The sequence below is a fragment of the Polypterus senegalus genome, chromosome 6, assembly GCF_016835505.1.
Source record: "Polypterus senegalus isolate Bchr_013 chromosome 6, ASM1683550v1, whole genome shotgun sequence".
Lineage (NCBI taxonomy): Eukaryota > Metazoa > Chordata > Cladistia > Polypteriformes > Polypteridae > Polypterus > Polypterus senegalus.
The window spans coordinates 15,129,867-16,232,500 of record NC_053159.1 but is presented as its reverse complement, the minus strand read 5'-3'; the positions used below and the strand labels follow the sequence as shown (position 1 = coordinate 16,232,500).

Genomic DNA, 1,102,634 nt, shown 5'->3' with positions numbered 1-1,102,634 from the left:
TATATAGTGCCTTTCATATCTATCTATCTATCTATCTATCTATCTATCTATCTATCTATTATATAGTGCCTTTCATATCTATCTATCTATCTATCTATCTATCTATCTATCTATCTATCTATCTATCTATCTATCTATTATATAGTGCCTTTCATATCTATCTATCTATCTATCTATCTATCTATCTATCTATCTATCTATCTATCTATCTATTATATAGTGCCTTTCTATCTATCTATCTATCTATCTATCTATCTATCTATCTTGTCTTGCTGTTTCTCTGTGTGTCGATTGCTTTGGTCTGGAGTGGAAGTGGCCTTTGTGCTAGCAGGAGAGTGAGTTGAGTTTAGCTTTTTCTTTTTTCCATTTTTTCTTTTATTTCTTTTTTCTAGTCATTTCTCTTAATTCTTAGCTGTGTTATTTATATATAGTCATTATTTCAAGTTTATTTAGTGTTTTTTTTAAAAGAAGTGGCTAGGATGGCTGTGTCCCGAGGGATACAGCCAGGCCTTTTGCCACATGGCTTTGAAAAACTTAGCAGAAGAAATGGCATCAAATTGATTGTTGATCCAGTAGTTTCAGTAGAGAAGTGTGTTACTGAAATTGGAAAAATAATTGGATGTAAAAACATTATCTCTGCTTCAAGAATGAATAAGGCTGTCGTGATATTTCTAAATGAAGAGGCCTTAGTTCACCAACTGGTTCAGGAAGGCCTAGTCATTAATGGAACCCTCATTTCTGTTTTGCCGCTTTCAACTCCTGCAAAGAGGATTATAATCTCTAATATTCCTCCTTTCTTGAAGAATGAACTGCTACGTAATGAATTGCGCAGGTATGGCGAGATTATTTCTGACATTACTATGATTCCTTTGGGGTGTAAACAGCCAGAATTAAAACATGTGGTCTCATTTAGGAGACAGGTTTTTATGCTCCTCAACAGAGGTTACAATGAGTTGGATGTTGCTCTGAAGTTCAAAGTAGATGGATGTGACTATATTGTGTTTATATCTTCTGATTCAATGAAATGTTTTAAATGTGGCCGTGCAGGGCACAAAGCAGTTGACTGTAAAAGAGCTGATGGTAGTCATGCTATGGGAGGAAACATAAATGCAGTGAGCGAGTCAGATTTAGAGGATGAGTCTGAGGACTCCGACTCCGATGCTGAAGATCAGCAGATTGTTGTCTGTGAGGTATCCACAGGTACTCTTAGCTCAACTGTAGGAAGTTCTGATAATCAGATACCCAGTTGTAGCTCCACAGTTGAAAGGAGTGAAATAAAGAAAGCTGAGATAAAAATGCCTGAAGTGGATGGATCGGCCGAGGCCGAGTTGAAGTCCTCTACTGTGAATATAAATCAGGATGAAGAAAAGGGCCAAGCTAAGACCGAGGTTATGCAGCCTGTCATTGAAACGACACCAACTGAGGTGGATGACATTGAAAGTCTGAATGCTGACGCTGCTACCTGTGAGCCATCTAAGGTGGATGAGCAGGCCGAGGCCAGTCCTGAGTCCACAGTCCACAGTGAAACTGCTTGCCCTCTCTTAAATGTCAAAGCTGTGGCAGAAACTGAACCAGGCACTAATTCAGGCAGTGCAGTTAGGGAAGAAAAAGCTGGAATTGTTGAGGAAATGAATGTTGAAGAAGAATGGACGACACTCCCCAGAAAGAGGAAAGAAACCTCAGATGGTGGAGTAGGAGCCAAGAGAAGTAACAAAATGAACCTGACAGAGGGGGCTGACGTGTCTTTAAAGAATCGTCTTCTAAGTACCAGAGAGGTGACAATTAGCCCAGAGTGTGAGGGGAGTCAGCAGGGTGGTGAGGACAGTGACTCTTGTATGTCAAGTGACAATTTAACTGGCACTCTTGGAAAACCGAATACAGCACTGAAAGCATTCTGAGCTTTCTGGATTTTCTTGAAGGCAAAAGGAAGGTGAATGTGTAGAACATTTTCCTGACCTGGAACTTTTTTTGGTTTCAGCCAAGCGAGTTATGCGCAATGCTGTTCCTTTGGGAATGGAAAGAAAAGAATTTAATCGGTTAAAGAATGTTATCAGCAAAGTTAGAAAGTCTCTCACCTCCAGCACATAATGGCTCCACACCAGCTCCTCTCTTTTCATTAGTTAAAGTTCTTCTTGTCATTGCTGCTCCGTTTCTTTTCTTTCTAATGCCTGTTTTCTCTTTGGGCTCTTTGAACGTTAACGGCTGCAGAGACTCCTTAAAGAGAGCCGTACTTTTCAATATTTGGAACAGAAAAAACTAGATGTTACTTTTCTTCAAGAAACTCATACTGACCCAATGAATGAGTCGGAGTGGCAGAGGGACTGGAGTGGGACATCGATTCTGAGCCACGGCTCCAGTGCCAGCGCAGGGGTGGCAGTGCTCTTCAGTAAGGCGTTTCTCCCGGAGTCCATTGACTGTTTTGAGCAAATTAAAGGTCGTCTCATGAAGGTCGTTATGCGTATTCAGGGAAAACATTATTTTCTTAAATGTCTACGCTCCAAATGAAGGCAAAGAGAGTTTCTTTTTTTCTTTTGTTAAAAGACGTGCTAGCTGAGTGCAGTTCAGAGGACGTTGTGTTCTTAGCTGGCGATTTTAATTGCACTGAAAATGCAGAGATGGACAGGAATGGCGCTGAGCCTCACCCAGGGTCAGTCAAGGTGTTGCAGTCGGTCCTTCATCAGCAAGAACTTGTGGATGTGTGGAGAGAGTCGAACCCGACAGCAAGACAGTACACATGGCTCAAGGCCTCCAGTGGCATGTTATCCATGGCAAGGCTGGACAGGATTTATACCTTACGGCACAATCTGAACCTCATTTTGGGCTCTTGTCTTCTGCCCACAGGGTTTTCAGACCATAGTTTAGCTCTCACTCGTTTCTCTTTGGGGTCTGAGCGTAATTTTAAATCTTTCTGGCACTTTAATACTAAACTTCTTAAAGACTCTCTATTTCTTCAACACTTTCGTCTCTTTTGGGACAAATGGAGACTCAGCAAATTATGAATTCTCATCTCTGAAGCAATGGTGGGACGTCTCCAAAGTCCAAATTAAACTCTTTTGCCAGTTTTATTCTGAACATTCTTCTAGAAAGGTCACCATGGCCATTAAAGAACTGGAAGAGGACATTGGGATAATTCAAACCAAACTGGAAACCGGTTTTAATGCCAATTTGCTTGAGTCTCTAAAAGACAAAAAAGATTCTCTGAGGTCCCTGCTGGATGAACAGGTGAAGGGCGCCATTGTCAGGGGGAGATTCCAGAATATTTCCCAAATAGACGCCCCTACGCAGTTTTTCTTTTCATTGGAGAAGAAGGTTGCTCAGGCAAAAATCATTCACTGTCTGAAAACTGCAGATGGGACTGAAATGACGGAGACCGAGGAGATCCGGAATTTGCCTTCAAATTTTATAAAGACTTATTCTCTGCAGAAACAGTGGACTTGTCTTCAAACACAGAAATTTTCTTTAATGACCTACCACAGCTGACTCCATCCACCAAGGAAGAACTCGACCTGCCACTATCGCTGGAGGAGCTCACTAGAGCTCTTGGGAGTTTAAATCAGAACAAAGCCCCTGGGATCGATGGACTTCCCGTCGAATTCTACAAGTCCTTTTGGGATATCATGGGTAAGGACTTCCTGACTGTGTTTGTGGAGAGCATCAGGGATAAAGAACTTCCGGTGAGTTGTCGGAGAGCAGTTTTGACTCTTTTACCAAAAAGGGGATCTCTGCAACATTAAAACTGGCGACCGGTCAGCCTGCTTGCTCAGACTATAAAATCTTTTCTAAAGCGCTGGCTCTTCGTCTGAGGACTGTCATGAACTGCTTGGTGGCCTTCGATCAGTCATACTGTGTCCCTGAACGATGCATTTTTGATAACATTTTCTTTGTGCGGGATTTGGTATCTGCTTCTGACATTTTTGGGTTTAAGGCGGGTCTCATCTCACTGGATCAAGAGAAGGCCTTTGACGGGTAGACCACCAGTATTTATTTAAAGTTCTAGAAAGGTTTGGTTTTGGTGAGACCTTTCTAGGATATATTAAATTAATGTACACAAATGTGTTTAGTGTTTTAAAAATTAATGGAGGGTTGGGAGCCCCATTTTCTGTTACAAGGGCATTCGTCAGGGGTGTGCACTCTCCGGTATGCTATACTCGCTGTCCATAGAGCCCCTGCTCCACAGACTTCGCCAATTACTTCACGGCCTGTCATTGCCTGTGTGTCCCACTGCATCTTTTAAGGTGGTGGCATATGCTGACGATGTCACAGTTGTCATCACTGAACCTGATGATGTTGTCCTGCTGCAGGACTGTTTACAGGTGTTTCAAACGGTGTCATCTGCCAGGGTCAACTGGTCCAAATGTAATGCCTTTCTGATGGGCAACTGGGACTGTCCTCCCCCAAACCTCCCAAGTGGTTTAACATGGAACTCTAAGGTATTTAAACATCTGGGAATTTACATTGGGAAGTCTGGAGCCACAGCTGATAACTGGGAAGGTTTAATTGACCAAATTCAGGGGAGACTGAACAAATGGAAATGGGTGGTCGCCAAGCTCTCTTTTCGGGGTAGGGTGCTTATTATTAATAATTTAATTGCTTCAATGCTTTGGCATAAATTTAGGTGTGCAGATCCTCCAGTTTGGCTGTTAAAAGAAATTCAGGGGATATTACTGGATTTTTTTTGGGACAAACTTCATTGGGTGAAACGCAGTGTGATACATCTGCCTGTGGATGAAGGTGGTCAGGGCTTGGTGGACATTCTGAGTAGAATTGAAGCTTTTAGGCTGACAGATTTACAGCGTCTCTTGTATGCCCCTCAGCCTTTACTGTGGAGGAGTTTAGCATTCGCTTTTTTTCACAGGGTCGGAAATCTTAATTTTGATTGGCAACTCTTTTTAATTGATGTCAAGCGATTGGCGCTATCTGTGCTGCCCACCTTTTACCGCAACATGTTATTGATTTGGCACACCAAAACGAACAGAGTGGGAATTAATGTGGAGTCAGTCTTCTGGTTACTTGAAGAACCGGTAATATGGAATCCAGTCTTGGAGTTTGACTCGGTCAGTTTAAACTCACTGCTAATGAACAAAGGCTTTACCAAAGTAGCCAACTTTATTGATCCAGTCAGCAACCAGTGGAAGTCTGGGGAAGCTGTGGCACGTGAGCTCGGGATTAGGTCTGTCCGTCTTGGGGGGTCGATAATCAACAAACTTAAAGTCTCTTTAGTGCAATTGGGTGCAGGTCCTCTGTGTGAGGATTATATCTCAGGAGATCTCATAAAGAGGCAGAACCTCCTGAATGTGAAATTACAATTAAACCAAATGTAAAAGATTTTATCAGTTCTAATAACTCATTTTAACAATTAATCACATAAATGGAATTTCTTTCCAAAATTTGTCAAAAAAAGAATTGTATGACTGGTGTCTTAAAGTGTCCCATTTTATTCATTTGAAAGACATGACTGATACCCTGTGGAGGAACACTCTGTGTCTGCATGACACGACATCTCCAGCATGGAGGACTTTATATAAACCGCCAATTGAGAAAAGAGTTGGTGACCTGCAGTGGAGGATTCTACATGTGGCAGTAGCCACCAATTCATTTTTAAAAACCATTGGTGCCAGCACAACAGATCAGTGTCCATTCTGCCTTCAAAAAGAAACAGTTTATCATTTATTTCTGTATTGTACCAGATTACAACCACTGCTGCATTTTCTTGATTTATTGTTGATGGATTTGGGAATTATATTTAATAACCTCATTTATATTTTTGGAATGCCGTGTCAAGAGTTTGTAAAAGACAATGTTTACTTGGCAATTTTTTGTTAGGCCAGGCCAAGATGGCAACGTTAAAAACGAGAAGAAACCGAGATAAAGATTTGAAAACCACTGATGCTCTATTAATGTTTAAGGTCTTCCTTCAAAGGAGATTGAGAATTGAATTTGAATATTTTAAATTAATTAATCAATTAGATGTATTTAGAGAGATCTGGGCTGTAAATGATGTTTTATGCTCCTTGGAAGATGAATGTCTAGTCTTAAAGTATGAGTAGGAAAACTGTGTTATTAAATGTTGATTAATTTTGACTGTTAATTTGACTGCAATTATGTTATAATTGTTAATAAAGGTCTGTTTAAAATTAAAATTATCTATCTATCTATCTATCTATCTATCTATCTATCTATCTATCTATCTATCTATCTATCTATCTATCTATCTATCTATCTATCTAATAGAGTGATACATCATTTGACAAATCCTCTAAGGGCAATGCTCCTTAATAACAAAGTTGGCATGAAACACAACTTTATTAATCCCAAGGAGATATGGAGATGCAGACGGAAACAAACGCATTCAAAACAAGGATATAGACCCGCATATTGCAATATATTTCATTTTTATAAAGGTTAAGATAGGACGCCGTGTCTTAAATGGTTGATAGTCTACTGGGAGTTGTTGGCCATTTGAAAACTTTCTTGTGAACACCACCACCATAAATGCCTCAGCAAGTGTGGATGTTCAAGATGACCGCAGCATAATCAAAATTGCACACTTAAAGTCAGCATGTAAAATATTAATGTCCGATGCGTGTATTTTTAAAACTATAAGTCAAGTAAACTATTCAGTATCTTATAAAAAATTCATCTGTGGGTCTCAGTGGCTTAGCACCTCATTATTATTATGCAGTGAGAGCCGAGTGTCAAAGAAGTGTGAGGTACTGGGCACTGACTGGCACTGGCAGTTTAATTTGCACCCGGATTTACAAATCCTCCTAATTGCTCATCTTCTGCTTCACTTCCTGGCTGCTTTTGTGAATGGAAAGCCTTTCTTTTGCCCCCATTTTTAACTTTTGGAACTGGTGGTCACCACAGCTATGGGAAAAGCATATTGAGCAGTGAAGGAAAAGGCTCTGTATTTCTAGGAAAAATCTTATTACGAACCAAAACAAAAAGATCAGGGCTGAGGCATCCCATGTGCTCATTTTCTTTATTTCTCAGTTTCAAATATTTCCTCAATTTTTCCATTAACTCCTTTTTTTATAATCATCCTGTTCTCCTTGTATTTTTTTCCATCACTAGGCAGCAGTGGGCCGTAAAAAGACTTAAAAAGAAGCTTGGCACACAGGTTAAGGCTGCTGCATTACGGCTCCAGAATCTCAGGTTCAAATGCCCGCCTGCGTGGATTTTGCATGTTCTCCCCATTTCAATGTGTGTCTCCTTCCAGGTACTCACTTCTCTCTTCCTGACATGCTTATTAAGATAATTTGTTATACCAAATGGGTGTTTTTTGGGTGGTTGTCCTGTGCAAGGTACCCGCCTGACTTACACTTGATGTTGATGACAATAATCAGGATCATCATCCAAGCCTTTCCCAGGAATTTATCACCATCCCGGGCAGAGAGGGGTTGCTGTTGCTTACTGTCTCTTTCATTTTCCTCCTCCACAGTTCAGAGAATCCACCCAGTGAGATCAACTGTTTTGTAGCGCTGGGCTACAAAAGGGCGACAGCTAGGAAGGAAGCATCACTTACCATATATACTTGTGTTTAAGTTAAGTCGGGGCTTGATTTTACCGTATAATTTCGGGTGGAATAAGTCAAATGTGAAAAACTCGCGCTATTGGTCCAAGCGAGTACGATACGCTAATGCCCACCTGAGAGAGTAACCACGGAGCACACAGCCTTTGTCTTCTATGTATTGTGCCTACGTGACCACACAGTAATATCCGAAATATTCCGAAGCCACGTTTGCACTGATTTGTGTTCTTTGTATCTCACACCCTCATACACCTATATCATAAGAGCATCCCTTATCTACGATGGAGCATTCAATCAGAAGAAAATATGAAGCTGCTTTTAAATTGTAAGTCGCTGACGTGGTAAAATAAATTGATAACTACGCTGTTACAACAGAATTCGATGTTTCTGAGAAACTGGTGAGAGATTAGAGGAGGCAAGAAGATGAAGGGTAACATTTTTGAATGGGCATATAAGTCAGGGTCTGATTTTATAATCGATTTTTATATCCTTATACGCGAGTATATACGGTAATAGGGAGACGACCTAAGCAAAGGTGCTCCGTATTGAAGTGTTTAAAATTATGAAGGGAATTAGTCCAGTGGATCGAGACGGTGACTTTAAAATGAAGAAGAACACGGGGACACAGTTGGAAACTTGTTAAGGGAAAATTTCGCACAAACATTAGGAAGTTTTTCTTTACACAAAGAACGATAGACACTTGGAATAAGCTGCCAAGCAGTGTGGTAGACAGTAAGACGTTAGGGACTTTCAAAACTAGACTTGATGTTTTCTTGGAGGAAGCAAGTGGATAGGCCTGGCGAGCTTTGTTGGGCTGAATGGCCTGTTCTCGTCTAGATTGTTCTAATGTATTAATTGACCCCATTCCCAAGATAATGGTAGCCACTCTCCTGAGGTGGCAACTGCTTTTGTGTTGATTATTTATGCCATCGAGTGTTGTTTTTGTCAAGGACTGCAAATAAACGGGGAGAGCAACCCCAAAAATTCTTCAGTTGCCAAGACCCTTCAATTACCTGGGCGACGGAAACTGAAAGCAACGGGTTTCAAAATTGGTTTATGGATGTACGCTCACTGTAACTGCTGGTAGGTAAGGCAGGATCAAGTCCAGGTCAAACGTGTTGCTGAAAGAAATCTCTCAGTCCAAAAGTTTGTTTTAAAGGATTTAGTGAAAATTCAAAGCAAACAGTCCACACAAGAATAAAGAAAAAAGGTTGTTACACATTGAATACAAGGCAAAAAATACACGCTTAGAATACAAGGCAAAAAAAAATTGTCCCTTCTCTAAACTTAGCTTTTCTTATCAAACTTTAGTTGTTTGTATAGGCAAAGATGTTTTACTTCGCATCCACTACGCTCAATAGAGCACGTTGCATTTCATACTATTGGGCATGCAAGGCCCGCTTTAAAACCGCGTGCCCTCCATGCGTTACGCACGACAAGGCAGCTCACTTACTGAGGTTAATCTTTGAGATTGTTAAATGTAAAGCGCGATATAAATAAAATGTATTATTATTATTATTATTAATCTATGATCAGAGAGACATGAAATAGTTAGAATATACCAATTGTGGACGCTAGGTGGCACTGTTGTCCCTTTAAACCCAACAGACAGACACACACACAGGGCACACGTTAAAAGCACCACAAAGTTGTTTTAAATTCTTTCCTTCTTGCACAGTGCGCCCTAAGAACCACAGCCACATTAACACAATCAAGTAAACACAAAAATCACAATTCTCTTTCTCTTTTCCGCACCTCCCAGCAAGCTTCGTCCACCAACCACCTGACTCTGGCTCTCTTGTTGGGTCTTCAGCATTCCTTTTTATGGTCCTCGACCAAGAAGTGCTTCTGTCCTTCCGGTCACATGACTTGCTAGCACTTCCGAGTCAGAAGGAGAACTCAAGTTTTCTTCAGCCCGGACTTGTCCCCATGACTTGGTAGTACTATGATTGAGACGTGACTCCACAGGTTCTTTTGCAGCATCCCCCTGTCGGCATACACAGTACCCAGCAGGGCTGTGGTATTAAACTACATGCCCCATAGTGCCCTGCTGCAGTCCAAGGAAGCTGCCATCTAGTGTCTTGGGGGAGGCAGTGTCCTAAAAAAGCTGCCTTAACCCATCCTTCCATCTCAGGGGCATCCTGGCCGGGTTGAGCTGCCAGCCGTCTGTTACACAATTCAATTCAGCTTGTGGGGGGTTATTAGAACTTCCCATAAACTTGCATCAATATTTAAGCAAACACTTAATTCAACTTAAATAACTAGCCCACGGCTCTTACTCTCACTGATCATGTTCTTAGGACCGCTCTACTAACATTGGACAGGACCTCCACTGGTTCTCCTTCCTTCGTGGATGTTTGAAACATTCCTTTGAGATTCTGGTCCATGTTGACATGATTTCATCCCACAGTTTCTGCGGATTTGTCACATTCATGCTGCAAATCTGCCGTTCTACCACATCCCAAAGGTGCTCTGTTGGATTCAGATCCGGTGACTGGGAAGGCCCCTGATAGACAGTGTCATGGTCATGAAATCAGACTGAGAGGACTGTTGTGGCTGTCTGTTCTGTCCCAGCTCACCCCTCTTTTCAGCAAGTTCATCAACACTAACCTCGCTATGTGACCTTGGGGTGGTGATTTTTGACCAGCTGTCCAACAAGGTCTTCACTCTGCACAATATCCACAAGATCAGACCACATCTGACAGAATATGCAGTGCAATTCGTGGTCCAGGCTCTGGCTGGACTACTGCGACTCTCCGCTGGCAGGAACATGGGACACCAAGCGGCTGCAGATGATTCATCCATCTGGTGTTCAATCAGCCGAGGTGGGCACATGTCACTCCTCTCTTTAGATAATTAACCTGGCTTCCTGTAGTGTCGTGTGTTAAGTTCACATCCCTTATGCTTATCTACCGAGTGATCGGTGAGTCTTCATCTATAAATATGAAGTGTCACATACGTGAGCTTGGGAGACAACTCCATGGCTCATATAAATGTAAGTACAGTGGAACCTTGGGTCACGAACTTCTCGGAACACGTACAGCTCCGTTCCTCTACCACCCAACTCGGCTCCTTCTCCGGGTCAAACACCTTCTTTAAGTATCCCAGAAGTACTACGGGTTTCCGTCCTCGTGACTTCTGGGTTAGCGTCACGGTAATAGTCCCCTGGTTCTTGGTGAGCTCCCCCTGGCGGCACCCACAGCACCCAACAGGACGACCAAAACGTTCGCCAAACTTTTGCATCTGTTCACGACCACACACTCGGGTGACGAACATGCCAGTTTCCCTTCTGGTTCGTAGCGCCGATGATTTCCGCACGTGTTCAGTCTCTCCCTGTGCATTGTTCTCGGTCAGATGTGCGTGCATTCGCTGTGAACTCTATTTCGTGTGCTTTTGCATCCATTTTGCAATTAACCAACAACATTTTATTTTATTTATATAGCACATTTTCATACAAACAGTAGCTCAAAGTGCTTTACATATTAAAGAATAGAAAAATGAAAGACACAATTATAAAACAAAATAAGTCAACATTAATTAACATCGAATAAGAGTAAGGTTCAATGGCCAGGGGGGACAGAAAAAACAAAAAAACTCCAGACGGCTGGAGAAAAATAAAATCTGTAGTGATTCCAGACCATGAGACCGCCCAGTCCCCTCTGGGCATTCTACCTAACATAAATGAAACAGTCCTCTTTGGATTTAGGGCTTGACGATGATGATGGTCACGTAGACTTCTGCCTTTTAATCATGGCCTCTAAGCAAGTGAAGAGTGGTAGTGTTGGTGAGAAGAAAGGTTTAAAGAAAACTGAAATCGAATTAAAGAAAGAAATTATTGAAAGGTATGAGCGCGGCATTCGTGTTACTGATCTTGCCGCCGAGTACAAGAAGTCAAAATCTACGATTTCGACTAAGCACAGGGATCTAAAATCTGCGATTTCGACTATTCTAAAGCAGAAAGAGGCCATTAAAGCAGCTGCTGTTGCAAAAGGAGTTACCGTGTTAACCAAGCAGAGGCCTCAAGTGCTGGAAGAGGTGGAAAAACTGTTGCTAGTGCGGTTGAAGAAGAAGCAACTTGCAGGGGATAGCGTAAGCGAGGCAATTTTATGTGAGAAAGCCAGGAAGATTTATGGCGATTTGCTGCAAGGTTAGTTTTCTTGGTTGTTTATGGTTAGTTTTTGTATAAATTAAGGATTTTTCAAATTTTCATTTTTTTCCCTGTGCTTAAAACTCATTAAAAAAAGTGTTTACAGCGAGCGGTTCGTAAGGCTGTAGCGTGAACTCTTGCAATGTTAGTTTTCACTCTTCCAGATTTTCTCAGTGTTATTCAATGTTTTTACATTTAGTTTACTATTACACTGTGCATTCTATGGTATAATTGACTGTTTTTGTGCTTAAAAATCTTTAAAAAAATATATATTTACATACAGTTTGTACGATCTGGAATGGATTAATTGTATTTACACACAATCCTATGGGGAAAATTAGTTCGGGACGCGACCAAATTGGGTTACGACCAGAGTTTTGGAACGAATTACAGTCGTGACCAGAGGTTCCACTGCAACATGACTGTAAGTTTTATGTCACTGGTCTGTGCAAGAAATTGTTTTATTGATTCATTCACATGAGGAGGCCAAGTTTGGCACACAGGGGCTAGTCTGCCTGCATTTAGAAACCACTAGTTTAGCAGTTTTGAAGGGGACAACTGCAGTGCAGGCATTGTGCTATTCTTGTATTTTTGGAGGTGGGGTTGAGTCTTTTCTTTCCTTGTTTGGAGACAAGAGAGGACCTGCACGTGGAAGAACCAGTATAAAAAGGCTTGGACTACAGCCAAACCCTTTGAAGCCTATGGATGGATGATGTCATTTGTCCGGAAAATCCTTTCAGCGCAATGACGAAAATTGGCAGACTCTACAGATCAAGATCCTACCTTGATATTGTCTTGCTATGGCTTACTTACGAAGTTAATTTCTCTGATGTGATTTGTACCGCCGTTATCACCATGGGAGGGATATCGCCTTTTAATCAATCAATCAATCAATCAATCAATCAACATTTATTTATATAGAACATATTCATACAAAAAAATGAAGCTCAAAGTGCTTTACAAAATGAATAGAAAAATAGAAGACACAATAAAAAATAAACATAAATCAACATTAATTAACATAGAATAAGAGTAAGGTCCGATGGCCAGGGTGGACAGAAAAAACAAAAAAAAAACCTCCAAAGGCTGGAGAAAAAAATAAAATCTGTAGGGGTTCCAGACCACGAGACCACCCAGTCCCCTCTGGGCAATCTACCTAACATAAGTCAAACAGTCCTCTTTGTATTTAGGGTTTTCATGGAAGGACCTGATGATGATGGTCACGTAGACTTCTGCCTTTCAGTCCATCAATGTTGGAGCATCATGATGCTTTGAGTAGGTGGTGGTGGCGCAGGCCGCCACCACAAAGAAACCAGAAAAAGAAACAGAAGAGAGAGTTGGGGTCAGTACGGATTTTGGAGCCACCATGAATAGTTATTATGAAGAATTGAACATACAGAGTATCAGGATTAAGTTAAAGTGAAGTTATAAAAAGGCCATGTTAAAGTAATGTGTTTTCAGCAGTGTTTTAAAGTGCTCTACTGTATTGGCCTGGCGACTTCCTATTGGCAGGCTATTCCAGATTTTAGGTGCATAACAGCAGAAGGCCGCCTCACCACTTCTTTTAATATCATATCTCTCTATGTATTTTTCGGTTACTTAAAATGCAGCAATTTAAAAGAACGTATTCCAATTAGGGAGCTTTTGCTCCTAAAGGAAACATCCACTATACTCTCCTAACCAAGGGTTGGCGCCATTACCTTTTCTTTTCCTCCCTCTGCAGAAGCAGTGATTGACAGCTGCAGCACCAATGATGTCACTTCTGGTTCCTGATCACCTGGACCCGCCTCTTCCTGTCCTCCAAAATGAAAACTGGCTCCAGTGCCATCTTGGAAGCCAGTTGGTAGAAGACTGGTGTTTGAAAAGACAGTTTATTCTTTTCTTTTGTGCATTTCTAATCTGACAGTTCACTACGGTGCCCCCAACTCTTTATCTGTTTGTGTGGTTCGTTCTTACAGGTGACACTTGTGAGGAGCTCTGCTCCAACTTGACCACTCAGATCTGTTGATAATCGGCCTATGGTGATGCCACCTCTGCGTGTTATCAAATTCTCAGTCCAGACTCTTTTCATATGTAGCTCCTGGCTGGTGGAATGAGCTGCCCACCTTCATTCAAAACTCTCATTTTCTCAATGTGTTCAAGAAGCTTGTTTGGTGAGTTTCTGTATAACTGATATTAGGTGTTAAGTTTTGTAAATCTGGGACTTGTAACTCGTAACTGTTTTGTTCTGAGCTCTCCGACTGGGATGATCAATATTGTGCCTGTGGCAGGAGAATGGGCATCCCATCCACACTGGAGAGTAACTGGACAGAAAGCCAGGACAATGACATAAGCAAACTGGCCTGCAGGATGAAGGAATAACTCCATGCCCAGCCAGAATCTTGTAATAGATGACCCAGTGGCAGTCTAGAGTCAGGAGTTGTTCCATTCCACCATACACCAGGTGGCAGTGGTCCTCAGGTGGTAACCCAGTTGGGACACCCGCAAGGATGCTTGGGAGTTGGAGTCTGGAAGTGCATCCTAGTTAGAGTCCCTGGGTATCCTTAAAGGGAGCTGTCGGGGAAGGATCTCCCTACTTTTTCTATGGTCCAGAAGTGCTTCCTAGAAGACATGGCGTGACATAAATGAAATCCACTGGTCTACTATATCATTCCAGCTGGGCACAAAGTTACTTCTCCATCTCGCCAGCCAATTTGCTTGTGTCATCGTTCTGGCCAACCACCCAGGTAATGAATTATCCTTCGTTCCCGTCTGGATGTCAGTTCTCCTCTTACACACCCTTGTCCTATCACATTTCCCAGACTGACATTACTCGATTATGTCAGCCTCTGTTGTAAGTCACTTTGGATAAAAACGTCTGCTAAGCCAGTAAATGTAAATGTAATGCCTCAGGCGAGAGTATTTTAATTAAAGTAACAGAATATATAACATGATCAAAAAGAAGAGCGAGCAGAGGGGTCAAAAATAAAAATAAAAAATCAATGTGATCTTTAGTTAAGCCAGAAACGTGGACAAGAATCCGAATCATAGGACGCAAAGAAAGTTTGTAAACTGAGATCAAATAGCGCAGAGAAACCACATAAAATATTTTCTTTATCCCAACATGGATGCCTTAAAGGTGCAGAATATGACCATTTAGAGCAGAGGTTTCCAACTCTGGTCCTGGAGTGAGTGCTACTGTGGCTGCAGGTAGTCATTCTACATAAGGAACAGAAGGAAAGGAGAGGAGACCACTCAGTCCATTTGCCGCTAGTTTGTTTAACTAATAGCTAAGCTGTCCCAATATCTCATCCTGATTCTTCTTGAAGGTTGTAAAGGTTTCTGCTTCAACTCCATGTCTTGGTAGTTTGTTCCCGTTGTCCCACAACAAGGGCTTCCTGGCTTCCATTTTAACTGCACTTCTTTTTCATTTCCACGGACGTCCTCAAGTATGTGATTCACCATTAAGCTGAGAGAATTCTGCTGGACCTCCAATGCCTCTGAGGAAGCCCCACAGAGTCTCCTCTGCTCGAGACTAAACAGATTTAATTCTCCAAGTCTGTCAGAATAGGACATGTCCTTAAGTTCCATCATGCACTTGGTTGTTCTCCTCTGTACAGCTTCATAAGCTGCTATGTCTTTATTGTGCTGTGATGACCAGAACACACAACTCCCCAGAGGCGGCCTTTCTTAATTCTTAATTAGTGATCAGTTTCCACTCTTAATTCATTTCTTTTCTCTTCATTTAAATGAAGTCACTTTGTGAGACTCTTAAGATGGTGGTGGCCTACGTGTGACCCTCTGCTCCTGCTTCAGTAGAAGTTTGTATGATGTGAGGGTTTCTCTGAAGGCCACTCACTTTGTCAGATACCGTAATCCATCCTAGGTACCAATTTCAGGCTTTTCAGCTGCCACAACTACAACTCACACGATGTTGTCCTTTAATCCCCTCAAACCCCAGAGAGGAGATTCGACAAAGGAAATGATTTTCCAGAGTAGCTGTTGTAAATGCTCTCCCTCTGATAGCGTTTTGTGCTTTGCCCAGCACTCAGAAAGTCACATCCTCAAAAAATAAACCCACTGAATCGATGCCTGTTCCTTTTTGTAAGGAATCAGAAATTCATGGAGGGAGTGAGAATGAAAGCGCTGCACCCTCAGTTTACCTGCCAGAGACGCCATCGGCGTGGTGTTCAACAATACGACTGATTCTTGGCATCTAAGCGAATCTGCCATGCTCAATTATTCCCTCACCATGTATGACCAAATCCTCCACCCGACGACAGTGATGATGTGGCTCAGATCAAAGATTGCTTTGTAGATGAATAGTTGGGCATTGAAGGGCAGCCAAAATGGTGTCAAACTGAAAGAAAAAGCAATCTCAACAGCAGAATGAAAAGAATTAAAAAGAGAACAAAATCAGGCATGGTGGCACAGTGGTAGCGCTGCTGCCTTGCAGTAAGGAGACCTGGGTTTGCCTCCCGGGTCCTCCCTGTGTGGGTTTCCTCCCACAGTCCAAAGACATGCAGGTGAGGTGCGTTGGCGATCCTAACTTTTTCCTACTGTGGGTGTGTGTCCTGTGGTGGGCTGGTGCCAAGCCCGGGATTTGTTTCTGCCTTGCGCCCTGTGCTGGCTGGGAATGGCTCCAGCAGACCCCCATGACCCTGTGTAAGGTTATATAGCGGGTTGGGAAATGACTGACTGATTGACTAAATCAGGCATGAATAGTGTGGACAATAGGAGGTGCTCTTGAGCCATCCCGGCACAGAACAAATGCAAAGGTGGCCGGATTGATACACAAGTTAGAAAATGTACGCTTGGCATAGCAGTCAACTGGGGACTTAGAGAAGCTATTTTGACAGGCAGAACATTTTTATTACCTTATGATATTCACAGATCAAAAACAGAAATTGTACTTTTTTTATTTTTTTTTTATTTATTTTGGAAAAATCCAACAGCCTTACGAGTCTCAAGTGCCATGATTAGTCCTGCTAGCTTGCTTCAAAACTTTGCTCTTCTTACTTAAAAAATCATGGAATGTGTCATTAACAGACATACAGAACACGGAAATGTATACAGTATATTACACAAATTAGGCAAGGGGGCTTTAAATATGAACGCCGGAGGCTACTGCAGCGAGCTCATTGTATATGAAGGAGAACAGCTGCTTTAGCAGACAGCAGGTAAGAATTTTACTGGGACAGTCACTCTATAAAACTAAAAACTGCGAGTCGTTTTCAGATATGACAGCAACAACAGAATGGAATGACAAGTGTTTGTCGACTGCATCCAAAGTCCACCATTTATCTATTCATCTCTGTGTCTAAGATGTAGCATTTTACTTATAACATCCATCCATCCATCCTTCTTCTGTCTACTCCTTTATATGAGGGACATTCAGCATTTCTGCACTTATTTTTAACTCTATTTATTAAGAATTTCAAAAACACATGACATCGACATAGCTACCTTCCTTTGCGATGCAATTTTCCCAGCGTCGTACCAACTTTTTATCATATCAGCAAAAAATGTTTTTGGTTGACAACTGTCACACACATGTGCATTGGTGGCAGTTAAAGGGCCTGAATAAGGGTAATTCCATGCCAGACCAGGGGGTGGCAGAGTGTACTGACCCTTTCTCTCTTTCCACTGCAGAACGATTACGGGATATTCCGCCTGGTTATGAGGACACCACTTTCTGGCCCTGATGACGCCACTTCCAGTTCCAGCCCTGGTGACGCCACTTCCATTTAAGGACCTGATGACACTACTTCCATTTAAGGCCCTGATGATGTCACTTTCATTTTCATGCCCTGATGAAGTCACTTCCAGTTCCAGCCCTGATGACGTCACTTTCATTTCTGGCCCTGATGACGTCACTTCCATTTTCAGGTCCTGATGACGTCACTTCCATTTAAGGCGCTGATGAAGTCACTTCCAGTTCCAGGTCCTGATGACTCCACTTCCATTTCTGGCCCTGATGACGTCACTTTCATTTTCAGGCCCTGACGATGTCACCTCCATTTAAGGCCCTGATGACGTCACTTCCAGCTCCAGCCCTGACGACGCCACTTCCATTTAAGGCCCTGATGACGTCACTTCCAGTTCCAGCCCTGATGACGCCACTTCCATTTCTGGCCCTGATGACGTCACTTCCATTTCTGGCCCTGATGACGTCACTTTCATTTCAGGCCCTGATGACGCCACTTTCAGTTCCAACCCTGATGATGCTTTTTGTGGGCAGAAGGTGTGCCAGGAGCAAAAAGTCATCTTTGCATGTTTGCTCAATATGGGGATAAAGTTCTGTCTCGTAGAGTCGTCTATGAATGGAGTGAAATGTTTGAAAATGGCCGTACTACAGTGTGACAGATGCAGAGCGTTCCGAACATCCAGCTAGAGCCACGACCAGATTTTCATGTGATGATGAAGCGACAGCATCAGTGCATCAGTGGCTACGTGCCATCAAAGAAGAGACAACTGAGTCACAACCTGCTTTCACTTTTTCCAACAAAAATGTAAAAGTGCGGAAACTTTTTGAAGTCCCTCGTATTACACATAGCATTTCACTCACTTGAGCTAAAATCCTTCCGCTCATCTGCTTATTTATACCAATCAGCCCCAACGTTAAAGCCACCTGCCCCTTTGATTCATAGCAGATTGAGCTTCACGTACACAGTATATTGTCTTTTCACGAATCAAACACCTGCCATTTAAATCACACAGTCACAGCAATTAAATCACATGATCATAATCCGATGTTTTCATTGGTAGGTGGTTTTTTTCTTATTGGTCAGTGGAGCTGCTAGGTTTTTGTCTTGCAATATGTAAAATACTGTGGAAATATTAGCTTCTTCCATCGTGCTATGACTGGAATGAAGAGATATTTGGCCATCACCACTACCTTATAACATCAGGAAAGACTCCATAAACTAAAAAAAAATCAATTTTGAAAAAAAAATGACACTAACTAGGTTTGTCCATTGCATGTGAGTGACACTCCGACGTTCACTGGCATTCATCTGTCCAACTCATCCACCTGTTTATCTGCTAATTTATATTTCATACGCCATTTCACTTACACAAGGCAGCTAGAAAAATTCGAACATGAGCATCAGGAGGCTTTGCACCCTGGGGAACCAAGTTACCCGAACTATTCTCTAACATTTCAGTAATTATTTACTGATCTTGTAGCAGTGTTAGTGGAGATTGAAACGTCAACTCCCAGAAGTCCCTGCAGTGGCTCTGATTGGTCATCTACTGAGGGTTCTGGGGCTGTTGGGTACAAGGAGGTTGGCGCAACATTTAAAAGTGGGCCAGTGATACCAAAAGAAAAACAAGTTTCCTGTCTGTCTGTCTTCTGTTCGGATACCTGTGGACTTTTGTTTTGTCCTGGATCGTCTCTTGTTTTGGGCTATGGTCTGTCTAGTGTCTTCCTGCACACGAGGACTGTCCAAAGATTTGTTGTCATCCTGTGAAGAAAGGAGCGTTCCTGATCCCATTCACCCGTCTTCATCTCATTAGTCTCTGGACTATCTACCTCCATCATTGCATTTCATCAGTTGCCATTCTCCATGGACTTTATAGTGAGTGTTTCTTGTTTGTGATTTGTTTTTTTGTGTATTGTACGTCACCGTAAGGCTAACTGAGGTGGAATTGTTTAGTGTGTAGTTACATTACGTTAATTAGTTTTTAATGCATTCTTTAATTAGTGTTTAATTACTGGTTGCTTTATTTGTCTCTGCTTCTGAGTGTGTGCGGGTCAGTTCAAGGATAGGTGTGTCCCTTGAATCTCCACCAAAAAAAAAAAAACATCAGTCTTATCGTGTGAATCTTAGCAGCATCGGACGGCTACACTCTGACGCTGACCTGTCAGTTCATAAAATCGGTCATTGATGAGAAGAATTCCTCATTAATTGCAGAATAACGGTATTTGAGGGTTTCTCTCGAGTGCCTCTTTCTCTTGCACGATTTGGCTCAAAAATGAATCAGCACGTCGTCATCTCATAACAGGCTTAAGTTTCGAGTTTGGTGTTTCTCCGGCGGGCCGTTTTAGCTCAATCATCACATCATCGAGATATCAGGCCCTAAGGCCAGGTTTATACTTGACACGACGTATGCTCCAGCGGGCACTCCTGCTATGCAAGCATTTTACTGTTTATACTTGCACACGTACTTTACGTAAATCTGGAAGACTCCACCAGGTGGCAGTGCGAGATATTATCATGGTGAGAACAGGTTCGGCTTCACTGTGTTGTGAATTGCCTGAAACATCCATTAAATTTCCAAGGACGCCTTGCCACAATATCTCTGAAAAGGATGTTTAATAATTAAATCCGTCAATCCAGGGATGTGTCCATTCCAGCAAGCATTGGGCACGAGACAGAAACAATCCCTAGACGGGGCATCAGCTCATTGCAAAGTGAATACAAGCACACTCACATACACTGGCGTCATTTTAGTGTCACCAAATCTGCGTATCTTTGGAAGGAAACCGGAGCACATTGTGGAAACCCTGCAGGAAAACATGAGAACTCCAGGCAGGGAACACCAGCGACGTGACTCCCTGCAAGACAGCAGTGCTAACGCTCCGTCACCGTGTCACCCCCATGTGTGCAATTATTAACAGAATTCATTACTTAAACAAAACTAGCGATTTATCTGTAAAATGCAACATACATACTTTAATGCATTTCATCATGAAAGTGATACCAAGTAGAAATCTAAGGAGAGAGTTAGAATGTCATACATTTAATGCGCTCAGTGTGGTGATCTATTGCTGTTTGCCGCTACTGTCAGGTCAGGAGGAAGCCCTAGAAAAAAAGACAGTACAAAAGACGGTATGTGAGGCTTTTAAAATGTATCGTGTCATTACGATCGGGAATATAAAAGCACTATGAATGCATTTGTATGTCGCCATTTTGCTTCACCACATCGAACCATTCATCAAACATCGAAGTGCACACACCGATCTCGTAAGATCCGCAGAGAGGCTTTCTGTCACATGTAGATAGTAAACAGAGACTCTGACGTTTTATCACACTGCGCCCCCCGACTTTTTGCTGGTACTGCAACTCGCGCATGCTTTCGCATTCATTTCTGAGGCGGTGCTCAGGGGACATGTTCAAATGAATGCTGGGAACGCGTGGCAGCCATGATGAGGGTGTGTATGCATTCTGAGTGCGAAGTATAAACGAGCCCTTAAACGTTGAGATCTGTCGGAAACCAGAGATCAAAATGTTTTTCGAATCTAAAGCTTTCTCTCCTCTCCCATAGATGATAGGTTTGGGGGCAAAGCAAAAAAGTCACATCTATCTAAGTACCCAACGTCTGACTGTCCCTTGGTCTGTTCATTAATCCGCTCATCTATCTGTGCCTCTGTCCTGCCCCTCTGTTGATCTCTCTATGATTTCATTGCTTCATGGTGGCTCTGCTTTCCATCCAAAGACATGCGGGTCAATAGGCTGTGTTGGCCCTGTGATGGACTGGCGGCTTGTCCAGGGATCCTTTCTGCCTTGTGCCTGATGACTGCTGGCATTCGCTCCTGCGAATCTGGTTTTGGAAAAATGAGTCAAGTCAAGTTGGAGAGCATGCACTGGTACAGTGCATTGCCGTACCCACTACACGGCGAAACGACTCCGGATCCCGGTTGGCAATCCCCCAGGCAGACATGCTGTCCAGTCCTACCCTCCGGAAATGACCTCCATTTAGGTGTTACGTGGGCGACCCCTTGGCCTGGTCCAGCCACTTGGGTCCCCAACAATGAGGATCTCATGAGCCGGATCACCCTCGGGGAAACGCGCCACATGGCCGTAGTGCCGTAACTGACGCTTCCTCACCATGCAGGTAATGTGCCTCATTCGGCACTCGGTGGATTATTATTTTATTAGGTTTCTACAGCACCTTAGGATGGTGCATATTGTGAATGATGTTATATTATATAAAATCACCGCGTGATTGATTAGCCGACAAAAGGTAAAAATGGCAACAATGAAACCACAGCGAAAAAATTGACAGACCCCCCTCCACCCGACTCATTAAAATAGGAATGATTTTTTGAGTGATCACCTGCCTCCACACCTTCAGCGCTACAGGGGACACCGGACCCCCTCGACACTTCACAATGCACAGGACAGGCATCAGCTGACACCCGGAACGTCTAGGGCATTTATTAAAATAGGCTTTCATTTTAGAGAAAATCCTGCTGAACTCAGAGTCTTGTTAAAAAGTGAGATGAACTTACGACAAACCGGCAAAGGGGGCCGGAAAGGGGGTTGGCGGCTTCTCACATAAAAGCAGATTTTTTTTTTTCTGCAATGTCAACAAATGCTGAACTCCACAATGGTTTCCCTAAGCTTAAAATAAAAGACTCATCAATTACCTGCAATGAATCTGACTGTGGCGTTCACACTGACAGTGATGGAAGCCTTGACTGACAAACTGAGGAAGCAATTCTGCTTCAGACATCATCATAATTATTAATAGAATCATGCGTATGTATAACAATGAATTTTTAAAAATGCTTCCCATGAATAAAATATCATTTCTATCCACTCTGTGCTAAGTGTATTACAGTTTAGCCGATATTTCAAATCAAAGCAAGTTACTTTGGCCATCATGTAATTATACCCATAATGACAGCAACTGCTGCTCTATTCCACATATTGGTTATTCTTAATCTTATTATTCTTAATATTCTTCATCTTATTATTATTATTATTATTATTATTATTATTATTATTATTATTATTATTATTATTTGTCTTTATTCAAGTTGACTTACATTTGAGGTACAATTGGTTACATTTCTCTTGTTTTTCCAACGGAGGTGAAGTGAACACACAGTGGTGTCAGCAGTGGGATTTGAACCCACAGCCTCAGGGTTTGAAATCCAAAGCCTTTAAAGGTCTTTCACAGTAAAGGATGCCAATCCTGTATTTAATCTGCTAAGTCTGCTTGTTATGCCTGTCTGTGTTTCACATGAGGACACGGACATTACATGGACCATCAAAGAAGTGAAGCTGTTTGGAAGAACTAATAGTGAGGAAGATGGCTGGGGTTTCAAAACGTGACGCCTCTTCACAAACACAACTGGTGTGCAGCTCAAATGGCATTGTGTTAAAGTGAAACGAATTAGAGAATCAATGATAAAGACAGCTGGGATTTTAAAATGTAACACTACTTTAAATATGGGGGGAAATGGGGTAGGTCATGAATGAATTAAACCATTCCCATTTGGGGATATTGGCATTAAAGTCAATTATTGCATGAGGACCACTTTTTGAAGTGAGGCAGTTTAGAGAGACTAATAGAGAATTATTGATACAGATGGCCAAGGGTTTTAAAATGTAATATATCTTTAGATAGAGATTACCCCTTGTGCATATGTAGCTCATTCGTTCATTTATTCATTCGTTGATGTATTCCCATTTTGAAACATGGACATTAAAGTCAGAACCATTTTAGATGTGAGGTTGTTTAGAAATTAATTACCAAAGAGGAGAGGACTGAAAAAATATCTCATTATCTATACCAAAACTGAGGCGATTGATTGATTGATTGATTGGTTCATTCATTCATTCACTTCCTTTGGGAATATGGATATTAAAGTCCATCCTTTCATGGGATATCATTTTAGAAGTGAGACAGTTTAGAAAGACTAATGGAGAATTATTGATAAAGATGGCCAAAGGTTTTAAAATGTAATATATCTTTATATAGAGATCACCCCTTGTATATATGTATCTCATTCATTCATTTATTCATTCGTTGATGTATTCCCGTTTTGAAATATTGGTATTAAAGTCAGTCTTTTCATGAAGCACATTTTAGATGTGAGGTTGTTTAGAAATGAATCACCAAAGAGGAGAGGACTGAAAAAATATCTCATTAACTTTGCAAAAACTGAGGTGATTGATTTATTGATTGATTCATTCATTCATCTACTCTCTTTGGGAATATGGATATTAAAGTCCATCCTTTCATGGGATATCATTTAAGAAGTGAGGCTGTTTGGAAAGACTAATGGAGAATTATTGATACAGATGGCCAAGGGTTTTAAAATGTAATATATCTTTAGATAGAGATTACCCCTTGTGCATATGTAGCTCATTCGTTCATTTATTCATTCGTTGATGAATTCCCATTTTGAAACATGGACATTAAAGTCAGAACCATTTTAGATGTGAGGTTGTTTAGAAATTAATTACCAAAGAGGAGAGGACTGAAAAAATATCTCATTATCTATACCAAAACTGAGGCGATTGATTGATTGATTGATTGATTGATTGATTGATTGGTTCATTCATTCATTCACTTCCTTTGGGAATATGGATATTAAAGTCCATCCTTTCATGGGATATCATTTTAGAAGTGAGACAGTTTAGAAAGACTAATGGAGAATTATTGATAAAGATGGCCAAAGGTTTTAGAATATAATATATCTTTATATAGAGATCACCCCTTGTATATATGTATCTCATTCATTCATTTATTCATTCGTTGATGTATTCCCGTTTTGAAATATTGGTATTAAAGTCTTTTCATGAAGCACATTTTAGATGTGAGGTTGTTTAGAAATGAATCACCAAAGAGGAGAGGACTGAAAAAATATCTCATTAACTTTGCAAAAACTGAGATGATTGATTGATTGATTGATCAATTGGTTGATTGATTGATTCATTCATTCATTCATCTACTCCCTTTGGGAATATAGATATTAAAGTCCATCCTTTCATGGGATATCATTTTAAAAGTGAGGCTGTTTAGAGAGACTAATGGAGAATTATTGACGAGGATGGTTGAGATTTTAAAATGTAACACCTCTTTAAATATTAAAACAATGGAGGTAATTCATTCATTTATTCATTCATGCACTCCCATGTGGGATTATGGACATTAAAGTCCAACCTTTCATGGGATATCATTTTAGAAGTGAGGCTGTTTAGGCTGACTAGTGGAAAATTATTGATAAAACTGGCCATGGTTTTAAAATGTAATATATCTGTAAATATGCATTGCTACTTGTATATACTCCTTCATCCATTTATTTATTCTCATTTTGAAATATTGGCATTAAAGCCAATCCTGTCATGAACCATCAGTGTAGATGTGCAGCTGTTTAATAAAGGAATTGTCAATGAACATGAGATTTAAAAATATATCTCTTTATCCTTGCAAAAAAATGGATTGATGTGATTCATTGACTCATTGATTGTTTGATTAATTCATTCATTTATTCCCATTTTGAAAATAAGAATATTAAAGTCAATCCTTTTGCAGGATATCTATCTATCAGAGGTGAGAATGATGGAGAATTATTGATGAAGATGTCTGGGGCTTCAAACTGTAATGTCACTTTAAATATGTACAAATTGAGGTCATTCATCCATTATCCAACCTGCTATATCCTAACTACAGGGTCACAGAGGTTTGCTGGAGCCAATCCCAGCCAGCACAGGGAGCAAGGCAGGAAACAAACCCCGGGCAGGATGCCAGCCCACCGCAGGGCACACACACAAACAATTTAGGATCGCCAGTCCACCTAACCTGCATGTCTTTGGACTGTGGGAGGAAACTCACACAGACACGGGGAGAACATGCAAACTCCACACCCGGGAAGAAAACCCAGGACTCCTACCTGCGCTACCCACTGCACCACTTTCATTCATTCATTTATTTTTTCATTCACTTCAGTTTGTGACAATAAAAGTCCAGCCTTTCACAGGATAACATTTTAGACGTGAGGCTGTTTGGAGAGACTACTGGAGAATTATTAACGAGGATGGTTAAGATATTAAAATGTAACACCTCTTTAAATATTAAAACAATGGAAGCAATTCATTCATTTATTCATGCTTTCATCCACTGCCATTTAGGAATATGTGCATCCTTTCATAGGATATTATTTAAGAAGTGAGGCTGTTTTAGAGACTAATGGAGAATTATTAATAAAGATGACCAGGATTTTAAAATGTAATATATCTTTAAATATACATTACCACTTGTAAACAATTCATTCATGCATTTATTTATTCTCATTTTGAAATATTGGCATTAAAATCAATCCTGTCATGAAGCATCGGTGTAGATGTGAAGCTGTTTTTAAAGAAATTATCAATGATTGTGGGATTTAAAAATATATATTTTTTAACTATGCAAAGAAAATTGATGTGATTGATGCATTCATTCATTCATTCATTCATTCATTTACTCCCTTTGGGAATATAGATATTAAAGTCCATCCTTTCATGGGATATCATTTTAGAAGTGAGGCTGTTTAGAGAGACTAATGAAGAATTATTGATGAGGATGGTTGAGATATTAAAATGTAACACCTCTTTAAATATTCCAAACAATGGAGGTGATTCATTCATTTATTTATTCTTTCATCCACTGCTGTTTAGGAATATGGCCATTATTGTGCATCCTTTCATAGGATATTATTTTACAAGTGAGGCTGTTTAAGAAAGACTAATGGAGAATTATTAATAAAGTTGACCAGGATTTTAAAATGTAATATATCTTTAAATATACATTACCACTTGTATACCATTCATTCATTTATTTATTCTCATTTTGAAATATTGGCATTAAAATTAATCCTGTCATGAAGCATCAGTGTAGATGTGAAGTTGTTTTAAAAGAAATGCTCAATGATCGTGGGATTTAAAAATATGTCTCTTTAACTATGCAATTGATTGACTGATCTGATTGATTGATTCATTTACTCTCATTTATTAATACGAATATTAAAGTCCATCCATTCATGGGATATTTTATGAAGTTGAGGCTGTTTAAGGAGACTAATGAAGAATTACTGGTGAAGATGGTTGAGATTTTAAAATGTAAGACATCTTTAAATAGGAAAAAATGGGAGTCACCCATTCATTTATTTGGAGATGTTGACATTAGAGTCAATTATTGCATGAGGAGCCATTCTGGAAGTGAGACTGTTTCGAGAGCCTAGTAGAGAATTATCAGAAAAAGATGACTGAGGTTTCAGAATGTAATTAATCTCTAAACAGAGATATGAAGTTCACTCATTCACATATTCATTCATTTGCCCCCGTTTGTTAATATCGGCATTAAAGTCAATCCTCTCATGAAGCATCATTTTAGATGTAAGGCTGTTTAAAAAGGAATTATCAATAAACAGGTTTTCATTAAGGACATCTCTGTGCTTTGCTCTGCTCAGTCTCCCCTCATCTCCATCTAGACTACCAGCCCCACGGCCTGATGCCCCCACCACCATGTTTCACCAGACATGACACTCAGAGTTGAGTCCAGATGATGCAATGATGTATTCATCAGACCAGAGTGTCTGCTTTCTCACAGGTGGAGTGTCCTTTAGGTGACTCTTTGCAAACACAAAGTGGGCTTCCATGTGTCCTCTGACAGCTCTGCCATAACACCTGGATTAGTGGAGTGTTGCAGTGATGGTTGTCCTCCCATCACCACACAAACTTTGCAGAGCTCAGCCTGGTTAACTATTAGATTCTTGGTCACCTCTGTTGCCATGGTACTTCACCCATGATTGCTCAGGTTGGTGGAATCGTGGTTGCTCCAAAGTTCTTCCATTTAACAATACTGGAAACCACTGTGCTCTCGGAGGCCTTCAATACTGCAGGATTTTTCTGAAGCTCTCCCCAAATTTGCTCCTCCAGACAATCCTATCTCTAAGCTGTGTGGATAATTTCTTTGACCTCATGGTTTGGTTTTTGCTCCACTGTGGGACCTTCTATAGACAGCTTTGTGCCTTTCCTAATCATGTCGAGTCAAATGAAATGACCACAGGTGGACACCAAGCAAGGTAGAGAAATCAAACAGAATGTCTGTCTGTCTGCCTGCCTGCCTTTCTATCTGTCTGTCAAGGCCTTTCTCCAAAGATTTCTCACTTTGGTTAGGCTTGGTTGTTCCAAACCTCCATTTTACAATTTTGGAGACCACTGTGGCTCTTGGAGACCTTCAGTACTCCAGGACTTTTCTGAGGCTCTCCCTATGTTTGTTGCTCCACACAATCCTGTCTCTAAGCTCTTCGGAGAATACCTTCAACCTCATGGCTTGGTTTCTGTTCAACTTTAGGACCTTCTATAGACAGCTCTGTGCCTCTCCTAATCATGTCAACTCAATTGAATTGACCACAGGTGGACTCCGAGCAAGGTGGAGAAATAAAACAGAATGTCTTTCTTTATATCTGTCTGTCTGTTCCCTATACTTCTCTTACCAAGGCCTTTTTATAAAGATTGCTCAGTTTGGTCAGGCTTGGTTGTTCCAAACTTCTTCCATTTAACAATAATGGAGAGTTCCCCAGGATTTTTCTGAAACTGTACCCAGATCTTCTCCTCGACACAATCCTTTCTTTTTGCTGTGTGGACAATTCCTTCGACATCATAGTATGGTTTTTGCTCAACTTTAGGACCTTCAATAGACAGATGTGTTTTCTTCCTAATCAGGTCCAGTCAACTGAATTGACCACAGGTGGATACCAAGCAAGGTGGAGAAATCAAACAGAATGTCTGTCTGTCTGTTCCCTATGCCTCTTTTACCAAGGCCTTTCTCCAAAGATTGCTCAGTTTGGTCAGGCTTGGTTGTTCCAAACTTCTTCCATTTAACAATTTAGGAGACCACTGTGGCTCTTGGAGACCTTCAGTGCTGCAGGACTTTTCTGAAGCTGTTTGCTCCTCTACACAATCCTGTCTCAAAGCTCTACAGGCAATTCCTTCGACCGACCTTATGGCTTGGTTTTTACTCCACTGTGGGACCATCTATAGACAACTGTGTGCTTTTCCTAATCATGTCCAGTCAACTGAATTGACAACAGGTGGACACAAAACAAGGTGGAGAAATTAAACAAAATGTATGTCCATCTGTCTGTCTGTTCCCTATACCTCTCTTATCGAGGCCTTTCTCAGAAGATTGATCAGTTTGGACAGGCTTGGTTGTCCCAAAGTTCTTCCGTTTAACACTGTGGCTCTTGGATACCTTCATTGCTTCAGGATGTTTCTGAAACCCTCCCCAGATCTTTTCCTTGACACAATTCTGTCTCTAAGCTCTGTGGACAATTCCTTTGACTCCATCGCTTGGTTTTTGTTCCACTGTGGGACCTTCTAAGGACAGGTGTGTGTCTTTCCTAATCATGTCCAGTCATTTGAATTGGCCACAGGTGGACACCAAGCAAAGTGGAAAAATAAAATAGAATGTCTGTCTGTCTGACTGATTGTCTGTTTCCTATGCCTCTCTTACCAAGGCCTTCAAAGATTGCTTAGTTTGGACAAGCTTGGTTGTCCCAAAGTTCTTCCATTTAACAAAAATGGAGACCACTGTGGCTTTTGGAGACCTTAAATGTTTCAGGGCATTTCTGAAACTCTCTTCAGATCTTCTTCTCCACACAATCCTGTCTCTAAGCTCTGCACCCAATTCTTCAATCTCATGGCTTGGATTTTGCTCAGCTTTAGGACCTAATATGGACAGATGTGTGTCTTTCCTAATCATGTCCAGTCAATTGAATTGACCACAGGTGGACACCAGGCTAGGTGGAGAAATAAAACAGAATGTCTGTCTGCCTGTTCCCTATACATCTCTTTCCAAGGCCTTTCTCCAAAGATTGCTCAGTTTGGTCAGTCTTGATTGTCCTAAACTTGATGTATTTAACACTGTGGCTCTTGGAGACCTTCAGTGATGCAGGACATTTCTCAAACCCTCTCCAGATCTTCTCCTCCACACAATCCTATTCCTAAAGCTCTACAGGCAATTCCTTCGACCCCATGGCTTGGTTTTTGCTCCTCTGTGGGACCTTCCATGGACAGACATGTGTGAAATCCACTGAATCGACTGCAGGTGGTCTCAGACATGGTGTAGAAACATCTCAATGATGATCAAAAAGAAGAAATGCACCTTAGTCAAATGTCATATTTCAGTTTTTTTCATCTCTAATACATTTACAAAATTTTCAAAAACGTTTTCGCTTGGTCATTCTTGGGTATTGAGTACTGCTTGATGACTAAAGAAAAACAAATCAAAATGATTTTAGCACAAGGCTGGTACTTAACGAAACGTGAAAAAAAAAGTGAAGAAGGCTCTGCATATATCAGAAATCCAAAGGTACATTAAATGAAAATGACAAATAACAAGAATAAACAAAAATATTAACAATAAACAAAAAAGTCAACCCAAAATAAACACATTTAAGGAAAGAAAACAGAGACCTGGGAACAGAGCCCTGGTTAAGACATCTTAATTAACATCACATGTTATTTGTTTTACATTTTCTATAATTCAACTCAAGCACAGTTTTTCATATTTGTCACCGGCTCCTCTTATTATCCTTTTTTTTTTTTTTTTCCTTTAACACCTTTAAATTCCCATTCTCTGAACTAATTACATCAATTTACTTGTCAATATTCAAATGGCAGGCACTAACCATTCAAGAGGAGGCTGCAGGACTGATTCACAGTGTCGCTAATTTCCTTAACGTGTTTTCCCACACAAAGGATGCAGTAAAACTTTAGAAGCGTCTTTGGCAGACAATGAACATTCACGAAAAAACACTCTGTTACTAATTCACCGATTCACTCCACATATATATATTTTTTCTCTGACTGTCCTTCTTATCATAACCAACCAAATTTGAAATTTCTAAGATTTTAAGTTAATTATCTGCATTGATGCTAATTCATACCAATACCTGCTATTATCTAAATTCCACCCCCCAAACCCCTATCACAATCATTACATTCCGCACTTCACTGACTTAAATTTGATCGACTCTCACTGGCTGATAAACCCGTCCGCTAAAGAATATTGTATTTTTTATCTTTTCGCCATCACTCTCAGTCTAGGCTTGAGTACATTTTTATCTCCCAATTGCTTGCTTCCGATATTACAAACGCTTCTATTGCATCTGCCTCTCTCTTGGATGCCAGATTAGTCCTTAGGTAGCTGTACACCTCAAATAGGAAGTTCAACACTTCTGTGTTACAAAATGACAAGTTCTGCACAAAGCGTTCCTCCAAATTTAATGAATGTATTAACACAGACTCCGCTTTCTTATGGATGGCTGTTAAATGAGGAATGTTTGACCCCATGATGCAGTTCATCGGCAGTCTAGAGACCAGGAGATCTCCAAACTTGAATCATCACTCTCACCTTTAGATAGCGTATGCCCTCATGTGACAGACTCCAGACATTAGTTATTAATTACTCAAAAGGAATGAAACGCTGTTATTTCAAAGAGCAGAGCTGCACATGGGATAGAAATTGATGTGTCCTGTGTTAAGCTCAGGAAATTACTGGCCCTGAGCTATTATGCTTTGGCCTCTATTTGTGGTTATTTAAACCAAATGGCAATAAACCCAATGAAAGTAGAACTTTTTTTTAATTCTCCAATGTTATTTGTAGTAAATTACAGGCCTTCTCCCTGTAAAATTATTTAATTTTTGTATATGAAATGGCCCTCTCCAAGCACTATGTAAATGAAAACTTCTTTGATAGATTCCTCACTCACAATAACCAAAGATAAGGAGGATTTGAACCCTCTGGGTAAAGGGAAATCTCCAGGGTCAGATGGACAACCAACAGAATTCTGACCTGCTTTCTGAGTTAAATTAGAAATACCACTCTTTTAAGTGTTAAATTCAGGAATGTCCTCTACTAAAACAAACTCCTTGATCATATCAGCTATGCTCTCACTAAATTTTAAAATAGAACAAGGAGTTCTTACTACGTTCAAGTTACACCAAACTGCTGACAAAGCTACTTCCTTTGCACTTTGAATAAGTCATCCACACTTATTCCAGACTCAATTTATCAGTTATGTCATGCTGTGGATAACATCCATTCATCCATTCTCTGTTCAGCTCAAACTGTATCCCTTTTAGCTGCTCCTTTTATCACACACACACACACACACATATATATATATATATATATATATATATATATATATATATATATATATATATATATTATACATATATAAACATACACATACACACACACGTATATAAATACAGGGTGAGTCAAAATGATGTTAACACTAATGGTGCTGCTATGTATATACTTATATACAATTTCTGTAGACAGTTTATGTGCCACATATGGTCCATGTGTTGAACATGATGGCAAACAGGTTGAGACAGTCCTGTAAATCATCTTGCACGTATGAAGTATGATTTGTGAATGAATTGTTTCCACCATTCAAATTTTAACATCATTTTGACTCACCCTGTATATACAGTGCATAGAGTCAGTAGAGGATTAGACCGTAGTGAAGATGAAATGTTAGTGCACTAAGTTGGCCATCCCCATTTACTCGAAAGTAGACTCAAACAAATAATTGAACAAAAGCAAAATTTAGATGTAGATTTTAGCAGGCTAATGACAGCTCCATAGTGCCTCCTTCCAGGAATGCCTTGCTTTTATAGCTTGTGGACCAGAAGGGGTGGGGTCAGTTACCTTTAGTGGGCATCTTTTCAGAGCTGTGGGTGACTAAACAGACAAAAGAGTCAGCAATTATGCCCCCTGGTGTCACAGGGTGTTAGTGCTTACCTCTCACAAGCCCAGAAAGTTACCCTCTGATGTACATGTGTGACTATATACATTCATATATATGTATGTGTCTGTGTGTTTATATAAATATCTATATATATAATTCACTAAGGCAAGACAACCATGAAAAGCACTCCGGAAGGGGATTGGATTCACTAAGCCGCCGACTAGTAAGACACCGTTGGCGCACGCAGGAAGGAGCCACGCCCACCAACTCCAAGACCATTGGATACGACGACAACTCGCAGGGCCACGCCCACCAACTCGGACACGACGACACAGAAAAAATGCCGTCATTTATGTTTGTCTGTCGTAGAGGCCACATGCAGAGCAGGTCAGGTTAATGTCATGTACCTCTGAGGTACATTGACTGTTCATAGAGGCATGTTTCTCGCGGAGGTGAATCGCCATATGCAGCGTGTGAAACTGTTTGCGAGGGGTATCCCATGGGATCCTTAAACAATCCTTTAAAACTGAGGTTAAAGCACAATGAAGGAATCATTCTTAAAAAACCAATAAGCCCTGTGCCTCTGTTTCATTACCGTCTCACCTGCTTCACCAATGTAGGCCCTGCAACAGTCGAGACGCTCTGTCAGCAGCTGACCTTCTCTGTGCCTGACCGGTTCACACAGAGGCAGCGCAAGAGAAAACAGCGCAAGAGACAGACAGAGGCACACACACAGGCAGCTGGTGGGCGGCTCTCTGTGAGTTTCTCTGTGAGCATTCTCGGTGTGTATGCTTCGAGAACGAGGCTGGACGCGGCTTGCGACCGGGCACATGAGCAGGCAGTGTGTATGCTTCGAGTGCGAGGGTGGACGCGACAGGACCATCTAGGAAAAATCATGTCGCGGATGTGATTCGCTGTATGCAGTGTGTAAAACAGTTTGTTTGTCGCAGATGTGAATCGCTGTATGCGGCGTGTAGAACAGTTTGTGAGGGGTGTCCCTGTGTCTTTCCAGAAGTGTTTACCATTCAATAAATAATTATGCATGAGATTGAGCGTGTGTCTAGGCGTGGGTAAGCCGTTGAACCCCATTCAGGCTGCAAACCATGGAATTGCCACTAAGTGCGACTCATACGCTCCCACTGTTTTCGTCCCTACCCTTTGTACACACCCCCCTCCCACACGTTGACTGTTAATAGAGGCATGTTTCTCACGGAGGTGAATCACCATATGCAGCATGTAAAACTGTTTGCGAGGGGTATCCCATGGGATCATTAAAACATTCCTTTACAACTGAGGTTAAAACACAATGAAGTAAGCAGTCTTTAAAAAACTAGTTTTCGGTTACGACGCACGACCGCGTGCAGCTTAGCAAACTGTTTTACATGCTACATACATGGCGACAAACATGCGTCTTCTTAGATGCTCCTGCACTTTGTACCTCGCTACTACCGTGGTCGGTGTCTTGGTGGATTATATATACAAAGGCAGCCAAAGAGGATTAACAGATTGATAGCTCTTTCTCGATTCTGTGGGTGGTGGTGCATGGCAGTTCTTAGTTGGTGGAGCGATTTGGCTGGTTATTTCCGAAAACGAACGAGACTCCCGCCTGCCTAATAGTTACACGACCCAACAGCGGTCGGCATCCAAATTCTTAGAGGGACATGTGAGATTGAGCATTATCAGGTCTGTGATGCACTTGTATGTCAGGTACTGCACGCGCGATACACTGAATGGATCAACGTGTGTCTACCCGGCGTGGGTAAGCCGTTGAACCCTATTCGTGATGGAGACTGTGGCTTCCAATTGTTCCCCATGAACGAGAAATTCCCAGTACGTACGGGCGATACGCTCGCACTGATTACGTCCCTGCCCTTTGTAACTCCCCCCCCAAGGTCGGGTGACTTGGTGGATTATATATAAAAAAGCAGCCGGAACCGCAAAGAACAATGAAAAATCAACGTGGAAACCAACTGAGGCGGTGTTTGGAAAATTAACAGTCAGCATGACTCACAGGTGCGTGTGGACTGTACACAGACGAAAGCGACTCAGGTAGGGAGTTGGGGCCGGGCAAATAAGTGGGCAGTGCGTACTGAACGAGCGCCGTTCAACCCCGTCCTTCGCTTTGGAAGGAGAAAGCGCGATGGCGCTCCTCCGGTTTTCAGTCACGGCCAATTGTATGTTGGTTCGTAGCGTGCATTGTTGCAATGTTACTTTTCTTGGTGGTTTATTAAATTACAGACTTTTCAAATGTTTATTTTTTCCTCTGTGCTTAAAAATCATTTAAAAAGCGGCCTGATTATGCGGCCTATGCTACGCCGCGGGTTGGCTAGTATATATATTGTCACAAGAACGAGCCAAAGACATCAAGAAAGATTTGGAGCAGCCACCCGTATAATATTCCCTGGCGGCAAATGGGTAATTCTTAGGAGTTGTTTACAGGTCTGAGTCCAAAACTGAACTGAGGCAGGTTGTCCAAGACGGTGGCTTTATTTGCCAAGACAGGAAGTGACGTCATCAAGGGCACCGGAAACCGTGCTGAATTTCCCGTTGATGGTCTGCAAGGGATTGAGAAAGAAAGCCAGTGCACCTCACCGCCCCCTGGTCTGCCGCGGAATTACTATTATTCAGGCCCTTTAGCTGCCTCCCAATCGCATGTATGTGACAATATATATAAAATGTAACCAGAAGAGGGCACCATCAAGCCCCAAACCTCAAAAACAATAATGCCCAGACACACTTCTGTTCAAATAAAAGGTTTTATTGAGCTCCAACACCTTCTTCAGAGGAATACTAGCAAAGACTCCAACAAGGTTATGTTTCTGGACTCCATTTCCAATGCAACCCTACAGGTTTCCTTATTGGTTTTAGTTCCAGGGAACACTGCCACCTGCTCCTGGAGAGTCCGTTCTCCCACTCCTTTCATTATGGCCTCCTTCCTCCTGGGCACCCAAAATATATGTATATAGACGTGATTTTCTCAGAGACACTTTAACGTCCCATGAGACAAGGCAGTGAGACAAAAGGACAGCTGCTGTACAGGCTTTTAAATGTGCTGCGCGATATGCAGATCATGCCGCACGGCAGCAACAGCAAGCCAACAGCTGATCAAGCAAAGAGGAGGAAAAAAAACCTGTATTTGTTTCCCATTGTATCACCTTTTAATAAGGGGTTTCAGAGGAATGACCGCATCTCCTTAGCTTGCGTTCAGCCCCCCTCTTCACAACACGAGTGGCACACTTCCCGTCTTCCTTCGTCCTCACACAGTCACCCCTCGGATCCATTGGGAGGTCTTCCGTCCTGCTTGCCCCACTTTACATGATTTTTCAGTGGGGCGAATCAGCCACTAGAGCGCTTCAGCCTGCACTCCCTCAAAGAGCCATAGCTTGTGCTGCCTTCTCCTTGCAGGTGTCCGGATCGTCTGCCCTTGACGTCTTTTAACCTCTATCTTCTCTTCAATTCTTTCATATCTTTCTTCCTCCATTCCCCTTGTGCCGGCCCATACATATTCTTCTCCATGGGCGCAGCACCTTAATCACAGATCACAGGAAGCCAATGGAAGCAATTGAGAACAATTGAACCCTCACTTGCCCCAGCTAACTCATTAACTCCCCGTCGTCATGCAGGCATGCCCACGGAGACTGACATGGCTATTTGGTTTTAAAATCTGGCCAAAATTTTATTTGGAGCCATGGACCTGCTATACCACAAGCACTAATGCCATCATAATCAGTTTTCTGAGCATTTTGAGTTCTAGTACTTTCATAATCTCTAACCTGCTCTGCATGTGTGTCGCACCAACGTTTTTGAACCTCTTTACGACGTTCTACTTTGTCTTCTACCCTTTGTCCTTTTCGTCTTCTGCTGTTTGTCTTTTATTTCTGCCCCTGCTTGGACCGGTCAGGTTTTCAATTCATCTCTTGGCACAAAGTATCGTCTCGCGGGACTTGAAATTAGTCAGTCAGTCATTGTCCAACCCGCTATATCCTAACACAGGGTCACGGGAGCCAATCCCAGCCAACACAGGGTGCAAGGCAGGAATAAATCCCCGGGCAGGGTGCCAGCCCACCGCAGTGTACAAACAAACACACCCCCACACACTAAGCACAGACTAGGGACAATTTAGGATTGCCAATTCACCTAACCTGCATGTCTTTGGACCGTGGGAGGAAACCCATGGAGAACATGCAGACTCCACAAAGGGAAGACCCGGGAAGCAAACCCAAGTCTCCTTACTGTGAGGTAAGCAGCGCTACCACTGCGCCACCGTGCCACCCGACTTGAAATTATCTCTCTGAAAATGCCTCGTCATGTCTCTCTTAAAAAGTCTTGTCTCGTCCCAAGATTTTTATATATAATAGAGAGATAAGACTAGGCCGTGAAGCTAGAGTCTAGTAAATCGAGTGCATGAATTGCACACTTTAGCCATGAAGGGCTGAGAAAATGGTAGCCCACAGTAAGGACTTTTAATTTCATGGCCTACATGATAGATTTAACAGTTGACACTTTCAACATCTTGCCAAACAGTCCTGACAGGCAGAATTCAAATATAAGGAGCCATGGCCATCCCTCCATGTTGAAGATCTAGAAATGTTTCTGGCTGGGCGTGCGTGCCATTCAGCTCTCTTGTCCTGTCTGACTCATTCAATGAGGATTTTGGGCATTTTTTTTTTTTCATTTGCTTTGGACAGTCTTTTTAGAGAGAGGCTTTTATCGGTTCATGTGGCTCCTTGCTGGCTGTCCTTTGCCGAAGCAATTCAGAACTGTTTTATTGTCTTCTTGACAACCTAGCATTTTATCTAAAACCCTTTCAGACTAATTGATGCACTTTGAGATACAGACTTGTTGCCTTACCTGAACAAAAGCCACCGTTGCCCTGGAACTTGTCGTAATGAAGGCCCGGTGTCTTATAGGGCAGCATTTAAATAAGTCACAAAATAAAAATCAAGAAAACAATGGCAACAACCGTCATGTACAGTGAGAAATTGATGCAAATTACAGAGCATTTACTGACAGCTGGCATGAACCACTTGCCCTGTGGGTGCAAAATAATTATATTGCAAGTGTAATTATGTAGAATTGTGTTGAATGTGTCCTAAATATAGAGAAGCCATGTGTACAGGTTAACTTTTATTTATTTTGAAGAAAACAATTTCAAGTGAGGCTGGGCACCTACCTTGCAGAAAGCACATATTTGAATCCCAGCTTGCCCATTTAAAGTAAGCCCACTCATAGCTACGAATGTGGATGGGGAGATGGCGGAGTAGATGGAGCACCGAATGTCAGCGAGGGTCTCTTCTTCTTACAAGAACATCCAACTTGTGATTCCAGAATAGTCGTAGCTCTTTGAACCAATCTGCTTTAGACTGCACAAAAAACACACAAAATCCCCTTTACAAATGAGAAAGAAGCCCCCTACTTGGCCAATGAGGATAATGAATTGAAAAACTAATAAATGGAGGAGTAGTGGGGTCTCAGTGGGGTGATTGCAGGTAGGTAGGCATGGAGTGCTGCATTGGTCCGGTGCCGCTCAGACACACCGTCGATAGGACGGTGATTTATTTATTTGACAGAGTCACAAAACAAACAAATGAAAAAATTGTTTATTAAATGGAAAATCAAGTACAAACAACAAAAATCTGACAACCCTCCCCTTCCCCTTTGGCGATACTATCAACCACGACAATAAGCACTCACGACAACGTCCTCATCACAGTGCCAATGCTTATGAAATGATATGGTGTAAAGATAACGATGACGAGCTCGCACACACCTCCCGTAATGAGTGACTTGGTAGTCCTGAGTGGTGAGGAGTGAGATTTGAGGGAGCGCTCCCTCACCACGACTAATCCACCACTATTGACACGACAGGCAGGCAGTCAGGCACCAGACAGTCCATCCATCTTTACGAGAAACGATCCAGGTAATAAATGATGTCACAGGGGTACACAGAAACACCGATCTCCCTCTTGCTGCTTCTCCGGCCCCCTATTCAAGTTTCCCTCTGGCCCTTCCAATCCCCAGCAGCCCCTGCGCCCATTTCAGACATCCAATGAGGGCAATGCCCTTTGGGACTGCTGGGAAATGGTGTCCTTCTAGTGGTAGCAGGGCTACACCCCAGACACAACTTCACAGATGGCAGCTCAGATAAAGACAAAAGGTTAATTTATATCAAATACCTACAACAATGATATAAATCAACACAATTCCTTTCCTTCTTTTGCTCTTTCTCCTTCCACTCCACCATGTGAACTTTGTCTACTTCCACCCGACTCCAACTCGCCCAAATGTGGCAGGACGGCTCCTTTTATCTTGGACCATGGCGTACTTCCGGTGCAAGGGCATAACCTGATGGAAGTATTTCCGGGTCATGCAGAAGTCCCACAAATTAAGGAATTGTTAACCCCCTCAGCTCCCCCTAGTGGCCCACATGGAACCTGACGGGGACTACCAATTCCAGCATACCCTGCAGGCATCTACATAGGGATTCTAATTCTAATACAAGGGGGCTACTAATTAGCGTGTTTGGTATTTAATAGGATATTTAATAGTGTTCATCTCCACCAGTCTTTCCATTATACTGGCCACCCATGTACAATTTTTGCCAGGATTCCAGTCCATGTGTGCCATCCATTACACCAGGTTGTGGTTGTAGTATGGCTTCACACATTCTTAGATAGCCTGCACCCTCTGCTGGACACAGGACAGAACACAAAGTTCACTAGAGTTACATGGGCAAACCAGAAGTCAAAATGAAACCACAGCCACAGGCGGAATTTTAACTGGGATTGTTTCTTATTTTGCTTGAGCGCTAGCTATGTTCACATTAGATCTTCCCTTCAATTGCTTTAATATTTGGATGGCAAACTGGCAGTGTGAAGGTGTCTGTGTGGCACTGCCCTGTTTTATATTCAGTGCTGCCAGGGCAGACTCAGTCCCAATGCCACTCAAGAGGATTATGTGGATTTGACGACGACGGCCCTCGTTGAGCTGGAGAGTGCGAGCCCTGGCACGGAAAGCCAGGCTCAGGGAATAAAATATAGGTAAGTAGCAATGGGAATAATCCCCTGCTAGCTCTGGCTAAAATAAATAAATAAATAAAATGTATAAAGAAAAGTTGAAGGGATGGAAAGCAAAATCTGAAATCTACGGCATGCAGTCACTTCCCTAGTGCTTTCCAGCAGCGCTCTGCTATCATCTGTTTTAGATTCTCTGAGTCATCATCATAATCATTCCTGATGCAAAAAATGTCTTTTTTCTGTCAGCAGAAAATTGCTACAGACAAGATTGAATCCAGACATCGAGTAGCTCCAAGTTCACCGTGATTTATGTAAATTCGTGGATAAATAAAACAGTCGCTAACTTGGGGCCAGTCTATCAATTCCTGCCTGCTCAGCCAGCTAGCAGGGGACTTAATTTCATTGTTATGACAGCCGTGAGCCACTGTTCTCTTCACAGAGATCAATAATATTCAAATCAACGTGGGAAGACTGGTAGGCACGTAATTTGAATGCCAGGGTGCCACGTCAACTGTAGAAAACAAAAATTCGCATAAAGATTGTTTAAAATAATGCAAAAAAAAGAGAGAGAGAGTCTTTACTATTGCACTGACTGTGTGAAATCTCCGGTGTCTCACGATGGCTGCCAAGCTCTGCAGCTTACGGTGGGCTGCTGTGATGCACTGTTGGCCAAGTCGATCTTTAGTTTTGAATCTCACGCACGCTTAAATGTGGGAGGTGCTGTGTGGACCAGCATGGGCACTTCAGAGTTTGTGCTTCTGCATGATGTGCATTGGTGTGGACACTGAGTTGGAAATCAAGCGGAGTGACAATGCAGACCCGTCTGGAAGGAGGGCACCACACTCAAAATGACAGCACCAGTGGGCAACGGAATGAAACCCCAGAGGAAATCTCTACTGCTTTAAGGTTGATCTTTGATGACTTCAAAGAGAATCAACTTTGATCTGAGAATCAACTTTGACACTGATGTCTCTTCAAAAGTTCCTTAGGAGAAACAGCTTCAGATAAAGAGGAGACATGAGACACAATTGAGATAAATGGGGTCAAAATTGAGAATTTATTACAAAAAGCTTGGTGTGGTTTGTGAGGTCTCTTTCTAGTCTTGTTTTCAACTTTTTCAAGACTTCATATTTTTTACTTATTCTTTATCCAACGTGACATACAACATTTGGGATATGATTGTTATATTTCTTTTCTTTTTCCAATTGGAACATTAAGGCAGGTGAAGTGACTTGCTTGTGGTCACACAGTGGTGTCAGTAGTGGGATTTGAACCCACAACTTCTAGGTTGGAAATCCAAAACCTGAAGCTGCTGTGCCACACTACCCGTCTTTCCTTCTACACTGAGCACAATCTGATATAAATCACAGCAATTCATTGTGCTATTCAGAAGCAAGGACTACAGTTTTGCAATCATATTAAAGTATTTTATTACCACAAACAAATGTCCATACATTTCACCACACTGTATGTTACTGAGCACACAATGAAAAAATGTCAAGACACCACCTGGAAGATCTGAAGCCACTGTATGAGTTTCCTGAGACCTCCACTGAGACTCAAGGGGAGACATTTGTGAGAATACTGGAGGACATCCGGAAAAGCAGGAGACACAAGAATAAGATGCCATTTCAGTTCTTTCTGGTCTCATTGTTCTCCAAGAGAAACCAAAAAGATATTATGGAGACCACATTTTTTGATTTTTTATGTTTATGTGACTAAATTATAAGACAGTGTCTTATCATCCATGTGATTAACCTTCCTCTCCATCTTAGTCTTCTTCCTATCATTATTATTATTATTATTTTTATTATTATTATTATTATTATTATTATTATTATTATTAATAATAATAATAATAATAATAATAATAATAATAATATGGCATCTTCCTGGTCTTCTTCCTACTATTATCATTATTATTATTATTATTATTGCAGTGTCTTCCTCTTCTTCTTCTTCATTGCTAGAATCACAATCAGAATCCAAATTCATTTTACTTCTTCCTATAATTATTATTCCTATTCTTTTTCCTATTATTATTAGTATTACAGTGTCTTCTTCTTCTTGCTATTATTATTATATTGACAGTATCTTCTTCTTCTGGTCTTCTTCCTATTATTATTATTATTACAGTCTATCTATCTATCTATCTATCTATCTATCTATCTATCTATCTATCATATAGTGCCTTTCATATCTATCTATCTATCTATCTATCTATCTATCTATCTATCTATTATATAGTGCCTTTCATATCTATCTATCTATCTATTATATAGTGCCTTTCATACTATCTATCTTTTGATTGATTGATTAGCCAATTAGTGTTTCTTCATTACTGTACAAGTGACCTCCATTTTAAAGCACCTACTGAGCGCTATATAGAAGTCACATCTCCATCCTGTTCATTTCTGTGGCTCTGTCTGTGCTGTAGTAGATGTCACAAATCCTTGTCGGACATTTAAAGGCCACGTCACATTACATGACACATCGTAGCCCCTGACATACCCAAGGAGTTCGTGACTTGCCCTGCTATGGCTAACACTACCCCTAACCACAGTGCCACCCTACTGCATGGCAAACCCACACTCACACTGGACTGATTTTGCACCAGTCACATGAAAAAGTAAGATGCCACATGAAATGTTTTTTCATTTGTATAAAATATGTGGGCAAGTCAAGATTGATGTCCATTTTACCCCTCAGACGTCACACGGCTGAAAGAATTCTGCATGGAGAAGAACTTTCTCCCAGTCAGTAACGGGTAGGCAGTTAGAGGATGCCAACTAATAGTGCCAATGGTGGCATTACTTTGTCAACAGACAGAAATAACATATCTGTTTGTTTTTCAATTTTGAATAAATGATTGCAAAATCAATTTTTCATTTTATTTTTTCCAGTGACATCTCCTTCAACTAAAGCTAATTAAGATCAAATCTTGATATGTCCTCATATTTTAAAAAAGAAAGAAACTTTACACGGGGTGCACTTACTTTTTCACATAAGTGTACTGTAACCTGCACTTATTGGGACTGTAGGAAGAAAATGAAAGTAACCTGGAAAAAGAGCCACAAGGAGAATGTGAGACCACCACATGGGCAGTGATTTGAAACCAATTGAAATTCCGAGCTGATTGTCCCATTTTGACGGATCTTTCGAAGCTGTCCTCGTAATTATATTGCCTCGTGGTCACAGTCTTTTCAGTTTCTACTGTCTCCAGACAGAATAACGTTTCCGTTTCACGGCTCCATCGGCCGGGGTCTCAGACTCATTTCCTGGAGGGCTGTACATTTGTATTGAAACCATTTTCCTAATTAGAAGCCAATTCTGACTGCTTAATGGAACATGTCAATTAATTATGTGGCATCTCCTGCTCTCATCCAAAAATGCCTTGTTGTTATGGGTGGCACGGCGAGCCCGGGGTGAGCAGCCAGGAGACCGTGACATCGGACGTGAGTCGAGCCAAATGAGGCTATGACAATTATAGGAAACATCGCATCAGTGTTGTTGTTTACTTCATCATGTCAGGGCAAGCAAACGGGCACTGCCAGGCAGAGGATTTCGTATGAGCCAGGTTCCCTGAACGTGATCACTCCATGGGCACTGATGTAAACCATTTACAGTTTCCATTGATTTACCAAACAGATGTTTTTTATCCAAATCAACTTACAAAAAAGGTCAACATAATTGAGTGAACATCAGTCTGGGGGTCTGTTTGGGAACAAGTGTGACATGGCAAGGGTACAAAACTGATCACCGCAAGTGAAGAATTCAGAACAAGACGCCAGTGATTCACACTTCCTAGATTACAATAACCTAACGGCTAATACAATTTAGGCAGAAATTCACCAAACAAGAGGGTCTTCAAACATTCCTTAAACACAATCAAGCAGTCCGAACTTTGAATGGAGGTGGGCACCTCGTTCCACCAGCCAAGAGCTACACATGAAAAGAGTCCGGATTGAGATTTGATACCACACTGAAGTGGCATCACCAGAGGCAGACCTGAGTGGTTGAAACAAAGCATAAGACCTCACAAGTGTCTCCATATACGACGGGGTGCCCAAAAATAACCGAAATTAATTAATAATTTTGACTTACTGAAACTTTAGTCTCCTCCAAAGTACTCTCCATGTGAATGAATGAACTCGTCCCAATGGTCTTCTCACCGGTGGAAACATTTTTTGGAATCGCTGAAAAGGCAGGTCGTCCAAGGCCTGCAGTGATTTTTCTTTGACTTCTTCCACGGTACAAAAATGCTTTCCTTTGAGTTCTTTTTTTCATTTTTGGAAACAAGAAAAACGGAGCAAAGATCAGGTGAGTAAGGAAGGTGGCAAGAACTCCAAGACACACACGTCAATTCAGAAATCTCTTCAATAGTCCGACGACGTTCTGCGTAAATTGCACTGCAAACTTTTTCAAGGGTTTCATAATTCCCAATTGTGGAAGGTCGGCTAGATTTTGGTTGGTCTTCAAGTGACATTTCCCCTCGTTTGAAACACGAAAAGCACTCGTAGACCCGAGTTTTACTTAAACCTTCCTCTTTAATTGCAGTTCCGAGCACCACTATAGTCTCAGTCCCTAAGAGAAAACAAAATTTAACGCAGACTCCCTGTACTTTATGATCGGCCATCACAAAAATCTCAGAACACGTTTAATAAGCACCAAGAAAAACCGACACGGAATGGAGTACGAACAATACAGAGCAACGCCACTTGGCGGACTGCCACAGAATACTGTAAGTATGCGACACTGTTTTATCTTGGTAGAGTAATATATATATTGCTCTACTGTCCCCTATTGTATTATTAATATGTAGCCTTAGAATACCTAATCTCACAGATTTACCACTGTATATAACTAATCCCCACCTTCCCTTCAATATCTATAACCTCAGGCAAATAGATGTAGTAAAAAGACAAGCAGGAGTTAAGTTACACATAAAATAATGTATTACTGATAATATTCATAAATAATAACAAAATGCAAAGTACATTTGAATATTGGCAACCATACAACCTGATAAAATGGTGATGTGTAATTCAGGTGGCACACAGACTTGCAGTTACTTAAAATGTCTCTCGTTAAGGCATCGTTGGTGCTCAGCTTTCAGCCACATGCCTGTTCAATATGGCTGCTGAGCTGTGCTCTTCAATGTGTTGTCTTCATCATCACAGGTTAGCAAGAGAGATGCTTCTTCCATCATATGTTGGTTAGAGAGAGAGATGCTTCTTCATATGTGGGTCAGAGAAAGAGAATGTGGTTGAGCAAGCAAATTTATAGGCATTCTGTCCAACTCCCTGCAGCGAATAGGATATCATGGTACTTGAAGGCCTTTGAGACAAGCCAATTCCAAACAGCCATACCTCAGACCAATGGGTGAAATAGAACATCTTATCTCCTGCCCCCCCATCCCCAAAGACCATCTATTACACTAACCTGGCTTTGTGTGGGGGATGGGGGAAAAGAATTTAGCAAAGCAATGCTCATCAAACTGGTTTAAGACACATCCCCCAAATCCTGTCATAAAATTACAAAGAGACAGTCGTAAGCATGGGGGGGATAAACAAGAATGCCTCGCACCAAGGTACCACTAAATTACATTGGTTTGCCTAAATTATAAATAAAGACATACAAAACATTTATCAAGTTATATGTAAAATCTCACATCACAACAGACACCTAGCGGCAAAATTCATAACTAAGTCGAGATTATGTGCCAGGTACAGATTCCAGTTATTTTTGGGTATCCCCTCGTATATAGGGGCTGACCACTCTGTAAGTAAGCATCAATGATTTGAACTTAATACATGCCGCTACAGAGAGCCAATGAAGTCATCTAAAGAGAGGAGCGACATGTTGAACACCAGACATGCCACTGCATTATGAATCATCCTCCGCGAATTGGCGACATGTGCCGGTGTTTCCGCCAGCAGAGAGTTGCTGCCGTCCAGACATGATAGGACCCAAATCTGGACCTCTTGGCCTGCAGATATGGTCAGATCTTGTGAATACCATATAGACCAAGAGACCACAGACCATAGAAAGAGGGTCCCTGAAGGACAGCTGATCATTAATCATCACCCCAAAGTGATAGTGAGCCAAGCTAAACAGAGGTGTGGAGCTGAAAAGACGGACAAACGTGGATGATAAGAAGGTCTGGTTGACCTGAAGATGCTGTTTCTTCATCTAGGTTGCAATATCAGCGACACATACAGACATTACGTCATCTGGAGAGAATGACAGGTAGAGAGAGTGTTATGCATCACCAGCCCAGCGCTAATATGAGAAACCGTGGAATTGGTATAGAAGACTGGGCCCAAATTTCTTCAAAATGATGCAAGTCTGACAAACTCTGACAGAATTTTTTTTTTACTTCAAGTCATTGCTGCTCACTGTGGTCCTATGTGTCACTAAAATGTAGGGTATACTTTTTTCTCCACGTGATTTCTGTATATTTTTGTACTTTCTAGAAAAAAAAAAAAACAACATATTGAAATCGGTCATATTTTGTATGTCCACCTGAGGTTCGAGTTCTCTGTTTCTAGAAGTTAGTGATGACAAAAATAAAAATATCATAAAATCACAGAATCAAAGGGGGGTGGACTTTCACTTTCCCATATAACCACCAGCCTTCCCAAAAGATGTCATGATTCATTTTGGGACCAGCTTAGGAGAAGAATGGAGTTCCCCCATCCTGAAGTCTTTAATAACTTAACAGAGAGCTGTGCAGGCTGGTGATGAACACCAGAACCATTTACTTCAACTAACTTTTTTCATTTTCCTATCTGTCCTCATGTTTGTGTTGTCTTTTTGTGTACATCTTCTGTTTTCAAGGCTGTTGAAGGCTCTGAGGTTATGAATCTGCCCGAGTATCCGGAAGTAATCCCCATTACTGTTAAAAGAGATGCTACTCTGTTGGGCCCTTGAGAAAAGCCCCAGGGGCTCCGTAAAATAAGTGACCATTTCTTTATCAAAAAAATGTATCATTCTGTTTAAAGCAAGAGAGCTTCAATCAACTTCTTATAAGTGGGAGAGTTGGAAATACCACGTACACAGGAAAAAGGGAAAAAAATAAAGTGTTTGCCTTTGAGAATTATTGAATTAATTACTGACATTGTCAAAGGAGAAACCAATAATTAATTAATTGATTGTTTACACTGTGAACAGACTTGTTATTTAAAATTCATTGTTCTTTTGTTAAGTTATACAGTGAAATCGAGTGCTACACATCAGAACCAAGTGAACTAAAATTGTATTAATGAAAATTAAATAAATGTCTCAGTCCGGTTTTTCCAGCATGGAGAGGAGGAGGTCAGCCTTAAGCTGGAGACTTCAGCATTTCCAGCCAGCTCTGAGTGTTTAGGACCTCGGACTAAATGGAGAAAAACTCACACAGGTAGAAAGAGAATGTCCAGACTCCAGACATACACCGAATGAGTCCAGTTTACTGTCGCAAGTGGGCAGTGCCAACGTATATAAAACCCTCATTAAGTTCCATGTTTAATTGTTACACGTTTATTGAATGACAGTGGATTTGATTGGGCTTGTTTAACATTGACCAACAGAACAAAGACTTTTTAATGTCAAAGAGAAATCGGATCTCTGCAAAGAGAATTGCATTAATGGCAAATATAAAACACTAAAATAATTAATAGCATAAGCATAAGTAAAGTACAAGGGTGCATTTACTAAATACTGACTTGAACAGATGACCACCATCAAGTGACCACATCAGACACACCAGTCTAGTCCAGTTCTGTTGAAACTGCTTGCAGGCACGATAGATAGATAGATAGATAGATAGATAGATAGATAGATAGATAGATAGATAGATAGATAGATAGATAGATAGATAGTGTGACGGACAGCCGGGTCCCATGCCCGGCCGGGACGCCTCTGCTTCATACAGTGGTGTGAAAAACTATTTGCCCCCTTCCTGATTTCTTATTCTTTTGCATGTTTGTCACACAAAATGTTTCTGATCATCAAACACATTTAACCATTAGTCAAATATAACACAAGTAAACACAAAATGCAGTTTTTAAATGATGGTTTTATTATTTAGGGAGAAAAAATCCAAACCTACATGGCCCTGTGTGAAAAGTAATTGCCCCTTGTTAAAAATAACCTAACTGTGGTGTATCACACCTGAGTTCAATTTCCGTAGCCACCCCAGGCCTGATTACTGCCACACCTGTTTCAATCAAGAAATCACTTAAATAGGAGCTGCCTGACACAGAGAAGTAGACCAAAAGCACCTCAAAAGCTAGACATCATGCCAAGATCCAAAGAAATTCAGGAACAAATGAGAACAGAAGTAATTGAGATCTATCAGTCTGGTAAAGGTTATAAAGCCATTTCTAAAGCTTTGGGACTCCAGTGAACCACAGTGAGAGCCATTATCCACAAATGGCAAAAACATGGAACAGTGGTGAACCTTCCCAGGAGTGGCCAGCCGACCAAAATTACCCCAAGAGCGCAGAGACGACTCATCCGAGAGGTCACAAAGACCCCAGGACAACGTCTAAAGAACTGCAGGCCTCACTTGCCTCAATTAAGGTCAGTGTTCACGACTCCACCATAAGAAAGAGACTGGGCAAAACGGCCTGCATGGCAGATTTCCAAGACGCAAACCACTGTTAAGCAAAAAGAACATTAGGGCTCGTCTCAATTTTGCTAAGAAACATCTCAATGATTGCCAAGACTTTTGGGAAAATACCTTGTGGACTGATGAGACAAAAGTTGAACTTTTGGAAGGCAAATGTCCCGTTACATCTGGCGTAAAAGGAACACAGCATTTCAGAAAAGAACATCATACCAACAGTAAAATATGGTGGTGGTAGTGTGATGGTCTGGGGTTGTTTTGCTGCTTCAGGACCTGGAAGGCTTGCTGTGATAGATGGAACCATGAATTCTACTGTCTACCAAAAATCCTGAAGGAGAATGTCCAGCCATCTGTTCGTCAACTCAAGCTGAAGCGATCTTGGGTGCTGCAACAGGACAATGACCCAAAACACACCAGCAAATCCACCTCTGAATGGCTGAAGAAAACAAAATGAACACTTTGGAGTGGCCTAGTCAAAGTCCTGACCTGAATCCAATTGAGATGCTATGGCATGACCTTAAAAAGGCGGTTCATGCTAGAAAACCCTCAAATAAAGCTGAATTACAACAATTCTGCAAAGATGAGTGGGCCAAAATTCCTCCAGAGCGCTGTAAAAGACTCATTGCAAGTTATCGCAAACGCTTGATTGCAGTTATTGCTGCTAAGGGTGGGCCAACCAGTTATTAGGTTCAGGGGGCAATTACTTTTTCACACAGGGCCATGTAGGTTTGGATTTTTTTTTCTCCCTAAATAATAAAAACCATCATTTAAAAACTGCATTTTGTGTTTACTTGTGTTATATTTGACTAATGGTTAAATGTGTTTGATGATCAGAAACATTTTGTGTGACAAACATGCAAAAGAATAAGAAATCAGGAAGGGGGCAAATAGTTTTTCACACCACTGTATGTCCCGGGGGAGCCACCATGGACAGTGCAATTCCTTCCCCGGGGCGCCTGGGGGCAGTCCCCCTGGCCGTGGGTCCTTCCTCAGTCTCCCCCGTGGCTTCATGGGACATGGAGTCCACCACAGCCGGTTGGGAGATGGGGTGGCCGCTAGGGGATGCTGCGGAGAGCCAGCCGCCACAAGGGACGACTTACCAGCCCCACCCGGAGGTGCAATTAAGACCAGCTGGTCAGACACCTGGAGCACTTCCGGGTGGGCTATAAAACGGGCTAACCTCCCTTCATTCAGGGCCAGAATCGGGAGAAAGTGGATGAGGTTGCTTGGGAGGAGTGGTGGTGCCAGGAAGGTATTGCACTGTCCATGGTGGCTCCCCCGGGACGTATGCAGCAGAGGTGTCTCGGCCGGGCATGGGACCTGGCTGTCCGTCACAATAGATAGATAGATAGATAGATAGATAGATAGATAGATAGATAGATAGATAGATAGATAGATAGATAGATAGATAGATAGATAGATATTAGCCCCCAGGGGGAAATTAACCTTTTCACAGATCAATACATAAAGACAGCTTCTAACGTGGTAATCACATTCCCAGTGAGGCATTATGAAAGTGTCTTCTTGTTGGAATAAAGGAGCTTCTGTTGCATTTCTTGACAAGTCTTCTGCTAAATGATGCTCTGGTTGAATGTCCTCAATGCTCCCGTGTCACAGAGAGAATTTGCAGCACTGTTTATAATGGCCATCAGTTTGGTCCTCATCCTTTTACTAACTACATCAAGTCAAGAGTTTGTCACATAACTGAGCCTGGAGGAGATGCCTTGGCCATAAAGTGCCATTGAGGTGCTCAAGATTGCAGCATCTGGAGATGTGATCTTCCACCGGAGGCCAGCAGCTTCCTCAGGCCCAATTTAAGGTTCATGCCAGGTTGGAAGTGAAGTAGCAGCCATATGTTCTATAGTCCGACTAGGCCACATTGGGAGTAGTAAAAGGTCGAGTATCTATGAGTGAGTTATTCCAACCACAGTTTTTGAACCTCCACACTTCTAACCTTTCAGTGTAACACTTTCCAGTTAGGTATATTTGTTGCTGGCAGTGTCTCGAGTGTGACCATTCCACTGTCTTTATTTGGAGAAAAATAAAGGAAAGGTGTCTCTGACCTGAGGAGGAATGTTTCTGTCATCTACTTCCATACCCCTGACATTGATGACCTGGAGTGGAGACCAGACTACACCCAAAAAAGTCCAGGTAATCTCCAAAAGCCTGATGACCTGGGAGTGATAGAGCCAGCAGCAGCCAACAGGGTGATGTTTTCTGATGTAATCCCTGGTGGTTACCTGTTTCTGTTCCAGACCAGGTGATACAACAAGAAGCAAGAAAAAAAGCCCTAAACTAGAAAGTCTAATTTACACTTTCCAAAGCTGAAACACCAACCAGAAACCAGGAGAAGAAAAGGACGGCAAAACAAAGAGCTGCAAAAAATCACACAAAAGGTTTTTAGGTGATCCACAATCTTGGATGAAGAAGGTCCCACTGCAGTCTTTATCTGTTCATCAGTCCTCTGTGTTGTATAATAAAAAAGTGAGGACTTCCAAAGGGGATGGGGGGACGAACACTTTTCATTGCATGGTGGTTTTCTTACATGGTGGGAACAGCTTGCAACACTAACCAATGACTGTAGTGCCATGAAGCAGTAGTGGTAACCATCACACAACAATGCCATTTGTCGACATGCTTTGTCTTATGTGAAACCCCAAGGGCACGACTTTACAACACAAGCCTGTTTTGTAGTTTTCTAAAGCTGAATTGTTTGTGCTTCTTGTTCCTACTATCAACATGGCAGATTTTCATTTTGATGACTGAAGCACTACTTCTGTTTTCGCACAGTACATGAACGTCTAAGGTGGGGTGACCTTCCTAAAGTGCTTCTTGAGCTCACTTCTGAAAGTTTCCTCCTACGAAAAACACAATAAGCAAAGGAACCCTCGATCTCATGCTATTGACTTTGTCTCTCCTATAAAATCGGTCATCCCTCGTTATCTATTTTTACACGTAGATTTGGAGGCCATTTACTTGGCTCTGACATTTCAAACAATGACCCTGGTGGTACAGCAGCTAATTAGCCACAAGGAAGAGTGCAATCTGTCTTCCATTTAGCTGGCAGGTTAGTTGATCATCCTGATCCATATTGAAGTCCGATTATCCTCAACATCATGGTGTTGGATGGAGAGGCTCACGGTGAAGAGTGCAACTTGCAAGTATTGATTAATAACTTAAAGTTCCCCAAACTAGTTAATCCAATTCTGGTTCCTAGGAGGCCGGAGCCTATCTGAGTAAAACTGGGCACAACACAAGAACCAGTCCTGCAGGGGGTGCCAGTCCATCAGAGGGTCCACTCAGGACCAGTTTAGATTCACCTGCTAATTTAACCTGCGCATCCTCAGGGATGTGAGAGGACAAATGGACGTGGATGTGATGACCAGGCATGGGGGCTCAAACCCAGAAAATGGATCTACATAGCGACATCACTACACACTGTGCCACACAAGCTGATTAATAAAATTAGGAAAATTCTTCTTCTTCTTTTAGCTGCTCCCGTTAGGGGTCACTACAGCAGATCATCTTTTTCCTTCTCTTCCTGTCCTTGTCATCTTGCTATGTCACACCCATCATCTTCATAATATCCATAAACCTTCTCTTAGGCCATCTCCTTTTCCTCTTGCCTGGCAGCTCTATCCTTAGCATCCTTTTTCCAATATAATATATAATTAAATTAGGAAAATACGCTTTGGAAATGTAGGAATAGAGACTTGCCGGCCATTAACTGAATGTCAGATAAATTTATAAATTTAATTAAGGAATTAATATTTTCTTCTGGGAAATCCATGGATGGATTTAGTGGTTTTGAATGTCAAAGAACATGTCTTAATCATTTATTGTCCATGAACTAAAGCATATTTTATTATTTAATGTGACCGCAGTGTCGTTTTGTTTTGTATAAGCACTTCACCTTTTACTGAGTCCCATCATAAAGACACCACCATGAGTTGTTAGCTGGCACTGTTTTGCTGTGACGTCAATGATTTTCTTTAAATACAAATGCAATGGATCTCTCTTCATCCGAGATTGTGGATAATCTTAAAACCTTTCATGCGATTCTCTATATTTGTTTCTGGAATTCAATATTTTGCATTTCCTGTTTTTTGTAGTTCACTTCTGACCAGCAGTGTTTCAGCTTTAGTGACAGTAAATTAGATTTTTGGATTAGGACTTTATCTCCTGGTTCATTTCCAAACTTTCATTACACCTCTCCTCGCAGGAAGTACAAAAATGGAATAGGCAACCAACTGGGATACCCTTAGGAGAAGTCACACGGCTCTTCACAATCTGCCTCCTAAATGTCTCATCCTTCCAAGTGTCACACACGTGGCACTGAGAGACAGTTTACGGGCTCAAAAAAAATGCATGTTCCAGCTGGACCAGGTGGTTGGCACTGCCTTCTAACTCTTTCTCCTCTCTTCTTGCAGAACAACCAACAACCCTTCAAATTAACAATCACTTGCGGTCCTCAGAAGACACCCACAACATCACGTCTGGTTCCGGATCTCAAGATCCCACCTCCTGCTGATGTCACTTTCTGTTCCAGAATGCTACTTGCCATGACGTCAATTCCTTTCTGCCGACTATATATATTTCAGTTCCATAGGGACTCGAGTCTGCAAAAACCTCTGTTATGTCTTGGTGGAGTTCTCTATTACTCTGCTTTCCCCTTTTGTATTATTTCCCCCTTTGTCAGAACATCTCAGATCTCACAGACTTACCACTGTTTATAAGGTATTGTACCATATAACTTCTCCTCACCTTCCCTTCTACTGTACATTATGGGATGGTAGTCATTGAGGATCACGACAGTTGACTTCTTTAGCACTGGTATAATAAAGATGACTTTGAAACATGATGGAACGACAGCCTGGTTTAGAGATGCGTTAAAGGTGTTGTCGACCACATGTGCTAGTTGGTCAGCACATTCCCAGAGGATACGGTCAGATATGTTATCTGGTCCTGCAGACTGTCATGAGTTGACTCTGAACATCAGCTGGATTGAGATGTAGTGGCTGGTCATCATGAAGAGGGGTGAATTACCTTATGGGGTGTTAGTGACTGCATCAGACCTATCAAAATGGCTGTTAAGTTTGTCAATGGGGCTTTTCCAGTTATCCTCCTGTAATAAGTGCATAAGTTTAATATGTCACTATGCTCTGTACAAAAAATATTTTATAAATCCACTCACGTGTACAGCTAACACAAGGCCAGATTCAGCACAGAGTCGCTCATCATTTTGAACTGCTAGGCAAGCATTAGAAGACAAGAAAGGGACAACTACAAAAATGGGCATTGTACTGTTTCTGTGTGTCAGAGTCAGTATGACATTGGATCTTCTTTTCCTTGTTTGAAATGGCATGATTTACCTAAGTGGGGACCTGCACATGAGGAAAGAGTATAAAGCCTTGGAACATTGCCTGGCACACCTTTGAAGCCGACGGACGGATGGGAAATATTGTCATCCAATCCGGAAAATCCTTCCAACGCAGTGACGAAAATGGCAGACTCTACACAAGGTGTTGTCATGGCTTCCTCGTCTGCTATGCCGCGTAAATCGTCATTAAAGAAATCTATTTCTTCAGTTTGGAAATGTAGGAATAAAGGAGTTGTTTCTCCTATGTGATTTCTTAACCACCGTATCACTAAGGGAGGGGTATCGACTTTTAATATCATATCTATATAGTTTCAGGTTACGTAACATGCCACAATTACAAAAGAACATATTCCAACCTTGGAGCTAGTGCCCCCTGCTGGATAGACCTCCTCCCATCATGAGAGACTTGCATTTTATGAGGGAATGTGTGTGCGTATGAGAGGGATAGAGCACCCTGCAATGGACGGCTCTTCTACCCATGGTTGGTTCCTGCCTTGTGTCCAATACTCCAGAATAGGCATCTGCTACCTTTGACCCCAAACTGGATGAGCAGGTGTGATGAATGGACGAACGTTGTTTTCCTTAATAGCACCCCACGAACCACATCTGATATAGCATAAATGAAATATGAAATGAATGTCTGCCTTCATACAAACTATTAATGTGAGGTACCAAAAGCTTTCTGCTCGACTTGACTACCTAAATGTTCTAATGTTATTCAGCTGACTGAGCTTCAGGAACTCCTTAAAGGTTTCTCAATTTGCACCACTAACTGGCCTTTTATAAAAGTCCAATATTCATTATTAAGAACCAAATAAGGATTTTTGCATTATTAATGGGTCTTCAGATTTAATATTTATAATTTGAAGATTTCGTGTGTTCAGAAAATATTCTCATCCTCCACAGCCACAAAAAGACCCCCACCTCCCCCAATAGAAACAGCAGATGAGTGCTTCATGAAGAAAAATAGAACAAAAAAGAAATATTGAAGGCAAGCCTAACGTAGAAGTGCACATTCTGAGATTAATGAAATGTGAAATAAAATTATTTTCCAATAGTGCATTATAATTCTGAGTATAAAATAACTGAACTTTGAAAACCGCTGCATGTTTTCAAAAGTGGTTTGCAGTGGAGCCAAGCACTAACTAGAACGACTAGAAGGTCACCAAAGACACACAAATACGTGCAAAAAAAGGGGAACGGAAAACAACGCCATCCCCTGCAATTTAACTCCTAGGAAGCGCATTTAACCAATCAAAAAGCAGGAAGAAGAACCAATCAGGAAAACAATGGTGACTGAACTAACACAAGAAGTGGGAATAGTGGGAGAGCATGAAGTCGCTATGGTGAAAAAAATGAAAATGGTGGGAGCGATACAAACCAATGAAGTTGTGTTATTGTAGCCAAGGTGGAAGTCTGGCATTGCCAAAGGGATCATAAATAAATTAAGTAAAAGTTTAGGAGACAACCAAAGTGCTCTCCCCAGTGGCTCTGGTGGTCATATAGTGGGTCCATAAAGAATTCAGATCCCGTCACCTTTTTCATATTCTGGTTTTTCTCAACCTTGTTCTAAAACCATTTATCATGCACCACTCAATACCCGAGAATAACAAAGCAAAAGAAGGATTTTAGAAATATGAACTGTAATAAAGCACAAGACAAGTCAAAAAGAGTTGGGGAACCACCCCGTATATTAAGCAAATGATGAGTAACCTATTGAGACTGATACTGCATTGCAAAAGCTGGGACAGGCTGAACAGGAAAACAGCTGGCATTTAAACTGGAAAAACTGGAAGGAAGTGATGTGAGGTCATCAATGGGCTGGAAGTGAGGTCAGCATCAGGTGGAAGTGACCGATTTAGGTGGTCTTTTCCTCTGAAGTCCTTGTGGTGTTATGGGTCCACAGCTCGCTCAGCAAAGGCCAGCAGTTTTATTTAAATAAATAATCACTGCACTCGCAGCTCAGTGAGGGGGTGTGGTGGCTGTAGCATGACCTCAGGGCGCTCTGCGGTGTGGGCGTTTTGTCACCTAGTGCACAGGTGAGGGACTGCCCACATCCGTGATTGTTCCTGAGATTGCTAATGTGCTAGAGCTGCTATGGCCACCCTTCAATATATAGAAGCATGAGTCGGTTAAGGGGGAGAACAAAACGGAAAGAGAAAAAGAAAAAGAGAACAAACAAGGAAGAGAGAGAAAGACGGAGGTAGCTGGAGAAAGCAGGATGCGAGAGAGAGATAGCCGGTGTGTGGATGGAGCTGAACCCGCATCGTCACATTTGGTGGCAGCGGTGGGATGAGCTAGCAGTGAGGACAGAAGAGGAGACAGAGCAGCAAGTGGGATTGATGACAGACTTGAAAAGAACCCATGTACCCAAGCCAGAGGAGGACATTTTATGGACAGAGCTTTTTAAATGACATTTATTTATTGTTGGTTTTATTTGTCTTTTAGAAAGTTCTTATTCTTTTAATGTCCAGTTTTTATGACGAGGGCTTGGGTTGATTTTATTGTGGGTTTTTTTTTTTAGGTGCTTTTATTGTTTTAGTGCAGTGTAGAGTGGCCGAGCTGTGGACCTGAGCTCCAGTTGCACTGGGTTGGCAGTGGTGTGGAGCCTTTCCGTGCACCTGGTGTCTTATGGGGGGTGGAATGTGGTGTTATGGGTCCACAGCTCGCTCAGCAAAGGCCAGCAATTTTATTTAAATAAATAATCACCGCGTTTGTGGCTTAATGAGGGGGCATGGTGGCTGTAGCATGATCTCAGGGCGATCTACGGTGTGGGCGTTTCTCACCTAGTGCACAGGTGAGGGACTGCCCACATCCGTGATTGTTCCTGAGATTGCTAATGTGCTGGAGCTGCTATGGCCACCCCTCAATATATAGAAGCGCGAGTCGGTTAAGTGGGAGAACAAAACGGAAAGAGAAAAAGAAAAAGAGAACAAACAAGGAAGAGAGAGAAAGACGGAGGTAGCTGGAGAAAGCAGGACGTGAGAGAGAGAGAGAGATAGCCGGTGTGTGGATGGAGCTGAACCCGCATCATCACAGTCCTATAGAAAGAGGAGAATTAGCATTAATACTCAGTGCCAACCCCTGGTCTTGTGTGTCAATGCCCAGATTTGAAACCTTTGACTGCCTCCCAAGCTCACATGTGTGATACAAATTAATAAAACTAAAAAAAAATGAAATATCATATTGACAGATATTCTAGCTCTTTATTCAGTACTTAGTTGAAGCCATTTTCAGAGCGATTTTAGCCTGGAGTCCACTTGGGTTTGACGTGAGAAGCTCCACACACCTGGATTTGGGTATTTTTCTGCTATTCTTCCCTGCAGAATCTCTAACACTCTTTCAGGATGGATGGAGATCGTTAATAAACAGTGATTGTCACTTCTGTCTAGTGACATTCAGTTGGGTTCAAGTTTGGGACATTCAAGGACAATGACGGTGTTGTCTCTAAGCCACTCCTGCATTTTTCTTGCTTTGTGCTTAAGGTCATTGTCCTGTTGGAAGGTAAACCTTCTGTACTTTGCTCCGCTCAGCTTTCCCCCAACCCTATCTATTCTCCGAGTCCCCAACTGCACAGCATGAAGATACCACCACCATGCTTCACTTCTTTAATGGTATTGTATAGGTGATGAATGGTACCTGGTTTCCTCCGGACACATCATGGTTTCACCAGAATAGAGAATCCTGTTTCTCACATTCTGAGAGTAATTTAGGGGACTTCTTGAAGACTTCAAGAAGGTGTCCATGTATGTTTCACTGAGGAGAGACTTCGGTTTGGCCGCTCTGCCTTAAAGCCCGGATCGGTGGAGTGTTGCAGTGATGGCTGTCTGACTGGAGTTTCTCCAGCTGTATTTCCACACAGGTTCTCCGCAGCTCATCCGGAGTGAGCAGCAGGTTTTTCGTCACCTCTTTTACCATGTCACTAATTCCAAGATTGTTCGGTTTGGCTGGGTAGCCAGCTCTCGGAAGAGTAATTGTTGTTCAAAATGTAAGAATTCTGGAGACCTCTGTGCTCATGAGAACCTTCAAAGCTGCAGAATTTTTTGTAGCCTTCCACAGATCTGTGTCTCGACACAATCCTACCTGTATGGTCTGCAGGCAATTCCTTCCATCTCATGGTTTGGTTTTACCTCTGACAGACATTGTCAACTGTGGGACCTTCTATAGGTGGGTGTGTGTCTTTCCTAATCACGTATAATCGATTGAATTGATCACAGGTAGAAACAGCTCCATGATGGCCAACAGAATGGGAGGCACCCGAGGCTGAATACTTGTGTCAATGTGATATTTCGTTGTTTGTATTTCTATTATAAAGAGATAAGACAAGACTATTGCCAAGAGATTTTTTCAAGTCCCGCCCTACTCTCAACCATTTCCGGTTAACGGCCCACGCCCGCGGTCCTCTCACCTCTCATTCGTGTAAATGCTTTTGTCAGACACAGTTCCTGCGCTCTCAGCTCTTATAAATTTTTACGTTCACTTTCACTTTAAGTTCCCAATAAAAGAAGAGTTATTGTGTCCAAATCTTACTGAAGAATTTCATCCTGAAGGGTTATCAACAGAAGAAATAAGTACACGTAGTAGCACCGGAAAACGATGAAGTCAAACGAATTAACACAAAAATTGTCGATCAGTTACATGGCAAATTGGTTAAATACGTATCAATAGCCTATGCTGAAACAGTTGGTGATGATGTTGTGGAAGATGAAAACATCAACTTACAATATCCAGTAGAATATCGACAACCGTTAACACCGTCCAGTCTTCCACCAGCCGAATTACTGTTGAAAGAAGGACGTATCGTAATGTTATTGCGTAATTTATGACTGATGGGCTATGCAAATGGACAAGATCAGTTGTATTCAAAATTGGTCGAACAATTCTGACATGTAAAATTTTAACAGGCGACAAGAAAGGTAATGTAGTACATCTTCCGCGGATAACAAAGGAAATCTTGATATGCCATTCATATTAAAATATTTACAGCTTCCCGTTAAAATAGCTTTTGCTATGACAATTAACAAATCACAGGGACAAACATTCCAAAAAGTCGGTTTATTTATTAAAGAGAAAGAAACGATATTCACTCATGGGCAGTTATACGATGCGTATAATCAAAATTCAAAGCAATATTGACGAAAAGTTAATTCCAAATATTGTTTTAACTGAAGTTTTACAGTAAAAGTGTAAGTTTAAAAAGTATTTGCGTGTTAATTTCAAAGCCAAACAGAACGAAAACGTATAACGCAATGAATACCTCCAACGCAACATGAAACATAATTTTCTTTCAATTTATGTTTTACTATTTTTTACTATGGTTAATTACTCGCTGTAATGTAAAATAGTCAGTTCTATTATGCATATGTAACAATTCCTATGAAAATAACAATCTGTTTAAATTGTATATCCGCATCTCCATACGAGAGCGGCAGAGTTGTGAAGTGGCTAGCACGTAGTGCCCATCCAGGGGTTGGCAAGCGAAGTGAGCAGGGGGGCTGAGCCCCCTAGTTTATTACATTTTTAAAATTCCTAAAATTCTGTGTTTTGCTTTGTCATTCTGGGGCATTGAGTGTTGCATGATGAGAGAAAAAGTGAATTAAAAAGAGTTTAGCACAAGAAAGAAAGAACAAAATGTGAAAAAGTGAACCGGTCTGATTGTTTTCCGAATCCCTGATCTCGTGCATCACTGTGGGAGTCCGAACGGGCGGTACGCTGCCACCTAGGAACTTGGAGGAGCATGTTGCTCTGAGATTCCATTACTAACTGTGTCTCCATTGCTCTGTCCTCCCAGCTGGAGAAGATGCTTCCACCAATCCTAGGCAGAATAGAAATCCATCCACAATGTCCTTTACAAATTGCAGATGATGAAATTTCTTCTAATTGAAGCATCTTTCTTAAGTAAACATGTATTGAGGCCCAGTCCATGACATGGCACAGGTAGACACACAAATATTTTCACTCACTCATTTAGGGTGCCTTGCCTTCAGGATGTGGCAAATAAAGAGAATATCCAGAGAGAACCTGCTGGGGTACTGTGACAACGTATTGACGTCACACACGCCTTGAAATCAAAGTTTGCCCTGAACGCTTGTTTGGACCTCCCTCAGAACACACAGGCATTCCATAAAACAATACAAGAATTAGAAGCCATCATGTCCCACTTGCCCTCAGGTCACACACTTCCTAAAATCTTTTCCCAAAAAGCTGTTAACATCTTTGTCCACATCATATCAAAAAGACATTTTTCTTATGGATGTCTCAGCAGCAGAGGTTTGTGAACATGTGAAGGTGCCGCTCCTTCCAGGCTTGTTAACTCGCCTCTGTCATGTTGCACTGAGATACTCAGCAGAAGCACACAGCCTTGTCTTCTGTGATTGTTTTATTATTTGAGGGCTTTTCCCTCTTTGTTTTCAGTTGTTGTGTTGAAGGTATTGGTGGCCCACATCCACCTTCTTTAACTTACACAACCATATTATTGGTAAGAGCGTGCCTGTTCAGCATGAAGGGAGACTAATCATGACAATGTGGATGATCCAGGATTACATGTGGTGCTAGAGAGCATCTGCTCTGCTGTTTTCATCTTGTGCTAAGGCAAGGAAGAGGGAAGTGTAGTGACATTTAAAATATAAATTCAGCAGTCAGAGAGGCTGACACTGTGAGAAATAAAAATTAAATAGCTCATGCATCTTGAAAATAGCAATGAGGTGCTAGATAGATAGATAGATAGATAGATAGATAGATAGATAGATAGATAGATAGATAGATAGATAGATAGATAGATAGATAGATAGATAGTGTGGTCCCCGGCCGGGAACACCCAGGAGGACCAGAGGAGGGCTTGTGCCTCCTCCAGACCGTGGGGGGGAGTCCGTCCTGGTTATGTTGGGGGCCTCGGGTACAGGCGGGGCCCCGGTGCCTGAGGAACCCTGGAGCCCAGCACTTCCGCCACACCAGGAAGTGCTGGGGGGAAGACGACAGGGGACACCAGGACGGCTTCCGGGTGCGCAGCTGGCACTTCCGCCACACTGGGGTGTGGCCAGGACTGATTGCCGGGAAGCAGCTGGAGCCCATCCGGGTTCCCATTTAAGTGGTCGTCTCCCTCCAGTCAGCAGTGGATGTCAGGTGGAAGTGGACAGAGCTGGAGAGAGTGCAAGAGGCACTGGGGTTTGTGCACGTGACTTTTTTGTAAATAATTATTGTAAATAAACAGTGTGTGGTGGAGCCAACGATGTCTGTCTGTCTGTGTCCGGGTCCAAGTTCACAATAGATAGATAGATAGATAGATAGATAGATAGATAGATAGATAGATAGATAGATAGATAGATAGATAGATAGATAGATAGATAGATAGATAGAGTGAAAGACACTATATAACACATAGATAGATAGATAAAGTGAATGACACTATATGATAGATAGATAGATAGATAGATAGATAGATAGATAGATAGATAGATAGATAGATAGATAGATAGATAGATAGATAGATAGATAGATAGATAGATAGATAGATAGATAGATAGATAGATAGATAGATAAGCGTGGCCGGAGTGTTACCTCCCCCAGGACACTAGATGGCAGCCCCTCTGGGTTGCAGTGGATCTTCGGACCCCTTCAGGGCTCCATGGTAGTTGGAGTTTGGTACAACCCTATCTGGGTCTGCCAGGGGGTGCTGCAGCAGGATCTGCTGAGCCCTTTTGGGCAGTTCTTCTGCCACACTCAGAAGTGCTGCCGAAAACTAGGTCATCAAGCACCTGGAGCACTTCTGGGTGCAGTATAAAAGGGGCCAGCAGCCACTACTCAAGGAGCCAGAGTCCGGAGGAGGAAGATGAAGCTTAACCGGAGGAGTGGAGGAGAAGAGAAAGAGAGGAAGAGAACTGTTTGTACTTGTGCTGTAAGACTGTGCTGGGACTTGTGGGAAACGGGGAAGGCATTTTCCATGAGTAAAAATAAATAATATATTGTGTGTACCTTGAACTTGTGTCCTAGATAGATAGATAGATAGATAGATAGATAGATAGATAGATAGATAGATAGATAGATAGATAGATAGATAGATAGATAGATAGATAGATAATTTGGTGCCATGGAAGAAGGACAGGCATCCTGCCCAGGATAAAAGATGGATTCTTTCTATAGAGAGAAGGCTTGGAGAATATGATAGAAGAAGATAGAAAATTGAAGACAAATAGAAAGAAAAACAGAATACATGAGGTTTAAGGGTGATCAGAATTCAGAAATTAGGCTATTGAAAAGTGTGAATATGTTTAAATATCTTGGGTGAGTGGTAGCTAAAGATGAAACATTAGATGCAGAGATACCCCCAGAATGCAGTGTGAATGGGACAATTGGAAGAAGATATCTGGAATGTTATGTGCTTGAAGAATTAAGGTGAAGGTTAAAGGAAAGGCTTTTAAGACATTGGTAAGACCAGCTGAGACCTGGGCAGTAAAAGGAGTGCAGGAGAAGAACTTGGATGTGTCAAAAATGAGAATATTGAGATGGATGCGTGGAGTATAAGAATAAGAAATGAGACAAACAGAATAACAACAAAAGTAGGAGAGACGTCTAAGGAAGTACCGTGGAGTAGGTTAAACATGTGATGAGGACAGAAAATGAATATTTGAGCGAAAGAATGATGGGAATGGACATCCAGGAGAAGAAGAAGTGAGGGAGCCCAAAGATGAGGTGGATGAATAAAGTAAAAGAAGATCTAAAGGAAAAGGACTGAGCTGTACGGAGCACATTGACCTAACATAGAAGTGGAAGATGAAGAAGAGGAAGAAGAAGAAGAAGTTTTAAACTGCTTGGATTCCTTATCTGCTTAGAGAACTGTGTTTCTTTATGTGTATGCACTATTTAGTTAGTAATTTGTGAAGTTTGTATTTCTATTTACCTGTAACTCTCTGAGCCTGCACTCATTAGAAGAGCGCTATACAAAAGTGATCAGAATTGAATTGATCTTCACTAACCTTTAAAACTCGACTCGACATCATTATGAAGAAATTAGGTGAATACGATCGCTGGGCAGAATTGCTTGTTTTTATCAAAATCATTTTACTGTTCTGCACCTACCATCCTTCAGTTTCTGCCATCCTTTCTAATATGCTGGAAGAGGGCGCCATGGGAAGACTTTGATAAATTTGATTTCTAAGAAATTTGCCTACCAAAAGCTTTTAATTAGCCATGTGATACGTGTGAAATTAAATTCTGTAATTCCTTATTAGTCCAATAACGCTCCTGTGGAAATGTTGTATGTATTACAGCTAATATCTGTCTTATGCAAAACAGGTGGAAAAAAAAAGGAAAGAAAATCGCGTCTCTGTGTTTGTCTCCTGAGGGGCTTCACCTTTTATTAAAGCAGCTAGTTTGTAAGTGCTGCTGATTTACGATTACGGTGTCAGGGCTCGCCTCGTGGTTACGAATGAAATTCTATTCAAGAGCATAATGCTTAGCATGGCTATTAAAATTAGAGATTATTAATTTTTTGCTTATATGCATTGTAGTCAGAAAGTAATTCAGTTCTGAGTGCTCTCCACCAACGTAACAATAGGCAGGGTGTTTATGGTTGCATTGCTTTTGGTCAGTCGCTCCATTCTCGAGATAAGCCTCTTTGTTCTAAGGGAAGGGGAGCGTGGGTACGCATACTGAGGCTTGTGAGCAGCAATAATGGGGAAATATGAACTGATGTACGGATTATAATAGCATGAAAATAAATGCAGAAAAGTCTACTTAGTAATACCAATTGGGTCCATTAAGAAGCATTTAAAAGAAGCTAATGCAGTTTTCCTCTTCCTCATATCTGCTAAGTTTAGTACATAAAAGCGGTTCACACACACAAACAGCTGTTGTGAGGCATTTGTCCATTCGTTCATTTGTTCATTTTTGGAACCTGCTTATTAGGATTAGCAATTCTCATTCATTCATTGCAGGTTTCCCTGTGCATCAGGAAGGCCCATCCTGCCCACACTCCACTTTACATCAAGAATTCTACTGAAGAGTGAGTGGAAAGTATGAAATCCCTTGGTGTGCATCTGGTACAGGGGGTCTGATGTGGTCTATCAATACCTCCTGCTTGACGAAGGAAGCACAACAGGGGCACCACGTTCTGTGCCAGCTGAAGAAGACAAGCCTTCCATGCCATATCCTCACCACACCACACACACGGGGCACCCCGTTGATAGCATGATACAAACCGGGGTGTCAGCAAGACCCCAAAGGGGGCCGAGAAAGAAAATAGACGGATGAATTTTTGATAGAAAACCTTTTTTATTAATTTGCTTTGTGATAGCTAAGTCTAAATTTTCACACCAGTGCCAAGTGTTTGGCAGACTGGAACGGAACGTCATCCAAGTTTTGTCTCTGCTGTGGCTAAGGATACAAAAAAGAGAGCCTGCGTCAAACTGTCTAACACTTACAACTTCCAGAATTCCAGGGAGGCAGCAAACAGCCCAGCCAGTTATAACAAGAGCCTCGAATGACTGCAATGAGTTCATTATGAGGACCGTAAAAACAGCAAGGGGCAAAATTAAATTTGTTGATGCAGTCACTAGATGATTACATCTAATGATAGTTGTACTGTGCTCCTTCTCACACTTTTGCTCTTTAGTCATGTTTAATTAAGCGCCGTGACTCAATGCAGAACACATTATCATATATGCATGCAAGCAAATAATCCTTGGCAATGCCCAATGTGGAGCTGCTCCTCTCATTACTACTAGAGCAGCACTCTCTACCGGCTCAGGCCAAGAGCACAAAACACGGGCAGGTTATCTCGAGAACACATTAACACACTGTTTATAGCATTTGCTTGCATTGCATGCCGTTATTCATTTTCATATTTCATTACTTATTTTGTTTCATTTTACTACCTGTCTGATCTGGGGTTAGAATAAGACCAGTGTTCCTCTAGCAATAATTAAAGAGAATGGTGGCAGGAAGGGGATACAGCCATAAAAATTCCTCTTCCGATGCCCTCTTTGAGGGGGGATGACGGGCTAATCTGGAACATGACTGGCAACCCAGCATAGATAGGAGAGAAGAAGATTTGCACATTTTAAAATGGTTATGCCAATGACATGTTGTGTGTGTCTGCTTAGATAGATAGATAGATAGATAGATAGATAGATAGATAGATAGATAGATAGATAGATAGATAGATAGATAGATAGATAGATAGATAGATAGATAGATATGAAAGGCACTATATGATAGATACAATATATTAAAATTCCCAATGTGATAGATAGATAGGTAGGTTTCCTACTGTACACCGAACTCCAGGGCTGCTGCCATCTAGCGTGTTGGGGGAATAAGAAACCTCCATCCACATATTCTCTTTTTAATGGGCTGTCCGTCCACCCTTTCTGGTCCTTTCTTCCAGGTCTGCTCCATTTCCTGGCCAGGATGCCCATCCAGCCTGTGTGGCATATACAATAGATAGATAGATAGATAGATAGATAAGATAGATAGATAGATAGATAGATAGATAGATAGATAGATAGATAGATAGATAGATAGATATGAGGTGTTACTTTGACCTGCTAACAGACAGCATGGCCAGCATCAGGCCTGATGTCCTCTAATTCTGTCACCACTCTCTATTTTAACACCCTCTCATGTGAGTTCAGAGATATTTTTGTAATCCAGCTGACCTTCCTAGTCAGTTTTCTTTGCCTTGCCAGGACACAATGTGACTCACGATCGTATTTCAAAAAAGTGTAGGGATCAGTTTTCTTATCTCTTTTTCTGCTTCTTCCGGAGAAGTAAAACCATAGAACTTGCCTTGGATGTCCACTTTCAGTTTGGCAGGATACAAGAGGCTGTTTCTGATCTCGGCTTTCCATAAAGCTGTAAAATGCAGCATGTTTGGCAGCTGTTGAATGCGATTATTTTCAAATATAATCTCTTGTTTCTATCTGAGGAATAGCATTATATTTAATTTAGACTGCAATTTGTCAAAACGCACAGTGAGGCTCCTGGGTTTTGAGGCATTTCTTCCCCATATGCGGTAATCTGCTGCTATCTCGGTGTCCTCTCCAAATATTTTAGAGAATAGTTCAGTTATGAACTTCACTGGGTTTTTGGACTTTCACGGTTTTCAGGGAGACCTTCGATTCTGAAATCATTCCTTCTGTATCCATCTTGCAGTGCAGTTCATCTGGCTTTGAGCACTTAGAAATCGGAATTTGCAGCCATTGCTTTTCCATCAGCAGTAGATGCCAGTTGTTTAACTATTTCAATGTGAGTCGTGAATGTTTACTTAGCGTCTTCAAACTGAGCACCAAGTACTCTAAATTCATTGTACTGTATTTGTTTGTCAATGTTTTCTAGCATAGCTTTAAAGGTTGTCTCAAAGCAATTACTTAAACGTTCCTCCTGGTCCTTAATATCCTGAAGCGGCTTCTCGTTTGTCTTGTGTATGTCCTTTATATCTTTCCTTATATTATTTATGTCCTTCTTTACATTATTCTTGTTCTCCTTTAGAGTGGTGGCCATTGCAGCAATCGTTACCTTCAGCTCGGACTTAAATTATAATTTTACCATTTTGTTGTTTGTCCTCATTAGCTATGCCGTTTTCTCTTTTCCTGACACGAACAGTGCCTTGTTGTTGTTGGTAATGGCATCTGCTGCCAGGCACACGAGCTTCCAAAGTCACAGCATGTAACTTCTTTGTTCTGTCATTTGTAAACGTTTCTTTTTACTGATAAATACTGCTTGATTATTTATTGATTATATTGAATGACGTCTGTCCTTGTCAACTGTTAGCTTTTGCCTTCAGCATTCGTAGAAAGCATTTAAATTAAAGTTGCTTGATCGGTGACCAAGTCCTGCTGCTACTTTAGCACAAGGTTAAGTATGGATAAGAGAACCAGTATAATCAAGTGCAGCAGAAACCTGACTCCAAAAGGTCCTGTTTGTCAGTAACTTGCCAGCGCACGAGAAATGAAACTAATCACATAATTCTGTAGTTGACAAAGTGTATTTAAGAATGATTAGCATCATCTGCAAGCCAGTCAAGTACTGAGTGGCTCCCGTTACGTGTCAGTAAAGCCGTTCTTCTCATCCTGAAGTGGCTTTGTGATTTCACTTTGACAGCTGGCACAGCAGGCACATCCCGCCTCTCCCACTCACCCACGGTGCCAGATAAGATAAGGCAGTATTTTCTGTTAGTTTTATATGGTAAACATAAGATATTCATGAAAAATGCGGCTACCTTTGGACCCTCCATATTTCAAAACCAGAATAAAAATGAGAACAGAATAATGAAAGAAATGACTGATACCAAATTAAACACTACACTAACAGCTAGGCTCAAGACTTTGTGTTTTGCTGTTGATTTTATTCATTTTAGGATTTGAATTTGTGTTTCCTCTGGGCTGTTTTGATATTCCAGTTCTGGCAACAATTCCAGTTTGCCCTTTTAACCCTTGTGACCAGTAGATGGTGCCACCAAGCCCCAAAACCCAGATTCAATAATGCTCAACAGAGTCACAGGATTATTTCATTCAACAAACAATGGAAATCAAACAAACAAAGAAATTCTTATCTCTCCTTCTACCTCCAGTTTAGTGTTGCCCGCTGCCTCCCGACTCTGATTCTTCTTGGTAAGGCAGTGGGTTCCTTTCTTTACTGCACCTGGAACAGCTTCTTGTGACCTGGCATGATGTGTGGAGAGTACTTCCAGGTTGTTTGGAAACCAGGATCGTCCTCCCCCTTTGCAGCACCTACGGACCCTAACATGTCTGCATTTCTAGGCTTCAGTTCCCATGAACCCTTGTAGTTGTGTATGGGGGATGGAATTGCTCTTAGCCTTCGGCTTCTGCCGATCTTCTGGCACCTTCAATTTTGTCCCGAGGTCATACCGTTGTTCCAGCCTGGAAGCCTGTCGGTCCTAAGTGATACTCACACCCTTCACTTCCTGATTCTCTACTTGGCTGATTTTTTCAACTGGCATAACACATTGAAGGTGTAAGGGGAGGCTGTATCTGCTTGTGACAAACTGTTAAACGAAGAGCAAACTACCACAATAAAAACTGGTGTCCTTGAGGATGAAACAACATAAATCAAATCTAATGTTTGGACTGAAACTGAAAATGAAAGAGTAGAAAAGAAATGAAAAATGTCTAGACAGAAACATCAAGAGAAAATCTAATGTTGAGAGAGGAGGTTAAAGCAAAAGTACAAGAAAGAAAAGCATTGGCTTTAGTTTGATATTTCATATTTGACCAGGATGTACCTAAAATTTCGACATCATTGTTTAAAGGGGCGTTATATATATATATATATATATATATATATATATATATATATATATATATATATATATATATATACTCTCTATATATAAAATCCTAAGCCTAAAAGTGTAACGGTGACGTTTTTATGTCACATTTTTTCTCTCACGCTTTAAATCTGGCTTATTTTAAAACCTACATATATATGTTTGGTATCATTCTTTTCAGAATTTATCAAACTTTAATTGTGAAGTTGTTAGATTTTCATATTCTGTTTTTAAATTATAAACTAAAAAATATCAAGAACTCATGTCCCATGAGACGAGACTTTGTGCCAAAAGATTTAACCACATCCGGGGTCAGAAATAAAAGACAAAGAGTAGGACAGCTGCTGGACAGGCTTTTAAAAGTTTGAAGTGCCGCTCGAGATGCAGATCACGCGGCCCGGCAGCAGCAGCAACAACAAGTCAGCAGCTGATTGAGCAAAGAGGAGGTAAAAATAACAAACTGTATTTGTTTCCCATTGTATCACCATTTAAGAGGGGGTTTTGGAGGAGGGACCACGTCTCCTTGGGATGCGTTCAGCCCCCCTCTTCACAACGCGAGCGGCAGAGACACAAAGTGGCTGGTAACAGAAAGAGAGGACAATGATAAAGAGTTGGGGTGCCAAGATAGCCTCCCCATATATATGGAGATTTAAAAAGCATGCAAAATATTGTGGAGTCGTCTCTACAGACATTAGTTCAAGACAGAATTGTCCCAAGATGGCGGAGCATCCAGGTTTGGGCTCCTCTGACAAAGGGTCCAGGTGGACAGACACTGGAAGTTATGTCAGAGGTGTCCTAGCCATCAATTATCTTGTCTGCAGAGGGAGAAAGAAAGAGAGGTATTAGGATACAGCGCCAACCCCTGGAGTGGCAGTAGAATTGCATGTCCCCCTATGTGAACACGCATAACAATATATTTATTTACCGTGCAGGCTCAGCTGAGCTATGTGATGAAAAGGTGTGCCACTGCCAACATTGTCATCATCTTTCCTTTCTCCACCATGCATTGAAGGCAACTGACTCTGCCACTTCTGGTCCAGCTGCCAGAGCTCTGCTACTAAATGCAATCTGGCTATTCAGCCTGCTTTTTTCTCACATAAAGGGACATACACCAGAGAGTATTTTCTTTTGTTTAGTTTTTTTTTTTGTCACCAAAAAATAAATGGGAAGCCTCAACCTTTCTAGAAGCATCAAAGCTGTCATTCCTGCACTCAGCCACTATATAAATGTATATATATATCTATGATCAGCTTCTTGCAATTGAGGGAACGTAACGGATTATTGCTGACTGGCTGACTAACCACAAGTTTTGCCACCTAATAATCACATTGAGATTCAGACTTAATAAAGAATATATATATATATATATATATATATATATATATATATATATAGTGAACTTGAACCCGGACACAGGCAGATGGACATCGTAAGTTCACCACACACTGTTTATTTACAAATATTATTTACAAATAACGTGCACCACAAACCCCAGTGCCTCCAGCACCGATCCCCCAATGTCCAGGCCTCACAGTCTCAATGCCTCTCTCCTGGCCGCCTCCAATCCTTTCTCCAGCTCCGTCTCTCTTCCACCCGACTTCCGCCAATGACTGGAGGGAGGCGGACCCTTAAATAGGAACCCGGAGGGGCTCCAGCTGCCTCCCGGCACTCCTCAGAAGACACGCCCCAGTGTGGCAGAAATGGTGGCTGCGCACCCGGAAGCCCTCCGGGTGTCCCCTGTCATCTTCCCCCAAGCACTTCCTGATGTGGCGGAAGTGCTGGGCTCCAGACTTCTACGGGCACCGGCCGTGGCCGGGTCCCTACAGGGCTGGGCTTCCAAGCCCTTTACCCGAGGCCCCCAACATAACCAGGGCGGACGCCCCCTCGCGGTCTGGAAGAGGCACAAGCCCTCCTCCGGTCCTCCTGGGCGATGCCACTATATATATATATATATATATATATATATATATATATATATATATATATATATATATATATATATATAATGACAGATTGGGGGCGCTATCGGTCCCTTGAACCCTCTGATCTGACACCAGACACCAGTTAAAAGTCCAAAAGTTAAATTTATTATAATAATAAAGTGCACAAATCACCCTCCTCTCCACAATACTCATATAAATAACCAATAATATTAACAATACAATAACCTTCACTCTCTCAGACGCGTTGCCACCCTGCCACCCAGCTCAGCTCGTCTGTCTGGGATTTCCCACAATTCTTTATAGTCCTTGACCCGGAAGTGCTTCTGAACCCTCAGTCCATGTGATTTCCTAGCACTTTCTGGTCAGATCAAAACTCTTCTTTTTCATCCCGGAAGCACGTTATTTCCTCTGTCCATGTGACTAGGGCGTACTTCCGGGTTATAGGGCAAATACAAGTCTCAGAGCCTCCCTGCAGCTTCCCCTTGCGGCCCCCATGGCATTCAGCAGGTCTGTGAAGGAAAACTCCAATATCCATGATGCCCTGCTGGAATTTGGGGCACCTGCATGCTGCTGGAAGGGCTCCATCTAGCGGCGTGGGGGCATTGGTCGGGATGAATGGTCGGTCATAGTCCACAATATATATATATATATATATATATTATAAAAGAAAGACACACAAAGCAGCAAGGTTTGGGGTTTTCTGGCCCCGTATACTGTAAGGAAATGAGTACAAGTAGATATTCAAAGTAGCACTTTTCATCTATCAGAGACCGTCAAAATGGCGGAGTAGGATTGCATTTATGGAGATGGACCGGAAGTAGACCAAGAGGAATGCTGGGAAGGAACCGAGATGGATGCTGGGAGTGATGATGTTATCAGAAGTCGACAGAGGGAAGGCAGAAGTGGTAATGCGTGATCAGGTAGTTGTGGCAGATTCATGGCGGCGGTGCGTCTTTCTTTCTGCAGGAATAAAGAGAGAGAGGTTAGTACCCCGCCATTCCCTTCTGGCATGCGACTTCATGCTACAGTTTGGGTCCTTACGTGGCTCCCAATCACATCACATATATACACTAATGGGCTTTGCCCCCTGCTCGCTTTTCTCGACCAGGGCATGCTACACTCCAGCCACTTTGTGTCTCTGCCGCTCATGTTGTGAATTTGAACACACGCTAAAGAGATGAGGATGGATTAGCTGCTGGCTTGCAGCTGCTGCTACTGAGCTGCATGTTCTGCATGTTTTGCGCTGTGCGTTGATCATTTAAAAGCCTGTACAGCAGCTGTCCTATTGTCTCACTTCCTTGTCTTGTGGGACGTTAAAGTGTCTCTGAGAAATTGTTTGTAAGTAGGGCGCGACATGCAATAAGTCTCGCGGGATTTCAAAGTGTCTCCCAAGATGATCACATATATGCAGTATATATGAAGGAGCCCCAAATAGGGCGAAACATGTGTCGTGTCCTCATTGTTTTATTTGGTAGCTACTATATAACTTGTAACCTGTCTATGAACTTCTCACAACTAAAATGATGTGGAGGATGTCTGTCGGCTGGCCGACCAACCACAGCTGTTACCTGCTAGGTAACCACCCAAATATCAGATTTTGATCAGAGCTTTACAAAGAAAACACATTGAATGAGGAGGTGTTTCCAAACTTTTGGCCTGTACTGTGTATATATATACTGTATATATATTGTGCATAACCAGGAGCCCACCGCTGCCCTAACCCTACACAGACAGGCGTGGGACACAAGTTCAAGGCACCCATTTTTTATTTTTTTTCTTTACCTGCAGGAAGTCCCTTCCGCCATTTCCCACAAGCCCAACAGAGTCCCCAAGCACAGCACAAATTTCTCTTCTTCTTTCTTTTTCTCTTTCTCCTCCTGACAATCTTTGTCTACTCCCACCCGACTCCGACTCCCAGAATAGTATCTGCTGACTTATTTTATAAGAAAGTGCTCCACATTCGGGTATGGAGGAAGAGCTGCACTCAAGGGCTCAGCAGCAGTGCCAACAAATCCCAACAGGGCTGCACAAAACTCCAGCTCCCATGGAGCCCTGCAGGAGTCCAAAGAACTGCTGCAACCCAGGGGGGATGCCATCTAGCGCTCTGGGGGAGGTACTGCTCTGGATATGCTCCCTCCCTCGGTCCTTCCAGCGTGGAGGAGTCCTAGCCAGGCAAGGGCTCGACCGTTCATCACTATATATATTGTGGCAGTAGGGGGCGCTAGTGCTCCCTTGAACCCTCAGGTACAACTGCAGACACCAGGTAAAAGTCCAAGACTCTTTATTATTTTTTACAGTGCACCAAGCACCTTCCACACTACTCCTATAATAAACTCTTTTAAACAAACTCTCCTCCTCGCCCAGACACTTGCTCCTCTACTTCCCAGCTCAGCTCAGTGTCTGGACTGAGCCACAGTCCTTTTATAGCCCCTGACCCGGAGGTATTTCTGTCCCATCAGTCCATAGTTCGTAATTTCTTCCGGGTCAGGGCAATCAGACCTTTACTTTAACCCGGGAGCACGACATTTCTTCCCGTCACATGACCGTGACGTACTCCCGGGTCATATGGCATCACAGTGCCCATGAGCCCCCCCACAGTGACTCCTGGTGGTCCCCAAGGTATTCAGCAGGGCTGTGTATAAATACTACAAAGTCCATAAGGCCCTGCTGGACCTCGGGGCACGATCCTGCTGTCGGGAGAGCTCCTCCTGGCGGCCTGGGGGTGAGGACCGGCCTGGGAAGCCGGCAGTCCTCCACAATATGTATATTTGACTTCACATACATCAGAACATGTTTTTTCTTTTTCCTTTTGCCAGACCTAACAAGAAAGCTCACCAGAACTCCAGTGTCCAAGATCTGCCCAGGAAGGTCCCTGGAAGGAAAGACCAAACCTTCCTCATCTGGACAAAGGACTCACAGTTTCAGTATAAAGAACTGGTGGTAAGAGTACTAAATCGATGTGTTACTAGGTGCTAGTGTTACGTTTACTCAGACGTAATAATGGCTCTTTTGTGGTATCTTTTACCATTTCTGTACCTGGGTGTTTGAGTGCCACTGTTAGGAGACAAAGGGTTTGCATCTCCACTCCTCGCTGTATGAAGTGTGCAAGTTCTCCCCTTGTCTGCTTGGGTTTCCACCGGGTGCTCCAGTTTCCTAAAACAGTTCAAAGACCAAATGGTAAAGCAAAACAGGAGTTTTTCAAAGCTAAAAAAATGGAAAATTCTTGAATGGCCACGCCAGTCCTCTGATTTAAATCCATTTGAGCAGGACTTCAAAATGCTGAAGAGAAAACTTAAGGGGATAAGCCCCAGAAACAAGATGGCGGCTTTAGAGGCTTGACAGAGCATCACCAGAGCAGACCCTCAGCACCTGGTGATGTGTGTGAATCGCAGACTTCAAGCAGTCGTTGCATGCTGGGATATGTGACAAAGTCTTAAATATGACGGCTTTAATAGACTTGCCATTGCTGTGTCACAAACTTTACGGAGCCCTGAAATGGGGGGACCGTGTAGAAAAAGTGTCATGTGACCAAAATGTCTGCAAATCCCCTTAACTGAAAGTCTGCAATGTGCACTTTAATCACAAAGCCTGAATTGTAAATTTAATCTGTGGAGCAGTGGGTACATCAAGGAAGTGGGTGGGCACTGTAGCTGGCTGCCAACCCCAATGATTCTACTACATGGTGTTTCTTTACTTCAGCTTCTTACCCTCTTTATAGTCTGAATTTTAGATATTGATTTTTGTCTTTGTGGTATACTGGGCAGAATGTACTCATCACTACGTCATCAGTACATGCAGAATGCCCACGCCCTCACTTATAATAACTCCTCATTCTACAGCAAACACAATATCAGCAATAAGCGGCGTCTTCTTCCACTAGTAACCCTAACCCTAACCCTAATTTGTGAATTTCCCCTTGGGATTAATAAAGTATCTATCTATCTATCTATCTATCTATCTATCTATCTATCTATCTATCTATCTATCTATCTATCATATAGTACCTTTAATATATCTATCTATCTATCTGTCTAGTCTGTCTAGGGAGCTTGCAGATGACTTTCACGGTGCTTTAGTAGACAGACAGTCGAACTTACGCATGTGCCACATTTTATGCCAACGTTGTTATAAAGGACCTTCATCTCTCAGTGGATTTATTAGCTGACATTACTGTATTAGGAGAAGTGACTTGGCATGACAGGAACTTGAGTTGTACTGCATTACTCGTACATCAATGACTTTATAAAAAAACACTGCCTGTTTCCTTTTGAATTGCTCTCAACAATTACAATATAGAAACCTTACGTAGGATTTGCTTATTATATTGAATTGAATCCCCACACAGAGTCAGCTTTCTCATTTCTCAACTAACTTTCCTTGCCTTTCTTAGCTGACGTGGAGTTGATAAGCTGCCCCTCCTGTCACTCTGATAAGTCCTTTCAGGCTTCATTATGATGAATTGTGTTCCTTATTAATCTCAATTACAGAACTGTAATGAAAGTGGTAATCTGCTCACAGATAGATATCAATCACCGCCTCGAGATCCTCTCCGACTCTAACAAGGGACTATATATCTTAGCTGCTCCAATGCTCACCTAATTAGAATTGGTACCCCTTTGCTAGCAATAAATGGTACTTTTTAGTTGTGAAACCTCTGGATTGCCTTAAAAGCACCGAAAATTAATGGACAGATCGTTCCCCCACTCCCACTTGCCCGCACTAGTAGGCAGCGCAGTGTACTTTCCCCTCATTGTTTTTTCAGGCATTAAGGCTGGCAGATGGTTGGATGAAAAGCTCGATTTGACACACCACCCTCATGAGCCTCCTGTACCCTTCACCCTTAGATCTTGATAGGGAAAATGGTGTGGATGGCCGGAAAGAACGCAGGATGATTGTATGAAATGTTGGGGTGCCATGGCAAACGGCTAACAAAATAACATAACATAGCATAAATAGTCCTTTTGGTTCTATCTAGAGTGGCTCTTACGTTTGGGTCACAGCGTTGGAGCTTCGTCATCACTGTAGTCCGGGTCCAAATCAGACACCCACATTTGGGGTGTAGGGTTCTTACAGCTCTCAGGCCACAAGGTGCTGGGTTAGTTGTCGTCAAGGGGCATTTCCCTGCTATTGTAGAGGAGAAAATAAAAAGACAACACCGTTAGCGGCAGCGCCCCCACTCGCATTGGCAGGGTACTGCATACCTTGGATGAGCCCTCAATGTGCCCCTCTGTGGATTATTATCATTCTTTTATTTTGGTTGCTTAAGTAAAGTGGTCAAGAAAAAAAAACAGCCACCTTCTCAACACGATCAACAGAATTTGTGAAATGTGATAAAATGTCACTTCTGTTTGTTTAGTGTTTAAAAGTGTTGTGTTTGTCTAACTTTTTTCTCATATACATTTGAAAACTCTCTCTCTATATCGTCACATGCGAGCGCTTGGGAGGCAGTTTGAGGGCACATCTAGTTGTAATTCCACCCCAAACCAAGGGCTGGCACTGTCGACTAGGTCTTGTCCTCCTTTTCTTCTGAAAGATCAGAGGACCGCCAGTCTGCAGGGTCTGCCAGTCTACCAGCCCCACCTCTTCCAACCTGGCCCATCTCTTAAGGAGCAACATAGACACCTTTGGATTAGTCAAGCTCTGGCTACCATCTGGAAAATCACTCTTCTGTTGTTGCTTTTTGGCCATCAAATATATGGGGTGTGCCTCTGAGCTGATCAAACACTCTTTAACTGTCTTTTTGATTTTGTTAGAATATTTCTCTATTATAAAAGAAAATCTTGAGACGAGACTGTTGCCAAAAGATTTTTTCAAGTCATGCCCTCCTCTCAACCATTTACGATTAACGGCCCAGAGTCCTCTCACCTCTCATTTGTGTGAATGCTTTTGTCAGACACAGCTCCTGCGCTCTCAGCTCTTATAACTTTTTACGTTTTCCTCACTTTTTATATTTTACGTTATAAAAGAAGACTTATTATGTCTAAATCTTATTGAAGAATTTAATCCTGACGGGTTATCAATAGGGGCAGCACGGTGGCACAGTGGTAGCGCTGCTGCCTTGCAGTTAGGAGACCCAGGTTTGCTTCCCGTGGAGTTTGCATGTTCTCCCCGTGTCTGCGTGGGTTTCCTCCCACAGTCCAAAGACATGCAGGTTAGGTGGACTGGGGATTCTAAATTGGCCCTGGTGTGTGCTTGGCGTGTGTTTTGGGTTGGCAATCTGCCCGGGATTGGTTCCTGCCTTGTGCCCTGTGTTGGCTGGGATTGGCTCCAGCAGATGGATGGATGGATGGATGGATGGATGGATGGATGGGTTATCAACAGGGCGGCTCGTAGTAAAGAGACCCGGGTTTGCTTCCCGGGTCCTCCCTGCATGGAGTTTGCATGTTCTCCCCGTGTCTGCGTGGGTTTTCTCCCAGAGTCCAAAGACGTGCAGGTTAGGTGCATTGTTGATTCTAAATTGTCGTGGGTGTGTGTTTGTGTGCCTTGTGGTGGGCTGGTGCCCTGCCTGGGGTTTGTTTCCTGCCTTGCACCCTGTGTTGGCTGGGATTGGCTCCAGCAGACCCCCATGACCCTGTAGTTAGGATATAGCGGGTTGGATAATGGATGGATGGATTGGTTATCAACTGAAAAAATGAGTACACAGGGAATCCTAGCACAGAGAAACAATGAAGTCAAACGAATTAATGTGAAAACTGTGGATTGGTTAAACAGCAAATTGATTAAATGCATATCAATAAACTACGCTGAAACAGTTCGTGGTGATGTTGTGGAAGATGAAAACAACAACTTATAATACCCAGTAGAATATCGACAACTGTTAACACAGTCTGGTCTTCCACTGGCCAAATTACTGTTGAAAGAAGGACGTATTGTAATGTTATTGTGTAATTTATGTCTGAGTGATGGGCTGTGCAATAGGACAAGATTAGTTGTATTCAAAATTGGTCGAACAATTCTGACATGTAAAATTTTAACAGGCGACAAGAAAGGTAAAGTAGTACATCTTCCGTGGAAAACACTAGACACAAAAGGAGATCTTCATATGCCATTCATATTAAAACGTTTACAGTTTCCCATTAGAGTAACTATTGTCTATGACAATTAACAAATCACAGGGACAAACATTTGAAAACGTCAGTTTATTTACTAGAGAGAAAGAAACGATATTCACTCAGTTATACCTTGCGTTGTCATGATGGAAATCCAAACATGGAATCAAAATTCAATGCGATAGACAAAAAGTTAATTCAAAACATTTTTTTAACTGAAGCTTTACAGTGAATGTGTAAGTTTAAAAAGTATTTGCGTGTTAATTTCAAAGCCAAACAGAACGAAAACATATAAAGCAACAGATACCTCTAACGTAACATGAAACATAATTTTCTTTCAATTTATTACGTTTTACTATTTTTTACTATGCCTAATTACTCACTGTAATGTAAAACTTCTTTAATTGAAGTTTTATAGCAAAAGCATAAAAGTTTAAAAAGTATTTGCGTGTTAATTTCAAAGCCAAACAGAACAAAAACATATAATGCAACGAATACTTCAAATGCCACATGAAACATAATTTTCTTTCAATTTATTACGTTTTACTATTTTTTACTGTGTTTAATTACTTGCTGTAATATAAAATAGTTAGTTCTATTATGCATATGTAACAATTCCCATGAAAATAACAATCTTCTTAAATTGTACATCTGCATCCCTATATATATATATATATATATATATATATATAGGGATGCAGTTGTATAAATATATATACAGTGGAACCTCGAGATACGAGTTTAATTTGTTCCAGCACTGAGCTTGTATAGCAAATTTCTTGTATTTAGAAGAAACTTCCCCATTGAAAATAATAGAAATCCATTTAATCCGTTCTGCACCCCCAAAAATATCAACATAAAAATAAATTTTTTAGCTGATGGTTCTTCTCTCTCGTGCATCTCTCTCTCTCCTTATCTCTCTCGCTCGCGCACGCGTCTCTCTCTCTCTCTCTCTCTCCTTATCTCTCAGACGCTCTCTCTCTCTCTCTCCTTATCTCTCTCGCTCGCGCACTCTCTCTCTCTCTCTCTCTCTCTCCTTATCTCTCTCGCTCGCACACGCGTCTCTCTCTCTCTCTCTCCTTATCTCTCTCTTGCTCGCTCACCTCTCTCTCTCTCCTCTTGAGGGCAATCGTTTCCTATTCTCCATCTGCATGTCCGCGATATTTTTGAATACGCTTATACGGCGAACTGCTACAGCTAAACAATGAAATGACAAGCGCACAAACGTCAGCTTGGGTGAATCCTGAGTGAGCTGACGGGCTGGCGGATCGGGAAACACGTCACGCATAACCACAGCCTGGCTCGTTACACGAGCCAATGCTCGTATTTAGATCTGAATTTTTCGCTCATACTTTCCTCGTATCTTTAAATTTATATATATATATATATAGTTTCCATACCTGAATTGATGGCTGTCTGACTGTTAGGAGGTCTAATATTCAATTGTGGTTGGGGGTTTCCAGGCTCAGTAGGTGCTGAGGAATAATTGCATTGAATGTGGAGCTGAACTCTCAGAATAACATCTGCATGTACCAGATATCTATACCTTCCAGGGGTGCCAGGTTTGTGAGGGGTCCCGTGGCTATGGTTTCCTTGATGGAGAAAATAAGATGGCAAGAAAACTGGAGAGGATCCATTATGGGGTTAGAATCTGAATATTATGTGGGCCTTGACCAGCCTCTCAAAGCACTTCATCATGATGGGAGTAAGTGCTATGGGGTGGTATTGTTAAGCGATATAAAAGTTGACTTCTTGGATACTGGTACGATAGAGCTGATGGTTTAGAGAGATGTCTGTGATTATATGTGCTAGCTGGATATAGGAATTTTATACTTCTCAAAGGTTGATCTTTTATTGCTCGTCTGACTTAATAGAGATTCTCATTTACGTTTCATTTAAGAATCAACGTTGTCACAGATATTCCTCCTAAAATTCCTTAGAAGAAGTAGCTTTAGGCAGAAAGGAGACATGAGATACAAGTGAGGGAAAAGGAGTCAAACTTGAGTCTTTGGTTTGAAAAGCGTGCTATTCTTGTTTTAACCTCTTTCAAGACTTCATAGTGTTTATTTTACCTTATCCAATGTGTCTTACAACATTTCAGATTTGATTGTTAACATTTCTTTTGTTTTTCCAATCAGAGCACTGCCAGGTGAGGTAAACTTGCTTAATGTCACAGGTGTCAGAAGTGGGATTTGAACCAACGATGTCATGGTTTGAAGTCCAATACCTTAATCACCACACCACACTGCCTACCTTTTTGAGTTTGATCTAATTGGAGAATAACAATATAAATTAGACCAACTAATAGTATTATTCAGAAGCAAGGACTACGGTTTTGTAATCAGAGTATTTTATTACCACAAGCAACAGTCCATACATTTCAAGATGTATTACTGTGCACACAATGCAAATACTTTCAAATTGCAAAAAACAAAACAAAACACTACTTGGAAGATCTGAGCCCTTTGTATGACTTTCCTGAGACCTCTGCTGAAACTCAAAGAGTAGACCCCTGTGAGACTACCGGGGGTATTTTGTCTCAGGAGAAAGCAGGATGTCTCCAATTTATTTCTTTCTGATCAGATTGTTGTCTCGGAGAAACCAAAAAGATGTTACGGAGATCTCTTTTTTGATTGTTCATTCCTCTGGCTGGTCAGCACATTCTCTGTGCACGTGATCTGGTAGGTTATGCGGCCCTACAGTGGCCTCTAATCACGCTGTTTCATAAATTCTCCTGCCGTATGCCAGTCTGTGCATCTCCTACAGCCATACTGCAGCCTCGCACAGAAGACTCCTGCAATGCCCTGTATGCTCGAGTCATGTCTGTATTCAATTTTTCGAAAGGTTTTTGGCTGAATACGTTCCGACATCCATTGTGAGCTTTCATGGAATACCAGACCTTGCATGCAGCCCCAGACAATGAATTACGGCTTCAGCTGGCATTCACTTATAAATAAAACTCTAACCCCTGAGTTGCATATCCTACTGGGGTTTCATTTCTTAAACAGAGGGCAAATGGAACTTAACTTCAATTAATAATTACACAACTGAATGACAGCTACTCTGCATCTTAATGAAGCAACGCACTGATCATTATCATATTAATGAGACTACTGCCGTTCATTACCATTTTCAAAGAGTACCTCGTAAAGTTTCTCAAATAAAGCGGGCCGAACCACTGGTGCCCACCTCATTTTGATTTAACTGTCACTTCTGTACTGACACAGCATTTGAATTCCTCTTCATATTTCTGAAGAACTAGGAGCTAGGCTACACAAAACCAAGGGAAAAAAGAGTCTTTGCCTTACAGTGAAATGGCAAGTCAGCTGCAGAATGACCACTGGGGTCTGTGTGACCAAACTCAGGCAGGCCCACAGGCCAGTCAAACGAAAGAAGCGGTGGAGTTACATCAGAGCACAATATGCCAGTATTAATTCGAAAATGGTGGCATAAGATTTCCAGATGGAAAGGGCAGGTTCTGCATTTGAAACAGAATGATGGCCCTGATTTGTGTCCTGACGGAGAAACTGATAGATAAACTTTTTTGAGTGGCACCAGGAAAAGGGCAATTAGAAGGTGAAGGCAAGCCATGAAACAAAATGGTAGTCGAAAGAACAAGCAAGAGGTCAAAACCTGAACTGCACACGCAAGAAGATTCAGAGCAATGCTTTTTGATAGAGTTTTGGTATCCACAGATGGGATACAGAAATGAACCCCGACCTCTTCTTTTATCTCATTGTATCGATTACGAGCTGGTCAGGACCCCACACCTTTAGAAATGGAAGGGGGCGTAATCACAGAAACTCAACATGGTGGCAATAAGGACCTAAAATGGCATCCCAGAGGATACAGAAAACAAAATACCACAAGGAATTCTGAATCAAAATTGTCAGAAATTGTCACGAATTTAAAAACCCTCCATTCAAGTGCTAGCTAATACTATGTAATTCCAAATATTGACAATCCAGATGGAGGAATGGGCAATTCAACACCATCAATTTGTGCTGGAAGCATAGCAAGGTAACATCGTGATCTGGCATTTCTTTTTTAATTTTTGACTTTCTACTTGACTTCAGACCATAAATTTTGGAGTATCGGAGGTCAAAGACTCTGGTCTCCACCTTGGTGTTTGGATTAGATGCATGGGGTGGAGTGGTGGCTCTGAGGCTAAGAATCTGTGCTGGTATCCCAAAGGTTGCTGGGCCAAATGAGATCTTAGTCTGCTGGGCCCTTGAGCAAGGCCCTTAACCTGTAATTGCTCCAGGGGCGCTGTACAATGGCTGACCGTGCACTCTGACCCCAAGGGGTATGTGAAAACTAACAAATTCCTAATAGGAGAAGTTGTATAAGGTGAAATAAAGAACAAAAAAAAATCTTTAATGGTGATAAAAATTAATCACTTTTTCCCATTGTATGATTTGTATGGTTTTTGTTGTGGGCACTGGAATTTTATGCCCTTGGTTGCCAGGAAGTTGGCAGGTAGGATGACTGAGAAATAAGTGACCTCATTGCCATGGCAATGTAAAGGTCAGTGTCATATAGTTTGTGGATACTACTTAAATACTTAGCTGTTATTATGGTTTGAACATTTAAAACAACGATCTCTGGTTTTGAACTCTTTTCTGTCCTCGGTTTAAGAGTAATGTGTAATCATTTGACTTTGAAATTATTCAATGTTAGTGCTGATCATCAAAATTTTCCAAAACACAAATTTTCACAGCAAATATGTTTTATCTGCCAGTGACCTTGTTTCACGAATAATTTCCTGAATATTTGCCATGCATTTTTTTTCCCAGCGCCCCATGATGTTTTGGAAAATCCAGTGTGGCCTCACAGTGCTTTAGTTGCAATGTGCAGGACTTTAATTCATACGTACTGTTAAGTGTATTCCAACTCAAATTTTATTGTGCATGCATGTGTTACGACTTGATCAGTCCTCCAGATGGATTTCTACCCTGTGTGTATTAACCTTTAAAACTGTCACATACTTGGAGGGGTTAATGCAAAACCGGACGCCAAATATTTCTTTGCTGTACTTTTTAAGGAAATGTCACAATACACCAAGAAAAAGTGAAATTTTAATGGAACACATATTTTTATCATTCAAAGAGCATCACAATTACTGCAACACTGATCATTTTACACACTGCCAATGAACTGTAAAAACTATAAAAAACTACTGTAACAATTTCTTGTTATATGTCCAAGGTGCAACTGACGCCATTTATGAAATTCAGTAAATCCCCGAGCCAACTGCGCTTGAACTGGCTGCACACAGAGGCCAACGCTGATGCTGGCAGGCTAGTCTAGTGCAGCGGCTGAATCCCAGGGACAGTGATGCTGATTCACTTAGGGGGCGGCATCGGTCATGAGCTGACTGCTCAACAAATGTACGGCAGGGACTAATCAGCTCCGGCAAGCTGGCAAATTGCACTGGGAAACAACTATAGCGGTTGCTGCGTTCAACAAATGTATGTTGACGAAGATACTCTGGTCCAGCGTGCTAGCAATTTCACCTGGAACCAAATACAGCCAATTGAGGCGTTCAACGAATGTACATCACTGAAGATACTCAGCTCCAGTGTGCTGGCAAATTGCATTGGGAACTGACTATAGTCGGTTGTGGCGGTTTAAGGGTTAAAACAATAACAATACTCTTGCACTATTTTAATTTGAAGGATACATTAGCTGACCATAAAGAAAATATTGGGAGTACTGTCACCGGTTTTGCAACACTGATCCCTGTGCATTGGCAGCGCAGCGCCACGTGGCTAATTATGCAATCACTGCATGGGTTGACATCACATGTTATGTGACCAGCAGTGGTCCTCGTCTTTTATATCCCAGCCCTTGTTCCTCCCCTGGATGGCGCTTAAATTCATGTTTTACAGTATTTCACTCGTTTATTCCTGATCCTTTGCCTTGATCATGTGCGTCATTCTTCATTTTTGATTTTGTCTATGTATGCAAGCCGCCTCTATTATGTCCCATGTGTTTTGTGGATGGTTCCACAAGTAGCGGGGGCCACCTGCCAGTCATCCCTCCACTCTATAAACAAATCCAGATGGTCTTTCACAGTTGCCGGCTGTCAATTTGAGCGAGTTTCAGACTGTTCTTGTGCTTTTTGTGAATTTAATGTGCTTAATGATTTACTGGAATTTTGACACTTCACTGCATATTTTGACTGTTGATGGGATTTTGTTTTGGAACTTTAGGTTGTATTGGATTGCTTCATGTCTTTGGGCAATTTCTATTGCCTTTGTACTCCATGAAGCTTCACTGGTTATTCATAAACTTGATCTTATAAAAATTCAACAAGGCCCTTTTTATGTCTAGCTGGAGTTTTCCATGGGATTTCCCCCTCTAGTAGGCAGCTTTTGTGACTTATGTGCTTTGGGACTCCTAGTTCATGACATCGTCAGCATAAACAACATGACTGTGGCCAGGAAAATGAAACCACGGAATGGTGACAAACATTGGAAAAAAAAAACTATTCAAAATGGTGGCAAAGCAAAATAAATAAATACATAAAAAGAAAATAAAAAATGCAAGCGCCCATGAAAACAATCAGATAAAATGAGAACACAAAACAGTCATGAGTTAAATGACGATAATAAGTAAACAAGTCATTGATAAAAATAATTCATCATAATCATCAACAGAAATAGACTAATAACACATTCTGGAGAGAGTAAGTGGCATGTTTATGATTTGACTTGGCATTATTTGGCACGTGTAGACATGCCAGGGAGGGGTGTCCTTTTTGTTACAGTGTCCATAAATAAAGCCGAGTTTGATTGTTGGTAATTACGGTTTTGTTTAAAGATGCTCACATGATTCTGAAATGTGTAATAATAGAGAAAGTGGACCCAAAGCTGTATTTATAAATGTAGTCACGCCACACCGGCAAGCTTCTCAACTCATTTTTATGTATTATTGAAAAATGCGTATTATTGCAATGTGTGCAAAAGCAGCTAGCGTGCCTTTTAATAATCACAATAATAAAACCAGATGAATCACAACAGTTTAACATGAGAGGATAACACACTTGGTGAATAATTATGAAGGTGGCTGCCTTCAGCTGTGTAAATTTAGGACGGCTATTACATAGAGATGGCCATATTTCTAAATAAGCCCTATTAGCCGAACAATCCAAGGATATTTTTACAATTGGAAGTCTTAGGGTAAGATCTGCAGTTTAGCAACCCATAGTGTTTGAAACTTCTGCCATATAAATGCAGGCTCAGTCACTGTCATGGAGTTTGCAAGTTCTCTCTGTGTCTACTTACTCTGCTGTCCTCCTGTAGATTGAGTTGAATGGTGACTCTGAACTGAATCAGGGTGCACAGAGATGGACTGGTGCTCAGACTGCTCTTGGCCTCACTGCTGCCAGGATAACTTTTTGAACTCTGAGGTGTTGAAAAGGAATGAGCAGATGTAGACACTCAATAAAGAAATGGCCACCATACTGAAATGGCTAGGTGTAAGGAAATTTGAAGGGATGCACAGCACTGGCATAGGGCGGAGTGGGCATTGTCATATCTAGTCCAGGCTCTCCTGGGGTAGCGTGAAAATGCACTGAAGATGAGGAAGGACCCTCTGACACTCTCTCACCAACTGAAATGCTTAGCTTTGCAACCTACAAAAGAAGGACCACTGGAAGCCACCAACCTCACATGAACTTTATGCAAAATTAGGAAGCAGAACCTCAGGGGACCTTGCAGACCATTACGACTCCTCACCTACAGTGGATGCATAAAGTATTCAGGCCCCTTCACTTCTATGCACTTTGTTATGGCTTATGATTAAATCACTTCAATTAATTTGTTCCTCCTTCAAGCACCACTCAATACCCCAGAACGACAAAAAGAAAACAGGATTTTAGGCATTTTTTCAAGTTTAATAAAAATTTTAAATACCGAAATCTCAGATTGACACAAGTACTTAGTTGAAGCTCCTCTGGCAGCAGTTCCAGCCTGGAGTCTTCTTGGGCCTAACATAAGAAGCTTTGCACACCTGGATTTGTGGATCTTTTACCATTAATTAGAGATATGGTAGACATGAATTTACAGTAGATATAGATAGAGATTTGGTGTACACGTTCATACACTGATACAATAGGTATGTATAACTGCCATCAATATAATATCAAAAAAAAAAATATATATATATATATGGAGAGAGAGAGAGAGAGAGAGAGTCACACACATGTAAATGGAAGGCAGCTTACAGGTTGAATAATTGGAATTATCTGCCAGACCACAGGTTGGCGCTTTCAGCTAACACTTCCTCTCTTTCTTCCCCTGCAAAGCAACTGAAGGAAATCTCACCTGATGTCCTCCCTTCCCATTTCAACTCCCCTGGACACATCTGTTCCTGTGTCACCTCTATATAACTTCCATTTTCTAAGCAAAATTCTGCTGACTACGTCAAACCCTGGTCTGGCAGATATATATATATATATATTGTCACACACGAGAGATTAGGGAGCAGCTAAAGGACCCGACGAGCAGTGCGAAACCGCAAGACAGTGGACGACGGTAGTGTACTAACCATCTCTCTTTATTTCAACGGGAAAACACTGCTGTGAATTCGGCCTGAAATCTCTAGCCTGCAGTCTGAGCTGCTTCCGGGTTCCTTCCTCTCCTCCAGTCCCACAATGATGACGTCACTCCATCCCAAAAACCCCAGCGCCTCCTTTTCCAGCATTCCATTCCATTTCCGTTCCCATTCCATAAAATGTCCGTGCTTCACTGTATTTTTTGTCTGTGCTTGAAACTTCATGACTGATCATTTGTTTTGGAAATCCAGTGCTTACAGTATATGAGGACGGAATCCCAACCCTTGAACATTTGTTCTGTGTTTTCTTCACTGTATATATATATATATATATATATATATATATATATATATATATACTCAGCAAAAAGAAACGTCCTCTGACTTTCAACTGTTTTACTTTCAGTAAACTTAATGTGTAAATATTTGTATGAACACTAAAAGAGTCAACACCATAAGACATAAACTAAAAATGTTTCACAATGTGTCCCTGAATGAAGGGAGGCTCAAAATCAAAAGTACCAGTCAGTATGTGGTGTGGCCACCAGCTGCTTGAAGTACTGCAGTGCATCTCCTCCTCATGGACTGGACCAGATTTGTCAGTTCTTGCTGTGAGATGTTACCCCACTCTTCCACCAAGGCACCTGCAAGTTCCTGGACATTTCTGGGGGGAATGGCCCAGCCATCGATCCAAATCGATCCCGCTCCAGGGTACAGGCCTCGGTGTAACGCTCATTCCTTCAACGATAAACACGAATCCGTCCATCACCCCTGGGGAGACAAAACCGTGACTCGTCAGTGAAGAGCACTTTTTGCCACTCCTGGTTGGTCCAGCGAAGGTGGGTTCGTGCCCATAGGCGGCGTTGTTACTGGTGATGTCTGGTAATGTACAACAGGCCTACAAGCCCTCTCAGCCTAGACTTGCGGACAGTCTGAGCACTGATGGAGGGATTGTGTGTTCCTGGTGTGACTCGGGCAGTTGTTGTGGCCATCCTGTACCTGTCACGCAGGTGTGATATTCGGATGTACCGATCCTGTGCAGGTGTTGTTACACGTGGTCTTCCACTGCGAGGATGATCAGCTGTCCTTCCTGTCTCCCTGTAGCGCTGTCTTAGGCGTCTCACAGTGTGGACATGGCAATTTATTGCCCTAGCCACATCAGCAGTCCTCATGCCTCCCTGCAGCATGCCTAATGCACGTTCACGCAGATGAGCAGGGACCCTGGGCATCTTTCACAGTCGGTAGACAAGTCTCTTTAGTGTCCTGCGTTTTTAGAACTGTGACCTTAAATGCCTACTTTCTGTAAGCTGTTAAGGTCTTAACGACCATTCCACAGGTGCATGTTAATTAATTGATTATGGTTAATTGAACATGCATGGAAAACATTGTTTAAACCCTTTACAATGAAGATCTGTTAAGTTATTTGGATTTTTAAAACATTATTGTTGAAATACACAGTCCTTTTTTGCTGAGTATATATATATATATCCATCCATTATCCAACCTACTATATCCTAACTACAGGGTCACGGGGGTCTGTTGGAGTCAATCCCAGTCAACACAGGGTGCAAGACAGGAAACAAACCCCGGGCAGGAGGGCAACCCACCACAGGGCACACACACACCCACACACCAAGCACACACAATAGGGACAATTTAGAATCACCAATGCACCTAACCTGCATGTCTTTGGACTGTGGGAGGAAACTGGAGTAACTGGAGGAAACCCACACAGACACGGGGAGAACATGCAAATTCCACACAGGGACGACCCAGAAAGTGAACCCAGGTCTCCTAACTACGAGCAGCTGCGCTACTCACTGCGCCACCGCTTTGCCTCCTGCTCATTTTGCTCGCCAACCTCCCTGCCTGTGCTGCCCGCAAACAACAAAACTTTTATTTCTCACAGATACGCCTCTTCATTGGTAAGAAACACTACTTTTCCCTGATGGCAACATGAATTAGATGATCAACAAGTCTCCGATTTAAAGTCTAAAGCCAAACAATATCTAAATACTTCTGTCATATCACAGTCTGTATGTCCGTATATTCAAGCTCTTTTTGCTTTTATCCTTTCATTAATATCGCATTGAATTTTGACTCCGTTTTTTGGAATTACAACGCAACATATAACTGAGCGTGAGTGAATATCATTTCTTTCTCTCTACACAAACTGTGTCTGACAATAGCATTGACACAAATGAGTAATGATTGAACCGTGTGTGTGTTCGTGGTAGTAAATGTTTTAAATGTGGGCAGGACTTTTCCAAATCTCTTTGCATAAAGTCTTGTCTCGCGGAGCTTGAAATTTTTTCTTGCGGGATTTCACTTTCACCAAACAACAATACTTTTAATTCTCGCGGATAGGCCTCTTCATTGGGAATAAACACTACTTTTCCCTGATGGCAACTTGAATTAGATGATCTACAATTCTCCGGCTTGAACTTTAAATCCGAACAATATATTTAATCCCTTTTCGCTGTTCATTTATTTCATAGAGTAATAATTTCCGTCTGTTTGCACTAATGCGATATTTACTATACATTTTTTAAGACTTTCGAATTTTAATTCTTTCATAATCTCTAACCTGCTCTGCATGTGTATCGCACTAACATTTTTGAATTCTTTACGATGTTCTACTTTGTCATCTACTCTTTGTCTTTTATTTCCAGCCCCGGGCGGGGTTAAATCTCTTGCCACAAAATCTCGTCTTGCAGGACGTGAAAGTATCTCTCTTCAAAAGATCACATCTCGTTGCAGGATAAAGAGTCTCGTCTCCCAAGATTTTTGTATTATAATAGAGAGATATATACTCACTAACAAAAGAAACGTCCCTTTATCAAGACTGTGTATTTCAACAATAATGTTTTAAAAATCCAAATAACTTTACAGATCTTCATTGTAAAGGGTTTAAACAATGTTTTCCATGCATGTTCAATTAACCCTAATCAATTAATTAACATGCACCTGTGGAATGGTTTAACAGCTTACAGAAAGTAGGCATTTAAGGTCACAGTTCTAAAAATTGCAGGACACTAAAGAGACTTGTCTACCAACTGTGAAAGATGCCCAGGGTCCCTGCTCATCTGCGTGAACGTGCATTAGGCATGCTGCAGGGAGGCATGAGGACTGCTGATGTGGCTAGCTAGGGCAATAAATTGCCATGTCCGCACTGTGAGACGCCTAAGACAGCGCTACAGGGAGACAGGAAGGACAGCTGATCATCCTCGCAGTGGAAGACCACGTGTAACAACACCTGCACAGGATCGGTACATCCGAATATCACACCTGCGTGACAGGTACAGGATGGCCACAACAACTGCCCGAGTCACACCAGGAACACACAATCCCTCCATCAGTGCTCAGACTGTCCGCAATAGGCTGAGAGAGGCTGGACTGAGGGCTTGTAGGCCTGTTGTAAGGCAGGTCCTTACCAGACATCACCAGCAACAACGCCGCCTATGGGCACAAACCCACCTTCGCTGGACCAGACAGGAGTGGCAAAAAGTGCTCTTCACTGATAAGTCACGGTTTTGTCTCACCAGGGGTGATGGACGGATTCGTGTTTATCGTCGAAGGAATTGAGCACGTCTGGGAACTGTTGGATCGCAGGGTGAGGGCTAGGGCCATTCCCCTCAGAAATGTCAAAAAACTTGCAGGTGCCTTGGTGGAAGAGTGGGGTAACATCTCACAGCAAGAACTGACAAATCTGGTCCAGTCCATGAGGAGGAGATGCACTGCAGTACTTCAAGCAGCTGGTGGCCACACCAGATACTGACTGGTACTTTTGATTTTGAGCCTCCCTTCATTCAGGGACACATTGTGAAACATTTTTAGTTTATGTCTTATGGTGTTGACTCTTTTAGTGTTCATACAAATATTTACACATTAAGTTTACTGAAAGTAAAAACAGTTGAAAGTCAGAGGACGTTTCTTTTTTTGCTGAGTATATATAGTCAGGCACATGTGCATGGGAGACATGTAGATGGCGTAAAGGCTTAGACGATTTCAATTCTCCACCAAGACAGGAGATGATGTGGGGTAATAAAGATCTCTCTTTTCCTCCCTCTGCAGAAAGGAAGATTGATGGATTTTTTACCATTGACGTCACGTTCAGGGTCTGTCCACCTGAACCCACCTCTTCTCACCAGAATGCCTCATAAGGGGAGGAGCCACCATCTTGGGCTGCTGACCTGAACAACAAGACTCGTGTTGCGTTTTACACGTATTTTCTTTAAAATAATTTTTTCAGTTACTGTATACAGGGTTGGATGCAAGGTGCCCCAAAACACTTCCGTTTGCCTGGCTAAGTCTTTACAATATAGAGTCAATCCATATGGGCATACAGTAGATACACAATGGCCAAATGTTTGTGGACACCACACCATCACACCTATATGAGCTCGTGAGACATCCCATTAGCTATACAGTAGGTATACCATACTAACAGATGTAGATATAAATATTGAAAGGTGGATACACAGTAGGTGCAAATATAGATATAAGCGGGTATTATTATAATTATATAGGTATACTATAAACATAGTGTGACACTAGAGGGCACTGTTGCTCCTCGAACCCTGCAGACAAACGTTCAAGACACCAAGTAAATGCACCAATAATCTTTTTAATTTATTTGAAATTGTGCCACAGTAGACACCACAATCACCCCAATAAACAACAAATCAGTCCTCCTCTCCCAGCAGCTCCATCACTCTACCTCCCAACTCCGGCTCTTCTGCTGGGTCTGCACCAGTCCTTTAAATAGTCCTTGCCCCAGAAGTGCTCCTGTCCTTCTGTCCATGTCATTCCATACCACTTCCGAGTCAGATGAAGACTTGTATTTTTCTTCAGCCCGGAAGTACTTCTGTTTTTCTGTCCCCGTGACTTGAGAGTACTTCCGGGCTATATGGAAAATAACAATTCTTGCATTTCCCTGCAGCATCACACGATGGCACCCACAGCACCCAGCAGGACTGTGAAGCCAAACTCCATCTCCCATGGTGCCCTGCAGGAATTCGGGGCAACGCCATTCTGCAGGTAAGACGCTATCTAGCGTCTTGGATGTGTCGGCCGTCCTTCACAATAGATATAGAGTTACTTTAGATACATATAAAGTAGATATAGATAAAGCATTTCATGGTTCAGGCATTTTGTTATTTGCTCAATTTGTGTTAATTAGGCATCTAATAATCAGTCATGGATAGGGGCGAAGAAGCCTGTTTTTGAACACATTATCTATCACAGAAACCACAAATAAACCATTTAAAAAGACAAATGGTACACACCTCACATTGTCAATATATTGGCAGTGTATGGAGAACTGAATTTTCGCTCTGGGAATAGCTTTCTCTCCGTCATGGCTGCTTTAACATTTTCATTAAGAATAAATACATTACAAAATATTGTTTCCTAAGGCCTAATGATTTTTTTTTTTGTTTTTCATCATGTGAACATTCAGACATATAATATATATACACAGTATGTGTGTGGCAGGAGCTCCACCAGCCATCCTAGGGGTAAGCTTTACATTTTTTTACTCCACCAAGAGTTGATTTCTGACATGTGCCCAGTGCTGCTCGATGAGGTTTGTCCCCTGAAACCCAGGAATGAATTTTGTGGGGTTAATTATGGATAGATGGATTTTTATGAGAATTTATTATAAATTAGTGAACACTGGAATTAAAGGTCACAAACTCCTTCAATAGGTAAGTGCCTTTAATTAATTGTTCAATAATGATTTTCTTTTTCTAGCAGCCCAATGACTGTTTGCTGTATTTTTTTTTACTAGATACTGTTTAGGGTGGCACGGTGGCGCAGTGGATAGCGCTGCTGCCTCGCAGTTAGAGACCCGAGTTCGCTTCCCGGGTCCTCCCTGCGTAGAGTTTGCATGTTCTCCCCATGTCTGCGTGGGTTTCCTCCGGGTGCTATACAGTACATATACAGTGTATGTGGATATATATATATATGTATATATACTGTCACACACGTGCGTGCGAGTTGGAAGCAGTCAAAGAGCCCAAAAGTGAGTGAAACATTGCGAGACAAAGGGTTATCACGTGATGCTTACCTTAACCTCTCTTCACCTCCGGGTTCAAAATGGCCGCCACGACATCACTTCCGCTTCATTATGATAACTTCACTTCCGGCTCCATCAATCCATTGCTCCTGTCCAATCCTGATGATGTTGGTTCTGTTTTCCCGCCTCCAATCGTCACTTCCTGCCAACCATTTCCTGTCCCATAATCCATCCTGCTATATAAACGCCATCTTGTCTGCAGTTGATTATTCATTTTGTACTGAAAAGTCTTATGAATCGACCTTTTCTATCATTTGTCTGGACGACAATATACGGGGACAAACCCCAAACCTTAATTTTGCGTGGAAAATATTTTCTTGTGGAAGTATCTTATCACAATACATGCAGGGGGTCCTTGGGTTACGACACAGTTCCGTTCCTACAACAGTGATGTAAACCGAATTTTGGAGTATGTCAAAACACACCCTAGCCTAAGTTACTTAGCTATCCTAACACATTTGCAAAATCATAATCTAGAACATAAAAACACAACTAAGCCACAGAAAAAGGAAAAGGACATAAATATAGTGTACTGTACACTGTACTGTAGTAACAGAAAAAATGACAAAATATGAGTGTAAAATAAAATTCCTTACCTTTATTCCTTCTGATCTCTATACAATGTCTAATTTCACTTCCATCATCATGGCTTTCCTCTTCGTCAAAGCACTACGGTCTGAAGACTCTGACCTTCATTTAGGAGCCATGACAAGGCCACAAAGTCACCAAAGAAAGCCACACAACGCAACGAAACTAGTTTGCCAACTCCCTCACTCATATGCTGTGTTATTGCGTATTTTTCCGCTGCGCACAACCAAACTAGTTCGCCCACATAGTCTGTAAGTGCACCGCTAATGGCGTAAGCCAACACTCATGTCTCAATTTTTTTGGTAGTTTTTATGGTAGTGAGCATTGTTACCTCAAAACGTTGTATGTCGAAACGTTGAAACCCAAGGACTCCCTGTATATATATATATATATTGTCAGGGATGCCAGGGGCTATGACCCAGCCGGGATGCCATGAGGGACTGGAAGTGGGTCTGAGCCCACCCTGGATCATGTGGGAGCTGCCTTCTGGGTTTTTCTGGGGGCCACGGGTCGAGGGCATGGAAGCCCTACCCTGTAGGGGCCCGTGGTCACCACCAGGAGGTGCCCCAATGCCTTGGGGACATGTTGCCCCAGCACTTCCGCCACACCAGGAAGTGCTGGGGGGAAGAATTTGGATGATACCCGGAGAGCTGCCGGGAGGACAGCTGGCACTTCCGCCACGCTGGGGCGTGGCTAGAGGAGGAATGCCGGGAACACCTGGGACTCATCCGGGTCCTGTATAAAAGGGGCTGTCTCCCTTCATTCGAGGATGGAGTCGGGAGGCGGAAGGACAAAGCTCAGGAGAGCTGTGGAGGCGGCCCGAAGAAAAGGCATTGAGTGGCCAGGACTGTGTTTGGGGGTTTGTTTGTGCACTGAACTGGGTCTGTGTGACCAATTTCATAATTGTAAATATTGTAAATAAGCGTGTGGTGGTTGAGAAACAACATGTCCGCCTGTCTGTGTCCGGGCCGGGGTTTACAATAATGTGAAAAGGAGGATGTTGTGTGGTGGTGAGGTGCATTAAACCTTCTCCTGTTATCTCTGCAGACCTACCGCAGGAAAAACCTGTCTGACTCAACGTTGATGACATCACTTCCGTTCCTGATGCCCTGAAGTTCCAGTTCCCGCGGCCAGAGGACGTCACTTTTGGTTCTGAGCACAAACCGACATCAAAAAAATGCCACTTCCGGTTCCTATACATCACTTCCGGTTTGATCCCTTAAAGCCACCATCTTTGCAAACCTTCAGCAGTTAATTTCTGGACTCCAACAGAGAATCATCTCTTCTAAACAATTAACCAATTGAAGCCAGGGATAATATACGTGTGGATGCCCCAAAACTTTTTAAGTGTGTAGAGTGTGATCATTTTACTATCTATCTATCTATCTATCTATCTATCTATCTATCTATCTATCTATCTATCTATCTATCTATCTATCTATACTGTATATATATGTTTATATATATTGTGATGTTTGAGTCCCTGTCTTGCATCCCAAAACACGAAGCTGAGTCTGAGTACTTCAGCAAAACCAGCTTTATTCAGCTTCAAAACAGGAATGGCACAGTTACTTATTGTAGGGGGATCTACCACTGTCCTATACACAGACACAACAATCAGGCAGAGTACGGGCCAAGTAATACTGTGCTCTCCATTTATAATGTTCCTTGCATCGCCCATCGACGACAGGAATTTATAGCATGAATGCGATTGGTTCAGATTTGCACTTGGCATGAGCCGCCGCAGCTCTGGGAGCCTGCGGTTGCCTCAGCAACTGATAGGCTGTCTTCCACAGATGCGGCGATCGTGCTTGTAACTTTGTAAATATATGTGATTGAAAGAATCTGTAAAACAGATTAAAAAGAAGAAACACGTTTTTTTATTGTTCTTGTTAATTTTCAACATGTCCGCCATCATTTCTAATACAAAAGTTAAAATACAAAAGTTCAGAAAACATTTTCAAGCTGATTTTCGGTAATACTAGCAGTGTTCATAGCTTGCAAGTCTTCTAAAGATGGAGGTTTGGTTGAATGAACATTCATTTTCACAGGTCACCATAAAAAGAAATCCAATGGAGTGAAATCAGGCGAACGTGGAGGACCACCTCTTCCAAACCATCTGTTAGGAAAATTCTCATGTAGAAACTGTTTAACATGCAAAGCAAAGTGGCAAGGAGCGCACCTTCTTGTTGAAACACTGTATTCTCTATCAGTCCAAATTGTTCAAGTTGAGGAATAAAGTAATTGTGCAGCATTTCTAAATAGCTATCACCATTAACAACATGCCCTTCAAAATGGAATGACCCTATGACTCGATTTTTTCCCAAAGCACACCACACATTAACTTTGGGAGAATCTCTTTCATGTTCAACAGACTCGTGTGGATTTTCAGTTCCCCAAAAATAAAACTTCTAAAGACAAAAAAACTAGAAACATCAAGCTTTCTAATCCTTTTTACGAATTCTTTCTATCACATATACTTACAAAGTTACAACTATTTTAAATTGCACACGGACTTTATGGACACCCTGGGTGCCCCAATCAGTGAAAACCTTAAACCTACCTACCTAATATTTTGTAAAGGTCTCCCTTGTGCAGTGAAAACAGCTCTGCCCTGTCAAGGCATGGACTCCACACATCCTCTGAAGATGCCCTGTGGTATCTGGCAACAAGATATTAGCAGCAGATCTTGTAACTCTCCATGAATCGGATTTGTTTTTCCAGTACACCCCAGAGATGCTCAGCTGCATTGAGATCTGAGGAATCTGGAGGCCATGTTTACGCCTTGAACTCTTTGTCATGTTCATCAAACCATTCCTGAATAATTTTTGCTGGGTGGCAGGGTGCATTATCCTGTTGAAGAGGCCATGGCCATACTGTTGCCATGAAGAGATGTACATGGTCTACAACAACCTTCAGGTAGGTGGTATGTGTCAAAGTAGCATCCATGTGAAAGCCAGAGCCCAAGAGTTACCAGCACAAAATTTCCCAGCTTGCCTTCTTCCCACACCGCATCCTTCTGCCATCTCTACCCCAGGTAAACGACGCACACGCACATGAAAGAGTGATTCATCAGACCAGGCCTTGTTGCTCCATTGCTCCATGGTCCAGCACTGATGCTCATGTGACCATTGTAGGTGCATTAGGCGGTGGAAAGGGGTCAACAGGGACCCTTAGACCAATCTGCTGCTACCCATCCCCATACACAGCACGCTGTGATGCACTTTGTGTTCTGACCCCTATTTCTCTCATAGCTAGCATTAGATTTTTCAGCAGTTTGTGGTACAGACAGGTTAGCCTATGCTCCCCACATGCATAAATGAGCCTTAGGTGCCCATGACTTTGTTTCCGGTTCACCGGTTGTCCTTACTTGGGCCACTTATAGTAGGCACTAACCACTTCATACTGGGGACACCCCACAAGACCTGCAATTTTGGAGATGTTCTGAGCCGGTCGTCAAGTCATCACAGTATGGCCCTTGTCAGAGTTGTTCTGATCCTTACGCTTGCCCATTTTTCCTACTTTCAACATGTCACCTTCACTTGCTTACTTGCATGTTCACTTGCTGCCTAATATATTCTGATCCCTGACGGGTGCCATTGTAATGAGATAATCGATGATATTCACTTCGCCTGCCAGTGGTGTATACATAAAGACATGTATATAGTGGATTTCAGAAAGTTCATATTTCTCACAGCTTATTGTGTTTCAGATTTAATTTTAAATGGATACATTTGTCATTTTTGCCCATCAGTCTACACCCAATAATAATCTACACTCAGACCATGACAAACTGAAAACATGTTTTTAGAAAGTTCAGCAAGTTTATAAGAAATAAAAAGCTATAATCTCTAATTCAGTATGTTGCTGAAGCCCCCTTGGAAGCAATTACAGCTTCAGCTCTTTTTATTTACGTCTCTTCCAGCTTTGTACACCCGGATTTGGACAGTTGATCCCATTTCTTAAATAACCCTTACAGTAAATGGTGTACATTTGAAACAAGTGCACAGATGAATAACTAATGCTGGGGGTGGGGCTTGGGGTGTGGCCAGCCACTGGTGCCCGATTTAAAAGGGGCAAGAGGCGGAGCCAAAGCCAACCGTGCCTGTGTCTGTGTGTCTGCACTTTAAGGGAATCAATCAAAATGTGTGTGTGTGTCTATGAATGTGTGTGAATGGACTTGCATGTGCGCGTGTGTGTGTGTGACTATGAATGTGCTTGCGTGGGCTTGCATGTGTTTGTGTGTGTGTATGAATTTGCACATTTAAAAAATCGCCTCCCTCAACTAAACTGATCCTCTAGGGTTCAAAACTTATGAAATAACAATTTTAATTTTTAAACTGCAGACCAATAAGGCCTTTATTAAAACAAAAGCCTGTATGTGTAATAGCATCAACAGGCAGGCAGCACATATAAAGAAATTGAATTTGCAAATGCAAATGTTTGTACATTTCCTTTGCTTGGGCTTCTGCACTTGATATTTACACGGAGCACATTCAGCATTTTACTCCAGTTTTCATGTCTCTAAATATTAGGACCATCTCTTCCCACACCATTTAATTTAGATGTTTTAACAGAGAGAGATTCAGCTGACCTCTGAGTCCGTGGAATACTAATCACTGGTGAAGTGTAACCTCCAGATCGCTCAGCAATTGTTTAGCTCTGATGTGAATAGTTAATGCCTGTTATAGAGGAGTGTAATATTTTTACTGAGTTTTGGCTTTTACTTAATTTCATCAACATTTTAGTACTCAAAGGTTTAGGGTCACCTTTGACAATTTACTCCATGGTTCAAGGCTTGTCTCAGTTTGTTAATTTACATTGGACTCAACTTGGTAGGATGACTTTAGATCCATAGATAGATAGAATAGATAGATAGATAGATAGATAGATAGATAGATAGATAGATAGATAGATAGATAGATATGTGAAAGGCACTATATAATAGATAGATAGATAGATAGATAGATATGAAAGGCACTATATAATAGATAGATAGATAGATAGATAGATAGATAGATATGTGAAAGGCACTATATAATAGATAGATAGATATGAAAGGCACTATATAATAGATAGATAGATAGATAGATAGATATGGATAGATAGATAGATAGATAGATAGATAGATATGAAATGTGCTATATAATAGATAGATAGATAGATAGATAGATAGATAGATAGATAGATAGATAGATAGATAGATAGATAGATAGATAGATAGATTATGTGCTGTGCTAGATAGACTGCTGGTTTCCCCACACAGTCCAAAGACATGCAGGCCATGTGGACTTGTGCTGCTAGGTTGGCCACTGAGTGTGTGTGTGTGTGTGTGTGTGTGTGTGTGTGTGTGTGTGTGTGTGTATTCACCGTGTGTTGACTTGATGTTCTAAACAGGGTTTGTTCCTCCCTTGTGCCCAATGCTTGCTGAGCTCTGCTCCATCTTCCCTGTGACCTTGCGCTGGATCAGCAGCTTTAAAAAATGGATGAATGGATAGAAAGACAGAATGGAGACAGATGGGCAAGGAGGGTCTTTGCTCTGCAACTTCAGGAATATTAAAGTATCAGGGTTGGACACAATTAGGTAAGAAACAGGTCTGAGCCACTGGATCTGATTTTTTTTGTTGCAACTTTCACTATAAATAGCACACTGTACACATAAAACTTTTTAATCAAGAAAAACAAGTCAAATGGCAGTGAAAGCAAAGGCAATCAGTCTCATCAATCGTAACATGTTGTACGTCTCCTTTATTTTCTGATCTCTCTAAAATGGTTTACAAGATTATATTAATGTCATGAAAATGTGACACCAAAAATATTACAGTTCAATGATTTCACAGCATTCATAGCATTCTGGCTGGATGCCTTCTTCACATTCACAAGAAATTATTAAGAACTGTTCCACATAATATGGAGTAGGCAGAAAGCACAACATTTCATTAATATTCCATCTGTTTCCTAAACTGCCTGTTAAAGACATTATTTTTAAAAGAATGTGTTTACTTTGTATGAGGATTCATTATTTTGCACAGCTTTAAGGCATTCTGAACAAACATAGGTGATGAGTAAATTAATGAATTCTTCTGCTTATTGTAACAGAGCACGACGCTCTGCTACCTGCTTAATCCAATTCGGAGGTGAGGGGGCTGGAGACTGTCCCAGTGGCACTGGGGGCAAGGCAGAAACCAGCTTTGGATGAGCATTGAGAATTGCACTTGGCCACATTCACACAGTTCAGAAAACGACTTGTCACATTAGTTGACTTTTCCAGCAATTCTAGTCATAGCCTTCACTTACGTAGTCTTAGCGAGTCAGAGGCAGTCGGTGTTGTGTCCCAATGAAGGGCAGTCATGTAATTTGATATACCCCATAACCTACTCCATCTAGTCCATGACTCGCCCCTCAGACAGGTTTGATTTTGTCTTTAGTCGTAGAGGTGGGCTTGAGTGCATGAGAGTTGATAACCAATGAATGCTCATCTGGAATTGTAATTCATATAATGCAGCAGTGAGGAATGAGGAGCCTCATTTTGGACCTCACAAACAGAAGAGACGTTCGACTGACAGATTGGCAAAAGGAACAAAGGTTAGAGATTATGGCTAACCATTGAACCTGTCAACCTTTCATACAGTGGTATCTCCATCCTGTAGAATGTTATTGGCTATCACAAAAATGGGCAATGAATGTCAGCATGTGATTGTTAACCATAAATGGTTGATTTTTAGTCATTTAACCTTTGTATACATGGGAAATTTCCAGAAACACTATTACATACCTTGGGCCTTTTGTGACCCTGCATCTATGCATCCATCCATTATCCAACCTGCTATATCCTAACTACAGGGTTATGGGGTCTGCTGGAGTCAATCCCAGCCAACACAGGGTGCAAGGCAGGAAACAAACCCCGGGCAGGGCGCCAGCCCACCGCAGGGCACACACCCACACAAACACACACACATGAAGCACAATTTAGAATCGCCAATCCACCAAACCTGCATGTCTTTGGACTGTGGGAGGAAACCCACGCAGACACGGGGAGAACATACAAACTCCACGCAGGGAGGACCTGGGAAGTGAACCCGGATCTCCTAACTGCGAGGCAGCAGCGCTGGCCCGGCATCTACGGTATGTATAAATGACAACAACAGCAACATTTATTTTATGACACATTTTATACACAGAGCGTGACTCAAAGTGCTTTACAAGATGACAAACAAATAATTACAAGAAAAGAAAAAAAATTGTGTACAAGTTTACATAATATAGATATACAGTATATTTATAAGACTAGGGGGCTCTGCCCCGGCTCACTTCTCTAGCCAACCCCGCGTGGGCACTATGCGCCAGCCACTTCGCGTCTCTGCCGCTCGCATATATGGATTTCACGTTCACCAAACAACAAATCTTTTAATTCTCACATATAGGCCTCTTCATTGGGAAGAAATACAGTACAGTCAAACTTGGTTATAGTGAGCTTGACGGGACTGACACTATTTACTCGTTATAAGTGGAATTCGCCTTAACCGGGATATGCGGATATGACAAAAACTAACTCAGTCTATTAAAGTAATAGTGAATATACATTTAGCCCATAATGAAAACACATATTAAGTACAATATACCATTTTCTAAGGAAGTCCAAAATACTTTTTTGTTTTAAACTTTGTAATCTACAGTCACGCAGTTTGCCTCTTAATGCATCCAACGCTTGTTTTTCCGCGTCAGTCCCTTGTTAAAATGCCATCAATCTATTGCAGGCATCAAACAATGTTAGTAAACTGCGTTCTGGTAAATCCAATATGCAAGTGGCATGTTCTTCCTCGTCATCTTCATCGTCATCTTCTTTTTGAAGCAACGCATTTATGATTTCGTTTCCAGTAGGAATTCCGCTAGTAAACAATTTGTCATCCATGTGTTGATAGTCATAATAATTTACATTATTAATTTCAATATTGTTTTAGCGAACCCATGTAGATAACGGCAATCCGTCCTCTTCTTCAAAAATATCAGATGTTGATTTCTTGAAGCGATTCTGTATGGTAACAGTCGACACATTGTTACAGGTAATAGGTAAGAAATTTATTGCATATTGAAATTTATTCCGCTAAGTGGCTCGCAAAAGTCCAAGATGTGGTCAAGTTTTGTTCGTAATAAAGATTTTGCTCGTTATAACAGGGCAAATTTACATGTGAATAGCTAGTATAACTTTCAAAAATATTTTTTTTTCATTATAACCGAGCTCGTTAAAACTCGAGTTTCACAGTACTACTTTTCCCTGATGGCAACACGAATTAGATGATCTACAAATCTCCGACTTAAACTTTAAAGCCGAACAATATCTACATACTTCTGCAATATCATCTATGTCCATATATTCGATCTCTATTCACTGTTCCATTATTTCACCGAGTAATAATTTCCATTTGTTAGCGCTAATGCGATCTTTACTACCAGTTTTTTGAAACTTTCAAATTTAAGACTTTCAGAATCTGTAACCTGCTCTGCATGTGCATCACACTGACATTTTTGAACCTCTTTACGACGTTCTACTTTGTCTTCTACTCTTTGTCTTTTATTTCTGACTCCGCATGGAGCTGAGAGCGCGGGAACTGTGTCTGACAATAGCATTCACACGAATGAGAAGTGATTGGACCGTGGGCGTGGTTGTAAATATTTGAGAGGAAGGCGGGACTTGTGAAAATCTCGTGGCAAAAAAGTCTCGTCTCGCGGGATCTGAAATTATCTCCGAGAAAGTCTCATCCCAAGATTTCCTTTTATAATAGAGAGAAAAGTCTAATATATAATGTCGTAGTCTAAGTCTCTAAAGATTAATACAACATTAAGGCCAGATGGCAGTTAAAAAATAAATGAATCAATTAATTAAAATTAAATATGAGTTTACATAACATAGTTATAAATTAAGTAGAAACGTATAGTCTTATACACAGTATAATATTATATTCTATGTCTCTAAAGATGAATACAACAATAAGCTGCGTGGGTTCTAAGATCAAAAGACCACTCAGACCCCCCCTGGGCATTCTACCTAACACAGCTATCCTTAAGTTAGTCCTCATTATTTCCAGGCTTCATCCCAGAGGGTTCAATGCAGTTGGTCTTACAGATCACTGGGGGTACCCACCTTCATCTGAGCATCACAGGCGGCTGCACGGGACTTTGATCAGGTGGTGGTGGTGGTGCACAAAACGCACTTTACTTCGCATCTTCTTCCAGTGTAAGGTTGTGGCACAGTTGTTGGCTCCACCCTTTGCATCATCAAATCAGAAGAAAGACCCCTGGGATGAAGGCTGAGTTCTCACTCAGAAGCTCCATCCTTTCTGCCCCATCGACTCTTCAAAGATTAGCTAGACTGAACGCCGGAGTTGATTATACATTTGCAAAAGATGGGACCTGCCTTCAGAAGCTCCTCCCAAAGAGAGAGATAGTAAACCTGACTATCAGATATCCAAATGTTTGCTTAATTTTTGAAAGTTTCTTTTTTTTTGTTATCAAACAGGGTGGCCTGTCCCCAACACACCACCTCGTCCTGTTTTAATTCTTACAATATAATTTGGGAAACGTTTAAAGTTGAATTAGACTACCATAAGATGAGAGAATGGTCACGGGAAGGCATACAGTCAATCAAAGCTAATAAATAAAGGGAAATGTCAGGTTGAATATAAGAGTTGTGACCAGGGACTGGCTAAGGGTGGTGTCTACTTAACCAAAGTCTTCGTCTTCCTTCTCTATGTGGCCTCATGTTCCTCAGCTACCTCTCTTCCAACAATGGCTCCCCTCCATGGCATATCACAACTTACCCTTGACGCTCTGGAGTATCAGACTATGCAATCAGAGCACTCTGAATATCCATCCATCCTCTAAGCCATCCATTTGTCTACTTTATAAACTCAGTTTGTCCTCGGCAGCCTGCCTAACTGCAATACCTCACTAGAGGATCCGAGGCTGGATATCTGTAACTACATTAGTATCAACTTAAAATAAAACTCACTTTCCAATTGCCTAGAAGATCAAATTATGTCTGCTCTGAACAGACGGAGAACCTCAGCTCTGAAACTGCCCACGATGATCAGACTCCACAATTACCAGTAACAGTTCACATATGTAAAAAATAAGGAGCTCCTTCAAAGTGAGGGTCAGGAAAACACAATCTGCTTAATTAAAGGTAACAAACAGGCACTCGTTTAACTAACTGCTCTTTAGATCAGTGACTCAGTTGAAGAAGAAAACTAAATGAAAATATGCTGCACTTGAGCCCCTCCCACGGTCACATGACCTGTGCCACTCAAATGGATTGGTTGGAGGCCCAGCTAATAAGGGCTTTGATAAGACAGAATGAGCCACTATAAAAAAAAAAAATAAGAATACAAAGCATTCATATTTAGCAACTCTCCTCAATTGTTCACTTTGAATACTGGGCTAAAAAAAATCAATTAATCAAATTAATAAAAATCAGAACTATGCCCATTAACTCAACTTGGTGTATTTTTTTTTTCATGAAGATAACATGATGGAACAATTTGGCTCTTAATTCAAATGTTTTTCTCATCTGAGTGTAGTGCTTTCCCCCAACTAAACATCTTTAAGTTTCACATGCACATAAAATTAAGAAAAATGTGGCGGTAATGGCAGGCACCGGCCAAAGAGCATAAAGCCATTGGAGTGAATTCTGAGCTGCAGTCATCATGGACACAAAGTGCAAAAAAAAAAAGCCACACAGCTACAATTATGAGATGTCTGCAAAAACTACAAAAAATGGGCACAGCGGGCACCCTCAGTCAGATCTGACAAGGGCATCAGACGGCTGGTTTCTGTGACAGCCTAAAAAAAAAAAAAAAAGGAAAAAAGGTTGTAAATGCTGCCCTCTAGGGCTCTGCCAATGCATTACACTGAAAAGTACCTTGAGGCCTGTAGTGGCAGTCTGATGTCTGCACTGATAACGCAAGAAAGGATTTGTAATTTAGCTGGGATTCCTAAGGTCACTACCTGGCGTTGTCATGCTGTATGCTCGAGCGCCTGCTTAGTACTCCTGCTTTGTCACTTAACAATAAGTGTCTTAACAGGCTGTCCAGCTCCTCTCAGCAGTAGATAAAGAGATCTGCTGATTGAACGAGAGGAATGTCTATTTTCTGTCTTAGAGCAGCGAGTCCTGCCTACACCGCTTGACCTTTCTCAAAGGCAATTGATGTGCGTTGTGAACATGGAGAGTTGCATCCCCAGCAATTCATCTTGGCTTACAGTCTGCCTTTCCTGTTTGTAAGAAAGTAGCAGCAGGCAGTGAGGTCATTCAATTAAAAAATCAATAATTTAACAACAAAATGAGAGACATCTCTCTATGAAATGTAGCTTTAATAAATCTATCTATCTATCTATCTATCTATCTATCTATCTATCTATCTATCTATCTATCTATCTATCTATCTATCTTAGTAGGCAATATGGCACCACGCTGTCCACGCGTCTCCTTCTTCTTCTTTCTCTTTATTTAGAAATCATACAAAATTAATTTAAGCTCAGACCACTAATATTGGGAGTTGACATGTTTTTCCTGTGTTTGTGATGCTTTATTCTTCATTTTTCTGTATTCATCTGTCCATTTTATGTACCATCTTTCCTGTCTATCTTTCTTTCTTTTTAGTATGACACCAGCAGTAAGCCACACTGGTAATGCAGCACAGTCTTCTGAGTATGTGTAGACCATGCCATGGAAACAGTGAAGCATTCTCTCCTAAAAGATAAAGAAAATGGGACATTCACTTATCTGAGCAAAAACACGTGAACACTTTTTTTTGTTTTTTTTGTCCAGTGTGCTTAGTAATTGCTTATGCACACCGACATTTAAAATGCCAGAGGCAAATAAACACTGAAAAGACTCAGCCCAAGTAAAATCACAAAGCATCCTTTATTGCAGCATGAGATGCACAGCTCTCTGCAAAGCTTGAAACTTTTGGGTGTGAACATTTGTGCGTATACAATAGCGCATCCCAAAAATCATCACCTTCAACACTATCTGTCTGTCTCTCACCGTATGGCTGGTAGTACCTCAGAGTAACTCAAGGAGTGAATTTCTTTGTTGATTATTTTCTGTCTCTTTCATTAGTTTACAACTGACAATAAAAGAGGATTCCCCTGACACCGGCATTCATTTCACCTGCTTTAGCGACAGACGGAGTTTCCACATAAAGTAAAATCCTTTTGTTATACCCCTGGGTTTGCCTGCGTCACCTTCTGCTAATCAATACAAGAATCCTTTTCTTTTATCTATATATTCATCAGGACATTATAAAAGGCATTTTACCTGAGCCCCAGTGTGTTTTATCTAATTTTTAGTGCCTTTCATATCTATCTATCTGTCTATCTATCTATCTATCTATTATATAGTGCCTTTCATATCTATCTATCTATCTATCTATCTATCTATCTATCTATCTATCTATCTATCTATCTATCTATCTATCTATCTATCTATCTATCTATCTATCATATAGTGCCTTTCATATCTATCTATTGTGATGGCTATTCTTCTTCAAAAGAATCTTACTCAACACAAAACAAAGTTTTGGGGACCGTCCCCATATATTGTCGTCCAGACAATTAAAGAAAAGAACGATTCAAAGTCTCAGAACAAAACAATGAACAGATTTCTTGAGTCAAAATGGAGACTTTATACAGGGAAGGATTATGGGATAGGAAATGGTTGGCAAGAAGTGACGTTGAAAACAGGAACCGGAAACAACGTCATCATGAAGGGACGGAAGTGAGGTGGATTGACCCACCACAGGACACACACAAACACACCCACACACACAGCACACACTAGGGCCAATTTAGAATCACCAATCCACCTAACCTGCATGTCCTTGGATTGTGGGAGGAAACCGGAGCGCCCGGAGGAAACCCACGCAGATATGGGGAGAACATGCAACCTACACGCAGGGAGAACCCGGGAAGCGAACCCAGGTCTAACTGCGAGGCAGCAGCGCTACCCACTGTGCCACTGTGCCGCCCTCTATCTATCTATCTATCTATCTATCTATCTATCTATCTATCTATCTATCTATCTATCTATCTATTATATAGTGCCTTTCCTAATATTATATTTTGCCTTTCATATCTATCTATCTATCTATCTATCTATCTATCTATCTATCTATCTATTATATAGTGCCTTTCATATCTATCTATCTATCTATCTATCTATCTATCTATCTATCTATCTATCTATCTATTGTAATTCATAACAAGAAAGTACAATGTAAAGTGTTAGGGTCTCTCCAAGAATCCCTTTAAATAACAGCAAGGCTACAGTAAATTAATGATAAGCAAAATGACTTCGAATAACTTTGTTTGGGATTGGCCTCCAACTTAATGGTCCTGCTGGCTAATTTGGCTCTGGCAGTTACACATCTCAAAAAGAACTCTGACTTCCAGTTGGCTCTCTTCTTTATTATGATTGGAAACTGGAATAGGCAAGACTTCAGGGACAATCTGGAAGTGAGGTCAGTGGTCCTGTACACGGTAAATGAAGAGAGGTCAGTGACTGCGTCTTGCCAACCTTGTTTCCAGGTTTATGTCTTACGCAGAGCCTTGAGATGCATATTGAATCTCATTGTATAATGACAGGGGGCACGGTCGCGCAGTGGTAGTGCTGCTGCCTCACAGTTAGGAGACCCAGGTTCACTTTTCGGGTCCTCCCTGCGTGGAGTTTGCATGTTCTCCCCGTGTCTGCGTGGGTTTCCTCCGGGCACTCTGGTTTCTTCCCACAATCCAAAGACATGCAGGTTAGGTGGATTGACGATTCTAAATTGGCCCTAGTGTGTGCTTGGTGTGTTGGTGTGTGTCCTGTGGTGGGTTGGCACCCTGCCCAGGATTTGTTCCTGCCTTGTGCCCTGTGTTGGCTGGGATTGGCTCCAGCAGACCCCCATGACCCTGTATTTGGATTCAGCGGGTTAGAAAATGGATGGATGGATGTATAATGACAATGACAGTAAAAATGATAATCAGATGGAATTCAATTCAATTCAAAACCTGTAGAAACCTCTAAGATAAAAAGTGAATCAAGTACTGGGGGACACCTAGTGGAGTCTGAGGAAAATGCATATAGGATAGAGAGAGAGAAGTTGGGAGTGAGCATGTGCTGATACAGTGCATTGCCACACCCACCACATAATGAATCAGGGACCCCCAAGTAGAGCCATGCAACAGGCGACACCTCAACACCACACAGTAACAGTGTGAGATTTTTTACGATAGTGGCTGGAGTGCCAATCCTGCCATAAACCCAAAAGTTTTCCCTGCCAGTTGGAGGCTCTGCCCACAAGGTTGGATTAATGTCATACCCAAGACGAAGCAATTGAGTCACTTCTGAAGTTTATGGGATTTGAACTGGCAACCTTCTGATTGCTGGTGCAGATCCCTAGACTTCAGATCCACCACTTCACCATATTGGATAGAAATCAGGAAACACTTCTTTACACAAAGGCTACATCCACACTTCTTCTTCTTCTTTCGGCTGCTCCCGTTAAGGGTCGCCACAGAGGATCATCTTGTTCCATATCATCCTCTCTCACCACATCAGTAAATCTCCTCTTAGGCCTTCCTCTTCTCCTCTGACTTGGCAGCTCTATCCTTAGCACCCTTCTCCCAATATACCCAGCATCTCTCCTCTGCACATGTCCAAACCAACGCAATCTCGCCTCTCTGACTTTGTCTCCCAACCGTACAACCTGAGCTGACCCTCTAATGTCCTCATTCCTAATCCTGTCCATCTTCGTCACAGCCTATGCAAAGCTTAGCATCTTTAACTCTGCCACCTCCAGCTCTGAATTAAAACACAAACATTAGCATTTTGCCTTTAATCCACATTACCTTTTCATCTGCTGAATTTGGAGATTTTCGTAAGCTCTCCCAGAGTCTTATACTTGTATAAATGCCGACTCAGTGGCGTAATATGGACAGGAGAAAACAGAGAGCCTTGAACAACGCAGACTGTAATCGCACTCTGATTTGCTTGTGCTTTGTGTGTGGCTCTTCCCTGATTGGATGTCGATCATTACAACATCTCATTCCCTGATTGGCCACATTTCACAGAAGAAAGCCACATTCCAACACAGCGGACATAGAAGAGTTGCTTTCTATGGCACTTGTTGTGTTGTTTACCAATATGCACCTAAATAGCATTTTGTACAATTTGAACACTGCATACATTTATCAAGTGTTATGATTTTGTGATAAATCCCATGACCAGAGACGTTAACACTGATGTGCATACGCACAGCATAGGCAAACTGCTATGTCAGGTGTTCTTGGTTATTTTAGGTGGAAGTGGAGATAATTTCATGAATGATGTGAAAATGCCAGTGTAGACAATGAGAGCTAGAGAAGCCACTGCACTACTGTGTGCCGCCATCTTGAAAAAAATAAATAAATAATTCGGACATGAGAGTCAGTTGGCTTTGTGCCCAAGGAACCAAGTTACTCATACTATTCTCTAACATGGCGGTTCTCAACCTGTGGGGCGTGAAATAACAAAAAAGGTGGTGCAAAGGTGTGATGAAAAGAAAACAAGAAGTGAAAATATGAAAAATACATCTATTGAAACCAAAATAAATTAACTTAAACTACATTCTGATACTAGAAAAATAAATATGGAGTTAGATAAATGTCGATTAAAGTTAAGTAGGTATAATAAAACTTGTAGTGGTGTATCGGCAGCAAAAAATATAGGAATAAATAAATTTTAAATAAATTTTATGAGGGTTTCAAAAAAATATTAGGGGGGCTCGATTGAAACTGGTATGAAAACTCGGGCTGCAAATACTTATAGGTTGAGAAACGCTGCTCTAACATTTCAGTGATTATTTACCACTCTGATGCTGATCTTTCAGATCATAAAATAGATAGATAGATAGATAGATAGATAGATAGATAGATAGATAGATAGATAGATATGAAAGGCACTATATAATAGATAGATAGATAGATATGAAAGGCACTATATAACACATAGATAGATAGATAGATAGATAGATAGATAGATAGATAGATAGATAGATAGATAGATATGAAAGGCACTATATAATAGATAGATAGATAGATAGATAGATAGATAGATAGATAGATAGATACTTTATTAATCCCAAGGGGAAATTCACATAATCCAGCAGCAGTATACTGATACAAAGAAACAATATTAAATTAAATAGTAATAAAAATGAAAAAATAAAAATAAAAAAAGCAGACAATAACTTTGAGTAATGTTAGCATTTACTCTATCAAGTGGAATTGAAGAGTCGCATAGTGTGGGGTCTCCTCAGTCTGTCAGTGGATCAGGACGGTGACAGCAGTCTGTCGCTGAAGCTGCTCCTCTGCCTGGAGATGATCCTGTTCAGTGGATGCAGTGGATTCTTCATGATTGACAGGAGTTTGCTTAGTGCCCGTCGCTCTGCCACAGATGTTAAACTGTTCAACTTTTCTCCTACAATAGAGCCTGCCTTCTTAACAAGTTTGTCCAGGCGTGAGGCGTCTTTCATCTTTATGCTGCCACCCCAGCACACCACCGCGTAGAAGAGGGCACTCGCCACAACCGTCTGGTAGAACATCTGCAGCATCTTACTGCAGATGTTGAAGGATTCCAACCTTCTCAGAAAGTATAGTCTGCTCTGACCTTTCTTACATAGAGCATCAGTATTGGCAGTCCAGTCCAATTTATCATCCAGCTGCACTCCCAGGTATTTATAGGTCTGCACAGTCACCTCTGATGATCGTAGGGTCCATGAGGGGCTTGGGCCTCCTAAAATCCACCACCAGCTCCTTGGTTTTGCTGGTGTTAAGATGTAAGTGGTTTGAGTCGCACCATTTAACAAAGTCTTTGATTAGCTTTCTGTACTCCTCCTCCTGCCCACTCCTGATGCAGGCCATTACAATAACAATTGACAAGAAGAATTCATCATTAACTGCAGAATTCTGGTATTTGAGGAATCCTCTATAGCAGGGATGAGGAACTCCAGTCCTGGTGGGCCGCAGTGTCTGCAGGTTTTCATTCTAACCCATTTCCTAATCAGCGACCAGATTTACTGCTAATTAACATATTTTCCCTTCATTTTAATAGTCCTATTTTTAAGGATTCAGTCCTCTAAATTGATTTTTCTCCATTAAATGGCTGACAAGCAGAAATGAGACATGAACTGAGCCTACTAATGACCAGTTATTTGAGGTGTCAAACTCCAACCAATTTCATTCCAACCAGTTTCTTAATGAGGAGCCAATTCTTGCTGGTAATAAAACCCGTTATTTAATTCCATGGCCTGTTGTTGCTCTCATTCTGCTACAGCAGACATTTTCAAAACTGTGGATGGTCTGTTTTTCTAAGAACACAGTCAAAATGTTCTGGTGACCTTAGCAGATTAACCTTACTGAGACCTCCACCTTTCTTTATTTTCAGATACTGTGGGTAAGCTGGTCACACAGTGGCTTGTTTTGCGTCTCATTATCATTATGTTGCTAATTAAGGGAAAAGAATCAAGTAAGAGGTCCAAGTCAATTTAATTAAAATGAAGGCAAAATAAGTTAATTAGCAGCAAAAACTGGTCACTAATTAAGAAGATGGTTAGAATGAAAACCTGCAGCCACTGCGGCCCTCCAGGACCGGAGTTCGACACCCATGCTCCAGAGGGTCTTTTTGTCTTCCACGATTTGGCTCAAAGACTAATCAGCACAATTTTCATCTCATAACAGGCTTTGGTTTCAAGTTTGGTGTTTTTCCATCCAGCTGATTTAGCTCTAGACTTTCCTCAAGAAACGGTGACACACAGGCAGACAAACACACACCCTTCATCAAAATGTCGGTATCAGAGGACCCTAAAATGTTGAGATCCGCCAAAAACCGGAGAGCGAAATTTTTGATGAATCTAAAGCTTTGGCTCCTCCCCCTACAGAAGATAGGTTATTGGTCAAAACTTTTGTTGCTGCACATGGATGTTGGAATGACAATTAAAGATCCTTGATCCTTCATTTCAGTTACATTTTAAATGGAAAAAGTGATACAATGAATATAGCCAAAAGTTGTGGAAAACGGGGGCAAACTGCTCTCACCTGGAGCTGAAATGAAGACCATGATGGTTTTACAAAGTATCTGGATGGTGTGAAGAAATTAAACACAAGAGAGTCAAGAGGGTTGGGGGTTCGTCCCCATATACTGTCTGTGGTCCGGGTATTCAGTTGGCGCTGATACAGACGGTCAATTTTGTATAAAACAGATGACAACCAAGAAAAGGTAGATGGAGCAATTCATGTGTTCTGGATAGGAAGTAGACGGAGGGAATGAGGTGACATGAAAAGATGGTGACGGAGGAGACCATGTCATTTCATGCCATTTAAAGTGCATATTACAAAGTTGTCCAAATCAGGTTTCTTCCATCTTAAAAATGTTAGGAAATTAAGGCGCTTTCTAAATAAACAGGATTGTGAGAAATTAATTCATGCATTTATCTCTAGTAGGATTGACTACTGCAATGCGGTGTTCACTGGATGTTCAAACTGTTCTTTATACAGCCTCCAGTTAATCCAAAATGCTGCTGCAAGAATTATTACAAGAACAAGAAAATCCAAACACATCACTCCAGTTCTTAAATCTTTACACTGGCTCCCAGTTAAGTTTAGGGCAGATTTTAAAATCTTCCTTTTAACATTTAAAGCATTTAATGGTGAAGGTCCGACTTACTTGTCTGAACTTATCATGACTTACAAACCTGAGCGCACATTAAGATCTCAAGATGGCGGTCTGCTTATGATTCCAAGGATTAATAAAATAACAGTGGGAGGTCGAGCTTTTAGTTACAGGGCCCCTAAACTGTGGAGTGGTCTGCCTGTTACAATAAGAGATGCCTCTTTGGTCTCAGGTTTCAAATCCTGGCTGAAGACTCACTACTTCAGTTTAGCACACCCTGACTAGAGCTGCTGATTAACTGTACAGACTGCATTTCTGTTGTTAGTCATTAGCACTAAAATATAAGTAACATGAGAGTTAGAATTTGTTACTGACCCTCACCTATTCTGTTTCTCTTCTCGGTACTCAAATGTGCCACTTGGTGCCACGGCCCACCTGCCAAGTTGTTCTGCCTGCCTAAGGTAAAGTCATCCCTGATGGAGGATCGCAGGAATCGTGGGAAAGAGGGGTCCTTTCATCGGATTGCCTGGTCCAGCACTGTTCCAGTTGTTGAATGGACAAATGGAGGCAGCTTGATGGCTGAGGTCTCCAGGACTCTAAACAAATCCAAATCATATTATCTGATATCATCTACTGTTGAATTCTGCTCCGTACTTCTACATTTTTTATTTTTATATTGTATTGAGGATTTGTTCTGTTCAGTGTATTGTATTCTATTGTATTGTCCCCCTTCTTTTTGACACCCACTGCACGCCCAACCTACATGGAAAGGGGTCTCTCTTTGAACTGCCTTTCCCGAGGTTTCTTCCATTTTTTCCCAACAAGGTTTTTTTTGGGAGTTTTTCCTCGTCTTCTTAGAGAGTCAAGGCTGGGGGGCTGTCAAGAGGCAGGGCCTGTTAAAGCCCATTGCGGCACTTCTTTTGTGATTTTGGGCTATACAAAAATAAATTGTATTGTATTGTATTGTGACATCATCAACATGGACCAGAGACGAGCACATTGGAGGAAGACTGAAAGCGAAGTCATCCGGGAAGGATGGATGGAATGCGAAAGTTCTTCAGGTGTCGGGACGGCGTCTTTTCATGTAGAATTCAAGACGTAGAATGCTTTTGTTCTTTGTGTTGTCACACACGTGCGAGTTGGGGGACGTTGTATGGACCATGCAAAGGTAATTCCACGCTAGGCCAGGGGGTGGCATGGTGCACTGAACCTTCTCCTGTCATCTCTCTACAGACCAGCCACGGGAAAACCTATCTGATTCAGTGCTGACGATGCTGGTTCTGGCACCCACATGAAGGTCACTTCCAATTCCGGCGCCCAGAAGAACGTCACTTCTGGTGCACAGGCTGACATCAGAAGGACATCACTTCCAGTTCCCCTACATCACTTCCAGTCTGATCCCATAAAGCCGCCGTCTTTTCCAACCTTAGTCAGTTCTGTTTTGGACTCAGTATTGTCAACAGCTCTGTGCTATTTCAAAAACCAGTTTCCGGCAGGAATATTATTTACGAATGGCTGCCCCAAACCTTTTTACGTGTGTCGAGTCTCTTCCTTCTTACAGTGTTTTCTGGTGAGGTAAAGAGAAAAGCATTAATACGCTGTCGCGCTTTGGCTGCCCCCTAATCGTGCGCGTGTGACAATGGATATTGGAACAAGTTAGCTATTTGCCCAAGGGAGCCTGATAGGCTGATTGTGTTCCTTCTCTTTATAAAATGTATGTTCATGAAGAGAAAGGAGCCTCATTAGAAGATAATCTACAACTAAAAGTTAACTTTCAATTCTTTACAATTTGGCACAATCCACAGACACTTAGATAAGGGCAGACGTCAGAAGGCCTCGACTAAAGCTGCCAGACTACTCCTTCGATATTAACCAGAAACCGTTTTTACTGTAGCCATATTTTAGGATTGTCCGGAACTTCGGACCAAACACTTGATGAGAGATGAACTAAAGCACACCACGCCAGCTCCAAATAAAAGACCTGAATCTCCTCAAGAAAACCTTTGAACCCCTACCTCGTTTTAAACTAATTGTTGTCCCCAACTTGTCCCTTATCATTTATGGATTGGTTTTGAGAAGGCTCCCTGCTGCTTGTGTTTTCAAGAAATGGATCCTTTATTGATTCACTTGTCAATTGCAGTACAAATCCTTGAAAAATGTGTGCACATCATTGATGCGTTCTGTTCTTACTACAATGAGCACTTGTGCATAATCAGCGGGCACATCCGTTTGTCAATTGAAGCCTTCATGTACCCTTCATGCTCTTACCTCACAGCTGTTTGTGATTTCTGTCATTTACACATTTATTTACATAATTATTCATTACTACAGTGTGCAATCATACATAATCAGTGGGGACATCCGGGTGTCATTTTTTACTTTCTCAGCCTTCTTTCCTATCTTAAGATGCTGTAATACTTGTTTGAGAAGGATAGGGTGGCACAGTGGTTAGCCTCACAGATACAGCATCCTGGCTTCAAATCCCTGGCTTTGGTCTTGTCTGTGTGGAGTTTGTGTGTTCTCCCCATGTCTTTGTGGTTATTCTTCTACATCCATTATCCATTATCCATCCATCCATCCATCCATTATCCAACCTGCTATATCCTAAAAAGGGTCATGGGGGGTCTGCTGGAGCCAGTCCCAGTCAGCACAGGGCGCAAGGCAGGAACAAATCCCGGGCAGGGTGCCAGCCCACCGCATAGCACACCCACCCACACAAACACACCAAACACAATTTAGGATGGTCAATGCACCTGACCTGCATGTCACGGAGCACCTGGAGGAAACCCACGCAGACACAGGGAGAACATGCAAGCTCCACGCAGGGAGGATCTGGGAATGCGAACCCAGGTCTCCTTACCACGAGGCAGCAGCGCTACCCACTGCACCACCATCTTCGCACATCACCATATACAAAATTATTATTGTAGCTAGTGACACCAAATTAGCTCTATGTGTATATCTGTGGGTCCTGCAATGGGCCAGTGGGTGCCCTGACCTGATGCTGCCAGTTTGGGCTCCCGCACCTTGTGACTCTTATTCGGATGAAGTGGGCTGGAGCTTGTTGTGTTATTATAGAAGGTGCTTAGCACTGCTGCCTGGTGATCCAACAAGTCCAGACTCAATGTCTGTAGTGTCGGTGTGAAGTTTAAAGGATCTCCACATGGTCAAGGAGAATTTCCTCAGAGCTCAAGTTCAATTTCAAGTTTTCCATTGTTCTTCTACATTTCAAATATGTGAAGATTCAGCTTGATACCGACTCTTCATTGAGCTAAGAATTAATTCAGTTCAGTTTAATTTTATTTCACATAGTGTTTTTTGTAGATAACACACACAGAGCTAAATTTTTAGTTTATTACAGAAAATGCAATATCTTATGAGAGGCATAAGTATATATACTGTGTATACTAGCTGTACTACCCATCTAAGACAGGTTCAAATCTAAATAATCAATGAAGACCAATGTATAAACATTTTAAGGGCACCATCTATTGGAATACAGTATATTATGTAATGCATGTAGTAAAAAATGCATTGCATGTGTCATTCCAACAGATGGTGCATCACAAACATTTGTAGTCATAAAATAGATTACATGCCCATGCTATGCTGGGCAACGGTATTCAAAAAAGCAGAGCTGATGTTTGTGATGTGGCATCTGTTGAAATGTCACATTTAATGCCTATGTGTTTGTTATGTCCCATCTGGTGTGGAGTTAATGTTTGTGATGCACCATCTGTTGGAATGACAAATGCAATGCATATATGTTTGTTATATGCCATTTGGTAGGGGATTCGTAAAAGCAGATTTGATGTGTGCGATGCGGCATCTGTTGAAAGGACAAATTTAATGCATATGTGTTTGTTATGTCCCATCTGGTGTGGGGGAGTTAATGTTTGTGATGATTCTGTTGTAATGACAAATGCAATGCATATATGTTTGTTATATGCCATTTGATAGGAGATTCATAAAAGCAGATTTGATGTGTGCGATGCGCCATCTGTTGAAAGGGCAAATTTAATGCATATGTGTTTTTGTGCCGTCTGGTATAGTATTTGTAGAATCAGAGTTAATGTTTGTGATGTGCCATCTGTTGGAATGACAAATGCAATGCATATGTGTTTGTTATATGCCATCTGGTATGGGATTGGAAAAAGCAAATTTGATGTGTATGATGCACCATCTGTTGGAATGAAAAATGCAATGCATATGTGTTTGCTATGTACCATTTGGTACGGAATTTGAAAAAAACAGAATTAATGTTTATGATGTGCCATCTGTTGGAATGTCAGTTGTAATGCATGTTTGTTATTTGCCATTGGGCATGGGATTTGTAAAAGCAGTGCTAATGTGTGTGATGTGCCAACTGTTGGAATGACAAATGCAATGTATTGTATTACTACAAATGTTTGTGATGCACCATCTTTCACTGTAGAGGTGCATAATGATGAACTATGTACATAACAGAGGAGAGAGGTTGGGAGCATGTGCTGATTATAGCGTATTGCCGCACCCACCACACGACAAACCACCTGGATTAAGATTCGAGTACAGTCGTGCAATTGGTGACGCCTCAGCACCACACTTGTGAGGCTTTTTTTACAGTGGCTGTAGTATAACAGAACTGGTAGTAACAAATATTTATTTATAAATAATATTATATAATATTATTTTATATTGTTATATTTATATTAATAAATGCCTGACCTGTCCTGAAGTAAAAGTACTGTGATATGTGACAATAAATAAATATATTAGATATGAGCATAAATAATAATATGTGTCATGGGGAACACTTTAGTTTAGGTAATGGGAAATATGCATCTATTACTCATTGACCCTTACACAACAAGACCTTAACAAAGGCTTCTTTTGATCTTCAGACCGCTTGTAAAACATCAGCATATTTGGTTATTCAACTCTGGGCAGTGTAACTTATAAAAATAACTTCACTTTGGAATGGTCAGAGGTAGTGTTAAGTCTTACATATTGTATGTCTCCTGATTTTGCATGCTGAAGTATAAGATCTGTGAATCCTTCATACTCACTAGCAATGTTTCCAGAATATCAAACGCCTTTGGTAAGGTCTAGTTACTACTAGTGGTAGTAAATGAGTAATAGATGCATTTTTGTATAACCGAAACTAAGGTGTTACCGTGTTATAAAATATATATATTTGTATTACTTATTTTCTTATACATTTAGTTGATTACTTCTTCATTTAATTAATTCAGTGACATCCCCGCGCAGCATAAATAAGCATAGAAATGCAAACTGACACTGGCACTCGTCAAAGTTGAGAGGGGCGGGCTCTAGCGAGTATTGTTTTGTGATTGGTGAACCATCCACAGCGCGGACGAGTGTGCTTTGCTTGACTTGGGAATCCTGTAGCTAATTGGTGTTCCGCCTTGCACTACTGCTACATAATTGGCCTATTGGGTAATTATGCGGCTGAGCGGGTGCACCGGTGGTCCTAATAAGTTGTCGAGCTCCCAGCTAAACAAACCTGCGTGTCTCGGGGAAGTGTACACGGCATGGACGTACAAACTCTACAAAGACAAGGATCTGAAGCCTGGCTCCAGGAGATGTAAGAGAAAAGTGACATTCACCTGATATGGGGCTTCTTCCACTAACTTTTTTTTTTCTTTTTTAATTCAGTCATAAATGTTACACAAATAGTTATGCGCAAATCGTTTAGAATTTTGTAAAAAAAAAAAAAGTGTCTATTTCTGGAGGCTCCCTTATTCGTGACAGCTTCCCTCAGATCTCGGAGGAGCGCAGCTGCGGATGGCGTTGATATCTTTTGATGCACCCGGCAGTGACAGCGCCGCCATACTTCTTCTCCCGAATAGGCGCTATAAGTGATTAAGATTAGAGACTGCAGACTGAGGACTGCGGCTTCACACGCCGCTTGTATCTCCTGGTTCGTGGCAAGTCTGTTCAGATGATAAGAAGTCTGTCGCAAAAAAAACTTCTTATTTACCTTGACATTGTCATGAAAGAAGTCTTGTAGGCTGACTATACTTTTATTTGGTACTTTTTATTTATTGCCTCACATCGTGTTGTGTGCATTTTCAATTCTCAATGTTGTACAAGTAAATGTCTCCTGATGACTCGAAGGCTGCGTTCCGTTTTCATTGAAGGCCCCCAGACTCCGCCCCTCCCGCCCACTCCAGCTACAGTGTATCTCAGATTTACCCTTGACAAGGTAACAATCATTATGCCATCATGAAGTCGATCAAGGCTCCACTAAGCAAGCCCCATTTCCAGTCCCGCTTTTAATAAGGCCGTATCTCTATGATTTATCGGTGTGCGACTGACTTCTAAATCCCTCTTCAGTTACCGGCCCGTTTAGACAGACTCGTCCCTCGGCGGCTGAGGGAGTGGAGGAAGAGGCAGGGCTGGATTCATTTGTATTCTTCGATATCTTTACAGTTGTAATAGAATTCCGAAGTTACTTTAGTTTGCATTCACCCCTGTCTCGTCGCAGGTGAAAGCTGTTTTCCAATTCATAAGATACCACCCCATGCCCAGGAAAAAAAAGAAAGAAAGAAAGGAAAAGCTTGCCGGCAGGCATTGCGTATAGTTTGGTACGCAGCGCTACTTACGGGTGGATTTTAATGACGATGTCTAGAGGTTACTGCTAGGGATCTCTTACAGCAAGCAGTAAGAGTGAATGAACGAGATTAAGATGGAGAGAAAATTAAGGAAAGGAAACCGGGGGACGACGAAACAGAGTAAAAGAAGTCAAGGATGAAGAAAGGAGAAGGAGGAGACTGAGAATGAAAGAAGAGAAAGAGGCAAACAGAGAAAAATGAGACGGATAGAAGGAAGAGGCAGAAGGAAGACAGGGCGTGATAGCAGCGAGGAGAAAGTGGCGAGACATTGGCATTCACTTCGAGCAGGCAGGCTAATGGCTCCTTTGAAGGAGACTTCTGGTAAAGAGGGTCATTAAAGTGTGCAGAATTGAGAAAGTGTCAAAATGCCTCACGGGGTCCGTCACAGCAGGACAGTGGTCCTGAGTGAGAGAGAATATATTAAATGCTGAATTTGTCTTCAGACCATTTTGCATTAATGATTTGAAAATCAGCAGATAATGGTACAGAAAATGGTGACACACTTGTGCAGCTGATCAAGCTTTCTCAGAAGTGAATAATATTTCACGTGATATTATTCCATACCATACTATTATCTAACCAGCTTAATCCTAAACACGGTTATGGGAAGCTGGAGCCTCACCCAGCAATCCCTTTATAGGGCACAAGTCAATCGCAGGGTGACACATACACACACACACACATACATGAGGGCAAATTTAGCAATGCCAGTCTATGTCTTTGGAAACCTGAGCACATAGGGAAAACCCAGGACACGATCCCAGATCTCCTTACTGCGACCTGGGCCACCCAAGTTAAGTTAATAGGAAATTCTAATTTGACCCTCTGTGAGTGTGCCCTGTAGTCAAACTGGGCACACTCACTTGAGTGGTTCGTGCTTTGTGCCCAGTGCTGCCAATGTGGGCTCTCGCTCCCCAGTAGTCTGCCTGCTCTGTATTAAGCAAGTTTGTCAGTTTTATTTTATTACTAGTGGGCTCTGCCCCCTGCTCACTTCACTCCGCAACCCCCGTGCGTGCAGTACACGCTCGTCATTTCCGGATCTGCAGCTTGCGATGAATCGTGCTGTGCTTTTGAATAAACAAGAATATTAACCCTGCCTTTGATATCTCCGTCTTTCGAAACTATTATCGCTGAAAATTCGTCACATGTTAGTTTATTATATATGCGAGAGTGATCTTTCGGATTCATATAGAAATCCAAGTAAACTTCTTTGTCCGTGTTTTTCAGATAAAGTCTGTGTAAAGTGCGATACTTTTGGACGTATGGATTTGTATCGATTATTTGCTGTATAATTTCTAATACGTCCGATCGTTTAACTCTTTCGATTCTATGTTGTATCGCTTCTCCGTGATCATAAATTTAAACCTGCCCGAATTGTGGTTTCTTTGAAATTAAACTTGTAGTGGTTTTAATTGTTGCGGGACCACAGATTCTCATAGCGTATGGTCCTGAATTGTGTAAATCTGCGTATTGAGCATTGAATGATACGAACACGAACAGATTATTGTAGATGCCTGTAATGTTTGTGGATTTCACTTTCACCAAATAAGTTTGTTAATTCTCGTGGATACCCCTCTTCATTGGGAAGAAACACTTCTTTTCCCTTATGACAGCACAAATTAGACGATCTACAAGTCTCCGACTTAACGTTTAAAGCCTTACAATCTACATTCTTCTGTCAAATCACCTATGTCCATATATTTGATCTCTTTTCGCTGTTCCGTTATTTCACCTAGTAATAATTTCTGTAATGCGATCTTTACAGAGGTGGCGCAGTGGTAGCGCTGCTGCCTCGCAGTTAGGAGACCCGGGTTCGCTTCCCGGGTCCTCCCTGCGTGGAGTTTGCATGTTCTCCCCGTGTCTGCGTGGGTTTCCTCCCACAATCCAAAGTCATGCAGGTTAGGTGGATTGGCGATTCTAAATTGGCCCTAGTGTGTGCTGGGTGTGTTTGTGTGTGTCCTGTGGTGGGTTGGCACCCTGCCTAGGATTGGTTCCTGCCTTGTGCCCTGTGTTGGCTGGGATTGGCTCCAGCAGACCCCCGTGACCCTATTCGGATTCAGCAGGTTAGAAAATGGATGGATGGATCTTTACAGAATTTCAAATTTTCGTTCTTTCATTACCTCAAACCTGCTCTGAACGAGTATGGCGCCATCGCTTTTGAACCTCTTTAGGATGTTCGACTTTGTCTTCTTCTTCTTTGTCTTTTATTTCTGACCCCGCTTTTGGAGCTGAGAGCACAGGAACTGTGTCTGACACTATAGCATTCACATGAATGAGAGGTGAGTGGACCGTAGACCTGGTTAAATCTCCTGGCACAAAGTTTCGTCTCGCGGGACTTAAAAGTATCTCTCTGAAAAAGTTTTGTCTCGTCCCAGGATTTTTTTACATACTGTAATAGAGAGATATTTAAAGGCTTTTCTCGGCCCAGACCTCTCCACCCATCTGCTGTCCCCATTTGACGCTCCACCAGATTATAAAAGTCATCTCATTTTATGACCACAAATGACAACCTACAACCCCAGCGGTGTCTTAGTGCATATCCATCCCCTTAACCCCTTACCACCGCAAACCATGTGTGATTCCACCCATTCATTTTCAAGCCTGCTCAAATCAGTTATTGGTTGATGGGATCCCAGAGCCTATTCTGTCAGCACTGAGCACTAGGCAGGAGTCAATTCTAGAGCAGGAGTGAAGACAGCCTCTCATGAAGATAAACATATCGATTTCATTTTCTTGCCATTGACTCAAATGCACAAGCGGCCCTCTTTGATGAATTCTGCCATGCTCTGTGGGTCCTCCAGTCTACCATCTCACTGGTATTTGCTCTGTACAGATTTGGTACCTCAGGGCATTGTGCAACGGACAGTCTCGCAGCAGACATACTGCTGTCTGTCTGACATGGGTGCTGGTCTGACTGACCAATCCAAAACTTGGTGTGCAAATGCTGATTCAGCCGGTTGTGGTCTGTCCTCAGCCTGAAGATAACCCCCACTCCACCCTTGTCAGCACGGTGAAGTTGGTGGTTTCTGTAGTAATGTGGGTGCTGGTGTAACTGCTTACTGCATCCTTTCGCCTTGATGATAATCTGGGCTTCTTTGAAGGTGGTAGATTGGTCTTCTACTCTTTTGCGGACCCTTCATTTACTACAGTGTAAGTGGCTTTATTTTCTTGTACATTGCAGTGGGAAGAAATCGACTGCCAGGTGACTGGGTGAACTCGGGTGGGGAGAGTGGTGGACAGGATGTTCAGTTCTTTATCTCTGGCATAATTCAGGGCCTTCAAGACAGTCAGGGTGTCTATAAAGAAGACAGCATAGCTGGAGGTGTCATGGCTGTTCTTGATATTGGCAGTGCCAGTCTGGATGGACATTACTTCAGCCTTGAAGTAGAGGCTCATAGTGAGGGAAGGCCTTTCTTTTCTGTCTCCCGGGTTCCTGATGAATATTCATTGCTTGCCATGAATGTATACAAGTGTCCGGTTGTCTTGACACTAGCTGGTCCTGATGTATTCCATGGTGTAGGACTTCTCAGTGTTGCCATTGGAGTCCTTCAGTGTATTAGGAGTACCCTCACTTCACTTCGTACAGGGTCTTCAAGGTTCTGAAGGATCTGTCTGGGCTCACAGCTTATCAAAGTTGGACTTGGCAGCTGTGGCCCATGTCACAATTCCATATTTCATAACTGGCCCTTCTTTGCTTGTGCACAGCTTCTTGAGTATTCCAGCACCTGCATCCTGTTCCTGTTGGCCATGATCTTTATACTAAATAACTCTGGTTTTGGTTTCAAACTCTCTAATATGTGGCTTCAGTGTTAGTCACATGTCAAAGATAAACCCAAGAGGTTAATCTCCACTGGTATTGGGTCAACCTCTTGATCTTCAGAACGACCTTTTGTTCTTTGATGGACAAGCTGAAGAAAGTGTAAGCAGTCTTTCTGGGATTGATTGTGATAAGCCTCTTCTTTGTCTACTACTTTGTACACTTTTTGAAGCCTATAATTAGATGGATAGATGTCTGTCATTAAGATAGTTCACGATCCATGCTACCAAGTATGAATCTACTCCCATCTCTGTCAGCTTGTCCCTAAGGAGCAGAGGTTGGATGGTGTTGAAGGTGCTAGAGAAGTCCAGAAACATAATTCTTACAGCACCACTGCTTCTGTCCAAGTGGGAGAGGGATCGGTGTAGCATATAGATGATGGCATCCTCCGCTCCCACCTTCTCCTGGTATGCGAACTGCAGAGGGTCGAGGGTGTGGTGGACCTGTGGCCTCAGGTGGTGAAGCAGCAGCCGCTCCGTGGCCTTCATCACATATGACATCAGAGCGACGGGCCGGAAGTCATTCAGCTCACTAGGATGTGATACCTTTGGGACTGGGTGATGCAAGATGTTTTTCAAAGCCTCGGGACTCTCCCCTGTTCCAGGCTCAGGTTGAAGATGCAGCATTGGTCAGTGAGCCTCTTCCCAGTGGATATATAGACAGACAGATAGATAGATGTGAAAGAAAGATAGGAAGGGCACTATATGATGGATAGATAGATGGGAAAGGCACTATAAGATAGATAGATAGAAAGGGCACTATATGATAGCTAGATAGATAGGAAAGGCACTATAAGATAGATAGATAGATAGGAAAGGCACTATATAACAGATAGATAATTTGTGTTATATCCTATGATAAATGCACAAATACCAGACCGAAAGCCGTAGATGTCATGTCGCGATAAATGACTGAAATGACTTTATTCAATGTGCCTTTGCCTCTAATAATTTTTGAGAAATTACAAAGCAACTACTATATGTATGTATGTATGTATGTATGTATGTATGTGTGTGTGTGTGTGTGTGTGTGTGTGCGTGCGCGTGTGTGTATATAAGAGTTTCGTAAGATAACAAAAAGTCCCGTTTCCTCTACGATTTCGCGCTGATGGCCTCTCTGTTTCCAAGGACTACACGCACTCTGCCGCCTGCGCTGCGTCTCGGTGTGGCTTACTGCTGACGTCACGGTAACGGCGGGATTCGTCCTTTATTCTCCGCCAAGCTCTCTCGCCTAGGAAAGGAGTCAAGAACAAGCCGTGTTAACAGTTTTCAGTCTTTTGAATTTTATTAACGATACTAATAACATAACATGCTACTTCACACTACAGCTCGCATAATCCAGTTCAGTGCTTCCGATTGTTGTTTTATTCTTATTATTTCTGTTGCTGATGTTGTTCTTGTTCTCATTGTTCAAACTCTTACAAATACATTCATTTAACTTTGATTGATGCATTCAGCAGCAACGCTTCGCCGCTTTCTACGGACCAATTGGTGTTTATCTGCAAGAATACACGTCCTTCTGCCGAGTGCTTTTAATACAGAGACGTGGTGCTTTGATTAAGATGCCGCACGCTAGGTGATGTCTTCACTCTGCTTCTTTGACTTGCACATAATGGCTTAGTTGAACTGTGCGTCGCTCCACGCCCTTCGACTCTGCATTGTTATATTTGGTTCCGTGGGAGTTCGACCTGGTTTGCTTGCATTTTTTTCTGGTAGTGTCACTTACCAGACGAAGACGCAAATCTTCAATGGGGTTCGTGTAAAACAGCGAAGAACAGAATGGATTGTGGCCGTGCAGGACCAGGGACAGCGACAGAAACGTTCGCGTGCAACCAGGGGACTGGGAAAGGATGTCATCATATTTTGTTTATCGGCTCAGATTTCTTCGGGTTTCTTTTATTCGATTCAGAATTTCTACGAAAAGAAAGAAAGTGAATTTCTGTCTATACTGTATATAAAATTATATACAAGGAATGGCAAAAGAATGTGAGTGAATACCCGGATGCCCAAAAGACACCAACACATTTAGCACGAGAACACGTGAACAGGACATAGAAGTCACCTCAGCCTCAGCCCAACAGTTGGAAAATATGTCACCCCATTCAAGAAGACGACAGCAGCAACAGTCCCTCATATTACAGATCTCTGCTCATGTATGCGTGTTAAAATTTATAATGAAATATCAACATCTCATTAAATAGAATTAAATGGCGCGTATAAACCCCTAAACACCGTTAAAGATTATTTTTGTAGATTTTAACTGTTTTAATGATCTGTTGTAGATGACATAATATCATATGCCTAAAAGTGCAACGATTTTTATGTCACTTTATTTGTCACGCTTTAAATCGGGCTTATTTTAAAACCTACATATATATGTTTGGTATCATTCTTTTCAGAATTTGTCGAACTTTAATGTGATGTTGTTAGATTTTCAGATTCTTATTCTGTTTTTAAATTACAAACTAAAAAATATCAAGAACTCACATCCCGCCTGACAAGACTTGGTACCAAGAGATTTAACCACGCCGGGACCAGAAATAAAACACAAAGAGTAGGACAGCTGCTGTACGGGCCTTAAATGTTCAAAGCTTTGTGCGAAATGCAGATCACACCGCACGGTAGCAGTAGCAGCAGCAAATCGGGCAAAGCGGAGGTAAAAAAATGTTTTGGTTTCCAATTGTATCACTGTTTAAGAGGGGGTTTCGGAGGAGTGGCCGTGTCTCCTTAGGGTGCATTCAGCCCCCCTCTTCACAACGCGAGCAGCAGAGACTTGAAGTGGCTAGCGCATAGTGCAAGCACTGGGGGGTTGTCGAGCAAAGCGAGCAGGGGGTAAACTCCCTAGTATAATATAATATAATAATATATAAAGTTACTTTTCTATTATCGTGACACAAGACGGAAAACTCAAGATTAGGCACCCAAAGGGGGCATTAACATTAGGGACCTATAGGTAACTATGCTCAACCCCCACTAAATTTAAGGTTAGTATTTGTGGTTGAGGTAGACCAGTCTTTGCATCACGATAATAGAAAAGCATCAAGATCAAGTATCATAACATAATATAATATCAATCATTGAGTGAATTAGCAACATAAAATGCTAAGACCTGTCTGTCTGTCACACGATTACTCCTGGACTACTCAGCCCTGACCTTGGCCTTGCTCAGGTGTCAAGTGCAGAACACAGAATGCAAGAATGACAAAGACAGAGAAATGCACACAACTGGGGGTCCATGTGCAACTACGGGGGCTAGACTGATGAGCGTGAAGTGTGGGATACCAAATGCACAACCCAAGCTATGTTAGTAAGTATCTGCATGGAAGTGAATCAGTAACTACACTCTTTAAAAATAAAGTGTTTTTTTTTTTTGTTTTTTTTTTGATGGCATAGGGGAACAAAGGAACCATCCACAAGAAGGTTCTAGAAATAACCTTTGTTTATTTAGATCTGTAACGGGCTCCATAAAGAGTACATCCTTAAAAACAATGATTCTTTACTGGCATTTTAAGATTCTTTTACTGGGTGGTGTTGTTTCATGTGTTTATTCTGGGTTGGGTTCTTTGCATATGAAGTTGGTTCGTTCTGCTTTGAAAAACTTCCTAATATCTAGAAAAAAACTGAAATCTTTGATGTATGGCAGTAGCTAGCAGGACACTCACAGATTAATAAAACCTGCACTTATACCCGAGTTATTGAGTCCCCTAAACATTAGGAACCTGTTGATATTTCACAAATCTGTCCCCACCTATTCATGGCTATTTACTGTATAGAGCCTGTTACTGATCTAAATAAATAAGATTCTTTCTGGAACCTTCATGGGCTTTTTTAGAAACCAAAAAATGGTTCCCCTAAGGCATTGAGCTGAAGAAACACTCTGCACCTTGATTTTTAAGAGTGTAGATGATGACAAATTTGTAAAATGCCTGTGGATTCCTGATTTAAGAAGGACTCTCACTGAACTCAGTAACTCAGGCTAAACTCAGGGTTTTTTTGTTGTTAGTATTGCCTATACATTAAATATTTTGGTTTTGTCCATATGAATCCTTACAAGGCCAAAAGAACCAATTTCATAAGCCAAGAAGTCTTTCCAGAATTAAATTACTGTATCTTGTGTCAAGCAATGCCTCCACCAGGAACCACACAACTGAGTCAAGTGTCATTAAAGAATCGTTATCACGAAAAAGTAGCTGCGAATAAGAAGCGAACTTCGGCCCTGTGTTTCATCCGTGAAAGTATCCCTTTTGGTCATTCGAGCGTGCCCAGCGTGCCACTGTTTTATGATATTCCAGTCCAATTGCGCGTGAACACGTACGGGGAGCAGCCGATTCAAAAAATGGATTGACAGGACATATCTTAACCATTCATTTTAAATATAAACCTGTTATCGTCGTTGGCATAAACGAGATCTAATGGCAGATACAGTGCTGGGATCTACTTGGGTGTCGAACACGGCCTAGCGAAGAGCGCACTGTTTTGCGCAGGCGCAGTGACGCCGTCTCAGCAGGTCTATTAGTTTTGCAGTTCCGACCGCTCGCAGAATCACCATAATCCAACTCCGTATTTTGATACTTCCAATTTAAAGCTTTCATTTCAGCGAATTATTTTCTTGCACTGGTTGTCTAGGCTGCAGACGTAATCGTGAGGCGAATCTTTATAAATAAGCTGCTCGTGAAACAGGTAGAAGTAGTACTTTGGGGACCCTTAAATTTCAGCTTGACAGTTTTCATGAAAAAGATAGGAGAATAAAGATTGACGGGCGGTGCTGAGCTGAACGATCTCATATTATCAAAATGTGTCCTCTGTTCTTATATTTTAAGGACCATTGGTTCATTCAGCAAATGATATAAGACAGAGCAGAAGCGATGGATTAACGTGTAAAGCTGAAAGGTCAAACGGGCCGTAAATAAAACGATTTTTACAATGCCGGTTTCCATTATTTTTAACCGTGTTGGTCAAAGCGTATTTGCCACAAGTTTGAATAAGCGCAGGTTGGGCTGGGAAGAAAGAAACACGCGTGGCGAGAAGTGCGCGAGTCACGTGTGTCGGTGGAGTTCTGACCACGTGCAGGAGGACCGTCCGAAGTCAGTTCCTGGACGGGAGCGCTACAGGAAGGACACAGCTTCGCTTGTCCTGCAATAATAGTGGTCTGTGTATGGTGTACTTTGCTTTTATAGGTATACAGTCTTCTGCTTCGTGAGTATAACACTGGTTTGTACATAAATTACATTTGGACCGCGTATAAAATATATGATTTTGCACCTAAAAAATAGGGCATTGTGTATGCACTTTATTGTTTTGTGTGGTGTTATGTTCGCACAGCGTGCGTTTATCTTGTATTAGCTTATGTGATTATAATATCGGTGAACGTGTTGGTTTACGTTTAAATGCGTATAAAGTACATGACAAAGTGTCCGTTGCAGACGTTTACCGACGTTTTAGGTTTAAAATAAAACACCACGTGCGGTATTTGGCCACCGTCCTAAACACAAATATGGCTTGATAGACCGAAGTTTCATATTAGATTTGATTAAGTACACTTTATTAATCCCAAAGGGACATTTAGATGTATATAGTATATCATATATTCTGTCATTCTTTTACCTAATTGTGAAATTTGCATAACCCACTTTCAGAATTATGGTGGACTCATCCTGGCAACCATAGGCTGAAAGCAGGAAACGGACCTGGAGAGGGCGCCAGCTACCGCTGTGTATTTACACATCTGGATAGGGTACCAACAACTGCTGGACACTTACTCACCTGGAGATGGCACCAGTTGCCACCCGGCATTTACACACCTGGGCACCAACTACTGTTGGGCACTTACCCACCTGGGGAGGGCACCAGAGACCACTGGGCATTTACGCACCTGGATGCCAGCTACTGCTGGGCACTTTCTCACCTGGAGAAGGTGCCAGTTACCACTGGGCATTTATGCACCTGGGTACCAGCTACTGCTGCCAACTTACTCACCTGGTGAGGGTGCCAGCTACTGCTGCCTACTTACTTGCCTGGAGAGCGCGCACCTGACACTCTTAAAAACAATGGTTCCTTAATGGCACATTACTTGGTTGTGTATTTCCATCCGTTGACAAAGAGCCATGTCATTTCGGCAAGGTGTCCTGGCATGTTAAACTGGTTCTTTGGGCTTTAAAAGGGGTCCTACTGTGATGTGGACAAAACAGAAATCTTTAACGTATGGTAGGCTACCTAACAGTATGTGAAAAGATCAAGAGAACTTGAGCTAAGCCTGTTTTATTGTATGCAGCAAGCATTCTTTTCAAATCTGGATCCCATTAGGATTTCACAGATCTGTTATCATCTCTTCGTAGCTATTTATAATAAATAAAGGCACTTTCTAGAAACTTCATGTGAATGGTTCTTTTGGGAAGAAAAATGGTTCCCTACTGGCATCGCTCTGAAGAAACAGATTGCATCTTTATTTTTAAGAGTGTAGGGTGCCAGCTACTGCTGAGCCCTCCTGCACCTGGAAATGGAACCAACTACCACTGGGCACATCTGCTCCTTGCCACCAGCTACCAGTGGGCACTTCCACATCTGGAAAGAATGCCAGCTACCACTTGGAATTTAGGCATCTGGAAAGGATGCCAGCTACTTCTGGGCATCTACACACCTGGAGAAGGGTGCCAGTTACTGCTGGGCATTTATACACCTGAAGAATGCCAGCCACTGCTGGGCTTTTCTATACCTGGACAGAGTAGCAGCTACCACTGGGCACTTCTGCATCTGATAGACTGCCAGATACAGCTGGGCACTATTTCACTTGGATAGGGTGCCCACTCCCACACTCGCATTGGACCAAATCTGGAATATCAAACTGCCACGAAGTGCAGTCTTTCAGGATGTGGGAGGAAAGCCCCAGGAACTCGAGGAGAACATCAGGAGAAAGTTTAGTCACCAAACTGTGAGACAGGGAGATTTGAATTCAGCCACAGCTGGACTTCCATAATGCAATAATCTTCAGGAGAATACAGCACAGGACTCATCTGTTAGCTCACTGAGCCACCCTGTTTGCATTGGGATCATCTTCTTGAACACAAAATGACCCGCGGCTGCTTGAGAAGACACGCTGCTGGAACGCCACCAGAGAAACGGGCAGCTTCATTGGAAAAATCATAATAATTATATGGGTTTTGCCAGCTTTTGGTAATAAATGATGCTTTAGAGTGAGCATTAATTTGAACAACAATGAAGTAGTAGGTCTGCCATTGTAGGCCCATTTCATAAGAGGCAGGGCGACTGAAACATCAATGAGATGCTGTGCATGTGGTACGTTCATCCTTCCATCAATAATTACATTCATAAATATGTACAAATGGTACACTGTACATCATATATAAATTCATCCATCCATATTTATTCATTCCTCCATCTATGATTACATGCATACTGTAAATATGTACATGCAGTACCTACTGTGCATGCATACATACAGTACATTGATACATGTATACCTATACATACTGTATATTGATCATTACACTTTCATGTGTACATGCACACACGCATAAATACATACATGCAGCCTGTAGAAGATCACACACAGAGACAGAGTTTTCAAAAATTCACATGCAAATGTAACTCCGATCCCCCTTTTTATCTCGCAGAAAACACACTCCTGTGCGGCTCAGCGATGCAATTACGTTCACAGAATGATAAATGGTTTTGATTGAAATGTCCTCAGCTGAACGATGAAGAGCCCCTGTTTCTCCAGTTCACCACTGCGTTTATCCCACCGCTTGCATGCCATGCCCCCCAGGCAGCCGGCGCTTTTGTTGGCACACGGGGTCACATTCACTTCCAGTGACATGCATTATCATCCCGCTCCAATGGCACGCTCTCATTCGAGTAGACACTTGCTCATTCATAAGACGTTATTCGGGGAGCGCGGCCGCTCACGTGGGTTTTCAACAGTCGCTCCAAGTCACCCGCACGTACACGCGTGTCGCGAGCTTTTAACGCAACGCCGTCTCTCGCCCACATTCGTTTATCCTCCCGAGAAGTGACGCGCACGGGTCCTTTAACACAGCCAGGGCTCACTATTCGAAATAATCACGTAGCAATGTCTTTTTTTTTCTTTGAATATCATGTATTTTATCCACCTATCCATTCATCTATTGTCCTTTCCTGCTTATCCAGGGCAGGGTCGAAGGGCAGCGGGAGCCAACACCAGCAACCTTAGGGTGGAGGCAGGAACAAGACCTGAACAGGGCATGTGAAATAAAATAAAGCGTACATATAATACATATTCGGAGGGATAGATAGATGCGAAAGACGCTTTTTTATTAGATAGATGAATAAACATATATATACACACACACAAAATGCACAATGTTTGACAGAAAGACACTGCAGATCCTTAAAGACAGCATTTAATAGATAGACGTGAAAGTCACAATATTATTAGATAGATGAATGAACGAATGGGTGTGAAAAACGCAATAATAGATATATTGATAAAAGGCGCAATGTTTGACAGCCACTGCAATTCTGAAAGACAGCATTTAACAGATAGATTGTTAAAGGCACAATATAAGAGATCAATAGATATAATACTTTAGGATAAATGGATGAGTGGATGTGAAATTAGACGGACTGATGCAATACACAATGTTCAACAGATAGATATTCTAGATCTGAAAGACAGCACTTAATAGACGTGAAAGGCACTATGCTATTAGATAAATGGATGAATGGATGTGAAAGATGCTGTATTTGACATATTGATGGAAGGCACAATGTTTGACAGATGGACACGCTGCAGATCTGAAAAACAACATTTAATAGATAGATGTAAAAGGCACTATATAATAAATAGATATTAAACTAATAAAAAAATAAATAGATTAATGAATGTAAAAGACTTTATATTTGATGTATCAACTGAACACACAATTTTGACAAATAACCATTGTAAATTTGAAAAGCAGTTGTTAATAGATGTAAAAGGCACTATACAATAAATAGACACGTGAAAGTCGCTATAGATAGGTGGATGAGTGGATATAAAAGACACAATATTATATTGATGGAATGTACAATGTTTGACAGATAGCCACTGTAGATATGAAAGGCAGCATTTAATGAATGTGAAAGACACTATATAATATACAGATAGACACAATACTATTAGAGAAATGGATGAATGAATGTGAAATGCACTATATTATTAGAGGGATGAATGGATGTGAATGACATTATATTAGATGTACTGACTGAAAGCACATTGTTTGACAAATAACTACTGTAAATCTGAAAGGCAGTATTAAATAGGTGTGAAAGGCACTATACAATAATAGATAAATATAGTTAGGTAGGTGGATGAATGGATCTAAAAGACACAACATTAGATATATTGATGGAATGCACAATGTTTGACAGATAGCTACTGTAGATATGAAAGGCAGCATGTAATGGATGTGAAAGGCACTATTTAATACATATATAGACGATACTTTTAGATAAATGAATATGAATTGCACTATACTATGAGATAGATATATTGATACATGGATGTGAAGCACAACATTTAATAGATAGGTAAAAGGCACTATATAATATACAGACAGAGACAATCCTATTAGAGAAATGGACGAATGAATGTGAAATGCACTATATTATTAGAGGGATGAATGGATATAAATGACATTATATTAGATGTACTGACTGACTACTGTAAATTTGAAAGACATTTTATAATAGATGTGAAAGGCACTACACTGTTAGAAAAATGGAAGAATGGATGTGAAAGAAACAATATACTGATGAAATGCACAATGTTTGACAGATAGCTATTGTAAATATGAAAGGCAGCATGTAATGGTTCTGAAAGACACTATATAATGGATATATAAGCAATACTTCTAGATAAATAAATGAATGGATGTGGTAGATCGGTGAATGGATGTGAAAGACGCTATATTAGATACACTGATGAAATGTTCAGTGTTTGACAGACACTGTAGACAGGAAGGGCAGCGTTTAATAGATATTTGTGAAAAGCACTATATAATAGACGAGCATAATGCTGTCGGATATATGGGTGGATGAATGGATGTTAACGACATTAAGTATTGATTGAATGCGCACGATATTTGGCAAATAACTACTGTAAATATGAAAGGCAGTATTAATAGATGTGAAAGGCACTATATAAGAGATAGATATAGCTCCCGATGGCAACGCCTCTGGTGTGAACGTGGAGATCCACCTATTCTAGTGAGCGCTTCTTCGGCAGGCGTATCGTGCGAACTCCTACGGCCCTGAAAACACCGCACATTCCCAGTGCCGTGCAAGCTGAGAATACAGACAAACGTAAAGCGCCGCAGTGGCCATCTCAGCTGCTTTCTCACAATTCTGGGAGCCTACACCGGCAGTATTAGGCGCGTGACCTCCGTTCATAAACCGTAACAGGTGTTCACGACTCTAAACTGGCCGAGTGAGAGTGAACGTCGGTTGTGCACTGGATGTGTCCCACGATCGACTGGCACACTATTCTGGGCTCGGTGATTGGCCTCCGCCTGGATAAGCGCCAGCTCCTAGCTCCCCGGAATTTGAATTAAGCAATGGGGTAAAGCTGATAGAAACTGTGAGCTGTCGCTTTAGAAAATGTGTGAATGCATAGCGTTGATAGGCTGCATTACACTGGATTGATGTCAGCTATTGTTAGGATGTGTGCCCCAGGGTGAAGTGGGGATGGCATTAGAGAGTGTAGTAGATGGGGAGCAGACGTGCTTATTAATAACTATTCGGAAGAAAAAGTATTGTATAACGGAATAAAGTAGCATTTATGTAACAGTCGAAAGAAACTCAGTACAAGGGTGAGAGCGATAGCAGCGAAAAGGTTAATGATCTAAACCCCCGTTTTCTACAAAAATCCAACAGAAATAAATCGGCTTAGAGGACAGAAATAGAGAGGAAGGGTTTGGAAGCCAGGATAGGATTAAGGCAAATTCTGCAAGATACAGAGAGAGAGCGAGAGTGGCAGAGAGTGAAAGCGAGCGAGCGCGCGCGTGCATGAGAGCGAGAGAGAGAGCGCGCGCGCGCGGTGTAGGAGGGGGAGCGGAGCAGAGCGGAGAGTGAAGCGCCTGGATTTTTCATCCAAATCTGTGTGTCTGGTTTGCTATCCTGCAGCAATGCGAGATGGAAGCGGACTAACGGAAGAAACCTGAATCTGAGCGATAGCTTCGTTGCTTTTGATTCATCTTTACAAAAGAATTTGCTGCCGTTTTTTCTTCTTTTTTTCCTTCAATCCGAGCGACTTTCAGCCGTTAACCTTACTGCATCTGCTCTCGTCTGCGCTGCCTTGGCTCTTTTACTGAATGACTGTTTCTCTTATTTTTAAATCTTACCATGCGCTGCCAGTGTGGTCCAGCTGATCGGCTCTGTTTGGAATGGCCGGGGACACGCAAACAGGCTTTGGGGAACCTTTAAAGACCGATGGAATTTGGGAATATTGACCAAATATTAGGAAGATGAGCACCTTATCTCTGTGTTTCCTTCTGTGCGCCGATCTCTTGGACTTCGCGCTGGGTGAGTAGATGGTCTGTTTTATTCACTTTTTTCCGCCTTTTTGGCTAATGTGTTCGAGGTTTTTTTTCTCATCCTAAATATCGGATTGGTAAAAAAAATTAAAACCAGACAAGGCGCCCAGTAGATTTGTGCAATAAACCTCACCGGAGTTTTCTATTGCAGTCTTTATAATTGTTTTCTTTCTTTTATTAAGCGGTTTTCCTCTGCGACTGTCCAGCCTTGTTCTTGTTTGAATTCGCTCACTGAAGGGCAGGTGGGAGTGCGATGCTTTGGCAAGAACCTATCTGCAACTTTCCCCCCTCTAGCTCAGGTGTCATCGCATGTAAGACTAGATAACTGTTAGCGCAAGGAAATGAAATAAAGAAAGAAAGAGAGAACTGGACCGAACGACCAGTGTCCGATGATATCCGCCAGTCCTTTAGGAATCTCGACGCGAGCGCATCCTCGCTTGGAGACATTTCTTTAGTGCAACATGACTTGTGCAAAGGGAAGCCGTCGGTCAGTACGCTGCACTTCAGGGGGACAGAGGCGCATTGTTATTTTAGACGAAGTGCGAGGCTATCCGTGCTGCTGGGGGCGTTTGGCTGAGCCACGTGGTCATGAAAGTGTGTAAAATGGGGTCTATGAGGTCGAATGGTTGTGTCTGTTCGGACTTGTTAATGTCAAGGTATGGGGTTCAGGTGTTTGTCTGATCGAAGTAATATCCATGATTCTAAATGCATGCGCATTTTATTTATGTAACGTTTTATTTATTTCCAAGAATCCTGCTTTTTAACCTGTTACCAGTCAGCTTGAAGCCCCGAGCAGAATTTGTGTGCAAATGTGTGCTCCCGCACGGGTGTGTGTGTGTGTGTGCGTGTGAACCCCGGCGAGCGAACTGTCGGGCTGTGCTACCTCTGTTGCTGCATCGGCTTCGCCTTACGTGCAATAGAAAGAACAAAACAAAAAAAAAAAAAAGGAAAGAAAAGCGGCGAAGTCAACAGGTAAAACGAGAGCCGTTTCCTTTATGCAGTTTAGCCCCCTGCGTTTAAGATTATGTAAATAAATACCGAGTAGTTTGTGAACTGCCCACGCACATTAATGGTTTCACGCTACTGCCAAAGCGACAGCTGACAGGGACACAAAAAGCCCACTGTCCGCACTGCGCGACTCCGCAAGTCAGCACGGTTAGTCATTCCGCTCTGTCTTTTGAACCGGTGCCATCTGTCCCCGATCTACCAATACTGTTTATTTTAAATAATTTGTAAGTATAATTTTAACTGGTTAGTTTTCGAAGGGAAAAAAAGTCCCAGTGTTTAGTGGCAATAAATCAATTTTTTTTTTTTATTTCCAGAGAAGCGCAGCTTGACTTTAAACTGTTAGCGCTTTGCTTGTTAACGCATCGGTTCTCCCTAGCGCAGTATTTAAAAAGTGACACCAGCATCTACGGTGTCTCTCGATTTGCTTACAAGTTCTATATTTTCGCGTTAAAGAAAAAAAAATGCTTTGAAAGATGCAGCTTGTAAGTCAGTTAAAGCTTTCTGCAGAATTTCTACACCACCGCTCGGAGGTTGCCGGCTGCTGGTTACTTTGATATTTCATTGCAAGCAGCCACGCTGCTTCTACATGTTAATGGAGGCAGGCTGTTTATCGTTAGTGTAACGGGGTGGAGAACAAAGTGGTCCTTGGAATCTGTTCATTGGGAAATGTCATAGAATAATGGCATATGTGAATGGATTTTATTTCATTTGTATATGCAGAAGTGTGTACAGGAGTGGGTCTGTGGTGGACTGATGCCTGCAGAGCTGTGGTCGTCCGTTCACCCAGTGCTCTTTGGCTGTGCTCTTGTCCCATATGGTCCTAAAATGAACTGAGTTTGAGAATAGTATGATAAAATAGAATATGAGTGTGTGAGTAGAATCCATGATGGACTGGTGTCTGGATCAGGGCGGTTGTTTTTCTTGCACCCATCACTCTTAGGATAAGTTTTTGTTCTATATGGTCATAAATTTAATGGCATTTTAGAATAATATGACATGATATTGTATAATATGATAGCGTGTTAATGGTCTTCATGATGGACTAGTGTCCAGATTCAGGGCTGTTTTCTTTCTTGCACCCTGTGCTCTTGTCGCATATGGCCCTAAATTTAACTGAGTTTGAGAATGATATGATATGGTGTGGCAGGATATGATATCTGATATGAATTTGTGAGTGGACTCCATGATGGACTGGTGCCCGGATTTAGGGCTGGTTTCTTCCTCACAAGCCTGTGCTCTTAGAGTAAGCTATTGTCCCATACGGCCCTAAATTTATCTGAGAATGATATGATATGGTATGGTATATGATATACGATTTGAATGTGTGCACGAGTGGATCCCAGAATGACGGGTGACAAAGTGGTCTTTGGAATTTGTTCATTTCTGAAATGTCATAGGAAATAGCAATGGAATATGGGAATCAGTTTTATTTAATTTATACACACAAAAGTGTGCTTGAGTGGGGCCTGTGGTGGACTGGTGCCTGGATCAAGGCTGTGGTCTTCTTGGTACTCTGTCCTCTTAGGATAAGCTCTTGTCGACTATGGCCCTAAATTTAACTGAGTTTGAGAATGATATGATATGGTTTGTTATGATATGATATATGATATGAATTTGTGCATGTGTGGACCCCATGATGGACTGGGGCCAAAGTGGTCTTTGGAATTTGTTCATTTCTGAAATGTCATAGGAAATAGTAATTGCATATGGGAATCGGGGCCATCTAAACACATGGGCATGCTGGGCAGATGGCAGGGGGGTCCATAGGGTCCCCATGCTGATCTATGTATGTTGTGACTTGCTAAGTGGTTGTGTAGGTTGGGGGCGCCAGTGCACTGCTTTACCTGGGGGCTTATAATGCTGTTAAGATGGCCCTGATGGAAATTGGTGTTATTTCATTTGTACTCATAAGTGTGTGCTTGAGTGGACCCCATGATGGACTGGTACCTGGAATCATGGCTGTTTTCTTTCTTGTGCCCTGAGCTCTTAGGATAAGTTGTTCAGCATGGTCCTAAAATGAAGTGAGTTTGAGAACCGTATGATTTGATGAGAGGGTGTGATTAGGCTCCATGGTGGACTGGTGCCTGGATCAGGGCTGTTTTCTTCCTTGCACCCTGTGCTCTTAGGTTAAAAATTCTTGTCCCATATGGCCCTAAATTTATTGGAGAGTGATATACTATAATATATGATTTATGATGTGAATGTGTGCTTGAGTGGACCCCATGATGACTGGTGAGAAAGCAGTTATTAGAATCTGTTCATTCTGAAATGTCTTAAAAAAGAGTAATGGCTGATGTGAATTGGTTTTATTTCATTTTGTCTTTGAGAATGACATGAAATCACACAAGATCATATCATTTCATATCATTTCCTCATATTGTATGATATGATACGTGAGTCTGCATGAGTGGACCCCATGATGGACTGGTGCCTGAATCAGGGCTGTTTTCTTCTTTGCTCCCTGTGCTCTTAGAATAAGCTGTTGTCCTATATGGCCCTAAACTAAACTGAGTTTTAGAATAATATGATATCGTATGAGGACGAGTATGGCAGAGTATGTTAGATGGCCCAATGATGGACTTGTACAATTTAGCCATTAGCCCAGTGCTGCAGGGATAGACTCAACTCCCTCATTGGATTTAGCATGATTAACAATGATGAGGTGTTTGAAGGTGCAATACAATCTGAGTGTGGGTGTGTGCGAGAGTGAGCTACAGAGAAAGTCCATTGCCCCCTCTTCTCTTTTCATGGGATAGGAGATTTGGAGAATGATATGCTGTGAGTTTGTGTGGGGGGGAGTGCATGAGTGGGCCCAGAGATAGACCAATGCCCTGAAAATGGCTGCTTCCTGCCATTGTGCCCTCTGACAGGCTCCACCACTTAATTAGACAGAGCAGGTTTAAGAATGATGTGATGTTTTATGGAGCAACATGATCTGAGTATGAGTGCGATCAAATATGGTGTCCTGTTCATGGCTGCCAGTGCTGCAGGACTTTGCTCTACAGTCTCAATAAAGTAAGCGGGTTTAAGAACGATGTGGATTTTTATAATAGAATATGATCTGAGTGTGAATGTGTGGAAGAATGGTCAATGTGGGGGAGTGCATGAGTGGGCCCAGAGATAGACCAATGCCCTGAAAATGGCTGCTTCCTGCCATTGTGCCCTCTGACAGGCTCCACCACTTATTTGGACAGAGCAGGTTTAAGAATGATGTGATGTTTTATGGAACAACATGATCTGAGTATGAGTGCGATCAAATATGGTGTCCTGTTTATGGCCGCCAGTGCTGCAGGGCTTTGCTCTACAGCTTCAATAAACTAAGCGGGTTTAAGAACGATGTGGATTTTTATAATACAGTGTGACCCGAGCGTGAATGTGTGCAAGAGTGGTCAACGTGATGGCCTGAAAACTTTTCCAGGCACGTCTCTGTCTTATGCCAAGTGCTGCAGGGAAAGCCTCCAATCCCCCTATGAAAATAATGAGATCGGAAAATGACACGTGATGCGATATGAGTGGGCCCAGTGACGGACTGGTGTCCTGTCCATTGCTGTTTCCTGCCTCTGCACCCAGTGCTGTGAGGACAGGCTCCATGACTTCAGTGGGCTACATTTCAGAATGATGCGATGTTTCAGCATACAGTATGATCAGAGTGGGAGTGTGTGTGCCAAGAAGGCGCCATGCGATAGAACTGGTTGTGTTTCAGCCCTGGATCAAGTGCTGCAGGGAGAGGCTCCAGTCCCCTTCTGCCTTTAATGGGATCGGAGGTTTTGTATGTGCGACTGTGAGTGTCGTTGTGCGCATGAGTGGGCCGTGCCGCCCTGTACAGGATTAGATAGCAACCCCCAGCCCCCCAAATCCTTGAAATGGATGAGGTAGACTCTTAATGTTATGTTAGTGTAACCATTCCCTTTTTTATTTCTTGTTCTTTGACAGTCAGTATGAAGGCACTGGACGGGAATCTGTGTGTTGGTGGGTAAAAGTCTTCACTGCTGATTCACTGGGTGGTCTTGCCTGGGTTCAGATTGTTAAAAACGTATGTACAAGGAACTGGGCTCTAGTTTGGTAGTGTAAACTAACAAATTAGTGTATATACTAGAATACTATTTTATTATATACCATATATGACACTATTATATGCCATACTGATGTTGCTCAGTATAGAAAGGCAATATAAAATATTTAATAACCAGCCATGGAATGATGTGCCCACTAACCTCCAGAAACCCAATTTCAATGATATGAGGTTTTAAGTTGTGCTTAACGTGTTGGGCGTCATGTCATTGATAGCAATGACAAGTCAGGAAGTTTCACATAGTGCCGGGTGCAGCTGGAAAACACTAAACGTGTAAATAGTGGTGGGAAATAAATGACAACATGAAGCGAGACACGAGAGAAATCCATCATGCAAGCGTTTTTTTTTAATTCTTGAGCACAATAACGGATTACTTCTTAAAGAGGTGTTTGAAGTTGACTTCAAAAATCGCTGAAGCATGTCTTGATCCGGTATGATGAATTTTATGTTGCTTTACTTAGAAGTATTATGCTGATGAGGGAACTGCAGCTTAAAAATATTCATAAGAAGCTGAAAAAAAACATACTTGTATAGCAGTTAGGAAAAATGAAATATTCAAAAGATGAACCTTAAATATTGTAATATAGTTATGTTTAACATATATATTGTGTGACGGGCGGCCACGGCCAATACCTGGCTGGGACGCCAACAGAATGGAAGGACCAGGGGAGAGAGAATCAGATGAGGCCATGCCTCCCCTGGGACGCTAGAGGGCAGCCTTCCTGGGTGGCTGTGGCATCACGGATTCCTGCAGGGCATGCTGGGAGCTGGAGTTTGGTACAGCCCTGTTGGGTTCCATGGGGGCCGCCAGGAGGAGCTGCAGAGCCCTTTAACGGACTTCCAGGTAATCTTGATGAGCCACCTGGAGCACTCCCAGGACCTGTAAAAGGAGCCAGTCACCCCCACTTAATGGCCTGAGTCGGGAGGAAGTGGACAAAGCTTGTGAGGAGGAGGAAGGACTGGCAAAGAGAAGGGACTGTGGTGCAGTATGGACTCTGCTGTGCTTTGGGGGAGTGAAGAAGAAACGCTTCCCCGACTGTAAAGAAATCGTGTGCTGTGTGCTGAAACTTGTGTCCTGCCTGTCTGTGTCGGGTTGGGACTTCTGTATGCACAATTGCTTAACTAGGGGCTTTCACACGTGTAGATTCTAAATTGGATATTACTTTAACGATTAGTTTTGAAAACTGTCTTATATTTTTATTTATTGTGACGCCTTACTGAATTTGGTAGCATGCCTGCTATTGTTCTGTCGATGACCTCACAGGATGTGATGTGTAAATGGGATGACATGACCACTTCTCTGTATCCCTTAGTAAATACTGCAAACTTTGTAATCATATTAGTGATCATTAGTTTTGTTTTCCAAGTTGGATCAACGGTAGGATTTTTTGTTAAATATTGTTAGGGCTTCCTTTTTGACTTTGAATCATGATTTCATCTTGTCCCTTCAGTTCACCTGTCTAAATTTCTCTTTTTGGTTTTTGCCCCTTTTGACTTTGTTTCTGGGGCGACACGGTAGCGCAGTGGTAGCGCTGCTGCCTCGCAGTAAGGAGACCTGGGTTGCATGTTCTCCCCGTGTCTGTGTGGGTTTCCTCCCACAGTCCAAAGACATGCAGGTTAGGTGCATTGGCGATCCTAAATTGTGCTTGGTGTGTGTGTGTGTGCCCCCTGTGGTGGGCTGGCACCCTGCCCTGGGTTTGTCTCCTGCCTTGCGCCCTGTGCTGGCTGGGATTGGTTCCAGCAGACCCCCGTGACCCTGTGTTAGGATATAGCGGGTTGGATAACGACTGACTGATTGACTTTGTTTCTTGTCTAAGAAAAGCCGTCTCCGAGCTCTGTTGCTTCTCACAAGAATTGTTGGACAACCTGCGTGTCTATAACAAACATAATATAACATTCTCAATCCCACATACTCCAATTTAGAATCATGTTGGCCTTTGCACCAGAGCAGGCTATTTATTTTAGTTTAGGAATATTCTGGTATTTCTGCAGTTCAGGGACTGCACATCTTCCAATCTTGTTCAATTTCGAAGGACTCTGTCCTGCCGACTACACTACAATGAAAGAATGGCAATCTGTTTATGTAATTTATAACATTTTACTGATGTTTGTGGTAAATTACGGTGCAGTGCTAGCATATCTTCTCATCTTGCTCAATTGCTGTCCTGCCGACTACACCACAATGGAAGAATTACATTCTGTTTATGTAATTTATAACATTTTACTGATGTTTGTGGTAACTTTCGGTGCAGTGCTAGCATATCTTCTCATCTTGCTCAATTGTTGTCCTGCCGACTACACCACAATGGAAAAATAAACTTCTCTGTTTGTTTAAGTCAGAAACAAGTCAGTTCACGTTAAATGGTAGGAACTCAAAAACGTCTTTGGATCTGGCAGAATTCTATTTCGTTAGGCCTTTGGCTGTGTCAGGACCTTTTGAGTGATTGTCCCCCCTTAACTCAGTCTTGGTGGATTAGGGGGAAATGGCCTTTGCATATACTGTAGCTGCTAGCCAGAGTCTCATAATTGTAAAAACATTGGGTTTTACTGGCTTAACAAAGAGCTGTTTGCTAGAGGAAGATCAGTCATTGTCCAACCCGCTATATCCTAACACAGGGTCACGGGGGTCTGCTGGAGTCAATCCCAGCCAGTACGGGGTGCAAGGTAGGAACAAACTCTGGGCAGTGCGCCAGCCCACCACTGGGCACCCACACACACACATACCAAGCACACACTAGGGACAATTTAGGATCGCCAATGCACCTAACCTACATGTTTTTGGATTGTGGGAGGAAACCCACGCAGACACGGGGAGAACATGCAAACTCCACACAGGGAGGACCCAGGAAGTAAACCCAGGTCTCTTAACTGCGAGGCAGCAGCGCTACCACTGTGCCGCCCTAGAGAAAGATCAGTTGCTAGCAATTTTAGAAGGAGTTGGGTCAGAAGTAGAGATGCTATTAAGAAAGTTGGATCAAAAATATTTTCATCTTAGCCAAAACATGAGGCATGACTCAAGGTCAGATTATTGTTATTATCGTTGTAAGCTGTCCACTTTAAAAGTGTATTCGTATTAAAGTACATTTTTCTAAGCAAAATTGTTCTTGGGAATATAGGCTTCTCTTACCATCAACCACTATGTTTATGATTCCTATCACCAAGAAACTGTTCCTGGTTCCCATGGAATGTGATCCAACCTTCCCACATCTTATAACATCAGCAAAATGCTTTGAATAATTTGTCGACCAGTATTTATTATCCATCTTTTGATTAGAAACGATCACATGTGTGAGTTCTTCTCTTGAATTTCTAGTTTTCAACCATACTGTTATCCCCCCATCTTGGATCATTGGTTATAAATTTAATCTTTTAGGCTTCGACTTATTTCTGGTTTCGTCTTCCATTCATCTGCATGGCCCTCTTCTAGCCTTCAGGTAGAATAATTGAATTTGTTAGAAAAAGGTTGTGAAATCCACAATCTCGGATGATGAAAGGTCATCACAAGTAACTTTTTAATCCTCCCTCCAACCTCTGAGGCTCAATGGGACTAAGAAAATGGCCACATCCTATTTTAAGACAAAACCGCCTCAGAAATGATGGAAATAATTTTCCACACTGACATTATACTGTATTCCTTATACTCAAAATCCACGTATGGGAACAAAGTATCCTTGAAAACCATAATCTTACCAAAAAAAAAAAAATGAATAACTATTTAGTAACAAGAGCATTGTAATGAAAATGTGTAGATCATAAATAAAATTACTGAAGTGCATCGTGGTACATTATTAGAAGTTTAATTTGAGCTTTGAGTGGAGTCTTGGTTTATGTATTACAGTGAGTGAACGTGCATTTGGTGTCGTATTGAAGCCGTGTACAGTGCAGCGCACAAAATGGGACAGACACACAGAGTAAGCCCGGTGGGCCTGCTGATTTCTGAGCTGAATCATACTTTTTTTTTTAATTATACAGCACAATAAAAGACTATTTATTAGAATGTCTATTGAAGGTTAATTTCAGAATTTACCCAAGCATACCATATTGCAAAATGATCTGCTTATACGAGTGTTAGAGTCCATTTTTGCAATTAATGGTTTAAGAGAAAAAGGCATATGCCTAAACTCCTAAAGCCCAGGTTAAATTCAGATTATTGCAGCTTGTCACACTCCTTGCAAATGCACACACACTCTCTGTAGAGAATGAGAGTTCCTATCCAAAAGACAATGCTTCAAATCGGTACGACCAGGGTGGTCTGATGGCTAAGGAATTAAACTTCCCACCCCAGTACCTCAGGTTTATAAACTTCATTTCCTCACTTTACACTAAAGGTAATGGAAATGGCGGAATAAGCTCAGCAGTCACGTAGCTGGACGGGTTTTAGAGCCGACTGGATGACCCTGTGTTAGGATATAGCGTGTTGGACAATGACTGACTGGTGTAGCGGGTCCACAGCTCACGTAAAGAGCCGCTTTTTAAATAAATAATCACCGTGCTCGCGGCTTAGCGAGGGGGCGTGGTAGTGTGGTTGAAGCGGTTCTCGGGGGCGATTTGCGGTGTGGGCGTTTCTCATCTAAGTGCACAGGTGAGGGACTGTCCATATCGTAGTTGTTCCCGGGAACCTTTGATTGCCACAGCTGCCACGTCCATTATAAAGAGAAGCCTGAGACGGTTAAGGGAAAAGAAAGAAGGGAACGGAGGTTGTAGAGGAAAGCAGGAAGGAGAGAGGGAGAGAGAAAGTCAGTGAGGGAGAACAAGCGAGCGAGAGCAGGAACGCTGCAGCTGAGCAGGCAGCCTGGGTGTTTGGCCGACACCCGGGTGAGTAGTAGTTGTGGTCGCTCCCGGAGAGTTTACTTTGGAGGGCGGGAGTGACCGGAAGGCGGAGGACTTTTTCCGCGTAAGGCCGTGGAAGGCAGCTGGAGTCGGGACTTGGAACGTGGTGTCCCCAACGTGAGAGCCTTGGTCGTTGGGGGAATCCCAAGTCGCTGTTCGGTGGTGCCTACCGGAGCCAAGGATCGGAATGGCGACCGACCAGTCAGTAGCAGAGAAGGTCAGCTGAGAGTAGGATGACTCCCCTATTGAGAAGTCCAGATGGGGGGTAGTAGGGGAGTCGCAGGTATTAAGGCACCGGGCTTCTTGTTGTTGGTTTAAGAATAAAAGAATGCATCATGTTATATTTTAACCTCGACTTTTTTCTATTGTTTTTAACCTCCACGTTTTCACTTGATTTTACTGGATTATTTATTTATTGAACTTTTGAAGCACTGCACTTATTTTGAACACTTTGTTTTTTTTATTGTTGTTTTAAATAAAAGCACTTGGCACCTTTGTACACCATCCCCTTGCTTTGTTGTGGCCTCACTGCTGAGCTCATCGGCGACATTACTGACGGTGTTGGGTTAAAAGGGCTCCCAGAAGATGAAAGGGAGCATGGAGCAGAACCCACATCGTCACACTGGCTGACTGGATGAGATCTTGAGATCCTGTGACTGCTAGTGAATCAGATGGGTTGGGTGGAATCCTCATTGCTTTTTCATGGATTCAGCCTGGCATTGAATTCTCCTCCTCCTTCTCACTACATGCAGGGAGTTGGAATGCTCTTCCCATGCCGTGCATGAGCTTACCCCCACATTTCCAAGATAAACTGTTAAGTATTGTTTCATTCAGTATGTGTTCCCTGGTTTATGTTTATTATCCTTTTTTTGTTTATTCTTAAGTAGCATTGTGTTCATGCAGTGATTACAGTGGTACCTCTGGTCACAACCGTAATTCATTCCAAAACTCTGGATGCGACCCAATTTGGTCATAATTTCCCCATAAGATTGTATGTAAATACAATGAATCCGCTCCAGACCGTATGAACTGTATGTAAATATATATATTTTTTTAAGCACAAAAATAGTTAATTATACCATAGAATGCACAGTGGAAAAGTAAATTAAATGTAAAAACATTGAATAGCACTGAGAAAACCTTGAACAACAGAGAAAACTAACATTGTAAGAGTCTGCAGTAGACCCTCACGAACCGCTCGCTGTAAACACTTTTTTTATGAGTTTTAAGCACAGGGAAAAAATTAAATGCCACTTCTCTTCACTTTTCAAACCATCCTCTACTGGCTTTAAATTCCTCACCTTCGCCGCTCGAAGAAGGATTTTTTATTCAGTAAATCGGCATGCATCTTCCTGGTTTTCTCGCATATGATCGGCTCACTTACGCTATCCCCTGCCAGGTGCTTCTCGTTCAACCACACTAGCAGCAGTTTTTCCACCTCTTCCAGCACTGGAGACCTCTGCTCTGTTAACATTGTAACTCCTTCTGTAACATCAGCTGCTGTGTTAGGCCCTGTATACGCAAACAAAAGAAAATGGAAAACGGAGAATGGGAGATCATTGGCACTTAGGAACGTGCGTAGGGAAACTGGCTGCCAGTGTGTTTGTTCGCCACCAGAACGTGTGGTCGTGAACACATGCAAAATTTTGGCAAACTTTTCGGTCGTAAACTGATTTGTATGCGTTCGTAAATGTTCGTGAACAGAGGTTCTACTGTATTTAACTTTGGTTAGCATTTTTCTATTTATTTATTACTAGATGTCCCCTGCGGCTCTGCCCACTTAGTAGTGAAACAGGACAAACTTTAAAAATTAATAAAAAAAAAATGTAATTCTGGCCAAGCAGAAGGTAGGTACACTCCAACGTCAAATGCTGGCACTGTATCTGAACGTGTTCAGCTCTGATGGGAGAGCGTCACACGTGTGGGGAGAAAAAAACTTGGCCGTAATATCTCTGGAAATCAGTAGCTACCCTCCAAAACACACGTAGCTCTGATCTCTCTCTCAAAAACGTTAAACGTTACTCCGTAACAATCTCTAGATGATGATGTCTGTTGAACAAACAGGTATCGCTAGCAAAGCGGAGGCAAGGTGCTCTTCAACACGTGGCGAGAGGTCGAGAGACTCGAAAGGAGCCTGGCGCGTGAATGGGGAGGCCACCGGCCCCTCCCCTCAACCCTCAGTGTCACCGTTGGATTTGTGCAAATAAATTGGTACCACAAGCAAACTGTGATACTTGGCAGGATGAGAGAAGTTGCAAAATCACTGGAATGTTCAAGCAAATTCTAGAAAAAAAAACAGATCTAAATCCATTAAGTAGTTCTCTCATGAAAAGCAGACAGACAATACAGACAGACAGAAGTAAAATTTTATATATATATAATATAATAGAGAGAGAGAGAGCTTGCTAGATATTTTATTTATATACTGTATGTTCTTTTATATTATTTGTTTTCTGTGGGTGGAACCCCAAGAGACTGGGCTACCATCCTGTCACTGAAGGGACTGTCCTCACTCAATGTATTCCAGGTTGAGATTAGATCCCTTTTGGGGGTTCAGACACTACTCACATGGGGTCGGTGGCAACTCAATGTGCCACACTGTTCCACAACACCATTTTCTTAAAGCTCGGCAGGCAGCAGCCCATCAGGGCCAATGGACCTTGGAAGATGTGAAAGCAGTAATGGAGCCGCAGAGGTAGCCGTCTCTCAGGCTACATCCACATTATTATGTTTTCACTTAAGAACACAGACATTGGTCCCTGTTTTCTCCTTTCATACACAATACCCCCAACATTTTTAACCTCCAGAAATTAAGACTTTTTATACGAGGAACGTTCAAAACGTTTCCACACTTTTATATTTTCGTTGGAAACGGTGAAGGTGGGAGGAGTAGTAATTGGTCGTGTCATATGACTGGGAACATTGCATCGCAAAGGAAGGTGACTATGTAGAAAAGTGATGTCATTTGTTTTTGAAATTCTTAATAAATAGAGATAACAAAAAGTGCGGAAACTTTTTGAGCGACACTCGTATTTTCGAAATTGCGGTGCAATGTTGCAGTGTGTATAGGTGAAATTGGAGAGATTTGGAAATGCAGACTCCTAATCGTGATCTGATTGGTTTGTGCTTATTGTGTGACATTTTCCCTGATTGGATCCAGCTCATTATAATGTGTCATCTCTGATTGGTCACCCTTCAACATAGCAGACATAAAGGATTTGCTTTCCGTGATGCTTGCTGTGTTGCTTATCTGTCCATATCTAAATTGCATTGTGTACAGCTTGTACCCTGCATCCAGTTTTGCAATAAATCCCGTGGCCGCATGTATAACCATCCCTTCATGGAGGACACTTCCTCTTCCTAATTCCACCGATGTGTGTATGCTCAGTGTCTGCTACTTCATATGCGTTTTTAGTCATTTTAGTGTGGGTGGAGATATGTTCATAAATAATTTGAAAACATTAGCATGGATGGAAATTTATTTTTGCTTAAAAGTGCATTTTTAAACAAAGTCGTAATTTTGTGGAAATAGCCTTAGATAACTTCCTTCCTGTATTGAGAGTACAAACAGCATTCCACATGCCAGATCTCAGCCTTGAGATTTTCCAGCAACTCTTCAGAATCGTTTATCAAATTAAATTTTGGTCTCTATGGTACTCAGAGCTTTGCTAAACTGGACTGTAGGTCTTCTCATCCCACTGCTATCACCAATGTAACACTGGTGTCAAATGCCAGGGTTCTCTTTGTCTTTGATTTGACTTGATTTGATATCTTTTGTTAGTCTTTTTGCATGACCTTTGGGGATCAGACCACTGGGTCTGCCATTGTACAGCATCCATCTATCCAACCATCCATTATCCAACCTGCTATGTCCTAACTACAGGGTCAGTGGGGTCTGCCAGAGCCAATCCCAGCCAACACAGGGCGCAAGGCAGGAAACAAACCCTGGGCAGGGTGCCAGCCCACCGCAGGGCGCACACACTTAGGGACAATTTAGAATCGCCAATGCTCCTAACCTGCATGTCTTTGAACTGTGGGAGGAAACCCACACAGACGTGGGGAGAACATGCAAACTCCATGCGTGGAGGACCCAGGAAGCATAACCAGGCTCATTGTACAACATCCCCGGAGCAATTTTTCCGCTCAAGGGCCCAGCGGAGTAGGATTCCTTCTGGCAGTAATGGAATTTGAACCAGCAACCTTCCAGATACCCATGCCTTTACAGCACTCTTTTAGGTAGCTTGCTATCCTTAGAAAGACATCTGTTGTTGTTGCATTAGTTAGAATTGGTTGGCAACTTTGGATGGCCTGACATTTTTACATCGAATCTGCTTATTTGCTTGATGGAATGCCAGCTCAGTCTGGTGGTAGCTCATTACCCAGGCTGATTCAGCTTGTCAGCCTCATTACAATACTAAAATATTGTGCCCCATCACAGGTCCCTTTATACAAAAAAATGAATAATTATAATATCAATGCTATTATAATGCACCAAAGATGAGCCTGCTAGGTTAACGCATCACTCCAAACCAACCTTCCATGAGAAAGGGAGTGTGAATGAGTAGGAGACGGCATCCCGTCTAGGGCCAGTCCCTGTCTGGTGCCAGAAGCTGGGATAGGCTTGGATAGAATGAATGGATGAATGGACAGATGGTCATTCTGCAAATCGGTAGCCATTGCCATCCAGCTACTTCACACGGCTTGTAGAAGCAACAGTTAAAATCATGTAAGTAGGAGACTGCTTTTTGTGACTGCGGTGGGGGATTAGAGGTTAATTACAATAGCTTCGGGCTGCCATTAATGTGCTTAGATCAATTTAAACCGAGTTTTAAATCTGACCACTAACGAATTCTTTGCATTTTAATAGCTACAGGAAAGGGAGGAAATTCAGCAGTGAGAAGTGGGCCACGTCCCTATGCAGAACAAGTGCTGCCTGCAGTTGGAGGGGCTTAATGTGAGGCTGCCTGTAAGAACATCAAGCGTTACGGCTCAGGTGCTCAAAGTCCTGTGGTCTGCATATAACACACATATATATATATATAGTGGTAATCCGCCTCCTTTTAGCACACACAGTGCACAAATCACCAGCATTAATACTCAATCCCTTCTTCCTTCTCTCTTTTCTTTCTCTTCCACTCCTCTCCTTGAAAGCTCTGTCCTCCACGTCCCGACTCCAGCTCCTCAAATGGAGTGAGGTGGCTTCTTTTATACTGCACTCCAGGTGCTCCCCAATCACCTTGCGGCAGCACTTCCGGGAGTGCTGGAAGTGCTGGAAGTGCTGCATGGGAACCCAGATCCTCTTCTGGCAGCACTTCCGGGAGTGGCAGAAGTTCTGCAGTTCAAGGCTACGGAGCTGCCCAGGCATCCCCTGTTGGTGGCCATGGGCCCCAGCAGGGTTGAGCTTCCAAACTTCAAGTCCGTGGCCCCAATGCCATCCAGGGGAGCTGCCCTCTCGTGTTCCAGGGGAGGTACTGCTGTTGTCATGTCCTCTCCCCTGATCCTCTCACCTGAAGGCCTCCGGCCATCTGCCACAATATATATATAAAAATACTGTAAAGAGAGACAAACGCAGAAAAAAAAAAGGTTTGGAGTTCCACCCCATATGTTGTAGGGTTTCTCAGAAGGCTATGTGATACTAAAAAGAGTAATCTGTTGAGACTGAGTCACCTACAAGGACTGCAGAGTAAAGGTGATGGATTTTTATAGTGGAGGGACAGGAAGAGGCGGGTCATCTGGAGGAAAGGGCGGATGTGAGGTTGTCAGAAGACGGAGGAAATTAGTTCTTACTGCTTCTGTAAGAATGGGAGGAAAAGCATTAGCACACTTGATCACGTCTCATGCCTGCATTTCATAGTTAGTCAGACCTCCGTGCTGCCTCCCAAGTGCACGTGTGTGACATGATATATATAATATAATATAATATAATTTTGTGTGTGTGTATTGTGGTGGACGATCCGAGCCCTTACCCAGCCGTAACACCCTGAGTATAGAAGGCCCAGGGGAGACATTGTTTCTCCCCCGGACCATCAGAAGGCAGCCCCCTTTGCTTAAAGTGTGGCCATGAGTTATGAACATGGAAGTTCAACCCTGCTGGGGCCTGTGTGCCAGGGGGCACATGGACATTTGTTGGCTCGGAGCTGCCAGGTCATAGTCGGGAGGAAGAGGTCAAAGCCTGTGTGGAGGACTAAAGGGGTAGCAAAGAGACCGTTTATGCCTTGTGACCTGTGGAATGCAACTGTATATAAATTGTGTGTTGTGTGCTGACCCTGTGTCCTGCCTGTCGGGGTTAGGGCGGCTGTACGCACCCTTAGGCATCACAGTATAGGGTGGTCCAGATCTAATTATGCAATTTTCATTACGCTATAACGTATTAAGTTTATTGCATAGAAAATCACCCGAAAAATCACCTGGACCATCGAGATGTGTGCGAACTGACGACATGAAGAATCGTCTTTGCACCGAACTGGAATCGTCCCCGCATAAATCAGTGTTCCAGACGATCTGGACCTGCATCATTAGATCTGGACCACCCTGTATATACACACATTTTATACATATATATATATATATATATATATATATATATATATATATATACCTTGTAATAAGACGCTGTATAGAGCCCAACCCAGCACAGACTGACGCACAGGCATGTACAAAATAAACAGAGGCTTAATTATATTCTTCAGCCGTGGGACACGTCTTCCCCGTGTCACACAGCCCAACTCAGTCCCAAAGGAAAACGCCAAAACGCTCTTCTTCTTTACCACCACTCCTCCTCAAGCTTAGTCCTCCTCCTCCCAACTCTGGCTCCTGAGTGGTGGTGGCTGGCCAATTTTATAGCCCAAGCTAAAGATCCGTCCAGCCGGGTTGTTGACTCCATGCAGCACCCCCTAGCGGTCATCCCAACTCCCAACTTGGCTGTGGAGGACTCCATCTTCCATAGAGCCAGGCGGGAGGCTAGGGAATCATCGTCGGCCCGGGAGGCTTCCACCAAGCGTCCCGGGGGAGATATTGAGCTGTCCATGGTTGCTCCCTCAGAATATATGCAGCAGGTGTGTCCCGGCCGGGCATGGGACCCAACCGTCCATCACAACCTATATACCTTTTATACTTATTGGACATTCTGTCCCTTGAGTGGATGGATCTTGTTCCTTGGCTCTTAGGGCATGTGGCTACCATTTTTTAAAAAATTGAATTCTATGTCAAGCCTTTTGTTTGTAACTCTAAATTAAACTAACCATATTCAATATAGTTACTTTAATATAGTTCAGTATATAAAAGCCATAATAGTTTCAGTTTCCATCACATTTATCCTGAAACAAAAAAAAAAGTGTAAAAATCTCAGAGCGTCTAAAATAAAGCACAGACTTAGAGGTGAGAATTCCATTATCATTCTTTTCACAAACACCTCAGTCTCCATTGTGTGAATGAATAGTAAATATTATCTCCAGACATAACAATATACATGTTACATCTCTAGAGTCTGATGATGGTCCCCTCAGGATCAGCTCTACTGGCTCTTGCATTCCCAACATGTAATCACCCTCAATACCATGCGACTGTGAACTTTTTCACATTATTTGCAGTCTCTGTTTCAAAATTTGCTTTGTTTGTGTTCTGAAAGCAGCAGAAGGAAATTCAAATTGTGAGTCGTACGTACAGCTGAGTGCAAGTATTTCCATCCACCTCAGCTAAAGACTTTCAAACTCCATGTTTCACAGCTGCACACTTGCCATGTTACCATACATTCCCCGTGTTAAGGCCGTAGGTGTATATCTCCTATATTTCCATAAGTGGTGACGTCAGGATGATAACTAAGAGGCAAGACTGATATGAGCCTTTATTTACCATGTCAGATTTTCAGTGGGTTAAAAGTGTCCATACGCTTTGTTAGTATGTGCTGGCTTTGCCTTTTAATGCTTGTAACTTCAATCAAATGCTGAGGTTCACCTTCCACAAGCGTCTCACAGTACGTGGCAGGAATTGGTGTCCATTCATCCTGACGGAAGCCGTTTTACGTCAGTTAGATTTATGTACATTCCTGCTAGGTCACGCGTTTTCAGTTTTCTTTGGGATTTGGTTCAGGGCTCTGTGATGGCCTCTCCAATACGTTCACCTCTTGGTCTTTAAGCCATTTTATTACAACTTTAGAGGTAAGCTTAACATCACTGTCCTCCTGGAAGGCCAATTTGTGACCAAGTTTATTCTTTCTGGCTGATGTCTTGAGGTGTTGCTTCTGAATTTCTTGATAATGCTTCTCCCTTGTGATGCCATTTTATTTTCTGAAGTCCCCCAGCCAATTTAACAGCAAAACGCTCCCAATGATATGATGGCACCCCTCCCTGACCCCAACATGTTGTGCTCTTTGGCTTAACAGCCTCACCCTTCTACCTCCATACAGAGCGGTGATCATTATAGTATGATATGATATAAACGTGTGAGTGGACTCCATGACAGACTGGTGCCCAGATTCAGGGCTGTTTTCTTCCTGACAACTCTGTGCTCTTAAGGTAAGCTGTTGTCCCATACAGCCCTAAATTTTATTTGAGAATGATATGGTATGTTATATGATATACGATTTGAATGTGTGCATGAGTGGACCCCAAAATAACGGGTGCCAAAGTGGTCTTTGGAATTTAATTTCTGAAATGTCATAGGAAATAGTAATAGAATATGGGAATCGGGCCACCTTAACACATGGGCATGCTGGGCAGATGCCAGGGGTCCCCACAAGCATAAGGTCCCCACAAGCATACAGTCCCCATAATCCTTATAATAATAATTCTTTGCATTTATACAGTGCTTTTCTCACTACTCAAAGTGCTCAGCAATTGCAGGTTAAGGCAAGGGCCCAACAGAGCAAAGTCCCTTTTGGCATTTACGGGATTCGAACCGGCAACCTTCCGATTGCCAGTGCAGATCCCTAGCCTCAGAGCCACCACTCTGCCTATGTTAATCAATGAATGTTGTGACTTGCTGAGTGGTTGTCTAGGTAGGGGTCCCAGTGCACTGCTTTGTCTGGGGGGCCTATAATGCTGTTAAGACGGAAACAATAATGAGACAGCAAATGAGCTGTGTAAGAGATGGCTGGTAGCTCATCCTGGCCGGGATGCCCCTGAGATGGAAGAATGGGGGAAGGCAGCTCTTCAAGGACACACTCTCTCCCAAAACGCTAGATGGCAGCTTCCCTGGACTGCAGCAGTGTCCCGGATTCCTCAGGGCACTATTGCACATATAGTGTAATACCACAGCCCTGCTGGGTACTGCCAGGGGACGGTGCAAGAAGAGCCAGAGTCGGGAGGAGCTGGAGAACGCTTGCTGGGAGGTGTGGAGGAAGAGAAAAAGAGAAGAATTGTTTTTTTTTTTTTCATTGTGCTTGTGATTTACTTGCCTGTGTTATTGTGGCTGTGGTGCTTGAGTGGCACTGTTTAAATAAGAAAATAATTCAAATGGATCTTCTTGGTGATTTTACCCTGTGTCCTGCGTGTCTGTCTGTTGGGTTTAACGGGAAACAGTGCCACCTACTGTCCACAGCTCACCTGTGCCCAAGACACAATATTTCAAATAAAGAAGGGTGGAGGTCTCGGTAAAGTTGATCTCCGAGGTCACCAAAACATTTTTCTTAGAACAAAACAGAAAATCAACCATTTTGGAAATGTCTGCTGTGGCAGAATGAGAGCTGCAACAGGCCACGGAATTAAATAACGGCTTTAATTAACAGCAAGAATCAGCTTCTCATTATGAAACCGGTTGGAATGAAACTTGTTGGAGTTTGAAGCCCCAGTTTAGCTGGTCATCTGTCAGCTCATTTCATGTCTCATTTCTGTTTGGCTGCCATTTAATGATGAAACGAATCAATTGAATCCTTAAAAGCAGGTCTATGAAAATGAAGGGAAAAGGAGTTAATTAGCAGTGAAAACTGGTCACTGATTAGGAAAAAGGTTAGAATGAAAACCTGCAGCCACTGCGGCCTACCAGGACCCGGAGTTTGACATCTGTGATATAGGAAGGAAGCACTGCTGGGTCAATCGGAAGTCCCGCAAAGTAGGGATGGTGAATCCTGGCAGCACTCCTGGAACCCGACAAGGTGATCCTGCAGGACTACAATTCCCAGTGTGCCTTACGGGTGTCCGTACAGGTGGCATCACCCAAGGAGACTGCCATCTAGTGTATCGGAGGAACAAGTTATCCTGAGAGGATGTCTCCCCCTAACCTTCTACTACTCTGGCTTTCCTGTGCCTGGTATTGTTCCTTGGTCCATCTCTGCCGGGATGCCAGTGTACCCACTGCCACCTTGGCCTTTTCTGCCTGTTTTCTGGCTTAGGCAGGATGATCTTTGCTCTGTTTCTTGTGCCATTGTAGGGCTGACCTCCCATGCAGCTAGAGATGCGCTGGCCATTACGGGATGGACGTGTCGGTGTGAATGTGAGCTGTGATGGACTTCCCTCATGTCAAGGGGCACGGATAGGATGTGTCCTCTGGTAACCCTGCAGGATTCAGGAGATGATGAAGAACTGAGATGAGGCCTCTGTGCTTTATTCTTGCCTTTCACTTTAAATTTTAAATCTTTGTGTTTTTTTTTTTTTGTATATTGAATCCAAGCTGCCAAGTGGCTGTCAATCTGATGTGTTCAATAAAAAAAGTATGTCCAGCGGTTCTCCATAATTTCAAAATCATTAAAATCCTTCCTACCAAACTTTGTTATTGCCTCCTGGTTTTTATTTTTTATGAAGAGTCTCATATAAAGTCACCTTTAAGGACTTTTGTGAAATACAAATTTAGATGTAATATACCAGGAGCTGGAAAGTGAGTGCTGAATGGAGGGAACAGCAGGCTGATGGGGTCACAACCCTTTTTCATGGCAGCCAGTTGGCTGTGGTGGATAGTCGGCTGTACAGATATGAGGGGCAGAGAGCCTTCCAGTGGCTCATTTACAGAGATGATGAGCACCACAAGTCATTTCTGGGACGAGGAAAACAACCATAAAATATAAATGGGGAACAAAACATCACCAGTGGTCTTATCCTGTACAAATGGGGAACCTGTGCAAAATGTGGAGGAGGTCCAACAGTGTGGATGAACGTCACAAACACACAATTAGCTTTATAATATTGCAGAACCTCTGGAAACAGAGCCCCTAAGGCACGGGTGTCAAACTCTGGTCCTGGAGGGTCGCAGTGGCTGCAGGTTTTTATTCTAACCGTCTTCTTCATTAGTGACCAGTTTCGACTGCTAATTAACTTTTTTTTGCCTTTGTTTTAATGAACTTGACTCAGGCCCCTTTATTGTCTCTTTTTCTTTAATTAGCAGCCAAACAATAATGAGACACAAAATGAACCACCACATGACCAGCTCATCTGTGCCCATCTCACAATATCTGGAAATAAAGAAAGGTGAAGGTCTCTGTAAGGTTGATCTCTCAGGTCACCAAAACATTTTGATGATGTTCTTAGAAAAAAAAACAGAAAAATCAACAGTGGCAGAATGAGAGCAGCAACAAGCCGTGGAATTAAATAACGGCTTTAATTAGCAGCAAGAATCATTAAGAGATTGGTTGGAGTTTGAAATCCAAGTTTAGCTGGTCATCTGTTGGCTCGTTTCACATTTCATTTCTGTTTTGCTGCCATTTAATGAAGAAACGAATCAACTCAGAGGATTGAATTCTTAAAAACAGAGCTAAGAAAATGAATGTAAAAGGAGTTAATTAGCAACGAAAACTGGTCACTGATTAGGAAAAGGGTTAGAATGAAAACCTGCAGCCACTGCGGCCCTCCAGGCACGGAGTTCAACACCCCTGACCTAGAGAGAAGGGTAGGGGGCAGGAAGTTGGCTACAATAGTAGCCCCCTGAGATTGCATTGATGTGGGGGGGAAATGGGAGTGGTGCAGAGACATAGAGCCTAGAGGGCACTTTTATTACGTACTGTAAGTGAGTATATTTTTGAACTTCAATTTAGGAGCATTATTTTGGCCCAGTGTGTACAATACAGTTTATGTTTGTATAGCCCAAAATCACACAGGAAGTGCCACAATGAGCTTTAACAGGCCCTGCCTCTTGACAGCTCCCCAGCCTTGACTCTCTAAGAAGACGAGGAAAAACTCCCACAAAAACCTTGTAGGGAAAAATGGAAGAAACCTCAGGAAAGGCAGTTCAAAGAGAGACCCCTTTCCACGTAGGTTGGGCGTGCAGTGGGTGTCAAAAAGAAGGGGGACAATACAATAGAATACAATACAATACACAGAACAGAACAAATCCTCAATACAACATAAAAATAAAAATTTTAGAAGTACGGAGCAGAATTTAACAGTAGATGATATCACATAATAACATTTGGATATTTTTTAGAGTCCTGGAGACCTCATCCATCAAGCCGCCTCCCCCATTTGGCCATTCCATGGCTGAAACAGTGCTGGGCCAGCCAATCCGATGAAAGGACCCCTCTTTCCCACGATTCCTGCGATCCTCCATCAGGGATGACTTTACCATAGGCAGGCAAACAATTTGGCAGGTGGACCGTGGCACCAAGTGCCACATTTGAGTACCGAGAAGAGAAACAGAATAGACGAGGATTAGTAACAAATTCTAACTATCATGTTACTTATGTTTTAGTGCTAATGACTAACAACAGAGATGCAGTCTGTACAGTTAATCAGCAGCTCTAGTCAGGGTGTGCTAAACTGAAGTTGTGAGTCTTTAAAAGCTGAGACTGAAGGGGCATCTCTTATAGTAGCAGGCAGACCACTCCACAGTTTAGGGGCCCTGTAACTAAAAGCTCGACCTCCCACTGTTATTTTATTAATCCTTGGAATCATAAGAAGACCGCCATCTTGAGATCTTAATGTGCGCTTTGCTTTGTAAGTCATGATAAGTTCAGACATATAAGCCAGACCTTGGCTATTTAATGTTTTATATGTTAAAAGGAGGATTTTGAAATCTGTCCTAAACTTAACCGGGAGCCAGTGTAATGATATTAGAACTGGAGTTATGTGTTCGTATTTTCTTGTTCTTGTAATAATTCTTGCAGCCGCATTTTGGATTAACTGGAGGCTGAATAGAGAACAGTTTGAACAGCCAGTGAACACCGCATTGCAGTAGTCAATCCTACTAGAGATAAACGCATGAATTCATTTCTCAGAATCCTGTTTATTTAGAAAGCGCCTTAATTTCCTAACATTGTGTAGGCCCAAGCCACCCAGTCCCATTGGATCTTAAGCTGCCTTTGTTTGCATCTCCTCTGGGCAGACAGGTGGAGGTTCTGGCCTGCTTTGTAGGCCTTACACCTCTTTTGCAATTTTGAACAAGTGAAGCATTGCACAACCTGTTTACATGTTAAGATATTTAAAATACGAGGTTCAAATTACCTCCAAAAAATTCTTTTTACGGTGTTTCACAACTACCAATGCAAATTGAAACTTATTTTCAATCTGTGAGAATAAAGAAAGGAACAATGAAAAGGATGTTGTCTTGAGGTGACGCCCCGTTTAATGTCCGGGTTGTAGAAATAGTTGGTGGACTGGGATGAGGGTTTGTATGTAGATCACAGCACCCTAAGATCTCAGAGTGTTTAGCGTTTTCTTGGGAATCAACAGGAACTTCCTGTCTGGAGAGAGGCTTTATACAGTAAAGGGAGAGACTAGTGACATTGGGAATGGAAATGATGACATTATTGGTGGTGTCACACCCAAAATCTACCCCATATTTGTATGCAAAGCAACACCGCTCAGGCACTCTTGGTCATCTTATCCATGACAATATCCATTTTGCAAATCCTGGGCATTCAGCGAATACTCATTCAAACATGGGTCAGACCTGGTATTAGGAAACAAGATGCCCCAAAAATGTAAGAAAGCCACCATGCCATGCTTATTCATTTCTACTGTCTCTCATGTTCTAAATGTCTCTTCAGCATCAGGTGACTTCCCTTAGTGATGGCAGCTTCCTTCCGAAGGCTGAAGTCAAATCCATTTAATACGATGTAAAGCAAATTATTAAAATACAGAACGTCCTGTTATTCATTTTGCATAGCTAAAAGGTAAGACATGGAAGAAGTGGACGATGAGGATGACTGGTTGGGATCGCTGTGGGGCTTTGGCAAATTTTAGATACCCATTCACTTTCCATAGCTCAGAACTAAACATGGCAAGTGGCAAACACATCATTTGTAATTTGGCAAAATTAGCCCTGTAAAGTGAAACGAGCCAAGAGCCATTGAGATAACAGGAGAAGCGCAAATGAGGGCTACTGGAGTGCCATCTAATGACCAATGGTGCCAATGCGGCCCAGTTCTAGAGATAAGGAGGCGCCAACTTGCCCCAAAAGTGCTCGAATGGCATAGGCCCTGTTTTTCTGCACTTCATTTTTTTTTTGTGTTTAATTTCTGAACTCGAGCGTATTTTTTTTTTTCTTCCTTTTTTTACCCTATTAGCATCTCTTCTAATAATAACACAGCTCCAGGAAAACTCACTCCATGTTATTTGCTTGTTTAAAGCTCCAGATGGAGAGCGCAGTGAAATGGAGACACAGACAGCTGTGTTTATATGTTCTGACTTCCCCTCCTTGCAAACAATTAAACCAAACAAGAACCCCCATTGAAACGGCATCAGCGCACAGCTGCCGATCTGAATAAATCCCGGAGCTCGCAGTGGGGAGTGGAGGCCAGGTGACTTGGTGGTCCGCAGATTCCCCCCAACTCTGAGCGTGCCACCCGGGGAGGCCACAAAATGTCAAGAAGCTACCATCCTGGGACCTTAAAGCCTGGTGTCAGGGCACATTCTGAAACTTTAATTCACATGGTCTTTGGAAGTCACTTGACACATGATGCATGTGACAGCCACAATGAGCAAACAACATTACCAAGATGGATGAGACGGAGTGAAGGGGTATGAAGTGTCAAAGGTGGGGGAGGCTTAAATTCAGACAGACATGTCAACTGGTCTGGAAATCGCAAAGCTAAAGGAAATTCTGGATCATCACGTGCAAGTGACGGCCTTGGATTCCGGGGCGATGAAAGGGTCTTTGTGAAAACGAAATCAAAGTCATTGTGTAGATCGCTTCATAAAGGAGTTCACCTGAAAAGGCACAAAATAAAGCAAAGTCTGGGGCTGCGACCTTATTAGAGAAGAAGCAGACGTTGGCTGCCGTACACGATTAACACTTTACGTAAAGTCTGTTACTGCGGTGGGCTGGCGCCTTGCCCAGGGTTTGTTTCCTGCCTTGCGCCCTGTGTTGGCTGGGATTGGCTCCAGCAAACCCCCGTGACCCTGTAGTTAGGATATAGCGGGTTGGATAATGGATGGATGGATAAAGTCTGTTACATTCTGAAGGCTACAGTAACACATGGGTGGGCACATCAGATAATTCAGACATCGTGATTAGAGAGCACATCGCAGACTTTCATTTAAGGGGTTTTGCACTTACCTTTTCTCTACATGGTCCCCCCATTTCAGGGCACCTTTAATGTTTGGGACACAGCAATGGCAGGTCTATTAAAGCCATTGTCAAATTGGGGACTTTGTCACATATCCCAGCATGCAATGAGTGCTTCAAGTATGTGATTCACAGACATCACCAGGTTCATTGAGAGACTTCTCCGGTGATGCTCTGCCAAGCCTCTAATATAGCCATCGTCAGCACCTGCTTGTTTCGGGGGGCTTGTCCCTTTACCTTTTCTCTTTAGCATATGGAAGGCCTGCTCAGTTGAATTGTAATCCGGTGACTGGCTCAACCATTCAAGAATTTTTGATTCTATAACTTTAATAAACTCCTGTGATGTCTCAGCAGTGCGTTTGGCTCATTATCTCGTGGTAGGATGACGTGCCATCCAGTGAGTTTGGAGACATTGACTGAATTTGAGCAGATCAGATGTTTCTACACACTTCAGAATTCATTGTGCATCTGCCATCAGCAGTTCCATCATCGATGAAGAGGTGTGCCAGCCAAGCCATAACACCCCCAGCACCACCATGTTGAAAAGATGAGGTGGTCTGCTTTGAATCTTGGGCAGTTACTTCTCATCTCCACACTCTGCTCTCGCCATCGCTCTCATGCAGGTTCATCTTTGCCTCATTTTCCCAGAATTCTGCAGGTTGTTTGAAGTCCTTCGTCACAAACTGTAATCTGGCCTTTCTGTTTTTGTGGTCTGCATCTTGCAGTGTGGCCTCTGTGTTTCAGTTCACAAAGTCTTCTGCTGATAGTCGTTTCTGACACATCCATATCAGCCCCTAACATCTGTTTCTGATCTGTCGCATAGGTGTTGGGGGCTTTTTCTTGACCATAGTAAGGATTCTTCTGATATCATCAATGGAGGTCTTACTTGGCCAACCAGTCCCTTTGTGATTACTGAGCCCACCAGTGTGTTCTTACTTCTTCATGATAGTCCAAACAGTTGATTTCAGTCATCCTCTGGTTTTAATGATATCTCCCAAGGTTTTATTCTTGCTTTTCAGTCTCATGATGGTTTCTTTGTCTTTCATTGGCGCAGCTCTTGTCCTCATGTTGATCAATGGCAACTACAGACTCCAAAGGGTAGAAGCAAACCGGGGCATCTTTTGAAGCCCACCTGAGTGATCACAAACACCTGGGAAGGCAATTGTCCCAAACATTATGTTGCCGTGAAATGGGTGGACATGTAGAGAACGTGTTGTGTGACTGGAATGTCTGCAAATCACCTTAAATGAAAGTCTGCAATGTGCACTTTAATCACAATGTCTCAATTGTTGGATGAGTAATTTTAAACTGTACAGCAGTGAGCTAATGTCATTATAAAAGATGGAGAGAGTTGATGCTAGTGCAACTGCAAAGGTTCCTCTAATAACCCATTCGTATTTTAAATGATTAATTAATGATAAGCTAATGAAGTTGGAAGTTAAGACACTGAAGGAATGGCAGTTCAAATTGTATTAATTATAAATAGATAGATAGATAGATAAAGCTGAAATCGAGAAGAATGTCAGGCCTTTGTTCACCTTTAGTAAGATCCTGCAATCAATAATGTTTAAAGTTGAAATACATAATAGAGTTTTTAGGAAAGATAAATAAAAGTAAACCAGTTGAAATGCCAAGATAATCTGAGGAAACTTGGCTCGATGGGAGAACTCAGTTTTAGCTGGCACGGCTGGACGCCTTGTAAAGTGGGCTGTGAATGTAATGATGTGCTGAATGCTAGAACAATGTGAGCTCTGCCACCTTCAATTCCTGCCTGATATCGGCTTTAGAATCAACAGGAGCTGCAAGGTGGTGACAAGCACATTAATTTGATTCCATACATATTCAGTCCATTAGAAAGGCTAAAACAGGCACAAAGGCCGGCTGAATCTGGAGGAGGTCCGGCTCTGAATTAAGTAAAGTCAAGTAGTCCGTCAAGGACAAGAAGTGAGAGGAACGGAGTAGAGCAGAACTGGGTGGGCTCCACTAGGGGGTCTTCATGTCAGACCCGTACAGTAAGACCCATCACCTTCAACACGTAGGGTCTTCCTGTCTGCTCTTTAGTTATTTTTTTTCCTCTGTTCCCATCCCCTGTGCTCCGTCTGTGTATTTCTTATCTGTAATTTCTGAAATATGTAATTATAACAGCCTGGCTATTACACGTAATGCCCACTATAATACAGGTGTACAATATATTCTGCATATGCTGTGTGTGTGGGCATATAGTGTACCAATAAATTAGTCTTTCCTATAATTTACACAAAACGGAATTTCAAGTGGGTGGCTGCCAAGCTGCTTCTGTTTCACTGCTTCCATTTACTAGCCAGAAAGTGGCTATAAAGTGGGAAGGTAAACACCGATGTCTAGACAGACCTGGGCATTAAACAATTCCTCGTCAGTTCACATGAAGGGTAGTGCCCGTCACGATCCAATTTGTCAAACTCATTTAGTAAAAGAGAGTGAGAGCCCACTAAAACGTTCCTCACAAAGGCCGGGACCTTCACCAGTTTCACCTCATAAGGCTCACCACAAGACAGCCATCTGCCATTTGCTACCTGCAGGCTCCAACATACACAGGCTTGAAAAGAGGGAGTTGGCTTTAAAAGTTCAAAATGTTTATAAATGCCCTTCAAGAGAGAGGAACCATCAAACCTCTGGCTTGGATAGACACGTATCTTTATAAAGAAAAAAAAACTACAAAATGTAATTAAACAAGCATAAAATAAAAAAAGATGCCGGAAAAGACAAGCAGGTCCAAATTCTCAAGGCAGAATCAGAATCCAAGGAACAGCAAAATCAACCAAATCTAAGAATTGAAAGGAAACAATACTTAAGGGACTGACCGCAAACAACACTCAGTGACAACCTGAGGGAGGCAGTCTCATCTACCCGAATATAAAAGTGGGGAGGTGGTCCTTCATCTGTGATGTCATGATGGCCCCACCTCTTGGGAGGTGTTTCACCTACAGAACACACAGAATGGTGGAATATTTAAAGATATATCAAAATACCAGACAATAAACCTACCAGAAATTGCAGACATGAAAATAATCATTTGAAAATAACAATAAGACAGAAAAAATATGTAAGTGTAGGCTGTAATATATATATATATATATATATATATATATATATATATATATATATATATATATATATATATATATATATATATATATATATATATATATATATATATATATATATGTATATATATATATATATATATATATATATATATATATATATATATATATATATATATATATATATATATATATATATATATATATATATATATGTAGCGGAGGGGAATATGCCACCGCCTTGTGGGGGAATATTAAACTCTTAACTAAGGAAGACTGAGTGAGAAACAGGATCTTAGTCCTCTCACCCAATACTTTGAGTCTCAGTATAGCAGGTAGCTGTATATTATTATTACCTATAATGTTGCTTTATATTGCTACAGGTAAAGTGAGGTGGGCTCCAGGATTTTTATTTGTACACGGTGCCACCTGGAGTGTATGTGTGTGTGGACAAACAACTTGAATGATTAAGTTTTTAACTATTCTACCCACACTCCCCTTTAACCTAACAGAATAGGTGAGACGCCCCCACTCCTTAGTATAAGATACATAATTCAAACTACACCATTTCCATTAAACTAAACAAAAGAATAGAGATAAATTAAATGAATTATAACTCCTTTCTCTTCTTTTTGTCTCTTTACTAAAAAATGAAATTATTTCTAACAGAATCAAATTGAAATTGCAATTGAATCACAGATTGACAATAATAATAATAGTAATAAAAACAAAATTATATATCTTCCTACTTTGTACCTTGAACAACAATTAGTACTTCTCCATTACAGCGTTGATTAAATAAACATTTACAATACAGATTCAATTAGTCCAGTTTAAAAGTTAATCAACTCAAATTCACCAGTCCCGTGCAAGGATGTCACGTTCATAAAAGAAACATTCCAAAATGTTTATATTCTTGTAAACAAAAAGTTCGTGAATAACTCTGTAGATGAATTCACCATTCACTAGTCCACTTCTGAGAGATTTCCTTTACAGTATATTTCAGTCTTTACAATTACTGAAAGAAAGGATTGTTTGCTTACCAGCATTCAGTATAAAAGAAAGAAATCGGATTACATCACCATTCTGTGGTCCTGGACGGAGCGCTGAAAGGAATCCGTATAGGCAGTGAAATGTTCTTCTCACTCTTTTATCTCCCACAGTTGTCCTCTTGATCCCGAGAAGCCACTGTTCAACTCGACAAGATCACCTCTGGATACACAGACAATCGATACGAGAACACAAACAAACGAAATCCCATCCTACGATTCAGCTTGTTCTTCCTCCAAACACAAATGTGCAACGACTTCGACTATACTTAGGATTCATCCGAATTGGCAAAACACATAGGAAATCGCGTGCAAAAATCAACAAAAATAATATGGAGTATTTCACTTTTTCTCCGTAATCTTCTAAAACTTCGAAGGCCCTGTCCTCCGCTCCACACGTGCACACCGAAGTTAAGTTTGTCGCTTCGTTACTATAGACAAACTCATTGAAACAAACAAAAGTTCATAAACATCGTCTTACTGTTCTAACTCTTGTCGCTAGTTAAAATTTCAATCTTTGCTTAACACAAGTTTCAACGAACGGCACCTTCTCTTTCAGCGTGCTTTCATTCACTCCTCTCTTGTCTAACTCTCTTCCTTGAACACTTTTTCTACTTAAAATGGCGGCGTCCTCATCTAAATGTCAAAATAAAAGTCCTTACTAACGTCTAAATGTCAAAATAAAAGCTCATTCCAAATCCAACTTGTAGGTACCCTACATATACTATATATATATATATATATATATATATATATATATATATATATATATATAGTAAGAGTAAGAGTATATATATATATATAGTAAGAGAAGAACAAGACATCAGCAAAGAGTTGGGGTACCAGCACCATATAACTGAAGGTTTTTCCAAAACCAAAAACATGTAATTAGTAGCGGAATCGTCTTTTCAGACACAATTTCAAACTGAACCAACAATGATGGTGCAGCTTCTGATTTTCAGTTCATTTGGCAGAAAGATGCAGGTGGCAACAGGAAGTGACATCAGATGTGTTATAGCTGTCAATCACCTGGTCTGCACAGAGAGAAAGAGAAAAGGCATTGGGACGCAGCGTAGAATTGCAGTGAACAGAGCCCTTTAGCTGTCCCCTATGTGCACATGCGTGACTCTCTCTCTCTATATATAATATACAAAGCAGAGTTGATGTATGCATGTGTGTATGTGTATATGTATGCAGATTTGTTTGTCCGCCAAACAAATCTGCACCGGGCATCCGATCTCCACCAAACTGGGGAAGAGGCTTCTTTGTGACCAGGAGAAGGTCATGGGGCATGTTTGGTTGGGAAAAATGTTCATGGTGAACCACAGGGCACCTTTTCACTGACACAACATTCAGCACACGTCCCCGTACTTATCATCAACAAGATGGCCGCACATTGCAACAGACGTTCACCACAGCCCATCTAGCGGCAGCTTTGTTCTATGTGCGTCGCTCTTTACCCATGTTCCTTTAAATTGCCAGGAGATGGCGGAAATGTTCAAGTATGAGAAGACTGCTTTGATCGGGTGAAGGGGAACTGCTGTATGGATGTAAAACGTGAATGACTCAGTACGCGTGACCGGCTGACACACCCACGTTTCCTCACGTCACACTCCCACATGCACTGATAGTGCTGTATTTCTTTTGCCAATGTCCGTTATATGCAAGCACATTTTAGCAGGGACTCGTCTTAAAAAGACAGCATCCTTCCCCCACCATTTTTCCCACACGCAGCACCGGTTGTATGCCGCTTCTCTCTGTAGTTACCATCACCAACGTCCGTTAGATGGCATCACGGTTCAACACAGACAATCCTTAGAAACAGAGCACCCCTCCCCGCAATTTTTCCCAGTATGGTTTCAGTGCTACTCTTTCTCACTGGCTTTCCATATTTGTGGTGCTATTTGCTCGCATTTCCGACTGACAGTACGATTTCAGTGTTCCTCTTTCTGACTGGCTGGTGTTATTTGTTCGCTTTCCGACGTATTGTAAATAATGTAAATTCATCTCACTGTGGTGCTTATTTCGTACGTAATACCGTTTAACACATTATAATTGTCCTGCTTTTCGCTAAAATACCCATGCCACCGAAAAAAAGACGTAGAATTGGAAGGTCCACTTCAAATGCCACAAGAAAGTCTATTTCAAGGGCGTCTGAAACGCCATAACAGACACAATCCACAGTGGAGTGACTTGCAATAAAATGTGAATCAGAAAACTGTTTGTTCTATTTCTTTGTTCTATTTCTATGTTCTGTTTCTTTCATTTAGGAAATTCACCGATTGTAGATTCCTGGGCAATGCCGGGTACTCCTGCTAGTATATACACTGCTCACAAAAATTAAAGGAACACTTTTTTTATTGGGCCTGGCATGAAATCAATTAAACCTGTCTGATAATTTTCTGGTTGGTTAAGCAGCGGAGGTCATTGTTAATCACTTTCAGCTGTATTGGTGTTCATGGACTTAACGACAGGTGCACTAAAGTGGCAACAATTAGAAAACCCTCAAAACAGGACTGGTTTTACATGTGGAGGTCATTTCAAGTTTCTCCCTCTTGATCTTTTTTGGCTGGTTTTCCACTCGTGCTAGTTTTGGCTTGAGTAATCATCTCTACTGGCAGTATGAGGCGATTCCTTAACCCTACAGAAGTTGCACAGGTTGTCCAACTTCTCCAGGATGGCACATCCACACGTGCTGCAGCAAGAAGGTTTAATGTGTCTCCCAGCACAATCTCAGAACATGGAGGAGATTTCAGGAGACTGGCTGTTATTCTCGGAGAGCTGGACAGGGCCGTAGAAGGTCCTCAACCCATCAGCAGGACCGATACCTGCTCCTTTGTGCAAGGCGGAACAGGCTGAGCACTGCTCATGCCCTACAGAATGACCTCCAGAGGGCCACTGGTGTGAATGTCTCTACCCAAACAATCAGGAACAGACTTCATGAAGATGGCCTGAGGGCCCGACGTCCTGTAGTGGGCCCTGTGCTCACTGCCCAGCACCGTGGAGCTCGACTGGCATTTGCTCAAGAACACCAGAATTGGCAAGTCCGCCACTGGCCCTGTACTTTTACAGACGAGAGCAGGTTCACCCTGAGCAGCTGTGATAGGCGTGAAAGAGTCTGGAGAAGACAAGGAGAACGATATGCTGCCTGCAACGTCGTTCAACATGACAGGTTTGGTGGTGGGTCAGTGATGGTCTGGGGAGGCATATCCATGGAGGGACGCACAGACATCTACTGTGTAGGAAATGGTGCTCTGACTGCCATAAGGTATCGAGATGAAATCCTTGAACCCATTGTCAGACCCTACGCTGGTGCAGTAGGTCCTGGTTTCCTCCTAATGCACGACAATGCCCGGCCTCATGTGGCAAGAGTATGCAGGCAGTACCTGGAGGATGAAGGATTGAAACAATTGAATGGCCTTCACGATCCCCTGACTTAAACCCAATAGAACATCTGTGGGACATTATGTTTCGGTCCATTAGTCGCGCCAGGTTGCTCCTCAGACTGTACAACAGCTCAGGGATGCCCTCATACAGATCTGGGAGGAAATGCCACAAGACACCATCCGTCGTCTCATTAGGAGCATGCCCGATGTTGTCAAGCATGCATACAAGCTCGTGGGGGCCACACAAGATACTGAAAAGCATTTTGAGTAGCAGAAATTAAGTTTTTGAAAAAATGGACTAGCCTGCCACATCTTCATTTCACTCTGATTTTAGGGTGTCTACACAATTGAGCCCTCTGTAGGCAGAAAACTTTTATTTCCATTAAAAGACTTGGCATCCTTTTGTTCCTAAGACATTGCCCTGTCGTTATTTGTATAGATATCCAACTTCATATTGAGATCTGATGTATCTAATGTGTTTCTTTAAAGTGTTCCTTTAATTTTTGTGAGCAGTGTATATATATACATATACATACATATATACATATACACGTACAAATATAGACATATATATACACAGTTATATATATACATATATATATATATATATATATATATATATATATATATATATATATATATATATATATATATATATATATATATATATATATATATATATATATATATATATATATATATATATATATATATATATATACACACATACATAATCCTTCTGCATTAAGTCGAAGGTAATTAAAGTAACGAGGAAAGGACATGGAGGTGCTCAGCTAGAGGGGTGGGAATGAACAGAGCCGAGCGTCTTCCCAGGCCCACCCCAGAATTGTCATAGTGTTGTTCTAAAGAATGACTGCAATCTTCAGCTGATCTGTGGTGTCTCAGCTCTGGGCCCTTGGCCTCCCTAAATGCACCATGGGTAGCAAGCGTGTGCACATGTGTATGTACGTGCCATTTTTGCTATTATGCTCTTCCAGTGCTGAAAGCTCTTGGTAATTGGGGCTACTCTAAACATTTGGACCCCTGGAATACAGTAATCTGCTATCTATTTTGCTACCTTTGCAGCTTGGATTCCCTGCTGTTTAATGAACTCTGCCGGGCCTTTTGCTTCAGAGAATCTTTTTTTTTTTTCGTTGTTTAGCCTGACTATTTGAAGTCCTGCTGTTTTTAACAGACCTCTCCAGTCCAGCTGCTATTTTATTTTATTTTTTTCTAAAAAAAAAAAATGAGTTGCCACTTTTTTTCATTTTCTACTTATCTCATCTGTAAAAGTTAGCTTGTCTGTAGACGGACGTTAAAAATGTAACATTAAATGAATACAGTGCTCCATTTTGTGTCAGTTGATTGTACACTCTTCGTGAGTTCATGGTGTGCTTTCCCAGGATGTTTGCACTTCCTCCCACATCCCAGATATGTTCACGCTGGCTTAACTGGTGAAGAATGGCAATTTCTACTGGAAATTTCAACTGCTCCAATGCTGATCTTTGATGTCTCATGAGACTCTTATTTATGTTTCATTTAAGAATCAACTTTGTCACTGATGTTTCCCCAAAAACGGCTTTAGACAGAAAGGAAACGTGAGATACAACGGACCTCAAAGGAGTCAAACTGGAGTGTTTGCTTTGAAAAGGTCTCTTTTTAGTCTTGTTTTGACCTCCTTGAAGACTTTATATCGTTTATTTTACTTTATCCAAGGTGTCATAACATCTGAGATACGATTGGTTACTTTTGGTTTTTTTTCCCAATGGAAGCGCAGGCAGGTGAGGTGACTTGCTAAAAGTTACTTGGTGTTGTCATCCAGAGATGGCCTTAGGGGTGTGCGGGGCCTCGGGCTGACCAACCCCACTCAGAGCCGGTTACGTCTAACGCTGTTACCGTTATGTGTGGACTGCGTGTGAATTTAATAAAAATAATGTTAATATACACTGGATTTTTTCATTACAGTATTCAGCTAAATTTTTGCAAGATAACACGTGGACTTTATCAAAATATAACGATATACTCTATTTAAAACGTGCAATTCATAATTCATAACAATGCCACCACATTGAGAAATGCGATGAGGTATCATGCAGAAATTAGCAGGGCCTCTTCTAGAAAACGTACCCAAATTCTCGATATATAGGATGTCATAGTCAAAACTCACGTTGATGTCATGTCAGCCGCTTATCATGTTTTTGTGCATTATCCATCCATCCATCCATTTTCTAACCCGCTGAATCCGAATAGGGTCACGGGGGTCTACTGGAGCCAATCCCAGCCAACACAGGGCACAAGGCAGGAACCAATCCTGGGCAGGGTGCCAACCCACCGCAGTTTTTGTGCATTAATATTCTGAAATGTTTATGGCCTACAAATAAAATGTGAGGTATAGTGTTTCGACAGGAAGTGTGAGATTAACGTAGAGGTATCATCATGAAATCTCTTACCGGTTTCCAGGTTCAGAGATAAAAATCCACTTTTCTTGCTTTCCAATTGGAAAAGTCGTTGATGACATCTTCATAGTGTAATCTGGATCTGCAATGTATTTTTCCTATAGATAGGAAAATCCAACCCAGCGACTAATGGGCTATACCTGTTTTAGGAAGGGATGATAATTGGCGACCCTTTTCGGGTGATGAAGGAGAACTACAGTATGGAATGTTTTCAAAGACGTACATGTACAGAATTTGACCTTGAAGAGGGATTTTAAAAGGGTTCCTCTTAGAAGCATCTCAAATATATATATGTTACAGCCAAAACCCGAAATCGGCCAAAGCGAGAGGTGTCTAGACAAATCGAGAAATGGCCAATTTTGCTATAAATTGACCAGCCAATGTCCAATCTTTTCCTTGATGTTGGGATGTGGCCAGCCAGTTTGCAAAACAGCTTGGGGCAATCGGCCAAAGTCAGAAGAAAAAAGGCATGAGCAGCGATTTTTTACACACTCAGTAGTGCAGTGGCATTGAGTGTAGCCTTGGCTGGTCTTGTTCAGAAAGCAGATGCCACTTGGTTGTTTCACAATAATTAAGATTAGGTATATAAGTAGGTTTCACATTTCTGTTTTCATTTTAGCCCTAAAATAGTGACCTAACGTCAGGCACCTATTTTATTGACCTTAAGGTTAGTGTTTGGGCGAGGGGAATGCCGTCTCAAGTGGCGCCTGCTTTCTGAACAAGACCCACGGGGTGTCTTACATCAGCACATTGCATTTTGGCCAAGGAGTTTTCGCCACTTCGCAAAATGGCTGGCCAAAGTAGCATATATACTGGTCATTTCTAGTAATTCGGACTTTGGCCACACCTCTCGACTAAAATGCAAAATGGCAGGCGAATTCAGGAATTGGCCGAACTTAAGGTTTTGGCTGTAACATATATATACTGGAGAATATAACTTGACAAATCCACTCGAATGGGACGGTCACCCCACTTCCCACTCCCCAAAAGTCCCTCCTGGTGTCAGCAGTGGGATTTCAACCCACAACTTCAGGTTTTAAAGTCCAAAGTCTTGACTGCTAGGCCTCACTGCCTGCCTGTTCTACCAGGATGAGTTTCATCTAATTGGAGCACAGCGATATAAATTAGCACAACTAATACAGGGAGATTCACTCAAAAGAGGCCCAGAATATTCTGTAATAACTCTCGCTAGGACAAAGCAATCTGAACGAAACAAGATGCAATGCGCTCCTCAGGATATGGAGCTTCGAACAAGCCGGGATGCCCCTGCTTTGAAGCAATGAGGTAGGTGCCAGACAGCCGTCATGACCTTTAACCTCCATTTGCAACTTCTGGGTGCCTACCGCCCGTACCCCTTCACTCAGTTACTCAACTTCTGATCAGGATGGTGGTGTTCTGTATTGAGCAATACATCTTCATGGTGGAAACCTATTGGGTCATCAATTTGTTTAACAGATGTCAGAATCAACTGGATGATCGTGAATTAATGGAAGGTTACTTCCAGCAAGATGGAGCAACAATGTGTCACACATCGGCAAGGAGCATGGCAGAAATTGAGTCCTTCTCCGGCAACAGATTCATTTCAAAGGGGCTTTGGCCACCGCGGTCGCTGGATCTGACACCACCAGGCTTCTTCCTTTGAGGTCTGCTCAGCCTTGCGCTGTAGAAGATTTGAAGGAAAACATCCAACGTGAAATTGCCAGTATCATCCACTTGCAGAGCCACAGCACCATACGTCACCGCAGTTCTAGACCCGCAGTTGCAGACCCAGAAGTGACGTCTCCGTCGTTTCAGGACTGACTTCGTAAAGTTACTTTTGGAAGGTTTCGCCAGGTCTCGGCAAAGCCCGGAAAGTAACGTCGGGTCAAGGACCCGTTCAGAAATTATGCGATAAAAATGAGAAGGGATAAACAGTACATCAAACCAAATAATACGCATCATAGTGAAGTTCAGAAGGTTTCTGCCATCATGTCGTGTCATACATCAAACTAAACAATACGGATCATTTCTGTGAAATATTAATATTAACAAAAAATTTACGTTGTGTTCGGGTCTGTGGGAACCATTTAACAAGTCGACAAAATTAAAATCATCGAGATGTGTTAATTGAAAATAGTTTTTTAGTTTACATTCATGAAATGAAGTATACAATATAATTATAATGTTTACACCACGTTAGAGTTTAGTAAAACGTTAATAATAAAAGTGATTATGTTTTTTAAAATGTACTATGCATGTGTGCAATATTGTTCTAAACCAATTTAGAATTAACATTTAAGCCAATCTAACATTTTTAAATATGCATGTGAAGAAACTTCCGGGTCTGTAACTGCGGGTCTACAACTGCGGTGACGTATGGTGCTGTGGCTCTGCAAGTGGATGCTTCTCGAAATTGCTGCCATTCCCCCCAAGATGCTTGCTGATACGTTCACGAACATGCAGTGCTGTGTTGAAATGTGTCTTCCAGAAAAGAGAAACCACTTCCATCATAGCATGTAATGCAATCGATTACACATACGTCAAGATATAGAGCGGATGTTTTTTGGTTCAGATTGCTTCATCCTAATGGGAGTTACAACAGAATATTTGGGGTCTCTTTCGAGTGAATCTCCCTGTAGTATTAATCAGAAGCAAGGACTACAGATTGGTAATCGGCGTATTTTAGTAGCACAAATAGCTGTCCATAAATTTCACCATATTTAACTGTGCACACAATGCACATACTTTCAAAGTGCAAAAAAACAAAAAAGTCTAAGCGGTGGGTCTCAAGAGTAACTAACTCAAGATGGTGGAACTTCCAGTGATAAGGACTTCCAGCAGGAAGAGGCAGATCTAGGTGGACGGACAATGGAACTGAAGTCAAAGGTGGTAAAGCCATCAATCTTCAGGTCTGTAATTCAGGCAGGAAATTACCATCACCAATGTGCACGAGTGCCATAGTGCCATGTAGCCACCAGGGTTACTCTTCTGGCTGGGGTTGAGATCTTTATTTTATGTAATTTTTGGTTCATTTTTGATTTTTTTTGGTTAACATGAATAATTCCTTGTGTTTATTATTTGTATTCTTTGTGGTTCATTTTGTCCCATTTATGTCCCATGTGTTTACCAAGAGCCTGATCACTGCCAGGACCTCCCCTCCACCATATAAATCCGGAAGTGTTAGATCTCCCACAATTCCTGGCGGTTCATTTTGAATTTGCTCGGGAGTTTGGTGAGCGTATCTTTGTAGTGTTTGGTGATTCTTTGGCCTTTTGACCGTATTGCTCCGTTTCTGACCATTGTTCAGATTTCTTTATTGGGACTTTGTTTGCTTTTGGAATTAATTTTGCAGGCACTGTATGCCTTTTGTGTTCTTCGGAGCTTCACAGTATTACGACAAAGCATATTTGTTATAAAGAAACCTTTTATTTTTGTATTCTTATAAAGCTTCTGTGTTTGCCTGTTTATCTAGGCAGGGTTTGGCAGTATATTCCTCTCTAAGGGACATTTGTTTCTCGGGACTCCCAGTCATTACACATTTTTTGAATTTGATGGGCCCTAGTGCCAAAAAAATAGAAGAGCCCCACCTATATGAGATGAAATTCATGACCAACATCAATGATATACAACAAGCATATAAGCAAACAAAAGGTCAGTAGTCATAATTAGGCTTTATGGATCTATGAGAATAATAACACTGTTAAACTTTTCATCCAAATGTCATGTAGGCAAGCATGTTATTAATAAAGCCTTGAGACATGACAACTATGCGGTTATTGTGGGCCCCGTAGACCCCAGTACTGAATATATATTTATACATACATACATACATACAGTGCCTTCAGAAAGTTTTCACAATCCTTTACTTTTTATCACACTGCAGCCTTACACAAAAATTATTTTTCCTGTCATCAAGCAACACTCAATACCCCAAAATGACAAAGTGAAAACAGGTATTAAAAATAAATTACTGAAATCTCACATTGACAAATAGTACGTTAATCTATACATAGGTAGGTAAATCGATAAATAAATAATTATATACCGTGCAGAAATTGCAGAATGAATTTAAAGAGTATCAGCTTTAGGTCTTCAATGTCAGAAGGAAGCTCTGAATTACCCGAAGAAGCAGGCATATGAGATCCCCAGGGGCACCTTCTCCATTGAAGAAATGAGCCATTGGCAAGGAGTGCCTCCTGGATAGGATTTTACATAATGGCTTGCGATTTTCAGAGAGAGAAACAATAGATGTATAGGTACGCGTATTCTGGTCAACAACAACACTTATTTATATTGCACATTTTCATACAAAAAGTAGCTCAAAGTGCTTTACATAATGAAGAAAAGAAAAAGAAAAGACACAATAAGAAAATAAAATAAGACAACATTAGTTAACATAGAAAAGGAGTAAGGTCCGATGGCCAAGGTGGACAGAAAAAACAAAAAAAAAAACTCCAGACAGTTGGAGAAAAAAAAAAAAAATCTGCAGGGGTTCCAGGCCACGGGACCACCCAGTCCCCTCTGGGTATTCTACCTAACATAAATGAAACAGTCCTCTTTGTAGTTAGGGTTCTCACGGAGTCACTTGATGTTGATGGTCAAACAGACTTCTGGCTCGCCGGCCACCACCAAAACGATACCGGAAAAGGAAACAGAAAAGAGAGTAGGGGTTAGTACAGATTTTAGAGCCACCATGAATAGTTATTATGATGAGTTGGATATACAGAGTATCAGGATTTTAATTACAGTGAAGTTATGAGAAAGCCATGTTACAGTAATGTGTTTTCAGCAGTGTTTTAAAGTGCTCTACTGTATCAGCCTGATGAATTCCTATTGGCAGGCTATTCCAGATTTTAGGTGCATAGCAGCAGAAGGCCGCCCGCCTCACCACTTCTTTTAAGTTTAGCTTTTGGAATTCTAAGCAGACACTCATTTGAGGATCTGAGGTTACGATTTGGAATATAAGGTGTCAGACATTCCGATATATAAGATGGGGCGAGATTATTTAAGGCTTTATAAACCATAAGCAGTATTTTAAAGTCAATTCTGAAAGACACAGGTAACCAGTGTAGTGACATCAAAATTGGAGAAATGTGCTTTGATTTCCTTTTCCTGGTTTCCTGGTCTTTTTTGGGTAGTCCTGAGAGGAGTGCGTTACAGTAATCTAGTCGACTGAAAACAAGCGCGTGAACTAAGTTCTCAGCATCTTTCAATGATATAAGATGTCTGGTTGGTGGAAGGAACTGCAGGTCCACAAGGTGAAATGTTGGGGTGCCAACCCGGTCATATCCATTTATTTGAAACAAAGGATCAAACAAAACATGCACTCGATGGTGTCAAATAAATGATAAATCAGGGTCCTTACTTCTGGAACCTTTCTTGGATGATAAAGCTTCCCTATGTCATGTCGGGAAAGACCCCCATCCTGCATTGTGTTCTCTTAATGAGTGGCCGTGTGATATGCAAGTGGTGGGAGTGGAAGAGATGGAGTCAGTTACCCTCACTGGTCACCTTCTCAGCTCTGTGGAGGGAGCAAAAGAGGATTAGGTTATCGCCAGAGCCATCTCTCAACCCAGGGTGGAAGTACATACCTCAAATAGAGGACATACCTCAGATACTATATATATATATATATATATAAATATCCATCCTTCCATTATCCAGACGGGGGTCTGCTGGAGCCAATCCCAGCCAACACAGGGCACAAGGCAGGAACCAATCCTGTGCAGGGTGCCAACCCACTGCAGGACACACCCACACACCAAGCACACACTAGGGCCAAGTTAGAATCGCCAATCCACCTAACCTGCATGTCTTTGGACTGTGGGAGGAAACCGGAGCGCCCGGTGGAAACCCACGCAGACACGGGGAGAACATGAAAACTCCACGCAGGGAGGACCCGGGAAGCGAACCCAGGTCTCCTAACTGCGAGGCAGCAACACTACCACTGCGCCACCGTGCCGCCTAATGTATGTATGTATGTATGTATGTATGTATGTATGTATGTATGTATGTATGTATGTATGTATGTATGTATGTATGTATGTATGTATGTATGTATGTATGTATGTATGTATGTATGTATGTATGTATGTATGTATGTATGTATGTATGTATGTATGTATGTATGTATGTATGTATGTATGTATGTATGTATGTATGTAACTGAAAAAAAAAATTTGTAAAATAAAAATGTGTTAAGGAAGGGAAAAAAGGTCTTCACAGATGCAAGTCTCAGAAGTTACTGGTCCAAGATGGTGACACTTCCGGTTCAGTACAGGGCAGGCAGGAAGATGTGGGTCCAAATGGATGGGCACGAAAAGTGACATCAGAGGTGGTAGGGCTGTCAATCATCCAGTCTACAGTTTGAGGATGAGAAGAAGAATTACTCAACTATCTATCTTTTATATAGTGCCTTTTCTTTCTATCTATCTATCTATCTATCTATCTATCTATCTATCTATCTATCTATCTATCTATCTATCTATCTATCTATTATATAGTGCCTTTATATCCTTCTATCTATCTATCTATCTATCTATCTATCTATCTATCTATCTATCTATCTATCTATCTATCTATCTATCTATCTATCTATTATATAGTGCCTTTCTATCTATCTATCTATCTATCTATCTATCTATCTATCTATCTATCTATCTATCTATCTATCTATCTATCTATCTATCTATCTATCTATCTATCTATCTATCTAGACAGAGAAGCCAGCATGTAGCTAACAGAGTGTCAGAGTGCATCTGCCGGCATTATGCAGTAGGAATACCCAGCAGGCTGTCTTTGAGTGACTGCTGCTGCCGTGACTAAATCGGTGGTGACACCAGTCAATATATATATATTGTGAACACTGGCCCGGACACAGACAGACGGACATCGTTGGCTCCACCTCACACTGTTTATTTACACTAATATTTACAATTTACGTGCACAACAAACCCCAGTGCCTCCAGCACCGATCCCCCTCAATCCAGGCCACACAGTCCTTCGTGCCTCTCTCTCTTGGCCGCCTCCAGTCCTCTCTCCAGCTCCGTCTCTCTTCCACCCAACTTCCGCATCCGACTGAAGGGAGGCGGCCCCTTAAATAGGAACCCAGATGGGCTCCAGCTGCTCCCCGGCACTCCTCTGCAGACACGCCCCAGTGTGGCGGAAGTGCCGGCTGCGCACCCGGAAGACATCCCGGTGTCCCCTGTTGTCTTCCCCCCAGCACTTACTGGTGTGGCAGAAGTGCTGGGCTCCAGGGTTGTTCAGGCACCGGGGTGCCGCCTGGCGGTGGCCACGGGTCCCTACAGGGCTGGGCTTCCAAGCCCTTTACCCATGGCCCCCAGCATAACCAGGGTGGACGCCCCCTCGCGGTCTGGAGGAGGTATAATATATATAAATATATAGATAGATAGAAAGAGATAGAGAGCAAGAGAAATTGAGTGGGTAAAACAGAGACAGAGGGAGAAAATGAAAGGCGGTGAGATAAAGTGAGCATGTGAGAGAGACAGAGGGGGAGAACACAACGTTTAATGCAGGTAGTGATTTGGGTTACCAGACACCTGGGTAATCAAAGGAGGATTCAGAAAACAGGAACAGAGGACATAGGAGGACTCATTGAAAAGTGGGTGTCCTATGCAGTAGCATTGGAACCAAATAAGTGCCAGTACTGTTCATTTGTGTTGGCTTCTACATCCTCTTTTTGATGTGAGAGTTTTCAGCTCTTTGAAATATTGGATGTAAAGTACTCAAGCCCCTTAAACAGAATAGTGCCGTTATGCCTTACCCATGCATGGCTACCCATTTCTGGTCCTGACCCGTACTATAAACTTGCACAAAACAGACATTTGCCATTTTTTAAACTTTGTCAGCTGGACGTTTGCCAGCCCCTGCACTAGATCCCACTCTCTTTGTGGAGTTTGTACATTCTCTCTGTGCATATGTGGGTTTTCATTTGGTAGAAAGGTTTCCTTTAAAATGCGTATGTATATTTTTTATAACATTATCCTGTTCAATTTTTCAATTTCATGTCATATTCAAATCTTTTCAACTCTGTTAATGTGCCTCATCATGCTGCATGCTCTTAAAGATCGATTGATTGGTTGATTGCCCAAAACTGACTGCGTGTAGCTGAATGTGACTTTCAGTTTGCTGGCCACACACCATGCTTGGTTCCAGCCTGTTGCTTTACACCACCACAGTAGATTTTCAAAATGCCGGTTTATCAAATCCCAAGCTTATAGCAAAGGCAATGCCTCAATTACACATGGAGATGATGGGCTTATAAAGGTTTTCTTGCTCTTCTGCTTAGGATTTCTATCCTATTTAAAGAAATGAGAGAGTGAGATTCAGAGGACTGAATGAGAATAGTGTTCTTGACACCCCCTATGGAGATAAATGGAAAACGCTCCGTGCATTTATTTCCCTTAAATCGTATTCAGTCGGAAGCTATAAAAGTAAAAGCCAAACAAATAAATAAAGCCATGCGCAGTTAATACGAATAGGCTGCTTCAATTGGCAATCTGTTTTCATATAAAAGATGGCAACAATGAACGTGGATGAATTACCGCATGATAAAGACACAAGGTTAATTTAGCAAAACTAATTGAACATTTGAATCGTAAATTCAACCTTCACACCAGCCGGGACCCCCCGAAACACTCGGCGTGTCTCACTGATTTAGCCAACATCAAAATAAATTAAAAAAAAAAACTCAGATCCAAAAAAAAAAAAAAAAACAAAACAAAACAGAGCTTGTTTTATGTGCTCCTTTTATTTTTACACCACAAAGAAAAAGATCTTTTAAAATAAAATTTCTGTAGTTTCCAGATGTGCGGCCGAGTTAATTCCGCTTTGTGCATAATCACTCAGTGAAGCGGTAATGCTGGGAAAAAGCCTGAAAAAATGTATTTTTTTTTTCTTTTTTGAATGTTTAAGTTATGATCCAATTTCACTGAACTGGAAAAACAGGCTTCATGAAGCAGATTTCCGAGTGCAGACCATCACATTCAGAGAAATTAGCGGGCCTGCATCCAGAGAGTTCAGCGTGGTCCGTTTTAATAGAGAAATCATTTCATAGATTCATGTGTTCTTTAATTTTGTGCTCTGTTTTACATTGTATGAGGCCCCTGTGTATAATTTTGTGTACAAATTTTATTCGTATAATCTGGTTTAGAGGGCGGCACAGTGGGTAGCGCTGCTGCCGCGCAGTTAGGAGGCCTGGGGTCACTTCTCGGGTCCTCCCTGTGTGGAGTTTACATGTTCTTCCCTTGTCTGCATGGGTTTCCTCCGGGTACTCCAGTTTCTTCCCACAGTCCAAAGATGTGCCGGTTAGGTGCATTGGCAATTCTAAATTGTCCCTATTGTGTGTGTGTGTGTGTGTGCCCTGCAGTGGGATGGCGCCCTGCCCAGGGTTTGTTTCCTGCCTTGCACCCTGTGTTGGCTGAGATTGGCTTCAGAAGACCCCCGTGACCCTGTAGTTAGTATATAGCAGGTTGGATAATGGATGGATGGATCTGGTTAGACATAAAACTATATATCATATCTTTAATTTAATTATGCTGATGTGGAATTCATTTTATATTTGCTATGAAGTGATGACTGGCAGGTGGCACGCAGTGGTAGCGCTGCTGCCTCGCAGTTAGGAGACCCGAGTTCGCTTCCCGGGTCCTCCCTGCATGACGTTTGCATGTTGTCCCCATGTCTGCCTAAATTTCCTCCCACAGTCCAAAGACATGCAGGTTAGGTGCATTGGCGATTCTAAATTGACCCTAGTGTGTGCTTGGCGCGTGGGTGTGTGTGTGCCCTGTGGTGGGCTGACTCCCTGCCCAGGGATTTGTTCCTGCCTTGCGCCCTGTGCTGGCTGGGATTGACTTCAGCAGACCCCCATGACCCTGTGTTAGGATATAGCTGGTTGGAAGATGACTGACTGACTGATGATTGGCAGATCTGATTTTCTTGCTGCAAGATTCTTTTGTCATTATTTCTTGAATAAAAAGGTGAAACGTACCAGGGCATGGCTGCCTCAACTTCATACCTCTAGTTTAGTTATGAAAGGACAGAAATCTTAAAGCTTAAGAAGATTATTTATACCAAAATTAAATACAGTCACTACCTGATCTGTGCTACCTGCCCTCTACCACAGACTTTCAATGCAATAAAAAGCACATGCAAGTGGAGCATTTAATTTTAGCACGGTTTTATCATGTCATAATTCAAAACATATTAGCCAAACGAGTGATTGCTTTTGCCCAGTGGGGGCTGGGTGGTCTCGTGGCCTCGGGACCCCTGCAGATTTTTTCTGTTTTTATTCCCCTCCCGTCCATTGGACCTTACTTTATTCTTTGTTACTTTGCATTGCCTAATCTTATTTTTATATTTTTTCTTTCTTCATCTTGTAAAGTACTTTGAGCTCCATCATTTGTATGAAAATGTGCTCTAGAAAGAAATATTGTTGTTTTGTTGTTTTCTCTACAGCATGCAATTTTCATGTCAGTTTAAAATGCAATGCAAGAGCATAGTGCATTTTAATTCATGTCCATAGATCACGTGTCAAAATTTAAAAGCTAAACCAACGTACTGCATTTCACTTAGTGGCTGCTCCAAGTGTGTTACATTTTAATTCAAAGACTCATCAATCATAGCAAAAACTGAAAGTAATGAAATGAGCAATCAGTGTCAACAGGTGGGGTATGAGGTGTTCAACTTCTAAACATTTCTGTGCTTTGACAGCAAAAGATTAAGTGTCACGCATGTGGAGGGATTCACCCAAACAGTGACAAGTATGTTTTAGGCCTTTTTTAGAACATTAGGAAAATCTGGATGAGAAGAGGCCATTCAGCTCAATGAAGGAAGCAAGTCCTATCCACTTAATTCTAAAATAACATCAAGCTGAGTTTTGAAGGTTCCTAAAGTCCTACATGTCTATCACACTACTTGGTCACTTATTCCATGTGTCTGTGGTTCTCTGTGTGAAGACAAACTTCTAAATATTTATGTGAAGTTTAACCTTAACAAGTTTCCAACTGTGTCCCCGTGTTCTTGATGAACTCCTTTTAATGTCTCAGTGTTGATCTACTGGACTAATTCCCTTCAAAGTTTTCAGTCATGTCAAATCTTAACCTCTTTCTGTTTAATTTGAAGAAGCTCAGCTCTTTTAATCTTTCCTCCTAACTCATCCCCTCATCGCTGGACTTTATAGATTGCTGTTATGTCCTTTTTGTAGCCTGGAGACCAAAACTACTCTAGATGAGGCCTCACCAGTGTGTTTTTAAACTTGGGCAGAACCTCCGTGGACTTGTGCTCCACACATCATGGTTATGACCCGTGATCTATGGACATAAATTCAAATTTCAAACTGACAAGCAAAGTGTGTGTTGTAAAAGTAATCAATCAATTTGTTGATGTACAATGCAGTTAACATGTTGGAGTACATTTAATTTTGTTACAAATAATCTTCCATAGCATATGACTCTTGTCTGTCAAATGCAGAACTTCAAATCTATTAAAAAATCAGCTCATGTAGGGGGTCCAAAGTATTGGAGAATCTGCCATCCTCAGGCTGAGATGTTTAACAAAGGTCTCTGTCACTTGTGGGCATTCGTCAAATGGGGGAGTTTGTTCTGACCAACAGTGACAGTGAACCAGATTAGACAGGTTCAAAAATGACATTAGCCCTCAGGTGCAGCCTGTTTTTGTTGCTTAGTAATAAGACTCCATATAAGCTCTTCAGCTGTAATTCACCAATAATTAACTAATAATTTAAGGAACTTTTGTGCTGAATATTGTGGAAAAAACAGAGCAAACATAGGTTGGGGGGGGGGGTCCACCCCAAATACACCCCAAATATTTTTGACAACACAAATGAACCAAACCGAGTAATTATCAGAGACTGAGTCACAAATTAGTGACTGATCAAGAGGTTGGAGTGCTTGGGGTTTGTAGGTGCAGAAAAGGAAAAGGTGGGATGTCAGACGGAAATGAGGTCTGCAGGAGGGCATGTTGGGGCACCAGAAGTGGGCGGGGTCTTACCTGGGCTTTCCTTCTGGTGGTCTGTGGAAGAGGAAGACAAGGCATTAGTACCATTCGTCAACCCTCGACTCTGCATCTGGTCCACAGTTAAGCCCTTAGACTGCCTCCCAGGAGCGTGTGTGTGACAATGTTTATTTGAAAGCACAGGATACAATTAAAGGTAAAAAATAAAAATGAAAGAAAAACACGCAGATAGGGCATTTTGTCACGTATGCCTTCATTGAATGGCTGTTTAAACTCCTCTGTCGTGCTGTCCAGGCTTATATAACTGCATGAAGACAACATCTCACAGTCAGAGGCTTGGGACCACCAGCTCACCCAAGCTTGTCATGTCTGAGAGGAAGGTACAGATGGGTTTTTGTTAATGAATTCCCGATCTTTAAAGATGGAAACACGTCATTGCTGGAATTACTATAAATTTATACAACAGCAAAAAGAACACCAAATGTGACCCTGAACTACAGGAGTACTCCAGTATCTTGCGTGACCTCCCCTTCTTGACCCCTCTGCGGCATTGAGCATAATGATCCTCTGAATTGGCACTTGTCAGATGCCCTCTCATTACTGAACAAGCACTGATGAAGTTCCTGGGAACTGGCAGATAGAAGGTCACATCTGTGGGTGATGAACATCCATCCGTAAGCTGCTCTGGAGTTTCAGTCAGTACAGCACAACACCTGCATGCCAGCATTCATTCCACAGGATAGTTGTAATCCCAGTTTTCTGTGGCATTGCCCTGCTGCTGGGTCAGGTGAGAGCTGTAAAGCCTGGTTTATGGTTGAAACATCCATGCTGGTTGCGAGGGCCGCATGGCAAAAGTGATGTCAGATGTGAGGATATGCGCCCGGATTTTGCTGCACGCTGCGAGCGGAATTTTTCTTACTACTGTGTATAGAAAATGGCAAATCTGAGGAGAGGCTGGTGGCAGATGTGATCCTATTAGGCATAGCTGGTTCCAGAATGATGAACAGGTGGCTAAATATAATGTGACAAGTCATGAAAGCACAAGGAACACAAATTATTTGAAGTGCATCTCTTCTTCATGTACATGTACGCCACCCACTCACAAGAAAGTCATACACATCTTCTCTTTGCTGATTTTGGTTGATGGGTCTCACACTTCATACTCTTGATTTTGTTTTGTTTTTTTCATCAAGTCAGTAATAACTGGCACTACCCAATCTGTGCTACCTGCCTTCTACCGTCAACATCTTTTGCAGAACGATTATGTAAACAATTTAGTTTCTCTGCTAGAGAATTGTTAGATATGCCACACTGACTAAACACTGTCATACTGACATGCCAATTGTACGTGTCACCACCAGTATAAATGCATTTTGGTTGCTGTCAGCATGTGTTTTGCGTTGCAGTCTGGGCACAACATAAAAGGATAAGTAAGGCTTTAGGTCACTGATGTGGGTATTGTGTCTGTAAGCAGTTTTAGCAGCAGTACAGGTGAAATATATGGGGGTTCTGATGTGCTGGTCCTGCTCTAGAGTGTTCAACCTAAGGTGCAACCAAGTCATAGACAGTCATCTGTTCCTCTAGACTGATGAATGTTTGACTGCACTCAATACAAAGTGAAACAGCATTTGTTGCTGGCAATGGTGGCACATGGCATTCCTGTCTTCAGCTCTCTTCTTTGCCTCTGGTGATATTCAATTTGCTCAGGTGTGGTCTCCTCAGACCTAAGTACCTTTTTAAAGATGGACAGACATTGTTCCACCTGCACCTAATTACATTAAAGTGCACTGGACAAACTGTTGTGTGTTTGGCAATGTTCAGTGCGCAAGCTGGTCTGCTGGTCAGATGGTTCAAGTGAAAGCATGGGGGTCTTCTTATGCTAGGAAATACCCTTTTTTCCCATCAGAAACAGTAAATATAAAAAGTATTCAATTCCTTTGGAAGTTTTCACGTTTTATTATAATACAAATTGAATAATTGTAATGTAGAAGATCAGCCCGGCTACAGACAGTCTCTGAGACACACAATGTCCAAAATCACACACGTTTATTTTGTTGTTTTCTGCAAGCTCCGAGTCCATGGCCCTGATGCAATCCAGAGGGGCTTTCCTCTTGTGTGCTGGGGAAGATATTGCCCCTCTCCCGGCCCTTCCCTTCTCCAGGAGTCCCGGTGGGGCAAGATGCCACAACTAATAATAATAATAAAAATAATTCTTTACATTTATAGTGCTTTTCATAGTGAATGGGAAGCCACTTCAATCACCACTAATGTGCAGCATCCACCTGGATGATGCAATGACAGCCATTTTTGTTCCAGTACTCTCACCACACATTAGCTGTGCAGCACCCCCTGGCGGCACCCACAGAACTCAACAGGAATGCACCAAACTCCAGCTCCCATGGAGCCCTGTGGGAGTCCGAGGCACCGCTGCAATCCAGGGGGGCTGCCATCTAGTGATCCAGATGAGGTAATGCTCTGGATACGCTCCCTCCTCTGATCCTTCCAGTGTGGAGGCATCCTGGTCAGACCACCTGTTCCAGCTGTTAGGTGGTGAAATAGTGAGAGAGAGAGCCAATTAGAGACTGGGGATGATTAGGGGGCCAGGATGACCAGGACATGGTGGGCAGTTTAGCCTGGTCATCAGGATACACCCTGCTTTTTACAAAGGGTGCCCAGGGATGTCTAATGACCACAGAGAGTCAGGACTCGGTTTTACGCCTCATCCAAAGGATGGTGCCATTTTTACAGTGTCTCCCATCACAGCACTGGGGCATTGGGATCCACATTCAGACCATAGGGTAAGCGCCCCCTGCTGGCCTCACCACTCCTCATCCAGCAGCAACCCAATTTGAGTTGGAATTTGAATGTGACTTTTCAGTGTCAAAGTCAAAAAAGAACTCTGCAAATGAATTACTAATATAAAACACGGAAAAACTGATGGCGTTGGTCTGCACAGGTCTCTCTTTCTCCATCAGCTTTGCATATCTGCACCACACTGCCATTTATTCCCCCGTTCTCCTTCGCCAAGCCATCAGCTTGTATGGACATTGTAAGTGAGCAGCCTTTTTCAAGTACCGCCACAAAATCATGTGGATTGACATCTTCTGGACTCTGATTTAGCCACTCCATTAATATGAACATTAACATTGTTGCTTTGAAGCCATTCCTGTGTAGCTTTGGCTTTATGCTTGGGCTCGTCGTCTTCCTAGTAAACAAAAAAAGTTCTCCCAAGGCGCAGGTTTCTTGCATACTGCATCAGGTTATACTGATGATGTTTAATTATGCTGATGCAGAATTCATTGTTCATGTGCTATGAAGTGATGAATGTCAGATCTGATTTAATAAAACATGCAGAACAAACGCATCTTGATAGGTTCTCATTTTTTTAATTCTGGTTTGGCTAACATTATTGCTTGATTAACAAAGTGTAGCTGACTAGGGTATGGCTGCTTGAACCTAACACATCTATTATAGGCTTAATCTCCTGAAAGGGAAAATATTGAGTAAATAAAGAAAAGTTGTGAGTCACTGTTACAGATAAATCCAAAGATGGAAATCCTTTATTACACATTGCTGGTGGGGTCACGCCAAATGAGCAGCTCAGCTCTCTATGGGAAGATGAATTTACCCTTAAGAGAACTGTTCCTTTTTTCAGTTAGATTCATTTACATATCATATCCATCCATCCATTATCCAACTCGCTATATCCTAACTACAGGGTCACAGGGGTCTGCTGGAGGCAATCCCAGCCAACACAGGGCGGGCGCAAGGCAGGAAACAAACCCTGGGCAGGGCACCAACCCACCACAGTACATATCATATTTAAATATTTTTTAATTTACACCAATCATCACACATAAATGGTATATTCTGTAAACATCTATTAAGTATTAACTAGAGGTCTCAAAATAGTTAAGCGTTTAAAAGTCTTGGGTAATTATTTGGTTCATAGAGTAAGACGTCTTATATGTAAATTATCAGAGAATTTCATTCTTCCATATAATAAAAAGTCTGTGTGTCCCGTCCCTCTGAGCAATCTGATTGGTCAGTTTCACTTTGGTGTGATTGGTCAGTTTGGCGATAGGATGAGACAGGAGGTGCAAGTGTGAGACACATGAGGAGGAGAGGCATGCAGAGAGTCCCCTTCAAAGGTGACAAGTACGACAGCAGACAGGATGCAAGAATGTCACCTCAAAAGTGATGGCCGAGTCTGAGAAGCTGGCTTTACGGGAAAATGAACATGTGAATACCTAGAAAAGTGCACCTAAGTTGTTCTTGTCACAAAATAACGGAAGCTGAGACTCGAAAAAGAGTTGGGGATTGGTCCCCTTATAACGTCCGGTGGAGTGATACAAAGATCTATACAAAAATTGGTCCAAAAACATTCAAAAGAGTCGACAAGTTGCAGAGAACATAACTGGCAGATGGAAGTGACATCGTCAGAAACGGACCGGAAGTGACTTCTTTCATCTTTGGGAGTCGGAAGTGATGTCTTCAAGGCTGTGCCTGTAATAATGTCATCATGAGGAGCTGGAAATGATGGAGGTAAATGGGAGAAAAACGGGATCGTTATTCTTCCGCGGGTCTGTTGAAAGAAGAAGAGAGACGTTAGACGTTATCTCGCAATATTTCACTCAACTTCGTACCTTTTGGCTGCCTCCTAATCATGCGATTGTGTGACATTCTGTCTTCAACGTGTAGCATGGCTAGCACATATATAAAGGCGAGAAGACGTTCGTCCATCTGGCATTCGTGCCCCTGCTCGGGAGTAATGTCATCCGGCATACACAAGAGAGCGGGAATACAGTCATGTGAAAACATTAGGACACCCTTTGAAAGCATGTGGTTTTTTGTAACATTTTTAATAAATGGTTATTTCATCTCCGTTTCAACAATACAGAGAGATTAAAGTAATCCAACTAAACAAAGAAAACTGAAGAAAAGTCTTTTCAAGATCTTCTGTAAATGTCATTCTACAAAAATGCCTATTCTAACTGAGGAAAAAGATAGGACACCCTCACATGTATTCCCTCTTAAATTGGCTCAGATCTCACACAGGTATATCACACCAGGTGCACATAATTAGTAGATCGTTACTCTGCATGTTGAATGAGGCTTGCCCTATTTAAACCTCAGACATTTAGTTTGGTGTGCTCCTGACTGTTGAAGTGAGAGTGAGCACCATGGTGAGAACAAAAGAGCTGTCAGAGGACTTCAGAAAAGATTGTAGCAGCCTATGAGTCTGGGAAGGGATTTAAAAAGATCTCAAAGATTTTGAAATCAGCCATTCCACTGTCCGGAAGATAGTCTACAAGTGGAGGGCTTTCAAAACAACTGCCAACATGCCCAGGACTGGTCGCCCCAGCAAGTTCACCCCAAGAGCAGACCGCAAGATGCTAAAAGAGGTCTCCAAAACCCTAAAGTGTCATCTCGAGAACTACAGCAGGCTCTGGCTACTGTTGATGTAGAAGTACATGCCTCTACAATCAGAAAGAGACTGTACAAGTTTAACTTGCATGGGAGGTGTGCAAGGAGGAAACCTTTGCTTTCCAAGAGAAACATCGAGGCCAGACTGACATTTGCCAGAGATAAAGTTGACAAAGACCAGGACTTCTGGAATAATGTTCTTTGGACAGATGAGTCCAAAATTGAATTATTTGGACACAACAGCAGAGGACATGTTTGGCGTAAACCAAACACAGCATTCCAAGAAAAGAACCTCATACCAACTGTGAAGCATGGAGGTGGAAGTGTCATGGTTTGGGGCTGCTTTGCTGCAGCAGGACCTGGTCAACTCACCATCATAGAATCCACGATGAATTCTACTGTGTATCAGAAGGTGCTTGAAGAACATGTGAGACCATCAGTTAGAAAATTAAAGCTGAAGCGGAACTGGACCATGCAACATGACAATGACCCAAAACATACTAGTAAATCAACCAAAGATTGGCTGAAAAAGAAGAAATGGAGAGTCCTGGAATGGCCAAGTCAAAGTCCAGATTTGAATCCCATTGAGATGCTGTGGGGTGACTTGAAAAGGGCTGTACGTGCAAGAAACCCCTCAAACATCTCACAGCTGAAAAAGTTCTGCATTGAGGAGTGGGGTAAAATTTCCTCAGACCGATGTCGAAGACTGGTAGATGGCTACAAGAACCGTCTCACTGCAGTTATTTCAGCCAAAGGAGGTAACACTCGCTATTAGGGGCAAGGGTGTCCTATCTTTTCCTCAGTTAGAATAGGCATTTTTGTAGAATGACATTTACAGAAGATCTTGAAAAGACTTTTCCTCAGTTTTCTTTGTTTAGTTGGATTACTTTAATCTCTCTGTATTGTTGAAACGGAGATGAAATAACCATTTATTAAAAATGTTACAAAAAACCACATGCTTTCAAAGGGTGTCCTAATGTTTTCACATGACTGTATCCTACGAACAAAAATAAGAGCCCAGCATAAGATAGAAAAATATATGTCTATGCGTCACATTTTCCAAAACCATGCTGGAATATCGGAAAAAGAAAGGCAACGAGAAGCACAAAGACAGAGGACTGTAAGGGGTAGAATGTCCAATGAAAAAGAAAAAGGCACAGAGGGGAACAGAGGTTCAAAAACGCGTGACGTGATCGAAACAGGCGGATTTACCCTTCAGCCCATTTTAATAACCGGTCATTTTGCTGTGCTAATTAAAAATATAAAGTTAAAATGTCATAGGGTCTCATCTATAACTTTATGTACTAGTAAAAATCAGGGTAGGATATCTGAGTTAGGCAAACACTTTACAAATGCATACAGTAAATGTTTTCCTTACATGTCCTCAGTTAGATGAGGCTGCATCTGGTGTGTCTAAATCTACTTGATGTGATGTTGGTGAGCCAATAGAAGTTTAGCACAGCTTTTGATGATGCGATCTTCACCTCAGTCCTATTGGGTGCATAAAGGAGTTGCCATCTTCAAGATGAGATGTTTAATGCTGCATCAGATTCTCCACTAGGACCTCTCTGTGTCTTGCGACATTCATTTTACCCTCACAAACCTTCCCAGTGCCTCCACATCCACACAGCATGACGTCTCCACCACCACGCTTCATGCCAGGGATGGTGTGTTTCTGATAATGCGCAGCGTTTGGCTTACACCAAACATGGCGATTAGTCCAACGGCCAAAAAGCTCAATTTTGGTGTCATCAAACCATACAACCTTCTTCCCATGTTCCGTCTGAGAAACTCTCTGTGAGGTTTATTGTTTTTCTAACAGTGGATTTCTAATTGCCACCCTCCCATAAAGCTGTGACGGGTGAAGCACCCACTCAACAGTTGTTGCCTGCACATTCTCTCCATTCTCAGGTGCTGTAGCTTATAACTCCCTCACTTGTTGATTCCTCCATTTTGTTGCTGGTCTGCCCTATGCCTCACTCTTTCCATTTCTTTGTGACTGAGTTCAGGGTACTTCAAGGGATATTCAGTGACTTCTTGCCTCCATTCCCTGGCTTATGCTTTTCAATTCCTATTTCACAGAATGTTCTTTGGTCTTCATTGTGTCGGTTACGGCACCAGACTGACTCGGCGCTACACACTATGTGCGTTTTTAATGTAATCGATCAAAACCCCTAGCAGGTGATCTCCATTGAACTAATGGTTTTGAAAATCAATGCAAATCACTTCTGATGATTTAGGGACATCATATTAAGGGGGTTGGCTACTTATGAGTCAATTATCATTTATTTTACATTCATAATTAATCTGGAACACTTTGCAGAGGTCACTTGGACATACATCTGGTGAGTAGAACCCCAGCATGTTCAATTAGAACAATCTGGATGAGAAGAGGACATTCAGCCCAACAAAGCTCGCCAGTCCTGTCCACTTAATTCTTCTAAAAAACATCAAGTCGAGTTTTGAAGGTCCCTAAAGTCCTACTGTCTACCACACTACTTGGTCACTTATTCCAAGTGTCTGTCATTCTCTGTGTAAAGAAAAACATCCTAATGTTTGTGTGAAATTTACCCTTAACAAGTTCCCAACTGTGTCCCCGTATTCTCGATGAACTCATTTTAAAGTCACAGCTTCGATCCACTGGACTAATTCCCTTCATGATTTGAAACACTTCAGTCAGGTCTCCTCTTAATCTCCCTTTACTTAAACTGTAAAGGCTCAGCTCTGTTAATCTTTCCTCATAAATCATCCCCTGTAGCCCTGGAATCAGCCTTGTTGCTCTTCTCTGGACCTTTTCTAGTGCTGCAATGTCATTTCGGTAGCTTGAAGCCCAAAACTGCACCCAGTATTCCAGATGAGGCCTCATAAAGCTTATAAAGCTTGAGCAGAACCTCCTGTGACTTGTACTCCACACATCAAGGCGCTATATAACCTGACATTCTGTTAGCCTTCTTAATGGCTTCTGAAGACTGTCTTCAAGTTGATATATTTGAGTTCACTAAGACTCCTAAGTCCTTCTCACAAAGTGAACTTGCAATTGTCAGACCTCTCGTTGTGTATTCAAACCTCACATTTTTACTTCTTACATGTAACTCTTTACATTTACTGTCATTAAATATCATCTGCCACTAATCTTCCCAAGCCTGTCTGTTGTCCAAGTCCCTCTGTGATGATTGATGTCTGCCACACTAACTGGTCACTTATTCCAAGTGTCTGTGGTTTTCTATGTAAAGAAAAACTTCCTAATGGTTGTGTGAAATTTATCCCCCGTGTTCTTGACAAACTCATTTTAAAGTCACTGTCTCAATCCACAGGACTAATTCTCTTCATAATTTTAAACACTTCACTCGGGTCTTCTCTTCATCTCCTTTTGCTTAAACTCTAAAGGCTCAGCTCTTTTAATCTTTCCTCATAACTCATCCCCTGTAGCTCTGTAATCTGCCTCATCGCTCTTCTTGTGAACTTTCTCTTGTTATGTCCTTTTTGTAGCCTGGAGACTAAAACTTCACCCAGTACTCCAGATGAGGCCTCACCAGTTTGTTATAAAGCTTCAGTATAACCTCCTATGACTTGTACTCCACACATCAAGGCGCTATATATCCCAGCATTCAATTAGCCTTCTTAATGGCTTCTGAACACTGTTTAGCAGTTGATAGTGTCAAGTTCACTATGACTCCTATATTCTTCTCATAAGATGTACTTTCAATTTTCAGACCTCCCGTTGTGTATTCAGACCTCACATTTTTACTTCCTACGTGTAATTCTTTACATTTACTACCATTAAATGTCATCTGTCACCAATCTGCCCAAGCCAGTCTGCTGTCCAAGTCCCTCTGTGATGATTGATGTCTATCACACGACTTGGTAGCTTTTCCCACGTGTCTGTGGTTCTTTGTGTAAAGAAAAACTTCCTAATGTTTGTGCGAAATTTCCCCTTAACAAGTTTCCAGCTGTGTCCCTGTGTTCTTGATGAACTCATTTTAATGTCACCGTCTCAATCCTCTTCATAATTTTAAACACTTCAGTCATGTCTCCTCATAATCTTCTTTTGCTTAAACTGAAAAGGCTCAGCTCGTTTAATCTTTCTTCATAATTCATCCCCGTTAGCTCTGTAATTAGCCTAGTCGCTCTTCTCTTCTAGCACTGTAAAGTCCTTTTTGTACCTTAACTTCCTAATCCAAGCTGTACAGAACATCTTAACTATCGCTGCAAGGCTGATGCGCCTTCCTGCCCACTCTGCTCTGAGAGAGGGACACTCTGACACATCCTGAGCGGCTGTCCAAAGGCCCTAGTGGAGGGGTCGCCACCGGTGATGCCATGACCAGGTGCTGAAGACAGTTGCTGAGAGTGTCACCTCGGCCATAACAATAGGTAGGCTCCACTGTCCCCCCAGGAAGAAGATAACATTCGTCAAGGCAGCTGTGACCACAGCCTAGAGCTAGTGCAGGCCTACTTTCCACCACATAGGTACAGGCAGGTGATAGTAGATCTGGGCAAGTGACTTTTCCAGGCACATATCTTAGTAACATCATAGCGACTAGACATTGTAATTCTGTCAGAGGCCTCAAAACATCTCGCCATGATAGAATTGACTGTGATCTGGGAAGATTGTATAGAGGAAGCTGGCCAAGTAGTTAGGAGCTTCTGCAGGATTGCTGGAGACAGGGGTGGTGAGTACACTGCCATCCAGTAGAAGTAGGCTGCATAGGCTTTACTGGCCACTCTCTCTACACAGAGCTGGGCATGAGTGGGCCGCTCAGAAGGACAGCCATTAGGGCTGCAATGGAGGCAGCAGAAAGACCTTCCAGGTATCTGTTGGATTAAGAGGGGTGAGCCATGGCTTATTGCTGCCGGGCCAGACGTCAAGGCTTAATAAACCCCCAGTTGGGTCACCTGGGTGAAGGGTGTGTGATGTTGTGAGACTCGAAACACAACCATGAACCCAACAAAACATCACTGATGATGCATCCCCATGCAGGTATCTTTCACCCATTTTCCCTTTGACATTAGAGAGACTTTTTCTTTTGACCAAACCAGGCCAAACTAAATCTACTGTTATTCAGTACTACAGAAGAATAAAACGTGAAATCTTCCAAGGGAGCAAATGCTTTTTTATAATCAAAATACATAGATGGAAAAAGTAATGAGTAAGTGCAAACAATCCTTATTATTAGCCATCAACATGTCCTCATCTTTTCTGAAGCTCCTTTGGCACAGGGAGAGAAAGCTTGTCTTCTTATTACTGAGGTCGTGCCGGAGGGCACTCCCATATGATAGTTGATATGTTATAATTTTCCATGCTTGCATATGCAATTATTTATTTATGACAGTTGTTTACTCTTTTATTGCGAGTCGTGCAATTATTTACAAAGGTCACGTAAGCCCAGCGAGCACTTCAGTTTATTATTTATAACGGTCAGAGGAGCTCGTGGCGTGTCACGTTATTATTTATGATAGTCGCACAGGCACTTACAGCAAGTCATGTTAAAATTTACGACAGTCCGAAAAGGCTCATAACAACAGTCTAACACTTGCACTTCTAGCATGATGATTTATAATTAGTAGGAATCCTAAATTAGAGGCCGAGAAGGTGTTTGGCTACCCTAAGTGGTCAGAAACGTTTTGGGAGTTCCTGTACAATTAATGTTACACCACACAGCATGTCACCTGCTTCTTTGTGACTATCAGCCACGCACTTTATTCTTTACAGCAAATATTCGGACCCCTTCATTTTCTGCACACTTTATTGTGTTGTAGATTTTTTTTGTTATTGATTTAAATTAAAAACAGATAACATTCCATGTAGTCAAGTCAAATTTAACAAATCAAAATTTGTTGTGAAGAAATCTTCAGAGAAAACGAGCAGAGTCTTCAGAAAGGTGTTCAGAATTTAGACTTTATTACACAACATAAGAAACAATTGCAGAGCACATTAAAGCTGTCTCAGTTCACGGAGTGAGCCCAGTAGTTTGGACGCGGTACGTTTTTATTTCAGTTCTGATCACAAAACATCCCCATTTTGTACATAATTCTTGTCTTCCATTTAACAGGTTTCCTACGTAATAATGACATCGTGCCGTACCGGTCTTCATAACAATTACCTCACCCTGAAAAACTCCTTTCCCCTAATAATAGGGTTGCCAGATGTCCCTTATATACGGAACATGTCCCATATTTGAACATTTTGTCCCCGTCCCGTACTGACCTTTCAGGGACAACCAAATGTCCCGTATTTAGTTCATTTTCAAATTTTACAATAATATATTTTTACTACCTTCTTACGGTGCTTAGTTGTAACTTTAGAAGTAATTATACTTTCTTTTCTCAAATTCTCTTGAAGAAAATAACCCAAATGTAACGAGGAAACTCGTGTTTGCTGCCTGCATGCAGCTTGTTCAGTTGCGACGGCTGGCTGAGATCAGCGACACTCTTACCGTTTCCCTCTCCAGCCGCGCTGCTGTGCAGTTCTGGATCAGCATTGCAACTTACAGTGACTGTCAACAAAGTGTAGTGTTACTTGATACGGCCCACTTTTTTTCTAACTGCCTGTATTAAATAATAACATTTCTCTGTTGTGTGTATTAAATAAATATTTTCAAATGATTTCACTTTTACAGATTTTTTTTAGCTTGTATTAAATAATTTTCAAACGATTTTACTTATGTTTTCCTCATAACCCATTAAAATCCTTGCTTTATGTTGTTAACTTATGCCTCTACCTTCATATAGCTAGGGGGCTCCGCCCCCTGATCACTTCTCTCGCCCACCCCGTGTTTGGTTTTATTGGATATACAATTTAAAGAGATTGTTATTTTTATGTGAATTGTTACATATGCATTATTTTCACTTTTACTTTAAAACTTTTGTAAAAACAATACTTGTACGGCCCCAGGCGTGGTTAAATCTCGTTCTCGCAGGACATATATATCGCTGCTCGCATTGTGATGTGGGGTGTGGCTGAACGCACGCTAAAGAGATGTCTTTCTACTGCTGCTGCTGGCGAGCTGCGTGTTGTGTTTGTCGCCCTGCGTGTCGATTATTTAAAGGTCTGTCCAACAGCTGTACTTTTGCCACTCATGTTGTGAAATGGGGTTGGGCTGAAAGCACACTAAGGAGAAGCGGTTGGATCATCTGCTGGCTTGTTTCTGCTGGTGAGCTACGTGTTTCGTTTTTTCGTGCTGCGTCGATTATTTAAAAACCTGTAGAGCAGCTGTTCTTTTGCCACTTTTCGTATCTGCCACTCGTGTTGTGGGGGGGGAGGGGTTGTGGATATGGCACACACTAAGGAGAAGCGGTTGGATCATCTGCTGGCTTGTTTCTGCTGGCGAGCTATGTATTTCGTTTTTTCGTGCTGCACGTCGATTATTTAAAAACCTGTATAGCAGCTGTTCTTTTGCCACTTCTCGTCTCTGTCACTCGCGTTGTTGCACACTAAGGAGAAGCAGTCGGATCATCTGCTTGCTTGTTGCCGCTGGTGAACTGCGTGTTCTGCTTGCTGCTTGTCATTGTTTTAAGAGCTGGGAGCACATGAAGCGTATCTGCCAAAAGCAATCCAACATGGTGAGATCTCCATGAACTTGTTTTAAATGTTGTCTCACAGCCTTGTCTCACATGACGTTAAAGTGTCTCTCGCGGGACGTAAAATTGTCTTCCGAGAAGATCACGTCTCGTCTCCCTAGTCCCCCTCCTATGATTTTTTTTAATAACAGAGAGATATATTGGTCTGGGTGTGTAGGGGGCATGTATACATTTATATATACTGTATAAAGTAATATAGAGAGAGATTTTAAGAGTGTCCCGTATTTCTGATTTTCTAATCTGGCAACCCTACCTAATAATCGTCAGTCTTCTAATAGCAATCATTAGGACTCAAAGCCCATACTTGCCACCTGGCCCAGAGATCACCATCATCTGTTCATGTTTTACATTCCTCCCATTCCCAGTCTTGAGCTAATAAAATCTGGGGGCCTTTTAATTGATCAGCCCTCATCATTAAGTTGGAATGAGGATGACCCACATATGAAAAACTGAAGTGTTCAATTAATAATGGCTTGTTGCACCAGCATCCAGTAAGACTAAACTCCTAGGCAGCTGTGCTGGTAAGTGTAGCACACAGCTTTACTGATAAGAGCTAAGCTGCTGGAGCTGGAAGCAGACAGCTGTTTTGATAGTCAGCTCTTAAACTCCTCTATAGCTCAATCTTAGCTAATACAATGCAGCTAGCTTTCATCTTGATCATCTAGAATATCCTTAAGCCTTACTATACAAAATTAAATGCAATTTAAAATGTTTATATGTTAAAAGTGTTTATGCACTGGACTGTAAGTTTACTTCATTTTCTTTAAGTTTAAGGGCCTTGAAGGTTTTTTCAAAAACTTGTTTAGACTTTGATGAGTCCAAAGGCCCAGCCCAGCCACCATTTCCAAAAAAACAAAGGCTTGTTTGCTCAGTTCCCTCAAAACCACAACATCCTTGTTCCTTTAAAGACAAGGCAAGTGAAAAACAAGCAGGCCATACTAAGAAATAAAAGCAGCGGCCTGTAAAACAATAGTGCCTGTTCAAGCCAATTAAAAAAGATGTCAAGCAACTCCTTTTAATAGTCAGTAGTTCTAAAACCAATAACAAGGCATATATTGATCCATCTATCCATCCATCCTCTTCCGCTTATCCGAGATCGGGTTGCGGGGGCAGCAGCTTGAGCAGAGATGCCCAGACTTCCCTCTCCCCAGCCACTTCTTCTAGCTCTTCCGAGAGAATCCCAAGGCGTTCCCAGGCCAGCCAAGAGACATAGTCCCTCCAGCGTGCCCTGGGTCTTCCCCGAGGCCTCCTCCCGGTTACATGTGCTCGGAACACCTCACCAGGGAGACATCCCGGAGGCATCCTGATCAGATGCCCGAGCCACCTCATTTGACTCCTCTTGATGTGGAGGAGCAGTGGCTCTACTCTGAGCCTCATCTGGATGACTGAGCTTCTCACCTGATCTTTAAGGGAAAGCCCAGACGCCCTGCGGAGGAAACTCATTTCAGCCGCTTGTATTCGCGATCTTGCTCTTTCGGTCATTACCCATAGCTCATGAACATAGGTGAGGGTAGGAACGTAGATCGACTGGTAAATTGAGAGCTTTGCCTTTGGGCAGGTTCAGTTTGGCAGAGTTTCTAGCTTGAAAGTAGTGGATGAGTTGTGTTGATGAGCAGTTGAATCTGAAGCGTAATTGTTCGTAGGATTGCAAAGATAATATCTGTTTTCAGGAAAGAAGCAGATGAAATAAGCATAAAGAGTTGTGGAAGCCTCCCTGTATAGTGCCTGGAGCACGGAGTAGTCAAAAATGTCTGATATCAGTCTCCTTGTAATGAATACAGTCTGGGTGGAATTTTCATCTTGAAATGGCAGGAAGGAAGTTGAGAAAATAGAGGAATGGAAATGATATTATGGGAGAAAACAGAAGTCATCTGAAGGTGGGGGAATGTGATGTCATCTATTGGGAATCGTAAAAGCAGTGTTAATGTTTGTGATTTGCCACCTGCTGGAATCACAACTACAATGCATATGTCTCTGATATATGTCATTTGGTATGAGATTCGTTAAAGCACTGCTAATATTTGTGATGTGCCATCTGTTAGAAAGACAAATGCAACACATAAGTCTCTGATATATGCCATTTGGTATGGGATTCGTAAAAGAAGTGTTAATGTTGTGATGTGCCACCTGTTGGAATGACAAATGCATTGCATATGTTCCTGTTGTATGCCATTTGGTGTGGAAATCTTAAAAGCAGTGTTAATGTGTGTGATGTGCCACGTGTTGGAATGACAAATGCAATGCATTATATTTCTACAAATGTTTTAATGTGCCACCTTTAGGAATAACAAAGACATTGCAACTGGACAGACAATACAATACAATACAGTTTATGTTTGTATAGCCCAAAATCACACAAGAAGTGCCGCAATGGGCTTTAACAGGCCCTGCCTCTTGACAGCCCCCCAGCCTTGACTCTCTGAGAAGACAAGGAAAAACTCCCAAAAAAACCCTTGTAGGGAAAAGTGGAAGAACCCTCGGGAAAGGCAGTTCAAAGAGAGACCCCTTTCCAGGTAGGTTGGGCGTGCAGTGGGTGCCAAAAGAAGGGGGACAATACAATAGAATACAATACACAGATCAGAAGAAATCCTTAATACAGCATAAAAATTAAAATTTTAGAAGTACGGAGCAGAATTTAACAGTAGATGATATCACATAATAGGATTTGGATTTGTTTAGAGTCCTGGAGACCTCATCCATCAAGCTGCCTCCCCCATTTGGCCATTCCACGGCTGAAACAGTGCTGGACCAGCTAATCCGATGAAAGGACCCTCATTCCCATGATTCCTGCGATCCTCCATCAGGAATGACTTTACCATAGGCAGGCAAACAACTTGGCAGGTGGGCCGTGGCACCAATTGCCACATTTGAGTACCGAGAACAGAAACAGAATAGGTGAGGGTTAGTAACAAATGTTAACTATCATGTTACTTATGTTTTAGTGCTAATGACTAACAACAGAGATGCAGTCTGTACAGTTAATCAGCAGCTCTAGTCAGGATATGCTAAACTGAAGTAGTGAGTCTTTAAAGGCTGAGACCGAGGGGGCATCTCTTATGGAAGCAGGAAGACCATTCCACAGTTTAGGGGCCCTGTAACTAAAAGCTCGACCTCCCACTGTTATTTTATTAATCCTTGGAATCTTAAGCAGACCGGCATCTTGAGATCTTAATGTGCTCAGGTTTGTAAGTCATGATAAGTTCAGACAAGTAAGTCGGACCTTGGCCATTTAATGCTTTATATGTTAAAAGGAGGATTTTGAAATCTGCCCTAAACTTAACTGGGAGCCAGTGTAAAGATTTAAGAACTGGAGTTATGTGTTCATATTTTCTTGTTCTTGTAATAATTCTTGCAGCGGCATTTTGGATTAACTGGAGGCTGTATAGAGAACAGTTTGAACAGCCAGTCAACACCGCATTGCAGTAGTCAATCCTACTAGAGATAAATGCATGAATTAATTTCTCAGAATCCTGTTTATTTAGAAAGCGCCTTAATTTCCTAACATTTTTAAGATGGAAGAAACATGTTTTGGACAACTTTGTAATATGCTTTAAATGACATGCTAGAGTCAAAGATAACTCCTAGATTGCGGGCTGATTCAGTAAAATTAATTGGGATTCCAACTGAGTTAAATGATGACAAAATATTGCTGTGATCAGTCATTCCCTCCAACAATTAACATCTCTGTTTTATCTGTATTTAAAGACAAGTAGTTCTCATTCATCCATTCCTTTAATTCACTAACACAACTAATTAAAGACAACATCGGAGAAACTTCATTTGATTTAAATGAAAGGTATAACTGGGTGTCATCTGCATATGAGTGAAAATTAACATTATGTTTCCTAATGAGAGATCCCAGTGGAAGCATGTAAAGTGAAAACAGTAAAGGTCCCAGTACTGAGCCCTGCAGGACACCATATTGAACTTCTGTGTATAATGATGGAGTACTGTCAGCACATTTCTGTACATATTGGAATCGATTTGATAAATAAGAACTAAACCAAGCGAGCACGGGCCTGTAAGCCCAACATCGCTTTCTAGCCTGTGCAGTAAAATAGAATGGTCAATGGTGTCAAATGCTGCACTTAAGTCCAACAACATAATTACAGTGGAGTTTCCTTCATCAGAGGATATCAGAATGTCATTTACAACCCCGTTAGTGCGTTTCTGTACTATGACCAGTGCGAAACCAGACTGGAATTTCTCAAATAAATTGTAATGCGTAAGGTGTGACTGAAGCTGACTGGCGACTACTTTTCTAGTATTTTAGAGAGAAATGGTAAATTTGAAATAGGCCTATAATTATTTAGTATGTGTGGGTCTAGGTCTGACTTTTTAAGTAAAGGTTTAATGACTGACACTTTTAGTGCATCAGGTACGTGCCATGCAGTAATGAACTATTGATAATGTTAGAATAGGCGCTGCAAGAACATCCATTGCACTTTTTACTAGTTTTGTTGGCACTGGATCTAGGGAACAAGTAGTGGGCTTCATTTTAGTAATTAAAGTTAAGACTTCCTGCTCAGTTACAGGATTAAAATTATTAAAGTGCTGAATGCAATGTGAGACAGGGTCTGCTAAGCTAGTATTTGGTTTGTACTGTGATGCAGAGATCTGGGATCTTATATTTTTAATTTTCTCATTGAAGAAGTTCATAAAGTCTGTACTGCTAATATCTGTTGGTATTTTGCACTGTTGATCTGAATTCCCATTTGTTAATTTAGCCACTGTTCTAAACAGTACCCGAGGATTTTTATTATTGCTATCTATTAATGTAGAATAGTATTCTGAGCGAGCTTTAAAGAGGGCTTTTTTATATTTATTAATAGACACACATAGACACATCCTTTTATTAAGGTGGACACACTCTATCACTTAAATCTAACACAATAACTTTAGATCTTTCACAGTTGATGTTTTACAGAACTTAAGGACAGTTTTACAGGGACACTTGTTTGTTGCGGGTGACTCTGCTTATTGTAAAATTGCATCTGAAATGACATAAATGACAATACTCTAAGATCCACTTAAGCAGATGCCTCGATTACTTTTTTATTAGAATATTAGTGACCCCAGTCACTGACAGCAGCCATTAAATGATCAGGGCGATAGATGCAATCCAACCCTGAGGCATATTACCTGTTGACTTAATACGGCCATGGAGGCATCCTTAGGTTTTAGGATGAATTAGTTAATTATTATGACATTGTAGTCACTTTAAGCTGAATGCGCGACTTTGTCCTTAAAACCTTTCTGGCCACAACAGCACTTGGTGATGTCCATGACGACTATAAAGCGCTGTTATGTATTCGAAGAAATGAATGTACAGGTAACTAAGTACAGACAGGTAGTTAACAGCCCGCCGGCAGACTTTGCACATCCATTATCTAGCGCAGCAAGCTTATTTGTCTTGTATTTGTGCTAATAGTGACAGCGTCGTTGTGACACTGTGGCAATTAAACAAACCCAATGTAATCGGTGACAAGATGCACGTACCTCCGTATCCAGTTCGCCTCTCCTCTTCCTCCTTTTGAGTTACCTGATGGCGTTTTGCCTTTTCACTTTGAAAGAACCCTCGGTGAGTCCTTGTGCTCTTGTCGCCACTTCACGTACAAATGTATTTTTTGGTGGGATGGGTGGGTCACACCAGACTAACCCTAGCAGCACCCCTAGCTGACGCCTTTTCCCAACGCTCACATTGCGTGGCTTCATGCCCAGTGCCAGGGCTGCAGACGGTGCGCGTTCTTGACGGCGCGGCACGCAACGTCCGTCCGAGACAAAAAAGGAGATCGGCGCGCACCCGCGGAAGATGACTATCTCGGGGGCCCAGTGTCACCTTATGTATTCACCGGCACTGCCGGGTTCCGCTGTTGCGATGTATTTTTCTGCTGCTTTAAACATTTAGCAAAACTGTTCCCATATTTCAGTAAAAGAAAGGCACTCATCCCGTACAGGCTTTAAAATACAACTAAGGAAATACATTCAGCACTCAGGTATGTTTAGTATAGCAGTTTATATAGTAACATTCCCAGATTTGTTTTTTTATCAAATCAACGTACATACTTTCAAATGACGGACGCACTTTTGAGGCAAGCAGGTAGCAGCTTCTTGTACGTTAGACATGGCACTTTTGTACCAACCAAGCCGTGTTTTTCCACTTTTTCAAGAAGCCTGACACATGTCTGTGGTACAATCTATAAACATGCACTCGTTCCATTTCGTGTGCTTGTCACAGGATGAAACACACATGTAGCACTCGGTGTAAATATTTCATATTGACAGAAAGACGCTTGCGGCAGTTTGCGCTATTAAGTAGTCACTGGACGCACTCCAGCAGCGAACCGTGTAATTATCTCTAATGGTCAGTGATGCTCGTCCGAAAACTCATTTGTTATTCATGACTCTTAAATGGTCACTGATGGCAAGTCATTTTTTACATGGACGTACCACCAGCGTTAAATCTGAAAACAAGACAATGTATGTATGTCGGTCATCTGTCGTTTGAATTTCCATTGATTGTAGCGCACTGTCTTTTTCTTCTGAATTTATCATTTTACTTTTACAGCAATATCAAGCACATTATATATTGTAATCTCTAAAAGGTTTAACAATAAAGAAACCGTCCATCCGTCCCTCCATCCCTCAGACCTGACTAATGGACCTTAAGATTACAGGACTGAAGCCAACGTCTGCTATATCAGACACACCGAGCCTGCAATCGCCGGGGCGTCGGTCTAGCACTCGCACACACACACACACACACACACACACACACGCACACACACACACGCACACACCTGTACTGACACTCACTTGACTTGGTCAGTTAGGAACATCTAATCAAATGTTGGTCTTTGAGATATGAGAGGCAAACAAAAACACCTGGAAAAAGCACCTGGGTGGGCTTCAAACCGTTACAGCAGGGGAACGCGGGTGCTTTGGATTTCACAAACAGAGGAGAAATTCATCTGTATGATATCTCGTGCTTTACGTCCTGCAACAGGCTGAAAAAAAAAAAAACAACAACAACAGTAACAGTTATTTATTTGTTTTGATTGGTTGCTATGATGCTGTGGTTGCTAGGCATACGATGGAACTCGTGCCAGCCATGTTACAGTTTAAAAGATAACTGTGAAGGTAGTGTCTGTACTTAGTCACATCACAAGGGACTGCCTCGAGGGTCATGGTAGATCAGATTAAATAAACTTTATTAATCCAGTGGGGAAATTCAAATGCATACAACAGCAGAAACATTAAAAAAAAGAATACAGACTCACTGAACAGATAATACGGCCAATCAGTTAGTCAACCAACCAATCAATCAATCAAAATAAGCTTAACACATACATCAGGAGGAAGCATTGAATTGCCTGATAATGGTGGGCAGAAAAGACCCCCAGAGGTGATTCTTTATATGGCACACTTTTCATACAAAGAATGTAACTCAAAGTGCTTTACACGATGTCAAAAAGAAAGATACAAGAAAAGAAAAAAACAAATAAGATTACGTAAGAATATAAAAAAAGGTGTGAGACTGAAGCTGAACTCTCTGTACCTGAACACATTCATACAGCACTGACTGGTATGATCAGGCGGCATGTCACTGGCAAGGTTAGATCCAAAGGTACTATATAATTAATAGAGAGAGATTAAATGCACTATATAATAAATAGACAGAAAAGGTACTATATATATATATATATATATATATATATATATATATATATATGAAAGGCGCTGTAAAACTAGATAGATTGATTAATAAATAAGTAATAGGCATAAATGAAAAGCACTACATAATACTGTATATAAATAGATGGATAGAAAAAGGTTCTATATAAGAGATAAATAGATATGAAAGGCACTATATGATAGATAGATAGATAGAAAATGCACTAAATAATTAATAAGTAGTAATGAAAGATCCTAAAGAATGAAATGATAGATAGATAGATAGATATGAAACACACTATATAATTAATAAGTAGAACTGAAAGACAATAAAGAACAGAATGATAGATGAGTAGATTTGGAAATGTGTTATATACTGTAAATAAAATATATTATTTTTATTATTATTAGATATTAAATGCACTCTATAATAAGTAGGAAGAAATGAAAGTCACTTGATAGTAGATTGAGTAGATAGAAAATGAACTATATAGTATATATATTAATAGGTAAAATTGAAAGGCACTATATAATAGATAAATAGAGAAACACATAGAAAATGCATTATATTATTAACAGGTAGACATGACATGTCCTACATGATAGACAGATAGGTAGGCAGTAAAGGTGCTGTGTAATAGGTAGATTAATATACATGAAAGGCACTATATAGCAGATAGCTAGATAGACGATAAAATAAGTAATAGTAAAAATGAAAGACACAACATAATTGATAATAAGATAGAAAAGGTGCTATAAAATAGATAGGTACATAGGTATAAAATGAACTATGTAGCAGATAGATAGATAGATATGTAAGGCACTATATAATAAATAGATAGATAGGAAAGGCACTATAAAACACATAGAAATATAAGAAAGGCACTATCAGATAGATAGATAGATGGATAGAAAATATACTATATCATTAACAGGTATGGATGAAAGGCACTATATAATAGAATAGATGGATAAATAGAAAAGGCATTATATAATTAATACAAATAAATGAAAGACAGTAAATAATTGCATCATAGGTGGTAGATAATAAAGGCACCATATAATTAATAGATAGACATGAAAGGCACTTGATAATTAATTGAGTAGATAGAAGAGGCCCCATATCATTAATAAATATAAATAAATATAATCAGCAGGTTGATATTACTGGCACTATTTAATAGATAGCTAGATAGAAAAGGCGCTATAGTATTAATAGGTAGACATGAAAGGAGTTATATAATAGATTGATAGGCCGAGTAAGCAGATTGAAAAGACACCATATCAATAATAAATACAAATGAAAGGTACTGTATAACAGATAGTAGCAGGAGAAATTTAGCTTCTTTAGAAGTTCCAGAAATATAGGAATACTATAACAAACATCGACAGCAGCAACCTCATCAAATACAAACAAGAATTACAAAGAAGAAAATTTGTGACTTGGTTACAGATAAGGCAGCAGTCCCAGTGAGGCGTTTATTAAGGCGCGTTGCCCCCTGTGGTGTTTCTTGACCCCCTTCTGCTGAATAGTTTGTGGGGTGCAAGTCCTCATTGCCGGTGTGTCAGAGAGATGACGTATTTATTGTTCATAATGGCACTCGTTTTTTTTTTTTTTTCCATTCTTTCCTCCACTACGACCTCCTGGGGATCCAAAGTGCATCTCGTAACTGAGCTTGTTGGTTTGGTGGGAGTCTCTTAAATGTGACGTTCTCAGCCCAGCACACCACCGCTTATAAAATACATGAGGGAAGTCACTACTCACATTAGAGGAGCACAATCTCCTCAGATAAAGGAGTCTGCTGTACCCTTTCTTATATACCTTTACTGTTACTAGTCCAGTCCAGCTTGTCATTGACGTGGACCCCCAAGTACTGGTAGCGGTGCACCGCCTCCACATCTGCCCCTGAATGGTGACCAGGTGTAAACGCTCTTTAATACGCTGAAAGTCAATCAGCAGTTTGGTTTTGATAAGTTGTCCACAATTCTCACTGCACCAACAAACAGCTGTCTCCACCTAACTGCTGTGCCACCCTGCTGCCCAGCGGAAGAACCTCTTCTTTCCTTACCTTTGTGTTGGCCGTGGTCTGCTGAGGTCACCTCCATAGCCTAAAGGGAAGGTGCCCGTGATAAAACAATGTGTGGTAAAGCACCAGTTGCCAGTCCCTGTCACAACAAACCGGTGATTTTCCACATCACAAAGGGGCCTTGGAGTCCGTGATCTCCATTTTCTGATTGCACAGAGTCCCCCCTGCCAATTCGAATTCTGTGTCTTGTAGCTGGAAACAGCAGATGATGGCAGAACATGTCTCTCAGAGTAGTCATTTATGATGTGACACAGGAGCCAGATGGTACGCACACTGCGGAAAAGAAAATGTAGTCATTTGCTGTTCATAGCGTTTTATTTGACGGAAGTCGCAATGTCAATTTCATGTCAAGCTGAGGCGCCTCTTATTTATTTTTGTGCGAGGAAATTCTCCCTGCTGTGAATTGTAGATCATGGAGCGACAAAAAAAGAAAAAGAAAAAAACTGCCTGTGATTGATGCCCTGCATGTAAACGCAATCGTATATCAAAGTAGGCATCAAGCCCAACAAGGTGAAATAAATTCACAACTTGGGAATATCCTGACTTGGGCATTTTGAAAAATTATTTTTAATTAATAAAATTGTAATAAATCAGATCCCATTCTGTCATACCTGTTGTGGGTGGAAGTGATTAACAGGATCTGAAGAGGGTTCGTAGATGGAGGATTTATCAATAGATTTGCAGAAGAATGGTAGACATTGGACTTTTGGGACTCTTTTACATCCAACCCAATGCCAACCAGAGTTACAGTTAAAGGAATATCCCACCCAGAAATGATACTTTTTACATGATGCTTACCTCATGAAGTTTGAATGACGGCCAAAATTCCATGCTGGAATGGAAAGAACAGAAGTCTATGGGGATCGACCTTGGACAACATCAGACAATACAGAAAGGTCCATGAAAAGATCGCACTTGTGTCACCCAATCCATGTGTCCAGTCGTTTGCTCACAATGTCCCAATTACATGGATAGTTACTAAAGTACCAGTGAAAATCATGGACACCCAATCCTAAAATAAATTGCAAATATAACCCTCAGTAAAGATAAGGTGATGTTAATGCTTCTTATGTTCTCTGAATAGTTGCCTCTTTTAGTTCCTCTAGAACAGGGGTGTCCAACTCTGGTCCTGGTGGGCCGCAGTGGCTGCAGGATTTCATTCCAACCCTTCTCCTAATCAGAGATCAGTTTTCACTGCCAATGAACTCCTTTTCCCTTCATTTTCATAGCCCTGTTTTTAAGGATTCAGTCCTCTGAATTGATTCCTTTCTTCATTAAATGGCAGCCAAACAGAAATAAGACGTGAGACGAGCCAACAGATGACCAGCTAAACTGGAACGTCAAACTCCAGCCAGTTTCACTCCAACCAGTTTCGTAATGAGAAGCCAATTCTTGCTGTAAATTAAAGCTGTTAGTGAATATCAGGACTTGTCGCTGCTCTCATTCTGCCACAGCAGATTGCTGATTGTCTGTTTTTTCTAAGACCACCATTAAGATGTTTTGGTGACCTGAGCAGACCAACATGACCGAGACCTTCACCTTTCTTTATTTTTCTGGTGAGCTGGTCATGTGGTGGCTTGTTTCATGTCTCATTATTGTTTGGCAGCTCATTAAGGATAAAGAAACAACTAAGGGGGTCCGAGTCATGTCAATAAGACAAAACAAGTGAATCAGCAGCAAAAACGGCTCACTAATTAAGGAGTTGATTAGAATGAAAACCTGCAGCCACTGCGGCCCACCAGGACTGGAGTTGAACATCCCTGCTCTAGAAGTTCAACTGTATTATATTACTATGTAGCACCTTTGCACAAACAGATTCAAACCATCCGCAACATGTCGCCGACGGTGAAGGGGAGGACAATAGCAGCTCAGTCCAGTCGAGTCCAGTCAATCTGAGACCTGGTTGTCCAACTGTGGCGGTCTGCGTTGACTGGCCTGGTGGCTTCCTATAGCCTTTCCAACCCAAAAACGTTGATAACTGTAGGCAGAGATGAGCCAGGCAAATGAGGACACACGCCTAGCAGCAAGGGGTAGGTGCACAAGTGTTCAGTGTTTTCATTAAAAACAATCAAAAATCAGCAGTGCTCAGCAGTGCAACATCCATTAAAGAAATAGTCCGTAAATAAATAATACATACGTGGAGCTTAAAATATCCAATAAAGAAATATACTCCATAAAAACAAGGTTAAAAACCACAGGCAGGAAACGGTGGTTTATAAACTCATGAGTCTCAGTTCATTCTTCTAAAATCGATGTCTCTTCTGCTTACCCCACATAGGATCCTGCAGCAGCAGCAGGCACAGCCAGCCAACCTTAGTCACAAGCTCGGGTCTCTGCTGTCCCACAAGCCTCCAGTAGGGTGCAGCACTGAGCCTTGCTTCTGTGTCTCCTGCTGCCACTCCTTGGCCTTATGTGGGAACCCCCTACGAGCACTGGGGTCACTTTAGCTACTCCATAAAAATGTTCAGTGGGAGCAGGAATGGCCTACTTCAGCCCCTGAGCATCATCCCTATGCTACACCCACCAAGGGTTCCCCTCCTGGCTGGCTGCCTTCTCTTCCTCGCACTGACACGTTCCTTCTCTCTCTCTCTCCCCTTTCACCACTGTCTTTTTCTTTCTTTCTTTCTTTCTTAACATTTCTAAGCTGGTCTTTAATGGAAAATATGCACAACTAAATATTCTCTTTTTCTTCTCCTTCCGCTCCTCCCGTTGAGTGTTGGAAGCCGTGCCCCAACAGCACTCTTTAGTGGCACCCAGGGACCCTGACAGGGCTGCAGTTCTGGACTCCAACTCCCATGTACAACTGCAGGTGTCCAAATTGGGACACCCTGGAAGGACCACTGCCACCTGTCATATGAGGGATGGAGCTGCTCCTGGTCTCCAGCTTCTGCTGGTCCTTCCTTTACATACCCTAAAGCCAGGCAAGAAGTCATTTTTTTGTCAAGCTGGCATACCCGTCTGTCTTTCATGGCACTTACAATAGATACATAAGGAAGGCACTATATGATAGATAGATATGAAAGGCACTATATATTGTAAGGATATGTAAGGCACTGTATGATGGATACGTAAGGCTTTAGTTTACAGACAGACAGATAGATAGATAGATAGATAGATAGGGTAGACACTATATAATAGATTGATTGATTGATTGATAGAAAATGCACTAAATAATTAATAAATAGTAATGAAAGACTCTAAAGAATGAAATGATAGAAGGATAGATATAAAACACACTGTATAATTAATAGGTAGAACTGAAAGACAATAAAGAATAGAATGATAGATAAGTAGCATGGGAAATGTGCTATATAAATAAAATATATTATTATTATTATTATTAGATATTAAATGCACTATATAATAAGTAGGAAGAAATGAAAGGCACTTGATAGTTGATTGAGTAGATAGAAAATGAACTATATAGTTAATAGGTAAAATTGAAAGGCACTATATAATAGATACTAGATAAACAGAGATAGAAAGGTAAGGCACTATATAATAGATAGATAAATAGAGATAGAAAGGTAAGGCACTATATAATAGATAGATAGATAGATAGATAGATAGATAGATAGATAGATAGTGCCTTTCCTTTCTATCTATCTATCTATCTATTTCAAAAACAGGTCAGGATCCAGGTTGGCAACCCCTCAGGCAGACACCCGGTCCAATCCCACCCTCCAGAAACAACACTCTATCTGCCGCAGCCAGGTGTTACGTGGGCAGTCCCTTGGCCTGGTCCAGCTACTTGAGTCCTCAATAATGAGGATCCTGTGAGCCAGATCACCACTGGGGAATCGCGCCCCATAGCCGTAGTTGCTGTAACTGTTGCTCCCTCACAATGTAGGTAATGTTGACTTTTTCATTTAAAAACACAATATAATAAATAGATAGATGTCAAATATATTATATTAAATACAGTGTATAATAGATGGACAGATGCTAAAGGCACCATATGACTTAGAGGTGCTCACTATAAAAAAAATGGAATCCCACCCTAAAAAAGAAAACCCTTGGGTGACAGTCTTACCCAGCAGGCCAGTCCCTTTCCATATTTTATTCCTTGCACTTGTTGTCAGACTCCACGGTCTTGTGATGTGGTGTAATACTAATCGTCTTTGTGCACTTTAATAAGCAGAGGTCAACAGAAGAGTTGGGATCACACAGCTTCACCCCGAGTGAAACAACTTCATTAAGATGACATCCATATGTTCAGCTACTGGAAGCTTCCCAGAGACTCCTTATATTAAGGATTTGCAGCACTGAGGCAAATATGTGAGGCACAGTTTTGCGTCACTTTCCCTGCCAGAGAAATCTCAGATGATCCGCATGTCAGAATGCCAGTCCTCCGAGGTTGTGATGTCTTCTGTCTTTTATTGGTTTTTGTTTATTTTGCTGGTCAGATTGGTTATTAACTGGACATTTCAAAATCAACAGAACAGCAGGATTAGCTCCCCAAAGCATCCCTCTGATTACTTGCTTTTATTCAAACCAGTTACTTAATCAGGGGGGCGATACCTGCCCTTCACTGAAATACTTTTTTGAACAGAGAGGGGTTCAGCTTTCTTTATGCCAACCAGTGTGTGCCAATAGTTCTGATGTGAGGGTCTTACTGCTAAGAAAATAATAAAAAGGGTAGTGTTGTTCTAATTCATTTAAAGTTTGTGATCATGTATAAAGTAGCATACTGTTATATAAGAAAGGCCAGAGCAGGTTATGTTAAATTAGGAAACTGCAGCCCTTGAATGTGAGGAGTGACATCCTTCACATCTTCTGGAACTCTGTGATGGACACACTAGTGGCTAAAAGTTTTAGAACGTCTCAGTTTTCCTTCAAATGTAATCAGTTGAAATGCAATGAATGACCTAAAATGGTGAAAAGGTAAGCAGTAAACTGCCAGAGGTTCAAATTTAAAGTTTAGGCTAGCAAAAACTGAATAAAAAGGAAATATGTGAATATTATAAATGGACCTTCATCAGAGAACAACTAATCAGTTTAATGTGATGCAGTGACATCCTTTACACGTTGTATAACTGTGATGGCCAGTGTGATCTGTTGAGCTGTAGTGTGCTGAGCTGATAACATCACATCATTAAACATTTATAAATGAAAGACCCCTGTGTGTGTGTGTGTGTGTGTGTGTATGGAGCAGTATGCACTGCTCATGCTCAACCACAACCACTAGGTGGCGCATGCATGCACTTTTACATTTTTTTATTGTGTACCTCAGTTTCTTACTATGAAAGATGTGTGTGCATATGGGTGTGTGTGTGTGGAACAGTCTGCCCTATTCACGCTCAACCACAACCACTAGGTGGCGTATGCATGCACTTTAAAATTTTTTCAGCATTTGCATGCACCTCAGTTCTGACTACTACAGATATGTATGTGTGTGTGTGTGTGTGTGTGTGTGTGTGGAGCTGCCACTAGATGGCACATGCATGCACATTTAAATTTTTTTGCCATTTGCGTGTAGTTCAGTTCTCACTATGAAGGACGTGTGTGTTTGTGTGTGTGTGTGTGTGGAGCAGTCTGCTCAGCTCACACTCAACCACAGCCAGTAGATGGCACATTCAAGCACTTTGAATTTTTTTCAGCACCTGCATGCACCTCAGTTCTCACTACTACAGATATATGTGAGTGTATGGCGCTGCCACTATATGGCACATGCATGCCCGTTTAAATTTAATTGGCCCTTGCATTTTTCCATCAGTTCTCACTATGAAAGGCATGTGTGTGTGTGTGTGTGTGGAGCAGTCTGCTCAGCTCACACTCAACCACAGCCAGTAGATGGCACATTCAAGCACTTTGAATTTTTTTCAGCACCTCAGTTCTCACTACTACAGATATATGTGAGTGTATGGCGCTGCCACTAGATGGCGCATGCATGCCCGTTTAAATTTAATTGGCTCTTGCATTTTTCCATCAGTTCTCACTATAAAAAGGCGTGTGTGTGTATGTGAGTGGAGCAGTCTGCTCTGCTCATGCTCAACCACAGCCATGGGAGTTGTTGTGAATTCTACAGAAGACGTAGAAGCTTATACAAGCGTGACTTGCACTTGGTGAGATGCCGCATGTATGCACTTTTACATTTTTTTAGTGCTTGCATCCTGGGTTTGCTTCCCGGATCCTCCCTGCGTGGAGTTTGAATGTTCTCCCCGTGTCTGCGTGGGTTTCCTCCCACACTCCAAATACATGCAGGTTAGGTGCATTGGTGATCCTAAATTGTCCCTGGTGTGTGGGTGTGTGTCCTGGCACCCTGCCCAGGATTTGTTCCTGCCTTGCACCCTGTGTTGGCTGGGATTGACTCCAGCAGACCCCCCGTGACCCTGTGTTAGGATATAGCGGGTTGGAAGATGACTGACAGACTGACTGACTAGTGCTCGCATGAACCTCATTCAACCCAAGCAGACGCACTCAGCTGTGCGGTACGTACGTGTTATACATTCACACAACAAGCTGCCATACATTTGCCTGAGGCAGCTTCCAGCCAGTCCCATTCAATTTTTGCCACAGCTGCACTCGACTACACGTCCATCTCGGACAAGATACCACCCGTCCCGGCCCACTTAGCCAAGGCCTCTGCAAAGTTCACCCATTGAGTAAAACTGCTAGGGAGCCTTTGAGTTGTTTTTTGTCCTGAAGACCACACACAGCTAGCATCACTATATTTATGCGATTGTGTGTGTGTATTTTTATGAATAATTTTTTTATATAAATAAATGGACCACATGCCAATTAATGGTGACAATATAAGCACACATTTGGAGTCAAGTCCTTGGGGACACACAATGAGTAAAATGTAAGGCCTGAACTGACAGTCAAGTGTTTAAAGTTTAGCATCATAACCATCAGGCCTCACTGCATATACATAAAACTGGCAGAACTGTATATTTACATGTGCATTTATTCACTCAAGAAAGGTTCACGAATCAGCAAGCTGATGAAGAAGACAGACTGCATTATGGGATGTGCTCTACATACACAACACACATTAGCACACACATTGTAATACTTTAAATGTATTAACATTAAATTTTATCCGACTCAAATCTGACCAAGCTGGTCTACTGTCCATGTCCCTCTGTGATGATTCAGTGGATCTGAGATGATCTGCCAGTCCGCCTCACTTGGTATCATCTGCAAAATTAACCAGCTTGTTCCTTATATTCCTATTAAAATTATTTATATATATTAAAGATAGCAACACTGACCCCTGCTGGACGCCACCCTTAACGTCTGCCAATTCTGATGAGGTTGCTCACACCATCACCAATGAAAAGTTTTCACCCCACTGAATTGAATTTGATCAGCAGAAAAAGACTTTTTAACGTCAAAGTGAAAGCAGATCTCTGCAAAGTGCTTTAAATTAATGGCAGACAATAAACACAAAATATCTTAAGTGTTGACCACCCTGTAAACTCCTTATTTTGTAAATGCACGTTTGTGGCTGTAAATGCCATGGAAGACAAACGGGCACCCCGACTGGGATGGAGAGGCTGTTCTTGCCTGGTATGTGGAGAAGACACGTTGTCACAGCCTTCCTAATATCCTTCTTAACTGTTGCTCTCATGTACCCTACTAGCCCGCGTAGTAGTGAGACAGGACAAACTTTTAAAATCAATCAACTAACAGGGATCACTACCTAAGTGGAGGCAAGGTAAACTCCAACGCGTGACGACAGGTAGACCGACTCAAACGGAGGCTGGCGCGTGAGTACAAAATCAACTGGAATGCTCAAGCAAATTATAGATAAAAAACCCGATCTTAATCCGTTAAGCAGTTCTCCTGTTTGCTAGCTAAGTGGAGGCAAGGTCCGCTCCAAAACATGGTCAGAGGTAGAGCGATTTGGATTTAGGCTGGCGCGTGAGTGAGGAGGGCCCTGCCAGGCTCCCCACTTCTGATGTCACGCTTCCTCCTCCCCTCGACCGCAGCCTCTCTCTTGGATTAGTGCAAATATATCGATCCTGCAACCGAACCATAATACTTAGTGCGATGAGAGAAGTCGCAAAATCAACCAAAATGTTCAAGCAAATTATAGATAAAAAACCTGATCTTAATCCGTTAAGTAGTTCTCCTGTTTGCTAGCTAAGTGGAGGCAAGGTCCGCTCCAAAACATGGCCAGAGGTGGAGCGATTTGGATTTAGGCTGGCGCGTGAGTGAGGAGGGCCCTGCCCGGCTCCCCACTCCTGAGTCACGCTTCCTCCTCCCCTCGACCGCAGCCTCTCTCTCGGATTAGCGTGAATATATCGATCCTGCAAGCTATCTATGATACGTCGTTCAATGAGACAAGTCACAAAATCAACCAGAGTGTTCTAGCAAATTCTAGATAAAAAACCCAGTCTAAATTCATTAAGTAGTTCTCTTGTTCGCTAGCTAAGTGAAGGTAAGGTCCGCTGCAAAACGTGGCACTAGGCAGAGCGATTTGGACTTAGGCTGGCGCGTGAGTGAGGAGGGCCCTGCCCGGCTCCCCACTTCTGATGTCACGCTTCCTCCTCCCCTTGACCGCAGCCTCTTTCTTGGATTAGTGCAAATATATCAATCCTGCAACCGAACCATGATACTTAGTGCGATGAGAGAAGTTGCCAAATCAACCAGAATGTTCTAGTATAATATATAATAAAACCCAAGCTAAAACCGTTAAGTAGTTCTGCCGTGAAAAGCAGACGGACATGCAGACAGACAGACAGACGTTAGATTTTAAATATATAGAGATTATCTGCTGCCTTAATGGATCAATAACTCTGCTAATATTTTTGAAACTTAATGTTCACAGACAGAAGCATAGCTAAGGTTTTCAGCGCCCGGGGACAACTGAAGATTTCACGCCCCCTCCTGTTTTCCGAAATGCAATGGGGAAGTGAAAGAAAATTTTAAAAAATGTATTTAAAATAATAGTATTTTAAGAAAAAAATTTCATATAAGTCTCCGAAAATGATAACGCCACCTCGTGTTCTTTAAAATCTAAATCCTTCATTAGTTTTTGTAAGAAAACATTTGTTTTCTGCATTTAAAAATGATTTTATAGAAAGTATATAGCAAATTATAAAGCAAAATAATTATATCATTATAAAAACTGCATTACTTACAATGTATTTGTATAAAAATATGACAGGGAAACGTCTAGACTTTTGAAGCCATCTACTTGAATACTTCACCACAGCCCAATCAATTTTCTATCAAACACTTAAACACAAATCACTTGGCACACAGAAATGGCGTTTGCAACAACTTAGACAATGATACACTAATGCCTCACGTCAGTCGCGCGACCTGTTTAATAACGTCAAAAATGTTTCTGGGTGGGAGTCACACATGTTAGAGTAGTGGAGGGGATACATTATTGTCTGTTGGGTTTATAGAACTAATACGTGCTTTGAAATCAGAAAGAGACAAAAAACACAGGAAAAAGATATCCTCATACCGATGGAGTGATGGACTGAGTATGCAAATGTTTTTTTTATTTACTTTTTAGTGTATTTAAGAATGGAAGACATTTCATTCTAAAATTTCGTAACATCAATTTGGAGCCCCTGGATGCTGCGCCCGGGGACAGATGTCCCCCCTTGCCCCCCCAGCTATGCCACTGTTCACAGAGTCAGAATCATGCTGATAATGGTCCACATTTTTTTCTGTTATTTTCCCATAGAAAATAAATAACAAATAGCACCATTATGATGGTGACATCTTTATTAGTGCCATTTTGTAAGAGAACATTTTCCATGGATGCTTTCAATTTCTTTGAATTGTCACCATTTTCTGTTTCTGCTTTTCAAAGCTCCTGCCATTTTATTTGCACTTATTTATTATTTAGTTGACACCCGTATCTAAGGCGACTTACTACGTCTGAAATACAAAGTCTTTTAATTTTTTTCCAATTTGAACACAAGCATGTGAGGTGATCTGTTCATGGTCATATGGTGTCAGTAGTGGGATTTGAACCCAAAACCTCACAGTCTGATGTTCAAAGCCTTAACTGCGATGCCCCACTGCCATTTTGTGTGTTTGATTGCTATGATACTAGTTGAACCTGTGCAGCCACATTATATAAGACACCAGCGAACTTCCCGTCTGACTTCATTGAATGTTATTTTTGCACTAATTTGGTTAGAACATCCTGGTTATAAATCTATGTTTTTAATAACTTCAGATTTTGCTGTTTCACCAAAACATTCACAATCTCTTGACCTCTAATGTTACCTCTGATTTCCATTCTGTAACATCTCTTCATCATTAAGTGTCGTCTACTCCACTAGTCATTAATTGTCATTATTAGGCTACAATTAAGGGAGCAGACTCCATGGAAAAAGGTGAATTAATAGGACAATGACAAAGGAATGTTAACAGCTTAAAAGTATGGCAAAAAAATGAAGATTTCTTTTGAGCCTAATCTCACATAACTGCTGTTTTCTAACAAATACCAGCTAATTCAATGAGCTCAATTAGAGGGAAAAATGAGTGACTGATAGGAGCAAAAAAAACTGCAGTTACCAGGATCCCCGTGACATATACACATATCTAGAGATCCATATACAGTATGTCTGTGTGCATTTATAGGCAGAGGAGAAATATCTTTTAATAACACAATTGGAGCCTGGGCCAATGAACCGTGACAATCCAAAAACACAATTGGAGCCGAGGCAGGTGACACAGCGTACTCAGTGACACACAGAGAGTGAACTGACAGTCACCTGCATTAAACTCCAGTCTCTTAACCTACAGGTCTCACCGTATATAAATAGAAATGGCGGAAAATTTACATTTCTATTTGTATGTACCCAGTTAGTAGACACTTCTATCCACAACAACTTACAAAAGAGGTCAACAGAGTTAAGTCCACATCACATCAGTCTGTGCACCGTTTAGGAACAAAGTGTTACAGGATAGATAGATAGATAGATAGATAGGAAAGGCACTATATAATAGATAGATAGATAGATGTGAAAGGCACTATATAATAGATAGATAGATGTGAAAGGCACTATATAATAGATAGATAGATAGATAGATAGGAAAGGCACTATATAATAGATAGATAGATGTGAAAGGCACTATATAATAGATAGATGTGAAAGGCACTATATAATAGATAGATAGATAGATGTGAAAGGCACTATATAATAGATAGATGTGAAAGGCACTATATAATAGATAGATAGATAGGAAAGGCACTATATAATAGATAGATAGATATACAGGAAAGACACTATATGATAGATAGATAGATAGATAGATAGATGTGAAAGGCACTATATAATAGATAGATAGATATACAGGAAAGACACTATATGATAGATAGATATGAAAGGCACTATATGATAGATAGATAGTTAGGAAAGGCACTGTATAATAGATTGATAGATAATTATATAAATAGATAGGAAAGGCACTATATAATAGATAGATAGACATGAAAGACACTATATGATAGATAGGCAGAAAGATAGATAGATAGATAGACAGTGTGAAGGATACTGGGCCCCAAACACGAACACACAAAGAGTCCCGGGTTCAAATAAAGGTTGGTTTATTACACCACACTCCTTTATAAGTTACAAAAACCACAACGCACAGGTTTTTCTCTCCTTACTATAATTTTCTCTCACCGCCGCACTACCCTCCTCCAGTCAAGTGTTGCCTCTCTACCTCTCAGCTCTCACTCGCCTGGATAAGGGAGTGCAGTCCCTTTTATTACACACCCAGGAGTACTTCCGGTACCAGGGCAATTGCCCAATGGAAGCACTTTTTGGGTGATACAAAAGTCCATTGTAACAGGGAGCTTGTCTCTCTGAAGCACCCTCTGGCGGCACCCAGTGACCCAGCAGGGTTGCTGTGCCGTACTACATTTTCCGGCATGCCCTGCTTGCTTCCCACTGGGCATGATTATCCATGGCAGCTGCCATCTAGTGTGCTGGGGGAGAAAAAAAAGCCTCCAGCGACATCTTTCCTTTTCAGTGGGCTGTACATCCATCTCTCCCGGTCCTTCCTTCTGGGTCTGATCTCTTTCTCCTACCTGGCTGGGATGCCCATCTGCCTGTTAGGAGCCTCCTGTCCAGGAAAGGAACCATCCCCTCTTCTGGCTGGGATGCCTGTCCAGCCCCTGTGGCATCTACAATAGATAGATACGATACGATACGAGCAGTTGAAACTGAGTCGATATAAACAGGCACGCCAACACCAAACATAAAATCCTATTATGCTAAAGTTCTTATACCAGAAAATGCTGACTAAAAATAATCACAAAAAAGTTTTGAAGGAGTTTATCCGTAATCTTGGATACCCAAATGTAACTAATAGTAACTAACTAACTAGTAATACCGACCTTTAAACTGTTACACCAGGAAGTCACAGGTCGTGACCTCTGAAACCACTCTCCCCCAGCAACTGGTCATCGCATCATCATAACGAATCAACTCAAAGGCAGAGTCCTTGAAAAAAGCTTTGTCTGTCTATTATAAGCATACCAGTTGAATTTTGTATTGTGGTGACACAACAAGGGGTAACCGGTATGTCCTGTGGGGTGAAGAACTTAACACTAGTAGCTTATTTCTCTGTACATAGATTTGGCCATTGTAAAATGTCGAATGCTCTAGCTTAATAAATTCCTGTCTATATTGCTGGTATCCATTTAGACACATCAGAGTTTCACAGAATCAATTTGAAGCGAGAGGCAGTTATACCAGCATCCATTCTGTCAGAGTGTTTTCAGTTTTTCTTCCCCTAAATGAGGTCTGAGAGTGGCATGACACAAGCTGCAAAATTAGGAAGAAAATGCCTGTAATGCCTAGCTGCCTCAAAGAGAGCCTGCCATCTGCCTCTGCAATGTGAGGCTGGGCAAAGCAAGTACCTCTTCAATTTTACGCAGCTATAGCTTTATCAATACCCTTGGTAATGCGATTCAGACGTCACCAGATTGCATTTCTTTGGATTACTGGGAATTCTGCTTCTCACAGGCTAAGGTTACTTAGGAATTATGTGAGGTGTGAGTCTGAGCTGTTACTGAAAAGTACAACCCATCATCGAGAATATTTGGATCAGAGTCTCAAGCTGGTCTCGCCCCACCGCCCCCCATGTTGAAATTGTTTGAGGTGCCAAGCGTAGTCCCTGGGGACTCTCTTCTGTTCCAACACATTCTTTTATTGAGACTTATAAAGCTAAAGAACATTTTGTCCCGATAGATAGATAGATAGATAGATAGATAGATAGATAGATAGATAGATAGATAGATAGATAGATAGATAATGTGAAAGGTACTATATGATAGATAGATAGATAGAGTGAACCAACCCATTTGTTATTGTCAACCTCATTCTTCATTGGGATTTTTGCCTGCAATTCTGTCACAGACAGACAGAGGTCTCTCTAAAAAGAGCACAAAAAGCTCACCGACACACAGATTTGAAAAAAAAAAGTAATAACTATAGCAACACTAATAAACATAATAACAATAATAATAACACCATTTAGACCGGTGTCTCCAGTTAAGTTGCACAATTCTATAGAAAGCTGCCATTGTTGTTGCAGCTACTAAGAGGTGACCCAGCCTCCCACTTGAAAGGATGTGAGTGAGGAAACAGTGAGTGTGACTGGTTTATTTATGATGTGTTTGAATTGATATTAAAGCTACAAACAGCCCCTTTAATGCTAATATGCTAATTTATACTCTACATTATTACTTTATATATATATATATATATATATATATATACTAGTAAAATACCAAGGCCGAAAGGAGAAGTAGTGTGTTAAAGAAGTAATGAAAAGAAAAGGAAATATTTTGAAAATAACGTAACATGATTGTCAATGTAATTGTTTTGTCACTGTTATGAGTGTTGCTGTCATATATATATATACACATACATACATACACACACATTACATATACAGTATATACACTGTATATCTATATCTCTATATATATACACATACATACTGTACCTACACACACACACTATACAGTATATATATATATATATATATATATATCTATCTATCTGTATATCTATATATCTATATATATACAGTATATATATATATATATACATACATACACACACATTATATCTATATCTATATATATATATCTATCTATATATATATATATATATATAGCAAAATACCCGCGCTTTGCAGCGGCAAAGTACTGCCTTAAAAGTTTTATTAAGAAGAAAATTAAACCTTTTTAAAGTGAGGGAGAATATACCAATAATTATTTAAGGATCTCTTTGTATACCACATTGTGAGTTCGGCCCTCCGTTGTAATATGACCAAGCTGTGCACTGAGCTTACTCTTGAGCATGTAACGTACAGTCGGCCATGTGAACAGTAATCTTGTCTCAAATCTCACAGCTTCGATTGCTGCTGTCATAATCGGTTTGAGTTTCATGGTTTGTTTCAATTATGTTAGTATTTGTAGGACTTGTTGTGTTGAAGAGACATTCGGCATCTGTCAAGCGTTGTAAGCACACAACCGGTTTCATCGATAACTTCACATCCAACTTTTAAGAGTTTAAACATTCATAAACATCAAAGTGTCCACTACTGAAGTCGTCACCTGTGAATCTAAGATGTTTAAGAGGCATTGGCGGTTGTTAAAAGGTGTAAAATATTTGGCCATTTCGGTACACTTGAAAGCGACAACTGAACAATTCAGCGGCAGCCATCAACTCACATGCAGATGCATAGGTGAAGGGCTTAAGCATTTCACTCTTCTAGTGCTCCTGTGTAGTATAATTATCTACTGTACCGTCATCAGTCCACACCTTGAACCTGTCCCAGTCATTCAATACATAAGACACTATGTTCCTCCGGATATCAAGAGTGAGCCTGATATGGCCGTGCAATATGTAACAAAGAGAATGGAAAAGATAGGTGCCATCTCCGGGCATGGAAACCACTCGTGACAGTTCTTTGATCGATGGTGATCACCTCGATAGACATGTTAATGGGGGTACGGTTGGAATGATAAAGGAAATGGGTACCTGAACAATGTAAAGTAAGTCTAAAATACCTACACAATAACTATAATCGTAATAAATGAACAATAAAACAGCAGGGAGAAGCCGTGGATTAAATAAAAAGGCTGTAGTTATCAGCAGGGAGACGCGAATCCCGTGGCGAAGCAAGGAAGGGAATGAAGAGACTGAAGCGACGGACGGCCTTATATAGGCAGGCAGCCAACAACGTGAGAGGCGTTGGGATGGGGAACACAACGCCACCTCACACGGTGACTGAGCTGCAGGCTATGGACATATATTTGTACTGTAAAAGAATAGAAGCAAACAGCGTAAAAGGTTTGGGGTTTTCCGGCCCCGCATATTGCAGACAATCCACAATATTTTCAAAAGAAAGCAGGTCAAAATATAAATAAAACAGTTCATATGCGCGACGCCTTTCAGAGGCGTCGGCGGCCATTTTATAGGGGAGGAGCCGGAAGTGGAGGAATGCTGGGAAGGAACCGTGAGGGAGGATGGGACTGCTGACGTCAGGAAAGATGGCAGGGCAGAAGTGGACATACTGCGGGAAGGCTATGATGGCGGAGCGTCTCTTTTCCTGGAAGACAAAGGAGAAAGGTTAGTACCCCACCACTCCCTGCCGGCGAACGTCTTTCGAAGCGGTTCAAAGTCCGTCCGCGGCCTCCTACTCGCACATGCGTGACAGTACGTAAATAGGATTCAGTTAGCGTTGGGAACCCGCGTACCAAATTTCGAGAAGATGGGCCCATAAGTAACAAAGACTGTTGAAAAGTTCAATATGGCGACCGACAGTGGCATCATACCACCAAAATAAGTACCAAATTTCAGCCATCTACCTACACGGGAATTTGGAGAATTAGTGATGTTGGGAAGTTCAATATGGCGGCTGACAGTGGCGTCATACCACCGAAATAAGTATGTACATTGGTTTCGGTTAGCGCAGGGAAGCCGCCTACCAAATTTCGTGAAGATGGGGCCATAAATAAGAAAGTTCAACATGGCGGACGTTGTTGACCGTTATGACCGTTACCTGTAGAATTTCGAAATGAAACCTGCTTAACCTTTGTAAGTAAGCTGTAAGGAATGAGCCTGCGAAATTTCAGCCTTCTACCTACACGGGAAGTTGGAAAATTAGTGACATTGGAAAGTTCAATATGGCGGCTGACAGTGGCGTCATACCAACGAAATAAGTATGTACATCGGTTTCGGTTAGCACAGGGAAGTTGCCTACCAAATTTCATGAAGATGGGGCCATAAATAAGAAAGTTCAACTGTAACTGTAAGAAATAAGCCTGCCAAATTTCAGCCTTCTACCTACACGGGAAGTTGGAGAATTAGTGATGAGTCAGTGAGTCAGTGAATGAGTCAGTAAGGACTTTGCCTTTTATTAGTATATATATATATATATATATATATATATATATATATATATATATATATATATATATATATATATATATATATATTGCACCATTGACCTCATCATTATTATTATTATTATTATTATTATTATTAGTATTATTATTATACGACTCCCAAGAGGTCTAGTTGCCTTGGCAGTGAAATGGTGACTCTTCCTATTAAATCAGTAGACCGATTGGGAGAGTATAGGGGGAGTGGTGGTCATGAGGTCACTGCAAAGGGGTGTGTAGTGCTTCTGATATCTCTGCAAAAGGGTGAAGGTCCAAGTCCTTAGAGTCCTGGTGCTTCCTGTCTTCCCTATATGGTTGTGAGACATGGATGCTATTCAGTGACCTGAGATGAAGACTGGACTCATTCGGTGCTGTGTCTAATTGGAGAATCCTTGGGTACTGCTGGTTTGATTTTGTGTCGAGTGACCAGTTGGTCATGGAGTCCCAAATGAGGCACATTACGTGCATTTTGACGGAGTGTCAATTATAACACTACGGCCATGTGACGCAATTCCCTGAGGGTAATCCAGCTTGTAAGATCCTCATTGCTGAGGACCTGAGCAGTTGGACCAGACCAAGGGGATGTCCATGTAACACCTGACTGTGGCAGATAGATGGTCATTTTAGAAAGGGGTAGGATTGGACAGCTTGTCTGCCTGCATGGATCCTGAGCTGTTTCGTCGTGTGGTGGCATGCCAGTTCTGTTGGTCCCTCCATTAACTTACACCAGCCAGTTACAAAGTTATTTATTTGTTCCGCCAGCTAATCCATCTGCATCGTCGCATGGATCTTGCCTTCTGGGTAATGTACATCTCCCCATCTTATCTGCGACACCCGTTCTCCTCCTACAACAGGTTAAATTAATCTGGTTTTCATTTTGTATTTTCATTCATTTTTTTTACACTTGTACTTATCTGGTGTGACAATATTTAACAAGTGAAATATCGAGTCTGTGCTTTGTTGATGTGGACATTGAGGAGGAGCCATCAAAGACGTTCTTTCAGCTCATTCGTTAAATGTTGGATATCGAAGTGCTCCATGAAACACTCATGAAACTCGTTCATTTTTTACCCGCTATCTTTTTCATTATTCACAAAGATTGATCGTTTTTCACAAACGTGCCCCAGTATATTGGGAGCTTTGGCTGTGTGAATCTATTCTGAGAAGGTAGGTGGAGATTCCTTCCTGCTTGCTAGCTTCTTTTTGAAGGCCTCACACCACTTTGGCCATTTCGTGGGAGTAATTACGAAAACGTTCTGCTGGACATTCTTACCGTCAGTTCTAACGCACCTGGGGTTGGAGTAGGAATGTCATATCCACACATTTCTTTCACTACCGCCAAATTGGAAACTTTGTTAAACAAAACCTGCCCAATTTCTTCCCACCTACCTCTATTCTGGAAAAAATATTGATAAGTTTTGAGGACTCAGACAGTATCTCTGTAATATATAAAAACATTTTAAAGTCCCCCAGATTACGGTGGGGAAAAGGATCTCTCAGTCAACGTCTCAGTTAAGGCAGCAATGCACAGAATTCACTCGAGCTCCATATGCGCAAAGCATACAATTACTCAATTTAAAATTATCTATCGAGTGCGTCTGTCTCGTTTAAAATTGTGCAGATGTGTTTACAGGGTAGGATCCAACCTGCAAACGTTGCAATCGAGCTCCAGCCTCACAGGGTCACATGTTTTGGGCCTGCACCAAATTAACATCATTCTGGACCAAAACCAAAATTAAATGCCTTTCAGAGAGCCTTGGGGTCACAATCACCCCTAATCCATTAACAGCTGTGTTTGGTGGACTTAAAGTGGAGAAGGACAAACAAACTGTGATTGCATTTATTTCACTATTGGCACGTAAACTTGTCTGACTCTTATGGAAGAATCCTAACCCTCCTCTGTTAAGTCAGTGGATAACTGATGTCATATATTATCTAAAATTGGAAAAAATCAAATTCTCACTTAGAGGATCTGTACAAAACTTTTTTAAAACCTGGCAGGATCTAATCTTTATATATAATACGCTACCATGGCTGTTCGTTTGTCGGTCCACGATTTAAATCCCCTGTAGCTCACAAACCGTGTGACCAATTGACCTGAAATTTGGTACACATATACTACGTGACGTTTGCTATCCGCTTGGTGGTGATGATCGACCTCCAAGGTTATTACCCTTTTTATTTTACTTGATTGTACAATCAACTCTCGGCAGCGGCCGTGCGGCGCATGCTTACGGGCACCGTTCTCAACCCCTACCTCTTCATATCTTAAATCATACTTGGGGCAGATTGAAGACTTAAGTGAAAAATGAAAGAAAACGTACTAAATAATCGCAACACAAACACTGACTTCATCAGTTTTAACGTGAAAAGATACAGACGAAAGAAGAGAAGAAGCGGGTTGCTAGGGTGGAGAAAAGAAGAGCTGCTCAGGAAGCGGCAAGCGCATCAACCTCAGAGCAAACAAATGGTAAACGTACAGAGAAAGCGGATGGAAACTAGGAACACTTAAGTCAAAGTGTATTCACGGCACGTTATCGTGCAGTGCACATCGTTTGTCTGCCCAGGATTTTAAATGACCCGTAGCTTGTAAACTGTTTGACCGATTGACCTGAAATTTGGTACACTTATACTACGTGACGTCTACTATCCGCTTTTGGGGTGATGATTGACCTCCAAGGTTATTCCTCTTTTTATTTTTATTTTATTGTCGAATCAGCTCTCGGCAGCGGGCAACAGGGCAACTGTGTGGCACATGTGTACGGGCGCCGTTTTCATTTCCTACCACCTCCGCTGTCACTTCCTCTTCCTTTTCATATCTTAAATCATTCTTGAAGCAGATTGAAGACTTAAGTGAAAAATGAAAGAAAACGTACTAAGTAATCGCAACACAAACACTGACTTCATCAGTTTTAATGTGAAAAGATGCAGACGAAAGAAGAGAAGAAGCAGGCTGCTAGGGTGGAGAAAAGAAGAGCTGCTCAGGAAGCGGCAAGCGCATCAACCTCTGAGCAAATGAATGCTAAACGTACATAGAAAGAGTCTGAGAACTAGGAATACTTAAGTCAAAGTGTATTCAGGGCACGTTATCGTGCAGTGCACATCGTTTGTCTGCCCAGGATTTTAAATGACCCGTAGCTTGAAAACCGTTTGACCTATGGACCTGAAATTTGGTACACTTATACTACGTGACGTCTACTATCCGCTTTTGGGGTGATGATTGACCTCCAAGGTTATTCCTCTTTTTATTTTTATTTTATTGTAGAATCAACTCTCGGCAGCAACAGGGCGACTGTGTGGCACATGTGTACGGACGCCGTTTTAATTTCCTACCACCTCCGCTGTCACTTCCTCTTCCTTTTCATATCTTAAATCATTCTTGAAGCAGATTGAAGACTTAAGTGAAAAATGAAAGAAAACGTACTAAGTAATCGCAACACAAACACTGACTTCATCAGTTTTAATGTGAAAAGATGCAGACGAAAGAAGAGAAGAAGCAGGCCTCTAGGGTGGAGAAAAGAAGAGCTGCTCAGGAAGTGGCAAGCATATCAAACTCTGAGCAAACGAATGCTAAACGTACAGAGAAAGCGGATGGAATCTAGGAATGCTCAAGTCAAGTGTATTCACGGCAATTTATCGCGCAGTGCACCTCGTTTGTCTGCCCAGGATTTTAAATGACCCGTAACTTGAAAACCGTTTGACCTATGGACCTGAAATTTGGTACACTTATACTACGTGACGTCTACTGTCCGCTTTTGGGGGTGATGATTGACCTCCAAGGTTATTCCTCTTTTTATTTTTATTTTATTTTATTGTAGAATCAACTCTCGGCAGCGGGCAACAGGGCAACCGTGTGGCACATGTGTACGGGCGCCGTTCTCATTTCCTACCACCTCCGCTGTCACTTCCTCTTCCTTTTCATATCTTAAATCATTCTTGAAGCAGATTGAAGACTTAAGTGAAAAATTAAAGAAAACGTACTAAGTAATTGCAACACAAACACTAATTTAATCAGTTTTAACGTGAAAAGATGCCAATGATAGAAGAGAAGAAGTGGGCCGCTAGGGTGGAGAGAAGAAGAGCTGCTCAGGAAGTGGCAAGCGCATCAACCTTTGAGCAAACAAATGATAACATACAGAGAAAGAGGATGAAAACTATAGGAATGCTCGTGTCAAAGTGTATGTTACTGGTCAATAATATTTTAGAATAAGTACTTAAATCGAGTTAGCGGATTCTCTTCCCTTTTTTAATTCTATTTATTTATTTACTTATTTTTCTGACTATTAACGTTTTACTCTGTTGGCCTAGCTCTCTTTCTCATGGCTGGGAGCTGATTTGATTCAAACCTAGTTTTGTAAAATTCGACTGGCTTGTATGGAATGTTATTTGATTTTAATAATTTAAATAAATGCTAAAAAAAAAAAGAAAGGGAATGTCATCTCTACTGCCCAAAGTTGTAAAACCGCCTGCTACAATATACTGTATATCTCTCTCAATGCCTGATCTCGAAGTCCCAGCTCAGAAGCCCATCCTGGGTGACATATGTCTCTTCGGTCTCAGCTGTATTAGTCCCTGGGGTCACATTTCAGGTTATGAATCAAGATCCCATTTCTTGCTTAGCTTTCCTTTTAAATGTCTAAGGTCTCATATGAACTGCACTTTCTATATGCACACGCCAGCACACACACTCGTGGTTTAATGTATGACAGGCAGAAGAGGGATTAAAAGTTAAGATGAAATCTCTTTGCGACCCACTTCTAGCATGGATTTATTTATGTCCTCTCAATCTGGAAATGTTGTCGTTGCCACAACTGCCCACACATAAGTACACAAATACTCAGCCCCACATTAAGGCACACACACACACACACACATCCTACAAATAAGCAGCTGATGCCTCGCCATAGCTTCATGTGAGTTTTTATATCTTCAAACAGCAGAGGCTGACATTTCCTCTTTTTTCCCCACATTCTCTGTTTCTTCATATTTTCAGCTTCATTCTTCACTGTAGCCTCGTTTGTCTAGATGTCCCTATTCTGTACAAATGGACGACCCCTAGTGGTCCCTGCTAAGAAGTGCAGTAATAATGCACAGGTTGTATTTCCAGTCACTCCATGTAGGTGGCACAATGCCTCACAGCTCTGAAAGACTTCCTAGTCGTGTGATTGTCTCCCTTATTTCTTTTGGACCGAGTCGCTGGGAATGTCACGTTGGCCTTCGTGGGAGCCTCTGACTCACTAAGATTATGTAAATGAAGGCTACGACTGAAAATCATCAGAAAAGTTATTTAACACGACATGACCCAAATCCTGGTCAAATTCACAGGCATTACGAGGTGCAAGGCGTGAGCCAATCCTAGATGGAGTGCCAGTCCTTCACAGGGTACTTCTCATTCACGGCACACCACTGATTACCGTATGAACTTGCGTATAAGTCGGGTAAAAGTCCCTGAGGTTTGTTGGTCCCGCCCAACGGACATTTTAAGGTATTTCTGGGACTCTGTTTTGCTGCGGTTCTCTCCGAGTTCACATGCTTTGACCATCATTATTTTTTTCGACCTGTCCCCTGACTTCTTCTTATTAATCCTTGACAACGTGTTTTGATTTCGGGATAAAGACAGAGTGGACTTTTGGCTGCAAACTTTACTCGATTGCTGACTTACGTATTATCTACTAAACTCTAACTTCAACAATCTCTGCCTTTTTTCACTGAAGACATACCACCCGCATAGCAAAGACTATTATATACTCGCGTTTAAGTTCTCCCACAGATAAGTCGGGGTTGACTTTATCGTATAATTTCCGGTATTTTATACTGTCGATCGTCAAAGTCAAATGCAGAAAACTCACAATATTGGCCCAAGAGACTATGATATGCTAACACCCACCTACGTATTGTGCCTACGTGGCCACACGGTAATATCTGAACTATTCCGAAGCGACGTTTGCACTGTTTTGTGTTTTTTGTATCTCACACCCTCATACACCTTCATCGTAAGAGCATCCCTTATCTACGATGGAGCATTCGATCAGAAGAAAATATGAAGCTGGTTTAAAATTAAAAGTCGTTGAAGTGGCAAAAGAAATTGGTAACTGTGCTGCTGTGACAAAATTCAATGTGTCTGAGAAACTGATGCGTGATAGGAGGAAGCAAGAAGATATAAAAAAAAAAAAATTAAAGTGTCGTATTTTTGAACGGGCGTATAAGTCGGGGTTTGATTTTATGATCGATTTTTCAGGTTTCAAGACCTGACTTATACGCAAGTATATATTCACCTAAAGGATTATTAGGAACACCTGTTCAATTTCTCATTAATGCAATTATCTAATCAACCAATCACATGGCAGTTGCTTCACTGCATTTAGGGGTGTGGTCCTGGTCAAGACAATCTTCTGAACTCCAAACTGAATGTCAGAATGGGAAAGAAAGGTGATTTAAGCAATTTTGAGCGTGGCATGGTTGTTGGTGCCAGACGGGCCGGTCTGAGTATTTCACAATCTGCTCAGTTACTGGGATTTTCACGCACAACCATTTCTAGGGTTTACAAAGAATGGTGTGAAAAGGGAAAAACATCCAGTATGCGGCAGTCCTGTGGGTGAAAATGCCTTGTTGATGTTAGCGGTCAGAGGAGAATGGGCCGACTGATTCAAGCTGATAGAAGAGCAACTTTGACTGAAATAACCACTCGTTACAACCGAGGTATGCAGCAAAGCATTTGTGAAGCCACAACACGCACAACCTTGAGGCAGATGGGCTACAACAGCAGAAGACCCCACCGGGTACCACTCATCTCCACTACAAATAGGAAAAAGAGGCTACAATTTGCACAAGCTCACCAAAATTGGACAGTTGAAGACTGGAGAAATATTGCCTGGTCTGATGAGTCTCGATTTCTGTTGAGACATTCAAATGGTAGAGTCAGAATTTAGCATAAACAGAATGAGAACATGGATCCATCATGCCTTGTTACCACTGTGCAGGCTGGTGGTGGTGTAATGGTGTGGGGGATGTTTTCTTGGCACACTTTAGGCCCCTTCGTGCCAATTGGGCATCGTTTAAATGCCACGGGCTACCTGAGCATTGTTTCTGACCATGTCCATCCCTTCATGACCACCATGTACCCATCCTCTGATGGCTACTTCCAGCAGGATAATGCACCACGTCACAAAGCTCGAATCATTTCAAATTGGTTTCTTGAACATGACAATGAGTTCACTGTACTAAAATGGCCCCCACAGTCACCAGATCTCAACCTAATAGAGCATCTTTGGGATGTGGTGGAACGGGAGCTTCGTGCCCTGGATGTGCATCCCACAAATCTCCATCAACTGCAAGATGCTATCCTATCAATATGGGCCAACATTTCTAAAGAATGCTTTCAGCACCTTGTTGAATCAATGCCACGTAGAATTAAGGCAGTTCTGAAGGCGAAAGGGGGTCAAACACCGTATTAGTATGGTGGTCCTAATAATCCTTTAGGTGAGTGTATACGGTATTTACAACAGTAGTTATTAAACATTAGCTGAAATACCCGGCGTTGCCCGGAAGGAAAATAAAGTGTTTTATTTTTTTTAATTGTTTGAGAAAAATATAATAAAAAAAAAATTAACAAACAATGAAGACTCACTAATGTTCTTGTTTTGTGGTCTTGTATGAATGTTATCATCCAGTTGACGCTCGGAACCGGCCAACTCTGTTTAATTATCAAACAGTGATGACTCGCTACCCTGCGGTAGACTGGCACCCTGCCCAGGGTTTGAGTCCTGCCTTGCGCCCTGTGTTGGCTGGGATTGGCTCCAGCAGACCCCTGTGACCCTGTAGTTTGGATATAGCAGGTTGGATAATGGATGGATGGAAGACTCACTAATTTGCTTGTCTGGCGGTCTTGTATGTATGTTACCATCCAGTTGACGCTCGGAACTGGCCAACTCTATTTAATTTGAAAAGCAACAGTGGCGCTTTGGTGCTCAATCATAAAGAATGCTGGCAGCCACCTCCGATTCGCCCTCTGGTGGTTGTTACGAGTGTCAACTAGATGATAACATGCATACAAGGCCGTAAGATCACCCCCACCCTACCCAGATAGGGGTGGGTTAGGGTTGATTTCACCCTACAGTATTTTTAGTCGACCAATGAGAAACGTGTACCAAGTTTGATGAAAATCGCTCCAGCCATTTGGAAGTGATGCTGGAACATACATACATACATACAGACAGACACAGATACATTAACTTTTATATATATATATATATATATATATATAGATTTTTTCTCAAGACCCATTTTTGCCTTTTGCTTGTGTTCATAATCCGCAATCGCCATGGAGTGTCATCCCCTTGTGAATGATCGTCCAGGCGGTAGGGACCCCTTGGAGATTCACCACCGATCGACATCCATTGGTTCCACCTTGAACAATCACTCACCGTGGTGGGATTGTTTTCCCATTGCAAGCGTCGACTTATCACAAGGCTTTCTCAATCAGTACTATTGTAATTCAGGACTCGGTGTGACCCAAGTTTACACCACATGGGTCGCGAGCCATAATTTGAGAAACACTGGTTTGGATCATCACTTATTAGTAATAAGCACGCAAGTGGGTGACAGTTAAGTCGTTGCTCCTTTCAGAGTCATTTGAGCTTCTGTCTACTCTGTTCAACATTAATCATCTGTATTCAGTTACAATTAAGAAAGCAAACTCCACAGAAAATATGAATTTTGAAAAAAAAAAGTAAGCTTTTAAGGACAGGGAAAAATACAAATGTAAATGTAAAAATGTAAATCTGGCACTAATGCACCTTTCAAAACTAAAAATAAAAGGAAAAAAAATTGAATGTGCATTACTGATGGAGAAACTGGTTGGAACAAAAATATGCAGCCACGGGGGGCGGTCCCCCAGGACTGAACTTGAGAACTGCATACTGGTAGGTTGTGATGATTTGGGTTGTTATTATGATTCACAAAGACACTGGGAGATGATCAGACTGCAATGGGTGCCCAGGTCACCATGACTGGTTTAGCTCTCATCACATTGCCAGTATGTAAATGATGCCACTTAGACAGTCGCATCTGTGCAGCTGGCATCCCCTTGTGGATTGCGCCATACTTCTGCTTACTGAAACTATTTGTTTGAAAGCTCAGCAGGGAATTTGTTTTCTGTTTCATACGTTTCTTTTTTTTATGGTGTTTACTTAAACCTGAAGCCTTAGTTATAAAGAATATAGATTTGCATCTCACGGGACCCTTTGCGTGGGAGTAGATGACAATGGAGTGTAATTTGGCTCATTCATTTTGTAAAACTTGCAAGCCGCAAGACTCCTGGTGCTGCTCTACCTCAATCCTATGGTATGTTGGGTATGGCTCTTCATGGCACTTAACAAAAATCTTTCAAGTCCAGCAGCCTGTGTTGAGAAAATGCACACATTTAGCATTCTCAGACCTCTGCTTAAATTAATTCTTGTAATGTCTGCTAGAAGACTTGGTTTGAGAGTGAGCCAGGAGAAAAGACGAAAGCCAAAAAAGGGTCAATACCGGGAGATCAAAAAGCATGAGTGTCGAAGCCAACACGAGAATGAAAAATCATTTGCAAAAAACAAAAGTACAGTAAATAAGTCTTTGTTATGGACTAGGAGTCTCGAGCACGCAAGTCCCAAAAGAGCCCACTAGAGGTGAATACCATCAAAATAAAAAACACAGCTAGTAACAGAGGGCCATGTAAAATCTTTACAAAAGAAAATAATTATTTGACAAAAAAAAAAGCTTTTTAATAAAAGAACAATATGTAGAGCGCAAATGGAAAAAGGGATTACCTGAAACAATAAGGCAATCTAATATCAATAGGCTACAATATCAAAGGAGAGTGCTCGAGAAGGTCATAATCCAGAAAATTGCAAAAAATACAGCAGAAATACAAGAAATACTCACTGACTCCCTAGAGCATTCAATGAACCACCAGCAACTGTGGGAACACTCACTTTAATTGGGCTAGAGGCCATTTGGAGCTCTAGGCGGGGTGAACAGACATCGTCCCTAGGTTTCCATAGCGGATAGTTGGTATTATTAGACTTTGACGACCTTTTTCGGTGTCAGGAGTGTGTGCCCCTTCTGTAGCACAAACGACGCCTCTTTACGTATGAACCAGGGACTTTAAGGAGCATGCGCCCCTTGGTGTACAACACGTGCACACCTTTACTTTCAAAAATGGCATCCCAGTGGGAAGGAGCATCTACTCAAGATCATCAGATTTTGACGACTGGGTTGGGGTTGCCCTCTGTGTCTGGAGCGAACGCCCCTTCATTTTAATAAACGGGGCCCCTCAGATTTTCACCCAAATTGATTGACGGGCTCTGGTGGTGATGGGCAGGTGGTCCCCCAAGAGGAGGGTTCCTCCTCTGGCTGGGATTCAAGTTAATGTTTAATATCACTTGTGTTCATTTTGCTTTCTTTAATTTATGTACGTAATGTTCTTTCTTTATTTTTGGATTTGTATATATATATATATTCATGGCATTTGTAGTCTGAATCACAGTCTGATTGTATGGGTGGTTACCTACCAGGTAACGCTTGTGGTTGGTCTGCAAGTCGGCAAACATGCGCCACGGTGCCCCCTTACGTTGCGAGAAGCAGATCATAGAATGTTGCATAGTTTACTGTCAAATAATGCAAAGAGTACGCAACACGTGTTTCTCCCTTATTTGGGCTCATCAGGCGTGCACATTTACTGCTGCACCCCCTCTCGGGGATCGAACCTCAGACGTCAGCATCAGAAGCAAAGCCTCTTTAAATTGTGCCATGGTGTGTGGTTCGTTTATTTGACAGCCTGGCGATCGGGGTAATTACATTCATGGCATTCATAGTCTGAATCACAATCTGATTGTAAGGATGGTTAGCTACCAGGTAATGTTTGTGGTTGTATATATATGTAGCCTGTGTTATGAATCATGTGTTTTATGGATGGTTCCCCAAGAGGCGGGGCCACCTGCCACTCACCACCAGGAACCGCCCTCCATCCTATAAATCAGAGGGCCTCCCAGTGTTTTTGATGGTTTATTTTAAATGTGCTAGGGAGTGCTGTGTTTACCTGGGTTGTGTTACACTAATTTGAACCCCCCACATGAGAAATTTTGGGAAGTATTATGGCACTTGTGTGCTTTTTGGAACTCTTAGTTCTTGACAGCAAATAATCAAGGCTTTAATCAAAAATAAGGAATAGAATTAAAATAATTAACAAAAGTAACATTAACACGAAGAAATAAATCGAAGACAGGACATGAAACAAGGTCTTGAACCCCAGCCAAGGGAGGAATCCTGGCTGAAATATAACAGTCATTAACCAAAAAGAATTTAGCAAGAAGAATGAATTGCAATTGTTGTTTTTTTTTATTTTGATATACTTTATTAATCTTTTCATATGACCTTTGGGGGTCAGAGTGCAGGGTCAGCCATTGTTCAGCACCCCTGGAGTAATTTTCAAGTTAAAGAGCTTGCTGCAGGGCTCAACAGAGTAAGATTCCTTCTGGTAGTTTGAACTACCTTCTTGCGACACAATAGGATGATTTCAAGTGACGTTCATGACAAAAGCCCCTAACAATGATCTATTCACTACGTGTTTATGGTGGCAGTGAGGTGTACATGATGCCCAAGTAAATGGATTCATTTAAAACAACCAGCAATTTTTGGTTAGTGAGTTTTTAGGGAAAGGATATTCAGATACACAGGACTTCTTGACAGCATTCTTTGCTTTATTTTCTACTCCCAGTTTTCGACAATTTCCCCATTTTCTAACTTATCTCTTGGTATTCCTTTGCTAATCAGTTTCATTTCCCGGTCCATTTCTTTTTCCTTTTGGGATACCCAGCTCATTACATCTTTATTTGGAAAAAAATGACTGCCATAACACAGCCCTTGAGCCACGGCATGCGTGAGGGCAGCAATCCCTGCACTGACAACACGGCAGCATGACCATCCTGCAAAAAGGGAAGATGGCATCGGATGATACCAGTCAGCAAAAGTGAATAATCCAAAAAATAAATAAAGTGAAAGGACATGAAAATGGCTGTGAATGCCTACATGTTATTGTTATGATTATATACTCTTTGCCCAAGGTGACTTACAACATTTGAGATATAACTGTGCAGGCAGATGAAGTGATTTACGCATGCCAGGATCCCCAAGTCTTAAACCATATTTCCTGATTAATGTGTATTTTCTGATTTATATATTGATTTTTTTAATTTATTATTTTTCAGGATTTTTATGTGATTTCTCTTATTTGTTTATTGTTTATTATCAATGAAGTGAGTGTTTAAATGTTCAAACACTCCTTGTGTTTTGAGGGTGGAGCCCACAGGAGGCGGGGCTACCCTGACATCATTGCTGCTAGCTCCTCCTTCTGCCTTTATATTAAAGTCAGTGGGAAGATCCTGGCAGTTGATCACTGAGTCTTGCTGGAGTTTAGAATTCTTTTGACCTTCTGGTTTTGTGGACTTTTTTGCTTTTGCTCTGTAATTTCAGTTCTAGTATTTCATATTGGTTTGCTCTGTGTTGCCTTTTTAAGCAAACTTTTTGCTCCTTTTTATAATTTTTGTTCATTTTGTGCTTTTCATATTAATAAATAGATAGATGGACAAATTGAACTTTATTTCTCCCCAGGGAGAAATTTGGCTTTTTACAGAAGGACTTTAAATAAAAAACACATTAATAGGTAGATAAGTAAGTAAATAAATAAATACAGGGATGGCTAGGGATCTGCACTGACAACTGGAAGGTTCGAATCCCGTAAATGCCAAAAGGGACTCTGCTCTGTTGGGCCCTTGACCTTTAATTGCTGAGTGCTTGAGTAGTGAGAAAAGTGCTATACAGTAATCCCTCTTCGATCGCAGGGGGTTGCGTTCCAGACCCCCCCACGATAGGTGAAAATCCACAAAGTAGAAACCATATGTTTGTATGGTTATTTTTATATATTTTAAGCCCTTATAAACTCTCCCGCACTGTTTATAAATATTCCTCGCACAGTTATACAGCATAAACCCTTTGTATTCTCTTAGATATTAGGTAAGATTCATTGAAATTATGTATGTAAACACATTGTTTATATACAGTAAAACCTAAATATTATTTTAAAGATATAGAGTATCTCCGATATCACATATGTTACAGCCATTACGATAGACAGGCTATCAGCAATAAATACGTACAACACAAGACAAATTGTATACAGCAAATGTGTGTACAGTGACACTAAACGTACGTACATGTACTAAGTACTGTAAGTAGAAAATTAATTATGGTTACTCATCAACAATGACACGAAGACTTGTCCAATAACGATGAGTTTAGTTTTACTGCACAACAAAGGAGAGCATTACAGCTCTTCTAAAGGAGCCTCTTCTGTTCTTCGGGCAGTCTTCAATCCAAATCCCTAAAGCAGATTCCATCCAGACTACTGCCTTATTACATCCACTTACAACTCGTTTTGCACCCTGGTTAAAAGGACACTGCGGGCGTAGATCTTATATTCCTTTCCTACTTTTTAAATAAAAAGAATCGTAGCCTCATCGATGCCGTAATGGCGTCCTACAGCGGTGTAGCTTTTCCCTTCCTTCAAAATATCCAAAACATTTACCTTTCTTAGTAATCGTTAACATCTTCCGTTGGCGCTTGGGCACGGCCCCCGAAGCAGTAGCAGGAGCAGATCGTTTAGGAGCCGTAACAAAGGGCTTGACTACGCACAAAGATAAACACAAAAGTTAACTTTACACAGCGAAACACGTCGATGCTGAATGAGCGAGAGGAGACTTCCTGGTAAATGCAGTGGAATCGAATTCAGCGCTGAGCCATTCAGCACACAGGAACTTAACTGCGTGCTCTGATTGGTTAGCTTCTCAGCCATCCGCCAATAGTGTCCCTTGTAAGAAATCAACTGGGCAAACCAACTGATGAAGCATGTACCATAAATTAAAAGACCCATTGTCTGCAGAACCCGCAAAGCAGCGAAAAATCCGTGATATATATTTAGATATGCTTACATATAAAATCTGCGATAGAGTGAGGCAGCGAAAGTCGAAGTGCGATATAGTGAGGGATTACTGTACAAATGCAAAGAATTATTATTATTATTATTATTATTAAAAGCAGGCTTACAGTTCTTTGTATGAAGAAAAAAGACATGCATGTTATGAATATTACAATAGCTTTATCAACTCAAAAGCTTTAAGAAGAGAAATAAGAAGTCAAATCTTTCTATTATAATAAACAAATCTTGGGTCGATACGTGATCTTCTTGGAAGACAATTTGACGACCCGCGAGACAAGGCAGTAAGACAAAAGGACAGTTGTACAGGGTTATTAATGATTGACATGCAGCGCGACATGCAGAACACGCAGCTCGGCAGCAGCTGATCCTTAGTGTGCTTTCTGACCCCCAACCACCCTTCACAACGCGAGTGGCAGAGACGCAAAGTGGCTGGAGTATAGTGTGCCCCAGGGAGGGGGTGGGCAAGTGAAGCGAGCAGGGGGCAAAGTAACACAAAAATTAATAAATCAATACTTATACAATAATAAACTGTGTGTTTTGCATACTCATAACTATAAACCTACTTTTGCCCACACACTGTGCTCTGAACACATGGCAGAATGACTATAAAGCAAGTCAGTTACACCAGTGGAAAATAAGAGGACTGAAACCAGAAGGCACCTCTTTACATCTGTAGTGTGAATCAGAAGCAAATTCCTGAAGCATGAAGTTGAAGCAGAAACCCCAACCACCTTTATGAAGTGCCTGGATGAGAGACTGGGACAGGTTAGGTATTAGCTGAACAAACTAGTGACAAATGGACTGCCTGGCATACTCTTGTCTGTCATATTTTTAATGGTCTTACAGTGGTGTGAAAAACTATTTGCCCCCTTCCTGATTGCTTATTCTTTTGCATGTTTGTCACACAAAATGTTTCTGATCATCAAACACATTTAACCATTAGTCAAATATAACACAAGTAAACACAAAAGGCAGTTTTAAATGACGGTTTTATTATTTAGGAGAAAAAATCCAAACCTACATGGCCCTGTGTGAAAAGTAATTGCCCCTGAACCTAATAACTGGTTGGGCCACCCTTAGCAGCAATAACTGCAATCAAGCGCCATGATAACTTGCAATGAGTCTTTTACAGCACTCTGGAGGAATTTTGACCCACTCATCTTTGCAGAATTGTTGTAATTCAGCTTTATTTGAAGGTTTTCTAGCATGAACCACCTTTTTAAGGTCATGCCATAGCATCTCAATTGGATTCAGGTCAGGACTTTGACTAGGCCACTCCAAAGTCTTCATTTTGTTTTTCTTCAGCCATTCAGAGATGGATTTGCTGGTGTGTTTTGGGCCATTGTCCTGTTGCAGCACCCAAGATCGCTTCAGCTTGAGTTGACGAACAGATGGCCGGACATTCTCCTTCAGGATTTTTTGGTAGACAGTAGAATTCATGGTTCCATCTATCACAGCAAGCCTTCCAGGTCCTGAAGCAGCAAAACAACCCCAGACCATCACACTACCACCACCATATTTTACTGTTGGTATGATGTTCTTTTTCTGAAATGCTGTGTTCCTTTTACGCCAGATGTAACAGGACATTTGCCTTCCAAAAAGTTCAACTTTTGTCTCATCAGTCCACAAGGTATTTTCCCAAAAGTCTTGGCAATCATTGAGATGTTTCTTAGCAAAATTGAGACGAGCCCTAATGTTCTTTTTGCTTAACAGTGGTTTGCGTCTTGGAAATCTGCCATGCAGGCCGTTTTTGTCCAGTCTCTTTCTTATGGTGGAGTCGTGAACACTGACCTTAATTGAGGCAAGTGAGGCCTGCAGTTTTTTAGACGTTGTCCTGGGGTCTTTGTGACCTCTCGGATGAGTCGCCTCTGCGCCTTGGGGTAATTTTGGTCAGCCGCCACTCCTGGGAAGGTTCACTACTGTTCCATGTTTTTTCCATTTGTGGATAATGGCTCTCACTGTGGTTCGCTGGAGTCCCAAAGCTTTACAAATGGCTTTATAACCTTTACCAGACTGATAGATCTCAATTACTTCTGTTCTCATTTGTTCCTGAATTTCTTTGGATCTTGGCATGATGTCTAGCTTTTGAGGTGCTTTTGGTCTACTTCTCTGTGTCAGGCAGCTCCTATTGAAGTGATTTCTTGATTGAAACAGGTGTGGCAGTAATCAGGCCTGGGGGTGGCTACGGAAATTGAACTCAGGTGTGATAATGCCACAGTTACGTTATTTTTTAACAAGGGGCAATTACTTTTTCACACAGGGCATGAAGGTTTGGATTTTTTTTCTCCCTAAATAATAAAACCATCATTTAAAAACTGCATTTTGTGTTTACTTGTGTTATATTTGACTAATGGTTAAATGTGTTTGATGATCAGAAACATTTTGTGTGACAAACATGCAAAAGAATAAGAAATCAGGAAGGGGGCAAATAGTTTTTCACACCACTGTAGATATGTGTGTATATTATTATCTATTTCTAACAATCGCAGATTAAATTGATATATTTTAGATAAGTATATATAGGCCTTCTATTGCTTTGTGCTCACTCAACGCTACACAATCTTGTACGTCGGCGGTTCTCAAACTTTCGTATTTCGCGCATACCCCCTTTCTACCTGGAATAACTCTGCGCCCCCTGCATAATATAAGATAGATGAGAATAACCCCTGATACAACTAACAAAGGTATGATACTCGTGCGGCGTCGCGGTATCATGTCATTTTTAATTCCATAAGATTTGCATGGGTTCGGCTAACTTCAATGAAATATTTTCAATTTATATTTTTTAAAGTGCTTTAATAACTGTTAAAATGCCTCGTGTGTTTTTTGTTAGTAATTCTAATCCCAAAAACAATGAATAAATTATTTATTCTTATTTATTTATTTATTTATTTATTTTATTTAAAGAGACGATTAAATATGTTTTAATTTTTAAAGATCTCGTAAACGAGGTCGCCGATGAAGTCAATCTGCACGAGATGAACGTATTTTCGTCCGACAAATATTATACCGCTGTTAGTTGTATCATGAAAATAACCCAATACGCAGTAAATTAATTAACTCAACTTGCCAATACTGGCTACCCTGCCAATGTAGTGCAGTCGTGCCGGATTATCACCTGATCAACTGTTACCCGAATGTTTGCGACAAATACCGATACGTCTCGAACTTTCTGGATTGAAAATACGCGACTATAAAAGCAGCAGCTGCAGCAGCGCCACTCATTATAGAAACAAACTTCAAATAGAAAAGGAGCTCAGAGTGTCGTATCTCGAATATCAAACCAAACCTGGACAGGCTGTGTACTTTAAAGCAGGCACATATTGGTCATTAGATCTAGAAATGTTTTATTTTAATTCTAGTTATAATGCATTCGTTGTGATTATATGCTTGCAAATTTAAATTTGAAATAAATATGTAAAAAATTAATTTTGATGTCTTGTTCATTTATTCGACGCCCTCCTTGTACAGCTTCAGCGCGGTGCTCCCCACAGTTTGAGAACTGCTGTTGTACGCGAAAGTTCTCGCGCCGTTCTTTCTCTTAGTTTGTAAGGACGTCTCCTTCTCGAGATAACAACATGTTTCGTGATGTTTCTTTGTATTATGCTCCTTCTGCACTTGTTTAGTTTCTCGACTGTTAACAACGTGACATACTTGTTTGCCGGCTGATGACTTTTTTTCTCACAGCGCCCGGAACCCCCTCCTCCTTGTCACTTCCCGCCAAGCGGGGAATACCGCTCTCCCAGGGCGGCCTTCATGAATGTCTCTTACGTCATAAACAGCTGCTAAATACCATGTGACCCCCGTGCCTTTTAAATTTTGAAACTAAACAGACTTGCAAAATTTTAAAAAATACAATAAAAATTAAATGAATTAAATAAATAAATGTTCAAATTATAATAAAAATTATGGGACACGTTGGGTTTTATGGGCCCCCTTGAGCTTCATAGGCCCCGGAGTGATGTACCGGCTGCACCCCCCCTCTCCTCGGGGCTGGTCGGGACCCCTAAAGCCGTTCCCTAAAGCACTCATGTATAACAGTAAACAAGGTGAAGAATCCCAAACCTGTGAATTTAAAGTACAAGAAATAAACACACATGCATGTAAGATTACTTTTTGGAGGAAATCCACAAATTCGGCTGATAATGTCTTTTTATATTGTTGCATCAGTTACTTTAATGATGGTATTTCTGGACACACCATAATGGCGGCAACTCAACATGGCACACATAAAAATAAAATACACTGTGACAGAAAGAGCAGCAATTGTTTTTTATTAATTATTATTACTGAAGCTGAAATAGATGCTGAGGAAGTATTAAAAGGTACACAGAATCTTAGCAATATCAGAATTGAGTTCTGTTATCCAGTAAAACCCCAGTGGGAGCTGGCAAAGCAAAAAGAATGCAAATAGCATGAGGAAAAATTAGTAAACAAATGCTAATCACAACAATGACTTACAACACTTTCTTGTCTGAAATTTGCATCAGCTAAGGGAAGGTCAAATGAAGCGAAAGAAAAGGGTCTGATGTTTTAGAACATCAACAAAAAAAGAGTCTTCTGCTTTTAACTTTGCATCCTACTGACTTGTAAGCTCGTCTCTTCCTTTTGCTCTCACATCTCATTATTTTAGCCCTCTGTAAGACTGGCGTTTGAGAGTTTTATGACTGTATTTCATTATTTCTTGCAGTCCTTTCATTGTTTCGTAATACAATTGTGTAAAAGACATGGATAGACTGGCATCTTGTCTAGGTTAGGTAGTGTTTCCTTGCCCAGATGGGTGGCTATTATAGCGGAGGAACAGATGGAGACTATGCCTATCGGGGACATATGTTCCCCCAGTACATTGGGTGAGAGTATCCCCCCCTCACGGTGCTCTAATTTGGACACTCATTGGACTGCATGGGAACTGGAGCTCCTGGCCCCGCCTCTTCTTCTCATTCATTGGTCGAGTCCTGTCTTCAATTCAAATGCTCACATTTCCTCTCTGTGTTTTCTTCTAATTTACCAGAAGTATTCCATTAACAATACTTTAGCAAATAATGTATGTGTGCTGCCTGTTATGAGCATACGACTAGAGCACTTGACGCAAAGATTATGTGACACGAGTAATATGACATTTTTTTTCTTGGACATTTTTTTATTGTTTGCTAATGTCCAGCATTCATCTTCATAAGGCAGCCATTCTATCATAAACTTTATTATTTCCATTTTATGTGAAATGTGAGAATACAATTTTTTTGACCATTACTACTACATCATGGGGTAAACGTAAAGCTCAAAAACTAATCAGCGCATCGTCATCTCATAACAGGTTTAACTTTCGAGTTTGGTATTTTTCCGTCCAGCCATTTTAGCTCTAGACTGTTCTCAAGAAACTGTTACACACGCACACAAACACACACATCATCAAGATATCAATGTTTTCAGTATCAAATGTCGAGATTCGTTGAAAACCGGAGATCAAAATTTTTGAGAAATCTAAAGCCTTCTCTCCTCCCCCATAGACAATAGGTCATGGTGGGGGAGGGTGCAAAATCAACAAGGAACAAATTACAAAAATTTAGAAAGAACACATACAGAATAAATGACAAAAACTGAGAAAAAAAGGTTCCATTTCTGGTTTGTTACAATCTTAGCTTTCTATACTTAAAAGTTGTTACTTTTCTATGGCAAACTTAGATTGGCTTCCTTTAATACCTCAATATATTCAATTCATTAACTGCATTCAAATCATTCACTCCGGTTAGAAACTGTTTGCCCAAAATGCCTTACCAGCTGCAAGGCAGATACCAAAACTGATCTCGTCTGTAGTCAGAATGACAAGAAATAATTAGAATATTCTGTTTACAACATAGCTGTTAACCCTACCCCTAACCCTAAGCCTAACCTTATAGGCAACTAAAGAAATACTTCTATTAAATTAACATAACCTAACTAAATAACTAACAAATGGCTCTAACAACAACAACAATAATAATAATAATAATAATAATAATAATAATATCCCCGTGTCTGTGTGGGTTTCCTCCGGGTGGCTCCAGTTTCCTCCCACTGTCCAAAGATATGCAGGTTAGGTGCATTGGCGATCCTAAATTGTCCCTGTTGTGTGTGTGCCCTGCGGTGGGCTGGTGCCCTGCTCGAAGTTTGTTTCCTGCCTTGCGCCCTGTGTTGGTTGGGATGGGCTCCAGCAGCTCCCCATGACCCTGTAGTTAGGATATAGTGGGTTGGATAATGGATGGATGGATATATAATAATAATAATAATAATAATAATAATAATGAGTGATAACATCAGGGTGGCCCCGCCTCCTTAGGCTCCAATTACAAAACACAAGAAATGGAAGCACATTTTAAAAGGACAAAAGATAGTTACAAACATTACAGATAATACATGAAAATATAAAAAGTGATCATTCAAAAGCAGTAAATATTATAATGAAACAATAAATTAATACAAGCCCAGGAGAAAACCCTGGCTGCAACATAGCATAAAAGAGAGGAGATAAAAACATGAATAAGGTCTTCTTGTGACATAATAATTCCTAATACACAATACATAATAGACATAACAGAAAATACATTAAAATATGACACATAATAGCTCTAAGAAAAATATCCACAAAATACATACATTAAGATTGATACATAACCCGCTGACACTAGATTTGGCTACTGATTTGTACCCACCTCTGCCAGGATGAGCTCCCACCAACATGACCCTGACTTCCATCCATCCATTTTCTAACCCGCTGAATCCGAATACAGGGTCACGGGGGTCTGCTGGAGCCAATCCCAGCCAACACAGGGCACAAGGCAGGAACCAATCCTGGGCAGGGTGCCAACCCACCACAGTGACCCTGACTTGAGACTTGAAAATGTTCTGCTCTGTTATGTTATCAATCTGATCACAGTAGAGCTTATCCTGACCAAACAGGAGCCATCCCTGGGCATGATGGCAATCCATCACCGCACCCACTCACGCATGTCCTCATTATTAGGGCAGTCTGTTTAAATTACACGCACAGATTAACCAGCTGCACAATACAAAGGAATATCCTGGAGCAAGTTGGAGGAACGCTGATTAACAAGCGTCTTAACACGGTAATAAAAGAGCTGACACCGTAGCAGCTCATTTGTAGTCAGTGGTGAGTTTTACCTTATGGTCATTCAGACAGCTACATGTTCCAGATGTGGATTTACACTCTGGGCTCTTGTTGATGAATTAAATGAAGTGTTAAAGTAACATCGCAGTGAACATGTATGAAAGGAAGGTGTGTTAGCATATTCAGGGCCACTGTGGCACAAACTTGTTCTGATGAAGTGACAACGTAATTCAAGTTCAGTTTAGTGTGCGTCTTCCTTGAGCTCCCCATTTGGGAATGCACTCTTGCTGCCTCTTGAATTCTATTGAGCTGCTGCCGATGACAATATTATTCCAGTTCTTGACACTAATGACCATAGAGGAGGCCACTGTGTGACAGGTCACTTGATTTAGGAATCATTTGAGTGTTGGTGTTCCTTCCTTTGAAAAATTTTGGCTTTATTTTACATCAATCTCTTGACTTTTAGAGTCCATATACTACTATGCAGGTTAACTGAACAGGGCTAACTCGGGGGCAAAAGGAGCAGGTCAGGACAACACAGTCATCCTCAAGTTGTAGTTTGTGGCCAGTTATTTTATTTTGTTTGTGGTTATCATTTCATCTGCATCTGTTTTTGTTTGAGACTGTCACACATGTGCGCATGGGAGGCAGCTAAAGGGCTCAATAAAAGGATAAATCCACACCGGACCAGGGGATGGCAGAGTTGCACCGATCCTTTCTCTTTTTCCTCTCCAGACCAAACACAAGAAATTCTGCCTGATCTCGATGACGTCACTTCCAGTTCCAGGCCTGGACGACATCACTTCCAGTTCTGGCCCGGATGACGTCATTTCCCCTGCCCGGCTTTAAAACTGCCATGTTTTTGTCTACCTGTCAGTGTCAATGTAGGCTGGTACAGGAACCCTCAGCCCCAAAGAAGGCACTCGGAGTCTCAGGACAGGCAGCAGAATCATGCTTTAAACAGACTCACTTCCGATGGAATGAGCGCCCAGCCATGGGCAACTCTTACATTTATTACAATTCTTATTATACAAGCCATTATTCATCCTCATCTGACTCCTAGCATTCCACTGCTCTAATTCATTCCACCAATGTTTCTGAACTGACGGGGTGTCAGACCCCTCTCTGCCCATCATTTCTGTCTGATCAGGCTTATCTCTACTCCCTACCAGCTCAGCACTTGCCACCAATATTTATAGTTGAAAAGTTCTAAAAGAGGGGGGCCATCCTTTCCAGCTCTCTTGCATATCTGACCTTTGGCTTATGAAATATTGGTGGTTTCTAGCTTATACAGAACAATAAGAAATATGCAGGCATAAGCCTCTTTAATCCTAACTCCTACATCTTAATACTTAGTGAAATATAGTGTTTACTTTCTTATGTGTTTATAATATTGGGTGGTCCAGATCTAATTATTTTCATTACGCTATAACTTATTAAGTTTATTACATAGAAAATCACCCAAAAAATCCCGGACCATCGAAAAGAGTGCGAACTGACGACATGAAGAATCGTCTTCGCGCAGAACTGGAATCGTCCCCGCATAAATCATAGTCATCCAGGCGGTCTGGATCTGCATAATTAGCTCTGGACCACCCTATACTTTTCTAGTACGTGGAGATTACCAATTTTAAGAATACATTTTTCTAAACCAGTTCTTTTTTATACTGATGTCTGTAAAGATCTGTGAAACCAACTCTTATTTTCTTGATAGCCAATTTCAAGTATGAGGTTGAGACACAAAAATAACCAGACTGGGCTTGTGGCTTTCCTGGAAAACCGTCTGGAGGTTGGCCGGATGTGAATCATAGAACGTCCTACACATCCTTTCAAACTGCCAACCAGCTAGGTATATCCTGTGAATCGCCCAGTCAGTATCTGCACAACAATCGCTACACGAGTTGTTGTGATAATGCCGGGTGAAAAAAACGAAACAGCAAATCGACATCAAATTTCTCGCGAGATTGAACAAAACGGCTACAGAAAGGCATGAGATGATAAAAGCAATGGCACAAACGTTTCAAGGAAAGACAAGAAAATGTGGAAGACGTTAAATGCCCAGGTCACCCACGCTAGTCTCGTATGGATGAAAACATCAAAACGGTGAATCAGATTGTTCGAAATGATCGTCGCCTAGGTGTTCAAGCTATCTCAAAGTTGGCTGGTATTGACAGGGAATCAGTAAGATGCATTTTGAGTGAAGAACTTCACATGACAACAGTTTTGTATAGAAGGTGACAGTGTTTAGAATGCTATAATTCATTAATCCATCCATTATCCATCCTGCTATATCCTAACTACAGGGTCGGGGTTGGTCTGCTGGAGCCAATCCCAGCCTAAACAGTGCGCAAGATAGTAAACAAACCCCGGGCAGGGTGCCAGCCCATCGCAGGGCACTGTAATTCATCAATAGATATCTTTTTCTTACCAATCCGGTTATTTTTGTGTCTCACCTCGTATACGGGTGGCTGCCCCCATTTTTGCTGTGTGGTCTGGGTCCTTTCACTAGACACAGTAATGCAGTGGTTAGCACTACTGCTTCACAGCTCAAATTACATTTTTGGCCACAAGGACTAGTCCAGCATAGTTGCCAGATGCTTCCATAGCCATCAGGAACAATTAAACCAGCATCACAACATTATAAGACACTGAAAGCACTAGCAGTTCAGTTCCTCCCTCCCCATGGACCTCAATGCACTTCACAGAGTTGGGCGAACTTCCCGGATATTTCTGTAATTTCACCGAACTCACGACATCTGCAAGGTTCACTCATCACTAGCCAAGTGTTAATATACTTCAACATTAAACAATAATTAATAAACACAGTATTAAATAAATAAAACATGGAAAGAACAAAACCAAAAGCAATATTAATAAAACAATATGGAAATGTATCTTTCTATTACATAAAAAAAAATCTGAGACGAGAAGAGACTTTTTGAAGAGATTTTTTGAAGTCCCGCGTGACTTTGGCCATGAGATTTTTCAAGACACGCCCTCCTCTCAACCATATTCGACCACGCCCACGGTCCTCTTACCTCTCATTCATGTGAATACTTTTGTCAGACACAGTTCCAGCTCTCTCAGCTCTTATACATTTTGACGTTTTCTTCACTTTAAGTTCCCAATTAAATAAGAAGTATTATGTCCAAATCTTATTGAAGAATTTTATCAAGAAGGGTTATCAACAGAAAAAGTTAGTACACAGGCAATCCTAGAACCGAAAAATGATGATGTCAAACGAATCAATGCCAAGAAAGTTGATTGGTTACATGGCAAATTGTTTAAATGCAAATCAATAGACTATGTTGAAACAGTTGGTGGTGATGGTGTGGAAGATGAAAACATCAACTTACAATATCCCGTAGAATATTTACAACCGTTAACACCTTCTGCACGAATTGCTGTAGAAAGAAGGATGTATCCAAGAAAGGTAATGTAGTACATCTTCAGGGGATAGTATTAGACAACAAAGGAGATCTTGTATGCCATTTCTATTAAAACATTAACAGTTTCCAGTTAGAATAGCTTTTGCAAAGACAATTAACAAATCACAGAGACAAACATTCGAAAAAGTCGATTTAATAGAGAGAAAGAAACGAAATTCAATCATGGGCAGTTATACGTTGCGTTGTCACGATGAAAGTCCAAACACAGAATCAAAATTCAATGCAATATTGACGAAAATTTCATTGAAAAAATTATTTTTTACTGAAGTTTTACAGTAGAAGTGTAAGTTTAAAAAGTATTTGCGTGTTAATTTCAAAACCAAACAGAACAAAATTGTATTACGCAACGAATACCACTAACGCAACATCAAACATAATTTACTTTCAAATTATTACATTGTACTATTTTTTAATATGGTTAATTACTTGCTGTAATGTAAAATAGTTAGTTCTATTATGTATATGTAACAATTCCCATGAAAATAAAAAACTGTTTAAATTGTAAATCCGCATCCCAATACGCAAGCGGCAGAACCACAAAGAGGCTAGCGAGTAGCGCCCACACGGTGGTTGGTGAGCGAAGCGAGCAGAGGGCAAAGACTAGTATGTAAATAACAAAAAGACTAAATAAACGAGAAATAACATGGCTGTTACATAACACGTGGGATAGAAACCCGAGTATAACGTGAGGACGGCCTTCACAGATACAGGCAGAGCATCATCACCATACAGACAACGATTAACCCTCAGACACGGTAAGACGTCTACCCACCACAACGCCATGCTGTCTGCACTTTAGTCCTCATTCTTGCATGCTTTTCAGAACACTTTTTGATGCTGTCATAAATGGCACTATGAAAAATAAAGACTGACTTATTGATTGGCTTGCTTTAATGACATGATAAGGTGCTGGTTCAGAATCGGGGCAAAGGGCTAATTACTCAGCCCCCTCATTTGTATTTGAATGTGCCAAGCTCTGAAGTTCACTTGAGACGTGACCCACTCTAAGACCTGTCAAATTTCATTAGGCTTCTAAGAAATGACATTATTAGTGACTGCATCGAACTACACATGGAACACCTTCAGGGCCCAATTTGGCATCTTCTCTCTCCCTTTCTTTTTTTACTCCACAAATCATTCCATAAAAAATATTGAATTATGAATAAGTCTTTTACACGTTAATTTAATATTTTCTTTTTTTTTTTCCTTATTTGCTATGGGGCAAATCGCTGCATCCCTCTCAGTGGCAAAGCCTGGCTTGAAAGATATATGGGGGTCGCATATTTTGACACTTTTATCTCTTCACAAATTCTTGAATTATATGGTGTGTAGGGGGTAAGGATGAGGTCATGCATCCGTGCATAGGGACAGTCCATAACAGTTCATAATAGACATTCATCGAGGGCACTTTCCACCAAAAGCTGTTACCAGTTAACGGAGATGACCTTCAAGCTCCAATGTAGTCCCTTTTTTAACAATATGGGAGTATTCATTCCTCATTTTACTAAAAGATGTAGTGGTTTCCCCACTAGCATCCAGGGTATGAACACTCTCGTGCCATATCATATTCAAATCCTGTGGCAGTGTCCATACTCTAGAGCCATATAAATGTGACATGCTGATCTCTGGTCGTGTCACTTTGTGAGTGGAAGAGGCAGCTCTCCAGTTTCTCACCTTACTGGGTGTATCAGACTCCCTTCTGATGACTTCCTAAGATGTTGCCTTCTCTTAAGACTTTCTTCTTTTCTATTCTGTTATTCCACACAGGAAGTAGAAATGCTAGATCTGAATGCCCAATTAGATGTCGGGAATTTGACAGTACGTCTTATGAGAAGAACTTGGGAGTCATGGTCGACTTATCACTGTCTACATCAATATTTGGACACGCATAACAAGATGTGCATTATAAGTTAAGGGAGGTGATGCTTAAGTTACATAGTGCACTAGTGAGAACTCATCTGGAGTACTGCGTACACTTCTGATCTCCATATTACAAAAAGACATAACAGCAATGGAGAAAGTCCAGTGGAAAGTGGCTGGGTTAATTCTTGGACAGATAGATAGAGACATATGAAAGGCACTATATAAAAGATGAATAGCTGGGTTAATAGACAGGACAGATGCAATATAAAGGATAGATGTGACATAAACTATATGATAGATAGATAGACATGAAAGGCACTATATGATAGATAGCTAAATAGATACTGTCAGAGATGGCTGGGGTGGCGACCCAGCCGGGACACCCAGGAGGACCAGAAGAGGGCTTGCGCCTTCCCCAGACCATGTGGGGGGACCACCCTGGTACCTTTGAGGGCCACGGGTACAGAGCTTTGAAGCTCCACCCTGTAGGGGCCCATGGTCACCGCCAGGGGGCGTCCCTGTGCCTTTGGAGCCCTGGACCTCATCACTTCCACCACACCCGGAAGTGCTGGGGGGAAGAAGACTGGGGACACCCGGAGTGCTTCTGGGTACACAGCCAGCACTTCTGCCACACTGGGGCGTATCGGTGGGAGATTGCTGGGAAGCACCTGGAGCACATCCAGGTGGCTATAAAAGGGGCCGTCTCCCTTCAGACAATGGCTGGAGTTGGGAGGAGTACAGACAAGGTCTAGAAGGAGAGGGAAAGAGGCAGCCTGAAGAAGGAAGGCACTGTTGTGGCCAGGACTTTGTGGGGACTTTGGGTTTGTGTGGCACTTAAGGATTGTACATAATGGATGTAAATAAACGTGTTGTGGGTGACATTGATGTGTCCGCCTGTCTGTGTCCGAGCCAGTCTCCACAACAGATAGATAGATAGACCTTTATTAGTCTCATTTCTAGAGAAAGTCATTTAAACAATATATATATATATATATATATATATATATATATATATATATATATATATATATAATATGCTACCGTGACAGTCTGTTTGTCTGTACAGGATTTTAAATCACCTGCATCTCGCAAACCGCTTGAGCTATTGACTTGAAATTTGGTACACATATACTACATGAGGCGGCACGGTGGCACAATGGTAGCGCTGCTGCCTCGCAGTTAGGAGACCCGGGTTCACTTCCCGGGTCCTCCCCGTGGAGTTTGCATGTTCTCCTGTGTCTGCGTGGGTTTCCTCCGGGCACTCCGGTTTCCTCCCACAATCCAAAGACATGCAGGTTAGGTGGATTGGCGATTCTAAATTGGCCCTAGTGTGTGCTTGGTGTGTGGGTGTGTTTGTGTGTGTCCTGCGGTGGGTTGGCACCCTGCCCAGGATTGGTTCCTGCCTTGTGCCCTGTGTTGGCTGGGATTGGCTCCAGCAGACCCCCGTGACCCTGTTTGGATTCAGCGGGTTAGAAAATGGATGGATGGATATACTACATGACCTTTACTGCCCACTTTCAGGGTAATGATTGACCTCCAAGATTATTCCTTTTTTTATTTTTATTTTATTTTATTGTACAATCAGGCCCGGTTCTAGAGGCAAAGCCTCCATCATGCCATTTAATTTCAGCCGCCCCCTCTCCCTATAATAACTTCACTCGTTTTCTAAACCAGTGTATTTAAAATTAAAAATTTTCGCAATTTCCTTAATGCCAAAAAAAAATTAAAGAAAATTTCTTCATAGGTAGAAGAAGACTTGACTTACGCATTTAACAAATCGGCGACAAGTTTAATTAACTCATTAGTAAAGTTCCGATTAACACTACAAAAACTGATTAATGTGCTGCGTACTTGAACTGCCACAATTCACATGGTTGTAACTTGCCCGTTTATTTTTGAAGCAAGTTAACGACATTCGACGTGAAGAGATGAGCCCCACGATGAGCGTTTTGTTGTATGTTCGGCCTCCTTCGACCGGCAGAACTGGGCCTGTGTAGAATCAACTCTCGGCAGCGTGCGGCGCATGCGTACAGGCTCCGCTCTCATCCCTACCACCTTCGCTGTCACTTCTCCTACCTCTTCATATCTTAAATCATTCTTGAGGCAGATTGAAGACTTAAGTGCCAGCTTAAGTGAAAAATTAAAGGAAAACTTACTAAGTAATTGCAACACAAACACTGACGTCATCAGTTTTAATGTGAAAAGATGCTAACGAAAGAAGAGAAGAAGCAGGCTGCTAGGGTGGAGAAAAGAAGAGCTGCTCAGGAAGCAGCGAGCGCATCAACCTCTGAGCAAACAAATGCTAAACATACAGAAAAACAGAATAAAAACTAGGAATGCTCAAGTCAAGTGTATTCATGACACGTTATTGTGCAGTGCGCCATTACTGGTATATATATTGTCAAAGAAGAGACATGAGAGCCACAAAAAGAGTTGGGGCAGCCACCTGTATATTGTTTCCTGGCTGTTAAAGAGTTATGTGTTTTATACTATGGAGTACAGATCTGAGTCCAGAACAGAAGTCTCTTGATGAAGCAAAGATGGCAGTTTTAAAGTGCAGGACAGGGCCAGAACCGGAAGTGCCGTCCTCAGAACTAGGTGAAATTTCCTGTAATTGTTCTGCAGTGGAAAGAGTGAATGGGTCATTACACTCTGCCACCCCTGGTCAGGAATGGATTTACCCTCATTCAGGCCCTTTAACTGCCTTCCATGCGCAAAGGTGTGACAAAATATATATACTAAGGGGCTTACCCCCTGCTCGCTTCACTTGCCATTACCCCGTGGCCTGCGCTAGGCGCTAGCCATTTCGCATCTCTGCCACTTGTGTTGTGAAGAGAGGGGCTCATCGCACCTCAAGGAGACGTGGTCGCTCCTCCGAAACCCCCTCTTAAACGGTGATACAATGGGAAACAAATAGTTTTTTTTTTTTTACCTCCTTTCTGCTCGATCAGCTGCTGCTGTGCTGCATGATCTGCATCTCACATGACACTTTGAACATTTAAAAGCCTGTACAGTAGCTGTCTTTATCATTTACTCTTTGTCTTTTATTTCCGGCACCGGGTGTGGTTAAATCTCTTGGCACAAAGTCTAGTCTCACGGAACGTGAGTTCTTGATATTTTTTAGATTATAATTTAAAAACAGAATAAGAATCTGGAAATCTAACAACATCACATTAAAGTTCGATAAATTCTGAAAAGAATGATACCAAACATATACAGTATATGTAAGTTTTAAAATAAGCCCGATTTAAAGAGTGACAAAAAAGTCACATAAAATCATCGCACAAAATCGTTTCACTTTTAGGCTTAACATTTTATATATAGAGAGTTTATATATATATATATATATATATATATATATATATATATATATATATATATATATATATATATATATATATATATATATATATATATATATATCCATCCATCCATCCATTATCCAACCCGCTATATCCTAACTACAGGGTCATGGGGGGATCTGCTGGAGCCAATCCCAGCCAACATAGGGCGCAAGGCAGGAAACAATCCCCGGGCAGGGCGCCAGCCCACCACAGTATACAGTATATATATATACACCATATATATGTGTGTATGTATGTATGTGTGTGTGTGTGTGTGTGTGTATGTATGTGTGTGTGTGTGTGTGTGTGTGTGTGTATGTATGGATATATATGTATATGTGTGTGTGTGTGTATATATATATATATATATTGTCACAAGAACGAGACATGGACAGATAAAGAGTTGGGGCAGCCACCCGTATATTGTGGTATCCTGGCTGCAAAGTCGTTTTCTTGTAGAAATACAGAGCACTGAAGTGCATACAACCGAGTCCAAAACAAGACTGAGGAAACAAAGGAAAGGGGGCAGGTTTTAAAGGGGGAGACAGGAAGTGAGGTCGTATGGATCTGGCACGTGGTCTTCCACCATTGGCTCAGTAGCCGGAGGTGACATCAGAGGGACTGGAGCTGGTGTGGCCGAGTTCCATTGGCTCAGTCCCGGAAGTGATGTCAGGAGATCCAGGTGAAATCCCCCGGGGATGGTCTACAGGCAAGGAGAAAAGAGTCAGTGCACTCTGCCACACCCGGCATGCCTCGAACTGCCTTCACTCAAGCCCTTTAGCTGCCTCCCATGCGCGTGTGTGACAAGGCCCCCTTAGCCCAGACCCGGCGGGTCGGGCGACCTAACCGAGAGGTCGTGAACCCGAGAAAGGCATCAGCGTTGGCGTGGAGAGCGCCCGGCGATGAACGAGCGAAAACTTATGCGGCTGCAGGTCAAGAAACCACCGGGTGACCCGCGGATTCGACTCCTTGTGGAGGGCCATCCACTGTAGGGGTGCATGGTCCGTGACAAGGGTGAATTCCCGGCCCAACAGGTAGTACCTCAGCTGAGTAATCGCCCATTTAATCGCCAGAGCCTCCCTCTCCACCGCAGCATACCTGGTCTCCCGGTCCAACAGTTTCCGGCTCAGGAACATGATGGGGTGCTCCACACCATCGACGCTTTGGCTCAGCACGGCGCCCAGGCCTGTGTCCGAAGCGTCCGTCTGGAGGATGAAAGGCAAAGAAAAGTTAGGTGCCATCAAAACAGGTGTGGACGTAAGGGCCTGCTTTAAGTCACCAAATGCAGCGCTGTTTTTCAGTCCATGCCACAATGTTCGGGCCCTCTTCTTTGTTAAATCAGTCAAGGGCGCGCTCTCTCCAAAACCGAGGTACAAACCGGCGGTAGTACCCGCTAACCGAAAGGCTTGGACCTGCCGCTTGGTTCATGGACGGGCCATTTCAGAATGGCATCAATTTTGGAGCACTGTGGCCTTACGGTACCCGACCCACCAGGTAGCCTAAATATTTGGCCTCGCTTAATCCAAGAAGCATTTCTGGGATTAATCCGAGCCCGCCTCACCAAGTGTCCGTAATACCGCTTGGACATGCTGTAGGTGTTCCTTCCATGTGCTGGAATAGATGACCACGTCATCCAGGTAGGCAGCACTGTATGAGTTATGAGGCCGAAGCACTTTGTCCACCAGACGCTGAAAGGTTGCTGGAGCCCGTGTAACCCAAATGGAAGGACACGATACTGCCAGTGTCCGCTAGGGGTACTAAACGCGTTTTACCTTCGGAGTCCGTTAAAGGAACCTGCCAGTACCCTTTCGTCATGTCAAGTGTGGTCAGGTATTGAGCCTGTCCAAGCCTCTCGAGGAGGTCGCCCGCGTGGCATTGGATAAGCATCAAATTGGGAGACTTGATTAAGCCGACGGAAGTCATTGCAGAACCTCCAACTTCCGTCAGGCTTACCGACGAGCACAATGGGGCTGGACCAGGGACTATAACTTTCCTCAATCACACCTAGCTCCAGCATGCGCTTGATCTCAAGCTCCACTTCAGCCTTTTTTGCCTCGGGAAGACGATACGGGCGTTCTCGGACAACAACCCCGGGCTCTGTCACGATGTTGTGCTCAATCAGAGAGGTCCTTCCAAGGTTCTCACTGACAACCTCCCGAACGGTCCGGATAACTGTTTCCAGCTCCTGCCGCTGTCTGGGACTTAAGTCCGTGCGGTTAAGGTCGTGTGTGTGAGCGAAGAGTGAGCGGGCTGGCGGAGGAGGGATCGGGGTCCCTGTCCTTCCACGGTTTCAGCAGGTTCACATGATAAACCCGCTCCTTTGGCCGACGATTGGGTTGACTCACCAAATAGTCGACCAGTCCCTTCCTCTCCTTAACTTCATAGGGGCCCTGCCAGTGGGCAAGCAATTTAGAGTGGGAGGTAGGCACTAGGACCATGACCCGATCTCCCGGGCGGAACTCCCGAAGAGACGTGCGCGTTGTAGTACCGGCCTGTGCTGCTTGAGCCTCCTCCATGTGACTTTTAAGGACAGGCCGAATCTTTCCAAATCTATCGCGTAACTGCGCGATATACTCCAGTATGTTTGTGGAGGGAAGAGCCTCTTCTTCCCAGCCTTCTTTCAAAATATCTAATATGCCCGAGGTTGTCGCCCCATACAGTAGTTCAAAGGGGAGAACCCGTGGAGGCTTGTGGGACTTCCGATAGGCAAAAAGGACGAGGGGGAGGAGCTGATCCCAGTTCCTTCCATCCTCGCTGACCACCTTACGCAGCATTTGCTTGAGAGTTTGATTAAACCTCTCTACTAATCCGTCGGTTTGAGGATGATACACAAGGTCTTTAAATGCTTTATTTTCAGTAATCTGGCAGTCTCCTTGAACGTTTCCGAGGTGAAGGGGGTCCCCTGGTCTGTCAAGACTTCTTTGGGGATCCCCACGCGCGCGAATACCCCTAGTAATTCCCGTGCGATGGCTTTAGAGGTAGCTGAGCGCAACGGAACAGCTTCGGGGTATCGTGTAGCGTAATCCACGAGGACTAAAATGTACTTGTGTCCTCGGGCTGAGGGCTCCAGGGTCCCACCAGGTCGACCCCGATTCTGTGGAAGGGAACGTCAATCAGTGGAATAGGAACGAGAGGAGCACGGTCCCTCCTAGGAATTTGTCGCAGTTGACACTCCGGGCAGGAAGCGCAAAAGCGACTAACCTCCTCATTAATTCCTGGCCAGTAGAAACGGAGCTTGATCCGCTCCAGAGTTTTTTCGGTGCCCAGGTGGCCACCTAGGAGGTGGGCGTGTGCTAGCTCGCAGACCTGCCGCCGGAAGGTACGCGGCACCAGCAGCAGCCTCGTCTCCTGCCCGTCATGCATTGCTACACGGTAAAGGAGGTCATTATCTAGCACAAAGTAGGGGCCCTGTGGCATCGACTGATTAGTGCGCTGGCCATTGACAAGGACCACTGCATTTTTTACAAACTTCAGGGAGTCATCATTCCATTGCTCCCTTCTAAAAGAAGCCGGCGTTTCTTTAAATTGGAACCGCAACACGGAGAGAGGGTCAGCGCCGACCTCAATGGGCGTGGTTTCTCCCGCTCCGCCGCGCGTTGGTGGATGACGTGTTAGCCCGCGACGGCCCGGAGTTGCCACGCCAGTCAGGGCGACGCGTCTCTCTCTGCCGGCTGATTACACGGCGTGGAGGCAGCTTGAGACGGGTTATCTCCGTCCATAACGAGGCCCAAATTAACCCCGGGAGTGGTATGTGTCTCACCGCTTTTGATTTTAGACCAGTCCGCCCTAGTATCACCGGGTGTGGAGGATCAGGTAGGACGCTACGGTGAGTTTACTGAACTGACCCTCCGTAACTGATGACACAGCGGCGGACCTGTACCAGCGGATGTCTCCGTGGACACAGGTTATACCGGTCTTAAATTTTAGCCACTGTTGCGGTTGCACAAAGCGGCGGGCAACAATGGAAATGTTGCTGCGGAGTCGAACAAACCTGTGGTCTTGTGTCCGCTGGACGATCACCACGCCAGTATGTGGGACCGCCAACGGATTAGCAGAGCACACCAACCCTCCTCGCCCTCCACCTGCATTCCTCCTTGCCCCAAGCGGTTTGCGCGCCGCGCACCGCGGACGCCAATACGAGCTCCGGATTGTACAGGGAGGGACTAGGTCTTGGAACATACCCGGCTGGGTTTGACATGAGGACGGTTCTGCTCCCCCAGAGTGTGAGGCCGCCCTCTGCGTCTCCATAAGCTCTATGAGCTCAGACATGTTCTTAAACCGCCCCAAACCGGCTGGGTGAAGCCACGGGAAGCGCTTCCAGGAGCAGATAGCAAGCTACCTGCTCTATTATTTGGTAGGGCGTGTTTTCAAATGGCCGTAGCCAATGCCCTACCATTGCCCATAAGGACCAGGCTTGTCTGTTGGTGGCCGCTCAGGGTCCAACCTCCATTTTTATTTTATTCACCTGCCAGTCTGGGGCACCCCTAGGTGGTAAATGGGGCTTTGGTTTTGCAGGGAGGCAGGCACTCTCCCCCAGGAGAGCATCACTGAGTCCCTTTGCCTCCCCTCCAGGGCAGCCCAATTCTGTGAGCCCCACCCGCACACTCCCTGGCCTCTCCAGATGGCCTAGTTATGAGTGCTGGGAGCGGAGCCCGCACCGGGTCACGCCGGACCACGGGGCACCCTCCCGCCTGAAGACTCGGCCCCGGTACGCTCCCACCTGGGTATATTGCAGGTCCTGTCCCCTTCTCTTCTGGGACTTCTCCATCCTGCCGACTACGCCACTGTCACAAGAACGAGACATGGACAGATAAAGAGTTGGGGCAGCCACCCGTATATTGTGGTATCCTGGCTGCAAAGTCGTTTTTCTTGTAGAAATACAGAGCACTGAAGTGCATACAACCGAGTCCAAAACAAGACTGAGGAAACAAAGGAAAGGGGGCAGGTTTTAAAGGGGGAGACAGGAAGTGAGGTCGTATGGATCTGGCACGTGGTCTTCCACCATTGGCTCAGTAGCGGAGGTGACATCAGAGGGACTGGAGCTGGTGTGGCCGAGTTCCATTGGCTCAGTCCCGGAAGTGATGTCAGGAGATCCAGGTGAAATCCCCCGGGGATGGTCTACAGGCAAAGGAAAAAAGAGTCAGTGCACTCTGCCACACCCGGCATGCCTCCGAACTGCCTTCACTCAAGCCCTTTAGCTGCCTCCCATGCGCGCGTGTGTGACAATATATATATATATATACCAGAGTGAGGATGTGCAGCATTGTTCATAATGGTACTCAGTTTTGTTTTATTGCTCTCCTCCTCTGGGGGTCCAGAATGTGTCCCATAACTGAGTCTGTCATTTTAATCAGCTTGTTGATTCGGTGGGCATCTGTTGATGAGATGTTTCCAGCCCAGTACACCACACTGGCCATCACAGAGTTGTAGAAGATGTGAAGGATGTCACTTCGCACATTAAAGCAAATTAGACTCCTAAAGAAGAAGAGCCTGCTCTGCACTTTCTTCTATAGTTCTTCTGTGTTTCAAGACCAGTTCAACCTGCCATTGATGTGGACTCTCAAATACATAAGACATAAAGTTTCTTTGATGCATCAAAAGTCTATAAAATGCTTTTTAATTTTGTTAATGTTAAGGTGGATAATAAGAGAGTTGCTGCCATCTGACAACAGACCTGTAGGTGGAAGTGAGATGTAGTCAGCTCTGCCACTCTCTGCCACAAGTTTACATTTAAAGTAATCGACACAGTGATAGAGCAGTTCCTGCTTCTTATGTCCGAAAGTATAAGATGCTGATAGATGTTTGTTCCTTAAAATGTTTCCGTTGTTGAAATCACCAGCATTCTAGGGTCAAGGATGTATGATTTATTAGAAAAGACTGAAGTTTAAGCAAATGGAGATTAAAAGGTGACACGATTGAAGGATTAACCTTATAGAAGGGATTAATTCAGTAGATCCCAGGAACATGGAGACATGGTTAGAAACCTTTTCAGGGCACATTTTCCATAATTGTGAAAAGGATTTTCTTCACAGAAAGAACCACAGGCTCGCGGAATAAATGGCTGTGGTGTAGAGTATGAACCTAAGGGCCTTCAAATCTCAACTTGATATTTATTTTGGTGGCTGTAGGACGAGGTGAATAGGATAGACTAGCTTGTTGGTTTGAATGGCCTGCACTAATGAAAAGAGAGAACAACATGCTTTCAGGCATCCCAAGTTGCTCATCTTTTTCCCTCCAGGGCTTTCACTGTGGTCCTTGTGAGAAGGCAGAGTGAGCTGCGACAGTTGCAAGATGACATTTCTATACGTCATCTACTAAATTAAGAAATTAAAAATAGATTCACTTGCTATTGACGTGGAGTTGGCAAGCTGGCAGTCAACATTAAGTCTTGGCAAATACTGAAATGTAGTACATTCATGTTTATGCAAGTGCATGAAAGTTTGTGTGTGTGTGTCAGTGTTTAAGAGCATTATGTACGTATGCAACTTTCACCTTCCATGAAACATGCAGGGAATAAAACCAAAAAAGTCTAAATATCCCTACAAATGAATGAAAAAATGTTTGTAACTTGTTCACAAAATTATTTACATATTATATTTACTTCAACTGGCAAAGCTGCTTTCTTGTGATCTTTTGGCTGTTGCGAGCTTACGTCAAGAGTTAAAGAAAAGTGAGCATCATTGCCAGGTTGCAACAAACACCCCAGCATGTGTGTGGGATGGCATTCATTATTATAAATGCAGGCACACATTTTATGATAAATGGATGCAGTGCAGGTGTCACCTTTTACTATTAAATGCTGTTTATAAAATCTTCATCTGCTCTCACTTAAGAACTAGCCAGGACTCTAACTGTTTGTTGCATGGTTTACAAGTTTTGTTGTGCTTCATTTTTTTCTTTCAATTCAATTCAACAACAACAACAACAACAAAATGTATTTCTATAGCACATTTTCATACAGGCAATGTAGCTCAAAGTGCTTTACCAGACGACCAAATTAAAGTTATCTGAAATGAAAAACAAATAAGTTCAGGCAATAATATTAAAGAAAAAGTAATGAGGGCAAAAAAGTGAGCTCAGATAGCCAGGAGGACAGAAAAAAAAAAAAAAACTTCAGTTAGGCTGGAGAAAAAAATAAAATCTGCAGGGGTCCCAAGGCCAGAAAGACAGCCCAGCCCCCACTGGGCATTGTTCCTAACGTGAGTCATCTTTGTTTTCAGGCGTGGCATGACATCAATCGATGATGCTGGTCTTTTGGTCATCTGAGACACCCACCTTCATTCCATCCACCCAGGATGCTGATTTTTTTCCTTGATCAGGTGGTGGTGGTGCAGATGGCCACCATAGATGAACCAGCAAAATCTAATGAGAATAGTAGAGATTAGTATAGATTGCAGATTGTATTGAGGATTTGTTCTGTTCTGTGTATTGTATTGTATTGTATTAACCCCCTTCTTTTGACACCCACTGCACACCCAACCTACCTGGAAAGGGGTCTCTCTTTGAACTGCCTTTCCCAAGGTTTCTTCCATTTTCCCCTACGAGTTTTTATTAGGAGTTTTTCCTTGTCTTCTCAGAGAGTCAAGGCTGAGGGGGCTATCGAGAGGCAGGGCCTGTTAAAGCCCATTGCAGCACTTCCTGTGTGATTTTGGGCTATACAAAAATAAACTGTATTGTAAAAAAATAAACTGTATCCCTCAAGAATATAATTCTATGCCCATATAGTCTATGGAATAGCCAAATTAAAGTAATTAGTTTTTAGCAATTTTTTTTTAAAAGGACCCACAGTACCAGCCTGGTAAATTTCTATCGGTAAAGTATTCCAGATTTTGGATGCATAACAGCAAAAGGCCTGCTTCACCACTTCTTTTAAGGATGTCTCTTGGAATTGTAAGCAGACTTCCTTTCAAAGAGCTAAGGTTACGACTTACGAGTGTAGAGGGCAAGCATTCCACAATATAACACGGAGCGAGATTATTTAAGGCTTTATAAGCCATTAACATTAGCAACCATTTTAAAGTCAGTTCTGAATGACACGGGTGACCAGTGTAATGACGCTAAGACTTGTGTGATGTTCTTTTTCTAGTTAAGATTCTGGCTGCTGCATTCTGCACTCGTTGCAGCCGATTGATGTCTTTCTTGGGTAGTCCTGTTAGGAGTGCATTACAGTAATCTAGTCGACTAAAACCAAATGTGTGAACTCATTTTTCAGCGACTTGTAAGTTTATAAGCTGTCTTCCTTTTGCTATGATCCTTAAGTGAAAAAATGAAGGCCTAGTGCACTGTGCTCCTGTTCACCCAGTAAGGTCCTCTGATTCTGGCCACCTTGTTGTGCTCCAAACTAACCTGCACTCTGTGGGTGACAGGACCTTCAGCCTTAGGAATGACTTCCCGAAATGAATGAGATCAGCTGACTCCAGTCATTCATTTTAAAAACAACTGAAAACTCATCTGTTCAGGAAGGCATTTAGCTTAACCTGACACTCTGAGCCTTCTGTCGGTTTACCTCTCTGTCCAGATGCTCAGGATAAATTGTGTGTGTTATATCACAAATTATGGGATTTGCTAGGCTCTTCTTTTAGCATTAAATTTAGTATTTTACTCTATTTTATTGTCTTTTATTCCATCTTGTATTTATCTGTCTTAGTGTTCTATACAGGAAACATTTGTATTCCAATGTTACATATAACATTACATCCATTATGGCACTTTATGATTTTGGGCTATACAAAAATAAATTGTATTGTATTGTATTGCATTGTATATACGTGCCATTTCTTTCTGAGACTCTGTGAAGTGCATTGAGCATGAGAAAGGCGCTATATAAATAAAATATATTATTATTATTGTTATTTGTGATCTTTTTAATATGTGATTTAAAGTTCAAGTCAGAGTCAACAATTACCCCTAAATTCTTTACTTCTATCTTGACTTTTAAGCCTAAGAGATCGAGTTTATTTGTAATACCCACGCTATACCCACGTTTGCCAATTACTTTAATTTCTGTTTTCACCTTATTTAGTTTGAGAAAGATCCTAGTTGTTCACTTGGAAATACTACTAAGACATTGGATCAGAGAGCCAAGAGCATCAGGGTCATCAGGCACTATTGATAAATACAGTCCAGTTCAGTTTTATTGATCCATGAGAGAAATTTGGTTTATTCGCAGCTTTAACAGGAAGACCACAACCTAATATTAGAAAATTTCCCCTTGGGATTAATAAAGTATCTATCTATCTATCTATCTATCTATCTATCTATCTATCTATCTATCTATCTATCTATCTATCTATCTATCTATCTATCTATCTATCTATCAAAGGATGCAGCCATCAGACTTAAACTTATTACAAATAAGTAACATATCGCAGTAAACATAATCCTTATGGTATGACATGAGAGTCAACAGCGACATTTCTATTTCTATCGCACACTTTCATAGATGGAATGACTCGTATCTCAAAGTGCTTTAAACAATATAAAAGGAGAAGGACAGGAGCAAAACAAAGCAGCAGGTTAGAAATGGACAGTAATTTGTTGTTTTGAACCTCGTTTTGTTAAATTTGACTTGCTTGTATGGAATGTTATTTGATTTTAATAAACTCAATAAAATGTTAAAAAAAGAAATAATATATAAAAATAATTTTTAATATGCACTTACATAACACAAATATACAAGTAGTAGATTTTTTTTTAATATGTTATTGATTTTCTTAAAAGCATTTAACATTCCATACAATCAAATCAAGCTTAACAAAACTAAATTTAATCCCCGCCCGAGAGAAAGACAGGCAGGCCAACAACCCGAGTAAAACTTTAAGTGCTTGTTCATACTTCACGCTCAGAACGTGTACACACACTCATCATGGCTGCCACGCGTTCCCATCGTTCATTTGACGCGTCCTTTGAGCAGGTCTTCAGAAATTAACGTGACGCGTGCAAAAAGTCGGGGGGCGCAATGTGATAAAAGTCGGAATGTGACGTCAGAGTCTCTGTTTATTATCTACATGTGAGAGAAAGCCGCTTTGCGGATCCTACGAGATCGATGTGCCGGCTTCGATGTTCGATGAACGGTTCGATGTGGTGAAGCAAAATTCCGACATACAGATGCATTAGTGGTGCTTTTATATTCAAGCGTTACATATTCTCCATCGTGATGACACGATACATTTTAAAAGTCTCACATACCACCTTCTGCGCCGTCTTTTTTTTCTGTGGCTTCCTCCTGCACTGACAGCAGTGGCAGACAGTGATTGCCACACAGAACACATTAAATGTACGACATTCCAGCTCTCTGCACATTTAGAATCCTAAGATTTATACTTGAGATGACTTTCATGATGCAATGCATTAAAGTATGTATATTACATTTTACAGATAAATCGTTAATTTTATTTAAGTAATGAATACTGTTAATAATTACACACATGGGGGTGACACGGTGGCGGAGCGTTAGCACTGCTGTCTTGCAGGGAGTCACGTCGCTGGTGTTCCCTGCCTGGAGTTCTCATGTTTTCCTGCAGGGTTTCCACAATGAGCTCCGGTTTCCTTCCAAAGATGTGCAGATTTGATGACACTAAAATGACGCCAGTAAATGTGAGTGTGCTTGTATTCACCTTGAGATGTGGCAATTGGTGCCACGGCCCACCTGCCAAGTTGTTTTGCCTGCCTATGGTAAAGTCATCCCTGATGGAGGATCACAGGAATCATGGGAAAGAGGGGTCCTTTCATCGGATTGGCCAGCCCAGCACTGTTTCAGCCATGGAATGGCCAAGTGGGGGAGGCAGCTTGATGGCTGAGGTCTCCAGGACTCTAAAAATATCCAAATCTTATTATGTGATATCATCTACTGTTAAATTCTGCTCCGTACTTCTAAAATTTTTTTTTTTATGCTGTATTGAGGATTTGTTCTGTTCGGTGTATTGTATTGTATTGACCCCCTTCTTTTTGACACCCACTGCACGCCCAACCTACATGGAAAGGGGGTCTCTCTTTAAACTGCCTTTCCTGAGGTTTCTTCCATTTTTCCCAACAAGGTTTTTCTTAGGAGTTTTTCCTCGTCTTCTTAGAGAGTCAAGGCTGGAGGGCTGTCAATCGACAGGGCCCGTTAAAGCCCATTGCGGCACTTCTTGTGTGATTTTTGGGCTATACAAAAATAAACTGTATTGTATTGTATTGTATTGTAGATGAGCTGATGCCCCGACTAGGGATTGTTTCTCACTTGTGCCCAATGCTAGCTGGAATGGACATATCCCTGGATTGATGGATTAATCATTAAACATCCTATTCAGAGATATTGCAGTAAGGTGTCCTTGGAATTTAATGGCTGTTCTAGGCAATTCGCAACACAGCGAAGCCAAACCTGTTCTCACTGTGATAAAATCTCGCACTGCCACCTGGTGGATTCTTCCATATTTACGTAAAGTACGCGCACAAGTATAAAGAGTAAAACACTTGCGTAGCAAGAGCGTCCGCTGCAGCATGCATCACGTCGCGTGAAGTATAAACCTGGCTTAAGAGTAGAAAAGAGAGAAGAGAGTCCTTTTCCCCAATATAAATACTTTTATAAAATATTATTGATTAGATCTTGCAAGGTTTCAAAAAAGTTTTGAACAAGTAGTAGAATCCTAATTTGAAGATAAGTTTGTTGAGTCCAATCCAATGGTCAGATGGACAGGAAAGTAAACCATACCGAGATACCACGGGTTGTTTCAGACATTACTGAACAATTCCCTGCTTGAACGAGCAATTAGACGGTTTGTTTGGTTGTGCCACGGGGCACCTTTTGTGGCATATATGAGTGCCTTAGAGTACAACCGCTTACATACAAAGCATGGAGCGTTTTACATGATACCTACGGCCGCCACACCTTTCAGAACTACTAATTAATTTCAATTAAAATTAATTCAAAAGAAGTGAATTAGCAGTAAAAACAGGTCACTAATTAAGAAAAGGGTTAGAATGAAAACCTGCAGCCACTGCGGCCCTCCAGTACCGGACTTTGAGACCACTGCACTACGCCATGGGGGTCCATGTATGGAAAAAGTGTCGTGTGACAGAAATATTCGCAAATCCCCTAAAATGAAAGTCTCCAATGTGCCCTTTAATCACATCCGGAGTGTCTGATTTGTAATTTTAAACCATGGAGTAGGAGGATAAATCAAGGAAAAAATGGGTCTTTGTCCCAAACGTTGCGGAGGGGCATTGTATTTACTCGCTCGTGTGCACTATCCACAGAGAGGCGAGATTCGGTCCTTTTGTAGGAGATTTGGCTTGCACTTATGTTCCAGCATAAAATGAAGTAAGTCAGCGGGACAATGAAAATAAGAGCTGAAGAGGATGGCTTAGTGTTCACTTAAAGTGTGTGTCGCATTGCTGGAGAGAAATTTTGGACTGAAGGAATTTCATGGACAGATATGATTAATATGGACACGGATCCCAGCAGCCTCCACTTGTCGGCGTTTGGCAGAGCGAATTGCTGGCAGCAAGGCGAGTGCTTACGGCATCATTCATTTGCGGGTTTGTGTAATTGTTTATCCTAGTTTGGGGAATTTGTCATAATAAAAAGTAATATTCAAAATACCGGAACGTGTTTTAAATGAAGCAGTATTTCCTCACTTCATTTGTCAGTATTAGCATAATAACTATCCTCTGTAATCCGTGAAAGCAATTTCTAATGCCGATTTAAAGATGATGGCTTTGAATTATTAATGGTGCTGGAGAGTTTTCTTCTGCTGTTATAAACTGATGGGTTTTTTTTCCCCCCATTGGGGTAGAGTGTCTCACATAAATAAAATTAATCAAACAATAATAAAGTGGGCAGGGTGGTAGCATAGTGCCTAGTGCAGCTGTTTTCATGAATATGGCACTCCTGCACCTGATAAATATTCAAGTGGAATTGGCATGGATTTTCCTACAAGTACTCCATTTTTTTTTCGTCCACATCTCCAAAGATGTGCAAGTTAGCTTAAGCTGAAGTCCCATTACAAGACTTCTAGTCATAGGGTATGTCCGATTTGCCAGCTGCTGTTGATGATCACGTCGGTGGTCGATGACTGAAAATCGCTGGGCATGTCACCTTTAGTGACTGCGTGCCAACCATTCCTGCTCACTTTTTATTGTAACAGTCAATAACGTGCTGCCTAATGGAGTTGGCGCTGTATGAAGGGTTGACACCCGTAGGAAGATGCGATCCCTGATGACTCACGAGACTTTAAAGTGATTCTCGTTTATAGTACGTCTCATTTAAGAGTCAACTTTGTCACAGACGTTCCTCCTAGAATTCCTTAGACTGAAAGGAGACGTGAAATACAACATTGAGAATTTGGTATGCTTTATGAGAGCTGTTTCTAATGTTGTTGTAATCTCTTTCAAGACTTCCTATTGTCCACGTATTATTGAACTGATGCCTTCATTCAAGGTGATTTACAGCATCTGAGATCTGATTGGTTACATCTCTTTTGTGTTTCCAGTTGAAGCACAGGCGGGCAAAGTGACTTGCTCATAGTCACTCTTGGTGTCAGAAGTGGGACCTCAGGGCTTGAAGTCCAAAGTCTTAACCACGAGGCCACACTGCCTGCCTTCTCTTCCAGAATGAGTTCAATCTAACTGGAGCACAGCAATGTAAATTGGAGCAACTAATCGTGTCATTCAGCAGCAAGGACTGCAATTTTGTAATCGTAGTAAAATGTTTTATTACCACACCAGTAACGACACACTGCTATAACGGTAATGTGCAGTGAATACATTTGACTTGAGCACTCATAGTTTTCATCCTCTTTCTCGTTTGCTCCGAGGTGGATGTGCTTGCTGCTTCCTGAGCAGCTCTTCTTTTCTCCATTTTAGTGGCCTGCTTCTTCTCTTCTTTCGTCGGCATCTTTTCGTGTTAAAACTGATGGAAGTTAGTGTTTGTGTTGCAATTACTTAGTATGTTTTCCTTAATTTATCACTTAAGCCGGCACTTAAGTCTCCAATCTGCTTTAAGAATAATTTAAGATATGAAGAGGAAGAGGAAGTGACGGTGAAGGTGGTAGCGATGAGAATGGCGTCCGTACGCATGTGCCACACGGTCGCCCTGCTGGCTGATCGCTGCCGAGAGTTGATATAACAATATAATAAAATAAAAATATAAAAGAGGACTAATCTTGGAGGTCAATCATCACCCCAAAAGCGGACAGTAGACATGATGTAGTATAAGTGTACCAAATTTCAGGTCAATAGCTCAAGCGGTTTGCGAGCTATAGGTGATTTAAAATCCTGAACAGACAAACAGACTGTCACAGTATCGTTTTATATATAAAGATATATATATATATATATATATATATATATATATATATATATTTATTGAAACAGCTTCTCTATAAATGAGACTAATAAAGATCTATCTATCTATCTATCTATCTATCTATCTATCTATCTATCTATCTATCTATCTATCTATCTATCTATCTATTATATAGTGCCTTTCGTATCTATCTATCTATCTATCTATCTATCTATCTATCTATCTATCTATCTATCTATCTATCTATCTATTATGACAGATTAGGCTTTCCTCGCACCCTTGTACCCTCAGACCACACGTCAGACACCAGATAAAAGTCCAAATAATTGATTTATTATTATTAATAAGTGCACAAAGCACACACCTCTCCACAATTCTCAATAAACAATACTCCAAAATCACAATCCTCCTCTCCCAGACACTTAGCCACCCTGCCTCCCAACTCAGCTCGTCTGTCTGGGATCTCCCACAGTCCTTTATACTCCTCGACCCGGAAGTGTTTCTGAGCCCTCAGTCCATGTGATTAGCCAACACTTCCGGGTCGGGTAATCTTCTCTTTTCTTCAGCCCGGAAGTATATCATTCCTTCCGTTTCCGCGATTGTGAAATACTTCCGGGCTATAAGGAAAGTATAAGTCCGTGGGACTCCCTGCAGCGTCCTCCGGTGGCCCCCATGGTATCCAGCAAGGCTGTGGTGAAAAACTCCAAGTTCCATGATGCCTTGCTGCAATTCGGGGCCATTCCATGTTGCAGGGATGGCTCCATCTGGTGGTTTGGGGTTGTTGGCTGGGATACATGGCCAGCAATCCCTCACACTATCTATCTATCATATAGTTCATTTCACATCTATCCTTTGCATATCTTGTCTATTAACCCAGCTATTTATCTTTTATATAGTGCCTTTCATATCTCTATGGGTGATTTTAAAATACTGAACAGACAATTGAGGTGCACTACACGGTAACGTGTGGTTACTGCACTTGACTCATAGTTTCCATTCTCTTTCTCTGTACATTAGTATTCATTTGCTCAGAGGTTGATGTGCTTGGTGTTTCCTGAGCAGCTCTTCTTTTCTCCACCCTAGCAGCCTGCTTCTTCTCTTCCTTCATTGGCATTTTTTCACATTAAAACTGATCAAGTCAGTGTTCATGTTTCAATTACTTAGTATGTTTTCTTTAATTTTTCACTGAAGCTGGCACTTAAGTCTTCAATCTGCCTCAAGAATGACTTAAGATATGAAGAGGTAGGGGAAGTGACAGCGAAGGTGGTAGCGATGAGAACGGCGCCCATATGCATGCGCCACACTGCCGTCCTGCTGCCCACTGCAGAGAGTTGATTCTACAATAAAATAAAAATATAAAGAGGAATAACCTTGGATGTCAATCTTCACCCCTAAAGCGGACAGCAGACGTCATGTAGTATAAGTGTACCAAATTTCAGGTCAATTGATCCAACAGGTTGTGAGCTACAGGTGATTAAAAATTCTGGACAGACAAACGGACTGTCACAGTAGTGTATTATATATGAAGATACAGCTGTCAGTGCATTTCACCATATATTTGATTTGTGCTTCATCTATTATTTGTTTGTCATCCTTTGTTGTACTTGCACCGTTTACAGGGTAGCTTTTCAAATTTCATTCTACTGGTACAATAACAATGCAGGCTTTCTATTCTATTCTATTACTGAGCACAAAATGCAAAAACTTGCAAATTGCAAATAAAACGTCAACACACTACTTGGAAAATCGGAGCCCCTTGTGTGACTTTGCTGAGATCTCTATTGAAACCTCCACAGGGGGCATTTTACTTTCTCTAAGGAGATCCATGAGACAAAAATAACACGTCTCCACTTTATTCCTTTCTGACCTCATTGCTCTCTAGGAGAAACCCCAAAGATATTAAGGAGATTTCTTTTTTTTTTTTTTTTTGATTTTTAATTCCTATTGCCATGTACGACAAGCTCTGCCTCAATCTTGGCCCTTTAGTTCTTTTTTACATTCTCTCGTGAAACATAAAACAGAAGATATCAGACAGACGAGCCACTCAGAGATACCCGTGTTGCGTATTCCTCATCGCTGTATTACATGCACTAAACATCTGGATGAACATCTATTTGTTGTCAGCTCTCATGCGCATAGAGCCCACCCTACTAAATAAAGGCAAAACTGAACCTGTGTGAATGTGTGGAAGCGTGTCATAGACTAGTTGGAATGAATCACTGGGTATGTCACATTACACGATTAGCTTCACAGGAGTGCACCGTGACTGCCTCCATCTTGCTAAACTAGAAAACACTCGGACTCCTGGTCCTCAAAGAAAGTTGGTTAATGTGCTTCTTGTGAAACACGGCACCCCAGGTCACTCTGACGAGGGTGCCGCCACCTGTTACCTGCCCTAATGCTGTGCAGGGGGCATTTCAGATAAAATCGATCAGTCAGCCTGTGCCATGTGCTTCACTGTCAGCAGATGTCACCACAGTTCTTTTCCTATCAGTCGTGCCATGTGGTCAGGACCGTTTTCTCTTCCTGTCAACCAAGTCACATGGTTGCAACACCACGTGCTGTGAGAAGGACATAAACCTTGAAAACCTTTAAGAAGAATTTGGATGAGATATTGGGACAGCTTAGCTATAAGCTAAACAAATGGATGAATTGAAGGGTCTCCTTCTGTTTGTCAAATTTCTTAGGTTCTTAAGGATCTGAAACCCAATTACGTGGTGGACGTAGCCAGTTCTTTGGATGTGTACAACTTTCTTTCCTGTTTGGGGAGTGTGACCTGCTTTTGCAATGAAAACAATCAGTCAGCCTGTGCAATGTGATTCACTGTCAGCAGATGTTGCTACAGTTGTTTTTCTGTCCACCAGGAGCCGCACTTTAAGAAAGTTCGGATTACATGGCTTAGGTAGCCTGCACCTTCAATTCATGGGTTGTGTTTTGTGTATCATAAGTGCTTGGTTAAAACCAAAAACAAAGGTTCAATGCCCAGTAATTCTTCAGTTTTTGTGTGAAAGATGGACAACTCTTAGCATTTCACATTTACAGATGAAGGCTATGGCTGAAAATCATTGGAAAGGCCGTTTAGTTTGACATGCCCTTCAGACTCTAAGCTGGTCTCACTCACGTGTAGCTGAATGGATCTCACAATGGCTCCCTCTCCACAGTTGTTTCCTGCTTTGCACCTCCCAATACTGCAAGAACAGGCTCTGCCCAATATATGAGTGAAACAAGTTTGAGTATGTAATGTTATATGGTTAAAGGTGCAGGAAAGACAGGTCTGCAGGCGCCAAAGAAATTTTAGGGTGACAATCCCTTTAACTGTCCATGGACATCCAAAAATCAAACAAAAGAAATGACGTTCTTTAGAATATGTCCCTGCTATTGTGGGCTGCATCAGGAGTGGGCAGGAGGAGGAGTACAGAAAGTTAGTCAAAGACTTTGTTAAATGGTGCGACTCAAACCACTTACACCTTAACACCAACAAGACCAAGGAGCTGGTGGTGGATTTTAGGAGACCCCTCATGGACCCTGTGATCATCAGAGGTGACTGTGCAGAGGGTGCAGACCTTTAAATACCTGGGAGTGCAGCTGGATGACAAATTGGACTGGACTGCCAATACTGATGCTCTATGTAAGAAAGGTCAAAGCAGACTATACTTTCTGAGAAGGTTGGCATCCTTCAACATCTGCAGTAAGATGCTGCAGATGTTCTCCCAGACGGTTGTGGCGAGTGCCCTCTTCTACACGGTGGTGTGCTGGGGAGGCAACATAAAGATGAAAGACGCCTCACGCCTGGACAAACTTGTTAAGAAGGCAGGCTCCATTGTAGGATTAAAGTTGGACAGTTTAACATCTGTGGCAGAGCGACGGGCACTAAGCAAACTCCTGTCAATCATGAAGAATCCACTGCATCCACTTAACAGTGTCATCTCCAGACAGAGGAGTAGCTTCAGTGACAGACTTTTGTCACCGTCCTGCTCCACTGACAGACTGAGGAGATCGTTCCTCCCCCACACTATGCGACTCTTCAATTCCACCCGGGGGAGTAAATGTGGACATTAATTTTATTTTAATTTTTTTTTTCATTTTTATTACTATTTAATTTAATATTGTTTCTTTGTATCAGTATACTGCTGCTGGATTATGTGAATTTCCCCTTGGGATTAATAAAGTATCTATCTATCTATCTATCTATCTATCTATCTATCTATCTATCTATCTATCTATCTATCTATCTGTCTATCTATCTATCTATTATATAGTGCCTTACATATCTATCTATCTATCTATCTATCTATCTATCTATCTATCTATCTATCTATCTATCTATCTATCTATCTATGTGGGAATTTCAACAAATGAAAAGTTGCTGCTAGCGGAGCTTCATCTGTCAGGTGGCTCTAGCCAGTAAATGACGCCTCCTTCCAGGATGCCCAGGGTTTTAGGGTGGCTGGACTGGAAGGGGTGGGGTTGAATGCCCTCACAGGGTAGCTTCTCTGCACTGTGGGGAAAGGATGAGATGGCAACGTTAGCAACAGCACCCCCTCTTGGCTTGGAGGGTTACTACATACCTCGACTGAGCCTGTGAGGAGGTCCTCCGACACACATGCGTGACAATCTGTAATGATATTCAATATTATATACTGTATAATATAAATGTAAATGCCCACCCCCTTGCAATGCTGCAGCTACAGAGCTAATCAAATGGAATAATCCCTTGGCTTCTCACGCTGGCCTCCAAGGTTTCAATTAAAATTTAGTACTGGACAGATCATTTGGCAATTAACACTAACAATTACTTCACTGATAGGCTTTAATAATATCAGCTTGGCAGGCTGCATCACTTGCACTTTGCCAGTGTTGACTTAAACCCATCCACCGGAAGATCCTAAATGATTTGCTCTGTTGATAAATCTGATAGATATAATGTGTGTCTAAAATACAAATTAATATTAAGCTGCATTTAAAACTGGCATCAAGAAAAAAAAATAAAAATCCCCGGTACTGTAAGTTGTCAGACAACATTTTCTTTGCACAGCAACCAAGTCGGTGGGAGCCAGACAAGAGCCCATTGCCTTTGATTTCCCTGTAGGAATGTATCTTGGTAACTTTGTTAGCGCTGGCACTCTCTGTGTTTCTGGATGCCCAAATCTACACTGAGAATGCCAGCACTTTACTGTTTGCCTGGCATGGGAGTGTGAAAGGATATCTGGTGGTCCTGGCCTGTGAAAGCTGTTAGCATTTGTTTCTTCCGGAGACAGGGATTTTTCCGAGTCTAGGCTCTGCCCAACTTCTTAGAATATCTCAGTCAAAATGGCCATAGCTTTCTTTTCTGTTTGTGTTTTCTTAAATCGTTTCTGTATCGGTTTTTAGTAATCCCTGTCCCTCTTCCTTAAATTGTAATTGTTAAAGGAAGAGGAAGTCAGCTGGGGTCCAGTTTTGGAAAAATTCCATTTAATGAATCACAGTTCACTTCATGATAAACACATCTATGAGAGCCATCTCTTAGGACTGAGACCGCAAGCCGATAAAGAGCTATTGAAGGCTTCAGGAGGTTTCTTTCTACAGGAGAAGCCCATCCTTGTCTTGTCCACAGATGGTTTCAAAGTGAACATGACCTCATGTCAGTCTTTATTATGCAATGAAAGGACTGGAAAAGATAGAACTTCCGGGAATGGAGCGGAAGTGTTGTTAGTGGTCCACAAGAGCATCATCTGCTCTAGAGGTGAAGATGGAAAAGTAGTTAGGAAGTGTGTTGGACCCTCACCCTACCCCTTGTCTGTTTATAACCCTGGGCTCGTGTGGGTGACGCCCTCTAATACAAAACAAGCTTATCGGACTGGGTGGTCTCCTCTCGTTTGTCAAAGTTCTTACGTTCTAGTAAGTTAGTCCAATGTACTTTGGTGGTTTTCATTCATCAAACAACATTTCAAAAGTGCAAGTTGGGACATCATAAACAATACAAGTGAGCTTTTTGGACTGGGTGGTCTCCTCTCGTTTGTCAAAATTCTTATCTTCTATTCGGTTAGTCCTACATCCGTTTGTGGTTTAAAGACATTAAATATCTTTTCAAGAGTACAGGCTGGGGCATCACAGATTACACAAGTGTGCTTGATGGACTGGGTGGTCTCCTCTCTTTCGACACTGTTCTTGTGTTCTAGTAGGTCAGTTCTGCATCCTTTTGTGGTTTAAAGACATTAAAGAACATTTGCAAGTGCAAGTTGGGGCATCACAGGCAGTACAATTGAGCTTATTGGACTGGGTGGTCTCCTCTCGTTTGTCAAAATTATTATGTTCAGGTAGGTTAGTCCTACAACCTGTTGTGGTTTAAAGACACTAAAAAAACTTTAGAAAAGTGCAAGTTGGGACATCATAAACAATATAAGTGGACTGGGGGGTCTCCTCTCATTTATCAGTATTCTTATATTCTACTAGATTAGTCCAACATCCTTTCATGGTTTAAAGACATTAAATAACATTTCAAAAGTATTGCCTGGGGCATCTCAAATAATAAAATTGAACGTGGTGGCCTAGGTGGTCTCTTTTCATTTGTCAATATTTTTATATTCTGGTATATTAGTCCAACATCCTTTTGTGGTTTAAAGACATTAAATAATTTTTCAAAAGTACAAGTTGGGGCATCTCAGATAATACAAGTGAGCTTGGTGGACTGGGTGGTCTCCTCTCTTTAGACAATGTTCTTGTGTTCTGGTAGGTTAGTCCAACACCCCTTTGTTGTTTAAAGACATTAAATGACATTTCAAAAGTGCAAGTTGGTGTATCACAGACAATATAATTGAGCTTTTTTGGCCTAGGTGGTCTCCTGTCATTTTTCAAAATTCTTAGATTCTATTGGTTTAGAACTGCATCCTTGTGTGGTTTAAAGACAGTAAAGAAAACCTTTTAAAAGTACAAGTTGGGACATCATAAACAATACAAATGAGCTTGGTGGACCGGGTGGTCTCCTCTCATTTGTCAATATTTTTGCGTTCTAGTAGGTTAGTTCTGCATCCTTTTGTGCTTTAAAGACATTAAACAACATTTCAAAAGTACAAGTTGGGGCATCTCAGACAATACAAGAGAGCTTGACGGACTGGGTGGTCTCCTATCAGTTGTCAAAATTCTTATGTTCTGGTAGGTTAGTCCAACATTCTTTTGTAGTTTAAAGACATTAAACAACACTTCAAAAGTACAAGTTGGGGCATCACAGACAATCACAATTGAGCTTGATGGACTGGGTGGTCTCCTGTCTTTGGACAACGATGTACACAGATAAGCAAAAAAGGAACATTTAGAAAAAGAAATCCATACCATTGTGTAGGGTACGCCATACAATTGGCAATCCAAAGCAGGAAAAGAAGTTGGAGTCAGAATTGAAAAATCTAACAATGCCATCTAAATAAGGTGCTGAAAAGGTAACTGCTTGGCTCAGTGGGTAAAGGTTTTAGGTTGTACCCTTAATAGCATTTTTGGGCATCTCCATATGGGGGACTTCCCTTACTCACAACAGCTTTCTTTTGGCTTCACTTTCTGCCATTGACTTGCTGTATGATTATCTGCCTATGCTACATCTGATAAATATACACTTAATGGCCAACAAGTTTGTGGAGACCTGACCATCACACCTATATGAGCTCTGTTCGGCATCTTATTTCTAAATAATTGGCAGTGATGAAGAGTTTCTCCACCTCCCATAACAACAACAACATTTATTTATATTGCACATTTTCATGCAAATAATGTAGCTCAAAGTGCTTGACATGATAAAGTAAAAGAGAAAAAAAGACAAAGTAAGAATTAAAATAAGACAAAACTCATTAACATAGAATAAAAGTAAGGTCCGATGGCCAGGGAGGACAGAAAAAACAAAACAAAACTCCAGACAGCTGGAGAAAAAATAAAATCTGCAGGGGTTCCAGACCATGAGACCACCCAGCCCCGTCTAGGCATTCTACCTAACATAAATGATCAGCCCTCATTGTATTCAGGGTTCTCATGGAAGGACTTGATGATGACGGTTATGTGGACCTCTGGCCTTTAATCTATCAAAGTAGGAACATCACGGTGCTTTGATCAGGTGGTGGTGGTGCAGGTCGCCACCACAGAAAACCGTGAAAAGAACAGAAGAGAGAGTAGGGTGTTAGTACGGATATGTATGGTAGAAAACGGAAACCACTTCCAGCATCGCATGTAATGCAATCGAATATACATACTTCAAGGTATAGAGCAGATATTTTTGGTTCAGATTGCTCCATCCTGACGGGAGTTACAACAGAATATTCAGGGCCTCTTTTGAGTGAATCTCCCTGTATTTTCTATCAGGTGAAGACCTTTACAAAGTAACTGTTGATGACACGAGATTGTGTGATGAAGCAAGAGCCCCCCATGAAGGACTGGAGAAATTAACTTACCGCCTCAGACATATACAGTATATTGATATAGAATTTTTATATTTTTAATCAATCCATGATATCATTTTACAATTTAATACAAGTGTATACTTATATGAAGTTACTAGCCATCCCCTGTGGCTTCTACTGCATATTAATGAAACAGGACAGTGCGGAGGGCCCTGTCCACCTCTCTACTCCTGACGTCACTCTTTACCCTCCCCTCAGCCGGCAGCCTCTGTCTTGGATTAGCGCGACTATATCGTTCCTGCAAGCAAACTATGATTCTTAGCACAATGAAAGAAGTCGCAAGATCAACCAGAATGTTCATGCAAATTATAGAAATAAAAAGATTTAAATCCGTTATGTAGTTCTCTCATTCGCTAACTAAGTGGAGTTAAGGTAGGCTACGAGGCAGATCCGTGTGTGAGAAGGGCCCCGCAGCCAAATGAGTCTCTCTCGGATTTGCGCTAATAAATCAGTACCACAAGCAAACTATGATACATAGCACAATGAAAATGTCTGTTCAAGCAAATGATAGGAAAAAACCCGATCTAAATCCGTTAAGTAGTTCTCTCGTGAAAATCGAACAGACATACAAACAGGTCTAAAAAACTATAAGAAGTTTCGCACTTTTTAACCGTTTCTTAGCGAGCACCTGTGAGGCAAGGGTAACCAAATTCCAAATTCAAGTCCCAAGTCCTCATGGTTCGGGAGATTTTGTGATGAGCGAGTGTTGTGATGTAAGATTTTGCATATAACTTGATAAATGTTTTGTACGTCTTTATTTATAATTTAGGCAAAGCAATGTAATTTAGTGGTACTTTGGTGAGAGGCATTCGTGTACCTCCGTTTACAACTGAGTCTCTTTGTAAATTTACAAGAAGATTTTTGGGGATGTGTCTTAAACCAGTTTGGCGAGTCTTTCCCTCATCCCCCACACAAAGCCAGGTTAATTTAACATATGGTCTTGGGGGGCGGTTGCAGGTGTTAAGATGTACTATTTCCCTCCATTGGTCTGAGGTATGGCTGTTTGGAATTGGCTTGTCTCAGAGACCTTTAAGTACCATGATGTCCTATTGGCTGTAGGTGTTGGACAGCAAACCCATAAATTTGCTTGCTCATCCACATTCTCTCTCTTACTAACATCTGAAAGAAGCATCTCTTGATGAAGACAACACAATGAAGAGCACAGCTCAGCAGCCATTTTGAATAGACATGTGGCTGAAAGCTGAGCACCAATGATGCCTTAACGAGAGACATTTTAAGTAACTACAAGTCTGTGTGCCACCTGAAACTACACATCACCATTTATCAGGTTGTATGGTTGCCAATATTCAAATGTTCTTTGCATATTGTTATTATTTATGAATATTATCAGTAATACATTATTATATGTGTAACTTAACTCCTGCTTGTCTTTTTACTACATCTAATTGCCTGAGGTTATAGATGTAAAAGGGAAGGTGGGGATAAGTTATATACAATAATACCTTATAAACAGTGGCAAGTCTGTGAGATTAGGCATTCTAAGGCTACATCTTAATAATACAATAGGGGAAAGTAGAGCAATATATATATTACTTTACCAAGATAAAACAGTGAGTCAGTGGTATTTGTCTTTCATATATATAGATATAGTGAATTATTAAATGTAAGGATAAGAGTTGAATGTAACTAAATGTTGTTTAAAGCCTAGGCACGTGAGGTTTTTGCCTCATCTTACAGGAGCCACGAAGATAGTTGCTAAGGTTAAAATCAATCAATCAACATTTATTTATATAGCACATGTTCATACAAAAAATGTAGCTCAAAGTGCTTTACAAAATGAATAGAAAAATAGAAGACACAATAAAAAGTAAACATAAGTCAGCATTAATTAACATAGAATAAGTAGAATCCGATGGCCAGGGTGGACAGAAAAAACAAAAAAAAACTCCAAAAGCTGGAGAAAAAAAATAAAATCTGTAGGGGTTCCAGACCACGAGACCACCCAGTCCCCTCTGGGCAATCTACCTAACATAAGTCAAACAGTCCTCTTTGTATTTAGGGTTCTCATTGAAGGACCTGATGATGATGGCCACGTAGACTTCTGGCTTTCAGTCCATCACTGTTGGTGCATCATGATGCTTTGAGTAGGTGGTGGTGGCGCAGGCCGTCACCACAAAGAAACCAGAAAAAGAAACAGAAGAGAGAGTTGGGGTCAGTACGGATTTTAGAGCCACTATGAATAGTTATTGTGATGAATTGAACATACAGAGCATCTGATCAGGATTAAGTTAAAGTGAGGTTATAAAAAGGCCATGTTAAAGTCATGTGTTTTCAGCAGTGTTTTAAAGTGCTCTACTGTATCAGCCTGGCGAATTCCTATTGGCAGGCTATTCCAGATTTCAGGTGCATAACAGCAGAAGGCCGCCCGCCTCACCACTTCTTTTAAATTTTCTTTTAAAATGAGGTAGATGAGTAACAAACACCCCTCTAAAAAGTGGGAATCAACTAATGGGAAGGCCCAAACGCCCTTCCTATAAAGCGGTGCTAAAACTTAATGGAAGAGACCGCAGATCACCCCTATTTATGAGGCAACATTCAGTCAAAAGGAAAATGCTGGTGGCACTCATTGATTGGATGAAGCTCTGCATATTATGCATATTAGGAGTCGGATGACATAATATATTTGATGAGGTGATGTAACAGAAAAGCATAAAAGCAGCTGAATTGTGCATACCTGCGTACAAATAAAGAATTGTTCTTCATTTTCCTCTGGTCTCTGAGAAGGGCTTCTTTGATAATAGAGGAAAGGTTTTTTTTTTTTCCACAACAATGACAGAGGGATTAACGTATGAATTATGAAGTACTTCTTCTCAGGCCTTTACTATGTAGCCATGCTTGTCATCAAAGCCAAATGCTGGCTGATAATGAAAGGAGAGACCCTTAAAATTGAAAGCAAACAGAAACTCCATTCCAAATTGGTGACTGCCAGGATTTTCTAAGTTGTTTGCAGCAACTGCTTTGTACAAAATGAATGTTCAAAGGTAATGACCTTCCAGTTTCATTAAGCGCCTTCACTGTCTTAGAGAAGACCCTCTTAAATGAGGGGGTGACCATTATGCTCCATAAATGACTGCAATCTTCAATGATTTTTCCAGTGCAACTAAAGGAGTGCTGGGCTTCAGGACTGCCACATTGACCCCCTAGTTGTCTGGTACTTTACAAATGATGCTTGGCTAATGTAACCACGTTTTGCAACTTAATAAAACATATAAAATATAAAACAACTTGTCAGGAGTAGTCAGAAAAAGTGTCCAATTATTGTTTTTAAACTTGCAAGCAATTATGGGTCTGTAATTAATTCTGCTGTGTCATTATCTTATACAGTAACATTACATGTCTGTGAGCATCTGAGCACTCAGTACTTGGGGTACTTTGTGAAGAAGACCCCCATCTGATTATATGAAAAAGTAAAATAAAATAAAAATGAACCTGTTAAGATAAACTAGCCAAACAAACATTAATGATGAAAGACACAATAGATACAGCCTAGAGTGACTTTTCTTGATTAATGGCCGTTCTGTGAAAGAAAAAAGGAGCTGCGGCACATTTCATTTTAAACCTCTAACTTTGATGAAAACATTAACTGGTAGTATTCAGTAGAATTACATAAACATCTCATGACTGCCACCACACAAGAAAATAATGACAGTTAGGACAACACAAAGCCAAGTAATTTAAATAACACACAAACTGCACATTTATAGGCTGACATTATTAGCTAAGATGCAATGTATAAAATAGATCTGTTTATCTATGAAATACTGCCTTTCAGTTCCTAACTATTTGTCAAATACCAGGCCATCACTTCAATATGTCTATCACAGAGCCTTTTGCATCCTGTAAGAGAAGGACAGGACAACGAGAAAGAGTTGGGGTACCAGCCTGGTGAACCCGTATGATTGAAGGTTTGTTCACAAGTTGCGGAAGCGTCTTTTCAGATGAAAGTTCAAACCAGAACTGACAAAGATGGAGAGGCGGGTCCAGAAGGAACATCAGAGGAGTTATAGCTGTCAATCATCTGATCTTTAGAAGGAGGAAAAGAAAAAGCCATTAGGACACAGCGCCAACTCCTGGTGTGACAGTAGAATTACCGAACACTAGAGCCTTTAAGCTTCCCCCTATGTGCATGTGTGTGACATTGCAATTATTCATCCATTTAACAGTGTAGTTATCTATCTATCTATCTATCTATCTATTATATAGTGCCTTTCATATCTATCTATCTATCTATCTATCTATCTATCTATCTATCTATCTATCTATCTATCTATCTATCTATCTATCTATTGTAACGGGGCGCAGTAAGAACAGCTTTACAAGAAGGAACATTTGGAGCTCCAGCCATTTCTTCACACTTAATGATGCAAGTCCAACAAAAATAAACATTCTTATGCATTCAATCCATCCACATCTACATCAGCAAAAGTAAACTTAATTATACTGGCTGCTTAGCCTCTTGATGCTGGGTCAGTGGTTAGCTCTTGTTAAAAATGACACCTAGGTTGGGTTGATTTGTTTTCAATCCTATTTTTTATAAAAATTGATCTATCTTTATGGAATGATTACAATAAAAGCAATAAAATTTGAAAAAAAAAATTCCAGGAAGCCCAAGCTCTTACGGAGAATGAACCAAAAGTGGTGGGGTTGGTTGCCCTCGCTGGATGGATTCTTGGTATTGTGTAGAGAGAAGGAGATGACGATTTTAGCAATAGCACCCCCTCTCATCCTCGAGTGTAATTGCATACTGTAACTGGGCAGAGTCTATCTATCTATCTATCTATCTATCTATTTATCTATCTATCTATCTATCTATCTATTTATCTATTATATAGTGCCTTGCATCTATCTATCTATCTATCTATCTATCTATCTATCTATCTATCTATCTATCTATTATATAGTGCCTTGCATCTATCTATCTATCTATCTATCTATCTATCTATCTATCTATCTATCTATCTATTATATAGTGCCTTACATCTATCTATCTATCTATCTATCTATCTATCTATCTATCTATCTATCTATCTATCATATAGTGCCTTACATCTATCTATCTCTCTATCTATCTATCTATCTATCTATCTATCTATTATATAGTGCCTTACATCTATCTATCTATCTATCTATCTATCTATCTATCTATCTATCTATCTATCTATCTATCTATCTATCTATTATATAGTGCCTTGCATCTATCTATCTATCTATCTATCTATCTATCTATCTATCTATCTATCTATCTATCTATCTTTTATAATGAGACAAGAACAAAGGTAAGAGAAATTTTTGGAGAGCCACCCTGTGGTTAGCAAACAACACAAAGCCAGAGTAGAATTTCAAGACAGAGTCCAGACTAGGACTGAAAGGAACACAGAGGATATGACGGCTTTATAGTGGACAGGCAGGAAGAGGCATGTCATTTGGGCTGCACCCAGAAGTGACATCAGGCGTGGAATTGGATTGGGTGGCCTGCGCGTGAACCAGATGTGGGATTCGCTTGGTTTTCATTCTGAGGATCTGTAGAGGAAGGTGTTAGTGTGCACTGCCAATCCTTGATCCAGCGTAGCAGCACATTTTGTCAAGCCCATCGACTGCCTCCCATACGCATGTATGTGACATTATCTGTCACAAAGGGCCATGCACACAGTCAATAAGCTGAACCTGTGGCAGTCTACAACTTACAAGTACATTTAAGATTGGGATGTCATCAGTCTCAGATGAACAGTTCTCCCCTCCAGCTACTTTTAAAGCTACATGAACAGCATTTCTACACCAGTATCCATACTAACTGCAGTTGTGGTTTCACATCACTTTGGCTCAGGTCTCGCTAATTCTGTTGAAGGGCTAGGCATGGCATCCACTGCCTCGAATCACATTTCTAGCATCTTGGCACAAGGTTTTCTAGTCAGCAGTGCAGATTAATGGATGGAGTTCCTTTCCTCAGCATTTGCTCAGCTGGGCTACTCAGATGAATTACCTGTCATTAATTTTGGAGCCCAGTTCAAATGTTTAATTAGCAATTTTGATAAAACCACTTACTACTGTTTGACTTTCTGTGCTGTTAATTTTTAATTATTAATCTGACTACCATTTTTTATGGGGCTGTTTCATAATATTTTTCTTTCTTTTTCCTATTGATATGATACATTAGCCATTTAGCGATAACATGAGTTATTGAACCCATCTGAAGAGGCGGCCATTACATTATGTGTGAAGCGTGTCATTGACTCACCATAGTCCTTGCCACCTTTGACACCCTGGTTGCACTCACTTGTTATACTCTGCTTGTTCATGGATCAGTACACTGAGCTCTACAGCCCTGCTATCAGCCATTTACCCTTTACAGACTTCTGTATCACACATGTATGATCCCCAAAGCCACCTCACAGACAGCTTTCTACCTGGGGGGCTATTTTTAGGTCAGCATTAGGGCTGAGTCATGGCAATCTGAAGGCGCACTGCTGTCTGAATCACTGTTTGTCACTGGTTCCTGCTTCTTTTAGTAATGATACGTTTTATGTCTCTGATCTCTGGATGGGAGCCCTGAACTGGAAAACATCATTCTTGACAAGAAAAGTGAAGTCTGCCATCTGAAACCCAAGGAAGAAGCAGCCGTGTGTGTGTGTGTGTGGGGGGCTGTTAAAAATGAAATGATCATATTTGCTTTGACTCTTCTTTTCAATTCATCTCTAAGGGCACTGCAATCATTAAACCCCTTAGCCAGGCTGACAAGCTGCCTGAAGCAGTTCACTGTTACAGTCTTTCCTAACCTTACTATCTATTGAAATATTATCCTACAGCGACAGTCTGTTTGTATAAGTGTGGTTAGGGAATCTATCTATCTATCTATCTATCTATCTATCTATCTATCTATCTATCTATCTATCTATCTATCTATCTATCTATCTATCTATCTATCTATCTATCTATCTATAGAAGAAACAAAAATGCCTTTACTTCAGAGTGGGTGGGGCAAGAGAAGTGCTTGGGAACAGGCTGGGCGGAGCTAGAGATTTGAGTGACAGCACCTGACATCCATTAAATTAAAATGGTGAGAGAAAGAGGGTGGAGACATTTTTAGAAAGTGATTAAAACTTAACTTGCTATAGACTTTGCAATGTTGCAGCATTTTGTTGTTCAATAAAGGATGTAGCAGGTTGGAAAATGACTGACTGACAAATAAGCCCAGTCTTACTCACAATTGAAATATTATCCAACAGCAAATCTCTGTCTGTATAAATGTGGTTCAAAAATATGTCAGTCTGTCTATCTATCTATGTATCGAAGAAACAAAAACAAATTTCTATTGCTTAACTGTCATTGCTTCAAAGTGGGTGGGGCGACAGGAGTGTCTGGGAGCAGGATGGGTGGGACTAGATATTTGAGTGGTAGCTTCTGACAATCTTTAAATTAAGACGGTGAGAGAAAGAGGGTGGAGACTTTTTTGAAAGTAACTAAAACTTAACTTCATATAGATTTTCCAATGTTGTAGCATTTAGTTGCTCAATAAAGGATATAGCGGGTTGGAAAATGACTGACTGACATGAATAAAGAAGTCCAGTCTTACTCACAGTTGAAATATTATCCAACAGCAAAGATCTGTCTGTATAAATGTGGTTCAAGAACATATCTATCTATCTATCTATCTATCTATCTATCTATCTATCTATCTATCTATCTATCTATCTATCTATCTATCTATCTATCGAAGAAACAAAAAAGAAATTTCTGTTGCCTAAATGCCTTTGCTTCAGAGTGGGTGGGGCAAGAGAAGTGCTTGGGAACAGGCTGGGCGGAGCTAGAGATTTGAGTGACAGCATCTGACATCCATTAAATTAAAAAGGTGAGAGAAAGAGAGTAGAGACATTTTTAGAAAGTGTGTAAAATGGAGCTCCATACAGGCATTGCAATGTTGCAGCATTTAGTTGTTCTACAAAGGATGTAGCAGGTTGGAAAATGACTGACTGAAATGAAGTCCAGTCTTACTCACAGTTGAAATATTATCCTACAGCAAAGCTCTGTCTGTATAGATGTGGTTCAAGAATCTGTCTGTCTGTATGTCTGTTTATCTATAGAAGAAACAAGAATGAAATTTCTATCGCTTAACTGCCATTGCCTGTGGTGGGCTGGCCCCCTGCCTGGGATTTGTTCCTGCCTTGTGCCCTGTGTTGGCTGGGATTGGCTCCAGCAGACCCCCATGACCCTGTGTTAGGATATAGTGGGTTGGATAATGACTGACTGACTAATGACTGACTAACTGTCATTGCTTCAGAGTGGGTGGGGCAAGAGAAGTGCTTGAGAACAGGCTGGGCGGAGCTAGAGATTTGAGTGGCAGCATCTGACATCCATTAAATTAAAAAGGTGAGAGAAAGAGGGTGGAGACATTTTTAGAAAGTGATTAACATGGAGCTCCATACAGGCATTGCAATGTTGTAGCATTTAGCTGTTTAAAAAACAGGTCCATTATTGGGCAAATCCTGTTGCAGAGAGGACATCAGCAGGAATGCGTAGGGGCTTATGGGAAGAGTTGCACTCTTTAACAGAAGTTGCCGTTCATTTTCAGTGGGAAAGAAAAGAGTCCAGGTGAAGGTGCTGCAGTTTTTGACAGATTGTGTTTCCGGTGTATATTTCTTGTAAAGTGGGGTTTCCATGCAATTCTGAGATGCACTTTGTTTGCCAACTGCATATCCATGTATAATAAAATTCATATGCCTAAATTATGCATATCCTAACTAACGCCATTTTACCTTTCTAAAGTATTTTTTTTTTCCATTGTACGAGGGTTGGAATTCAGTGCTCATCCCACAGCACTCCCCTGATTACCATGGAAAATTTCACATACTGACGATTAGCCTAGTAATAAAGATGTACAAAATCACCAAACTGCCCAGACCTAAGCAGAAATAATGATTCACAGTATTTGAACATAAATAAGTAAACACAAACATTGAAGTCTCAATAGTGTAAAGTAAACTTTCTAATGCTTGTGTGTAATGTACACTTCACAAGTTTCCAACTGTGTCCCCGTGTTCTTGATGAACTCATTTTAAAGTCACCGTCTCGATCCACTGGACTAATTCCCTTTATAATTTTAAACACTTCAGTCAGGTCTCCTCTTAATCTTTTAAGGCTCAGCTCTTTTAATCTTTCTTCATAACTCATCTCCTGTAGCTCTCTAATCAGCCTCATTGCTCTTCTTGTGAACTTTCTCTAGTGCTGTTATGTCCTTTTTGTAGCCTGGAGACCCAAACTGAACCCAGGACTCCAGATGAGGCCTCACCAGTGAGTTATGAAGCTTGAGCAGAACCTCCTGTGACTTGTGCTCCACACATCAAGGCGCTATATAACCTGACATTCTGTTAGCCTTCTTAATGGCTTCTGAACACTGTCCACTATAACTCCTAAATATTTCTCATAAAAATATCATAAGGTCTTTATTCAGGTCTTGGTTTTAAAGGCTGGCCATTTCAAAGACACTCGAGTCAAGCAGCGTAATTCATCTCTTGGAAGAGAAACCCAAAATTGTGCAGCATTTGAATACAAAATAAAAACGGCCACTTTTTTCTGGTTTTAACATTTTTGACCTAAGAATGAACAACACAGTCAAAGGCAAAGCTGAAGATTTTCTGAAAAAACATGATGTGATAACAGCTCAGTGTTATATGGGAGCACAATTCTGAACAGCTTTCAACTGTACAGCTGCAATTTTTAAATCAGCGTGAGTGTTCTCTGCATGGAGCTTGCTTTTCATTGGAACTCACCTGGCAGTCCAGGCAGATGTACAGTATGTTGTAGGATTTGAAATTCACAATGTTGTGGACTCCAGAAGGATCTCTTTATTCCTATATGGGGTCATCCTCCCTGAGGTCAGTGTTACCCCTGGCCTTCTATCTATCCATCTATTATATAGTACTTTTCATATCTATCTATCTATCTATCTATCTATCTATCTATCTATCTATCTATCTATTATATTGTGCCCTTCATATCTATCTATCTATCTATCTATCTATCTATCTATCTATCTATCTATCTATCTATCTATCTATTATATAGTGCCTTTCCTATCTATCTATCTATCTATCTATCTATCTATCTATCTATCTATCTATCTATCTATCTATCTATCTATCATATAGTGCCTTTCACATATATCTATCTATTTATTATATATTGCCTTTTCTATCTATCTATCTATCTATCTATCTATCTATCTATCTATCTATCTATCTATCTATTATATAGTGCCTTATCTATCTATCTATCTATCTATCTATTATATAGTGCCTTTCATATCTATCTATCTATCTATCTATCTATTGATTAATTATGGCTGGGGGTTTCAAGAGGAGTGTCTTGGAGCAGGCTGGGTGGAGCTGGATGTTTGAGTAGCAGCATCCCACATCCTTTAAATTAAGAGAGTGTGAGAAAGGGGACGGAGGGGACAGACTTTCTTATGAAGTGAACACATTGGAAGTCCATATCGGCATTGTGGTGTTGCAGTATTTAGTTTAATAAACAAGCCCATTGCAGAGATAATCCTGTAGCAGAGAGGACTTCAGTTCCCAGCAGTCAGCAGGAATGCATAGTGGCTTATTGGAGGAGGCGCACACTTTAACAGAAGTTGGCGTTGATCTTCAGAGAGAATAAAAAACAGTCCAGGTGAATTTGCAGTATACTTTGGTAGATTGTGTTTCAGGTATACAGTATACAGTATGTCATGGAAAGTGGATTTTGACATATAGTTCTGACAACGATTTTGTTTGCGAACTGCATATCCATATGTAATGTAATTCGGATGCTTAAATTGTGCATACCTTAACTAATGCCATTTTCCATATCTAATTTGTTGTTTTTCACCAGTGTAACATTTCATTCAATGGAACTCCCCTGATTACCATAGAAACTTTCACATACTGACAAAAAGCCTATTAATAAAGAAGCTGGGGTTATCAGTGTTTCTCCTGGCCTTCACCTCCATTTTACCAGCATGCCCACTACAGTACATCGTCATCAAGGCCTGCTTACTCAGAGAAGACCCGGTGACCCCCACAGATGGTGGCTTCTTCTGAGTAGGCCTCGATGTCTCACATCCCACACTAAATACGTTCAGGCAAACAGAAAATTGAGGCTGCATTTAGTGGAGCTTCTGGGTTTATTTCAGAAATGTTTTCACAGGGACAGATGACTCAGTGAGACGGGTTTTATTTAGAACTTCATCTTTTTTTTTTTTTATTTCATGAAACATTTCAAAAAGACTGGCACGGGCTCTGCACAATACTTTAAGATTCTTCAAGCACACAAAACATCTAATAGGGTCAGGTGCCATGGTGCAGAAAGAACCCAAACTGTGCAAACTACATTTTTTCTAAGCAGTGTTTTTTAAAATTGCAATGATGCTTCCCACTTGTGTCTCAGAGAGTTTCAGACATATGGCACACGCGGTTTGAATGTATGCAGTGTGAAAACTCCAGCAATTCTCCAAGGCTTTAGGTGTGTTAGCCCACTCTAGGCTATCTAGACCTGAGACAGCAATGGAGAAAATAAGTGTGTTGTGTTTAATAAATAATGAGAAATAAATTGGCATTAAATGGATGGATGCATGGGCGGGTGGGAGTTTACTTCATCTAGAAGAGGAAGTTCTACAAAGTCCATGTCTCTGTTTTTAACTGTTGCTGAGAGCAGCGTTAGTGCATTAGACAAAGGATCAGCCTGCATGTGAATGTCATTTAGTGAGAAATACGCTTGGGTTTGAAGCAAACGCTCACAGCCACCCCCTCAAACAGGCCAGCAGATCAGAAAGGCTCTTACAAGTAAAATGAAGACGCCACAACTATCTCTGAAGTAACTGGAAACTGACAAAGGTCATTGGGCACCCCTCATTGTTCATTGTGTATTTAACAAAAATCAGACTTGGCTGTAGAGCAGAAGTCCGCAACTCGGGTCCTGGAGGGCCACAGTGGCTGCAGGTTTTCATTCTAACCCTTTTCTTAATTAGTGACCTGTTTGTGCTGCTGACTAACATCTTTTGAATCAGGCAGAGAGGGATGAACAAGAAAGAAAGAAAGAAAGAAAGAAAGAAAGAGAAAGAAAGAAAGAAAGAAAGAAAGAAAGAAAGAAAGAAAGAAATGTTCCATTAAAGATCAGCTTAGAAATGTTAAGAAAGAAAGATTGGGACAGAAACAGGAAAAGGAAAAAGACAGTGGTGAAAGAGGAGAGAGAGAAGGAACATGTCAGTGCAGGTAACAGGAGGCAGCCAGCTTGGAGGAGAGCCCTTGGGGGGAGCATAGGGTTGAAACTCGGGGGCTGAAGAAGGCCACTCCTGCTCCCGCTGAACATTTTTATGGAGTAGCTGGAGTGACCCCAGTGCTCGTAGGAGGTTCCGACTTAAGGCCGAGGAGTGGCAGTGGGAGAGGTAGAAGCGAGGCTCGGTGCTGCACCCTACTGGAGGCCTGTGGGACAGCAGGGACCCGAGCCTGTGACTAAGGTTGGCTGGCTGTACCTGCTGCTGCTGCTGCAGGATCCTATGTGGGGTAAGCAGAGGAGACATTGATTTTAAAAGAATGAACTGAGACTTGTGAGTTTATAGACTGTGATTTTTAACCTTGTTTTTATGGAGTATATTTCTCTATTGGATATTTTAAGCTCCACATATGGATTATTTATTTCCGGACTATTTCTTTAACGGATGTTGCACTGCACTTCTGAGCACTGTTGATTTTTGATTGTTTTTAATGAAAGCACTGAACACTTGTGCACCTAACCCTTGCTGCTAAGCGTGTGTCCTCCTTTACCTGACTCATCTCGGTCTACGACTATTGATGGTTTTGGGTTTGAAAGGCTCCAGGAAGCCACCAGGCCAGTCAATGCAGACCAACATCAGTTGGACAACCGGGCCTCAGATTGACTGGACTGGACTGAGCTGCCTTTGTCCTCCCCTTCATAAGTCGGCGAGATGTTGTGGATGATCTGAAACTGTTTGTGGCAATGGTGCTACAAAGTAATACAATACAGTTGAACTTCTAGAGCAGGAGTCCCCAACTCTGATCCTGGTGGGCCACAGTGGCTGCAGGTTTTCATTCTAACCATCTTCTTAATTAGTGAGTTGTTTTTGCTGCTGATTCACTTGTTCTGCCTTCATTTTAATTGACGTGACTCAGACCCCTTAGTTGTTAATGACCAGCAAAAGAATAATGAGACACAAAATACGCCACCACATGACCAGCTAACCTGAAAATAAATAAAGGTGAAGGTGTCGGTCATGTCGGTCTGCTTAGGTCACTAAAACATCTTGACGGTGCTCTTAGAAAAAACAGAAAATCAACAGTCTGCTGTGGCAGGAACAGAGCAGCGACAAGTCTTGATATTCAATAACGGCTTTCATTAACAGTAAGAACTGGCTTCTCATTAAGAAACTGGTTGGAATGAAACTGACTGGAGTTTGACGTTCCAGTTTAGCTCGTCTCACATATCATTTCTGTTTGGCTGCCATTTAATGAAGAAACTAATCAATTCAGAGGCTATGAAAATGAAAGGAAAAGGAGTTAATTAGCAGTGAATACTGCTCACCAATTAGGAAAGGGGTTAGAATGAAAACCTGCAGCCATTTTATAAATATATAAAAGATCTGCTTATTAATTTAATAGAATAAAATATGAAATTTTTATTAAAAGTCAGATCTTAATTAAAACATTTTTTAAAGTTATTAGACAGAGAGACCGAGCTGGGAAAGATGTGCAGCAGGTTAGAGTGGTAAAGGATAAAGATGGAAACGTACTCACAAGCGAGAAGAGTGTGTTGAGCAGATGGAAAGAATACTTTGAGAAGCTGATGAATGAAGAGAACGAGAGAGAGAGGAGATAGTGAATCAGGAAGTGCAACAGATTAGCAAGGAGGATGTAAGGACAGCTATGAAGAGGATGAAAAATGGAAAGGCCGTTGGTCCAGATGACATACCTATGGAAGCATAGAGGTGTTTAGGAGAGATGGCAGTGGAGTTTTTAACCAGATTGTTTAATTGAATTTTGGAAAGTGAGAGGATGCTTGAGGAGTGGAGAAGAAGTGTAGTGGTGCTGATATTCAGGAATAAGGGTGATGTGCAGGACTGCATAACTACAGGGGGTTAAAATTGATGAGCCACAGCATGAAGTTATATGAAAGAGTAGTGGAAGCTCAGTTAAGAAGGGAGGTGATGATTAGTGAGAAGCAGTGTGGTTTCATGCCAAGAAGGAGCACCACAGATGCGATGGTTGCTCTGAGGATGTTGTTGGAGAAGATTAGAGAAGGCCAGAAGGAGTTGCATTGTGTCTTTGTGGACCTGGAGAAAGCATATGACAGGGTGCCTCGAGAGGAGCTGTGGTATTGTATGAGGAAGTCGGGAGTGGCAGAGAAGTACGTAAGAGTGGCACAGGATATGTATGAGGGAAGTGTGACCGTGGTGAGGTCTGCAGTAGGAGCGACAGATTCTTTCATCGTGGGGGTGGGATTACATCAGGGATCAGCTCTGAGCCCTTTCTTATTTGTAATGGTGATGGACAAGTTGACAGACGACATTAGACAGGAGTCCCCATGGACTATGATGTTTGCTGATGACATTGTGATCTGTAGCGATAGTAGGGAGCATGTTGAGGAGACCCTGGAGAGGTGGAGATCTGCTCTAGAGAGGAGAGGAATGAAGGTCAGTAGGACCACCAAGACAGAATATATGTGTGTAAATGAGGGGGAGGTCAGAGGAGTGGTGAGGATACGCGGAGTAGAGTTGGCGAAGGTGGAGGAGTTTAAATACTTGAGACCAACAGTACAGAGTAATGGGGATTGTGGAAGAGAAGTGAAGAAGAGGGTGCAGACAGGGTGGAGAAGAGTGTCAGGAGTGATTTGTGACAGACGGATATCAGCAAGAGTGAAAGGGAAGGTCTACAGGACGGTAGTGAGACCAGCTATGTTATATGGGCTGGAGATGGTGGCACAGGAGACAGAGCTGGAGGTAGCAGAGTTAAGATTTGCATTGGGTGTGATGAGGATGGACATTAGAAATGAGGACATTAGAGGGTCAGCTCAAGTTGGATGGTTGTGAGACAAAGTCAGAGAGGCGAGATTGCATTGGTTTGGATATGTGCAGAGGAGAGATGCTGGGTATCTTGGGAGAAGGATGTTAAGGGTAGAGCTGCCAGGGAAGAGGAACTGAGAAAGGCATAAGAGAAGGTTTATGGATGTGGTGAGAGAGGTCATGCAGGTGATGGGTGTGACATATCAAGATGACAAGGACAGAAAGAGACGGAAGAAGATGATCCATCTTCAGTGCATATGGACCATTTTTAGTAAGAACAAAAATAGGGGATTATAATGTGTCCTCAAGGAATCAACTTAACCTGTGAACACTATAAATATTATAAAATAAGAGCTATTGTTTAAAATTAGGACAAATAATAAAAGGGGTGAACTTGTAACATAAGGGCAAGGGAAGGGGAAATGTTAAGAATAGGGATCAGGTAGGGAAAGGCACTTTAAAAGTCAATTTTTAACATTAGGGGTGGAAGAACTGGGGTAAAGATTAGGCTGAGAAAGGTAAGCCCTATAAACAAAATTTAAGATTAGGGCTGGGGAAAGGGATAAGTTAAGATAAGGATAAGTTAGTATGGATCAGTCTAGAACAACAACATTTATTGATATAGCACATTTTTATACAAACAATGTAGCTCAAAGTGCTTTACATGATGAAGAATAAAAAAAGACAGTAAGAATTATAATCAGAGAACACTAATTAACATAGAATAAAAGTAAGGTCTGATGGCCAGGGAGGACAGAAAAAACAAAAAAAATTCCAGATGGCCGGAGAAAAAAATAAAATCTGCAGGGGTTCAGAGGCCACGAGACCACCCAGCCCCCTCTAGGCATTCTACCTAACATCAATGACCTCAATCAGTCCTCATTGTATTCAGGGTTCTCATGGAAGGACTTGATGATGACGGCCATGTGGACTTCTGGCCTTTAATCCATCAGTGCAGGGACATCACGGTGCTTTGAATAGGTAGTGATGGCGCAGATCGCCACCAAAGAAAACCGGAAAAAGAACAGAAGAGAGAGTAGGGGTCTGTACAGATTATGGAGCCACCATGAATAGTAATGATAATTAATTGAATATACAGAGCACTAGGATTAAACTAAAATGAAGTTATGAGAAGGCCATGTTAAAGTAATGTGTTTTCAGCAGTGTTTTAAAGTGCTCTACTGTATCAGCCTGGCGAATTCCTATTGGCAGGCTATTCCAGATTTTAGGTGCCTAACAGCAGAAGGCCCGCCTCACCACTTCTTTTAAGTTTTGTTCTTGGAATTCTAAGGAGACACTCATTTGAGGATTTAAGGTTACGATTTGGAATATAAGATGTCAGACATTCTGATATATAAGATGGAGCGAGATTATTTAAGGCTTTATAAACCATAAACAGAATTTTAAAGTCAATACTGAATGACACAGGTAACCAGTGTAGTGACATCAAAACTGGAGAAATGTGTTCGGATTTTCTTTTCCCAGTTAGGATTCTAGCAGCTCCATTCTGCACTCGTTGCAAGTGATTTATGTCTTTCTTGGGTAGTCCTGAGAGGAGTGCGTTACAGTAATCTAGTCGACTGAAAACAAAAATGTGAACTAATTTCTCAGCATCTTTCAATGATATAAGAGGTCTAACTTTTGCAATATTTCTTAAGTGAAAAAATGCTGTCCTAGTGGTCCGATTAATTTGATTTTAATTTAATTTAATTTAAAATTCAGGTCACAGTCAACAGTTACCCCTAAATTCTTTACTTTTAATTCTAATGCATCAAGTTTATTTCTAATAACCTCATTTTAATAACTTTATTATATCCATTATTGCCAATCACTAAAATTTCAGTTTTCTCCTTATTTAGTTTGTGAAAATTACTACTCCTTTTAAAAACACAAGTGAGACATTGTGTCAGTGAATCAACAGAGTCGGGGTCATCAGGTGCTATTGATATATACAGTTGTGTGTCATCAGCATAGCTGTGGTAGCTCACGTTATGCCCTGAGATAATCTGACCAAACGGAAGCATGTAAATCGAAAAGAGCAGCGGACCCAGGATAGAGCCTTATGACACACCATATAGAATATCAGGTGTCTTTAAAGTATAATTACCACAACTAACAAAGAATTTTCTCCCTGCCAGGTAGGATTCAAACCAATTTAAGACACTGCCAGAGAGGCCCACCCACTGACTAAGGCGATTTCTAAGAATGTTGTGATCAATGGTATCAAATGCGGCACTCAGATCTAAGAGGATGAGAACAGATAAATGGCCTCTGTCTGCATTTACCTGCAAGTCATTTACTACTTTAACGAGAACAAAAGTGGCAGTCCCCATTTTTGACACATATTCCACATTTGCAGGAGTGAGACTTGAGAAAGCAAGGTGCAGTGAATGGTCGCCATCTCTATTAGGGATATCCCAATGTGTGGTTGGGGTGGCAGGTGGTTTGGATCTCCCCGTACTGCTCAATGCCCAGTGCATCCATGGACTCACATGCAGCTGCACCCCTTGTCACTTTCTACTTTTGTGTTAATTATGGCCATTCTTTTTCCTTTATTATTCATAATAGTACTAAAACCAAGCATTGCCTGGGCAACTGAAAGGTACCATTTTATTCCTCTCCTCCGATTTGACATTTTTTTTTTTGCTGTGCCAGGAAATATTCAGGTTACCACTTGCATAGCAGAAGCCTATTAACAGCAGGAAAGGTGTCATGGAGAGGAAGCTTGAAAATGCGGGTGACTCAATGAATTACAGCTCACATATTTTTGCATGGATGACTGAGTGAATGGGACTGGGCTGAATGCAAATGGGGCTTTTTCGGAATCTTCTCAGAATATCTTTCCTCCATCTAACGTGTGTTTTCTGAAGCTTGTTTAACTGAGGCAAGTTGTACATACCCAGAGAGACTCCATCTGACTGCTTGACAATTCCCCCACGTCGGCCTGTTAATGGCTGGCCCCTTCCCTGACATCTGCCTATTTATTTGCAGTAAACCCAAAATAAATGAGCTACAAAGGAATACAGATCATGTCACAACCGCTATGACATACTAATGACAGGAGTGCTGGGGGTGATGGGAGCAAAAGGGGGTGCCTCAGGCTGAAAGAGCTGGCTTGGATTCGTGAAGGTGCCAGTGGTTCGGGGCTCAGGTGAAAAAGTCAGCACATCTCAAGAATTGTTTTTTCTATTCTAACATATGTGGACAATACAAGATTTGATTTTCATTTAAACAGTATCTGTACCGAAGGTGTAATGTAACAAATGCTGGAATCTAAGTAATCGATGAAGACCTCGGCCATGCAGTGTGTCCATCCTGTTGAGTGTCTCCATGTCACATTTGGTATTAAAACCAGTACTAAGATTTGTGAGGCGCCATCTGTTGGATAGCAGACATACAGACAGACACTTGTCCTTTTATTATGGTGGATGATGCCACATTTAATCTCATTAGCATTACATTTTTTTCCTGAAAAAAATGTTATATTATATTACAGTTATATAAATATAATTTTATTATATTATTTTGCTTGTGTCTGTCCATGCTCAGTATAAACAACGGTTGCCACAACTGCTACATCCCTCTACAACAGGGGTGTCAATCTCCAGTCCTGGAGGGCCACAGTGGCTGCAGGTTTTCATTCTAACCATCTTCTTAATTAGTGACCAGTTTTGGATGCTAATTAACTTCTTTAGCCTTAGCTTTAATTAGCTTGACTCAGGCTACTTAGTTCACAGGTGTCGAACTCCAGGCCTGGAAGGCCGCAGTGGCTGCAGGTTTTCATTCTAACCGTCTTTTTAATTAGTGACCAGTTTTTGATGCTTCTTTAGCCTAAGCTTTAATTAGCTTGACGCAGGCCCCTTAGTTGTTTTTTCCTTAATTATCAGCCGGACAGTAATGAGACATTAAACAAGCAGGACATGACCAGCTCACCTGTACCCAGCAAATAACATCTGAAAATTAAGATGAAGATCCCTCAGGTTACCAAAACATTTTAGGAGTTCTTAGAAAAAAACAGGATATCAACAGTTTTGGAAATGTCTGCTGTGGCAGAAAGAGAGCAGCAACAAGCCATGGGATTAAATAACGGATTGAATTAACAGCAAGAATCAGCTTCTCATTAAGGAACTGGTTGGAGTTTGAAGCCCCAATTTAGCTGGCCATCTGTTGGCTCGTTCCAGGTCTCATTTCTGTTTGGCTGCCATTTAATGAAGAAAAGAATCAATTCAGAGGACTTAATCCTTAAAAACAGAGCCATTAAAACAGAGGGAAAAGAAGTTAATTAGCATTGAAAACTGGACACTTATTAGGAAAAGGGGTAGAAAGAAAACCTGCACCCACTGCGGCCCTCCAGGCCTGGAGTTTAACACCCGTGCCCTACAACAACAGTGAGGAATCTGTGCTCCTGGAAGAGTTTTGGTCTTAAGGCTTATCTTCAAGTGTTCAATTCTTCAATGTGACCAGTTATCGACTCTGCTATTTGACTTTTTATTCAGTGCATATTTTTTAACTGACCAAAACTGCATGATTAGCCTCCTGATAAAATGAAAAGGCACATACAGCCTAGCAGCGACCAACAGAAACGGTCCCACTGGCCTACACACTCAGACCAATGCACAGAAGCAGAAACATCATCATCTCGCCCGACCAACCAGCATACGCAAGATGCCTTAGAACAACAAAGAGAACGTATGACAAACCACAGAGCGACATTATCTGAAGATCAGTGGCAGTAAGTTTTGCACCTAGACAGTGAACGAAAAACGAGTTACTCGCCCAACAACGAGAAACATTACGACGGAAAAACTACAGGGATTCCATCACGCCAACAATTCAAAACAAGATATTCCCATTATATTACGGAGTAGGCAATTCCCCGTTTGTTTAGCATATTGTATGACTATCCAAACGTTTAATAAGGTCAGAGTTTTTTTGGCCAGGCTTTGTTTCTACCCATGATCAGTTGTACACTACATTTTCCAGAGTTACATCGGAAGCCGGGTTAAACATACAGGTTCTTGCGGGTTACACACAGGGGAATATTTTCGCTGACAATAACGTTTATGCAACAAATTGCGTTTTCCGACAATTATTCTAGACGTCAGTATACTAAATTACCTGACGGGCACACTTCACACATACTGACTTACATGTGCCCTGCATTTCCCTTCTTATCCAGTATGTTGTGAACGCTGGCCCCGGCACAGACAGACGGACAACATTTTTGCACCCACACACTGTTTATTTACACTATGTACACAATATGCAAAGTACGTGCACTCACACCCCAATGCCCCTGGCACTGAATCCCCCAAAAGTCCAGGGCCCACAGTCTCTGTGCCTTCGCTCTGGCCGCCTCCTGTCCTCTCTCCAGCTCCGTCTTACTGCCTCCCGACTTCCACCGCTGACTGGAGGGAGGCGGCCCCTTTTATGGGGAGCCGGATGGGCTCCAGCTGCTCCCCGGCACTTAACGGTGACCACACCCCTGTGTGGCGGAAGTGCCGGCTGCGCACCCGGAAGCCGTCCGTGTCTCCCCGGTCGTCTTCCCCCCGGCACTGCCTGGTGTGGCGGAAGTGCCAGGCTCCCGGAATAAACAGGCACTGGGGCGCCGCCTGGCGGTGGCCACGGGTCCCTACAGGGCTGGGCTTCCAAGCCCTGTACCCGAGGCCCCCTGTCTAACCAGGACGGATGCCCCCACTCGGTCTGGAGGAGGCACACGCCCTCCTCTGGTCCTCTAAGGCGTCCCGGCCGGGCTCCATCCCCGGCCGAGGACCGTACGGGGTAAACCGGCATCGGGGCGCTACCTGGCGGCGACCACAGGCCCCTACAGGGTAGGGCTTCCATGCCCTCGACCCGTGGCTCCCCACAGAACCAGGACGGATGCCCCCTCGCGGTCTGGAGGAGGCACAAGCCCTCCTCGCGTCCTCCACAATGTCCTGTTGACCTGTTCATGTTACACTTTGTGTTATAAATATTCATGATGTTGTAAGTGACTGTAATAACAGTCAGTCAGTCAGTCATTGTCCAACCAGATATATCAAACACAGGGTCACAGGGGTCTGCTGGAGCCAACCCCAGCCAGCACAGGACGCAAGACAGTAACATACCTTGGGCGGGGCACACACATTAGGGACAATTTAGGATCACCAATGCACCTGACCTGCATGTCTTTGGACTGTGGGAGGAAACTCACACGGACAAGGGGAGAACATGCAAACTCCACTCAGGGAGGACCCGGGAAGCGAACTCAGGTCTCCTTACTGCGAGGCAGCAGCACTACCACTGCACCACTGTAATAACATCCCATACTAATCATGTGACTATTCTAATATTGAGTCCTCTCACAAGTCACTACTTATTATAATAATCTCCTTTCTTACTGTAACGTGTGGTGTTCTTCTCTCCCTCATCATCATTTCATTGATGCTTTTGTGCTTGCGAAATTTTCACAAGCACGATTTGCTAGTATTTATTAAATCTCATCATCTAAAACGTGCTAAACGTACAGCGGCAGAAGTGTAGAAAGTATAATAATGATACAACTAATAATAATAATGCTAATACCATATATACTGTCAAAATGTGTCGTTTGCGTGGCGTATCTTGAAGCACAAATGAAATACATGATCCAGCGTCACACTCGGGACAATAGTAGCATGATTCCCTGAAGATTTTCTTTCCAGGCTGATCAGCTTTTGAACATCACACTGCCCAAGTGCTATTAACAAGAACATTACTTTTAGATTCTTCAGAATCTCTTTCGATTTCTCTGTCCATTTCAGTTTCACTTCATTATGGTTGCTCATATCACTGTCAAGAGCATCCAGCACATAGGCTGTTGAAAAACGTTTCTTACGAGGCGCCCATTATGAGGCTTAGACAAGACGTGTCTGCACCGCAGTCCGGGTAACACTCCAGCCTGATGCTAACACAAGACACGCGTCTTATCGTATTACCCAAGTAATTCTCGGGTCCAACGCTAATGCGAAATGCGTCTATTTAGTTAACCGAGTGACACTCAGTGCAAACGCTTTTAGCACTAGCCTTACAACGGTATTGGGCGTCTGTTTGTTGCTGGATTGTCCATTTTTAGACAACTATTTTTATGCCTTTCTGGTCTTTGAGCTTTCTTTTATTAAACGGAGCAAGTCTGAAATAAAGCTTTTATTTTTTAAAGATTCCTCACATTCCCTTTTCACCTCCTAGCCAAAGGTTTACGGTCATCCCTTCTCTTGTTGGGCATTTTTAATAAAATTTGGACATTTGAAGAGTATATTTTTGAACTTCAGTTTAGAAGCGTATTTTGGCCCAGTGTGTATGTCCTATTGGATCTCAGGCTGCCTTTGTTTGCATCTCCTCCGGGTAGACAAGTGGAAATTCTGGCCCATTTTGCAGGCCTTACACCTCTTTTGCTATTTCGAACAAGTGAAGCATTACACAACCTTACAAAATGCTGCCTTTACGTGTTAAGAAACATATTTAAAATACGAGGTTTAAATGAACTCCAAAAAACTTTTTACAGAGTTGCACGTTTCACATCTACAAAATGAATTTTACTGTCCGTTTCGTGAAACCGTGTGCAAATTGAAACTTATTTTGCCTGTCGCCAGATACCAATCAATCTATGAGAATAACGAAAGGAACAATGAAAAAAGTCTATGCTACGCCTTTTTAGTTTGCTTGAACATTACACAATCGAACTAAGTAGAAATTAAAACAGAACAATAAATCATCCTCAGATTCGGAACAAAACAATCAGACTACAAACCTTCATGAATCAAAACTCGTGTCTCACTGATAACCTATCCTAGCTGCTTCAGTGAACTGAAGGAACAACTCAGCAGTTTGTCTAAGGGCACACTCACGTGGTCACTGTTGACAAGATGGCAACACACAGACTCCACACAATGACAACACCCTGATCCTGAGCACTCGAGGCAGCCATTTTGAATTTTGATGTTGTTTGCTTAGTAAAGCGCCACACAATGATGGGCTCTGTAAAGGGTGCTAATACAGAATCAATCCCCATTTCCCAACTAGAATTCAATGCCCATTATTCTACAGCGTATGCTTGACTGCAGGCTTCATTTACTAGCTGAATGTATTCCGTTGATTTAGCTTGAAAAGCTCCCCACAAATTCTCCTGTTTTAAAGAAATGAATAGGCTGTGCTAATTTTAATTCCTCAGAGCCGGAAATTCCATTAAGGCCAGGGACACACTAGGTATTTGATTGCTTTGGTTTGAATCTCAGGTTTTCTAAATATTATGCGTATCATTTTGTATTGTAATTTAAACGACGTACGTGTTGGCAGCATGGAGTAGTGGCTAAGTCCCTGTCCCTTCAACCACAAGGTTGCCAGTTCATTTCTTACTTGATCCTGAGCAAGTCACCGTACCCGCCTGTGCTTTTACTCTAATTAACGTTGTGACAGATAGAGGGCGCTGTCATCCCCTTGAATCCTCGGATCAGACGCCAGACACCAGATAAAAGTCCAAATATTGAATTTATTGTAATAATAATGTGCACAAAGCACCCTACACTCCACAATACTTATACAATAACCAATCAATACACTAACAATAAATCCTCCGCTCTCCCAGACGCGTTGCCACCCTTCCTCCCGACTAAGCTCACTCGTTTGGGATTTCCCATAGTCCTTTATAGTCCATAACCCGGAAGTGCTTCTGAACCCTCAGTCCATGTGACTTCCTAGCACTTCTGGGCCAGATCAAAACTCTTCTTTTTCATCCCGGAAGTACGTCATTTCCCCTGTTCCTGTGACCAGAACGTACTTCCGGGTTATAGGGAACATAAAAGTCTCTGAGCCTCCCTGCAGCGTCCCCTTGTGGCTCCCATGGTATACAGCAGGGCCGTGAAGGAAAACTCCAATGGCCATGATGCCCAGCTGGAATTCAGGGCACCTCTATGCTGCCGGAAGGGCTCCATCTAGTGGCTTGGTGGTGCGGCCGGCCATATCTCACAACGTAAAGTCACCGAATGTAAAGACGTCAGGAATACTTACAAAAAATGGCTTTTTTTTTTTGTTTAATTCAATGTCAGATCCTCTCAGAATCAGTCATGTAGTATTAGGCACATCGTCAAGACCGAGTGATTAAACGAGTACCCATCGTGGCTAAGAGTAAACTGCAAACTTCCAAACACTCCAAGCTGATTAATAAAGCATTCAATGAAAATCAGCTCTCGGTTAACAGCAGGAAAAGCGACAAAATGTTCCTTTGATTGTTTTTTTGCCATTTTTCAGAAATGTGAAAGTGAAATTATATAACAGATGAAAAACATTTTCTCAGGTGTTATGCCGAAAATTATCAATACAGCGTGCGGAATAACTTCAACACTAGTGGTTTGAGCATTGACGACAGAGTAACGATAATGATCATTTTTGTTCTCGACAGCGGTCCTTTACACTTGATTACTCATGAGAGCTTCCCCAAAGCACTTCTCTGCTTTTTCATGAGTAAGTTATCATGATCTGTGCGCTCTCTCCACTTTGTTTTTCTTTGTTTTTTTTTTTCTTTTTTTTAAGCCTGCTCACTCAGGATGAGTCATTTAATTTGCCGACAGAAGCTCGGGTCTCAGTTTTTTGTTGTTGATATCAAAGTCTAGATGTTGATCACTGCCGCCTTCGTTTTAGCTATGGATGAGCTCATGTTCTGCCTTATTCATGTTAATGTTTGGCTATCATTTTATTTTTTGATTAAACTGGGGTTCCCTGAAAACATGAATCCTGCCGACTATACTATTCCTCATATGCAACAGCCCGGACTTTAGTAAGAAATACTGTATCTTAGTGGTGGGCAAAAGTAGTTTGTATGGAAAAATACATTTTTATTAAAATAGCTTTATGAACTCAATAGCTTCATGAACTTTATTAACTTAAAAGAATGTCACAATGGCACCGTACACTTAGGTACAAGGGCTCAAATTGTCGGCCTTGCATGCTCACAATACTGCTCACAAAATATTAAAACTCCTTCAGTGTTTTCTGACTTTGTGTTTGCTTTTGTTGCATCACTATGTAAAAAAAAAAAATTATTAATTTTTTCCCTCTTCCAGCAAAAACAGAATTTTTGGGAATTTTTGCAAATTTATTAAAAATGAAAATGATTGGAAAATTAAATCGACACAAATATGCAGATCATTTACTCAGCAAAACTGAGGCCCTCACTTTCTGTGGTTATAACAGACCCCTGGGCATCTTTCAAAGAGTGTAAGGTGTTTGGCAATGTCCTGGCTAATATTCCCACCACAGCCTGGTCCTGCTGGTCCTTTAACCACCCCCTGCCCCTTATTGTCTACCTATATCCTCCACCCCTTTATCACCTAATGTCTGTTGAGTGTACTGGTGCAGAAATGGCTGCCGGTGTATCATCCAGGTGAATGCTGTTCATTAGTAGCGGATGTAGTGGTTCCCCAATGTCTGTGATAAGCCATTTGAGTAAAAGCTATACACATGGGATTGTTATAATTATTGTTTTAATTACTTAGTTCAGTGGTTCTCAAACTGTGGGGCAGGTTGGGGGGCGCAAAGATGTAAAAAAAAGAAAACAAGACTCGAAAATATGAAAAATACATCTATTGAAACCAAAACAAATTAACTTAAACTACATTCTGATACTAGAAAAATAAACACAGAGTTAGATAAATGTCGATAAAAGTTAAGTAGGTATAATAAAATATGCAACTATGATATATCATTAATTAAAAAAGAACAAATTGGTATTAGTGGGCTCCTTTCAAAAAAACGTTATTGGGGCACGATTAAAACTGTTATGAAGACTTGGGTCGCAAAAACTTAAAGTTTGAGAAATGCTGGCTTGGTTGTAGCGCCTTTGGCAGTGATTACAGCCTGAAGTCTTCAGGGGTCTGATGAGACAAGCTTGGCACATCTGGATTTAGGGATTTTCCTTCCATTCTTCTCTGCAGATCCTCTCAAGCTTTGTCAGGTTGGATGGAGGCCCATGGTGGCAGCTCTTTTCATGTTTCTCTAGAGATGTTCAGTTGGGTTCAAGTTCCTCGCTATTTTCTGATATTGTTCTCCATGACAATCCTCTGAAGCTCTGTCAGTTTGGATGGACCCTGTCAAATATACAGTTATCATCAGGTTGTCAGGTCTCTCTAGATTTACAGTATATATATATATATATATATATATATATATATATATATATATATATATATATATATATATATATATATATATATATATATATATATATATATATATAGTGGCGGATACCCCTTTATCACTTGATCTTGGGGAGCAGCCATGGGAGCCACGCTATGTCCCTTGGAACCTTTGTTGGCAGCCACCCGGATTGTGTTGGGGCCACTTTCATGGAACACTGGACCTCATCTTGGTTGGGCTCCATGGCCTCCGCCAGGGGGAGCAGCATAGAGCTGCATGGCTTAACGAGGCCATCTGGGTGGGAGCCCAGCCACACCCGGAAGTGCAGCCAGAAGTAGGTCAATGAGCACCTGCAGCACTTCTGGGTGGGTTATAAAAGGAGCCTGCAGCCACTACTCAGGGCGCCAGAATTGGGAGAAGGAGGAGGAGAATGAAGCTGCCCTAAGAGGAGTGGAGGAAAGAAGATGTGCCTGCTAGGGATCATGGGGAAGAAGTGCCCCCCAGAGGTGAAGAAATTAAAAGTCTTTTTGTTTATTTTACACGTGCCTCCATTGTCAGTCTCTGTCAGATCAGCGGCAACCAAGCGCCAATATCACTATATATGTATATTTACATATATATATATATATATATATATGTATATATTGTGACCACCACGGGGTACTCCAGCTACCCCAACCCGACACAGACAGGCAGAGTCATAAATTCTAGACACAGTACACATTTATTAAGAGTGGGAAATGTTTTGCTAACTCCCCACGACACAGCACAGGACAGCACTAAGCACAATACAGGTAGTCCCCGAGTTATGGACATCCGACCTACGACTCACGAACGGGGCTGCAGCTGCTACTTCATCTGTCTGGGGGACGCAACGCAGGTTCCTCAGCAACTGCCGCTCTTTCATCTCCAGCCTGATGGTGCTGGTGGTGTCTGGATAGAGGCTGGAGGGGCACTGTTTCGCTGCTCGCACGGTGTAGTGTCCCTCAAACGGTTCCAGCTGATTCATTCTCAGTGGGCGGCTGGGTGCGCGGGAAGCGCTCGTGTGCAGGATGGAGGCTTGATGGGACAGAGGGGGGCATTTCACTGCCCGCCCACCACACAGCCTTGCAGTGTCCCTTGAACGGCTGCTACCATTCGTTTTTTGTGGGCGGCTGGTGACGTTGTATGCGGTGACCAGGTTGTGGCTGTACAGAGGCCATTGAGGGTGAATGGGGAGGCGGGGGGCAGCATTGTAGTGTGCCTCGGATGGCTGTCTGTTGAATGGGGGTGGGGGTGGGCGATTCACTACCTGCCTTTGGCCGCACCCTGTTCACCCTCATTGGGCTGAGGCTGCAGACAGCATACTGTATGCAAGTGGAGGTGGCGGGTGGTGAACTGACCCTCTCTGCCCCCATTCATTCTCAATAGCAAGCCTGCTTGTAATGTTATGTACAAACAAGAACAACATTTATTTCTATAGCACATTTTCATACAAATAATGTAGCTCAAAGTGCTTTACATGATGAAGAAAGAGAAAAAAACACTAATTAACAGAATAAAAGTAAGGTCCGATAGCAAGGGAGGACAGAAAAAAAAAAAAAAAACTCCAGATGGCTGGAGAGAAAAAATAAAATCTGCAGGAGGTCTGAGGCCACAAGACCACCCAACACCCTCTAGGCATTCTGCCTAACATAAATGATCAGGATACATAGCAGGAAGGTGTCTCTTGTTCAGTACACCAGACAGATGTTGGATTTGATAGATAGATAGATAGATAGATAGATAGAAAAGGCACTATATAATAGATAGATAGATAGATAGATAGATAGGGAATGCACTATATAACTGATAGATAGATAGATAGAAAGAAAAGGCACTATATAATAGATAGATAGATAGATAGATTGTTTAAAAGGCATAGAAACAGATGACAAATAAGATTAGTTAAGTGTTAGTTAGGAAACATCCAGGGTGTGTGATCTTGGGGTCTGGGGGTTGATGGTGCGGCCCCCTACCAAACAGAATAAGTGTCAAGATTATTCTTTAAGGCTGAAGTGCACACATTCCAGTTCTTTGGAATTCTCATCTAGTGTCTGTCAATGAAACTCATTTGGTGTAAAAATTTAAGGCTGCTCTGATGTCATGTGTCTCTCCTTTATGTATCCTGTGACTTAATTCTCCCCATTTGTCTTATCCTTTACTCTAAAATAGTGTCACCATGACCTCAATGTGTCTGTCAGCTCATGTGCACACGCAGTACCCTGTGTCATCCTGTACTCTAATCTGAAATTGCTTTGCGAAGCACATTTTGTAATTGTGCTCTCCTGAGACTTGCTGTAAGATAAAGGCAATTTGATTAAAGAAGCGTGTGTAGCGTCTGATTAGTCACACCCAGATTTTAATCTCGCTTTGCCCCGTGTGCCAATCCTTCACTCTCACAATTAAGCTTGCCGATCAGTTACTCTCTTTTTTCACTGCCATGGAAAGCTGTGTTAAAAGTGTGCCAACAGTATGGCTTGGATCAGCTGCCCAGCTCTTGTGGTCAGCCTGCTTGTACGCTTACTAAGATTTATGAGGTGATGCCATGTGACCTCAATGACGGAGGTGTTTCTTTTAGGAGCTTCCACAGGATACAAAGGAAGCTGTAACTTTGCATTTTAATGATTGGTTGCTTTTGAAAGTTATTATTTTGATGTTTTTTTTGCTTATCTATTTTGGTTTTGGGTGCATCACGCTACAAAGAAGACATAGCAGCACTTGAAGCTGTCCAGAGGAGATGCTTAATTTCTTGGATGCATCAGGTTGCTCTCCTCTGGACAGCTTCAAGAAGAGAGCATCCAAAGAATAGCAACCAAGTGCAATCTGGGACTGCTAGTTTACGTCTCCGAATCTGTCATAGTAGGACATGTTCTTAAGTTCTGGGATGCACCTGGTTGTTCTCTCCTTGGGGGTGTCCAGAGGTGCATCCCAGCGAACTAGAACCTATTTAGTCTCAAGCAGAGGAGACTGTGTGGAGTCCTAACTCAGGACTTCAAAATCTTCAAAGGCATCGATAAAGATGATCCAGCAGGATTCATTCAGCTGAAGGGTGGATCACATACTCAAGAACACCACAGCTCTACTGGAGTGGCATCGGTGTCATTGGGCACATTTACTAATGGGTATGTTTTGAGTTCGTAAATCGGCTTCTTCTATGGCTGTATCTCCTAATGGAAGTCAATTTTACCTCCTTTTGATGGGGTGTGACGCATTGTTCACATTAAATGCATATCTTTCTATTTCATAATTTCACAAATGTAGTTGTTAATACTTTCAACCATAAATCTGGTACTATTGTCACCATGAACAACAGCAACCACATATTGTTCACTGTTACCACTAGTCCACTGATGTCTTAAAATGCAAATGTATAATCAGATTTTACATAAAGGATTTTCCTATGAAATTTGAATCTTGCCGACTATACTATTTCTTATATTCAATAGCTTGGACTTTGACTGAGACTTTGGCGAGACATACTAATGTAGTGTATGTAAGAATGAATTGTGGCTGGGTGCAGGAATAACAGCTCGGGTAACAAAGAAAATTTGGGGCACCGACCAGGTTATCAAGTCCAAAGCAAAATTACACCTTGGGGCTATAAAGAAAAGACAACATGGGCTCAGGAGCAAACAAAAGAATAAGCTCTTTGGCTTTCTAAACCAAGGGTCTTACCTTGGAGTTCTGCCCAGTAGGTCACTCTAAGTGGAAAGTGATGCCTACATCTGTACAACTTGGCTTCTAATGATATGCAAACCAGAAGGGGCGGGGCTAAGTGCCCTCATTGGGTGGTTTCTCAGTGCTGTGAGTGGAGAAGAAGAAGAGAACGTTAGCAACAGCGCCCTCTCTTTCCCCGGTGCATTATCACATGCGCATGTGTAACCGCATTTTTATGTATATATTGTGGAAACCAGGGGCGCTCCAGCCACCCCATCCCCAACACAGACAGACAGAGACACGAGTTTGCCACACAACACACATTTATTCATGTGGGATTCACTTTTCCCTCACCTCACTCTCCATACCAGCACAGTACAAGCACCAAAATAGCACAGTCCCTTCTTCTCTCCTTGTCATCCGCCTCCACTCCTCCTCATGGCTAGCTTTGTCCCTCTTCTTCCTGACTCTGGCTCTCCAAATGGATTCAGGTGGCTCTTTTTAAACAGTCGCTGGGAGTGTTCCAACTGGCACATTAATCAGACCTGGAATCTCTCCCAGGTGTGGTGAAAGCCCCATATACTGTACAGTAGGGCTTTGCAGCTCTAGCTGGCGGCCCCCACGGAACCCAACAGGGTTGTGCCAAACTTCGACTCTTAGCATGCCCTGAGGGAATCAATGGTGCCACAACAACCTATATATATGAAATCCAATGTCTGTATGTCTGTCTACTTTTCATAAGGGAACTGTGTGAATTTCCCCTTGGGATTAATAATCTATCTATCTATCTATCTATCTATCTATCTATCTATCTATCTATCTATCTATCTATCTATCTGTCTTATATAGTGCCTTTCATATCTATCTATCTATCTATCTATCTATCTATCTATCTATCTATCTATCTATCTATCTATCTATCTATCTGTCTTATATAGTGCCTTTCATATCTATCTATCTATCTATCTATCTATCTATCTATCTATCTATCTATCTATCTATCTATCTATCTATCTATCTATCTATCTATCTATCTATTTAACAGATTAAAATTGGGTTTTATTATATAATTTACTTGAACATTCTGGTTGATTTTTCTACTTCACTTATCCTGCTAAGTATCATAGTTCACTTGTTGGAGGGATATATTTGCGTTAATCCGAGACAGAGCCTGTGGGCCGATTGGAGGAGGAAGCGTGACGTCAGGAGTGTGGAGCCAGACAGGACCCTCCTCACTGTCTTGTTTTACTACTAAGCGGGTGGAGCCGCGGTGGCCGGCTAGTGTATATATATATATATATATATATATATATATATATATATATATATGTGTTGTGTTGGTTAGCTGGGGGCTGTGCCCAGTCTCGACACCTGGATGGACCAGTAGAGGGACTTTGCATCCACAGGACCATGAGAGGGCAGCCGTCCTGCCTGGTTTGGAGGCCACAGGGTCTGAGCATGGAAGCTCTACCCTGTAAGGGCACGTGGCCACCGCCAGGGGGTGCCCATACAATTGTGGAGCCTCGGATGGTAGCGCTTCTGCCACACCTGGATGTGCTGGCAGAAGTCCATTGGAAAGCACCTGGAGCACATCTCTGGGTGGATATAAAAGGCACTGCCTCCCTCCAGTTGGCAGCTGCAGTCGGGAGGAAGAGGGCAGAACTCGAAAGAGAGGAGTGGAGGCGGTGAAGGACTTAAGAAAAGGGTGATTAGTGCAGGGGCACTGTGTGCTGTAAATATTTTTGTAAATAAATGTGTGCTTGGTGGAACTATCGGTGTGTGCCTGTGTGTGTCCAGGGCTGGACTTCCACAATGTATGTATACCAGCGTTTCTCAACCTTTATGTATTTGCGACCTGAGTTTTCATAACAGTTTTAATCGTGCCCCCCCTAACATTTTTTTGAACTGCACATGCATATTTTATTATACCTATTTAACTTTTATCGACATTTATCTAACTCAATATTTATTGTTCTAGTATCAGAATGTAGTTTAAGTGAATTTGTTTTGTTTTCAACAGATTTTTTTTTCATATTTTTGATTCTTGTTTTCTTTTCTTCACATCTTCGCGCCCCCCTTTTTGTTACTTCGCGCCCCCCTTGGGGGTCCACCACACAGGTTGAGAACCACTGGTGTATACTGTATATTGTGATATAAACACAGACCAGACATCATAAAAAGGTTTTAGGCAGCCGTCCGTATAATATCCCTGGCTGCAAAAGGTTTTCGAAATTGAATAGAGATGTTCACAACACTGAGTCCAAAACTGAACTGTTTCCGTGGTGGTAAAATGGCGGCTTTAAAGGCCGATACAGGAAGTGATGTCATCGAAGGGGTGGGACCCGGAAGTGACGCATCTGGACCGGAAATGGCACCATCGAAGGGGCAGGGCCGGAAGTGACATCATCAGGACTGGTAGCAACATCATTGGAGGGGAGGGGCTAGGAAGTTATGTCTTCTGAGGTACTGGAACCTGGTAGGATGTCTAGGGAAAGGTCTGCAGGGAACTGAGAAAAACAGTTAGTGCACCCCGCCCTCTCCTGGTGGGATGTGGTATTATCATTACTTAAACCCTTCAGCTGCCTCCTACTCGCACGTGTGTGACAATATATACTGTATATGTATATGTGTGGCAGAAAAGTAATGAGACTGATTTTTTATTTACCAAAGTTTTTATTTTTTTCAAACATCAATGTTATCCCCTTCAAAGTGGTTCCCTTGGGCAGCTACACACCGATGGAGACGTTGTTCCCACTGTTGGTAGCAGCGCTGGAAGTCTTCAACCGGTATGGTCTTCAGCATGTCCGTTACACTCTTTTGGATGTTTTCTAAAGTCCCGAAATGACGCCCTTTGAGGACATTTTCAGTTTAGAAAAAGGAAAAAGTCACACGGACTGAGGTCAGGTGAATAAGGGGGCTGGGGAACCACAGCAATGCCTTTTGAGGTCAAAAATTCTGTAATGGAGAGGGCAGTTTTTCGGCACCATTTTGGCACAGACCTTTCACATGTGCAAATGTTCAGTCAAAATTTGATGAACGGTAAATCTGTTCAAATTTAATTGTTCACTCAACATTCTTAATGTTAAACGACGGTCTGATCTCACAAGAGTGTTCACACGTTCGATGTTTTCATTGGTTTTCGAAGTTGAAGGCCTCCCTGAAAAACTTGAGCTCGTGATAACGAATGTTCCCCATAGGCCTGTTTTAACTTTTCAAATGTCACACTTGCCGATTCTCCAAGCTTAACACAAAATTTAATGGCACAACGTTGCTCCAAATTCGCTGTTCCATTTTGCGTGACGCACAACCAAAAACACAACTTCGCTAATAGCAGTCACAAAAATCACGTAGTTAACGGAAGGAGTTGAAACTCGCACTGAGCTATGGGAGGGTACTGATACACGGGCTCTATCAAGGACAACAGCGCAGCATTGCCAGATCGCTTGCAGTGTTGCCAGTCTCATTACTTTTCTGCCACACCTCGGTATATATATATATATATATATATATAGTAGGGGGTGACCAGTGAGAAGGCAGAGTGAATCCCAAAATAGTTGGGGTGTCAGCAGGATCGACCCAGTTTTGTTTTGTTTTTCCTCTTCAACAGGTTATGTTTGTTTTTAACACAAGCAGTGGGCTCTGCGCACACACAAACTCATTTATATGTAGAATAAGGGGTCTTTTTAGGAGAGTTTCTAGCTGTAGACAGTTTATAGTAATCAGAAGCTTGTTCTTTGTCAGAGTAGGTTAACGAGAGCCCCTCTGATCTTTCCAGCTAAAAAAATCCCCGCCCCTTCTTTGAGTTCCGCCTCCATGAGCCGTTGGATTGGCTTAGAAATGTGACTTAGTGAGTCATCTAAATCTTCCCACCCACTTTTAAGCAAAATTCTCTCCTGGTGGTCTCCAGACATCTGTATTGTATGCCTGGCTCTGTGAGACTAGACATTGGCTGATTCCAGATCATGGCACACACAGTAATAGTTCTGGTGGCACAGGATGACCCAATGTCACTTTAAGTGACACTGATTTTGATCGTTGACACTTTAGTATTTAACTAATGGGGATGTTTGTGTGGAAACGGAGAAGAAGAATTATTTTCTAGAGCCTGTTGTTTTGTTCAACCCCTGCTCGTGACCCTCAGCAAGTCCTCATGCATAACACTGCTTTATCATAGCTGATGATGGCATTTACTCTGGAAAGACACTATATGATTTTAGGACCATTTAATAATAACTGTGCATTCAGCTCCACACATTCAGAACACTAACTGCAGAACGTTGATGTAAACACGGTGTGACGAGGGCCACTTAATGTGGAGCAGAGCATTCAAGCCTGCTGACCTTCCCTGCCAGCATCTCGCCGATATCGGGGCGGCCAGCTCTCAAATCAAGGATGACAACTGTTTGTAGGCCGACCCGCCTGGGGGCCACACGCCACTCGTGCAGCAGGCCATGCGACACCAAGGAGAGATGTAGCCGTGTAAACAGATGAAAGGATTAAGGCCGAAATTAATCAAGTTCCCCAATGGCACGAAGCCAGATTGGCCGATTTGCAGCAGATTGACTGTTAGATGGCTTACGAGAGAGAGAGAGAGAAAGGGGGAGAGACTGGCGGATTTTCTTGACAAATGAAATAAAATAAATGTCCTTGTACAACCTGATACGAAAATAACAAATTTTCCAAAATTCTTTTAGTTGTGCTAATTGCGTTTTTTTTTTTTTTTCTTGGTTGCTTTAAGCCGCCTTGAGAGTAAATTAAATGGCTGTTGGGAGTGAAGAAGAATCAGGGTGGTGGGGCGGAAAGGCTTAAGGACAACAGGCCCCCCCCCCACCACCACCCACCCCGCTGTCAAATGAATGATAGCATTAATAATAATGAATGGAACGTTCTGTAAAATCAAGTGAGTCATTAAAGATCATCAGTAAAATTAATCTGGAGTATTTTAGTAATCCATAAAATTACTCTGACAAACTCACATAATGGACTCCATTAATGTTTGATTAAAAGGCTGTCTCTTCTAATATACAGTCGAAATAAAAATAATATAAAGAGTGACGTAAAGGCTGCCAAGTAAGCCACATCCTGCGGGCCTTTACATCGCGCCGTGAAATTAACAAAAATAAAAAAAAACAAAAACACACGATAATGAGCTGCCGCCGCCGAGGAGCCTTTTATTTTTTCACACAATTCCTGCAGTTCGCTCTCATTCTGAGATCACGTTTTTAGTTCAGGGAGCTCATGCTTTCCCCATGAGGCAGATTTGACGAAATTCAGCTTTTTAGTCTCATGGAGGGCCGGGGGGCTGGAGGGGAATCACCGTGTCGCAATGAATCAAACATCCTTACAGTAGTGGCCAAAAGTTTTAGCAGCGGCACAAATGTTGTGTTTTGCAGAATTTGAGGCTTCAGTTCTTGTGGTGGTAATTCACACATTGCTTGTATATTATTGTGCAGAGTGACCAGGTGCATATTCATTCATTGAAAAGAACTTTACTTAACTTTATCACAAAAACCCCATTTTCCACTTATTTTAAGCCCTGGCACAAAATGATCATCTCAAAGTCTCCTCCTGAGGAGTCCGCTCCAGAATTGTTGCCACCCATGCAGAGCTCGCTCAGTATTGGCAGTGGGTGGCTATGGGTGAGGCAAAGACATTATGGACAACAGCCTCGTGTCAAGGAGGGCAGCAATGAAGCCACTTCTTTCCAAGAGAAAACATCGAGGACAGACTGAAATTCTGCTGGAAGTACAAGGATCAGAAGACTGGAGCAAAGATTTTTTTTTCAGATGAATTCCTCCTTTCAACTGCTTGGGACCGGAGAAGGAGAAGGTGAATGCTACCATGAGTCCTGTGTCACTGTGCCAACAGAGAAGCATCCTGAGACAATCCATGTGTGGGGTTGCTTCTCATCTAAAGGAGTGGAGCCCACTCACAATTCTGCTTGAGAACACAGCCATAAATGAAGAATGGCATCTAGACGTCCTCCAAGAGCAACTTCTCCCAACAATCCAGGAGCAATTTATTGATGATCTTTGTATTTTCCAGCATGTGTGATAAAGGAGCTATATAGAGCCCGACCTGGCACAGACTGACGCAGAGGCACGTGTAAAAATCATTTTCTCTTCAGCCGTGAGGCACGTCTTCCCCATGTCCCACAGGCCCAACACAGTCCCAAAAGCACTTTAACACAAACAACAACAACAACTCTCCACCTTGCACCACCACTCCTCCCAGGCAACCTCGTCCTCTTCCTCCCGATTCTGGCCCTTTAGTGGTGGAGGCTGGCCCGTTTTATAGCCCACCCGGAAGTCTTCCAGGTGCTTGACCACCTGGTCCCAATTGCACCTCCAGGTAGGTCTGATGACTCGTCCAGCCGAGTTCTTGAGTCTCGGCAGCACCCCCTAGCGGCCACCTCATCTCCCAATCAGGCTGTGGAGGACTCCATGTCCCATGGTAATCTGTGGTTAAGTATGTTTCATTTTGCACCATGATCTGTAACGAATTTTGAAAATAACGTCTTCTTTTTGGCGGTTCTCACCTTTATGCTGTAAGGAACTCTCCTTTTGGCAGTTTCATTCCTTATTTCCGTTAACAGAGGATTTCTTTCACGGCAGAGACGCACAAGGGCCGCCCCCGGTCCCCTTTCCACTTTTCCGCACGGCCGCGGTCCACGCACCTACCATGTGGTCGGCTCCTTGCCTACATACATTAACGACATCCCGCGCTCATGTGCCTCCTCACTCACGTCCTTACTTTCCTCAGCTGTTCGTCGTGCTCACTGCTCTCTTCTTCTTTACTCCACCGCTTCAAGCCTGTTATTGTTTGCCTTGCTTCACATCTTCCTGCTGGTGACTACTGCCTTTTCATTTAGTTTCTTCACACTCTTAATCATCCGGCCATGCCTTCGCATACTCTACTTTTGAATGTTGCCGCACCAATTATGTTACTATGAAAATTACAACCACCAAAACTTTGCAACGGCACCAGGCTTCAGATCAAGAACCTCATTGAGGTGACTGTCTTCACTGAAATTGGCTCAGGGAAGACTGGATTTATTCCTCGTATCCAATGTTTACTTTTCTTTTTCATAACTTCTTTAACACACTACTTCGTATTTTGCTAGTATTTTTATATTATGTACATTAAAGAACAATCAACAACAAATCAGCAACCCCAACTCTTCCTGGTTGATCTCCCATCCAAGTACCGGCCAGGCCTGAATGTGTTTAGCTTCAGGTGACCTCTTCTGAAGTGTAGGTGGAATGGCTGCTGTGCTTCCTCAACACTAATTGACTTCTTATTAAGCAATTGGGTTGGAACAAAAACCTGCAGATTCAAGCGGCTCTTCAGGACCACCAACATTGCTCACCACTGTTCAGCATGAAAACTTGAGATTCATTTTTTTTTCTTGGCCATCACTACAACCTATATAGGGTAAGTAACATATATAAAAAAAAATTTTGGATGGGGTGTTCATGTAAAAATACTAACACAAGGGTTCTCATCTTCTTAGTTTTGATTTATCCACTAAACTTGGGCAGTTGGGAAGTGTATGACGTTAGCCTTTCTGTCGTCACAACAAAGGCGTCACATGCCATGTAGTCCCAAGAACCCTTCCTAGCAATAGCCTGACAATGTTACATTACAAAGAGCAGGCAAAGGTGGCACCCATAACAAAACAAAATGTGGACTCACTTCAAAAACAACCTCTTCACAAACGTCCTAAATCAAAAAAAGTTACAATATGATAATTTAATTCCTGGACTTATAAAACCCTGAGACCGCTATCTCCATTGCTGTTGGACGCCAAAAAAATATAAGCCAAAGTCCAGATCATGACCTTCTCCTTGCCATGCTACCCAGCAACATACCACAAAATGGAAGATTCCTTTGAAAAACATGAAAAAAATTGCAAAACATTGACATCAGCCCTGACTAGAAATAATTCCAAGTAATCTACACAGTTGTCTTCTCTGTTGTCTCGACTTCCCACGCCAAAGTCATTTCTCGTTCTGTAACTAAAAGCGACTGTTCCTCTGTTCAGGGAGCAGGCTGTCTTTGGATTCGGCTTTCTGAGACACATTTGTGTGTTGGCAGATCCTTTCATAAAGCGTTCAGCAGCAGAAGTGAGATCAGGAAGTGGGGGGGGAGATGATGTACTCGGCGTTCCACTACACAAAAATCTGTCAGCGTTGCCCTAAATTCACATATTTCCTTACCTTTAGTCAAATTTTCTGCTGCTTTTTGCTCAGCCCTGTCATCACTCATGGCTCCTCGCCAGCATTTGGAGAATCGCCTAATCCTCCTCCTCTTCCTCCTCCTCCTTTTGCTTTTCAGGAGAACGTGGGGCTCGTGTGTGTAGGTCAGGGCCAAGCGATTTCACTTCCCAAGCCTTCAGTTAACTTAATTGCCCTTGTTATTGGATTAATTGGGCCAAAATCAATACCTTCTGCCCACTTCTCCATATTTTAGTGCCGCTTTGAGAACAAGTGTCATTTTTACATTATTATCTGGAAAAGTAAGAAAAAGAAACATAATCTGTCTTAACTGACTAAATCCTTCTATATAAAAGCGGTCGGGATTGTCCTTCCATCCCATGAATGCTACGCAGGCGCGGAGTTTCACACACGTCCCGTCCATGTTGCAATGCACGATGGGATTTGTAGTTTCATTTTTCCAGGTAAAAGATAAAATCATCCTTCTACTCCAGACTGTGCGATATCTTTTTCTTCTTTCTTACTATATAAAAGCGGTCAGGATTGTCCTTCAGTCAGGCTGTGGAGGACTCCATGTTCCATGGAGCCACGCAGGAGACTGGGAAATGAAAATCGACCAGGGAGGCTTGACACCAAGCGTCCCAGGGGAGGTATTGAGCTGTCCATGGTGACTCCCCCGGAACATATGCAGCAGGGCCGTCCCGGCCGGGCATGGGACCTGGCTGTCCATCACACATGATGGAGTACCATGTCACAAGGCCTGGAGATCGTAACATTGAAGGTTTGGTTCCCATGGCCAGGAGACTCCTCAGATTTTAATCCCATTGAGAATCTGTGGTCAATTCTCAAAAAGTGGGCGGACAAGCAGAAGTCCACAAGTTGTGACCATCTCCAAGCACTAAAAAGGCAAGAATGGGTCAGCATCACTCAGGATTTGGCCCAGAAGCTGATATCCAGCATGCCAGAAGCAGATTGCAGAAGGTATGAAGAAGAAGGGTCAACATTCTAAATATTGACTCTTTACATAAATTTGATGTTTTACCAATTAAAGCCTTTGAATCTTACAAAATGTTTATAATTGTTCTTCAGTATACCTCAGAAATGTCCATCCATCCACCCATCCATCCATTATCCAACCCTCTATATCCTAACTACAGGGTCACAGGGGTCTGCTGGAGCCAATCCCAGGCACTTCTACAGGCACCAGGGCGCCGCCTGGCGGTGGCCACGGGTCCCTACAGGGCTGGGCTTCCAAGCCCTTTACCCGAGGCCCCCAACACAACCAGGGCGGACGCCCCCTCGCGGTCTGGAGGGTACCACAACACACACACCAAGCACACAGCAGGGACAATTTAGGATCGCCAATGCACTGACTGTGCAAAATCTTCTTCTTCTTTCTTACTATATAAAAGCAGTCGGGATTGTCCTTCTGTCCCGTGAGTGGAAAGCGTAGCGGTATTTCGCTTATCACAGACTTACTACTTGCAGCTTGGGGTACGAAGCGACATGATGTGAGCAGAGTTCTGGTGCTCCCATCGTTCCCTTGCTTTTGTGCGCGATGCGCTGGAAAAATAGACAAAATTATGTCTCTGGAAATAATTAATGTTGATGGAGTACAAATGCCTCACCGCGTAGTAAATATCAGGGGGGTTCAAAAGGGCAACCTCAATATAGAAAAAAAGTTTAAATTTCATCACAAAAATAACAGAAACTACGAGTATTAAAGTAATATAACCAAATTAATGAGTTTGTATAAAATATCAAATTGATCTACATATTGAATTGCCTTAAGAAGTGGTCAACTTAAAAGTCAGTCGCATTAAAAGGCGGGTCAGCCTAGTAATTTAATAACTGCTGTAAATTATACTGCCGACGAAAACCGAAAGGGGTTGGAAGAGGGGAAAACCAAAGTCTGAAAGGCTGGTGTGCATAGACTGTGGTGGAGTGTCTTAGCGTTCCGTGGTGGTGCGGAGATTTTAGTATGAAAACATTGCGCTAAAGCTTGGTGGGTGGTTATTAATGTGGACATTTGGACGATTGCATAGACACATGCAAACGCGATCACTTCAGTCGGTTTCCTCATTGGCACTCTGCACCCACGAGAATTGAATAGAAACGAGAGCGAGGGAGTGGGAGTGGGAGAGGTCAAGAAAAAGATGGAGATGGCATCCATGGAGAGAGGTAAAGAGGGAATGTTAGAGAGGATGCATTACGGTCGGGGAAGAAGCCTTGTGTGTGTCGTTGGTAGTGTCACCTCTGCTAAACATCACATAGGAGCAGAAGCAAATGATCACTCTGGATGCCAAGGGATGGTGGTGGGACTGTGGAGCAGGTCTCACAGGGTCCCCAACAGGTACCAAGGGATGGCGGTGGGGACACCCACCAACCATTGAAGGTTGACACAGCTTATTGATGGGCATTTCCTTCTGCTGAGCAGATTCTAGGGGTGAGAAGATGCAGTAGAGCCAGAGAATACAGTGTTCTGGTTTTAGTTGCTCAATAAACAAGCCTGATATTGGGATGATTCTGTGGCCAAAGGACTTCAACTCCCAGCATTCAGTAGGAGTGCAGAGGGGTCTATGAGAGATCAACTTCAAACTTCAGCAGGAATTGAAATGGTCCAAGTGAAGCTGCAGCTGCCTCTCACAAATAACATTTCTGCTATAGACGTTGGTAAAAGTGGCTCTTCCGCATAATGCAGGCATGTTTTTTGTTTACTGACTGCGTAACCATGTATAATGCAACTCATTTGCCTGAAATTTGCATATTCTAGCTGATAACATTCTCTGGATCAAATTTATTGTGCATTCCGTCGTACCAGAGCAAGATTTCAGTGTTCAATCAACACGACTCCCCTGATGGGATATGGGATATTTCACACACTGACTACGAGGCTATTATTAAACATGTGCCAAGGCAGAAATAACAATTTGCAGTAAATTAAAACAGTGGAGTCACAAAGCAATCCGTTATTATTATGTTAGCACCACACCAATTGCAACAAATTGGTCAAGCTGCAAAAAAAAGTTTATATGAATCGTTTCTGATTTTAGAGGAGAGACGGATGGGTTTTTTTTTTGGGGGTCCAACATTTGCTGTTGTGGGGAGGGAGAAGGTCCTACAATTTTGACGATATGCCAGTATGTACAGTGTGAACACACAAAACACAATAGACTCTCGTAAAAGTTTGGGAACCCATCCCATATACTGTAGGTCTTTGAGCAATCGTATAGCACTGATACCATAACAGACTTTCATGAGACAATAATGAGTGAAACAGGGGGAATTTTATAGCAGACGGACAGGAAATGTAATGGAAATGAGGAACCGACGATGATGACAGAAGGGGAAGGTAGAAGTGAGATCATCTGGGGCCTCATGTATAAACGGTGTGTACACACTAAAATGTTGCGTACAAATGTTTCCACGCTAAAATCTTGATGTATAAAACCTAAACTTGACGTAAAGCCACGTACATTTTCATGGTAGCTCCAACCCTGGCGTACGCAAGTTCTCCGCTTGGTTTTGCAAACTGGCAGTACTCAGCATCAAAGCAGTGCTACTGTTCCAGTTTGGTTACCCTTTTTTTTTATAGATCCACATCCCTGACGCAGCTTTATCATATACACTGAAACTAATTGCATATTGTTTATTAGTTCATGGCATCTGATTGTAATTAACCTTTAACAATATAATGGTCCACAAAATGGTCAAACTATTCTAAATACCACAGCTGATTTAGCGTTGTCACTCTGTTAGGGGTTGCCACAGTGGATCTTTTTCCATATTAGATAGATAGATAGATAGATATGAAAGGCACTATATAACAGATAGATAGATAGATAGATACTTTATTAATCCCAAGGGGAAATTCACCTACTCCAGCAGCAGCATACTGATAAAAAAAATATTAAATGAAAGAGTGATGAAAATGCAGGTAAAACAGACAATAACTTTGAATAATGTTAACGTTTACCCCCCGGGTGGAATTGAAGAGTCACATAGTGTGAGGTCTCCTCAGTCTGTCAGTGGAGCAGGACGGTGACAGCAGTCTGTCGCTGAAGCTGCTCCTCTGTCTGGAGATGATCCTGTTCAGTGGATGCAGTGGATTCTCCATGATTGACAGGAGTCTGCTCAGCGCCCGTCACTCTGCCATGGATGTCAAACTGTCCAGCTCCGTGCCTACATAGAGCCTGCCTTCCTCACCAGTTTGTTCAGGTGTGAGGCGTCCCTCTTCTTTTTGCTGCCTCCCAGCACACCACAGCGTAGAAGAGGGTGCTCGGCTCAACCGTCTGATAGAACATCTGCAGCATCTTATTGCAGATGTCAAAGGACGCCAGCCTTCTAAGGAAGTATAGTCGGCTCTGTCCTCTCTTGCACAGAGCATCAGTATTGGCAGTCCAGTCCAGTTTGTCATCCAGCTGCACTCCCAGGTATTTATAGGTCTGCACCCTCTGCACACAGTCACCTCTGATGATCATGGGGTCCATGAGGGGCCTGGTCCTCCTAAAATCCACCACAAGCTCCTTGGTTTTGCTGGTGTTCAGGTGTAGGTGGTTTGAGTCACACCATTTAATAAAGTCCTTGATTAGGTTCCTATACTCCTCCTCCTGCCCACTCCTGATGCAGTCCACGATAGCAGTGTCGTCAGTGAACTTTTGCACGTGGCAGGACTCCGCGTTGTATTGGAAGTCTGATGTATGTTGGCTGAACAGGACCAGAGAAAGTACAGTCCCCTGCGGCACTCCTGTGTTGCTGAACTACAATGTCAGACCTGCAGTTCCCGAGACGCACATACTGAGGTCTGTCTGTAAGATAGTTCACAATCCATGCCACCAGGTGTGAGTCTACTCCCATCTCTGTCAGCTTGTCCCTAAGGAGCAGAGGTTGGATGGTGTAGAAGGCGCTAGAGAAGTCCAGAAACATAATTCTTACTGCACCACTGCCTCTGTCCAAGTGGGAGAGGGATCGGTGTAGCATATAGATGATGGCATCCTCTGCTCCCACCTTCTCCTGGTATGCGAACTGCAGAGGGTCGAGGGCATTACTCTCACTGCACCACTCTGAGTATTTATCTCACTGTATCTGAGTGGGGAATCAGAGCTATACAGCGGCCGATCAGAAAGAGAATTATTGGTATACAGCATCAAGCACACGCTGCCTCAGCCATGCACACTGTCTATTTGAACTGCTCTCATATGACAAACGCTTCAGAGCCTTTCCTGTACGGACCTCGCGGTTCACAAACAGTTTCATCCTAAGAGCTTTAAATGCACTCAATCAGTCCATCAAGTGCTCCTTGTAGAACTGTTTGTACTTATAAGTACAGTCACCTCACTGTAAACTTGTGATACAGTTATAATATTGCACAACCTGAGCCACTTTCTAAAGCTCATATGATGACAATATTTTTAAGATGAAATGCAGCAATATGTGTTTATTATACAGATAAAACTTTAACTTCATTTAAATAATCTCTATTGTTAATAATTAAACATGTGAGGACACGGTGTCACTGCGCTATCAAGGAGCTGGCGCTCCGTTCACGGATTGTTCCTGCCTCGCACTGTATTCTTGCTGGTGCTGGCACAACACTGGAAGGATAGATGGATAAAATGATTAAACATGTTCTGTGAAGATATTTCAATGTTCCTTAAATGTTTTGAAGAATCGCCGTTCTAAGCTTACAGATGGCTTAACATCTATTACAGAGCTGATCATCTATGGGGGTTGAGGGAAAGCTTAAGATTCGGCCAAAATTCTCATCTCTGGTGTTCAACGGATCTCGACATTTTAGGCTCCCCAGATACTGAAAACATCGATATCTCGATCACGGGTGTGGGTTCGTGTCTGTCTGTCACAGTTTCTTGAGTGACAGTCTAGAGGTAAAACAGCCTGACAGAAAAATACCAAAACTCGAAAGTGAAGCCTGTTATGAGATGACGATGCGCTGATTCATTTTTGAGCCAAATCGTGCAAGAGAAAGAGGCTTTCCAGAGCAGGGGTGGGCAATTTCAGTCCTAGAGGGTCTCAGTGGCTGCTGGTTTTTGTTCCAACCCAGTTTCTTAATGAGATGTCAATTATTGCTGATGAAGCCCATATTGCTCAAGTGACGTTTTGATGTTTCATTTTAGTGGTCTCGCTTGTTAAGCTTCCTCACCCTTAATTGCTTATTCCAGTCTTAATCAGCTGCATTCAGTGTTTTTAATGGCTCCTTATTAACAACAAGATGTACATGACAGAGCAGCCAGCAGTTCTCCATCTAACGTGTTTCCATTTACATCTGTGTGTGTTCATCATGCACTGTTTGATTTAATAAAAAACTTAATAGGACAATGTGACAGGCTTCAAATCATTTGGGTGTCATCCTTGGAAAAGAAAAGAATCTGCAATATAAGAATCTAACATTGCAGACTAACAAGCCATAAAGTTAGATAAGATCTGAGGATGTCGAGGATTGGTTTCTAATTAAGCAACTGGTAAGGAATCACTTTTTGGGTCTTCCATGTGGTCACTTGCCATCTGGGTTGAGTCGAAGGGTGATCTTGGTTATTGTCTCTCCTTTGCTATGCAGGGCATGACCATACCACCTGAATCGAGCCTCTCACAGCTTCTTGGTGACTGACACCACTCCCATTCTTCTCCTAATGTCTACATTCATGGCATGATCCCACCTCATGAGTCCAAGAGACTATCAGAGCATCTTCATCTCCATCTTATGGAGTGCCTGTTCTTGTTGTTGCCACAATTCAATGCCGTAGAGAGCCTCTGGTCAAAGGACGATATTGTACACTTTTGCCTTGAAGTAATTTGGAATCTGTCAATCGCATAAGATGCCCGTGACTTGTCACCACTTGAGCCATGCCGTGGCCTCGTGTGCATGGGCGTTGGGGCGGGTCAGCCCACCCCTGCTCTAGAGGAACCCTCAAATACCATAATTCTGCAATTAATGATGAATTCTTCTTGTCAATTCCTATCATAATTACCAATTTTATGATCAGAAAGATCAGCATCAGAGCGATAAATAATTCCTGAAATGTTCCTGGGGTGCAAAGACTACTGATGCTCACATCCACATTTTTTTTTTCCTACAAACATTTAGGCATCTTTCAACTATTGGTGCTGTCATTTGGATACACAGTATCACGTCTTTTCCAACTGTGTATTCTGAGTCAGGTCTGCCCTTCAGAATGATACACAGGCCTATGGTCTTCAATAATTAATATGTACAATGGCGTGAGTGAGGACACAAAGAACAAGTCTGGTGCACAAGTGCTCAGTGCGTCTATTCATATCAAAGCCAAAAGTAGAGTGCGTAACCCTTCAATAAATTATCCATAAAGCAGTATGTTATATGGAAGTTAAAAATGATTCAAATAAATGTGATGCAACCAAGAATAAAAGCAGAGTCAGAACTAGCTTCATTTTCTCTCTTCCTGTGCCCCAGTGCACATAGATAGATATATATTTCTGTATAGTCTGCAGGATGATTGATAGATAGATAGATAGATAGATAGATAGATAGATAGATAGATAGATAGAAATGAAAGGCACTATATGATAGATAGATAGATAGGAAAGGCACTATGTAATAAAAAGATAGATAGATAGATAGGTAGAAATGAAAGGCACTGTATAATAAATAGATAGATGGATAGATAGGTAGATAGATAGATAGACAGATATGAAAGGCACTATATGATAGATGGATAGATAGATAGATAGAAATGAAAGGCACTATATGATAGATGGATAGATAGATAGATAGATAGAAATGAAAGGCACTATATGATAGATAGATAGATAGATCGATAGAAATGAAAGACACTATATGATAGATAGATAGATAGATAGATATGAAAGGCACTGTATAATAAATAGATAGATAGATGGATATGAAAGGCACTGTATAATAAATAAATAGATAGATAGGAAAAGCACTGTATAATAAATAGACAGATAGATAGATAGGAAAGGCACTATATAATAAATAGATAGATAGATAGATATGAAAGGCACTGTATAATAAATAGATAGATAGATGGATAGATAGATAGATAGAAAAGGCACTATATAATAAATAGATAGATAGATAGATAGATAGAAATGAAAGGCACTATATGATAGATAGATTGATAGATATGAAAGGCACTGTATAATAAATAGATAGATAGATGGATAGATAGATAGATAGAAAAGGCACTATATGATAGATGGATAGATAGATAGATCGATAGAAATGAAAGACACTATATGATAGATAGATAGATAGATAGGAAAGGCACTATCAAAAACATAAATCCTGTGAAATGTACAGCCTCTACACCCACAAAAAGGTTTGGGACAGCCACCCATTATATTGTCCCTGGGTGCAAAAGGATTTAGAATGAGCACTCCTGTGCACTGAATCGAGTCCTGAACTAAACCGAATTATTCTTCATGGCTTTAAAGGCCATGACTGGAAGTGCCATTGCAGAACCAGAGGTGACATTCTTCTGGGCACCAGAACTGGAAATTATGTCATTACAGGTGATTCTGGCAGGTTTTCCTGTTTTTGGTCTGTAGGGACAACAAAAGAGGTTTTAGTGAACCACGCCACCCCCTGGCCTGGCATGGAATTACCTGAACCCGGTCCCTACAGCTCCCTCCTATTTGCACATGTGTGACAATAGATAGATAGAAAGAAGGACATGAAAGGCACTATATAATGCATAGATAGATAGATAGATAGATAGACATGAGAGGTGCTGTGTCAGTGCTGTCATTTGGATACACAGTATCACGTCTTTTCCAACTGTGTATTCTGAGTCAGGTCTGCCCTTCAGAATGATACACAGGCCTATGGTCTTCAATAATTAACATGTGCAATGGCGTCAATAAGGACACAAAGAACAAGTCTGGTGCAAAAGTGCTCAGTGCGTCTATTCATAGCAAAGCCAACAGTAGAGTGCGTAACCCTTCAATAAATTATCCATAAAGCAGTATGTTATATGGAAGTTAAAAATGATTCAAATAAATGTGTTGGAACCAAGAATAAAAGCAGAGTTAGAACTGGCTTCATTTTCTGTCTTCTTGAGCCCCAGTGTATCCTTTTCTCTCTCCTTCTGGTCTGACATCAGGGCTGAGGTGCCAGCTAACGTCGTCCGCCCTCTTCGCCTCTCATCCCAGCCACCTGTGTTAACATCCAGTGGGTTGCTTGGAGCCCCGCCACCCACCAACACTTCAGTATCTGCAGAACAACCCAGGGAGCGCTCAGCTGCTCCTTCTCCTTATGCTCAACAGAAGGCACTTGCCCCTGGGGGGCCATTTCTCTCACTCCCGACAGGGCATCCCACCCGATTACCAGCTCAATTACCTGATTCTGATACTCTTTTTTTCCCCTATCACTCTTGCTCTCATACTCACTTTATATTTGTGAGTGTAGGTGCTTTCCAGAACGCCACCATGGAGCATCAAAGAGAGATGGCTGGACTGATCACACTCCCACTTGAATGAACAATCCGCCAGCTCCCCCCATTCAACACTTCAGGGCCACACAAGTTTCCGCCAGCATGCAAAGCCTGAGCCACATTGCTTTCACAAAAAAATCCTTGCACCGCCACGGACCCCAGACCCGCAGCACCACACACTGATTAAATAGAAGTGACTATATAAAACTTTACATTGCCAGTTTAGTCACCAGCCCACCTTGGCACTCGATAACTGGCTATAGAGGGCACACTGCTGAGGTAAAGCCAGAGTTCAATAAGCTGAACAGTACTGGGACAATGGCACGGCTTGTATGTGGAATACAAAGCTGTTAAGAATAAAGCGGACCAAAAACAGACTCCAGTAGTCATAAATACAAGGGTATGGGGGTCTTAAGGCTTTATTGAGATCATTATTGCTCTGGAGTATCAGGAGATGTGCAAGACACAGGAAGGACTGGTGCTCAGATCTCAATGCTGGCTCAATATGCCACGCTGTAATAAAACAAAACAATCACATCAATTGGCAGTTCTCCAGAAATAAGAATAACGTTTTCTTTTGGGTTGCAATAAATGGTGAGTGGTGCTCCATCATACACGGAAAGAGGGAGATTTTCTAAGCTATTTGAAAAAGGAACAGAGTCAATCCCATTAGTGGGAAAACAAACCCACCACTGCCAAGTAGCAGCATTCAAGCTTCTTCTTAGAGCCTTAAACGACAGGACTGGGTTCAGAGAGGCGCACTCCATTAAGAGCGGCTTTAGTGTCATACAGTAGATTACCTGCCTTCTAAGTAGCTTTTCCTGTCTAAGAACTACAGTTTTCCACTCACTGTTTTAAATCAAACAATTAGCATTGTGATCAACTTTATTTCAAACCATTGAGAAGAGGAAACTCATCTCTTTTAAAGAGTATACAAAAGTCTGCTTTAAGGACCCCCGCCCCACCCACGTCCCCCATTGGGCTCATTACCAATGCATTCTTTGCAAATGAAATGAAATCCTTCTTGAAGTTCCACGAAAATATGTTAAAACCTTTCATTACCGGGCTGCAATTGCACAATGCGAAACAATTCAGAGACGGGCGCTCGCAGCGCAGCTCAAATTTAAGTCATATTTAAAGAGTTCTGGATGATTGACTAAAGTGAATTGCTCCATTTACAGCTGCAGGGTTTCGTGTTGTACGACCGCGAGGTGATTTTGTCTCCCCCGGCATGATAAAAATAGCAGAGCTAATATTACCGTGCTGTTTATGTGATAACAATATATAATTACCATATCATTATTTGAGAGTCACACAACAATAACCGGCTAATGCTGGCCGCATAATGGGACAATTTAAGTAAAGTGAAATAAACAAATAAAAGGTGCAAAATCCCTCTGCGACAATGGGCTTCTTACAGCTGTGCACTCACATTCTTTACAGACAGCACCGGAATCTATGCTGGAAATCAGCCTGGTCCCTGATATGTATTTGGAATTTAGATAGATACATAGATAGATATGAAAGGCACTATATAATAGATAGATAGATATGAAAGGCACCATATGATTGATAGATAGATTGATTGATAGATAGATAGATAGATATGAAAGGCAACATATAATATTAGGAAAGGCCTATATAATAGATAGATAGATAAATATGAAAGGCACTATATGATATTAGGAAAGGCACTATATAATAGATAGATAGATAGATAGGAAAGGCACTATATAATAGATAGATAGATAGATAGATAGATAGACTGTGTGAAAAGGGAAAGTAAGCCTTATACAGAAGAACCAAAAACAACAACAGGCCCCATTAAATACCCATCAGAATTACTTCTGACTTGGCCAAAGATAACAGCAGTGGTCCCAGTTCTAGTGACGTGTTATAAACTCATATTGATGTTGGTATAAATGAGGCCCCCATAGCATTTCTTGACACACGTTTGCTTAATAATTTCCTTAGTGCTGGTGTGTCAGGTAGAGGATGTCCACCATTGTTTAAAACAGCACTCAGTTTTGTCTTCATTCTCTTCTCTTCTGCTTCCTCCGTTATGTCCATTTTGAGTGTCCTATAACTAGGTCTGCCTTCTTAATCCGCTTGTTGATTCGGTGGGCTTCTGTTGAAGTAATGTTACCAGCCTAGTACACCATGGCATAGAAAATCACAACAGCCATCACAGAATGAATTTGAAGTATGCCACTACCCATAGTAAAGGGGCACACTCTCCTTCTGTAAGTACTGCTCTGTCCTTTCATTTATAGATCCATGAGATCCACGCTGCCGTGTCACCCCTTAAATGCTAACTTAAAGTTTGGGTGCTAGAACAGAGGAGAAATTATTCCACCTAATACTATGAGATTCAATCGCCATTTTGGCGGGCTCAGAGAGGCTGTATCTGCTTGTTTTACTCCTTTTTAAATGCATTGTGTGTTCTTCTTGTGTTCATTGTTCCCTGGAGTTGTTTTGTAATAATAGTTTGCTTCATTATTTTCTTCTTTGGTGATATTTCATGGTGCAGAGAGCTGCCAAGAGGGCTCCTCATTATATATACCGTATACACACAGCACATGCACACAGAGGAGGCATGGTGGGTCAGAAGTTATTATTACTGCATCACTGCACCAGATCCTGGGTTTAAATCCCTGTTGTTCTCTGCGTGGATTTTCACCAGGTGGTGTTTTTTTATTTTCAAAATTTAAATATCTGGATAGTTTGGTTTGACTGGAGATTCTAAATTGGCTCTGATTTTGCAGGTGTGACAGTACACCCCAGTATATCCTTTAGTAGACGGCTTTCATAATCCAGAAATGGTTCCTGCTTTGCACCCAGTGCTGCTAGGAGTGGCTATGATAGGATTAGCATGTGTAACAAAGGAGTGGATGGCTGGATGGATGGATGAATGGACAGATGGAAAGATGGGTGGATTTTTGGATGGATGGATAAATGGATGAATGGGTGGATAAATGTAGAGATGGATAAATAGATGGATTATGGATGGACAAAGATTGGTGGATGAGTGGAGGGATGGATAAATGGATGAAAAGGTTGAAAGATGGATAGATAAATGGATAAATGGATGAAGAGGTAGAAAAATGGTTGGATGTATAAATTAACAGATGGATAAACAGATGGATGGATGGACATGAGGAAAGATGTATGGATGGATATACTGTATATATATATAGATGGATGGACAGGTGGAAAGATGGGTGGATAAGTGGGTAGATGGATAAACTGATGGATGGAGGTAGAGATGGACAAATGGATGGAAGGATGGACAGGTGGAAAGAAGGGTGGATGAGTGGATGGATGGATGAATAGAAATGTGGAAGGATGGATAGATAAATGGATGGATGGATGAACAGGTGGACAAATGGATGGATGTATCAATGAACAGATGGACAAACAGATAAATGGATGGATGGATGGATGAGTTGATGGATGGATGGATGGATGGGCAGGTGAAAAGATGGGTGGATGAGTGGATGGATGGATAAATGAACAGATGGACAGATGGATAAATGAATGGATAGATGGACTGACAGGAGGAAAGTTGGATGGATGGATGAGTAGATGGATGGATACATGAACAGATAGACAGATGGATAAATGAATGGATAGATGGACTGACAGGAGGAAAGTTGGATGGATGGGCTGGTAGGTGTATGGATGGATGGGTAGATGGATGAAAAGATGGATGTATGGATGTATGGATGAAAGGATGGACAGATGGATGGATAGATGGAAGGATGGATAGATGGGTAGGTGGAAAGATGGGTGGATGAGTGAATTGATGGATAAATGAACTGATGGACAGACGGATAAATGAATGGATAGATGGATTGACAGGAGGAAAGATGGGTGGATAGGTGGGTAGATGGATAAAAAGATGAATGGATCAATGTATGGATGAATGGATGGACAGGTGGATGGATGCTGTACAGATAAGTGAGTGTTCCCATCAGGGTGCTCACCCAAACCCTAGAGCTGATACTAAACATGGATTCCCACAATCCTGTACTGTAATAAGCAAATGAAAAACCACAATTAATGAATACACATGCATAACTTAACAATTAAGTAGGTAAGTGATCCAAAATGAGAACAATGAATGAATTAGTAGTTCTGAAAGGTGTGACGGATGTTAGTATCACGTAAAATACTCCATGCTTTGTATATAAGTGGTTGTGCTCTATGGCACTAAATCATATATGCCACAAAAGGTGCCCCGTGGCACAGCCAAACAGTCTAATTGATTGTTTAAGCAGGGAATCGTTCAGTAATGTCTGAAACAGCCTGTGGTATCTCGGTGTGTTCCTCTCGTGCTCCTGGAGAGACAATTCGAAGAGACACGTAGCATTCTGCAGACAGCATTGTCCTGTTAGAAAATGTCAAGCCTAACAGGAAAGTGACGTGATGAATGACAGGGTCCCCTTGATGTGTCATTGAGCACTCACTGCCCCTAAAAAGCAGTAGTTGCAATCGTAAGTGACTATTATACCGCCATTGATGGAGATGGCAGGTTTTGAAATGGAAAGGGACCAGAAGATGAGCCGTAGTGAAAATGAAACAAGAAAGGACTGAAACTTGAAAGTCAAAAGACAAAGATACAGTCCTGATACCAGGAAACTCTAACCAATAACAAGTTTGGAGGGCGTTTATCTGTAATATGAGATTGCAGGAAGAGAACTGCTTCCCCCTTTAAACTGTCACACTAGAGTGAGTGACAGGTTACGACATCCTCAAACCACGCTCCCTAACAACGGGTCACCACATCACGGCACAAAATGATAGCATCCACGAAAAAGAAAACGTTAAAGATATATAACTACTGTCAATGCAATTTTAAACAGAAAACAAACCTCACTATTAGGTTTCAAAACCCAGAATAATAAAGAAATTGAAAACAAAGTAAAGATAAAAAAAAAAAACATAGCAGAGAAGTCTGGGAAAATGAAAACAAATCCACATTACAAGAAATGACTGTAGATGGCACCACTGAGCCACTCAATAGTCTCACGGAAGAGCAGGGGTCCCAAATTTCGGTCCTGGTGGGCCGCAGTGGCAGAAGGTTATCATTTTAACCCTTTTCTTAATTAGTGCTCCTAATTTACTTCTTTTAAATTAATTTTATTTGACTTGCTCTTGAAGACTCAGACCCCGTAATTGTTTCTTTTTCCTTAATTAGCAGTCAAACAATGATGAGAAACAAAATGAACCAAAACATGAGCAGCAAAATATGACCACCATTGTCCAAAAAATCAGTTTTGAGATTTTGATGAATCTCGACGTTTTAGAATTCCCTGAGTCTGATTTACTTTATCGTAGGAAAAGTATTAGAATCGTCCAAAAATCTGATTCCTAGATTTTGATGAATCTCAATGTTTTAGACGTCCCTGAGTCCGAAAATACTATTTTTGGAATGATGTGTGTGTCTGTGTGTGTGTGTGTGCGTGTGTGTGTGTGTATAAACACAATAACTTGAGTACACTTTCACTTAGGTCCACCAAATTTTGCATATAAGTATTAGGTACAAAATGTAGATTTCTATCAACTTTTGAGCTATTTACTCTAAACGGAAGTGGTACTTTACCTTTTATTCATGCAGCTGCAGAGTCCTATTTGTTCAACTTTACTTTTTTAATAATTGTTCACTATTTTATTAATTTAATTTGATTTCTTGTCAATGGTTCTTTAATGTACATAATATAAAAATGTAATCATTGTCTTTACTCCTCAGATATCCATCCCCATATCTGAGTATACAAGAAAGTCGAGGGGAGACAACTCCCGATTTTTTTTTTTGGTTTGTTTGTCGCACCATTCTAACTAAACTCTAGAAACGGTTGTGCATGAAAATCCCCGGAGATCAGCAGTTACAGAACCAGCCCATCTGGTACCAACATGGCTGAAATCACTTATGTGCACCTTTTTTCCCCTTCTGGTGTTTGACGTGACTCTTTAACTGAACCTCCAGACCTGCCTCTGCAAGAATACAGTATATGCATTGCACTGCTGCCACGTGATTGGCTGATTGCGTAATTGCATGGATAAGCCACCCCTGCGGTGGGCTGGCGCCCTGCCCGGGATTTATTCCTGCCTTGCACCCTGTGTTGGCTGGGATTGGCTCCAGCAGACCCCTGTGACCCTGTAGTTAGGATATAGCGGGTTGGATAATGGATGGATGGATAAGCAGGTGTACAGATGTTTCTCATAATTTCTCAGTGAGTGTATAGGCGGTGCTAAAGTGGTGAGATCAGAGTGGCTCTGCCCCTGGTGGGGTTCCACCTCAAAAACACATGGAACACAGCAGAACACATGATGCATAGGGAGTCATGGCTGTCCATCCATTTGTCCATCTCTGTCACTCCCTCTCTTGTCTGTACGCCGGTGGGAGAACAGCCCATTTCGCGAAACACAGACCTGGGGGACTGATAAGCAGAGGAACTAAAAAGGAAGGAAGAAGCCTGTGCAGAGAAGTTGTTGGTATCGGTGGTAGTGAGGGTGTATCCACTTAGCAATCGGTGTGTGGGACGATGAGGGATGGCAGGATTTTGCACAGCTTTGGATGTTCCCTGAATGACTGAGTCAGCCTTAGTCAGGAGCTCACGTCTGACCTTGTTTTGTTATGCCGCTTTTCCATTGCATAGTACGGCACGACACGGTTCAGTTCAGCTCACTTTTGGGGGGTTTTCCACTGGGAACAGTACCTGGTACCTGGTCCTTTTTTTAGTACCACCTCAGCTGAGGTTCCAAGCGCGCCGAACCGTTACCAAAACGTGACGTGTAAACTCTGCTGGTCACTGATTGGCTGGAGAAAATCGGCATTACTGCGTCACTGAACTTGCGACACGAGACACAACAGACCCGCCAGATTTCTAGCACAGCCAGCGAAGGTTCGGACGCACCATTTTGTTTTAACCAAAAATGGCTGTTTCGTGGTCTATTGAGGAAGTACAGACGTTCCTCTCGTTGGTAGCCGAGGAGCGGATCCAGTGAGAGCTGGATGGGCGACGGAATGAAAAAGTTTTTCAGGAGGTCGCTTGTGGCGCGTTTACGATGATGTCACGGCAGTAGAGGCGGCGCAACTATAACGACACGTGAATAATCCCGCCCACTCTAAAGCGGTACTAAACTGCAGTCGAAACACAAACCGAGCCGAACTGAGCCAAACCAAGGTGAGCTGTACTGAACCGTGCTGTGCCGTACTATGCAGTGGAAAAGCGCCAATAGGTGGCCCTACCAAGAATATGCGACTCCCGACAGCATCACTCAGGGGATCATTAATCATGCAAACATTTCCACCATGTTAAGGTGCTGACTCGGTTTAGGGACATGGAGAGTAAGCAATAAAGAAACAGAAGAATAGTAACAAAAAATATGTAGACACCTGACCCTGGGACGCGATGAGGGCAACCCAGCCCTTAGAGTCAATCCTTACCCCTGAAGTTACGCATTTGGCTTGCTGACTTCCCTAACCTACATTGTTCTCCCATGCCAGAGGCTGCTCACCTTGGAGACCTGCTGTGGACATGGGTACGGCCCGGCGCGAGACTTACACCCTCTTTCACGGGCCGGCGAGAGCTCTCCAGTCGCTGCCAGAAGCGTGACGTGGCCCCTCTTTTGGGAAAAACTCATTCCGGGGCAGCCCTGTCCTTTAATGAGTAAAGAGAAGTCTCCCCAGGACTCCCACCGGCTTCTTCAGGATCGCTTTCATCACCGCACTGGATGCCGCCAGGGAGGGGGCTTCCTTCTCTGCCGTTCCAGATTTGGGAATCTGAACACAACTTTTGACACATTGCACCCTTCCTGCCTCCCTGCAGCCCTGATTTAGGTAAATGGACGACTTATTAATTGAGCACCAATAGCAGAGCTTTGGCCTTAATATTCCTCTTTGTGCTAAGTTATGGAGACCTCCGAAGTGAAGCCCTGTCCATTAGCGGTTGGTGTCATGAAGCTGCCGCTTTCATTCATTCATTTTGAAGCTCACGTTTCTGCCTCGGTGTGGCTCTAATATGCAGACGTTAACCCTCATCCTTTTTGCTCGTAATGAATCTAAAGCCTGCTACAAAGCTAATTGACTTTTATGTCTTTTAATGAATGTGCAAACATAAGCGTAACACCTCTCGGTGCCTTTTATGTGTTACGGCGAGCTCTGACAGCTTGTGAATCCCCACTCTTTCCACCTCTCATGGGTACACAGTCCTTGCGTAACACGTTGATAAGGGCTGTCAAGAGTGATGTCCTTCGCCGACCCACCTGCCGTATACGAAGGTTATATAATCAGCTTCTGTACTTCTCGGAGAGTTCAGTCAATAATTCATGAGGTGGCTGTTTATTAACATGAAATTTCTCCACACTTTGCCTTCGTCTTTTGCTGCTCGGGCTATTTATATCCTGTACCTGAGATTTAGTCACCCAATTCTGCCGACAGATGCACAAATCGGCAGCGGAACAAGCTCTTATAGCGTAGGCTGTCACGGCTTTTTAAACTTATTGAGAAAATAAGGTGGGAATTGAGGGGTGAACGCACACATAAAAACAACTGGCGCATGCTGACTTATTAAGCTCCCTTTATCTGTCTCTTTTTTTTCTCTTGTCTGTTGTTGTTTTCAGTCATGGTGGCAAATTGCTCAGCCCTGCTGCCTCACAGTTCTGGAGCTCTGGGTTCAAAATTAGATCAGTTAGATATACTTTATTCAATATAAGGGGGCATTGAGATACCTACAGGACCAGACGTGTACAGTCGTGGCCAAAAGTTTGGAGACTGACCCACGTATTGTTTTTTTTTTTATTCAAAAAGTTTGCTGCTTCAGTGCTTTTAGATCTTTTTGTCAGATGTTTCTATGGTGTACTGAAGTAGAATTACAAGCGTTTCAGAAGTTTCAAAGGCTTTTATTGATAATTCCATAAAGTTTATGCAAAGAGTCCATACTTGCAGTGTTGGCCCTTCTTTCTTTTTCAAGACCTCTGCAATTTACCCTGGCATGCTGGCAATCAACTTCTGAGTCCAATCCTGACTGATGGCAGCCCATTCTTGCATCATCAGTGCTTGGATTTTGTCAGAAGTGGTGGGTTTTTGTTTGTCCACCCGCCTCTTGAGGATTGACCACAAGTCTGGGGACCCAAAATTTCAAAATCTTGTTCCCCGAGCCACTTAGTTCTCACTTTTTTCTTCTGGCCCGTTGCTCCATCATGCTGGATGGTTCATTGTTGGTCACCGAACTGTTCTTGGATGGTTGGGAGAAGTTGCTCTCGGAGGATGTTTTGGTCCCATACTTTATTCATGGCTGTGTTCTTAGGCACAATTGTGAGTGAGCCCACTGCCTTGGGTGAGAAGAAACCCCACGTGACATGAATGGTCTCGGGTTGCTTTACTGTTGGCGTGATACAGGACTGATGGTTGCGCCGTTCACCTTTTCTTCTCAAACAATCGGAAAGGGGATTCATCAGAGACAATGACTTGACCCCAGCAGTCCTCAGCAGTCCATTCCCTGTACCTTTTGTAGAATATCAGTCTGTCCCTGATGTATTTCTTGGTTTCTTTGCTGCCCTTCTTGACACCCACCTGTCCATCCTCCAAAAGTCTTCACCTCACTTGCCTGCTGCCATTCCTGAGCAAACCCTGCCCTGGTGTCGCCCGCAAGCTGAATCAACTTTAGGAGACGCTCCTGGTGCTTGCTGGACTCTCCTGGGTGCCCTGCAGCCTTCTTCACAACAATTGACCCTCTCTATTCTAACTCAATCAGCCTGACAGAGTGATCACCAGCATTGTCCTCGTCGACACTCTCACTCTCACTGAAATGACATCAGCAGGTCCTTTTGTGGCAGGGCTGACATGCAGTGCAAAATGGGGTTTTTGAGATTATGTTCATTTTTTATGGCAAAAAGGGACTTTGCAATTCATTGCAATTCACCTGCTCACTCTTCAGAACATTCTGGAGTCGATGCAGAATGCCATCATAACAAATGAGGCAGCAAACTTTGTGAAAATTAACATTTGCGTCATTCTCAAAACTTTTAGCCATGACTGTATATTAGTAATATAAAGATATAGACTCACAGGACAAATGATACAATCAGTTCCTAGATAATAATAATACAAATCATTTGTTTTCACACTATTCAAAGTGCTTCAGTGAGTGGGGAGCCACTTCAACCACCTCTGATGTATGGCATCCACCTGGATGTTGCGACCGCAGCCATTTTTGCACCAAGCCGTTCACCACACATTAGCTGTTGAAGTGAGGAGAGAGAGAGAGAGAAAATTAGAAATAAGGGATGATTAGGGGGCCAGAATGACTAGGCTGAGGTGGACAGTTTAGCCTGCACATCGGGATACACCCAGGAATCATTTATGGCCAATGAGAGTCTGGACCTCAGTTTGATGTCTTATCTGAAGGACCATTTTTACAACATGGTGTCTCCGTCACTGTACTGGGAGCATTCAGACCAGCCACATCAATACCTCTTCTAGCAGCAATCCAAGCTTTTCCTAGATCAGGTTGGGCCAAGTCAGTCCTGGAGGGCCGCAGTGGCTGCAGGTTTTTGTTCCAACCCAACTGCTTAATAAGAAGAACTTATTGCTCAAGCGACAATTTTCTGCTTCGTTTTCGTTGTCTCGCTTGTTAAGATTTTAAATTGTTATTGCTTACAAGAAACAAAACCCGCCCCAGAGTGGCAGACGCCGTGGTAGGAAAGATCGGCTAGATGAAAATGGCCAGCGACTAAACCTCAAGAAGACCGAATGCCTCGAAATCGGCATGCAGACAAAGGGAGAAATACTAGTGGACGGCCTTGACGTGAACAAGATCCCTGAGTTCAAATACCTGGGCTCCTGTGTAAGCAACAAAGGTAGCACCCTCCCTGATGCCCGCACACACATTGCCACAGCATGGCTCAATTGGTGAGAAGTCACAGGCATCCTGTGCGATTGACAGATTCTGAATTACATCAAGGCAAGAGTGTACAAAACCATCGTTCGACCAGTGGCCCTCTACAGCATTGAATGTTGGCAACAAGAACAGGCGCTCCATACGATAGAGATGGTCTCTTAGACTCACAAGGTGGGATCATGTCATGACCGTGGACATTAGGAGAAGAGTTGGTATGGACATGCCCTGCGTAGCAAAGGAGAGACAGTGCCCATGATCGCCCTTCAACTCAACCCAGATAATAGGCGACCACATGGAAGACCCAAAAAGTGATGGCTTGACAGAATCAAGGAGGACATGTGACAGATTGATGTCAACCCAGAAGACACCCCAGACTGGAAGAAGTGGAGGAAGGCATCGAAAGCAGCAGACCCGGCGTTAGCGAGGGTCAAATGTTAGGAAAGATATTACTTATTTACACTTAAACTGCTGTATTCTCTAATATAACCTAATCTAATCTGAGATAATCTAATCTAAGGTAAAGTAAGATAAAATAATCTAAAATAAGATAAAATAACATTTTATTGGCCTAGATGTCCACTGTCAAATTGTCCATAATGAAAAGTCCACTACAACTCCTAGATCCATCTCTCTTCAAGTTTGAGACCCCCAATTTTGTAGTCAAATCTAATACCACAGGCAAGTTAAAATGTCTGCTCAGGGCTTCACAGAGCATGAAAGGCTAGGATTGAACAAGAGGCTCTGTCTTCAGTCAAGGGGCTTGGAGTTGCAATAAAGGGACTCTCTCTATTGTCACCCAAGTCAACCATCTCAGCGAGTTCCTAGATGTGTTTAGCACTTCTTTGGTTGACCCGATCTACTATGTGTTTTTTACGACCGTCGTTCTGACAATCTTGGTAATTCTCCTTAAAGAGTGGAACGCAATGTCTTCAGTCAACATCGTGGGAACTATATGTGAATTTTTCCCGATTATCTTGGAGGTGTTCATGCTCCACTCTGTCAAGAATTTTCAATTCTCTTTCGATCACCTGCCGGCAACCATTCAGAAAAGAGGGGAGGAAGATCGAGTGGCCGAGTTTATTAAAATGGACGATAAACATTCTCATCAACTGTATGGAGAACTCGTGTTTTGGGATGTATCACCTTGATATCTGATGATGGATCTTTGCTTTAAACTGTAAATTGTTTTAATATAGCAGCATATTTATATAATGTGCCATATATGGAAGCTCAAATGATATGGCACAGGTGAGGTATTTATTTCAGTTAAGAGATTAATGTTCTTATGAACACATTGTACATTTTAAATATGTAATTTACTGGAAGATTTTAAAATGTTCATGGAAAATTTAGATTTGTTGTTTTTTTTTTTTTAAATACCACTCTAAAATCTGTAAATAAAAAGTCAACATGTTCACTAAAAAAAAAGAAGCAGAAGAAGCCACAAGGTAGTCTTACCTTAGCTATGAACTGGATGCATCTGATAATAATAGATGGTTGAATGAATGAATGAGTGGATGGCATTTTCTGGGTACAGATGATAATGAGTAGGACCATCATTGTAAAAGTCCTGTCTTAAAGTCACCTCATGGCAGACACTTCTTCCATTCATGCACCTTCTTCTTCTTCTTCTTCTTCGGCTGCTCACATTAGGGGTTGTCACAGCAGATCATCTTTTTCCATATTTATCCATTCATACACTAAAACCTACTTAATACATTTTAGGATTGTGCGGTGCCAGAGTCTGTCTCTGGAAACCTAAACCTGGATGGGGCACCACCAGTTCAACACAGTGAACACTCATCACTGTCTGCATCAAGGCAGTGTACAGAAGTGATCAAGAAAGCCAATAGGATGTTAGATTATATAGCGCCCTGACATGTGGAGTACAAGTCTGAGGAGGTTATACTCCTGTTACGTATATAGCACACCGGTGAGGCCTCAGGTGGAGTGATGCGTGCAGTTCTGGTCTCCATATTATAAAAAAGACATAGCAGCACTAGAGAAAGTCCAGAGAGAAGATCAACTATTCTGATTCTAGGACTGAGACGTGTGAGCTATGAGGAGACATTGAAGGAGCTGGACTTTTTAAATTTAAGTAAACAGCTATTAAATTATAAAAAGTATAAAAGGAATTGACGTAGTCGATCCAAACTGTTACTTTGGCTTGCACAAACTTTGGATTCTATGTCCCAAAGAATCCTAGATGCACATAATGAATTGCCAAGTATTGAGGTGGAAAGCAGGACTTTAGTGACCGTCATAACTTGATATGACATCAGGGTGCCTAGGTTGGGTGATCTTATTTAGCCGAGTGCCCAGTTCTCATCACAGTTTTTCTAATGTTCTAACACCGATGTTCATAATTCATGATTACGGTGTCTGCACTCAGGAATTTGATCAGTGTGACATTCCCCCATTTCCTGCTCTTCCTCTCTGAGACTGGAGCTACACGTGAACGTGGGGTGTTTCAATTACAGGGCAACAGGTTGGGGCCAGTGAAGCTTAAGGAGAAAGGTCTTTTGGCCAAGTGGACACTATGGGGAGGCTCATTCTATGAGCCCATCCAGTTACAGGGAGCAAGGAGCTGAAGATGGCAGAGTGTATTTCCAGTCCTCTGTCCCCCTTTACAGACTGACCAGCTCATTTTTGGAACCGAAATAGTGTTATAATGCATTTTTCTTTAATATTTCTGTCACTGTCTCTGGGCAACACTGTTAAAGGATCCATTCACATGTGCATGCTAAGTTTGGCACACAGGGGCTCAGCATTTAAAATTGCCAACCAAGCATTGGATCAGATAGCCAAAGACAACTGGAGGATTGTATAGTCAGCCTAAACACAGAATAGCATTTCTGTCCTCTGTTAGTACAAAATCTTCTTTCCTTGTTGGGAGAATGAGAACCGGCATGTAGGCATTATGCTATTTCTGTATTTTGTGGTGGAGGAGTTCAGTCCCTACCTGCCCTTGTTTGGAGACAGAGAAGACCAGCAAGTGAAGCAGACAATATAAAAGGCTTGGACAACAGCCAGACCCTTTGTAGCTGCTCGGACCACCGTCCGAAAACCCTCTCAGCGTAGTGATGAAAAAATGGCAGACTGCGTAGATCCAGACCCATACCTGGATAAAAGTCTGTCATAGGCTTCCCGTCTGTAACCGCGTCAACCGTCAGTAAATGTAAGCTAAAGTATATTTTTCTCATGTGATTCTTAAACCGCCGTAATCACGATGGGAGGGATATCACTTTTTATGTCATATTACTATATTGTTTAGTTACTTAATGTGCCACAATTTCAAAAGAACACATTTCCGGAGAGCTAATGCCTTAAAAGGAAACAAAATTGGCGTAGTCAGCAGGATTGTGGCTACATTAATAACTATATATTATTACAATTATGCAATAATACTAGTTAAGAACAATTAATAATCATAGCAATAGATCTAGAGTAGTATCTGAGTTATGTTACAACTATTGTAACTCATAAAGGGATCAGACACCAAAGGGTGGGGCACATATAGAAACATACTGAAGCTAGAAATGATAGGAGTGCCAAAGAATAATGTAATACATCAAGATACTATATAGGATTGTAATATAATCTGATGCTATGACACCCACTGCATGAATGCAGTAATATGTAGATACAACATTGACTATGTAAGAAATAACAGGGCAAAATCTCCACTAACACCACTGATGTGATACAATGATCACTACTTGGCAACACCATGTTAAATGTAACTATTGGTCCATGTTTACGCTGGTGTTAGATGACTGGTACAGAAGCTATAGTGGTTCTACATCTCACATTTCCACAAATGATCTTGAAATGTCTACACTGTGACGGGGGATCAAGTACCTTTTGCTTTGTGGATAGAACGTTCAAGTATTGTTTATTTCACAGATCCAGTGACAAAGGGTGGTTTGTTATAATACATTTTTCTTTAATATTTCTGTCACTGTCTCTGGGCAACACTGTTAAAGGATCCATTCACATGTGCATGCTAAGTTTGGCACACAGGGCTCAGCATTTAGAATTGCCAACCAAGCATTGGATCAGATAGCCAAAGACAACTGGAGGATTGTATAGTCAGCCTAAACACAGAATAGTATTTCTGTCCTCTGTTAGTACAAAATCTTCTTTCCTTGTTGGGAGAATGAGAACCGGCATGTAGGCATTATGCTATTTCTGTATTTTGTGGTGGAGGAGTTCAGTCCCTACCTGCCCTTGTTTGGAGACAGAGAAGACCAGCAAGTGAAGCAGACAATATAAAAGGCTTGGACAACAGCCAAACCCTTTGAAGCTGCTCGGACCTCCATCCGAAAACACTCTCAACGTAGTGATGAAAAAATGGCAGACTGCGTAGATCCAGACTCCCACACCTGGATAAAAGTCTGTCATAGGCTTCCCGTCTGTAACCACGTCAACCGTCAGTAAATGTAAGCTAAAGTATATTTTTCTCATGTGATTCTTATACCGCCGTAATCACGATGGGAGGGATATCACCTTTTCTGTCATATTACTATATTGTTTAGTTACTTAATGTGCCACAATTTGAAACGAACACATTTCCGGAGAGCTAATGCCTTAAACGGAAACAAATAGTTAGCCACAAACCTCCTGAGGAATTTGTGGAGCCCTGGACAGAAAACAGCTGATCCTCTGTGGACAGACTCCTCCTGGACTTCAGCACAGCGAGGGCCATTCCGAGCGAAGCACGGGCTGGATGTGAGAGACCCTCTGTGGTGAGGCAATTAATCATTTGTCCATGCATCTTTTCATTTATTTATTTCCTAGACCGCTTTACCTGGTCAGGGTCGTGAGGTGGAATTAATCGATCCATCTTTATTTAATTTAGCCGCTTTCGTAGCACACACTCACACAAAGTGCTTTACAATGCAATCAACATCGCAGCCCCACTGCCATGGCAAAGAAGCTCGACTTTGTTTGAAAAACACTAGTGCCATGCAGGGTGCAATTTAAATAAAATCGTTAGCTTTTTCCTTTTCTTATCACTGGAGAAAACATTGTTTATTTATTGTGAAATGATAGAATTGTTGGTATTGTGAGTGACACCAGGGCTGCACAACTTCCAGCTACAGCACTCCATGCCAGCTGGCAACTGCTTGTTAATGTGCATGTGTGCCACTCCTGCTGCTGGATTGGTGCACCCGGGTCCTGCCTGTGGTTTAAAATAAAAGAAGCTATTCCAATTCTCAGCGCATGGTGTGCGTCGGAATGGACCCCCATACCCACCGTACTGTGGTCTTTATTTTTTTTCTCGGATTCTACCAAAGTATAAAATATATGGTGTTTGGGAAGCCTTAGACTGTAAAAAATGTTGGTAAATGTCAATATATTTAATGGTGAAAGTAAAATACATTTTCTATTGAAAATTACCTGTCTATCTTAAACAAAACATTTAATTATTTTTTAAAACCAAATTCTGTAAAATCAATATTGTTCTGCCTTCAAAATATGATACATACTGTTTACTGATACATAACAGTTACACTGAAAAGAAATCTCTGTTAATTTTACAATGTAAAACTGTTAATTAGCGAAGGTAAACAACAGGAAAATGTAAAACGGTAAAGCTCTGTTTCAGTGACGCCGAAGTGACGGCATTTGCATAAGGACACGCCCCCTTTTACCAGACTGTTCCTGGAGAACTGCATACCTTTGGATAGTGGGGAACAAAACAAAAAACTTAGCAGACTTATTTTTCCCTGCGTGCTGAGGGTTTTTTCAGGTTACGGAAGCCGATTTATGGTGAATTGTATTTGATAAGCTGGCTCTCCTGTAGGACACCAAACACCACAAAAGCAAACATCACGTCTCCACCAGACAATGTGCCCTAACTTCTTTAATCATTCCATTCTTTTCAATGTATATAGTTAAATGCTGCTACACTTTTGCTCTTGGATGTTGTTACTTTACTGATACAGATTGTGCACTAGGATTTGACAACATTTTTTAATGGTTTAATGATTGCCATGTTTATTACACTGCATGGATTTCAGTTTATGGTTAAACGTTCACATCTATTGTAATGTGCTGTAAAGAAAAAAAACAGTTATTTACTGTAAAGTTATTCCATAGACCTAAAATTGTTGTCACCTTATTTTTTACTGTCAAATTCTGGCAGCCACAGCTCTTCAACATTTTTTTTTTTTTACAGTGCAGACTTTATCGAGGCTGACATTTGTTGCAGTACAGTCTTTCGGCTGCCACATTTTACACTTATAACAAAATGCCTCTTCATCAAATTCAGGGTGGTAGGACACCAGAGCCTGTCCCAGCAACACTGGGCAAAAGGCAGGAAAACACCCTGGGGAGATAGCCAGTTCAATAGAGGCTTTAAGCCAAGCTGATTATTAAGACCTGCCAATCGACCCAACGTGTGCGTCCTTGCAATATGGCTGTAAAACTGAGCCCACTTAAACCTGGGGGGAACATGCAAACTCTACATAGCAGTGACCAGGCACTGGACGATACAGAATCAGTGAGGGGTAACCATATGCAAACAATTCTCATGCCTAATAATTGCAATTTAGGTCATCAGGAGATAGATAGATAGATAGATAGATAGATATGAAAGGCACTATAACAGATAGTGTGGCAGATTGATGGGGTTCTTACCTGGCCAGGATGCCTGGAAGGACCAGAAAGGGACATAAATAGCTTCTGGGTCACAAGGGGGCAACCACCCTATACTAGGAGAGGACCACGGGAGAGGAGCAAAGAGGTTCTGGTCTGTTTGGTCCCATGGCCACCACCAGGGAGTGCCTCAAGCCTCAGGCAAGATGGCGGATGAACCTGACAGGGACACCCGGAGTGCTTCGAGTGCAAAGGGCAGCACTTCCGCCACAGCAGGAAGTGCTGCCGGAAGATCTTCATCAGCCACCTGAAGCACATCCGGGCGGGAATAAAAGGCGCCGCCTTCTTACAGTCATAGAGCTTGAGTTGGGAGTGGGAGCAGGACGATGCTCCAAGGAGGAGATAGGTGGCCAAGGACTGTGTTAGAGAAGAGATTTATTGTGGTGATTAATTGCTGTGTGCATTGTGTGGTGTTCAGGACTTAAATCCTGTGTTTATTTGGGAGAAATAAACGTTTCTGGCAAGTCTCACAATAGATAGATAAATATGAATGGCACTATATGAAAGATAGATAGATAGATAGATAGATATGAAGGGCACTATATGACAGATAGATAGATAGATAGATATGTGAAAGGCACTATATAATAGATAGATAGATAGATAGATAGATAACATGTACTGCTGTTGGTATAAAGGAGTTCCCATGGTTTATTTATTATTTCTATCTATCTATCTATCTATCTATCTATCTATCTATCTATCTATCTATCTATCTATCTATCTATCTATCTATCTATCTATCTATCTATCTATCTAATAATCCCCTGATGCCCTAAATTGCAATTATCAGGCATGAGAATGTTTGCATATATGCACTAATAATAATAATAATAATAATAATAATAATATACTGCGACTCTGAACTGCCTTCGGCAGGTCTGCGTTTACTGATACTGCACAGCTCGGTGGCACAGTCTATAGCTCGGCTCTGCCACACTTTGGCTCCCCCTGAGTGGAGTCTCCATGTCTTCTCCAGGTGTTTTACAATTCCATAGTGACTCTGATGGCCCAGTGAGTGATTGTAGGGACTTGCTGTGTGTCTGTAGACTTGTCTTTGATGATTTTGTGTCCATTCCTGGGTGGGTTTTCAGTTTGCCTGCAGTGCGGATATGTGGACTAGAAAATTAATAAAAAGAACAATTTTTTGTTGTTAAAAATATTGAATTGGTATTTCTAGATCTGGCTAGAATTCAGCTTTCTGTTCACGGTGACTTTGACTCCTCCATACTTCCTAGAACACTGCGAGCCTTTCATAATGAGATACATTGTGCTGTAAACTATTTCTGTAAAAACTTCATCCCGTTATGTTCCATCCGTGTCATTATTTATTAAAACAGCTTTATCCAATTTTAGGATCTCGGGAGACACATCCTGTTCTGCCAGCAATGGGTGGAAGAGAGAACTTAACTCTGCAGGGGGAGCCAGTGTCTTTACATATCCTGACATAATAAAAAAAATACGTTTTTGTTAGCAAGCCTATAACTCATCATCCCATTAACATGGTGGCACTGCAGCCAGTGCCACCTGGGTACAATTCCTAGCTAGTGACGGCACATAGTGCTTGGTGACTTGAAACTGTAATTTGACCCGCCATGAGTAAGTGACAGTGTGCATTAGTGTGCCCTTTTGTTGGACCAGAGGGTCTACCAGGGTTGGAATACAAAGGTGTTGAGGCCGTGTAACGAAAAAAAGTGGGCATAGCAAATGGCTGGCTAAATGTTGGGATCATTTGATAAGGTAAATGACCATCATGTTTTAGAGACTGGGGCTGGGACACATTAAAAAGAACATTCCAGAAGTTCCGGGCCACCTCCAGCTTGCACAATGTCCTGATTTGCCCACAGAGGAAGCTGTATTGCTTATACTTCCCAACAGTAAACTTGAGTTTAAAATGTCTTCATAGCAAACCCTTCCATGCCACCTTCCTGTTTACTAACTAAAGCTCGGCACTTAACACTGCTGTGTCATCATTGGGGTCCTAGATTTAGGATTCAGAGCAGCAACTGGCAGCCCCCGGCTTATGCAGATTTGCAGCATCTCGCCCTCCACACTGATCCTCAGCAAAAGCAAAACATTTTGTATTTCATCTCTGTTGTTTTCTTTGTCTGTGGGAGACATGCCAGATAGAATAGCATTGTATGGGGTATGCATGACAATAAACCTAATAAAGTTAAACTTAAAGAATATAATAAATAAAATACAAATCATTTTATAATATCCCTTTACAGTAATTTATCCTACTTTAATATTATATTTATTATATATATATATATATTTTGGGGTTGTAAATATGTATTCTTGTTGGTGTCAAAAATAAAGAATAATTGTCGCTAAAGTCTTCATCACACATTCAGGTTTACCTGTTACTTTCTATGTAGCAGCATAATGCATTGCTACGGTCAGGAAGACTCGAGGAGCTCACAGTAAATGCCAACCCGGCAACTCCATTTAATAAAAAAAACATACAAGTATTGTGGCTTGTGATCAGAAGAAAAGCTGGCCAAATTTAAGAGAACCAAAAAAAAAAGAAAACATCCATGACGGCTTTAAATCAAACAGAAAATGAGACCTGAGTCTGGTTTCAAACAGCTTGGTAGCTCCACCCACCTCAGAGTCCAGAGTTGATATGGGGTGTGGCACTCTGGGAACACCCCCTTTTGTTAGGTTCCAATTGGAAGGGGCGGGGCCTTCTCCTGGCTCTGAGGGCGCTGTCAGTTTCCAAGCTTCTTTCCAGAACAGCGAATGGAAGAGAGTGAACATTCAGCAACAGCGCTTCCTCTCGCTCTGAGATGGAATCTCTGAAGATAATCCCAAGGCACACACTTGTGACAGCATGTAACAGCAGCAACAACAATTTATTTCTCGTATAGCCCAAAATCACACAAGGAATGCCTCATTGGGCTTTAACAGCCCCTGTTTTTTGACAGCCCCTCTGCCTTGACTCCCCTAAGATGACAAAAAAAAAAACCTGATGCACACCAGGAAAATAATTCTCATTCACATCACCAAGGGTATTTTTAAAAATAGGACACGCTGAATGTTTTCCATGCACAAGACACACCAAAACACACCATCATCATTTCCACACAGGAAAATCTCACTACGTGGAACACCACCTCTTACAAGCCCACCACTGCTGTTACCTAACAGCCACCTCATCCTAGTTGAGGATATACACATTTCAGGTAAGTTTTTGTTTTCACTAGAGATATTTATATAACTGCTTAATGACTGGGCTACAATTAAACTCAATAGAACACATTAATTGCATTGTAATATAATGCATATATACATAGGGCAGTAAATTTTGGCACAGTTTTATTGTGTTGCAATTAAAACTCATACCAACCAATAGCTTTTCACTATGACACACGATTTTTATGTCAGTTTAAAATGCAGTACAAAAGCCTATTGAATGTTAATTCATGTCCATCGATCGTGTGTCATAACTTAAGGCAAAACAAAAGCATCGCATTTCGCTTAGCGGCTCTTTGGAGTATATTGGATTTCAATTTAAGACCACGCATTTATCAGGGCAAAATGGAATGAAATCAAATGACCAATCAGCATCAAAAGGTGGGAAAAGGGGGCGTCAACAGCTGTATGGGAAATTAGATCAGGAATCGTCCTGCCTTTGACTCCTACCCCGCTGGAGCCTTGAAGGCATCCAATTAGCATACACACATATATATATATATATATATATATATATATATATATATATATATATATATATATATATATATCATTATGTTATTTAGTGCCTTTCTATCTATCTGTCTTCTTGAAGTATTTAGTCCAATACATGTTAGTTTACTGTTGTTTCCACCTATCTGTCTAGTGCATTTCTTACATATCTGTTAAATAGTGTCTTGCATATCTATTCATCAGTCTACTTATTGTAAAGTGTCTTTTGTATCTATTTATGTTTCTAAATCTTATATATTTTATAATATATCATGTTTAATAATCTATCTATCTATCTATCTATCTATCTATCTATCTATCTATCTATCTATCTATCTATCTATCTATCTATCTATCTATCTATCTATCTATCTATCTATTATATAGCACATTTCATATCTATCTATCTATCTATCTATCTATCTATCTATCTATCTATCTATCTATCTATCTATCTATCTATCTATCTATCTATCTATCTATGGGACTGGACTACCAGCACCAATGAACCTTGGGTATTCATGACTCAGTTGCTGGTTCAGCAGTCATCCTTTCTTGGACCATTTTTGGTCGATACTAAGCATGTCATACGAGGTACAAACCAGCAGTCAGAAGACCTGTGATGGAGATGTTCTGACCTTGTCATCTATACATAACAATTTGGGCCATGTTAAAGTCTCTCAGATCTTTACATTTGGCCCATTTTTCCTCCTTCCAACACATCACCTTTAAGAGCCTAATATAATACACACCTTGAAAGGTGCCATTATAACAAGATAATCGATGTTATTTATGTCATCTGTCTGTGGTTTTAACGTTGTGGCTGATTACTATATATACATGGGAAAGACGCTATATAAATAAAATGTATTATATATATATATATATATATATATATATATACACACACACACACACACACACACGCACGCACACACACACCCCTATATATATATATAAACTCACACACCAGCCTCAGGGCATACATTACCTCAGCTTAGCTAGCAAACGAGAGAACTACTTGATGGATTTAGATCGTGTTTTTTTTCTAGAATTTGCTTGAACATTCCAGTTGATTTTGAGACTTCTCTCATCGTGCTGAGAATCACAGTTTGCTTGCAGGAGTGAAATATTTGTGGTAATCCGAGACAGCTTAGATAGCGATACCTGTTTTGTCCTGTTTCACTATAATGCAGGTGAAGCCTCTTGGGACAGTTCTCTCTCTCTTTCTATATACTATATATATATATATATATATATATATATATATATATATATATATATATATATATATATATATATATATATATATATAATACAGTGAGCTGGCCAAGCACAGGTCAAAAAAGAACTAGGGCCAACAAAGAATGTTTGGGACATTCTATCTATCTATCTATCTATCTATCTATCTATCTATCTATCTATCTATCTATCTATCTATCTATCTATCTATCTATCTATCTATCTATCTACCTACTATTGAATCACTACATTCAATGATCTAGGATTTAATTTTTGGAAGTAACATCACCTGCTATTGAGCTCACCCTCGACCTTGACTAAATGAAAGCATCAATGACTGAATGAAACACCAGCTCATAGAGTGGCAGGGTTTGGATCCATTCAGGGTGGTCTGTGCGGAGGGTGCATGTTTTCCCCATGTTTAACCCTTGGCATGTGCGCCTTGTTGTGGGCTGCTGTCCTGTCCAGTGTGGGTTCCCTCCTTGTAGGTCAGCTGAAGATCATATCAGGTTCAGAGAGTGGAGAGAGGCATGACTAGCCAGAAGTGCTAGTTTGGCGCCTGTGTTCTTCTCTGCAGCTATCTGGTGAACCCCTCAAAACTGCAGCAGCTCCTCATTTGTGTTAAATGATGTGCAGGCATGAAACTGCAACTGACAGGGTGAGAAACATGTTTTTTTTATTTTTTTATTTCCTTAAACAACAGAAATACAATGTGAAGCGCACCCAAATTATTTGGAAGGTGAGAGGGAGTGAGAGAGAGAAAGACAATCTATCTAATCTCACCGCAATGACTTTACAACGTCCCCTTGAAATTGATGTGGCCAGTTAGGCATCAAATCAGTGAAGAAGATGAGCTGCACGGCCTTCTTGTCTCACAGCCCCCGCCCACGGCTGACAGACATTAAGCTGAACACTCAATTTGCTGTGGTAGCCCACAGGACCCTACAGAAAAAAAAAATTGCAAGATGAGAAGCATTCAGCGGGATGATGCCATTCTGATAACAGGTCTGAATTTGGAAGGACGGGGGGGAGTGGGGGCCTCTTTGGATATTTGGAAACTATTGACACCTGGCACTTGCCTGAAGTCCTCTGTCCCCAGCGTTGTGCAAGTTCACACCTCCGAAGAAGTCACTCAAAGTTCGGTTCACACAGATTAAAATGAATAAATTCATGCTCATAGTTCACCATTTTAATTTTGAACTAATTCATGTTCAGTTCATTTTGTATTTCTTAAGGAGTGAGAATAAATGACCTATGAGTTTACTTTTGTCAATTGTACACGTCTTATATTAGACTATTACAGTGTTCTTGATTAAAATACAATAATTATAAAGACTTTTTTATTTATCCATCCATCCATCCATCCATCATCCAACCCTCTATATCCTAACTGCAGGGTCACGGGGGTCTGCTGGAGCCAATCCCAGCCAACGCAGGGCACAAGGCAGGAACAAACCCCGGGCAGGGCGCCAGCCCACCTCATGGCGCGCACACACACACACACACACCAAGCACACACTAGGAACAATTTAGGATCGACAGTCCACTCTTTGGACTGTGGAAGGATACTGGAGTAAGCGGAGGAAACCCACACAGACACGGGCAGACACGCAGGGAGGACCTGGGAAGTGAACCCAGGTCTCCTTACTACGAGGCAGCAGTGCTACCACTGTGCCGCCCATGCTAATATCTTCCTGGTCAAAAAAAAAATGAATAGATGAAAGTATACTTATAAATTACACAAATGGTGACTGATAACTAAACTGATTATACTGCCGGACAAAATTCACGTCACATATTGCATGTCCAACGGGGGAAAATATAAAATGGCCTCATGAAGTTCAACGTTTTCCAAAAAGCGAAAGTGGAGCTTCACCGTATGCTCGTGTCAGCAGGTTATACTGTAAGCACAAGCTGGCAGTGCCACAATGGGCTTTAACAGGCCCTGCCTTTTGACAAAGCCTTGACTCTCAAAGAAGACCAGGAAAAACTCCCCAAAAAAAACTTTTTAGGGAAAAAATGGAAGAAACCTTGGGAAAGGTAGTTCAAAGAGAGACCCCTTACTGGGTAAGTTGGGTGTGCAGTGGATGTCAAGAAAAAGGGGTAAATACAATACAATACACAGAGCAGAACAGAAAGTAATTCTCAATACAATAGAAATATTACAAGTACAGAGCAGAATTCAACAGTAGATGATGTCACATAATACAGAGAATCCAAAGGGGGGAAAATATTCATGAGTTCATGAGCCCCACCACCTTTGGCAGGCTGTCAGAATGTTGGACTGCACATCATTCACCAAAAATTCAGTCCTGCCCCAAACATGAAGCCCCTCTCCATTAGTCAGACTGACATGACAAAGACTTGTGATTGCATGTCACCAATGGCCAGACCTGCCCTCAAACTTCCAGTTAGTCAGACGCTTCTGCCATCTATGACACTGTGTCCCGGCCTGTTATTAAGCTTCCCTCACTTCTCTCTGTGCTTCTCTGTCTGTTCCTTCTTCCATCTCCAGATCATTCCCCCTCATTCTTAACCTTCCTGCTCTTCTCCTCTCTACTGGAAGGAAGCCATCTTTCCACTCTTCTTGCTGTCCTGACGTCCCATCCATCTGATCATTCACGATACTCCTATTTGACCAGTCAAATCCTCAGTACTCATTAGTCCATCTCAAGCATCTTTGGTTAAACACGTCCATTCTTCTTTTAATTGCTTGGCTAAATGTCCAGCTTTCAGCTCCATACAAGGCTACTGGCACTACTAGTGTAGTTGTAGAGTCCATGGATGTCTAACTTCAGTCCTGGTGGACCGCAGTGGCTGCAGGTTTTCATTCTAACCCTTTTCCTAATCAGTGACCAGTTTTCATTGCTAATGAACTCCTTTTCCGTTCATTTCAATAGCCCTGTTTTTAAGGATTCAGTCCTCTGAATAAATGGCAGCCAAACAGAAATGAAACGTGAAACGAGCCAACAGATGACCAGCTACATTGGAATGTCCAACTCCAGCCAGTTTCACTCCAACCGGTTTCTTAATTGGAAGCCCACTCTTGTTATTAATTCAACCCGTTATTTAATTCCATGGCCTGTTGCTGCTCTCATTCTGCCATACCTGACACTTCCAAAGCTGTTGATTTTCTGTTTTTTTTCTAAAGAACATCCTCACAATGTTCTGGTGACCTGAGCAGATCAACCTTACCGAGACCTTCACCTTTCTTTATTTTCATGTGAGCTGGTAACGATTTGCCTCGTTTTGTGTCTCATTATTGTTTAGCTGCTAATTAAGGAAAAAGAAAGAACTATAGGGGCCTGAGTCAAGTTAATTTTACCTAAGGCAAAAAAAAAAGTTAATTAGCAGCAAAAACAGCTCACTAATTAAGAGGATGGTTAGAATGAAAACCTGCAGCCACTCCAGGACAGGATTTTGACACAATTGTTGTAGACTCTTAACTTTGTCCACAGTTTGATGTCTCTGCACCTCCAAAGTCCTCTTTCTAACATAACACATACAGGTAAAATTCTGTTTACAACGAATATCTTTATAACGAAATTTTCATTCCAACAAATATCTTTACAACAAAATTTTCATTACAACAAAGTATTTCACAGTCCCGACAGTTTATCCATATGACACGAGTCTACAGAAATCTCGTGACTAGGAAGTCCATTCAGCAGACACTTTCATTACCACAAAGTGACCTTGAAATGCTTTAATGAATCATCCACAGAGAAGTTAGTTCTGTGGTCGCAGCTCAGTTGTGCACAACAACCCCCAAAATAAAAACACTGTCATTATTTTTCTTCAGATTTTCCTCATACTGTTTTTGTTTGCTTTTTTTGTTTTCTTGGGGTGCGGCATGGTGGCGCAGTGGTAGCGCTGCTGCCTCGCAGTTAAGAGACCCGGGTTCGCTTCCCGGGTCCTCCCTGCGTGGAGTTTGCATGTTCTCCCCGTGTCTGCGTGGGTTTCCTCCAGGTACTCCGATTTCCTCTCACAGTCCAAAGACATGCAGGTTAGGTGGATTGGCGATCCAGAATTGTCCCTAGTGTGCGCGTGCCCTGTGGTGGGCTGGCGCCCTGCCCGGGGTTTGTTTCTTGCCTTGCGCCATGTGTTGGCTGAGATTGGCTCCAGCAGATCCCCGTTACCCTGTAGTTAAGATATAGGATGGATGTTTTCAGTAATACCTTTTACTTGTTGCTCGTCAACATTTGAAAAATATCCATTGGAATTTAATTCATTGTCACCCACCTATAGAAACGGCAGACACGAAAAAACAATAACAGTCACATTAGAAAAAAAAATAAACTTTCAATTTTTGCGGCTCTCGATTCTGGCAAAAAAGAAAAAAGATGTTGCCAGTGAATTCGAAATTTCACCATCGACACTGTCAACTTTCTTGAGAGACCAAGCAAAAAAAAAAGAAGAAAAATCTCAGGTTGCAAACGTATGCCAACTGCTGCATTTGAAGACGAGGAAAAAGCCATTTTTATGGGGTTTTAGTGATGCTCGTTCAAGAAACATTCCTATTAATGCGCCGCTCATTCAAGAAAATGTGAAGTTTCTAAACTCTCTTGGGACCTCCGCCGACTGGACGGCATGCCAAAGAGCGTCCCGAAGTGCGATCACCACGTCTGTGGAAGACTGTTTATCAGTTGCTGGGGCAAACAGTAGGCTCACAGCTCTGGGGCGGCTCTTCACCGAAACAAACAGAAAAGATCTTGATGGGTGATGCAAGGAAGAATTGTAAATGCAGGGAACAGGATTACTTGGCCACTAACCTGGCCACAACCCTGTCTGACTGCTGTGTCTGAGTATAGGAGAGCCGCAGATCACACGCTACAATAAATAACCGTGCTGTTCCTGTTCCAAGCTGGATAAAGCTGGTTTTGCTAAAGTACTGAGACTCAGCCTCATGTTTTGGGGTGTAAGACAGGGACTTATAGCACGAACCCGATCTTTTAGGATTCGGTTCTATGGCGCCTCACTGCACTGCTGTGATCCTACTTTTACCCTGCCCTACCCTGCCCTGCCCTGGCAATGGACAAACAATCTTCCACAGACGCGGCAATCACGCTTCGGGACGCACTTCGGCATGTCACCCCTTTGGGTGGGATCCCAAAAAAGTTCAGAAACCTCACAATATGAAGAAGAAGAAAATGAAAAAGGACGATTCGGCTTCTGTTTGATAACTGTGCTGCTCACAGCATGCTTCCACATGTAGATAATGCTTTCGTTGAATTCCTCCCACCCAATTGTACAGCAGTGCTACAGCCATTGGATTTGGGCATCATTCGCACCTTGAAAGTGTATTATTGCAAGGAAATGCTGAGAAAAATCCTCGTCAGCATAACTTGTAGACAGGAGGAGATTAAAATTAACATGAAAGAAGTTATTGAAATGATTGCAAACGCCTGGACGCAAGTTAAAGAAAGCACTACAGTGACAAATACAGAATCTCATTACTACGAAATTTTCATTACAACAAAATATTTTTTAGGCAGTTCGTTGTAACAGAATTTTACCTGTACTTAACAAATGTCCAGGACGGTGAGACTCTTCCACAGTCCAGCCCTGTAGTGTCCTACATGCTGAAGTGAAGTGTCCTGGGAACCACCATGTTGATGATGGGGTGTTAACACCAGTGGCGTTCATTTGCAAATCAGCCCAGATTGTTCAAGTATGCAAATTTCCCTAAAGCAGGGTAAGCTCATATCTTAGATCACTGGCTGAGTAAAAACATTGCGTGTATTTGTGAAGCCTTTTTGTTTAATATTGCAGTAATGAATGAGTCGAGCAAAATATATCCGAGTAAAAGTAGGGATTTGTGTTTGAAGTAAAGCTGAAAGTGGGCAGAAAATGTTATATTCCATTAAAGTACAAGTATTCTACACACACATACTCTGCTTTATTAATATGCGCCCCTGACTGTAAGCTGAGGAAAATCTCATCCTCCATCACTCTGGAATACACCAGCTGGCATCTGAGAATCCTCACCTGTGAGAAATGAGCCTTGCAAACCTGCACTTTTCTGAGTACTGAAAGCATCCTTATGCTAAGAGTAAAGGTGAAGGCACACTAAAGCTAGACGGCAGCCTAATATATTAAACCTGACAACTATTCCCTTTTGCCCTGTCACATATTTTGTGCTCAGCAGGTTCTAAAATCTGGGGTCTGGTAACTTTCATCTTCTGTCTGGAATCAAGGGATAGGCTTATCGGCTGTAGATCAGGACTGATAGACGGCACTCTTCTTGTGACAGCTGTCACATTCGTCTAAAATGACACCCAATTCTACATCCTGACTTCACCCACACTTTAAAATCCTCAATGAGAAAAGATGTCTTCACTGTTCGGAGTCCTGATATATGTACAGAAGCTCTCTATATATGTAGTCACTATATCAATATATTGTCACAAGAATTAGACCAAGAAGTCATAAAAAGGTTTGGAGCAGCTACCCCTATATTATCCCTGGCTCCAAATGGGTTAGGAAATTTACCGCACTGATGTGCACAAGTCAGAGTCCAACACAGAACTGACTAACTGGTTGCAAGATGGTGGCTTTAAAGGCCAATACAGGATATGATGTTATCAAAGGGGCCGGAACTGGAAGGATCTCCCTCCATAGATAATGACCTGAACATGATGTCATCAAAAGGGCCAGAACTGGAAGGGTCCTCCTCCATGGGTTCGGGACCAGAAGTGACGTTATCAAAGGGACTGGACATGGAAGTGATGTCATCAAACAGCCCAGAAATGGAAGTGACGTCATCAAAGGGACCGGAAATGGAAGTGACATCATCAAACAGCCAGCCATCAAAGGGACCAGACATTATAGCAACATCCTCATACAGCCTGGGAATGGAAGTGATGTCATCAAACGGTCCGGAAATGGAAATGACATCATCAAACAGCCCGAAAATGGAAGTGATGTCATCAAAGGGACCAGAAATGGAAGTGACGTCATCAAAGGGACCAGACATTATAGCGACATCCTCATACAGCCCGGAAATGGAAGTAATGTCATCAAACGGTCCGGAAATGGAAGTGATGTCATCAAAGGGACCGGAAATGGAAGTGACTTCATCAAAGGGACCAGAAATGGAAGTGACATCATCAAACGGACCGGAAATGGAAGTGTCATCATCAATGGAACCGGAAATCCAGGGTTCCTTATTTCCTAATATAATCTTAAACTTGAAAGTTTAAACTTGTATAGTTTAAGATTACTTTAGGAAATAAGGAAATTGGTTGGAACGAAAACCTTTTGCTACTGCAGACATCCAGGACCGTCAGTGAAGATCCCTGGGTTATTGGCTTTAATGAAAGATCTGTTTGAGTCACAGGTTGGACTTTGGTCCTTTCCTCGAGTGTACATCTCCCGGTCATTCCTCATTTTTTGTATTTTTGTCTATAGTGAGTCAGTATAGGAAAGGAATGCCTGCACTTTAAAATCCTCAAACAGAAGGGTCAAATTAAATAAATTCAAGAAAATAAATGTGTATAAAAATTAAGTTGCAGATGCTGCCTTACCAAGAGTGTGTTTATGAAAAGTCTAGTGCAGAGAGGATTTAAATGATCGCAATGTGACTATCTATTTAGACAATGGGCGTCCTTATCATTATGTGACAGGAAGAATCCAGAGGTTTCAAGATAAGGTACTTGTTTAACTAGCGATATTTGTGATCATGGCACTGGAACGGGGCAACTGCCACATTAAGATAGCTCAGCCACTCATCTAATAGAAGCCATCAGCTATAATCAGATTTTAATAAGCAACACATTAATTAGAGGAATGTTAATTCAGAAAGCATTAAATACACTTCATGGAAAAACATGTAATAAAATTACCAATTGGGAAAATAAGGGCAGTGCATGAGTAAGCCTTTATCTTGAGATAAAGAAAGAAGCCCTTGCCATTTCAATCTGGGTCACCTCTCGACCCACCTCATAAATCTACGCGTTTATTTTTTGATATTTATAAAATGACATCTTCCTGAGGCCTTTTAGTAAGAAAGAAAAAAAAAGGTGAGAAATGAGCAGACCGACCGCCAAGGAAGGCTCTCATTGCGGTCCTGCCACAGGGCCTCAAGGCATGCTTTTGAAGCGCTGGCACAGTCACAAGTTGGTGAGGAGATGACATCAGCCGCTGGCAGGTACGCGGCGCTGCTGCAAATGTGAACAATGTCGGTGTGAGGGTGCAGTGGTCCAGGAGAGCAGCAACTTGTCTTTATTTATTTATTTATTTATTTCCTCCACTAATACTGAACTTGTTGTGACAGCGTGATCCCGACCTTGATGACACTGGACAGTGTTCAGTTTGCTTATGTAGCTTGTAAAGCTCTCACCTTCACACGCAGCACGCTTGCCGGAAATCATCAGCAGGCCTCTGGGTTGCTAGGAGACACAGTCATGAAGAGGTGGGGAAGAAGAAGAAGAAGAAGAAGAAGAAGAAAAGTGATAGAAGGCAACCCTTCCCCTTATGATCCTTTTATCTTTTTTTCATGCGGACAGGATACTGATACCACGCATTCACCCTGTTTGCCCTATTTGTCTACTTCGATTGAATAATTTTTTTTTAAGGTGTGTAGATTTGGGGTCTTCTGGATATGCTTGTCGGCAGTTATTTATGATTTAAGGTTCAAGGTTGGTTTATTTAGTCGTGTATACACAAGAAAATGTGAACTTTGCCTACTCAGTTGCATCTAATAACAAGACAGAAAGAAATGAAACAAAACAATTAGAGATGAGACAGGTTAAGGTAAGGCAGTTTGATAGTGTGGATGTAACAAAACTTGTTACAGGTGTGGCAGATGACTGGCGACCCGGCCCCAGAGAAGGAACGGACCGGGAGAGGTGCAATATCTTTCCTGATGAGCAATTGGGCAGTCCCCCTGGATTACACTGGGGCCATGGGTTTGGAGCTTGGAAGCTCAACCTGGTTGGGGTCCATGGCCAACGCCAGGGGTGCGCCTGGATGATCTCGGAGTCCTGGATGGCAGCACTTCTACCACACCAGGAAGTGCAGCTGGAAGACGAACCAAATGCACCTGCGATTTACATCCCCCTGCAGAAAGTATCTACCAACACATTGAAAGGCCTCAGTAGTGCTGCCTCTCATTTGAATTTTATATAAGAGTTGCCCAGAAATGTTAACCCATCTCATCTCATTTTGCTTTTCCTGGTGAGGATGGCAGTGGTGGCAGCAGGTCAGCCCAGACTTCCCATTCCCCGTCTACAGATTCCAGCATTCCCCATTATCTAATACAGTGTGTCTGTCTGCGGAGAGAGTGTCGACCTCATTGAGAGGTTTACTTACCGACATTAATGTCTCTGGTGACTCCTCCTATGAAGTCAGTAGACGGACTGGAATAGCATAGCGGGGTTCATGAGCCCTACTTACAACTATTTTCAAACAAGACCACGGTCATCAGGCGCATTCCGGAACTTAACCTGGACAGACAACAATCCATTAAAAGGCTTACTTATTAACGCACACACGCACATTCTTACGAAGAACCAGTTTAGAATCACCCATTCATCTAAATATGGCAGCGAGAAACAAAGTCAAACAAATTAATGTGAAAATTGTCGATCGGTTACACGGCAAATTGATTAAATGCATATCAATAGAATAGGCTGAAACAGTTGGTGGTGATGGCACGGAAGATGAAAACATCAACTTACAATATCCCGTAGAATATCGACAACTGCCCCTTAGTCTTCCAAGAAACAAAATCAAGTTGAGTTTTGAAGTCCCTAAAGTCTTACTGCCTACCACACTGCTTGGCCGCTTATTCCAAGTGTCTATCGTTCTTTGTGTAAAGAAAAACTTTCAAATGTTTGTGAAAAATTTACCCTTAACAAGTTTCCAACTGTGTCCCCGTGTTCTTGATGAACTCATTTTACATTCTCTGTCTCGATCCACTGGACTAATTCCCTTCATAATTTTAAACACTTCTGTCAGGTCTTCTCTTCATCTCCCTTTTCTTAAACTGTAAAGGCTCAGCTCTTCTAATCTTTCCGCATAACTCATCCCCTGTAGCCCCAGAATAAGCCCAGTTGCTCTTCTCTGGACTTTTTCTAGTGCTGTTATGTCCATTTTGTAGCCTGGAGACCCAGTACTCCAGATGAGGCCTCACCAGTGTGTTACAAAGCTTGAGCAGAACCTCCTGTGACTTGTACTCCACACATCAAGGCGCTATATAACCTGACAATCTGTTTGATGCATTTAGGAATGAAGCCAAAAAACTCTTCTTTACATAAAGAGTTGGGAGAACCTGGAACAAACTACTGAAACATGGAGTCAAAGCAGAACCCTTTACAACCTTTAAGAAGAATCTGGAAAACATATTGAGATAGCTTAGCTACACACGAGCTTAATGGACTGAATGATTTTCTCTCATTTGTCAAATTTCTTATGGCCCCTGTCGGAGGTGACTGGGGTGGCGACCTGGCCGGGATGCCCAGGAGGACCGGAAGAGGGCTTATGTCCACCTCAAACCATGTGGGGGTGGGTGACCACCTGTAGGGGCCCGTGGTCACCTCCAGGGGGGCGCCCCTGTGCCTAGAGAGCCCTGGACCTCAGCACTTCCGCCACACCTGGAAGTGCTGGGAGGAAGAGGATCAGGGTCACCCGGAGTGCTTCCGGGTACACAGCCGGTGCTTCCGCCACACAGGGGCGTGTTGGCGGTAGGTCACTGGAGGACACCTGGAGCACGTATAAAAGGGGCTGCCTCCCTCCATACGATGGTTGGAGTCGGGAGGAGAAGACAAGGTCTTGGAGGAGAGGCACTGTATTGTTGGCCAGGACTTTGGGGACTTTTGGGGTTCGAGCACTTGAACTGTAAATATGCACATTGTGCGGGGTGATTTAAATGTGTCTTCCTATCTGTGTCCGGATCATACTCCACACCCCGTTCCATCGTACTGCACTGTAGCACTAACGGTACCCCCCGATTACAGTAGGTATATTGCCCACTGGTGCCAACTACGCACAGCTATGAACACACAGTGGAAGGAAGTAAGGCTAAATATGAAGTTCAGTCCCATTCCTGATGTAATGGAGGAAGAAGTGTGGACTGACTGCTTCCTACTCCAGATGTGCTGAAGAGGGAGTCCCAACCCGTTTGTGATGATTATCAATATGCATTATCTCCCATCTCTATGTTTACTGTATATGTACATTTTGACAGGACAGCACATTAACACTAGAATCCCTGAAGCCTACGAAAAAACTTGTATTCCCAGCCCACCTTAAATTCCTTCGCACCTTTCCATCAGCGTCTTTTGTTTTGTAAATGTGTTGACGGCAGCCTGCTATCCTATTCCCCCCCTTCACGATGCAGCTCAAGTTGCAGAGCCACCCGTATACTTTCCCTGGCTGCCAAAGGGCTTAAGTTTAAGTAAAATGTGTACAGATAGAAAGTAGAACTGTCTCAGTATGGATGATGGAGAGTTTTTACGGTGTCTCAAGAGAAGTGATGTCATCGGGCGGGGACAAGAAGTGACGCTGTCGGACCGTACTCGGATACATGCAGAATTTCCTGTGTCTGGTCTGCCGAGAGAAAAGAAAGAGAGATTTAGTGCAGCCTGCCGCCCCCTGGTTTGGTGTGGAATTGGCATTTTCTGGTTCCTTTGGTTGACTCCCAAACGTGCGTGTGTGAAGCCTGCTTGTGATTGTTTTCTGATGGTCTTTATATGAAAAACATGTATACAGTATGTTACTTATATAAACGCCAAATCGGATGTTATTTACCTATTTATCTTGATTTGTTTGCTTAAGTTTTTACAGCGTAAAGTCACAAGCAGACTGCAGAGCTTCCTGTGTTTGATCGACACGGGCATGCGGTGTTAAGTATGAAGGGAGACCTACAACCAATTCTAAACATAAGGTTGGGGACAAATTCTGGCTGTAATATGACACAAGGTCAATGATCCCTTAGAAACCCTTGTGCCCTGACTGGCATAAATAGGAGTCAATTTGGAGCAAAGGCTGACTGGCGAAAAGTGGAGAGGCCATGGCGATGAGAAAGAGGGTAAAAAAAACCCAAAAATGAGTAATACAGTGAAGGTGGTCTCCACCTAGCAGGTATTTTGGACAAGCTTTCCGACAAAGAAAAACACCTTCTCCAATTTTCCTTTCCCTGATTGATGACTTTAATACAATTCAAGGTTTTTTTTGAGTTTCGGTAAGTAAGCTGTGTGGAAATACCAGCTTTCAACAGCCTGAAATTGTTTGGCTTAGCTGGATGGGAGTGTTTCATTTTCTCATCTCTCTCTTTCAAAACACTTTAGGCTTTGTGTCTCGCTGCCACTCTTCCTTTCAAGGAGCAGGTCCACACTATTTCAAGGGTCAGCAGACAAGACCAAGAGCCCCACACTTTGTTTCAGACGCATTTCGCCTCGTCACAGGAAAATCCGGCCCTCATTGGTGGGAAACCGACAGCCTGTGCTGTTCATTCCAGAGAATGTTTTCCCAACTTTCAGATCAATTTCCATCATCAAAACAAATTGATTTTATGTTATAAGTGTCATCTCTACTGGGATGAGGGCTCTATTACAGTCCTCTTCTCTGTCATTGCAGTGAAGGGCCAGTGAAAAGAGTGCAGATTGAAAGCGACCATATCCAGTGCTACAGAAAGCACAGATTCTTTATTTCTAGACATATCACCAGCAGACTTGGCAGAGGAATTAGAAACACTTCATCGCCTTCCCGAAAAAAATGAATAAATAAAAACAGAGTGCACAGGCTACGCAAATGCCACAAAAGCAACAGATGTCTTGCCGAGATTAAGGCATTACAAAAATTAAGCAAATGTGATCCACGCAATCAAGAAAATCATGTTTTCTGATTATGTGCAGGGTGGCAGTATTCACTTATACATTCCCTTTGTGTTTGCCTACCATTTTTGGCCTCCATTTTTCTCCTCCTGACTGAAAACAATCTTTAAACTTAATTGAAGACTATAAACTTCCAAACTATGGGAGAGAGAAAGAGAGAGAGAGAGAGAGAGAGCGTGTGTGTTTGCTTATTTGTCGAAAGGGCTTTGAGATAAGAATCTTTAATTAACAAAATAACTTCAAGGAGACATCAGCAGGAATGTGTAAGTAGAAGGAGGGCACAAGCGCCTTCTGTGCAACTGCCAGGTAAACAGGCAATAAATATAATATAATATAATATAATATAATATAATATATCTTGTGCTGGACTTACACTCTATGTGTTGCACCTGATGATGGCTGTGATGGACTCCAGCATCCCCACGACCCTGTCCTGGATAAGAAGGTTTAGGAAATGGATGGATGGATAGATGTACAGTATGGATGGAGTAACATGGATTTTGAGATAACGTCCAACCTGAGCTGACCCCCAAATATCCTCATTTCTAATCCTGTCCATCCTCGTCACCCCCAATGCAAATCTTAGCATCTTTAACTCTGCCACCTCCAGCTCTGTCTCCTGCTTTCTGGTCAGTGCCACCGTCTCCAACCCATATAACATAGCTGGTCTCACTACCATCCTGTAGGAATTCCCTTTCACTCTTGCTGATATCCATCTGTCACAAATCACTCCTGACACTCTTCTTCACCTTCTCCACCCTGCCTGCACTCTAATATTCCCCGTGATATGTTCGCTGCTTCTCTTGGGCTTCTTCCTGCCTTGTGCCCAATGACCACCTACATTAGATAAGAAGACTGACAAAAGAATAGAATGGACTGATGGTTAATATAATATAATATAATATAATATAATATAATATAATATAATATAATAAACCCTGTACTGAACTTGTCTAGTTATTGTTCTTGCCTTGCACGTAACGATTGCTGCGATGGGCTCCAGCAGCCCTACCTCACTACCCTAGATAAGAAGGTTTAGGAAATGGATGCATGGAAGAATGATTGGATTAATATAAGGAGTATGAGGTTCATTCAGCCTATTATTGTATATTGAACTTTGAGATAACTATACGGAAACTGCAATCAGTTGTTTCTATATCCAGCATGAACATTGCTCAATCATAATGATAATGCAATATTGGATAGGCAGGTTTAGTTAGATAATATAATATAATATAATATAATATAATATAATATAATATAATATAATATGCTCTGTGGTAGGTTGGCTCCTATTCATGGACTTGTTCCTGCCTTTTGCCCAATGACTACCCGTAATGGATACATAATAACAAAAGGATGGAATGATGGATAATATAATATAATATAATATAATATAATATAATATAATATAATATAATATAATATAATATAATATCTCATCCTAAGTGCTACATAATCCAATTCCAGGTTTCAGGGGCTGGAGTCTACCCAAGAGCAATGTAGAAAAGGCAGGCAGTAGCCCTAAATGATTTCAGGACCATAATATAATCTACTGTATAATAAAATACTAAGGTCTGTGTCCAGTTCCTCTGAGCAGTTTGATTGGTCAGTTTGGATTTGGGGACTCGAAGGAAGAAGAAATGCAAGTGTGAGATGCACAAGGAGGAGTAAAGGCGTATGAGGCACACCATGATGGCAAATATAAAAGTGGACAGGAGGTGAGAAAGGTCCCTCAAAAATAAAGAGTCTAAGAGGCACCAATAAAGAGTCATTCACACATGCAAATACTGTAATGCTGAAGGAATGTGTAGGGCAAGAGATAGCAAACATTTTTTTAATTATCCTATTACCTTCGACAGGTACTATGGCTAATATAATATAATATTCCCTGTAGTGGATTGGCGCCCTGTCCAAGTACTGTTCCTGCTTTGTGGCTGATGATTGCTGCAATGGGCTTCAGCTACCCCACAACTCTTTTATTTAAATGAAGGTTTAGAAAATGATGGATGGATGGAATGAAATAAGATATAGGAAGCTCTTTCAGCACCTAACTTTGAAATTTGGGATAAGTCCAGGGAAACTGTACATTTGTTGCTTCTGTATTCACTATCAACATAGCTTAATCATAATAATAGTAGAATATTGAATAGGCAGGTTTAGTTAATATAATATAATATAATATAATATAATATAATATAATATAATATAATATAATATAATATAATATAACTATCCTGTTGCTTTTCCTTCCTTTGTTTCACCTCTTGACGGTTTTTGTCTCCTGTTTGTTTCCGTTTTCCTGGGTGCTGTGATGTAACACTCGCCATCTTTCAAAGGTTAAAGCCGCACACTGTCTTTACTATCCTGGCTCAGGTTTGAACTGATCCTTCACTTTTTTAAGGCTAATTGAAGGGGGCCGAAATACCATTCACCATATCTGCACTGGAATGTTTGGGGCAACTTCATTGTCTTTGGGGGTTTATAAACAAAGCAGGGGACAGAAGCTGATGTAATAGTCAAAGTGCCAAATATGGAAATTGTTATGAATCTGTCTTTTCTTTATTATTTTGGCATTCATTTCATGTGTTTTTAGGGGTTATATTGTATAGTACATAATAATTAAACAATATCCATCCATCCATCCATTGTCTAACCCGCTGAATCCGAATACAGGGTCACGGGGGTCTGCTGGAGCCAATCCCAGCCAACACCGGGCACAAGGCAGGAACCAATCCTGGGCAGGGTGCTAACCCACCGCAGGACTAATTAAACAATATTTAATTTAAATTTTAATAAAGTAGTATTAATAAAAGGTACACAAAAACAAACCAAAAATGAAAAACAATTCAAGAATAACAGAAATAACCATAAAAAAGATAACTATAAGTCAAAGAACAAACATAATATGTGGTGCTCATGAAACACAAAGTCATAAGATGGTGTGAAAATGACATTATCAGCATAATACTAAAATTTATGAACAATAACAAGACAGGCGTGATGCTGTGCTCTGACCCCCAAAACGTCACGCAAAAAGTCAATTTCACCTCGGAAATAACAAAGTATATAAAACAAAAAGCAAACAAACAAACAAACACCAACAGGGCTGAATGACAGGGGGCTCGAAGCTCCGAATCAGCAGGCCGAGGTTCAAGCAGTGTGCTTTGTGAGGCGTTGCTGTCCCATACAGGTTTGGATTCTGCTTTGCGTCTTGCAGTGTCGGTGGCGTCGTCTCCAGCCACGCTGTGGCCCTAACCTTGGGTAAGCAGAGTTAGAAAATGAATGGTTGGATGAATGAATGGATAAAGAGGTGTGATTATTTGGCGTGGCCTTCAGTAAGAAGCAAAGCATTTGTTACATGTAAATGAGAGGCATTAAAATTCTAAGGCAGTTGTAAATTGCTGTTGATCGCCAGTGGTCTTGACTGCACACTGCTGTTTTTATAACTTCATTGGCGTTTGTGTCTCCTTGAGTGGCAACTAGCAACAAGTTATGTGCTGGCACAGCAGTTCAGAGGCAATTGGTGGAATTAACTACACCTACTACTATTCCACAAAAGCAATACGACAGATTAGTGCATTAAGCCGCAATTTAGAAAGTGAAAAAACCTTAAGGACTGCATTGCTACAGCAATTTAAATGAAAAGTGTGTTCATCCATTTTCATTATCAGGCTGTGTGTCTTAGTCAGGTTTACAGCGCCCGTATACCAAGTGAGGCTCGGTAGAAACGTATTTCTCCTGCTCAGTCTGAGAGGTTTTAGCAGAAAGCCCCTTAACTGGAGTGGCTAAAAGAATTTTAAAAACAACATGTGCGCACAAAAACTGAAAGAATTAGGGACTGACTGGTGTGCAGGCCCGTCAGCTGAGCTTCATGGTTTATGAGTCCGGGCTCCATTGATTACCTGCAGTAGGATTTTTATCACTTTATGTATTTTAGTGGGCGGCACAGTGGTGCGGCGGGTAGCGGTGCTGCCTGCAGTTAGGAGACCCGGGTTCGCTTCCAGGGTCCTCCATGTGTGGAGTTCTCCCCGTGTCTGCATGGGTTTCATGGGGCTCCGGTTTCCTCCCACTGTCCAAAGACATGCAGGTTAGGTGCGTTGGTGATCCTAAATTGTGCTTGGTGTGTGTGTGTGTGTGTGTGTGTGCCCTGCGGTAGGCTGGCGTCCTGCCCAGGGTTTGTTTCCTGCCTTGCGCCCTGTGTTGGCTGGGATTAGCTCTAGCAGACCCTCGTGACCCTGTGGGTAGGATATAAGGGGTTGGATAATGGATGGATGGATGTGTTCTAGTTTTGCATCTTGTGTCACACACGTGTGCATTAAAGGGCCTGATTGAGGGTAATTCCATGCCAGTCCAGAAGGTGGCAGAGTGTACCGATCCTTTCTCTCATCTCCAGTGCAGACCGATTATGGGAAATTACACCTGGTTCCGATGATGCCACTTCCAGTTCTTGGGCCCCAGTGATGTCACTTCTGGTCCCCAGGGGCCCAATGATGTCACTTCTGGTTCCAGGCACAATTACATCACTTCCAGTTTCCCATGGGGTTTAAAGGGGGATTTGGCTAGGGGTTTTGGGCCCAATGATGTCACTTCTGGTTCTGGGGCCAATTACATCACTTCTGGTTTCTGGACCCCAGTGACTCCACTTCCAGTTCCCTGGCCCCCAATAACGTTACTTCTGGTTCTGGGCCCAATGATGTCACTTCCGGTTCCAGGTTTAATGACTTTGCCTCATCGGGACAGTTCTGTTTTGGACTCGACAGTACTGTTCAGAAATGTACTCTCATATTTATCTCTTTTGCAGCCAGGAATAATTATACGGGTGGCTGCACCAAATCATTTTGTGACAATTTTGTCTCATCATTGACACTTGTTAGTTGACACATTCTTCTGTAGAAATATTTTTTTAAAAAGTATACACTGCTCACATCTGCAACCACAAAATGCATTCTGGTACCTCAAGTTAGGAGGAGATGAAGAAGCAGTGCAAAAAAAATCAAGTAGGAAATGAGATGTTGGAAGAGACAATGTAAGAGATTAGACAGACCATGGTACAGAGTTGGGGCACCACCCGGTGACCCGAATAACTGAAAAGCAGTTTTTCAGACGGACTGATCGCAAAATGGCTGAACTTCTGGTCATATGTCCTTCCAGGCGGACGGACACCGGAAATGACATCAAAGATGTTACAGCTGTCAGTCATCCAATCTGCAGAGGAAGGAAGAGAACAGGCTTTAGATCACAGCGCCAACCCTTGGAACAGCTGGGAATTACAATCACCAGAGCCCTTAAGGTGTCCTTTATGTGCACACGTGTGACTACAGATAAGCTGATCTATCAAAAAATAAAAGAGATGAAGGAGAAGTGGCTGGTAGGAGCTTTCCTAATTCTGGCAGCGAATATCTACAGGAGCCAAAATGAAAGATTTGAGAGACGCCAACATAGGAGGTTTACACCCGGAGGCTAATTTGAGTGTGGCTTCCATAAAATCCAAAATAAAGATACCATTTGTGAAGTAATTTAAAAAAAAAATCGAAGAGATGTTAGATAACAGAAGGAGAAAATGAATGCTGAGATTGGGCAGAGTAGGGAGATACTTGATAAAGTACAAGCCAAAAAAGAAGATGGATTAGGGCAATCACATAACATAAGCATGAACGGAATACCGAGGGAGTAGAAAAGACAATACGGATCAGGGACATGGAGCTCCCAAGGGAGGAAGTGCGATATGATCTGTGCAGGAGCCGGAATTGAGGAACGGTAGTTTTGGTGTTTCAAGATTCAGTATAAGAGGTTAAAAATAAATAAAAAAACTGATAGCACCTCTCATGGCAAACACCCCTAGAAAGTCAACAAGATGACAGTGCAATATGAGACCATTCAGCAAATCAACAGGGTCTTGTTCTGGTAGTCCAGAGTGACCCTGAAGTCATGTCAGGTAGATGTTCACCTACAAGATGCATGCTGGGCACTTATCTTCTTTCTTTGGAAAGGGAACGTCCAATTAAATTGATCTAAAGGGGCATCAGTGACATAGCCTTAATACCTCCAGGTTGATACCTCACAAGTAAACCTCTGAGACCAAAAGGATGTGAGAATCTGGACCAAACTAACATTAACAATGCAACGTCTTGTTTATACATCAATTAAAATTCAAATCAGAGAAATGTAATAATGTAATATTAAAATTGAGATGTGATCAGTGCTGCTAGACCAGGGCCCATTGGGAGTTTTGGGTCATTCAACATCATACATTGTCACCCATGTGACCCCAACCTGCATCGCAGTAGCAACACCCCACGGATCTGTCCTCTGGATCCAAAGCCACTTAGTGGATGTCTATGTGGTTTCCATCTTGGATTTTATTGCTGTCCTCTTTTCACATCCCAGCTGGTTGGACGTTCCTCAGGGTCAGAGTCCTGCAAAGCCCAGACCAGCCCACCCGTATTAGTTTACAATGAGTCCACCAACCTTGAGTCCGACACTGCTCTACCAATTCCTGGTCCTTAGCCTTTTTGTCATTTGCTTCCTCAACACACTCTTCTCATAGTACTTGGAGCTCCAGGGTGATCAGTTGTTTGGTAGCTTTTGAAAAGATAGTTACGTCTGAAGATAAATAACTTGGAATTATGTGCTTTGGAAATCTCAGCCTTTTACCCGGGTTCATTTTGAGCTGTTGATAGTAGACCAGTGCGTATAACTGACTGTGAGTGTGACTTTTCTCCAGGCTTGACAAAAGGAATGGTCTCGTTTGGAGTATGATGATGGTTGGTGGTGTTCATGGCTGGGGCCACACTGTCAGCAGCTTCCTTGAGTACCTGGGGTCATGGCGCCAGCAATACTGGCTTATCCCAATGGCGTTCAGGCAGCTGCTTAGAAGGTGCTCCAGAGATCCTCTTCCAGTGCTCAGAGTACAGAAAGATTTCTCCTGCTTTCCCCAGTTGCAAAGGGCTTGGTAGGGTGTCATAAACAGCTTAGACAAGGAACTGGAAACAGTGGAAGTGTGCCTGTAAAGATGCTAGACCAGATTATTTTGCACAATATTGCCATCTCCTTCATAGTCAATGCTCCCTGTTGCCTAAGCTGCATCATCCTGTTTGTTTTTTCTTTCTTCCTTCTCACTTGCTTGCTCTTCTTCATGGATCAGCTGCTGTCACGTTTTTCCACTAAACCTTATTAGTAGCAGGTAGCAAGGCCCACTCAAGCTGTTGCCACAGTTCCCACCAGAGCCTTTTCCTTTAGCTGTGACTTTGCCTCCTTCAATGCTTTGTCAGCCCCCTCCATTTAGTGCCCGTTTGCTCCTCAATACCAGCCGATTCTACTCTTGGGTCCTTTGAGTTTCTGTATTTTAGAGCTGCTCTCTTTGCAGGATTGAAAAAAATGTATCCAACCCATTTGATCAAGTGCAGGCTGGTATCTCAGTCGGTATCTGCTGGGAATCTTATCTTTTTTAGGAAAATGTTGGTTCAGTAAACCAATAAGGTATTGGGGGTACCATGCAAGAAAAATCAAAACTCCATGGGCCTCGTATATAAATGGTGCATATGCACAAAAATGTTGCATACGTCTGTTTCCATGCACACTTCGAGATGCATAGAAACTAAACTAGGCGTAAGGACACGGACATTTTCAAGGCAGCCTCACACCATGCATGCGCACTTTTGTGCTTGGTTTTACAATCAATCAATCAATCAACATTTATTTATATAGCACATTTTCATACAAAAAAATGTAGCTCAAAGTGCTTTACAAAATGAATAGAAAAATAGAAGACACAATAAAAAATAAACATAAGTCAACATTAATTAACATAGAATAAGTAAGGTCCAATGGCCAGGGTGGACAGAAAAAACAAAAAAACTCCAAAAGCTGGAGAAAAAAAAAAAAAATCTGTAGGGGTTCCAGACCACGAGACCACCCAGTCCCCTCTGGGCAATCTACCTAACATAAGTCAAACAGTCCTCTTTGTATTTAGGGTTCTCATTGAAGGACTCGATGATGATGATGGTCACGTCTGGCTTTCAGTCCATCAATGTTGGAGCATCATGATGCTTTGAGTAGGTGGAGGTGGCGCAGGCCGCCACCACAAAGAAACCGGAAAAAGAAACAGAAGAGAGAGTTGGGGTCAGTACGGATTTTAGAGCCACTATGAATAGTTATTATGATGAATTGAACATACAGAGTATCAGGATTAAGATAAAGTGAAGTTATAGAAAGGCCATGTTAAAGTCATGTGTTTTCAGCAGTGTTTTAAAGTGCTCTACTGTATTTGCCTGGCGAATTCCTATTGGCAGGCTATTCCAGATTTTAGGTGCATAACAGCAGAAGGCCACCCGCCTCACCACTTCTTTTAAGTTTAGCTTTTGGAATTCTAAGGAGACACTCATTTGAAAATCTAAGGTTACGATTTGGAATATAACGTGTCAGGCATTCCGATATATAAGATGGGGCGAGATTATTTAAGGCTTTATAAACCATAAGCAGTATTTTAAAGTCAATCCTGAATGACACAGGCAACTAGTGTAGTGACATCAAAACAGGAGAAATGTGTTCGGATTTTCTTTTCCCAGTTAGGATTCTAGCAGCTGCATTCTGCACTCGTTGCAAATGATTTATGTCTTTTTTTGGGTAGTCCTGAGAGGAGTGCATTACAGTAATCTAGTCGACTGAAAACAAAAGCGTGAATTAATTTCTCAGCATCTTTCAATGATATAACAGGTCTAACTTTTGCTATGTTTCTTAAGTGAAAAAATGCTGTCTTAGTGATCTGATTAATATGCGATTTAAAATTCAAAAAATTTGTAAATGTTTTACAAACGGGTGGCACCCGAAATCAGAGCAGTGCTACTGTTTCTGTGTCGCTTCCCTTTTTCTAGATTTGTATCCATGACAGGGAATTTATCAAATACACCGAAATGAATTGCATATCATTTACAAAAGTAATTCACTTGATTATAACCATTTGGTAACAGTATAATGGTGCATTGAATGGCCAAACTATTCCAACTAACATGACTGCTTATAGCGTTTTTTGAAGATGTTGCAAATGGAAGAGCTAGAAGTGCATATTTATAGATAATGATGACTAGCTACTAATTTGATTTTGATTTCCAAGAGTTCTCCTCTTGGCGCTATGTGCTTAACTGGTGTTAGCGTTACAAGGCCAGACTTTGAAGAATTGTGCTCTACCTGCTCCTTTGCAAGTTCTGTCCACTCTCGGGTTTTTCAACATGAACTTGCTGACCAATCTCATTTTTCACAAACGTCACCGAGTCCCACCATGCCAGCTGTATTGGATGGTATTATCTGCTGGTCATCCAGATATATAAGATTGCCTTACACTGTGGTTGAACTGAAAAATTTCAAAGTGCAATTCGCAGCAACATCCGTTTTTCCAAAGGTGATCAGAGCCGTCAGCTGCACGCAGAACAGCAATGGACAATTTACATCAGCCAGGGATGAATCATCAACAGACTGAGCTGGCATTACATCATATAGCTGGAGAACCTTTAGTTTTTTCCAACTAGAGTGGCAAAAGGCAAGTAATCCTTTTAAAGATAACGAGTCACCTCAAAGAGCCATGTGAATTGATCAGTTGTGGCGCCAGACGCTGATGCTGCACTATAAAGACGCCTGAAGAGAATGAATCTGGTTATGTAAATAGAAAGCATTTCCACTCCAGTTCCATTCATGTGCTGCTCTGTAGTTCAAAGAAAGTGTATTGCATTGTGCAAGCGTGTAACGTGGTGCATAATGTGGCACACAATCGTGGCTTGCCCGTACCTGCAGAGATGCGGCATGATGATCCTGACTCACCAAATGATCAGCTAAATAAGACGGCATTACAACTTTTTTGAATGCAGTTATCAGAATGTAAAAACAGATAATCAGATGAAGCAATTATTTTTTAACCAATTCATTTGAATTGAGGTCAGTGTCACAGAGTACAGTCCTTATTTTCCTTGGTTCGTTGGCCACACATCTTTTACAGCATCCACTATTGCATTTTGTGACTCCAGAACAGTGTTCATCAGCATGCAACCAGATAGCCACCTAGCCGTTTCTGAGGCAGAGGAAGATGTGCTAGGCACAGCAGCACCCTCACCGCACGGATTCACGTCCTCGGCATGAGGGTCCGCTTTTGTAATATTGCCTGAAACAGAATAAACAGACTCAGCTTTTCACATCGACTTTGACATCTGATCACTTATTTTTTATTTTGGACACTGTGTGGCTTTCTGTACTTGAACGTTGAAGTGTCTCCGCCACCCTGTATCACTCCATCAACTTCCGTTTGTTGCTTATACCACTGCTTAAGCCAACAAATAGTATGTTTTTCCTTGCCTCAAGTTGACATTTGCTGAAATTCTTCTTTATTCCATATGCTTTTGCCATTGCCTTTTAACAAAACACTGAAAGGATGGGGTTATTTATATTGATCTGAATATTTAAATATGCAACATTCTGGGAGGAACCGGGGTGGGGCTGTAGGTGTGTCACGTGTGTTAAATTTCATGTTCAACGGGTTTTGTAAAAGGAAAGTGTGTGGAACTTGGTGTACGCACAGTTTTATTCATCTGGGGCCTCAAGTATAACGCCGTGCGTAGAACTCGCACTGTAACATGGCGTAAGCACAAAAGCCGAAATGTGCTTACGCACAGAAAAATCCAGATGCAGGGATCTGTGCGTACTCCAACTTCCACGTTTTTCCGCTACATAAATCCCGATCAGTGTGAAAACTAGCATCGTGCCGCGCTTTATGTAACGCCCAACTCCTCCCGAATTACGCCTCTTTGAATATGCAAATCAATATAAATCGCCCTTAAGCTCAGCATTCTGTGAAAAGACAATGGGAAAAGCACGGGGGAAATATAAGAATTTCAGCGAATACCAAGTGGAGGCAAAGGAAGAAACATACTATTTGTTCAAATAGACCGTAGTATAATCAACAAAAGGAAGTTGATCGAGTGACATAGCGTGTTGGAAAAACTTGAAAGCTCAGATATCAGTCGCCGTGAAAAGGCGAGTTGTAGCCTACCGTCTGAGTGTCATATGAAAGCTTTTTAGGGTACAGAGAACAAAAAGGCACACAGTGGGGGAAAAAAAGCACGAAATGTCAACTTCAATCTCGAAATTTCAACTTTAATCATGTAGTTTATTTTGTCATTAAAGTAGAACATCATAAACGTCATCTTAAAATCGTTTAATTAACCAGTTTCTCAAATCATATCGTAATTAAAGTAGCACGTTAAATGCTTTGTTTTGTATTTGATCTTCTATGTGCTCTATGTGTGTGGATCACTACTTGCTTCTTAAACCGGCTCTCTTCCTCTGACTGTACACAGAATCCATTACATTCGTGATATTACAGCTCTCCGAATAACTAAAATACTGAGATGTATACGTGATATCATTTTCATGATGATAACAGTTAAAGCACGTTATTAAACATGGCTTTTACGGCGCAGCGATTGTGCACGACCATCGATGAAATTATTTATTGCAGCAGTACTCATGGGCAGCTCTAGGCTTGTGGTGGCCCTGGGCAGAAAAAGAATCGGTGGCTCCTTCTCCCGCCAATGTCAGCTTATGCACGGCGGATGGCCACGTCCGTTGCGGACACTGCATAGCCGCCTCGTGCTCATGACACAAGCAGTTAACTTTTGTCGAAATTTGTTGCTGCGTTTTTAGCTGTGTTGTTAGTTTCTCTTTCTGTTTTATATTCAGTATACAGTATATTGGCATGGCCGCCCATGCAGTTTTTGCTTTTCTTTCTCCAAGTAACCGATTGCCATCTGTAATAGATGTTAAAAGCCATCTGTAAACTTAGAGCGCTGATTGGAACACTGAACTATCTTCGTATTACATGTTTAATTATTCTATCCTTCACGCCAGTCCCAGTGAAGAATATAGATTATTTAAATGAAGTTAAAGTTTTACCTGTATAATATAATAAACATATTTTGCCGCATTTCATCTTAAAAATGATATTGTCATCATATGTAAATACGCGCTTTATAAAGTGGCTCAGGTTGTGCAATATTATAACTGTAATGCAAGTTTACAGTGAGGTAATTGTACTTATAAGTACTAACAGTTCTACAAGGAGCAATGATTGAGTGTGTTTATAGGTCTTTCATAGGATGAAGTTGTTTCTGAACCGCGAGGTCCGTACAGGAAAGTCTCTGAAGCGTTTTGCCGTGGCTGAGACAGCGTGTCCATGAAACTGTATACTGATAATTCTCTTTCCGATCAGCTGCTACTGTGATTCACACTCAGATACAGTGATATAAATACTCAGAGTGGTGCAGTGAGAGGAATATGGACAAAGATGATCCGCTGTGGCAACTCCTAACGGGAGCAGCTGAAAGAAGAAGAAGGTGCAGTGAGAGTAACAATGCTAAAGCAGTTATGGTATTTGGAATACTATGGCTATTCCCTGGACCATTATATTGTTACAAGTTAATTACAATCAGATGCATTACACTAATAAACGATATGCGGTTAGTTTCAGTGTACTGTATTTATAAAGCCACGTCAGAAAAATAAGGAGTAACCACACAGGTGCCGCCAGTCTGCAAAACCGAGTGGAGAACTTGCGTACGACAAGGTATGAGGTACCGTGGAAAAGTGCGTGGCTTTACGCCAAGTGTAGGTTTTATACATCGCGATTTGAACGTGGAAAAGTTCTTACGCAACATTTCTGTGCATACGCACCGTTTATACATGAGGCCCCTGGACTTTTTTGTGGATACGCACATTTCCAGTTTTAGTGTGAATTCTATGCGCAGCGTTATACATAAACCCTCATGATAATTTAAGACAAACGAGAGGAGATCATTCAGTTCATTTGTCACTCATTTGTTAAGCTTACAGCTATGCTGCCCCAATATGTCATCCAGATGCTTCTCAAAGCATGTCAGGTTTTCTTCTTCAACTGCACGGTTCAGTACTTTGCTGAGGGTTCCCACAACTCTTTTCCTGACGAAGTGCTTCCTGATGTCATTCCTAAATGTTCTTCCCTTTAATTTCCACTGAAATTATCTTTGAGTATGCGATTCATCTTTAAGCTGAAGGAATTCTGCTGGATGTACTTTATCAATGTCTTTAAGGATTTTGAAGATCTGGATGAGGTCCTCACACAGTCTCCTCTGCTTCAGACTAAACAGGTTAATTCTCTGATTCAGTCACAGTAGGACATGTCCTTAAGTCCCATGATGCTCTTGGTTACTCTCTTCTGCACATCTTCAAGTGTTGTTATGTCTTTCTTGTGGTGTGATGACCAGACCTGCATACAATACTCCAGATGTGGTCTCACGAGTGCATTATATAGTCTGAGCATAACGTTCCTTGATTTGTATTCAGCAGTTTTTATGATATAGCCTAACATTTTATTTGCCTTTATTAATCGCTTCTGCACACTGCTTAGTCAATGAAAATGTTGCATCAACATATAGTCCTTTTCAGAGGTTACTTCCTTTAGGACAGCATCTCTCATCTTGTATTTATAATTGATGTTCCTTTTGAGAACACTTTTGTGAACCAACTCATAGTGATACACTGCTATCCATGGCTGCCCCAGAGACCTGAGTTCAGTTTTCACTACTGCTTTGAGCTTTATATATTCTCCCTTCTAGTACTTACATCCACACAACTTACAGCTTTGTTAATTGGCCTGGTGTCTGCATGAATGGGTCCTGCAATGCATTAACATCTCATCCTAGGCAGGTTCACACTTCGCTCTTGTAGGCTGCAGGTCCCTGTGGTCCTGTAATGGAAAACTTGGCCCAGAAATGAAATGGATGGACACTTAAAGGAGATTCAGGCTCAAAAAATGAAACACACAATTAGCAGTTGCAATTGGAGATCATTACAAACAGACGTTGTATCAGGAGACAGGATGTGTTTTCAGATTGTCCTGAAAGTGATAGATGATTGAAATCCGATGGATTCTTCATCCATTAGTCTGGATGGAATTTTGAAAAGTACACAATTCTGATTTCCACTTCAGTGTAAATGTCCAAAGGGTTGGAAAGCCAGCTTTGTAACTGAAATAAGTCCTGGCAGGATTAGTTTTTCTTTACTGTTGTTCAGTATACAATACAATACAATTTATTTTTATATAGCCCAAAATCACACAAGAAGTGCCGCAATGGGCTTTAACAGGAACTGCCTTTTGACAGCCCCCCTGCCTTGATTCTCTAAGAAGACAAGGAAAACTCCCAAAAAACACCTTTTAGGGAAAAAATGGAAGAAACCTTGGGAAAAGCAGTTCAAAGAGAGATCCCCTTTCCTGGTAGGTTGGGCGTGCAGTGGGTGTCAAAAAGAAGGGGGTCAATACAACACAATATATGGAACAGAACACAAGTAATAAAGTACCTATCTATCTATGTATCTATCTATGTATCTATGTATCTATCTATCTATCTATCTATCTATCTATCTATCTATCTATCTATCTATCTATCTATCTATCTATAATATAGTGCCTTTCATATCTATCTATCTATCTATCTATCTATCTATCTATCTATCTATCTATCTATCTATCTATCTATCTATCTTTGTATTATATAGTGCCTTTCATATCTATCTATCTATCTATCTATCTATCTATCTATCTATCTAATCCTCAATACAATACAATTCTGCAATAGAAATATTACTAGTACAGAGCAGAATTCAACTGTAGATGATGTCACATAATATGATTTGGATTTGTCCTGGAGACCTCGGCCATCAAGCTGCCTCGCCCCATTGGCCGTTTCACAGCTGAGTCAGCGCTGGGCCAGCCAATCCGATGAAAGTATAATAATAAAGCACTGTGAAGAAGTTGCATGAGCACATCCACTAATGAATGACTGTTTCCCCCAGTGGTGGACAGTTATGGATTGAGTGTCTTGTGTCCATGGCAGTTCAGCAAGGTAAAGGTTTTCATGAGTGTAGTTGTATATAGTAAAGATTGGCCGCCACTGAGCACCTAAGGAGAGAATGGGATGATTAATCATTCATGTGCAGGTCAGAGATCAGCACAGCCATCTCTTATTTGCAGTTCCGAGTTTCATTTAAGGCAGCACCTACACTCGTGGGTATAATGGTCTCAGTGCAGGTAGAAAGAGGAGGAAAAAAATTGAAGAACCAAATAGGTCAAAACCAAGATGAGACTCTGGAATGGAAACCAGTGTGTGAGTGAGAGAAGGAGCTGGTCGGAATAAGTCTGTAGAGCTTGTGAGGAGTACCATTCTGGGTAAAATCAGATCATACCTAGCAAGCAAGAGGGAGCAGGGGCTCTAGGAAGCTCTCTACAGTTACTGACAAAGATTACAGGGAGAAAGAGAGAGTAAGGCCCTAGGAGACCCCATGGGTACCCATCAAGGTGGTTGGAAGAGAGCTGGGCTCTAGAAAATCTAGTTGGTAGTAGAGGTGGCTAGAAGGAACCAGGCTGTAGTATATCAAGTGAGTACTGGTGGAGGTGGATGGAAGAGAGGCAAGCTTTAGAAAACCTAGCAGGTGATAGCAAAGGTAGCTAGAAGAAATCTGGGCTCTAGGAGATGCAGCAGGTACTACCAGAGGCACTTGGAAGAGAGCTGGCTCTAGGAGATCAAGTGAGTTCTGGCAGAGGTGGCTGGAAGGAAGCTCTAGGGAACTCAACCTGTAAGGGTTGAGGTGGAGGAAGAGAACCGAGCTCTAGGAGACCAAGTGAGTGCCCGTGGAGGTGGTTGGAAGAGTGCTCTAGAAAACCCAGTGGGTACTAGAAGAGGTGGTTAGAAGAGTGTCGAGCTCTAGCAGATTCAGCAGGTACCAGTTTAGGTTGTTAGAATAGTCCTGAGCTCTTGAAAACCCAGCAGGTACTAGTGAAAGTGGATGCCTGGAAGAAAATTGAGTTCTAGGGAATGCAACGGGTACCAGCAGAGGTGGTTGGAAGAGAGCCGGCTCTGGAGATCAAGTGAGAAATCGTGGAGGCGCCTGGAACAGAGTCTAGCTCTTGAAACAACAGGTAAAGCAGAGGTGGCTGTAAGAGATCTGGGCAATAGAAATCCCAGCGGGTGCCCGTGGAGGTGGCTGAAAAAGAACCAGGCTCTAGGAGATCCAGTGGTTACTGACAAAGAAGAAACAAACTGACTAGAAGAGTGTTTAGCTTTTGTAGACTCAGTAGGTACCAGCAGAGGTTGTTAGAAGAGAGCTGGGCTCTTGAAAACACAGTGGGTACTAGCAGAGGTGATTGCAAGAGATCTGGGCTGTAGAAAATCCAGCAGGCACTAGAAGAGGTGGCTGGAAGAAATCCAGGCTCTAGGAGATGCAGTGAGAACCAGCAGAGGTGGTTGGAAGAGAGCTGGCTCTAGGAGACTCAGCAGGTACCACTGGAGGTTGTTAGAAGAGAGCTGGGTTCTTGAAAACACTGAGGGTATTAGCAGAGGTGGCTGGAGAAGATCTGGGCTGTAAAAAACCCAGCAGCTACTGGAAGAGGTGGCTGGAAGAGATCTGAACTCTTGGAGACCAGGCAGGTATCTGTGGAGGTGGTTGGAAGAAAGTCAGTCTCTAGAAATTCCAGCGAGTACTAGATGAGGTGGCAGGAATAGGGAAGAGAGTCAGGCTTTATGAGACTCTAGAAGTACCAGTGGCAGTTGTTAAGAAGAGATCTGAGCTACTAGCAGAGGTGGTTGGAAGAAATCTGGGCTGTAGAAAACCCAGCAGGTACTATCAGAGGTGTCTGCAAGTGACCCGGGCTCGAGAGGATCCAGCGGGTACTATCAGAGGTGCCTGGAAAAGACAGTCCATGGGACCATGTTCATTGGTGCCACTGCTGATTAGACCCAAAGAAAGTGCCGTAGTAAGAGAATGGAAGAGAATGGGACACTGGTATAAGAAAATGGGAAAAGACCAATCCTACTTTTACTCCTGGTATAATTTATTTGTTAGATTTAATTTATTTATTGGTTTTGATGATTTTTAAACCTCTGCACTATGTTATAAGTTATTGTTTTGCACACTGCATCACACATTTGACACCATTGTCGTTGCTTTTAATAAATATACAGACTGTGCTTTTGCACCTATAACTTGTCGTTGTGTCCTCACTTGCCCTAGTCCATCCGCAGTTACAAACTACAAGATACTCCCAAAGCACGGAGCATCACAGTGGCTATAATTAGGACACTAAAGTCAACACAAGATCCGCATACTTCTAGGATAGTCTACAGCCCCCTGTGACGGGTCACGCGGAAGGAGCAGGTTGAGAAGTATGCAAAACTCATTAAGCGGAGAGGTTTGCCCCTTTTGAGGGTATGGGTCACACCAAGGGAATTTCAAAAGTAACCTCATCCTACTCTTCTTTTCTTTTTTTTTTTTTTGTTTCCCGTCACTATCTTCTTCCACTTTTCACCCCAGAGAGTCACAATAAAAGATAACAAAATGACGTGTGCCAGAAGTCAAAGCCGCAAAGCCTAACCTGCAGTGCGAGAGGCTGTGCCGTTCCAGGAAAAGCCATCAAAGCGTATTTACACAAGAATTTTCAATTTTTATCTCATGCCGGCAGTTGTAAAATTAGCCTCTGACAGCACTCAGACACCCAAGTAATTTACTGTACATTTTAAAACCCACGTATCATAAAGGAACAACAGCTATTTGATTACTTGGAAATCTCGTCCAATCTATTTTTTATTTGAACAGAAAATAGTCTGGAGCCCAAAAGCTTATTATTTCCCATGTCACGGAGCTTACGGATCAGAGGATCATTGTCAATAATGACTTTTTTAAATCTATTTCTCGTCTGACGTTCCATCAGTTCCCTTTTGTGTTTTGCTGGGGTAATTCGATTATTACAGATCCTGAGTCATGTCAATTATCCCCGATATTCAAGAGCAGGGACGGTGTGCTGATTATCGCTTTTTGAGCAGTTAATCTGCAAACTTGGAACACTCAGCAAAATTGAATTTGGAACAGTAGACAAATGGGCAAATGTAGCATCTACCAGACGGAGCCCTGCTTGCTGATACGGCCTTCATCCGGACGTCAACTAAAAACTAGAGTTAGATGAGTTGTATCCATCTGAAGCAGCTTTTGCTTTGAAATGGTGCTATTTGTGCCATCTTCTTCTGCCCGTTTACAGCACAGAGTCATGGATTTCTGAAGCAATTCCCACCATCAATGGGTGTAAATAGGGTAGGCCTGAGCACTTTTGCTGCCTTAGGTGAAGCTGTTAATGGCACTCAAAAGGCTAATCCGTGCGACCTTTTCTGTGACATTAAGCGTTCTGGATTATTGCTATTGTGCCCTTTGATGTACAGTAGTTTTAACTTGTTTATAATCTGTTTATAATTGATTTATATATTCACCTTCTTGCATACTGTACTTTTTATGTGAATTATTCGTGTATATTTGTTTTAATGAAATTCACAATTGTTTGTAAATGATTGCAAAGAAACTTGGTGTTTACTACAGATATGATGTAAAGGAATGTAAATTTGGTTTAGGATTTTAGAACTAAGCATGTTTTATTTACAAAATGACTTAACAAAAATAAAATATATACATAGGGTGGAAGATTGGGGGTCAAACAGCCCCCTATGCCGGAAACAGACAGGCTCAGCGACACACAATTCCCAAAAGCACACTTTTATTTTCTTTAGCACACAGTGCACCAATCACCAATTTCTCAGTCCCTTTCCTTTCTCTCTTTTCCTTCTCCTCTTTTTCCCTTCTGCCTCCACTCCTCCTAGCAGCTTTGTCCTCCGACCCCCCGACTCTTGCGCCCCAATTGGTGGTGAGGCAGCTCCTTTTATAGCTCCTCTATAGAAGTGCTCCAGGTGTTTCTTGACCTTCTTCTGGTTGCACTTCCCGGTGGGGCGGAAAAAGTTCCTCCAAGGATCCAAATGCACCTACAGCACCCCCGGCGGCACCCATGGAACCCAACAGGGCTGCTCCAAACTACAAGTCCCGGCAGAACCTGCGCGAATCTGTGGTGTTGTAGCAACCCAGGGAGACTGCCCGCTAGCATCCCAGGGGAGATGACATCCCAAATATGGTCTATCCCTCGGTGCTTCAACCCAGCTGGTGTCCTGGCCGGGTGATAGTCACACATCCACAGTCTTACTGTATGGTAAAGCCTTCCCAGAAGAGCGCAGGCTGTTATAGCCTCAAAGTTGATGGGTTGGGGTGCAATTGTTTTGGAATGGGATTCATATATACACTCACCTAAAGGATTATTAGGAACACCATACTAATACGGTGTTTGATCCCCTTTCGCCTTCAGAACTGCCTTAATTCTACGTGGCATTGATTCAACAAGGTGCTTGAAAGCATTCTTTAGAAATGTTGGCCCATATTGATAGGATAGCATCTTGCAGTTGATGGAGATTTGTGGGATGCACATCCAGGGCATGAAGCTCCCGTTCCACCACATCCCAAAGATGCTCTATTGGGTTGAGATCTGGTGACTGTGGGGGGAAATTTTGGTACAGTGAACTCATTGTCCTGTTCAAGAAACCAATTTGAAATGATTCGAGCTTTGTGACATGGTGCATTATCCTGCTGGAAGTAGCCATCAGAGGATGGGTACATGGTGGTCATGAAGGGATGGACATGGTCAGAAACAATGCTCAGGTAGCCCGTGGCATTTAAACAATGCCCAATTGGCACCATTCTCCTCTGACCTCTAGCATCAACAAGGCATTTTCGCCCACAGGACTGCCGCATACTGGATGTTTTTCCCTTTTCACACCATTCTTTGTAAACCCTAGAAATGGATGCGCGTGAAAATCCCAGTAACTGAGCAGATTGTGAAATACTCAGAACGGCCCGTCTGGCACCAACAACCATGCCACGCTCAAAATTGCTTAAATCACCTTTCTTTCCCATTCTGACATTCAGTTTGGAGTTCAGGAGATTGTCTTGACCAGGACCACACCCCTAAATGCATTGAAGCAACTGCCATGTGATTGGCTGATTAGATAATTGCATTAATGATAAATTGAACAGGTGTTCCTAATAATCCTTTAGGTGAGTGTATACACAAACTGGCCACTTTATTGGGTAACACATATAAATTTAATCAGCCAATCATATGGCAGCAACTCGGTGCATTTTGGCCTGTAGACCTGCTGAAGTTAAAATCGAGCATCACAATGGGGAAGAAAGGGGACTGAAGTGACTTTGAGTGTGGCCTGATTGTTGGTTCCAGACGGGCTGGTCTGAGTACTTCAGAAACTGATGATCTGCTGGGATTTTCATTCACAACCATTTCAGAGAATGGTCTGACAAAGGGAAAACATCCAGTGAGTGGCAGGTCTCTGGGCGAAAATGCCTTGTTATTGTCAGAGGTCAGAGGAGAATGGCCAGACTGGCTCAAGCTGCTAGAAAGGCAACAGTAACTCAAATAAGCACTCGTTACAACCGAGGTGTGCAGAAGAGCATCTCTGAATGCATAACATGTCGAACCTTGAAGGAGATGGGCTACAGCAGCAGGAGACCATAATTGGTGCCACTCCTGTCAGCTAAGAACAGGCAGCTGAGACTACAATTCACACAGACTTGCCAAGATTGGAAAAACGTCACCTGGTCTGACGAGTCTCAGTTTCTGCTGCAACATTTGGATGGTAGGGTCAACAACATGACATCCTGCTTTGTATCGATAGTTCAAGCTGGTGATGGTGTTGTAATGGTGTGGGGCAGGGGTCCTCAATCCCAGTCCTGGAGAGCCGCAGTGGCTGCAGGTTTTTGTTCTGACCTGGTTGCTTAATTAGAAAGCAATTCTTGCCAATAAAGCACTAACAAGCTATGAAATTAAATTAACTCTGCTATGTCAGGTCATTCTCATATCCTAGATTTTCTTTCCCTTTCTATCATGCAAATGATTTGAAGGCTAAAATGGACGAGTAATTCTCAGTCCTTCACTTTTTTCTCTTCATTTTTCTTCCAAGTATTTAATTAAACCCAATAGTGCAGATAAATACACACAGGTGTAAATGTAAATAAGCTAAATGGAGAAATGCTGCTCTCTCTTGTCATTTGCATGTTATTGATAATAAGGAGCAATTAAAATAGCTGTTTAAGACAAAATTAAGCAATAAGGGCTCAAAATCACTAAAGTGAAGCAGAAGTGTTACTTTAGCAATAAGTGCTTTTTATTAAGCAACTGGGTTGGAGTAAAAACCTGCAGCCACTGCGGCTCTCCAGGACCGTGATTGAGGACCCCTGGTGTGGGGGGATATTTTCATGGCACACTTTGGGCCCCTTAGTACCAACTGAGCATCGTTTAAATGCCACAACCTACATGAGTTTTGTTGCTGACCATGTCCATTCCTTTATGATTGCAGTGTGCCCATCTTCTGATGGCTACTTCCAGCAGGAAGCTCAAATCCATCTCAAACTGGTTTCTTGAACATGACAATGGGCTCACTGGACTCAAATGGCCTCCACAGTCACCAGAACTCAATCCAACAGAGCACCTTTAGGATGTAGTGGAATGAGAGATTGGCATCATGGTTGTGCAGCCGACACATCTGCAGCGACTCTGTGATGCTATCATGTCAATATGGACCAAAATCCTTGAGGAGTGTTTCCAGCACCCTGTTGAATCTACACCACCTGGAGAATTACGGCAGATCTGAAGGCAAAAGGGGGGTCCAACTGGATACTACCAAGGTGTACCTAATAAAGTGGCCAGTTAGTGTATATTGTTAAGTCAATTCAAGCGTTAAGTCAAGTGGCTTTAATTGTCGCATCATATTGCAACATACAGCGTGACAAATGAATGTTCCCCAGGCCAACAATGCAATGTATACATAAACAAAGGACAAATGCAAGACAGGTGACGAACCATACTATACTATATATCAGAAAATACATACCTTATCTTAAATTCTTAAATTTAACTACACGTGGGAATATGATAACACAGTCTATGTGAGTTTTCTAGATTTGGATAACACACATGAACGTGTCTGCAGTGGACTGTCCATGGTTTGTTCCTGCCTTATGCTAGATGGGATGGGCTCCAGCACATCAAACCCTGGTCCAGATTGGCCGGGTTAGAAAATGACATATGACATGACATAGGACCGTGTCCCTTTGTGTGTGTTGTGGCATAGTGTGTATCGCCAAAGTGAATGCTGATGCTTTATTCTTGTGGTTTCTTGTGCTTTTGTGTATCTCCATTTTTTTTTTCGAACAGTCTTTGGATTTGCAGTTGGGTCTTGTATGCCTTGGATTGTCTTTGGATTCCCTGCTGTGCCTTTTGTGCTCGTCAGAGCTTCACTGTTGAACAGAGCCTTTATTGAAAACAATTTTTAATTTTTTTATAATGATTCTATATTGCCTTCTATCCTACTAGCCAGGGTTTTTGGTGGTATTTCCCCCTCTAGTGGGCATTTTTGGGATTTTTCAGGACTTGTGTGCTTGAGAACTCTTCATGCCCAAATCAGGGTGGCCCTGCCTCTCGTGGCTCTATCCCAGAATTACAAGAAACACAAGTCACAAAAGCTCATATGAAATGAGCAGAAATAGTATAAAGACACAAGAAATACTCATTTAAAATTTAAAAAAAGCAATAATTAATCAGTTTTCTTCTTCTTCTTTCCGCTGTTCCCATTAGGGGTTGTCACAGTGGATCATCTTCTTCCATATCTTTCTGTCCTCGTCATCTTGTTCTGCATGTCCTCTTCTCCTCTTGCCTGGCAACTCCATCCTTAGTACCCTTCTTCCAATATACCCAGCATCTCTCCTCTGCACATGTCCAGACCAGCACAATCTCACCTCTCTGACTTTGTCTCCCAACTGTCCCCCTGAGCTGACCCTCTAATGTCCTCATTTCTAATCCTGTCCATCCTCGTCACACCCAATGCAAATCTTTGCATCTTTAACTCTGCCACCTCCAGCTCTGTCTCCTTATTTCTGGTCAGTGCCACCGTCTCCAGTCCATATAACATAGCTGGTCTCACCACCGTCCTGCAGACCTTCCCTGCAGCTCAGTACATGATAATATTTGCCAGAACAAAACAGAAACAGCATAAATGAATGTTACAGCCATAACTGTAGCCCTCCATGCCAGCCTGTCCTGGCCCTGGGGTGAATGCTGAATCTTCTGGTATTTAGTCTTTTGCTTGTCATGGGAACACTGGGGGGCTTCCTGTCCAGGAGTGCTTTGTCTTGTTAGTTAGACATCTTGATCAGTGTGTTACTCATCTTGAAAGGTCAATAGCTGACGTAGGCAGTTTGGTATTAAATTGCAGTGACTGCCCAAATCTCATACTGGCATACAATTCAGCCAAGACACCATTTGACCAGTAGTCCATTTTTTTTTTTTCTGAGTGTTGACGGCACCATTTATCGGACAGCTAAAGACCCCCTCTGTCTTCCCTATCAATTTTTATGCAGTCACCAAAGGCCGAAGCAATTTATTCTATTGTTGGTTTGTATCAGGTTGTTACACAGAATCAACATAATCACAGGCCAGACGAAAGTGCCACATGCCAAGCCGGGTTTAATTAAAACTGTTGTTGGAAAAGTTAATGATTTTTGAGACTGAAATTACGAGGGGCGATATTTTGTTTTCACCTCTTTCAGCATCTAATGAAATTGCTTTGGCTACGGGCAGGCGAGAGCTTTAATATTTCACTGGCTGGAAACAAATAAATTAGAGTGGCTGGAATCTGGAAAAGTTTTGTTATCGAAAAATCTGCTTTTATGCTTCTACTTCTGTATGAATTGGACTCTCTGTGTGTCCCCCATGAAGACGTGGATGAGTGAGCACCCCAAGACTTGATGACGGCCCTGGTTAGGATGGTTACTCCCTTGTGTTTGAGGATGCTGGGATAGATTTAGAAGATTAGGCTGAGTAAGCTAGTCTACTATATAATAAAATGCTATTGTCTGTGGGTGTGTCCGGCCCCTTGAAGTATTCTGATTGGCCAGTTTGGTTTTGGTGCCATTGGCCACTTTGACTTTGAGGATGCAATCAAAAGAGGAAGTACAAGAGTGAGACACAAGACGAGGAATGAAGACGTAGGAAGAACGCTGAGAGTCACCTTCAAAGATGGAAGGTATGAAAGCGGAAAGGAGACGAGCAAGGCAACTCGAAAATGACAGAGTCTGAGAAGCTGGCTGCTGGACAGAGGGAGCACCGGTCAAGGGAGGTTCAGACATACGAGGATGACGAGGAAACGTGCTGAGGGTACATGTAGGGCGAGAGATATAAAATATTTTAAAGCTTGTTTTGTTACCTGTCTTCAGTAATGTGGTTAGTAACTTAACTCTTTCAGGGCTGATGTCGACTTTTGTCAAAATTCAGGAGTAGAGGATGGTAATCAGCTGTAAACTGCAACAAAACTCACCGTCACATTTTAGTTTGACTCTCTTTGCTAGAAATAGAGTTACATAGCTGTGTTGATTCGACCTTGATTCCTTACTCGTGCTTGAGTTGAGAAGAGCAAACAACCTCGAAAATGGCACCATCATCTGCTGAGAGACCAAAGCGAATGTGCAAAGCAAAATACTCTGTGGACGTTTTACGTAATTTGGTTGAATAGGACACAGAGTTTGATGCAGATGATCTGGAGATGGATGTCAAAAACGAAAGTGAGGTACCAGCATCATCTTATCGGTTGCCAGCTGATCGTGGTGCTGAACACTTTTGTGTGGCTGATGCGCCTAAAGCAGCGTTTGCCTGGGAGGACCACCACTTACGATGACAAGAGGTACAAACCAGATTGTGTCAAACTGCAACCGCCACCGCCACCTACATGCTGTGCGAAGACAGCCAGGCAGCTGGCCCACCGAGTATTCCTGCTGACCATCGAGGTGCCCTCATACAGCCACTGCCATCAGAGATGCCGAACATGTGCCAACAGCGGCCACAGCACATAGCAACAGGTGTTTTATGTTGACTCGTGTGAAACCATCGCTTTGTGTGCTTTTCAGAGTTTTTAGGAAAAAATATTCAGCCCTCAAAGAGTTAATAACAGAAATTGTGAAATGAGCTGACATTTAGAAACCTGAGGAGAACATCGTGATTGAATTTGATCGATTTTAAGACCACCTGTAATGGGATGTCCTCCGAATGTGTAAGTTGATTAGTCAGTTCTGAAATGGAGGAATGACGATATGTTCACTGAGTCTGACAGCAAAATATATTACATGGCCAGATGTTTGTAGACACTTGACCATCACATACACTCACCGGCTACTTTTTAAGCATAAGGCTGGACTTCCTTTTACCTTCAGAACTGCCGTAATTCTTCATGGCACAGATTCAACAAGGTGTTGGAAACACTCCTCAGGGATACTGGTCCATATTGACATGATAGCATCTTATTTGTTGCAGATTTGACAGCTGCACATCCACGATGCAAATCTGCCATTCCACCACATCCCAAAGGTGGTCTATTGGATTGAGATCTGCTGACTGTGGAGGCCATTTTAGTCTACTGAACTCATCGTCATGGTCCAGAAACCAGTTTGAGATAATTTGAACTTTATGAAATGGCACGTTATCCTGTTGGAAGTATCCATCAGAAGATGTCCACACTGTGGTCATAAAGGGACGGATATGGTAAACAACAATACTCAGGTAGACTGTGGCATTTCAATGATGCTCAGTTGGTACTAAGGGGCTCAAAGGGTGCCAAGAAAATAACCCCCACACCATTATAACACCACCACCAGCCTGAACTCTTGATACAAGGCAGGGTGGATCAATACTTTCATGTTGTTGACACCAAACTCTGACCCTGCCATCCGAATGTCGCAGCAGAAATCGAGACTCATCAGACCAGAAAACGTTTTTCCAGTCTTCTATTGTCCAATTTTAGTGAGCCCGTGTGAATTGTAGTCTCAGTTGCCTGTTCTTAGCTGACAGGAGTGGCATCAGTTGTGGTCTCCTGCTGCTGTAGTCCATCTCCTTCAAGGTTCAACGTGCTGTGTGGTCAGAGATGCTCTTTTGCACACCTTGGTTGTAACGACTGCTTATTTGAGTTACTGTTGCCTTTCTATCAGCTAAAACCAGTCTGGCCATTCCCCTCTGACCTCTGACATCAACAAAGCATTTTCGCCCAGAGAAGTGCCCCTCGCTGGATGTTTTCCCTTTTTCAGACCACTCTCTGTAAACTCTAGAGATGGCTGTATGTGAAAATCCTAGTAGATCAGCAGTTTCTGAAATACTCAGACCAGCCTGTCTACCACATTCAAAGTCACTTCAGTCCCCTTTCTTCCTCATTGTGATGCTCGGTTTGAACTTCAGCAGGTGGTGTTGACAAGGTCTACAGGCCAAAATGCATTGAGTTGCTGCCATGTGATTGGCTGATTAGATATCTGTGTTAACAGCAGTTGAGCAGGTGTACCTAATAAAATGGGCAATGAGTGTAGATTCCAGAACAGTTGCCCTCCCACCTCTCCCACCACCCCATCACCTATGAGGCTATAACAGCCTGCACTCTTGTCGGAAAGGCTTTACCAGAAGACTTTGGAGTGTCTTTGGAAATGTGTGACTATTTGGCCAAAGGAGCATTTGTGAGCTCAGGTACTGATGCTGGACTAGAAGACCTGGCACACAGTTGGCATTCCAGTTCATCCAAAATGATGTAAGAGAACTGGTGGCACTGTGCAGGCCACTCGACTTCCTCCATGTCATTATGGACCTGGCTTTCTACATACTGTAGGGGCACAGTCATGCTGGTACATAAAAGGGCCTTCCCCAAATATTTACCACCATGGTCTAAAATGTCTTTGTGTGCCGTAGCATTAACAGGACCCTTTATTAGAAGTAAGGGGTCTAGTGCAGACTCCTGACCATCATCTCTCATCCACCAAACCTCACGGTAAGGACTATGCAGTTCAAAGACTATCTTATATAAACCGAAGAACTGCAACAACGGTAAGGAACGGGAAACGAGAGCAAAAAAGATGACAACATGTGTGTGTGTGTGTTTGGGGGGTGTGTGTAGGGGTGTGGGGTCCTAAAAAGGCAAACCAAAGCTAACACATCCAGTCCATAATCCACAAACAAATCATAAATGACCATAAAAAAAGGAAAATCCAAACCATTCTTTTGTTATGATTGTTTTTCTTTAACCCTTTGAAGCCTGCCTTTCTGCACAATATCCCTAGACCCCCCTCCCAATGCCCCACGGTAATTTTCAACAATTTTGAAAAACAAAACGTTTGCTTTATAGCAATAAAAAGTAATTATATGATGATTTGCCCCAACGTTATAACAACAGATTGATACTAAAGCACAAGCTGCGCCTCTTATAGCCTCACAGTTTTCATCATTTCTGTATCGTTCAATGTATAGACCTAATGCCAGGACTGCGTCTTTTGAGTGATGTGCTTCAAAACAGTTTTCAGTGCCAGAAGTAATGCACAAGAACACTCCACATGATTTACACCATTACACCGTTTCAGAGCGCTTTGGCGCGTCCTTGTCTCCTGGATTCGCTCTCTTTGCCTGCTTGCACTTCTCTGCTCTCACTATATGTTGAATCGCAGAACCCTCTCCACTGCTGCCAGGAACGGGAAGGGCTTCACTTCTCAAATCAACATTTTATTATTTTTTTTATTATTGATTCATCACCTCCCACTGCTCTTTTGGCCTCACTTGACTTACCCTTATGTTTTGGCATGATGAGATAATCAGAACTGCATTAAAGTACAAGTGAAATACTTTCTGTTTCCTTCTGAAAACCGAGGAGAAAAAACAAAATTGAACTGCGGAAAAATAAATAAAGTCAAAACAGCAGCACTACTAATGCATATAACGTAACTAGACGATGGTCAGGGCTGTCTTAACGTATGGGCACACTGGGCAGTTGCCCAGGGGCCTTCACAGGCATAGGGGCCCCATGCTAATCTATGTATGTTGTGACTTACTGAGTGGTTGTGTAGGTAGGGGCGCCAGTGCACTGCTTTGCCCAGGGGTCTATGATGCTGGTGGGGTCTAAGATGGTCCTGACAGTGGTATGTTATTTGTGCAGTCTAGCAATATAGCAAAGGCCAGCATGCCAGCCATCTGAGTTATGATGGCAAATCGGTCTGCAAAAAAGAACAGCAGCGTAACTAACGACGTATAGATAAGTGGTAGATAGTCTATCAACAGAGTGAAGGCCAGTATATCAGCCATCTTGATTATGATGGCAGATTGGCGTAGCAGTTAATTAGGGCCAGCAAGGTTACGAGGGTAGATAAGTTGGCCATTATACCACACTTCTGGGTATGTACCACTATGTGGTTGGCCCAAAAACTGGCCTGAAGGAAAAAGCAAATATAAAAAAACAGCAGCATAACTAATGCAAATAGCATAATGGAGTAACTAGATAATGGTATGTTATTTGTGCAGTCTAGCAATAATAATAATAATTCATCACATTTATATAGCGCTTTTCTCATTACTCAAAGCGCTCAGCAATTACAGTTCAATGGCCTTTATCAAGGGCCCAACAGAGCAGAGTTCCTTTTGGCATTTACGGGATTTGAAACGACAACCTTCCGATTGCCAGTGCAGATACCTAGCCTCAGAGCCACCACTCCGCCACCACAGCAAAGGCCAGCATGCCAGCCATCTGAGTTATGGTGGCAGATCAGTGTAGCGGTCACTTAGGCCAGCACGGTCACGCTGGTAGATAAGCAGGGCGTTATACTGCAATTTTGGGTATACACCACTATGTGGTTGGCCAGAAAACTGGTCTGCAAAAAAGAAGAGCAGCACAACTAATGCAATTAGCATAATGGGGTAACTAGATAGTGATATATAGTCTATCAATAGAGTAAAGGCCAATATGCCAGCCATCTTGGCTATGATGGCAGATTAATGTAGCGGTTAATTAGGCCAGCAAGGTTACGAGGGTAGATAAGTGGGCCGTTATACCACACTTTTGGGTATATACCACTATGTGGTTGGCCCGGAAAACTAGTCTGCATAAAAGAACAGCAGTACAACTAATGCAAATGGCGTAACGGCATAACTAGATAACTAGATACATAGTCTATCAATAGAGTGAAGGCCATGTGGAACTTGACTTGGACACAGACAGGCGGACACGTTAAAATCACCCCACACACTTTTATTATACAAAGTCATATTTACAAAAGTGCTCCACAGTCCCCAAAAGTCCCCAAAGTCCTGGCCACAAACACAATGCCTTACTTCTTCAGGCCACCTCCTTGGCTCCTCCAGAGACCTCGTCCTGCTTCTACCCGACTCAAGTCCTGAATGAAGGGAGGCGGCCCCTTTTATAGTCACCTCCGATGTGCTCCAGGTGCTTCCAGGCAATCTTCCTCCGGCACTCCCCAGTGTGGCGGAAGTGCTGGCTGCGTGCCTGGAAGCACTCCGGGTGTCCCCGATCCTCTTCCCCCAAGCACTTCCGGATGTGGTGGAAGTGCTGAGGTCCAGGGTCCCCAAGGCATTGGGGCGCCCCCTGGTGGTGAGCACGGGCCCCTACAGGGTTGAGCTTCAAAGTCCTGTACCTGTGGCCACCAAATGCACCAGGGTGGTCGCCCCCACAAGGTCTGAGGGAGGCGTAAGCCCTCCTCTGGTCCCAAAGAGCCATCTGCGACAGCCAGTATGCCAGCCATCGTAGTTATGATGGCAGATCGGTGTGGCAGTTAATTAGGCCAGCAGGGTTATGATGGTAGATAAGCAGGCCATTAAGCAGGCCATTATATCGGCCTTTCAGCCTGCTAAGTTCAAAGGGTTAATTTTTTGTGGCTTTTTAAAATTTTATTTAGAAAAGATAAGCATCTACTCACCAAACTCAATGACCCACTGCTGGGGTCCTCCCTCTGATTCAGTGAATGGCCAAAGGGAAGTTTAAACAGCAGTGACATCAGTGTGGCCCCTACTTCCTGGTACTCCACCGACAAAGTATAAGTAATTCATAAACATTTAAGTAGACAGTAATTAAATATCTTATATTCGAGGTGAGACACAAAAATAACCGAATTGGTAAAAAAAAAATACTTATTGTTGAATTACAGCATTCTAAACCTTCTATATACTCCCCATCACGATCTCTACACCGCTCCATACGTATCTTCCATTGATTGAAACAGCGCTGGAAGTCTTCTTGCTTGAGGCTCTTCAACAGGCTTGCAGTTTCTGTCCTCACGTCATCCATTGAAGAAAATTGTGTTCCCTTCAGGTCACTTTTGATTTTCGGGAACAAGTAAAAATCACAGGGAGCTAAATCGGGCAAATGGGGAGGATATACCTAGCTGGTCGGCGGTTTGAAAAGGGCGTGTACAAGAGGATATAGTTCTATGATTCACGTTTGGCCGACCTCCATATGGTTTTCCAGGAAAGCCCATGGCCCAGTCCGGTTATTTTTCTGTCTCACCTCGTATAAACGTCTACATGTGGAAGTGTGTGTGTCTGTCTGTCTGGCCCGGAAGTGAGAAGTGGAATCGGGGTAAGGGCTCCACCTCCGAGGATACACAAGCGAGGCGAGCACATCGGCAAAACAAAACCTCCTAGGAGAGAGAAGGCTAGAGTAGATGATTTCAATCACCTGACATCTCTACATTTCAGGTTTTTTTCCTGACGGTTTCAGTAGTTTCTAGGATCCTGGGCATTTTACAGCACGGGCTTACACAGCTAGTTAAGTAATAAATATAACAGAAATTACATAAACGTTTTTTTTTTTTTTAATAATCATTTAAAAAAGGACAGAAACGACAATTAAAGAGCAAATACATCCTGGCTGTAAGGTCACACATCATTTTGCATCTTCGTAGCTGTGATCTGATGCCACACTGTCAAGGGGAGCAGATTTCGGGATTATAACTGGTGACTCACCCAGGGGGTCATTTTTTATAGTCTGGCACAACACAACAATGGAGTGTTGGCTCCATGGCTAAGGATCTGGAAGGTTGCCAGAAGGGATCCTACTCTGTTGAACCTTTAACCTGAAAAAATTGCTCCAAGGTTGCTGTACATTTCTGGTGGGTGGGATTGGACCGCGTGTCTGCCTGGTGGCGTTGCTGACCGGTATGCCAAGTTGTTTCGTCACATGGTGGTTGTGGAAATGCGCTGACCTGAGCTGACCCTTTTGTCATTGCTGGCTGGCCCATCCGTCATCTCCACCACCTTGTGAATTTGTTCTTTTTGTGTGTGTGAGTGGGTTCCTTTACACTTATTACCAGGATGATGTGTACATGATAAATAATGAACTGGCTGATATTGTACCATGACCCCCAAAGGTTATGCAAAAAGACAGTTACCCCTTGGGGATTAATACAAAGTATATCAAGTCAAAAAGAATTAATTAAATCAGGCCACATTTTAGTACCCGGGTTTTCCAGTGTGGAAAAATAATAAAAAGTTGATCAGTATTGATCAATCTGGTGTACGTAACAGAAGCCACACAGGCCTGTCTTAAGTGCATATGACAAGTGCAACTTCCTGTTTTCCTAACAGACAAAAAACCACAAGTGACCAACTGATGAACTTTAAAAATGTTGATCCAAGCAAATTGTTGAAAGATGTAATGTCTTGAAATTCTTGTGCAACCAAAGTCATAAGACAAAGCTTTGCCCTATAAAAGATTTGGGACACCGACCCCTCAGGGCAGACGAAGGGCAGGTGTCCTAGGACTGTGCTTCTCTGTCATCTTACCCTTGCCTGGTGTGTATTAATAAAAGATTTTTTACTAACTTTAATTATATCTCTCTGTCTTCAGTCACAAGAAACGACACTAGAGAAAAAGTGTCCACACCAGTTAAACCAAACTTTGTGAGTTTTGATCAGCATTAATGGTTTCTTTCTTCTGTATTTAGACTTTAGGTTTCTGACTTTTTTGGAACTATTTTAGGTTTGGTGAAAGACTGGACAGGCGCTTTGCTTTGTAATTTTCTACCTAGTTTCTAAGCGTTTCTTCTCCTGGTCACCTCCCGTTATTTAGACTTCCCTTTCCCCATCCGCCCATCCATTATCCAACCCGCTATATCCTAACTACAGGGTCACGGGGGTCTGCTGGAGCCAATCCCAGCCAACAAAGGGTGCAAGGCAGGAAACAAACCCCGGGCAGGGCGCCAGCCCACCGCAGTTCCCTTTCCCCATGTTTGGCATAACATTTCAAAGTACTTTGACCATTCTGGTGGAGCGTCTGCTTTGACAGTGTCCATAATTTAAACAAATTTAATGAAATAGACACCAAAGGGCTGGCACTGCGAAGGGCATTCAAGCTCTCTCCTTTGTGATAAAATGAAATGGTAAAACGTTGAAGGTGATTTTAAATTGATCTAGCAAATCCACAAGTAGACAAATATGTCTAAATGCTGATGGGTCGTCAAAGGTGCTGCAGCCAATCCTAGCTAGCATAGACCACAAGGCAGGAACAAACTCTGAACAGGGTGCCAGTCCATCGCAGGGCAAGCAAATCAATAAAAAAGCAAAGTTAAAAAAATAATTGAAACAAAACTTTCCCTGCTGTAGCCACCATTCATCCATTATGAAAAGCTGCTTAATCAAGTTTAGGGTCACAGCTGTTCAGACACTAGTGGGCACAGCCCAAGAGTGGGCACCAGCACATCACCATGACAAACTGGCGCTTTTTTACAGTTCAGTCAGGACCTCTTAAATAAATTGTTGACATGCTCCTGAACACAGAGGCTGGAAATTAAAGAGCATCACGTTAGAAAATATAAAAGTGGGAGAAGTAAATGCGGCCCAGCGAAGCTCGCCCAGATTTATCTTGCCCAATTAGTTCTGATTTATTAATTACTGTGGAGATGCGGCAGGAACCGAGGAACCTCATTAACCAGCAACTAATCCAACGAGGCCTTTCCCTTAAATTAGTTTATTGGAATCCAAACAAGCTTGATGGACCAAATGGCTGCACTTTTTGACTCCCCTAATATATGATGAATGGCAGTCTCGTATTAAATCCATCCATCTATCCATTATCCAACTCTCTATATCCTAACTACAAGGGTCACAGGGGTCTGCTGGAGCCAATCTCGGCCAACACAAGGCAGGAACAAACCGCAGTCTCGTATTAAATGGAAAAAAGTCATTTCAGAGCTCACAGCTCTGAGGGAAACTGGATCCAGTTTTTGGACGGTCGAACAAGGTTCTTACACACAAGGCCGAAATGGACACAAATCAACCAGCCCACGTTGTTGTTGTATACTGTATTAGCCGAAGTACCTGCCGTTGGACGGATATATTTGTGTAGTGGGATAAGGCGACCATTTGATCATTGACCATTTTGGTGGACCTTTAATGACCGTTTGGGTACAGCGGTCAGCAGAGTGGTTTACTTACCTTAGCAGCGACATTCATGTCTCTGGTGACTCTTCCTGCAAACTCAGTGGGCAGAGTGAGAGAGCATGGGGGGTTCATGAGATGTAATAAGAGTATAAGTTTAATATGGCACTGTACTCTGTGCAAATATATCTTATATACTCACATGCACAGTTGACACAGAGCCGGATTTAGCACAGGGGTTCACCTTATAGAACTACTAGGCAAGCATCATAAGACAACAACAACAACAACAACATTTATTTCTATAGCACATTTTCATACAAACAGTAGCTCAAAGTGCTTTACATAATAAAGAATAGAAAAATAAAAGACACAATAAGAAAACAAAATAAATCAACATTAATTAACATCGAATAAGAGTAAGGTTCAATGGCCAGGGGGGACAGAAAAACAAAAACTCCAGGCGGCTGGAGAAAAATAAAATCTGTAGGGATTCCAGACCATTAGACCGCCCAGTCCCCTCTGGGCATTCTACCTAACATAAATGAAACAGTCCTCTTTGGATTTAGGGTTCTCACGGAAAGCCTTGATGATGATGGTCACGTAGAATTCTGCCTTTTAATCCATCCATCATTGTTGGAGCATCATGAAGCTTGGAGTAGGTGGAGGTGGCGCAGGCCACCACAAAGAAACCGGAAAAAGAAACAGAAAAGAGAGTAGGGGTCAGTACGGAACAAGACAAGACAGATAGAGACAACTGGACACCGGCCAGTCAGACTGATGACCACAGTATACTATTTCTGTGTGTCAAACTCTGCATGAAACTATTTTGCCTTGTTTGGAATGGCATGATTCACCTAAGTGGGAGCCTACACGTGAAGAAAGAGTATAGAGGTTTGGAACATTGCCCGGCACACCTTTGAAACCAAAATATTGATGGGAGATAATGTCATCCGATCCTGAAAATCCTTCCACTGCAATGGCGAAAATGGCAGACTCTACACATCGGGCCCCCACTCCCGAACTGGTGTTCTTGCCATTGGCTTCCTTCGTCTGTTATGCAGCGTAAGCCGTCATTAAACAAAGCTAAGTTATTTCTCCAGTGTGATTTCTTACCAGCGTATCACTAAGGGGGGTTATTGCCTTCCTATATTACTAGGGGGCTCTGCTCCCTGCTCACTGGGTGGGCTTTACGAGCAAGCGCTTTGCGGATCTGCCACTCGCGTATGGGGAAGCGGATGTACAATTTTACCATTTTCATGGGAATTGTTAAATATGCATAATAGATCTAACTATTTTACATTACAGCGAGTAATTAACCATAGTAAAAATAGTAAAACGTAATAAATTGAAAGAAAATTATGTTTCATGTTGCATTAGAGCTATTTGTTGCGTTATACATTTTCATTCTGTTTGGCTTTGAAATTAACACGCAGATACTTTTTAAACTTTTACTGTAAAACTTCTGTTAAAACAATTTTTTGAATTAACATTTTGTCAATATCTCTTTGAATTTTGATTCCATGTTTGGACTTACATCGTGACAACGCAACGTATAACTACCTGTGAGTGAATATTGTTTCCTTCTCTCTAATAAGTAAACCGACTTTTTTGAATGTTTGTCCCTGTAATTTGTTAATTGTCATAGCAAAAGCTATTCTAAACGGAAACTGTTAACGTTGTAATACGAATGGCATATCAAGATCTCCTTTTGGTGTCTAAGGTTATCCCTGAAGATGTACTACATTACCTTTCTTGTCGCTTGTTATAATTTTACATGTCGGAATTGTTCGACAGCATAGTCTATTGATACGCATTTAACCAATTTGCTGTGTAACCATTCGACAGTTTTCATGTTGTCGTTTGACTTCAACGTTTCTCACTGCTTAGGGTTGCCCGTGTACTCATTTCTTCTGCTGATAACCTTTCTGGATGAAATTCTTCATTAAGATTTAGACATAAATCTCTGAAAGCTCTGAAATGACTTTTTCCATTTAATATGAGACTGCAGTGGGCTGGCGCTCTGCCCGGGGTTTGTTTCCTGCCTTGCGCCCTGTGTTGGCTGGGATTGGCTTAAGCAGACCCCCATGACCCTGTAGTTAGGTTATAGCGGGTTGGATAATGGATGGATGGATGGGTGGAAGTCTTCTTTTATTGAGAACTTAAAGTGAGGAAAAACGTAAAAAATTATAAGAGCTGAGAGCGCAGGAACTGTGTCTGAAAAAAGCATTCACACGAATGAGAGGTGAGAGGACCGCGGGCGTGGTTGAAAATGGTTGAGAAGAGGGCGGGACTTGAAAAAAATCTCTTGGCAATAGTCTCATATTAAGATTTTCTCTTATAAATGAGAGATATCTACTGTATATAGATTCGGGTTATGTAACACGCCGCAAATACAAAGGAACTCATTCCCACGGAGGTATCGCCCCCTGTTGGATACATGAGGTCGCTGGAAAGGCATGGGTGGCGCTCCCTATATCTTTGCAAAAGGGGTCATAGAAGTCACCCCGAATGAGGCGCCATCACTGTGAATGGTAACGTAACATTTCCAGGCTCGCTCGGTCTAATTCTGGTTCATGGGGGACAAGAACCTGTAACAGCAGCACTCGGTGTAAGGGATCAGCCCAGTGGGACACTGGCCAATGGCCATGTTGGGAGTATGAACTGCCCCTGGCATCTACCATCCCCCAGTCCATCCAATATTGTTCCTTTGGGTTGATCCCGGTGGAGGATCATCCACAGTTCCAGGTGGTTCATTTTAATTTGCTTGGGAGTTTGGTGAGGATTTCTCAGTTGAGTTGTGTGCTTTTGGGATTCATTGGATTTCTGACCATTTTGCTCGGTGTTTTCCCATTGGAGTGTTTATCGGGTGTCACACACGTGCAAATGGGAGGCAGCTAATAGGCCAGAATAGTGATAATTCTACGCCAGACCAGGGGGTGGCAAGGTGCACTGACTTTCTCTCTCAATCCTCTGCAGACCTTCACGGGAAATCCCACTGGGTCCCTCTGTCCAAAATTATGTCACTTCCATTTTCCGGTGCCCATGATGGCGTCACTTCCGGTCCCAGCACCTATGATGACGTCACTTCCAATCTCAGCCTTTAAAGCTGCCATCTTTATGCCTATGAGACAGTTCTGTTTTGGACTTTGGAATGAACATAACTCAACCAAATTTACCCTTTTGCACCCAGGGCATATTATACAGGTGGCTGCCCCTAACCTTTGATGTCTCCTGTTCATTTTTATTACACTGGATTTTTACGCTTTAGTTTGGCCCTTGCTAGCAAGTTCTATTTGACTTTTGTTCTCAAGAAAACTTTATGTATTTACACAGTTTTTTGTTTAAATAAACCTTTTTATTTAATTAATATTCTGTTCTTGCCCTTAATACTAACTTAAATTTCACAGTATATCCCCCTCTAGTGGGCATTATTGGAAACTAGGCTGACCCGCCTTTTAAGACGATCGACTTTTAAGTTGACCACTTCTGAAGGCAATTCAATATGTAGATCAATTTGATATTTTATACAAACTCATTAATTTGGTTATATTACTTTAATACTCGTAGTTTCTGTCATTTTTGTGATGAAATTTAAACTTTTTTTCTATATTGAGGTCGCCCTTTTGAACACCCCTGATATTTACTACACGGTGAGGCATTTGTACTCCATCAACATTAAATATTTCCAGACACATAATTTTGTCTATTTTTCCAGCGCATCGCGCACAAAAGCAAGGGAACGATGGGAGCACCAGAACTCCGCTCACATCAAGCTGCAAGTAGTAAGTCTGTGATAAGCGGAATACCGCTACGCTTTCCACTCACGGGACGGAAGGACAATCCCGACCGCTTTTATATAGTAAGATAGAAGAAGAAGATATCGCACAGCTTGGAGTAGAAAATCAACTTTTACCTGGAAAAACGAAACTACAAATCCCATCGTGCATTGCAAAATGGACGGGGCGTGTGTGAAACTCTGCGCCTGCGTAGCACTCACGGGACGAAAGGACAATCCCGACCGCTTTTATATAGAAGGATGTTCTTGGACTACATACTTTGGAAGTTATTGGGACCTACTGTATGTGTTTTTTGGTACCACTAGAAAAATATTAAGTACAACCAGGAGATAAAATGTCATCAAAAGGCAGAGAAAAGGTCAAAACCAAGAGATCATAAGTCAAGAGTCCAAAAAAAGTGAAAATACCATCAGTGACAGCGACCCCTTGTGTCATGGAGTGGTAGTGCTTACCTCTGATGAGCCTGGAAGGATTCTCTGACGTGCATGCATGACATATGGCTTTATGAACAGATGTTTAATCCAATATTAATAAGTTGAATGGCTTGTTGAATAATTCAGCCACTGATATTGTAGTGAGACCCTTTTCTCAAGGCATTATTGTGGAAGGAGAACTGATAACCAGGAGATGCAAAGACGCAGCTAAACACAGTCAGTCAGTCAGATCAGTCATTTCCTAACCTGCACTGTCCTGAAAAGAATTGCTGAGGTTTGCTGAAGCCTATCCCAGTAACATAAGACCACTTGGCAGGGAACAATCCCTGGCCAGGGCGCCAGTCCATTGCAGGGCGCACACACTCGTCCAATTTAGAAGTGCCAATTCACCAAACCTGCATGTGCTTAGTGAGGGACTGAAAAGGGTCATAGAAGTCACACCTGAATGGGGAGCCCCCACTGTGAATGGTAAAATAACATTTTCAGGCTCGCTCAGTCTAATTCAGGTTCATGGTGGGGGTCGGAACCTATAATGGCAGCACTGGGTGCAAGGCAGGTACCAACTCAAGGTGGGACGCCACCATTATGGGCAAAGATGGTAAATGGCCTGTATTTGATATAGCGCCTACTAGAGTTCAAGAACCCCCCTAGCCGCTTTACAACACAACAGTCATTCACCCATTCACACGCTGGTGATGATAAGCTACTATGTAGCCACAGCTGCCCTGGGGCACACTGACAGAAGTGAGGCTGCCGAACACTGGCGCCACTAATCCTTCCGACCACCACCAGCAGGCAAGGTAGGTTAAGTGTCTTGCCCAAGGACACAACAGCTGCATTCTCATGCCGGGAGCCAGGATCGAACCTGCGACCCTCCGATTGCTGGACAACCCGCTCTACCGACTGAGCTACTGCTGCCCTACAAAGATCTGCTAGGAAGATTAAAAGTGGCTTCAAAGGAAACTCTGCTGTTGTGGAAATGAGAATGAAGAGAGGCCCTGCATACCTAGGGGTCCTGTTTAGTGGCCAATCAGACCTGGATTAGAAATGTCAGCTCCAAATTCCAAAGTATCAAGATGCTATTTTTTATTTTTAAAACATACTCTAGACAGAGGTGAACGTCATATGGATTAGTTGCTAATAATGAGAGAACCCCATGCTATTTCTAGGTTTGTGAGACCAGCCAGCTGAGCACCACATCTTCTGATCCCAGAAGCAGCGGGATTAACCGTCAGTGAAAAATTAAAACCGGCAACAAATTTGCTTTTGTTTTTTTCCTTCCAAACTCAAACTCCCAGTTGTGATGTACGTCCCCCAAGTGTTAATTGCATCAACTTAAGACAGTTCAGCTGCTTGAATGCTTCTGTATGCCACTAACCTGCCGAAAACAGCAAGTAGATTTGATAAAAATGACTGCCCCATTGCTTTTCCACGTGCCTATTACTGTCAACACCTTGTCAATTAAATTAAAATAGTGCTGTGTGAAGTGGTTTAGGATAATGGACGTTATTACACTTCATGGGAAATTCTCATTTGCTGAGAAACAAAACAGAACGGCTTGATTAGTGAGAGTCTGTGGAGAATAAGAGGCTGCCGCTTGTGCGTCTTAACACAGCTTCTTCGATATCCACATGGAAGGAGCAGGATCCCCTCGTCACCATCGTCTTCATTTTGGTTTACATGGGTTACGTCAGAGGCAGTCGTGTTGCTACTCTCAGATTTGGGACATTTTTTAATGCTGTAATAATAATAATAATAGTAATAATAATAATAATAATAATAATAACATTTTACCAAAGGCCAGTTAGAAGACATGCCCTATATCTAAAAAGAGAGAATGATGTTGTCTGTGCAATCAGAACATGTGACATGACAAAATCTAAATGTTCCATCCAAAAAGACGGTCAGATATTCTCCTCCAGACTTAATCTAAATATTGAACAATTAAATAAGGAGACAGCTAGGATATATATATATATATAGTAAAAGAAACAGACAATAAGCATAAAGGTTTGGGCTTTCCAGCCCCGTATACTGTAGAAAGTCAAAATTATGACAAAATATTGTTGTCACGGTCAATACATGAAATCAGTATATCATTGACAGCCCAAAGATGGCGTTGGAGGAATATTTATGATGGAGGGGCCGGAAGTAGAGGTGTATGCTGGGTAGGAGCCAAGATGGATGGTGGGATCGATGACATCATAAGAAGTAGACAGAGGAAGGGCGGAAGTAGCGTAGTGCGGGAACTGATGAAAGTAGACTCATGGCGGCGGTGCATCTTTCTTTCTGTAGGAAACAAAGAGAGAAAGGTTAGTACCCGCCACTCTCTCCTGGCGTATGACTTTATGATCTCATTTAGGTCCGTCCGCGGCCCCTACTCGCGCGTGCGTGACAATATATATATATATATATATATATATACTGTATATACAGTATATATTGTGAGAGATGACTGACAGTTTATCCTGGCCAACACCCCCATGCCACCAGATGGAGTCCTTCCTGCAACATGGAGGTGCCCCGAGTTCCCGCAGGGCACCATGGGCATTGGAGTTTAGCTTCACAGCCCTGCTGGATACCATGGGGGCCGACAGGGGATGCTGCAAGGAGGCACAATGATTTTTATTATAGCCGAAAAAAAAGGAGAGTTTCCATCTGACCTGGAAGTGCTATGAAATCACATGGACTGAGGGACAGAAGCAGTTCCGGGTCGAGGAAGATAAAAGGTTCTCTGGGAAACCCCAGCAGATTGAGCCGGAGTTGGTGTGGAGTGCGACAGAGCTGCTGGGTGGATAGGAGGATTATTGATTGTGTATTATTCTTGATTTATCATTATTGTGATTATTATTGAGTATAGTGGAGGTGGAGGTGCTTTGTACACATTCTGGGAAAATGAAATTCATTTCTTATCATTTTACCGGCTGTCTGGACCTGTTGTCTACGGGTTTTACAGGGCAACAACGACCCCTACTGTCACAATATATAGTAATAAAGAACACAAATAATCATAAAGGTTTGAGGTTTCCGGCTCTGTATACTGTAAAGTAATTGTGGTCAGTATTTTTTCCAAAGTTACAACAGACAATCATGGTAGTGACAGGCGGACAATTTATGGGGTGGGACCGGAAGCAGGCAGACAGAATGCTGGGAAAGAACCGTGATGGTAGATGGGAGTATGATGTCATCAGAGGGGGACCAGAGGGAGGGAAGGGACCCAGAAGTGCTGAGTTCTGTTATCGAGTCCGGGTGAATTCATGGGGGTGATGCTTCGTTCTGTCTGCGGAAATAAAGAAAGAAAGGTTAGTACCCCATCGTTGTCCCCTGGTACGATATGCTACAGTGCTCATTGGGTCTTTAAGCGGCTCCCTATGCGCTCGTGTGTGACAATATATCTCTCTATTATAATAAAAAAAAAAAACAGAGACGAGACGTGACTTTCTCAGAGAGACGCTTTCACGTCCTGCGAGATGAGACTTTGTGCCAGGAGATTTAACCAGGCCTGGGGCCGGAAATAAAAGACAAAGAATAGATGACAAAGTAGAACGTCGTAAAGAATTCAAAAACGTTGGCGTGATACACAGGCAGAGCAGGTTAGAGATAATGGAAGTACGAAAATTTGAAAGTCTCAACAAAATGATAGAAAGATTGCATTAGCACAAACAAATGGAAATTATTACTCAGTCAAATAATGTAACAGCAAAAAGAGATTGAATATATTGTTTGGCTTTAAAGTTTAAGTTGGAGACTTGTAGATTGTCTAATTTGTGTTGCCATCAGGGATAAGTAGTGTTTCTTCCCAATGAAGAAGCCTATCTGCGAGAATTAAAAGATTTGTTGTTTGGTGTAGGTGAAATCAACATACACTCTGTCTCCCAGAGGGGTGGCTTCTGGCTTCTTTTTATAATGCACCTGGAAGTGTTCCAGGTGTTTGATATCCTATTTCCGGCAGCACTTCCGGACGTGACTCAGAAGCAGCTGTAGCACCCTTTGGTGGCAGCCATGGATCCCAACAGGGCTGCACCAAACATCAACACCAATGAAGCTCTGCAGGAGCCCGAGGCACTGCTGCAACCCAGAGGGGCTGCCATCTAATGCTCCAGGGGAAGTAACGCTCTGGATAGGCTGGCTACCCCGGTCCTTCCAGTGTGGAGGTGTCCTGGCCGGGCAAGGATCCTGGCCATCCACCACAATAAATATATATATATATATAAATATGTGTTCCAGGGGAGCATCCATGGGTTCCTCAGTACCTCCCCCGGGATGCTTAGTGGCAGCCTCCCTGGCAGACGATGGTGCTTCAGTTTCCGCAGGGCTCCATGGGAAATGGAGTTCTCCACAGCCCTGTTGGGATCTGGGGTGGCCACCAGGGGGTGCTGCATGGGTCCTTGAGCCGTCCTGGACAAATATACAGCCCCGTCCGGAAGTTCAATCAGAAATAGGTGATCAAGCACTTGAGCACTTCTGGGTGGGCTATAAAAAGGGCCAGCAACCACCACTCTGGGCCAGAATCAGGAGGAAGAGGACGAGGTTGCCAGGGAGGAGTGGTCGTTCGAAAAGGGAGTGTCATTGTGGTTTGCTGAAAGTGCTTTGGGACTGTGTTATGCCTGTGGAGTTCACGGGGAAGACGTGCCCCACAGGTGAAGAAAAATAGAAGTCTTTGTGTTTTTTTACACGTGCCTCTGAGTGAGTCTGTGCCGGGTCAGGTGCTATACAGCGTCCCATTCACAATATACAGTATATATGTATATAAGTAGATATAGTTAGATCATTATATATATAGGGTGGCACGGTGTCGCCGTGGTAGTGCTGCTGCCTCGCAGTTAGGAGACCTGGGTTCATTTCTCGGGTCCTCCCTGCATGGAGTTTGCATGTTCTCCCCGTGTCTGCCATGACCCTGTGTTAGGATATAGCGGGTTGGGAAATGACTGACTATATATATATATATATTATGATCTAACTAGGGTCCCCAAACCCCAACACGATCACACAATCACACGACCACAGTCCTGGATTCGATATAATGGATGGTTTATTAACCGAAATTACCTTCAAAAGTGACAAAGCACAAGCACAGGTAATCTCTCTCACCATCTCAACATCATTTTCTCTTCTCACAACCACTCAGCCCTCCTCCAGTCGATTTTTGACTTCCTTCCTCCCAGGTCCAACTCCTGCTTGGATAAGGGAGTGCGGTCCCTTTTAAGTACTTCTAATGCCAGGGCTACAGTCCGATGGAACCAATTCCTGGTCATATGGAAGTCGAATTAAATAGGGGAGCACATCTCCCTGCAGTGCCCCCTTGCTGCACCCTGTGCAGCCAGACTACAACTCCCAGCATTCCCTTCTGGTTCCTCAATGGGCTGCTGCCATCTAACGCCTGGAGGGGAATAAACACCCCTACTCCTTCCTCGTCTTCTTCTTTTATCTCAGCCTGGGAAGATCCTCGAAACAAATCTGGTCGTCATGCGTTTCCAGTTGCCGTTGTTTAGCAAATGGCAACAACGTTACTTCAGTATGTCAGCTCAGCCAGTTTAAAACATAAAGGAAAAAAAAAAAAAGAAAAAACAAATCAGACAGTTTGTGCAACAAGTCCTAAAATGAGAATGGCCTGTCACAGATGGGACATTTTAACAAGCTGTTAGCTTCTAGCCAACCCATGGCTGGCGCAGCTTTGAAAGTAAAAAAAAAAAAAAAGTAATTTTTTTAAGGCAATTTTCGACTCGATCAATAAGCACTGCAGATAACGTGTCTGTCAACACTAAAGCAGGCGTAGACGTTAAAGACTGAGATTGCCTGCCTCTCGCTACCTTTTTTGATGCCCCCCTCCTTTCTCTTTTCTTTGTCATCCATACCAAGTGACAGAATAAAAGACAGAGATACCAGATTTACCCTTGAAAATGATTCCATCGACCTTGGAACATGCATCACCGTGAGGCCGAGATATGTCTTCATCATCTGCAGCCTGTGGAGAAAGAAAAGCCAGCGAATGTGAAGCTTTGCTGCAAATCACAAGCAATCAAAATACGGTGGGGTCAAACAAGCCATGCTCCCTTTGACAATAAATGTCCTTTGGTAATCGGGCATTATTGCTTGAATCCAATCACAAAATTTCCTTTATGAGCTACTTTTCCCACGTTCTTTCATTCCCGTTTCTGGACACCTGACATTAGATGTACATAAGGCATGATCCAATCAGGACAGGACAATGACTCACTCAAATGTACGACGTACCTGAGAGTGAGTGAAGGAGAAGTCATTGTGAAGGCAGGGACGGCATGCAAAGTGAAGGCAGACGAAGGTTTGGGGGGAAGAAAAAAAAAACAAGTTGTGTGAAAAAGTAAGTGCACCCCACGACATGTTTTCTTAGCGTGCAGCGGATTCAGAAACAATTTGGTCCCTGTCACTTTTTGCACACTTTATTCAGTTCAATGGTGAAATTGAACTTGAGGTAATGCTCTGGCCATGCTTACTACCCTGGTCCTCCCAGCATGGAGGCATCCCGGCCAGGCAAGGGCCCCTTCCGTCCGCCACAAACCCAAAACAATTAGATAAAAGTAAAAGAATAGGCAAGAGGAAAAGTTACACATTTATTTGTGTACTACCTGTGTAAGCCCATACTGTTTTAAAGCCTAGGGTCCTATAAAGTGTTGACATCGTCAGAAAAAAAATTAAAATGTGGAGATGTCAGGTAATTGAAAGGAACTACTCTGTGTGTTTCTGTCCTAGGACGTTTCGTTTTGCTGACATGCTCACATCGCTTGTGTATTAGCGGCTAAGCGTCTTTGTCTTTCTTTGGAGGTTTCATTTTGCCGACGTGCTCGCCTTGCATTTGTATTAGTGGCTAAACGTCTTTGTCTTTCTTTGGAGGTTTCATTTTGCTGACGTGCTCACATCGCATTTGTATTAGTGGCTAAACATCTTTGTGTTTCTTTGGAGGTTTCGTTTTGCTGACGTGCTCGCCTCGCTTGTGTATTAGCGGTGGGAGGAAAAGTAAAAGGGTTACCGTTTTGCCGATGTCCTTGGCTCACTTCTGTATTAGTGGCCAAGCGACTTTGTCTTTCTTCGGAGGTTTCAGTTTGCCGATCTGCTCGCCTCACTTGTGTATTAGTTTCTAAGCGCCTTTTTCTTTCTTCAGAAGGTTTCATTTTGCCTACCTGTTCGCCTCACTTGTGTATTAGCGGTGGGAGGAAAAGTAAAAGGGTTCTGTTTTGCCGATGTGCTCGCCTCGCTTGTGTATCCTCAGATGTGGAGCCCTTACCCCAACTCCACCTCTCACTTCCAGGCTGGACAGACAGACACACAATTCCACATGTAGACATTTATATATGAGATAATGCATAATAAGTTCAAAATAGCAGAGTACAACGAGTGTCAGTAAAATAATATGGCTTGTAAATAGGCTACCAGTTGGCTCTCTGTCTTATTATGCTGGCTAGTGTTGTGTCTCAGCCAGTCTTGTGTTATGTCCTTCTCATTTCTGCATGAGCCACTTATTTTTGGTAATGCTGCCTTTGTTAATTTCCTGCTGTATACTTCTTGGCCTTCTTTATGTTCTTTATGTGTTTTGTGGAAGGTCCCCCAAGACGCAGGACCACCTGTTATCTACTGCCCTCTATACTGTATCTGAAGGTTCTCCCACAGTTTCCTGGTGCTTCATGTCGAATACGCTAGGGAGTTTCTTGTGTTTTCGGCTGTGCTTTGTGGTTTATTGGATTTCATGACTCTATTGCTCCATCTTTTGGCCACTCTTTTGATACTGCGTCAGAACTTTGTTTGCTGTTGAATGCCTTTTGTGCTCTTTGGAGCTTCACAGTATTATGGAAATTTTTTCCTGTGAAGAATAAATATGCTGTGGTAGCTTAGGGAAGAAGAGTTTATTAAAAAACAACAGTAGTTTTGGGTGCCAACATAGCCCTCCCTGTTTAGTAACAAGTCCAAAATAAAACAACACTTGCTGCCACGAAAAACAATAAACAAAGCAAGGGTTACGTAGCCAAGTGACATTCGGCTATGCCATGGAAATCCGTGAACTTGGAGCTCCTCTCTCTCAGTCATCCCTGTGGTCAGTGATGCCTCCTTCTGGGTGGTTGTCACTATAAATCTTTGGGACAGGAAGGGGCGGAGTCAAGACTATGGAGGAAGAAAATGACAAAGCTGTTAGTGGCAGTGCCCCCTTTGGCCCAGAGTGGTATTACATACCTGAGAAGAGCTTAGATGGTGATCGTCAGATGCACATGCGTAACAATATCTATATATAAAGATTCTGTATGTGTGCTTATTACAAGCCAGATTGAACAGTTTGCTCCTCTAGTGGGCATTTTTGGGAACTCTTTAGTGCTGGGACTCTCAGTTCATAACAATAAGTCTCTGATGCGATGAGGCCTGCCATGGCCCTTCATCCTGCATCATGTCGGCATGGATGAACACAGAGAGACTGAGAGATAACGGCAGAGAGAGAGAGGGAGAACAGCATTCAAGCTGCCATTTATTAGGGGATGCAGCATTCACCAGTGACCTAGCTCAGGCATGGCCCAGACTCCCAGTTCAGATTTTTTTTATTCCTGTATAAAAGCATTGCAGGAGGAGAACAGGCATCCCGGCCAGGAAGGAGTGTGGATTATAACCTGGATGGAAGGCCTGAGAGGAATGATGGACGGATTGGCCAGCTGGGCAGAAAGAGAACTATGTGCCCAGCTGGAATAAAATAATGGGTGGACCAGCGGAAGCTGGAACTTGGGAGTGGTTCCATCCCTCATGTGCTAGGTGCTATGGAAAATGGAGTCCAGTAGTACAGCCCTGTAGGGGTCGCTTGGGATCAGTAGAGGGTGTTATTGCTACCACCTTACTTTGTCTATGGCCCAGAAGTGCTTCCTAGTGGAGATAGAATGGCAGTGGAAGCATAAAAGGAAACTTGCTGCGACACATGGACGAGTCACAGTTGGGAGGTAGCGGACAAAACTGTACTGGTTTGATGGAAGGAGGAAAATGAAGTAATATTTGTGCTTATGTTTGTTTTGACTAAATTGTTGGAAAAGTGGTTTGGGAAGGAAGAGAAGTCCTTTATTTTACCCACTCAACGTGTGGTGCTTTACTGAGTCTGTGGTTTGGGGCTCTCTGGCACCCCGTTTGGTAACAGGATCCTCTGCAATTTCAGACAAACAAGAAAGAAAGGATAAACTGGTAATTAGGCCGTAAACTGCCTTCTCAATACTGCTAAGCATTCTTCATAAAACTGAAAGCTTCTCTGTCTCCAATGTCTGAAGCTCATACAACGAAATCCATGATTCTGACATCACACACAAAATAACAGCGGCTTTCCATTCAGCAAGTCCCTTCCAAATTGCGTCAGAAACGGTTCCTGTTACAACAAAGCAGTTTTGTTCAACCGGTTGCATTGCACATCCTGAATCAGCACTTAATAGAATTTCCTAAACGCTCAGGGGGAAGGTTAAGTAAATGTTTTTAACATCATTAAATGCGGCTGTTCTTAGCAGCAAAACATGCCTTCCTAAAAACAAGGCCTCTTTTTATGCCTTGTTTTCACACGTTTTTTTTCGGAATAATGTGTATGCCAACTTGTCAGAAGGCTGTTTAGTTCTTGTAATATCCATCTCATTCGCAAATGACAATAAACAAGCAATTATCAAAATCATAAAGATGAATCTTCATAACAGCTTGTAACAGTGAGATCCTACGGCGTTGTGTAGGAGTCCTGCATGAAATTCTGCTTGCAGTAATCTCTTGCTGAAGCACTTTCAGGTGAATTTGTTGTGAATTAAAAAATCCGTAGGCTTTATTTGTATTGTACATTAGAATGTTAGAACATCAGAACCATCAGGACGAGGACAGACAACTCAGCATAACAAAGCTCACCAGTCCTGTTTACTTAACTCCTCCAAATTAACATCAAGTCGCGTTTTGATGGTCCCTTCTCTATGCCATACTACTTGGTCACTTATTCCATTAAGTGTCTGTGGTTCAACAACAAGTTTTCAACTGTCTTCTAGTGTTCTTGATGAACTATTTTAAAGTCACCGTCTCGATCCACTGCACTAATTCCCTTTATAATTTTAAACACTTCAATCATGTCACCTCTTAATCTTCTTTTGCTTAAACTGTAAAGGCTCAGCTCTTTAAATCTTTTCTCATAACTCATCCCCTGCAGCCCTTGAATCAGCCTGGTTGCTCTTCTCTGGACTTTCTCTAGTGCTGTTATGTCCTTTTTGTAGCCTGGAGACCCAAAACTGCACCCAGTACTCCAGATGAGGCCTCGCCAGTGAGTTATGAAGCTTGAGCAGAACCTCCTGTGACTTGTGCTCCACACATCAAGGCGCTATATAACCTGACATTCTGTTAGCCTTCTTAATGGCTTCTGTACAACGTCTGACAGTTGATAGCATTGAGTCCACTGTGACTCCTAACTCCTGTAATCTCTCCTCCTAACTCATTCCCTCTAATCAGCCTCGTTGCTCTTCTCTGAACTTTTTCTAGTGCTGTTATGTCCTTTTTGTAGCCTGGAGACCCAAACTTCACCCAGGACTCCAGATGAGGCCTCACCAGTGAGTTATGAAGCTTGAGCAGAACCTCCTGTGACTTGTACTCCACACATCAAGGCGCTATATAAGCTGACATTCTGTTAGCCTTCTTAATGGCTTCTGAACACTGTCTGGCAGTTGATCGTGTTGAGTCCACTACGACTCCTAAGTCCTTTAATCTTTTCTCATAACTCATCCCCTGTAGCCCTGGAATCAGCCTGGTTGCTCTTCTCCGGACTTCTTCTAGTGCTGTTATGTCCTTTTTGTAGCCTGGAGACCCAAACTGCACCCAGTACTCCAGATGAGGCCTCACCAGTGTGTTATAACGCCTAAGCAGAACCTCCTGTGACTTGTACTCCACACATCAAGTCGCTATATAACCTGACATTCTGTTAGCCTTCTTAATGGCCTCTGAACACTGTCTGGACATTGATAGTGTCAAGTCCACTACGACTCCTACTTCTTTCAATTGTCAGACCTCCCATTGTGTATTCAAGCCTCACGTTTTTACTTCCTACCTGTATTTCTTTACATTCACTGACATTTCATCTGTCACAAATCTGCCCAAGCCTGGCTGTTGTCCAAGTCCCAGTGTATCTGAGATTATCTGCCAATCCACCTTCAATCAGCTTGTTATTTATAGTCCTATATGATTCAAATAGTAGTGGCCTTAGCACTGCCCCCTGCTGGACACCACTTTAATTTGGGGCCCTCGGTTCATCACAGGTGATCCACGAACAATAGTAGTAAGAAAATGCATCACAGCTGTCATTCCAACAGATGGTGCAACACAAACATTAACCCCTGCTTGAACGAATCCCATACCACATGGCAAATAACTGGGACATGTGTACTGCAATAGATGTTGTGATGCACCATTTGTTGGGCTGACAAATGCAGTGCACTTTATTACTACATGCATAACAAACTACATTCCAACGTCGTCCAATTCTGATAAGGTTTCTCACGCCATCACCCTCTGTTTCCTGCGTCTGGACCAATTTTACACCTCAGGTGTCACCTGCTGTATGGCTGCACTCGGGTCCTAATCTGGGATCTTGAGTTGGTTTGTCATGTGGTGGAGGCGACAATCCGCTGTATCAGCGCCTGCTCCTAACCTCTGTCTCTCCTCTCTCTTACACAGCACACCCTGAACTCCCTCTTCTTTTAGTTATAGTTTGTAATCACACATTGTACCCCTATGTGGAAATCCAATACCCTCCTTGGCAGATTAGTCCTGGCACTGACCTTGCTTCACAAGCGAGTTACGTACGTATTGTCGGCGGTCATACCACCTGCACTTCAGAAGAGGTCATCCACCTGAAGTTACTGTTTTTAAGGCCCAGCCAGAACTTGGATGGGAGACCAGTCTAGGAAAAGCTTGAGTTGTTGCAGGATGAGGTGTTGGTGAGGCCAGCATGGGCGCGCTTACCCTGTGGTGTGAATGTGGATCCCAATGCCCCAATGCAGTGATGGCGACACCGAATAGAAAATATGGCACCGTCCTTGGGATGAGGTCCTGACTCTGTCTGCTAATAAAAGATCTCTGGGCATCCTTCATAAAGAGCAGAGTTCATTCTGGCTAAATTGCCCACCATGGCCTAGTCATTCTGGCCCCTTAATCATCAGCCTGTCTCTAATTGGCTCTCTCTCTTATCACTTCACCGTCTAACAGCTGATGTGTGGTGAGGCTACTGTCACATCAGTCATTAGTCATTGGGTGAAGTGGCTTCCCATCCACCCTTGCACTCTGTGTAGCCAGAAAAGCGCTATATAAATGTAATGAATTATTATTGCAATTTTCACAGTTGATGGTGTACTGATGTCCATCCATCCATCCATCCATTTTGCAACACAGGGTTACGGGGTCTGCCGGAGCCAATCCCAGGGCGCAAGGCAAGAACAAACCCCAGGCAGGGTGCCAGCCCACCGCAGGGCACACTACGGACAATTTAGAATCGGCAATGCACCCAACCTGCATGTCTTTGGACTGTGGGAGGAAACCGAAGCACCCGGAGGAAACCCACGCAGACACAGGGAGAACATACAAACTCCACGCAGGACCCGGGTCTCCTAACTGCGAGGCACCAGCGCTACCACTGCGCCACAGCGCCGCCCGCGCACTGGTGTCCTGTTTACGATTTTATTATTTAATTTGGTAATGGTAATGCAATTCAAATTCTAAAGCTTTACTGCCCAGTTTCAGTAATACATTTGTCAAATTACATAGGTTCACGAGTTCTGATTCAGTGCAAGTAGGCAAACTCGGCACTGAAATTACTCCACTTAGCATTTTAGTATTTGGATGCTATTATGTACAGTATATCATAATTTGGCAGTTTTCCCCATGCTATTAGAAATACAATGGAATTATCCTGCATAAGTGTCAAATATACCAATTAAGTTTTCTATGGTAGTCTGATAGTTTTTTTTTTTTCTGTTAAAGCACAAATTCATATAAAGGTGTCAAAACCTACCAATCATGGTTTATTTCTCAGTCTGGCTGTTTTCCTATTGAAGTGGAAATCCACTCGGGTTCCCCTGCCGAGGCTTCAAATCCTACCGACGATGACTTATATTGTAGTTTGGCTGTTTTTGCATTCAACTGGAAGTCCGTTGAGATTTCCCTGCATGGGCTTCAAATCATACTGATTGCGCTTTATATTGTAGCCTGGCTGTTTTCCCATTGAACTTGAAATCCACAAGGGTATCCTTGCATAGATTTCAAATCCTACCGATTACGCTTTATAATGAGTCTGGCTGTTTTCCCATTCAGCTAGAAATCCATTGAGGGTTCCCTGCATGGGTTTCAAATCCTACTCACTATGCTTCATATTATAATCTGGCAGTTTTCCATTTCTTAAAAGGGAATGTGGCCTAGCGGCTAAGACAATGGAAAACCAGAAGGTTTCTAGGTTAGTTCCTCTTTCTGAGTCCCTTTGAGAAAATCAATGGAAACTTCTGTGCTTCCTTTGTAGGAAAGTATAGCTAATCAAATATACAATACGTGTGGACGCATCTTGAGGTGATGGGCACTATAGAAAGACACAATATCGTTCTTTGTGATTATGGCGTTGGACAGCTCTAAGGACCTGGATTCAAATACCGGCCTAGTTATCGTCCTTGTAAAGTTTGAAAACTCTTCCCAGGCATAGTATTTAGGAGGTTTATTTTCCATAAAGACATTACCTGAAATCTTGATTTTCTTGTTTATGTGATGACATTAGAATATTTTCTGTGACTATGTTAGTCGCTCTTGTGTGCCATACATTTCTACAGTATATGTATTGTGGCGGATGGCTGGGGCCCCCACCTGACCTGGATGCCCTGACTATGGAAGAACCGGGAAGGAGAGTATTTCCTGGAGAGTTTCTCCTCTGGAATGACAGAGAGTCCAACTCAGTTCATGAACATAGCAGCTCAACCCAGTTGGGGCCCGTGGCCGCTTCCAGGAGGCTCATAGGTGTTTTCAGGGCCCTATTTGGCATCACTTCCACCACAATCGGAAGTGCTGCCGGAAGATGCTCATTGGACACCTGGAGTCCTTCTGGGTGCCCTAAAAAATGGGGCCAGTTGCTAGAAGTCATCAGCCAGAGTCAGGAGGAAGAGGAAGAAGCCTATAGGGAGAACTGAAGGTGACGGTGAAAAGACTGTGCTTGCCATGTGTATGGTGTTGTGCTGAGGGGAGCAGAGAAAAGTGGTCCCCGACTGTAAATAAATCGTGTGCTGTATGGACTAGAATTAATGTCCTGCCTGTCTGTGACGTGGTTGGGGTGGCTGTACATGCCCGGGCATCACAATATATTGTCGAGGATGCCAGGGGCCATGACCCGGCCGGGACGCCTTGAAGGACCGGAAGTGGGCGTGCGCCCATCCGGGATCACGTGGGGTCCGCCTTCCTGGTTGCTTTGGGGGCCACGGACTCAGGGCATGGAAGCCCCACCCTGCCCGTGGTCACCGCCAGGAGGCGCCCCAATGCCTTGGGGACTTGTGACCTCAGCACTTCCACCACACCAGGAAGTGCTGGGGGAAAGATTTATAAGGACACCCGGAGAGCTGCTGGGAGAACTGGCGTGGCCAACGAGGGAATGCCGGGAACCACCAGGAGCTCATCCGGGAGAGAATAAAAGGGTCCGTCTCCCTTCATTCAGGGCTAGAGTCGGGTGGAAGACGGACAAGGCAAGAGAGAGTGGAGGCGGCCCGAAGAGAGGCATTTTGTGGCCAGGACTGAGTGTTGGGGTTTGTGCACTGCATTCTGGGTCTGAGTGACCATATTATTTGTAAATAATTGTAAATAAACACGTGTGGTGGTGAAGAACAACATGTCCGCCTGTCTGTGTCCAGGTCGGCTCCACAATATATATATATATATATATATATATATATAAAAAAGGGAATCCTGAGACAAGACTTTCTCTGAGATCATTTCAACTCCCATGAGATAGTTCCAAGATTCTTTTTGCCGAGAGATCCCGCCCTCCTCTCAAACATTTACAACCACGCCCACGGTCCAATCACTTCTCATTCGTGTGAATGCTATTGTCAGACTCAGTTCCTGCGCTCTCAGCTCCAAGCGGGGTCAGAAGTAGAAGACAAAGTAAGACGTCGTAAAGAGGTTCAAAAATGTTGGCGCGATACAAATGCAGAGCAGGTTAGAAATAATGAAAGTACTAAAATTCGAAAGTCTCAAAAAAATAATAAAGATCGAATTAGTGCAAACAAACGGAAATTATTACTCGGTGAAATAACAGAACAGAGAAAAGAGATTGAATATATGGACATAGGTGATAGGACAGAAGTATGTAGATATTGTTTGGCTTTAAAACGTGTAGATCGTCTAATTCGTGTTGCCATCAGGGAAAAGTGGTGTTTCTTCCCAATGAAGAGGCATATCTGCAAAAATTAAAAGATTTGTTGTTTGGTGAAAGTGAAATTCACATACATGAGCGGCAGACAGACACAAAGTGGCTGGTGCATAGCGCAGACCAGGGGGCTTGGCGAGCGAAGTGAGCAGGGGGCAGAGCCCCCTAGTATATAAATATATATATATCTGTGGTGGGTTGGCACCCTGCCCAGGATTGGTTCCTGCCTTGTGCCCTGTGTTGGCTGGGATTGGCTCCAGCAGACCCCCGTGACCCTATTCAGATTCAGCGGCTTAGACAATGGATGGATGGTTATATATATATATCAGTACAGCATTGTGACAGGGTCCAGGAACGATGGGTCTCCGAACAAAATTTGGGACACCATCCCATGTAATAAACAGAAAGGTTCAATGGTTTAATGCTTCTGAGGCATTATAATTCTAGCACTCGGGCTTCAAACAACAAAGTAAAGATTTAGTTCCAGCTGTGGATTTGGTCAGTTTGCTCAGGAGTTCGGTCACATTTGCCAAAATGATGTATCCTTCCAGGCAGTCAGGGTTTTTATAGTCTGGGAAGTGTGAGGACTGGAGTTAGGTGCACTCATTGGGTGGTTTTTTGGTGCTGTGTAGAGAGAGAAAGAGAAAAGACAATGTTAGCGACAGCGCCCCCTCTCATCCCGGCTGGTTATTACATACCTCAATAAAAGGGAAAGTGTGACTGTGTAACTGTTTCTCCATCAGGTTGGATATCTGTGGCATTCCAACAGATGGTGTTGTTATATTTCAGCCAGAATTGCCCCACTGGCTGGGATTCAAATTAATGTTTTATTAATGTTTCGTAAATGTGCTAGATAGTCGGTGTGTTTACTTGTGTTTATTGTTATTCTTTGATTTATTAGATTGCTGGCCCTTCTATTCTGTGTTTTGACCTTTCTTTGTATTCTGTGTTGGGACTCTGTTCATCTTAGATTGCTTTTTTAGCAATTCCTTTATACCGTTTGCTTCAATGGAGCTTCAAAGCATGATAGAGCATTTTCTGTGAAAAAAAAAACAACTTTTTATTTAATTAAGATTCTGTATTTGCCTTCATTACTAACTAGAGTTTGATGGTAAATCCCCTCTGCCTTTTGGGCATTTTCGGAAGTTTTTCAGACTCGTGTCCTTTGGGGCTCTCGGTTCACAACAGGTGCACCACAAACATTAGTAGTAATAAAATGCATTATATTTGTCATTTCAACAGATTGTACAACACAAACATTAACACTGCTTGTACAAATCCCATACCAAATGGCAAATAACACGTGTAATGCTTTAGTCATTCCAATAGATGCTGTGATGTGCCATTTGTTGGAGTGACAAATGCAATGCACTTTGTTACTACATGCATTACAAACTACATTCCAGTAGATGGTACACTGCAAATGTTAATACTGAGGTCTACGTTGATTATTTAGATTTCCACCGATCTGAAATGAGTAGCACAGCTAGTATACATAAAAAAAAAAAAACGCTAAGTGCCATGTCCATCTGTCAAATGAATATTCACTAGAACTTGAACTTTGAGCTTGGTCCTAATTGAAAGCTTATAAAGTGATACATGCTGGTGAAGCAAAAAATGTCGTTAGCAGCAACTTCAAAGTTGTGCGGGTCACTTCTTTCTTATGGCAAATTCCATATGCAACAACATCTGCTGAGCATGAGGAGAGTTGCATAAGCTGATTACATGATAGTAAGAAGAGGAATGAGGAATGACAGTCTTCGGCATCTGCTGCACATCAAGCACATGAGGCATGGCAACGTCGCACACTGCCATGGTTGGATCCTTGGTTTTGTGAGTGCTGGATGTCCAAATGCTTTTTAGAGACATTACAATTTATACAATAATCTCAGTGGATATTTTACGTAACCCTCTTTAGTGTAGATTTTTATTCAAGTTGACCTTTGTGTTACGTTTCTTTTCTGATTTCTGATTTCATTTGGCCTTCAGCTTCATGTGCAATGACCCCTAGCAATGGCCCCGACGTAAACTAATGTGGAGAGAAATGAAGATGGCTGTTGCCAGGTGCCTCCCATCCAATCTAAGGGAGCCTGAGAGGCTCTGACAGGAAGAATGGGACTAACTGCCCAAATCCAGGTGTGCAAAGCTAGTAGAGAGAGACTTATCCAAAAAGAAACAACGCTGTAATTGCTACCAAAGGGGCTTCTACAAAGTATTGGATTGAGGGTCTGAATACTTCTATAAATGAGAGCTTTCAGTTTTTGATTTTTTTTTTATAAATTTGCAAACATTTCCTGGAAATTATGGGATACTTTGGGTAGATTAATGGTCAAAAATGGCCAATTCATCCATTTACAATTAGATCTGCACCATGATAAAGAGTGCTGAAAGTGAAGGGGGTCTCGATACTTTCTAAATCCAGTGTGTAAGCCTTCTGCTGCGACAAGGCGAGTTTACCTACTGGCTTTCGGAGAGCTTTGTGTTTTCAGCTTGACTCTCTTGGACTTGTGTGTAGTGTAGCATTTTGTGTTATGCTAAGGTTTTTATTTCTAAATTGTATCCAGCATACTTTACCGCGTTTACTTTAGCGATCAGTCAAAATGCAGCAACGTCTGGTGTGCAACCAGCTGAGGTGGGCACATATCACTTCACTTTTCAGATCATTACGCGGGCTCGCTGTAGCAGCACATTAAGCCTACGGAGTAGTCAATGGGTCATCACCTATAATGGAGGTCCTATGCTCCTTCTCGTCCACCCAGGCGTCTGATGATGCCACCTCTGCGTGGTATTAAATCTCAGTCCATACTCTTTTCTTATGTATCTTCTAGGTGGTTGAAGCTGCCCATCTCCCACCTTGTGTTTTAGAAACATCTAAAGAACCTCTTGTTTGGCCAGTTTCTGGCTAACTGTGTGTTAGGTTTTGCAACCTAGGAATTCGAAGGAGTCTGCATTTCTGTTCTGAGTTCTTTACTTGTTGTACCCTTCTTCCCAAACTTACTTGACCAGGCCTCTTTTTGTGAGTCATTTTGGATTAAATTGTCCACAAAGCAAAGAAATGTTGTGCATGTCCAAGAAGAAGAACAAGCCTTGAAAGAGCACAGTTTCTTACTTGGATGGGAGGCCAGAGTAGAAGGACAGCTGGACGAAGAAGCAACTCTGCGCCCAGTTGAAATAATATGATGGTTTGGACCAGCAGAAGCTGGAAGATGGGAGCAGTTCCCTTCCCCATACAGCAGGTGGCAGTGTTCTTCTTGTGCCTAACCAGCTGGGACACTTGCCGGGGTGCTTGGGAGACCCTGGGTCCCAGTAGAGGGCACTGACCTACTTTCCATATGATCCGGTTGTGCTTCCAAGTAGACACACTGAGGCATCGGAAGAATTCCCAGGTCCGGCATGATTAGGAGCCCGGGGACTCAGAGTTGGGAAGCAGTGGGCAACGCTCAACTGGAAGACAGAAGGAGGTTAAGAGCAGGCACTGATGCAGCGCATTGCTGCACCCACCACATGACAACCAACTCAGGATCCCAGATTAGGACCCCAGTGCAGCTATACAACGGGTGACACCTTAGCACCACACTAGTTCAGGTGGAATCGAACAGTGGGAGGTTTATTTATGGTGGCTGGAGTGTCAATTCTGCCACCAACCCTCAGGTTTGGAGGACCTTCATGCAGATTAACATCATACCCAGGACGGAGGAATTGCAGGTTAAGGGCCTTGCTCAAGGGCCCAATAGAGTAGAGCCACTTCTGGCATTTATGGGATTTGAACCTCCAATCTTCTGAATACCAGTGCAGATCCCTAGCCTCTGAGCCACCACTCTGCCCATATCGCACGTAGAAAACATGAAACTGTAATTTGGATTCTAAATAAATTCACTTAGTTACAGTGAATTAGGGGTGGCACGGTGGCGCAGTGGTAGCGCTGCTGCCTCACAGTTAGGAGACCTGGGTTCGCTTCCTGGGTCCTCCCTGCGTGGAGTTTGCATGTTCTCCACGTGTCTGCGTGGGTTTCCTTCGGGCGCTCCGGTTTCCTCCCACAGTCCAAAGACATGCAGGCTAGGTGGACTGGCGATTCTAAATTGTGTGGGTGTGTTTGTGTGTGTCCCTGCCCGGGATTGGTTCCTGCCTTATGTCCTGTGTTGGCTGGCCACCGTGATCCTGTGTTCGGATTCAGCGGGTTGGAAAATGGATGGATGGACAGTGAATTAGGAGGAGAAGAGGTCAGGAGCAGGCGCTGATACAGCACATCACCGCACCCACCACATGACAAACCAACTCAGGATCTCAGATTAGGACCCCAGTGCAGCCATACAACGGGTGACACCTCAGCACCACACTAGTTCAGGTGGAATGGAACAGTGGGAGGTTAATTTATGGTGGCTGGAGTGTCAATTCTGCCACCAACCCCCAGGTTTGGAGGACCTTCATTTCATCCCAGGACGGAGGAATTGCAGGTTAAGGGCCTTGCTCAAGGGCCCAACAGAGTAGAGCCACTTCTGGCATTTACGGGATTTGAACCTCCAACCTTCTGAATACCAGTGCAGATCCCTAGCCTCTGAGCCACCACTCTGCCCATATCGCACGTAGAAAACATCAGCACCACACTAGTTCAGGTGGAATGGAACAGTGGGAGGTTAATTTATGGTGGCTGGAGTGCCAATTCTGCCACCATCTCCCAGGTTTCTCCCAGCAGGTTGGAGGGCCTACATGCAGATTAACGTCATACCCAGGATGGGAGGACAGAAGGAGGAAGAATTTTTGTTCTGCATGGTGGTTTGTTCTTTGATCTTTTGCATGGGTGATTGTTAAAAAGTGTCTTGGATAAGTACATATCTTTTATTTTATCCCAGCATTGGGTTGGGCATTGCTGCGTCTGAGGTATTTGGGGCACAGTGGAGTCCTCTGGTGGTTAATAATGTACATGCCCACTTCACAAACGTCCACTTTATCCATCCTTATGTATGCTGAGCCTTTCTAAAGTGTCAATGAAGCTTTTGAGTGCGAGTGACAGTGAACTTGTTGCTGAATCCATTGTAGACTTCGTAAAGCAGGCCTTCCTCCAGACGGGTGGTGCTCTATTCAGCCACTTTCTGTCCTGTGCCCGGTGGTGCCCTTTGCAGTCCTAAAGTTAGCAAAAGTGAACTCAGTAAATAAATGAATTGGATGGATTACTGGGGGTGAATCCTCTGCTCATCCCTTTCCAATCAAGTTGTTTCTTCACTGTGTGCCCCCTGACTGTCCACCCTGGGTGGGATGAGTGTCGTCGAGAAGCAGGAGGGTTGCTTCAGGTGACATGCTCATCTCTTTCACGGTGGAGCCCTCCCATCTTCACCCTGCGTCTTCTTCTAGCTGTTTACAGGATGCTCGCGGCGCCCGGGCCCGAGCTTACTGTTTACAGTTGAGAAATCAAACCTGTCAACATTCTCATTGTTTAGCAGCGGAGCGGAACGCCGGGCTGACAGAGAAAGAGCCCCGCTGCTCGCAGGCATTGACAGAAAGGGAAAACAAGAGTCCATTAGCGCTAATGCGCCGAAGACGTCCGATGATGTGCAACACGTTGTTTACACTGATGAGCTGACCTTCATTTCATCTTCTGGGACACAACAAGGAGAGGAGGAGGAGGAGGAGAAAGATGGGGGGGGTGGTGGAGGGGGGTATCGGAGTTCAGCTGAGGCACAGATGATGTCGTCTGCCCCTTCGACGGAAGAATTAATGTCTCAGTGTGGAGGACGCAGCGAGATACCTACACATCACGAGGTTGGGGGCTCTGGGGCTGGATCTGAGCTCCCTCTTCATGAAGGAGAAATAGGAAGCAACCTGTGGATCATACAGGCGGGGGCTGATGCTGAGGTTTAATACATAATGAGACGACCCGGTTAGTCTGACTTGCACCCTGCCAAGTCAAAGAAAGGCAGACGACTGCACTGAGCAGAACTTCAGGGAGCTCCGGTGACCCTGGTGGCTTCAGCAGCTGCCGCCTTCCGCTGGTTATTTATGAACATCAATAATGCAAGGAGTGAAGAGGGAGTGACGAGGGGGGCTTATGGGGTAGCAATCGTCTCTGCTGAAGGCAGTCATCTGAAAAAGTAAGTACACCCCATGAAATGTTTTTGTTCTTTTTCAATGTATGTGGATATCAAGATTTGATCTTCTTTCAAGCACTATCTTTAATTACAAGCGATAGTATCCATTATGGATGTAGTGAGAAGTCAAGCAAAATGCTACCTTTCATTGGCTAACTAAAAAGATTACATCATACAAGCTTACCCTTCTGCAAGGGTATGCTCTGGCGCACATAGTTTAAAATATTAAATACTACCCGTTCCCCGTGGCTCCGCCTGCATAGTAGTAAAACAGGACAAAGTTTAAAAATCAATAAACAAACAGGTATTACAAGCTAAGCAGAGGCAAGATACGCTCCAAAACGTGACGAGAGGTTGACCGGCTCGAATGGAGGCTGGCGTGTGAGTGAGGAGGGCCCTGCCCGGCTCCCCACTCCTGAGGTTCCGCTTTCCCCTCCCCTCGTTCCGCAGCCTCTCTCACGGATTCGCACAAATAAATCGGTACTTCAAGTGAACTATGATACTTAGCACAATGAGAGAAGTTGCAAAATCAACCGGAATGTTCAAGCAAATTCTGGAAAAAAACCCGATCTAAATCCGTTAAGTAGTTCTCTCGTGAAAAGTAGACAGACAGACAACAGACAGACAGACAGAAAGGCACGTGCTGGATTTTAAATATATGTTACGGCCAAAATCAAAAGTTCGTCCAGTTCCTGAACTGGCCGTCCGTTTCGCATTTTGGCCAAGAGGTGTGGCCAAAGTCTGAATTACTAGAAATGACCAGTGTATATGCTACTTTGGCCGGCCATTTTGCGAAGTGGCGAGAACTCCCTGGTCAAAATTTGATGTGCTGATGTAAGACTGTCTGCTCAAGGTGCGAAGATGCTTAAAAACTTTCAGATGCAGATTCAGAAGTGAGTTTTCCATTCTGCATGAGAAACTGTTCAAGGCGGGTCTTGTTCAGAAAGCAGACGCCACTTGAGACGGCCTTCCCTGCGCCCAAACACTAACCTTAGGTCAATAAAATAGGTCCTTGATGTTAAGTCACTATTTTAGGGCTAAAATGATAACAGAAATGTGAAACCTACTTATATGCCTAACCTTAATTATTGTGAAACAACTAAGTGGTGTCTGCTTTCTGAACAAGAGCCGCCAAGGCTGCAGTCGATGCAATTACACCACTAAGTGTGCAACAAATCGCTGCTCATGCCTTTTATCTTCCGACTTTGGCCAATCACCACATGCTATTTCGTAAACTGGCTGGCCAAATCCCGAAATCGAGGAAAAGATCGGACATTGGCCAGTTCATTTACAGTGACATTGGCCATTTCCCAATTTGGCCGGTCACTTGGTTCCCAAACATTTTTCATATGACTGTAGATCCGGGCTTTGACTTGGCCATTCTAGAACCCTCCAATTTCTTTCTTTTTAGCCATTCTGGTACTATACAGTATGGTCTTCTGGTTCTGCTACTGGTCTTCTGGCACCCCTTTCTGGTACAAACATGGCCCCCTGGTACTTCACAGCATTTCAATATGGGCTTTGACTTGGCCATTCCAGAACCCTCCATTTCTTTCATTTCAGCCATTCCATGGTGGCGTTACTGGTATGTTTAGGGTGATTACTATGTTGTAAGGTCCACATTCATTTGAGCTTCAGTCTTCTGACAGATGGTTTCATATTATCCTCTAAAAGCTTCTTGTTTCAGTGAAGAATTCCTTCTGGGTTTTATGATGGTGAGCTGCCTAGGCCCTGCTGCAACAAAACAGCCCCCAAACCAGAACATTTCCACTACTATGATCTGTGGTGGCTATCAGGTTCTTCTGGTCAAATGCTGTCTTTCATTTTCATCAAACGTGTCTTCTGGTACCACATGGTATCCTTTTCTGGTTCTGGCACTGGTCTTTTGGTATCCTTGTATGGTACAAATATGGTCTTCTGGTACTCCACAGAATCTCAGTCTGGGTTTTGATCAGCCATCCCCAAATATTCCAATTTCATTCCTTTCAGCCATTCCACAGTGGCATTACTGGTATGTTTAGGGTGATTACTATGTTGTAAGGTCCACTTTTGTTTCAGATTCAGTCTTCTGACAGATGGTTTCACATTATCCTCTAACAGCTTCTTGTTTTGAGTGAAAAATTCCTAGTGGATTTTATGATGCTGAGCTGCCAAGACCCTGCTGTAGGAAAACATCCCCAAAACCAGAGCAATTCCACTATCATGCTTTGTGGTGGCTATCAGGTTCTTTGGGTAAAATGCTGTCTTTCATTTTTATCTAATATGTCTTCTGGTACCACACAGTATTGTCATCTGGTTCTGGTACCCCTTTCTGGTGCAAACATGGTCCTCTGGTACTTCACAGCCTCTCAGTCTGGATGTTGATTGGCCATTCCAGAACCCTCCATTTCTTTTCATTGATTCCTTGATGGGTTTCCTGGTATGTTTAGAGTCATTGTCAATTTCCAAGGTCCACTTCGGTTGAGCTTCTATCTTCTCCCCGATGGTCTCACATTATCCTTATGTGCCCTCAGGCACAGTAAAGAATGCCAGGTGGATTGTATAAAGGTGAACTGCCCATGCCCCAACTCATAATATTTACACCACCATGCCCTACAGTTGGTATCAGGTTCTTCTGCTCAACTATTATCTTTAGTTTTCACCCAAGGTACCAAATAATTTTGTTGGTTTTTTTTCTTATCTGTCCAAGCACCTTGTTCCGGAGGTCCTGGACATTGCTCAGGTTTTCATGGGCAAGCTTTCATATTGCCCTGATGTTCTTTCTGGACAGCAAAGCTTTTTTGCAGCCTCTTTCTAATGGTGGATTTTGACATCGACAGTCACAATGGCCATGTGTAGGTACAGTGATGAAATTCTGGTGTCCTCACACACGTCTTGTGTTCTCTTCTCAGGCTCAGCTTGCTGGGATGGCCTGGCCTGGACAAGCTGGCAGTTATTTGAAATCTTCTTTACTTGTAGATGATCTTCCAGGCAGTGAAATGGATGATTTCCAAATGTCTGGTGGTCTTTTATTTAATCCTTTCAAACACTCTGAGGCATCTTGAAGGCCTTAGAGAGCTCTTTCAGTCCAGGCAAGGTGACAACACATACTTCTGTCCAATGTCTGAGGTTTAGATAAGACAGCTTGAGATGAGATCCCCTCTAATGAGGGTCTCATCATTAATAACTGACCTGGTGCACCTGATTCTAATTTTAACTATTTGAGGTTATGATAAGTGTAAAGGGTGGACTTTTTCCTTGTGTAAAATTTGCAATTATGTTTATTTAATTTATACAATGGGCTACAACAATTTAAACGTGGCCTGATGCTTGTTATCTACTGTGTATAATTCTGTTGAAATGAAGATCAAATCTTGATACGTCCACAAATGTTTTGAAAGAAAAAACATGTCATGGGGTGTACTTACTTTTTCACATGACTGTATATTACAAGACAGGCAAAGAAGAAGGTTGTGGGTTTGCATATGGGGTATCCTTTTACTGATGGCACCACCACTCCCTTCATACGGGGGTGTCCCATTTCTTTTCCTAATCCCATAAGCCTTTTCTCTCATTCACTGAATGCTAAAATAAACAAAAACAGAAATCACCAAATGACACGCAGCCTACTGTCACCAATCACCATCGCAGTGCAGAGCATCAGCCTCTCATAATTTAAACGTCATATGTGAAAATCCAGATGCCCATAAACCCAGATAACCTGTGGAATTCTACCGAGCAGCACATGACGTGAAGAAATGTGGAGAAACAAAACAAAATGACATGCAAATCATAACAGCGGCGTGTTCTGCCATTGGCCCGGTAGAAATTCGGCTTCTTATTACCCTGAGATGCTGAGGACTTTCATCTCATGAACATTGCGTTTCACATTAAATTTCCTTTCTGTTTTATTCTGGTTATCTTTTATCTGTTTTTCATAACACCTTCAGATGGGCCCATTCTTTTTTTTCATGTTTCTGTATTCGTTTCGGTGTATTTTATTTAGTAGAAAAATGAATGGCTTTTCTCCGGGCAGGATAAGATTGAATGTGACTTTCAGACAGTTGTCCAGATGGCTCATGTGTGACTCTCTCTGCTGAATACGCATTAGGCTAATCGTGCCACATATCGTCTGAACTCAGCTCTGGGGAAGGCCAGGGTGGGGAATCAGGCCTTTATTTGTAATTTTTCTTACTTTGCTTCCATGGCCTACCCATTCATATCACACCAATCTGGGCAAATGGTAACTTAAAAGAAAACATAAATGAATTTGAGTCAAGACCTCTAATGTTATAAAGATGCCAAGTTATATAAACATACAAGATACAGCTGAAAGCAGTGAAAAGTTCTAAATTGCACGTCTACTGTATTGTTATTGACATTAAACTGTGATGCTTGACTGGACTCGAGCTTTTCTTTAAAGCTTTGTGTGCCAAGCCGCTCTCAGGCAGCATAATCAGGAGGAGACATTCAACTGTCTGTCTACATCATATAGCACCTGCCACACCCGTCTATCTATCTATCTATCTATCTATCTATCTATCTATCTATCTATCTATCTATCTATCTATCTATCTATCTATCTATCTATCTATCTATCTATCTATCTATCTATCTATCTATCTATCTATTATATAGTGCCTTTCATATCTATCTATCTATCTATCTATCTATCTATTATATAGTTCCTTTTACTATCTAGCTATCATAAAGTGCCTTTCATATCAATCTCTCTATCTATCTATCTATTGTAAGAAGGACACAAAGAAAGATTATTAAGGTTTGGGGCATCTAGGTGATCCTCGTATAACTGAAAATTGAATAAATAAAAAAACAGACAAATACGAGGTGTGGCAGAAAAGTAATGAGACTGGCAACACTGCAAGCGATCTGGCAATGCTGCGCTGTTGTCCTTGATAGAGCACGTGTATCAGTATCCTCCCATAGCTCAGTGCGAGTTTCAACTCCTTCCGTTAACTACGTGATTTTTGTGACTGCTATTAGCGAAGTTGTGTTTTTGGTTGTGCGTCACGCAAAATGGAACAGCGGAATTTGGAGCAACGCTGTGCCATTAAACAGCAAGTGTGACGTTTGAAAAGTTAAAACAGGCCTATGGGGAACATTCTTTATCCCGAGCTCAAGTTTTTCAGGGAGGCCTTCAACTTCGAAAACCAATGAAAACATCGAACGTGTGAACACTCTTGTGAGATCAGACCGTCGTTTAACATTAAGAATGTTGAGTGAACAATTAAATTTGAACAGATTTACCGTTCATCAAATTTTGACTGAACATTTGCACATGCAAAAGGTCTGTGCCAAAATGGTGCCGAAAAACCTCACAATTGAGCAGAAGGACAATCGAAAAAACGCATTCCTGTGGTTCCCCAGCCCCCTTATTCACCTGACCTCAGTCCTGGTGACTTTTTCCTTTTTTCTAAACTGAAAAATTTCCTCAAAGGACGTCATTTCGGGACTTTAGAAAACATCCAAAAGAGTGTAACGGACATGCTGAAGACCATACCGGTTGAAGACTTCCAGCGCTGCTACCAACAGTGGGAACAGCGTCTCCATCGGTGTGTAGCTGCCCAAGGGAACTACTTTGAAGGGGATAACATTGATGTTTGAAAAAAATCAAAACTTTGGTAAATAAAAAATCAGTCTCATTACTTTTCAGCCACACCTCGTATGTCTTCTCAGATACAAGTCAGAATATCAACTGAAGACATCATGGAGGTGGAGAAGGTTTTCAGGATGACAAAGCAGAAGAGACGGGATCAGGATGGCAGAAACCAAAAGTGATGTCATATGTGGTCTGTCCATCAATCACCCATTTTGCAGAGAGAGGAACAGAAAACACATTTCTCAACAGCGCCAACCCCTGGCTCGGAGTGTTATTACCATTAGAGAAGCCATGAAGTTGTCTCCCAACTGTACATGCGTGACACTATCTATCTATCTAGTATATAGTTCATATCTATCTATCTATCTATCTATCTATCTATCTATCTATCTATCTATCTATCTATCTATCTATCTATCTAATCTACTATATACTGTCTTTTTATATATATCTAATTATCTATGCTACTAAGCTGAAGGGAAGGGAGGAAAAGGAATAACAGAGTAACGTTGTATGGGATTGTTTCAGAGACGCCATTTTAATTACTTCTGTAGGCAGTCTGGCCCCCTCTGATGTGGTTCAATGAATGAATGCCATTCATGTTATCTCTTATTTAGTGGGATGACTGGAAGTGGTAAGACTTGCGTTATGCACAAGAAGTGTCTCTATAGCTCTTCTGAAATCTCTTCCACAACTCTATGGCTTGAAGAGGAAGAAAGGTTAGAAATTTTGTCTCATCCACAATTCTCCCAGTTTATGTCAAAAGCTCATGTGAACAGATTGCCATGATCAATGAAGGCAGAGCTTATTTGTTGTCTCAGTGAAAATGCACACCTGGGCACCACCTTCTGGTCTAAAAGAAGGAAAGCAGTACCACCCTGGGATGAAAAGGTGGCATTGCCTATAACGGTATCTAATCCTTTCCCTGCAACATTGAACAACTGCCCAAGGGGGCTGGCGACCCACGCCCTTAAAGCCCAGAGAAGGCCCTTCATGTTCCAACAATATAAAAAGGAGCCGCTCCCGTAGGATGGCATCACATTCTGACCTAATGATGAATGAAGGCAGAGCACTAACCTTATTTGTTGTCTCAGTGAAAAGCCAGCTATTTTCATTTTTCTATTTTGGGCCTTAACAGACGTCTTTTCTGTTCCAACTAAAGTGTGGAGACCCAACCGGTACCCTAATTATTTCTTAGAGTTCGCCTCTCCTCTTTCTGGCCTTGGCACAATATATTTAAGTATACATGTATGTTGGCAGTTGCTCAGTTCTGCAGTTTATTGCTAGAATAAGGGCCAATTGTCCAAATATGAATGGCAGTAAATAAACAATGAGGTCATATACTGGTAAATATGTAGTATGTTGGGTTTTGATACATTCAATACATTCCAAGCCTCATCTCTCCTATAAAACATTTCCAAATATGGAATTAAATGATGTCAGTTGAGATGCTATAAGAAATACCTTCTGTCAGACTGTCGCTGCATTAAAGCATTTCGACTGTGGTCTGTGTGCACTAGTGTGAAATAAAAACTACACAGGACAGTAATAAATAAATACTGTAGTATATATACTGCATATAAATATATATATAGTCACACACATGCACTTTGGGGGCCACCTAAAGGCTCTATTGGTGGTAATTACTTGCAGATCCACCAGGGCCCACCTTTTTCGGCCTGGGCTGTATTGAGCCAGAAGTGTTGCCATCAGGTAGACTTGCATCTTCAGAGATGTTTGTTTTTCTTTTTTTTGTCAGAGAAGCACTTTATTATTTTGTATTACAATATATGGGGGTGGCACGGTGGCGCAGTGGGTAGCACTGCTGCTTCGCAGTTAGGAAACCCAGGTTTGCTTCCCGGGTCCTCCCTGCGTGGAGTTTGCATGTTCTCCCCATGTCCGCATGGGTTTCCTCTGGGTACTTTGGTTTCCTCCCACATTGCCGATTCTAAATTGTCCCTGGTGTGTGTGTGCCCTGTGGTGGACTGGCATCCTGCCCAGGGTTTGTTCCTGCCTTGTGCCCTGGGATTGGCTCCAGCAGACCCCGTAACCCTGTGTTAAGATATAGCGGGTTGCAAAATGACTGACTGTCTAACAATATATGGGATTGCAGTGTTGCCCCAACCTTTATCTGTCTTTGTCGTTCTCTCTCTCTCTCTCTCTCTCTATATATATATATATATATATATATATATATATATATATATATATATATATATATATATATACAGTATATACATACTGCTAAAAAAAATAAAGGCACACTTTTTAATGAGAGTACAGCATCAAGTCAGTGAAATTTGTGAGCTTTTGATCTGGTCAGTTAAGTAGCAGAGGGGCTTGTTAATCAGTTTCAGCTGCTTTGGTGCACTAGAGGGGTAACAATGAGACGACCCCCAAAACAGGAATGAATGGTTTCACAGGTGGAGGCCACTGACATTTTTCCCTCCTCATCTGTTTTGTCACTCGTTATGCCTTTGACTCCGGTCAGTGTCACTACTGGTAGCATGATGCCATACTTGGACCCAACAGAGTTGGCACAGGTAGTCCAACTTCTCCAGGATGGCACATCAGTACGTATCATTGTCAGAAGGTTTGCTTTGTCTCCCAGTACAGTCTCGAGGGCATGAAGAAGATTCCAGCAGACAGGCAGTTCCTCTAAGAGAGCGGGACAGGGCCCCTCGTAGAAGGTCCTTAACCCATCAGCAGGTCCCACCGGTATCTGCTCGTTTGGGCAAGGAGGAACAGGATGAGCACCGCCAGAGCCTACAAAATGACCTCCAGCAGGCAGGCCACTGGTGTGAATGTCTCTGACCACACAATCAGAAACAGACTTCATGAGGGTGGCCTGAGAGCCCGACGTCCTCTAGTGGGCCCTGTGCTCAGTGCTCACCCGGCACTGTGGAGCTCAATTGGCATTTTCTATAGAAAGCCAGAATTGGTAGGTCCACCACTGGCACCCTGTGCTTTACACAGATGAGAGACGGTTCACTCTGAGCACATGTGACAGATGTGAAAGGGGCTGGAGAAGCCATGGAGAACATTATGCTGCCTGTAACATCATTCAGCATGACCAGTTTGGTAGTTGGTCAGTGATGGTATATCTGGAGAGGCATACCCATGGAGGGACACACAGACCTCTACAGGCACCTTGACTGCCATTAGGTATCGGGATGAATTCCTTGGACCCATTGTCAGACCCTATACTGGCACAGTGGGTCCATGACAATGCCCGGCCGGCCTCATGTGGCGAGAGTATGCAGGCAGTTCCTGGAAGATGAAGGACTTGATACCATTGACGTGCCCCCATACTCACTCGCCTGACCTCAATCCAATAGAACACCTCTATATACTGTATATAACTGTAATATATAAAAATACAATATTTATATTGTGACCGCTGTCGTCACCTCTACGTCTGCTCTGGTGGTGTCAGCCATACAGAGACAGCCCGTTAGATGGTCTGCTGCACCTTCGTCCCGTCTGCTGCTGAGAGATGAATGGCAACACCTTGTGTGACCTTTTCTCACTAAACTGCCATTGGGGTCTTTAGCACCTTCAGGCAAGACAGATCCTTGTTTTAATTAATCACATTTGTATTCTAGTAAAAAGTAATACTCTTTTATTCTTTCTTTTGCAAATGGTTCCCTAATACACCAGAAAACACATCACAGTTAAAATGTGGAGCCAGCAAGTAAAGACATTGCTTTATTTACCGCATCTTAACCAGTTAACCAAATCCCGGAATGTGCATTCAAGCTAACATGGCCCACCATCTGTCAGCATTTTGCCCCTTTAAATATTGCAGGCTTTGTTGACAGTTGGTAGCTGCCTTGAATTCCGCCTGGCTTAGTCAAGTGGGCGCTGAGCTTTCAGTGACCCCTCGTGTTCTGCTCTCGCTGCAAGGCCCCCCAAAGAAAAGGCATATGAGCTCAAACTGTATCCTATTAAAAGTCATGAAGCGTCAGTCAGCTATCACCTGCAGACAACTGACAGCTCACAAATAATTGATCAAAGCCACCAACTCAATTTCCTTGATTCCAAACAAGATTAAAATAAATATTTAAGTGCGGACGTCAGCAAGCAATTGAAAGAGCTGGAGAGAAGGTGCGGGGGCATTGGGCCATCCTCTGTGTCTCTATCACTCGCCATCCTGCCTAATTACATCTGTCACTTTTTCACTCTCTCCCTCCATTATCTCACGTTTGTATCTGCTTAGCAAAGACAATACACTTTACGTATTATTTAATCTGATTTATATTTTATATAATAATATATAAATAATATTATATAATAAATATATATGTGTGTCTGTGTATATGTTGTGGCACCCGGCCGGGACGCCCAGGAGGACCAGAGGAGTGCTTGTACCTCCTCCAGACCGCGAGGGGGCGTCCGTCCTGGTTACGCTGGTGGCCTTGGGTAGAGGGCATGGAAGCCCAGCCCTGTAGGGGCCCGTGGTCACTGCTAGGCGGCGCCCCACTTCCACACCATCATCTGCCACATCTTGCCGGGACGTCTAGGAGGACCGTAGCAGGGCCTGTACCTCCACCAGACCATGAGGGGGTGCCCGCCCTGGTTACGTTGGTGGCCTCGGGTAGGCGGCATGGAAGCCCAGCCCTGTAGGGGCCTGTGGCCACCGCCAGGCAGCGCTCCCCACTGCCTGAACAGCCCTGGAGCCCAGCACTTCTGCCACACCAGGAAGTGCTGGGGGGAAGACGACTGGGGACACCCGGACAGCTTCCAGGTGCGCAGCCGGCACTTCCGCCACACAAGGGTGTGTCTGCGGAGGAGTGCCGGGAAGCAGCTGGAGCCCATCCGGGTTCCCATAAAAGTCGGGAGGAGTCGGGAGGAAGCAAGATGGAGCTGGAGTGAGGACTGGAGGCGGGCAGGAAAGAAAGGCAAAAGGACTGTGTGGCCTGGACTTTGGGGGATCGGTGCTGGAGGCACTGGGGTGTGATTGCACGGTAATCTTGTAAATATTAGCGTAAATAAACGGTGTGAGGTGAAATTATGATGTCCGTCTGTCTGTGTCTGAGCCAGCGTTCACAATGTATAAATACAGTGCATCCAGAAAGTATTCCCACTTTTTCCACATTTTGTTATGTTACAGTCTTATTCCAAAATGAATTAAATTCATTTTTTTCCTCAGAATTCTACACACAACACCCCACAATGACAACATGAAAAAGTTTACTTGAGGTTTTTGCAAATTTATTAAAAATAAAAAACTGAGAAATCACATGTACATAAGTATTCACAGCCTTTGCTCAATACTTTGTCGATGCACCTTTGGCAGCAATTACAGCCTCAAGTCTTTTTGAATATGATGCCACAAGCTTGGCACACCTATCCTTGGCCAGTTTCGCCCATTCCTCTTTGCAGCACCTCTCAAGCTCCATCAGGTTGGATGGGAAGTGTCGGTGCACAGCCATTTTAAGATCTCTCCAGAGATGTTCAATCGGATTCAAGTCTGGGCTCTGGCTGGGCCACTCAAGGACATTCACAGAGTTGTCCTGAAGCCACTCCTTTGATATCTTGGCTGTGTGCTTAGGGTCGTTGTCCTGCTGAAAGATGAACCGCCGCCCCAGTCTGAGGTCAAGAGCGCTCTGGAGCAGGTTTTCATCCAGGATGTCTCTGTACATTGCTGCAGTCATCTTTCCCTTTATCCTGACTAGTCTCCCAGTTCCTGCCACTGAAAAACCCCCACAGCATGATGCTGCCACCACCATGCTTCACTGTAGGGATGGTATTGGCCTGGTGATGAGCGGTGCCTGGTTTCCTCCAAACGTGATGCCTGGCATTCACACCAAAGAGTTCAATCTTTGTCTCATCAGACCAGAGAATTTTGTTTCTCATGGTCTGAGAGTCCTTCAGGTGCCTTTTGGCAAACTCCAGGCGGGCTGCCATGTGCCTTTTACTAAGGAGTGGCTTCCGTCTGGCCACTCTACCATACAGGCCTGATTGGTGGATTGCTGCAGAGATGGTTGTCCTTCTGGAAGGTTCTCCTCTCTCCACAGAGGACCTCTGGAGCTCTGACAGAGTGACCATCGGGTTCTTGGTCACCTCCCTGATTAAGGCCCTTCTTCCCCAATCGCTCAGTTTAGATGGCCTGCCAGCTCTAGGAAGAGTCCTGGTGGTTTTGAACTTCTTCCACTTATGGATGATGGAGGCCACTGTGCTCATTGGGACCTTCAAAGCAGCAGAAAGTTTTCTGTAACCTTCCCCAGATTTGTGCCTCGAGACAATCCTGTCTCAGAGGTCTACAGACAATTCCTTTGACTTCATGCTTGGTTTGTGCTCTGACATACTTTCCGGATTCACTGTATATAAATATATATATAAACATACAGGGTGACACAGAAAAACAGGAACTTTTGAAATGCGTAGTGGCAGCCATGTACAGTTGGCAGCACTGTGGAACAAGAACCTTGAGCTGTAAACAATCCCACCATTTAGTAATCATGGATCAGTGGAGTGGTCAACAGTGTGCTTTCGCCATAAAAACGTTTTACAAAAGCAATGATAGTTTGGAAGGTGCACAGAGGGAGTTCCGACGTTTTTTCAACTTAGGGCGTCATGGTTGGGTTCCCTCGAAACACGTGATAAAAACCTGGATTAAAAACTTTGAAGGGACTGGATCTGCTCTAAAAAAGAAACTGACAAAAGGCTTTCAGAGTAGAACAGAGTTGTCCCTTCGACTAAGTCCAAGATTGAACTGACTTATTGATGTTAAGATGGCGGCTTTAAAGGCCTGTATGGGAAGTGACGTCATTGAAGGGGCCCAAACTGGAAGTGACGTTTCTGTACGAATTCTGTACGTTTCTATCGAATTAAGCACCAGGACCCTGAAGTGATGTCATCAAAGGCTCTAGATCCGGATGTGACGCCTTCTAAGGCACCGGAACCTGGTGTGATTTCTCGGGGAAGGTCTGCAGGAAACAGAGAAAGACAGTCAGTGCACCCTGCCACCCCCTGGTCGGATGTGGTATTACCATTACTTGAGCCCTTTAGCTGCCTCCTACTCACACGTGTGTGACTATATATATATATATATATATATATATATATATATATATATATATATATATATATATATATATATATATATATATATATATATATCCATCCATCCATCCATCCATCCATCTTCTTCCGCTTATCCGAGGTCGGGTCGCGGGGTCAGCAGCTTGAGCAGAAAGGCCCAGACTTCCCTCTGCCCGGCCAATTCTTCTAGCTTTCCGGGAGAATCCCAAGGTGTTCCTAGGATAGCCGGGAGACATAGTCCCTCCAGCGTGTCCTGGGTCTTCCCCGGGGCCTCCTCCCATTTGGATGTGCCCGGAACACCTCACCAGGGAGGCATCCTAATCAGATGCCCGAGCCACCACATCTGACTCCTCTCGATGTGGAGGAGCAGTGGCTCTACTCTGAGCCCCTCCCGGATGACTGAGCTTTTTACCTGATCTTTAAGTGTTTTTTTAACCACCAGCTTATCGTGGTGGAGGGGTTTGCATGTCCCAATGATCCTAGGAGCACTGTTGTCTGGGACTTTATGCCCCTGGTAGGGCCACCCAAGGCAAACTGGTCCTAGGTGAGGGATGAGATAAAGAGCAGTTCAGTAGATCTTCTATGATGAATAAAAAATTTGGACGGCCTTTTCCCTCGTCCGGATGCGGGTCACCGGGGCCCCCCTCTGGAGCCAGGCCTGGAGGTGGGGCTCGATGGCGAGCGCCTGGTGGCCAGGCCTGCACCCATGGGGCACAGCCCGAAGAATCAACGTGGGTCCCCCTTCCCATGGGCTCACCACCTATGGGAGGGGCCAAGGAGGTTGGATGCAGTGTGAGTTGGGTGGTGGCTGATTGCGGGGACCTTGGTGGTCCTATCCTCGGCTACAGAAGCTGGCTCTTGGGACGTGGAATATATATATATATATATATATAGGTATATATATAGTGAAAATTTTTATCGGTTTATCGATTTTTGTTTTAAGGTTACCATATAAAAGGGAGTATGATTTTAAAATGTATGACAGATAGAACGGATCTATAAAAATTCTATTAAAAATGCATCTCTTGTGGCTTTGGCACGTCTACTCCCATTTGTTAAATGTTGGTTGAAAAGCTGAGCTTCTTTTCTGAAGTCTTGCACAGTACAATGTGATGAAGAAATTAAACGTTTTTCTATTTTACCAGCTGGGCTCAGATTATTAGATTTAACATGCAGAATTAGAAGTTTTCCTTTTTAAGTGGCTTTCATTTATATTTTTATTATGAGAGGCTTTTAAGGTCACCTGAAAGTAAGAACTGAAATGACTGAAAAGCCAGTTTACTGAAGCCTGTGGAATTAAAAGGAAAGCTAAATAAAGGAATGGTAATCTTTTCTTTTTTTTTTTATCTAATTTTTGAAATTGCAAATGCACACCGACTGAAGTTGTGTCCCATTTCCTACTCCCTTTCCTGTGGCCCTGATTTATATGTAGTGTGATTTTTTATTAACGTCTGACACTTTTGAATGTGTCTGTGAACACAATCTAATTGTGTGACACCTTCAGAGGTTGTTTTTACACACTTGCAAAATTTGTTTCCACGTCCAAACCTCCAACTCTAACTAAAGGAAACATTTCAAGCCCCTAAAGGCAGTGCAGATACTTTGGATTCATAACATTCTTCAGGTGGCACTCTGGCAGTTTTTAGTCTTCTGCATGGACTTGGTTTGTGCTCTCATAAGTTCTTATGTGCTTCCAAACATGGCCCAGAGTCCTGCTGTAATTAAGTCTGACTGGAGACTGTCGAGCGTTCACATTGATGAAGTGGTGTGTGCAGGCTAGGATTGGTGCATAGGACATGGGCCTTAGAAAATGGAGGGTTCAGGGATAGATGTGTGATGAGCTTTGAGGTTGGGATAATCGCTTCATTAACACCAGCAACTTCATGTCTCTGCTGCTCGCATATGTGGATTTCACTTTTACCAAACCACAAATCTTTTAATTCTCAAGGTTAGGGCTCTTCATTGGGAAGAAACACTACTTTTCCCTGATGGCAACACCAATTAGATGATCTATAAGACTCTGACACAAAGTTTTAATACATATAATATATTCAATATCTTTTCGCTGTTCTGTTATTACCCCGAGCAATATTTCCATTTGTTTACGCTAATGCGATCTTTGCTATCAGTTTTTTTGAGACTTTCGACATTTAGTACTTTCATTATCGCTAACCTGCTCTGCATGTGTATTGCACGAATGTTTTTCAATTTTTTACGACATTCTACTTTGTCATCTACTCTTTGTCTTTTATTTCTGGCCCCAGGCGTGGTTAAATCTCTTGGCAAAAAGTCTCATCTTGCAGGACATGAAAGTATCTCTCTGAAAAAGTTTCATCTCATCCCAGGATTTTTTATTATAATATATATATATATATATATATATATATATATATATATATATATATAGTGGAACCTCTAGATACGATCACCTCTGTATACGAGAAATTCAAGATAAGAGGAAAGTATGAGCGAAAAATTCAAATCTAAATACGAGCATTGGCTCGCGTAAAGAGCCACGAGCCAGGCTGTGGTTATGCGTGACGCGTTTCCTGATCTGCCTCGACTCGGGGATTTACCCAAGCTGACGCTGCCAGCCCATCAGCTCACTCTGTGTTCCTTGTTCTCCCGTAGCATGAGGATCTACACGTTTGTGCGCTTGCGATTTCATTGTTTCGCTGCAGCAGTTCTCTGTATAAGCGTATCCAAAAATATCGTGGACATGCAGACGGAGAATAGGAGACGATTGCCCTCAAGATGAGAGAGAGAGAGAGAGAGAGAGAGAGAGAGAGGGTGCGCGAGAGAGAGATAAGAGAGAGATGCGCACGAGAGAGAAGAACCATCAGCTCAGTTATGCTCACATGACGCTCAGCAGACAAAGTGTACTACTTTGTATTGCAAGACATCGCTCGTTTAACAAGTCAAAATTAATTAAAAAATTTAGCTCGTCTTACAAAACACTCGTAAACCAAGTTACTTGCAAACCAAGGTTCCACTTGTATATATTATTTATCAGTGTTATTTGTTAGGAAAATTGATTTTTATGTTGATATTTTTGGGGGTGCGGAACGGATTAACTGGATGTCCATTATTTTCAATGGGGAAGTTTGTTCTAGATATGAGAAATTCGCTATACAAGCTCAGTGCTGGAACAAATTGAACTCATATCTCGAGGTTCCACTGTGTATATATATATACACACTGTATATATGTATATATCGCTTCTTTTATGCTCATTTTATGGAGCTCCACCAGAATGACCATTGGGTTCTTGGTCACCTCTCTTTCCCTGGCCGTTTTTCTCCAATTGTTCAGCTCTACGGAGAGTCATTGTTCTCCCAGACTTTTTCCTTTTAAGAATTATGGAAGCTACTGGGCAATTGGGAACCTTCAGTGTTGCATGGTATGTTTTTTGTAGCCTTCCCCAGATCTCTGTGGTGACACAAGCCTGTCTCCAAGCTGTGCAGGCAGTTTCTCCATCCTCATGGCTAGATGTTTGCTCCACTGTTGGACCCTCTCCTAATCATCTCCAATCCAATGAACTGACCACAGGTGGATTCCAAACAAGGCGTACAATGATGATCAACAGAATTGGATGCACCTGAAGCAAATGTCAGGTTGTCATAGCAAAGGGGCTCAATACTTATGTCAATGTGAGATATTTATTTTTAAGAAATTTGCAAAAAGTCAGTTTTCGCTTTGTGTTTCTGGGATACTGAGTGCTGGTTGATGAGGCAATAAAATTAACTGAAATTGTTTTAGCACACAACGGCAAAATAGCAAAATGTGAAAAAAAGTGAAGGGGTCTATATTATCGTGAATTTTGTGAGATTTACCAGGAGTGTTTATTGGGTCTGTCTACTCTCATTCTTGACAATTAACGCACACACATACACAGCGAGCTCATTCAGGCAAAATCGCAAGTGGTGCGAGTTGCCAGTCACTCCCAATATTCTGCATAAGATTTTAGGGATCCACAATCTGCAGCTCTACCAAAAAAGCGGTTTGTCGTTGTGACACACAGAAAAGGGCAGCTCTTTTCGTTGTACGCCACTAACTATCCAAACTATGTCTGGCATTTACTGCAGTTCTTCTCATTATTCAGGAGAGACCTTGATAGCCTTAGTAAACCCTGTGAGTTAAGAAGTAGCCATCTAATTCACAATTGGTACCCTTTTATTAATTTCATCACTCTTGACAAACTATAGGAAAATATAAAAAGCAATGTGGGATTTGTTAATGTTTAACAATACCAAATAGAAGAAAATGTAATAGAAAATAAAAGAAATAGTAAAGTCAGAATATAAACAGTCTTACAGAAAATTGCAAATGTCGGAGGTGGGTGTTGTCCTGGGTGACTTTTGGTTTAGCCATCAGTGTTATTCAGAGGTTACGTTTTCTGATGTCCACGTCTCTTGATCTCTGACGTCCCCCTTCTGTCGTTGTTTATTTCTTATTTGTCCCTAAGATGACCTATATTTGAGTTAATATGCACACGTGGGGTTTCGGGACTTGTGACTTTGCACACGTTTGATTGCCCATCTCATCCTGATGACCAATGACTCTGATCAGAGTGTGTGATCTTCTACGTACCTCCGCACTCCTTCCTTTCCCAAGCTGTAAATTAACTCAGTCATTCCTCGGCCTATGGCATCCATTTGCTCGCAGGTTATAAATGAATTAAAGCAGGTTCGGCGGCATCTGTGCTTATTTCACATACCCAGGTCATAAAGTAATTGAAGAAGAAAGTGAGCGGAACAAATTAATGAATTACTGGTAGGGTACAAAAGGATGTTTGCAATGCCCGCATAGAACCGTAAATTCAGTTCATCCTGGTTGGTTTGAGCAAAATATTGAACAGGGTCCAAGTAATTTCAGTAGATTGTCTCTACCTCACTGTGTTATCTGCACTGATGTGATGAGTTCCAGAGGCAGAAGACAATGGTCGATTTAGGTAAGAAAGTCTGCGCCACACAAACTGACATCAAGTAGGCAGTTGCTCATTCTTGACTAGTGTTTCTGATTCCTTTCTGGATTCCGCCCTTCAACTGGCGATTGTCCCGAGCAATGGATACTTGAGCCACAAATCACATCCAAGCAGTAAAACATCCAAGTCAGAAAAGCAGACAATCAACTTGTCAGCCGGTGACTCATTGCGGAGATTCACGGCTTACAGTATGTGCGCTGTGATGATGTGACATAAGCTGCTGTAGCGTCCTGACGAATCTATCGAACACAAGGAGGTGCTCTTCTCTAACTAACCATTGGCTGGTTTTATTTTAGGTCTTTTCATGCTCCTGTTGCCTGCGCTAATACTAAAGCATTTCCCATTCTGTTTAATCATGTCTGGCTGAACAAACTCCATCCCATGTTCATCTCTTCACTTCCTTTCTTTCTATCCTTTTTTCCTCTGAACTTCTCACTTAGAGTCGGTGCATCGACCTCACTCCCTGTTTGTGTTAAAACGGGCCTCCATTGAGTTATGCATATCCAAACCAGATCCAAAAACCAAAGCAATAAAATCATTTCCTCCACCAATAGTATTTAAAAACAAGGGCCAAGCCCAGGATAGTCTATAAAAGCCACCAGTGGGTTTGATCATAAAACCTTGTCTGTTGATATCTGGATGCTGCCAGAATTAACGTGTAAGACCACACCAAAGTCTGAACACAGAAGACACGAGCAGCCTGTGGCCATTGTTTCTGCTCAGAGCCAACCAAGATAGTGAATGAGTCAGGAAGATGAGCGTGTGCAATTTGAGGACTGCTTTGGAATTGACTACATTTGTTGAGTTTGTTGGGTGACCTTGTTCACCAAATTTGTCTTTGAAAAAAACACCATGGGGCTGGCTTAGCCAATTTCTTTTTGTTTTCCCCAGTGCCCCATGATGCTTTGAGAGGCTAGTTTGACACGTGGAGCCTCCCACTGATCAGGAGCGTCAAAGTGGTTGCTTGACTCACTTCTAGCTGTGCCCGTAACACTCAGTCTCAAAGGGCCTCCTCACTGGCATACAACTGGACTCCCCAACACCAAGTGAATACGATGCCCCATCCCAGCTCACTCACTTATTTTTAGACAGACGCTATAAGGTAGGATTTCTTTCTTGCCGCTCTCTCAATCACATTATTAGGCTCAGTCCAAATCATAAATGCCAGGCCAAAACAGCCAACAATTCATGCCTAGCAACACGATAATTGCTCCCTGCTGTAAACGAGGCTTGGATGTAATGAGCCTCAATACATTCCTCTTCGGAGTGTCACTGTGACAGCCCTGCTCCAAGGCCCACGTTGCTGGCATCAGTGTGCTGGATGAGTAATAAGCTCAGAGATGGAAGCCTCACTATTGGCGCTAGACACAGTTTTGCCTGTAGCTTATCAAACACCTTCTAATGATCACTCGCTCCTACAAATGGCTCCTGCAGTTTCAGCATACAGCACAGTGTAAGAGGAGATAGACACCTGTTGCAAAAAAAGCCACAAATTGGCCATAATAAGAGGCCAAGTGTACAGATTTCTGCACTTGCATGGAATTTTCAACAATATGCATTTGTCATACTGGCTCAAATTTACTCATCTTATCAGTGAGAGTGTCCGTTTTATTAGGTGACGCTTTCCTGTAAATGTTCATACACCTGAACAGGCTTCCCATTCTAACAGATGGGAACCAGTAGCTGATGAAGATCAGGAGCATCATTATTATTATTATTATTATTATTATTATTATTATTATTATACTTGTTTTGCACATTTTACAGTAAAAAGAAGAGATTTAATAAAAATGTCATTTTTCAAGCCAAAAAATATAATGCCTTGTACAAAAAAAAGTAAGGCTAAGAAGTTGCGTCATTAGTGTGGGTCATGACCACTGAGGACATGCCCCTAGTAAAAGGGAGACTAAACAGCGGTCATTGTAAACATCTAAGATGGCCGAAAATGGTAAAAAAAATAATTCATACCAAAAAAATTACATCTTACATAAAAATAAAATCAGCAGTGGTCTCCCCTCGACTCTCTCATATACTCAGATATGGAGATGAATATTTGAGGAGTAAACCGTAAGACTATGATTATGTTTTTTTATTATGTGCAATAAAGAGCCATTGACAACAAATCAAATCAAATGAATAATATATTGAACAATTATAAAAGTAAAATTGAATAAATCGGACTCTGCAGCTGCATGAATAAAAGGTAATGTACCACTTCCAGTTAGTGGAAATAGCCCAAAAATTGATAGAAATCTACGTTTTGTACCTAATACCTTGGTTGACCTAACTGTAAGCATACTCAAGTTATCGTGTTTACATACACACACACACACACACACAGACAGACAGACAGACAGATGCACAGACATAATTGCAAAAGTGGTATTTTCGGACTCAGGGAGGTCTAAAATGTCAAGATTCATTAAAATCTCGCAATGGAATTTTTGGGGGATTTCAATACTTTCCCTATACTTGGTATATGAGAAAGTCATGGAGATCTAAAACGTCGAGATTCATTAAAATCTCGATATCAAATCTTTGTAAAATTACAATAATTTCCCTTCGAGAAAGTAAATCGGACTCACGGAGGTCGAAAACGTCAAGATTCATCAAAATCCCAAAATGGAATTTTTGGAGGATTCCAATACTTTCCGTATACTTGGTATATGAGAAAGTCATGGAGGTCTAAAACGTCGAGATTCATCAAAATCTCGATATCAAATCTTTGGAAAATTACAATAATTTCCCTTCGAGAAAGTAAATCGGACTCACGGAGGTCGAAAACGTCAAGATTCATCAAAATCCCAAAATGGAATTTTTGGAGGATTCCAATACTTTCCCTATACTTGGTATATGAGAAAGTCATGGAGGTCTAAAACGTCGAGATTCATCAAAATCTCGATATCAAATCTTTGGAAAATTAGAATAATTTCCCTTTGAGAAAGTAAATCGAACTCACGGAGGTCGAAAACGTCAAGATTCATCAAACTTCCAAAATGGAATTTTTGGAGGATTCCAATACTTTCCCTATACTTCGTATACGAGAAAGTCAGGGAGGTCTAAAACATCGAGATTCATCAAAATCTCAACATCAGATCTTTGGACGATTACAAAACTTTCCCTATATTTCGTATACAAGAAGGTCAAAACTAACGATAGAATTAGAATCAAAGGCACCCCCTTATTGTACAATTTGGTCTGATAGTGACACATTTTTCATAATTTTGCCTCTGTACGCCACCAAAATGGATTTGAAACAATCAAGATGTGACTGAAGTGTAGACATTCAGCTTTAGCTTAAAGGGTTTACTAAAAATATCATTTAGGAATGGCAGCCATTTTTCTGCATAGCCCCCTAATTTCCAGGGGCTCAAAAGCATATGGACATTTGACTGACAAGCTGTGACATTGGCAGCTGTGAGCAGGTCCCTCATTATTTCATTAAGTTGTAAGCAGGTAGAAGGTCTGGAGTTGATTTTTTACAACATAAGGTCTTGAATTTGTTATAATTTATTGATAGCTATCAAAATATTCTGACAATTTATATCCAAATAGAAAATTCAAATTTACACAAGGTATACATCCTGCTTATCCTACAAAGGACTAGCACCCTATCCAGGGTTTTTCCCCACCTTGCCGACTGTGATAGCTTGGAAAGGCTCCAGCAGGCCCCTACAACCCTTTTCCTGACAAAGTGAGTTAGAAAATGACTGACTGACTGACCGACACCTTGCTTATAACACAGCAAGCTCTTTGTGATGAAGTGTTTTTGTAAAACTCCTCGTGTGGCATCTAAAGACACTTCAAGAAAATTCCCTTCAGGAATGCTCTGTTCCTTCTTCTCACACTTGACGTCTATGCTGCTTGTTGCCCCCAGCTCCACCCATCTTTTTGTGTCTCTCAACAGCTTTAATTATTCAGCAGTCACGCGGCTGGATACGAACGTGGGTATTCAAGGCCTTATCCTTCAGCCTTTGCATTGTGCCGTGTAGCCATTTGCGTTCTTTTCTGCTTTACGATGCTCTTATTTGTTTTCCGTTTAAGATCTTTCACTTCAGGTTGCTCATTAGGTTTTAGCTCTCCATTTTCATTTTTGAACTTTCGTATTTGCTTTCCAAAATGTCTGCTTTTTCAGTCTAATCCTGCCTTACGTTGACATACGTCGGCTGGAAGCAACACTGGGCACTAGTGGGAAGCCTTTTTGGGCTGTGGTCAGGGGGGGTGGAAGGACACGATGGAATCGGTCAAAAGTTTGGGATGCATAGCTGTCCCTCTTATGAATGAAGAAAATAAAAGAAAAGAAAAAAAAACGTGCAAATGCGCTGCTCCCCGTTCAGGGGTTCCTCCTTCTTTAGGGTTTTAATCTCATGTTCCACCGTGAGAGTTCCAAGAACACACTAGGGGCATTTTAGGATCACAAATGCATCTAACCTGTTTATCTTTGGACTGTGGGAGGAAACCGGAGCAAACCCACACAGACACGGGGAGGACATGCAAACTCCACCCAGGGAGGACCCAGGAAACGAACCCAGATCACCTTACAACCTTGCTACCACTGCACCACCATGCCACCCTTATTTGTAACTTATAACACTAACATCTATCACTGATAAGAACAGCAATCATTTGAAGTTTCTCCCACTTTTAGGAATGAGTCTCTGTAATTTTACAACAGGGTTTAGGAAAGAGCCTCAAACAAGTTTTGACTCTCTCAATTAACCCCCACAGGAAAGCCAGACTGCCTAGCTGGCAAACTTCAGCTCAACAAATGGTTTTGGGGGGCAGGTGTGAAGGTGTTCTGTGCCCCATTGGTCTGAAGTATATCAGAAGCCTTTAAGTATCATGATGCCCTATTGGCTGTAGGGTTTGGACAGAAAATCTAGACATTTGCTTGTTTTACTCCTCCCAAGCTCTCTCTATTTTTCTATCACCAACTCACATCATGAACTGAAAAGATCAACACAATGAAGAGCACAGCTCAGCAGCCATATTGAGACAGGCATGTGGCCTGTTCTGAAGAAAGCTGACCAAAAATGAGAACTTAACTAGAGACAAACAAGTCTGTGTGCCGCCTGAAACTACACATCAATGTTTATCAGGTTGCCAATATTCACTTGTATTTTGCTTATTGTTATTATTTATGAATATTATCAATAATACATTATTTAAAGTGTAACTTAAGTCCTGCTTGTCTTTTACTACACCTAATTGCCTGAGGTTATAAATGTAGAAGGGAAGGTGTGGAGAAGTTATAAAGTTCAATACCTTATAAACAGTGGTAAGTCTGTGAGATTTGAGGCATTCTGACAAAAGATACACATTAATAATACAAAAGAGGAAAGGAGAGTAATAGAGAACTCTAACAAGACAAAACAATGACGAAACTCCCGGAAGGGGTGATAAGTGCCCTTACTGGGTGGTTACTCGGCACTGTGAGGGAAGAACAGAAACAGGACAAAGTCAGCGGTAGCTCCCCCTCTCGTCTCGGTGGGTTATTTCATACCTTTACCCAGCCCTTTGGCAGAGTCCTCCAATGCCCATGGGTGACACGGTTTATAAGCACCATGCTAGTTTTTGGGCACGAAGTGTTAAACTGCCATTTTCCTAGTGTGAGCTGAGGCCTCCTACTTGTCGCACTCAGGAGTGGTGCAGTTGCCCAGAGGGGACTGGGCGGTCTCGTGGTCTGGAACCCCTACAGATTTTATTTTTTTTCTCCAGCCTTTGGAGTTTTTTTTTGTTTTTTCTGTCCACCCTGGCTATCAGACCTTACTCTTATTCTATGTTAATTAATGTTGACTTATGTTTATCTTTTATTGTGTCTTCTATTTTTCTATTCATTTTGTAAAGCACTTTGAGCTACATTTTTTTGTATGAATATGTGCTATATAAATAAATGTTGATTGATTGATTGATGTAAAACCACATCAGAAACAAAAGACTATAGTGAAACATGTGGTACAACCTGTAAAGAAGAGCACAAGATACCACGTTTTAAGGGTTGGGGATTCCGTCCTCGTATACTGTACAGCACAGTTAAATACACGTTACGGTCAGATGATGAGTTACACAAGTGACCACCTCGGACACCATGAGATAACACGGACATTTTATGAGGTGAAAACGGAAGTAGGAATGCTGGGTAACAGATGACCAAAAGATCTTGGAAAGTCATCAGCATGGAACCAGAGGTGACTAAGGAACCCGGAAGCATCCTGGACAGGGCTTTGGAGACGAATTCAAGGTGCAGTCTTTTGTTGCTCGTCTTTCCTGTTGAAATAAAGAGAGAGCAGTTAGCATACTGTCGCAGTTCCCTGTCTTGCGGTTTTGCGCGCCTCGTTGGGTCCTTTAGCTGTGCCCTAAACACTCGTGTGTGACAACAGCTAGAAGCAGAACTTATAAAACCATAAACCAGGGGCCAAAATCCATGGAAGAGCTTTCAGCACAATATGGAGACAACATTTTACCACAGCGGAGTGTTTGCAAACAGTTTGAGAAGTTTAAAAATGGTTGGACGAGGAACGGGACACCTGTCCACATCCACATTGAGCAAGTCCATACTGTAATTCTGAAAAACTGACAAGGATTTTGGGCCCTGGTTAACCCACCTGTCCATAACAAATCAAATCACTGTCCAGCACTCATTTCTGGTGCAAACGGTGAGCGGAGTGGCCATGTTTATTCCTAGAAAACAATAAAGCCTGACTGATCAAAGGTGTGACCACAAACACGCCATATTTCCTTGTGTACTTGGAAAACTGTACAGCCGACCCCAAAAGTTCAGACAATTATTACTTACTCTCACGTTATTTTGTTTGTTTTGTATTACATTAAGAATATCTGCAATTTCCTGTGTTATCTGCCCTGCTGCTTTTGAGGTTTAGATGAAGGACCTTATTATTGGTTTAAGGACTACTGGCTATTAAAAGGAGTTGCTTGACATCTTTTTAAGTGGCTCAGCCTGGCGCTATTATTTTACAGGCCTCTGCATTTGTTTTCAATGTTGCCTTCTTGCTTTTCACTTGTCTTGTTTTCTATGAACCAAGGACGCTGTGTTGTTGAGGGAACTGAGCAAACGAGCTTTTGTTTTGGGACATGGTGACTCTGCTGGGCCTTCTGGCTGACTAACGACCAAACGAGTTTTTGCAAACACTCAAGGCCCTTAAACTTAAAGAAACCTAAGTAAATCTGTATGCTGGACATGCTAAACATTTTTAAATGGCATTTAATATTATATAATAAGGCTTCTGAATATTCTAGATCAGTAGTTCCCAAACTCGATCCTGGGGACCCCCTGTGGCTGCAGGTTTTTGTTCCAACCAGATTCATAATCGGTGATAATAATCGAAACCAACTGATCTCATTTAATTAGCTGGTCTTTTTTACTCTTCTCTTATTCTGCACTCAGAAAAGCATAACAGTATGATTTTTACATTTATAAGACAAATATTTCTATTTTTTCTCAAGCTATAAATGCTTAACTCTCTTTTGTTATTTTCCTACTATTGTCCCTGTTCTCCTGTGTAGTTCGCTCCCTTCCTTTAACCCAGTGGTTCTCAAACTGTGGGGCATTGGGTGCAAAGATGTGAAAAAAAGAAAACAAGAATCGAAAATATGAAAAATACATCTATTGAAACCAAAACAAATTAACTTAAACTACATTCTGATACTAGAAAAATAAATACAGAGTTAGATAAATGTCGATAAAAGTTAGGTAGGTATAATAAAATATGCATCTATGATATATCATTGATTAAAAAAGAACAAATTGGTATTAGTGGGCTCCTTTCAAAAAAACGTTAGGGGGGCGCGATTAAAACTGTTATGAAAACTCGGGTCGCAAATACTTAAAGGTTGAGAAACGCTGATTTAACCCTAATAGTGACAATTAACAACCAGCACAGCAGACACCCGGGATGATGAAAGCAGCAACGACTTCAGTGTCAGACCCGCTAAGTGGTAAATAATCAATTAAATAACCAGAAAAATTAGGTTGAAAATACTGTTAACGACTAAAAAAAAAAAAGACATATTCCCCATATAACTGCTTAGTACATGTCTCTATTATAAAAGGAAATCATAAAACGAGACTTTCTCAGAGATAATTTCAGGTCCTGCGAGATGAGACTTTTTGCCAGGAGGTTTTGACAAGTCCTGCCCTCCTCTCAAACATTTTACAGCCACGGCCCACTCACTTCTTATTCGTGTGAGACACAGCTCCAAGTAGGGTCAGAAATAAAAGACAAAGAGTAGGAGACAAAGTAGAACGTCGTAAAAAGGTTCAAAAACGTTGGCGCGATACACATGCAGAGTAGGTTAGAGATAATTAAAAATCGAAAGTCTCAAAAAACTGATAGTAAAGATCACATTAGCGCTAACAAATGGAAATTATTACCTGGTGAAATAACGGAACAGCAAAAAGAGATAGGTGATATGACAGAAGTATGTAGATATTGTTCGGCTTTAAACTTTAAGATGGAGACTTGTAGATCGTCTAATTCATGTTGCCATCAGGGAAAAGTAGTGTTTCTTCCCAATGAAGAAGCCTATCCACGAGAAATAAAAGATTTGTTGTTTGGTGAAACTGAAACCCACATACGCGAGTGGCAGAGAGGCAAAGTGTTTTGGCAAGCAGGGGGCAGAGCCCTCTAGTTTTAATAAAAATCTACCAAACTTAGTTTGTAATTTTTACATCGATTCCAAAATACAGAAACTGGGAAATAATGACTCACTTATTTAGGCTAAGAGTAGTAAAAGTAACTAAGAGTGTTAGTTGGAACAAAAATCTGCAGTCACAGTGGGTCCCCAGGACCGAGTATGGGAGCCACTGTTCTTGATAATTAAGTTGAAAGCTAGCTGCATTGTTATAGATAGATAGATAGATAGATAGATAGATAGATAGATAGATAGAAATGAAAGGCATTATATAATAGATAGATAGATAGATATGAAAGGCACTATATAATAGATAGATAGATAGATAGATGTGAAAGGCACTATATTATAGATAGATAGATAGATAGAAATGAAAGGCATTATATGATAGATAGATAGATAGATAGATAGATAGATAGATAGATAGATAGATAGATAGATAGATATGAAAGGCACTATATTATAGATAGATAGATAGATAGATAGATAGATAGATAGATAGATAGATAGATAGATAGATAGATAGATAGATAGATACTTTATTAATCCCAAGGGGAAATTCACATACTCCAGAAGCAGCATACTGATAAAAAATATATATTAAATTAAAGAGTGATAACAATGCAGGTATAACAGACAATAACTTTGTATAATGTTAATGTTTACTCCCCCTGGTGGAACTGAAGAGTCGCATAGCGTGGGGTCTCCTCAGTCTGTCAGTGGAGCAGGACGGTGACAGCAGTCTGTCGCTGAAGCTGCTCCTCTGCCTGGAGATGGCACTGTTCAGTGGATGCAGTGGATTCTCCATGATTGACAGGAGTCTGCTCAGCGCCCGTTGCTCTGCCACAGATGTCAAACTGTCCAGCTCTGTGCCTACAATAGAGCCTGCCTTTCTCACCAGTTTGTCCAGGTGTGAGGCATCCTCCTTCTTTATGCTGCCTCCCCAGCACACCACAGCGTAGAAGAGGGCACTCGCCACAACCGTCTGATAGAACATCTGCAGCATCTTATTGCAGATGTTGTAGGACGCCAGCCTTCTGAGCTATACAGGAGTTTAAGAGTTGACTATCAAAACAGCCGTCTGCTTCCAGCTCCAGCAGCTTAGCTCTTATCAGTAAAGCTGCATGCTGCACTTACATGTACAAGCTGCCTAGGAGTTTAGTCTTACTGGATGCTGGTGCAACAAGCAATTATTAATTGAATAGTTCATTTTCTCATATGTGGGTCACCCTGGTTCCAACTTATTGATGAGTATTGATCAATTATAAGGCCTAGATCAAGATTAGGAATGTGAAAATGCAAGAAATGTAAAACATGCTCAGGTGATTGTCATCTCCGGGCAAGGCAGAAACCATGACCTTTCGAGTCCTAATGATTGTTAAAAAAAGATTGATGATTATTAGTGGAAAGGAATTTACAAGGAGAGGTAACTGTTATGAAGACCAGTACAACAGAAGGTCATTATTACAAAGATATCATGTAAAGTGGATGACGAGAAATATGTACAAAATGGGGATGTTTTGTGATTAGAACTGAAATAAAAACAAACCGCGCCCAAACCACTGGGCTCACTTCATGAACTGAGACGGCTTTATGTGCGCTGCAATTGTTTCTTATTGCTGTGTAATAAAGTCTAAATTCTGACTGCCTACCTGAAGACTCTGCAAGTTTTTTCTGAAGATTTCTCCACAACGCCTCCTATTTGTAGAGCCTAAGAAGGCGGGGCCACCCGATTTAGGTAGCTGGGGGTCCACCCCAGTACTAGAAATTGAAAAGCCGATGTTCTCACATTCTGCGGTGGGCTGGTGCCCTGCCCGGGGTTTGTTTCCTGCCTTGCACCCTGTGTTGGCTGGGATTGGCTCCAGCAGACCGCCGCAACCCTGTAGTTAGGATATAGCGGGTTGGTTAATGGATGGATGGATGGGTGTTCTCACATTACGTTTGGTGTTGATTTGGTTGGGTTTCTGAAATTTGGATAGTTGGATTCCTTTGCTTTTGACTCCTGCATTTCGTTTATAAGTTACTGTTTTCCGTTTTTTTTTTCCATTTTTTTTTTTGCATTTGTTTGCTTTAAGCTTAGGCAAATCCTATCTTTATCCTTTTAATTGCCTGACCTTTCATTAATCCCTATTGTTTTAATAAACATTAGGTTGACATTTACTAAATGAGTGTTGCGTAGTAGTTAAGAGGATTTGAGTTGAAATCCCACTACTGACACCATAAGATCACAAACAATTCACTTCCAATTTTAAAAACAAAAGAAATTGTATCTCATATGTTGTAAGTCTCCTTGTGGAAGGGCATATTCACAAACTTTGTCTGTTTTCAGTTTTCCAGAGGTTTTTCCTTCTAACTTTTATTATTTAGAAAATGTATTTGATATGTATCATTATTTAAAAGCCTTATTAGGCCCTAAAAGCTTGCCTTTTCAGTTTGGGGTGAGGCCTTCTAGTGGGTTCACCAGAGGTTATGGCTGATCTGACGTTTTGTGTGGCATTTTGTGGTCTGCTCCCCCTTATCGTTCTTCTTTGTGGTGATAATCACGACACTTGCATACTTGGTGCCTTTGCAAAAGTCACCATTGAGAGTTTCCTTGCATTTAGTGATTTCATTCATTTTCTTTCTACCTGCCTTTTGGATTTTTCTTTTCTTTTTTTTTCTTCCCCTCTTTGAATACAAGACTAGAGCCGAAGTCCTCCAATTCAGAATGACTCTTGGCTTGTTCTGCTTCTCTGTCGAGTTCAACCTCTAAGTGCCTCCAACGTAAATGTCAGAAGAAAGTGGGACAGCAACCCCTGAGGAAGCTCAGACGGTGCCGACTTCATCACAGCTGACGTCCTTTTTGGAGCGTGCAACAGGCATTCACGGCCCAGTAAGCTTTGCCCCTCCATTCAGTCATCCATTGTAAAGTCGGCCCGTGTAAATATGCCCAGCGTCAGCACACATGAGTGCCTCGGCGGCTTGGCAGGCTTGTTCAGCCTCAGCACAAAGCTGCGTGCCCTGAAACACGCCTGCCCCAGTGCTGCCCCATTCGCCAGGTTTCAAGCAGATGTTCTTACTTGTTCACGACTTACTTGTCATCAGTCGCCTCTGGCCATTTGGGCACACTGACCTTGCAGGAGAACTTCAATTAGCAGTTGCCATGCATCTTCAGATTAATTATTAAACCAGCTTTACGAGAGAAAGAAACACATTGCTTTGTTTTGTCAGAGTTGTGCATCGCCCCTGGGAACGACGCTACATTAGGCTTTATATCCTTGCAACACTGAGCTTTAAAAGATGGCCTTTACCCCTTCTTTGTGAGTAAATCCTGGCAACCTAATAAAGCAGTGAGAAACACAAAGGTAAGAAATAAACCTTTTTACCTGTCTCATCAATCTCTGAATCAATAGTGAGAGTCTACAATAATGGAGGACTCGATACTTGATGGGATATCTGACCACAGCCCACTCTGTGTTATCTGCCCTGCCTCCTATTTGTGGAGCCTAAGAAGGCGGGGCCATGCGATTATGCAGCTCGGGGTCTGCCCTAGCACTATAAATTGAGAAGCTACTCTTCGGACATTAGCTTTGGCGTTGATTCAGTAGGGTTTCTGAGGATTTGGATTGTTGGACACCTTGGCTTTTGACTCCTGCATTTCGTTTATAAGTTAATGTTTTCTATTTTTCCAGTTTTTTTTTTTTATTTTGCATTTCCTTGCTTTAAACTACAGCAAATCCTATCTTTGTCCTTTTATTGCCTGGTATTTCACATCTATCTATCTATCTATCTATCTATCTATCTATCTATCTATCTATCTATCTATCTATCTATCTATCTATCTATCTATCTATCTATCTATCTATCTATTATATAGTGCCATTCACATCTATCTATCTATCTATCTATCTATCTATCTATCTATCTATCTATCTATCTATCTATCTATCTATCTATCTATCTATCTATCTATCTATCTATCTATCTATCTCATGTCACATTCATGGACCAATTTAGACTCGTCAATCAAACTCACATGCAAGTCCTTGTAAAGTGAATAAGGGTTGAATGAATGTCCATGGAACTGTGATGTATCATTGCTAGCCATAGTAACACACACCTTTCAAGATTCACTTACTCCTTTTGTAGACCTGTCTGTCTCAATAAAGAAAGGCTAGAGTCTTTCCTGGTAGTACCGGGCACAAGGTAGGAACCAATCCCAGTTGATAAATGGTTGATATTGGGTAACTGAAATGCTGAAGGATCCAACGAGATAAAGATAATAGACACTTCCATCTTGGGTAAGGGGTTGATATGATGAAGACAAAATGATGAAGGAACCAGTGAGATGAAGACAACAGACGCTCCTATCTCGGGTAAATGGTTAGTATTAGGAAGCCAAGGTGATTTCAATGGGATGTCATGTTCATGTAAGGAAGCCAGCATCTATCATAAAGAACTGCACATTCATTTTGAAGGCTAATATCCATTCATCCATTTCTGAACTCCCTCAGCACAGTTCACGGTCACACACAGGTGTTTAATTTGCAAGTAAAGACTGTTGGCTGAAACAAATCATGGACATGACACCAGTTCATCATTCTTACACCCATACTTGGTCATACAGGTCTTGTGGCTGAAATACCTAAGGTATCAAACAATAATCTTGAGAACTGGCCGGAGGTTCATCACTAAAAGTCTGGAAAACATCTGGACTGCATGGAGATGTCAGGGGTTAAAAATGACAAGCATGGTTGTAGGTCTCACAAAGAGGTCAGGGTTCATCCTCGTAGTTCAGTAGCCAAATTGAGGGAGTCAAAGGATGAAGAAGTCTCAGACTAGCCTGAGTTGACGAAAGACCCAGAGGTGATTGTGGCACTAGAGCTGCTCGTTAGTCAGTAAAGCTGGAGACTAATATTAGGTGTACCAGGGCTCCTTTGAATGAAAGTATCTAGTAGGCACTACAAGAGGCTACAATGTCACACACCCTCACTTGGCTCCATGTTCTTGTCCAGTATGAATACAATTTGCTTAAAAAGGAACCTCCAGCAAAGGAAGCATCACCTCTCCGGAAGTCCCCGGGTCAGAATCCTACAGGCTGGCTAGTGGATCAAGTCCAGTGGAAAAAATTCTTCCTGATTTAGTGTATTGCTAAATTAAATTAACGAGGGCTCAACTAGTCACAGTGGTGCAAGAAAAGTGAGCCCAGTGTTCCAAACAAAGATGACCTGAGCAAAGAGTGACAGCGCATTGGGTGGCGCTTGATGTGGGCCAAATGCCAACGGCCAACTGGCATTTATGTGACACATTTCTGCTGACCTAGATTGAATCTAAGTGGCGCCCCTGGAATCGTGTTGTTCACAGATGGCCTGTGTGTGCCCGCACGATGATTAAAGCAGCTACCCGCTCAGATGCTTACTCCCTCGCCACAAACATGCAGAAGAAGAATCAGGATGAGACAAATTCTATCCCCACGATGAGAAATAATGAATTGTCATGAAGACCTAAAGAGGATTTTTCAAATCTCCAGGCCTTAGAGTTGTATCCAGAAGAAGTTGCTTAGAAACTGGTGCAGGACTGTTTATCCGTCTAACCTTGCTATCTCATTAATTAGTTCAGACTTTAAAGCATCCAAGAACATAGAAATGAAAATAAATAAATATATATGTATATGTATATATCCGTTTCCACTAGCCTGTCATCCCTTATCTAACAGCAAACGGTATGGAGGACGAATGTGAAGCTGCAGCATTCCATTCCTCAGCGGATGCCTCTGACTCCATTTAAATGTGGAATTTACTGTTAATTGCATTTCTGTCAGGTTTTAAAACCTCACTGTGGAGATTAACTGAATTCCTAAATCCACATGGCCTGACAAAGTAGTCAGTGACTTTGGGAGATGAGGGGGAGCTACTGAGAAAAGGATAAAAAAGACGAGAGACAGGGAGAGAGAAAGACATAATGAAGTTTAAACTTTAGGAACTTTATAATAAAAGTGAAATCATTTTAGCAGGTTTGGCAAGCCCAAGGCTTCGGTTCTATAGACAGATGGCAATGAGGGGTACTGGAATGATCTATCTATTATATAGTGCCCTTCATATCTATCTATCTATCTATTATATAGTGCCCTTCATATCTATCTATCTATCTATCTATCTATCTATCTATCTATCTATCTATCTATCTATCTATCTATCTATCTATCTATCTATCTATCTATCTATCTATCTATCTATCTATCTATCTATCTATTGTGGAACGTGGCCCAGACACAGACAAACGGACATCGTTTTGCCACCCAAAACACACATTTATAATATATAAAATATTTACAACAAGTTAGTGCACAACCCAATGCCTCCAGGACCGATCCCCCAAAGTCCAGGCCTCACTTCTCGGTGCCTTCCTTCCAGCCGCCTCCACTCCTCTCTCTCCAGACTCCCGTCCACTTCCACCCGAATCCAGTCATCGAATGAAGGGAGGCAGCCCCTTTTATACAAGCCCGGATGGGCTCCAGCTGCTCCCCAACCCTCCTCCGCAGACACTCCCCTGTGTGGCGGAAGTGCTGGCTGCACACCCGGAAACCCTCCAGGTGTCCCCAGTCTTCTTCCCCCCAGCACTTCCTGGTGTGGCGGAAGTGCTGAGGTCCAGTGCTCTTCAGGCAGGACACCTTCCCGTCCTCCTGGGTATCCCGGCTGGGTACCACGTCCGCCACACTATCTATCTATCTATCTATCTATCTATCTATCTATCTATCTATCTATCTATCTATCTATCTATCTATCTATCTATCTATCTATCTATCTATCTACTCTTCTAATTGTACAACTCAATGCTGCAGAGGACCAGTTCCAATCATGGACAGGTCACCAGTCTACAAAGAGGCAAACTCACTTCCACAGGGCAAATGCAAAATTGTTCTTTAACCTGAACTAAACATTATTACAATTGTTGGGAGAAAATCCACACAGACACTTCACACAGACAATGTTGATTTCCAAGATTAGGAAGTCAAACTTGGGGCAGCAATACTCTTCTTTCATAGCATGAGCACTGCATTACAAACTGAGTAGGCATGTTTTGCTTCATACATTGCAAGCCATTCCATCATGCCATTCTGTGGGTTTCTATTTGGTCATTAGGATGACAGCCATTATGTTAGAATACTACTTTCAGAAAACTGTCCCAAAAGCCCTAACAATCAATATACAGTTTTAATTAGTTCACACGTGGTAGCCTAACTCCTGGGACCCTCTTTGGATCCATTTTGACACTTGCATTCATTAAAATGCTCTTTTATATTCTGGACGTGGCTTCTGGTGTTATCGTTTGGTCTTCTATTGTTGCCATTCTGTCATCCTTTATTGGTAGTTCAGCTTCCTCTCTACCTTTATATTTATATTCAGACTATCCCACCATCAGACTAGTGGCCATAATGTCCCCAGGCTCCTATAATATGTGCTGCTTTATTGTGGCCAAATTAATGCTGCAATAGAGATGGGAAACCTCTAAAAGCATAATTGTTCACTTCTGGAAAACTGATTCCAAAATATAAGTTTTCTTGAGCAATCGTCCTCTTATATAAATGAATATGTAAATAAAACCTCTGGATTTCTGTGAGTAGAGAGTTAACAAACTAGGATTTTATCACATCACCATGTTCATTCTGCCAGAATATGATAAGGCGCCTTTACTACCAATTCCTGTCTATTATATAGTGACAGGCTGGTAAATGATGCCCACATCTAGGATGCCCAGGACTTTATGGCAGATGGACAGGAAGGGACGGACTTAATTGCTATCTCAGGGTGGCTTCTCGTTGCTGTGGGAAAAGAAGGAGAAGATGGGGTTAGCAGCAGCACCCTCTATGGTCTCGACAGTTTACTGCATACCTCAAATGAGGAGGACCTCCGATGAACATGCATGGCACTATCTATCTATCTATCTATCTATCTATCTATCTATCTATCTATCTATCTATCTATCTATCTATCTATCTATCTATCTATCTATCTCTATCTATCTATCTATCTATCCTGCCTAATCTATCTACTATCTATCTATCTATCTATCTATCTATCTATCTATCTATCTATTATATAGTGCCTCTTCTATCTATCTATTATATATCTATCTATCTATCTATCTATCTATCTATCTATCTATCTATCTAGTGCCTTTTCATATCTATCTATCTATCTATCTATCTATCTATCTATCTATCTATCTATCTATCTATCTATCTATTATCCTGCCAACTATACCAAAATTACTATTATCTATCTATCTATCTATCTATCTATCTATCTATCTATCTATCTATCTATCTATCTATCTATCTATCTATTCAAGTGCTATAGTAGACAGAGTAACTTCCTCAAGGCAGGGCAGGATTAACCATTAAGTTGAATAAGCAGGTGCTTGGGGTATCAAGAGAAGGAGGGCACCGCAGAAATTGTGCAGCTGAACCAGGTTGCACAAAAAGGGGCTCCCACATTAAATGAGAAAGTTACATATACAGTATACTGTATATATACAATAATAGAAAAATAATAAAATAGTTATAGAGGTTATTGATATATATTAATTTTAGGAATACAGCAAAATCAGAATCTGGTAACTGGCACACAGTCCACCGAGGCCCAGGTGATCGTTTTTTTCCTTGGTCATGTCAGCTGTCCTGTTCAGTCGTCCAGTCGTGCTGCACTGTATAAAATAATTCTAGAAGAAAATATCAAGTGTGCCTTTCCAATTGTAGACATTTGCTTTCAAATATTTTTCACATTAATGGTCACAAATTGCTCAGCTGAGCGCTCATTTTCACAGTTGAAGAATATTAAAAATCCCAGCAGAACAACTACGCAACAAGGCAGGCAGGATGCCTTAGCTCCACTAAGTTTAGAAGCAGACGTGTTACTTAAGATTAGATTTGAGGATCTGATCAAAGAGTTTGGAATTAGAAAAAGTAAGATAAAGCTTTTCAAATATAAATAAAGTGGAAGTATACAAAAATAAACATTATTTTCCATCTTACTTTTAAGTTTTGTTGCATTTCCTGTGTTGAAATCTTGTATCCAGTTCTCTGTGTGAAGTTTGTATGACCCCCTATGCCTACATGGGCTTTTCTTTCTGTTCTTACATTTCCTTAAACATCACAAAAAGACACAGCGGTTAATTAAGTTAACTTCTGATTTGGAAGTGGCTCTGTGATGGATTGGAACTCATTCCAATGCAGATTCTTGCCTTGTGCCTACGTCTGCCAGAATTGACCCTGGAATCTCATGAGTCCCGTGAATTGGATTAGCTGGTTTTGAAAAAATTATTTTATACCTGCATGACCACTAGGGAGTGTTAGAAAGAAATCACAGTAATACAGCACATGTTTATAAGAATAAAACAAAGGATTTTATTCATAGAAGGCACTTTTCTTTTACAACAATCTGCAACAATTAACCAATAAACAGACAATAAACCAATACATTTCCTCCTTTCGACCTACGTTGAGTGTTGCCCACTGTCTTTCGACTCTGACACAGAAGAACTGAGGCAGTGGACCCTTTTATGCCAGAATGTTTCCAATATCACACCATGTCTTTCAGGAAGCACTTCTGAACCATAGAAGAAGTGGGTTGATCCTCCTCTGATAGTGCCCTCTACTGGTAGCCAGCGAGCCCAACAGGGTCCAAGTCCCAAACATCCTTGAGGGTGTCCCAACTGGGTTCCCGTACAAGGACCACTACCACCCAGCATGTGGGAAATGGAAGAAATCCCGATTCTCTGCTTGTGCTGGTCCATCCATTATTTTAAACACCGCCAGTCAATCCATCTGTCCTACCACTCTAGCTTCCTGTCTGGGTAATAAATAATACTGCTCCCCAGCAGGGATACCCATTCTATCTATCTATCTATCTATCTATCTATCTATCTATCTATCTATCTATCTATCTATCTATCTATCTATCTATCTATCTATCTACTATTATATAGTGCCTTTCATATCTATCTATCTATCTATCTATCTATCTATCTATCTATCTATCTATCTATCTATTATATAGTGCCTTTCTATCTATCTATCTATCTATCTATCTATCTATCTATCTATCTATCTATCTATCTATCTATCTATCTATCTATCTATCTATCTATCTATCTATCTATCTATCTATCTATCTATCTATCTATCTATCTATCTATCTATCTATCTATCTAAATAAATAAATAGGCAAATTTAATAATGTCATTTTCATCTATGGAATTCAATGTAATAAGAAAGTAGGCAAAAAGTTCGATTTGCTTAAATTTCTATTAGATGAGGCAAAATTAGCCATCCTAAAAAATCGAAATAATAAGCAATGAGGAACAGGGCCTACTGATGTTATTTTGATTTGTAAGATGCTTCAAAATAGTGATGGAGTTTATTTATTACAAATGGATTGGAGGTTGTTTAAAAATGTGTAGGGAGTAAAATGGATACTGTGCTCAATTGAGAAAGGAGAGCTGAAATTAATGTTTGATTGATTGTTAAAATGTTTTTTGGAAATAAGACAATTACCGAAGGCATTATTTATTTTTTTTCCCATTGTCACATTAATATACTGATGTCTGGGGTAAAAAGAGTAGCATCATAATAATGTGGTTATATGTGTTATTTTTGGGTATTCTGTGTACTTGTTCAATACTGTTTATGGGTTTTGGAATTGTTGTATAGTAGTACAGAAGGGTCTCAGCTGTCATTAAAAATGGATATAAATGATAGAATGCCATGGACTGAATTACTTGAAAATTTTATTCTTATCTATCTATCTATCTATCTATCTATCTATCTATCTATCTATCTATCTATCTATCTATCTATCTATCTATCTATCTATCTATCTATCTATCTATCTATCTATCTATCTATCTATCTATCTATTATATAGTGCCTTACATCTACTTGTGTAACAAAAAATGAAAGTTGTATTAAAGAAAAATGCTCTGCCCCAAAAGGAGCTCTGAGGAGCACAAAAGGCACAGGAGGAGTTGCCTTCAAAATTAGGCAATGCAGCGGGAAACAAGGCCTAAATATAACGGTAATCAAGAGAACTCACCAGAACCCAATGCCTCAGGGGGACTGAGCGTTACATTCCTTCTGCCTGTACAGTGCTGAGGGCGGTCCCTTGATGGGGATGGACAGGTGGCCCCGCCTCTTGTGGAACCACCCACAAAATACACGGCAGATAATCGCATTATTATTATATCACACCTTTCCTCTGTCTTTTTTCAGTGTATGCCCTCACGGTTTCATGGATCCTAATTTATTTATCATCAGTGTCCACCCTCCCTGGTTTCACATGAGTTTCTCTCGCTCCTTTTTTATTTTATTTCTAAAATTTCTTTCATCTTTATGTGTGAGTGTCATCAGTATGTCAGACAGACTGATTAATGATGTGCACACATGCACATGATGTGACCAGAACAGGTTGTAAAAATATTTTTTCCTCCTATCACAATATATTTTAACTTATAGAGCAGGCCTGGAGGGCTGCAGAGGTTACAAGTTTTCATTCTAACCCTTTTCCTAATCAGTGACCTGTTTTCACTGCTAATTCACATTTTCATAGCTCTGTTAGAAGGATTCAGCCCTCTGAATTGATTCGTTTCCTCATTAAAATGACAGCCAAACAGAAATGAGACGTGAAACGAGCCAACAGATGACCAGCTAAACTGGGGCTTCAAACTCCAACCGGTTTCTTAATAAGAAGCCAATTCTTGCTGTTACTTAAACTCGTTATTTAGTTCCACGGCTTGTTGTTGCTCTCATTCTGCCACAGCTGACATTTCCAAAACTGTTGATTTTCTGTTTTTCATAAGAACTTCGTCAAAGTTTTTTGGTGAGTTGAGAGATCAACCTTACTAGGACCTTCACCTTTCTTTATTTTCAGATATTGTGTGAGGTGGCGGCTTGTTTTGTGTCTCATTATTGTTTGGCTGCTAATTAAGGAACAAGAAACAAGTAAGGGGACTGAGTCAAGTTAATTAAAAAGAAGTAATTAGCAGCAAAAACTGGTCACTAATTAAGAAGATGGTTAGAATGAAAACCTGCAGCCGCTGCGGCCCTCCAGGACTGGAGTTTGACACCCCTGCTGTAGAGCATTTAGGTTATTTTGAATATTGAATATATTAATTTTTGAAAGTGATTTATGCTACAAAAAGTTACTTTGGGCCTTTGGTGCTGCTGGCTTAGTTTTATTTTGCATTCATGTCATTGCAGCTTATTGTTTAGGAATTTATGGATAAAGCTGTATGTTTTTATTATAATGCATTTTTACGTGCACCATACAATAAATAAAGAAATAGATTGTATTTTTTACAATAGAAAAATGACATTTTTCTCCCGAGGGGTTGTTCTCTTTTTATAGTCATAGCAAACCCTGAATGAGTCTGCAGATTCGGCCGTGTCTCGATAATCAAAGAAATGGAGAGACAGGCAGCCCCTCGCTGCTTTGTTGAGGCTCACTGATTGGCGAGTGGATGCTGTGGACGCAGTCACGAGTGACAAGGGATGTGTGGGCAGGGTAGACCACCAAGCTGGATATTCACAAATTCTAAATGTGTGAGAGTACAAGGACGGCAATGGGCAGAAACAGAAGCGACAAAGACTTACTCATCACATCGAACATTGCAGACATCGGACAGCATTCAGTCCTTCTGCTTAACGTTCATTCATTTTCAAGATGAATTGTGAGGACTGCAGGTGATTTGACTCACAGACCCCTAGTCCCACCCCACATGATTGTCATCCATGTTCACAAGTGTGCTCTGCAGTCCAGGGAATGTAGGGGCAAACCACATATTATATCTCATGTATGTAGATCTTGTTGTTGTTTTAGATAACATCTCCTGGTCTTTCTTAGGAGTTTTCAACTCCAAGGAATCCAACTGGATGATTATTTCCTTTACATGTCATCTGTGGAATATGTTTTGTTATTTTCACTGCCACCGTAATTTTGTGGTTTAGTTACCGTGTTGCTAGGAGGCATGGCTCACAGAAGTCACCCTTGTGACATCACACTTCATGGCATTTTATAAACCAGCGTCCGTCATGTGTCTTTTAAGAACCTTGGTGTGTGTTAACGCGTTGGTACTATGAACAAGAGCATAGTTACTTTCGGTCGCGGGTGGTCATTTTATTTAATGAGACACTGTCACCGTGAGCAGTTTAAGCTATCGACACTGTTCTGCTATGACTGTCGGAGGCGATTCCACTCCGAGTCAGGAGTGGGCGCTTTTTTTTTTTTTTTAATGCCTTTCCTCTTCATCCATGTACAGACGAAAAGATTAATGGCACAAAGATCTCCGACATCACTTCTGGTTTTCTGAAGCCGGCTCTTCTTGCCACCCTGCTTGAAAGCTACTGCCATCTTACTTCATTCTAGTCTGGAAATATGCAGTCGTGTTTTCTGTTTGCCAACAATTATACGGGTTATCGCTGGCTGGTTCCCCAACTCTTTATGATCACTTTTGTATTTTTTGTTACACCAAACAGACAGATTACCTATCGTCAATCCCCGACCCTAACCAAAACTTTAAATCAAAAGGTATAGCAATGGTAGACGTGGTGGGGGATTCATTTACTAATTTCTATTCATAAAAACTAATTAGAACCCATAGGAAATTTTTACTGCTCAAAGGCAGATCTTTAATGGCTCATGAGACTTTAAACAGATTCATATTTATGTTTCATTTAAGAATCAACTTTGTCACAGAATTTTCTCAAAAAGAGGAATAGCTTTAGAGCATGGGTGTCCAACTGCAGGCCTGGTGGGCCGCAGTGGCTGCAGGTTTTCTTTCTAATCCTTTTCTTAATGAGTTACCTGATTTTGCTGCTAATGAGCTTCTTTTGAATTCATTTTATTTGACTTGTTTTTTAAAGATTTGTTCCCCTGAATTTCTTCCTCTGAATTGCTTCATTTCTTTCCGAACAGAAATGAAACGTGACGTGAGTGAGCTAACAGAAGGCCGACTAAGTCAGGGCCTCAATCTCAAACCATTTTCACTCCAACCAGTTGCTTAATGAGGTGCCGAGTCTCGTCGTTAATTAAACCCATTCTTTAGTTCTATGGCTTGTTGCTGCTCTCATTGTGCAATAGCAGACATTTATGAAATTTCTGATTTTTTCTTTTCTAAGAGCACAACGGTTAAATGTTTTGGGGACCTGAGCAGATCAGCATTCCTGAGACCTTCATCTTTCTTTATTTTCAGATATTGGGTGATCGACACAGTTAGCTGGTCATGTTTTGTATCTCGTTATAGTTTGGCTGCTAATTAAGGAAAAAAGAAACGATTGAGGGGTCTGAGTCTTCAAGAACAAAGTCAATTAAAATGAATTCAAAAGAAGTTAATTAGGAGCAAAAACAGGTCACTAATTAAGAAAAGGGTGAGAATGAAAACCTGCAGCCACTGCGGCCCTCCAGGACTGGAGTTGGGGACCCCTGACATTTGGAGTGTCATTTCATGCTATTTTGAGGTTGCTGATCACAAATATTATATTTTAACTCTTTCAGGACAGATGTCGACTTTTGTCGAATTTCAGGGGTAGAGGACGGTAATCGGCTGTAAACTGCTTTATGCTTTAGTTTGACTCTCTTTGCTACAAGGAAAGTTAGCGTCGGTGATCTGACCTCGATTCCCTGCGACTGCTTGAGTAGCGAAGAGCAAACCAACCTCTAAAATGGCATCGACATCTGGCGAGAGACCAAAGCGAATGGGCAAAGCAGAATACTCCGTGGGTGACGTTTTGCGTATTATCGTTGAATTCGCACTTCTCAGACTCCGATTTTGATGCAAGGGATCTGGAGTTGGATATCGAAAAACGAAAGTGAAGTACCAACATCAGCTGATGGTGGTGCTGAACACGTTTGTGTAACTTGATGCGGCTACAGCAATGTCCACACCTTACAATGACATGACATACAAACCAGGTTGTGTTGCAATGCACAGCCACTACAGAACACGCTGCCATTTTGTCTTGATTTACTGTACGTATGAAACAATTGCGTCGTGTGCTGTTCATCCATCCAACCCACTATATCCTAAGTACGGGGTCACGGGGGTCTGCTGGAGCCAATCCCAGCCATATACAGGGCGCAAGACAGGAAACAAACACCGGGCAGGGCGCCAGCCCACAGCAGGGCACACACTCACACATCAAGCACACACCAGGGACAATTTACGGCCACCAATGCACCTAACCTGCATGTCTTTGGACTGTGGGAGGAAACCCACGCAGACACGGGGAGAACATGCAAACTCCACGCAGGGAGGACCCGGGAAGTGAACCCAGGTCTCCTAACTGTGCCACCGTGCCGCCCGTGTGCTGTTCAGAAAACAGCTTTTTGAGCTCAAAGAGTTAAAAATGTGATTCTTTCTGATGGTCCCGTATTAAAAATAGGCAATTTTTGAAACAAAAGCATGTGGCGTATCGTTTTAGACAATTCCAAGGTCAGAGATTATGAATATGATGCTATTTTTCATTTTTGATCCTTCACTGGGGGGCAATCAGAGGGCTAAAAATGACAAATTTCTATTACAATCAAGAATGTTTAGACATGAATTGAAGCACACTTTTGAAATATTTCAAATTTTAGACTTTAAACCTTCAAATTGAAGCACACATTTTAAATATTTCAAATATCTGATGCAACTGTTGTTGTTGATTATGTACTTCTGCCTCATGAAGCGAATCATTTCTTATGAACACCCTGAAATAAGGCGACTTGCACTCATTTCTCTCCAAGTGTAATGCTCACCATACGGCCCACAAAGATGGGCCAAGAAACCCCTAGAGGCCATCACCAGCCCTGCATTGACGTGGCTAACAACAATCTACCACCTCGTACACGTATTCCAGCACACACACTGACTTAGGGGACGCAGGCCCTCACAGGGGAGAAATCAATCAGTAGCACTCAGTGTTTGAAATTCTTCCTATAAATTAGCCGTCAGCAGGCAGGATTTCCATCTCAAGGCCTCCGGCTCCCTCTGTTGGCTTCTCCAGCCCTGGCCAATTACATCCGACAAATGTATGAAATAATCCTCCTTTAATACACAGCTCGGAAAGAAGCAAAGGAATGTTGTGAAACGATTAGCAAAAGCCGGGGGCTTTGGTGAGCTGGCCTCGAACGTTTTTATTTCGTACGTGCAAAGCGTTCCCAGAGGACTAAGACAGGGAAGTCAGTTGGAATGCGTCCTGAGAGCTAAACGAGAATGAAAGAGAAGACACTTCCAGGCACTTGTGATTGACTAGCTGCCCTGCTTCACAAAGTGTGCTGTCAGGGGTCCGTGAGGTGTGAATGAGGTGTGGACCGGGAGCCGAATGGTTTAATGGCACGTGAGAAGCCGTCCCGCTTATACAGCAAAGCACCGTTGGACGCAAGGCAGGAGCCGTCACTGAGCAGGACATGTAGAAAGTCGTTTCCATTGTGAAATATACGAGGAGACCCCAATGTGACAAGCAGTGATCAGACGCATGGAAGCATTACAGCGAAGTTAGACATTTTAAACTTCAGAGAAACGGACGTTGTGTCGTCAACAAAACAACAGTCATAAAAATGTACTGACTACAGATTGTAATATTTGAACAAATCCTTATAACACAGCCTTTAAAACAGGGGTCCCCAACTCCGGTCCTGGAGGGCCGCAGTAGCTGCAGGTTTTCATTCCAACCCTTTTCTTAATTAGTGACCTGTTTTTGCTGCTAATTAACTTCTGGATTCATTTTAATTGACTTGTTTTTTAAGATTTCGTCCCCTCAATGTGTTCATCGTTCCTTTGAATGGCTTCATTTCTTTCCTAATATGGCACCCAGACAGAAAAGAAAGCCAACAGAAGACCACCTAAGTCAGGGCCTCGGCCTTCAAGCTACCTTCCCCTATTGGCCATTCCACAGCTGAAACAGTGCTGAGCCAGCCAATCTGATGAAAGGACCCCCCTACTCCATGATTCTCCATCAGGGATGACTTTACCTTAGGCAGGCAAAACAACTTGGCAGGTGGGCCGTGGCACCAAGTGAAGAATAAAAACCTGCAGCCACCGGGGCCTTCCAGGACCGGAGTTGGGGACCCCTGCTTTAAAATGCAGTTATGTAGCAGAATTGGATTTGAACGTATTTATCATTTCAGTATTTTAAGCCCCTGTGTGACTTTGCAAGTCATTCAACCTTTTCTAGCACATCTTATTAAAACTGAGCTGGATTGGGAGGTGGCCAAACATGTAAATAAACCGATGGGGAAGGTCCGCTATATTACATTACTGACCCCAGACTCATTGGAGCCAGTAAATGAAAACAAGATGGAAACATAATTGATAAAGCTGCCTCCCCAATGTGCGTTATATTGGAGCAGATTTAGAGACAACGGTGAGCTGACAGGCCCTGCTGGAGTTCTTCATTGCCAACAGACATTCATCAGATTTTGTAATGCATCCTCCCCATTTTCCTGCCCGCCTTCATCCTGGCTAGTTATCACAGCATCAATTTATGGAGACCATGCAGTCAATAGGCACTTTACTATCAAAGGAACTTTGTTTTTCTGGAGCCAATGGGTTCCGGTATGATGTACGCCGTCGGACACTTGAGGTCCCTGCCCACTTTCGTGTGTTGCATTTCCACTGCTGAACAGGAACAGTAACCTTTATACAAAACATGGGATATGCAGAGAAGTGAGGCGTATTCAGAAGTTCACGACCCGCCATAACTCCATATTCCTTCAGCACACACATGGGAACTTCATGGGAGAAATTATTGCTTCAATGTGGTTCAAGGTGTGGCTCACCAGTGACTATGGAGAGTGATGTGTTGTAAAGTACTGTACGACTGGGAGTTCAGAGGGGATGATCGCGGCTCTACAGGAGAGACAATTGTATCAGTGTGGTTCATGGTGTTGAAAACCAAGGAGATGGCTAGGAAGAGTGGGGTGGAGCAAAGTGCAATTCGGAGCTCAGCAGAGAAAGATTACGACTTTACAGGAGAGGTTATTGCTTCAATGCTGTGAATAGGATAGAGCAAAAGGGCAACGGCTAACTAGAAAGAGTGATGTAGTGCGAAGTGTGGCGCTCCATCTTCACCAATAACTCTCTAAAGTCCAAAGTACTGACAGAGTTGTAAGTGGGGCACCTGTACTTGAGTTCAACCAATCAGCACAATTCATTGTCCAAGCTCCACCCATGATAATTAGGGTTGAATGGAAAATACTTAACCTGAAGTAGGAACTAAAAAAATGTATCAGGAACTACAAAATGCCTGAGTTCCTGTGGACCCTGAGTTTCTAAAAAAAAGTCACTGGTTCCTAATGCCAGTGCCTAATAAAATAAGAAAAGAATACAGCATGTGCTTTTAATTTATAGTAAGCATGTTGTGATGATGGGTCTGGGGCTTGCAGTACTGCTTTGGGTTGTGCTGTGTTAGTAGTATGTGACTGTGAATTTCATGTGCAAGCGAAGTTCCAATACGTTATCAATAAAATGCTATCTATCTATCTATCTATCTATCTATCTATCTATCTATCTATCTATCTATCTATTATATAGTGCCTTTCATATCTATCTATCTATCTATCTATCTATCTATCTATCTATCTATCTATCTATCTATCTATCTATCTATCTATTATATAGTGTCTTTCCTATCTATCTATCTATCTATCTATCTATCTATCTATCTATCTATCTATCTATCTATCTATCTATCTATCTATCTATCAATCTATCTATCTAATCTTTTTGATGGGTAAGCCAGTTAAACATGTCAATGCCACAATGAGCCGTAAGCAGAATGAGCATGATGGTGCCACAGTGGTAGCCATATTTTAATTGAAAAGCAGTGATTATGAGACTCATCATAGAAGATGCTGCTTGCGTTTAGGCTCGCCAATGACCTCCTTATAATTTAAATAAAGCAGGAGATGGGCACTGCCTCAAGCCTCATGTGGGATGACCTGCACAGCTGGTGACTGCTGGGCGTCCACACGGTAGCGGGCACAGACTGAGGCAGTCATGACCGGTGGTCTCGAGGTGCAGAGTCCTGCTGCTTCCTGCTGCCAGTGAAATCTGCTTTCCTGACTTGTGTGTGTCCTCTGCCCCCTTCTCAATATCTCCCATGTGTCTCTCTCATTGTAGATTAATTAACAATCAGTGGCTAATCGCTCTCAACACTACAAACCTCAAAAATGCAGCAGCTTATTTTAAAACCATATACTTTTAATAAAGCTAAAATACAAATTATTTTAGAATTATCTGTTGTTCCTTTGCATATCATTAAATCATCCACAGATGAGAACAAAGAAAAAAAAATTATTGTTTCCAGATGATACCCTGTTTTATGTCCTGACTTAACAAATAAAACAAACAGTTTTGCAATGATGAATATTTTCTAGTTAGAGCACATCAAGCTGTGAAAGCTGCTGTCTTTTCGTAGAGTTTGGTCTTCTTCTGAAGCAGCTCCATAATCAACACTGACTTCCTGTGTGGCAGAGGTTTGGGGGCGGGGCTAATGTGGGTGGAAGCAGAAATGACATCATAAGAGCTCTGCGGTGTTCTCCTGCGTATTACACCCAAACACTTGTTACACACGCATGCTCAAACACAATATACACATGATGTTTGCTGTAGGAGACACATAAAGCTTTAGCATCTGTTCAAGATTTGTTTCCAAACACCACAAGATTGATGCTACTGACCCTTAACTTTTTAATATCCTTCTTAAGTGTGACTTGCTCTTCTCTGGACATTTTCCCAGCACTGCTATGTCCTTCTTGCAGCCTGAAGACCAAAACTGGACCCATGACTCCAGATGAGGCCTCACTAGTGTGTTATAAAGCTTGAGCAGAACCTCCTGTGACTTGTACTCCACACATCAAGGCGCTATATAACCTGACATTCTGTTAGCCGTCTTAATGGCTTGTAAACACTGTCTGTTAGTTGATGGTGTCAAGTCCACTTCAACTCCTAAATCCTTCTCATAAGGCGTACTTTCAATTTTATTCCATTTTAAAGTCTCAGTCTCGATCCACTGCACTAATTCCTTTCATAATTTTAAACACTTCAGTCAGGTCTCCTCTTAATCTTCTTTTGCTTGAACTGTAAAAGCTCAGCTCTTTTAATCTTTCCTCCTAGCTCATCCCCTGTAGCCCTGGAATCAGCCTGGTTGCTCTTCCCTGGACTTTCTCTTGGGCTGTTATGTCCTTTTTGTAGCCTGGAGACCCAAAACTGCACCCAGTACTCCAGACGAGGCCTCACCAGTGTGTTATAAAGCTTGAGCAGAACCTCCTGTGACTTGTACTCCACACATCAAGGCGCTATATAACCTGACATTCTGTTAGCCTTCTTATTGGATTCCATACATTGACTGGAAGTTGATAGTGTCAAGTCCTCTACGACTCCTAAATCTTTTAATCTCTCCTCCTAACTCACCCCCTGTAGCCTTGTAATCAGCCTCATCGCTCTTCTCTGGACTTTTCCCACTGCTGTTATGTCCTTTTTTGTAAAGTTTTAGCATCTGTTCAAGATTTGTTTCAGAACACCACAAGATTGATCCCACTAACCCTTAACTTTTTAGTATCCTTGTTCAATATGACTTGTTCTTCTCTGGACTTTCTCTAGTGCTGTTATGTCCTTTTTGTAGCCTGGAGACCAAAACTACATCCAGTACTCCAGATGAGGCCACACCAGTGTGTTATAAAGCTTGAGCAGAACCTCCTATGAAAGGGGTCGCCAGCTCCACTCCTGGAGGACCACCGTGGCTGCAGGTTTTCATTCTAACCCTTTTCTTAATGAGTGACCTGTTTTTGCTGCTAATTATTTTCTTTTGAATTCATTTTAATTGACTTACTTTTGAAGACTCAGACCCCTTAATTGTTTCTTTTTCCTTAATTAGCAGCCAAACAATAATGAGATACAAAAAATGACCAGCAAACTGCGTCCATCATACAATACCTGAAAATAAAGAAAGGTGAAGGTCTCAGGAATGTTGGTCTGCTCAGGTCCACAAAACATTTTAATGGTGCTCATAAAAAAAAAGAGAAAATCAACAAATTCAGAAATGTCTGCTAATGCACCACGAAAGCAGCATCAAGACATGGAATTAAAGAACGGGTTTAATTAACAACAAGAATCAGCGCCTCATTAAGCAACTGGTTGAAGTGAAATTGGTTGGAGTTTGAGGCCCTGACTTAGTTGGTCTTCTGTTGGCTCCCTCACTTCACATTTCATTTCTGTTTGGGTGCCATTTAAGGAAAGAAATGAAGTAGTGATGGGAAGTTCGGATCATTTTACTGACTCGGATCTTTGAGTCTCGTTCAGCAAAATGAACGAATCATTTTTCGAGTCATTTCGTTCAATTCTCTTTCCGGCTCAGACTGCATAGGTTAAGCTTATGGGGCTGTCACGTGATGAACGAACGAGTCGAACCCGAAGACTCGAGAGATGAACTAATCAATTCTGTTTCCGGCTCAGACTGAGTTGTTTAAGCTTATGGGGCTGTCACGTGATGAACGAACGACTCAAAAAACCCGAAGACTCGAAACAGGTGTATCAATTCCAATACAGAAACTATAGGAAGTTGCGCAAATGCATGCGCGACTGAACGAATCACTCCCACGAGACGACTCGTTCTTCCCGAGTCACATTAAAGATTCGTTCAAAATGAACGAATCGTTCAAGAACGACCCATCACTAAAATGAAGCAGTTCAGAGGAACGATGAAGAACAAATCAGGGGAATAAAGCTCATTAAAAAAAAGTGTTAGAATGTAAACCTGCAGCCACGGTGGTCCTCCAGGACTGGAGTTGGCGGCCCCTGTCCTGTGACTTGTACTCCACACATCAAGACGCTATATAACCTGACATTCTGTTAGCCTTCTTAACGACTTCTGAACACTGTCTGGTAGTTGATAGTGTCAAGTCCACTTATGGCGCTTTTCCACTGCATAGGACGACACGACACGGTTCAGTTCAGCTCACTTTTGGGGGGTTTTCCACTGGGAACAGTACCTGGTACTTGGTCCTTTTTTTAGTACCACCTCAGCCGAGGTTCCCCTCATTGTATATTCACCTAGTGGTAGCGATTATGTCTAGAGATCTCACGCTGTAGGTGGCGCAGTGGTAGCGCTGCTGCCTCGCAGTTAGGAGACCTCGGTTCGCTTCCCGGGTCCTCCCTGCATGGAGTTTGCATGTTCTCCCAGTGTCTGCGTGGGTTTCCTCCCACAGTCCAAAGACATGCAGGTCAGGTGGATTGGCGATTCTAAATTGGCCCTGGTGTGTGTGTGTGTGTCCTGCGATGTGCTGGCGCCTCGCCCGGGGTTTGTTTCCTGCCTTGCACCCTGTGTTGGCTGGGATTGGCTCCAGCAGACCCCCATCACCCTGTGTTAGGATATAACAAGTTGGGTAGTGGATGGATGGATCTGTGAGATGCCCCCTAGTGGCCACACCAGATGGAAGGTTTTAGAGACCCAACATTTTTACAGGATGCAATTAAAATGCAATTACACATCAGGCGAATGCAACACCATTTTGTGATTAAGTGAACGTTTTTGTGTGAATCATCGTATCTCGTATTGCACCTTTAGTGCCTTATACACCATTTTATACTCCCTGTTTAACGTGCTATTTGAAACTGATTGATTGATTGACACTTTGCCTCCCATGTAACTCTGTGACCCCGAGGATGTCGGAGTTCACTTTATGGTGTCAAATGGAAATGTCTTTTCAGGCTTTGATCAAGTCTGGAGGTTTATGTGCGTGGGTATGCGATCTGCAGGTGAAGCGTCTTCAGTATTTAAATTAAAGAACAATAATCATTATAAAGGCTGGTAATATAAAAACACAGAGCATTTTGCCACTTTCTGTCATGCTGACATTTCTATTTGCTGTTTGCTTAATACGTTTTTAAGACCAAAGCAGCTCCCATATCAATTCCTGCCATGTTTCACCTCCCTTAGGCATTTCACTTGTGAAAATTAATAACGACACACAGGGGAATGTATTAACGGCGTCCTTTTATATTTGGATAAAGACATTATTCTTGTTAAGGTGGAGGTGACTTTCTACATTTTCAAGTTTTACTGCAGATGATGAAACAAAATGTGCGCAGGTGTGCGTGGTGGGCTGCCAGCGAGTGTGTGTGTGTGTGTGAATGTGGCGACTCCAGAGGATCCTGTTCTGTTTGAACAGAGGCTGAGCCTTTTAACTGCTGCCAGTCTCTCATCCCAAAGGCAACCGCAGAACACACCGGGTCTTCTTTAGGGGATTTATTTACAAAGGGGCATTTCCTTCTTTAGGAAAACGTTTTCACTGGAACTTCACCTTGATTTGTACCCCAGGATGGATTATAAAGCCACCGCCACTACCCCACAGGCCCATCCGTCTGGGAGCTGTGAGACGAGTTTAGAAAAACGGCAGAGAGACCTGGGGATAAACAAACAGGACTGCCTCCAGGCAAAGGCCGAGTAGGCACCGGCCTAAGGGGGCATTAAAAACTCATTTCATATCTATCAAATCCATTATCCAACCCGCTATATCCTAACTACAGGGTCACGGTGGTCTGCTGGAGCTAATCCCAGCCAGCACAGGGCGCAAGGCAGGAAACTAACCCCGGGCAGGGCACCAGCCCACTGCAGGGCACGCACACACACACAAAAGGGACAATTTAGAATCGCCAATGCACCTAACCTGCATGTCTTTGGACACGGGGAGAACATGCAAACTCCACACAGAGAGGCGAATCCGGGTCACCTAACTGTGAGGCAGCAGCACTACCCACTGTGCCACTGCGCCACCGTGCCACCCCTCATTCCATATACGATTGTGAATGTGTTCCCCTACAGGGACTGTCTCATAAATGACTGTGAGGGCGCCAGTCTCCAAGGGGGCTCCTCCTTCTCTGTTCGTCGATTTCATCTGAGGTTGCATGGGTGCTGAACTCCAAGGGGGTCCCCCCAACTCCTCCGTCATTAAACTCAATTATTGATCCGAGCATTTGGATATAAAAGATGGACTCTCTATTGGATGTCTCTTTTAGAGGTTCTTGCAACTGAGAGTGCCCAAATGCTGCAATGTACCCGTAAGCCAGCCCTGAATATAAGAGAGCTGGGAACACAATTGGCTCTAATTATTTGGTGCTCGTGTAATGGTAGTGTAGCCCCACGCTAGTTGCTTTCCACTAGCATCCTAATGGACTCTCACTTTTTAGGCAGCTTGCTGTCCTTACGGTGACCGCTTTCTATTGACACTACCACACCAGCTGAAAATTATATGTGACTGTGGTAGGCCCCCCTGCAGCTGGCGCTGAAGCTGCTAATTTAAATGATGGAATAAAGCTGGTGACTCATCCTCAGGCAGATACAACTAGTCAACACTATCACTGTGTTGTGGATTGTGGGCAGGAGGACCAGACACCCCACCACTAAAACCTACTGTCAAATGAATTAGACAGGAGCCATAAGACGGTTTGGGGGAGCCTCCAGTATACTTGAAGCCCAGCTAAAAATTTGAGAATTGAAAGTACAATAGTACAGGTTCGAGTCGACAATAGAACTGCCGGGATGAGGCAAAGATGGCGGCTCTAAGGGATGACAGAGGAAGAAATGTCAGATAGATAGATAGATAGATAGATAGATATGAAAAGCACTATATGATAGATAGATAGATAGATATGAAAAGCACTATATGATAGATAGATAGATATGAAAGGCACTATATGATAGATAGATAGATAGATAACAATGAAAGGCACAATAGATAGATAGATAGATAGATAGATATGAAAAGCACTATATAATAGATAGATAGATATGAAATGCACTATATGATAGATAGATAGATAACAATGAAAGGCACAATATATAGATAGATAGATAGATAGATATGAACGGCACTATATGATAGATAGATAGATATGAAATGCACTATATGATAGATAGATAGATAGATAGATAGATAGATAGATATGAAAGGCACTATTAGATAGATAGATAGATAACAATAAAAGGCACAATAGATAGATAGATAGATATAAAATACACTATATGATAGATAGATAGTATCATAAGCACGACAAAAGAACCACAAAAAAAAAAGGTTTGAGGCAGCCATCCTTATATTATTCCTGGCTACAAATGGATAATTAAGGTACTGATTTGGACAGATGGGAGTCCACAACTGAACTGATTTTGTGCCACAAACATGGCGGCTTTAAGAAAGAGCAGAGGGAGTGATGTCATCATTGGGCTCGTAACCGGAAGTGACGTCATCAGGGCCAGGTGGAATTTCCCATAACTGGTCTGCAGAGAAGTGAGAGAAAGAGTCAGTGCACTCTGCCACCCCTTGGTCTGGCTTGGAATTACTCTCATTTAGACCCTTTAACTGCCTCCTATGCACACTTGTGTGACAATAAACATGAAAGGCATTATATAATAGATACATAGGTAGTTATTTATGTAAGAAACTATATATCCCATTGATAGATAGATAGATAGATAGAAAAGAAAAGCACTATATAATAGATACATAGGTAGTTATTTAAGTAAGACACTGTACAATCAATAGACTGATAAATATGAAAGGTACTATACAGTATAATGATACAAAGATTTTTAGGTTTGTAAGGCACTATATATCGAATAGATTTAAAGATATGAAAGTCACTATACAATAGATACATATGTAAGTTAGCTATGTAAGGCACAATAAGCTAGAAAGATACATTGATCCTGTGTTCTCAAGGGTCTTTCTTTCTTTCTTTCTTTCTTTCTTTCTTTCTTTCTTTCTTTCTTTCTGTTCCTCTGACCTCATTTCAGCCTTGCATCTCCATGCCCTCATGAGCCCACTGTGCCACCTCAGATCTATCAGTGTCTAAATCCTAAATCCATGACCGCTGCATAGCCGCCAGCCCCATTTCTTTTGCACGGCATCTTTACCCGACCCCTAAATCTGCTCTGTCACAGCTACTCTTTCTTTATTTCCTGACACTCTCCTGTCATTCAGGTTGTGGATGACACTGTCGCCAAGGGGCCCAGATGCAGCAAGGGACCACTAATCTCATTGCCAGCACCATGGCATTCCTAGTGGGGTGGCTTTGTAACGACATCATGGTTTCAGGATTTAACGTGCACGTTAAATAAATGAGGAGGCAAAATGGATAATTAAACTGCTGCCACCCCACAAGTCAGTGCACACAAAGGCAGCGTGCATCAGGCCCATTATTTGCTTCCCTGTAAAGCGATTCAAGTCTTTAGCAGCCGAGATGTTTACAGCCGCTTTAATTAGCGCATCTCCACGTACAGGTGTCCTGATGCTACTCTTTGCTGGCTTGCCTGGCTTTGTTCTCCGTGTCAGCTTTCCATTTGTCTTCCTCCCAAGCATAGGATGCTTTGTGAAATGCCATGACTTCATTCTCTTGCAATATGTCAACCTAGTAAATGGTTTTGGTTGTGGAATTAGCGAGCAATTGTGATTGATTAATGTGGAGTATCTGCTGAAGCGCCGAATGGGAGTTGGCGCACGGCAAGTGGGCGCGCCGCTGTGGCTTTGGAGACTCACATGACCCAGACTCTTGTTTTGCTCGCTGGTGCCAGTGATCAGTCATTAGTTCAGCCATCTTCCGTGATGACACCTTTGCTCAGCTCCAATGCTTAGTGAATCAGCCCTTGGATATATCCCATTGCGGCAATCCCCATGTGATTCTGGGCTTTACAAAAAAAGATAATAAAAGTATATCATGAAGTAATAAATTTGCGTTGGGCATCTCAGCTTAACGTGGCAATGAGAAATGGTTAATAAGAGTAAAATGAGAAGTGAGTGGAGCTTCTGACACCATGGCCATTGCATACATTAACGAGTGTGATGAGGGTTTCTTAAAATATATTCTGGGGCACCAGGGACAAGTGGCTTCAGAAAATAGATAAGTGAAGGTCTACATCGGGGTGTCCAACTCCGGTCCTGGTGGGCCGCAGTGGCTGCAGGTTTTCATTCTAACCCTTTTCCTAATCAGCGATCAGTTTTCGCTGTTAATTAACTCCTTTTCTCTTCCTTTTCACAACCCTGTTTAAAAAGATTCGGTCCTCTGAACTGATTTGTTTTTTCATTAAATGGCAGCCAAACACAAAGGAGACGTGAAACGAGCCGACAGATGACCAGCTAAACTGGGACGTCAAACTCCAGCCAGTTTCACTCCAACCAGTTTCTTAATGAGAAGCCAGTTCTTGCTGTTAATTAAAGCCGTTATTGAATATCAGGACTTGTCGCTGCTCTCATTCTGCCACAGCAGACTGTTGGTTTTCTGTTTTTTTTCTAAGATGTTTTGGTGACCTGAGCAGACCAACAAGACCGAGACCTTCACCTTTGTTTATTTTCAGGTTAGCTGGTCATGTGGCGGCTTGTTTTGTGTCTCATTATTGTTTGGCCCCTCATTAAGGAAAAAGAAACAGCTAAGGGGTTTGAGTCACGTCAATTAAAATGAAGGCAGAACAAGTGAATCAGCAGCAAAAATTGACTTACTGATTAAGAAGACGGTTAGAATGAAAACCTGCAGCCACTGCGGCCCCACCAGGACCGGTTGGTGTAGATGGATGAGAGGGTGGAAGGATGTGTAAATGCAGGATGAACAGATGGTAGTGAGCAAATGGATGGATGAAAAGACAGACGAGTGAATGCATAAGGGTAAGATACAGTGGAATCAGAAAGTACTCCGACCCCATCACTTCCTGCACACTTTGCTGTGTTGTAGATTTCATTTCAAATAGATACACATTTGCCACTTTTGCTCTTGTGGTCGGGCAGAGGAAGGACTGGAAACGGTCAGAATATTGGGATGGCACAACATGATGAAACAAACAAAATAAACAAAAGCAATGAAAATAGCACCAAGGCGTTATCCCGATCAGGGATTTCTTTCACAGGAATAATCTTTTCGAGAGTCACATGTTCCGCCGTGTGGCTCGTTCCGGTCTCCCGGCAAAAGACGCCTATCTCTTTTATAGCTGTGCTTCCGTAAGGGGCAGGTTTAAAGTGCCCTTGCCAGGCAGCTTCTCGGAGCTCTGAGGGAAGAAGGACAGGAAAAGGTTAGTGGTAGGCCCCCCTCTCGTCTTGGGGGGTTATTGTGTAAATTTCCCCAGCCCTTAGTGGAGTCCTCCGACGCCCATGCGTGACACCCTTCAATCTGCAGTCAATAATCCAAAATGACAAAGTGTTTTTGGAAAGATGTGCAAATTTGTTAAATATAGAACACTGAAATCTCCCATTTACATACGTATTCAGACCCTTTGCTGTGGCACTCCAAATTCTGGTCAGGTGCCTCCTGTTTGCTTCAGTTCTCCTTGAGTCCACCTGTGAATTGACTGGACGTCGTGTAGAAAGGCACACGTGGACCTGTGTATAGAGGGTCCCACAATTCACACTGCATGTCAGGACAACAACCAAGCTGTGAAATCCAAAGAACTCTCTGTAGTCCACCATGATCAAATTGTGGTGAGGCCGAGATCAGGGCAAAGGTGTAAAATCATTTCTGAAGCTTTGAGTGTTCCCAGGAGCAACGGTGGTCTCGATAATTGTGAAATGGAAAAAATTTAGAGCTATCAGGAGTCTTCTTATTGATGGCTGTCTGGCCAAACTGGATATCCAGGTGTGGTGGAATGGCATGTTGCACATACGTTGACAAAAATTTGATATGTCTTTATTTGTAGTGTTAGCATTTTACTTGTTGAGAGACTGAGATGGCAGTTTGGGTCTGTAGGTACCAGCTGAGGCAGAGAACTGGGATGAAGTGGACTAAGTGGTGTGGATTCTGAAGGATGTCCCGAGAAGGGAATACACGGGAATAAAGGCATATCCACAGCATGGTGGCATTTAAAGAGTTGGCAAGGCACCTTGGGAAACAGTGGTGAGAAGCCGAGGTGGCAGTTCAATTCTGCTGGTACCAGCTGAGGTGGAGGACCAGGATGAGGCAGACAAAGTGGTGTAGAATCTAAAGCAGGGGTCTCCAACCTTTTTTCCCCTGAGAGCAGCTTTTACAAAATGAAAATGGCCGAGAGCTACTCATATTTTCTAATGTTTCTTCTCATAGCTTATTTCAACCTAAAAAAAAACGATTAAGCTTGTTTTGCCTGAGCATTTCCAAAATGTTGTTGTCTACAAATCACATTTTGCATTAAAACATCACAAAAAATATTCAGTTCACCTGCAAGTGCATTTTGTATGTCTGTATGGGTTTTCTAGTGTATCTCACACTATTGAATTAAAACAAAACAATGCAATTCCAAATCCACAGATCTGACTTCTTCATTTGTCATTTTGTCACATGTCACCATGTCACTTTATTCACATGTCCAGTTGCAGGTGTGATTTGTTTTTTTAGTTAGTCAGATGACTCAACAAGAGAGGCAGGTGTCTGGTGGAGTGGAGCCCCCTTAGGTTCGCTCTTCTGGAGTCATTTCAATGTCCGTCTGCCAGTCTTGTTCTGAACTCTCATTTCATGACATTCACGTCAGACTCACAGAGGTATGGAGAACCAAACAAAGCAGACATTTTCAGAGCATCTTGGTGAAGATTCTTATAGTTATCTGGCTCTACTAAGCTCCAGAAATGCTGAGAATGCTGTTGGGACTAAGTTGTTTTGCCTGCCTTAAGGTAAAGTCATCCCTGATGGAGGATCGCAGGGATCATCAGATAGAGGGGTCCTTTCATCGGATTGGCTGACCCAGTGCTGTCTCGGCTGTGGAATGGCCAATAAGGGTAGGCAGCTTGATGGTCGAGGTCTCCAGTACTCTAAACAAATCAGAATCATATTATGTGATATCATCTGTTAAATACGGAAGCCGAGAGAGGACATGCAATATCGTTATTTTTTTAAATTGTCTCCTCAAGATAACAGACTAATTTTATCGAGATGTCGAGAAAACAAACTTTACTTTCTCGAGATAATGGAATAATTTTATTGAGATGTCGAGAAAACGAAAATTTGTTTTCTTGAGATAACGGAATAATTTTATCGAGATGTCGAGAAGAGAAAATTTGTTTTCTTGAGATAACGGAATAATTTTATCGAGATGTCGAGAAGAGAAAATTTGTTTTCTTGAGATAACGGAATCATTTTATCGCGATCTCGAGAAAACAAAACTTAACCTTTGCTCCAGGCATCAGGCTTGCTTAGATTGCGACACCTATACAGCTGAAGCCTTGCTAAACATCTTCTTAAATGATGGATACTAACGTTATTATTTTCTAAACTAAGGCATAAACATATTTCAGCCTGTGTCAGCCCTGGATTGAACAAAAATGTGACGCGCTGATCAATATGGTTCTGCTCTTCTGCCATTTCAAACAGGATGAGGCTTCAATAAGCTAAACATTAAACGTTAGATACAATTATTTCATAATTTCGAGAAAACAATATCTTTTGTTTTATCAAGATCTCGATAAAATGATTCCGTTATCTCGAGAAAACAAGTTAAAAAAATAACAATATTGTACGTCCTTTCTCGGCTTCTGTAGTTAAATTCGGCTCCGTACTTGTAATATTTTTATTTTTATACTGTATTGAAGATTACTTCTATTCTGCTCTGTGTATTGTATTGTATTGACCCCCTTCTTTTTGACACCCACTGCACTCCCGACCTACCTGGAAAGGGGGTCACTCTTTGAACTGCCTTTCCCAAGCTTTCTTCCATTTTTCCCTACTAGGGTTTTTTTGGGAGTTTTTCCTCGTCTTCTTAGAGAGTCAAGGCTGGGGGGCTGTCAAGAGGCAGGGCCTGTAAAAGCCCTTAGCGGCACTTCTGGGTATTTAGGCTATACAAAAATAAATTGTATTGTATTGTATTGTATTGTATTGTATGATACTGTTAAGATGGCCCTGCTCATGGCTGTTGGCACGAGACATCACAGTCTGTTATGAGTGTATGTCAACTTTTCACCACAACTGTATACCAGGATTGTAAAGAAATAACTTTGACTTGAAAAATACCAAGCTTATCCTTTAAGAAAGGAGCTACAAATGACAAAGGTGGCAGGGTTGATCATTTCCTTTTCAGCAGCCATAGCACCTGCACTTCAGAATAGGTCATCCACCTGAAGCTAAGCCTGTTCAGGCCCGGCCAGTACTTAGATGGGAGACCATCTAGGAGAAGCTTGGGTTGCTGATGGAAGAGGTGCTGGTGAAGCCACCAGGGGGCGCTTACCCCGTGTTCTAAATGTAGGTCCCAATGCCAGAGTGCGGTGACAGGGACACTATGCTGTAAAAATGGTGGCGTCCTTCGGATAAGACATGAAATTGAGGTTATAGCTCTCTGTGGTCATTAAAGATCCCTGGGCAGTAGGGGGTAATCTGATGTCCTGGATAAATTGCCCACCTCAGCCTAGTCATTCTGGACCCCCTAATCATCCCCTGTCTGTAATTGTCTCTCTCTCTCTCACCACTTCACCATCTAACAGCTCATGTGCAGCGAGTGTACTGGCACAAAAATGGCTGCCGTCGCATCATTATGCTGCACATTAGTGGTGATTGAAGTGGCTCCCCACTTACTATGTAAAGCACTTTGAGGAGTGAGAAAAGTGCTATATAAATGTAAAGAATTATTTATGATTAATAATTTCTAAAAACAGTTAGTTTATTTTGGCAGGTTGCTTGACTTTTATATTTGCTCCTTAGAGCGGGCATATGGTTTCGGGATTATTTCTATTTATTCTCTTTCTCTTATTACACATTTTTTTCTGTTTGCAAATTAACTTGAAGGTAAGAAAAATTCCATTAATTAGCCGAGAAACAGTTTTTATTTTTTTTAATTAACTCGCAGAGAATGTAAGCCGTTCCTGTTAATCCATTAACATATTTGCAAACCGTCATCACTGTTTTGGCAGGGCCGCTTCTTCAGAATGAGCAACATCCAGGGAAACGCAGAAAAACAGGGCTGATTAGCAATTTGTTTATAAAACATGTCTTGCTCATTATAGCGCTCAAATCGATAAGAGAGATCGGCAAAAGCATCCCTTTATCCATCACGCCTGGGTCGGAAACAGAAAGAAAGGAATGAGGCAGAAACGTGGAGCGCCAGCCAACCCTGACATGGGCACACAAGCAATTAGTGGGAATAACGATAGCAGCCGGGATGGAGGACTCAGAAGTTGAAAGAAGAGCTTTCAGAGCAAAAGGCCTAACAGTAAATAGGAATAGGAACAAAACCCTCCATGTCATAGAGCCTTAAGCTTCTAAAAGGTCTTTAAAGTTTTCTAAGAATGATGGCGTTTGCTGATGACATTGTGGTCTGTAGTGAGAGTAGGGAGCAGGTGGAGGAGACCCTGGAGAGGTGGAGATCTGCTCTGGAGAGGAGAGGAATGAAGGTCAGTAGGACCGCCAAGACAGAATACATGTGTGTGAATGAGAATGGTGAGGATGAAGGGAATAGAGATGGTGAAGGTGGATGAGTTTAAATACTTAGGATCAACAGTACAGAGTAATGGGGATTGAGGAAGAGAGGTAAAGAAGAGAGTGCAGGCAGGGTGGAGTGGGTGGAGTGAATTGTGACAGACGTGCATCAGCAAGAGTGAAAGGGAAGGTCTACAGGACGGCAGTGAGACCAGCTATGTTATATGGTCTGGAGACGGTGGCACTGACCAAGAAACAGGTGACAGACCTGGAGGTGACAGAGTTAAAGATGCTAAGATTTGCATTGAGTGTGATGAGGATGGATAGGATTAGAAATCAGAACATTAGGTTGGACGGTTGGGAGACAAAGTCGGAGAGGCGAGATTGCTCTAACTAGGGTCCAGTTCGTGCCTTGTATCTGTCTGGAGAAGCCTTAAGTCTCCATGGGTCTGAAATACACCATATGGACAAACGTATCGGGACCCACCTCTTAATTGCTGGTACTTCAGTCAGACCCGTTGCCACAGGCAGCTAGCCATGTAGTCTCCATTGACAAACACGTGAAACAAAAATGGGTCGTGCTGAAGAGCTAACTGACTTTAAGCGTGGTACTGAGATCAGGGCCTTCTTAATGCATTGGCACACTGGGCCGTTTTTGCAAGGTGGCCTCACGATCATAGGGGCCCCATGCCAATCTATGAATGTTGTGAATGCTGAGTGAGGGGTCCAGTGCACTGCTTTGCCCAGGAGCCTATAATGCAGTTAAGACGGCCCTGACTGTGATAGGATGCCACATTTCCAATAAGGCAGTTTGTGAAATTTCAACCCAGCTGGATATTACACGGTCAACTGTAAGTGGTAGTATTGGAAACTGGAATCATTTTGGATGATTTTTGGATTTTAAATACTTGGGATCAACAGTACAGAGTAGCAGGCATTTTGGAATAGAGGTGAAGAAGAGAGTGCAGGCAGGGTGGAGTGGGTGGAGAAGATAGTCAGAAGTAATCTGTGACAGACGGGTATCAGCAAGAGTGAAAGGGAAGGTCTTCAGGATGGTAGTGAGACCAGATATGTTATATGGGTTGGAGACGGTGGCACAGGAGACAGAGCTGGAGGTGGCAGAGTTAAAGATGCTAAGATTTGCATTGGGTGTGACGAGGAGGGACAGGATTAGGAATGAGGACATTAGAGGGTCAGCTCAGGTTGGATGGTTTGGAGACAAAGTCAGAGAGGTGAGATTGTGTTGGTTTGGACATGTGCAGAGGAGAGATGCTGGGTGTATTGGGAGAAGGATAGAGCTACCAGGCAGTAGGAACAGAGGAAGGCCTAAGAGGAGGTTTATGGATGTGGTGAGAGAGGACATGCAGGTGATGGGTGTGACAGAACAAGATGGTGAGGACAGGAGGAGATGGAACAAGATGATCTGCTGTGGTGACCTCTAACGGGAGCAGCCGAAAGAAGAAGAAGATGGCAATACCCACCCAGGAATGAACTGCGCAAGACTCAGGAAGCCAGAGGACGCTGCCAGGCGGGTTTCATTCCTCTATTCTACCACGTCACTCACATCTTGATCTTTCACTGTTCATTCAGGTGCAACGGAAATTGTGAGTCATCCAGATTCTCAGCTTCACTTGTGACTATTGTGGCCACCTAATGGAAAGAAAGATTTTATAAAGTAACTAAGAGAAGAAACTGAAAAAAAGAGGAGTTCAAGAATACAGCAACCAAAATCACCAGTCAAGAGACAAGAATCAAAAGAGTTGAAAATATCAAAAGCAAAGGTTTTTAAACCAGAAGGTTGTAAACAAGAAAATAGTATGGGCACGTGTGATGGTCCATGCTCTGTGATTGCTTCCAACCCAAAACTGTTGATAGTCATAGACCGAGGTGAGCTGAGCAAATGAGGACACACACACTTACAGCAAGGGGTAGGTGTAAAGGGGACAAGTGCTTTTATTAAATTCAATCCAAAAAAAACACCATGTTCCAAAGTGCAGAGCATCTCAAGATGTTCTTCTAATAAATAAACCAACAAAAATGAGTGAATGTGGAGGTTAAAACAGTTTAATAAATAATCCGTTAAAGTGAGGTTAAAATCGTAGGCAGGATGGGCAGGTCAGGTCAGGCCAGGGAGCATGCACTGGTACAGCACATTGCCAACACCCACCACACAATGAAACAGCTCGGGATCCCGGTTGGCAACCCTCCAGGCAGACATGCGGTTCAGTCCCACCCATCTATCTGCCGCAGCCAGGTGTTACATGGGCCTGGTCCAGCCACTCGTGTCCTCAACAATGAGGACCCTGTGCTCCCTCACAATGCAGGTAATGTACCTCACAAAGGTGGCAGGCACTGATACAATGCATTGCCGCACCCACCACATGACAAACCAACTCAGGATATCAGATTAGGACCTGAGTGCAGCCATGCAGAAGGTGACACTAATCACTAGTTCAGAAGGAATGTAACAGTTGGAGGTTTATTTATGGTGGCTGCAGTGCCAATTCTGCCACCTACCCTCAGGTTAGAGGGTCTACATGCAGGTCTAGATGCAGATTAATGTCATACCCGGGACAGAGCAATTATAGGTTAAGGGCCTTGCTCATGGGCCCAACAGAGTAGTGTTACATTTGGCGTTTATGGGATTTGACCCGGCAACCTTCTGGCAGGCAGGAAACTGTCCCATAAAAAAAAAAAATATATAAAAATAAATAATAACTCAGCCCCTGGGGCATTTTTTCTAAAACCGAGTCTTCTCTGCGTACCCCACATGGGATCTTACAGCAGAGGAGAGGCCAAAGTGACAGTCACAGCCAGCTTTTCCTCACAAACTTTGGCCCCTGCTGCCATCATCGGCTCAGTTGAAGTGTCCCTCTTTAGCCCCCCGAGCATCGCCCCTATACTCTTCTTACTCAACATCGTGGGGGTCTCCCGATCCTACCGCCTCTTTTGCTTCCTGTTCCCTTTAAACCTCCGTCTCGCTCTCTCTGTTCTTTCTTTCTATTTCTGTTTCTGTCCCTCTCTTTGACATTCAGGCTCCTTTTATCCTCTGACCTGTTTCGTCTCAGGTGTGATACGCCGCTACCTCCGAGGTGAGGCACCTGACCGACCTGCTCACGATTACACGTGTATGCGCCATCAGCCATGCACCCAAATCAACCTGCACAATGCCACCAAACCACTTTTTTCTTTTGAATCCGTAAACTCGGATACAGATATGATCTTGCGCTGAACTTCCTTCCAGTCACATCGTGATTAATAGGTCACAACCTCAAAGGCCACGCCCACCCAACCCCCACCACCACCAATGACAGGAGCACTGGAAACATTCCAAAATATTCCAGAACTCTCAGTACTTGTAGGAACCCACCCATATCAACAGCACGTTTGGACCCAAAGGGATAGGGGCCATTGAAAAACATGAACACGCAGCAAACTGGGAAAGACGCATTAAGTTCATTCGAAACTCACTCCGGCTTTCCGATAAGCTAATACTGCTGTACCTTAAAGCGACTGTCAATTTTCATTTCTTCTGCTTTTCCGTCCCTTTTATTAACTAGGATAAAAGTGGCAACATCCTCTGTATCGGGAATCTTGATGAGCTATTGACTGGCGTCATACGCATAATTCAACAAGATGAAACAGACGCAGCCCGAAATGGCAGCTGCCAGTTATGATTGTACTGGGGGTCCTGCGATTGATGAAAGAGTCGACACCACGACAGAAAAGGGGGCATCGTCTATACACCCAGCATAGTACGACTGGTCAGAAATAATAATACTCAGTTATGGAGGAAAAGTGAAAGGAGCTGCTATACTTGGAGCATCTCAGTGTACTTCTTGAGATGTAAGTAGAATTAAAAATAGCCTGCAAGAACACAGTGGGAACATGCGGCCATTGATTAAAGTGACTGTAGTGTTTACGAGGTTATAAATCACCAGGAGGGTGTGCTTAAAATAAATCATGCAAGATTTCTCCTTGCAAAAATCTCAGGTTCAATCGCATCGTCTGCTAGCGTGAGACGGAGAAAATAGAAATGTAGATTCATTTATCTGCGGAGCCTGTAGAAGTCGTCACCCCCTTGGAAGTTTTCACATTTTTTTTTTTCTCTTGTTATACAACGTTGAATCCCAGTGGATTTAATTCATCTTTTTTTTTTTTTTGACACCGGTCAGCATGAAAAGACTCTTTAATGTCAAAGTGAACATGCAGTAGTGTTCTGTTAAGGGGTGTAAAAGAGGACAAGACAAGGATAAAGAGGTGGGGTGACACCCGGTATGTTATAAAGGCAAACAAACAAGTGTAGCTTTTCAGCAAAAGAAACGTCACTAAGGACGCGAGGCTCAGATCAGACTGGTGACACTTCTGGTTAAATACTGTAACAGCCAGGCAGGAAGAGGCGGGTCTGGTGGAGGAGGGTGTTGGCGTACACCGGAAGTGACATCAGAGGAGGTCAGGCTGTCAATCATCTGGTCTGTAGAGGGAAGAAGAGAAAAGAACATTAGAACACTCTGGACGAGAAAAGGCCATTCAGCCCAGCAAAGCTCACCAGTCCTGTCCACTTAATTCTTCCAAAGTAACATCAGGTCGAGTTTTGAAATACTGTCGACCACATGACTTGGTCACTTATTCCATGTGTCTGTGGTTCTCTGTGTGAAGTAAAATGTCTTAATGTTTCGGCAAAATTACCCTTAACAAGTTTCCAACTGGGGCGGCACGGTGGCACAGTGGTAGCTCTGCTGCCTCACAGTTAGGAGATCCGGGTTCGCTTCCCGGGTCCTCCCTGCGTGGAGTTTGCATGTTCTCCCTGTGTCTGCGTGGCTTTCCTACGGGTGCTCCGGTTTCCTCCCACAGTCCAAAGACATGCTGGTTAGGTGGATTGGCGATTCTAAATTGGCCCTAGTGTGTGCTTGGTGTGTTTGTGTGTGTCCTGCGGTGGGTTGGCACCCTTCCCGGGATTGGTTTCCTGCCTTGTGCCCTGGGATTGGCTCCAGCAGACCCCCGTGACCCTGTGTTTGGATTCAGTGGATGGATGGATGGAAGTTTCCAACTGTGTCCTCGTGTTCTTGATGAACTCATTTTAAAGTCTCAGTCTCGATCCACTGGACTAATCCATCCATCCATTATCCAACCCACTGTATCCCAACTACAGGGTCACGGGGGTCTGTTGGAGCCAATCCCAGCCAACACAGGGCGCAAGGCAGGAACCAATCCTGGGCAGGGTGCCAACCCACCGCAGCCAATGGACTAATTCAGTTCATAATTTTAAACACTTCAGTTAGGTCTCCTCTTAATCTTCTTTTGCTTAAACTTTGAAGACTCAGCTCTTTTAATCTTTCCTCCTAACTCATCCCCTGTAGCCCTGGAATCAGCCTAGTTGCTCTTCTCTGGACATTTTCTATTGCTGTTATGTCCTTTTTGTAGCCTGGAGACACAAACTGCACCCATTACTCCAGATGAGGCCTCACCAGTGCATTATAAAGGTTGAGCAGAACCTCCTGTGACTTGTACTCCACAAATCAAGGCGCTATATAACCTGACATTCTGTTAGCTTTCTCAATGGCTTCTGAACACTGTCTGGCAGTCAATAGCTTAGAGTCCACTATGACACTATGAATTCTTCTCATAAGGTGTATTCTCGATTTTCAGATCACTCATTGTGTATTCCAACCTCACAGTTTGACTTCCTATGTATAGTATTTTACATTTACTGACATTAAATTTCATGTGCCACAAGTCTGCCCAAGCCTGTAGGCCAGCGGTCTCCAACTCCAGTCCTGGAGAGCTACTGTGGCTGCAGGTTTTCATTCTAACTCTTTTTTTAGTTAATGACCAGTTTTTCTTGCTAATTAATTTTTTTCCTTTATTTTTATCGACTTTTCTTGAAACTCTGATCGCTGAATTGATTTTTTTTTCCTTAAATGGCACCTAATCATAAATTTGATGTGAAGTGAGCCAACAGATGACCAACTAAGTTGGAGCCTCAAACTCCAACCAACTTCACTTCATTCAGTTTCTTAATTTGAAGCCAATTCTCGTTGCTCAATAACCCCATTATTTAATTCCGTGGCGCTCATTCTGCCATGGCAGATATTTCCAAAACGGTTGATTTTCTTTTTTAAAGAGCACAGTCAAAATGTTTTGTGGACCTGAGCAGATCAACATTACTGAGGCCTTCACATTTCTTTATTTTCAGTTATTGTGTGATGGATGCAGGTTGTTGTTTATGAGTTGGATCATTTTGTGTCTTAATATTGTTTGGTTGCTAATTAAGGAAAAAAGAAATAATTAAGGGGCCTGAGTCTTAAGTTGTGCATCAATTAAAATTAAGGCAAAGAGTTAATTAGCAGCAAAATCTGGTCACTAATTAAGAAAAGGGTTAGAATGAAAACCTGCAGCCACTGCAGCCCTCCAGGACTGGAGTTGGGGACCCCTGCTGTATGCTACCCAAGTCCTTCTGTAATGATATAACGGAATCCAAATTATCTGCTAATCCTCCTATCTTGGTATCCTCTGCAAACTTAACCAGCTAGTTACTTATATTCCTATCTAAATCATTTATAGTTATTAAAAATAGCAGCGGCCCCAACACTGAGCCCAAAAAGGCGTTAGTACACAGTGCCATCTTGTGGATCGGTAAGGAATTACCACTAGCAGTGCTTTTAAGCTGTCCCTCAGGTGCACGTGTGTGACAATAGTCTACACTAATATAAAATATCAGATACTTGATTATACAAATATTCACCCCCTTCAAATCAGTGTGAAGTAGATGGCACTCTGAGTGTCTGTAGCTTGTGACTCCTTCAGTGTTCTCTGACGGGTCCTGGTGGACGCCTTCACTCGTCTTCTTACACAATCACTCCGTTTTTTTTGTGGACAGCCTGCTCTAGGCACATTTCCATCTGCGCCCTGTTCTTTCCATATCTTATTGGATTAATTGAACTTAATATTCAGTGACTTGGATGTTTTCTTGTATCCATACCCTGACTTGTGCTTTTCACAGAGTTGATTGTGGTGTTCTTGGACCACCATACTGACTCAGCTCAAATGAGGTGAATTTATACAACAATCAATTGGAATCCCAGACAGGTGATCCACATTGAACTAATGTTAGGCCTTCTTCTGCATGAGTGACGATTTCGGGGTGTCATATTAACCTCCTTATCCCTTAGGCATTGACTCTTAGTGTCTTTTGAACTTGGAATACAAATTCATTACGGTTAAGCACGAGGGTCTCGTGCGTTAAGCAGTTATAATCCAATGCACAGTGCTAAGCCCAGATAATGATTGGAAGAGTATTCTGCTGCCACTTAGTGATTAACATTATATTATGCTGCAAAAAAATCGTGAATATTTCTAAGTGTTTTGCTACTCTATGGTAACTCATTAATATTCATGAGCAGGGTGGAGTCTTCAAAACCAAAACACAATGGCATGTAAATGAGCAGCTGTAAAACTAGTTTTAGAGCAAACTGAAACCAAATCATTAGTTGAGTCAATCGATAGTAGATAGAGTTATCAATTAATCTAACATGAGCACCTTTTAGATGGAAGTAGAAATGAAAGAGAATCCCACGCAAATACAGAGAGAAAAGGAAAACTCTGCACAGTCGATGACTGGTTCAGTCTTCTGGACCAGTGAAGCAGCAGCAGTGGTACATACCATCCCACTCTGTCGTAATTAGTAATAGAAGTAGTAATAATAATAATAATAATAATAATAAGTAGAAGAAGAAATACATTTATTATTGTTTAGTAGAGTAAATTAAGTCTGCACAGCAAGCAGAAAAAAAAACCTGACAAACCAGCAGGGTCCCCGTTTACTGAGGTTATTGCTTGATGGACAAAGCGCCGGTGCAAAGAACCTCAGCCAGCACCACCATCTCTCATCATGCGGCTTTCACGCCTCTCCCTCTCTTTTTCAACTTCCCAATAGGGTGCAACCTTATCTTTTTCACAGGTCAACAGATCATTTTATTGATGCTAGGGAGCCGACTTTGAAAGGTGTGCACTGTTGGGCAGAAGCAGACAGGGATTTCATCTTTCCGATTGGCAGATTCCACACAGAATTCGTCCTTTCTTTATTATCATCCACATGACGCTTAACCCAATTTCAGTAATGGATATTAATATTATTATTCATCCCTCTTCCACATCCACTTATCAAAAGCAGAGTCACAAGATGTCAACCGAGAAATGAATTAAGGAGGTGAAACAATAGATAGTTAAGTATGGATTTTTTAACACTCTTATCCAAATTAGAGTGGCTACAGGGCCAGTTTCTATCTCAACAACGATATTAGTACTAGTATTATTGGTACTTTTAGTATTAGTGTTTGTATTAGTATTATTATTGATTTTAGTATTACTATTAATATTAGCATTACTGTTATTAGTACTTGGTATTAGTATCATTATTAGTATTATTAATATCAGTATTTCTAGTACTATTAGTATTAGTATTATTTTTACTATTGTTTGTACTATTGTAATTAGTATCATTATTAGTATTACTGTTAGTATTATTAGTATTGGGCGGCACGGTGGCGCGATGGGTAGCACTGCTGCCTCGCAGTAAGGAGACCCAGGTTCGCTTCCTGGGTCCTCCCTGCGTGGAGTTTGCATGTTCTCCCCGTGTCTGCGTGGGTTTCCTCCCACAATCCAAAGACATGCAGGTTAGGTGCATTGGTGATCCTAAAATTGTCCCTAGTGTTTGTGTGTGTGTCCTTGGTTCCTGCCTTGTTGGCTGGGATTGGCTCCAGCAGACCCCTGTGTTCGGATTCAGCGGGTTGGAAAATGGATGGATGGATTATTAGTATTAGTACTATGAGCATTAACATTATTATTATTACTACTAGCATTAGTATTAGTATTGTTAGTACTTTTAGTATTATATTATTTGTACTATAACTATTATTAGGACTGTTAGCATTAGTATTGATGTTATTAGTATTAGTACTAATAGCTCTATTAGTATTATTAGTACTATTATCATTAATATCAGTATCATTAGTACTTTTAGCATTAGCATTATTAGTACTATTAGTAATTTGGATCAGTATATTATTTCTTTTGGTATCACTATTAGTATTAGTTCTATTAGTATTCCTATTAGTGTTAGTTTTATTTGTACTTTTAACATTAGCATTATTACTACTATTAGTATTTGTATTAGTATTATTAGTACAATTAGTACTATCGGCACTAGTAATAGTGTTATTAGTATTAATATTACTTGTACTATTATCATTACTGTCAGTATTATTAGTACTTTTAGCATTAGCATTATTAGTACTATTAGTAATTTGGATCAGTACTATTATTGCCTTTAGTATCACTATTAGTATTAGTTCTATTAATATTCCTATTAGAGAAAGTATTATTAGTACTTTTAGTATTAACATTATTACAACTATTAGTATTTGTATTAGTACTATTAGCACTAGTAATAGTGTTATTAATATTAGTATTACTAGTACTATTATCATTACTATCAGTATTATTAGTACTATAAGTATTTAGAATCGTATTATCATTGCTTTTTTGCACTATTAGTATTCCTATTAGTATTAGTATTATTAGTACTTTTAGTATTACCATTATAACAACTATTAGTATTTGTATTAGTGTTATTACTACCATGAGTATTCCTACTAGTATTTGTATTATTAATACTATTAGCGTTAGTGTCATTATTAGTATTAATGTTGTTACTATCGTGAGTATTCCTACTAGTATTTGTATTATTAATACTATTAGCGTTAGTGTCATTATTAGTGTTATTACTATCATGAGTATTCCTACTAGTATTAGTATTAGTATTACTATTAGTGTTAGTGTCATTATTAGTATTACTGTTGTTACTATCGTGAGTATTCCTATTCGTTTAAGTATCATTAGTACTATTGTGGTGTTAGCGTTATTGCATTAGGAGTCAGCAGTGTCACCCAGCGCTGCTCTAAGCTGGCCCCCTGTGAGCGACTGCACGTTTGTTCCTTCCTTGCACCCGAGTGCCGATGAGATTGGTTTTAGCTCCCCATAACTGTAACATCTGAGTAAATGTTATTTTTTAAAAGGACAGATTGCTATTTTAGTCTGTGTCTTTTAAAGGAGAAATGTAATAAGAAACGCTAAATGAATGTTGTATTCTTCTTACTCAAATACTTCAAATATCTAATTATTGACTTCAAATATTTGTTTTGAGTCCATAACCGTTATTATCATTCCAGTCTGTCATCTTTGCATTATGGCAGGCTGCGCTATCAGAGAAGGGCAGATGTTTGCTTGTTTTGAGCTAATCAGCTCACTGCAAATTAAGAACAGGTCAAAGCTGAGTGATTTCTTATACCCTCTAGTAATACTTTGTATAAACAGTACCCTTTAGTTTGGCATTAAGGATACAACCTGTGGAGACTGAATGTTCTTTGTCTTTTATTTTGAGCAACTTTGCAGAGATCTGTTTTCACTTTGATGAACAGTGTCAAACAAGCCAAATGAAATGTCCTTTGATTCAGTGTCGTGTAACAATAATCTGTGATAGCCTCCAAGGGAGTGACAGTTTTCAGGCACTGCACATGTAGGCTGGCATTTGTTAAGGCTTTGCACCACAATTCCAGTTTCTTTCAGTGGCGCTAACCAAGTCACTTAGCCTGCCTGTGCCCTAACTAATCAGTCATAACCTGCACTGAACTTGTAAGTCACCTTGGATAAAGGCGTCAGCCAACAATTGAACAAAAATAGCAATACGAGTGGCATGCGATGGACTAGCGCCTGCTTTCATCCCAATGGTGGTGAGTTGAGAACAAAAGCAAATTAAGGCACAAGGACACATATTGATTATCACACACTTCTGATAACAACCGGGAATCAAACATTGTAACAGGGTGAGCTGACCTCACTGCCACTGAAGACCAGACTTCATAAGACCATGGGAGGTATGTTCTCTCGTCATAGGGTCCTAAAGCGGTCTTATTTTCCCTTTTAGACTCTTTATTATGTAGCAAATCTCAATCTCTTGCCATATTATCAGGGCTGACTGCTGCTGTAGTACCACATTCGACTCCAGGGAATTAGACATCAGAGTACCAGAAGAGTCAAAGGAGATAAAGTTACACACTTGTTTATTGTGTGTTATAGATAATATCCCAAAACAGCAGAGCACAAGGTGTGCTGCTGAAATAATACATCTTGATAATAAGCTACCGGGTGGCTCTCGTTCTTATTATGTTTATTGGTTTCTGGTCCAGCATGGTCTTTGTTCCTGCATGGCTTTTGAATTTAGTGTCAGAAGCAGGCAGTATGGACAGTCTGAACGTGGCTGCCGATCGAGGTGGTCACCCAAGGATGGAAAATGGCAGACACTGAGTCAGCATGGTATGCAGAGACAGAGAGACCAACATGGAGCCAGACTGTGCAGGTTTGACAGTTCACCACACCGCAAACCTTTCAACTGAGATGCTTTATGGCAATTCACTTGGCGACGAGGACAGGATTTGCTCTGTGGACGTCTGGAGTGTAGCGGCGAAAAAAAAAACGTGGGGACTGACAGAAAGAGAGCTCCGCTCACAGTGTTCAGTTAACGGTCTCTGTGCGGCTGACTAATGCAGTTCTCCTGTTTAGGTTTCGCTGTAAGGAGACCAGCCATTGCAGGTTCGTGACTGACCGCCAGAAGTTCACCACAATGCAAACATTCAAACTGGCAAGCTTTGTGGTGCCAGTCCACAGCAATTCAAACAACTGTTCTGTTTTAGACCTCAGAGTAAAAGGACCTGAAGAGGTCTTCAAGACAAGCTGTGTAAGTCCATGCTGTAAAACGCCCAGGGTCCTAGAAACTATTGAAATCGTCAGAAAAAAAATTGAAATTTAGAGCTGTCAGGTAATTGAAAGGAACTAATCTGGGCATCTCTCTCCTCAGAGGTTTGGTTCTGCCATTGTGCTTGCCTCGCTTGTGTGTTAGCTTAGCGGCTAAGCGAGTTTCTCTCTCTTCAGTGATTTTGTTTTGCCGATGTGCTCGCCTCACTTGTGTATTAGCGGCTAAGCGAGTGTCTCCTTCCTCGGAGGTTTTGTTTTGCCGATGCGCGCGCCTCACTTGTGTATTAGCGGCTAAGCGAGTGTCTCTTTCCTTGGAGGTTTTCTTTTGCCGATGCACGTGCCTCACTTGTGTATTAGTTGTTAAGCGAGCTTAATGTTGTAGCCTTGCTGGCTCTTTGAGCTTCATGCTATAGCCTCGCACTTCTGGCCCAGACAGACACACACACACTTCCACGCATAGACGTTTATATATACGATATCACGAAGTGTCATAATACGAGGGGAGATCGATAATTTGTCTACCTCAGTAGGAAGGAAAAGAGTTTTCAAAGAATTTCTGTTTTATTTTTCAGTATAGTCTCCTGATAGCTCCATATGCTGCAGTTCAGGACTGTAGGGTGGATGGTTCAGCTGATGGAACCCACATTCTCAGATGGCAGCCTGTGATTGAGGTGACATGTGAACCCGACAAATTGTCATGAAGAAGCAGCATGCCTGCTCTGAGTTTTCCTCGTCTTTTCTTCTCGATTAACTCCCGCAAAGCGATCACTGTTTTGGCTTAACTCTCCCCGGTTATGGTTGTATTGTGTGGCATGAACTACAGAAGCAAAAGTCCTTCGATATCCCAGAAGACAGTTACCATGAGTGTCGTGAACATTTTTTTTTTGTCGGGGGTGGGGGAGGTTCGATGACTTGTGCTTCCACTGCATTGACTCCATTTTGGACTCAGGATCTCTGTGATAGACCCAAGTCTCATCTCCAGTCACCAAACGATGAAAAAAAATTCACTTGGTCTTCACGGAGCATCTCCAAGATCTCCTGACAGCACTGGAGCCTCGTGTCCTTCTAACACGGCGTTAGCATTCTTGGAACCCATCTTGAATTGACCTTTGACATGCCCAACTTTTCATGAATTGTTTTACAAACTGTGCCTGCCGAGATGCCCAATTCCTCAGCCATTCAGGAAACGTTAATTTGTCTGTCTGACAAAATGAAATCTTTGACTTTGTGGCACATTCCTGTGGAAGTTGCTTCTAAGGGTCATTCAGTATGAGGGTCATCTTCAATGGACTCTCTACCCCACTTAAACTGCTTGAATGATGGGACAGACTCACCATAAACTGCAGTCAAGCGTTCATGGACCTCCTTTGGCTTTTTCCCTTCTTTTGTGAGAAATTTTATCACTGAACGTACCTCCATATCTAGCATTTTCTTACTTGATTTGCAAGAAGACTCTCCTGATCTCCTTGGAGTGTTAGACTCGCACTGAGCCACAACTGTGCTTCAACAACCTTGAGAGCTGTTACAGCCTCACCAGACTTGTTTCAACATGCTTGCTACTTTCTTTCATACTCGGTTAGATAAATTATTGAACACCCCTCAGAATAATAATAATGATAACAACAACTAGGGGGCTGTGCCCCCTGCATGCTTTGCTCGACCCACTCTTTCTGGCCAGCTTTACTTGCCAGTCACTTTGTGTCTCTTCCGCTCGCGTTGTGAAGAGGTGGACTGAACGCACCTTAGGGAGACGCGGTTGCTCCTCTTAAACCTGCTCTTAAACGGTAAAACAATGGGAAACAAATACAGCAATCAGCTGCTGGCTTACTGCTGCCGTGCTGCGTGATCTGCAAGTGCTTCTCTTTCTTCTTCACCTAGTCGTTGATGTGTCATCTAGAAAGTATTTATAAGAGCTGAGAGCACAGGACGTGTGTCTGATAAAAGCCTTTACACGACTGAGAGTTTAGACGTCCGTGATCTTATTTAAAAATAGTTGTAATTAGGGCGTGACTTGAAAGAATCTCATGTTAAAAGTCCCTGCGTAACTGTCCGGGGACAACAACAATCTCATCTTTTAATTCTCGTGGATACGCCTCCTCATTGGGAAGAAACACTACTTTTCCCTGATGACAACATAAATTAGACGATCTACAAGTCCCCGCCTAAAATATTAAATCCGAACAATATATTCGATCTCTTTTCGCTGCTCTGTTATTTCACCGAGTAATAATTTCCCTTTGTTTGCGCCAATGCCAGACTTTCGAATTTTCGTACTTCCATTATCTCTAACCTGCTCTGCATGTGTATCACGCCAACGTTTTTGAATTCCTTATGACGTTCTACTTTGTCATCTTCTCTTTTTTTTCCCTTTAATTTCCAGCCCCTTGGCCATGGTTAAATGTCTTGGCACAAAGTCTTGTGTCGCGGGACGTGAAACTGTCTTCGAGAAAATCACGTCTTATATCCAAGATTTTTTTTTAATAATAGAGAGATGAGTTTAACCATTTGATTTTGTAACACCGCTAAGAAAAAAAGAAACTGGCTGCAGACCTCACATGTCTCCCGTTTGTCTAACAAATGTCAGTGATGCATGCAGTACACTTTCCTAAATAGCCTGCAAATGGCTTATTAATGAGGTGACACCCACCTGACACGAAAAAGGCAGAGCAACCTAAAACGCAATTACTGAAAGTATAAGAACCTTCTCTGATTTAGATTGATGGCCAAAATAACAAATGTGAACTTCTCCTCGCGTGGGGTTCTTTTCTGTATCTCAAGCCTTCTCTCTGAAACACACAGAGCTTCACAAAATTGCATCCATATGCATATCTGTCCAGTCACACACTCTTAATACTTTCTAACATCTCCATGATTTAAAAGCTATTTAGAAAATGAGCTCAGTGATGATAATGTGCATTGAAATATTATAAAGCAGAAAGCCCGGAGACCTTGACTGGTACTGGTGCGGCAAAGCAGTGATTTGGCAGCAGCCAACCAGAGGCCTCTTCTTCACACCCAATTTGCATATCGTTGTGATCTCCTAACAGGGGGAGAGAACAAGTCATTGTAAAATATACACCCAATAAACTAACCCACATTTCAATATTTCAATTAGAAATATTGTGCCCTCCATAATGTTTGGGACAAAGACTTATCTTTCCTTGATGTCCCCTCTTGCTCCACAGTTTAAAATGACAAATCAAACCATTCAGACATTTTGATTAAAGTGCACATTGCAGACTTTCATTTAAGGGGATTTGCACTTACTCTTTTTATTACATGAACCCACATTTCAGGGCAACATAATGTTTGGCACACAGCAATGCAGGTCTATTAAAGCCATTGTCATATTGAGGACTTTGTCGCATATCCCAGCATGCAATGCCTGCTTGAAGTCTGCGATTCGCACACATCACTAGGTGCTGAGGGTCTTCTCTGGTGATGCTTTGCCAAGCCCCTATTGCAGCCATCTTTAGCTCCTGCTTGTTTTGGTTTGGGCTTGTGCCCTTAAGTTTTCTCTTCAGCATATGGAAGGTCTGCTCATTTGGATTTAAATCAGGTGACTGGCTTGGTCATTTAAGAATTTTCCATTTTTTTGCTTTGATAAACTCCTGTGTTGTCTCAGCAGTGTATTTGGCTCATTATCTTGTTGTAGGATGAAGTTCCATCTGATACGTTTGGAGGTACTGACTGGAACTTGAGCAGATCAGATGTTTCTACACAACTCAGAATTCACTGCAGTTCCATCATCAGTGAAGAGAAGTGTGCCAGGACCTGTGGTGGCCATACATGCCCAAGCCATAACACCCCCAGCACCACCATGTTTAACAGATGAGGTGGTCTGCTTTGAATCTCAGGCAGTTCCTTTTCATCTCCTCACTTTGGTCTTGTCTGTCCATAAGATCTTTTCCCAGAATTTTGCAGGCTCATTTAAGTCCTTTTTCACAAACTGTAATCTGTCTGTCCTGTTGGTTTGGCTAATTAGTGGTTGGCATCTTGCACTGTGGTCTCTATATTTCTGGTCATGGAGTCTTCTGCTTATTGTTGTCTCTGACACACACACACACACACACACACACACATCGCCCCCTGAAGACTGTTTTTGATCTGTCAGACAGGCATTTGGGGGTTTTTATTTACCATAGTGAGGATTCTTCTGTTATCAGCACTGGAGGTCTTCCTTGGCCTAGCAGTCCCTTTGTGATTCCTGAGCCCACCAGTGTGTTCTTTCTATTTCATGATATCCCAGACATTTGATTTCGTTCATCCTAAGGTTTTCCCGATGTCTCCAATGGTTGTATTCTTGCTTTCCAGCCTCATGATGGCTTCTTTGACTTTGATTGGCACAGCTCTTGTCCTCATGTTGAACAATGGTAGCTCCAGACTTCAAAGGGCAGAAGCAAACTGTGGTATCTTATGAAGTCTTGAAACCCACCTGAGGAATCACAAACACCTGTGACGCCAACTGTCCCAAACATCATGGTGCCCTGAAATGGAGGGACTGTGTAGAAAAAGTGTTGTGTGACCAAAATGTCTGCAAATTCCCTGAAATGAAAGTCTGCAGTGTGCACTTTAATCACAAAGTCAGAATTGTTTGATTTGTAATTTTAAACTGTGGAGCAGACGGGGGAAATCAGGGAAAAATGTGTCTTTGTCTCAAACACTATGGAGGGCAGCGTATGTATAAGTAAACAGAAAAATTAACAAGGTTTCTAAAATAATCATACAAAGATAATACTGAAATTTCACAAAGAAAAGAAACTTTAATAAACAAGGCCAAAAATAAGTTTTATCATCTGGAAGAATGGTCTAAACAAAAATCCATCCATCCATCTATCCATTATCCAACCAGCTATATTCTAACTACAAAGTCATGGGGGTTTGCTGGAGCCAATCCCAGCCAACACAGGGCACAAGGCAGGAAACAAACCCCAGGCAGGGCGCCACCATAGCGCAGGGCACACACACACACACACACCACGCACACACTAGGGACAATTTAGGATCGCCAGTGCACCTAAACTGCATGTCTTTGGACTGTGGGAGGAAACCGGAGCACCAGGAGGAAACCACGCAGACACGGGGAGAACATGCAAACTCCTTACAGGGAGGACCTGGGAAGCGAACCTGGGTCTCCTTACTGCGAGGCAGCAGTGCTATGCACTGCGTCACCATGCCGCCCAAAACAAAATCTGTTTCATAAAATCTAAGTACACTCTTAAAAAGAAAGTTGCCAGAGTTGTTCTTCAGAGCAATGCCTTAGGGGAACAATTTTTGGTTCCCAAAAGACCCAACCAAGTAAATATTCTGGAAGAACCTTCATTTATTTAAATCTGTAACAGGCTCAATAGATAGATAGATAGATAGATACATATGAAAGGCACTATATAATAGATAGATAGATAGATAGATATGAAAGGCACTATATAATAGATAGATAGATATGAAAGGCACTATATAATAGATAGAGAACAGACAGTTGATTGATGCACAGACTACGTATGACATCACTTTTAGTTTCTGTCCTCCTGATCCCACCACTTATGCTTTGTTAACCTGAAAATCATCTCTACCTCCTTGATAGCTTCCGTCGATATTCTGACTTGTGTCTGAGAAAACATATTTTTGTGTCTTTTTGGTTTATTCAGTTTTCATTTATATGAAGATCATCTAGATGCCCCAAACCTTAATGATCTCTCTTTGTGTCTTTCTTATAATAGATAGATAGATAGAGAGATTGATATGAAAGGCACTTTATGATAGCTAGATATTGAAAGGCACTATATAATAGACAGATAGATAGATAGATAGATAATTTGTCCCCAAACACTAAATGACTATGACTAGATGGTGACAGATTAGTGAAATGCCAACTGAAGATGTTCAGAGAACTCTTGCTGCAAACATCCATTAACGCAGGCTAATTCCATGGCAGTGCCACATTTAAAGTCACTGACCTCTTCAGTTTTGCCCATTCTACTGCCAGTGTTTGTTAATGGACATGGCATGGCTTTGTGTTTTCATTAAACGCACCTGTTAACAATGCAACAGTTAAACTCTGTCATTTTTAGGGGTGTCCATCTACTTTTGGCCATGCAGTGTAGCATAAACCACTGTGAACTGGGACCCGGACACAGACAGACGGACATCTTGTTCATCACCCAACACACTGTTTATTTACAATATTTACAAGTCTTTAATCATGCACTACCAACCCCAGTGCCTCCAGCACCAATTCCCCCAATGTCCAGGCCACACAGTCCTGTGCCTTTCTTTCTCCTGGTTGCCTCCAGTCCTCACTCCAGCTCCGTCCTCTTCCACCCGACTTCCGCCTTGACTGGAGGGAGGCGGCCCCTTTTATGGGAACCCGGATGGGCTCCAGCTGTTTCCCGGCAATCAGTCCTAGCCACACCCCAGTGTGGCGGAAGTGCCGGCTGCACACCCGGAAGCCGTCCGGGTGTCCCCTGTCGTCTTCCCCCCAGCACTTCCTGGTGTGGCGGAAGTGCTGGGCTCCAGGGTTCCTCAGGCACCTGGGCGCCGCCTGGCGGTGGCCACGGGCCCCTATAGGGTTGGGCTTCAAAGCCCCCAGCATAACCAGGACGGACGCCCCCTCGTGGTCTGGAGGAGGCACAAGCCCTCCTCTGGTCCTCCTGGGCGTCCCGGTCGGGGGACCACACGGGATATTCCGGCATCGGGGCGCCGCCTGGCAGTGGCCATGGGTCCCTACAGGGCTGGGCTTCCAAGCCCCGTACCCAAGGCCCCCAACATAACCAGGACGGATGCCCCCTCGCGGTCTGGAGGAGGCACAAGCCCTCCTCTGGTCCTCCTGGGCGTCCCTGCCGGGCTCCTGCACCGTCCGGGGACCACACCACCCACACATCACCATCATCTCCACACACTGAAAATCACACCCAAGGTTGGCACAACTGTCCCCACTCACAGATGTTTGTGCACTCCATGACACTTAATGTTATTTCACATACACATATGCACCTTCAGATTTCCTTTCACTTTTGGCAGGATGCTCAGGACTGTCTTTAAATGATGCATCAATGACTATATTACTGTTTGCCGTGACTTTCTTTGATGTTTTCAAAGTCATTTTCCATGCTTGTTGTTTTCTATTGTTATCAGCGGCTTAGTCAATCATGAAATGTTCTAATATCGCTCATTTCACAAGCAGTGAGAGCAAATTAAACAATGCCACAGCATCAAAGTGAGACAGAGAGAGCAATAAAAGAATGAATCAGACATCTACAAGAGCAATAGAAAGAAGTCAACAGCGTTACACCTTCAGGCGAGGAATGTCGGCTAGGTATGCCATGATATGGTGGTCCCAAAATAAATGTTGCTGCTGTTTTAAAAGCTCTTCTCAGGAACTTCTTTCTTATCCTAAAAGTTTATGTTGAGGGGATTATTAGGACATTGAGATTGGGTTTATTGCCTCCACAGCCAGCAGAGGGCACTTTGTACACCATACTGTGGATAGCCAGGTGGATTCAGTGTGTCTCTCATGTTCTCAGGAGCCCAGGATGCCCAAGGTATACATTAAGTAGACTGCACTTACCATTTAGATTGGTGAAGGATATCACATATGGCTTCTCTTTTTAGGCAGCAAGGAAATGGGAGATTAGCAGGAAATAACTCAGCCGGCTGGTACCTCTTTTAATTTTGCCATCAGAAAAGTGGCACAGGTACCTTTACAAAAAATTGCTAATATTTTCTTTCCAGAAATCGTCATCCTAGATGCTTTAAAGGCGGAGAATGGTTTAATTATCCTCATTTTGATATCGTGCATATGATCTTGCATATGCATTCTACATCCCACCGCAGCTCTTTAATTCAGTCGCCAGCTTTTTGTTTTATACACAGCTGGATAAGGGGTTGCTGTGAACATAAAGGTGCCTGAGGATTAAAGTAGCAGTAAGACGTGGTCAGGACCACATTTGTGATGAAAGCCGAAAGGAACTGAGAAACCAGAAAGTGAACGTTATTAGTATTTGCCTACCAAATGGGCCACAAAAAAAGGTGTGAAGCCATCAAAGCAGGTCAGAATCCCGACTGGCTTGTTCAGATCTGTTATGATTAGAAGTCACAAACACAGCAAAAATAATGTGAGGCCTGCAAAATGCTTCACAGGCGGCAAGCCGGCACCTTTACCGGACTGCCCAGAAGAATCCCACCCCAATTCAGCTAACTGCTGGTTCTGGCCTAGCTGGCCACAAAAATGGGAAGCTGCCTTAAATATCTAGAAAAGTCCCCTTTTATTGACTAACTTAAAGGATTACGATTTGCAAGCCTCCAAGGCAACTCAGGCCCCTTCTTCAGGTGAGATGATTACAACTTATGTGAAGAATAAGTTGTCTCGAAAGCTTGCTTATTGTAATCTTTTTAGTTAGCCAATAAAAGGGGACTTTTCTAGATATTTAAGGCAGCTCCCCACACTCGCACACTTACGAAGATCCAGTTTAGAATCACCCATTCATCTAAATATGGGAGCAAAAAACAATGAAGTTAAAGGAATTCACACAAAAATTGTTGCTCGATTACACGGCAAATTGATTAAATGCGTATCATAGACTATGCGGTCCTCCCTGCGTGGAGTTTTCATGTTCTCCCCATGTCTGCGTGGGTTTCCTCCGGGTGCTTCGGTTTCCTCTCACAGTCCAAAGACATGCAGGTTAGGTGGACTGGCGATTCTAAATTGTCCCTAGTGTGTGTATGTGTGTGTGTGTGTGTGCCCTGCGGTGGGTTGGCACCCTGCCCAGGATTGGTTCCTGCCTTGTGCCCTGTGTTGGCTGGGTTTGGCTCCAGCAGACCCCCGTGACCCTGTATTCGGATTCAGCGGGTTAGAAAATGGATGGATGGATGGACTATGCAGTCCTCCCTGCATGGAGTTTTCATGTTCTCCCCATGTCTGCGTGGGTTTCCTCCGGGTGCTTCGGTTTCCTCTCACAGTCCAAAGACATGCAGGTTAGTTGGATTGGCGATTCTAAATTGTCCCTAGTGTGTGCTTGGTGTGTATGTGTGTGTGTGTGTGTGTGTGTGTGCCCTGCGGTGGGCTGGCACCCTGCCTGGGGTTTGTTTCCTGCCTTGTGCCCTGTGTTGGCTGGGATTGGCTCCAGCAGACCCCTGTGACCCTGTAGTTAGGATATAGCAGGTTGGATACTGGATGGATGGACATTAGACACAAAAGGAGATCTTGATATGCCATTCATATTAAAACGTTTACAGTTTCCCGTTAGAATAGCTTTTGCTATGACAATTAACAAATCACAGGGACAAACACTCAAAAAAGTTGGTATATTTATTAGAGAGAAATCAACGATATTCACTCATGGGCAGTTGTACGTTGCATTGTTACAATGTAAATCCAAAGATTGGAATCAAAATTCAATGCGATCTTGAAGAAAAGTTAATTCCAAATATTGTTTTAACTGAAGTTTTAAAGTAAAAATAATGCATAACAATCACTTTAAATTGTATATCCGGTTAATCAAACGCAGAGGTGGCGCCCCCTAGTAAATAAATCTGATAAACAAGGGAAGCAGAAGATTGTCCTAATGTACATAGTGCAAAACAAAACTGTACCAACTTATAGACTGTACTTAACACTAATGGAAAAAAGATGACAGCACACATGTAATATACGAGGAGGGATCCAAAAATAACGAGAATTTTTTTTCTGGACGCTAGAGGGGTGTTAGTTCCAACGTTTGCCGCGAGGTGCGTGTATTATACTGCCCTCTGCATCGTTTGGTCAAGCGGCGTCCTTGATGTACTCAAGCGATTGCGTGATGCCGTGCGGAGAAAACGACCCGAATTGCGGTGATCAAGTGAGTGGCTTCTGCATCCTGACGACACTCCCGTCAACACAGCAGTTTCTCACGAAAAACGGGATGACAGTGGTTTCCCAACTCCAAATTCCCTGGACCTTTACACCCTTTGATTTTTTTTTCTTATTCCCAAGAATAAAGAAGCACCTTAAAACCCCTTATCAAGCGGGGTCATTTTTACTAAATCGCTTGTAATTCGACCTCTCCAAATTAGAATCATTGCTGTTATTGAACTATCTGGAGTATAAACACATGTTTGGTCTCTTTGTAAAGGTAACATTCTCTAGTTTCACCCTTAGTAGTCAGAATCACTGTAGGTGTGACTGATCAAAAGTTATGGACATTAGAACTCACAGAAAAAATTATTTTTTTTTTTTTATGAAAATAAAGGAAAATAAAGCTGCAGTAGGTAGGTGGGGACAGAAACACACTATGTACCAACAGAATAACTTGTTGACTACTCAAATTTCAAATTTGAAAAGAATACCTGGAAAAATGACATTTTTTACACCAGTTTTTATGTGGGCATGCCCAGGGGGTTTTTAGAGGGACCATTATCCACATTTTGGAACGTATGGAGAAAGTGTAATAACTTTTGAATGCTTCAACCCACAGATATCAATGAGGGCTCTACTGAAAGCTTACACCTAAAGGAATCTATATCTACACACAGTGTCACTCTATTAGTTATAAAAATAATAAAAACAATAAAAAATACACATTTCTATGTAAAAATAGTCAATACAAGTCTTATGGGCCAAAAATATATTTATATTTTTATTTTTACTTTTTTTATAAAATGCACACAAACTATATATATTTCTTTTACAAACTGTTACAACACAGCTCAGCGTTTTTCCATGTGCCACTTGATGGCAGCAATCACTAGCAAGCAGAAAGCACAAGGGCGTGGTACATGTCGCTCTCTGCCATTACACGTCTCCTGGGCCGGTTGAATACTTTTGCAACGCGTACATGCATCTATTATTTAATCGAGCGTTTATTTACGTTTAAACTTCTACTTTTATTCATATTTAAAATGCGAAAAAACTTGGCGAAATCACAATAAACAACCACGCACCAACTCTGCAGACTGGCACAAATGCCACCTTCACGCAGCTCCGATCGTTTTGTTTACAAGTTAGTATGGCAAGTTACATATCAAAATGCTCGGCTGCTCATTGGCTGTAAGTTTTGAGTGTCAGTCACAGTGTCCAATCAAACTGGTAGATTCTACCAGAGTTTAGAGCTATACGTCATCCTCCAAGCTTTCTGTGACACTGGTTGGCTATACGAGGTGCCAGTCAACCCCAGACCCGTCGTAATTGGCCAACTTAGGTGTCGATCAGAAGCTAACACTTCCGTGTTTCATGCGGTAGCATGGTTATCGCCGACAGAAACAAATTACGTCTGATATGATCAATAGAAATGAAAAAAAATTACATAGGTGGTCTCAAGTTATGAAACGTTTTCTGGAGTTTTTGTCCCTTTGAGGATATATCGTGTGTTTTGGACCTAATCGTTTTACTGGATTATATTCGCTGGAGCCTTACGGACACAATGGGATCAATACTGCTCGGAAATATTGATGTTTGACTTGCAGGGGGTCTTCAAAGGTAGAGACAGTCAACTCTTAAAAGTATGTACTTCTCTGTAAAAAAGGCTTTAGTGTCAGTGCTGTGGTTGTTGTGTGTCAAAATGGTTTATATCATCGGTAAGACGAGACTTTGAAGTTTCATTTGATGGGTAGGGTGTCGAGATGCATGGCAGATGGGCATGCACACATTACTGTAACGTTTTTAAAACGCTTAATTGTCCCGGGACCGGCACGTGTGCGCGTTAATTAAAGGAAAGCATTTTTAGGATGTAGAGGAGGTCAAAAAGCAAACAACGCAGGCACTGAAGGCTATCATTTTTCAGAACGGTTTTGAAAAATGGAAAAATTGAGTGGGACAAGCGTATTGAATGTCAGGGAGAGTATTTTGAGGGTGATTAAATTTTGGAAATTTTCTGAGAAATAAACAATTTTTTTTTAATCTCGTTATTTTGGGGTCCCTCCTCGTACAGTTGAATAAGACTTAAACCAGCAGGTGGGTACAGGAAAGATGAGGTTGCCAAGAGTTCAGGGACCTTATACCCAATAGGATGAAGCTGTGCCTGAGATGGTTGGAGTGTGTGGTGAGCCTCCGGTAACATTTACGAGATGGCAGAAGTGTAAACACGGATGAACTTGATGGCTGGTATTAGAGATAATGGGTTCAAGCCTTCCTCAGAAATCGGCGGGAGTAGATGGTAGAAAGCTGTGGAAGGTCAGCCCCAGTGATTTTAGAAGCAGTAAGAACAAACCATTTGGAGAAGCTTGTGATTCTGACAAGTCAGGTTGCCAAACCACATCATGATGCATCCAGTCAGGATACTTTCAATAATGCATCAGTAGAAGGTCACAAGTATTTAGGTTTCCATATGTAAGCTCTTTAGCCTCCTAAGGACAAATCGCCTTTGTTGAGCCCTTTTTGATGATGAAGGTGGTGTTGAAAGACCACAAAGTGCAGTCACATTCTGAATACCCAGGAACCTGAAGCTGATAACCGTCTGGACGGGGGAAGCCATTGAAGTAGAGTGGAATGTGATTTCCTTTGTTCTTCCTGAAGTCCAAAATAAGCTCTTTTGTTTTGTCATCGTTCAGGGAGGGGGTTGTTGTCATGGCAGCGTGCATTTAGGTCTTGTACCTCACTCCTGCAGATATCATTCTTGCTAATGAGGTCAATCGCGCTGGTGTCATCCACAAACTTGATGATGCTGTTGGCCTCATGCCTTGTCACACAGTCATAGGTAAAAGGACTATAATAGCAGTGGGCTGAGACTGAATCCTTGCAGAATGCTGATGGTGGTGGACAGTGTGGAGGAGATCTTGTTGTGAGTCTTCAACCAATGGCACATATTTGGCAGGAAGTCAAAAACCCACCACTGATGGAGCTGTTCAGACCATGGTCTCTGAGCTTCACCACCAGGCTGTGTTAAAAACAGAGCAATAGTCAATGAACAGCATCACGAATAGTTAACACCAACAGTATAATAGGAGGATGGAATCTCTTAGAAGACATACCACATGTCACACCATCAGTCAGTAGCCGTACCACCTGCACTTCAGAACAGGCCATCCAACTAAAGATAAGTATGTTTGGGCCCGGACAGTACTTAGATGGGAGACCACCTAAGAAAAGCTTGGGTTGCTGATGGAAGAGGTGTTGGATGAGTCCAACAGCGGGTGGTCTATGTGTGGATCCCAATGTCCCAGTGCAGTGACTGTAAGAATTGGTGCCATATTTCACACGAAATACAGAACTGACTCTCTGTGGCATCTTTTGTAAAGAGTAGGGTGTTTCATGATACTGTAGCTAAATTGTCCATAATGGCCTGGTCATTCTGGCCCCCTCACCATCTCTTACTCCTTATTGGCTCTCTCTCTCTCGTGTGCGCGTGTCTTCATCAAATGGCTGCTGTCACATCATCCAGGTGCATCCTGGATATCGGTGATGGTCGAAGTGGCACTTTGAGTGTTTTGAAAGGCGCTATATAAATGCAATGTCTTCTTTTTCTTCTACATAGTAAAGAGTCTAAATGGGAAAACAGGGTCACTTGTGGACCCTGCCAGGACAAAACTCCATATAAACTAACATATAAGAGGCAAACCCTAAGGAACACTGGAGGAATGTGAAGGCCCCTCCACAGAGACAGAATGCTCTTCAGCTTGGTGACATTTTGCGAGTCAGTCAGGGGTTCGCCTCACATGTGTTCTCCCTCTATCCACGGCACAGATCCAAGAAATAAACAAGAGGGAGCAACATGAGTAAGATCACAACAGATTTGACATGTCGTGTGAAATAATGCAAGCGTTTGGGAGGCTGTCTCTTAATACAACTGAGCACCGCCGTAATGGCAGGGCAGCGGTGCTCAGGGAGACGGCTCTGCTTTGCCGTGGCTTTTTTTTGTGCTGCCACTTTGAAGGCGGAACTCAGCGACAAACAACATGCAGGCATCTGAGGGAGTCAGATTCATTTCTGCGTGTGACGGCACTCTCTCATGCTGAGACTTGCCACATGTCAACATTAATCCCGTCATCGGCTTGAAAGAGAAATAAATGAATAGCCTTATGTGAAAAGTCAGGGTTCATTATGAATATGGAGCCAATTCAAGATGTATTCGCCTGTAGATCCATGCACACAGCTGAGAGTCGGGCTTTTCTGTGGATTTCATCGTCACGTTTTTTTTCGTTTTTTTTTATTCCTGTGTCTTTGTCTAAGAACCACTTTGAAATGGAAAAAAAAAAAAATGTATCCTTACCGGGGCTCAGCTTTTGTGATAGATGGCTTCTAAAGTCAAGGATGGCCTTTGTGACATCAGAGGAAAGAGGGGTTTTATTTGATCTCTTGAATCTGGCCTATCGGCTTCCTGTAGACCAGGGTCACAATTTGTGAGGAATAAAACAGGCAAATTTCAGTCTGAGAACAGTTTTTATGAAACTGATGCTAAAACTGTACTGGCGATGTCATAACTGCAAAACGTGAAACTCACTAAAACTCCCTTAAAGAGTTTTTTTGGAATGTATTATAAGATGCACTGCTCCTTAAAGGCTCCTTCATACTGCATTGTCCTGTAACCTGTCGACAAATCAATTCTATTTATCAACAACAACTATTATTTCTATAATACATTTTCATACATGGGCCGGCACGGTGGCGCAGTGGGTAGCACTGCTGCCTCACAGTTAGGAGACCTGGGTTCGCTTCCTAATTCCTCCCTTTGTGGAGTTTGCATGTTCTCCCCGTGTCTGCGTGGGTTTCCTCCAGGTGCTCCAGTTTCCTCCCACAGTCCAAAGACATGCAGTTTAGATGCATTGGCGATCCTAAATTGTCCCTAGTGTGTACTTGTGTGTGTGCCCTGCAGTGGGCTGGCACCCTGCCCAGGGTTTGTTTCCTGCCTTGCACCCTGTGTTGGCTGGGATTGGCTCCAGCAGACCCCCATGACCCTGTAGTTAGGATATAGTGGGTTGTATAATGGATGGATTTTCATACATATGATGTAGCTCAAGGTGCTTTATATAATGACGAAAGATAAAAAAGACAAAATAAATAAGAAAATAGAATTAGGGAACACTAATTAATATAGAATAAAAAAGAAAAACAGAAAACACAAAAAAAAAAAAAAACTCCAGACGGCTGGAGAAAAAAATAAAATATGCAGGGGTTCCAAGGCCACAAGACCACCCAGCCCCCTCTAGGCATTCTAATTAACATCAATGATCTCAATCACTCCTCATTGTATTCAGAGTCCACATGGAAGACCCTGATGATGATGGTCATGTGGACTTCTGGTCGTCAATCCATCAATGTAGGGACATAACGGTGCCCTGATCAGGTGGTGATCGGCGCCACAGAAAACTGGAAAAAAAGCAGCAGAGAAAGTAGCTGTTAGTACGGATTACGGAGCAAACAGGAATGATATTGATAATTTAATGCATATACAGAATATTAGGATTAAACTAAAATGAAGCTATGAGAAAGCCATGTTAACATAATGAGTTTTTTGCAGTGTTTTAAAGTGCTCCACCGAATTAGCCTGGCAAAATTCTATCGGTTAGTTATTCCAGATGTTAGATGCCTAACAGCAGAAGGCCGCCTCACCACTTCTTTTAAGTTTAGTTCTCGGAATAATAAGCAGACCCTCATTTGAAGATCTAAGTTTGCGATTTGGAGTGTAAGGTGAGAGGCATTCTGAAATATAGGATGGAGCGAGATTATTTAAGGCTTTGTAAACCATAAGCAATATCCATCCATTCATTATCCAACCCACTATATCCTAACTACAGGGTCACGGGGGTCTGCTGGAGCCAATCCCAGCCAAAATAGGGCGCAAGTCAGGACACAAACCCTGGGCAGGGTGCCAGCCCACTGCAGACCATTAGCAATATTTTAAAGTCAATTCTAAATGACACAGGTAACCAGTGTAGTGACGCTAAGACTGGTGTGATGTGTTCGGATTTTCTTTTCCTAGTTAGGATTCTGGCAGCTGCATTCTGCCCTCCTTGCAATCGACTGATGTCTTTTTTGGGTGGTCCTTAGAGGAGTGCATTACAGTAATCTAGCTGACTGAAAACAAAAGCGTGAACTAATTTGCAGCATCTTACAATGTTATAAGAGGTCTAACTTTTGCTATATTTCTTAAGTGAAAGAATGCATTTACATTAGCGCTGAGGATCGCGGTGTATTTCTTTATAATGTGACATGCTGCACATTTTCCTCTTGAAGACAACACCAACAAGTCACCCTTGTCCACATTACCGTGTGGTCTCCACATTAGAATCTCACTACAAGAAAAGCCACGCCTCGCTGTCCCCCACCATTCCTATCACCCTTCCTTCCACTTATCTTGATTCCTGCAGAAGAAAGTTAGGGATGTGAACTCTCCAAGCACTGGGAGCTTCAAGGTTCTTTTCTGTCTATGATGCATCTTTAGGATTGCAGTCGCCAAGACTGTCATCATAATTAGCAAGGAGGGGAATCATTTTACCAGAACACATCTGGAGGCTGAACAATATGTCTACACCAGCATTTCCAGCGGTGGCATTGCAGGTAGGGTCCAGCCAACTCTAGGTGAAACAAAGCCCCCCAAACCCCCTAGTCAGGCTCAATTCATACAGGTAGCATCTCATATGGATTGTAAGAGATTCTGTAAGACTACCCCCAACTCTCACTCTGATAATCATGCTCAGTTCACTGAGTAGGAAAAGCATTGTCAACCGAGCCTGACTCATGGAACTCTCTGGTGAATGTGGGTACCACCATCTTTGCCGATCACACTCACTAATGGGTATGGTGGATCATGTGTAATTAATGAAGGGGGAAGTCCCCCTTCTATGTGAGTCATTATCACACTGGCATGTGACCACCCTACTCTCACCTCTGCTCAGATGATCACACTAAATTCACTGAGGGGTATGGCGGGTCATGCTAAATTCAATGCAAGTTGTAATTCCCCCTCCCTTGTGGGTCACAAACCCACTGGTACGTAAAAAAATGGGTTGTGACACCACAAAGGCTGGGAAACAATGGTCAACACCTTACAGGAAGTGAGTCTGGTGATTTTTATTTATTATTTTAAAAGTAACTGACAGGCAGATACATGCAGAATTAATGCACATAAATGCTTCCAGATAAGGCCGAATACCTTTTTTCTTGTGTCAATGGTATAAATGTTGCTGGAAGCAAAATGCCAACCGTATTTCTCTTTTTTTTTTTTGCAAAGTGAAACACGGAGATTTGTTGCAAATTTAATTTTCACTTAGCGCTAATCACAATGATAAACAAATGCTGGGCTCTGATTGGGAAAATTGCAGCACTCTGCAAAACAATCCTAATCCTACAACTAACCATACCACAAGACGTATTGTCCCTTTTCCCAGAAACAAGTAGAACAAAATAAAATCCAAAAGATATTGGAGCAATCATGTGACAAACATGGCGTGTCATAGTTAAAGCTTTGAAAGTTTGGACTTTAAACCCTGAGGTTGTGGTTCCAAATCCATGAGTTGGTCACTTCACCTGCCTGTGCTCAAATATGTCAGGCAAGTAGTAATAATGTAAACTGCATACAGATGGCATATTGGCTCAGAACCTTTCCCTGATGGACCCTTTGTGCCAGAATAGAAAAAGTCATTAGAGATAAAGAGTAGTGGGATTAAACATGTTTGTATTCAGCTGATAATGAATTATATAAAGAAAAACATAAATGTTCACTTTAAATTTTAGACATTTATGGCGAACGGCAGCCAGGACACTTCCATACTGGAAGAACCAGGAGAGAGAGCATGCACAGGGCACTGCCTCCCCCAGAGCACTACATGGCAGCCCCCTCAGGTTGCACTGGTGCCTCGGATTCTCACAGGGCTTCAAGGGAGCTGGAGTTTAGCACAGCCCTGTTGGGTTCTGTGGGTAATGCCAGGGGGTGATGCAGGGATTATGGACCACTACTTTGTTGGGCTTCCACCCCACACTAATGGGCCACCAGAAGTACACCCGGGTGCTGGATAAAACAAGCCCACTGCCACTGCTCCAGGAGCCAGAATTGGGAGGAAGGTAAATGAAGCTTTCTGGAGGAGGAGTGAAGGTGGACAAAGGCAGAGAGTGAAGAAGAAGAAGAAGAAGAAAAGAAAGGCATTGAGGCGTTCTTTATTATCTGTACTTGGTATACTGCGCTGGCTAGTGGGAAACACTTGGCAAGGGTTTCCCACCTGTAAATAAAAGCCTGTGTGTGTGAAACAACTTGTATCTGTCCCTGTCTTTGTCAGGTTTAGGGAGCTGTAGGCCACAACATGTCTTCTTCTTCTTCTTCTTTCATAGCTTTTTTAGTATTGCTATTTTTTTGTTTTTTGACTAGACTTCTCATAATATTGGTTTCAGTGTGATTTTTACAACCAGATGGCCTTTCTGATGCCAACCTTCCCCATTATTTAATTGTTTTCTTTGCCCCTCTTTTTCACAGGTTACTTAACCGTCACCATTGAGCCCCTTCCTCCAGTTGTTGTAGGAGATACTGTGACGCTGAAATGCAACTTCAAGACTGACGGCAGGCTGAGAGAGATAGTCTGGTATCGGGTGAGTACCTCCTCAAATCATCAGGGTCAATTATCAGTCGGCTTTTCCACTCAAAGGTTCCTTTCCATTATGCTGCCAGGGATGCCAGCTCTATGACAGATGTGCGCTATTATATAAACAAGCAATGCAGGAAGAAAAATTGAATATTACCATGCGTGTTTGGCAGATTGCCCTCGATCAGATATGTTACCGCCTTGAAAGTAAGCATTTTGCCGCTGTCGAATGCGCTTGAGCTCATTTCTCGGAACGGCTTTTGAACAATCATTTTGTCCAGAATGCGATAAACTCAGAACTTTTCCCTCAAAAATCCATCAATGAATGCTCTTCTGCCATGAAATACAGTGCTTCTTTCTGCCAAGAAAGAGACATCCAGCTGGGACCCTGGCACTCAGCATCACTTCCACCTGGCACTGCTTCAGGCAGTCTGCAGCAGTTTATTGTCCAGAACATTCAGCCCATTCTTTTTATGTGCCTTACATAACCGAGGGCATTTATTCTGTTCTTTAGAGAAGAAGGATTCTAACTCTACTTCATTTTATTCTCTGTTATAGGTTTATAGGGTCATTATTGTCATGGGTACTTAGATTTTTTTAAATTACTGACAAACTTTTTCAGAAGAAAGTATCGCGTGTGGCACATCATGTGCCTTCCTCTTTAATGTCTGTCGTTGATTCTTGGACAGATTCTTTACCAAGGGCAGGGTAAGCAGTGGTGGACGGTGATGTTGATTGTGCAAATATTACAATCATGGCTGTTTCAGCATCGTCCTTTGTCATTTTAAGAGTGTTCACATATAATGTAAGAAGCACCTACTGCAATAGCCATAACTGTCTGTCTGTCTGAATGAAAGAATTCAGCTCTGTGCCGACTTTCCAGTACACTCGTGCTCAACCCTTTTTATGCCAGCCAATAGCGTGCTGCCTGACTAAGGGATAACAGCTGCGGCGAGTTCAGACGCAATCGCTGACCTTTCCTTTTTATTTTCTCATATACTGTAGGAAGTACAGATAAAGTATTGTAATCATCTAAAAATTCGATGTTGTGATTTTGATGAATCTCTATGTTTTAGACCTCCCTGACTTTTTTGTATACGAAGTACAGGGAAAATATTGTAATCGTCCAAAAAGTCGATGTCGAGATTTTGATGAATCTCGACGTTTTAGACCTCCCTGACTTTCTCGTATACGATATATAGGGAAAGAAGTGGAATCCTCTAAAAGCTCAATTTTTCGAGATTTTAATGAATCTCGATGTTTTAGATTTTTCTGACTTTTTTGTAAACGAAGTACAGGGAAAATATTGTACTCGTCCAAAAAGACGCTGTCGAGATTTTGGTGAATCTCGACGTTTTAGACCCCCCTAACTTTCTCGTATACGAAGTATAGGGAATGAATAGGAATCCTCCAAAAATTCCATTTCAAGATTTCGATCAACCTCAACATTTTAGTCCTAAACTATTATTTTTGGAATTATGTCTGTTTGTCTGTCTGTGTGTATGTCTGTGTGTTTGTGTATGCAAACACGATAACTTGAGTATGCTTTCACGTAGATCAACCAAATTTTGCATACAAGTATTAAGTACAAAATGTAGATTTCTATCAACTTTTGAGCTATTTCTGCTAACTGAAAGTGGTACTTTTTAGATGCTTAGCCTTGTCAGTTGCGGACCGCCAACTGCCGCTGACGCTAAGAGGTGGCAACAGAAAATCTCGGGAAAAGTCGTCAAATGTCACATGGCCTTTACCTTAAAAATCTAAGAAGGCATTTGCCATTTGACACAAAAATTATGAGAATTTTCTACAGAAACTGTAGACAGACATTGTTCAGCACCTCAGATGCAAGTGTACTATAAACAAAAAAAGAAAACATACTGTGATCGAATATGAAACTGCAGGTTCCCAAGGAAAATTTTGGGACACCAACCCAGTCATTCCCGTGTAATTGGGACACAAAATAAAACAATCAACAAAAGCAAAAAGATCAGAGGCAAAGAAAGCCACCTGGCTGAGACTCCTGTTTTGGGAGCGCCACTCTGTGGTGCAGTCGGTTCAGAACTGATTGCCTCCTTCCAGCAGCGGCGGGTTTTAAAGGCGGGAGACTGGAAGGGGTGGAGTCAGTTGCCCTGATGCTACGGAAGGGAAGAAAAGAGGAGAAGGTTCGTGTGAGTGCCTCCTATTGAGCCAAGGTGGTAGTACCTGCTTCAGAGGAGCCTGGAGAGTAAACAAGACGTAAAAGGCAGTAGATCATGTCAATCCATTTCTAATCCATAGTCTCTCAAATTCACTGACAAGCATGGCAAACTCAAACATCTGCTGTCCAGGATGGAAAGATCTACATTGTTTAATAGCTGCTATAAACTATTAAATTAGTTTGGCTCATTTTTATTTTTTGAAATAAGAGGGGGCTCCTGTGTTTAACTGCAAGCTAGATTTGCCCGGATCAATGCGGGCACTGTGGCCAAATCCCCTTGGTACACGGCCATATTTACAGCACTAGACTAATTGGGAAAATGGAGAGAACATTGCAGGCTCCTGTTATGTGTGTTAAGGTGTTGATGCATTCCTCTATAATCAAATAATAAAGAGGTAAATAAACAAAACACATTTTGCATTTTTTCATATTTTTCCTGTTAATTTGCATTATAGCCTAAATTAACATCTGCTGCTTAACGTGATATTCATGAACATCCAGATGTCCTCCCTTAATAATCTGATATACCCATCATGTTGCTTTCCAAAGAATTGACAAATACATTATGCAGCTAAATGGCAGCGTTCGAGGTGCAAAGCAATCTAATTGAAAATTTATATTGCACGACAATTAACATTTCTGTAGCATCCAATCCATAAAGCAATTTACAGCAATGATAGGAGTATAAAGGAGAAGCCTTTTATTACAATTAACCGGACAATAGCATTCTATTAAAATCCCTCCATGTTGTCCTGTCATCACTTTATTAAAGAAGGCATTAGTTATGGTGACAGGAGTTTGGTGTCGGGGTCTCCCTTTCGCTTCAAATATTCAGCTTGAAAGTAATTTGGATTAAATTGTTTGGTGTTCAGATGCTGTTGAAAAGACTCTAGGGAGAAATAAATTCGACTGAACACCGCAACCCTGCTACTGCGGAAAAGGACCTTTTCTTTATTAGAATTGGTGTGTGGGGCCGTAAAAAAAAAAGACCGATAATTTATTATCTTAATAACTGGAGGGTCATTCAAGTTTGTCAAAACGGCATCGGAATGATGTCATGCTTATAATGCCTTTGCAGCAACTTTCAAATTGCTATCATTTACTCCATCCCAGGCCGATTCTAGAGCCGTGTATTGTAAAGGGTGTAAAGAAAGCAAAAAACAACGATAAAGGTTTGGGGGTCCACCCCGTATATTGTAGAGTCACTGCAAGGGAAAAGATGCTTAATACTCTGCTGATGAGTCACAAGACAGGACTGAATTGCAGAGCAGAGCTGGTGGGTTTGTGTAGCTGAGACGGAGGAAGAGGCGGGTCATCTGGAAGGGAAAAGGCGGAAATGAGGTCGTTGGAGGCGTGGTCTGGAGCCAGAAGAGGAAGTGGACTAGGTCTTACTTGTTTCAGTAAGGAGGGAGAAGAAGCATTAGTGCACGTGATTAGCCCCACACACTGGAGTTTCAACATTAGCTAGACTAGAAAAATTCAATTCTGAATGACACGGGTAACCAGTGTAACGACGCTAAGACTGGTGTGATGTGCTTGGATTTTCTTGGTTTCTGGCAGTTGCATTCAGCACTCGATGTCTTTCTTTGGTGGTCCTGAGAAGGGTGCATTACAATTATGTAATCTAGCCCACGGGTGTCGAACTCCGGTACCTGGAGGGCCGCAGTGGCTGCAGGTTTTCATTCTAACCATCTTCTTAATTAGTGACCAGTTTTTGCTGCTAATTAACTTGTTTTGCCTTCATTTTAATTAAATTGACTTGGACCTCTTTCTTGATTCTTTTCCCTTAATTAGCAGACTAACGATAATGAGACGCAAAACAAGCCACTGTGTGACCAGCTACCCACAAGTATCTGAAAATAAAGAAAGGTGGAGGTCTCAGTAAGGTTAATCTGCTAAGGTCACCAAAACATTTTGACTGTGTTCTTAGAAAAACAGACCATCCACAGTTTTGAAAATGTCTGCTGTAGCAGAATGAGAGCAACAACAGGCCATGGAATTAAATAACGGATTTTATTACCTGCAACAATTGGCTCCTCATTAAGAAACTGGTTGGAATGAAATTGGTTGGAGTTTGACACCTCAATTAACTGATCATTAGTTGGCTCATTTCATGTCTCATTTCTGCTTGGTGGCCATTTAATGGAGAAAAATCAATTTAGAGGACTGAATCCTTAAAAATAGGACTATTAAAATGAAGGGAAATATGTTAATTAACAGTAAAAACTGGTCACTGATTAGGAAATGGGTTAGAATGAAAACCTGCAGACACTGCGGCCCACCAGGACTGGAATTCAACACCCCTGATCTAGCCGACTGAAAACAAAAGCGTGAACTAATTTTTCAGCATCTTGCAAAGTTATAAGGGATCTAACTTTTGCTATATTTCTTAAGTGAAAAAATGCTGTCCTAGTAATCTGATTAATACGTGATTTCAAATTTAGGTCAGAGTCAATAATTGTCCCTAAATTCTTTATCTCAGTCTTGACTTTTAAGCCTAATGGATCAATGTTATTTCTAATACCCTCACTATATCCATTTTTGCCAATCACTAAGATTTCCAATTTCTCCTTAATAGATAGATAGATAGATAGATAGATAGATAGGAGTGAGTAAAGGCACTATATAATTGATAGATAGATAGATAGATAGATAGATAGATAGATAGATAGATAGATAGATACTTTATTAATCCAAAGGGAAATCCACATAATCCAGCAGCAGTATACTGATACAAAAAGCAATATTAAATTAAAGAGTAATAAAAATGCATGTAAAAGCAGACAATAACTTAAGTTAGCATAGCAGAATAATGTTAGCATTTACTCCCCCGGGTGGAATTGAAGAGTCGCATAGTGTGGGGTCTCCTCAGTCTGTCAGTGGAGCAGGACGGTGACAGCAGTCTGTTGTTGAAGCTGCTCCTCTGTCTGGTGATGATCCTGTTCAGTGGATGCAGTGGATTTTCAATGTATGACAGGAGCCTGCTCAGCGTCCATTGCTCTGCCACAGATGTCAAACTGTCCAGCTTTATTCCTACAGTAGAGCCTGCCTTTCTCACCAGTTTGTCCAGGCATGAGACATCCCTCTTCTTTATGTTGCCTCCCCAGCACACCACCGCGTAGAAGAGGGCACTCACCACAACCGTCTGATAGAACATCTGCAGCATCTTATTGCAGATGTTGAAGGACGCCAACCTTCTAAGGAAGTATAGTCGGCTCTGGCCTTTCTTACACAGAGCATCAGTATTGGCAGTCCAGTCCAGTTTGTCATCCAGCTGCACTCCCAGGTATTTATAGGTCTGTACCCTTGTTAATTTGAGAAAATGACTACTCATCCAGAACGGCACAGTGGGTGGCACAGTGGTAGCGCTGCTGCCTTGCAGTAAGGAGACTTGGGTTCACTTCCCGTGTCCTCCCTGCGTGGAGTTTGCATGTTCTCCCCGTGTCTGCCTGGGTTTTCTCCCACAGTCCAAAGACATGCAGGTTAGGTGCATTGGTGGTCCTAAATTGTCCCTAGTGTGTGCTTGGTGTGTGTTATGTGTGTGTGTGTGCCCTGCGGTGGCCTGTTGCCCTGCCCGGGATTTGTTCCTGCCTTGCTTCTTATGTTGGCTGGGATTGGCTATGACCTATGTTTGGATATAGCGGGTTGGAAAATGACTGACTGACTACTCATCCATTCAGAAACACAAGTAAGACATTGGGGTCAATGAGATGGGGTCATCAGGTGCTATTGATCAATACAGCAGTAGTTCTCCAACTGTGGGTTGGCCCCCCCTAAGGGGGAAAGTAACAAAGCATGAAGCCCGAAAATGTGAAAAAAAGAAAACAAGAACTGCCTCGCAGTTAGGAGACCCGGGTTCGCTTCCAGGGTCCTCCCTGCGTGGAGTTTGCATGTTCTCCCCGTGTCTGCGTGGGTTTCCTCCCACAATCCAAAGACATGCCGGGTAGGTGGATTGGCGATTCTAAATTGGCCCTAGTGTGTGCTGGGTGTGTTGGTGTGTGTCCTGTGGTGGGTTGGCACCCTGCCCAGGATTGGTTCCTGCCTTGTGCCCTGTGTTGGCTGGGATTGGCTCCAGCAGACCCCCGTGACTCTGTATTTGGATTCAGCGGGTTGGAAAATGGATGGATGGAATGGATGGATACATTCTGATACTAGAAAAATAGAGTTAGATAAATGTTAAGTAGTGTGACAGATAGGGGGCGCTGTCGTTCCCTTGAACCCTCAGACCAGACACCAAACACCAGATAAAAGTCCAAATATTAAACTTATTTGCACTATACAGTGCATAAAGCACCCTCCACTCCACAATACTCCTAAATAATAACAATAATCAATACAAAATTCAAATCCTCCACTCCTAGACGCGTTGTAACCCTTCCTCCCAACTTAGCTCAACCATCTGGGATTTCCCACAGTCCTTTTATATTCCCTGACCCGGAAGTGCTTCCGATCCCCCCAGTCCATGTGATACTTATCACTTCCGGGTCAGATCTTCAGCCCGGAAGTACTTTATCTCTTCCGTCCTCGTGACTACGAAGTACTTCCGGGCTATACTGAACATATGAGTCCTTGAGCCTCCCTGCAGCGTCCTCTGGTGGCCCCCACGGTATCCAGCAGGGCTGTGAAGGGAAACTCCAGTGTCCATGATGCCCTGCTGGAATTCGGGGCATCTCCACGTTGCAGGGAGGGCTCCTCCTGGCAGCTTGGGGGTATTTGCCGGGATTGAATGGCTGGCCATATACCACAGTAGGTTTAATAAAATATGCATTTATGATATATCATTAATTAAAAAAAGAACAAATTGGCATTAGTGGGTTCCTTTCAAAAAAACGTTAGGGGGGGCGCGATTAAAACTGTTATGAAAACTCGGGTCATAAATACTTAAAGGTTGAGAAACGCTGCGATACAGTATACCACCCAAAGAGATAACCACCCAAAAAAATGTGGAAAACAGGAGTGTCTTCTGTTACTAGGAACAGGGGCAGCACATGCCAACTCTATTTTGAGACTGAGCCGAGAGGCAGCGGTGCCACTCATATAAAACATTTGACTGATTCATTCATTGATTTTTTTTTTCCCACAATGCACACACACGTGTGAATACATCTGTGCATTGAAGGGTAAGTGTGAGGCACACATTCTTTAAAGTCAATAAAATCGAATTTTGCACACACTGGCATGAACCAGGGCCCACCTGATCAAACCGAGAAACCAGCAAATAAAGAAATAAAAAGAGCAAAATTCAGCCTAGAAGTGAAATGTAGGAAAGTTAGGCATGGAGTCCGCAAGGAGACACTTTCCATCACTCTCTGACACAAAGCAGAATGGTTTAAAAGCAAATATCTTAAATAATGCAGCAGTGCACTGACGGCAGCAAGTTTCCCGGCTCTCTGGATCTCATTTGTATACCAGCAATGACACTTGGAAGGGTTCGTCAGGGAATGAATGTGTCCTCTTCAAGAGCACAGAAGAGAGGGGCTGAGATGCGAGAGAGCGAGACGCTGCGACTCCCCCGATGAGAGCTTCTTCCATCCATTACTAATACATAATAAATCAATTATCCGAGAGTTCACAGCAGAAGTGTCTTTAATCTTTCCCTTTTATTTCACTAAACTGTCGACATTAGTGTTTTTGTTTGAATTTAAGTTTTGTTGCTCACATTGAAGCCTGTCAAGGGACGGCCGCTTTTAAGATGTGTTCAGATGAAAGAAGTGGAAGTCAGAGAGACGCTTCAGTCATCGGGACAGGACGGCAATGGCTGTCCTCGCCAAGGGCAGAGCGTGTTTGAGAAACGTGGAAGGGGAAGCGGGCACGTGCGCCAAACCCTCTCACCCGCCATGTCTGCCAGCTCCACGGGGTGCCTGATTAGCACAAAGCCTTACAGCCTTGCAGCCTCACCACATGAATCAGACTTTTGAACCATTCTCAAGATGGAGCCTGGGGAGGAACGGCCAAGCAGTAGACAACAGGATGACCTCAGGCCTCAGGCTTTTCAGAGGCAGAACAAAAACACCAAGATGGTCATAGAAATTTGAACCAGGGAAACGCACTTGAAGGTATAGAAAAAAGTATTCTTGAAATTGGTAATCTCTACGTACTACAAAAGTATTATAAGCACAGGAGAAAGTAAGGACGGTATTTCACTAAGCATTGACGATGTAAGAGTTAGGAGACTAAAAGGCTCAGGCCTACATATTTGTATTGCCCTGTATAAGCTAGAAACCACCGATAGTTCATAAGCCAAAGGTTAGACGTGCAGGAGAGCCGGAAATGGATGGGCCCTTCGCTTAGAGAGGGAATGTGAACTCTTTGACCGTAAATAATAGCAGCAAGCACTGAGCTAGTAGGGAGTACAGGTAGGCCTTGTCAGACAGACATGATGGACAGAGAGGGGTTTGACACCAACTCAGGTGAGAAATAATGATGGGATTAAACAGGGGCAGAACTAGAGCCGTGTAGTGTTAGGAGTCAGATGAGGATGCAAAATGTTTTGCGTAATAAGAACTGGAATAAATGTACACTTCCCATGGCTGCTTCCTCCTTTCATTTGTAGTGAGTCTGTATGTGCGCCATACAATAAATCTTGATTCTGCTGCCTGTCCTGAGACTCCGAGTGCCTTCATTGGGGCTGAGGGTGCCTGTACCAGTCTGCTTCTACAGAGGGCACTTACAACACACACACACACACACACACACACATACACAGAGGAAGTCTGGATCTTTCTATTAACGCTCCCCTCGTAGTATATATCAAGCGTTTATAATTAAAGGATGTGAAGTCAGAAGCAGGCCGTCGTACATCCCAGGGCCGCAGCTAACAGTCTGCTTTGGGTGTATTTGAGGATCAGTGTGCAATGGGGATTATGCTATAGTGCCTGTGGACCACCAGGGGGCGTACCACTCCCCAAACCCCGAGAGAGACAGGCTGAGACACAAGTCTTGCCAAATAGCACACTTTTTTATTCAAGTGGGGAAGGAACATTATTCTTTTACCACTACACAACACAGTAAAAAGCCCCAAAAATCACAATAGACCTTTCTACCTCTTTCTTTCTCTCCTCCCGCAAGCTTTGTCCTCCACCTCCCGACTCTCCGACTGACGGTGAAGCAGCTCCTTTTACAATGCACCAGGAACTGCCCCAGGTTTTCCTGGATCTTCTTCAGGCAGCACTTCCAGGTTTGGTGGAAGAGGTCCCCCTAAGGGCTCAGCTGGTCTACCACAAGAGGACTCATAGCACAGGACCAGCCTCTCAAGGGTCTTCATGATGTGAGACGTAAGTGCCACTGGTTTGTAGTCATCAGGTGAAGAGGCATCTGCCTTCTTTGGAACACGAACAACAGTAGCACTTTCTGAAAACTTAGGGACAGAGGACACCACAAAGTCGGTCAGCACAGGCCTTAAGGACATCTGGTCCCACAGCTTCTCCTGTGTGTAGCTTCCTCAGTTGTCTCCTTACTTGGTCTTCAGTTGTGGACAATCACACTGATGGTTAGAGGCGGTCAGAGGTCACTCGCCATTCTCGTTGACGTGGTAGGAGTTGTTGATGTAGAAGTGATAGTGTTTGGAGACTGGTCATTGGAAGAAGGTGGCAGTGGGAGGGGCAACCTATTAAAAACATGATAGGACAGATGTTGGTGTGCTGAAGTAATCATTATTCTGTCATCTGTCTCATACTCTTCTAGTGAAGTCCAAGTCACTTGTTGTAAAGATGTGCCAGAGAGACATAATCAAATATACTGCAGAACTTGGGCTGTCAGAATAAACCTGCTGTGAATATGGAAAGAACACGTTTAAACATTAGTCTGCATAAAAAGAAAGAATAAAATAAATAAATAAAAGGACTTGATTACAAAATTATCAAATTACTCCAGTACCAGCCTCCTTTTGAGGATGGCAAAGCAATCATGGAAATTAAATGCAATTGTTCTTCAACTGTCAGGACAAATTAGATTTGTGTGATTAGGAATAAATATCCCTGCCTAATTAATTTTGATTTTGTGTGTATTAATTTGCCGTGGCTACAGCAACTCATCTTTAATCATCTCGTAACTTTGGCAGTTCCAGGGAAGGGCAAATATTGGCATTTACAAAAGTTTTGATGTCACCTGAACCATCGTCTGTCTAGGTGCTCGATATCATGTTAGCCTGTTAAAGGCAACGTGCCATTGAATGGAAATTACTATTTGGGGTCAGTTTGTAGAAGAAGAAGTGGAGTTCTGTGACTCCCACCCTCCGTGAAGGGTCATTCTAAGTCAGGAGTGACTTGTGAAACCCATTAGGGATGACTGGGTTAAGGGCACAAACCTTCAACTGGCACAAGAAACATTGAAGAATATCTATCTATCTATCTATCTATCTATCTATCTATCTATCTATCTATCTATCTATCTATCTATCTATCTATCTATCTATCTATCTATCTATCTATCTATCTATTATATAGTGCCTTTCATATCTATCTATCTATCTATCTATCTATCTATCTATCTATCTATCTATACTGTAAATGTACTGTATATATAGTACATAATTGCAAAAAGAAATGTTAGGCTGGCGAATTTGAATACAAGCCACAATGTGATGCAGAACACCTTTACACTAATGCTTTGTTGATGGTTAAAGTTCTTATTCTCAGCAGGCTGAAAGTGTGATTTATTAAAAAAAATGACAATCAGTCTAAAGAATCTCAAGGAATTAGGGGAATGTAGAAGCTGAATGTTTACATTTTAAATGATAACACCTTTTGAAAAAGAAACAGCAATTGTTTCCAGGTAAGAAAATGCAGCATGTCTGTTATATAACAGTAAATAATTTAGTTTAATTCATTTCAATTCAATTGTGTTGTCCTAAGAGGGAAAATGTGTTGTGTCAGCAAGTTTTAGAGCGAGCAGATAACATAACATTAAAAACACATCACAAAGAACACAGCCATTAAACATAAACCTAGTGCAAATAAATATAATACAGCAGTGAGCATGACACTTATGGTGAAACATTAGATCCAAACAAAACATTACACATAAAGAGTAAAACAACATTTAGATGTGACTACAGAATGATGCAAATGCTAACTGTTCATCCTAAGATTTAAATCTGTGGATGTTTACTAAAACCTGTTATATAGTGCCTTACATCTATCTATTTATTATATAGTGCCTTTCATATCTATCTATCTATCTATCTATCTATCTATCTATCTATCTATCTATCTATCTATCTATCTATCTATCTATCTATCTATCTATTATATAGCACCTTTCATATCTATCTATCTATCTATCTATCTATCTATCTATCTATCTATCTGTCTATCTGTCTGTCTGTCTGTCTTTCTCTCTAATCTCAATTTTTATACTACACGCCACATTTCATATCAGTTATTATTAAGCCACTCGTGTAAAGTCGTCCTTTCCTAGTATATAAATAGTTAAAGTTGAAATATTAGCATTCCGTTGATTTGTTTCATTTATTAGAGCCATTCCATGTAGTCCTTCCTTAAGAAGTAATTTTTGTCTTGAAAATGCTTTTCCCATTTCTATTTTTAATGAGCTGCAACCTCTTGAGGTTACCATCTGCAGTCAGACGAGGCCCGCTTTGCTCTTCATTTTTAAGAGGAGGTAGCAGCACGATGCATCGTGATTTGTCCAGAATACAAAAGGAATACACTATTAGGTAGGTTTGTATTTCTTCTTTTGATTTCTGACTGAAGTCTGACCAGATTAGTTTTTTTTTTGTGGTTGTTTTTTCGTCGGGGTCTGTAAGGCTGCAGATATCCAAGAGGGCGACAGAAGGTGAGAAGGTCTGAGATGTCCCCTGACCCTTTGTATGTTGGTGCGTTTTCTGGAGGCGCCTCAGCCTCAGTAGATTTGGAGCCATTTTGGTGGCCGTCATTGCGGTGTCGATGTTAAGGGTTTTGAGTTCAAGTGCCACCACTGTCACCGTGTGACTACGATGAGCAAGTCACTGCAGGGCTTGGGATCCAATTGGAAAAACTAAAGGAATGTAAGCAGTTGCATCTCTCGGATGTTGTAGGCCACCTTAGATGATGGTGTCATCCTGATCTTCTTATATGCTGCACTACTGTGACTGTCCGTTTGTCTGTCCAGGATTTTAAATCACCTGTAGCTCGCAAACCCTTTGACCAATTAACCTGACATTTGGTACACATGTACAACGTGACCTCTAGTATCCACGTTCGGGGTGATGATTGACCTCCAATGTTATTCCTCTTTTTATTTTTATTTTATTTTTTTGTTGAATCAACTCTCAGCATGGTGCGGTGCAAGTGTACGGGCGCCGTTCTCATGCCTACCACCTTCTCCGTCACTTCCTCTACCTCTTTATATCGTAAGTCTTCAATCTGCCTCAAGAATGACTTAAGTGCCAGTTTAAGTGAAAAATTCAAGAAAAGTAATACTAAGTAATTGCAACACAAACACTGACTTGATCCATTTTAATGTGATAAGATGCCAACGAAAGAAGAGAAGAAGCGGGTCGCTAGGGTGGAGAAAGAAGAGCTGCTCTGGAAGCAGCAAGCACATCAACTTCTGAGCAAACGAATGCTAAACGTACAGAGAAAGAGGAGCTCTAGTCAGTCAAGTGTATTCATTGCAGTGCGCCATTACTGGTAAGTAAATGATACGTGAGAAGCATCGTCGAGTTTTTGCTTAACTGGAGAGAGAAAGGACAGTGGCAGATGGGCAGAACCAGAACAGAATCTCCTTAACAACATGCATGAAGAAACCAAATCCTGGAGATCCATTCCGCTATATCCTAACGGGGGGTCTGCTGGAGCCAATCCCAGCCAGCACAGGGCGCAAGGCAGTAAACAGACCCCCGGCAGGGCACCAGAACACCAAGCACCCACTAGGGCCAATTTAGAATCACCAATCCACCTAACCTGCATGTCTTTGGACTGTGGGAGGAAGCCCACGCAGACACGGGGAGAACATGCAAACTCCACACAGGGAGGACCCGGGAAGCGAACCCAGGTCTCCTAACTGCGAGACAGCAGCGCTACCCACTGCGCCACCATGCTGCCAGTCCTTGAGATACTGTGCAGAACCTTGGATTCACTAATTCACTCATTTTCAACGCCACCCGGTGTGACCTCCAGGGGGCGTTGCAGCACCCCAGACTCCAGACACAAACACACAAGTCTCTGCTGAGATAAAAGGTTTCATCTTGCACAAGCCTTTACACCGATCTTCAACACAAAACACGCTCCTCAATATCTCCCTCTTCCCATCTCTGGCTCCCATAATGGAGCGGGGGCTGCTTCTTTAACACTTCCGTTATTATGAGATTGTCCCACGGAAACACTTCTGGGCACGACTGAAGCCCCCAACAAAGCAGAAACTATGAATCCCTAGGGGGCACCATTTGACCCCAGCAGGTTCCGTTCTAATGAACTACATTTCCCAAGATGCCCTGTGGGTATCTGTTAAAGGTGGCTCAAACACAGGGATGCTGCAAACCCAGCTTTCTAGGGGAAGCAAATGTCCCGAATACATTGTGCTCCTCAGTCATCCTGGCCTTCCAGCCGAGTTAAGGATCCCCGTTACGTCCCGTTTCAGGACACCCATCCCTCGCACTGGTTACTGGTCACGAAGAGGCGCCTCCATCACAGCGCATCCCGAATGCCGTTCTTCATTTATTTTGCACCGTTGGAGAATTTACACGCCGGATTTCTCTTTTGTTACCTCTCACCCTTCTGCTCAAGCCGCAGGCGCTCGTCCATTAATAAAGATATTTCAATGAAGACAACTCGGCTATTGAACTAAAGAGATATGAAGCGCTGGTGTCGTGAGCAGAACAGCAGGCCTGACAGCTTTCGGCCTCATTTTCTTTTTTTCTTTTCACACGCTATTGCGTATCACTGACATATTTTATTCATTCATTTATTATTTCTTTCTTTTTCTTTCCTTGTTATTTGTCTGATTCCTGATTTGGGAGTTAATCAGCTGCAGTGAATGAACTTTACATCGAATAGCGCGGTCCAAATTGAAAACAAATTGTCGTATGCAGTTGGCAGAAGTGTTTTGTTTTTCTTTTTGTTTCATTTTAGGAGGCAATTTGTTTATTTGCGTAACTGTTTTATAGATATGCTCAAAGCGGACAGAATTTAATATACCATTGAAGAGCCCCTGCTGGCACCTTGCCATTTGGCTCATTCATATGAAAATATTGCATTTTTGCCAAAGAATAACTCGGATAATTACCTGCAAGTGATGATTCTTACAAGGAGAACACCAAGAAATACACTCTAATTTAGGTGTCAAACTCCGACTGGAAGTGTCAGCGGTGTCTTTGAACATCAATCACTGTTGTGACAGTTGTGCCTTCTTCTGCTGTTGCCAGTATGGCATATGAACCAGAAGACATACGGAGTATGGGCGGCCACAGAGGTCAGCAGCTCGCTTTGTTTCTTGGTGCCCGCTGGACACACTTGCCAGGAGGCGCTTCCCTCTGATCGGCCGGAAATCATTTTTACACGGCACGTAAATGTGGCAGGAACACAAAAGATGAATGATGGAAGTACCTGCCATGAGAAACGCAAATGTTGGGTTCTGTTACTGGTGTCGTTTGAGGGCTGCACAGAACGGGTCAATGGCGCTCTCAGCGTTCAGTGGCCTTATTAGACCAAGACAGTCCTGCGTACAGCTCGGCCACAATGTCGATAAGTTACGGTATAGAAGACAGCATAGAGGTGACAGGAAAATGTCACAGTGCTGCTGGGATACACGTAAATGAATACAGCAGTGAGAAGAACCACTTTGTGGGCCCGCAGTGTCTAAGATGGGTGGAAATCCAAGTAATTAATTAATTAAATAAAGTCGAGCTCAGCATTAACGTTTGAAGTGCACCATCTCTTGGAATGTGTTTTGAAATGCAAATATGCAATGTAATAAAATAGAGTAACAAAGTGTATTGCATTAATCACTCCAACAGATGGCGCATCCCAAATATTTGTACTTATAAAATTCATTATTATAAATGCTTTCCTTCAAAATATTAAAAGATAGTTGAGCAGCATAAGGAAGAACTTCCCGAACCACAGAGGAGACCCACAAGGTCGATTCCAAGATAGAGAAGTGTGAGCTTTGCAGATAAAGTCATATGGGAGTGAGAAGAAACACCCCACTAGACTGCTGTGCTCTCTGTCTAAGATGGTTGGAAATCTAATCTAATCTAATTAATTAATTAATTAATTAATTAATTAATTAATTAATTAATCGATTAATCAATTAATGAATGGATTAATTAATTAATTAAAGTATAGATTAGTATTAAAGTCTGAAGTGCACCATCTATTTAAATGTGCTTTGTAATGCAAATATGCAATGTAATAAAATATAGTAATAAAATGCATTGCATTTATCATTCCAACAAATGGTGCATCCTAAATATTTGTACTTATAAAATTCATTATTATAAATGCTTTCCTCCAAAATATTAAAAGATAGTTGAGCAGCATAAGGAAGAACTTCCCCAACCACAGAGGAGACCCACGAGGTTGATTCCAAGATAGAGAAGTGTGAGCTATGCAGATAAAGTCATAAGGGAGGGAGAAGAAACACCCCACTAGACTGCTGTGCTCTCCATCTAAGATGGTTGGAAATCTAATTAATTAATCGATTAATTGATTAATCAATTAATCAATTAATGAATTAATTAATTAAAGTATAGATTAGTATTAAAGTCTGAAGTGCACCATCTATTTAAATGTGCTTTGTAATGCAAATATGCAATGTAATAAAATATAGTAACAAAATGCATTGCATTTATCATTCCAACAAATGGTGCATCCTAAATATTTGTACTTATAAAATTCGTTATTACAAATGCTTTCCTCCAAAATACCAAAGATGGACAGTTCAGCAACTTCACTACACTAGAACGCGGTGCTCTCTGTCTAAGATAGACGGAAGTCTAAGCAATTAATTAATTAAATAAATAATTAAATAAATAAATAAAGCAGAGCTCAGCATAAACGTTTGAAGTATACCATCTATTGGAATGTGTTTAGAAATGCAAGTATGCAATGTAATAAAATAGAGTAACAAAGTGTATTGCATTTATCACTCCAACAGATGGCGCATCCCAAATATTTGTATAAAAATAAAATTCATTATTATAAATGCTTTCCTCCAAAATATGAAAGATAGTTGAGCAGCATAAGGAAGAACTTCCCCAACCACAGAGGAGACCCACGAGGTCGATTCCAAGATAGAGAAGTGTGAGCTTTGCAGATAAAGTCATAAGAGAGGGAGAAGATACACCCCACTAGACTGCTGTTCTCTCTGTCTAAGATGGTTGGAAATCTAATTAATTAATTAAAGTATAGATTAGTATTAAAGTCTGAAGTGTACCATCTATTGAAATGTGCTTTGTAATGCAAATATGCAATGTAATAGAATATAGTAACAAAATGCATTGCATTTATCATTCCAACAAATGGTGCATCCTAAATATTTGTACTTATAAAATTCGTTATTATAAATGCTTTCCTCCAAAATATGAAAGATGGACAGTTCAGCAACTTAAGAAAAAACTCACCCAACAACAGTGGAGAATCAAATGGTTGATTCCAAGATTAAGATGTGTGAGCTTTGCAGATAAAATCATACAGGAGTGAGAAGAAACACTCCACTAGACCGCTGTGCTATCTGTCTAAGAGGGGTTGAAATCTATGTAATCAATGCAGACCTTACCATTAATGTGCGAAGTGCAGAATCTATAGGACTGTGTTTTGTAATGCAAATATGTAATATAATAAAATATAGTAATAAAATGCATCGCATTTATCATTCCAACGCATGGCGCATCACAACCATTTGTAGTTATAAAATGCATGACTACAAATGCATTCCTCAAAAATACCAAAGATGGATATTTGAGCATCTTAAGAATAAACTCGCCAAACCACTGAGGAAAACCAAAGGGTTTATTACGAGATTTAGTGGTGTGAGCTTTGCAAATACAATCATATGGGAATGAGAAGAACCTCTTCACTGGACTGCTGTTGCACCATAACGTGCAGTGAATACGTTTAACTCATAGTTTTCATCCTCTTTCTCTGTACGTTTAGCATTCGTTTGCTCCGATGTGGATGCGCTTTCTGCTTCCTGAGCAGCTCTTCTTTTCTCCACCCTAGCAGCCCACTTCTTCTCTTCTTCCATCAGCATCATTTCGCATTAAAGCTGATTACTTAGTACGTTTTCCTTAATTTTTCACTTAAGCTGGCACCTAAGTCTTCAATGCTCCTCAAGAATGATTTAAGATATGAAGAAGTAGGGGATGGCGAAGGTGGTAGGGAATGAGTATGGTACCCGTACACATGCGCCGCATGGCCTTCCTGCTGGCTGCTGCCGAGAGTTGATTCTCCAATAAAATAAATATAAAAAGAGGAATAAAAGTCATCACCCCAAAAGCGGACAGTAGACATCACGTAGTATATGTGTTCCAAATTTCAGGTCAGTAGGTCGAACGGTTTGTGAGCTACAAGGGATTTAAACTCCTAGACAGCCAAACAGCCATACAGCTAATACGGCTAATAGTATTTACATTACAGCAATTTAAGGATGGTCAGGTTTTACAAATCAATTGGTTTACACATTTTCCAGACCGACGTTACCCAGCCCTGATTTAAAGGGTCTGGGTCTTAAACAGCAAATCAATGAAATTACGTTAATTTGTAGCAAAAACTTGTCACTGAGTAAGAAGAGGGTTAGAATGAAAAGCTGTAGCCACCGTCCAGGACTGGAGTTGGTCACCCCTGCACCGTATAATGAACTAATGAGACCACATCTGGCGTGCTGTGCGCAGTTCTGGTCACGATGCCACAAAAAAAAAAAAGACATAGCAGCACATGAAGCTGCTCAGATGAGCAGAGGAGAGCAGCCACATGCAAGGACTCAAGGACACGGACTCAGAGAATTCAAACTGTTGTGGTCCCCGGCCGGGGCTGGAGCCCGGCCGGGACGCCCAGGAGGACGAGAGGAGGGCTTGTGCCTCCTCCAGACCGAGAGGGGGTGTCCGTCCTGGTTATGCAGGAGGCCTCGGGTAGGGGGCTTTGAAGCCCAGCCCTGTAGGGACCCGTGGCCACCGCCAGGCAGCGCCCCAGTGCCTAATTGTCCCTGGAGCCCAGCACTTCCGCCACACCAGGAAGTGCTGGGGGGAAGACTTTATGAGGCGCCCGGAGAACTGCCAGGAGGACAGCCGACACTTCCGCCACGCTGGGGCGTGGCTAAGGAGGGAATGCCGTGAACACCTGGGGCTCATCCGGGAGCATTATATAAGGGGCCCTCCCTTCAGTCAGAGGCGGAAGTCGGGTGGAAGAGGACTGAGCGAGAGGAAGGACTGGAGGCGGCCAGGAGAAAAGAGGCACAGGACTGTGTGGCCTGGACTTGGGGAAATCGGTGCTGAAGGCACTGGGGTTGTGAGTGCACGTATTTATAGTTGTAAATAGTGTAAATAAACAGTGTGTGGGTTGAAAATATGTTGTCCATCTGTGTGTGTCCGGGCCAGCGTTCACAGACTTTTTTTGTTATGAATACAGGTCCCCGCCTTGCACCAGGCGGAGCATCCTGCCGGCTACGCCACTGTGAACGCTGGGCCGGGGACCACACTGTTCAGTCTCAAGAAGAGGAGACCATGTGGGGATCTAATCCAGCATTTGAAAATCCTCAAAAGGCGGTGTCACACACGTGCACACACGAGGCAGCTGAAGGGCCCACAAAGGGATAATTCCATGCCAAACCAAGAGGTGGGCAGGGTGCGCTGATTCTTCCTCTTTTTCAATTTGGTAAATTTCGCCTGGACTCAAAAACATATAAAGACATATAAGACTAATGACTGCATACTGAATCGTAAAGCGTATAAGAACATGAGAACAACCATTAAGAAGGATATCAGGGAGGATAAAAGACAGCTGGAGAGGAATATAGCAGATAAGGCGAAAGAAGACCCCAAGAGATTCTTTCAGTATTTTAGTAGTAAAAGAACAGGTAAGGAGGAGGTGAAGTGCATCAGGAATAGTAAAGGGGAATTAAAAGATGCAGACAGTGAAATAGCGGATGCCCGAAACTTGCATTTTTCTGAGGTGTTTACAAGTGAGCAAGTGGATAACCTCAGAGCAGTAACAGGGACTACTAAGGAGGTACTGAGGGATTTGGAAATTGTAGAGGGAGAAGTGCTGCTCAGATTAAATAAGATGAAATCAAACAAATCACCAGGACCAGATCATATTTACCCTCGAGTTATTAAGGAGGTTAGTGAGTACAGATACAAACCCTTGACACACGTTTTTATCCTGGATGGATGGAAAATGGCAAATATCATCCCATTATATAAAAAGGGTGACTGAGCAGATCCAAGCAACTATAGGCCAGTAAGCTTAAAATGCAGCACAGGAAAATTAATGGAAGGAATTATTAAGGATAAGATTGAGCAACACCTGGCAAGGACAGGAGTTATTCTGAACAGTCAGCATGGGGTCAGAAGAGGGAGGTCGTGTTTTACTAACATGTTGGAATTCTATGAGGAGGCAACAAAAGGAGACGATCAAAGTGAAGCTTATGATATTATTTATCTGGACTTTCAGAAAGCATTTGATAAAGTGCCACATGAGAGGTTGGGCATCAAATTAATAGAAGTGGCAGTTCAGGGTGTGGTGTGTAGATGGAGGCAGAATTGGCTCAGACACAGGAAGCAGAGGGTGATGGTGCGAGGAACCTCATCAGAATTGGCCGATGTTAAGAGTGGTGACCAGCAGGGGGCAGTGGTGGGGCCGCTGCTATTTTTAATATACATAAATGATTTAGATAGGAATATAAGTAAGAAGCTGGTTAAGTTTGCAGATGATACCAAGATAGGAGGATCAGCAGAAGGTTTCTGTTACAGAAGGACTTGGATAGCATACAGGCTTGGGCATAAATTTAATGTCAGTAAATGTAAAGAATTACAGTTAGAGAGTAAAAATAATAGGTATAAATACACAATGGGCGGTCAGAAAATCGAGAGTACACCTTATGAGAAGGACTTAGGAGTTGTAGTGGACTTGACACTATCAACATACAGACAGTGTGTACAAGCCATTAAGAAGGCTAACAGAATGTCAGGTTATATAGCGCCTTGATGTGAAGAGTACAAGTCACAGGAGGTTCTGCTTAGGCGTTATAACACACTGGTGAGGCCTCATCTGGAGTACTGGGTGCAGTTTGGGTCTCCAGGCTAGAAAAAGGACATAACAGCACTAGAAAAAGTCCACAGAAGAGCGATGAGGTTAATTTCAGGGCTACAGGGGATGAGTTATGAAGAAAGATTAAAGGACTTAGAAGTTATAGTCATAGTGGCTCAACACGATCACCTGCCAGACTGTGTTCATAAACCATTAAAAAGGCTAACAAAATGTCAGGTTATATAGCGCCTTGATGTACGGAGTACAAGTCACAGGAGGTTCTGCTCAAGCTTTATAACACACTGGTGAGGCCTCATCTGGAGTACTGGGTGCAGTTTTGGTCTCCAGGCTACAAAAAGGACACAACAGCACTAGAGAATGTCCAGAGAAGAGCAACGAGGCTGATTCCAGGGCTAAAGAGGATGAGCTATGAGGTAAGATTAAAAGAGTTGAGCCTTTACAATTTAAACAAAAGAAGATGAAGAGGAGACCCGACTGAAGTGTTTAAAATTATGAAGGGAATTAGTCCAGTGGATCGAGACAGTGACTTTAAAATGAGTTCATCAAGAACACAGGGACACAGTTGGAAACTTGTTAAGGGTAAATTTTACACATTAGGAAGTTTTTCTTTACACAAAGAACGATAAACTTTTGGAATTTAGCGACCAAGTAGTGTGGTAGACAGTAAGACTTTAGGGACTTTCAAAACTCGACTCGATGTTTTTTTGGAAGAAATAAGTGGATAAGACTGGCGAGCTTTGTTGGGCTGAATGGCCTGTTCTCGTCTAGAGTGTTCTAACGTACATCACTTACGGTTCAGAATGCGATGATGTCACTTCCAGTTCCTGCACGATGACATCACTTCCCCTGCCAGGCTTTGAAACCGCCATGTTTGCCTATCTGTACTGCTCTGTGTTGGACTGAAGTCTGTTAAGACCTGTACTATGTGAACTTCCGATTTGGCAGCCTATTTAAAGTATACGGGCGGCTGCCCCCCAAACTGTTCTCTGTATCTTGTGAAATCCTTTCACAGCTGCGATAAATGTCGATCCAGCAGAATTCTTTAGGCTTAAAGGTGAATCATGTACTCGAGGACATCAGTGGAAATCAAGGGGAAGGGAATTTAGGACAGAAGACAGGAAGATCTGTGAGAATCTGGAAGAGATTACAAGACATGGAGTTGAAGTGGGAGATCTGATAACCTTAAAGAAGAGTCTGGATGAGCTATCAGGACAGCTCAGCTCTTATTATAATCTCCTTTCTTACTGTAACGTGTGATGTTCTCCTCTCCCTCATCATCATCATTTCATTAACGCTTTTATTCATGCAAAATTTTCACAAGCATGATTGGCTGGTTTATTTTATTCCATAACTGAAATGTAAAACTAGCCAACAGACAACCAGCTAATTTTCTCTCTTTCTGTCTGTCTTACTATATTTAAATAAGATACATGAAAAGATAAAAGTGAAGGACTGATCAATTTTGATCTGTCCTGCTGACACAAATCATCATGAAATAAATCAGCAGTTTTGGAAACATCAAGAGCATTGTGATATCAGGACACAGTGAAGCCATAGAATTAAATGACAGCCACAATTGACCTCTGAGGAAGAGGTCAGTTGGAATGAAAATGATGGCCTCCAGCAATCTCTGAGTGGTGACTGGTGGGGTAACCACTTTGCGTCTTTTTATTGTTTTGGTGCTCATTGAAGAAAACAAAAAAAAATCAATTTTGGGTTCGGAAACGCTAAAAGCGGGTCAAGGAAACTGAATGCAAAACAAAAAGTGTCATCAATGAATTGGTGACAAATTAAGAAAATGGCTCAGGTGTAAGCCTGCAGCCCATTGTGACCCTCTAGAGCAAGGGTCCATCCTGCCTGCTTTAATTTTCCCTGAGATACTTCTAGAGCAGGGGTGTCCAACTCCGGTCCTGGTGGGCCACAGTGGCTGCAGGTTTTCATTCTAACCCTTTTCTTAATCAGTAACCAGTTTTCACTGCTAATGAACTCCTTTTCCCTTCGTTTTCTTAGCCCTTCAGTCCTCTGAATTGATTTGTTTCTTCATTAAATGGCAGCCAAACAGAAATGAAACGTGAAACGAGCCAACAGATGACCAATTAAATTGGAACGTCCAATACCAGCCAGATTCACTCCAACCAGTTTCTTAATGAGAAGCCATTTCTCATTCCCATGAATATCAGGACTTGTCACTGCTTTGATTCTACCACAGCAGACTGCTGATTTTCTGTTTTTTTCTAAGACCACCATCATCTTTCTTTATTTTCAGGTTAGCTGGTCATACAGTGAGAGCGGCACGGTGATGCAGTGGTAGCGCTGCTTCCTCGCAGTTAGGAGACCCATGTTCGCTTCCCAGGCCCTCCTTGCATGGAGCTTGCATGTTCTCCCCGTGTCAGTATGGGTTTCCTCCCACAGTCCCAAGACATGCAGGTTAGGTGGATTGGCGATCCTAAATTGTCCCTAGTGTGGGTGTGTGTGCCCTGTGGTGGGTTCCTGCCTTGCGCCCTGTGCTGGCAGACCCCAGTGACCCTGTGTTAGGATATAGTGGGTTGGATAATCAATGGATGGTCATACAATACAATTTATTTTTGTATAGTAGCCCAAAATCTCATAAGGAGTGCTGAAATGGGCTGCCTTTTGACAACACCCCCAGCCTTGATTCTCTCAGAAGACAAGGAAAAACACCCAAAAAGAAGCCCTTGTAGGGAGAAAAGTGGAAGAAACCTTGGGAAAGGCAGTTCAAAGAGAGACCCCATTCCAGGTAGGTTGTGCATGCAGTGGGTGTCAAAAAGAAGGGGGTCAATACAATACAATACAATACAATACACAGAACAAAACCCAAGTGATCCTCAATCCTGGTCTTGTGACGGCTTGCTTTGTGTCTCATTATCGTTCGGCTGCTCATTAAGGAAAAAGAAACAACTAAGGGGTCCGAGTCACGTCAATAAGGCAAAACAAGTGAATCAGCAGCAAAAATGGCTCACTAATTGAGAAGATGGTTAGAATGAAAACCTGCAGCCACTGCGGCCCAACAGACCAGACTTGGACACCCCTGCTCTACAGTTTAGCACTCACGGTGCAACATGATAAAGTGAGTTAAGAAATGGATTGAATGGATGGATGAATGGATGGACACAAGTGTGGGTTTGTGGATGAGAAAAACTTAAATTACAATCAAGGCTTCTTCCTGCCTCAAGCCCAGTGCTGCAGGGGTTGGGTGAAGCTCCCTAGAACTTTGAATAAGCAGACTTAGTGAATGCATGGATGGATCTGTAGATAGTTGATTTCTCCACACTTGAAAATTGCACAAGGCTCTGCTCAGGATGCAATACCATCCCGGGTCCAGAGGGGGGCACACCTATTGACTTATCATCTCCATCTGTCTGCAGTTCAGGATAATGTCTTCTGGAAGATGAGTGATGGCACTTCTTGGGTCCATGCCGTTAAGAGCGGTCCCTTCCTGGGAACTAACATATTAAAAGCACCCAGGACCAGAAGGAGACTTCAGACTGCTGAGATGGTCCGTCGTTCTGAAGCCCAGCTTTGAGTTCACTCTTTTGACAGCAGGTTTTCAATCCAGAAATGGCACCTGTTTTGTACCCAGTGTGATCCACTGCACAAAACACTAAATCCCCCCAAACTGAATTTTGTACAACAATAAAATGTGAAAACTTCCACCAGTTCAATCTTGGGGTCCGTAGTGGGAAGCTAATGCTCTGAATATTAAGTTTGTCTTTCTGTCAGTCTGTGTAGGCCCCCACTGCTGCTTTTCTAAGCCCCTTCACCCTTCCTCTGCTATCCAAAACCTCCCCACCCTGCCATGCGCTCTGTTTATGTATTTCCTGGAGGGAATTCAGTGTCCTTTTCTTTCTTCCCACTCTCCCACATTAATTCCACTGGTTAACAGGATCTCTCTTTGCTTCATTCAGAAAGTGCAATGAATGGCGCTGACTTATAATAAAAGGCCCTGTCCTTTCAGCTCTGCACAGATAAGTGGGACAGGGGGCTTTTTTTTTCCTTTATTTCTTTTCATTCAAGTAAGGCTGTGCCAATCTGATGGATATTTGAACATTAAGTAAATGGCAGCTTAATGTACAGACAGATCCCCTTTCCTTAAAATGAAGTGTTGAAAAACAAAGACAGGCCATGCAGGAGCTCATTTGTTTAAAATGCCGAGACTGGAGTGAACGAATTACCAGCTGTTTTGTTTTTAATCCCAAGGTGAGGAGGAAATGGAATTTAGTTTCTTAGGAACGTTTGGCCTCAACAATCTAACAGATAATAAAACACTAAAAGACTGTGCGTCCTTTCCCTCTGAGCAATCTGATTGGTCAGTTTTCCTTTGGTGTGATTGGTCAGTTTGGATTTGTTGACGCAATGAATGAGGGGCCAACCCTGGGCGCACTGATGTGGAAAAGAGGGTGGTGGCAAATTGTGGATGCCATGATGAAATATCCCCTGTGTCAACACCAGGAGGCACCCTTGTGGTATAGCGCAGGGGTGTGATGATGCAAATTCAATGCATACTCCCATCGTCTGTCCAGGAGCCCTTGAACCCTACACCGTCGGTAATGTTACCGATGAGCTTCTAACACATCTAACAAAGCAAGGGGATGGTGCAAAAGTGTAAAGTGATTTTATTTAGAAGCAACAATCAAAAACAATGCCCAAATAAATAAAGTGCAGTGTCTTCCAAAATCATCATCAAATAAATAATCCATAAAATCAGTTGTGAAATGGAGATAAAAACCAATAAATACAAAAACAATCCTTTAAAAAACAAAATGCAGGAAACAGTCCGCTGACTTCTCTACCTGGCAGCTCCCCTGCTTCTCCCGTCTAGGCTTATCAACAGGGGAGTCGCCCTCTCAGCAGCTGAACTTTTCTCTGCTCAACTGGTCTGGAGGCTCCCCGATCCCTGGCCAGACCGAGACTCTCACGTCAAGGACTTCACCAACCACGCCTCCCGATTCCCCTGCCTTCACGGCCTGTCATCCTTCAAATGGTCACGCCAGCCCCTTACTCGCTCAGCTGGAGCGACCGCTTCCTTCTGCCCACCAGCGAGTTGGCCAAACACCCTTCTTGGGGCTCACCTTCCAGCTGCCTACCTGCGAGCCTGCGCTCCTGCTCTCGCCACACTGCTTTCAGTTTCTTTCTCTCTCCCCCTTAGCCGACTCGCGCTTCTATTTATCAAGAGGGCATGGGAGCTGTGGCAAATCAGCAGCCCCAGGAACAATCACGGATACAGACGGTTTCTCACCTGTGCACTTTGGTGAGAAACTTCCACATCGCGAATCGCCCCGAGAACCGCTTCAGCCACACAACCACCATGCCCCCTCACCAAGCCGCAAGCGCGGTACTTATTTATTTAAACCTGGCCTTTGACGGGAGCTGTGGACCCGCTATACCACAAGGGGTCACCAGCTCTGGCCCTGGAGGACCACCATGGCTTCAGGTTTTCATTCTCACCCTTTCCTTAATGAGTGTCCTGTTTTTGCTGCTAATTAACTTCTCTTGAATTCATTTTAACTGACTTGTTCTTGAAGACTCAGACCCCTTAATTGTTTCTTTTTCCTTAATTAGCAGCCAAACAATAATGAGATACAAAATGAGCCAAAACAACTGGTGTCCATCATACAATATCTGAAAATAAAGAAAGATGAAGGTCACAGGAATGTTGATCTGTTCAGGTCCTCAAAACATTTTCATAGAAAACAGAAAATCAACAATTTCAGACATTTTTGCTAATGCACAATAAAAACAGCATCAAGCCACGGAATTAAAGAACGGGTTTAATTAACAACGAGAATCGGCGCCTCATTAAGCAGCTGGTTAGAGTTTGAGGCCCTGACTGGCCCAGTTGGTCTTCTATCGGCTCACTCGCGTCACGTTTCATTTCTGTTTGGGTGACATCTAATGAAAGAAATGAAGCAATTCAGAGGAACGATGAAGAAATTAAGGGGAACAAATCTTAACAAAACAATTTGATTAAAATGCATTCCCAAGAAGTTAATTAGCAGCACAAGCAGGGCACTCATTAAGAAAAGGGTTAGAATGAAAACCTGCAACCGCGGTGGTCCTCCAGGACTGAACTTGGTGACCCCTGGTATAGTGGGTCCACGGCTCAGATGAAAAAGTCAGTTTTTAAATAAATAATCGCCACCCTTGTGGATTATAGAGGGGACATGTTAGTGTGGCTGGAGCGGTTCTCGGAAGTTACGTGAGCAGGAGATTCCTCGCCTTAATTGCACAGGTGGGGAATCATCCGTATCCATAATTGATGCCGAGAGCTTCTAATCGCCACACCTGTGCCACGTCCCCATAATAAATGGGAGAAGCTCGAGTGTGAAGGGGGAGAATGATGATCGACAGAACGCAGGTTAGAGGAGGTGAAAGAAGAAGACACTGGAAGCGAAGGAATCAGTGCGTACCTGAGACAGAGAGGGCAGGCTCGCTGATCAGAGAAGGCAGCTGGGAAGTGAGCCCTAGCACGGTGTTAGGCTGACACCCAGGGGTCAGCATGGAGTGGTCACTCTCGCTGAGTACTTTGGAGGAGCAGGAGTGACCAGAAGGTGGTTGGCTCACCGCATAAGTTAGCGGGAGTCAGGAGGCTTGGGAGGTGGAAGCCCCAGCGTGAGCGACCTGGTCTCTGGGGAACCCAGGTCAGTCTGGAGAGCCCTACGGAGCCAGGGACCGCAAGGCTACAGACGTACAAAAGAGAAGGTCAGCTGCAGGTAGGGCGACTCCCCTGGTGCCTGGCCCAGATGGGAGAAGCAGGGGAGCTGCCAGTAGAAGGAGGCACCAGGTTTTGTTTTTAAAGGACTGCTCCAAGCCATTTGTTTTAAACTCATTTTTAAAGGATTTATTTATTGGATTTTAACCTCCACATTCTTCACTGTGTTGATGGATTATTTATTTACTAGGGGGTTCAACCCCTGCTCGCTTCGTTCGCAAACCCCCCGGCCTGCGCTATGCACCAGCCACTTTGCATCTCTGCCGCTCCCGTTGTGAAGAGGAGGGGCTGAATGCACCCCAAGGAGATGCGGTCGCTCCTCCAAAACTCCCTCTTAAACGGTGACACAATGGGAAAGATACAGTTTTTTTATTACCTCCTCTTTGCTTGATCAGCTGCTGGATTGCTGCTGCTGCCATGCCTAATGATATTCATCTCGCACTGCACTTCAAACATTTAAAAGCCTGTACAGCAGCTGTACTGCTCTTTGTCTTTTACTTCTGGCCCTGGGTGTGAGTTTATAATTTAAAAAATGGAATAAGAGTCTGAAAATCTAACAACATCATATTAAAGTTCAATAAATTCTGAAAAGAATGATACCAAACATATATATGTAGGTTTTAAAATAAGCCTGATTTAAAGCGTGACATAAAAAGTCACATAAAATCGTTGCACTTTTAGGCTTAGGATTTTATATATAGATAGATTTGAAAGGCACTATATAATAGATAGATAGATAGATATGAAAGGCACTATATAATACATTGATAAAAAACAATATTAATTTAAAGAGTGATAACAATGCAGGTATAACAGACAATAACTTTGTATAATATTAATGTTTACCCCCAAGGGTGAAACTGAAGAGTCTCATAGTGTGGGGTCTCCTCAGTCTGTCAGTGGAGCAGGACGGTGACAGCAGTCTGTCGCTGAAGCTGCTCCTCTGTCTGGAGATGATCCTGTTCAGTGGATGAAGTGGATTCTCCATGATTGACAGGAGTCTGCTCAGCGCCCGTCGCTCTGCCACGGATGTCAAACTGTCCAGCTCCGTGCCTACAATAGAGCCTGTCTTTCTCACCAGTTTGTCCAGGCGTGAGGCGTCCCTCTTTTTTATGTTGCCTCCCCAGCACACCACCTCGTAGAAGAGGGCGCTCACCACAACCATCTGATAGAACATCTACAGCTTCTTATTGCAAAGGTTGAAAGACGCCAGCCTTCTAAAGAAGTATAGTCGGCTCTGTCTTCTCTTACACAGAGCATCAGTATTGGCAGTCCAGTCCAATTTATCATCCATCTGCACTCCCAGGTATTTATAGGTCTGCACCCTCTGCACACAGTCACCTCTGATGATCACGGGGTCCATGAGGAGCCTGGGCCTCCTAAAATCCACCACCAGCTCCTTGGTTTTGCTGGTGTTCAGGTGTAGGTGGTTTGAGTCGCACCATTTAACAAAGTCCTTGATTAGGTTCCTGTACTCCTCCTCCTGTCCAATACTGATGCAGCCCACGATAGCAGTGTCGTCAGAGAACTTTTGCACGTGGCAGGACTCCGAGTTGTATTGGAAGTCTGATGTATATAGGCTAGAGTAGATTTGACACATTGAAACACTGCACTATTTATTTGAACACTTTTTTTTTTGTTTTAATAAAAGAACTCTTGCACTTTTTTGCACTATCCCCTTGCTTTGTTAGTGTCCCCACTGTCCAGCTCATCCAGTTACTTTACCAACAGTGTCGGGTTCAACAGCTCCCAAAAGCGAGATGGGAGAATGAAGCTGAACACGCATCGTTAGCAGTAAGACCCTTTCCCTAAGTGTCTTAATTAACACTTAGTCTTTCAGATATAGCCAAGAATGTTCTATCATGTGTTAACTGACAGGGGGCTGAAAGACCATACCCTATCCTAGTAACAATTAAAATCTGACATTCTGTAGAAAGTAAGCAAACACTCTATGCAATTAACATTAAATATTAGCTTTCTGACATCGGCTCCTACAATGACAATTGCTATGATATGCAGTCCTGGAATTGATGTGACTGACATTGTCAACGTGCCGCTATATGTCAAAGCAGACCTCCATCTTTGTGTGTGTTCCAGTATACGTAGTACAGAGAAGGTATAGGAATCATGAAAAAATTTGACCTCAAGATTTGGATGAATCTTCACGTTTTAGATCTTCTCAAGTCCGAAAATACAATTTTTTAAATTGTCTGTCTATCGTGTGTAAACGCGATAACTCGAAAACGCTTTGCCCTCGGTGAATGAGACCTGCTTTATATCAAAAATAAGGAATCCTATCAAACTTTTGGGCCACTTCCATCAACCAGAAGTGGTACTTTAACTGAATACTTTTGCAAATTTTAAGTAGACTATGGTGTTAATTACAGACAGATAATTCAAATTTTGTATAGATATTTATAATCATGAAAAACAAACAGATGTGAAATTTGAGAAGAATTACTCACCGGAAGTAGTATTTTATTTAAACAACCATCCGAGTTTTTAGTATCATGCAAATATAAATGTATACACAATATTAAAAACTGTATTCAATATATTTTCAATAACTATTATTAATTTTATTTTAATTTATACATCATCAGTGTAACAATAACGTATAAACATTGAACATACCATGTAAATGTAAAGATGTAATGGGAACAATAAGCTGCTAAGTCCCTGTTGTGTTCCTAATAATACATTAAATATTATGATTTTTTTTTTATTTCTACCATCATTATCATAATTAAATGTAGCTAAATGCAGTTTAACCTATAGCAATTTATTGCAACAAATATTATATAATACCAACACTTTTTCTATGTTTTTAGGTGAATTTATTATTTTTACTTTGCACGTAATCAAGGTAATGCATATGTAATCTTGAAAAAAATTCCACCACCGTTTTCGTCCTCCCTAAGTGTAAAAATATCATCTTATATATAAACATCTATGCATTGAAGTGTGCCTGTCTGTCTGTTTGGTATGGAAGTGTGAGGCTACAGCATGAAGCTCAAAGAAAGCGACTCTGTCATCAAAGTGAAACTGCCGAGAAAAGAGAAACTCACTTAGATGCTGATAGACAACGGAGGTGAGCACATCTGCAAAACGAAACCTCCGAGGAGAGAGAAACGTGCTTAGCCGCTAATACACAAGAGAAGCGAGCACATCGGCAAAACGAAATCTCTGAGGAAAGAGAAACTCACTTAGCCGCTGATACACAAGAGAGGCTAGCACATCAGCAAAAACGAAACCTCTGAGGAGAGAGAAACTCACTTAGATAGACAATGGAGGTGAGCACATCGGCAAAAATGAAACCTCTGGGGAGAGAGAAACTCACTTAGATAGACAATGGAGGTGAGCACATCGGCAAAAGGAAACCTCTGGGGAGAGAGAAACTTGCTTAGCCGCTGACACACAAGCAAGGAGAGCACATTAGCAAAATGAAACCTCTGAGGAGACAAAAACTCACTTAGCCGCTGATCAACAACGGAGGCGAGCACATCGGTAAAACAAAACCGCAGAGGAAAGAGAACCTCACTTAGCCGCTAATGCACAACTGATGCGATTGATTGATTTATTTACCAGAATTTATGGTTTCTAGGAGCTCGGGCTTTTTACAGCACAGGCTTACACCGCTAGTTTTAATATAAAGTTTGATTATAAACAGAGATAAATGATTGTTTATCGACATTATCAATTAGTTATGATGAGAAAAAAGAGATATGATATTTGAGAAATATTGCGCAACTGGAAGTCGTTCTGATAGACTTTTCCTTTATCTCATTATACGAGAAAGTTGAGGGGAGCGCACACCCAATTTTTGTGCTAGTAAGATTTCCTGGTTCTGATTTTGCTTTCATTTCAGCTGACGTTTGGTGGGACTTATGTTTGTTTTCAACTTTCTGCTCATTCATGTTTTACTTGTTATCCTTTTCTGCACAAGGCTAAGACTTTTGTGTCTTTCTATACTCAGCGGTAGACCAGAGTTTGTGTCCTGGGTCCTCCCTGAGTGGAGTTTGCATGCTACCTCCAGGTGCTCTTGTTTTCCTCCCGTGGTCCAAAGACATGCAAGTTTGGTGGATTGACAATCCTAAACTGGCCCTAGTGTGTGGTTGTCGGGAGTGTGTGTGTGTGTTTGTTTGCCCTGTGATGGACTGACCCCCTGTCCAAGGGTGGGATAGGCTCCAGCACCCCCTGCGATGCTGTTAAGGACTAAGCAGATTTGAAAATGACTGACTTGACTATTTTTATGAATAGTTTAAAATATTCAAGTCCGGTCCTGGAGGTCCGCAGTGGGTGGGTGCAATTTTTCCTTCAAACCAGTTTTGTAATTAGAAGCCGCGGCAATCAGATAATGAAACTTGCTGTTCAATTAGATGGCTTGTTAGTGCTTTCATTTTTCCAAAACAAATCTTTATCACATAGTAGATTTTTCATTTTCTGAGAACATGTGTTGTAGTCCGGAACAGATTTGGTTCTTCTCTCTCAGTAAGTAAAATTCAGTAAAGCAGAAAATCCAATCCCATACTTGCTGAAAAGAACTTTCATTCCACCACCTTCAGCTCAGCTCTGAGAGACTCGCTGCTCAGCCTGAACTATAAAGGCAGTGGGCGGCCCTTCAGCAGTGATGTAATGGTGGCCCCGCCTTCTGTAGGGTTCCATCCACAGCTAACAAAGACTGTATTATGTAAGTGCATATGCAGAATATATAAGTCTTAAATAATAAACATAAAACAAACAAAAAAAAACTATAAAAGCAGTAAACACATTGAAATAATAAACATAAAGCAGGAAACAAACCCTTAACAGAAATGAGTTTTGCCAAAATTCACAAAACACAATTGCTTTGTAAGCCGTTATCAGCGCCTGCTCTAATAAAGAGGAGCCTGGAATCTGATGGTCGTGTCCTTCTGTACCCTTTAAAATAGTTGCATTAGGTTTCATTCAAAGGACTCTTTAGTCCTGAAATAATAAATGATGGTTGGGCTTTCCTCGAAAATAGCTTCTGCTGTCCATTGGGCTTGTGGAATATTGTGTTGATTGCTTATTGACTGTCTGTTGAGAAATGTTATTGTGCTTCACATAAATCCTCATGCCTCTCTGCTGGAAAATCAAAAAGCTTCCACTTACCAATATCTTTGTGCTCATTTTATTTCGGCGATAAAACAATTATTTGATGACAAATCAATGAGTGAATAATGCAGTTATTACAGGCAGGAGTCATGCTAAATTCCTATCAAGATGATACCATAGAGCTTGTGCTCCTTGGCAGAAAGAGAAGGGGTGTTGGGCGCAATCTCGGCCACGCTGTAGTTGCTCTCAGGTTTATTGAAATTCTTTGAATAATGCCACAGTCGCTATTTTATTATAATTATAATTTTTCAATAAAGAAATAGGGCAAGTTGAATCAGGCAGAATGGGTGAGGAGATGGGATGGAGGCAAGAAGATGAAAGACAAAGAAAGAAGTAACATGATGAAGATAAAGGGCTGCAATGGACTGGTGAGGAATGAGCTCATTCATCTTCTGGTTGACGTTCCTCAGGACTGCAGAAGGAAAAAGAGATCTGGTTAGCAACAGCGCCCCCCACTTGGAATGGTATTGGAGTGATCCCCTGAAGATGTTCCCTAAGCACAAATGATTCACTCTATAGATTAACAGTTTTGTGGTTGACTGAGTGGAAAGTCCAAATGAAATGTTTGGGTGCCAACCGGGCAAACCCTGTCTGCCGAAATGACAAAGTTAAACAAAAATAACAAGTGCAGGATGGCGCTATAAGCAAGAAAAGATAGAATCAGCCATTGCCATCCCAAGATTTCTCCCAATTTTTCTCTTCATGGGTATTTTTTGGGAGTCAAGGCTGGGGAGCTATCAAAAAACAAGGCTTGTTAAAACACATCCTTGTGTGTTTTTTGGGCTATAAAAGAAATAAATTGTTGTTGCTGTGGTTGTAATAAAGCTTTGAGGATTGGTCAGGCTTTGGGTTTGGAGAACCGTCTTGTGGGTATGCTCATCTCCTAAATGAGACGCCTCCTTTTGAGAGCACATTGCTCTTATAGCTCGTGGTCTGAAAGGGACGGGGTCAGCTGTCGTCAATGGGCGTCTTCTTGGAGCTGTGGGTGGAGCAAAAGACAAGACAGTCAGGGCTTGTGCCCCATAGTGTCTTGAGGTGTTAGCGGTTACCTCTGATAAGCCCGGCAGGGGACCCTCTAAAGAGCATGTACTGTAAGAGGAGAACAGGCCGGTAAAGAGAATGGTTTCATACCCAGATGGGAGGCCAGGTCAGAAGGACAAATGGATTGGTTGGTGGGACAAGAAAATAACATTTGTGTCCAACCAGAATCAAATGATAAATGGACCAGCAATAGCCAAGAATCAGGAGTTCAGCAGTTCCATCCCCCATAAACCAGGTGGCATTGGTCATCGCATGGAAACCCAGTCGAGATGCTTGCAGGGGTGCTTGGGATATGGAGTCCAGAAATGCAGACTTGTCAGGGACCTTTAAAGGGCACAGTCAGGGGAGGACCACCCTACTTTTTGCTTGGCCTGGAAGTGCTTCCAGAAGCATTCCTGGGTTTGGCTAAAAAGCGAGCCCGTTGCCAAACCCATGTGAACAACACAGATACAGTAAATACAAACCTTAAAGAGCCCTCCAAGAGTCAGAAAACATATGAGACCCCATGAAGTTAATAATAATAATAATAATAATAAAGGAAGATGCATTACTGTGGCTAGTTTTGGCAATCTCTAGAACATTGTTGTTTTCCTAAAGTCCTCGGTTGTAAGTATGAATCACTTCAACTCGGTCAGCCATAAATTGGGACATTACTTATTATATGGCTGACACTTTTTATACAAGGTAACTTCCAATATTTGGTACAATTGGTTGCATTTCTTTTACTTTACCATCTAGAGTACAGGAAGGTGAAGTGACTTGCTCAATCCACAACCTCAAGGTTTGAAGTCCTAGTTCTAAAGTCGTAACCACTAAATCACAACGCCTGCCATGTATGTATATATACAGTATATTGTCACACACATGCAAATGGAAGACAGCTAAAGGGCCTGAGTAATAGTAATTCCATGCCAGACCAGGGGGTGGCAAGGTACACTAACTGTCTTCCTCAATCCCTTGCAGGCCATTCTTGGGAAATCCTGTCCAGTTCTGGTGCTACTGATGACGTCACTTCCCATCCTGATGATGTCACTTTTGGTTCCAGCCCCGATGGCGTCACTTCCTCCATTGGCCTTTAAAGCTCTTCTGTTTTGGACTCAATCTTATGATAATCTCACAATTATTCCTATTTGCAGCCATGGAATATTATACAGGTGGCTGCCCCAAACCTTTACGATGTTTTTGAAGGACAGTCGGGTCCCATGCCTGGCAGGGACGCCCCTGCTGCTTATGTTCTGGAGGAGCCACCATGGGCAGTCCAGTGCCTCCCCCGGGACGCTTGGTGGCAGCCTCCATGGCTGACGGTGATTCCCCAACCACCTGCAGGGCTCCACGGGAGATGGAGTCCTCCACAGCCTGGTTGGGGACTCGGATGGCCGCTAGGGGGAGCTGCATGGACTCAGCAGCTTGGCTGGACGAATCTTCAGCCCCACCCGGAGGTGCAATTAACACTAGGTGGTCAAGCACCTGGAACACTTCCGGGTGGGTTATAAAGAGGGCCAGCCACCACCACTCAGGGAGCCAGGGTCGGGAGGAGGAGGACCACGCTTGTGGAGGAGCGGTGGTAGAGGAAGAAGAGTGTGTTGTGCTTTAGTGTTTGTGCTTTGGGACTGTGTATTGCCTGTGGGTCACGGGGAAGATGTGCGCCCACGGGTGAAGAAAGAAATAAAGTCCTTGTGTTTTTATACGTGCCTCCGTGTCTTTCTGTGTCGGGTCAGGCACCTATATAGCGCCTTTGTTACAGTATGTATATATATATATATATATATATATATATATATATATATATATATATATATATACTGTCAGGGATGCCAGGGGCAATGACCCGACCGGGACGCCGTGAGGGACCGGATGTGGGTCTGCGCCCACCCTGGATCACGTGGGGGTCGCCTTCCTGGCTGCTCTGGGGGCCACGGGTTGAGGGCATGGAAGCCCAACCCTCTAGGGGCTCGTGTTCACCGCCAGGAGGATCCCCAATGCTTTGGGGACCTGTTACCTCATCACTTCCGCCACAACAGGAAGTGCTGGGGGGAAAAATTAAGAGGATACCCGGGGAGCTGCCGGGAGAGCAGCCGACACTTCCACCACACGTAGGTGTGGCCAACGGGGGGTGTGTCAGAAGCACCTGGAGGTCATCCGAGGAGTGTATAAAAGTGGCCATCTCCCTTCATTCGAGGCTGGAGTCAGGTGGAAGCAAGATGAGGCACGAGAGAGGTGTGGAGGCGGCCCGAGAAGAGGCATTTGTGTGGCCAGGACTGTGTGTTGGGGTTTGTGCACTTTTGGACTGGGTCTTAGTGACCATTTATTGTAAATATTATTGTAAATAAAGCGTGTGGTGGTGAAGAACAACATGTCCGCCTGTCTGTGTCCGGGTCGGCTCCACAATATATATATATATATATATATTGTGAAGGACAGCCGGGTCCCATGCCTGGCAGGGACACCCGTGCTGCTTATGTTCCGGGGGAGCTGCCATGGACAGTCCAGTACCTCCACCGGGACGCTTGGTGGCAGCCTCCCTGGCCGACGGTGACTCCCCAACCGCCCGCAGGGCTCCATGGAAGATGGAATCCTCCACAGCTTGGTTGGGGCCCGGCGTGGCCGCTAGGGGGAGCTGCCTGCTTCCCACAGCCCGGCTTGACGAGCCTGCAGCCCCACCAGGAAGTGCAATTAGGACCAGGTGGTTAATCACCTGGAACGCTTCCGGGTGGGTTATAAAAGGACCCAGCCACCACCACTTGGTGAGCCAGAGTTGGGAGGAAGGAGACGAAGCTTATCTGGGAGGAGTGGTGGAGCGAGGTGGAGAATTGTGTTTTGTTTTGTGCTTTGGGACTGTGTTTGGGCTGTGTGGCACGGGGAAGACGTGTCACACAGCTGAAGAAAAATAAAGCCTGTGTGTTTTTGTACACATGCCTCTGCATGGTCTGTGCCGGGTGGGGCGCTATATAGCGCCTTTTACAATATATATATATATATATATATACTCAGCAAAAAAAGAAACATACCTTTTTCAGGACTGTGTATTTCAACAATAATGTTTTAAAAATCCAAATAACTTTACAGATCTTCATTGTAAAGGGTTTAAACAATGTTTTCCATGCATGTTCAATTAACCATAATCAATTAATTAACATGCACCTGTGGAATGGTCGTTAAGACCTTAACAGCTTGCAGAAAGTAGGCATTTAAGGTCACAGTTCTAAAACGCAGGACACTAAAGAGACTTGTCTACCGACTGTGAAAAACACCCAAAGAAAGATGCCCAGGGTCCCTGCTCATCTGCGTGAACGTGCATTAGGCATGCTGCAGGGAGGCATGAGGACTGCTGATGTGGCTAGCTAGGGCAATAAATTGCCATGTCCGCACTGTGAAACGCCTAAGACAGCGCTACAGGGAGACAGGAAGGACAGCTGATCATCCTCGCAGTGGAAGACCACGTGTAACAATACCTGCACAGGATCGGTACATCCAAATATTACACCTGCGTGACAGGTACAGGATGGCCACAACAACTGCCCGAGTCACACCAGGAACACACAATCCCTCCATCAGTGCTCAGACTGTCCGCAATAGGCTGAGAGAGGCTGGACTGAGGGCTTGTAGGCCTGTTGTAAGGCAGGTCCTTACCAGACATCACCCGGATCTCAATCCCATTGAGCACGTCTGGGACCTGTTGGATCGCAGGGTGAGGGCTAGGGCCATTCCCCCCAGAAATGTCCAGAAACTTGCAGGTGCCTTGGTGGAAGAGTGGGGTAACATCTCACAGCAAGAACTGACAAATCTGGTCCAGTCCATGAGGAGGAGATGCACTGCAGTACTTCAAGCAGCTGGTGGCCACACCACATACTGACTGGTACTTTTGATTTTGAGCCTCCCTTCATTCAGGGACACATTGTGAAACATTTTTAGTTTATGTCTTATGGTGTTGACTCTTTTAGTGTTCATACAAATATTTACACATTAAGTTTACTGAAAGTAAAAACAGTTGAAAGTCAGAGGACGTTTCTTTTATTGCTGAGTATATATATGTATATATTAACTCTGTAAGCCTGTGCTGTATAAAGCCCGGGCTCCTAGAAACTATTGAAATCCTTAACAAAAACTGAAACGCAGAGTCGGCGGTTTCGTTTTGCAGAAGTGCTCGACCCCCTTGCCTATCAGTGGCTAAGCAAGTTTGTCTTTCCTTGACGGTTTCACTTTGGCGACAGAGTTGCTTTCTTTCAGCTTCATGCTCTAGCCTCGTATTTCCTTCTTCTTCCAACTTGTTAACTTGGGGTCGCCTTGTCGGCTCTTTGAGCTTCATGCTGTAGCCTCACATTTCAGGGCCGGACAGACAGACACACACACTTCCAGGTGTAGACATTTATATAGAAGATATATAAATACTATATGTGTGTGTGTGTGTGTGTGTGTATAATACATATAGCTGCTTGATTTAGGGCCAGGCTGATTTTTTGCTACTAGGCAGTAGCTTTATTGTAGTCTAATTTTAAAGTAACGGAACTGGCTCTAGAGTTTCATGGAGCTCAGTAAATTGTAATAATGGCTGTCCAGTGCTTCTTCTAACAGGGTCAGATGCAGCCCTGAAAGAGGCACTGGCAACATTAGATGTAGCCCTGAATTCACAGATCATATTATCTCAGAGCAGACCAATTAAATTTGATAAAACAGGTAATAATAATAATAATTTGTTACATTTAAATAGTTTTTTTGCTCACTTCTCAAAGAGCTTGACAAAGTGAGTGGGCAGCCACTTCGTCCACCCCCAAAGTTCGGTGTCCACCTGGATGATGTGACGGCAGCTCTCTCTGTGCCAGTACATTTGGCCCCCTAATCATCCCTGGTCTCTAATTGGCTAACTATCTCTCGCCCCTTCACCATACATTAACTGTTAGGTGATGAAGGGATGAGAGATAGTTAGCCAATTAGAGACCAGGGAATGATTAGGGGGTCAGAATGACTGGGTGGCAATTTAGCCAGGATATCGGGGTACACCCGACTCTTTACGAAAGATGCCCAGGGATCTTTTATGAGCACAGAGAGTCAGGATCTCGATTTTACGTCTCATCTAAAGGATGGCACCATTTGTATGGCACAGTGGCCCCGTCACTGCACTGGAGCATTGGGACCCACATTCAGAGCACAGGGTACGCGCCCCCTAATCTGAGTGTCTCTGAGATGTGGCATGAACCTGTAGCATTCAGGAGAAAACCCGTGAGCCAAGAGCATGGAACCCCCACACAGGAGCCATAGCCTTGAGCGTGTTATGTCTTTTTAAATGTTGTAACCAGGAGAGAAGAGATAGCAAGAAACTGAGCAAAAGTTCGAAACCAAAAACATCAGAGGCTAAATCAGAAAACTAAATGCATTCATTTTATACGAGTCTTCTAATAAAAGTCAAGTAATAAAGCTAAGTAGATGGCCCAAAGTGAGGTATTTTTAGCCAATGTCAGATGACCTGGGAGTGCACAGCGCTGACCTTTTATACCGTCGTGGTAATAACGACACGCACCGCGCACTCCCGGTTGGTCACCATAGCAACTGGAAGACGCAAAATGGCAACAAAATAAGGGGGTGTCGGAATCACATCTGAAAATAAATCCATGTCTTTACTTACATTTACATTTGTAAAGTACAGAATTAGATTCAGCAAATGTCAAAACCCTTTAAACAACGAAGAAAAGACCTAAAAGATAAAAAACACAGGAAATGTTTAAAATGGAAAGCCACATCATAATGGAGCAGAACCCACTATGGATAGGGCAGCAGTCCATCACAGGGGGCACTCATGTACAGCAAGAACAGTTTATTTCTTGTACAGCCCCAAATGCCTCAATGGACTTTAACAGGCCTTGTTTTTGACAAACAAAAAATTTTTAAAAAAATGTGTGGTTGGGAATCAGAAGAAATCTTGGGAAAGGCAATTCATAGTGGGATCCTTCACAGCCGCTAATTCATAGAGCCTGTGCATCATTGAAATGTGGGAGGAATGCTGGAGCACTTGGAGAAAAATCCACACAGACACATCATGTAAAGTCATTAGAGGGAGGTGTAGCCGCCGATGTATAAGGCGAAGTCAGGCACGGGTAAGACGCGTGTCAAAGAAATCTCACAGTCCAAAAGTTTGTTTTAAAATATTTAGTGAAAGTTAAAAGCAAATAATCCACACAAGAATAAAAAGAAAAATAGTTACACACATAGAATAAAGGCATAAAAAAGGAAAAAAATGTATCTTCTATGAACTTAGCTTTTCTTGAGAAGCTTTGGTTATTTCTATACTTAAAGGTTCTTAATTTCTTCTCCTGTATGCCTTAAACATACGGTTCAACACTTAAATCTTTTATTTTCCGAGTTACTTCACACTCAAAAGGCCTGTAGGCCGTTGGCACGAACGTGAGCACAAACAAGGACCTTACACAAGGCGAGGCTAGACACTAACTGGAGAACATTGTTCACTCAAAACTGTTAGAAAATGACAGGAAAATACCAACTCAATTCTATTCACGGGGGTTATTGTAACCTCCCATATTTTATGCATTATCATCTAATGAATATTCATACATTTTATAGAACTAGGAAAATGGCTCTTACAGGAGGGTCCAGGCTGGAACTTCAGCACGCGTTGGACTTCAAACCGCGAGGCAGTCGGTTCAAATCCCACAACTGATCCTGTGTGAGCATGAGGAAGACACTTCACCTGTCGGTGCTCCAATTGGAGAAACAAAACAAATGGCATCTATCCTTCTATATAAAAGCGATCGGGATTGTCCTTTCGTCCCGTGAGTGCTACGCAGGCGCGGAGTTTCACACACGCCCCGTCCATTTTGCAATGCACGATGGGATTTGTAGTTTCGTTTTTCCAGGTAAAAGATGATTTTCTACTCCAGACTGTGCGATATCTTCTTCTTCTTCTTTCTTACTATATGAAAGCGGTCGGGATTGTCCTTCCGTCCCGTGAGTGGAAAGCGTAGCGGTATTCCGCTTATCACAGACTTACTACTTGCAGCTTGCGGTACGAAGCGACATGATGTGAGCAGAGTTCTGGTGCTCCCATCGTTCCCTTGCTTTTATGCGTGATGAGACAAAATTATGTCTCTGGAAATAATTAATGTTGATGGAGTACAAATGCCTCACCACGTAGTAAATATCAGGAGGGTTCAAAAGGGCGACCTCAATATAGAAAAAAAGTTTACATTTCATCACAAAAATGACAGAAACTACGAGTATTAAAGTAATACCGCTCAAATGCAATATAACCAAATGAATGAGTTTGTATAAAATATCAAATTGATCTACATATTGAATTGCCTTCAGAAGTGGCCAACTTAAAAGTCGGTCGCCTTAAAAGGCGGGTCAGCCTAGTTGTACCATACATGTGGTAAGTCGCCTTGGATAAAGGGGTTAGACCAATAATAAGTCATCTGAAAGTGCGCCGTAGGACTCCATTAAGTGCCATGTTTTAGACGCAGTGCACAGACACAACAGGTTTTCCTTCCCAGCTCTAAAAGGGAAAATGTGGATTCAGAAATTGGCTAGATAGATGTTTTGAATATTTTACACTGTCCACCATAATGTTTGGGACAAACATTGATTTCCCCCTCTGCTCCACATTGTGATTGAAGTGCACATTGCAGACTTTCATTTAAGGGGATTTGCAGACATTTTGGTCACAAAATACCAGTGCCCCCATTTTAGGGAACTACAATGACTGGGACAGATGTTTGTGATTCCTCAGGTGGGCTTCATGGCTTTGGCTTGCTTCTACCCTTTGGAGTCTGTAGATACTATTGATCAACATGAGGACAAGAGCTGCGCCAATAAAAGTCAAAGAAGCCATCATGAGACTGACAACCAAGAACTAAACCATTGGAGACATTGAGAAAATCTGAGGATGATTGAAGAACACACTGGTGAGCTCAGTAATCACAAAGGGACTGCTAGGCCAAGGAAGACCTCCACTGCTGATGGCAGACGAATCCACACGATGGTAAAGGAAAAGCCCTCAACGCCTGTGCAACACATCAGAAACAGTCTTCAGGGGGCCGATGTGGACGTGTCAAAGACGACTATCAGCAGAAGACTTCATGAACTGAAACACAGAAGCCACACTGCATGATGCCGACCACAAAAAACAGGACGGCCAGATTACAGTTTGTGAAAAATGGCTTCAAAGAGCCTGCAGGATTCTGGGAAAAGGTCTTGTGGACAGACAAGACAAAGATGACCCTGCATCAGCATGATGGCGAGAGCAAAGTGTGGAGACAAAGCAAGTCATCTGTTAAATATGGCGGTGCTGGTGGTGTTATGGCTTGGGCATGTATAGCTGGTACAGGTCCTGGCACACTTATCTTCATTGATGATGGAACTGCTGATGGCACAATGAATTCTGAGGTGTGTAGAAACATCTGATCTGCTTGAATTCCAGTAAAGGCCTCCAAACTCACTGGACGACACTTCATTCTACAACAAGATAATGAGCCAAACACACTGGTGAGACAACACAGGAGTTTATCAAAGCAAAAAAATGGAAAATTCTTGAATGGTTTGAAATCCAACTGAGCAAGCCTTCCATATGCTGAAGAGAAAACTTAAGAGGACGAGCCCCCCAAAACAAGCAGGAGCTGAAGATGGCTGCATTAGAAGAAGACCAGAGAAGTCCCTCAGAACATGGTGACGTCTGTGAATGGCAGACTTCAAGCAGGCATTGCATGCTGGGATATGTGACAAAGTCCTAAATATGACAACGTCTTTAACAGACCTGCCATTGCTGTGTCACAAACATTATGGCACCCTGAAATGGGGGGACCGTGTAGAAAACGGATAAGTGCAAATCCCCTTGAATGAAAATCTGCAATGTACACCTTAATCACATCTGAATGGTTGGATTTGTAATTTTAAACTGTAGAGCAAGGAAACATGTCAAACATTATGGAGGGCACTGTATGTGTGACATAGATCTCAGTATGATTAGGAAACTTGTGAAGTGACACTACAACTAGAGGAATGGCAAACAATGACCTGGGCACTGAGTGAACACTCGGAAAGAAGAGTTTAATGGAGAGAAGGGCAAAGTGCAACATCAAGGGGAACACAGGATGGGAGTACACAATGGGCTGCAGGGGTCAACCTCTGAAAGGGATTTAGGAGTTGACACTGACACAGAAACGATCAAAGAGACTAATAAAATGTTTGTCAATATCATAAAATCTTGAAATGACTGCAAATCTATGGACGTTATCCTCAGACTATATAATAGATAATTCTTGAATGGTTTGAAATCCAACTGAGCAGGCCTTCCATATGCTGAAGAGAAAACTTAAGAGGACGAGCCCCCCGAAACAAGCAGGAGCTGAAGATGCCTGCATTAGAAGAAGACCAGAGAAGTCCCTCAGAACATGGTGACGTCTGTGAATGGCAGACTTCAAGCAGGCATTGCATGCTGGGATATGCGACAAAGTCCTAAATATGACAATGGCTTTAATAGACCTGCCATTGCTGTGTCCCAAACATTATGGTGTCCTGAAATGAGGGGTCCATGTAGATAAAGGGTAGGTACAAATCCCCTTAACTGAAGGTCTGCGATGTGCTCTCTAATCACGATGTCTAAACTGTTTGAATTGTGGAGCAGAGGGGTAAAGTCAAGGAGAAAAAAAAGTGTGTCTTTGTCCCAAACATTATGGAGGTCACAGTAGATTTGTCTCTCGTTTGAACACAAAATGGATCTTTTTTCACCGGATTCCGTTTTTTCAGCAGCGCTTTACTTTTCCTCCATGATTAACATTCCAAAGAAGTGATAAATGACATGAAACGAGTCCAAGATGTGCTCAATGAGCTGCCGCTGATGTCCAACATGCTGTCCGGAAATGTCGGCCACACAATATCTGTCAGTGGCTCAGATCTTCGGGAAACATCAAAAGACGGCCGCAGCAATGCAATCTCAGCCTGCTTGTTATTGTGTTTCATTTTTAAGGAATGAATTATGGCTCTAATAAGGTTTTCAGCTCTTTGACTGATGAATTTCTCAAAATTCCCCGCAATTATAGAAATAATTTAATCTTTTTAGCATTACTTTGCAATTCACGAGGAGAAAGCCTTTATCACCTTGACAGTAAGACTTCATTTATGCTTTCATTGAAACGTTCCATGACATCTGATTGACTTCAATTGCTTTCCTTTCCATGGGCCTTGAGATCTGAATTGAAGAACACTTGATGCGCTATAACTTTCAATAAGAATTTTTATTGTTACTGTGCTGTCATTGTGGTGTGGATATCTGCAGTTAGGCCATTTTGTAACATTAATCACATAGAAAACATAAAAGCACAAGTGGTGTGAGGCAAAAGTATTCCGTTAAGACAAGTAACAAAAGTCTGTTCTTTCCATTTATTTCATGTTGTGTTCTGCAAGGCAGGGCTGCAGGAGACGCGGTTGGAATCCTGGATGACGGGTCACGTCTGTGTGGAGGTGGCATGGCCTCCCTGGGTACCTGCGGGGTTTTCTTTTTAGTTCAAGCATTACAAAAGCAAGCTTTGACCAACCTTAGTCTGACCATCTCCGTGGCAATCCTACCATCATGCAGACAAGTGGGCAAGAGGGCAGCAGCACGTGAACCCTGTTCTGTTCATCCGTGAAGAGAACACGTTTGTGGTTAGATGTTTAACGTACCAGTTTTAGAGACGGTAAACCCCGGCCGTCTGTTGTACTACGTAATGGAGTGGAGTGTATTCAGAAAGCATGAAGGCCCCTTCACTTTCTGCACTCTTTATTGTGTTGTAGCTTCCATTTTAAACTGGCTGTCCCCCGCAGTTCCGCCCACGCAGTAGTGAAACAGGACAAACTTTAAACATTAATAAAAATATATATAAAAAATGTATTTCTGGACAAGCAGAAGGTAGGTACGCTCTAATGTCAAACGTTGGCACTGTATCTGATCGTGTTCAGCTCTGATGGAAGAGCGTCCCCCATGGCCGTGATATCACTGCTAATCAGCAGCTACCCTCTAAAACACATGTAGCTGTGATCTCTCTCTCAAAAATGTCAAATGTTACTCCTTCACAATCTCTAGATAATAATGTCTGCTGAACAAACAGGTATTGCTAGCTAAGTGGAGGCAAGGTGCGCTCCAACATGTGGTGAGAGGTAGAGCGACTCGAACGGAGGCTGGTGTGTCCCCTTGGCCCGCTGCCTCTCTCTTAGCACGAATAAATCACTCCTACAACCCAACTATAATACTTAGCGCCATGAGAGAAGTCACAAATCAGTTAGAATGTTCAAGCAAATTATAGAAAAAAACCCGATCTAAATCCATTAAGTAGTTCTCTACGGATACATTTGGCCCATTAATCTACACTCAGTTACCTATAATGACACAGTGAAAACATATTTTCCGAAAGGTCTGTGATTGCATTAAAGTTCAAAACCTGAAATCTCTCATTTCTGTAAATATTCAGACCCTCTATTGTGGCACTCCAAATTGAGGTCAGGTCCATCCTGCTTGCTTTAATTTTCCTTGAGATACGTCTACATCGTGTGTCCAGCTCCGGTCCTGGTGTGCCGCAGTGGCTGCTGATTTTCATTCCAACCCTTTTCCTAATCTGCAAGCAGTTTTCACTGCTAATGAACTCCTTTTCCCTTCATTTTCATAGCCCTGTTTTTAAGGCTTCAGTCCTCTGAACTGATTTGCTTCTTCATTAAATGGCAGCCAAACAGAATTGAGACATGAGACGAGCCAACAGATGACCAGCTAAATTGGGGCTTCAGACTCCAGCCAGTTTCACTCCAACCAGTTTCTTAATGAGAAACCAATTGCTGTTAATTAAAGTCATCATTGAATATCAGGACTTGTCGCTACTCTCATACCGCCACAGCAGCCTGTTGAATTCCTTCTTTTTCTAAGACCAGCGTCAAGATGACCAAGACCTTCACCTTTCTTTATTGTTCAGGTGAGCTGGTCATGTGGCGGCTTGTTTTGTGTCTCATTATTGTTTGGCTGCACATTACAGAAAAAGAAACAACTGAGAGGGCTCTGAGTCACGTCAATTAAAACGAAGGCAGAACAAGTTAATTAGCAGCAAAAACAGCTCACTAATTAAGAAGATGGCTAGGATGAAAACCTGAAGCCACTGTCTATCACTGAGACAGATAGATAGATAGATAGATAGATAGATAGATAGATAGATAGATAGATAGATAGATAGATAGATAGATGTGTAGTAGGCAAGATTAAAAATTTAGATAAATTGAAATGAAAGGCACTATATTATAGATAGATAGATAGGAAAGGCACTACTGTATATGATAGATAGATAGATAGATAGATAGATAGATAGATAGATAGATATGAAAGGCACTATAGATAGATAGATAGATAGATAGATAGATAGATAGATAGATAGATAGATAGTGTGAACGCTGGCCCGGACACAGACAGACGGACAACTTGTTCATCACCCAACACACCGTTTATTTGCAATATTTACAAGTCTCTACCGTGCAATCACACACCCCAGTGCCTCCAGCACCGATTCCCCAATGTCCAGGCCACACTCTTCCAGTCTGTGCCTTTCTCCTGGCCGCTTTTATGGGAACCCGGATGGGCTCCAGCTGCTTCCCGGCACTCCTCCGCAGACACGCCCTTGTGTGGCGGAAGTGCCGGCTGCGCACCCAGAAGAAAGTCCGGGGGTCCCCTGTCGTCTTCCCCCCAGCACTTCCTGGTGTGGCGGAAGTGCTGGGCTCCAGGGCTGTTCAGGCAGCGGGGCGCTGCCTGGCGGTGGCCACGGGCCCCTACAGGGCTGGGCTTCCATGCCCCTTACCCGAGGCCACCAACATAACCAGGGCGGACACCCCCTCGTGGTCTGGTGGAGTTACAGGCCCTCCTCCGGTCCTCCTGGGTGTCCCGGCCGGGCTCCTGCCTCGGCCGGATGTGGTAGATGATGGTCTGGAAGTGGGGCGCCGCCTGGCGGTGACCACGGGCCCCTACAGGGCTGGGCTTCCATGCCCTCTACACAAAGCCACCAGTGTAACCAGGACGGACGCCCCCTCACGGTCTGGAGGAGGTACAAGCCCTCCTCTGGTCCTCCTGGGCGTCCTGGGTGCGTCCTGGGTGCCACAATAGATAGATAGATAGATAGTAGGCAAGATTAAAAATTTAGATAAATTGAAACAAAAGACACTATATTATAGATAGATAGATAGATAGATAGATAGATATGAATGGCACTATATTATAGATAGATAGATAGATAGATAGATAGGAAAGGTACTATATAATAGATAGATGAATAGAAAAGGAAGAAAATGAAAACATAAAGAGTACTTCTGACTTGGCAGTCCCAGTCCCAGTGAGGCTCTGTACAGACATATTGACTTTTGTTATAAACGAGCCCCCCATAGTGTTTCTTGACTCACTGAAAGTCCTCTTAGTGTTGTTGTGTCAGGTAGAGGATGTGCAGCCTTGTTCGTAATGGCACTCAGTTTTGTCTTTATTCTCTCCTTCTCTGTCAAGGGCTTGTTGATATGGTGGGCCCCTCTTGAAGTGAGGGTACCATCATGTTTTTGTCTACACTAAGGGTTTTTTGTTTTTTTGCTATATTAAACTGCTTTTTCCAAAGTAGTATTTTTCAAGTCTGTTGGAATTACTTTTTCTGCCTTCTTGGTGTTCCTGATTTCTCCATCTTCACAAGTTTACTAACTTTATCAGAATCAGTGTCATTACAATACATTAGATAACATACGGGTCGAAGGCTGTGCCCCCAAAGGACCCTCTGGAGCTACAAGACAAAACAGCTAGCCATTCTGCTACCCAGACACCAATTGCTCATGTCTTCTCAAAGTATTGTACACTAAATGACTTCAAAAAAAAAAAATATATATATATATATATATATATATATATATATATATATATATATATATATATATATATATATAAATATATACAGTATAAATATATATAGCACAGCAGTTTCCAAGGTTGTTCCTGAGGGAGTTTTCGAGCTGTGAGTCTCATTTTTTTGTCTTGAATTGAACTTCATGTCTGATTAGTTTGCCTGTTTACGCGCTGTACTTCGGAAAAAAATTCTGAAAGAATTGTCTGCTTGCCATAGGTTCACTTCACTGAAATCATTTTGCTTCATTTGATCATTTTCTTCATTTTAATCCAGTTTTTTTTTTTTTTTTTGAAAAGCAAGCTACCTTAATTGCATTTAAAAAATGTACAATTTATGATGTGCATTTCACCTGAATTTTTTTTTAAATGATTTGCTTGTGCCACTCCACTGGGGAAGATGATATTCTGTAACCCTCTGTGGATATGCCACAATGTAGAAAAAGCAATTCTCTTTTATTATTTTAAATTTACGTGATGGAATGGAAAGTGAGACAGTGTGACTACAATGCTGCCATTATTTCACCAAGTATAACTCTCCATCTCCACAATCCTCTCCTGTTCTCATATTCTCACTGTGTTTACACGTAAATAGCAAAGGTGACCATTTTTATTTGTCCCAGAGTGACTGTGGTCGAGGTCACAGCTGCCCCACTTATAGTTCTACGAAGGGGCAACTCAAGACATCCATGTAACGTCAGTAATGATTCTCATTATGAGGGCAGGAATGCAGGGCGCTATAAATGCATTTCCTGAGATTACTCCTCTTCGAACGTGACCACAACCCCATACCACTTGTTTGACACAGTTATTTATGAGGAGCTGGTGCCATGTTAGGTAAATTTTCTGGAGAACAACACAAAATATATCTAAGATGGCACCAGCTCCTAATAAATGTCTGTTTTAAACAAAGGGTATTGGGCTGTGGCCATGCTAGAAGTGGAGAAATCTCAGTACATGTTATAAACCATTAAGGCGGAGTGGTGGCCCTGGAGCTAAGGATCTGGAAGGTTGTTGGTCAATCCCATTGCTACTCCGCTGAACAAGGTCCATAACCAGAGAATTTCTCCAGGGGAGCTGAACAATGGCTGACCCTGCACTCCGACCCCCTAACGTCATGCGAAAAGACAATTTCTCCTCAGGGATTAATAACATGTACCAAAATAGAAAAATTATAATGCACTGCTTGCCTTCCCTCTTAATGTATATCAAAGTCTTCTTCTGCTGGTCAGTGTCAAAAAAGTCAAATTATGTTAACTGTAAAATCTATCATGTATAATAATAAAATGTGAAAACTTGGAGGTGAATACTTTCTATAGGCACTTGTGGTTGAGTGAGGTAATGCAAATCCCATGGATAAATGTTGGGGTGCCAACCCGGTTGTCCCCGTTTAATTCATTATCCAACAAAAATCAACAAGAATGGCAACTATTATTATTATATTTAAATAAGACCTCTTATTGGGGAGGACTGGCTTCTAATTCAGCAACTGGCTTAGAACAGAAACCTGCAGCCACTGCGGTCCCTCCTGGATCAGAGTGGGCTACCCGTGTTATAAATGGTCGGAAAATTGCATGGCGTTTATATGACTACAAGCAATTCTATAAAACAGTCTATGCTTCTGGCAGAGGGGCTATTTGCAAAGCATTATCCAACTCGCTATATCCTATCTACTATCTATCTGCAGGAAACAAACCCCGGGCAGGGCGCCAGGCCACCACAGTACACTAAAACTTGATTAATATAAAAATATCTAAGAAAATTCTACTGTATGTTAGCTTACAAGGGGTAGAAGGTTATACTATTATCTAAATAACTTTGAGAAACTTATATTCTAATCAAATTAAGCAAACATATGAATTATTATTATATTATTACTAGCCAACCCGCGGCGTAGCATATGCCGCATAATCAGGCCGCTGTTTAAATGATTTTTAAGCACAGAGGAAAAAATAAACATTTGAAAAGTCCGTAATTTAATAAACCACCAAGAAAAGTAACATTGCAACAATGCACGCTACGAACCAACATACAATTGTCCGTGACTGAAAACCGGAGGAGCGCCGTCGCGCCTTCTCCTTCCAAAGCGAATGACGGGGTTGAACGGCGCTCTTTCAGTACGCACTGCCCACTTATGTGCCCGCCCCCAACTCCCTACCTGAGTCGCTTTCGTCTGTGTACAGTCCACACACACCTGTGAGTCACGTTGACTGTTAATTTTCCAAACACCGCCTCAGTTGGTTTCCACGTTGATTTTTCATTGTTCTTTGTGGCTGCTTTTTTATATATAATCCACTAAGTCACCCGACCATTTTACAAAGGGTAGGGACGTAATCAGTGTGAGCGTATGACCCGCACGTGCTGGGAGTTTCTTGTTCGTGGGGAACAATTGCAAGCCACGGTCTCCATCACGAATGGGGTTCAACGGCTTACGCACGGCTCCCCACGCGCCGGGTAGACACACGTTGATCCATTCAGTGTAGCGCGCGTGCAGTACCGGACATACAAGTGCATCACAGACCTGTTAATGCTCAATCTCACGTGGCTCACTGCTGTTGGGTCGTGTAACTATTTGGCAGGCGGGAGTCTCGTTCGTTTTCGGAAATAACCAGCCAAATCGCTCCACCAACTAAGAACTGCCATGCACCACCACCCACAGAATTGAGAAAGAGCTATTAATCTGTCAATCTTCTCCGTGTCAGGGCCGGGAGAGGTTTCCTGTGTTGAGTCAAATGAAGCGAAAGGCTTCACACCTGGTGGTGCCCTTCCATCAATTCCTTTAAGTTTCAGCTTTGTAACCATACTCCTCCCTGAACCCAGACTTTGGTTACCCAGTTGGCTGCCCTGTTGCGGGGCCTGCATTGGTGAAGCAGGTGAGACGATAATGAAACAGAGGCATAGGGCTTATTGGTTTGTAAAAACTGCTTCCTTCATTGGGTTTTAACCAATGCACGGAACGAACCAACACACAATCGTCCGTGTGGCGCGGATGGTGGAACGGGAGGAGAGGAGAAGGACATCCACTCCACTCCGCTCCCTCCGTCATGCTAGTCTGCTGATTTCTCGTTCAGTATGCACTGCCTGCTCATGTGCCCACCTTCAACTCGTCACTCGAGTCGTTGTCTTTCTACAGTCCAGATGCACCTGTGACTCACATAGACTTTTCATTGCTCTGTGCGGTTATGGCTGTCTTTCTATAAATAATCCACCAAGACACCCGACCACGGTAGTAGCGAGGTGGGAGGGGGGTGTGTACAAAGTGCAGGAGCATCTAAGAAGACGCATGTTTGTCGCGTGGAAAACAGTTTCCCAGGATGCACGCGGTCGTGCGTCGTAACCGAAAACTCGTTTTTTAAAGACTGCTTACTTTATTGTGTTTTAACCTCAGTTGTAAAGGAATGTTTTAAGGATCCCATGGGATACCCCTCGCAAACCGTTTTACACGCTGCATATAGAGATTCACCTCCGTGAGAAACATGCCTCTATTAACAGTCAGCGTAGGTCGGAGGTGCATGTTGCCTCTACGACAGACGAATATAAATGACGCCATTTTTTCTGTGTCGTTGCGTCTGAGTTGGTGGGCGTGGCTCTGCGAGTTGTCGTCGTATCCAATGGTCTTGGAGTTGGTGGGCGTGGCTCCTTCCTGCGTGCGCCATAGATGTCTAACTTGTCGGCTTAGTGAATCCACGCCCCTTCCGGCGTGCTTTCCATGGTCGTCTTGCCTTAGTGAATTATATATATAGATACATAACATCACAATACAATTTATTTTTGTGTAACCCAAAATCACACAACAAGTGCCGCAATGGGCTTTAGCAGGCCCTGCTTTTTAACAGCCGCCCAGCCTTGACTTTCTAAGAAGACAAGAAAAAACTACCCAAAAAAACCTTGTAGGGAAAAAAAAGAGAGACCCCTTTCCAGGTAGGCTGGGTGTCAAAAAAAAGGGGTAAACACAATACAATACACAGAACTGAACACAAGTAATCCCCAATATAATACAATAGTACAGTAGTAATATTACAAGTACAGGGCAGAATTCAACAGTAGATGATATCACATAATAGGATTTGGATTTATTTAGAGTCTTGGAGACCTCGGCCATCAAGCTGCCTCCCCCTGCTGCCCATTCCACAGCTGAGTCAGTGCTGGGCCAGCCAATCCAACCTGACGAATCCTGCAATCCTCCATTAGAGATGACTTTACCTTAGGCAGGCAAAATAACTTGGCAGGTGGGCCGTGGCACCAAGTGGCATATTTGAGTACCGAGAAGAGAAACAGAATAGGTGAGGGTTAGTAACAAATTCTAACTATCATGTTACTTATATTTTAGTGCTAATGACTAACAACAGAGATGCAGTCTGTACAATTAATCAGCAGCTCTAGTCAGGGTGTGCTAAACTGAAGTTGTGAGTCTTCAGCCAGGATTTGAAAGCTGAGACCGAAGGGGCATCTCTTATAGTAGCAGGCAGACCACTCCACAGTTTAGGGGCCCTGTAACTAAAAGCTCGACCTCCCGCTGTTATTTTGTTAATCCTTGGAATCATAAGCAGACCGGCATCTTGAGATCTTAATGTGCGTTCTGGGTTGTAAGTCATGATAAATTCAAACAAGAAAGCCAGACCTTGGCCATTTAAGGCTTTATATGTTAAAAGGAGGGATTTGAAATCTGCCCTAAATGTAATCGGGAGCCATTGTAAGGATTTAAGTAACTGGAGTTGTGTGTTCGTATTTTCTTGTTCTTGTAAATATTAGACATTCTAAGATTGGCTCTTACAGATACAATACAACTTATCTTTGTCAATGACAGATAACAATTGCCTACATACATTAAAAACAAGGAATAATGTAAATAATTAACAAATGTAATTTTGATATTGACTTGACTTTCAAAAATGAACTAAAAAAAGATATCAAACAAGAATTTGAACCCCAGCCAGAGGAGGAACTCACCCTGAAATACAACACTCTCCCATCGTGTGCTTGTAATCGACGTTCCTTTTGCTGGTACTTTTCTACATTATAAATACAAGCAATGATGGGATTTGGATGAAAATTAATACCAAAGACACGTTCCATATCTTGGGAGTGCCAGAAGGCAGCTCTAGTGTTTAGCCATTTCAAACCATGAGGAGTTAAAATTCAATGGCCACTTTCACAAGGAACACTGAAACACATGAAGACACACCCAGAAGCTTCACTCACTGCTGTAATCATTTCTGAACATAGCCAAGTGTCAGTACTGTTAATCCCCTATTAACTGAAGAAGTAACTCTGCATTACATTAACAAATAAGAAATTAGTCATTTCTCTCGGAGAGAATCCTCACGGAGAAGAGTTGGCGGATCTGCCCAAGCACTGGTCCTGTGGCAGCATGAAACAGATTGCCATAGATGTAAAGTGCAAGGCAGTTGATGTGAAATGCCCACGGCTTGATGAGTGCACATCTCAGTATGACTGGGCCTTTGGGGGGTATCATTAATGCACTAGCAGGAGAGTCGTTTATAATTAGCTGCAGCCAAGTTTGAAGGGGCTGCAGTCATGTCTCTGTACTCTCATGCACTTCTCCCCACTGATGCGGGGCTCAAGATGGATGAAAACGAGTAACTATAAAGTGGGATCTGAGATGATTTCTTGCTTGTGGACCTGTGGCTGTTTTGAATTTCCCAGATTTAAAAAAAAACTGAACATTACCGTGTGATTTTGACCTCTGTAACATGTACAATTCATTACAGAAGTAAAAATGCCAAAACTATCATTGAAAGTCTCATCTTTTTATGTTGCTATCCTACGGTTCTGTTAGTGATCCCCTATTCATCGTTACACTCACTTGCTCCTGGATCGGTCATCTAAAGGCACCAAGATCTTCCTTGGAACATTAAAACAGTATTAAAGTCAACGGGCCATTTAGCCCAACAAGCACATCCATCCTATTCACCAAGACTGCCCCAAATCACATCAAGCCAGGATCTGAAGGTCTCTCGAGTCCTACACTCCACCATACTACCTGGTAATTCATTCCATGTGTCTATGGGTTTTTATAACATTTATGTAAATTCTGCCCTTATGGTTCTAACTGTGTCCCTGTGTTCTTGTTAAAAAATGTATTTTAAAATAACAGCTGGGATCCAATTCATAATTCCTGTCATATTTTAAAGTAACTGCTAAAATCCAATTCCTAATTCCTTTCATAAATCCTTAGCGCGTCAATCACACTGGCTCTTATGCTCCATTTGCTTCAACTGAAAAGGTTCAACTTCTTCCATCTCTCTTCATAGCTTAGACCTCTCAGTCCAGCATCAGCCTAGTCGCTCTTCTCTGGACTTTCTCTAGCGCTGCTATGTCTTTTTTAATTTGTAATTGCATATAATATGAAAAGCACCTACTGCAATAGCCAAGTCTGTCTGCATGAAACAACTCTGCTAACCAGTGGACCGACTTTGTTGAAAAAGGCGCACTTATTCTGCAAAGGTACTTTTCACTACAATTCAAAGTATAGTCGCTCTTCTCTGGACTTTCTTTAACATTGCCATGTCTTTTTTTGGTTGAAATTACATATAATGTGAGAAGCACCTACTGCAATAGCCAAATCTGTCTGCATGAAACAACTCTGCTAACCAGTGGGCCGACTTTGTTGAAAAAGGTGCAATTATTCTACAAAGGTATTTGTCGCTACAATTCAAAGCATAGTCGCTCTTCTCTGGACTTTCTCTAGCACTATATTTTTTCCTTAGTTGTGACTGCATATAAAGTGAGAAGCACCTACTGCAATAGCCAAGTCTGTTTGCATGAAACAACTCTGCTAACCAGTGGACCGACTTTGTTGAAAAAGGAACACTTATTTTACAAAGGTATTTGTCGCTACAATTCAAAACATAGCTGCTCCCTCTCTGGACTTTCTCTAGCACTATATTTTTTCCTTAGTTGTGACTGCATATAATGTGAGAAGCACCTACTGCAATAGCCAATTCTGTCTGCATGAAACAACTCTGCTAACCAGTGGACCGATTTTGATGAAAAAGGCACACTTACTCTTTGTCACAACAGCTCAGTTTTGTAGTGATATCTCAAATAGATAACAATGCACAATATTATGAAATTTCAAAGTCTCCCATTGAGAAGCATTGGCAAATCGGCAAACTCATCTGTCTCAAAGCAGAGAAACATTCTTTGTGAGTTCAACTACAAATTAGTTTACTGTTTCAATTGTAATGTAAGAGTGGCTACACTAATTTTTATGTTTTGTAAATTTTCTTCTTCACATAATCACATAATATGATTTGGATTTGGGAATAAATTACTGAGTTTAAAATAATACTAATATCTAGATGGGGAACCTCCAGCATTTGCTTTTCTCCTTTCATAGAGGAGAAAGTAGGGTGAAATGACACCTTTTATTGGCTAACTAAATAGAATACAAATGCAAGCTTTCGAGGCAGCTAAGGTCCTTTCATCACGCAAGGTGTAACAAAGAAACTGAAAAATACTCGCTTATATTGGGACAGCAAAGTGATTTTTTTCTTTCATCTTAACAACCTTTTTGTTCAAATGTTAGCAAAATTAATAAACCTTAGATGAATTAACCCTGAAAGAAAAGAACAATGAACTAATAAAATGTAGAGATAAGATAATCATCACTTTGAAAGTGTTATTTCACCCTACTTTCTCCTGAATCAATCTGTAGCTAACATGGTACAGCATTCTACTCCTTTCATAGGATAATACTGATCGTGATTTTTAGTCACAGACCCTCCACCACTAACACACATCAGTCGATGTCAGTTTCACATCACTTGAATTGCAGTCTGCTGTGTATGAAAGCTAATGAGCCGCTGCAAGCTTATTTGTGCTCTACTGTTAGCTCCATTGAAAAGTATTTTTAAAAAGCACATCTTTAATTTACTCTACTGACACACAGAATTGCATTCTATTATCGCTGTTATTTTTAAATTTGACTCATTGCTACAAAGATAATAAATAAAAATGTGATTATGGTCGTGACTCAGGAGTCCCGAAGGCACAAAAGTCCCAAAACACTTTTAAAAATTGCCCTCTAGTGTGGAATTACCATCCAAACCCCCAACTAGAAACTAATGGGCCCAGAAGAACCTTTAAGAACTAAAGGTTTATTTTAACAGAAAGGCTCTGTAATCTAAGAAACTCCTAGCAGCAGGAGAGAAGTTACCGGAGAAGGCAAGGCAATCCATTGCAAACACAGTCCCAACACAGAATCCCAAGGCAAAAACAGAGCACAGGTTCAAAGATGCAGGAAATCGCAACAGAAATAAAGCACAGTAGAACACAAATAACACTCCACTTCCTAGCGCGTTTGACTCGAATCACCAGGAAGTATGGAATACCCTCCAATACAGAAGGTGGAGGGAAGTTCCTGATGGTAATTGGCAGGTGGCACTTAACACTAGAATTACCAGAGCCTACGAAAAAACTCGTAAATCCGTCACACTTTAAATCGCTTCTTAAAACCGTTCTCACCTCTCCGCTAGCGTCTTTTGTCATCTAAATGTGCTGATAAAAGAAAAGCTGCAAGTAACCGGCTATTCCATCCCCCCACCGACTTAGAACGTGCACAAACTTCTCCCAGCTCAGGCCTTGATTGATTTTCTGGGAGTGAAGTGGAGGTTTAGAGTGGAAATAATAGATTGTTGTTTGGAACACACGGATTTCATGTCTGTTCCGTTTCTACAGTAATCTGTATAAACACATTGTTAAAACAGAAACGTTTTTTATATTCTACTAGTAGATGACAAAATGCAGGCATAAACTATATAATGTATGAAGCCTGAAGTCCAAATATCAAACAAATACATTCACAGAAGGTACAAATCTAACACAACAATTGCGCTTTTATTCAAAAATATAACTGCAGAAACAAAAAGCCGCCTTAACATGCGACATTGACACCTGTTTATTATGACTGCCTCTGTGGCGCAATGGAATCAGCTGCCGACTGGGAATCAAAAGGTCGCGAGTTTGATCCTGCACCACTCTGTTTTGAGAAGTAAACCCACCCATGAGAAATAGAGCAAGGTCAGCAGAGTAAAACTTTAATAATAGTAAAAATATGTAAATAAATAAATGAATTAAAATAAATAGAATAAAAAAGAGGGGAGAGAATCCGCTTCCTCGATTTAATTGCTTATTCTAAAATTTTATTGATTAGATCCTGTCAATTTTAGAAAAAGTTCTGCACAGATCTTCTAAGTGAGAATTTGATTTTTTCCAGTTTCAGACAGCATATAACATTAGTTACCCACTGACTTAGAATAGAAGAGTTAGGATCCAGTTGAGCAAGACAAGTCTACGTGCCAATAGTGAAGTAAAGGCCATTACAGTTTGTTTGTCCTTCTCCACTTTAAGCCCCTCTGTAAGCCCACCAAACACAGCTGTTAATGGATTAGGAGGGATTGTGACACCAAGGCTGTCAGAGAGGCATTTAAAGATTTGGGTCCAGAATGATGTTAATTTGGTGCAGGCCCAAAACACGTGGCCTAGTGAGGCTGGAGCTCGATTGCAACGTTCGCAGGTTGAATCTTATCCTGTAAACATTTTGGACAGTTTTAAATAAGACAGATGTGTTCAATAGATAATTTTAAGTTGAATAATTGTATGCTTTGTGCATATGGAGCTCAAGTGAATTCTCTGCATTGCTGCCTTCCATTCCTTTTCTGAGATGGTGAGTGAGAGATCCTTTTTCCACTCTACTGTTGGATCTTTGAAAGGGAGGACTGTAAAACATTTTTATATATTACAGAAATTCTGTCTGAGTCCTCGAGGAGGACTATAAAATATTTTTACATATTACAGAAATTCTGTCTGAGTCCTCGAGACTGATCAATATTTTTTCCAAAATAGAGGTAGGTGGGTGGAGAGGAAAATTGGGCAGGTTTTGTTTAACAAAACTTCTAATATGAAGTTAGTGAAAGAAATGTGTTACTGGAAAGTTAAATTTGGAATGTAATCGTTCATAGGATGCAAAGATGTTGTCTGTGTACAGATCTCTATGTGATTTAATCCCAGATGTTTTCCAGACATTAAAAACTGTGTACGTTTCAGAGGGTGGAAAAATGTAGTTATCATATAGAGATGCCTCAGATGAAAGCTTCTCTATCTTGAAGTGCTTCCTACATTGGTTTTGTATTCTGAGTGAGTAAAACACAATTGGGTTGTTAGTATATTGGCGATGACTTCTTGTACTTATTGGGGTAGAAAACAAAGAATAAATAGATAGATAGATAGATAGATAGATAGTTTATTAATATAAAGAAGTACTGCAGGATTTTATTTCTATTGTGCACCAAGCCTGTGTATGTTCATATTTGTGTCAATGCCCAGGTTTTTATAGCTTGTATATTTGCCGCCCAGTAATAAAATTGAAAGTTGGGTAGTGCCATGCCACCTTCTGCCTTAGGTCTTTGTAGGGTGACCCTTTGGATATGTGGATGTTTTGAATTCCAGATAAATGAGGTTTGTTGCCTGTTTGTGTCGGATTGAGGCAGCAGGTGCGCTCCTGGGTCTTCACAATATGTTTTCCAACTTGTAGTAATATGGAAATGTTGACTTTGCTAAAACGTTGCTGTTATTGTCCCAAGAATTTGTTACTTTGTTTTGTCTTACTGGCTGTAGAAATCCTGAACTCAGAATATTTGTCATTTGTCACACTCTCAAACTGTATTTATTAATAACTGAGCCTTTTAAACATGGCATAAGGGTTAAAATGTATAGAATATCTTTGCTATATTTCGAACAATTAAAGAACTGAATCCTAAATTCAGTTATACGATTCAGTATCGACACATGAATCTTATGAAACAGGCACGTTGAGTGCCATTGGTGCAGACACTTCTGTCTGTTTAATTTCTGAGACGTTTTGACTTCCTGGTAGCAGGTATTCAGAGTGTGCATTATAGCCGTTCTGAATGTAAATAATTGCACAGCTCCAGCAATCATTGCGGCAGACAAGCAAAATCAAATCGTGGTATAGTATAATTAAAGCAATTTTCTTAATAAAAGTCTATGATCAAAAGCCACGCTTGGTTGGCTGAAAGTTCCAAACCCTCATCTATATTTAGGTCTCCTTGTAAAAAGCAACTTGAGAGCGCTGCTGACAAACAAATGTTAAGATTTTCAAGTGGCGGACAAGGAAAGGTGAAAAGTTTTAGAATTATGCAATTCTGAAAAGATGGCAAATCAGCAGACATTGCAGTATCTTTACTAATTTGTATTGTTTTTCTGAATATGCATACTCCCATACAAGATCATGTGTGTCTGTGATGCCCCGTGCAATGGCACCTTTACATGTACTTTGGAAACTGGGCTTGCACTCAAGAGAAAATGAAGAGACACAAACAAAAAAAAATGAATAAGACTACAAGAGCTATTAATTACTAGTGTGCCATGGCAGTCTTATGCCAAGGCAATGAATTATTAATAAAATGCGGTTCTTGCTCACTGATGCCATCAAATATAAGGTGCAGATGAAAAGAATGAAAAAAGATAAAGAAAAAAATCCCAGTTGCTTCTTTTCCCCTCTTTTTCGTCCTACTGAAAGCATTTCACCCATGCACAATTAAAAAAAATGACTACTAGCTAATTATGATTACTGTCTCACCACATCATTTAAAAATGAAAAATAATAATATAAAGATTCAAAAAAATAAAAGACACACATTAGCAAATGTTTAATAATAGCAGGTGTTAAGTAAAGCAACAGTGGTTTCGTAGATCATCAAAAAAAAAAAAAAATATAGTGAAAATACAGGGCACAACTGATTAAAAGCTATTCTTGCATTGACATACAATTCAACCCATAGAATTGTCACTCATGTCTGCTGCAGTTCAATTGCTCCTTGCCTTGTCTAATCTCACTATAGCATAGCCCTCCCAAACAAATCAATGTGGTCTTACACTTTCAGGGCTTCTATTTTGATCTTCTTACAATTTCGCAAGCAATAGCAAAAACCTAGCATGACAACTTACACAGGCTTACGAGGAGGAAATGTGCCTGAATGTCTGAAGTGTCAGCTTCAGTACGCGAGCAATGGTACAAGACTGCAGTCAGACTTCTTTTTTTGGACACATACACCATCAAATGAAGAAGTGTCCAGCTGCAGTCAGGACGGTTTTAGGCCTTGGACAGACCCAAGCACTTCAGACACTGTGAGGTCCATAAATTGACATTTCTGGAGCCCTTTCCCTGTTTCGCTGGTGAACTGACACCCATATTACACGTCCCTCATGATGATTTCAATTCCCTTTAGTTCCTGCACTCAAATGTGTATTCAGCTTTTATTAAACTTCTAAATTATCAAGGCCTTTCAGTTCTGCATCCGAAGCATTTGTTTTGGTGTCATATATTAGAAACAAATTGAACAAAAGATTTTAACATTTTGTATTTTGTACTATACGTTTTATATCTGCTTTTGCCATGAGACTGCACTTTTTAATACGTTAGTTATACGCTGCACTCAATGGAGTAGTGGCTCTGTGACTGAGGATCTACTCTGGTAATCAGAAGGCTGACCCCATAGAAAAATGGGAAAAGCTAAGGAAGAAGACAAAGAAGAATAAATTATATATTGCACTTAGTTACGATTAACACTACATATTCGTGTTGACTCTGAATCGAATAAATCATATAATTTGTGTAAACAGTCAAAATATGCTATACTACTACTCTTTGTGTTACATATCATTAGTACTGTATTATTACTGGTGTACAACAGTTTAATATTTATATTAATGATGCATTAATTGTGGCGGAGTTTATGCTCAAGAGGTATGATGCACTCGGCCTCAGAAGCACAAAGAGATATAAAGTAGTTGTTTGATTCGCCTAGCTAAAACCTTCTCTGTTTGCTGAGCGGCTTTGCGTGCCCATTGGGGATGGCTCGCCACTTTGCAGAAAGTACAAAGAGACATTTATTACATTAGCGTGACAGTTTATCCTGTTGAAGCTTTTTTTATTTATAACATATTTTTTTGTACAGACGTTCAGTTTGCCACCATTACTATAATAGTACATTTAGCACAAAAGTTTTGGAATGGGGTGGGGGAGTGGAAAGTGGGTGGAGTCAAAAGAGATGCATCGGACAGGGGCGTTATCTTATGGGCCTCAGAACATCTTGTGTCGCTTAATCTGCCCGAGGCCTAAAACTGTCCTGACTGCAGCTGGACTCTATTGTCCAGTTCTAAACACTAGCGTGGAGAGTCCTTCACATACTGAAGAGTCTATAGCTGCAGGTGGAAGATGCTGTCACATTTTTTGTGACATTACACGTGTACTTTGTCAGCAAGCATGTGTCAATCAAACACAGGAAGCTCTGCAGTCTACTTGTGACTGTTACTACACGTCTTTATTTAAAAACTAACAGTGTCAGATCGGGGGGGAGCATGAACATGACTGAGAGAATAAAAGTGTATTAAAAAAAAAATGCTTTTACAAGTACCATAAATTTACACCCATCGGCTGTTAGAGACTCAATCAGATGTATGTTTTTATTCTATAACAGTAACAATAAGAGCAGCTCACTACTCAAAACAGTCCCACTAGGAAGCAAACCAGCAACCTCTTGATTACGAGTCAGCAGTTCTTACCGCTACACCACCCAAGCTGTCATGTCAAGGTCATACTCTGATCCGATTTCATTTTCTGCGATTAAAGTCTTGAATAAAAGCGCATTTATTTTGTTATACTTGTACCTTTTGAGAAACTGTTTATTTAATATTTCGACTTCAGTCTTCACACATTATTCATGAAAAAAGTTTTTTTTTAGTTACATGTTCAAGTCCTGCCTCGCATTTCATCCTACATTTACACAGATCGCTGTAGACACTGAACACTCAATAAAATGTAAGTATTCCAAATGATGATATATTATTTACCCTCTACAACTCCAGGCACCTCAAACGCAGATAAGTAGCCTTGGTTTGAGCTGGGAGAACTTTTTGCCCAAGTTGAGCTCCATCAATGGGATAGCAGACTGCTTGTGCTGATCGACACATTTACAAAACACTGATGGAGAGGTGTGAATAAATTTAAGGTGAGCCAGGATTACGTGTTTTTTCGCAGGATTCAGAGATTCTAGTGTTAAAGCAAACAGGACCACCTAACCTCATTTTCGACTGCGACAGCCAAGTATCTGAATGTTTATAGTGTAGTGGAGTGAATGAAGATGCAGGACAAATCCAAATGCTTGTGGTGCCAACTGGGCAAAAGCCCTGTTTACATGGAACAATAAAATAAGAAATGAAACAAAAATTATGCACCTCAATGCACCTTTCATTGAGGCAAAAGTTCTTGAATAAAAGCGCACTTGTTTTGTTATACTTGTACCTTTTGTGAAAGTGTTTATTTGATATTTGGACTTCAGATTTTTGGGGCGGCACGGTGGTGCAGTGGTAGCGCTGCTGCCTCGCAGTTAGGAGACCTGGGTTCGCTTCCCGGGTCCTCCCGGCGTGGAGTTTGCATGTTCTCCCCGTGTCTGCGTGGGTTTCCTCCGGGCGCTCCAGTTTCCTCCCACAATCCAAAAACATGCAGGTTAGGTGGATTGGCGATTCTAAATTGGCCCTAGTATGTGCTTGGTGTGTGGGTGTGTTTGTGTGTGTCCTGCGGTGGGTTGGCACCCTGCCCAGGATTGGTTCCTGCCTTGTGCCCTGTGTTGGCTGGGATTGGCTCCAGCAGACCCCCGTGACCCTGTGTTCTGATTCAGCGGGTTAGACAATGGATGGATGGATGGACTTCAGATTTCACACATTATATTCTTCATGTCTACATTTTGTCAATTATTACTAAAACATGAAAAACGTTTCTGCCTTAAAGATGTGTTTACATGGATTGTTGTAGACACGGAACACACATGAAATACATGTGTTCCAAATAACGATATAGCATTTACTCTATACAATTCTTTTTTTTTTTTTTAATTTTTATTTATTAATTTTATTACAATCAATACATAGCAATCAAGTTTTACAAAAAAGAATTATGCTAAGAACAGATCGATCCCCACCCTTGAGAGAGAGAGCAAGCCAAACGGTGTAAAATTTAAGGCTTGTAAAAATACCTAAATCAACAAATTCTCTGTGCTTTATAAACTTATTTTAAAATATTACTGATTAGATCCTGCCATGTTCTGAAAAAGGTCTGCACAGATCCTCTAACTGAGTATTTGATTTTTTCCAATTTTAAATAATATAACACATCAGTTTCCCACTGACTTAAAAGAGGAGAGTTTGGGTTCTTCCAGTTTATCAGAATAAGTCTGCGTGCCAACAGTGTAGTAAATGCAATCACAATTTGTTTGTCTTTCTCCACTTTAAGACCCTCTGGAAGAACCCCAAACACAGCTGTTAATGGGTTAGGAGGGATTGTGAGTCCAAGGCTGTCTGAGAGGTAATTAAAAATTTTTGTCCAGAATAATGTTAATTTGGTGCAGGCCCAGAACATGTGACCCAGTGAGGCTGGGGCTTGGTTGCAACGTTTGCAGGTTGGATCATGCCCTGGAAACATTTTGGAGAGTTTTAGTCGAGACAGATGTGCTCGATATATAATTTTGAGTTGTATAATTGTATGCTTTGCGCATATGGAGCTCGAGTGAATTCTCTGCATTGCTACTTTCCACTCCTTTTCTGATATATTAATTGAGAGGTCATTTTCCCAGTTCCTCTTGGATCTTTGAAAGGGAGGGATTGTAAAATGATTTTATATATTGTAGAGATGGAGTCTAATTCCTCAAAATTGAGCAATATTTTTTCCATCGTGGATGAGGGTGCAAGATGAGGAAAATCTGGAAGGTTCTGTTTAACAAGTTCCTGATTTGAAGATAGTGAAAGAAATTTGTAGCTGGAATGTTAAATTTGGAATGTAATTGTTCATAGGATGCAAAGACGTTGTCTATATAAAGATCTCTAAGCAAGTTAATTCCAAATTTTTCCAGATATTAAAAACTGCATATGTTTGTGAAGGTTGAAAAAGGTGGTTCTTTTGCAGGGGTGCCACAGAAAGAAGCTTCTCCGTCTTAAAATGCTTTCTACATTGGTTCCAGATTCTAAGTGAGTGGAGCACAATTGGGTTATTAGTGTATTGCCGATGACGTGTGTTTATTGGAGCGCAGAGCAGGGAATACTCTATACAATTCTAAGCAACTGACACGTAGGTAAACAGACTTGAGCTGAGAAAACTTTGTGCGGCGGTGGGGGGATGTGATAGCAGTTTATGACACATTTACAAGACAAAAGAAGCTGACAGACAGGTGCGATGGGACTTAAGGTGGGACAGATTTACAAGTTTTTTCATAGGCTTTGCTAATTCTAGTGTTAATGATCACAAACGTCAGGTGCTATACCATCTAGGTAGGGCTGCTCCATCATCCTTAATGTTCCCCTTCCAGCGACTGTGAATTGCCTACTGCTAATCATGTAACTGTTACTGATTAACCAGGACCTAACATTCAAAATAAGGGCTGCAAGTCAGTTATCAAGTTAGCCTTGAAAAATATTTCAGTTCAGATCTCTTATGAAAAAAAAATGAATACATAGAATCGTCATTTCAATGATGAATGGATAGAATAGCATGTCTTTATAATGTCCTCATTTGGAAATGCTCAGCAGATGTCTGATCTGCAGTGAAGCAGCCGCTATCATAAAAGAGCACAATGTGAGGTGTCGGGATCTTTAGAAATGTGGCCCTTTTATGGAATCGTATTCAGCACCGTCTGAGGCCCAGAGGCAAGACAATTTAGGGCCTTGAAAGCAAGCGACAGTCACAGCAAGAAAATACTCAGCCATTCACTAACTCAACAATAACAAGCAACAAGAGCTTCCCTCCAAGCCAAACTGATGTGAAGGTAAAGCAAGGGAAGTATAAGCATTCATCAGAGCTTGCAAGCAATAATATTATTGAATCTGTGAAACAGGTACCTCGGTGAGCTGCCACAGCTGCACATCGTGTTCATGTTTTGGCAGACAAGTCGGTGTGAATGCCACGTAAAGGTGTCTGAGGATCATTATGAGTGCAATAAAACCAAGAGATAATTAAAGTAACAGTTGCCGACAAGCATGGGCCCAGAATACAGTGGACACCAAGCAATACCAAGAAACTGGTGACCAAAGGAGTAAGACAAAAAGGACTTTCAAACGCAAAGCAGATCATCAACTGTGAACCCTCAACATCTGGATTACAAAATCTCTCATAAGAAGCTCCTTTACACCATAAGCAAGAACCAATTATCCACAGTGGTGAGAAATAAAGGACCTTCAAATGCTGAGCTGATCATGGTATGGAATCATAGTCTAATCCATTTCAATCTTGACATTTGTACTGCTGGTGGTCAGCCATGAACCTTCAACATCTAGATTGCAAAATCTTTCATAAGCAGGTTCTTTACGCTATAAGCAACAAACCATTACCCAGAGTGGTGAGACAGAAAGGACCTTCAAATGCAGAGCAGATCATGTTATAGGATAACATCATACTTTATTCCTATTTAGACATTTTTACTGTGGGTGGTCATCTGTTAATGCTCAACATGTAGATTGCAGAGGCTCTCAGAAGTAACTCCTATACATCATAAACAAGAAACCCTCACCCAGAGTGGTGAGATAAAAAGGACATTCAAGTGCAGAACAGATCATGGTGTGGAATGATGTCATAATTTGTTCCAATTTAGACATTTGCACTGCAGGTGGTCAGCCGTGAAGCCTCAATGTGTAGAGTACAAAATCTCTCAGAAGGATCTCCTTTATACCATCAGCAAAAAGCCATCTCCCAAAGTAACAACATAAAAAGGACTTTCAAATGCAGAGCAGATCATGTTGTGGAATCACATCATAATTTGTTCCAAATTAGACATTTGTACTGGTGTGACTGTGGATGGTCGGCCATGGTTCCTCAACGTCTAGATTTTGAAAGCTCTCAGCAGGATCTCCTTTACTCCGAAAATGAGAAACCATCACCCAGAGTGGAAAGATAAGAAGGACCTTCAAATATAGGACAGATCATGGTATGGAATCACATCATAATTTGTTCCAATTTAGAAATTTGTACTGTAGGTGGTCAGCCATGAACCCTCAACATCTAGATTTTAAAAGCTCTCAGAAGTAGCTCCTTTACAACATAAGCAAGAAACCATCACCCAAAGTGGTAAGATAAAAAGGACCTTCAAATGCAGAGCAGATCATGGCATGGAATCACACTGTAATCCATTCCAATTTAGACATTTATACAGCTGTAACTGCGGATGGTCAGCCGTGAACCTTCAACGTCTAGATTACAAAGGCTCTCAGAAGCATCCTCTTTACACCATGAGCAGTAAGAGTTCTTCTATTGCTCATTAAGCAAAAACAGAAGCTTCTTCTCAGGGCCTTTGTGATCCAAACATTTCGGGTTTATGGCTGGCCATCTTGCAGTTACCATAGTACTAATTTCTGGATTGGAACAGATTGTGCTGTGATTCCATGACAAAACATGATTTTTGATTTTGATAGGTGTAGGCCAACCTGTAAAAATCATACTCATTGATACTGTAAAAAATGGAGATAACTCGTGCAATGGAAGGACTTCTCAGCAGCAGGGCCAGGAAGGCTGGTCAAAGCTGACAGAAGGATGAAGGCAGCCAAATCCAGAGAGGTCCTTGAAGAAAACCTGCTCCAGAATATACATGACCTCACACTGAGGCCACAGTTCGCTTTTCAATATGACATTAACCCAAAGCACACAGCCAAGACACAGCTGGAGTGACTTTGGGACAAGTCTTCGAGTGTCATTGAGTGGCCCGGCCAAAGCCCAGACTTAAACCCCACAGATCATCAGTGTAGAGACCTTAAGATGTCAGTTTACGGATGCTTCTCATCTAATCTAATGGAGACTGAAAAGATCTGGCAGAGGGGGAATGGGATAAGCCACCCAATTCTAGATATGCAGTGCTTGTAGAGACTTACACAAGAAGACATGAAGCTGTAATTGATGCCAAAGGAGTTGCATTAAGTGTCTGATGTGGAGATTTTGGACCGGGACACAGACAGGCAGACACAGAATGTCTCAAAACACACACATTTATTCTCTGCTCTTCTGCACAACACAACCCCAGTCACCAATAACACAGTCCTTTAGACTTCCTTCTTCTCTCTGCTGCCTCCAACTCCTCACTCGCAAGCTCCGTCCTCTTCCACCCGACTCCGGCTCTATCACAAACTTGACAGAGAGCCAAGTTTTGGGGCAGACACCCGATTATTATTTCCTGGCTGCAAAATTAACACAACTGATAGCACTGATGTGCATAAATCGGAGTCCAAAACAGAACTGAAAGGGAAAGGGGAAAAGTGGCTGCTTTTAAGGGCCAATAAAAGAAATGGCGTCAGCGGGGTGGGAACCGGAAGGGTCTTCCTCCATAGGCTCAGGCCCGGAAATGACATGAGAGGGGCCGCACCTGGAAGGGTCTTCCTCCCAAGGCTTGGATCCGGGAATGACGTCAAAGGGGTAGGAAGCAGGCTTGACATCATCAGGACCAGGCGGGATATCCTGTGAACGGTCTGTAGAAAAGTGAGAAAAAGAGTCAGTGCACTCCTCCACATCCTGGTCTGGCTCGGAATCACCCTCATTCAAGCCCTTTCGGTGCCTTCAATGCACACATGTGTGACACTGAATACTTATAGCAATGAGAGAGTTCAGTTTGTATTTAAAATAAATTTGCAGAACTTTCTAAATACACAAGTTACTCATGAATGTGCAAAAATGGCAAATGGATCCATTTAAAATGAAATCTACAAAACAAACTCTAAGGCTAAGATTAACACAAAACTACATTTGAAAGCAACGACAAATCTACAGAAAAAATAAAACGAATAACGTCGACGCATGCTTTACAACATTTGCATTGCAGCCGAGCAGTCGGGACCACTAATCTGCAGGTTTTCAGATCTCTAGACCCCCATGCCTGCCCCCACCTGCCATCTACTAGGTGTAAACCAAATTCTTCATCAGCTGTTCGCCGAACTCCATTACACAAATAATTGACATAGGCCTCAGCTCAAGGTACCCATTCATCACTTTGGCACTGGCGAATAAGGCTGCAGTGTTCTGCGAGGGTGCAGCAAAGCCGACTCTCTCTCTCTCTTCTGCTTTACATAACAACCATCGAGATGCCATTCTCGCCATGACGCCGCCTGGTAATGTTCATGAGTTTTTAACCGTGGCTCAGCGCGATCTGATTAGCCATTTCTTTGCAGTAATTGATCCCAGGGTTCTATAAGTAGCCTAAATTGGGAGGAACAGATAAGACCCACTGGAGAAAATGGGACTTCTGAGTACTTGTTTTACGAGCACTGGCAGTGACTGATGGAGGAAATTCTTCCAGGCAGCCCGGCAAACTCCAAAGGGAGCCATCAACCAGCCGTGAACGGCTATAATTTATGACAAGGGGGAGTATCAATGATTTCAATCCAAAAATGAATTATAGGAAGAAGTGGGTGCCGTTATTAAGCCAGCCAATTACGGCCGGGCCGATTACAGGCACTCAGAGAGGGTAGCCATATCTGGGTGGACCGTTGATTTTGTATCATATTGCTTTTTTTATGGCCTGCACTGCGCTGGATGGTCTTGCCACCTGACTTTCATCTTCATGCCTTATATCTATAACGTATGATGTACACTGTATATAAAACCACTATTTTCTACCATCCATATTAAAATGTTATTTCTTTATTATAATTCATGACCTACTATTGGGTTATTATTCCTATCATTTTCACATCACTTTGCCGTCCAGTGGATTATTCATATTATTTGCAATGTCGTTAATAAGTAATCTTGTTGCCGCTCAGCTCTTAATTGTTATCATTAATCTGTTCTGTTATCACGAGGCGGATGAACACCTTACTATGGAATGGCCCTGTCTTGTCTTCTGATAGCAGTAGGCGTTTTTGTTATTGCTAACCAATCAGATTTTGTTGTAAATGGAGAAATTGGTATTATTAACCAAACCATTTACAGTCGAATGTATATACTCTAGCATCAACCCGCTTATTATCTGCCGAGAAGCTTATTACTTCTAATAACCTCTTTTGACAATCATACAGGGAGAACCGTTTCCTTTTGTTACGTTATTCTTCTACTCCTGTTTTAATTGGGCAGTGGCAGGTAAATGACGGTCTTCGTGTAAACGTGTTCCTGTTTTGTAGGATCCGAGTCTTACCTGACCACTTTTTCACAGATGTTTTTTGCGTGTCAGTTTGGTCATTAAACAGTTAATCTGTCTTCTGGGCTCTTTTATTTGACTATTTTAGAAATGTTCCCCGAATGGCAGAAATGAACCCTGTGGAAAAACATACGAAACTGGACAAAGGAGAGGTGCTCATTCAGTCCATTTGTAGCTCGTTTCATTCGTCTCATTCTGATCCTTCTTAAAGGTTGTCAGGGTTTCTGTTTCAACTTCAAATCTCTGTAGTTTGTTTCAGAATTTTTGTAAAGAATTGCTTCCTAGCTTTTGTCCTAAATGTATTCTCTCCGTATCTTCCGTGGATGTTTTTAAGGACGGGATTCTCTGTTGAGTCGTAACCATTCTGCTGGATCTGCTTTGTCAATGCCTTTGAGTGATTTTGAAGACGTGGATTAGATCTCCATGCAGTCTTTTCTGTTGGATTCTCCAAGTCTGTCACAGTAATGACATGTCCTTCAGTCCCAGGATGCACTTTGTTGCTCTCGTCTGCACAGCTTCATGTGCTACTATGTCTTTTTTTGTGGTGTGGTGACCTGAACTGCACACAATAATCTCACCAATGAATTATATAGTCTGAGGATAACGTCCATAGATATATAGTATAGTTAAGATTTTATGATATTGCCTGACATTCTTTTAGCCTCTTCGATCGCTTCCGCACATTGCTTAGATGATACATACCTTGTGTCAATGTCAACTCCTAAATCCCTTTCAGAGGTTGACCCCTGCAGCCCATTGCGTACTCCCATCCTGTGTTCCCCTTGATGTTGCACTTTGCACTTCTCTCCATTAAACTCTTCTTTCCGAGTGTTCACTCAGTGCTCAGGTCATTGTTTGCCATTCCTCCTGTTGTATTGTCACTTCACAAGTTTCCTAATCATACTGAGATCTTTGTCACACATACAGTGGCCTCCATAATGTTTGACATGTTTCCTTGCTCTACAGTTTGAAATTACAAATCCAACCATTCAGATGTGATTAAGGTGCACATTGCAGATTTTCATTCAAGGGGATTTCACCTATCCGTTTTCTATACGGTCCCCCCATTTCAGGGTGCCACACTGTGACACAGCAATGGCAGGTCTATTAAAGCCGTCATGTTTAGGACTTTGTTACATATCCCTCACGTGTAATGACTGCTTGAAGTCTGTGATTTATAGACATCGCCAAGAGCAGAGGATCTTGGTGATGTTCTGCCAAGCCCCTAATGCAGCCATCTTGTTTTGGGGGGCTTGTTCTGTAATGTTTTCTCTTCAGCATATGGAATGCCTGCTCAGCTGGATTTCAGTTTGTGACTGGCTTGGCCATTAAAGATTCTTCCATTATAGCTTTGATAAACTCCTTTGTGGCATTTGGCTCATTATCTTATTGTAGAATGAAGTACCATCCAATGAGTTTGGAGGCATTTACTGGAACTCGAGCAGATCAGATGTTTCTATATACCTCAGAATTGCCATCAGCAGTTCCATCATCAATGAAGAGAAGTGTGCCAGGACCTGTGATGCCATACAAGACCAAGCCATAACACCCACGCTGCCATGTCTTACAGATGAGGTGGTCTGCTTTGGATCTTGGGCAGCTCCTTCTCATCTTCAGTTAGGTTCATTTTTGTCTCGTCTGTCCACAAGACCTTTTTCCAGTATTCTGCAGGCTCTTTGAAGCCCTTTTTCACAAACTGTAATCTGGCCGTCCATCTTGCACTGTCTCCTCTGTGTTTCTGTTCATGAAATCTTCTGCTGATACTCATCTCTGACACACACACACATTGGCCCCCTGAAGACTGTTTCAGATCTGTCAGACAGGTGTTTGGGGCGTTTTCTATCATCAGCAGTGGAGGTCTTCCTTGGCCTACCAGTCCCTTTATGATTAATGAACTCCCCAGTGTGTTCTTTCTTCGTCATGATATTCCAGACAGTTGATTTCGCTCATCCTCAGGTTTTATTGATGCCTCCAATGGTTTTATTCTTGATTTTCATCCTCATAATGGCTTCTTTGACTTTCATTGGCACAGCTGTTGTCCTATTGTTGATCAATAGCATCTACAGACTCCAAAGGGTAGAAGCAAGCCAGGGTATCTTATGAAGCCCACCTGAGGAATCACAAACATCTCTGACGCCAACTGTCTCAAATATTATGGTGTACTGAAATGGGGAGTCCATGGAGAGAAAGTGTCATCAGAGTGGAGGTCTTCCTTGGCCTACCAGTCCCTCTGTGATTTCTGAACTCACCGGTGCATTTTTTTTCTCTTCTTGATGATATTCCAGACAGTTCAAACATTATGATTGCCCTCCACTATAAGTAAGGGGCCTACCCCAAACCCTGAAAAACAACCCTACATTATTATCCCTACTTCAACAAACTTCAAAGTTGGCACAATGCAGTCAGGCAGGTAAGTTTCTCCTGGCATCAGCCAAACCCAGACTGGCCAATCAGACTGCCAAACAGAGAAGCGTGATCCGTCACTCCATAGAACACGTTTCCACTGCTGCACAGTCCAGGGGCAGCATGCTTTTCACCACTCAGTCCAATACTTGGCATTTGACTGGGTGATGTGAGGCTTCCAGGCACCTGTTCGGCTATGAAAACCCCATTCCCTGAAGGTTACACCGCACCATTTTTGTGCTTACATTAATGTCAGTGGAAGTTAGGAACTGTTCATCTATGGAATCAGCAAAGCCTTGGTGACTTTAACACACCTACTCTGTGACTTTACATGGCTAAGTTGCTGTTCTTCCTAAGCATTTCCTCTTCTTCTCCTTCTTCTTTTGGCTGCTCCCATTAGGGGTCGCCACAGCAGATCATCTTGTCCCATCTCTTCCTGTCCTTGTCACCTTGCTCTATTACAACCCATCACCTACATGTCCTCTCTCATCACATCCATAAAACTTCTCTTAGGCCTTCCTCTGTTCCTCTATCCCTATCACCCTTCTCCCAATATATTCAGCAACTCTCCTCTGCACATGTCTAAACCGATGCATTGTCTCCAAACCATCCCACCTGAGCTGACCCTCTAATGTCTTCATTTCTAATTCTGTCCATCCTCGTCACGCCCAATGCGAATCTTAGCATCTTTAACTCTGCCACCTCCAGCTCTGTCTCCAGTGCCACCGTCTCTAACCCATATAACATAGCTGGTCTCACTACCGTCCTGTAGACCTTCCCTTTCACTTGCTGATACCCGACTGTCACAAATTACTCCTGACATTCTTCTACACCCATTCCACCCTGCCTGCACTCTCTTCTTCATCTCTCTTCCACAATCCTTATTAGTCTGTACTGTTGATCCCAGGTATTAAACCTCATCCAAAAACCATCCTGAATGCTTCCAGTTTCCAATAATACCACTTGACCGTGGAATATCCAGCAGGGATTAAATTGCACAAACTGTCTTATTGCAAAGGTGACATCCTATCACAGTTAGGGCGTCTTAACAGCATTATAGGCACCCGGGCAAAGCAGTGCACTGGACCCCCCTACCTACACAACCACTCAGCAAGTCACAACATAAATAGATTAGCATGGGGCCCCCTATGCTCGTGAGGCCCCCTGGCAACTGCCCAGCGTGCCCATGCGTTAAGACGGCCCTGATCACAGTACCACGCTTGAAGTCACTGAGCTCTTCAGAAGGACCCGTTTTCATTTCACTAATCTTTGTCAATGGGTCTGATTGAAACACCTAAATTCAGTAATTAAGAGGTGGGTACCGATACGTTTGTCCATATGGTGTATTTCAGAGCCATGGAGACTTAAGGCTCCTCCAGACAGGTACAAAGCACGAACCGGACCCTACTTAGAGCACCAACACATAGTTAAAGTGAACTCAGTGACATTGCCTTTAACAAAACGTGAACGTCTTTGTAACGTAGAGTCCCTCGGTGAAAAGGCCACAGAGAGCTGCAAGCTTTCTGTAGGCAGTGCCTGGGCAGTGATTTGAATGGTGAGGCAACCATGCCAACTGCTGTGCTGCTGGATCACAAATATGCCCAGTGTGCATTTGTGAGTTTTGCTAGACACCCACCGGTTCACTTAAAATTACGCACGTGAAGGTCCAAATTATCTATAACATCAGGATTCCGCCTTGGCACATCCTGATTCCTTGCATGCCTTTGGTATGCGAGGTTTGTCACTGGAACTTTCAACTCTCAGCAAGTATTCAACTCGGCGCTCTGAATTAAAAACTCTCACAACCAAAGAAGTCTTTTTTTCTGTTCTAACAGAATGAGGACTATTTGAAATGACTTCCACGCGCTCGCACTCATCACTCATCATACAAGCTCTGTTGATTTTTTAGAACCAGTCGCCATTTATTTTAGGAGTTCATTTCTAAGGTTTTCTTTTTTTTTTTTAGATAATATATGCGCAACGGTATTTCATGAATAAGCTCTGGATGCACATCAGGTTTCATTTCAGACGATTCCCGTCTGATTATGCGATGCTCTAAAAGCTGTTCTTTTTAACCCTTGCACCCCAGACAGAGAATGATCTTCAAACAATAAAGTCAGACAGCACGTTGAAGGAGGATGTTTAAGGTGAATCATGCGCAAATTGGTCATTTTTACTTCTCCACTGTGTTTTTACATTTTTCACCTATGTGTTTTGGTTATGAAAGCAAAAAACCAGACTAGAGAGACCAAGTCACCCTAGAAGTCAAGAAATGGAAACATTATGAGAAGGATTTAGGAGTCGCAGTGGACTCGTCACTGTCAACTGCCAGGCAGTGTTCAGACACCATTATTAAGGTTAACAGAATGTCAGGTTATATAGCGCCTTGATGTGTGGAGTACAAGTCACAGGAGGTTCTGCTCAGGCTTTACAATACACTGGTGAGGCCTCATCTGGAGTACTGGGTGCAATTTTGGTCTCCAGGCTACGAAAAGGACATAACAGCACTAGAGAAAGTTCACAAGAAGAGCGACAAGGCTGGTTTGAGGGCTACAGAGGATGAGTTACGAGGAAAGATTAAAAGATTTAGGAGTCTTAGAGGACTTGACACTATCACCTGCCAGACAGTGTTCAGAAGCCATGAAGAAGGCTAACAGAATGTTATGTTATATAGCGCCTTGATGAATGGAGTGTAAGTCCAAGGAGGTTCTGCTGACACTTTATAACACACTGGTGAGGCCTCGTTTGGAGTACTGGGTATAGTTTTGGTCTCCTGGCTACAAAAAGGACATAGCAGCAGTAAAAAAAAGCCCAAACATGAGCAACAAGGTCATCAAGAACACTGGGACAAAGTTGGAAACTTGTTAAGGGTGAATTTCGTACAAACATCAACATTTATTTATATAGCACATATTCATACCAAAAAATGTAGCTCAAAGTGCTTTACAAAATGAATAGAAAAATAGAAGACACAATAAATAATAAACATAGGTCAACATTAATTAACATAGAATAAGTAAGGTCCGATGGCCAGGGTGGACAGAAAAAACTCCAAAGGCTGGAGAAAAAAAATAAAATCTGTAGGGGTTCCAGACCACAAGACCGCCCAGTCCCCTCTGGGCAATCTACCTAACATAAGTCAAACAGACCTCTTTGTATTTAGGGTTTTCATGGAAGGACCTGATGATGATGGTCACGTAGACTTCTGGCTTTCAGTCCATCAATGTTGGTGCATCATGATGCTTTGAGTAGGTGGTGGTGGCGCAGAGAACCACAAACACTTGGAATAAGTGACCAAGTAGTGTGTTAGACAGTAGGACTTTAGGGACTTTCAAAACTCGACTTTTGGAAGAAGTAAGTGGACTCAGTAGCCCGCTCTCGACTGAACCTTTCTTGTTCTCCAAATGGATATTCATCAGACTTTTTCTGATCTTTGATAACCGTACCTATGACAATTATGAACAGAAAGGACAAAAGATGAATCAACAACAACATTTATTTCAATAGCACATATTCATACAAATGCTGTAGCTCAAAGTGCTTCACAAGATGAAGAAAGAAAAATATAAAAATAAGATTAGGCAATACTAACTAACAGGCAATAAAGTAAGGGACAGAAAAAACAAAAAAACTCCAGAGGGTTAGAGATTAAAAAAAAAAAAAAAATCTGCAGGGGTTCCGAGGTCACAAGACCACCCAGCCCCCCAATGTAAATGATCTCAATCAGTCCTCATGGTTTTCAGGCTTTACGTGGAAGAATTAGATGAAGATGGTCATGTGGACCTCAATGTAGGGAGTGCATGGGGCTCTGATCAGGTGGTGGTAGTGCAGATCACCACCTTAGAAAACCAGAAAAAGCACGGATTGAAGAGCCATGATTAAAATGATAATTCAATGCACATACAGAATATCAGGGTTACACTAAAATAAAGCTCTGAGAAAGCCATGTTCAAGTAATGATAGATAGATAGATAGACAGATAGATAGATAGATAGATATGAAAGGCACTATATAATAGGTAGATAGATAGATAGATAGATAGATAGATAGATAGATAGATAGATAGATAGATAGATAGATAGATAGATAGATAGATAGATAGATAGATAGATACTTTATTAATCCCAAGGGGAAATTCACAATGAGTTTTTAGCAGTTTTTTAAAGTGCTCCCCCATATCAGCTTGGCGAATTTCTATCGGTCAGCTATTCCAGATTCGAATCCTGGGCAGAGTCCCAAACTCCACAATTCTCGACCAAACTGATCACACAACTCCTGCTCCACAAATTACATACAAACAATTCAGTCTCATGGAACTCAACTCTGTCATTTGGCTTTACCTTCCCACAAGATGCCTACAGGACCCTGACGATGGAAAAAATGTGCTCTCTGGACATGAAACGTAAATTTCCCATTGGTGCCAGCTAACCGTTCAGCTGTTTTTGTGCCCTTTTTTGGGTTCTTTAGAGTCTGTTTTGATGTTATTGACTCAAGTAATTCCTCAAAAGGTCTAGACAGTCTGAGCTCCTCCGTAATGACTGCAGTGTGAGTGCTTATTAGCATCATCTCCAGTATCAAGAAACACTCTAATTGGGATTCAATATCTTGTTTTGTTTTTCTTCCTGTTCTCACTTTGTAGTCTGACTCTGTTTAAGTCCTGCTGATTTCCTTCTTAAAAATCCATGAAAAACAAATAAGTGATTTGTTCAAGTGAAGCCCTACAGAGAAGACAGATGTGCTTCTGAGTGTGAAGGTTGGCTTGTCTTTAACTCTTTCTGGGCCGGCAGAAATGCGCAGCAGAGCAGGTGACGGCCGCTGGAGCGAAAGACGGATCTGGCGAGAGAGCGACGTGAATGTGCAAAGCAAAATATTCCGTAGGCAACTTGTTACATATTATCGTTATGATATAAAAGTGACAAGTAGTGTGGTACGACTTTAAGGACTTTCAAAATTCGACTTTTGGAAGAAGTAAGTGAATAGGAGCGACAAGCTTTTTTAGACTCAACGGCTCATTCTCGGCTAAATCTTTCTAATGTTCTCCAAAGGCATCTCAACGGACTCTGCATCTTTCAGTGCACTCCGATTTGGATGTAAGTGATGTGGCGATCAAAAATGAAAGTGATGTACCAGCAGCATCAGCTGATCGGCGGCCATCTGATGGTAGTGTTGAATGCGTTCGTGAAGACTCTGCTAGATGACATTAGAAGTCAACACCCACCTCAAAAGAGTTAAAGTCAAATCCTTACTCTCCGAAATTTGTACGGCAGGAATGGTGTGACTTAGAAGATCAAGGTGCTGCTTGCTGCCACCTCTGGGTCACCGATAGAAGAAGGGAGCGAAAGGGAAGGTACAGTGGGAGACATAAGTATATGATTCCCATTGCTCACTTACAGAGAAATGAACAGTCTCTAATTGTTATGGTAGTTTCATTTTAATGGAGAGAGACAGAATATCGACCAAAAATCTGGAAAAAAACACATTCCATAAAAGGTATACATTGATTTGCATGTCATTGAGAGAAATAAGGATTTGAACCCCTACAACTCAGCCAGTATTCTGGCTCCCACAGATTGACTCTGTGCCCAATCAATCAATCAATTCCAGATACTGTACTCCTGATCTCAGCTCGTTATGTGTATAAAGCCCACCTGTTCATGGAATCCATTTCTTCCATTCCAACCTCTCCACCACCATGGGCAACACCAAAGAGCTGTCAAAGGACATCCTGCACAAGACTGGAATGGGTGATAAGACCATCGGCAAGAAGCTTGGTGAGAAGGTGACAACTGTTGGTGCGATTATTCGGAAATGGGAGAAATCTAAGATGACCATTAGTCGCCCTCGGTCTGGAGCTCCATACAAAATCTTGTCTCATAGGGTAAAGGATGATCAGGAGAAAGGTGAGGGATTAGCACCAAAACTACACAGTAGGAGCTTGGTAATGATCTGAAGGCAGTTGGAACCACCATAGTCACCAAGAACACCATTGGTAACTCACTGTGCCATAATGGATTGAAATCTTGCAGTGCCCACAAGGACCCCCTGCTCAAGAAGGCACCAGTACAGGCCAGTGATGATTCAGACAATGGTCATTTTAGATTTTTTCTATTTCCGAATAATCGCACCAACATTATATTATAATGAAGGAAATCATCCACCACATAAAACTTTACAAACTGCAGAGATGTGTGTCAAGAGATCATCAAAAATATCCAGAAGGTTTGTGTGATTCGATGGTGGCCTTCATGTTAGCAGAACTATCATTGTTTACAAGCGAAGGCTGGCATAGATATACAGTACTACAGCACATCCAAACAGGCACCATTCGGTGTAACGTTTTACATGACGTGTGAAGTACGCTCTGGTTACATCTGAAATATTACGAAAAAGTCTTCTGACATAAGCTTGAGCAGAGTCCGTGCACATTGGTGACTGTCTGGAAACGCATCACAAGAGGCACGCATGCTAAATCTGCACCAGGACAGCAGCGGACGCTAGACATGCCATTTCTACTGTGCTTATGGCGACATCTTGGTATTCACTTGTTTCTGTTATACGTAATTATGTTTTGTGTTGCTGACAAAATATTTAATTCTTTTGGCTTGTTTTTCAGTGCAGCAAATATAACGCTAAGGAATATAATGCTAAGGAGGCCACTGATGTTTACACTAATTTAAAGATTAAATTTCAGAACCGCTTAAACGTAAAGCTTTTAAGATTCTGTGTTCAGATTGTGAATAATAATGAGTACAATAACTGGATTTGAGCACATTGCACAAAACAGATGTTTCTCAATAATTTATACATTTATTAATAGATAATGAGCTTTTCAGTTCAGGTAAACCATCTGTATGCAGTTTATTGTTACATAATTTTAATTTTAGTCTTTACTTATATTACACAATTTGATAAGCTAATTTCTAGAAACACTATCCCATTAATGGAAAATATAAAATGTATTCAGAGGACCATAAAAAGTAACAAAATTGGGGCCAAAGATGTCAAAAGAGCAATTAATGACCTCATTTTACTGCCACCTATGAATCTGTGATCTATCATATAGTGCCTTTCATATCTATCTATCTATCTATTATATAGTGCCTTTCATATCTATCTATCTATCTATCTATCTATCTATCTGTTATATAGTGCCTTTCATATCTATCTATCTAACTTTATTTTACAACTTACAGTGATTCCATGTTAGCCATTGTCTTCTTGATATGTAATAGATAGATAGATAGATAGAAAGAAATGAAAGGCATTATATCATAGATAGATAGATAGATAGATAGATAGATAGTAATTTTGGTATAGTTGGCAGGATAGCCTCTATCTATCTATCTGTTATCTTGATGAGTATACCATAAATACTATCTATCTATCTATCTATCTATCTATCTATCTATCTATCTATCTATCTATCTATCTATCTATCTATCTATCTATCTATCTATTATATAGTGCCTTTCCTATCTATCTATCTATCTTTATTTTACAACTTACAGTGATTCCATGTTAGCCATTGTCTTCTTGATATGTAATAGATAGATAGATAGATAGAAAGAAATGAAAGGCATTATATCATAGATAGATAGATAGATAGTAATTTTGGTATAGTTGGCAGGATAGCCTCTATCTATCTATCTGTTATCTTGATGAGTATACCATAAATACTATCTATCTATCTATCTATCTATCTATCTATCTATCTATCTATCTATCTATCTATCTATCTATCTATCTATCTATCTATCTATTATATAGTGCCTTTCCTATCTATCTGTCTATCTATCTAGTGTGGTAGATAGGGGGCACTCTCGCTCCCTTGAACCCCTGTCCACGACTCCAGACACCAGGTAAAAGTCCAATCCTTGACTTTATTAAACTTCCACAGTGTACAAAGCACACTCTCCACCACAATACTCATAAATCAATCACGAACAATAAACAATCCTCCAGCTCCCAGACACGTTGCCACCCTTCCACCCAGCTCAGCTCCCCGTCTGGGAGCTCCCACAGTCCTTTAATGTCTCCTGACCCGGAAGTGTTCCCAATCCCCAGTCCATGTGATTCTCAATCACTTCCGGGTCAGGTAAAAGCTCTTCTCTTCAACCCGGAAGCCCGTCGCTCTTCCTATGATGAACTTCCGGGTCATAGGGCACGAAGAAGTCCTCGGTCCTACCTGCAGCTCCCTCTTGTGGCCCCCATGGCATCCAGCAGGGCTGTGCAAAAAAAACACATTGTCCATGATGCCCTGCTGGTCGTATGGGGACCTCCATGCTGCAAGGAGGGCTCCACCTGGCAGCTTGGGGGTATTGGCCGGGATAAACGGCCGGCCATCCTCCACACTAGATAAACGCAAACACAGAAGTTATATTTCCTGCTCTTTGCCACAAATTAGATTAGATTACATTCCATAAACTTTATTAATCCAATGGGGAAATTCAGATGAATACAGCAGCAGAAACATAAAAAAAACAATGGTACAGACTCATAGGACAGATAATGCACATAATATTTCACTCAATCAATCGATAAGTAAATATAAATAGAATAATTCCTATTGGTTTGCTCTTAATCATATGGGTGAAATTTCCTGCACAAAATATGGTACAAGCTTGTCTAAAAAATGTGAGCGTCAGTAGGTTTTATGCCCTAAGAATCAAGTTACCCAAACTATTTTCTAACATTTCAGTAATTATTTACCACTCTGATGCTGATCTTTCTGATCCTAAAATAGGTTGTTACGATATCAATTGATGAGAAGAATTCATAATTAATTACAGAATTATGGTACATGAGGGCTCCTCTAGAGTGTCACTTTCTCTTGCATGATTTGTCTCAAAACGTAATCAGCACATCGTCATCTCATAACAGGCTGAAGGTTCGAGTTTGGTATTTTTCCATCAAGCCGTTTTAGCTCTGGACACACTGTGACACAAAGACAGACACACGCCCATCATTGAGATGTCGATGTTTTCAATGTCAGGCATGGGCCCTTAAAAGTTGAGAGCCGTCGAAAACCGGAGATCGAAATTTTTGACAAATCTAAAGATTTTCTCCTCCCCCACAGATGACAGGTTATGGTGGGAGAAGGTGCAAACAATAAATAAATATGCAGGTACATTGTTTAGATCTTTCAAAATGGTGTTTCAAATCAAGCTAAGAGTGCTCTGGGAGGAAGCAGTGAATTGCCTGATACCAGTAGGATAAAAAGAGCCCTGGGGCCACAAGAGAGTGGCACCTGCAGGGGATGGAGGGGATTTTTCAAGGTAGCATCCAATTTCACCTCCATCCACTTTTCCACACCAACTACCAGTGTGTCCAGGTGTTGGTCCTGTGATGGTGCAGGCTATCCTGATACATTTGTTCAGACACTGCGCTTCTTCTGTGCTCAACAACATTTATTTCTATAGCACATTTTCTTACAAATAATTTAGCTCAAAGTGCTTTACATGATGAAGAAAAGAGAAATAAAAGACAAAGTAAGAATTAAAATGAGACAACACTCATTAACATAGAATAAGAGTAAGGTCCGATGGGCAGGGAGGACAGAAAAAACAATAAAAAACTCCAGACGGCTGGAGAGAAAAAATAAAATCTGCAGGGGTTCCAGACCATGAGACCACCCAGCCCCCTCTGGGCATTCTACCTCACATAAATGAAACAGTCCTCTTTGTAGTTAGGGTTCTCTTGGAAGGGCTTGATGATGATGGTCATGTAGACTTCTGGCTTTTAATCCATCAATGTAGGCTCAGGTTGCATCTCCAGGAGACTGCAGCATAGAGGATACTACAGACAGGTAGAATATTTCCAACAGATTGCTGAACATATCAAAAGACCGGAGTCTCCTCAGGAAGTCCAGTCTGTTCTTATCCTCTTTCTTGTCCAACACCACTGTGTGGTCACACCAGTCCAGTTTGTTCTGCATGTGAACCCCCGGTTACTTGTAGCTCTGCACCACTTCCATGTACTTCCCCTGAAGTCCTCCACCATCTCTTTTGTCTTGCTGATGTTAAGGTGCAAGTTGTTGTTCCTGCATTACAAGACAAAGTCCTTATTTATCATCAAAAGGAGGCAAAGTATGAAAAACACAGATGGGTGGAAACTGTATGGTAGCAGGGCTTGGCAAAAATACATTACAAACCAAATGAATGATAAACTGATGAATTAATGGAGAACCAGGAATTGCCAGGAGTTTGTTTCAACACTTCAAGCTGCTTAGGTGGTGTCCAAATAATTACAGTAGGCCAGGTGTCCCCTATGTCTCAAGAAGTCCTCTGTGTTGTGATTTTTGGTTAAAGACAAAAAACCACAGAAAGGTTTTATAACATTTCGCTTTGCTGCTATACAAAATATGAACTGGCAGTTGAAGCCCATTTTGCTGAAGCCAATTGAGGCCCATTTGGAGCTCTAGGCGTGGTTAACATATATCTGTCGCCCTGCATTGTCCATAGCGGGTAGTCGATATTATTAGATATTGACGATCTTGGTGCCCTTCGATGTCTAGAGGTTGTACCCCTTGAATGGTGCCCCTTTTTGCATTTACCACATACTTAAAGAAGTGTTTGCCCCTTGGAGTATGGAGCATGCACACTTTTACTTTTGTAAACGGTACCCACTCAGTGTACCATCAAAGTTTGCTGATGGAGGGGACGGCCCTTTTGCATATAGACTTTAAACACTTCGGGTCGTCATCTTGATGTCCATAGCGCCCTTTGAGTAAATATAGCAGGACCTATAGCCCAGTTTCAATTTTATAAGACTTCAAGAACCAGAGGGGTCTTACTCGGTGTCTCAAGTGCACTGATTAAGTTACATAAAAGGAGCCACCTCAGTGTCTGGAGTGACGCCCCGTAACTTTCTCAAATGGAACCCCTCAGATGATGACGCCTTAGGTGTATGCCTATATAATCTAAAATGTACAGGGTCTCATTAGCCACGTGACCTCACAGCAGCCATTACAGAATTCTATCAAAACTTCTAACAAATTAAATATGACAAATATATTGTAATAAAGGACAAAACAAAATGAAACAGAGTTGGGGTGCCAAATGAATCCCGGTATATTAAAGTTGGCAAAATGAAAATAAACGCGTGAAGTCTTCTTCAAAAAGCTGACTCTTTGAACACGACAGATGCGGTCGTTTTCAATGCGGCAGACAGGAAGAGGTGGGTTCAGCAGACCGGACCAGATGTGACATCATAGGATTGCACCTGTCAGTCATTACGTCTTCAACAGCAAAACAAGGAGAGGAGTTAGTTGACAGTGCCAACCCCTGGCTTGGAGTAGAATCATCATTAGCTAAACCTTGGAGTTGTTTTCCATTTGCTTATGTGTGAGAACATGTAATACAAAACAAGCCGAGGGTCTCATGCCCTTTTAATACAAAATATACTATCTTTACATATACAGTGATACCTCGCTATATCACGCTTCGACTTTCGCGGCTTCACTCTATCACGATTTTTTTCTCATACATGCTTACGTCACTACGCATGCGCTTTCTGAGAACTTTTATCTAAGCCCTACGATGGCTCCTAAACGTGCTGTTTTTTCTAAGCCTTCTGACAATAAAACTAAGCGCCGGAGGAAGATGCTTACTATCCAGGAGAAGGTGAAACTCTTGGATATGATTAAAGATGGCAATACCCTACAAAAGCCTCCTCACGCAATTGAAAAGACAGCGCCAGCAACTGCCTATCAAGATGTTCTTCAGCCGCGCACCCAGACACCCACTGCCTACTGCTAGTACTTCTTTACTGAAGACAACAACGCACCTGCTGAAGATACTGCACAACCTCTGAAGACTCTCCTACTGAGGCCGTGCCTTCATAGGTTAGTGGTTGTGTGCAATTAAATATACAGTACAATAATCTACTAGATAAAAGCGTTTGGGATTGTCCTTCCGTCCCGTGAGTGCAAAGCGTAGCGGTATTCCGCTTATTACAGACTTACTACTTGCGGCTTGAGGTGCGAAGCGACGCGATGTGAGCAGAGTTCTGGTGCTGTCACCGTTCCCTTGCTTTTGTGCGCGATGCGCTGGAAAAATAGACAAAATAATGTCTCTGGAAATAATTAATGTTGATGGAGTACAAATGCCTCACCGCGTAGTAAATATCAGAGGAGATGGTGCTTGCTTATTCTCATCTATAGCTTATTTAGTGCATGAAACTCCGTCTTTAGCAGTACAGATTCGGGCTGACATTGTACGACTTTGGAAAGGCACTTGAGGGGATAAAAAAAACGTAGGTTTTCGGGAGATGTTATGAATGGGCACTTTGATGCTCTCATTCCCTACACTTACATGCCTGATGTACACATGGAGCGCACAAAAATTGAGGATAAAAGGCGAGTGCGCCTAGTAATATGATATTTGTAACGTCTAATATGTCTTATTTTCTCTTATTTTGTCTAATATATTGGGTAATACGAGTGTAATGGTGACTAAAGGGTGTTATTTCATGTCTAGAGGGCTCTAATAATGTTAAAAAAACGTATTTAGAAGGTCGTAAACAGGTTTTCTATACTCTAACTGCGAAAATATTCGATTTATAAATAAAGAATCCTACATCGCGAAAATTCATTTATCACGGTAGAGTCTGGAACGGATTAACCGTGATAAACGAGGGTTCACTGTAGTATTAAAGTAAATATTATTAAACGAACAAATGAGACGCTCCAAGAAATTATAAAAAGAACCCTCACGTCACAGAACTGAGTGTGCGCCCAAAAGCAGATGCCCTTTTCCCTTAGGAAGGTTCCATTTACATGGTGAAGGTGTCGATGTTAACTACCTTTCAGTTCTGCAATGGCACCATTTCCTACTTAAATTAAACTTAACAAAATATCTGTGGGCTTTTTGGCCTTTCCAATCTAATTAAAATAATCCAAAAAAATTAAACTGGATGGCTGTAAATAGAAGGGTGCTACATAGGGACCAGTAACAATGTAGTGGAGAGGCCTACACAAAGAACATGAGATGGACATTTTGGATGGTGCACCTGAGCTGCTGACTCAAGCAGACCCTCCATATATAAGTTGTGTGTTCTCAACCTCATTTTCATATAAAGACATTCAGAGGGCTACGACTATTGAAATAAAGGGGCATGGCTCCTTCTCCAGTGCAGCCACTTCCTGGTCTAATATCGGCCCAAATGACTCCGGAGGCCGGCTGCTCTTCTGGTATTCCACCTTCCAGCTGATATTCTCATATGTTCACATATTATATATATTATTCACAAAAAAATCTGGTGGTCTGTCTTTACTTGAAGTGTGGCAAGACGAGAGTGGGTGTGACATTTAGAGCTCTGTTATTTGGCAGATTTCAAACATCAAGCTCCCATTTTGTATTAGTGCTGTAATCATATTTACCCTTTTCACAGTTCTATTGTTTGAGTTAAATAAGATGCTTTAAACTTTTGTGCAAGGTAACCATTATAATCATCTTAAAGTTTCTTCTAGACTTTTCACATTTTACATCCTAACTGTTCTGATCTCCTGTCACAATTAAATATCTAAAAAAGGAACAGGCTTTCGGAAAAACAACACCAAAACCCAAATCTGCCTGTAATTCTGCTCTGAGAGTATTGGAAAGGCCTCACCACCAGGCTGCCTAACCCCAAACTCAAAAAGGAGGCTTTCAGACCTGCTCTATTATTCCTTTAACACATTGATGTCCAGACCTTTCATTACCAGGACACTGCAGTGTAGGTCTGTGTATATCTCTCTATTATAAAAGAAAATTTTGAGACAAGGCTATTGCCAAGAGATTTTTTGTTCCGCCCTCTTCTCAACCACTTTCAACCACACCCACAGTCCTCACACCTCTCATTTGCGTGAATGCTTTTGTCAGACACAGTTCCTGCGCTCTCAGTTCTTATACATTTTTACATTTTCCTCACTTTAAGTTCCCAATAAAAGAAGACTTATTATGTCCAAATCTTATTGAAAAATTTCATCCCGAAGAGTTATCAACAGAAGAAATGAGTACACAGGCAGTCCTAGCACTGAGAAAAGATGAAGTCAAACGAATTAATGTGAAAATTGTCGATTGGTTACATACAAATTGATTAAATGCGTATCATTAGACTATTCTGAAACAGTTGGTGGTGATGGTGTGGAAGATGAAAACATCAACTTACAATATCCCATAGAATATCTACAACCATTAACATCGTCCGGTATTCCACCGCACAAATTACTGTTAAAAGAAGGATATATTGTAATATTATTACGTAATTTATGTCTGAGTGATGGGCTATGCAATAGGATAAGATTAGTTGTATTCAAAATTGGTCAATCAATTCTGTCATGTAAAATTTTAACAGTCGACAAGAAAGGTAATGTAGTACATCTTCCGCGGAAAAAATTAGACACCAGTGGAGATCTTGATATGCCATTCATATTAAAACATTTACAGTTTCTATTAGAATAGCTGTTGCTATGACAATTAACAAATCACAGGGATAAACAATCAAAAAAGTTGGTTTATTTATTAGAGAGAAAGAAACGATATTCACTCGCGGGCAGTTATACATTGCATTGTCACAATGTAACTCCAAACATGGAAAGAAAATTAAATTCAATATTGACAGAAATTTAATTTAAAAAATTGTTTTTACTGAAGCTGTACTGTAAAAGTGTAATTTTAAAAAGTATTTGCATGTTCATTTCAAAGCTAAACACAACGAAAACGTATAACGCAATGAATACGTCTAATACAATTTTAAAATCAATTCTAAAGCAAACCAGAAGCCAACAAAGGGAGGACAGTATTGATGTAATGGTCTGTCACACACGTGTGCTTAGGAGACAGCCAACAAGTCCTGAGATGAGTGAACGATCGCAAGACAACGGGGTAATATTGGGTATTAACGCCTCTCTCCTTTTTCCACCAGAATTACCAAATAAAAAACAATAAATTAATTCATTCACCGACAGTCCTGGATTCCCAAAATGTCTCCTCTTTCGTTGCATCACTTCCGCCTCCAACTCCCGGAGACGACATCACTTTCCGGACGCTCCGATTAAAAATTATTTTCTTTCAATTTATTATGTCTTACTATTTTTTACTGCGGTTAATTAATCGCTCTATTTTGCATATGTAACAATTCCCAAGAAAATAACAATCTGTTTAAATTGTACATCCGCTTCCCCATATGCAAGTGGCAGATCTGCGAAGTGGCTACCGCGAGCAAGGGGCAGAGCCCCCTAGTATGATAAATAATGACCTCTGTTAAAACTCATAAACAATGTAAAGAAAAATGTGTTAGGAACAACAGAAAAAAGTAAAGAAAGAATAAGAGTCAAGCTGCGGACCTCCAGAGCTCCACTCCATCGAGGAGGTTTTCGCCTTTCATTATATGTCAGTGACAACACTTGGTTACGCTATGGTTAAGATTAGGGTTAGGAGATGTGTTATCTGACTCATGTCAAGGGAACAGAGTGACAAAAACCTGCAATCCAATTGGCTGTCCAGTGGCGCTATTGAATCATGGAAGTCTGCAGCTGGACCCATCTCAAAGAAACGGTTAATTATTTCATTTTCGTGACTAAAAGTCACCATTTGAATGAGAGTTCAAGAAGCACACCACCACACAGAGAGCAGTCTTAAAACCACATGTGCCCCAAATATAACGCATTTGTTTGCACTGTCGACGTTTGAGGCACATGTCACATCTGGAAGCTGGTGACTGTTATCGATCAGTGGGCGGAAGATTGTCCATGTAATGCCATCCTGACAGTCGTGACAAGTCGGACACCTCTGTGATGAAGAAACGCCCCTGAGGCAGCTGTCCGCATCAGCACCAGAGCCTGCAGGTTCCACATCATACAATTGATTTCCACTACTGTCATTATCATCAAAATATTCATATAATCTAGTTGTTTACGAACATCAGCAGCTTTATACCTTTTCCTGAAATGACATACAGTAACTACCAACTGTCTATTCACAGCATCATTTTTCCGCAGGCTGTTCCTACCAAAAAGTCTATGGCTATGCATTAACAACTTAGGTGTGATTTTTGAAAGTTCATTCAAACTTGATAAACAGATAAATTCTGTGGTTAAATGCATGTTTTTTCCAGCTAAGACTTTTAGCTGAGGTAAAAGCTTTTCTTTCTTTTAGCAAACTTGAACAGGCTACCATGCTTTTATAACATCTCCTTTGGACTATTGCAGTTCTTTGTATGTAGATGTTGATCAGACCTTGTTACGACGCCTACAACTAGTCCAGAACTGTGCTGCTCACTTATTGACCGGCTGTCATAAGCATGACCTGTAGGAAATCAATCTCACAAGAGAAACAAAGAAAGAGTTGGGGAATAGTGCCCATATAATGTCCGGCGATCTCCAGAAAATTATCAAAACCATAACAGTTGATAATACAGAACGGTTGAAGGTGAGTATATACAGAAAATGGCGACTGGAAGGAAGTAACGATGACAATGACGTCATGACTGTTGATGTCATCAAGGGGCGACCGGAAGTGATGTCATCAGGTAGGGTCGGAAGTGATGTCATCGGCGAGAGTCCGGAAAGTGATGTCGTCTTTGGGAGTTGGAGACGAAAGTGATGTAACGGAAGAGGAGCCATTTTGGGAATCCAGGAATGTCAGTGAGGGAATTCATTTTTTGTTTATCTTTGGTATTTCTGGTGGAAAAAGGAGAGAGGCATTAATACCTGATATTACCCCCTTGTCTTGCGATCGCTCACTCACCTCAGGGCTTGTTGGCTGCCTCCTAAATGCACGTGAGTGACAGACCATTACACCAATACTGGCCACCCTTCACTGGCTTCCGGTCCACTTTAGAATTGATTTTAAAGCTCTATTACTTATTCTTAAATGTTTGAATGCAAAAGCCCCATCTTACCTCTCGGAACATCTTCACTTGTATGTGCCAACAAGAGTACTGTGGTCTACTAGCCAGAAGCTCTTTCTTGTGCTGTGGTCAAGGCTGAAAAAAAAGGGGCAGGGAAATCAAGATTTTCTTTGGAATGGCTTGCCTTATCATATTAGGCCTACCCCAACATTGGCCATTGTTAAGTCATCATTAATGTCTTAGCTCTTCTCACTGGCATTTGACCCTGCAAGAGGTTGACATTATGTTTGTGTATGTTGGCACATTTACATTCATGGTTATAAATATGTACAGTATGCATGGTTATGGGTATTTTGAGCTTATCTTTTATGTAATGGTTGGTTATGTTTGCAGTTCTGAGTAAAGGTTGATTATCCGTCACTCGAATAACCGCCAAAATAAAAACAATTACATATTACTACTGCCGTGTGGTTCGATGCGAGCTATGCACACTGTCCCATGTGCTAGCACGTAGTGTTTTCCCCCAGCACCACGTGCCATGCCACATTTTGAAATCACTGCGGCAGTTATGTACCTTCAGCTTTAATAGCATTTTGTAACTTTTCTCTTTTGTTAAACTGCTAAACATTGTTATGGCCGATAAACATATGAACATATGATGAAAAATTGAAATTATTAAATGTTTACGAAATGGTAAAAGTGCCTCAAGTATTGCTTCAGTTTATGGAGCAGGAAGAACAACAGCAAACAATATAAAGCATGATGCCGAAAAAATTGAAGAACATGTCGAAAATGGAAACCACTGACGGTAATGTTATGTCGTAATTTTCTTGTTAAATTCTGTTATATTGTGTTTTGTTAATATACTGTGACATATAGACAGCCTGTAACGAGCTGTGATGGAACAGAAAGGGTGGAATGAATGCTGTAAGTGATAGGACTGGGTGAAGGGTGTCTGTTCTGTGAGGGGTAGACATGTCTGTTAGGAGATGAGTGACTGGAGAAGTGAGGAGAAAAAGGAAAGTATGGAGAAGGGAGTCAGGAGACTATATTATGTATATTTTGTAAGTAAATATGACTGTTCGCTAAACTAATCTACTGCATATAATTTTGAAGTAGCTGTTCTGTTATCTGTCTTCGATCCTCCAGGCCTCGATCCCGACCCCTGACAGATAATCGAGGTTTATTTATTTAACTGCCTCTTTTATCCTGTCTTGTACAGCATTTTGGTTCAGTTTCGGGTGTAGTAAATGTGCTTTATAAATAAAGTTTGACTTGACTTGACTAGATGACAGCACTGTAGTAGGTAAACTGACCCTACGCTCACATTACAAGCGTCATTGCCCAGTTCTTAATTTTATTATCTCGTATACGAAGATTCTAAATATTTGACCTCGAGATTTTGATGAATCGCGATGTTTCAGACCTCCCTGAGTTTGATTTACTTTCTCATAGGGAAAATATTTTAATTGTCCGGAAATTTAGATTTCGAGATTTTGATCTCGACATTTTAGACCTCCCTGAGTCTGAAAATACCATTTTTGGAATTATGTCTGTGTGTCTGTCTGTGTGTGTGCGCGTGTGTGGATGTGTGTGTGTGAACACGATAACTTGAATACGCTTTCAGTTTGGTCAACCAAATTTTGCATACAAGTATTAGGTACAAAACAAAGATTTATATTAACTTTTGGGCTGCTTCCGCTATTTGTGAGTGATACTTTTTCATTCATGAAGCTGCAGAGTCCGATTTATTTAACTTTACTTTTATAATAATTGTTCAGTATATTATTAATTTGATTTGATTTGTTGTTGATGTTTTTTTAATGTACGTAATATAAAAATGTAATCATTGTCTCGTAGTTTACTCCTCAAATATCCATCCCCATATCTGAGTATACGAGAAAGTCGAAGGGAGCCATCCTGATTTTGTTTGCTCAGATCAGATTTGCCTGTCTTGATGGTTCACAATCATAAGTACAAGTGACGCTGCTGTATCTAACAGTAATGTGAAGATGTTAGGTATGTGCACATTGATGTGTTTGTGCACGAAACATCTGCATCACCGCCAACAAAAAATGTCACGCTTTGCGATACAACTCGTGATGTTAAAACCAACAAAATGGACACGTTGGTAGCTAGTGTATGCATTGCATTTTTCTGTGGAGGACCGCAAACAGTTCATCAGCAGTAGACGATTAGGTCGAGAGGGCAAAAATAAAAGGCAGATGGCTAGCGTCAACTGTTTTTGCAGCTATTGATGGCACTGTTGCACGTGTGGGTATAAAAATAAAAAAAAAGAAGCTTGTGTACCGTTCCTTTGAATTCTGATTTAATAGATCAATGAACCAGCCAACAAGACATTATCCTTATTATCCTCAGAATTTAAGAGTATCCCTAAAAGAGACCATAGAACTTACTGACTTTTAGATATTGTAATAACAAGAGAAGACAGAGAGAAAGGTTTGGGGATCCACTCCCATATATTATAAGAAAAGCAAGCAAAACTAGCGAGAAACCATAAAAGACTGAGTCCAAATAGAATTGAATGGGGAGGAGTGGTGTGGGGCTTTTGTAGGAGGGTCCATGGGGGAAGTGGGGTCAGTAGGAGGGCGTGGTCTGGACGGGACGTTGATGCCGGTTTAGCCAGGTTTCCCTTCTGATGATCTGTGGAAGAGGGAGAAAAGAGGTTAGTGCACTACATCAACCCCTGAGCTGATGTCTTTCCCTCAGTTAAGCCCTTTGACTGCCTCCTATGCGCACATGTGTGACAACGTATTTAGTTTCCAATAAGCCATCATTACACCCATGACAACTTTAGAACATTAGAGCACTGGAACAATGTGGATGAGAACAGGCCATTCATTCCAACCAATCGCTTTAATCCTATTCACTCAATTCTTCCAAAATAATATCAAGTCGAGTTTTGAAAGTCCCTAAAGCCCTATTGTCCACCACACTACTTTGTCGCTTATTTCGCATGTCTGAAGTTCTCTGTGCAAAGAAAAACTTCCTAATATTTGCGTGTAGCTTACCCTTAACGAGTTTCCAGCTGTGTCCCAGTGCTCGTATTGAACTCATCGTAAAGTCACCCGTCTCGATCCACTGCACTAATTCCCTTCATAATTGTAAACACGTCAATCAGGTCTCCTCTTAATACTCCTAGTCTTTTAATCTCTCCTCATAACTCATCCCTTGTAGCCCTGGAATCAGCCTAGTTGCTCTTCTCTGGACTTTTTCTAGTGCCGTTATGTCTTTTTTGTAGCTTGGAGACCCAAAACTGCACACAGTACGCCAGATGAGGCCTCCCCAGTGTGTTATAAAGCTTCAACATGACCTCTTTCGATAGGCTTGGCTTCAGTACACTGGAACTACATTATTTAGTAGATCAATAAACCATCGTCTTAAGGATTTTTGTTGGTTTTCACCTAAGAGGGTGCCAACTAGAAGCTGATGTTGTTAGTCAATGAATCAATAAAGTGGCTGAGGAGTCCTCGTCTCCAGTATTATACGGTAGTCACTGTGCCAACAACTCTCCTCTGTCCGCTTATTCATAGACTGGCAAATGTAGTCGGGTAGTAGGGTCAGATACCCCACGTCTTGAATGAACAGAAGAAAATCAAACAGAATATTCTCTGCTACTCAGAAAGATAATGAAGTTTCTCCTCGATGTTCATGTGTAGTCATTCACAAGACAAGGAAGACTTCAGCATGCTTAATTTTAAACAAGACACAATCTGAATACTAATGTGGCAGCAAGGCTTCACCCGCAAGGAGTTTCTGTGACAGGACTCTTGAAAACAGCACAACAGGACCGGGACTACGAGACAGAGGGTCATAAATCAAAGCGACTGTCTCTCAGAAGTTAATCAGATCCCTGGGTGGGCAGAACAGCCGAGATGGAGGAGCCGCGATTAATTGGAATCTTTACAAGATGAATGTGCATCAAATAAAACTGCAGTGCGTGATGGCTACCTTGAAGCACAATGTGTGGAAAGGAATTAGGGGGGATCTGCAGGAATGGAATGAAATTTTACATTTGTGAGAAAGCTAGAAGTAAGCCGCTCAATCAACTTTCGGGGATAGTACAGGGACAGAGGGGAGAGGTGGATGAGACAGTGCGACCGGAAGTGTCACGGTCTTAACCATCCCTTATTTCAGTTTCCTTGATTTTACTTTGCTTATGTTGTTATTTTTTGCTTTTTGTAAATATGTTTGGTCATTTTTTACTTGATATTTAGATTTGTATTTATTTTATTTTGGTTTTATGTTAATGGCATTAATTTATCTTGCTTTATATTTAATCTTATACCTTGAGCAGATCTTGAAGTGGGCCGGTACTCACCAGTACTCTTTACAAGCACTTCCACTTTCTATCATTAGGAGTACCGGCAGTTAACTTATGAGTACCTGCACTTCCCACAATGCATCAGCTAGTATTTACAAAAAAATCCTTTCTGTACATCAGCAAGCTGTCTGACCTCCAAGGTGAACTCATCCACTTGGTCTCCTGGAGTAACTGCAATACCGGCATTGCGTCACCAACGTTATAAACGGGAGAGGACAGTGAAAAAGCCAGAACAACAGGGAGTACCCTGTTATTAATATTCCTATGACTTTCAAACACAACTAGTACATTTTTACAGATTAATATTTAGACTCTGCAGATAGTCCTTAGCAGTGGATGGAAGTTGATGTAGGACATTTAAACCGCTGTCAAATCGCCTATTTGGATATGCATCAATTATGTGTTGAATTGTCTTCCTCTCAGCCCGACAGTCGGACAATGGTGTTTCTACAATGCACAATTTATACATGAGATAAGCGCACCTTCCTTGGTCCATTCTAATTCTATTCAGTAGTACCCATTCACGTCATCTTAGGTCAAACCCAGGCAATTGGGTAGTTGGAGTGTTGATAAGGTGGGCATTATCGGGGTTTGCAGCAATCCAAATTTGTTTCCACTTCTTGTCCAAACAGAACTCTTCGCCAGTCAGAGCTGGGTCTACTATCCAGATGGTTTATGTGAACACAATTGGTGGTCTGGTCTTTAAATAATAAGTGATTCAAAACTCTCAACATTTGGTAAACTCTGATACAGAGGCAGCTTCATGCCTTAATTTCGGTGGTGCTATATTGGTTAGCAGTGGTAGCCAAGCAAACTGGGTCGATTTTACTGCTTCAGAGGTAAGCCGCATTGCATTGTTTAGTTGAACGTCAATTTTGGATACATGTGTGCTGTGAAGCCACACCAATGCGCAGTGTTCAGTACCCTGTATATCAACGTGTGTCTACATATCTGTACGAGCGAGCTGCAAACTCACCTTCTGATGGCAACTTACAGCAGGATAACGGGCCATGTCACAAAGCTCAGATCATCTCAAACTGGTTTGTTGAATATGACAAGGAGTTCACTGGACTCCAATGGCCTCAACGGTTACCATATCTCTGTCCAATAAAGCACCTTTGGGATGCAGTGGAATGGGAGAACGGGAGATTCACATTATGGATGTGCAGTCAACAAATCTGCAGTAACTGCGTGATTCTGTTATGTCAGTTTGGACCACAATCCCTGAGGACTATATCCAGCACCTTGTTGAATCAACGGCACAAAGAATTACGGCACTTCTAAAGGGAAATGGGGGTCCAGTCAGGTACTAGCAAGGTGTACCTAATTAAACGGCCAGTGAGTGCATTATTATCCATCTATCCATTATCCAACCCGCTATATCCCAACTACAGGGTCACGGGGGTCTGCTGGAGCCAATCCCAGCTAACACAGGGCACGAGGCAGGAAACAAACCCCAGGCAGGGCACCAGCTCACCACAGGGCATGCATTATTATTATTATTATTATTATTATTATTATTATTATTATTATTATTATTATTATTGTTGTTGATGATGTCAATAATAATCAATTGTCTGCTCCTTGAACATTTCAGCATCAAAATTAACAGATCTATCCTAATATTTTGCAAATGATCTTAATAAGTGTCTCTCTACTGTATACACTTATATGAGAGATAGCAGACTTAACTTGTATACACTGTAGCTTGAACATTCAATAAATACAGAATGATTTATATAAGTATTACAGCAGGTTTAGAAGTGTGTTGACTCACACTGTGGTGGTTAATAAAGAACTTACAATATTATTTAGTAAATCATAACTTAAAAACATAAGAGAGACACTATATGATAGCTAGATAGATAGATAGATAGATAGATATGAAGGGCACTATATAATAGATAGATAGATAGATAGATAGATAGATGCCTGGGGTCCATGCCTGGCTGTGACGCCCCTTCACCACATCTCCCGGGGGACAAGGGTGGAAAGCCCAGTATCTCCCCCTGAATGCTAGATGGCAGCATCCCTGGGTTGCAGTGGTGCCTCAGACTCCCCCAGGGCTTCATGGGGGTTGGAGTTCTGTGCAGCTCATTGTGGGGTTCTGCAGGCACCGCCAGGGGGTGCTGTAACAGGAGCAGCTGACCCCTTTTGGGCACTGGTTTCACCTTACCCAGAAGTGGAGCTGGATGTCACCAATCAACCACCTAGTGCACTTCTGGGTGCCTGACAAAAAGGGGACCAGCAACCACCATTCACCAGCCAGTGTCGGGAGGAGGAGGACTAAGCTTGTGGCGGAGTGGTGGTGCAAGAGAGGGTAGTGCTGCTGTGGTGTATTTGTGCTTGTGAATGTGTTGTGGCTGGAGGGATTATGGGGAAGACGTGCCCTCCAGCTGAAGAAAAATAAAGGTCTTTTATTTTATACGTGCCTCCCATGTCAAGTCTGTATCAGGTCGGGCCCAATATAGTGCCTTTCTTACGATAGATAGATAGATAGATAGATAGATAGATAGAAATGATAGGCACTATATGATAGATAGATAGATAGATAGATAGATAGATAGAAATGATAGGCACTATATGATAGATAGATAGATAGATAGATAGATAGATAGATAGATAGATAGATAGATAACACCAAAAAGCAGATAAAGAGCTGAGTTCCCAGTTCAGACCCCCTTTAATGCCCGGAGGACGGACCCCATTCAGACAGTGTTGCCGCCAGTAAGCAGTGCCCCCTGTCGAGCCGCGTTCAGCTTCTTTCTTTGTGACTTCACAATGGCAGTTGGTTGAATTGGACATGCATTTTAGAAAATTAATGATGGGTAACACTTTCGTGTTGCTATCCATTATACTCAGTTATTAGCAGTCTGCAGATTATAAAACATATTTTTAATATTTCATAAAACAATAATGGCAATAACATACTGCAAGAGTTTTATTATTTTTAGTGTAATGCGAGTTTTAATAGCACAGGCTATAAAATATCTACAGAGTGCTAGTAGCTGGTTTATAATGGAAGCCTGAAATAAAGCGTGACCAATAAATGGATTGATGGACAGAACTCCACTGAACAGCTGAGTGACACTTTAATGGTGGCCACCAGACTGTCATACGCTGGAGTGTCGTTACCTCGTAGCATTTGGGTGCAGTTCCACATTCTGCTCCTGTTCATATGACTTTTCTCCCATTATATTTTACAAAGTTTTGTTTTAATTTCAAGCTGACTCATGACTGTGTGTTTTTGCTGGTCTGCACCCAGTATACCCTCACTGTCACCATCATGTCCTTAGTAATGGGTGGGTGGATCATGAGCTCACTGTGTCCCAGTTTTTTAAAGAGTGAACAGTTCAGAAGTATTCCTCCCTGCTAGGCCTGCAGAGGGCATTTTTATGTGTGGGGACACTGGGGGGCGCTCAAGAGCTGTCTCCAAACCTACAAGTAATTGACAACCAGGAAGACAAAAGTAATAAAAGAAAAAGTATTGTATTAACAAAGCAAGTGAACAATAGGAGCAGGGAGAGAGTAGAACATGGAAGGAGTAACCCATTCATGAAGACTCACTTCCCATGGGACGTCCAGCTTCAGTTCTTTTCTGTTTCTCTCCACACTTCTGGCCTTCCTTTCTTCATCAGTTCCTTCCCATGCATGTGCACTGCATGTATTGAATAAAAGGGGCTTTTAGGAATGGCTCCAGGAATAACATCACTAACTACTTTTGTGTTACCTGGTCACCATTCAAAGGCCTGTTGGTTCCCCAATGACGACTGGAACAGTTTTGTCTAGTAGCCTGTGGGACATTTACAAGGGTAACAAATCTTTATACTGCTTATTACAAAGCTGCTACTCCACCTAATAAGATGTGAAATTTTACTTCATAACTCTGTGCATATAAATGATGTCAGGTGCCACTTTTAATAAGGGTCTTCACTGTGCCAGGAGCCTTGAACATGCCCAGAGCCCCAGGAGTGCCTCTTCTGTCACAGATTCTGCCCAACTCCAAAGGCTTGGTTTGAACTAGTACACTGAGAGCCAGCCAATGAATTATTTAGAGCAGCCGCTCGAAAAAAAAAAGCAGGTCACCTCCTGAGCACAAGCGTCTTTTCAAAGAAACATATCTTCCACCGCACAGTCTTTGGTGACGTGAATATGCCATCAAATTCTAGTTCACCTCTTGCTAAAAAAAGGAAGCTCTCGTTGATAATCTGGTATGAGTTCTGGTCGTCTCAAAAGAAATAAAAAATCAAAATGAAGCCAACTCGTTCTTTCACTGATTCCATAATCCACCATTTAATCACATTGGCAGGACTTGTTTACTCTGAATTTCAGAGGAGTAAATGGAGGGTACAGCATGTAGGCAGTACATAGACATGTTAGGCTGTAGCTGCCGTACCCCTTGAACCCAGGACTGGGTGCAAAGTGCTTGCTGCTTTTATTCAATATAGAGATATACATAAATATGAGATATATTTTGAGATATGCAGGGCTGTCTTTTAGGGTTTGGACTTTAAAAACCATTTTTCTATTTTTATACCTAGACAAACTTCAACCGTCTCGGTTTCCTACGGTCAGGCTCCCCTGGGGTGAGACCTATTTTGGGGGCAGTTCAGTTAGGTTTCTGGTCAGTATTGTCTGGGTTTTTTTAAAGACTTCATTTTTTTTTTTTTACATTTGTGTGCTGCAGCAATCATTACAAAACAAAAAAATGTGTTTTAAAGTCTGTAACTCAGCCCAGGATGAGATACATTATGTTCAGGAATCTTTGGAGGATGTGGACCAAAGCTGGCGGCTCACTTTGCTTGTTGTTTTGATTGCTAGTTACAGAAACAAAGCGCTGCCTTTTCACTCTGATTTATGGTTAACAATTTGCCTCTGATGTTCCCAGTTTTTCATTTTTGCTTTAAGATTTGGCTCTGACGTTCTTTTTATTTGAGCTTTGCTTTACGATTTATCTCAGATGTTCTCGCTCTTTCCTGTGCCTCACTCCTATTTTCTGAACTGTCCAGCATTTTTGTAGACAGTAACCCTATTACTACGAGACATACAGTGTTAATAGAAATGTGTAATTGCAGAGGGCTGCCAAAACAGAATACTTCCTTGGCCGAGTATGAATATGGAAATGCTAAACTTGTGTCATTTGGTAGGTTTCTGAAGACAACATAAAGTTCAGGAGCATAACCCCTAAACTCCGATGAACATAGTGAGGTTGGACCCCAAAATTCCTAGTTTTAAAACAACAAAATTAACTTTATTTTACAACTTACAGTGATTCCATGTTAGTCATTGTCAAAATACTCTTCTTAATATGTAATAGATAGACGGATATATAGATATGAAAGGCATTATATCATAGATAGATAGATAGATAGATAGATAGTAATTATCTATCTATCTATCTATCTATCTATCTATCTATCTATCTATCTATCTATCTATCTATCTATCTATCTATCTATCTGTTATCCTGCCAACTATACCAAATGTACCATCTATCTATCTATCTATCTATCTATCTATCTATCTATCTATCTATCTATCTATCTATCTATCTATCTATCTGTTATCCTGCCAACTATACCAGATTTACTATCTATCTATCTATCTATCTATCTATCTATCTATCTATCTATCTATCTATCTATCTATCTATCTATCTGTTATCCTGCCAACTATACCAGATTTACCATCTATCTATCTATCTATCTATCTATCTATCTATCTATCTATCTATCTATCTATCTATCTATCTATCTATCTATCTGTTATCCTGCCAACTAGATTGTTCTAGTGTCCTAATGGAAACAAAGATAAAGAAACCTAAAAAGCCAACATTTGAGATGTGAAAGCAGGGCACTACATCTCCGACCTGATATTACTCTTCCCTCTAGGCTGCCGCCTCCCACAGGATGCTTCTGTAATGCCAGTCTCGTTGTATGTGTGTGTGTGTGTGTGAGTGAGTGTTGTATGTGTGTGTCTCTGCACTCCCCTCCCTGATTAGCATAACCTGATCACAGATGCACAACCTGACTTTTTATGATTAATGGACTTGGATTTTGTCATGGAAGCTACTTGCTTGGTTGTGCTTCCTGGCTGACACGCCGTTGGCATTTCTTTACTTCAACCTAACAAATTAAGAAAAAAAATGAACTCCATAAAGTGCCAGAAATCTGGAGAAATAGGGCAAAATTTCTCAGCTCCACTCCAGTCATATTGGACAGCATATTAACATGTGCATTCATGGAAAGGCTAAATTGAAGAGCTAAGTTCCAAGACCTGCTCCTTATTTACTTGGTTTTGGAGTTATGTGAGATGAGTTGGTGCTATTCCGGGCCATTATGCATTCAGTTATTTTGCTTGGACAGAATAATAATAAGATGACACAGTATTTAATGCTGCTCCCTGTTAGTATCACTGTGCTGTTGTGGTGATCACAGGGTGCTCAAGTTCTAGCTCACCCAGCCCTGACCTGGCTTACATACTCACAAACAGAGACATGTAAAATGACTGCTAGTATAAAAGTATAAAAATGCAATTAACACACAACGTGTATGCAAAATCCCTTCCAGTTTTCCTGACTGCGATAATTCACTTAATTAACACTAAACAAATGAAACCCGACAAAGCAATAAACACTCATGACACAGTCCACAAGCAGTCCGGTTCCACAGATGCAAACGATGATAGATGAATGGTATGAAACCCCCCAATGCCCCCCTCCAACCCCACCCCTCCAGTCGTCCCCCCAAGCCGTGGACACTTTGCTAAAGGAAATGCAATGTTTTGTTCTTCTAGGATGCCGATACATGTTAAGATTTGTAATGACTGGATGCGCTCCCCAGATGAAGATGCTTTCCAATCTTGACCAAATCAAGAGCATAAATAAATAAAAACATAATCCAAGGGGTGATAGAATTTGGGGAAAACCATTGTAAAAAAAAGGGGGGGTCTTGTTTCTTTCCCCACATCTTGTGGCTCCTTTTTAAATGTAGCACCTCAGATTGTCTCTTCCCAGCAACCCCCATGCAACCTGAAGCTGCCCAATGGCAAAGTACTCCCAGGACTGCTGGGAATTGTAGTCCAATTAAGTAGTGCTGCTTCACTTGTTTATGGTGGAAGGGTCCTATTCTCATTTTCAGACATTTTATGACATAGGGCTGACCAGATGGTCCCAAATTCTCGCTTTGGCCCTTGTATTTTTACCCCTGCCTGGTTCAAAGCAGCAGATGCAATATGGAGCTTCACTTATGGTGGTTAAAGGTTAGCATGGCTTTGGTTTATTGTGAGCTGTCCAAGATACTGGGAGATGCATAATGAGTAACACCAAAGTCCGGACAGGCTAAAGGCCATAATGGAGAGATCGATAAAAAGTGGCAACCAAATGAGCTAAGAAGCAAAAATTAAAAACGAAAGCAAAGATGCAACCAAACCTACAGTAGCTCCAGGGCCTATTTCAATTTTAACTTAATCAATTTAAAGAACTTCATATAGATGTTTTTTAATCCACCGAGAAAAAAAAAAAATGATTCACAAAAAAAATGGTATTGCATAAACCAGTGCAGGAACCCACCAAGGGGGTCATGGAATAAGTTGTGTGAGATGAGATTCCTAAGAGCTGAAATTGAGTCTTTGGGCATATTGAGACCTCATCTTAGTATCATAAACAGTACCCTTCATTGAAACCAAGGGGTCTCACTCACTCCCTGACAAACAGCCCCAGACCATCATCACTCCTCCACCAAATTTTACAGTTGGCACTGTGCAGCCCAAAAAGTAGCCTTCTCCTGGCATCCTCCAAACCCAGATTGATCCACCAGACTGCCAATATAGTGGTAGGACACATTCCTACTGCTCCAAAGTCCAATGGCGGTGTGCTTCACAACCCCTCCAGTCGACTCTTGGCATTGAGCATAGCGGCCTTAGCCTTGTGTGCAGCCACTCCACCCATTTCATGAAGCTCCCTGTTGTTGTGCTGATGTTGCTTCCAGAGGCAGTTTGGACCTCTGCTGTGAGGGATGCCACAAAGGATGGGCAATTTTTACACGCTATGTGCTTCAGTATTCAGCGGCCCCGCTCTACAAAGGGGGTGCCCAAAAATAACCGGAATCTGTACCTGCCGCGTAATCTCGACTTAGTTCTGAATTTTGCCGCTAGGTGTAACACATTTACAGTATTCTGTGTCAGTCCACCAAGTGGCGTTGCTCTGTATTGTTTGTACGCCATTCCGTGTCGGTTTTTCTTGGTGCTTTATTAAACGTGTTCAGCGATTTTTGTGATGGGTGATCATAAAGAACAGGGAGTCTGCGTTAAATTTTGTTCTCTCTTCGGGAGAACAGCTGCTGAAACTGTAGTGGTGCTAGAAACTACAATTAAAGAGGAAGCTTTAAGTTAAACTCAGGTTTTCGAGTTTTGACAAAAAGACCAACCAAGATCAGGCTGACCTTCCACAATTAGGAATAGATAGATAGATAGATAGATAGATAGATAGATAGATAGATAGATAGATAGATAGATAGATAGATAGATAGATAGATAGATACTTTATATAACAAAAATTTTGAAAAAGTTCTCAATGCAATTTATGGAGATCGTCGTCGGACTATTGAAGAGGTTTCTGAATTGACTTGTGTGTCTTGCCACCTTCCCTACTTTGCTCCTCGCGACTTTTTCTTGTTTCCGCATATGGAAAAAGAACTCAAAGGAAAGCGTTTTTGTACCACGGAGGAAGTTAAAGAGAAATTGCTGCAGGCCTTGGACAACGTGCCTCTTCAGCGATTCCAAAAAATGTGAGGAAACCGTTGGGACGAGTGCATTCATTCACATGGAGAGTACTTGGAAGGAGACTAAAATTTCAGTAAGTAAAAATTATTCAAACAATTTTACTTTTCAATTCCGGTTATTTTTTGGGTACCCCTCCCTCGTATGAGTTGGTGAGTGGTCTACCACTTCATGGCTAAGCTGCAGTTGCTCCTCAATGCTTACACTTCACACTATTGCCACTTACAGATGATCAGGAGAGATCAAGCAGAGCAGAACTTTCACATACTGACTAGTGGCACCCCGTGACAGTGCCACCTTTAAAGTCACTGAGCTTGTCAGTACTCAGTGGTGACAGAGATGGCATGGCTGTGTGCTTGATTTGATGCAACTGTTAATTCAGGGCTGTCCACATACTTTTGGCCTTGTTCAGAGTGTGCCTTGTGATGGACAATTCCTGCCAGGCTCCAGTTCTCACAACCCTGATGACGGATGAATCACTACTGGCCTGTTTAACCTCCTCGAGTGCAAGTGTGAAGAGAAGAGAAGATGAAGATGAAAAGGAAAAGGTTTGGCTTTCCTTTTCCTTCTGAGTCCTGATATCGGATGACTATTTTCTAAGGAGTTTATTCATATAAAATCCCTATACTCTTAGATCCTGGTCATATCATTATGAAACACTGTTTTGTCTTGGTAGAGTTCTCAATTACTCTCCTTTCCCCTTTTGTATTATTAATGTGTAGCCTTTGTCAGAATGCCTCAAATCTCACAGACTTACCACTGTTTATAAGGTATTGTAATAATAATAATAATTCTTTGCATTTATATAGCACTTTTCTCACTACTCAGAGCGCTCAGCAATTGCAAGTTAAGGGCTTTGCTCAAGGGCCCAACAGAGCAGAGTCATTTTTGGCATTTACGGGATTCGAACCAGCAATCTTCCGATTGCCAGTGCAGATCCCCAGCCTCTGAGCCACCACTCTGCCTTTGTACTTTATAACTTCTCCCCACCTTCTCTTCTACATCTATAACCTCAGTCAATTAGGTGTAGTAAAAGACAAGCAGGAGTTAAGTTACAACTTAAATAATGTATTATAAAAATAATAACAATATTATTGTCCCTAGTGTGTGCTTGGTATGTGGGTGTGTGTGTGTATGTGCACTTGGCACCCTGCCCGGGATTTGTTTCTGCCTTGTGCCCTGTGTTGGCTGGGATTGGTTCCAGCAGACCCCCGTGACCTTATAGTTAGGATATAGTGGGTTAGAAAATGACTGACTGACTGGCTAATAACAATATGCAAAGTACATTTGAATATTGGCAACCGTACAACCTGATAAGGGTTGCGCTGCTGCCTCGCAGTTAGGAGACCCGGGTTCGCTTCCTGAGTCCTCCATGCATGTTCTCCCCATGACTGTTTGGGTTTCCTGCGGGTGCTTCGGTTTCATCCCACAGTCCAAAGACATGCAGGTTAGGTGGATTGGTGATCCTAAATTGCCCCTAGTGTGTGCCTTGTGTGTGTGTGTATGTGTGCCCTGCGGTGGGCTGGTACCCTGCCCGGGGTTTGTTTCCTGCTTTGCACCCTGTGTTGGCAGGGATTGGCTCCAGCAGACCCCCGTGACCCTGTGGTTAGGATATAGCAGGTTGGATAATGGATGAATGGAAGGACAAGCTGATAAATTCTGATGTGTAGTTTCAGGCGGCACACTGACTTGTTTGTCTCTAGTTAAGTCCTCATTTGTGGTCAGCTTTCTTCAGAACAGGTCGCATGCCTGTCTCAATATGGCTGCAGAGCTGTGCTCTTCATTATGTTGTCCTTTTCAGTTCATGGTGTGACAGAGAGATGCTTCTTCATTGATGTTTGTAAGAGAGATATGGAGAGGTAAAGCAATCAGATTTATAGATTTTCTGTCCAACCCCTACAGCCAATAGGGTATCCAGATACTTAAAGGCTTCTTATACAAGCCAATTCCAAACAGCAATACTTCAGACCAGTGGGGCACAGAATACCTTCACATCTGCCCCCCAAAACCATTTGTTAAGGTGAAGTTTGCCAGCTTGGCAGTCTGACTTTCCTGTGGGAGTTGACTGAGAGAGTCCTACAGAGAATCCCTTGCCAAACTGGTCTGAGGCTCTTTCCCCAATCCCTGTCCAAAAATTCACTATCCTGTCTTAGTCCTAGGGGGTAAACATGAATGCTTCTTGCTAATGAAATACTTCTATTACATTGCTTTGCCTAAGTTACAAATAAAGACACCCAAAATATTTATCAACTTGTATGCAAAATTTCACACCGCAACAAACACCTAAATGGATCTTTTATAGTAAGTTGTTACTGGACCTTTGTGTCTGACCTGTACACTCCAGGTTTACCTTGTGCTGCATGCTGTCAGGATAGGCTCTGGTCCCTCTGACCCTGAACTGGATTGAACAGGTTCACTAGTTGCTGCTATGTAATTCTGGTTATTGGACACTGATAGAACAAATCCTTCGTTTCTCTGCCCGCTTATTATTTGAGACGGTTTTCCGAGGGCCTTGCATTTTATTTTGTCGCCTAATTAGCAAATAGTAAAGTGGCCTCATTTAAGTGGAGGGAGTCTGCCATCTATCACATGAAACAAATTGACAGGGATGGATGAGCATGCAATTTGGAGAAAACAGGAAAATGATGACTTTCCATCACACTAGAGACAAACATGCCTGCTGCACTGCATCATATTTGTCAGCTCAGCACAAAATACAGCGCCTGCTAACCGGGGCCTTGCAATGCCCCTTCATTCACTCTATGGCTGCCTCTCCATTTCTGCAGCTCAGAGTGAGTGATCGGAGCTCGTGTGGCATGGCAGTCACCTGGAATACACCTCAACAGATGAAACAGGGGAACAAGCTTCAGGTGCATGAGCTGCGTCTGCAGTACTTTGAGTTACTTATGATAAATGAGTTGACTGGAGACATGCAGGTTAGCTGGACCGGGGGTGTGTGTGTGTGTCCAGCCTTTGACGGGTGAGCACCTTGTCCAGATGTCGTCCATAATTAGTGACAAACTAAGCTTTCATCTTTGTGGGTTTTTCTGGCTTGTTTGTTACTAAGCTTCCTCAGGTATCTTTTAGTTGTGATGTATTCAAATGCTGCCATCTCTTGTATGTTTCTAATGCCCTGGTTGCCTGCACCCTTGCCATCATCGTCTTGAACCCGGACATCAATAGTCATAATCAGGATAGCCAGGATAAAGAGGATACATACCCAACAAAGGTTGGTGCAAATCGGTGCGGTTTTATTTAAACATTCAGTGTCCATTAAATCGACAAATTGTAGTGCAGCTCTCTTCTAAGAATCCACCTTAATAAAAAGACACGTGGATGTGTGTCTGTATATCTGTGTGTTTGTTCCGGTTACTATGTCTCTGTCATTCCAACAGATGGCTCATCACATATGTCTGTAGTACAAAAATGCATTGCATTTGTCATTCTAATAGATGTACATCACAAACATTAACACTGCTTTTACAAATCCCTTATCAAATGGCATGTAAAAGAGACATAAGCATTACATTCATCATTCCAATAGATGGTGTATCACAAAATTAACATTGGCTTTACGAATAACATAAAAAATGGTATATAACAGAGACATGAGCATTGTATTTGTCATTCCAACAGATGGTGCTTTAAAAAAATGAACACTGCTTTTACAGATCCTATACCAAATGGCATATAACAGAGACATGAGCATTGCATTTTTCATTCCAACAGATGGTGCATCACAAACATGAACACTAGTTTTATGAATAACATAAAGAAGGCATATAATAGAGACATGTGCATTGCATTTGTCATTCCAATAGGTGGTGCTTTAAAAAAATGAACACTGCTTTTACAGATCCTATACCAAATGGCATATAGCAGAGACATTTTGCATTGCATTTGTCATTCCAACAGATGGTGCATCACAAACATGAACACTAGTTTTATGAATAACATAAAGAAGGCATATAATAGAGACACGTGCATTGCATTTGTCATTCCAATAGGTGGTGCTTTAAAAAAATGAACACTGCTTTTACAGATCCTATACCAAATGGCATATAACAGAGACATGAGCATTGCATTTTTCATTCCAACAGATAGTGCATCACAAACATTAACACTGCTTTTCATTGATCCCATGCCAAATGGCATATGACAGAGATATATGCATTGCATTTTTCATTTCAAGAGATGGCACATCATGGATATTTGCAGTAATGCATTTTATTACATGAAATGCTTGTGATATACCTTCTGTTGAAATGACAACCACCAGGCATACATGCACTGAACTGGTGGAGGGTAGACCTCTCACTCCCTCCACCTTCCACCCCCCATGATGCCACTGATAGTAACCAATAGAAACACTAATAATGTCACGGTTCTACAGTATTTTTAAATGAATTTAATGGTATCTTGATAAAAAAGGGTTCAATTTTCATCAAAATGAGAAAATTTCTTGGCTTTTCTGAACTTCTTGACTGGTAAGGTAAGTTTTGATGGCAAATGACAAAAGACTAAGCAAGGTAACTGACCAATTCATTTGAAATACTGCAGTATTGGTGTCTGCTAGAATTTATTACAAAGTGAAGTCTTTATGGCAATGGAAGATGAGCAGCGTGCAAGCAAATATTTTGCATTTTTTCAAATCCAGCAGAGCAAATATTTGTTTATTTTCTCTTATTTCTTTAAAAGAAAAAAACTTAGCTCTATCTCTGAGTTTCGAGAAACTAGAGGCCTTCGCTGGAAGATGTACATAATCACTCCTGGTGTCGACTTACACACTCGTGGGCCATTTTTTATCCATACTGGAAATTAAAATGTTAGTTTTGCAGCCATTGAGTGTGGAGCCATCTGTTCACTTCAGAATCACCAAATTTAAATCTTAACAGAATAATTTAATGTAATCCAATTTGCTGTGCATTTATTGTCATAAATAAATTAGTTTTTCATTCGAAATACATTTATCATTTTTGGTGAATTTTGGACACACTGCCATGTTGTGAAAAATGAAATGAATTACAACAAATTAATGCATGGGAGCGATGGTGAGCACCAGAGAACATGAGGCTTTTAACATCCACAAGGAGACTCCGGTACCCTGACATCTGGTGAATTCTTTGCAGCTCTTTCTTATTTTTTCATCCATTTTCTGACACTTTTAATTAAATTTTAATGTTGCAGGGAGGCTTTCCCAGAAGCACTGAGCACAAAGTAGCAGCCACCCCTGAACGTGATGCCAGTCCAGCACAGGGGACAATCAGACAAACAAGAGGCAGGCCTCATTTACACTCAACAAATGGAGGTATATGTGGGACTGGCTGTGCCAACCGACTTGCACCGGGACAATGGGCGCCAGTTACGGTGCCGTCAGTTTATCGGGTGTACCAGAAATATGCTACGTAAATAACAAAGTGACTTTCTGTATGAAAAGTTTGTAGTTTTCTTTGTATGTGATCGGCAGGTAGAGATGGTTGTCCTTCCCACAGGTTTGCCAATTCATCAGAGGACCTCTGGAGATCACTGAGTTCTTAGTCATGAAATCTATCTATCTATCTATCTATCTATCTATCTATCTATCTATCTATCTATCTATCTATCTATCTATCTATCTATCTATCTATCTATCTAACTATTTAGAATATTAATTTGAATTATATTTTCCATTTTAGTATCTGCCAGTGGTCATCCATAAACTTGAAATAAAAAAAAAAACCTCAGAACCAGTTCTTTTACAATGAGAGCAATAAGTGAACTCTTATGCTTGAGCATACAGGCACTACCTCTAAGTCCTGCAAGTGGAGTACATCCTGGTGATGTCCAATGAGCTCTTTCTTTCTCTCTCCTGTTCAGCCCCCACCTTCTACACAACACAACACTCCACCCACTTACAATGCAAATCCTGCCGACTACGCCAAGTGTTTTGTTGTGGAATCACACCATGATCTATCTATCTATCTATCTATCTATCTATCTATCTATCTATCTATCTATCTATCTATCTATCTATCTATCTATCTATCATATAGTGCCTATCTATCTATCTATCTATCTATCTATCTATCTATCTATCTATCTATCTATTATATAGTGCCTTTTCTATCTATCTATCTTTTGATTATATAGTGCCTTTTCTATCTACCTGTCCAGTTACTCAGTCTGGCCAGATGGCCAACTCTAGAAAGAGTCCTGGTGGTTTCAAGCTTCATCCATTTCATAATTATTGTGTCCTCTGTGCTCCTGAGGACACTCAAAGCTTTAGAAATGATTTTATCCCCTTATCCTGATCTCATCTGCCTTATGCACAATTTAATCACAGAGGTCTACGGGGAGTTTCTTGACCTTGTTTTTGGACTGACATGCAGTGTAAATTGTGGGACCTTCTATACACAGGTGGTATGTGTGTGCTGCTGGGTACACGACACGCAAAGCTTTAGAAATTGTTTTATCCCTCTATTTCTCACCACAGTCTGATCATGGAGGTCTACAAAGATTTCCTTGGACTTGCTTTTTTTTTTTTTAGAACATCAGAACAATCTGGACAGGAAGAGGCCATTAGTCCAACAAAACTCGCCAGTTCTATCCACTTCATTCTTCTAAAATAACATCAAGTCGAGTTTTGAACGTCCCTAAAGTCCTACTGTCTACCACACTACTTGGTCACTTACCACTAATGTCTGTGGTTCTGTGTGTAAAGAAAAACTTTGTAATGCTTGTATGAATTTTTCTCTTTGCAAGTTTCCAACTGTGTCCCCGTGTTCTTGATGAACTCATCAAGTCACTGTCTCAATCCGCTGGATTAATTCCCTTTTTTAATTTTAAACACTTCACTCAGGTCTCCTCTCCATCTCTTTTTGCTTAAACTGTAAAGGCTCCGCTCTTTTAATCTTTAGTCATAACTCATCTCGTGTAGCCCTTGAATCAGCCTAGTCGCTCTTCTCTGGACTTTCTCTAGTGCTGTTATGTCCTTTTTGTAGCCTGGAGACCAAACCTGCACCCAGTACTCCAGATGAGGCCTCACCAGTGTGTTATAAAGCTTGAGCAGAACCTCCTGTGACTTGTACTCCACACATCAGGGCGCTATATAAGCTGACATTCTTTTCCTTTTGTCTTATACAATTTCTTGTATTAGGAGTTTCTTAGTTTTCACAAACCCCTTGAGGTCAGAGCACTGGGTCAGCCATTGTAGAGCACCCCTGGAGTAGTTGCAGGTTAAGGGTCTTTGCTCAAGGACCCAGCAGAGTTGGATCGCCTTTGGCAAGAACTGGCAACCTTTTGGACACCAGCGCAGATCCTTAGCCTCAGAGTCACCACTACTTCTTCATGGCTTCTGAACACTGTCTGGCAGTTGATGGTGTCGAGTCCACTACGACTCCTAGATCCTTCTCATAAGGTGTACTCTCAATTTTCAGAGCAACCATTGTGTATTCAAACGTAACATTTTCACTTTCTACATGTAATACTTTATTATTATTATTTTATTTATTTTAGTTTTATAGTTTTTTATTTTTAATACATTGGCAAACCTTTCTGGAAACATGTTTTTAATTTGTCATTATGGGTTATTGGGTGTAGATTAATGGGCCATAATGGCAAATGTATCCACTTAAGATTAAATCTACAACACAATAAAGAGTGCATAAAACGAAGGGGCCTAAATACTTTCTGAATCCACTAGAGAACGCTGCCGTTTTTTGAGTTTCATTGTTAGGACGCTGCTCCCGGTTCCCCATGAGGGGATTGTGGTCAATGAAGTCACAATTTCTGATGTCCTGGATGCAATCATTGAGATTGCGTATAATACGACACTTTGCTATGAAATTCTTTGTGAAAGTCATTTTGTTCCTTTCACATTGAATCTTGACTCAAATTTTGTTGAATACGTTGGCCTTGATGACAGTTATTTTTGACAACCCAGTTTCTGACTTTAGAATTTTCCCTGTACGTCTCTTCTTTATTTCGAATTTTGCCATGGGTTCCTCCCTAGCTTTACACAGGGAACTCACGACAGGGTAGAGAATGAAAGAAGCCCGGTGCCAGGGTGAGCCGAAATGGTACAGTGCTAAGGTACAGGCAACCAAGTGGGTTTTCTTTGAGGTGATCCCTTGTAGATTTCAGTTGGCCACATGCCTTGGTCCGGTGCACCGGTGAGGCATAGCTAGGATTTTCAGCACCCGGGGACAACTGAAGATTTCGCGCCCCCTCCTGTTTGCTAAAATGCAATGGGGAAGGGAAAGAAAATTTTAAAAAATGTATTTAAAATAATAATATTTTAAGAAAAAAAATTCATATTTTTTATTTTAAATAGTTTAACATTTTTAAATATTTTAATTTTTTAAAGCACATTTATGCTTATATTTTCAAGGTTTTGCTAAATTTATAAAGATAGAACCAAGTAAAATAATTAAGACAACAATGGTAGTTCGAAAATATAATTATTCTAAAATATTATTCAAATACTACACATTAAGCCCGTTACAATAATGGACGCTAGAACAGTAGTGCATAAACATTAGTAGGAACAGTCCATATTAAATGACAAGGGACCTTGTATGTGGCTGTAATATGTGTCCCTGTATTGTGTGCCTTTACTTTTCTCTCGCAGTAATACTGGTTTGTATTTCTGTAAAATGCCTGTAAATTTCTCTGACAGTAATACAGTGGAACCTCGGTTCACGACCATAATTCATTCCAAAACTCCAAAGTAATTTCCACCATAGGATTGTATGTAAACACAATTAATCCATTCCAGACCGTATTAACTTTATGTAAATATATATTTTTTTTAGTTTTTAAGCACAAATATAATTAATTAAACCATAGAATGCACGGCGTAATAGTAAACTAAATATAAAAACATTGAATAACACTGAGAAAACCTTGAACAACAGACAAAACTAACACTGCAATAGTTCGTACTATAGTGCTAGGAACTGCTCGATAAAAAAACTTTTTTTAATGAGTTTTAAGCACAGGGAAAAAAATGAACATTTGAAAAATCTGTAATTTAATAAACAACCAAGAAAAGTAACATTGCAACAATGCACGCGCACGACTGTGTGTGTGTGTGTGTGTGTCTCTCTCTCGCCCCTGTGTGTGTGTGTGTGTCTCTCTCGCGTGCCTGTGTGTCTCTTTCGCGCGCCTTTGTGTGTGTGTGTCTTTCTCGCGTGCCTGTGTGTCTCTCTCACCCCTGTGTGTCTCTCTCTCGCCCCTATGTGTGTGTGTGTCTCTCTCGCGTGCCTGTGTGTCTCTCTCTCGCGCCTGTGTGTGTGTGTGTCTCTCTCGCGTGCCTGTGTGTGTGTCTCTCTCTCTCGCGTGCCTGTGTGTCTCTCTCTCGCGCCTGTGTGTGTGTGTGTCTCTCTCGCGTGCCTGTGTGTCTCTCTCTCGCGCTGTGTGTGTGTGTGTGTCTCTCTCGCGTGCCTGTGTGTGTGTGTGTGTCTCTCTCGCGTGCCTGTGTGTCTCTCTCTCACCCCTGTGTGTGTGTGTGTCTCTCTCGCCCCTATGTGTGTGTGTGTCTCTCTCGCGTGCCTGTGTGTCTCTCTCTCGCGCCTGTGTGTGTGTGTGTGTCTCTCTCGCGTGCCTGTGTGTGTGTGTGTGTCTCTCTCGCGTGCCTGTGTGTCTCTCTCTCACCCCTGTGTGTGTGTGTGTCTCTCTCGCGTGCCTGTGTGTGTGTGTGTCTCTCTCATGCGCCTGTGTGTCTCTCTCTCTCGTGCCTGTGTGTGTGTGTGTCTCTCTCGCGTGCCTGTGAGTGTGTGTCTCTTTCGTGCGCCTGTGTGTGTGTGTGTGTCTCTCTTGCGCACGCGCCTGTGTGTGTCTCTCTCTCTCTTTCTCTCTCTCTCTCTGCACAGGGAATGCACAGGGAGAGACTGAACACGTGAGGCCCCGCGCATGCGCACTTCACCAGAAGACACACACACGGACACCTGGACGCACACAGGAGTTTTATTAAAGAGGATAACATTGCAAAAATGTAAACATTACATTGGATATAATAATATAATAACCTGAAAATGAAGTTAGTATAAAGTAAAAAAACTATGTATAATGCTTTAAATGTAATTATTAAATTCAAAGAGGAATTTTCCTAGCCTTTGCTGCTGCAAATGTATCGATTAGTTCATCAAAATGTCTGCTGTCGGTAACCTCCCGCTCCACATTCAGCAAAGCCAAGGCTGACAATCTTTCCTGTGCCATGGATGATCTCAGGTAGGACAAGATAAGTTTTAATTTACTGAGAGATCTTTCACAACTGGCGATGGAGGTTCCAACAGTCAGTAAAATCTGAAGACCAACTCACAGATTTGGAAATACATCTTCCCCATACTGTAGAATAAAGCGAAATCAGAAAGAGACAAAAAATATAGGAAAAAGATATCCTCATACTGATGGAGTGATGGACTGAGTATGCAAATGTTTTTTATTTACTTTTTAGTGCATTTAAGAATGGAAAACATTTCATTCTAAAATTTTGTAACATCAATTTGGCGCCCCCTGGATGGTCAACTTCTCCTAGTATCTCTTCCCCTGCTGACATGTTTGTGGCTACATCTCCTTCTTAGGTTTGGACCCAAGGGTACTACACCACCCACCTCTCGGGACCTTCATCATCAAGGGTAGCATAAAACTCTCACCACTGAGACATTAGTGGGATGTGAGGTGATCACTGTGCTCAGCCTCAGGCAAACTCTCTTGAGTGATGTCAAGGGGTCTACCAGCATTTGTGTTAAATCAACCCTTCAGCTCTTATCCCACTACTGACACCAATGTGATGAGCTTGGGGTGCATGTGAGGGAAGGAGGAATAGTTTTAGCACTCTGAGGAAAGCTAGTGGCAGTTAGTCGTGAAAGGGACCATTGGTTTCTTCAGTGGCTGGCGCTGTTACCCCCCCTTGAAGCTACACCACTGCCGGTGCACACAGTGCTTTCGCTGTCAAAGCATTCTTCAAAAACAACGTATCCATCATCACTTCGCAACGTGCCTTCTGAACGCACTTCAGCATTCCTCCTAACGGTGATGTCTCAAATCGGAAAAACAATCTTCAGTGGGTGGTGTAAGATATGGCCGGCCATTCATCCCAGCCAATACCCCCAAACCTTGCAGCATGGAGGTCCCCAGAAGACCAGCAGGGCATCATGGACAATGTGGTTTTTATGCACAGCCCTGCTGGATGCCATGGGGGCCACAGGAGGGAGCTGCAGGGAGGACCGAGGGCTTCTTCATGCCCTGTGACCCGGAGGTTCGTCATAGGAAGAGCGACGGACTTCCGGGTTGAAGAAAAGGACTATTTACCCTGACCCGGAAGGAGTAAAGACTTGTGGACTGTTGGGCAGAAACACCTCCGGGTCAGGGAGTATAAAAGGACTATGGGAACTCCCAGACGACGAGCTGAGTTGGGAGGCAAGGTGGCTAAGCGTCTGGGAGTTTGGAGGATTGGTTTATTTGAAAATTGTTGGTTTATTAGAGAATTGTGGAGAGGAGCGTGCTTTGTGCACATAATTATTATAATAAATAATAATTGGACTTTTATCTGGTGTCTGACGTGTGGTCTGAGGGTACAAGGGTGCGAGCAAGCCCTTTAATCTGTCACAGTGGTTAAATTTAGACAGACGGGTACAAAATTGAACAGAAAATCTCCAGGTCATCTTCAGACTGAAAACATCCAAGCTGTAAGGGCTTCAATTTTGTAGTCTCCTAGACGTTCAGCGCGCTTCTGCCTTTTTGGATTTCCAACACGTCTCTGAGGAGGATTTAACATGAGGACCTTAATTTCCATCCACACGAAATGACGGCAGTGCAGGAGCTCACTAAGAGAGACTGGGAGAGCCATAAAGAGTTGTGTGCGCACATTCTGCAAACCGTTCATCGAGATGCCATCGTCACGTGACATCAACGACGAGGCACATTTCCATTTAAATGGTTGCATAAATAAGTAAAACTTTCGTTATTGGGCTGAAACCAACCCTGGTGAACTTCATCAGAGACCCCTGCACAGTGAGCACATGTGTTACAGTTTGGTGCACCATTGCAGTATTTGGCATTGTAGGCCCTTACTTTTTTGAGGAGGGAGGAGCAACAGTCACCGTCGCTTCAGAACGTTACATTGAAATCTTAGAGAATTTTTTGCGGACCCAAATGGAAGAAATGGATGTGGTGGATGATGCCTGGTTTCAACAGGATGGAGCAACAGCTCATAAGGCGCGGAGGTCCATGCAAGTTTTGCGGGAGCTGATCTCCCTGCGCGGCCTTCATATTTGCCTGATCTCGACCAGTGCGATTTCTTCTTGTGGGAGCTATCTCAAGTTGAAGGTATACACACACTGACCTCAAAACCTTGAAACCCTCAAGGATGCTATTCACCACAAAATCGCCGTTATTCCCCTTGAAATGGCCGGACGAGTCATGCGAGCGTTCAGAAATCGTCTCAAGGAGTGTATTGCTAATGATGGCCGCCCACCTTGAAGACATCATTTTTAATACATTTCGTATACCCTTTCTTGTGTCGTAATGACATTTATTTTATCTTGTAGCGTTTCTGTAGAATAAACATTTGTAACGTGGTACTTCTTGTTGGCTCACCCTGTAAAAACAGCTCATGGGGGACACAGCCGTTCTGCCATTGTTTCAATTGACACTTGTAACCAGGTGTGAAATATTGCTGTGCTCTTCACCCCAGGCTTTTTAGGACATTAGCCCCTGTGGGTGGGCCCGGTGTTAATAAATAAGAAATAAGAGCGGTCCCTCAATAGAGACAGTTGATCTCGTAAAGAAAAGTACATGGAGATGCACAATTCAAAGCCATAGCCTTCGGGAAGCAATGAATGGAACTCTTTGTAATTCAATTCAATTTATTCTTCTCTAAAGCTCTTCAGTGCATGCAGGCTCAGAGCGTTCACACATATTTCAAAAATATAATATGGTAATGGTAATTTACAAAACCTGATTACAGTTACCTACAAAATATGCATATCAAGGTAAACAAAGGGAAAAACAGTAATGAATTTAAATGGTTACAAATCAACAAGGTTATGCTAATAGAAACTCCTATCTTCAAAAGAATTGAGATGTGGCCAAATGACAATGGAGATGAAACCCTCAGTTAGAAGTACTCCAGGAGAGAATAAACCTCTGGGGGTCCGCAGTCCTTCATAACAGGCAAAGTCACAGGAGTTAAACACCCTCCATTCCTTTCAGGTATTATCAAACGTCATACACACCGGCCGATGTCCAGAAATGTGACATAAAGCAGCCGCAGTGATGTCACACATCTGTGACAGAGCGCTCAGACTCCGGGCACACGGTAACGTGATCAAATGGCTGTTATTGGGGAGATCCAATTGCACACACTTGCAGTTCAGCACTCTGGGGTTTCCAATTGAGGCTTCTGTGTCCACAGGGATTAAAGGAGTCTGAGTTGAAAGGGTGAGACCCCCAAAAGATCAAATGGAAGAAAAGGACCACACTCCTGAGGGCTTGCTTCAGTCAGACCACACCAGAGCACCTTGCAGCCCTTGGATATCCCCTCACATATAATTCATGCTACACTCGAGGATAAGTGTTCTTAGAAGGGGGTCAGTGTACCGCCCCTGGGGTCCGAACCTGAGAAAAACATGTTTCTCAGGTGGTCAAGGACATGTCGGAAGGGTATGGGGACACCTGGTCATAAAAACAGCACCTGAGAGTGTGCACAAGAGGGTCACAGACACAGCACTTAAAGAGCATTTCTTAGGCATCTCCATGCTGCTAAAGCCTATCAACCTGGACGCATGGCCACCTGCCAGTCTTGGATGTGAGCCTAACCTGCGTGGCTCTGTGTGGCATGGAGGAGCGGCCGAGGAAAGCGGTAACAGCGCCAGCCACTGAAGAAACCAATGGTCCCTTTCACGACTAACTGCCACTAGCTTTCCTCAGAGTGCTAAAACTATTCCTCCTTCCCTCACATGCACCCCAAGCTCATCACATTGGTGTCAGTAGTGGGATAAGAGCTGAAGGGTTGATTTAACACAAATGCTGGTAGACCCCTTGACATCACTCAAGAGAGTTTGCCTGAGGCTGAGCACAGTGATCACCTCACATCCCACTAATGTCTCAGTGGTGAGAGTTTTATGCTACCCTTGATGATGAAGGTCCCGAGAGGTGGGTGGTGTAGTACCCTTGGGTCCAAACCTAAGAAGGAGATGTAGCCACAAACATGTCAGCAGGGGAAGAGATACTAGGAGAAGTTGACCTCGAGTTTTGGAGGTGCAGACACAGCACTTAAAGAGAACTTTTTAAGGGCCTCCTGGCCATTTTTGGATACCAGTACATCACAAAGTAATGGTTGGGTTCCACTAACTATTATCATGTTTTCTCCATCAATACTTTTTTTTAGAGATTTTGTAAGGCTTATTCTTTACTCGAATTGTTAAAGAAATTCTGGGTTGGTCATTATTTTTTTTGAGGAATATTATTTATTCATTTTTTTTTTTTACATTTTATTTGGAAAGTTACAATGATGCTATCTGGTCATATTATTTACACGCCTTTTTGGGCAGGACTTGCCACGTGGGTATCTGGGGTCCTGTCTTCGAAGGTCACACTGCATGACATCTCCCACCAAGTTTAGGAAAAACTAAAAAAGGAGAAAATTGAAAAAGCATTGCATGTTATTTGGACTTCTTTCCGATTTAAGAATTTAGCCTGTGTGACGGGCGGCCATGGGCATTACCTGGCCGGGGTGCCAGCTGGATGAAGAAAAGACCTAGGGATAGAGCATCAACAAGGCACTACCCTCCTCCAGGGACACTAGAGGGCCGCCCTACTGGCTGGTTGTGGCACCAAGGGTTCCCACAAGGCATGCTGGGAGTTGGAATTTGGTACAACCCTGTTGGGTTCCGTGGGGGCTGCCCAGGGAGTGGCAGAGCCCTGCAGTATGTTAAGCTTTCACCATACCTGGGAGGGATTCCAGGTCTGATTAATGAACCACCTGGGACCCTCCTAGAAGCAGCTTAAAAGGAGCCGCCTCACACCAGAGTTGAGAGGAAGAGGGATGATGCTTGCCGGAGGAGTGAAGGCGGAAGGAGACAGACAGACAGACAGGAGACGGAGTACTGTGTGTATGGGACTGTGTCTTACTGGGCTGTGTACTGAGCACTGCAGGTGGGAAACGAGTGAAAAGTGTTTCCCACTTGTGGTACTTGGATGGAAGTGGTACCCAGCCGGGACGCCCGAGAAGACCAGAGGAGGGGTTGTGCTACCTCCAGACCTCGAGGGGGCGACCACCCTGGGGGCCGCGGGTAAAGAGCTGGGAAGCTCAACCCTGTAGGGAACCGGGGTTACCGCCAGGGGGACCCCAATACCTGGAAGACCCTGGACCTCAGCACTTCCGCCACACCAAGAAGTGCCGGGGGGAAGAGGAACAGGGACACCTGGAGTGCTTCCGGGGAGACAGCCGGCACTTCTGCCACACTGGGGCGTCTCGGTGGGAGATTGCCGGGAACGCACCTGGAGCACATCCGGGTGCTTATTTAAAGGGGCCGCCTCCCTTCAGAAGAGGGCAAGAGTCGGGTGGAAGAGTGGACAAGGTCTCTGGAGGAGGCAGGAGGCGGCCTGAAGAAGAAAAGAGAGAGAAGGCATTGTGTTGGCCTGGACTGAGGGGTATTGGGACTAGTGACCATTGACTTTTGTAAAAATCAATGAAAATAAACGTGTGTTGGGTGACATGAGCGTGTCTGCCTGTCTGTGTCCGGGGCAATGTCCTCACACTGTAATAATAAAGGCTTATGTTGTTTTGCACTTTGGCATGTGCCTGTCTGAGTTGGGGTTGGGGCAGCCCCTGGTTTCCACACGTCTATGTGTTCGACTTTGACTTTAGGCCGTGTCAAATTGGACAACTTTTCCAGCGATTTTTAGTAACAGCCTTCAGGATGTTAACGGGTTGGAGGCAGTCGGCAGCATGATCCTGTGAAGGCCAGTCATCCCATCTGACATACCTAATGTCTCAGTACAACTGGTCCATGACTCTCCACCGACATAATCAAACAGGTCAGATCGTTAGTCGTAGTGGCAGCTTTGAGTGAACGAGAGCAGACAACCAATGAATGCTCATGCAGAAGTTCAATTCATATGATGCAGCAATGAGGAAAACTCATCTGCCTGGTGTCCTCCCATGTTTTAAATTCCACATCAGCATGAAGAAAAGAACAAAAAAAATGAGCTGAAAGTGTGGCTGAACTTGCTGTATCTGTTAACCCTTCGTACAACACCGGCTCCATCAGGCGGCTAAGTTCAGAAAAAAAGGGGTGAGCAAGACTGTGCTGGAAAATCGGCCTTCGGTCACTAAATTTGACACAACCCAGCAATTTTCAACAATATAAATTGACGTGGTCTTGGTAACAAGATGGATGGACAGGATTAGGAACATTAGAGGGTCAGCTCAGGTTGGACGGTTGAGACACAAAGTCAGAAAGGTGAGATTGTGTTGGTTTGGACATGTGCAGAGAAGAGATACTGGGTATATTGGGAGAAGGGTGTTAAGGATAGAGCTGCCAGGGAAGAGGAGAAGGGGAAGGCCTAAGAGAAGGTTTATGGATGTGGTGAGAGAGGACATGCAGGTGATGGGTGTCACAGAACAAGATGACGAGGTGACATACCCTGTGACTGTGACTAGAAGTCTCATGATGTGACATCAGATTTCAGTTTTCACCAAGCATGTTCCTGCCCATTCATGCCTATCCTTAATTATCCTTCTGGTTGTTGTGCCTCGGCTCGACATAACACACAGGAGACACTCATACAAAGTGACACGAGTCCAATTTGGAACTGTCAGTCAACCTAAAAGGCACGTCTTTGGAATATCAAAGGAATAACTGAAGTAGGCCTACAGCAGGGGTGGGCAGTGTCGGTCCTGGGGGGCACCGCATTGGCTGCAGGTTTTTTGTTCCAACCCAGTTGCTTACCCAGAAACCAGTCCTTGCCAGTCTCAGACTTTATTTAATTTTATGGCTTGTTATCCTGCAAAGTTAGGTTCTTATGTCGTAGATTTTTTCCTTTCCAAAGATATGAAAAAAAAAGAATGGGTCATTTTCATTCTGCCACATTTTTCTCTTAAACCAAATAGTGCAGGATGAACCCACACGGGCGGAAATGGAAACAAGTTAGATGGAGAACTGCTGGCTCCTTCTTTGTCATTTGCATCTTATATTGCTAATAAGGAGCTGTTAAAAACAGTGAAGAGCAGCTGATTAAGACTGAAGTAAGCAATTAACGAGACCACTAAAATGAAACATCAAAACGTCACTTCATCAGCAATAATTCTGATCTCATTAAGAAACGGGGTTGGAACAAAAGCCAGGAGCCACAACGGCCCTCCAGGACTGACGCTGCCCACCCCTTAGCCAGAGAATCATGGGTAAGACATGTAGACACCAAGCAGACACATCCTGTGCTGAATTTCTATACTGGGATTCTGGAGCCATGAGGTGGCAGTGCCATCCTTTCAGCTCCATAACATCTTCTTCTTGTTATTAGTATTATTATAGCAATAACCAAACATCAAAAAGCAAGCCAGTCTCTGAAAATCTACAGCCTCTGTTGACATATTTGGATGTTTTTTTTTTTTCTTGAAACACTTTGTAAGGAACAGAGTCCTTTTTTTCATCACCCCAGGTCGTTTTTTATGCCAGTGGAGGTGATCTTGCTTTCGCATTCCCATCGCTTTGAATGACATTCATAATAACAATATCTGAATGCCATCTTGCCAGAAAAGCTATAAATTGCACTTACTGTAGTTCTGTTTGACCTGCTCTAAGCGACGGCTGACAGAGTTATTTATGAAATGTACCTGCGATCTGAGCCATCCTTTGGGGGAAGTGGGGAGTGGGCTTGTTTGAAGCCGCCATGAACAGAAAGAAGGGTGAAGCTTTTCTTATAGAAGACAATTCACTCGTCAGCATCCCGTTCAACAGCATGAGAGAGCTAGCACCCTCTGCCATTGGGGGCCATGACAGGAGAAGGTCAGGCTAGGCACCGAAATAAAAAAGGCCCCCTGATTTCTGCCTGAGTTGTTAGTGTTTACAATAAAAGAATAATCAGCTTTGCTTTTTTTATTGTATTGTAGTGATAGTCCAGATTTCTGTTGCCATTTCCAAAGTGTGTGTGTTAATTGAACTAGCAAATCTACTCTGGTCTCAGGTGGTTTAATGTGCCCTGCAATGGACTGGCACCCCAATCAGATTTGGGTCCTTCCTGCTCCTCATTCTGCCGACATTACATGACGGGCCTGAAACTGAAGGGTTAAAATAAAGAAAATGGCATTGAGAGAGAAGTGCAAAATAAATGTAACAGTTTAAAAAAAAGTACAAAATAAAAAAGATGGGTGGTACAGTGACAGACAGACAGACAGGTGCTGTAGATAGATAGATAGATAGATAGATAGATAGATAGATAGATAGATAGATAGATAGATAGATAGATATGAAAGGCACTATATGATAGATAGATAGATAGATAGATAGATATGAAAGGCACTATATAATAGATAGATAGATAGATAGATAGATAGATAGATAGATAGATAGATAGATAGATAGATAGATATGAAAGGTAATATACATTAGCTAGATAGATGGTTGTGAAAGGCGCTATATATAGAGAGATGCATAACTTCAAGTCCTTCTAATTAGACACCAATTTGTTTTGCTCTTTATCATAAGGGTGTAATTTCCTGCACCTAAAATGGTACAAAAGTGGCCTGTAAATGAGGGATTTTTAGGTATAAAGAGCTAAAAATATGGTTTCTCGTAACTAGATATCAAGACAAGTCAAACAATATGTCATATGTGTGGCGTTTCTCTTATTGTTCAGTCAGGAGGTGCCGGACAATAAAAGCTGAAGTGATTTATAAGCTTTCAGAAGTAATCCTTATGAAGACAATGTCAGTGTTTCCATACTCGACACAAAAATTACACAGCAGGCACACAAAATAAAAACAGTAAGATAAGAAATTAATAAATACATGCGTGTGTGCGTGCATAGATAATGTCCGAAATCTAATTAATATGAACATATTCAAGTGAGAAAACAAAATTTAGCCACAGGTTATGCCGTTAACAACAGAAAATACAACTTCTTTCAGGTGAGTAGAAGTTACAATTGAGATTTTTTCTTTCTTACTGATAATTATGTGTTAGTTAAAACTTTTTAATGGTGGCAAGTGGGCGGCAGAGGTGGGGTGGGGGCTGAAATTTCTTAATAGCATCTTATTGTTTATTATTTTTTAGAAAGAGCCTGTGAGGTTTTATATATATATATATATATATATATATATATATATATATATATATATATATATATATATATATATATATATATATATATATATATATATATAACGTGCATTTGAGTGTAAAAAACTTTTGGATAATTATTTATATTACATTTATCTTAGGAAAATAGTTACATGTAGGAAATAACAGTAGTGGTGGTGTATTAAGAAAACAAGATGCTTGAATACTTTGAACCCAAGGCATACCCTGAAGCCATTAACTCATGAAGATGATCAATTCCCCCACAGGTTTGCCAATTCATCAGAGGACCTCTGGAGATCACTGAGTTCTTAGTCATGAAATCTATCTATCTATCTATCTATCTATCTATCTATCTATCTATCAGTTATATACTGCCTTTCTTATCTATCTATCTATCTATCTATCTATCTATCTATCTATCTATCTATCTATCTATCTATTATATAGTGCCTTTCATATCTATCTATCTATCTATCTATCTATCTATCTATCTATCTATCTATCTATCTATCTATCTATCTATCTATCTATCTATCTATCTATCATTCTTGAACACATTCTTACTTTGTCTGTATATATCAAGCCAGAGGTTTACAGTTATCCTCTCTCTGTAAGGCATATTTTCATATATCTTTGAACCTTTCAGGTCTTTTTGAACTTTAAAAGCCAGCTTCCCACTTTAGGCCTGGGCAGGCTAAACCCTGCAGATCATAGTTTGGGAAGTGGCTGCCTGTAGTGAGACTACATCTGAGCAGGTTGGTGAAGGTCCTGGTCTGCTTTGTGGGACATTTTAGGAGACCACACATCCTTTCACATTGTCTTTGACTCCTTATCCCCACAAACAGGGACCCACACTTTAGAGCTGGTGCTGCAGAGGAGGCCAGTACAACATGATGGCCCCAGGTGGTGTGTACGTAGAGCTAAACTGTTTAGTCCACACAGAATTGCCATCTTCAGGCAGTGTTCATTTTTCTCTTACACTCTATTTTCTCAAACTGTTGATTTCCCTCCCCACAAGGAGTATTACAGCGTGTATGCTGTAGTTTTCATAAAGAATGCCTAAAGACAAGTTAGAGTTGATCTAAATTGCTAATTAATCAGCAGTGTCAACTTTCAGATCTAAACACAAAATTGAAAAATTGTCTGCAATTAGTGTCTTTTGAAAAGCGTCACTCTTGCTGTTCATTTATTTTTGAAAAGTTATGGCTCCGCACTTGCCTTTCAGTACGCTCCTTTTTGCCATGAAATGCTGACAGTTGTCCAGCCCCAAGCCTATTTGTCTGCTCAAACACCTTCTCTTTATTGTGTGCTTGGAAACGCGTCGCATTTCAGAGTCTTGTGGAAAGTGCTGCCTGTCAAGCCCACCACAAATTACAGTCTAGAAATTTGACTGGAATTGATTTCTAAAAATGAGGGTTCAACCCATCTGAAGGAGTGACTCATCTGAGAATTTTCATGACCTGATTCCATGCAGTTGACCCATTTAAAAGCAAAATTTGTGATTTTTGTACATAGCACTTTGGCTGCATTCATGTGCTTTGAGAAATATTGGAAATGTGGGCTTCTCAGGGGAACATTTTCTACAAACAGCCTTCCTAATAATATCTGCCAGCGGGAACCTGAATTATCCATGTTCTGATGGGACCCTGACTTGTCACCTTATTTCAATATGCGGTGGATTTAGAAATCATTGAGACCCCTTCACTTTCTGTACACTTTACTGTATTGCAGATTTCATTTGAAATGGATACATTTGCCTTTTTTTGCCCACCAATCTACACTTAATAACTCAAAATGAGAAAGTGAGTGCATTTTTAGAGTGGTTAGCAAATGTATTCAAAAGCTGAAATGTCTCATTCATTTAAGTATTCTGAGCTTTTGCTGCGGCACACCATATTGTCCTCAGGTGCATCCTGTTTGCTGTTTCTAGAACTTGAGTGGAGTCTACCTGTGGCCACCTGAACTGACTGGACATCATTTAGAAAGGCACAGGTGTACCTGTGTATTGAAGGTGTGGCAGTAGAGGTTCTGACCCACCTCTTGAACCCCAGGTACCACTCCAAACACCAGGTACAAGTCCAAGACTCTTTTATTTTGTTTTAGCACAGTGCACCAAGCACCTTCCACGCTACTCTTTAATAAACACTACAATAACCAACCTCCTCTCCCAGACACTTAGCTACCTTTCCTCCCAGCTCAGCTCAGTGTCTGGGCTTTCCCAGTGTCCCTTTATACCCCCTGACCTGGAGGTGTTCCTGCCCAACAGTCCACAAGTCCTTACTCCTTCCGGGTCAGGGTAAACAGTCCATATCTTCATCCCGGAAGCACGTCGTCTCTTCCTGTCCCGGGATTATGACGTACTTCCGGGTTATAGGGCATATACGAGTCCACGGGTCATCTGACAGCGACTCCCAGTGGCCCCCAAGGTATCCAGCAGGGCTGTGCATAAAAACTACATAGTCCATAAGACCCTGCTGGATCTCGGGGCCTGTCGGGAGAGCTCCTCCTGGTGGCCTGGGGGTGAGGACCGGAATATAAAGCCGGCCATCACCACAAAGGTCTCACAATTCACACTGCATTTCAGGTTTAAAACCAATCAACAAAGTCCAAGGAACTCACTGTAGACCTCCGCGATCAGTTCGCGCTGAGCCAGAGATCAAGATAAGAGGATAAAGCCATTTCTAAAGCTTTGAATGTCCTGATGAGCTTAATTAATTGTGGAATGGAAGAAATTTGGAAACCCCAGGACTTCTCCTAGAGTTGACCATCTGTCAAAACTGAATAAATAGGCAAGAAGGCCCTTAGTCAAGGAGGATACCAAGAACCCCAGGGTCACTTTAGAAGTTCTCGGATGAGATGGAGAACCTGTCAGAAGGAAGGCCAATCATCTCAGCAGGCCTTTGTCAATGAGGCGTTCGTTGATGGTAGAATGGCTAAATGGAAACCTCTCTTGACTAACAGGCATATAAGAGCCTTAGTTTATACTTCACGCTCATGGCTGCCACGCGTTCTCAGCCTTCATTTGACACGTCCTCTGAGCAGGTCCTCAGAAATGAACGCGATGCGTGTCCGAGTTGCAGTACCAGCAAAAAGTCGGGGGGCGCAGTGTGCTAAAAGTTGAAATGTGACGCCAGAGTCTCTGTTTACTATCTACATGTGACAGAAAGCTGCTGTGCGGATCCTACGGGATTGATGTGAGCACTTCGATGTTTGATGAACGGTTCGATGTGGTGAAGCAAAATGCCGACATTCAAATGCATTCGTGGTGCTTTTATATTCAAGCGTTGCATATTCCCCTTCGTAATGACACGATACATTTTAAAAGTTTCACATACTGTGCCGTCTTTTTTTCTGGGGCTTCCTCCTGACCTGACGGCAGCGGTAAACAGCAATAGATTATCACACAGGACACATTAAATGTATGACAGTCCAACTCTGCAAATTTAGAATCCTTAGATGTATACTTAATGTCATTTTCATGATGAAATGCATTCAAGAATGTCTGTTACATTTTACAGATAAATCGTTAATTTCATTTAAATAAGGAATACTGTTAATAATTACACACATGGGGGTGACACGGAGCGGTAGCACTGCTGTCTCGCAGGGAGTCACGTCGCTGGTGTTCTCTGTCTGGAGTTTCCATGTTTTCCCGCTGAGTTTCCACAGTGAGCTCAGGTTTCCTTCCAAAGATATGCAGATTCGGTGACACTAAAATGACGCCACTGTACGTGAGTGTTTGTATTCACCTTGCGATGAGCTGATGCCCATCCAGGGATTGTTTCTGCCTCGTGCCCAATGCTAGCTGGAATGGACAAATCCCTGGATTGATAGATTAATCATTAAGCATCCTTTTCAGAGATATTGTGGTAAGGTGTCCTCAGAATTTAATGGATGTTTCAGGCAATTCACAACCTGTTCTCACCGTGATAATATCTCGCACTGCCACCTGGTGGATTCCTCCAGATTTCCGTAAAGCACGCGCGCAAGTTTACACAGTAAGCATGAAGTATAAACCCGGCCTTAGATTGTGAGAGGATGAGGGAAAAGATTCTCAGGTCTGATGAGACAAAAAGTGAACTCTTTAGGCAGAACTCCCAGCAGTATGTCTGGTGAAGACCAGGTGTGTTCATCATCACCTTCCCATAACAGGCAGTGTGGTGTAGTGGTTAAGGCTTTGGACTTCAAATCCTGAGGTTGTGGTTTAACTCCCACTACTCCCACTATGTGAGCATAAGCAAGTCACTGAACCTGCCTGTGTTTCAATTGGTAACTAAAAGACATGTAACCCAGTGTTCCTCAACCTGGAGGTGTGCGAGATATCTACACGCGGAGGTGGGAAAAAAAAATAGAAATCAAAGTAGAAGGTATTTATCGAAACAAACTCTTTTATTGCAACTGTTCATGGTAGAAAAATTACACAGAGTATGTCGACTGTCGGCTCTGTGGTATTCGTGTAAATGACCGCAAAATCATTCCGCACGTAGGGGACGTAATGATGTAGAATACTGGAAGTGTGGAGAAACTGTGAGGAAATAAGAGAAGAGAAATGCTGATCTCTAAAGGAGTGAAGTACGCAATTGATTCTATGTTGTTTCATTTATTCTGTAGCTTTGTAAAATGTTAAAAAATGCATGTTTAGATTTTTTCTTTATAGTTTTCATGGTGCTTGTGACGGTGTAACGACGTTAATAAAGAATGTAAAGTTTGAGACGTGAATAAAGATAAAGGCACCAGTCTGTGACACTCTGTGTGTCGAGGACTGCCACCATTAGCGGCGTCGTCACTTGTCATTTCAAGACGGATCTAGACTCGTGTATAGATAGGCCTGTCTGCCCATAAGCAAACATCAGAATTCAAGTTACAACTCACCCCTGTCTCTTACCGTTATATGTACTTGCTAATATGTCAGTTATTGTTTTTAGAAATTAGAAGTGATAGTATTCTGATGAGTATTTATAATATTTGTAATTTAATTACTAGTATTATAGAAGGGCGGCAGTTAGGAGACCTGGGTTCACTTCCCGGGTCCTCCCTGCGTGGAGTTTGCGTGTTCTCCCCGTGTCTGCCTGGGTTTCCTCCCACAGTCCAAAGACATGCAGGTTAGGTGCATTGGTGATCCTAAAATTGTCTCTAGTGTGTGCTTGGTGTGTGTGTGTGTGCCCTGCGGTGGGCTGGCACCCTGCCCAGGGTTTCTTCCAGCCTTGCACCCTGTGTTGGCTGGGATTGGCTCCAGCAGACCCCCGTGACCCTGTAGTTAGGATATTGTGGGTTGGATGGATGGATGGAATAATTTAAAATGTGGAATTATTAAAATTATTTTAAAAATTCATGAAATTTAATAAAACCAAAGAAATGTTTGAATTTTACAGATTTTCTATCACATGGATTTTAATTTTAAATGTGTCACATGTGTTACTGTATATTTTGATGATAAAAAAATATTAGTGATGCCCCAATCTGATCCAGACTTGAGCATTTCTGCCAATAGTGCATTCCCAAATGAAAATTTAGTGTTGTTGGGCAGATCTCAATATAATTAAAAATCTGAAAATGTGCATGAAAACTTCAGAGGGGCGCCACTAAAACATGGGGCACACATGGAAAAAGGTTGAGAAACACTAATGTAACTAATTGTATTCTAAATATTGTAAGTCACCTTGGATAAAGGCCTAAGCCACATAAGGAAATGTGCCTGTATAACCATCCCTATGGTAAAGCACGGTGGAGACATCATGCTTTAGGGGTACTTCTCAGCAGCAGAGACAGGGAAACTGGTCAGAATTGAGGGAATAATGAATGAATGGAGCCAAATACAGAGAAGACCATAAAGGAAAAAACTGATCCAGAGTGCACACTTCCAGTGACATGGAGTTTACAGCCAAGGCAATGCTGGAGTGGCTTTGGAAGAATTCTCTGAGTGTGCTTCAGTGGCCCAGATTTAAATATCATTGAACATCTTTGGAGAGAACTGAAGATGGCCATTTACAGACATTTCTCAGCCAAGCTACTGAGCTGGAGAGGATCTGCCAAGAAGAATGGGGCAAACTTCCCAGATCCAGGTGTGCAATGCTTGTAGAGACAGCCAGGAAGGGCCAAATCTGTAATTGCTACCCGAGGAACTTCTGCAAAATATTGCATTAACTTTTTGAGGGCTGATTATTTTTCCATAGAGCACATTTTTCTGAAAAGCACACAAACCAATGGGTTCACCCAGAAATCAACATAAAATGTCTGTTGCTGCATACTGTGGCCACCAGTACATCATGAATGTGCAGCTGTCTGGTTGTCAGGCTGTCTTCGTTTGATGGGAGGTAGCAGCAGTGGTCCCGGTCATTGTAAGTGGCGATCCTCATAGGCAAATATTGCAGTAGGCGCGTCAGCTACACGATCAGCTGATGCTGGTACCTCACATTCAGTTTCAATCACTTGTATCAAAATCGCAGTCTGACAAGTCAGTGTCCAATTCAGCAATAACAAGCAAAACGTCGTCCAAGGAGTATTTTTATTTGCACGTTCGCTTTGATTTCCATCTTTGTCATTGTTTACACAAGTGACGGGAGTCTCGGGCAAGAAAAATGAAACTAACCTTTTCTAACAAAGAGAGTCCAACTAACACTCAATGGCGGGTTTTGTTACCATTTACACCGTTTTTTTTAATTTACATCTTCTTGCCTCCTCCAATCTCACACCAGTTTCTCAGACACATTGAATTTTGTTGCAGCAGCTCATTTACCAATTTCTTTTGCTACTTCAGTGACTTTTAATTTCAAACCAGCTTCATATTTTCTTCTGATCGAACGCCCCATCGTAGATAAGGGTTGCTCATACGATAAACGTGTATGAGGGTGTGAGAAACGTTGCTTTAGAATAGTTTGGTTATTACCGTGTGGTCACATAGGCACAATAGAGAGAGAGAGTGAGAGGTTAGGAGCACACGCTGATACAGCAACCCACATAGAAAGCAAAGGCCGTGTGCTCCGTGGTTACTCTTTCAGGTGGGCAGGCGTTAGCATATCATAATCTCTTGGACCAATAGCGTGAGTTTTCCACATTTGACTTATATGACCGACATTATAAAATAACAGAAATGATACTGGTTGCCTGTGTCATTCAGGATTGACTTTAAAATACTGCTTATGGTTTATAAAGCCTTAAATAATCTCGCTCCATCTTATATATCGGAATGTCTGACATCTTACACTCCAAATCGTAACCTTAGATCTTCAAATGAGTGTCTCCTTACAATTCCAAAAGCAAAGCTTAAAAGAAGTGGTGAGGCGGGTGGCCTTCTGCTGTTATGCACCTAAAATCTGGAATAGCCTGCCAATAGGAATTCGCCAGGCTGATACAGTAGAGCACTTTAAAACACTGCTGAAAACACATTACTGTAACATGGCCTTCTCACAACTTCAATTTAACTTAATCCTGATACTCTGTATGTTCAATTCATCATAATAACTATTCATAGTGGCTCTAAAATCCGTACTGACCCCGACTCTCTCTTCTGTTTCTTTTTCCGGTTTCTTTGTGGTGGTGGCCTGCGCCACCACCACCTACTCAAAGCATCATGATGCTCCAACAATAATGGATGGTTTAAAAGGCAGAAGTCTACGTGACCATCATCCATGAAAACCCTAAATACAAAGAGGACTGTTTGACTTATGTTAGGTAGATTGCCCAGAGGGGACTGGGCGGTCTCGTGGTCTGGAACCCCTACAGATTTTATTTTTTTCTCCAGCTTTTGGAGTTTTTTTGTTTTTTCTGTCCACCCTGGCCATCGGACCTTACTTATTCTATGTTAATTAATGTTGATTTATGTTTATTTTTTATTGTGTCTTCAATTTTTCTATTCATTTTGTAAAGCACTTTGAGCTACATTTTTTTGTATGAATATGTGCTATATAAATAAATGTTGATTGATTGATTGAAGTCCCGGCTTATCCGCGGGAGAACTTATCCGTGAGTATACTATATATGGTAGGTGTAATAAAGGACAAGCAGGAGCTAAGTTTCAACTTAAATAATGTATTATTGATAATATCTTTATATATAATACGCTACCGTGGCTGTCTGTTTGTCAGTCCAGGATTTTAAATCACCTGTAGCTCATAAACCGTTTGACCAATTGACCTGAAATTTGGTACACATATACTGCGTGACGTCTACTGTCTGCTTTTCGTGTGATGATTGACCTCCAAAGTTATTCCTCTTTTTATTTTTATTTTATTTTATTGTAGAATCAAATCTCGGCAGTGGGCAGCAGGGCCGCCGTGTAGCGCATGTGTACGGGCGCTGTTCTCATCCCTACCACCTTCACCGTCACTTCCCCTACCTCTTCATATCTTAAATTATTCTTCAGGCAGGTTGAAGACTTAAGTGCCAGCTTAAGTGAAAAATGAGTTTTAACGCGGAAAGATGCCGACGAAAGAAGAGAAGAAGCAGGCCGCTTTAACTTTTCCACCCGCCACTGATATACAAAGATGCAAGCACATCGACAAAACGAAAGAGAAGAAGAGCTGCTGAGGAAGCAGCAAGCGCATCAGCCTCTGAGCAAATGAATGATGAACGTACAGAGAAAGAGTCTGAAGATTATGAATGATCAAGTCAAGTGTATTTGTGCAGTGCGCCATTAGTGGTTTATAAATAATAACAATAAGCAAAGTACATTTAAACATTGGGGATGGAACCATACAACCTGATAAATGCTGATGTGTAGTTTCAGGCGGCACACTGACTTGTTTGTCTCTAGTTAGGTGACATTTTTGGTCAGCTTTCTTCAGATCAGGCCGCATGCCTGTCTCAATATGGCTGCCATTCATGGTGTGCGAAATGCTCTTTCGTCAGATTGTATAAGAGAGAGAGAGACAGAGATAGGGAGGGGCAACGCAACCAAATTTATGTATTCTCTGTCCAAACCCTTACACCAATAGGGTGTCGTGCTACAGAATAGCCTCTGATTCAGGCCAATCCCAAACAGCCATACTCCAGACCAATAGGGGCACACAATATCTTTCACGCCTGCCCCCAAAACCATTTGTTCAACTGATGCTTGCCAGCTAGATAGTTTGGCTTTCCCATGGGGGGTTGGTTGAGAGAATCACTGGCCAAACTGGTTTCAGACAGGTTTCTCCCAACCCTGTCGTAAAATTACAAAGAGACTCAGTCCGAAGGTGAGGGGGGGGGTTCTTAACCATCAAACTATTGCTGTTCTTATCAATGACAGACATTAGTGTTATAAGTTACAAATAAAGACATACAAAATTTCATACCACAACAGCAGTGTATTTAAACTAACAATCACAGCCAGTAATACCATTTGACCGCCACATTTTGATCAGTGTGATACCCGGTGAATGAGCTTCATTTGCTTTTGAATTGTCATGAAAAAAATCGGAGCTAACCTTTAATGGTTTCTTAAGTCGATTGAACAATCAAATGCACCTTCATCTTCATCATTCTCTCAAACCTCTGACTGGAAACGGACAGAGTGAATTGAGACGTGCGTGGACACGCAAAGTAACTCGTGAACGTCGCATTTGTCGCCGATAAATATTCAAAAACCGAGATGTCCTCTTGTCTGAGGATCAGTATGTCTTTGTGCCTGAAAGCATCTTAAAAAAAAAAAAAAAAGAGTTCAGAAATGGAATGAATGGAAGAGACAAAACAACCATCTGTTCAAAAATTAGAGGTAAAATTTACACAGGTCAGTAAATTAAACAAAGGAAGCATTTAAATGAGGTTGTGGATAAAGGAGAGTTGAATAATGTTAGCATCTGAATGCAGTAGTGGCATTAGGGTCAATTAATTTTGATTTGAATGTAACAATCAAAAGAGCCTGATGAGCAGAACGTGGGTGGCATGAAACGGGCTGAATGCTCTCACACAGACACACGTGGAGGACTTTGAATGGCTTAGAAGGTGAAACTTCAGAGGTTTATTTGAGGTTAGCCTGCCAAGGCATTCTGTCTGGGTCAGCTAAGAGGAGCTTCTGCACGGGGAACGACGTGAACGTAAACACACAGAATATACCCCAGGGGGCTAGCAAACTGGACTTGGATGCCCAGTGTGAAATGAAGCCACTCGACACACGTATAAAAGGTTTGGGGCAGCCACCCATATAATATTCCTAGCTGCAAAGGAGTCTTTTAAGTTTCAGCACTGACGTTATCAGTACGGAGTCCAAAACAGAACTGATCAAGGGTTGAAAAGATGGCGGTTTTAAATGGTCAAACAGGAAGTGACATGTTAACAGGAAGTGATGTTGGTTGTCTGGAAGTGATGTCTCTCTGACATCAGTCTGGGAGTCGGGACAGCAAGTGACAATCTTCTGGGCGCCGGAACTGGAAGTGACGTTTTCCTGGGTGCCGGAACTGGAAGTGACGTTCTTCTGGGCGCCGGAACTGGAAGTGATGTTCCTGATTCAGATAGGCTTTCCTGCGGCCGGTCTGCAGAGATAGCAAGAGAAGGTTTATTGCACCCCCCTCCCTGGCCTGGCGTGGAATTACCATTACTTGGTCCACACAACGTCCTCCTATTCACACGTGTGTGACACCAGGTTGGCAGAGTCACGTATCCAGCTCAGTGAATCCTTACATACAGTGTTTCTCAATTTTTTCCATGTATGCCTCATCTTATATATATGCGTTGTGACAGATTGGGGCTGCTGTCGTACCCTTGAACCCTCAGACTAGATGCCAGACACCATGAAAAAGTTAAATAATTTGTTTTATTAAAACACAATAGTGCACAAAGCACCCCCCACTCCACAATTCTCATAAATAATAAACAAATCCACAATAACAATAATCCACTTCTCTCCCAGACGCATTGCCACCCTACCACCCAGCTCAGCTCGCCTGTCTGGGATTTCCTAGAGTACTTAATAGTCCGTGACCCGGAAGTGCTCCTGAACCCTTAGTCCATGTGACTTCTTAGCACTTCCGGGTCAGATCAAAAACTCTTCTTTTCTTCATCCCGGAAGTACGTCATTTCTTCTGTCGCTGAAATTAAGACGTACTTCCGGGTTAGAGGTGACATAGAGGTCTCCGAGCCTACCTTCAGTGTCCCCTGGTGGCCCCCGACGTTATCCAGCAGGGCTGTACAGGAAAACTCCAATGTCCATGATGACCTGCTGGAATTCGGGACATCTCGATGTTGGAGGGATGGCTCCCTATGGAGGCCCGGGAGTATAGGCCGGGATGAATGCCCAGTCATAGTCCACAGCATCTATGCATGGAAGTGTGTGCGTCTGTCTGTCCGGCCTGGAAGTGAGAGGTGGAGTTGGGGTAAGGGCTCCACCTATGAGGATACACAAGCGAGGCGAGCATGTCAGCAAAACGAAAGAGTCACTCGCTTAGCCACTAATACAGAAACGAGGTGAGCCCAATGGCAAAACGGCATCCCTTTTACTTGTTCGCCTGGCACTAATACACAAACGATGTGAGCACATCGGCAAAACGAAACCTCCGAAGGAAGAGTCACTCGCTTAGCCGCTAATACAGAAGCGAGGCGAGTCCATCGGCAAAACGGTATCCCTTTAATTTTTCCACCCGCCACTAATACAGAATACAGGCAGCATGTTGGCAAAATGAAACCTCTGAAGAAAGACAAAGCCGCTTAGCCGCTAATGCATAAACAATGCAAGCCCCTCAGCAAAACAGTATCCCTTTAACTTTTCCATCCGCCACTAATATACTGTACAAACGATGCGAGCAAGTTGGCAAAACAAAACCTCCGAAGAAATAGTCACTCGCTTAGCCGCTAATACAGGAGCGAGACGAGCCCATCGGCAAAACGGTATCCCTTTAACTTTTCCACCCGCTGCTAATACAGAATTCAGGCAGCATGTTGGCAAAATGAAACCTCTGAAGAAAGACGCTTAGCCGCTAACGCACAAACGATGTGAGCGATTTCAATAGTTTCTAGGACCCCAGGCTTTTTACAGCACGGGCTTAGCACAGCTACTTTTTTCATATTTTTGTGGTGCCCCCCCCCCCACTAAACTTTTTATGCACGGTTTCGGATTTTTGATTATATTAAGATCCACCCAACAACGCTAAGTTTTAATTTGGGAATGCACTATTGGCAGAAGTACTCAAGCCTGGATTAGACTGGGGCATTGCTAATATTTTTTTATCATCAAAATATACAGTCACACATGTGACACATTTAAAATTAAAATCCATGTGATTAAGTATCTGTACAATTCAAACGTTTCTTCAGTTTTAATTAAATTTCATGAAATTTTTTAGTAATTTTAATAATTCCACATTTTAAATTATTCCGTTCTATAATAATAGTAATTAAATTACAAATATTATAAATACTCATCAGAATACTATCACCTGTTATTTCTAAGAACAATAACTGACATATTAGCGAGTACAGAAGTTACCTATAACGGTAAGAGAGAGGGATGAATTGTAACTTGAATTCTGATGTTTGCTTACGGGCGGACAGGCCTATCTATACACGAGTCTAGATGCGTCTTGAAATGACAAGTGATGCCACTAATCTAGCAGCCCTCGACATGCAGAGAGTCGCAGACTGGTGCCTTTATATTTATTCACGTCTCAAACTTTACTTTACGCTGCAAAATGCAGAGGTAGACCGACTCCCCACTCCTGATGTCACACTTCACCTTCCCCTTGGCCCACAGTCTCTGTCACGCGAATATATCATTCCTGCAAGAGAACTATGATTCTTAGCGCAATGAGAGAAGTCGCAAAATCCACTGGAATGTTCAAGCAAATTCTAGAAAAAAAAACGATCTAAATCTGTTAAGTAGTTCTCTCATTCGCCAGCTAAGCGGATATAAGGTGCGCTCCGAGGCTGGCATGTGAGTGAAGAGGGCAAGCCCCCCTCCCCTTGGCCAGCTGCGTCTCTCTCAGATTCACGCAAATAAATCAGTAGCGCAAGTGAACTATGAGAGAAGTGAATGTTCAAGTAAATTCTAGAAAAAACCTGATCTAAATCTGTTAAGTAGTTCTCTCGTGAAAAGTGGACAGACATACAGACAAACAGACGCCGGATTATATATATATATCTAAAGAGAGAGAGATTTGACTGATGCCTTTATCTAAGGTGACTTGCAACACTTGAGACCTAATCAGTAACACTTCTTTTGTTTTTTTCAATTGGAGTACAGGCAGATAGAGTGACTTGCTCGTGGTCACGTGGTGTCAGAAGTGGGATTTGAGGCTGAAAGTCCAAAGCCTTGACCATGATGCCACTCCACTTGCCACAGTCAAATATCCTGGTGTCCATTAATAAAAACTCAATTCATTTATTCCATTGCATAAACACTCCACAAGCTAACTCTGTGTAGCCTTAACACAGAGCGTCAAAAGGAAGCACGCCTAAATTAATTATTCCTGCATATAAATTTCAAATTAAGTGCATTGTCACCCAATATGTAAATTAATTAAAAACACTGACACTTATTATGAAGTGTCAGAGGATTTGTTCACGACGCTTTGACGCCAGAAGATGCAACACATGTGCGGCTGCACTGGCAGCCTCTCTAATGGCGCGAGCAGAGCTGCCCTGCTTCCGCCCCATCGTTCCGACCTCTCATTATTTTGCTGTCAGTCAGAAAGACATCCTCAAGAATGATGTGACTCGCAAAATCACCCAGCCTTCTTCTCCAATTTAATGCCAGGTGACCCCTTGCTGTGGCAGCCCTGGAGCAAATCCTCTTTTCTCTACTGTTGCCGTTTTCTGCACATCAAGGAATCCTTTTAAAAAAGCTGTTTCTGTACTTGCAGTCCAAAAAATCTTTTTATGTTGTCGATCTGAAATCCGGAAGTCTTTTCTTCTTACCGTCGAGACATTTTGAGAAGAGGAGAGGAGAGGCTGGTTTCTGCCTGTCTTGAGTTTTTCTTCTTAGAAGATCTTTAAGCCAGTGTTATGGTCGCGCCAGGCTTCCTCCCTTCACTTATCTTTAATTTGGGTCTGTTGTCGTCTTTGTGGACATCTCATTTTCTTTTGTTTTCCATTGTTTCTTACATTATTATTCTGTTCATTTCTTTTTTTATAAGTTACATTTCAGCCAGAACCCCCCTCCCTGGCTGGATTTCCAATTTTTGGGTGATGTCTGTTATGCAAATTTTTGATTATTTCATTTACGCATATGTTAATTATTTGCAAGTCCCTATTTTGTGTCTACACCTTTTCTTATGTGCCTTGTGTTTTGTGGGTGGTTCCCCAAGAGGCGGGATCGCCTGCCCGTCACCGCTAGGAACTTCCCACAGCCCTATAAAAGCAGAGGGTCTCCCACAGTTCCTGGCACCTTATTTCCCCCTGCATTTTCTGTGCTTTGTTCCTTCTTCTATTTTCTTTCTCTTGATCTTTTCCTTCTTCTGTGTTGGGGTTGATGTGCGTGATCATCCTTCACCATACAGCTCGGTCCCGCACCTCATTCTCAGTCAGGTCCTTTACCTTCAGATCTTGTTTTCCTTTATTCATCCACCTCTCCGCTTTCTCTTCCCCTGGACTTCCATTCCAATCAGCATTTTGCCCACATATTCCTTGCCTTTCCTCATCACATGTCCATACTACTTTAACCTACTTTCCTGTCTTTTCTTAGATATCTCCCCTCTGATTGTCTCCTTTCTTATGCTGTCCTTTTTAGTAACTTCACAGATCCATCTCAAATTCTCATTTCTGCAACATCCAACTTCTTCTCTTGTGCTCCTTTTGCTGTCCATATCTCAGCTCCATACATCATTGCTGGTCTTACCACTGTCTTTAAAACCTGACCTTTAACCTTCTCCCTTATTCTTCAAACACTCCTGATTCCTTCTCACACTGAACTCCATGGGTTACCTTTGCATGCAGTTTCCATCTGATCCTAGATATTTCCCCACTCTTTTCAAAAACTCTTCCTGCAAGCTAACTTCAATAATCATCAAACCACAGATATTCCATCTTCTTCCTATTTATCTTCAAGCCATCCATCCATCCATTATCCAACCTGCTATATCCTAACTACAGGGTCACGGAGGTCTGCTGGAGCCAATCCCAGCCAACACAGGGCGCAAGGCAGGAAACAAACCCCGGGCAGGGTGCCAGCCCACCGCAGGGATTTAATTTCAATCCCCTATCTTCCAATGCCCTTCTCCATTCCTCCAGATGTCTCTTTAGTGGTTCTACACAACACAATGTCATCAGGAAAAAGCCTGCAACAGGGGAACTGGTCTTTTTTCCCATGACTCAATGCATCCATGACCAGCTCAAAGAGGTTCAAGAACATCCCTGGTGCAGACCTTCTTTAACGGTCTCGTCTGTTACCCCCACACTGCTCTTAACCCAAGTCCTCACTTCCTCAAACAATCCTCACACACTCCTCTGGTCCTCCTTTCTCTCTCATGCACCTGCAGACCTCTTGACGTGGCACTTTATCATAGACCTTCTCCAAATCAATCACCAAACCTTTCTGGTCTTCCTGATTCTTCTCAAAGTTTTCTCATACGAAAGACTGCATCAGTTGTTCCTCTAAATGGCAAAAAGCTAAACTGCTCCTCCCGTATGGTGGTCTTCTTCCCAAGGCTTTGTTTCTGTGCTTGGTTTACTAATGTGATTTTCTGGATTTTGACCTTCTTGCTCTGTTTTTCAACCCACTCTCTTTGGGTACCATATTAGGGTTTTGTTTCCCTTGAATTGCCTTGTGGGCAACTCCTTTTTGGCTTTCTTCTCCATGGGGATTTTTGACGAATAAATACTTTATTTATAAAGATTCCATATTTAGCCGTATTACTAGCCAGATTTTGACAGTTTTACCCATCCTAATGGGCAAACTTAAAGGCCCACACCATTTTGATGCTGCTAAAGCAAACCAGTCTAATTATTCATTATCTGTTAATTTGTTCTATTTAATTATAATGCACTGTCTTTGTGTGCTTTGCCCTTCTCTTATGTTATTGTTCTGGCGTGTGGATCCAGAGGCGGAGCCACCCATCTATCAATATTTAGAGACCGCCCCACAACCCTATAAAGGCAGGCTGGGAACTGAAGTCCTGGACGTGTGATGAGAGGGGTTTGTGGCGTTGGGTGCTTTAAAATAAATTGGATCCCAATTTAAAAGCTGGATATCTGGAACTGAGAGCCGGGAGGTGGCTAAAGCAGCTCTGATGTTATTCTGATTAGGCCGCAGAAGCAGGGAGGCCTCATCGAGAGTTGGTGCTTGCCTTCCAGCTGTAATGAGCATTGCACTTTAAAATGTTCATTAATTTTTTTGTTGTTTGGGTTTAGGGTTTTTTTTGTATATACTTTTGTATGCCTCTGTAAATTAGTATTAACTGTTTTGTTCGAATTTTTCTGTTACCACGACACTGTTTTGTTTTATTATGCTATGAGTCCTGTTGTCAGTTGCCTTTCAGCATGGTTCCAAACACCAACATCGTTATTTAAGGATCTTTACTTAAGTACATTTTACGTTTTACAAGGCTCCTCACACCCCACTCATTATATGTTCCAACTGTTGCCATCAGGCAAAAGATATGGGAGCATCAAAACAAAGACTAATAGACTGAATAGCAGTTTGTACCCTGTAGCTATTAGGGCACTGAATGCCACCTAATCACCTCCAATGCAGCAGTCTTGTGCAAAAAGGTCTTATGTTGAATGTTTGTGTTCTACCTCATTTCTCATCTTATACTTTTGTAATTATATTTATTTATAATTTAACACCACAGGGACTGCACCTAATTTTGTTGCATTCGTTACAATGACAATAAAGATATTCTGATTCTGATTCTGGTCTTGCATTTTGTAATTGCGAAACCAAAAGTTTTAGTGTCAGATTTGCAAAACTTGCAGGGGTGGTTTTGCGGAGGGCAGAGTGGTGGCTCTAAGGCTAGGGATCTGTGCCGGCTGTAAGAAGGTTGCCAGTTCGAATCCCATAAAGTGACTCTACTCCATTGGGCCCTTAACCTGCAATTGCTCCATCCTGGGTATGACGTTACTCTGCATCCAACCTCCAACTTAGAGGGACAATTTGGGGGGGTTGATGCCAGGATTGACACTCCAGCCACCCCACACTGGTCCAGTTTGATTCTGATGTGTCACCCGCTGCACTCGGGTCCCAATCCAGGTGTGTGGTGGGTTCAGCAACGTGCCCACCTCTTTTGCAAAACTACATTTGAACTGAAATTTGCCAGTTGTTGTATCGAGTGATTGGTGCGACCGTAGAAATGCAGATTCTATACATTTCATCTTTAAACATGCCATGGAATAAGCAATCAGGTTGTGTAGTAGACATTTGGATTTTAGGAACTATTTTAGAAGAATTAAGTGGATGGAGGGCTTGTTGGGCTGAATGGCCTCTTCTTGTCCAGATTGTTCTAATGTTCTAATTCCATAGCCTAATCATTTTGTTCTAAAATTTCACCAAAACTGGTATGCAATATATTCATACGTAAATGTGCTTGTAAAAGTTTCATTCTACTTTGATGGATGATGTGAATCCCTGGGAAGCCTGCATAGTGACAGAGTCTAACTAAAGACCTCCATTCAGTGCCACTTCGTAGCCCCCTTACCCAAACAGAATAATCCTTCTTTTGTCACGGTTTCCACCTACTCGGCCGAAGCGGCTCCCCGCTCACTCCGATAAGCAGAGTTCAGCAATTCCAGATTGCTTTCAATTCGCCAAAGCAGCTTGCAAAGTCCGTCCATGAGATCTGTGGAAGCCTCATTAGGCTCAGAGCTCAGAACTGATCGACTCAGGCGGCACTCAAGAACTCATTTCTCCAGTTGCTCCTTTGCTTCTGCCATCTGCGGTTATTCAAAAATAAAATATTGCAGAAAGCTTTAGCCCTAAAAAAAAAAAAAAAAACCAGGCCAGCAAATCCACACTGAGCACCTATAATCATAGCTTTAGCCTCCAGAGATAAATGTCTAGCGACGGCTGCTGCTGCTGCTCCGGCTGCTGGACTGCTCTCTCAAATAGAAGAGGCCTGGCGTGCGAGTCTCGTGGCTTCTGCAGTAGGAATTATCTGGCGCTTGACATTAGAGGAATGAATGGCCAGAAGAGCTCCATCACAAAGAAATTAAAAGCGGGACGGTGGTTAGTGCAGCTGCTTTGCAGCTTTAGGGACTGCCGTTCAGTTCCAGGCCAAGTGTGTAGCTTCTGCTGGTGTCCATGTTGATTTTTACTGAGCACTCTGGTTACCTTCCTTAAAGATCTGGAGATGTGTGGAGTGAAGACTTGATGAGTAGTGCTGTGCAAGAACAAAGTGCTTTGTATTATTGTATTGTATTCCTGATGTAGCCAGGATAGATCAGCCATCTAGCTCTGTAAAGAGAACTACTTGTGTTCTGTTTTATGTGAAACCCGTTGCACGCCCAGAGCTACCTGGGATGGGGTTTCTCTCTCTGAATTGCCTTTCCCGTGATTTCTTTTATTTTTATTTTCCCTACAAGGTGTGAAAGGCAAATAAGAAACTAGAGAACTGAAAATTTAGGGTGCCAGCTGCAAGTGTCCAAAAAATTTTAACTAAAGTGGGCACACGGTGGTGCAACAGAAAATAGGTGCATAGGAGTGCCTCTTTATCTTCAATGTGTCTGGGAGCTTATTCATACGGGACTGAGACAGCACCTTTATAGTGTCCTGAGCATAAGGGGTGTGTCTTAATTGAGTGGGGGGCGTGGCTGATGTGCACTTCTTGGGCGGCTTCTCTGAGCTAGGGATGAGACGAAAAAGAGATGACTCATTCAGCTTTGGCGCCCCCTTTTGTTTCAGCAGGTTATTGCATACCTTATTAGAGCCTAGAAGATGATCCTCAGAGACCCATGTGTTGCAAAGGTTTATTTTTTTTTGGTGGGGGGGGAGTTTTTTTTCTTGACTTCTTAGGGAGTCAAGGCTTTTGTCAAAAAGCAGGGCCCATTAAAGCCCATTAAGGCATTCCTTGTGTGATTTTGCGCTGTAGAAAAAAATAAATTGTTGCTGTTGTAGTAGTTCTAAGGACATTTTCACAATTAGTGCGATTTATGGATTCCCCCCATAGTTTGCTTCATTTAGGTAGATGTGAACCCTCCCATCGCATTCTGGTGCAGACCAAAAGCGAGAGTCTTTGAAAAGCGTGGTCTCAGTATTGTGCCAAGCGAATCCTGGAGCGGTTATACATACAGCATGAATGTGATCCGACCCAGGACACCAATCTAACTATAGTTGTATAGTAAATAATGTAAATTACAAATTAAATCGTTCATGTCACCACCACTCTGTTCCTGCACTTTCCCATTTGACTTTATTGAAGGAGTTGAAGCAGCTCAGCGTCACGCCAAAACGATGAGACGTTTCATGAAAGAGGAAGGAGAAACGATGAGATGACAGGACAGTGCAGCACATACCAAAGCGAGAGGCAAAATCTCAGTAATACGAAAGTGTGGTGATCGACACAGTGACCTGACAGACAGAAGAGTGGCACCTGACTAGAGCTCCACGCTTTTCCTAGCATTAATGTAACATGTAATCTTAACAAGGAGAAGCTGTAAAACTCCAAGGCCATGTTGAAACCTCAAAGGTACAGAGCCAACAGCATTACTTTAGCTCACTACAACCTACACTCACCTAAAGGATTATTAGGAACACCATACTAATACGGTGTTTGACCCCCTTTCGCCTTCAGAACTGCCTTAATTCTACGTGGCATTGATTCAACAAGGTGCTGAAAGCATTCTTTAGAAATGTTGGCCCATATTGATAGGATAGCATCTTGCAGTTGATGGAGATTTGTGGGATGCACATCCAGGGCACGAAGCTCCCGTTCCACCACATCCCAAAGATGCTCTATTGGGTTGAGATCTGGTGACTGTGGGGGCCATTTTAGTACAGTGAACTCATTGTCATGTTCAAGAAACCAATTTGAAATGATTCGAGCTTTGTGACATGGTGCATTATCCTGCTGGAAGTAGCCATCAGAGGATGGGTACATGGTGGTCATGAAGGGATGGACATGGTCAGAAACAATGCTCAGGTAGCCCGTGGCATTTAAACGATGCCCAATTGGCACTAAGGGGCCTAAAGTGTGCCAAGAAAACATCCCCCACACCATTACACCACCACCAGCCTGCACAGTGGTAACAAGGCATGATGGATCCATGTTCTCATTCTGTTTACGCCAAATTCTGACTCTACCATTTGAATGTCTCAACAGAAATCGAGACTCATCAGACCAGGCAACATTTTTCCAGTCTTCAACTGTCCAATTTTGGTGAGCTCGTGCAAATTGTAGCCTCTTTTCCTATTTGTAGTGGAGATGAGTGGTACCCGGTGGGGTCTTCTGCTGTTGTAGCCCATCCGCCTCAAGGTTGTGCGTGTTGTGGCTTCACAAATGCTTTGCTGCATACCTCGGTTGTAATGAGTGGTTATTTCAGTCAAAGTTGCTCTTCTATCAGCTTGAATCAGTCGGCCCATTCTCCTCTGACCTCTAGCATCAACAAGGCATATGCGCCCACAGGACTGCCGCATACTGGATGTTTTTCCCTTTTCACACCATTCTTTGTAAACCCTAGAAATGGTTGTGCGTGAAAATCCCAGCAACTGAGCAGATTGTGAAATACTCAGACCGGCCCGTCTGGCACCAACAACCATGCCACGCTCCAATTTGCTTAAATCACCTTTCTTTGCCATTCTGCCATTCAGTTTGGAGTTCAGGAGATTGTCTTGACCAGGACTACACCCCTAAATGCATTGAAGCAACTGCCACGTGATTGGTTGATTAGATAATTGCATTAATGAGAAATTGAACAGGTGTTCCTAATAATCCTTTAGGTGAGTGTATATAGTAATAGTAATAATAATAGTAATAGTAATAGTAGTAGTAGTAGTAATAATAATAGAAATAATAATAATAGTAATAATAGAAATAATAATAATAATTATTATTATTAATTTTATTTATATAGCACCTTACTCATGGTAAAAGTGCTTACAACAACATGATAATTCCACATGTATAAGGTGTCCATATTTATGTATATGATTGAAAAGGTGTTATTGTCAGGAAACTACCAATGTTATTATCAAGTAATATAATGGAACAGGAACATTAAGAACCTCAGATGTTTTTCATTCTCCATGGCATGGTCCACCAATGCTCCATTCAGATCGATACACACCTGAAAACGAAGTTTTTAAGTTGTCACCGGTGGCCCGGCATATCTGCACTGTATCCTCTGAAATTCTTCCAGATTGTGGAGGCGATGTTGATACCCCTTGTCTTTTAGGTAACCAGCACATCATTAGTCCCCTTCTCACGCTACACAGTGATTCCATTTTCAGTACGTTTAAATGCTACCGCCTGTGAAACGTCATATACATAAATTTGGGCCACCGTATATCTTTTTTTTATTACACAAAACCATTTTTCACTCCTAATGTGTAGCTTCTGCCTGAATAATGCGATGGCAGCCATTTTTCACCAGTACGCTCACACCACATGGTGTAGGGGTGAGAGATAGAGAGACAAATAGAGATAGGGGATGATTAGGGGACCAGAATGTCTAGGCCACGGTGGGCAGTTTAGCCTAAATCCTACTCTTTATGAAGGATACCTAGAGATCTTTTTTGACCACAGAGAGTCAGGACTGAGGTTTAAGTCTCGTCTCATTTTAACATGTTAGTGTCCCCTCATTGGGATCCACAGTCAGACCACAGGGTAAGCGCGCCCAGCTGGACTCACCAACACCCCTTCCAGTAGCAACTGAAGCTTTTCCTAGATGTTCTCCCATCCAAGTTGCTGGCCAGGTCCATACATGGTGGATGACCTCATCTGAAGTGCATGTGGTGACCATCCAATGGATGATGACTGTCTTGATCATTGTCATTTATCATCAAAATATTTATCTTACTAGACATTAAGCCCGTTACAATAACGGGCACTAGAACAGTAGTGCATAAAGATTAGTAGGAACAGTCACAACAGTCGGCAATCAGCAGAGTCTCACGAGCAACTGATGTAATGTGTGGCGTGCAGCTGATAATCGTGCCTGTGGTGTCTCCCCAGCAAGTCATTTAATGTGTGGCATGCAGCAGCTGATGTAGCCTGTGACGTCTCCCCAGCAAGTACTGTTCAGCTCGGCAGCAAGTATTTGAATCCGTGCTGGCGTGCAGCTGATTACTGTAAGTCTTGTCTCCCCAACAACGGATTTTATGTGCGCGGCCGCGACTACCCAATCAGCACTCTCCCCAGCAATGATGTCCTTTATTTGCTTATCATGCGTGGCTAGGCCATTCACTGTGTGCCCAGCTTCCAGTGTGTGTACGTCCAACGTGCCATGCGCATGCGCGGGGCATGGTGCTTTGCGCGGCGCAGCCCCGCACATACGCACTTCACCAGAAGACACACACACATGGACACCTGGACGCACACAGGGTTTTATTAAAGAGGATGACCCATCTTGCTGTTTCAGAACATCGGTAGCTTTATACCTTTTTCATGACGACATAATGGATATTTACCATAATAGTTTTCATAAGCTGTAGCCACCATAAAAAGGAAATTCTTTGGCTATCCACTAGATGGCAGCACTATAGTCGGTAACTGATGCTGTGTTCCCATTAGAAGCTTCATTGCTCAGTTCCGATTTTTTGCTCAGATCGGATTTGCCCGTCTTGATGGTTTTATAATCATAAGTACAAGTGACCTGCTGTATCTCACTGTAATGTGAAGGCGTCTGTCCTGCAAGATGTTAGGCACACTGATGTGTTTCTGCATCACCACCACCAAAAAATACTTTCAATACTTGCAGTATTAAAACTGACAAAATGGACGCGCTATTAGCTAGTATATGCGTCTCATTTGTCCTGGAGGACGGCAAACAGTTCATCAGCTATAGATGATTAGGCCGAGAAAGCGAACAAAAAACAGATGGCTAACATCTTCTGTTTTCGCAGCTCTGCTACACCAAGAGATGTGAGGGTGTGAGAAAGGAGCCGGCAATGTTGGGACAATGAGTGTTGTCAATAATACACTTTAGCTGCAGACCTCCAGTGTGCCGCCCTGTTGAGGGGTTTATCGCCTTGCATTGTACATCAGTGGTGATAGACGCTACACCCGGTTACACTAAGGTTACGATTAGGGTTCTTGGGAGGGTCATTGTACTCAGATAGTGATGACTGTCAAATGAACCATGTGACATAAGCATGCAATCGTATTGGCTGTTCAGCGGAGTTCCTGAATGACGGTGCTGCAATTAGAGCAAGAGTTCCCAAAGTGGTCGATATCGACCCCCTGGGGTCGATTTGAACTTTCTAGGGGTCGATAGTTTCAATAAAAAAATTTGGGGGTCGACAACAGCAAAAATAGACCCCCTTACTACTGACTGCTATTTGTTTGTTACTTCAAAATATCTATGATTCCAATAGGTACCTAATTAAGAAGTAAAATGATTAAAAAAAAAACACTTTTTTGATAAAAACTCATTACATACCAAACTTGTGAACGAAAAGGTAAAATGTGTCATTAAAAGAGTCACACGTAAGAATGCATGAAAATACATGTGGCACAAACATGTCTGTGCATTGTCTTATCGAACATATCAAAGCAAGTGCGGACATGAAAAACCGTTGCACGTCTACACTTGCTCGCGGTGGGGTGAGACGACGGATATTCGATATTAGCAGAATCGATCAGTCTTGTACGGTCCTGCTTTCATAAAACACGATAAATTGGTTCGTTTGATGTGACATGTACTTACTGTATTTGTGATTTGAACTTTGAATATAATTATTTATTGAGGAGCAGTACTACGAAAAAGAAAATCAGAGGAAACAGTTTATTTATTTGAGTTTGAACAAAAATCTTTTGTTTCAAGTAAGTACATACTTTATTGGTTTTTTTTTTTTTTATCACAGGAGCTGTCGAAATTGTTTGTTAATAAAAGTTTTTATTTCTTCAGGTAATATGACTGAACCAAAAAAAAATTCAAACAGTATAGCTTGGACTATTTATACTTATTTTCAATGTACATATTTATTTCATAAATGTCAAAAATGTAAAATTTTTTTTTTTAAATTTCGTTAATACAGGTTTCGATATCAAATGTTGCACAAGATAATGCCATATTCCATAGTCCTTTTATCTTTTTCAGTCATTAATTACAAGTGATTAAAATGAAAAGTTTGATATCCATCCCATCCATTTTCTAACCCGCTGAATCCGAATACAGGGTCACGGGGGTCTGCTGGAGCCAATCCCAGCCAACACAGGGCACAAGGCAGGAACCAATCCTGGGCAGGGTGCCAACCCACCGCAGGACAAGTTTGATATCTAGTGAAATATTTAATATCGAGTACTGTACAAATTTATTAATTTGAGTAAGTAAAGTAAATAACTTAGGGGGTCGACGGTTTTAAAGGTTTTTCGTAAAGGGGTCTACGGACAAAAAAAGTTTGTGAACTCTTGATTTAGAGCCTTGTCATTGTTACAGCTGTAGCTCTCCTCCATTGTTGTTTTGCTGCGGTGCCGGTACTGGCTCAGCCCCACGCGTATAGGCATAAAAAACACGCATGAATTACGAACTGGCCATTCTTGTTCACGTCACACGGCCCCGAATTGGATACTTAACTGATTTACGTAGAATGCCCAGAAGGGACTGGGTGGTCTCGTGGTCTGGAATCCCTGCAGATTTTATTTTTTTTTTCTCCAGCCGTCTGGAGTTTTTTTTTTGTTTTTCCTGTCCACCCTGGCCATCGGACCTTACGTATTCTATGTTAATTAATGTTGACTTATTTCATTTTTTATTGTGTCTTTTATTTTTCTATTCTTCATTTTGTAAAGCACTTTGAGCTACATTTTTTTGTGTGAAAATGTGCTATATAAATAAATGTTGTTGTTGTTGTTGTAGAGAACCACCAGACTCAAATCTGATTTGAAAAGATTGGTTTTCTGTATCCACATTTTCCTGAAAAATTTTCCTGGCTCTGAGGCTAAGGATCTGCTATGGTATCTTAGAAGATTGCCGGTTCGAATCCCCGTCACTGCCAAAAAGAGATCCTACACTGCTGGGCCCTTGAGCAAGGCCCTTAACCTGTAATTGCTCCAGGGGCGCTGTACAATGGCTGACCCTGCGCTCTGACCCCAAGGGGTATGTGAAAACTAACAAATTCAGAATACGATAAATTGTAAAAGGCGAAATAAAAAAAAAAAAAAAAAAAAATGTAGATGTCCAACATTAAGGGCAAACAAAAAATCCGATCTGAGTCACTTCAGCCTGGTAATGTAAACGTAACCATTCTTCATTGACAAAAAGAAGTCTGATAAACACAAGGACAACCGAGCACTGAAACTTCAACCGTGAAGCTGTGCTGTCAGACACTAAGACCCACAAGTCGGGCTTCTTCGCACAGGGATTCGATTTAGATCTCATCGTTCAGTATGTGGGCAACAGTTGGCACTGTCTGGATCTGATGCCCACGTTTCGCTGCATTTGCATATACAATGTTGGGCACTGTTTTATCATTTGTCTGTCGTACAAAGCAGACCAGGAATTAACACATGTTTGTTCCACATCAGTGCACCAAACAGATATAATTAAGAGACACATTTCAATCACACGCTAATGGTAATTAAAGGTTCCATAATACAGTAGACAAATGGAGTTAGTCTTGAGTGAAATTATTGTCAGAATCAGTGAGACATCAGTTAAAATCTCAGATGAGTGCAGCAAAGTGACTAGGCAAGAGATATTAAAAATGAACTCGGAAACTTTGATTGTTTTTGGGAAAGCAGTTTCTGCATTAATAGCTTAGCATAATTACTCTGTGGTTTCAAACAGTTTTTACTTAAACGTGCATGCTGTTTCACTATCAATATTACATATGGCGACTGTAGGAAATGGAACCTCCAGAAATTAAGTAGTAAAAACTCATTAAATTTTGTATGTACTTCTTCTTCTTCTTCTTCTTCTTCTTCTTCTTCTTCTTCTTCTTCTTCTTCTATGTTGGGGTTGATGTACTTGATCAACCTTCTCCAAATAGCTCAGTCCTGCACTTCCTTGCCCTGTTCCTTCAGATCTTCTTTGACTTTATCCATTCACCTCCACTTTGGCCTCCATTGCTATTTCTTCCCCTGGACTTCCATTCCCATCAGTCTTTTGCCCACTGTCACACACGTGTGTATGGGAGACAGTCAAAGGGATCAAAAGACGGTAATTCCATGCCAGACCAGGGGGCTTTGCACTAAACCTCCCTTTTTACTATCTACAGACCAGACATGGGAAATTCCACCTGAATCCAAGGATGCCACTTCCGGTTTCGGTCTGACAACATCACTTCCTTTCCCCGGCCCGAGGATGTCACTTCTGGTTTTGGTCCTACAACATCACTTCCAGTCCTGGCCTCAAGGACATCACTTCTGGTTTCACTCCAATGACATCACTTCCGTTTCCGGCTACGAGGATATCACTTTCGGTTTTGGTCCAACGACATCCCTTCCGGTCCCAGTCACGCAGATGTCACTTCCGGTTCTGGTCCCAATGACATCCTCTCCCCTGACCCACCTTAAAAACCCATCATCTTCTCTATATTAGTCAGTTATATGTTGGACTCAAACTTGGACACATTTGTACTAAACCTCAATGTTTTGCAGCCAGGGACAGTGCATGGGTGGCTGCCCCAAACCTTCATTGTCTGTGTCCAGCTGTTTATTTCACACCACATATTCATTGTCTCTGACAATCACATGTTCATACCACTCCATCCGACTTTCCTGTAGTTTCTTAGATACCTCTCTCCCATTTTTGGTGTTACCTCTGATTGTCTCTTTCTTACTCCGTCTCTCTTTGTAACTTCTCAACATTTGTGTTTCTGTCGTATCTAATTTCTTGTCCTGCACTCCCTTTACTGCCCAGATCTCAGCTCCATACATCATTGCAGGTCTTACCAGTGTCTTAAAAAGCTTAACTTTAACCCTTGCCTTGATTCTTCAGTCACACAATACTACATTTGAATCTAACTCTTCAACTTGGGCTGCCATTTGCTTCTTCTTCCACTTCTATGTGAGGTTGATGTGCTTGGTCAACCTTCTCCAAACATTTCAGTCCTGCACCACCTTGCCATTCGAGCCCAATACCTTCAGGTCTTCTTTAACTTTATCCATCCACCCCCACCTTGGCCTCCTCCACTTCCTCTTAACACATGGTGAGAGGCAGAACGACTCGAATGGAGAATGGCGCGTGAGTGAGGAGGGCACTGCCCAACCTCCACTCAAACTGCAGCATCTCTTTCGGATTCACGCCACTAAATCGCTGCCACAAGCGAAGTATGACACTTAGCACAATAAGAGAAGTCGCAAAATCAACCAAAATATTCAAGCAAATTATAGAAAAGAAAACAGATCTAAATCCGTTAAGTAGTTCTCTTGTGAAAAATGGAGAGACAGACAGTCATTTGATTTTATATATATATTGTCACGCACGCGCGAGTAGGAGGCCGCGGATGGATTCGAGCGCACCTGGGAACGTGTTCGCCGGCAGGGAATGGCGGGGTACTAACTTTCTCCCTCTGCTTCCTCATAGGAAAAAAGACCTCCCTCCGCCATAGCTGACGGTTGACCGCAGTACGGCACTTCCGCCCTTCCTCCGCCATCTTGCCCTGACGTCATCCTTCCCGTCCTCCCTCACGGTCCTTCCCAGCATTCCTCCACTTCCGGCTCCTCCCTTATAAAATGGCCGCGGACGCCATGGTTCGGCGTCACGCTTATGAACGTTTATGTTTGTTAACCTGACCTGTTTTGTGTTATTTTGTCTGCAGTGGAATCCAGACAATATACCGGGCCGGAGAACCCCAAACCTCTTTGCTTTCTCCTGCTCCATTTATTACAATATATATATATATATATATATACACACACACACATATATAAAATAAACACATGCACACACACACACACACACATATCTATGTATATATGTATATGTGTGTGTGTGTTTAATCATAAGTTTGAATCTGAAACTCCGCCGGAAAAACTTTGCTGTAAAAGATCTAAATTTTTAATGGAAGTTTGCAGTGTTCTGCTCTGTGTTAAATTCTTTATGTGTGCTTTTATTATTAATATCATTATTAGCTTTAGCTGTTATAATATGAGCATTATTTCAGGAGGATTGAGGGGGAAGGAGGTGTAGTGTGATTATTATTATTACAGTAATAGAAACACAAGGAGGAGGATAAAGAGTAGGAGTAGTTAGATTATTGTTAGAAATTAAAAGAACAAGAGGAAGAGGAGGACTTTTATTAGGAGAAGTAATGTTAGTTGTGGCAGAGAGAGGGGGAGGTTGGATTATTATTAGAAATAAAAGGAAAAAGAGGAACGGGGGGGGCTCTGACATCCGCATGTCGGGCTCCATCACGGCTGTGTCTTGTCAACACTCCTATTTGTGTTTTTCACAGACAGAATATCATGGCAAAGAAGACACGGAGGGATAGGGAGGAAGGAGGAGAAATGTATAGGTGGACCCACAAGAGCCAAAGCACAGGCTTTGGACGAGGCGTATCTGAATCTGGAGACTAAAGAGGGAGACAGAATGGCTTTTAGAATAGTGAAGGCTGGAAACACGGCTAGGAAGGACTTTAGTCAGGTAAAGAAAATGAAAGGTGACCAAGGTGTGTCTCAGTAAGAAAATGAGATGAGATAAGGTGAGGAAGGAGCGGTGGAGGAAGATGAGGACTGTTTATTATCACTAGTAATAGCAGAGCGTCTGTTTCATTAGTTTTAAGAAGGGATTTGATGCAGTGCTGCACAGATGACTCACAATGTCAGAGATGCGTTTTCCTGCACATATTATGATGCCATTAAAGATGCAGGTATAGGGTCAGGCTGGAATAGAATTTGCTTCACAAATGACTCCTGGTTACAAATCCACCAGCTTTTACAGACATTTTCACTCCGACCTTGGCTCAATGCAAAGTCCCATTTTACTGAATCTAGAATCATCCCTGTGCCTAAGAATTTAAACATTTCCTGTCTAAATGATGACAGGCCAGTGGCGCTGACCTCTGCGATAATGAAGATGCCCACCTTACTTTATAACTCAAGAACAGATACACTGGATTCACAAAGTATGGAGACCTGGTCACTTTCTGTACTCTTTATTGTGTTGGAGATTTCATTTGAATGGATACAGTTGCCATTTTTGCCCATCAATCTACACTCGTATTTCGTAGCAAAGCGATGTGTTATATGCAATCTCAACATTTTAAGTCATCGCGTCCAGGACATCGGAAATTGTGACTTCGTTGACCACACTCCCCTCATAGGGAACCGGGAGCAGCGTCCTAACAACAGGACTCAAAAAAATGTCAGCGTTGTAGAGTGGATTCAGGAAGTATTCAGGCCTCTTCACCTTCTACACACTTTATTTTGTTGATGATTAAATTTTAAATGGATACATTTGCCATTTTTTTGTCCATCAATCTACACCCAATAACCCATAACGACAAAGTGAAAACACGTTTCCAGAAAGGCTTGCAAATGTATTAAAAATCTAAACTGAAATTTCTAATTTTCATCAATATTCGGGCCCTTGGTTGTGGTACTCCTAAATGAGGTCAGGCATATTCTGTTTTCATCTCCTTGAGATGTTTCTAGAACTTGATTGGAGCTTATCTGTGGCAAATTAAATTGAACGGACATCATTTAGAAATGCACACATGTACCCGTGTATACAAGATCTCACAATTCACACTGCACGTCAGGAGAAAAACCTAACTTTGAAGTCTAAGGAACCCCCTGTAGATCTCCACGATCAAACTGAGGTGAGACATAAATCAGGACAAAGTGATGCAACCATTTCCAAAGCTTTGGGTGTTCTCATTGAGCTGTTTCTAGAACTTGATTGGAGTCAACCTGTAGCAAACTGAATTGCACCCATGTAATAGAAGGTCTAACAATTCACACTGTATCTCAGGACAAAAACCAAACTTTGAAGTCTAAGGAACCCCCTGTAGATCTCCACGATCCAACTGAGGGGAGACATAAATCAGGACAAAGTGATGCAACAATTTCCAAAGCTTTGGGTGTTCTCATTGAGATGTTTTTAGAACTTGATTGGAGTCCACCTGTAGCAAACTGAATTGCACCCATGTAATAGAAGGTCTAACAATTCACACTGCATGTCATGACGAAAACCATGAAGTCTAAGAAACTCTCGGTAGACCTCTGCGATCAAATTATGGAGAGGTGTAGATCAGGGAAAGGGGATATTACCATTTCTAAACCTTTGAGTGTTCCCAGGAACGCAGGGGTCTCAATCGTTTTGAAACGGAAGACTTTTTGAGCCAACAGGACTCTCCTTAGAGCAGTATGGACGTCTTAAACTGGTGTTCAATTTTAGCATGATTGTAATTTCCATTTACAGATGATGCTTCGAGTTGGCTCAAATTTCATCTTCATTAACCGTTGTTTCATGTGCAGTATGAGAGGGGTTGCAATGCCCGATTGCAAGTCACGATTTGGGTGTCAAATTTCTGTTATGTCAAAAAATTCTGTCAGCTGTCTTGTAGTGTGAGTAGTCTCACAAGACAATTTTCTGATGTCACCATCAAATTCCCAGAAATTCATAGTGCAGCTGAGAGTGAGAGGTCAGAGGAGAATGGCCAGACTGGTTCGAGCTGACAGAAAGGTAACAGTAACTCAAATAAGCAGTTGTTACAACCGAGGTATGCAGAAGAGCATCTCTGAACACACAACATATCAAACTTTGAAGCAGGTGGGCTACATCAGTATGAGAACACAACTGGTGCCACTCTTGTCAGCTAAGAACAGGGAACTGAGGCTACAATTCACACGGACTCGCCAAAATTGGACAATGGAAGATTGGAAAAATGTCACCTGGTCTGATGAGTCTCAATTTCTGCTGTTACATTCAGATGGTAGGGTCAAAATTTGGCGTCAATCTTATATCAACGGTTCAGGCCGCTGGTGGTGGATATTTTCTTGGCATACTTTGGGCATTTTTCCCAGTTGATTCTGGGGTTTGTCAGGGGTGTGTTCTGCTCCTATTCTGTTCATTGCCTGCAAGGACTGGGTGTTGGTCAGGGTCGTGGAGTCCAGCAGCTGTGGGACATCTGTTGGTGAAGAGAGGTTCACTGATCTTGACTTTGCTGATGATACTGTGGTATACTTTGTGGATTCAATGGAGACTCTGATCAAGGCTCTCGAGCGACTGAGCGAGAAGTCTGAATGTCTGGGCTTGCGATTAAAAACCAAGATCCAGGCCTTTAATGACCTCCTGGGCACAGCCATCAGCAGTGTGTCTGTCTGCGGAGAGAGTGTAGACCTTGTCGAGAGGTTTACTTACCTCGGCAGTTACATTCAGGTCTGTGGGGACTCTTCTTATGAAGTCAGAAGACAGATTGGGAGAGCATGGGGGGATCATGAGATCACTGGAAAGGGGTGTGTGCCACTCTCTGCTAAAGGACGAAGATCTAAGTCTTTAGAGTTATGCCATGAGTTGTGAGACATGGACGCTATCCAGTGACCTGAGACGAAGACTGAACTCCTTCAGTACTGTGTCTCTTCGGAGAATCCTTGGGTGCCACTGGTTTGACTTTGTGTTGTTCATGGAATCCCAAAGGAGGCTCATTACCTGCATTGTGAGGAAGCGTCAGTTATGGCACTATGGACATGTGGCGCGATTCCTCGAGGGTGATCTGGCACACAGGATCCTCGTTGTTGAGTACCCAGGTGGCTGGAAAAGGCCTGGCATCAGATAGGGGGTCATTTACAGGGGGTGGGACTGGATCGCGTGTCTGCCAGGGGGGCTGCCAACCAAGATCCCAAGCTGTTTCATTGTGTAGTGGGTGTACCAGTGCATGCTCCCCAACCTCACCTGACCTGACACTTTGGGCTCCTTAGTACTAATCGAGCATCATTTAAATGCCACAGCCTGCCTGAGTCTTGTTGCTGACCAGATCCACCCCTTTATGACTGCAGTGTCCATATCTTCTACTTCCAGCAGAATAACACACCATATCACAAAGCTCAGATCATCTCAAACTGGTTTGTTGAACAAGACAATGAGTTCACTGGACTCAAATGGCCTCCACAGTCACCCGATCTCAATCCATTGGGATGTGGTGGAGCGGGATATTGGCATCATGTATGTGCAGCTGGCAAATCTGCAGCAACTTTATGATGCTATCATGTCAATTTGGACCAAAATCCCCAGGGAATGTTTTCAGCACCTTGTTCAACCTGTGCCATGAAGAATTGCGGCAGTCCTGATGGCAAAAGTGGGTCCAAATGGGTACTGGCAAGGTGTATGTAATAAAATGGCCGGTGAGTGTATTCTCACACATTAATGGATTAACTTATTGATGTTTACTTGCCCAAAAGACTCAGACCAGCTCCTGAATGTTCGTATTGATTGACCAGTTTCCTCTAAATGCTTTTTAAAGTGCTAACTGGTTTCTTGCATTATCCATAATAGTGAAATTTGCCTGTAGGCATAATAAAATCCCTCAGTATCTTGGTAGACTTGAAGACGCTAGGTGTAGACCATGAATCGCAGAAGAGACCTCAGCCCAGTCGTTAATGACATATCACAATCGTGTCGCCTTCCTCGGAGCAGAGTGCCTAGAAATATTGTGCGAGCGCTAAAGCAATTGGAAGCATTGCAGTGGAATTGCCGGAAGCCAAAGATGTGAGACTTGAAAGACGAGAGATGATCCCAGACAGCCGCATGCATAATGGAGAAGAGTGCACACTAGCTGAGCTCCATTTCATGTCAGATGGCTCCTGGCTCTAAAGCCCTGTTTAAGTGTGTGAGTCGAGTCAAACGGATTTGGGGTTGCAAGAGCACTTTTTTCCTCTCGTTCATTTCTTTTAAAATTTATGATATACCTACACACTGAGAAAATCAAACAACCAAATTTTCTTCTTCCTGTTTTGCCAGCTGTGAGATGGTACAAAAAATTTGAAAACGCAGGGGTGTATCATTCCAGTGGCCACTCTTGGGGAAAAGGGGAAGGGGAAAGCTATTGGTTATAGATATGAGGCACCGAATGACATCTGCTTTTCTCTCCTTACCAGTCTCCATCCGCTTTTAGGGTTAACTATTGACCTGAATTTTAAATGACATATTAATCAGATTATTGAAAACAATTTTTTCTCTTAAGGAATATAGCAAAAGTTAGACCCCTTATAACACTGTAAGATGCTGAAAAATTAGTTCACACTTTCAGTCGGCTAGATTACTGTAATTCACTCTTCTCAGGACCACCCAAAAAAGACATCAATCGATTGCAATGAGTGCAGAATGCAGCTGCCAGAATCTTAACTAGGAAAAGAAAATCTGAGCACATCACACCAGTCTTAGCATCACTACACTGGTTACCTGTGTCATTTAGAATTGACTTTAAAATTCTGCTTATGGTTTACAAAACCTTCAATAATCTCAACTCCATCTTATATTTCAGAATGTCTTATACCTTACACTCCAAATTGTAACCTTAGATCTTCAAATGAGTGTCTACTTAGAATTCCAAGAGTTAAACTCAAAAGAATTGGTGAGGCGGGCGGCCATCTGCTGTTATGCACCTAAAATCTGGAATAGCTGACCGATAGGAATTCACCAGGCTGATACGGTGGAGCACTTTAAAAAACTGCTAAAAACACATTACTTTAACATGGTGTTCTTATAGCTTCATCTTAGTTAAATCCTGATGCTCCATCCATTATCCCACCCGCTATATCCTAACTAGAGGGTCACGGGGGTCTGCTGGAGCCAATCCCAGCCAACACAGGGCACAAGGCAGGAAACAAACCCTGGGCAGGGCACGCACACACACTCACACACACACACCAAGGACAATTTAGAATCGCCAATGCACCTAACCTGCATGTCTTTGGACTGTGGGAGGAAACCCACACAGACACGGGGAGAACATGCAAACTCCACACAGGGAGGCGAATCCGGGTCACCTAACTGTGAGGCAGCAACGCTACCCACTGCGCCACCGTGCCACCGCTGATGCTCTGTATATTCAATTAATTATCATTATTATTCATGGTGGCTCCATAATCCGTACTAACCCCAACTTTCTCTTTCGGTTTTCTGTGGTGGCGATCCGCACCACCACTTGATCTATGCACTATAATGTCCCTACACTGATGGATTAAAGGCTAGAAGTCCATGTGACCGTCATCATCAAGTTCTTCCATGAGAACCCTGAATACAATGAGAACTGATTGAGGTCATTTATGTTAGGTAGAATGCCTAGAGGGGGTCTCGTGGCCTCGGAACCCCTACAGATTTTATTTTTTGTCTGGAGTTTTTTTTTTTTGTTGTTGTTTCTTCTGTCCTCCCTGGCCATCGGACCTTACTTTTATTCTATTTTTAATTAGTATTCCCTCATTTGAATTATTTATTCTGTCTTTTTCCTCTTTCTCCATCATGTAAAGCAATTTGAGCTACATTGTTTGTATGAAAATGTGCTATAGAAATAAATGTTGTTGTTGTTGTTCTCCGTGATCCAGTTCCATGACCGCAGAATTCCCTTTCTTGTTTCCTAGGTCACAGATGGCGGCACAATCAAGCAAAAAATATTTACATATGACGCCATGTTCAACACCAACTACTCTCACATGGAAGATTATCGGAGGCGGGAGGACCTCGTGTATCAATCAACAGTTCGGTAAGTGAAAGACTTTTTGCTTTCCCTACAGAGGTCATACCCTCGCCCCCTTTTTTGTATTTTTCTCCCTTATTTTACAAAATAATCCACCACTCTCAAGGACAAAAGTAATCAAAGACATGAACAGATGGTGCGGCTGGTTTGCAGGAATGACAGGTAGCCGCACAAATGAAAAGTTGGACATTCCGTTTAATGACAGCAGTCCAAACAAAAAAAATCACACATCTTAGCTTCAGTATAAATAGCCTCTCGGATAAAACAACAAAAGTATTCGGCTCTTATTGTGCCATGGGATAAGGGGTCTGTCACTGGAGCTCCGTCTGGCGGGTCACTCTAAGTCTAAAAGATTCTTGGCAGCTGGGCTTCATATATCTCACAAACCGAAAGGGGAGGGGCTAAGTGACCTCACTGGGCGGTTACGAGAAGGGAATGTTAGCAACAGTGCCACCTCCTGCCCCGGCAGGTTATTACAAACCTCAATCAAACTTGTGAGGAGGTCCTCCAAGTCGCTTGCGTGTTACTTAAAAAGTACACTAAATATCATAAGAGACAAAAAATAAATAAACTTACATCTCTATATATATATAAAATGCAACATCTGTTTGTCTGTCTGTATGTCCGCTTTTCACGAGAGAACTACTTAACGGATTTAAATCGGGTTTTTTTTCTATAATTTGCTTGAACATTCTGGTTGATTTTGTAACTTCTCCCATCGCGCTAAGTGTCATAGTTAATTTGCGGTACCGATTTATTTACGCAAATCCGACAGAGACGCAGGAGACCGAGGGGAAGGGGGGCCAGGCCTTCCTCACTCACAATTCAGCCTCGGGGCGTACCTTACCTCCACTTAGTTATCGGATGAGAGAACTACTTAACGGATTTAGATCGGGTTTTTTTCAAGAATTTGCTTAAACATTCCGGTTGATTTTGCAACTTCTCTCATCGCCATAAGAATTATACTTCGCTTGAAAGGGGCAATATATTCATGCTAATTCGAGACAGAGGCTGTGGGCCGAGGGGAGGTGGAAGCGTGACGTCAGGAGTGGGGAGCTGGGTGGGACCATCTTCACTCACACCTCAGCCTTCGTTCGAGTCGCTCTACCTCTGCATTTTGACATGTATCTTGCCTCCACTTAGCTAGCGAATCCTGTTTGTTTATTCATTTTTAAAGTTTGTCCTGATTCACTATTACTCGGGCAGAGCCCGAGAACAACAGTTAGTAATACAAAAAATTAAAATGCCCTTAGATTCTAGACAACCCATTGACTTTGATCCCATTCATTGAAAGATGGTGAACTGATTTAGACAAACGGGAGAGCATCTCAGCATTTTTAGAGAAAAGTAGAAACCATTCTATCACCGGGCACACTGGCACTCACCAGGACAGTTTAGGGTCACCAAGTGGAACTACGTCTTTGGAGGTGGAGGAAACTTCGAGAACCCATCCATCCATCCATTATCCAACCCGCTATATCCTACCTACAGGGTCACGGGGGTCTGCTGGAGCCAATCCCAGCCAACACAGGGTGCAAGGCAGGAACAAACCCACCGCAGGGTGTACACACACACCCAACGGTGCACATACACCAAGCACACGCTAGGGACAATTTAGAATCACCAATGCACCTAACCTGCATGTCTTTGGACTGTGGGGGGAAACCCACGCAGACACGGGGAGAACATGCAAACTCCACACAGGGAGGACCGGGGAAGCGAACCCGGGTCTCCTAACTGCGAGGCAGCAGCACTACCACCGTGCAACCATGCCACCCAACTTCGAGAACGTGGACAAAAATCTTCACCGACATAAAAGGGTCCCTTTAACAACATCAAACCACTTAGTAAAGCCAAGGAAAGTGCAGTGGATTCAGACAGGATTCAGACCCCCCTCACTTTCTTTACACCTTTTTGAATAGCAGATTTAATTTTAAATGGACACATTTGCCATTTTTACCCATCAATCTACACTCATTAACACATAATATGTTTTCAGAAAGGTCATGTCATGTCATTTTCTAACCCGCTTAATCCAGACCAGGGTTGCAGGGATTGCTGGTGTCTATAGGACACAAGGCAGGAACAAACCCAGGCCAGGGTGCCAGTCCATCACAAGGCGAACACACACACTCCCATCCACTCACAAAGGCCAATTTAGCCTCACCAATTCACCTAATATGCATGTCTTTGGATAGTGGAAGGAAACAGGAGCACCCAGAGGGAACCCACACAGACTCAGAAAGTTCTGCAAATATTTTAAAAATCAAAAAACTGAAATCTCTCATTCATAGGAGTATTCAGACCCTTCATTCAGTACTTCTTTGGAGCCCCTTTGGCAGCAATTCCAGCTCTGATTCTCCTTGGTAAGTCTCTATAAGTTTTGCACATCTGGATTTGGGCACTTTATCCATTCTTGCTGTCAGAAGCTCCATTAGACTGAATTGGTTTGATGCCTTCAGGTCTCTCCACAGATGTTCTATGGGGGTTAAGTCTGAGCCATGCAAAAAATATATGGCCACAGTGACCAACCATTAAAACAGGGGAAGGCGTTATTTGGGCATACTCCAAAAGTAACATGGAAGGCCCTGCTGGCAGTTGTCCAAATCTGACAAGAATTCTGTGCATACCGTATATCTTCCAATAGTAGCCACGGCGTTTATTCAAAAAATTATTCGGACGGCCCGGCGTTTAAAAGAGACCGGCGGTTGTTGGAGACCGGCTATTATTCGCCTCGTAGATGGAATGGTGATGGGTAAATGGGGTTCATTTGGCAGTAAAATACGGTATGGTACCGTATTTACGGTCACAAAATGTAGGCAACAACACTGGATGAACATTTCAGGATTTAATGAAATTATCAGTACAGCAGTACGGTCTTATTAAAGCAGTATACAGTACGGTACTACCGTAAGCATGAAAAACAGGTACGGTAGACGTCAATTTTCTTGCCAATGATGCCACCAGCACTGGCCTGCACCAGTCGAATTTTGCACGAAAGCTCATCAGCCCGACAAGTCCCTGCGGAACATAAGGAAATGCAATAAGCTCCAAACTCACGCATATACGTATACATTACGACATGAGACTGGATAAGATACAATAAAGTACAGTACTTACCATCTACTTGTCGTCTGAATAGGTAATGATTGCTTCGTTATTTGCGAGTTCTTCTTCATCTTCCTCTTCTTGTGATGGCAATACAGGTACTCCCATTGCTTGTTGTCGCGCAGTAATCAGTTTTATCAGGATTAACGTGTCGAAGATGGCATTTTCATGTTCTTCCTGCCACCTCTGCCCTCCCTGTGGGGTTATGATTGAAGTGAAGACGAAAGGGCAAAATGTACACAAAGAAATTTCTTTTTGACTTTCTCGCTTCCTCGATAGCATCCGACGACAAATCATTTTTGACACGAAAAGGTACTTACCGTATGATTCACTGCAGGAGGGCGGTAGCCCAGGTGGTACGAAAAGAGGATTAGAGTACGAAAAAGGCGGTGGGTCATTGGAGATTGGCATTTACTACAGACCGGCGCTTAAAATTAGACCGGCGTCTATTTGCCGCAACATCTCTTCAAACCCGGCGTTTATTGGAAACGGGCGTCAATAAGAAGCCAGCCACTACTAGAAGATATACGGTATGTACAGTTGTACAGTTTTGCAAATGACATAAGTATTGATTTTCACAAAGTTTGCTGCTTCAGTGTTTTTAGATCTTTTTGTCAGATGTGTCTAAGGTATATTGAATTAGAAGTTTCAAAGGCTTTTATTAACAATTAGCCGAAGCCCGCCATAGCATACGGCAATGTAAGAATAAGAACGGAAAACGGTGAGAAAGGAATTCAGTATAACAAAGGCTTAGGAAACCACCATAGCAGTATAACGAAAATAGCAAGGAGCGAAACCAATGCCAATGGTCGAGAGAGTACCTTCCTGTAGCAGGATACGGAAAACATAGACATATATAGATAGACGCGGCATTCACTGTGTTGCCCAGTCGACACGATACGTCAGCGCGTCCGTCCTATTGTGAGCGTAAAAGTGCCATTTAAACTAATACAGGTAGACATGGAAACCAAGTTTCCTGATGAAAAAAACGTTTTAAACAGTATCGTTTACATACAACAGATTTTGGCGAATCGTTTACATGAAATTATTTATATCCATTTATACACTAAATGCGTTCGTATCCCATGGTCTTAGAGTTGGTGGGCAGGGCTCTGTGAGTTGGTGGGCGTGGCTCTCTGTCTTGCGCGCGCTCTCTGTCTTGCTTGCCCTCAGTTAGAGTTGGCGGGCGGGGCTCTGTGAGCTGGTGGGCGTGGTTCTAGTCTTGCGCGCGCTCTCTGTCTTTCTTGCTCTTAGTTAGAGTTGGTGGGCAGGGCTCCTTGAGTTGGCGATCGTGGCTCTCTGTCTTGCGTGCGGTGTAAAGTCAATGTGGCTCAGAGGTGCATGTGGACTTTTGCACAGACGAAAGCGACTGAGGCTGTGTTTGGTGAGTTGTTGCGTGCCTCGAGAGCGACGCTGGACTCGGGAGGAAGGTTACAGTTGGCATGTGTGGCTCTGTCGTGCGTATCCCATGACGCGGTAGGAGGGTTAGAGTTGCCAGGGGGGGGCTCTGTCTTGCTTGCGCTCACTGTTTTGCTTGCCCTCAGTGTCTTGCGTGCGCTCGGTGTCTTGCATGACCTTAGTGAATTATATACATAGATTACATTTAGTTTATGCAAACAGTCCATATTTGCAGTGTTGGCCCTTCTTTCTTTTTCAAGACCTCTCTGGCATTCTGTCAATCAACTTCTGGGCGAAATCCTGACTGATGGCAGCCATTCTTGCATCATCAATGCTTGGAGTTTGTCAGAATTGGTGGGTTTTTGCCTGTCCACCCACCTCTTGAGGATTGACCACAAGTACTCAATGGGATTAAGGTCTGGGGAGTTTTGTTCCCCGAGCCACTTAGTTCTCACTTTTGCCTTATGGTGCTCCGTCATGCTGGATTGTTCATTTTGGGTGATCAAACTGTTTTTGGATGGTTGAGAGAAGTTGTTCTCAGAGGATGTTTTGGTCCCATTCTTTATTCACGGCTGTGTTCTTAGGTAAAATTGTGAGTGAGCCCACTGCCTCGGCTGAGAAGCAACCCCACACATGAATGGTCACTGGATGCTTTACTGTTGGCATGTCACAGGACTGATGGCAGTGCTCACCTTTTCTTATCTGGATGCCCCAAACAATCAGAAAGGCGATTCATCAGAGAAAATGAATTTCCCTCAGCAGTCCTCATCAGTCCAGTCCCTGCACCTTTTGCAGAATATCAGTCTGTCCCTGAAGTTTTTCTTGGCTTCTTTGCTGCCCTTCTTGACACGCACCAGGCCATCCTCCAAAAGTCTTCACCTCACTCACACCTGCCTGCTGCCATTCCTGAGCACACTCTGTACTGGTGGTGCCACCCCAATCCCTAGCCATGAATAAAGAATGTGATCAAAACATCATCCGAGAGCAACTTCTCCCAACCATCCGAGAACAGTTTGGTGACCAACATGATGGAGCACCGAGCCATAAGGCAAAAGTGAGAACTAAGTGGCTCTGGGAACAAAACATCAAAATTTGGAGTCCATGACCAGGAAACTCCCCAGACCTTTAATCCCATTGAGAACGTGTGGTCAGTCCTCAAGAGGCAGGTGGACAAACAAAAACCCACCAATTCTGACAAACTCCAAGCATTGATGATACAAGAATGGGCTGCCATCAGTCAGGATTGGGCCCAGAAGTTGATGGACAGCCTGCCAGAGTGAATTGCAGAGGTCTTGAAAGAGAAAGAAGGGCTTTTTGTACCTTATTTCTCTCGTCTGATTTTTTCCCACATGGTTACAAAAGGGATAGGTATTGGCTCTAGTAAGTTCTGCATCAAAAAAGGAGACAATCCCTGGGAACAAGCGCCCCCTGCTGGAAACATTAAACTGATTGCCTCAGGAGTATGTGACTTTTTAGGTATTTAGGAGTCGTTCTGAACCCTCCGCATGACTATATGTTTCCTTCTTAGTTCAGCCATGTCTGTCAACAGGAAACTTAGCCTAAGCATAACAACAGAGCCTTATTTATTTTATTTTTTAGTTGTTAAGTCACTTAAAACTCTTTTTCTTAATAATTCAAATCTTTATCATATCAAATATCAGAATAACATCTTCAGCCTTTAAGCATAAGCTCAGAAGAATAAGAGACGCAGCACAAACCCAGCAAGTCAATGAAGGTGGTTTCTATACCCCATACTAGGTGCACATCGAACAAGGGTTCAAATTCAACTTCAACAATGAAGAAAAGCCAGCAAAGCAAGAGTTAAGAAATAACCCTTTGATTCTCCTTTGTGTCCTCTCGATGAAGCCTCACCAAAACCCCCGTAAAAGAGCACCGTACTCCTTTTTATATTAGAGTGGGGTGACCGCCCTGCTTGCTTTGGTGACCATGGGTGCAGGGCTTTGAAGCTCAACCTTGTAGGGGCCCGTGGTCACCGCCAGGGGGTGCCCCAATGCCCCAACGCCACACCCGGAAGTGCTCGGGGGGAAAAATAGCAGGGACACCCGGAGCACTTTTGGGGATGCAGCCGGCACTCCGGAAGATTGCCGGGAAACATCTGGAGCACATCCGGGTGATTATAAAAGGGGCCGCCTCCCTTCATTCTGGGCTAGAGTCGGGTGGAAGAGGACAAGGTCTGGAGGAGAGAGAAGGAGGCGGCCTGAAGAAGAGGCATAGTGTGGTGTTGGCCTGGACTTTGGGGGAGTCTGTGGGTTGTGTGGCCCTTGACTTGTAAATAGACTGTAAATAAAGGTGTGGCGGTGAATTTATCATGACTTCCTGTCTGTGTCTGAGGCTCGTTCCACAATAGAAACAGCAAAAGGAGAGGTCAGTTCCGAAAGTTCCCTACGGCATAATGGTGAGAACCGCCACAAAGAAGACGTTATTTTCGAAAGTTCGTCACAGGGCACGGCGCGAAATGAAACATACTTAACATATGAAAGTACAGTGTAAAGGATGAGAATGGGAAATCTGAGCTTCCTACATATATTGGAAGTCGCAGAAATAGTGAGGACGGGTTTCCCCTGTTTATATATACAGTTTAGGGGGTATACCTGTTTCCCCCCTTGGGTGTTGCAATAGGACATGAAAAGTTAACTTTTGTAAGTACACTGCAAGGAATGAGCACGTGAAATTTCAGCTTCCCATCGATATGGAAAGTGGAAGAATTAGTGAGGAGTCGGTGAGGGCTTTTCCTTTTATATGTAGAGATATCGAGTGAGTATAGATTGATTGGCAGAAAATGGCACATTTTTACATTTCAGATTAAACCTACAACTCAGTAAAGTGAGCAGAAAGTGAAGGGGTCTGAAGTCTTTCTGAATCCATTGTATGTTGGTGTCCCCACCCGTCTGTATCCAACAGGGGGCGTTAGCTCCCTGGGAATGAGTTCTTTTGTAATTGTGGCGTTACATAACCCGAATCTATACATATATAATATAAAAAGGTGAAACCCCTCCCTTAGTGATACTGCGGTAAGAAATCACATAGGAGAAATAACAGCTTTGTTTAACTCTTTTAGGGCTAATTTTTTTTTTTTTTTCTTTTCTCCCAGGGCTGAATATTTTTCTAAAAACCTTTTTTTTTACAAAAAGAACACAAAACAATTGTTTAACTTATCAAAGAAACAAAAAATATTTATTTTTGAACAACATAACTGTTTTGCATTTTGTATGAGCCTGCATACTATATAATTTAACATATTATTATTTCACATATTGTAAATTTCACAAGGCAAAGTCCTGCAAAGTGTGGTAACGCTCAAAGCATCCAATTGCGTGCATGCCACGTTGCACTGCTTGCAATATGTGTTGCACTGGTGCCTCTTTTTCAATAGTCTGTTGCTGCACACAACACAGTCAGGCTTGTACTTTTTGTCCTCATAATTTGCAGGAAAGTGGCGCTCGGTCAGCCTGTCTGGCACTGCTCTTTGTAATGGCCTTCCTCGCTTTGCCAAAGGCACTCCAACATATTCTGCCAGCAAGTTGTCCACCACCTTCTTGCGGAAATCTGCCGCAGTCATAGTACTGTCACTGTTTGCCTGCTTGAATAATATATATCCATTTGTGAGTGCAATCTCACGGATGCGATGGTACACAGTGTGGTACCACTTGGTGGACTTATGGCCATAAGCATATGACCCCAGCATCTGATCCAGTCGATCAACTCCAGCCATTTTGCAGTTGTACTCTTCAAGTGCAACAGACTTGTCCAGCTTTCTACCTTCTGGGTTTCCCTTAGAACGAATTACCTTCTCACACAAATTGTTGGTGTGAACTGTAGTAATACAAGTCACCCGTTTGACATCATGCCATGTCAATGCCACCAAGTTATCCGCCCGCATAAAAACAGGATTGTCACCTTTTTCATTTTCAGCCTCTCTGGCTTCAACTGTAAAGGCATGTGTCTCCTGCTCACCCTCACTGTGCCACAAGCTCCAATTCCCCTGCTCTGTAGCTCTATGAACAATTCTGGTGAACTATAAAAATTGTCCATGTACACAACATGTCCAAAATGTTCATAGCCCTGAAGCAGCTCCAGCACAACCTGAGTTGTCAAAGGACAGTTCTCCTCTGAAAAGAATGCTTACCAGTGTAAGTAATTACTTTTAGGCAGAAACCAGTGCTTGCTTCAGCCAATACAAAATCCTTGATGCCATACTTGGTGGGCTTATCTGGCATATATTGATGGAAAAAAAGCCGTCCCTTATATTTTATCATGGACTCATCCACAGACAAATCACGGCCAGGCTGATAAAATTGTTTATAAGTTGGCTCCACTATGTCAAGCAGGGGCTGAACTTTATACATCGGGTTATAGCCCTGCTCACCCTCGGGATTTGCTTCTTGTTATCACAAAAGTGAATGAAGCTTTGCAGCAGCACGTCCGATCACGGGCATAACCTGTCCAAAGCCACCAGGTGACAAAGTACGTTTGGACCAGTGCTCCCTGAAATTATATCGCCAGTCCAGTCCCATCTCTATCTGCAATGCCACAAAGCCCTTGATCTCGTCTTTGGTTGTGGGTTTCCACTTGAAAAACGAGAATGCGGAGCAAGCGCCTCCCGCGATTCAAAAAATTGCTCTGCGTACCTGTTCGTCTCATCCGCTATCAGTTGAAAAACTGCCTCAGGAAAAAACAGCCTGAAATAGTCCAGCGGCGTGTGATCGGTGGTGTCCAGCAGCAAGCCGTGCCTTTTTGTAAAGTCCGGTAGCCAGTTCGGCTCCCAAGGATCAATGTCTGGGTATTCCTCCCAAGCGAACCTTGCCGTAGGTGCACCGACAGCGCGAATGCGCTCAGCTGCCAGCCGAGCAGCTGCGGTGGCATCGGCTGGTCTCCGATCGGCTGATGCCTGCTCCGCAATTTCTTCCTCGATCTCCTGATCACTATCAAAGAAATCGGAATCTGACAAATCAGAGTCCGACTCCGCGATAATGCGCAAAGTTTCTTCGGCCAAGTATTTTCTTTTTTGAACTCGCTTCGCTCCCGCATGAGATGTTGATGCCATCTTGCCTTTGTTTCTATTTGTTTACATATCGCAACTCGCGCACACGCAAGGATTAGTTGCTGAGCCAACGAGATTAACAGTCCTCCAAGCAGAGAGGGAATGCCTGTGACGTGACAATGGGTTTTGTCGCCATTAACAGCTGATTGTCGCCCTCTATCCCTGGATGTCGACTTTTGTCGACATCCGCCCTCAGCCCCTCCTGTCGACAAAAGTCGACACCCGCCCTAAAAGAGTTAATGACGGCTTACGCTGCATAACAGACATGGCAGGGACCCAGTTTGGGAGTGGGGGCCTGATGTGTTGCAGTGGAAGGATTTTCAGGATCGGATGACGTTATCTCCCATCTGTCTGTCGGTTTCAAAGGTGTGCCGGGCAATGTTCCAAACCTTTATACTCTTTCTTCATGTGCAGGCCCACACTTAGGTGAATCGTGCAATTACAAACAAGCCAAAGAGGACAGAGGACATGCTGACTTTGACTGGCAAAAATAGTATACAACAGTCATCAGTCTGACTGCCCATTGCCCAGTTGTCTCTATCTGTCTTGTCTTATATCATAATGCTTGGCTAGCAGTTCTATAAGGTGAACCCCTGTGCTAAATCAGGCTCTGTGTCAACTGTGCATGCGAGTAGAAAAAGGCCAATTTATAAGATACATTTGCACAGAGTACAGTGCCACATTAAACTTATACTCTTATTACACCATGTCTTTATCCTTATGATCCTTCCTACTACGCCACACCGACTTGAAGATAACACGTAAACTAATACAAGACTGCAAAACAAATTTAGGACTTCCAAAATCAGACAACACTTCTAGCTGCTTTCTTTCCATAATCCTTAAGTATATTTTACTTAACCTTTTGGTTTCATTTTCACCCACAGCAGTCTTTGCTAAGGACAATGTTTTAATATTTAAAAAGGTTAAAACCTTTTGAAGTGAAAAACATTTTGTAACTTGCAGATAAATTGCTGCTGGAAAACAGTCGGCAGGGGCTTTTTAATTGGATGTAATCCTCAGATTATTTTCAGTGCGTTTCTCTGCTTTCATGTACCACACAATTATGATATTTCCCTTTAATAATAAATAATGAATTTTATTTATATAGCACCTTTCCCATGCTCAAGTTCACACCCAATGCCTGCTAGGATTGGCTTCATCTGCCCTCACACCCTCTCTTGGATAAAGCTGGCTCAGGAAACGGACGGACAATCAGATTGTCTCATTTGTTTCGCCCAATTATAGCATGTAATTGTTTTGGTTTTTTTTTGGCCAGTCAAATTGCCTGAGTTTATCAGTCAATTAATTTTTAGTCCATCAAACCCCATCTGTTTTGAAGTCATTCACATTGCATAATTATTTCCACAACTCCAAATTTGTTGGATGTTTTATCGTTGCACTCTTTCAGGCCACAGAGTCACGTTCTGCAAGCACTAAATCCGTTACCTCAGCGTTTCTCAACCTTTACGTCACTTAAAACTCTTTTTCTTAATAATTCAAATCTTTATCATATCAAATATCAGAATAACATCTTCAGCCTTTAAGCATAAGCTCAGAAGAATAAGAGACGCAGCACAAACCCAGCAAGTCAATGAAGGTGGTTTCTATACCCCATACTAGGTGCACATCGAACAAGGGTTCAAATTCAACTTCAACAATGAAGAAAAGCCAGCAAAGCAAGAGTTAAGAAATAACCCTTTGATTCTCCTTTGTGTTGCGCCTGCACTTCCACTCTCGATGAAGCCTCACCAAAACCCCCGTAAAAGAGCACCGTACTCCTTTTTATATTAGAGTGGGGCGACCGCCCTGGTTGCTTTGGTGGCCATGGGTGCAGGGCTTTGAAGCTCAACCTTGTTGGGGCCCGTGGTCACCGCCAGGGGGTGCCCCAATGCCTTGGGGACCCTGGACTCCAAATTTGTTGGATGTTTTATCGTTGCACTCTTTCAGGCCACAGAGTCACGTTCTGCAAGCACTAAATCCGTTACCTCAGCGTTTCTCAACCTTTAAGTATTTGCGACCCGAGTTTTCATAACAGTTTTAATCACGCCCCCACCATTTTTTAGAAATCCATCCATCCATCCAGTTTCTAACCCGCTGAATCCGAATACAGGGTCACGGGGGTCTGCTGGAGCCAATCCCAGCCAACACAGGGCACAAGGCAGGAACCAATCCTGGGCAGGGTGCCAACCCACCGCAGATTTTTTAGAAATGTAGATGCATATTTTATTATACCTACTTAACTTTTATCAACATTTATCTAACTCTATTTATTGTTCTAGTATCAGAATGTAGTTTAAGTTAATTTGTTTTGGTTTCAACAGACGTTTTATTCATATTTTTGATTCTTGTTTTCTTTTTTTCACATCTTCACGGCCCCCTTTTCGTTACTTCGTGCCTAGGGCGGCCTGCCCCACAGGTTGAGAACCACTGCATTACCTTTATTCTTTGTCTTCTCCAATGCTGCCAGCACAGACTCGGTAGCATTTTACCATTGTCATACTATTATGATCTCTGATATTTATACATTTTTGTGCTAATTCGAGTTTTTATCCAGAACGGTGTGGCCAGGAGCAGGAATGACAGCTCCATGAACTAGAAAAGTTCCATTTATTGTTCTAAAAGAAATAAAAAAAACACTCTTCGGTGCACACTTCCTGCTATGCAGGGAGTCAAAACCAAAAAACAGTGCCATCCAGGCTGGTTAGCCACTGTTTCGGGTCATTACGGTAGCCGAGCTTCGTCTGGCAGGTTGCTGGTGGGAGAAATGACGCCTCTTTCTTGGAGTCTTGGCTTTTTATGGAGACTGAATAGGAAGGGGCGGAGTCAATTGCCCTCACTGCGAGGTTTCTTGACGTTGTGGGGAGAGAAGGAGATGACACTGTTAGTGATAGCATCCTCCAGTCTCATCCCGGTGTGTTATTGCATACCTGAACAGAGCCTGTACGGAGGTCCTCTGATACACGTGTTGACAATGTAAATGAATATCATTGGTAGAGTGTAGAGTGTATCCACTATAGGTTGTCTAAATCTGAGATCTGTTTTTATGTTTTATGACATATGATGTCATCCAACTCCCCCACCGGTGCTGAGGATTGTGCTGGTCATTCATTGCCTTGGAAAGCTATTGAAGAAATCCCCAGGACTCACTGATTAGTGACATCAATCTAGAGACAATAGAAAATTCAACTGGACTATCTGAGCTTGACGGATAGCGACCGTTTACTTTTAGCAACAAATGTTCTTTGGAATTTCTGGTCTCGAATTTCCGTTCGTATTTTGTTTGCATTTTGAGATCTGATGAAAGGTTCTTCTGAAGTCAGATCGAGTGTAGAGATGTATGAGGCTTGACCTCATTCTTCCAGTAATTGATTAATATACGGCATTGGATAGGCATCAGATTTGGAAACCTTAATTAAGTGCCTAAAATCAGTGCTGAACTGAATGGAGCCATCCGGTTTGGGGACTAATACGATTGGGCTCCGCCATTCACTTTTGCTTTTGAAAATTTCACCTAACTTGAGCATCTACTTCACCTCATCATGCACCACATTCTTCCTTGCCTCTGGTATCCAATACGGATGCATTTGATCTTTAAGACCAGGCTCCGTTACGATTTTATGCTCATCAAGTTTAATAGGGCCAGGCAATGGGGAAAATACATTGGTGTTTCTTTTGATCAAAGACAGCATCCATTTTCTGAGTGTCTGTCAAATTGTCACCAATAGTAACATCAGTCTAAGAGACTGAAACCGTAGAGGTTATCCCCTCATCTGGTTCATACCATTCGTTCAAGAGAACATGAAATTACCATGTGAAATTTGAACCGGCTTTCACCCAGTATTCTAACCTTAGAATTTACATCCGCTCTTCTGCTACAGCAGGACCCTGACATTTTGCCAATATCTTATGTGGATCATATGAAATCAGAAGTACCTGATTGCCCTTTTTGAATTCATAGAGTTTGAAATTTCTTATCGTTATTATGTTTCTGCGCCTCCTGCTTGCGTTGCTGATGCTCCACGGCAATAGAGGATAATTTAGAAATTTGCTCCTGCAGTGAAATGACCCGATCCACAAATTTCAATCCCTCACACACTCTTCACAAATAATATCCAAGACACCTCACGGACGTCTGCCAAACAGTAACTCAAATGGGCTTAAGCTGGTAGTACTGATGACGTTCTTCATGTGAAATGCTTTGAAACAGACCCCAACATTGCAACTGGCACAGTAGAAGCGGGTTTCTTTGCACACTTTTCTTATAATATTTTTTGATTGTTTGAGCACGAGAGGGTAGGAATGTCAGTGTCTGATCTGCACAAGTGACGTGCCCCTTCTGTTATTGGAGGCTACCACAGTGCAAAGCTTAGTAATGTCCAGATTTCCCTCACCCAAACTACAGTTGCTTCATTATGAACAGTGCTGCTTAGGGAACTAATGCCTTTCTTGTTATTCTACTTGATCGCAAACATTTTGTCGTTTTGCCACCACCTACATGCACCCCACTGCAGCGTTATGTGACTGAAATCACCGGGCATATCATGGTAGCTCTGCTATACAGTGCCATATGCAACAGTTTTGACAATCCTTGTCAATGTCTAGTGCATTTACACACCATTGTTGTTTTGCTTGAAAGACACCAACCCACTCATGAATATAATTGAGTTACCACAGAGGGCAAGAATGCCTAGAAACAAAATCATGATTTTTTTTTGCAACATGATGTTATTTCATCTACTAAATGGCAGAAGAATACTCTCCCAAGATATTTGGGCTTAAAACAGTAAAGCAGATCATTACCCATCACTCTTGAGTCTAACACAGGAATAACCGTAATTACACAGAAGTCCAAGTCACGTTTGGGGTTGATGCAGCTACCTTTACAAAACCTCCTACCACATGGCATGTAACAGAAACATAAGGCATTGCATTGTGTCATTCCAACAGATGGCTCATGACAAAAAAATTTTAGTAATATAATGCATTGCATTTGTCTTTGCAACAGATGGCTCATCAAAAACAATTGTAGTAATTGAATGCATTGTGTGTGTCATTCCAATAAATGGCTCATCACAAACATTAATAGTAATTTAATGCATTGCACGTGTCATTCCAACAGATGGCCATTCCACCAGTTTGCTTATCACAAACATTTGTAGTAATGCAATGCATTGCATGTGTCATTCCAACAGATGACTCATGACAAAAAAGTTTAGTAATATAATACATTGCATTTGCCATTCCAACAGATGGCTCATCAAAAACATTTGTAGTAATTTAATGCATTGTGTGTGTCATTTCAATAAATGGCTAATCACAAACATTTGTAGTACTTTAATGCATTGCATGTGCCATTCCAACAGATGGCTTATCACAAACATTTGTAGTAATGCAATGCATTGCATGTGTCATTCCAGCAGATGACTCATGACACAAAAGTTTAGTAATTTAATACATTGCATTTGTCATTCCAACAGATGGCTCATTCATAGTAATGCATTTATTTAGTATAAATGTTTGTGATGCATCATCTGTTGGATTGAAAAATTGTAAGCTTTTTATTACTACAGGCATTACAAAATACATTCCAACAGAGGGTACATTTCAAACATTAACACTGAGGTCTACATTGATTATTTAGATTTCAACCCATCTTAGATGGGTAGCATAGCTAGTGAGGATATAAATCCAAAGAGACTTTCTGTAATCTGCTTTTGGCAACCAGCTCAAGCAGATGGGCAGTCCGTCCTCATCATGTCACCTGAAGATTACAAGGTGTCCCTACAAGTCTCTCATGTTTGTCATGCTGGTCGCACTTTTTTTATTTTTTGATTTCTTCTTAACCTATCGCCTTTTCAGATGCCTTCATTCCATTCCCAAAGCTTCAGTTAAGAGTTAATACTGAAAAACTGATCTAAATGGCTTATTGATTGTTGGCTGCTGTTAGTTCTTTGCGCTCTTCCAGAGCTAACATATCGATCTGAAGGCCGCTGCGAGTGCGAGAAGAAGAGTGCTTAAGACACATCTGTCCACGCTGCTCAGGGCTCATAGTCCAGTAGTCAGAGCCAATATGTCTTAATACCCTGAGGCTGGGGGCAGGTCGGGCCCATTAGGAGGGCACAAGCTGTATACTCTAATTATTTCTCAGGCGGATGGAAAACTTGTTTTTCTGCAGCGAGCGAGTGGAGAAGGCCATTTCCGACCTTTACGACTTTTCTTGTGGGGAACTGTTCAGTTGTCGTTTCCATCCCTTGCATTTCTGGATTCTTAATTGATGTGCTGAAATTCCTGACAAAGCGGTTCTCGTCTGAAGCGAGAAGGACACAATTCACAAGCTAGTTCACGAGGAAACCATATGTGACTTTGGGTGGATTGCAAACCAGGGCACGTTTTGATTCCACATCTCAGAACTGGTCCTAAGAATTGCACTTAAAGTCAAAATGGGATGAAAGTTTGTCCTTTCCCCAGACTACAACATGAGAAGTAGGTATGACGTAGTAGAGGATGAGTAGTTATCCTATGTCCACTCCCAGCAATGGTGTAGGAGGCCATGTGTGAGAATGAATGATGTCATCATGATTTTATGACACCCCATAAAAAGGTCGGATATCACACTAAGCTCCACACAACGACATAAAGAGTAATACCATAATGAACACCCAGATGGAAAGACCACGACACACAAACTGAATAAGAGTAAAGCCAGAAATTGTTTAAAAATGAATGCACCGAGGATTGTTCATGCCTTTTGTCCTGCGCTAGGTGGGATAGACTCCAGTCTGCCCACAACCCTGCTGAGGATAAAGCTGGTTTAGAAATTAGATGGATTGATCGATGGATGGATGGCTGAATGGTTGGATGGATGGAAGGATGGAAGGTTGGCTGAATGGCTGGATGGATGGATGGATGATGAACCGCTGTAATTTCAGTTGAATCAACTTCCCACTGTTTTTGCAATGTCTCATACAGAATTGAGCTACAGCTATTCTTGCACTGTTTCTGAAGTCACATTCACTCTTCCAGTGTCCCATACAGTGCGTATCTTCATGACCCCTCTTTATCTTCTACAAAGCTCTATTTATCCAAAGCCCTGAGAGTTCCCGCCTGCCTTCTTGAACCTTTCCGAGCTTGTAAAATTTAGTGGGAACATTCCTGGGGTTCATGGGATACGGAGCACGATGTACCTGTGCGACATTTCGTTGTTAGACTCCCATCCAGCTCCATCAATCTTCAGGGTGATATGCTTGCTACTATGGCATGGTTGGCATCCATGACCATCTGTGTGTTGAGACTGTGATATCACTTGTGATTCATACATGTCTGCTCATCCAAACTTGAGGCAGACTTTACGCGCGTGGCGCTTTTCATGAATACACCTCACGTTGAGTAGTCAGGAAACATATAAATCTGCGTATTACCTCGTGCGTTGTAAGGGCATCCAAAGTTTGGTGCAATTTTTGAGAAATGGTTGGTTGTGATACACCAAAATTATCACTATTGCAAAGAAGCAATTATTACTGACATTTTTGGCCGACACTACATGGCTTCTCTGTATAGATAGATAAATCACGTAACATAGAAGATTTGCTACACATAAGATTCCATCTCTATCAAACAGATATCTTCTCATGACTTCACTGCTGTTCTAAAAGATTCAGAATGTCCTAAAAAGTGTTTGCCAATCTTTTCCTGAATGCTATCTTCTGGAAGCCCCCAGCACATTAAAACAGCTTGTGAGCTCTCCAAAATCATGCTCAAGTTAGCATATACAGTATATATATATATATATATATATATATATATATATATATATATATATATATAAAATATATAAATATATATATATAGTGACAGATAGGGGGCGCTATCGCTCCCTTAAACCCCTGTCCAAGACTCCAGACACCAAGTAAAAGTCCAAATGTTGACTTTATTAACACAGCACAGTGCACAAAGCACCCTCCTCTCCACCATACTCATCAAATCACACAAATACACAATAATAAACAATCCTCCACTCCCAGACGCGTTGCCTCCCTTCCACCCAGCTCAACTCACCGTCTGGGAGCTGCCACCATAGTCCGTGACCTGGAAGTGCTTCTGAACCCTCGATCCATGTGACTTCTTAGCACTTCCGGGTCAGATCAAACTCTTCTTTTTCTTCATCCCGGAAGCACGTCATTCCCCTTGTCCCTGTGACTCAGACGTACTTCCGGGGTGTAGGGCAAATAATATTCTTTGCTCCTCCCTGCAGCTCCATCTAGCGGCCCCTGGGGCATCCAGCAGGCCTGTGGATGAAAACTCCACTGTCCAGGACTCCCTGCTGGTCTTCGGGGCACCTCCATGCTGCAGGGAGGGCTCCATCTGGCGGCCTGGGGGTACTGGCCGGGGCGACAAGCCGGCCATAGACCACTATATATATATATATATATATATATATATATATATATATATATATATATATATATATATATATAGCAATAAAGCAAAAGACAAATTCATAAAGGTTTGGGGTTTTTAGCCCCATATACTGTAAACAAAAAAAAAGGTCAGACTGTTTTTTCTCCACAAAATCATCAGACACATGAGGGTTGGTAGACGGACAACTTATAGGGTGCGTCCGGAAATGAGACGTTGTGATGCTGGGAAAATCGTGGTGGTGGATGGGTAAATGATGTCATCAAGAAGAGACCAGACGGTGGAAAGGAACCCGGAAGTGGTGTGTTTTTTTAGGCATCCAGGTAAAGTTACGCCGGTGGTGCTCCGTCTTTTCTGAAGAAATAAAGAGATGCGCTTGTGCATGACATGATATATATATATATATATATATATATGTATATACTGTATATATATACACTGCTCAAAAAATTAAAGAGACTTTGAAAATCCATCAGATCTCAATGAGGTAAAAAATCCTGCTGGCTATCTCTGCTGATATGGACTGATATGGTAATGTGTTAGGAACGAAAGGATGCCACAGCGTTTGATGGAAATGAAAATGATCAACCTACAGAGTGCTGAATTCAATTCAGAGACATAGCAACCTGGCAAGCAACTAGACAAACACAAAGACACTTACCATTTTATTAAGGAGGATATTAATACTGTATATATTGTGAGAGGTAAGGAGCTCCACCAAGCCCCAAACCCTGCACATGACCAACACAAATACAGTCACGGGTTCAAAACAGAGGATTTTATTATCAACATTCTTCACAAACTTTTTTCCAAGGTTCCACAAGCATAATAACAAATAAATTTGTCTTCCTTCCTTCCACCCTGCCTTCCTCATTTCCTTCCCTTCCTTCTTCTCAACTCTGAGTCAGCTGGAGGAGGCTGGAAGGCTCCAAGTCAAATGCAAGTCCAAAAAAACAGGATTTTGATCACGAATTAATGCAGCAACCCCTGGTGGCAGCCATGAGTCCCAACAAGGGTGATTCATGGCACTACAGCACCCATCATGCCCTGCAGGTGTCTACATGGTTATTGAGGTCCTGAAGAGCTGCCATCTAGCAGATGGGAGATGGGCATTTTCTGAAATAGGAGCCTTCACCCACTGCTCCTTTGTTTGTCCTCGTGTCCAGGTAAGGAACCCATACCCATCCCAAATGAGATGCCAGCCCATCACTGTCCTACCATTCTGGCTTCCCTTCTTGGCAAGGATCACCCCTTTCTCCTAGATGGGAAGCTGGATAATCCTGCCTGGCATAATATATCATAGATAGATAGATAATGAAAGGCACTATATAATAGATATAATACAATACAATACAATTTATTTTTGTATAGCCCAAAATCACACAAGAAGTGCCGCAAATGACTTTAACAGGCCCTGCCTCTTGACAACCCCCCCCAAAGCCTTGACTCTCTAAGAAGACAAGGAAAACCCAAAAAAAAACCCTTGTAGGGAAAAAAGGAAAGGCAGTTCAAAGAAAGACCCTTTTCTAGGTAGGGTGGGTGTGCAGTGGGTGTCAAAAAAAGGGGGTCAATACAATACAATACAATACACAGAACAAAACACAAGTAATTCTCAATATGATATAATAGTGCAATAGAAATATTACAAGGATAGATAGATAGATAGATAGATAGATAGATAGATAGATAGATAGATAGATAGATAGATAGATAGATAGATAGATAGATAGATAGATTTGAAAGGCACTATATAATAGATAGATAGATAGATAGATAGATAGATAGATAGATAGATAGATAAATAGATAGATAGATAGATAGATAGATAGATAGATAGATAGATAGATAGATAGATAGATAGATAGATAGATAGATAGATAGATAAGGCACCTCCATGTCGTCTCCAAGACGCAGCATCATTACAGCACCCGATTATCTCCATTATCTATTCTTCATGCCATTAATGCTTTTCCAGTTGACCAGAGCCTGCAAAGCCCTGCAGCAGATGATAAATGGGCATGCCATTAACTGAGTGGTCCAGACTAGCAGGCATGACCAATAAGGATGTGCACCAGTGCTGCACATTACACAGATTTATCTATCTGTTGTCACACAGATTCTACAAGGGGCTCCACCCACATGCAATCACAAATATGGAGCCCTGAATTCAAATGCCTTGAAATGAAGAAATCCCTTCTGCTAAGTGACTGGCACTTAACTTCACTTCATATTTTAGATGTGGTGAGGTTCCGTGTTTAGAAACCCCCCATAACTTGCCCTGCTCTTGGTAACAAGGCCTCTTTTTCCCTGCGTGTTGTGGCTTTTACTCTAGAAATCAACAAGACAACAGCATGTCTAACTGAGCCTGGCAGTGTAGCGGCCAAACTGCCTGTGTGCCAGAGCTGCGTGGGAGCCACAGGCCCTCAGTCACAAGTCTTTCTCATCAGTTGGCATTTATCTCAACCTCTTTGCTGGAATGATGGCGTTTCATTGTTAATGAGCCTGTAAATTCAGCATTTTCAGGGTTATTGTCTCTGGGCTCTGGACACATTTCATTACCTGAATGCCACAAAGCCCTGCTGAGTTGTTTTTAAGTAGACAAATGAAGTGAGCTGCCGCCAAGGACGACTGCTCTTGTTAGGAATACATCACAGCGATGCTTTTGTCTGTCAGGGTCCACGTAAGCAGATTGCTGCTTCTCTGCACTGAATACCGAGTGCACCTCTTTTAAACTCGGTTGTCTTCCACCTTACCCGAAAGACTGGGGGCATTGCCCATTGGCACTTTAAAAGATACCCCCTACTCCTGGATACTGCAGCAACTTTGGGAAAATAACTAATTGTAAAGACCGCCCCCCACCCCAAAAAAAAAACCCACTGCCAACACTTGCTAGTCATCCTGTTCAGCTGGCAAAGCTACACTTACACTTGGCTGCCAATGGTTTCATGAGTGTGCCATGCCAAGAGAGGAACTTAATGAAAGAATTTCTTTTTGTTTTTTGTTGCTTGCTCTTTAAAGTTATGTATAACATGGAGACCATCAGCGCAGCCTTGACTCCTTTCTGGGCAAAAACCCAAAAAGCGCTGGCTATCACTTAGATAGGACATCAGTCACTCGTCACATGTGGGGAGCAACCATTTAGTGATAATAAAGCAACTGAATAGGCAGGTGTGAGATTAGCTTGTATGACTTTGATGGACTGGCATTTGCTCGCCGCCGTGTCTGGTCTGTATGTCATGGACCCCTTCACTTTCTGCATACTTTACTGTTTTGGAGATTTAACTTTAAATGGATAAATTTGCCATTTGTGCCCACTAATCTACACTCAGTAACCCGTAGGCTAATGACAATGTGAAATCATGTTTTCTGGAAGCTTTGCTATTTTCTTTTCAATTTAAAAATAGAAGTATTGAGACCCTTGTCACAAGAAGGAACAGGAGACATTAAAAGGTTTGGGTCAGCCACCCGTATATTATGTCCTGGATGCAAAAGGGTTTGATTCTAGGAGTTGTGTCTGGTTCAAAGTTCAAAACAGAACAAAGATAGCGACTTTAAAGGTCTGGACTGGAAGTGATGTCATCGGGACAGGAAGTGATGTCCTTGTTGGTGCCAGAACTGGAAGTGACGTCATCACGGGCGTCGGAAACCCTGTGGGATTTCCATTGAATGGTCTGCAGAGCATTGAGAGAAAAAGTCAGTGCAGCTCAGCATGCCCTGGTCAGGCATGGAATTGTCACTATTAGTACCCTTTAGCTGCCACCCATGAGCACGAGTGTGCCACCCTTAATCCCTAACTCTGTAGAAGCTCCTTGGGCAGGAATTACAGCTCTGAGGCTTCTTTGCGAAGTCTCTTCAAGTTTTGCACACCCGAATTTGGCTGCTCTTTACAAGCCTTGTTAAACTGGATGGGAAGTGTCTGTAAACTGCCATCTTCAGGTTTCTCCACAGATGTCCTATGGGGTTTAAATTCTAGCCTTTGGCTGGGTCACTCATGGACAGTCCATGACTTGTCCTGAAGCCACTCCAGCATTGTCTTGACTGTGTGCTTTGGGTCATAACGAATGGTCAAAGGTGAAGAACCTCCCTGCATTCATCCTTCCTTCAGTTCTCACCATTCTCCTTGTCCCTGCCCCTGATGACATCACATTTCCGGTTCCAGCCCCGATGGCATCACTTCCCCTGTCCGACTTTCAAACCTCTATGTTTGCCTGTCTACACTGTTCTATTTTTGGACTGAAGTCTGTCAATGCCGTGTCAGTTTTGAACCAAACCCTTCCCATTCGGCAGCCGGTTTCAAGTATCCGAGCGGCTGCCCCCCAAACCTTTTCCTGTTTTGTCTGAATCCTTTCACAATGTAAAGCACTTTTAAACCAGCCCCACCTCTTCTTAACTGTCTCCACACTTATCCCTATTTATCTTATTGTGGCTTAGATGCATCTGCTCAAAGTTTGCCCAAAGAAAATTAACTTTAACCGTTTGTATTGTAGAAAATGCACTCAAAATGGGCATCATGGTGGCGCTGTGTTGGCGCAGCTGAATTGCAGTAAAGAGACCAGGGTTTGAATCCCGGGTCCTCCCTGTGTGGAGTCTCCCTGTGTCTGGGTGGTTTGCTCTGGTACCCCCCCACCGGCCATAGACATCCATGTTGGTTGAATCACCAATGCTAAATTGGCCCTCATGTGTGTTTGGTATGTGCACAGATGAGTGTGTTTGCCCTGTGATGGACTGGCATCCTGTCCCCGGTTTGTTCCTGCCTTGCACCCTATCCTTGGAGGGACAGGCTGCAGCCCACCCTGCGACCCTGGTCTGGATTAAGTAGGTTAGAATGTGACATGACCTGACTCTGCCAGAACAGAGTGAGAACTAAAATAGCAACATCCTCCATTAACAGGAAGCACACTTTTATAGAATTCATTTCTCTCTCTATTAACATAAAAAAAACCTTGGGAAACAAGACTTCTTTTGAAGAGACTTTTTGGAATGAAGTTCGGTGAGATGGAGACTATTAACATGAGATTCTTTCAAGTAACGTCATACTCAGTGCAGGATTGACGTATAAGCTACACAAGCTATAGCTTAGGGCCCCCAAAACAAATCATATTTGGCACTTACATAGAATATCTGGACTTATAAAGGGCCCCATGTCTCAAATAGCTTAGGGCCTTATCAAGTCTAAATCCGGCCCTGGTCATACTTACAACCTTTGGAAAGCAAAACCCGCAAGAAGGGGACTTTTGCCATGAGATTCTTTCAAATCACGGCCTACTTACAACGATTTTCAGAAGGAGCACGGTCCTCTCACCTCTCAGTCTTGTGAATGCTTTTGTCAGACACAGTTCCTGCGCTCTCAGCTCTTGTAAAATGTAACATTTTCATCACTTTGAGTTTCCAATTCAAGAAGACGTATTATGTCCAAATCTTATTGAAGAATAGGGTTATCAACAGTGAAAATGTGTACATGGGCAATCCTAGCACAGAGAAATGATGAAGTCAAACGAATTAACGTGAAAATTGTCAATCAGTTACACAGCAAATTGGTTAAATGCGTATCAATAGACTACGCTGAAACAGTTGGTGGTGATGGTGTGGAAGATGAAATTATTAACTTACAATATCACGAAGGATATCTACAACCGTTAACACCGTCCGCACGAATCAATGTAGAAAGAAGGACGTATCTAAGAAAGGTAATGTGGTACATCTTCAGGGGATAACATCACACAACAAAGGAGATCTTGATATGCCATTCACGTGTAAATGTTAACAGTTTCCCGTTAGAATAGCTTTTGACAATTAACAAATCTCAGAGCCAAACATTCGAAAAAGTCGTTTTATTTAATAGAAAGAAAGAAACGAAATTCAATCACGGGCAGTTATACGTCACGTAGATGCAAATGTAACACTTCACATGAAAATTAAAATCTGTTTAAATTGTACATTCACATCGCTATACGTGAGATGCAGAACCGCAAAGTGGCTAGTGCCTAGCGCAGACCCAGGGGTTGGCGAGCGAAGAGCAGGGTGGCAAAGCCCCCTAGTTTATTAGAAGAATTTGTTATGAATTAATCACGTCCGTCCATAATACTGAATTCTGAGAAGATAAATGTTAACCTGACCGATGTTAGCTTAATGCGCACTCCTGTTCATACATTGCGTTCGACCGTTGCACTTGTTCAGTTTTTTCATTGCCGCTTCTAAGTAGAAATAGCACCATTCATCATGGCCAAGAGCACACAAATCTTTATTAGGCACGTGTCACGCATGTGCGTCGGAGGACTCCCTCACAGGCTCTGTTGTGGTGTGTAATAACCCGCCAGCACAAGAGGGGGCGCCGCCTGCTAACACCATCTTCTCTTTTCTTCCTCTTACAGTGCTGAGGACCCGCCCAGTGAGGGCAAGTAGCTCCGCCCCTTTCCGGTCCTGCTGACATAAATGCTGGGTGTCCCAGAAGGAGGTGTCACTTTTATCTCGAGCAAACTGCAGAACAAGTCAGACCAAGTGCAAAGACATGCTATTTATGCTGTTTTGCATCATCTCGAGACCTTGGTTGGATAAAGGGGACGACCCGATTAGTGTCCTAAAAATTCACAATATTGGAGTCAGTCATTGCCACTCCCATGCACATGACAACACACTTTTTGTGCATTTCTTGCTCATTGATTTCTTCTTTGATCCAAACTACCAGTATCTGCTACTGAAACACCAGCTTTCATGGGGACGTCCATGTTTACTCCCCAATATGGGGGTCACCAATGATACAATTGTGACTTTTGGCTTCCCAGCTCTGCCGTATGACGAATGAAGCATTAAGTCAGACTGGAGAGACTAGGTCCAAGTTGGTGAGGAGTCATTTCGAGTTTGAGGCCCATTGTCCGATTGAGAAGTCGGGACATTGTGAGTTCCGAGTTTAAGACGAATGCAGCACGAGGCTCCCGTGACTTTTCCCCGAGGAGGAAATCCGACTTGTGGGATTCAAAACTTCCTACTGGGAACTCGGAAATTCTGACTTCCCAGTTCAAATGGAAGCGCAGCAGAAACCGCTTAATGCTGCGGGGAACTTTTCACCTTTGCCCGGAACTGTCGGAAGCCATAGACGCAAGGCTACGTTAGTAATAACAAGGAAGCCGTTGGCTCAGTGTACAAAATGCCTCTCTCTCCCCGAGGCTCCCCCCGGGCTTTAAAAACAGCTGCAGGCGCATGTATCTTGATTGAAAAGAGTTGTCCTCACAGATGTCTTTTCAGCTCCTGACAGCCTACAGCACTTGGGGATTTCTTAACCGTTGACTTCTTTTTCATTTTTATTCTTTGCAGACTTCCAGAAGTACGGATTTCAGATAACGGCCCCTATGAATGTCACGTGGGAATCTATGATCGAGCGACAAGAGAAAAAGTGGTCCTGGCATCTGGGAATATATTCCTCAATGTTATGTGTGAGTCGCCGCTCTTCGAGTTTGGGGGGGACGACGACTGGGTGATGGGTGGGGGTTTCTAGGGGAATCTCAAGCTGAAATGGCATTCATTATTAAATCTCCCAGCCCATCCGAGGGAAAAAAAATGATCTTTATTTAATGTAGAACCTTAAAGGGCAACACCATTTCCTCAATGAATTCATAAATAGCATACTTAACAGAAATCCATTTTGATGTTCTTCGAGCCCAGAGAGGGGGCCAGCACAGACAGGGATTGAGTCTGCCGCCTTTTGACTTTCAGTGCAATTTTTTGGCCATTAGGCTGGGCTGCTTGCCAGTAGTCGTTTATTGCAGGGTGTCTCCTGTAACGCATTTCATTGAAAACTTGATCTGAAAGCGCCGTAAAACACAATCACGGCGACCACTACCTGCTTATTGGGCATTAAACAAGTCGGGAGTTATAACTGTCGTTGAACCTGATGTTATATAGCGCCTTTTATGGCAAATTGAATTACAAAAGTCTTTCAACAACAACAACATTTATTTATATAGCACATTTTCATACACACAGTAGCTCAGAGTGCTTTACATAATAAAGAATAGAAAAATAAAAGACACAATAAGAAAATAAAATAAGTGAACAAGTGCAGCTGGATGACAAATTGGACTGGACTGCCAATACTGATGCTCTATGTAAGAATGGTCAGAGCAGACTATACTTTCTGAGAAGGTTGGCATCCTTCAACATCTGCAGTAAGATGCTGCAGATGTTCTACCAGACGGTTGTGGCGAGTGCCCTCTTCTACGCGGTGGTGTGCTGGGGTGGCAACATAAAAATGAAAGACGCCTCACACCTGGACAAACTTGTTAAGAAGGCAGGCTCCATTGTAGGAGTAAAGTTGGACAGTTTAACATCTGTGGCAGAGTGACGGGCACTAAGCAAACTCCTGTCAATCATGAAGAATCCACTGCATCCACTGAACAGGATCATCTCCAGGCAGAGGAGTAGCTTCAGTGACAGACTTTTGTCACCGTCCTACTCCACTGACAGAATGAGGAGACCGTTCCTCCCCCACACTATGCGACTCTTCAATTCCACCCGGGGGAGTAAATGCGAACATTAATTTTATTTTCATTTTTTTTTTCATTTTTATTACTATTTAATTTAATATTGTTTCTTTGTATCAGTATACTGCTGCTGGATTATGTGAATTTCCCCTTGGGATTAATAAAGTATCTATCTATCTATCTATCTATCTATCTATCTATCTATCTATCTATCTATCTATCTATCTATCTATCTATCTATTATATAGTGCCTTTCATATCTATCTATCTATCTATCTATCTATCTATCTATCTATCTATTAACATAGAATAAGAGTAAGGTCCAATGGCCAGGGGGGGACAGAAAAAACAAAAAAAAAAAAACTGCAGACAGCTGGAGGAAAAAATAAAATCTGTAGGGATTCCAGACCATGAGACCGCCCAGTCCCCTCTGGGCAAACTACCTAACATAAATGAAACAGTCCTCTTTGGATTTAGGGTTCTCACGGAAGGACTTTAAGATGATGGTCACGTAGACTTCTGCCTTTTAATCCATCCATCATTGTTGGTGCATCATGATGCTTTGAGTAGGTGGAGGTGGCGCAGGCCACCACCACAAAGAAACCGGAAAAAGAAACAGAAGAGAGAGTAGGGGTCAGTAGCGATTTTAGAGCCACCATGAGTAGTTATTATGATGAATTGAACATACAGAGTGTCTGGATTTTAATAACAGTGAAGTTATGAGAAGGCCATGTTACAGTAATGTGTTTTCAGCAGTGTTTTAAAGTGCTCTACTGTATCAGCCTGGCGAATTCCTATTGGCAGGCTATTCCAGATTTTAGGTGCATAGCAGCAGAAGGCCGCCCGCCTCACCACTTCTTTTAAGTTTTGTTCTTGGAATTTAAGGAGACACTCATTTGAGGATCTGAGGTTACGATTTGGAATATAAGGTGTCAGACATTCCGATATATAAGATGGGGCGAGATTATTTAAGGCTTTATAAACCATAAGCAGAATTTTAAAGTCAATCCTGAATGACACAGGTAACCAGTGTAGTGACATCAAAACTGGAGAAATGTGTTCGGATTTTCTTTTCCTAGTTAGGATTCTAGCAGCTGCATTCTGCACTCATTGCAGTCGATTTATATCTTTCTTGGGTAGTCCTGAGAGGAGTGCGTTACAGTAATCTAGTCGACTGAAAACAAACGCGTGAACTAATTTCTCAGCATCTTTCAGTGATATAAGAGGTCTAACTTTAGATATATTTATTAGGTGAAAAAATGCTTTCCTAGTGGTCTGATGAATATGCGATTGTTCAATGCTCAAAGTTTTACAAAGGTTAATTTATGTTCAAGCAGAGTCGTTTCATATGAGATGTCTGACGTGGGAATGCCAATGAAAAGTTTTCACCCCATTGGAAGTTGTCACATTTTGTTGTTATTCTATATTGAATCTCAATGGATTTCTTTGGGACTTTTTTTGACTTTGATCAACAGAAAAAGACTCTTTAACGTCAAAAAAGAAACAGCAAATTGCTTTAAATTAATGCTAGACATAAAACACAAGATATTATAAGCGTTGACCACCCTGTAAAGTCCCTATTTTGTAAATGCATGATTGTCAACCATGACGGCAGTAAACGCCATGGAAGACAAATGGGCATCCCGACCGGGATAGAGAGGAAGTTCTTGCCTGGTATGTGTCACAGCCTTCCTAAAATCCTTTTTAACTGTTGCTCTCATATACCCGACTAGCCAAAACCCGCGGCTCTGCCCACGTAGTAGTGAAACAGGACACACTTAAAAAATCAATCAACAAACAGTAGTAAATAACAAAATGTAGTCAAAAAAGTAAAAAAGTAAAACGTAATAAGGAGTGTAATAAAAAACTAAATTACATTAACGCCTCGTCAAAAACAATGTTATAAATTATTTTACATTGCATCTTTGCGTTTTTTCAACTTTCATTATCAGCTCTTGCTGCTCTTTTTCAATTGTTATGTAAATGTCGCCGTTCTTGAATAGATAATTTGCTTTTCTGCCTTCCCATTATAAACCGACTGTGTCGAAGGATGAGTTAGCAGCACTGAGAGTGTCGCGGGGTGGGATGGAGAGAGGATGTGCGCAGCAAGAGTGGCAATTGGGCGAGCGGTGTAGAGGGGCGTGGTCAAGGCTGAAACACGACGTAAACCTTTTTTATTATGATAGACAGATAATAATATTGTATTGATATCAAGGTGCCACTTTTGTCCAAATGGGACTGGGCCAGATGGAGAGCAGTCAATATGGACATCTTCAGTAGGGTGGTCTATTCACTTGCGTATTAATTGTTTTTAATAAATTCATTTATTTATCTATTAGAGTACAGGGCAGCTCTTTACCTGTCTTGCATGTGTCCTGTGTGCACCACAGTTCTGTGGTTTGTTATTTTGTGCCACTGTGTGCTGCAATACGCTGTGTGGATGGTATGACAATAAAGCCACTTGACTTGTCTTGACATTTTTGAGGAGGTGACACCATAGCTATGGCGTAGGCGAAACACAGGAGGATGAATCAGCCTGAAAGGGTCTTCTTCTGTTGATCAATTTCAAGAAGCCAAATGAAATCCTTTGTGATTCAATGTTGGATAATAATAAAATGGGAAAACCTCCAAGGTGGTGCATATTTTATGTATGGATAGATGGATAATGGATAATGGATAGATATTGCAGGGCTCTATTTATGTTAATCATTTTCATTCAAAGTGTTTAGTTTTCTTGGCTGTTAAAATAAATCGGTGTTTTTATGTTATAACGTGAAAGGATTGAATGGGGAGAATAAAGTGTTGGAGACCATCCGGTACTCCGCTAAATACAAACTAAACATTGTAGAAAAGAGCAAAAAAAAAGTTGCAAATGAATTATCATGGATGTGGCGTATCTTAGAGTGGCTCTCTTTTTAAACTCTTATGGGTGTTTCTTTATTGTGGAGCTCAGTGCTCTTCGTTCGAACCCCAATACGGTTCTTTAAATAGGCCACTGGGTGGACGCCGTGGGACCTGCAGGGCCGAGTCAGAAGTGACATCAGTGGGCTTTGTCCTCCAGGAGAGGGGCTGTAACTGATGCTGGCACCTGTGTGCTTACTCTCCGTAATGCCACACGGAATGTCCCAAGTCGCCCACGCGGGTCGATGTGCACTCCTTATGTAATTAATAATTTGTGAAGATCGTACTTGCCTTTAAGCGGAGAACTTGGCGCAGCATTCAGTAAAGAACGTTCATACAAATACAAACTTGTATCGGACTGAATGGAATAATCGCCACTACTACACACTGCATACAATGAAAGCATATACCCGTGCGTGTGACCCAACATTTGCGCGATAGACATATGAGCGCCGACAAAATAGCGCCGATTAAAATCAGACCGACAAAATCGCGAAAGTTTTATTAAATATGAATCACTAGTTTAAAGCATATATAATAATGTTTATTTTAGAAGTCAATATTATGAGACGTGGCATGCCATCAGCATGGCACGCAGATTGTCCTTAAGATCACGTCCTGCATATGTAGGAAGAATCGCAGCAAGACGTCTTGATAGTTGCTGGTAATTCCGCTTTGTATACGACGCGTTATGCCAACCCACAACTGAGTTATTTGTTCGCGGCATGCCATCAGCAGTTATAACAGTTATAACCTAGGACATAATGTGTACATAATGTGCACGTACGCATCCCACTCTCTTGGCCTCTCTTGTGATTTTGTCTTGGCGGTTTTGTCGGCGCGCATTTATCGAAAACCAGTTAGCGGGTTTGTCGGCGCTCATTTGTCTATCAAGCTTTGGTCGGTGAACCCCCTTGCGTAGCTCCTTTCATTGTGTGCTCCTTCACAAAATAATCAGTCTTATATGCTTTTATATTTAACTAGCTGTATAAGCCCATGGTGTAAAAAGCCTGGGCTCCTAGAAACCATGAACTCTGACATTTTAATCAATCAATCGCATCGGTTGGGCATTAGCGGCTAAGCAAGGTTCTCTTTTCTCGGTGGTTTCACTTTGGCGACAGAGTTGCTTTCTTTGAGATTCATGCTGTAACCTCGCACATCCGGGCCGGACAGACAGACAGACACAATTCCACGCGTAGACGTTTATATATACAGTAAGACAAGTAATGGCGCACTGCACGGGATACACTTGACTTGAGCGTTCATAGTTTTCATCCTGTTTCTCTGTACGTTTATCATTCGTTTGTTCAGAGGTTGATGCGCTTGCTGCTTCCTGAGCAGCTCTTGTTTTCTCCACCCTAGCAACCCGCTGCTTCTCTTCTTCTGTCGGCATCTTTTCACTTTAAAACTGATTAAGTCAGTGTTTGTGCTGCAATTACTTAGTGCGTTTTCTTTAATTTTTCACTTAAGCTGGCATTTAAGTTTTCAATCTGCCTCAAGAATGATTTAAGATATAAAGAGGTAGGGGAAGTGATGGCGAAGGTGGTAGCGATGAGAATGGCTCCCGTACACATGTGCCGCACGGCTGCCCTGCTGTCCACTGCCGAGAGTTGATTCTACAATAAAATAGAATAAAATAAATAGAGGAATAACCTTGGAGGTCAGTCATCACCCCGAAAGCAGATAGTAGATGTCACATAGTATATGTTGTGAGACTTGCCCAGACACCACCAGTCGGAAACCACATCTTTATAAAAGTCACACGTTTATTAAACATAAATAAACACAGTCCCAAACACGACACAAAGCACACAGCAATAATCTCCCACAATGAACCCTTCTATAACTCAGTCCTTAGCCGCCAATCTCCTCCTGGGAGCTTTGTCCTGCTCCCACTCCGGACTCTAGCTCGTCAACTGTTAGGAGGCGGCACCTTTTATTCCCACCTGGATGCATTCCAGGTGGCTGGAAACAATCTTCCGGCATCACTTCCTGGTGTGGCGGAAGTGCTGCCCTTTGCCCCGGAAGCATTCCGGGCGTTCCTGGCAGGTTCATCCGCCATCTTGCCTGGTGTGGCGAAAGTGGCCATTCTCACGGTCTGATAAGGCTTACGGCGCCCCCTGGTGGTGGCCATGGGTCCCAACGGGATAAAATCTTTTTGTCTCTTTCCCGTGGTCCTCTTTTTATCCAGGGCTGTTGCCCTCTCATGACCCAGAAGCTATAAATATCTCTTTCCGGTTCCTCCAGGCATCCCAGCCAGGTAATGACCCCGGCAATCTGCCACAATGTGTACCAAATTTCAGGTCCATAGGTCAAGCAGTTTGCTAGCTACAGGTGATTTAAAATCCTGGGCAGCCAAACAGACAGCCACCTTGATAGATAGATAGATAGATAGATAGATAGATAGATAGATAGATAGATAGATAGATAGATAGATAGATAGATAGATAGATAGTCCTCGGGGGCCTTTCTCAGAGAGGTGACCATAAGCCCACTGGTCACTCTTACATAACTTCAGAAGTCTTCTGCTGAGATGGGAGTATTTTTGAGTAGAGGGTATGTGACAGTAGGCTTGGTGTTTGTGAAATGGCAATTTAGGAACTGAGATGAAAATGGAACTGGTTGAGCAGAACTCCTGCACTGTATCTGGTGAAGACCTGGCACTACTCATCACCGGCCTAATATGATCTCTGATGTGAAGAATGGTGGTAGCATCATCACGTTATTGGGGTGCTTCTAAGCAGCAGAGACAGGGACTCTGGTTGGAATTGAGGAAAAGGATGAATGCAGCCAAATCCAGAGAGGTCCTTGAAGAAATCCTGCCCCAGAGTACACTCCACCTCAGTCTAGGACAATGGTTCACCTTTCATCACGACACTGTCCCAAAAGCACACAACCAATACAACACTGGAGTGGCTTAGGCACATGTCTCTGAGAGTCCTTGAGTTGCCCGGCCAATGTCTAGACTTAAACCCCTGTGGAGAGACCTGATGATGGCAGATATGGACGCCTCCCTTGTAATTTAATGGTGCTTGAGAGGTTCTACCAGGGACTAGGGGATAAACCACCGAAATCCCGGTGTGCAAAGCTTGTGGAGACTTAGCCAAGATGACACAAAGCTGAAATTAAGACAAAGGGTCTTGTACAAAGTGCTAAAGTAAGGTTCTAAATACTTAAAGGTATTAGAAGGTTCAATTTGTCATTTTTTATAAATTTGTAGACCTTTCTGAAAATATCTTTTCATTTTGTCATTATGGGTTATTGAGTGTGTATTGATGGACAAAAAATGTCAAATGTATTCATTTAAAATGAAATCTACAACCCAATAAAGTGTACAGAAAGTGGAAGGGGTCTGAATACTTTTTGACTCCACTGTCCCCCTCCATGTGTAATCTGCATGTTATCCCAGTGTGGAGTTTTTCTCCAGGTGTTCTTGTACTCCTGGCACACCCCTTAGTCATGCCTGCCAGACTCTTATTAGCCTGAGTCTAAACTGTCACTGTGTATCCGAGTGTGCCCTCCGATGGACTGACACCCCATTTAGGGTTTGCTCCAGGCTTGGGTTTGATGAATCTAAAATATCGACATCAGATGTCCTGAGCGGGTTAATAAAACCACTCCACTTCGGTATAGTGTCTTTCATTCGGGGATCCTATCACAGCAGCATGAGTCCCATCTTGCAAGGTAATCTCACTCTTTTTAGCCTCGCCAGCCTGCCACGTCGACCTTCTAAAATGCGCCGTCTCATTCCATTACTCATGGATTCTGCGTGATTGATTCTTTTGGGGTTTTAATTCTGTAGCTCACACAGCACTTTTTTATTCTCCTCAGCTTCTCCTCTCTCCTACCTCCTCTGTCCATCTATTGTTTCACTGGAACAATTTCTCACTTTTCCGCCAGCGTGTGCCAGATTGATGGCTTGTTTCATCGGAGTTGGGTGTTCTCTGGCTTGTTGATTTTGATTATTTTTTTTCTTTTTGATTCTCAGCTTGGCTCCATACTTGCTGTTCTCTTTTTTTATTCATGTATGTTTTTTTCTAGTTGTGCCAGGTTTAAGATGGTAGTTTGTGGGCCTTCATAATTGCATTTCCAGCTCCTGGTGGAGAAAAGGCACTGTATTTTGATGATCCGTCATCCCAAAATAAGTAAAGTTTTAGTTCTGTCTGAGCTGGCCGGCGTGCTGAGTCACGATGCCCTGGACGTCTCAGTGAAAGTCCCTGTGGCCAGCACAGTCTGAAACAAACACTCCATTTTGTAAAACACCACCCTCTAAGTAGCACTGTGAGGATGACGTTTTCAAATTTCCTCCGTGCTATCCAAGCCATCCCTGTTAAAAGGTAAACTCAGAGATATGGAGGTGGATGAGCCTATGGGGTCCTGGGTAATGGACTATCTGTCAGGCGGACCGCTATTTGTGAGACTCAAGGACTGTGTGAGCAACACTGGGGCGCCACAAGGAGCAGGCCTGTCTCATCACTCTGTACACCTCTGACTAAAAATATAACAGCAGGTCAGCAGGAATTCTCAGATGATTCTGCACTTATGGGGTGTATTGATAGAGGAGAGGAGTCAGGGATTGATAATAAAGATTCCATGACATCATAAAGATTTGGGGTAGCCACCAGTATATTGAATTAAGTAGCACGATGAGCATAGAACAGGGTCCAAAACAGAACTGATCACAAAAAAAACAAAGATGGAGTCTTTAAAGGCTCATATAGGAAGTGATATCATCAAAAGGACCGGAATCAGAAGTGATGTCATCTGGACCGGAAATGAAGTCAGCAACAGGGCCGGTGCTGGAAGTGATGTCTTCTGAGGCGCCAGAACCTTGCAGGGTTACCCGGGAAAAGGTCTGTAGGGAACTGAGAAAGACAGCCAGCGCACTCCGCCGCCCCCCTGGTCGGATGTTTTATTACAGTTAATCAGGTACTCAGGCCCTTTAGCTGCCTCCTACTCTATATATATATATATATATGTATATATATATATATATATATATATATATATATATATATATATATAGAAAGAGTTTTTCCATATGCACACTTTAAATGTTAATTTAACACCAGCAATTTTGCTGTCGGGCGGCACGGTGGCGCAGTGGTAGCGCTGCTGCCTCGCAGTTGGGAGACCCAGGTTCGCTTCCCGGGTCCTCCCTGCGTGGAGTTTGCATGTTCTCCCCGTGTCTGCGTGGGTTTCCTCCGGGCGCTCCGGTTTCCTCCCACAATCCAAAGACATGCAGGCTAGGTGGATTGGCGATTCTAAATTGGCCCTAGTGTGTGCTTGGTGTGTTTGTGTGTGTCCTGTGGTGGGTTGGCACCCTGCCCAGGATTGGTTCCTGCCTTGTGCCCTGTGTTGGCTGGGATTGGCTCCAGCGGACCCCCGTGACCCTGTATTTGGATTCAGCGGGTTAGAAAATGGATGGGTGGATGGAATTTTGCTGTCTGGACACAGTGGTTGTGAAATCACCTTACATCATGTGCACCCCATTGAGTATGAACACAGTGGCCATCATTTTCTTCGACAGTTTACATCTAAGGTGAAGGGCAATTTAAGTTGAGTCTTATGGGATGTTGTTCCTTTTCTGCTTTTTCATATAAGATGGGCTTTATTTGCAGGCATTTCATACAAGACATACTGCTGCTTCAGCTACATCTTATAACACAGATTACTATATAATTTTCATCTTACGAAACCGGCTGCTATTTCAATCTTGAATTATGTGCCAGCCTGCCTTTTTTCAGCAGTTTCAAATGAAATGGGTTATAGTCTCAGTTGCTTCTTACAAGACAGATTATGGTTTCTTTTGAATTGCAAGTTTTATCTCATGTTGCCGTTTCACCCGTACCTTATGCAGGGCTGGCTTCACCATATAGGCACAGCAGGCAGTCACCTAGGGTCATGATTCAACTTTATTGTCATTGTACTGGTACAACATAATGAAGTTTTTTCATTATTTATTTGTTTACTAGGGGGCTTTGCCCCCTGCTTGCTTTGTGAGCCCACTAACCTCCCACCTCCCAGTGGGGTGTCCCATTGAGCTTTAGCCTCAGAGCCACCACAAGCTTTTTGGGGTCAGCATTTGCTAATCAAATTGATGAGAAGATCAAGTGTCCATGCACCAAAATCACAGACCCTAACCCTAACCCTGACCCTCCATCTCGATCTTCGATATGACATTCATGTGAGACTCATGCAAAGTCTAAAAAGTGGATTTCCACACCTCACGGCTCCACGATCTGCAGTTATGTTAATAGCAATTGCTTTCAAGGCTTTGTGATTTGAACACAACATTTTAATTTTTGCATAGAGCAGCGAAAACACGGGAGCCGACCCTGACCTGACAGGGTGGGTTGCGGTTAAATAATACCAGCCACGGAGCTTATCGAAGACACGTAATAGAATAAGTTAAAAATATTCCCTCACTCTTGTCGCACGTGAACTTTCAGGGCCTTTCCTCTGTATTCACTGGCAGTGTGGGCGTCTCTTCAACCGCACTCCCTTTTCTTGAGTGTGTTCTCCTTCTGCCTGCTTTCTCAGATTCTGCCATTATTTTCCAGGCAAATTTCTGTCCAGAGTTACACTTTCCATCTTTGTAGGCAACTCTCTCGTGTTGCGCCTTTACTCCTCCTTGTGCGTCTCACACTTGCACTTCCTCTCTTGTCTTGTCACCCAAAAAAGTGACGAATCACCCCAAAGCCAAATTGTCCAATCAGATTGCTCTGTGGAACTGGAAACATAGACCTTAGTGTTTAATTACGATAGTCGGTGGGTTACAGTTTTAAACAAACGTGATGAGCCAGTCTGCAGGTCAGCTGTATTTTTTGGATCAGGTCGTCATTTTCATATTATGAGATTTGCTTCAGCTACAGTTGTGATTTGCAATACGAACTTGCTGTCCTGTCAGCGAACTGGCAGATAAACTTTATGAGCATGACCAGAAGATGCATGTAGAGAAACAAAATAAATAAAAAAAATAATAGTATCGTGAATAAAAACCTCAGCCAGTATGAGGAACAAAATTCAAGACTGAGAGAATAATAAAGAGGTAAAAACTAGACGACTAAACAACACGAGGGTAGAGTTTGTAGAAGGCTTTTTGGGAGTTTTGGTGTCCGCAGATCGGATAAAGGAAATTAATTCCTCGTCGTCCTTTTATCTCGTTTCGATTAAGCGCAGATCACGGCCTCTGAGGCCACGCCCCTAAAAACGTGATAGAGCAGACCTAAAGACGGAAACTCAAAATGTTGCCGATTGAGGTCCTATAATGGCATCCAACAAAACGCATATCTAAGCCATTAAAAATTTCAAGCAATCAATAAAAGGAACAGAACCCTCAACCTCAAACCCCCCACACACCACCACCACCACACCAATACAATTACAAAAACTGACTAAATAATCAGCATAAAACCAAATCTTGACCTGCTCTTGTGTTTAAGACAAGCACAGGTAGTGTTATTTGACAGAGACAAACACAGAACATAGCGAAAATCAAAGTGGGAGTGCAAAAAACGTCAAACAAACGTAGCTGTTATGTATTAAAGAATGTTTACGTAGGATCTGTATTTATTTGTATTTATGTTTTTTTTTTATATATTTTATTGTTTTTCTGTTGTGTTTGTATTTATGCACTGTGTCTTTAAATGTGAGGTTACTCTCTGTTTCTTTGCGGGTGGAGCTCCTATAAGGCGGGGTCAACTCTGACATCACAGTTGCTGGCTCCGCCCTCTGCATTTATCTGGAGACCAAAGTGAGAGACCCAGCCACTGGATCATCAGCACTTGTTGTTGTTTGGACACTTTTGATGTTCCCTTGTTCTGGATTTTTGTTTCTGCTTTTGAATTTTGATTGGGGACTTCATATTGGAACTTGTTGACTTTGGATCGCCTTTGTAGGAAAATCCTTTTTCCCTACTTGAGCATTTTGTTATATTTACATTCTAAAGATTCTGTGTAGGTCTTATCTCTATGAGTCTTTAGCTTTTAATTTTTATGGTTTTACAATTTACAGCATTTTTGCATTTTCTTGGACTTTTATAAACTTTTTTTAAAATTTCAGAGCCAGCTTCCCTTTTGTGGGACCTGCTAGACTAGAAACCAGCAGGTAGCTTTCTGGGCCAAGCTGGTCTGAGGTAAGCCTCTCCTGGGCTGGCCTGGGAAGGTTCCTGGTCTGCTTTATGGTAATTTTGGAGACTTTAAAGCCCCTTTGGCAATGTTTGTGTCTCCATTTCATAACAATGTGTTTTAGTATAGTTTTTGTATAACTGTTTTGTCATCTTTGTTATGTCAATTTCATCAGTTTTGTTTCTTATTTTCTAATGTTCTATAGCTTCTGTTCCTTATTCTTTGTGGATGGAGCCCTAGGAGGTGGGGCCGCCACTCTTAAACCATTTCTCCCAGCTATTTACCGTATATTCTCGTGTTTAAGTTCTCCCGTGGATAAGTCGGAGCTTGATTTTACCATATAATTTCCAGTATTTTATAATGTCGGTCATATAAGTCGAATGTGGAAAACTCACACTATTGATCCAATAGATTATGATATGTTAACACCGATCTGAGAGAGTAACCACGGAGCACACTGCCTTTTGTTCTATGTATTGTGCCTACGTGACCACACGGTAATACCCAAACTATTCCAAAGCAATGTTTGCACTGTTGTGTGTTTTTTATATCTCAAACTCTCATACACCTTTATCATAAAAGCAGAAGAAAATATGAAGCTGGTTTTAAATTAAAAGTTGTTGAAGTGGCGAAAGAAATTGGTAACTGCGCCGCTGCGACAAAATATGATGTGTCTGAGAAACTGGTGTGAGATTGGAGGAAGTAAGAAGATATATAAGTTGGGGTCTGATTTCATGAACGATTTTTCAGGTTTCAAGACCCGACTTATATGCGAGTATATACAACCAGTAATTGCGTACTGCATGATAACGTGCAGTGAATACACTTGACTTATAGTTTTCATCTTCTTTCTCTGTATGTTTACCATTCGTTTGCTCAGAGGTTGATACGCTTGCTGCTTCCTGAGCAGCTCTTCTTTTCACCACCCTAGTGGCCCGCTTCTTCTCTTCTTTCGTCAGCATCTTTTCGCGATAAAACGGATAAAGTCGGTGTTTGTGTTGCAATTACTTGGTATCTTTTCCTTAGTTTTTCACTTAAGCCGGCACTTCAGTCTTCAATCTGCCTGAAAATGATTTCAAGACATGAAGAGGCAGAGGAAGTGACGGCGAAGGTGGTAGGCATGAGAACGGTGCCCGTACACATGTGCCACACTGCCGTCCTTGCTGGCCACTGCAGAGAGTTGATTCTACAATTAAATAATCAAAAATAAAAAGAGTAATAAAAATTATCACTCTGAAAGCAGACAGTAGAGGTCTTGTAGTATATGTGTAACAAATTTCAGGTCAATAGGTGAAACGGTTTGCAAGCTATGGGTGATTTAAACACCTGGACAGACAGACAGCCAGCCATATTAGCTTATTATATGAGAAGATCAGTCAGAGCTGAGAGAGCTCAGGTGTGGCCCGGCGACGTTTTATAGAGCGACGTGTAAGTGTCGTGTTTTTATTGTTCTTGATACACTGGCTTCGATTGTTCTGCTTTGCTTCTTGGATTTTTATTCTGTTGGATCACATATTGAGGTTTGCTCCTTTCAGTTTGCCTTGTGGGTGCCTTCTTTTACCCTTTTTCTGATCAATTTGCATATTTTCCCCTCTTGGTTAAATACATAGCTTGTTTATTAGGACTATTTGATGGATTGGTCCCAGCAAGCCAATGTTTTTTACAGTTTCTTTTCCTGATTTTTGCGGTCATTTTAAGTATATTTTTAAGAGCTACCCTTAATACAGGTTAATATAGTTGGGGTGAGGTCTGTCTGGGTGAGGCCTCACACCCTGTCTGTCTATACTCCTGACTCCGCTTCATGCCTTTACCTAGACGGGACCCAAAATATCAAGATAAAAAGTTCAGCACAAAGGTTACCTGAGAAAATGATTAGTTAGTAACAAAAGAAGAATGCAAAAAAAAGGTTATTTCTTTATCCGCAAACTCCGATGAGGAAGTGCTGTGATTGCTGACCTCTTAACCCGTTACGTGATTGACGTCAAGATTGGTGGGTTTTGTCTTATTATTTTGCATTGATTTGTACTAATATAGCACATTAAGTATAAGACTGAAGCAGCAGTGGGTTCACTTTTGACCCAATGTTCTGAAGAATGGTATTCTTTATGATTTATTTTCAGCTCAGTTAAAACCACAAGGAAGAAGAAGTTAAACCTATGCATACTGCCAAAAGAGAACGTTAGACATTAGGCCATTAATCAAGCTTCCCTGTTCCTTGTTTGGAGCCTTTTACTAAAATACTAAAAAGCAGTGTCAAATGCCACGGCTAAAAGTGTAATTTAACAACAACAACAACATTTATTTCTATAGCACATTTTCATACAAATAATGTAGCTCAAAGTGCTTTACATGATGAAGAAAGATATAAATAAGACAAAGTAAGCATTAAAATCAGAGAACACTAATTAACATAGAATAAAAGGAAGGTCCGATGGCCAATGAGGACAGAAAAAACAAAAAAAACACTCCAGATGGCTGGAGAAAAAATTAAATCTGCAGGGGTTCTGAGGCCACAAGACCACCCAGCCCCCTCTAGGCATTCTACCTAACATAAATGATCTGTCCTCATTGTATTCAGGGTTCTCATGGAGGGACTTGATGATGACGGTCACGTGGACTTCTGGCCTTTAACCCATCAATGTAGGGACATCATGGTGCTTTGATTAGGTGGTGGTGGCGCAGATCGTCACCACAGAAAAACCGGAAATAGAACAGAAGAGAGAGTAGGGGTTACTACTGATTTTGGAGCCACCTTGAATAGTGTGACAGATAGGGGGCACTATTGCTCCTTTGAACCCTTCTCCAAGATGCCAGACACCAGATAAAAGTCCAAAAATATGACTTTTTATTAATCAACAGTGCACAGAGCACTCTCTCCTCCACAATACTCATTAAACAAACCAATACACAAATCAATAGACTCTCCACCACTCCCAGACGTGTTGCCACCCTTCCACCCAGCTCAGCTCACCTTCTGGGAGCTGTCACAGTCCTTTTATAGTTCCATGACCCGGAAGTGTTCCAATCCCCAGTTCATGTGACCCTTATCACTTCCGGGTCAGATTAAAAGTCCTTTTCTTCACCCTGTTGTATGGTAAATAACCGTTGTTCCTCCCTGCAGCATCATCTAATTGGCCCCCACGGTATCCAGTAGGGCTGTGCATAAAGACTCCAATGTCCATGATGCCCTGCTGGTCTTCGGGGCACCACCATACTGCAGGGAGGGCTCCACCTGGCAGTTTGGAGGTATTGGCCGGGATAAACGGCCGGCCATACACCACAATAGTAATAATAATTAATTGAATATGCAGAGCATCAGGATTAATTTAAAATGAAGTTACGAGAAAGCCATGTTAAAGTAATGTGTTTTTAGCAGTTTTTTAAAGTGCTCCAGCTTAAGCATCTATTGTCCGCAAGCCTCCTGTGTGACAGTCACGAGGGGTCTCAGTCACCCCGGTCTGCATATAATCAGCTCAATGCCAAGGTTTGGTAGGCACAGTATCTCCGAGGGCATTGCTCCCTTCTGTCTGCGTATCTTCAAATGAAGACCTCTTTGGTTTGCATCATCAGACTTCTGACGGGGGCTCGAGATTTGTTTTGTCAATCATAACACCCACTGTAGCTGCGTTGATCCAAAATCACCAAAGTTCTGCAGCTTTTAGTTTGCTTCAACAGGATGATTCTGGCAATAGCTTGATGTGTTGTGTCTTCAAGTAATTCCACAGACTCAATAACTTCATTTTAAAAGTTTTCGTAAAATTCATAGCGAAAACGTTTACATAAAAATAGCAAAAAAGTTTGATATTAAAGAAAAGAAAAAAAATGTTCATGGCAGCGTTTGTCAACCTTTAAGTATTTGCGACCCGAGTTTTCATAACAGTTTTAATCGCGCCTCCCCTAACATTTTTTTGAATATGCATATTTTATTATACCTACTTAACTGTTATCGACATTTATCTAACTCTATATTTATTGTTCTAGTATCAGAATGTAGTTTAAGTTAATTTGTTTTGGTTTCTTGTTCTTGTTCTTGCCCGCCCCACATGTTGAGCACCCCTGGTTTATTGCTTACAGTGGTGTGAAAAACTATTTGCCCCCTTCCTGATTTCTTATTCTTTTGCATGTTTGTCACACAAAATGTTTCTGATCATCAAACACATTTAACCATTAGTCAAATATAAACACAAGTAAACACAAAATGATGGTTTTTATTATTTAGGGAGAAAAAAAATCCAAACCTACATGGCCCTGTGTGAAAAGTAATTGCCCCTTGTTAAAAATAACCTCACTGTGGTGTATCACACCTGAGTTCAATTTCCGTAGCCACCCCCAGGCCTGATTACTGCCACACCTGTTTCAATCAAGAAATCACTTCAATAGGAGCTGCCTGACACAGAGAAGTAGACCAAAAGCACCTCAAAAGCTAGACATCATGCCAAGATCCAAAGAAATTCAGGAACAAATGAGAACAGAAGTCATTGAGATCTATCAGTCTGGTAAAGGTTATAAAGCCATTTCTAAAGCTTTGGGACTCCAGCGAACCACAGTGAGAGCCATTATCCACAAATGGCAAAAACATGGAACAGTGGTGAACCTTCCCAGGAGTGGCCAGCCGACCAAAATGACCCCAAGAGCGCAGAGACGACTCATCTGAGAGGTCACAAAAGACCCCAGGACAACGTCTAAAGAACTGCAGGCCTCACTTGCCTCAATTAAGGTCAGTGTTCACGACTCCACCATGAGAAAGAGACTGGGCAAAAACGGCCTGCATGGCAGATTTCCAAGACGCAAACCACTGTTAAGCAAAAAGAACATTAGGGCTCGTCTCAATTTTGCTAAGAAACATCTCAATGATTGCCAGGACTTTTGGGAAAATACCTTGTGGACTGATGAGACAAAACTTGAACTTTTTGGAAGGCAAATGTCCCGTTACATCTGGCGTAAAAGGAACACAGCATTTCAGAAAAAGAACATCATACCAACAGTAAAATATGGTGGTGGTGGTAGTGTGATGGTCTGGGGTTGTTTTGCTGCTTCAGGACCTGGAAGGCTTGCTGTGATAGATGGAACCATGAATTCTACTGTCTACCAAAAAATCCTGAAGGAGAATGTCCGGCCATCTGTCTGTCAACTCAGGCTGAAGTGATCTTGGGTGCTGCAACAGGACAATGACCCAAAACACACCAGCAAATCCACCTCTGAATGGCTGAAGAAAAACAAAATGAAGACTTTGGAGTGGCCTAGTCAAAGTCCTGACCTGAATCCAATTGAGATGCTATGGCATGACCTTAAAAAGGCGGTTCATGCTAGAAAACCCTCAAATAAAGCTGAATTACAACAATTCTGCAAAGATGAGTGGGCCAAAATTCCTCCAGAGCGCTGTAAAAGACTCATTGCAAGTTATCGCAAACGCTTGATTGCAGTTATTGCTGCTAAGGGTGGGCCAACCAGTTATTAGGTTCAGGGGGCAATTACTTTTTCACACAGGGCCATGTAGGTTTGGATTTTTTCTCCCTAAATAATAAAACCATCATTTAAAAACTGCATTTTGTGTTTACTTGTGTTATATTTGACTAATGGTTAAGTGTGTTTGATGGTCAGAAACATTTTGTGTGACAAACATGCAAAAGAATAAGAAATCAGGAAGGGGGCAAATAGTTTTTAACACCACTGTATACCTTGTTTAATTTCTCTAAGTTTGGTCACACAGTTGTACTTGAAGCAGACTAAGCACAGTCAGAAAACTGTATGCCATCTCCTGTTTGCAAACATATCTAACAGTCGTCCATGCTAGCGGTAAGACTTTTTCCTCACTTTCTTCATTAACACTCTGCTTTACAGTGAGAGTTCTGTTTCATGTTAGCTTACATGGAGTAGAGGACTATACCACATTCTAGGTAGCTATAAGAAACTGATATTCTATTACTGAACGTGAGCAAACACTTGAATAGGTTTAACTTTAACATTACTTTCTAAGATTGGCTCTTAGACCCGTTATAAAGAAAGCGACATCAGAAATGATTCAAAATGAAAATTCATAGAATGAACAATACAATAAATGCAAATGCTGAAAATCCCGGACTATAAAAAAAAAAACCCGTTGATAATATAAACTTAGTGAAAGACACAAAGAAAGTCATTAGACGAGAACAGGCCATTCAGCCCAACAAAGCTCGCCAGTCCACCTATTTCTTCCAAAAAAAACATCAGGTCGACATACAGAAAGTCAACAAAAAGACATTTCACAACAGCAGCTCTGATTGTATTTTCATGTTTTCTCTGACATCTTCTGATGGTGGTTTTACGCTCCTTTACACAAGGCTAGCTGTGCTATTTGTCTAAGACAAAGGGTTGAAATGTCTAAGTAATCAGCGTAGGCCTCTTTGTCAACATTTGCAGTGTACCATGCAATGCATTTACCTCTGTTATATGCCATTTGGTATGGGATTCGCAAAAGCAGTGTTAATGTTTGTGATGGGCCACCTGTTGGAATGAAAAATGTTATGACTAAAAATGTTTGTGATGTGTCATCTATTGGAATAACAGAGACACAGCAACTAGACGTACACTCAGATAGACACACAGACTCTTATCCTTTTATATGTTTGGGCTAGCTCAGCTACCCGTCTAAGATATGTTAAAATTGAAATAATTTATGCAGTGGGTAGCGCTGCTGCCTCGCAGTTATGAGATCTGGGTTCCCTTCCCGGGTCCTCCCTGTATGTTCTCCCCGTGTCTGCTTGGGTTTCCTCCCACAGTCCAAAGACATGCAGATTAGGTGCATTGGCGATCCTAAATTGTCCCCAGTGTGTGCTTGTATTGTATTGACCCCCTACTTTTGACACCCACTGCATGCCCAACCTACCTGGAAAGGGGTCTCTCTTTGAACTGCCTTTCCCAAGGTTTCTTCCATTTTTTCCCAACAAGGTTTTTTTTGGGAGTTTTTCCTTGTCTTATCAGAGAGTTACAGCTGAGGGGCTGTCAAAAGGCTGGGCCTGTTAAAGCCCATTGCGGCACTTCCTGTGTGATTTTGGGCTATACAAAAATAAACTATATTGTATTGTATTGTATTGCTTGGTGTGTGGGGGTGTGTGTATGTGTGGCGCCCTGCCCAGGGTTTGTTTCCTGCCTTGTGCCCTGTGTTGGCTGGGATTGGCTCCAGCAGACCCCCGTGACCCTGCAGTTAGGAAATAGCGGGTTGGATAATGGATGGATGGATGTAGACCTTGGCGTTAACATTACAAGTGCACCATGCAATGCATATGTCTCTGCTACAGGCGTTTTTAAAAGCAGTGATGCACCATCTTTTGGAATGAAAGTTGTAATGCATTTTATTACAAAATGATGTGCCATCTTTTAGAATAACATAGGCGGACACACAGACAGATACATAGAATTTATCCACTTATGAAGGTGTATGATTTATGGTTTGAGGCACATCTGATGAGTTGAACTGCAGTTTTAGTTGGATCTGCTATACACTCACCTAAAGGATTATTAGGACCACCATACTAATACGGTGTTTGACCCCCTTTCGCCTTCAGAACTGCCTTAATTCTACGTGGCATTGATTCAACAAGGTGCTGAAAGCATTCTTTAGAAATGTTGGCCCATATTGATAGGATAGCATCTTGCAGTTGATGGAGATTTGTGGGATGCACATCCAGGGCACGAAGCTCCCGTTCCACCACATCCCAAAGATGCTCTATTAGGTTGAGATCTGGTGACTGTGGGGGCCATTTTAGTACAGTGAACTCATTGTCATGTTCAAGAAACCAATTTGAAATGATTCGAGCTTTGTGACATGGTGCATTATCCTGCTGGAAGTAGCCATCAGAGGATGGGTACATGGTGGTCATGAAGGGATGGACATGGTCAGAAACAATGCTCAGGTAGCCCGTGGCATTTAAACGATGCCCAATTGGCACTAAGGGGCCTAAAGTGTGCCAAGAAAACATCACCCACACCATTACACCACCACCAGCAGCCTGCACAGTGGTAACAAGACATGATGGATCCATGTTCTCATTCTATTTACGCCAAATTCTGACTCTACCATTTGAATGTCTCAACAGAAATCGAGACTCATCAGACCAGGCAACATTTTTCCAGTCTTCAACTGTCCAATTTTGGTGAGCTCGTGCAAATTGTAGCCTCTTTTTCCTATTTGTAGTGGAGATGAGTGGTACCCGGTGGGGTCTTCTGCTGTTGTAGCCCATCCGCATCAAGGTTGTGCATGTTGTGGCTTCACAAATGCTTTGCTGCATACCTCGGTTGTAACGAGAGGTTATTTCAGTCAAAGTTGCTCTTCTATCAGCTTGAATCAGTCGGCCCATTCTCCTCTGACCTCTAGCATCAACAAGGCATTTTCGCCCACAGGACTGCCGCATACTGGATGTTTTTCCCTTTTCACACCATTCTTTGTAAACCCTAGAAATGGTTGTGCGCGAAAATCCCAGTAACTGAGCAGATTGTGAAATACTCAGACCGGCCCGTCTGGCACCAACAACCATGCCACGCTCCAAATTGCTTAAATCACCTTTCTTTGCCATTCTGACATTCAGTTTGGAGTTCAGGAGATTGTCTTGACCAGGACCACACCCCTAAATGCATTGAAGCAACTGCCATGTGATTGGTTGATTAGATAATTGCATTAATGAGAAATTGAACAGGTGTTCCTAATAATCCTTTAGGTGAGTGTATAGTGCCCATATTGTGAGACTGAACATTAGAACTTTTGATAAAATGTCTTCAAGAACAGTCCGTTCAGCCCAACAACATGCCAGTCCGATTCACAAAGATTCTCCAAAATAATAACCAGTTAATATTTGACAGTCCCTAAAGTCCTATTCTGTACCACTCTGCTGGGTAATGTAATCCATGCAGTGGTTGTCGAAACAGGTAAGTTTCACATTAGGCTTCACGGGAGCACACAACCGACTGCCTCTGACTCATTAAGATGATGTAAATGAAGACGGGGACCGGAAATTGCTGGAAAAGCTGCATAATGTGACATGGCCTTTAATGGTGTGGCAGTTTGGGATACCAAACTGAAGCTCAGTGTCCCAGTGTTACTTAATAATGTTAAAGGTGAATTGAGCAAACATCAAAATACAGCTCTTTTGTTCCAAAGTAAGTGGACAGCCCTGCAAATTCATTGTTAACAGGTGCATCAAAACGGGCACAGAGCCCGCGTAATCTCCACGGGCAGTAGAATGGGTCATGCTGAAGAGCTCAGTGACTTTAAACATGGCACTGTCATGGGATGCCAGCTTTGGCACAAGTCAGTATGAGGAATTTTTGCTCTGCTAGATTTGTCCTGGACAACTGTAAGTGTTGCTATTGTGAAGGGGAAGTGACAATGAGCAACGATATGTCAGCCATAAAGCGGTAGACCATGCAAAGTCACAAAGCAAGGCTGCCAAGTGCTGGAGCACATCACGTGTAGGAAATTACATATCAACTGTCACATCACTCACAATGGAGTTTAAGACTCAGCACAAGAACTGTATGAAATGGGCTTCCATGGCCAAACAGCAGCACACAAGCCCGAAAATCAGAGGTGGCAAATCCATTAGGCGACATGGGCGGACACACAGGGCATTGTTGATGAATGTTAAGGGGTGTGTGCTTCAGACAGTGAGGGGCACCATTTATGTAACTCACGAGACGAGGAATCCATACCTTTACAATACGTCTGTGTTATAGGCAGTGACGGGGTAACATCTAGGAAAGTAAAGAGGCATGTGCTGCAGACCCCAAGTGGGGACAAGATGCTCAAAGCATAATATTAATGAAGGTGTGCTATGGACATCCATGCAACTCAAGTGGTGCGCGATTTAGACCTTACCATTACGTCTGCGCCATAGACAGTAAGGGGTGCTATTTTTTAAAGTCAAGGGGTGTGTGTGACGGACACTGAGTGGGACAAGGTCCTCAAAGTGTAATATTAATTAAAGTGTGCTATGGACACTGCTGTAGCTCAAGTGGTGCGCGATTTAGACCTTACCATTACGTCTGCACCATAGACAGTAAGGGGTGCTATGTTTTTAAAGTCAAGGGGTGTGTGTGACGGACACTGAGTGGGACAAGGTCCTCAAAGTCCAATATTAGTGAAAGTGCGCTGTGGACGCCAATGTAAATTAAGTGGTGGGTGCTTTAGACCTTACCATTACGTCTGCGCCATAGACAGTAAGGGGTGCTATTTTTTAAAGTCAAGGGTTATGTGTGACGGACACTGAGTGGGACAAGGTCCTCAAAATCTAATATTAATTAAAGTGTGCTATGGACACTGCTGTAGCTCAAGTGGTGCGCGCTCTTAACCTTACCATTATGTCTGCGCCATAGACACTAAGAGATGTGATGTTTTTAAAGTCAAGGAGTGTGTGTGACGGACACTGAGTGGGATCAGGTCCTCAAAGTCCAATGTTAGTGAAAGTGCTCTGTGGACACCAATGTAAATTAAGTGGTGGGTGCTTTAGACCTTACCATTACATCCGCACCATAGACAGTAAGGGGTGCTGTTTTTTAAAGTCAAGGGGTGTGTGTGATGGACACTGAGTGGGACAAGGTCCTAGAAGTGTAATATTTCTGAAAGTGCGCAATGAACACAGATGTAGCTCAAGTGGTGTGCGCTCCTAACCTTTTCCATTATGTCTGCACAATTGACAGTTAGGGGTGCTAGTTTTCAAAGTCAAGGAGAGTGTGTGACGGACAGAAAGTGGGACAAGGTCCTTAAAGTTATAATAATACTGAAATCGCACCGTGGGCAGAGGAACGTCGTTTATGTAGCCCAAGCAGGGCACACTCCACACCTTTCTGCCTCTCCCTCTCTCCATCCTCGGTATGGATGCAGAGGGGAGCCGTTTTGGTAAGTCTAGAGCTCCATATGAGCTTCAACCAGCACTGAGTTGATTTCATTCTTGGATTTTCTTATTGATGCAACACAAAATAAGAGTCACGAATCCTGAGAGGTCATATCTATGGCAGGCTGCTCAATTTTGTCTCACTTCATAATTTAGGTATAACCAGATGGATTGTAGAAGGCAGTGGTCTATCAGAGGATAGCAAGACATGGCAGAACTAACACATCCCATGCGTAATATTTAATTTGCCTTAACTATAATCTATTTGGATTTGAAAAAAAAAACATGAGGGTGGGGTGCTGGTGGTGGTAGGGGGGGGGTCATCTACAAATCTTGTCTTGTTGGTTTGGACATCTCCACTTTCAAAGGGAAAGAATAATGGCCCATAGCATTGTGGCTAATTGCCGGCTAAGCTGAAACAGAATTATTCATAACCTATTAGTATGCTGAGTTCACCAAGAAAAGAAAGAAAAATTAATTAACGGGAAGTCGTATGAGGATTTCATTTTAATTTTTTAAAGGACCTCATAAATTGGAATTAGAATTTTATTGGCCCCTTGCCACTTCCTGACCAGGGATTCACTAAGTGCATTTTAACGGGTTTGATCTCTCCCTGTGTCTTTTAGTCGGCTTTTGCACGTTCTTCTTCTTTTTTTTTCTCCTTCTTTCTTTCAAGCTCACATAAACAGAACTATTAATAAAGCATCTGTTTGATTCACTTCATTCCACACATATTTCAAAACCCTGGGAGAAATGCCTGTACCAGCCTCATCTGACTCAGGACACGGCCGGGCCTCTGTGCCATCTCCATGAAGATGGACTTCTGAACTTAAAAATGATACATTTTATTTATATAACACCTTTGGAACAATTGTTTGGTGAATCTGCTTTTATATTTTAATATTCTTGTAGCGATAAAGTATGTACTGGCAAAAACTTTAAGGTTTGTACTGTAACTTTTCAAGTTTTCCAAGAATAATAAAGTCATTGCGTGTTCTGCTTACTGCATAACAGGTCAGAGCCAGTTAAAACGGGAACTTGGGGTTGTCTGAACGGACACATCAACCATAGGTTGGGGTCTGCAAGAACAAATGACATCTTTTTCCCAAGGCCACAGGTAGAACATGGATTGGTAGAGAATAGGTTGTGCCTAATCAGGACTGGTGGCAGAGGAGTTGACCGCTAAACTACAAGGTCCTAATAGTTCTGGTCCAAGGGGTACAATAAGTAAGCTCAAGACAGGCATAAACACAACAACAACAACATTTATTTCTATAGCACATTTTCATACAAACAGTAGCTCAAAGTGCTTTACATATTAAAGAATAGAAAAATGAAAGACACAATTATAAAACAAAATAAATCAACATTAACATCGAATAAGAGTAAGGTTCAATGGCCAGGGGGGACAGAAAAAACAAAAATAAACTCCAGACGGCTGGAGAAAAAAATAAAATCTGTAGAGATTCCAGACCATGAGACCGCCCAGTCCCCACTGGGCATTCTACCTAATATAAATGAAACAGTCCTCTTTGGATTTAGGATTCTCACGGAAGGGCTTGATGATGATGATGGTCATGTAGACTTCTGGCTTTCAGTCCATCAATGTTGGAGCATCATGAAGCTTGGAGTAGGTGGAGGTGGCGCAGGCCGCACCACAAAGAAACCGGAAAAAGAAACAGAAAAGAGAGTAGGGGTCAGTAGCGATTTTAGAGCCACCATGAATAGTTATTATGAGGAAATTGAACATATAGAGTATCAGGATTAAGTTAAATTACGATTAAAATGAAGTTATAAAAAGGCCATGTTAAAGTAATGTGTTTTCAGCAGTGTTTTAAAGTGCTCCACTGTATTAGCCTGATGAATTCCTATTGGCAGGCTATTCCAGATTTTAGGTGCATAACAGCAGAAGGCCGCCTCACCACTTCTTTTAAGTTTTGTTCTTGGAATTCTAAGGAGACACTCATTTGAGGATCTGAGGTTACGATTTGGAATATAAGGTGTCAGACATTCCGATATATAAGATGGGGCGAGATTATTTAAGGCTTTATAAACCATAAGCAGAATTTTAAAGTCAATCCTGAATGGCACAGTAACTAGTGTAGTGACATTAAAACTGGAGAAATGTGCTCGGATTTTCTTTTCCTAGTTAGGATTCTAGCAGCTGCATTCTGCACTCGTTGCAAACGATTTATATCTTTTTTGGGTGGTCCTGAGAGGAGTGCGTTGCAGTAATCTAGTCGACTGAAAACAAACGCGTGAACTAATTTCTCAGCATCTTTCAGTGATATAAGAGGTCTAACTTTACTTATGTTTCTTAAGTGAAAAAATGCTGTCCTAATGATCTAATTAATATGTGATTTAAAATTCAGATTACAGTCAACAATCACCCCTAAGCTTTTTACCTCCGTCTTGACTTTTATTCCTAATGTATCCAGTTTTTTTCTAATAGCCTCATTGTATCCATTATTGCTGATCACTAAAATTTCAGTTTTCTCTTTATTTACCTTGAGAAAATTACTATTCATCCATTCTGAGATACAAGTCAGACATTTTGTTAATGAATCAATAGAATCAGGGTCATCAGGTGCTATTGATAAGTACAGCTGTGTGTCATCAGCATAGCTCTGGTAGCTCACGTTGTGTCCTGAGATAATCTGACCTAACGGAAGCATGTAGATTGAGAAGAGCAGCGGACCCAGGATAGAGCCTTGTGGAACACCATATCGGATATCATGTGTCTTCGAGTTGTAATTCCCACAACTAACAAAAAAGTTTCTCCCTGTCAGGTAGGAATCAAACCAATTTAAGACCCTGCCGCAGAGGCCCACCCATTGACTAAGGCGATTTCTAAGAATGTTGTGATCAATGGTGTCAAATGCAGCACTCAGATCTAAGAGGATGTAAGAGGATCAACACAAGGCTCTTCAGGAGCTCTAGGTTCCTCTCTTATTCTTGATCCCATCTGGGGACTACGCCAGATTAGCAGTCATACCACAAGCACTTCAGAAGAGGTCATCCACCTGAAGCTAAGCACATTTAGGCCTGGCCAGCACTTGGATGGGAGACCATCTAGGAAAAGCTTGGGTTGATACTGGAAGAGGTGTTGGTGAGGCCAGCAGGGGGCGCTTACCCTGTGGAGTGTGTGATGGGGACACTGTACTGTAAAAATGTCTCCGTCCTTTAGATGAGACGTAAAATCGAGGTCCTGACTCTCCATGGTCATTAAAGATCCCTGGGCCTAAGGGCTAATGTGAATCCTGGCTAAACTGTCCATCACGGCCCTGTCCATTCTTCCCCCCTAGTCATCCTCTGTTGCTAACTAGCTACAGTAACTACCTCTCACCACTTCACCACCTAATAGATAATGTGTGGTGGGCATACTGGTGCAATAATGGCTGTCGTTGCATCATCCAGGTGGGGGATACACTTTGGTAGTGGCTGAAATGGTTCCGCTGTTTCTAAGTGTTTTGAGTAGCGAGAAAAGTGCTACATAAATGTAATTAATTATTGTTATTATTCTTATTGTTATATTTCAGTTCCTTGGATCTCACAGCCTTTTATCTGGTATGAAGACTATGCCCACTAAAGAGACTTCTTGAGAAAGGCCATAGTTAAAATTCTTGGGTTTTAAGTCAAGTTAGGGTTAGGGTGGATAGTCAGGGTCATCTCATTGGAAAATGTCTGGTATTAACTATTTTTTTCCCAAAAATCTCAGTTTTATGCAAAGCACAAAAAGCAAAGGTTTCCCACGTAAAATGTCTGTTGCTACACTTGTTTTGGTGTCTCTGCCAGCAGCTGCGACTGTGTGGGGCAGCTTGATGGCCAGCAGCAATATGCGGCAGGACAGTCTGGTTGTCTTTGCATGGCGGTGGCAGTCGCAGTGTGACACAATCTGCTTTGTACCTCTTGTCATCATAAGTGGCGGTCCTCCCAGGTGCATCAGCTACACGAGCGTGTTCAGCACTGCCATCAGTTTCGTTTTTGATCTCCAGATCACTTGCAGCCAAATCGGAATGTGACAAATCCGAGTCTGTTTCAGTGATAATACGCACAACGTCATCCACAGAGTATTTCGTTTTGCGTGTTCGTTTTGGTCTCTCACCAGATCTCGATGCCACTTTCGAGCCTACTGGCTCTTTACTACTCACTCACGCACATAGAATCGAGGTCAAATCAACGAAAACTAACGTACCTTCTAGCAAAGAGATTTGAACTAAAACGTAACAGCGAGTTTTGTCTCAGCTGATTTACAGCTGATTACCCTCCTTTACCCCCTCCACCTTGAAAGAGTTAATATCTGCTCACTGTAGCAAGGACTCTGCTAATGATGGACACCATGCATATCACCACTTGCTTTTGTAGAACAGAGATGCTGATGTTGGGTGAGATCTTTTCAGTGTATCACTTGATGGATTTAACAATAACTTTTATTATTATTTAGGTCAGGTCAGGTTGGGGAGCATGCACTGATACAGCACGTTGCCGCACCCAACACACAACGAAACACCTCAGGATCCCAGTTGGCCACACCCCAGATAGACACCCGGTCCAGTCCCACCCCCCCAGAAATCTGCCACAGTCAGGTGTTACGTGGGCGTCCCCTTGGCCTGGTCCAGCCCCTCGGGTCCTCAACAGTGAGGATCCTGTGACCCTCAGGGGAATCGTGCCACATGGGCATAGTGCCGTAACTGACGCTCCCTCACAATGCAGGTAATGAGCCTCATTTGGGGCTCCGTGAGCAACACAAAGTCAAACCAACGGTACTCAAGGATTCTCTGAAGAGACAGAGTACCGAAGGAGTCCAGTCTTCATCTCAGGTCACTGGATAGCGTCAATGTCTCACAACCATATAGCAAGATAGGAAGCACCAGGACTCTAAAGACTTGGACCTTTGTTCATTTGTAGAGATATCAGGAGCGCCACACACCCCTTACCGGTGACCTCATGACCCCCAATAGTCTCCTAATCCGTTTACTGATTTCATAGGAAGAGTCACCAGAGACATGACTGTCACTGCCGAGGTCAGTAAACCTCTCAAAGAGGTCGACACTCTCTCTGCAGACATACACACTGTTGATGGCTGTGCCCAAGATTACTACAATTAATAATAATAATAATAATAATAATAATAATTATTATTATTAGAAGCACAATGCAGAGCAACCTGACCTTGCAGCATATTCCAGAGTAAGGAGCTCTGTGAACTGATAATGTTAGCTCCTGGTAGAAGAATAAGAAATATCATATACAGTACAGTAGTTAGTTACTAAGTTACAAAGCTCTTCATAATACATCCGGTTAACCGAAGGCACTATAACCGAGGTCCGTTGTCTTAGGAAATGTCCCACATAAAGCCGGCTAGCACAGCTCCAAGGTGTATACACAATACTATACGAGTGTTTAGCTATTGCATCAGCACTTTTCTCTGTGCTTGTCTTCTGCCCAGAAAGCACATAATCATGCCAGGCTCAATCACTTCTCACTGCCAGTTTTTAGGGTTGGCACTTAGTGTGTTCAGGGTTGTGTTATTCAAGACCTTAATTGTGGAATCGGAAGAAAGCAGATAACTTGCACCTGATGAGGAGTAAACAAATGGCCCGGGCTTTCACAGGTATGAAAAGCTCATCGATGTGTGCCCTCGATCTGCCAGAAGTGCGGCGTTTAGGTGTAAGAGTGACACCCTGGGCCAATTATCAAGTGCGCAATGCCAAATGAGCTGCTACCTGAGCACTGGCACCCGCAAAACACAAAACAGGAGTCTTATTAATTAGAAACTTGTGCGGCATAGCAGAGACGTTGCCTTTATATGTTAGCTCAAAATCCAATTAAAATCAAATAAATGAAGCAATTACAGCTGGAGTTGTCTTCACACCTACAGATGGGCCAAGATGGGTGATAGCAGATATGGTTTTAAAATTGTATTTTTTTTTTTTAAATTTACATTCAAGCTAATTACTTTTGAGTTCTGTCAAAAAGAATTTCTGGCATAAACAATATAATGGGGTGACAGGGAGGAATAAATGAAAAAGTGGACATTTTTTTTTACTTATTTTGCTTTATTTAACTGATTTGCATCTTGGTTTTAGGAAGAACAGGCCGTCATGAAATGAAGCTAAGTGGAAAGTAGAGATGAATGCAATGTGAGCTTCAGAATACAGATAAGCGCATCGAAAATACAAAATTATTTTAAAAATCATTTAAAAAAATCAATGAATTTGTAAATATGGAAAATTAGTTTGTTGCTGAGACGTAATTCAATGTTAACTTTTTTTATTTTGTTTTAAGTTATCATTCATCCATCCATCCTTCAATTTTGTGAACCTGTTTGATTCCATTCACAGACCAGGTGTGTATACAGACCATAGTGTGTGTGTGTGTATCTATTGGGGTCAAGCAAGAGGACAAAAGTCCAAAATTAATGTTGGCGTGCAACCAGGTCTCCCCTTTTAATAACTGTAACAAAATAAACAAGCATACTGTGGCACAAACCAAAGAAAACAATGAACAGCATGTGAGGCCCCCTCAAGAAACGCTGCTGAGTAGCTCTGAAGAGTCAGATAGGAGCTCCATCTGGTGGTCTGCTCTGTCGCAAAGGGGGCAACTCAGTGTATAGTCCTCAGACTGGAAGGGGCGGAGTCAGCTGCCCACATTGGGCATCTTCTCAGAGCTGGGAGTGGAAAAAAAGACAATACCTACCCTTCATGTCCCAGCATGGTAGTATTCCTCTGATGAGCCCAAAAGGTGACCCTCTTACACACATGTGTGACACTATCTGTCTGTTTATTTATTGATTGATTTGATGAACTTCCATCAAAAGACAAATTTCCTCCTATGGACAAGTAAATAACACAGGCTGAGTGCAGGTTTTCTTAATCCATTACTGTCCCATTATGGTAGCCTGCTGAACATCAAAGATTTGCTTTTTTATTGTTTTTCTACATAATAGATAGATAGATATGAAAGGCACTATATAATAGATAGATAGATCGATAGATAGGAAGGGCACTATATAATAGATAGATAGATAGATAGATAGATAGATAGATAGATAGATAGATAGATAGATAGATAGATAGATAGGAAGGGCACTATATAATAGATAGATAGATAGATAGATAGATAGATAGATAGATAGATAGGAAAGGCACTATATAATAGATAGATAGATAGATAGATCGATAGATAGATAGATAGGAAGGGCACTATATAATAGATAGATAGATAGATAGATAGATAGATAGATATGAAAGGCACTATATAATAGATAGATAGATCGATAGATAGATAGATAGATAAATAGATAGGAAGGGCACTATATAATAGATAGATAGATCGATAGATAGGAAGGGCACTATATAATAGATAGATAGATAGATAGATAGATAGATAGATAGATAGGAAAGGCACTATATAATAGATAGATAGATAGATAGATAGATAGATAGATAGATAGATAGATAGATAGATAGATAGATAGATAGATAGATAGATATGAAAGGCACTATATAATAGATAGATAGATATGAAAGGCACTATATAATAGATAGATAGATAGATATGAAAGGCACTATATAATAGATAGATAGATAGATAGATAGATCTTTATTGTCATTGTCACTTTTACAAAAGAACAATGAAATTGAATTCAGCCCTCTTCATTTCCATCAAACGATGTGCCATCCTTTCCTAACACATTACCAGTCCATAGCAGTAGAGATAGCCAGCAGGATTTTTTTTTCCCCATTGAGATGTGTTTCCAAAGTGTTCCTATAATTTTTTTTGAGCGGTTTATTTCTAAATGTCCACGCAGACATGGAGAGTAACCAGCTACCGAAACAGCCGGACATCAATGGAGCAGAGGTGTTGAGTTAGCTTGGTGTCAACAGGTCATTTTCTCCTATCCTGTCCCACACATCAAGAAAATTGGAAAGTTTATGAGAAAAAAATCAAAGATAAACAAAAAAATATTGTGAGGAATAAATAATTGGTGGGCTGGTGCCCTGCCCGGGGTTTGTTTCCTGCCTTGTGCCCTGTGTTGGCTGGGATTGGCACCAGCAGACCCCGTGACCCTGTAGTTAGGATATAGCGGGTTGGATAATGGATGGATTTTAACCGTTAAGGACCTGCGTCCACACTTGTGTTTTCATATAATTTACGAAAAGATCTCTTTACACGCCAGACCACACGACCAGAAATGTATACTCTGAACTGTAGAGTTTGCACACATTAGTGTAAAAATCCTTGAAGAGAGGGCATCATCGCCAGCCAGGGGGTTTAATCTCTAAACTGTAATGAAACTCGTTACCATATGCCAGCGCATGCAGAATTCCAACTGCAGTTGGGTTAGAGTTAGGTTTAGGGAAGGGGATGAAAGCCTTGCGGTGCGCATTGGTACACATATTCCAATCATAATTAAATTATTTTATAGGGGATTCTTATTCTGTCATATATTTAAGATCTGCAAGACCTTTTGGTTAGGGTTAATACACAATCTGCTCCAGAAGGGTAAGTAGCACAACACACAGTAACAACAACAACCTTTAATTCTAAAACACGCTGAAAACATGAAACATCTCCTTAGCGGCATCATATTATTGACCTGACATCTGTCTGTAGAAACAAAAAGAAAAGAAAACAGTAACATGCACGCACTGTCGCTGGGAAGTAGCACACACGCAAGCAAACATTGTGAGTTTCAGGGTTAGCCTTCCGTTAACAGTCAGCCATTCAGATCTTCACGGTTAACAACTGTCTGTTCATTCCCGTTAAAGTCGGATTGTGAAAAGGCTTACGCAATCGATTCTATAACAATGAACAGAAGGAATGGCATCTTATTCACTCTCAATTTTTTAAATTTTCAGGTACTTCAATGTCGTTAGTATTACCATTCAAAAGCTTTCTTGTTATAATCTGCATGAAAACCGGCATTTGAAGTAATAAATAAGGAAGAGTAACGCAAAGAGATACATCAAAGAAAATGATTAATGTTGGTTTATCAATGTTTATTTTTTGGCCTTCGTTTAATCGTCCACTCATCTAGTAATCCACTTCAGTCAGCATTCAGATCAACGCAATAAAAAACCTGAATGGCCTGCCATTTTACTATCTATCTATCTATCTATCTATCTATCTATCTATCTATCTATCTATCTATCTATCTATCTATATCTATTATATATTGCCTTTCATATCTATCTATCTATCTATCTATCTATCTATCTATCTATCTATTGCCTTTCATATCTATCTATCTATCTATCTATCTATCTATCTATCTATCTATCTATCTATCTATCTATCTATCTATCTATCTATATCCATCTAGCTAGCTATGTTGTAATGTATTCCTCAAATATACAGATAATTGATTCAATACACAAATGCTCTGCTAACCTTGTATCCATGACATTTCCTTTAATTCTTCAGAGAATACATAGAACAACTCCATGTGTTTTGAAATTCTTTTTTGCGGATAAGGTTCTACCTGCATTGTCCTAGATGATTTTTTTTTTCCTTTAGTATTTGTCAGCCCCTGGATTTATTCTCCATCTGTTTTGATGTACTAAACCTCTTAAAAGATCCCTGCTATTCTCCCACTCATCCTTCTGCCTTCAAGCTGGAAAAGATTTAACTCTCGCCTTGGCCTCATAGCAGAAATCTTATCTTTATTCAAGGTTTTCAGTGGCACAGTTTATTCACTATGACCAGTCCTTTAGTCTGTGCCTAGTTTTCATTACTGATAGTTGTGAATGAGATGATCTAGCACAAGGTTTGAAACATTTTACTCCACTATAAGCATCTGTTTGTGTCTAGTCATCCTCCCTGTTCAGACTCGGGAATGCTGCACTTTCTTTTCTAAGATCATTACCTACACCAGGAGTTTAACACAAGTTTCCATTTTGAGTGCAGTGTAGTAACACGTGTCTTCATTGTTTTGGGACTCGCTCTTTCACAGTCATTTAGTTTGTTGAGCAAAGGTGATAATTTGGAAAAATAAGGTGAGAAATGAAATGAGCTGCTACTGAGTAGGGTGACCTATTGCAACATTGGATTTCTACAGAAAGTGTTTAGGATAAATATTAAAGGCAATAAATGATTAGCTAGATAGATAGATAGATAGATAGATAGATAGATAGATAGATAGATAGATAGATAGATAGATAGATAGATAGATAGATAGATATGAAAGGCATATATAATAGATAGATAGATAGATAGATAGATAGATAGATAGATAGATAGTGTAACAGAAACAGAGAGAAGGTTGTGTCCCCCATTAATGTCCAAGGATGAGAAAACTGACAGAGGAGTGTAAGATGCACTTGGCTCATCATCTTGTCCTATCTTTATTGTATGTCATGTCCCCATTTTCCTCCTACAGCCCCATTAGCCCCCTGATAACTTTCAGAACATGGATGAATGGATGTTTCTAACTTAAAGGCTCTATGCATATAAAGACTAATGAGTGAAGTTTGATCATCCCTAATTTATTTTTGTAGAAAGTATTTTGTTTGTAGTGATTATTTAAGATATCTTATTCAACACAATTTCATGAACATCAGCCTTATATGACTATTGTAGTAAACAATCGGGCAGTAGACAGAAACATGTTTGTGGATGGCCGCCCTGTATACTGAAAATCTTAAGCACATCTTTGCTTAAGGGGAGTTCATAACTGAACTGACTTAACAGGTTGAGTCGGCTCTTATAAATATGGTGGATAAGAGAAAGGGGTGGAGTCAGGGTGACCAGAACAGGAACTGATATGGCAGGAAGGTGGATTCAAGGTACAGGAAATGATGTCATCAGGGTTTGTGGGAAGTGATGTCAACAGTGGGTGGACCAGTGGTGATGTCATGGAGAGGCTGTGCCTTCGGCTGAACTGCAGAGGAACAAGAGGAGAGGTGATCAGATGAGAGCGCCTACCCCTGGTCTGGCTGACGACTGAGCCTGTAAACTGTCCCCCATATGCATGTGTGTGACACTGTATTATTCTGGAAAATATGATAGATACAGAAATTCATGGAATACTAGGCTGACCCGCCTTTTAAGGCGACCGACTTTTAAGTTGACCACTTCTGAAGGCAATTCAATATGCAGATCAATTTGATATTTTATACAAACTCATTAATTTGGTTATATTGCATTTGAGCGGTATTACTTTAATACTCGTAGTTTCTGTTATTTTTGTGATGAAATTTAAACTTTTTTTCTATATTGAGGTCGCCCTTTTAAACCCCAAATCCAACGTGCATTGCAAAATGGATGGGGCGTGTGTGAAACTCTGCGCCTGCGTAGCACTCACGGGACCGCTTTTATATAGATAGATAAGTGATAACGGAGGAAAGGAGATGTAGAATCTCTGTTGTGTGACCGAAATGTATGCAAATCCCCTTAAATGAAAGTTTGCAATGTGCACTTTAATCACAATGTCTGAATTGTTTGATTTGTCATTTTAAACTGTGGTGCAGAGGGGTTAATCAAGGAAAAAAATGATTTTGTCACAAACATTTTGGAGGCTACTGCATCATAAGAGCACGTCCTCCTACTAATAACAGTCCTGTCTGACTTCAGCTAACACCCGTCAAGACCTTTCTGGCCAGGCCTGGTCATACGGGCCCAAAGCCCACGTCTGTATTCACACCTTGCTAAATTGTTCAAAAAGCCAAGAGGCTGTGGAAGCTGAGACAGGACAGGCTCCTGTTTCTCCCCTGTCACCTTGCTGAAGGTTAAGATGACAGGAAATCTTCACTCTGCTTATCTCCAGCCACCGTAAGGCTATCTGCTATCTATCCGGGTTATGTTCAACTGGATTATTTTTGTTCGTGAGGCGATGAGGCTCAGCAAGTGGTAGAAAGAGAAAATTGCAGGACATCAGGTGGGGAGAGGAAGTCAGTGTTAGGTACAGGGGAGGTGTGAAGTAATTATCTCGCAGCTTTTCAGTTCTGTCAGCAGGATGCCATCACCGTACTGGGGCTGCTTTTGAGAACCAGAGTTTTAGCTTCAGTAAATTCCGGTATTGGCTTCTAATTCCAACACACTTCTGTCAGCCTTACTGGCCACATAATCAAGCCATCCGTCACTTAGTTGGCTGCACTCTAAGGAGTGTCACTTCAGTGACATCTGGAACATGTTGGAACAGAAGAAAGAAAGAAAGAAAAAAAAGCAAGAGGTGATCATCTGCTGAAACCTCATCAAGGGCATCGGCTGACATTACATGTGGAAAATGCACAACACTCGTGTAATGTAGCAGGGGCCGTGGCATTGTGGTATGCAGCATTACCAATTTACTAAATCTGGACCCCTGGTTCAAATCCTTGCTGTGAAGTTCCCTGAAATGATTTATTTGGTCTTTTTCATTCACCTCTGGAAACAACTACAGGACTCGAGGACTTGATATTTGAGTCATTGGTAACTCCTAACCAGCCTGATATGTATGAGTGTGTCCCGGGAACCCTTTGTGCCCTTTGCTGCCAGTGTACAGTGCCCATAAAAGCATTCACCACCTTGGAAATGTTCGCATTTTATTATTATACAATATTCGATCACAGTAAAGTTAATTTAGCTTTTATGACACTATTCGGCAGAAGAGGAGCCTTTTAATGTCAAAGTGAAAATAGATCTTTACAAAGTTGTTTAAATTAATGACAAATATGAAGTACTAGCTCTGCTACCCATCTAAGATGGTTTGAAATAAACATAATAAGCGTAGACCTCAGTGTTAACCTTTGCAATGCACCACGAAATGCATATGTCTCTGTGTTGTGCCACTTGGTTTGGGGTTTGTAAAAGCAGTGTTCATCTATGCGATGTGCCATCTGTTGGAATGACAAATGTAACGTGTTTATTACTACAAATATTTGTGACAAGCTATCTGTTGGAATGACAGACATAGCACTAGGGCGGACACTCTGATCCACAGTCACAAAGACATTTGTCCTTTTATTATATTATATTATATTATATTATATTATATTATATTATATTATATTATATTATATTATATTATATTATATTATCCATCCATCCATTATCCAACCCACTATATCCTAACTACAGGGCTACGGGGGTCTGCTGGAGCCAATCCCAGCCAACATAGGGTGCAAGGCAGGAAACAAATCCCGGGTGGGGCACCAGCCCACCGCAGATATTATATTATATTATATTATATTATATTATATTATATTAGCTATTCTCCCCATCTGCGATGGGTTGAAATCTATGTAATCAACAACAACCTCAGCATTAATGTCTGCAGTGCACCATGCAATGAATATGTCTATTACAAGCCATTTGGTTATGTGATGTGTAAAAGCAGTGTTCATGTTTGTGATGCGCCATCTGTTGGAATGAAAAATACTATGCATTTTATTACTACAAATGCTTGTGAAGAGCCATCTGTTAGAATGACAGAGACATAGCAACCAGGCATACACACAGGTGGATATTATATTATATCATAGTATATTATCCATCCCTCCATGTTCCAACCCGCTGAATCCGAACACAGGGTCACGAGGGTCTGCTGGAGCCAATCCCAGCCAACACAGGGCACAAGGCAGGAACCAAAACTGGGCAGGGTGCCAACACACCGCAGGACACACACAAACACATACCAAGGCCAATTTAGAATCGCCAATCCACCTGACTTGCATGTCTTTGGACTGTGGGAGTAAACCCACGCAGACACGGGGAGAACATGCAAACTCCACGCAGGGAGGACCCAGGAAGCGAACTCGGGTCTCCTAACTGCGAGGCAGCAGTGCTACCACTGCGCCACCATACCGCCCATATTATATTATATTATATTATATTATATTATATTATATTATATTATATTAGCTATTCTACCCATCTATGATAGGTTGAAATCTAAGTAATCAACAAAGTCTTCAGTATTTACGTCTGCAGTGCATCATGCAATGCATATGTCTCTGTTATAAGCCATGTGTTTTGTAAAAGCAGTGTTCATGTTTGTGATGCGCCATCTGTTGGAATGAAAAATGCAGTGCATTTTATTACTACAAATGCTTGTGAAGAGCCATCTGATGGAATGACATAGCAATCAGGTGCACACACAGACACTTGTCCTTTAATTAAGGTAAATATTATATTAGCTATTTTACTAATCTAAGATGGGTTGAAATCTAAGTGATCAATGTGGACATCAGTGTTAATATTCGCAGTGCACCATGCAATGTGTATATCTCTGTTATATGCCATTTGGTAAGGGATTTTTAAAAGCAGTGTTAATGTTGGTGATGCACCATCTGTTGGAATGGAAAATGAAATGTATTTTATTACTACAAATGTTTGTAATGTGGTACCTTATAGAATAACAGAAACATAGCAACCAGACAGACACACTGACACTTATTATTTAATTAAGGAGGATGGTTTGATTAATTGGTCATTGGCAAGACCCAGTGTCCTCGACCTTAGAAAAGGTCACAGCAAAACATCTGGGTCATGAAGTAAATGGGACAGAGGGGCCAGTGCAGTAATGAGGCAGGTGGACACAGAAAAGTGGTTAGTGCAAAAAAAAAAAAAAAAAAAACACAACTTTTATTGTTCAAATTTTAAGCAATTTATAAATAGACACTTTAAATTCTTAAAACAAACAGTCAGTTCTGAAGTGCATTTCCTTTTCTTCAGTGAAACTAAATACAGTAACATCATTCTGGTGTCATAAAATTTGGTGACAAAAGTATCACCGTGTTGAAAATGAGTGAGAAACTAAAATAAATTGCACACATGCCATCATTGTATGAATAATTAGGAAGATTCATACAGTCAGTCCACTGAGGTTTTCTTTGGTGTAATGTACCTTAACACATTCTACTCTAATTCCTCTTTTCTTCTGCAAAATAAAAAATAAAAAGAAGGGACTACAGGCTTATCATAACCAAATACATCAGAAGCGGCCACCTTCTTTAAAAGTTGCTTCCTGACTTTTCACTCAAAAATAATTTGGCGTAAATTCGACTTTTCTAGCTTGTTCAACTAATCAGCGGACGTGAGTGGAAGCCCACTTGTACCTCTCTCAAGTGCATGCGCCCGCCAGTAAAATGTGGAATGCCTTCCCTTTGTGAGCGCAGGCCCACATAAAGCAGAACGAGAATGCCACGGGTCCCAAAGAGAGTCCAATTTATGTATCTACCCGTGATGAAAGCCAGGACAACATAAAGAGATCAGAGACATCCACGCCCGTTTATCCAGTCTGTATGCCCCTCAAAATAAATACCGACGCAAACTACCGCTCTTATTCGCAGATTGACAGACCTCCCCTGTCACCTTGCTAAAAACCGACTGTGTGTGCATCAGTGGAGCGAAACTTAATAATACGGTATTCCTTAGTACAGGTAGTCCCCAAGTTATGGACATCCCACCTACGACTTACGAACGGGGCCACAGCTGCATCGCATGCGCCTCAGTAACTGCCGGCAAAGGGACACTGCAAGCCGTGGCTGGACGGAGGCTGGAGGGGGGCAATTTGGCTGCTCGCGCAGTGTAGTGTCCCTCGGGCAGCTACCAGTGACAATCGGTGACCCGTGGTCCATAGTCACCGAGGCCACAGCTATCACTCGTGTGCAGGACGGAGGCTTGATGGGGGGGTTCGCTGCCCGCCCACTACGCCTCCGCAGCTAATGCTCCTGACTGGACGCAGGCTGGATGGAGAGGAGGGGGGCATTTCACTGCCCGCCCACCACACACAACTGCCCTGTTCGTTCTTGGTGAGCAGCTGGTGATGCTTCAAGTGGTGAACCGGTTGTGGCTGAATGGAGGCGATTGAGGGTGAATGGGGTGGCAGGGGGGGTAGCTTTGTAGTGTGCCTCGTATTGCTGCCTGTTGAATGGGGGCGGTGGTGGGCAATTCACTACCCACCTTTGGCCTCACCCTGTTCACTCTCAGTGGGCGGACGCTGCAGGCAGCATATTGTAGTGGAGGTGACTGTGTGGTGGGCTGGTGATGAACCTCCCTCGCCGCTCCCATTCATTCTCAATAGCAAGCCCGCTTGTACTGCTACGCACATAGCAGGAAGTTGTCTCTCGTCAGTACATCAGACGTGTTGATGACGGGTGCCTTCCTGCTGTGATAGCCTGGACAGTGCAGTGCAGAAGAGCTCATCTTATCCTTTTGTCTTCACCCATCAACAATGTCTCTGAAACACAAATCTGATGCAAGTGATGGTGATACAGTAAAGAAGAGAAAAACCATCACCATGGAAAATAAAGTAGAAATAATAAAAAGGTCAGAGAGAGGTGAAACTCCATCATTCATTGGCAGAGCACTTGGTTACAGTTGGTCAACAATAGCATTTATTAAAATAATGTACCTGTTCCGACTTACATACAAATTCAACTTAAGTACAAACCTGCAGTCCCTATCTCGTACGTAACCCGGGGACTGCCTGTATTGTCCTCTTGATAATGGAGCTCTTAGGGCATGCAGAGCTATATAATATGTCGAGATGCTTCATTTCAGTCACTTTACAGGTTTCTGTGTAAATGTGTGCATTTGTGTCTGAGTGTATCTTAACAACGGCTCCGTCTTTTGGCTCCTGCCTTATACTGAATGCTGCTCTAATAGGCTGTGATCTCTTTGGCCTTGAGCTGGAATAATTAGGCTTAAATAAATAAGAGAATGCATTTATGTGTGTTGTAGCTCTGAACAAAAAAAGGATTGGGGAACACATAAGAGGACAGACAGGGACTACAGGACAATGGACTTACATTACCTTAACACCTCATAACTGAGTGTGTATCTTGCCCATTTATTGTTATTAATAATAACGGTTATAGTAAGGGACAGCACGGTGGCGCAGTGAGTAGCGCTGCTGCCTCACAGTTAGGAGACCCGGATTCACTTCTCGGGTCCTCCCTGTGTGGAGTTTGCATGTTCTCCCTGTGTCTGCGTGGGTTTCCTCCAACAGTCCACAGACATTCAGGTTAGGTGCATTGGTGATCCTAAATTGTCCCTAGTGTGTGATTGGTGTGTGTGTGTGTGCCCTGCGGTGGGTTGGTGCCCTGCCCAGGGTATGTTTCCTGCCTTGCACCCTGTGTTGGCTGGGATTGGCTCCAGCAGACCCCTGTAGTTAGGATATAGCAGGTTGGATAATGGATGGATGATTATTGTAGCGGTTTCACCTTTTGACTAAGTGAGACATTTTGGTATTATTTCAATGTGATCACAGGTATGAAGGTGATTATTCAGATTTGAACAGAACCCATGAATGCTCCCCCAGGTGCCTGCCGCCTTGGGCTCCTTTTATTTCCCAGGATATCGATTGTCATAACCAAGGGTGGAATAAAGTGAAAAAGGACACAGACCACAAGTTCTGGTGCAAAGCACACAGCGCATTTCATTAAAGCAAACAAAGCGCATCCAAAGTGCGTGGCCTACTTTGGGTCTTCAATAAATAATCCGTAAAATCAGTAGCAAGGTCAGGAAGCTGAAACCAATCAATAAATAAAATCAATAAATAGATTAAAAAAAAATTATGAATTGCACTTTTTTAATAGATTATATCGTTATATTTTGATAAAGTCTGCGTGTTATCGCGGAAAAATTTACCTGAATACTGTAATGAGAAAATCCGGTGTATGTTAACATTGTTTTAATTCAATTCGCCATGTTTGACGTAACCGGCACCTCGTGAGTTTGGTCAGTCCTAGGCCCCGCATACCCCCTAAGGCCGCCTCTGTGTGTGTATTTGTGGGTTTGCCCTGAGATGGACTGGCACTCTCTCTTGGGCTTGTTCTTACATTGCCCCCTGTGCTTGCTGGGATAGGCTCCAGCAGACCCCCGTGACCCTGACTGACTGACATTTGTACCATCCATCCATTCTCCAACCCGTTGAATCCGAACACAGGGTCACGGTGGTCTGCTGCAGCCAATCCCAGCAAACATAGGGTGCAAGGCAGGAACCAATCCTGGGCAGGGTGCCAACCCACTGCAGGACACACACACCAAGCACACACTAGGGGAAATTTTAGAATCGCCAATGCACCTAACCTGGACTGTGGGAGGAAACCCACGCAGACACGGGGAGAACATGCAAACTCCACGCAGGGAGGACCCGGGAAGTGAACCCGGGTCTCCCAACTGTGAGGCAGCAGCGCTACCACTGCGCCACCCTGACATTTGTACCACCTTTGCTATTATGTGGCTAGTTTATGTCCATCGATGCCCCACGTTCAAGGAAGTGTGCCAACTGCAGCAAACCTGGACAACACACCTTAACAAAATGGTGTAGCGACACACCATGAAAAGAATTCAGAACATTTAAATAGCAAATGCAACAAATACATTGATGCTAAATTTGAATTCCTTGAGGTAGAAAACACCTGAAAGGATGTAAATGGTGCCAAAAAAAGAGACATGAGACAGCTGCAGAAAAGTCAAAAGAGACAGTTAATTATACAGAATCTTTGGGATGTGAGGTGGATCCAAAGGACACCGCGATAAACTCCACACAGACGCCACCGGGACTGGGAACTGAGCCCAGGAGGCCGAATTAAGCACTCTGCTGCTTCGTATTGAACACTAGCGCTACAAATGTTACGCTCTGCTCTAATTGTTATAAATGCAATGCTTTCTACTCCAGACATGCTGTTTCATAGCACAGAATGTACTGTACAGCCCGTGCAAATTCAATGAAAATGAAGAGGGTGCCTAAAACAAAGCATATCCGCCTCTCGCCAATATCCCTTTGGTGTTCTTAACTCTTATCTCAATGTAAAATAATTACAAAGCAATTATCTATCTCTCTATTTCCTGAATTCACTTTAATCCAGTGTCAGAATAAAACGAAGCAAATGCTATTATGTACGTTTGTAACGATAACGTTCATTATTTGGCCATATGCTAACAATCCCAGCATTCAACTGTCCTGAACTAGACTACGTGTCTTCAGTACAAATGAGTTCCTAAAAATGTCTACCATCTACTAGTGATGGGTCGTTCTTGAACGATTCGTTCATTTTGAACGAATCTTTAATGTGACTCGGGAAGAACGAGTCGTCTCGTGCATTTGCGCAACTTCCTATAGTTTCTGTATTGGAATTGATTCACCTGTTTTGAGTCTTTGGGTTTTTCGAGTCGTTCGTTCATCACGTGACAGCCCCATAAGCTTAACCAACTCAGTCTGAGCCGGAAACAGAATTGATTAGTTCATCTCTCGAGTCTTCGGGTTCGAGTTGTTCATTCATCAAGTGACAGCCCGATAAGCTTAACCCAGTATGCACTCTGAGCCGGAAAGAGAACTGAACGAAATGACTCGAAAAATGATTCATTCATTTTGCTGAACGAGACTCAAAGGTACGAGTCAGTAAAATGATCCGAACTTCTCATCACTACCATCTACCTAGAGAAAGAACACAAAAAGATGAGACTTGTAGTAGGCCTTCAGTCACCGCTGTAATTGATTATTGTCCAGTGCCTTGGCGTACGCTCATTCGCTACTCACCTGCCCATCCTTAAGTAAGACTGGCTTTTCAGATTCCATTGATGGACTTTGAAACAGGGAAATGGTAACATTCTAGCATGATAGATAGTTTTAATTTAAATGTCATTACATGTTTATTTTAAATTTTAATGTAGCCTACGTATATCAGATAAGAATTGACTGGCCATCTAGCCTGGGAGAATACAGGTGTCTAGGACAGTAAGAGGCCAGCAACTGAGTTGTGGAGCAGCTGAAGGCTTTGCAGTGATCTGTTTGTAATAAGGTTACTTTTTAGGAGGTCCAGAATCAAAAAACGAGTTAGAAAGTAGTTTACAACTTAATTACCTGTATGTCCTTTTCTTCCTTGTTTGTTTGAAACTACACTTGTGCATCCTTTAAAATTCAAAGTCAAAGTCAAAGTGAACTTTATTGTCATCTCAACCATACTGTATACAAGTATACAGATAGACGAAATTGCAAAGCTCGGGCTCCACAGTGTAACAAAATGATGTGCAAATAATAAATTAAAAATAGAATTAAAATTTAAAAATTTATAATTTAAAACACAAACAAGACAAGACATTGTGCAAAGAAAATTAGACACAGTGCTGACAAAAACAATGCATGAGCCATATAGATGGGTTATTGGGGTCTGAATCTGCCTGAGTGGAGTCATTTGGAGCTACACACTCCCATTCACGCAAAAGGTGTGCCAAGGAGCATTAGAGCTCGATAAATGAGGCCTGCAAAGTCGAGTTCTCTCAGTCGCTCTCTCTCTCTCGCTCTCTCTCTCTCTCCACCATTTTCCACCCTGAGAAGTGGAGGACACACCATGCTACTTGTTTCTGCCTCTTTATTCAAAGGCCATGAAGGAGTAAAGACCAGAATACTCAGACACAGAGCCACCTAGAAGTCAAAGGAAGATAAACACATTATTATCCAGTTTTATTGTTATGCTATTAACAAGATTTTGCCAACACTCGCATTATCAATAATATTTGATGAACAAATGTGTCATTTTCACTCCTGACTGTCTGCTTTGGTCTCAGGTTGTTTACTGTGCTCTGCAGTGAACTGACACCCCGCTTAGAGTTAGCATGCTCCTAATTCTCCTGAGATTACATTACTGGCATGAAACAGAAAGGGAAAAATGAAAATGGCTTTTAAATAAATTAATATTATAATGTTAATCTCAGTGGCAAAGTGATAGATAGATAGATAGATAGATAGATAGATAGATAGATAGATAGATAGATAGATAGATAGATAGATAGATAGATAGATATGAAAGGCACTATATAACAGATAGATAGATAGATAGATAGATAGATAGATAGATAGATAGATAGATAGATAGATAGATAGATAGATAGATAGATAGATAGATAGATAGATATGAAAGGCACTACATAATAGATAGATAGATAGGGAAGAGACAGTATAACAGATAAATATGAAAGGTGCTATAGATAGATAGATGTGAAAGGCACTATATAATAGATAGATAGATAGATAGATAGATAGATAGATAGATAGATAGATAGATAGATAGATAGATAGATAGATAGGGAAGAGACAGTATAACAGATAAATATGAAAGGTGCTATAGATAGATAGATGTGAAAGGCACTATATAACAAATAGCTATAAAAGGTGCGATAGATAGATAGATAGATAGATATGAAAGGCACTATAAAATAGATAGATAGATAGATAGATAGATAGATAGATAGATAGATAGATAGATAGATAGATAGATAGATAGGGAAGACACTGTGTAACAGATACATATGAAATGTGCTATAGATAGATAGATGTGAAAGGCACTATATAACAGCTAGCTATAAAAGGTGTGATAGATAGATAGATAGTTTGATCAATGGAACCTTATTTATGTGATGGTCTGATGTATTGTCACATGTTAGTATAAAACTCCCTCTCATATGAAAATTATAACCATCTAAAGTTTATTCGCATTTTAGTAAAAAACTTTGCATCTGCCATATCCTTATAATCATTTATCATTTTGGAAAATATCACTTTGTCTAAGACACACGCATCCATCTTCATCTGGCTTGGTCCTGTGAGTGAATCTGTTTGCTGCCGTTCATATGCCAGTTCAGAGAATAGCCATCAGAAGGCAGCTGGATTGGCATTTACGTGGACAGAGAAAAATGTTCGGAGTTGGCTGGAGGGGCAGCAATTACTCTCCCATCACATAAATGTGATTGCTTTCGGTTAGCCACAATTAAATGTAGTGCTATATATTTAGCCACTCATTTATTATTGACTATGAGTAACATATGCCTTACATCAGGATGCCGAGTGTGAACTCTACAAAATGGATGGCTTACTTGAGACAGACACCACAGGTGGGATATTAGTTTTTCCAAGAGGAGGTGATAAATGAGCAGTAGACCTGATTACTGACATATGCCATCAATTTGAAAATATTTTATTTTATTCATGAATGTTGTATGAGGATGTTTTCTACAGCAGTGGTTCTCAACCTTATAAAGGTTGGTATCCCGTGTCCTTGCAGCAAGCCTTAAACGCCATCCAGCTAATGTTGAAGTGCATATTGTAGCATTTTGAACAGAGATTACTGTCCTAGAGCTGCTGTCATTTGCTCAGTCTGTATTTTATATCATACCTTTCACGTTGGGTGTAATCTAAAAGGGAAAAAAGGCTTAAAGTTATTTCTACGCTGGAAAGGAAAGAAGTTAAAGACACAATGTTTCCGCTGTAAATCCTTCATCAGGCATACAACTGAAAAGGCAAATTGCACTGGGGACCGACTATAGCCGGCTGTGGCATTCAACGAATGCACGTTGTCAAATATATTCGGCACAGTCGAGCTGGCAAATTGCATTGGAAACCGACTATAGCCAGTTGCGTCGGTTTAAGGGTTAAAAATCTAATTAGTCTTTGAGACTTGCAGAAATATGTGATCCCAGGCTGAGAATGAGCTCAACATCTTCTGATTTTCTTTGTAAAGTGTCTTTGAAGCCCTCTGAAAGAACACAGCGTACTTTTGATCGACAGACGTGAAGTGTTCTATGATGGGCTTTGTGAGATCTTTCATGTTAATGGATGAAACACACTTCCTGAAATGTCCTGATGGCCATCTTCCTGTGTCAAATCTTTAGATGGCTGGACACTTCCTACAAGAAATGCAGTAAATAGGACTGTTAGACCGGCAAGGGGTCTGTTTTGTAATATTGGATTTGCCTTGAGGCTCCAGACACAAGGGCGTTGTTGGTGACACATTTCCAGATGACAATTTTGCTTGATGACCTTTGGGAGACAAAGTGTGTTAGGGTGGAATAGGAGGAAGAGTGAGGTGCGGGTTTCATTATTGGTGAACCTATTAGAGTGGATGTTACGAGGTCTACACCGGGCTTGATAGAAGATCCTGTCCACAATATGGGAAGGGTATCCTTTATCTAGTCTAAAAGTGATGTATCATAACTTTAGCTTTGATAGCATCTTTCAGAGCATATGCTGTCTTAACGTGAAGTATAATTCTATTAACTGAGAGAGGGTGGGCTTTCATATTTTGTTCTTCCAGGCCAATACACCACACTGCCCACCACATACATGGCCCTCTGTGGATGGTGGTGTTGATTCTTCATTGTGTTCAATTATACAGAATTGATGATGGATGGCAACGCGCTGCTCGTCACTCTGTCGTACTATTAGTAGTCATTGACCCTCCTTTTTCTTTAAGTTAATGTATTTATTGCTCACTTCAGATCTTTTAATGATGCAGATTACAAACAAAAGAAAGCCTGTTGAATGTGGCCAATTATTTTTAATGATAAACTTTAGATGTTTATTTCCGCAAGCGACTTTGCACCAATTAACTTGTTCTATTTTTAGTCGCATCATAACTTCTTAATGCAAGTTGATCTCAATTAACCTCCACGTAAAGAAGAAAAGAAAAAGCAGTTAAGTGTGCAGCACAGTGAAGATGCAGAGATACCCACGGCCTGAGACGCTCCGGCGTTTGAGCGTCCCAAGGAGGTGCAATGCAGACGAGCGACGGCACAGCTTTAACTGCCGGCATCTTAATGGGTGAGCCAGGGCTTCGTGGCTTTTACTCAATGGTGGAAGGCTTTGCTTGGGGTGCTCTTCTATTTTTTGTCAGGTAGACCTTCCCACTTTAAGGTATTTTTCCTATTAGGAGCAAGAGATGTGCATTGGTGACTTAGAAAGGAGTGGGTGGACGTTTACGTACTTAACCACATGGAGGAAATGGAGTGCTACCCGCGGCCATACGCCTTTATAATACCTCACGGTGACTGTGGCTGTCAAAAGTTTTCTTTCTTTATAATTATTCTGGTGTGTTTTGAAGAGGGAATGTGCTGTTTGTCATAATAAAAAATGAGACATTTATTAGTTGTGTGACTAGTACCATGTAGCAGGGAGATCACCCCTACATGGTCTGGGGAAGACGTAAGCCCTCCTCCGGTCCTCCTGGGCATCCCGGCCGGGTCGCCCAAGCCATCTCCGACAATATATATATATATATAGAGGTGAGTGGCTGGGGCGGTACCCAGCCGGGACGCCCAGAAGGACCGGAAGAGGGACTACATCTCCTCCAGACCACGAGGGGGCGACCGCCCTGGTGGCTTTGGGGACCATGGGAGCAGAGCTTGGAAGCTCAACCCTGTAGGGGTCCATGGTCACTGCCAGGGGGCATCCCAATGCCTGAGGAGCCCTGGCCCTCAGCACTTCCACCACACCCGGAAGTGCTGGGGGGAAGAAGACCAGGGACACAGCCGGTACTTCAGCCACACTGGGGAGTGCCGTCGGAAGCTAATCGAAAGGCACCTGGAGCACATCAGGGTGATTATTAAAAGGGCCGTCTCTCTCCATTCGATGGCTGGAGTCGGGAACGTAGAAGATGAAGTCTTGGTGGAGAGGAGTGGAGGTGGACCTGAAGAGGCAAAGGCATTGTGAGGCCTGGACTTTGGGGGAGTTTTGGGGTTGTGTGTGCACCTTGTAAATCGTATATTGTAAATACTGTAAATATGTGTTGGGTGATTTAAAATCATGTCTACCTGTCTGTGTCCGGGCCATGTTCCACTATATATATATATATATATATATATATATATATATATATATATATATATATATATATATATATATATATATATATACTCTATATATTGTAAGAAAGCATAAAGGTTTGGGGTTCCGTCCTCGTATACTGTAAAGAGAGTATGATCAGTCAGGTTCTGGTAGAACATAATAGACACAGGAGGTTTGACAGGCGGACAATTTATGAGGTACGAACGGAAGTGAACAGATGGGATGCTGGGAAGAAATCGTGGTGGTGGATGGGAGAAATGACGTCATCAGGAGGGGACCAGGGGGAAGGAAGGAAACCAGAAGTGGCTGGTTTCTTTAGGAGTCCGGGTAAACTCACGGCAGCGGTGCTTCGTTCTTTCTGAGGAAATAAAGAAAGAGAGGTTAGTACCCTGCCGTTGTCCCCTGGCACGACATGTCACGGTCCTTAAGCTGCTCCATATGCGCTTGCGAGTGACAATATATATATAAAATCCTAAGCCTAAAAGTGAAATGGAAGTGCAACGATGACGTTTTTAATGTCCCTTTTTTCGTCACGCTTTAATTTGGGCTTATTTTTAAACCTACATGTTTAGTATCATTCTTTTCAGAATCTATCGGACTTTAATGTAATGTTGTTAGATTTTCAGATTCTTATTCCGTTTTTAAATTATTAACTTAAAAATATCAAGAACTCACATCCCATGAGACGAGACGCCCGGGGCCAGAAATAAAAGACAAAGAGTAGGACAGCTGCTGTACAGGCTTTTAAATGTTTGAAGCGCCGCACGAAATGCAAATCATGCAGCCCGGCAGTAGCAGCAGCAGCTGATCGAGCAAAGAGGAGGTAATAACTAATAAAACTGTATTTGTTTCCCATTGTATCACCGTTTAAGAGGTTTCGGAAGGTTGACTGCGTCTCCTTGGGGTGCGTTCAGCCCCCCTCTTCACAACGCGAGTGGCAGAGACGCGAAGTGGCTGGCGAGTGAAGCAAGCAAGGGGGAACCCCCTAGTATATATATAAAATTGAAAATGTTTGTCTGTCTTTGTGTCTTTCTGTCTATTCACTTTTCACGAGAGAACTATTTAAGGGATTTAGATCTTTTTTTTTATATATTATTTACTTGAACATTCTGGTTGATTTTGCAACTTCTCTCAAAGTATCATAGTTTGCTTGTAGTACCGATTTATTTGCGAGGGAGGCTGCGGGATAAGGGGAGGAGGGCGGGCTCTCCTCACTCACACACCAGCCTCCATTCGAGTCGCTTTACCTCTCGCCACGTGTTGGAGCACACCTTGCCTCTGCTTAGCTAGCGACACCTGTTTGTTCGGCAGACATTATCATCTACAGATTGGTGAGGAGTAACGTTTAAGAGATCAGAGCTACGTGCGTTTTAGAGGGTAGCTTCTGATTGCCAGAGATATCACAGACACGTGTTTTTCTCCCCACATGGGGGACACTCTGCCTGCTTTGATGTTTTAAGAACCCCCACCCTGCCAGTCTTTAGGAATTTATTGCAGGGTTGGGGGAAGCACCCATAACCAGTTTGATAAATGATTCTCTGCAGGACATACTCTCTCAACCAAACCCTGCATGGAGGTCCAACTACCTGGCTGGCAAGCATCAGCACAACAAATGGTTTTGGGGGCAGGCGTGAAGGGTATTGTGTGTCCCCATATTGGGACAGTATGGAGGTCCCATGCTCTCAGCATGTTGCTGTGTGTGAGTCTTTCTCAGGGTACTTTTTGCTTTCTCTGTGTGTTTGCCTGGTGGCCGAGCCACTCAAAATTGGCACTGTGTGAGTCTGCTTTCTCTTCAGTGGACTGGCAGCCTTCACAGTGTTGCTTCCTGCTTTGTGTTCAACCCTAAACTCTGAACTGGCATGAAAGGATTTGGAAATGAGTGGACAAATGTTAGAATATGAATTCTTAGATGCCGGACCCTTAGTCCCCCAGTTGCACTGCACTGGTCTTGGAACCTTTGTCTGATTCCATATCACACACTAAATGCCCTCTGTTTCTGTATTTCTCTCTCTTTGTGGTGTATTGGCTATTTTCATGGATGCCCTTCCTAATGCCATCCTCCTTTGGTCACCCTTTATGACATGCAAGCAGGACATTGACTTTATTCTAACCCCAGGTCACGGCGGTAAAAGCGTGCATGTATATATATATATATATATATATATATATACAGTATAGATATATATATATATTTAATCATGCTCATCCTCCATCCCTGTGACACTTGTTCTCAGAGTGCTGTGTCCCTCAAATTCTACAGCGTCTTTAAGCATTGAAATTCAGGACTTCATTTCTCATGACCTGGCATTTAAATATAATGCTTTGTCACATTGAGATAACGGTGATTATGAGGCATGAATCCATTTAAAGGGAATCATCTGATTGCGTAATGTCCATAAAGGAGATTGCTGCTCGGGGTAATTAGACTGTTAAATTGATGTCATTGTGAAGCAGCAGCCAGTAGTCAGCAACTGGAGGCAAACAGCTGGGCATCAGGACCGCCAGTGATCCCTGCACATGGCCTCTGGAAGTTGCTATAGAAACATGGAAGGATGGCTTCAGGCATCTAGAATAATTCATAAAAGAAAAATAAAAGAAGGTTTTATTTAATGTTTTAATTGCGATATTCAAATTATTTCACTGACCTCTGCTGAATAAGGTTGAAATCAACACATTCCATAACTGCATGTGTTTAAGCACTGCACAATGAAGCAAAGCTTGAACTTCTTACAGTAAAAGTTGATAAGAATCCATACAATTCTGTTAGAGCGCAATAACAAAGGGGCAACAGACTGGGCAGAGCTGCTGACTTGGCTTAAATCCTAACTCCGTCGCCGTACTTGTGGAGGCTACGCATTCCCCCTGCGTCCACATACGTGGCTTCACACGCTGCATCAGTTCCTTCCCACTTTCCAAAGATGCTTCTTTGGTTAATTAGCAAGTTTATATCACTCTGGTGTGGGTGACTCGAAATTGGTGTCAAGGGGAGCCGGCTGCTTAACTAGCAGCAGTGGGCACAAGGCTGCCACCATCTGTGGACGTGTCACCAGGCAAGAGTGAGGGGACGAGGGAGAAGAAGGAAGAGGAGGAGGAGGAGGTAGAGCATTAAAGAAATTAAAGGAAGACATTAACACTGCAGAATGGTGAAGAGATATCTAAAGGAAAAAGCAGTTATGGAAATAAACCATGATTATGATTAAGAATATAAGGACAGACATTTAATAACGCATAGTGCATCAGACTCCTTCACTTACTGCACACTTTGTTGTGTTGATTTCATTTTAAATGGGTTATTTAATCATTTTTGTTCAATCAGTCTACCCCCAATAACTTATAATGACAAAGTGAAAACATCTTTTTAAAAAGGTTTACAAATTTATTAAAAATCTAAAAACTGAAATTTCTCATTCATTAAAGTATTCTGACCTTGATTCAGTGCTTTGAAGAAGACCCTTTGGCAGCAGTTACAGCTTTGAGTCTTCTCGGGTAACTCTGCACAAGCTTTACACACCACGATTGGGGCAGTTTAACCCGTTCTTCATGGCAGATCCTCTCAAGCTCTATTTGATTGGATGGGAAGCCATCTGTAGGTCTCTCCACTGATCTTCTATGGGGTTCAAGTCTGGGATACCCAAAAACAGTCAGAGACTTGTCGTGACGCCAGAGTAGAGTGGTGCTTCACAGGGGTCAGTGCTGGGGTCACTGCTAGTGTTTTATATATATATATATATATATATATATATATATATATACTAATAAAGTATAGATATATATATATATATATTTACAGTATATATACAGTATATAATATATATATTAATTGCATTTTAATAAATCTACCAACCATTTAAAAAAAAAAGTTTTAATTTTGTCATTATGGGCTATTGAGTCCACTCGTCGTCTGCCTCCTGTGGGCCACTCCCTCTGGCTCAATCGGGTCGCTTCCAGTCACGAGACTGACATTCCTTGGTCCCACCTCTGTACAGTCATTGGCGGGCACACAAGACACACCGGCCAATCCCGTGCCTGTCAGCGGGTGGGACTTCTGGTCCGCGGCCATCTTGTCTCCCCTTCTCCAGGTGGAGTGGCGTGCCTCCTGGCAGCCTCGCAGCTGCTGCAATTCTTTGAGCTTCAGCGGCTCCGATTTCGCAGCCTTCTCTGCTGCCGCCCTGGTGCTGCCGACAGCCTGTGGACCGGCGTGCTCCTATCACGGACGCGGATCTGGATCATACCTGCCTTTGGAAAATAAGGTAAAGCCGACCCCGCAGGGCCAATTACCGCAGGGCAGGGCACTTACCTCTCAGATCCCGTCATTCCGATGCCCCTGCCTTGGTGTGGCCTTCTGCGTTGCAATGCCGGCCGGGCCGTCCTTCGCGACAACGCGACTCTCGGTGCCCGCTGCACTCTGGCAATGCCCGGTTTCCTTCCTCCGCACCCGGGGATCATGGCCATACTGCAGACCGGCGAGTGTGTGGGGTCCGCTGCTGCGTCGGGCCGTCCACAGAAAAATGTTTTTATGATGCAGGTCCCCGTCTTGCACCAGACGGAGCATCCTGCCGGCTACGCCACTGTGGTAGATGGCCCGGACACAGACAGACAGACATCGTTTGATCACCCAACACACTTATTTATTATATACAATATTTACAAATACATTACGTGCACCCCCAGTGCCTCCAGCACCGATCCCCCAAAGTCCAGGCCTCACAGTCTAAATGCCTTTCTCCTGGCCGCCTCCAGTCCTCTCTCCAGCTCTGTCCTTCTTCCACGGAACTTCCGCTACTAAATGAGGGGAGGTGGCCCCTTATATAGGAACCCAGATGGGCTCCAGCTGCTTCCCGGCATTCCTCCGCAGACACGCCCCAGTGGTGGAAGTGGCAGATGTGCTGGGCTCCAGGTTTCTTCAGGCACTGGGGCGCCGCATGGTGGTGGCCATGGGCCCCTACAGGGCTGGGCTTCCAAGCCCTCTACCCGTGGCCCCCAATACAACCAGGGCGGTCGCCCTCGCGGTCTGGAGGAGGTACAAGCCCTCCTCCGGTCCTTCTGGGCGTCCCGGCTGGGCTCCATCCCCAGCCGGAATGCCACTATATATATATATAAATATATATATATATATATATATAAGAATCTAAATATATATATATATATAGAGAGAGAGAGAGAGAGAGAGAGAGAACCCTTTGTGACTTCTGAACAAGTATTTTAAAGATATCCATGATAGAGGCTATAAAAAGTAGCTGCTATAAAAACAATTGCAGGTGATACCAAACTAGGTGGGTTGACAGATATCTTACAATTAGTTGAATTATTACTGAGCTCTTAGGATATAGTGGGTTGGATAATGGATGGATGGACTTGGATAGCAAACAGGCCTGGGTAGATTTGTAGCTGATAATGTAAGTTAATGTAAAGTATCACCCATGCAAAGCATAAGGCATGACCCCCAGGGGGCACTGCAGCTCTATAAATTCCTAACACAAAGGCTTGGACATAAGTTTATTATTTACAAAGGCTTTTTATTAGTGTGAAACTCTTTCTTCCCTCACTACAACAACACTCTTCTACTAGGCCATTCTGTCATCTCTGTCTCATCTCTTTCCCTTTCTCCACCACTCCTCTCGCAAGCTTTGTCGTCTTCCTCCTCATCCCGACCCTGGCTCACTGAACTAAAGCAGGCTGATCCTTTCATGTAGAAGTATTTCCAGTGTCCCAAAATTGTGGCCGTGGGAGTATTTCCAGGTAAGGCTGGAGCCTGATGACTTTGGACTCGCTTGTCCCCTCACCCACAGTGCGCCAACAGAACCGACCAGTGCTGAGCCAATGAACTATAGTTCCCGATATGCCCTTTGGGAATCCAAAAAAGTGCCGTAATCCAGGGAGGCTGCCATCTAGCGCCTGTTGTTAGCAGAACATGGTAGTAGGTGTGAGTTCAACCAGGAAAACATTGGAACAAGCAAATCTCTAAAAGCGTGTTGAATTTGTGGATACAACAAGCTGGAGCTGCTCTGTTCAGTGTTGACTCTTTTTAATGTAAACCTGTGGCACCACCGGGCAGACCTGACCTCACCTCACTGCCACCATCAAGTCTCTTATTAACATCTCTTTTATTATCCAGGCCGGACGTTCTTATGTCTCTTTGGGTTCGCGGGTTGTCATCTTTTATAATAGTTATAGTTTTGTAATATATTTTTTATGCTTGCGTTGTGAAGAGTGGGGATAAACACACCCCATGGAGACGAGGCCACTCCTCTGAAACCCCCTCTTAAACGGTGATACAATGGGAAACAAATACAGTTTTTTTTTGTTGTTATTTTTTACCTCCTTTTTGCTCGATCAGCTGCTGGCTTGCTGCTGCCGCCGTGCCGTATGATCAGCATCTCGCGCAGCACTTCAAACATTTAATAGCCTGTACAGCAGCTGTCCAACTCTTTGTCTTTTATTTCCGACCCAAGGCGTGGTTAAATCTCTTGGCACAAAGTCTCGTCTCACAGGATGTGAGTTCTTGATATTTTTTAGTTTATAACTTAAAAACAGAATAAGAATCTGAAAATCTAACAACATCACATTAAAGTTCGATAAATTCTGATACCAAACAAATATATGTAGGTTTTAACATAAGCCAGATTTAAAGCATGACAAAAATGTGACATAAAATCATTGCACAAAATTGTTGAACTTTTAGGCTTAGGATTTTATCTATATTTTATATATATGTATTTTTTATGAGTTGATTTGATTTGATGAAAAGCTCTTTATGAAATGATTGCAGGACTGACTGATTTAGGGAATGGTAGAATTAGTCAGTAGTTTGTGATAATCTCTACTTATAATATCGATTGATTTGCTGACTCAGACTTTTTAATAATATTAATGATGAAAAGAGTGATGTTTTTTATATTAAATTCAATGTACACAGCTCAAAAATATTACGGACACACTCAGTCATCCCAGTCTAACATCAAGTCAATGGAGCTTCGGGGATACCAGTGTGTCCAGTTTGGAAGCCTAAGCCATTGTGAGTCAACTTCACCTGCTTTGGAGCAAATGAAAGTGACAATGGAGGTGCACCAGCAAGACAACCCCCAAAAAAGAGAATGGAGGCCAAAGACAATTACTCTCTCCTTATCCTTCCTGACTGATTCTTCTCTAATGTTGCATTTTGCTGGTGTCCTTATCACTACTGGCAGCACATGAGGTGGCACCTGCAGGTTGCACAGTTAGTCCTGGATAGCACATCCATACTTGCTGTGTCACAAGAAGGTGTCTCCCAGCATTGTCTCAAGAGCATGGAGAAGATACCAGGAGATGGGCCGTTACACGAGGAGAGCTGGACTGTGCTGCAGATGGGCATCAACCCAGCAGCAGGTCCGCTATCTATTTTTTTATATGGGGATGAACAGCCAGAGCTCTACAAAAGGGCCTCCAGTTGGCTACTGGTTGGCATGTTCCTGACCAAACTATCACAAATAGACTCCATGAGGGTGGCATGAGGGATTGACGTCATCCTGTGCTCACTGCTTATCACCATGCTGCTAGATTGGCATTTACCAGAGAATATCACCATTGGCAGCTCTGCCACTGGTGACCCGTTCTCTTCACAGATGGCAGCATCTTCACATTGAGCACATGTGACAGACGTGAAAGATTCTAGAGATGCCATGGTGAACGTTACTCTGCCTGCATCATCATCCAGCAGGACCGGTTTGGTGGTGGGTCAGTGATGGTCTGGGGAGGCATTTCCTTAGAGGGTCACACAGACCTCCACATGCCAGGCAACAGAACCCTGACTGCTGTTACATACCAGGATGAAATCCTCAGAGCCATTGTCAGACCTTACACTGGCGCAGTGAGCCCTGGGTTCCTCCTGGTGCAGGACAACAACAACAACATTTATTTCTATTGCACATTTTCATACAAATAATGTAACTCAAAGTGTTTTGCATGATGAAGAAAAAGAGAAAAAAGACAAAGTAAGAATTCAAATAAGGCAAAACTCATTAACATAGAATAAAAGTAAGGTCCGATGGCCAGGGAGGAAAGAAAAAACAAAAAAAACTCCAGACAGCTGGAGAAAAAATAAAATCTGCAGGGGTACCAGACCACGAGACCACCCAGCCCCCTCTAGGCATTCTCCCTAACATGAATGATCAGTCCTCATTGTATTCTGGGTTCTCATGGAAGGACTTGATGATGATGGTCATGTGGACTTCTGGCCTTTAATCCATTAAAGTAGGAACATCACGGTGCTTTGATCAGGTGGTGGTGGCGCAGGTCACCACCACAGAAAACCGTAAAAAGAACAGAAGAGAGAGTAGGGGTCAGTACAGATTATGGAGCCACCATGAATAGTAATGATAATTAATTGAATATGCAGAGTATCAGGATTCAACTAAAGTGAAGTTATGAGAAGGCCATGTTAAAGTAATGAGTTTTTAGCAGTTTTTTAAAGTGCTCCACCGTATCAGCCTGGCGAATTATAATTAGCAGGCTATTCCAGATTTTAGGTGCCTAACAGCAGAAGGCCGCCCGCCTCACCACTTCTTTTAAGTTTAGCTCTTGGAATTCTAAGGAGACACTCATTTGAGGATATGAGGTTACGATTTGGAATATAAGGTGTCAGACATTCCGATATATAAGATGGGGCGAGATTATTTAAGGTTTTATAAACCATAAGCAGTATTTTAAAGTCAATTCTGAATGACACAGGTAACCAGTGTAGTGACATCAAAACTGGAGAAATGTGCTCAGATTTTCTTCATGGACAATTCCTCGGCCTCATGTGGCACCGAGTGTTTAGGCAATTCGTGAATGATGAAGCACTGATGCCATTCCCTAGACATGAATCCAATTGACAGCCCTCTGGGACTTTATGTACTGGAACATCCAACGCCATGTAGAACCACAGGCCGCCCAGGAGCTCACCGATACCCAGATCCCCCAGGACACCATCAGGAGCATGACCAGAGGTTGTCGGGAGTGCATATTGGCACGTGGGTGGGCCACACACACTACTGAGTCACATTAGGAGCTGCCGTGATAAAATTCACACCAGTTGGATGGGCCTGTGGTTTCAATTTTTGACTTTTTTGATTTTTGGTGAGATGTTGAATCAGCCCTCAGTGGGTTGGGGATTTTGGTTTCCATTGACCATTGTGACTTAATTTTGTTCTCAATGACTTAGTCAGATTTTCCACTTGAATATTTTATTCATCGAGAATCCAATGTGTGATTTCAGTGTTTCCTTAATTTTTTTGACTTAATATTTTGAGTGCCCCCAAGGGGGTTTGCCAACCAAGATCCTGATCTGTTTTATTGTGTGATGGGTAAGGCAATGCTCTGTGCCAGTGCACGCTCCCAAAAACCTGACCTGACCTGTGTATGATATCAAGAATACTTGTTCTATTTCTACTATGACAGTTGACAGCGAATGACAAATTGAGACCTGAACTCATGTGTTCAAATATTATAACTCTTTTAATTACTCCCATCTTATACATAACGTGCATAAAACAAGCCGACATATTGTGAAGTTATGTTTGAAAAGAAGAACGTTTGCATCAGCAGTGCTCTGTTCAACAGGATTTTTGTGCACCAGTTGCATAGTAATTAAGACTTTAAACTAATAATTGGGAGACATTAAATATAGCGCTTTGGTGTCTGTTACCCGCTTTCCAGTAGCAGATGGCATTGTGCGCACATGTGACATGTGCTAATCTTCAAAGCTGACGAAACGTGTTTTCTTAATCTAACTTTTAGCTCAAATGGTGGAGCGCTTCCAGGAATAAAATGTTCACACAGGCCGACAGATGAGTGCTGACGTGCTTACTTTGTAGTTCCTCCATCTTCTTCCAGGCTGCCAGGAGCACACGGTGCCACTTATGGAGCAAAGCAGACAAATAACAGTGTAAGAGAGAGAGAGAGAAAAAAAAAATAGATTATAAAATGATAATCTCAATTGAGAGAAAGTTTTCTTTTTTCTATCTTTGGGAGATTTTGTGAGGAAGCCTGTTATTCAGAAAACTCGATTACTTGGCTTTCCCTGGTGGCTTTTTCTCCGCTTTGCACGATGCTTGCAGTAGAGACGATGGTGCGAAGCTCATTTCGGTTTCAAAAGAAGAAAAAAAAAGCAGAAATGAAAGATGGCTTTTGGTGACTTGGCTCCAAATGTCTTTTATAAAGTGAGTAAAATAATATAAAAGTGAACATACCGATAACACACCGAAAAACTGTTTTGAAATTGCTTCTCGAGAAAGGGCGCCGTGGAAAAAAAAAAAAAGAGGAAAAGTTTGAACCTTGTGATAACGGTCATAACTGCTAGCAAAGCAATCACGCAGGTCTTTTATAAGATCATCCGACCTCCACTTGGAATTACAGCTTCCTTATTGCTCGGCGCCGATCCCTTCGGTGTGTCATTACGGCGGGAGAGCAGAGCATTCAAAACACTCGAAAGTGAATCTTCAAGTGCTAAGGAGCAGAAAGCCTTTTCATCACAGGACACATCTGCAATGATTCGCACAATGCGCTCGACTAAAATTAGGGGCAGACCCGATTCCAAATACAGGCTGATGCCAAATACACATTGCAGGGTAGATAGCTCGAGAGCTTACGCTGGGCCAAGCCTGATAAGATGTTTTTACGAGGAAGCTGAACCTCCTGACATCTCCTTTAATAAGCACGCTCTTGTTTGCTGTAGCAATTTACGTGAAACGGGCGAGCGTCTCTCTAACATTGATTGCATAGCATCGCTGCTGTGGGTGCCACTGCGGTGCCGGTAATCCCCTGCCACCGTTCCAAGTTTGTTTCATAAACTCTACAGAGGTCGCCTATATGATGTCTTTACTCTAATGGTAGATACATTGCTATAAGCACGGCCTTGCCTCTGCCTGTTTGTGCCCAAATGAAATGCAATCCAACGTGTAGCGATTAGCTTCTCAGTTCATTCAGCTTAAAACTTTCACATCCCAACCCACCGCCAGGGCCGTTCTTAGCAGTTTGGGGGCACAGAAATGTGCAGGCCTCGGATGAGCTCAGGAAGGTGTTCTAATAAAACGTCCGAAAAACAATGATAAGATTTAGGATGAGGAGGGTATCGTGACACACAACGTGAGGGACTGGCACAGATGGCTGCAGTGCCAGGGGCATGACAGGGGCCCAAGGCCCACAGCCCGACAAAAAAAAAATAAAAAATTGTAAGTCGGGGCCCTACAAGGATGCCCCTGTCCCTGCCACCGCTGTTACTTCAGGTGTGCCACAGGGCTCTGTCCTGGGGCCTCTTCTTTTTATTATTTACCTTCTTCCCCTTGGCAATAATCTTTCGTAAATATATCATCAATTTTCACTGTTATGCTGATGACACCCAGCTCTACCTTGCTAGTAAACCCACCTCTTCTTTTCCACTATCTTCGCCCATTGACTGCATTGCTGAAATTAAATCCTGGTTTTCTTCAAATTTTCTTAACCCTTTCAGGCCTGATGTCGACGTTTGTCAAAATTCAGGAGTAGAGGATGGTAATCAGCAGTAAACTGCAACAAAACTCATCCTTACACTTTAGTTTGACTCTCTTTGCTAGAGATAAAGTTACATAGCTTTGTTGATTTAACCTCGATTCCCTGCGCATGCATGAGTAGCAAAGAGCAGACAACCTCTAAAATGGCACCGACATGTGGTGAGAGACCAAAGCGAATATGCAAAGCAAAATACATTTTACGTAATTTCGTTGAATAGGACTCTGACTTGTGGGACTCCGAGTTTGATGCAAGTGATCTGGAGATGGATATCGAAAACGAAAGTGAGGTACCCTGTGGTGGGCTGGCACCCTGTCTGGGGTTTTTTCCTGCCTTGTGCCCTGTGTTGGTTGGGATTGGCTCCAGCAGACCCCCGTGACCCTGTAGTTAGGATATAGCGGGTTGGATGATGGATGGATGGATGGAAGTGAGGTACTGGCATCATCTGATTGGTCGCCAGTTGATAGTGGCGCTGAACACTTTTGTGTAGCTGATGCACATACAGCAGCGTTTGCCTGGGAGGACCACCACTTACGAAGACAAGGAGTACAAACCAGATTGTGTCACACTGTCACCGCCACTACCGCCCACCTGCTGTGCCAAGATAGCCAGGCAGCTGGCCCACCATGCATTCCTGCTGACCATCGAGGTGCCCACATGCAGCCACTGCTGGCAGAGATGCCGAACATGTGCCAACAGCAGCCACAACACATAGCAACGGACGTTTTCTGTTGACTTATGTGTGAAACGATCGCTTTGTGTGCTTTTCAAAAAACTCGGCCCTCAAAGAGTTAAGTTAAACAGTGACAAAACTGAGGTTCTCCTCATTGTTTCAAGATCATCGTTATCCAAAGCCGATAATCTTTCACTTGCTATTGATAACTCCTTTGCTTCCCCTTCGCCTCATGTAGCTCTCTTCACAACAACACAGACACAGGTCGGTTCTTTTAAACGGCTGTTTATAGCTTGGGCTCCTCTTACTCACACCGTCAACGCCTCCGAGCCGTGAGAACTACATGGTGAGTAATCAGCACAAAAAACATTAGCGAATACACAGTAACTTGCATACACATACGATGAAATACAAAACATTTAGTGCAAACATGAAACAAAAGACATTTTACAAATAAAATACCTCATTGGCCGCTTGTCATGAAAAGAGGTCCTTAAATCACTTTGTCTGTTTTAGACCTTTAGAACCTTTACTGCAACGTGGCAGAGCCTCGCGAGAGACATCCGTCCACCTGTGGTCCATGGGGCAGGTCTTTCTCATGTTCTCCTGATAACTCCTAAGTGCGTTCCCGCGAGACACATTACTTTACATACAGTACATATTATCTTAAAGTCACTTAACAATAACAAATTGTAACATGTAGATTTACTATATACACCACGTTTTTAAATTTACAGTGGTGTGAAAAACTATTTGCCCCCTTCCTGATTTCTTATTCTTTTGCATGTTTGTCACACAAAATGTTTCTGATCATCAAACACATTTAACCATTAGTCAAATATAACACAAGTAAACACAAAATGCAGTTTTTAAATGATGGTTTTATTATTTAGGGAGAAACAAAATCCAAACCTACATGGCCCTGTGTGAAAAAGTAATTGCCCCTTGTTAAAAATCACCTAACTGTGGTGTATCACACCTGAGTTCAATTTCCGTAGCCACCCCCAGGCCTGATTACTGCCACACCTGTTTCAATCAAGAAATCACTTAAATAGGAGCTGCCTGACACAGAGAAGTAGACCAAAAGCACCTCAAAAGCTAGACATCATGCCAAGATCCAAAGAAATTCAGGAACAAATGAGAACAGAAGTAACTGAGATCTATCAGTCTGGTAAAGGTTATAAAGCCATTTCTAAAGCTTTGGGACTCCAGCGAACCACAGTGAGAGCCATTATCCACAAATGGCAAAAACATGGAACAGTGGTGAACCTTCCCAGGAGTGGCCGGCCGACCAAAATTACCCCAAGAGCACAGAGACGACTCATCCGAGAGGTCACAGAAGACCCCAGGACAACGTCTAAAGAACTGCAGGCCTCACTTGCCTCAATTAAGGTCAGTGTTCACGACTCCACCATAAGAAAGAGACTGGGCAAAACGGCCTGCATGGCAGATTTCCAAGACGCAAACCACTGTTAAGCAAAAAGAACATTAGGGCTCGTCTCAATTTTGCTAAGAAACATCTCAATGATTGCCAAGACTTTTGGGAAAATACCTTGTGGACTGATGAGACAAAAGTTGAACTTTTGGAAGGCAAATGTCCCATTACATCTGGCGTAAAAGGAACACAGCATTTCAGAAAAGAACATCATACCAACAGTAAAATATGGTGGTGGTAGTGTGATGGTCTGGGGTTGTTTTGCTGCTTCAGGACCTGGAAGGCTTGCTGTGATAGATGGAACCATGAATTCTACTGTCTACCAAAAATCCTGAAGGAGAATGTCTGGCCATCTGTTCGTCAACTCAAGCTGAAGTGATCTTGGGTGCTGCAACAGGACAATGACCCAAAACACACCAGCAAATCCACCTCTGAATGGCTGAAGAAAAACAAAATGAAGACTTTGGAGTGGCCTAGTCAAAGTCCTGACCTGAATCCAATTGAGATGCTATGGCATGACCTTAAAAAGGCGGTTCATGCTAGAAAACCCTCAAATAAAGCTGAATTACAACAATTCTGCAAAGATGAGTGGGCCAAAATTCCTCCAGAGCGCCGTTAAAGACTCATTGCAAGTTATCGCAAACGCTTGATTGCAGTTATTGCTGCTAAGGGTGGCCCAACCAGTTATTAGGTTCAGGGGGCAATTACTTTTTCACACAGGGCCATGTAGGTTTGGATTTTTTTTTCTCCCTAAATAATAAAAACCATCATTTAAAAACTGCATTTTGTGTTTACTTGTGTTATATTTGACTAATGGTTAAATGTGTTTGATGATCAGAAACATTTTGTGTGACAAACATGCAAAAGAATAAGAAATCAGGAAAGGGGCAAATAGTTTTTAACACCACTGTAGATATTTAAACTTAAACTATATATTTATAAAGTTATGTAGCCCATTATAAAATCAATTATCTACAACATGAACTTCACATTAAATATTGTTCAACAACATTTACACCTCATGTCAAGAGTCTGGGTGTCATCCTTGACAGTACTCTATCTTTTTCCAATCTCACATTAATAACATCACCCGGTCCGCTTACTTCCACCTACATAATATTAATCACATCCACCATCTCCCTCACTCCCCATACCACTGCCATTCTTGTTCACAGTCTTGTTACTTCTCGTCTGGACTATTGCAATTCACTCCTCTTTGGTCTCTCTAATAAATCTCTCCTTAAGCTTTAGCTAGTCCAGAATTCTGCTGCTCGCATCATTGCTCGAACCTCATCTATTGACCATATTACAGTAATCCCTCGTTTATCGCAGGAGATAGGTTCCAAGGCCGGCCGCAATAACTGAATTTCCGCGAAGTAGGGACACCATATTTATTTAATTATTTAACGTCTATTTGGACGTTTTTAAACCCTCCCTGTACTGTTTACAACCCACCCTTTACTCTGTTAATAACAGGGACAACTGTTAAGCAATATGAAATCGGTAGATAAGTTTACAGTTACTGTACAGTATAGCGAAGTACACGTACCTACTGTATATATGACGTGATGATGGTGATGAATATGCTGTGCAGTAAAAATGATGACGATGAAGGTGATGATGACTTTTACTGCACAGCCGATGACTGTATTTTACGTCTCTTCACACGGCGGTGCCATTTCCTGGGGCACCTCTTCCACGGTTTCCGAAGGTGTATCCGTAGTAGTCGTAGGAACTGGCTCTTTTTTGCGAGGCTGCAAAAACATTGTGATCGGCAGTTGCGGCCGCTGCTTCTTTTTCCGGTCGAAGAGCAGCTTGTAGGCAGTCATGACGTCGTCGACCTTGTTGCAAAATTGGACAGATCGAACCATATCGTCGCCTCTTCTTTCTTGATGTAGTGAACAGTGGATTCGTTCACGCCATATTGGTGGGCCACATCCGCGAACGTTCTCCCTTCCTTCAACATATCCAGAAGTTTCACCTTCTCAGAGATCGTCATCATTCTTCGTTGGCATTTAGGCTCAGCATCAGCCTTGGAAGAAGGAGCATGTTTGGGAGCCATTGCAGGGGGTGAAAATTGAAGCGAAGTTCAACACCAAGAAACCACAAAAAAAATCACACACAGTACAGTGTAAAGTAAACCGCTCGGCGAGAAAGCTTGAAGCGAAGAGGAGATGCTGTGGGATCTGGGCATCAGTCAAAGCACCAATCACGGGCCCGATTAGAAAGCGGGAAGCTGTGATTTGTCGTCTCCTCCCCATGTACCAATCACAGCCCGTGTTACAACGCACTTAGCCACCAAACTTGTTTTGTTGTTCTTAGACTAGGAAATACTACTACTGTACTATATTTAAAAACCCGTGAAGTCGTGAATCCACGAAAAGTGAACCGCGAAGTCGTGAGGGATTACTGTACTCCGGTTTTGCAGCAGCTTCATTGGCTCCCGATTAAGTTTCGAATTGACTTTAAAATTCTGCTGTTAACATTTAAAGCCATTCTTAACCTCACCCCTCCATATCTGTCTGACCTTCTTCATGTTGACATTCCCTCCCGTAACCTTAGATCCTCCTCCTCCTCCATCCACCTGACCGTCCAACCACCATGGGGAGCAAAGCATTCAGCCGCTCTGGAACTCACTACCTACTGAGCTTAGAAATATCGAATCATTTTCAACCTTCAAATGACAACTTAAAACCCATCTGTTTAAAATGGCTTATTCTCTATGATTACAGTGGCTTTGTTTGGTTTTAAGGGTGGCATAGTGGCACAGAGGTAGTGCTGCTGCCTCACAGTTAGGAGACCTGGGTTCGCTTCCCAGGTCCTCCCTGTGTGGAGTTTGCATGTTCTCCCCATGTCTGTGTGGGTTTCCTCCCACAGTCCAAAGACATGCAGGTTAGGTGCATTGGCGATTCTAAATTGTCCCTAGTGTGTGTGCTTGGTGTGTGTGTGTGTATGCCCTGCGGTGGGCTGGCACCCTGCCCAGGGTTTGTTTCCTGCCTTGTGCCCTGTGTTGGCTGGGATTGGCTCCAGCAGACCCCCGTGACCCTGTAGTTAGGATATAGTGGGTTGGATAATGGATGGATGGATGTTTGGTTTTAATTTTTACATTTTCTGATGTTCTAAGTTGTTTATAATGTGTTTTATTTATTTATTTATTGTTTGTTTGGTGTCCTTGAGTTCTTAGAAAGGAACCTTGTATAAATAAAATGTATTATTATCATTATTAATGAATTTTTTTGGCATGGTTTTACCGCATTATTATTAGAAACATAGCAATCAAACGCTGCGGTGGGCTGGCACCCTGCCCGAGGTTTGTTCCTGCCTTGCGCCCTGTGTTGGCTGGGATTGGCTCCAGCAGACCCCTGTGACCCTGTAGTTAGGATATAGCGGGTTGGATAATGGATGGATAGTGACCAAACAATCGATTCTTTTCCACTATAGCACACAATCTTTGTGTAAGTTTCAAATTCAATGCTATAGCGTATGGCATTTCAGTTTGTCTCCGTAGATCGCGCGTCATGAGTTAAAGCAAATGTTACGTGTGTGCACATGACAGGCAAGCTAAGTGCTCTTGTAGTGCCCTGTGAGGAAAGAAAACCCGCCAGACTACGTTTTCTTAATGCAAGCAAAATCTACTGACTTTTTGTATTGAATGTGATTAAACTAAATATATCTGTTGCCTGTTCACTCATCACCCCACCACCTCCCACAATGCAATGCATGTGGATTGTGTCTTTATAGAGGCGGCACGCTCTCAGCCGCTACACTCTGGTGATGGTGATCACCCACCTAACCACGGGAGGGCACTGTGCTCTAATGCCTTCTCTCTTCCTGCCTCTGCAGAATGGAAGAGCGACGGCCGTTCCACTACTGACGTTACTTCTATTACGCCCCTTCCTGCCCTGGAGTTTCAGCCATTTTGAATCAGTTCTATTTTGAGTACTAACTTCCATATCTTTGGACAGGGAAGAAAACCAAAGCACCCAGAAAAAACCCATGCAGACACAAGGAGAACTCCATACAGCGAGGACCAGGGACACAAATGTCAAATAAAGTACCACTGTGCCACCATGCACCGAGGGAAAACATTGGACAAGCATCCAAAAAGCAGAAAGTGGAAGTGACAGATGGGGTCAGCAGCCAGATGTGTAATGTTTTGTCCTTTTAGTATCCTAGGGTGACCTTATGTCCATTTTAGACTCTTTATTATGTTAATTAATTCCATTTAATATTTATTATTAAAAGATGGATGTGGTGAGAGAGGACATGCAGGTGATGGGTGTAACAGAACAAGATGCAGAGGACAGAAAGATATGGAAGAAGATGATCTGCTGTGGTGACCCTTAACGGGAGTAGCTGACAGAAGAAGAAGAAGATTTATTATTAAAAGAACGCCTCCAATGCCAAACTGTCAGATACCACAGTTCAGTACTTCCTTTCACATCTGTAACCCCAGGTGTTTGGATGGAGTACCAGAACAGGCAGGAGAAAAGTTACACATTCACTTGTGGGTTATAAATAATACGTTTTATTATAGCTGGTTTCATATAAAAGCAAATAGAATGTGGCTTTGCGAAACCATACAACCTGATTATGCTGGATGTGTAGCTTCAAGCGGCACATAAACTTGTAGTTACGCTCAGTTCTCTTTTTAACTAACTCATCGTCTGCATAGGGCCAAGCAACCTGCTTCTCTGAAAGTGGATGCCGGGACAGAGTTGGTCTTCTCGGGATGGAAAATAGCAGAGGGAAATGGTCTTCTTCTTCTTCTTCAGGAGAAAGAAAGAAAGAAAGAAAGAAAGAAAGAAAGAAAGAAAGAAAGAAAGAAAGAAAGAAACCTCGTCTTTATTTTAATTGATTTACCCCCAGGACCAATAGGATAAGCCGACTCCCTACTTCATACCAGCTTCAACTCCAGGCCCAGCCAATCATTCTGGTCCAGGATTTTCCTTGTGATGGTCCAGGTAGGCTCCACACTTTCTGGTTGCTTCCTCTTGAACCCGGCCTCATTAATAGTCATGAATTGGGATGAGCCGGGCAAATTGAGGGCCATCTTAACCCTTAAACTGCCACATACTTGGGGGAGGGGGTTAATGCGCAAGGCTGCCAAATACTTTTTTGCTGCACTTTTAAAGGAAACGTCACAATTCACAAAGAAAAAGTGAAATTTTAATGGGTCACATTGTTTTTCATACAAAGAGCATCACAATTACTGCAACGCTGATCATGTTATGCATTGCCAATGAACTTTAAAAACTATACAAAAAAACAAAAACTACTGCAGTCAGTCAGTCATTTTCCAACCCTCTATATCCTAACCCAGGGTCACGTGGGTCTTGTGGAGCCAATCCCAGCCAGAACATGGGCGCAAGGTAGGAACAAATCCCCGGGATTGGTGAAAACTACTTCCATTAGGGGTATCCACAGCGGATCATCTACTTCCATATCTTTCTGTCTTCTGCATCCTGCTCTGTTACACCCATCACCTGCATGTCCTCTCTCACCACATCCATAACCCTCCTCTTAGGTCTTCCTCTTTTCCTCTTCCCTGTCAGCTCTACCCTTAACATCCTTCTCCCAATATACTCTTCATCTCTCCTCTGCACATGTCCAAACCAACACAATCTCACCTCTCTGACTTTGTCTTCCAACCGTCCAATGTGAGCCGACCCTCTAATGTCCTCATTCCTATTCCTGTCCATCCTCATCACGCCCAATGCAAATCTTAGCTTCTTCAACTCTTACACCTCCAGCTCTGTCTCCTGTTTTCTGGTCAGTGCCACCGTCTCCAACCCATATAACATAGCTGGTTATTATTATTATTATTATTATCCATCCATCCATTTTCTAACCCGCTGAATCCGAACACAAGGTCACGGGGGTCTGCTGGAGCCAATCCCAGCCAACACAGGGCAGAAGGCAGGAACCAATCCTGGGCAGGGTGCCAACCCATCGCAGGACACACACAAACACACCCACACACCAAGCACACACTAGGGCCAATTTAGAATCGCCAATCCACCTAACCTGCATGTCTCTGGACTGTGGGAGGAAACCCACGCAGACACGGGGAGAACATGCAAACTCCACGCGAATCCGGGTCTCCTAACTGCGAGGCAGCAGCGCTACCCACTGCACCACCATGCCACCCATTATTATTATGGTGCCCTGAAATGTAGATAAAGTGTATACAGATCCCCTTAAATGAAAGTCTGCAATGTGCACTTTAATCGGGATGTCTGAAATGTTCGATTTGTCATTTTAAATTCCTGAGCAGAGGGCAAAAATCAAAAAGAAATGTGTGTCTTTGTCCCAAACATTATGGAGGGCACTTGTCTGTGTTCACTTTTGCCCCCCCTGCTCGCATTTCTCTTGCTGATTCTCTAACAGCACTTACATTAGTGGTCATGCAGGTGGGCAGTCGCCATTTTCTCAATGTATTTCCAAACAAACATTTCATGCATCAGTCATCTGGCATACCGGTTCAGGAGAACATTTGCTCCAGATTAAAATTTGTTCCGTGTGCCATGATTTCGAAGGAAGTGTCAGTAATCCCATCTTTACAACTGACAGCCAAAGGAGGCTGATGGGAAGAGATACCAGCTGCTACAATCAGGGCCCTCTGTCACCGGCTGATTGCCTGCTACTTGGAGCTGAGGCACGTCAAGTGCATTTCTTGTGTCACTTCTTCTTCTACTTTTACTTCATTGGAGTTTGCTATTAGTTTTGCAGAACAACAACATTCATTTCTATATCACATTTTCATACAAATGCTCTAGCACAAACTGCTTTACAAGATGAAGAAAGAAAAAAGAAAAATACAAACTTAAGATTAGACAATACTAAGTAACAAAGAATAAAGTAAGGGAAAGAAAAAAAAACTGGGCTGGAGGAAATAAAAAAAAATCTGCAGGGGTTCCAAGGCCACAAGACCACCCAGCCCCCCTAACATATCATCAATCAGTCCTCACAGTTTTCAGGCTTCACATGGTAGAATTTGATGATGCTGGTCATGTGGACCTCTGGACTTCAATCCGTTAATTTAGGGACAGCATGGTGCCCTGATCAGGTGGTGGGGTTGCACAGATCGATGCCACAGAAAACCGGAAAAAGAACATCAGAGAAAGTAGGGGTTAGTACGGAGCCACCATGAATAATGATGATAATTAATTGAATATACAGTGCATCAGGATTAAACTAAGATGAAGCTATGAGAAAGCCATGTGTTTTCAGAAGTTTTTTAAAGCGCTCCACTGTATCAGCCTGGTGAATTCGTATCGGTTTAGCTATTCCAGATTTTAAGTGCATAACAGCAGAAGGCCGCCTCACCACTTCTTTTAAGTTTAGCTCTTGGAATTCTAAGCAGACCCTCATTCGAAGATCTAAAGGTTATGATTTGGAGTGTAAGGTGTAAGACATTCCGAAATATAGGATGGAGTGAGATGATTGAAGTTTTTGTAAACCATAAGCAGAATTTTAAAGTTAATTCTAAATGACACGGGTAACCAGTGTAGTGACGCTAAGACTGGGGTGATGTGCTCGGATTCTTTTTTCCTAGTTAAGATTCTTGCAGCTGCATTCTACACTCATTGCAGTCGATTGATGTCTTTCTTGGGTGGTCCTGAGAGGAGTGCGTTAGTCGACTAGTCGACTTAAAACAAAAGCGTGAACTCATTTGCAGCATTTTGCAAAGTTGTAAGAGATCTCACTTTTCCTATATTTCTCAAGTGAAAAAATGCCGTCCTAGTGACCTGATTAATATGTCATTTAAAGTTTAGGTCAGAGTCAATAGTTACCCGTAAATTCTTTACCACAGGATACAGCCATCGCTTGGTGAAGTCAAAGAGAGCATATGAAACTTCTAATTAAAAAGTTTAGGACCATGATTTTATTCTGGTACTCCGAAAGAAACTTTGATGCAAGGTAAACTTTTATCTGTCTGAGCCCACAGTGAGAGTCTGGTGGGATCAAAGACCAAAAAAAAAGGGAATCAAAGGAAATTTTAAAGTGAACAGCCATTTGATCGTCTTGCGTGTACTTTGTTGTCAGACAGTCTTTACTTTTCTGTTGTGAACGCCATCCCAAGGCACTGTACAAATACACTTACTTACATTTGTTTTGTTCATTTAGAATACAGGCAGTTAAATTCACATACTCAGCAGCCGTACCACCTGTGCAACAGAAGAGGTCACCCATCTGAAGCTGAGCATGTTCAGGTCCAGCCAGTACTTGGATGGGAGACCATCTAGGAAAAGCTTGGTTTGCTGCAGGAAGAGGTGTTGGTGAGGCCAGCAGAGGGCGCTTACCTTGTGGTCTGAATGTGGATCCCAATGCCCCATTAGGAGATGAAATGTGGCCTGCACACCTTCAAATATCTCTGATCAGCCATAGCACAAGCACTTTAGAAGAGGTCACCCACCTGAACCTAAGCATGTTCAGGCCCAGCCAGCACTTGAATGGGAGACCATCTAGGAAGCAGGAAGAGGTGTTGGTGAGACCAGGAGGGGGCGCTTACCTTGTGGTCTGAATGTTGATGCCAATGCCCCATTAGGAGATGAAACCCTGGAGTCCGCTAATGTGGTCTGCACACCTTCAGGTGTCTCTGATCATCCATAGCACAAGCACCTCAGAAGAGGTCACCCATCTGAAGCTGAGCATGTTCAGGCCCAGCCAGCACTTGGATTGGAGACCATCTAGGGAAAGCCTGGGTGTCAGCAGGAAGAGGTGTTGGTGAGACCAGGAGGGGGCGCTTACCCATGCTGTGAACATGGTGTCGGATGAGACGTAAAGCCAACATCCTGACTCTCTGTGGTCATAAAAGAACCTGAGCATCCTTTGTAAAGCAGCATTTCTCAACATTTAAGTATTTGCAAACCGAGTTTTCATAACAGTTTTAATCGCGCCCCCCTAACGTTTTTTTGAAAGGAGCCCCCTAATACCAATTTGTTCTTTTTTAATTAATGATATATCATAGATGCATATTTTATTATACCTACTTAACTTTTATCAACATTTATCTAACTCTGTACTTATTTTTCTAGTATCAGAATGTAGTTTAAGTTAATTTGTTTTGGTTTCAATAGATGTATTCTTCATATTTTCAATCCTTTTTTCTTTTTTTCACATATTTGTGCCCCCCTTTATGTTACTTCGTGCCCCCCTAGGGGGGCCCACGCCACAGATTGAGAACCACTGTTGTAAAGAGTAGGGGATTTCCTGATGTCCTGGCTAAATTGCATTCCACAGCCTGGTCATTCTGGCCCCTTTAATCACCCCCGTCCCTAAGTGGCTGTCTCTCTCACCCCTTCATCACCTAATAGCGAATGTGTGGCAAGTGTACTGGTGCAATGCCACTGTGCTGTACAAATGGTGTTGTCATTCTGATGAGACTTAAAACCGAGGTCCTGATTCTCTGTGGTCATTAAAGATCCCTGGGCATCATTCATAAAGTTGTATCCTGATGCCCAACATGTCTTTGTCCATTCTGGCATCCTAATCATTCGTTGTCCTCAAATGACTCTGTTTCTCACCCCTTCGCCACCTAATAGCTCGTGTGTAGTGCACATACTGGCACAATAATGGCTGCCATCACATCATCCAGGTGAGTGCTACACATTGGTGGTGGTTGAGGTGGCTCCTCCCTCTGTGAATGTAAAGCACTCTGAGTAGTGAGAAAAGTCTTTTCAGCCTGGGACGAGACGTGATCTTTTGAAGAGAGACACTTTCACGTCCTGAGAGACGAGACTTTGTGCCAAGAGATTTAACCAAGCCCGGGGCCAGAAATAAAAGACAAAGAGTAGATGACAAAGTAGAACGTCGTAAAGAATTCAAAAACGTTGACGTGGTACACATGCAGAGCAGGTTAGAGATAACGGAAGTATGAAAATTTGAAAGTCTCAAAAAACTGATAGTAAAGATCGCATTAGCGCTAACAAATGGGAATTATTACTCATTGAAATAATGAAACAGCGAAAAGAGATTGAATATATTGTTTGGATTTAAACTTTAAGTCGGAGACTTGTAGATCATCTAATACGTGTTGCCATCAGGGAAAAGTAGTGTTTCTTCCCAATGAAGAGAAGTATCCGTGAGAATTAAAAGTTTTGTCGTTTGGTGAAAGAGAAATCCCGCAAGAGAAAATTTCAAGCCCCGTGAGACAAAACTTTCTGCAAAGAGATTTGGAAAAGTCCTGCCCACATCTAAAACATGTACAACCACGCACGCACGGTTCAATCTTTACTCATTTGTGTGAATGCTATTGTCAGACACAGTTCATGTAGAGAGAAAGAAACGGTTCTTGATGAACTCATTTTAAAGTCACAGCCTCGATCCACTGGACTAATTTAAAACATTTAATTTTAAACACTTCAGTCAGATCTTCGCTTAATCTTCTTTTGCTTAAACTGTAAAGGCTCAGCTCTTTTAATCTTTCCTCCTAACTCATCCCCTGTAGCCCTGGAATCAGCCTTGTCGCTCTTCTCTGGACTTTCTCTAGTGCTGTTATGTCCTTTTTGTAGCCTGGAGACCCAAACTGAACCCAGTACACCAGATGAGGCCTCACCAGTGTGTTATAAAGGTTGAGCAGAACCTCCTGTGACTTGTACTCCACACATCAAGGCGCTATATAACCTGACATTCTATTAAGTTTTTGAATGGCTTCTGAACACTGTCTGGCAGTTGATCGTGTTGAGTCCACTACGACTCCTAAGTCCTTTAATCTTTTCTCATAACTCATCCCCTGTAGCCCTGGAATCAGCCTCGTCGCTCTTCTCTGGACCTTTTCCAGTGCTGTTATGTCCTTTTTGTAGCCTGGAGACCAAAACTGCACACAGTACTCAAGATGAGATGACGTCACCATTGGCACCAGAACTGGAAGGGACACCATCATTAGTGCCAGAAACAGAAGTGACATCATCAATGGTGCCGATGTGGGATTTCCTGTGGATGGTCTGCAAGAGATCGAGAGAGACAATCAGTGCCCCCCGCCCGGCCCCTGGTCTAGCATTGAACTGCTATCATTTAGGCCCTTCAGCTATCTCCCAATCACACATGTGTGGCACTGCAATGATTTTTTTTTTTTTAATTTAAACATTCACCGTATTTATTGATCTCACCTCGTTTATGTGAAATTTCAGTGAGCCACCCAATAATATTAAATGGACATGTTCAGAAATAAGTGATCGCTGCATTCCCTGTGCAATGCCCAGCAAAAACCTGACATCGTTTTCGCAGTGCCATCATGCCAAGTACAGTATAAAGCGGCCTTTAGCCTCTAGCGTTCCCTCCAGTACCGGTCGAAGCCATAGGTGGAAATTAACAGAGCCAAGGTGCTGAATACATCGTGGTGCCACCATTATACATGTGACAGCATGAGGTCAGGTGGACGACACAGCAGTCGAGAGATGTGAGCCAATGACGGAGCCTCCAGAGAGGCAGCATGAGAACGGATACACAGAAGTGCTACAATCTCCTGGATAAAGTGGCTGCATGTGGCCAGAGAGGTCCATGAGAGGAGCAGAATGTGCCCAAATTATCCAACATTTCTTTTTTTTTTTTTTTCAATGGTTTTGCAATGCCAAGTGAATCTTTTTTTTTTTTTAACAGCTGCTTGGCATCTGCTTGCACATTAATAACTGCACCTGTTATTTTGCATTTCCACTACTTTCAGATGAAAATGAAACATACACACCAATGATAATAATTAGATGCTGTTTTGCTGCTAACACATTTTGCTAATGTTGGCCAAATACAGCTTAAGCGCTTCCACAGCCCCCTGGCATTTGTAGCACGGGGAGTTAGCCAGACAGTGCAAGCATGGGTGAAATTTGCCCAAGTCGTCCGTGATTCAGCTACAGGGTACACAGCTTCCAAAAGCAAATGTCAGGAGAGCAACAGCGTGTCAAACTTTAAGCCAGGTCACGGCCAAGTTTGTTTGTTTTTTTCCGGCGATTTTAGCAAAACAGGATGGATACAAGTGACATTCAGCACAGGCCAGATGACGCTTACCGAGCCCTGTGGAAAGCGGCAGGAGGGAAAAGTCTCAGCGGTTATCTGTTGCAAGTGCTGAAAGCGCTCATGGCTTCGTTCTTTGTTAGAAAATTACAAATACAGGGTGGTCCAGATCTAATTATGCAGATCCAGATCGTCTGGATGACTTTGATTTATGGGGGGACGATTCCAGTTTGGCACGAAGGCGATTCTTCATGTCGTCAGTTCGCACACTTCTCGATGGTCTGGGATTTTTCGGGTGATTTTCTATGTAATAAACTTAAAAAGTTATAGCGTAATGAAAATTGCATAATTAGATCTGGACCACCCCATACAGGAAAAAGGATTGGGGGACCCCTAGTTTCACAGAAGCCAGACAATTAATATTTAGGTCTGGAGACAGCCATGAGGAAATTGTACTTCAAAGTGGGTGGGAACAATTAGAGTGTCACATTTCTAAACCAATCCATGAAGCCGGAGCTCAAATTAGGGGCGGGGAGTTGGAACTGCTAGGATCAGAGGTGCCCTCGTCAGTCTGGTCTGACAGACAGCAAGCTTCTGATTACGATGAACAGTCAATAAGTCTAAAAAGACCCTGATTAAACATTGTGGTAGATGGCCAGCATCAATGACCGGGCAAGAGCGCTTATTTAGGGCATTATCTCCCCCTGAGTGCTAGATGGCAGTGCCCCCTGGGTTTGCAGCAGTGCCTCAGACTCCTTCAGGGCTCCAGGGGAATTGGAGTTTGGTTCAAACCTGCTGGGTTGTGTTGGTGCCACCAGGGGGTGCTGTAGGGATTGTGGAGCCCCGTGTTGCAGCACTTGCACCACACCCAGAAGGAGGACATCAAGCACCTGCAGCACTTCTGGGTGCCATATTAAAAGGAGCCAGCGGCCACTACTCAGGGAGCCAGAATCGAGAGCTTGAAAGAGAAGGAGTGGAGATGGAGAGAGAGAAGAGAAAGAGAAGAAGAGAAAAGGGCGCTGTGTTGTACTGTGCTTGGGTACTGTGGGGAACGAGACAAAAGCATTTCCCACAGCTCAATAAACGTGTCCTGTGTGCTGAACTTGGGCTCTGAGCCTGTTGTGTCTGGGGGTTTGGCGGGCTGTACACCCCCTGGTGTCCACAACATATACGTGTATGTCGCGTATGCATAGAACACACGTCAGGTTTTAAACAAATCAACATAATCTGCTTTAAAAACTAACATCTTGGTGTCAGATACCACAGGACACCTTCATGAGGTCTCGTGGAGTCCGTGTCTTGACGGGTCAGAGCTGTTTGGATGGTACAAGGGGGGCTTCTTCAGTATTAGGCAGGTGGTTTTAATGTTGTGGCTGATCGATGTATTTATATTTATAGAGTATTTGAAATATGATTGTCAAGTGATGAGCGAAATTGTTCTGAATTTGCAGCAAACCTCATCATTTCAATTCAACATTCAAATCCATGCCATTCACGCCAGAAGAAAAGTATTTAGTTCCTGTCTGGATGCGTTTTCACACATTAACTCCACATCAATATGCCAGTCAATCACTTACAGTGGCCCCCATAATGTTTGAGACAAAGATACATTTTTGCCTTGATTTGTCCTTCTGCTCCACAGTTTAAAATGACAAATTCAGACGTAATTAAAGTGGACATTGCAGATTTTCTTTTAAGGGGATTTGCATACATTTCGGTCACAGCATGTAGAAGTTGTCCTCCCATTTCAGGGCACCATAAACAGTTTCCCACTACTCATAGCACTTTACTTAATGAGTGGGGAGCCACAACCACCACTAATGTGTGGCGTCCATCTGGATGATGTGATGGCAGCCATTTTTGCACCAGTACCCTAACCACACATGAGCTATTAGGTGGTGCGGCCGTGAGACAGACAGCCAATTAGAGACAGGGGGTGATAAGGGGGCCAGAATGACTAGGTCATGGTGGGCAAATTAGTCAGGACATCAGGATACTCTTCACAAAGGGTACCCAGGGATCTCGTATGACCACAGAGAGTCAGGACCTCCATTTTAAGTGTTGACTGAAGGATGGCACCATTTATACATGCAGTGTCCCTGTCACAGCACTGGGGCATTGGGATCCACATTCAGATCACAGGGCAAGCGCCCCCTGTTGGCCTCACCAACACATCTTCCAGCAGCAGCACAAGCTTTTCCTAGATGGTCCCCCCATCCAAGTACTGGTAGACAGAAAAGAGCAGCCGGGATCACTCAGCTGCTCTGGTGGTGCTTTGGAGACCACTGTGGTAGATCCTGGTTGGGTAACCAGATAATACCAACCTTCCTGTTGTGACAGAATTAAGTGCTTTCTCGCACCCTTGTACCCTCGGACCACACGTCAGACACCAGATAAAAGTCCAAATAATTATTTATTATAATAATTATGTGCGCAAAGCACGCTCCTCTCCACAATTCTCCAATAATAAATCACAAAAATACAATAAACCAATAAATCACAATCCTCCACTCCCAGACGCTTAGCCACCCTGCCTCCCAACTCAGCTCATTGTCTGGGAGTCTCCCACAGTCCTTTTATATTCCCTGACCCGGAGGTGTTCCTGCCCAACAGTCCACAAGTCCTTATTCCTTCCGGGTTAGGGTAAATAATCCCTTTCTTCAACCCGGGAGCACGTCGTTTCTTCCTATCACGTGACCGTGACGCACTCCCGGGTCATAGGGCACATAAGAGCCTACGAGCCCCCCTACAGCGACGCCTGGTGGCCCCCAAGGTATCCAGCAGGGCTGTGTACAAACACTACATAGTCCATGATGCCCTGCTGGAACTCGGGGCATGATCATGCTGTCGGGAGAGCTCCTCCTGGCGGCCTGGGGTTGAGGGCCGGAGTGAAATGCCGGCAATCCACCACACTGTCTCCCCTGAAACTGAACAAATGAGCGCCAAACAATGTCTCACTCCATGCTTTGGTGGTTTTAATCTTCTTCTTCTTCTTTTGGCTGCTCCTGATAGGGGTTGCCACAGCAAACTATCAGTCTGCATATAGATTTGGCTAAATTTTACACCAGATGCCCTTCCTGACGTAACCCTCCACATAATCATCCATCCATTATCCAATCCGCTATATCCTAACTACAGGGTCATGGGGGTCTGCTGGAGCCAGTCCCAGCCAACACAGGGCACAAGGCAGGAAACAAAAACCCCGGGCAGGGCGCCAGCCCACCGCAGCCCCTAATCATTATCTGTTAAATCAAGCCCACATGATCAGGATGTTCTGACTCATGAAATCCTTCCAGTGACTTCCTGTATGCCCTCGCCCTCCATCTCCTCTTTGCCCACCTACTCGCCAGTCTCTTAGTATTCATGGTAAATGGGAGGATTCCCATAATGCCAGGTGAATTCAGGTGTTGGCAAGAAATCATTGACAGGTTGGTTGGTTCGGGTGCAGACAAGACAGGATGCTGAGCCTCCAAACTGTTAAAGATTCTAATTTCTGATTGACTTGATGGCAAACCCCCACTTGGCAGCAGAAGTATTGACGTTGCCTGGCAGTAAATGCTTGTGCATGGGGAGCTGATTATTCTGAGCAGAACAATCCATGCCTGACTAGGCTCAAGCGCTTTGCTCGCTGGCTTACAAAGATAATTACACTGTGACCGCAGGCCCCAGTTTTCTCTTTTCTGTGTACATTTCCTTCAACACTAATTATTAGAAAAAATGTAAAAAAAAAAAATAACAAGAAATGAAAATGCTTGCAGGCCTCAGTGTACAATCCAGCCAGGGTAGACCTATATGAAACATGTCAAATCATTTCATAATTAACCATAGGGTGCTTTTCACATGATGCCTCGACCCAACTTCCATCTACCCATCCATCCATCCATTATCCAACCCGCTATATCCCAACTACATGGTCACGGGGGTCTGCTGGAGCCAATTCCAGCCAACACAGGGTGCAAGGCAGGAAACAAACACCAGGCAGGGCACACACACACACACACACTAGGGACAATTTCGGATCGCCAAGGCACCTAACCTGCATGTCTTTGGACTGTGGCAGGAAACCCACGCAGACACGAACATGCAAACTCCACGCAGGGAGGACCTGGGAAGCGAACCCGGGTCTCCTTACTACGAGGCAGCAGTGCTACCACTGCGCCATCATGCCGCCCGTACTGTAAACAGTCTCTTTTTAAAAAGCCCGACGCCTTTTCTGCTTCTCCCATAAAGGCCTTGCGATAGGGGAGTCGCCCTATCGGCAGGTGCAGCTGCCTTTCAAACTGGTCCACTAGCCTTCCATCCCCTGCCTACGTACAGCTCCTTCGCCAGACCAAGACTCAGGTCCCCAACGACCAGGGCGCTCACATCCCAAGCCTTCTCCACTCTCACTGCCTTCTCTGCCTTATACGGTGAGCCATCCCTACTCCCGGTCACTCCAGCTCCTCTTAACCATTCTTTCCAGGGAGCTCTCCTCCCAGCTGCCTGCCTCCACACTCGCGAGTTTGCTCTTCCTGCTCGCTCACACCCTTCCTATTCTCTCTTTAACCTCAGTTCTCTTCCTTTACTTCCTTTCTTTATTTCCCTCATCTTTTGTGCCAGCCCGTACTTATACGGCTCCGTTGGGTATTGTTTCTCAATCACGCACCGCAGGAAGCCAATGAATGAAGCAATTGAGAACAACTGCACCTTCACGTGCAGGTACGTCTCGCCCCAATTACATCATTAACTCCCCGCCGTTGCGTGAGTGCACCCACAGAGACTGACACGGCCCAAACGGATTATTTTTTAAAAACTGGCCATTTGTTTGGAGCCACGGACCCACAAGGGTATGCAGAATCAGAAATGGCAGAGAAAACCCGACACAAACATACTCTAGGTTGTAAGGTTTCCCCTTGAAAAAACAAGTCGTGATAAAATACAATGGTTTGGGGACCGTCCCCGTATATTGCCCTTGGACAATATATGAAAAAAAGAGATCAAAAGTCTTCGATTACAAAAGTACAATTGACAGTTTACTGAGATGAAAATGGCGGTTTTATACAGTAAGGTTTATGGATGCGGGAAATAGTTGGCATGAAGTGACGTCAGACAGGAACCGGAAGTGATGTCATTGGTGATGGCCGGAAGTGACGTTGCCTCGGCCATTTTGTATTACCCGGAAGTGGAGGTAATTAAATTCCTTCTGGCTTTCTGTGGAGAGAAGAGGTTCAAGTAAGTACCACGTGACCACTCCATATCTCGCGATAGTTCACTCACCTTTGGGCTCTTCGACTGCCTCCTAATCGCACGAGTGTGACAAGGTGAACATGGCGAGAACATCGATACTCCACAAAGAGAGCTAGGGGACAAGCCCAAATTCACAATCCAAAAGAGAGAGCAGCAACAACAATTTATTTCTTTTATAGCCCAAAATCACACAAGGAATGCGTCAGTGGGCTCTAACAGGCCCTGTTGTCTGACAGATAAGCCTGGACTCTCTAAGAAGATAAGAAAAAGAAACTTTGTAGGAAAATAACATTTTGGGATAGGCAATTCAGAGGGAGAGAGTGAGAGAGACTCACCCGACCCAACCGAGCCTTCCAAGTAAGTTGGGATTGCAATGGGTGTCAAAAAAATGGGGTAAATGCAACCCCCAAAACGGAATGCAAGTAATCCTCTTCACAGAGCAGTCTATCAGGGCCGCCTCAGAAATACAACGCAGGGCCCATGGATTCCCACATCCAGCCAGTTTACAGTTGCCAGCCCATTTAAAGTGTATGGCTGTTGAGTGAAGGAGGGTCAACAGCAACTGGCCCTTCCCGTTTACTAACAAAATCCAAAACAAAAGCAACGCACGATAACGTGAAAAATGACAATAGTGGTAAACGCCAAGTGGCTGTGCCAATGGGGTCCTCAAACTTGGAGCTTCTCTCTCTCCAGATCATCTCTGGGATCAATGACTCCTCATTCGGGGTGGTCATCCCATTGAAGATCCTGGACCTGAAGGGGTGGAATCCTTTGCCCTTACTGGGTGGTTTCTCAGGACTATGGAGGAAGAAAATGACAAGACTGTTAGAAGCAGTGACCCCGTCTCAGCCTGGGGTGGTATCTTATACCTGGGAAGGGCTTGGATGGATATCCTCAATCGTGTATATGTGACAAGTACACATCTACAGGATGTAGGAGGATACTGAAAAACTCCACGCAGACAAAGGAAGGACAAGCACTCCACCCAGACAGTAACATGGCTAGGATTTGACTCCACTCTTCTGGAGCTGCGGGAGCAGCAGCAGAGCTATCCATTGTGTCACTGTGCCACCCATGCATCACGAAACTCATATTAAAACAACGCCTGTTGTTGCATAACCTAAAGGTCTGGCAGGCCCAGCTCAGTTGTCCATTTAGCCAAAACTCCACAGGCAGGTGTCCAAGTATGTGGCGGTGACGCATGAACTGACGCAGGAGGCCCATATTGATACAAGGAGGCTGTGACAATGATGCTGCCACTGCCATCTGCTTTTCTTCTATCCATTGCCGAGAAGTTGTTTGGCCAAAGACCGAAGCAGAATTGACCTGAGAGGAAGTGAGAAGAAGGTTAAAAACAGATAAAAAAGAGGTTAACTGTTCTGATAATAAATTAATACAAATGATGAGGTAACGAAATTCAGGGGGCCAAAGTGCCAGGATTTTGGTTCTTTCCCTGTGTTGGACTCGTTGAATGCTCCTCATCACTTAAAGTGTCTGTAAGCCAATTAAAAATAAATGATGTGGGTGGTTGACGCTGTGGTTAAATAGAGATGTGCGATTGATTGGCAGTCAACCAGTACTAAGAAAAAAAAAAATGGATAAAAGTTCATTCCAACAAGAAGAATAAAATACGATAACATTTTAGCTTTTGAATCTTTATCTCAATCTGTAAAATGCTAAAGGTTGTGTCTATCTGTTACGTGTCGCGTGAACCACTGAGTCCAGAACCTTAATTGGAAGCTTATGGCGTGATACGTGTTGGTGATGCAAAAAGTTGGAGTCACGTCGACGCCAGCAATCTGTATCAGAGTTCACGTCTTTCTCGAGAGGGTGGCATGTCTGGCACGTTTTGAGTATTCAACTGGATGACCTTATGTGGATTATGCGACACGAGTAACATGGCATTTTTTTCATGGATGTGTTGATATTGTTTCCTGTTTCCAGCATTGATCACCATCCACTTCTATTCATGCAAACACTTTATTAGCTTTGTTTAGCATAAAAACATACATTTTCTTGGTCATCGCTAATAAGTACATAAGTTAAGTAAACTTTAAAAAACATACTTTTGGGAGGAGTATCCTTTAAATGTGCCATAATACCAGTCAAGAGGGAGAATCATAGAAATCTCTGGCTCGTGACCCTAAAAGGTAACACAAATCGCTGTTAAATTAAGAATATTTATTGAAAAAATCGGGAGTGGTCTCCCCTCGACTTTCACATATATTCAGATATGGGGATGGATATTTGAGGAGTAAACTGCCAGACAATGATTACATTTTTTTATCACGTACATTAAAGAACCACCAACAACAAATCAAATCAAATTAATAATATATTGATCAATTATTATAAAAGTAAAGCTGAATAAAACAGACTCTGCTGCTGCATGAATAAACAATCTGCCAGGATAATTTTATTTTTGCAAACAATTCAGGTAAATTACCAACTTCAGTAAGCAGAAGTGGGTCAAAAGTTGCAGTTTAGTAATGTGTGTAATTACACATTTTGTACACAAAATTTCATTTACGTAAAACAAAAACGTTCTCAAATATGTATGTACAGTGGAACCTCTTGTCACGAACGTCTCTGAACACGTACAAATCGGGTTACGACCAAAACATTTGTCAAACTTTTGAATATGTTCACGACCACACACTCGGGTGACGAACAAGCCAGTTTCCCTTCCGGTTCGTACGTGCCAATGATTTCCGCACATGTTCAGTCTATCCCTGTGCATCGAGTGAGAGAGAGAGCGAGAACGTGAGTGAGAGAGAAAGAGCGCGAGCGATAGAGAGAGAATGCGAGCGAGCAAGAGAGAGAGAGCGGGCTGGCCACATAAGGCCGAGAAGGCAGTTAGAGAATGCACCTGGCTTGTTTTTAAAGAGACTGATTCGAGCATTGTTTTAACCTCGTTGTATTTACTGAAGACTTTTTTCTATTGGATTTTAACCTCCACTTCACTTCTGTTTGCAGCGATCTGTTTGTAGCGTGCATTGTTACTTTTTTTTGGTTGTTTATTAAATTACGGATTTTTCAAATCTTAATTTTTTTCCCCTGGGCTTAAAACTCATTAAAAAAAGTGTTTACAGCGAGCGGTTCGTAAGGCTATAGCGTGAATTCTTGCAATGTTACTTTTCTCTGTTCAAGGTTTTCTCAGTGTTATTCGATGTTTTTACATTTAGTTTACTATTACGCTGTGCATTATATTGTATAATTAACTATTTTTGTGCTTAAAAATCTTTAATAAAATATATTTACATACAGTTCGTACGGTCTGGAATTGATTAATTGTATTTACACACAATCCTATGGGGGAAATTACTTTGCATCACGGTCAAATCGGGTTACAACCAAATTTTTGGAACGAATTACAGCCGTGACCCAAGGTTCCACTGTATTACCAAACTGAAAATTGCTATTATCTTGAAAACCCGTCATTTTTCGAAAAATGCAGAGACAGAAAATGCTTAGAATGTGGTGCTTTACCATAATATGATGGGAAATTATCACATTTTTAATATTTTTGGGGAAACGTTTCAGATAAAGTACCACTTCCGGTAAGCGGAAATAGCTCAAAAGTTGATAGAAATCTACATTTTGCACTTAATAGTTGTATGCAAAATTTGGTTGACCTAAGTGAACTCATACTCAAGTTATCATGTTTACATACAAACACACACACACAGAGACAGACACATAGACATAATTACTAAAATGGTATTTTCAGATTCATTGTGGTCTTAAACATCGATATTTATCCAAATCTCAACATCAAATTTTTGGATGATTGTATTACTTTCCCTATGAGAAAGTAAATTGGGCTCAGGGAGGTCGGAAACGTTGAGAGTCATCAAAATCTCGAAATTGAAATTTTGGATGATTCCAATACTTTCCCTATACTTCATATACAAGGACTCAGGGAGGTCTAAAACGTTGAGATTCATCAAAATCTCGAAATCGCATTTTTAGATGATTCCAATACTTTCCCTATACTTTGTATACGAGAAAGTAACAAAAAGAGAAAACGAAAAGGTGCTCAAAGGAGCAGACAGGACTTGCTTAAAAAGGCAATCCTAATGCAAACAAATCCCAACGCAACCCAGAACAGAATCATAAAACATTCAGAAATATCCAAAAGCAATACTTACAAGACAACTCCAAATAGAACTGGAAATGCTGCCTGAGCTTCCTCTTCTCTCGGTTTTAAATAACCAGACGGAGGGTTTGGGAGTGGTGGTGATGTCAGGACGGCCCCGCCTCCTGTGGGCTCCACCCACAAAGAACAAGGGACCTAGGGAAGCTTACAGGGACATCACACACTTAGGGAATAATAAGCAAAAATAAGATAAAGGTATAAAAATAATAATTCAACACTAACAAAACAACAATGAAACATAAAATAGACATGAATACAGATTGTTACATGACAGTGACAGTCCGCACATACAAATAAGAATCTGACTGTGCTCTATACACATGACAATAATGACCCCATTAATAGATGTAGTATGTCACATGTACAGAGCACAGTGAACTTCTCACTTACACATCCAAAAATTATGCAACCTGTTGATACTCTCTGACACCAAGAGAACGTAGTGAAATACTTTCACCGGTGTCCGTTTGGGTTTTGTTGTGATGAACAGCACGTACAATAGCAAAAATGATGCAAGGCCTCCATAAGACCAACAGAAGCATGTCAGAGTCTTCACTGGCCTTCTTGTCTCTTCCAGGGTGGATGTTGACTTTTGTCGAGATTCAGGGGTAGAGAACGGTATTCAGCTGTAAACTCTGACAAAACTCGCTGTTCAGTTTTAGTTTGACTTTCTTTGCTACAAGAAAGGTTAGCTTCATTGATTTGACCTGGATTCTCTGCACGTGTGTGAGTGCAACATCTAAAATGACATCGAGAGACCAAAGCGAATGTGCAAAGCAAAATACTCAGAGGACAACATTTTGCATATTTTCGTTGAATTGGACTCTGACTTGTTGGACTCCGATTTTGATGTAAGCAATCTGGAGATGGAGATCGAAAGTGAAAATGAGGTACCAGCATCAGCTGATTGGTTCCCAGCTGAACACATTCGTGTAGCTGATACGCCTTCAGCAATGTTTGCTTGGGAGGACCACCACTTACAATGACATGAGGTACAAAACAGACTGCCACCGCCGCCCTCCTGCTGTGTGACAACAGCCAGGCAGCCGGCCCGCTGCACATTCCTGCTGGCCATCGAGTCCTACTGGGTGAATGTTACTGTTGGTGTTCAGCTACACGAGTGTGATCAGCACTACGATCAGCTGGGAACCCAACAGCTGATGCAGGTACCTGTCTTTCATTTTCAAATTCCAGATTGTTTGCATTAAAATCAGAGCTTGATAAGTGTCTGCATTAGTCCTACCAGGCGAAAGTTGCCGTAGGCACATCAGCTGTCCCATTAGCTGGGGACCAGTCAGCTGCACGATCAGCTGGGGACCAGTCAACTGTGATCAGCTGGGGACCAGTCAACTGTGATCAGCTGGGGACTAGTCAGCTCTGTGATCAACTGGGGACCAGGCAGCTATGTGATCAGCTGGGGACCAGGCAACTGCGTGATCAACTGGGGACCAGGCAACTGCGTGATCAACTGGGGACCAGTCAACTGCGTGATCAACTGGGCACCAGTCAGCTGCGCGATCAGCTGGGTAACAGTCAGCTCTGTTATCACCTGGGGACCATTCAGTTCTGTGATCAGCTGGGGACAAGTCAGCTATGTGATCAGCTGGGGACCAGTCAGCTATGTGATCAGCTGGGGACCAATAAGCTCTGTGATCAGCTGGGGACCAGGCAACTGCATGATCAACTGGGGGCCAGTCAGCTATGTGATCAACTGAGTGACAGTCAGCTGCGTGATCACCTGGGGACCATTCAGCTCTGTGATCAGCTGGGGACCAGTCAGCTGATGCAGGTACCTGACTTTTGTTTTCAATCACCAGATCACTTGCATCAAAATCGGAATTCGATAAGCCAGAGTCTGATTCAGCAATAATATGCAAAAAAGAAAAAATAATACTCACAGAGTATTTTGCTGTACTCTCTCGCCTAATGTCGATGCCATTCTAGACGTTGGTTACTCTGCGCTACACATGCACACGCAGGGCCTCGATGTCAACTCAATGAGTCTAACAGTCCTCTAAGCAATGAGGGTCTAGCTATAACATAACGGTGTGTTTTATTGAAATTTACAACTTTATTTCGCCTTTTGGCCCTGGATGTCCACCCTCAACCCCTTGTGTCGACAAAAGTCGACATCCGCGCTAAATTAGTTAAACAATAGTGTAACTCAAAATAAATGTCATAAATTAACTGACTATAGACGTGAAAAACGTTTGTAGATCCTAGTACAAAAATGGAGGGAGGTACCAATGCCAGCACATTATAACAAAATCTCAAAATTGTTGCTCCCTTAAAACCCAACTGTTATTACATGAATAAAAAAGGTGTTCACTGAATTCTGTAAAGCGAACATTTTCAAAATGAATCGGCCATTTAATTTTCATCTCAAGATGACGCTAATGAGATTTTTACTTTTTTTTTTTTTTTCTACGATCACAGTGTAGGCTCTAAAGCGTGAGACTTTTGCATTTCATGTTCTGTCATTTGCCATCCTTGGATCTCCTAGTCCTCCTGACCTTCGACATGTTGAGTCTCAGAATGTTTGGTCCATTCAATCCATCCTGGATGTTCCCCGGTGTCCCAGACTACTGTATATGTTCTAATTGTAATCCTACTTTTTTTCTGTATGCAGAAAGTGCAAAAAGAGAGGTGAAAAAAGAGAGAAAAACTCATTTCCAATCATTTGAAGTCTGTTCTTCTTTTATAATTGCAATAAAATCTCGCAATGCAAGTATTATCATTAAACAGTGACCTTTTGAGGTCATTAAACACAAAACGGCGGTGCAAAATTACTAGAGTAATTACGCTTTTGTAATTTGCAATAAGCTTGCTGTGGCCTTTTCTTATCTGCCAAACTGTTTGAATTATAATGTCTCCAACCCCTTGCCAAGCCCCTTCTGCAACAGTTACAGCTGTTGGAAAGAACTGCAAGCTGGCTAACAATAAACCATTTTGAAGTATTCTTTTACATCCACTTTGGTAGCACTAGGGTGTAGCGGACTAAAAAACCCAGCAAAGATTCTCATCGTCTTTGACGGTGATTTACTTATTTTTTCGGTGGGGATCCCAGCAATGCACCCAGCCTTGCCCCGACTCACACACACACACCCTCACAGAGACAAAAAGCAATAAAACAGAAATAGAAGAGTGTATTAAACAAAAATGAACAAAATATAACTAAGCAGACTACAATGATCCCACCCCAGTTCCCTTTCGGCGGGTATACAATAAACACAAATTCAACAATACTGAACAACTAACAAAAACCACACGCGATGAAGTCCATAAAAAAATGGCAATGGAGATCGATAGTCCAGAGATCAGCCCGCTGCATGTGAATGTAAAGATCATCCTGATGATGACGTGTGATGGGATCAGGGGCCCTCCTTTCTTCGCCAGTTGACCACCAATCCTAAAACAGTCCTCATGCAGCAAGAAGACACTAGACAGTCCGTGCACCGAACGGGGGACAATCCAAGACTAAACAAGAATCCACAGGTATTGAACAGGAAGGCAAACAGACAGGTAACTCCAACATGAAATAACAACAATAATTCCATTTCTCTGTAGAACTGGCCCCCTTTTAAATCTCACGCTGGCCTTCTGGTCCCCAGCAGCCCCTGCACCCTCTGCAGACGACCAATCAGAGATACTGCAGGGACTGCTGGGAGCTGTAGTTTTCACTCTCCAGTAGCACCGCTACAAGGGAATAAATGAAGTGAATTCAAATTAATCAAAAACTAAGATGCTGGAAAACATGTGGTAAAGTATGGAAGGGTCAGGGGGCACCCTCTCTCCCAAGAAAAGTACAGATGCAGTCTGTACAGTTAATCAGCAGCTCTAGTCAGGGTGTGCTAAAGTGAACTTGTGAGTCTTCAGCCGGGATTTAAAAGCTGTGACTGAAGGGGCATCTCTTATAGTAGCAGGCAGACCACTCCACAGTTTAGGGGCCCTGTAACTAAAAGCTCGACCTCCCACTGTTATTTTATTAATCCTTGGAATCCTAAGCAGACTGGCATCTTGAGATCTTAATGTGCGCTCTGGTTTGTAAATCATGATAAGTTCAGACAAGTAAGCCGGACCTTGGCCATTTAATGCTTTATATATGCCTTAGTAGTTTGAGTAAAGTAGTGCTTTCTGGCTTCAGTTAGGGAATGCTATCCATAAATTCCATAGTTCACCTATGATTTACTCCTGTCAAAACTCCATTTACTCAAATCCTTATTCTGTACCCACGAGTCCACATGGCATCGTCTTTACTCTTTAAAGTTACAGCTTTTGCCGGCTTACTCCTTACTTTTTATGCTGAAGGTTCCATTTGCTTCAGTCAAAACTCCACATGGAGAAGTCCTTACTCTTTTTCTCACAAGTTCATATATCACAATTTCACTATTTAGGTTCAAAGCTTTAACTGATCAGCTCCGACCGTGTTGGCAAATTGCATTGGGAACCGACTATAGCCGATTCAGCGGTTTAAGGGTTAATAAATTCCCAAACGGTTCTGAAAACATGTTTTAACTTTGTCATTACGGCTTATTGAGTGTAGATTGAAGGACAGAAATGGCAAACATATCCATTTAAACTGAAATCTACAATCACAATAAACTTTATGGAAAATGAAGGGGCCTGAATATTTTCTAAATCCAATTGTAGGTGGTTAGTCCTTAAAAGCTGGGAAGTGTGGTTTCAAATGTGCAGCATGCATTCTCCTGTTTGCTATTTGGATGCCTTTCTGTTTTTCTTGTTCTTTTCCTTTTCGCTGTGTGTGCTCTCTGTATTGCTTGCTCCGTGCTACAGAAGACTCCAAGTGGATCAGAAATCAATTTCTTCTCTGGGCTCACATGTCTAACGCTTACTTAATACAATTGCATTCATCCATCCATCCATCTGGCGTTGAACCTACTTAATCAGTCTCATAGTTACAAGGAGTCAGAGCCTGTCCCTGCCTTAATGGACAAAAAGACAGGAACCAAACCTGGACTAGGCAGCAGTCAGCTACACATACAGATCCACACCCGACTCCCATCAGCCTGACCTGCATGTGTTGGGGAGATGTGGGAGAAAACTGGAATGCACAAGGAAGTGCGCACACAGACACATGGAAAATGTGCAAACTGTGTGCAGGTGCTGACTGGCCTGGGATGAGAATCCAACAGTAATTAGATAAATATAAACGAAAGAGCTGTGTGTGAGAATGTGTGTGTGGGTGTAAGGATGAAGTCCTTTCTGCTCACGCTCAACCACAGCCACTAGATGGCACATGCAGGCACTTTTACGTTTATCTGGTGCTTGCGTGCACCTCACTACGCAAGACATGTGTGCAGCAAATGCCGCCACGCTACAATGATGTCGTGTTACTGACACAGATGAAGAGATACAACTTCGAAACAAAGAAAATACCGCAGCTCAACAATGTGCAAGTGAAACACCTCAGCAACGGAGGGCAAGGCTTAAAGTCTTCACTAAAACCATTCTGTATCTGGAGGTTTTTTCTTGAGACAAAGATTAATAGGACTCATTTGCCAGTGATATGGCTAAGATATGGTATTGCCAGTGTCTTCTTATGAAAGAAGCACGGGTGGGTCCATGTCATCTGCACTGGGTCATTCTTAAGAGTTAGCTGACATCTCTCCAACCTCACAAATGTAGTAAAACTACTAGGGAGTCTCGGGTTGTTTTTTGTCCCGAAGACCACACACAGTTAGTAACTTCATAACTGTTAAACAAAATGTCCACTCTAAAAATGTATGGCTACGAAATTGCATATTTTACCAAGTCCCAGTAGTGTACCATGTTCCCATCACAGCCAATTATTAGTGCTGTTACTATATTTTAGTAAGTGTCTTTGGCCAAGTCTTACGCAATTACGATAAATGGGATAAAATCAACCTGCAACGAGTTGCAGTCCTCTTTGCGATTCAGTAGCTCTGTTGAACAGCCAATTGGATTGCAGATTTTTGTCATTTGGTTTCCTTGACTTGGTTCAGATAAGCTATCCCCAACCCTAATCTTAACCAGGATTTAATCACTGACATATAATGTAAAGTGACAACCTTCTCAATGGAGTGGACCTCTGGAGGTCTGCAGCCAGAGTCGAATGGAATTTGTACCCCTGACTAAACCAGCCATTCGAGACTGCGGTGCACCCTACTTGGACAGTGACAATGAGTTCTTGTCCTCAGCACCTCCAACTCCTAATCAGCTCTGGTGTCCCCTAAACGACTGTTGAATTGTTGTCGATCCCCGTCCCTTTATTCTGGTTTGAGCCCTCCACCTAATTGCCTCCCTACTCTCAGTGACTGGTCAACTGCTTAGAATGTTGGCCACACAAGGCGGCAATGAATATTTTAACATCTTGTCTGACTGCATTAGACGTGTCATTTCGCTGACCTGCATAAGTAAAAAGTCAAGCAATTGTATTAAACTGCGGCATCTTCAAAGTGCCAGGAGCCAGAGGATATGAGAGCCTAGCGGACACAGTCGGAGGGGTCAGCCTGATAGTCTCAGTACATAACAACATGTTACATAATGCAATATGATAAAAAATGTCACTGTTACTTGACTCTAAATAATCGTTGTGCAGAAACACTTATTGCTGTCTTGGCACACTGGCTTTAGAACTGGAGAGGCAGTCTGCCCTGAGTCTGATATCTCATTTGATGTCATACGGTGGTGGACTATTTGCCGTCATGCTCTATCTTAATTTTCAGAAGGAATTTGATAAGGTAGGTGGCACGGTGGCACATTAGTAGCACTGCTGCCACACAGTGGGGAAACCAAGATTCATGTCCCAACTCCTCCATGTGGGGAGGTCGCATGTTCTCGCCATGTCTGAGTGTCTTGGCACATAGGCTTTGGAACTGGAGAGGCAGTCTGCCCCGAGTCTGATATCTCATTTGATGTCATACGGTGGTGGACTGCTTTGCCATCATGCTCCATCTTCATTTTCAGAAGGTATTTGATAAAGTAGGTGGCACATTAGTAGCACTGCTGCCCCGCAGTGAGGACACCAGGGTTCATATCCCAACTCCTCCATGCGGAGAGGTTGCATGTTCTCGCCATGTCTGAGTGGGGCTTCCTCCAGGTGATCCAGGTTCCTCCCGCTGTTGGAAGACATGCAGATTAGGTGAGTTAATGACACTGAATTAGCCATAGTGGGTGATTGGTATGTGTTTGTGTGTTCATCCTGCAATGGACTGGCACCTCGGCCAGGGATTGTTCTTGCCTTGTATCCTATGCTAGTTGAGTTAGGCTCTAAATTCCAAAACACACACACATATACTTGTAACCCTAGCCTGGGGTGAGCATGTTAGAAAATTACATGACATTCGATAAGGTCTCAAATGAGAGGCTAAGAATAATGGGCATTGTGTGTAGGTGGGTGCAATTTTGACTGAAACACAGGAAGCAGAGGGTTATTGGTGTGAAGAAGCTTATCAGAATATGGTGATGTTAAAAGTGGTGTCCATCAGGGTCAGTGCTGGGGCTACTCTCATTTTTAATATACAGAAAGGACGTAAATAACAAGCTGGTTGAGTTTGTCGGTGATGCCAAACTTGGTGTAAGCGTAGATAATGTAGAATCAGACAGCATTCAGACCTTTGTGGCAGATGAAAATCAGTGTAAGGAAATGTTAAGAATTACATGTGGGAAGTAGAAATTTTAGATTTTAAATCAAAATGTGAAGTCGAAACACATTATGGGAGGGACCTGGAAATCATAGTGGACTATCTACATCTAGACCAAGTGACCTGTTTTGGCTCCTAATTGAATTCTTTGTGCAGTTTTGAGTCTCCAGGCTATAAAAAGGACATAACAGCACTAGAGAAAGCCCAGAGAAGAGTAACTAGTACTGATTCCAGGGCTACAAAGGATGAGTTCTAAGGAAAAATTAAAAGATTTAGGAATCATAGTCTGACTCATCACTATCAACTGCCAGATATTCTGTTTAGAAGCCGTAAAGAAGGTTAACAGAATGTCAGGTTATGTAGCGCCCTGATGTGTGGAGTACAAGTCACAGGAAGTTCTGCTCAGGCTTTATAACACACTGGTGAGGCTTCATCTGGAGTACTGGGTGCAGCTTTTGGTCTCCAGGCTACAAAAAAGGGCATAACAGCAGTAGAAGAAGTCCAGAGAAGAGCAACTAGGCTGATTCCCGACTTACAGGGGATGAATTAGGAGGAAAGATTAAAAGATGTAGGATTCATAGTCGACTTGTCACTGTCAACTGTAGACAGTGTTCAGAACCCTTTAAAAAGGCAAACGGAATGTCAGGTTATATAGCGCCTTGATGTGTGGAGTACAAGTCACAGGAGGTTCTGCTCAAGCTTTATAACACACTGGTGAGGCCTCATCTGGAGCACTGGGTGCAGTTTGGGTCTCCAAAGGACATAACAGCACTAGAAAAAGTCCAGAGAAGAGTAACAGATCTGATTCAAGGGCTACAGGGGATGAGCTATAAGGAAAGATTAAAAGATTTAGGAATCATACTCAACTCGTCACTGTCAACTGCCAGATGTTCTGTTCAGAAGCCATGAAGAAGGTTAACAGAATGTCAGGTTATATAGCAACCTGATGTGTGGAGTACACGTCACAGGAGGTTCTGCTCAAGCTTTATAAAACACTAGTGAAGCCTCATCTGGAGTACTGGGTGCAGTTTTGAGTCTCCAGACTGCAAAAACGACATAACAGTACTAGAGAAAGTCCAGAGAAGAGCAACTGGGCTGATTCTAGGGTTACAGAGGATGAGTGATGAGGAAAGATTAAAAAATGTAGGAATCATAGTAAACTCGTCACTGTTAACTGCCAGATGTTCTGTTCAGAAGCCATGAAGAAGGCTAACAGAATGTCAGGCTATAAAACACCCTGATGTGTGGAGTACAAGTCACAGGGGTTTCTGCTCAAGCACTTTATAACACACTGGTGAGGCCTCATCTGGAGTACTTGGTGTAGTTTTGGTGTCCAGACTACAAAAAAGGACATAGCAGCACTAGAAAAACTCCAGAGAAGAGCAACCAGGGCTACAGGGGATGAATTAAGAGAACAAATTAAAAGAACTGAGCCGAATTAGTTAAAGCAAAAGACATGATTGAAGTGTTTAAAATTATGAAGGGAATTAATCCAGTTGATCGAGACGGTGACTTTAAAATGAGTTAATCAAGAACACGGGGACACAGCTGGAAACTTGTTAAAGGTAAATTACACACAAACATTAGGAAGGTTTTCTTCACTCAGAGAACCACAGACACGTGGGATAAGCTACCAAGTAGTGTGGTAGACAGTAAGACTTTAGGGACCTTCAAATCTCGACCTGATGTTATTTGAGAAGAATTAAGTGGACCGGACTGGCGAGCTTTGCTGGGCTGAATGGCCTGTTCTCGTCCAGATTGTCCTAACTGAAATCACCGAGGTTGGTATGACAAAGCTTTCAAAATGACAATTCACTCTTCTGCCCTAGAAGGAATGTGATTTTTTTGCAGAAATCAGATGCATGTCCAGACAGAAGGGAAAAAGGAAAAGAAAACAGCCTGCTCTCCAGGGAGGAGGAGGAGGAGACAGAGACCAGGCTGTGGCAGGAGACACTCCAGAGATGCATCATAAAGGCCAGAGGAGATGAAAAACAGGCAAGCTAAAAAGCCAGCAAGGAGGGGAAACACACAAGACCCCCCCCCCAAGGTCATAGCCTGCAAGGCAATACCATCCTCATAAGATGGGCTAAGGTCCAGACAGGTCCTCTCCAGCACACAAAGGCTTTAAAGACAAAGTGCAGCCCGAGCTGAGGTGGAGGCTCATTCTCGTTTAAGACGTCTGAAAAGTGTCCATTTTTTGAAACCATCTTGAACAACAGTCCCTCCACCAAGTTAGCATTTTTTGATCCATGCACAGAATAAAAAAGAAAGCAAATGCACTTTCTCAATTTACAATCCTTTCCAATATTATGAGGATATGTTGACTTACTTTATTACATTATCGACAATAATCATAGATTAAATTAAATTGGCTTATTTGATGAATGGAATATCAAGTCTGTGCAAATATCACATTCATAAAATGAAACTTTGCAGTTGGTGTGTGTGTGTGTGTGTGTTCCAACTTTCAACTAATTCTGCACTATGAGAGCTTCAGGTCGTGTGTCTATCATTTACAGGGTACCAGAATTAGATTAAAAAAATTATTCAGACCCTTTCACTTTCTGAACAATTCATTGTGTTATAGATTTAATTTGAAATGGATACATTTGACATTTCTGCCCATTAATCTACACTCAATATCCCATAATGACAAAGTGAAAACATGTTTTCAGAAAGGTTTGCAAGTTTATTAAAAATCCAAAATTGAAATCTCTCATTCACTGAAGTTTGCAGACCCTTAAATTCAGAACTTTTCAGATGCTGCTTTGGCAAAAGTTCCAGTTTTGAGTCTTCTTGTCAGTTCTCTACAAGATTTTGCACACCAGGATTTGGGAAGTTTATCCCATTCTTCAAGGCAGATCCACTTAGGCTCCGTTAAATTGCATGGAAAGCATCTGTAAACTGCTATCTTCAGGTCTCTCCACAGATGTTCTCTGGGCCACTCAAGGACAATCAGAGACTCGTCCCAAAGCCATTCCAGTGTTGTCTTGGCTATATGCTTCTGGTCCTTGACATGCTTAAACGTGACCCGTTGGCCCAGTCTGAGGTGGAGTGCACTCTGCAACAGCGCCTCTCCATACTTGGCAGCATTCATCGCTCTCTCAATTCTGACCAGTATCCCTGTCCCTGTACCCCCTTAGCACAGACAGCGCCATGCTTTACTGTAAGGATTGGCATTAGGCAGGTGATGAGCACTACCCGATCTGCGCCAGGCATAGGGCTTGGAGTTCTGTCCTTGAAAGTTCAACTTGTCTCATTAGACCAGAGATACCTTATCGTCATACTCTTAGAGTCCTTTAAATGCCATTAACGGGTGTTATAGGGAGTTTGCCACACTGCCATAAACACCTGATTGATGGAGTGCTGGTCAGACGGTGTTGTGGTGTGAAATTTTGTATATAAGTTGATAAATATTGTGGATGTCTTTATTTGTAAGCGAGACAAAGCAAATGTAATGTTAGTGTTTTATTGTTGAGAACAACAATGCTTTGATGTTTAAAGAAACGCCCCACAGTCTTTAGGACTGACTTAGGAATTTATTGGGGAAAGGCCTAAAACTAGTTTGATAAATGATTCTCTGCAGGACATACTCTCTCAACCAACCACCGCATGAAGGCCAAACTACCTGGCTGGCAAGCGTCAGTTCAACAAATGGTTTTGGGGGCCTCCATTGGTCTGAAGTATGGCTGTTTGGGATTGGTTTGAATCAGAGGCCATTCTGTACCACGACACCCTATTCGTATAAGAGTTTGGACAGAAAATGTATAAATGTGCCTGCTTTAGCCCTCCATCTCTCTCTCTCTCTCACACACTTCATTAACATGAAAAGGACAACACACTGAAGAGCTCATCTCAGCAGCCATATTGAGATGGGCCTGTCCTGAAGAAAGCTAGAAATGATGACTTAACTAAAGATATTTAAGTAACTAACATGTCTGTGTGCCACCTGAAACTACACATCAGCATTTAGTAGGTTGTATGGTTCCCAATATTCACTTGCACTTTGCTTGTTGTTATTATTTTATGAATATTATCAATAATGCATTATTTAAGGTTGTAACTTAATTCCTGCTTGTCTTTTAATCTGTGTAATTACCTGAGGTTATAGATTTAGAAGGAAAGGCGGGGAAAAGTTATGAATTATAATTTATATAATAATAATAATTCTTTGCATTTATATAGCACTTTTCTCACTACTCAAAGCGCTCAGCAATTGCAGGTTAAGGGCCAACAGAGCAGAATCCCTTTAGGCATTGACGGGATTCAAACTGCCAACCTTCCAACTGCCAGTGCAGAGCCCCAGCCTCAGAGCCACCACTCCGCCCATATAGATAGATAGATAGATAGATAGATAGATAGATAGATAAAAGGAACTATATAATAGATAGATAGATAGATAGATAGATAGATAGATAGATAGATAGATAGATAGATAGATAGATAGATAGATAGATAGATATGAAATGCACTATATAGATAGATAGATAGATAGATAGATAGATAGATAGATAGATAGATAGATAGATAGATACTTTATTAATCCCAAGGGAAAATTCACATAATCCAGCAGCAGTATACTGATACAAAGAAACAATATTAAATTAAATAGTAATAAAAATGAAAAGAATTAAAATAAAATTAATGTTCGCATTTACTCCCCCCGGTGGAATTGAAGAGTCACATAGTGTGGGGGAGGAACGATCTCTTTAGTCTGTCAGTGGAACAGGACGGTGACAAAAGTCTGTCACTGAAGCTACTCCTCTGTCTGAAGATGACACTGTTCAGTGGGTGCAGTGGATTCTTCATGATTGACAGGAGTTTGATTAATGCCCGTCGCTCTGCCACAGATGTTAAACTGTCAAACTTTACTCCTACAATAGAGCCTGCCTTCTTGACAAGTTTGTCCAGGCGTGAGGCGTCTTTCATCTTTATGCTGCCACCCTAGCACACCACCGCGTAAAAGAGGGCACTCGCCACAACCATCTGGTAGAACATCTGCAGCATCTTACTGCAGATGTTGAAGGATGCCAACCTTCTCAGAAAGTAAAGTCTGCTCTGAGCTTTCTTACATAGAGCATCAGTATTGGCAGTCCAGTCCAATTTGTCATCCAGCTGCACTCCCAGATATTTATAGGTCTGCACCCTCAGCACACAGTCACCTCTGATGATCACAGGGTCCATGAGGGGCCTGGGCCTCCTAAAATCCACCACCAGCTCCTTGGTCTTGCTGGTGTTAAGGTGTAAGTGGTTTGAGTCGCACCATTTAACAAAGTCTTTGATTAACTTTCTGTACTCCTCCTCCTGCCCACTCCTGATGCAGCCCACAATAGCAGTGTCATCAGTGAACTTTTGCACGTGGCAGGACTCCGAGTCATATTGGAAGTCTGATGTATATAGATTGAACAGGACCGGAGAAAGTACAGTCCCCTGCGGCGCCCCTGTATTGCTGCACACAATGTCAGACCTGCAGTTCCCAAGACGCACATATTGAGGTCTGTCTGTAAGATATAAAAGCCAAATACCACTGACTCACTCGTCACAAAATCTCCCGAACCATGAGGACTTGGGACTTGAAATTTGGAATGTAGGTTGCCGTTGGCCCATAGGTGCTTGTTAAGAAACGATTTTAAAATTTTAGTGGTCCAAGCGCGAAATTTCTTATAATTTTAGACCCTTTTGTATATCTGTCTGCTTTTCACAAGAAAACTACTTAACGGATTTAGATCTTTTTTTTTTTCTATAATTTGCTTGGATATTCCGGTTGATTTTGCGACTTCTCTCATTGCGCTAAGAATCATAGTTCACGTGCAGGACCGATATATTCACACTAATCTGAGACAGAGGCTGCGGGCTGAGGGGAGAGGGAAGAGTGACGTCAGGAGTGGGGAGCCGTCCTCACTGTCCTGCTTCACTAATACGTGGATGAAGCCGCCGGGGATGGCTAGTATATATATGTAGTTTTGGTCTCCAGGATACAAAAAGGACATAGCAGCACTAGAAAAGGTCCAGAGAAGAGCGACTAGGCTGATTCCAGGTCTACAGGGGTTGAATTATGAGGAACGATTAAAAGAGCTGAGCCTTTACAGTTTAAGCAAAAAAAGATTAAGAGGTGACATGATAGAAGTGTTTAAAATTATGAAAGGAATTAGTCCAGTGGATCGAGACTTGTATTTTAAAATGAATTCATCAAGAACACGGGGAACTTGGAAACTTTAAGGGTAAATTTCGCACAAACATTAGGAAGTTTTTCTTTACACAAAGAACGATAAGACACTTGGAATAAGCGACCAAGTAGTGTGGTAGACAGTAAGACATTAGGGACTTTCAAAACTCGACTTGATGTTTTCTTGGAGGAAACAAGTGGAGAGGACTGGCGAGCTTTGTTGGGCTGAATGGCCTGTTCTCGTCCAGAGTGTTCTAATGTTCTAATGATGACGGTCATGTGGACTTCTGGCCTTTAATCCATCAATGTAGGGATCTCACGGTGCTTTGATTAGGTGGTGGTGGCGCAGACCACAGAAAACCAGAAAAAAAACAGAAGAGAGAGTAGGGGTCAGTATGGATTATGGAGCCACCATGAATAGTAATGATAATTAATTCAATATGCAGAGCATCAGGATTAAATTAAAATGAAGTTATGAGCAGGCCATGTTAAAGTAATGAGTTTGTAGCAGTTTTTTAAAGTGCTCCACCATATCAGCCTGGCAAATTCCTATTGGCAGGCTATTCCAGATTTTAGGTGCATAACAGCAGAAGGCCGCCCGCCTCACCACTTCTTTTAAGTTTAGCTCCTGGAATTCTAAGCAGACACTCATTTGAAGATCTAAGATTGCTATTTGGAATATAAGATGTCAGACATTCTGATATATAAGATGGAGCGAGATTATTTAAGGCTTTGTAAGCCATAAGCAGTATTTTAAAGTCATTTCTCACTTCACTTCTGTTTGGGTGCCATTTAAGGAAAGAAATAAAGCAAATCAGAGGAACAATGAAGAAATTAAGGGGAACAAATCTTTAAAAAGCAATGAATTTTAAAGAAGTTCATGAGCAGCAAAATCATATCACTAATTAAGAAAAGGGTTAGAATGAAAGCCTGCTGCCTCGGTGGTCCTCCAGGACCCAGAGTTGGTGACCCCTGATATAAAGGACTGCTGTGAACCCAGCAGAGGAGCCAGAGTCGGGTAGGAGGTGGACAATGCTTGCTGGGAGGTGCGGAGGAGAAGCTTATTTACTTGCCTGTAAACCTGTGGCTGTGGTGCTTGGAGCGCACTGTATAAGAAGAAAAAGAATTACAAATACTTCTTAGTGCTTTTACCTTGCGTCCTGTGTGCCTGTCAGTCGGGTTTAAGGGGCAACAGGGACCCCTAGCGTCCACATTGTCAACATGCATAAGGGTGCCCTGCGATGGACTGGCATCAATAACAGGATGGGCCTGATGCTGAGCAGGATTAAAAAGTAAGTATCGAGACCCCATCAACTTCTGCACACTTCATGGCATTCCAATTTTAATTTTAAATCGATAAATCTGACATTTTTACCCATCCATCCCCACTCAAGAACCCAAAATGACGAAGTGAAAACACATTCTCGGAAAGCACTGCAAACTTCTTAAACACCAAAAACTGAGATATCTCCTTCATAGAAGTCCTTTGAGGATCCTTTGCTCAGTACTTAGCTGTAGACCCTTTGGGCAGTAATTCCAGTCCTGACTCTTCTTGGGTTTGCTGCGACAAACTTCACAAACCTGGATTTGGACATTTTCTGCTATTCTTCTCCTCTGCAGATCACCTCAAGTTCTGTCAGGATGGATGGAGAGCATCAGTGGACGGCTATTGTCAGGTCTCTCCAGAAATGTTCGATGCAATTTCTATAGCCACGGGTTGAAGCGTCCACAAAGTCATTTCCATCTCCAATGTTCGGGCGATCGCTTTATTTCTTCTCCTGGCTGAAATAATCTCTCAGTAGTTGAGAAGTTGACGGATTTATGTTGATAAGCTGAAGTTACAGTGCTAAACTCGACAGCATATTCTCAAGAACTGTAGGGTAACGTGAAAAGTAGCATGTGTTGAGTAATCTAATTATTTTTTAAAGTGATGAGTAACCTAATGGTTATTTTGTTGTTGTAAAAATACTGTGACTGTAGATGGCGCTATATCAACGCTCAACCCGACACAGAGAGACACTGCTAAAAACACAAGTGCTTTTATTTTTCTTCACTCGTGGAGAACGTCTTCCCTGTTCCCACGAGTCCACAACACACAGTCCAAAGCACAATACTGTACAATACTTTCCTCTTCTCTCCATCGCCACCACTCCTCTCTGTCAAGCTTCACCCACTCCCACCCGACTCTGGCTCCTGGAGTAATGACTGCTTGCTCCTTTTATAACGGCCCCAGAAGTGCTCCAGGTGCTCGTTGATCTACTTCCAGGTGTGGTGGAAAACCTGCCCAAGAGCACCCCCTGGCGACACCCCCAGATCACAACAAGGCTGTAGATAACTCCAACTCCCATGAAGCTCTGCGGTGGCACCACTTCAAACCATAGTGGCTGCCATCCCGGGGGAGGTACTGCTCTGCCCACGCTTGCTCACCCCCGGTTGTCTGTGACAATACCTGCATCATTCTTATTGCAGCAGCGTTAAGCGTAAGGTGAGATGCACATGTATCGGTACGCCGGTCCTTCGCAGGGCTCAATCACACAGCCAAGCAGAAAAGAGTGTGCTGCATGCAATCCGCTATCAGAAACCTTTAAATGAAGCATCAATTTGACTAAACGTATTTATAAAACAGTGAAAATGATCACAGGCGTCAGGCTTATTTTTAAACTCACGTTGGCCGATGATGGTGTTTAACTCTTTCCTATTCATAGTTTAACGACGTCAAAGCGTTTTACCAAAGGAGAACTCCAGAAGATTACTTGCACAGATTTCTCGATTATATCTTGCGTGTAAATGCACTGCGCTTTTTAAAAGAAGTTTACCAAAATTTCTTGTTTTCACCTTGTCTTTATCGGGGTAACCCTGTGTCGTTTGATGAGGGGGAAAAGATTAAATTCGAGCCATTTTAACACAAGGCTGTAAACCATGAAGGGGTTTCACTGCAGGACACCCAAAACCCACCCGGACAGGTGTAGCTGTGAAATGAATGGCAGTCCTTGAGCTGTCAGTGTGCCACTCTCTGTTTGGTATGCACAATGGAAAAGTCCATTTTGTGATCAAAAATGAATATTCAGTTGAGTTCAATGTAATCTTTAAAGCACAATTCTTCTTATCATCCCCACAGCAATTTACATTATAATAAGGACAGGAACGGTTAAAGTAAATCGCAAAATTGTAGGAAGAAAAGCAGAAATGTTGCTGAACACAGAAAAACCTTGCAATACCTTCACAGACATGGAAATATTCTTTATTCTTTTATATATCTTTTATTTAGCCTTTTCCAGCCCTTTTAGCATATAAATGAGAGATAAAAGAAAAACACAGTTTAGTGTCAGATTTGACATTGTTCATTCTTCTAGTTCATCTGGCTTTTGATGTTAATAATACATTATATTTATATAGCGCCTTTCCCATGCTCAAGGCACTTAAAAGAGTTTCAGAAAGAACAGCAGGGTATATGTAACACTGGATACAAATACACTCACCGGCCACTTTATTAGGTACACCTGCTCAACTACTTGTTAACAAAGATAGATAGATAGATAGATAGATAGATAGATAGATAGGAAGGGCACTATATAATAGACAGATAGATAGATAGATAGATAGATAGATAGATAGATAGATAGATAGATAGATAGATAGATAGATAGATAGATAGATATGGTATCAATCCCAAGGGGAAATTCACAAATATCTATTCAGCCAATCACAGGGCAGCATTTTGGCCTATAGATCTTGTCAAGATGAAGTTTAATAAATGTGGGAAACCAAATAAAGATCAACTGAACAACAAAATGTACACTGAAATATAAGATTTGGTTTAGGAAAAATACTGAGATGGTCAAGTAAATAAAGAATGTACCAGAAGAAAGGTTGACGTGATACAGTCATGTGAAAAAGTTCGGGAACCCCTCTTAATTCTTTGGATTTTTGTTTCTCATTGGCTGAGCTTTCAAAGTAGCAACTTCCTTTTAATATCTGACATGCCTTATGGAAACAGTAGGATTTCAGCAGTGACATTAAGTTTATTGGATTAACAGAAAATATGCAATATGCATCGTAACAAAATTAGACAGGTGCGTACATTTGGGCCCCCCAACAGAGATATGACATCAATACTTAGTTGAGCCTCCTTTTGCTCCTTTGAGTCTCTAGACACCTCCTATAGCCTTTGATGAGTGTTTGGTTTCTGGATGGAGGTCTTTTTGACCATTCTTTAAGGTTCTGTTCTATCAGTTGGTTGTGGCGAGTGCCCTCTTCTGCACGGTGGTGTGCTGGGGAGGCAGCATATAGAAGAGGGACGCCTCACGCCTGGACAAACTGGTGAGGAGGGCAGGCTCTATTGTAGGCACAGAGCTGGACAGTTTAACATCTGTGGCAGAGCGACGGGCGCTGAGCAGACTCCTGTCAATCATGGAGAATCCACTGCATCCCCTGAACAGGATCATCTCCAGACAGAGGAGCAGCTTCAGTGACAGACTGAGGAGACCCCACACTATGCGACTCTTCAATTCCACCCGGGGGGTAAACATTAACATTATACAAAGTTATTGTCTGTTATACCTGCCTCGCACTCTCCACCCTGCATTTTTTAACTCTTTAATTAATATTGTTTTTTATCAGTATGCTGCTGCTGGAGTAGGTGTATTTCCCCTTGGAGTTTAATAAAGTATCTATCTATCTATCTATCTATCTATCTATCTATCTATCTATCTATCTATCTATCTATCTATCTATTATATAGTGCATTTCATATCTATCTATCTATCTATCTATCTATCTATCTATCTATCTATCTATCTATCTATCTATCTATCTATTAAATAGTGTCTTTCATATCTGTCTATCTATCTATTGTGAACACTGGCCCGGACACACACAGACGGACAACATAGTTCCACCCAACACACGTTTATTGTACACAATATTTACAATTAGTGCACTCACAAACCCCAGTGCCTCCAGCACCGATTTCCCCAAAGTCCAGGCCACACAGTCCTGTGCCTCTCTTTCTCCTGGCCGCCTCCAGTCCTCACTCCAGCTCCGTCCTCTTCCACCCGACTTCTGCCAATGACTGGAGGGAGGCGGCCCCTTATATACAGCTCCCGGATGAGCACCAGGTGTTCCCGGCATTCCTCCCTTGGCCACGCCCCAGCGTGGCGGAAGTGCCGGCTGTCCTCTCGGCAGCTCTCCGGGTGTCTCCCAAAGTCTTCCCCCCAGCACTTCCTAGTGTGGCAGAAGTGCTGGGCTCCAGGGCTGTTCAGGCAGCAGGGCACCGCCTGGCGGTGGCCATGGGCCCCTACAGGGCTGGGCTTCCATGCCCCTTACCCGAGGCCACCAACATAACCAGGGCGGACACCCCCTCATGGTCTGGTGGAGGTACAGGCCCTCCTCTGGTCCTCCTGGGCATCCCGGCCGGGCTCCTGCCTCGGCCGGATGTGGCAGATGGTTTGGAGGTGGGGCACTGCCTGGCTGTGGCCACGGGCCCCTACAGGGCTGGGCTTCCATGCCCACCAGCGTAACCAGGACGAACGCCCCCTCGCGGTCTGGAGGAGGTACAAGCCCTCCTCTGGTCCTCCTGGGCGTCCCGGCCACTATCTATCTATCTATCTATCTATCTATCTATCTATCTATCTATCTATCTATCTATCTATCTATCTATCTATCTATCTATCTATCTATCTATCTATCTATCTAGGCCGTATTCTGCCTGGCAAAGTGATGCAAACAACATCTCCGAGTGCCCGGTGCACATAGCGGTGTCTGTGCTGACACACCACGTCTGGCATTTTTTCCCTTTTGACTTTTTCGTTCCCAGCTTGTTTAAATATAGCACACAGCCGTCCCCCCTCACCTATTGCAGCACCTGCACGGCACATTGTGTGCTGCCTCAGCGAGTAAAGGGCTCATTTAAAGGGATTTTTTTTTCTGTATTATTTGCCAGCTGCTAGAAAGAAAAGCCATCGCCAAGAACCAGGAGCCTTTGTGCTGCCTCAAGTAGTCAGGTGTATGGGACTCTAGAAGGTCACCCCTAATTAGAAAATGGGGTCAGCCGAGAGGAGCCTTGCCCAGATACAAAGAGAAGGAGATGGGTAAGCAGAAGCTGACGCACACGTCCTACAATTGTGGAAATGTGACCAAGGAATATGCCACAGTGTAACCCGTCTATTTATTTCTCTTCTTTCTTTTATCATTTTGTCAGTAACTCGGTTCAGCCAACCTTATCAGTCTTTGCTTACATACAAAGCCACACTATTAGGTAGATTGGCACGGACCCTCGTGCCGCCACATTGCCACTTGTGTGTAACACTTTCATTTATTCTCCATCTCTTCCGGCATTTTCTCTCAAGGGTCATGAACAGCTTCATCTGTACCGCAGGGAGCGTCGAGAGTTGCAAAGAAACGACGGCTATATTCAGCACAGGGTAGGGTGTCCTAGAAAAATTAATAAATAACTAATTGGAGATGCATTTGGTGGTGGCATTCTGTTGGCGCTGTAGGGGCTGCACTGCAAAGTCTTTGAAATGGCTTCCACTTAATTAATTAATCACGGGGCTGCACCTCTTTAACATTTCATTTGAGCCACTGCCAGTTATTAGGCAGCTACCAAATTGGCGGCAAATACAAAAAAAAAAAAAAAAGATTGCCAATTTATTTCTATTTTCTTGCAGACGGGTTGTTTTGTACCCCATAAAGTCTAAGCAGGCTTAAAATTAAACAAAAGATTGGCTGTCGGTAGACTTGACACCCGTACAAATATTCACATCCTGGGAAGACCCTTAGAGAAACCGAACAGGGCCCTCTTAGGCGTGTTGATAGGCGGGCACCTTTATCCAAGCTGTCTTACAACATTTGAGATACGGTTGGTTACATTTCTTTTGTTTTGTGACGTGTGAGCCGCTGTCTTGCACCCCAAAGCTCGAGGTCGAGTCTCAGTATGTAAGCGAAACCAGCTTTATTTTCGCTTGAAACAGGAACAGCAGGTATATTTATTACAGCAGTTCTATTATACACAGACGCAGCAGTCAGGCAGGGTCAGGGGCCAAGTAATACTGCTTCTGGCATTTATAATGTTCTTTGCATCACCCATTGACGATTGCAATTGGCTCGGAGTTGTATTATCGTGGTATTTCCCTCTACTTACCCTTTACCTATTTTCTTTAAGGGTAAGTGTACTCGTCAAGTTCATTACCAGGTTGGTCTAATGTCGCACTTTAAGATTAACTCACACATACATAGATATACACATACACACAGACCCTAACCGCAGAAATACCGTATGAAAGACGTATACACCTGCACGATATTCCCTACAACTTTAACCCACACAAGTATCGTATGAATAACACACGGACTGCCCTCTTTCTCGCGTACTCCAAGAGACTTACTTATCATAGGCTTGAACGACGTGCCATGTCTTAGATAGATACCTTTGGTCTCCAAGAATCTATTCAAACATATAAAGACTCAACATCCCTGACTGTAGGCCATTTATCAACCAGTGAATGTTTCACTTTAACGCACCATTCATTACTGGACAGAGCTCTTCGTCCTCAGCTCGATAAACCTTCCTGCTTAGATTATATGGCACTTCCTCACTGCTTCGGGTGCTCAAAGAAATGTACCTTATTACTTCAGTCACTCTAAATATGAAGATAAAGTACAGAAAGTTAAAAGCAGTGCGGTATTTATTACGGGAATAATAAAAATATCAGTAGAGAAAAGCAAAAAAGAAAATGTGGATAGCAAAGTCTGGATTTATATAGTCATATGAAAAAGTCTGGGAACCCCTCTCAGCCTGACTCTAATTGATTCCCAGTGGTATGACTTTCATTTCCTAGGAACATCGGAGTACTGCGGTGTTTTCCGAACAAAATTTTTTAATGACGCAGTATTCAGTTGTATGAAATTAAATCAAATGTGAAAATCTGGCTGTGCACAAATGTGGGTCCCCTTGTCATTGTGCTGATTTGAATGCCTGTCACTGCTCAGTGCTGATTACTTGCAACACCAAATTGGCTGGATGAGCTCGTCAAGCCTTGAACTTCATTGACAGGAGTGTCCAATCATGAGTGGTCAAAGGTATTTAAGGTGGTCAATTGCAAGTTGTGCTTCCTTCCCTTTGACTCTCCTCTGAAGAGTGACAGACAGCATGGGATCCTCAACGCAACTCTCCAAAGATCTTAAAACAAAGATTGTTCAGTCTCCTGGTTTAGGGGAAGGCTACAAAAAGCTATCTCAGAGGTTTAAACTGTCAGTTTCAACTGTGAGGAATGGAATCGGGAAATGGAAGGCCACAGGCACAGTTGCTGTTAAACCAACCCAGCAGGTCTGGCAGGCCAAGAAAAATACAGTGCGGCATATGCGTAGGATTGTGTGAATGGTTAGAGACAACCCACAGATCACCTCCAAAGACCTGCAAGAACATCTCGCTGCAGATGGTGTATCTGTACATCGTTTTACAATTCAGCGCATCTGTATGGCAGGGTGATGAGAAAGAAGCCCTTTCTGCACTCACTCCACACACAGAGTCGCTTGTTGTATGTAAATACTCATTTAGACAAGCCAGATTCATTTTGGAACAAAGTGCTTTGGACTGATGAGACAAAAATGGAGTTATTTGGTCAAAACAAAAAGTGCTTTGCATGGCGGAAGAAGAACAGTGCATTCCAAGAAAAACACCTGCTACCTACTGTCAAATTTGGTGGAGGTTCCATCATGCTGTGGGGCTGTGTGGCCTGTTCAGGGACTGGGGCCCTTGTTAAAGTCGAGGGTCAGATGAATTGAACCCAACATTAACACATTCTTCAGGATAATGTTCAGGCATCAGTCACAAAGTTGAAGTTACGCAGGGGTTGGATATTCCAACAAAATCAATGACCCAAAGCACAGTTCGAAATCTACAAAGGCATTCGTGCAGAGGGAGAAGTACAATGTTCTGGAATGGCCGTCACAGTCCCATGACTTGAATATCATCGGAAATCTATGGGATGATTTGAAGCAGGCTGTCTATTCTCGGCAGGCATCAAATTGAACTGAACTGGAGAGATTTTGTATGAAGAATGGGGTTAGAAATATCTCCATCCAGAATCCAGACACTCATCACAGGCTATAGGAGGACAGCGTCTGGAGGCTCAAAGGAGCAAAAGGAGGCTCAACTAAGTATTGATGTCATATCTCTGTTGGGGGGCCCACATTTATGCACCTGTCTAATTTTGTTATGATGCATATTGCATATTTTCTGTTAATCCAATAAACTTTATGTCACTGCTGAAATCCTACTGTTTCCATAAGGCATGTCAGATATTAAAAGGAAGTTGCTACTTTGAAAGCTCAGCCAATGAGAAGCAAAAAGCCAAAGAATTAAGAGGGTTTCCCAAATTTTTTCCATATGACTGTTTATAGTCTAGAAAAAGCTTACGAAATGTTAAATATGACGAGGATGAATGTCGTAGGCAGCTTGTAATCTCGCACTTTTTTGCTTTGCCGACGATTAGATGGAAACAGCTGCAAGTGGCCGGCACCATCACCTGATGTCGCTCTGTTCTCGTTTCCTGACATCTCTGTCTGATGTTTCCTCTTCAGACGAGGCCTTTAATTATACAATTTCACATGACTGCTGCATACACCTGATTGGCTGGCTGTAAATATAATGGATGAATTTTGCTCAAACTTTTTAATCTGTCTTTTTCCTAAATAATAACGTTTTTGATGTTGCCTGGTACCTACTGGCATGTCTTCCTTTCCCAGGCTGTAAACCAATTGTCTGTACAGCAGTTTTAAAATTGAGGTACAATTGGGAAGAAGATATGCTTTGATGTGTCCTGTGTTTCAATTCATCTGTTATTTTGTCTTGAACAAAATATCATGAGAATATAGAGCAAAAGTTACAGATTTTGTACCCCACAATACTGCGGTGTTATACCTGCAGTTGCCTCAGCGATGGATAGGAAGCCTTCCATACCATGCCAATCGCACTTCGGCGCGTTGTCCCGTTTGGGGGGCGGTGGGTGGGTCCCAACAAAGTTCAGGTAGAGTGACTGACAGACTCATAGTCGTACAGTGTCAGTGTGATATGGGAGGTCGGTGGCGGAGGACAATTTTAAGTGAATAATCGTAAGTCCAGGATTGTGCCAGCTCCAGGTGGGCACAGGTGTACATGTGAACATGCCTGTGCTGCTCCAAGGCTGATTGTGCGATTGGTTTGGTCTAGGGTGTCCTTCACACCTCAGATTGAGAGCACTCAATCAGTGCTTTAAAGGGAGCCTGCACATTGAAATCGTGGGTCAAGAAAAGAACGAGAACAATGAGAAACAGAGGAGAGAGGGGCAGCAATGGAAAGGGGCGAGTATGATATGAGAGGTGGAAGCAGGCGGACGGGGAGTCCCGTGAGAGGAGCATATGGTCCAGTGCTCAAGAGAGGATATCAGAGGGGCCGCTCCCTGCTGAGGACCCTAAGGAGAAGGAGGCTCCCACGGAGTGTGGTATGGATGGACTATGGAGCAAAGCTGCAGTGCGGTGCTGTGCGAATGCCAAGGAACTGGCAAAAGGGACCTAAGAGCAGGATGTAAGGGTTGTCTACGCCTGTTGCTGGATGTCTCCTCATGATTAAGAATCCAGAAAGGGGAAGACACGAAAATGTCGGCTTTTAGAGGAGGGGTGTCGAACTCCGGGCCTGGTGGGCCACAATGGCTGCAGGTTTTCATTCTAACCCTTCTCCTTAATCAGCAAGCAGTTTTTGCTGCTAATGAACTCCTTTTCCCATCATTTTCTTAGCCCTGTTTTTAAGGATTCAGTCCTCTGAATTGATTTGTTTCTACTTTAAATGGCAGCCAAACAGAAATGAGATGTTAGACGAGCCAACAGATGACCTGCTAAACTGGAACGTCCAACTCCAACCAATCTCTTAATGAGAAGTTGATTCTTGCTGTTAATTAAACCCGTTATTTAATTCCACGGCTTGTTGCTGCTCTCGTTCTGCCACAGCAGACATTTCCAAAACTGTTGATATTCTGTTTTTTTCTAAGATCTCCTAAAATGTTTCGGTAACCTGAGGGATCAACCTAACTGAGACTTTCATCTTTATTTTCAGATTTAATTTGCTGGGTACTGGTGAGCTGGTCATGCCCTGCTTGTTTTATGTCTCATTACTGTCTGGCTGATCATTAAGGAAAAAACAACTAAGGGGTCTGAGTCAAGCTAATTATAGCTAAGGCTAAAGAAGCTAATTAGCATCAAAAACTGGTCACTAATTAAGAAGATGGTTAGAATGAAAACCAGGACTGGAGTTTGACACCCCTGATTTAGAGTATTAGGGTGGTGTACCACATTAGCCATTATGAATGTAGTGAGAAGTCAAGCGAAAATGACGTCTTTTATTGGCTAACGTGAAAGATGACAATATGCCAGGTTTCCAGGCAACTTGGGCCCCTTCTTCAGGTGAGGTGTAAAATGAAGAATGGGCTTGAGTTTCCTGGAACGCTTGCATTGTCACGCTTGGGTCACAGAATTTCATGGAAACACAGGAGATTCCTGAATCAGGAACAGGGACGTTCTTAGGCACACGGGAACTATGCATCCGCGTAGGGCCCCAATCCGGCCCCGACTTACAATTTTTTTTTTTTTGTTGGGCTGTGGGCCTGGGGCCCCTGTCATGCCCCTGGTACTGCAGCCGTCTGTGCCAGTCCCTCACGTCGTGTGTCACAATACCCTCTCCTCATCTTAAATTTAATCATTCTTTTCTGGACGTTTTATTAGAACACCTTCCTGAGCTACAGGGAGGCTCAGCCCCCCCCGGACCCCCCCCCCCCCCCATCCAGAGCCGGCACATTTCTGAACCACGTAGGGCCCCAAAACTGCTAAGAACAGCCCTGTCAGGAACTTTTATTCAAACACTTCAAACGAACATAAGTCCCTTTCAAAAGTAAAACGAGCTCCGTGTCAAGACAGAGTGGACAGATCCATCTCTCAATTAAAAGTAAACAGAAACATCTTCCTCTTCGTAGGGGTGCGTGTTGGGAGCGGGACCCCCAACAGGAGCAGAGGACGACAGAAAGAGGAGAAAGAGAGAGAGAGAGAGAGAGAGAGAGAGAGAGAGAGAGAGAGAGAGAGAGAGAGAGAGAGAGAGAGAGAGAGAGAGAGACACAAAGCAATCAGCCAAAAAGGACAGATGCTGTTCAGGCTGTTAAATATACAGAGCGCCGCGCGAGAAGCACATCACGCGACACAGCTAGCGGAGCAAAGAGGAGGCACACTGCACGTGTTCCCATTGTATCAGCGTTGAAGGAAGGGGGTTTTGGAGGAGTGATCTTTTTAGAAGAAGTTGTAATCTTTTTAATTCGCCAATAAAAGGCGTCATTTTGCTTCACTTCTCACTACATGGATTATTTGATTAAGAATTACAGCACTGCACTTCTAGACGCTGTTTGCTTTGTTGTGAAATCAAAGCACTAACCCTTGTTGGCACTGTGACGTGGCTCATCCTCGGGTAAGTTAATGATGGTTCCAGTTTCAAGTGACTCCCAAAACTAAAGCTAAACTGGAATTGAACCAACAACCTCAGGGGTTTGAAGGCCAAAGTCTTAACTGCTACCCCACCAGTGACCCGACATTTGTGCGATAGACATATGAGCGGCGACAAAATAGCGGCCATTAAAACACGGCGTCAAAATCGCGCCGACAAAATCACGCAGACAAAATCGCGAAAGTTTCATTAAATATGAATTACTAGTTTAAAGCATATATAATAGTGTTTATTTTAGAAGTCAATGTTATGAGACATGGCACGCAGATAGTCCTTAAGATCATGCCCTGCATATGTAGGAAGAACTGCAGCAAGACGTCTTGATAGTTGAGCATATTTAGACTTGCTGGCTGCCTGACTGCTGGTAATTCTGCTTTGTATACGACGCGTTATGCCAACCCTCGACTGAGTTATTTGTTGCCATCAGCAACACGTTCTCGCATGTTCCACATGGTAATAGGAAACAACGGGTTGGCTCGTCGATTGCGTCTCACTCAACCAATGTAATTGTCCTCCCAGTAATCATAAACATTCTGGAGACTGTCGGGTCTACTCTCGCTCAGTTCATCGAAAGCGGACCCAACATCGTCCGGAGGAACGAAACTCAGTGCAATTAGCAGAATACAGTTATAACCTAGCACATAATGTGTACATAATGCGCACGTACACGTCCCACTCTCTTGGCCTCTCTCGCGATTTTGTCGGCGCGCTTTTGTCGAAAACCAGTTGGTGAGTTTGTCAGCGCGAGTTTGTCCCTTGCGGTTTTGTCGCCGCTCATATGTCTATCGCGCTTTTGTCACCACCCCTCCGAACATACAGAGAGTTCACAAAGTATGCAGACTTTCACAATGTCTTCTTATCTTGCAGCCTTTTCTTAAATCATTTAAATTCATTTTTTCAGTTCATAAGGAAAACTCCATACCCACAAGAATGACAAAGTGAAAACATAATTTCTGCAAATCTATTTTAAAAATAAAAACCTCACGGACTCGGAGTTTAGTTATACCCAGTAGGTGACTTTCATGCCAGTGCCATCTTAGTCAAGTTTAGCAGTCTCCGTCACCAAAGCGCCAATGTGAGATGTCAACGGCTTCATCTTCTTACTGAGCACACAGACAGAGCAGTGCCCTCTTTGTTTCAAGAATCACCATTTTGTATAAAATTTAAAATTTTCTTGCCTGTCAAATAATTTACTCCCATAGAAATCTTTACCCACGCTGCCTTGTATGACGCGTTTGTTTTTCGAAATCAATATATTAGCCTATGGCGAGGAAATGTAAGTATTAAGGATTCAAACGCTGTAGTTGCAGACTTAAACCGCGCCTGCCTGCAAACCCAACAGGGGTCGGGAGACTCCTTTGCTATTTTCATTCCTTGGGCGAGTTAGTTTTAATGAAGCCTCTCGTTGGTTCCTGCAGCACCGGTCCCTCACAGATTCGGCTGGCTGCCTGCTTCTGCTCATTTTCTCCACACGGAGCTCATGTCAGACAGGGGAGGCCTAATGAACAGAGGAAGAAAGGTTCCTCTCTCCAACCGAAAGATGTTTAACTGTTTGAAGAGCTTCTCCCGGCTGTCTGATTGCAATCGTTATAATGAGCAGGCATTGCTTGTACTTGCAGAACGATTTGCACTTCACAATATCTGGAATGGGACCCAAGAGCTTGGACCCCATAATGTTGTTTGCTGTTGTTACAGAAATCTCTTAATAAATTAAGAAGAGTCTTGAGTCGTTGTAACAAATGAAATTCAAAATGGATGAGCTTCTGTTACACCAAATAGCTTTGCCACCCATCTAAGGCGGATTGAAATATGAGTATTGATTGGAGACCTCAGCATTAACCTTTGTAACGCACCATCTATTGGAAAGTATTTTGTAATGCATGTAGTAAAAAATACATTACATTCGTCATTATAAGAAATGGCGCATCACAAACATTTGTAGTAATAAAATTAATTATTGCAAATGTTTGTCAGCCATCTGTTAGGATGAAAAGTGCATTGCATATGTCTCTGCTATATCCCATTTGGTATGGGATTCATAAAAGTAGTATTACATATTTGTGATGCACCATCTGTTGAAAAGACAAATGCAAGGCATATGTCTCTGCTATATCCCATTTGGTATGGGATTCATAAAAGTAGTATTGCATATTTGTGTCAAAGTCAATGTGAAATTTATTTATACAGCACATTTAAAACAACATAGGAATGCTGTGGCCAAGGTGCTTTACAATAATAGAATAAAAGAAAAACATACAATTAATATAAATAGCAAAAATAGAAATCAAATAAATGAACATAAATAAAATAAATAGAAGTAATGTTACATAATCATAATGAGGAGCCCATCGGTATTACTGAAGGTCATGGACTGCAAGTGAATAGAAATGAGTCTTTAATCTCATTTTGAATTGTCGACGACTCCTTTATATGATGAGGTAAAGAGTTCCACAGGTGAGGAGCAGCAGCTGCAAAAGTCCTGTCTGTCCCCCTTTAGTTTTACACTTGGTATGAGGGACAACAAGAGACAACTGACCAGAAGATCTAAGCACTCTAGATGGCTGGTGTAAAACGCACAATTCGGAAAAATAGGCAGGACAAAGCCCATGTAAAGATTTAAAAGCTAGCAACAAGATTTTAAAATCAATTAGAAAACTGACAGGCAGCTAGTGTAAAGAAGCTAATATTGGAGAAATATTGTGATGCGCCATCTGTTGAAAACACAAATGCAAGGCATATGTCTCTGCTATATCCCATTTGGTATGGGATTCATAAAAGTAGTATTGCATATTTGTGATGCACCATCTGTTGAAAACTCAAATGCAATGCATACGAGGTGTGGCAGAAAAGTAATGAGACTGATTTTTTATTTACCAAAGTTTTGATTTTTTTCAAATATCAATGTTATCTCCTTCAAAGTAGTTCCCTTGGGCAGCTACACACCGATGGAGACGTTGTTCCCACTGTTGGTAGCAGCGCTGGAAGTCTTCAACCGGTATGGTCTTCAGCATGTCCGTTACACTCTTTTGGATGTTCTCTAAAGTCCAGAAATGACGTCCTTTGGGGACATTTTTCAGTTTAGGAAAAAGGAAAAAGTCACACGGACTGAGGTCAGGTGAATAAGGGGGCTGGGGAACCACAGGAATGCCTTTTGAGGTCAACAATTCTGTTATGGAGAGGGCAGTGTGACATGGGGCGTTGTCATGATGGAGCATCCATTTGTCTGCAATGTCTGGTCTCACACAAATGACCCTTTTTCTGAGCCTTTCAAGGACGTCTTTATAAAAAACTTGGTTGACAGTTTGTCCTGGAGGAACAAATTCTTTGTGGACGATTCCCTTTTTGTCAAAAAAACAAATCAGCATTGATTTGATCTTCGATTTGCTCATTCGAGCTTTCTTTGGTCGAGGAGAGTTTGCAGTGTGCCACTCCTGACTTTGCCTCTCGGTCTCAGGATCGTATTCAAAAATCCATGATTCATCACCTGTGATCACACGACTAAAGAAATCTTGCTCATTAGCGATTCTATCAAGAAGATCAAGACACTTGTTTTTTTCGATTGTCCTTCTACTCAATTGTGAGGTTTTTCGGCACCATTTTGGCACAGACCTTTCGCATGTGCAAATGTTCAGTCAAAATTTGATGAACGGTAAATCAGTTCACATTTAATTGTTCACTCAACATTCTTAATGTTAAACGACAGTCTGATCTCACAAGAGTGTTCACACGTTCGATGTTTTCATTGGTTTTCGAAGTTGAAGTCCTCCCTGAACGGTGTTCATCTTCAATGTGTTTTCTGCCTTCCAAAAATGATTTGTGCCAGCGAAAAACTTGAGTTCGGGGTAAAGAATGTTCCCCATAGGCCTGTTTTAACTTTTCAAACGTCACACTTGCCGTTTAATGGCACAACGTTGCTCCAGATTCCGCTGTTCCATTTTGCGTGACGCACAACCAAAAACACAACTTCGCTAATAGCAGTCACAAAAATCACGTAGTTAACGGAAGGAGTTGAAACTCGCACTGAGCTATGGGAGGGTACTGATACACGTGCTCTATCAAGGACAACAGCGCAGCGTTGCCAGATCGCTTGCAGTGTTGCCAGTCTCATTACTTTTCTGCCACACCTCGTATGTCTCTGCTACAGTATATCCCATTTGGTATGGGATTCATAAAAGTAGTATTACTACTGACGTCACGCTTCTCCCTCCCCTCGGTCCGCAGCCTCTGCCTTGGATTAGCGTGAATTAATCACTCCTGTAAGCAAACTATGATACTTAGTACAATGAGAGAAGTCGCAAAATCAACCGGAACGTTGAAGCAAATTATAGAAAAAAACACAATATCTAATTCCGTCCACTCGTGAAAAATGATAGACAGGCGTTGGATTTTATATATACTGTACAGAGATATCTATTTTTCTGTGTGAGTTGGTAAAAGGGAATGAGCTTTGTTGTGTTGTGTTTTGTTGGGTGGCTCCACAAGGGGGCGGGGTCAACTGCCAATCACCACCAGGAACGGCCCTCTATCCTATTTAAGGTCGGGCTTCCCACAATTCCTGGAGGTTCACTGTGCACGCTGGAGTGGAGAGTTGTTGTGAGTATCGGTGTCTCTGCTATTGCCTTTTGATGTCCTGGATGTCGAACCTGTGCTGTGTTTCTCAACTTGGTCTTTGGATTTGTGTATTAGGAAGTGGGTAACTGATTTTTTTTTTAATCTCTGCTACAGTTTTTTTGTATATGATACTGGGACTCTGTTACACTTTGTGCCTGCACAGGCTTTTCTGAAAATAAACCTTTTATTTTTATCAAGATTTGTCTCGGCCCTTTGGGATTCTAGTCCTTTAGTCCCCTCTAGTGGGCAACATTGGAACTGTTTCGGCAGCTGTGCTTTGTGAATTCAGCCATTTCATGCAATGTGTGAAGTACAAGTCAAGGCAGGTTATACTTAAGTTATATAATACACTGGTGAGGCCTCACCTAGAGAACTGGGTGCAGTTTTGTTCTCCATATTACAAAAAAGACATAGCAGCACTAGAGGAAGTCCAGAAAAGAGCAACTAGACCTATTAGGTAAGATCAAGCCTTTTTTTATCTTCTAGGGATCTTGAGAAAGCTACTCGTGCTTTTATCTTTTCTCGCCTTGATTACTGCAACCCGCTGTATTCTGGGATTAGCAAATCCCTGACACGCAGGTTACAGTTGGTCCAGAATGCCGCCACTCGCTTTATGGTTGGGGCAAAAAAGTCTGACTCTGTTTCTCCTATTTTAGCTTCTTTACACTCGCTGCCTGGCAGTTTTCTAATTGATTTTAAAATCTTGTTGCTAGTTTTTAAATCTTTATATGGGCTTTGTCCTGCCTATTTATCTGAATTACAAAACCAAGGGAGACAGACAGGGCTTGTACAGCTGCTGCTCCTCGCCTGTGGAACTCTTTACCTCATCATATAAAGGAGTCGTCTACAATTGAACTGTTCAAAATGAGATTAAAGACTCATTTCTATTCACTTGCAGTCCATGACCTTCAGTAATACTGATGGTTTCCTCATCTTGATTATACGACATTACTTCTATTTATGTTATTTATGTTCAGATATTTTATTTCTATTTATGTTATTTGTTTGTTTCCTATTATTGTAAAGCACTTTGGCCACAGCATTTCTATGTTGTTTTAAATGTGCTATATAAATAAATTGACATTGACATTGACACATTGGTAAGACCAAGAGTCCTCAGCTCCGGTACTGGAGGGCCGCAGTGGCTACAGGTTTTCATTCTAACCCTTTTCTTAATTAGTAGCCTGTTTTTGCTGCTAATTAATTTCCTTTGAATGAATTTTAACTGACTTGCTCTTGTAGACACAGACCCCTTAATTGTTTCTTTTTCCTTAATTAGCTGTGTAAAGCCCAAGGGGGCACATACAGCCACCCTAACTCGACACAGACAGGCAGGACACGAGTTTGCCACACAGCACACGGTTTGTTTAAGTGGGGCAGTGCTTTTTCTTCGCTCCCCACTACAGAGCACAGCACACCAGGGAAAGCATAAAAGTGCCAAAGTACAAACAGTCCAACCAAGAAGCCTTTTCTTCTTCTACTTCTTCTCCATATCCTTCCGCCTCCACTCCGTCCACCTGCTCCTGACTCCCGACTTCCTGAATGGAGTGAGGGAGCTCCTTTTATTTATGTCCCAGGAGTGACTCATCAGTATTAGTTGGCATCACTCCCAGGGGTGCTGGAGGTCCACTATAGGGGTCTTCCCCTGGCGGCCCCATGTAACCTAAAGGGGCTGCACCAAACTCCAGCTCCCATCATGCCCTGTGGAAATCCCATGGTGCCACAGCCGTCCAAGATGGCTGCCTTCTACCATCTCAGGGGAGGTATTGCCTCATCAGTGCTCTCTCTCTTTGTGAATTTCCCATTGGGATTAATGAAGTATCTATCTATCTATCTATCTATCTATTATATAGTGCCTTTCACATCTATCTATCTATCTATCTATCTATCTATCTATCTATCTATCTATCTATCTATCTATCTATCTATCTATTATATAGTGCCTTTCACATCTATCTATCTATCTATCTATCTATCTATCTATCTATCTATCTATTATATAGTGCCTTCCACATCTATCTATTATATAGTGCCTTTCATATCTATCTATCTATTATATAGTGCCTTTCACATCTATCTATCTATCTATCTATCTATCTATTATATAGTGCCTTTCATATCTATCTATCTATCTATTATATAGTGCCTTTCACATCTATCTATCTATCTATCTATCTATCTATCTATCTATCTATCTATCTATCTATCTATCTATTATATAGTGCCTTTCACATCTATCTATCTATCTATCTATCTATCTATCTATCTATCTATCTATCTATCTATCTATCTCCCTGTACTTCCATTCCATTGGCGACCCGGCCAGGTAATGGCTGTGGCCACCTGCCACAGCTGCCAAACTCTAATGAGATACAAAATGAGCCAAAGCATGCCCACCAAACTGTGCCCATCATACAATATCTGAAAATGAAGAAAGATGAAGGTGTGCAGAATGTTGATCTGCTCAGGTCCCTAAAACGTTTTGACAGTGGTCTTAGAAAAGAGAAAATCAACAATTTCAGAAATTTCTGCTATTGCACAATGAGAGCAGCAACAAGCCATGGAATTAAAGAACGAGTTTAATTAACAACAAGACTCGGCTCCTATTTAAGCAATTGATTGGAGTTTGAGGCCCTGTCTTAGGTGGTCTTCTGTTGGCTCATTCACTTCACATTTCATTTCTGTTTAAGGATTCAGAGGAACGATGTAGAAGTTCAGGGGAACAAATCTTAAAAAAGCAAGTCAATTAAAACTAATTCAGAAGAAGTTGTAATGATAGGAAACAGAGAAAACACACTCATAAAGGTTTGGGGGAAATCCTCATAAAGTATCGGATCATCCAAGTAATCTCTTCAGACAAATACAGTTAGAATGAGACACAATGGGACACTGAAACCTGGAAATGACAGGACTTTTATACAATGATGTAGAAAAGGAAATGATGATGAAGATGAGAGACGGAGAAGACAACGAAATCAGAAGCCGGAAGTGAGGTCATCGGGTTGGGACAAAAGGAAAACAGTCGTTGCTGGGACTGTGGAAGTCTTGTGGAGGTTGAAGAAGACGTCAGTCCGGCGGTTTCCCGAAAGGTACAGGCCTTAGGCTTCTGGTTTTCTGCTGATTAAGGGAGAGGGGCATTCGTGCTCTGATTTCAAACCCGTTTTCCTCATTCTGCCGCGCTTCATTGAGCCCGTTGGCTGTGTGTGACAAAGTTAATCAGCAGCAAAAACAGGCCACTATTTAAGAAATGGGTTAGAATGAAAACCTGCAGCCACTGTGATCCTCCAGGATCAGAACTGGGAACCCCTGGTCTAACCAGCCTAGTTGCTCTTTTTACTGGACTTCTCTAGTGCTGTTGTGTTTTTTTTAATATGGAGAACAAAACTGCACCCACATGATTGAAGTGTTTAAAATTATAAAAGGGACTAGTGCAATACAATAAAATACAATTTATTTTTGTATAGCCCAAAATCACAAAATGAGTGTCGCAATGGGCTGTAACAGGCCCTGCCTCTTGACAGCAGCCTTGACTCCCTAAGAAAACAAGGAAAAAACTCCCAACAAAACCCTTGTAGGGAAAAAATTGAAGAAACCTTGGGAAAGGCAGTTTAAAGGGAGACCCCTTTCCAGGTAGGTTGGGTGTGCAGTGGGTGTCAAAAAGAAGGCGGTTAATACAATACAATACACAGCACCTTCAACACCATCCAACCTCTGCTCCTTAGAGACAAGCTGACTGAGATGGGAGTAGACTCACACCTGGTGGCATGGATCGTGGACTATCTTACAGACAGACCTCAATATGTGTGTCTTGGGAACTGCAGGTCTGACATTGTGGTCAGCAACACAGGAGCGCCGCAGGGGACTGTACTTTCTCCGGTCCTGTTCAATCTATATACATCAGACTTCCAATATGACTCGGAGTCCTGCCACGTGCAAAAGTTCACTGACGACACTGCTATTGTGGGCTGCATCAGGAGTGGGCAGGAGGAGGAGTATAGGAACCTAATCAAAGACTTTGTTAAATGGTGCGACTCAAACCACTTACATCTTAACATCAGCAAGACCAAGGAGCTGGTGGTGGATTTTAGGAGGCCCAGACCCCTCAGGACCCCGTGATCATCAGAGGTGACTGTGCAGAGGGTACAGACCTTTAAATATCTGGGAGTGCAGCTGGATGATAAATTGGACTGGACTGCCAATACTGATGCTCTGTGCTAGAGAGGACAGAGCAGACTATACTCTCTCAGAAGGTTGGCGTCCTTCAACATCTGCAATAAGATGCTGCAGATGTTCTACCAGACGGTTGTGGCGAGTGCCCTCTTCTGCGCGGTGGTGTGCTGTGGAGGCAGCATAAAGAAGAGGGACACCTCACACCTGGACAAACTGGTTAAGAAGGCAGGCTCTATTGTAGGAGTAAACATCTGTGGCAGAGCGACGGGCACTAAGCAAACTCCTGTCAGTCATGAAGAATCCACTGCACCCACTGAACAGCGTCATCTCCAGGCAGAGGAGTAGCTTCAGTGACAGACTTTTGTCACCGTCCTGATCCACTGACAGACTGAGGAGACCCACACTATGCGACTCTTCAGTTTAACCCGGGGAAGTAAATGCTAACATCATTTTTTTTACTATTTAATTTAATATTGTTTCTTTGTATCAGTATACTGCTGCTGGATTATGTGAATTTCCCCTTGGGATTAATAAAGTATCTATCTATCTATCTATCTATCTATCTATCTATCTATCTATCTATCTATCTATCTATCTATCTATCTATTATATAGTGCCTTTCATATCTATCTATTTATCTATCTATCTATCTATCTATCTATCTATCTATCTATCTATCTATCTCATCTAGAACAGAACAAATCCTCAATACAGTATAAAAAATAAAAAATGTACAAGTATGGAGCAGAATTTAACAGTAGATGATATCACATTTTAGGATTTGGATTTGTTCAGAGTCCTGAAAACCTCAGCCATCAAGCTGCCTCCCCCTGTTGGCCATTCCACAGCTGAGTCAGCGCTAGGCTAGCCAATCCGATGAAAGGACCCCTCTACCCCACAATTCCTGCAATCCTCCATCAGGGATGACTTTACCTTAGGCAGGCAAAACAACTTGGCAGGTGAGCACCAAGCACCAAGTGTAACATTTAAGTACTGAGAAGAGAAACAGAATAGATGAGGGATGCCAATAAAATACAAACTGCAACAAGATGGGAACACGGTTGGGAACCTAAAGACAGATTAGGCACAAATCTTAGAAAGTTTTCATCATTCAAAGATCCTGGAGTAAATTACCAAGTAGTGTGGTGGAGAGTAGAACTTTAGTGACCTTCATATCTCAAACTTCAATGCAGTTGAATGGGATGGACCAACTTGTCGGACTACGTGACCAGTTCTTGCCACAGTTTTTCTACTCTCCTAAGGTTCTGTAAAATGCCAGCCCATCTAAGTTGTCCTCGATTACCGGGAATTGTTTTTTTTTTGTTTTCTTTGAGGAGGAAATCTGAGGGGTAGAATCAAATTTGCTTTCGTCGTTCTGCTCTGTTAGCCTGGCAAGCGTCACATCCCTCCTGAGTCAGAATTGTCACTCTGACCTTGAGAGCTTTCTTGTCCACGGCAGAGAAGTGTCACGGCAAGACAATTGAATTTACATCCTGACGCGGCATTCAGAAAAAAATAAATAAATAAAAAAATCCATAAAGAGCTCGGAAGGACCCCCCGATCTCCACTGGGAACGAATGTATGGGGGAAAACTCAGAAGGCTGCTGGGGGTGTTTGGTGCATTTGCTGATTTGCACTTCACGAGGTACGCCATTAGAATTCTGAAGCCCTCCCAGCTTTAAAATGAATTGCAGGCATAACTCTTCTTCTTTTATTTTTTTCAGGCATTCACCCAGAAAGGGTGTCACAGACTTAAAATGTGCCATTTTTGCACACAATTAAGCAGATGTGGGACTTGACTTTGGATTTGGCGAACGCAGGAAGAAAGTTACAAAGGTTAGGCAGTCAGAAACCGCCTTGGAATATCTGCTGCTGCCGCTACGCAGCATTGTAACAGAGTCTGGAGTGCATAAAAGTTCAAGCCGCGTTCAACCGTGGAGCTTTATAGACGAGAGGCGGCAAGAGAGCTGCTCTGGAGGATTCTGGGATTGGCAGAAAGCCAATGCTGCATGATCTGCTGACATGCTTGGCCGTTATTGGGTTTGGAGTGAGTCGGGACTCTTGACAGTTCTCTTCGCCTGGGCTGTGCTGCTTGCAATTCGCTCACGAAGAGAGATTAACGGTAAAGACGTCCGCTGAAAGTAAAGTGGGCTTTTGTGTGTGTGTGTGTGTGTGTGTTTGAGACGGGGGACATAAAGATGGACTCAGGTGCTGCGCTATGGATTGCAGATAGTGGGCTAGTGACGGCTGAGTAACATGAGGAACACCAGCAAACTCTGTGATATGTGAGTGAAAAATGAATTAATCTTTATCCGTGCAACCATCACAACAAGCACGTAGCAATAAGAATCCAAGAGGTGTCACAATGCGACAATCTATATAAATAAAAAACCGTAATGCCCTCTATGTGTGTCCAGTGTTATTTATTCATTTTACACACTAATGGCTTCATTTCAACCCTCAGCTCACCTCGTGTCCGTTCATTTGTTTGTCGGTTTGTGTGTCTGTTTTTTGGTCATTTACAGCTCTCATCTGAAATAAAAGTTGTGGCGGATGGCTGGGGATCCAACTTAGCCGGGACCCCTGGAAGGGCCGGGAGAGAGACAATACCTCCCCCTGGGCCACGATAGGGCAGCCGCCCTGGTTCACATGGGGGCCACGCAATCAGAGCTTAGCCATGGCCACCGTCAGGGGGCACCCGGAGGATTATAGAGCCTTGGATTGCTGGAAGAGATTCCTGGCATACCCAGAGTGCTTCCGGGTGATCATGCGGCACTTGCGCCACACCAGGAAGTGCCACCGGAAGAGATGAATATCTCTCTATTATAAAAGAAAATCTTGAGACGAGACTACTGCCAAGAGATTTTCTCAAGTCCCGCCCTCCTCTCAACCATGTCCGGTTAACGGCCCACGCCCGCAGTCCTCTCACCTCTCATTCGTGTGAATGCTTTTGTCAGACACAGTTCCTGTGCTCTTAGCTCTTATAATTTTTTACATTTTCTTTACTTTAAGTTCTTAATAAAGAAGACTTATGTCCAAATCTTAATGAAAAATTTCATCCCGAAGGGTTTTCAACAGAAAAAATGAGTACACGGGCAATCCTAGCACCGAGAAACGATGAAGTCAAACAAATTAATGCAAAAATTGTTGATCGGTTACACAGCAAATTGGTTAAATGCGTATGAATAGACTAGGCTGAAACAGTTGGTGGTGATGGTGCGGAAGATGAAAATATCAACTTACAATATCCCATAGAATATCGACAATCATTAACACTGTCGGATCTTCCACCGGCTGAATTACTGTTGAAAGAAGGACGTATCGTAATGTTGTTGTGTAATTTATGTCTGAGTGATGGGCTGTGCAATAGGACAAGATTAGTTGTATTCAAAATTGGTCGAACAATTCTGACATGTAAAATTTTAAGAGACGACAAGAAAGGTAATGTAGTACATCTTCCATGGAGAACATTAGACACCAATGGAGATCTTGATATGCCATTCTTATTAAAACGTTTACAGTTTCCTGTTAGAACAGCTTTTGCAAAGACAATTAACAAATCACAGGGACAAACATTCAAAAAAGTCATTTTATTTAATAGAGAGAAAGAAACGAAATTCAATCACGGGCAGTTATACGTTGCATTGTCATGATGTAACTCCAAACACGGAATCAAAATTCAATGCAATATTAATGGAAAGTTAGTTCCAAGTATTGTTTTTACTGAAGTTTTACAGTAAAAGTGTAAGTTTAAAAAGTATTTACGTCTTAATTTCAAAGCCAAACAGAACGAAAACATATAACGCAACGAATACCTCTAACACAATATGGAACATAATTTTCTTTCAATTTATTACGTTATACTGTTTTTTACTATGGTTAATTACTTGCTGTAATGTAAAATAGTTAGCTCCATTATGCATATGTAACATGAAAATTACAATCTGTGGGCAGCACAGTGGCGCAGTGGTTAGCGCTGCTGCCTCACAGTAAGGAGTCCTGGGTTCACTTCCCGGGTCCTCCCTGTGTGGAGTTTGCATGTTCTCCCCTTGAGATCCTAAATTGTCCCGTGGGTGTGTGTTTGTTTGCCCTGTGGTGGGCTGGCACCCTGTCCGGGGTTTGTTCCTGCCTTGTGCCCTGTGTTGGCTGGGATTGGCTCCAGCAGACCCCCGTGACCCTGTAGTTAGGTTATAGCGGGTTAAATTGTACATCCGCATCCTCATACGCGAGCAGAAGAGCCGTGAACTGGCTAACACTTGGCGCCTGGCCTGGGATTGGTGAGCGCAGAAGCAGGGGGCAGAGCCCCCTAGTTTATATTGATAATGACATTGACCAAGATAGTGACAATTGATTGGATGATGTGGAACCTGTAGGCTGTGGTACTGATGCAGGATCGCTGCCCTAAAGGCGTGAGTCATTGGGTATGTCAAACTAGGTGATCAGCTTCATGGGAGCCTGCCATCAGGTCGCTAAGATTACGTAAATTATGTAACATGGGCTTTACTGAGCGACACTGGGTCACTAAATGCTAATAAGACACAACCCGAGTTGTCTCCCAAGATGACAAGTATCCGCAACAATACAAATGATGTCTTCATAGCTGGTGATGGACAGCAGGAGGTGAGCAAGGCACCTTGAAATGAGCAGAGTCTGAGACGCAGGCTTTACAGGAAGGTGATGGTGAGGGAAAGCGGTGGGCAAGTGGGGTTCAGACACACGAGGATACCACGAAAAGGCGTAGGGTAAATAGTGCAAGGTACACATAGGGCAAGAGAAATCAACTTTCAAATCTTTTTTAAATGTATTCTATTACCAGTAAGTGGAGCTAGTATAATAATAATTTACCAAGGCACTGAACCCAAGTCCTTGCAGTTGCAAAGCATCAGCACTAACCATTCATCCACCATACAAATATTCATAAGAACAATAAACACATTTATGTCTATAGCACGTTCTCATACAAATGCTTTACAAGATGAAGAATAAAAAAAAAAAGAAAAATGCAAAAATAAGATTAGGCAATACTAAGTAACAAGGAATAAATTAAGGGACAGGAAAAATAAACAAACAAAAAAACAAAATCTGCAGGGGTTCCAATACCGCGAGACCACCCAGCCCCCCTAATATCAATGATCTCAAACAGTCCGCCTGGTTTTCAGGCTTCATGTGGAAGAATTAGATGAAGATGCTGGTTATGTGGACATCTGGCCTTCAGTCCATCAATGTAGGGATGGCATGGTGCCCTGATCAGGTGGTGGTGGCGCAGATCACCACCATAGAAAACCGAAAAGAGAACAGCAGAGAAAGCAGGGGTTTGTACGGATTGTGGACATATGATAAAAATGATAATAACATAACATACCATTGTCAGACCAGTTAAACAAATCACACAGCACCGGGCGCCAGGCACAAGAGAGTCCATCACAAGGTCCACTTCCACACCCACACCTACACACACTCTCTGGCCAATCAGAAATCTCCATTTCACTAATCTGCACACTAAAAATGAGTAAAAAACAAAACTCTTCAGTAATTAAGAAATAAAAGTGTGTGTCATTTTGTTCTTGCTTAAAGATTTGTAAGTTTTCAGTGTCCTTGGGGACACATCTATGAGCGAAAGCCTTAGGAAGGGTTAGCCGTTACAGATGTCCCCCTCATTCGCAATGCAAGCAGAGGCCAATGAGCAACAGATTGCCTGCCGCTTTGGCGGCCCACTTAGCTGTGGGGTTAGAGATGCAGCCTTGGATGATATCCCAGTACCACACTGAGCACCCATCTGCCACTCTTTCCGAGTTTGGTATTTGTGGCCAAGCGCTCCTCACTTCTCTCTTCTCTGCACCTATGCTGCGCATTTCCAGTGGGTAGTGAAGGTTTTAGGATTTAACCCTTTAACCTGGTTTATGGCCCCTCATTGACGGTAATCTGCAAGGTAGTTAGAAAGTATGCGGACCCCTTCACCTTTCGCACATTTTGTTTTGTTGGATCCTGGCGTGTTTAACTTCAATTTTGTACCCTCATCAATAACCCAGAATACTCCAAAAATAGGATTTTAGGAAAGTTTGCAGATTTATTAAAAAATCTGAACTATCCCATTGACCCAAGTATTCAGTCCCTTCACCCAGTTCTTTTTTGAAGCCCCATTGGCAGCCTGGAGTCTTCTTGGGTCTTCACACACCATGATTCGGGACCATTCTTCTCTGTAGATCCTTCTCAGCTTGAATGGAAAACAACAGTGGACAGCAATGTTCAGTTCTTTCCAGGGTTGTGCATTTGGATCCAAGCCCAGGGGCTGGCTGGACCACTGAAGGATATCTGCATCGTTTTTCTCTAAGCCAGTCCTGGGTTGTCATTGCTTTGTGCTTAGGGACACCATGCTGTTGAAACGTGAACATCCAGCCCAGGCTGGGGACCAGAGTACTCGGGAGCAGGCTTTCATTAAGGACGTCTCTGTACTTTACTCCGTTCATCTTTCCCTTGACCCCTTCTAGTCTCCCAGTTCCTGCCACTGACAAACAACCCCACAGCATGGCACTGCCACCACCAGGCTTTACCGATGGGACTGGGCTGTGCTTGTTTTCCTCCAGACGTTATGCTAACCTTGACTTCCTTGTTTTTTAAAAGTTGGAGAGTCTTTCAGGTGCCATTTTGCAAACACCAAGTTGGCTTCCATGTAAGAAGCTTCTGTCTGTCTACTCTGCCATAAAGTCCAGACCAGAGGAGACTTGTAGTGATGGCTGTCCTCCTATAGAGAAGGAGAAAGAGAGATGACAGTGTAGTGTTGCACCCACCGCACAGAAAACCTCCTGGATTGAGATCTGAGTGCAGCCATGCAATGGGCGACACCTCAGCACCACAATGCTGAACAGTGTGAGGTTTTCTACAGTGGCTGGAGTGCCAATCCTGATGCCAACCCCCAACCTCTGGCCTTTAATCAATCAATGTAAGGACATCACGGTGCCCTGATCAGGTGGTGGTGGTGCAGATCACCACCACAGAAAACCAGAAAAAAAGAGAAGAGAAAGTAGGGTTTATTATGGATTTTGGAGCCACCATGAATAACAATGATAATTAATTGAATATATAGAGTGTGAGATATGCCCGGACACCCCCAGACTGAGGCCACATCTTTATAAAACACACACGTTTATTTACAGTTCTCCAAACACAGTCCCAGCATTAACCACCCCTAATCCGGGCCTTTCTCTCACTGTTCGTGGGCCGCATTTCCTTTCTCAATGGGAGCTTCGTCCTGCTCCCACTTCCGACTCTAGCTCCCAGATTGTAGGGAGGCGGCCTCTTTTATTTCCACCTGGATGTGCTCCAGGTGCTTGATGCCGCTCTTCTAGCAGCAATTCCTGGTGTGGCAGAAGTGCTGCTCTTGCACCCAGAACCACTCCGGGCATCCCTGGAAGGCTCTTCTTCCATCTTCCTGGGTGTGGCCGAAGTAAATGTTTCCCAGGCTCCAACTGGCTTGAGCCTCCTTGCTCCTCTTCCGATCCAGGGCGGTTGCCCCCTCGTGGCCCGGAGGACGTATATGCCACCTCCGGGGCCTTCCAGACGCCCCCAGCCGCCTGTGACAAGAGCATCAGGATTTAACTAAGATGAAGCTATGAGAAAGTCATGTGTTTTCAGCAGTGTTTTAAAACTCTCCACTGTGTTAGCCTGGCGAATTCCTATTGGCAAGCTATTCCAGATTTTAGTTGGCCCGCAGGCCGTAGTTTGGACACCCCTGTATTAAGTAGTTCTCTCATGAAAAGCGGACAGACAGACAGATGTTGGATTTTATATATAGAAAGGTAATTGATCTTCCCAGAATTCTTTAACCTATTCACAAGCATTTTCTAGACATGCTGCTAGTGAAAATAAAGTAACAGTTTATGACTGAGTTACTGTTGATAATAAAACTGTTGATTTCTGATACATTTCTTCACATTTTTAACGAGTTTTGATAAGAGTCCATTATTTTTCATATGCACATACCGCATCCTGGTAAGAAACGGTCCAGCGATCGATGTGTTCAGAGTGTCCCTAACCCTAAAGTGTCAAGGTGGCCGTCATCTTGCAAAGCCCAATCTCAGACGTTGAAATCGTTTCAAATCGAGGTTGAAATATCTGCAGCCAAACTGGGCCTATGCGGCATTTCCGTGTTGGGAGAGAGAAAGAGAAACAGGAGCCACTAATCTCATTCCGAGCCCATTAAGTGAGGTGAGCACTTCATTCCCTGTAGCGTCAGACTTCGCCCAGCTCCTCACCCTGAACTTTAAACTACAAGCTTATAATAAAGGATGTCCTCTGAAAGGATTGTGGTGTATGTGAGGGATGTGCTGAACATTAAATGAATTACGCAGTTTGTGATGCTGCGTGTAAAAGGGACAAATTTGGGATGAAGTAAGAATCATCTGTGTGATTAAGTAAAGATTGGGAGCAGAAGGAATTAGCCTTTCTGTCTGGCCACTCTGGTGGCGTCTGGCACGCCGTCCTCTCCCTCACTCTCTCTGATGCTCACTCTTTCATTCTCTAGCCCTCTCCCTCTACTACGAGAGCTCAAAATTAGTCAATGATGAAGAAATAAGGTGTAAAGTCCAAGTAATGGCTTATAATCGCTTTGGAATTAACATGGGAGCACCTTTTAGTCCTGACACTTTTAATTGCAACCCGGTGGATTTGATCTTTTCATCCAAGTCTATAGTTTCAAGCTAATCATCCATTAACAATGCACATCGGCCGCTGACGAATCCTTCCTCGTGTGCCCTCCTCGCTTACATTAATCTCCCGTTACGGCAACTCTGGCAATCCATTTCATTTAACTGTCTGTCCACTGAGACGTCAGCATCTCCGAATGATTACGGTCAGCATGGCTTGTGCTGCAGGCCCTGTGGCTGGTCACACCCCACACGCTCCTGCAAAATAAGGGACACCCTGAACATGAGGGGTCACTTTTTGTGCATGTAAGTTACGCCAAAGATGGCTGACGGGAAGGCAAGCCATGAGATACAGATAATCTCTTCAGCGAGTACATACTGTATATCAGGGGTCTCCAACATGTCGCTCACGAGCTACCGGTAGCTCGCCAAAGTGTTAATGAATCCTACATAAATTTGGAAACTTGATTAGTCAAATTAGGGGTGGGCGATCTTTCCAAAAAAGGGTATCCTTTAATAAGGGCGCGTAAATATAGGCGAGCTTCAAAAAGAGCCAACCCAATTTGGGTGCAGCGAATAAAGGCAAATACAACCAAATTATTACAGAAAATTTATTAGATGAAGGCAATGATTGAACGTATAAAAAAGTCAAAAGCAAGAATATTAAAACATCCAATTCGCCTCTTGACAAATAATCCATGTTTGGTATGACAGCGAGACGAACATTTTCCAATCCTATATTCAGATGTGTTTCCCGTTGATAGTTTTCTCCTTTCTGAATGTGTAGCCTTCGACGAGTAGATCTGCACCTTTGTTGCTCTTCACATATTCCAGAGCCATTTGAACTAAATTATCTACGAACGCCTTTATTCGCCGCACCCAATTGAGGTCGCCCTTTTGAAGCTCGTCTTTTTGTGCGCGCCCTTATTGAATAGAGCCCCAAAAAAGCATATCACGATCTTTTTATTAACACAAAATCACGATCCACAATCTGAATTGCAGTCTATCTTTTCAATGTGGCAGACACTTAAGAGAATATGTGGACTCAAACTCATCAAGACCTAAGTAACACTTTATTTTAAATATCAAACAAAGTCGGATTCAATTGTTCTCTCGTTTGCTAGCTAAGCGGAGTTAAGGAACACGGCCCGAAGCTGCAGAGCGAGTAAGAAGGGCCCCTCTCCTCGGCCCGCTGCATGTTTCTGGGATTAGCTCAAAAATTAAAATAAACTGGTCCCGCAAATGAACTCTGATACATAGCGAAATGAGAGAAGTCGCAAAATCAACCAGAATGTTCAAGCAAATTATAGAAAACAAAACAAATCTAAAACCGTTAAGTAGTTCTCTCGTGAAAAGCGGACTGACATACAGACAGACAGATGTTGGATATTTTTTATTTTTGTTCTTTATTTTGCCTTATACAATTTCTTGTATTCGGAATTTGTTAGTTTCCGCATACCCCTTGGGGTCAGAGTGCAGGGTCAGCCATTGTACATCGCCCCTGGAGCAATTACAGGTTAAGGGCCTTGCTCAAGAGCCCAGCAGAGTAGGATCTCTTTTGGCAATGACGTGGATTCGAACCGGCAACCATCTGGATACTAGCGCAGATCCTTCGCCTCAGAGCCACCACTCCGCCCCTAGATATATATTAGTAATCCTTCAAAATATTGTACAGTTAAAGTCTCAACAGTAGAGGAGCTTAGTAGAGCCAGATAATTAGAAGAATCTTCACCAAGCAGCTCTGAAAATGTCTGCTTTGTTTGGGTCTCCATACCTCTGTGAGTCTGACGTGAATGTCATGAAATGAGAGTTCAGAACAAGATGACAGACGAACATTGAAATGACTCCATATTAGCGAACCTAAGGGGGCTCCACTCCACCAGACACCTGCCTCTCTTGTTGAGTCATCTGACTAACTAAACAACACATCACACCTGCGACTGGACCTGTGAATAAAGTGACACGGTGACATGTGACAAAATGACAAATGAAGAAGTCACATCTGTGGATTTGGAGTTACATTGTTTTGTTTTGACAGCATTCATGTTTTAAATCAATAGTGTGAGATGCATACAGACGTACAACATGCACTTGCAGTGAATTAAATATTTTTTTGTGACGTTTAAATGCAAAATGTATCGGGGGTATATATCAGGGGTCTCCAACATGTCGCTCACGAGCTACCGGTAGCTCGCCAAAGTGTTAATGAATCCTACATAAATTTGGTAACTTGATTAGTCAAATTAGGGGTGGGCGATCTTTCCAAAAAAGGGTATCCTTTAATAAGGGCGCGTAAATATAGGCGAGCTTCAAAAAGGGCCAACCCAATTTGGGTGCAGCGAATAAAGGCAAATACAACCAAATTATTACAGAAAATTTATTAGATGAAGGCAATGATTGAACGTATAAAAAAGTCAAAAGCAAGAATATTAAAACATCCAATTCGCCTCTTGACAAATAATCCATGTTTGGTATGACAGCGAGACGAACATTTTCCAATCCTATATTCAGATGTGTTTCCCGTTGATAGTTTTCTCCTTTCTGAATGTGTAGCCTTCGACTACGAGTAGATCTGCACCTTTGTTGCTCTTCACATATTCCAGAGCCATTTGAACTAAATTATCTACGAACGCCTTTATTCGCCGCGTCCAATTGAGGTCGCCCTTTTGAAGCTCGTCTTTTTGTGCGCGCCCTTATTGAATAGAGCCCCAAAAAAGCATATCACGATCTTTTTATTAACACAAAATCACGATCCACAATCTGAATTGCAGTCTACCTTTTGTGACAAAATGACAAATGAAGAAGGAATATCTGTGGATTTGGAGTTACATTGTTTTGTTTTGACAGCATTCATGTTTTAAATCAATAGTGTGAGATGCATACAGACGTACAACATGCACTTGCAGTGAATTAAATATTTTTTGTGACGTTTAAATGCAAAATGTGAGTTGTGGACACCGACATCTTGTAAATGTTCAGACAAAACAAGCTTATCCAGTTTGTTTGGGTTGAAATAAGCTATGAGAAGAAACGTTAGAAAACATGAGTAGCTCTCGGCCATTTTCATTCTGTAAAAGTAGCTGTCAGGAGAAAAAAGGTTGGAGAGCCCTGCTGTATATAAAGCCTTGACGCATCTTTTTAGGATGTCAGTGTGCACTGGGGAAATATCGAGGGACTGTAAAATGGCAAATATCATCCCGTTATATGAAAAGGGTGACCAGGCAGATCCAATCAACTCTAGGCTAGTAAGCTTAACATGCATCACAGGGAAATTAATGGAAAGAATTATTATTATTATTATTATTATTATTATTATTATTATTATTATTATTATTATTATTTCAGTACATGAAAAGTACAGGAGAGATCAGAGCTATGTGTGCTTTAGAGCAGGGGTTTCCAAACTTTTCAGCTCACGACCCCCAAAATAACCGTACCAGTGACTCGTGACCCCCACTATCCTCGGAAGTGGTTACAATATACAAATGTTGCGCGCAACGGTGCACATGCGCCAATAGGCCTATCCAAACATGAGCATGACAACACGAAAGAACACAATGGTCTAACAGCCATATCATATTTTTTAATAGTAATTTACTCCTTTGTTTAATTTCAACAGAATATCCTATCCAAGCAAGAGCACGACTACAAAAAAGAACATAACGCTCTAACAGCCATATAACTTTTTAAAAAATTGTTATTTACTCATTCGTTTAATTTCAACAAAACACCTCACCTAATGAGATGGGTGGGCACAATGCTTGGAGGATCGTGTTTGGCTTTTTTGCCTGTGCGATTCAATATGCCACCTCATATGAGGCCTGTTGAGCTTTTGCTGGGATTGTTGTTTGTTTAACAACAACAACAACATCTATTTCTATAGCACATTTTCATACAAACAGTAGCTCAAAGTGCTTTACATATTAAAGAATAGAAAAATGAAAGACATAATTATAAAAAATAAATCAACATTAACATCGAATAAGAGTAAGGTTCAATGGCCAGGGGACAGAAAAAAAAAAACTCCAGACGGCTGGAGAAAAAATAAAATCTGTAGGGATTCCAGACCATGAGACCGCCCAGTCCCCTCTGGGCATTCTACCTAACATAAATGAAACAGTCCTCTTTGGATTTAGGGTTCTCACGGAAGGGCTTGATGATGATGATGGTCACGTAGACTTCTTCCTTTTAATCCGTCCATCATTGTTGGAGCATCATGAAGCTTTGAGTAGGTGGAGGTGGCGCAGGCCACCACCACAAAGAAACCGGAAAAAGAAACAGAAAAGAGAGTAGGGGTCATTACGGATTTTAGAGCCACCATGAATAGTTGTTATGATGAATTGAACATACAGAGTATCAAGATTAAGTTAAATTACGATTAAAATGAAGTTATAAAAAGGCCATGTTAAAGTCATGTGTTTTCAGCAGTGTTTTAATGTGCTCTACTGTATCAGCCTGGCGAATTCCTATTGGCAGGCTATTCCAGATTTTAGGTGCATAACAGCAGAAGGCCGCCTCACCACTTCTTTTAAGTTTTGTTCTTGGAATTCTAAGGAGACACTCATTTGAGGATCTGAGGTTACGATTTGGAATATAAAGTGTCAGACATTCCGATATATAAGATGGGGCGAGATTATTTAAGGCTTTATAAACCATAAGCAGAATTTTAAAGTCAATTCTGAATGACACAGGTAACCAGTGTAGTGACGCTAAGACTGGTGTGATGTGTTCTGATTTTCTTTTCCTAGTTAAGATTCTAGCAGCTGCATTCTGCACTCGTTGCAAGTGATTTATGTCTTTTTTGGGTGGTCCTGAGAGGAGTGCGTTACAGTAATCTAGTCGACTGAAAACAAACGCGTGAACTAATTTCTCAGCATCTTTCAGTGATATAAGAGGTCTAACTTTACTTATGTTTCTTAAGTGAAAAAATGCTGCCCTAGTGATCTGATTAATATGTGATTTAAAATTCAGATTACAGTCAACAATCACCCCTAAGCTTTTTACCTCCGTCTTGACTTTTAATCCTAATGTATCCAGTTTATTTCTAATAGCCTCATTGTATCCATTATTGCTGATCACTAAAATTTCAGTTTTCTCTTTATTTAACTTGAGAAAATTATTAGTTAGGTCTAGTTAGGTTTAGTTAGGACTTTCTTTTGGCCTTGTAACTCTCGCTCCTTTCGCCGGAAAAAAATCTACAGGTTTAGTAGCAAGAGAGGGGTGCTTAGTTTTCAAGTGTCGGAGCATTTTTACAGGCTTTAGGCTTTCATGTGCAAGCACCTCAGTGCACACCACACATTGGGGATGCTGTACGTTATTGACGATGATGCATGTGAATCCATACTGGATAAATTCCTCTCGATAATTTCGACTCTTGGAGTAAGGCTGAGCCGACTGTTTATGGATGTCCTCTTTATGTCTTTCCGTACCTGAGGCTTTCTGACGGTGGTGCTTCTCCGCTTTCCTCCGCTGGCCTAATTGTGTTGTCATTGGTCGATATTAACCAACGTTTCATTTCAACAAAAATAAAATCCTAAGCATAAAGCGATACAAATTACCTACACGTTACGTGCACATGTCGGAATGTTTAACATGGTGCTGTAAATTGATCTGCTGCAACTGACGCCATTGATGTGGTCGTTAAACTGTCGTAATCACCTCAGGGGTCACGATCGAACGGAAAGAAATTTGAAAGGCTGATGGCTTTTTAATTTGCATGTTTTTTTAAATGTAACTATTAACTACTAGTTTTATCTTTTGTTAGTTATGGATAAAATGTTATTTCTAAAAAATTAAATTAATTAATTTCTAAAAAGTTTAAAAAAAGTATTTGATTTCTTGGAAATCATCTCGTGAACCAATGTCTCAAGACCCCTACTTTGGGTACCACTGTTTTAGAGGATAGCTGCTTATTGGAAGAGATATCACGGCCATTTGCTCTTCTCCCCACGCGGGTGGCACTCTATCCTCACAGCTGAACACGATCAGATACAGAAGCCAACGTTTGACGTTAGAGCGTACCTGACTTCCGCTTGGCCAGAATTACACTTTTTTACATACATTTATATAAAATCCAACGTCTCTATGTCTGTCTGCTTTTCACGAGAGAACTACTTAATGGATTTAGATCGGGTTTGTTTCTGAAATTTCCTTGAACATTCTGGTTGATTTTGCCACTTCTGTCATCACGCTGAGTGTCATAGCACCGATTTATCTCCGCGAATCTGAGAGAGAGAGGCTATGGGCAGAGGGGGAAGTCCTCACTCGTGTGCCAGCCTCTGTACAAGTCGCTCTACCTCTCGCCACGTGTTGGAGCGCACCCTTGCCTCTGCTTAGCTAGTGATACCTGTTTGTTCAGCAGACCTTATCATCTAGAGATTGTTAAGGAGTAACGTTTGACATTTTTCAGAGACAGATCAGAGCTACGTATGTTGTAGAGCACGGGTGTCGAACTCCGGTCCTGGAGGGCCGCAGTGGCTGCAGGTTTTCATTCTAACCATCTTCTTAATTAGTGACCAGTTTTTGCTGCTAATTAACTTATTTTGCCTTCATTTTAATTAAATTGACTTGGACCTCTTTCTTGATTCTTTTCCCTTAATTAGCAGCCTAATGATAATGAGATGCAAAACAAGGGACTGTGTGACCAGCTAACCACAGTATCTGAAAATAAAGAAAGGTGGAGGTCTCAGTAAGGTTAATCTGCTAAGGTCACCAAAACATTTTGACTGTGTTCTTAGAAAAACAAACCATTCACAGTTTTGGAAATGTCTGCTGTAGCAGAATGAGAGCAACAACAGGCTATGGAATTACAGTGGAATGCAAAAGTTTGGGCAGCCTTGTTAATAGTCATTATTTTCCTGTATAAATCGTTGGTTGTTACGATAAAAAATGTCAGTTAAATATATCATATAGGAGACACACACAGTGATATTTGAGAAGTGAAATTAAGTTTATTGGATTTACAGAAAGTGTGCAATAATTGTTCAAACAAAATCAGGCAGGTGCATAAATTTGGGCACCACAAAAAAGAAATGAAATCAATATTTAGTAGATCCGCCTTTTGCAGAAATTACAGCCTCTAAACGCTTCCTGTAGGTTCCAATGAGAGTCTGGATTGTGGTTGAAGGTATTTTGGACCATTCCTCTTTACAAAACATCTCTAGTTCATTCAGGTTTGATGGCTTCCGAGCATGGACAGCTCTCTTTAACTCACACCACAGATTTTCAATTATATTCAGGTCTGGGGACTGAGATGGCCATTCCAGAACGTTGTACTTGTTCCTCTGCATGAATGCCTTAGTGGATTTTGAGCAGTGTTTCGGTCGTTGTCTTGTTGAAAGATCCAGCCCGGCGCAGCTTCAGCTTTGTCACTGATTCCTGGACATTGGTCTCCAGAATCTGCTGATACTGAGTGGAATCCATGCGTCCCTCAACTTTGACAAGATTCCCAGTCCCTGCACTGGCCACACAGCCCCACAGCATGATGGAACCACCACCATATTTTACTGTAGGTAGCAGGTGTTTTTCTTGGAATGCTGTGTTCTTTTTCCTCCATGCATAACGCCCCTTGTTATGCCCAAATAACTCATTTTAGTTTCATCAGTCCACAGCACCTTATTCCAAAATGAAGCTGGCTTGTCCAAATGTGCTTGAGCAGACCTCAAGCGGCTCTGTTTGTGCTTCCTCTGCATCACTCTCGCATACAGCATCTCCTTGTGTAAAGTGCGCGAATGGTTGAACGATGCACAGTGACTCCATCTGCTGCAAGATGATGTTGTAGGTCTTTGGTGCTGGTCTGTGGGTTGACTCTGACTGTTCTCACCATTCGTCACTTCTGTCTATCTGAAATCTTTCTTGGTCTGCCACTTCGAGCCTTAACTTGAACTGAGCCTGTGGTCTTCCATTTCCTCAATATGTTCCTAACTGTGGAAACAGACAGCTTAAATCTCTGGGACAGCTTTCTGTATCCTTCCCTAAACCATGATGGTGAACAATCTTTGTCTTCAGGTCATTTGAGAGTTGTTTTGTGACCCCATGTTGCTACTCTTCAGAGAAAATTAAAGGAGGAGGGAAACTTACAATTGACCCCCTTAAATACTCGGATTCACCTGTGTATGTAGGTCAGGGGTCACTGAGCTTACCAAGCCAATTGGAGTTCCAATAATTAGTTCTAAAAGTTTTGGAATCAATAAAATGACAACGGTGCCCAAATTTATGCACCTGCCTGATTTTGTTTGAACAATTATTGCACACTTTCTGTAAATCCAATAAACTTCATTTCACTTCTCAAATATCACTGTGTGTGTCTCCTATATGATATATTTAACTGACATTTTTATCGTAACAACCAACGATTTATACAGGAAAATAATGACTATTAACAAGGTTGCCCAAACGTTTGCATCCCACTGTAAATAAGGGGTTTAAGTACCAGCAAGAATTGGCTCCTCATTAAGAAACTGGTTGGAGTGAAATTGGTTGGAGTTTGACACCTCAATTTAGCTGGTCATTAGTCGGCTCATTTCATTTCTCATTTCTGTTTGGCTGCCATTTAATGGAGAAAAATCAATTTAGAGGACTGATTCCTTAAAAATAGGACTATTAAAATGAATGGAAAATATATTAATCAGCAGTTAAAACTGGTCATTGATTAGGAAATGGGTTAGAATGAAAACCTGCAGACACTGCGGCCCCCCAGGACTGGAGTTCGACACCTCTGTTTTATAGGGTAGCTGCTCATTGGCAGAGATATCACAGCCATGTGCCTTGACGCTCACCCCTCAGAGCTGAACACGATCAGATGCAGTGCCAATGTCTGACATTTGAGCGTTCCTACTGTACCTTCCACTTGGCCAGAATTACATTTTTTTTTATTGATTTTTAAAGTTTGTCCTGTTTCACTACTACATGGGCAGAGCCATGGGGGGCAGCTAGTAGTAAAATAAAATTGATTTCAAATGATTATAAACATCACAATAAATAAAATAAGATTTAAAATAAAAATGAAAACCCAACATAGTCACACAGGGGCGGCACGGTGGCGCTGCTGCCTCGCAGTTAGGAGACCTGGGTTCGCTTCCCGGGTCCTCCCTGTGTGGAGTTTGCATGTTGTCTGCGTGGGTTTCCTCCCAGAGTCCAAAGACATGCAGGTTAGATGAATTGGTGATCCTAAATTGTGTGTGTTTGTGTGTGCGCCCAGTGGTGGGCTGGCACCCTGCCCGGGGTTTGTTTCCTGCCTTGCGCCCTGTGTTGGCTGGGATTGGCTCCAGCAGACCCCTTTGACCCTGAAGTTAGGATATAGCGGGTTGGATAATGGATGGATGGATATTCACACAGCCATGTTGCATACCATGTCAAGTTACACTAAAAGCTCTACACTAAAAGAATAAACACAATTTTTTTTTATTGTGTTTAAATAAAATATGCAAAGCTACATATAAGAACTTGGGAACAAAACACCCGACTTAATACACCCTTCACCGTTTACAAATAATGTAAAAATCAAATAAAATAAAATAAAATTAGAAAGGGCTTGAGGAGAGCTGAAAACATGACTTACTCCTACAGTATCCACCCTGCTTCTGGTGGCTTAATGGAGAAGCCTGGTGTATGCAGTCTGTAGGGTGTAACATGACTTAGCGCCCGTACTACAACATATGATCAGTATGCCACTAACTAAATTCCATAAAAATCAAATTTGGGGAAGTTCACAACTAAAACTAAAAAATAAAATCCAAAAGACAGACTACGCTTAGTTACGTTATCACGTGTCCCACACGTGCACTTAGGGTTCAGATCTGGGTGTTGACATGCCGGACCAGATGTTGGTGCTGAGCACTATTGACCCTCTTTCTCTTCCCACAGATCTGCAGAAGAAAAACCGAACTAAGCACCTCATTTCCTCTTTTTCCTGACTTCACTTCCGGCACCTTCTGATGACCTCATATGACTTCCTGCCCTACAAAATGCCCTTCCTGTTTCACCGCTATAAAGCCATTCAGGTCACCCATTTCAACTGGTCCAGAACTGACCAATATTAGTCCTTTAAGACTACTCAACTTCAATAAATCCCCAAAACTGCCTCTTGTGTTTGTGCTTCTTTTGCAGTGGCGTAGTCGGCAGGATTTGCCTCCAGAATGTCAGAAGAGCAGGACCTGAACGCTGTCCTTTTGAACCTTTGTGGCAGATCTTCAGCGACTACGCCCCAGTAAATGAAGTATAAACACAAGAGAAAGATTTGGTCTGTGGGAAGGGAAGAAGAGGCATTAGTGCTCAGCGCCAGCCCCTGGTCCGACATGTCAACACCCTGATTCGAACCCTTTCACTGCCTCCCAAGCACACTTGTGTGACACAACATTTGTGAAAACCCCCCAAGGGTCTGAGTGCTTTTATAGGCACTGTAGGTGAAGTAAGGTTTATTTGTTTAATTGGCTACACACTTTTCAAGCACCAGTGTCTAAAGGCAGGTCTCTTTGCCCAAATTTTATATTGAGGTGTCCCACAGTGGCACTGCCCATCTCAGCCCGGCTGTGAATCTCTCTTCCTTGGTTGGATATTCCAGTCTATTTTAGACTTACGGGATTTCTTTTTTCCCCCATTTTTTTCTGGATACACCCCTTTGCACGGGTCACCACTTTCTAACATGTCTATAAGCAGAAGAGACGTTACAGAGATTAGTGCAGCCATTGAAGTTAAACAAAAGGTTACTGCAAGTGACTGAACCAGGAAACAATGTCAGGTTAACAAAAAAAAAAAGATAAAACCTGACGAAACGAAGAGAAATGCTGCTGTGCTGACAGCAGATCTGGCAGATGGAACAAAGAGAGCTAAGATCTGTGTTGTCAGGTTGTGACAGGTACACTGACATAAGTGCACAGCAGGTGGCTACTGAGCTTTAAAAATAACATTTATCTGCAGTGAATGGCTTTTACTGCCCTGCAGGAAGCCACAGAGCTTTTGTGGTTTGGAGCAGGAGGCCCAAAGGACCCGCATTTAGCAGAGCCCATCCAGAGAGAGACGGGGGACATTAGGACATTTGCCAGCTGTTACACGAGCCAGGAGAGTCTTAGCGTAGTCATACTGGAGAGCACAAAAAAGATAAACAAGAGAGCCAAAATTTAGAAAGAGAAAGGTCTCCACAGTCCAGAGTGATTCACTTTGGATGTGGCATATTGGTGGTAAGAAAAGCTGGATGAACACTGCAATACTGTGGGACTCTGCTGGGCTAAATATTGAGTGGAAAAAGATTTGAGAAGATTTCACATAAAACAGTGTGGGAAAGGACCGGGTCCATTAAATTAAAAGTTGGTGTTTAACCTCACCGGCAATTAACTTATGAATCCCATCAGTGTTTGGGTACAATAGCGGCAGTGAGGTGGGCAGCACATCACTTGTATGTGTTTTAGGGTCCAAGGGCGACCCTACTTGACTTTTTACTCTCTTTGCTGTGTTTGTTATATCTATTAAATCTCTTTTATTCTCTTTATTATTAAAAGAATGCCTCAAATCCCATACTCTTACCAGACTGTCACACTGTTGCATTTTAGTACTCCTCCTCTCCTTTTATATCCATAACCCCAGGCAATTAGACAGAGTAAAAGTACTGGCAGGAGAGAAATTAAACATTTATCCAAGTACTATTGATACTGTTTTTAATCTTCAGTCTAGCTGTGCCACCAATTTAAGATGAGTTGAAATTTAAATAATCCATGTAGACCTCAAGCACAAATTTTTGCAGTGCACCTTCTATTGAAATGTATTTTGTAATGCATATACAAATAAAATGCATTGCGTTTTTCATTCCAACAGAAGACACATCTGAAAAATTTGTAGTAATATAATGCATTGCATTTCTCATTCCAACAGATGGTGCATCACAAATATTTGTGGTAATAAAATGCATTGCATTCCTCATTCCAACAGATGGTGCATCACAAGCATGTGTGGTAATTAAAAAAAGTCGCATTTTTCATTCCAACAGATGATGCATCAGGAAAACGTTTAGTAGATAGATAGATAGATAGATAGATAGATAGATAGATAGATAGATAGATAGATAGACAGATAGATAGATAGATAGATAGATAGATAGATAGATAGATAGATATGAAAGGCACTATATAACAGATATATAAGAAAGGCACTTTATTATAGATAGATAGATAGATAGATAGATAGATAGATAGATAGATAGATAGATAGATAGATACTTTAGTAATGAAATTCATTGCATTTGTTATTCCAGCAGATGGTGTATCACAAACATTTGGACTAATAAAATGCATTTCATCTTTCATGCCAACAGATGGTGCATCACAAATATTACATTCCAACAAATGGTGCATCACAAACATGTGTGGTCATAAAATAGGTTGCATTTTTTATTCCAACAGATGATGCATCAGGAAAATATGTAGTAATAAAAGGCATTGCATTTGTTATTCCAACAGACGGAGCATCACAATTGTAGAAATAAAATGCATTATAGTTTTCAGTCTAACAGATGGTGCATTACAAACTTTTGTAGTAATCAAATTAATTGCATTTTTCATTCCAAAAGGTGACGCATCAGATAAAGGTGTAATAATAATATGCATTGGATTTGTCATTCCAAAAGATCATGCATCAAAAACATTTTGAATTAAAAATTCATTGCATTTTTCGTTCCCAACAGATGGCAAAAAAAGAAATATCTGCGATAATTAAATGCATTGCATTTTTCATTCCAACAGAAGGCGCATCACAAACTTTAGCTCTGCATTTAAGAATCTCATACCAATTGGCATATAATTGAGCCATGGCAACTGGATGGACACATCTGGAGGAAAACCATGCAGACACATGGATAACATGCAGAAGCCACAGAGGGAGAACACCGGATGCAAACCCTGGTCTCCTTACTGTGAGACAGCAGTGCTACCACTGTGCCACCATTAGTTGATAACATAAAACACAAAACAATCAATCTCATAAGTATTCACCCTTTCAAGTCAATAGTTAGTAGGTGTTAGCTATGACAGCCTTGAGTCTGCGTGCACAGATTTCCTCTTTCCCTCTATCAGCTTTGCATGTTTGCACAAAGCCTTTTTCCACATTTTTCTTTGTAACGTTACTCCATCAGTGCTTGAGGGATTGAGCGTGAACAGACACAAACTCCTTTCTTATTGTGATTAAATTTCTGTTGATGTACAAAGTAACCACTTTAAACATAAGCCATGCTGACAGGAATTACAAAAGAGTAATACACCATGCTCAGTGCCCACCTCCTATTTCATCCCCTGTAGCCCTGGAATTGGCCTGGTCGCTCTTCTCTGGACTTTCTCTAGTGTTGTTGTGTCCTTTTTGTAGCCAGGTGACCCAAACTGCACCCAGTACTCCAGATGAGGCCTCACCAGTGTGTTATAAAGCTTAAGCAGAACCTCCTGTGACTTGTCCTCCACACATCAAGGCGCTATATGACCTGACATTCTGTTAGCCTTCTTAATGGCTTGTGAACACTGTCTGGCAGTTGACAGTGACAAGTCGACTATGAGACTCCCAAGTCCTTTTCCTAAGGTGTACTTTTGATTTTCAGACCTCCCGTTGTGTATTTAAACCTCACATTTTTACTTCCCACGTGTAATACTTTACATTTACTGACATTAAATTTCATTGTCTACAGATTGCCCAAGCCTGTCCTCTGTTAGTATGGTTAGTACAGATTGTGGATCCATGATAGAAATGATAAATCAATGCATATACAGAATATCAGGGTTACAATAAAATGAAGTTATGAGAAAGCCATGTTAACGTAATGTGTTTTCAGCAGTGTTTTAAAGTGCTCCACCGTATTAGCCTGGCAAATTTCTATCGGTCAGTTATTCCAGATTTTAGATGCCTAACAGCAGAAGGCCATCTCACCACTTCTTCTAAGTTTAGCTCTTGGAATTCTAAGCAGACCCTCATTTGAAGATCTAAGGTTACTATTTGGAGTGTAAGATGAGAGTCATTCTGAAATATAGGATGGAGCGAGATTTGTAAACCATAAGCAGTATTTTAAAGTCAATTCTAAATGGCACAGGTAACCAATGTAGTGACATCAGGACTGGGGTGATGTGCTCAGATTTTCTTCTAGTTAAGATTCTGGCAGCTGCATTCTGTACTCGATGTCTTTCTTGGGTGGTCCTGAGAGGAGTGCATTACAGTAATCTAGTCGACTAAAAACAAAAGCGTGAACTCATTTTTCAGTATCTTGCAAAGTTATAAGGGATCTTACCTTTGCTATATTCCTCATTCCTTATAGGACAATAAAATGTGAAAACGTCTAAAGGTGAATACAGTGATCCCTCGCTATATCGCGCTTTGACTTTCGCGGTTTCACTCTATCGCGGATTTTAAATGTAAGCATATCTAAATATATATCACGGATTTTTCGCTGGTTCGCGGATTTCTGCAGACAGTGGTCTTTTAATTTATGCTACACGCTTCCTCAGTTTGATTGCCCAGTTGATTTCATACAAGGGACGCTATTGGCGGATGGCTTAGAAGCTACCCAATCAGAGCATGTATTACGTATTAACTAAAACTCCTCAATGCTATAAGATATGCATCCCTCGCGGAGCTTGATTGTTTGCTTGTCTCTGCCTCTCTCTCACCCTCTTTGACATTCTCTGCGCCTGACGGAGGGGCGGTTTGCTTAAAAGATACTGATGCTCCTCTAAAAAATTTAATATTTAATATTTAAAAGCACACATATTGATTTTTTGATTGTTTGCTTTTCTTTGCGAGCGCTCTCTCCCTCTGAAATTCTCTGCTCCTGAAGAGAAGAAGATCTATTTGCATTCTTTTAATTGTGAGAAAGAACTGCCATCTCTGTCTTGTCATGGAGGACAGTTTAAACTTTTGACTAAAGGGTGTTATTTCATGTCTAGAGGACTCTAATAATGTTAACAGTGTGGGAGAGTTTATAAGGGCTTAAAATATATAAAAATAACCATACAAACATATGGTTTCTACTTCGCGGATTTTCACCTATCGCGGGGGGGTCTGGAACGCAACCCCCGCGATCGAGGAGGGATTACTGTACTACTTACAGGCACTGGTGTGTAACGAGAAACAAGTGAGACTTAATGGTGTATTAAGGAAACAATCGACATTACTAACACACATCACCCTCCATAGCCTGTGTGTTAGTTACTGCACCTTAACATCAGTGGGACGGGCATTGTGAATTCTTATCAGCCCCCTCAGACACTTACTAAGCCCACTAGTAGGATTATAAAGATAATCATCAACCAGATCTACTGGCCGATAGCAATGCTCATGTACATTTAAGAAAGTAGAATCAATTAGAGATTAGTACTAGAAAATGCAAAGTCACCCAAAATAGGCCTAACCTGTGCATTCAATGAACGGTATTTAATTTTGTACAGGTTGTGGCTTTTGAACCCTGGCCATTGAACCTTACTCTTATTCGATGTTAATGTTGATTTATTTTTTATAATTATGTCTTTCATTTTTCTATTCTTTAATATGTAAAGCACTTTGAGCTACTGTTTGTATGAAAATGTGCTATATAAATAAATGTTGTTGTTGTTGTTGTTGTTGTTTTGAAGCTGCTACCATGGCTCATTGCTGTTATGGCTCATTAACCATTCCATAAATATCATCCCATTCCTACGTCCATTTATAACGCTTCGCCATATCTAAGGTGATACCGCATAAGTCTCCATGCTTTTGGTAATGAATTTAATCCAAATAGCAGGACAAGCCTAAACCAACCCTCGGGACCCCTTCCTGTGATATTAATGGAATAACTAATACTAGGGAGTTTGTCCCCTGCTTGCTTCACTCGCCAACCCCCCTGGCCTGCATTATGTACCAGCTACTTGACGTCTCTGCCGCCCGCATTGTGAAGGGGGGGGCTGGATGCACCCCAAGGAGACACAGCCGCTCCTCCGAAACCCCCTCTTAAATGCTGAAACAATACGAAACAAATACAGTTTTATTTTTACCTCCTCTTTGCTCGATCAGCTGCTGGCTTGTTGCTGCTGCCGTGCCATGTGATCTGCATCTCGTGCTGTGTTTTGAACATTTAAAAGCCTGTACAGCAGCTGTCCTACTCTTTGTCTTTTGTTTCCGGAGCAGGGCCTGGTTAAATCTCGTGGCGCAAAGTCTCGTCTTGTGGGATGTAAGTTCTTGATATTTTTTTAGTTTAGAATTTAAAAACGGAATAAGAATCTGAAAATCTATTAACATCACATTAAAGTTTGATAAAATCTGAAAAGAATGATAACAAACATATATATATATAGGTTTTAAATAAACCCGATTTAAAGTGTGACATAAAATCGCCACATAAAATCGTTGCACTTTTAGGCTTAGGATTTTATATATATCCATCCATCTAATATCTAACCCGTTATATCCTAACTACAGGGTCACAGGGGATTTTATATATATAGTATGACAGTTTAGGGCTTTGTCGTCCCCTTGAACCCTCAGACCACTCGTCAGACACCAGGTAAAAGTCCAATAATAATATTTATTATTATTAATAAGTGCACAAAGCAGGCTCCTCTCCACAATTCTCATAAATAATAAACACAATAATTAATAAACACTGCGGTGGGTTGGCACCCTGCCCAGGATTGGTTCCTGCCTTGTGCCCTGTGTTGGCTGGGATTGGCTCCAGCAGACCCCCGTGACCCTGTATTCGGATTCAGCGGGTTAGAAAATGGATGGATGGATGGATGGATAATTAATAAACAATAATCCTCCACTCTCCCAGACGCGTTGCCACCCAGCTCAGCTCATCTGTCTGGGATCTCCCACAGTCCTTTATAGTCCTCGACCCGGAAGTGCTTCTGAGCCCTCAGTCCACGTGATTATCCAGCACTTCCGGGTCTGATAAAACTTCTTTTTCTTCAGCCCGGAAGTATATCATTTTTTCCGTTCCCGTGACTTGGAAATACTTCCGGGCTATACAGAAAATATAAATCCCTGGGCTTTCCTGCAGCGACTGCTGGTGGCCCCCATGATATCCAGCAGGGCTGTGCATTATAATTCTACTGTCCATGATTCCCTGCTAGCATTCGGGGCACCTCTATGCTGCAAGGAGGGCTGCATCTGCCGGCCTGGGGGTATTGGCCGGGTTGAATGGCCGGCCATGTCTCACAATAGAGTAGATAATTATATTAATAAAGAGAATGACAAAGCAAACAACAAATGCAAAAAATCAATTATATATTGTAAATTCACAAACATAACTGGTGGCAATCGAATCCGTAACCGCAGCCCCCTCTACTACAGTATACAGATAACACGAAAGAAAAAAAATCTTCGACAGCACAAAATGTCCTCATAGTTGTGTCGCTTTCTGTCGAAACAGCGTATTTGTAGCTGATCTTGAAGCTTCATGGCCATGTTATTGATGATGTCTGAAGTTTGAAGTTTTTGTGAGGGTCCCACGTGCTATAAAAGGGGATGTGATACTACCACTTATATTTTACAACAAGATGATATTGAAGTCAATATGAAGTCCAGAAGATTGGAACTCATTAACACCGTGCTCTACTAGTCTTCTGTTCTGTAACTTGTAATGTGTCACTAATATGAAAGTCTAGCCTCCTGTAGGCACATTCTCTAAGCCCCCTTATCTGTGCTCAGTTCCAGGAGAACATTCCCTAAAGCCCGTCATGATTGTTTTTGCCCAAACATCCATCCATCCATCCATTATCCAACCCGCTATATCCTAACACAGGGTCATGGGGGTCTGCTGGAGCCAATCCCAGCCAACACAGGGTGCAAGGCAGGAACAAACCACGGGCACGGTGCCAGCCCACCGCAGGGCTGCCCAAACACTGATTGAAAAGTAATAATCTGTGTATCCAGCAGGGGGCGCATACTCCCTGGGAAGAGGTTTGTTAGAGATTGCAGCCTTTACTATACCCCAAATATACATAAATATTATAAAAAATCTCTATGTATAATCTTCATTTGGTTCTTGATCTTTGTTTGTCCGCGAATGAATTAGAAGAAGAAGCACTAGATGGCAGTAGAGAGATAGCTAAAACATAGGCATTGCATTAAGAATCTCCTCCAGGCTTATACTACTGAAGACTGTAGTACGCCAGTCACACCTCAAAACACAGACATTCAAACTAAACAAATTGTTGTGCTTTAAATTAACTAAAGAGATCTTCATTTAGATCTTGATCTTGGTTTGTCTGCGAATTCCACGCATGCGTAGACCACCTTCCAGTTTAGTACGTTGTTGTTACTCCCGAATGTCAACAATGTGCCCGAATAATGAAAGGGGTGGTGGACAGTGTTACGCTGGTTAGCTCCTGAGGCCTGGTTAGAGAATGAGATTGCCGAAGATAAAAGGTACGTGCCTACGTAACATATGCATGAAAGAAAGACAGTGGCTAAAATGAATGACAACGTAACAGCACGTTCCGGAAATTATTATTGTTACGTTGTAGCCGGCGAGTGCTGTGCGTCTCACAGTTGTACCGTGGCTTACTCACATTTCAGTGAAGTGATCCCTATTAATGCTTTAAAGAGCCTGGATACCTATGTGTCCCCCTTTTATAACTATTGCTCTGTGTATATTGCCTTACTCTTTGGATTGCCACAAAGCAACCTGCGAGATTGGAGAAAGGTTGAGAAGACATCGTGAGAGGAAACGACAGCGTCGTGAAAATGAGACGGACTGTGAACGGACAGAAGCAGAAATGCTCCTACACCAGCACATAATTACGATTCGGACAGTGATTCCGAGTAGGCCATTCCTATGGAATCAATATCCAAGGGTTTTCTTTTGTAATTTTGTTTCCCTTATAAAAAATCATAATGCTGTGCGACGAAGGGCCCAGTTCATGACTGGCAGCCGCGTTTAAACAGGGAGACCTTCACAGACAACTTTAACACGCTCAACGTAGTTGGGCACACATGGCTAGTGTATTATATCATTCCCTAGTCGTACGGCAATGATTCTAAAAAGAAGAAAGAATCAGTCACACTAAAGGAAGATTATATTTTTGCTTCAGTTTAATATCAACATAACACTCACAATAATATAACAGTCAAACGATGAGCCAAGATACACGATATTGCCAAAAGAATTGGGACGCCTGCCTTTCCACACACATAAACTTTAATGACATCCCATTCTTAATACACAGTCTTTAATATGGAGTTGGCCCACCCTTTGCAGCTCTAACAGCTTCAGCTCTTCTGGGAAGGCTTTCCACAAGGTGTAGGAGTGTGTTGATGGGAATTTGTGACCAGGAGAGCATTTGTGAGGTCAGGCACTGATGTTGGATGAGAAGGCCTGGCTCACTTGTGGTCTCTGCTCTAATTCACACCAAAGGTGTTCTGTCAGGTTGAGGTCAGGGCTCCATTTCTTTATGGACCTTGCTTTGTGCACTGGTGCCCAGTCATGTTGCCATCCCCAAACTATTCCCACAAAGTTGGCAGTGTCAAACTGTCTAAAATGGCGCCGTATGCTGAAGCATTAAGAGTTCATTTCACTGGATCTAAGATCCCAAGTCCAACCCCTGAAAAGCGACCCCATACCATAATCTCCCCTCCGCCAAACTTCACACTTGGCACAATGCAGTCAGGCGAGTACCATTCTCCTGGTCAGTCTCGCCCATTGGATTGTGTGATTCGTCACTCCAGAGGACACGTCTGCACTGCTCTCGAGAGTCCAGTGGCGGGCGGTGGGCTTTACACCACTGCATCCGACACTTTGCATTGCACTTGGTGATGTCAGGCTTGGCTGCAGCTGCTTGGCCATGGAGATCCATTCATTCCATGAAGCTCTCTCTCTACGCTGCACTGTTCTTGAGCTTTTGGAGGTCTGCAGCTATTGACTCTGCAGAAAATTGGTGACTTCTGCACACCTCAGTATGCGCTGTCCCTGCTCTGTGATTTGACGTGGCCTACCACTTTGTTGCTGTTGTTCCCATTTCCTTCCACTTTGCTATAATACCACTTACAGTTGACCGCAGAATATTTAATAGCGAGGAAATTTCACAAATGAACTTATTGTACAGGTGGCATCCTATCACGGTACCACGCTTGAATTCACTGAGCTCCTGAGAGCCACCCATTCTATCACAAATGGCTGTAGAAGCCAGCAGTCGCCATACCTAGGGGCTTGAGATTATACACCTGTGGCCATGGAAGTGATTGGGACACCTGAATTCAATGATTTGGAGGGGGGTCCCAATTTTTTTTGGCAATATAATGTATGATGGAGTTGAGGTTTCCTGCAATCACAGCTTGTCCAGTCTTTAACAGAGAGCATGGAAAAAGCATTGTGTCCTAAACACGGGCAGGTACGACGTCTTCCATCCATCGGGAGATGAGCTCTGGAGTTTCATTCAGTTGTTACAGTTTTATACGTTCTCTTTGAACATGCAACCTCCAAACACTGGTGGGTTACTGCAGAGGCTGCTTGCTTGGCCTTATTTAATTTGGGAAACCCTGAATTAAGCCCTGGTGATCCTGGCCAAATAGGGCACATCAGCATTTCAGCGGTGTATCGTACTTGACTCATCTAATTCTCCCTGCCTCGTTTGTTAAGTGAGAGCCGCACGTCTTCTTCCTGTCAGCTGTCTTACCTAGATGTGTCTGGTTTCTGTTCAATATGAATAAAATCAGATACAATGAAATAAACTTTACAGATCAAAGTGACATGCTTTAAACACTGGTGGCACTACAATCCCCTGACGTGCAAACATTGTCACATAATTACGAACAAGTGGGGAATTATAATGCATGGTAGCATCTCGTTGGTACTTGCTAATGGGCTTTAGCTGTTTTCATCACTGTCGTAACAGTGCTGTTCAGTTGTATCAGCCAGGGAGAGAAATGCCAACATTATCAGATGGCATTCCATCATACAAATTAAGTCTTAGTGCCAGCTGCAGGGGAGCCTATAAAAATGTCAAGTGTGCCAAAGTCAGTCATTTCTTAACCCGCTCATTCCTGAACAGGGAATGCTGAAGCCTATCCCAGCTAGCACTGGGCATAAGGCAGAAACAATTCCGTGGACAGAGTGCCAGTCCACACACAGACACACACACCCGGGCCAATTAAGTTTTGCCAATACACCAAACCTGCATGTCTTTGGACTGTGGGAGGAAACCGGAGCTCCCATAGGAAACCCACTCAGACACGGGGAGAACATGCAAACTGCGTGCAGGGAAAACCCAGGGCATGAACCATGGTCTCCTTACGACAAGGTAGCAGTGCTACCAGTGTGCCACCGTGCCACCTATCCTGCCAAAGTTGCTAGTGAATTCCAACTAGTGTAGCAACAGTGAGTGGCCTTCCTAAGGATAGCGAGCGACTTAAAACAGCGATGTGAAGAATCCACTGGCACTTAGAGTAGGTGAGCACTGGCGCCGTGCTTCAATATTCATAATAGCAACCAATTACATCTTTAGGACAACGTACTTAGACATTATTTTATTGTAGAAAGTTGTCAGCCGTACTGACAGGTGCATTTATTTCAGCATTTTAATGACAACATGATTATCATGAGATCAAAATGAGCACACAGAGTATTCTTAAGCTTTTAGTGCATCTGTCAGATTGAAACGATGAGATAAACAAGGCCTTGCGTGTGCGCTTCCTCCGCCGGCTGCCTCGTGCTCACGGCTGCAATCATTTCTGCAAACCACCAGATTTTCGAAAGTTTGAGGATTCAGATGTTTATTTGCAGCACAATTAAGAAGAAGCTTCAGAAGCTTCATGGGGTATTTGTCCACCCATCACTTGTTTTATACCCTCATCCTGATCTTTGCCTCGCCACCATTTGATCTGGCACATCTGTCTGATTGAAACTATACAATCAGTAGAGGCTTACATGGGTGCTGCCTCTGTAAACCACCAGATTTTTGAAAGCCTTGAGGGTTCAGATGTTTTTTGTGGCACAATTGTTTCATACCCTCATCCTGATCTGAGCTTCTTCCCAATTGGGCCGCAAAAAAACATCTGAATCCTCAAAGTTTCAAAAGTCTGGTGGTTTACAGAACCGATTTCAGAGGATCCACCCATGTAAGCCTTTACTGATTGTATAGTTTCAATCAGACAGATGTTCCAGATGAAATGGTGGCGAGGCAAAGATCAGGATGAGGGTATAAAACAAGTGATGGGCAGATGAATCCTTGGGGAACTACAAGCTGAGCCAGTTGTTAGCTATCCTTTGGGAAGGTAATAGCTATCTGCGTGAACACTTTGGTGTAAAAATGAGAGATCGAAATTTAGAGCAACGTATTAATATTAAATTTTGAGCGAAAATGGGCAGTTGCGCTACTGAAATTACAAGTGGCTTATGGTGAAGATGCTATGAAAAAGCTGAGTGTGTTTGGGTGGCACAAGAGGTTCAAAGATGAGCGAGAACATGTGACGGAGCATGGAAAGGGGTGTGCGACGCTCACGATATCTATGCAAAAGGACAAAGGTCCAAGTCGTTAGAGTCCTGGTGCTTCCTGTCTTGCTAGATGGTTGTGAGACATGGACACTATCCAGTGACCTGAGAAGAAGACTGGACTCCTTTGGTACTGTGTCTCTCCTTGGGTACCGTTAGTTTGACTTTGTGTCAAATGAGCGGTTGCTCATGGAGTCCCAAATGAGCCACATCACCTGCATTGTGAGGGAGGGTCAGTTACATCACTATGGCCATGTGGCGTGTTTCCCCAAGGGTGATCCAGTGCATGCTCCCCAACTTGACTTGACTTGATGCAATGGAAATCCCCGGATTCACCGTGCCCTCAAAAAGCACACGTGTCGCGCTCACAGTTTAAGACCATGCTGGGGTGTTTCTTCAATCACATGGGAATAAGCCACCAAGAATTTATCAAACAGGGACAAACAATCAACCAGCAATGCTATTTGGAGGTACTGAAGAGATTACGAGATCCTGTTTGAAGAAAAAGTCACGAATTTTGGCCTGACAAGTTGATAGTTCATTGTGACAAGTCTCACTGCGCTCAATGTCAGAGACTTTCTGGCCAAAAATGTGGCTACCCAATTAGATCATCCTGCCTATTCATCTGACTTAGCTCCCTATAATTTCTGGCTACTTCCAAAATTAAAAGCTGCGCTGAAAGGACAAAGATGTTCTAATATAACTGATATCCACCAGAATGTGAGACAGCTGCTCAACAGTATTCTGGAAAATGAGTTCCAGGCCGGCTTCTGGAAACGGAAACGCCAAGGGGAGTACTTTGATGGCGATGGTAGCCACTAGTGTATAGTTCCACATGTATAGTTTTTAAAGGGGAATTCTGGGAATTCAATTTTCACACCTCGTATTTGAATTGTTAATATTGACTGTTCAGTGGCCTTGTGGGTTGAAACTGTCCCTGAATCTGCTGGTGCAAGTGCCAACATCCATTGGCCAGTAGAAGACCGTAAGAAAAGCGGCAGTGTGGGATGGCCGAGGTCTTTAATAAAGCTAAGATGACCTGTCAGGACTGACAAAAACATCAAGACTCATTCCAGGCATTAAAATGGAAGCATCACTTGGGCAACTTGCCAGGCCGGACCCTTCACTCAAGTGATCGCCAACTGTCTCCCTGTTTGTCGGCCCTAATGACTTCACGTAATGTGAGTCACCTACCTGCGCGAGGGCAGAGCGGTCACTAGCCTGACACAGACGACAGAAGGAGACCATTACCGGCCCCTGCTTGTCTGCCTTTGCTGTATTTATAAGATTATCTCCACACAGCGAGAAGCACAATGCACATTATTTATATTTTGAAATAATAGCCTTGGAAAAAAAAAATTGAATAAAGGCAAGAAGAGGGTTTGGTCAAAGGTTGATGTTGGAGTGTATTGGACCAGGAAGGGCAGGGAAGTGAAGATTCCAGATTTACGTTGACTTCATCTTGTTGCCCACAATATACAGTATTTAGCAGCATGAATACCCCACAGCAGCTGCCAACCCTTCACCTTCTTTTCTGTTCACCATGGGGCTTTACTGCCAGACATGTGATGGTGGATGTGTAGCATCTGCTTACACAAATCTTCAACATTTCCTGTCGTTGCTGTAATTTTTATTAACAGTTCCCTCCCTCGTCTCTTGCTTCCAAGATTCATGCTGACTGCTGAACCTATCTAAGCTTACAATTACGCCAGGCGACCCAGCAGGCAGAGTGTGTTCAACTCGGAGTTTGCAGACGCCTATCCAACTTCTTGCAGCTTACCTTCTTGCAGAGCCTCCTTCTAGCAAATTCTAGCCAAGATGTCCTGGGTATTTTTTTTTTTTTTTGCTCTATTTGTCACTCTCCCATCACGCTGTGACTAAAGCACCTACACAACAGTTGTTGTCTGCTCAATCTCTTCAGTCTTAGCTTCTGTAGCTTGTCACTCCTTCAGAGTTCTCACAATTCTCCAGGTGATATTCATCACTAAGTCTTCTTCTGGCACGATGGACAGTCTCATCAGTTCCTCTGAAAAGAGCATTTCCCACAGGATTTTAGAGATCTTTGTGGAAAAAACAGAGGGAGTCAAAGAGCTTGTCTAGTGTTTGTATGACCCGCATAGAACTTTACACACCAATTCAAACCGCGTCGATCAAGTGGACGAGTTTGTGGTCAGTGGAGCTCCAAATACAATTCTTGTCAGAGAACTCATGCTCGCAGCATCGCTAGGTAGACAACCAACAACAATAGTAACAATTTATTTCTTGTTGAGCCCAGACTCACACATGGAATACCGCAATGGGTTCATTACAAATTCAATTTTGAGTAAATCATTTCACTATTAATTCAATTTTGCACGAATCATACCACTGCAAATTAAAGTCACACAAATTGTTTTACCGCAAATTCAATTTTGTGTGAACTGAATTCAATTTTGCTCAAATACGGTAGTTTCACTGCAAATTCAATTTTGCTCAAATCGATTTAACCGCAAGTTCAATTTCATGCAAACTGAATTCAGTTTCAAGTGAATCATTTCACTACAAATTCAATTTTGTGCAAATCATTTCCCTATGAATTAAATTTTTCATGAATCATATCACTGTAGATTGTTTCACCACAAATACAATTTTGTGCAAACTGAATTCAATTTTGCTCAGATCGTTTTACTGCAAATTCGATTTCAAGCAAACTGAATTCAGTTTCACGTGAATCATTTCACTACAAAATCAATTTTTGCAAATCATTTCCCTATGAATTTCATTTTTCACAAATCTTATCACTGCAAATTGATTTCCTCACAAATTGTTTCACCGCAAATACAATTTTATGCAAACTGAATTCAATTTTGCTCAAATGGTTTTACTGCAAATTCGATTTCAAACAAACTGAATCCAGTGAGTTGCTTCCCTACGAATTCAATTTTGAGCAAATCATTTCCCTATGGATTAAATTGTGCAAGAATTATATCGCTGCAAATTGAAATTCACACAAATTGTTTCACCACAAATTCAATTTTACATAAACTTAATTCAGTTTTGCCAGATAGTGTATTTTAACTGCAAATTCAATTTTGCGCCGATCATTTCACTGCAATTTCAATGTGCGGATCCTTTCACTCATCTAGTCGTTGATGCCAACCAAATTGACTCGGCCAATATGTGATGAGGATTAGAAAACCCATTTTGGCATTTTTAGAAAATTTTGTGTGTCACATGGCCATTTCAGAAGCCCCTACAGGTGTCTTGTGGGTTGCTAGGGGATTTTTCCTTGTTGCTAGGGACCGCCGCCTCCCATACTGTCATTCAGGTGCCGGAGTCTCTTTATCCAAGATGCAGATTTGATCAGTGAGCAGGTGTAATTTTTGAAAGTCTTGATTACGATATTCTGGTTTGGGCTAATACCTCGTGTGGCTCAACTTGGTTTTTATCCTAATGTTTTGGCTTTGGTAAAATTACAAAATTTTGATGAATGACTCTTTACGGTTTTTGTCAGACTACAATTACAATTAAACCGTCAGCCTAGAAAAATGGCTCACACCCTTAAAAAGACTTTCTTTGTCTTCTGATGTTGTTTTTTTCAGGCTTTTGGAAAAGGCCATTTTTTTGGTTTCTGATTTCATTCTCCACATCACCTGGTTAACAATTTGAAACATCAGGACAGTTACGCTTAAACACTCATTGACTCAGAGAAGTCGGTTCTGGGGATGAAGACGAATGGTGGCCGTCCGCACTTGCAGAGCTGTCGGGTCGCTTTGTGCTCTCGTAACTGGCTTAATAACATCAATCAAGGAATTGTGGCTGTGTGATTGGACTTCCTAGTGGAATCAATTTGTTTGATCAGACAGTGCATGGAGAAAAGTACAAGAAAGTAATCTGAGTGAATGACAGAATCGATACATTTGAAAAAAGTCATTAGTGTGAGAACGTGTGGATGAACAAGTCAGTATGCTCAGGAATGGACTGACATTTCAGCAAGGGCTTGGTTTCAGTTTTTTACTCAGTGATAGGGGGATAGAGGAACAGCCCCCCAAAAAATCACAAATGTGGACAGGCAGACTGAGATCATCGATGGAAGATTGGGGATTTGAGCCAATAAGGAAAGAACGTGATTTATGTGGACTGCTCAGTTTCATGTCATGTGAAAGTGGGACTGTTTACACAAGTTAGGACCCCATTTCCCAGACTTCTTACTGCTCGGTCATCAGTATTTTTACATGAAAATATGCATACATTTTCTCAAAAAAAGACAGACTGGTTTGCTTCTACCTTTCCAACTGAGCTCAGCCCATCTTCTTAAATGTGCAGCACACTCAGTAGCAATCTTTGCCACAAATTTGTCGAGTGTGGCCTGGGATGGTCTTACATCCTTAAAAAGCCAGCAGATTTTCATATTTTTTTCCCTAGCATTCCATCCCTAGGGGTGTTTGATTTTTTTTTATGTCCTCACTGGCCATCTGGCCATACATTTGGACTTATCATTACAGATGTAGAGATAAGTTGGTAGCTTTAAGTACCTCTGAACCGTACTGGATAACAATGTGAACTTTAATTAAAGCACACAATACATCTACAAAAAAAGTCAAAAGCGCAGCTATTTATTAAAAGGCTGAGGAAAATTAACATTTCAGCTAGCATCCCACAGAACTACAAGACGTGTCATAATGAGAGCGCACTGACGTCTTCATACCTGGCCTGGCCTGGGTGACAAACTGCAACTAACAGAAATAATTCAATCTATATAATAGACAGATAGATAGATATTAATTTTAGCATAGTTGGCAGGATAAGATAGATAGATAGATAGATAGATAGATAGATAGATAGATAGATAGATAGATAGATAGATAGATAGATAGATAGATAGATAGATAGATAGATAGATACAGTAATCCCTCGCTATATCGCGCTTCGACTTTCGCGGCTTCACTCTATCGCGGATTTTATATGAAAGCATAACTAAATATATAACGCGGATTTTTCGCTGCTTCGCGGGTTCAGCAGACAATGTGTCTTTTTACTTCCTGTACATGCTTCCTCAGTTGGTTTGCCCAGTTGATTTCATACAAGGGACGCTATTGGCAGATGACTGAGAAGCTAACCAATCAGAGCACGCAGTTAAGTTCCTGCTTGCTGAATGCAGTGTTAACCAGGAAGTCTCGTCTCGCTCATTCAGCATCAACGTGTTTCGCTGCGTAAAGAGTTGTGCTCTTTTGTGTTTATCTTTGTGCATAGTCAAGCCCTTCATTATGGCTCCAAAACGATCTGCTACTGCTTCAGGGGCCGTGCCCAAGCGCAAACAGAAGATGTTAACGATTGCCGAAAAGGTAAACGTTTTGGATTTGTTGAAGGCTACGATTCTTTTTATTTAAAAAGTAGGAAAGGAATATAAGATCTACGGCCGCAGTGTCCTTTTAACCAGGGTGCAAAACAAGTTGTAAGTGGATGTAATAAGGCAGTAGTCTGGATGGAATCTGCTTTAGGGATTTGGATTGAAGACTGCCAGAAGAAGAACAACGGCAGTGCTACACAATCGCCTGAAGTGGCTCCTTTAAGGGCTGTAACGCTCTCCTTTGTTATGCAGTAAAATAAAACTCATTGTTATCGGACAAGTCATCATGTCATTGTTGGTGAGTAACCATAATTAATTTTCTACTTACAGTACTTAGTACATGTACATACGTTTAGTGTCACTGTACACACATTTACTGTATACTATTTTTCTTGCATTGCATGTATTTATTGCTGGTGGCCTGTCTATCGTAATGGCTGTAACATGTGATATCGGAGACACTCGATATCTTTAAAATAATTAGGTTTTACTGTATGTAAACAGTGTGTTTATATACATAATTTGAATGAATCTTACCTAATATCTAAGAGAATACAAAGGGATTATGCTGTATAGCTCTGCGGGGAATATTTATAAACAGTGTGGGAGAGTTTCTAAGGGCTTAAAATATATAAAAATAACCATACAAACATATGGTTTCTACTACGCAGATTTTCACCTATCGCGGGGGGGTCTGGAATGCAACCCCCGCGATCGAGGAGGGATTACTGTATTAATTTTAGCGTAGTTGGCAGGATAAGATAGATAGATAGATAGATAGATAGATACTGTAAGCTTTATGGATGCAACACTTGATAAAGATGTCTTTAATGGAGGACAGAGAGTTCCCAGTGGTCCTTTCTGCAGTGTACCCTTACGGTCAGCGACACTGCAGTTCCCAAACTGTGCAGCTGCTCAGAACGTTTCTCCAGTTGAATGTGATGAGAATGAGGGTAGGTGGGCTCATCTTTCTCTGAAGGAAGTGGAGATGCTGCTCTGCTTTTTTTGGCAAGAGAGGTGCTGTTAATTGACCACATCAGGTCAGCTGCGGAGCTTTTGATTAATCCCATCGCAGAACCCTTGATGTGCAGTGGAGTGTGGACAGCATGGGCCTTCCTTAAGTCAACAATCATTTTCTTCGTGTCTCCCGTCTGTAAGCTGACTCATCCCCATTGCCGATGAGACCCCCCTCCACTGTTGTGTCGCCAGTAAACTTAATGATGGCTTTAGAGCTGTGAGCTGCCGTACAGTCACAAGTCAGCAGAGCAACCTCACAAATGTCCTTTGGGGATGTTGGATACAAAAATACAGAATACTCATGAAACGCCTGGACCGACACAAGGATGAGAAGTCAAACTTCACACAGACAGCAACCAAACTCAGTCTTCAGACGTCTCCTCCTGGAATAGTGAAGCAGCAGCATGAAAATCTGAGCCTCCGTGTTATCCTATGCAAGAACATAAAGCAGAAAACACATTTGAAAATGCCGGGCCGGGAGTGATCGGCATTCTGATCAGTCGCAGTGACATTCAGGGTGTGCTGCACGCTCCCAGGTACAGTGTGAGCACTTCATAAACACTTTCTCTGGATTACATGGGGGGGAGAGAGAGAGACCCTCAGGAGCCATTTGCCCCCCAACCCCATTATTTGCATGATAGCATTAGATAGATAGATAGATAGATATGAAAGGCACTATATAATACAAAGATAGATAGATAGATAGATAGATAGATAGATACCTTATTAATCCCAAGGGGAAATTCACAATTATTCACATTATGAAGCTCTTCAATGTTGGTGTCAGTAATGGCTGGCAGTGCCTCGAGTAACAAGAGGTTGTTGAAAGCTTCTGTCTGCCTCTTTATTTTTTTAACACTCTTGATCCTAATTTCCAACAGCCGCAAACAAAAAAAAAAGAAAGAAAAACCTTTTGTTTTATATTTTTATCTCATCTCTGTAACGCTGTGCTGAAAGCAGGTGGTCTGGACTCCCAAAGAGGATTAAAAGATGCGATCGCCATTCCTTTCAAACCAGATAATACGTGGAGGAACTCCTGGCTTTCATTAATCATTATTTCAGACCCCTGCTTAGGATTCACAAATGTTCAATAATAACTGCAAAGAAGTGGAGTGAGTGAGTGAGCAGGAAGAGATTAGTCCTGTGATGGCTTTTTAATATTGCTGGGCTCATTCTTCTGTGGCTGAAAAAAAAAAGAAGGAAAACAATGCAGTTAGAAGGTAATGACATTTGGGGGTCACCAGGTGGTGCTGATTTTCATTTATTTATTATTATTTATTATTATTATTATGGATGTGGTGAGAAAGGACATGCAGGTGACGGGTGTAACAGAACAAGATGCAGAGGACAGAAAGATATGGAAGAAGATCATCCGCTGTGGTGACCCCTAATGGGAACAGCCGAAAGAAGAAGATTATTATTATTATTTTATCATGGTTAGCCCTAACCCTTAAAATCGAAGAATTCACTTACCAAAAAATTTTCAATAAAATCAACCGTACAAAATACATTAATTAGACAAATATTGCAAGACAACATATGAAAATGGTACCTGAAAAAAATATTTGGAGGAAAAAAAAATGTAATTATAATAACAGTAGCACTTTACAGAAATAAAATTAAATTAATCATACGAAATACAAGAAAAAGCCAAATATTACAAGACAAAATATGAAAATTGCACTTGGAAAAAAAAATATTTGGAGGCTTAGACAAAATATAGGAGAAAAAAATTTTGCAATTATAATAGCAGTAGCAATTTACAGAAAAAGAATCCATACAAAATATGTTAATTTGTCAAATATTACAAGACAACATATGTCTTTGAAAAATATATACAATATATTGAAAAAAAAATTTTGAAGATTTACTTTGACAAAATACAGGAGAAAATAATTTTTATAATTATAATAACAGTAGCATTTTAAAAGAAAAAAAATCCATACAAAATACATTAATTAGACAAATATTACAAGACAACATATGAAAATGACAGTTGAAAAAAATATTTGGAGAAAATAATTTGTGTAATTTGTAACAATAGCACTTAAAAAAAATCTCTATTATAATAAAAAAAGTCTTGGGAAGAGAGACAAGACGTGACTTTTTCAGAGAGACACTTTCATGTCCTGCGAGACAAGTCTTTGTGCCAAGAGATTTAACCAGGCCCGGGGCCGGAAATAAAAGACAAAGAGTAGATAACAAAGTAGAACGTCGTAAAGAATTCAAAAACTTTAGCACAATACACATGCACAGCAGGTTAGAGATAATGGAAGTATGAAAATTCAAAAGACTCAAAAAAATGATTGTAAAGATCACATTAGCACAAACAAACAGAAACTATTACTCGGTGAAATAACGGAACAGCAAGAAGACCTGTGCTGCGATTTAACAAAGGAGATGAGCCCGGATGTATCTCAGCTATTGTAAGTTTCCATGGATAAATGTGTCAGCCAATAATTTAAATGACTAACCCGAGTTGTGGTGTGTGCTTCTCCTGCAAGCCCTTTAGTGTCCATGTCTTAGGCCATCGTATCATGTTGTAGATTTAATTATAAAGACATCAATTTGCCTTTTTTGCCTATCAATCTACACTCGATAATTCATGATGACAAAGAACAAAGATGGTTTCAGAAAGGTCTCGCACATTTATCACAAATCAAAAGCTGAACCCTCTCATTTCTGCAAACATTGACATTTTACTTGTAGAGCTTGCATGATGCACAGATTGAAACTGCTGATAAACGGTGATTTTGTTTATTTTCTTTCAAGACCCCCAAGGAACGCACCCAGCCTCGACCCAGATAACCCTCAATGACAACAACATTTATTTATATAGCACTTTGTCAAACAAAGACACTCATGATGAGAGACATGTGACACAGTGGCACAAATGAATCGATAACAAAGAATCTATTAAACAAATAATGGAGGTAAAATACAATTAATAAGCAAATAATGTGCAGAAATTAACCCACCCTTATAATCCCAATAGCAATAACTGGTTTAATAACACAAATACTAATAAAACCCAACAAAACTTTTTTTCATCTTCTTCCTCTTCGTCTTCATCTTTTCCCACTTCTATGTTGGTGTTGATGTGCTTGATCAACCTTCTCCAAACAGTTGCACCTTCAGACCCTTTTCCTTCAGATCTTCTTTGACTTTATCCATCCACCTCCACTTTGGCCTTCCTTACTTTCTCTTCCCCGGACTTCCACTCCCATCACTATTTTGCACACATATTCCTCATCACATGCCCATACCCCTTCACCCTTCTGTCCTGTACTTTCTTAGATATCTCACCCACTTTTGTTGTTCTTTCTGTCCTTTTTGTATTACTCTGCACGTCCATCTCTATATTTTCATTCCTGTCTCATCCAACGTCTTCTCCTGCATTGCTCAGGTCTCAGCTCCAAATGGTATTGCTGGTTTTACTACTATCTTAAAAACCTGGCCTCTAATTCTCACCTTGACTCGTTGATCACACAATACCCCTGCACCTGCATCTAACTTTTTCTTCCTCTCCTCCATCTATTTCCACTTCTATGTGGGGTTGATGTGCTTGGTCATCCTTTACCAAACAGCTCAGTTCTTCACCCTCTCACCAGTCAAGCCCTTTTCCTTCAGATCTTCTTTGACTTTATCCATCCACCTCCACTTAGGCCTTCCTGATTTTCTCTTCCCCTGTCCTTCCACTCCCATCACTCTGAAAGCCAGGTGTCCTATTGTCTAACTAATTGGACTGCTTAGGTCTTTTCAGCCCACCTCTGACTTGATCTTCCTCTGGCTCTGTCCTTACACAATACCTTGGGCTGGTGTTCACTACATAAAGACTCCACCACAGCTACAAGTCTTCTGATGATCACCACTTTGAATGCTCATTCCTCACATCGACTTTACTTGTGATAGCAGAATCTGAGAGACTCGGGTAACCCGGCACATGGTTTTCAACCATAAAGGTACTATATAAACTTAATGGATTATTATTATTATTATTATTATTATTATTATTATTATTATTATTATTATTATTATCACCACCCTTCTCTCAGTGCACTAAGATATGCTGGTGCAGTCATCAGACGTCAATCACACCTCTCAGACTTTGAACTCAGCTTGTTGTCTCGTCTAAGAATGTAGGCCGCAGAGTCCAATCTTCTCTTTCTCGCTAACTCTACACAGGTTTTTATCCAGCTGCTCTTAAAACCTGATCTTGATGGTTCCCAGTGTGCAATTCATGTCCTCAGGTTCCACATGAGTCTGACTTCGAGGTCTTTATATTTTGACTGTCTTTTCCATCTCCTTCTCCAGGATGTTGTCATCACATTAATGAAGCAGTTGCTCTTCTTGTCATGGAAATGGAAAGTCACAATGTCCAGCCTGTTGACAGCGATGGTACAATCTGTGGTGGCAGTCTTGTCCCACATTACGCCATTATCTCCTGTGTCAACGACCGCATCTGGTGTACGAGGGGGTACCCAGATATAACCAGAATTTAAAAAATAAATGTACTTACCAAAACTTTAGTCTCCTTCAAAGCGCTCTCCGTGTGAATGAATGAACTCGTCCCAACAGTTTTCCCGCATTTTTGGAATCGCTGAAGAGACACGTTGTCCAAGGCCTGCCGTGATTTTTCTTTGACTTCCTCCACGGTACAAAAACGCTTTCCTTTTTTTCATATGCGGAAACAAGAAAAAGTCGCATGGAGCAAAGATCAGCCGAGTAGGGAAGGTGGCGAGAACTCCAAAACACACAAGTCAATTCAGAAATCTCTTCAATAGTCCGATGACGATTTCCGTAAATTGCATTGCAAACTTTTTCAAGATTTCCGTTATTCCTAATTGTCGACAGTCGGCCAGATCTTGGTTGGTCTTCAAGTGACATTTCTCCTCATTTGAAATGCGAAAACCACTCGTAGACCTGAGTTTTACGTAAACCTTTCTCTTTAATTGCAGTTCCAAGCACCACTACAGTCTCAGTCCCTAAGAGAAAACAAAATTTAACGCAGAGTCGCTGTTCTTTATGATCGGCCATCACAAAAATCTAAGAACACGTTTAATAAGCACTACGAAAAACTGACACAGAATGGCGTACAAACAATACAGAGTAATACCACTTGGCCAACTGCTGCAGAATACTGTAAGTATGCGACACCTAGTGGTAATATTCGTAACTAAGTCGAGATTACATGCTAAGTACAGATTCCGATTATTTTTGGGTACCCCCTCATGTACATATGCCACTTGTTCCATGATCAGAACACCCAGCTGTTGGCATAGTGCCCAGTGCAGGTACATACCCACCTTGTCGTGACATTGAAGATAATCCTTTGGGACCAGTACATGGCATCTGGACACTATATGGCTAATGTTCTCCTGAGCTTCACCACACAGATGGCGTTTGCTGTTGATTGGTGTGCCTATGACACACTCCTGGTGGTGCTGGGTGTTCATGGCCTGATCTTGAGTGGCTGTGATGAGGTTTTCCGTTTCCCCCTTGAGACTTCGAAGTCATGCTTGAGTCAGGTTCTTGTCCACACATGGATTTTCCTGATTGTTGAAGGACTGGCCGTGAAGTGGCTTCTCCTTGTAGTGCTGCATCCTCACCTCCATGATCTTCGACTTAAATAACTGCTTAGTCTTCTCACTGTTAGGGCTAGTGGTCTCGGGCAAACCATACCATTTTTTTATCTCGTTTCTCCTTATCATGACGGACTTGATGATGCTCATGCAGAGTTTAGTGGTGTCCCACTGGTCCACTCAAGGTACTCACACAGACCTACCATCGCAACCATCTCCACTGTCTCAAGCTGTAGAAGTCCTCAAGCTCCTTGGCATCTTGAGATGTAGAAACGTTCAACATCTGCTTTTGGATGTAGAAGGCCATGCATGGTGAGGACTCTTCTGGTCTTTCCGTCCATGTTCTTTAGAGGACCACGAGATGTTGGCAAAGCTGTATAGGATGACCGATAGAGTCGGACTGTTGATAGCTGAGATCTTATTCTGTGAGTTTAGCTCTGTCTTGAGGGAAAGTTGCACTTGACATACGTACTCCTTGATGATCCTTGGACTTCATCAGCTTGTGCTTGATGTTGATTATTATTATATATTTTTATCAGTCAGTCAGTCATTTTCCAACCCATTATATCCTAACAGGGAGGCAGAAACAAATCCCAGGCAGGGCGCCAGCCCACCGCAGGACTTCCACACCCACACACCAAGCATACACTAGGGGCAATTTTAGGATCGCCAATGCACCTAACCTGCATGTCTTTGGACTGTGGGATGAAACCCACGGAGACATGGGGAGAACATGCAAACTCCACACAGGGAGGACCCGGGAAGCGAAAATAGGTCTCCTAACTGTGAATCAGCAGCGCTACCACTGCGCCACCGTGCCGCCCTTATATTGTTATTGTTATTATTATTATTATTATTATTATTATTATTATTATTATTATTATTATAGACCTTACTTTCAACTGAATGACTGCTTCACATCATCTCTGCTCTCTTTATTCTTCTGAGTCCACAAGTATGGATGACATCAACCTCTTGCTAAAAAAGTGTCCCCTGATGAAAAGAGGTGGAAGAGGAAATTGACAGAATAGAAGTGGAACTTTAAAAGCAATCAAAATGTCATCCATCCCTTTGGACTGACCTTAAACAGAAAAATAAAATTCTAAAAGGTATAAAAAAAAAAAAAATACCCAAATCAGCCGGCGATTGAAATTTAAAGTAATTGGAGTCGGCAGGGTTTTCCGTTGGAGTTGGCAGCCCATTGAAGGTTGCGAGGACTTTCAATTTGCTTCACAAGCTGACTGTGTCAAAATGTGTTATTTCAGGGACAACAAAGTGCAAATTAAGTGCGTTGTCAGTTTATTTCTTTTTTTCTTGCAGTTTTAAAATCGAGTGTATTTGCTGAATAAATAATGAAAAGCTCAGATAATACACAAGACAAAGTGACTCTGGGAAGAAGTCCTTGGGCTGTGTCCACTAGGGGGCGCACCGTCGCACCTGTCTGCCTGTTTTTATATTAGCCTCACCTGTCACCCATTAGAATAAATAAAAGCCGACAACATTAGACTCATGTAATGCACTTCTCCCCTGCCCAGCCTCCAAGAAGACGCATGCACGCGTTGATAATATCTGACAGTGGCTTTAGGACCGGCCATCAGCCTCCTGGAATATATTTAGTCTCCGCCGGGAATTGTTTAATTGCTATTTAAAGTCTCAGGTTAATTGAGGTCTGCCTTAATTATTGTTTCTTGTTTCTTTTCAAACCAAAATGCTTGTGTTGCTATTTGGGAGTGAGCTGGGTTGGTGTGCGTGATAAAGGCTCCTGCTACACTGGTTAATGCTGCTTAATGATTTATAGTGGGGGGATTGCAAAAGGATGAATGCCCCTTTTAAAGGAATATCCAGAACTCTTTTTTTTTTTTTTATTATTCCTGTCCAGCCAAATTTAAGTCATGAATCTAAATTAGTCTTCCAGGGAAAGAAATCAAAAATATACACGGAAAACAGATTTGGAAGGATCTGTCTGTCATAACTCTGTGAGCACAGCAGGGTGGGGGACAAAAATCAAGCAAAAGGCAACTGCCGTCGTTGGAAAAACTTTGTTTTCAAGGAATTCATTCACAGAGACCAGATGAAAATGCAGAACAACTCTTTATTTGTACACAGGTATGCTGTGGTGGACAGCTGGGACCCTTACCTGGCCAGGACGCCTCTGTATTAGAAGATAACATATTCAGAACATTGCCTCCCCCCCGGAGTGGTAAATTTCAGCCCCTCTGGATTGCAGCGGTGCCTGAGACTTCAACAGGGCTCCGTGGAAGTTGGAATTTGGAGCAGCCCTGCTGGGTTCCGTGGGTGCCACCAGGGGGTGCTGCAGCCCTGGAATGAGCCTTGTTGCTCTTCTCTGGACTTTCTCTAGTGCTGCGATGTCCTTTTTGTAGCCTGGAGACCAAAACTGCACCCAGTACTCCAGATGAGGCCTCACCAGTGTGTTATGACTTGTGACATGTGACTTGTGCTCCACACATCAAGGCGCTATATAACCTGACATTCTGTTAGCATTCTTAATGCCTTCTGAACATTGGTTGACAGTTGATAGTGTAGAGTCCACTATGACTCCTAAGTTCTTTAATCTTTCCTCATCACTCATCCCCTGTAGCTCTGTAATCAGCCTAGTCGCTCTTCTCTGGACTGTCTCTAGTGCTGTTATGTCCTTTTTGTAGCCTGGAGACCAAAACTACATCCATTACTCCAATTGATGCCTTCCCAGTGTGTTATAAAGCCTGAGCAGAACCTGCTGTGACTTGTACTCCACACATCAAGGCGCTATATAACCTGACATTTTGTAAGCCTTCTTAATGGCTTCTGAAAATTGCTTGCCTGTTAACAGTGACAGTCTACCATGTCTCCTAAGCTTTTTTAATCTTTCTTCATAACTCATCCCCTGTAGTCCTGGAATGAGCCTGGTTGCTCTTCTCTGGTCATTTTGTAGTGCTGCTATGTCCTTTTTGTAGCCTGGAGACCAGAACTGCACCCAGTACTCCAGATGAGGCCTCACCAGTGTGTTATAACGCCTAAGCAGAACCTCTTTGGACTTGTACTCCATACATCAAGGCGCTATATAACCTGACATTCTGTTAGACTTCTTAATGGCTTGGCTGTTGACAGTGACAGTCTACCATGGCTCCTAAGCTTTTTTAATCTTTCCTTCATAACTCATCCCCTGTAGTCCTGGAATGAGCCTGGTTGCTCTTCTCTGGTCATTTTGTAGTGCTGCTATGTCCTTTTTGTAGCCTGGAGACCAGAACTGCACCCAGTACTCCAGATGAGGCCTCACCAGTGTGTTATAACGCCTAAGCAGAACCTCTTTGGACTTGTACTCCATACATCAAGGCGCTATATAACCTGACATTCTGTTAGACTTCTTAATGGCTTGGCTGTTGACAGTGACTGTCTACCATGTCTCCTAAGCTTTTTTAATCTTTCTTCATAACTCATCCCCTGTAGTCCTGGAATGAGCCTGGTTGCTCTTCTCTGGTCATTTTCTAGTGCTGTTATGTCCTTTTTGTAGCCTGGAGACCCAAACTGCACCCAGTACTCTAGATGAGGCTTCACCAGTGTGTTATAAAGCTTGAACAGAACCTGCTGTGACTTGTGCTCCACACATCAAGGCGCTATATAACCTGACATTCTGTTAGCCTTCTTCATTTCTTCTGAACACTGTCTGGCATTTAACAGTCATGAGTCTACTGTGACTCCTAAGCTCTTTTAAATTTTCCTCATATCTCATCCCCTGGAATCAGCCTGGTTGCTCTTCTCTGGACTTCTTCTAGTGCTGTTATGCCCTTTTTGTAGCCTGGAGACCAAAACTGCACCCAGTACTCCAGATGAGATGAGATTGGGATTCTTCCAGATGGGTTTAAGGTGGAGAAAGACAAACAAATTGTGATTGCATTCACTACACTTTTGGCACGCAGACTTATTCTGATAAACTGGAAGAACCCAAACTCTCCTCTTTTAAGTCAGTGGGAAACCGATGTGTTATATTATTTGAAATTGGAAAAAATCAAATACTCAGTTAGAGGATCCGTACAGACTCTTTTCAAAACATGACAGGATCGAATTAATAATATTTTAAAATAAGTTCATAAAGCACAGAGAATTTATTCATTTAGGTATGTTTACAAGCCTTAAATTTAACGTCGTTTGGCTTGCCCTCTCTCTCAGGGGTGGGGATCGATCTGTTCTTAATTCAATTTTTCTTTTTGTAAAAACTCGATTGCTTTGTATGGATTGTAATACAATTAATAAAAATAAAAAATAAAAAAGTACTCCAGATGAGGCCTCACCAGTGTGTTGTAAAGCTTGAGCAGAAGCTCTTTTAAATTTTCCTCATAACTCATCCCCTGTAGTCCTGGAATCAGCCTCGTTGCTCTTCTCTGGTCATTTTCTAGTGCTGTTATGTCCTTTTTGTAGCCTGGAGACCAAAACTGCACCCAGTACTCCAGATGAGGCTTCACCAGTGTGTTGTAAAGCTTGAGCAGAACCTCCTGTGACTTGTACTCCACACATCAAGGCGCTATATAACCTGACATTCTGTTTGCCTTTGTAATGGCTTCTGTACAACGTCTGGCAGTTGGTAGCATTAAGTCCACTGTGACTCCTAACTCCTGTAATCTCTCCTCCTAACTCATCCCCTCTAATCAGCCTAGTTGCTCTTCTCTGGACTGTCTCTAGTGCTGTTATGTCCTTTTTGTAGCCTGGAGACCAAAACTGCACCCAGTACTCCAGATGAGGCTTCACCAGTGTGTTGTAAAGCTTGAGCAGAACCTCCTGTGACTTGTACTCCACACATCAAGGCACTATATAACCTGACATTCTGTTAGCCTTCTTCATGGCGTCTGAACACTGTCTGGACATTGACAGTCACAAGTCCACTACGACTCGTAAATCTTTTAATCTTTCCTCTTAATTCATCCCCTGTAGCCCTGGAATGAGCCTGGTTGCTCTTCTCTGGACTCTTCCCAGCGCTGCTATGTCCTTCTTGTAGCCTGGAGACTCCAGGTGGGGTTATCCATATTGGACGGCCCTCAGTCAGCTTTGTGATATCTAAATGTACTTTTCAAAACGTCTCAATATCTTCAATGTGAAAGCCCAAGGAGAAATTGCATAGCATAACATTCTCTGACGCACTTAATTCAATTCAGAGCTGACCTATATTGTAAAGCGCCTTGGGATGGTGTTCACTACCGAAAGATGCATTATGAATAAAATGTTTTCTTTAAGATATCACAGAATTCCCATCTCCTGCTAAACCAACACATGGTCCATAATGCAGGTCCGCTCTTTATAAAAGCTCCATCAAATCCTTCATGATCCTGCTCATCCTTTTCACCATAAATCCTGTATTAGCGGCATGACAAACAGAGGAATTGTGCAATTCACAATCTGAATAATACAATATGGAGAAATCATTTGTACCTTCAGTAATCCGGCTGCTGAATGGTAAGCAGTAGCTCGAAACAATTATAAAGCATCTTGTGTGTAAGTGTCTTACTTTTTTATTTTCTCTTCCTTTCTTCTGATCGTTTTTGTTATTCATTTGTAACATCCGTGACTGAATGGATCTCCCATCCAAGGATATTAAAGCTCACCTTGCCCTTATGGAAAGCAAAGCCTCATCGGTTATTAGACCTTTAAGGAGCGCGGCTAGCCTGAGGTAAGGTGGGCTCCTTGTGAAGTGTTCACACCGTCAGGAAATATCAATGAGTAAATGAACTCCGGGTGGCACAGTGCATGGCGTTGTGGTCTCATAGGTGAGGCGTGGTGGCATTTAACCGCACACCCAGTAGCTACCTGCCATTTTCATGAAGTGGCTTACAAAAAGAAAAGCAAACGGACAACCGTATTTGTAGATGGTGGTGCAGTGGCCTCTCCGATTCAGCATCCTGGTTTCAAATCTCCCTCCCTAACTCTGCCTGTCTGGATTTGTTCACATTCTCTCTGCGTTTACACATACAGACATTACATGTAAGGGATTTCTGTTTCACCTTCCAGCCGAGACGACCGAACTGTGAAAAGATCTATGCAAATTATGAAAGGCGCTTCATAAATCTCCATGGAAAACAGCGTGGCCATATGTAGGTCCGTATGTCAGGCTGTCAGGTAAAAACCTAAAATCTTAGAAACCTTACTCATTGTCCTTCTGGGATTTAAAAAGTAAGCTTGGGTTTTTTAGTCTTCAGGTTCTGGTTTTAGATTTCAGTATTGTTATTCTGAAGTTGTGTTTAGGCCCAGGTTGACATGTAATATACTGTATACAGGTATACTGTAACGATCAGGGTAAATCAGAACAGGAGCACTCACAGCTGTCAGGGCCTCTTCGATTTTATTTTGCTTACTCGGTCTTGTACAAAACAGAGCGCTGTCATTGACTCCACTCAATCGGGGTTACGGAGCAACACTTCCCAACACAAAAACTCTCAGCACTGGGGTTTCTGCCTCTTACACTTAGAAACCTCCCCTTCCAGCACACCCATGCCCTCGGACAAGGTTAGAAAGTACAGCCTGCACGTTACGATATATTATATAATAACATATAATAATCCACCCATCCGTCCATTATCCAACCCGCTATATCCTAACTACAGGGTCACAATCCCAGCCAACACAGGGCGCAAGGCAGGAAACAAACCTCGGTCAGGGCACCAGACATATAATAATACTAACCTATAATAACATTACATAATATAATAATATATAAATTCCTTTCCTGTGTCCTTTTTGTTTTTAGTCTTTTGGATATTATCATCTATGCTACTGTTGTTTATCTTTATTATTTGTATAATTATATATATCTTTGCCAATTTTGCTCATTATTTGCTTTCCACATGTGGATGATTGTTCTGCCATGTCCCTTGTGATTTGTGGGTGGTTCCCCCAAGAGGCGGGGCCTCCTGTCAGTCTCCTTTGAGTGACAGCTAGCAGCCCTATAAAGGCTGATAGGAACTGCAGTCCTTTACCGCCACATTGTATGCACTTGGCATTGATGAAATTTCCACTTTATTATTATTGTTACTTTGGATTTCCTATTTTTTATTTACTTTTATTGATCCTGTTTAAGGATTCTGACTTATGTTTAATGTATTGGGATTTGGTTACTGTGGATTGCCTTTTTCAAGAATCTCCTTTTTGCTCAATTGGCTCTTTTGTGCTTTTGTTCGTTATTTGCTATATTCCACCTTAATAAAAAGATAAGTGTCTGTGTCCATGCAGTTACAATGTCTCTGTCATTCCAACAATCATTGCATCACAAATATTTGTAGCAATAAAACTCATTGCATTTGTCATTCCAACAGAAGGTGCATCACAAACATTAACACAGCTTTTTCAAATTCCATATCAAATGGCATGTAACAGAAACACATGGATTGCATATGTCATTCCAACATACAGCACATCATAAACATTAGCACTGCTTTTAGGAATTCCATACAAAAGAGCATATACCAGAGACATATCCACTACTTTTGTCATTCCAACAGGTGGTGCATCACAGATAATAACACTGCTTTTATGAATTCTTTACCAAATGGCATATAACAGTGACTTATCCATTGCTTTTGCCTTTCCAACAGAGGCTGCATCACAAACATCAGCACGGCTTTTAGGAATTCCATTCCAAATGGCATATTGCAGAGACCTATCCACTGCATTAGTCATTCCAATAAATGGTGCATCACAAATATTAACACTGCTTTTACAAATCCCATATCAAATGGCATATAACCGAGACATAGCCACTGCTTTTGCCATTCCTACAGATGGTGCATCACAGATATTAACACTGCTTTTACAAATCCCATACCAAATGGCATATAACAGAGACATATCCACTGCTTTTGCCATTCCAATAAATGGTGTATCACAGATATTAACACTGCTTTTACAAATCCCATACCAAATGGCATATAACAGAGACATATCCAATGCATTAGTCATTCCAACAGATGGTGCATCACAGATATTAACACTGCTTTAACAAATGCCATACCAAATGGCATATAACAGAGACATATCCACTGCATTAGTCATTCCAACAGATGGTGCATCACACGCATTAACACTGCTTTAACAAATTCCATCCCAAATGGCATATACCAGAGATATATCCACTACATTTGTAATTCCAACAAATTTGTCCGTGTCAGTACCTGATTGCATAATGAATGACTAAAGCTGTCAGTCACCTGTTTCTTTGGATCTCCTTTTCTCTGATCACACCACTGGCCCCTGCTTCCCTACATCCCTTTGTTTTATTCAGGTGTCCAGGATGAGCTCCAGTACATCTATTGGTCCAAGCTGCCCTGCTACTGAAATGGCCTGTGACCTCAGGTTTAACAGCCACATTCTGGAAAGGGGGTTCAAGATGTCACAGTGGACTTCTACTCCAGACTGCTCAGCATACTGCTTCAAGTAGCCCATTGTCAAGTTTCACCAGTACCCCAATAGTCACTCAATCACACCACCTTAACCCCTTTTGCTTCCTCTCTTCAGTCAAACATGCAGGATTATTTGTTTACAAGTTAAAATGGTGACAACTGACATGTGTCATTCTGCACTCACACATTGCCATATGGAACTATTTTTCTCCAAGTTTCCAAAAGTCCTTTTTTTAAGTTGTCACCCCCAATGCCCTTAAGTCAGCAGAAAGGGGCAGTGCTGTCTTTCACGCACCCAGCCAGCCACTTGATTTGTGGCAGACATCCTGCCCCTCTCGTATTTCTGCAAGCCCATGATGGCAATCTTTAATTACCTTGAGAACAATCTCCTAAAGACAACAATTCCCGCTCGTGCTGTCGCCGCTCACGCTGCCCCGCTAGACAGATAATCATATGTTAGGAGGTTTATTTCAAGACAGAGGCGCACAACATCAATAAGCAATTAACAGGAAAGAAAATAGGGCTGCCTCGCCGCCTGGCAGCGTTGAAGATCTCATCTCCCTTCCTATCTTTGTGTCAGTGGGAGTTCAATGGGATGGCTGGGTCCAAACCCGATCCCAGTTAGTCAGCTTTTATTATTAGGATTGTGTCCAGCGCTGCCCGGGGGGGAAGGTTCCCGACCCCAGCGACCTTCCACCTAAATTAATGGGTTTCTATAAAGGATGACCGGATTGTTTGAAAAATGTACAATTTTGAAAAGGCTTTCATAATTATCACTTAATTCCAGCCACAAAAAATGAAGTCAAATCGGCCTGCAGTGGAGATTATTTCTTCAGTATCACCTCTTTCTGCAGGAAGATCAGGAGGTGGACACCACAGTGGAAACCACATGAAAAGAGCAGAAGGTTAGGTCATATCTTTGATACATTCTTCATGTCAGGGTCAAGGGGCCAATCCCAGAAGTACCAGGATGAAAAGAGCCAGCCCTCCTTTGATGCCAATTACAAGACCAGTCTACTTACATGGAGTCACCACTTTAGTGGTGCTGTCCAACCTGACTTGGGCAATTAGAGTAAAGATTCCTGTGCAGATGTTTGGACAACCCTGGCCAAATTACACTCCATGATCTATTCTGTATTCATATGCTGCTCACCTATAAAACTTTGTGTGGTTTTGGACCTCAATATTTGAGCATCTGTTTAACATTTTGGACACAAAGTACGAGTTAAGTCAACATATGAGAGAGCTCGTACCTCACTGTATACAGTTGTTGTACCTTGTGAAAGATGCCCTGGACACAGACAGACACTGAGACAGCCAGATGTCCAAACCACACACGTTTTATTCCTCAACACAATAGCACAGTGCACAATTAGCCACAATGCTCACAGTCCTTTCGTTTCTTCTGCCGCCTCTACTCCACTCCTGTCTCGTAAGCTCCATCCTTTTCCACCCGACTCCAGCTCCCTGAATGGAGTGAGGCGGCCCCTTTGATGGCATACCCGGATGTACTCCAGGTGCTCCTTGATGATCTTTCAGCAGCACTTCCTGGAAGTGCTTCAGTCCATGGCTCGAGAACCATCCAGGTGCCCTCTGGAATCCAGGGGGGCTGCCCTCTTACATCCAGGGGAATATATTGCCCCTCATCTGGTCCTTCCTTGTTGCAGGCGTCCTGGTGGGGCACGGTCCCCGGTCTCCTGCCACAACCTGTAAAATGACAATAAAGTTGACTCGAATCTAATCTGATCTACTATACTGCTGCCATCTAGTGGAAAGGCACAGAATTGTTTTTTTTTGCTTGCGGAAAATTGTATACATAAACATCTACACGTGGAAGTGTGTGAGTCTGTCTGTCCGGCCTGGAAGTGAGAGGTGGAGTCGGGGTAAGGACTCCTCCTCTAAGGAAACAGAAAACTCGCTTAGCCGCTAATAATACAAGCGAGGCGAGTACGTCGGTAAAACGAAACCTCCAAGGAGAGAGACGCCCAGAGTAGTTCCTTTCGATTACCTGGCATCTTTACATCTCAGTTTTTTTTTTCTGACAATTTCAATCATTTCTAGGACCTCTGGCTTTTTACAGCACGGGTTAGTAGTCTTATAAATAGACAGTCCATAGTTATGTCATCATGAAAAAGGATGTTTTGAAACAACTAGACGAATATTTCGATGACAACGGTAGCAATCACTTGGACGATGTTGAACCTGTCGACTCTGATGCTGATGCCGATAGCTGCCCCAAAGGCGTTTCCTCATCCCGAAGTGTTCGACTTGTCCCAACTGTCAGGACAGAACTACATGTACATTCTGTCATCCACTGAGTACAAACAGTCGCTAAGTGCCAAATGTGTGGACACCACAAAGATATGCGTTCTGTTTATGGCACACGTGCTTCTGAGCCTGCACTCTGCGTGCTGACGACCTTCTACGACGCTCGTTCAAATGGGGATTTGAAGCTGTGTTGCTGGTAAAAATAAAGAAATTAACAGTTTCCTTACATTTTTGGCAGAGTTACTGTTGATAATAAAACTGTGGCTTTCTAATACATTTCTTTACATTTTTTATAAGTTTTGATAGAGTTCACTATTTATCACATATGCTTAGACTTATACTGCAGCATCCTGGCTAGAAACACTCGAGCAGTCAATGTGTTAAGAATTGGAGCACAAACCCTGAGGTTAAGGGCGCAGATCCCACTACTGACACCATATGACTATGAGCAAGTATAAAGTACAAGGGCATTGCAATCCACCCCGCCTGCTCCAGTCACTAGGAGTGTGATAGAATTAACAAGTCAAAAAAATGTGAGCATGCATAGCAGTCAGGTGCACTCGCAGACTGGGGTAACTGGTTAGAAAGCTGAAGCATTTGTTAAAATGTCTAAGTCATTTCATCAAAGAGTTTGTTATCACCGTTCTGTTTCTTACATACTGTATGTTTGTAACTGTCAGTTGTACTCGTTAAAAACAGTGAAAACAGAATGTGATTACATGTATTACTACTGTATATAAGACACCATTTCACAGTATTATGTGGCTGAAGATGCTTTTATAGACAGCAGAGATGAAAACCTCCCTGTGCTGTTGGCAGTTGCTGGATGAGGAGGGCCTGTAGCTAATTGGAGTTCAGAGTTTCACATTTATTCTTTTGTTTTTTACTTATTTATGGGTTTTTTGTTTTTCAAATAAATTATATCTATGGAAGTTTATTCCCAGCAAACACAGAAAAATAAAAATTGCATTGTTTTGTAAAAGAAATGCATAATTTCACAAAACTTATTGCCTGCTAGGGTTGGTTATGACCTTGTGCGCTTGTGCACTCCTGCCATCTAGTGGCAGCTAGTGAGGAAGAGGATAGATAGATAGATAGATAGATAGATAGATAGATAGATAGATAGATAGATAGATAGGCACTATATAATAGATAGATAGATAGATAGGCACTATATAATAGATAGATAGATAGATAGATAGATAGATAGATAGATAGATAGATAGATATGAAAGGCACTATATAATAGATAGATAGATATGAAAGGTGCTATATAACAGATATATTGTCAATATGTAAAACAACTAAAGAAATTGAAGCAGAAAAGGTTTTAAATTCAGCTTTGTTGAAATAAAAAACTACATTATTCCAGAATTCTGTTTTTATATTCAAAAAGATGACATTAATTTTGTTGCATGTATATATATATATATATATAGATAGATATTGAAGGGTCCGGTGGGGCAGCCTGTTACGTAGCCAAGGGACAGAGGGTCCAATAGAAGGTCAGCTGCACCTGCTGACACGGCGACTCCTCTACTGCAAGGCCCGTATGGCAGAAGCAGGGGAGCCGCCAGCTAAAAGGTTTTTATAAAGAGACAGCTTCCAGCCCGTTGATTTTAACCTCGTTTTAATGGAATCACTTACTGGATTTTTAACCTTTTAACGTTTTCATGGATTATTTATTTGTCAGTTGAGCACTGCACTTTCTTTTTTTAACACTGTTTAGTTTTGCTTGTTTTAATAGCAGCACTGAACTCTTTTGCTCCTTCCCCTTGCTTCGGGTGGTGTCCTCATTTATCCAGCTCATCCTGGTTATGACTATCGACAGTGTCGGGTTCAAGAGGCTCCCAAATGAGAAGAAGAAGCAAGGAGCTGCCCCACACCGCCACAGCCCCCTACTGGTCCCAAAACATTTAAACTGAAGCACTCATTTCACATATGTCTTTATTATTATGTATTATTATGTAATTATTGAGTTTCTTATGAATTTCCAAAATTAGACCGGCTTACACTACTTCAGGCTTTCGTTTTCTTCAAATGTCATCAAAATATGTAACTTTTGTTTGGGACTGTATATGGAAGCCCCCCCTCTCCAACTGTGCCCAGACCAGGATTTGAAGTCTTTGATGCAGTAAAGCCTCACTGTCCTGCTCCGTGTAATTTGAATTTACATGTAAACTATTCCAATGAGTAGTGAACAATATAATAAGATAAAAAATAAATTGCTGTATACTGAACTGAATCTTTGTTCAGAGGCCAGTCATGCGTGAAGCGTCAGGGGCCATCACCATTGACCTGAGGTAGCCAAGATGGGTTGTCCCCAGCAAGTCCCGTCCTCTCTGCTTCTCCAGCTATGGCTCTTGTTTCTGTGTTATGTGTCTGCATGAATGATTTCCTCTAAGAACTCTAAGAAAGCGTCCACACAAAATAGAGCAACTCCTGTGAAATGTAGCCCAACAAAGTTTGCTGTGACGTTTGCAGTTGTTTATTCAGCCGATGCTTTTATGACATGCACTTTAATAAATGCATTTGGTGAGTCATCCTCGTAGATGCAGTTTACAGTCCAGTGATGGCTGCTTCAGGGCACACACGGGGCTTTCTGCTGGCTTCATGCTTCTGGTTCCTTCTCCAGCCTCAACTCTGACCCCGTGTCTGTTTTGTGTTTTTCAGCCCCGCCTCTTTCCATATCAGTGGTGGCAGCAGATTCTCCGGCACCCTTCAGCCGTTACCAGCCTCAGAACTTCACCCTCATCTGCATTGTGTCGGGGGGAAAACCGGCACCCACAGTAAGTCAAACCAAAAATGGATTTCTCACTCTGTGGCCCGCTGAAATTTCTTTTGTTTTGTTGGGATCCTTCTTGCTCTCTATATGCTGTGACACCATGTATGCGAGGTTCTTTAACCTCTTCAGCTGACAGATTTCAGGTGATATTCCTTAAGCCTGAAAGTGTTGTCATTTTGAACATAAGTGCAGTGCATTCTGGGAAATCTGAAAGGCAAAGCAGGGTTCAGAGATAATAAGATAGCTGGCAAGTGAAGCAGCCCCTTGTTTGGGTCACTTTGTGGAGTCGCGTGTTATCTGGTGTGTTGTAAGTATTTATTAACTGACCTTCATTTGTTAGTAAAGAGTCGGACCCAACACGCTGAAATGGGCCGGTCGCTGCGGCTCACCTTCCTAACTGTAAGGTGGCTGATAAAACGATAGGCCAATATCACTCACTGAAGTGCCCCACCATATGTCCCCTTCTTGAAATAATCAGCTCTAAGAGACAAATGAATAAATATAGTATATGAAAAAAACAGTTATAAGGCAATTTCAGTAAGCAGGGAGAAATCAGAAGTGGTCTTCCCTCGACTTTCTCGTTTACTCAGATATGGGGATGGATATTTGAGGATTAAACCGCAAGACAATGATTATATTTTTATACAATGTACATTAAAGAACTATCAACAACAAATCAAATCAAGTTAATAATATATTGAATAATTATTATAAAAGTAAAGTTGAATAAATCAGACTTTGCAGATGCATGAATAAAAGGTAAAGTACCACTTCTGGTTAGCGGAAATAGCTCAGATGTTGATAGAAATCTACGTTTTGTACCTAATACTTGTATGCAAAATTTGGTTGACCGAAGTGAAAGCGTACTCAAGTTATCGTGTTTACACACACAGAGACACACAGACATAATTCCAAAAATGGAGGGAGACGTGAATTGAAGTTATGGTTGCTTTTCTTTAATTTTAGGTTTGATTTATTTGTTAATTTTTAATTAATTCATCAAGAATTGAGATTTAATAGACTTCCTGGAAATATTTATTCATAAAACTGCAAGTCAGCGAAAAGACAACTTGGCAAAAAAAGACAACTCGCCGACAGATAACTCGGTGACAGACAACTCAGCGAAAGGACAACTCGGCGAAAAGATAACTCGTGACATCCTTTACCAGTTATGAAATAGTTAGGGTCAAAGAGATTTTTTAATGATATTTAAATGACAATGTAGGATGCCTGAAAATCCACAGAATCGCCTGCTTTGTGAGAGTCCCAATACATTGAGAGTAAAGATATCCCTTAAGTTGTACTCGCAGGTCACCTTTTCTATTCTAAATAACATTATCATACGATTACAATCAATACAATTTATATAAAGGATTAGCAATTTTGGTTGCAGAACATAATGTGAGATAGAGTTTGTGCCATCTGCAGAATAAAGTTCAATGACAATTACAAGTATATAAATTTATTTTCAACATTTTAAATCACGTTGTCATTTAAAAATAAATAAAAAAATCTCTTTGAAACTATTACCTAACTGGTAAAGGATATTGCCGAGTTGTATTTCAGTGAGTTGTTTCTTCACCAAATTGTTCTTCGCCGAGTTGTCTTTCATTGAGTTGTCTTTCGCCGGGTTGTCTTTCCGTTGAGTTTTCTTTTCACCGAGTTGTCTGTCGCCCAGTTGCTACCGAACCGCAATTATGAAACATTTTAATGTCACATTTTTACTGTCTTCATTTTTGGCTGTGTCTTTCGCACTCATCCCGGGTTATGATCTACCAGATGCCCAATGGTCAGACCACTGCAAGGTATGTGATGGGTACAAGACATCCCAGACCTTAGAATGTTCTGTATAGCGAGTCCATGTGCAGCTTTGATCAGCTTTTGACTTCCATGGGAATTAACCTTGAGCTTGTATAATAATGACTTAGTAACATATCTGTGTTTTGAGAAACTGTCCTCCCTGCTAACAGAAAGATAGACAGACGTCTGTGCTTATTTTGGATGAGAATGGAGGAGGAAGAATAGTTGCCTTTTATTAGACTTTGTTCATAAAGTCTTGCTGTTACAGACACAGGAAAGGTGGTGGCTTTTAAAGGCCAGTTTAGGAAGTGACCTCAAAAGGGGTCGGAACCAGAAGGGTCTTTATCCATAGGCTCAGGCCACATTTGAGTACAGAGAAGAGAAACAGAATAGGTGAGGGTTAGTAACAAATGTTAACTATCATGTTGCTTATGTTTTAGTGCTAATGACTAACAACAGAGATGCAGTCTGTACAGTTAATCAGCAGCTCTAGTCAGGGCGTGCTAAACTGAAGTAGTGAGTCTTCAGCCGGAATTTGAAAGCTGAGACCGAAGGGGAATTTCTTATAGTAGCAGGCACAGTTTAGGGGCCCTGTAACTAAAAGCTCGACCTCCCACTGTTATTTTATTAATCCTTGGAATCATAAGCAGACCGGCATCTTGAGATCTTAATGTGCACTCTGGTTTGTAAGTTATGATAAGTTCAGAAAAGTAAGCCGGACATTGGCCATTTAATGCTTTATATGTTAAAAGGAGGATTTTGAAATCTGCCCTAAACTTAACCGGGATCCAGTGTAAGGATGTCATTTAAATATAATTAAAAAAATCTCTTTAATGTTGCCTAGTTGTATTTTGGCGAGTTGTTTCTTCGCCGAATTGTCCTTCGCCGAGTTGTCTTTCGCCGGGTTGTCTTTTTGCCGAGTTTTCTTTTCGCCGAGTTGTCTGTCGCCCAGTTGCCACTGAACCGCAATTATGAAACATTTTAATGTCATATTTTTACTATCTTCATTTTTGTCTGTGTCTCTCACACTCACCCCGGGTTATGATCTACCAGATGCCCAGTGGTCAGACCACTGCAAGGTATGTGATGGGTACGAGACATCCGGGACCTTAGAATGTTCTGTATAGCGAGTCCATGTGCAGCTTTGATCAGCTTTTGACTTCCATGGGAATCAACCTTGACCTTGTAAGTGTACAGATCAGAGTCCTGATCAGAACTGAGGGATAGAGGAAAGTTGGTGGCTTTTAAAGGCCAGTTTAGGAAGTGACCTCAAAAGGGGTTGGAACCGGAAGGGTCTTCATCCGTAGACTCAGGCCACATTTGAGTACAGAGAAGAAAAACAAAATAGGTGAGGGTTAGTAACAAATGTTAACTATCATGTTACTTATGTTTTAGTGCTAATGACTAACAACAGAGATGCAGTCTGTACCGTTAATCAGCAGCTCTAGTCAGGGTGTGCTAAAGTGAACTTGTGAGTCTTCAGCCGGAATTTGAAAGCTGAGACCGAAGGGGCATTTCTTATAGTAGCAGGCGCAGTTTAGGGGCCTTGTAACTAAAAGCTCGACCTTTATTAATCCTTGGAATCATAAGCAGACCTGCATCTTAAGATCTTAATGTGAGATCTGGTTTGTAAGTCATGATAAGTTCAGAAAAGTAAGCCGGACCTTGGCCATTTAATGCTTTATATGTTAAAAGGAGGATTTTGAAATCTGCCCTAAACTTAACCGGGAGCCAGTGTAAGGATTTAAGAACTGGAGTTATGTGATCGTATTTTCGTGTTCTTGTAATATTTCTTGCAGCAGAATTTTGGATTAACTGGAGGCTGAATAAAGAACAGCTTGAACATCCAGTGAACACCGCATTGCAGTAGTCAATCCTACTAGAAATACGTGCATGAATTCATTTCTCAGAATCTTGTTTATTTAGAAAGCGCCTTAATTTCCCAACATTTTTTAGATGGAAGAAACATGAAACTCTTATTCAAGCCCTTTAGCTGCCTCCCATGCGCACGTTTGTGACAATATATAATTTGTAACTAAGAAAATAGACCACCTAGAGTGTGTTCTTATTTATTTTTATTATTATTATTTTTTATGAAGACATTGTGACAATGCGGGTTCTGTTTCCTGCTTCCAGTTCACTTTTGGGAGCCCTTGAACCCAACACCATTGGTAATGACACCGGATGAGCTGGACCATAAGAACACCAACGAAGCAAGGGGAACAGTGCAAAAGTGCTTTTATTCAAAAAACGATTTTTTGGGTTTCAAGACCCAACTTATACGTGAGTATATACGGTATATCATAAAAGCATAAATATAAACGGAAGAACGTTATGCTCAGACTATATAATTCATTCGTGAGACCACATCTGGAGTACTGTGTGCAGTTCTGGTCACCAAACTACAAGAAAGGATAAAGCAGAACCTAAAGCTGTGCAGAGGAGAGCAACTAAGCGCATCATGGAACTTAAGGACATGTCCAACTGTGACAGACTCAGAGAATTAATCCTGTTTAGTCTCAAGCAGGGGAGACTGCACGGGGACTTAATCCATGTTTTTAAAATCCTTGATCCATCAGAATTCCTTCAACTTAAGGGTAAATATAAAATACTCAAGGACCTCAGTGGAAAATTAAGGGAAGGACATTTAGGGCTGAAGCCAGGAAGCACTTCTTTATGCAAAGAGTTGTGGAAATCTGGAACAAACTACAGAGACATGGAGATGAAGAAGAAACCTTGAGCATCTACAAGAAGTATCTGGATGAGATATTTGGGACCACTTATCTGTTAGCTAAAGAAACAGGCCTGGTGAACTGAATGTTCGGTCTCCTCTCGTTTCTCACATTTCTGATGTTCGTATGTTTGGCGCCTCCAACCCAGAAGTGTAATAAGCAAGTTAAGAAAATGGATGCATGGATAACATAATGTAACATCCCATAATAAAATACAACATTGTCAAATGTGATAGCAGGAACAAAATCAACTCTATGTCATCATGTTTTGCAGCAGCCCCTCTCCGCCCCCATGAGTCCTAACCCCGCATCGTGAACGTCCAACTCAATATGTTTATCCGCTTCCCAAAATGTGATGTGCCTGTCAGGCTCGCCTGCAGATATTTGAGTTTGTACATAACCGCCATTGTTGTCGTGAAAAGCAGGGGTGGGGTTGTCACAATTCTAATATAGCGTATTCTTATTTTGGCAGCTTTTATTACGGCATTGCCACTGTGATGTTTGTGCTTAATTCTTCATAAACAAAAGTCTAATAACTAACTATTTTGCTTTTCAGAAAGTGATGAATAATGACAGGCAGGCCGTGTTTTGAATCGCAAGTCAGAAATGGTATATAGAAATTAAAATAATAGGATTCACAGTAAATTGAACCAAGTTTAAATATTAATCATTATATGGCAAGCTACGGTAGGCTGCATGGCAGGAGTTTAACAGCTTCTAAATAAAACTCGAGTTTAATTAGAGGCTTTTTAGCAGTTGCCACATATAAGTAAGTGCTTTGTGTTTCCTGGATTGTCATTAGGTGAATGAAGCTTTATTGTCTGACAACACAGTAGACACTTGATGATTCTTTGAAAAATTGGGAGCATTTTCGAAGTCCTAACTGAGTCATAATTAATTCAGGGACTGGTGGCACAGGGATTAGCACTGCTGCATCATGGATCATAGTGTCCAATTAGTTTAAAAGCAACAAAATAGAGAAAATGGGTTTCGTGTTCATCGAGGATGTGATAACATCTTAAAGTGATACTTTGGTGGCGCATTAGAACATTATGGATGAGAGCAGGCCATTCAGGGCAACAAAGCTCGCCGGGCCTATGTACTTAATTCTTCTAAAATAACATCAAGTCGAGTTCTGAAGGCCCCTAAAGTCCCACACTACTTGGTCACTTATTCCATGTGTCTGTGGTTCTCATTGTGAAGACAAACTTCCTTATGTTTGTGCAAAATTTACCCTTAACAAGTTTCCAAATGTATCCCTGTGTTCTTGATGAACTCATTTTAAGGTTACAGTCACAGCACATCATTCAGATTGAGATCTGGGGGAACATGGAGGTCAAGTCAATACCTTGATCTCTTTGTCGTGTTCCTCAAACCATTTCTGAATGCCTTATCCTGCTGAAAGAGGCCACTGCCATCAGGGAATAGCATTGTCATGAAGGGGTGTACGTGATCTACAAAAGTCCTTAGGTAAGTGGTATGTGTCAAAGTAAGATCCACATGAATGCCAGGATCCAAGGTGTCCCAGCAAAACTTTCTCAGAGCATCACACCGCCTCTGCCAGCTTGCCTTCTTCCCATAGTGAATCCCGTTGCCATCTCTTCACCAGGTTAAGAACACATACATGCTCTTAAAGAAAATGTGATTCATCAGAACAGGCCACCTTCTTCCACTGATCTGTGGTCCCCTTCTTTTGCCCAATTGTAGGCACTTTGGCAGTGGACAGGAGTCAGCATGCCAAAAGTCTTTGGCGATGTAGCCCCAAATGTAGCAAGCAAGCTGTGTTCACCTTTCTCTCATGGCCAGCATGAAGTTTCTCAGAAATTTGTACCACATTAGGTCTCCTGTGGGATCGGATCAGACAGGGTAGCCTGCGCTCCATCAGTTAGCCTTGGGTGCCCGTGACTGCCAGTGTCTGCTTCACTTTCTTAGACCACTTCTGGTAGGCACTAACCATTACACCCTGTGGTATAGGAAATCCATGGCTTCAAAAGAATGACCAGTTTTAAAAAATCCAGATAGCCGTGACCGTCTCCGTGGGTGCGATTGCTGGACCGTGGGGAGTTAATGAGGTAATTGGGGCGATTCGCACCTGCATGTGAGGGTGAGATTGTTCTCAATTGCTTCATCGGTCTTCATCAAGACACTGCGACAATGGAGCCATATAAGTACGGGACAGCATGTGGAAAGGGGAGATCGAGTAGAAAAAAAAAAGAGAAAGAAGGAGAACAGAGGTAGAAAGATGATGGAAGAGCAGTCTCTGGAGGACGATCTGACCACCTAGAGGGAGGAAAGGCAGTGTGAGCTGGGGCTACATGAAGGAGCGTACACTGTGGCGCTCTAGGGGCTGGTTCACCCCGCTGAATAATGCTGTGGAGTGGGGTGAGCATGGTGAATGACCTCCCTATGGATCCAGTGAGTGAAGGAAGACAGGAGGGGAGCCGACCTCAGGTGGTTTTGAGGCAGCCGAGACGGGGGTCAGGTGGATGAAGTTCGTGGCTGCGCAAGTGATGGGTGAACCGAGACAATGAAGACGGAGGTGGACTGAGATCGGGAGGACCTCTGGTTTTATTGGATTTATTTAATGGCGTTTTTATCCCCCACTTTTCAGTTGTTTTTTATGGATTTATTTATGGACATTTGGAACACTGCACTGTGGACGCTGTTTTTCTTTTGTTTGGATTTGTTTTTAATAAAACGACCTTGGCACTTTTCCACCATCTCCCTTGCTCTATGTGAGATTTGTACCTATTAGTCAGCTCAGCCCGTCATAACAATCGACAGTGTTGAGTTTGAGAGGCTCCCATATGTGAAGAGGGAGTCTGGAGTGGACCTGCACCATCACAAACCCCACAAGACTCGTCTTTTTGAAGATGATCTGACCCAGTCGTCTAGCCGTCACAATGCAGCCCTCGTCAAAGTCACTCAGATAGTAACGTTTGTCCATTCCTCCTGCTTTCAACACGTCACCTTCAATGACCGACGGTTCACTTGCTGCCTAATAGATGCGGACCCTTGGCAGGTGCCACTGTAACGAGATAATCGTGGATAAGTCAGGGCTTGATTTTACCGTATAATTTCCGGTATTTTATAATGTCGGCCAGTCAATACAACTTTATTAGCAGCATACACTAACAGCTTATTACACAGAACTTTGTCATACACAACTTATCCTATCCTATTTACCGTATATACTCACGTTTAAGTTCTCCTACGTATATGTCAGGTCTTAATTTTACCGTATAATTTCTGGTATTTTATAATGTCGGCCATATAAGTCGAATGCGGAAAACTCACACTATTGGTCCAAGAGATTATGATATGCTAATCTGAGAGAGTAACCACAGAGCACATGGCCTTTTTTTCTGTGTATTGTGCCTACATGCCCACACGGTAATACCTGAACTATTCCAAAGTGACGTTTGCACTGTTTTGTGTTTTTTGTATCTCGCACCCTCATACACCTTTATTGTAAGAGCATCCCTTATCTATGATCGTTGAAATGGCGAAAGAAGTTGGTAACTGCGCTGCTGCAACAAAATTCAATTTGTCTGAGAAACTGGTGCGAGATCGGTTACCATATATACTCGCGTTTAAATTCTCCCGCAGATAAGTCAGGGCTTGATTTTAGCATACAATTTACAGTATTTTATAATGTTGGTCGTATAAGTCAAATGCGTAAATCTCGCGCCATTGGTCCAAGAGATCGTGATATTATAATGCCCACCTGAGAAAGAAACCACGGAGGAACAGCCTTTTTAATGTATTTGTGTGTGGCAATGCGTGGTATCAGCGTGTGCTCCTGACCTCATTCTCTCACTCTCTCTATTGTGCCTACTTGACCACACAGTAATACCTGAACTATTCTGAAGTGACGTTTGCACTGTTTTGTGTTTTTTGTATCTCGCACCCTCATACACCTTTATCGTAAGAGCATCCCTTATCTACGATGGAGCGTTCGATCAGAATAAAATATGATGCTGGTTTTGAATTAAAAATCATTGAAGTGGCGAAAGAAATTGGTAACTGTGCTGCTGCAACAAAATTCGATGTGTCTGAGAAACTGATGTGAGATCGGTTACCATATATACTCGGGTTTAAGTTCTCCTGCAGATATGTCAGGGCTTGATTTTAGCGTACAATTTATGGTATTTTATAATGTCGGTCGTATAAGTCAAATGCATAAAACTCCCGCTATTGGTCTTAGAGATTATGATATGCTAACGCCCACCTGAGAGAGTAACCACGGAGCATACGGCCTTTTTATTGTATGTGTGTGTGGCAATGCACTGTATCAGCGTGTGCTCCTGACCTCATTCTCTCACTCTCTCTATTGTGCCTACGTGAACACACAGTAACACCCAAACTATTGTGAAGTGACGTTTGCACTGATTTGTGTTTTTTGTATCTCACATCCTTATACACCTTCATCGTAAGAGCATCCCTTATCTACGATGGAGCGTTCGATCACAAGAAAATAAGAAGCTGGTTTTAAATTAGAAGTCGTTGAAGTGGCGAAAGAAATTGGTAACTGTGCTGCTGCAACAAAATTCAATTTGTCTGAGAAACTGGTGCGAGATCGGTTACCATATATACTCGCGTTTAAGTTCTCCCGCAGATAAGTCAGGGCTTGATTTTAGCATACAATTTACAGTATTTTATAATGTTGGTTGTATAAGTCAAATGTGTAAATCTCGCGCCATTGGTCCAAGAGATTGTGTTATTATAATGCCCACTTGAGAGAGTAACCACGGAGGAACAGCCTTTTTAATGTATTTGTGTGTGGCAATGCGCGGTATCAGCGTGTGCTCCTGACCTCATTCTCTCACTCTCTCTATTGTGCCTACTTGACCACACGGTAATACCTGGACTATTCTGAAGTGACGTTTGCACTGATTTGTGTTTTTTGTATCTCGCACCCTCATACACCTTTATCGTAAGAGCATCCCTTATCTACGATGGAGCGTTCGATCAGAAGAAAATATGAAGCTGGTTTTAAATTAAAAATCATTGAAGTGCCGAAAGAAATTGGTGACTGCGCTGCTGCAACAAAATTCGATGTGTCTGAGAAACTGATGTGAGATCGGTTACCATATATACTCGCGTTTAAGTTCTCCTGAAGATATGTCAGGGCTTGATTTTAGCGTACAATTTATGGTATTTTATAATGTCGGTCGTATAAGTCAAATGCATAAAACTCCCGCTATTGGTCTTAGAGATTATGATATGCTAACGCCCACCTGAGAGAGTAACCACGGAGCATACGGCCTTTTTATTCTTTGTGTGTGTGGCAATGCGCGGTATCATCGTGTGCTCCTGACCTCATTCTCTCACTCTCTCTATTGTGCCTACGTGACCACACAGTAACACCCAAACTATTGTGAAGTGACGTTTGTACTGATTTGTGTTTTTTGTATCTCACACCCTCATATACGTAAGAGCATCCCTTATCTACGATGGAGCGTTCGATCACAAGAAAATAAGAAGCTGGTTTTAAATTAAAAGTCGTTGATGTGGCGAAAGAAATTGGTAGCTGCGCTGCTGCAACAAAATTCAAGTTGGCTGAGAAGATGTAAAAAAAAAAAAAATGAACTGTCATATTTTTGAACAGGCGTATAATTCAGGGTCTGATTTTATGATCGATTTTTTGGGTTTCAAGACCTGACTTATACGCATGTATATACGGTATATCATAAAAGCATGACTATAAACGGAAAGGCATTATGCTCTGACTACATAATCCATTTGTGAGACCACATCTGGAGTACTGTGTGCAGTTCACGCTACAAGAAAGATATAACAGCACTTGAAAGATGTGCAGAGGAGAGCAACCAAATGTATCATGGGACTTAAGGACATGTCCAACTGTGACAGACTCAGAGAATTAAATCTGTTTAGTCTCAAGCAGGGGAGACTGTGTGGGGACCTAATCCAGGTGTTTAAAATCCTTGATTTGCTGCCTAATAGATGCCGACCATTGGCAGGTGCCACTGTAACGAGATAATCGATGACATTCACTTCACCTGTCAGTGGGTTGAATGCTGATCGGTGTACACATACAGTACAGTATAGAGGAATTAAAAAAAATAATACGTTAGGCTTTACCTTCCTCATTAGGATAAGCGTGTTTAGAGACGGTAAGGACAGGCACCCATTATCTGTCACGTTCCTAGCCTGTCTCTTCCCTGCCACTTCTGTTGAATTTTATCACAATAAAAATAATACAACGGCCTGGTTTCTAAATATGGGCAGGCGTGAAGGTGACATGGCTACATGCCTCCCGCTGTCTCTCTGACTCCAGGTTTTTCATTCATTCTGATATTGGATTAGGATTTATTATCAAACAGTCGTAAATTGTCCTTATTGTTGCTAAGTACCCGTTGGATTTCAATGAGATCTAGCAGAACAATCCAAAAGCAAAGAAAGGATGATTAATTCAGCTTTCAGTGGGTAACACCTAGGAAATGAGCTGGATTAATTAGCGCAAGGCAAGTGGTTGTAATGTTAATGCAGGCCATCACGCCTGAGAAGGAGGGAGATGAGCCACACTGCAAGACGCTAATGCGCTAATTGGAGGTTTAACTCCGACTAAGTGGAAGGCAAAGATGCCGGTTGTGTAATGTTCAGACAGAAACGCTCGTGAAAAACGGACAGAATACTCTGCATAAGGGCGAGGAGATGTCACAAGCTTTAGAGATAGGAAATGACAGGCAATCCACGGCCCAGTGGCAGAGGTAACGGCAAATCATTACAGAATTATTCGGATGTCTCGGGAAACCTAGAAAAGCAAGGCAGTGGACCATGCAGAGCTTGCGCTAAGCCCCTGCTGGAAGTAGATTGCTGTGAGTGATGCTTTGAAGGCCATGTGTGTTGCAGAGCTTATATATACAGAACTGAGTTCAACGTCAGTAAGTCCATCATGCCCTCACCCTTAAAGAGAAACCTCAGTCTTGAAGGCAATGAGACAAAAATGACTTTGTGGGGTGCTTGGAAATTAACAAAAAACATAGGAGCTGAAATGTGAGTTTTGGCCAAGCAATGTGTTGTACCTAAAAGATAAGGAAGAAGCTGGGGGCATCGATAAAATACAGAAGGCTTTTCACCCCTTGAAGGTTTTCACAGTTTATTGTTCTACAACATGTGCATCTCGGTGGATTTAATTGGGCTTTTTTGACAGTGATTGGCAGAAGAAGACAAGTCAAAACAGATCTCTGCAAAGTGGGCTAAATGAATTATGAATATAAAACGCTGTGTGATATATGAAATAAAAGACTGGACACACAACGAAGGTTTGGGGCAGCCACCCATCCCTGCCTGCAAAAGGGCTCAAGTGGTTCGAGTCCAAAGTATTACTGTCTTGGGAGGAATGATGGCGCGTTTATAAGGTGACTCAAGGGAAGTGATGTCATCAGAGCGGGACAGGAAGTGACGCCCTCAGGAGGCGGGACAGGAAGTGACATCCTCGGGGGGCCAGGGCAGGCAGAATTTCCTGTGTCTGGTCTGTCAAGAGAAAAGAGAGAGATTCACTGTAACCCGCCGCCCCCCAGCCTAGGGTGGAATTGGCGTCGTCTGGCCCCTTTGATTGACTCCCAAACGCACGTGTGTGACAGATAATATTTTGTTGACTATTGCTCTTTCTCGAATCTCCTCTTCCTCCCAGGTTAAGAGCTTATAGGTGTCATTTTTGTCAATTTGAGGTGCATATTAATAATATCACTCAGTCTGCATAGTTCCATCTACGTCATATCAGCCGTTTACGCCTATCTCTTTCAGGTACCAGTCACTGCTATTCTTGTTCATGCTCTGGTTACGTCTCGTATTGATTTGTACAATTCTATCCTTTCTGGTCTTCCTCACAAACTCTTTCACAAACTTCAGGTGGTTGAGAATGCCGCAGCTCATATTATTACCAGAACGCCTTCCATTTGAACTCGTTACTCCTGTCCCTCAGCAGTTTCACTGGCTCCCTGTTAAACATCACATCGATTTTAAGATTCTGCTTATTACTTACAAGACCTCTCGCACCTCCTTATCTTTCTGATCTTCTTCACATCTCCATTCCTTCCCGTATCCTTAGATCTTCTTGCTCTATTAATCTTATTATCCGTCCCGCTCGCTTGACTACCATGGTGTTTAGTGCTTTCAGTCGAGCGGCCCCTCGCCTCTGGAACTCTCACCCATTCATAATATTGAATCTCTTCCTACTTTTAAATCTCACCTTTAAACACATCTTTTAGCTGGCTTACTTTGTTTAATATAAATATTAGCTGATAAATTTAAATTTAGTTTTATTATTGTGTTTATTCTGGTTTTGTACTGTAATCGTATATTAATTTTATGCTGTGACTCTCGTTATTAATGCGTTCTGTAAGATGTCCTTGTGTGCCTTGAAAAGCGCCTATAAATAAAATAATTATTACGCAGCGGGTCCAACATTATTATGTTCACTTTTTCTGTTTCTGGCGCCTTGTCCTCCTTGAAAATACACACTCACCCGGCCACTTTGTTAGGTACACCTGCTCAACTGCCTGTTAACGCAAATATCTAATCAGCCAATCGCAGGGCAGCATTTCTGCATGTAGACATTGTCAAGAAGACCTGCTGAAGTTCAAACTGAGCATCAGAATAAGGAAGAAAATGACTGAAGTGGTTTTGAATGTGGTATGGTTGTTGGTGCCAGACAGGCTGCTCTGAGTATTTTGGACACCACTGATCTACTGTGATTTTCACGCACAGCCATCTCAAGGGTGTACAGAGAACTGTCTGAAAAAGGGAAAACATCCAGTGAGTGGCAGTTCTCTGGCTGAAAATGCTTTGCTGATGCCAGAGGTCAGAGGAGAATGGCCAGAGTGGGCTGATCTGATAGAAAGGCAACAGGAACTCAAATAAGCACTCATTACAACCGAGATGTGCAGAAGAGCATCTCTGAACACACAACACGTCAAACCTTGAAGCAGGTGGGCTACAGCAGCAGGAGACCACACCAGCTGTCAGCTAAGAACGGGTAATTGAGGCTACAATTCGCACGGACTCACCAAAATTAGACAATAGAAGACTGGAAAAATGTTGCCTGGTCTGATGAGTTTCAATTTCTGCTGCAACATTCAGATGGTAGGGTCAGAATTTGGCGTCAATCTTGTATCAACGGTTCAGGCTGGTGTTGGTGGTGTAATGATGTGGGGGATATTTTCTTGGCACACTTTATTCCCCTTAGTACCAATTGAGCCTCTTTTAAATGCCACAGCCTGCCTGAGTATTGTTGCTGTCCATGTCCATCCCTTTATGACCACAGTGTGGACATCTTCTGATGGAGACTTCCAACAGGATAACCCGCCATGTCACAAAGCTCATATCATCTTGAACTGGTTTCTTGAACATGACGATGAGGTCACTGGACTCAAATGGCCTCCACAGTCAGCAGATCTCAATCCAATAGAGCAGCTTTGGAAAGTGGTGCAGCGGGAGATTGGCATCATGGACGTGCAGCTGACAAATCTGCAGCAACTGTGTGATGCTATCATGTCAATATGGACCAAAATTCGTGAGGAATATTTCCAGCATCTTATCGAGTCTGTGCTACAAAGAATTACAGAAGTTCTGAAGGCAAAAGGGGATCCAACTAGCAAGGTGTACCTAATAAAGTGGCCAGTGAGTGTTTTTCCTGGACTCAAACAGTTGTAGGATATCACTTTAAGGGGAGAGGGGGGCCAAGCTGTGTCTGTGGGTCCTTGAACTATTCTGTGACATAAGAGGATGTACTTCTTCATCTAAGGATGTGCGCTTTTGGAAAGGAGGAGAGGAGGAACCTGGAGAGGGAGCTCAAATGGCGCTCACAAAAATTATGAGTTTCTGATGTGTGCAGATTGCTTTGTGTGCACGTGACTGTAAGTGGTGGCAAACCATCGAGGACATCTGTGTGTGTGGCACTGCCTTGTTTTATTACTGAAGCTTGAGTCTTTCACGTCATATTGAAGGAGGCTTTAACACCCTGACACCCAGGTGAGGTGTTAAATGGCTTGAAGGACAGGATTCGGCCCCAAACCGATGACAACACTCCATTATAGCCTAAAAGGAAAGCCCACCAATGGTTTCATTTTTGATATAACCTGGGATGAACTGTGGATTATCTAGATCTTTTAGAAAATACCCTGGGATAAGGAAACTCTGCTAAAAAAGGGACTGGGGTGTGTTTTTTAGGGGGTAAAAGAGTGGTGTGTGTCTCTTTAACATATACATGTATATGCTGGCCATATTCAGGTTTTGTCTGTAATTAGGGGGTATATTTTTCTCTTCTATTCCTTTTCTGTTCTTCATTCCCACACTAGTTCGGTTCCATTATAGAGGCGGTTATTCAAGAATATTCCCATTTAAATCATTATGTGTTTTGTTTTCTTTATATATGATATTCTAAGGGGGACAATATGTGTAATTATGTTTGGTTTTCTCAAATATATGCAATGCTTGTTTCTTTGTGTTGATATGGTCTGGGTGGTTATTTTCTCTTTTTCCTGGTTTACAAAAGTCACCATTAGAAAGGGGAGTCATATTATTAATAATAATAATAATAATAATAATAATAATAATAATAATAATAATAATAATATTATTATTATTATTATTATTATTATTATTATTATTATTATTATTAATAATAATATTAGAAAGATAGATAGATAGATACTTTATTAATCCTCAGAGGAAATTCACATAATCCAACAGCAGCATACTGATAAAAAACAATATTAAAGAGTGATAAAATCCAAGTATAAATATATATATTATTATATATTTTATTTTATTAGCACCTTGCCCATTCTTAAATTAGAGCTAAGGTTCCATCCATTTCCTAAACTATTGGAATAAACTCTTACTAAGGGTAAGAGGTTCTTGTGTGTGTCATGGACCTCTCATTGCTATTAGAGGCATTCTCTATAACAAAATGATTGATTGTATAAGTATTGACCCCCTTCAGGTCAGCATTTAATAGATGGCCTAGCATACGTACATTTCTACACAATTTGCTGTTTCTACAGTAAATCAGAATGACCCTGTAAAACTGTGTACGTGAATGCTGCTCAATAGCCGCCCTAAAACCTCCATATATAGAGCATGCTAATTAACCTCATACATATGCAATCAGGATGCTGCAGTCAATTCTCAGGTCTGTCTTTCTGTATCAGCTTTGCTCTGGATGGCGGCACTATGTCTCTCATGTTTCTTGACCGAACTGCTCAAGCTCTGTCAGCTGGCACAAAGATCGTGAGTGAACAGCTGTTGTCAAGTCCAGCCATAAATTTTCACTTGGATCCAGATCTGTACTCAGACTCGACCACTCCAGGGGCCTCATTACTGTAATTGTGTGTGGATTTGAGTGTGAAAATAAGTACATGCTGAAAACAAAAAAGGGAAAAAATATACAAAAAAAAAGATCAGATTTATAAAACCTGACGTATGCACATCTTAATGCAATTTACTGTTAATCAATCAGAAACTGCGTATGTGAATGCTGCTTAAACACTGCCCTAAAACCTCCATATATGGAGCATGCTAATTAATCTCATTCATATGCAGCAGAACTTCATTGACTGGCAGAGAAGCCTCTCCCTCTTGACGCGTCAAGACTCCGCCCCCTGCATTCAAGAGTACCTGGATGAGCTCCACAACTGAGACTTGAAGGTCATGAGTAGCATTATAGCACCTCTCATCTGCACTCTGGGGATCCACAAAAGACACCATTGTCTTAGCAGGTAGCCACTGTTACCTGGCATATGTAATGAATATAATGAATAGTACAGGCCATATGAAACACCAGTTAACTAATCTACAAGCCATCCATCATGTCTGCCAAAACTACTTTGCCTCAAATTAAATGAATCACAGGCTGACCAAGGCCATAAAGACACAATGTTCGCCGGTTACAGCTTGACCTTTTAGGTGGCTTGTGGATTAAGAATGTCACAGCTTGAGTAACAAAATTAGCTTAATTCTCACTCAGTGCCCTTATTGTAATATGAGTGCGATAAAATGATATGATTGCATTAGGAGAACCGGACACGGCTGCAAATTGCCTTTTTATCTTGCCAAAAACATGTTCTGTTTTGGCCATATGTACACCCACACAAAAACTGGATGTAGTGCCTCGCCCATTGGTTAATGGATGACAGCACAGCAGACATGATGGAGGGGAACTAATATACAGTACAGTATGGACATCATAATTATCACTTTTCAGGTGTAATTTGTTTTCCGCATCAACGCACGTTATAATAACAGCATGGGGATGTGAATTATTCTACACGTGAATCATCATTTAGATAGTTTACCTGCATTTCACTAGTTGCTCAAGGGTGTTGTCATTTGTCGGTTTCTCTGAAATGTTTCTAGGTATAGGCGGTCTAGGCAAGCAGCTAGGGCACCCTCTAGTGGCCAGGGTGCATTACTGCAGCGCTATGTAAAGATTCCTATCTTTATTTTGTTTAGAAAAATGTGTCCAGACCGGACAGGAACACAAGGAAATGTTTCTGTTCTGTGCCTCAGCAGCGCCTGCAATGTCTGCACTATGCACAGCACAATCTGCTGCCCAGAAACGGCCCTGGGCCACACAACATTTTTTATAAACGATACAGACCTACGAACACTCGGACTCAAAGCGAATGGATGATTAAATTGTTTTCCATTATTTTCACATACTACAATAACACAAACAACAACAATGATGATGATGATGCAGATAATAGTAATCCTCAACCTGCAGGATATGGCGAAATGAAATTAAACAATCAAAATGGCAACAGGACCGTAGCTCTTCAGTGAATCGCTAAAAGCTGATTTAACCCAAACTATGATCGCCTACCAAATGGACATCCATTAAAACTTCTGTTAAAACTTAGCAAATATCGTCCTCTGTTGCTCACCACCATTTGTGAGATTCGCTCTGGGCACTCTAAAGCAGTTGTGTGTTTTTATGGAGAGGTGGATTTCATACACGAGCATACAATGCGTGGGAATTGTGGGTAAAGGTTCCTAGATAATCGTTATAGTCTTGGTTTCGCTGAGTGTTGTCGTTATTCTAAGTTTTCAATCTATTTTATTAATTTAAACAACATGTATATGTTACAGTAATGTCTAAGTTAAAAAATGATAGATAGATATAATAAGGCGCAGACTCTGCATAATAATAATCTTGTAGTCCATCTGGCTAACTTGTGTTGCTCCAGATGTTTAAACTGTTCCAGTTCCATATCATTTAAATATTTGTTATGGCTATGGATTCAGTTTCTGGCAAATCATTATCTCTGTTGAGTTTACATCTTTGCCTCGTTTTCTCATGTTTTGTCTCTGGGATATCCTACTTCTTCTCACAAGCATAAATACTGTGGATGTTAACTCAATTACTAACTCTAAATTGGACCACTAAGAGTGAATGAGAGTGTGTGTGTGTCTGACTTTTCATGGACACTCTAGTTGGTGTGTATGTATGTGTTGGTGTGTGCACTCAGGTCACTGCAGTGCATTGCTCTCTTTTCCTTTCCAGTGTTTTGTGCTTGAGAGTTCCAAAGCACATACTGTAAGTGTGAAAAACCTCCAAAAATTCACACTAGAGGGGGATGTTGCTGTAAAACCCTGGCTAGTAATACAGACAAACAAAGGATCTTCCTAAAATAAAAGATTTATTTTCAAAAAGGCTCTGTTAAAGAGTGAAGCTCCATGGAGCTGAAAAACACACAAAGGCAAAGAAATTGGGAAACTAAAGAGCACAGAGGTCCAAAATCCAGTGAATAACAAACAACAACAGCAACATTTATTTCTATAGCACATTTTCATACAAACAATGTAGCTCAAAGTGCTTTACATGATGAAGAAAGAGAAAAAAGACAAAATAAATAAGAATTAAAATGAGGGAGCACCAATTAATATAGAATAAAAGTAAGGTCCGATGCCCAGGGAGGACAGAAAAAACAAAAAAAAAACTCCAGACGGCTGGAAAAAAAATAAATCTGCAGGGGTTCCAAGGCCACGAGACCACCCAGCCCCCTCCTGGCATTTTACCTAACATCGATGACCTCAATCAGTCCTCATGGTATTCAGGGTTCTCATGGAAGAACTTGATGATGACGGTCATGTGGACTTCTGGCCGTGTAATCCATCAGTGTAGGGACATCACGGTGCTTTGATTAGGTGGTGATGGCGCAGATCGCCACCACAGACAACCGGAAAAAGAACAGAAGAGAAAGTAGGGGTTAGTAAGGATTTTGAAGCCACCATTAATAATAATGATAATTAATTGAATATACAGAGTATCAGGATTAAACTAAAATGAAGTTATGAGAAAGCCATTTTAAAGTAATGTGTTTTCAGCAGTTTTTTAAAGTGCTCCACCATATTAGCCTGGCGAATTTCTATCGGTCAGCTATTCCAGATTTTAGGTGCACAACAGCAGAAGGCCGCCTCTCCACGTCTTTTAAGTTTTGCTCTTGGAATTGTAAGCAGACCCTCATTTGAGGATCTAAGGTTACGATATGGAGTGTAAGGTGTAAGACATCCCAAAATATAAGATGGAGCGAGATTATTTAAGGCTTTATAGACCATAATCAGGATTTCAAAGTCAATTCTAAGTGACACAGGTAACCAATGTAGGGACACTAAGACTGGTGTGATGGGCTCAGATTTTCTTTTCCTAGTTAAGTTTCTAGTAGCTGCATTCTGCACTCGTTGCAATGGATTGATGTCTTTTTTGGGTGGTCCTGAGAGGAGTGCGTTACAGTAATCTAGTTGACTGACAACAAAAGTGTGAACTAATTTCTCAGCATCTTGTAGTGTTATAAGAGGTCTAACTTTTGCTATATTTCTTGAAAAAATGCTGTCCTAGTAATCTGATTAATATGTGATTTAAAATTCAAGCCAGAGTGAACAGTTACCCCTAAATTCTTTACCTCCGTCTTGACTTTTAATCCTAATACACCAAGTTTATTTCTAATAACTTTATTATATCCATTTTTGCCAATCACTAAAATTTCTGTTTTCTCTTTATTTAATTACTACTCATCCATTTAAAAACACAAGTGAGACATTGTGTCAGTGAATCAAGAGAGTCGGGGTCATCAGGTGCTACTGATAAATATAGTTGTGTGTCATCAGCATAGCTGTGGTAGCTCACGTTATGCCCTGAGGTAATTTGACCTAATGGAAGCATGTAAATAGAAAAGAGCAGCGTACCCAGAATAGAGCCTTGTGGAACACCATATTGAAATATCAGGTGTCTCTGAAGTATAATTACCACAACTAACAAAGAATTTTCTACCTGCCAGGTAAGATTCAAACCAATTTAAGACACTGCCAGAGAGGCCCACCCATTGACTAAGGCGATTTCTAAGAATATTATGATCAATGGTATCATATGCAGCACTCATGAGAACAGATAAACGGCCTCTGTCTGCATTGACCCGCAAGCCATTTACTACTTTAACGAGTGCGGTTTCTGTACTGTGATTTGTTCTGACACCCGACTGAAAGCACAAGGAAACCACAAAGCATATGAAACTCTCCCAAGTGTATTCGAATGAACTGCAAGGAACTGTGGGTTGACCCCACCTATTTAAGGCTGAGGGCAGTCCCTCGATGGTGATGGGCAGGTGGCCCCGCCTCTTGGGGAGTTGCCTACAAAACACAAGGCACGCAATGCATAAAATGGCCAAATATTGTAAGTCATGAATAAAAGTAATAGAAACAATAGCAAAATTAAAAATGTGCGACAATGACATCAAGTAAGAATCTGAAGCCCAATTCCTGATGTGTGCTCAAAGACTCTGATCCCCCCTCCATTGTAGTAACCAGCTCATAAGTGGCTGACTGTTGAGCCGATTGCTTGATGTGCCTTGTGATGATTTGGAGTCATGTCCTGGGTTGGTTCCTGCCACATGCCTGACGTTACCTTTCTAGGCTTCAGCTCCCTGCAACTCTAAATGGGACAAAGCAGGTTCTTATAACAGATTGATCGATTGGTTGCTATTCCAGAGTGGTCCGAGCTCACTGCGGGCGTCTGCCTGCCTCTGATTTGTGAAGTTGTGTGCACATGTCAGCCATTGGGCCCTAAGCATTCAGTAGACGTAGAAATCAAACATGTTGATTCTGGGAGTCTGCTATATCAGCTGCCATGGCTGTCTCCTTGAAACAACTAATACTTTCTGTCATTCTCTCACCCTGTTAAATCCTTCAATCAACATCTACTATCTCCAGGTACCAGAGAAGAAAAAGCAAAATAAGCTTCAGGTCTGCAGCAGCCTTGTCTTGTTATTGGTGTTATTTTCTCTCAGTTTGCTTGTAAATGTGACCTTTCTGTATTTTTGGCACTCCCGTAACAGATTTCTGTACTTGTGTGCCTATTTTCCTCATTATATTACAAATATAAACTCCTCCACATTTGATCGGGCCCCTCCTCATCCCTCTTTCATGAAAGCAGGAGTGAGTATTCACTCAAAGAGGCTCTTCCTCAGAAAGCAGCTCTTTTGTTAATGAAAGATTTATTCCAAAAGCCATGAATATTCATTAATTAGCTAAGATGTCTTTGGTAGTCACAGCTATTGGGCTCCTTTTTTCACTTGGGCTCTGCAGTTTAATTCAAATTTAGCAAAATTAGGTTGGGTGGGCTGTAGGGGAAGAACAACTTCTTTTTAGGTTGCCTTTGCAGTCTAGAAGGAGAGGTTTAATTCACCAACTTGTGCTTGTCTACAGCTGGGATTGTGTGCTGATAATGAGGGTCTGCCATACAGTGCTGGTCAAAGCCCATTTGGAGCCCTTCATTGTCCATAGCAGATAGTTGGTATTATTAGACTTCAGGAACCCCCTAAGTGTCCGGAGCATGCACCCCTTCTGTAGCATATACAGTGACCCTTTGTGTGTATATAATCATTTGGCAGAGGAATCCTTTCATCGGATTGGCTAACCCAGCTGTGGAATGGCCAATAGGGGGAGGCAGCTTGATGGCTGAGGTCTCCAGGACTCTGAACAAATCCAAATCCTATTATGTGATATCATCTGCTGTTGAATTCTGCTCTGTACTTGTTATATTTCTCTTGCACTATTATATTGTATTGAGGGTTAATTGTGTTCTGTTCTGTGTCCTTTCCCAAGGTTTCTTCCATTTTTTCCCTACAAGGGTTTTTTTTGGGAGATTTTCCTCGTCTTCTTAGGGAGTCAAAGCTGAGGGGCTGTCAAAAGGCAATTCCTGTTAAAGCCCATTGTGGCACTTCTTGTGTGATTTTGGGCTATACAGAAATAAATTGTATTGTATATATACCACAGACAGAGCAGCTGCCCATTAGTGTATGGAGCATACACACTTTTATTTTTATTAAAAGCGGCCAGTGGGTAACAGCACCCACTCAGAGTGCCATCAGAGTTCAACAAATGGGAGTGGTGAATCCCCCTCCGGAGTCCAGAGCGTGGGCCCCTACTGTAGTACATATGTGTGTATATAGCAAGGATTTTAAGGAGGGCATGCCCCTTGGTGTGGGTAGCATGTGCAACTTTACTTTCATTAGCGGTGCCCAGCAGGTAACAGTGCCCACTCAGTACCATCAGAGTTAGACAAATGGGAGCGGACAAGTCAGAGTGTGCGCCCCTTTTGTAGCACATACAGCGCCCCTTTGTGTGTATATGGCAAGGACTATAAGGAGGGTGCACCCTTTGGTGTGCATGCCATGTGCAATTTTACTTTTATTAATGGTGCCCAGAGGTAACAGTGCCCACTAATGTGAGCAGTGAATCCCCCTTACTGACCATAGCATGTGCCCCTTCTGTAGCACATTTGTGTGTAGATGCCATGGATTTTAAGGAGGGCTTGGTGTGCACAGTATTTGCAATTTTACTTTAATTAATGGTGCCTGGAGGTAACAGTGCCCACTCACTACCATCAGAGTTTGAGGAATGGGAGCAGTGAATTTCCCTTGCTGACCACAGCGTGTGCCCCTTCTGTAGCACATTTGTGTGTATATACCATGGATTTTAAGGACGACTTGGTGTGCATAGTATTTGAAATTTTACTTTAATTAATTATGCCCAGCAGGTAATAGTGACCACACAGGACCATCAGAGTTTGACGACTTGGGGGTGCAGTGAATCTCCCTCAGTACTTGGAGTGCACACCCCTTTAATAGGACATACAGAGACCCTTGCTGTGCATTTACCACAGACTTTAAGGAGCTGCTGCCCCTTGGTGTACACCGCTACTGCACTTTTACTTTCATAAATGACCCCCAGCATGTAGCAGTGCCCACTCAGAACCATCAGAGTTCAACAACTTGGAGCGGTGAATCCCCCATGGGCGACCAGTGCGTGTGCCCCTTCAGTACCACATTTGTGTGTAAATACCAAGGACCTTAAGTAGCGCACACCCCTTGGTGTATCTCACATGTGCAATTTTACTTTCAATAAAAGTGCCCAGCGGGTAACAGTGCCCACTCAGTACCATCCGAGTTAGACAAATGGGAGCGGACAATCCCCCTTGGGTGTCCAGAGTGTGTGCCCCTTCTGTAGCACATACAGCACCCTTTTGTGTGTATATGGCAAGGACTATAAGGAGGGTGCACCCTTTGGTGTGCATGCCATGTGCAATTTTACTTTTATTAATGGTGCCCGGAGGTAACAATGCCCACTCACTACGAATGTGAGCAGTGAATTCCCCTTGCTGACCACAGTGTGTGCCCCTTCTGTAGCACATTTGTGTGTATATACCATGGATTTTAAGGACGACTTGGTGTGCATAGTATTTGAAATTTTACTTTAATTAATTCTGCCCAGCGGGTAACAGTGCCCAGTGGGTAACAGTGCCCACTCAGTACCATCAGAGTCTGACAACTCAGGGGGCAGTAAATCTCCCTCGGTGCCCGGAGCGCACACCCCTTTTATAACAAATACATCAACCCTTAGTGTGTATTTACCGGAGACTTTAAGGAGCTGCGGCCCCTTGGTGTACGCTGCCAACAACTACTTAAATGACTCCCAGTGGGTAACAGCACCCACTTTGTACCATTAGAGTTCGATGACTGGGAGCGGTGAATCCCCCTCCAGCATCCAGAGCATGTGCAACTTTAGAGTTTGATGACCTTGTGGATCCCCCTTGGTGTCCTCCACATTCATAAATAGCAGCACCAACTCAAATGATGGCTCCCTAGGCGTCCGCCTATGTCTCCTAATGCATTGAATGGCTCTGCTGCCAGAGCACGGAAGTCTGCTAGGATGCAATCTGGTTTTCCTCAACCTACAAGGGTCGAAGCCTGAAGTCATCACTTCTGAAGTGTTTTACTAGCCACCGATCCAAACACAGAGACCCAGGGACAGCCAAAGAATGGCAAACATGAAGCAAAATCACAAACCTTAATGGTGTAGCTCTTGAGCCTTCTTCATCTTTGGCTTAATGACTGCTGGATCTGATCAGTGCACCCGCTGCCTAATTAGGTTCCACGTACATTGAGCAGGCAGACAAGGAACACTAAAAAGATACAAAATTGAAATATAATTAATAAAACATACCATATTAAATAAATAAAATCCGTGTTGATGTAAATATATCCCTCATCTTTTCAGGCCACTCCACTGTCTTCTTGTAGTATCATCTATTAAGTTCAGATCCTTGATGCTCGCCTACGGGGCAGTCAGTGGGTCAACATAAGGAGCCACTGGTAAGGTCCTGTGCTCCTCCTCGCCCACTCAGGTCTGCTAAAGAATGACGTTTGGTCTCTTAATGGCATCAAATCTCAATTCAGGCTCTTTTCATGTGTAGAGAAGGAGCTGCCCACCTCCATCTGAACTGCCGGCTCCTTCATTGTGTTTAAGAAGCATTCTAAGACTCTCTTGTTCTATGAATATTTATCTGTTTGATGATTTCTTTGGTTCTTAATAGCTAAGAAAAAGAATAGCAAGTCATTTGGCTTAGAGCTCTTCATTTGTTAGGGTCACTTTTGTAAGCTTCTTCTGTTCCCAGACTGTCCCCCAGACTGATGTTCACTCGATTATGTCGGCCTCTTTTGTAAGTCGCTTTCAGTCACTTCTGCTAAGTGAATAAATGGAAATGTAAACGGCGTTGAGCTTACACCATGGTGCCTGTCTATCACAAGCCACGCTAATTCTGAGCCTGCACCCTTTGGGGTTTCCTATTTTGCTGAGATACAGAGTGTTAAATCTGAATGAAAAAACAACACAACGCTAACAAATCTATGCATTTTGCCACTCTGTGATAACTCATCAATATTTATGAGTGGGGCGGAGCATTCAACCAAAACACACAAATGGTGTGTAAACGAGAAGCTGTAAAGCCAGTTTTAGAAAAAACTGAAGCTGAACCAGTAGTTGAACTGGGCAATAATGACGGCAATGTGAAACCGACACATACGTCACTGTGCGATGATACGCCTGGTCAATTCGACTAGCAACTAGGCGACAAGACTGATTCCAGGGCTACAGGGGTTGAATTATGAGGAAAGAATAAAAGAGCTGAGCCTTTACAGTTTAAGCAAAAGAAGATTAAGGGGAGACCTGACTGAAGTGTTTAAAATTATGAAGGGAATTAGTCCAGTGGACCGAGACTGTTAATTTAAAATGAGTTCATCAAGAACATGGGGACACATGTGGAAACTTGTTAAGGGTAAATTTCGCGCAAACATTAGGAAGTTTTTCTTTACACAAAGAACGATAGACACTTGGAATAAGCTACCAAGTAGTGTGGTAGAGAGTAAGACTTTAGGGACTTTCAAAATTCGACTTGATGTTTTCTTGGAAGAAACAAGTGGATAGGACTGGTGAGCTTTATTGGTCTGAACGGCCTGTTCTCGTCTTGAGTGTTCTAATGTTCGAATTCACTCCCATAAAGGTTCACCATGGTGCAGGTAGCTTTGTGGCAAAAAAATGATTGCGATCAAGTGGAAGGAGAAGAAACACGTGAGTGCCCCCTAAGCATTCTTCACAATGCAGCAACCGTCAATGCTCGTGTCAGGGGAAATATGAACGTCAGTAAACCTTGTGCTGTGGCAGCCAACAATAACACCACAGGGCTTGTCGATCGTGCGGATCAGCCAGTGACATTCTCTCGTGCTCAAGAGACAGGAAAAATATAAGAAATATCAGCAAAGAAACGTACCTCTTCTATTCGGTTTACGACATCGGGCTATGTGTTGGTGACTGTCTCAAAACATGTCGTGTACTAAACCTGTAGCAGACACTAGACAGACCTTTCCTACTGTATTTATGTAGACATTCTGCAATTTACTGTACGTGTTTCTGTCATACGTTATAACATTTTTTCTTATTGAAAGAAAAATCATTCAGCATTTTTGGATCGTTTCTCACGGGTAAGCATAAAGCTAAGGAGGCTGGGAGCAAGTGTGGGTGAATATGTCAGAGTGCCCTCTAGTGAGCTGGTATCCCATCCAGGGTTTCTGCCTGCTGTGAGCTTGGCACCTTCAGAATAGGCTCTGGCCCTCTGTCACCCTACAACTGGTCTGAGCTGGTTTAAAAAATGCATGCACATGCAATCCCAATTAACTGTTACAATAAAGTGTTTACATATAATTACTTATTAATTAGTGATAAAGAGCTCAGCTAGACTTAGACATATAAGGCAGTTGAAGAGAACTCGGCTTCCACCTCAACTCTGAAATGTGCTCATGGAGACCTTACATTAAATTTGATGTGATTCTCTCGGTGAGCCCTCCATGTTCCGGACCAAGTTTATTTTTGAAAGACATTTGGTGCCATCTAGTGGTGGATGATAGGAATTCTGTATACGAGTTTAAGCCTAGAGATGATTAAGGGATGTGCCATTTTAGCATTTAATCCTTTTGTTGATACCAAAATTCAAAATGCTCGGTTCATCACTCCAACTTCAAAGGTTAATTTAATGTCAAATGGTAAAAAGCTAGTATCTAATTTTAAAATTTCATATCAAGCCTACAAATAATCATAACACTTTGATATTAGGAAAGGGATTAAATGATAAAACGGCTCACCATAGTTTTATCTAGTCAATGTTTTGTGCAGAAAAATGTAGGAAATTTACGTAACAAAAAAAGAGGACAACGTGCCCAGTGTGGATTTTGCAATTAATTTAGACTTTTTGACTTTGAAAGAAATTAAGCTCCAGGAAGGAACGTTGTTTGCCTTTTGAACATCCCCTGTACATCATCGGTGGGCTCATTTTCACTATCATAAAATCTCTGCTGTGCCTGTCCTCATACTTGTCTACTCCTTCACTGGACAAGTTTTTAAGTACACTACATACATGTCAGAAGTTTTGTGGACACTTGATCTATATGAGCTTGTTAGATGTTCATTCATTTTCCACTGCTTATCCAGGTCTGGGACAACAGTCCGAGCAGTTAGGCCCATGCATTCCTTTCCCCAAACTCACTTGCCAACTCATACTGTGGGATCCCATGATGATCCTATGCCATCTGGGAGATATAATCTTCCCACCGAGTCCTGCTTCTTTCATGGGGTCTCCTACCATATGGTCATGCCCATAAAACCTCCACAAGGAAGTGTCTGGGAGACATTCCAAATCAAACGTCCAAACTACGTCCTTTGGCTCCTCTCGATGCGGAGAGTCAGTGGCACTTCTCCCCATCTCTGTCTCTAAGAGCATCCAAAATCATCATGAGCATTAATATGGATTTGGCCCTTTGCAACTATAAGAGCCTCCACGGCTTTCCACAAGATTTTGAAATGTGTGAATTTGTGCCCATCGAGCCAGAAGAGCATATTTGTAAAGGGCAGGTATTGATGTTGGGTGGCACGGTGGCACAGTGGTAGCGCTGCTGCCTCGCAGTTAGGAGACCTGGGTTCGTTTCCCGGGTCCTCCCTGCATGGAGTTTGCATGTTCTCCCCGTGTCTGCGTGGGTTTCCTCCCACAGTCCAAAGACATGCAGGTTAGGTGGATTGGCGATTCTAAATTGGCCCTAGTGTGTGCTTGGTGTGTTTGTGTGTGTCCTGTGGTGGGTTGGCACCCTGCCCGAGATTGGTTCCTGCCTTGTGCCTTGTGTTGGCTGGGATTGGCTCCAGCAGACCCCCTTGACCCTGTGTTCGGATTCAGTGGGTTGGAAAATGGATGGAATTGATGTTGGATGAGAAGACTCGGCTCGCAGTGGGTATTCCAATTCATCCCAAAGGTGTCCAGTAGGGTTGAGGTCAGGGCTCAGTCAAGTTCCTGCATGTCTTTATGGACCTGGCTTTGTGCTCAGGAGTACAGTCATGCTGGAACTGAAAACTGTAGCCACAAAACTGGAAGCACACAATTGTTTAAAATGTCCCTGTATGCTGTAACATTAACATGACCCTGCAGAGAAACCCAGGAGCCTTGTCCCAAACCCTGAAAAACAGCCCCAGGCCATCATCCCTCCTCCACCAAACTTTACCGTAGGCTCTAAGCCGGTCATTCCCAACATGGAGTGTACGCCCCACTGGGGGGCAATTCGAGAATTTAGGTACGTTAAACAATTTATAAAATGAAAATGATAGAAAAAAATAAACAATTTTTATTTTTATTTTTTACAGAGACATTTATATAAACATAGAAGGGATGGTGAAGAACCCTTTATGATTTTACAGAAAACTTGGGTTTTTCTACTTAGGGGCATGGCCAAAAAAAGGTTGGGAACCACTGCTCTAAGCAATCCAGATGGTAGCGTTCTTCTGGCATCCACCAAACCCAGGTTTGTCCATCAGCCTATCAGAAAGTGAAGTGTGATTCACCACTCCCGGTAACACATTTCCACTGCTCCAGAGTCCATTGGCGAGGTGCTTTACACCACTCCAGTCGACGCTTGGCATTGCATATGCTGGTCTTCAGCCATGGAAGCTCACTTCATGAAATTCATAATGTACGGTTCTTGTGCTGATGTTGCTTCCAGTGGCCATTTGAAACTTTGTTCTTTACGATGCCACAGAGGAGAGCTGATTTGGGCTTCATCTCTGGGAGTGTGAGTGGCCTACCACATCATGGTAGAGCTGATGTTGCTCGTGGACACTTCCACTTCATGATAATAGCACTTTCAGGAGTCCGCAGGTCCATCTTAACAGCATTATAGGCCCCTGGGCCCCTACCTACACAACCACTCACATGAATAAAAATGTAAATGGTCGATTAAATGAAACTTTTACTGTACGTAAAGTACATGCGTGAGTATGAACAGTACAATGCTTGCGTAACCATAGCGTCCACTGGAGCACACGTCACGTTAAGTATACACATTGTATAATGAGGACGTGGGACTCAGAGTCGTAACCTTAGAAAAACGTTTATTCAACGAGAAGCAGGAAGTTCCCAACTCTTCAACAACCTGGGCATACCGCAAAGCATCATGGGAATAGTAGTCCTATTACTACACCCCCTCCTTTTAGCTTTAGTCGTCTTTTCTTTTTCTGTTCTTTCTTTCACAACAACACATAATGAACACTTTTTTTTTCTTTCTTTCACACAGCAAAACATATGCAACCACTTAGATTTAGAACACTTGTGCGATGTTATTTTCTCTGATAGTTCACAAATCCATTCTGTCAGGCGCTTTCACCATTCGACCAGACCTAGTAATAGTTCCTGTGGGTCGAAGATGGCTTCTATTTCGCCTCAAAGTACCCCTATCTGTTTCTACCACATATGATCTGGGAGTACTGGCAGACCTGACAACTGCACCACTAGTTCTTTCTGTAGTGATCCAAACCTTCTGTCCAGGTGTGAGTTGTGACAGAGGTCTGGACCTGTGTCTCCTGTTGTAATATTTTGCCGGCTGACGCCGTCCCTCTTCATCCTTCATTCGAAAAGCAAGCAGGTCCGGCCACTGAGGATCCATTTTAGCTGTTGGTTGGGGTAGGGACGTACGCAGGTTTCTCCCCATTAGCAGTTGGGCTGGCGAGAACCCATGTTCCAGTGGAGTGGCTCTGTATGCCAGTAGTGCTCTGCTATGATCAGGATCCTTCTTCCACAAGTCCTTTATAGTCCGCACTGCACGTTCGGCCTCCCCGTTGGCTTGGGGATAACGTGGGCTGCTGGTGACATGTGTGAACTGATACTCCTCTGCAAACATTTTGAATAGCTCTGAAGAAAACTGTGGCCCGTTATCAGAAACAACAGTCTCTGCGGTTCCATGTCTTGCAAAGATCTCCTTGATAGCTTTAACGGTGACTTCAGCCGAAGTGCACTTAAGCTCAACTATCTCAATATATCTTGAGAAAAAGTCTATTAAGAGAAGGTATTGTCTCTTGGACCATTCAAAAAGATCCATACCGACCTTTTGCCATGGGCGGTCTGGGACCTGAGTTGGTATCAGTGGTTCGTGAGACTCTACCCTGTGTTTTTGACATATCTTGCAGCTATCCACCATGCGACCAATCTCTGTGGAGATGCCTGGCCACCACACAGACTCTCGAGCTCTGGCTCTGCACTTGGAAATCCCCTGATGGCCTTCATGCAGACGCTCTAGAATGTTTGCTCTGAGGATATGTCCTTTCATCAGAAGATCGTTTGCAAGATGAAAGTCCATTCTATGCTGCCAAAAGGGCTTAATGTCTGGGTCTAGCTGGCATTTCTCTGGCCAACCAGTGGAACAGTGCTCAATCACATTTCTACACACATAATCTTCTTTTTGTGCCTTCTTTACAGTCTCCAGCTTCCTGTCTGAGGCTGGGAGACCGATCACCAGACTGTCAACAAAAACTTCCACCTCTTTTCAAACTGCAGCTCACCTGCAGAGGGCGGACCAGGTAGCGGTGCTCTAGACAGGGCATCAGCTGTGACGAGGTTCTTTCCTGGCACATGAATGATATTAAAGGTAAAGCGTAGCAGTCTTAAACGAAACCTCAAGACCCTCGGAGGAAGATCGTCCAAGCCCCTAGTGCTGAGCAGAGGGACTAGAGGTTTATGGTCTGTCATTAAAGTGAAATGTAGACCCATTAAGTATGATGACAGTCTTTCACATGCCCATGTGACAGCTAACGCTTCCTTTTCAATTTGGGCGTAGCGCCTCTCGGTGTCTGTTAGTCCTCTTGAAATGTATGTAATGGGTCGCCATGAACCATCTTGCTGCTTTTGTGTAAGAACAGCTCCAATCCCATATGACGATGCGTCCGCTGCCACTCTTGTGTCTGCCATGTTAGAGTACTGAGCAAGTACTTCTGGAGAGCTTAGTATCCCATTCAGTCCTTGAAAAGCTGTTTCTTGGGGTTCTGCCCAACTCCATTCATTTCTCTCCTTTTGCAGATCCTTTAATGGCATTGTTATTGTGGCGAGCTGTGGCACAAACTTTGCAAGGTAGTTGGCCATGCCCATGAGACGTCGCACATCTGCCACACATGTGGGTTGCGGCAGCTGTTGTATCGCCTTGACTTTGTTTGGGTCGGGCTCAATGCCATTTGCGGAAACCTTGTGACCCACAAACATGATTTCAGTCTTGGCAAACTCACATTTTTCACTTAAAGTGAGTCCTTCATTCTGAAACTTTTGGAGCACACGGTGAAGTCTTTGGTCATGTTCTTGTTTGTCCCTGCCATAGACAAGCATATCATCGGCATGGCAGATGACTCCCTCAAAGCCCTCGAGCATTTGAGACATCCTCCTCTGAAAATGCTCTGGTGCCGAATATTCCAAATGGGAATGCGGTTGAAATGATATCTCCCAAAAGGAGTGATGAAAGTTGTGAGGGGCCTTGACTGTGGAGTAAGAGGGATTTGCCAAAATCGAGGTCGAGCGTCCAGTTTTGTAAACACCCTGGCATCTTTCAACATTGCTAGTGTTTGGTCTACTGCTGGAAGAATATGACGTTCTCTTTTCACTACTGCGTTTAAAGGTGTGAGATCTACACATATCCTAGGTGGCTTCCCACCTAGTTTGGGGATGACTACCATGCCTGAACACCATGCTGTTGGCTCAGTAACCTTAGAAATAACTCCCATTCCTTCCATTCTGTGTAGCTCTGCACGCACTGCATCTCTGAGGGTGGAGGGGGACCCTTCTGGGGGCAGACAGAGCCACCGGTGTAGCTCCCTGTTCAAGCTGAATGCGGTAAGACTCTTGTAGCTTGTCTAAACCCTGAAAAACATCTGGATAAGCAGCTCTGAAATCTACATCAGACTTCATAACTGTGTGTACTCTGTACACCAAACCCAAAGCTTCACATGCTGGTCTGCTTAATAGTGGCTGAACTAGCCCTGAAACCAGGTAAATATCCTCTGATGTACTGCGGCCTTTTGCTATTATTTGTGCTTTATAGCAGCCCTTCACGTTAAGTGGGTATCCACCAGGCCCTAAAAGAGTCTTTTGGGGTTTCTGCAGTGCTCCATCTTGTTCTGGTATGTACCACTTCTCAGGAATGGACGTAATGTCTGCCCCAGTGTCTAACTTAAACTCAACATTTTCGCCATTCATTAGGACTTTTTCTACCCGTGGTTTGGATCTCTCAGTCCCTACTTCTCCCAAAAACACAAACTCTTCGCTGTTATCTTGACATTCTACAACCTCACGTAAGCCTGCAGCTTCACTATTGCGACAAACTACGGCAAAATGTCCCTTTTTTTATGACACTTACGACATTCAACGTCTCTAGCGGGACAGTCTTTCCATGAGTGTATATTTTTACGTCCACAGTGGCCACACTCTTTAACACTCAGCTTGTCTGGTCCCTGCCTTTTCTTTGTCTGTTGCCACGTTTTTGGCTTTGCTTTCTTCACGTTTGTCCGTATGGCGTCCAAGTCTTTTCCTCTTGTACACTGCTGAGCAATATTGTTTGTTGTTTCCTCACAGCTTCGCTCTGTCTGACCTTAAGTATGGCTTTAGAAAGTGTTAAATCTGAGTCCAGTTGTAGCTGTTCTGACAAATTTTTGTCTTTAATGCACCTAAAATATGGAATAGCCTGCCAATAGGAATTCATCAGGCTGATACAGTAGAGCACTTTAAAACACTGCTGAAAACACATTACTTTAACATGGCCTTCTCATAACCTCACTTTAACTTAATCCTGATACTCTGTATGTTCAATTCATCATAATAACTATTCATGGTGGCTCTAAAATCCGTACTGACCCCTACTCTGTCTTCTGTTTCTTTTTCCGGTTTCTCTGTCCACCAACCTACTCAAAGCACCATGATGCCCCAGCATTGATGGACTAAAAGCCAGAAGTCCACGTGATCATCATCATCATCATCATCAAATCCTTCTGTGAAAACCATAAATCCAAAGAGGACTGTTTCATTTATGTTAGGTAGATTGCCCAGAGGGGACTGGGCGGTCTCGTGGCCTGGAATCCCTGCAGATTTTATTTTTTTCTCCGCCGTCTGGAGTTTTTTTTTTGTTTGTTTTTTCTGTCCCCCCTGGCCATTGGACCTTACTCTTATTCTATGTTAATTAATGTTGACTTATTTTATTTTCTTACTGTGTCTCTTATTTTTCTATTCTTCATTATGTAAAGCACTTTGAGCTACATTTTCTTTGTATGAAAATGTGCTATATAAATAAATGTTGTTGTTGTTGTTGTTTAATGCCAACCACAATTCTATCTCTTATAAGTTCCTCCTTAAGCACTCCAAAACCACAGTTCTCTGACAACTTATGTACAGCTGTGATGAAGGACTCTGCACTCTCCCCTTCTTGTTGCCGTCTTGAGTTAAACTGTGCTCTTTCAAAAATAACATTGTGTTTTCCCACATAATGCTGTTCAAATGCTGATTTCTTTTTATCTGCATCAGACAGAGGTAAAACCGCCAAAGCATCATCTGCTGCGTCTCCCATGGCTATAAGAGCGAATTCACCTGATATTCCTCCGTTTTTTCATTGAGAGCTGTTGCAATTCTGCACCTTTCGAATCGTCTGATCCACTTCGGCCAGTCTGTGGGACAGGAAAAGTCGAACGGCTCTGAGAGGGGGTTATTTGCACAGTTGTCGCCATCCTGGTTGGTAAATCCCTGTTCCTCTGAATTTCAGGATCCAAACTTTCAGATGCGTCCTCCTGCTGCACGTCTCGCTCCGTCTGCATGTGCCTCACAGCGACTCTCAATCACACCAGCTGACTCTTCCTGACACAGCCGTGCACACTGTCTCTCATCTGTTCTGCGGCGGTAATAACAATATCTTCCGAACTTTTAAAACAGACTGGAGGCTCACAGTTCGTAGCTTCTGACACCATGTATAATAAGGACGCGGGACTCGGAGTCGTAACCTTAGAAAAAAGTTTATTCAACGAGAAGCAGGAAGTTCCCAACTCTCCAACAACCTGGGCATACCGCAAAGCATCATGGGAATAGTAGTCCTGTTACTACACACATGGCCTAAATCATAGAGATATGGAGGGAAAGCTAATTATGCCCGGTGTCATATAATCAATGATCTCTTCTAACACAGTCCATACAGCACATTCTTTTCATTCCTGATTGGGATGTTGGAAGCAGATCCTATCAGAGAAACAAAGGCCACTAGAGGGAAGTCAACCCAAAATGTGACACTGGGGGGGATACAAACTAGGACATTTTAGAGTCTCTACCTTGGAGCAAACAGGAGAACCCAGAAAATTCCACAAGAATGCAAAAATCCATGGGTGTCAAACCCAAGACCCCGAAGCTGTGAGGCAGCTGCGGTGAAAGCACATTTTTGGCCTTCTGTAGTATATATTTAGTGTATTTGGAGCTCTTCCACAAACAGACGTCTGTGATGTTTTCATGCTGACTGATCACAGGTTGCCAACAAATTAAGAGTGAAAAGCAGTCGAGTTCATGCGGTGTAACAGGCACTTCCCCTTTGTTGCTCTTGGTTTGTTTCTCACCTCATGTGTCCCACCCAGAGAAGGTTTGCAATCACATATTTGACCTTTAGCCTTTTATTGCCTTCACTTTTACATAATATAAAATGAGGTCAATCCATATCTGACCAAGCTTATCTGATCTGGTGTGGCTAAACAGAGGAACAAGGTTGAGTGCGGTAATAACGTCAGAGACAAAAAGAGGAAGTGTTTGAAGAGATAAAGGTGTTGCTGCAATGCGTCAGTCCGGGGACCTGATAAGAGACTCATTCAAGATGGTGTCCCACATGCATGCACGCATGGGAGGAAGTCGAAGGGCCTAAATGTGGGTGAACTAAAAGAGTTAGGGGTCAATGAATCACACTAATGCCTTCTCTCCCTCTTCCGCAGACTTCCAGAAGGGAAGACCAAGTAAACTTCCTAATTCTGGCATCAGACCACGCCCTTCTGCTGACCTCACTTCCACCCATATCCCTGTTGAGCATGAATAAAGCCAAGACCTCCACACATCCAGATCAGTCACATATTGACTCAGTCTTTGATGATTACTCGTTTTTTTGACTATTGTAGTTGTATTGATATATGGTGTGAACACTAGGGGTCACTGTTGCCCCTTAAATGCAACAGACAGACACACAGAACATAGGGTAAAAGCACCAAGAAGATATTTATTAATTATTTTCTTCTCCAGCAGTGCCCTCCACGCACCACAGCCACTATAATAAACAGGTAAATGCAGTACAATGCAAGTGTTGTCCACCTCCTCCCGACTCTGGCTGGCCTGCTGGGTGTTTTGCAGTCCTTTAAATAGTTTTTTACCCGGAAGTGCTTCTACCCTTCTGTCCATGTGACCTGCCAGCACTTCCGGTTCAGACGGAGAATTCAAGCTCTTTAATCAGCCCGGTAGTACTTCATGGCTTCCGTCCCCGTGACCTTCTAGTACTTCCGGGCTAGGTGAAAATCTTGTCTCCCACCTTTGTTCCACAGTACCCCCTGGCGCCACCCAACAGGGCTGAGATACCGAACTCCAAGTCCCAGGATGCCCTGTGGGAATCCGGGGCACCCTTACACTCCAGGGGAGCTGCCAATTAGCGTCCTGGGGGAGAAAGTGTCCTAGAAAAGCTGCCTTCCTCCCATCCTTCCAACTCAAGAGCATCCTGGCCGGGTTGAGTTGCCAGCCATCTCTTACAACGAGGTGGATTCCCCAAAACTTCTCCTTTGTTTTGTCTTTTTACAGTGGCCATGGCAAGTCAATTTAAATGTATATAACATCCATCCATCCATCCATCCATTTGCTAACCCGCTGAATCCGAATACAGGGTCACGGGGGTCTGCTGGAGCCAATCCCAGCCAACACAGGGCACAAGGCAGGAACCAATCCTGGGCAGGGTGCCAACCCACCGCAGGACACACACATACACACCCACACACCAAGCACACACTAGGGCCAATTTAGAATCGCCAATCCACCTAACCTGCATGTCTTTGGATTGTGGGAGGAAACCAGAGCGCCCGGAGGAAACCCACGCAGACACGGGGAGAACATGCAAACTCCACGCAGGGAGGACCCGGGAAGCGAACCTGGGTCTCCTAACTGCAAGGCAGCAGCACTACCACTGCGCCACCGTGCCGCCCATGTATATAACACTTTTCCTTAAATTTTGTTTTTTCCAAATTTTGCCTTTTTTCTGTGATTGAGATGCAGAATTGGGGTCACTTCCTGGAGTTCTCTTTCACTTTCGAGGAAATGGAAATTATGTTAATAGCAGTGCCACAACAAAAACCTTCCTCATAAATTTTTTGATTGAACGTAGTACCCGGGAGTCACTTCTGATGATATTTTAGCCAAAGGCATTTTTAAGCCACCGTTGTTATGATTTGGGACATCCTTTCCTTTTTTTTTTTGTTGTCAATTCTAGAGTCCTGTTTTGACGTTTGTGTGTCTTGTGGATTACAAACTGCCTGAAGCAGGAGCCTGAGTTGCCTCGATGGCTTGCATACTATAATAGTTTTAGATAGCCAATTAAAAAGAGTTCTTTGGCTTGACTTGTCATCATATTCTTCTGTGAAAGAAAGGAGTTTGATTTTGAGATTCGCCTCAGTTGGTACAAGCTGGATTTTACTACTGTGAAGATGTGTTTGTCAAAACTTAATGATGACTTAAAGACGATACCCAGGTTCCTGAGATTGTTATGAATTTTTGCTGTCAGTAAGTGCAAAATTCATTAGTGAAAGAAGTAAGGCAAAAGATAATGACCTCTGTTTTATTTTCATTCAGTTGGAGAAAATTTGTTACCATCCAAAGTTGAACATCATCAATACACTCCATCAGCTTTTTTACAGATGAAGCGATGCCAGGCCTAACTTTAAGATAAAGCTGAGTATCATTAGCATAACAATGGTAATCGACACTGCGTTTTTGAAATATGGACCCAAAAGTGAGCAGATATAAGGCAAATAATACGGAGGCCAGAACAGGGACTTGGGGAACACCTTGTATGAATGGAGCTGGCTGGGAGTAATCATCACCTCTGTTAACCGACATCGATCTCTAACCTTTTAAGAGGGCAACAAACCATTTCAGTGCATACCCTTGAATGCCGACCTCACACTCAAGCTGCTTTAACAGAACCCCATGGTCCACCATATCGCTGAGGTCATGCAGCACTAAAATAGCACAAGAACCCGAGTCCAAGTCAGGTTGGGGAGCATGCACTGGTACAGCTTGTTGCTGCACCCACCACATGACAAAACAACTTGGGATCCCGGTTGGCAAACCCCCAAGCAGATACATGGTCCTGTCCCACCCTCTGGAAATGACCCACTATCTGCTGCAGCCAGGTGTTACATGGGCATCCCCTTGGCCTGGTTCCACCACTAGGGTCCTCAACGGTGAGGATCCTGCGAGCCGGATCACCCTCGGGGGATCACGCCACATGGCCATAGTGCCATAACTGACCCTTCCTTACGATGCAGGTAATAAGCTTCTTCAGAGACTCCATGAGCAACCCGATTAGTGGGTTAATAAAATATCATGTCACCTTCAACTACTATGAAATTTTGTAAAACCAGATTGAAATACGTCACCCAGATTCCATCCAAAGTTGATCATTTTTGAATGTACTATTCATTTAAGTAGACTCTGTAAATCAATGGATGACTAAATAAATTGAGTTGTTGAATAAACGATTGAAGCATCATTTCGAAAGACCAAGACTCCAGTGAATGATTTCCGATACGTTTGCGTTGGACTGAGGAGACGGGTCGAACTGCAGCCCATAATAAGGTGTTACGTATGTCACATAACGGCCAGAACATCAGTCACGAAATGCCTTCTGAGTCAGATAACCCTAAACTTAACCACAGTGGGCATTCGATGGGCGTTACATGACTAATGTTGTAGCCGTTACGTAATGTTGGGGCTTTACGTGTGTGAGCTCATAGATGTAGCGGGCTGCAGTTACACTCTGCTGGAACTGAGGGACATCTCTGAAGAAAAATCATTTTCCTTCTTTTCGAAGGAAACATTAATAAGCACGGTTGGAATCAAGCTGTGTGCCTGACAAGGCTAGAATAGAATTGAGAGACTGCACGGTGAGGGTGATTAATGTGGAATTTTAATCTATCCTTTTATGATTAACATTGATAAAAAGGAAAGACACCAGCAATCGATGGTCTTATCCTGCCGCCTCGGGACCTTCACGTCAGCTCAGTCCTCTCTGCTCACTGCCTCATTGGATTTTCATTTTTCTTCCAATAAGATGTGTTGTCCCGTTAGGCTCACATCAATTCCACTTCAGCGTCGGTTATGGATTTGCTCTTCTCAGTCTCTTTTTGCAGCTGCTGCTTTGTTTTGCCCCCTGATAGTGAAGGCGGGTATGTGTGCTTTTAACAAATTAAATGGTTGTTCAGAGTCGGCAGGAATCTTCTATAGGCAGACGTAAGAAAGAAATGTTACAAAATGAGAACGCAAACGTATTAACGGCATCTAACTGCTGCTTCATAAATTATAAATTAATGCCACACATTTTTTTTATTATTAAACATATTTCTCCTTAACTGTTTAGCCACCACAGGGCAGCAGACGGGTGATCATGGGAATGGGGCTGCTGCTCTAATGAGAAGGGTCTGACTGCACTGACTGCACTAGCTATGACAAAAAGCCCTTTCCGTCAGATAACCCTCCCACAACCCTAATATTAACCATAGTGTAACGGGGCCCTAATGATAACCGTAGTCTAATGGAGACCTAGTGTTAACCATAGTCTAACTGGGTACTAATGTTAACCATAGCCTAATGTGGCCTTAATGTTAACCATTGTCTAATGGGGCCCTAATGTTAACCACATGTCTAATGGGGTCCTAATGTTAACCATAGCCTAATGTTGCCCTAATAACCACAGTGTAACAGGGTTATAATGTTAACCATAGTCTAATGTGTCCCTAATATTAACCATAGTCTAATGGAGTCCTAATGTTAACCATAATCTAACGGGGTCCTAATGTTAACCATGGTGTAACGGGGCCCTAATGTTAAACATAGTCTAATGCGATGAGTGTTACGTGACTGACATTGAGGGCGTTTGGTGACGACCGACCTCATAAGGTACTTCAGTCTGCAATTACACTCTTCTGGCTCTAATGCCGATGTCCAGAAGCAGTCTGCTGACCCACCGCTGCCCCTAGGATGACTGTCCCCCCCAAACTCTTTTGTTAGTCATTATAAATTAGCATCGTGTCCATAGTGTCTCATTCCTGTTTCTCTGATTACTCCATTAGGAGACTCGTCTCCACATCACTGAACACTACTGAATATTTTATTGTACGACTCCTGGCTGCAGATCAGCCCTGCATGTTTATTTTGAAGTGGTGCTGCCTTTTTGGCGTCTCAATCTGAAATTTAACAAGTGCATATATAAAAGTTATTCCTCATTTAAAAAATGTATAAATTAAATATGTAGTATAGTGATGTAGCAGGCAGCACTTGCACTTCAGATGTGTTCCCCTTTACCTGACATGTTGTAGCCAGGCAGTGGCCAGCCCTGCAGTGGCATGTCTTATGATTCTTTTGTTAATCCTTACATGTCATTCTTGTGCATCTGATGTTTTGAATATTTCTTTGTCTTTTAATTTTTTATGGATATACAACCCAAAATAAGAAAAAGAAGGGAAGAAATGCAGTTGTCCTTGAATTTCCTTTGACTTTTATTTCAGTACAGACAGTATGAACCCAAGATTTGTCATGTTTTGTCCGGTCAGCTTCATTTCATTTGTTAATATACATCAATTCCTGCATTTCAGGCCTGCAACACATTCCAAAAAAGTTGGGATGGTAAAGTATTCACCATTTTGTAATGATGGCTTTCCTTCTCACAACACTTCAAAGACATTTTGGCCCTGAGGATGCCAAGCAATATAGTATTTCAGATGTTATTTTGTCCCAATCTTGTCTCCTAATCACTTCTCTTCTCCATTCCTCAGGTCTACTTCAAGCGAGATGGCGAACTAATTGAAGCGATGACTTGGGGGCAGTCCCCAATGGGAAGTGATGGAAGCGCTGGAGGCCTGAGAGACCCCCGGCCCCTTATTAGTCGTGAGCTGGATGACACCAAGCTGCAGAAGTCATTGTCTCTGCTGGACCTGGATGAGAAGCCACCAAGACTATTTACAGAGGATCCTCATCGGGGTAACACCCCCAGGGCCCCGGGCTATGAACCCAACCCAGCCACAGAGATCATTCCAGAAACAGTGGTCAGCCGGGAATTCCCACGCTGGGTCCAAAGTACCGAGCCCCTGTATTACTTTCGCAATGCACACATCCCATTGAATGATGGGACTGTGGAAGTAAGAGCCATGCTCACTTGGACTCTAAACCCGCAGCTCGATAACGATGCCCTGTTCAGCTGTGAAGTCAAACATCCAGCCTTGTCGATGCCCATGCAGGCTGAGGTCACACTCGGTGAGTTCGCTTCTTTTACACAAAGTGGAAGTGGATCAATTCATGGATTCATTTTGCAGTTTGAAGTGAAAAAAGTTTTTCTTAGTCAGAATTGTATACAGTATGTGCTCCAGTATAAGCAAAAATATATTTTTATTTTAGTATTAAATGTTTTGAGATTTCCTTTAATTAATGAAGTCTTATAAGATCTATTTATCTATCAATCATATAGCGCCTTTCATAGCTATGTATTATATAGTGCCTTTCTTACCTATCTATTTATTATATAATGCCTTCTATCTATCTATATATCTTTCTATCAATTATATAGTGCCTTTCATATCTATCTATCAGTCATATAGCGCTTTTCATATCTATCTATCAGTTATATAGTGCCTTTCCTATCTATATATCTTTGTATCTATCTATCTATCTATCTATCTATCTATCTATCTATCTATCTATCTATCTAATAGCCTGTCATCTCATTTACTATTATCAAAGTCAGTTTGGATTGACCTTCTTCTGTTTTCTGCTCTTCTCACAGCTGCACCCAAGGGCCCCAAGCTGGCAATGTCCCCGCCACGAGCGAAAGTTGGGGACACCGTCCGAATACTCGTGCAAGGATTCCAGGTAAGATCATGTAGGGTGGGTGTTTCACAAACCTTAAGGCAATGAAAATTAGATAGATAGATAGATAGATAGATAGATAGATAGGCACTATATAATGTATTATCTATATTGAATATCCCTTAAACTAAGGGCTTCATCTTTTAGATTGCTTGTGTTGGTTACAAATTTCATAATACATTGCAAATTATATCTAAATATTTAAATTGTATTTAAAAATACATTGAAAAAAATCCCCAAGCTTACCACTAGAGGGTTGTATTGCCAAGGAAATCCAATTGTACCCACTGACTCCTCATAAAAACTCCCAGCAGTGGTGGTCACAGAACAGGAATTCCTTGAGACAAGGTGGTCACAAGAGATGCAGCAATCAGACGTGGGTGGTCAGCCAAACAGTTGCCATTAGAGACAGGTGTAGTTCCGAGATGGTGATTAAAGGAAAATGTCTGACTAAATGAGATTATTTCAAGTAGAGTGTACATTTCTATTATAAAACCTAAAAAAGCGTTTCAAGTGACAGAGCTTAAGGAAGGCTTGTTCAGCCACCACCATTAGCATTGTTGTTTCTATGGTTCTGAGGTGTCATCACTGTTACGACATTCTTTAATGAAAATGCTGTCAGAAGTACAATAAGATCAGAGCTGCTGAGGAGTGGGATTGTGCAGATCACATCACTACAGACAGGCTATTCTTAAATATACAGTACATGTACCAAGAAGAACTGTATGGGTTGAGCTTTTGCTTGGCCAGGACAAACAGATCACTGCAACTCATCCGTCCAAGCAGTTATATTTTTACAGAACCCCCTCATGATTTTAATGCAGCTTTTGTATCTCTTGCATTATCAATCATCCTTAGCAAGCCACTGGGCAGCACAGCGATTAACAGATTCAGCGTTCTGTGTTAAAATCCTATGCCGAGTCTTTTGGAATTTATTATTTTCCTTGCGTCCCCACGGCAGTGTTCCCTACAATGGACCGATGTTCCATCCAGGGCCGATTCCTGCCAAGACAGACTCTGGCTCTGGTGTTTGCGATCCTCGTAACATTTTCTGCTCATGTTGGCCTGGATTTTAGGGAAGAGCCAGAAATCACAAAAGGTCAGTTGAGTAAGGTGGGGCCTCCAAATGTTTGATTCCAGAAGCACCAATGAAGAGGACAATCTTGGTGGAGCGATGCACAGGAGCTTTGTCACAGTGAAGGGACAAATCACTCAACTTGTACTTGGGGGAGACCTCTCTCAAGAATGTGTAAAGTTTCAGCCAAACACCTCTGTATAGGCATCTGAAGGACTTCATTACATGGGAGGGCAGCCACGATGCTCTCATGAGAGATGAAAATGTGAAGCATCACCTTGATGGCAGACTTCACAGAAATCAGAATCAGAAAATAAACATGATGCTTGTGATTTTCTTATATTTTATAGTGAAACAGATGCTTACCCGATTATATGCAGCACACGCGTATCTTCTTGGATGTGTGATTGAGCCGGCATACCTTTAGGTGTGCGTGGATCTTCTAGACAAGGTGCATTTAGACTACAATTGGCTGAAATCCCAGACAGGTGACCTCCATTGGACTAATTCTGGGACTTCTAAGACCAAATGGCTGCACCAGTTAGTTGGTGACTGGAATTGACAAAAGCTGTTCGCTCATGATCAACATGCAACCTGACAGCGCTTGAGCAGTGGAGGAAAAATGGAGATGTGCAAAGCTGATTGAGAGACCTGTGCACAGCGACTCAAGGCTGTCATGGCTGTCACCTACTAAATACTAAAGCTGAATTGGGTCAATGCTTATGAGATTAATAAGTGTGTGTTTTATATTTGTAACAATTCAGACCACTTTGCAGAGATCCATTTCCAGTTTGACATTAAAGAGTCTTTTTCTCCTGATCGGTGCCAAAATTCAAACTCAAGTGTCAATGAGCTTTGCACCCTAGGAACCAAGTTACCCAAACTATTCTAATAACATTTCAGAAATGATTTACCGCTCTGGTGTTGATCTTTCTGATCATAAAATGGGTCGTTACAATATCAATTGACAAGAAGAATTCATAATTAATTACAGAATTACGATATTTGAGGGTTCCTCTAGAGCAGGGGTGTCAAACTCCAGGCCTTGAGGGCCACAGTGGCTGCAGTTTTTTATTCTTGCCATCTTCTTCATTAGTGACCACTTTTTGCTGCTGATTACTTCTTTTAATTAACTTGACTCAGGCCCCATAGTTGTTTCTTTTTCCTTAATTAGCAGCCAAACAATAATAAGACACAATACAGGCCACCATATGACCAGCTCACCTGTGCCCATCACAAAATATCTGAAAATAAAGGAAGGTGAAGGTCTCAGTAAGACTGATTTCCGAGGTCACCAAAACATTATGGCGGCGTTCTTAGCAAAAGCAGAAAAGCAACAGTTTTGGAAATATCTGCTGTAGCAGAATGAGAGCAGCAACAAGCCATGGAATTAAATAACGGGTTTAATTAACAGCAAGAATCGACTTCTCATTAAGAAAGGGATTGGAGTTTGAAGCCCCAATTTAGCTGGTCATCTGTTGGCTCGTTTCACGTCTCATTTCTGTTTGGCTGCCATTTTATGAACAAAGGAATCAATTCAGAGGACTGAATCCTTAAAAACAGGGCTATGAAAATGAAGGGAAAAGGAGTTAATTAGCTGCGAAAACTGGTCACAGATTAGGAAAAAGGTTAGAATAAAAGCCTGCAGCCACTGTGGCCCTCCAGGCCTGGAGTTCGACACCCCTGCTCTAGAGGACCTCTTTCTCTTGCACGATTTGGCTGAAAAACTAATTAGCACATCGTTATCTCATAACAGGCTTAAGTTTCAAGTTAGTTCAGACCATCTTCAAGAAACTGTGGCACAATGACAGACACACACACATGGCCATCATCAAGATATCAATGTTTTCGGTATCGGAGACCCTAAAATGTTGAGATCCATCAAAAAGCAAAGCCTGAAATTTCTGATGAATCAGAAGCTTTTGCTCCTTCCTCATAGATGATAAGTTATAGTTAGGGAAGGGAGCAAAGCAAAAAGCCAAATGAAATCCACTGCGGTTCACTTGGGAAAACCTCCAAGAGGGTGACTACTTTTTATAGGCACCGTATGCTTGGGATGTGTGAAGAACACCAGAACAACTGGAGGAACAACTGGTGTGCACACTGGGATAACAGGCAGTGCTTGGACCAGCATTTGAATCCTGGAATCTCAAGCTGTGAGGAAGTTCCACAAAACCGCTGTGCCAGCAGCCATCTCAAGCAGATCGTCAAGATTTTCAAAGTGTAGCTCGTCAGTAAATCTGATTATAAAGCACTGCTGTGTCGGAGTAGTTGTGTGGTCTTAGCTGGAGAGTCTGGGTTGGCAGACTGTGCCGAGTGTCCCACCATTGCTCTCAGTGTGCCTTCTGTGCGAGTCACTTAGCCATCTTTAATGTACCGTCAGGCACAATATGTGTAATCTGTGTTCTGCTCGAGGTTGGCAGTTTGTCTGAACAAGTGCACATGGGGTCTGTTTTCAAATAAGTAGACGAGCATATTAAACTATTTTTATAAATTTAGAAACGTCTGCCGAGAAAGAAACACCTGGGTTGGACCTAATGAACCAGACTGCCAAGTATGAGAATACATGCCTTGGGCACTTAGCTTTATTAAACGCCTTAATGGACCTTTGGTAAGCATTTCCACACCGCTTCACAAAGATGTACCGCTCACTCTATTGAAATGTAAGGCAACACTCACAAAAAAGCGACTCAAAGCAGCTCGCTACTGTTTGGTTTTATTGTAAAACGAGGTCTTCATCATACAAAGCAGAGCCCACTCTGGCAATGCATTGTGTGGCCCTGAAGAGCAGCCAGATGAGAAATGCCATCTTCTCTTTCACTCTGTAGACAGAAAAACAAAAAGAAAGGAAAAAGAAAAATGAAACTGTTGCACCACAATACGTCTGTTTTAAGCAAATTAGACAAGAGCATGAGGATAATGTCAGTCAGTCATGGCAGCAGCTAAAGGGATGTTCATGTTGCTTTTCTGACTTCGTTCCAATAGTTCTGGATGTGTATGGAAGGTGTCATTCACACTGGGTGCTCAACGCGGCCCTTTCCTGGCTTTTTGAAGGATGAAGGCACTACTAAGGGTCCGGTTGAGCAAACAGAGTCAAACAAGCAAGTGAAATGGCAAGAGCAGGAAAAAGGAGAAAGGCAGCCTAACAGTAGACAGGAGAATGCGTGCTGCACATCTGAAACCTCACTCCCCATCTTTTAAGCACTACCTCCTGTAGTGGGTGCGGAAAGTATTCAGACCCCTTCGCCTTCTACCAGGGGCACAGCCAGGAATAGATTTTAGGGAGGGCTTGTATAAAAATGGGTGGTCTAGATTTTAGTCAGATACAGTCATATGAAAACGTTTGGGAAACCCTCTTAATTCTTTGGATTTTTGTTTCTCATTGGCTGAGCTTTCAAAGTAGCAGCTTCCTTTTAATAGATGACATGACTTATGGAAACAGTAGGATTTCAGCAGTGACATTAAGTTTATTGGATTAACAGAAAATATGCAATATGCATCATAACAAAATTAGACAGGTATATAAGTGTGGGCACCCAAACAGAGATATGACATCAATACTTTGTCGAGCCTCCTTTTGTTAATCTAACAGCCTCTAGACGTTGTCCTCCTATAGCCTTTGATGAGTGTCTGGATTCTGAATGGAGGTATTTCTGACCATTCCTTCATACAAAATCTCTACAGTTCAGTTAAATTTGATGGCTGCCAAGCATGAACAGCCTGCTTCAAATCATCCCATAGATTTTCAATGATATTCAAGTCAGGGGACTGTGACGGCCATTCCAGAACATTGTACTTCTCCCTCGGTATGAATGCCTTTGTAGATTTCCAACTGTGTTTTGGGTCATTGTCTTTTTGGAATATCCAACCCCTGCATAACTTCAACTTTGTGACTGATTCTTGAACATTATCCTGAAGAAGTTGTTTATATTGGGTTGAATTCATTCGACCCTCGACTTTAACAAGGGCCCCAGTCCCTGAACTGGCCACACAGCCCCACAGCATGATGGAACCTCCACCAAATTTGACAGTAGGTAGCAGGTGTTTTTCTTGAAATGCGGTGTTCTTCTTCCGCCATGCAAAGCACTTTTTGTTGTGACCAAATAACTTAATTTTTGTCTCATCAGTCCAAAGCACTTTGTTCCAGAATTAATCTGTCTTATTTAAATGAGTATTTGTATACAACAAGCGACCCTGTTTGTGGCGTGAGTGCAGAAAGGGCTTCTTTCTCATCACCCAGCCATACAGATGTTCTTTGTGCAAATTGTGCTGAATTGTAGAACGATGTACAGATACACCATCTGCAGCAAGATGTTTTTGCTGGTCTTTGGAGGTGATCTGTGGGTTGTCTGTAATCATTCTCAAAATCCTGCTCCTATGCCGCTCCTGTATTTTTCTTGGCCTGCCAGACCTGAGCTGGTTTAACAGCAACTGTGCCTGTGGCCTTCCATTTCCTGAGGACATTCCTTCCAGTTGAAACTGACAGTTTAAATCTCTGAGATCACTTTGTGTAACCTTCATCTAAACCATGAGACTGAACAATCTTTGTTTTCAGATCTTTGGAGAGTTGCTTTGAGGATCCCATGCTGTCTGTCACTCTTCAGAGGAGAGTCAAAGGGAAGGAAGCACAACTTGTGATTGACCACCTTAAATACCTTTTACCACTCATGATTGGACACTCCTGTCTATGAAGTTCATGGTTTAACAAGCTCATCCAACCAATTTGGTGTTGCCAGTAATCAGCATTGAGCAGTGACAGGCATTCAAATCAGCACAATGACAATGGGACCCACATTTTTGCACAGCCAGTTTGATTTAAATCTCATACAACTAAATACTGCTTCACTAAAAATCTTTGTTCGTAAAACACCGCAGTACTCCAATGTTCCTAGGAAATGAAAGACATACCACTGTTATCTTTTTGGTTGAAAGGAGAGTCAATTATTATGCAGGCTGAGAGGGGGTCCCAAACTTTTTCATATGACCATATATAAGGGCACTTTTCAAAAAAAATACATCTATTCATAGGGTGGTACATTCACATAATTGAATTATTACTGAACACTTAACTCAAATGCAATCCATGGTTTCCATAGCCCGGACATGAAAAGGTGACATGATAGAAATGTTTAAAATGATGAAAAGAAATGGTACAATGGATCCCGGCAGTTACTTAAAAATGAGTTCAACAAGAACACTGGGACACGGATAGAAACTTGTTGAACGTAAATTTAACGCAAAAACATTTTCTATAACATAGACAAGCAAAGACACGTGGAGTAAATTCCCAGGTAGGGTGGTAGGTTCAGACCTCAACTTATTAGTTTAGAGAAAGTGTGTCAATAGAATTGGTGGACTTGCTGGGTTGAATGGCCTGTTCTTGTCAAAATTATTCTAATAATCTAATTTGTCCAAGCTGTTTATGCGCACTGGGTTTATTGCAAATTGGACTTCATCTTCAAGTTTTATTGTTAAAGAGCGTCTAGGGCCAATTTTCTGATTTCCTGTCCTCTGTAGAAAGCTATAGCATCATGTCTCCTTTGTCTCTCCTGCAGAATGAGGTCTTCCCAGAGCCACTGTTCACCTGGACACGGGTTGGTGGTCACCTGCTAGATGGCAGCACTGAGCACGACGGCAAGGAACTGGTACTGGAGCGTGTGCCAGCTGAGCTGAATGGATCGATGTATAGCTGCACGGCCCAGAATCCTCTGGGCTCCACGGACACGCACACTCGACTCATCGTGTTCGGTAAAGGTGCCCATATGTGCTAGTCTAGTCAGCTTATGATCCGGTGAGATTGCTACTTTCTTTCAGTCCTTCAGTCAAGGAATGGGGTGCTGCACTGAGGTCAGCATTAATATTTATTGCAAACTGGTGTGTGACTACATTTCGGCCTCCTGAGGACTTGCCAATTACTTCTACCTGGAGACCTAGGAGCAAACCTGGAACACCTGTGGTCCTGCTTAATAGCCTGCACCAGTATGTCCAGGTGTCTGCAACTAGAAAACAGACCTTCATCATGCCAGGTCAGGTTGGGGAGCATGCACTGGTACAGCGCGTTGATGCACCCAACACATGACGAAACAACTCGGAATCCCGGTTGACAACCCCCCAGGCAGACACACAGTCCAGTCCCACCCTCTGGATATGACCCTGTATTTGAGTTACTGTATGTGGGTGTCCACTTAGCCTGGTCCAGCCACTCGAGTCCTCAGCAATGAGGATCATGAGACCGAGTTCACCCTCAGAGAACCACACCACATGGCTGTAGTGCCATAACTGACACTCCCTTAAAATGCAGGTAATGTGCCTCATTCAGAACTGTGCGAGCAACCGCTCATCTGAGACAAAGTCAAGCTAGCGGTACCCAAGGATTCTCCAAAGAGACACAGTACCACGTGTATAGAAATGTGGGCAAGGAGGCAGCATCTTGTCGTCGCAGATTGTCACTTTCTTCATTTTAAGAAATGTTCTGAAGGTCACGGCTGTTTTCTAACCCTAACATGCATGCGATACCCCATGCTGTGGCCGTGGTCACACATCCCCAGTGAGGTATCTTGTAGTTCATGAAACTGGGTACCAGTGAGTGAATGAGGGACACTGGCCACTACTCAAGGTTTAAAAAAAAACAATGTTCCTTATTTTCCGGTGCCAAAACAACTTAACTACTCAAGAAATAAGTGGCACAACACAAATAGTAAGTAGAATACCTCAGTTAAGAATAAAATGTCAGTCAGTCAGTCAGTCAGTCATTCTCCAACCCGCTATATCCTAACACTGGGTCACGGGGGTCTGCTGGAGCCAATCCCAGCCAACAAGGCAGGAACAAATCCCCGGGCAGGGCGCCAGCCCACCACAGGGCACACATATATACCAAGCACACACTAGGGACAATTTAAGATCACCAATGCACCTAACCTGCATGTCTTTGGACTGTGGGAGGAAACCCCTGCAGACACGGGGAGAACATGCAAACTCCACGCAGGGAGGACCCGGGAAGCAAACCCAGGTCTCCTTACTGCGAGGCAGCAGCGCTACCCACTGCGCCACCATGCCACCCTAGAATAAAATGTTAAGAAGGAAAAAAAAAAAAATACAAAAATCAGTCCAGCCCAAAATCTCTCCCAAAGCATATAGCGGTGATAAATGGTCCGTGGCGAAAGCACGATTTTAATAAATAATCAGGAGTCCCGAAGCGTGCAGGCTCCAAACGGGTACAAGTACACATGTGAACGTAGACGTGCCGTTCTGCGGTTGATTGGGGTGCATGGCTGGTCGCACATTCTCATACAAATGTGAGCCGATCTGTCAAGTGCTGTCTCCATGCTACGTTGCCAATATTTGCTTCTCTCTACATCCCAGGTGTTTCACTTTTCTAGCCATTTTGCTTTCTTTTTTGTAAGACATCATGACAGTGGCATCTGAACTCTGCTGGTAGCTTACCACCAATACTGCAGAAACACAGGTAGCCATTGCACTTGTCACAGCTCACTTCATGTGCTGCAGACTGGATTTTTTTATTTTGCCATTAGAGGGTGCCAGAGTGCTGAGAGACGTTCAGAATTGTGCACTCTTCATCGCCCAGCTGGTTTCCAATGTTAAATTTCATGTTTGTTTTTTTGTGTTTTTCATTTGTAGAAAACCCCAGCATGATGAAGGGATCTCAGATTTCAAACGGTAAGTCACCATTTCCCACATGTGCATGGATTTGACTTCAAATGTTCAAATATTGAGCATATTCAGGCCTGGCCCGTACTTGGATGGGAGACCAACCAGGAACTTGGATGTCTGCTGGAAGAGGTGTTGTTGAGACCAGCCGGGAGCACTTACCCAGTGGTCTGAGTGTAGATCCTAATGCCCCAGTGCCAGGGATGGGGACACTCTGCTGTAAAAATGGGACGTAAAGCCGAGGTCCTGGCTCTAAAATATTCCTGGCTGACACTAAAATTTCCCTGGGCATCCTTCTCAAAGAGTAGGGTGTATCCCGATGTCCAGGCTAAAGTGCCCATCCTGGCCTGGTCATTCTGGCCCCCTATCCCTCTCCTGTCTCTGACTGGCTATCTCTCGCCACTTCACCACCTAACGGCTAATGTATGGTTGGCATACTGGGGCAGAATGGCTGCTGTCACCTCATCCAGGTGAATGCAGCACATTAGTGGTGGTTGAAGTGGCTCCCCACTTTGAGTAGTGAGTAAAGCTCTATATAAATGTAAATAATTATTATTATTATTACTTCACATTGTAAAGAGTGGTAAAATCGGAATACACTTTGGTGTATTTTATATAACTTCCATTGCAAAGACGGTCAAATACCAGCCTAAACAGGAATAAAGAACTGTATAACGCAAACCAGGTAAATGTATTAAGGTGAAAAATGATGATGAAAGGGAACTGGGGTGACATACTTTAAAAGAGAACATGGGCAGAAAGCGCAGCCCCCTTAAATGTGAATAATAACCAGTCACTGCAGTGGGCACCATTTCTTCATGACAAAGCTGATCTTCTCATGCCTCGACAATGAAAGCGGATGTCATTCCGAGGATCTCTAATAAAGGCCAGGTGTCACTGTCAGTTTCGGCTGCACTGCACCTCACCTCGTCGTTTCCGGGTACCCGATGTCCACATCACACGAGCACAACCGAGTATAAGAGAGATGTGACCAGTTTCAGTGACATACTGACCCCAGCAAACTGGATTGTGGCTGACCCTTCGTGGAAAGTGGATTGAGAATGTTTTCAGGCGTCTTCACTTTCTGCACTCTTTATTGTGTCGTAGGTTCAAATCAAAATGGATACATTTGCTATTTTTGCCCATCAATCTACACTCAGTGACCCATAATGACAAAATGAAAACATGTTTTCAGAAAGATTTTAAAATTTATTAAACATTAGAAACGGACATCTCTCCTTCTCTTTGGACCATTAAGATGGTGGGCTTCCTGCTGTAGTCCAGATCATATTTTTTTATCACTCAGTGCACTTCCATGCGCTTTAATAACCCGCTTATTCACAGAAATCCGGTTTCTAAAAGGCCTTGTAAACCCTTATTCTAGAAAACAGAGGTTTGTATTAGGAATTTGTTAGTTTTCGCATACCCCTTGGTGTCAGGGTCAGCCATTCTCCTGGAGCATTTGCAGGTTAAGGTCCCAACAGAGTAGGATCCTCTTTGGCAGTAACTGGCAATCTTCCAGATACCAGTGCAGACCCTTAGCCTCAGAGATTTCTCTACGTATAACCCGATTATTTGGCCATGTACTGTATACCATAGCTGGGTTACACTTAAGAATTTTGTAGTCTGTGCATGTCCGTTGCACTCTGTTAGCATGTGCATGTGTTAGCTTCACACACGTTTTCAGCGGCCATGTATAGAAGGGTCCGCAAGATACATTTCTTAAGGCAAATGCTCTGCCAATCACATTATTCCTATTTTCTGGCTGTAATAATCGGTCTCACTATTTCCGAAATCGATGAATTTATCTCGAGGAGCTGAGCATTGTGTGTTAAACCCAGCAGCGCAATCTTGACAGCAATAGGGTAACGCACAAAAAGTTATGTATGTTAAGTGGTGTGGACGCTAGGGGCGCTGCTGCCCCGTGAAACCCACCAGACAGACGTCCAAGACACACGTGTAAAAACACCAAGCAGAATTTTGATATTATTTTTCTTCAATACAGTGCACAAAACACCACACACGCCACAATTCTCTAGTAATCCAATATCAATAATCACCAATAAACAATAACAATCCTCCACACCCAGCAGCTTCGTCACTCAACCTCCCAACTCCGGCTCTGCTTGCTGGGACTCGAATGGTCCTTTAAATAGTCCTTGACCCGGAAGTGCTTCTGTCCTTCTGCTCATGTGATTTAATAGTCAGACTCTTATTTTTCTTCAGCCCTCAAGTAGCGCGGAAGTACTGATGGCTTCCGTCTTTGTGACTCTGAAGTACTTCTAGGTTGTGGTAACAGTAGGAGTCTCCAGGTTCTTTGTGAGCTCCCCCCTGGTGGCACCCATGGCACCCAACAGGGCTGAGGAAATGGACTCCATGTCCCAGGATGCCCTGAGGGAATCCAGGAAACCGTTGTTGTCCAGGGGAGCTGCCACCTAGTGTCCTAGTGTTATATGGTGCCTCACATATCTATCTATCTATCTATCTATCATATAGTGCCTCACATATCTATCTATCTATCTATCTATCATATAGTGCCTCACATATCTATCTATCTATCTATCTATCATATAGTGCCTCACATATCTATCTATCTATCCATCTATCAATCATATAGTGCCTCACATATCTATCTATCTATTATATAGTGCCCTTTATGTCTATCTATCTATCTATCTATCTATCTATCAATCATATTGTGCCTCAAATATCTATCTGTTTCTCATATTGTGCCATCTTCCTGTCTGTCTATCTATTGTGCAGTTCCATCTGTCAGTCTGTCTGTCATAAAGTGGCATTCTTCTGTCTCTCCATCACCACCATGACCCCCAGGGTCTGAGTGGCACGTGACATTTATTGCTAATTAAATGTAACCTCAAAGATCTCATTACAGATTTACTACCGAGCAGCTTTTACATTCTTTAACAACCGGTTTCGGCAGAGCTTTGTTATTTTGGTTTTGTTTAACTATGCCTTTGTTTCTTTTGGCTGGAGTTTCAGTGTTTGGATCCTGGAGATGTTCCGCATGCCTTTGCAGACTGTTGAGTGGTAAAGCACCATTTCTGCCATCACTGTGCAATATAAATATGCGTAGTATGTACGTATTCTGAGTTAAGGGATCAAATTGGAGTTCCAGAGAACTTCCTTGCAACTTATTTTGACTGGTTTAGCAAGATCTGGGGTGTGGGGGGTGTGGTGTGGCATGAGGAGATGTAGTTGTTCTGGACTGTGAAGAAATGTATGAAGGGTACAATATGTTAAGTCCTGGAAAAGACTTCCCCAGTGTTTTCCTGAGAAGACGAGTGTCCACCTTGTATATCTAGTACTCTGTCAGCGAGTGAGTAATGAGTGTTTTGCTCTCCCTGCAGATGCAGCATCCCATGAGGAGACATCCAGAGTGGTTTTGGCCCTGCTTCTCCTAACAGTGACTCTGGAACTCACGTGAGTTGGGCAATCGCCCACCCTGCCAGTCTGCCTGGAACACCCGCACGCCCACCCGCCAGCCCACCTGCCAGCCTGGGCCGCAGCACACATCTGATGCCACACATCTGACTATTTCTGTCTTTTTGTATAAACAAAAGAGCAAACAAAAACCAAGCAAAAAAAAAAAAAACTGGACAAAAACGCCCCCTTTGTCTGTTTATCTTCATGTCTCGCCTTTTGTCAGTTCTTCAATAAAACATACAGTCTGATTAATAAAAATACAAAAACAGAGGAGTGAACTCTCATTTCCTTTTTAGTGTGGTTGGGAAGTGCTCATCCAGTGCCGCTCTGCATTTTCGTCCTTCTGTTTGTTATGGAGACCATAAGGAACCTTTGTAACCATTGGCTACACCTATTGTGGCAGACAGACCCTCAACCAATGGAATACTTCAGCTGTCTTTACCTTCTCAAAAAACGGAAGAAAGAGAAGACTCAGTCTGGAACCTAAAATAAAAGAATCGAGCACATTCCCGAACAAACAGGCACAAATGGTGCTTGGGCCTCATCCTCTACGCCACCATATTCCAGCTACAGCAGGCGATGGGTTTGATTTTTGAATTCACAGAAGGCAGACTTTCTATTTTTACTACATTGGTACCCTTTAGAAATCTGTAACTCCTTCTGGCGCAGTGCAGCTGACATCCCAGCAGGCCTTCACTGGAGTTAATGGTGGGTGGAGTGTAGAGGGATGGCAATAGCGCCTTCTTTCCTTGGCCGTTCAGTGGAACATAAACCATCCCACTCTGCCTGTAGGTTAAACACCCACCTGAACATTGTAACTCAGATGTCACCCCCCTTTTCTGTTTTTCATGGAGCAAACATTAAGCCGCTTGTGACGGGTGACAGCTTGCCATGTTTCTTCATCCGACAATTTAGTTGTACATTCAGTTTTGTTTTTAAGGGAAACTTAACAAAGCACAAGTTCTATATTTGATTCTCCATGCCGCTGGATTGTGTCTGCACCTCCCAAAAGAATGACGGATACAGGAACACATCCTCATCTCTTCGTGGATTGTGTCCACATATTCCAGAAGAATGACAGACTGAGGAACACATCCTCATCTCTTTGTGGATTGTGTCCACATATTCCAGAAGAATGACAGACTGAGGAACACATCCTCATCTCCATGTGGATTGTGCCTGCACCTCCCAGGAGAGGGACGGATAGAGGAGCGTACCCTTGTCTCCGTGTGGATTGTGTCTGCATGTCTCAGAAAAATGCTAGGAAAAGGATGGTATCCTCATCTCCATGAAAATTGTGTCCACCCATTCCAGAAGAATGACAGACAGGGGGAACGTATCCTCATCTCCGCCATACATCTTTAGACTTTAATGATTAGGAAGAACAAAGGATCATGTGCCAGAGACTCATCAATATAAGCCACAGTGCTAATTTGAGGTGTGCAAAGGAAGCATGAAGTACAAAAGGAATTATCAAGCCCTAAGTAGCAGGTGTTCATAAAACGGTGGCCATCTCTTTGGTCATCACAGGCAAGCTGGGAAAAGAATTTTGATCTTCAAATGAGAGATTGTAGTTCAACTTGCTCATTACAAAAATAACAATAAATGGCGAACTGACTGTCACCTTGTATTTATAGAGCCCACTTGACGGGTTCGGGAAGGCTTATGTGTTTATAAGAAGGGGGTTATGCCATTGGGATGATGTGTGTCTGATTCAAAAGCAAAGAAACTCAGCGTGTGCATTCTAGGATGCTCCAGGGTGATCATCATTAAAAGAACAGATTTTGTGGAACAGAATTAATGGTGCTGGCTCTCTTTCTTTCTTTCTTTCTTTCTTTCTTTCTTTCTTTTGAGAAACTGTCATAAAAGAAGAATACAGAAACCAGCCTTTAACTTGTTCTGATCCTTTTCAGATATCCTCGTTTTCCAACAATCAAAAAATGGGAATCCTCCTGTGTCGACAGGCGTATATTTTGTTAAGTTGTAAATCTGGTTGAAAACATACCCAGCATGACATAACCAACTGCAGAGAGTACATAGTGAATGGTCCATATGTGAACTCTCGAAGCTTTAATAGAACAGAATGCTTGTTTAATTCTGTCGTCTTTCTCAATACAATGTATAGAGAAAGTGTCTTGAACCAGGATATTCCTTACTCATTTAAGGATACGTTGGTATTTTTCAAGTCAATGGCATTTCTTTACAAACGTGGTATACAGTAATCCCTCCTCGATCGCGGGGGTTGCGTTCCAGATCCCCCCGCGATAGGTGAAAATCCGCGAAGTAGAAACCATATGTTTGTATGGTTATTTTTATATATTTTAAGCCCTTATAAACTCTCCCACCCTGTTAACATCCTAGACATGAAATAACACCCTTTAGCCAAAAGTTTAAACTGTGCTCCATGACAAGACAGAGATGACAGTTCTTTCTCACAATTAAAAGAATTCAAACATATCTTCCTCTTCAAAAGAGCGCCGTCAGGAGCAGATAATGTCAGAGAGAGCGCTCGCTAAGAAAAGCAAACAATCAAAAAATCAATACGTGCTTTTAAGTATAAAGAAGCACCGCGATAAAGCGGCATTTTGTAGAGGAGCGTCCGTGTCCTCTGTGCAAACAGCCCCTCTGCTCACACCCCCTCCGTCAGGCAGAGAGAGTGAGAAAGATAGAGAGAAGCAAACAAGCACGGCGCGGGAAGCATATCTTATATCAATGAGGAGTTTTAGTTAATATGTAATGCATGCTCAGATTGGGTAGCTTCTAAGCCATCCGCCAATAGCGTCCCTTGTATGAAATCAACTGGGCAAACAAACTGAGGAAGCATGTACTTTAAATTAAAAGACACATTGTCCGCAGAAAGCGGCGAACCAGCGAAAAATCCATGATATATAATTAGATGTGCTTACATTTAAAATCCGCGATGGAGTGAAGCCGCGAAAGTCGAAGCGCGATATAGCGAGGGATTACTGTGTAAGCATTCTGAAAATTGTGTTCTAAAGTTAAGTGCCTCCTGTAACCCTAACCCTAACCCTTTAAACCCATGCCTAATCTTAAATAATGGTATGTATCCCTAATTTTTAAATATTTTTTTAGAGATGTAACCCTAATATTTAAGCTGACAGGGTCTTCTCAATAATCCTAATTATCCATGTAATAAGAAATAACGGATTAATATGCTGTATTTAAATTATGTACAGTACAGTTATGTTTATTTGAATAGGACAGAGTATACCTCATCACGAGTTTAGTTTGTGTTAGTGGTTATAATAAAGTCTGGTTAAAATAAAATTATTTGAAGTACTGTTTAATGATTTATATTAATTCTGATCTATAATATTAGGGATATATTTATGTCTATTTACAAAAATCGATTGAAATTAGATTTAATGCTCCTTTTCCAGTGAACCCGTGCCGTATGTACCCATGTGGCGTCATCCTCCAGTAACCCTAACCTAACCCTAGAGTTTTATAACCTATAGGGCACGGGGTACCACCAGTAAATAAAAGCCTGATAACTTACTGAACGTGTACTCTCTGAAGTGGCAAAAGAAAACATGCCTTCCGTGTTTCCGTACCCACATGCGTGACAACAAAAAGCGATCAGGGACTATTTCTCTCCAATATAAAAAAAAATCTTGGAAGGGAGACCAGGAAGACGAGACATGATCTTCTCGGAAGACACTTAAAATACCCACGAGATGAAAGAGATTGGCCGGGGAGCGTCTCGCGGGGACCTTAAACATGAGACTTGGTGCCAAGAGATTGTCCCGGGACCGTCTTGCGGAGACGTGGAACATGAGATTCTTGCAAGTCACGCACTACTTACAACCATTTTCAAATAAGACCACGGTCATCAAAACTCTCAGTCGTGGAAAAGGATTTTAGCAGACACAGATCCGGTGCTCTCAGCTCATATAAAGCGTATGAGGACAATACGATCAAGATGAAACGTCAACGACTAAGCAAAGAAGAAAGAGCAGCGTGGAGAAAAGAGACCCAAAAGCGTTGGAAAGAAAAAAATGCAGATACTGTATGAGATTATGAAAGCAGTGGAATTCGAAAGGCTCAAAAAAAAAAAAGTGCGATACATGCAGAGAAAGCTAAAGAATATGAGAGCAGTAAAATTCGAAAGGGGGTCTGCTGGAGTCAATCCCAGCCAGCATAGGGCGCCATCCCACCACAGAATCCACAAACACTACAGGCAAAATATACGAGTCTACAATAACCTTTGCATCATTCAATGCTCAAAACGTAAATTTACACAATAATGGACCATACGCTAGGAGAATCTGCGGTCCCGCAACACTTAAAGCAACAACAAGTTTCATTTCGAAGAAACCACAATTAGGTCAGGTGAATGTTTATGATCACGGAGAAGCGATGCAAATTTTAACAGGCAACAAGAAAGGTAAAGTAGTATATATTCCGCGAATAACATTAGACACCAAAGAACACCTTGATATGCCATTCGTATTAAAACGTTTACAGTTTCCCGTGAGAACAGCTTTTGCTATGACGAATAACAAATCGCAGGGACAAACATTCGAAAAAGTCGGATAATTCATTAGAGAAAAAGAAACGAAATTCACTCACGGGCAGTTATACGTTGCATTGGCACGATGAAAGTCCAAATACTGAATCAAAATTCAATGCGATCTTGAAGAAAAAGGTAATTCCAAAATATTCTTTTTACTGAAGCTTTAAAGTAAAAGTGCAAATAATGAAATTGAAACAATTCCAAAGAAAAAAAAAGATTTTAAAATTGTATAACTGATTAACCAAACACAGGGGACAGACCCCTCTAGTATTTTCTATATTTATATTTTTCCCAGGCTATGGTTATGTTAGGGGAAACTTCGCCCAGGAGGTGAAAGGCTGTTGTGGAAGAAGACGAGCGCTGAGAAAGTGCACACAGCTGGTCCTCTTCTAACACGGCTGAATCTCATAACGTTTAAGGTTTCTTTATTTAGTCATGTTTACTCAAGAAAACATGAAAGAAATGAAACAAATAAATAGAGACGGAGCAGGTTAAGGTAAGGCAGTTTGATTGTGCGGATTTACACAAAAATGACTGCAGGATACATATCAAAACTTAATCATTTTGCCCAACTCCATCCATTAATTATCCAACCTGCCATATCCTAACTACAGGGTCATGGGGGTCTGCTAGAGCCAATCACAGTGCGCAAGGCAGGAAACAAGCCCCAGGCAGGGTGCCAGCCCACCGTAGGGAACACACACACACAATTTCGGATCGCCAATGCACCTAACCTGCATGTCTTTGGACTGTGGGAGGAAACCCACGCAGACATGGGAAGAACATGCAAACTCCACACAGGGAGGACCCGGGAAGCGAACCCGGGTCTCCTAACTGCAAGGCAGCAGCGCTACCACTGCGCCACTGTGCTGCCCAACATCAATACCTGACCTCACAAATATGCTCTTCTGGCTCGATGGGCACAAATTCCCACATTTCAAAATCTTGTGGAAAGCCGTGGAGGCTCTTATAGTTGCAAAGGGCCAAATCCATATTAATGCTCATGATGATTTTGGATGCTCTTAGAGATAGAGATGGGGAGAAGCGCCACTGACTCTCCGCATCGAGAGGAGCCAAAGGAGGTAGTTTGGACGTTTGATTTGGAATGTCTCCCAGACACTTCCTTGTGGAGGTTTTATGGGCATGACCATATGGTAGGGGACCCCATGAAAGAAGCAGGACTCGGTGGGAAGATTATATCTCCCAGATGGCATAGGATCATCGGGTCTCCTAATTGCGAGGCAGCAGCGCTACCCACTGCACCACCATGCCACCCTGCTCCAATATTCTTTATTTAAAAAGTCATATGGCACAAGGAAGAAAGGAATTTCTGGAACGATTTGTGTGGGTTTTCAAAGCGACTATCGTTTCTGATTTACTGAAATTGAGCTCTGCATGGAATGGATGTCTGTCGTCAGTTGAGATGATTTCCAGTTTCTTTAGTGCTGTCCTCTGACACATCTACATTAGCCCCAATAATTTCAGATGCATTCTTAGTAATCTACCGGAACTTTATTTTAAATTTCAATTTGTCAGACTGCTAAACTAGGCAATAAAACTGAAAAGTGGTAACAGTTTGGATCATATGGCGAGAAAAGAGCAACATGAGGTCCTTGTCTACTTTAAATAGCTTGAGTTTACAAAGGAGAAATAAGTGCTGATTGCATTTAGAGAATATTATTTTTTTGTATTTGTATTCCAGTTAAGATTGTTATCTGGGTTCGTTCGCAAGTATTTACACTATTTCTACTCTCCAAAGAATATCAGTAGAGTTTCTTTGCCGCCTTAAAGCGTTGTGCCCTGTGGGACATCCTGAGGGTTCGTGGGATTCCCTCGAAGTTGCTGGATATCATGGCCAGCCTGTCCACTGGCACTGTGAGTACTGGGCAGAGTGGAGGCAGGACTTCTATGTTTTTCCCAGTTGATTCTGGGGTTCGTCACGGGTTTGTTCTGTTCAATGGTTGCATGGACTGAGTGTTGGTCAGGGTCATGGGGTCCAGCGGCTGTGGGGCATCTGTAAGTGAAGAGAGATTCACTGATCTTGACTTTGCTGATGATGCTGTGATCTTTGCAGAGTCAATGGAGGCTCTGAACATGGTGCTCGAGAGACTGAGTGAGGAGTCTGAGGGTCTGGGCTTGCGATAAAAACCAAGAGCCAGGCCTTTAATGACCTCCTGGGCACGGCCATCAGCAGTGTCTCTGTTTGCGGAGACAGTGTCGACCTCATCGAAAGGTTTACTTACCTCGGCAGATACATTCAGGTCTGTGGTGACTCTTCCTATGAAGTCAGTAGACGGATTGGGAGAGCATGGAGGGTCATGAGGTCGCTGAAAAGGGGTGTGTGGCGCTCCTGATACTGCTGCAAAAGGACCAAGGTCCAAATCTTTAGAGTCCTGGTGCTTCCTGTCTTGTTATATGGTTGTGAGAAACGGAGTGACCTGGGACGATGACGGGACTTCATTGGTAGTGTGTCTCTTTGGAGAATCCTTCGGTACCGCTGGTTTGACTTTGTGTTGAATGAGCGGTTGCTCATGGAGTCCAGAATGAGTCACATTATCTGCATTGTGAGGGAGCGTCAGTTACGGTACTATGACCATGTTGCGCTATTCCCCGAAGGTGATCCGGCTCCCAGGATCCTCATTGTTTAGGACCCAAGCGGCTGGACCAGGTAAGGGGACGCCCATGTAACACCTGGCTGAGGCAGATAGAGGGTCATTTCTGGGTGGGAGGACTGGAGGGGGTGCCAACCGGGATCCCGAGCTGTTTCGTTGTGTGGTGAGTGTGGCAATGAGCTGTACCAGTGCATGCTGCCCAACTTGACCTGGCCTGACTGTTTCTGCCTCCTCTGCTTGAACAACAATGGGTGAACATACAGATTTCTGTCTCCTAAAATCAGACATCATTTTTTTTGTCTTTTTTACATTCAGAGTGAGATAGTTCTTATTACACCAGCTTACCATCCAGTCCACTTGATTTAGATAGCGAATTCCATCCTCCCCGGATATGCGTCCCGTGAGTTCGGTGTCATCAACATACTTGATAATGGAGCAGTGTCCATTGCTGTGTCTCAGGTCACTTGTGTACAGAGTAAATCGTAATGGTGACAAGACACTTCCCTGCAGGCTCCCTGTGTTTGAATGAATAACTTTTGAAAAAGTGTCCTGTACTTTGACTGTCTGTGAACAATTTAAAACAAAACCCCTGAATCTGTAATGTGATAAGTGGGGTGGACATTCAAACTGTTCAGTTTCCCAATCAGCATGTGAGGCTGAATGGTGTTGAACGCTAAAGAAAAATCCAAAAATAGGCTCTGAAATATGAAGCAGGCTGATCGAGATAACAAGCCGCGCATCTTCAACACTTCTGTTTGCACAATAAGCAAATGGATTGTTATCTGGAAAAGACTTTGTCTCTGTCATTAAAAATTTTTCACCAAATGTTCAAAACATTTCACTGGAAAAGAGGCGAGTGCCACCGGTGTGTAGTCATTCAAACAGCTTGGCCTGGTGTGCTTTTTGGTTTGAAAATGACTTGTATACGCGATTTGACAATCTGTGTGTGTAACCTCGAGACTCAGATCAATGCTCGGCAACTTCCTTGGCTTGCAAAACGGATATTTTAGGCTTTTTATTTTCCAGTGGCTCTCCATGGTGCATTGAGTTTCATTATAAACTACCAAGGATGGCTATGTGTTTCCGTTTTATAATGAATAGAAAATGCTTAACTTTATATCACAATTTCATAAGGCAAATGCATATATACCATGTCTGTGAAGAAATAACTCTGACTTAAAAAATACAAAACTTATCCTTTAAGGCAACATCCACACTACTACATTCATCTCACAACCTAGGTGGGCTCATGCAGCCCCCCTTGCTACAGCTAGACACTGATTACAATTCAGAGATGATCCAGCTCATTGGTCGCATATTATATATTCTCAATCCAAAAAAAAATAAATCAACTAAATACCGACATGGGGAAGGTGATTACTTATGAGATCATTTTGTGATTCATATTCATAATTTATTTACACCACTTTACAGAGATCCACCGCATTAATAAAATGTGAAATCTTCCAAGGGGGAAAGACTCTTTATAGGCACTGGAATCGGAATTGGAAATCATTTAGTTGGCTGTTAATATGTCGAGCACTTCTTCTAGAATGTGCTAAAGCTCCCCATGCAATTCAGACAGCTCTTCTTTTATCTTTATTAAAACAAGCAAAGCCCAGAGGGTCTTGAAAATAAGACACCCTTCAGTCAGCTGTTCCTATAAGCGGTCCTAATTCCAGAACATTCTGAAGTGCCTGCAGATAGATAGATAGATAGATAGATAGATAGATAGATAGATAGATAGATAGATATGAAAGGCACTATATAATACATAGATAGATAGATAGATACAGTAGATATGAAAGGCACGATAGATAGATAGATAGATAGATAGATAGATAGATAGATAGATAGATAGATAGATAGATAGATAGATAGATAGATAGATATGAAAGTCACTATATAATACATAGATAGATAGATAGATAGATAGATAGATAGATAGATATGAAAGTCACTATATAATACATAGATAGATAGATAGATAGATAGATAGATAGATAGATAGATAGATAGATAGATAGATAGATAGATAGATAGATATGAAAGTCACTATATAATACATAGATAGATAGATAGATAGATAGATAGATAGATAGATAGATAGATAGATACATAGATAGATAGATATGAAAGGCACTATATAATAGATAGATAGATAGATAGATAGATAGATACAGTAGATATGAAAGGCACTATATAATAGATAGATAGATAGACAGACTTCTGGCCAAAGGTTTTAGACATTTTTATGGAAATTAATGTTTTAATGTTTCATGAACTCAACACACAGAACAAATAAACAATGGAAAATTTAAAAAGTCAAGGAATCAGTAAGTGTACATAATTTTGTTCATATTTTTGATTTAAAGTAGCCTGCACCTTTTGCTGATATAACAGCCAAACTGTGGTAAATCCTTGTGATTTAGAATGCCAGTCACCAGCTTTTTCACCAGCAGAAGCACCCCAGACCATCAAATGTCTTCCTCCATGTCTAACAGTTGGTGTCACACACTGAGGGACCATCCTGTCACCAACCCAATGATGTACAAACACCCTGCATCAGTGATGAACCAAATATTTCAAATACGGATTTGTCGGCCTATAAGACTTTCTCCTAATCTGCAGTGGTCCATGGCTGGTATTTCAAGGCCCTATTTTGTCCTTTAAGGGATGGCTTTCTTCCTGCCACTCACCATGTCAAGCAGCAGCACCAAGTCTCCTCTTCACAGTAGACACTGACACTCGCTTTTGTCGACCTGCGCTGTGAAGCTGCTGTGCTGTGAGGTGCCTGTGATCACACAAGCTGGTGACCCTCAGAAACCCATCTTCTGATTGGCTTTGGGTCATCCAGATCTCTTCCTATCAGAGTTTCCAGTTGTGTTTCGATTGTGTAGAACACCACTGGACTCACTGACGCTTTGATTTTGTTTGCTATTTCTCTAAGAGTCCAGGTCATACTTCAGAGGGTCCAGTAACACCAACTCTGGTGCTCCAACTCTGCTTTAAGGCACACAGAGGGCTTTAAAGTAATGAACAGAAGTTGGGACACCTGTGTGAATTGTTTGCTTCAGCTTGCCAGGCTTCATTTACTTGAATTGCTGCAGAACATCTGTAGGTTGTAACCAATTAGTTGTTCCTGATAAAAGGCCCATTTGTAATGTTCTGATATTTCCTTTTTTCAGCTTTTGCTAACCCATGCCTTAAATTTAAACCTTTGGCAGATTACTGCTTACCTTTGCGATTTCAACTGATTAAATTTGGAAAAAAAAGTGGAAAAACTGAGGTGTTCTAAAATTTTTGACCAGAAGTGTAAATAGAAATGAAAGGCACTGCATGATAGATAGACAGATATGAAAAATGTAAAAAGAAACGCCCCTTAAATACACACAAGAATTATAAAAAGAGAAACAAGCCTTTGAAAGATAAAAGAGCCCTATGAAGAAGGCGTGTGCCCGTTGGCCTGATGGGCCCCATTTGTGTTTCTTTCCACACTTCTGCTTCAGTAATTCGTTGGCTCGGAGTCGTCAATGCTGACGTGTCAGATGGAGGACGTCCAGCAGTATAGTGGACATGATTACAGGTAAGAGCTTCCTTTTTAAAGTGGTGGTCATCTTTTCATACTTTAATTACAACTCCCTCAACTTCTTCCCCAGACATAAAGAATTCAGTTTACAAAATTAACCAACACAAATTTGTCTCATGCGAAGCCTACTAATAAATCTGAAGGAGACTAAGCCGCTGATCTCCTTCTGTACCTGCTTCGGCGTCTGTCTACAGGAATGCTTTACCAGGGAGTTAATAATACACGGAGAAGCCCGCAATCCCATAATCCAACGAAAGGATTAAGAGAGTACACGGACCGGCAGCCATGTGGAATTCCAGACACACAGTGCTTACAATAATTGTAGTGTTGTTCCCCACTAATACCTCACTAACTACTACCTGTAGCCGGCTGACGCCCCTCTGCGTCCCCCCGATTGCACTACAGAGATGACTTCTGGAGGTTTTCACTTTTGAACATTGCGCCATGCCCAGCAGAGATCACGTTTGCTTCAGAGATTCCGGATTTCCAGTGTGAACACATGTATCGGTGTTACGGGATTATAGAGGAGTATAGAATGCTGCTGCCTGTAATTTGAGACTGGATTTAGACATTATTCCACCCATCTTCTTAATATCATTTATTAGTACTGCTTGAAGATGGAATAAGAGCAGCACATTCTATTTTTTAGCACATTACTATCATGAACACCTTCACAGGGGACATTATTGGTACGTCCCAGTACTGCACGATGTCTTCCACGTGTTCCCGGCTGTTCAGGGGCAACTGGGCGACGGACAACTCGGCGACATGCTTTACCACTTAGGTAATAGTTAGGTTCAAAGAGATTTTTTAATGATATCAGTCACTCCCCAGGAAAAAAAATCTGCTTCTATCTAGGAATTTAGAATGCATATTTGGGAAGAAATTGGAGCACATACAGGGAGAACGTGTCCATGTTTATGAGTGAGTGCCCCGGCAGCCTGTCCAGGAATTGTTCCTGTCTTGCACCAGTGCTTGATGGGATAGGTCCCAGCTTCCCTACAACCCTTTTATGGATAATCGAGTTGAAAGAATGGATGAATGAAAGAATGGATAGATGGATTAGTGACCCCAGTGTTCCTAAAGGATTTTTCGGCTCTGATACTTACGATTTCCCTTCCCCAGAGCAGACATACACCCACATAAAGCACACAGTTCCCTGCTTCTCTCACTCTGATGGGAGTGTTAGCCACTTTTAGACTGGACACAGAGCCCATACGGTTCAACATACCACCTGCGACAGTCACTCCTTGACATTATATTTAGCTCTTTTACTTAAAAAATCTTGTAACCTCCCTGTTTTGTGACACAGTATCCATTAAGCAACCTGTTTTGCAACACAAGATATCCTTTAGCCAATGGCTGGCATTCTTAGAACACCACGGCCCACCCTGTTACTATGTGTAATGCTGTTCCTAGAAAACCCTCAATCACTGGGTTTGATGCACGATAAGCTGCTTAGTTATCTTCCTTTAAGGATCCAATGAAGCTCTCAGGTTAACCACATTAGAACTCATTCGGCCAGGTCTTAGTACACTGTATAGCGCCTCTTCTGGAATGTTCTGAAGTCCTAATATACAACTGAGTCACTGCTTCTGTTACATGGCATCTTCATTACAACACACTGAAGCCCAGACGTTCTTCAAACTTAGACACCCTCCAGTCAGCTGTTATTATAGCATTTAATCATTTGTTACGATATACAGTGCATTTCCTACAATCCCATCAAGCACCTGGGCTTGTCACATTAGACACTAAGGAGTCTAATAGACTATTACACTGTAGCAATATATATAGTGCCTTTATGCAGAAATATTGGGAATTAACAAATAATGCACCCTTTACTTAAGGTTTGCTATTAATATAGCACCCCTCGTAGAACATTCTGAATCGCCTGTGTTTGCCACATCACATGGCATAGAGTCATCTCTCTCTTTATATATTATATATAAATAAATATATTATATATATAAATATATTGTGAACGCTGGCCCGGACACACACAGATGGACAACATAGCTCCACTTAACACACGTTTATTTTCACAATATTTACAATTAGTGCACTCACAAATCCCAGTGCCTCCAGCACCGATTCCCCCAATGTCCAGGCTTCACAGTCCTGTGCTTCTCTTTCTCCTGGCTGCCTCCAGTCCTCACTCCAGCTCTGTCTTCTTCCACCTGACTTCCGCTAATGACTGGAGGGAGGCGGCCCCTTTTATAGGAACCCGGATGGGCTCCAGCTGCTTCCCGGCAATCTCCGCGGACACACCCCGTGTGGCGGAAGTGCCGGCTGCGCTCGGAAGCCGTCCGGGTGTCCCCTGTCGTCTTCCCCGGCACTTCCGGGTGTGGCGGAAGTGCCGGGCTCCCGGGATAATGAGGCACTGGGGCGCTGCCTGGCGGTGGCCATGGGTCCCTACAGGGCTGGGCTTTCAAGCCCTCTACCCGAGGTCTCCAGCATAACCAGGACGGACGCCCCCTCTCGGTCTGGAGGAGGCACAAGCCCTCCTCTGGTCCTCCTGGGCGTCCTGGCCGGGCTCCAGCCCCGGCCGGGGACCACAATATATATATATACAGTACAGGCCAAAAGGTTGGACACACTTCCTCATTCAATGTGTTTTCTTTATTTTCATGGCCATTTACAACACTCCATCACTCTCCTTCTTGGTCAAATAGCCCTTACACTGCCTGGAGGTGTGTTTGAGTTCATTGTCCTGTTGAAAAATAAATGATCGTCCAACTAACCTGACTTCTGCACAACACAACTGCTGGTCCCAACCCCATTGATGAAGCAACAAATTCCACTAAATAACCCTGATAAGGCACACCAGTGAAGTGAAAACCATTTCAGGTGACTACCTGTTGAAGCTCATCGAGAGAATGCCAAGAGGGTGCAAAGCAGTAATCAGAGCAAAGGGTGGCTATTTTGAAGAAACTAGAATATAAAACATGTTTTCAGTTATTTCACCTTTTTTTGTTAAGTACATAACTCCACATGTGTTCATTCATAGTTTTGATGCCTTCCGTGAGAATCTACCAATGTAAATGGTCATGAAAATAAAGTAAACACATTAAATGAGGAGATGTGTCCAAACTTTTGGCCTGTACTGTTTATATACTGTATATATATATATATATATATATATATATATATATATAGAGAGAGAGAGAGAGAGAGAGATGACTTGACACCCAGGAGGACCTTAGAAGTGCTTGTGCTTGGGGACCACAGGTAGGGAGCTTGGAAGCTCAACCCCGTAGGGGCCCATGGTCATCACCAGGGTGCGCCCCCGCTGCCTTCGGAGCCCTGGAACTCAGCACTTCCGCTAAACCCGGAAGTGCTGGGGGGAAGAAGACTGCTTCCAGGTGCACAGCCGGCACTTCCGCCACACAGGGGAGTGACCGCGTTGGAGTGTCGGGAAGCACCTGGAGCCCATCCGGGCTTGCATAAAAGGGGACCACCTCCCTCCATTCGAAGGCTGGAGTCGGATGGAAGAGAACAGAGCTCGGAGGAGAGGCGGACCAGAGAACTGAAGGCATTGTGAGAAGGCCTGGGCTTAAAGGGGTGAGTGGTGCTGCGGCACTGGGTTTTGTGCACTCTGTTGTATATAAATAGTGTAAATAAAGGTGTGTGTGTGTGGTGAAACCATCATGTCTACCTGTCTGTGTCCAGGCTGTACCCCACAATATATATATATATATATATATATATATATATATATATATATATATAAAATTACTAATTAAGTAATTACACATAAGACTAACTAAGCTACTTGTCTAAGACAAGTTGGTGTATGCAGTGCACCATCTATTAGGAAGTATTTTGTAATGTATATAATAAAATACATTGTATTTTTCATTCCAACAGATGGCGTATCACAAACATTAGCACTGCTTTTATAAATCTCATACAACAGAGACAAAACAACACAATCTATGGACACATAGATTTACAGACACATACCCTGACACCTGAGTCAGATAAACTGATTTCTGTCCATCCAGCAGCTGCTCTCTGTTGGACATATACAGTATAGTGTTAGTGTTTACAGTAAAACACCTATTCGATTGTATTTTGTAATACATGTGCATTTTTCATTCCAACAGATGGCACATCACTAACATCAGCACTGCTTTACAAATCAGAGATATAGCAACTGGATGGACACACAGGTACACACACACACACACACACACATTTGTTCTTTTATTAAGGTGGATACTCACAAACACACACAAATGGCCATCTTTCTAGTATGGTGTTGTTTCTCTGTGTGCCACCAAAACAGGTCTGACCCACCATGGCGTTGACTCTACAATACCTCTGAAGGTCCTGAAGTATGCGGTGCCAGGAAGTCCTTCAACTCCTACCGTATAAATTGCAAGGTGCAGCCACCGCAGATTGGACTTCTTATTTCAATACGTCCCACAGATGTTCGCTTGGATTGAGATCTGGGGAATTTAGCAGTCATGGCAGCACACTAAACTCTTCATTATGTTCCTCAAACCATTCCTCAGCAATGTGTACAGTGTGGCAGGGTGCACTATCCTGCTGAAAGGTGAGATTTCTATTTAGGAATAACATTACCTTGAAGGTGTCTACCTGGTCTTTAACAATGTTCATTGAGGCACTACGAATCAAGTTAATGTCCACAGGGTTTCCCAGCAGAATGTTGTGTAAAGCATCACATTTCCTTCACCGGCTTGTCTTCTTCTCACAGTCCTCTTAACTAAGTAAACGATGCACGTATACCTGGTCATTCGCATGATCAACAGAAAATGGAATTCATCAAACCTGTAGACCTTTTCCATGGCTACAAGTTCTCCACTGGTTCAGTTCTGATGCTCGCACACCCACTGAAGGTGTTTTTGATGTTGGACAGGAGTTCACCATACAGAGCAGGGTTCACTGGAATGTCTATGGTGACACATTACTCACCTAACCATCATTAAAATTACCTGCAGTTTGGGCCACAGTAGCCCTTCCAGTGGAAGAGCCTTCATTGACCTTTCGCATCAATGAGTCTTGGCCATTTCACATTCTTTTGGCAGTCTGTGGTTTTCCCTCCATGGACCACTGTCAGTAGGTACTCACCACATCTGACTGTGAGGACCCCACAAGCCTTGCCATTTTGGAAAGACTCTGATCAAGTCATCTGGCCGTAAATATTTGTCCCTTCTTAAATCACTGAGGTCTTTACACCCACCCGACCACATGTTCTGCAATCAGCACCTCAGCTACGAGTACCTTCTGTCAGTTTAACATTTAATGTATCCCTGACCTTGTGTGAGTGCTCATAATGTACTTATTTATTTATAGTGCCTTTTCTAGAGAAACCTGAAATACCCTGAGTTAGCCATGTAGCCTGTGGGGTAGTAAAGAAGAGAAATCCTCTTTCACACCCCCCAAACAAACCCAAGGGCCCTCCACAGCACCCTGGATTGACCCTCACATAACAGAGTGTGCAGCATGACACCAAATGAGAGACCCGGTCATCACTGATCCTCATCTGACAACAATTTGTAAAGGAGAAGAAAAAGCCAGCCCGCCTGCGTCCTCCAGCAGAGCAGCTGACCCCTGGACCTGTGCAGTCTATAGAAAGGTCTGCGAGCGGGCAGCCGGCTGCCAGTGATGAGTGCCTCTTTGTGAGGGCCTTTGAATTATTCAGAGGCTGGTAAAGAGAGACACTCTCCAGTTACTTGATTAATGAGAAACGGGGATATCGGGTGCTCGAGGTAAGCCTGCAAGAGAATCGACTCGTCAAATATTAATCTGCCTGAAGCAGACCAGGCACCTTGGCAACGATGGGCCAGCTTTGTTCAGAGTCCGTCTTTACTAACAGTCTGTAGCCCCTGGGAGCCCTCCATTTAGTATCTCATGTATTTAAATGAGTGCAAAAAATGACGACGGCAGGGAAGAGAAAGGAGGCATAAAGAAAAGGCCATGTGGCCACCCGGAGACGGCAGGACGTGAAGAGGAGTAACGGACAAGTGGGCAGGACACTTTATGGTCCACTTTGTTTAGGTTTTCAGGGATGGGATGGATACCACTCCCTAAAAATGAATTGCAACTAGCAGGTATATATAGATATATAGATATAGATATAGATATAGATATAGATATATAGAGATTACATACATATATACAGAGAGAGAGAGATAGAGATACTGTATATATATATATAGAGAGAGAGATGTACTATATATATATATATATATATATATATATATATATATATATATATATATATATATATATATATATATATATATATATATATATATATATATATATATATATATACATAATGTGTGTGTGTAATAGCAGTGGCTCATGATTTTAAAAGGACTCTTGCTACTTAGGTCCAATAACACAGGTTTTCTTAATCTGTTAGAGCCCTGCAGCCTACCATACATTACAGCATACATACATTTTTTCCACATTATAGGAAGTTTTCCAAGCCTAAAGATTCAACTTCAAATGCAAGGAACCCATTTCAGAATTAAGTAGTTATTTGTCAAGCTATGGCTGTATAAGGACCCACACAAACTGGTAAAGATCCCTCTAGTGCCATTAACCTTACTCTTATTCGATGTTAATTAATGTTGATTTATTTTGTTTTATAATTGTGTCTTTCATTTTTCTATTCTTTAATATGTAAAGCACTTTGAGCTACTGTTTGTATGAAAATGTGCTATATAAATAAATGTTGTTGTTGTTGTATTAAAAAAAACAGCTTTTAAGAGGATAGATAGATAGATAGATAGATAGATAGATAGATAGATAGATAGATAGATAGATAGATAGATAGATAGATAGATAGATAGATAGATAGATAGATAGATAGATAGATAGATAGATAGATAGATAGATAGTCGTACTTCACAGGGTGTAGTAACACAGTCTGCTCCAACTCTGCTTTAAAACACACGGAGGGCTTTTAAGTAATGAACAGAAGTTGAGACACCAGCACAAATTGTTTGCTTCAACCTGCAAGGCTCCATTTGCTTTAGAACAGAACATCTGTAGGTTGTAACCTATTAGTTATTTGTGGTAAATGGCCATTTATAATGCTCTGATATTTCCAATTTTTCAGTTTTTGCTAACCTACACCTTAAATTTAAACCTCTGACAGTTTACTGCTTACATTTTCACCATTTTACATCATTCATTGCAATTTCAATTAATTAAATGTGAAGAAAAAATGGAAAAACTGAGGTGATCTAAAACGTTTGACTGGAATTACAAATAGATATGAAAGGCACTGTATGATAGATAGACAAATATAGTATTTAAAAACCAACACCCCTCAAATACGCACAAGAATTACAAAAAGAGAAACAAACCTCTGAAAGATAAAAGAGCAGACCCAGTGAGGCCTTGTAAAGGCGTGTTGCTGTTGGCCTGACGGAACTCCATTTGTGTTTCTTCACACACTTGTGCTCAGTAATTTATCGGCTCAGAGTCCTCAATGCTGGTGAGTGCCTATAAAATGTTTTCACCCCACTCATATTTTAATGTCACAGTGAGAAAAAGATCTGTGCAAAGTGGACTGGCTTCAAAACAACAATGGCAAAGGCCTGGAGTGGCCGAATCAGAGTCCAGATGTTAGTCCAATTGAGAAGGTGTGGCTGGACTTGGCAAAGGCTGTTCACCCACAACCTCTGTGCCACCTGGCAGAGCTTGAGCAGATCAACAAAGAGAAATGGGGAGAAGAAGTGCAGGGTCTAGAAGTGCAAAGCGGATTGAAAAATGGTAACTTGTGCAAACAGACTCAAGGCCGCCATGGTATCTACCGAATGCTGACTTGAAGGGGATGCGTATTTATGTGATCAATTATTTTCTGTTTTATATTTGGAATTCATTGAGACCACATTGCTGAGTTATGTTTCCATTTTGACACTGCTGATCAGAGTCAAAAAAAAAAAAACCAAAATGAAATCCATCCATCCATTATCCAACCCACTATATCCTAACTACAGGGTCACGGGGTCTGCTGGAGCCAATCCCAGCCAGCACAGGGCAAGGCAGGAAGCAAATCCTGGGCAGGGCGCCCACCCACCGCAGCAAATGAAATCCCCTGTGATTCAATGTTGTAGAACAATAACAACTTCAGCATATGTAGCACCTTTCACAGCGGTGTGCTGTGACACACCTGAGACGACTGATCCGACTGTTTAAAAAGTGGGAGGAGAGGCCATCAGAGAGCTGGAAAGCACTTGAGACGCCCAGCCCGGCCGACCAGGATGCACTCAGGCGTGCTTATTTGTATTTTCGAGCTCGTGTTTTCGCTTTAGAAATTAGGAGGAATGTGTGGAGCGTTAAAAGATTTTTTTTTTCTTTTTCCTGCTTGGCGTCTTTAGCACACAGGTGTATCAAAAGCCGAGTTAAGATAAGCTTGGAGGGGCAGGTTAATCCTACAGTCAAAGTCAATCCTACCATCTTGGTTTTTTTCATTCAAGAAAAAGAAAAAGAAAAATTGAAAGCAATAATTAAGGCAAAAAAAAAACAAAACAAAACAAAAACAAAGGGTGGGACCTCGGGCCGGTGAATAGGCAGGTAGAGCCGCTCCTGCCGCCTGATGGCTTGTGGTTTCAGTTTAAATACGAGGTTTTCTTGTTCAGCCCTCCTGTCACGTCGAAAGGGAGAAGCAAACAGAGAAATCTATCCGCACAAACGTAAACAGCAAAGACAAACACAAAGAGACCATGGCGGCCATCACAGATTTGTGGACACAAAACTCGATATAGCGATATAGTGTCTTTCATTGTGTCTCAGACTTATGGATATCAGTCGATTCATTTCCTTTTATGCCATACAGAGGAAACGGTGTACCCGATTGTCTTTCTCGAGAAACAGACTGTGAGGGATATAGTGCCTTTCATGGTTTTCAAAGCAGCTTTGCAGGATATCGAATCCTTCAAGGTATACAGTGGACATTTCTATCTTGTTAACAGAGATTGGCATAGCAATCTGTGTTTAATATAGCGCCTTTGACTATGCACAAATCAGGCTTCTCTGAATTACAAATACCTGATTCTGTGTGGTACAGAATATGCTAAAGAAATGAAGGGTATGCTGTCCCAATAGACTTGTGTGTGCAGATCATTTTTGTGATATAGCGCCTTTCATGGTTTTCAAAGCAGCTGTGCAGGATATCAGATCTGTCATGGTATTCAATGGAAACTTCTGTTGTGCTAATAGGGCTATGCATAGCAATTTATATTTAATATAGCACCTTTCACTATGCACAAATGAGTCTATATAACTTTTGTTATATAGTGCCTTTAATGGTTTTCAAAGCAGCTTTGCATGATATTGAATCTATCATGGTATACAGAGGTGGAAATAGCAATCTGTGTTTAATATAGCGCCTTTCATTATGCACAAATCAGGCTTCTCTGAGTTATAAATACCTGATTTTGTGTAGTACAGTATATTATGCTATACAAATGAAGGGTATGCTGTCCCAACAGACTTGTGTGTACAGATCATTTTTGTGATATAGCGCCTTTCATGGTTTTCAAAGCAGCTGTGCGGGATATCAGATCTGTCATGGTATGCAATGGAAACATCTGTTGTGCTAATAGGGCTATGCATAGCAATTTATATTTAATATAGTGCCTTTCACTATGCACAAATCAGGCTTCTCTGAGTTATAAATACCTGATTTTGTGTAGTACAGTATATTATGCTATACAAATGAAGGCTATGCTGTGCTAGCAGACTTGTGTGTGCAGATCATTTTTGTTATATAGCGCCTTTCATGGTTTTCAAAGCAGCTGTGTGGGATATCAAATCTGTCATGGTATGCAATGGTGTTAGTTTGTCGTAGTGATAAGACCTCTAGACATGCAGAGAGAGATAAGGGGCACTGGGGATTGTGGACCCACAGTTTAATTTTATCTCAGGGAGGCAGGGTGGTGCAGTGTTTAGTTCTGCTGCCTCACAGCACAGGTCATATCTTTTAACACAATGATTGGTCCACCATAGCTGGAAAGCACTTCCCCATCCCTCACACCATTGCACCAGTATAGTCCACCCAATACTAGTTCAGTGTCTCCTTCCCAATTGACTTCAATGTCAAAATGTCTGACTCTTTGGCGAAAGCTGAGGTGAAGCGAATTCAGCAGGTTTCTCTCATCACTAGCGCTAGACGCTGAATCCCCTTACGTTTCTGCCTCCATTACACAATTTGGCCAGCAGTGACCCTGAAAGGTAATCCCAAATAAAACAAAGTGAGGCTTTGTTGTGTTTCAGTCAGGGTCTCCTTCCTGGCCTAAGTATTTATTCCTTGTTACTTTTTCGTATATAAAGTATAGAGAAAATATTGTTTTATTTTTTTCTTTTGTTTTTTTTATATTTTATTGATTTTATTAAAATCAAATAGCACTCCATAGAAATAATTCAAGTTTTACAAAAATAGGTTCAAAACAAATCAACCCCTACCCATGAGAAAGAGAGCTAGGCCAGCAGAGTAAAACTTTAATAAGTTAATAAAAATAAGTAAATAGATAAATTAATAAATGAATAAAGATAAACAGTTACAGACGGGAGAGAACCTGCTTCCTCAATTTAAATGCTTATTCTAAAATGTTATTGATGAGATCCTGCCAGGTTTTGAAAAAGTTTTGTACAGATCCTCTAGGTGAGATTTATTTTTTTCCAATTTCAAAGAGTATATAACTATAACTAGTATCCGTTACCCACAAGTATTGTAATCATCCAAAGATTCGAGGTCAAGATTTTGATGAATCTCGATGTATTAGATCTTCCTGACTTTCTCGCATACGAAGTATAGGGAAAGTATTGGAATCATCCAAAAATTCATTTTAAGATTTTAATGAATCTCAACGTTTTAGACCTCTCCGAGTCTGATTTACTTTCTCATAGGGAAAGTATTAGAATCCTCCAAAAATTCTAATTTAGATTTTAATGAATATCAACATTTTAGACCTCTCCGAGTCTGATTTACTTTCTCGTAGGGAAATTATTGGAATCATCCAAAAATTCCATTTTAGATTTTAATAAATCTCGACATTTTAGATCTCTCCGAGTCTGGTTTACTTTCTCGTAGGGAAATTATTGGTATCGTCCAAAAATTCCATTTTAAGAATTTAATGAATCTCAACGTTGTAGACTTCTCTTGAGTCTGAGTTACTTTCTCGTAGGGAAAGTATTAGAATCCTCCAAAAATTTAAATAAAATTTTTAATAAATCTCGACATTTTAAACCTCTCTCAGTCTGATTTACTTTGTCGTAGGGAAAATATTAGAATCCTTCAAAAGTTCCATTTTAGATTTTAATGAATATCAACGTTTTAGACCTCTCTGAGTCTGATTTACTTTCTCGTAGGGAAATTATTGGAATTGTCCAAAAATTCCATTTTAGATTTTAATAAATCTCGACATTTTAGATCTCTCCGAGTCTAATTTACTTTCTCGTAGGGAAATTATTGGTATCGTCCAAAAATTTGATGTCGAGATTTTGATAAATGTCAATGTTTTAGACCCCCCTGAGTCCGAAAATGCCATTTTTGGAATTATGTCTCTGTGTGCGTGTGTGTGTGTGTGTAAACACGATAACGTGAGTATGCTTTCACTTAGGTCAACCAAATTTTGCATACCAATATTAGGTACAAAATGTAGATTTCTGTCAACTTTTGAGCTATTTACGTTAACTGGAACTGGTACTTTGCCTTTCATTCATGTAGCTGCAGAGTCCAATTTATTCAAGTTTACTTTTATAATAATTATTCAATATATTATAAAATTGATTTGATTTGTCGTTGATGGTGCTTTAATGTACATAATATAAAAATATAATCATTGTCTTGCGGTTTACTTCTCAAATATCCATCCCCATATCTGAGTAGACGAGAAAGTTGAGGGGAGACCACTCCCAATTTTTTCTGTTATTTCTGTTGCTCTTGAATAATTATTTTTCATATGTTGCTTGTTTTAATGTAATTTCTGTTAATATTGTTACATTTACTGTATTTATTTACTCTTTTTCTAATATTACAGTATATATTTAAGTTTTAACACATTCCTTGTATTTTGTGGGTGGAAACACTCAAGGGGTGTGGTCACTATGACATCACCGTTGCTGGGACCGCCCACAGCCTTTATACAGAAGGTGATGAGCTGGCCTAAGCAGGCGTTCATTGAGAGTTCTCGAGTGCATTTACCTTTTGTAAGTATTGTTTTTTTCTTTTTCTATTTATGGTTTATTGGATTTTTGCTTGGCGTCTTGGATTGTGTAAGTCACCAGGGTATTAGTTTAGCCCCAGTGTTGAATAAGAACCTCAAAGATAAAAGACACACTATAAACCAAAGCTGTTTATGCAGTTTGACTCACCAAGGAATATACTGGACTGTAAATCTCAAGGCTATTAGTTCAAATTACATGCCATATCAATGATTCAATCATTCAATGAGCCATGTCATAGTACATTACTGTGCGATTAAAACGTCTTTTTGTGAAAACATTGGATATACGAGAAGCAGCATTCATTGTTCAAACCCAACGAGGAGTTATGGCAATTACAGAATCCCATCAAACACAAAAAGAGCAAAATCTCAACTCACGAGAGCTGACACATTAACAGAGAGGCAGTGTTGATGACAGATGGGACAGCCAGCAATGACAACAATGAAAAAAAAATAGAAATCTTACCCTATTATACAAATTTATAATTTAAAATTATAAAAAATTAGGACTATCTTACAGACAGACCAGAGTATGTGCGTCTCGGGAACTGCAGGTCTGACATTGTGGTCAGCAGCACAGGAGCGTCGCAGGGGACTGTAATTTCTCCGGTCCTGTTCAGCCAACATACATCTGACTTCCAATACAACTGCCACGTATAAACGTTCACTGACGACACTGCTATCATGGGCTGCATCAGGAGTGGACAGGAGGAGGAGTATAGGAACCTAATCAAGGACTTTGTTAAATGGTGCTACTCAAACCACCTACAACTTGTATGCATGGAGCTGGACAGTTTGACATCTGTGGCAGAGCGACGGGCGCTGAGCAGACTCCTGTCAATCATGGAGAATCCACTGCATCCACTGAACAGGATCATCTCCAGACAGAGGAGCAGCTTCAGTGACAGACTGCTGTCATCGTCCTGCTCCACTGACAGACTGAGGAGACCCCACACTATGCCACTCTTCAGTTCCATCCGGGGGTAAACATTAACATTATACAAAGTTATTGTCTTTTTTACCTGCATTTTCATCACTCTTTCATTTAATATTGTTTTTGTATCAGTATACTGCTGCTGGAGTATGTGCATTTCCCCTTGGGATTAATAAAGTATCTATCTATCTATCTATCTATCTATTGTTATTCACTGGATTTTGGACCTCTGTGCTCTTTAGTTTCATAACGTCTTTGCCTTTGTGTGTTTTTCTGCTCCATGGAGCTTCAGTTTAACAGAGCCTTTTTGAAAATAAATCTTTTATTTTATAAAGATCCTGTGTTTGCCCGTATTAATAGCCAGGGTTTTACAGCGACATCCCCCTCTAGTGTGAATTTTTGGAGGTTTTTCATACTTACAGTATGTGCTTTGGAACTCTCGAGCACAAAACACTGGAAAGGAAAAGAGAGCAATGCACTGCAGTGACCTGAGTGCACACACCAACACATACATACACACCAATTAGAGTGTCTATGAAAGGTCAGACACACACACACTCTCATTCACTCTTAGTGGTCCAATTTAGAGTTAGTAATTGAGTTAACATCCACAGTATTTATGCTTGTGAGAAGAAGTAGGAGATCCCAGAGACAAAACATGAGAACACAAGGCAAAGATGTAAACTCAACAGAGATAATGATTTGCCAGAAACTGAATCCATAGCCATAACAAATATTTAAATGATATGGAACTAGAACAGTTTAAACATCTGGAGCAACACAAGTTAGCCAGATGGACTACAAGATTATTATTATGCAGAGTCTGCGCCTTATTATATTATCTATCTATCTATCTATCTATCTATCTATCTATCTATCTATCTATCTATCTATCTATCTATCTATCTATCTATTATCTATCTATCTATCTATCTATCTATCTATCTATCTATTATATAGTGCCTTTCATATCTATCTATCTATTTATTACATAGTGCTTTTCCTATCTATCTATCTATCTATCTATCTATCTATCTATCTATCTATCTATCTATCTATCTATTATACAGTGCCTTTCCTATCTATCTATAGCCGAGTACCTGAGCTAGTCTGAAATGAGGTCAGTCATCCATGTGGTCTGTCTGATCTGCTTGGCCTCCAACTGTAGAAAGGCAGAGACTCACTGCAGTAAGAAATATAAAAAGTCACTATATTGTGACGGTAATGTAATGTGACAGGGCTCGGCTCAGTCCCCAGCTCTGTCTCCGTGTGTCACCTGGATGAGTCACCTCACCTGCCAAGACTGACACTGATAAAAATATGGAAATAAATTTTACTGCGTATGTAAAGTACAATAGGAGAGAGATAACCATGGAAAGGCATTGTATGGAAAAAAGTGACCCTAATAGCCTGAGTCATCTGTTAGGATTCCAACTACAGAAATGTGGAGACTGACTATGGTAAGAAATAAGAAAAGCCCCCATATTAAACAAAGGTAATGTATCAGAATGTAACATGAAGGGGCTCGGCTCAGTCCCCAGCACTGCCTACCAGTGTCACCCAAGCAAGTCACCTCATCTGCCGGGGCCGACACTGTCAAGAATATGGAAATCAATTTTACGGTGTATGTAAAGCACACTAGGAGAGAGATCACCATGGAAAGGCATGATATCAAAGAAAGTGACACTAATAGCCCGAGTTGTCTGTTTAGGACCCCGGCTGCAGGAAAGTGGAGACTCACTTGTCATCAAGTAAGAAATATGAAAAGGGCACTTTATAAAATAATGGGAACATGTTAGAATGTAATGTGAAGGGGCTCACTTCAGTCCCCAATGCTGTCTTCCTGTGTCACCCGAGCGAGTCACCTCACCTGCCAGGGCTGCCATTGCCAAAATATGGGAATAAATGGAACTTTCTATGTAAAGGACAGTAGGAGACAGAAAGCACACCACCTCGGAAAGGCACTATAAAAATAAAATTAAATTAATGGTCTGAGTCATCTGTTAAGGCTCCAACTACAGAAATGTAGAGACTTACAATAGTGACAAATATGAAATAATATCATCTACACCAGGGGTGGGCAAAGTCGGTCCTGGAGGGCCGCAGTGGTTGCAGGTTGCAGTTGCTTAATTATTAATTATTAATTTAATTTAACCCGAAAGTGCATGATAAATACACACAGGTGTAAATGGAAACAAGCTAAATTGAGGACTGCTGGTTTCTTTTGTCATTTGAATCTTATTGCTAATAAGGAGCCATTAAAAACTGAGAATACAGCAGTTTAAGGCTAAAATAAGCCATAAAGGGTCAAAATCCTAACAAGTGACACGATAAAAATGAAGCAGAAGTGTCACTTGAGCAATAAGGGCTCCTTATGAAGCAATTGGGTTGGAACAAAAACCTGCAGCCGCTGCGGCCCTCCAGGACTGACTATGCCCACCTCTGATCTAAACATATATTGTGGTCTATGGCCGGCTTGTCATCTCGGCCAATACCCCCAGGCCGCCAGATGGAGCTCTCCCTGCAGCATGGAGGTGCCCCGGATTCCAGCAGGGAATCATGAACCATGGAGTTTTCCCTTACAAACCTGCTGGATACCCCAGGGACCAACAGAGGATACATAGAGAGTCATATGTGCCCTATAACCCAGAAGTACGTCATAGGCAGAGCGACAGCAGAAGTGACGTACTTCCGGGACTTTTTATCTGACCGGAAGTGATTGGGGTCACATGAACTGGCGATTGGAGCACTTCCGGGTCAGGGACTTTAAAAAGACTGTGACTGCTCCCAGACGGCGAGCTGAGCTGGGTGGAAGGGTGGCAATGCGTCTGGGAGCGGTGGATTGGTTTATGTGTTATTGTATTGTGTATTGGATGAGTATAGTGGAGGAGAGGGTGCTTTGTGCACTCTTGCATATAAATAAAGTCAACTTTTGGACATTTTCCTGGAGTCTTGGACAGGGGTTCAAGGGAGCAATACTGCCCCCTATCTGTCACAATATATAAAATCTAACCTCTGTCTGTCTGTCCACTTTTCACGAGAACACTACTTAACGGATTTAGATCGGGGTTCTTTTCTATAATTTGCTTTAACATTCTGGTTGATTTTGCAACTTCTCTCATCGCGTTAAGTATCATAGTTCACTTGCGGTTCCGATTGATTCATGCGAATTCAAGAGAGAGGCTGCAGGCCGAGGGGAAGCAGGCGAGGCCCTCCTCACTCACTTGCCAGCCTCTGTTCGAGTCACTCTACCTCTCACCATTTGTGTTGCAGCGCACCTTTTCTCCTCTTAGCTACCGATACCTGTTTGTTCAGCAGACCTTATCATCTAGAGATTGTGAAGGAGTAACGTTTGACAATTTTGAGAGAGAGATCAGAGCTACGTGTGTTTTAGAGGATAGCTGCTGATTGCCGGAGGTATCACGGGCACGTGCTTTTCTCGCCATGCGGGGGACACTCTCCCGCCAGAGCTGAACACGATCAGATACAGTGCCAACGTTTAACGTCGAAGCCTACCTACCTTGGCCAGAATTACATATTTTTTTTTAAATTGGTTTTTAAAGTTTGTCCTGTTTTAGTACTACGTGGTCTGATCCGTGGGGGACAGCTAGTATAAAATGAAGGTAATACACTGGAATATAAACTCTCGCTGGGTCTCCTCATCTGCCATGGTTGATTATCAAAATATGGAAGAAAATGAAAAGCATCGTATGAGAGAAATCACCAGGGAAAGGCATTCCATAAAACAAAATGAAACTAGTGGCCTGAGTGATCAGTTAAGGCTCACTGGTTAGAAATATGATGCTCGATATAGAAAGGCTCCATATACTGTAAAATAAAGGTAATGCATCAGAATATAATGTGACGGGGGGCTCGGTTCAGCCTTCAGTGCTGTCTCGCTATGTCACCTGAGTGAGTCACCTCACCTGCCGGGGCTTACATTTCCAAAAATATGGAAATTAATTTTACTGTGTATGTAAAGCACACTACAGTAGGAGAGAGAGATCTCCATGGCAAGGCATGATATGGCCTGAGTCATCAGTTAAGGGTCCAACTACCGGACGGTGCAGACTGACCATGATGGGAAATATCAAAAAGGCACCTTCTAAAATAAAGGTAACATGTTGGAATACAAAATGAAGAGCTTTGGTTCCATCCTCACAGGTGTCTCACTGTGTCACCTGGGCCAGTCACCTCACCTGCCAGGGCTGTCACTGTCAAAATATGAAAATAAATTGTACTGTCTGGACCCTGCGCAGTAGGAGAGAGATCACCATGGGAAGACAATACATAAAAATAAAGGAACAGGGTCAACAGTTAAGGCTGCAACTGCAGAAATGGGGAGACTCAACATGGTTAGAACTGTGATGTTCACTACTCAAAGGCGCTATATAAAATGAAGGTAATGAGTGAGTGTAATGTGAAGGGGCTCAGCTTGGTCCCCTCTACCGTCTTACTGTGTCATCTGAGCGAGTCACCTCACCTGCCAGGTCTGACTCTGTCAAAATATGGAAATAAACTGCAAAGCAAACAAGGAGGGAGCTCTCCATGGAGAGGCATTAAATGGAATAAAATGAAAGTAATGGCCTGAGTTATCAGTTAAGGCTCCAGCTGCAGGGATGTGGAGACTGACCACAATGGGAAATATGAAAAATAACGCTTTATAAAAGAAAGGGTAGCATGTTGGACTGTAAAGTGAAGAGGCTCGGTTCAGTCCCCAGTGTTGTCTCTCTGTGTCACCTGAGCGAGTCACCTCACCAGCTAGGGTTGCCACTGTCAAAATATGAAAATATAATGTACTGTATGTATAATGCAGAGTAGGAGAGAGACGTCTATGGAAAGATGTGCCATAGAATGAAGTGAAAGTAATGGCCTGAGTCATCTGTTAAGGCTCCAGTTGCAGGGATGTGGAGACTGGCCATGATGGGAAATTTGAAAAAGACACTTTATAAAAGAAAAGGTAGGATGTTGGACTGCAGAGCGAAAAGGTTCGGTTCAGTCCCCAGTGTTGTCTCCCTGTGTCACCTCACCTGCCAGGGCTGCATTTGTCAAAATATGAAAATAAATTGTACTGTCTGGACCCTGCGCAGTAGGAGAGAGATCACCATGGGAAGACAATACATAAAAATAAAGGAACAGAGTCAACAGTTAAGGCTGCTCAATATGGTTAGAACTGTGATGTTCACTACTGAAAGGCGCTATATACAATGAAGGTAATGCGTGAGTGTAATGTGAAGGGGCTCAGCTCGGTCCCCTCCACCATCTTCCTGTGTCACCTGAGCGAGTCACCTCACCTGCCAGGTCTGACATTATCAAAATATGGAAATAAACTGCAAAGCAAACAAGGAGGGAGCTCTCCATGGAGAGGCATTAAATGGAATAAAATGAAAGTAATGGCCTGAGTTATCAGTTAAGGCTCCAGCTGCAGGGATGTGGAGACTGACCACAATGGGAAATATGAAAAATAACGCTTTATAAAAGAAAGGGTAGCATGTTGGACTGTAAAGTGAAGAGGCTCGGTTCAGTCCTCAGTGCTGTCTCCCTGTGCCACCTCACCTGACAGGTCTGACTCTGTCAAAATATGGAAATAAATTGCAAAGCAAACAAGGAGAGAGCTCTCCACATTATATAAAATAAAATGAAAGTAATGGCCTCAGGCATCTCTTAAGACTTGTAAAGGACAGCCGGGTTCCATGCCTGGCAGGGACGCCCCTGCTGCTTATGTTCCGGGGGAGCCACCATGGGCACTCCAGTACCTCCCCTGGGACGCTTGTTGGCAGCCTCCCTGGCCGACGGTGATTCCCCAACTGCCCGCAGGGCTCCGTGGGAGATGGAGTCCTCCACAGCTTGGTTTGGGCCTGGGGGGGGCTGTCTGCTTCCCACAGCCCGGCTGGACGAGTCTTCAGCCCCACCCAGAAGTGCAATTAGGACCAGGTGGTTAATCACCTGGAACGCTTCCGGGTGGACTATAAAAGGGCCCAGCCACCACCACTCGACGAGCCAGAGTTGGGAGGAAGAAGACGAAGCTTGTCTGGGAGGAGTGGTGGAGTGAGGTGAAGAATTGTGTTTTGGGACTGTGTTTGGGCTGTGTGGCACGGGGAAGACGTGTCCCACAGCTGAAGAAAATAAAAGTCTTTGTACTTTTTATACGTGCCTCCGTGTCTTTCTGTGTCGGGTCAGGCGCCTTTGTTACAGACTCCAGCTGCAGAAATGTGGTGACTGACCACAATGGGAAATATGAAAAATAACGCTTTATAAAAGAAAAGGTAGCATGTTGGACTGTAAAGTGAAGAGGCTCGGTTCAGTCCCCAGCGCTGTCTCTCTGTGTCACCTGAGCGAGTCACCTCACCAGCTAGGGTTGCCACTGTCAAAATATGAAAATATAATGTACTGTATGTATAATGCAGAGTAGGAGAGAGACTACTATGGAAAGATGTGCCATAGAATGAAGTGAAACTAATGGACTGAGTCATCTGTTAAGGCTCCAGTTGCAGGGATGTGGAGACTGGCCATGATGGGAAATTTGAAAAAGACACTTTATAAAAGAAAAGGTAGGATGTTGGGCTGCAAAGCGAAGAGGTTCGGTTCAGTCCCCAGCGCTGTCTCCCTGTGTCACCTCACCTGCCAGGGCTGCTACTGTCAAAATATGAAAATAAATTGTACTGTCTGGATAGGGCAGCACGGTGGCGCAGTGGGTAGCACTGCTGCCTTGCAGTAAGGAGACTTGGGTTTGTTTACCAGGTCCTCCCATCCTGGAGTTTGCATGTTCTCCCCGTGTCTGCGTGGGTTTCCTCCCACAGTCCAAAGACATGCAGGTTAGACGCATTGGCGATTGTCCCTAGTGAGTGCTTGGTGTGTGTCCCTGCCCCTGCCCTGGATTTGTTCCTGCTTTGCACCCTGTGCTGGCTGGGATTGGCTCCAGCAGACCCCCCCCCATGACCCTGTGTTAGGATATAGCGGGTTTGAACACTGACTGACTGATTGACTGGACAACACATAGTAGGATAGACAGTTCATAAAATAAAATGAGACTAAAGTCCCGAGTCATCTGGTGGTGATTCAACTGCAGGAATGTGGAGGCTCACTTTGGTATAGAAAGGCACAATAGGGAGAAAAAAAAAAGATAATGCACTGGAATGTAACCTGAAGGGGCGTGGCTCAATTCCCACCGCTGTCTCCATGTGTTATTTGAGGGAATTGCCTCATCTGCCATGGGAGCCATAAAATGTGCAAATGTGTGATTTGTAAGTGTCATCTTAAACAGCTCCATGTCCTCCTGGAAGCCAATCCAGGTGCCAATGTCTTGCTTAACTATAAACTGCTTAAAAAAGGACGCCGCCCCTGCACGGATTCCCGGCCCTACAAACACGCAGTCATGCAGAGAGAGAGAAGCAGCAGGTAGCCTGGCTCCGCCTGGCAGGAATGTATGCAAATGACTACACAAGAAGCGAGAGATCCTCCAGGTGTCAGTTTCAGTCAGGGGGAGGGCATCTCCACCACGCCAAGGCAGAGCAACAAACAGCCCCGGAGAGGTGGACGGCTCGGCAAAACCAGGGTGCAGAGCCAGCCGGTTTGAACTCCTCTGCCTCAGGAAATCATTAACTTTCTGGAATTTGAGGCAGGGCTGCACGTCTCTCTCTAACTTTGCCAGAAATGCCAACAGAGGACCTCTGGGGAATGCAGTTTGACATGCAGCTGTTGGGGAAGCTCTCCCTGTCCGTGGTGGCTGTGCTCCTGGCGTCCTGGGCTTACAGATTCTATAGTTCCAGAGGTCGGAAGCCCCTTTCTCAGGATGGAGAAACTCAAGTGACTGGGCAGGGCAAGGAAGAAGTCACTGATTGCTGCGTTGGTTGCAATGCCAATTTACGACAGAGGAAACGGAGCCAAAAGGAAGAAGAACAAGAGGTAAGCAGAGAGAGAGCAGAAACAGACTTTGTACACCACACGAAGGAGATGGAAGCTGTCAATCACAAGGTCCTTCAGCCAATCAGTAAGAGTCACATGGATCTGGAATTCACTGTCCCAAAGAAGGGACCTGGGGAAGAAGAGCTGGGCAGCAAGGGTGACAACAATGACAACTGTCATGTAGACTCAGGGGACCTGCCCTCCAAAGAGAGCTTTATTCCCGGCCAAGGTGTGGAAGAGCAGGTGGAAGTTGGTGAACCGCTCGCCTCAAAGTGTAACAAAGATGCCTTGCAGTCAACACGCGTTTTGGAGGTCAGCAGTGACCAGGAGAGGAGTCGTTCACCGGCCTTGCTTACAACTGTGAACTCTGGCCTTGGAGTGGAGCGGGAGCTGCGTGAGAACCTTGAACACCCGGGCTCTTGCTTTCACTTCCAGTCCAAAGCAGAGATCAAAGTGGAAGATAGCAACTTAGTCGTGGAGACGCCAGGTGTTGGACGCAGGCAAATGCACGGCAAAATTTACGAGTACTTCATAGAGTCTGCTTCTCATTCCGTTTCGGACGACAACACCTACCAGCCTAGCTATTCGACCCCCCAGCTTGTGCAGTATGGCGACCATGTGATCCATGATGCCTGTTTGGAAGAGCTGGAGGCCAAGCTGAAAGTGGACAGAGGTAGCTGTTGGAGGGGCAGCAATGACCCACCATCAACGGCAAATTCAATCTCTTCTCCCTCCAGCCACTTAGACTCCGTTTTCATGGACGATTTCGAGAATGGCTACAAAGAGGAAGCCTCCGGGATTCTGGCCGACAGGAGCAGACATGGGTCGGGGCGAAGTCGAAAAGAAAGCCTTTCCCATATTGTGGAGAATTCTGAACTGCAGATCTCTTTGCTTGATCCCAGATCTTCTTCCACTCCAGCATCCAGTCGGCTTAACTCGAGGACACCCTCATCAGAGAAGCTGTGCTTCAGTCCCACAGGCTCAGCAAGAGACCCCTGGGACAATGAAACAAATTTAAATATACTTGCCGGAAACAGTCAAACTGAAAACGTGGATAGCGCTGAACTGGACATCTTGAAGTGCCAGCTGGATTTAGGGAACTGCTTAAAGGCACTCACCGTGGCCCAGAAGCACCGCCTGCCTGAATTACAGGAGGCAGCATACAAGGTTATGTCGGACAACTATTTACAGGTCCTGAAGGACCCGGCCATCTATGGGAGGCTAAGAGCAAACGAAAGGGAGCAGATCCAAACCCGAAGGCTGCGAGGCAAGAAACATCTGGTGGTAGTCGACATGGATCCTCAAGACTACCTGGATCCCAGATTCCAAAACCCAAAGGATTCCAGTCTCCGCACATCAAGCAGACTCTACTACTATGACAACCAGAACGATTCCTGGCACCCATTATCCAGCGTGCCCCGGGAGGTCATCTCCAAGGGCTGCTCCATGTGCACCATGGACAACTACCTCTTCATCACGGCTGGATGCCAAGGCACGAATGGAAAGATGAAGCCATCCTGCAAGGTCTTCTGCTTCAATCCTATCACAGGAATCTGGAAGGAAATCTGCCCCATGAATCAAGCTCGGCCGCAGTGCAAGCTAGTGGCGTTACATGGCTATTTGTATGCCATTGGGGGAGAGTGTCTATACACGGTTGAGCGCTATGACCCCAGGGTGGACAGGTGGAACTTTGTGGCCCCTCTGCCAAACGATACCTTTGCCGTCGCCCACCGTGCCACCGCATGCAATGGTGAAATTTACGTTTCCGGAGGCACACTGAGGTACACCCTGCTGCGCTACAACCCCAAGACTAACACCTGGAAGGAAAGCCTGATTATGGGGAACAAGGAGAGGACCGCCGACATGGTGGCCGTCAAGAGTTTCATTTACCGCTTTGATGTCAACCCAGCCCTGGGCATCAGTGTGTATCGCTATCACGCCGTGGCCAAGCTTTGGTACGAGTGCTGCATCAAGCGAATCCCCTACTCGGCTACTTTCCAGTGCACCGTCATCGACAACCTGGTGTACTGCATTAACCGGCAATTTACTATGAGATTCCTAGCCGATGAAGTTTCTCCCGCTTTTGTAGAGGAACAACTGATAGCACTGCCCGCAGCCAAGGGGATCCTGTTCCCGTTAACCCTTTCACTTCCCGAAATGGTAGCCGTTCAGACCAGCGTGTAGTAGCGCATGACTGTTTTACAAAGGGGTCATGGGACCTTTGGAATACTTTTGCTGCAGGATGGCGATTCATCAGGGTGGAAAATGTTTAGACGAGGACACAACTCTGATGGATAAACATCAGGATCTAAAAGGGAAAAAAAAAAAAAAGGTCGAGCCGGACCTTGTAGTCAACTGATATCTGATAGTGAGTGTGTCCGGGCTGTGATCAGGGACTTGGAAAAGAGAGATGGCAATTCAAACCAGGTAAAGACTGGCTAGAAAGAAAATAAAAAACAACAAAAACAGACTCCTTCATGAAGTACAGGAAAATATTGAGAGTGGGTGTGCGTAAAAGGTCAGAGGTGCAGTCGAGGGATTTGATTCCGAATGTACAAAGAGTGTAAATTGGAGACAGTTTAGCGGGTTTGTAGCTGCTGCAGAGAATTGTATAAAGCACTAAATTACGATGAAAAGGTGAAAATGAAGACTAAAGGTTAGAGCTACCCTTTAGCAGGGCTTTTATAAGATAGTCTGGGTGTTCTTCTTAAAATTCATTATTTTATCCTGCAATAAAACAATCTTCACGTTGAACTTGAAAGTCATTACTAAATGAGAAAATAAAAAAGTTTTCACATGCAACTGCTGCTTTAGTGAGATCATTAAACTGCTGCTTTGATCCTGGCACAGGTAAGAATAAATCACTTATTATTTTGGTCTCATTTCTAGCTGAGGTATCTATGAGGAGAGCGCATGTTCTACCTGTGCTTGCTTGGCGATGCAGATGTCCTGACAGCCTTTCAAAAACGAGCTGTTAGTTTGAGCAGCGCGGAGTGCGTGAACAGATGGGTGTGTGAACACTGCGATCAAGTGGAGCGCCACCTACAGTTCACTTCTGTCTTGTTTGTTACTGTTCTATCCAGAAGAAAGTGGTGGCAAAATATATAGATTAGACAGAAAGAAAAGGTGCTAGACAGCAGACAGACAGACAGACAGACAGACAATGTGCTATGTGAAGTACAGTATATGATATGATATGATGGGACAGTGCCAATAAAAGTGTTCACTCCCTTCGATGTTTTCACAAGGTTCCAGAAAGATCCATTTATATATTTTGATCCATAACAGGCTCCATGCAGTACATTTCCATGACTAGACACTAACAGATGTGTAATAGCAATGGCTTATGATTTTTAAAGGACTCTTGCTGCACAGGTCAGAAAACACAGACTAAGTTCAGGTTTTCTTAATCTGTTAGTGTTCTGCAGCCTACCATATATTAAAGATTTCAGTTTTTTTCTATATAATAGGAAGCTTTTCCAAGCCCAAAGAATCAACTTCAAACACAAGAAACTTGTCTGAGAATTGAATTCTGTGTCAAGCAATGGCTCTATAAGGAACCGGACAACCAGGTTAAAAACCATTTAGTGAAATTAAAGAACGTGCGTATGAGTAGATAGATATGAAAGGCACTATATGATAGATAGATAGATAGATAGATAGATAGATAGATAGATAGATAGATAGATAGATATGAAAGGCACTATATAACACATAGATAGATAGATACATAGATAGATAGATAGATAGATAGACAGATAGATAGATAGATAGATAGATAGATAGATAGATAGATAGATAGATAGATAGATAGATATGAAAGGCACTATATAATAGATAGAGGTTCCACATAATAGAAAGACTGAGAGGCCCACCCAGGACTTGCTCTACAGTATAAAGGTTCATTATAGGAATGTTCACTTATAGGTAGTTAAGGTTTCTTCTTCTATTACATGTCTTTGTAATTTGTGCCTTATAACCACTGCTAATAACCCAATCCCATAAACTTTTTTTTCTGTGCATGCCACATAAAAAGGCAGTTTATTTCACACTCACATTTGGGCCATAACACACATGAGCAGTTTTTCAGCTGTTTGCTTTACGTCAGGCTCAGTGTCATGGCAGCAACCGCCACATTTGTTTGTGTTTTCCTACAAGGTGGTAGTTGCAGTAAGCTCGGGCTTAACTGATGTGTTTATGTTCCTCCAGAAAAGGCAGCTGCTGTTGCAAAAAGAACTGCAGTTGTCAGGGAGGACATTAAATAAACAGAAACTGAATCTTCATACTGCGCTGATTCACAATCTTCAGCCGAGTTGTGCTCATCACAAAATTGACTTCCATAACTTCCCACTCACTGCCTCGTTAACTCTAAGTGCCAGACAACATTCTTCAACAAGTTAGGTGAGATCATTTCTTTGTAGGACTTGATGAGTGAACACGTTAGTGTAATGATGTTAATGATTTTATCATTTTGAGCTACTGTGATGCATTGCGACTTTCTTGATGCTGTTGGAACGAATATCATACATACAGTACATTTACACCTCATCTTAGACGAGACAACATGAGGTTAATATTATTCATCACAATTCATATATTTAATCTAACTTGAATGATCTTTATGATAAAAAAAAAATTGGAAAGTATCATTAGGAGTTTTTGCATTTTTTCAAATCAACCTGCTCTGAGTCAGGAGTATATTGGAATTGTACCCTTAAAGAAATAATCAAAATGTTGGCTTAACAAATGAACATTTGCAGTTAAAATTGTTTTGTAGGAATAAAATAAGACTGAAGGATGGATGGATAGATAATGAAAAGTTCTATTTCATAGATAGATAGATAGATAGATAGATAGATAGATAGATAGATAGATAGATAGATAGATAGATAGATAGATAGATAGATAGATAGATAGATAGATCTTCTTTAAGGTGACCTTTTGGTATCTTCAGCAGCTGTTTCCACCAGACCTCTGAGATCTTTGTCAGCAACACACACTCCCAGTTGCTTCATCCCTTTGTCCCTCATACATGCCATCCAGCTCCATCTCATTCTGCTCACCCAAGGTCGGGGGCAATGCATATGCCACATTATCCCCTGGCAGGATGAGCCAACCCAAGTCTAGTGTTCACACCCAAGGCTTGCCGACAGCAACGCATTAGGGTTGATGAACTTTAGCAGCTGTTAGATGTGATTGAAGTGTCCTCTAAATGCTGTGTCTCTGCACAGCCCTACACACTGCCTTAGAGCTAAAAGGAAAAGGCACTAGATAGATAGATAGATAGATAGATAGATAGATAGATAGATAGATAGATAGATAGATAGATAGATAGATATGAAAGACACTATATAATAGATAGATAGATAGATAGATAGATAGATAGATAGATAGATAGATAGATAGATAGATAGATAGATAGATAGACTTCTGATTTTAACAAGCTAATGTAGATCCCATGGCTGACTTAACCACCATGTTTGATAAAATAAATCTTTTCTCATGTGCCAGGCATTCTAGGAGGAAAGTGGCTTATCTGAACATTGATAGCAGACTTGTGAGAGTTTTAAAAGTCACTACATTTTATCCCTGCTGGATCACAGGTGGCCTTTATGAGTTTCTGAATTCCAGTTAGTTCAAAATAACATTCGTCATGCTCGGACAGACTCCAGAAATTTGCAGGAGTGCCAACAATGCTGGGAGTTTTTAACAGCCAGCGGGTTTCAATCGCCATGCTTCAGTCTTTCTTCATGGCTCTCTAAGTCAAAGTGCTTGTTCTAGGCGCAGTCATTTCAGCCACCAGAGGGAGCCAGTTGGCTTTACTGGTTTATTTCTGCCTTTGGCTCTCAAGTGTTTATGTCTTAATGGGATTAGCACACAAAGAATGCAAGGCCTGCAGACACTGACCTACTTACCTACTGTAAATGTCACATTACACGACCTTTCCGGTGATTTTCAGTGGTAGACTTCATTTTCATTGACTCTGTTGGTCATGTAGTGTGACATATCCAGCGACAGCCCCACTCGTATGCCACTCACCCCAATCAAATCAAACAGGTTAGGTTTTGTCTAAAGTCAGAGGGGCGTGTTCTGTCTATGCAGCCAATGGGGGCTCAGCTAGAAGTACAATACATATAATGCAGGGAGAGAAGCTAGTCTGCCTGACTATAACAGAATCAAAAGAGAGAAAAAGAACCAAGATTCGAGCTGCACTCACAGTGCCAGTAAAACATTAAATGGGCGCCAAGTTCGGCAGGCAGCACATTTACTGGCTTTCAGGAAAAAAGGGTGAGCTTGTGATTCCATGGAGATGTAAAACTGTGCTGGAAAGTCACCACAGAGTCATCTTATTTGTCATCCCTTGCGATGCCTTGTCATGTAGCGTGACATCAGTTGTCAAGCTTGACCTCCCCTCCAATTATATGTCATGTAATAACAGTCCCATTATTTTTGTCCAGGCCATTTTCATGTGTGTTATTATTTGAAATATTCTGTTAAATCAAAACTCTAAAGCCAAAGTCTGATTTGTGTAAAATACAAAATAAAAAAATGATAGGTGCCAACTGACGACGACAGTTTCAAGTTATTTCAAAGACAATTGTGGGGTCTTCTTTGTTCGTGAAGGTCTACCACGTCTGTCTGTCTGGAAGGTATTAACAATGAAACTAATAGGGCATGGACCACTGGACAGTCATCAGTGGTGCCCTTGTTGGCACGTCTCAATCAGGCTTGGCCCTGCCACCCGTACCTACAGTACCTCCCAGTGTATCAGCTCTGCAGTCTCCAGCTCCACATTTTAAGCACATCATCCTTGTTTATTAATCTCAGTTTTATTTAAAAAATCCAAACTGGCAGCATAACACAAGAACACAAAGAGTCTTAAGAGCTTTGTATTCAACTCCATTTTAAAGGCACATCTCCTTTTTTAATTCCTGGTGATAAGTCTGTTCTTAAGGCTAGTAGGAAGACAGCAAAAGAGATGAGGTGCACCCAACGTGATGAGCGGAGGTGGAAGATCTGGACGGTTAGGCGACTTGACCTCTCCTTTTAAATTAACCCAGAAAGGCAACACAGAACGACGGGCAACTTGAGGATAGTGAGATGACCAAAGTGACACGTGTGGACGTGGGAGTTGACAGTAAAGCTTTGTCTCGTCAAATTAAAACACATGAAGGAAATGCCATTGCTTATTTAGAAGTGGTAAGCTTGGCGATCTTCTCGCCCCATTACCGTCTTTATTACTGGAGAGCCATTAAAAGCAGAGCACTTCAACCTTCAGGCTACCCTCTGATTACCAAACCTTTAGAAATGACGTCTCTGGTTCAGTGGGTATAGTAAAGTGTATTCTTAATGTTGATGATTTGCATTCATTCGAAGAGAATCATGAGCATATATGAAAATAAGCATTATATCCTAGTGCATGTTAGTACAGTAAGAGTTAAATCAGCCTGCGCCAGTGTATTTTACTTTTATTATTAAGCTGGAAACCCCCAGTATTTCATAAGTGTAGGTCAGGTACGTAGAGAAAGGATGACAGGCAGACCCCCCCTACCCCTTCTCTCTAGGTCAGGGGTGTTGAACTCCGTGCCTGGAGGGCCGCAGTGGCTGCAGGTTTTCATTCTAACCCTTTTCCTAATCGGTGACCAGTTTTCGTTGCTAATTAACTCCTTTTACATTCATTTTCATGCTCTGTTTTTAAGGATTCAATCCTCTGAGTTGATTCTTTTCTTCATTAAATGGCAGCAAAACAGAAATGAGACGTGAAACGAGCCAACAGATGACTTGCTAAACTGGAACGTCCAACTCCAGCCAGTTTCACTCCAGCCAGTTTCTTAATGAGAAGCCAATTCTTGCTGTAAATTAAAGCTGTTAGTGAATATCAGGACTTGTCGCTGCTCTCATTCTGCCACAGCAGATTGCTGATTTTCTGTTTTTTCTAAGACCACCGTCAAGATGTTTTGATGACCTGAGCAGACCAACATGACAGAGACCTTCACCTTTCTTTATTGTTTGGCTGCTCATTAAGGAAAAAGAAACAACTAAGGGGGTCCGAGTCACGTCAATTAAAAAGAAGGCAAAACAAGTGAATCAGCAGCAAAAACGGCTCACTAATTAAGAAGATGGTTAGAATGAAAACCTGCAGCCACTGCGGCCCACCAGTACCAGAGTTGGACATCCTTGATTACAGTAAAAAAAGTGCTGTGTGACTGAAATGTACTGTATGCAAGTCCCCCTCAATGAAAGTCTGCAATGCGCACTTTAATCGCGTTATCTGAATGGTCTGCTTTATAATTTCTAAGTGTGGAGCACAGGGAGAAATCAATGAAATGATGTGTCTTTGTCCCACACATTATACGCAATCCAAATAGCTTATATATTTAGACAGTGTGGCACAGTGGTTAAGGCTTTGGACTTCAGACCCTGAGGTTTTGGGTTCTGACACCAAGAGGACGTCACTTTACTTGCCTGTGCCACAATTGGAAAAGCAAAGAAATATGAGCAATTGTGCCTCAAATATTGTAAGTCACTTTGGATAAAGGTGTCGCCCAAATAAGTAATAATATATTCTATATCTACTAGTCATAAAAGAGGGCACCACCCATGACAATGCCAGCCCTGCCTGGTTCTACCAGGGTAGTTAGTGTAGCTAAAATAAAGAAGAGCTGGCACCAAGTCCCTGGGCTGGTTTATCTGCCAAATGATGAAGCCACCATCATATTTGCATCGTTGACTCCAGGAAGTCAGACACAAATCGCACTCATTTGGAGTGGGGATGCAAAACTGCCTCATTTCCATGCTGAGCCTCTGCAAGTCCTAGGAACCTTGTGTGTGACATGATTTGTACCCCAGCACTGGCATCAGCAGGGTTTTCAGAGAACATTTATCACTTCAAGATGATTAGGTTTTATTTATCTACCTCCTTCTTCTTTCGGCTGCTCCCGTTAGGGGTTGCCACAGCGGATCATCTTTTTCCATATTTTATTTATCTATTTATATATTTATTTATTGAAAGAGCTTCTATAAGAAGCCAACTTTTCCGCCTTGGGACAATTAAAGTTCTATGCCCACTTGAGAGATGCAGCTTATTGCTGGTCTGGACATTCATTTTGACCTTTGGTGTTTCTCATCTTCGTCATCAGATTTGCACCATCAAAGATCTTTAGGCCTGGTTGAGTTATTCTCCTCCTCCTCCTTGGTTTTGCTAACAAGATACACGATATTGCCAAAATTATTGGAACCCCTGCCTTTACACACACATAAACTTTAATGACATCCCGTTCTTAATACACAGGCTTTAATGTGGAGTTGGCCCACCCTTTGCAGCCATAACAGCTTCAGCTCTTCTGGGAAGGCTTTCCTCAAGGTGTAGGAGTGTGTTGATGGGAATTTGTGACCAGGAGAGCATTTGTGAGGTCAGGCACTGATGTTGGATGAGAAGGCCTGGCTCACAGTCTTCAGTTCATCCCAAAGGTGTTCTATCGGGTTGAGGTCAGGGTTCTGTGCAGGCCATTCAAGTTCCTCCACACTAAACTTGCTCCTCCATTTCTTTATAGACCTTGCTTTGTGCACTGGTGTCCAATCATGTTGCCATCCCCAAATTGCTCCCACAAAGTTGGAAGTGTGAAACTGTCCAAAATGACGCTGTATGCTGAAGCATTAAGAGTTCCTTTCACTAGAACTAAGGGGCCAAGTCCAACCCCTGAAAAACAACCCCACACCATAATCCCCCTCTGCCAAACGTCTCACTTGGCACAATGCAGTCAGGCGAGTACCGTTTTCCTGGCCAGACTCGGCCATCAGATTGTGCGATTCATCTCTCCAGAGGACACGTCTGCACTGCTCTCGAGAGTCCAGTGGCGGGCTGTGGGCTTTACACCACTACATCCGATGCTTCGCATTGCACTTTGTGATGCCAGGCTTGGCTGCAGCTGCTCGGCCATGGAGACCCATTCATTCCACGAAGCTCTCTCTCTACGCTGCACTGTTCTTGAGCTTTTGGAGGTCTGCAGCTATTGACTCTGCAGAAAGTTGGCGACTTCTGCACACCTCAGCATGCGCTGTCCCCGCTCTGTGATTTGACGTGGCCTACCATTTTGTTGCTGTTGTTCCCAGTTGCCTCCACTTTGTTATAATACCACTAACAGTTGACCGCAGAATATTTAGTAGAGTGGAAATTTCACAAATGGACTTATTGCACAGGTGGCATCCTATCACGGTACCAGGCTTGAATTCACTGAGCTCCATTCTATCACAAATGGCTGTAGAAGCCACTAGCAGTCGCCATGCCTAGGTGCTCGATTTTATACACCTGTGGCCATGGAAGTGATTAGAACACCTGAAGTCAATGATTTAGGAGGGGGGTCCCAATATTTTTGGCAATATAGTGTAGGCCGGATGTCAAACCGTAACACACTTCTCTCGATGAGTGCGCTTCCAAGAACTGCAAGGTGTAGCTGTCTCTGGCTTCCATCGTACCAGTCAATTAGTGACATGAAAACTTGATTGCTGCTTCTTACAGCAGTGACTTCTTATATTTTATTTTTTACCTGAGGGTATTCGAGATGCCAGTCTTAATTGCCGGATGTAAAGCTGTCTTACCTGTTCTTCCATAGCTTGTAGCTCAGGGTCCCTTTCATGATTGCAAATCTCCTGCTGTGGCTTTAGTACCGAAAGTGACAGCAAGCCAGGCTGCTTTACTGTTACAGCTACTGGGAATAAAACAAGGCCAACTGATACTTCCACTTGAGTCCTAGCCCACCTCTTTGTTCTGTGGCATTCTTTATCCGGCTCAACGTGTTTTCAAATTTTTTTTTTTCTCTTTTATTTCCCGTCATTGAACTTTATTTCCCTATTCTCTGATCGAAGCGGATGGCTGCCTCATGCAAAGATAAGTTCACACTTTGAGACTAAGTGGCATGTGTACCCGCTGGTACGTGACGACACATAAGGTGGTCATACTCTTCTTGTAAAAAGGGCCTCGGGAGCATAGGATGCCATTGATGTTTCTGATCTGTATTGGAATGCCCACCACTTGTAACAACTCCACCAGCTTTCTAAAGAGGGGTGCTACACTCTCAGCCGAGTTTCAGAATGGAGCTTTTGTTGGGCGCTGACCCTGCTGTTTTCCCCACTGACACTCTAAACCAGGGCTCCTTAATCAGAGTCCTGGAGGTCCACCATGGCTGCAGGTTTTCATTCCAGGCAGGTTCTTAATCCGAACTCAGTCCTGGCTGATAATCAAACTTGCTATTTGACTCTATGCCGTGTTAGCGCTTTCATTCATCAAAGACAAATTTTAGTTCTGTTGTGGATCCGAGGTCTTCAGTTACAGTCCTGGAGGTCCGCAGTGGCTGTGGGTTTCACTTCAACCACCTTCTTAAATAGAACCCATTTAACCATCCATCCATTATCCAACCCGCTATATCCTAACTACAGGGTCGTGAGCCAATCCCAGCCAACACAGGGTGCAAGGCAGGAAACAAACCCCGGGCAGGGCGCCAGCCCACCGCAGGGCACACACACCCACATCAAGAACACACTAGAGACAATTTAGGATCGCCAATGCACCTAACCTGCATGTCTTTGGACTGTGGGAGGAAACTGGAGTACCCGGAGAAAACCCACGTAGACACGGGGAGAACATGCAAACTCCACACAGGGAGGACCCAGGAACCAAACCCAGGTCTCCTTACTGCGAGGCAGCAGCTCTACCATTGCGCCACTGTGCCGCCCGGAACCCATTTATTTACTACTAAAGCAATACGTTTTTTAGGCTTCATTTTAGTTATCTTGCCCATTACAAATCAGAACCCTTAATTGAACCCTTTAGTTTTGAGCAGCTGCATTGAAGTTTTAATTGTTGTCTGTTTTCTTAAGCAGACGTCAGTTAATAACGAAATACGCATAACCAATAAACCAGCAGCTCTCCAGCTAATGGGCTTCCTTTTCAACCTGTGCATGTGCACCATATAGTATCTACTGTATGTTAAAAAAACATGTTTAGAAATAAATGAGAGGTGAATTGGAAGGAGTATTAAGTTTAAATTTGTCCTGGTTCACAAAACTCACGGATAATGTTCTCAGAGAAGCAATGGAGGAGTCAAGCAAAAGTGACACCATTTATTGGCTAACTAAAAAGATTCCATTATGCAAGCTTTCGAGGCAACTCAGGCCCCTTCTTCAGGAAACTCTACAGCGCAATTAAAATTTCTCTTGGATGAATCAAAACACTAACAGGCCAAATAATTCAATACTAAATGTGAGAATAAGCACTTCACCAGTGCCAACCCGACACAGACTGACAACGGAGGCATCTACACAGTCCCCAAAAAACACACAAGCAAAGCACCAACAAAAATAGCAAACCTTCCTTCACCACCACTCCTCTCGGCAAGCGTCATCATCATCATCATCATCATCATCGTCGTCGTCGTCGTCATCATCGTCCACTGCCTGACTCTGCCTCTCCAAGTAGTCTCTGACAGCTTCTTTTATAGTCCACCCGGAAGTGCTTCAGGTGATAGTTGACCTAATTAAGGATGCACTTCCGGGTATGGCTGCTTTCCAGCCCACACAAGCTCAGGAAGCCATGCAGCTCCCCCTGGTGGTGGCCACGGAGCCCAACAGGGATGAGCTCTGGTGTTCCACAATAGTGGCCCCTATGCAACCCAGGGGGGCTACGGCCAAGTGTTCCGGGGGACGTAGTGTGCATTCCATGACTGCTCCCCCAGATCCAGTGTCAAAGGGGCGTCCTGGCCGGGCATGGGTCCCAGCCGTCCGCCACACAAGTTTTATTATCAGCAATGACTGTCTTCTAATTATGAAACTGGATGGAAAGAAAACCTGCAGCCACTGCGGCCCTCCAGGGCAGCAATTGAGGACCCCCTGCTCTAAACAATGCAATAATCAGACAAGGATGCTTAAACTGTGTATTAAATTATCTACATAACCCCAAACACACACACACACTCCTTACCTAACACTCAGTAAAAGCTTTCAGAAAAGTCTGATTGCAATCGGCAAGATTTTCATCATAATTGGCAAAGTGGGTATCCCACTACCAGAGCACATCTCAACAAAATGTCTACACGTGACAGCAAGAGACTCCAGTGGTTTATTTTTTTCTGACGAGATCATTCTTTAAAAATTAAATGACATGCAGTCACATGTGGAATGAATTTATGTCAATGTTTTCAAATAGAACTAAGCACCTTGCTTCTTTGGTCAATGGTACAAATTCCGAAACACAATTTTTTCAAACATTTATTTTGTGAAGCAGTAAAAACTTACATTTCTGCGGTGAATTCAATTTTGTATGCATCATTTCGTTCCTCATTGTCTGTGGGGTGATGGCTATGATCACCTAGACTTCATTTGGGACTCCGTGAGCAACGCAAAGTCAAACCAATGGTACCCTAGGATTCTCCAAAGGGACGCAATACCGAAGGAGTACAAGAAGAGAGAGCTGTAAGAGAGCCACTGGGGTCAGGCCTGTTGGGGATCAGAACTGGTGTGGTACTGAGGCATCACCCAGTTTGAGGCGGCCCATCTGGGTAGGCACGTGGAACATCTTGTCTCTCTGGCAACCATAAATCCCAATCCTCATTACCACTCATACACTCTTAAAAATAAAGGAGCCGGAACAGTTCTTCAGTCCAATGCTATATTGTTCCCAAAAGACAGATCCACATGAAGGTCCCAGAAAGAGTCTTTTATTAGTTTAGATTCATAACAGACCCCATACAGTAAATAAGCCCACATAGATAGTAGCAGATTTGTGAAATACCAGTGGCTCATGATTTTCAAAGGAGTCTCGCTGCATGCAATAACACAGGTTAAGTGCAGGTTTTCGTAATCTGTTAGTGTTCTGCTAGGTAGCCTGCCATGCATTAAAGATCTCAGGTTTCTACATATTAGGAAGATTTTTCAAAGCACCAAGGACCAACTTCATATACTGTACAAAAACCCGTCCCAGAATGAAAGGATGCTTAACCGACAGGGAACCACACAATCAAGTAAAGAACCATAAAATGCCATGAAAGGACCAATATTTTTAAGAGCGTACCTCTCCATAACTGTCAGCGTCTTCTGCTGATGCGTCTCCAAAGATTCATGAAAGAGTTCATCACACAGGTTGCTTATTTAAAGATTCATCATTCTTTGCTTTGAACTACACCAACATATTGAAATGAGTTTGGCAGCTTCCTTTCCAGGGAAAAATGTCGATGCCAACTCTTATGAGATGGTTTGTCAAATATTGCATATGTATTGTCACACAAAAGGGAAAAATCTGTGTGCAGACACCCAGAGGAAGGAGTTTTAAGATGACACACCAGACTAATAGCCTTCAATCCCCAAATGCAGCAGAGACGACAGCGATCAAAACGCAAGAGCCAAAAAGCCCCTAAACTGCATCGGCACCCTCTCCAGTGTGATCTGGGTACTAATTAAGCAGCAGTCTGATGAGCCAACTCTGTCATTTAGGCCTGATGTTAGAGCAGGTAAAAGACTTGTCAGCAGTCTATGAGAAAGATTTTGAGCCATCAACCGACGAAGAATTTCTGTGCACTTTTTATTTTTGTTCCAAAACTTAAACAAGGTGGGCAATGTTGACCCTGCCCTCTTTGCGACATTCATTTAATTTTTCAATATGCATGAAGTCGCCAATTTATTATGTGCATCTGTCTAGGGCATGTTGCCACTCTTTATTCTTCACAGTAGCATGAATTCCTTCCGGTCATGGATTCTAGAAGACACCGAATATTCTCCTTGGGATGCGATAGCATATGGAACCGACCGAGTTTCGCAATTGCTGTAAATAAGATGGCCACACAGTCTTACTATGAACAATTTAATTTTCTTCCTTTTTGGTCATCCTGGTGTGTGTTCTGACCAAAGTCAGTATACCTGCATATACATATATATATATATATATATTATATATATAAATTATATACAAACATCTACGCGTGGAAGTGTGTCTGTCTGTCTGCCCGGCCCAGAAGTGCAAGGTGGCCCAAAAGAGCGAGGCCACAGCATGAAGCTCAAAGAAAGTGACTCTGTCGCCAAAGGGAAAACTCACTTAGCTGCAGATTGACATATTATGAGGTGAGCACATCTGCAAAACAAAACCTCTGACGAAAGAGAATCTCGCTTAGCCACTAATACACAAATGTGGTGAGCACATCAGCAAAACAAAACCTCAGAGGAAAGAGAACCTCACTTAGCTGCTAATGCACAACCGGTGCGATTGATTGATTGAAGTGTCAGAATCCATGGTTTCTACGAACCTGGGCTTTTTACAGCACGGGCTTACATAGCTAGTGTGTGTATATGTATATATATATATATATATACAGTATATAGATATATATATATATATATATATATATATATAGTGATGAACGGCCAGCATCTCATCCCAGCCGATACATCCAGGTCGCTAGATGGCGTCTTCCCTGCAGCACAGAAGTGCCCCGGATTACCACAGAGCATCATGGGAGATGGAGTATGGATTCACAACCCTGCTGGGTACCGTGGGTGCCACCGTGTCACGCTGCAGGGAGACGAGGGTATTATTATTTCCCAAATAGCCCAGAAGTACTCCCAAGTCAAGAACAGAAGTACTTCCGGGCTGAAGAAAAATACAAGTCTTCATCTGACACAAAAGTGCTATTGAATTACATGGACAGGAGCACTTCCGGGTCAAGGACTATTTAAAGGACTGGTGAAGACCCAACAAGGGAGCCGGAGTTGGGATGTAGTGTGACGGAGCTGCTGGGAGGAGAGTAGGAAAGATATTGTATTATTGTGATTATTGATTTATTGTTTATTGGGGCTGCGGTGGGCTGGCACCCTGCCCAGGGCTTGTTCCTGCCTTGCGCCCTGTGTTGGCTGGGATTGGCTCCAGCAGACCCCTGTGACCCTGTAGTAAGGATATAGCGGGTTGGATAATGGATGGATGGAAGGATGTTTAATGGGGTGATTGTGGTGCAATGTGGCACAATATCAAAGAAAGAAGTAATTAAAAATATTTCTGATGCTTTTACCTGGTGTTGTAGACATTTGTCTGAGGGGTTTGAGGAGCAACAGCACCCTCTAGTGTCACTATATACATATATATATATATACATATATATATATATATATATATATATATATATATATATATATATATATATATATATACAGTATATATCAGGGCTACTCAAATATAAATTTTAAAGGTCAAATTCCAAATAGAGAACTCCAAAAAAAAGCCATCCCCAAACTTTACAACTATACACAAAAAAATGACATGGTAGGCCTTGTAGTGTGAAAGGTGGCACCTTCTTTGTGCCACCAGTTGTTTGAACTTGGGCATAAAAGGTATGAGGGCAAGGCGGAGGAACTGATGTAAATGTTCATTGGTGAAGGTGTTGCGGTATGTGTTTTTCACCATGTTCATAGTGGAAAAGGCAGATTCACAGCAGTATGTTGAGGGAAACATTGTAAGAATTTGAAGGGCCATCATCTGCAGGAGAGGAACACCTGCCGCAGTAACCATCTTTGTCCAGAAGCTAACAAGGTCACAGTGAGATTCCTGCAGTGCTAGGTTTTCTTGTAGCTCAATTAACTCTGTTTGCAGAGAAGCAGCACTGGCCCATTGAAAGACTTTTGTGGCTTCATTTGAGAATTCTGCAATATTTTTGACAAGAAATGGATTTTCGATGCACAGCAAGACTTGTTTTCCCAAAGGGAAATCTTCAAAGCGAGTTTGGAAATTTTTAATCAGCTTGTCCAGGAATTCAGCATAATTGTGATGGTGATGTTTTCCTGCAGTCTGATCCAAAAGTCTTGGGAAGTGAAGCAGGTCCTGCTGTAAATCACATTTGAACACCTCCAGCTTCCTCTGGAAAGCACGGACAGCTAACATGAGGTCACACACTGTGCTGTTTTTGCCTTGGAGCTTCATATTAAGGTCATTAAGATGGGAAGTAATGTCCGTTAGAAAAGCAACAATTTCCATTTTCTCGTCATTCTTCATGAAATCCACAAACGGTTTGGCTTTTGCACTCTTCTGATCCAACAGAAATGTCTCCAGCTCTTTCCGCAGTGCCAAAAAACGCTCCAGTACCTTGCCTTTACGAAGCCGCCGGACATTGTTGTAAAGGAGCAAATCATCAAATGTTGCATTCACCTCTGTTAGAAATGAGCGCAATAAATGATGTTGCAAAGCAGAGGATGCTCTCAGATAATTGACTAGTTTCATGACTGTTGTCATGACTTCTGAGTACCTTTCTCCAAGGCTGGCACACAAAACCATCTGGTGAATTATGCAGTGGTATGCCATGAGGTCAGGGTGGTGAGTTCTCAAGCGTGACACTAATCCCTACTCTTTACCAATCATACATGGTGCGCCATCAGTAGCAATGGAAACAACATGCTTCAGGTCTATCGCTCTGTCTCTAAGCATCTGTGTCACTGCTTCATAGATATCATCCCCCCTTGTGTGTCCATGGAGGTTTGTGAGACCCAAAACATCTTCCTGAAATTCTCCCTTTTCTTCATCAAAAAATCTGACAAAGACCATGAGTTGTGCATTGTCCGTGATGTCTGTGGATTCATCCACAGCCAATGAAATGAATTTGGCTTTTTTTATAGCAGAACTAAGTTGTTCAAGCAATTCATCAGCGAGCATTTCAGTTCGTCTTGCAGCAGTGGAATCAGAACTGGGTATTTGGTTTATTTTCTGGATTATTTCATCCTTTTGAGTCCCTTCAAACAGAGCAGTCACCACTTCACTCATACACTCTTTGACTACTTCAGCATCAGAGAAGGGTTTCTTGTTTTTTCCCAGGACCCATGCTACTCTTAGTGAGGCTTCTGTTGCCCGCTCCTGTTGTGTGGCTGATCTAACTATTACACTGCTTGTAGCTTCATATGATGACTTCAGCTGGTTTATTTTTATGGTCCTTACCTCTGAGTTCTGAGGGTAATTTTGTTCAAAATGTGCATGCTTGGTTTCATAATGGCGTTTCACATTACCACTTTTGATTATTGCTACCGTCTCGTTGCAGATTAAACACATTGGTTTTCTCATTCCCACGGGGAGCACAAACGCATATTTTTCTGTCCACTCACTTTTAAATTTGCGGTTTTCAAAGTCAACTTTTCTTTTCTTATCAATGTACTGTCTTGAGCCAGCCATCTTCACTTTCAGTCAGCAAAAAAAAAAATTCAGTTATCGAAATTTGCACTGCCCGCGAGTGATGAGACTGCCTGTTCACCGGTCTGACCCACAGCACGTGACCGGTACATAAACCTGGCTGCCGTGAATGAGCGAGCTAGCGAGCGAGTATTGGGGGGGAGGCGGGGAGTAGTGGGAACGTTGCTATGACGATATTGTTACAGCTGTTGTGATTGGACATAGATGAAGCAGCCAAACCGAGTAGAAACCTCAAAGATATATCGCGCGGAATCACAATTGTGCACTTCATTGAGAACTCATTTGGATTATGATTAAATTTGCATGTTTGTTTTGGCGTCGGTCCAGATTTAACCGTATTTGGGTCCGGATGCGGACCGGAGTCCGCCTATTGAGTACCCCGGTTATATATATATATATATATATACAGTAATCCCTCGCTATATCGCGCTTCGACTTTTGCGGCTTCACTCTATCGCGGATTTTAAATGTAAGCACTAATATATAAATATATATCATGGATTTTTCGCTGGTTCGCCGCTTTCTGCGGACAATGGGTCTTTTAATTTAGGTTACATGCTTCCTCAGTTTGATTGCCCAGTTGATTTCATACAAGGGACGCTATTGGCGGATGGCTTAGAAGCTATCCAATCAGAGCATGTATTACATATTAACTAAAACTCCTCAGTGATATAAGATATGCTTCCCGCGCCGTGCTTGTTTGCTTCTCTCTATCTTTCTCATTCTCTCTGCCTGACGGAGGGGGTGTGAGCAGAGGGGCTGTTTGCACAGAGGACACGGACGCTCCTCTACAAAATGCCGCTTTATCGCGGTGCTTCTGTATACTTAAAAGCACGTATTGATTTTTTGATTGTTAGCTTTTCTTAGCGAGCACTCTCTCTGACATTCTCTGCTCCTGACGGCGCTCTTTTGAAGATAAGATATGTTTGCATTCTTTTAATTGTGAGAAAGAACTGTCATCTCTGTCTTGTCATGGAGCACAGTTTAAACGTTTGGCTAAAGGGTGTTATTTCATGTCTAGAGGGCTCTAATAATGTTAACAGGGTGGAAGAGTTTATAAGGGCTTAAAATATATAAAAATAACCATACAAACATATGGTTTCTACTTCGCATATTTTCACCTATCGTGGGGGGGTCTGGAACGCAACCCCCGCAATCGAGGAGGGATTACTGTATATATACTGTGTATATATATATATATATACATACTGTATATGTGTTGTCACAAGCATGTACTCGGTTAGCAACTTAAGGGTAAGTGTGATTTACCGCCAAGACACGAGGGGGTACTGTCTAATAACACTCTCTCTTCTCCTTCTCCCCCTGCAGAAAGGAAGAGTGACACCTCTCCCACTCTGACGTCACTTGTTGAGGTGCCAAAACCATCTCAGTCTCGCCTCTCTGGCATTGTCACCAAACTGTTTGCTTCTGTTGTCCCTATAAGATACTCATTCCTAATCCTATCTGCGCTTGTTACTCCGAGCGAAAATTGCAGCATTTTCAACACCGCCACTTCCAGAGTTAAAGATGTTACTTGTCTGCTTTTTAGTTTCTACTTGGGGGCTCTGCCCCCTGCTCACTTTGCTCGCCAACCCCTAGAGTTTGATTAACCGGATATACAATTTAAAGAGATTGTTATTTTCATGGGAATTGTTATTTTCACTTTTGCTTTAAAATTTCAGTTAAAACAATATTTGGAATTAACTTTTCTTCAAGATTGCATTGAATTTTAATTCCGTGTTTGGACTTACGTCGTGACAACACAGCGTATAACTGCCCGTGAGAGAATATCGTTTATTTCTCTCTAATAAATAAACCAACTTTTTTGAATGTTTGTCCCTGTGATTTGTTATTTGTCATAGCAAAAGCTATTGTAACGAGAAACTGTAAACGTTTTAATACAAATGGCATAACAAGATTTCCTTTGGTTTCTAATGTTATACGCAGAGGATGTACTACATTACCTTTCTTGTCACCTGTTAAAATTTGACATATCAGACCAATTTTAATACAACTAATCTTGTCCTATTGCATAGCCCATCACTCAGACATAAATTACACAATAACATTACGATACATCCTTCTTTCAACAGTAATTCGGCATGTGGAAGACCAGATGGTGTTAATGGTTGTAGTTATTCTTTGAGATATTGTAAGTTGATGTTTTCATCTTCCGCAACATCACCACCAACTGTTTCAGCGTAGTCTATTCATACGCATTTAACCAATTGACAATTTTCGCGTGAATTCATTTGACTTCATCTTTTCTTGCTGCCATATTCAGATGAATGGGTGATTCTGAACTGAATCTTCATAAGAGTTTGTGTGTGTGTGTTCGTTCATAAGTAAGCCCTTTAATGGATTGTTGTCTGTCCAAATTAAGTGCCGGAATGCACCTGATGACCGTGGTCTGGTTTGAAAATAGTTGTAAGTAGGACGTGACTTGAAAGAATCTCATGGTAAAAGTCTCCGTCTCACCGGACTTACTTCCAAAAGTCATGTCTTGTCCTAAGATTTTTTTATTATAATAGAGAGATAATTTTTGAATTATTCTGGCACAGTCAATTACAGTGTTCTTCTTGGTATGTTCTTCATTGTATTGAAGTATCATTTACATTTTGCTCACAGGAGCTATTTGTAGTAGGTCTGCGCACACAAGTACATGGTCCCTTTTCACTTACGATTACACCCAACTCACTTCACCCAGTGAGTCCTACCCACCCTGTTCAAAATTCCCAGTTAACTTGTTAAACTTTATCAAGAAATATTATACCCTTACCTATTTACATTAATATCTATTTGCTTAGCAGACACTTTCATTGAAATCGACTTCCAAAAAAGGTAAAACATAACTGAGTAAACATCAGACCGGGGGACTGTTTGGGAACAAGTGTGACAGGACAAGGGGACAACATTGGTCACCACAAGTTAAGTTAAGTCTCTCTGGATTGGTTCACAGCTGAGTGTGAAGCAGCTGGGATGGGAATTAGCACCTCCAAATCCGAGACCATGGTCCTCAGCCGGAAAAGGGTGGAGTGCCCTCTCAGGGTTGGAGGTGAGATCCTGCCCCAAGTAGAGGAGTTCAAGTATCTCGGGGTCTTGTTCACGAGTGAGGGAAGAATGGAGCGTGAGATCGACAGGCGGATCAGTCCACAGTTATGAGGGCTCTGCATCAGTCTGTCGTGGTGAAAAAGGAGCTGAGCCGTAAGGCAGAGCTCTCAACTTACCAGTCGATCTATGTTCCTACCCTCACCTATGGTCATGAGGTAGTGACCGAAAGAACGAGATCACGAATACAAGCGGCTAAAATAAGTTTCCTCCACAGGGTGTCTGGGTTTTCCCTTAAAGATCGGGTGAGGAGCTCAGTCATCTGGGAGGGGCTCAGAGTAGTTGCTGCTCCTCCGCATCGAGAGGAGTCAGATGAGGTGGCTCGGGCATCTGATCAGGATGCCTCTTGGACACCTTCCTGGTGAGGTGTTCTGGGCACGTCCAACTGGGAGGAGGCCCCGGGGAAGACCCAGGACACGCTGGAGGGACTATGTCTCCCGGCTGGCCTGGGAACGCCTCGGGATTACCCCAGAAGAGCTGGAAGAAGTGGCCCGGGAGAGGGAAGTCTGGGCATCTCTGCTCAAGCTGCTGCCCCCGCGACCCGATCTCGGATGAGCGGAAGAGGATGGATGGATGGATGAAGTTAAGTTAATTATCAGTAAGACAGAAACTCACCGAATACCTGGCAGGATGTCATGTTAAATCTTCAAAAATAAAAAATCAGAAAGCAAGCCATGGTTTATTTTAGGGTACAATGCCAGATGAGCATGAAGCACCATAAATTGTTTTAATGTTTTCTTAAATTCAAGTCGTTTTTCCTTTACAAAGGAATTCTGTAACTTCAGACTGAAGCTACTTCTGGACACCCGCAAAAAACAGTCTGATCCAAATGTTGTATACAGTAAATATGACAAGATTCATTATCTTCTATATTAGAAGTTACTTGAGTTTTTAGAATGATTTGAGTCATACATTTCAAATGAGCAATTCGTGATCTTAACATTACAGAAAGAAATCCCTGATTGCCTTGACAAGTTAAGTACTGTTCACCATACATAACTGTCTGCATTATCACCAATTGTACCATCAAAAGAGCCCAGAAATCAGCATTTTGATAGCAAATGGGTTAGTTAGAGATTGCCAAGATGTACAAAGTCTTCCCTTTTGATAAGGTAAAGGAGGGAAAACGGCAATGGTGGTGGAAAGTTCAAATTCAAGAAGGTTCAACCATTTTGAGAGCCAACCAGCCCACTGTAATCAGATGTCCCCGGAAGGTTTTCAGAAGCAAAAGCTTCCATTACACCATCAGTGTGCAGCTCTCCGACTGTGTGTTTAGAGTAAAAGGAAAACAGCTCGGCTCGGTCCTTCGGGCATGGGGCGAAAGTAGACGTGTGTTCTGAGGATATTCACGTTCTTCTTCATTCGTTGACATGTTTTGTTTTTTAACTGTTCTTTGCTAGATGCTAACAACCATTCCCCATTTTAGCTTTCGTAAGGCTATACTATATTTTATGACGCTCAGCTGTCCCAGAAAGGAATCCACACTGAAAATGTCTGCGTAACCAAAGTCCCCCCGATTCTGTATAAACTGCCGAGTAGTAATAACACAACAATTGTCATTTACGAGCATTTAAGAGCCACTCTCACCTAAATCCTAAACCTAAATAGTTCCCCAGCTATAGGACCTAACCTTCCCCTTGTTCTATGATGGATGACCCATCCATTTACTGGTAGACTCGTGTCCTTGGCTTCACTAGTGGAGCTGCCTTTCTGTAGAGGCCATGCCAGTTTGGTTTAAGAGGAGCCCCCATGACTTTCCAGCATGTGTATTGTGTTATGTGTCTGTAAGAGTAGCTACATGACCCGACTTCCCCTTATTTGAATACTCCCTGTGGCTCGCTACTTCAGAGGGGGTCTTGACATTTTGGGTACGATGGTGGAGCTGGATTTCTGTGAATATTGTTGCAGAGTTTGTGTATTTTTAGTGAACGAGACGACCTTAGGACTTTCTAATCTGTGTATTGTATATGTGTCTGTAGACCAGTGGTCTCAAACTCCAGTCCTGGAGGGCCGCAGTGGCTGCAGGTTTTCATTCTAACCTTTTCCTTAATTAGTGACCTGTTTTTGCTGCTAATTTCTTTTGAATTAATTTTAATTGACTTGTTCTTGAAGACTCAGACCTCTCAATTGTTTCTTTTTCCTTAATTATCACTCAAACAATAATGAAATATAAAATGAACCAAAACATGACCAGCAAATTGTGTCCATCATACAAAATCTGAAAATAAAGAAAGGTGAACGTTGATCTGCTCAGGTCCACAAAACAGTTGACCAGTGCTCTTAGAAAAGAGAAAATCGCTAATTTTGGAAATGTCTGCTATTGCACAATGAGAGCAGCAACAAGCCATGGAATTAAAGAACGGGTTTAATTAACGAGATTTGGATCCTAATTAAGCAACTGGTTGGAGTGAAATTGTTTGGAGTTTGAGGCCCTGACTTGGTTGGTCTTCTCTTGGCTCACTCACTTCACATTTCATTTTTGTTTATTCAAGAAATTCAAGGAAACAAAGCCAATTAAAATGAAAGGAAGAGGAGTTAATTAGCAGCCAAAAACTGGTCACCAGTAAAGAAAAGGGAGAGAATGAAAACCTGCAGCCACTGTGGCCCTCCAGGACCGGAGTTTGAGACCACTGCTGTAGACGGAGCTCAGCTTTACCTTTAACTCGCTTTCTTCTTATGATTTTTGGTTGACAGACGCCTACACTGATTTAGTATTCCCATTCAGAGAGATGTGGAGTTGATTTTTTTGTTTTTTAAAAAGAACTCCATACCACCATTCGAATATAAAAACGAACCAAGTGGGCACACTCATCTCATTTCAATTGAACAATAAGCGAAAAGAAGCAATGAATGGAGTTTATGGCATATGTATATTCTTTCATGGCTTCATTAAAAAATAAAAGTTAATGAAGCAGTTACAAGTGATGGACCTATGAATAGATGTTGTGAACCCAAATTGCAAATTGGCAAAAAAATGTCCCATTACGATTTATATTCAAACTGATGGAATAATCTTAGAATTCCCATTTCCAGCCTTGCCTGCACAGAATCGTCCTGCTGTTTTTTCCCCTATTGCCATTATATTTCTAAACCCATCACACTCTACGTGGTGGACTTACCACATTAGATCTACTTTAGGATCATCATTAGGATACAAAGACCCGATTTCTGTAACCCCATCAGAGGTGCTGCCAACCCCCCTCACTAAAAGCTTAATGTTCCCCTCCATATCCGGTCAGGCTTGGCCCCTGTCCAAAGTGGTGGACTCGCAGCATATGGATTCTTCTGCTCGGGCACCTGGAGGATGGGTTTGTCCCTGAAGTGCAGGTCTTTGTTAAGGGAGTTGGGCTTGTGCATTTTGCTACAGAGCCAACGGGGGGCCCTGACGTAGCGTGGGAAATAAAGCGCCGACGATGGAAACTGCTGGAACGCAGACTTGTACATACTCCTTAATTCCGCAGGGGCCACATCGTTCCTCCACCGGGAGACTTTGGATTGCAGGAGCCCAAAGTTTGTTGGAGGAGCTGGGGGAGAAATTTTGATCCATTAATCATTTCTGCAAAACACAAAGAACTTGTACACTACCAGTCGAAAGTTTTACAACACCTCCGTTTTTCCAGTTGTTATTCTGTTGTGGCTTTGGGTCTGCCAGACTTGTTTCTGTCAGACGGTTCTCCAGTTTCCAAGTTAATTTTGATGCTGTAGTAAGTTGCATTCATCGCCAGTTTGCTTGTCTTTGCCATTTTTTTGAAGGACGGACCAACACTTTTAAGAGTTATAATGGTCTGTCTGTCTGTCTTAACTTGTTAATTTCTTGCCATTACGATAGCAAAACACAATGCAATATTGCCCAGATAACGCTTCAGATGGTGTAGCAACACATTTTGTTCCCGATTGTATACGGGCAGAAAGCTTGTAAGTAATAAATAAAATAAAAAAAAGTTGGGACTTCTTGAAGGAGTTTCAAGGCTTAAGTAAATTTCATTGCTTCAGAAAATCTATAAGTTGTTAACCCATTTCCTGAAAAGCACTCCTTTTCTATAACCCTGAAGATATTTTTCAGTTTTTGATAACCTAATTTTTAAATTCTGGCAGTTTACTATTTACCTTTCTACCATTTCAGATTATTCGCTGGACTTGAACGGCTTACATTCCAATAAAAACTGGAAAAATGGGAGAGTATCAACATTGGACTGGTAGTGTATATTATTCCGATCTTTAATAGGAGCATAAACAGTCAGATTTTGGCCTAATGGCATGTTTGCATTTTTGTCCTGCCTTGGGATTTTCTTAAGCAGAACCAAAAAGTATCACGTATCTCATCCGTGATGTATGCCGTTAAAATGGGATGCAATTGAGATTCATAGGGGAATACAAAATATATCCCACGTTACACACGTGCACATGTTGAGGCAGTCAAGGGGTTTAACTAAGAGTAAAGAGTTGACTCAGAGGGTGGCGAAGTGTGCTAATATCTCTTCTCCCACCTCTGCAGATCACAGGAAGGACACATCACCTAAAAACCAACCAGGTTCCACTTCCACCTACAGGCCACGCCCTCAAACTGACCTCACTTCTGCCTAGCCCCGTTAGACCCTCCTCTTCCTGTCCCTATAAAAGCCAACAACTTGTCTCCCACACTCAGTCCCAATCTGGAGTCAGTCTTTGTAGATTACTCTCTTGTCTGATCCTTATTATTTGTTTTGGTGTTTTTGTGCTTTTTCCACACCCGGAAAGTAGAAAATGAAACTTAACGAGGCAAAGAAAAGAAGCCAAATACAAGAAAATGAAAACAATCATGAAATCGGAGCCAAAAACAAACAGATGAGCAAGTAAAAAAACAAATCTTCTCTTGATATGTGCCACTAAACCATGACTGTGACCCTTTCAAGGGGATGGTAACCTGTAGTTAGGATATAACGGGTTGGATAATGGATGGATGGATGGACTTCAAGCTTTACCCTCCATTGTTGAGGGACTTCACCTGCACGTTGTTGAGCTGCGGAATTTGCTTAATTTCAACGTTGTGTCTCCTCATCTGTGTCATTAGCATGATTTTGTTGTTGCACGGCAACGTTTGCTACACACCGGTCTTTTGTAATGAGGTGCATGCAAGCGCTGAAAAAATTTAAAAGTGCATGCATGCGCCATCTAGTGGCTGTGGTCGAGCGTGAGCAGAGCGGACTGCTCCATACACACACAGATCTTTCGTTTATGTATGTCTAATGGCCTTCTTTAGGGAATAACGAATATGTTACAACCTACGGATGATTTGCAGCAATTAAAATAAATTAGGCCTTGCAAGTTGAAGCCTACAATTTGTGCAGGTGTCCGAACTTCTGTTGATTACTTAGATTAGATTACTCTGTGTGTCTTAAAGCAGAGTTGGAACAGACTGTTACTACATTCTCTGAAGTACTACTTGGATAATATTCCAGTGATAATAAACTTTAAATTTAAACCTCTGGGAGTTTACTGCGTACTTTTTCACCGTTCTAGGTTGTTCATTGAATTTCTACTGATTTCATTTTTAAGAAAAACTGGAAAAACTGAAGTGCTCTCAAATCTTTGACTGGTAGTGTACATCAATAGTGACCTGACATCTCTCCAGAGGCCCCACTGCAGACTTCTTGAGCCAGAAGGCCCGAAATGGACTCAATAAAGAACAAAGACGCATAATTCAGGGGATGACAACTAGGACAGACAGACGAACTCGCCTATTAGAAGACACTGATTCTGTAACTGGAAGTGACTTTGATCCAATCAGGAGAAGGTGTAAAAGCCACCTTTAAAACTACATGCACCCCAACTCTCACAGTGAGGAGGGAGAAGAAGAAAAGAATGGCGGAGAATGGGGAGAAGCAAAGAGAAGCTTGGAGAACTGGGAATTGAACACACACCTAGAGAACTCTGGGACAATTCCTAGGTGCACATTCTCCAAGGTGACTTTCTAAAATCTTATCTTAAACTAATACGTGGGCGTCCCCTTGGCCTGGTCCAGCCACTCAGGTACTGAAAGTCGGATCATCCCTGGTGGAATTGCGCCACATGACCGTAGTGCCATAACTGATGCTCCCTTACAATGCAGGGAATGTGCCTCGTTTCAGGACTCCGTGAGCAATGACTCGTTTGGCACAAAGTCAAACCAGCAATACCCAAGGATATTCAAAGAGACGCAGTACCGAAGCTGTCCAGTCTTCATGTCAGGTCACTGGATGGCATCTACGTCTCACAAACATATAGCAAGACAGTCACTGCCAAGACTCTAAAGACCTGGACCTTCGTCTTTTTCCAGGGACATCAGGAGTGCCACACACCCTTTTCCAGAGACCTCATGACCCCCCATGCTCTCCCAATCTTCCAAACTGACTTGATAGGAAGAGTTAGCAGAGGCATGAATGCCACTGGTGAGATAAGTAAACTTCTTGATGAGGTCGACACACTGCTGATGGTTGTGCCCAAGAGGTCATTAAAGGCCTGTCTCTTGTCTTTTTTGCAAACCCAGACACTCAGACTTCTCATTCAGTCTCTCAAGAGCCCCAATCAGAGCCTCCATTGACTCCGCAAAGATCACAGCATCATCAGCAAAGTCAAGATCAATGAATCTCTCTTCACCAACAAAGACCTATAATTCAAGGGATGACAACTAAGATGGACAGATGAACTCGCCTATTAGAAGACACTGATTCTGTAACTGGAAGTAACTTTGATCCAATCAGGAGAAGGTGTAAAAGCCACCTTTAAAACCACATGCACCCCAACTCTCAAAAGTGAGGAGGGAAGAAGAAGAAAAGAATGGCAGAGAATGGGGAGAAGCAAAGAGAAGCTTGGAGAATTTGGAATTGAACACACTCACTGAAAGTGCCTTGGGAATCCTAAAGAACTCTGGGACACTTCCCCGGTGCACATTCTCCAAAAAGACTTTCTAAAATCTTATCTTAAACTAACACGAGCAGTTGAAAAGGTGAAATCTTCTTCTCTTTGTGAACCTGAAGCTGAGACCCAGTCTGTCAAACCCATTTCTGTGTGTGCCGATAGTCTGATGAGGCCGAGAAGCAGCCATTACTTCAGCAGCTAAACTCTTGGACCAGAATGAGTGATGCCTTTGTCCCTAAGAAGTGGAAAAAGACAGCAGACGACAACCTGAGGACACAGCAGAACAGCACTGAGAAGGATCACGCAGCAAAGAGAAAGAGGACACTCCAATGCATGAGGAATCCTCCAATTGAACCCGGGGCAACAACAAAGCAACATCGGACATCATTGATGAAGACTTGGTATCGTAAAATTAATCATCCGCACCAAGATAAATTAGAATTCTAAATAACCCAGAAACAGCCAGCCTATATGTTACATGTTTGTCTGTCTGCATCCAGTCTTATAAGTCAATGTGCATTGATCACACTTCTATAATCCTTGTGTTTATTAATATATTGTATTATTCTGTTTCTTGAAGCAAGTGGGCTTCAGTTACCTTGATATTAAGTCTAATGGCCAGGAGACCCCCTCCCTTATACAACACAGAAAGGTAAGGTAAATAAAGCAAGCACCTTGTTGAATTATTTGATTAATTACCAGTATTGCCGAAGGCAAAACTGATAAATAATTAACCAAGTTAAAAAATGTATTTTTCAAATCCCACATTATTGTGCCGTCATCCAGAGTAGGCGTCTTATTGATTATTAACCATCAAAAATCCTACAAGAGCCAAATGAAGACCCAAGCAACATGGTCACAAGTGCCCCATGGCTTGCAGATAGATGCACCATGGGTAAAAAAAACAAAAAAAATGATATATTAATACTAGCCGAAGCCCACCATAGCATAAGCCGGTGTAAGTACAGAAATGGAAAACGGTGAGAAAGGAATTCAGAAATCAAGAAGAAATAAATACTTCTTGAAAAACGCAGTTGTGAATAGGTGTTTTGGTGGAGACGACAGATAATGAGTCGAAAGATCTAACCCTAGAAAAAGCCACGTACAAGTGACCGTGGCTGAAGACTGGTTGTTAGAATCTTTGGGTATCCGACAGTGCATGTAGAATTTCTGGCCAAGCAGGATTACACGTGAAAGTGATAAATAAATAAGGCTGTCCGAATTTACGTACTATGGCCATGGCATCCTGCTAGTTTTGTTGCATGTATCGTGGACTTCTTGGAAATGTGGACGGTAATATGATCATTTTGCCTACACATACGTTGTTATTTTCAGCCTTTGCACGCACTGCGTCTGATAGTCCTTTGTATTGTTCCACGCGCAGATCTTGTTGATGTAATCTGAGATAATTGAGACGCCCGCCCTCTGTTTTTACATACGCATCTACGACGTACTGTTGGAATAGTTCGCCGCTGGAGTGCAAAATACTAAATGTATTCCTCATTGATAATCTGTACGCGTAAAATTGGCATTGAGTAAGCCTTATTCGCTTGGCGGTTCTTTTATCGGGAACATGTTGTAAATCTCTGTGCCAGCCGATGTCTCTGTATGGGAATAAAAGTGGGTAAACCACAGGATCGCAATTCATATTGCCTATGAATTGCCTATGGGATAGATGCAAATGTCCCTTTCAGCAGGAGGTTTGACATCTTCTCCGATGAAAATCGCTGCAACATTGGTGTGACATGTCGGGGCATTGTATCGTCGTAAATCCTGCCTAGGGTTTTCCTCGAAAAGCATTCGTACAGATGCTGTCGGATTGGACTGAGCGATTTCATGTATGTGTTTGTATGATTTAGCAAAGGGTTTGATGGTTCTGTGCATGGAATCTAGCTGGAGAAGTAAATTTTAGCTGCATGCAGAGTTTGCTTTATTTTGTAAGGGTACTTCAGAAGCTTGGCAATAATGCCATGTCGGCTGCGTGTGGGCGGGACCGGTTTTGAAGAGGAGCCGCTGGCGGCATGGGGAGGGGTTTGGAAGAGGACAAATAGGAATCGAGAAATGCCGTGTCGGCTGCGTGTGGGCGGGACCGGTTTTGAGGTGGAAGCAGGACGAATCAGAAAAGAAATATATATAAGAGATAAACTAGGGGGCTTCACTCGCCCACCCCCGAGTTTGGTTTACCAAATATACAATTTAAACAGATTGTTATTTTCATGGGAATTGTTATATATGCATTATTTTCACTTCTACTTTAAAACTTTAGTAAAAACAATATTTGGAATTAACTTTTCTTCAAGATCGCATTGAATTTTGATTCCATGTTTGGACTTACAACGTGACAACACAACGTATAACTTCCCATGAGTGAATATCGTTTCTTCCTCTCAAATAAATAAAATGACTTTCTCGAATGTTTGTCCATGCTCTTTCTTCTTCGCATCATCGTTGACATGTCATCTAGAACATATAAAATTATTGTCCTGATAAAAATTTATACGAGCTGAGAGGGCAGGAAGTGTGTCTGCCAAAAGCATTCACATGACTGGGCGTGATTTGAAAGAATCTCATGTTAAAAGTCTCCGTCTCACCGGACTTCATACTGCACCAACATTTTTGGAATCTTTTAATTCTCGCTGTTAACAAGATTTAGATGATCAACAAGTCTCCGACTTAAAGTTTAAATCTCAACAATATATTAAATCTCTTTTTGATGTTCCGGTATTTCACCGAGTAATAATTTCCATTTGTTTGTACTAATGCATTCTTTCCTATCGTTTTTTTGAGACTTTTCAATTTTCGTACTTCCATTATCTCTAACCTGCTCTGCATGTGTACCATGCCGTTTTTGAATTCTTTACGACGTTCTACTTTGGCATCTACTCTTTGTCTTTTATTTTCAGGCACCGGGCATGGTTCAATCTCTTTCTTGCAGGACGTATTAGTGTCTTTCCGAGAAAATCACGTCTCGCCTCCCTCCAAGATTTTTTTTTTATAATAGAGAGATGTAATGAAGTGCGGTGACAAGAATGTGTGGTTTGTGAGGTTGTTAAGCTTCTTTGCATGACTTGCTATCTTAACAAAAATACTTAATGCTCACCCAGTCGTCAGTGCCAGACTGAAGACAAAATGGCTGTGCAGATTCTTTCCTTTCATAAGGGCTGTGGCCGCAACTACAGCCAGTACTGTAATAATACACTTTTTAAAAAGCTTCTACAGACTGCAGGTAATCACCTGGAATCGTTAACATGATTTTGAATATATTTGAATATTTACTTACTTTTAATTTGAATATTCAACCCTTGCATGTTCTCCCCGTGTCTGTGTGGGTTTCCTCCGGGTGCTCCGATTTTCTCCCACAGTCCAAAGACATGCAGGTTAGGTGCATTGGCGATTCTAAATTGTCCCTAGTGTGTGCTTGGTGTCGGGATGTGTGTATGCGCCCTGTGGTGAGCTGGCGCCCTGCCCAGGGTTTGTTTCCTGCCTTGTGCCCTGTGTTGGCTGGGATTGGATATAGCGGGTTGGATAATCGATGGATGGATGGATATTCAACCCTTATTTTTCGGCTAATTTGGCAGCCCTAGTTCAGACTACTGCCGACATGGACCCTTGGAGTAGACCCTCACGTATTTCCCCACATGCTGTACTCGGCCACTACTGACAATGATCTCTCCTGGCCAATTGTGACATTGAGCAATGAAAACTGCTGCTTATGCTGCTCACATGACTCTTAAAATGAATTCCCGCTTTTTCCCCAAAGTTGCCTCTATATTCATTTTCCGCATACTGTAATCTCGTGTAGCCGGTGGCCATTGTGGACTGATATATATATTGAGCTGTAGAAACGGCTAATGAAATTGACGCCCTTAGATCGTCTCTGTGGCTACGTTCACATTACAAGCTTCATTGCTCAGTTCTGATGTTTTTGCTCAGGTAAGATTAGCCTGTCTTGATGGTTCACATTCATAAGTACAAGTGGCCTACTGTATCTAATTGTATCGTGGATGTGTCTGTCCTCCTCCAGGAGTCATCTGCGTCACCAACAACAGAAAATGTTATATTTGTAAGACGACAAAATAGAGGAACTACTAGCTAGTGTATGCATTGCATTTTGCTCCGGAGGACGGCAAAGAGTTAGTCGGCTATACGTGATTAGGTTGAGAGGGTGAGGAAAAGCCAGACAGCTAGCATTTTGCTGTTTTTGCAGTTATTGCTGGCACTGCTGCTCCAAGAGATTAGGGGGTACAAGAAAGGAGCCAGCAATGGTGAGCCCATGACTGTTGTCACAGCTGTAGGTCTCCTCTGTTGCCGGCTCATGATGGCAGCGCTCAACGCAGATATATAAGCAAAAAATTTGGACGTGAGTGTCCGTAGGCTTTGTGCCCAAACTATTCCATAACATTTCAATAATTATTTACCACTCGGATCATAAAATAGGTCATTACGATATCAACTGACAACAAGAATTCATCCTTAATTGCAGAATTACGGTATTTGAGGGCTCCTCTCGAGTGCCTCTTTCTCTTGCACGATTTGGTTCAAAAACTACTGAGCACATCGTCATCTCATAACAGGCTTAAGTTTTAAGTTTGCTGTTTTTCTGTCCAGCTTTTTTAGCTCCCACCATCCTCAAGAAACTGTGACACACAGACACACACACACACACACATACACATCATCGAGATATTAATGTGTTCGGTATCAGGAGACCCTAAAATGTCGAGATCACACCACCTCAGTCTGGGGCAATGGGACGTGGAAATTGTCAATCAGAGCAGACAAAGCTTTGTGGACCGCTAATCCACATCTTCACAATTCTCAGAGCTGCTGATTACACAAATTGTGGATCAAACAGTGGAACATCTGCAGAACATCCAAAGTGACCCCAAGTAAAAGGAATAACTGAAAATTAAGACCTCCTCTAAAGCATATTTGCAGTTATCAAGAAATTCTTGGAATAGGCCAATTGTAGTGTTTCCTTGGCCAAGTGCCACCTGGGGTGACAGTACAGACTGATCAGCTGCCTAAAACCTCAACTGCAGGTTAAGATGATGTTTACCCAAACTCTCTCAAATTTAAGAAATCACAATGGCTATTCACAGCAGACATCCATTCACTTTCACGCGATTGCTTAAAGCCAGAATAGAAAGTATGTTGGAATTGTGTGGTGCCCACCCCATCCCGGAGCACCAACACAATCACCGAAGAAACCAAAAGATATCGAGGAATCGTTGAGAAGCCCCCGGCTAGCTGCTTACTTGGTATCGGGTGGTCACTCCTCTCAGGAAGCCAGGCCAGCCTGTTCCCATCCCAATATCGCCGAGTGGGCAGGAGTGGATTACTCCTGCGATTGAAAAACTCATCATAGGTGGACACCAGATACCAGGAGGCGGGAGTCATGTGGTGACCAAAAAGGACCTCTTTGGGCAGACCCTGATACCCCCAAAAACAAAAAGACATAATCTGTCAGCTGGAGCCTGATACTGTAGTACAGGATGAATAGAAAGAAGTTTTGTAAAGTGATTTGTTTTGTTTTTTTTGTAAGTGACCATCTAACCCGACGTGATTATAAAGTGATGGGGGACAACCATAAGTTTTAGAATGAAGAGCTCAATCTATTCGTAACCCAGAAAAATGATGAGAATTGTGGATCAGGTAGAACTTGTGTTTCCAACAGCATGCAAAGTCCATTATTAAAAGTTTTTAGGGTCATTATAGTCACATGTATAGAGTGAAATTCTTATATAGTGCCTTTCACAGTGGACCTCAAATGTAAAGGGAGTTCAGATGCAGAACAACCCTGTTTGTTCTAGAAAAGCACACAAGGGGTCAGATGACTTGCTCAGGTCCACCTATAGAGTATGCCTTGGGGTTTGAACATGGTGGGCAGGGGGGTTTACTGCATGAATTTGGAATGACAGAGGTGTACAAACTAAGTGCATGTGGTGGTCTGCTGGACTACCAGCTTTGCAGATCTTGTGGTCCAGGTACACTTTCTGGTAGCCCACCTTTAATATGGGTTGGAGAGTTACCTTCATCTTTTTACAGCAAGGTTTTATTTGTGAAGTTTTGTTTTACACGAGTTTCTACCACCCTGCTAGCACAATATAAACACAATCCGCATCTTGGAAGAGAGTATTTTAGGAAACAGATGGTTTTTAAAGGGTTACATCCTGTTGATGCGTTTGTCTTCTTCTAATGGATACCCCGGGATGCTTGGTGGCAGCCTACCTGGCTGACGGTGGTGCCTCAGTTTCCAGCAGGGCTCCATGGGAGATGGAGTTCTCCACAGCCCTGTTGGGATCTGGGGGGACCACCACAGAGTGTTGCATGGGTCCCTGAGCCAGCCTGGATGACTCTACAGCCCCGCCCAGAAGTGCAATCGGAAACAGGTGATCAAGCCCCTGGAGCACTTCCGGGTGGGCTATAAAAGGGGCCAGCAACAATTACTCAGGAGCCAGAGTCGGGAGGTGGAGGACGAAGCTAGACAGGAGGAGTGGTGGTGCCAGAAGGAAAGTGTGTGTGCTATCTATCTATCTATCTATTATATATTGCCTTTCATATCTATCTATCTATCTATCTATCTATCTCTGTCTATCTATTATATAATGCTTTTCATATCTATCTGTCTATCTCTCTATCTATCTATCCATTTATTATATAGTGCCTTTCATATGTATCTATCTATCTATCTATTAGTGCCTTTCATATATATCTATCTTTTTATCTATCTATTATATAGTGCCTTTCATATCTATCTATCTATCTATTATATAGTGCCTTTCATATCTATCTATCTATCTATCTATCTATCTATCTATTATATAGTGCCTTTCATATATATCTATCTATCTATCTATTACAGTATATAATGCTTTTCACATCTATCTATCTCTCTTTATCTATTATATAGTGCCTTTCATATCTATCTATCTATCTATCTATGAAGAGGGACCTCAAGTTAGTAATGGAAAAGCATCTTCACACTTTGCCATATCTGGGTGAGCATTCCCAAAACCTCCAGTATTCCTGATAGACGCCCAGATTGTGAATCGCTTAATTTTATTTATTTATTTATAAAGCACTTTAAAAACAACATCAAGACTGACCAAAGTGCAGTACAATAAAAAAAGAAAACCTAACATATCAGACACACAAAACCAAAGGGTAAATGAAACAGAAACACATAAACATAAGAACTGAAGAGATTCTTAATAAAAAATATACAGATAGCCAACATATCATACTGGGTTAAAAGCCAGAGAGTAAAAATGTGTTTTTAAAGAGGATGTAAAGGCAGCTAGCGAAGGAGCCGGCCTAACGTGCAACAGCAAATCATTCCAGAGTTTTGGAGCAGCAACTGAAAAAGCTCGATCACCTCGGAGTTTGCATCGAGTCTTGAGAACACGTAAAAGCGTCCGGTCTGCTGACCTGAGACAGCGAGACGGTACGTGAGGGTGCAGGAGTTCCGACAGATAAAGAGGGGCACAAACATTAAAAGATTTAAAAACAAATACAAGGATCTTAAAACAATTACGAAAACGAATTGAAAGCCAGTGAAGGGAAGCCAAAATTGGGGTAACATGCTGATGCTTTCTTATGCCAGTTTAAAATCGAGCAGCGCCGTTTTGTACCAGCTGTAGGCGAGCAATGGAGGCCTGGCTAATTCCAAAAAGAAGCGCATTGCAGTAATCTAGACGAGATATTATAAAAGCATGTATCACTGTTTCAAGGTTGCGCTTAGACAAGACAGGTTTGATTTTTGACAGCCGCCTCAACTGGAAAAAGCAAGATTTTACCACTGCGTTTAATTTAATTTAACTTAATGGTGGACACCCATCTTATTTTTGTAAGAGATTCCTCTTGTGCCCCTTCTGTGAAGTTAAGATCTGCTTGTAATGGAGTATATAGCCCTCTGATTTCAAAAGGTTAACTAACGACCTTTTTCTAAGCGCTGACCACTTAAATATTTGTGACAGGAGCATTGTGGGAACATTCAAGCCATCATCACATGTGATCGACACACCGCTAAACACAGTCCGCCGGGCTTTGGGAGTCTGTAGTTTGTAAAAGTGGAAGTCTCAGGCATCCGGACTACTGATTTGTCCCCCAACCACCCAGCCAAATGGGGGCCTCATATAATTATACATAATGGCAAGTTACTTCCATATTCATGCAGGTAAGAATTTCACGGTACTCTGTAAATGTGACAATAAGGACCCCATACATCGATTGTGCATTAAAAGCTGTCATTACACAGCCATTCTAAAATGGAATGTACTGCTCTGTAAATGGTGGGTGGGGTGGGGGGGGCTATCCTTCCATCCATTGATTTTTTACTATTACAGGATTATGGAGATTTCAAAACCAACCCCCTGAAAATCTGCGGAGCAGAGTGGGGGACCAGCTCTGTTCGAGAAGCCAGTCAATGCGAGGGCACACTCTTTCAAACGTCACATGCATGACTTTGGGATATGGCGGAAGACCAGCATTCCCAAAGAAGTGATTGTGTGCTTAATGACAAGAACTTTAAACTCCACACAGACAGTGAAGCTCAGAAATGAAACCCAGATTTCAGATCTTCTGTTAAGTATGTGTGGGCTAGAAGTGCCAACCACTGGGGCCGCTGCCATGCAAAGTCGGCGGGAGTGCCAGGACTGCCTGTGGCCCACCCACTGCTCTGGGGCGTCTCGAGTCTGCAGTCGCCATTAGTAACTTGTGTGCCTCTCACACTCAGGGGGCAGTACCTCTCTACGGATCACAGTGCCATCGGGGTGCCGGAATTTGCTTCTACCGGTCCTGCTGTTCACTTCATTGGTTTCTTTAACCTGAAAGGCAAAAACAAAGCAACGTCTCAGTAACTTGAATTAAAAACACGCCGACAGGCCAATTAAGCACTCAGACCTCACGCTAGTGTGCGATTAAGACCACCGCGGGGATCTCAGTTTCCATGTCACCCAATCCTTGACACTGACCGCCTACCCAGAGTCAGTCATACATTCATCATTTACAGGCTTAATTAAAAAACGGCCTGCTTACTTTATTAACTAAACTCTTCACCCTTCAACACCAGGGCCTCCCTCACTCTCGTGGTCACCAGTTCACCGAGCTGGTCACTCCTTAGCTTGATTACTTGCTCCACTGTTCAAGCCCTCGCCCTTTTACTTACAGTGTCTTCGTCACCTTCGTCTCCCTGGTTGGCCTGTTCATCCCCTCATATGTTGAGCTGTTCACTCTTTCACTCCGTTAGGTTACTCGTGTTGTCACTCACTCACTCATTCATCGTGTTTCACCACATGCCGCTCACTCTGCTCTGGACACGTGACAAGGATGAACCGAAACAACTAAAATCGCTCACCATCTTAAACACACGGCTTATTAGGGTGTCAACAGCTCCTGCACCTTCTCACTCGGTCACACATCTTCTTAACTCATTCACACACTTAACTTATAAAAGCTCTTCACCCGCTCACTCCCTCACTCAGTCACCTTCCCACACATTCACCTTTTTCACTCACTTAGGTACTCAGCGTTAATTAAGTGACTATTGTTTGAGGCTGTTTAGTCATTCACTCATTCACTTATTTTGGTACTCATCATTTTAACTCACTTGTATACTAATTTACAGTATAAAGCTCTTCACTCACTCACTGATTCATTCACCTCTTCACTCATTTAGGGACACATCCTTTTAACTCACTTATTGAACTGATGAGGCTGTTCACTCGCACAGTCACTCAGTAGCCCTCACTCAGGTGATCACTTATTCTCTCATTTTAGTTCTCATCCATTTAAACCACTTATCAAACTGTTCACTCACTCACTCATTCATTCACCCTCTCATGCATTCACTTGTTTAATCATTTAGGTGCTCATCTTGAACTCACCTATACTGTACACTAACTTATGAGGCTGTTCACTCATTCACTCACTTTCTCACTCATTTATACACTGAGTTATGAGGAGGATCTTTAGTCGCTCACTCATTCACTTTCTCACTCACTCATTCACTCACTTTCTCACTCACTCACTTTCTCACTCACTCACTTTCTCACTCACTCACTTTCTCACTCATTTACTTTCTCACTCACTCACTTTCTCACTCACTCACTTTCTCACTCATTCACTTTCTCACTCATTCACTTTCTCACTCATTTACTTTCTCACTCACTCACTTTCTCATTCATTTACTTTCTCACTCATTCACTTTCTCACTCATTCACTTTCTCACTCACTCACTTTCTCACTCATTTACTTTCTCACTCACTCACTTTCTCACTCATTTACTTTCTCACTCACTCACTTTCTCACTCATTCACTTTCTCACTCATTTACTTTCTCACTCACTCACTTTCTCACTCACTCACTTTCTCACTCATTTACTTTCTCACTCATTCACTTTCTCACTCATTCACTTTCTCACTCATTTATACACTGAGTTATGAGGAGGCTCTTCAGTCGCTCACTTCTCACTCGCTCCCTCATTTTCGTACTCCCCTTTTTAACTCCCCCACACACTAACATATCACTCCCCCACCCACCCTCTCACTCTCTCATTCACCTTCTCACACACTCCCTGTTTCACTCACGTCCTCAGGTCCTCAGTGTTTATGAAGTCACTCTCATTCACCTTCTCGCTCATTCCGTCTTTTTAACTCACGTGTTCACTAACTTCTAAGGCCGTTTTTTCGCACTCCCCTCTTCACTCGCCTAGTCACGTATTCACTTCTCCGGTGCACATATTGGCCCGCGGAAGAAGAACAAGAGAGCCCTAAAAATCCAAGCCATGCATGCACAGAGGGAGAAAGAGGAAACTCCATAAAAATGCATAGTGAGGGGGGATCTGAACGCAGGATTCTCTACCAGCCATAGGTCCCCCGTGGCTCCCTATGCACACATTGAAGATGTGGGAATGTGGATTTGGATGTCCTCACAGATCCATATTACTGTATAAAGTCAGCTTGCTTGCCTCTCCATTCACCCTTCCACTTTTCTGACACAAGCTGTGGTGGAGCCGCTGGCTAACCCTGCTTCATTACATATAAACTATAAAGCAACATATGAATGTCTGCGCAGTGAAAGAAATAAAGACGTGCGTATCTTCTAGCTGGGCTTTACGTTCAGCACACACAGTGACACAGTTCGCAATGTGAACCAAAGACTCTGTGACATTGATGCTGACCACTGTGGTGTGCCACCCTGCTGTACAAATGCAGTTTAATAAATGCAAAGACGTTTACCAGGCTGAATGAGAATGTCACATGCACATTTAAGAAGGAGCTGTTTGGTGGTGTAGTAGTTAGCCCTGCTGCCTCACATCTCCAGATCACAGATTCAAATCCCAGACCAGACATGCTCCTCGTGTCCATATGGTCACACACAGTGGGCACTGGCTGGGGGCACACAATGTTCCTGTTTTGCTCTCAAAGAAGGGGTCCCAGTGCACTACTAAACTTTGAGGGCCCTATGATGCTGGTAAATCGGCCCTGCACATGGGGTGCCCATGCCTGGTCCAAAGACATGTTTGTGTCAGCTTAACAGGTGACTCCAAATTGAGACTCGGCAGGTGAGTGGCCGAGTGTGCCACGTGACAAACTGTCACCTCATCCAGGCTCTCTGACACCCCACATTAAACAGGATTGAACATGGAGGGGGGCGCTTTACGTTTCTTACTTCTGAAAAGTCTCCTGACTTATCAAAATGAACTGATAGCGGACCCCACACATTTACAAAACCCCACCTCACAGGGCATTCATTCTGGGTCTGCCCTGGCAGCATGGTGAGCGATGCAAAGCTCATTTTAGGACAGACACGCTACAGGACCCCTGTATGCCCCTGAGTCACAAAATCAACCCCGACAGCATGACTGTGGATTGTGGGAGGAACTCGACGTAATGCACCCGCATGGTGGGCATTTCACCTTGTAAATTGAATTAACGCCCAACTAAAAATTCATGCAATGTGCGGAAGGACCATGAAAAATGAAGATAAGCTGCATTCTGTCCATCCAGCCATTACTGAGCCCACTCAATCCAAGCAGCACCAGGATCAAGTGAACCATCCTGGATGGATGCATTGCTCACGTTGAGCCAATTTACGGTCACAAATTGACCTTCTTTTATTTTGTCACAGGAGAGGAACACTGGACCACCAGAGAATTAACCCACAAGCACACAGGGAGAACATGCAGACTCCACCGGAGCAGCCAATGGGCTGGGATTCAACCTGCTAGTGTCGCTCTAACTGTAAATGCAATGCATTACACCAATTACAGGTCCGAGGGTGTGTGCCAGGCCCACCGGCAGAAATATTTGGGCCCCAGACAACTGGGTACATGTGGGCCCCTCTGCCTTGCCCCGGGTCCCCACATGCCAAAACCTTCAAATACGTATACAAAACAAATCAAGCGTGAAGGGGCCCCCTTCCGTTAGGGCCCCGGACCAGAGTCCCGTTTGCCCCCCCTGGTGGTGGGCCTGTGTGTGCAGCCTCCATATATACCGTAATACACGATCAAGTTCTCAATGCCCACCTACAAGTCACCCTCATCCTATTCTAGCCATCCTGCAGAGTAAGTGCCACGTGGTTGTTGAGCTGAGCAGGAGTCCCCCATTTCTCCTGCAGGAAGACCCTCAGGTCAGCACAGCACCAGCAGCCCCCTCAGCTCACATCCTCACTTGGCACCAGATAAGAGGAGGTCACCCACTCAGCCAGGACTTTAAAAGATAAGAGTGAAAATTTTACTTGTTTTCTCTCTTCTTCCCAGTTGCCTATAAGGACCCTGTTGGAATATTTCTGCTCGATTTTCCAGCCTGGAAGTGACCATTTCATGGGGTCACTCTGGGCTCCAGCCATGTCTGAGCAGAATGGGGTAACGGTCCAGCGGGTTCAATACTAGCCCAAGTACAGTCCACCGGCTCTCCTGTGTGTTTGGCCAAAGCTCTCCTAGGCTGGGACAGATATATGCTGCTGTTGCCATGGGCACTGTAAACAAGTCCTCGTGGTAACAAGAGGGCTGGCTGTCAGGGACCAATCACAAGGAGAGCTGTGGGTCATGTGTTCTGTGGAGTAGATTTTTTTTCTTTAAAAAAAGAAGGCTTTGAGGTTTCTGTGAATCCAAGCTGACGCAGACTGGCAGGCTTTAAAGGTGCATTTTATCTGCCAGCCGTGGACTGGTTGGCACAGCTGCTCGGCGCTCTGACCATTTCTAACTATCCATGAGACCCAAATGTGAAAGAACATCAAGGGAGGACACAAGGGACAGGTAAAGGCCACACCAACAAGGGTGTGCATACACACATACACAAGCCCACCAATGCTTATGCGAGTAAACATACACGCACATCAACAGACTGTGCACACGTGTGCAAACACTGACATACGGGCATGTACTGTATGTGCCTGCAGGCACACAGAAATACAAATGCACACTTAAGTATGTGTATGTATTTATACAAGCACGTAAAAATGCACACTTACAGAAAAGCACGTGCAGACATATCAACATCTAAGCATGCACTTTCATACACGGCTCACCAACTGTGCAAAAAAAACCTAGCATGAGAAAATGATGTCGCCCCTATCATTAATCTCTAGATTTCATTTTGTCAGCCCTTCACGTAAACATCCATCCTTCCATCCATTCATTATCCAACCCGCTATATCCTAACTACAGGGTCACGGGGGTCTGCTGGAGCCAATCCCAGCCAACACAGGGCGCAAGGCAGGAAACAAACCCCGGGCAGGGTACCAGCCTACCGCAGGGCACACACACACACTCACCCTCAAACCAAACACACACTAGGGACAATTTAGGAAACAATTCTGTTTTTTTTTTTTCATGAATCAACACCACCTGCCACTTAAATTACGCAGTCACGGCGTTTTAATCACGTGATCGTAACCCGACGTTTTCATTGGTCTTTCCTCATTGGTCAGTGGAGTTGCTCGGTTTTTGCCTTTCCGTATGTACAATACTGTGGGCATACTGGCTTCTTCCATTAAGTGAACCCGGGACTCTTAGTGTGTTCATGTTTGGGCATCACAGAGGTTCTGGTTTTCTTCACAACACACATACACACCTACTCATCCGCCTCAAACTACACGCATGAACACACATCGAGATTCACATGCTTGCACAGCACACACACGCAGAATGACTTTGGAATATTTTCATCTCGTGTATAGCACCTTTCGTGGCGATGACCATGTAGGCAACGCAGTATTAAGTGCACTAATAAAGCCGATCATGGAGTAGCTGCAGGCAGCACAGGCGAAGCCCCATGTAGCACGTCAAACAACAGACATAGAATTACTAGACGCCGCATGACCAGCAGCATCGTACGTCAATGTCGCCGCCATATTGTGAGTGGCACTGCTGTGGAGTGAAGTAATGGATAAAGACGCCTCACGCATGTGCTGCTTGGGATTGTACAAACCGCTGTACGCTCCAAACCAGATTACATTTCTATTGGTAAGGCTGAAAAATTGTTTTGCTTATATTTGGCCATTAGAAAATCACGTTTTATAATCTTAACTTCAGCTACGCCAGGCTAAGCTAGCAAAGCTATGCCTTTATGTGCTCAAGTGTGCCTCCAAACAACGTTTTGGCTAAACGTATTTAGTCACTAACCATGTAGATTGTTGTTAACTGTTAACATTTCTTAAACTTTCAAGGCTTCCCAAAAACATCTGCCTCAGGAAAGCAGTGGGAGGTCAGGTAGCCCTTAGACAGGATTTTGAGAAAGCTGTCCAGTTTGGTAACAGAGGCTCTACCGGCATCATATGATCAAAGCTACCACTCGCTCACATTAAAGAACAAAGCAGGTTTGATGATTCCTTCTGAGGGTCCAGTCGAGGTGGTCTAAGTAGCTGAGCGTGTTATCTGACAGTCGACATTAGAGCAAGCCATCAGTGTATCTTTGATCAATCAGTTTTTTCGGGCTGAGATTGGTTCAGATGATGTGTTTTTTCTCAAGGAGCACATCGAGGAAACACAGTTTGAAATTGACAACCATCATTTTATATTCATGTCTTTAGTTCTGTCTGTCTTCCACAAACTAAGGCCGCACCATATTGCCAGACTGCAAACTCTCAAATTACAGGATCTGAGTGAGCGAGAGGAGTGTCAGTCTGTAGGAGATCAGTGAGGTTGTGGAGAGCTTTAAATGTTAAGAGCGGGATTTAGTATGGGCGCGCTGCAGCTTCACAGTTAGGAGACCTGGGTTCACTTCCCGGGTCCTCCCTGCGTTGTTCTCCCCATGTCTGCGTGGGTTTCCTTCGGGTACTCCAGTTTCCTCCCACAATCCAAAGACATGAAGGTTAGGTGGATTGGCGATTGTAAATTGACTCTAGTATGTGCTTGGGGTGTGTGCGTGTGTGTGTTTGCGCGCCCTGCGGTGGGCTGGCACCCTGCCCAGGGTTTGTTTCCTGCCTTGTGCCCTGTGTTGGCTGGGATTGGCTCCGGCAGACCTCCGTGACCCTGTAGTTAGGATATAGCGGGTTGGATAATGGATGGATGGGTATTTAGTATTGTATTCAGTAGTGAAGTTGAGAGAGAATTGATGTGATATGTTCAGTGGATTTACAACAGCAGATTATTATCCTGGCAGCAGAATTTTGAAGAAGTTGTAAGCGATGGATACGTTTTTGTGGGATGCCTGACAGAATAGCATTACAGTAACCTATACGTGAGGTGACTTGGGCATTAACCAATACTTCAGTACTGTGTTGCGTAAGAACAGGATGAAGTCTAGAAAGTTTCGGGAGAAAGAAGAAGGCAGTCCGAGAAATGTTACTTATATGGGAGGAATTGTTTAATAATAATAATAATAATTATTATTATTATTATTATTATTTAGTAATTGCCATTATTAGTGTATAAATGGATATAAATAATTGCATGTAAATGATTCGCCAAAATCTGTTGTATGTTTAAACGTTCATCAGAAAAGCCGGTTTCCACGTCTACCTGTATTAGTTTAAATGGCACTTTTACCACTCGCAATAGTGCGGACACGCTGATTTATCGTGTCGACTGGGCAACACAGTGAATGCGGCGTCTATCTATAGGGTGGTCCAGATCTAATTATGCAATTTGCATTAAGCTATAACTTATTAAGTTTATTACATAGAAAATCACCCGACAAATCCCAGTCCATGGAGAAGTGTGCGAACTGACGACATTAAGAATCGTCTTTGCGCCAAACTGGAATCATCCCCGCATAAATCAAAGTCATCCAGACGATCTGGTTCTGCATAATTAGATCTGGACCACCCTGTGCAGTATATACGGTATGTCTATGCGTCAAAGAATCGGAGAACACGGCCGCCTCTTCATTTGTGGAGGAACGGCGCCCCCTAGCTGCTCTTTAATTTGTGAAATAATCTGATTTCAAGCCCAACCCTAGAGGTTCAAACCAAAAAGGACGTTCGTTTCACCTGGAGTGTCTTCAGCATTGGCGTGGCTCACATTTTTATTTAAGAAAAGACACATCTTTAATGCTTCTTTTGCTCGAGTTTTCCTGCTCCATTTCTGCTTCTCGGCAGAACCCTGATAAGCACGCGTCTGATGAGCCGGGTCGGTCAAATGCGTCTCATTCACTCCTCGGAGCAGGTTGAGGTGGGCAGCACCTGCACCCAATCGGGGCTACAAATGGAGTCGACAGAAAGAGCAAACGAAGATGAGAAGTTAAAGGAAGATCGAAATAAAAAGAAAAAAGAGGCTGGATCGATGAGGAGCGCGTGCGAGTGGAATGAAAGCAGACAGTTGAGAAGACTGTCCTGATAGAAGTGTACGGCGGGCGCTAGAGGGACAGGGGTCGCTCCTGCTGAATGATCTGGGAGTAGGGGGCGACCCAGCACTCTAGGTGGGCTCCATCCGTAAGGCCGTGCTGTGGTGGCGCCCCACTGAATGCCAAGGGACTGGCAATGGGGACCCGATGCGAGTTACGGTTGACGTCTCCCCAGTTAGCGTTAAGCAGAGGAGACGTCCGTTTTTGTTGATCGGGTCTGGTTTTAAAGGACAGATTCGGCCTGGGATTTGAACCTCATTTTAACGAATTATTGATTGTCATTTTTGGGACATCTTAATCTCCACTTTTTATACCGAGTTATTTCATTTGTTGCAGCATTGCATTATTGACCTTTGGAAACCATTTTCGTGACTAAAAGCACTGTTATATTTTTCCTGACCGTGTGTATCCACATCTCATCCTCGGGTACGTTATCAACGATTCCAGGCTCAAGTGGCTTCTGTAAGTAACCGTGTAGTGTGAAGCCAACCGGGACCAGTCTTTGACTTTGTTGCGTCCCCTTTGTGCACAGTATAATGTCATACAGTGGTCTCCAACTGACAAGAGTCACAGGGAGAAGAGGACCATCCTGACAGCACAAGGGAGCAGAGCAGAAAACCTCCACCACACAGCCCACTCCTGCCTACACTCAACTGGGCCAATAAGCGCCTTGAGCATGGTAGGAAAGGCGCCATATAAATAAAATGTATTACTATATCAAAGCACCAGTTTTCTTAACCTGCATGTCTTTAGAGATAATACAGGAAATACCTTCAGACTCCACACATACAGTGCCCTCCATAATGTTTGGGACAAAGACACCTTTTTCCTTGATTTTTTTTCCCCATCTTCTCCACAGTTTAAATTTATAAATCAAACCATTCAGACTTAAAGTGCACATTTGTACTTACCTTTTATCTACAAGGTCCACCAATTTCAGGGCACCATAATGATTGGGACACAGCAATGGCAGGTCTTCTAAAGCCATTGTCATATTTAGGACTTTGTCACATATCCCAGCATGCAATGCCTGCTTGAAGTCTGCAATTCATACACATCAGCAGGTGCTGAGGGTCTTCTCTGGTGATGCTCTGCCAAGCCTCTACTGCAGCCATCTTCAGCCCCTGCTTGTTTCGGGGGGCTTGTCCCCTTAAGTTTTCTCTTTGGCATATGGAAGTCCTGCTCAGTTGAATTTTCATCAGATGACTGGACTGGCCATTCAAGAGTTTTCAATTTTTTAGCTTTGATGAACTCCTGTGCTACCTCAGCAGTGCGTTTTTATTATCTTGTTGTCGGATGAAATGACGTCCAGTTTTGAATTTGGAGACATTTACTGGAAATCAAGTAGATCAGATGTTTCTACACACCTCAGAATTCATTGTGCATCTGCCGTCAACAGTTTCATCATCCACGAGGAGAAGTGTGCCAGCCATACATGCCCAAGCCAGAACACCCCCAGCACCACCATGTTTAACAGATGAGGTGGTCTACTCTGGGTCTTGTGCAGTTCCTTTCCATCTCCATACTTTGCTCTTATCATCACTCTGATGAGGTTCATCTTTGTCTTGTCTCCCCACAAGAGCTTTTCCCAGAATTCTGCAGGGTGTTTCACAAACTATAATCTGGCCATCTTGTTTTTGTGGTCTGAATCTTGCAGTGTGTCCTCTGTATTTCTGGTCATGAAGTCTTCTGCTGATAGTCGTCAACATCGGCCCGCTGAAGACTGTTTCTGATCTGTCGCATAGGTGTTGGGGGCTTGTTGAGGATCCTTCTGTTATCAGCACTGGAGGTCTTCCTTGGCCTAGCAGTCCCTTTGTGATTCCTGAGCCCACCAGTGTGTTCTTACATCTTCATGATATTCCAGACAGTTTATTTCAGTCATCCACAGGTTTTCCTGATGTCTCTAATGGTTTTATTCTTGCTTTTCAGTCTCATGATGGCTTCTTTGACTTTCATTGACACAGCTCTTGTCCTTATTTCATTTAGTGGCAACTCCAGACTACAAAGGGTAGAAGCAAACCGAGGTATTTTATGAAGCCCACCTGAGGAATCACAAACATCAATTGTCCCAAACATTATGGTGCCCTGAAATGGGGATATGTAGAAAACGTTTTGTGTGACCAAAATGTGTGTGAATCCCCTGAAATGAAAGTCTGCAGTGTGCACTTTAATCACAAAGTCAGATTTGTTTGAGTTTATTTATTTATTTTTTAATTTAAACTGTGAAGCAGAGGGGGCTAAATCAGAGAAAAATGTGTCTTTGTCTCAAACATTACAGAGGGCGCTGTACAGTCGTGGCCAAAGGTTTTGAGAATGACCCAAGTGTTGGTTTTCACAAAGTTTGCTGCTTCAGTGTTTTGAGATCTTTAGTCAGCTGTTTCTATGGTACAGTCAATCCTCGTTTATCGCGGTTAATCCGTTCCAGACTCTGCCGCGATAAATGAACTTCCGCGAAGTAGGATTCTTTATTTATAAATCGAATATTTTGACAGTAAGAGCATAGAAAACCTGTTTACGACCTTCTAAATACGTTTTTTAACATTATTAGAGCCCTCTACAGTAGACATGAAATAACACCCTTTAGTCAAAAGTTTAAACTGTGCTCCATGACAAGACAGAGATGACAGTTCCGTCTCACAATTAAAAGATTGCAAACATACCTTCCTCTTCAAAGGAGCGCCGTCAGGAGCAGAGAATGTCAGAGAGAGAGAGAGAGAGAAAAGCAAACAATCAAAAAATCAATACGAGCTGTTTGGGCTTTTAAGAATGCGAAGCACCGCGCGGGAAGCGTATCGTATATCATTGAGGAGTTTTATTTAATATGTAATACATGCTCTGATTGCTTAGAAGCTACCCAATCTGCCAGTAGCATCCCTTGAATGAAATCAACTGGGCAAATAAACTGAGGAAGCATGTACCATAAATTGAAATACCCATTGTCCGCAGAAATCCACGAACCAGCGAAAAATCCGTGATATATATTTAGATATGCTTACATTTAAAATGCGTGATAGAGTGAAGCCGTGAAAGTTGAAGCGCGATATAGCAAGGGATCACTGTATACTGAAGCACAATTACAAGCATTTCCTGAGTTTCGAAGGCTTTTATTGACAATGACATGAAGTTTATGCAAAGAGTCCATACTTGCAGTGTTGGCCCTTTTCTTTTTCAAGACCTCCGCAATTCACCCTGGCATGCTGTCAATCAACTTCTGGGCCCAATCCTGACTGATGGCAACCCGTTCTTGCAGAATCAATGTTTGGAGTTTGTCAGAATTGGTGGGTTTTTGTTTGTCCGCCCGCCTCCTGAGGATTGAGCACAAGTTCTCAATGGGATTAAAGATCTGGGGAGTTTCCTGGCCATGGATCCCAAATTTTCATGTTTTGTTCCCCGAGCCACTTAGTCCTCACTTTTGTCATATGGCCTGGTTCTCCGTCATGCTGGACTAAGGCCGTGTTGGTCACCAAACTGTTCTTGGATGGTTGGGAGAAGTTGTTCTCTGAGATGTTTTGGTCACATTCTTTATTCACAGCTGTGTTTGTAGGCAAAATTGTGAGTGAGCCCACTGCCTTGGGTGAGAAGCAACCCCACGTGACATGAATGGTCTCAGGATGCTTTACTGTTGGCATGACACAGGACTGATGGTAGCACCGTTCTCCTTTTCTTCTCAAACAATCAGAAAGGGGAATTCATCAGAGACAATGACTTGACCCCAACAGTCCATTCCCTGTACCTTTATTCAGAATATCAGTTTGTCCCTGATGTTTCTCTTGGCTTCTTTGCTGCCGTTCTTGACACCCACCAGGCCATCATCCAAAAGTGAGTAAGCTCTGCACTGGGGGTGCCCCCCGATCCCCAGTCATGAATAAAGAATAGGACCAAAACATCCTCTGAGAGCAACTTCTCCCAACAATCCAAGAACAGTTTGGCGACCAACAAGGCCTTAGTCCAGCATGATGGAGGACCAGGCCAGACGGCAACAGTGAGAACTAAGTGGCTCAGGGAACTTGCTTCTTCTTTCGGCTGCTCCCGTTAGGGGTTGCCACAGCGGATCATCCAAAACTGTTGTCCGCATATTGATTTGGCAAAATTTTACACCGGATGCCCTTCCTGATGTAACCCTCCCTATTTATCCAGGCTTGGGACCGGCGCGAAAAAACACACAGGTCTGTGCATCCCCTGTGGCTGGGAACAAAACATCGAAATTTTGGGGTCCACGGCCAGGATACTCCCCAGACTTTTAATCTTCATTGAGAACTTGTGGTCAATCCTCAAAAGGCAATGGGTGGACAAACAAAAACCCTCCAATTCTGACAAACTCCAAGCATTGATGATGCAAGAATGGGCTGCCATTAGTCAGGATTGGGCCCAGAAGTTGACTGACAGACAGAATGCCAGGGCGAATTGCAGAGGTCTTGAAAAAGAAAGAAGGGCCAACACTGCAAATATGGACCCTTTGCATAAACTTCATGTAATCGTCAATAAAAGTCTTTGAAACTTCTGAAATGCTTGTAATTCTACTTCCGTATACCATAGAAACAGCTGACTAAAGATCTAAAAACACCGAGGCAGCAAACTTTGTGAAAACCAATACTTGTGTCATTCTCAGAACTTTTGGCCACGACTGTACAACATCTGAGTTCAGGCTATAAACTCGGTATGCTGGATCTGTGAGGTGGGCAACCAGCATTGGACACCAGTCCATTAAAAGGTCTGCAGGCAGGAGAAGTGCCTCTCTCAGGGTCACACAGTGTCAGTAGCAGGGTTTAAACCCACAGCCTCAGGGTTTGAAGTCCCAGGTCCAAAGCCTTACCCACCACACCACACTGCCTGTCAATAATAGCATTACAAATATTATAACCCAGAAAAGCACTAAGGTAGTTACAGAACATACTTCTGCTATACCCGATTACTCTATGGCACAATAATTGACTTCCATTGTCTTGGGACATTTCCTGGGCAAAGTCGGGTAATCCAGCTAAAAATACATAAAATAACAATGTTAAAAATAATAAAATACACATAAACCCAAGCTGATACGTAACAAATAACAATTTCTAAGTCTCAAACCCCCCAAAATGATACTGTCTGTGAATTTTTAAAGCTCCAGGAACCACTCGGTTAAATTATGACATCAATCCAAAAGTGCAAAAATAAGAATCAGAATTGTTTTATTGACGCATTAGACAGTAGACATACTCAAGGCTTCCTTCCCTCCATATCACAAAGTCCTAAGGAATTCCACCACGTGGTCAATGGCCCTTTTTCCAGAAGGGAAATTCAGTCGTCCTCCATCAAAAAAATTAAGGATGCCATGGAAGCCATCATTGATGTGATGCCACGTCACCGGGACGCCCAGGTCCTCGAGCCGCTTCTTGAAGAGGATGCCGTCATCCCTCAGCACGTCGTATTCGCAGGTCAGAATGAAAGCAGGTGGAAGCTTGCGGACGACGTCATCGGGAGCCAGCAGAGGAGAAAGTTCAGGCTCTAGGGCTTGTTTGAGCAAATCATAAACCTCCTCATCATGAGATGATGCCACCCTTAGGCTAAAGCCACGAGCTTTACACTCAGAAGGTAAGTTTTCATGACCCAGCCACTTACGGTACCGTAGTTTGTGCTCCACTGGCACATGATCGCTGTTCAGCATCTCTTCATTCAGTGTCATGTCCCCATTCAGGTACTGGAGGCAATAGAAGATGGTACGGCCTCGGAAAAGCATGGGCACCATCTTGTTCTGCTGGTAGGAGGGCAAATGAAAGTCTGCCATCTGCAAGAGGGGATAGATGAGGATCTGCGCACAAGGCTGGGGTCTGGCACCTTCCTTGGCTGCTCGGTAACACAATGCTGCAGCAAGGTTGCCCCCAGCACTATCACCCCCTAAAGCTACTTTGATTGGGTCGACTCCATAATCAGCTTCTGCCACCTTCAGAAAGTGAAGGGTTGCCGCCTGGCAGTCGTCCAGCTGCACTGGGTAGCGGTGTTCAGGTGACAGGCGGTATCTGCAGAGTTCAAAGACAAAACAGCATGAAGCCGCGCAAGGTATCCAGTAGCCAATGGCTAACCGTAGAGGCAAGTGTGAGGAAGTCAGACAAGCACATCTTAGCCAAGCATACCCCAGTTCATCAAACCTTTATTTATATAATGCCTTTCATTGGCAGACATTGTGAAGAGCATTATCGGCATACAACAGTTCAACAAGATAGATAGATACAGTATTGTAGTGTCGTGGGCAGAATTAGATAAATATAAAATACTGCAGGCAGGATTTGATAGATAGATATTTTAGCATAGTAGGCAGGATTAGATAGATAAATAGATAGATATTATAAAATACAGTAGGCAGGATTAGATATTTAGCGATAGATAGATAGATAGATAGATAGATAGATAGATAGATAGATAGATAGATAGATAGATAGATGGTATAGTAGGCAGGATTAGATAAAGAGATAGATAAATATTTTAGTGTAGTAGGCAGAATTAGATAAATATAAAATACAGTAGGCAGGATTTGATAGATAGATATTTTAGTATAGTAGGAAGGATTAGATGGATAGATATAAAATACAGTAGGCAGGATTTGATAGATAGATATTTTAGTATAGTAAGCAGGATTAGATAGATAGATATTATAAAATACAGTAGGAAGAATTAGATAGATACTTTAGTGTAGTAGGAAGGATTAGATAGATAGATATGAAAGGCACTATATAATTAATAAATAGATAGAACTTTATTAACTATGAAAAAATTCTGATCTGGCAAAGTGGTTAGTGTTGCGATTTTTAGGCATAAGTGATCTTCGGGTCTTGTGGTTAGTTTGGGACCCCCCCCCCCGCGCGCGCCCTGCCCACACATACAAATAATTTATGAAGTGAGACCCACAGTAGATATACTGTAACAGATAGAAACTGCCGAACTCCTGCCTCAAAAACCCGGATTACCCGCTTTAGATTCCAATTTAGGCTCAGTCTGTATGACATTTGCATGGTTTTCCCCATGTCTTTCTGGGTTTCCCTTTGAATTTTTAAGTTTTCCACCCCACATCCCTAAAACATGCAAGTTAGACTAATTAGCAACTCATAAAGCATTTGATGAAGTGCCACATGAAAGGTTGGGCATCAAACTAAAACAATTTGGATTTCAGGGTGAGGTGTACAGATGGGGGCAGAATTGGCTCAAAGAGAGAAAGAAGAGGATGATGGTGTGAGGAATATTAGCAGAATTGGCTGATGTTAACAGTGGAGTCCAGCAGGGTGCGGTGCTGGGGCCACTTCTATATATATAACAGTACAAGCCAAAAGTTTGGACACACCTCCTCATTCAATGTGTTTTCTTTATTTTCATGACCATTTACATTGGTAGATTCTCACTGAAGGCATCAAAACTATGAATGAACACATGTGGAGTTATGTACTTAACAAAAAAAGGTGAAATAACTGAAAACATGTTTTATATTCTAGTTTCTTCAAAATAGCCACCCTTTGCTCTGATTACTGCTTTGCACACTCTTGGCATTCTCTCGATGAGCTTCAACAGGTAGTCACCTGAAATGGTTTCCACTTCACAGGTGTGCCTTATCAGGGTTATTTAGTGGAATTTCTTGCTTTATCAATGGGGTTGGGACCAGCAGTTGTGTTGTGCAGAAGTCAGGTTAGTTGGACGATCATTTATTTTTCAACAGGACAATGAACTCAAACACACCACCAGGCAGTGTAAGGGCTATTTGATCAAGAAGGAGAGTGATGGAGTGCTGGAAATGGTCATGAAAATAAAGAAAACACATTGAATGAGGAGGTGTGTCCAAACTTTTGGCCTGTACTGTTATATATATCTATATCTATCTATCTATCTATCTATCTATATATATATATATATATATATATATATATATATATATTTATATATATATATATATTCCTATCTAAATCATTTATATAAGTAACAAGCTGGTTAAGTTTGCAGATGATACCAAGATAGGTGGATTAGCAGATAATATGGAATCCATTATATCATTATAGAAAGACTTGGATAGCATACAGGCTTGAGCAGATTTGTGGCAGATGAAATTTAATGTCAGTAAATATAAAGAATTACAGTTAGAGAGTAAAAATGTGAAGTTTCAATACATAATGGGAGGTCTGAAAATCGAAAGTACACCTTATGAGATGAATTTAGGAGTCATAGTGGACTCGACACTATCAATTGCCATACAGTGTGCAGAAGCAATTAAGAAGGCCTTGATGTGTGGAGTACAAGTCACAGGAGGTTCTGCTCAACCTTTATAACACACTGGTGAGGCCTCATCTGGAGTACTCGGTGCAGTTTTGGTCTCCAGGATACAAAAAGACATAACAGCACTAGAGAAAGTCCAGAGAAGAGCGACAAGTCTGATTCCAGAGCTACAAGGGGATGAGTTAGGAGGAAAGATTAAAAGAGCTGAGCCTTTACAGTTTAAGGAAAAGAAGATTAAGAGGAGACCTGACTGAAGTGTTTAAAATTATGAAGGGATTGAGTGAATCGAGACTGTGACTTTAAAATGAGTTCATCAAGAACACAGGGACACAGTTGGAAACTTGTTAAGGGTAAATTTCACACAAACATTAGGAAGTTTTTCTTCACACAGAGAACCACAGACATCTGGAATAAGTGACCAAGTAGTGCAGTAGACAGTAGAACTTTAGGGACCTTCAAAACCCAACTTGATGTTATTTAGAAGAATTAAGTGGACAGGAATGGCCAGTTTTTGTTGTGCTGAATGGCCTCCTAAAATCCTTCTCAAAAGGTGTACTCTCGATTTTTCAGACCACCCACTGTGTATTCAATAAACTATTCAATACACTGATACACTTATGGCAGGTTAGACAAAATTTTTAAAAAAGGGGGCTGGACTTACGCAACTGACACCACGACGGTCTCCGAATGAATGGCGATATACCGGCAAATGTGATCATAGGAATCTGATAATAAAAGACAAACAAGGGAAAATGAGAAATGGGACTCTCCTAAACTAAATCATGGTAGACAAATTAAGATTAACAACATCAATTACAACAGTTAGAGCGTGAACAACTGGGAGGGAGAAACAATTGTAAGTGCTAAGGGGTGGGTGCATCTGCTTCACAATGAAAATACAGCTAATGGGGTCAATGAAAACTGTAGTGGAGCAAACAGAGGAAAGAATGGTGATAGATTGAGTGGAAAAGCACTAGATGATAGATAGATAGATAGATAGATAGATAGATAGATAGATAGATAGATAGATAGATAGATAGATAGATAGATAGATAGATAGATAGATAGATAGATAGATAGATAGATAGATAGATAGATAGATAGATAGATAGATAATTCATCCAACCTTTGCTGCAAGGCTCTCCTCTCAACCCGTTAACACTTCCTTGACCTTCCTAACCTGCCAGGGAAAGTGTAACAGTCCCAGCCCACTGAGTAGAATGGGCCCACTCAGGGTTGGCTGTAGCTCTTCTGCTGCCCCTGTCAAAGGTGAAAAATCCCACCCAAACCTTGGAGTCTGGAAGGTAATTTCCTTAAGTATATTGAATAAAAAAGCTCTTCATTCGAGCATGATGCTACACAGATATGATACTGAAGAGCGGTTCCCACTTGTTGCTTTCACAGCTATGTTATACTGGTATTATATGAAAGAACGGTCTGAGGTTCCCCATATAGTTTTACTGGTAATGCTTGACATATCTATCTGTCTGTCTATCCGTGTATCGATCTATTATATAGTGCCATACGTATCCATCTATCTCTGTAGATCTGTTGGTGATCCATTGGGCCACCCCATGATTTATCCGACTTCCTCAGAGCTTCACTCAGCTGTGAGTGGGCTTTTCCAGCCCCTTAGGACTTCCATGTGCAACCCCGCCCACTTTCTGTCTCAGCCCCATTGACTAGAATGGGAAAACTCTCATTAGAGGCCTAACTGGACCACCCCAAGATAAATTCAACCTTCGCACTGCTTCACTCTTAAGACAGTAGACTGACAGACAGGAAAGGTGCTACATGATAGATAGATAGATAGATAGATAGATAGATAGATAGATAGATAGATAGATAGATAGATAGATAGATAGATAGATAGATAGATAGATAGATAGACAGATAAAAACTAGTTTAAAGATTGAAGTCCACTCCTATTTCTATCTATCTACATTTCTTTCTTTATTGCTTTTGGGGGATTTTCCTTGATCAGCAAACAAATCAGAGAAGGATGCGAGTGAGGAGGTGGGCGACCTATCCTTTAAAAACCCCTCAAGTTCCACTTATCTTACCGAGACTCCCAAACATCCAGCCCCCACCATGGAAGAAAACCAGTCCCCGGCGCTTGGCTGCATTTGGAGCGGTGGGCAGGTACACCCTGACGGGCACATCGGAGAACAGCAGGTCCTTGATATGGAGTTCTGGTGGCACGGGCTTCTTCTGCACTAGTAGTCGTTCTCGACAATAGCGTGTAAAGTTGACCTGTTGACAAAGGCTGATGTTCTCCAAGATTTTGCCCTTAGGAGAAGAGAAAAGAATAATGATTTAAACGCGTCTTGCATCGTGGCCTCGGGCCACTAGGGGGCGACTCTGAACTACTTCTGATGAAAGTGAGATTTATTTCCGTGCACCTTTTGAAGATTTGAACATCGCAAATGTAAAAGAGATTAAAAACGTGCTGCACCCGAGGCGACATCCACGTGCAACTATCCGGTACCCTGCCCTAACCCCCTGCCCCCCAATCCCGTGACCCGCTCCTCACCAAGATTGCGATCCCGATGTTCGCCCCGTGAATGAAGTGCAGCTTGTTGGCATGCGACACTCCCGGTGGGATCTCCGAGTTGGTCATCTCGCTGTAAAGAACTCCGAAAAACAGCAAGATGAGAGCCGAAAGCAGAAAAACAACGCAAAGAAAAGCGATGGCAAAGAACATCTCCATGTTGCGGCTCCTTTCACGAGGCCTCTGCTGCGGCGCTGCTTTTTAATAAGGAGGGCGCGGCAAGGTGACCCAACCAGTGCGGGCACAACTGGAAAGGGCGAGATTGCAAGATAAGGGTGACGGTGAGGACGTGCCTTTGCGATCCAGTTTAAGTGTCGCTTTTTACATTTTCTCGTAACGCTTGATTTAATATGGGTGCCACAATTCAGCATGCATGTCAAGCTGTTATAATAGTCTTTACCTTTAGTGAGGAAGAAAGTTCAGTGCGGTGCGATTAATGTCCACGTGGGTTTATCCACCTGCCAAAACGTAAAATGACTGGACAAGCCAGAAAAACTTGGCGTAATCGAACACGGAGAGCTGAACCTGGGGGTCATAGACGGCGTAAAGTAGCAGCCCCGAAAGAGAAAGGTCCCGTGTCTTACACGAAAAAGAAAATCGAATATAACAGATGAGTTTTGATAGCAAATCAGCTTAGATCTTAATGTGAAAGTCAAGCCCCACTTGAAGTCAAAAAATGCACGCAGTAGTGCGTTAAGCGAGCACGTTACTATAAAATGGGACGGCAGTGCACGGTTTACATGGAACACCCCGGTTTTTTATGAGATATTGTTGGACTAATTCAAACAGAATCTAGCAGCGGACCTCTAAAGTTCCACTCCATTTAGCAGCTTGCCGTTTTACATTATATACGTCAGTGATAACGCCTGGGTAAACTATGGTTAAGATTAGGGTTGGGGGAGGAGTTATCTGAAGCGAGACAAGGACGCCACGTGACAAAAACCTGCAATCCAATTGGCTGTCCTGCGGAACTACTTAATCATGGAGCTGCATAGGTCTGCAGCTGGACCTGTCTCACCAATTCGGGGGCTGGAGGTTTCGTTCCCAAATGCTTACTAGCTTTTGCACACCTGAGGTGGATTTATAGCGCCCCAGCAATTTACAATTGCCAGGATTGTGTAGAATCTGCATGTCCAGTAGGTATTGTTTGTTCTGTAAGTCACTTTATAGGTTTTTTTAATTTGCATCTCAATAAAAATATCCGTCTAAAATATTATAGTACTGGCATGTTTACTGAGACCCCTGTGGATGCCTTAGACAGGGTTGCCTGGTTCTTAAAAAATGTATAGCCCAAGGACAGTTTAAAAATAGTGAATGTCTCCAAAAAATAGCCCAATACCATACCTACAAAATGGCACACTGGAAAGCAGTTCGGTGTGGGTGTAGGTCTGGGTGGTTTCAGACTGAGACGGTGGTTACATAGGTACTTACCATCAAAACTGGGTTGTGTCCAAAGTCCATTTTAGTTATCACTCCCACTCTGACCCTGTAATTGCTGGGAATGATTGCAGCTGTCTTGCAACCCTGCCGTGAATAAGGGGGTTAAGAAAGTGGGTGGATGGATCGTAGGTCGGTTAAGCAGATTTTTGATGCATTGATATTTAAGTAGTAAAACTTACATAAACACGGCTATTTCTAATTTCGCTAAGGGTTCACAGTATTGATGTGTGGTATTTCAGCACATAATTTGCACCAACACTCCCATCTCCATTACCACTAGAATTCTAAAGCAGACGTTGCGTAGTAGGTCTCGTTGGACTACAAAACAATATATATATATATATAGTACTAGGTTGTTGTACCGTGTTAGCCATTATGAATGTAGAGAAAAGCCAAGCAAAATGACACCTTTTATTGGCTAACTAAAAAGATTACAGTATGCAAGCTTTCGAGGCAACTCAGGCCCCTTCTTCAGGCAAGTATGTAAATGTAGGGCCTTTCCAACCTATCTGTCTGTTAAGTGGTGCCTTTTCAATATATCCATCTACCTTTCCTAATATATAGTGTCTTTCCTATCTATCTCTATTATATAGTGCCTTTCTAATATATCAGTGCATCATATACTGCCTTTATCTATCTATCTGTTATATTGTAACTTTCATATCTATCTGTCATAGAGTGCCTTTCTAATTTTTCACCTTTCCTATCTGTCTGTTATATAGTGTCTTTCCAATATTTAAATCTATCATATAGTGCCTTTCCTATCTATCTATCTATCTATCTATCTATCTATCTATCTATCTGTCTGTCTGTCTGTCTGTCTGTCTGTCTGTCTGTCTGTCATTTAGTGCCCTACATATCAACCTATGAATGTATTATGTAGTTCCTTACATATCCCTCTGTCTCTATTGATCTGTTCATCATTTAGCACCTTACATATCCATCAGTCTATTATACAGTGCTTTATATATCCATCTTTCTTTCAGTACGTTAAATATCCATCTATATCATATATAGTGCCTTACATATCATCTGTCATTTAGTATCTTAAATATCCATCTATCTCATATATAGGGCCTTATATATCCATCTGACTGTCTTTCAATCTATCTGTATATCATTTAGTGGCTTACATGTCTTTCTGTCTGTCTATCCGTCTATGTATTATGTAGCGCTTTTCCTATCTATCTGTCTGCTGTCTTAAGAGTGAAGCAGTGCGGAGGACGAATTAATCTTGAGGTGGTCCAGTTAGAACTCTATTGGGATCTTTCCCATTCTAGTCAATTCTAGTGGGGTTGCTCATGGAAGTCCTAAGGGGCTGGAAAAGCCCGTCCACAGCTGAGTGAAGTTCTCAAGAAATCAGATAAATCAGGGGGTGGCTCAGTGGATCACTGACAGATCAACAGAGATAGATGGATATGGAAGGCACTATCGACAGACAGACAGATGGATATGTCAAGCATTACCGTAGCCAGAGCTGGCTTTACCATATATGCATACTCGGCAGTCACCTAGGGTGGCAAAGATTTTGGGGTTGTCTGCATTTTGTTAAGTAACATTAGGACTCAGTACAACTCCATGAGGAACCTGTGGGGAATCTATCATACAGAGAATATCCATTGTCATAATTGGAAGTGATTTTAAATCAATGTTGAGCAAATCAACTTTGACTAATCTTTATAACATTATCAAACAACACAACGGGTGCTGTCACCTGTAATAATATGGAGTCATGTCTGTAAAGTCCCAGTCCTTGTCAGCCACACTTTCTGAGCTCCGTAATTTCGATTATTCAACAAGCCATTCAGTTTGTTAATGTGTGGGTAAACATTGATTTGTGAAACCACACTAAACCAGGAAATACAAAGATGGAGTGTTCCTGGTTCCAACACAGCGTGGAGTTATGCCAATTATGGAATCCAATCAGACTCAAAAAGAACAACGTTGTTCATAATTTGTTTTAATTCCCTCCTCATCTACTCGCTCCAGGGGTCCAGCATGCATCCCAAAACTGAGGCTGCCTTTTTGTTTTACGAGGGATATCCAGAAAAAAAGGTTACAGCAGCTGTTAAAAATCGAAAAATGAATATATTTCAACCAAATTTACAGGGTGTGTTCCAAAATATGTGTTTATTTCTCAACATAATCGCCGTCAACTTCGATGCACTTCTTCAGCCTGGGCACCAGCTTTTTTATACCCTCGTCAAATACGCTCCGCTCCACCTCCGAAAGCCACTTCTCCACTGTCTCCTTCACCTCCTCATCGTTGGAAAAACGTTTCCCACCCAAGAATTCTTTCAGTTTGGTGAAAAGGTGAAAATGGGTGGATCTCGGCCGCGGATTCGCGATGCAAAGTGAGGAACTTGATGACCGAACGAATCTCGCATCGGCGGTAGGTGGAGCAAACGGCCTCAGCAGAGGTTGACGGACTCGCTTGCTGTGATGACATTTCACAAGTGACTGACGCGGTCCCGGGCTTATTTTGACCGTTAGGACCCCCCTACACGCAGGTATGCCAACCTTCGAAAAATAAAATTGCCTGCACCCTCCAGGGCACTTGTAACCTTTTTTTCTGGATATCCCTCGTAGTTTGTTGATGTGGTTGTCCTCTCTTGTACTGATTATTACCAGCCAGGCATACCACACTGGCCTTCACAGAGTTGTAGACAATGTGAAGGATGTCACTTCCCACATTAAAGGAACACAGTGTCCTAAGCAAGAAGAGCCTGCTCTGCACTTCCTTCTACAGCTCATCTGTGTTCCGAGACCAACGTGTCATTAATGTGGACCCCCAAGTACTTATAGGAGTGGACCACCTCTACATCCACCCCCTGAATAGTGACCGGGTGTAGAGACACTTTTGGTGTGCCAAAGCTGAAAGAATAACTTAAGTTGGTTTTTTTAGCTTTGAATGTGGCAGGAAATGGGATTTCGACTTGATGTTATTTTGCTGATGTGACCAGGATTGGCGACCTGGTTGGGTGAAGTTGCCCGCTCTCCTGAAAGCCATTTCTAAATGCCAAGGTTTAAACAGTACCATGCATTTCCGCCACATCCACTAGATGTCAGTGTTGTGTTGTTCTATTTCTCAAAACGAAAAGCTCCACGTGGCCGCCTCTGCCCTCCAGCATCCAATAAAAACATGTGCAGTTAGACTACAATGGTAAGGTCAGCCACAAGTCATTTATTCAAACCTTCTGGTGACAACCAGGTTAGTCAGTGGGACTACAAGGGCAATTTCCCTCTGGTCTGATTACACAGCTCTCCTTTCAAAGTATCCGGTTGGGCACCAAGAGCACAGCAGCACAGTTAAGGTATCTGGACATACAGTGGATTGAGGACGTATTCTAAGCCCTTCACCTTCTGCTCATTTTATTGGGGTTTGAATTGAATTGAATTTTAAATGGATATGTTTCAGTCTATATTCAAAAATCCCTTACTGACAAAATGAAAGCATGTAAAAGTCAAAAACTGAAATCTCTCATTTATATAAGTAGTCAGACCCTTAATTCAGTACCTTTGTAGAAGCCCCTTCGGCAGCAATTCCAGCTTTGAGTCTTCTTGGGTTAGTCTACACACTTGGATTTGGACCATTTATCCCATCCTTCTCTCCACAGATGATCTAAGTGGCTTGATTAGGTCACTCAGGAACTTGTCCCAAAGCCACTCCAGCATTGTCCAGGCTGTGTACTTCAGGTCACCGTCGTGCTGACAGGTGAACCGTTGCCCCAGTCTGGTTCTGGCTACATTCAACCTTTCTGTCTGCGAGAAGCACCCCAACACATGATGCTGCCACCACCATACTGCACTGTAGGGATGGTTTAAGACAGATGATGAGCACTGCCTATCATACCCAGAAATAGTGCTTGGAGTTCTACCCAAAGAGTTCAATTCTTCTATCATCACACCAGAGAATGTGATCTGCTGATCTGATCTCTTTCCTCACAGAATCCTTAAAATTCCATTTGGCAAACTCCAAGCAAGCTGTCGTATGCACCTGATTGGTGGAGTGCTGTTGAGATGGTTGTTCCTTCTGACAGGTTCTCCACTTCTGAAGCTTTATTAAAGTGACTATTGGGTTCTTGGTTAACTCCCTGAGCAAGGCCCTTCTTGCCTGGTTACTCAGCTTGGTTGACTGACCAGCACTAAAAAGACTCCTGGTGGCTTCAAATGTCTTCCATGTCAGACCTATTGAGGCCCCTGTGCTCCTTTGAACACTTAAGAGCTTTAGTAATGGGTTTATAGTCTTGCCCTGATCTCTGCCTCGCCACAACTTGATTGTGGAGGTCTACAGAGAGTTCCTTGGATTTCATGGCTTGGATTTTATCCTAATCTGTAGTCTGAATTGTGGACCTCATCTACACGGGTGTGTGCCTTTATCAGGTTCATTAATTTATTAGGTGACTCTTAAAGTCAGATATCATGTTCTCATAAGTTTTACTTTTGATCCAAGCAGGTTAAGTGACCTGTGAGTCAGAAGTGAGATCTGAACCAGCGTCCTTAAAGTTTAACTTCCTGTGCCCAGGCCAAGGAGCCACTTTGCAAGTCCTGAGCAAGTCACTTCATTATAAAACATGGAAAGAGTTGTCATCAACTTGTAAAACAGCGCAACATAAAGCTCACTACTGACAAGTACAGTAAAAGTAAAGCCTGTTAGGCAGGTTTTATGGCCTTGGACTGTAAAGCACAAGGATGGTGTGTTTAATCTCCACTCCCTGTGTCACCCGGAATGTGTCACCTCTTGTATTGGGGTAAAAAAAAATAAATACTGTGCTTTTTACAGTTTCTTAAATAAGGCTTGTAATATGTGATTTATAGATAAGATGTAGATTTAACTGTGTAAACTGGGAAAACTAACATTAAACAAGAGTTTAACTGGGAAGTGCCTTTGTGCAACAGAAGAGGGTGTGTGACGAGGACTCACAGAATCATAACAGAGAGGGGACTCATGCAAATAACACTGAAGAATGTTGGGAAATATGCAGATGTAAAAACAATTCACTTACTGATAGATAGATAGATAGATAGATAGATACGAAAGGCACTATATAATAGATAGATAGATAGATAGATATGAAAGGCACTATATAATAGATAGATAGATAGATAGGAAGGGCACTATATGATAGATAGATAGATAGATAGATAGGAAAGGCACTATATAATAGATAGATAGATAGGAAAGGTACTTTAACAGATAGATAGATAGATAGATAGATAGATAGATAGATAGATACGAAAGGCACTATATAATAGATAGATAGATAGATAGATAGATAGATAGATAGATAGATAGATAGATAGATAGATAGGAAAGGCACTATATATTAGATAGATAGATAGATAGAGAGATAGATAGATAGATAGATAGATAGATAGATAGATATGAAAGGCACTATATAATAGATAGATAGATAGATAGATAGGAAGGGCACTATATGATAGATAGATAGATAGATAGATAGGAAAGGCACTATATAATAGATAGATAGATAGATAGATAGATAGATAGATAGATAGGAAAGGCACTTTAATAGATAGATAGATAGATAGATACGAAAGGCACTATATAATAGATAGATAGATAGATAGATAGATAGATAGATAGGAAAGGCACTTTAACAGATAGATAGATAGATAGATAGATAGATAGATAGATAGATAGATAGATAGATAGATAGATAGATAGATAGATAGATATGAAAGGCACTATATAATAGATAGATAGATATTTTTTCTTCATTCCCCTCTCTGCTCTACAGTTTGAATTTACAAATCATTCAATTCAGACACCATATTTAAAATGCACATTGCAGACTTTCATTTAAGGGATTTGCACACATTTTGGTGACACAACACTTTTTCTACGCGGTCCCCCCATTTCAGGGCACCATAATGTTTGGGACAGTTGGCATCACAGGTGTTTGTGATTCCTGAGGTGGGTTTCATGGCTTCATAAGGTACCTCAGTTTGCTTCTACCCTTTGGAGTCTGCAGTTGCCACTAAACGACATGAGGACAAGAGCTGTGCCAATGAAAGACAAAGAAGCCATCATAAGACTGAAAAGCAAGAATAAAACAATGGGAGATACCAGTAAAACCTGAGAATGACTGAAAGAAACTGTTTGGAGTGTCATCAAGAAGAAAGAACACACTGGTGAGCTCAGTGATCATAAATGTACTGGTAGGCCAAGGAAGACCTCAACTGCAGATGATAAAAGAATCCTCACTATGGTCAAGAAAAAGCTCCAAACGTCTGTCTGATGGAGGTCGATGTGCGTGTGTCAGAGACGACTATTCACAGAAGACTTCATGATGCTACAGTGCAAGATGCCGACCACTAATTGGCGACAAAAACAGGACGGCCAGATTAAAGTTTGCGAAAAAGGACTTAAAAGAGCCTTCAGAATTCTGTTAAAATGACACAAAGGTGAACCTGCATTAGAGTGATGACAAGAGCAAAGTTTGGAAATGAGAAGGAACTGCCCAAGATCCAAAGCAGACCATCTCATCTGTTAAACATGGTGGTGCTGGGGGTGCTGGGTGCGGCTTGGGCATGTATGGCTGCCACAGGTGCTGGCACACTTCTCTTCATCAATCATGGAACTGCTGACTGCAGTGGCACAATGAATTGTATGGTGTACAGAAACGTCTGATCTGCTCAAGTTCTCTCTGGATGGCGTTTCATCCTACAGCAAGATAATGAGTCAAACATACTGCTGAGGGGCACAGAAGTTTATTAAAGTTAAGAAATTGAAATGTCTTGAATGGCCAAGTCAGTCACCTGATTTAAATCCAATTAGGCAGACCTTCCATATGCCGAAGAGTAAACTTAAGGGGACAAGACCCTCGAAACAAGCAGGGGCTGAAGATGGCTGTATTAGAGGCTTGACGGAGCATCACCAGAGAAGACCCTCAGCACCTGATGATGTGTGTGAATCGTAGACTTCAAGCAGTCATTGCATGCTGGGATATGAGACAAAGTGCTAAATATGACAGCTTTAGTAGACCTGCCATTGCTGTGTGTCCTGAAATGGGGGGACCGTGTAGAAAAAGTGTTGTGTGAGTGAAAAGTGTGCACTTGAAGTCATCAATGTGCAATTTAATCACATTTGAATTGTCTGATTTGTAATTTTAAACTGTGCAGCAGGGGGTGGAATCAAGGAAAATGTGTTTTGTCCCACACATTATGGAGGGCACCGTATATATTTATTCTCAAATTGAAGCCTGTAACGCATTCCAAAAAAGTTGGGACCAGGGTAGTTTAGGACAAATAATGATGTGATAATTTGAAGCAACAAAGTGATGTGAAACCAGTGAGGCAATCGTGATTTAGTATATAAGGGAGGCCCAGTTCTTCAAGAACAAGGATGGCTCGAGGCTCCTCAATTTGTCTGCACAGCCCATCAGTTAATAACCAAGCACTTTGAGAACATCATTCCTGAAAGACAAATTGCAACAACAAATTGGGGCATTTCACCGTCTACAGTGCATCACTTAATTCAAAGATTGAAGGCGTCCAATCAAAACTCAATGCGCAAGAATGAAAACCACTTGTGAATGTATGTGATCTCGAATCCCTCAGACACCACGGTCTTAAAAACCGTCATGTGTCTGTAATGGATATCAAGACACGGGCTCGCGAATACCTCAGTACACCATTGTCAGTCCACCCCAATTGCCGCTGCTTCCACAGATTAAAGTAAATGCCGCACATCAACACTATGATAGAAGTGCCGCTGACTTCTCCGGGCTTGGTCTCCTCTGAGATGGAAAGTTGCACAGTGGAATCATGTTGTGTGGTCTGATGAGTCAACATTTCAAGTCATTTTTGGAAAAAAACAGCTGTCATATTGTAGCGGTCCTGTGCCGCTCAGATTCACACCGTCGAAAGGGACGGCGATTTATTCACTTTTTCGGTGGGGATTCCAGGAACGCGCCCAACCTTGGCCCGACCCGCACTCACTCACAGACAGAGACATGAAATCCAATAAATCAAATAAATGAATGAATAATATATTAAACGGAAAGTAAATATAAACAACAAATAATCAGGTAACCCTCCGCTTCTCCTACGGTGATAACAAATACAACGCACACCAATAAACAGCCATGACAAAGTCCACGAAACAGTCCCATGCAAGAGATGCAAATAAAGCTCGGGGGCGCAGTGGAGGGGGCAGATCCTGTGAAGTGTAGAGGGGAATATAAATTTTGTCCTACTGTCTTTGAAGCATTTCGGGATGAGATCCATGGAAGCGCTCCTTCTGATGAAGACTATGGAGATGGGCATAAGGCAAAACTTGTATCCAGACAAGACAGTAATTCAGGACAACCATGTAATATGCTGCTGTAACAGCGCTGACAAACGAACAATGGTGATCCTTTCTCTGTTTAGCCAACTCCCCTTTTAAAGTTCCCTTTTTAGATAAGATATAAAAAAGATATAAATCGTTTGCAACGAGTGCAGAATGCAGCTGCTATAATCCTAACTAGGAAAAGAAAATCAGAACACATCACACCAGTCTTAGCGTCACTACACTGGTTACCTGTGTCGTTCAGAATTTACTTTAAAATTCTGCTTATGGTTTATAAAGCCTTAAATAATCTCGCTCCATCTTATATATCGGAATGTCTGACACCTTATATTCCAAATCGTAACCTCAGATCCTCAAATGAGTGTCTCCTTAGAATTCCAAGAACAAAACTTAAAAGAAGTGGTGAGGCGGGCGGCCTTCTGCTGTTATGCACCTAAAATCTGGAATAGCCTGCCAATAGGAATTCGCCAGGCTGATACAGTAGAGCACTTTAAAACACTGCTGAAAACACATGACTTTAACATGGCCTTTTTATAACTTCATTTTAATCTTAATTTAACTTAATCCTGATACTCTATATGTTCAATTTCCTCATAATAACTATTCATGGTGGCTCTAAAATCCGTACTGACCCCTACTCTCTTTTCTGTTTCTTTTTCCGGTTTCTTTGTGGTGGTGGCCTGCGCCACCTCCACCTACTCAAAGCTTCATGATGCTCCAACAATGATGGATGGATTAAAAGGAAGAAGTCTACGTGACCATCATCATCATCAAGCCCTTCCGTGAGAACCCTAAATCCAAAGAGGACTGTTTCATTTATGTTAGGTAGAATGCCCAGAGGCGACTGGGCGGTCTCATGGTCTGGAATCCCTACGGATTTTATTTTTCTCCAGCCGTCTGGAGTTTTTTTTTTTCTGTCCCCCCGGCCATTGAACCTTACTCTTATTCGATGTTAATGTTGATTTATTTTGTTTTATAATTGTGTCTTTCATTTTTCTATTCTTTATTATGTAAAGCACTTTGAGCTACTGTTTGTATGAAAATGTGCTATATAAATAAATGTTGTTGTTGTTGTTGTTGTTGTTGTTTTTGTCCCCAGCCGCCCCTGCACCCGTTGCAGATGTCCAAACAGGGCAATACCCTCAGGGCAGCTGGGAAATGGAGTCCATCAAGTTGCAGCACTGATACTGTATGTTATTCTCCAGGCTGTTGTCAGTGTCAGGTCCAAAAGCCAGCATCTGTCATGGTAAGGAGCTGTGCCGGTGCCCATGGTATCCGCAAAGGCACCATTAATGGAGAAATATACGAGTGCACGCATTTTACAGCAACATGTGATGCCACCCAGGTGCCACCTTTTCCAGGGACTATCCTGTATTGTCCGGCGGGACAACGACAAACCCCATTCTGCCCAGATTACAAGTGCATGGCTGCATCCAACCCAATACTGAAATGAAGGGGTTGAATGCAGTCAATTATTTGGTGTTTTAGATTGGTCATTAATTGAGACCACTTTGTATGCAAAACTAGAGCTATCATACTAAATATTTATGCAACCAGTGATTCTGTTTTATATCTGTAAGTAATTTGAAGAGACGTCAGTTTTCACTTTGACATTAAGGATTTTTTTTTTTTTTCTGTTGAGCAGCGTTAAAAAAGCCAAATGAAGTCCTCTATGACTCAATAATGTCCATCCATCCATTATCCAACCCGCTATATCCTAACTACAGGGTCACGGGGGTCTGCTGAAGCCAGTCCCGGCCAACACCGGGCGCAAGGCAGGAAACAAACTCCAGGCAGGATGCCAGCCCAGTACAGGGCACACACACCAAGCACACACTAGGGCCAATTTAGAATCACCAATGCACCTAACCTGCATGTCTTTGGACTTTGAACATGAAAACTCCACACAGGGAGGATCCAGGAAGTGAACCCGGGTCTCCTAACTGCGAGGCAGCAGCGCTACCCACTGTGCCACCATGCCGCCCAACTCAATGATGTATAACAAGAAAATGTGAAAACTTCTAAGGGGGTAAATACTTTGTATAGGCAAAATTCCATCCATCCATCCATTTTCCAACCCCGCTGAATCCAAACATAGGGTCACGGGGGTCTGCTGGAGCCAATCCCAGCCAACACAGGGCACAAGGCAGGAACCAATCCTGGGCAGGGTGCCAACCCACCGCAGGACACACACAAACACACCCACACCCACAGCACACACTAGGGCCAATTTAGAATCGCCAATCCACCTAACCGGCATGTCTTTGGACTGTGAGAGGAAACCGGAGCGCCCGGAGGAAACCCACGCAGACACGGGGAGAACATGCAAACTCCACGCAGGGAAGACCCGGGAAGCGAACCCAGGTCCCTTAACTGCGATGCGATTTCCATAATTTTTTGAATATCCTTTGTCAAAGTATTTTTCAAGTTATTGTAAATTAACATTGTCATAGAAGATACAGGTTGACTGGCACCGTGGCCAGGGTGGATTGTTCATTACCCAGCTGGGAAGTCATACTAAAGGAAGGATATGGATGGATGGGCATCCTGACTGGGTTGGTTAATTGTACCTTTACAGTCCAGGAGGTCATTATGAGGGAAGGCCAGAGGGTAAGTGCCTTCTGAGGCTACGTGCTCCCCCAGTACACCAAGTGGCAGTATCCCATTAGGTACGGCTCCCTTTTGGATTCTCGCAAGGCTGCATGGGAATTGTAGTTTTGCTGGGCAGTCCTGTTGGAGTTCCTGGGTGCCACTAGGGGGAGCTGCCAAGACCAGGTTCCCCTGTTACAGAGAGGTTCCATTAGACCTGGAAGTGCTTCCAGGTGGCAATCCTCTTGAACTGGAAGTCCGATACGGGTTGAAAAGCAGCTGCACTGCCTCATCTGTGGGGCAAAATCAGGAAGAGGAGGAGGACAAGGCTTGTTCGGGTTAGAGCGGAGGTGGAAAAAAAAAGGAATTGTGACTAATTTACCAGCCTGTAAAAGGTATATTGTTTAAATAAAAATATCTTTCTTTGAACATGTGACTGTGTGATTTGGTTGTATCTGGGTGTTTGGGGTGCAGGTGTGCCCCCTACAAGCCACAACACAAATTAATAATGATACATATTATTTTTGAGTTATTCGCTTCATATGGTTCTCTGATTATTTTTCCTATTTAGAGTTTCTGATTCTGACTATTTTATACTTGTCTTGTGAGTGTTACCTCAACAAACACACACAAACAAACACAGTTACACACCTGTCTGTCTGTCTGTCTGTCTTAGAACAGATCACAGGAATAGCTGGCTGACCACCAGTAGTCCAGAAGAACAGAATCCTCTCCCCCTTCAGACTTACACATGGAAAAGGGACAAAGTCATCCCCCTGCTTCGCCTGTCAAGTTCATGGGAGGCCCTAATAGAGCAGGTTAGAGAACGGCCCTCCTGGGGCTGCTCTAGCGGACGGTTACTGGTCTGCCTTAAAGTCTTTTTCTGTGTGAGTCAACTCTCTACCTTCTTTAACAGCTGACAACAATTTTGTGGAAGTCCGAGGATTACAATGAGCTATTGTGAGATCCATTTATAATCGTGTGCTGCTTCTGGCAGGGCCTTGGCAATGGTGGTATGCAGTTCAGCCGAGAGCCGGCCAGGATTCAAAGGCTGGAAGCCACTCAAGAGTTTATTAATTTATTTGTTTAAGAGAGATGTTTGCAAGATTTCTTTCAAGGTCAGATTTAATTTCTTTGGCAAGCACAAGTAAATCCAACTAACTTGGTACAACAGAGATGAGGCGTGAAGTAACTGGAACAAAGATGGAGAGATGGAAACTAAGAGAAAATAAAAAAAAATAACACATTCAGTTGATTATAGAGGCCTGGGTGGACACCAATGGGGGTGCAGCTGTAAACATCATCAGGATCCAGCAGCAGTGTCTGTTTGTCTGTCTGTCTGACTGTGCCTCCACACAAGCTATTTACTTTATTACTTTAAACACAAACCAACAAGCTCCATGACTGACTGGAATTGTCTTATAAATAGACAGACAGGTAAGAAAGGGACAATATGACTGATACAAAGGGCACTGTATTGTAGATTTTACAGTTTCACTATTGTCATATGCCCATCCATTTTCCAACCCGCTGAATCCGAACACAGGGTCACGGGGGTCTGCTGGAGCCAATCCCAGCCAACACAGGGCACAGGGCAGGAACGAATCTTGGGCAGGGTGCCAACCCACCGCAGGACAAACACACACACACACTAAGGCCAATTTACAATCGCCAATCCACATAACCTGCATGTCTTTGGACTGTGGGAGGAAACCCACGCAAACACGGGGAGAACATGCAATGCAAGGGAGGACCTGGGAAGCGAACCTGGGTCTCCTAACTGCGAAGCAGCAGCGCTACCCACTGCGCCACCATGACGCCCTATTGTCATATGTACAGAATGAAATTTTAGTTGCATGTATGACTCAACATACATGCAAGATGTTGATAGATAGATAGATAGATAGATAGATAGATAGATAGATATGAAAGGCACTATATAATAGATAGATAGATAGATAGATAGATAGATAGATAGATAGATAGATAGATAGATAGATAGATAGATATGAAAGGCACTATGTAATAGATAGATAGATAGATAGATAGATAGATAGATAGATAGATAGATAGATAGATAGATAGATATGAAAGGCACTATATGATAGATAGATAGATAAATAGATAGATAGATAGATAGATAGATAGATAGATAGATAGATAGGAAAGGTACTGTATAATAGATAGATAGATAGATAGATATGAAAGGCACTATATAATAGATAGATAGATAGATATGAAAGGCACTATATAATAGATAGATAGATAGATAGATAGATAGATAGATAGATAGATAGATAGATAGATAGATAGATAGATAGATAGATAGATAGATAGATTTAGGTTTGTGGTGGTTGCTGAGGAAGGATAGTTTTTCTTTCTCCATTATATTACTTTTTTGTATAAATTATTTTCTGCATGTAGTTGTTTTACCTATTTAATAAATAACTGATCACAAAAATGATTGATAAATACAGTACTTGTAATAGGCTCTATATATATAAATATATATGAAAGGTACTATATCAAAACAGACAGATGCGGTATATAGATAGTGTCACGCACATGCGTATGGGAGACAGCTAAAAGGCTCTAGTGATTGTAACAACCCACCAAACCAGGGGTTGGAGTTTTTACGCAATGCCTTGTCTCTTTAACCCTTTGCAGTAGGTAAGATTGACAGCCTCACCATTTCTGACTTCACTTCCATCGTTCAGCCATCTGGACCTGCCCCTTCCTGCCTGCGCTGTACAAAACCGGACACACCAGCATTTTGAGCCAGTCTACTTGATGACTCCCATCTAGCGTTGTTTTGTCTTTTGCTTTCATCTAATTATGCAGGGGTTCACCAAGGTGCCCCAAACCTTTCCCTGACTTCATTGTGTTTAGTTACATTAGATAGTGTCTATAGGTCATTAGGGTTTATAGATCATTAAAGTCATGTCTACAGAGTACAGTGAAAGTCTTGCTTACTTTTGCTAATCAACTTGAATGCAACTTGCTGGTTGTTGGATAAATCAATGAATAAGTCACCATATAGATCAATAAATAAGGTAGTATATGATAGATAGATAGATAGATAGATAGATAGATAGATAGATAGATAGATAGATAGATAGATAGATAGATAGATAGATAGATAGATAGATAGATAGATAGATAGATCAGTGACCTTGCCTGACTGAGTGTGTGCATTACCATGTCCTGTGATGAACTGGCACTCTCTTCAGCATTGTCTCCTGCCTTATGTTTGTTTTGGTGATGAGTGATGTTGGTTTTTAACTAGCTCATAAAACCGTTACACAACAAACCTTGTAATTAATGCCAGAGTGTCCTCTTCAGCTCCAGAATGACTTTCAATGGGTGTTAACATCTAACATGGATTAGATCACCTATAAAAAACAAAATAAAAAGTATATAATACAATGTTTCCATTCCCAGATGCCTAAGTGAACCATCACTTGCACTTACTTACACATGTTCCTCACACACTACAAGTGTAAACATGTGCTCAGGCTCAGATACAGCTTTGCAGACAAACACTGTGAAAGTTAAAAAGTGGAAAAGAGGAGCTGGAGTTCCTGATAGTGGCAAAGCACAAATCCTATCTGACAGGTTTTGGGCACGAGGCCTGCCACAACAGAGCTATTAAGTCCACTGGGAGGTCAAAGAGACCTGATAACATTCTCAAACCTATTTAGTCCAGTTCAGGATCCTTCAAGACCAGGGCCCATCCCAGCAACACTGGGTTCAAAACAGGAATCAGCCCTGGGTGGGGCACCAGTTTATTTCATGACCTACTCACACACCTTATATACCCACACCAGGCCAATTGCCAGTTAAGTCCCAGGTTATAATACTGTGTATGAGATTTAAGCAACAACGGTGCTTATTTCACATGAACCTGGTTGCAACCAACAGAGGCACTATTGAGCGCCACTACAACAAAAGTAAATGTTAGAAAGAGAAAAGCCCCATGAAGGTTTTTATGAACTGCATGAATGACAACCTGACAGGTAGCTCCAAAGTCAGATATTTTGAAAGGGACAAAATGGTCCCACTCACCCTGATCAAGGACTGTATTCCTTGGCATTATCTCTAAATGGACAACTTATTCTCAGATTCTCCAGCTTAGTGCCACTTGATGTCACCTAGTGGCTTGGAGGTCCTCTGTCCTCCTGTCAGCCCCCCACAAGAAAGGCAGAGGTGGACACCAAGTTGCAAGGAAGAACCACCTTGAGTACTTGGGAGATCCCTTGACTTCTCACAGCCCACTGAGACCTCAAGCACCTTGGGGTACCTTCCCAGCCCACCTCTTTCTGTCTTGTCATGCTGCACTTTGTAGCTTAATTTCCTGAAAAATCCCTACTTGGCAGGGTCTATCATCTAGCTAGCTTTTTAGCCATCAGACTAAATTTAAACAAGAAATATTATCAAAGACAAGCCATCCCACCTTGAAGCATGGTGATGGCAGCATCAAACAGACCCGTGCACATAGACTTAAGGCTTTCATGATTGTCCAAGGGGCATCTACTAAAGTCTTAAATTAAGACAACCATACTGACTCCTGTAAGAGAAAGATATGATCAAGATAGAGAGTTGGGGTACCACCTTGGTAACCCCATATAATTAAATGAGATGTAAACAAAAGAAAACATGCAGCAGTCACAGAGATGTACTCATAGAAGCAAGTTCAGAACTGCCTCCAGAAGGCTGATCTTCTAGTCTCATTTGGCAAGCTCAGGTGGGAGGACACCGGAAGTGACATCAGTGGTGCTGTAGCCGTCGACCTTCCGGTCTGCAGTGGGAGGATGAGAAAAGGCATTAGGACACAGTGCCAACCCCTGAAGCGCACGGGTAACTACAATCACTAAAGCTCTTAAGCTATCCCTTATGCGCATGTGCGTGACAAGCCCCCAAAAGTTTACCGTTCCAGATAAGGTGCATTTATACTACAACTAATTGAAATCCCAGGCAGGTAATCTCCATTGAACTAATTCTGGGACTTCTAAAACTAATCAGCTGCACTAGTGATGACTTAGGAGTGTCAAATGGGAATATACATCTGGGTACAACTCATTAAAAAGTTTATAGTGAATAGCAATAAAATCCGCAGCTGAAAAGGCTCTGCCCATAGGGTGCCTTCCTACAAAACTGCCCCAAAATTTCCTCCAGTCCATGCATTTTAAACTGCCAGGGCTGCAGAAACAGAGCAAAATTGATCAATTCAGGAGCTCATTAGCACAAGGCAACTGAAGCTTAATACTGAATTTATATATTGTAATGAGCACGACAACAGAAGAAACAGACAGATAGACAAGTAGACCACTGCAGGTACTTGGCCCTATGCATTTAAGAATTGCCTCCGTCTACTACGATATCTTTCTGTCATTTTGACTATTGCCTCACCCTATAGCAAAACAGCAACAAACAGAGTTTCAGTAAGCATTATGGTCCATTAATATAATACGTGCTATATTATGGCAGGGCATGTTTGCATTTGTAACTAGACCTACTTTACTTATAATTTTAGGCGTACCGTCAGAAGGTGGATGCTGTGCACCCTTATCCATTATTCCTCTTGACGGCAGTCATTTTCATCCCTTTTCAATAGGATGTGACACACGTTTATTTCGATTGTATATTTTGTGATTCATACTCTAATGAACATAGCTACCAGTTCGGTCAGTATTAGACACAGCACCTGTGACAATATAACGTTGACTTTTACCACCAGCCCAGTGATGTTTTCTGATTTTACAGAGTGGTTTTTACCTGTTTAATTCTAACACGTGCACAGGGCAGGATTTAGACTTGATAAGGCCCTAAGCTATTTGAGACATGGGGCCCTTTATAAGTCCAGATATTCTATGTACAGTGCATCCGGAAAGTATTCACAGCGCATGACTTTTTGCACATTTTGTTATGTTACAGCCTTATTCCAAAATGGATTCAATTCATTTTTTTCCTCAGAATTCTACACACAACACCCCTTAATGACAACGTGAAAAAAGTTTACTTGAGGTTTTCGCAAATTTATTAAAAATAAAAGCACTGAGAAATCTCATGTACATAAGTATTCACAGCCTTTGCTCAATACTTTGTCGATGCACCTTTGGCAGCAATTACAGCCTCAAGTCTTTTTGAATATGATGCCACAAGCTTGGCACACCTATCCTTGGCCAGTGTCGCCCATTCCTCTTTGCAGCACCTCTCAAGCTCCATCAGGTTGGATGGGAAGCGTCGGTGCACAGCCATTTTAAGATCTCTCCAGAGATGTTCAAGTGGATTCAAGTCTGGGCTCTGGCTGGGCCACTCAAGGACATTCACAGAGTTGTCCTGAAGCCACTCCTTTGATATCTTGGCTGTGTGCTTAGGGTCGTTGTCCTGCTGAAAGATGAACCGTCGCCCCAGTCTGAGGTCAAGAGCACTCTGGAGCAGGTTTTCATCCAGGATGTCTCTGTACGTTGCTGCAGTCATCTTTCCCTTTATCCTGACTAGTCTCCCAGTTCCTGCCGCTGAAAAACATCCCCACAGTGTGATGCTGCCACCACAATGCTTCACTGTAGGGATGGTATTGGCCTGGTGATGAGCGGTGCCTGGTTCCCTACAAACGTGACGCCTGGCATTCACACCAAAGAGTTCAATCTTTGTCTCATCAGACCAGAGAATTTTGTTTCTCATGGTCTGAGAGTCCTTCAGGTGCCTTTTGACTAACTCCAGGCGGGCTGCCATCTGCCTTTTACTAAGGAGTGGTTTCCGTCTGGCCACTCTACCATACAGGCCTGATTGGTGGATTGCGGCAGAGATGGTCGTCCTTCTGGAAGGTTCTCCTCTCTCCACAGAGGACCTCTGGAGCTCTGACAGAGTGACCATCGGGTTCTTGGTCACCTCCCTGACTAACGCCCTTCTCCCCCGATCCCTCAGTTTAGAAGACCGGCCAGTTCTAGGAAGAGTCCTGGTGGTTTTGAACTTCTTCCACTTATGGATGATGGAGGCCACTGTGCACATTGGGACCTTCAAAGCAGTAAAGATTTTTCTGTAACCTTCCCCAGATTTGTGCCTTGAGACAATCCTGTCTCAGAGGTCTACAGACAATTCCTTTGATTTCATGCTTGGTTTGTGCTCCGACATGAACTGTCAACTGTGGGACCTTCTATAGACAGGTGTGTGCCTTTCCAAATCAGGTCACATCAACTGAATTGACCACAGGTGGACTCCAATGAAGCTGCAGAAACATCTCAAGGATGATCAGGGGAAACAAGATGCACCTGAGCTCAATTTGGAGCTTCATGGCAAAGGCCGTGAATACTTATGTACATGTGCTTTCTCAAGTTTTTAATTTTAATAAATTTGCAAAAATCTCAAGGAAACATTTTTCACGTTGTCATTATGGAGTGTTGTGTGTAGAATTCCGAGGAAAAAAATGAATTGAATCCATTTTGGAATAAGGCTGTAACATAACAAAATGTGGAAAAAGTGATGCGCTGTGAATACTTTCCGGATGCACTGTAAGTGCCAAATATGATTTGTTTTGGGGGCCCCCAAGAAGGCGGGGGCCCTAAGCTATAGCTTGTGTAGCTTATACGTAAATCCTGCACTGGACGTGCAGTGGGCTCCCCACACACGACACACATTTGTATGTATAATCGGGGTCTTTTTAAGAGACTTTTCGAATGTAGGTGATTCATCGTAATCAGAAGCTTGCTGTCTGTTGGATCAGGTTCTTTGCAGTTCAAAATCACCACCCCTGCTTTACGCGCTGTACTCATGAGGCATTGGATTGGTTTGGAAATGTGACACTCAGTGAGACGTCTAATTCATCCCATCCACTTGTAAGCTAAACTCAGTCATGGATGTTGCCAGACATATGCAAAACTAGAGGTGTCATGAATATGAATATTTATGCAATCAGTGATTTTGTGTTTTATATTTGTAAGTAATTTACAGAGGTCTGTTTTCACTTTGACATTAAAGAGTCTTTTTCTGTGTATCAACATCAAAAAGGCCAAATGAAACCCACTAAGATTCAATGCTGTAAATTAATAATAAAATGTGGAAACTTCCCAAGGGGTGAATACTTTATATAGGCTAAGTATATTCTCTTCACTCTGTACACCTCTGACTATAAATATAACATGCTACCTGCAGACATTCTCAGATGATTCTGCACTTATGGGGAGTATTTATAAGGGGGATGAGACAGAGGAGAGGAGTCGAGGGGGGTCTGCATCTTAACATCAGCAAAACCAAGGAATTGCTTATTGATTTTCACGGCACCAATGAACATCAATGTCCGGTCACGATTCTGCGAGTGGATGTAGAGGTGGTGCCCTCCTACATGTACTTGGGGCGGGGGGGTCCACATAATGACAGACTGGACTGGTCTCGGAGCACAGAGGAGCTAGAAAAGAAAGGACAGAGCAGGCCCTTCTTCTTCCTTTAATGTAAGGAGCGGCATCTTCTACAACTCTGTGGTGGTCACTGTCGTGGGCTGAGCTGGTAAAATCACTTCAAGAGAGGCCCACTGAATCAACAAGATAATTAAAAGGGCAGGCTCAGTTATGGGATGCACTCTGGACCCCCTGGAGGCAGCAGCAAAAGGGAGAATTAAAGCAAAACAAAGTGCCATTATGAACAACACTGCACATCCTTTCTTTGACACACAAACACTGAGGACTTTCAGAACACAAATTAACTGCAGAAATGTGTCAGGAAATGCTATGGGAGCTACTTTATGCCAACAGCAATATGCCTGAATAAAGCCACACTGGGACTGGGGCTGCCAACACTCTTTTCAGCTTTTTTGTCTTTAGTCATTTTGGTGTGTGTGCAGACTATAGTATGTGCTTACATTTATGTATGTATGTATGTATTTATATAAAGAGCTTCTGTAAAAAGCCAAACTTCCAGAGGGGTCAAAGAAAGTTATTTTATAGTGCCTTTCGCATCCATAGATCTATCTAGTTACCCTATTGTGTCTTTCTTATCTACGTGTCTATTATATAGTGCCTTTCATCCATCCATCCATCCATTTTCCAACCCGCTGAATCCGAATACAGGGTTACGGGGGTCTGCCGGAGCCAATCCCAGCCAACACAGGGCACAAGGCAGGAACCAATCCTGGGCAGGGTGCCAACCCACCGCAGGACACACACAAACACACCCACACACCATCCACACACTAGGGCCAATTTAGAATCGCCAATCCACCTAAACTGCATGTCTTTGGATTGTGGGAGGAAACTAGTGCCTTTCACATCTATCATATAGTGCTTTTTACATCTGCATATCTAAATATCAATCTACATTAGTGCCTTTCATATCTGTATAGTAATCATACAGTTCTTCACATCTAGCTATCTCATATAGTGCCTTTACTATGCATCTATCGATTTCTTTATCTGCAATATAAATTATTCATATAATGCCTTTCATATTAATCTGTTAGTGCCTCTGTCTTTGTAAGTCTATAATAGTATCTAGCTAGCTACCTGTCTGCCTATCATATAGTGTCTTAATCTATCATATAGTGCTTTTCCTATCTATCTATTTATCTATCTATCTATCTAAAACATATTCTCAAACCCACTTAAACCATTTCAAGGTTATGGGTGGCTGGAGCCTATCCCATGAGTATCAGACCTGTGGCAAGAACCAGTGCTAAACAGGAAGCCAATAAACTGCAATGCCCACCAACATCCAACATCGCACTTCCACAGGCTCAATTTGGAATTGATAATTATTATTCTACTATTATTTGTAGAAAGGGTGGCACGGTGGTGCAGTGGCAGGGCTGCTGCCTCGCAGTTGAGAGACCCGGGTTCGCTTCCTGGGTCCTCCCTGCGTGGAGTTTGCATGTTCGCCCTGTGTCTGCATGGGTGCTCCGGTTTCATCCCACGGTCCAAAGACATGCAGGTTAGGTGCATTGGCGATCCTACATTGTCCCGTGTGTGTGCCCTGCGGTGGGCTGGCGCCCTGCCCAGGGTTTGTTTCCTGCCCTGTGTTGGCTGGGATTGGCTCCAGCTGACCCCTGTGACCCTGTAGTTAGGATATAGCAGGTTGGATAATGGATATTTGTAGAAAACTGAGACACAGTCTCAGAAGAAGGGCACTGGATTCACCAAGCAGCTGCGCTAACCACTGCACCACCCTTACCTATATAATGTATGAAAACACACCCAATTGCTGATCACTTGACATCACACTAAATTCTATTTGCCACACTCAGAACAGTTACTTTTCATAAACCTGACATTCCTTAATGAATTCCACACAGATCACCTTTCCGTTCACGGAATGTTTGCATCGCAGATCGTTCTTCAGAAGTGCAGGAGTGTCAGTAAAAGAACTTGCCAGTGACAGCATGTCACTCCAGATGCTTGCTCATGATGATTACCACAGTAATACAATTCCATTCCCAGCAGTGTCAGTAGAGCATGTCTGTTAGTAATTAGTCTGATATTTGATATTGTTTTAATATTTGGGTTGGCTTGAAAGAGCTGAATTGGTCTTTGGTTTGGATGGGCTCTGTCAGGCTGTGGCTCTTCCTAATTCTGGCCCTCTGCCTGTTGGTAAGGACTGTTCTGCCAAATGGGCACCCTCTAGTGGCTAAATGGGAGGACTGTCAATAACATTCCCATTTCACAGCATTACATTCGGAGACCCAACCTGATCTGAATGTCATTTTCAATTAAAGACTCAGTTAGCAACCTGCGAACGTTGCAACCAAGTCCCAGCCTCAACAGGTCACATGTTCTGGGCCTGCACCAAATTAACATTATTCTGGACAAAAATTTTTAATTACCTGTCAGACAGCCTTGGACTCACAATCCCTCCTAACCCATTAACAGCTGTGTTTGGGGTTCTTCCAGAGGGGTTTAAAGTGGAGAAAGACAAACAAATCGTGATTGCATTCACTACACTGTTGGCACGCAGACTCATTCTGATAAACTGGAAGAACCCAAACTCTCCTCTTTTAAGTCAGTGGGAAACCGATGTGTTATATTATTTGAAATTGGAAAAAATCAAATACTCAGTTAGAGGATCTGTACAGACCTTTTTCAAAACATGGCAGCATCTAATCAGTAATATTTAAAAAAAAGTTCATAAAGCACAGAGAATTTTTTTTTAAATTAGGTATGTTTACAAGCCTTAAATTTAACGTTATTTGGCTTGCTCTCTCTCTCAGGGGTGGGGATCGATCTGTTCTTAACTCAATTTTTCTTTTTGTAAAATCTTGATTGCTTTGTATGGATTGTAATAAAATTAATAAAAATAAAAAAAAATAAATAAAAAAAAAAAGACTCAGTTAGGAGCGCAAACTTACTAAAGTACACTACTCCATGGGCCTGCACATAACATCAGTGTCCCAGTTATTGGCATTTGGAGCCAGTGCTTCTGTATCTATAAAGTACTTTGGGCTTCACTAGGAAATAGACCGTCCATCCATCGATCCATCCATCCACTGTTTGCTGAAGTGAACCAATCCAAAACAGGTCACAGCAGCCCTGGCCATAAGGCAGGAACCAATCCTAAATAAGATGTCAGCTCATTGCACTGTACAGTCAACTTAACATGGCCGTCTGAGGGAATCAGGAGGAATGTTTTACACAGAAACACTGAGACCGTGGAAAATTTTACACGTTTATTAGAAAAGGCACCCGTCACGACACCATGTTACCCCACTAAGAAAAGGTCCCAATAAATAAAAAGTGAAATAATAACACTTATGAGTGTGTCATGGCTTGTAGGTACAAATATTGACTGAATGGTCATCTCTCAGATGTCAAATTTCTTATTTCATTATATAGTCCCTTTCGTATTTATCTATCTATCTACACAACATAAAGTGCTTTATTTCTATCTATCTATCTATCTATCTATCTATCTATCTATCTATCTATCTATCTATCTATTAAAGTGCCTTTCCTATCTATCTATCTATCTATCTAACAATACCTTTTGTATCTTTGTACCCTAGCAGTAGGGTGCTAGTCATTATGGATACAATGAGATGTCAAGGAAAATGACACCTTTTATTGGCAAACTGAACCAAATACAATGTGCAAGCTTTCAGGGCAACTGAGACCCCTTCTTCAGGCAGGTTGTAATAATAATCAATAATGAAATAATTAATTCAATAATAGATAGATAGATAGATAGATAGATAGATACTAATAATTATTACAATAACCAATAATTAAATAATTAAATGAATTATTATTACAACCTGCCTGAAGAAGGGGCCTCAGTTGCCTCGGGAGCTTGCAGCACATTGTAATCGGTTCAGTTAGCCAATAAAAGGTGTCATTTGGCTTGATCCCTCACTGAATCACTGTACTGTATAATGCAAGTCATTCCTATCACCAAATAGAAAGAACAGTGTGCCCTGCGTTAGACAAGCTCCATTAACAGGATTGGTTTCTTTCTTGTGTCCAATGCTGAAAGAACAGACCCCAGCACTCCGTGGCCCCAAACTGGATAAGTAGGTTTGAAAATGGATGGAGGTTGCTTTTACCTGTTTACCTGATTTTCTTTCTTCATCTGCATTACACCAAACTTTAGCTAAGAAGTTTCAATTTTCAGAGTCATTCTCCATGCCTCACAACCTTATGTGTGGCTGGCTGGCTTCCTTGTTGGGAGTCTCATCCATAGCTCCTCCACCTTTGAAATAATTCCATCGTATGTGTTCTGACACCTGCACTTGACTTCCTTTACAGACACTTTATTTAGTCACATTAGATAAACTCCAGTCTTCCAGTATTGGAAAAAGCTTACCTCAACAAGCCATGGATGGGACGCCAAGCTTACCACACAGGCCAGTTTCCGCAGTTTTTACAATTCCACCAGGAAAAAGATTCTTGTTTACTTTCTAAAGCATCTCGTGCTGACGTGCTTGACAAAGGCTGACTGCTTTAGGACCCCTGATCAAAGCGCTCAGCGTGTCAATGAGAAATCCCACATACACACAGTAAGGGACACGCAATCTCCCAATAGAAGGCACTCGTCCTGTTAAGTAAACCCAAGTCCACGCACTCTGAGATGGCAAATCTGCTTTCTGTGCCACCGTAATTTTCAAATCTCCATCAGGTGCACAATTCCTTCTTTTGTTTCAAAATCTATGCGTATTTGTTTTACTCAGCAAATGACGTACAAAGCATCTTTGTGAAAGGAGTGAAGGCAGACACTGTGCCCACGCTAATCCCAAACTGCCCTCCTGATGTAATAACAAGAGCCTCTACTAATTTCAGCAATCCGGTAAGGGAATCTGCAGCACTGCAGGATTTGTCTAATCTTTGCACAAAAAGGGCCCTGTTAACATGAGCTAAGCGTGATGTGTTGCGGTCATAATCCAACATAAAGTACTCACTGAAGGCTGGCTTGCTGGCGCACCACCTCACTGGCAAATGCTGCTGCGAAAGGTTGCATGGCTGGCAAAAATTTGGCAGGGAAAGGGCATCAAAACAGATGTCAATGCGCAACCTCCAAGAAGCAGCAAAGACCACACAGATAGTGGCAGACAGAGGTCTTGCCCATTCCGGAGTGGGAATGTAAAGGCCACTAGGCGGTGACAATAAAAAAATAATGAGTATATAAATAATATAGCATGACACAATGATGTGCGAAAATACATAATTAAATGTGTTAGGAAATATGTATTTTGGCGCTTATTTCTTTATGTATGTATGTAATTATTTCTGCATTTATTTATTTGTGACACTCCACCCGGCCTGAAATATGGCTTGAAATGAAAACTGTCATTTCCACCCATCAGAGTTGAGAGGGCAGGATCTAGCGAGTAGTGTTTTTTGATTGGTGAATCGGCAGTAGAGTAGAGCAGGTGCTCACAGTTGCAGTTTTGCACCTACCCATGAGCCTCGGGATTCCAAAGGCAAAAACCAGCAGCCATTCCACCTGCACTTCAGAAGAGGCCATCCACCTGAAGCTAAGTATGTTCAGGCCCGGCCAGTACTTGGGTGGGACACCAAACAGGAAAAGCTTGGGTTGCTGCTGGAAGAGGTGTTGGTGAGGCCAGCAGGGGGTACTTACCCTATGATCTGAATGTGAGACCCAATGCCCCAGTGCAGGGACACTGCTGTAAAAATGGCACCGCCGTCCTTCAGATGAGACGTAAAATCGAGGTCCTGACTCTCTGAGGTCATTAAAGATCCCTGGGCATCCCTTGAAAAGAGCAGGGTATACCCTGATACCCTGGCTAAATTGCCTTCCACGGCCTGATCATTGTGGACCCCTGAATCATCCGATTTCTCTAATTGTCTCTCTATCTGAGACTGTTTCATTTTTGTTAGGTAGAATGCCCAGAGGGGACTGGGCGGTCTCATGGTCTGGAATCCTTACAGATTTTATTTTTTTCTCCAGCCGTCTGGAGTTTTTTTTTGTTTTTTCTGTCCCCCCTGGCCATTGGACCTTACTTATTCTATGTTAATTAATGTTGACTTATTTTGTTTTCTTATTGTGTCTTTTATTTTTCTATTCTTTATTATGTAAAGCACTTTGAGCTACTGTCTGTATGAAAATGTGCTATAGAAATAAATGTTGTTGTTGTTGTTATCTCTCAACCGTTCACCACCTAATAGCTCATGTGTGCTGAGTGTACTGGCACAAAAATGACCGCTGCCACATCATCCAGGTGGATGCTACACATTAGTGGTGGCTAAAGTGGCTCCTCACTCACTGAAGCACTTTGAGTAGTGAGAAAAAGCACTTATATAAATGTAAATAATTTTTATTATTAACATGCCTGTCAAAGAGTGACTTTATTTGCACTTTAATAACCTGTTTAATTTATTGCAACCTGGGATCAAAAATGCCATCTGTACCCTTATTCCGGCTAGAGAAACTGGGTTAGCATACACAGATTTCTCCGTGAATAATCTGGTTATTTGGCCTCTTAACCACATATTGTGTAGCTGTGCGCCATACGTGACTTGTGGGATATCCATCCATGAGATTCAGGTTTGCGAAATCTCAAATGCTATTTCCGAGTCGTACGTACTGCACATATAATGACAGGAAACTTGGCGGATTCCTGGAAGGCTGACGCTCTCTTAAGGAGCATGGTGCAGGATGAGACCACCACGCATTGAACTCTGTGGGTTTCACACCTCATTGACCTCGCACAGGTTCTTCTTCCTGAGCTTTAAACTATCATTTGCATTTTACAAGCAGTGGTGAGCTGATGTTTGAGGGCTGTCATGTTCTGCTGACTTGGAATTCGCCTAAAGCAGGAATCTGGGCCTTTGGTTAGTGTGGGCAGTAAGAATATGAGAACTGAGATTTACACCCAGACCCCCCTTAGAAGGGGACAAGTTGTTACAAAGTGTTAGCAAAGTCAAAGTCAGGTGCTACGCTCACAAAGAGGTGGTGGAAATATCACGCCACTCAGAAAGTGCAGCAGCCACATCGTAAAAGGAGTAGATAAGCTTGTGAGAGGTGGGGGTGGATTTCAGACTAGGAAGTGATGGAGACACCAAAACATCAGAGCTAACTTTCTCCCGCACAAGGCTGTCTGCTTCTCCCTGAACCCCCATTCTACATTTAACCCCTCTTCTAATATCAGGCTATTTTTTTAATACTATTTGTGGCTTGGCTGCTTTACTGATCTTGAGACCTGAGTTCACTCTTTATGTGAAGTTTGCATGTTCTTCCTATGTTTTTTTTTTTTTTCTGGTACTTTGGTTTTCTTCCTGATCCCCAAAAATCTGAAGGCAGCCTGTATATGGAGGTGTGCACATCAGAGTGCCTTGCAGTGGACTGGTATCCCATCCCGGGCTCGGTTCCCATTTTGTGTCCAGTATAGCTTGGATCAATTCCAGCTCCTCATGACCATAAACTGGAATCAGTGGCTTTAAATAATAGAAGGATGAGTTTCAGTCTGCCCAACTGTTTTGTGAAGTAATAGTGATAATACATACCAAGAATGGCACCCATACAGAGTGTACAGTCATCATTTGGGGACTGCAGGTGACATATTTAAAAGTAAGCTGCAATCTGCACCATCTACAGGACATTCAGACATGCTGTGATGAAATGTACGGTACCTTCAGAAAGTACGCAGTCCCCCTCAATTTCTGCACACTTTAAGGTGTTATAGACTGCCCATCAATCTACACTAAGAGGTCCTCTGTTGAGATGGGCGAGCTTGTGAGAAGGATGACCATCTCGACAGTTCTTTATTAAGTAAAAGACATATGATAGCCCACTTGGAGTTTACCAGTTGTTGTATGTATGTGTTACAAAGGCAGGACTTCTGCATTTTTCCCAGTTGTTTCTGGGGTTCGTCAGGGGTCTGTTCTGCTCCTGCTCTGTTCAATGCTTGTATGGACCGGGTGTTGGGCAAGATCGTGGGGTCCAGTGGCTGTGGGGCATCTGTTGGTGAAGAAAGATTCATGGATCTTAACTTTGCTGACGATGCTGTGATCTTCGCGGAGTCAATGGAGGCTCTGATCGTGGTGCTCGAGAGACTGAGTGAGGAGTCTGAGTGTCTGCGCTTGCGAGTGTCCTGGATAAAAACCGAGATCCAGGCCTTTAATGACCTCTTGGGCATGGCCATCAGTAGTGTGTCTGTCTGTGGAGAAAGTGTTGACCTTGTCGAGAGGTTCACCTACCTTGGCAGTGACATTCATGTCTCTGGTGACTCTTCCTATGAAGTCAATAGACGGATTGGGAGAGCATGGGGGGTCATGAGGTTGCTGGAAAGGGGTGTGTGGCGCTCCCAATATCTATGCAAAAGGATGAAGGTCCATGTCTTGAGAGTCCTGGCGCTTCCTGTCTTGCTGTATGGTTGCGAGATATGGACGTTATCCAATGACCTGAGACAAAGACTGGACTTCTTTGGTACTGCGTCTCTCTGGAAAATCCTTGGGTACCGCTGGTTTGAGTTTGTGTTGCTCATGGAGTCCCGAATGAGGCACATTACCTGCATTGTGAGGGAGCATCAGTTACGGCACTACGGCCATGTGGCGCGTTTCCCAGAGGGTGATCCGGCTCATAGGATCCTCATTCTTGGGGGCCCAAGTGGCTGGACCAGGCCAAGGGGTCGCCCACGTAACACCTGGCTGTGGCAGATAGAGGGTCATTTCCGGAGGACCTGACTGTGCGTCTGCCTGGGGGGTTGCAAACCGGGATCCCGAGTTGTTTCGTCGTGTAGTGGGTGCGGCAATGCACTGTACCAGTGCATGCTCCCCGACTTGACTTGTACGTCTATAGATAGAAAACATATCAGCATTTCCACTCATGTCAAATGTGATCTGAATGCAGTCTGTGTGATCCATCAGCAGCACATTTATATGTCCGATCATCACACATGTTAATGTATATAAAATTGATTGTACAGTTCTTTACATTAGATACAAATACTCACCTATGTCCTGACTGCAGCTCTCTCTTGGCTTTATGCGCTGATGTAATTTTTTCACTCAATGCTGATTTTGGACCTGGACCACCCCATCCATCCATCCATCCATCCTCCTATCCAGTGAATAACCTGTTTCCAGATGTTGACAACACACAAAGAAAATGATTTGCCTTAGTAGGACACGAGCCATCCAAACTCCCTTACTCCCTTGTTCATTAAGGATTTTGTGGTGAAGGCAGTAATAATAATTCTTTGCATTTATATAGCGCTTTTCTCACTACTCAAAGCGTTCAGCAATTGTAGGTTAAGGGCCTTGCTCAAGGGCCCAACAGAGCAGAGTCCCTTTTGGCATTTACGGAATTCGAACCGGCAACCTTCCGATTACCAGTGTAGATTCCTAGCCTCAGAGCCACCACTCCGCATTCTGAGTTCTCTCCAAAGACCTCTTTTGGACCCTCAATACATCGCACATAATGAAAATGCAGCGTATCTGCTTTATAAGGAGGCCAAGAAAATTTGGACATCCATCACCCAGTTTTATCAGTGCACTGTCTCTGACCGAGGCCATCATCAGATCAGCACTTTACTGTCCACCATCCAGAGTGTTTACAGTAAGCAGTTGTGTTAGTAGAGCAAAAAGACACCCTTGGAAGAGGAGCTTGCAAGCCAAAACTACCAAACTCAAGAACAGCTTTTTTTCCTTAAGAATATAAGAAATTTGACAAAGGAAAAGAGACCGTTTAGTCCATTAGACTTATCTGTTTAGCTAATAACAAAACATATCCCAACATCTCATTCAGATTTTCCTTAAAGGTTGTCAAAGTTTCTACATAGTAGTTTGTTCCAGGTTCTCATAACGCTTAGGGTAAAGAAGTGATTTCTGGCAGCAGTCCTAAATTCTTTTACCTCTAAGTGCCACTGATGTCCCAGTTGATTCTGTGGTTCGTCAGCGGTGTGTTCTTCCTCCTACTCTGTTCAATGCTTGCATGGACTGGGTGTTGGGCATGGTCGTGGGGTATCTGTTGGTGAAGCAAGATTCACTGATCTTGACTTTGCCAGCAAGTCAAGTCAAGTTGGGGAGCATGCACTGGTACAGTGCGTTGCCACACCCACTACAGGACTAAACAACTTGGGATCCCGACGCGGTCCAGTCCCACCCTCTGGAAATGACCCTCTATCTGCCACAGCCAGGTGTTACATGGGTAACCCCATGGCCTGGTCCAGTCACTTGGGTCCCCAACAAAGAGCTGGATCACCTTCAGGGAAACGTGCCACGTGACCGTAGTGTCGTAACTGATGCTCCCTCACAATGCAGGTAATGTGCATCATTCAGGACACCATGAGCAACCAGTCAGCAGACAAAAAAAAATAAAACCAATGGTACCCAAGGATTTCCCGGAGAGACACAGTACCAAAGGAGTCCAGTCTGCATCTCAGGTCAATGGATAGCGTCCATGTCTCGCAACCATATAGAAAGACAGGAAGCACCAGGACTCTAAAGACTTGGACCTTCTTCCATTTGTATAGATATCGGGAGTGCCACACACCCCTTTCCAGCAACCTCAATATCCCCCATGCTCTCCCAATCCGTCGACTGACTTCATAGGAAGAGTCACCAGAGACATGAATGTCACTGCCAAAGTAAGTAAACCTCTTGATAAGGTTGACACTCTCTAATCAGACAGACAGACTGCTGATAGCTGTTCCCAAGAGGTCATTAAAGGCCTGGATCTTGGTTTGCCAACAATGCTCTGATTTTCATGGACTTAACAGGGGCTCTGATGGGGCCCTCAAGAAACTGAGTGAGGAGTCTGACTGTCTGGGCTTGTGAGCGTCCTAGATAAAAACAAGATTTCAGGCCTTTAATGACCTCTTGGGCACAGCCATCAGCAGTGTGTCTGTCTGTGGAGGGAATGTCGACCGTGTCGAGAGGTTTACTTACCTCGGCAGTGACATTCAGGTCTGTGGGGATTCATCCTATGAAGTCAGTAGACAGATTGGGAGAGAATGGGGGGTTCATGAGGTCACCGGTAAGGGGTGTGTGGCTCTCCCGATATCTCTGCAATAGGACAAAGGTCCAAGTCTTTAGTATCCTGGTGTATCCCTGTTTGCTATATAGTTGTGAGACATGGACACTATCAGGTGACCCGAGATGAAGACTGGATACCTTTGATTGTGTGTCTCTTCTAAGAATCCTTGGGCACCGCTGGTTTGACTTTGTGTCGAACGAGCGGTTGCTCATGGAGTCTTGAATGAGACGCATTACCTGCATTGTTAGGGAGTGTCGGTTACGGTGTACTACAGCCATGTGGTTTGATTCTCTGAGGGTGATCTGGCTTTCAGGATCCTCATTGTTGAGGACATGACTGGTTGGACCATGTCAAGAGGTCGCCCACGTAACACTTGGCTGAGGCAGATAGAGGGTCATTTCTGAAGGGTGGGACTGGACTGTGTGTTTGCCTGGGGGGTTGCCAACCAGGATCTCGAGTTGTTTCATCAATGCGCTGTACCAGTACATGTTCCCCAACCTGACCTGATGCTCTTGAGTCACTGCCAGGATGAATTCTGCTGGATCTACTTTAGTAATGCCCTTGAGGATGTTGAAGACTTGGATTACATCCTCATGCAGTCTCATCTGCTTGAGACTAAAAGGTTTCATTAGCTACGTCTATCAGAGTAGAATATGTCCTTAAGTCCTGGTATGCATTTGGTTGCTCTTCTCTGCACAGCTTCAAGAGCTGTTATGTCTTTCTTGTAGCATGATGACCAGAACTACATACAGTACTCCAGATGTGGTCTTACTGGTGCATTACATAGTCCGAGTGCAACAACTTTAGAACTTTACTCCACTATTGAAAACTCAGGAGGGTGTAGGCGGCCAGTTGGCTGTGGTTTTCAGGGCTGTGACTTTACTATTGACTTTCTCTATTAAAAGTGGTGTCAACCGTACTTCATCAGTTAATTAATGGACAGGTATTGCTGGTTTCCATTTATGTTTAATCAGTTCTACCTTGTTCTCTGTGTGCTTTAACACATTTGTATTTCTATATGTCCCAGTTCTGTATTTTGTAATTAGTATCGTCTATATTTGTATTTTAACTGAGACTTGTTCACAGAGCTCTGCCAATGCACTCAGTGAAGAGCGCAATACAAAAGTAACTTCTATTTGTATTGCCCAGCAAACAAGCACACAGTGGCTCCCTGTGGGCAGACCATGGGAAGTGTGGGCTTGGGAAAACCCAACTAGACACTGTACCGGCTTAATGTGGGCTGCTGCTACAAGGAGGCCCTTAGTAAAGTTCCCCTAGTGATCCAAAATAGGTTCATCACTGGCAGTAAAAGTCCCTCAATGGTGCAGTGATGGCTTGGTGACACGGACCATAGTTTCTGACTTCTTAATGTTGTCATAGAGTAAGTAATGCAGTGAATGTTAGATTTTGATAGCAGATGCATAAATAACAATTTGAACACAAACACAAAAAAAATGCTGCATTAATACCAATAAATGCAAAGTAAGAATAAATAGCTTACATACCACATTAGTATTGTGGTTTTGTATTCTTTTTCTTATTAAGTAAAAAATTGTAAATCTTCATAATTATACAAACAGACATTTAATTGATCAAAAAGCTAGAACACTAAAACAAGGTTTTAAGGAAAGGCCTACTAAGGGGTGGCGTAGTGCTAATAATAATTCTCCATACAGAAAGCGCTTTTCTTACTACTCAAAGCACTTTGCATAGTGAATGAGGAGCCACTTCAACCACCACTAATGTGCAGCATCCACCTGGATTATGCAACAGCAGGCATTTTTGTGCCAGTACGCTCACCACACATGAGCTATTAGGTGGTGAAGTTATGAGAGAGACAGCCAATTAGAGATAGGGGATGATTAGGGGGCCAGAATGACTAGGCCGTGGTGGGCAGCTTAGCCTGGATATCGGGATACACCCTGATCTTTACAAAGGATGCCCAGGGATCTTTTATGACTGCAGAGAGTCAGGACCTCGGTTTTACATCTCATCCAAGGGACAGCGTCATTTTTACAGTACAGTGTCCCCGTCACTGCACTGGGACAATGGGATCCACATTCAGACCACTAGGTAAGCATCCCCTGCTGGCCTCATCAACACCTCTTCCAGCAGCCACCCAAGTTTTTCCTAGATGGTCTTCCATCCAAGTACTTGCTGGATCTGAAATGCTTAGCTTCAGGAGGTAGCGCTGCTCCTTCATGATAAGAAGAATAGGGTTCATGTCCCGGTTCCTTGCTGTACGGAGTTTCCTTCCACAGTGCAAAAAATCATGCAGGTTGAGTGGACTACTGGTGATACTAAATTAGCCCTATGCTGTGTGTGTGAGCGTGTTCACCCTGTGATGGGCTGGTGCCCTGCCCAAGGGAGGTTCCTGCCTGTGCCCACTGGTTGCTGGGATAGGCTCCAGGTGCCCCACAACCCCGGATAAGTATGTATAGAAAACGAATGGATGGACTAGTAAGGTGTGGACTTTTCAGATTCATGACAAAATATGGGTCCCCTGCCTGTTTGCCCCGACTGGGTGAGTATTGCCCCGATGTGCAAATCCCAATTGGGCCATTGTGGACTGCCCACATAGGGATAATATGTTTGTCCAAGCAGGTCCTACACTGGCCCAATGTCTGAAATGTTTTTGCTGCTTCTTCTGCAGTTGCCGTTCCTCCAGTTTCAGTATTGTGTCCAAATTTCAGAGGTTTACACACTACACAGGGATCACTGTTGTTAATATAAATCAGAAAAAGTAAAGGACCGGGGACAGACCCCTAAAATAGTATAAGAGGCTGTTATATTATTTCATTCTCAACAGTACACAAATATTATCGCTATTATTTCATTGGTTTTATGCCCTATAATGCTTCTTTTATGCTGTGTTGGTTTTTGCAGTACTGCCCTGTAGTAACTTCATTTTGTTCAATGGTATACAGTGGATTCACAAACTATTGAGACCCCCTTCGCTTTCTCCACACTCCGTCGATTTGGAGATTTCATTTTAAATGAATACATTTCTCATTTTGCCCATCGATGCACCACACTAACCCATGAATGACTGCATCCTAGTCCCTCATGCCTGTCCATTTAATCCTGTCTTGCATGACGTCCCAGACACCCTTCTGTTTTAAAATCCCCCCTTAACACCTCAAACCTCCAACCGTCCGTCCGTCCGTCGCCTGCCCGCACCTCTATCCCCCTCCACCACGTCATCCCACCGGCGCCTCTCCTGCACTGTTCGCCGCCCACCCAGCACTCCATCAGCTGGGGCCAAGGTGCGACCGCACAGTGCCCCAGAGGAGGTCGGTCCAGAGGGGTGGGCGTGCTGCCCAAAAGCAGGCCCCCGCTTACAACTCAGTAGTAAAATATTCCCAAACACTTAAACTGTCAATCAGGATTAATGGTCTATAAAAACTGCCAGCAGAGCCGCCACTCGCAGACACTCGGAGCAGTCAGCGTTCCTGTGCGCGCTCACACAGGGACCTCCTGTTTCTTCTCGAAGCACCGCACGAAGTGAAGCCGGCCCGCCGACAAATAAAGCGCGCAGGAAGGACGCCCCGTGCAACTTCCCCGCTCTCCTACCTGCAGTCGCAGCCACACCGAACGGGACCCTGCCGAGCCGAGACCGTCTCGCGTTGGCTAATTTACTGTCACTTAGTTGCTCCAAAGTTAGCGAGGCGATGCGCACGGCGTCGCCCTCGGACACTTCAGCCCGCCGCTTTCCGGCGAGCGCCTGAGAGACGCCGCGAAACATCGAGAGAAAGCGACGAGGGAGAGGAGAGGAGGTGAGGGGTAGTCCGCGAAGCCGGCGTGCATGGAAAGCGGCCTCGGAGTGCCAAGCTTGGGGCTGGAGCTTCCCCCCTTCTTGATAGCGTTAAATTTACTCGTAACCAGGACCTGCAAAATGGACTGGAGAAGCCTGGGATCGGCGCTGTTGTTCCCCGTACAGATGCTGTACTACCTGCTGAAAGCGGGTGCGAGACTCCTGCTGCCGACCAGGCTGCGTGACCTGAGTGCGGACGTGGTGCTTATCACGGGCGGGGGCAGAGGCATCGGGCGTCACCTGGCTCTGGAGTTCGCCAAGCAGGGGGCTAAAAAGGTGAGTGGCCGCTGGGCGGATGTGGGGTGGTCGCGGGTGCTGCTGGAGAGCGCACGGCGTACTCGGGGTCCCTTCACAGGTCGGGATTTTTCTTTGATCTGCTTGACGCCACGTCTGAAGTTAGTGTCCCTCTCTGCCCGACTCGGACAAATGAAAGAAGAGAAGCGGCACCGTGAACGTGTCAGATTTTCGCATTCATTTGGGAAGTGCGCGTAGCAGAGCGCTTGTCAAGTCGGCTTTATATAGCGTCTTTCAGTGTGCGATCTTACACTCCGCAATCGTGAGAAGCACTGTTACCGAACATTTTGGGGTTTAGTGTTGTGTCGAGGGGATGTGCGTATTGACGTGAGACGAGTTGGCTCCTGTGCAGTTACTTAAAGGTGTCAAAGGAAGTTCACGAGATCCGAAGAACAGTGTGTGTTTCACATTAAATTTTGCGCGTAGGGCGGGGGTAGAAAATCTCCAGAATGCCTTCAGACTGCCGCGATCTTAAGCATATCACAAGTTAATAACACTGCGACCCCGTTATATAGCGCCTTCAGCTTTGCTACAGAAATGTTTAGCGGACAAGGACGTTTTGATCAAATTATACACGAACCAGTTATATTACTGACATTTTCCGATTTGTATATTTATGATTTTCAATTAGAATTTAGAAAGATTTACATTACAGTTCAAAATGAACTGCTGGCCCTTTTACTAACCTAAGAACTGTAAATCGTCAGTAGCAATAGGAATCTCCTCTGGTGGGTGTCTGCCTTCAGACACATTAATGGTTGGATACACTGCCCCCCATAAAGATGGCAATCTCCCCTGCAAAATGAACATTGGAAGATATTGCCATTTGAGTACCAGTCAGTCCTTAGTCACAATTGTTCCTGTGCCGTGCTATGAGGAGCATTTAAAACTCTTGTAAAGGGAGATGAATGGTACCAAAGTCACAGAAAGGCATACCTGTAAGGCTGCTTGGCGATTGTGTGTAGTAGTATAGCGCTTGCATTAGATTATTAGCCCTGCCAGATGGCTGTCTAAAATAACAATAGATTGGTTTATTAGTTTAATAGGAGAGGAGCTCAAGTGGTTGCCCTTAGGCATTTGTGACCTGACTTCGTTCCTGAGTGACTGAACAGGATCTGTGCAGTGTGACTAGACAGCATGCTCACATATTCTCATAGTAGATTCACTGGATTATATGTCCGGCAGTGCTTGTGTTGTGTTATATTTTGCCCCAGTGTCTTCTTGGATCTGATTTTCTTTGTTCCTTGTTCAATTGTATGACCAAAAATAACAAATGCTGGTATGGTATTCCCGTGCACTCTCAAAAGTTGTTGATTTGGGACATTTGAGCCCAGGCTATTCAGCCCACTCACAAGTCCAGAAGTGCCTCACCTGCATGCCTACTACTATCCACCCTCTTCAGAGTCCCTCATGCCTCTTCATTGACTCCCGTTTTGCATGATGTCTCGTAAACCTGTAACCACATGATATTACAGCTGTTAGCCCACACCTAGTTTTAGACTGATTCGCTTGGGGATGTTTTTTGTTTTTTTTTTTAGTATCGGCACTTGTATTAGATTCCCTTTAGTCCTGAAAGGTGTCTATAAAAATACTAGATAGTCTCAAGTGGCTGCTCATCAGCATTTGAGACTTTACTTAGTTTCTGATGGACTTGCTTAATTTGCTGAACAGAATTGTTAGTGCGAATGGTAAAATAATAATTACATTTACAGTATATAGCGCCTTTGTGGGGAACCAATTCAACTATTAACCAAGAACGTACAGCATAACATCCTGTAGCTTTTCAGGCCAGTGCTGTTCCTCCCACAACATCCCCTCTACCTGTGGCTTCATACGTATATCGGGCCATCTGCTTTCATTATTCTGTAACTGGAAGTTTGTTTCTATCTAACCATTTACATTTATATTTGCATAGTGCCTTTGACACAGTGTACAGTGTAGCACTGATATGATTTAGCAAAGGCAAATAGCAGATTTTACTAGAATGCCATCAGAAGGGCACAATAGTGAGGATTACTATCTTATCAGTATGAAATAAGAAGTGATCTGGCAGGATAGCATTTTTGGATAAGATGCTGGACTAAAATTGTATTCCAGTTAAATGTTACCTCTCTGTTCGCTCCACTCCACAGTCGTCTTGTTATACTGCTGAGCCCACTGTGTCATGTATACTGTTCCTCCACAGGAAAGCCATTTCAATACAAATGAAACATTCATAGGAGAAATGCAAACACCATGTAACTTAACAGATTTTACGAGTTCTTTATGGGCTCCTACTGAAAATCCCGGATTCCCAGTGGGCGTCTACACCATTTTCTGGGTCAGCTCATAAAGCCATGCAGTTGCTGCCGCGTGTAGTTAAAGTTTTGCTTCCTCTTATCTGTTGGACTCTGAGCTGCCTTGTGACAGAGAATTACTTAACAAACCTTTCATGGCTCAGTGTTTACTGTGTCATAGTTTACTAACAACACATACAATATTTCAGGCTATTTTTAAAAAGTTTGATTCATGTTCATACTAAAGAAATCTACGACTAACTTCTCCGTGTCTCTATACAAGTTGTACCTGAGGTTCCCAGGGGGCCTAGAATAGATGATGCTGCTGAGGAGCTGTTTAATCAGCACTGCAGTGTCCACTCTGTCTTGTAATTTCATCTGTGCCTTTGAGAATACCTGCTGTCTTTTCTTTAGTGGCTTTCATGTGTGTTAATGAGGCAATTCGTTTTTTGTTTTTTTTTTCTTTTTAATACATGGTGTGTTTTCATATTAACACAATCACCGTGCTCTTTGTAGGCTCAACAAAATTCACATCATTCGGTGTCAACCTTGTCAAAGGGCAGTTCGCAGATTAAGAAGCCTGGTCCTACAGCAAGTCCAGCTGTTCTCCCACCTGTGACCGACTGAATTCAAATTCATAAATCTCTGTTTGGCCTTTCCACTATTATTTATGGGCTCAAGTGATATTGACTCCCTTCCCTCCATCACATCTTTCGTGCATCTGACTATTTTGCCAGTTATATTTTCACACTTCAAACATCGCTTTGCTCCCTACAGTTTCCAGTTTCCCACCGCCACCTTCCTATCCCCGTATTGCCTGCAGTACGTCCCTCTGCTTACCAGGTTTACGTCGGTACCTATAAGCTCCAGTGGCTCTGTTCGCTTTGTCCCCCTGCCTGCCCGTCTGTCAGAATGGGATGAATTCCAGCCGCACTGGTCAAGCAGTTTCCAATCATAATCATAAAAGTCTGCCTTAAGGTCATGACCCCATTCAGCAAGTGAAACATTGGCCAATCAGATCACAGAGTGACCTCTTATCCCAAATGGCATTGCACAACAAGGCAGGTCAGCCAAGGGGCAGCTTTAAAAGAAGTAAAAAGGCCCTTTGTTCTGCTTTTCTTGTCTGATTCAGGATTATTTGACCACTGATGTGATAAAATGAATTCTGTTTTATTGCCTAAATAGGATTTGGCAGCTTTTTCTTTTCTTTTCTTTTTCTTTTTTATTCTGTGTGTCTGTTCCTTTCAGCTTCTTGCAGCTTTCAGCACTGTTTCACTGCTAGCCCAGGAGATTCTGTGTGAATGATGAAGATGGTTTGAAGGATTGTGGAGATTGGAGCTTGTACAGATTCCTGTTTTTCTATATTTTTGAACGTGTTTGTCTTTAAATATTACAGGGCCCTCTTTGTCCATCTAATTATTTTGCACATACTTCACTTCCCAGTTCATCAGAACTTTAGTAGTGCAGTTCTCATTTAATTCTGCTTGGACTGGCACCTTCCTGCCCAAAGCCTCTTTGTATGGCCTCTGGCATGCAGTGGTCACCCCTGTTTTGTGAGGTCTTCCTGCAAGATTTCAGTTTTGACTTAAGGGTGTACCTGCAATGCTCTGTATTGGGCTAGCCAGGGGGTTATGGGATTTAAAGGTTTCTGTGTCAAGGATGGTTCATCATGTTGATGCCCTCTGCTTAATCCCAATATGTCCTATATTAGGTGGTATGCACCAGTTCTAATTCACCGATCTGTTTTTTTAACATACTCGCTGTAATACAAGGCCTTGGAGAGCCAGAGCCCTATATCATTGGCATGAGGTACGAGGCAGGCCCAACCCATCAGATGGCTGCCTCAATTTTGAGATGCCAGTTAGCCTAACCTGCATGTCTTTGGAATGTGGTAGGAAACTAGAGTGCCACGTACAGGTGGTGAGAACATGCAAACTGCACACAGATGGTGACCAGACAGGTGGGACTGTGAAGTTGTGTGACATACCATCACAGTTTAAAAACAAATTTAAAATACCCAACTGGCTCTGTCTACTTGCCTGTTGTGCGTTTTGAACTACTTGTGACTTTGTAACTAACTTTGAATTTAAATTTAATTTGTGACTTATGTTCATGATGGGAACTAACTTGAATAGACTTGGAAAGTTTTTCACAAAAACCATTCTAAGACTGTTTGTTTTATGCCAACTTTGTAACACCACAAAGGGTAAAATTACCAGTACATAACTTTCTTAACCAGTCTTAATTCATGCTAGGGTTATGGGGAGGGGATTGCATGGGCTGTAAGGCAGGAATCAACCCAGGAGGAGATGCCGGTCCATTAGAAGGTCGACTCACCAGTACAACACACTCGCACATTACCAGTCTTTGCCTTTTGGAAAGGCGCCGTATAATATGATCATAAAACAAAAGAGAAATGGTAAAATTGAGAGGGTGACACAATGGTTAGTGCATTTGCTTCACATATTAGTCGCTTCATGCACAAAGTTTACATATAGTAGAGAGGGTCCTGGGCCTATTCCTTGCAGCTTCAGTTCAAGGCAGGAACTAACACTGGTGGGGTTACAAGTCAATTTTACAGCACACTTCCACAAACACTGGGCCAGTGTGGCGTCGCCAATTATCCTAACGTGCACATTTTTGGAAGACCTTGAAAATAAACCCACACAGACATGGAGAGAATATTATTATTAGGCTGACACCTTGATGCAAGGTGATTTACAACATCTGAGATGTAACTGGTTACATTTTATTTGGTTTTTCCAGTTGGAGCACAGGCAGGTGAAGTGATTCCCTTATGGCCACACCGTGTCTGTAGCAGAATTTGAACCTACAAGTGCAAGGTTTGAACTCCAAAGCCTTAATCATCACTATGCCACGCTGCCTATTAAGACTGTGAAAAGTCCACAGTGAGAAAGAAAGAGCCAGCTCAGGATTCATACCCAGGATGCTGAATCTCTGGGACCCCAGAGACTCGTATGACAACTAAAACTAAGACAGAGTGTTTTGATTTTAACTTTTTTTTGGTATTTTTTACATTTCATTTGTCTACTGCTTATTGTTTATGCTGTTTTCAAGTGTCTGTGTCTACGTATGAAGAAGTTTACACTCACACATTGGGCTTCTTCTCTGCTCTTGACAGCTTTGTTTTCCATTAAGCAACCTTCTCTTCACTTGTTTTGGGATTTGCTGGTGAAGTGATGGCCCGTTCATTGTTGGTTCCTACCTTGAGCCCAACTCTGACGGAATAGATGCCATCATCTGCAATTCTCAAATGGATAAGATGGGTTTGAAAATATGATAAATGGACAGATACATCTTTTACATGTGTGTTCCACATCAGTTCCATGCCCATTTAGCTGTTGACTTCAAATATCATGACCCAGGAGTTTGTGCACTTCCCCAGTGATCTGCTCCCCCAGGAGTGATATGCGGACATCCCTTTTTAGATGTTTTTCTTTCATGCCAGACAAGCACATTGAGCTGAATTCACTATCCACCTTAATAAAAAAGTGTCTGTGTGCGTCTGGTTGCTATGTCTCAGACATTCCAAAAGCTGGCGCGTCACGAGCGTTTTTAGTAATAAAATGCATTGCATTCATTATTCCAACAGATGGTGCATTACTGTCATTAGGACTGCTTTTACAAATCCCATACTCCTATAACCAAGACGTGTGCATTGCAAACATTAACGCTGAGATCTACATTGATTGCTTGGATATTAACCCGTCTAAGGTGGGTTGCACAGCTAGTCACAGATAATTCAGCCATTTGGCACCTACAGTCCTTTCCCTTTCAAAGCAATTGTTCTGTTTTTCTAGACATGCTCTCCATAATTATAGGCATGAAAGGCTGCCTGTCACTTTGTACGCAGATCACCAAGCTGAGATGTAAAGTCACACCTCTGAGTGCTCCTTCTCTCATTTTACCTTATGTCCCTGATGCTTTGTGTCTGATTCCACACTGTATACCCTGGTGCCAAAGCCGCTTGGACCCTAATTGCAGTCCACGCCCATTCTAGACATCGGGTAGTGTGGCCCCATAGTTAACGTCTCAAAGGTAGGTGCCATTCTTGGCTCACTATGTGCTTCTGTCCAAACAGTTGGCACTCCAGAAGTGTAAGAGATTGGATAAGACTTATTAATCACATGAGGAAATTCAGATGCATCCAGCAGCAGAAACAAAACAAGGATACAGACTCGCAGGACAGATATTACAGCCAATCAATCGATAAGTAAGTAAATAAAATAAACGTAACTAGTACAGTACATGTGGAAGCATTGAATTGCCTGATAGCAATGAGCAGAAAAGACCCCGAGAGACGCTTCTTGGCTCACCAAGATGGAATGAGCTTGTGGCTAAATGTACTCCAATAGAGCGCCTCCTGGTGGTGATGGAGGAGATTTTTGATAATGGTATCCAGATCTGTAGATTAGGTTATTTAGGAGTATTCAGTGGGAGAAGCGCTATTTGTAATACAGCTGAGTGATTGAAGCTAAGTATCTGATATTAAAGGCATATGAAGTCTGTGCTTAAATGGAACTTGCAGAGCATCACTGCAACTACAATTTTTTTTTTTTTTCTTGAGGAGAAGCCACATCCTTAGCCAGCATCACGTCGACTTTTAAATAAAGAATTGCAAATAGACTTTTTCCAAGTACCCCGCCTCATGCAAGCAAAAATCCAAATTTCCATCAGCTCCATCTGAGCCCCAAGCCTGTCTTCTAAATGAGTGCTTTGTACTCGGGGCACATTAAATAATGGAAAAGTTAAAGTAGTAGAGCCAGACGGAGGAAATAAGTCTAGGTTGAACGACTGTGATGACAGAGTCTTTAATGTCCCCTGAGAAGCGGCTCCATGTAAAGACGGGAAATGTGGGCAGCCCAGGGGTTTGGGTGTGGGAAGGGGGGTATGGGTATCTGCGGTGAGGATTACGCAGCCTGCTGATTGAACAAGAATCCCATCAGAACACCACCAGCACAACCAGAGCTGTGAGCCCTCACAGTTCACATCAAGTTCAGTGCAAATGGGAATTCGCCAGTCCTACGCTAATGTTGCTTTTCTTTCTTTTTTTTTTTTTTTAACATTTTATTGAATTTATTAAAATCAAATAACACTTCATACAAGCAAGTCAAGTTTCACAAAACTAGGTTTGAAACAAATCAACCCCCACACATGAGAAAGAGAGCTAGGCCAACAGAGTAAAACTTTTAATAGCAGGAAAAAAATAAATAGAAAAATAAAAATAAAAAAATAATAACTGATGTCAGCCCTGATTGTCAACCTGGTAACAACTCCCAATTGTAATCTTCTCGAATGATCTGCTGACTACAGCTGTTGCTTGCACGATGACATTTCTCAAATTGTCAGATCACCATTTTTAATCGTGGCTTTTTTAAATACAGGTTACCGCTTAATGTTGTTTATGATAAAATACACTTAATATCTTGCACTATTTAATCGGGATGATGTTGTAAATATACTGTACATTAAGAAATAATCCATCTGTAACCTTTTCAGTTTTGATCACAGGAAGCTGGCTCTTATCCTGGCAGCACTGGTCATAAGGTAGGACGTTACCCTGAATAGCACAGAACACGCTTATTCATGCCAGGTCAAATTTAGAGCCCTCGGCAGTGGATGAGGCCCTTTTATCTAACCATCCATTTTCTAAACCTGCTTATCTAGAACAGGGTCACGGTGAAGATGGATCCTAGCCCGGCAAAGCACCGGGGGCAAGGTAGGGACAATGGCTGCATAGGACACCAACCCATCACAGGGTGAACACACACTTACATAAATACGTATCTGAGCAATTTTATGCAGTATCAGTCCACCTAATCTGAATATCTTTATATAAAACAAAAATGTGAATAGTTTTTTAGTTGCACAGGATTTATATAAAAAAAAAAAAAACTGTCAAATTGATTGTCTGTCTGGCCATGAGGAGTACGATTTGCAATGCTGTAAGCCTTGCGTAAAAAGCTGCAAACCACACCACGTAGATATCCATGAATGAAAAACCAAATGTAAAACCTGTCGTTGAATAAATTGCATTTAGTTCAAAAAACCTCTTGTTACTACGTAGAATGACCTAATTATCGACCATTCCATTATTTTCTGTTACAATTTAATTTTTAAATTGCATGCAATCCCCATATGTGTATCATAGGAGACCCCGTAGTAATGGGACTGAATTACATACCAGAGACCATTAAAGGATGGATTCATAAGCTTCCAAAAAAAAAGGCAAAAAATGAATAGTGACAAAACTAAAATATTCCTCAGTGTTTTTTTTTTTTTAATCATAATTGTTGAACAGATGGCAAGGACTGTGCTAATGATGACAAACTTGATGATCGTGCAAATTTAGCAGAATGTGGAAGCAGTTAGCCATGTCGGGCTTGTCAGTTCCATAGCCACAGTGCAGAAACCAGCAAACCCAGTATGTTTACAGGCCACAATGCATTACAAAACAAGGATGACATCATTTTTGTGTCTTTGGCAAACTAACGATGGAGGTGTCTGAACATAATGTTTTCAGTGAGTAATATTCCATGTCACATTTTTACTACCCTGAATTGGGTTATGCTGGTTTGAGAATGTTACGTTTCTATTACTTTCTGCTTTCATTCTGTTATTCATTTCTAAATTTAAGTATGCAATATAAACTTAATCAAGGCAAAATAACCTTAAAACCATGTTTGTGAGCCATAAACAATTTTTAATTAGATAAGGTAAAGCCCTTATTATGCCATTTAAGACCAGATTTTTGTAGTGCTGTTCCTGTTGGCCATGAACTGAAGGAGTCAAATCAGATGTATCAAGGAGATGAAAGCAGAGAGACAGAGAGAAGACCTAACTAAAGATGTTGGCTGCTAGGAATCAAGGTAAAAGTTAATGTTCTTTATCCTCTATTGATGGAGAAGACTGGTCAGAAATCTGTCAGGAATTCCGAAACCTTGAAAGGAAGTCTGGGTCAGTCATTATATTTTAACAGCAGACACCGTTAAAAGGCTTGTTAGGCCAGGTATATAACTCGCGCGTCGCAATGCGTACTCCAGTGGACGCTCCTGCTGCGCAATCATTGTACTGTTTATACTTGTGCACGTACTTTACGTAAATCTGGAGGAATCCACCAGGTGGCAGTGCGAGATATTATCACGGTGAGAACCGGTCCGGCTTCACTGTGTTGCGAATTGCCTGGAACAGCCATTAAATTCCGATGACACCTTACCGCAATATGTCTGAAAAGGATGTTTAATGATCTGTCCATTCCAGCAAGCATCAGGCACGAGGCAGAAACAATCCCTGGACGCGGCATCAGCTCATTACAAGGTGAATACAAGCACTCGCGTACACTGGCGTCATTTTAGTGTCACCAAATCTGCATATGGCATGCACATGGTGGCGCAGTGGTAGCGCTGCTGCCTCGCAGTAAGAAGACCTGGGTTCACTTCCCAGGTTATCCCTGTATGGTGTTTGCATGTCCTCCCCGTGTCTGTGGGGTTTCATCCCACAGTCCAAAGACATGCAGGTTAGCTGCATTGGTGATGCTAAATTGACTCTAGTGTGTTCTTGGTGTGTGGGTATGTGTGTGCCCTGCGATGGGCTGGCACCCTGCCCGGGATTTGTTCCTGCCTTGCGCACTGTGTTGGGGATTGGTTCCCGTGACCCTAATGGGTTGGACTGACTGACTAAAATCTGCATCTGCATAAAACAGCAGGAAAACCTGTAAACTCCAGGCTGGGAATACCAGCGATGTGACTCCCTGCGAGACAGCAGCACTACCGCTGCGCCACTGTCACCCCCATGTGTGTAATTATTAACAGTATTCATTAATTAAATGAAATTAACGATTTATTTGTAAAATGTAACATACATACTTTAATGCATTTTATCACAAAAGTGATATCAAGTATAAATCTAAGGATTCTAAATGTGCAGAGAGCTGGAACATCATAAATGTAATGTGTTCAGTGTGGTGATGGCTGCTGTCAGGTCAGGAGGAAGCTCCAGAAAAAAAGACAGCGCAAATGATGGTATGTGAGACTTTTAAAATGTATCGTGTCATTACGATTGGGAATATGCAATGCTTGAATATAAAAGCACCACAAATGCATTTGTATGTCGCCATTTTGCTTCACCACATCAAACATCGAAGCGCTCGCACTGATCCCGTAGGATCCGCACAGCGGCTTTCGGTCACATGTAGATGGTAAACAGAGACTCTGATGTCACATTCCAACTTTTATCACACTGCGCCTCCTGACTTTTTGCTGGGACTGCAACTCACACACATGTTGTGTTCATTTCTGAGGACCTGCTCAGAAAACGCATCAAACGCTGGGAATGCTTCACGCTGAGCGTGAAGTATAAACGAGCCCTTACATGGCTGACAGGATTAAATCACATTGTCACATTTAACACCTGAGCAGTATAATTTTAGAAATAAACACATGCAGCACGTAGAACAACAGCACTATTTGTGGAACCAGGATGACCACTGAAATAATAATAATAATTCTGACAAAACACGGGGTGGTATCCAGAATGTAAGAAATAAGGCAAAATCTGCAATAAGTGAAACTAGCCATTAGAAAACCAACCTTGAAAATGGCTGATCACAAAAGTGACAAGCATCACGTGAAGTCTTTGTTTCTTTGTCTTGCATGTCCTCTCATTTGTTTGACTGCTGCATGGTTTGCGTTGCCCAAGTTTCAAACCTTTTTTTGAGTGACCTCTTTATATTTAGTGCATCTAAATTCTTCATAGACTCGGTCACATGTATTGATGCCTTGTTTGCTTGTCCATTTTCCCACTAACCTAGCGCAATTCTTCCAAGTCTCCATTACTAACTTTGTGGAGCACTACAGTGGTCCCATAAGCTAGTCTTACAAGGTTGCGTTCCAAACCTTCGACACCGCCATAGCACTTGCTATCACTGCCTCATTTGTTTGACATAATGATACAAGTGTGCTGCCAAGAAAATCACCTTTGTCTTTAATGACCGTTTGTGAGGGAGTTGTAGTTTTACGATCATCCTTACGAGGTTTACATGACAAGAGCATGTACAGGAGTGACTGTGCTTATTGCTGCCCACTACAAGCAATACTGCCGGGCTCCGTTTCTATACCAAATTATAAGTTTAAGTTAATGTTCTGTCATGGCATTTAGGGCTGTGTTTGTCCTCCACTGACTTTCATAACCACTAGATTCTATTAGTCCATCCACTTGTACTTTATTTGTCCAGGTCAGTCATGGGTGCATGTTATCCCATCAGAATCGGGAGGGCTCAGTTAGTTGCAGGGTGTATTTATATAATGGCAGCGAGGCAGTCGGCGGTGCACCTCCCGTGAAGCCAGTCACGTAATATGACATGCCCAGCAACTCGCTCTGACAAAATCATACTGGTTTAATTTTGTCTTTAGTCGTATGGGTAAGCTTGTGTGCGTGAGAGCTAACAACCAATGAATGTTCATCCAGAAGTACAATGCATAGAATGCAGTGACGAGGAATAAGGATGATAAGAAGAGAAGCTCATCTGTGTTGTGTTTTTACGTATCACTATGGCTGAACTCGCTGTACCTGTTAACCCACTGTACAACACTGGCTCTGCTGGGCAGCACGTTATTGGTGAGCACAATTGTGCTGGAAGGTAGGCATTAAGTCGCTAACTGTGACATGTGATTTTTAAGTCGTGTAAACTAATATGGTCTGGCAACAAGATCAGCAAGGGCAGTCAGCAAATGTGACATAACCAATGACTAGAAGTCAGCTTAGGTTACAATGGAAAATTCTAGAATTGCTAATGAACTTGCTCTGTATCCCCTTGGAATGTGGGAGGAAAACCAAAATAGCTGAAGGAAAACCCTCACCCAAACATGGAGAGAAGTTGCAGAGTGTAAGGAGATGATGACTGGGAGAGGGATTTAAATATATACTCGCCCAATAGATGAGCCAGCAGTGCTAGCGACCTTTGCAATCTTGTCATTCATAGATTAGATTATTTTCTTTGAATGTATCGGTCTTTCCTTGCCATTCTAAAATAATAATGATTCTTAATTAACAGCCCTACTTTTTTACAGTTGCTGCTATATACCCCACGACAAAGACGGAATGGGCACAGATATAAAGGTGGATGCCCTGACCTGATTTACTGCCACAGCTTTGTGATACGTGTCAAATCCCATTGAATATTTAAATTCAGATTGGCTCAACTACAGAATCTATCCAAAAATGAACAGTATTGTCATAGATCACATTTCCAAAAGGCATACTAAAGATCTTGCTCATTATGATTTATGAAAGTGTAAGTACTATACAAAGCTACTGGCAATCACAAGGCCAATGTTGTGTGGTGTTCTAGAGTGCAAATTTCACATAAGAAGCATTAGATCACATAATTCACTCTCTAAAGTATTCAAAAACAAAACAAAGCAAAAGTAATTGCCAATAATTCTGGTTTATCTTCTCGTGTTCTTCAGGGACCGCAGTCTCCACCCATAGTCCTAGTCCATAGACCTGCCATCAGATGTTCCTGGCACCTTGTGTTGGGAAAGCAGTCTCAGAAAATGCAGACATGAATGGATTCCTGTAGTTTTTAATTCCTATTTTTTGCCACATGTCGGTCTGTGATTAGAAACTGCAACTTTTCTAAAAGGATGTTAGTTATAAAATTTTAAAGAGTCATTTTATTGCATTGCTTCGCATTGACGCTTCCTGGAGCCGTAGTTCTGGCTTTGAATCTTGGTGTTTTTCAGTTCTTTCCGTGTTTCTGAGACATTTCCTCCCACATCTCTATAAAGACATTCAAGTCTGGTGAATTGGAAATTGACCCAGTGTGAGCCTTACAAAGGACCGACGTCCCGCACACGGCTTTTCTCCAATGTTTGCTAAGAATAGCTCAGATCCACCACTGCCCTGAATTGGCAGAATCAGGCTTGCGAATGCATGTATATTTATTACAGTAATTATTCCGAATATGAAACCCCACTGGTATCATTCTAATGATTCTGATGGTGTATTTGAACTGTCTGTGTTATGGTCCCTGCCATTGTGGTGTCTGTCCTAAAACCTTCAGTTTATTTACACATAGAGCTCTTCCTATATACAGGCTTGGCTTGCTTAAACTTAAACATTTATGAAGATAATGCAGCAACAGGATCTTGCATAATATGCAGCACTTCCAGACAGAAACACACATACCAAGGTAAATAAAAAATAATACAGAGGTCAGATTCACTGGTTAAAATTTAAACATCAGCACAACAAGTGTCTGCCAACAAGCGGTCTAGCCATGGTGGGAGGGCTATCTGTTTTGTCTGTACTTCCCCACGTTAACAAGTGTTTTGTTATTACATAAAATATGCATTGTTCATATAAAATCATTCTCATACAAAGAGGTTCACGTTAAGAGGTGTGGGAGAGTAGACTTTAATTCAAATTACCAACAATATTCGCTGAAGCTTGTGAGGAGCTCGACCTAATAATATAACATTATTAGATGTGCTTAATTCAGATTCAAGTAGCGCAGGTCTAAGGCCCAACCTAGCATCGTCAGAAACCGACTGGATACCAGTCCATCGCAGAGCCACACACCCATATTCATACAGGGCCAATTTTGGAAATCTAAATTCTACCGATACATTTTTGTGAATGCGGGAGGAAAACCTGAGAACCGAGATAAAATCCCACACAGATATGTGGAATGAGGAAACGCCACACAGACCATAACCAAGTTTGACATTCAAAGCCGTAATGCTGAATCTGTGAGGCGGCAGACCTAACCACTGTCCCACCATGCTGCCCAACATTCCCCCCACCACACTTCACATTACTATAAAGGACATGCAGAGCTCCGCCCATTTTCTGGCTTTGCATATAACAGGGTGCCTCAAGAGGAACTGTAGTGTTGTATGAGGAAGTTGGGAGTGGCGGAAAAGTATGTAAGAGTTGTACAGGATATGTATGAAGGAAGTGTGACAGTGGTGAGGTCTGCGGCAGGAGTGACAGATGCATTAAAGGTGGAGGTGGGATTACATTAGAAAGGGCTCAGAGCCGATCCCTGATTTGCAATAGTGATGGACAGGTTGACAGACAAGATTAGACAGGAGTTCCCATGGACTGTGATGTTTGCTGATGACATTGTGATCTGTAACGATAGTAGGGAACAGGCTGAGGAGACCCTGAAGAGGTGGAGATCTTCTCTAGAGAGGAGAGGAATGAAGGTCAGTAGGACCACCAAGACAGAATACATGTGTGTAAATGAGAGGGAGGTCAGTGGAGTGGTGAGGATGCAGGGAGTAGAGTTGGCGAAGGTGGATGAGTTTAAATACTTTGGATCAACATTACAGAGTAACAAGGATTATGGAAGAGCGGTGAAGAAGAGAGTGCAGGCAGGGTGGAATGGGTGGAGAAGAGTGACAGGAGTGACTTGTGACAGACGGAATCAGCAAGAGTGACAGGGAAGGTCTACAGGATGGTAGTGAGACCAGCTATGTTATACGAGTTGGAGATGGTGGCACTGACCAGAAAGCAGGAGACCGAGCTGGAGGTGGCAGAGTTAAAGATGGTAAGATTTGCACTGGGGGTGACAAGGATGGACAGGATTAGGAATGAGGACATTAGAGGGTCAACTCAGGTTGGACGGTTGGGAGACAAAGTCAGAGAGGCGAGATTGGGTTGGTTTGGACATGTGCAGAGGAGGGAGACTGGGTATATTGGGAGAAGGGTGCTAAGGATAGAGCTGCCAGGGAAAAGGGGAAAAAAGGAGGTTAATGGATGTGGTGAGAAAGGACATGCCAGTGGTGGGTGTGACAGAGCAAGATGAAGAGGACAAGAAGATATGGAACAAAATGATCCTCTGTGGCAACCTCTAACAGGAGCAGCCGAAAAAGAAGGGGAAGGAAACCTGAGTGCCTAGAGAAATCTGGACAGGCACAAGGAGAATGTACTCAATCCACTTAGACTGCTAGGAGTGGGCCACATTTGCTGTGGCCGTGTTAGTAGGTCCAGTTAATGTGCTGAGTGACCACTTTCCCATTTTTGCTCCTCATTTGCTCATAGAGGAACCTAACTTTGCCGGACATGAACTCCCTCACTTCAGCTGCAGGTTTTCTCATATTTGTTACTAATTAGATGATGGTGGTCTACTCTGAATAACTTGTTCTGTCTTTTCTGTTGGACTGAGATTTTTTTGAGTAGGGAAAGCCATTGCATTTAGTTGAATTCATTCCAATTATTCATGAGCTTATTCAGGGCATTCCTAAACTTGTGCCATAAAGCAGATGTGTTTGCTTTTGCCATGATGGGGTGTGCCTGACTAGCGATGAATTTCAGATATTCTGTGTTGCTCAAGTGTTTAGGTGAGCCAGCATACACCATGAACAGCCTTTATGATTAATACCTGGGATGATGATTCCGTAGTTTTTTGTTTTTTTTTTTTCCCTTATGTCCAGGTCTTCCCATCAGCACAAATAAGCAGAAACCAAGCACTGGCTGAATGGTTTTGGATTGTGGCCATTGCTGATATGCCTTTGACACTGCTGCCTGGAAAAACAGGCTTACAACCCACTATTCTACTCCTGCCAGAGCCTCTGGTGCCTTGCCATTTTTAAAACCATTTAAGTCCGTAGTCTTAACTATTAATCCAGTGAACTGCACATCCATGAATATTTTGGTCACTGCCTAGCCATCTTCACACTTGATAATCTCACTTTTCATATTTGTAGTTCGTTATGTAGCTTAGGCGACCCACAGACCACAAGGTGAGAGGTGTATGTGTGTGTGTGAAAGGTGCACAGTTAGAAAAGCTGAAATGAACACGATTAGAAATGGGTGGAAATATCGTACAACACTGTATAATGTCGGATGGGTGTTACGGGGTTGCAATGGTCACTACTGACCCACTGACTACTTGGTGATTGAGTAACACTGGCCAGGGAATAAAGGCCTTAAGTTTCTTGTGTAACCCTGAATGAGTCCATTAACCTGCCTATTCTGTTTTGTAATAATTGTATGATCAGCTCTGTACTTGTAGCGCCCCTTGAAATAGTGCTCACTATAAAGAGGTGCCACGTAAAATAGTTTTCTTATTACTTAAGCACTACCCTGTTGAAATTTATTTTTTCACGAGGAGAAGGTTATGTTGCAAGGAGTAAAGTAGCAGAAGGGGAGTTTTAAGTAATTGCTCCACATCCAAAATATGCCTTTAGTATTCCATAAATGTCCCTATAAGGACAATCAGAACAACTGTATTATCCAACTGAGAACCTGTCCACTCCCAATATGGAGAAGTGCATATTTAGTCTAAGAGAGAATTGGGTGGACCTGCTGCATCAGAGTCCTCATCTTTGACATGTTCCCTTCCCTAGCAGTAGAAGACATGGACAGTCTGGGGTTGGAGTTCAACAGTCCCCGTCTAGCGCACAGTAAAAATGCTGCCACTCCTTTGTTCATAGTTTGTTTGTTTTAATCTATTTATTTGAATTAAAGCACAAACCCTGAACACAAACAATGAGTATCATCTATTTGCTTTGCTCTCAAAGGTGAGTGTTCATTACAAAAAGTAGCCATAAATGAAGTTAATGGAAGCTGATGAACACTTTATTATTGGCTCCATCCACACTATTACTTTTTCATTTAAAAATGGTATTTTTACACCAAAACGGTCTTCATCCACACTAGCGTTTTCACATTGTTTACAAAAGTATACACAAAAACACATGACCTAGACGTTCGCCTACACTGGGCATGTCTGCATCGGCAAGACAATCTCTTTGAAGGGACGGGAACTCCACCAGCCGCAGGATTTACTGCAAAACTGCAGCGAGTGGTAAATTTGCCTTTTCTGCATGGATGCAGCATTCAAATATTACAAAACGCAATTTAGATGCAAACTGGTAAGTACCTCTGCTATACTGGAATACGTGACCAATCAGGGAATGAAATACTGTAATGAGCAGGATCCAACTGAGGAAGGCCTACGTCATAAGCACAGGCAAATCGGAGTGAGATTAGAGTATGACTTTTTAAAAGTGCACACTTTGTGCCATCCATATTGCAACACCAACCGGTAAAGTATATATGACTCTGGGGAGCACTTGCTAAAGTCTCAGTTTTCAGGGTTTAAAAACACTGGTAGTGTGGACGAAAGGCGGAAACGGAGTCTAATGTCTGCATTTTTAAACAAACACATTGTGGTATAAGACACAGCCATTGAGTTTTTAATCAAGGGAGAACGCCTCTGTGTAGTGTGTTTGGAAAACTGTTAATTATTGAAGCGCAATTGTCTTCACCTTAATGGAATTTGGTGTCCGTTTTGGGAACCTAGAAGCTCATAATTTTTTTTTTTTTTTTCCTTTCTTCCCCTCATTTAATCATGATTACATTTTCAGATTACAAAAGTTCACCTGCAATATCCTTGAAAACCGGGGAAACACTGTGTGTAAACTTAATTGCCTCTGATTGATTGATTGATAGGGATTTTTTTTTTTTTTTTTACCAGAAAATTCTCATACCATAAAATATCTTTCCACGGTTTTTTTTAACCAGCTGAAGATATTCACATGATTCAATCTTTACATCTTTCTTATGTTTTAAGACGTCCTTCCTTGACAATAAAGCAATAATATAAAATAAATGCACAGTAACCTCATTTGATTTCCATTGCAGCTTTCTGTGTGTAGTAATATCAATGGATTACATTACTGATGCCCCTTAGGAAATCAGAGCCCCCGTCTCTGTCTGACTTGCGTTGCTTTTAATTTGTTCATATGAATGAGTTGCTCCTGCACATTTGTATGCTGTAGCTGGGAGTTTCAAATCATCACTCCAGTTCAGGACTATGTTGTTGTATTCTATAAATGTATGTACTATCATGATTACTGTGTTATCCATTGTACAAGACACAGAACTACTAGCATCCTAAAACAACCATCCATATACAGAAATTCTAGGTTAAGTCAACAATATCCATAACATTGGTGCTAATTTGGTTTGGGTCGGCTGCACAGCTTTCCCCACACACATGTAGAAATGTGAGGTGTTGGAGATCACGGCACTCGTGTTTCGACCTTCATCAGTCAGTTTTTCTTCTTGTTTTCTAGGAATAAACATGGCCGAGAGCAGTGATCATTATGGTCTGAATGCAAACTGGGGGCCGAAATCCTTATCTGTTCATCAGAATCCTGGCATGTGGATAGGCGTCCCACTCCTTCATACTTAACACTCACCTGACCATTTTGAACTTCTCAATCCATTCGTAAACCCTCCATCATGGTTAAACGTTGTCTCCTTATTGTGCAGAAAGCCTTTATGGATTTTAACACCGGTACAGTCCATAAAATGTAGATTGCTGCTTGCTACTCGTCTATGGCGCAAACGGAGAGTGAAGCAGCCATGTTTTAATCCTAGTAAACAGGAAGGCAAAACTGGCTGATCAAGGTCACAACTTGAGCACTGCAATAACAGATGCACCACATTTCTGTATATATATATGTGTGTGTGTTTGTGTGGGGAAAGCTGTACAGCCCACCCAAACAATATTATCACAAAAGTGTGGATTGTTATTGGCTTACTCTCCTATAGTATATGGATGGAGCAAGTCGCTTTGTAACAAAGCAACTGAGGCTCAGGCCTTGTACACAATGCCTGCAGACTCCTGATTCCTTATGACCCTAATCTAGATAAGTGTGTTTAGGAAATCGATGGTTAAAGAGAGGTCATTTTCTTTTTCAAAACCCACATTCTCCAGCGTATGGTGTGGAGAAATGTTGAGCCTATCACAGGTAGTGCTGGGAGATCAGCAGATGTCACCTGTAATTTTACAGTCCAAGCTTTCAGGACTGAGGTAGGCGGCCATTGCACAGACATCCAAGTTCAGCAAACTGTGCTGAACTCTGCCAGGATTCCAGAAAGTTGTTTGCTTACTGGAGACAGACAGTGGCGGCCGTCTGTTCTGCACACGGCCCCTCGGCTCTACAGACCATAGGAAATGTTGGGCCCCCATTGGTTCTAACACAACTGTGACACCTTTGTTGCTTGGCTTCAGTCAGGCTCCCTCTAGGCAGATTGATAGAAACTTGTCTGAATGCAAGGTGGCCCTGCACATGTCTTTACAGAGTTGGTGCACATAAGGAAATCCACCTTTCACCTTCTATTGATGGCATTCATTTAGAAATGGCAGGTCATTCTGAATTACAGTGGTGTGAAAAACTATTTGCCCCCTTCCTGATTTCTTATTCTTTTGCATGTTTTTTCACACAATGTTTCTGATCATCAAACACATTTAACCATTAGTCAAATATAACACAAGTAAACACAAAATGCAGTTTTTAAATGATGGTTTTTATTATTTAGGGAGAAAAAAAAAATCCAAACCGACATGGCCCTGTGTGAAAAAGTAATTGCCCCCTGAACCTAATAACTGGTTGGGCCACCCTTAGCAGCAATAACTTGCGATAACTTGCAATGAGTCTTTTACAGCGCTCTGGAGGAATTTTGGCCTACTCATCTTTGCAGAATTGTTGTAATTCAGCTTTATTTGAGGGTTTTCTAGCATGAACCGCCTTTTTAAGGTCATGCCATAGCATCTCAATTGGATTCAGGTCAGGACTTTGACTAGGCCACTCCAAAGTCTTCATTTTGTTTTTCTTCAGCCATTCAGAGGTGGATTTGCTGGTGTGTTTTGGGTCATTGTCCTGTTGCAGCCCCCAAGATCGCTTCAGCCTGAGTTGACAAACAGATGGCCGGACATTCTCCTTCAGGATTTTTTGGTAGACAGTAGAATTCATGGTTCCATCTATCACAGCAAGCCTTCCAGGTCCTGAAGCAGCAAAACAACCCCAGACCATCACACTACCACCACCATATTTTACTGTTGGTATGATGTTCTTTTTCTGAAATGCTGTGTTCCTTTTACGCCAGATGTAACGGGACATTTGCCTTCCAAAAGTTCAACTTTTGTCTCATCAGTCCACAAGGTATTTTCCCAAAAGTCTTGGCAATCATTGAGATGTTTCTTAGCAAAATTGAGACGAGCCCTAATGTTCTTTTGCTTAACAGTGGTTTGCGTCTTGGAAATCTGCCATGCAGGCCGTTTTGCCCAGTCTCTTTCTTATGGTGGAGTCGTGAACACTGACCTTAATTGAGGCAAGTGAGGCCTGCAGTTCTTTAGACGTTGTCCTGGGGTCTTTGTGACCTCTCGGATGAGTCGTCTCTGCGCTCTTGGGGTAATTTTGGTTGGCCGGCCACTCCTGGGAAGGTTCACCACTGTTCCATGTTTTTGCCATTTGTGGATAATGGCTCTCACTGTGGTTCGCTGGAGTCCCAAAGCTTTAGAAATGGCTTTATAACCTTTACCAGACTGATAGATCTCAATTACTTCTGTTCTCATTTGTTCCTGAATTTCTTTGGATCTTGGCATGATGTCTAGCTTTTGAGGTGCTTTTGGTCTACTTCTCTGTGTCAGGCAGCTCCTATTGAAGTGATTTCTTAAATGAAACAGGTGTGGCAGTAATCGGGCCTGGGGGTGGCTACGGAAATTGAACTCAGGTGTGATACACCACAGTTAGGTTTTTTTAACAAGGGGGCAATTACTTTTTCACACAGGGCCATGTAGGTTTGGATTTTTTTTCTCCCTAAATAATAAAAACCATCATTTTGTGTTTACTTGTGTTTATATTTGACTAATGGTTAAATGTGTTTGATGATCAGAAACATTTTGTGTGACAAACATGCAAAAGAATAAGAAATCAGGAAGGGGGCAAATAGTTTTTCACACCACTGTATATAAAGATAAAAATGTACAGTATAGAGTATGCAATGCATTAAGGGAAAAATGGCTGGGGTAACTGGATCAGAGTGCTAAACTAACAAAATGGGCTCCTGCTGCCATTTGTATGACTTTTTTGTTTTGTGTTTTTTTATTTTGTTTGTTTTCCATTCCCTGTGAGCCCAATAGGAGGTGCTGCCATGTCAAGTGCTACTATCTATAGTGTGTGTCGAGGTCCGGTTGCAAAGTAGGCAGCTGTTCTCCCCGCTTCTTTGGATGAGTGCACACGAGTCACAAAAGCTTGGCAGCTGTCTACCACTGTTGCTCGTGGACAAGTGGTCCTCATTTCATAAAGGTAATTTTACAGCCCACATACCTTAAATCGGTCAGAGATGAGATGATAATTCAAAGGCTCAAGCAGAACTTGCTGGCCAATTTTTATTTATTTATTTATTTTGTCTAAATAGATGGCATTTTGTTTTAACATTTTGAAACTCTTAATGCAATTCAGAGCTGTTGGGGAGCTGGAGCCTATACATGCAGCATCTGGGACAAGGCAGGAAGCAACTGTAAATCACTAATACAGGAACAAATTAGAGTCACCTGACTAAGTGAACTTGACTTGAGATGGTGGGAGAAACTGAAGTATCGGATATAAACCCACAAGGGCACTGAGAACATGAAAGCTCTACATAGGCACTGACTGGAACCCAAGATGCTGGATTTGCGAGGCACAGGGCTACCCACTGGACCATCCATCATTTATTCTGCATCTTGGTATACTGGTATATTAACCGAGTTTGGTTTCATTTTTATCAAGGCCTACATTTTAAACTGGTGTTATTCTTTTTATAAACTCTCTCTCTCTGTGTGTTGATTTTTATCGTACGTTGACATTCAGGTCCAGAATGTCCTGTGGCACATCCAGCCAAGTACTATGCAGGGGGCTCCTCCAGTGTTTTGTATGCACTTCAACAATCTGATTATTCGCAGAAACCGGATTTCTACAATACCATGTCAATAACGTATTCCAATTAGTAAAATTGGGTTATTGGCTTATGAGAAACCTAATTAATGAAGTAGAGTTCTCTGCAGATAATCTGATTATGTGGCCATGCAAACCCTTAAAAATTGTGTAGTCTGCTTGTGTCCACTGCACTCTTGGCATCCTGTGCATGTGTTTGCTTCACAAATGTATTCAGTAGCCATGGCCATCAATTCCAGAGGCAAATGATGAGACAGTCACATTATTCCTTCTCCTGACTGAAAAAAATCTGTCTCAATTTTTCAGAAACCTCTACATTTATGTTGATAGACTGAAGTAATTTGCTAAGCTTAGCAGCACAATCTCAAGACCAGTAGGTTAGTAAGTTAAAAGTAACATGCATTACATAGTCGATTTTACTTTTTAAAGTCCCTTGACGCATCCATCCATCCATTATCTAACCTGCTATATCCTAACACAGGGTCACGGGGGGGGTCTGCTGGAGCCAATCCCAGCCAACACGGGGCACAAGGCAGGAAACAAACCCCGGGAAGGGTGCCAGTCCAGTGCACACGCACACACTAGGGACAATTTAGGATCGCCAATGCACATGTCTTTGGACTGTGGGAGGAAACCCACGCAGACACGGGGAGAACATGCAAACTCCACGCAGGGAGGACCCGGGAAGGGAACCGAGGTCTTCTTACTGCAAGGCAGCAGCGCTACCACTACACCATCGTGCGCCCCCTCTTTTTGAAGTAAAAATACTTGCGTTGTTATTTCAGCAGCGCAGAGTATAAGGCAAGGCGCAGACGTATCGGTATGTCAATCCTTTACGGGATTCAATCACACAGCCAAGCAGAAAGAGTGTGCGGTAGGCAATCCGCTAACTGAAACCTTTTAAATGAAGCATCAGCTTGGCTAAACATATTTATACAACGCAAGAAAATGGCATCACAGGCATCAAGCTTATTTTAAAATACACAGTGTGGGAAAAGTGATGACGTTTAACTGTTTATTTCACACAGTTTATAAAGATGTCAAAGTGTTTCACCAAAGGAGAACTCCAGAAAATGACTTGTGCGTGTAAACTCAGATTATTGCGAAATCAGGTTTCTGGCTTAACCGGGTATTTCACTTTAACGTGATTTTATGTGTGCATGTAAGCACGCCGATTTGAGTAGTCAACAGGCACTCCTGAAGATGGCTGATCGGGGTGTTGGCATCAATTAAGAATTCCTGGGAGGTGGCAGTAGTGGGTGGTGTGGCATTTTCCTTTTGGACCTGGCACCAGACAGGCCTGTCATGAATGGCTGTGTAATGACTGATTGAATAACCGTAATAATAAAATAATAGATTGAGCATGGGAGAGGTCATCTTTGTGTTTTGCAGAAATTCAGAATGAATAACTATGAATATACAACATCTGCAAAAAAAAAAAAATCACATCTGCATTAAACACGGGCGGCACGGTGGCGCAGTGGTAGCGCCGCTGCCTCGCAGTAAGGAGACCTGGGTTCACTTCCCGGGTCCTCCCTGCCCCGTGTCTGCGTGGGTTTCCTCACACAGTCCAAAGACATGCAGGTTAGGTTCCTAACTTGTGCCTAGTGTGTGCTTGGTGTGTGTGTGTCCTGTGGTGGGTTGGCACCCTGCCCGGGATTGGTTCCTGCCTTGAGCCCTGTGCTGGCTGGGATAGGCTCCAGCAGATCCACCCCCCGTGTCCCTGTATTCAGATTCATTCAGATGCATTAAACACTCAAAAAGATAAATACAGGAAACGCAAACCTTGATATATCACTGTTTGCTATATATGAGCAGCCATTGTAGGTGATTGTAGACCATACCATGTTTGCCCATATAGTGCTGTGCTGTTAATTGTCTGAATCCAGAGATCATAAGTCCAAGGGCAATGTGGGATATTATCTCTGAAGATGACCTTGGCACCACCACAGGCTTCTGACAGGTGTTGAATTTGTGACACGGCCTACAAAAAATTAGGATTGATTTAGCTTTTTTTTTTTTTTCATTGGAGGAAAAGTATACGTGTGCTTTTAAAATAAAAACCTAAATCCAAAGCTCTGATTTCCTTAAATAATGTCTGTTTGGCTTTGCAGTAAGTTTAACTGACGCCTCACTCAATGGGCTCCTCCTCCTCCTCCTCACCCCCCCCAGCATGTCCTGTATCTGTGAAAACTTGAACCAACAAACACAGGTGTTTCCTAAGCTGGCCTTCACGCCTTGACAATGCGCAACAATGAGGCGATGACAGGCTGGGAGCGATCCTTTGTCAGCTCACAAAGAGTCGTGCCTTTTTGACCTCACGGTTTCCTGTTTCATTCCTCCCCGGGGAAAGTCACACAGAGGTAAAGTGAAGGTTGCATTTACATTTCTAATCTCTTCTCTCTCTCCCTCTCTAAAGAAAGCTGCCAGAAAATCTGGAGTGAAGTCTAGAGTGCTGGCAGTTTAAACTAGGGTGGGCCAAGAGTGACAGGATTGTACCTGGAAAGGGGCTTAGATATGAACTGTAAGTCAGAGCGGGGGGGAAAAAATGAATTAGCTTCCCTCTGTATAGAGAGCCTTTCATAGCACAAAATGTTATGAGCAGAGTTCCAAAAAAGAATGAATAATAAAAAAAAAAAAATGTAAGTGTGCCCATTGCAGCTGTGTATTCCGGAGCGATGGCCATTTCTGTGTCACAGTCCCAGGAGACCGGGTCTGATTCCTGGACACTGTTTGTGTGTAGATTACATGTTCTCCCTGCGTTTACATGGAATGATATTTCATATCCCAAAGCTCATTAGGTTAGACTGATGGGCATCTGTATGCCAGCCTGGTGATGGACTGGGTGCTATCCAGGATTAGTTCTTTCTATTATATGCATAGTGCTTAGGGGTAGACTCTGTACATCCACAAACACGGCTTCAACAATGGTGTGAATACAACCTAAAATACTGGAATTAAATCGGGGACACTGGCTGTTTACATTGTGGCCATTGCTTCCTACACCTAAACTGGATTAAGAGGGGTAAGAGGATGGATGCATTCCTAAAGTCATTTCTAATCTGCTTTTACTGTTAAGAGGTTTGTCTTGGGCAGCTCTTTGGCAGTGTGGCATAGTGGATAAGATCTTGGACTTCGTTGGTTCACATCCTACTGATAATGTGTGGCTAAAACGAAGTCACTTAACCGGCCTCATTTCTTACTGGAGAAATAAACTGAATGTAACAAATTGTATTTCAAATGTTGTAAGCCACCTTGGATAAAGACGCTAGCCAAACAAGTAGTAATCATTATATATGATACTGGTATGGCAGACTGCCGCTTCATAGATTCAATGTCCTGGAGTTTTGTATGTGTTCAATAAATGTCTGCCAACGTCCACATTCTTCCGCTACATAAATCCCGGTCAGTGTAAAAAGTAATGCACGTGCACACGCCTGCTGTCCCGCCCCGTCCCCTCCCAGAATTATGCCTCTTTGGAAATACAAGTCAATATAAATAGCCCTTAAGCTCAGCGTTCTGTGAAAAGACAATGGCAAAAGCACGGGGGAAATAGAAGAAGTTCAGCGAATACCAAGTGGAGGCAAAGACAAACGTACTATTTGTTGGTTTAAACAGTGGTATAAACAACAAAAGGAAGTTGATCGATTGACATAGCATGTTGGAGAAACTCAGACGCTCAAGTTCACAAAGTCGCACAGTGCCCGCAATAAAAAAAAGAAGTTGTCACATATCAAAGTTGCTGTGAAAAGGCGAGTCGTAGCCCACCATCTGAGTGTCATATGAAAGCTTATTAGGGTGCAGAGAGAAAAAAAAAAATAAGGACACAGAAAAAAGTAAGAAATGTCCACTTTAATCACGTAGTTCATTTTGTCATTTAAGTAGAACATCATAAACTTCATCTTAAAATCGTTTAATTTACTAGTTTCTCAAATCCCATCGTAACTAAAGCAGCACGTGAAATGCTTTGTTTTGTATTTGATCTTCTGTGTGCTCTGTGTGTGAATCGCTACGTGCTTCCAACAGGACACAGAATCCATTACATTCGTAATATTACAGCTCTCTGAATCATTTAAAATACTGAGATATATACTTGGTATCATTTTCATGATGATAGGAGTTAAAGCATGTTATTAAACATGGGAACACGGTGGAGCAGTGATTGTTCATGTCTCTCTCAACATGCTTGCTGTACCATGTGCTACCTCTGATGAAAACGTACTCTTTCAAACGTACTAACCTCCAGTTCCTGTCCTTACTTTTCTTTCTCCAAATACCCAATCACCACACAATTGGCTCTGTAACAGACGTTAAGCCATCTGTAAGCTTTGACCGCCGATTCTTCAAAACTTTTAAGGAACATTGAAATATCTTCGTAGTACATGTTTGATTATTCTATCCATCCAGTGTCGTGCCAGTGTCAGCAAGCATACAGCGCGAGGCAGGAACAATCCGTGAACAGTGTGCCAGCTCCTTGCTAGCGACGCGACACCGTGTCCTCACATATTTAATTATTAACGATACAGTGGAGCCTCGAGTCAAACGTCTCGGAACACGTACAAATCGGGTTATGACCAAAAAGTTTGCCAGACTTTTGCATCTGTTCACGACAACACACTCGGGTGACAAACAAGCCAGTTTCCCTTTCAGTTCGTACGCGCCGGTGATTTACGTACGTGTTCAGTCTCTCCCTGTGCAGTACATTGTTCTCGGTCAGACGTGCATCGTGCAGAGGGACTTTACCTCAAAACTGTAATCTCCTCTCCACCCAGTTCCTCCTCATTTCCTTCATGCCAGAACTCGACTCATGTAAGGTTAGTTTTCTTGGTTGTTTATGGTTAGTTTTTTTTTTTTATAAATTACGGATTTTTCAAATATTCATTTTTTTCTCCTGTGCTTAAAACTCATTAAAAAAAGTGTTTACAGCGAGCGGTTCATAAGGCTATAGCGTGAACTCCTGCAATGTTAGTTTTCTCTGTTCAAGTGTTATTCAATGTTTTTACATTTAGTTTAGTTTACTATTACACTGTGCATTCTATGGTATAATTAACTATTTTTGTGCTTAAAAATCTTTAAAAAATTATATATTTACACACAGTTCGTACGGTCCGGATCAGATTAATTGTATTTATATACAATCCTATGGGGGAAATTACTTCGGGTCACGATCAAATCGGGTTGCGACCAGAGTTTTGGAATGAATTACAGTTGTGACCCGAGGTTCCACTGTACAGATTATTTAAATGAAGTTTTATCAAAATACTCAGTTATTGTCTGCTTTTTTAATTTTTATTTTTTTTCATTTTTATTACTATTTAATATTGTTTCTTTGTATCAGAATACTGCTGCTGGATTATGTGAATTTCCCCTTGGGATTAATAAAGTATCTATCTATCTATCTCTGTCTATCTGTATAATAAACATATTTTGTTGCATTTCATCTTAAAAATGTTATCGTCATCGTATGTAAATACGAGCTTTATAAAGTGGCTCAGGTTGTGCAATATTTTAACTATCGCAAGTTTACAGTGAGGCGATTGTACTTATAAGTACTAACAGTTCTACAAGGAGCACTTGATGGACTGATTGAGTGCGTTTATAGTTCTTGGGATGAAACTGTTTCTGAACCGTGAGGTCCGTACAGGAAAGGCTCTGAAGTGTTTGCCATGTGAGAGCAGTTCAATAGTCCGCATGGCTGAGGCAGCGTGTGCTTGATGCTCTATACCGATTAATTCTCTTTCCGATCAGCTGCTTCGAGTGGTGCAGTGAGACTAATATGGAAAAAGATGATCCGCTATGGCAACCCCTAATGGGAGCAGCTGAAAGAAGAAAAAGAAGGTGCAGTGAGAGTAACAACGCTAAAGCAGCTGTGGTATTTAGAATAATTTGACCATTCTGTGGACCATTATATTGTTAAAGGTTAATTACAATCGGATGCATTAAACTAATAATATGCGGTTAATTTCAGTGTAATTATAAAGCTGCGTCAGGGATAAGGATCTAAAAAAGAAAGGGTAACCACACAGGAACAGTAGCACTGCTTTGCTGGGTGCCGTCAGTCTGCAAAACCGAGTGCAGAAATTGTGTACGACAGGGTATGAGGTACCGTGGAAATGTGCGTGGCTTTACACAGAGTTTAGGTTTTATACATCGCGATTTGAACATGGAAAGGTTCGTACGCAACATTTTTGTGCATACGCACCGTTTATACATGAGGCCCCATCTGGTTAGGTTCATTACTGATTCCAGACTGGACTGTATGAGTGTGGATGCGTCATGACTAGGCCTGGTGTTGGACTACCTAAGCTCAGCCCTGGTGAAACGGCCTCTGTCCTCCTACAATCCTGGACAGAATCAAGCCATATGTGCTGGTATAGCTGTCCATGGCTACCTGGCTCACTTTCTTGTTTCTGTTCAAGCTATGAATGGTAGTTCCCATGTTCATCTGTGTGGCCACAAGTCTTGTCCACCACCTGCTCATTGGTGTCAACATAGCACAGCGAGACACAACATCTTCCTTCATGCCTCATTGCAGCTCCTGTCATTAGGATATTCTGGGACTGACCCTTTTTGGCATGCCAGCCATCTACAATCTTCTACCAGGTGACCCCTCTTATCTCCTTGTCGTCTTAACTGTTTTTCTGTCTGTCTGAACCACCTGTCCCCTGCTGTCTGTGCCCATACAGGTTGATGTATTCTTTTCAGTGTAACCTCTTTTGCAGTGAATGTAGTGCTGTGCACTTCATCCGTATATAATTGTTTATCTGTCCATCCATTTTTCTTTTAACCCACAAATCCAGTTCAGAATCTAGGGGAACCAGTTCATATACTGCCAGCACTGGGCAAAAGGTAGGAACTAATCATAGGGAGGGCAAAAGGTACATTCCTACACATATCCGCACTCTCTTATATGTGACCAAGTAAGAGTCCTCAGTTAACATAAACTGCGAGTCTTTGTGAAATGACAGCTGAGAAACTCGCACAGACACCAAGAGGACATGCAAATTCCACACACAGACCGCGATGTGAATCCAGGACTTTGGAGTTGGGAGGCAGCAACACTAACTAATGTGCCAGCCACATTTATAATAATAAAGCGACACTACGGCTGATTTGAGGAACTCATTGGTGACCAAGCTACTGGGGACTCGTCTTTAAGTGAGTACACGTCTCCAACTGTACATTCATATGGACCCCTTGTGCTATCAGGCAGGAGCAGATTTCGAGAAATTGGCCACACAACATTCTTGACCACTGTTCTACATAAAAAATGTAATTGTGAGATAAAATGTGACTTGGTAATCAAATTGTGATTATTAAGGACCCACTCCACCAAACGCCTCTAGTGGACGGTGTAGCTCTTTCTCGGCCAGTATGTGTTAAGGTACGAGTGTCTGGGCAGGCCCATGTTTACCATTTTTTCTTTTTTCTTTCACTTGGGTATGGTAGGCACTGATAGCAGGTAAACATGCTCATTCTGCTTTGGGTGTGGCATCCCAGGCCCCTCGGGCACTGACTTTCTTCAAATATTTGAAATGCGCCAGTTACTCGAGTCACAGGCAGTTGTAAGCTGAAAATGTGCCAAAGACCGAGGTGATGAAGGAGTGGTGAGCAAACAACTATTTAGTTGTGTCACAGAAATGGGTTGGCCAGGCCCCTTGGGGCTTTGCCCGAGCTGGTCAGTTGGTGCATCTCCTGCACATATGGTAAGCACTGGGCATAGGCAATGAGCTCTGTGCCTGTGTGAGACTGACAGGCCTGGCTAAGGCTGCACTGCACGGTACGGTTGATGCCACTGGTTATACCTGTACCTATAAGCTTTGGTAAACTAGACAGGAGAGACACACAATAATGGGAGATCATCTGTAAGCCTACATGATTATAGTTTTGGGTTGTTTTCTTTTTAGTGCCTAGAGGCACAGGAAGAAAAATCAATGCTGCGTGTTGCTTTTCTGCAGCCACTAAACAATTGGCAGCATGGAGTGGCAGTGGTGGCGATTATTTGCAGAGAGACTTAATAATATGGTCCACTTCAGGGAGTGACCTATAAAATGAACTTATGCAATGGAACTAATATTAAATGTACAAACCAATATATCTGGGCAAAATCTAAAAGCAGTAAGTCGCCAAATAACAAAACGTAATCGGGTTCTGCTTGCAGGTGGAGATGCTGTCAAATTCTATTCCAGAATTCATTGAAGAAATCGCACAAACTATTCTACTGTCGTATAAGTGCAGCAGAGCTCACCTAACCTCGTATTGTAAGCAACATCAGTGTCATGCTCATGGAGCTGCTCCAGTTTGGCCCTCTGAGATCCAGTCAAGCCAGAGGAGAATTTGTCTGTTAAGGTGTCCAGTCAGGCTTTTTTTAACCACCCATGGCGGGCTTGTACCACCATTTGAGCTCGACGACAAAAACAAAACCAGTGACCTGTGTACGTCACTGGAGTAAATGTCTCTGCAGTCGATTCCCAGAGACCTCTTGTCCTTGGTCTGCTTACAACTATGGACTCCTGTTTTCTTCTATGCTGAGGTGGGCTTAAAAGGTATCTGTAAACCAGGCAGTGTTTTGCATGATCTGGAGGTTAACAAAATGTCTTGACTTAATCCAGATGTAGGGTAGGGGGAGCTGGAGCCAGTCTCCGTAGACTTAAGCACGAAGGCAGGCAGTTTTTGTCATTTTGAGGTGCCAAATCAGAAGAAGTGATACATGAGATGCAATGTTACAACACTATCAAATTCTGGTACAGAACGGTAATGGTTTATTACTTCCATAGAGCTGGAAGGGCTCACCCAGTATTAGAACATTAGAACAATCTGGATGAGAACAGGCCAGTCCTATCCACTTACTACTTCGAAAATAACATCAAATTGAGTTTTGCAGGCCCCTTGAGTCCTACTGTCTACGGCTCTATTTGGTCACTTATTCCAAATGTCTGTGGTTCTCTAATGTTTGATTGAAATTTACCCTTAACAAGTTTCCAACCGTGTCCCCGTGTTTTTGATGAACTCATTATAAAGTCACAGTCTCCATCCACTGGACTAATTCCCTTCATAATTCTGAACACTTCAGTCATGTCTCCTCTTAATCTCCTTTTCTTAAACTGTAAAGGCTCAGCTCTTTTAATCTTTCCTCATCACTCATCCATCCCCTGTAGCCGTGGAATCAACCTTGTTGCTCTTCTCTGGACATTTTTCTTGTGCTGTTATGTCCTTTGTAGCCTGGAGACCCAAACTGCACCCAGTACTCCAGATGAGGCCTCACCAGTGTGTTAAAAAGCCTGAGCAGAACCTCCTGTGACTTGTACTCCACACATCAAGGCGCTATATAACCTGACATTCTGTTAGCTTTCTCAATGGCTTCTGAACACTGTCTGGCAGTTGATAGTGTGGAGTCCACTATGACTCCTAAATCCTTCTCATAAGGTACATTTTTACGTGCACTCCACAAATCTAGTGACCTTATGGTTTGGAAAACCCGATCTCCAAAATACTGAAGGCCCTGAAATACCACACGACTCTTCCAGCTATACACACACAAAGAATCTGAAGATACAGAAAGGCATTAAATAGGAAAAACTGATTGATAATGACTAACATCAGCAGCAGCAAAAACTGTAGTAGGGAAGCTGGCCCATATGGTGGGCTTCAAAATGCTTTTTTGCGTACAGTATAGCCCAAGTCCTGTTAGCACCATGTCACCACTTTTTAAATCTGCATAAAATGCTTTTTGAATGTTGCAGTTCTGATTCTTTTAAATATCATCCGTCTTCAGCCTGGATGATTAGGGCCTTGCTTTGAGTAAATGGAGGACGGCAGGAATTGGCCGATTCTTGGTGGAGCCTCCAGCTGGGTGTTGCCCTCAATTTGACCCCACAGTACCCTTGGTTTGGGGGGTTTGGTAGCTGGGTGCTTTCCTCTTAATTTGACTGTACTTTCTCAAGTTCCCATACCCTGCTGAGCAAAAGATAAGAAGTAGGACAGCAAGGTTTGAAATTTCTTGTGTGCTAGTATTGGCATCGGTACAGAAGGCACAAGGGTCACAAAGCAGCATGCATGCACAAAGTGTGGACACACAGAGTGGTCTGGACTTTTAGATTTTCTTGGAATGAGGAGAAAAGATACAAGGAAACAACATTCACAGGGTCGTGGTGGTCCTGGGCATCATCAATCCATTCCAGGGCCCACCTTCACCCACTCTGCAAGGAGCCAATTTAAAATTGTCAGTAATTCTAACCTAGTATCATATATTAATTGGAGATATTTCATCACAATTTTTTCTGGGTGTTCCCAACCCATTCACTGACACTTTTTATGATGTTTACAGGTTTATTCTAACACTTGTTGAAATAAGAATAACATTCAAAGTGCATCATTTGGTAAAAAGGTTACTGACTTTTGCAGCTTATCCTGCTGTAACATACGTACAATATAATTCTTCAAGTTAAATGTCTGACCTTTATATTGAGGGGTAGAGTATGCATATTGAGTGAGGGATACTGAAGTTCTAGCCATTTGAATTAAAGGAGCAGAAAATGAAGGGTTAAACTATAGAAGTATCACTCCTCATGGCTCACACCTCTCATTTTCTGAATCCATCTAGTCGCTCTCCTCTGGACTTTCTCTAGTGCTGCTATGTCTTTCTTGTAATATGAAGACCAAAACTGCACACAGGACTCCGGGTGAGGCCTCATTCGTGTGCCTTATAACATAACTAGCATAACCCCCCTTGACTTGTACTCCACACATCATGACGCTGTATAATCGATTTTCCTATTAGCCTTCTCGATCAACTCTGTCTGCGGCATTCATGTACTTTGGGATAGCGATGAGTCCACCATGACTCTTAGGCCTTTCTCATCAGGGGTGTTTTTCAAATTTCGGACCTCCTTCAAACCCAATGTGTCTACATGTAATACTTGAAATTTAATGTAAGGAAATGTCATCTGCCCAAGCCTGTACCCTCTCTAAGTCCCTATATAACAATTTAGCGACTTCCCCGTTCTCTGCCCTTCCACGTAGTTTAGTAATGTCTAGAAACTTAACCAGCTTATTGATTCTATTCTTGGCTAGATCATTTATGTGTAGGGTGGGCCCAAATTAGGTATAAAGTATTCATTCATGATTTTTTATTTTATAAGTAATACAGTAATTAGGTATACATTACTGATTGGGTCGCGTTTAGTCTCTTAGATGTATGAAAATGTCCTCCATCGATGTTGCAACATTCCTGAAACCTGTCCCCACCTCTGTGACACACACATTCCAGTTAGCATCGATATCCATAAATGCTTGTGCGGTGAACTCCTTCAGTTCCTCATCCACTGTGTGGTGCTTCCTCTCAATACTTTTCTCCTTTACTTCACCCCCCCAAAGAAACAAGCCCATAGGTAAGTATGACTAAATACTGCATATCTACTTTTGGCCCATCCCTTATATTTAAAAAGAGAGCAGCCGCCCCAGCACTGACCCAGACGGACACGACTCTTTAACAAATTCTGAAATGGCTCCACCTCGCCGTAATCCTTTATTCTTGTGTTTGAGTCAGTTTTGTTCTCACCTACAGACCGCTCCTTGAATTCCTTCTTGTTTCAGTCTGATCACCAACCATTCATGTGGTACCTCGTCAGAAGCCTTTCAGAAAATCGACGTAACATGTTGCACGTGCACCTCTCTTACCGTATGCTTTTGTTGTTTCCTCATAGAATTCCAGCATATTAGTGAAGCGCGAAGTTCCTCGTCTGAACCCAAGTTAACTGCACACGAACACTCCTGTTCTAGACACGTGCCGCTCGTTCTCTTCTTTAATTATCGCTTCCATTAATTTACATTTGATGAGCGTTAAGCTACCAGCGTACAGTTACTGCGCATAACCGTATCTGAATTACATTTTTAAAATCTTGTATGACGCTGACCATCACGATTGAAGTTTTAAAATTGAAGCGGTTTCGGCATGCACGGCACATGTAAACGTGGGACCTCGGACAGGTGCCTGGAGTGTTTTTTTTCCACACAGCTGCCTGCGGAGGGAAACGTTACGGTCTCTGGCTGAGAGCCAGGCCCTCGACTGCCCTACTGTTCTACCCAACATGCCTTCCCCTTTGCTTGAACTGAATGCTGCTGTGCTCATCAAGCCCACTGACCTGTGAAATTGCCCTGAGAGGCAGTAGGAGTGGATGAGCATCGTTACCCTGTGTGACCCTTCAAGACGTGACAGGCCAACTCCAGTCAGGCGAGTCGAGCAGGAGTCAAAACCAGAGGCAGGGCCCTGCTGCGCTTGGAGGAGCAGAGGTAGTGGAAAGACATGACAAGAACATTGCTGGTAGCAGTTGGCAGCTGGGTTTTCATCGAAAATGAACCTGCTTAACTACATAATTTGTAAATCACACATTTCCACCCAGAGTAATGAGTGTAAAGGCTTGGTGCTACTGATTTCGGCGTGATACGGTGCCGCACAAAGTCTTGTCTTGAGTTTTCATACCATGGCTACCTGATTTTGGATAATGTGATAGAAAGATTATCAAACCTGCCTTGACCAGTTTAGGGTGGTGGTGGTGGGCTATTAGCCTATCCCAGTAGAGGATACTAGGCAGGAAACAGCCTGGACAGGGTGCCAGTCCATTGCAGGCCCCATTCCTGAGCACACCTACACAGGCGAAGATCCATACAAGACTTTCTGCACAATATGGAGACCGTGTTTTACAACAGCAGAGTGTTTTATGAACAAATTGAGAAGTTCAGAAATGGTCAGACAGGTACTTAGCAATGAAGATGGAGTGGAATGCCCTTTCATGTCCATAATAGATGATAAGATTGAGCGAGTCTATAACAATTCTGACAAACCAGCAAGGATTGTTGGCCTCTGGTACACCATCACTCAATAAAAAGCAGATACACTGTTCTTGTTTGGCGTGAGAGCGGAGTGGCCATGTTTACTCCTAGTAAAGAACAAGAGCTAACTGATCCAGGTCGAAACTGGCCTACAGACATGCCACGTGTCGACATGTGCGCCGGGAAAGCTGAACTTGTACAGTCAAACCAAATTATCACAGGAGTGTGGAGAATTATCGACTTACCCTAACACTATTTTGTAAACTTTGTAATTGCATTTACCTGTGAACTTGTTAAAACTTCTGGACGTTGTATAAGTGCTATGCAAAAATGGATTTGAATATGGGACTGGCACCCTGGGTGTTGGATCTGTAGTGCCAGCAGCACTAACCACTATGGGGCTCTTAAAGCCCAATTTGTACAGAAACCGCGTGTGTGGTGAGCGACCAAAAGCCGTTTCTACTCATTCGATTGGTGTGACGATAGTCTCCTAGTCAGTAAGTGACCGTGTTTGGTTAATGTCACATAGCTAACAATGTGACACCTTGCCTGATGAAGGGGCCTTAGCTGCCTCAAAAGCTTGCAATTGTAATCTATTTAGTTAGCCAATAAAAGGTGTCATTTCACCCTACTTTCTCCTACAGCAGAGGATGTGAGACTACTGATGGAAGAAGAGTTGTGTCTGCTATTACTGACTTTGAGAAGGAGAAAGTGGAGTGTCAGACTAATTCACCAAAATCGGTGAAGGAAGGGTGAATGTAATATTCTTGGGACTAGGAGACCAACCTGATGAGCGGATGATGTTTTTGCAGGTGGTCTTTGCATTAGGGGTGTGTGATACTGGGGGGGGAAAAAAATTCTATTTTCTGGGACTTTGACGATAACGATAATTCCAAGATAATGTAATGTATTATTTGAAATTATATTATATTTTTGTCATCTATAGCTTTACTTATCAGGTATTTTTGTATTTTTAAATGTCATAATAAATAAGATCACTTTAACCTAAACTGCATTTTATAGAGGAACCCCAAATTACTCCCCAATCGCAATATGCAGCCTATGCCCAATACAAGGTAGCCTCTACCAGTTATTAATCCGTAGTGCACTGACCACGTTAGCCCCGCTGTCTGTTGTCATGCATACCATGCGGTCTGCGCAGTGACCATGATGCCAAGCGCATCTTTCAGACCTTGCACAATGATGTCGCCAGAGTGATCTTGTGGGAAGCAGGATGTTTGCAAACGGAAGCTTTGCAGTTGCCAGTTTTCATCAATGAAATGCACCGTCAGGGAGAGGTATGGCTCGGATGGTCGGCTTGACAATAAATCCGTTGATGTGGCAAAATGTGAAACCTTTTGCAGTTTGGCGACACGAATCCTACAACTTAGGCAGAGCTGTTTGACTGAAATATTTTCGGCCAGGCAGTGTGTACCTTGGGTCTAAAGCATTCAAAAGTTGTTTAAAACCATCTCTCTCAACCACTTGAATTGGCACCGTATCTTTTGCAATGTAATTGGTGACGGTGTTCTGATGAAACATCCTACCCATCGAAATGATCTACTCACTGATACTACGCATGCGCAGACCAAACCTTTTACAGTTTTCTACATAGGTATTTACTGTCAACATTTTATAAGTTGTATATTCTGCATGTGTGACTTTTAATCTTGTACAGGCCATTGTATCCATGCACGGCTGTGTCTCTTTCGGGCATTAAATGATGCATATAAATTGAGAAATGTTAGCATTTCCATAAATTTGATAGACGACATCTAAATACAACATGTTAAATGATAATATGGTATAACGTTATAAGTTTAATGTTACGACTTACAATAAACGGATGGGTGTAACATATACGGTGTATATACCGTATCTGCCATTTAAATAAACTACGGTAGGATACTTCGACAAAGTAGGACAAATCGTCAGAACACAGCGTTTGTTATGTCATGCCATCTGTTGCTTTTCTTGTCGTAAGGCACTTTTTTGCAGAATGAGTCCGCTAAAGTTTGCCGAGTGTATTTTTGTGCTTGTACCTTGGTTACTTTAGACCTGTGCTGGACAGTTGGCTCCTTAAGCTTTTCGTATTCTTCGTATTCTGTGCGGTGGTTAGTTCGCAAATGGTGAAACACGTTAGTTGTCGAGCTGTCTTTAACGGCAACCGGTTTACCACATAGTTTGCCGATTGCCGTCTTTTGAGCAACTTCAGTCTTTTCAAAACCAAACCACTGCCATGCGAGTGGCAATGAACTCTGACGACGTAGATGGCGAGGCTGTTTTATCATCTGGCGCTGTTTGCTCACTCATTTTGAGGCAGCGAGCGACGCTAACTTGCGGCTTGCTGGACGTGCACGCCTACGCAACTCGCTTTGTGCACACGCAGTGGTCTATATGCTGTTGCATTGGTGAATGAACTGTTTCCTTTTTTTTTTTTGCAAAGCAAGTTACATACATACTTTTTTTTTTTTTTTTATTAATTTTATTACAATCAATACATAGCAATCAAGTTTTTACAAAAAAAAGAATTATGCTAAGAACAGATCGATCCCCACCCCTGAGAGAGAGAGCAAGCCAAACGGTGTAAAATTTAAGGCTTGTAAAAATACCTAAATTAATAAATTCTCTGTGCTTTATAAACTTATTTTAAAATATTACTGATTAGATCCTGCCATGTTTTGAAAAAAGTCTGTACAGATCCTCTAACTGAGTATTTGATTTTTTCCAATTTTAAATAATATAACACATCAGTTTCCCACTGACTTAAAAGAGGAGAGTTTGGGTTCTTCCAGTTTATCAGAATAAGTCTGTGTGCCAACAGTGTAGTGAATGCAATCACAGTTTGTTTGTCCTTCTCCACTTTAAGCCCCTCTGGAAGAACCCCAAACACAGCTGTTAATGGCTTAGGAGGGATTGTGAGTCCAAGGCTGTCTGACAGGTGATTAAAAATTTTTGTCCAGAATAATGTTAATTTGGAGCAGGCCCAGAACATGTGACCCAGTGAGGCTGGGGCTTGGTTGCAACGTTCGCAGGTTGGATCATGCCCTGGAAACATTTTGGAGAGTTTTAGTTTTTAGAGTTTTTCGCGAGTTACATACTTGATAATATAATCTTGCGCATCTTTAAAGCAGCAATTAACATATAATCGTAAACGATGTATATCGCACATGCCTACTTTGCATTTTGGTGACCTGTTTCATTATATTCAGTCTTTCGTGTCGTCATTCTTGCACTCGAGTGAGCTTCCTCTCATTGAAATTCACAGTCTTGGATACACGGCTGCTACGTCTGCTGTGCCGCAGCGTTAGAACAATCTCTGTGTCGGAGGAAAACCCTGTGTTGGGGCTGTGCCTCTGTCTCTGACATTTTTTGTCATGTAGTCTTCTGGCGGGGGGCCCAGCGCAGACGCATCGTGTATAAGCCAGTCTTATCAACCATGTATCTTAGATTAGTTTGTCTGCTGGACAGCAAAGATTTCGTTTCCTTAACACTTTTCTTTTTTGGGTATCTTATGGATTTTGACCCGTTGATCGCAAAAATTATCTTTAAATTTTCACCTATTATGATTACCTGTCACGTTACAAATGTAAATACACATTAGAACAACTACAACTGGACCCTCTGTGAGGACTTCAAAGTCGCAGCACTGCAGCTCGGATACACAAAGTACTGTCAGAGGAACTCCCTTGATAAAGAGTGCCGTCACATTTAAAAGAACTGGCATCTCCGTAAGCATTTGGTTCCAGGCCACATAAACCACTTGTCGACTCAACAAAGATCATTTTTTTTTTTCCTCTTCATCCAAAACATAAATGAAATTTTATGAACAAGGAAGGCAAAGGATTTTGATATTTGAGGCCAATGTTTCCACATATAACTGATGCCAAGACCTAAGTAAGCCATTTTTGTCGGTGCGCAAATCGGATACATCATCGGTGACGAGTGCTTCGAAGATCTGCTTGTATGGCCGGTGGAAACTGCAGAGAAGGCTTTCAAGGACGATGATGTCGAGAGCACCAAACTACGTGCAGCTGCCTGACCACCTGCTTCATGAAGTGCAACTTGTCACAAGGCGTCTACTAAAGCAGATGGCCTGCTAGTAGTTTGGGACTGACCAGGACAGAGGGGGTAATAAAAGAGGCACGAGAGAGGGAGATGTTTTTATATTATTCCACGATAGAGTAGAGGAAAAAAAAAAAAAAACGTTGCTGATGTAAAAGGATCCACAAATAACGTATAAATAATCCTGTGACAAGACAAAATCTAATTTAAAAAAAAGGAAAGACGATAAAGTAGAAATTGAAAAACACAGAGGCTCTTACCCAAATATACAACCCCAATTCCAATGAAGTTGGGACGTTGTGTAAAACGTAAATAAAAACAGAATCCATCCATCCATCCATTTTCCAACCGTTGAATCCGAACACAGGGTCACGGGGGTCTGCTGAAGCCAATCCCAGCCAACACAGGGCGCAAGGCAGGAACCAATCCCACCGCAGGACACAAAACAGAATACAATGATTTGCAAATCCTTTTCAACCTCTATTCAATTGAATGCACTACAAAGACAAGATATCAAATGTTCAAACTGATAAACTTTATTGTTGTTTTGCAAATCTTTACTCATTTTGAATTTGATGCCTGCAACACGTTCCATAAAAGCTGGGACAGGGCATGTTTACCACTGTGTTATATCGCCTTTCCTTTTAACAACACTCAATAAGCGTTTGGGAACTGAGGACACTAATTTTTGAAGCTGTGTAGGTGGAATTCTTTCCCATTCCTGCTTGATGTACAACTTCAGTTGCTCAACAGTCCGGGGTCTCCATTGTCATATTTTGCGCTTCATAATGCGCCACACATTTTCAATGGGAGACGGGTCTGGACTGCAGGCAGGCCAGTCTAGTACCCGCACTCTTTTACTACGAAGCCACGCTGTTGTAACACATGCAGAATGTGGCTTCGCATTATCCTGCTGAAATAAGCAGGGACATCCCTGAAAAAGACGTCGCTTGGATGGCAGAGTGTGTTGCTCCAAAACCTGTATGTACCTTTCAGCATTTAATGGTGCCTTCACAGATGTGCCAGTTACCCATGCCATGGGCACTAACACACCCCATACCATCACAGATTCTGGTTTTGAACTGTGCTCTGATAACAATCCGGATGGTCCTTTTCCTCTTTGGCCCAGAGGACACGATGTCTATTGATTTCAAAAAACAATTTGAAATGTGGACTCGTCAGACCACGGCACACTTTTCCACTTGGCGTCAGTCCATCTCAGATGAGCTTGGGCCCAGAGAAGCAGGCGGTGTTTCTGGGTGGTGTTGATATATGGCTTTCGCTTTGCATGGTAGAGTTTTAACTTGCACATGTAGATGTAGCGACGAACTGTGTTAACTGACAATGGTTTTCTGTAGTATTCCTGAGCCCACGTGGTAATATCCTTTAGAGAATGATGCCGGTTTTTAATGCAGTGCCGCCTGAGGGATCGAAGGTCACGGGCATCCAGTGTTGGTATTCGCCCTTGCCGCTTACGTGCAGAGATTTCTCCAGATTTTTTGAATCTTTCAATGATATTATGGACAGTAGATGATGAAATCGTTAGATTCCTTGCAATTGTACACTGAGAAACGTTGTTCTTAAGCTGCTGGACAATTTGCCCACACAGTTGTTCACAAAGTGGTGAACCTCGCCCCATATATATATATATATATATATATATATATATATATATATATATATATATATATATATATATATATATATATATATATATATATATATATATATATATATATATATATGAGAGAGAGACATCCATTTTCTAACCCGCTGAATCCGAATACAGGGTCACGGGGGTCTGCTGGAGCCAATCCCAGCCAACACAGGGCACAAGGCAGGAACCAATCCTGAGCAGGGGGCCAACCCACCGCAGGACACACATGTAGAATCGCCAATCCACCTAACCTGCATGTCTTTGGATTGTGGGAGGAAACCCACGCAGACACGGGGAGAACATGCAAACTCCACGCAAATCCGGGTCTCCTAACTGCGAGGCAGCAGCGCTACCACTGCGCCACCGTGCTGCAAAACAACTCCTCAAAAAAGATCTCCGGAGCCGTTTTTGGTCCTCAGGAGCCTAACACACTGCTTTACATCAACCAGCAGCTCGGCCACCAGGCACCTATTGAGTCTGGCGTGCCTCACACTACCTAACCCTTCTTAATTCTCTCTGAACGATCGTACCCCACTTGCAGCGACAACTATACTTATAAAGCCTTTTCCATTACCAGGGTCGGCTTGCCTAAACATAAGGAGATACCATTTCAGGCCTGGTGGGGAAATCCTACACTTCAAAACAAAATATACATAATAAAATACTAAACAATAAAACATTTATACCTAACCTCGAGGTTACGAAGATACAAACGGAGACATTACGGTGCACGTACACTACTAATCCAACTTGGACTCCTCCTATAGCTGTCTTCCCAGGCACCCGTGACTGCGTTTAGCTTTGGCGCCACCTTTTTAAAACACCGGTCGTTACACGCAGGGCTTGTGCCCGAAACAAACAGTAGAACATCCGAAAAAAAAAAAAAACCAACCCAAAATGAACGACCTGAGGGTGAGTCCAAAAACCTTGTTAAAGTAAAAATTTTTGGTTCTTTTTTTCTGTTGTAAACTCGCTGGTATATTGCTCATTGCGGTTCATACCTAAAACTTGTTGAGAGTCTTGTCCCAGCATCTCTCTGTACTATAGCGTATTAGCGTCGCACAACAAACATGTCACTAAAGATTCATTTTCTACATTCACACTTGGACTTCTTCCCCACCGATCTTGGTGCAGTCAGTTTGAGCAGAATATTGCAACGAGCGAAAAGCAGATATCAGGGCAAGTAGACTCCATCAGAGCATCAAAGTACAAATCGGCCGCAACTCAACGGAACTAATTTGATGTGTCCGCATCGTTAAGCGATAAAATGTGCTAAATTCAATAAAGGTTAATTTAACTCAGTCAGTCATTTTTCTAACCCGCTTAGGCCAGTACAGGGTCATGGGGTTGGGGGGTCTGCTGGAGACTAGTGTGAGTGGAAACATCTAGAAGCGACAACAGCAGCAGCTCAGGTGCAAAGTGCTAAGACACTGAAGATCTGTGAGCGCCGAGTGCTGAGGCTCATCAAAATCTTCTGTCCTCGGTTTCCAGCACTGAAATCCAAACTCTAAAAAAAGCGTGCATTTGGAGCTTCATAAAACCGTGAGCAATGCAAAGTGGCAGCAAGTGCAGAGAAAAATGTGCCACCATTGGACACTGGAGCAATGGAAAGACCTTCTAAGGAGCGATGAGTTACGCTTCACCGTCCGACAGTCTGCTTGGTTTGGCAAATGCCAGGAGAACGCTGTCTGGCAACAAGCTGGTGAAGGTCCTTTCCTGTTTGAGCATGACAATTAGAGAAATGGCGTGGAGGTTATCTTCATGTTTCTCCAAATTCTGTCCTGATACCGTGCAGCGGGCGACGCCTCCACACCACACCAGTTCTGATCCGCAACAGACCTGATCCCAATTGGCTCTCGAACGGTTTCAACTCTTCCGGGGACAGGGCTCCTGAGGACTTTTCCCCAACCCCTTCATGATGCGAGCAGAGCTACTCCAGTGGAGAGCAAAAAAGTCCTTTCTGTCGTCTCAGAGCTGATGTTTTTTATGGTGGCTGGAGTGCCAGTCCTGCCACCAACCCCCATGATTTCCCTGCAAGTTGGAGGACCACTTACAGGGCCGGATGCAGTTTAACGTCATACCCAGGACAAGTCATGATACCATCAACCTGAAATGAACATTCGTGTTTAGCTTGAAACTTTCATTTAAAGAAATAAAGGAAACCAACAAAAAAAAAAAGGTTCAGGAAGCAAAACTTTTCTTGTCCAGTGTACTCGATCCCAATGGCCTGAGCTGAATCCTGCCTTGTGTCCAGCACTGCTAAGGTCAATGGAACAAGTGGGATCAGAAATTTTTATTTCTTTTCAAACCTTACATGAAGAGCCTTCTGGTGGACACACCTTGTCAAAATGGTTCGGCGAGTTTACATTTACAAGTGTTCAGAAAGAGGGAGAGAGCAGTTTAATGCCTCGTTCTCGCCCTAGCCTAAAGCACACTCCTCGCACGACAGATTCATATAATCCGTCAGACGCAAAAGTGTCAAGAGAAATAAAAAATAAAACCTGAGAAAAAAGGGAGTACAAAGGTAAAAGCCGTCCTTTCTGTTCCAACCTACTATAATAATATAAAAAAATAAAAGAATTTGTACCACCGCCCGCCCGCCCATCCCAAGATGAGTTAAGAGCTACAGAAGTGTGTCAGCCTTTCCTTTTTCTGGAACAGTCCAGAATAAGCTGAAGACGTCTGTCAAAAAGAGGGGCTAATGTATAAATCTGAGCCATATGAGAAGAGCACATCGAGTAAAAGTTCAGAGCAGTAGCTTATAAAGACTGACAAGTCAATCCCCCACCCAAGCTCCCTGGACATGTACCCTCATTGTGGTCGTAACGTGGCCTTCAGGCTAATATCCCCTACCCTAATCCTAACCTGTGGGTACTCCTCTACGCTCCTGAACGGCGGCCTGCGCTTGGTGTGCTGCGCGTGCGGGGCCGGTTATGTAACAGCTCTGGTGCTGACCGCTCTCTGAACTCTGAGTGACTTCAACACTTCACTGGTGCAGCATGTGTTTGTGTGGCTGGGGGGGAGAGGGGGGGCAGGGAATGAATGTAAGGCAATCGCTTAAGAGCTGCAGGCTTCTTGTCAGGGTAACAGTCAGTTCACTTGGCAGGCCCGTCAAAGCGAGATGTTTCCTCTAATGCTGCTTGTCATAAATGCTGGCAGAGTAAATCGTTCTGAGGATTTGGGGGCCGCATGTGTGAGCAAAAGCAAACCTTAACAGGCTTGTCCCTGAGAGATTGGAGAAGTGAAAAACAAAAATTCAGGCTTTTCTGTTTTCATTTAGCGAGTGTTGAATGACTTCCAGGCGGCATTAAATGGTGGCAGGGGTTGCAACACACACATTATTACAACATAGTGCTTCATGACTTGAACAGAAACAGAAGTCCTGGCGAGTGTCCCATCTCTGTCCTTTTCTGAAGTCTTAAAAAAAAAAAATGTCACAGATCTCCATCCATCCAATATCCAACCCGCTATATCCTAACTACAGGGTCACGGGGGTCTGCTGGAGCCAATCTCAGCCAACACAGGGCGCAAGGCAGGAAACAAATCCCAGGCAGGGCACCAGCCCACCGCAGTGTCACAGATATAAAGTGCTCAAATATTGTGGATACCTGGGCAAATACAAAGAGAAGGACGGCTTTTTACAGCAAATGGCACCCTTCATGGCACATGCCATAACAAATCTAAAGTGATGGCGTAGCGCAGGGTAAGGAAGAGGTGCATTCAGAGTGTGGCATACTGGCGAAAGGTGTGGACTAGGAAGATGGAGGTGGCCGATTCACTCCACACCTCTCGACTTGCTGTGTGACCCTAAGTGAGTCACCTAAAGGGCATGGGGTGAAAAAAAAAATTAAATTAATAAATAAATAGCTTCACCCTGTAGAGCAGCTGAATTTAGAAGGCAGCATTTGTACCAACAAAATGAATGAATTAACCAAATTAATTAACTAATGAGTTATAGAATGAGGAAATCCTTAACTGTAGTCCATCAAAAGGCCTGCTAATTACATGATGACTAACATTTCTTAGTTAGGAAATACTGCACCCAAATTTTTTTTATGTGTGTGTGTATATATATATATATATATATATATATATATATATATATATATATATATATATATATATATATATATATATATATATATATATATATATATATATATATATATATATATATATATATATATATATATATATATATATATATATATATATATATATATATATATATATGAGAGAGAGATCTCCGATATGGGGAAGGATATTTGAGGAGTAAACCGCAACACACTGATAATATTTTTATTATGTACGTTAAAGAACAATTGAAAACAACAAATCAAATTAATAATATATTGAACAGTAGCTCAGTCGGTAGAGCGGGTTGTCCAGCAATCGGAGGGTCGCAGGTTCGATCCTGGCTCCCGGCATGAGAATGCAGCTGTTGTGTCCTTGGGCAAGACACTTAACCTACCTTGCCTGCTGGTGGTGGTCGGAAGGATTGGTGGCGCCAGTGTTTGGCAGCCTCACTTCTGTCAGTGTGCCCCAGGGCAGCTGTGGCTACATAGTAGCTTATCATCACCAGCGTGTGAATGGGTGAATGACTGTTGTGTCTTCTTGTGGTTGTGGGGTTCTTGAACTCTAGTTAGGCGCTATATCAAATACAGGCCATTTACCATTACCATTTACCAAGTATTATAAAAGTAAAGTACCACTTCTGGTTAACGGAAATATCGCAAAACTTCGATATGTTTTGTACCTAATATTTGTATGCAAAATTTGGTTGACCTAAGTGAAAGCGTACTCAAGTAATCATGTTTATACACACACACACAGACACACACACACACATACACACACACAGAGACACCAAGACATAATTCCAAAAATGGTATTTTTGGACTCGAGGAGGTCTAATACATTGAGATTCATCAAAATCTCGAAATCAGATTTTTGGGGGATTCAAATACTTTCTCTACACTTCATATACAAGAAAGTCAGGGAGGTCTAAAACGTCGAGATTCATGAAAATCTCGACATGGAATCTTTGGACGATTATAGTACTTTGTGTACAAGAAAGTAATATGTCAATGAAGAAAATTTCACTTCACGTGCTGCAAAGTCTACATGTAATTGTATTACACTGGGCAAACTGTATATTTTTTTTTCTTGGAATATTGTTATACTAGCAATGTTGAATAAATGCTAAAATATTTCCTATCTCTTGCCTTCCTGTATGCTTGGTGTTCCTCCTCCTCCTCCTTTCCACGTGTCTGCACTTCTCTTGGCCTGTGCCTCCTCTCTTGACCCCTGAATACGCGTGTAACATGTCACAGTTGTTCAGGGTACTTACTACCCATAACACAGCTCTGTCACACCTAACCTTTGACCACTTCCTCTCCTTAGGTAATCTTGTGGGGCAGAACTGAGAAATGCCTGAAGGAGACGTGCGAGACGATCCGGGGAATGGGTACGGAGTGCAACTACTTTCTGTGCGACGTGGGAAACCGCGAAGAAGTCTACCAGCAAGCAAAGGTGCTGCGAGAAAAGGTGAGCGACCTCCTGACTAACACGTAGAAAATGACGGACTGAAGCCAGTGCTGGTGGTTGGGCTCGTCTATTCGCCAAACATTTTTTTTTACTTATTTATCACTGCATGGGAGTAAAAAAAAAACCCAAAAAATCAGACTTGTCTCAAGCCCCACTGTGATTCAAGGGTCATTTTTTATTAAGGATACAATTCTTTATAATCTACAAAAATGCTCATTTAAATTCCATTTCAAATTCCACATTGGCAGATTTAGAGCCTTGTGAATTGCATGTTGGGCAGCTGGCAGTTAGGATCGGGGTGTTGATGCCAAATGGTGCATACCAAACTGCTTCTTACTGAAACGCAGTGATGTGTAATAGATAAGAACATTCAACAGAAGTGGCAAGACTGTGGCAAGGAGCCATAGTCCCACTTCTTAAGGCGCATGTCTTTTTATTTTTATGTGACCTTCTAAAATGTTTACTTTGATACAACTCATGCTGCCAGTCCGCCTTGTTTAGTTGTGTTTTTTGGTCGCTGTTCTTTATGTCTTATTTTAACTTTCTTACTTCACTCCCTACCAGGTGGGAGACGTTACCATTCTTGTTAATAATGCAGCAGTGGTCCATGGGAGATCTCTAATGGACAGCGATGACGATGCCCTCTTGAAAACTCAGCACATCAACACACTGGGCCAGTTCTGGGTAGGTGTTTTTTAAGACTGCTCCCTTGTCTCTTGCACCTGTATAAACATCTGATACCCCAAAATCAAAGATATATAAGGTATAATTCATGGCAATTAATAACCCACCATCCCCTCATAACTGGTCACCAACTGATCCTCACTATAAATAGACCCATTTTAAACTATTGTTCATGTGAGGGTCCAATCTATGATAATCTTTTGTAATGTAAAAGTTGCCATGGACACTCAAGTCAGCGTGCCCAAGAAGACTCGGAAGAGCAAAACTCCTTTCACAGTTTGTGTATCACTTAACATGAAGTCACGGTAGGTCAGCTTTATTTCTTTTTGCAAATAATAATAAGTTCTTCACTACATACCAATGCATATGACCCTGCAGTGGACCCTTTCCTTGTACCCAGTGCTGCCTGCAGTGGCTTCGGCTCCCTGATATTGAATGGCATTAAGCATGTCTGACAATGCATATTCAGGTAAATATACAAACATTGTCAAATCCACCACATCCAAATAATGGTCACTAGTTGGCTGGAGCGTATCCCAAAAGCACCTAGTGCAAACTGGGAAACAGTCCTGGATAGGGTGCCAGTATTCTCTCCGAGGGCATGCTGACACCCACTCACGCTGAGGCCGATTTAGAGTTAAGATTTTTAAAAGAAAATGTCATTTCCTATCTGGGGTGGCACATTTATCTAAAGGTGTGAAATGTTTTAGGCGCCCCTGAAAATCATGTTCAGAGTGTGTCAGGAATGGCGTCTGTGAGCACAGTGACCCCTCAACTAAAATCTCAGTCTCCGCTCCGTTAAGTGGAAGACTCCTTCTGACTTTTGAGCTAAAAGTACTTTTCGCTAAGTTAAGGACGTTTAGACACAGTGTGACTGTGGATGGACAGTAAAATGTTTGCAATAAGGCCAGCATTTTTTTATTGATCATGAGTTTTATGTGGGGAAAGGCATTAATATATATATATATATATCAGATCAGATTGTTTTATTTTCAAATATTACAGCTGAAATGACTTGTTATATTATCAAGTCTTTTAATTTAGTCTGACAGAACTTTGGGGGTCTGGATAACTCTTAACTTGAGCAAAGGTGGTGTCCATCTTCTATACTGCACATCTGCCGTCAGTCACCATTATCAGAAGCTTCAGGCACTTCAGTGTCTCACTACATCATGTGCAGCCCAAACCACCCAAACTTTTGGTCTGGTTAAAGTACATTAGTGTAGTGGTAAGGCTCCAACCAAACCTGGCCGAGCTGTTCTTGGCCTCCTAGGGACTATACAGTAGTGGTCGCTCAGACTGGCTAGCGGCTTTACAGAGAGCAGCGGCAGGTTTTTCTTCTTAACCTCCCTGCTTTGTCGAAGTGCGTGTGTCACCTGTGCAGAATGCGCCCAACTCACAACATCTCAAAATGGCACGTCCCTTTGCCAGCTGTACCATCAACACCTATAACACAATACTCGGTGTCTCCATTTGGCCAGGGATTTGCCCAAAGGCTGACCGTACAGTCTGGTAAGCTGCACCCTCCCATTTTAACTCTTAAGAACGCAGCTGATGCCATCTGAAGGGGACTGACCTTTACCACAGCCACTGGATTCATTTATCATTTGTTCTTTCAGTCTTGTCAGGCGAATTCTAGTAGTTTTTAAATGCGGCTGATTTTGTAACGATCCTATAAATAACAGCATTAGCTTGTTCATCCATACCTCTTCTGGAGGGTTTTTATTCCAGTATGGGGATTTCAGGGTCTGGAGCACATTCCATCAACACTGAGTTTGAAGTTACTGGAGCTGTGAGGACGTAGCACTTATCATTGTGCCACCATGCCACCCCACTCCATCATTGACAAAGAGGGGGGAGTAGTCAGATTGTGTTAGCAGGACCAAATGAAACTCAAATCAAACTTTGTCGCACGCAGAATGCTTAGTTGCTGAACTCCAAAGCTGTGCATTAAGTAGAATAGAAGTGGACAATAAATAAAACCGTAAATATCAATAAAAATCAATATGTACAATGGGAGCAGTAGTGTATATAATATCCATCCATCCATTTTCTAACCCGCTGAATCCGAATACAGGTTCACGGGGGTCTGCTGGAGCCAATCCCAGCCAACACAGGGCACAAGGCAGGAACCAATCCTGGGCAGGGTGCCAACCCACCGCAGGACACACACAAACACACCCACACACCAAGCACACACTAGGGCCAATTTAGAATCGCCAATCCACCTGACCGGCATGTTCTTTGGATTGTGGGAGGAAACCGGAGCGCCCGGAGGAAACCCACGCAGACACGGGGAGAACATGCAAACTCCACGCAGGGAGGACCCGGGAAGCGAATCCAGGTCTCCTAACTGCGAGGCAGCAGCGCTACCCCTGCGCCACCGTGCCGCCGTACATAATATTAGTATTGTAAAAATGATCAAACTCCTCTAAGCTTATGAACACAGACTGACCATAGGGCATCATGTAGCGATCATCTAGGAGGCAGGTGGACTGTGGACAGAAGCTCCTCCTCGGTCTCTCTGAACTCGTCTCCTGGCAGCCGTAGCGTTTTCCTGACCGCAGAACACCGAAGGGGCCATTGTTGGGATGGCAGGATGGTGTCTCTGATCGTTTTTCTTTGTGCTGGTGTGACATCACCTGGTTATCGATGTCCTGAAAGTTAAAAGAGCGCACAGCTAGTGATGAGTTCAGCTGACCGCGCCACTCTCTACGGAGCACTCTGGTCCTGCCGTGTGTCATTTACACTGCCCCTTTTAATGGGGGGGCTAATGACCAGCAACTGAAAACTGAACACTAAAACACTTGTAGCCTTTGACTTGGTAACAACTCACGTTTGCTTCATCGTTGGCAATTTTATTCATTTTAATCAGGTTCAACATTTAATAGGGATGGGAGTGATGCCCTGTGTGTGGAGGCCTTCACGTAGGTGAACTCTTAAATTTTAACTACAGGTTCTTTCAGGCGTTGGGCATTAGAACCCAAGTGTAAGGTCGTAAACACCCTGGGCTCGTACGAGTATTCACCGCTCACTTTAGGAGAGTGTCACACAAGCAAGAAAAAGGAATCGGACATCACTGTTTTACTCTGAAGTTAAGAAGACCAACATTAAAGCGGAGGCCGACTTTAGACCTGTCTGACCACCGACATCAGAAACCATGAGACAGATGGGCTGGTTTCATTTTTCCTATTAAACAACAACAATATTTATTTCTAAAGCACATTTTCAAACGAATGATGGAGCTCAAAGTGCTTTACAGGATGAAGAAAGAGAAAAAAGACAAAATATGCTAAAAAAAATTAAAATGCGGCAATACTAATTAACATAGAATAAAAGTCATGTCCGATGGCCAGGGGAGGACGGAAAAAAACAAAAAAATAAAATCTGCAGGGGTTCAGAGACCCCCCAGCCCCCTCTAGGCATTCTACCTAACATACAGTAACATAAAACTAAGAACATTAAGAGATACTTTAGTTTTATTCTGGTTACAGCAGATTTATGTCATGGATGTTTGCAAAAACTAAAAATATCATAAACTATGAGCAAGAGATTCTTTTTTTTAAAATATAATCTACTGCCTTTGAATTCTATTTTGACTTTGTAATATTTTTTTTCCTCTGCACAAAATCTAGGCTGAGCAGAACATCCACTGCTGCCACGTCTTTGATATTTGCCTGTATGCCACATTTAATGCCATATTAAATATTCCCATGTTTTACTATCTTTTTTTTTTTTTTTGCATCTTTTAAATAGTGAAAAATGTATATTTGTCAGTGGTTAATAGAAATGAGAGTTAACTGAACGATTTCAAATGATTTTATACGGTCTTTAGTGCTAGGTTTACTTTTAATAGGCATTGCTGTTACTTGTATTGCCATCTTTTACCGACCCGGCCGTGCTTGTGTGTGACGTCATCTACACAACGAGATTAAAGGGGTCCCCCTTAGGTGGTCCCACCACTCTCTGAGACTGTGGATGTATGCGATAGATGGCACTTTATTTGACCCCTGGCTTTTAACTGAAACTCAGACCAGTAAATAAGAAATACACGCCAGATTGACTAAAAAAAGTAACTTCTGACTTGGCTAAAGATTGATCAATCTTCTTAAGAGCAGACGTCGCTTGTGTTTCTCTCGGCTGCTTTGACAACAGTTCAGCTGTTTCTTCGGGTTTCCTTTTGACTACATCTTGTCTTCTGCTCCTTTATTCTGTGCCCCTAATCTTTTCAAGCACAACAGCCGTGTTATTTTTTTATCAACATTTTCAAGTCCCATTGATTACACTGACTTATATATAAATATAAATATATAAAGCCAATTTCACTGAGTCACTCATCACAAAATCTCCCGAAGCATGAGGACTTGTGACTTGAAATTTGGAATGTAGGTTACCCTTGGCCCATAGGCGCTCGCTAAGAAGCGGTTTTAAAAATTCAGTGGTCCAAGTGCGAAATGTCTTATTGTTTCTTAGACCCGTTTGTATGTCTGTCCGCTTTTCACGAGAGAACTACTTAACGGATTTAGATCGGGGTTTTTTTTTCTAGAATTTGCCTGAACATTCCATTGATTTTTGCGATTTTCTCATCGCGCTAAGAATCAAAGTTCATTAGCAGTACCGATTTATTAGCGCGAATCCAAGAGAGACTCGACGGGCTGCGAGGAGTGGGGCAATGCCCTTCTCCCTCCCGCGTCTGCCTCGGGGCATACCTTAACTCCTCTCAGTTAGCGAACAAGAGAACTACTTAACGGATTTAGATCAGGTTTGGTTTTCTAGAATTGGCTTGAACATTCCATTGATTTTTGTGATTTTCTCATCGCGCTAAGAATCATAGTTCGCTTGCGGTACCAATTTATTAGCGCGAATCCAAGGGAGATGCAGGCTGCAGGGAGGGGGCGGGGCGTAACCTTAACTCCGCTTAGTTAGCAAATGAGAGAACTACTTAACGGATTTAGATCTTTTTTTTTCTATAATTTGCTTGAATATTACGGTTGATTTTTGCGACTTCTCTCACTACGCTAAGAATCCTAGTTCGCTTGCAGGAGCGATTATATTCATGCTAACCGAGACAGAGGCTGCGGGCCGAGGGGAGAGGGAAGAGTGACGTCAGCAGTAGAGGGCCGGGCCGGACCTACTTCACTGTCCTGTTTCACTAATACGCGGGGGGCATGGCTAGTGTTTGAATATAAGACTATCACCTGTAAAACATAGACTGAAGCCAAATAGTGACTGTGACGTCACCACAGCCTCTCTGCGGCTTCCAAGGTCCGCACGGATTCCACAAGAACCAATTAAATTTAAAAGGTGAAAACCTAATGAAAGCAAAACAAGAACAAGACGGTCCTCCCCTAGTTCCTGGGACATGTAGTAAAGCGGAGTGAACATCCCAACTCCTGCACAGTCATCATCGATCTCCACTATAGTAGGACTGCTGCACTGTGAACGGATTAAATCTGTGAAATAAACTGTTGGCATATGTGTCTAATTAGGAAGAGTCTGATTCAAAACCAATTTTTTAAAAACTTGAAGGGCAGAGAATTGGTTCCTTCTGGGCTTAACATGCTTATAATTAAAAGCATGTTGTGTAGCTCCCTGTACACGTTTTCTACATTTCCAACAGATATTTAACTAAAAAATAATGAGCAGTGTGCATAAAACTACCTTTTGATCTGCATAATCAAGCCAAACGTGACTGACGTTGTTTGTGAAAGTGTCAAAAGTCGCCCACGGCCTTACAAACTGAGGCTCGGCTCTGCTGGAAGACAGCACGGTAGGGAGTTCCATTATGTAGAGCAGGAGTTCCCAAACTTTTTTCGGCCGCAGACCCCTTTACCAAAAACTTTTAAAACCGTCGACCCCCTAGTCACATGCAACGGTTTTTCAAGTCTGCACTTGCTTTGATACGTTCGTTAAGACAATGCACAGACATGTTTGTGCTACATGCATTCTTACGTGTGACTCTTTTAATGACACATTTTACCTTTTCGTTCGCAAGTTTGGTATGTAATGTGTTTATATCAAAAAAGTGTTTTTTTTTTAATGATTTTACTTCTTAATTTAGGTACCTATTGGAATCCTAGATATTTTGAAGTAACAAACAAATAGCAGTAGTAAGAGGGTCTATTTTTGCTGTCGACCCCTAGAAAGTTCAAATCGACCCCAGGGGGTCAATATCGACCACTTTGGGAACTCTTGATGTAGAGTATGAAAGCCGGAATCGGATGTTTAACGACACTCTTTAGTCCCGCTACTTTGCACATCTAGCATTCTGGGTTTGACTGCTGTAGAATTTTACTTTCTCCCTGTATCGGTGTGGATTTTATTCCCCCTTGGTGTTCCAGTTATTTTTCCCCACATACCAAAGACCGTAGGAAAAATATGGCCTTTCCTGTCCAAGCGGGAGATGAGTTACTACCTCAAGTGGAGTTTAAGTACCTCGTGGTCTTGTTCACGAGTGAGTGAGAGTGACAGACGGACTGAGGTGGGGAGCGGAGTCATGCAGTCGGTTTACCGATCCATAATCGTGAAGAGGGAGTGGAGTCCGAAGGCAAAGCTCTCGATTCATCGGTCGATCTGTGTCTCTACTCTCACCCGTGGTCATGAGCTTTGGGTAATGACTGGAAGGACGAGATGGTGGGTACAAGTGTAGGAGGAGGAGCACAAACACAAATCGCAAACGTATCCGCGGACGCCTGGTTTAACCCTTGGCATTCCTGTCTCTTGCAGACAACAAAGGCTTTCCTGCCACGAATGCTGGAACTGCAGAACGGCCATGTGGTCTGCATCAACTCGGTGCTGTCCCTCTCGGCCATCCCTGGAGCGATCGATTACTGTACGTCCAAGGCGGCCTCATTTGCGTTCATGGAAAGCCTCACCCTGGGGCTGCTCTCCTGCCCTGGCGTGAGCACCACCACTGTCCTGCCCTTCCATACAAACACGGAAATGTTCCAGGGAATGAAAGTTCGGTAAGTAGCACTCTGCTTCACATTAGTTACGATAGTCCACGTCATGGCAATTTAGGAACTGTGGTGGAGATCACGTGGCAAATCCTAACTGGGATTGAATATGGGGGGCACAAATCGGAATGATCAACTGTTTTTGCTTTTTTAGGTTCCCTAACCTCTTTCCGCCTTTAAAACCAGAGACTGTGGCCAGGAGGACTGTTGAAGCTGTTCGAACAAACACTGCCATCTTGTACCTGCCCTGGACAATGCATGTGCTCATCTTTTTAAAAAGGTACAGTTCCAGATATGATGCATTACTGGTGTGATGGGACGAAAATCGCGTCCAAACCAAACCCCTAATTTTAAGGCAAACCAATCAACGCAACACTTAACAACTCGTCGACCTGCTCAGGCTCCATCCACACTAATACAGTGATTTGAAAACCCAGACGTTTGTTGACATCCTCACCCCCCAAACTAAACCCCCGTCCACACTAGCCTGAGGTTTTTAACTGTGAAAAACATTCACCAGAGTCGCAGACTTCAGAAAATGAATGTGCGCCATTTCAGTGTGGATGGGTGAAAATGAAGATTTTTGTGAACTGTGCCTGTCGCGCTCTGGTTGGTTAGTGCTTTTTAGATGGCCCTTACCTGATTGGATCTTGCTCATTCCAGCATCTCATTCCTTGATTGGTTGCCCTTCATAGAAGCAAACACATTCTGACTTAGTGGCCGTAGACGAGTGGCACTTGTCGTGTGACTTGCCTGTAAACATCAAAATGATCAAAATTCTGCATACATGTGCCACAGGAGAGTCCTTTACCAGCCGCTACCATCTGGAGACCAATCCCGTTGCCATTCAGTAAGGAGGGGAGCGTTCCATAACGTAATTCATTAACAAGGAGATTAATGAAGTTGATGGGTGTAAGATGCAACCAGCGAACATAAAGACACCGATTTATTTATGTATTTATTTTACAGTTTTACAACTGTGATCAGTGCATTCATGTGACGTGGTGCCTTAAAGAGTTTCTTCTTTTTCTATGCTGTGAACACTCCAATACGTCTGAAAGCACCCGGAGTATTTTCAGAGTTTTTCACCACATAGGTCCTTCACAGAGTTTGCCGCCGATGTGCGCTCACCCAGTTTAGGCCAACGTCTGCGTCATTTTAGTTTGGGCAGAGATCCTTTTGGAAACAATACAAAAACTTCAGTGTGGATGGAGATGAACACACAGTGGTGTGGACGCGCCGCCAGTCTGGAGGATAACATTGTCAAAAACTGTCACTCTTAACTAATCAGCATATCAGTCGATCTTAATTGTATACAGCAGCCCTTATAGCCTGCACTATCCCCGGTGTTTTTCAGGACTAACAAGATTACAGCACAGTGTGTTACAGTGGGAGAACTCTTCTTTATTGGAATACTCCATTTGTTACTTGACCCCATGTGGCTTCTAGTGATGGCTGAGAAAAAAACTTTTAAGAGATAACAATGCATGTTGTGAGCACAGGGCTGGATGACTTGACACGTGGATTATCCAACACAAAGGATGTGACTTTTTTCATGGATGCTTTTTTATTGTGGTCTCATGCTGGTCTCTGTAGATAACCATTCTTTGAGAAACTGTGTGTGTGTGTTTTTTTTTTTTTTCCTTTTAATCTTTCTTTGCCATCACTACAATTGTCTTCCTTTGCATAAATCCATTTTTAATCACTTGTGGGTGGAGCCTTCCTTTTAAACAAGTTAATTTTATTCAATTTTAGGCAGAGCTCATTTTAAGCACTTGTGGGTGGAGCCTTCCTAAACAGATTCATTTTAATTACTTCTGGGCGGTGTCTTCCTTTACACAAATCCATTTTAAGTACTTGTGGGTGGAGCCTTCCTTTAAACAGGTTCATTCTAATCAATTGTAGGTGGAGCCTTCCTTAACATTGATTTTAATGACTTCTGGGTGGTGTCTTCCTTTAAACTGATTCTTTTAAGTACTTGTGGGTGGAGCCTTCCTTTATGCAAATCCATTTTAATCACTTGAGGGTGGAAAATTCCTTTAAACTGATTCATTCTAATCAATTGTAGGTAGTGTGGACGAAATCTCAGACCCGACAGCAGGTGCGGTTATAAAGCAGCTTTATTTTCAGAGTCACGGTGACAAGAGTTTCAGAAAAGCAGACAATCAAATATACATGACAGCGTCAGGGCTCTTCTGAACCCCATCTGTTGGGTGGGGTCCAGTTTTATACCCCTAGAATGCGCAATTTAATATCATTATAAAATGTAACAGTCAACACATTTATTATACACAATCCTTGAGCCCCTTCAATGTCCCTTATGCAACTTGATTTCTTGGCCCCTTTTCTTATGGCGTTCAGATGTAAGCTAAGGGACAACGTGATAAGGCAGACTCATGTGTGGAATGCTCAGACCTTGAGTCCTTTGCACAAATATTTTTCTGTTTGCTAAAACAAAGCATGCTGTTACTTGGTTTTGTAAAGCTTACTTCTCAGACATGAATTAGTACAAGGGAACGAAGAGAACATTCGTCTTCCACAGTAGAGCCCATTTTAATTACTTGTGGGTGGAGCCTTCCTTAACAGATTTATTTTAATGACTTCTGGGTGGAGCCTTCCTTTAAATAGATTCATTCTAATTATGTGTGGGCAGAGCCTTCCTTTATGCAAATCCATTTTATTCACTTGAGGGTGGAGCTTTCCTTTAAACTGATTTCATTTTAATCACTGGTGGGCGGAGTCTGTTAACAAGTCCCTTTTCCACTAACGCTGCGTTTCGTCTTGTCTCGTCTTTCTCATAGCTTCTTGCCACAGCAAGCACTTGAAGAGATACACAAGTTTTCAGGGAGCTACACAGCCATGAACACCTTCAAAGGACGCACATAGGACAAGAAGGAAAAGAGGAAGTCAAAAGGAAAAACAAGGGCAGATGATGGAAGACGTGTCCTGGAGGCTTGCGGCATTGCTGATGTGCGCCAGAGTTTGTAGACGCTTCACTGTAGCTGCGGACATCAGTGTTTGGGATGTCTGAGGCGCGACAGGAATTGGAGAAGGGGGAAATTTACAAAAAAAAAAACACACAAAAAAAAAAAAAACTTGTGGCTTTCGTTTGTTAGAAGCCAAGACACCAGTAAGAAGAAAAGAATTCCCATTATTTCTTTAAAGGTTCCAAGTATTTTAGTGGTTTAAAGAAACGACTAATCCCATTAGATGATGACCTGTTTTAAACTTTTATTTTTTTTTTTTGGGGAGCCAAGCTGTTCTTCAGGCTGTTACTGTGACATTTCAGTGCCGGGTGCAGTGGCCGTGTGACACACACGTTAGGAGGAAGGACTCCATCGCGGTGCCTTATTGAACTCGTGTGTTGCTGTCTGGGTTTCATTAACTAGAACTCTCCAAGTTGCTTTGTTGTTTTTCACTTCAGTGTTTATCTAAATTAAATTTTTGTAAATGTGGTTTAAAAGCATCTCACTAAGTAAGGCAATCACAGCATTTATCATTTTTTTTTTTTTCTTCTTTGTTGTGGCAAATAATCCCTCTGTGGATTTAAAAAAGAAAAAATGATCAGTTGACACAATCACGTTGCTATTTGAGACAAAGAATAAAAAGAATATTGTATTTTATTTTATTTTTTTTTTTTAGGTTTTACTTTCTCTGTTACAAAATGAATTGGTTCGCTAACTGCCACCAGCAGCACTGTTGTATCACAATGGAAAGTAAAAATAAAGAAAAGTGTAAAGTATGATCTGCTGCGAGACCAGTCGTTCATGGTGGGATTGACTTTGTGCCACGTCTGCGTCGTCTTTCTTTGGCACACTGGCAGGCTGTGCCCAATGCAGGGTCATTTTTTACATTTCTACCCAAACAATAAACTGTGTACTTTGGGGCGGTTGCTGTGGTCTCCGATTTGGGTTTAAATCCCGAGTCTGTAGGCGTGTGTGTGTGTCTGTGTCTGTGCCCCCCATGGCTGTGCAGGTTTGGCTCCCACACCCTCTTAAGATGCCCAGTGTTCGACTGGACCAACACAAGGGGTTACTACGTGACCACCCAAACCGTGACCCTGAATGGCTGCAAGTACATTTTGAGAAACTTACACTGGTGGTGATGAACGGCCATCATGCACAGCTTGGCGTGTCGACTGTTTCGCGGTTTTCTTCAGCAAGAAAGTGGACAGCAGAAGACCACCTTATAAAATGGGCTGCATCTTCTCATGGAAATCAACACCAAAAACAAGACAGGCCCTAACTTGGATCTCACACGGGAAGACTAAGCGAGCACGGAGATCTCGATACAAATCTCAAAAGTTGGGTTTGTGATGATGGGGGCAACGGCACAGGATAAGAGGCCATCGCCAGCCGGTGCTCCTGAAAGGGCAGAGCGCCTAAGCAAGTGGCAAGTGGCATAATACCCCAACACAAGACACCATGTGCCATGAAGGGACGTACCTGGTCTACGACGACACTTGGAGGGAACATCCGCATGACTGTCCAGACCCAGCGTTTCCCAGCATTGCACTCCCTCCAGCGGCTTGTCTTCTTACCCCAGTGCATTCTGGGGCCACCTCTTCAGCAGGTAAGTGACTTTTGGCGCTTTTCCACTGCATAGTACGGCACGACACGGTTCAGTTCAGCTCACTTTTGGGGGGTTTTCCACTGGGAACAGTACCTGGTACCTGGTCCTTTTTTTAGTACCACCTCAGCCGAGGTTCCAAGCGCCGAACCGTTACCAAAACGTGACGTGTAAACTCTGCTGGTCACTGATTGGCCGGAGAAAATCGGCATTACTGCCTCACTGGCTATTCTTTTCTTTTAAGTACACACACGCGGAAGTTTGTGTCCCGTCTCTCCATCGCTGGATGCAGTTTGTTGAATAAGTGGATGAATGTTTCTTCAGACATTCGAAAGTTCTCCAGCCACTGAGTGTTTGTAAAACCGGGAACAATCACATCCCACCACTCTGAAGCACGGTTAAATGTCCAAACAGATGGTCTGTTGCGGCGACTTTTTTGCAAAATGTGGAAGATCTGTAATATACAGAATCAGCATTTTAATGTTACACTGGCAGTTAAGTTCATTTTATGCTTTGCAACAGTGATAAAAGTTAGCTAGCGATGTGCTTTTTTTAGATGCTTACTCTTGCGCGCCTTCGAGCTAAAGTGTTGTCGTTGTCTGCGTGTTGTTGTAAAAGTTCCACGGTGTCACGGCAGTAGAGGCGGCGCAACTATAACGACACGTGAATAATCCCGCCCACTCTAAAGCGGTACTAAACTGCAGTCGAAACGCAAACTGAGCCGTGCTGTGCCGTACTATGCAGTGGAAAAGCGCCTTTAATGTACTCGGCCGTCCACATGACGCAACCATACGACCGTCTTCCACTGATCTGAGGTCCCATTCTGACGCTCCCATGCCCACTTGTAGGTGGTCTGGGGTTAGCATGGGCACTTGACTGGCCTCCGACTACACAGTTGGATTCAACGCACTGGGGGTCATGACGCATTTCTCCAATGACCCTCATTAAAATGTTGTGTCCCAGTAGCCCATCGCAAGTGGACAGGCGAGTCTTCATTGATCTAACGCAGCAATGAGTCTTGGTTGCTGAACAACCTGTTGGCGGTTCAAATTATTTTTCCCCTCCTTGGACGACTGTCGAAAGGTATTCACTATGGCGGAGTGTGAGCGCCCCGCAGGCCTTGCCATTTTGAAACTGCTCCGACGCTGACGAGCTGGCCCTTATCACAGTCACTCCACTTTTTTCCATTTGCCCACATTGAGCATGTCAACTCCAAGAACCGAATGCCAGCTTACCGTCTAATACATCCCTGACATGGACATGTGCCTGAAAGTGGTCTTTCATATGAAACTCTTGAGGGAATCCGTAGGCAAATGGCTGAAAAAAAAAAAGAAGAGGAGGAGGAGAAGAAGAAGAAGTGCACACAATCTGAAACCCGGCAAAATGTTCTCCTGGTCACAAAAAGGCCCCAAAGTTGGAGACGTTCTGTGCGGTGGGGAATCTCAGACTTGGCAGAGAAAACTCAAAAACTATTTGGATTCTTCACTTTTTTTTTCATATCCTGTTGTTGCTTTTGTTGTTATTTTTGTCACTCGGTTGCCATACAGTATTGTACTTCTACAGGGCGACTCAAAATGATGTTCACGTTTGAACGGCGGAAACAATTTATTCACCAGACATACTTCATATGTGCAAGAAGATTCACAGGCATGTCTCGTCCTGTTCGCCATCACGTTCAACACACAGAAACCAATGATGATACCACAGTCCATATTCTGTCCTTCAGGGCATTGATATCACAAACTTTACCTTCACCATAGCTCATAACCAGAAGTCAGGGGAGTGTGGAGACCATGGCACTGGTCCACCAGGGCCCATCCATCGACCTGGAAAGGTGTTGTCAACATCATAAGAATCCATTAGTGTTAATGTCATTTGGACTCACCCTGTATACAGTTAGGTCCATAAATATTTGGACAGACAACTTTTTTCTAACTTTGGTTCTCCACATTACCACAACAAATTTTAAATGAAAAACTCAGATGCAGTTGACGTGCAGACTTTCAGCTTTAATTCAGTGGGTTGAACAAAACGATTGAATAAAAATGTGAGGCAACTAAAGCATTTTTTTAACACAATCCCTTCATTTCAGGGGCTCAAAAGTAATTGGACAAATTAAATAACTGGAAATAAAATGTTCATTACCAATACTTGGTTGAAAACCCTTTGCTGGCAATGCCAGCCTGAAGTCTTGAACTCCTGGACATCACCAGACGCTGGGTTTCCTCCTTTTTAATGCTCTGCCAGGCCTTTACTTTCACTTGTTGTTTGTTTGTGGGCCTTTCTGTCCGAAGTTTAGTCTTCAACAAGTGAAATGCCTGCTCAGTTGGGTTAAGATCAGGTGACTGACTCGGCCATTCAAGAATTGTCAACGTCTTTGCTTTAATAAACTCCTGGGTTTCTTTGGCTGTATGTTTTGGTTCACTGTCCATCTGTATCATGAAACGCCCGCCGCCCAATCAATTTGATGTCATTTAGTTGGATTTGAACAGACAGTATGTCTCTGAACACCTCAGAATTCATTTGGCCTCTTCTGTCCTGTGTCACATCATCAATAAACACGAGTGTCCCAGTGCCACTGGCAGCCATCACACTGCCTCCCTCCACCGTGTTTTACAGATGATGTGCTATGCTTTGGATAATGAGCTGTTCCACGCCTTCTCCATCCTTTTTTCTTGCCATCATTCTGGTGGAGGTTCATCTTGGTTTCATCAGTCCAAAGAATTTTCTCATGGCGTGGTTTTTTATCCTGCCATGCCGTGTGAATTGTTCTTACATTGTGTGCCTGTCCACACAACGTCTAACCAAGTCAGTTTGGCCACAGGTTTCATCCAGCCAGGTTCTAGAAACATCTCAAGGAGAATGAAAGCACGCCAGATGAACCAGAGCACAATCTGCAGTGTCTGCTTCTGATCTCTGCATATCAAAGGCAAAGCCCTCACCGACTCCTCACTAATTCTTCCACTTTCCATATCGGTGGGTAGCTGACATTTCACGTGCTCATTCCTTGCAGTGTACTTACAAAAGTTAGGTATGTTTCATGTCCCATTGCAGCACCCAAGGGGGGAAACGGGTGTACCCCCTAAACTGTGTATATAGATAGGGGAAACCCGTCCTCTCTATTTCTGTGACTTCCAAAATACGTAGGAAGCCCAAATTTCCCATGCTCACCCTTCACACTGTACTTACAAATGTTAAGTATGTTTCATTTCGCGCCATGCTCCGTAACGAACGTTCAAAAATACTGTCTTCTTTTTGGCGGTTCTCACCATTATGCTGTAAAGAACTTTCGGAACTGACCTCTCCTTTTGGCGGTTTAATTCCTTATTTCCGTTAACAGAGGATTTATTTCACGGCAGAGATGCACAAGGGCCGACCCCGGTCCCCCTTCCATTTTCTGCACGCCCGCTGTTCGCACACCTACCACGTTGTTGGCTCCCTGCCTACATATATTAACAACATCCCGCGCTCATGTGCCTCCTCACTCGCTTCCTTACTTTCTTTAGCTAGTCATCATGCTCACTGCTCCCTTCTTCTTTACTCCACCGCTTCAAGCCTGTTATTGTTGGCTTTGCTTCATGTCTTCCTGATGGTGACTCCTACCTTTTCGTTTAGTTTCTTCACACTCTTAATCCTCCAGTCATGCCTCCGCATACTCTAATTTTGAAGGTCGGCACACCAATTATGTTACTCTGAAACTTACAACCACCAAAACTATGTAACGGCACCAGGCTTCAGATCAAGGACCTCATTGAGGCGACTGTCTTCACTGGAACTGGTTCAGCAGAGACTGGATTTATTCCTCGCATCCCTCTCATACCCTCTGACCTCCCATTCCAATTCAAACGCCTCCAATTTCCAGTAAGGGTCTGCTTAGCTATGACAATAAATAAGTCACAGGGTCAGACTCTAAAAAAGGTCGCCATTGACTTGACACAAGAGTGCTCCTCACATGGCCGACTGTATGTTGCATGCTCAAGAGTGAGCTCAGCAGACAGTTTGGTCATTTTACACCCCGAGGGCAGAACTGCAAATGTTGTTTACAAAGAGATCCTTACATCCTAAAAAGGTGCATTTCTCATACACAACATTTACAATCAGAAATGAAATTCTTGTGAGATTGGCGCTTGGTTGGCGCTGACCAGATACAGACCGACACCAGAGGCACGGGCAAAATACACAAAAAGATGTCTTTTTCTTCTTCACCTGTGGGGCATGTCTTCCCCGTGAACCCCACAGGCACAACACAGTCCCAAAATACAAAGACAAATCACACTCTTCTTCCTCCACTACTCCACCCGACTCTGCCAACCTGAGTTGTGGCCGCAGGCTCCTTTAATAGCCCACCCGGAAGTGCTTCAGGCCCCAATAAACCTCAATTAAGCTGCACTTCCGGGTGTGGCTGCTTTGCCGCCCACATGGGCTCAGGAAGCCTTGCAGCTCCCCCTGGTGGTGGCCACGGAGCCCAACCAGGATGAGCCGGAGTAGAACCCCCCAGGAGGGCTGCCACCAAGTGTTCCGGGGGACGTAACGTGTACCCCATGGCTGCTCCCCCGGATCCAGTGTCGAAGGGGCGTCCACCGCCACACTCTTTACAATCATCAAATTCACTCTCAATACTAAAATAAGCCTACGACAATTACACTGACAATCGTGTTACGTTCTTTTTAAAATGTTTCCTTTTCTTTTTCATAACTTCTTTAACACACTACTTCTCCGCTTCAAAGCGCGGGTATTGTGCTAGTTTTTGTTAATTTTGTTAAAGCACTTTGAGCTACTGTTTGTATGAAAATGTGCTATATAAATAAATTTTGTTGTTGTTGTTAAATTTGTTAACCTTTCCGAGAACATGTCCTCAGTTTGTCACTATGAGTTACTGAGTGTGGATTGACGGGCACCAATGGCAAAAGTAGCCATTTGAAATGAAATGTACAACACAACAAAGTGTGTAGAAAGTGAAGGGGTCTGAGTCATCGTCATCTGAGCACTGAAGGTCCCCAAAGTCTCACAGTTGACGTATCTGAAGTTCTTGGAATGAAGAATGGGTGAGATCTCCAAGTGCTCCTGGAGGTGTATGTGTTTGTGGTGGCTGACGACGTGTATCGGGTTGTGTGTGTGTGTGTGTGTGTGCGCGCGTGCATGAAGAACTCAAACTACAGAGCAAAGACTCCGCTCTCATGGGGCCGAGTTCAGAGCAAGGTTAGCCAAATAGTGGATAAATTAGGCAGAAGTGGGAGACAGACAGCTCACCCTGTGCTGAACTCTTCACCCGGTGAAAAGTGCTGCTCCTCAGCCTCTCTCACAGGTGGAGATCGGGGAGGAGGAGGAGGCAGCAGGGAAGAGAAAAAAGGACGGCCACGAGCGGCGGCCTCTCCTACTGTGAAATTTTAAAACCGCACGCACGGCCCCCTTAGAAAGAAAGGAAAGCAAAAAAATAAATAAAATTAAACACGCGGAGGGGCTTGCGCCATGCAAGCTTTTCACATTCATTCCTTACCGGCCTGATACATTTTTGCAATTCTTCACTGGGGCTTTAGTCCTCGAGACTGCATGAGAGCACGTCGAAATTAGCAAAGCTGGAATCTCCTGCTGATAGTTGTTTATGTTGTGCAGATGTCAAAAAAGCACAAGACATTCTTTGGTTTCAGTACAGTGGCTTCTAATAAACTATTTCAACCCAAGAGACATCAAACACCTTATGAAATACATTCCACTAGGCAGGCCTGCTGCCAAAACTCCGGGGTCAGCTTGCTCTGCCACTCTACAAGCTCACCTTTACGTCGGAATATGAATTTACAGACGTGGCGTTTCAGGTACCTTCCAGTGGCAGTACATTATTATGGATCCTCTACCCCTCTGGTTAGAACATCCCTCACCCACCTCACGTTCTTTCCCAGACCAGCGTTGGGGCTTTCATTTCCTTCTGTCCGCCAGGCTTGATTGGCCTGCCAACTTTTGGCACGGGGCTCATCCATCACAAGGACAGCCCGCGCCATTCATCTCTGCAGTTGCACAGAGATAAACGGCTCCTCGGCTGCCCCCCCACCCCGGCTAGGGCTTGACCCCCCTGCCCTCATTAAACTGCCAGTCAAGAAGAAGAATGGAGTGAAAGGAAGAGGTGTGGCCGTGATGGAGGATCGAGCCGCAAGTGGGACATTCTTCAGGTTTTAGACTTCTCCGCTTGTGGGATTCCATGCCACTACCGGGACACTTTAGGCAAAGTTGTGCATGACGTGGATGGGCCAAGGCTTTAAATGCTGGTTTGACAGTTAATGAGGTACCCAAACACACACCTTTTTACACATCCTACACGTCACACGATAACACTGTGTGGTATAAACCAGACAAACCAGCATTTTCAGAGTGAGGCCCAGTCCACACTACTTGCTACATTTTCATTTAACATCGAAAACAATTGTCCTCGTTTTTCGCCTTTTGACCACACTACGGCAGCATTGTTAATCTGTGAAAACGAACATTTTTGAAAATGGTCTCCATAGCCAGAGATGCTCAAAAATGACAACGTGGCATTTCAGTGTGGTTGGGCAAAAAGAAACATTTCTAAAAACGTGGATCCCATCGCGCTCTAGATGGTTTTTCATGTGTGTGTAAATATTTATAGCCTTTCAGTGAATCGTGCTATGGCGATACTTTTTAGTGGGTGTATAGATATTTATAACCGTTTTGTGAGCAGTGGTACGGTGACGGTTTTTCGTGAGTGTATTAATATTTATAGCGTTTCGGTGAATCGCGCTATGGCGATACTTTTTAGTGGGTAGATAGATAGATAGATAGATAGATAGGAAAGGCACTATATAATAGATAGATAGATAGATAGATAGATAGATAGATAGATAGATAGATAGATAGATAGATAGATAGATAAAGAACTTTATTTATCCCGAGGGAAATTCTTTTGTCATATACATGCTCAGTGCAACAAGAGGAATAAAGGTAATAAAGAGTTAAAAAGATCAGTAATAATAGTGCAAACAGAATAACTAAATAAACAGAATAACAAAATAACTTTAAACAAAATATCAAATAACTAGAACTAATAGTTTGTATTTTATCTATAGAACTAATTTGTGCAAAGCAACAAACAACTATAACAAAACTATAACAGATATAATAGAATTACAGATTATTAATGCAAGTGGTAATGAAAAGTGGCTAGTGTTTATGCTATAAAAAATGAGATAGCAACATGTGATGATGAGAAGGATCACCTACAGAATGAGGAAGAATTATACAGTCTTATTGCCACAGGTAGAAAAGATTTCCTGTGGCGTTCGGTTCTACACTTTCTTTTTCTGTGTGTGCTCCGATGACCCATCAAGGAGGCATGCATGGGGTGAGAGAGGGTTGTCCATGATACCGAGAAGCTTTTTCAGCATTCTCCTCTCAGACACCTCCGCCAGGTTCTCCAGTCTTACACCCAGGACAGAGCCAGCCTTTTTAATCAGTTTGTTCAGCCTGTTGACCTCAGCTGTCTTCAGCCCACTGCCCCAACACACAGCTGCAAAAAACACCACACTCTCTACCACAGAGTGATAGAACATCGTCAGCATCTTCCTACAGACATAAGAAAGACCTGAGCCTCCTCAATAGGTAAAGTCGGCTCTGCCCTTTCTTGAAAACCAGGTTGGTGTTCTTGGATACTTGGATAGATACTTATAACCGTTCGGTGAGCCGTGGTACGGTGACGGTTTTTTGTGAGTGTATAAATATTTATAGCTTTTTGGTGAATCACGCTATGGCAATGGTTTTTTGTGGGTGTATAGATATTTATAACCGTTCGGTGAGCCGCGGTACGTTGATGGTTTCTCGTGGGTGTGCAAATATTTATAGACTTTCGGTTGCCACAATGCAACAACGGTTTTTGTGTGTGTGAAACTATTTATACCACAAAATAGAGTAAGTAGAAACCTTAACACAATTACGTATACTAAACAATTAAAAATTATTAACCATCAATCAACAAACCAATCTATCAACTAAAGTGGATAATTCTACTATATGAATATTGTTTATTACAAAGGAGAAACAAATTTACATAAGAAAATAATTTTATACATAAGGTAAAGAAACAAAACAAGAACCAAAATCAGATTAACAACTCAAATTGAATTACAATAAGAAACGTAATTTTGGAGTCAATCCACAATCAACATATAGCATATACATAGAAGGTTCCAGTAAATTCATAAATGATACCCACTTTTAATATTCCCGCGTTAACTATTGATAGCCTTTTGGTGCTACAGTGTGTGTGACTATTCATAGCCATTCTCTTTTTGTTTCAGTAGTTACTCGGCACTTACCTTGAGCAGCTGGTGATGGTGCCAATGAGAGGTCTGGCGAGGGAAACAGCTAAACAACTGCATGGATGCACGCGTCTGAGGCAGTGTGGCAGGGAACTTGTGGAGCGTTACACGAATCATCCAAACCTGGACGTGAAGAGGCAACCTGACGCGCCTTGCTACTGAGCTGCAAGGAAAGTTAATGAAGCCGAAAAGGGCCCGGGGGAGAGATGAGAGATACAGAGAGAGGTTACGCGCCGGAGAGTAGTCGAGGTTGGAGTGTCTGGGGCTGTGCACATGCACGTGTGGTACTGATTTGAAGGTTTCCTTCTGGGTTACGGCATGGAGAACAAACTGCGTGAAGGCATGCTAGGTAATTGGAAGGGGCCGGATGAGGCGTTCTTTGGGATCGGAAGAAGGGACACTGAGGGCATATAAAAAGGGAACGTCATCTTTGAAGGAAACCCCGACTTCTAGGAAAGCGCATAGGTTTCCACCAGATTTGCATAATGATAAAGCTGCTACACGTTTAAAACGAAGGACAGAAAGAATCAGGCCAACCCTGACACCCAAGTATTAACAACACATCAGAAAAAATGTACAAATAGATTAAATATATTCAGCAACAAATATATACAGTATATATCTATATATTCCTTATTTACTAGAATAACTATTACAAACATGACAAAGAAAAGTGAGGACAAAAGTACAAAACAAACACCATGAACAAACGCCCTCTGACGATACTTATAGTCCTGGAAAAAGCCTTTGCGGTAGGTGATGAGGGTGGATGTTGAAGTGCAATCAATGGTTAACAGACGGAAAGATGTGGCAGAATACTTCCCTTTAGAAAACTTCTTCCCAGAATGTAGATAGAGCACCCAACCCTACCACCAGAGTCCAGAAGATAAATGGTCTTCTGAGAGGCACTTCTTCACAAACAGCAATGATGGACCGGATTGGAAACAAAAGATCCCACCGCCGTCCCTAAATCTGTTGGCCGTGCACAATCCTCCGCTATAAACATCCAGGTGATAAAGCGGTTCAGCTGCTTCTGAAGATGAAGTCATCGACAAATGAACAAATCAAATAGTCCTGCCACATCCTTCTGTTCCCTTCTTGTGCACAGTGCCTACAAACCTCAAACTACAAATCCCACAAGCCTCTCTGCATCGTTGCATACCTGTTTATAGATGCTGACCCCAACAGGAATCTGCTTAACCAGTGTTGTTATTAACATTCGACAAATGGGGCATACCTATAAACAAATGAAACTCCCTATGTGGCACTGCTACATCTTCACATGTTCCCCTTGGGCAATTGCTGCCAAGTCATAGCAGAGCAATGTGAAATACTGAAAGTGCCTGCTGCCACCCATCGCAGCACACTTCACAAACCCTTTGCGACCCTTTCCCATTCCCTTTTCCAAGGTGTTGCCCCCCCCAGTGCTGCCAGCATAAGCTCTGGATTCATGCAATTCTCAAGTGGCTCAAGAAGGTTCAAGAGTTTCACCTTATGTTATTACCATTTTTTATTTTATTTACTTATTTTTGGTATTTGGTACACTGTATTAATCCCCAAGGGTAAGACCTCCCACAGTAAGAACAGTGACAACTCAAAATTAGCGTAATTCAATTTGGGGTTGCATGGGCTGAGGCCTATCCTGGGAACATTAACTAATGGCAAGAACCAACAATAACACTGCAAGGCCCAAACACACCGCACAAGAGCCCTGTGGTGGCAATGCTGTTCAGAAAAGGCAGGGGCTGACACAGAGACAGTTCAGCTGTCATCAGAATATCACAAAGATTTAAACGAGAACAGGCCATTCAGCCCAACAAGGCTCGCCAGTGCTGCCCACTTCATTCTTCCAAAATGACATCAATTCAAGTTTTGAAGGTCCCTGAAGTCCTACTGTCTACCACACTACTTATTCACCTATTCCATGTGATTCTCTAACTAATGTTGGTGCGAAATTTACCCTTAAGTTTCCAACCTGTGCCCATATGTTATGGTTAAGCTAATTTTAAAGTAACAGCCCCAATCCACGGGACTAAATTCCTTTCATAATTTTGAACACATCAGTCATGTCCCCTCTTGATGTACTTTTGCTTATTCTGCACGGAGTCTGACTTTTGAGCCAGATGACCACTGGAAGTTCACTACTTTGCAAATCTTAAAAATGAAATGCTTCATGGGGTGGGTGCAGAGAAATTTAATTGGCGATGAGAATAGGAGCTGCATTGTGGACGAGTGGAGTGGAGTAGAGACACAGAGGCTGCGTTCAGAGCTCCAAGTTGTGACATTTCACAATCCCCCTCAGTGTGTTCATGTGGGTTTTTGGGTTGGACTATTTGGAAAAATGTGTTGAGATTTGTTATCTGCTGTTATGCACCTAAAAACTGGAATAGCTTACCGATAGATATTTGCCAGGCTAACACGGTGGAGCACTTTACAAAACTGCTAAATTCCCATTACTTTAACATGGCTTTCTCATAGCTTCATTTTAGTGTAACCCTGATATTCTGTGTATGCATTGAATGATCATTTTTATCTTGGCCCCGCAATCCCTGCTAACCCCTACTTTCTCTGCTGTTCTTTTTCCGGTTTTCTGTGGCGACGATCTGCGCCACCACCACGTGATCAGGGCACCATGCAGTCCCTACATTGATGGATTGAAGGCCAGCGGTCCACATGACCATCATCATCGTCTAATTCTTCCATGTGAAGCCTGAAAGCCATGAGGACTGATTGAGATCATTGATGTTAGGGGGGCTGGGTGGTCTCATGGCCTTGGAACCCCTGCAGATTTTGTTTTTTTTTTTTTTCTTCTCCAGCCCTCTTGTGTTTTATTTTTTTTGTTTTTTTCTGTCCCTTCTTTGTTACTTAGTATTGCCTAATCTTATTTTTATATTTTTCTTTCTTCATCTTGTAAAGCACTTTGAGCTAAATCATTTGCTCTGGAAAGACATGTTGTTGTTGTTAATTAGTCTACGAAAAAAGGAATTAAAGATAAATGGTATTATTTGGTACTGAATATGTACATATGATTTGTTCCAAATGCATTTTGACCAAAAACATGGTGTTTTGGGCTGACCAGGTGTTATGTTTTATTTTAAACAGTTGACTAAGGCCAGCATTGTGTCACAACTCGGACTATTTGCGTAGCTTTATTTTGTCAGAATTGTCCCAGCAGTAATTCCAAGTTTGTCAAGCGTTCACGTGGCATGTCTGACTTGACAACTCCCATTTACCGCCTGTCTTAGAGCACGTGAACACAGCAGGAGAGAGATCAGCAGATGCCACCAGTAAGCCATCTGCTCGCAGTGTCCAGAAATGGTCTCTCCGTGACTGACTAAAGGAGCTCTCCTATTAGCTCACGCTGTAAGGGGATTGCTTCTGACCATCAACAGT

The 1,102,634-nt window shown here is 42.3% G+C and overlaps 5 protein-coding genes and 1 long non-coding RNA gene across 6 annotated transcripts; 3 read left to right on the top strand and 3 right to left on the bottom strand.

The window, feature by feature from the left end:
* Positions 1 to 131,841: 131,841 nt before the first annotated feature.
* On the top strand, positions 131,842 to 909,415 carry igsf21a (immunoglobin superfamily, member 21a). The gene is made up of 10 exons (XM_039755430.1): positions 131,842 to 132,328; positions 501,922 to 502,034; positions 656,591 to 656,712; positions 682,004 to 682,122; positions 855,975 to 856,090; positions 895,872 to 896,349; positions 896,876 to 896,961; positions 903,589 to 903,781; positions 905,672 to 905,710; positions 909,070 to 909,415. Exons 1-10 carry the CDS (start codon positions 132,271 to 132,273, stop codon positions 909,144 to 909,146), a joined length of 1,401 nt encoding a protein of 466 aa, XP_039611364.1. The 5' UTR covers positions 131,842 to 132,270; the 3' UTR covers positions 909,147 to 909,415.
* c6h1orf158 (chromosome 6 C1orf158 homolog) lies at positions 900,776 to 982,034 on the bottom strand. Its single transcript, XM_039755431.1, has 4 exons — positions 981,871 to 982,034; positions 977,877 to 977,957; positions 974,388 to 974,562; positions 900,776 to 900,855 (listed from the first exon to the last, which is right to left on the bottom strand). Exons 1-4 carry the CDS (start codon positions 981,979 to 981,981, stop codon positions 900,851 to 900,853), a joined length of 372 nt encoding a protein of 123 aa, XP_039611365.1. The 5' UTR covers positions 981,982 to 982,034; the 3' UTR covers positions 900,776 to 900,850.
* klhdc7a (kelch domain containing 7A) lies at positions 940,525 to 943,739 on the top strand. Its single transcript, XM_039755429.1, has one exon. It carries the CDS (start codon positions 940,686 to 940,688, stop codon positions 943,119 to 943,121), a length of 2,436 nt encoding a protein of 811 aa, XP_039611363.1. The 5' UTR covers positions 940,525 to 940,685; the 3' UTR covers positions 943,122 to 943,739.
* Positions 982,035 to 991,065: 9,031 nt separating the features above from the next.
* aadacl4 (arylacetamide deacetylase-like 4) lies at positions 991,066 to 997,740 on the bottom strand. Its single transcript, XM_039755428.1, has 4 exons — positions 996,688 to 997,740; positions 996,218 to 996,443; positions 994,816 to 994,879; positions 991,066 to 991,918 (listed from the first exon to the last, which is right to left on the bottom strand). Exons 1-4 carry the CDS (start codon positions 996,862 to 996,864, stop codon positions 991,141 to 991,143), a joined length of 1,245 nt encoding a protein of 414 aa, XP_039611362.1. The 5' UTR covers positions 996,865 to 997,740; the 3' UTR covers positions 991,066 to 991,140.
* Positions 997,741 to 1,010,158: 12,418 nt separating this feature from the next.
* LOC120530804 lies at positions 1,010,159 to 1,035,848 on the bottom strand. The gene is made up of 5 exons (XR_005634017.1): positions 1,034,678 to 1,035,848; positions 1,033,941 to 1,034,022; positions 1,026,438 to 1,026,560; positions 1,012,363 to 1,012,443; positions 1,010,159 to 1,010,269 (listed from the first exon to the last, which is right to left on the bottom strand). It is a non-coding gene; the product is annotated as an uncharacterized LOC120530804 (long non-coding RNA).
* dhrs3b (dehydrogenase/reductase (SDR family) member 3b) lies at positions 1,031,740 to 1,090,090 on the top strand. Its single transcript, XM_039755426.1, has 6 exons — positions 1,031,740 to 1,032,551; positions 1,078,562 to 1,078,705; positions 1,079,270 to 1,079,389; positions 1,086,116 to 1,086,354; positions 1,086,500 to 1,086,625; positions 1,089,147 to 1,090,090. The coding sequence occupies exons 1-6, from the start codon at positions 1,032,267 to 1,032,269 to the stop codon at positions 1,089,229 to 1,089,231; spliced, it is 999 nt and encodes a 332-aa protein (XP_039611360.1). The 5' UTR covers positions 1,031,740 to 1,032,266; the 3' UTR covers positions 1,089,232 to 1,090,090.
* Positions 1,090,091 to 1,102,634: the final 12,544 nt, after the last annotated feature.

Coding starts and splice junctions, on each gene's coding strand:
- igsf21a (XM_039755430.1), top strand. CDS start 132,271: ATGAGCACCTTATCTCTGTGTTTCCTTCTGTGCGCCGATCTCTTGGAC. Junction 682,123..855,974: donor TATATTCCTCAATGTTATGT/GTGAGTCGCCGC, acceptor TGTGTTTTTCAG/CCCCGCCTCTTTCCATATCA. Junction 856,091..895,871: donor GGGGAAAACCGGCACCCACA/GTAAGTCAAACC, acceptor TCCATTCCTCAG/GTCTACTTCAAGCGAGATGG.
- klhdc7a (XM_039755429.1), top strand. CDS start 940,686: ATGCCAACAGAGGACCTCTGGGGAATGCAGTTTGACATGCAGCTGTTG.
- c6h1orf158 (XM_039755431.1), bottom strand. CDS start 981,981: ATGGCTGGAGCCCAGAGTGACCCCATGAAATGGTCACTTCCAGGCTGG. Junction 977,958..981,870: donor GGGAAGAAGAGAGAAAACAA/GTAAAATTTTCA, acceptor TTTGCCTTTCAG/GTTAAAGAAACCAATGAAGT. Junction 974,563..977,876: donor GCACTGTGATCCGTAGAGAG/GTACTGCCCCCT, acceptor TGGGGGTATCAG/GGTCTGCCCAAAGAGGTCCT.
- aadacl4 (XM_039755428.1), bottom strand. CDS start 996,864: ATGGAGATGTTCTTTGCCATCGCTTTTCTTTGCGTTGTTTTTCTGCTT. Junction 996,444..996,687: donor ACATCGGGATCGCAATCTTG/GTGAGGAGCGGG, acceptor TCTTCTCCTAAG/GGCAAAATCTTGGAGAACAT. Junction 991,919..994,815: donor ACCGTCGTGGTGTCAGTTGC/GTAAGTCCAGCC, acceptor TGAACTCTGCAG/ATACCGCCTGTCACCTGAAC.
- dhrs3b (XM_039755426.1), top strand. CDS start 1,032,267: ATGGAAAGCGGCCTCGGAGTGCCAAGCTTGGGGCTGGAGCTTCCCCCC. Junction 1,032,552..1,078,561: donor CCAAGCAGGGGGCTAAAAAG/GTGAGTGGCCGC, acceptor TCCTCTCCTTAG/GTAATCTTGTGGGGCAGAAC. Junction 1,086,626..1,089,146: donor GTGCTCATCTTTTTAAAAAG/GTACAGTTCCAG, acceptor TCTTTCTCATAG/CTTCTTGCCACAGCAAGCAC.